The 1,075,355-nt window shown below is 37.1% G+C and overlaps 49 protein-coding genes and 2 non-coding genes across 79 annotated transcripts; 32 read left to right on the top strand and 19 right to left on the bottom strand.

Annotated features, from left to right (window-relative positions):
• The first annotated feature begins 3,712 nt into the window (after nucleotides 1–3,712).
• Nucleotides 3,713–6,522, top strand: LOC118271628 (protein charybde). Its single transcript, XM_035587731.2, has 3 exons — nucleotides 3,713–4,076; nucleotides 4,558–4,903; nucleotides 5,015–6,522. Exons 1-3 carry the CDS (start codon nucleotides 4,025–4,027, stop codon nucleotides 5,097–5,099), a joined length of 483 nt encoding a protein of 160 aa, XP_035443624.1. The 5' UTR covers nucleotides 3,713–4,024; the 3' UTR covers nucleotides 5,100–6,522.
• Nucleotides 6,523–217,048: 210,526 nt separating this feature from the next.
• Nucleotides 217,049–231,083, bottom strand: LOC126910717 (uncharacterized). 3 transcript variants are annotated; one of them, XM_050693981.1, is made up of 8 exons: nucleotides 230,834–231,083; nucleotides 230,368–230,532; nucleotides 229,669–229,902; nucleotides 229,347–229,434; nucleotides 229,163–229,267; nucleotides 228,750–228,877; nucleotides 228,507–228,596; nucleotides 217,049–217,272 (listed from the first exon to the last, which is right to left on the bottom strand). In XM_050693981.1, exons 1-8 carry the CDS (start codon nucleotides 230,953–230,955, stop codon nucleotides 217,200–217,202), a joined length of 1,005 nt encoding a protein of 334 aa, XP_050549938.1. In that variant the 5' UTR covers nucleotides 230,956–231,083; the 3' UTR covers nucleotides 217,049–217,199. The 3 variants fall into 3 exon arrangements, with proteins under 3 accessions (XP_050549938.1, XP_050549937.1, XP_050549939.1); XM_050693980.1 differs by having other exon boundaries at nucleotides 228,507–228,599; XM_050693982.1 differs by lacking the exon at nucleotides 228,507–228,596.
• A 728-nt stretch (nucleotides 231,084–231,811) lies between these two features.
• LOC126910718 (uncharacterized) lies at nucleotides 231,812–234,084 on the top strand. Of its 2 annotated transcripts, none has more exons than XM_050693983.1 (4): nucleotides 231,812–232,038; nucleotides 232,338–232,976; nucleotides 233,138–233,302; nucleotides 233,437–234,084. In XM_050693983.1, the coding sequence occupies exons 1-4, from the start codon at nucleotides 232,005–232,007 to the stop codon at nucleotides 233,595–233,597; spliced, it is 999 nt and encodes a 332-aa protein (XP_050549940.1). In that variant the 5' UTR covers nucleotides 231,812–232,004; the 3' UTR covers nucleotides 233,598–234,084. The 2 variants fall into 2 exon arrangements, with proteins under 2 accessions (XP_050549940.1, XP_050549941.1); XM_050693984.1 differs by lacking the exon at nucleotides 231,812–232,038 and adding an exon at nucleotides 232,039–232,180.
• Nucleotides 234,085–234,168: 84 nt separating this feature from the next.
• Nucleotides 234,169–236,422, bottom strand: LOC126910720 (nucleoside diphosphate kinase 6-like). Its single transcript, XM_050693990.1, has 3 exons — nucleotides 236,067–236,422; nucleotides 235,835–235,995; nucleotides 234,169–235,518 (listed from the first exon to the last, which is right to left on the bottom strand). The coding sequence occupies exons 1-3, from the start codon at nucleotides 236,273–236,275 to the stop codon at nucleotides 235,373–235,375; spliced, it is 516 nt and encodes a 171-aa protein (XP_050549947.1). The 5' UTR covers nucleotides 236,276–236,422; the 3' UTR covers nucleotides 234,169–235,372.
• A 253-nt stretch (nucleotides 236,423–236,675) lies between these two features.
• LOC126910716 (U5 small nuclear ribonucleoprotein 40 kDa protein-like) lies at nucleotides 236,676–238,953 on the top strand. The gene is made up of 6 exons (XM_050693978.1): nucleotides 236,676–236,886; nucleotides 236,972–237,098; nucleotides 237,255–237,458; nucleotides 237,615–237,857; nucleotides 238,021–238,199; nucleotides 238,638–238,953. Exons 1-6 carry the CDS (start codon nucleotides 236,770–236,772, stop codon nucleotides 238,815–238,817), a joined length of 1,050 nt encoding a protein of 349 aa, XP_050549935.1. The 5' UTR covers nucleotides 236,676–236,769; the 3' UTR covers nucleotides 238,818–238,953.
• Nucleotides 238,954–241,456: 2,503 nt separating this feature from the next.
• LOC126910714 (nucleoporin NUP42-like) lies at nucleotides 241,457–243,363 on the bottom strand. Its single transcript, XM_050693971.1, has 3 exons — nucleotides 243,161–243,363; nucleotides 242,549–242,796; nucleotides 241,457–242,362 (listed from the first exon to the last, which is right to left on the bottom strand). Exons 1-3 carry the CDS (start codon nucleotides 243,252–243,254, stop codon nucleotides 241,613–241,615), a joined length of 1,092 nt encoding a protein of 363 aa, XP_050549928.1. The 5' UTR covers nucleotides 243,255–243,363; the 3' UTR covers nucleotides 241,457–241,612.
• Nucleotides 243,364–243,485: 122 nt separating this feature from the next.
• Nucleotides 243,486–248,115, top strand: LOC118272062 (stimulator of interferon genes protein). 5 transcript variants are annotated; one of them, XM_050693972.1, is made up of 7 exons: nucleotides 243,486–243,825; nucleotides 244,272–244,322; nucleotides 244,735–244,973; nucleotides 245,204–245,494; nucleotides 245,715–245,931; nucleotides 246,508–246,621; nucleotides 247,084–248,115. In XM_050693972.1, the coding sequence occupies exons 1-7, from the start codon at nucleotides 243,768–243,770 to the stop codon at nucleotides 247,176–247,178; spliced, it is 1,065 nt and encodes a 354-aa protein (XP_050549929.1). In that variant the 5' UTR covers nucleotides 243,486–243,767; the 3' UTR covers nucleotides 247,179–248,115. The 5 variants fall into 5 exon arrangements, with proteins under 5 accessions (XP_050549929.1, XP_050549931.1, XP_050549930.1 ...); XM_050693974.1 differs by having other exon boundaries at nucleotides 243,488–243,825; nucleotides 245,763–245,931; XM_050693973.1 differs by having other exon boundaries at nucleotides 243,488–243,825; nucleotides 245,204–245,470.
• Nucleotides 248,116–248,849: 734 nt separating this feature from the next.
• Nucleotides 248,850–255,710, top strand: LOC118272012 (stimulator of interferon genes protein-like). The gene is made up of 8 exons (XM_050693979.1): nucleotides 248,850–249,018; nucleotides 249,836–249,905; nucleotides 250,538–250,588; nucleotides 250,877–251,121; nucleotides 251,387–251,659; nucleotides 251,742–251,910; nucleotides 252,528–252,641; nucleotides 253,061–255,710. The coding sequence occupies exons 2-8, from the start codon at nucleotides 249,845–249,847 to the stop codon at nucleotides 253,153–253,155; spliced, it is 1,008 nt and encodes a 335-aa protein (XP_050549936.1). The 5' UTR covers nucleotides 248,850–249,018; nucleotides 249,836–249,844; the 3' UTR covers nucleotides 253,156–255,710.
• A 573-nt stretch (nucleotides 255,711–256,283) lies between these two features.
• On the top strand, nucleotides 256,284–262,665 carry LOC118271762 (uncharacterized). The gene is made up of 3 exons (XM_035587953.2): nucleotides 256,284–256,572; nucleotides 256,745–261,467; nucleotides 261,602–262,665. Exons 1-3 carry the CDS (start codon nucleotides 256,365–256,367, stop codon nucleotides 262,617–262,619), a joined length of 5,949 nt encoding a protein of 1,982 aa, XP_035443846.2. The 5' UTR covers nucleotides 256,284–256,364; the 3' UTR covers nucleotides 262,620–262,665.
• A 7,466-nt stretch (nucleotides 262,666–270,131) lies between these two features.
• LOC118271881 (ankycorbin) lies at nucleotides 270,132–344,054 on the top strand. Of its 2 annotated transcripts, XM_050693964.1 has the most exons (6): nucleotides 270,132–270,355; nucleotides 302,655–302,976; nucleotides 327,187–327,308; nucleotides 340,037–340,138; nucleotides 340,620–340,817; nucleotides 340,943–344,054. In XM_050693964.1, the coding sequence occupies exons 3-6, from the start codon at nucleotides 327,204–327,206 to the stop codon at nucleotides 343,550–343,552; spliced, it is 3,015 nt and encodes a 1,004-aa protein (XP_050549921.1). In that variant the 5' UTR covers nucleotides 270,132–270,355; nucleotides 302,655–302,976; nucleotides 327,187–327,203; the 3' UTR covers nucleotides 343,553–344,054. The 2 variants fall into 2 exon arrangements, with proteins under 2 accessions (XP_050549921.1, XP_050549922.1); XM_050693965.1 differs by lacking the exons at nucleotides 270,132–270,355; nucleotides 302,655–302,976 and adding an exon at nucleotides 322,562–322,660.
• Nucleotides 344,055–345,096: 1,042 nt separating this feature from the next.
• On the bottom strand, nucleotides 345,097–348,977 carry LOC118272068 (CDK5RAP1-like protein). The gene is given in 8 exon segments (XM_035588379.2): nucleotides 345,097–345,522; nucleotides 345,795–345,922; nucleotides 346,111–346,267; nucleotides 346,786–346,916; nucleotides 347,246–347,460; nucleotides 347,884–348,034; nucleotides 348,333–348,436; nucleotides 348,438–348,977. Coding segments are annotated over 8 exon segments (1,695 nt in total). The 5' UTR covers nucleotides 348,857–348,977; the 3' UTR covers nucleotides 345,097–345,132.
• Nucleotides 348,978–349,328: 351 nt separating this feature from the next.
• Nucleotides 349,329–351,827, top strand: LOC118272084 (PEST proteolytic signal-containing nuclear protein). Its single transcript, XM_035588411.2, has 4 exons — nucleotides 349,329–349,498; nucleotides 349,638–349,832; nucleotides 350,002–350,248; nucleotides 350,507–351,827. Exons 1-4 carry the CDS (start codon nucleotides 349,468–349,470, stop codon nucleotides 350,670–350,672), a joined length of 639 nt encoding a protein of 212 aa, XP_035444304.2. The 5' UTR covers nucleotides 349,329–349,467; the 3' UTR covers nucleotides 350,673–351,827.
• A 53-nt stretch (nucleotides 351,828–351,880) lies between these two features.
• Nucleotides 351,881–354,039, bottom strand: LOC118272082 (hydroxyacyl-coenzyme A dehydrogenase, mitochondrial). Its single transcript, XM_035588409.2, has 5 exons — nucleotides 353,788–354,039; nucleotides 353,142–353,417; nucleotides 352,870–352,955; nucleotides 352,331–352,545; nucleotides 351,881–352,227 (listed from the first exon to the last, which is right to left on the bottom strand). Exons 1-5 carry the CDS (start codon nucleotides 353,908–353,910, stop codon nucleotides 351,986–351,988), a joined length of 942 nt encoding a protein of 313 aa, XP_035444302.2. The 5' UTR covers nucleotides 353,911–354,039; the 3' UTR covers nucleotides 351,881–351,985.
• Nucleotides 354,040–354,176: 137 nt separating this feature from the next.
• Nucleotides 354,177–363,084, top strand: LOC118272085 (hydroxyacyl-coenzyme A dehydrogenase, mitochondrial-like). The gene is made up of 2 exons (XM_035588413.2): nucleotides 354,177–354,863; nucleotides 362,779–363,084. Exons 1-2 carry the CDS (start codon nucleotides 354,857–354,859, stop codon nucleotides 363,012–363,014), a joined length of 243 nt encoding a protein of 80 aa, XP_035444306.2. The 5' UTR covers nucleotides 354,177–354,856; the 3' UTR covers nucleotides 363,015–363,084.
• On the top strand, nucleotides 354,928–359,394 carry LOC118272083 (probable 3-hydroxyacyl-CoA dehydrogenase B0272.3). Its single transcript, XM_035588410.2, has 5 exons — nucleotides 354,928–355,255; nucleotides 356,427–356,699; nucleotides 357,323–357,408; nucleotides 357,985–358,199; nucleotides 359,075–359,394. The coding sequence occupies exons 1-5, from the start codon at nucleotides 355,145–355,147 to the stop codon at nucleotides 359,311–359,313; spliced, it is 924 nt and encodes a 307-aa protein (XP_035444303.2). The 5' UTR covers nucleotides 354,928–355,144; the 3' UTR covers nucleotides 359,314–359,394.
• Nucleotides 363,085–364,083: 999 nt separating the features above from the next.
• On the top strand, nucleotides 364,084–371,876 carry LOC118272080 (inositol polyphosphate multikinase). 3 transcript variants are annotated; one of them, XM_035588406.2, is made up of 6 exons: nucleotides 364,084–364,205; nucleotides 366,121–366,334; nucleotides 367,360–367,605; nucleotides 368,522–368,710; nucleotides 369,211–369,400; nucleotides 370,516–371,876. In XM_035588406.2, exons 2-6 carry the CDS (start codon nucleotides 366,133–366,135, stop codon nucleotides 370,991–370,993), a joined length of 1,305 nt encoding a protein of 434 aa, XP_035444299.1. In that variant the 5' UTR covers nucleotides 364,084–364,205; nucleotides 366,121–366,132; the 3' UTR covers nucleotides 370,994–371,876. The 3 variants fall into 3 exon arrangements, with proteins under 3 accessions (XP_035444299.1, XP_035444298.1, XP_035444300.1); XM_035588405.2 differs by lacking the exon at nucleotides 364,084–364,205 and adding an exon at nucleotides 364,246–364,399; XM_035588407.2 differs by lacking the exon at nucleotides 364,084–364,205 and adding an exon at nucleotides 365,106–365,261.
• LOC118272286 (U11 spliceosomal RNA) lies at nucleotides 370,039–370,167 on the top strand. Its single transcript, XR_004783348.1, has one exon. It is a non-coding gene; the product is annotated as a U11 spliceosomal RNA (small nuclear RNA).
• LOC118272079 (AN1-type zinc finger protein 4) lies at nucleotides 371,756–381,279 on the bottom strand. 3 transcript variants are annotated; one of them, XM_035588404.2, is made up of 6 exons: nucleotides 380,778–381,279; nucleotides 375,208–375,412; nucleotides 374,694–374,827; nucleotides 374,223–374,435; nucleotides 373,735–374,001; nucleotides 371,756–373,643 (listed from the first exon to the last, which is right to left on the bottom strand). In XM_035588404.2, the coding sequence occupies exons 1-6, from the start codon at nucleotides 380,956–380,958 to the stop codon at nucleotides 373,150–373,152; spliced, it is 1,494 nt and encodes a 497-aa protein (XP_035444297.2). In that variant the 5' UTR covers nucleotides 380,959–381,279; the 3' UTR covers nucleotides 371,756–373,149. The 3 variants fall into 3 exon arrangements, with proteins under 3 accessions (XP_035444297.2, XP_035444296.2, XP_035444295.2); XM_035588403.2 differs by having other exon boundaries at nucleotides 371,756–373,640; nucleotides 374,694–374,839; nucleotides 380,778–381,277; XM_035588402.2 differs by having other exon boundaries at nucleotides 374,694–374,839; nucleotides 380,778–381,277.
• Nucleotides 381,280–381,482: 203 nt separating this feature from the next.
• Nucleotides 381,483–382,756, top strand: LOC118272100 (40S ribosomal protein S26). The gene is made up of 3 exons (XM_035588431.2): nucleotides 381,483–381,649; nucleotides 381,845–382,022; nucleotides 382,559–382,756. The coding sequence occupies exons 1-3, from the start codon at nucleotides 381,647–381,649 to the stop codon at nucleotides 382,723–382,725; spliced, it is 348 nt and encodes a 115-aa protein (XP_035444324.1). The 5' UTR covers nucleotides 381,483–381,646; the 3' UTR covers nucleotides 382,726–382,756.
• A 922-nt stretch (nucleotides 382,757–383,678) lies between these two features.
• LOC118271776 (transcription initiation factor TFIID subunit 9) lies at nucleotides 383,679–385,987 on the bottom strand. Its single transcript, XM_035587982.2, has 3 exons — nucleotides 385,432–385,987; nucleotides 384,900–385,125; nucleotides 383,679–383,881 (listed from the first exon to the last, which is right to left on the bottom strand). Exons 1-3 carry the CDS (start codon nucleotides 385,797–385,799, stop codon nucleotides 383,762–383,764), a joined length of 714 nt encoding a protein of 237 aa, XP_035443875.1. The 5' UTR covers nucleotides 385,800–385,987; the 3' UTR covers nucleotides 383,679–383,761.
• Nucleotides 385,988–387,804: 1,817 nt separating this feature from the next.
• LOC118271580 (stress-activated protein kinase JNK) lies at nucleotides 387,805–477,263 on the bottom strand. 2 transcript variants are annotated; one of them, XM_035587660.2, is made up of 13 exons: nucleotides 477,097–477,263; nucleotides 432,661–432,691; nucleotides 408,721–408,776; nucleotides 397,961–398,092; nucleotides 396,476–396,640; nucleotides 394,015–394,144; nucleotides 393,532–393,729; nucleotides 393,019–393,153; nucleotides 392,547–392,676; nucleotides 391,894–392,051; nucleotides 391,424–391,549; nucleotides 390,870–391,031; nucleotides 387,805–390,428 (listed from the first exon to the last, which is right to left on the bottom strand). In XM_035587660.2, the coding sequence occupies exons 5-12, from the start codon at nucleotides 396,625–396,627 to the stop codon at nucleotides 390,870–390,872; spliced, it is 1,191 nt and encodes a 396-aa protein (XP_035443553.1). In that variant the 5' UTR covers nucleotides 396,628–396,640; nucleotides 397,961–398,092; nucleotides 408,721–408,776; nucleotides 432,661–432,691; nucleotides 477,097–477,263; the 3' UTR covers nucleotides 387,805–390,428. The 2 variants fall into 2 exon arrangements, with proteins under 2 accessions (XP_035443553.1, XP_035443555.1); XM_035587662.2 differs by lacking the exons at nucleotides 397,961–398,092; nucleotides 408,721–408,776; nucleotides 432,661–432,691; nucleotides 477,097–477,263 and adding an exon at nucleotides 395,081–395,215 and having other exon boundaries at nucleotides 396,476–396,625.
• On the top strand, nucleotides 402,012–539,652 carry LOC118271957 (60S ribosomal protein L34). Of its 4 annotated transcripts, none has more exons than XM_050693992.1 (3): nucleotides 402,012–402,015; nucleotides 538,321–538,392; nucleotides 539,325–539,652. In XM_050693992.1, exons 2-3 carry the CDS (start codon nucleotides 538,328–538,330, stop codon nucleotides 539,617–539,619), a joined length of 360 nt encoding a protein of 119 aa, XP_050549949.1. In that variant the 5' UTR covers nucleotides 402,012–402,015; nucleotides 538,321–538,327; the 3' UTR covers nucleotides 539,620–539,652. The 4 variants fall into 4 exon arrangements, with proteins under 4 accessions (XP_050549949.1, XP_035444123.1, XP_035444124.1 ...); XM_035588230.2 differs by lacking the exon at nucleotides 402,012–402,015 and adding an exon at nucleotides 538,086–538,186; XM_035588231.2 differs by lacking the exon at nucleotides 402,012–402,015 and adding an exon at nucleotides 538,172–538,196.
• Nucleotides 477,883–480,220, top strand: LOC118271581 (RNA-binding protein lark). Of its 2 annotated transcripts, none has more exons than XM_035587664.2 (5): nucleotides 477,883–478,071; nucleotides 478,207–478,880; nucleotides 479,145–479,353; nucleotides 479,789–479,830; nucleotides 479,946–480,220. In XM_035587664.2, the coding sequence occupies exons 2-5, from the start codon at nucleotides 478,215–478,217 to the stop codon at nucleotides 479,992–479,994; spliced, it is 966 nt and encodes a 321-aa protein (XP_035443557.1). In that variant the 5' UTR covers nucleotides 477,883–478,071; nucleotides 478,207–478,214; the 3' UTR covers nucleotides 479,995–480,220. The 2 variants fall into 2 exon arrangements, with proteins under 2 accessions (XP_035443557.1, XP_035443556.1); XM_035587663.2 differs by having other exon boundaries at nucleotides 477,886–478,071; nucleotides 479,145–479,416.
• On the bottom strand, nucleotides 481,939–537,769 carry LOC118271954 (bone morphogenetic protein receptor type-1B). The gene is given in 4 exon segments (XM_035588227.2): nucleotides 481,939–484,087; nucleotides 484,090–484,345; nucleotides 484,473–484,660; nucleotides 537,628–537,769. Coding segments are annotated over 4 exon segments (1,446 nt in total). The 5' UTR covers nucleotides 537,632–537,769; the 3' UTR covers nucleotides 481,939–483,089.
• Nucleotides 539,653–541,182: 1,530 nt separating the features above from the next.
• On the top strand, nucleotides 541,183–543,688 carry LOC118271956 (serine/threonine-protein kinase RIO3). The gene is made up of 2 exons (XM_035588229.2): nucleotides 541,183–542,826; nucleotides 543,034–543,688. The coding sequence occupies exons 1-2, from the start codon at nucleotides 541,495–541,497 to the stop codon at nucleotides 543,496–543,498; spliced, it is 1,797 nt and encodes a 598-aa protein (XP_035444122.2). The 5' UTR covers nucleotides 541,183–541,494; the 3' UTR covers nucleotides 543,499–543,688.
• Nucleotides 543,678–547,026, bottom strand: LOC118271958 (40-kDa huntingtin-associated protein). Its single transcript, XM_035588232.2, has 7 exons — nucleotides 546,857–547,026; nucleotides 545,861–545,930; nucleotides 545,536–545,785; nucleotides 545,103–545,316; nucleotides 544,698–544,779; nucleotides 544,255–544,367; nucleotides 543,678–544,004 (listed from the first exon to the last, which is right to left on the bottom strand). Exons 1-7 carry the CDS (start codon nucleotides 546,927–546,929, stop codon nucleotides 543,838–543,840), a joined length of 969 nt encoding a protein of 322 aa, XP_035444125.2. The 5' UTR covers nucleotides 546,930–547,026; the 3' UTR covers nucleotides 543,678–543,837.
• Nucleotides 546,405–554,151, top strand: LOC118271955 (general vesicular transport factor p115). The gene is made up of 9 exons (XM_050693998.1): nucleotides 546,405–546,614; nucleotides 548,144–548,278; nucleotides 548,440–549,386; nucleotides 549,638–549,959; nucleotides 550,473–550,682; nucleotides 551,017–551,197; nucleotides 551,619–551,806; nucleotides 552,124–552,426; nucleotides 552,723–554,151. The coding sequence occupies exons 1-9, from the start codon at nucleotides 546,537–546,539 to the stop codon at nucleotides 552,810–552,812; spliced, it is 2,454 nt and encodes an 817-aa protein (XP_050549955.1). The 5' UTR covers nucleotides 546,405–546,536; the 3' UTR covers nucleotides 552,813–554,151.
• An 815-nt stretch (nucleotides 554,152–554,966) lies between these two features.
• On the bottom strand, nucleotides 554,967–558,592 carry LOC118272159 (vesicle transport through interaction with t-SNAREs homolog 1A). Its single transcript, XM_035588509.2, has 5 exons — nucleotides 558,382–558,592; nucleotides 558,085–558,143; nucleotides 557,217–557,334; nucleotides 556,584–556,792; nucleotides 554,967–556,220 (listed from the first exon to the last, which is right to left on the bottom strand). Exons 1-5 carry the CDS (start codon nucleotides 558,473–558,475, stop codon nucleotides 556,071–556,073), a joined length of 630 nt encoding a protein of 209 aa, XP_035444402.2. The 5' UTR covers nucleotides 558,476–558,592; the 3' UTR covers nucleotides 554,967–556,070.
• A 336-nt stretch (nucleotides 558,593–558,928) lies between these two features.
• LOC118271843 (tyrosine-protein phosphatase non-receptor type 13-like) lies at nucleotides 558,929–562,897 on the top strand. Its single transcript, XM_035588081.2, has 2 exons — nucleotides 558,929–559,176; nucleotides 559,557–562,897. Exon 2 carries the CDS (start codon nucleotides 559,561–559,563, stop codon nucleotides 562,807–562,809), a length of 3,249 nt encoding a protein of 1,082 aa, XP_035443974.2. The 5' UTR covers nucleotides 558,929–559,176; nucleotides 559,557–559,560; the 3' UTR covers nucleotides 562,810–562,897.
• An 899-nt stretch (nucleotides 562,898–563,796) lies between these two features.
• On the bottom strand, nucleotides 563,797–566,109 carry LOC118271572 (heat shock protein 60A). Its single transcript, XM_035587638.2, has one exon. It carries the CDS (start codon nucleotides 565,785–565,787, stop codon nucleotides 564,066–564,068), a length of 1,722 nt encoding a protein of 573 aa, XP_035443531.1. The 5' UTR covers nucleotides 565,788–566,109; the 3' UTR covers nucleotides 563,797–564,065.
• A 430-nt stretch (nucleotides 566,110–566,539) lies between these two features.
• LOC118271573 (uncharacterized) lies at nucleotides 566,540–577,256 on the top strand. Of its 2 annotated transcripts, none has more exons than XM_050693885.1 (6): nucleotides 566,540–566,632; nucleotides 568,609–568,767; nucleotides 569,632–569,775; nucleotides 574,022–574,217; nucleotides 574,367–574,537; nucleotides 574,734–577,256. In XM_050693885.1, the coding sequence occupies exons 1-6, from the start codon at nucleotides 566,628–566,630 to the stop codon at nucleotides 575,103–575,105; spliced, it is 1,047 nt and encodes a 348-aa protein (XP_050549842.1). In that variant the 5' UTR covers nucleotides 566,540–566,627; the 3' UTR covers nucleotides 575,106–577,256. The 2 variants fall into 2 exon arrangements, with proteins under 2 accessions (XP_050549842.1, XP_035443532.2); XM_035587639.2 differs by having other exon boundaries at nucleotides 566,550–566,767.
• A 1,046-nt stretch (nucleotides 577,257–578,302) lies between these two features.
• LOC118272091 (histone acetyltransferase KAT6B) lies at nucleotides 578,303–589,309 on the top strand. Of its 3 annotated transcripts, none has more exons than XM_035588420.2 (9): nucleotides 578,303–579,503; nucleotides 581,424–581,591; nucleotides 581,711–581,889; nucleotides 581,968–583,277; nucleotides 583,840–584,107; nucleotides 584,215–584,612; nucleotides 584,718–588,759; nucleotides 588,838–588,976; nucleotides 589,139–589,309. In XM_035588420.2, the coding sequence occupies exons 1-9, from the start codon at nucleotides 578,949–578,951 to the stop codon at nucleotides 589,172–589,174; spliced, it is 7,095 nt and encodes a 2,364-aa protein (XP_035444313.2). In that variant the 5' UTR covers nucleotides 578,303–578,948; the 3' UTR covers nucleotides 589,175–589,309. The 3 variants fall into 3 exon arrangements, with proteins under 3 accessions (XP_035444313.2, XP_050549869.1, XP_035444314.2); XM_050693912.1 differs by having other exon boundaries at nucleotides 589,157–589,309; XM_035588421.2 differs by having other exon boundaries at nucleotides 578,308–579,503; nucleotides 581,968–582,050.
• Nucleotides 589,310–591,772: 2,463 nt separating this feature from the next.
• On the bottom strand, nucleotides 591,773–596,840 carry LOC126910708 (F-box/LRR-repeat protein 15). 2 transcript variants are annotated; one of them, XR_007705335.1, is made up of 4 exons: nucleotides 596,564–596,840; nucleotides 595,790–596,256; nucleotides 592,423–594,602; nucleotides 591,773–592,385 (listed from the first exon to the last, which is right to left on the bottom strand). XR_007705335.1 is itself a non-coding variant. In XM_050693914.1 (3 exons), exons 1-3 carry the CDS (start codon nucleotides 596,759–596,761, stop codon nucleotides 594,449–594,451), a joined length of 819 nt encoding a protein of 272 aa, XP_050549871.1. In that variant the 5' UTR covers nucleotides 596,762–596,840; the 3' UTR covers nucleotides 591,773–594,448. The 2 variants fall into 2 exon arrangements, 1 of the variants encoding a protein (XP_050549871.1); XM_050693914.1 differs by having other exon boundaries at nucleotides 591,773–594,602.
• Nucleotides 596,841–599,053: 2,213 nt separating this feature from the next.
• On the top strand, nucleotides 599,054–608,074 carry LOC126910692 (cytochrome P450 4C1-like). The gene is made up of 11 exons (XM_050693703.1): nucleotides 599,054–599,138; nucleotides 599,602–599,761; nucleotides 600,084–600,173; nucleotides 601,585–601,695; nucleotides 602,199–602,384; nucleotides 602,869–603,065; nucleotides 604,111–604,180; nucleotides 604,378–604,582; nucleotides 605,152–605,303; nucleotides 606,626–606,805; nucleotides 607,856–608,074. The coding sequence occupies exons 2-11, from the start codon at nucleotides 599,602–599,604 to the stop codon at nucleotides 608,026–608,028; spliced, it is 1,524 nt and encodes a 507-aa protein (XP_050549660.1). The 5' UTR covers nucleotides 599,054–599,138; the 3' UTR covers nucleotides 608,029–608,074.
• A 5,778-nt stretch (nucleotides 608,075–613,852) lies between these two features.
• Nucleotides 613,853–621,723, top strand: LOC118272121 (uncharacterized). Its single transcript, XM_050693692.1, has 4 exons — nucleotides 613,853–613,970; nucleotides 614,815–615,010; nucleotides 617,330–617,547; nucleotides 620,631–621,723. The coding sequence occupies exons 1-4, from the start codon at nucleotides 613,853–613,855 to the stop codon at nucleotides 621,341–621,343; spliced, it is 1,245 nt and encodes a 414-aa protein (XP_050549649.1). The 3' UTR covers nucleotides 621,344–621,723.
• Nucleotides 618,718–620,209, top strand: LOC118272092 (uncharacterized). Its single transcript, XM_035588422.2, has 2 exons — nucleotides 618,718–619,074; nucleotides 619,459–620,209. Exons 1-2 carry the CDS (start codon nucleotides 618,894–618,896, stop codon nucleotides 619,929–619,931), a joined length of 654 nt encoding a protein of 217 aa, XP_035444315.2. The 5' UTR covers nucleotides 618,718–618,893; the 3' UTR covers nucleotides 619,932–620,209.
• Nucleotides 621,724–622,133: 410 nt separating the features above from the next.
• Nucleotides 622,134–624,580, top strand: LOC118271932 (uncharacterized). Its single transcript, XM_035588198.2, has 4 exons — nucleotides 622,134–622,259; nucleotides 622,781–622,976; nucleotides 623,378–623,595; nucleotides 623,825–624,580. Exons 1-4 carry the CDS (start codon nucleotides 622,142–622,144, stop codon nucleotides 624,547–624,549), a joined length of 1,257 nt encoding a protein of 418 aa, XP_035444091.2. The 5' UTR covers nucleotides 622,134–622,141; the 3' UTR covers nucleotides 624,550–624,580.
• Nucleotides 624,581–626,580: 2,000 nt separating this feature from the next.
• On the top strand, nucleotides 626,581–629,219 carry LOC118271911 (uncharacterized). The gene is made up of 5 exons (XM_035588174.2): nucleotides 626,581–626,901; nucleotides 627,265–627,460; nucleotides 627,789–628,006; nucleotides 628,315–628,769; nucleotides 628,940–629,219. Exons 1-5 carry the CDS (start codon nucleotides 626,766–626,768, stop codon nucleotides 629,189–629,191), a joined length of 1,257 nt encoding a protein of 418 aa, XP_035444067.1. The 5' UTR covers nucleotides 626,581–626,765; the 3' UTR covers nucleotides 629,192–629,219.
• A 2,323-nt stretch (nucleotides 629,220–631,542) lies between these two features.
• LOC118272122 (odorant receptor 2a-like) lies at nucleotides 631,543–633,978 on the top strand. The gene is made up of 4 exons (XM_035588471.2): nucleotides 631,543–631,660; nucleotides 632,310–632,505; nucleotides 632,781–632,998; nucleotides 633,284–633,978. The coding sequence occupies exons 1-4, from the start codon at nucleotides 631,543–631,545 to the stop codon at nucleotides 633,976–633,978; spliced, it is 1,227 nt and encodes a 408-aa protein (XP_035444364.2).
• A 1,974-nt stretch (nucleotides 633,979–635,952) lies between these two features.
• On the top strand, nucleotides 635,953–639,785 carry LOC118272123 (facilitated trehalose transporter Tret1-like). The gene is made up of 3 exons (XM_050693729.1): nucleotides 635,953–636,023; nucleotides 636,317–636,464; nucleotides 637,120–639,785. Exons 1-3 carry the CDS (start codon nucleotides 636,000–636,002, stop codon nucleotides 638,397–638,399), a joined length of 1,452 nt encoding a protein of 483 aa, XP_050549686.1. The 5' UTR covers nucleotides 635,953–635,999; the 3' UTR covers nucleotides 638,400–639,785.
• A 5,174-nt stretch (nucleotides 639,786–644,959) lies between these two features.
• LOC118271670 (Ig-like and fibronectin type-III domain-containing protein 1) lies at nucleotides 644,960–814,104 on the bottom strand. 2 transcript variants are annotated; one of them, XM_035587802.2, is made up of 30 exons: nucleotides 813,895–814,104; nucleotides 785,760–785,812; nucleotides 748,773–748,800; nucleotides 717,972–718,035; nucleotides 706,941–707,010; nucleotides 681,682–681,948; nucleotides 678,978–679,124; nucleotides 678,300–678,525; nucleotides 676,218–676,390; nucleotides 675,538–675,874; nucleotides 674,286–674,439; nucleotides 673,719–673,885; nucleotides 667,703–667,916; nucleotides 667,039–667,164; nucleotides 666,509–666,689; nucleotides 665,394–665,528; nucleotides 664,763–664,944; nucleotides 662,686–662,824; nucleotides 661,801–661,930; nucleotides 660,366–660,567; nucleotides 658,580–658,685; nucleotides 656,798–656,938; nucleotides 656,250–656,428; nucleotides 655,239–655,406; nucleotides 648,529–648,652; nucleotides 648,034–648,235; nucleotides 647,609–647,781; nucleotides 647,099–647,271; nucleotides 646,940–647,023; nucleotides 644,960–646,864 (listed from the first exon to the last, which is right to left on the bottom strand). In XM_035587802.2, the coding sequence occupies exons 5-30, from the start codon at nucleotides 707,008–707,010 to the stop codon at nucleotides 646,652–646,654; spliced, it is 4,413 nt and encodes a 1,470-aa protein (XP_035443695.1). In that variant the 5' UTR covers nucleotides 717,972–718,035; nucleotides 748,773–748,800; nucleotides 785,760–785,812; nucleotides 813,895–814,104; the 3' UTR covers nucleotides 644,960–646,651. The 2 variants fall into 2 exon arrangements, with proteins under 2 accessions (XP_035443695.1, XP_035443696.1); XM_035587803.2 differs by having other exon boundaries at nucleotides 673,719–673,879; nucleotides 813,895–814,061.
• An 89,849-nt stretch (nucleotides 814,105–903,953) lies between these two features.
• LOC126910710 (uncharacterized) lies at nucleotides 903,954–906,683 on the bottom strand. Its single transcript, XM_050693960.1, has 4 exons — nucleotides 906,477–906,683; nucleotides 905,934–906,092; nucleotides 904,706–904,858; nucleotides 903,954–904,158 (listed from the first exon to the last, which is right to left on the bottom strand). The coding sequence occupies exons 1-4, from the start codon at nucleotides 906,549–906,551 to the stop codon at nucleotides 903,976–903,978; spliced, it is 570 nt and encodes a 189-aa protein (XP_050549917.1). The 5' UTR covers nucleotides 906,552–906,683; the 3' UTR covers nucleotides 903,954–903,975.
• A 4,794-nt stretch (nucleotides 906,684–911,477) lies between these two features.
• LOC126910711 (uncharacterized) lies at nucleotides 911,478–913,270 on the top strand. The gene is made up of 4 exons (XM_050693961.1): nucleotides 911,478–911,610; nucleotides 911,764–911,922; nucleotides 912,565–912,717; nucleotides 913,080–913,270. Exons 1-4 carry the CDS (start codon nucleotides 911,536–911,538, stop codon nucleotides 913,257–913,259), a joined length of 567 nt encoding a protein of 188 aa, XP_050549918.1. The 5' UTR covers nucleotides 911,478–911,535; the 3' UTR covers nucleotides 913,260–913,270.
• A 449-nt stretch (nucleotides 913,271–913,719) lies between these two features.
• Nucleotides 913,720–914,968, top strand: LOC126910712 (uncharacterized). Its single transcript, XM_050693962.1, has 2 exons — nucleotides 913,720–914,183; nucleotides 914,266–914,968. Exons 1-2 carry the CDS (start codon nucleotides 913,839–913,841, stop codon nucleotides 914,671–914,673), a joined length of 753 nt encoding a protein of 250 aa, XP_050549919.1. The 5' UTR covers nucleotides 913,720–913,838; the 3' UTR covers nucleotides 914,674–914,968.
• Nucleotides 914,969–915,249: 281 nt separating this feature from the next.
• On the top strand, nucleotides 915,250–916,846 carry LOC126910713 (uncharacterized). The gene is made up of 2 exons (XM_050693963.1): nucleotides 915,250–915,699; nucleotides 916,122–916,846. The coding sequence occupies exons 1-2, from the start codon at nucleotides 915,352–915,354 to the stop codon at nucleotides 916,521–916,523; spliced, it is 750 nt and encodes a 249-aa protein (XP_050549920.1). The 5' UTR covers nucleotides 915,250–915,351; the 3' UTR covers nucleotides 916,524–916,846.
• A 695-nt stretch (nucleotides 916,847–917,541) lies between these two features.
• Nucleotides 917,542–941,453, bottom strand: LOC118272075 (macoilin-2). Of its 2 annotated transcripts, none has more exons than XM_035588390.2 (12): nucleotides 941,180–941,453; nucleotides 939,428–939,569; nucleotides 937,507–937,633; nucleotides 934,854–935,128; nucleotides 933,815–933,988; nucleotides 933,252–933,450; nucleotides 932,698–932,826; nucleotides 932,177–932,349; nucleotides 929,231–929,403; nucleotides 928,261–928,383; nucleotides 927,704–927,963; nucleotides 917,542–922,496 (listed from the first exon to the last, which is right to left on the bottom strand). In XM_035588390.2, the coding sequence occupies exons 1-12, from the start codon at nucleotides 941,257–941,259 to the stop codon at nucleotides 922,309–922,311; spliced, it is 2,043 nt and encodes a 680-aa protein (XP_035444283.2). In that variant the 5' UTR covers nucleotides 941,260–941,453; the 3' UTR covers nucleotides 917,542–922,308. The 2 variants fall into 2 exon arrangements, with proteins under 2 accessions (XP_035444283.2, XP_035444281.2); XM_035588388.2 differs by having other exon boundaries at nucleotides 933,815–933,994.
• An 843-nt stretch (nucleotides 941,454–942,296) lies between these two features.
• Nucleotides 942,297–946,764, top strand: LOC118271787 (recQ-mediated genome instability protein 1-like). Its single transcript, XM_035587998.2, has 7 exons — nucleotides 942,297–942,653; nucleotides 943,008–943,204; nucleotides 943,602–943,698; nucleotides 944,020–944,132; nucleotides 945,156–945,296; nucleotides 945,602–946,290; nucleotides 946,541–946,764. The coding sequence occupies exons 1-7, from the start codon at nucleotides 942,577–942,579 to the stop codon at nucleotides 946,679–946,681; spliced, it is 1,455 nt and encodes a 484-aa protein (XP_035443891.2). The 5' UTR covers nucleotides 942,297–942,576; the 3' UTR covers nucleotides 946,682–946,764.
• Nucleotides 946,765–947,135: 371 nt separating this feature from the next.
• Nucleotides 947,136–961,731, bottom strand: LOC118271677 (ubiquitin carboxyl-terminal hydrolase 16). 6 transcript variants are annotated; one of them, XM_050693996.1, is made up of 7 exons: nucleotides 961,568–961,731; nucleotides 960,519–961,390; nucleotides 955,669–955,792; nucleotides 954,859–955,009; nucleotides 953,334–953,481; nucleotides 951,425–951,517; nucleotides 947,136–951,168 (listed from the first exon to the last, which is right to left on the bottom strand). In XM_050693996.1, exons 2-7 carry the CDS (start codon nucleotides 961,366–961,368, stop codon nucleotides 949,556–949,558), a joined length of 2,979 nt encoding a protein of 992 aa, XP_050549953.1. In that variant the 5' UTR covers nucleotides 961,369–961,390; nucleotides 961,568–961,731; the 3' UTR covers nucleotides 947,136–949,555. The 6 variants fall into 6 exon arrangements, with proteins under 6 accessions (XP_050549953.1, XP_035443704.1, XP_050549952.1 ...); XM_035587811.2 differs by having other exon boundaries at nucleotides 951,425–951,520; XM_050693995.1 differs by having other exon boundaries at nucleotides 954,850–955,009.
• Nucleotides 961,732–961,851: 120 nt separating this feature from the next.
• LOC118272124 (Golgi-specific brefeldin A-resistance guanine nucleotide exchange factor 1) lies at nucleotides 961,852–1,012,662 on the top strand. Its single transcript, XM_050693999.1, has 30 exons — nucleotides 961,852–962,394; nucleotides 974,031–974,149; nucleotides 976,371–976,479; nucleotides 979,287–979,460; nucleotides 983,643–983,748; nucleotides 988,555–988,772; nucleotides 989,228–989,414; nucleotides 989,880–990,048; nucleotides 993,677–994,309; nucleotides 994,414–994,564; nucleotides 994,991–995,190; nucleotides 995,505–995,713; nucleotides 995,995–996,160; nucleotides 996,808–997,039; nucleotides 997,532–997,680; nucleotides 998,200–998,326; nucleotides 998,782–998,906; nucleotides 999,217–999,344; nucleotides 999,964–1,000,183; nucleotides 1,000,902–1,001,034; nucleotides 1,001,311–1,001,426; nucleotides 1,001,704–1,001,902; nucleotides 1,005,585–1,005,709; nucleotides 1,006,053–1,006,134; nucleotides 1,006,433–1,006,518; nucleotides 1,006,624–1,006,794; nucleotides 1,007,295–1,007,465; nucleotides 1,009,604–1,009,703; nucleotides 1,010,078–1,010,397; nucleotides 1,010,767–1,012,662. The coding sequence occupies exons 1-30, from the start codon at nucleotides 962,094–962,096 to the stop codon at nucleotides 1,011,334–1,011,336; spliced, it is 5,796 nt and encodes a 1,931-aa protein (XP_050549956.1). The 5' UTR covers nucleotides 961,852–962,093; the 3' UTR covers nucleotides 1,011,337–1,012,662.
• LOC118272287 (U11 spliceosomal RNA) lies at nucleotides 983,106–983,234 on the bottom strand. The gene has a single exon (XR_004783349.1). It is a non-coding gene; the product is annotated as a U11 spliceosomal RNA (small nuclear RNA).
• Nucleotides 1,012,663–1,013,707: 1,045 nt separating the features above from the next.
• LOC118271926 (frizzled-10) lies at nucleotides 1,013,708–1,038,415 on the bottom strand. The gene is made up of 2 exons (XM_035588191.2): nucleotides 1,038,062–1,038,415; nucleotides 1,013,708–1,015,267 (listed from the first exon to the last, which is right to left on the bottom strand). Exons 1-2 carry the CDS (start codon nucleotides 1,038,236–1,038,238, stop codon nucleotides 1,013,885–1,013,887), a joined length of 1,560 nt encoding a protein of 519 aa, XP_035444084.1. The 5' UTR covers nucleotides 1,038,239–1,038,415; the 3' UTR covers nucleotides 1,013,708–1,013,884.
• Nucleotides 1,038,416–1,075,355: the final 36,940 nt, after the last annotated feature.

A 1,075,355-nucleotide genomic window follows, 5' to 3' on the forward strand; every position in this document is an offset into this window, starting at 1 on the left:
CGTTTATTTAAACAAAAACTCGTTTAATTCATTAAGAGTTAAAAATAAATCCAGTTACTCACATTTAATAAGTGCAATCATCTTGAACAATCAATTTAGCTACATACAGCGTAAATAAAAAATAAATTCATGTCAGCTTACGAGTGGCGATGCTTATCTTAATGAGACAATATTGAAGTTCAGATAAATTTAAAAGCACACAAGGCCAACATGGAGTACAAAAACATGTACATACCTAGCGTTATGTTACAATGGACATACATATACACGTGGCTAGAGGAGACATAAACAGAAACATATTAAAATTGCTAATGAATCGTTGCCTAAACTTGGCATGAAGTATGCACGAGCGCTGAATACTGATTACAGCAAATATTGGTGCTATGTATCAACTAAAACCCGACCAAATGGAAACGGTCGCGGCGCTAGAACAACTCTATACAAACGGAGACACACACAACATCGGCGGTACTATACAAACGTTGGAACCAATGTTCGTGATGCCGTGAACACAAAGAATATTAAACAATGTACAATTTTGTTTTGTTGTGTTTGCTCTATTTCGTATTCTAATTTAATTCTCGTTTTCATTTTAGTAGTTAACTTTTCTTTTTTTATACCTAAGTAAGTGAATGTTACTTAGTAGAACATTGAAATAAGTGAAGTGAGCCCGGAGCCTCGGCCGGGAGCATGTTGTAGGAACAGGTTGGATGTGTGAGTCGTGTGCAGTGCGGTGCTCGACCCTATTGTCCCTTTGTGTAGGGATCGTAAGAATAAGAAGGGAATAAGGGATGTATTGTGTTGTGAACGGGAATCTTTCGCGACAGGTTGGTCGCTCTTTTAATTTCCGTTGGGTTTTATTTAATCTTCCCTTCAACGTCCAATATTCCCTTCATCTCATTTTTTCTAAGGTTTAATCATTTTTTCCTTTTGATATAAGTAACTTATTGTTAGTTGGGTCGACGTACAAAGGGATTATTTAGATATTTTTTGTAGCAGTAGTGATACAATACAAGTAGTTACACCTCTCGATAGATTTTATATCGAGTGGTATGTTAAATATTTTAAACCCAAAATCCTTTGTTGAAGTAAAATGATCAAAATACGTTTATTCAATGGAAGGAAACACAAGCTCATTACCGCCAGTGTTTCAACATTCTTATAAAGTTGTTTGAAGTTAGTTAAAGATAATATCCAGATTGTATAACTCATCGACAGACAGGCTTATCGGCGAGACGGTGAACACAAACATTAGTTTATTCACGAAACTATCGATACACAATGAAACTGCACACGTTGTTAGTAATCACTCGCCTGTTCAAACAATTACATCATTGTCATTAATAAAACAAACGATAGTAACACCGCCGCCGCCGCCGGCACATAATGAAGCGAACTCTTTACATGAACATAATATATCTGCGTAATGTGTGGTTAATGATAAACCGCGTGCGGAACCAGTTATGATTTTATTGCCACCGCGCGCTGGGAGTTTTCCTTATTTGGAAAGCTTGCAAATTAACGTTCTTAAATGTGTGAAGAACAAACATGGGTATTATTGCAAACAATAGCAAAACATCAAATAGGTGTTAATGATGCAAAGTGCACAAATATAGTTTAGAGTACGAAATAAGCAGACAAACAAGTTTGTGGCACAAACATAAACAGCGACTCGACCCGTGAACTTTGATTAGATATGATTTGGCATTAACATTCGAAGCACAGAGCTACAGTCACGAACATGGGCCGGTGGTAGCTCGCTGTCAATCGTGACTCATGTCCGGCCAAGGCCGAGACGCCGGTGATGCCGGCCGGCATCGCTTGGCAACCGAGCCTCGTTTTTTCTTCATTTCTTTTTCTTCAATTGTTTTTGTGGCTTTCCACTTATTATGTCGCAATCGTTCTGTATTCTGCACTTAATACTTCTAAGTCAATTTTTTGCACAATAACTACTTTTACTGCCGTTTTGCATTGCAAAAACGACGTTTATAACGACGCCGACGATTGTTAGAAAAAATATTGTTTTTCCATTTATGCAAAACATTTGTCGCGCGATAAGACACGCGATAATGGAGCCAATCTTATTTACATTGTACGATATTTTTTCATTTCAACACTTTTTTGTTTAAACCATTATGGAGGTAAGTTGTAAAGGAGCATTCATTTTGAAAAACATCCCAAAATATGATTACCGATTTGGGACGGTGGTTCCAATGAAAGGTTTTTTTGTTCGCTCAAGTAATACCAAACACAGTGGTTTTTACAAAGAGAAATTTCTAACCGGCTGATGCAACTCCATTTGAAATTGCATTATGGTTTAGAAAATAATCGAATTGTTTTATCACTGTTACTGGGGAGTTTACTGCACATATTTTGTGCTGCGCTGCGATCGAGTTGGTAAACAATTTTATTGCATTTCCTCTATAAAATGTTTTGAATGTATTTCTGTTTGTAGTAAGTTCTCATCCTTTTTATTGTATTTCATCAGAGGCAATAAATCATTGTGCTATTGTCTGTGGCCGGCTAGCTCGTCACGTAGGCCACTATAATAGACTACATTACCTGAACTAGCGATGTGCTATATGTCATTATCTACACTTTATGTTTCACTTAAACTGTTACTTGGTGTTTATATGTTCTACTTTTCAAAAGTTAGGTAAGTAGGTAGTTCACTTGGTCGGACATTTGTGACTATAGTTACCTATCTTTGATCTAGGTAATATTATTATTTATTAGCTTTTTAGCTGTTGGCAACAAATTAATCATGAGATAGTATTTGTTAGTCGATTGGAGTTCGTTGTTTATTTCACTTTATTATTTCCACATAATATTCCTACGTAGGTATTGGATACTCATTTTTACTTTTAGCTGTCATTGACTTCTCAAGATTAAAAAAAAATATGCATCTCAGAAATGTTTAATGACTAACTATCGAAAAATGCTCTTAACGTTTCAATAAAAAATATACAAACGTAGGTTTTTAGCAGTTGCTACCTGCTACTGCAGTGAGTTATCTTATCGACTGCAAAAGTAATTACTTACTAAATTATCGATATCGGTACATTTTCCATTTGGTCACTTAGTCCCAACGCTCGAACTAATTTTACACAAGTGCATCGAAACAGATTCTTATTGGAATACAACATTGCACAAATCCTAAGTGTCCTAGTAATGTTTTAATAACCATTATCCATCCGACTGGGCACTTCTTACCTAACAAAACAATATTATGTTAATGTCATACAACTACAACTATACACCAATATTCACAATGTTACAACAATGGAAATCGTATATCTGTGTAAAGTGTACATGTACGTGATACGGCAACACTCGGCCGGTCTTACAGATTACATGGCAGATAAATACGATTTCCATAATCTACTTAACAAAGATAGTTACAACATACAACGATCTACATTCTAGTACTTTCTGAACTGCTAGAGTGACAAAGAACCCGTTACAGTAAATGCGAGTACGTGAGGAACACAGCAGTAATACGAGCACACTTCTTATAAGATAGACCCGAGGCGTCCCACCGGTGGGAGCCGAACAAAGAAGCCGGCCGGCTTGTCGCCGCGCGCCGGCTCGGAGCGACGTGGAGACGTCCTCCACAGACCGCGGCTGGGCGCAACTGGCGCGCGGGGCCCCCTCTGCGGCCCGCGGAGTGTCCCCCCGCACCCCCGCCTCGGCCCTCTATAAAACTTGCGCCGGTCCCCGGTTAACGTCAGTCCGTCACAAAGAGCGACAGGGTTGGGTGGGTCAAATAGTGAGCCGTGGGCGAGTGACGAAGCCCTATGGTTACGAGATCAGATCTGATGCGGTCGTGAGCTTCGGACATTTTTATCAATTTCCCATCGATCTCTGACGATAACTAGTCGCCGGTGGTGTTTAGCCGGTTTGTTCAGTGCGCATTCGCAGTACAAAAGAGACTTGTGATATTTTTCTACTAATATTAAGTTCCGCAGCGGAACGTTTTTTTGTCGTTTAAAAAGTGTACAATATAAGTAAAAATTTGGAAAACATGGAGATCCTGCCGGTCACGAATCAGTTTGTCGGATTCAATAGTGAAAAAGGTGAGTTGACTTTCTATTCGGAGTAGCGAGGCGAGGGAGGGAAGTGGCTTTCTAACCGGCTGACTGTGTTGCTATGCGGCGCGCGCACTGCGCTCAGCCGCCCGTCACTCTAGCTTAGTACTTACTCTGGGAGCACTAGGTCTTACCTTGCATACCAGCACATTCAGCCCCCTGTACTTAATCCAATAAGCGAGTGAGCAGCAGTGTGCACCGGCTCGGGGCCCAAACGTCAGTATCAGCTGACGTGTCAGCTGTTCCGCTGCGCCGCACTCCCTCGCCCTTGGTGCGCACTGGCTCGATACATACTTGCGTTAACTTTGTTATATTTATGCAGCTCTTTCGGATGCTGGATTTATATTAAAAATAATTGTTAAAAAACAGATGACTTATTGAGTGATAACTAAACAGTCCAATTAGATTTTGATTAGGATTCTAATAAGTTGGTGGATAGATGTATAATGTTTGTTTTGTATTGTTATAGCTTGGAATGGGCCTACATGGCGGGAAGCACCGGTCCCGGTGCCGACGGAGGCGGCGCTGGCTCAAAGGCTGGAGCGAGAACTCCGAGCAGCGAAAGGAGCCAGCGAGCTGGCCACCGCCGAGGTGCTAGTACCTGCCGAGCTACTGGCCAGGGCATCTCGGCAGACGCTGGCGTTGGCCGAGGGCGAGCCCTGTGGGTCCCGAGGGGCGGCGGTCATAGTGGACGTCGCGGGCAGAAGATTAGCAGCTTTCAAAATAGACCCCAACACTTTAACCACGCACGAGATACATCTACATCTGGAACACGATGCCACGAACTGGACGAGCCTGTTGCCGCAATTCTTAAAGTAAGTTCATCTCCGGAGTGGAGCCATGTCAATCAAGTCTATTGCATTCGTTCAGTCAACTGCATAGCAACAGTGACAGCCGATGCTAACGGAGTCTCTCTTTTGTTGCAGAAACTTAACGCGAGGCGGCACCATCATCATCAGCCCCCAGTTCACGATAGAAAAGAAGAAACTGTTCAGGAGCCAGGCAGAGTGAACAGGCCTGTGATATGCGCGTGATGCGAGCGAGCCGACTGACAGCCCTCCTCGATATCTACGTATCGTTATTTTAACAAATATCATATTATTATATATTATATTAATTATTATATATTTTTAATAAGAGAAAAAAGCACAGCGTGATATGTAACGTATAGATGTAGTATAAGCGCGCGGAAGAGCGCAGGTTTAAGTTGCCGGCCGCTGTCGCGGGCACGGTCGATAGTGATGCGAAATGCACTTTGTTATCGATAAAGTGTCGATATTCGGTCGCTGGTCGAGCGTGCCGGCGGCGGCGGGCGTGCGTGCGCCGGCGCGCGGCGGCGAGCGTCGATCTCGCCCCCTCCCCCCTGGACGTCGGTTGTCTCGTCTGCCCACCGCTGCGCTCGCCCCCCCGCGCCGCTCGTACTTATGTTAATCATTGTATGATCATTGTTCGTATTTTGGATATTTTAATGATTGTGAGTGCTGGTTGGTCGCGTGAGTGGCGTGGCGGCGCTCGTGCGCACCCTCTGATCTCAGCCGCCGCCGCGCGTGTGATACTGATACCCTGAACGATATAGTCTTAGGTATTATTTTTTGTTTCGAGTTCGATTCTATTCTGAAGTTGCGTAGAGTTGGTATTTTCATGTATCGTATTTATTAGAGGCGGCCTCTGTAGAGGCCCGATATGTGTACGTTTTTCGTAATTGTACTAGTTTGTACATTTGTTTGTGATACTACTTTTGTAATGTATAAAAAATTATGCGAGAAAAATATTACTTTTTATGAATGTGAAAACATGAATGCAGATTTATAAATATTAGAGATGTGTATCATAGAGAGGTGAGTAGGGAGGCAGCAAGGGGCGCGGCGGGGCGGGGGCGCAGGCCGCGCGCGCGCCTTCGCCCCGCCGCCCCCGGCTGCAGGCAAAAGATCTCAGGTTATATTATTGATAGTTATTAAAAGTATTAAGTTATTTAAGTTAATATAAAATGAATTTTTTGTAAGATTATTTTCTATCGCCGCGCGAAGCTGCGTTACTTTAGTCCAGTGGGTGATACGAGATACATTGTACTCACAGTACAATACAATTGACGATATGTTCATATTGCAGATTGCATTTTCTTCATCCAGTGTAATTACTACATTAAATGTAAATCAATAGACTAACCGTTTTTAAACGAAATCTAAATGTTTGTAGGGTCCAGTGTTTTAAACGCACAATATCATAGTACTAGAGTTCACTTTCATCGATAAATAAAAAGATTTTAAAAAGCTACAAAAACATTTTACTTCTAAACTTGAAATGTCGACATATACAAAAACTAACAATAATAATAAATGTATCAATTGTTTATAATTGATATTTATTTGATAGACCGTAAAAGAAAATGTAGAAATATTGAAGAAAAAAAAAATACATAGTTTCAAAATGGAAAGCTGTTGTTTCAATACCCAACCCTCTCCCGCAATATAAGGTGAAAACTACCCAACGACACACAATGGTCACACACACACACACACACAAACCTTAACGTTTGCTCGCACAAACGAAATGCTTCACAATAAAAGATTAAATATTCCATACAGATGACACTAAAAAACAAAGAATGAACATCGTTTCCATACATTATCATAAATTTAAAGCTAGGTAAAAACAAGCGGAGGCAGAGTTATATTTTAATAAGACCGGTTGGGACCGGTTGCGACCGGTTCAGGAGGGGCCTCGCTACAGATTGGTGCAACCCCATCCTCGAGTGTTTTTTGTGTAATTAGCAAGCACGGCCGAGTGTGCGGCTTGTATGTATACAGCATGCTCAGCGAGTCGCTTCCTTGTGTAGCTGCACGATGTAGTCAGCATGTAAACGCTGACTCGCTGTATGTGCAGATTGCGATGTGAGATAGATTGCATTGCCTGCCCGCGCCGTGGATGGTGCCAAATAGCTGTGATGTGGCTCGATAATGCAAGAACAGCTATATGGATAAAATGTAGGTTCTTATCCTCGAACGCTGAGTTTGCGTTTGCAGTAAATTGGCATCGCTTTTTATGATCGTGCTCTATCGTAGACTCAATCTTTTTATTATCTCGCCTTCAGATCGTTTTATAAACAACATCGGCAGCCACACACTGTACGACTGGCTCAATAATATTATTCTATCAGAGAGTTCTTCGCTATAATTACAGAGTGCAGAGCAATCAACAATTTTCATTTACTTTTTATTCTTTCTTCGATCTTTTTTTTTTGTTAATTTTACCGAACGTGTAAAGTTTTTTACATCCAACGTGCAAAACATAAAATAAATTCGTTCCGTTCGAAGTAAACAAATTAACACGCACAGCTCTTTGTATCGATTCTGAAGAAATTGGACCGTTTGACATAGCAACACGTTTTGGATAAACTGCGCAAGCAACAACTATCTTTATTTCTAAGTTACGAAGCGCCAGAATCCTGTGTATCGAGAAATAACCGGACGGTTTTGGCAAACATAAATTATCACTTTAATCCGCAAAAAATAGGCAACAACTTCCGAATGTGTGACTAACGAATTATACCTCGCAGTGTTCGTGTTTATACTAGGTATTACTTGTGAACTATTTAAGTTAGATCCAGCAACAATTCGATATGAACTGAATCCTAATCACTAAAAGAACAAAGGGTCGTGAGGGCGTTATTTGTAAGTAAGAGTTTCTTACAGTAAGTAATTGTCTTGGCTCCTTACTTACTTACAATGAAACCTCATGATTGGTGCAACATTTAATTTTATACCAAAACAAGGGTTATTTACTTTCTAACCGCAAGCCGACGACATGATTGTTGCAATGGACGTGACGCAGCAGACTCTACTCCGGCACAATTATCGATGTTTGGACGCTCCGGGCGGTGTCCATCACTAGCTCATTAGTTTCTATAATTATAATTTTAAAGAAATAAATACTGCTTTGGACCTTAGCTATATAAAAGTAGATACATATATGTATATGTATGTATAGAATATGTTTGTTACTTTAACGATAGAATACAACAAAGCCGTGGCACACATTAAAAGAATATTACAAGCACTAAACTAAAATCAATTTTCTAAGGAATCAGAAAGCATTGATTATTGTTACTAGGCGAGGCTCGCGCGATACGCAAACGCGACCCAGGGCGCCATCTGTGGACCGCCCCTGGAACCATACACCTACTGAAAGTACTGAAACGAACCTTTCATCTGAAACACGGTGTTCCGTTATTTTTACTGACACTCAATAAAATTATCGTATCAAAAATATATGTTCACTACTCGTTCAATGTAATATGAACCTTGTACATAATGATTTAGGTCACATTTCAGCTAGGCAGTGTTTAGTGGATATGTTTAGTTTAGCTATTTGCTCAGTAAGGTATATTGATCCAAGTGTTGCTAACGCCGAGCTTTATATGTCATCACAAACGTAATATTATTATATTTAGTAATTCCAGATTTTTCCAAACTTTGTTTTCTACATTTATTATTACTTGGCGATGGTTCGATCAACAGTGGATGTTGTCGTTGGATGATTCATCCACATACATTAATATTAATTCATGTTATTGAGTTGAAATAATATGACAATATTTTGTCTTAACGGTCTTGTTGGATGAGCACACAGCTGCTGAGCGTGTGATACTGGGTTCGATTCCAAAATGTGAATACTTACCAACTTGTGTAATAAAACTCCCAGTTTGTGATAATCGTCAAGTACTTACCAACAGCTGACAAAAAAAAACACAATTATGCAAATACCCCTTTATTAACAACTAACAACACAGCAAACCATTAAAACCAGTTTATCATGGCCTCGCATTGTATGATCTTTCCGTACGTTCGACGGTCAGTTTATACTGGTTATTCACAGCTTGACGTGTTGACGTATATACCTTTGTTCCCCAAGTTATTGGTAGATAAGCTGGTATTGGGGCATGTGGTACCCAGCAGGGGTGTGCACCAGCCGGGAATAGAAGGGGTGACCCTCATAGATTAGGTAACGGTCGCTTACTGTGTTGCTATGGAGAAACACATTGTCCTTGTACATAAAGGCATGTTGTATTTATTTAGTTATACCTATAAATAATCAGTACCTATTTACCTACACACAAATATAAATGTAATGCCACTATGTAAAGTTATTCGAAAATGACAAAAATGTTTATCCGATTTTAAAGCTAATCGTTTTGTGATAACGTCGATAATTGGTTGTCACTAAAGGGTAACATGATGTGCTGGAGGTTATATGTAGTTGGGTAGATTGTAATTTTGTTTTTTTTACATGTAGCTCGGTTTTCGGTACTTAAATATTAGTTAGTAACTATCTTATTATCTTTTAGAAAAACGATTCAGTAGTAGTATCACGAAAGATTTCCTCCCTTTTTTTAAGGGGCGAAAATCATCCAATGTGGTGAGAATAATCACACCGCGACCGAGTTCACTTCGAATGTTTCGAATTGCCAATAACAGAATAACCTAACTGTTCTCTATGTCTTGTCGAGTTTTACGTAAAATTCTAAAGTAAATATTTATATTTTCGTACATTACATTACACGAGTACATATATACTTGTTATTTATATATATGTAAACGGAGTTAGAGGTCACAGTGCCACAGATACTCGAGTTATTTGGAGTGTGGTTATCGAGCCAGCCTCCAGTAGTGGGGTAAGCACGATAATACTCATTCATACTGAACGAACTGTTATTATTGCTGACATATTGCGGGTGGTCTTGTTTTTTAAGAAAACGCCATTTTTAATTTAATATAGGTGACCATGACAAAATATTTATCTTTCATTCAGTTTGAATGTTTACTAAGAAAATGCTTATAGATCGTCGCAAACGTTCTTGCTGTGCAGAAGGGTCTTCAATGTGATTTTCCATGTTGATTCTTACCGAGTCTTTTGTTCCGGTAAATAATAGCTATCATGCACATTCTTTAGAACTATATGTAAGGTTCTCTCTACCTAGATATATGTATTTTGGAACATATACAAACCTGAACAGGAAATATAACAGTTGATTGGAAATAGGAAGTAACAAATTTGAACTATTAGGAAACTTTATATTAATATTAAATAGTAAATAGGTACAATCACCACTCATGAAGTCATGATCCAATTATTATTGAATTCTATTATTTTGGATCATAAAAATAAGTTATTATTATTAAACCGAGTCCGAGTTGGATCGCTCCAACTTTTCTAATTACTTCCAATTACAGTTTAGCCCCGAGTTGGGGGCGATCGTTATGTTATAAATGTAATAATGTTACATACTATACCTTTTTAATCTTACTAATATTATAAATGCGAACGTTTGTCTGTATGTTTGTTACTCAATCACGTCAAAATGGCTGAAGAGATTGGGATGAAATTTGGAACAGGGGTAGGTTATGGAATGAACCATTCCAATCAACTAACCACCAAGCATGTGAAGCTGCACCAATAAGTTATACTTCCATAACTGATTATTGCATTTACACTGTTATGTTATGTTATGTTATGTTATTACAATAATTTCATTGTGTTAGGAAAATGAAGATATCACGTTAATACCGACTACGTCAGTCTTTATTTTCTTAATCCATAGTTCCATACCAAGCTTAATATTTTAATTTCGTTGTATATTTCATTTTCACATTTTACGAATTGTTAAAATCTTAGAGGGAAACAATTAAATAAAATTAATTGTAGTTTTTACCATTTCAACGGTATTCTTCTCCATTATACCTAACTAGAATATCTAATATTTTTACTTTTACCGCCGTACTCAGCCATTTAATCGTTACTTAACCCAGTCCTTAGCAATTGTTTTCGATATAAAAAAGTAATCATTAAATGTATCTGACACTCTCTGATTGCCGCTGCAGTTAGTTGTGAAATAGTCAGATTTATAAGACCTCAGTAGAACAATTTTTATGTAGTTAATGAGTCTGATTTTGTGGTTGTTCCAGAATCAGGTGAAGCGCCTGACGATATGAAAGGAGTTTCATATTTCGAAAATATCACATTAGTGGACTTTTGTCTAATATTTTAAATCATCTGCTTCCATTACATTCTTCATTTACAAATGTTTATTTAAGTAATTCTCCGTCAGTAGGTAACTAGGTAATATTCATGAGTTAAATAATTGTCGTGTGTGTGCTGTAGTCATCAATCTGACACCAGCCGTGCATTCAAAATGTAATCCTCACATTAAACAGTACGTGACGTGAACTTCTACATAACATTAAAACATTACACTCCGGTTATATTTAGCCAATGTCCTGTTTGTATCACAAAACCTGTGCATGGTTACCAAATCCTGATTTCTTTTCAAGGCTATAAAAACACACAAAAAAGAAGCACCAACGGATGACTCGAACATCCCAAAATATATTCTAATTCCTTCAACAATAAGGTTGAATATCACAAGGTGCAGCTTCACGAACGGGCGACAATCTATAAATAACAACAGCGTTCGTGAATTTGAGTCTCCTAATGTCCCTGTACACTCTGTATATACGAGATCGCTGCGAGAGCACTCTTATTAAACTCATTTGACTATAATTGAAGAACATCTCACGGAAATGACTCTAATATCGTGAGCAACGGTACCCAATGATGTATTCTTTAATTAAAAACTCTCGGTTCTTATAAAAAAACAACATTCGAGTCAGCAGCCAACAGCCGGATCTGCCCGCCATGTTAGGTGTGTTGATAAAAAAGACAATTACGCTTCGTTGAGATAACAAGATTATTAAATAAACTCTTCAAATTCAAGTACTTATCTCTTTAACTAAAAAAAAACGTACATTTGTGTAAGTGGAGATTATGTATAGTCTTAGCTTCGATGATCTTCATTACCAGGGGTCATGTGGAGTCAACCTCGAGTTGTTAGTAATAACTACCTACTTGCATTATTTTTATTAGTTAACGACTTAAAGTTTCATGTATCACTACTATTTTTGGAATGAAAGTACTTCACTAGTTTAATTGGCTTACAAGTTATACAATCTAGTAAGTAGATAATTGAAAAAGTCTGTTGCTAAGTCAACAAAGGAACGCCAGATGCCGGAGATATGATTGTTACGCTTAATATTGTAATTAAAACTAACCTTTTGTTAGTAAAAAAATATTTCGTCGGATCACAGAGGTCAAACTGTTTACAAAAACAAGTTTAGTAGACAAAAACGTTAACGAAGTATAGTATATGAATCAAGTGGCCAGAGTGCCCTGTACTATACGCGAACAAAAACTTCTAATCAAACACTCGAAGGTAAGTAAAATACCAACTAATGACAAGGCAGATAAGGAAACAGTAACAAACAACATGGTTGCCATATCAATTTAGTAACTCGCCGAGTTTCGTTGCCCTCGATTCCTACATGGCGATTTTTTTCCATAAACCACAAAGAAGTTAACGAGCCCACTTGTTTTTCTAAATAGGAAAAGCAAATTGGACATGCTCACATAGCAACGAGATCTAAAATAAGTCCACATGCTCCCCGCTGCCACACGCGGGACACGCTCGTGCACGGGACGCGCACCGTGCACGGTTCCCGCGAGGCTGCACGGGCACTGTGCCCGGCTGTGCACGCTGCTGGAAAGCGCGTCGTCGTCAATTGAAACTCCGGCCTTAATTGTGTTGTTTACCACAGCCAACTGACAGCAGTCTGGATTTACTCCATACCCCGCCACTAAGGCCGAGATCCTTTACAACCGCAGCGATACATTCGACTACTGTTCTATACACTGGCGATTTTCATTGCGCGGTTGCGTCAATCAGCGCTTCAAAGTGTTCAATGTACGCTCAATAACGAAAGGGTTAAAACAACAATGTTTACAGATGGCGTGGCGTAATGAAACGGTAAGACAGTCTGTTAACATTAAATTTTACAATGTTTATTCGTTTATTTTCGGCACAAAATCTCTCCGAATGGGGTCTTATTTCTAATTCTGTATTATTAATTTAAATTCTACTAAGACTTGTGTTGCTCAGTAAAGAAAATGTTTAGAAATGGCAACCGGTTTTGTGAATTGGCTGTCTTTCAATGGGATCTCAGAGCAAAGAGGTGTGAGCTGAAGGTTATTTTTTATTGAATTAATGTAATGGATGCTGAGCATACATTGTATGGCGTTGTGTAATCTCGACTTAATCTTTGTTCCTACACGTGTCGGAGATTATGTGCTGTAACTCATTTAAGATAAAAGATAATCTAGGAGGCGTTGGGATATCGCCAAATGTTGGTGTTGCAACACACGGACTGCTGCACTCGATCAGCAGTAGTGCTGTGACGTGCACCAGTGCCGCGCTGTTGCCGAGGGATACGAGTAGATAGTCTTAGATACAGATACAACATGCGCATGCTCGGGATGCAGACATCAGCACACAGACACACAGTAAGCAGAACAGTTGAAAAAACAACACTTGATTAACATAAAGTCATTTACATTCGGTAATCGGCGGCAGTATCACGGGCTCATTAGGGACAGGACGATTAGTGGCAGATGAGAGCGGCATTAAAAACGAATAACATTACAATTATTATTTGTTGCTGAGAGGCTGTGGAAACTTTCATGAAAATGGAACGCGGGGATTTTCCATGAAGCGAGAGAAATAAGGGCAGAGTAAATAGCCTGAAGAATTAATGCAAAATTTGTCCTCGAGTACCGGCTAATATCGGCAGCAATCGCCAGTCGCCGAGTAGACTCGAAAGTTGGTGTTTGTTCAGTACAAAAAACCTCGCTTTATTGATGACTTGCTAATCGTTCTGGTCAATTAAGATCGGTACACAACGTCGGTAGCTATATCTACTCGCAATAAAACCACTTTCTTGTATTCGACTTGTTTTCGTGAACAAAATAAGCAATCTCGACGCGACATGTCGGCATATGACGACAACCGACGTTCATGTTATTATCTTTCGCATTTATTTTAAGTAAACATAATATTCTTGTATGATATAAAGTTTATGTTGGATACGAAAGGAGATTTACCTACAGTTGTACGTACATTGCATTTTCTTCAAAATCTAGCTGTACTTTTACACGTTTACCTCCGACATTATTCTTTTTGCCAGATTCTCCCACTAATTAATTAAATTCTAAAGTAGGTAGTTAAATGATATTAGGTAATGCAGTAAGTGAGTGCTGCTAACTATAGGCGCGTCTTTGTCACGACAGCGAGCGAACAAACAAATAAATTAACTGTGCGTAATAAAATCGTTCATATAAACCAATTTACTGAAACTTCTTATCAGACTTATTTCCAACGTTACGGCGTTTAACATAAGGTATGTTTTCGTGTTTTCCAAGAGCACAAGTAAAGTTGTAAGTACCGTAAATGGCCCTTCATGTTTGGTGTTATTTTTAGTTGTTTGTGTGTGTGCGTGCGTGTGTGTATGACCATCAAATTGAATTAGTGGCTCTATGTACCGTGTAGGATTACTCGTGTAGTAGTGTTGGTAATTCTATACTATAAGTGGGATGTTGTGAACGCTTCTACTGCCCTCCACTAATTGATATGGAAATTAAAGTGTTGATGTTGGAATAACAGGAAGCGGCCCGTGAAGCAAACACTTGGAGTATTCTGGTTTGATGCTCGCTACCAGCCCGGCTAGTGTGGCTGGGTATATCTGTTATCTGTATTCTTCTAACTAGTAACTGTCTGTCATAGGGATACCTTGCATTTTTGCAAATTAACCAATGCATACACTTTCAATCTATAAGCAAGCCTGCAAAATGTTTTAAAGCATGATAATGGCTGTATAGGGCATTCAGTTTGCTCCTCAGTAACAAACATGTCCGGACTATCTCGACGATGTATACCTCACCTATATACCATGTAGTTAGGAAGTGTGTGTGGTGGGTAGTGTTGTGACGAGTCCCGCGGGACGCTCGCTAATTATATCTAATTACATCCCACACTGCACTACATTAAAGTGTTGGATTTAATTTGAGAAAATGTGCGAACTCATTACTCGTGGGCGACTCGTACCGCGCCGTATTTACATAACAAAGGAGTGGCCACTCTGTCTCCAACACTACACACATACATACACACGTCTGTCTGTCTGTCTGTTGATGTTTTATACATACCTAGTCTGTGTTTCCTTTCTTGTGGTCTTTAAACGACAATGATTGCTTATTAACTTCTGCACGACTGTTTAGTGTAACAACCTATTAATAATGGCCTGTATAATTGACCGTATACTTAATTGGAAGATGTATTCCATAGAGGAAAACAATAAACTTGACGAATTCTATCAGATCTTGAATATAACAAAACAAGCAATCAACGTAAACGTTTAACGACTTGGCATCGAACCGGCTCTCTTACACTCTTTACAACAAGCAATCTAACATTTCCGAGAAAGAGTATAAAATCCAAAAATATCCCAATTACTTTCTACTGTGTACAAGTAGTATCCAGATTATAGTGCAGCAGGTTGGACTAGTGCCCAACTCGTGGCAGGACCTGCCCAGCGTCCTCACTGCCCACACGGGAGAAAGCTCGTCCAAGTACATAATACACTCAGTCAATCTAATCGCACACTGGCGGACACTAAAAATAACGCACACAATTAGCCAATCTACGCTTATCTGCTCAATTGAGGCAATTCATCTACATTACACTGCTCCACTAGGTTTAAACTCGTCGCTAGGGAACTGGCTGTAGCTACAGCGACGCTTTACTTAGCTATACTATACTAACGTCAGGACAGTAGGTAACATTTTAGTTTGATTTTAAATTCAGACTATGGGTGTTCAAAAATATTTCAGTGGTGAATAAATTATGCTCTAAACTTTTTTTGCTTGAAGGACTACTCTTAGTTTAACTTTCTAAGATCTAATATCATAACCCACATGGTGTGTGGGTGGCTGTCTTTAATATCTCCTGCCCAACTGTTGCCATAGCAACGATATTGTCTGCTAGCTCTGCGCGTGTAGTGTGCTACAAACCTCACTGGCTGTCATTAAGCACTGAGTACACAGAGTACCATAAAATTTTATTCACTCCGAAGGTCTGGTGTTACCAGACTAATAATAACAGAATTACTTTTATTACTCTCGTAATACCACCATTTGTAAAATCATCGTTATTATGCACTTTGTAGTGATTTCCACTTGTACAAAGTAATTACAAATGGCACATTTTTACAATTTAACTGTTTGTTATGTAATACGTTGAGACATTGTGGTTATATTATCCCTCATAATTATATTACATGTAGTATATGCCGACCTGCAAGTGGTAGATAGGTATCTCAGCATGTATTAACTAAAAACCTTTGACTTGTCGCTGTTTGAATAAGAGACATGACATCATATTCAGTAAGGTACCAATTTTACACAATACTTTTCATCCAATATAATTATTATGTTATGTAGGTACTAGGTACCTACCTAGTACCTACATAATATAATATATTTACGTAGCATCATATCGGTAAGCCGTTAATTCCCCAAAGAGATCGAGGTGCACACATATTTAATTTAACTTTTCCTGGGCTAAGTCCCTTGTGGCACGGAAGTGAGTATAAAAGAACGAGTATAGAAAAAAACGAACAACTGATTTACAATAATACAAGTTAACAACTTGGTTACTTATTAGTTCAGTATACATATTTTATTAGCAACAGAAACATAAGATCATTACATGATGCCCCCCTGCCCAGCATCACAACGTGCGTAGACAAACAGCCGCTGAATAGTTTCGCAACGGCTGCGCGGGCGCAAGCGTCACATTTTCACCTGTGCGGTGCTTCACACATCGAAAACTATTTAATCGATGAGGTGATCGCTCGGTGGGGGTGTGCGGGGTGCGGCAGGGGCGCAGGGGGAGGTGCGCAAACGCATGCACAAATAGATCTTGGCAGGGGCACGCATCATTGCACTGTGAAGTTGGATGATGAAGAAGGTTCACTTATGGTAATATTCCTTATTTAAGAAAATGATATCATATTAGATGTCATGGAAGATAGTCATAGAAAAAAGTAAACTCGCCGTGCTATACTCCGGTCGATTCAGCCCATTCGTACCCTAAGCATGGCGCTCCTTCGTGGCAAATGTAACTACTACAAGTAAATCTTCTGTGTCCTTACTGCAAAGTGGCGCATACGCATACACACGCCACTCGTGCGCATGTGTGCGTAACGTCTTGAAGGAGTTCCCTTACTTCATTATATGAGGATCTTATCTCGTAATGTATTACTTTTGTAATTGTTTTTATTTTTGGGTGCGTACCTATTGCAACGAATATACAATGATAGGTACTCAAGGCAGGGAATTAACTATTACTATTTAAACTTCCTTAAAACGAAAAGTATAAAAAAATGGTCGCAATAGATCTTAGAGTGTGAAGTAATTATACATAGATTATTATTATATAGATATATGTATTGGGTTACATAAGATTATTACACCATTTCTAGTAGCAGTTACTACATTGTCGACCTGACGACAACGACACGATAGCTGCACGATTATATATTTTTTAAATTATCATCTGGATTGACATTATGACAAAATGGCACTATGACACTATAGCGATATGGCACTATGGCGATATGGCACTATGGCAATATGGCAAAATGGCGCTGCAATCTAACAACATAGTTTTCAATGTGTATTTTATAAGTTTAAATAATAAATGAACTCTAGACAAAATATTTTAAACTAAAAACTAAAATAAATTAGTATTGTATGGTCGTGCTAATGGTGGGAACTCCTAAACATTTGTATTGTTTCATTTATATTTTATTTTACGTAAAACGACCAAAGTAGTAAGTGAAATTAACTACTATTGCTCGTGCTAACGGAGATTTATTTAATTTTGTTACATTATATAATATTATCCTTACATCTTTTCATGAAAAACTCTTTTCTTGCAGTCCATTTTAATGTTCTTACCATTTTCATTTCAACTCATCTAAATATCTTCAGCTGCAAACATATGAATTTGAGACGTAAAGCTAAAAAAAATCTTGAAGAAAATTGTTTTTTTTTTTTTTTTATGAGACATGTCGGTAATCGAGCAGACGTATTACCTGATGGTAAGCAATCGCCGCCGCCCATGGACACTTGAAACACCAGAGGCTTTACAAGTGCGTTACCAGATATTTTGGGAGTTAGGAATTTAAGGGTTGTTGTTCGGGAATGGGGATGGGGAAGATTGGGAAGGGGGAATTGGGCCTCCGGTAACCTCACTCACACAACGAAACACAACGCAAGCGTTGTTTCACGTCGGTTTTCTGTGAGGCCGTGGTATCACTCCGGTCGAGCCGGCCCATTCGTGCCGAAGCATGGCTCTCCCACACTTGAACAAAAGTAATAAAACTGTTATTATGTTGAGGAGAAGTTTCAGTTTCAGCGGTATTCAGTACACTCCAACACGTTCGTCTGAAATGGAGCCACACAGGGGGGGGGGAATAAGGTCACGCAATAAATCAGCACAATGTACCAACAGTTGGCACTAACGCTGTGCTTCCGGTACACCTGCAGCCAGTAAACAATATTCTAGAAAATAATAAAAATCAAATCCAGGCTAGCAACTAACAGTCTAGTGTTTCAATCTCACAAAAAATACATCTAACTTTAACAAGGCGATGATCAAAAAGCTGAACAAAAAATATCTCAGCGGCATTTTAATACCGATCACACCGAGAGCAATCACAATTTCCAAAAAACCTATTATATAATTGTATGCACCCACACAGACGCAGCTCACACACACTAACACCTCGAGTTCATTCACACAAGACCTTGACATGATTACGTTCAATGAAATTTAGTGAGCGTTGCGCACACGCATGTACACACACCAACACTAATGCGCACTAACACACGTACGACACGTGGCGAGATGCACTCAATCTGTTATGTAAGTCCTTTGACATAATAGATTATTTATATTTCAGTTCAGTTTCAGCTGGTTTCAGCTCTGCGCTGTTCTTGTAGGAAATATTCAACAAAGATAATCTTTTCAGTGTAATCTACTGAAATTTTCAATGTGGGATAATTTTAGCATGTTTCCAGTAATAGTACTGGTAAATAAATAAAGACAGTGTATATAAATATTATGTGTTAACTAACCACAGTAAACCATAACTAGGTATTGTTTAAGTGCTCCTTTAGAAACCACATCTTAAAAGCGTACTTATAATGTGTTTATTACTCGTGTAAATCTAAAACAATACATAAAAGGCTTAAGTACAATCACAGAGTCATTGACTGTCGGTACGTGTGTGTCGCTCATTCTCGATAATTGCTAAAGCTATTTTCATGCGACTCTTGTTAGCACGGTTGCATTTATCGAGGAATGAATAAATATCATGTCTGTTAGACGTCTTAGAGTTCTGTGTCCAAATATATATACATAATGACTTGTATGTACACATCAAGCTATGCAATCCAGTATAATATGACCTATAGATGTGGGGAAAGACCATATAAGGCGAGACCATGATATATTGGTTTTATATAGGTCGATGTGGATGTGTTACATATGCTGTAGCACGATGAGAGTGAGTGGTCTTTGCAAATACATTTCCACGAGGCTTCTTGTATGGACGACATTGTATGCAAGTAATGCTATTCAATTTATGTAGATTCCTGTTATTCAGCGCTTGAAGATTATCCAGAATAGGTTCAATTATTGAATTGTATCTATTGGGAAAAACACATTGAATGACTCTTAAAGGTTTTGTACATGGAAACTGATGATGGAACAACTAAACGATTTAAAAATCTATTAGAATATTACTCTATACGTAGATTACAAATAAATAAAATTAGAGTGCCTACTTCTGATATTGAAATAACCGCTTTTAAAAATTTTGTCGGTCTGTCAGTCTGTTTGTTCTCGCTAATCTCTGAAACGAGTGGACCGATGCAGATAGTTGTTGTACTAAGGAGTAACTTAGGCTACTTTTATTTAAAAAAAAAATAGAAAAATATTATGAACCAAATTCTACCAGGAGTCATTATTCTACGCGGACGAAGTCGTGGGCAACAGCTAGTATCACATAAAAAAACTATGTAGGAGGAAGTACGTGATCACAACCACTTCTCAAATAGAAGGCAGGAAACTGCAGGATAAAAAATCTATTTCTAATATTATATTCAAGTGCTGAGTGTAGGTAGAACACAATACAACCTTACACACAGACACACAGACCTGTAGCCTTCAGGCATCAGGAAAATGGACAGGAAAGGCTGACTGGTTGCAAAGAAAATGGCACTCGATCTCACTTGGTGGTAACTAGGTGATAATACTCATGAATGGTGAACTTACTTTATTTTTCTTTGGGCGAGCCTATTGCCATATACCGGGCACATTTCCAGATCTGGGAATCGAACCCAAGACCTCTTGCCTGGCAGTCGCGCTTGCAACCACTCGGCCAACGAGACAGTGGATCAGGGATGCAGTGTTTAAATAACTGTACTCGTTTTAACATTAACTGTGAAGACGCGATGTTAGTATAAATCACGGAGTTACCGTCAATATTGAATATACGAGTGGGCTCGTTACTATAAATAAAGTATATCAAATTTTCCAGTAGTACGTCCGTAATGTATTGCCCACAAACAATATATATTTTGACGGAACATAATATATTGGATGGATATGCGTGCGGCAGTTAATGTGTTTAGATTGTCCAACTATTTCTGTATGGCCCCTAGTCCTCTGGTTCTGTAGTGCCGGTAACACATTGCCCGGAGATTTTTACGCACTTATTGATGATCTAAAATAACGTCGATTCGATAACATTAGGTATGTGAAATATTGAGGAAAAATTTAAATTATGGGAGAGCCATGTTTCTACCGTACACTCGACCGGAGTAATACTACGGCCTCACAGAAAAACGACTTGTAACAACGCTTGTGTTGTGCAAGTGAGTGAGGGGGATCATCTTTAAACCCCAAAATCCCTAATTCTCAAATCTCTAACCCACAAATTACCGTCAATGCAATTGTAATTTTTCTGGTGTAGCGGGTGTCCATGGGTGGTGCCGATTGTTCACCATCGAGTGATCCGTCTGATTGTTTGCCGTTTTATCATAAAAATAGTAAGTTTAACACGTGGCTACACAACCCACGCGGTATGTATATAGACTTAGTATATTAGCATAATGATTGCTAGCACATAGATTACATAGTGTTGTGGGTATCCTGCCATAAATCTAGGTAATCTGACGGATAGCTGGTCTTAAATGTCTTAAAAATGTAATATTGTGTTATTAGCTAGTAACTTAGGAGATTTATATATGTTTTCGTTTTGTTAACAAAGAAACGTTCATTTTGTGAGTGAGAAAAATTTGCCATTGGCATATCTTATCAAGACAAATCTCAAAAATCTAGTTTCCTTGCATAATAAAAAAGAGCCACTGAAAACCAGAACATTGAAGAATTTGTATGAGATTAAAATTGTGATCCCACGCATTCATTTTCCAACGTGCACTTTGCGTAATTATTTAAATTAATTCATACTCTGCCTGATTGTCTAAAAGCTTTTTAACTTCAGTTCTCGAGCAATCAGTATTTAGACTGTCTGAGATTTACAGTCTAGGCGCGTATTGTGCTAGATCTAGATTTTTTCTTAGTCTTTTTAGTGATTTACTGTTGTGCGTATCAGCAATGCGTACAGTGTTGAAACATTTGCGGTGTCGCGCCAATGAGGGGTCGTTGACTCACGGATTACTGATACAAGACAAATTTAATATGTTATGAGTAATATTTGCTCAGAAATGTAATTCGAATTGAAAATGTAAATTAGTTCATTAGTCTTGTTATGAACAAAACACATTTCGATTAAATTAATTAACTGACATTACTGAAACTGCAGTTAGCAATGATGTAATTGGCATGTTTCCTTATAAATAAGTACTTATTGTAAAATTATGATATATTCATTATTAATTTTTTAAACGAAATTGTGAAAATTTCCACTATGAGGTCAGTTTATGACAAACAGAAATTAATAATGATGTCACCGACTTATTGTTGTATAATATGGAAATATTAAAATGTACAAAATTTTCCTTCTCTGTGTGAGGCGTTGTTGCCCAGCCAGTAGAACAATCACTGATGTTGTTGTCAATTTTAGAAGAAGAATATTAAATTTGAGTAGTGACGTTCGCTGATACGAGAAAAAAGCTTCTCATTATTATGTACCTTTTCCTGATTCCACCTAAATGATTACGATGATGACATGATGTTCTCTTGAAGCATTCAGTAACAGCAGTTCCCTGGCTATAGTCTAGAATGAGCTTGTAGTAAACGTTGGTTGAGAAGGTGAGATCACACCCAGCACACCTTAATATATAACAGTAGACGAACCCAGGTATGTTACTTTATCATCAGACACTTAGATATCAATGTGTAATTGATATTAGACTTAAAAGAGTAATTAGAAATCCAAATGGTGTAATTTCCCAAATACCTAACATTTAGTAGCCAAAATGTATTACTTAATCATAGACTGGTTTAAATCACAAAAGGTTGAACAGTTTGTTATAAAAGTGTAATTTATCAAGCAAGTAACGAGCCACGGGCTTGGGATTACGCCAAACATGGCTTTAGGTATTATTTCAGTAATTCTAAGTTTGACACTAAACCCGCTTGGATGTTAGGACGGTTGGTGCGTTGGCTTTTTTTTTAAGGGGGGAAAATCATGCAATGACTTCTCCCACCTGGCCGAGGCGAGAGGGAATGTCAGACTCTTACTGACTAAAAACCACCCCGTTCCTACGTCTGCTTTTCGAGTCCCAACTTCGAGGTTGCAAAAATAGAGTTTGATTAAGAATCACATTTATTTCCTTCAACCTTTGAACTACCCCAATTCAAATATCTTTGAAAGACATTCAGTTGTATTACAAAATCAGTAAAGTTGCTTATCAAAGAAAGTCAAAAAGGTTACCTTTACATGCAGCTGTCTTGCTCTGCACACTCATCACAGGTAACTTGACAATGACATTGGTTGCCTATCAGAGATTGCTATCAAGACATATAAGTTTATGTTACCAGTGACTAAGTGTCACTTATCTAACCCATTAGCGCCTGCGCAAATATAGGCCAGCCCATCGATACCGCAATCTTACACGTGGAACATTTTAAACCCAACAGTTTTGACACAACACATGTGTACCGGGTAAACAGGCGGCGTCCTTGTGTCTGCCGGCACAACACCGGCCGCTAGTAACGCCACCAACTACATATCACAGCACATCAATCTATACTAGACTTACAATTGTCGTTAATTGATTTTTAACTTTATGTTAATGGTATACGGTTGAAAATTCACTGTCGAATTTATCAGTTTAGGATAGGTTGATGTGCTTCTAGTGTATTGCGTTACCTATTGACACAATGTACCTATATGTATGTTAGTTTAAAAATATACAATAATAATATATTGAAAAACATCGCGATGTTTTTTGTTATATGTAAATATTCGACACATGTGCTTAATATTTTTTTGTAGTAGTAATGATATTTCATTATTGACATTCGCCTGTTATTATCTGTGGACAGCTGAAATATTGCCGTGTATGTTTTATTAGCTTTTTTAATGGTTGAGTAATGTGTTGCAAAACATGTTTTTGTTAGCTTTATCGTGGTGTTGCCATGCAGCGGTAGCTATGGCTGTTGCTATGTTTCGAAGTATTTTTCCTTAATTTAGGAAACGTTTAATGGTCACAAAATATTGCATTTTTTATCATGGACACCTTTAAATTACAGGGCTAGACAAAGACGCAAAAGTATATTATATAAATATAATATCCCATCAATTCCCATGTAACAGATTGTGAGTCCAATAACTAATGAATACTGAGCAATTTTTTTAGCAATTTAACTTTAGCAATTCCCGAACATCCCAATCCCTGATTCCCCAACAACCCTTGAATTTCTAACCCCCAAAAGGCAACGCACTACTGCCTCTGGTGTTTCGGGTTCGGGTGTCTATGGTCGGCGGCGATTGCTTACCATCAAGTCTGCTCGTTTACCGGCTTATACCATAAAAAAGACATTGTCATATTCTTATTCTTAAGATACATTATTCTAATGATGAGAACATCATTTGGCAAAGATTGGTCCTGCCGACCACCCTTATCTAACCCAGTGTGACCCACTAAGCTAACGACACCCATTAAGGTCCCTGATAACGCAGTAGGTACCACGGAGGTAACTCATTACCCTCCTTTAGCCGACTGCAGCGGTCAGCTGTTGCGGGCATTACTAGATTATTACCTATTGATAAATTGGTTTGATAACACATGACGTCATACATAAAATAATGAATAATTTGGTTTGTCCTTCACTAATCCTTTCATGCCCTTCATATATTGCAGTTTATAAGAAAAATCTTTATCTATTTTACTACAAACAAACAAATATTTGTTTTTCATTAAGTATCTATATTAGAATGGGTGAATGACAGACGAATACGAACATGTAAAATTGTTTAAGTAAACAGTACTCTTCCCACGACAGAACAAAAATAGTAACAAATCCCTTCCCGTTGCTGAGGTGCTATTTATAAATAATTAGGGCAGTGTGCCCTACCTGTGCGCTGAGTGACCCTTGGAGGGCACAATCCCGCCAATCCTGCCGATCCCGCCAATCCCGCCATGTTCCAGGAAGTGTGAACTTTGACACAGATGGCGGCTCGTTAACATTTCAGCAACAACCGCAGATAGCTTATCAAGCTACATTCGCGAATATTACCGAATAACGAGTCCACACAAGTATGTGTGGTTCCGTACCGTATAGAATACTTATTAGTACCAAGTTTTTCTTCAATTTGGAACAAGTAATTGGGTTCTACGAAGAATTGGCAGAAACATATATTTTTCTTGTTTCGACTTTCACAAGTGCCTTTGGACGACTTCATTGACCTTACTAGAAGAAAGTATTGCGTCTATCTGCCGCACTCAGAGACATTAAATAATTACTTCTACTATTTCTTAGTAACGATTTTGTTCTAAAAAACAATTGCTAAAATTGTGAAGATTAAATGGCTCCCAGTATGGCGGTAAGTTTTACGTCATTGCGAACTACCTAGCGGGTTACCGTGGCTCCGGATGCTCTTTAGCCAGTAAGAGTCTGACACTCCCTCTCGCCTCACCTAAGGCAAGAAAAGTAATTGAATGATATTCCGCCCTCAAAAAAAAAGCCTTACGTCTAAACTACATAGATATACTACATATACTACATAGTATATGATCGTTGCAAGGTTCTTTTGCATACATCACTTCAATACATCTGCTCATGGTAAGCACAACCGTGTTCATGTTGTACACCTGCCCATTTTCCAGTATCCCACGAATGAGGTCAGCATGGTGTCCCCCTAAGGTTATAAAACTTGATGGCCTCTCTACATGCCAGTTTTTATCAAAACAAATCCAATAGTTTCGCATGATAAGAGAAAAAACAAGAGTTTAAGTAGATTAATGATTTTCCTCTTGGCAACAGACCAACGTTACTTTTGAACAGAAATATTTATTTTGGTCTCAGTGGGATAAATCCATCTATTTGTTTCCTTCCTTTTAATGATTTATTTTGTCTGATAATTAAATTAATATTAAATTTACCTCTCAAGGAATATGGCGGGTTAAAAGAAATGATTAGAAATCGTGATCTCATGAATTCTGTTTTCTTTTTATACTAACCATATGCCATGGGTCATGCATGACGTAATGTGCAAAAAGTCTATCATCATCACACTAAATAAATGAGAAAGCTTGTTTGTTTGGATGTTTGTCCGTCAATCACGCTGAAATACTGAACGGATTTTGATGAAATTTGGTATACAGACATTATCACCTGAATTGTGTGATAGGATACATTTTATTCCACGTGAACTCGGGCGAAACCGCTGGCAGAAGCTAGTCAGCAACGAATAACACAACACAAGGCCATCGATATATTTAAGCTTCTAACATACCTAACTATTGTTACTCTTTGGAAAAAGAAACACAACCAATAAGATTTCTCGGAGACCGCAGCAACAGCCATGTTGGAAAATAAAAGAAACAATACGAAATAACACGATTAGGTACCAATATGGAACCCAAGCACAAACAGACTCGCTCGAGATAACGTATCTCAAGGATGAATTAAAAAAATATCGAGTTACGTAAGCACGCCCAATGTAGCGTAAACATGTTTTTTGATGCACATTTTATTCGATAACAATGAAATGCTACGTTGTCAGTGCGATTGTCACCTCTCTATAAACATAGCAATAGAGTCGAAATCACCTTGGTTTTGTTGCAAACTGTGTGTTATGGCACCAAGGTCAGTATTAAAATTTTCTCACCTATGACACTGCGTAGAAGTACAGAAGTACCACTTTGGTGCGATATGAACATTGGCAGACATTTCTTTAGTGTATTCGTTAAATTAAATTGTAACTGGTCAGGTTCTGTGTTCGGTCGTTTTTGAAGCAAAAATATTATTCAACTTTTGTTCCTTTAACTTTTTATCAATATTTTTGTAATAGCATCTAGAATTCTAGACTTACGAATTATAACTAAGTATCAGAAAATACTTTCGATATAAAAATGAAATTTTTTATTTAATGTAGTTTGCAAAATGTACGAGTAATGTTATAATAATGTACATAATTATATCAACATGCAATTCCACTGACCGAACAGAGTGGACCTTCTGCGGTTTTATTCTAATGTTGTATATTTTAACATTCAACACTTAGTGTTGAGAATTCCTATTCGTCTAGGTAATAAGTCAGAGCTCTGTGAAAAACAACTTTGATTGATTGTTATCGGTGAGGCATCGGCAGGAGTGTAAGTAAAGTAGTCACGTACCGTGCCACACATTAATTATCAAACAAATATATTCATGTTAAACATGAACCTGCCATACGACAATAATAAGAAGTGCTTCAGAAGCAGTTTTGTTTAAAAGACTCGTTTGCCTAAGTGCTACTGAGATATTTCATCTCGCTTCCAAACTATTGTCCTGAGTCAGTCTTTGTTTTTTCCGCAGTGAGGTCTCTGCCGAGCTCCTTAGTCTCAAATGTGGATATTATACAGACCACCTGCTGCCACACTGTCGCCAGTCTGGCCAAACTGTCTGTACTTAGCTCCTGATGTATAGATTTAGATAGCGGTCCGTCGCTGCGTAATATATTTATTGTTACAATAATCAATTTCTACAAGGACACTAGAGTAAACAAGTGCTTGTTATTTTCCGCCAAACGCCGAATATATCGAGCGGAGAAATAAAAAGTTTCCTATGGTGTTGATGGTGACGTCATTACAATGTAAGATGTTGTATTAATAGGGCAACGTTACCTTTGTATACGATTTACATCACTTTTTACTAAAATTTTAATAGTCCCGATATATATTGATCCTCATTATGAAACCCTTGGTTTCATAAGAAATACCTCCGTCACTCTTCAGCCTCCTAACTATGTCCTAACACAAAAATCATTATCAACTGCAGCCTACAAGTGTCCATTGCTGACTAAAAGCTTCTTCTCACACAGAGAAGGTTTGCAATAATAACCACGTTTGCTCAATACAGGTTGGCGATTTCAAACTTATAATCATCCTGTAGTATTGTGAAAAAAAACAAAAATATACTAGCAATTTATAATTATGCTATTATACAAGAAATAATCAATTTAAAGGCATAACCTATTGAATTAACTAAAAACATGGTTTACTCACGTAAATATTTGGAGAAAAAAGCTCTACTAGTTTCAAGTCAGTTAATTTAGTATATCTCACGATAGTTACTATAAAAACTATAACATATTGAACCAACGATACTTTAAATATGAATCATTAGAATTACACAAAGTAATTGTTCTCACTAGACACACCTTTTTCATTACATAAATACATAAATATAATAGACAAAGCATGTAATGTTTTGTCTAGCACTTTAAAATCATGAATCATATACACATAATACTCTATTTAAACTAAATAATTATATATTCATTATGTATGTAAACAGATATATACAATTTATAAGGTCATTTTTGATACTGATTTTTAATTTCCTTAAGTTTTTTTCAATAATCTATGTCTTTTTGTACCTTAATCGTAGAATTCAATAATTATCGCGTTGTAACTTGTACTTTATCACGGAATTACTGTAATTCTTTTAAATACTAGAATGTTCTAGAAAATGACAACTGAACATATGCGCTGTCAAAGTAATTGGAAAATAGTAAGTAGGTAAGTTTAATTAAAGTTTTAAGCAGTTACTATTTTTATTGAAAATTACTTATTTCTGGAAACAAGTAAGTGCCTAGTTTTATTTGATATAGAAACTTGAAGAAAAATACTTTAAATGAATCAAATAAAGTAAGTTAGATAGAGACAAAGACAATTAACTTTAACATAAAATAAAAATAAAATAATTATATGAATCCTATACACTCTGAAACTATATTTCAGGTACAGTAATGATATTATTTTAATCAATTTTACAGCATAGTGTTATTATCAGAGGCGACATAACGTCTGAGCTATATTGTTATCAAAGTATCGCTATCAGTGACTCAGTCGCACTTAGCATACAATAGGGTCGCGGGTTCGAGGCCCAGCTACCACAGCTGCCGGTTGCGCATGCGCATATGTAGAACACTAACTTGAAGGTTGATTTCAATATATTTTCTAGTAATTTTCTTGAATTACTTACCGACCTTAGTTAATGATTTGAATTAATTGATAAATATTGTTCCTGATGAAGATTATGACTTAATGTGTGCTAATAATTATCTTATTTTGATGTTTTGGTGGCAACGTGACCGCGGGCCCGTATCGCCGTTCGTGATAAAAGGCAGAAAAACAAATATAGGCGTGATAGTATTATCAGTTGGCAACAGGGCGCTTGAGGACCGGCAGTTACTATACGCGGCTACATGCAGAGCTATACAAAACCAATGTATCATGGTCTCCCGTCGTGTGATCTTTCCGCGCATTCAGGGATCAGTTTATACTGGTTATTATAGCTTGATGTAGCTGTCAGCTATGTAGGTAATATATTCTATGAAAAGTATATAAGAATCCGGGAAATGTACATATTATGTAGGTATATATTGTATATATGTACATAAGGTCGCATACAAAACAACGGAAGAAACAAACGTGTAAAGACAAGGCTGATGTTGACAGAGGGCTTTTAAGGGTTCGATTTCCGGGTCAAGTAATGGGATTTGGGAGTTTTGCTTTTCAACGATGTAAAGCTTAATGTTTGGTTGTCATTTTGAAATCGAATATGGAAAGTGATATATCTGATTATTTGGATATTGTTGATATATTGTGTGGCTGCGTGCTGTGGCCATTATGTGTATACCTTTATTTGTATAAAGCATAATGTTACAGGTCACCATCAGCCTGTGACCGTCCACCTTCAGACTATAGTCCTCCTGTACACAATACATGAGATTTTGATAATACTCCATTTTAACTTGATCTCAGGTTAAGCAGGTTAGTTTAAGATCATTGCTGCCAAAACTTTGTCAAATGTATACTGGCTATATGGTGTGACACCCACGTGAAGGGGTTTATTTATTATATTAAAGCATATATACAATGGAAACACAAACATTGAAAGTAAAAAATCTGACAGCGATACATACTCGTACTAGAGTTTACATCAATTAGAGATATGCACAGCATTCACGTATGTGTGTACCAGTTAGTACGGTATGGGCAGTAGGGTTGCTGGATGCTGTCAAATGCATTATTCAGCAGTGGCTAACTGACGCAGTAATATAACCTATGCAAATGCTGATATAATGGCTGTCATATAATCTGAGTGTTTCGGAGACACGTCCGCGTTGCGTCACAGTTGTCAGTCGGTGTCCACACGTCCACTGTGGTGTGGATTATGCCGTGTTTTGTTATATCAGCCTATTACTAAACTCGACATTTTATTACTCTAGAATAAATGTTTTAGGAAATTCTGTCGTAGCATTGCGTTTGAAATGTGCCCAGTATATGACAATAGGCTTACCCCTATCCCATTAGATGTGGCCATGGAACCATGCACTGCCCAATCGTATTATAATTGAAAAGGCATAGATTTGTTATAAGCACTCAGAAGGTGGGACATTAAAATGAGGACGATTGGCAATGTTTTTACCCGACTGCGCCAGAAGGAGGGTTATGTTTTTCGAGTGTATGTATGTATGTATGTATGTATGTATGTATGTATGTATGTATAATTGTTTGGCACGCTCTGCAGCCTAAACGGCTTGATGGATTTTGACTTGAGAGGTGTCGTTAGATTCGTATTTACTGTGAGAGTGACACTGGATATATCAAAATAATAAAAAACAAAATGGCGGATTTTTGGCGCCAAATTCGAATATTTCTCACTCTCTAGCCAAACGGCTTGATGGATTTTTGACTTGAGAGGTGTCGTTAGATTCGTATTTACTGTGAGAGTGACACTGGATATATCAAAATAATAAAAAAACAAAATGGCGGATTTTTGGCGCCAAATTCGAATATTTCTCACTCTCTAGCGTCAACGACTCGATGGATTTCCGCTTGATAGGGGTCGTTAGATTCGTATTTACTGTGAGAGTGACACTCATATCAAAGTAAAAAATAATAAAACTAAAAAAAATTAAATAAAAAAGGTAATTTAAAAAAAACCCGACTGCGTTTCTTTATAATATCAAAATGAAAAAACCTAAAACAAGAAAGTCATCGTAAAATTGAAGCATTGGTCCCGACCCATTCTAAATATGAAGACTTACTGAGGGCTGGCTTTCTAGAATGGGTCCCGACTGCTTCAATTTATGATGACTTTCTTGTTTTAGGGTTTTTTCATTTTCATATTATAAAGAAACGCAGTCGGGTTTTTTAGTTTTTTAATTATAGTATCTGACTGCTAGATGGAAAATAGATAGTGGCGTGGTTTAGAATATCTCGCGCTATCCATTTAGTGTCATGCATTATGACATCTTTATCGGGGCTCCAGCTCGAAAAGCAGGAGTAGGAATGGGGTGGCTTTTAGTTAGTAAGTGACACACTCTCGCCTCACACAAGGCAGGGGAAGGCATTGGATGATTTCCCCCATAAAAAAATGACATATCTTGTTTTTTGTGTTAGCGTCATGGATAGGACTCATAACATAACTGATGGAAAAAGTGGTACCATATACCTACCATTACTACCCCTTATATATAAAGTAAGTATATAAAAGTTGCATACAAAGTTTTTAACAATACCTTATCACACGTGCATAAAAGTATGTTCAAACACTTGTATACGTGTGCATACAGACTCGGCGCACTGATAGCCTGATAGCCTGGCCTTAAATCCAAGCCAAACACTGCCAAGGTTGAGGTCTACATTCACACGTGTAGCTTCACCAACTGTCCTTGGATTTAAACTGGATTTCCAGTTTATACCAGTTTGTATAACCAGATTTTGGTAGCTAATTGTTATCAGTTACTAAACACCTAGTAACATTTGTTCTAGTTGCACTGGGTTACATTAATTGATGACCCACTATACATTATATTGTTATGTACTTACTCTATATACTGCTGGTATTAAAATAGTAATTTCTGGTGTTTAGGTAAAATAATGTGACGTCACGGCTTTGGTTCCTCTATTTCAGTGCTACAATTATAAATTAAAAATGTAGACAACTGAAAATAAGTAGTATTGTCTGGCCTGAAAATTGAATCTGAAAATATTCGCTCCGTGTGGGAATCGAATCCGCTACACGATGTGTGGCAGCCGGTTGCCCAGCCACCGCGCCAACCGTGCAGTTATCAATGCTATGTGTTTTGGAAAATTCCGTTTTTTTATGAAACCTGAATAATTCACAATTTCACCAAAATAAGGAAACTTAGGAATTGAAATTGTCTGAATATAAAATAAAATGCATTTGGGTTTTTTACAACTATTGTATAGTATTTGTTTGTTTGGAAAACCCAGAAGAATACATTGTTACTTGAATTATTTATTTAGGTATTAAAATTATCTTTAAACACCATTCTTAAATATTCCGTAATTGTAGTAAAGAGAGGCCATAACAAAACGCTGACTTAACAAATATAAATTAGATAATAAAAATAATATGCCTATTTTAACAACTTCTTTTAATTTATAAGGGCCTCCTAAGCTATTATAGGCGACAACGGCATTTTAATTTTCACGAAACTTAAAGTGACACCTTAAATGGGAGAATACCACCTATCCATCCCTCTTTAGCTTCAATCACATACAACAATATAATTATCTAATATTTCATGATTTCTTTATTCCTTCTTGATATAGTATAAGAATAGGTTCTGTCACTTTAACATATTACACAACAACAACACTCACACAAACACACCTTTTGTGTTAGTCTGTGTATGTATGAGTATTTGCTTAAACACGAAGTGTTGTGTGTATGCATGAGTACACGGTGTTGTTGTGTGTGTCTGTGCATGACTACATGGTGGTGTTTGCATGGAAGTGAAGACGAGGCCTTATCTGACACTCGTCCACTGATACCGCGCTGTATGTGCTGTTACCATGCGGCTATGTTCACAAGATAACTAATAGATAATACCCTTTACTAATACCTACGTAAACAGTCTGTCTGTATTGTTGTAAGGTAGGTTTTCTTATGTTATTTTTTGTGTAGTAATTATCGAGAGTCAGAATTAATTATGAGCCCCTGTTGTGGTTTGAAAGTAGTCGAGTAATCTTCTTGATATAATACATTGTTTTGTTTAGTTAGTCATACCGATACTCTTATGTTGTAAGCTTAATTGCCGAGTGCCAAGTTTTAGGTATTATTAAAAGGCCTAAATTGAAACCTAGAATTCAATAAAATTAAAAAGAACTTCTGATACTGATTAGTACTCATAGCACAAAATTAAGATTATGGTAAGTGGACGTTAAATATATTAATTTTAGTTACACGTTACTTTAATATACATATTTATTCAGAAGCTGCATAAAATTATAATTGAAAATAAAACAATTCTATGCAAAAACAAGTCGCTGTGTTCACCTACTTACTAATGAATTTCAAGAAATTATACAATTTATGAATAACACAAAAACAAACTGTTATTTTTCATATTTTCCTGAAATAAGACCTCGAGCCAATTGTAATGAGTAATACCTACTTATAATATGCTATGTTACATAAAATAAATACAGTAGAGGTAAATTAATGTATAGTAGTGTGTGGATAGTGTAATATTCTGTTTACAGTCTGTTTCAGTTTAACTGGTTTCAATGTAAATTGTGCATTAATGCAAATATCCTTGTTTTGTGACAAATAAGAAAATATGTTAAATACATACTTGTTAATGTGGAAATACGTGGAAAATAAGTTACAATTAATATAATGTCAGTAATATTTTTCTATTGAGGGGGGATAATCATCCAATGATTTCTCCCGCCTTGGGTGAGGCGGGAGGGAGTGTCAGACTCTTACTGAATAAAATCCACCCCGTTCCTACTCCTGCTTTTCGAGCCGGAGCCCTGGTAAACCCGCTAGGTAGTCCGCAGCTCCGGAAATGTTATTAATTTAGAGTGGTTTGCAAGAGACTAATTTTAGAAAACAGACCGGGAACGTAATCAAACAATGGCCAAAACTGCTATCTAGACTAACGTATGATTTGTAAGATAATGTAAAGCACATAAAGTCGTCTGTTTGTTGTTTGCTTTGCTTTGAAAGATAACGCGAACGAAGTACATGTAGTATGTGTAGTGTGAGACATATTGTCACCACATTCGAGTCGTCGTGTGTTTGTTTTGTTACAACTTTCTTAGGAACTGCGAGGGCTCAGTAATGGCCAGTATTAGTCATGGCATGTTGCGGCCAGCTGACTCGAGTCCTGGCCGCCATGTTTGTTTCATCTTGTTTGTAAACCAGCGCCTGATTAAGCCTGCGGTTGCTATGCACGCCTTGTTGATGCCATTTATCTTAGTGATGCTTCATTGGTATCATAAACTTAAGTTTGAGATTGCAAGGATCATAGGATGTTTATGCAAAATCTGTTTCATGATTTTATGACACGTGTAGAAGTAATACTTTTATATTTCCTGATGATAATTCAAGCTATGCTATCGGATGGCTATCTTGGCTTCTTTAATAAGTAACTCTCAAGGCTCGCTGCTTTAAATGTACTGTAGAAGATTATGAAAATCTATTATACAATACCTAGACATAGGCAGCTTATAGTTGGTTAGGCTTCTTTCAAATTATGTCACATCTACAATCTCTTGTTACGAACCAGCCTATAAGCGATCATTATATCAATCAAGAAAAGTACTAGGCACGCAGACACTCCAGACCAGAGAGGATTGCAAGACATGGGTATACTGCACCCACCGTCAGAGTCTACCAGCATACACATTATATGACTATCTTGTCGGTTTGTATAACTTTTAGTTCCTAACTTTAGTTACAGAATAACTCCAAAATATAGATAGTAAAATATATCATCATCATGACTAACTCTTTCCCATCGATCGCTAAACTGTGATCCAATCCACATCACTGAGTAGTGAGCTCTTCATATTTGATCACAAGTAAAATGTATTGCAAAAATGAATAAATATTAGGCCAAAATGCAAACACAATTTCGACATTAGTGTGTGTGTCCTAAGTATAGGTGTACCACCTATATACATGTGTTAGGCAAGCTCTAAAAGATTATCTGCTAACGTCACGGCTCGAGGCCGCATCCGCGTACAGTTGGATAATGTTATTGTTGCCTTGTTGCCATGTTGCCAGCCGCACGAGTCCTTGACGCCAGCACTTCGCTGCAGAAGGCCACATGTGTGCTATCAACGCTGCGATAAACAGTGCATGCTTAATTCCTACCTCGTTCTTTCAAGACCTAGCTAAATATTTATTCGACACATTTTATTGAAAAAGAAACGTGTTTTTCATTCATGTTTTTGTTCAGTATCACTAGTTTAATGTGCCTTTAGATAATTAGTTCTAGTAAGTTAAATGCATGCTAATTAACTAGTGAAGGCATTAACGAGTTTTTTTATGTGTTTATCAGTGGTACGGCTAGTAGACAAACTGTATTATTCTTAATTCACGCCAATGTCTGACGAGTGGGAAAGCAAAACGCTTCGAATATTTTGTCAAGACTAATGATGTGCTCAGTAACTTCTCCTAGGAGGTATCTAAACACTACTAAGCATATCCAAAGAGGCTATCATTAAAAACCCGTGTTAGTCCGCTGCTGGACTATGAATGAACGTTCTTTATAAATGGGGAGTTTGCCTTAATCTCCATGCTTGCTAACCATGTTGGAGATCGAAGTTTAAAAGGATGAGATTTATTAGAGAATGCTGCTGCCCGGTTTCTGTTAAATATGTAGTCTATACAGTCGATTTTTATACATAAACTTAGGCATTTGTCCCAAGACAGGCAGAAACTAGTAACTACAGAGCGCCACCTATTACGATCCTTGCTTCTTTAAGAATACTCGGCACCTTTACAAATTACTATTCAAGCAGCAACGCTTGTCTGCATGATAGTACAATGATCCATGATCAAGGTCTGAATCAATTGATCCTTTATCCTAAACCTTGGAGGAGGACGATCTGTTTATACTCGCGTTGGTTGCTAGGCAACCGGCGAGGCCACACATCTCGCCCAGATTATACAAAATTAGTCAATTTAGGTTACAGGTGCTTCTATTTGTACATTTCCAAAGTCACTGCTGACGTCACAGCTCCATATTTGTACAGTATTCGCGATTCATTTTCAAGTCTTTTCAGTCGTTTCAGCTAATTTTGTGAGCAAAAGATAATTTCATTACTGTGAATGTATTTATGTATATGTTTGTCCTGTCATCTAGTTTTCCACCGATTTTCACGAAAAATCTGATGAACAATAATATTTTCCAAATTAGAAAATGTAGCTATTACCCGTCTACATTAAAATTGGCATTTGTCTCTATCATTAATATGAAATGGCATCTGTTTGTACACCGTCGTATCAATCAAGTATGGTCCTAATATTACAATGAATCAGGGTACATTCGTCCGAATTAACTACCGAGCCTACGCTCTCTTTCCTATCCTTTATTTAATCTGGCAAGGATTTCCAATTGATAAATTGCTATCATTCCTTCCTGAATTGATTTGTTACCGAATCCATTCCACGAGTATTGGAACTTATCATAATATTTGTGATAAAAATACAGCCACGTCAAGGCTGGACCGGGATGACTTCTCTCTATAAACATTAAATTAAATTAATAAAACAATAAACAGACTCCGCGAGATAACAGCGACTCGACCTCCATACTGAATTTATATTATCACTACAACTAAAATATTATTTGAATAGATTAATCTTTACATGCGTAACGTCATAACTTCGCAATCACATTCGTTTCAAACTAAACTTTCTGCTACAAAAAATAAAGTATGTTTTCGGTCGTATTGAATAGTTGATAGTGCGAGCGATTTGCAAAAAGGAAGATAATAAAGTAGGTTGATAGAACCGGACTGAACCGGTTTTAGGCACATGTGCTCCATTACGTGTCGATCGAGGCCTAAGGTACTGTTACGTAATAGAGTTTGGGATCAAACATATCCTTTTTACTGTTACACGGACTACTTCAACCGGACTGTCACTTTTTAGGCATATTTTTCGAACAAAACTCAATTTTTTGACGGATATTAAGGTTCTGCTCTTTGAAGATCTTTTTCCGATAACCTCAACAAACCGACCGCAACTGACTAACTTTTAAAGTTACGAAATGTTTTAATGCGAATTTATTGTCAAGGAGTAACATCTCACAAGTCCTGCCATTGAACTCATTTCTTTGAGTAATTAATTAATTCAACTCGAGTACGACTCATCTGCTCAGTCACCGGTTTTTGGAAAATTAAACTCCGTTAATTATATTAAGTTACTCCAAAGAAAGTTTCCGATCCAAAAATCAAGTAATTTTATCGTTTTCTTTGTGAGAAGCCATTTCAATTTGCGAAGGCCTTTAATTCTTTGAAGTATCCAATTTAAGGAAATCAATCAATCTTAAGGCAAGTAATTTATAGTCGAGGAGATGAGTGAAAGAGAGAGGACGAAACAATTTTTAACACGGATCATATTACAAATTCTTTTTGACAGTTAATATTATAGCAACCGACATTCTATTGCTATACGAGTGTACTCAATGACACGGAATACGTGCCCGATACAGTAAATAGGTCAGCGCGATTAAGAGTGCGTAAGAAATAGATTTCAATTGTGTTGCTATGAATACTATGTGCTATGTGTACTATGTTGTATGCTGCACTTACAGCGAGTACTGAGACAATATTTACATGTCGGGTCATGTCTGCTCACTGACCTTAAGGTTAATGGCTAACGTAACGTATTTAACTGGGACTAGTTACTAATACATAGCAAGTCTTTAACTAAGAAATTAGCATTTTTAACACATAACGTTACTTAGATTACGCCTTTCAATCCCAGTAGGGGTAGGCAGAGGTGGACATATAAAACTAAATAGGAGTAACACTCATTTTCAGATTTGATTAGAAGTGAGCCTATTGCCATATTTTCCAGAATATATATGTATAATGTCAACATTATTACAGTCTGTTATTACCGAGTTAAGTTAAAAAAGAAAACTAAACGCTCACCAATCAAACAAAAGACATTGTTAAAAAACGAAATCAATTTTCTTCAAAATCACATAAGATCAAAATACTGCAGGATGACAAAATTCCCGAAAAGCGAAGGAATAATACGCGTATAGTCAATTGGAGACAAAGGATGGTCAAACATCAATGGGGAAAAAGGGGTTTCTTTATTTCTTTTGGGGAACCTTTCAAGTCCGCGGGTCAGCACATTATACCCTGATTTCCTTACCCTTGTCCACTATTTTACACCCGGGTATACCCTCCGCCTCACTTGATAAGAGCTATCAGAATATCTAGGGTAAAGCACTCTGATATTTCATGCACCCTTATCTAAGTATGTGATCTAAATGGTATTGGATTACCTAGCTGTAGATAACTGCACGTTAAACTGCTTATTATTCCATTTTCATAATATATACGTTACATCATTCTGTACTTATTTATAATTTCTAGACTATGTGTTAGTACTGAAATTTTTATGAAAACCAACTGAACATAACTATGTTAATCCTTACTCAGAAATTGAACCTAAGTTCAATGGGGTAGTCTTTGTTATAATTGTTGAGTTCAGGAATTAAAGTAATTTGATTTATTAGCACAATATGTTCGTACATAGCGAAAAAATCAGGAAATGAAAGCATCAGCTCATAAGCATATGAGTCATACACAAATATAGCACACAAAGCAAAAATCGTACATTATTATAATGTATAGTAACACTCTGAATCACTGCAGCATAGCAATATGTTATTATGCAGTCTAAGTAAAAGCCAGTTCAGTGCATTTCCTATGAGTCAGCCCAAGGTTGGGGGAAACAAAAGAAACACCAACAATGAGGAACACTTGTGTCTTTGTGTACCAGTGTAATTAATGGTGTACCTACCTGTGTACACGTACACAACATACACATACATACAATAAACACTACAATATAATATGTGTTTCGTTTGAAAAGTAAAATTTTTAGGTCATTATGTCATGTACACCGATTCCAGGAAAATGTTTTCAGCAGCTGTTTCAACTGAGTTTCATAATAACAACGCTTTCGATAATATTTTGTCAAAATATCTGCGCGAATGGCTGCGAGTACGCATTGTTTCTCTCGAGGGGCTATCACAGTCGAGTGACGACTCGCTGCTGTTCCGACTGCTGAGGACCTCCGAGGAGTGCTCATGGCACTCTTGAGAATTTGAAACGTGCTTGTATCTATTGTCTAAGATATTGCACATCGTGGCAATGTGTACGGGAGGGTTGTCATTGATATATTCCTGGGAGATGGGAGTTTCTCCCGAAACTCCTGTGTTGTTGGTAATTTTTGTGTAATCAGTGAATCTAATATAGGCTTAAGTTTGTTTAAAAATCAAATAGCTTATATTTCAAATGCGAGAAACTCATAGTGTTACGTTAACCACTTCCAGAGGAGGAGACAAACTAAAGAAACATGATGATATTATCTATTAAATATTCATCCCTAACAAAATAAGATATGAGTAACATGGCTGAGCAAAACATGTGTGATACCATTCGCCCGCCACCTGAGCAATGTTGGCGATGTAATCAATTTCAATTCATCAGTCTGTTTGCTCGCGCCGACCTCTGCAACTGCTGGACACTTGAGTAAAGTCAGGTGTGGGCTAGAAGGGGTGATGTTCTCATACCGGTGTTGTTCTTGTGATACGGCCGGCTGGGCAAACTAGTTGGAAGATTAACTTGAATGTTTGTTAGTTAGCCGCTGTTTTTGTTGGTTATGTCGGTACTGAAGGATATTTCCCGTCTGAGTAAGAGGTGTGTAAAAAGTTAATGGAAATTGAAAGTAACGACAAGTGTACGAGTATCAGTCAATGAATGGGTGAAGTAAGTTGGAGTTACCTGTTTAACTCTCTAATAGATTTGGTAATGGTATTCTCGGTATCTCTGTAACGTTGTAACCCCCTGAAGGCTGATGAGGTATCAGCCGCAATAACTTCAATGTAAACAGGAGCGATATTAAATGTGAAATTAAAGTCAATTGTGTTGTATTATTATTTATGTGTCGCCGCCATTATCTGCCTCGCTGCGTCGAGGCCAGGGTTTAATTTACGGCCAAATTTAATATTAGCGGGAGTGCAAATGTTACGTTTTATGAGATTCTCTTCCGCATCGATTGTATGATGGTTGTGTTGGAGCTGGCAGTGAGGCAGGTCAGGGTGTCAGTGATAGGACGTTTATTTAGTTAGTAGGATCCCATGGATTGCTCTATCAGCTCATTTTTTTATTATTGTTAATGGGTCGGCGTTTGGCTCCAAACTCGCGTGATTATAAGTGGTGATGCGGCCTACGATGGAGCACGCCTGCTCATAAGCTCCTATTCACTCGAGGCCTGAAGACACTCAGAGTGTGGGTACCTACACTTTTCAGCAAACATTCTGTCAAAGACTTCCACTCCATGAGTATGTGTTGCTGAAAAAGACTGCTTAATGACAGAAATTACCTTTATCTACTATGTATCGCAGGAGTTTGGTTTAGCTGGTGTTTTATTCATTCTTTTTTAGTATAAAAACAGTTAATTTGGATATCATAGCAGCTTATACAGAGAATACATTAGCGATTAAAAACCTTTTCATAGTTGAATTAAAATATTGTGCTTACTAGCCGCATTATAAAAAGATATAAGTAACTAAACATAATTTGAAACAACGCCCCTGGCATTACCACTTACATAAATTGAAGATCCTGTTTACAAATTGGATATAAAAACTGAATTATACTAAACTAATTATCTAGAATACTAACAATAAGTTTAGCTGTGTAACTTTCTGAGAGTTATTATTGTGAGGTTATGTAAGCGACCTCGGCTGCTATTATCAATATATTATTATTTCTATTATTTTGGACAAAACTCTGCAAATGTTTTTGTGCCACATAGTAGGCAAACAGAGAAGGTTAAGTAGAAATAAGTATAACTGGAATAATTTTTCATTTAAGCCTTTTTTTTTTTATTTTTTACAGTTCATTCTCAGTATAGGTAGGTATACACTAATAAAATAACTTATTAATAATAAATAAATAATACCTGTTTCACGTGATACGATAATTGTGATAAATAAAAATGTAGATTAAAGAAGTAATTATAAAGATAACATCTGATTAATCCCACATATATCTGGTTTGTTTCATTTCATTACGAAGGTAATTTTGTGCCGCATTGATTTTCGGCAGATAATATGGAAGACTGTTTCTTTTTTCTTATACGTACTAACAATCAGCCTGATGATAAGCTATTACCGTAGTGTAAGTGCATCTGCAAGTACAGGAGTCATCAAACACAGTTTGTGTGATGCACTATTGTTTTCATGAATACTTTCCTGAAAATTGACCAGGATTTCCTAAGGTGCAAATTCGTCCGGAGCTGCGGACTACCTAGCGGGTTTACCGGGCTCCGGCTCGAAAAGCAGGAGTAGGAACGGGGTGGTTTTTAGTCAGTAAGAGTCTGACACTTCCTCCCGCCTCACCCAGAGCGGGAGAAGTCTTTAGATGATTTTCCCCCTTTAAAAAAAGGTACAAATTATTCTTTTTTTTGTTATACGTTAAATAATGTTAGTGTATCTTCTGCGGTGTATTTGGGCGGTGGTGCTCATTATGCAGCAATTATTATTAACGCGCGAAGTTGCAGCGTTATGGAAATAGCAGCGTAGGCCAGGAGCCGGCGACGCGGGGGTGATACCATGTAATTTTAACAAATTCCTCTGTGTACTGTATACTGCTGCATATGCATAATTTTGCTGTAAAATCTAGGCTTTTAGGGAATTAAGTACGTGTACTAGATATACAGTGGAAGTTTAGTTGTATAATATGTTACTTCAACTTTATTTTGTAACTTAAATACATAGTATATATGTACGAATAAAATGAAGCGATTAAATATTTACTTTTGAATGGAACAATACATTTGTCCTATTGTAACTTGGTTTCAGTTAAGTAGGACAACATGAAATAAAGTTACACTGATAATCATCTGAAGTACATTTCGTATTCTCTGCTTCAGGATATTAATAGACATTTCTCCATATCTGCTGATTACCTAACTCAACCTTCAATACATATTTTTCCATTGAGTTATGAAAATTCAAGAAAGTTCTACAGGTAAAGCTGATGACGTCAACCTTCCGATGGAGGTACAAGGATGCAGTAATAGGCAGCTCAGTGTCACTGCAACAGAGCAACTAGAGCAACAATAGAGGTCTTTGTAAGTAGGTATATACTAAGATATCGATAGCACTAGTGTTGAGCTCTGACCTCGCTCACAAGGCGCTGTTGTTAGAAAATTATCTAACGACTGAATTAATTTAGAAACGTCTAGACTTTACATCATACTTTGTACATGTGTGTGTGTGTGTGTGTGTGTTTATTGTAATTATATATTTCTAAAAAATACATAATAAAAGAAATTTTTACTTTCACAACCTATTATTAATATTATTCTTCAAAAAAATCAGTTTATAAGTATACTCTTCTATGACATTTAGAGGATGATGGTGTTTTTATGACTTTAAGCTCTTAGACTATCACTATCGGGCCCTGCGCAGGCGCATAGGGCATAAATCATTGCGTTATCTGACGTGTACATGCGTAGCTTTGGGGCAGGTCATAGACCTCACTATCGGAGAGCTAAATACATACACGTACCTTTATACTGTGATGTTCTGGGGTGGGCAGACTTGTTTCAGAGATAGATAGTAATTAATTATTGATAACTAGTTCATACCTAGTTACATAGTAAAGTTAAATATGTTCTTTCTTTTCTTTTCTTTTTTAAAAACGTTGCCCCACATTAGGATTTTCTCCTGTGTCGTGGATGCGTTTACAAACATACAATTTCACATGCACATGACACCCAGACCCGAAACAACAATTTGTGGATCTCACAAAGAGTTGCTACATCAAACACGCTACATGTTGCACGGCAGCCAGTTGCCAAGCCACCGCGCCAACCGTGCAGTCGAAATGCTTTCGTAGCCATTGTAATTTTATGTTTTTTATGTAATTCTCATTATTGTAAAGGATATGAGATGATTTATCTTTAAAATACCCATTATATGAGATTCATATCTTATTGCACGGTTTCTTCTTGAGTTAATTATTGTTTCCGTTTGCAATGAAATCTACGAATTATTGGAATGATATTCATTAATTAATCAGATGATGTTCTATTATTATTTATATGTATAACTATAACGTAACTAAGTGGCGAGAGCTATGCTTCGCACGAATGGGCTGGCTCCACCGGAGTGATACCACGGCCTCACACAAAAAACCGAAGTGAAATAACGTTACGTTATGTTTTCTTGTGTGAGGGAGGTTACCGGAGGCCCAATTACTCCTCTTCCCAATACCGATTCCCCGACAGCCCTTAAATTCCTAACCCCCAAAAGGCTGGCAACGCACTTGTAACGCGTCTGGTGTTTCAGGTGTCCATGGGCGGCGGCGATTGCTTACCAATCAGTCTGCTTGTGCTGCTGTATGGCTCATAAAACCTTGGTTGGTGTTTCAAAATATATTTAAAATACAATATTACTTTAACCTTTTCAGTAAGTGAAACCGAGAGACCCATATCGCTAATTTTCAGGAACTAAATCCAAAACCCATTCGCTCGGATACCGTACCACACTAGTGACCGCTCATTCAACGAATCAATTTATTATTATTATAATAGCTGCATTAAAGCAGTAATCGTATTCACAGATCTAGTAAATAATTTCCTCTGTGATCATTATCTACCTAATGCAATAATAGTACGAAGCGTGTCATAACCGATTTAAAAATCGAGTTTAAATTAATTATATACATTTAAAGCAGAATTATTAGTACTCCTGACCAAGAGCAAAAGGCCGGCAACTCATTTGTAACGCCTCTGGTGTTTCGGGTGTCCATGGACGACGACGATTGCTTACCATCAGGTGATCCGTCTGCTCGTAAAAACCTTTTCTCATACGGAGAAGGTGTGAGATTAATCACCACACTTACTCAAGGCGGATTGGCAAATTAAAACCTTATAATTAGAAATTATTTAAGCTCAGGTTTCCTCACGATGTTTTCCTTTACCGTCTATGCGTTTGAAGAAGCCCTAAACAATTTTCCCACACCCTCGTGCACTATCAGCAGCCTTGTATAATACTACGAGGTGGTAAGCAGAGCTGTAAGGAGGCTGCAACAAAGAGAATGTACCACAACAAGCGAGTCAGTGACCGTCACCCAGTTTAGGGGCAGCCACCGGCCATTAAACATCGCTCCTAACGTGTTTATATTGTTTATTATAATAACAAATAATCTTGTATCAACTCTATAACTCATGCTGTTTACTAGGCACTAGGCTTAGTTTCTTAACTGTTATCTCTTTATGTGCTATCTTATGGATCTGTATATTCTAAAATATGTAGGGTTTCTAAAGAAGTAACATTGGTGTCCCCAATTTTTTTATATAAAGTGGTTTTTAGTTTTATATAAAGCCAATGACATCACACAAAAATGCATTATGTCATTTTAGGTGATAGAGAAAAAATCTAATGCTTTTCATACATACTTACATAAAATGAAAAAAAAAAAAAAATGCATTACTAAGCACAAAAAAGGAAAAATAATATGACGCGATAATTCAATAATGGTTACATTATAATTATATTGTTATTAATTAAAATTTCCCAATTACAGAGAACACAGCACAATTAGTTCCGAGGGGAAATCATTTCCAATTGTTTCCTCAGTTTTTCATTCACCATCACTAATTTGTAAACTGTGCAACAGCCTCCCAGTTGATAATAAACCTTAGTTACAAGACTTAGAGTGTATTATTGTGTGGTTGGTTGGATCACTTGGGTCCTTGAGGTCGGTCAGTGACCTGGCATATTGCAATAACTATCTATGCAAGTTTTGCTTTGAAAACTGTATGTTCATGCATGATGGGTGCTGGTAACTAGCTATTAATGGATTGCAACATATATATGTCTGTCTATATGTTGTTGTACTATATAGTGCGAGTGATTGCATTCAGACAGAATGTGACCTAGGTCAGTTATCTATGCGCTGTATTTTATGAACTAAGCCATAATTTAGATAATTTATTGACATGACATAATGTTTCATTGTTTATTCCTTGAATGGTATACAGAGGTGCAACTGTTGCTAGTTGCAGTTGCATTATTATACCGATTCTACAAAATTATCTAGTTATTTACTAACTTTTTGCGCTTTCCCAAATGGTGTAAAGTTTCTGTCCAATGCATTTAATTTCATTCCAATATAATATTCAGATTTTCTATATATTTTTAATAAACACTCAAATAGAGGGACTATGGCGAACCCTTAGAGCAATTAAAGTGCAAATTAAAAAAAAACCGATTCAATCACCATTTACATATTTCTATTACAGTGTACATTGTAACACCAAGTAGATGCCTCACTAACAACAACATGAAAATCCTTCATGAAAAATAAAACAAAGCGCAATATTTTCAGTTAGCAACTGCGTTACAGCAGCAAATCTATTTCCATTTATTTATTATTTAAGTAGCCTTTCGCAATACGCAATACATTGTTGGCAGTTTATGTACTAATAACTTTAGTACATAGTTGCATTGTTTTATGTCGGTCGAGTTAAAATAGAGTGAGGTAGGTCATCTACTAGGGACCTAGGTTAGGTACAGTTGTTGTAAGCTGATCCGTGATGTGGTCATCGTTCCTGAGTCGCGACTTATAAGGTTTGGTATTCTTGGAAGCACTTCCAAAACAGTGACATGATTAACACCTGTGTTCTAGTTGTATGAGCCATTATGTGGTATATTTCTATAGGTACCATGTGTTACATAGTATATGCAGGCAGCATCAGCCAGCATAAACAGATTTTTTTATGATATAAGGCGGTAAACTAGCGCATAGATCACCTGATGGTAAGCAATCGCCACCGCCCATGAACACCCGAAACACCAGACGCGGTACAACGGTTGCCGGCCTTTTGGGGGTTAGGAATGTATGGGTTGTTGGGGAATCGGGGATTGGAAAGGGGGATAATTGGGCCTCCGGTAACCTCACTCACACAACGTAATACAACGCAAGCGTTGTTTCACGTCGGTTTTCTGTGAGGCCGTGGTATCACTCCGGTCGAGCCGGCCCATTCGTGCCAAAGCATGGCTCTTGCTGACCGACATTCAATTCCTGTAGGTATGTCACAATCGTGTAAATAAAGGAAACTTTTATCTAAGTATAAAAGGAAGTTTGTTCAGGAATTTTCCGATTGGTGCAAGTAAAATGATAATACACTGCATTCTGTATGTATTTCCATACATTAGTTAAATAGTTCACTTGAAGTTACTCCGTAGTTGTTGTAATGGAAGCGCTGCTTTCCATATGAAGTGCGACCTCTATAATTTGATCCCTGTATTTGAACTTGGATAAAGACTTATTCTGACTTCCAATAGTGGAATAAGAAACTGTTTTTACCAGAATTCCAAAAAAATAACTTTATAAAATTGAACACTGAATACAATGAAAACTGGCCAAGTAGTTACTTATCTGTAAGTACTGAAGGACATTGTTACAACATTGTTATGTAGTACCTAGACCTAGGTATATAGGTACTAACTATTAGCCTTCATATTACACGGTGTGGCTTACACAATAATTACATGTTTTACGAGAAGACACGTAGAGACGATATATTGTCGTAGGTCACGTGGGTATATATCTAGTAGTTTAGTCAAGAAAATATTAGTATATTTCCTTGGGGGAATATTCTAGATATTTTTCTTTATGGTAAGCGATAAGCACCGCCCATAGACATTTGCAACATTCAGAATAGTCAAGTATAAGTGCACTACTGGTGTTTTAAAAAGGAATATGTTCTGGATTTTTTGAAAGCTATTACCGCCATCCATGGACACCTGCAATATCAGAGTAGTCAAGTATAAGTGCGTTGCTGGCCTTAAAAAAGGAACGGTTGAATAAAATTTCCAAAAGATAACAGATATAATCATCATCATCAGCCGAAAGCCTTCCCCTTGGTCCACCGCGTAGACAGACACCTGCATCCACTGGCTCCCGCAACTCTAACGATGTCGTCGGTCCACCTAGTGGGAGACTAATAGACTAACAGATATAATATATAAAATGTATTCTTACAATTTGAGATATGAATTTGTAATAAACTCTTGATTTACCTAGATGTTTGCAACCAGTTCCACCACAGACCTGTGGATTTGTTTGAAAGATAAATACGAAATTGAAACAGCTATATTAGTATTCGAAATGTCTGTCTGTCAGTAGATCTGACAACTATTGAAATATACCTCGGTCCGGTGATCTCATAAGCCATGATATGCACATTACTGATTGCAGTTGGCAGCGTGCGCCGTTTTCTGACATTTTCTGTATAAATAACAAAACATTTTGAATACAGTTTTTTTTTTATATTTGTTATCTACATGACTTGGGTACCGTGTGTTTGTGAATTAGAATACATAATTATCAAAAATATTTTAAGACCATCGGTTCTTAAGGGACTACACAAAAGGGCAGATATTTTAAAACTATTAGACACGTATTTTTTTTTTTTTTTCTATTTCTCTCGGAAACAGATATTTTCGACCATATTATATTCATTTAAAATATCGCATGATGTTCTAAGCACATTTTATACTTAGAAATGGTGTAGCTAGCTTCCACTCCTAAACCTTATCTAAATTTGTTTTCTTATAGTGACAATATAAAAAAATAAGTATATAATATTATTTAATTATCTAACTGACGGACGAAATAGATATTCTGTCATCATCCCTATTGATAGAGACCGAGCAAAAGCTCTCTCGAATCAACTTGAACTTCTCTTATGTGGAGGAGACCCAATAGTCCAGCAGTGGACTCTCACGAATGATTGATGTGTGACATGACTTAGGTACTTTAAAACCACTGACATATCTGTGAATAGATACTTAGGTATTAAAATAAATAGTAACAGTGATGGTGGCAACATACAAAGTAGTTTATGAGCAGTTACTCACATGTTATGTTCCGGCATGGTATGGCGTCGCTGTAAATTATTGTTTTGAAACATTTAATGAGTCGCCGCGGCCCAATATATTGCGGTAGGTCAGCCTTGCTGCCAGGCGATGTATACTTCGGTGGAGGAAACGTACATACATACATACATACATACACATACATACATACTTGCCAATAACATGCGCGTACGCCGCTGTAACTAACAACACGCCTGAAATAACTGGCTCTGGAAAAATTTAAGAGGAAAACCGTTGGGTAAATGGGATACTGTTTACATAATATTATTACATCCGTACCAACTTTTGATTCAATGTTTTTAATAGAGAACAAGAGACAAGATTTATTAATTCTGTCTAATATTTAAATTTAATTCATACAAGCTCTGTGTATGCGTGGGCAATTAATTTTTTGACGTACATGTATTTTTTACATGTATACGGTAAAAAAGTATCAAAACGTCACGCCTTACTATGCCCGTAGGGGTAGTCAGAGGTGCATATTACGGCACGTAATGCTTCTGTACAATATACACCTACTTTTCACCGTTTGTGTTAGAAGTCTCATATAATAGGGGGTGAGCCTATTGCCATATACTGGGCACAATTGCGCAACGGTTGAAAAACGAAAAAAGCCCAGGAATACTTTGCCTGGAAATCGAATCCGAGACCCCTTGTCCGGCAGTCGCACTTGCGACCACTCAACCAACGAGGCAGTCACGTACACGGTAACAAAGTAATAAAAGTCGAAACGCAATAAAATAAATGTTATCTTTTGTTTAGGTAACATACTCGTACATATCTATTAGCCCCAGCTTTCAGGGCCTGAAGTTATCACATTACCACAAAGTTACATTATATACAACAAGTGTGTACATTGTATATACATGTGTTTAGTACTTCCGCGGTATGTGTCCATTGTTACCTAGGTTTATGGTCGCATGATGGTTGTGGTAGGTCAACCTTGGTGTTTACAGCTTCGAACCCGTCACGCCTGCATTTTACGACCAGCAATTACATATATACATACTTATATACATAGGTACTAGTTTCCAAGTCATTGCAGAACAAAAATATATATTTTATGACACTTTTAGATGTTTATAGTTTGTTATTTATATGATAATTCAGTCACGAGTCCGCGATTATTGTTTGCCAACCAGAAATATGTGTCCGGTTTTTATTTATTGCTCTTTAAATGCCTATTTAAATATTACTAGTGGTCGCCTAGTGGCCGAAATTCGACCATATATGATTTAATTTACAATACCACTTAACGTACGTTGAAGGATATTTTTTATTTAATTCAAACTCTTTTATAAAACTCTTTTCATATGAGACGTGAGAATATCATCGCAATGTCTATCGATTTTGACGTTTTGTCAAATACGATCAGATACTATGCATGTGTGTGTAATGTTTTATTTATTGATTTAATGTACTTTATAAGCATTATTTTTGTAAAATATTAGCGCTATGCACTTCTCCTACACATAAACTATAAGTATACCAAATTTTATGCTCCTACGTCCGCGCAATTTTCGTAAAATGTGGTCCAAAGTTTTTGCATCACGTATTAATATATAGATATAGCTAGGTAAATAACATGCTCGTTAGCGAATAAAATGTGGAGGTAGGACTCGAGTTATATTACATTTGTTTCTTGTTTATTTACTTCCAATGAACCTGTATATTCATAATGATCTGTTAAACTGAAATATTCCAATTCTAAACACCTGAAGTCCCACAGATAAGGCCCATAATAAGTGTGGGAGAGCCATGCTTCGGCACGAATGGGCCGGCTCGACCGGAGTGATACCACGGCCTCACAGAAAACCGAAGTGAAACGACGCTTGCGTTGTGTTTCGTTGTGAGTGAGGTTACCAGAGGCCCAATTCTTCCCTTCCCAATCTTCCCAATCCTCGATTCCCTAACAACCCTTAAATTTCCAACCCCCAAAAAGCCGGCAACGCACTTGTAACGCCTCTTGTGTTTCAAGTGTCCATGGGCGGCGGCGATTGCTTACCATCAGGTGATACGTACTGCCTAGTGGTTTACCGGCGTGTTTTATAAATAAAAAACCCTTACTTGTACTGTTATGTGTCACTTATAACTTGGTTAATGCCAAAATATTGTCAAGTTTCACCTGTTTCAAGTAATTCTTCTTTTAAATTTAGGACGGGTAGTGAAAACAGGCAATAGTTTCATAATTTTCAGCACATTCCATAATTATCTGAAATCTCTCATTCTTAGTAACTTTAGTTGTTTTAAGGCTAAGTAGATACAAGAACCTTTAATGTATTCACCAGTAAAGTACGAGGATCGGTTAAATCTGCACAGTTTACGAACAATACGGCGATCACGCAGATGTATGAGTGTAATAAATCAAAGCGAAGATGTGTGAGATATGTATGTGATGTATTGATCCTCCCACGCCAGTGTTTGTGTGAAATTATGTTTCGTTTAACCTGAATAACGTGCATTGTTGCAAGCGAAGTACATATCTAATCTACATATACACGGCTACTCGTCAAGTTATACATAACCAGTATAAACTGACCTTAGAATATATGGAAAGATCATACAAAGTGAGACCAAGATAAACTGGTTATCTATAGCTCGATGAGTAGCCACGTGTACCGATAGCTAATAATGTTAATGGCTGGCTAAAACTGGAGTGCTGTCATAATACACGGCAATAAACACATCAACAGTATCATGTGTCTGATATATTGCCGTCAGCATATCAACGTACTCCTATTTTTCTAACTGCAATACATTTTCAGTTATATTACAAATCAATAAAGTTTAAATTATTTTGATATGCCATCTGATTCTAAATGCTACTTTATGCATTCAAAGTTCGAACTAGTCAAACAATATAAATATGTAATCCTACTAATATTATAAACGCGAAAGTTTGTGTGTATATTTGTTACTCAATCACGTCAAAATGGCTGAAGAAATTTTGATGAAATTTGGTACTGGGGTGATTGCATCTGGAATAACACATAGGTAGGCTACTTTTATCGGCCGCTTGCAGAAGCTGGTGTTGCATATATTAAAGTTTACAGAAATAGTGGAGGTTTTCCCATCCTGTTTATATCACACCCGCAATCTCCTTGCTTTGCTTGCATAGGACTACTGTCATAACTTGTGAAAAGTGTACCATAAACACCACTGCCTACCCCTTTACTGTAACACCATATAGAGCCCCCTATCTATTGCTGCAGGACCCCTATATATACATACAGTGCACGAATAATTTGCTACTGCTTATGTCCTTTATAATTGGATGTACATAACAAGATCCTTTATACGGATCAATTGCATATATAACCTCAAAGTTTATTAATTCATATAATAATATAAACCCTTTGTAGGTATACTTAGTGTCAGTTATTTATCTTATATACTTATTATAAGCTGAAGAGTTCGCGCTAATCTCCAGTAATACTGATCCGAATTAAATAATTATTTTTGTGTTGGATAGTTCATTAATCGAGGACGGTTATAAACTATAAAACATCATACTACAATCATAGGAACCGAGCAGAGAGGGTGAAACCGCGCGGAAGTTGCTAGTCTTGAATAAATTTAAAACACTGTAGTTTAAGAGGTCATATTACATTCTACACAAATGAAATAAGTATGAAAGTATGTTTTTTTCCAAATATTACGAATGCAACCGCAAGAAAATTTATTACATTTACAAAAAGTGATAAATGATCAAAAGAAATGTAAATTGTAAGATTGCCCTCTCGCAGTAATGTGCAACAACATTAGACATGACATTTTATACAAACTATTTCATTTTGTTTCCAAATCGCTTAGGAGAACAACAAAATATAAATCACACGGTCGCGTCGCGTCATAATGTTTGTTTTTGCAAAATTCCTAGGTATTATAAAACAAATCTAGGCACTAAATTACGTCCCCTGTGTACTGAAGTACTTAGGCGTGCTAAAAATGGCTTTGACGTCATAGTAGTAGCTTGTGTGTGAGAGCTCAATCAGCTTGTAGTGGTGAAATATGAGGTTAACTGCAGTCAGTCAGCGGCACGGTTTCATGTTAATTCATGCAAGTTTTTGCTGCAACTACGTACACAATAATACACTTTCTGGGAACATCATAAATTCAATATTTAATACTTGACTCTTAAAAAAACTTGTCGTACATCTTTGAAACTAGTGATTCGCCCCGGCTTCGCACGAGTGCTTTGGCTGACTTTCTCTGTGGATTTCTATTGTTTATACTTCTTAGAGAGTTTTAATAAGATACTTTTCTCTACTTACCAATTGATATTGCAAGGAGTTATTTAAAAATACGCCTTGCGTTAAACTCTTAACTCGATATGTTGTAAGCCCACTACGTTACCACAATTAGATCAGTTACAAGAATCTAAGAAACAGAGAAAAAGTTAAAAACACTCGTGTACAGTTACCGCGTAATAATTAGCCTGAGTAAACAAGTTCTCCTCTTACTAACGTTCCGGGAACAATAAAACACAATCCTCACTAAAATAAACCCTCCCTTACAAGAAATAAGAACTCTTGTCACAAAAAATAAGAGTACCTTTTTTATTTTCCCTCCCTAACATCTGAGTTTAGGTGACAATTAGGTAATTATAGTTCAATGACACTTTAAATATGCATGAAGCCGAGGACGAATGCGTTTGGCCGAAAGCCAAATAGTCACAGCCGTGATATACGCACTTCCCTATTGTAGTGTGTCAATGTGTAATAGTGATGTTTTCAGGCCGAACTGTTATTGATGTGCCTTGGAGGTAGTTAGGAATGTTATAGACTACGCGAGATCACTAGGGGGATAGCGGGTTACTAAATCCTTAAAGTCAACTATTTCAGTTTTTATCATAAGTTCTTTGGAAACCATACCGACTATTTTGAGCCTTGAATACTCTACAATAAAATATACAATGCAAAAACATTAAAAAAACATCTTCATTTTAGAATTAAACACACAATATAGTTACATGAATGAAATATTTCAGGAACTGTTGAAACGTGTGTTGCAGACTGTTTATGTAAGTAACAAAACGTTTAAATAAACGCACACAATTAGCGACTTATGACCTAGTTTTGAATTGAATACGAATTTACAATGAAAACTGAAACAAATACCAGGAAGTGCTTATTTAAAATTACAATTGTTTGACAATTGCTTCCTTGAAAAAACGTATACTATACATAAACATTACCTCATTAGTAAATGAAATAATTAATGATCTAGGTTTATCTTATATTCCTAATTTTCTATAGGACTTCAGGAAATGTATGTCGCCCACAAAGGGGGCGGGGCTACAGGGCAATTATCGCCGCGTACGTGCGCGCGCGCACGCTGTTGCGGCAGGTCAATAACATGTGAATATAACACTAGCGCTGGCACTCGAGCCCACACGAAAATTAACATTTCCATAAAGTACATATGTTTGCTTATATAACATATTACAATATGTTACTTGACTTTTTATGTACAGCCAAATAGGTTATCTTGCAGAACCTAGTTCGATTAATCGTTGTGCTAAATCTCTTTGTCATTGATATTTCGGAAATATCAGCTGATATGTTTATCTATTCAAAATATTCAGCTCATTGATATCATTTACTTCGTTATCACGTGTTTACTACTGGTTAAGCCAGACAGCAGCTTCAAGAACAATTTTGACAAATCCATTTAAATCTTCGTTTGACGAATAATCCCTTCCTACTGATAATATAAATGAGAAAGTTTGTGAGGATGTTTGTTTGTTAGTTTTCAAAAATAACATGAGAGGCATTGTGAAAGCATTATAATCCAGAATAACACATCGGCTCTTACATACATATTTTTCTCAATAATGTGGGCGAAACCGTTTGCAAAACTAGTCTTTCATGTTTATAAATTATGTCTTTCCATCAAAGAAGACAAAACTCTACATGTATTCGCTAATACTGTAACAAAGTATTTTAGTTAGAAACAGGTGACATGACATTGACAATGACAGCGTTCGTTAATGAACCTGCCCTAAGTCTCAAATGTCATTATCCTACCTTTCATCTGTCAACGGATCGTGTAAAGTAAAAAAAAACGAAAATAAAAAACGAAATCTTCGCATGTAATACTTATTTAAACAGCAACACGTGTCGAGTACATTTGGAATCGACTTTTAAGAGATTTTTTTTGGATAAGACAGTTTTGGCAGTCAGTTCAAAGATGGTTGACAGGTCATGACGCAAGCACGTCAATCGGTTTTAATCTGGCAAGACTGTCCAAGCGATTTTCGACTTTATTACTAGAGAAGTAAAAACGAAAATCGAATAAAGGTATTTGGTATAGCTTGAGCTGCTGCTAAACACAGGCTACAATTATTTCACCCAACTGACATTGCAACTCTCAATCAACGAGCACCTTCATTTACATAGAAATATGACAGCATTCACATTTTTCATAATAACTCGCATGAATTACATGAAAGTGTTTAATAAAATGCTGAATCTCTGCCAGACCACTGACTACTGACTAGTGACTGCTGACTGCAAACTGGTTGACTACTGAATGTCATTAGTTGTCTGTGACAGTTGCCAACATTTGATCTCCGTCATTATACGATGACATATGCATCGCTGCAGCTGTCACTGTTCATTTTGAATTCAATTTTTGTGTGAAATAGGTAAATCAAACTCTCATTAGATATGTATGTATATAAGTGTATCTACGTTGATATGTATATTAATAATAATTCCAACTAATGTTATAAATGCGAAAGTTTGTATGTTGTTTGATAGTTACTCGTGATACTTGATAGTTGTTAGAGAAATTGAGAAAAGCAAATCACAGTACAGTAGCCGCTGGAAAAGCTAGTTCTACATAACTATAATATTATTTACCTTCTGTATCCCTTAGTTAAGGAAAGGATTTACAAAACTATAAAAAAAATAGTTGTATCCAACTTTTAAACAATAAAAGGTTATTAATGTGTCTATAATATTCATTTTTTTCAAAGCTGAAAGTTTTAAGAGTAAGAGCAATTGGAAATTGTATCTATTAACCTTTTCACTGCCAGAATATTAGTATTTAATAAGACACACAATTAAATCCATACATCTAAGTGTGTACCATTGGTTAAAAATATTATCATTTTATTCATCAAAGTTTTTACAAAAAATACTGTACATTGCTACATTAAACAATTACAAAACAATACAAAAAAAAATGCTACAAGGCAGTCTAACCACAGGAAGTGATAAACTGACCTAATTCGAGGCGAAACAAACATACGCTACTTTTTATATACGCAATTATTAATCCACATTATATATTATACCACATAATAACAGAATTATGAAACAAGGAGCGATGTACGCTTATATACTAATAAGTACTAATTATTTACCACAAGGGCTCACCTATATACATTGATTAAATAAGTGGCCGCCATACTTGTGGCCACTGAAAGGATAATTAAAGTAAATAACAAAACTGATAACAATATTATGAACTAATCATGTTTTGATAAGTTAATTGGCAATAGTTTAACGACCCTTGTTTATATGTACATGTAGGTATTATATTTAATGTCATTTAACTTATTTGTAATTCAGTTATTGCGTGTCTGTCTGTAATGCAGTAATTGAAAATACTTCATTAAAGACATTGCTTAGTAACTTTATCAGTATTATTAGAGACATATTTTTCTTTGACTTATCATAACAGTATAATATAAAATCCAAAAAAATGGCATTGGAGGCGGATCAACTGATGGTAAGCAATCGCATGTTGCATGGACACCCGTAACACCAGCGGAGTTACAAGTGCGAAAGGATTTAAAAGTAGGACTTGGTTCTACTTATTATCAATCAGATATATACATTATACATGCAACACATTTGCACAAAGTAAAGTCCTTTAGATAAACAGGGCCGAACAAAACATCGTTGTCATCCAGTTGCAACCGGTTGCAGATATATAAAGCAAAATAATTAAAAACAACTACACATACAAAGTGAAATAAACATTGTTTACCGTCACTCACACAAACACACACATGCACAAGTAAAGTTAATAAATTAATTAAATATACAAGTGTATCATAAATATACACTTCCCTAGCTTATCGCAGTACTTACTAATAATAAATATATTGTTTTTAAACTAGTTGCAACTTGTTAGGGAAACTGCACCAGACTGCAAGTGAACTTTTTCTTGGGGGGGGGGGGGGTGGAAAGTCATCCAATGACTTCTACCGCCTTGGGCGAGACGAGAGGGAGTGTCAGACTTTTACTGAAAAAACCACCCCGTTCCTACTCCTGTAATTGACGCCGAAGAGATTTTGCTAGACAGTCCGCAGCTCCGGGTCGGTATCAGCCCTCATTGGTTTTCATTCCCGCGTGGTGGCCTGATAGCTCCACTGAGGCTCGGCGGAACGCGACGCGCCGTACGCACGGGTCTGGTTCTGGTCGGGCGCAGACACGCCTGCAAGTAGACTGCAACTTTATGTTGGTATAATTATATCAGTTAATATAAAATAAAATCTTATCATTTATATTCCAAAAATGCATAAATATCCGTATAAATATAGAGATACACACTACACCGACCGTTTTATGCGTCAATGTCGGTGCATAAGCCACTCTATATAAATGTTTAAGTATAAAATGGTACATTAATTAGAAATAGTAGAACAAACAAAATGGCGCAATTAAACAAATTCTAGTCGAACCTACGACCATAACGGAAGGGTTCGCTATAAACAAAAAAAATGGTCAAACAATTGTTCGTTCGTGTGTAACGAACGTAATTAAAGTGTTACTTTCAATTGTTGTTTTTGTCCGTCCGTCCGCACTCAACTCCGGAACTCATGATTTAATCTGTTTAGTTAATTATGCCGGTTTACTTGTTTTCACGGTTCTCTTGTTGATTTCATTTACGAACACAATTATAATAATGTACAGACAGACTGACCCATTTTTGTAAATTAATGGCTGGCCTAGTATCGGGGTTACTCTCAACTACAACTGCTCTCCTACAACGAAATTTCGTTTTTTGTCGAATAAATCACTTATCACTTGTTTTCGAAATATGTAGGTCTAGGTATGTGGATAAAACGAAATTAAATAAATACGCCTATCCAATATTAAAAAAACACCCCCAATGACTTTAAAGTTTTGTAGTCGACTGTACCAAAATCAATTTTTCATCCTTAGGGGACGAGAGTGGACGAGGTTTCTATGTCTTTTCTATGGAAATCCACTTTCGTCCTCCGGGGGCCGAATGTGGACTATGTTTACGGGTCGAGTTGACACCAATGAGCAAATCTTTTTTTAGGGACCCAAGGTCCGATGGTGGACTAAACGAAATAAAGTGCTATGTTTCATTTCAAAGAGAACTAAGTAGTATTTTAGCTAATAAATAACTAATGGCCATATTTATAACGAAACTCATTACCTAACTTTAAGTGGTATTGTTTGTTTGAGCAGAGATATCATCTGATCTTGACCTTAACTAAATATAAATAGCTAGTAACGAAACAATATTACAGAAAAACACAACCATTTTTATCAAGTCTAGTAATTTTCGAGATCACTATACAATAGACAGACCAACAATACTAGATAAGTTATATCTTCATGATAAAAATAGGATAAAAATAATTTACTTAAAGTTATTTATAAAAGACTGGTTATTCATAGGAAGTGGATATGAGGAAGTGAGACAAGTATAGCCTAGTATGTCTGTCTGTCTGTTACTAGGCTGTCTAGTGTCTAGTCTTCCGTTACTAAACTACCTAGTCTACCTACCCACTGAACGTTTCCTTGTGTAACTCGATATCGTTGGCAACAATTGATGCGATTATGTATCTATTAGTATGTATATAGTCATTGTACATATGTTCATGTAAAGATCTAAGTAAATGGTGCAGTATGAATAAAAATATCGGAAGCTACCATCGTTACCTTCAAGGAATATTCACAAAAAAGTTAAAAATCAAAGTCAGTTAAAATTATTAGTTTTTTTATGGTATAAGTCTGTAAAAGAGCATACGGATAACCTAATGGTAAGCGATCGCCGCCGCCCATGGGCACTTAAAACACCAGAGGCGTTACAAGTGCGTTGCCGGCCTTTTGGGGTTAGGAATTTAAGGGTTGTTGGGGAATCGGGAATTGAAAAGTTGGGGAATGGGGGTAATTGGGCCTCCGATAAATTCTCCCATACAACGAAAGCGTTGTTTCACGTCGGTTTTCTGTGAGGCCGTATCACTCCGGTCAAACCGGCCCATTTGAGCCGAAGCATGGCTCTCCCATACTTAAATTGTTTAACTTAATACATTTTGCATATAAAACACCACACTTGTTCCAATTAAACCAGGAAGACACTTTTAATTGAACGTCAAACAAAAAATAAAAAGTGTCATACTGTCGGTCAGTCCTCTAGTGAATCTATTTGCTAGTTCGGAAGTATACCTCAATTCCTATAGAGAAGGACGAGTACGAAACTTTATAGGTTACCCGTTTTCAGGAACAGCATATTAATATTATGAATCCATTAAGTTGTTCATTTACTCAGCGTTTAAGTAATGCATGTTACACATGTGTTACTGTGTAATACAACCAGTACGCGTGCACCCCACGTAAACCCTCAAACACCCCACAGAACGGTTTGCAGCATCTTTGATCCACAAATCGAATTCTGGCGAACGTCTTAACTCGGTTACATGGCAGCTAACAGTGCGGAACTCACCTATAACTGTCAGTAAGCCGTTCCTACCCGTCGACGGTTAGCCCCAGAGGGGGGCACTTAGCAAGATTGTCTCAACCGGACGACCCCACGACCCCACGACCCCACGACCCCCAGCGATACTTATGAAATATCACAAGGTTACTGTTTTTGAGGAATCCGGGGAGACGCGGCACGAATGGAGCGTTGTTTGTACACCGCTCGGGGATTACTTAATAATTAATTGAAAATGTAAGTGGGGGAGACGGGGCAATAGCAACGTATTTGCCTTTTTGGCGGAAAGTTTTGATTGAATTAGATTATACGCTAATCAGAGTAACTTAACACATTGATGTTTAGTTGAGGTCGTGTGTTGTTGCTATACTTCAATGTTTATTCATGAATAGTTTCAATGGGCGTTTGTTAACAAGTTCCCATTCAAACCCTTTAATTGCAATTCCCAAGTAAATAAAACTTTCCAGACGAAAGACTTACAAGTGCAGAGTTAATGAAAGCAATATTGTTAGTCACTAGGTTAAATCTATATCCATAACTGCTGCTGTACTCTATAACTGTTACCAAGGAAAACTGGCTTATTTTCATAATTACAAACAAGTCTAAATATACACAATTACTGGTACATGCGAGAGAGAGACGGCGATAGTGTAGAATTACTATTGTATAACAATAAACAAAACAATTGGGTTGGTTACCCAACCATGACGTGTTGTTTGTTGGGCTCCTATTTCGCGACATATGGACAAAATGGTGGCGATATGTTTGTCCTTAGCAGCAGACTATGTAGTCCACAGTGCAGTTGGCGACGTCAGCGGTTTGTTCAAGCGAGTGTCAGCGAAGTCTGCTTCCTCTTCGGAACCTTAAAAACAATGTCGTATGTTCGCGACCTCGGCGCTCGAGCACTTTATCCTGTAATGGAATTAGTGGGCGGCTGGTTTAAGAAACCGCATCTTCCGATTTCCTGCTTGCAGTTTATACTTCCCGACAGATCTTGTTGACTAAATTGACATTTGGTGTGGCTGGTATTATTATATTTTCGTAGTAATTAATTACTAGGTTAATGGAAGACCGCTCATTATGTGTGCGTATACTTTTCGCTTACTGTTAATAAAACCAACTTGATAACAAAGTCATACTCTTCATAAGTTACACGGAACATGATTACAATTAGAAGGCTCCGCCGGAACCCCGCACTAAATTGAAATATCACTATGTCGAGGATATTGTCTCTATATCCGCCATTTGCATAAAGATCCAATTCTTGTTAGACCGAAATGCATTACCCTACTTCCATCTCACTCTCTTCTCTTGTCTCTCATATCGGTGTCCCTGTCTAACCAATCATGCGGTTCCTTCATTAATGCAAATACTGTGAGACCATAACTCATGCGAGTTACCCCAACGTAACGTAATAAAAGGCTTTTCCCTCCGTTGGCTGCAATACATTACTTGCTGACAACCGTGCTTGCCTTCACAATTTATAGCTTCACGCGTCGATGGATAGCGTCCTGTGTACGCATTGCGTTGTGAAATAATAAAGATGTACGATTTACAATATTTGAAGTTTGAAGATGTCCTTCTGACCCTGTTGTACCCCGCGCCGCGTGGTGTGGCCCTCATGGAAATATATTGACGAGCCTCTCAAGGAAGGGTTAAAGGGAATCGAATCAGCTGATTTACAAGTATCGTGTAGCACTTAGACATGTTGGAACGTATTACGTGGGGATGTGATCGGGTCTGCCATATTTGTACGACTCGGAATACATCGGACATATAATATAATGACGAGAATTAAGCGTATCCTTCCATCGGTTGGTTGCTAGGCGAACACAACACAATATCGTATTTAAATTGGTTGCGGTACAAGGATAACGTTCTGCCTTCTTCTGTTCAAAAGGAAATAATAATATTGCTTTTGTAAATGCTAACAAATTATCGTGAGCCAAGGCAATGTGCGGAGATACACCTACGTTTGTACGCTCGTGTAAGGCTGAGTGCACACCGCGATTTACAAAAAAATATATATACTTGACAACAAAAACAGATCTGATCAATATAAAACACATTGTGTCACTTATTGGATATACCAAAAAGTCCATGTAATATTGTAAACGGTGTGTTGGCGACAATTAAGTCAGCGTCGTGTTAACAGAGACGGCAGGGGTCTGCCTGTCCCCTTTTAATCCGGTTAAGCATACATAAGTCCTTTATACCATGTAAGACGCCGTTATCAAAAGGTAAAAATAAAACATTTGTTCACTCTCAGATGATACAAAGATGGTGTTTTGTTTTCTTATATCCTTTATTGACGATCATGAAGATACCTTTTTGTACGAGAATTATATAATTATTAAAGAATTAAAAATATACATATTCTATATTCATCGTTCATGGACATCCGGAAAATTAGAATGTGTTGCCAATTTTTTATTTAGGCCTCCCGTAACACATACGCCGGCGTTGTTTCACGTAGGTTTTCTGTGAGGCGTGCTATCAAGCCAGCGTAGTCGTACCGGAATACGATCCATTCAAAATTTCACTTCTACTAAGTGGAAGATTTCCTTTCCGAGATTTATAAACAAAATCTGAATTTGAAACAATGTGTAGTGAACAGTGAACCTTACAGTACCGCGTGACCTCACTGCACGGGAGGTCAATTTCATTATTTAACGTTAATCTCAAAATATATTATTACTGTGTTTACTTATTGGATTTTAACGTTTAATTTTGTACTGTAAAGCATGCATTTATATTAATTTTATACATATATAATAATATTAGTCTTTAGTTTGAAGTAATTAGTTTAAAATAGCCAATTTATGGCTGATAATAATTAATGACAATTTCATAATGAAAATAATGAATCCATAAATTTTGTTTGTGATGCATATAAATAGTGCTAAAAGGGATTTAACATAATAATACCTACAGACGGACATAACACTTATTATATAACATAGCATATATATACATATATGTATATATGTAGTTATATTGACTGACACTGGATATTTATTATGTGTGTGATTGGATTATGCAAGAGTACCAAACGGTAGAAAAATATACAGAAGTTCAACCCCATTCTTCAAATAAAACAAAGGAAACATGAAGAAGTTATTCAGTCGCGTGTGGGACTTCTGTTCGTATATTTGTATGGTGTAGTACCATCGGTGTCAATTTCAAGGTGGTTCGATGATGGAGTGGTTTCGTAAGCGATCACTTATGTCTTACTTATTGTGTATCGTCACGCCCTTTTGCTGTAAATGGGTGAACAGAATCATGTCATGTTGTGAGACTACAACAATCGACTAGTAATTGTTAAAGGTTGATCAAGATTTATCAGTGACTTATTAGGTACTACTTTATAATAGGAATAATAGGAATGTTTATTTTAGGAACCGCACACGTCGTGGCAGGCCCAAAAGGAGATGGCGGGACGAACTCGACATCTATGATAAGAATTGGCCGCAAAAATCTTTACACAGAGAGGAGTGGAAGGAGGGTCTTTGCCCTGCAGTGGGACGATCATGGCTAAAAACTAAGCGATCAGGAAAAGAGGCATCCATTTTTAGCTACTTTACGTGCTAGAATGACATAAATGTTCAAAAGTCGTACGTCCTGATTTTTTTTAAAAGGGTAAGGATTAGATATTTTATACGTCGTTTCTTCTAAATTTTTTACTGACGGACAGACTGACAAACAATTATTTATTTTTTTATTTTTTAACGTTTATGGTTGAATTGAACTAAATGACTGTGACAATGAATTGACTTTGACCTGAGTGAATGTTAAGGCAACCTAGTCTATTTAAAATATTACATCTGCACCTAAAGGAGGCAACCGGGTTCTCTTAGTAACTGTGTAGGTATCTACACAACCTATAGACATAACAAGAAACACAAATTAGCTAAATAAGCTAAAAATGACATAAATATTAAATAACAATTTAGTAATAAACACACAACAACAAAATCGAGGCGCAGTTCAACGCACGTATTATTGCAAACCGTAATAAATTATAGGAACAAGGTTCCATGACATATAGCCTGAATCTAGGTCGGAAATGAGACCTAAGTTAGTTCATTAGGCAATACTCAAGTATTGCAATGTTTTGTTTACACCATATTATTGTTTATTGTTATGCAGAAGCTGGGATTGATATCATTAGTCTAGTATTTAGATTTCATGTAAATAACTACGTATTTATATGTATAGCTTTCATCTACCTCGTTGGTCGAGTGGTCGTAAGTGCGACTGCCAGACAAAAGGCCTCGGGTTCGATTCCTGGGTCGGGCAAGGTATTAATGGGCTTTTTTCGGTTTTTCGAAAATTTTAGCAGCAGTAGCACGGAGTCTGGAATTGTGCCCAGTATATGTCAATAGACTCCCTATTACATGGGACTATAACAAAAATGATGAAAAGCGGGTGTACATTGTATAGTGCAAATGATCTTCTGCCTACCTTTTCGGTGATAAAAGGCGTAATATTACGTTACTTCTAGAGCTTTCACCCGCAGCTTTACTCGTGTGAATTTCATACAGAAGATGACCCATACACTGCTTAGTATTCTAAACTATATTTACGAAGATTGGTTGAGTAGTTAAAGCTTAAAGAGGTAACAAACAAACTGTTAGGTATATTTATAATATTAGTTGGGATGAAGTGGTAAGTCAATATATGCATCAAGTAGTTTAAAGTGTTTAATATTTATTATTTGCCTCATTTGTCTTGTGGTCAAAAGTGGTACCTAAGTATTGAGCCAACAATTTGAGTTATTAGCAAACACATGTTTAATGCATGCTATGCTAACTGCCGCACCCAGAGCCATTTAATGGTTACTTAACCCAGTCCTTAGCAATTGTTTTCGGCACAAGATCGCTACTAAGGAATCATTAAATGTCCCTGAGTACGGCAGTAAGTGACATATAGCATTAGGCATTGGACAAGACATATAAACTGAAGGAACGGAAAATGATTGATCGGTCACAATAAATTAAATTTAGGTACATTATAAGTATACTTTTCATCAGACAGAGTTAAAGTACTTAGTATTTAAAAATAAAATTTTAGAGGATTTAAAATAAATAAATAATATTTAACTTTTTATTTACCTATATTTTAAGTAAATATTTAAAAGTGAGTCATGGTTTGCCTTAGTCACTCTTCACTCCTCATAAAACAGCTTATCTTCGTATCTTAGCCGCAAGAGGAACTATCGGCTACATTAGGCTATCTGGTACCTATCGGTTAAAAGCTCGCCGCACACAATATCTATCATAGCAGCTTCCTGCCGTTGCCATGGTGACGGGAATCCAGAGGTTTTATGTTCCGTGAACAATGATTAATATTGCATTGTTATTGTTATTGGTTGCCAATATTCATTATTTTACATAAATCATTATTTAACAATAACAATATAAATATTAAAAATTGCTAATTTTTTCTTCTGAGACAAACCAAACAAAAAATTATTAGTTCATTTCTGTTCTTGAGATTTGCGCTTAGCAACACAATCTACGATTCACTTTTATAGAAGATGAATATTTGTTTATCACTACAGGCATAGTAGTAGTCGATATAGTTATGTACCCATCAACACATACATAATAGAAATCTCAGTAGTTACAGTGCAGGCAAGCATAACACTAATACGTAAATAACAACAAACCACGAACACCATAATTGGAATTAGGCTCGGTCGCCATTATCCGTAATATCTGGAGTAATACAATTACAAGGGTATGTGTGCACCTCCCTGCCGCACCACGCCGTGCGGTGTAGTAGCAACACTTGATGTATTGCTACCCCGGCCCATCATTTTCGTGAAGAGCATAGGTTACTAGTGATGTAACACCAACGAGGATTAAAACTCCGGGAAACAGACAAACATCGAGTAAAATAAACGTTGGATTTCCTAACGTTACTATGCAAATGACAAGATAATCCTACCTTTCAGATTGATGAACATTTTAAAATTATCATAATTACAGGCCACTACGGGCGCCCAACTAACTTTAAATGAAGGCACTACGTACTTACGCTTACTTAAAAGTCAAATGAGAGGATTAAACTGCCTCCCCCCAAAACAATATTAGAGGGTGGAAATAACGAAGTTGCTTACCCAAGACTGACATTAAATCGAGTCACTTATTACTAAGACCACCATTAAGTTCCGCGATAACGAATCCCGCAGTTTGTGAGCGATCCCGGGGCGGTGGCGCAGCACTACGGCGGTTGTTTTCGCAACATGAAAAGTTCAACGCGTACAAATGTCGGGCGACGCCCTACATATGAAGGTAGTTAGCAATTAAACCGTTCAATGGTTTCATTGCAATGTTTATTAATAAAGCGAGGAAAGTTTTTCGTTCGGCGTGACATTTGTGTAATGGCCGCTGCTGGCCGTGCACCGTGCCTGTGACCGTGCACTGTGCGCGCTGTGGTTCAAATGTCACTGTAATAAATGTGCGCTGATTGCGTGAGATTTAGTGGCCGGGTTTGACACTTGAAATTGTTGCCAAAAGGTTGTTATTGGCGCTTGTTACTGCCATTAACTGCACTCAAGTTGCTCGTTTAAAAACACATTTTTTGCGGTAAAAATACGACACGACACGACGTATGAAGGGCAAAGTTTTCAATTGGCTTTTAGTCACAAACATTTTGTTTTTAAGATTTTATCGCAAAAATATGATGTTCCCTTAAAAGAACAAGGCTTTATCGTTTAAAGTAAAATGTATGAAGATTTCAAAAGATAACGAGATTTGCGAAAACGAGTTAAGGATATAGGCACGTGGAAAAAGGTTAGCGGAAATCCCGTGGGGATTGTGTAGTAATCTCCAATGTACCTTCGTATGTAGGACGAGATGTAAGCATATAAGATGTAGCGGACTGTGAGCAGAGGGCTAGTTATTAAAAGTAAATGAAATGCTCTCACAATGGAGGATGACCATAAGAGGAGTAAAGTTGACATTTAATTACATTTTTTACATAACTTCTTTCTATATCTGTTTGTAGTTTTATGCAAGAATCTAATGTACGACACGTTGTCTAACAGCCGGTTACTTATCCACTACACCAGTCGTGCAGTCTCCATTATTCTTCGTATATATTCCTATCACTAAAACATAGCCATATGTGCCATATGCTTAGTGCCTGAAGTTCAGTAGTCGAGTGATGGAAATGACATTGTTGTAGGCAGGTACTACACATACACATCAAAAAATAATAAAACCAGTATATTATGGTCTTAGTTTATATGATCTTTTCGCACATTTGACGGTCAGTTTACATTGGTTTATTTAGCTTGCTGCAGGGCATAGAAAGCCAGTTTATCATGGTCTCGCTTTGTATGATCTTGCCGCATTTTCAACGGTCAGAATATAATGGTTTTATAGCTTGTCGTTTGTGATTGTTGCAATAGAAATCATTACTTTATTATTGGATTCGATTTCGTGTGCCCTTTGCTTGCGAAACTGTTCTTGTAGGTCACCTAGTACTTAGGGAGGTAAATATTGTGAGGAGTGCCTAGCTTTTTGGGAATAGAAGCTAGGGGGTGTGGGATTTAGACCTCACTGAAACCACCACGGTGGCCACCCTCAACACCTGTAATTAGCACCGAGTCCTCTTTGTAGACCTGACCTGGTAAATTACAATCATTTTAACAAACAAAGCCCCGAATCTTCGCTTACTATCATACAAAAACAATCAAAGCCAAACCCGGGAGTCGAACTCATTAAAACTATTAAGACAACATGGCGGGGGGCTTGTCATCAGAAGTGTAATGGCGGTCCCGAGGTAACTAATTAAACTTACGGCTTTACATCAACCTATGCATGACCAGTATAAGCTGGCCGTTGAATGTGCGCAAAGATCGTATAAAGCGAGACCATGATATACTGGTTATTTGTAACTGTGTGTGTAGCCGTGTACCACTGCATTTGCAGCTAAAACTATACGGGTTATTAGGATATTTGGATAATGTTTAGTAATTTGTAGCATTGTTCTTATTAAAAAGTATTATGACATTGAATTTAAATTACTAGGTACTTTCAACAACTACAAAGGCGATATGGGCTCTAAAAAATATTTTTAGAAGTTCAATAACGGTAAGCTATGTACTAGCTTACCTAATTATATGATTTCTGAAGATAAAAGAACAAATTAATTCGTAATCACTACAATATGAAATCAAATAGACTATCACTCAACATCACTTTCAATATAGGTACACCATCTTAATTTAATCTTGTAACACCCATACATATCTATATCCATATATATTTATACTGTTACACTCATGTAAATTACTTCGTCAATACATAGCACACACAACTACACATCAAGCTATACAGAACCAGTATAAACTGACCGTCAAATCTAAGGAGAGGTCATACAAAGCGAGGCCATGATATACTGGTTATGTATAGATTGAAGTAGCCAGAGGTCCATCCCTCCCAGCCCTCCCGGAGATAACGGGACCGTCCGCCTCATTAGTTAACTAACAAGCTCTTGGTTTAAATGAACCATCCCAGTTAACTGCGGCGGTATCTAACAGCAGTTCAGATTGTTCTGCCAGATTACAGCGAGAGGGAGTGATGCTTGTCTGTCTGTCTGTCTGTTACTGGGGTTTACTTAGTAAATACAAGTTGTCTCTTATATACTAGGAGCTTGCTTCATGACATACGTATTATACGAGTTAACCTTCACTACTCTATCTATTAGAAATCGCATTAAAACCTGTTGTGCAGTTTTAAGGATCTAAGCATACATACATATGTATAGACAGCGGAAAGCTTTTCTATAAGTCATGTTATTCTTTGTAGACTTATTTTCATATAGGAAACGTTTATTATACATTACTTACTTTCAAAAACTGCATATTACATTACATGCAAGTAGGTTATTGTAAAAAGTAAAATACATCGTTTAGATGAACAATAAAAAAAATAAAGGCCAAACAAATTATTTCTACTGACAATCATAGCGGAGTACCATTAATTAAGTACGATTGCATTCTATCAACCAAATGAAGCTGAATTATTCAGAATTCCGCGATATAATTAAGATCCAAAGTTAATATGGAGTGTCAATAAAGTACTCAACGTTTCACTGAATTCCTGATTAGATCTGATAGTGTATCTTGGTAAACAAGTTGGAGCTCTCCTCCCACGCGTAGATAGCACTGCTCTGCCGAGCCCCTCGCGGCGACAGCGGGATACTGCCGCACCCACACCACGTCACTAACTTGGTTAGGAGTCGACAGGATACGCTGTGGATAAGAATCGAATGTTTGTAGTTTAAAAGTATAATTTTCGTAGGAGAAAATCCTAGGAAAGTAAAGAAAGAATAAATAGGTTGTACGTAGTTTTCATCTTGACTTGACTGCACGGTTGTTGCGGTGGCTGGGCAACTGGCTGCCGCGCAACGGGTAGCGGGTTCGATTCCCGCACGGAGCAACTCTTTATGTGATCCACAAATTGTTGTTTCGGGTCTGGGTGTCATGTGCATGTGAACTTGTATGTTTGTAAACGCACCCACGACACAAGAAAATCCTAGTGTGGGGCAACGTTTTTCTAACAAAAAAAAATCTATCCATTATGTTAGGTCTGTACCTAGGTGAAATAAGAATAATAAAGCGAGCCTACACTCTCGCAAGCCCCGTGTACTGAGAAATGTCGAGTAAACTCCAAACCGTGATCAAATTGTGGTGGAAGCCCATCAAACACACTTCAATCCATCATCTGCCATTAATCAAATAATATATGTTTGATATTTGAGCAGGCCGCAATTTGTCGGTAAGCTAGGCGCAGCCCCCGACATTGTCTGTCACTCCGGCTTGTCGAATCGATGTCGACTGCGAATCAATCGCGTTTGATGGGATAACTCGCGCCGCGGGCTATGTGAGGGGAGAGGGACATTGTGGTTCAGAAAGCGAGTTTATAATTATAAGGAGGGTAACTTCTAAAAAGCTTCTTCTGAACTAAAAGAGTCTATATCTCTTCCACAAATCGTGAAGGGTGGTTGAAACCATGGTGGTCGATACATTATCATAATTTTTGAGCTTCTAACTGTAGACAAAAACCTACAATTAAGAGCGATCTGTTAGGTCTATAGGTCTGTATTATACAGTAACGACATATAAAAAGAGTATTTAGCACATATAATTCCGATTTAGAACACCAAACTTTAATAATTATACAGCAAAATAGTATTTAAAACTCTTTACTACATTCGCTATCCGCTCCCGCTACATCTTCCCCTACTCAGGTCGCTTCCTTCCAATTTTCCACAAGGGCATCCCTCAATCCAATTGCGACAGGTAACTGAAATCTTCAGTAACAACATTCAGGTATTGACGTAACGGTGGAAATTGGGAAAATGCCTTCTGTATTCATGAAAGGCCTTCAGCTGAGGCTGGTTGGAGTTTCAGGAGGAAATTTTGTATAATTCATGTAAATATAGGTACATGCTTCATAATGATGGTCTTTATAGGTAAATGCAATAATTATAATTCAACAAAATTAATGCAGTCATCTTCCTGTTTGTTCAATTTTTCAACGTTACCTACAATAAAATTATAAATAACCATAATCCAACTTAGAAACAAACATCACCATAAAGTTACATTAGCTTTGCGGATAAATTGATATTTCACGGGTCCCCTAAAACGTAAAGTATACATAACATCCCCTAACCGTACAATAAATTCCCCATTACTGAAGCACAAACTTTGCTGAAAGCGATGCACAAAAACAAGCGAAGCCTTCAGACAAACATTATGAAAGTTATTAACTACTACCGGAAGTTTGCTGAAAAAAAATGACTACGTGTTTCCTTTCGCGTGCTTCCCGAATATAACTGAAAGTCAGTGGCGAGCAGAATAATTGACACGCTCGAGTTTCTACACAAGTTTCGTTGTGTTCGTCCCATTTTTGGTTATTTGTAATTTATATTTATTGCGATTGTTTGTGAACCTATTCGGGGGCGGTTGTTCTGTGTCGTTATTTTTGAATCAGAATGTATAATGTTGCTGGCTTCATTTTGAAAGCAATTTACCAAAATATCTATCTACATTTGTGTAAAACGATACTAATTTTCATTCATCAGATGGATCTATGCTTCTATAGCTAGTTTTAGAGTAATAAATACAGTAAATAAGGAGATAATTCTCCATCCCCGTCAATGCGCAACTACAGCGAGTACTCCATTGTCCACGTATCGCACAACAAAAATATAATCGAACAAACATGGCCGCCGTTCTTTAAGTTTCCGGTCGGAAGTAAAGGTGCTACTTTGTAAGGCTGTATTTAATGCACGGCGACAGGTTCGATACACTCACGTACGCTCACACAAATAAAGTGTCAAGGAGCTGTGACGTCATCACAAAGATTTATCTCCATAATATTGTCTTTAATCTCTGCTTGTTGAGATGAGCACTGATCACCACTGAAGTATTTTTACGTATTTTTTGCGTTAAATTATTTGGCAAGTGCTCCTTTATTAATGAAACTTGACATTTATAAACCTTTTATTTATAAATACGGTCCGGCCTTGTTGTTGTGTTGTTGACGAAAGGAGAGTGGAGACGGAATTATACGGACATTTAGCAAACATAATGTTTCTGGTAGTTTCTCTAAGAACATTTGTTAATATACAATATGAGTACCTATGTGGGTGACCTAGGGTTCAGGTTAGAAGGAGTGGTGAGTCACCGTTACTTGGAGTGGTGGGATCGTCGATAAATGGCAGGATACAGGTGATGCGCGCGCGAACAGGTCGGAACATGCTTTCCCTTATCCGTAACTAGGACGAGTTTTGGCGCGATCGGTCCGCCACACACACCCATACACTGTCATTATACCTACAAACAACTTAAAAAAAAACGTCTGAAGCACTTGTTTAATGAACAGTACGAGTTTTTCATACGGCTTACATTACATTACTGCTATAAATAGATCTGATTTTATTAAACGTTTATTTTTAATACCTTTTGTATATGATAATGGGCTTATAGACGATGTTTTGTCTTCTTGTCCTTTTCATTCGTAATTAAATTAAATTAAAAATATCAAACATGTCTTGGTTTGATTGTTCCTTCGTTCGAACGTTTGTTTTAATGACTTTTGTGTTTTATATTGGTAGCATTAGTATAAATATGAGTGTCCTGGTATTTCTGTCCGCCAGTGTATCGCCACTGGGGTAGTAAACAGGCGCTAGGCGCACAGCAGACAAACAAATAATAAAGGAAAGTACCTTGCGTCCCGCTGCGCACTACTCCTACTAATTTATACAAGCCTGGTACTTTGTGCCACTGGCACTCATTATACTAATTAATATTTCAAATTTTTGATCATTTTACACGCACGTATCCAACATATGTACGTGTTTGAAACTAATTTTGTTTTTTTTCTTTTAATAATCGTGAAATGATATGTTTGTAATAATGTCCTACAATTGGTACTTTGTAGGACCTACTAGAAATTTTGAAACAGTGTAAAGAGCAAATTTTATCTTCATTTAAGATACTATTACGAGTGTACGTGGTAAAACCTTAATCCTTCTTCTTTTTTAATTCCTTTTTCTTTGTGTTATTTTAATAATCGTGAAATGATATGTTTGTGAAATCTTACATCTAGGCATAAAAAACCTCTAGAGAGTGTACAATACACTCTGGACCTCTAACAGGGGACGGAAATAGGTTGATGATGGTGATGAGGATTTTTAATTAACAGATGAGTTTACGCCCATTCCTCTATAGCGTGTAAGTATCGAGTATACATACTTCAAAGTTTACCAAAAGATTCGAATCCAGAAAGGCAAATAACACAAGTCTCAGTATCTATAGAAGACTTTGTCCGCAATGTACTTGGCTATCATCGAACGATCTAGTTCTGTTTACATCTCCAATCTATTTATATCGAGATCGTAAGGAAAAATAATAACAACAGCCGATCAGTCTGCACGTCACTAGATTGAAATCGGCCGCGCCCAGAAAAACACGGCTATTTAATAATCAGTATAAAAACAATCAGCTAACTGCTGTTAACTACAGTTTCCCAACACATTTGCAAGTTTAATCGACGCAAAATTGCAACGATTGTTGTCTAAGTTCACGTAAACAGGTAATAAATTGTAATCAAGCTGCATGTGGTTTGAGTCATGAGCGGTAGCGGGAGCGAGCTACAGAGCCTCGCGCAAGCGATATGTGGAAGACGTCTAACGTATGTTGATATAAGTACTTACTAAAGTGAGAGTTTAAATCAATGTCTATATCAAATTAGAATACGAAAAAAGACAATAGAAGAGTAAACCTAAACAAATCATATAATTTCTTTTAAATGAAAATCCTCAAACGCTAAACCTAGATATTTTTTTAATACAAATCGCCTCCGCCTATACATTGCACCGCACTAAACCCAAGTAATAAAGTAAGTAACGGTTGGTTGTCATGCAAGTCATCGAAACAATTGCATCGCTGCACCGTGTTGCGTCACTGTTGCTATGCGCGCGCGCACGTAATCCTGCCATCATTGCGCCTGCCAATAGACGACTGCTGCCATAACTTGCCACCATATCGAGGACCATGTGAAACCTCACTTTATACATGTCTGTCACGTACTGAGCTTCAGAGAGATATTATTTGTATAGATAGATAGACATAATATAACTGAATAGTAAATGAAGAAGATAAGAGGTAGGCTAGGTTTCCTCACGATATTTTCTTTCACAGTGATGTATAAATAATCTTAGAATGTACATATAAGTCGGAAATAGTCACATTGGTACTTGCCGTTGGTAGGTTTCGCACCAACACTCATAAATGAATCTTAAACCTCCGGGCCAAAACCACAAAATTATGTATACCTGTTAAATATTCTCCACACTTCACAAGAATAACAAACATAGCACTACATTGGAAGTAGTTCACCTCCCATAACAATAACAAACTCATTAATATCGAGTTTCCCTGACCCCTCAACCACTCCAACCCAAAATTTATAAAGGTCAAGCCTGATCAGGGACCAGGGAGCTCTGCTTACACCTTTAACGAAGTTTGCCTTGAAGATAAACCAGGTAACTACCTGAGTTATGAAGCGACCTCGTGACCTCTAGCTGGTAGATATGCCTTGTTCACACTACGCTAGTGTTTTAGTCGAGTAGCGAGTAATCTAGTAGCTCTCTCTCCTGTGATTAAAGCGGCAAACGAGCAGACGGATCACCTGATGGTAAGCAATCCCTGCCGCCCATGGACACCCGAAACATCAGAGGAGTTAGGAGTGCGTTGCCGGCCTTTTTAGGGCTTTAGGAATTCAAGGAGGGAATTAATTGGGCCTCCATTAACCTCACTTATACGACAAATAGCATTGTTGTATTATGATGCCGTGGTAACACTCGAGTCGAGTTCGTCCAAGTGCGAACAAGGCATCAGTCCCAACATTGCATGTCCCCGCCCCATGTGTCACTTTTCATGTTAATTTAAACTACAGTTTGAACCGCAGTTCTTTTCTAACTGGCGTTAATGTCTGATTGGCTGACAGGCTTAATATATTGCTATGTATATGTTATCTTTTTTATTGGACTGTATATTATGTATGTTTAGACATAGTTGTTCGTATTTTGCTCAAATAAATTGTGGTCTTGTGTTTTTTATTCGGTATCATATAAGTTGATCCTGTGTAATGAATCGATGTTTGTTATTTTTAAACGTAACATGTAGTTAGTCAATCCCTGAAAGGTCAGTGGACAGTTAATGAATACTTATTTAAAATACTTTAAGAGATTAATATTACAGTTTTGGAGCGTCTTTTGTGTTCGTGATTTGGTATATTGCCAAAAAGTTTATTATTTTACGTCAAAAGAAAACAATATTGTATGCGACGTCACGCCTTTTATCCCCAAAGGGGTAGGCAGAGGTGCACATTACAGCATGCCGCTATACAATATACACCCTACTTTTCACCATTTGTGTTATAAATCCCATGTAATAGGGGGTGAGCCTATTGCCATATACTGGGATGATGCCATATCCAACATATTGTATACCGACTATTTATATCATTGGAATCCAAGACTTGTTTATTTTATATAAACCTCTACATAATAATATGAATGTTTACTTAAACCAGTATTTAATTCTCTTTTTATTACTACCAATGGGTATATGATAAATAATTCATAATATTTTATAACAGCCAATAAATTATGAAGACAATAAATTCTGTCATACATAATTACTGGAGTACAATATATGTATATATAAACAGTATGTATATGTATGTATAGCCGACACCTACACTGCCACGGTGATACATTGTTTATTTCATTATAATTAACTTGTATAATTACGTGAGTAATGGCCATTATTGTTATTTATATATATTCTTGCACAATAAGCTATATTAGACAATGCTTGAAGAATTATCTGAACAGTCTACTTTTAATAACTTGTATTCAGTAGCCCGCTTAACTAATGACATAAACTATTTCTCGAATAAAATAGAAAAGTCAAGTCATGAAAATGACTTAAGCCTTCGACATTGTTATAAATGATAAATGATATTTATTTTTGCAAATTGGTTACCAGATAACACTTTTACACGTCAATCTCTAAAATAACTAGATGAGGCCGGCCGCTTGTTCTGCACATTATTCGATTTATTCTATCCACCATTTGCATATATGCACCAGCAGTATAACGAGGCTGTTCTAAAAATCTCATTTAATTCTGCAAAGTCATGCTATATCTATCCTATCAAACAATTCTAATAAGAAAACAATCAATATCGAACTACTTCGTAAAACTTCTTTAGCACAAAGATTTCTTTTGTAAAGAACAGCGAGATCTCCCCCCCGTAAGTACCAGGATAACATACGATAATAGGCAGTAGCCACACGACCAGCAACGAGCCACAATACCCACCACATTACACTAAAACCAACTTCCCTGATATATGGCCACACTGTCCCACTAAAATATTTTCTCAAATATTCGCCCAGCACGTATCCAGTCGCGCTGTACCCTAAAACAATAGGCCAAACTTCGAGCTCATAAATCCTATACACTATTGTTACCAAAAAACAAAGAGCCATCACCATCTCTTTCACTCTTTAAGAAAGCTTATATTTCTATCTCTGTCCAAAGCAGAGACCATTTCCTGTTGCCTAAGACTTAGATTGCTCGTATGTTTAATCGAGCAAAAACGAAACTAATTCCGATGGTATCTCGGCTGTTATTATTTTTACTTTGAATGTTTGTTTATGTTACGGACAACTAATGGCTTGTGAACAAACGAAATCATTTCCATTGCTTAAATTAACTTGTTTGTGTGTGTGTTGAATTCAAATGCACAGCTTGTGTAGTTTGTGTAATTTATAAATTTTAGAAGATTACGCTTAGTACACCATCCATTATCGGGGCATCTATGGAGCTTTTTTAGCGTGAATATCCTAGGAAATGTTTTAACTTATCGTAGTTTTTAAATCACGATTATGTCAGTCACAAAGTCACAAAGTTGTCGAGTTATGATTATGCTCCAAAAAGTCAACCGCCCTAAATGTCATGAAGCTAATTAACCCTTCGGAACTTTCATCAGATAATAATATACTAAGTTAAGCACATTTAACAGTAATTACATAACAATAGCAATAACTTCATATTTCCTGAAATCGGACCTGCCTGCCCTTAGACCCTAGTGTTCCACTATCACATCGCCGTGTTATCTGGACAGGCATCAGCTGGCACGTTCATTTGTTTCACTGATTACCATCGCGTGCCGGGAAGTGTGCCCATTGGCCAACTATGGCTTTAAAAAAGAACATTTTGACTGTGTCCCATTGTTATAGGTCAGGGGGTAAGTATTGTAGTGAGGTGTAATTGTTGATATCTTTTAAAGTTAAATGTTATTTAAGTGATGGTTTTGGATTCAAGTAAATAGGTCTGGGAAAACGTTTTTTACCTATTCGACGGTAAATAGTGGCAGTCAACTTAAAGGAACGCGAAGTGAACTGAAACACCAATGCCTCATTAGTTTTTAGTAAAGCCAGTTGCTAGTTACAAACAAAGGGACTGAACATTTTCTTACATATACATACCACTTAGGTGGTGCAGCCAAAACCAAATTACAGAAACTCATATCATGCTATACTGAGTTTTGACAATAGGAACGATCACAACTCTAGAACAAAGAGTTTTACAATGAGCTATAATCTCATTAACGATCGCAGCGCCGCCGCGTATGAACTAAATAGTTTCGAAAACGCAGTGTTCCGGCAAGTTGGTGTTTAATTCGTAAAATGATTAGCATACGGAACAGAATGTGATAGTGTTGATAAATTGAATTATTCGGCCCAGTTGCCCTGGACAAAGGTGTTAGGAAAGTGGCCACCAGAGTGTATCTCCTCGTTGAGGGTCGCATTTTCCAAAAAAATATGCTATTTATTACAGGTCACCTGTTTCCGCGGATGTGGCCACATGTGGGTATAATATTTGATCCTATCTTTGTTGTATAATGGTTGAGTTAAAAGTTCCTAAGATTTAATAATAAACAGACAATATTATTATGTATAATTTAATTTCGGAAATACCTAGACAAACAAGTCGTTTGCAATGATGTACAGCTACAACTTTTTGTGCGATTAATTAACGAAACTCCCGCACCTTTGCCTTCCTAGGATTAAGAGATGACAAATTATGAGTATCATTTATAATACTTAAAAATAAAATAGCATAATGTCTTCTTGTTTATCCTTAACACCATAAGCGTTAGTATTATGGTGATTGCATGTGTATATCACATTAACCATGGGAAGCATTAGCCAGGGCATCAAATAATGTCCCGACGAGGTGTAACATGCATAAGCCTCCCCGTATAAAGAGCTTACTTTGAAAACCTTTTAAAACAAAAGCCGTATCTCCATTTAGTAGCAGAGATGTTCATCCCATATCGTAATTAACAAGATATAATCCGACCAAGTTATGTAGTAGGCAGGTGTCGTCACATTTTACGATTATCTCGCGGCATCGTGTTTTGTAGCATTATAATGTGATGACACCGCGGGTATGTCATGTGTAGGATCAGGAATTTTGAAGAATTATTTTAACTACCTATTGCGTTCCTTTTATCACGATAAATGGAGTTTGAATCACTAAACAATTACACACTCTACCTGAGTAATTACTATATAGGAAACTATTCCTTTCCTACCTAGACTAACAATTACTTTTATAAAATTTTATTGATACAAAACAAGTCCAAAATTCGATGTGGTAGCGGTCTCTACCAAGTAATAATTCGATCACCAAAACTTCTAAGCGGAAGATATAGATATCGCTCGAACCGTTCATTACCGCTTATCAGCGAAACAAATCGACGAGCGATGAGCTGTGAAAACGCTTATAAGCGATGCGCCCATTATTTGACAAGATCGATTCTAGATAACAATGCATTTTGCATAAGTTGTGAATAAAGATTAGTAAACATTTGAATGAAAATGTAATTAAATGAAATTAATTTAAATAAGACACGCTCGTTAAGCTGTAATTTTCTCTGAACAATAAATTATGTGATAATTTTATTTTATTACCTGTTTTTTATTCGCGGCAGTATTTATGTTATGTACCTTTTTGCTAACAAACTTTCTTTTGTATATAAACGTTAGTTTTTTATGTAATTAGATCATCCACTAATGTAAGAGATATATTAAGATGCATATATTTACATACCACCGTAGATATCGAGCAAGAGAGTCTTGAGTTTGATTCTCAGGTCGAGTAAATGTTTGTACCTTGCAAAAAGTACTGCTCTCTGTACAGGCGACCTAACATTGACTGCTTTTCTCTTCTGACCTCGTCTGACGCAATAGACCTTTATGTCTCCATCAGCTGCAGCTCTCTCTATCTCTCTCTATTATCAATTGAAGTCTGTTGTCAAGTCAATAGTATAATAGTTGTAAGGGCGAGCCTACAATATTGCGTTAAACATCTACGTCTGACGAGGCTCTGTGATAATATTGCATCATCGTACAAATTAATTCATCTCTGATGGATAGTTACGTTAGTTAGATTTTTGCATTTCACCTCTAGTACCGATACCAACTAAGTATAAGGGTTCCGTTCTTTGCCATTTGGCTACGGAACCCTAAAAATATCAGCTCATGCCAGTCTATTGCTGGACTATCTATATCCTTACCTTATGTACCTCGTGTGACCATCATCAGGTGATCCTGATTGTCACACGAAAGGAGTTACAAGTAGGTTTGCTGGGCTTTCACGGATAATATTAGATAGGATAACCTCACCACACGGCGAAACACAACACAGGCGTTGTTTCACGACGGTTTTCTGCGAAGCTTGGTATCACTCCGGTTGAACCGATCCATTCACACCGAAGATACGTGTACCACGTTGTGTCCTCGGTAAGCAGTGACGCTGCGTTATTGGACCGCGGTTTATCATTCCGCAGATCATTTGCATTAATTAGCAACAATTACGCTTTGCTCTAGTCAGCGATGTTTTTGCTGGATTGTAAAAAGTGTGGTGAATTAATTACTGGTGCTGATAGTACGTGGGCTGTGTCGATTGTGTTGTCGGGAATTGTGTGGGTAGCAGTAATCACGTAATGTAAGACTCGTCTCAGGTGTAAAGGAGACTTATGTTTTTATGTACCATTAAATATTGCTTTAAGTGAGAAGGTAATAATTAGTGTTCTATTTAAAGGAATCTCCTTGTTCAGATTATTATATCTCAAAAGTGGTTTTTTGATTTAGTCATTAGCATTTACAAATGTTCTTAGTCTTATCTTGAAGATCCTAAACTCTGCGCTACTAAAAACTTTGCTTGTCCTGGGTATTAAACTCGAAACCCCTTGCTTGACAGTCGTGTCCAACGAGGCGTAGGTACTGTAATCATTCTACTAATTCAATTGCGTTATTTTTTCCATGATCGTGTTGTATGAGAACAATGTGCACACAGCACGCTGTCCAATTTGATCAGTATCCGTGAAAACTGCGCTAAATACTGAATACATGAAACTATTGTTTATAACCACAAACATAACTGAACCACTAGCTCTGCTGACCCACTTTCAGTTGAAGGATTGTTGATACAACGCAGCCTGGATGAAACTTCGCGTACGTATTAATAATAATATTGTTTTTCTTTGAAAATTATCGGCTATGAATATTTATAACCTTGAGTTTTATTATTCATTGAAAAACTAGTTCGCAATCGGTAGCTGCTTCTATTGAGAGTTTTTTTTTTAATAACCGAAGTTTGGCTATGAGTCAGACACGTGCTTCGACGGTTATTTGTCGAATAATAATATACCTATACTGATATTATTATATACTTATTATTCCACATAAGGATACCTATTTACATAAGTAGAAAGGAAAAAAAAGATTAACTTAAAAACTAAAGTATGATGTCATGAAAAGCAATCATCATTCACTTACTTTACTGAATGAAACAATACATAATGATATTCATATTACATTTTACATTGATAGATGCAAACAGATAAACACTAACTCGATAAACAGTCGTCAGATTATTCTAGTCTCTTCGAGAAAAACTCCCAAATAAAACATCTGCCGATCCACTACCGGCACATGGATGCAAGCACGGCACGTGGAACCTTGGGCCTCGGTTCAAATACTAACAAACCAAGTTTAGTTAACCCTCGCTCACTACTTGTAAAAATATAAACCGAATCACTCATTGACGTAAGCCCAGCATAGATACTCGTACTTAATTCATAACAAACCAGAGTTAGCGATTAATTTTATTATAACAAACATGTAATGTTGACAATAAGAGTGCTTTTCCACCAGAGATGTGCTATGCTACGTTGCTGTGGATGCGTTTGGCTTCCACTAATCATATTCATTGGTACACATAACATAGCAATAATGGAATCGGATTCGCATTCGTAAGCTACGTTTTTTATATGAAAAATTGCGTGCTATGGATATCTTTCCTACTATCGATACATCACATACATACTCGAGCTACCTCACACAACTACATAGCTTAGTAGCGGTGGAAACGGCCACATAATTTCACAGCTTAGTTATTACATCTTCGTAGCATAGCTACATAGCAAATCCCTGGTGGAAAAGCTCCCTAATAGACCATTTATATAAATAAACGCAATGTCTCCGAGATAGCAACACGATGTTATTGCAATAATCAAACATAATCCCTTATAACGAGCCTGCTGCAGGAAAAAATAAGCCTCTTCTCGTAAAAAGGTTGCTACTTACTAAGCTAATTGTCCATTTTACTTGCAAGCGATATTAGACCAATTTCCCGTTACCTCACAATTTCCACAACGTCCAAATTCGTATGTATTTTCTGAAATAACTTTCCTGGAAAGAGTCGAGTCGTAATAAGTTGTGAGGTACACATAATACTAATCACGGAGGCTGCGTACAGGCTGCTGATCCCGTACAAATGAAACATAAACCGATTATAAAGCACATTATCCCCCCCCCCATCATGAGTGGCCATCAATATTCATAAAGGAGGTATCCGATGGAGTTTTCTTACGAAATTACTAAAACTCCACTGAAAATAAATAAAGAATTTTTTTGATGTACAATTTTTCATGTTTCGCTGCTCGAGCCCCGAGCCGCCCCGAGCCGCCCCGAGGTAAGAATGTAAATTTAGGGCAACGATAAGAAGGGTCCGGTTCCTTACGGCGCGGGATGATAGCCGCGCGTACAGCCGCCGATAAAAGTTGTCTCATTGTATTTTTAGACGAGTGTCCTTATTCTATTTATAGAATTACCTGTTCTTGTTTTTTGGAGTTATTTTACGCGAAGAGGTAACAGAAAACCTGCCTTTAGTCTGTCCAAAAATAAATGTAGACATTTTCGTCAGATATAAGACCTTCCACATTATTTAACACGACCATTATTACCGACATAACAGGTTTCTATACACCCACCCTTTTTTTTTTAAGGGGGAAAATCATCCAATGACTTTTCTCGCCTTGGGCGAGCCGAGAGGGAGTGTCAGACTCTTACTGACTAAAAACCACCCCGTTCCTTCTCCTGCTTTTCGAGCCGGAGCCCCGGTAAACCCGCTAGGTAGTCCGCAGCTCCGGAATACACCCAACCTGCAAGCACTCTCCGCTAGCCAACTCATTGTGTAAAATATCTAGGTGTACAGCTAGCACTTGTGTGTGCAGGCGTACCCGGGTGTACCTGCCACTATCAGACACTTCCGAGCTGCTGGCTCCTGCTGATACCCCTGAGTTATTGCTTTTCACGCCATCTCGCGTTTACCACATTGTACCCAAGTTAAACGCTTTGTATCGCATGTAGAGTTAATTTTATACATTACCTGTGCTGTATAGAATACATAGGTACCGGAAAAGGTATTCTAAATCTCTTATTTGTGATTTATACAAATATTCTTTAAATAAATTTTGACTGTCTCTTGAAAATGATTGGTTGTGTCATACGGAGATTTCTATTTTGGCAGTTCAAACACGAAAAGCAACAAAACTAGCGATCATATCACATACAGGTACTTATACTTACTTCTCTGCTTACCACTTCGGCGAGAGAATAAATTTAGCATATTTCCTGTTTACAAATCCTCGGAGGTATTTGTAAAGCTGATATGAAGCTCAAAAGTCTCGTATCCATTTCCACATCTCCCCGCGAACGTTGGTTCGAGTCCCGGGCCGGGCCCCGGGAGATTCAGCCACAACTTGCATCGCTAAAGTTACAGGAAAGAAAGCTGTCTGTTTGTATTTGAATAAACAAATAGGAAATAACCTCACGCCTTAACCACAGAAGGAGAATTCTCAAAGGTACTTTTTAAATGTAACACCCGCTTTGTACTTGTTGTGTTATGATCCCCACGTTGTAGCGGACAAAATATTATATATTTTAATTATCCCCCATTTACTAATAAAGCAAATTATTCTGTAATACTACAGAAAATTACGAAATTAATTATCCAATAAAAAATCCGACACGTAAATAGAACCCGAGGATCGTCTAGTTTAGGATGTATATAGGATAGAATCCTATTTTCAGGTCAGAAGATAATTATTGTATTCAATTGTAGCATGGCTCCTGTTCCGCAGGTACTCTGAAATAATAAAATTGCCTACTTTTCTAATCTTTCCTCCTAAATTTGTTTCTGGGAGTTGCCCAGGCATATATCCTGCTCTTCTCGTTAAGTAAACAGACCTATTTTACCGTAGGCATCACTCTCGAATCTATATTTGCTACGATTCATAAATAGCATGACGATCACTATAATGTTAGCTATAAATAAATTAAATAATGTTATTTAGTAACAAAAGCATTATTAAATTCGTTAAACTATTGCATCATTCCACGAAAATCAACAAAAATGATGTAATCAACATCTCGAAACATATTCAATTTTGTTAAACTCGTTTTATGTAGAACAAAATTGTTTTGCCAAAGGGAGAGATTGCATGACAAACTGGAGTTAACATTACTTTCAACCATCATTAAAAATAATCCCTTTTAAGGTAATATTGTATTGATTTCAAAATCAACAGAGGTCCTTACTAATTATTTTATTTTTTTATAAATAAGCCGGTAAACGATCATACGGATCACCTGATCGTAGGCAATCGCCGCCGCGAGTGCGTTGCCAGCCTTTTGGGGATTAGTAATTTAAGGGTTGTTGGGGAATCGGGGATTGTTAAGGGAGATAATAGGGCCTCCGGTAACCTCACTCACACAACGAAACACAGGTTTTCAGTAAGGCCGTGATATCACTCCGGTCGAGCCGGCCCATTCGTGCCGAAGCATGGCTCTCCCACACTTAAACTACTCGTTTGCTAATCACAAAAGTGGAGATTTGAGACTTTGGTTAACACATTGTCAGCTGAAGTTTTCACCACTAGTTATGTTATTTTTTATGGAATAGGTAGCAAACGAGCAAACTTGTCACCTATTGGTAAGCGATTAGAGCCGCCCTTGGACACTGAAATATTGACTGACAACATTTCAGTGTCCATGGAGCAAAGCTCATATAGGCACTATTAATTTTGAAATCAACTTACTGCACTTCATTTGCCAAAATAAGGCACGAATGTAACTACTCGTACTTTATTTATTTCTAACATTGACACTATACGAGCTCCAATTTTGGATTTATCCTCCCATTTCCCACTTTCGATGACGTTACAATAAATTCCCAAATCCTACACAACACAATACTGCCGATATTAGTAATGTGTTTACAGCGACCATAATAATAAATCCCATGGGTTGCCAGCCTACATAGACGTATGGGTTGCCATAGAAAATAAATTGATGGGGATGAGAAAAAATGTCGCACCATAACGCGATGACATTGAAGAGTTTCGTGGGATCCAAGATGGATGCCACATTCAATTGGGAAAAAACAACGAGGACGTTAAGACCATTCTTTTTAAAATGAATTTTGTGAAATAGGGTATGTTATATGTATATTCTTTATTACAGGTTCTGAATTTAAAAAGAATATATCTGTATTAATTCCAATAGAGTAGCTTTCCATAAGTGTGTTTAACCTACTCTTGCTGAAAAACGATTAATTGTTTTGTTTGAACCCGGATTCAGCTGAAAGTTACTAGAAAAGATAAAGCTATGCAACAAGCAACACATTTATTAAAGAATCCATTAACTTGTCTACACTCCTCATCATATCAAACCAAACGTACTTTGTTTAATTTATTTGCGCAAACATCTAAACCCTTTACATCTATAATATCAATGATTGTGTAACCCGGGTTCGATTCCGGGCGAGATCAAACACTGTAAACACATAAATTGTTCGCGCGTAATTCAGATGCTCACGCGCCGTATGCGTGCGCGCAACTTTACATGGGGCTGCCAACATTTGGGTGGGTGCCACGAGGTAAATATTTATAAGACTAGTAAAAGGAATAGATTGAGATAATGCTACATGGGTATCACGCTATCGCAAGTTAAGTTATTGAAGTGACGTTTGGTGGGATACAAACAAAAGACCTCATTACTACTGATCAATCATTATATGTAGCCCTGGTCAAAAAATCAATTGTTAATATCAAATTAATTATAAAACTATGCACATTGCTTCGTCTCGCTGATAAGTAGGTATAAGAATAATTAACGTTGAGTGAAAAAATTCAAACATTTTCTACCTATTCTATATACAGAATCAAATCGAAATGAAGATCTCTTGGTATTAAAGAATATCGCAACGTCACGCCTTTTATCCCCGAAGGCGTAGGCAGAAGTGCACATTACGGCACGTAATGCTGCTATACAATGTACACGCACTTTTCACCATTTGTGTTATAAGTCCCATGTAATAAGAGGTGGGCCTATTGACATATACTGGGCACATTTCCAGACTACCGTGCTACCACTGAGAAATTTGGAAATAATCGAAAAAAGCCCAGTAGTATTTTGCCCGGGAATCGAACCCAACATCCTTTGACCAACGAGGCAATCTAGTAAAGAATACCTATATTGTTGTTTAATGAGATCAATATGTTTACCATCCCTGCCTAGTACATAGTAGTTACACATTACACGTGGCGCGGAGTTTGGATTCTGATCGAGGATTCAGATAAAAATACATCAGTGTATACCATTGTACTCGTGCTAGCATTCTAGTATATACTAGTACCAACCTACCTAGACTACCTAGCGAACTACCGGCTCGAAAAGCAAGAGTAGGAACGGGGTGGTTTTTATTCAGTCAAGAGTCAGAGACTTCCTCTCGCTTCGCCCCAGGCGGGAGAAACATTAATTATTATAATAACGTCAGAGAACATTCCCCACATGTCAACATACAATATAATTATCCCCCCTCTTGTATGTCCGTCATTCTATGACGTATGACATGTTTTAAAAACTTTGCTATAATTTTGGCGAGTCTCACACAAACATGTTGTGATGGGAGTGTCCTCGCACTACTCGCTATTTATCTGTTTTCAAGTATTTTATTTACAAACTGTTGTCTTTGACGCAATTAGTGATAGTTATGTTAATTGATATTGTATCTCCTGTTGTTGAACTGAATAACATATAAATAAATATAACAGCGTGCCTATAGCAAGGGCACATATTTTATTAGTAATATTATGAGTTCTATTGTAAAAGGAAGAGAGCGTACAATTCTAAACTCCATGTGATTACTGAGAATTTCGAAAAAACCAAATAGAATCTTAGCCGGACTCGAGAATTGAACCAGCTTAGTACTCATGTGAAGTAATTGTTAAAAGAGTAAAGTTAATAATTACTTAGAATGAAATATCCTCTAGTTTCTTGTCCATGATCCTCGAGCTAGCAACAGCCACACTGGCCGCATCACGTCACACCCAATAAACGTGTTTATGTGCGATTCGTCCCCGCCTGCAGTTTATTCACAAAATAAACTTCAAAATAAGGTCACGCCGGTTGATTGTCGACCGTTTTATAAAGAAGCAATCATCGTTTGTTTTACAGCCAGGGTCAATTAGATATTTTTAACTTTGTCTTCTTGTTCAAAAGGTAGAAAATCGTATGACTATCATCTTACATTATTTCTACCAAACTATCTTATTTTCTCCTTATTCAATATCTTGAAGAATCATATCAGCTAGAAGACCTCCACTATCGAACAAAAGGCATCTCCCAACGCCCTCCTAACTCAACGCCGCCCATGGACAGTCACCGCACTAGAGGAGTTACTAATGCATTGTTACATTTACTGTGCAGGTTGATTTATTAGACCCTAAAATGTACAGGTCCTGTATCCATATAACACGTTATTGCTTCATCAAAATACTCCCAACGTTAGTTAATGTTTATTTATCATCAGCTGGCGAGTGTCCAAGATCCTCAGGTGTTACCATGTCGATCCGGGTGGCATGTCCGATGCACTGCCATCCATCTCCTCATACTGTCTCCTTATCTGTAAATAGTAAGATTTATACTTCAAACGAAATATTTCAGGTTTGTCTCTCTTGCATTGTCTTCAAAAAAGTAGTACCCAATTTCCACAGGGTTGAAGGTGCGTATAAATAAATTAAGAATATGCATACAAACACCCTTCCCAGCTCCGAAATCCAAAAAAATAATAATTAAGAATCGTACCTGCAACACGTTGCACAGTAGTTGCATAGTGCACGTCAAAGTGTATAAAGCAAGTAATTAGATGGATATGTTACACACAAAGCAAAAACAACAGCTCATTTTCCACCTAATTTCACCACATTATATTCTAACGAACACTACGATTACAACACTAGAAACAGGAAGAAAAATACATTAAAAACATACCGGTTTTTGGCTAATACCACACAATTATCGTTATGTAAGAATGGCGACATAATTTGCAGAACAATAACAATGCTTCGAATAAACGCAAGCACTCCGTGACAATACACCAACCTCTAAATAAAGCAACAATAAAATAAAGTTGAAAATGTCGCACCTCCTTAATTGCAGTACTTGTGAGGAGTGAGGGACTGAGGGACAGAGGGAGCATGTCTTATCTTGTTCAAAACGTGTCAGGAAATAAGCAGAGGTCCATAGAGCACTCCGTACCTCAGACAAACCGGGGATTGTGTTGTCTCTGGCATTTGACACTTGCGAGGTGACAAATGGACTCTTTGGAAAGCGCCCAGCTTTTTTTACGGTAAAAAATGAAATATGGAAGAATCTGTTCCACACCACGTTGTTAATTTATTTATGGCGGCTTTGTTACTATCGAGGGAGCTACTACAATTATGTAACACCTAACTACTGGGATACTTGTAATAAAAATAAAAAGCTTGAAACAGTGCCCTTTATTTCCAATATGGAAGTTACTAAGAAGTTAATTCTTGCCTAAACACTGTATATTTCCACATAAACTAGTAAGTTCACACATTACCCGCTGCAATAAATACGATACCAACCTATTAAGAATTTAAAAACATACATTCGGAGAATCACCAACCGAAGTATCGTTTATAGTATTTGTATTTATTCATAGACCTGTTGCTATTGAATTACGCTTAGAATCACATAAACAATGAATTTGAAAAAAACATGTTGTGCAGCTAACATTTCTCGAGGTTACCACACATAGTGGCCGTGATAGTGGCAAGTAATACAGCTGCTGCGTCTCTCCCCGATTCATGTGTAATTTAGACAAGTATTGTAGTTCCCGTACGTGTATTTTAATTCATCAAACGAAATGTATGACGCAATGCATATAACTCAGCAGGGATGGGTCCCAGCCGGCTGCTGCTGTTATACAACAACGTTTGGCAGACGGATTGGCGACCGATGCGAGATATTATTACACCCACCAGCGGCTGTCCGACCTGACACCTTTAGCCACAGGCACAGCGCGGGCTTGGACAGGAATCAGAAACAACAAAGACAAATTCACTCGAAAACATCGCCACTACAAGATCTTTTCACTAAACGAGTGACAAGGACTAATTCCCGACACCAGCCAGATTACTGCCCTTCCAAAACATTTTATCCATCCATATCTTTGGCAACTCTCCAGAACGCTGTTTTGCGTCCATCGCCGCACGCGCAGCTTTCCCGGACTATTTTTAAATGGCGGACGCCCGATGTGGCCCGAGAACTGACGGAGATTTACGATCGCTTAATGGCTAATTAATTCGTGGTTAACATGTGCCGGCTGATTGCTGAGTTTTTTACTTATAGTATTGCATAGGGTCGCTGGGGGACACTACAAGCTTGCACATTCAAGTACCTCCTTCAACTGTCAGCTTATATTAATCAATTTATTTAAATATTACCTTTATTAATAACGGCCCACAAACTACGCGCGGCTTGTGCCGGAAAACACACCATAGTACGCAATCAATAAAGCTGACGTTGATCAGAAAAATAACAAATTACAACAATTTCCACTTTCAGGGCTTGTTAGCTTTATTTATTAGAATATGTTTGTGAAGATAAAACATTTATAATACAACGTTATATGTAGCAGTGTTCAAAGGAGAGAGGCGGAAGATCGGTCGGATCAATCAGATGTCCTTGGTGGTTGGAAGATGATTATTATGAAGTGTTCCACCGGAGTGCTAAAAAACAAGCAAATAATTTATCTAGTCGCTCGTGACGTCACACTTGTTTTTGCTGGCACGTGTTCTGTGTTAGTAGACGTCAAGCCGGTAAGAGTAGAGAGGTAAGCAGAGAGATATGGATGGTACGCGAATTTTCTAATAATTGTAACTGCAATTAAAATTATGTAGTTAATAACTCATTAAGACTACGAATCAGGAATGAACAATGCCCAGTGTATGTAAAAACACATATGACATATCTTTGATAAAAGCCCCAAAAAAGATTAAGATTAAAAAAATACCCAGTGTAGTTGGAAATCTTGTAAAAAGACTAACTTTAAGCAATACTATAGGCAAAATGTGATTCGGAGCCAGATCGGCTGCCATTAATCAATAGGTCGCCTGCCCTATTAATTACTATGGCTGCGTGCAATTACTTTGTGCCAAAAGATGATTCATGTTATTACAGCTCCATGAATCTCTAATGGTATATGTTGGACGCTAGACAAGGTCCATTGGTGATAAACTATGAAAGTATTTATCTTTTTACGTCCATAAATCAATGCAACATCAGAATAAATTGTTCTGATTTAGTCTGACACTTTGTTAAATGGGTATTGTGCGGCATGCAAGGTCAAGTTAGAGTGGACATGTAGATAGAACCATCTCGAATTAAGTTTAGCAAATATGTGGCTTTTAGTATTACCGTACATTATTTTTGTTACGTTCATAGTATCGTCGTTACTAAAGCTTCTGAAAAAGAAACTTCGTCTGTAACTCATATTTCCCTATCACGCCCTTTTTTTTTGAAAGACTTTTCTCGCCTTCTGTCAGACTTACTGACTAAAAACCACCCCGTTCCTTCTCCTGCTCGAGCCGGATAAACCCGCTAGGTAGTCCGCAGCTCCGGTCCCTATCACGCCCTGTGATCTGAACACACGCGTTCGGAGTAACCCACACCATATTGGCAGATTCTGATCTGACAGGTCCTCGTGTCGTCTCCAAGTCACCAAGTCACGAGTGCATCACTCCAATCGCTACGCATCGGGGAACCCTTGCGTCTGACATAACATTGTTGGCGGTTACAACAGTTGTAGGATCATGCGTTGGCTGTGTGTAACATACACGAGCTACGCTGAAAACATGCCAGGCGCGTGCGCATTTTGAGATTCCGTTAAATAAATGTTTGTTGCGTTCTGTCAGTAAAAATAATGTAAGCTTTTCTGGTATCATGCTTTCACATCTAGAAGTTGATTTAGTATCTTGAAGTATTTTTGCTTAAACAGTTTTAACCTTTATCTATATAAAAATATAAATATTCTTAAACTGTTATGATGTTATCATGAAAGTTTAATGAAAGCATTAAATGAAAAGCCCTTTATTTCCACTCTTTGGAAGTCTCTCGAAAACTAATTCGTACGATTTATTTTTAAATATCTGTAAATAACTTGTTAATTATAATCGACACGTGTTTAGTGATATTTATTTCGACGTGCGCGTGGATGCTGCGCCTGCGCGGGCTGTCAGGCATGGCGGCCATCTTGTTGGCTTGACAATTATGACAGCTCGCGTTTCGTTCGTAATTTATTACGGCAATGCCCTCCGAAGACAAGTGACGTAACATTTGACTCGTGTGCCCTTCAGATCATTCGGGGATTAAAAACAAACACATTAATTGATGTAATAAATATAGTCAGATGAAATTTTCTAGATTTTGATCTATTTTCTTGTTTTTACAGAACCTATTTGTCGCTCGTAGTTGGCAGTAGTAGAAACATTAGAACAAGTGGTGCTTGTCATGTGTGGGCTTTGGGATCAGTTGAAGGACTTCAATCTATTGTGAATAAAACTTACAAACAATACTATTTGTTCACTCACTTTTATTATTATTATTATTTTTTTTTCTATTGAATGGGCCGACGTTTGGCCGCTATCTCGCCTGATGGTAAGTGATGATGCGGCCTACGGTGGAGCACGTCTGCCCATAAGCAACCTATTCACTCGGGCTTTGAAGACACCCAGGTTGTACCCAAATCTTAGTACAGTCGCGGTACATGAGAAATTTACCCAAACAACAGTATAAATCTCTAGCTATCATCCCTTCGAGGAACCGGTGTGTGTGCATCAATCACTCGTTTCCCTGGCAACCCTATCAATCCTACTGTCTTGAAGATATCGAAAGTTCAACAACTGTGTCAAACACTACATAGATCTGTATAAAGTAACCTCCGATTGAAAGTATTTTTCCAATTTCAGGGAAACGTTCGAATGGAAAAAATCGAAACTGTTTTGTAAATCAATTACTGAAATTACTGAAACAGTTTTATGCAATTTGATCGGACGATGTCTTATTAATTCAATCGATTCCTCATGACATCGTAAACATATTATTCACATGAAATACAAAGAACTTGTCAAAGAATATAATCAGGCATGAAATAAATACGATTAATGATTAAACCTTACAACTATATTCTTTTCTTTCTTTTGTAAAAACGTAAGAATTTAACTTAACAGAAAAGTGAGAAAGCAACATTTGCAAATACTTGAAAGAAAAGTCAAAAGAATATTTATTGGTTATTTTGATTATTTTTCACAAAGTGGTACAGTACCGACAACTGCTAGGCAATTCAGTAATTGTCACTTCGAAACATTCGAAGTGAACTCGTTCCCATTCTCGCCTGCGATCGAGATTATTCTCACAACTAATGACATGGCGGACCGCGATCGAGTTTACTTCAATCTTTCGAATTGAAAGCTACAGAATACCTTCACAGATTCAGTAACAGCTAACAAATAAAATCGAGATGTTTGTCTTCCCAGAAGTGTGCGAAATGGTCTGCACGATAAAACATTGTAATCCTATTTCTGAAAACTCGTGGCCACAGGAGAACATTTGTAATACAATTATGTAGACAGTGTCCACAGGCGATTGAATATTGAGATGGTTTCTTTGGCCCTGTGCGAGCCTAGCCTAGAGACTCCATTTGCAATACAATCGCCGGGGGCAAGGACCTCCACACGTGAGCTACGACTGAATTACGATCACATCTACATATTCTAACACTAAGACTTAGGAAAACTACCTACCATCATATAATGGAATATTCTTGTTAATGTAATTGCAGAATAGTAGGTCATGTCTTTAAACGAGTTCAATATATAGACTGAGGGCACTTATTTTGCTAAAATAGTCCTAATATAATGTAGACACAAGTGCTAATTTAGGTTTCATTACTCTTGCATCTATTATACTGGCAAGTTTAAAATCATGTTCTATACAAATAGATTACTCAGTGACATTGTATTGAAAGGTTTACTGTGGAGTTTCTTGCGCGTCCTTTTCCTCAGAACCCCACACTTTTTTGGATCACGATCAAATAATGTCTTCACTAAGGGGACTGAGTGACAGAGTGACACATTGTGTTTGACTGTCAAACGTGCCTTTACAGCCTAATAAAAATATTATTATGGTATTTGACCAAAGATATGATCAAAGAAGACCAAAGATGATCGATTCCCGGGTCGGACAAAGTATTACTTAGGTATTTTCGGTTTTTCGAAAATTTCTCAGTAGTAGCACGGAGTCTGGAATTGTATCCAGTATATGGTAATAGGCTCACCCCCTATTACATGGGACTTATAACACAAATGGTGAAAAGTGGGTGTACATTGTATAGCGGCATTACGTGTCGTAATGAGCACCTCTGCCTATCCCTTCGGGGATAAAAGGCGTGACGTTGTTTGTGTGTGTATGTGAAATACATTTTATATGAACACTTCTATATCTACAGTCGCTCAGTACACAAAGAGCTGAGCTGATCCTAAGTCGGTGAAGGGCTGACCGTTATAGATGAGTGACGTCACAGTGTCCCTCGCTGGTCACCTCGACTCCTGACGGATGGCACACGGATAATAATCTTGTCTAGGATGAATCGAAATTGTATAAGTAGGTATTCAATACTATAGTAGCATAGCAATTTTTTTATGGAACACGTCGAGACTAGTAAACTAGCAGACGTATCACTTGTGATTATGTACTTCAGGCACTGTTTTCACTAGTGTAAATGTAGCAAAGCAATGCAATTTATCACTTACTTTTTTTAAAGTAGGTGTGTTATAAATATGACGGTTTGATATTGAGATATATTCGCATGTACAATAAGTTTTGGTAGCCATCTCGGAAAAATACCGCGATATCTTAGTTTTCATTTGTCCAGTATAATCGAATCAGCCGAGTGGGCGCCGAGAAAGTGGCACAGACAAACATGCTTTCTCAATAATATAATAGACACAGCCATTATAATTACAAATACAATCGATTTGTACGCAAAACACTATTCCAATGTTATTTCAATGTTTATTTTCTTCTATATATTAACTAGAATAAAGCGCTCTCTTGAATTTCTATCAGTGTTTTAGCAATTCAATACAAACCAAACCATCTAAATACGACGACTCTTTATTTTGTATTTATTTTCTATTTTTTGCAATTCAATGAAGTTGTTTAATATACGATTTAAGAATAGTCGCTAGTAGCTAAAAGAAAATAGTAAAGTTTTGCTATTATTACTTTATTTTTCTACGGATAAAATTGGAAATCGAAATCCTGAAAGTGTATATGAATAGTTAAGACATTATTCGTCACAAACTATATCGTCACCGTCTCCTACATACCATTACTATCGACTCAAGACTCCATCTTATACAGATACCTACATCGACGTTCCCAAAAACTTTTCATTCTTACAAGAAAAGTTTTCCCTTTTTTCCAATTCTCAGCAACCCTATTGTAAGTGACAATATTGACTGAGAGCGGGCTCGAACCCGCGGCCCCGCGGCCCCGCGTATCGCAAATAACCACAGCGCCCTCTACCCTGCAGAAGTAATCACTGCGTTTAATGAGAAACGCCCAAATTATAAATATTGGCTGACTCGAATGGACGTGACGTGGAAAGTCAGCCTTTTATTAATTGTTAGACGTTTGTCTCTTTGTATTTGTTTTTGAACGTTGGCTTATTTAAATAAAATGTATAAAGCTAACAATGTTTGTCAACGTATCAAAATTATATTATCTTTATGAACCTAATTAACAATCAAATCTAATTTTGTTTTAACATTGTTTGGAAATTATCTTTAATTTTAAAGAATTTTAAAGTCTTATTTCAATGTCTTGTACATTTAATTTTCTTGTTACATTTTTCTATCTTGAAAAAGTGGTAATTTCATATAAACCAATTATTTTCGAACTCTATAAACTCAACCGCTGTCTGTTCTCAAACAATTTGAAAATTAATTGACCTATATACGTAAGTACCCTATTCTAACTATCCTACAAATTATTATTCAATAACTATTGACTTCATTTAAATACTTAAATACTAAGTTATTCAATCGCAGTTTAATTTTTTCCTAGCACTACCGACCTCGATACACTGTGTCGTCGTTTTTGTCCGATTATGTTGTGATTGTAACACTGTGCGTTGTAAAAAACTATACCTACTTAATAGTTTTATTTACTTTGCATGCTAAACGTGTCATTTACATATTTACGAGTGTTTTCTTATACATTGTAGCTCTTGTGAAGTTTTTTGGTAATGAAATGTGAGTAGATTATGATGATAGGTTAACTAACAGTTTTATATGAACAGAGTCAAAGTACGAGCTAGTTAAACTATTAGTAACTTAATAGGGTATGACTAATGTATTTTAATGTCCGTCTTGTAGATATTTTATTTTAAATGATTCATAAGATAATAAGATAAAGTCATAAAATAGTATTTTTAAATATTCGACACGTATTTTTTATGTTCTTACGGAAACAAATACATTCGAAGACATATCGAATTGAAATATTGTGTGACATCACTTGTAGGTACATTTTATACGTAGAAATGACGTATTTGCTCCCACTCCTAAACTTTGTTTCGTTTTGGACATTTTCTCTGCATACACCTTATCTATAGTCATCACCAGTGAATCAAACCGAAGACTACAAATTAGACTGTCGTACTCACAACCACTCGATCACTCGATTTGTGTGTTTGTATGTATGTTTGATACTCAATCACGGGAAAACAGCTGAAGACATCGGGATGAAATATCACACAAGGATAGATTACGGTCTGGAATAACACATAGGCTCTTAATCCCAGGGGAACGCGGGCAAAACAGTGTGTAGAAGCTAGTTAAGTATACAAAAACTATATATCTTATGTAAAATGTAACATTTGTTCAGAAATAGCTTTACGATACCGGCTGTATGCAGTAGACACATGCACAGCATGATATCATTGCTTAAAATACAATTCAAATGATAATAAAAACAAGAATACATCCGACTCTTGTTTTGATGGAAAATACATACACACATACATACAAACACACCTACTCACCTAGATAATGTAGTACTTGTGTATATAAATTAGATTATTATACAACAATTATGTATATAGCGCTATATACGTGGAGTGGTTCACAATGCAAGTTTTTATATATGGTTTTGTTTACTTTGTCGCGTTCGCTAATATTTGTCTTACTTTGTGATCATTTAGAATTTATAATTTTCCGAACATATAGACAGAATTGTATATGCATTCTGCACCCATTTTTCGCCGATTATTTTACTCACATTGACAAAATAATCGAGTATATGATAAAATTAGAATTGTGTTGGTAAGTTTTTTATATAAACGAGCAGACAGATCAGATAAGCAATCATCGCAGCCCATGGACACCCGAAACAGCAGAGTGCGTTGCCTTTGAGGTTTAGAAGTTTAAGGTTTGTAAAACTAAAATATAGGGCTCTTACAATAAACCAAATAGGGAATCATTAAATTTTTCACCCAAAGGTGAGTTGTTTACAAGAAAAGGTCCAAGGATTCCCGGAACGCATTTGTAACACCTCTGGTGTTGCAGTCAAGTGATCCGGTTTCTAAACAATTTTAGCCAATCGTCTAACGAGTTTTCGAATGCATCCAAAGGTTTTACGATTTGTACTTACGTTATGTACTTATTTGTTTAATTGAATACTCTGCTGTAACATGACTCGTATTAACATTTGGCCCGATGAAATTTCTCACCTTTTCATGTTTCCTCTAAATACGATTTCAAATATCAAACATCATCTGGTATTGCAGACCGTCGCTTACCATCAGGTGATGCATCTGCTCGTTTACTGGCCAAAACTGCGATTTTCTTTAACCCATGGGTACAAACTGATGGCTAAAAAGTCAACCATATTTTTGACATGAAGGTGAAAAATCGTCATAGAACTCCTTGGGATGATAAAGGGGACTTACATACTCTTTTTGATTAAAATCACAACAAAATACTCCACGCCGTCGTTTAGATAATTGACTTTATCGTTATGTACTAGAGTCGAAAATCAATCCAAGACATTTGAATTTAGTAGGTTTACGTTCAGATACATACATAATTAGTAGGTACCTATTTATTTGTATTTTCGCAATAAACACGAGGAGGAAGTATTAATCGCCGTTACCTTTGGCATTACAGGCGGGAACCTGCAACCGGGCGATGACGCCATGTTGCTCAATTTGACCACTGGCGACCTCTATGATAATTTTAGTAACTGATTAACTCTGCATACATTACCTACAGTCGCTAGTTCTTGTTTAAATAATACCTAGTGCTATAAAATACGCAGATTTGTGTAAATGTAATGCTTTGGTTAAGGGATCACGTTCCTACACTCAGATATCTGCGACACGTGCGTCTGCGCACCGCTGTTACTATCAAACTGTAGTTGCAGAAGACTCGGTCCTGTTCGTCTATCACCCTACAGGGGTTATGATGGTTGAAAACCCTGATAGTGTCAAAGTACTTAGTCCTTATGTCGGCTCCTATGACGCTAGCGGAGAGAGTAGAGCTACCATTTAATATGAACCATTTTAACAAAAAATCTCGGTTTACTAAATTTAGAACGGATAAACTGCGCACGCTGCTCAATAAAATAATGTACAAAAATATACTTTATATGTAAACACCTACTAAAAATACAAACATAATAACAATAGCACCTATACATACATTGAAAAGGAATATGAATACTTGAGCATAAACAAATAATTCTATACTTCGCGCGAATACATTACAATAACGCGCATAATGCAAGGGTCATGGCAGGACACCACAACCTGCCACTGCCCGCTAGGGTTACCTACTCCTGCCTGCCAGGCCCATCAGGGTCCACGACTTGCTACCATGTTATTAGATACCTAGCTACATTTGTATAACTATCGATTAAAAAATAACGGTTAAGTCATATGCGTAAATAAACAGTTATTTTCTATCGAAAGCCATATCATATATAGCTTTTATAAATCCTTTATTGCAAACTAAGTATACAGGGTGTCCCTGAAATCGACGTCCAACAGGCACCAGATGATCGGCAAGGTTCCAACTGTTATCAGAAAAATATAAAAGCAATTCTAAGTCCTACAGTTTTAAAATTACAGTTACTTAGTGTTATCCACGAAAAAGTACCCCTGTGCCAGTCTTTTGACTCTTGTTGCTACAAATCTTTAGTTTTTCGTCTGCAGTCTTCCTTACATTATCCTGAATAGTGCTCCAGTAATATGGAATCATAAATTCTTAGCCAACTGCTTTAGATTGGAAAACATTGTTAGTTTTAGAGGAACCAAATACTCTGAATAAATTTTTCACCTTACTTTAAGTGACTGTACTGAATAAAATGTATGGCGCTAGTAGTGGCAAATTTCACCAAAGTTGGCGCATTTAATAAGGATTATAAAATGGGCACTTTGCACATTATTTCTTAAATTCGACACAAAAAAAGATTTTCCTGCGAAACGTGCGTGTTCGCATCGAATTTATTTACTTACTCAAATTTCCGTAGTGTACAGAAATCATCGGTACAACCTCGTTCGTCTGTCACCCTACAGGGTTATGGCGGTTGAAAGCCCTGATAGTGTCAACAGTGCCTACTCCTTATATCGGCTCCAATGGTACCAGCGGAAAGAGTAGGGTTACGAAGTAATATTATGAACTATTTTAACACAAAAATCTCGGTTTACTAACGTACATTAACGGAGTGAGCATGCAACGTCGCGCGTGTCTGCGCACGCTGCTCATGATGAAGCACAATTTCTCGTATACTCGAAGCTATGGACTAGAACGTAATCCTCCGATTAAGTTACATGTTCTTAGCCTTGCCTTGTAGATCAAATGTCTGAAGCATCAAAATATTCTTTGTTTGACGAAAAGATTTAGTTGCACCGTTATAAGAAATTGCAGGTAAAGTTAAACATAATTTAAAAATTTACTAATTTACACGGTTCACAGTGCTTAGCTAAAATCCCTAGCCCTAGTACGATGGCTGGAGATGCACAACACCACTCTAGCGATAATATTGCCGATGAATGCTGCCGATATAATGAGTAGACAGACAAAAAGATCGCAAGAGATCCCCCTAACAACAAGCACACGACCAATACATTACCAGCAGCTAGAGACGACCTTCTTAAGTTCCTGCAATGGCGGGCGGCGGACACCCGTAGACTCGCGCGAATACATTACAATAATGCGCGCATAATGCAAGGGTCATGGCAGGACACCACACACCTGCCACTGCCCGCTAGGGTGACCCACTCCTGCCTGCCAGGCAAACCGTCCTAGCCGAGCCTAGGCGACTAGTAGACTAGTAGACTTCAAGCTATGCCTAGCTACATTTGTATAACTATCGATTGACAAATAACGGTTCAGTCATATGCGTGAATAAACCGTTATTTTAAAACTGTAGGACTTAGCCATATTTTTTATAGCTTTCTGACAAATTGGAACCTTGCCGATCACCTGGTGCCTGTTGGACGTCGACTTCAGGGACACCCTGTATACATTATTTCACTGATGTTATCTAATAAGTACCTATTTGATTTTTTTAGGAGGAAAAAGACTAATGAGTGTGGGATGTGGGATACTTACCTCACTAAACCACCAAAGGGGTACTTAGTTCTTATAGATTAGCTCCGAAGCTCACTATGCGTCTCCTATTACAGTATATTTCTAGGGGAGCCTAGGCGATTGAGCCGAACCTAGGCGACAGTCACACAGTAACAGAGTCCCGCAGGTCATTGACTCCTGTCGACCAGTACCATATTGATTGATAGATCGTATCCATTAAACTGTTTGCACAAACAGACACACATTTCCACGATAATGATAGTCGTTATCCGCTCTAAATGCTAGTAGGATACAGCGAGTAATGATAGACTGGTGATTTTTTATCATTGATTTATACCTAAGTATAGTGTACGTCCATAAATACTGGAATACATATTGAAATAGATTTATGGCTAGTCCTATAGAGAAGTCTACTTTAATGATACTTAGAAAAACTTTTATAAAAATACATTTAACACAACAGCATCTAAAAAATACAATTTGACACATGCGTCATATATATCTATGTTATGAAGGCGAGCCAGTGGTCCGCAGCGAACATTAAACACGTAGATTTTTAAATTATAGCCATACAAACATCATAAAAAGTGTGTTTCGTAAGCTAACCATACAATTTATGCCATATACCATACTCGGATAGCCATAAACCAAAAACCAATGTTAAAAAACCACCTCGGAGGTTGCGTAAGCGCATGATAATATCTTATAAATCAGAATCAATAATAATTTAAAAGAGGAATTGTTTATTTGTCTGTGGGTATATAAAGAAGGTTTATTGATACGGGGAGGTGTAAGCAGAACTCCGGGCTACTGGTTCTTGGTAACCTGTTTCATCAAATGGAGATTCATGTTACAATACAGTGTTATTGTTCGTTTGTATAGAATGTTTTATCATGAATGTGTGAATGCGTTATGTGAACAATTTATCGAATTGATGAAAATAAATGCACTGTCTAGCTAAACAATATATTATTACCCTGTGGGAGTATTGGTATAAATATTAGTCTATGTTTCTTTTTAAAAAGAAACTCTTAAAAAGCGTCACAAAGGATTTTAAAAATCGATCCCGGTAAAGTTGTATATGTTCCTATAAGAAGATTATAAGAACCAGCTTTAAGATCACGAAGAAGACTTGTAAGGACACCTTCGACTTCAACTATAGAACATTAAATTAATGCCCGTGTTCATCAACTAAGAGTTACTAAGCGCTAGGTAGGAAGTACTTAAATTAACCCCTTACTTACTTACGTTTAGATACATACAAGGTAATTGAAAATCAATCAAACAAATAATTGAAAATTAATAGAGATTGGTGAAACCGGGCTTTAGTCAAATCATGATTTTGTAAATTGAAAAAGTAAGGTCAAATAGTTACCTTACTTTTTACTGCACAGAAAAACAACATCATACAAACATACGATGGTACATACTACATACATATAACTACCAGACCCAATTCCATACAGGAGTGATAAAAACAAGTGGCCGTATTATTCCAGTGGCAATCTTGGCCTGGTCTGAAGTGACCAGAGACGAGGCGCGGCGGAGGCGTGTCAATACGACGTGGTGCTCATTAAACACATCTGCTGCCCTTACTAATGGAAGTGGGTGACTCGATTTATTTACTTTGTTGATAAAATCTATATGATCTATACTCTATACTATATTATAAAGCTGAAGAGTTTGTTTGCTTGTTTGTTTGTTTGTTTGAACGCGCTAATCTCCGGAACTACTGGTCCGATTTTAATAATTCTATTTGTGTTGGATAGTCCATTTATCGAGGAAGGCTGGCTATAAAACATCACGCTATGACTAATAAGAGCCGAGCAGAGCGGGTGAAACCGCGCGGAAGTAGCTAGTTATACTAATACTTAATATATAAAGCTGAAGAGTGTGTTTGTTTGTTTAAACGCGCTAATCTCAGGAACTATTGGTCGGATTTAAATAATTCTTTTTGTGTTGGATAGTGCATTTATCGAGGAAGGATATAGGCTATAAAACATCACACTATGACTAAAAATAGCCAAGCAGAGCGGGTGAAACCGAGCGGAAGTAGCTGTGTTCAAATAAAACCGATTTTGATTGTCAAAATGTACTTAATGAATGCAAAGACTTACGCACGAATGGGTAACGACTACAAAGTAAGCCGGCGTGAAACAACGCTGGCTTAAGTGTCGTAGTGTTGCCTCTTTCCTCTAAAAGCCGGCATGAAATTGCAACTATTTTTGCTCACTATCAGCAGGTGATCTGTTTATCGAATATTTTTTTATTGTCTGCTAAAAAAGTATCTACTCAACGTATCCCGTGTTCGATTCCAACTTAGAACAATTTTATTCTTTGTATGTACCACAAATTATGTGTGTACGTGACAATGTGTTTTAAACAAAACCATGACATTATAAAAATACAGTGTAATAGGTAATATATAACCTTCAGTGATAATGTAATGTAATAACTGTAAATATTCCTATTTAAGTTATCGCAAATTCTCTGAAATCATGAAAATTCGATATGATTGCGGTGTATGTATTTATTGATAGCCATAATGTATGTTTGTTTGTTTCATGCCACGGTAAACAATGGAATGTAAAGGGTAAACAGGGGGGTCTAATGGAAATCAGCAGGGACATGTATCGATCTGTTATGTTGTTATGGTGTAGTACTTAAATATTTATGCAAAGCCTTTCATTTCTCACAGTTTACTGTTATTTCTCGACAATTTCTTTGATTATCATCCTTCAGAATATGATATGATGTGGTTTCTATACGTTACAGAAAGGCTGCTTGACTCACAAACAGTTTATTTTAGTTTTATATAAAATCTATTCCACTCTTATAGCGAACCTCTCTTTCCCTTACCACCTGTAATTATCAACTAATTACATATCAAAAGCCTTACCCGCACTATTACAGTCACACACATTCCTCTCAAGAGTACCAGCGAGTCCTCGACCCTCACGGTGCCTCTGAACAGCCCTCGCCGTCTGCCGGCTAATTGTCTGCACTTCACTCCCCCCATCGCTGCACTACACAGCTGTCATTAGTGCCCCCCCTCCCCCACGGCTAGGGCACCTAGTGTGTCTGTGTGTTACCAGGGACACATGAGTGACTCATTAGTGGCTTGTTTCTAAACAACAACTAGGGTTGGAAAGGATTTGAAGTTAAGTGTAGTATTGGAGTTTGGGCTGATGTTAAAAGTCTCAATAGTGTTAATAGTTCAATGAGAGCAAATTCTTAAGAAACCAGCGAAGCAGATAACTCTTAATGACCATTAATAATAATCTCACCGATATCATAATCATACCAAACCCACTACTAATTCTAAAGCCAAATTACGTAACACCGAAACTGTTAATGGACAGCAGCCGTACAACAGAACTCTGAATAAACCTTTATAGGTGTTCCCAACATGTGTTCCATCTCCAGCCGAACAAAACATCAAAGGTAACCAAATAACAAACCGAACTAGGAAGTGAGAGCAATACAATAACCGACTGGAGTAAACAAAAAACTGTTGTTTAGCAAAAAACCTCGTAACACAGATATAGCCTACATATACATATATGATATAGTACAGAGTATGGAGTACACATACGAGTATAGTAGTCATACAGAAATAGCGTAGAATAAAAATAGTAGGGCCTGTGTGGTGCGTAGCAAGCAGTTGGCCAATATTCTACATGGAGCGCTGGTGGACGGCGCAAGTCTTGGGTGGGAGCGACTACCGACTATACTACCAGATTATAGTAATGAATTCTAGCTCACGATCTTAAAAATATAGATCGAACCAGAAGCCTTTAGTAGCTTTGGATCTTTATTGATTACAAACCGCTTCCGCTCTGCTCGCTCGTTTTGATTGTATCATGACCTTCCTCGGTAAATGCACTATGCAACACAAAAATAATTATTCAAATCGGATCAGTAGTTCGGGAGATTAGCGCGTTCAAACAAACAAACTCTTCAGCTATATTATATGTATATTAGTATTAGTATACATAATAAGCACGTACCGTACTTATTCTCTACATCTCTTCACAGGCAAACTGTCAGCCGTCGCCAGTATTTCCGAACCGATACAACCTTCAAACCTTCAAGAAAAGTGGGTATCCCTTCTTGAAATGCCGGCAACCCATTTGTCTCCCTCTGGTGTTATATGTCCATGAGGTAACTAACACTTCTGCTCTTTTCCATAAAAAAGCAACATAGTAAAAGGAAGGCAAACATGACAGTATATTCTGAGGATTACAGCTTTAATAGTATACATCAGGTCCTGTTTCTATCAATATAATGGCGTGAAGGTCACATTTCTGCGAACCAGCCCAGGATGTCAGCGTGGAAGTCACGTCCTCGCTGTCCTATTAAGGAGCCATGTTTTATTTAATGTGCTTGAAACAATCATGGTCGTGTCAACTGGTTCTATCTCAATCTATAATACAATAGTTATCCAGGATGGATATATCTACAGATGTGTGTCACATAGTTATAATACTCATCACATCAGCAATTCAGTGAGGTGTGTGTGAGCGTCATTTAAATTACCAATGGACGATTTCCAGTGGATGATCAGGAATTGTCGGTGGACGTTGGTCCACAAGGCAACTTAGCAATCGCTTTTCATCTCCATAATGAAGCGATTTGTTTTCCAATAACTTCAGTAGTTAGTTAGTAGAGCATCCCTACATTAGTCGTCGCATTGTTCCCTCTCCCGCCCCCGGCCGTCGCTCGCACTGCCCGCTCTAACACAGTATTGCTTAATCCGCTGTTGCCACGCGACCGGCTCACGCTCAGCACATAAATGGGCCTCTTTGTTTCTTATCACCGCGCAGTACATGCCATGTGAAACACGGTTCTTTATGTACTTCATTATGTACTGCCTGTCTGCCTATGTTCATTGTTTGCTTACATAGTAACTGAATCCGTTGCCAGCTTACAACATTCTCATTTCAACTCAACAAAAACTTTACTGCTACTTTTTGTACAAACTCTGATTGTCTTTTTTAATGTAACATGTATTGTTACTTAGTTTTACTTCATTGTCTTCGAGAATTGATACCCTCGTCTGTGTGATTGGAAATCATTCCAATAAATTGTAGTTTCTATATAAACTGTTCGACCTTCCTCAACCATAGAGTTTTACTGTAGGACCTAAGCCATGACCGGTAGCAGTTAAATCGTTGATGGTCGTCCTATACGGTAGTAATGACCGTGTATATTATATCACTACTTGTAGAATATTCATAGCTACACGTCTAGGTGTGTAGGTATATACAGTAGAAGGTTATTTAAGTCACCTCCACTCGATAGAGTACAAATGAGTTTAATTTGCAGTCTGATGCAATTAATTGTTTAAACATGGACTGTTTGTAGACAGTATAATCAAAGCTAGGTGTCTATATCTGTGAAGTACATGACAGTAAACATGTTTTCATTAATCGTGTTTTTGTTGCAGTAGACCCGGGTGTGTACTGTATGTAGCTACTGTTGGAGAGTGGTGACTGTGCAGCAGCTGAAGCTGTTTACAAACATTTGCTGAAACCAGTGTAAAGTTGAACCTTAATTTCCCGACGTTATATAACCCCGCGTGTACTGCAGGTAGCTCGGTTTAATATTACAGAATGTTATTTCCAAAGCGTAAACATTACAATGAGTTACGGTGCCGCGTTGTGTGAGTTTGATCGAAAACACTTTTCTATTTCTGTTTCCATCAAACGCGCGTTATCGGCCTGCTTTGACGACACATATTTTAGTGTTTTGTTTACCATTATGATTGCATAGGACTTTACGACTTATGCGATATACGATACAGGTTATTTTCACGTGTGTTTCAGAACAATACCGATAACGCTTATGGTCAGGAAACGTGACGACCAGCCATGACCAGCGCAACGTATCGCATTGCAAATTTTTCTCATTGTCAGTGAAAAAGGAACATTTACTTATTAAACATTTAGTTTCACTTGGTCAGCGAGTCGGATTGCTGGTCGTATTAATGTTGCCATTTATATATAGAAACCGCTCACGTGATCGTGCAGTGATTCCACTAATATAGCAACATTTTGTAGTTTGCAAATTGATCGTACTTAGAATGCAAATAATGTACCTAAAGAACTACAAGTATACATACTACAAGTTAGCTAACATACAATTTTACAAAGAACCCAAAGTACAAACACAATTCTGAATCACTTTATATTTGAAATGTTGCTGATAAAAATATTTTTGATAGTTTTATACAAAAACTAAAGGCAAAGTAACATCTATCGTACTGGGTTTAAATTATGATGAGCTGTTCGGAGAACAGTACAATATAAACAGTTTTAATCTCCTTGGTGTCTACTGATAAAATAGTAGGGACCTACTAGGCATTAGTACCTCCAAATGGTTTTAGAAGAGCTTAAGCTCCAGAACTCTACCAAACTAACTACCGAGAATCATCATAACAAATTAAACACTTTTCGATCCCTGAACATAATATGATTATGTTATGAGTCACGTGTAGCTAAAAGGGTGATTAGGTATCTATCTATTTGACTCTAGGGGAACATTCAAAAGGCGCCTAACATTTTAAAAAAGACTGTAAGTGTGGAATTCTTTAGATACTAAAACCACTCTGGTGGCCACCCACAATACGTGTAACATATATTGGGTCCTGTAATAGGCCTGCTCCGGAGCCCCAGTGGTACAATACCTGTGACGACACATCTCTAGGTAGTCTTGCATCTCCAGTGAGCCTCGTGTGCACAACAGCATGTAACCACTATGCAATCGTCTTCCCTAAGGGTGCAGGAAATACTGGAATAGGGGATCATCCTATTACAACACACCGGGCACCATTCCCGACTCCATGCAGTAACTAAGTACTACTACTATATTTTCTGAAAAACAATCGCAACGCAAGTAAAACCCTAATGAATCACATAATATAACAATCATTGAATCAATACCCTAAGTTATGAAATACGTGGCTGATGGCTAAAGGTGTAACGCGCCACGTCACGTCTTTCTTATCACCAACCAGAGTACATGTATCCATCGTGACCTTCGTAGCCATTCCAAGGTCATGTCCACTGCAATCGATAGCCAACACACTGGTGTTGTACCTTATGTACTATCAGGTATTACATAAACGTTTGTGGGGCTATTAACATTTATTATATTAATGCGATAATGAGGGAAACCATAGTGGTTGGGCGATATCGATTTCAAATGAAAATGAGTCAAACAGTTAAAGGTGTGATTAATAACTCAGACCAAAATTCTATGTAGTATATACTAGCTAAGAAACTAGTAACAAAATTTCCAAAACATCAATAAAATCTGGAACAATGATTCATGTGAAACGTTCAATAAATTCAGTTTTCGAGTCACGTGTTTGGGAATGTGATGACAACATGAGTAAAACTGCATTGATATTGGTTGCTACCCATGCGCCGGCGCATAATGATCGAAGCTGAGAGTTTCTGCTTGCGTGTAGTTGTGCCAGTTGATTTTTATAACATTGCTGATAAGCAGGTGAGCATGGAGCCTGCTATAGCTGCAGCTACTGCCCAAGGTCATTCAGATTAAAAACTAGCGATAAATAATGACCTATGTATGTACTTGTACACGTCGTAACAATAAAAGGATTGGTAAAGGTTCGGTCCACGTCGACGACTATTTTATTTAAAACTACATCTTTGGAAAATGACACAAGAAAATATGGTTAAAATTGGATTCATTTTCACGAGTTAGTTCAGCTATAAGGCTCTGCGAACTACCTAGCGGGTTACCAGAGCTCAGGCTCGAAAAGTAGATGTAGGAACGGGGTTTATTTTAGTCAATAAGAGTCTGGTCTCGCCTAAGGCTAGAGATGTCACTGGCTGACTTTCACCTCTTAAAAGAAAACAGCTTTGAGGCTATTGAATTATCTACATGGACATAATATGGACTGTACTTTGACCTGTTAAAAAGACCAGTCACAAACGAAATGTCACGTGTGAGAGCACAACGCCAGTGGCTGACTGGCTGACTGACTGCTGACTCAACTCAGCCAGAGTCAGCCATCTCAGCACACTGCTGCAACGGTCGACATTCTCGTACAGCTGACTCAAACACTAGGTAAGTACGAGGTTGTACAGAGAGCGGGCAGCGAGCAGTGTAGCCTTTTTTTAAGGGGTAAAATCTTTCAATAACTTCTCCCGTCTTGGGTGAGGCGAAGAGGGAGTGTCAGACTCATTAAAAACCACCCCGTTCCTATTCCTGCTTATTGAGCCAGAGCCCTGGTTCACCCTAGATAGTCCAAAGCTGCGAAAGCAGTGTAGCCCAGTTTTAAGATTAAGATTTATATCAAATGAGATTTTAGATGAGCTTCTAGCACACTCAAAAATATTTAAAGTGTATCTTTGTGTAAATTATCAACTTTAACTTTATCTACTTAAGGATCTCTCATCTCTTTGATTTACTCAGTAATTGTATAAGATTTTTTAAAGATATGTTCTTTTGGTGCCTTGTTAAAAATAGAGAGGCAAAATTACGTATTTGACAAACTTTCCTTAACATTTCACCACCTAGGTAACACGAATACCTAGATTACTAAACAATAGGTAGGTATTAAAACAATAGCTAAACCTAAACTCTTTAACTTGGGTTTAGTGAAGCAAGCAAACTTAGATTAGTAAACTTGGTGGTTGTTGTATGAGGCTCATAATTAGGGTGTCACGTGGAGGCGCGCGTGCCGGCAGTCTGCTGCCAAGTCAGCCGGTTCGGTTCTGTGTCGCTGACCGAGTGCTCCGTGACCTACTGGGGTGGGCAGAATTATTGCTTACTGTACTCTGTGAACTGTGTCTACATCAACATTGTCGAGCAAGCAATGTTGTTTCATCTCCACAAATATGTTGCTAAGTTGCCTTTATTATTTGTCTTATAGGTGTATACAGAACATATTCACACGTTTTAGTAACTTTTGTTGGGTATGTGAAACACAATAAACGGCTGCATTGCAATAGGCTCGCCATAAAATTATCGACGTCAACTACTCATAGAACACAGAATTCCTCCTTAGTCCTCCACGTTGAACCACAGTTCGCTATTTACATCTGATGGCACCCTGCGACTTTGAGAAATACGTGAGATTAAATGTATCCAAAATATAACTCACTATCATCTTCATCATACCAGCCACAAGGCGTCCACGGCTGAACGTAGACCTTCCCCAATTACTTCCAAATAGGCCGGTTGGAAGTGACCCTCAAAATATAAGTGGCAAAAAGTATTTATTACATTTACCACTTCTGCTTAATAAAATTTTGAGTTTATGTCGGATCTCAGTAATTGCCAAGGTTTACGTTACTATAGCGTGGATACACCTCAGCTTAACCCAATTATAAGAAACATTAGATAAAAATAGAAAAGGGCATAAAAACACAACAAACCAATCGCCATTTGTCACAGTACCTCAACCGACAGTGAACGTGAACCTGTGCCCGATCAATTGGGAGAAATCCGTTATATCGTGTGGTTAGCTTTAATAAGAAATAAACTAAAAACGGTGACGGTCGGAATCGAACCGGTGGCAGTGGGAGCGTGGATAAACAGTAGCCGTCATTTGTTAACAAATTATAACTTATTGTTGGTATTACAAACAAAAAAACCTTAAATTTTTATTTATAAAAAGGCTCTTAAAGTGACCTTTAATAAACAGGATCATGATCTATGTGTGAATGTATGTTTGTTACTCCTTCAAGCAAAAACTACTGAGCAGATTTGAAACAAATTTGGCATAGAGATAGATTATAATCTGCAACAACCCATACATAGTTTACTTTTTATGACCGGCAGTGGCAGCTATCTGACTAATAACTAAACCGCACCCACAACACAGGAGAAAAACCTAGTAGAGGCAACATTTTTCATTAATGTTGTATATTCTCTATGTATAGAAATAAAGCATTACATTATGTACAAAATAACATTAAATCTTTGACCTAACAACAAGTGAAATACGAAAATTGTATTGTACTTGTCGCCTCGGCAACGCAACGTCGTAAAATACAAAGAAACAACAGCCTTTGGTACTTTACAGGTAACTTTAAACAATTTCCTTAAAATAAAACGCTTTAAAACATTACCTTTCTTACATTTGTTGACACTGTGGTGCAAAAACCCTTTTTAAATATGTTATGTATGGTGCAGGTTCGATATTTATTTAATTGTTATATCCTTCACGTCGAGAGACTCGTTTCATAGCCATGGACATGTTTTATATACAGATTTTAAAATTTTTGGTGACGAGTGATGTGCTATATAGCTATCCTACGAAGATGTAATAGCTAAGCTGTGAAACTATGTAACTATTTTCACTGATATTTAGCTAAGTAGCTGTGCGAGAAAGATGCGTAGCTCGAATATGTATCCCTATATAGTAGGGAAGTCATCCATAGCCCGCATCTTCCCATATAAAAAAAAAAACAGCTCTATCCGTAGAGTCCGTTTCTACCAGAGCTATAATATGATGTCGAGTGGTCCCGAGTTCAATTTCTGGTCAAGAAGATTATCATTGGAATTTTGAATTTCCACCTGAACCGATCAAGAAATGAATTAATTATTACAAAAGGTTGGTTTCTTACTCTATGGATGTTATGATGTATTTCAATATTTAATATTATACGAATACAATATAAACAGTATTACAGGCAGGATGTTTGGTAACATAATAATGTTACTGCAATGTAGTTTCTACGTTTACATTGTTTTATTTAATGGAAATATTGACCTATTTAACTAAAATAGCACCATCAGTTGCCACAATAATAACTACAACTTACATATATTTACGTAAATTTTTGGGTAGATAACACTAGGTTCGATGCCCGTGTTAAGCAAGGAGTTAGTAACAGTGTGATATACTTGTTATCTGTCAGATTAGAGATTAGAATGCTTATCTAATTGGTTTTTTTACAAATCACCTGTTGGTAAGCGATCAGCTCTGTGCAAGGGTACCCGCAACACCAGAGGATATACAAGTGCGTTGCCACCATGAAGCAAGTATTTACAAAGAGGAGATGCCATAAAGTGGTGGTGCATTATGATACAAAATATCGAGCCTGCCCAATGATATTATAAGTAAAAAGGTGTAGATAGGTTATAAGCGCTTAGGCAACAGTGTTGTAGTATGGGACCGCTAGATGGAAAATAGAAAGGGGCGTGGTTTCTTCCCGTAAAGTGTCACGGATTATGCTAAAGGGAAATCCAGTTATGACATCTCCTCTTTGTATTTGCTTCATGGTTACCACTGTCTTTAGCAACCTCTTCAAATCAGTCATAGTATAATAGGTATTATGTAGTTATTAATAAAGCGTATATTTCAATCAATTATCCTTTGTTCCATCGTTTATTTGGCTTATGTAATATTTGCGAAGGAAAACACTTTTCGCGACAGAGCTGCCATCTCTTGCTTCGTAACTGAACTATAAATGTTCTTGCAAACTAGAATTATGTTTCAAATCTGTAATGTGTGGGTTTCAAAATCCTCTACATTTTCAAAATTAGTCCTCATTATACCTGTTAGGAAAGTGGTTGCAACTGCAACTTTAGAACACTAAGTTCTACGTTCGATATCCAATTCGTGCAAAGTCATGGGATTATTGATGGCGATAAAATGCCTAGTGTCTAAGAACGTGTTAAACATTTACATAATATGTCAATTGGTTTAATCTCTGATAAATATTTCATGAAATTTCTGAGGTAACTGAGGAACATCGGAAATTCAATATTTTTAATAGGTAAGCACTAAGTTTAAGTAATCCCTTAAGACTATAATAGGTTTATAGTAATATCAATAGGCAACATAAAGTATATACCATCAAAACAAACCCATATTAAATATTCCCATATAAGACAAACCAAATCTAAACAATAGGCACACACAAGCGTAGTCTCGTCAATAGGTTCTGGCCATCTAAGGCGTGACGGTTATGCAAGGAGAAAGTCCCATCAGCATACAAAGGTTCGACTCCCGGCTCGATCGTTTTCGTAACTTTTGTACAACACAAACAACTTTTCTACCACATACTCGTAATAGCATTCGACGTGCCTATACGCTAAACTTTTATGAAACCACTCTAAAAACTAACAAATTACTTATCTCCATATAAAAATGTAAATGTTCCACCAAGAGAAACCTCGTACGATTATTTCAACATAGTTTTTTCAAGCTGTACCTACTAGGTGCACTAAGAATGCATTTCTAGACTGTTTTAGAAAACCTACTCCCGTCCTAGATGGCAAATGCATCCGCCATTTAAAATATAAGTCCATGTGCCAACTTGTTTTTACTTTACAACAGCTATATAACCTAGAAAATAGATCGCGATTCTATGAACCGCTACCGAGGTTGTCCATTACCGCGTTTGTTTACCCATTCTTACATACACTGCCTGCTTTCCACGCAGTGTACTTTAATCTGTCTGTAAATATCCCGCAATGGATTGTATCAGTGTTTGAAGAGAAAGGTCTCACCTAATCCGCTGGTAGGGGGCGCTGTAGTAGATCTTTCTGCCTTCACTTCGGTTGCTAACCGAGCCCTGTGTATGTGTGGGTGAGTGCAGTGCCCGTGCCATTAGTGATGTGCCGTCGGTACTATCGACTGTTTTTGTCGATGTTTTGGATGCACGGCTTAATATAAAATAGGATTGTTTATGTGGTGTGGAATAAAGTACTAATAAATAAATGACTGTGGTTTATTACTATTGCCTTAATTACGTTTTTTAAATGTTTGATTGCCTCATAAACCTTACAATGCATTGTTATTAAACCAAGCCCTCGAAATTATTCAAATAATACCTATAACACAATAGTTTATCACCCAAAAGGTAACAATGCCACGGGAAATCACAGATAATTAAACTCCTTTGCCAATTATAAAACAAACCAATCACCATTAGTTGCACAACGCCAACCTTTTCCGCGCAATCTAAGACAATCGCCGCGATTCCTAATGTCTTATAATCAGTTTCGACAAAAAATTTCGCAACTTTTTCACAACCCTACTATTATCTTTCGAGCGGCACGCACACAGGCGCAAGTTGCATTCGATTATGACAAAAAACCATTTTAGACTTTGCAGTTGTAGAGCTAGAGATCAAACCAATTTGGACCTTATTTGTATGAGGAAATGGTTTCGAGGTTATGTAGGAGATGTAAGTGTGGTTGGTGTGTGTATAAAAGTGACGTTTTCAGTGGTGTGAGTGTAGTGTGCAGTCATCGACCCGTATCTCGGGCGAACCTACCCCAACGTGAAAAATATAAGTATTTCCGAGTGGTAACTAGTGTTGTAATGATCGGCAATGTTTGCTTCACTTTCTAAAGTGACATGTGGAGCCTGGCGGTGGCTGACCCGGCTCGCTGTTGCTATACAGAGGAGTTCCTTGGGTCGCCAGCACTAGGTGGGGCCGCGGGTTTACTCAGCTTTGTTGTGCCACTTCGCACTTTACACATTAACTTATTATTCGTTTGGAAGCGTGCCCAATGTAATGTCAATAGGCTCGCCTGACTCGCCACCTATTACATATCCACTGAATAGATTCACTAACAAAATTGGAAACGCTATTCCGAGCACGTCGCTCCCAACGACAATAGAGCGAAATGTCGCATTATACCATCAGCAGTTTCAGTGGAAACATTCAGGATAATCACATTGATTTTAATTATAACAGTTCGAGAAACTTCTACAATATCAGTTTTGTAGTAAATGTGGATTGTACGAGTATTTCTGCTCCATAATAGATTTTGCATAAATTAATACTTGTATGCAAATACGCAAGTCGCCGATGAGATCATCATCAGAACTGATAGTGATAAGCTTCCGGACTTATTGCAGTTGGTATCAATACACATATATATCACGCCCCGGGGGGTCAGATGTCAGTACCTGGGGTCCAGCTAGCAGTTATCACAAGAGATATAGTTTTACGGCTGTAACATGTCCATAGCAGCCGCAGTAACACCCACGGCTCGGAGCCTCATTATCTATGTCTCCAAAGTGGCGCTAGTGGCTGCGGCCCTGTGGGGCTCGTTTCAATATTTTACAACTGTCCGGTACATATGTCCGTCACTAGAACGAGCAGCCTAATCGAGTATGGGTATCTTTATTGCATTTTTATTCACATCGCTCCGGTCAAATGGGCAAAATTATACGTGGATGGACCATAACTCAGAGACACCGGTAATGCGGGCGGCCAAAGTTGGAAAACTAAACTTTTATGGTCGCCGTCTTGGTGCGTTTCATATAAAAAATTGTTTGGATTGTGAAATTGAATGCGTTTTAGTCATTTACGAGTATTTATGTATAAACGGCAGTTGTTCCTTCTATAACGGGTAGAGGCCTGGGTTCGACACTCGTGTTGGCAACTCGAGTTAGTAACAACTTTCTGCGTGAGTTTGCATATTGAATATTAGCTGAACGTTTGCGACTTACATGAAGTGCCGGGTTTCACTGCGAACACTCATATTAATTAGTTTAGTTCAGTAATTTGTTCAGGGCAAATAGTTCCCCGGGGTACCGACGCAGGCACGGCTGCTCCCTGGCCAATCAGCCCATTACGAACCTCCTTTTGCTTACTGGAGCGGAGGAGGCCCATCTAATCTGTATGTTCGCGTAATTCGTATTGTTTACATTGTCGGAGCTGCAATAAAGCGTGCGCACAGACACACAGACACACAGACACACAGACACACAGACTGGCAGTTCGGTACAGCGGCGGTACATTAGCGTGCCCTTCACGCCGAGATAAATGTCCGCTCGCCCTTTGCTCTAACGATTGTTATTTATTATATTGGGCCGGTGGCTGTAGCCCTGATATTACAATAATAGAACGTACCTCACTCACAGCACTCAGCACTCAGTACTCACTACGTTTATTTCGACCTAAGGAAGGGAGAAATATTCTCTTGATAAAAGAAAGTACTTGGGTAACATCGGGCGGGTCGATCGCAGTTTCATCCCACTCCCGGCACAACCCCACTTAATTTACTTCCATTTAGGATGGAAATGAGAATTGGGATGATGAAATAAGAATTTAAACCTTCTTTTGTAGATATCGTTTTGGAAATAGTGTCACAAGATTACTGGTTCTATTCTTATTTGTCTAGTTTTATATTGCATTCTGAATGGAACAAAAGTGCACAATGGTGCAGTTTACTGAATAGTAAATACAGTAGGTACACAAAACAGGTTCTGTAAAGCAAATGTTTCACTCTGAGAGTTTACTTTGATAAAACAATTTCGATTAGAAACGTACAACAAATTGGAAATTGTAAAACAAAGCAATTATTATCAGTCGTTTACAAGCAATTTCCTCAGGAACAGGTCTGGATCGCAATAGAGGTGCACGCAACGGTATCGACGAAGTGGTCCAGTAGAGGAGTGCCGCTAGAGGTGGGCTGCGCTAGAGGTGCGACCCGCCCGCAGTACGGGACCGGTGCTGTTGCTAAGGTGAAGTGATCACTTGTCCTACTGGCTGGTACACTCGCGTACAATGGTGCTTTATACTAATATTGTAGTCGTATAATTTTAAAATCTACCATTTATTTATTTACCGTACTTGTTAATTACATTTTTAAATAATTAATTAGAAAAAAAATCTACCATTTATTGTTAATGGTACCAACTGCCGTGTAGTATGTAGTATGAGTCATTGTTATAACTATTGTATGTATGTATCTATAAATAGACTCCCTTATACTCATAACAATATCAATAACCACACTTGTTTAAATATTCCTCAAGTCACCATTTCGTAACTCATACCTAAAAATAGCCACTGATATGTTATACAGAAAATAATACCATTCATGAAAAAATACCCTTAACGAATAGCTTTTTAATTAATTGACATCTACTTAAACGAAGTTTTGTAGTTTCTTTTCATTATGAATTTTTTTTAGGATACAATGTACATAATATTATTTGTTATAATTTACTTGGTAAAATAAAAGGTCTTAATTAAAAAACAAAAAGAATAAACAATATACATATATCAAAAAAACATTCGCGATCACAACTGTGCTCGACTGTACCGGTACAGTCGATATTAGAAAGCGAGATGACGCTGGCGCCGGCGTCTCCTCGCGTTAATTATACCGGCTGCGATCCGGTACTCCGACAACCGGCACTCCGGCCCTCCGGCACTCCGGCACTCCGGCAGACGGCAGTAACTATATGAAAGTTGTCGCTAAAAGCTCTGGTCACGTCATTGTAGGCTGTTGCTAAGCGAAACTGATGGAAATTGTGTGACGTTGTGTTCAGGCATCGAGTTGTTTGTTCGTGGTAAACTGTTTCAGATTATCTCTGTTTGCGTGTAATGGAAATATCGGTGTTTTTCAAAAGAAAATAAGTTAAATTGAGTTGGATTTTTTGTATTTGTTCCACTTTGCTTCGTAAAACGTAGCTAAGTTAGTTTCGCAGACGTAGTTAAGTATTAAACAGCATAATTAACCTTATATGACAATGGTCAATACTATTATGGTGTGACCTCATGTTGTAATGTTAACTAAAAGATAAACAGCCAACATTTCGCAAAAATCAAAATTACTTAAGAAAAAAAATAATTCTCAATACGAAAGAAACAAAACTATACTTAGTTCTAAACAACAATCTTTCATTACTTTCTAAAACAGAAGTGCAAAGCAAACATTTGGTATTGTGTCCCCTTATCGGTCAAGATAGTGATAAGAAGCCACGTTATCGGATATCTTTCGGGCACACTCACACTCCTAATTTATTATGTTTTGGCCAAGTTTCCACATCGACTCATATCTTGCCGCTAACTTTCCCTTCAGAACAAAGTAACAAAACGTAGGAAAAACTCTTTGTCATCATTTGCTTAGGTATGCTCGTAAAACTATGTCTTATCTGAGATCTTATATTTAGGGTAACTAGGATTGTTATTGAGACAGAAGTCAAACCTTCACAGCTCAAATTCTCTTTTTTACGCTGAAAAACACGCCTTTGTTATCGAGTGAAAACAATTTTTATTGCTCAGTTATTTAAATATACATTATGTTTTTTTTTATGATATAAACCGGTAAAGCAACAGACGAATCACCAGTAAGCAATCGCCGCCGCCCATGGACGCCCGAAATACCAGAGGCGTTACAAGTGCGTTGCCGGCCTCTTGTGGGTTAGGAATTTAAGGGTTGTTGGGGAATCGAGGATTGGGAAGATTGGGGAGGTGATTGGGCCTCCGGTAACCTCATTCACACAACGTAAGCGTTGTTTCACGTCGGTTTTCTGTGAGGTCGTGATATCACTCCAGTCGAGCCGACCCATTCAGCATGACTCTTCTACATTTACGTAACCAACAATATAGTTTAGCTGAGACTGGTATGAATTTACATGATGGCTTTAAAAATAAACTTCTACATAACAAAAACAAAATTATCCTGAAACATCAGACACACAATCTTTATTTCAGAACTCTTCATAATAAAACCATGTAAAATAACATCCCTAATCCAACGATACCGGTTACAACCGCCGCGTGTTAACTTTATTAATAAATAATAAATACAGGGTGTGTACCAAGCGCTTGTTTGAACAAGTTCACATAAACAGCCTGTCTGTCTGTCTGTCCGTCAAATGTATAGTAACTGACATTTTCCCCCGCACTGCCGTGCACTGTTTTTATAGAGGTTACTTGTACCGTTAGCAAAGAACTTGTTTCATTATTTTTCTTGTAAGTCAAAATTAAAAAGTTTTTAGAATTGGTTCTACGTGACATTTTGTGCTATTACTGAGTAAACTATCATGTTTGATGAATATCTGTTTAGTTTATCACAACTTCATGCCAATTACTTACTCATCAAGAGCTAAAATTATGAACTTGCCCTTCAAAACAGTTAAATATCGTAATTATAAGTGAATTATTCACTATTTGTTACATATCCATTTAGCAATAATAAAACCAGGTTTATGAAGTACCGTGAGATTTATTTAATTTTAGCGCAGCCTCCACAATATTGCTAAAACACACTATGTCCACAATCTGTCACAATCGTCTAACACAATAGTAGGTGCGTGCATTTCTCAATCCTGTTTTATATGCAAGTCCCGAGCCTCAGCCGCCACATGCAGCTATACAGCAAATAGACCATTTAACTCTTTCTGCTACGTTTGTATGAAATTGTTTTTTAATTAAATTCCCATTTAACACTCGAATACGATATACCACTCTGACATTTAACAAAGAAAACAATTGTTTGTTTGTTTGCTCCGACCGTACCGTTACTGCTGGGCCATTACACAATCGCCTATTTTTATTCTTTCTCCGTGAATCGTGGGGCAACCAATCAAAACCACCATTTACCTACATACGTCCCATTAGATAGAATTAATTTGTCAAACTATAAATTCGTAAAAAGGGATTTAAAAATTGCAATCGGCAGCACTCGGCAGAGTTCGTGCACGATCGAGATCGTTCGGGCACGTTCGGCACGGGTCATCGCTCCGACCTAGATCGGGTGCGCCCGCGCAGCCACTGTTGCTAACCGCGCGTTTTATTCTATTATTTGTGTTAAATAGTGGAGCGTTGCGTGTTCGTGGTTAGTTTGTTATAAAATTACACATAACTAGCTGTAACAGGTTCTTTTTATGACCATAACAAAGTAGAGAATGGCGGAGTACACGCGAAAATAAACGCTGTGTTTGTTGATTGTTTGACTCGCGCCGCGATTTGATTTACGCCGGGCTCGACTCGAGCGTATTCGCAGCACATCCAGGATGTAATAAAATACTGGAAACAGATATTAATGTGTGAACTGGCTGCAGCAGCTTTGTTTTTCTCGAACGTTCTCTCTGAGCCATGGCATTGGATTATAGATTGTATTGCCAGATAGTACATTTGTATTGCGAGCACACAATGAGATGGTTTAACCTCGCCAGCCGCCACGCCTCCAGGTGTAGTGGAGTTCATTCCCCGCTGGTGCTGCAGCACGATTTATATTTAACTGATGTATCGGTTGCTATGACAACGGCAACGTTTTGTTTACAGGCATAAGCTGCCTCTACTATTATAATATGATAAAAGGAAACAGCAAGAAGTATGCTTCTTCCTAACTTTTTCAAATTAGAACGAAAGGCCAATACTGAAATATGGTTCGAATTCGATTAAAGGTAAATAATACGAAACTATTTAACTATCCACTAAAACCCACAGTTCAGTAGATATTTGAATCTTTCAGGCAATGATACCTTGAACTAAGTCCTAACTGGGACAAAACCGATTCTAATAATGAATCTATACTTCTATCTATATACTGTCTAAAATAATATAGAAAGCTGAATAGTTCGTTTATTTGAACGCGCTAATCCCTGGAACTACTGGTATTTTATGTTGGATAGTGCATTTATCGAGGAAGGCTATAAACAATAAAACATCACGCTATGATGAATAGGAATCGAGCAGCAGGTAAACCGAGAGCAGCTAGTATTACATGTAGTATATACGAGTGAGAAGACAATTACATACTGACAACTTTTACCTAAGTCAAAGAAACTATGACAAAAAGAAATCTAGACTAAAGTTATTATCTAAACCATAGTTTATTCAGTGTTGTTACATAGTATATGTTACGAGTGTAGTGTTTTGTAACTATATAGGTATATGTTATTATGTGTGTTAGTGTGTGCAGGTGTGACCCTCAGCCGCGACACACAACTCCCATTAGTTGGCAACACTAGGGTACTTAAGTACCGGGAAACGGCTTTTGGAACATAAAGGTTCTAGATGATTTACATTTTAAAATAGGTAGGTACATACATACATAACCTCACGCCTGTCTTCCATGGAGGTAGGCAGAGACAATGGAACGCCAATTGCTACGAATCTAACGTGCTTCTTTCGTATCATCAACAGTCATCAGTCTTTTCAGGCATGCTCGTTGGTTAAGGGTACTTTTGAAATAGGTAGTTTATTAACATAGTATTTATTGAAATCCACGTTATTCTATAGTATATGTGACAGTGTTCATAATGGCATCTACGAAAGAGGATACATGCAATTATTGAAGTACACCTAATATTTTTTGGAAAAAATATTTGACTATTGTCAAGACTGCCTCGTTGGTGGAGTGGCCGCAAGTGCGACTGACGGATAAGAGGTCTCGGGTTCGATTCACGGGTCAGGCAAAGTATTACTGGGCCAGTAGATGGTAATAGGCTGGAAATGTGCCCAGTATGTGGCAATAGGCTCACCTCTATTACATGGGACTTATAACACAAATGGTGAAAATTGGGTGTACATTGTATAGCAGCATTACGTGCGGTAATGTGCACCTCTGCCTACCTCTTCGAAGATAAAAGGCGTGACGTTAGAGAGATGACAAGTGTTACTTCTTACCATTCTAAATGACCGACAACGTTTTCAATAACAAAATGCAGCGCAGCGGTATATTTATATGATGAATGTCTCTCATTACGAGTTCCACATCAATTCCTACCATATTCAAAATTTAATTAAATTTCAAAACGAAACGACACCGTAAGGAATATGAATAAAAAAACACATTACTACTATTTTTATACCATTCGAGTAACAAAAGCGAGCATATCCCATTAATGTTGCCATATCAATTAATTTACGGACACATTAACTAAATAATACCTTGCCTGCACCGTGGTGTGGCCACACCTCTTTAGTTTTCAATTAAATTACCGAAATACACGTAAATCATGGAAGCTAGTGAAATTAACTGCCATTTATGTAATTATGAATACATTTTATCTTCGTTCGCTGGCGTTGTATTATAATTTAATGGATGTAATTAGTCCTGAGTGTAACATACACTTCTTAATTGGTATCTACTTTATTCATTTGTAACTGATTCAGGGTTTTACTGTCATTTATTTCATAATACCACATCTTTTTTTTAAGTGGAGACTTAGTTTTTAAGTCATCTCTAACTAAGAGTTACTTAGGGTTACCTGAACCAACCCCTTGTCTGTACCCTTTAAGTGCCGTGCCCCCTATAGGTTCGTGAAAGTTACCATGTTGTTAAGTATTCCATCCCTATCTTAACTTAGGCCGTTAGTCGGCAGCAGCACGCGCACAGCAGGTTTTACGCGACCAAAACTCCAGTGACGGACACATAGACGAGATTTGGTAACAAAACACCTTAATTCAGTAGACCAGATTATATTAATTCAAGCTATTATAAAAGTAATTTGAACTTAATAGATTCAAGTTACTTATAAAAGTAAATTCAAAAAAAATATTTATAAAACTCGTTGTCCTACTTAGATATTCGTGTGATTAGTCGTAATGCATATATCTTCTGCTATTAATTTCAGCATATGAAAATATATGACAGGGGTTTGATACTATAAACAAAGAAAACTATGTAAAAAAATGTATTTCCGATACCAATACGGACGTGACAATTCATATTCTGTACGTTTCAAAAGTGCTTTAAATTATAGGATCTAATTGAAATAAACATTAAATCGCTTTGACTTTACCAGTAGTGAACAGACTGATCCTACTGCGGAGTTACCTTCCTATGTCTCTCCTGAGTTAGTTAAACTACATGATTCGTAGTAATCTCATCAACTGGTAGCTCGATCACAACTTACACAAAAACTATGCGTGTGCGCACACGTAGCGGCAGGGCCCACAGATAAAAAACCTAATCGAATTTATTACCAGAATGTCATTTTGTCTGTGATTCCATCACGAAGGTGTAGAGCTATGATGATTAGATGAATAATGGCTGAAGCTGTTTTTGTATGAGCTTTCGAAAGCGTCATACAAAAGGTAACATTTTAAGTGGATTTTGAAGTGGTTCTTAAAAAACTACCATTGTGAGGTACCTGGAAAAGTTAGGGTTATTGCCCTAGGTAGCTGGTAACCTAGCGGACCTGCAGACTGCGTAGCGGGTTACCGTAACACTGGCTGAAAAAGCAGGAGCAGAAACGGTGTGGTGTTTAGTCAGTCTAAGTTTGACACTCTCTCTCGCCTCAACCAAGGCTGGAAAAGTCATTAGATGAATTTCCCCCATCAGTAAAAAAAGTTTTGTTTGACTCAAGATTAGTCATACTTATCATAGTTCAAACCAACGTTTAGGTAAATACTTTCACTTTCCTTATCATCAGCCCATGTTCGTCGACTGCTGGACATAGGTCTCGTCAATATCCAAAGAAAATTATGAAGACTTTACTTAACATTTTTTTTAAGAAAACATAGTAGTAGTAGGGATTTAATTTAACATAAAGTAACATACTATGTTAACATCTGTAACTAGTGCGTAAACTATATTACTAAAGGATATTGTTTATGATATAAGCCAGTAAATGAGCATACGGATCACCTGATGGTACCATCAACAGCAGCATCGCTAGAAGGCGCTGGTAAGCAATCGCCTCCGCCCATGGAGACCCGAAATACCAGAAGCGTTACAAATGCCTTGCCGGCCTTTTGGGGGTTAGGAATTTAAGGATTCTTGGGGAATCGAGAATTAGGAAGATTGGGAATGGAAGTTCTTGGGCCTCCGGTAACCTCACTCACACAACGAATCTTCTGTGTTCTGGCTCTCTCACACTTTACTGTGAACCTCAATTAACTGTGAACATTAAAACCAAAAGAATTGTAATAAAAAATACTGAGTAACAAAAGTTCCACACCTTCTTCAATCAACTTGCAAACTTTAACTGTAATGGTTCGTAGTTCAGTTCAATCGAAAGAATACCTACGTAGACCAATTTATAGAAAATTACCTTTATTTATGGGAAATGAGTATCATGTGGTCAAAGCCATTACTATAGGCCTATAACCTTAAGATTATAACACAAGAACTATAGCAGACAATGAAAAGATAATGATATCATTAAACCTCAGGTTTTTGCGAAACAATGTAACACTCGAAACATATGCCTAATGTAACCACATGTAATGATACCATGGCGTGACCGTATTCACCATCATAGCAGTGAAAGTTACATCTAAATGGGTGCAGCAATTTTGGAGATAGTTACAAGATTTATACAAATACGTGCGCATGAATCTTATGGTAACGATTGTAATGTTTGTCTATTCGTTCGATGAACAAAATATACAGTTTATATTTATATTTTTTTGTAATGTCGAGTTTATTGCCCTAGTACAGAACATAACAGTGGGCTTTCTCTTTTTCCCAGGGACTTATTATTAAATAGCACTAATTATAAACACTTAATTTAAAATCTGGCACAATTTACCAACCACACATGTGAACAATTATCTACTTAAGTCTATGAACAAGGAACAAAAAATAAATATGACTAACAGACAAACAGATCATAGCGCGAGATAGTAAATGGGATCGTTTGTCACGGCATATATACGGGGTGCAATCGTTTACGTGCCTGTGTCCCATGTCACCCTGTATACTCACACACACTGTTGCCTACACTCACACACTGCAACTATAGTAACAGAAATATGAACCATGTTACTAACCTAACTAACTAATTTTGTTTTAGTTAAGGTCAGGCTAAGAACTATGTAAATATGTACCGTATCAACACCGTACCGTGGACTTATCTGGATTGGATATTTTTTTTTATTACCTTTTTACACAACACCAGCCTTATGTCCAAATAACATGTCATAAGATTTTTATTTCAATTAGGTAAATTGAATGTCGAATTATTTTGAAAACTTTGAAGTTTCTACGAAAAATTAACTTAGCGATAAACTATGTATGATCACCTAAACTAAGATCTACACATCAACTAGTTCAGCTTACCGGGGCAGGAGAAGTAACAGGGTGTCTTTTAGTCAGTAAGAGTCCGACACAACCTCTCGCCTCACCCAAGGCGGGAGAAGTCATGAAGATTTTCCCCCTTCAAAAAACGAGTCCAGCTGTTCAAACTTTAGTTACAAATTCTTGTGCAATATTGAAATCGGACGTCATGTTTCTATTAAATGTTTAAAATCTCCTCGAACTAAAAGTTTTAAAATCTCCCACATACTGTGTAGATACACGCGCTGATTTACTGACTGGAAATATGCGGTACACCGCATTTAATGTGAGGATCATAATAAAGTGATGCTGGTGAATTATATCGCAAATTATCTGTGTAAAATAGTATAAAAACATTTTAATGTCTTCAATTCTTAATGTCCATACAGTTTATACTGAAAACAAGCTTGCCACCTGCGACTCCTTTTAGCTTTTAGTTTCTTTTAGCTCTAGGTTTTGTATAAAATTAGAGTTAAGTTAGATGCCTTAAAAATAACCTAGCTGACTATACATATATTCTAAAAATCGTCTAGTACTATCAGGGAGCTTACTCTTGAATCCAATTCCGATCGATCGACATTGACATTGTGAAATTTCGTACTCTTGAGTTGCAACACTAGCGCCCATGCATCCGTATTGCGTGGATATGGAAAACTAAATGGTATTGAGTTTGGCTTTACATCCTGTACTGAATACTATTTTAACAGCTACGATTAAGGTTGTAAAGTTTTGACATTGAATAATTATTGATGATATTAGATGTGAATCGCATTGACATTGATTTCAAGAGTAATAATACTATTTAATCCTAAACATAATAAACATTTTTCGTGTGTTTATTTTATAATGTAGACTAATGCGCAAACTTCTTGTAAATAACCCAAAATTATAAGCACTATTAAATTTTGAGTTATCCGTGTCTATCTAGAATATTAAAGAAACACCTACACTACAATCTAACACTACATTTCTTTTGATTTGTCAAATTAATAAAAACATTTATTTAATAGACTGAAGACTTAGTACGATGATAGTAATTTCTCTCTACAAAATGATCGTTCAATAAAAATAAGTATGACCGAACGAAATGCCTGAATAATGTAAACATCGTTGCGCCGTCTACCGTGATATGTCACCGGCAGAGACAATGGTGGTCGCCCACGTGCCTCCAATGACGTCAGCACCTCAGCACCGAGGAGAGGTCAACGCACCCTTTATTTTTATTGAGCTGTAATACCGCCTCGCCTGAAAGTGCTGAAAAAATGTTTCAGATTCTGTAAACAGATATATCGTAGACGTCATTTAAGATGAGATATGTAAACACTTTAATTAGAGGATAGTTTGTTTTTGAAAACAGATTGTTTCCTGTAAAGTAATGGTGTTTTTCAGAATGGCAAATAAATGCCAAGCTTACCTACTTATAATTGGAGATTTACTTAAATATTATAGGGTACTTACACAACATTCAAATCTTACAAAATATAAACATTCTTACTGAATTGAGAGCTAAAACACAATCGACATTTTGGTAACAAACTCATATTAAATGATACATTCAGGCAAAATTAAACACAATTACTTAATTGTAATTTATGAAAATTAAAAAAACAACCTCATCTGACAATAAGATCACGCGGCACACAATGTGGCCGGCAGATGTTCACACACACACACACACACACATGCACACACAGTTCAAACAAAGATACACAAACAATTAAAACAAAGAATTTGCAAACAATGAGAAGAATTGAGGAAAATGTAAATGTTTCAGTTATAACCGGTTCGTACTGGATCACGGAACCGGATCGTGAATATTATGAAAATAGTCGCTGTAAATCTCCGCTGAAAGTGATCGCGTGGATGCTGTCTAGTAAATCACTGGGAGACAAGTAATCGTGTGTTAGTCTCTCTGCCCGGCTCCTTTTAACTACGTTTGTGGGTTGAAATTCTGGACTACTTTAGAGGTTGACTAAGTTCTATAGTTGACCCATGATATCTCCATAATGTATATGTCATTCACGCCATCATAATAATTTCACTGTTTGCTCTAAACACTCTTTATTGAAACTTTAACATAGTGTCGTAGGTACTTCCACAGTTACAACCACTTCTCTTTAAAACATCAAAAAGTTTTCTTATCTTTTTGTGTTCGCATTCATGGCACCTCATTCAGATCGTACATTACCCAAGATAAAAGCTGACCATGGCATCCTCTGGCACATAAATTCACTCTTTTATACACAAATAGGTTATTTAAAAATATTTACTACGCCTTGACCTATCGGTTAATCTATTTTTTGAAAAACCCAATCTAAAGAAATAAACATAAATTACGGTAAAATGTGTGAAGAGAAAATTCGTAACGAACTGCGCGTTTCCCCACAAATTCAGTGACCTTCTTTTCTAATATTGTGTAGGTTTTGTCAACGCACCCGGTTCCCGGTTAAGAATAGCTGGACCCTGGTAGGTCGCCTCCTGCGTCACGGACCTTAAAGAAAATATCTTTATATATATAATTCTTCTGTACGTGTGTATGTCACTGAACTCCTCTTAAACGACTAGACGGATTTTGATGAAACTTTTTGTGTGTGTTCAAGAGGATCTGAGAATGGTTTAGATTCACAATTTTGTCCGCTGGACAATGTTTTTTTAATTAATTTTTAATTTATTAGTAGTTGTTGATTTTGGAATGTTTTACATCGGATCCGACGGACGGCGCTACCATCGCAGTGTCAAATATTAATGACGTTAGATATTGTCATAACATTTGAATAATAATTTTCACCAAAAAGGTCCAGAATGTTTTAGTTTATTAAAAAAAGAATAAAATTTTCAAATTAACGTGTAGACAGGACAACGTCTGTCGGGTCCGCTAGTAAACATTATAAATATCATTATTGCTTACTTCCACCTTTACTCTTTCCGCGGCTGTCACAAGAGTCTTACGTAGTAACAGAGATCTGCGACCTCTGATAAACCTAGTCCTCTTTTTTATGGTCACTATCTCGCCTGATGGTAAGCGACGATGGAGCTCGCCTACAAAAGCAACCTATTCACTCTAGATTTGAAGTTATCCAGACTTGGAAACTGCGATTTCTAACTCGACAGCCAAATGTGGAGAGCAAATCCTTCTTTTTTAGAGAAGATCCATCTCAGAAGGTCTCTGACGGGTTGATGATATCATTATTACAAACGCTCCTAAAAAAAGAAGATGCGTGAACCCTCTTAAATAACCTAAATGTGAACAAAAGTCCTTAAAATATGAACCAGAATGCGTACAGCCTCGGAATGCGCGTGGGCCGGCGATATGTAAGCACTTATTTTGACGTGCACGCATTTATCTTTGTGAACTTTTCGAGATTATAATTAGCGAGACAATGACATCAACGCATTTATTTCCATTTCCACGTCACCGTGTAATGTCACGTACATTTTCATAATTTACTGAATTCCTCGTTCATGGCGGTTTATTTGTGCAGAAGGCGTTACTGATCACACTCCTACAGATACTGGTTTCAGATCGCTGCTAGTATTAGTTGTAGAGCAATTAATAAACATGTTTTATGAGTATAGGACTAGGTACTAAAAAGTGGTGTCCATGTCTAAGCAATCCCGACGTGTGGCAAAACTCTTATTACTCATACATGAGACTTATAAATTATTCCTAGTAAAAGATTAACATAGTTATATTATGTTCATATTTATGTACTTTGTATGTCCAGAAGGATGGTCTATCATCAACATTTCAGTAGCGCCCTTCATTCAGTTACCTATAACGAAAAGGAAATCTCAACCTGGCAATCACCACCACATGAATCCCTCACCTCTCAATAAAATAATATTCACGAGATCGTAATTTCACTAATACCATTCTATTTGCAGATTGACACAGATTTAGAAAGAGTCGTATAAAACCTCGGCGGTTCATTGAATGGCTAAACGACAGCTGAAACAACAGTCATTAGTACAGATCTCTTTAAAACAACCTCATTTACGAGCACCATACACACGACAGCCATAAACACAGACGTTCTATGTAAGGGTGTGTGTACACCGCGCCGGTGGTGCCAATACGTGGGTACATTGTGGCTACATTAGGGGACATTATATGTGCTACAATAGTCATTTCAACAGAAACATTTATCAAACACATTAATATTTTACCCTTATCCATATAGGACATCCATTATACATAAGTAGATACACATATATGTGTAAACTCATACGTCGACTGTGTAGTTTTGTTCCTCATATTCCCATAGGACCAAAGTTTAGAAAGAAAGAATCTAATCGCAAAATCGTCAACATAACATCGCCCCAGTGGCTCCCGGTCCAATTTCCCAAAGTATGTGTCGCGAAATTGTCTCATCTGTGCAAGTAGGGCGTGTGATACCGTCAGCATATCCCGCGGCCGTTGTCACTACTATTTATAAATTAACGGAAATAAATTATGCGCGTGGGCATTTGTTTTACTATACAAGTGGCGCTTTTAATCAGACTTTATTGTTTGTCTAACTAGGTTGAGCATTATCCGTTTATTAAAGACATTCTGTGAAAGTTAAATTAATGGTTTGTGGTACTGTTTCGTTGTCAACAGTAATTACTCATGCTAAGCTATTGTGTGGCTAACAAGCTTTGCCCCTGACTTTGTTTTCATGGATTTTCATTTTCCCACGAGAAAATTAGATGCTTCCACTACTACGTAGTGACCACTTTCTGTTTAAGAAGTCACGTGATTTTAATCTTTTATTTTTCAACCACAATCCAATTTTTGATGACGTAAATCGTTTAGTATCAAAATATTTTTCACAAATAATACGTGCGATACGTAACGTCATGATAGCGTACTCGCGACTCGTATCACATATTTATAATTCTGTTTCCTAGTGACGTCTCCGCTCTAAATATAATCTCTCGTGAAACGCGGAAACATTAAACAAATGACAATCAATTTATAAATAAACTTCACTATCACTCCAAACTACTTCCTATTCATTATTGCGGGGGAAAATACTAGAGAGAAGAAATTCCTGTGTATTTGCACGTAGGTGTCATTTTTATAAGATTCCAAGCGACATCACGAGATACCAGACGCGTTTAAACGTAAACAGGAGTATAAATTATTCAATCCTCTTATACTCATTGACAAAGAGTTGTGCCGAGAGGGCTTGTACCTCATGGCTCGTAGCTAATGAGAGAGGTTAAACCAGCCCTCTAAGACCACTTCAAAGGTGCTTGTAAGCGTTCTTAATGATGAGAGGTCCATCAATACCTCGGCGTGAACTGTTCAGACGAAATCAAGTAATTGTTTGTTCAAACCGTGAAACCTCTTTCAATGCATTTCATTTGAAGGTGGTTTTAATCTAAATCCCGCGCCTTCAGATCGTAATGGCAATTTTGTTAATTTGTTATTTCACTAAAATTAAATTGATGATAATAAATTTAGTCAAATATACGTAGGTATTGTGATATAAAGCTTATCGTGTGACTACAGATAGAATAACGATTCTGCTATTGAATTGAATCCAAAACACACATACAGCTTATAACTCCAACCACTGAGCGACAGTGTCAGTCCACAACTAGCATTTTCTTCATCTTTACTACATTACTGAAAACATTTGTCAGTTTTCCTGCTACTGATTTAGCTGAACGTATAAATTAGTCAGCAGCCCACTTGTACGTCAGCCGGCAATCAAACCCGCGTCGTATTGGATCGACGACGACTGTTGTAACCGCTCTGCTAATGACGGCTCTATTTTGTTTTATTGGGGGTCGAGTGATAAATCCTGTAGATGACATGGGGATGGGAAATTGATACGTACTTTGAATTGAAAATGTGTCCTCATATAAGAATATATTAAGTATTAATAAAGATTGGTCACTTAAAGCAGCTGGATACAGGTCGCTTCCAACCAGCCTATCTGGAAACACACCACTAATGAATATGGAAACTTCATTCCCTCTCATCAATTGATTTTCTTTAATTAAGTGACGATTTTAATGTTTATTACACGCATTATGGCGCCCAGTTCTACCTGTTTCGTATTTAATGTTGTTGTATGTCTTCTTAATAAACTGGTTGGTTATGCATCTTCTTTGCACCTGTCTACGTGCATTGAATAAATCATAGGGCCAGGACAAATGAACAGACAGATCGTCTGATTGTAGATGTTATCGATGATTATCATTTAATAACAGACCTGTACCAGTAGGTAAAAATTCAATTGTTTAACAGAAAAGTATGAGATTTTGCCAATCCATTAATCGAACCTAACACTCCTTGCTCTACAATCACCTTCGCGACCAATCAACCAACGAGTCGGTCTGTCTGCTAACACCTACCTCGTAAATTAGGCGTGATACCAATATACTACGGGTTGGCCCACATTTTTCTAACAAGTTGTTAAATAAAAGGTTTATGTGCGTGTATATTGGTTCTGTCACAGCACATTTGCTGTGAATATGAGAGAAATAATATTTTGCTGACAGACATGTATTTCCCTTGGAGTGAGGTGACAGCAACACACGCTGCTGACAGCCTCGTAAACATTTGTATACACGGGGACTTACACGTACAATATTGTGTTGTTTTTATTTGAACATACATAATATAGTTCATTAGTAACTAATGATGTTTCGTGGAAATGTAGAAAGTATTTCTTTAGCGGGTACTTTTTAAATATTATACATAGACTGTCAGATAGTACTTACTAACTCTATATTATACGTTTTAAGTACCAAATTACGTTAAATCGCACCGTAAATGGTGCCCAGTAAGGCGATTTTGATCCGAAAACAATTGCTTTTGACTGGGTTAAGTAACCATTAAATTACTACTATTAAATAGTCCATCGTTACAGCTTCACGAAGAGCTGTCAAAATTAAATACATATATTTATTTTGCAAACAGGAAAAATTATTGAACCGCAAATCTCTAATGAAAACTAAAAGTTTATCTACACTGATTCAGCTGAAGAGTTTGCTTGTTTGATCGCGCTAATCTCTGGAACTACTGGTCCAATTTGAATATATTCAGTGTTGGATAGTGCATTTATCGAAGAAAGCAATGGAATCAAGAGGAGTCGAAAAAAGCGGATGTAACCGCGTGAGAGAAGCTAGTTAATAGATAGTTTTTATTACCTACTAATTTATACGTTTCTGGTTGATATATACACTAGTATACGTCCTGGTTTCTCTCGATATTTTAAACTGTTGTAAATAAGCTCACGGTCAGTTCCTAGTTGTCACCGGCAGAGATGTCTGAATGTCGTTCGGATGCGTCACCGCGTTGTTGATAGTGATATTTTTTCGTAGTAATGTGCGAAATGTCTGTCTGTCCGTTCGTTTCCTGAATGCTAAGAAAAGATTATCTAAGTAATTGTAATGTTTATAGGAAGCATCGCACTTGGCTGAGAATTGTTAGCGGAAGAATAACTTATGTAACTAAACCATTTATATTTTGTCTTCTGCTTCCGACTTTTAAATTGATACCAAATTGTATTTTCAGTCAAAGATTTGTATTAAATACGTTTTTTTTATAATTATAATAAGTTCAAACGAACCAACAAGTGGTCAATGCTCCACCCATGGACGTACCGAGATGAAACCAACGAAAAGCTTTCCCTAGAATTTCCTACAAGCAGTATTAAATAGGGTTTCAAAGAAATCGTCCGTAATAATTAATATAAACATGAGTACCCTACCTAGAGCAGCAAAGCCTTAAGACTGCCTTAAGTAAGAACTAATTAATTTCCAGAATACTATATTTAGACTTCCTAGGAATTGCTAAGGGCTAAAGGTGCTCTTTTACTTATACTGATTTGTACAAGCCTTCTAGTTATTAGCTTTACACAGAGAGGAGTGGAAGGAGGGTAGGGAGGCCTTTGATCTGCGGTGGGACGATCGTGGCTGAAAGAAATCAAAATTTCATCTGGTTATTTAGTCTTTTTGTGACTGCCATCACAAAGATGCTGCATCTCCGCTCTTCCCGTGTGTTGTAAGACCCGACAAGGGTCTACACATTTGACAGATACCGTATAACAGCGCACTCTGACAGATTAGAACCTTTTAAACTGCAATATCTAAAACCTAACCTAGGTCAGGGCCGGCCAAGCGTGGATATTATGGCCAAACTCTCCCATGTAAAATAGGCCCATTAGTCCAACAGTTGACTACCAAGGGCTGTTGATATGTTATGTAATGTTAGACGCCCACGTCTTCTGATGACGTCATTAGGTCAGCCATCTTGCAAACCTTGGCCAGAGAGTGGACACCTCCTGACGGAAGCTGAGGGCTGCCAACTGGTGCTGCGTCAAGAAATGGGAAATCTTGTGGGAATCCTTCTTATATTTGTGATTAATCAGCAAGAAAGTTTATCAGTAGGTTTGTAGCCATTTGCTCAACGATTCAGTGGATAATACTTATTAAATAATAATATAGAACTCAACAAATTATTCATTTTTATAAATGGTACTTCAGCTCACTTTGAAATCTATTGATAGCGTGATGATAAGATACACAGATGAATTGATGATAGTCGTAAAGATATATTTTCATTATGATATTCAAATGTGATTACAAATTAGAAAGGCGTTTGTGTCCAAACACTTAATAACGCACGATTCTCTTAATTGACAACATTAAGGGCCCCGTGTGCATACAAATGGCCGCCAAGTAGGTAAAGGTAATTGGATGTTTTATGTTTTTTTTTTGTTGTATAGTATAACAAGTATAAGCAGGCAAACGAGCAGCCGGATCACCTGATGGAAAGCAATCGGCATCGCCCATGGGCACTCGCAACACCAGCGGAGTTACAAGTACGTCGCCAGCCTTTTGAGGGTTAGGGATTTGACGATTGGGGATAGGGCTTGGTTATTGGGGGTTGGAGATTGAGGATTGGTGATTAGGATTGGGGATTGGGTTTGGCGATTGGGGTAAATAAGGCCTCTGGTATCATTAGTTCACGCCAGATTAGTTATTTTATTTTATGGTGATTATTGAACCAGCATATAGTTTTGAGTTCATATAGCGTTTTCATAAATCTCGGTGATGCACAACATGCTCGGTATAAGTGATGAATATATTTTTCGTTATCTTGAGCTTTTCCTGTGAATCACACTTGCGCATTCGAAATGTATTCGGAAACTAAAAATTATCTTAAACTATGCACTTTTATATGAGCTCTGAAAATATTTTTATTTGCTTGGCATCTTTAACATACTTTTAGTTTATTACTTTTTTCTTTCGGGCTTTATTAAACAGCATGAGTCACAGATTCAACACAAAACTCCTCGACATTAAAATATTAATCTATACACATTATGTAAAACAATTTGTAACCAAGAACAGAACAAAAAGCAACAAACTAATGTCAGTTAATACATCACTACATTTTTAAACGTTAAAAAGCTACTTCTAACCGAAGCTATTAATTATAAAAAAGTAGAAATAATGTGTTCTTCGCCCGTTCCAAGTGGGGCAACGTAAGTGATAATTTCATATGCGCACGCGGCGGTCTGTGACCCAAATCGATATTCTGATCTGGATTAAATCCCGCCAAAGATTATTAAAAAAATCTCTCTTGTGATGTTTCAATTTGTAATGTTTAATGGTGTTTCCTGTCTTCTTATCTTTTATGCACTTCAAGGTTGGTTAGGTTACGATTACATTGCAGATAAATGGCGCAGAAAACATTTCGCTTATTTTTTGTTTAAAAATCTTTGAAGTGGTTTAAACAGTTTTTTTTTAACAAAAATATTGTAAATATTCCTGTAAGGAACAGAGGCCAGTAGGGCTGATGCTTGATCCTGAGTTGCGGTCTACCTGGCGGGTTTACCAGGGTGGCTTTTAATCAGTAAGAGTCTGACACTTCCTCTAGCCTCGCCTTGGGGGCTCGGGCTTGATGAACAAAAGAGAATATTAAGACAAGCTATCTTTTCTTAATTCTGCTTACCTTTTCCATAAAAGCTAATGATATAAAGGTTTATTTTTTTTCCCTCGCCTGCTCACCCTAACATGAGCTTGTTATCAGCTACACGAGCATGCATCCAGGAGAGTGTTCCAATGATTTACGTCGGCTGGTGCCGGGGCCGGGGCCGGGCCGGTGCGGTGCCGGGGCTGAGACAATCTTAATGGGGTTTTCGCCATTAGAAAGCTTACGACCCGTCGCTATTAAACTTTATTGCGATTCTACCTTCAGTTTTTAAAAACCACTTTTTTTAACGCTGCAGTTAATCTTATACTGGTTTTTATAAAACTTCCCTTTTTTTGTTGCTTATTAAAAGGTAATTCATTATTTTTATAGGAGCACTCTCCATTATTCTATGTTTAAATTAGTGTTCCTGCCTCTTTCATCAAGAAATAGCCATCTTTACTCCTACAGGCAGGCGGTATCTTTCACTACTCATTCGAAAAGACGTTCCATTAACGAAATCAAACCGTTCCAAATTGAAAACATCGATTAACTGAATAAAGGTACCAACTAGCCAGTAACGAGCAATCAAAATATAATAATTTCCAAAGAAAGTAAAGTTATAGTGACAATTAAATTGACGGCTTCCTGTTTTTCGGCAGCGGCCGGCGACCGGGACCGGTACGGACCGCAACGCACGTTAACCTACATGCGCACAGCCGTCCGGCCACCGGACACCGGCAGCCGGCCACCGGCCGCGGAACATCATAAAAATACGAGTTTATTATAACATTGCAACAACACCTAATACTACCGTCCCAAAATATCCAGTAGGAAGTTCTACACCACAGACCTGTGACATTAGAAGGACAGAATACTCACTCTGTAATAGATTCGACGAGAGTTAATTGGAAGGTATCAAAGTGGAAAAGACTTATCAGATTCATTTTGTCACAGTTTGCCACACTTTGCTAAGATAATATGTGCAATTAATGAACTGTTTACCTAACAACTTAATGAAAGTAAAGCCCAGTAGCCATTGGTCAAGTAAAATGTTGAGTTTTAAACCTTCTGATCAATAATTTGTTCTGGTGTTACTCGTACATTGTCAACGGTTGCACACAATTATTATAATAGCACATACAATAAATAATGTCGGCTTATGTCCGCCATTTGCATTTTTATTAAATATTGATTATAATATTATGATGTAGGCAGGTTTCTTGTTTTGGAAACTCGACACGTTTCGTGTGTTAAGTTTTTTAATTTATCGCCTAGTGCTCATTAAGTGGTGCGAGGCTCGCAGAGTGGACACGATTAATTAATTGTTGGGAAATATGCTCATGATTACAGTTGAAAGTTTTGATGTCGTCATTTCCTGCGACAGCGAGTTTGTCCGGTTGGAAAATGTACGGCTCTTGTAGCTACTGGTTTTCATTATATCTGGATGAATAAACACGACGTGTATAGTTGTATCACATCACATCTACCGCTAGAGGTCGCGAGTATCTATGCGAATATATTTGGCAGTACATTGTGTCTGTATGCATATATCTTGTCGTGACCCCGACTTGTTTCATTTACTGTCGTGGAAAACAAATGTCAATGACATTTATTATTATTATTACTCGAAGCATAAATTACTGTTTCTTTGGACGAAACAATATTATTATTTATAGTTGTGCTAAAATCGCATGTTCGGCTCGAAATAGAATGTTTGTTGCTATTTATTATATTACGAGTACGTTGCTATTGTCCGACGCTTATAGATATATAGACATTTCAACTTTATCATATCTTCGATAACCAATTAAACCATTCTTTGTATAAGCCTCACAGATGCCATCTCAGTGTTAGGTACAATACGATAACATCATAAAAACCTAACTGTGATATTATTCTCTGCCGCTATCACACGTGGGCCTAAGAGAGTAACAATACGTTAGTTCTGCAGACGGTACACGTAATGACCTAGAATTTTTATATCTACGATAATATTCGTGGCTGACCGTACGTTGGGGGGAGTGGGGAGAAGTAGACGCGGTTGAATTATCACCACTTTGAACTACATTCACATGAGGAGCTAATTCTGGTTGTCTTATTAAAGAGTTTCGAGTTTTTTATGCTAATAATGATTTCTAGGACATATCTGTTACTAAGCACAAAATAGAAAACTAAACTGTCTGCTTAGTTATAAACACCACTATATTTGGTCAGTAAGTTAGTTTTAAAATCCGTGCATTAATCAACATCAGTACCAACAGCATGTCTTTGTCTAAACTTTATCTGTTGAGGCAAAAACTACAACAACAAAATAGTTCGTTGACAAATCACTAAATAGCATATCCATTAACGATTTAAAAGTCAATAATACCTCATAAATTATCCAAAAACATTATTTCAAATACGACTCAATGAGCTATTTTAATTGGAATCTAACTTTAGAGCAATAAAGGTACTTTTAAAAGTGAAATAAAATATTAAATAAAATTCCCCCGTCCACTCTCTCATTCAGATTCCTCCATCTAGATGTAGCTCAGACTAATTCTAGACGTCATGTAGTAAGGCCAGGCTGCTAAATTTTTAGGTCACCGTTTTATCTGTCTGGTGGCACAGAACTTGTGTTTGGAGATGGCACACAGACCGACAGACAGATTGCCACGGATCTGTAGTGTGATAACAATTAAATGTTTTATACACAAGTAGATAATGTGTAGTTGTCAAAGTCAGTCAAGTACAACTGTTTCAATAGCCTCCTGAGTCCGAGGGTATGATATTTTCGTTTATTGATTTGATTTTTACAACATGATATCTTACCATTATATAGACACAAGAAAAAATAAAATTATAATTAAAATTAAAATTATAATTATTAACTAAAAATTACAACGTTTCGTTTCACGAAAAAAACTTGATGCTAAACTGGTGCACTTCGGTAAAATATTTTATTTTTTTGGTTGTCCTAAATTTAGAACTTCAGTACTCAGGAGGATAGTCATTGTAATGTACTTTTTGATGGACAAAATCTTTCTATTGTACGAGAAACGGACAAAAATAGAAACAAATTGCCAAAGAAACAACTAATGTACCTATTTATTAAGTATTGAGTCTCAAAATAAATTTCAATTTGTTCATTAAATAACATTTCCAATTCCCAGTCGCCTACAAAGGGACTCGACTCGACGTAAAAAGGCAACAAACTCGTAATAAGCTCGTACACTCTACACTGGTACACTCGTACAAACACTTGCGAACATCTTTTAAATTCTTTTCTTTTATTAAGAAAAATACAAAGCAATATAATTCCGTCGACGCGACACGTACCCGCGACTTGTAAAAAAAGAATCATTAAAAAAACAACTTCGTTGAACTTCATTCGGATCCTCGTAAAAGTTTCGCCCTAAGGCCGATCTAAGGGTATAATGGGGTCAATTGGCACTGCTTAGCATATTCCACTAATTAAAGATACCGACTTCTTTCGCAGCGAGGAGGGACCGCGGTGAGGGCCGCCATGTCGCTGCACTCACAGCTGATTGTAATCTAATTAAAACTTACTTTCTATTCAGAGAGACTTTATGACTTTTCACTTTTTCGGGAGTTCGTGAACTTAAATAGAATTTTAAATGTTGTTTGTTGGCAATGATAGACTTTTATTTGACAACTTCTGAATAACAATAATTTATTGAAACATTAATAAATTACCGTCATGATTCTTAATTTTACTAGAATCTAATCTACAGTTCTTAACGACTGGATAAGAAACAAAGATCCGAACGTTAATGAAAGCGTGTCTCCCAGGCAGCGTCTCCATTATAATAATGAACAGCGTCAGTAAAAACTTGGACTTGTTGACGTTTTAAAGTTATTAAAGAGGCGTATTAAATTAGCATAGCCAGCTCGAGAGGCATTAACAAAATGGCCGGCTCTCCTCGCAGCGAGCAATCACGGGAGAATATGATTACATAAATCCTATGTAAGTGGACGCCAATTATTTCGCATTATCCGTTTAATATCATTTGCAGGAAGACTTTTGAGGAAAATTTTCGAAAATATTGAAGAGATCCGAAGCTTACAGGGGCGATCTGCGCGGCGCGTGCAATTAGGGAGGTAAACAGAAAGTGTGATGATGTAATTACTGTTTAGAAAATTAACATGTAAATGAAATATATTTACAGGTTTCAATGTTTTAATTATTAATTTTGTGACTAACATTTGAAAAGCAATAAAACGAGACCGGAGATTCGAGTATTTCTGTTTAGAAATTTATTCAATAATAATTATTGTTCTAAGTCAATAAACGCTTTAACATAAGTACTATAGAAACACTTACTTATCTATATTTACTAATATTTGAACAGATTAGCAGAACCGTTAAAACAGCAAAATCACTTAGAAGCCCTTTTTAACCGCACATACGCGAACCCAATCTGCATCACTATCTACATAGAAAACATAATCCAAGCTTTAATAAAGGAACGAAACAACTAAATATAATGTGCAAACCGCAGCCTAAAGTGGCATTAGAGGCCCAATCGTTGGAGAAACACAAACAGACAGACATTAGTACCTCTATTTACAATAACTATTAAAATAATACGGAAAAGGAAGGCATTATTGGCCCTTTGTGTGCTTATTGTTAAGGTCGAGTGCACACCGAGGGCCGGACCTTGGGCCCGTGTTGTGTGCACAAGGCTTTACTTTAGGTCGGGGGTACTTGGTACTTGCGGTCTATGCAAAGGTTACTCTGTGCTCACTTAGGTAGGTACTATTTACCATGACTTAGTGGGAGAACTAAAATATGTTGAGAAATAGTATTTTAGGAAATCAAAGACGTTGCTTTTTCAGGCATGCAGAAGATAACAAAAAAACAACGTCATGTAAATTTATTTTTTATGTTAAAAAAGTGTTTCTGATTTTTGAACAGAAAATAATTTTAAGCATTCGTGAACAAGAAATATTGCCCTTACATTTATGAACAACTAGCAAACTCGGCGAACTCCGTTTCGCCACCAATGATATTCCCTGTTTTCCTGGTTTTCTCTTGAAATTTCCAAAATTTTCTTTGCTATAAACCTCACGGAGCCCGAGACCTTTCCAACGAATGCAAAACCGTGGAAATCGGTTCGTGCGTTCTGGAGTTATAGCGTCAGGAAGGAAAACTCGACTTATTTTTATATTATAGATTATGTCAATACTTTCATTACTGTCTGCATCACAATGGCTAAATGCTTTCTGAACATTTCATTTCAGGGTTCAATACTAAAAGATTCTTCACCTACCTAACTAAACACACTGTAGAAAATACTATGTACGGCTAACCATTGCACTCAGAAGCCAATCATGTACCCAGCAGCAGTAAGTGTGTGTGCAATATTTATTAAAGCCAGTACATACACATAAAGCTCTGTGCACACTACACGCCCACGTGTTTACACAACTTAAGACACGGCGCACATTAATTGCTCCGGCTTTCAGCCGCCGCCGCGATTTATAGCATCATAAACGCAGTTGCGCACTCACTCTTAGGAAATAAACATCAAGCCGATGCGAGCTAGAAAACTGAAGGAAATGTTTTAATATTGGTTATGTTAATCTTGCTCATGTAAGGATGTAAACCTGAACCAATTCTGGTCGTCAACATGATAACTATCTAGTATGGGTTTTGAAACTTAATCGCCCAAACGACAGTTTAATTAACAGTTTAATCGCCTAAATATAGGCAATTGCAATCACAACCCTTACCCGAGTAATATTACATTCTCGGTTTGACCCGTTCTCTGATTTTTCAAACTTACTTAACCATCACTTATCTTAGAGTTATTTAGGACCTAAACTAACTTACAGTAGCTTACTTACAGTAACACCTGTCAGAATAAGTTAGATAGATCATCATCATCAAGATCCACCAATAATTCAAGTAAAATTTAACTTCAAAATTAACCAAATCGGTCCCGCCGTTCTCTAGTTTTAGAGATTAACGAACAGCAATTGATTTGTATTTTATTTGTTAGTTGGCTCAGGGGGCTTTTGATACTAAATTTGCTTCTATCCACCCATACAAGCTGTTATTGGTACTACACTGGACCTATAAATTATAAAATATTACTAAATTACTACAATATTACTAACAGGTACACGTAGCTACGTCCATTGCGACACCTGCATTACACCAGACGTGGCGGTTATCAGGCGATAGAAGCGCTGATACCGGTGGCTTTCTTCTACTTATCACTCACACCACGCTACCTTTGAAGTACCGAATGTTGGTACATTTTAAACGCAAATATTACTACCACAGTTTTACTATTTACAAGACCCAATCTTACTAAGCTGACTTAATATTCAGTTGTTGCAACAGATTCCCGTGTAAGCGTTTAAAAAATATCAATTAGTTGTAGTATTAGGCATTCAATGTTTAAACCAATAAATCAACTGATTCCTAGACAGCTAATCATGATAAATCACGAATGACGACGCGACAAAAACACTGCAGATATAATTACGACTAGGAATAAATGGCTAACGTTTTTATTTGATTTAAATGTTTTAATTTAGATAATAGACCAACTGCAGATACTGCTACATAATTACATAGGAGCGGACTAACATAATAATCAACTCATTATATTCCTCCACTCACGCGCATGTTAATGTTATCGTCAATCTAAGTTCGCTTGTTTTGCGTAAGAACCCATAAAAGTCATAATCGTCATAAACATTATAGAATTATGTTCAAATTATACCATAGCCGGCCATGGGCCAATACACCATAGTCCCATAACGAGCACCGTGTTGCATAATTTGTTACAATTTTTTTTTATTTCAACATGTCGGAAACTTGGAAAATAAATTATGTAAAGATTCATTCTTTGATAATGTACAATTTGGAACTCCTCTCTCACATTATATACACATAATATATGCAACTAAAATCACTACTATATATTATACGAGTGCCCAAATACTACAGAAACGCCTCGGTCCCCAAAGTAATGGCTTCAATATAGAAAGGTAAATAAATCAGATTGACACATGTTATTGATTCCAGTACATAATTTGTCATTGCAATATAAATTAAACTGGCAGTCTATCCGTGTAGTTCTACTCGTAATCAACGGTAAGAAACTACTATATCACTATTATGACATTTCTGAGAAAAATATTATTTTGAGTTATATTTCAATCACGTAATCGAAATAGAGTCAATAGCTACTGTTAGTCAAAATGTAATGGTATTTAGGAAAGCCAACGCAGGTGTCATCGAGCTATGGGACTACATTGGTATTCATTATTATGTTTTTCGGCTTACTCACACAATTATTTGACGAGGAACAAGACTAGTTTCAAGCCATGCTAGAGGCTCATATTCGAATTGATTTACCTATAACATAAATACTTTAACAAGCATCCTTCTCAGATAAACATATTTCTTTCAAACTGCGATCTCCAAACCTCCTGGCAAGCGAAGAGATTAGGGCAAAACTCCCCTTTTATAGAGAAGTAAGTCAAATAAACTAAAGACTAAGAATAAACAAAAGTTTTATACCCATCCAGTGTACTTAGTATACTGACTAATACTTACTTACAGCTGATCATACGATGCGGTTACTTAGAATCGGAACATATATGAGTAATTCTAGTATATAAAATGAAAAACAGGAAAAAATAATGGAAAAATTGCATGTTGTAAAGAGCCCTACTTATGTATATTTTACTTAACTGGGTGATTCTGGTTAGGTTATGAATTATTATTGTGGTCATTAGACCACCATACATATTTGAATACCTACTATACTATATAGGAGTACCTACTTTTAACCAACATCGTGCTTCTATGACCAAATGCACGAACGTGCTGGAAGCTGAATAAATGTAAGTACCTAAGGACAAAGGCTTGTGTTTATAACTATATAACACAATTCAATTTCTCAACTAAATATGAATACTATACAATCAGCATAATATTAAACTCCTAACTTGACTACACCTTACGTGTCCCAGTACCTCAAACAATGTTTGTTTAAAGTTCATACGGTCGTAAGGCGGCGTGCACACGTGCGACCCGACATAAGGGCCCGCGCACACTCGCGGCTCACGTTACACAATGAATGCATAAACTTGCCAACCGCGCACTAAGTCGAGCTTTAAGTCAAAGATTAAATTACAGATACGAACTTTATTCTCATTTATTATTCTGCCCACATTATGGAGTTTCTTGTTCGTTCTTCTTCATACGAATTTACTTTCTGGAACCTTATTTTGATGAGGAAGGATTTCAAAAAGAGCATTGCTTTTTAGGGCGAAAGACTAAGGAGGGTAGGATACTAGGATACTATTCTTATTTTACTAAAATCTTCCCAGTGACCATCATCAGCACCAACAAGCGACACCAGGTCCTCAGAGAGGACACCGGAGCGCCCTCTGTGTTACGATTAGATTCGTCAAATAATCTAAAGTCTAAAGCTACATATACTACAAATATTACGAAGAATTTGGTACTAATAGACAGACAACAGAAAATATTCGTATCTGGATTACTTGAAACCAAATACTATGACTTTGGCTTGAAATATCGGAGCCATTACGATCGACAGAAGATATTCGGCCATACTGCGCAGATGTGAAAGTAGTTTGATGAAGGGTCCGCCATCAGTATCAGTTGTAACTGATATCGTATTGTGTTACAGCGAGAGAGGATCCTTCTCGTTTACTTATTTATTGATATTTATTATATGTTTGAGGAGTAGAAGACGATAAAGTAATATTTGTTATTCATAAAATGGTTAAAATAATTACGATTTAGCTCTAGGAATTAATATTTGCATCTATTTAGACCTACGTATATTTTAAGACTGAGATCAGCTCCTAGAGGTGGGCAGCTGTATAACATCCTTTGCCTAATTGCTGCCTGATTAAAATTTCTATGCCAAGCAAGGCATTTTAGCTATTCTGCACTCTCTTTGTAAGAGACCTAAGCCATGGCTTTAACAGGTAATCAAGATAGTGAAAGAACTTTATTTTTTCTAGATGTAACTTATCATTCATTTTGGAGATTGTAAACACCACAAAAGATGAAGAAAATCTCAATTTTCTTAGCAAAATATTTTCAGCATAACATACGCACAGTTCTAATCTTTGTTTAAAGTGAGTCCGAGGCCTCAGTCCTCTCCGTCCGCGAGTATGTTTGAACAAATACACAAACATGGCCAACCTTGTAATAATTTAGTAATTATTGGCGCCAACCCGCCATGTTTGAGATAAATGACAAATAACGTACTCGCTAAGCTAATCGGCCAATGTTTGTATAATTTGTACCAATATTGTGGTGCGACCCACATTAGCATATGTCATTATGTTTTTGAGGTGTTTATTTGATTTTTGTGTTCGTTGTCATCTGTGTGACCTCACGCCTTGTTGGTAGGGTCTGTTTTTTTAGTTTTTCCTCGTGGAGTCACCTTCACGTTTGTTGTAGTCATGGAGAACAGCTTGTGTGTCGTTTAGGTAGATAGTGGTAATCTGAAATGTGAATCTTGCCTGCAGACAGAATATTTCCAAGACCACACGGTCGCTAGTTACATTTACAACCACTAAACTAACGAAATGTTCCTCAAACTGACCACCAAATAATAAATCTATCAAATTAAACCCACCATTTTGAATATTATAACCTCAAAATTAATAAACACCATTAAAATAACAGATGGCAGTATCAACGATGAGAGACTGTTACCATCAACAATCCGCGGAGATTATCGAGAAAATAAAAAAAAATGCATTTTCTGGCAAAAGCTCAAAGTGGGAACAACCTCGTCCCATTTAGAGATGGGACATTATAAATAAACGTATTCGGTACGCGGAAATACAATAACAAACCAGTGTAAGATGACCTATAAATACATTGCTTGTGGTGTGGGAGGCGGGTCGTGGTAGCCTGGTCTAATCCACACGATGGGCTATCGTAAATTCAGTCGCAAAGACGTTATTTTGTGTGAAAATGTCGGCGTTAGTTAGGCTTAGTGTCGGGTGTACGGAAATAATGTAAGCATACATATTATGTGCTGTTATCTGCGAGGCGGGGGGGGATAGTGGAGAGCACTGTTTTGTTGTGGTTGTAAACTAGCAGTAAACACCAAGAGTGGTATTTGCTGCTCTACAAATATGCACAATTTTTGGGCAAAACAGTCAAAGTTTTTGTGCAAGCTTTTATAGATGTAGTCTGTATAATAATATAATCGACCAATAAGTATTTTTAGCTACCAGACACTTAAGTATCCATTATAGACCAGTGATGATTATAACCAATATTGTTATTTTATCGTGTAATTAAAAATTCTGTAGCAGTTCCAATGAATGACAGGTTTTTTTTTCAATAACAGAATAAATACAACGCATTTCAATCTAGTTTTACAAATTGTTTGGTTAAAAAAACATCCAATTTATTTTTAAAACTGGTTTTAGGTTATATTTAAATTTAGTTCACCTCAACAAAAGATTATTGAATATATAATTCTGTATTCATATTTCGAAATATGATTCTCGTTAGAATTTCGAATCGTAGGCGCCATCTTGATTAGCATAACTTTATGATTCTCTTCGTATTTTTTTTTTATATTTATGACGATGGAATTAATGTTATTGAGTATCGGTGACCAATAACGGGTTTTTAGCGTTTTTCGATAACCGCTATCTATCTATCGGTTGAAATGACGTACATTTTTAAATTGGGCAATTCCAAGTTCTTGTTTATTTTAGACGTCTATAATAAAATCTAACAACAAAATTAATTCAAAACAGTTTCTTTTATTATTTCTTTATTGAGGCATAAGTCGTTTTGATCTTCGTTCTGAAGTCGTTTCTAAAAATTCAAATGTGTTTTATTTTTTAAACGTTCTATAAAGATGGGATTTATTTTAAAACTTTCTAAGTCCATAACTGGACGGAAACCGGCGATACCTATAACCCTGAATATTTATGGGATCACTTCGTTGTTCTATTTGTGTTATATACCAGCTTCTAATAATACTAATCCACCGGTTATAAATATCATCAAAGGAGAGAATTGTGCGACCTCCACGAAGTTAGCCATATCATGCGTATGTATGATGAACTGGTGTAAATGATGATTATTGTTCAGTAATTAGCAATAGCAACAAAAAGGTCTACTAATACATATACTGGACCTATGATAATGTTCCTTAATACAATAGTCCTAAAAAATTAGCATGATTTGTATTATCTTCTTTCCCTTTTTCTTTTTCTCAATCTCTCACAAGATTCTCTTTTCGTTTCCAAATTCAGAATTGATCATAAGTACCTACATATAAGTATAGATCAGATTTCAGTTTATAAACTAAAAATCACAGTTTACACACGTACATTAATAGAGAAAAGCTCAACTAGATTCGAGTCTTCATCATCGATGTCGCGCGGCCTACTGTTACTGCACACTAAGTAAGCTCGTTGCTAATTTAATATGTCTAACGATAGTTAGTTATAATAAGAATACAGATTCAAGTTTATTTGTAAGTAACGTTTAAATAAGTTCTTTAAACCATTGACTCAAACCAATGACCTCACGTCCTACAGTATCTCAAACTACAAAGTACACAAGACTTACCTATCTACGTTTTACTACATATGAGATTAAAACTTTCACGATATGATTACGTCAAAAAGTCCGGTAGTACACTGTATACGTGCAGTATCTGAGTGATACTTAAACTGATACAGTAAGTACACATGAAGCTATACAGGACCAGTATAAGCTGACCGTCGAATGTGAAGCAAAATGGTATAAAGCGAGACCAAGATAAACTGGTTTATATAAGCTTGATGTGGCTTGTGTACCTATAATAAGTTTTTATGTGGTAGCCACGTTCCACGTGACTGAGGTTGGCTAATCTTTGTAATAAGTCTCAATAGTCCCCTAACACTGCGCGTGCGCTGCGATAGACAGTCAAAGAGATAGTTATTATGGTTCTTATAATATTATGGTCGGTTGTTTTTGAAACTGTATCTATTGGACGACTGAATAACTACTGGAAGTGTTAGACAAACTTAGCGCTATGGTTTGAAAATTTTTTATGACAATTAATTCATACATTCACGGGTTCGACTCCCGGATCGGGCAAAGTATTACTAGGCTTATTTCGGTTTTCGAAAATCTCTCAGTACGGAGTCTGGAATTGTGCCCAGTATATAGCAATAGTCCTCCTACTCCTACCTAGTTCAGAATCTACTAAAACATTTTGTATACCAAAAAGGCTATGAGCAAAACACAAATTAACGAGATACATTATCGTTTGCAATAATTGGCTATTAACTAAAGCAAGCCTTTCTTCAAACTATATCGCCCCCATATAATCCCCGTGAAATATGTGCGCGGTTCAGAAAGTAATCCCTCAGCGGTACTTAATCCGTTAATCACTGCAAAATTACCATCCCCTTGTATTTACCCTTTAGTAATTAGTTGTTTTATAACTAAGAACGAGTAAAGTATAGCCTAACTACACCTGGGGTGCTAAGTATGACTTGATTCGAATCCCAATACTAGTCTAGCAGGTAAGCTTTTTCAGCTATAGTATGAAAAAAGATCATCTAGAATTTCAGGTTACTTACAAAATATTTATTAGATGTTTACAATTTACCTTTTATGACATAGTTTTTCTCCTAATGCGAGTACATCGGATACATGTCTATTGTCTAGTTAAATCTACAGTTCATAGATATATACTTATACTGCTTACCCAATTTATTACAAGCATCGTGCAACAATAACCATCTACACTTTAGAACGAGCACCTAGCTTCACTGACAGACAGACTTTTCAAAAGTGCCTGAAATAATCGTATTGAAATAGGTACATGCCTTGACTTTGACTTTGACTTTTGCTGTGTATTTCTGAGTTATGGCATTTATATGGTAGGTACCAACAAACTCATGACAATTAGTAGTCCACTCTTAATTACAAACACACGTACAGACAAATGCAATTATTGTTTCAACCAATTATTACTTGGGAGTCAACAAGTTTTTGTTTAATGTCTTGTTTTATTTCACCTTGTGATTAGGTTACATGTGTTTTATACTTTAGTATATATATACAATTAAATAGAATCAAACATAATGAATCAATAGTGACTCCTTTGTGGTTAAATACTAAATTAATGCTCAAAATGAGCTACAACGAAAACTTGGCTTATTTAGTTCAATGCCTTCATTTCTAACACGAAATCATTTTGTTTCCATTAGTGTACCTTTAGAACAATAAGGTAAAAACTCAAACGCTATACTGCGAGGAAGAGTTAGTGAGTAATACGGCCTGTATAACATACATCACAATATCCTTATCAAGAACAACATAGTTCAGTGACAGTACAAGTAACGAAGGCGGGAGCCAAATTAAAAAACAAGCCACAGTAACGGCTGGTTATCACGAGATCCCTTCATAACTCCGCGCACCACCTACTCGCAGTGTAAGGCTGGAGCTACACCCGCGTGCCACACACCACTATCAGCCAACTACACTGTCTACTTACTTAATATTCATAAACACACAAACGATAATTAACAGGTAGGTAACACGTTATCACGAGCCCACCGCTTATCGCACGATCGTGTGCCCCACCCCTTACTTTCACGTCTTTATCTTACAACTTCATCTTTTTTATATTCTATCTAAACTCATTTCCCTAGGGCGGGTTCAATTTACCTCAGAAACTATCCCGAAATAAACCAGCATTAGATTCACGACTTTATTGCCGTAGCAACAAGAGCGCGTGTTACCTGTGCGGCTGTTCCTCGACAGCAAAGCTTGTGGTTACCAGTAAATTACCAATCAGTTGACGTTTCTGAGATCGTAAAAGTAACCGGCGCTTTGAATATCGGCCGTAAAAAGTTGTGGCCGCGTTTAGTCGACTCGTATCGATTTATTTCTATTCGGATATTGTACATCAAACGATTTTTTGACGTTGATTTAGTTTTAAGTAAACACTAAGCGCGAATTGAATTTTACACTATTTTCAGGGCAATAAAGCGGTCCACTGGTGTTTCAATAAAAGTGGATGATATAATTTACCTTGCCGAACCTCTGTGAACGTTTTCATTACGATTTACGGTCCATTTGGAACGCCGTTCATTGGACATAAATTACGCTGAACTGTTTCAAAGGCAAACAATTGCAATCCCTGACACAGTGAAGGGACTGGCATTATCGCCTGACCTAATTTACTTAAACCATTTTCTTTTCCAAGTAAACTTTGTTATTTAAAAAGTCCCACAATTACCCCATTTGTATGGAAATGTCGACAATTCACGTAACACTTAGAGAGCGCGGGGGCGCGGGGGCGCGGCACGACACCACTACATCACGGAGCACTCGTAAATTAACTTTAAGGCCAGGGTTGCAAGTCACATATCACAACGCATCCCCTTACACCATAGACAACACACCTCTACAGAAATAACTCTCGTAAAAATAGCTATAGAGGGTATCCCACGACCTTTAGGACTCAAATGGACTATTTTCGTCAAAGTAATTTTAATTCATTAAAGAAATCTATATTTAGAAGGTCGCTCGCCATTCTAATTTTTAACCCCCGACGCAAAAAGAGGGGTGTTATAAGTTTGACGTGTCTGTCTGTCTGTCTGTCTGTCTGTCTGTCTGTCTGTCTGTCTGTCTGTCTGTCTGTCTGTGGCATCATAACTCCCGAACGGATGCAGTTATTTCAATTTAGTTTTTTTCGTATTAAAGGGGACTTATGTGCGAGTGTTTTTAGACATGTTTGATGAAAATCGGTTGAGCCGTTTTAAAGTTATGGGCGGTGAAAGTAACGTAAGCGGGAGATTAACCGAAGGTCTCCAAATATACTGGGATGGGGTCTCAAATGAAACCGTACTGAAAGAAAATATTGAAAGATATAATTTGTTCGTATTAAGAAAAATAAAAAAAAATAATTAAAAATTAAAAAAAAATAAAAATTAAAAAGAAATTTAAATAAAATTAAATATTTTATAAAATATAAAACGTGCACCAATGTAATCTTTAGCCTACTTATAGACTTGTATCTAACTCAAAACTAGTAATTAATAAGTAAAAAAAAAATCAAAGCGAACGAGCTTGACCTTGAATGTAATCTTTACCTTAACAAGAATTGAAATTATAGTAAGTATATGTAATATACAAAGCCTAACTTCACCTAACCTATTTGTACCTATAAAAAGTATGAAATAAAAAATTTAATTAAAAATTTAAAAAACCCCCGACACAAAAACTTAATTTCCCTTCAAAAAGTAAAAAATAATAAAAGAAACCTAATCTTAAAGTACCTAAGAATATACTAATAATTCTAAAAAAAAAATACGTCGCGTTGGGGGACGGCATGAATACGGACTGCACACCGCCGCTCGCGCCACTATATTTATATTTTCTGCGTTATAGTTAAGTGCTTAAACATCAATTTACTTTAATGTTAACACCAAGCATGTGATACTTATGAAAAAATCGTAGAGAAGTAAGAAATAATTAGGAGCGGTCCCCCAACGCGACGTTTTTTTTTTAGAATTATTAGTATATTCTTAGGTACTTTAAGATTAGGTTTCTTTTATTATTTTTTACTTTTTGAAGGGAAATTAAGTTTTTGTGTCGGGGGTTTTTTAAATTTTTAATAGTCAATGTTGCCAAAACACGTTATGTTCAATCGATAATATCTAATTATACATTATGTCTCTAGTTAATTGAATAATATGAAAACTTCAGTGAATAATTTAGCAACTTTAGTATACTACAATATTTTTAGTAAGCCTGTTATGAATACAGTTATAAACAGACTATAAAACGAACCTTAAATCTAAGCCTAAAATACAGTGAATAATTCTTTAGTTTAGTACAGAAAACTTAGTAAAAATGCTATAAAGACAAAGGCTGGATGTCGTGCGTGGCACGGGCACACGAACGAAATGAAAACGTTACCGCCATGATTTGTTGCCACGGCGGCCCATAAAGAAACATTGCCCGCAATGCCCGCGACACACAACACGCATGTCATACTGCTCGCTTGTTTGTTTGTTTGTTTGTTTGTTTGTTTTACTCATTCTATGGAGGTGTGACTCTGTAGTAATTACTCCAGTATTGCTGGAGTTATATTTTTAAAGTTCATTGCCGACTGTAATGCGTGTGGCCTTCTGTATTTACTAGGGGCGTTTGAAAAGTCCGTGCAAACTGCAAAGTCAGAGAGATAGCACTATTGGCGCGTATCGAGGTTATGCCTAGTTAGTAGCGTCTTTTGGAAGACCACACACCAAGTTTCAGCCAGATCGGTCTAAACTTTGTGTTTGGCATTCGTTTGAATCGAAGAAGTCGAGTGATTTTCAAAAAATGGACGAAAAAGAATTTCTTGTGTTGACTAAACACTTTTTTTTGAAAGACAAAACGCCTCAGGAGGCTAAAGAAAAGATTTGATAAACATTATGGTGACTCTGCACCTTCGATTAGAACAGTTTATAAGTGGTTTCAAAAATTTCGGAGTGGCCATATGGGCACAAATGACGCTGAACGTTCTGGACGCCCTGTTGAGGTTACCGCTTCAGAAATCATTGATAAAATCCATTATGGTGATGGATGACAGAAGAGTGAAGGTGCGTGAGATTGCTAGTGCTGTGGGCATCTCGAATTTGGGTACAAAATATTTTGTCATGTAATTTGGATATGAAAAAGCTATCCGCAAGATGGGTGCCGCGATTGCTCACGCTTAACCAAAAACGTTATCGTGTGAAGTGTTGCAAGGACGGTTTGCATTATGTTCTAGAAGAAACCGCAAAACTTCGTCACTGTAGATGTAACATGGATACATCACTACACTCCTGTGACCAAAGAACAATCTAAACAATGGGTTACCAAGGGGGAATCTGCGCCAAAAGAGTTGAAGAAGATTCCCCTTATTTTCTAGACTTGGCTCCCTCGGACTACTTTTTGTTCCCCAATATGAAGAAATGGCTGGCGGGTAAAAGATTTTATCCAAATGAGGAGGTGATTGCAGAAATAAACGGCTATTTTTCAGACTTGTACAAATCCGTTATTCGGAAGAGATCAACAAACTAGAGCAGCGTTGGACGAAGTGTATAAACCTAAAAGGAGACTATCTAAAAAACTAAAAACGGTTTACCCCAAAAAATTAAGTAGTTTTAATTTTTGCACGGACTTTTCAAACGACCCTCGTAGTTATGAAGTGCATTATTATACCTACTATAACTTCGTTATAATTTCATTATAATAATGTATTTTGACTACTAATTGTAGTACATTTAAGGAGTGTATCTTTCGGTGCCGTGCTGTGGTACACAACCATGGTGCGTACGAGCGTGACTACTGAGCATAATATCCAGATTCGATTCTCTGATACGGTAAAGTTATAATTAGTTATTAGGTACATGGAAATTGTGCCTTATTTTGATAGTAGCCTATGTACGAGGATACGAGGTGATATTATAAATAGAAGGTATAGGTGCTATGATGAGTGTGTCGTGAAACCTCACGATATTCATTCGCATCAACATTTCACAATAATTGTACAACAATCACCTCATTTACTTATCGTTTACTGCATTAAACCGGTTTACCTACAGTACTGCACTACATACATACGGAAACGCATCCATTATAATATAAATAATGTAAAAATAATACATAATTAACATTGAAAGTATTACGTTATAAACGCGCGTTATCGCGCGGCCAGAGGTGAGGAGTCGCGCGTTGTCGCGGGTCAAAGGCCAGCCTTATCAGTGACCCGTGCCGCGTGAGACCGGCAGATTAAAAAATATAAATATTATGGCGATTACTGCAGCAGCCACAAGCCACACTAATTGTTACGGTAACTAATAACGTCGTAAATAACTGGGAGGCTATCGTGGTTCATATTCAGCCTGTAACTCGTTCCCCAGTAGATAGAACCTACTGTAACTAAGTATAAATATAGTGGGCAGTAGCCAAGATAATGACTGCTGATAGCTTCTAAGCCCTTTGTTGTTTGGAATCTATCCCATAGGAGTCTCTTGGAAAGAGTTACTCCTATTCTCTGTTGTCCAAAGCCAAGAGATAAATCGGGTAAATGTCCTGAAGAAGCAGGTAAGTGTAAAGTCCTAATATAACGCAAGATACGCTTCTTAAAAAGTATGACGTGATCTTTTCCAAAGAAACCAAAAATTCCCTCAAAAAGAAAAGGGAAATCAATGAAGTGACCCCGTGAAGCTCTCCCTTATTGATATCTGACACAGATTCCCATTGTTCTAATTCCATTGTCCCGATACATGAAACATTCAATAATTGCCAAACGCGGGGTCATTAAATACCGTGTACCGCCGTTGCCGGTAGCCGTAATGTGATGCGGTGCACTGCAGTCACCCGCCTATTACCGGCCGTAAAAGGGTGATCTTTATGGTTATTGTACCCTATTACCGGCATTGTAGCCTATTAACCGGTATTGATATTGCTTTGATGGCGTTCGATGGGTAAAAATAGGCAGTTATTATTGTTATTGTGAATTTGCGTGTCGGAATAAGAATTATTGAGGTACTTGTCGGTTTGGTGGAGTTTACGCAGTCGGGGCAGGGTCACGAGCTACTCTGTATACAATCACAATGAGCTGTGGACGCGACGCTACAAACAATATAAACAAAACAGACATCCAAAAGAGTATTATGACAGTTCTGTCAATCCCAGCTTCAGTCGATGCATATGTTTGCCGACACCCTGTGTGGGTGGACACGACACACACGACACAGGATGTCCAGTGTGTTGTTAGAAAGTTCCAAGTAAACTGTACACCTCACTCCACTGTTTGCTCCAATGATAATATCCTATACTTTGAACACAAAGAAAAGAATAATTCAACAGCTTGTAAAGCTGGATTCCAACCGCAACAGCTCTTTACAATACGAACTACATAATAAATAAACACTCTTTGAAACATACTCACGAAGTCTTAATATTCAACATTGAATCGATCGATACAACTTGGTACTGAACCTGATGTACCAGCCAATCATTGTATTCGCATCGATATGTAATGACATTCATAAAACAGAGTACAGCGAGACCTGTGTATGACAGTTGAATTATTAAATAGGTACCAACTACAAAACAACAGCATACTACTTAGTATTCCCGGCAGGTTGGCAGCACCGAAGTAATACGGGTTACGACTTGAGGCGATGTGCATTACATTCAGCTGTTTATAAACAAATGGGAGCTATCAACTATTGTTTATAACTAACTGAACTCTAATCTAAGTGGTACAGTCAGTGATCGAGCGAGGTGAACAACAAGCCGCTGCTTGCTTTACTACACAACAACATACACACCTACTCGTATACTTCATTTAACTTGCTCCAAACTTGTAAGATTCGGAGGCTCCATCAGTAATCTCGACCCCGTAAGTCAGTAACAAATAAGAGAAAAGAATTCATCCAACAAAAACATTGGGCATGTCTCAGGAAATTAGTTTATCTTGAAACCCACCCAAAGTTCATCAAACAGGATGTGCGGGAGGAAAACTTGTTAACTAAAGTGTATAATAAGGAGGGAAGTAACTCTCGGGGAGTGACAGCACCTACTCCCTGGCAGTTCTGTGGACTGGGATATTTCGAAATGACTGCGACAGTGGTTAGTAGTAAAGCCATATATTTTGCATCAGGCGACACGACGCAGCCACCTCAACTAGAGCAGGTACTTAACCTAATTGCAAGTACTTGCCAGTGCTAATAAAATCCCAAACCGTCGAAGGTTGTCTATACAAATGGAGGCCCGTTTGAACTGTGCTAGTACTTGCCTGGTGGACTAGCACACAATGCCTTGTTTACGTTCGGCTGAGCCTTGAGCGGACTCGAACCCACTTGCCAGTTGCGCAACTATCGGCGCTGGCTCGCTTTTGCTGCTGTTGCTAGGGGACATAGAGTTGCAACCGAGAGAGTGCACTGCACAGGTGAAGGTTATCTGCCTACACAGGTATTGGGTCTTCTGCATTTATAAAACATATGTTAAAACGTTCTGTAAACGAGACATTCACTTCTTGTAGAATATAGAGTAATCAAAAATATTCGTGACAAAAATTCTGAGACATTTGTTAATTTGCATGCTAATAGCTAGTGTGTAAGAAAAGGAATAAATTTTCCAAACTGAATTAAAGCACTTTTTTTCTGACGTCAACAGATCTCTACCATAAATCATTGGCACTGAGACTAATCTACAGAGCATCATGGAACTTTGCAATCAGTATCTAAGGTACACGACCTACAATGCTACGTGCACAGTGTAGCCTCTGCGCGCTTACTCTGTGCACAGTTCATCGACCCCGCACTCGAGGCCTACCGATACCCAACAAACAACAGCTGAGTTGCACCAACGCACACACTCACACGCCCGCCACACACAGACACACTATCAGTTTGTTTAGAACTGCTCACACACACAATGACATGTTCAGTGTGTATGAGACACACATGCAATAGTTTGTTTAGATGTACAATGTTGAGACATACAGCTTTGTTTTTAAATTAGTATTTGTGGTTGAACATGCAATGTGTGTTAGGTTCATTTCCATACAGACTTCAAAAAGTAAGTAAGGTCCAGATTGAGTGTAACTTCTAGTCTAAAGAGATATAAGGCTGATTTGAAACAGTTTTGTCTAACTCTAGAACAGGTATGCGTAACTGGTGTAAATACAAAGTGAAAATGTGTGTTCTATGATAATCACTACATAGTATAAAACAAAGTCGCTTTTTCTGTCTCTATTTCCCTTTGTATGCTTAAATCTTTAAAACTACGCTACGTATTTGCTCCCACTCTTAAGCTTTGATTCATTTTATCTAGGTATTTGTTATCTTATATGACAAAATAAAAAAATACGTCTCTAATATTTTTTCATTACCTAACTGACGGACTAAATCGATTTTTAATTTTCATACCCAGTCATCATCCCTATTGCAAATGTTTTAAAAGATTTTCTATGTAAATTACAAAAACTTGTTTAAAGTTATGCAAATTCTAGAAGCACTTGTTTTAACCTAGATCTAGATAAAAACTCTATTTAAGTGATCGACAGATCAATTTCAGAAACAAATGCTGAATATTAGTGTTCGTAAAACGAGTTACGTAAAGGATTATTTTCTAGATTTTCTTAATTTCAAGCTTCACTGATAAACCGACAGACGTACCTACGATTTTATTTTAACGTTTCAAAAACGCCAGCATGAGAATTATTGAAATAAACGGTTTTTGATCTCATAAACAAACCAAATTTAAAAAAAATAGGCTCTTTCGTCACTACATAGTATAAAATAAAGTCACTTCTGTCCCTATGTCTCTTTGTATGCTTAAATCTTCAAAACTAAGCAACGGATTTTGATGCGGATTATTAACAGATAGAATGATTCACGAGGAAGGTTTATATGTATAAATACATGCATAATATATCACCATTGCACCTATGTGAAGCTGGGGTGGGTCGCTAGTATTACTTAAATAAACTGCTATCATACATACACCGTACTATTGCAGTAAATATTCTATTTTAATACTAGATTGCTTGATATGTAATCGGACAAGATTATCACCAGGGTAAGCAACCTTCAGGGAGTAACAACTCGTTGCTCATACGATAAGAAATAACTCTATATATAGATATATTCATATATATAACGCTGAGAGTGTCTGTCTGCGTACAAAAAAATCATTTTAGACTTAAATACATTTCTACATGCGCCCTAAATTTTACCTGGTTAAGAGCAATAAGCTTAGCCTATTACATGCTTAACATAAGTGGTTCCTACCTACATCTCCTGTTATACAAACTGCCTTCGATGGTATTTCCAAACCAACATACGAAAATCCCGTATTCCTTCTCAAAAGGTAGGCAACGCACTTGTGACTCCTTTGGTGCTGCGGGTGTCATGTGAGGCGCTGATTGCTTACCATCAGGTGATGCTCCTTGGCCCCCTTTCCCATAAACAAGATAAAACTAATGAAATATGCATGATAAAACAAATATTTTCAAAAAGGAAAACCCGAATGATATATGCAGTATCAACACAAACAGATATAAATATACTCTAACATATAATAGTTACTACTAGGTATATAATAGAAATAGACTAGTTATCTACTAGTTACTGCAGCAAATGTGATAATTGCTAGTATTGCATAGCACTGTATCTATTATACATTATGTGCAGCGAGCGATGTTATCGCGATACGTCTGATGTCATATATAAATAACTTCAAATTATACTTGCATAATGCTTATATACTTGTCATTGCTTGTATATAGACATATTCTGTCATATATCTATGTGTATGCATGTATGTATGTACATATAGGTATTAAGAATTTTCTCGTAGCTTATTGCAAACTTTGTAATTGTACTTTTTGTCTTTATATGTATAATGCTGCCTCATTGGTTGAGTGGTCGTAAGTATGACTGCCGCACAAGGGGTCTTGGGTTCGAAAGTATTACTGGGCTTTTTTCGGTTTTTCGAAAATTTCTCAGTAATAGCACGAGATTGTATTGAGCACTGGCTTGTCATGAAGCCACTGAGCAGTAGGTACGAACCTAGGTACCTCGTGGCATAAACAAAACACAAACGTGTTCCATCGTCCAAAGCCACTGGGTAGATTTGCATAGCGAGTTATAATTGTTAGCACGCGAACTCTCTTCATTATGCTATGCTAATTTGTAGCATTATATTGTTAGACATGACTAGCGAACAAACGCGAATCTGTTTATGTTTTTGTGTTTGTAATTATATGGTGTAATTATGTTGCTTGTTGCTAGGGTTGATGATACTGTACAATTTACATGCGTGTAGGTATTTGTGTTACCACGTTTTATCATACTAGTTGTTTTATACAGTACAGTACAATCATATAATAACATATATCATCTGTAATTTCAACTCATTTTTAACCGTCATCAAAAAAGGAGGTTTTCAGTTTGACCTATATATTCCTATGTATATCCACGATTATCTCGCATTTGGCTGACCCGATTTTGATGCGGTTTTCAGCATAGTACTTTTCAGACTTAGAAGAAGGTTTTAGGTGTTTATTGTGTATTACCTGACTTAAAAAATGGAGGCGGTAAAGAAAAGAGAAGGTGATTCCCTTTTTTAATATTTTTGTTTTTCTATATTTTTAATTACAGTTGGATTAGTGACTTTATGTTCATCGTAATCATCACCATCATATCAGCCACGGATCTTTCACATAGGCCTCCCCAATGACTCCCAGGTTTCCTCCTTCTTGTAAAAAGGCCTGATGTAAACAAGTTGACATATTAACGTTGAAATTAATTATTAAGTAATTGAGGATTTGCATCAAAACCTCAATTAACAATATCGCATAGTAATTGATATCAGTCAATTAGTAGAGACATCACCTTAAACTAAATTAATTATTATAAGTTAATAATAAATAATACCATAATTGTCACATAAATAATGCTGAATTTTCAGCCATTAGCAACAGTTACAGCTATTGTTAGGTTTGCACAATCATCGCGCTTATATATAGGTACATAGGTAGTATATATTATTTGTTCATTGTTATTTACCCGGCATTTATTAATAGGTACAGATTGCACTCCACATGTGCACTGTTTTGTCATTTAAACTGTAAGGACGAGCTAATAAATTCTGGTATATTTATGTACCTAGTCTATTCAATGTAAACACTTTATGTATATACTTGTGAATCATATAACCTCTTTGGTATAAGAATTATAAGTGCGACTATTGAGCAAAATGTCTTAGGTTCCATTTATGTTAAACCTATGTTTTAGAACTTAAACAACAATAGTGTTATCATAACCACAGTAAAGCCTAGCTCTTGTTTGACAAAGAAAACGCGGCCTTGTTCACAAATAAAATAGAAACCAAGAATGTACAAAATAGTATTCATTAACGAAAATCGAACATAATCACGTAATAAACTGTTCTCAAACGACTGTCAGTTCTTATGTCCTCCGAAATTAGGTCGTTTCTCGAGTAAATAACGTTTAGCTTTACCTATTTAAATCACCTACACCGGCTATAACGGGGCACGTTAAAAAGTGTGAGTTTCAAAGAAAAAGGGACGATACTACGGTACGTAGACAAATGTTCATAAATCAAGCAATTAATGTCAGCAACTCTGAAATACTAGCGTCTTGTTAAGCGGACCACTCTCACACCAAACTAGAATCATTTTACTGGGTAACATTAAATCTGGGTAATCATTCCACATCAAAAATGTATAATTACATACCCAACAATTATTACACTGTATTTTTTAATACATACCTATTTTTAGCCAAGAAATAGTCATTAAAACTGTAGTAAAATAGTTTAAAGATTAATTTCAAGGCTCGTTAAAGACTCAACAAAAAATATTCTAGCTCTATAATTTATCTCAAAACACTTCGCCCAAAGAAGTATTTATGATGATTATCATAACTTTGAATTTATAATTACAACATGTATGATTGACATTTACATACAAACTGGATGAATTTTTATGAGCAATGTTAATTTTGTTTTGTACAATGTCATTATTTTAGAATTTAAAATCAAGCTCTAAAATATGACTTTATTTGGTTCGCCCCATTAAATAGGATTGTGGTCTAATTATTCCGAAGTATGTTTTTGATACGAAAATAGATTTTCCGCGTATAAATATTCTGTGAACTTAATCCATGTGATCTTTATTAGCCCCAATTCGTATGCAAAAGGCACCAGAATTAGCGTATGGTAATATTGACATGTATTATTAATGGAATTATTAACAAACGAAATGATTTCCCAGACTTTTTGAAATATTCCATTATGAATGTCAACATAATTTGAAGTCTGAATATTTGGACGATATGATTTGTGGATACGGTACAGTGCGGTGTAAATGCAGTCTTCTAATTCGTAACATAAAAATAAACATACGAAGCTTGGTTTTTGGAAAGTCGTTCGAGCAGCGGTTTTGTGACATGCTACGGGCAGAGATGGTCAACCGTTTGCATTAGAAAAACTCAAGTAAAAAGTTTTCATTTTCCAAATTACAAACATTGGGTAGTTGACTAGGAATTTCTAAATTTTTATCTTTCTAATAAATATTGGCCTCCGGTAATCTCACTCACACAACGGAACACAACACAAGCTTTGTTTCACGTCGGTTTTCTGTGAGGCCGTGGTATCACTCCGGTCGAGCCGGCCCATTCATGCCGAATCATGTCTCTCCCACACCTAATCTTCTATCTATCCTTAAATATAGATCTATTAATTTAGCCTACAGTAAATAAGATAGTATACCCTCCAAGGTACTGATTTCGTAGAATTTTGCTCCCAATCAAATCATTTTGGTAATTAATGCAGGTAACAGTGAACTCTAGTTGATTACCCCTGCCCGCCCTCACTTTGAACTCAATTCACAGTATATGGAACTGTAACGTTCTCGGAAACGATTCTATGATCATTGGGGGGTAAGCAGAATTCGAGGTAATTACCATCTATCTCTGAATAAACATACACTGAGCGCCATTTTGAATTAGTTTCCTAATTCATTCATTTATAACAATTTCGTGATTTGAATTATTATTATTGTGAAGTTAATTGGATATATTTTATTATAACGTGATCGAAGCTTAATTATATTGTTATTTGTTATATTTATGAATCAAAAATAAAGTTTAAGTGATTTGGTATTAATTTTAGAAAATTATTTTTTGCGCATAATTACATACATAATTTACAAATTAATTATATACATAGATAGATATTGTCTCGTTAAGTTAAGTATAAAAATAAGCCTAAATTATGTAATTCCTAAATTATGTCTTGGATATTTTGAGCTTTTTTCAGTTTTCGTAAATTTCTCAATAGTAGCACGCAGTCTATAATTATGCCCAGTATATGGCAATAGACTCACCCCCTATTACATGAACCTTATAACACAAACGATGAAAAGTGGGTGTACATTATACAGTGGCATTATGTGCCATAATGTGCACCTCTGTCTATCCCTTCAAGGATAAAAGGCGTGACGATATGAATAACAAGATTTTTCTTGTTTTATAAGACCTTAATCCCAGCGATGTTTATTGGACCTAATTCGTATGCAGAGCACACACTGACGCAAAGATCGTATGTTAATGAAACGTCACGCTTTAATGCTTCGAAAGGGTAAACAGAGGCAAGTAAACTTAACCCACTTTTCATTTCACTGAAAAAAAGACATTGGTAAATACGTATAACAGCTTGTAAGATTTCGGGAATCCAAATCCAACCCGTGGAGCCTATTAGGACTAATGCTCGATCCGGAGCTACGGACAACGTAAAAGGTTACCGGGATTCCGGCTCAAAGCAGGAGAAGGAACGGGGTGGTTTTCAGTTAGTAAGAGTCTGACACTCTCCTCCTCCTTTAAAACATATAAATTGCACCAAATGTACCAAACAATAATAATGAGGTACCTTATACAATAAAGCATAGCTTTAATATATCAGACGAATATATACCTTATTGTGACCTAACTCAGCAACTTGAGATAAGTCCCATACATGTATAGCCCCACGTCTGGCCTTATCAGCCGCCTGATAACGCCAACCCTTGCCTGTATCATTAGCCACACAACTACATAATTAATTCCCCCACAAACATTACATTTTTATCTTATTTAATGAAACACAGACAAACAGACGTTCTATAATCTGCTCTGTAAACATTGTTTTATTCTTTTATATTGTTTGGTTGCTTTGTACATCGTATTTATACATGACTTGTTGAAACCGGTTATCTAAACTTAGGTGCAGTATTTTTGCAAATATCTTGCTATTCTATCTTGCTATTTAATACTTATGTAAACGAAAAATAATGGTGGTTTAGTGTACATAAACACTTAAAAGGATCATCACTTAAAATAGTTGTAATAGAATGAGTAAACACCACCATCAAACAACATCTACAGTAAAACACCGGCCGAACCTCTAAGATCTCAATCCTCAAACTAATTAAAATTCTCATCACGTACCGCCACTCCGGCTGGCACCGAACTTTGCTCCCATACTCCTATAACTATCTTTTATTTATCTTTGCAAATGAGCTATCGCTTGACTGTAAACCACCAATTTCCGGCCCTTTCCCCCAAACAGGGTCAAAAAGATCTAATTAGAACATGCCCCGTTACTCGACCGAACATGCGAACCGAAACAAATGGCTATTTGTTGAGTAAAACATTATTTAGAGCCTTTCCAAACTTACCTAAATTAGCCATTAACGTATTGTTGATCATCGAGTTACGTAATTATAAAATATACGAGCAGCTTTTTAATGGTTTTACTCAGTTCACTAATGACACTACAACTAGACAACAAACATCATCAATATTGACTTCAAACCTTAATGAGGAACATTTAAAAACCTTCCACATATTGAAAACATCATCGTTCATAGATTGGGTACAAAGTAATATGGATTGCAGCCTCATTTGAATCCAGAGTATGTCCTTACCGAACGCCCACGCCTGCAGCCCGCGGTGCATTAACATGCAAAGTGCACTAGATATCAGAGTAACCTTCTAGATGAACGGAGCTAAGTGAAGCTGTGCTACTTAACATTATAAAACTACAAAATATACATAATGCTGTTTAATACATAAAAAAATAAAGCACAGGTTTGCTTTTCTTAGATCTGGAAGCCAAAAAACGTATTTTCATAGTTAGAAATACAAACAGATAAAATAGAATCTGCATAAACAAATATTTACATCCAAAAAAGCTGTTTAAATTCTAATATCGTAACCAAAAAGAAAAACAACATTAGTATAAATTATTTTCTCAAGTTCATCTTTGAAAATATTATGGCCAGTTTAAGAGCTGCATCACGCAGCCTCAAACACCCAACACCCACAGTGGGTCAAGAAATAAGAAAATATATTCCGAATAAAAATAAATATGGCGTCTCTACGTCACATACACAAACAAGATACTTAGCATACATTATACGAACATTATTATTTTTAGTATAAGTGTCGAACCGGTCCCAACTGGTTTCCGAATAAACACGAGATCAATAAAAAACGGTTATCTATAGGTATTACTGGTTATATTCTTGTTTGTCTGTTTGTGCCTGGTCTATATTAAACGACGGGTGACTCTAAAATGTTTTTTTATATGTGGCTAAGTAAACTAAGTGTGGTTTACACTCATAATGCTTTTAGTGTTGACTATCTTGTAATTATATGGTCGTGAAGTTTTTCGAAAGTATAGTCTTGTAGCTTATGTTTTGCTTCGAAGTGTTTTAATATTCTTCAATGATCCAAGCTCCTTTCGAAAAGAATGGGATCGATCTACAAAGACTGCTATGTGACTAGTAACTACTCAAGCTTTTTCATCACACTTTTCAATAACAACAATTTGGAAACTAAACCAAAACACACACATTCATACACACACACACACACATACACACAATAGTATTAACACGAAATAGCTTTTAGTACAGCGACTACACAAGTAAAGCCAGACAAACAGACAGACGGACAAACGTACAAATGTCATAACTATTGAAATACGACCGAAATGCATTAGACCGTTTGTTTGTTGTAGTAATGCTTCAATTAGCGTGCGCCCGCGCATGTTCGGCCACGTAATGGAGATATGACCGGTAGTAATTGGTACCCCGCTGGGCGATTAGGAGGTAGACAGGAGCTGATGTTTGTTTAAAGCTTTTTTGTAAAGGAAAATTGTTTTGATAAATTTATTTTTGGTAGCTATTAATGGATAGATAGAATATATTAATTTCTTAGTTGCTTCGTAGTAAGTCAACATCATATTTGGATTTATTACAGACTGACTAGTGACTGAAAGATCGAGTACCGAGTACTGTCTACAAGTATTGAACCTATTCCACCAGTCACACGGTATACGTCTTGTACAAATCGACTATACCACTATTAACCTCTTGTAAGTTGGTTTATGAGACACAATAAAAAACTCATAGTGTCTCGCGTAGATCTGCGCACGCGGCGTAATACGGGGCAAAGGTAAGGGGATTTTTCAAAACTCTCTTTTTTTTAATATGAACTCTTGGTAAAGGTAATTTTCAAAAACCAGGCACTCAAGTTACAATATTTGAAGACGAAAATAGACATTACCTACGTAGATACCCAAAACGAAAATCCCAAAACTATTACATCAGCAATACATAATGGATGACACATTAATAAATTTTCCTTTAACTTTAAATCCCCAAGTTTATCACTTGTAACATTACGCTAAGCTTTCCAAAAGTCGTGAGCAGAATGCTAAGTGTCCACATAACAGGTGGTTGTCACACATAGCAACATTCATTCTATGTACTTGATGTAAGTAGAAAAATGTGTAATTCAGCAGCTGTAAGGTCCTGGTTGAATGATTTAATGATTTAACAGTTAAAAACAAAAGCCTTACCGCCTTACTCAGAGACTTTTAAGTTACTCAACCCAGTTCTTAAATTATGTTTGATTGTTAAATTGTGTTTTTTTTAACCGACTTGACATGTATATATGTCTGTGCGCGATTATCTCGTGTTTGGCTAAACCGATTTTGATGCGGTTTTCAGCATAGTATTTTTCAGACTTAGGAGAAGGCTTTATTAAAAATCGTTACTAAGTAATTATTAATTGTCTCTGAGTACGGCAGTTAGTGGTAAACTTAGGGAAAAAGTAATTTTACTATTGCGTCTTCGTCTTCTATTTCTTTAGTCGAGTTACTGTTCCATCTTTCGGTATGTTAGTAACAGTAATGAGCCAAGGACTGTACAAAGCTATCTCACATTAAGATCTAATTCAATGCCGTAGCTAATACATGATATATGACCCGACACATACGTTTTAACGCCTGAGGGAACAATATACCACGGCGCATCAACATATACTATCTTATTAAGCCATTTTCAACTGTATAATAAAAGTAAAAAGGTTGAAAATCTATTAAGTAAGCTTGACATCTGATGCCGTGGTCCACAAAAGACGAATGTACCAAGAAATAATAACCAAATCTAATAAGAACGATAGAATCAATTCTCCACAATCACAAGTTGATTAATAAATACAATAACAAACGTTGTTCGTAACAACTGCTTTCACTGCACAGACTCGAACCTACGACCTTTCGATTATTTACTGCGCTGGCGCACGATCCGATACACACAAAACAAATTATAACTGGTAATATGTGTGTGTGTACTATGTGTCACGAGAAATAATATACAAACCGCTATTTAATTTTATCTACACAGATATATCTCTTTAAGTGATAAATGTAAATAAATTAAATTCAATTACATAAACAAGACGATTTTAAAAGTAATAATGCCGGTTGAAAGTAGACAACAATGGCTACCTCTCTTAATGAAGATCCTACCGTACGGTAGGTTGACGTGACGTACCAAATTTTTGTTCCAAATGGCATACTTGTTTTTCAAAAATTTGCTAGAAAAATTTTAAAAATATGTATAATCGGCAAGTCAATAAATGAAAGAACTATTATTTTCGGATATTATATTGTATTGCAAAGTCATAATAATTTATATTTCACCAAAGACCTAAGTGATAGAATAAATTAGTACTAACTTTACTTGTACACCTCACAGTTAAGTCTAAGTCGTAATTAAGCAACAATTCATTGTGTCACCATGTTTGGATTAAAGATATCAATACTCGAACAAAACTCTTTTCACCTTATTAAAAGAAAACAGCTACAGAAAAAGGTTCTGTTTCCAAAACTTTTCATCTTCATTGTGTTTGTGTCCAAGAAGATACCGGTAGGAAATGGAAACGAACCCAGCATTAAACGCGTTATGGTAATTAGAGAACCGGTACAGTGGGTGTGCTCGACACAGGCACGGACGATATCTCTGCACGAGTAAACAAAAGGTCCACTCGTGCCCAGTACTGGGATCAGGGAGAACAGAGAACTATCCTATAGGCAGTGTGTAAATTATATGTAAAAGGCGAACCGAGCAATGGACTTAAAAGATCTTAAATTGAAGAATTCTGATGTTTCGACCCAGAAATCCTACCATAAATCATTTTTTGACACCACTCAAATGACTTCACTACATTTATCCACAATATAGAAAAAATAATACCAACACAGGATTAAAATCAAATTAAAAAAGTAGCAAGCAACAAACATACAACTAGCTCCACCTATTGCGAGGCACACAGAAACTAAATCTTTGTTCTTCCAAGTGATACTTCTGTCCTTTGTAGTAAGGTTCACTTCGACAGTCCTTTGTTCGTCCACATTCGGCAGTGGTCGGCGACACTCGGGCACGCTCGCCACTGACGTGACGTCACTCTTCAACATGGCTCCTAAGAAACGTGCACAGAATTCTTAGAACTGATTTGTGATGATGACATGTCGAGATTACATTTTGTTATTGTTTAATTGTAATTAAGTTCAATTATAGCTTAGAGCTAAGTTATTGTTGTACGGTTTTATAGTCGAACCACTGTTAAGTGATGTTTGTGTTGTCAATTTATGGCAGGGAGCCAGTATTGTATTCCTGATAGTTACTGCAACTAATCAAAATTCTGCTCGAAAGAGAAACGACTTCTTAAACTTTACGACAATAATTGTAGCATTTGCGTGATTTAGATTTACACCAAAAAAAAGGGTTTCTTTTTATGTTAAACGGTTTCTTGTCTTTATATTGAATGGTCATCAACACCAAGAATGAACACCACTTAACTTTATCAAATCGATCTTATACGATTTGACGCCAGAAAGAAGGTTAAAATTCCAATTACTAGATCTGACCCAAATAAACAAACTGGGTAACCTAATAAAACTGTTTAATATACCTAAAAATTATAACTGAACAAGTTTCAGCAATTAATGTATTTTCATCCAACGAACTTTACATAAAATCCCTTCCATATTAATAGTAAGAAAGTATTCACAAGGGTAGGTACATAGGTACCAAAGTCACAGAAACATGACTGCAACAACATGTTTTCACAAAAACTAATGAAATCAACGACATTATTATACATTCAAATGTGTCCAGTTTTGCATAATGTATTGGAGATAAAAATTGACATCGAGTTGACGCGGTGTTGGAACCGGTAGCACACACCCACCGCTGACATTAAACGCTCTACGTAACAGCATTAATGGCATTATTATTGATACCGCTTCACAAAAACAACGCGGTTCTAGGAAACATATAGACATAGGATAGGAATGTTTATTCATTTTTCTAGATGTCCGATTATCTAAGATTTTCCATTACGTCAACAAAACTTGTGTTTCTGACCAGTTCTTGCTGGTCATCATTCTCTTCATGTCGTGGTGGCCCGGAGTTCTAAGACGCCCACTTCACATGCATGGGGCTGCAGGTACGAAACCTATCAACGGCAAGTACCAATTTCCGAGTGATATGTACTTTCTAAGATTATTTAGACTCCACTCACAAACAATGAAGGAAAATTTCGTGGTGAAACCTGGGCTGATAATTTTTAATTATAAGTTTGAAATCGTCAACCCACATTGACTAAGTGTGGTAATTAATGTTCAAATCTTCTCTGAACGAGAAGAGGCCTTTAGTCAGCAGTGGCCACTAATAAGCTGTTGATTTGATCACCATCATCAGTTTATTTTCATCCACTCCCATTTTTAAATCCGGAATTTTTCCAATAACTCCTCCTGCCTTACGTAAGGCGAAAGGGAGTGTCAAATTCTTACTGATTTACCACGTTCCTACTTCTGCTGCGGAACGGAACATAGTTCTCTCTAGAGGTCGCTTCTCGAACTTATTTTTTTTTATAAAAATCGTTTTCCCCACCCTTGAACTTTTTCCTCTCATGTGTATGTGAACTTGTATATTTGTAAATGCACCCACGACACAGGAGAAAATCCTAGTGTAAGGCAACGATTTAAAAAAAAAACCCAAGTATTAAAGCTTTTTAGTAAACAAAGAAAATGCTAGAAATGTTCAAAACTAGTTGTTAGTACTAAAAAACTAAAATGTCATAAAATATTAGGTTTCTCCTCAACTTTCAGCTGCACTTTCAGATTGTATAGTATCCACGCACGGATAGGACTTATTAATCTGCGCGTGCGCTCGCTCGAGGATCAGCATATTAATGCGGTACGTGAAAGTGTGGATTGCCACCAGGGCTGCTACTGCAACTATATTGCCAAAAATAAACACGAGTTTATGACCCTTGTGGCCGCATATATAAGTAGTTTAATTGGGATAAATGATTTGACTTTGACTTTAATATAAACATCACTCCGCGACTTTCATTCTCAAACGACGAAAGCTACATACAGTCTGTGAGATACACACCCCCACACAAACAATGCAACACTAAATTTTCCTTATGTAATAGAGGTGAATCTCCTGCCCCACAGCTGGCAACTTTGCAGACTTCGGGCTGCCCTACGTCAATAATCGAAAATTTCAATGATATTTTGCTTAACCTGAAACCTCTTACTTGACTTGTCTTGCCATCTAGGTAGTCTTATACCAAGATTAGGAGATTTGTAGACGTTTTCCATTTTGATTTTTGATTTGAAATGTAACCTGGTGCAGATGTAACCGTGGCTCAATCACCATCAGCACGCGCCCCCTGATTGCGCGCCCCTCGTTTAGATAATCTCATTACGGGCACCTCCCGGCTCGCTGTCAGCTGATCTGATTAGCATATTGTCTATATTCATTACAACATCACCTTTGTCAAGCTTTTTTCTTACACAACTGCGTAAATAGTCTGCTTTTTTCTCAAAGTCATTAGCAAATGCTTCTTAATTCTCTATATGTTTCTATTCATTTTGTGAAGAATGATAACGGGACAACGACATCGTCAATCTCTGTGGGTATTAAATTAATGAATGCTTCACTAAGCTCCTAGATTCTTACGTAGAACAACGAGAAAGAAACTCCGTCACGATCCTCAAGAAGAGTGTCAGCCCTGTAACTATTATGTGCCCACATTATCCGTATTGTATGCTGATAGGCTAGCTATATGCACTGGCATATAATGTACATATGATGGGTGCTATATCTCAGTCACTTAATTCTATATTAGGTTTGTTTAGTCTGCATATATTTGCACCGCGCGTGTCGCGCTCACATCACATCACTGTGAGAAGAATAGCAATGGAGTGTAATGCATTAGGACTGCTAACGTCCATGATTTGATCTTTCTGGTTTTTACTGAGCAAGTCCGGGTTAATTACCTTTGTTTATGTCTTTCAGTCCTTTGTTACTTACTAAAAAAACTTCTCAAGTTAAAAACGTGTCATATTTTAGATCTAAAGGAATTCAGTTCCAATATAATCTTCAGTACCTACCGCGTCATTCTTTGATGTTGCTAAAAAGCTCACAATTATTCATATCAGTAGCTATTCATTGAATCAATATTAAATACTTGATTGAAAGAAAGATAAAGCATTGTTCGCCAAAAGATAACCAAATCTTCGAACAGAGTGAAGCGGTGTCGTTGGCAACAGCTAGTGTTGTGTTGCATAAACCGATCAGGTGGTGGCGACGCGCGCAGCCTACTGATGGCCGCCATTGTTTACACGCCGCGCTGCGCATACGCATCGACCACTACTGCGAATAGCGGCTGAGATACGACGAGCCAGCTCGAGAGCTGGGATTCAAAAATGCCATGAAACTTAACTGGGATGTGACTTGTAGTATTAATACATGTTTGTTCAACTTAAACAAATATGTATGAATACTACAAATGTATTAAAACTTTGAATACATAGAAAATTTAATCAGATATTTAGGTCAGTCTGCGAAAATACGTGGTGTTAGTGTTAGATATAGATTGTGGATATAGTAGACATCATTCTAACATTAGGTCTATCATTAACCACCACAAATTGACACACACCTAAAAAACATAATCCAAGCTCCCGGCCCAACACAATATTCAATACAATGACGTGCGCGCACGCATCGCATACGAAAGTGATCAATAATGGCGGGCGCAGGAATAAGTTAAAAGATAATAATTAATATAATATGCAGACACAGGCATAAGGTCAGCGCTAAACAATGGATTAGTTATATATCGAGTGATTACCAAACAATTGACACCTTTTGTTTATATCCACAGCTACTTTGGTGTCGAACAAACGATTTTTTCATTTGGTTCATGTCATTCATGTCTAATTTTGCGAAAGTACACGGATTTGTGACGCGACGCGGACGCGGCAGTCGCCGGCGCCAGTTGGCATACAAATTGTAGCACATCCATTATTCAAATATTTGACTTCTACGCTAAATTCAAGTTATCTCTATTTTTTCTTTTTTTGCCAAGGATCACTATGATTTAAATATGAAACTACTTGTTACTACCAGTAAAGTACAGTGCACAGCGATCACTCGGTTGTATGAATAAAACACTCGTTATGTTTCGACCATTTAATCCATAATATGATTCTCTCTTATTATGGCTACCTCATCGCTTGCAATGTCCGCTGGGCGTGGCGCGTGCACCGTTGTGAGTCCTCGCACATTTCAGCTTCCATTAATAACATCCTCGTTTAAGTAACAAGTTCCTCGGCTCCCGACGTTAAACACCTATAAAATTATTAATTTCCATACTTCTCCCAACTTTTTCACCATAAAAGCTGCATCAGCGCTGAATGTAACCGCTCGAGCACCATAAAACATGAAGAGCTATGGGGAATTACTTTCCGAACTGAGTGAAAACACCATAAAAAGATCCCTCAGTTAAAATATTCCCGAGATTTATGGGCATTCATTAAATAATGCATTTACGTAACAATTTCGCTTAGCCCCGGGGAAATCTCGCGGTTTGGTCACAACCATGGTTTTAATTAGGCCCCGGCATTAACTGCGAACAGCCAAATTGTTTTTTTAAAACGGCATTGAGTTATGATGCGCTGTAATCTTTTTTGGCGCGTTTTTATTTGTCCTAAAAATTGTGGCCTTTTGTGGAGAACAAAAAGAAAAGTTTATAAAGCTCTTGCTTGCTTCTAAGGTTTTATGTGTTCGTGGAAAAATAAAAAATATATAATTTTAACGACGTTATTTCACTGCGAGTCACTTCTTAGATGCTTGAGATTAAGTTAAGTGAGCCGTAGTAATATTTGACTTTAATTATAATATTCTGAGTAAGTAACTGGGTACTCTATTAATCAAATCATGTGGCTTCCTGATAAAACGTTGAGTACAGGAATAGTATGAGTTATTCATAGAGCAAGCAATCTCTTGCTTACCTTGCGTCCCGCGAGGCACGAGTTAGGATTACATTTCCATGTTCAACTCGTCAACGTATCACTTACACTCCCTGGAGGGTGTAAGCAGAGCTGTAAGTACCTTCAATCTAAGTAACAGTATTGACTGAGTGTGTTGCGAGGCAGGCTCTCGGGGGTATATTACACGGCTGACAGGTGATTGACAGCGAAACATGTTTCATTACACACTCACTGAAACGTGTCATTGACCTTTGTCAGCCAGTTATTTGTCACTACTATTATTGACATTTTATGCCACCAGAGGCACTGGTAACTATTACCCATGTTAATGATTCATAGCTTCACATAGCCACTATAATTACTTCTATAAATCTACGGCGATTAACCTCTGTTTGATGTCCATTAATGTTTCTTTGTGGTGTCATGTCATGTTTGGTTTTCCTAGAAAGGATAAATAGAGGTGCTTTTACTAAAATCTAACTTTAACTCACGTATTTTGGTGTCGTTTTAAATTCTACGTGAGTTTGGGCTTACTTTTACATTAGACATGATTATAGTTGCAGACTCAATAAATCTACTAGTTACGATCAATATCACCGAAGGCGCAGTAAAAACATAATAAAGAAAAAAACACCCACCACAAGTAGTATCAAGACTATTAAATCTATTAATACGTTTTTTATTTTTATTTGAAACCACTACGTGACAGGTTTACAAAAACATGGCATCGATAGCTCGTACAAAACAGGTAGGTTTACCGCCAATCAAGATATCATAAAATTATAATGCAATCGTTATTGCCCAACGTTTTACTTTAGATATACAATTATACAACAAGACACTATTCATCAAAATTTGTTGCTTACAAAAACTAGAAATCAGAAAAAGTATAACTCGTATGAACATTAATTAAAAATAAATAAAAACCTCAACGACTTTGATGGATCTGCTACTAAATATAGGTAGACGTGCTCGAGTTATCATATTAATACTTACTTACATATATATTTGTACATTATATTTTACCTACGTGAAGGTAATACGTAGCCAGTGTATTTATAAAGGGCTTTTATGTGGCGATGTATTTTTTTTTCAAAATACTCGATTTATTTTTCTATTGTAACAATATTTTGGCAAAGAAACTAGTAGAGAACGTCCTGTTGTACATTATGGTGAAATTACAAGACATAACATATCCGGAGGTACCTATTATTGTGATTGTTTAAACTGTTCATATATTACAGATCTATGGAATATGAGAAGACTCCGAGCAAACACACCGAATACCTACATAATATTGACATTGCATCCATTACGCGAGTATGTCAATATAACGTAACGGCTTCCGGGTTTTTCATTCGGAAAACAAACATTATCCAAATGAAAACCCCGTATTGGTAGGAAAATAAACCGATTACAATCAATTACCATATAAATAACACAATCCCATGGAAATAACACTGCGAATTAATGCGAACTCCCCCTGCCTACCCCCCGTGCGTACGCGGCGAAATTATACAAATTACTACATAGAATTTTATGACATACCTTATGGCTTCATATGGGAAATCCGAAATGTTCATGGTCGTGTATTATATTGGGTTCTGGGTTCCCGTCCGACAGCCAAATGTCGTATAATCGTGAAAAATGTGATTAGTCGGTGATTGTATTAATTGATAACCGCGGGGATGTGGTGATTAGGGAGAATTACACAGCCTACACGCGGCGGCCATCTTGTTACACACCCCGGTAATTGTGTGTAATATGAATGACTTGAATAATAGAATATTTTAATTTTAGACTATGAATTCTACTTTACACTTTACAAACTACATTTTAAGTTTAAGTTACATATTTACCTTGTGGACAAGAAAATGTAAGTAAGTATCTATTTTTAGGTATAACCGTAATACCTACCACAATGAAACAATAATTGAGTCACCCCTATAGATGTACAATAAACCAAGTAGTGTGGTAAATCAACAATTGCACAGTTGTTCGCAACAGACACGACTGTTCATAATTATTATGGCTAAATTATTTCTATGGCGTTACGTCACCCGCTGAATATATGCCAAGGTCAGCCAAACCTGTGTGTACAGCTGGATGTAGATTTTGGACACTTTTTGCAACGCTTCTAGCAAGTTTTTTGCAAGCAAACAAAAAAAGCAATACAATATTGATTGGATATTATACTGATAGATACAAGAATAAAAAAATAATTTACATATTGTAAGTACTTTACATTTCCTTAACGAGTGTACCGACAACCATTTTTAAATACATTATTGGCACATCGTTTATGACATCACTAACCTAACAATCGTAAAAATCCTTCAATATAAAACAAACCTTATGTACTTAGGATAAAACTTAAAACAAATACAAAATTAACATAAATCCATAACAGTTTTTGCCCATTATGTTTATTTTGCCAAAACCTGAGAGCCGCACAAACTAGGCCCGACGCGGGAGAACAACGCTCATACATAGTTAATTATAAATAATTTATTATACGTAGTTATAATAAATATATAGTGGTTGATTCCGTGGCTTCCTTCATTTGAGTCACGATGCTACGTGTTTGGCTTACTTTACTTATTATTTAACTTGTTTTGTTACCGCTGACCTTGGTTTAAACATAGCTGTTTTGATAGAACCCGTTTTCGGAGTTTGGCACCGACTCGTTATCTTATATCCTTTGTTTGTCGGCAGCTACTACTGACACACATACTCCATATTACCTGTTCCTATAATTATGTTCTCGACAACGAAATAATACCTAAATCAATCCAATTTCGTGTTTCCACGAGGATAAAATTTGTTTTGTTCAGTTATTATTGGCTGAAAATACTCTTTTCACAAACACGACACGTGTACGTTCAGTGAATATTTCAGCAATACCTGTACAGTACATTGCTTCGTTGATCTTATTTATCTACGTTTGAGCAAATAATGGACGGGCTTCTAGAGAGATTCCACACAGGTACCAAATAATTAATGGTTCACTAACAAAATATTCAATAATAAATATGTCTAGTATCTAATTTAAGACGGTGGATTAAAACCAATAAAAAACACAGCGCCTAATCGAATCGAATGGCGCAAAGTTATCGAATATTTCCGCGCTGAAAGCAAAAAGAAAAATCCTTAAAAACAGCACTTTAAAAATCATTTCCCCCAGGCATGTTTTATTCCTGGAAACTTTTAATTAGACCCGTAAAAGTCCCCCTTTCTTACCATGAGCACAGACAAATTTAATTTCCTGTAGCCTGTTGATGTTTGAGCAAGCTGTCAGAGGGCGCTGCTTGTGCATATTAAATTCTTTTTGAAGGGAACACTCACGAACATTGCAAATTTAGTCCATTAGAGAAGGAGTGCGTCGCACAAAGACAGCAGTCCTCTGTTCCATGACCGAGCAAAACAATTTCATTTATTTCAAATTAGTCAATGAACAGGGACTCGTTATCCATTGTGTCATAAAAAATGCACACAAATAGTTTTATTCGTCGTATTTTTATCATCTTCTACGTCATATACGTTTAATGTTGTATTTTAAACTTTTTTTTTATTTAAAAAAAACTGCAATTCAACTTCTCAAGTCCCCCTGATTTCGTTAAAATAATATTAGCTAGTATTTATGTTTCCTCACAAACCTGTCCAGCCTAAAATTGTGTACTTACCTATATCTACAGATTTATTAAATTACCTCTTACAAAGGCTCCCTGCTCTATAGAAAGTGATAGTTAATGAATGTTGCACGCCACTAAACGCATTAGTCTTCTAGACGCAGCCGCCATATTTATGGCAACTGGTTTCATACCGTAACCACATCATTGGTAGACTTTCGCTCAAATATAACGAGTCTTTACTAATGTTCTGACATGTCTATTTGTCTGTCCGTCTTTGCGCAGAGGCGACTGGAAATATGGAATAATTTGCGACAAAATATACACAAGGAAACGTAGATGCTTACCATCAAGATTGAAAAGTACCGATAAGTTGCCTCGTTTACACCAAAATTGTATACGATGCATGGTAAGAAATGTGTTAGCAAGAAGCTACTGGAGATAGACCAACCCTAAATTTAACCACGATCCTGAGACATTAGACAGACCGAAGAGAGAGACTAGATTCATGTATCGTAACATCTCAAGGGACATTATTGCACTTTCAAACCTTGAATAAATAGTTTATTCAGCATTTTCACATATTAAGCAGCATTTAAATAGTATTGCTTATTAAGTTAAGATAAAAACACCCATTCATTATTAAGATAACTCAAATGTAACGGAAAGCGAAAGGCTCTTGTCTTATCACAGTGCATAATGTACGCAGAAATATCCTGCGCCCAGTAAGTGCCTCTAATCTAAATAGACATTTTAGATTATACATAATTCAGCTCGATATACTGTTACAAACCTCCAGTTAAGTAGTTCCCTGGTCTTAGGGGAACGGATATATCGATGGTTTCAAATTAAGTGTCTTGCTAGAAAAATAAACTTGCTATAACAGGTTCAGTTTCCATCATTGATAAACTGAATTGTAAAAAAACTTTTGCTTGAGTATTTCTATGCTAATGTTAGAAAACAGCCCATATAGAGAGTAATGTTTTTAAAGAAAACAAAGGGATACAGAGCTACCGAAACAAAAGCGCTTCTATTTTCCTAATACATAATAAGTTACCCAGAAATTCGGCAACCGTAAGGCGAATATGTTACAGGTATACGTATGGTATTAGGAAGCATATTGTAGCAAACCAATAAGGTAATTTAAATTCACATCACCCACTAAACTTAAGGTAATAACATAACCAAATTAAGCTGCTACCTTCACTTATAGTTGGCTGCCATCTTGAATTCCGAACACATTCGATACGGCAAAGTTCCCGTTCTATTGCCTACTGGGTTGGAATTATCGGTGGGGGTCGGTTCTGGGTAGAAAGTACCTGGGGGTCGGCTCTGGGTACAGGGAAAGTACCTGTGTTTAGAGAAATGTCTCAGCATTTATTACGAATTATGATTCGGCGAAAGTTACACTGCGTGTAGCGTGTGCTACAAGTCAGGAGAGGGTTTGTTGTAGACAATAGACTACAAATATTTATAATTGTCACAACATTCAAGGAAACCTAAAGGATTTTTCTTCTACAGATGTCAACATCAAACATTTAAGATTAGCAACAAACCAGAAAGAAGCGATTCTTTCTGAATGTATATAGTTAGGAAACTACATTCATTCATTCATTTATATAATGAATCGCAAACACAACCACCACTGGTAACCCTCTGCTCAACAATTAATGATCAGTGAACCACAGAACCAGCAACAAGAACTTGCGTCAACAGCTTCACAAACAAACTAAGTTTTATCAGCGAGCGCCACCCGCGGCCGGCCGTCGCTCACACCGCCGCGAGCCGGGCAGGCGCCGCGCGGCTCATTTGCCACCACATGTTACGAACACGGCTAACTTGCCACGTAAATGGTAACTCCATCTCTGTCTCTTTCTCTCTCTCTCTCTGTCTCTTGTTACTTCGAAGGAGTTAAAAGTTTGAAAGCGTTATCTCGTTTAAGTTGCCTAATTACTGGCGTGTTTGTATGTGTCGTGCGGGCGACGAAATATTAATGCCGCGATATGTGACAGGGAACTTCAGTTGAAACAGTTTTTGATGTCTTTTACAGAATTTAAATTAGACGGGTGTTTACTCGTGGAGGTTTGGTTTGAAGATGTTGGTTGTGGATCTAAGAATTAAAGACATGTTGTTATATTACACACCATCTAAAGGGTACGCCATTTAAAGGGTAACGTTTTAGTGACATAGATATAGTTCAACAAATACGTAAACAGTCTTCGACCGTAAATGTAAGAACGTGACGAGCAAAAATCAATTTATTTCCAAAGTCTCGATTTCTTGATCACATGCTTTTAAAATTGCAATTAAGTATTAACAGTTCGTAATTAAGTAAATCCAATCAAAATTTCGCTGGTATCCGAAAACCGTTTAATTAAAACAAAATGCTGATCAAATAGGTGATCAGCATTTAGTTAATTGGGCGCACGTGACGCTGACTCAGGTTGGTGTGATGGTCAGCATGTATTTTGTCGCGGTATCAGTAGCGGAGTGATGCCCGCGGTGTTACGATACTTGCAGCACATGTGCAGTGGTGCAGCCCTCACGTGCTCACTATAGCTGAGTCTGCTGCATGCATTACAAGTAACACGTTTATGTAATTACTGGACACATTAATACATTGTTAATTAATAATACATAAGTTACTAATGAATATACGAATCAATTCCCTTACACCAGCCGCTGTTCCATGTAAATACATGAGACGCCAAACATGGTAACAATTTACTGGCATTTTAAAGTAACCTTGTGGAATACTTATGCAAGCTATGCAGGGAACACAAAACTCCATTAGACGCCGTGTAAGAGGCTCACGGCGGCAGCGCACTAAGTCTGCACTTAGGCCGGAGTAATGACACCGCAACGTAAATATTTGATAAAACAAGATACATCGCGGGTCGCTGAGCCCACGGACAAAAACATTGGGACAAGCAAACACACGGCGTGAAGAAAGTTAACAAACAACATCGCGAATCCGGAATACACGCTCTTTGTATCGAGCTTTATATAAATACACTTTCAACGAGCCTTTAAATAATATAAAAATGCATATTCAAGGCCCACTTCCGAGGAACGATCGAAATATAAACAGCCGAGAGATAAAACAATTTCGCTTGTTAAGTAACGCGAGCCATGCGAACACTGCAGCCATTGGCTTGGAATCGGTACTTGAAGTAAAACTTGTAGCCAGCGTGGTGTTAATTAAGAGAAATTTAATTAAATGAGTTAAATAAGTTCGCTACTTAGTTATGAAGAGGAAGACGGGGGTCAGCTGCGGGAAATGAAGTCATTTTTCTTCGAGTCGGCGACGGGGCGCCACCACTTGGGAGATGTCAAGTATCTTTGATTTTATGTTCTTAACCCGTAATACTGGTCACTTAGTACGAGGGTGAAATGGACCTGATAACATACTTATTACAGACAGAACCATATCTAAATATTTGTAACTTTCAACTTGAATCTTTTAATAATGTGTCATCTTGAAAGACAATATAAAATACCAATATCAGGCATCCATATGCACCCCTGAGACAAGTCGTTTCCAATCTATTTCAGTAGGGGATGTAGCGCAGTAACAGAGGGGTGTAATAAAGACTTCAAGGAAACGTTTGACACTTTTAGTTTAACGACCAGAGACGAGTTTATGGGTGCAGTAGTCAACTAAATATCCATGTTTATTGGTAACAAATGTTAGAAACTTTAAGATTTAAAAGAGTATTAGTAGTGGGACACTTTGATAGCCCTGTCCTACTATAGTTGTGTGATTTGTTATACAATACCTGCTAGTGAATGCCGCCATTTTACGATCTCATCTTATTTTTAGTTCCTTCTATAATGGTGTTAAAAGAACACTTAAACACAAGTTTAGTGTAGAAGTAAGGTTTTATGCTTTGTTAATGTTACAGCGTAGAGTGGTGACATGGTGTGATGGGACATTGATGCTTTAATGATGGACAGGATTAAAGATAATGTATGTTGTGTAAACAAATTACTTCTTTATTGTGCATTTAGAAAAGTATAGTTTTGAATTCTTATATGCCATTCAAAATGAGTTTTTATGGGCTTGTAGAATAGTAAATTTTAAATTGTTTATCGTAGAATAGAGCGATACAAAAAAATATTTTTTTACTGCCAGTTTTAGTGGGATATATTATCATATAAGAACTGGTCTATAGAGAATAGACTACGGTAATAACATATTGTGATATACTTTCTCAACTTCAATACTCATTATGTACACTCTACACCATAGAAAAGTATATCAACCTCGATTCGATATCAATCACTAGCAATAAAAACCTTTACAAGCCTTGTTCCAAAGACCACCATGACAAACCATAACAAATAAACAACAACCGCACATCAAGATATACTTAAACCGCCTAATTCCTTCAATACATTTTCGACTTTATAACTCAAGCAAATAAAGTTCAAAATCATTAAACAGATTGAAGTTTCTTGGTGCTTGCTCTAACACTTGATGAATAAACAATAGTGGCAATAAAATAGATGAAAAGATTACACTTTCTTCACGTGACGGGGTAAGCAGAGAGCTCCGACCACACACATCACACAAATAGACACACAACGGGTGTCCCGTACTATCTTTACGACTCATAAACGATCGGAGAGACAGCAGAGACTACAAACTAAATTATATCAAGATAAAAGACTATTAATTTACGGTTGGAAAATAATCATCATGTCATAATACGGCTTTGTAGTTTGTTCAGGAAATCATGAAAATTATATTCGCTTCAACATTCGTTTTTATTGTCGCGTTTTATTTTAATTTAAGATAAAATAAGATATGAAATGAGACATCTTATTTTGTCCTCAAGAGTAGACGAGCAAATAATTTACACATTTTAAGAAAACTTATTATGGATTCATCACATACTTATTAATTTAATAAATGCTTTCAAAAAGATAGAGAAACAAGCTTATTGTCATTTATCGACCACAATTCCATCCAAAAATCGAACCTATGACCCCTTTTGTGATGGGGGAAAATCATTCAATTCCTTCTCTCGCCAAGGGTGAGTGTCGACCATAATTTTCTATACTTAATATAATACACCAATAGTTCAGCTCGTATTAAAATAAATTAATGAAATAGCAAAATAAAAACAATTGTGGCAGAAACAGGATAATTGTTGCGGTTGATATCACTAATGCTGCGCACTGGCAGATATCCACTGAAAACAATACTGCTAACCTAATTATATAGTTAACTCAGTGTAAACAAACAATAACAGCTGTTGTATCTTCGTAACTTTGATAGATTCTGTTTGAAATTAAACAACGAACGTTTGTTGTTTTGTAAAACTGGTTTATGATAACAAGAAATTATAATACATAGTTAGTACATACTTCTTTTTCTATGTCACATTATCTTATGAGTAAGTAGTAGCTTATTCTAGTTTTACTAAATCGCAATACCAAACAAAAGAAAATACTTAAAAAGCTCAGTAAAGTTTGATTTCTACGACATTTCACTTAAAATAATACAAAACCAAAAAAAATCTACTTACACAACTATTTTGGTAAAGCACTATCAATGGCGTTCGATTTCAAAAGTCGAGCAAAGTATTATAGGATTTGAAGTAATTGGCTCGAAATCTGGAAGAACCTTACCTAATTACATGGCTCTCACTCATTACATGACCTATGAAATAAAGAAACAATAAATAAATACATACACGGCTGTGTATGCTACAAATGTACTTTTACACTAGAAAGAACTTCTAGACATATGTATGTATATACAGCACTCTTGTAACCAAGCTCTTAAAATTCAATATCTAGGAATCTAGGTATCTGTCATCCAACCAACAAGGTGTGAACACAAACACTAGCTAATACATAAACCATGACACAATCCGATTCTATCCGATATCTAGTTGCAGCTCATTTGTTCCCGTCAACTTATTTATCTCATTATTACTTATTCATGTTGAAACTCCAACGCCTGGAGTACTGCTTACCATACAACTTATAAATTATTTACTTGGCAAAGTGAATTTCTTAGTTGCGTGGTTATTAAGAGCGGTTTTCGAGTTTGACTTCCTTGGTATGAGTTTCATGTTAATATTATTACTATATACATACCTGTAAGATTTTCTAAGTTACTAAAACATAAATTACTCCTGTTCACTCAAAACTAAGAATGAACTTTAAAACGTATTAGCAACGCCATCTATTGAATCTAACTGTCAAACAATTACACACCGTATAATTTTTGTGATATTTTATAAATAGTCTCAACTAAGGTACAGAATAAAGAACCACAAAAAATAGCTTGAAAATAAATCAACAAGGAAGAGTTAGTTAGAGTAAACACAAAAACGTATAAAAAAATCATGTAACCATAGTGATAATAAATTAAATCACTTGTACCAAATACAACAATGTAACAAATAGATATAATAATGTTCTTGCCAAATATGCGCGGTGACATCAGCGCTAGATGTCTGCTTACCTAAGTGGGAATTAGCCGTGAATATAATAGTAAATGTTAAATGCGGCACTAATTCAGAATGCGTGTAGCAATTTGTCACATCGTACAGTTGGCAAGCAGAGCTAGGTACGTATACTAGGCAAATATACGGAGACTAGCTATTCCCACACGGTTTTACCCGATGTGCTTAGCTTCTATTGATCGTATCGTGATATTTTATAACCCACTAACTTCTGCTTAAAACGAAGCTTATGTGTTATTTCAGACCATGTCTACCCCTATCCCAAATTTCATTCCGATCCCTTCAGCCCTTATGACGTATTTGACGTAACATAACATTTATAATATTACATTTGATTAGATAGCCTTCTTCGATAAATGGACTATCCAACACAAACATTTCAATGTGGGCCAGTACTTTCGGAGATAAGCGCGTTCAAACAAACAGACAAACAAGCTCTTCAGCCAATAGTTTAGATGTTGCCATTCCCAAGGTCACTCGCTGTAACTAACTCCTTTTGAAGCGTTTGTACATAGCAACCGTTTTATTGCTTGTTATTTAAAATGAATTACCTCACTTTTTGTTGTGTAGGCTGTAATTACAGCACGCTTCATTTAACAAGGGTTCGGAATAAATTTATTTTTTATTTTATTTTTATTTTATTTTTATTTTATTTTTATTTTATTTTTATTTTATTTTTATTTTATTTTTATTTTATTTTTATTTTATTTTATTTTATTTTTATTTTATTTTTATTTTATTTTTATTTTTATTTTTATTTTTATTTTTATTTTTATTTTATTTTTATTTTATTTTTATTTTATTTTTATTTTATTTTTATTTTATTTTTATTTTTATTTTATTTTTATTTTATTTTTATTTTATTTTTATTTTATTTTTATTTTATTTTTATTTTTATTTTATTTTTATTTTATTTTTATTTTATATTTATTTTATTTTTATTTTATATTTTGATTTTTGAAATAAAAATATACGCCAGTTTTTCCACGCACAGGACTCGATCCAATGTGTACCTGTAATTAGCATCCCACAATATATTCGTATGAATAGAAACCAAACAGACAAACAGACAAACAGACAAACAGACTGAATAGAAACCAATTTTTGCCAATTATACTAGAAATCGATTGTATTTGAAGCGAATCTATAACTGAAAACATAATTCTAAACAGTCTAATTGAATTAAAATTTCAAATTCAATGTACATTACAACATTACAAATTTAAAATGGTTGTGTATCGTTTCTTTAGTTTTTTTTAAATAAGTTTAATATTTACTAATACATACAGCACCATTAAAAATACATTACAATTATTAAACTCAATATCTTCAACTAAAGACAGGCTACGCCACGTACTACGCAGTGCTACGCGATATACTACGCAGTGCTACGCACCGTACTACGCACTGCTACGCACAATAATTTGACGGTCAGTTGATGCTACGCGCGCTACGCATGCAATGTATTGTCTTTATAATAAGTGCTACGAGATGTACTTGTGATGGGGTCGTTTTTACTTTGCCATGTTTATAAATATATTATTGTTTTTTTTTTCTTTTATAAAGCAAGCGTATTAATTATTCTCGCTTGCCAACAAAAAAGGTGCAGCGAACTAAAAATAAAGCCATAAAACTTATCTTTTTTGGCAAAATAAAACCTGCATTGTTGAAAACGTTGTTTGTTACAAGGTACACAGATAAATATAATCTACAAGGTCATCTTTCTAAACATGCGCGAAACCTGTTCTGACATCATTCAGTGGTACCTACCCAACTACTACAATATAATGTGTATTGCTGACTTTACTTGTTTACACAGCGAAACTGTAGTTCCTACTCGTGTATACACTTTAGAAGTCACACATTCCTTCATACATCAGACCATCTGACTCAATTTCGTAAACAAAACCGACTCCCAAATTCCAGAAATTCTACCACAGCTCCCATTAAACAAAACAATGGGGAATACAAGTCATGGATCACTGAATACTCCATACAAGTATCGAGTGTCGTGTCACGCGCGATGGTGCATTAAATAACCCATAATGAGTACCACTGTACCACCACATCGTGAGTACTGACATAACACCACCACATGTGGATCGCTCCCATATCACTCGGCCTTGGACTACACTGAATAACATCATCCACCAAATTATCTCTTACCATCATAACAATCCCTAACACCACGGCATAAAGCTCATTATCCCACTAACCGACCGCTTACACAATTTGTAATCCGCAACACGTGTCAGCCATTGTAAAAATGGACTTAACTTTAAAAAATTCAAATTTTATTCTTAAATACAATTGAATAATGGCTATTTTCCTGTAGCCAATCAACCGTGGACATACCGCAACCTAATTTGAATTTAGATGTCGATACAATAAGGTTGATTTTCAAGTTTTCATAGTTTGATAAACAACAAATTCGCGAATACTTCAAGGCCTCGCTTCCTGGTTTATACATGACAACAAATATAAATTATACCATGTAGGTCTGTAGGTATACGTACACTGGCGAATTAATTAGTCGTGATAAAAATACATTAATTGTAGTTTTATTGGTGTTTGTTCCCGGTGGGGGCCACGTGACGCTGCACGCCACCCACTCCGCTCTACTAGTGTTTTGACAATAGCCGGCCATTGTGGGGAACATACTACAGCTAGGTATATGTGTATATAGATACTTACTACATCGTCACGCATGTAACATATTATGCGAAATCAAATTATACTACGATTTGATTATACATAAATGTTAATACTAAATGTAGATTAGACAATCTAGAATTTTAAACACTGGTTAAACTATTTTCGGTATTCCAGGGTTTTGTGTTATATAATTGATTAATTAATTACCTACAATTATACAGATTTTGCCAACCGTTCTCTTAAATTATACTAAGAATAATAACGTACTGAGTAGATGATATATCAAACACATACCGCAGTATATCGTGTTTATCAGAATCTTACACCGACCCGAATACACTGTATAATTATAAACTTAGATTAAGTAATCACGGCCGTTATCTCCAAAAACCATTATCTGGGCCTATTCAAACACTTGATATCATATCCTCCCTCGATCCCTCCCTCCCTCCTCACACGCACTTAAAAGTTTGTTGATCAAACTGGCCTGATGACCACTTGAATTAATTAGTTGACCATACGTTGGGGTAAGTTACCCCCGCTCTGGCCGAAATGGGTTACCCCTTAAGCGGTCCTTCACGGGGTTTTAAACCAACGTAAGATTCACTTTCGATTTGATGAAGAAAGCAAACTATTTGATTGTGATTAATTAGAAATTAGGGATGGGTGTGCAAATACGATGGAAGCCAAAGAAATATTTAAGGATCGTAGTAGTAGTTAAAGAGTGCCGTACTATTTCTTCTCCACAAAACAAATATGTGTGTTTATGTGGATGTGTTATATGTATGTACAGGTATATCTCACGTCACAGCATTTTATAGCTACCACATTTTCTCAATAAAATACGCAATTTCGAAACAAATACAAAGATTTAATCGGTATAACAAATGTTTATAAACATCGATACTAATCGACGGGCAAAAGACAGAGTTATTAATTTAATATTCCAAGATTGGCAGCGAAATATTCAAACGATACGAAGTTTGGTAACAAGTTAGTTTACCTGACAAACTGTCCAAACAGTAACTAAACAATTTGCTTTTGATATATTTTAATTGACTGCTTTAGACATGACCCTCTCTAAATTGATAAATAGATATTTATCACAATCTATAAATATAAATATACATAGATTTTCTCTCTCAGAGTCGTTTAACCTCTTGTATATAAGACAACAATAGAAAATACATTGTGTCTCGCGTGGATCTGCGTTTCGGCACACGACGGGTTAATGGTTACTTAACCCAGTCCTTAGCAAATGTATTTAGAACAAAATGGATACTAAGGAATATTTTAACCACTCATTAAATGTCTCTGAGTACGGCAGCAAGTACATAAAGATATGAAATATAGAGTTTCACAAGGATGCTACATCAAAAACTTTTTCTTTCCCAAAACTTTGTAAATTCCGCAACTGTTGAAAGTGAGCGAGCTTATCTAATGAATTAATTAAATATTTAACGCAGTCTGTGGTTACTTAGCGGACCGGTGGCGCCCTCTCTGGGCCGCTCATTAACAAAGTGCCGGTAACATGTTGATAAGGAAGTGTCCCAAGTTTCAGCCAATGTTCCCGGTTGATGAATATTTTATACTGAATTAAAATGTTTTTAAGTAACGAAATTGATGTTTTCAACTTGAAGTAAAACTTTCATAATATACCCGTACCTGCGCACGTCTAAGATATAAAAAAGTTATTTTATCTTTCGTATATATCTTGAGATATTGACACGTCCGGGGTTCCAAGAAAATACTTCATTATGTTTTTGTTTTTAATTTTTTACATAATTATATTTGTTTAGTTAATTTATAATTACATATTGGTTATACAATCGTAAGAATGACATCATTCACCAATAAAAATAAAAACATTAAGTAACGTTTTTCGTTTGTTCTAATAAACAGTCACAAAACATTTAAGTATAGTTTTAAGTGCTGAACAATAATTTATGAACAATTTTAAAGCTATTAAAGTTATAATAAAACATCCTCACACCAGTGAACACTAAATTATCCAATTGTGAAACTGTACCCGTCCCCTCACCTACATACATGCATGTGTGCACCAGACGGGATGCGATCCCCGATCTCACGGTCCCACTTAGCAACCACGTTCATAGCCAATCCCAAATGTTTTTATTCCAATTACCATAAACTATAAACCGAGGCATCGGCTTATTGTTGCATCGCCATCTTGGTGCAATCTGAAAGCTTATAGTTTGTTTATGAAGGATACACAGACTGTATATAACCAATAAATTAATCCACAGTTATTGTAATAACAATAACAAGTTGTTCGTGTGAAATGTTATTATTTGTTATTTCAGTAAACGCATGTGGCTCCTGTTTTATAGTTAACGGGACTAGTTTAGCCAATCCTAGGATAAGCAAGTTCATTGTTACGCTTTACGATATTTTTCTAGGTCCTAGGTATTGCGTCATTTGGTAAGGTATGGTCTATTTAAATCTAGACTTGTAGTCGACCTACATTTCTTGAACTTCAAACGAAACTTCGTTGAATTATAAATCACGAATCTTTAATCAAACAAAAGTTTTTATAGAATTATACAGGGACAGTGGGACGTCAAATATATCGATTCTTTTGTTTTCTTCTTCCACATTAAAAATCATACATGTATTTTACTTATAGGTTTGTTTGTATAACAATTAAAAAAGAGTAAAATACAGAACAGTATTTCATGACAAGGTAAACAACTAAAGAATTTTGTTTTGTAACAAATTTTCACGAAAATCTAAAAGAGAATTGTAACACAATAGATATTTGTCTGGCAAAACAACTCTATTTATAACCGAAGCACTTAGATAAAATTCCTAAATAGTTTCTTCCGTAAACTAAGAAGGAAAACAATGTAAATTAATTACAGGGAACAAAAGATCCATTCGACAATACAGCGCGTTACATAAGAGTCACTTTACATAAGGTATTGTTATGTACAAGTACACAATACATAGTCTGGCATGTGTACGATGGTACACAAACACTTGAGCTCGGTGGCGTGATTCATGATCGCAGACTAATTGTCTAACAGTCACTGGTATCAGTACATGTCTGCTAATGAATTGTATATCTATGGGGATTGTTCTGTTAAACTTTTCTCCTAGCAAGTTGAATTTTTTAGGAGGAAAGTCAACCAATGACTTCTTGTCAGGGAGTGTCAGACTCTTACTAACTAAAAACCGCCCCGTTCCTACTCCTGCTCTTCGAGCCGGAGCCCCAGTAACCCGCTAGGCAGTCCGCAGCTCCGGGTCAAAATGTTCCCCTAGCAAGTTGACTAGAAGTTAAAAATGCCACAGTAATAGATATTGTATACTTTCTTATGTGTGTTAAAAAATGTTTACTTTCTTCAGTTTCTAATACTATGCAGATATGTATATTGATGTGATATAACGATAATTTATACAAATAATGAAATAATACCAATGTCTAGAAACTTTATACGACCCAACGAATTACAAAGCTAATGCTCAACTATATTAATACACACGCCTCTAAATTCATTATACCGCCAATATATCACAGTTATCATAGTAAATAACTGATTCAGATTAAGAGTAAAACATCGTACATTAAATCTATGATACATGGTATATAATGGATGTAAACAGTCCGGCTATGTATAAATACATATAGTATATAACACACAAACAAACAACACAGATGCTACATTGCATAACCGACCACGTGTGGCCTTGGGCTATATATTATCACTTATATACACTTATATACATGTTCACGCACACATGCACATCTCGTGATAAGTACACTCAATAATGGCTTGAATTACTATTAATCCACGTGCGCCCGCGCACGTCCTTGTAATGCATGTCCTTTGAGGAATATTCTAGAAATGTGGAATGTGACTTTGTTTTGTTTGTTGACATATACTCGTACCTTGTACGGTAGAGAGTACACATAGCACATGGGTAAAGAAAATCCTTATTAGGTATATCCTTATTATAAAAAGTTGAATGCATATAGACTTGCTAAAAATAGGTATTATTGTACTTTCGGAGTCGAATCTTCATGTAATGTTAAATACTAACAGTGAATATTAAGATTGGTATAAGTATTATGCAGATCAAAATATCAAATTGGCATTTTAAATTATGTTTAATTTAATTATTTAACTTTAAAATATAACCAAGAATACTCTAAACTTTGCATGCTTATCACCCAAACACGAAGCAGACCAAGAAATTGTCAAATGTATTTGCTTCATAGAAGACACATTACTGTTTCGCTCTCGCACAACAAATCTGAGGAATGATTTGTCGACAACGTAATTTTGGAACCGATAATATAACTTTCAAACCTTCAATTAAAGAGTCAGCAACGCTCTTGTATCTCCTCTGGTGTTGCAGGTGTTGCATCAAGCCGCTAGATGGAAAATAGACAGGGGTGTAGTTTGTAACGCCTCACGCTCCCCGTAAAGTGTCGCACATTATGTTAAAAGGAAATCCAGTTATGACATCTCCTCTTTGTATTTGCTTCATGGGCGGCCCTGACCACTTATTAAATAAAAAATAAACAAAACACACGCAAGTGGGTGCTACCCGCTCAGCTGTGACAACTCTGGATTCAATCAGAACTTCAATGAGTAGTAGTACTAACACCAACACGAGCCCAGCTCCTAAATAAACACATTATACGCAAATAACGACCGGGGAAAGCCAAGCTCAAGGTAAGATACACATACAACATATACATACATATATATAGGAGTACATAACACCACTATGACTGTTACATAGACTACAATGTAACAGACAGACAGACAACAATTAGCTGCCGCTGGCACGTGTTCTGCTTATGTCAGTAATTAGATCGTCATGATATACTAGCGCGTGGCTCGGATTTACTCGGGGACTGGATGTGGCGGATTTAATACTGTTTTGGTATCGCAAACTGATAATGCATTGCCATTTGAAATCTATAAAGATAGGAGTATTTATTTCGCTAGAAACTGGTCGATTTATTTAATGTTCGCGAGATTTTTTTCAGATTATGATTGAAAAATGTAGCAGGTATCATAAAAACGAGGGTTTTATTATTACATCCAAGAACTGCAGTCACCACCGACAGCTAACAGCAGCGTCCTCCAAACTCTCAGTAACCTAGCTGCCATATTACGAAGGAGACCTATGTTCAGCAGCATACAGCTAACTGACGATAATGACATTATGGAAATCGGAAAACTTGTCTTTTTCTAACCTTAACAAAGAAAATATAACATCGGGACGTTTATAACAGCAACAACTCTATCAAAACAAACATACATACTGCATTTAGGTACGATATTAATTACAGCAGTGCACACTAAGACGCTATGTTAGGTGGGGGCCCGGCTGATAGCCAGCCGACACTGATAACCCCGCGCCTGCGCAAAACGTAGAGATAGCCTTGGACAGTGTGACCACTACAGTTATGTATATTGTATATAACTACTTCTTATGTACTTTATTTACGGAAACCATATCAGGAACTGTAGCTTTATATCTTGAACGAACCTGGAGAATTAACGCTCAAGTTTTCGGGATATTTTATATTATTCAAACAGAAATTGGCTTATAGAATTCTGAACATATTTCAATGCGTTACATGCGTTATCCAACTATAGCATACTTTCTTTCAAAACACGGAAAGATTAGTTCGAAAATCAAAGAGCACAGCATGTTGCAGTCCACGATTTTGCATTTCTTAGCAAGTTCTCATCTCGGGATCTTTGAGGTTTATAGCAAAGAAAATTCAGGAAAAATTGTAGGAGAATAGCAGAAAAACAAGGAAAATCATTGGTGGCGAAACGGAGTTCGTCGGGTTTGCTAGTTTACTTATAGAATTATGAACGTTATACAAAAATATTATGTGGATCATAGCGTTGGCTAACTATAGCATACTTTCTTTCAAAACACGGAAAGATTAGTTCGAAAATCAAAGAGCACAGCATGTTGCAGTAAACACAAACGAGTGAGTCTACACATGGCTCCATGCATTACGTTAATTCGTGGCCATTACTCGGCATTGCCTTACTTTTCGGACACAAACGAAACCTGTCTATATTTGTGTAAGAGCTGAGAGATGAGAACTACAACATTGTATCACTCCGGCGCAATTCTACGGAAGTTGTAAAAATCAATGGTGCTCGTAACTGCGGCTTTCTCTGGTTCGGAAGGCAAATATACTATCGTTCTGTTTTATGGACTATTTCCACTCTTGATTACTCGAGATAACGCTAAGGGCTAACAATTTTTTAGGTAAACGCGACGAGCTTTGTTTAATAATCCGTGGGCCCGCGGCGCTGCAGGCAATCTCTCTGTTGTTACTCTTTGTGATGATTAAGGCTTTGTTTAAGATTTTGTTTTCTGCTAACTAGAACGGCTTTCCTCTTTTAGGGTCCCAATTATTGTAGGTACCTAGAATTGAGTGATTGCAGTAAACGATGTTCTACACCATAAGCCTAGTCGGCCTATCTCACTCAGTGAGAACGTGGACACGATTTCAATAATGATAATGACATTACTATACGCAATAGCGGGTAATGCGCACATTATTAGCACTTTAGTAAAATAGTGCACAGATTACAATAGTGCACGCGTGCACCACTGACATGTAACACACGCATGACAGACACGCGTGTAAGCAAACACTTATCATGTCAAATAAACCAGACAACTTGTAAAAAAATGTTCAATTTCGATGAACAGTTCAACTCAGACTGAGTTTGTCAGTAAACAAGAGGTTTTCATTCCCCAGTTCATGTAGAGTGTCACGGAGTGTGGATTTATGTACGCGAGTGACAATGGGCTCCCTCCAACCCGCGCTGGGAGTGATCCGAGTGTGGCATGCAAGTGATTGCGGGTCTGTTCAAGTGACGAGTTGTAGAGCCTGTGTATACGCGGCACATGAGCGGTTCCCCACTACGCTGAACAACGTTTTGCACAAAATACGACCGATTTTCTTGATCTATTTACTCAGGAGAAGAACCTACAAAAACAAGCAGAAGGGAAATTAGATTTTCCCCGCGGCACGACTTTATCAGCGACCGGAACGCGGAAGCTGTTACCTCGCAGATAAAAAGATGGGGCGCTGTATTTTTAGCTGCAAATAAATAAAAATATCTTTTCCCTTAATGATTTCATAATCCACCGTAACTGTTTCAACTACCGTAAAGAGAATCCCTAAAACAGTCGTTTCCTAATTGGTTATATTTAACAAGTCGACCACCCCAGCACGCGTGTACGTACGAGGAGTAGTGGGCGTGTGTGCGTGTAAATAAACCGGTGGTTGTGTGGGTGGCCGTGTCAACTGAAAGTTATGACGCGAGGTGCCGGACAGACAGACACACAAGTGATTGATTTTATTATATTAGTCAATTCTGTCGAGTCATTTATCAAACGTTTGATGGGCTTTATGTTTGTTATGTTTGATCACGGTGGGATTAAAGGGTGGATTATTAATTGAAGAGAATTGATTGATCTCGTACAATTTTCAGAGGTTTATTAGCTCTTGTTTTGAATGTATGTATATTATGTTACATTGTTATACAGTGCGGTTCCGTGGAGGAACAGATTGTATTGATCAACGAATACCTTAATGCTGTAGATACAACTAAGATTACACTTGCAATGAATAACTGTAGAAACTTGCTGCAACATAACACTGCTGTCGACAAGCGTACTCCAAGTTGGTCGCTGCATCTATGGAAATGTTTTTATGGTGTCAGAAAATAAATATAGCATGGTAGGTGAGCCCTGTATGGCGACCAAACATTATGATAGCTTTATGTCCTCCGGTGCGGGCGGGTAAATCATTATGGAGACGTAAACGGGTACTAGTTGAGATGATACTCCATGTTCCCGATATAGGTAATACTTACATAGAGAATGAAGAGCTTGAGGTAATTTGTAGGTAACAGAGTAAAGTGAGATATTACTTTAATTTTGTAAACGTAAATGTGATTTTAAGACTTAGTTTTTATTCCATATCTCTTTTAGTTAGCTGTTAGTAATTTCTCCTTAGTTTATTTCTAGATAAACTATACCGTCCACTTATAGGCATAGAGATAGGCCTCTCCAACAGCACGCCGATCTTCATATCTTCGTAACTTCCCATTGCCAGGCACTTAGCAGAGACACTCCAAGAACCAAACATAGTACAGTTGTTCATATAAAAGGCAACGTTCTAGAATACAAATAATAGTTTCAAGTAGCACTTGCATTGAAGTAGTTTTACACAACATACACAATAATAAGCTCAACACTACATTAGTGTGAATGTAATGGATTATTTTTTGTGAACCGATGATGGCCACAGCGTGCTATTATGGTGTCATGTCGATTACTACTCTTATTGTGTTTTTCTTTCATCTTTTTTTATATAACTTTGGTCGAAGTAAGGGTCTCAGTTTAATAACTTGTGATACTTGTAAATACCAAACGTATAATTGCAGAAGAAAATATTTCATCTTATCATGTTTTTGGCTTTCGTCCTGATTTCTATATATTTAAATAACAAAGTAAAGAGTACTCAAAAGTAATATTATAAACCTTGATTATACTTATAAATATGAAACATTACTTATCAGTTATCAGTCTTCCGTTCATTAAATCTCAAGCAAATAAACGGAACAAATATATGACTGATGATACATGACATTTGTATATACTTGTATGTGTCATGTCTATGAAGAACAATATCTTGTATGTTTGTAGTAAGTATATATTAGTCTAAAATAGTAACCTTTTTCCAAAATCAAAAAGTATTGTATGTAAAGCATACGTTATGCATTACCTACATATAGCAGTATTGAGAATGAGTTGTTAACATCCCTCTTTCTGCAGTCGGTTGTCAGTCAGGTGTCTTGCCAATAGCGAGCAAACGATGACAAAGTTAGCCTGCCGGGTACCGGGTACCGGGGACTTTTACTCTGTACTTAAGTAATGAACTTGTAGGGCTGGCGATACATGGACTTGGTATTATTTTCATACGTACATATATATTCTTTCTGGTTTTTCAAAGATGAGATTGTGAAGATTCTCCTGAGGTGTTAAACTCACTTTGTGTTACTGTCATTAATTGCCATTTGTATACAATTTCCTGATTCATTTTGTTCAACACGATTTTTGTATCAGTTGATACCCAGAATGATTATAAAGTAATAAGTGTAGAATGTTTCCAATTTATCTGTTTTTAATAATCGTCTAGATTTTGAGCAGTTAATAGTATATGTAAAGCGTAGAATAATGTCTCAAATCTTAACGCTATCTGTTCAAATCATAAAGAGTCCAGTCAACGAACCTTCCACCACTCTCCATCCCCCACCGACACAATTGAAATACAAAAGTTTTTCTTTTATTGCAGAACTTTGTGTAATTTGAATAAATGCTGTAATTATGTGTTTAACAATCGAAACATTGTGTACAGCCCGGGTTATCACAACTTGCAAGCGATGTACAACTTATGTTTTAAATTCAATATTATTCGTTGGCAAAACACGCCGAGTTATTGAATTTGTAATTTAAGTTTGCAAAACCATAGCCCAAGGGATAGCACGGCGTTTTGAATCCAAAGAGGGGAGGGACCTGCTAACATCGTTTGAGAGGGGTCGATTCTGGTCAGGCGAAAAAATACGTGCCCGACATATTTGAATATATTTGAACAATGTAATTTTATAGTTATTTAATACAGAACTGTTCCGCGGTTTGTGCGGAACACAATAAGAATAGCAAACAACGATCCTTGATAAATAAACAATGTTTACCTAAACCTTTGTACATGATGTGGGTGAATTACAATATTGGATTCCCATACACACAATAAACACATGAATTAATGACTCCATGTCCGTGACGTCACACGGCGTGGCAACCCTCAAACAAAAATAGGAGAAAACTGTACACCGCATAAGTTTTTATGTCTTTGTGAAGAAACAAACGATTTTTTCTGTGCTTCCTCCCTAATTTATACACTTACTTGTTTATTTTTATTATTGTTCGTAATTTTTTAGCGGCACTAGAGGGAGCCACTGTCTTCGCTTGCAAACTTCGCTGATGTTTTTTAAGGAACATTGTTTGATGTTTTTGCTGTAAAAGTTTATCATGCACCTGTAGTTTGCCCCGGCTTTGTTCACGCGATGCTTTATTTCTTAGGAACCAAGTACCTACAGTACCTAACTGTAACTACATATGTATGAGTCAGAAAGCCGTACCTAATTGAAAGTGATTGGACTAGGCAAGTGTATTAAAAGGAAAGTCTAGAAACTCATTACGTGTAGTTAACGATCGATAGCTTTACATAGATTAACATGAGATATTATTCAGAGGAGTCGTTTCATTCAATTCTAGTCATATAATTTGAATATGAACTCTGTAAAAGGGTTGATGACTAATTTTAATTTTAATGACGAAACAAATACTTTCGAAGATAAATTGAGTTGAATGTCGCGTGACGTCAATTCTAGGTACATATTATACGTACAAATGACCTGTTTGCTCCCACTCTGATTCGTTTTATCTAAGTATTGTTATATATATTATGTTATTTGCCAAAATAAGAAACTACGTATAAATAGATGTTTAATTATATCATCCCTATTGTAGGTACGGTAAGGTATCTCACGAAACACTATAATATTCTCATTAACCCTATCCATCCCAATATTCCTGAAAACAAACGAAACGACATATAAATAACTATCTAAATAATATACAAGTCAAGTATGACATGGAGATGATTAGTTAGCATTGTATTTAACTGCACAACAACACACTATGTACACAAAATTACACATACCATGTAAATAAGGCAGCAGAGAGCAACCGTTGCTAAGCTCTGAAATAACACACGACTATACATAGAACTATGTGAAACCAGTATATCCTGACCGCTGACTGTTCGGAAAAATCATACAAAGCGAGACCATGGTTTACTGGTTTTCTGTATAGTATATGTGATACCTATTTACTTATGATACCTATGTATATGTTTACATAAGTGATGTCTTCCGTTCGTATCATTGCATATGAGTAATAATTGTCTGTTTGTAACTAGACATTATGTGTATAAGTATTTATATATCTATATTAGTTGTTTTTACTGTTTGTTCAGACATATTGTTCTATATTTCTATAAACTAGGTGGTTAGATATGATATGAGTAATACAATATGTTTAATATTTGTTAGAGTTACCATTATATGCTTTATTCTGTTTCCAGCGAAGTGATTTGCAAATTTTTCATAGCTGCAAAACTTTTTCATCTGTAATCAGACATTGTCATTAATGTATTTCAATGCAAGAGTCGTCCTCCAAACTGAGTGAGCCACAATCATGTATCTCCAGACCCACTACATCAAAGGAGGAACCCAATAATAATATTTATCTTTACACAATAAACGTTCCCTTTAATTTCCTCAATATTTCCTCTTTCTTTTCATGCGCAGTGAATGTGACTTCGTATCTCCCGGAATAACATAATTAAGTCTTATTTCGACTTGAAATTATTTTATGGCGAATGTTTGCTTCCCTTCGTTTATTGTGATGCCCTGTTTGTACTATAAATAAGGGGCAAAAAGGGTGCGCATGTATGTATGCGAGGCCATCGTCAACTATAAAATGCAATGCGGGTTTGTTTGGACAAGCAAATATTTTCCTAAATAAATACGACGTTTCCACATTTTTTTAGTTTGCAGGTTTAACAAATGTTCGCAAGATAACCTCGATTACAAATTGGCAGTTAATAATATCAAGCACTCGCCATAATTACAATAAAACTGTGATCTTCGGCAGCTGACGCAATACTATCGTTACTTTACATCAGCTAAATAATAAATATAATAGTTTTTTTTTTTATTTGATCTACTTACATATCTTAACATTCAGTTCAGTTTCAAATTAATTATTGTTATTGCGCGGTTATATTGACTGCTATAGTTAAAGAACACGTACCTGCTATAAATAGTTCATTGAAATAAATACAGTACCAACCAGAAGTTGAATAAATATTTTATGTCGATAACAAAAGAATTGCCATGGACATACATATGGAAAGTTGAAAAAAGTTTCAGTAATCATTAGTTATCTACTCAGTTATTCATTAGGGAACATGTAACTTGTTTTCAGTGGAATAGCAACGCGACAAGTTTCGGTATTGCCACTATAAGTATAAGTTGTCGACAGCCTAGAAACACGGTTGTGTGGTAAAAGTTTCCAAGTACCACCGCGCTGGCCGCACGTAATGTTCTATGATATGACTTGAAAAGGGACAAGCTTATTATCAAATCAATAAACGCGATTATATCGAGCCACAACTACATGTTGACACAGAAGTCACACTTCACACAAATTTACACAAAATTATTTTCATTTACGTGATCTACAGAAATTCTACTTAATTGAAAGTAAAGGTAGGTATCTGAAAAAATGTTTATAAATACTTCAGCCAGTTTTTCTTCATACTGTGACCATTAATATTTGAAATCGGTTTTTCAGTCAGTACTTCCTGAAGGTCTGTTAGTAAAAATAGTCTACAACATGTTTCTCACAGTCAACAGCGCAGAAAACATAAAATTTTCCTGTGATGTCTTCAGCTATTTGTAAAAGCTTAACCAGAAAATTATTTACTTAAGCTTTAATCAGTTTAACATAAGCTAACCTTCTGCACTTCTCCATGTCTAGTCCCAACTCTCGCTGTTCTGGCACGAGGCGAGAGGTCCCCCCCCCCCACTCCCCGGTTGGGCAATACATCAGTGCTACCTTTCTAATGACTGGCGCCGGCGCCACGAAGAAAGCAGACAGAAAGACACGTAAATTGTGCGTTCCGATATTATATTGTGCTTTAATTAGGTCTCGGAGACGACGAGGCGAATGAGGCGAATGAGGCGAATCAAGTTTTCTCTTGTTTGGCCATGGAAGGGCTGTGGTCACGCGAAAGGGCGTTTACTTGATAGATTTAGAGAAAGGGCTTCCACAACATGTTTCAGATACGAAATACGACGTTGTTTGTTATCGTCAACATGTTTTCTGGTGCTGAACCAATATCACCGCTAAGCTTCATCTTTAACTCCTTACACCAGTTACCTAAACCCATCAATTGTTAGCAATTTTACGTATAAGGAACGTAGGATGGTGAACGCTACGCTATATTGAAACATTTGGAACAAGAACTGTGAGGACCACGATCATTGTAAAAACGATAGCATTAATAACAGTAGCAGATATAAAGTTACGTAAATTTTTATTTAATAAGGCAGGAGCTGCCGAGTCACCTGATGGTAACCGATCAGCGCCACCCATGGACACTCATAGCAAGAAGGACCAGAAGAGTCACGGGTGCGTTGCCAGGCTTTTAAAAATGAATACGCTCTTCTCTTGAAGGTTTGAAAGTCGTATCTGTTCGGTAATACCAATTCTTTATTATCTAATATCATTCTTTATTAAACACAAATTCTTCATTCTTAACAAACACTCTTCAAATGTTTAGCGTACATCCAAGTTTAAAACCTTGAATACACAACACAGGCGAAGGGCCCGCCTACACAACTACACAGGCAGCTCATTGTATACCCGGCCAGGTACTTCCAGTGACCTTTCTACAAGGTACAGTTAGGAGCCCCGGGCCGCGGGGCTCTGCCCTGCAGATCTAATCAATGTAACCGGTACTAGTCTTGTGTACACCGCACATCAAGCTATACCAAATCTGCTACACGGTTTAATGGATATTCTACTCTATTGTGAAGATGTAGGGTTGAAAGTCTCTTGACGATATTTAATAGTTTAGGTTAGGTTAATGAGCTGATGTTTGTATATAACGTTATCTTTACTGGTTCATTTAAATAAAGGTTTTTTTAACGTACAAAATATTATTAGTAACGAACATAAGAACAAAATTACGTTAAGGTAAAATAACTATAATTATCTTCAATAATAATTTAATTGCCCCATTCAGTTATGTAAATAATACAGTCATTATATAGTGTTTCATAGATAAACTCCTAGTAAACACATTACGTACCATTATTCTATGTACAGATACTGATTCATAGCACATACATACCAACAAAAGGAATAAAGGGTAGCTAGGTATACTGTGTTGACTAGACAGGTAGAAGTCATGTGCTAAGATCATTCATTCAGATAACATGCAGAAATTACATCCATGTTATCAAAAGAGCAAAAACAGGCATGACTTATATAAAGAAAGATAAAAAAACTACTGCAATACCTACATAAGAATAGAAAACTGACATTATCAGCCAAAAGACATCACATCACAAAAGTACAAAGCTTACACTACACACACTTGACAAGCAACTTGGGGATTTAAGTCACCCATGTCACTATACAGCTAGTTGCTATAGTTGCAGTACTATACTAGAGTACCTATAGTACAATAGACAATGCTATCAAATATCATCTAGACTTAGTGCTAACTTAAGTCCTTAATTCAGACCATCACGTTTTGCCACCAGTCAAAACATTGAGATGACGTAAATATAGTCTCGGTTTACAAAAACAAATGTCAATAGTTTATCAACAATACTTTAAATAAACTGTATACATACACTATTTATATACATTCCCATTTTATATGTATATGTGTACAACATAACAAAACATATACACGTGCACGTGGTATCTGTTTTTATGTGATATACTCATTGTGAGTCCATTCTGATTGGCATTCCATTGTTAATAAGATAAATCAATAAGTACTTACAAATGCTCGGTACCTATGTACCTGTATATATTGTACATTGTACATGATTCCCCGCTTTGTGTGCTTTGACAGGTGATGTACAACTGATTAGAAAACCTTTGAGAACATGTTAAAACTCAGTCGTGAATGTTGTGATGTTACGTTTTGAATTACAAATTACCTGTACACTGAACATGGCCACATTGTGTACGAATTATTCATTCCGGTCCCGTAGGATAGGAAATTTCGTTGTTGTTACAAAGCACCTCGGGCTCTCACGAAAATGAAATGAAAATCATAATTATAAACTTTTTTCTGACATCACGATGTGAAATTGTGGACGTGTTCGACACCATGGTGAAATATATGAGTACCTATATACTGCAGGTACATTATACCATTACACATTTTTCGTACACACGGCCTGGAGCTCTGCCTACCCTAACATGTACACAAAAAATGTATCCTCGCGAATGCTCAGCTAATTGTGTTTGTTCCGGTTTGTGCCAAAGCGAGCAACTTCCGAACAAGCAGCTTTCTGTATAAATGGAATAAATGTTTGAACGCCTGGTAAAATTGTTATAGCAAAAATGTATTTATGCAACTCGATAGTAACATGTTTTCTTTCTACAGCTAATATAATTTAGGTAGCTTGTGACAATAACACGTAACAAAGATAGAGAGTATAATCGCTTTTTTCTAACAAAACAAATCTAATAAGTACCTAATTCATACTTCGGGATGGGATGACGCGACTTCCACTCCGATATTTTGTAGGAACCTAAGTTTTACCTAATACTTATACTAATTTGCAATTCAATATGGTATTTATTTAACTATTTTTTTCTGCTAATAATTTAGCATTTAATTGGTTTCTTATTAATTTTAAATAATAACACTGCCGACTGTTTATCACTGCTTTCTTCAACGAGACGATCTACATCGTAACTATTTTGTTCATTGAGGCAGCAGTTTTAAACTCATACGTGTGCCTGGGCTTAAAACATTCAAAATCACGCATTGTAAGAGCTAGCCTATCCCTTTCATTCCCAAAAAGCCGTGACGTCATGCGTCATGTAATATTACATATCCATGAGTGACAAAGAATAAGCCACACCTCAATACTCAAGGATAAACACTCGCCTTGTAATTTCATCGCAGAGACTCACTGCCGAGGATTTTCCGAGAAAATTACATTGAACGCAATATTAAACGTCTTGTCTCCAAGATATTGATGAAATATAAAGATCACATCTCTAAGGAAAATGAGGCCACGCTACTGTTTGGAAGGTTCTATCTATTTCTTTCATGTATTTGTTATTGGCACGTTTTATTGTCTGCTAGTTTTTTATATGTAGTCCTTTGACTCTTTACCTAGCCACGGGAGTCGTCGTCGCCGCGAGGCCCGGGGCAGTGTCCACGGCGACTTAAGCGAAATCGAATTAATCACGATTAAGCTATAAAATGTAAATAAAGTGACTTATTATAGTTCCAGTGATTACAGCTACCGACCAAACTATCGCCGTTCTCAGGCTGCCGCTGTAAATCTGGATTTTAATTAAAAGTTTTAGCAAGAAATGAAGTTTTATTAGTTCAAGCAATTTGTTTAAACATTAAAGTGCCCAAATATGTACAAAGTGACAATTTAACAAACTTAATAATAGCAAGTTTGTCGCAGTTATGTAACGCACCCGCGCGCTCGTAAAAACTAAGCACCCACATAATTGCACCGCGCCCCACTCTGCAGGATTGCAGCTAGCAACTAGTTTCTCTATGGAAAACCGTAAAATTACACAGCTCTCGTAATTAAGTGATTACCGAGAGTAGCTGCCAGCGGCCGGTACCTCGGTACTACTCGGTACTAGTCGGTACCTACAACTCTCTTTTCCTAGTAAAACAACGTTTACAAGCTTCAACACGCGGTTTTGCTTCTACGAGAATACTTTTAATTAAAAAGAAAATCTAGGTAACCTTATCTAAACCTAAATTCACACTTAAGACATTCATTAGAGTCGTTATCATTAGTCATTACAAAGACTCTTTTCTAAAAAAACATCGTACTTTTTGCTGAGCAAGAAAATGTTGTATTTGGAAAATGTTTCTTTCAATAGGAACGAAGTAAATCACAAACATTGCTCGTACCACGTCTAGTTGCTAATAACACGTACACAGCGTACACTACACATACATATATGTTCATATATCTCTGCCCGCGCAAATATCCTACAGTAATGACAGGAATGTGGAAACATTTTCTTTTTATTAGCGAGACATAGTAACAATGGCGTCTAAGAATATCACAACATGGGGGGGTGTGGGTAGGGGTAGGTACCGCTGAACGTTTCAACACTACACGGTACCTTCTGATCTCCTTTCATACGACAATAGGCATATTGACTTGTCATCTGAAGAACTAACTAAGTATTTCTATTTCTTAGATTATTTATTTTGTTACTAGCATCTATAAGTGGCTTCGCCCACTTTCCCATGGAATAAAAACTCCTATATGTTATCCCGGACCATAATATACCCCTGTTCCAAATTTCATCCTGATCCCTTCAGCCATTTGACGTGATTGAATAACAAACAAACATACACACAAACATTCGCATTTGTAATATTAAGAAGATTTTGACGTTTAAAAGGAGGCTTTTTTGGTCAATTAAGGTGGGCACATGACTTGGCAAGACCCAAAATAGTTAATTTCCCATCAGGCTTGATTTTATAATTATGACACTTTTGTTGGTCGTTCCATAGATTCTAGATTACAGGAGCTTATAATTGAAAACTGTGACCGACTTTCTGGAAAAAAATACCAATCGTCTTTAAAGACTTGATTATACTCAGCCATTTTAATCGAATGATAGAAAAAGTGTCCATAATTTATCTATCTAGTACAAATATAATCCGATGTGCTGAGGGCGCGGCCACAAACGGCCTCACTGCCTAGAAAATAGGTCAGGGTCCTTCTCTTTCCGCAAAATGTATTTCTATCCTTGGAAGCTGGGTACTGACGTCATTGCAAATGTTTGTGATGGCTGCTGTATTTGAGAGATTTCATAGACTTTAAGTAGGTATGTTATACGAGTCTCTTTTGGGTGGCAACAAGATCTATGCTGTGTTTTATAAACTTTTACTTTAATGTATGTAGGTGTACCTAGTTTATAGTAATTCAAGATTTTTTTTAACATAGACTTAGGATTACGTCATACTCTTTTTTGAGGGTGGAAAATCATTCAATAACTTCTCTCTCGTCTTGGGTAAGGCGAGAGAGAGTGGCAGACTCTTATTGACAAATCTGTCTACCCAAACCACCTCATTCCTACTATTACCTACTTTGAGCCGGAGCCCCGGCAACCCGCCAGGTTGTCTGCAGTCTGCAGCTCAGGTATTAGATCATGCTCCAAGACTGGGGTTTTCTTTTCACAGATTACGTAAAAAAATACAACATGTTAGTTTCCACCCATCTGTTTATTCCAAGCCGAGCAATGTGGGGGTAACATAGTAATGATATATTTATTTGTGCCGCTCGTCGACAGGGGGCGGTAATTGCATTCTTCATGTAATACAACACTGAGTGAATTCAATATTACCCATGTTTAGCAAATATGTTCAACGAACGAATCGAGGGAAAATTTATTACTTTTCTAACAATAACACAAAGTAAAACTCAATGAATATTAGATTCTTTCCGTTAGTCTATGCAAGCAATATGTAGCGGGAACCGTGAGGAATTGATGTTTCATCCTTTTAAGATATTAAAATGTGTTCTTTGTTGTACTAGTCAGTATATATAAGTTATGAGTATTATGTAGTTTTTCACAGTGGGATGTTGAGATAGTAGGGACAATAGACATCTACATATATTCGTTACGAACATTACCTATTTGTGAAAGCTAACAACATATTATCACGCTATACTTATGTAAGTAATAACAGTTTGTTGGTAAATCAATTAATTGTTTATTCTGTTCAACTCAGTTTCCACTACTTCTTCTTCTTCTTTCTACAGCCCATTACATCCACTGCAGGATATAGGCCTCCTCCAATGCACTCCATACACTTCGGTCTTTTGCCTTCCTTCTCCACATCGGACCTGCGGCTTTCGCGATATCATCGCTCCAGCGAGCTAGCGGTTTCCCTCGGTTCCTGTGGCCCGATCTAGGTCTCCAGTCAAGCACCTTTTGGCTCCATCTTCCGTCCTCCCTACGGCTTATGTGCCCGGCCCATTTCCACTTAAGCGAGGCTACTCTTTGAGCTATGTCGGTGAGTTTTGTTCTCCTTCTGATCTCGGTGTTCCTGATCCTGTCTCTCAGTGATACACCTAACATAGCTCGTTCCATAGCTCGCTGTGCCACCTTAAGTTTTTCCATGGCTTCCACTGTGAGGGTCCAGGTTTCACAACCGTACGTCATCACGGGGAGGACGCATTGGTCGTACACTCTCCGCTTTAGGCTCATAGGCAGTTTCCCTTTCAGGACATCCTCCAGTTTATTGAAGGCTGCCCATCCTAGCCTGATCCGCCGCTTTATCTCTTCCTTTTGAGCATTTTTATCGAGGGAGAGCATTTGACCTAGGTAAATGTAGTGTGGAACTCGCTGTATTTTTTGCCCATTTACCTCAATATGATCCACACCGTCCTGGGTCATAAATTGGGTTTTATTGATATTCATTTTTAGGCCGATTTTACACGAGGCTTGCTGCAAGTCCTCGAGCATACTTTGAAGATCTTCTACAGAGGTGGCTATAATAGCAATATCGTCAGCAAACCTTAAATGTGTTAATTTCCCTCCGTTTATATTTATGCCTTTGTTGGACCAATCTATTGTGCGAAACATATCCTCCAGTGCCGATGTGAACAATTTTGGCGAGATGGTGTCACCCTGTCTTACACCACGAGACATTTTAATTGGGTCTGTCAACTCATGCAGGCTTATTTGTAGGGTAGCCTTGCTGTATATGTCTTTGATGACTTGAACATATCGATCGTCCACGTTGGATCGCTTGAGTGCATGAAATACAGCCCAATGTTCCACTGAATCGAATGCCTTCTCATAATCAACAAACCCTACGTGCACCGATAAGTTGTACTCCCTACATTTGCGGCCAATCCTCGAACAGCTGCCTCATGGTGAAGATGTGATCAATTGTTGAAAATTTGGACCGGAACCCAGCCTGTTCTACTGGCTGCGCAGCATCTAGGCGATTGGCAAGTCTTGCACAAACTACTTTGGTGAAAAGTTTATATATGTGGCCTAAGATACATATGGGCCTGTAGTTTGCGATTTTAGCCTTATCTCCTTTTTTATGAATTAAGGTCCCTATGGCGTTTTTCCATTCATCCGGAGTAACTCCCTCGTGGATAACTTTGTTAAATAGGACCTGTAATTGTTTGAGTATAGCCTTGCCACCGTACTTTAAAAGCTCACTTGTAATTCCATCTTCCCCTGGGGTCTTTCCTGACTTCATTTTCTTCAGAGCATTTTTTATCTCATATATGCTTATGTCTGGCAAGTCCTCAGTGAGATGACGAATAAGCTCACCACTACAAAAGCCACAAATTAATGCTACCACTAACTGAAATGTAATAAAAATAAGTCTATTGCGTATAAAACAAAGCTGAAATAAAATACTAACATATAAACATGTTTGCAGAAGTTCCACAAATTAATATTTCTTTATAGACAATTTTTTTTATCTTTAGATAGATGCATTAAACTGCAGCGAGATTCCATTGATATATAACCATTACACCAAATTTTTTACCCTTACCTATTTATATAACCTAGCCCGAATAAAAAAATAATATATAAAGAATGACGTTGTTAAAAATCAAATGATAACTTGCCTTTTTTATTATTGTCTTAAGATCTCTGAACAATCTCCGACATTCTAACTTAATATTTTAGACTTAAGTCATTTATTGTTAAATCTAACTTAAAAAGCTAATTTAAATAAAGCTACCAATTGAATTGTTCTTAGTGGACCTTCTATTTATTTCACTTAATTTAATAAAGTGTGTTTAAAACGATAGCAAACACCATTGTTGGCGGTTCAAGGTCAAAAAACATATTACCGGGCACTACAATACCGTGCCGTATAAAAATTAATGGTTTTTGTTCTAATACTACCCATTACACACACGTGGGTACCGGTCGTATTGTTTATAAAAATAGTAAATTGTAATCCGCCAATCATTGCCCAAAGAGGCAGGTAAGCAGAAGTATGATATATATTACTTGAAATGCTAGCTTCTACCCGCGGGTTCACTTGCGATTCCGTGAGGTAAAAAGTACTTTATGTGTTGTTTTCATAATCTATCCCTACCTATTCGAAATTTCATCCCGACCCCTTCAGCCGTTTTGACGTGATTGAGTAACAAACACACACAAACTTTCGCATTTATAATAATAGTAAGATAACACGTAATTCTAATTTACCAAACACAGCACTAAGTACAACTTGAATTTCTAATTCAAAATATTCAATAGGTAATGTATCTAAGTGCTTTTTCCCATCTGGTAATCAAATTCGAGATTTCCTGTTCACTCTATAGCCACAGTGGTGTTAGTAATTGGCATCAGATACATAATTTGGTGTGTTCATAAAATCTTTGGCTCGTTACATTTATATTGCAAGCACGGCGCAACTTGAGATCCCGGAGTTTACGACCGACTCCCAGGACAGCAAATTATGGTTTTTCACCATCTACCAAGTGATGTAGCTGACAAGTATCTATGTGGAGGTCGAATTACATTGCCGATTGATTTCTCAGGAGTTCTCTTGGTTCCATGATGTCTAATTACTTATAATGCAAGTCATACTATCTACATATTACTCGTCTATTTCGCTTGCAAATACATTTTGCACAACATGCATAATAACACTGCCAGTACTAAGTAATCAAGCAGTGCACCCCTTCCACATCTGGCAGGATTTTATAACGCACCGTTTAGTCCACCCTCCCTCCATCAATTTGGTTATCAACCCCACATATCAGGGGGACCTACATTTGAACACTTTTAGTACCTACTCGCTGCGATCAATAACAAACACACTCATCCATTGTAAAGTTAGAAACATCAATATTTCTGTAAGGACATAATTAATATTCCGCATCCGAAGCAAGTTATTAAACTAGAAATAAATTACAGCCACCAACCTATAGAACGAACCGCTTAATTAAACTAAGGAATCGAGTTCAATTCTGAGCCAAATTACGAGTGAAAATGGCCACAATATGGGCTACACGTTAAATAATAGCCGCTATTAATTACGGCCGAGACCAGAAACTAGCCAATAACACGAAGCCACCAGACCTGGCTGCACCACACGGGGCCACACTCGGGACTGACGCGCTGCAAACCTGTGATCTTCTCTACACTTTCCTTTGTTTTATTTCTAAGGGCTTTGGTAAAGTGATTCTTTCATTAATTAAATAATTAAAATGTCATAGGTCACCTTTACACTTTAGGCGTTACTTTGATTTATTAAGTTTCAACGGTACTTAGATCACTGTAGGTATACTTCGATAAACAAAAACTAGCCAAAAATAGCGGGTTACCGGGGCTCCGTAAGACTGTAAGAGTCTGACACTCCCTCTCGCCTCGCCCAAGGCGAGAGAAGTCATTGGATGATTTTCCGTTTTTTTTTTGGGCGAGGCGAGATGGATTTTCATACTCTTACTGAATAAACACCACCTCGTTCTTATTCCTGCTTTTCGAGCCGGAGGCCCGGTAAACCCGCTAGTTAGTCCGCAGATACTAGCTGGTCATTAAACAAGTACAGTCAGTTTTTGTTCTCACCTCCATTCGAAGTAAAGTAACAAACATTTATATGATCAATGTAAGTGTTGTAACATACAATGTCCGTCATGTATTCATACATAATTACTTTTCGCTCGTTAGCTGCCAATCACAGACATATAGCGTCGTTGTACCACGTCTCCAGGCTTAGTAGAAACAATGAATCTCATTAACATATCAACTTCAATACACACACAGTACATTTGGAGAAATAGCACTTCTTTGTTCAATGGATTTTATAATGAATGAATGATTTATTGATGGCTTGTTATTATGCCAAACTTACTTGTGATATAATACGACTAAAGTTCCAGTCTGCTATTTACAAAAGCAAGTTCAAAATATGTACTTAATCAATAAAAGTAAAGCGACACCCCGCGGGCCCATTCAATACTGTCGACCGTACGTTTCCTCCAAAAGCATTCAGGCTTACTATTTCCATTATCTTCAGCAATAACGGAATTGTAACCATACCTCCCATTCAACAACCATTGCTGGCTCGACACTATCCCACAAACTATCGCAGAACAAAACCCACCAGTGGACAGCGAACAATGGAAAATGGACGAGAAAGGAAATGCACGCGAACGATTTAAATTATGGTGTAATTTGACAAATGGCGGGCGAATATAACGTAATGGTTAACAATTTATTAAATTTTGAATCCCCGAGCTTCTGTGAATTTACACGACGTTTCCCCGAGGTGGCCAGTAATGGCTTCCTACTGCCGCCCGGAGGCTGGTGGCACGCATTTAGTTCCGAGTGCCGAGTTCCAAGGTTACTTCATTATTCCCTAATTGCTAGACGTTGTGGAACCATTTTGTGGATAACAATTTGCAAAGTAGTTAGCGAGTTTCACTAACTTTGATATATTTCTGTCGATTCCCCTTATTTTCTTAAAGGAATGATTTCTTTGTTTGTTTCCGTTCACTGTGTTAACTGAGTACTTTACTTACTCTTTGTAGACGAGGAAATAATTAGTTGGACGTATAAATAAATCATTGTTCGTTAGTACTTCGATGAAGCGATTCATATACTCATTTGTGATAATATTACATCAAAGAATTGTGAAAAAGGAGCCAAGATTTTGATCACATCATTGTGACCACGCCTTCATTCCCGATTCGCTTACACTCGGTAGATTTCCAGAACGGCTTTTTACATAAATAAATAAAAAAACAAGCAGAATGTTGGCACATAAATAATGTAAAGTGTCACGTGTTATAAGTTACGTTGGAAAGCAATTTGAGCGGCTAACTTATTTAGCGGGAGGGACATCATTACTCGGAGGGCCAGAGGGCCGGAGGGCCAGAGGGCTTAGCCTCTCATGTTCCTATTCATGAATGAGATTCCCCGCTTAATAACAGGCGCCCTTCACAATGGGAGGCTAGCTTTTAATTATACTGGACGTTGTTATAAAACCTACCGGCCATGCGTGGCAGCCATTACTGTTTCTTTTCTTTGTTATGTTGTTTAACTCTTATTTTACTGTTATTAATGGAACACGATGTTTTATTGTATTCTATTCATATCTATTGTTTTTTACTTAAAAAGTTTAATAACATCGTAGATAATATGTATTGTGTTACAACTTAACAGATCACGCCCTTAACAATCCTGATTCTGAAACACATATAATTTATTAAAAACAAAACACCTACCTAAGTATAACGTTAATCGAAGTTTACTCCAACATTAATATTGTTTAGTTAACTTTAACGATATTCCCTTAACCGGGCTGTTTAAGCCGTCTAATCGATTCTTCTGAACAGTGATCCCTACCGATTACAATGTGCGGAAGAGATCTGCAAGGGATCTTGTGTAATCAAACGAAATTGAAAATAATGATGCAAGATATTAAAGTTTGGAACGCAAGTCATACAAGTTTTGCGCGCGATACCTTTTGTTTTACAGTACCGCGAGGTTACATTATGTGGAGTTCGTATTGTTAGAAAATAATATGTTAGGATGTCAATTAATCACTATGCATGTTCCTTTTTGAGAAATCTATATTTATAGCACACATTCAGTTGCAGGTACTTACTTTATATCTTATAGCATTCTTATTGAAAAGAATCAATTATATTCATTCATTAAAACAAAAATGATGTAGCTGTAATTGAACTGAAATCAATAAAACGTTAAATTAATAAACGTTAGTTAAACGAACCTAGTAAAGAGTATAAATATAAAAAACTATTTCAACATTATTTCCTATCCCTACAAAGTTCTTATAGAATTTCCTTTGACGTCACATTATTACACCATTATATCTATTTTCCATTTAAATCTCCCCCTATGTTATCAAAACTGCCATGGAAAATAACGCAGCTATTTCTACCAACATGAAGTCATCTCAACATTTAAAAAAAGGGTCACTTCAAAGAGTCCTGTGGCTAAAATAAATATGGAGAAGTAAATATTATTTGGAATTTTTCATGAATAGATTTCCGAGGAACGCTGTGGTGTTGCCAGGAAAGAAATGGGCCATCAGCTGTGACCCCCGTAGCGCCTTTTATATTTTTCCATTTCTAAAGAATTATTCTAAAGGCGCGAGCTCTTACTCTGGACTCCTGGTTTAATATTATGTTGTTTTATACAGTTTTCTTGAAATTAAATACAAAAATGTGACATAATAAGGCCGTCAAATTATAATTATGCCATGAACGTAGACAAAAAGCCGTGCGTAAAATTACATCAGTAGAAGTAGATTCTTGTTGAGTACCTATGTTTTACAAAAAATATTTTAAAGCTATTGTAGAATAAATACACGGTTTCTATTGTTCCCAAAAAGATTACAAATCGGACCGACTAATATAATCAAAGCGAAGTGAATAAACAGGAACACTCAGCACAGAATAGCGTCCTTGCAATCACCATGAAAATGTTCTATAAAAAGGTCAATAAACAGAGGAGGTCCGCTGGTCCGTCGCATCAAAAGGTTTGCAAAGCTTCAAAGAAAAAGAAAAACTCGTTCCATAAATAGAATACGATCTCCATAGTAACCCGCGGAGGGCCGGTACCTCAGTAACTGTGTGCCGCCATTTTCTCCCTCCTGCCCTCTATCAATCGCTACATTTCCTCCCTTTTATTTTAACGAGAAACACTTGAGATGTTTCTTAAAGCGTCGCTCGATGGATATTTATTTATCGATTTACAAATAAACGACGTTGATTCGTTGATGTGTTATTTTTAGATGTTTTCGGGTTTCTCTGAGCGAGTATTGATTGTGATTGCTGTTCCATGTACTTACTTACCCAAGCTTACTGTTTGCTGGGACAAAGGATGTTTACACAAAGAATAACTGAGTAGATACACGTCACAAACAGATTTAGTTTTTAGTCTAATTAAGTACGGTACTGTAAGACCCGAATGGTTGAAGTCTATTCTATCAAAGATTTACAATGACTGACGTATATTTAGAGCTTAAACCTATACTCTAATCTAAAATCTAACAAAAATAAAAATGAATCTTGAAATTGCTAAATAGGTAGACCATTTCAAGCTAATAAACTTTTCAAATCAAAGAATTTTTATGAAGAGAAATGATTTTTTAAGGAAAACAGACAAAGCTATGTCTAGCAAGCTCTGTTTGATCTATAAGTAGGATTCTTTGTTCTTTTTAACCGAATTCATGAATTTGACCTGTTTGACCGAACCGATTTTGATGCGATTTTCAAAAAAGAGAGGAGGTTGACGTCGGTTTCTTTAAACGTAGTTTACTGAAAATTATCATTTTATTTTATCAGTTTATTCCTGCCTTAATCGAAATAGACGTAAATTTGTACCTAGCCTACCCAAAGTAATACTCATTATCTTTGGCAAGTTGTGTAGCACCACTTTAATACACACACACACACACAACTTCACGCCTTTTATCCCCGAAGGGGTAGGCACATTACGACATGTAATGCCGCTATACAATGTACACCCCCTTTTTACCATTTGTGTTATAAGTTCCATCTAATAGTGAGTGAGCCTATTGCCATATCCTGGACACAATTCCAGACTCCGTGCTACTACCGAGAAATTTTCGAAAATCCGAAAAAAGCCCAGTAATACTTTGCCCGACCCGGGAATCGAACCCGAGACCCCCTGTTCGGCAGTCGCACTTGCGACCACCCGACCAACGAGGCAGTCCATATTATGATACCATACATAATTCCGACAGCGCCCTCTATCTGGCAAGATGGCGGCGGCGCAGTAAACACAATGTCAGCTCACGAGCGACCGTTGATGAATACATATCATGTTCTTTCATGTCGCTTCCTCGTACCGAGGATAGATGAGTATTTATTATGGAGTAGCCATCAAAGGTGGCTCAGCTAAAACAAATTGATGTATCTAACATGAATCAACGGACTGAGAGATTGGATACGGCAATCACCCTCCTGATTTTGTTATAATGCGTGAAATGCTGACTGCACGGTTGGTGCGGTGGCTGGGCAACTGGCTGCCGAGCAACGGGTAGCGGGTTCGATTCCCGCACGGAGCAACACTTTGTGTGATCCACAAATTGTTGTTTCGCGTCTGGGTGTCATGTGTATGTGAACTTGTATGTTTGTAAACGCACCCACGACACAGGAGAAAATCCTAATGTGGGGCAACGTTTATTTCAAATAGACCAGGAAGGCACTTTTGAACGTCAAAGCAAATATAATAATATTCATAACGTCTGTCTGTCAGTCAGTCCTCTAGTGAAGCTATTTGCTCGTTCCAAAGTGTAGATTCCTATGGAGAAGAACGAGCAAGAAACTCCATAGGTTACTCTTTTTCAATCACATTTACAATACAATTCTTGGTTACATTTAAATTATTCTTTTTGTGTTGGATAGTCCATTTATCGAGGGAAGTTACAGGTCATCACGCTTCGATAAATAGGAGCCGGGCGGAGCAGGTGAAACCGCAGAAGTAGCTAGATATTATTTTATAGAAATGTATGTACCTATTGAGTGGTATGCATTGGAAATTATATTAAAGTTGCAAAGATTTCAGGGGTCTATGTTAATATAATGAAATAAGGAACAAGACATGCACAACTTGTTTATTTAAATGTTGATTATTATTTGAATGTTGATCAGTGATTACTTAAATTTATTAATACGTTATCCATTTTGGTGTGTCAACTTTAACCTGGCCTTTAATTAACCAGAACCCCATAAATTACAAAGCAAAAGTAAAACTATGAACAAGAACATGAATCCTTCGTTTACCCAATAACCTCAGAGAAACAGTTTAAAAACTGAGCTAGCAATAAAAATATCATCCTCGAACCATTCACATCCACCCTCTAAAATCCGAGTGTAGTTCCTGTTATTTTGTAATTTTATTTATTTCTGCTCACCCACCGTCCAACTGTCGCGGGGTTATTTATATCGTACACTGCATATCCGCCCTGACATGTAACCACGGCTACACATCAACCTATTCAAAACCAGTATACGCTGACCATCGAATGTGTGGAAAGGTCATACAAAGCGAGACCATGATAAATTGGTTGTGTATAGCTCGTGCGTACTGTTTCTTATCATACAGACGTGACGTAATATTTTATTATTCTGGAGATGAAACGTATTTTCACCTGCTTGTTTATCCTTGTGTGGGCCTGTGTTGTGGAGGAAAATTGATTGATTGACTTACATATCTAAGTATGCAAGATGATTCAAACTACTGACAAGAAGCGGGAATGTTTCAAGGATCCCTTGGGCGAAGTTATTCTTTTCCAGTAGATATATTCGGAAATTAATCATAGATAAAACAATTTGGTATGTAACAAACATCCATCTGTTTTCATAAAAATAAATGTCTCTGCTTGCTCCGTTTTTATAGCTCATTTTGGATTACTAGTTATTCATAAACTAGTAATCCAAAATGTCAAAAAACATAAACGCCCCAAAAACTGACGCAACACAAACCCAACCCCGCGCTCAATAATCGCGTATACAACGCAATAGTCAGAGAGCAAAAACACAATTACTATCACATCATCCAACATCACGCCATTTTCGACTCAAACCTATTGTAATAAAATCAAAATTGTATTGAAGGAATTGGGGAAATTGGCACAGGTTGATGTGCTGTACAATGTACCGTGTCCATGTAAGCGGTGACATCATCCCTCGCTGTGTGTGGGGAGGTCGGCACGTCACCGGCCCGCGGCTGTCAGATTACTGACCGCGCCACCTCGCTGGGTAACGAGGGTCCTTATTCACATTTTTGTTCTGTAAGCAGGACTATTATTCGACATAAATGTTTTCGTTGAATACAATATTTATTTTGTCCTGGTTTTACCGTTACTGCTCCTGATTTTCTATTAAGTCGAGGCTTATATTGAGTCTGAATTCTTCACGTTAAATCGGAGTAACACAAACATGGATCAGTAAAACGGTAGTGCTGCAGTTCCTGCCTCGTCACGTCCGGAAACCCTTCAGACTGTACATGTGAGGAGATTGATGCTCCATTTCAATATCTACATACAAATAGCCACTTACTGAGTAACTCGATGTCGGAACACCATGGCTCTTGAATCATGCTTCATTGGTATTCGTGGAAGCAGTATGTATTCGAGAACATATTGAATGCTGGATTCTATCAGATTTCCTCGGCCCAGTAATGTGGCAGCGAGGCGCACATTTCACAAATATCTGGAAGAACGGTTGCCGCCCCACAATGACAAATGTATCGGGTAACCACACGTGTGCGCTCACGGAATGTTTCTCGCAAATCCAATATATTATCTAAAATGAACATTATATAAATCCGCCATGTTGTTTTTGTTATTACCTACAGGTTATGATTTTATTTTTGGCTTTAGTAAAATTTGTCGCTATGTGCAAGAACGGAACTCTTCTTAATAGTAAAGGCGAAACTGTAACTACAAATGGTGAAATGTAATCTAACTCTATAAGCTGTAATGATGACGCTACTAAAATCACACAGCTGAACAACATTCAATATATTATGGAATAGTTTCTCGCTGGAGCAAAAAATGGAAGTCCACCCATCCGTGTAACCCGGATCCGTCAGTCGCAAAATATTTGGGAGCGTGGTTGAAGCTCACTCGTCCTCACTCGTCCCGAGTAAGGCGCGGCGTGCGTGCGCCCTAGTCAGGTGTGTGGGATGACGTCACGTGCGGTCCACCATCAAAAGGGGACGTGACGTCATATACTGCCGCTGCCATATCATTTGAAGGGTAAGTTGATGTACTGCGCATAAGAAACTGAGGGATTTGGATGTAGTTCAAGGATTTTGCGCGTTATTCTTGTAAGTATATATTAGTAAATGTATGTAACGTAGGCATATGAGTATTTAGGTGTCCAGAGACAAAATACCTAACATTAAAAGATAGTAAATTCCAGCTATTGCAATCGTTGCTAACCACGAGCGGCCATGACTAAAGATAATTTCGACGGCCCCTACGTAAACTATCGAAACTACAAAAAAGCCATTTTCATTTTATTGCACTAATAGTATGTGGAGATAAAGATCTATTATTATATATATAAATTATGTTCCAATTGTATACCTACAACTATTTTTCAATCGAACAGAATCGTAACTGCATAAAATGAACACATTAAAACATCGAACCTGCCGTTTTCGATGATATACGCGGTCAGCGTTGCGCGAGCGAGACACGAAACTGCCTGTTTCGTCAGTGTTCCCCGAAATGTGAGTGAGGACGCACGTGTATTTTGGTGTTAGGATTACGTTAGTGTTTTTTTTTTACTTTTAATTCAAAATGAATAGGAGAGGTATACACATGGTAAATATAATATACTATCGAAAGTGGTAGATTCGATACTGTTCTAGTACAAAGAGCAAATTTGTACTGTCGAATCTACCACATTCGATAGTATTCCTTGGTATTTGTACTGAGCAATTTATCGAAAGTGACACATTCGATACTTTTCTCTGCTATGAACACATCGAATGTACCACTTTCGATACTTTACTACGGCAAAGTAATAGATTGTCCTACAATTTCGATAGATATAATATGTTTGTCTTGGATTTTCAGCATCTCCTGTGCGATGTCAATTCACCGACGAAGAGTGAAAATATTTAAATGATATTTACAAAGAAACTGATGCGGTTGACGGGGATTTTCTGTATAATGATTCTGAAATCGTTCCATCTCCTAAATCTGTCCAAGATTTTTATTGTCCAACAAACCAAACCTTTTTTTTTACATTTGATGGGTAGACGTTTGGCCGCTATCTCACCTGATGGTAAGTGATGATGCGGCCTACGGTGGAGCACGTCTGCCCATAAGCAACCTATTCACTCGGGCCTTGAAGACACCCAGGTTATACCCATCAGGAAACACAGACTCCGGCAAGGAGTTCCACTCCCTAGCAGTTCGCACAAGGAAGCTTGAAGCGAAGCGCTTCGTACGAGTGGGTGGGATATCTACCATGAAGCGGTGACGCCTCGCCGATTGTTTTGTGGTTCGATGATGAAAAGGACTAGGGGGAATCAAGTTGTGCAATTCCCCCGCACACTCTCCGAAATGTATCCGGTAATAAACGGAAAGGCTTGCAACCTTACGCCTGTGTTCGAGGCTTTGAAGCCGGGCCTCCACAAGCGCATCATCGTTGATGAGCTTCTTGGCACGCCTTTCGATTTGTTCTGGTGCATCGGGCTGGTATTTAGCCGAGCCGTCCCAAAGGTGAGAACAGTACTCCATACAAGACCGAACCTGCGCTTGGTACAGGCTCAGTAGCTGTTCCGATGTGAAATACCGTCTCACCCTCCAGAGGATGCCCAACTTCCTACCAGCCCGATGCACCTTCGACTTTATACAACGTGTAACAAAAAGGGGTATACAGATCAATTGCACGGTTTCTAGATAACATAACAAACGATACGGGAAGGGTTTTTAAACTCATGTTTTCATGGTACCATGTTATGAATTTTTTCCAATCGCGCCGACGCGCGAATCAAAATTAGGTAGACAGGTACTAGGTGATCAGATTGACAGAAAAAATGTTTCGTAATATTAGCGAGTGATCCCTGCAGGGTTGTGACACGTTTGTATGATTTGAAATCAAGAACTATGCGATACCAAGTATTTGGTACTAATTTTTTTAAACATATTTTTTGCTGAAACTTTGTCTATAGATTCTCTTCAACCTGTATTCATCAGGGCTTCTTGATGTATATGGGTATTTTGTTACACCTTGTATAAGAGCCGAAGTTTAGGGTAGGCGATAGAGTTACGCCAAGAAGCTCAAGATGATCCGATATTGGAACGGATACATCTCGGAAAGTAGGAGTCAGCGGAAATTGGCTCCGTTTGGCAGAGAATAGACACCCCTGGGTTTTGGTAGCATTGAACTTGACCAAGTTGGCGTCACCCCAATCGGAGACCGCCTTCAAGGAGGAGTTCAACCATTCGACCATGGATTCTCTTAGAGACTGGATCTGTGTTCTGCTAGTCCGCGCATCGGACACATACCTTTCAACAACTGTGCTGTCATCTGCATACCCAAATTCGTCGTTGATATGCAGCAAAAAGAGCGTTGCTGAAAGTACTGTCCCCTGAGGACTCCGGCGTTGATGCTAAATTGGTCAGACGAGCAGCCATCAATGACTACTCGAATTGACCGATCCCTCAGGAAGTCTGCAATCCATCTGCACAGATCAGCGGGAAGTCCATATGCAGGAAGCTTGCCGATAAGGCTGTCGTGCCAAACCCTGTCAAAGGCCTTCGATATATCGAGTGAGACCGCTAATGCCTCCCCGTGCTTCTCGATGGCCTCGCTCCAAATGTGGGTGGCATACGCAAGAAGGGGACCTTCTGTGGATCGGTTGCGGCGAAACCCATACTGCTGATCGCTGAGGAGGTCGTTACCTTCAAGGTATGCCAGGAGCCTGTTGTTAAGTTAAGATGCGAATTTTTGACATATTCGTCTCGCAAACTTTATGGAGAGAAGGAGGCAAAGCGCCACCAGTATCAAGACGTGAATATTCCGCAAATAGAGAAGCAAACAGGTTTGTTTTCTCTACCGCGGTGTGTGCCAGCGTCCCGTTAGGCCCCAGGAGAGGTGGGAGTGAAGGGCGGCAGAAGTTCGATTCAACTTTAGTGCAAAACCGTGCAATTACTACGTTTTTAAGTTCTTTATTTTTTAATACAAATTGCTTGATTAACAATATTTGATTGATTTTCTTCATTTGTCACTAATTCCCCAGAAAAAATAGCAGTAAAAGCTTGACATAAATAAATAGTTGGAAGGTATCTCATATCGAAACTAGTCTTATGTTACCTTGACTTGAGCAAAGTAACAATGAATACAATCGAAAGTACCACATTCAATAGTTTACTAGAGATACTTGTCGTGGAAAAGTATCGAAACGGGCACATTCGATAGTAGATTAAAATTTTTTGTCATAGAACACTATCGAAACTGGCACATTCGATAAAAAAGTAACCAGAAGTAACCAAGAAAAGTATCGAGTGTGTAATATTAGAAAAAGTATGATAATTATGAAAAACTACAGTAGATAGTATAAAACACTAATATTTTCCACGTTAGATATACTGGTAATATTGAATATACGAATTTCATGTTTAACAAAAATCTAAATCGAAACTTAGAATCGCTCTCCTGTAAAGTAGAGGTTTTGTAGTTTCGATAGTTTACGTAGGGGCCGTCGATTTCCAGGAAATAAAAACAAAAAAAAACCGATCTGATAATTTCTGAGAATGATATAAAACGACGCAGTCTGTATTTATAGACCGGAGCTGCGGTGGTGTTTAGCCCGCTCAGCCGCCATTTTTCCCATAAAGCCCCGTTAGTCCGTGGAGTCCGTTAGCCATACAACTAATAAGTTGTTCCAGGAGTAGGCTGGGATAATAGTCTGGGAGCCAGTCGTATTGTTCTAGAGATTATTAATTAAAGTATCTACTAACTTACTAAAATATGCTATACACCACTTGCGTTGTATCTTAGTTATTCTAGATTAGATTATGTCTCCGAATAGTGAATAACGTTGCACTAAACCATTGTTTCCTCATCCTTACAAGATTTCCTTTTACATTCCATCCAGGTACATTTTTCAAAAAATTACATGAATACTACAAAATCTTACTAAAATTCATAAATTTTTACAGTCGTCAGAACTTAGCAAATGAACACTAATTGCTACTGAGCATAAAATAAGATGTAAATTAATAGAAATATTAGGTTTATATAATTTAAGCCCAATTTTCTCAAACGCAATACATAAAGTAATTAATTTTCCAGTACTTTGTGTTGATCCAAAGAGTTGCACAGCGAGCTCCCTGCCTATAATCCATAATTGAGCGGGGCACCGATCGGTATCGCGCCACATCGCGGCTTACTGTAGCCTATCACGATAACTCCGCGTTCCCATTGATAGCCGTAATCCTCCGAGGATCCCTCCTCTAACACTCATCTGAGGACACGATGATGTCACTACCTCTTTTGAGATTTGCGTAAACCTAGATAGAAACTGACGTGAGGTTTGGTCATTGGTTAAATTGAATATCTTGGTACTATTTGTTATTTTTGCAATTGATATTACTTTGATTCTGATTGGCAGGGTAGCACGACGGCAACAATGGTGTGTGAGCATAAATAACATAAATATCACGTCTCATATTTTTCGATGGGGACAGCTGAGGTAAGTTTAAGGTGTCTTAAATCACTCTTATTAGGTGTCCGATTGTATGATCCGGATCTGCGGACTACCTAGCGGGCCTTCCTAGTTTACCGGGGCTCTGGGTCGAAAAGCAGGAGTAGGAACAGGGTGGTTTTTAGACAGTAAGAGTCGGAGAGGCGGGAGAAGTCATTGGACGACTTTACTCGCTCAAAAAAAAAGGTGTCCGACTGTAATAGGATTTGGGCATAGCGAAACAAACTCTGAAGTACTGAGGATTGTCGTCTATCTATAACCTCGTGCTTGCCTAGTGTAGAAATAACAAGTTCCTTTTTTCATTATTAAGTGCCATCCGTTACTGAACGCCCTGTAAACATTTTGTAAGATACAATGGACACGCGCACATCCTCGCACGGCGCTCCCCGCGAGCGTTTTCCGAAGCTGGCTGCAATTACCACACAACCAATTATAATTATCTATGGAGTGAACGTGCCACCGTCGCACCTGTACCTCTGCCCACCCTGCCGCCGAACCAATGGTAATTACTTCCGAAGCCCGCTCCAAATTAACAGAATTGATTGGAGTTCAAATGGCTCGATTTACAAAGATATTACACAGCTGTTGGTTCTACCGGCAAACCTTCGTTATTTGCAATATTTTTTTGCTTTAGATAAAGAAAATTATTTCAGTTTCATCATAACTTGATTTTAATTTACCTACCTTGACGTTTTTCAGTGTTTTCGGTACTTACATTTCTTTCAAACTTTCTTGTTAATCAAGTTTATTGCTAACAATATTGCCAAACATAATTCACTAAACTTACCAAACTCTATATTCCATAGTCCATAGCATACACTACCGACAATTTTCGAAAATCAACAAAATTCAATAACATTTTACCCGATCAGTTAATCGAACCCGAGACTACTTGTAAACTCAACCAACGAGGCAGAACTTCACACGTTTCCTAGGGATGAGCATTATAGTTCTGCTTATACCCTAACGCGTTGGTGACGGACATGTGCAGTGGGGTGTGTGCCTGTGTTAGTCACAGTCTGGTGCCTGTGGCCAATGGAGTAACTCTTCAATGTCAGAGACTGGCCATGTATAGGTACCTCTACCTTAACGTGTTTGCCGGTAACATACGTTATATACTTACTATAATGGCCATTTTCACCAACCGTCTATTAACTAAGATTTAGCGTGAAGGACTATACTGCTAGGAGTCACTTATAGGTTAATGAAAACGAAAATATCGTTAAGTGCCACATAACTTAGATTAAAGATCACTTAAAAATTTTAACAGGGTTTCGTGAAAACGGGCAGAGGACACCTGGCATAGTCCTCCGTAAAAGGTATCGGAGTCCATGGGTGGCGGTGATCGCTTACCATCAGGCAATCAGGTGAACCAATCGTTCATTTAAAAAAATACTACTGCTACTCATTTAAGACGGCAACGAAGTTATTACCATTCGCCGGTCACAAGTTGTTTCAATTATTACTATCGATCGATTACTATCGAAATTACAAAAATCAAACCACTGAATAATATTTTATCGAGATTCGAGCCTGAGCTCCCTAGCTTGGCAACCGGTCTTGCAGCCCCTCAACGAACGTAGTACACCCTCTATAAAGTAATGTTATTCTCTACCATTCGTATCAAATTGCGCATGCCTCAAGGCGTCACCGAAACGGCATCAGCAGACAGATAAGGAAGCATCACCCGCCGAGCCATTACCCCCGACAGAGTAAGTAATAACATAAAAACAAACTATTATAACTATTGCTCAGATAACTCCAATGGACAGTAAGTAATGTGAAATGTTCAGTTATATTCCCATCAATTTGTTTTCTAATTCAGACCATGACAGGCAGTACAGGTACTACTGGACTATCTTCTATCTTTGTTGTAAACATATCAAATTTAAATAATGATGAAGATGGTCGTCCTAGCTGATTATTTAGTTTTATGACTCTTACTGCCGTACATACATTTAATGATTACTTAAACTACTGCTAACTGAAAACAATTGCTAAGGAATGGGTTAACTCTGAGTTCGGCGCTTACTCATTAGTGTCCAGTTAATCAAATCTTTGACAGTGCGCTACTTATAACTGAATACCTTCAATAAATTGTTAAAGGTTCGACGACACTATTCCTTTTGGCGGAGACGGGGCATATGGTTTCAAGGCCACTAGTATGATAATGTAACTGCCTCCCCGTCTTACTACACTGATATCCAAATAGAACTAGAGTAGTAGATTACTCACAATGATAAACACTGTCGCCCCTCCACCCAGGCCCTATCCTACTTGACGACACCCTCGGGAAGCTCCTTGCAACAATATAAACGATCCACCGACCGACTGAAACAAACCCCTGCTGAACCCATTCAAGTCAGCGAGCGTGAATTACCCTAAAATACCGTCCGTCCGTCCGTCTGTCCGTCACGAAGACGGATGGCCAGTTTGTGCAGCCGCCACCGCCGGTACAGCACACTGATCAATAATGGACGGCCTCTGCCTACCCCTTTGTTGACAGTCTTTAAGTAATCATGTCTTTGTATAGTTAAGAGGGTTACTGACATTAACGGCTTTCAGCCGGCCGCGGCACTCCGCCAGAGATTACGTTTAAATTGAGGGATCAATCAGTTCCTGTACCTCCCACCTTACGACTGCCATTATTACAAACTTGAGGATTTAGACATACGTCACAATGTAAATCCATTGCTTTGATCTCGTTTGTTTTGTTCGTCTGTGAGGACTGAGCAACAACAAGAGCTTGACTAAACTAACAATCAAAATTTATTAAATAATAAATAAACGAGTACATAAATTTAACCACTAACTCTACGTTATACTCGAAACAACTTATAGCTAACTACAACGTATGCTACACAAACACACTCCATCCTTTATGGATCCCGGGCTATTTACTTCTTTCTGACCACCTCGCCTGGTGGGGTGTCCACCTTCTCTGACGTTACTTCAAATTGCGTTTCTAATCTGTGAACAAATAACATTTCATTAATATTGCTTATCTATCAAAGGGTTTTAATTTGGTGACTGTAATCTTTCATGTAGCTCGTCACCTGGCCTCGATGGTTACAATTTTATCATCGCTTTGAATTACACCCACCACACCTACAAAATGTGACTATTTTCTCGTATTTTCAAACGCTAAAATACAAGTTAAATAAATCAACAATATGGTAATACTGAGCGGGTATCTGCCTTTGTGTCCGTGTATTAGCATGACCTGATCCGGGAACGCGTCAGGCTCCTGTTCAAAATAAATCCATTACAATAATCACGAGGCTGATGTCGCCTCCTTCTATTCAGAAGCCGATGAACTCAGGGCAAAAAACCTTGAGTTTGTTTTAAATTGCAAAACGTTTGTATTATATTTTCATAGGCTTGTCTATGTTACTATGGCGGACACACGGAATAACTACGACGCAGGTTCAACTGTTTTACACTGATAAAATCATTTTAAAACTTCAAAAAATAAACGATCAAATGCAAATCATTTTTAACAAAGAAAACCGATTGTTTTATTGTGTCTGTGGTCGTCATCTCACCATCTCTCAAAGTCCCTAATTCACAAACGTTCATTTCTTTAGAATATTAGCGAAGACTTCTCAGAGAAATTAAATTTAAATTATGTAAGACGAGGTTGGCTAGTGTTACCCACGTACATACCGGTCTGCGGATATTAGGGTAACATATCAATACTTGCGGGTACATCAGGCCGGCAAGTTAACGACCGCTAAATTCGAAGGTGATTCGTAGATGCCGTGCGATAGGCATCCGCATGCATAATCCAGACATCTACGTGGTTATAAGGAAAATACTCCAAACTACCCACATCGCTTATTCATGAAACTTGTTTGTATAAATAGTTAGGTGATTATCATGCTTCAGTCACCCTGGTAGGTTACAGCCCATGTGTTCAAAAACCTGACAGAAACGAGTGGAAATAATTATGTGTATCGAACATTGATTTAAATACAAAACTTAAGAACTATATAATTAAGTATCTGAGATAAGTTACTGATGTCTCTGTCAAATATGTAGCCAGTTAGATAGCTATTACGACTTAAACGACACTCGCGAGATAAATTTTTCACTACACGGTTGACTATCATATGCCAATATCATAATATACTGTATTACAGTACCTAAACACACACACACACACACACTGTGTAAGTGTGTAATGGAAATATTTGAGCAAAATGTATTGATTTGATTGAGCTACACTAAAAATACGACAACAAACAAAATCTACTGGAAAAACACTACAGAATTGATGAATGAAATCCAATTTCTTTTGATAACTTCCTCGGCCCACACAAACAGCTCGTCAGGTAGGTTTCCGATGAAAACAGGCTATATTTACTCAAGAGTCAACCTTTAGCCCGGGCCGAACTACAATAGGAGTGTCACAGTGTCGCGGTGTCAGTGTTGAGTGTCCGACACATGTGTCACAACACGACACAGGACAAAAAATCTGTGGCTCTAGTGAAAAGGGATGTAAGTCTAAAAATGCAACTTTACAGGAGACGCAAAAAACGCTCCGCGCGATGTTTCAATATTTGTAGCGGTCAAACTGCTGCCGAATTAAATACATGTGATGTGTTTTATAGGTAAACGATGTATGCTCTTTCTTTTTATGTAGTTATTTTTTATGTAAACTTAGTAGTTTCCGAAATAGTGACTTATACCAACCACAAAATGAAAGCCTCAAGGGTATGAAATAAGTTATACCCCTTTACATTTAAATCAAAAGTTCATTTACACAAGTGAAAAAGGATACGCATTTGGAATAATTTTTATGATAACTAAGTAATGCAATGGATTAATAAGTGTTTAACTATCAGAAACACGTGTATTCTTAATAAACTTACCATCAACATGATTAAAATTTAAAAAATATAAAAAGTAATTATTTGTCCCCTTTTTCACATTGATTATAGACAAGTTAAGGGGGACATAAAGACTTATGTGAATCATTTTGTGTAACTTATATCTATTTTTAACACAAGTAAAAGTAATAAATTACTTTATAGTGTTTTTTATTATGAAAATAATTTATAAAATCAATTAAAAAATAAAAAGTGTCATTCACACAGCCCTTGGAGAATAGCTTTCGGAACACGGTGGTATAGATTCGTCAGTAACCCAATCATCTTCGGTCATCATTGCCATATCTTTGTGAACAAGATCTATCAAAGGATTAATGCGACCGCGATCAGCATTTCAAAAACAAAATATTATTTACTTTAAAAAAATACCCCTGGGAAACGCTGCAAAAACCTTTGGCGTATAAAGTGGATGTAAGTACGAAATCGAAAAGGAAAATTGGTGTACTTATACAACTTAGGCAGATTCCATAGCACGGTTATAAAATGTTTTACATTTTAATTTTACACACTGAGTATTGTATCAATATGAGTTTAAATAAATAAAAATCTTTAGATTTATTAGAGAAATGTAGTTTTAAACTAATTTTCATATTTTCTTGATTAACTCTTAGACTACACGTGAGATGACGGGATGCGGACGACTAGGAACAATGCGTTCTATACGTCCACAGAGTAGATGAACAGAACGCAACATTCCCAGTCGTCCGCAGTGGGGACGAGCGGGAATGACTCCTAATACTTAGTGATAACAATAATAACATAAAATAGGTCCGCAAGGCAGCTTGTGGCGAGCTGTTGGGCAGTGGCGACACCACGGACCTGACTCCCGAGAGAGGCCCTATTTTTCATTCCGGTTAGTACCTGCGACTAACCGGAGAGGCCTCTCCTACCTCATTCTTGCCTTAACCGGCTAGTTTGAGTGGAGATTCGCAAGAATGGAGTTGCCTTCAACTCCAACTCGGGCGAAGGATGTATCCCAGTAAGATGCTGGGGACCAGCATCCTACCTTGACCGTACTTCCGGGATTGCTCTAATAGCCGTGAATTGCCTCTCCTTCCTCAAGCAGCTCAACGTATGTTGCCCTCTTGTCACTACATGCTAGCGGCCGTTTTCGGGGGCCCAGTAATTAAGTTTGCGAGTCACCCCCTGCCTGTTTATCCGTATGTATCAATATTGGTCAGGGGCAGGGGCCATAGTACCATAGTTAACCGGTTAACTATTCCACAGCCACCCACACCCATATCCCTATCATTTCTTTTTACCATATCTCACAATAGTTCTGCATCAACCGGGGATTGTCCTTTGGTGTACTTCCATAGTGCATACAGGGATTCATATCGCCTTCAGGGATAATCGCCGGCTGATGTCCCATTACATTTAGATTAAAAATTTTCAACGGGCCTCTGCGAGTTGGCTTCGGCTCCTCGTATGCCTACCAAAGGTCCGGGACTCTGTGGTCCCGAGATAGGAAAATAACAAACATAAAATAGTAACAATTAATAAACGGAATAACAAAAAAAGCACCGAGTAGTAAGTAGAATAACCTATGTCAACAAGTTACGACTCTTTACAGGAATAAACACTTATCATTCGTATTTAATTTTATTATTGTAGGAAATATTATTAGAACAGAGACTAGAAACTCAGTGTAAAACGGTAACGGTAGTACATGTTGACTAAAATCCATAAAATTTTATGATAACATTGAAATAATCGACTAAAACAAGTGGAAAAGGATACAACTCACTCGCGTAATTATCGATTTTCAAAAATAATAATCAATAAACGGAATAACAATAACAGCTTTGGTTTAGCAAAAAATGCATCGAGTAAATCGAGTTACAGCGCGCTCCCCACCCACCCGCACTGTACCCCGAGTCGTACATTCGTAACTTTTTTCACGTAAAGTGAAACATACTCGTAGGATACAAATACAGTTAAATCGATTTAAATTTATTAATTTCAATATTAAAAACGTGAAAACAGATGTCAACAGACTTGTTTTTGATTTTTCTGTTTTATGTAGGTGAAAAGAGATTTATGTCTAGTAAAACCATTATTCACTAAACATTTTTTAAAGAACAAGTACACTTAAGCCGTTTTACGCCAAATAAAACGAAACGCTGGAAATCTATAATTAGTTAAATTCCTACTCACAAAGTAAAGATGTCATAGTTCTGTATAAAGAAATTTGAATATACTTATACCCGAACTTTCAATTTTTTTTTGTTTGAATTAAACCCTTTTGCACACAGTAACTTCTTTATTTTTAGAGATAGGTTAGATCCGTTTTCACCAATCGATAGAGCATTTTTTTCTGAACATTTTGGTGTACTTAACTCATTTTCGGCAAAATCGGACTTATACCCCTTTTCACTAGGGCCACAGAAATACATCGTACAAAAGGTTCACATAGCTCAGAACAATACGAGACTATAATTATAGTACCATAACGATTGGCTTTTTATTCTCTGAAAGGATAGAACCTCAGTTATTTTAAGTTTTTTATAAACTCCCAAAAATATCCACAAAGAAACCATTATTTCTTGTCAATGGGTAACATCATATTTTTCATCAAAATAATTAGTGAAACACAAAAATATAACAATACTCCCCGTTCCTGACATAAAGTCACCGATCTTTCTCCCTAGTACCTGTTCTATGTTGCTAACGACAAGCTAATGTAATAAGCGACAGTTGGGCCGCGTCGCGATGTCGCCCGGGCAGCCATACTCCTGTAATTGTTCTTCGAAAAGAACAACATCAAGTAGGCTAATGGATAGTTAATCCAATAAAAAGCACATTTACGAAAAGAGCTGACAACTTGCTTGCTTTTATACCTCACGACACGACTGCGACACGATACCGTTGCGGTTACAAGTGTTTTAGTGTAACGCGGATTGGATTTTCAGTCTCGTGTTAATCGCGATTGCTAAGTAAATTGGAGTCTATTTCAGTAGCAGTCCAGTTCTTCAAAGAAGTAAGCAGTACTGCAGTATAGTAGAAGAAAAGGGATTGGACTCCCAGAATACAGATTCCATTTAACTATTCAAACGACAATAATCAGGTCAGGAAAAATGTGTACCCAACCTTCACAGTTCCTGTATTCGTATGAAAAATACACCTACCTATGTGTGAGGTTTATGCAACCCTTCCCAAATTCCTCGAATATATGTTAATACTGTCCCAAATAGTCTCCATCGTTACGGTATCTTCCCTCTCCCGTCAATTATAAAAACCCTCGCGGCCTAAAAATTCTGCTATATTTATCTTAATTCCCACACGTGTGTTATAGAACAGTAGACCTTATCACAAGGTAGTACAGGTTACAATCGTGCTGCACACTCGTGTGTAGGGTACGTGAGCTTTCCTACAATTATTTGTAACAGGGGCGACGACAAACTATTAGCGAGTTGTTGTCTCATGATCTTATTGACTTTAATGGGTACTGCATTACTGGATGTATAGACATTGTTAAATATTTATATAGTTACGCTAACTACACTTGGCCGGCAACGCACTTGTAACGCATCTGGTGTTTCGAGTGTCCATGGGCGGCGGTGATCGCTTACCATCTAGTGATTCTGATCTCGTTTACCGGCTTATACTATAAAAAGTCGTCACACAATGACCATTCCATACACCACACAATACAATGCACACTGTACAGTACCTACTTAAACACATAATTATGTGAAAGACAAAGAAAGAATTAAGTCATTACCTGTGTTATTACAATAAGATACAAACACGTATTGACGCATTATGCCTTCACAATTAAACCACGACACAAAAAATGCGTTACTAATCCGATTCGATACACAAAACGACAAAGAGCACAAAGAATTCCAACATTACAATACTGCGATGTCCAAAGTTCAGTACCCCGGTCAGTCTACCCCACGAACAGACAGACGATGGCACATCGGCAATTCAATATACAGCGATCATCACTAATATAACTCAAAATTCAACAAATCATGAAAAAACATTCAAATATACATATTTTTCTCGTATAAATCTTCACATTTTATACGGGAATCGAACCTCGGACCGCGAGGTGAGAGGCCGATCACCTATGGCATTGACTTCGTAAGGAAATGTAAAGGAAACTTTAAAATGGATGCGACATTAAAATGTATTGGAAGGAAATATGAGTGACGTCACCAACACGTGACGTGGATCTGGAACATTCTGCAAATATATAACAGCAAAACAAAGCAAATATTGCAATCTCCTACAATGATAAACATTTCCAACTACATGAAAAGTTTCTTCCAACCTTTGAAGCAAGTAGGTAATAATAGCAAGGACCTAATCATAGTGAACGCAATCATTATAAGATAATGCAGTATGTACCAATACGGAGACATTTCAATATCGTAACGACGACACGCGCTTCTCCTGAGGCTACGAAAAATATTACATAAGGGGCCAAACAAATTCACGTACATTTTCGTGTATCTAACGCTTCTCTGTTATCACTGCGTGGCAGGGGCTTGGAAATACTTATTATGTGTTTTGTAATCATATGCTGAGCGATTTACAAAGAACACAACCCCGCCCGTGGGTGCCATCACACGTTGTTGGGGGTTTATTCCATGAGGATAGGCAGCCTCACGAAAATGTAATTGTACCGAGATAAACGGATTGCTTTCATGGGGAAAATGCACGCAAAATTGCAAATTTTTCAAAAGAGAGCGTTGTAATATAGCCAAGCAACGCAATTGGTTTTTTATCGATGACGTATTTTGCCCTGTTGTCTAATAGTAAAGCCCAAGTAAAACACGAAGCTCCAACAATAACGACCCGCTTACAAAGAATAGTCCTTCCCATCGACAATCCGAACCCTACACGGGGTTTACGACCACAAAACTTACAAATACTACATTTTATCAATTACATCAATGGTGCACGTGGCCCCAGCCAAATTAGAGCTGTGGCGACACATGCGACTTACGACCCTATCGCCAGTAATATATGGAGCAAAATTGAGTTTCTCAAGCAACCAAGGTTAAAGCAATCCGGAAATTAGGGCAACGAGTGAATAGGCTTCATTGTCGCGTCTACCCCTTTTGATTAAAACGCGTTTGCAATCGTGGACTCGAGTGGGACTCTACCATTGTGAGGTTCTTCGGATTGTCAACGATAATTTAATAGACCCATCGTGACAATGTGTTACAAAACTTCCCTTTGTGACGTTCCACTGGGAGCAGCTTTGTCTCCAGAGTAATTGCTAAATTAAAATAAATGTGTACAATGTCAGTAAACGTTCCAAGCACTCGGTGATAAATTCTCTGACAATAACAGGCCACAATTACTGTCATTTCATTCACACAATCATTTACATAATTATTGAGAAGCATTACAATAATGCGGCATTTAAGATATTTTGAATAAATAATGTAAGAAACCTTCCATCTCCATGTGACACAATTCTCTCCACGTTACAGGTTACAAAGCCTGAGAACCAACCTTGTAAGGTTTGACCAAAGTTACAAGAACATTTTTGCAATATGGATCCTGACACGAGCGGTACGTACACGTGGCTGTGGCACTTCCTTTGGCAACAATTACACAATCGACATGAAAGGCGGAGGTGACGCAAGGCTCACGTGAAATCCTCACAAATTCACTCCGACTACATTTCGTTTGGCGTCGACGAGAAAAGCAACAAAAAGAAATAATTTCGCGATACATGTTAGCAAATGAAAAAAAGTCGTTCGTTACTGCCATCCATCATGGCAGTAACGAACAAAAGCTTTTAGTTGTACAAAGCGGGCGAGTCGCGTGTCGCGCCGCGCCGCGCCGCTGTCGCGCGGTCGACATGTATGCAATCAGCCTTATTGCATGCTCCACATTCTGCCACGGGTTTATATCAACGACAATTTTAAACAACACCATGTTGTGTAACTTGATTTCGTCAAATATTTGTTTCAGGGGAGTGCTATGGGGATGACGACGGCGGCAAGATAGGGGGTTATATTTCTTCACATTTACAAACACATAATTAAACTAAGGGAAATAAATTATTTTATTAGTATTCCGGTGACATGTCATATACAAAGAGACAGGTTTCATATTTTAGTAGAACTGTAACAAAGCGAGATTCAGTCAGAGATAGATCAATGATGATTTTACTTACATAATTGTCACGAGTAACAATAAGCAATCAAACTAATTTGAAGCATTCATCTGAATGGTTTCGGGAAGCTAGTAAAGTTACCCCTCACAGCCAGATATACCTACATAATATTATAATCTAACAATACCGAGCTTGTTGATTTGATACCAATACCTCTCCGTTTACAATGTACTCAACTCAACAATATTAATACATAATTACATTGCTGTAGGATAATTAATTATTATGTTACATTTCCGCAGAGAGCTCAATTTCCTGACAAGAGGGATCATTTTCAACAACTAGGAGTGCCAGCTAAACAAAGTTTACGGGCGATAGTGTGAGAGGAAACTCTATTTCTTAGTGTGATTTGTTAATCACACAAACAATATCTCAATTGTGTGATGAGTGATGTGTACATATTAGTAAACGCACGCAGGGCACAGAAAAAAAAACATAGTGATTATCCATATTTCTAACAACAAAACTTAAAGCTGAACCAACCACATCTGTCTCGCCAAAATAAACTCATAAGCAGAGATAATATTCCATAAATCCTTGTCCAAAACTAGTAATAACAACAAATTAATAAGCGCAGGTTCCATTCCCGCTCCACTCGTCTCTGAGTTGACATCAAAGCCGTATTGTCTGACAATCCAGTTGTTATTACAAAGCGCTCGTTATTAATTACAACACAATTCTAATAACAGACGGTTTACTGATCATTAAATGTTGGCTATAGGGAGCCCTTTACTGTAACACGTAGCTAAGTCTCCAGATAGAGACGTTTTCAGTCATGCATTAGATACTTGGAGAGTTGTACTCATAGTGATACAATTAGGTACAATGAAAGGTAGAAAATGTGTCCCTTATGACACATTTCTTCCCCCCCCCCCCTTCAAAAAATAAACCAATCCGATAATTTCGAATTTATATTACTCAATTGAGTAAGTATAAATAAAGTAGTACTGATTTACTATGCACTGCAAAGCACTATCTCTCCTACCAATCAGTAAGGAACTATATTATGTATATTTCTAGTCATTTTATTTCCCTTTCTTTCCATGCAAAGCTACTCTACTACTCATCGCTTACGTAGAGCGCAGTAGATAATGTAAACAAGTAGTAGGTACCTACGACAATATATCAATAACTGCATCGCCTCATCACATGCTAGCATGCTACATAATATACTCGTACAGTATACAAAGCTATACAAAGCTATAATAAAACAGTGAGAAGCGAGCGTTGACCCGAGCACACCTGGAGCACTCGCCCTACTATAGGGCTGCCACTCCACAAACAATAAAATTAAAACATTGGTAAAAAGTCCAGTCATAATTCTTAAGGTGTAACAACCCAATATTGTAGAGAAAGCTATGTATTATTATTGTTAATAATGAACAGAGTGTGTATTAATGTACAAAGCAATCTACGATGATCATCATGGCTTATTCCTTTCCCATATGAGATAAGGCCTTAGCTCAACATTGGTACCCATCTATGTATTTATATTTTCAGGCAATAGTAGTAACAAAAGCAACGTTTATCGCAGAGGTAAATATGAGGTTCTAACGTCTAGACCACATTATTTAAATAGTGATAGCTTACTAATTCAGTCAGGGATTGCATCGACATTTGCTTAACATTTCAGTCACTCTCCCAACTCTCTACTTAATGACATCTGTAGTGAGCCTGCGGGCCGCAGCCAGTCGTGTCATAAGAACTATTTCAATTGCTGCCTAATGCAAATGTCAGCTTTAGAAATGTCAAACTCGTGAGTGATTTCGAAGGGAACGAAAACATCGCGTTTCTGATTATAACAAACTACCTGCCTATTTACTCAAAGAAAGGATGATCAACGATTGAAAGGCAATCAAATGCCTGAATTAAAAAATATCTAAGAGGTATTAGACGAATCTAAGAACTGATTACAGCCATTTATTGGCTCCAAAGCAATTTCACTCTTACAGAGAAGTTGCTGCAGTTTACCAATTCCAAAAATAAATGTCATCGCCAACCCTATGGAAAGTTCACAAGTGTCCACGTTATACGTTATCAACAAACCGCGTTATAATATAACGCATTGATTATCAACTAGTTTTCCCCTCGACGATTAATTCAACGCGTTTCATGTCATTCAAATTGAACCGCTTTGTGGCAAGACAAAGGAGCTTGACTCGACGCAGTTCAACGACACGATCCTACTTTGTAGTACACCGTGTTACCTCTAAACGTGTTACATTCGCTTTTGTGGACGAATGCGGGTCAAGTGTTAGCACTGTTACTCGTTACTTGCCCACAAGTACTTACAAGGGAAACTAGTACAACAACCACCTACTGAGGCTTCGTGAACAGTAACTAAATAAGCCCTTCTTTTAGTCAGCACAGTCGAACAATGTACCAGCTGGCATTGTCAATGCTGCTATACAGAATGCTTGCTAGTTTATTTTTATTGCCTTTCAATACAATTCAGATTGTTTATTTATCAATCAAACAAAAGATTCGTCCCTACAAAGCATCTATCAAAGCATCCTCCATGTTGTACTGTGATGTGAGCCCCTTACAGAAACATAAAACGAGTATTCCAGTAGCCAGGTCAATAGAAGTGCATAAAAACACGTCAGCTCATACTTGCCCACATCCCCATACAAGTTAACCCCGTTTCGAATAAAATCACACTGTAAAACGTGAAGCTATTCAAGTGGGCCCATTGTTATTTTGCACGTGGCAACCTCACTACTTTTTCCCATGGCAACCCTTTATTTTCACTCGCCTCACGCTACATAAAGGGCTTTACAAGTATTTCAAACGTAATAATTACATGCGTATTTAATAATACAATCGCTATTGTAATAGTTTTCTTTTTAATTGTTAAACCGAATGGAAGTAAGTACCCACTCACCTAACGTCAACTGTTTGAATGAAACGTTGCGTTGATTGAAACAATCTCATTGAAGAACAAAGTGCTATATTGAATTACTTTAAGAGGTACATACCTATTTAATGCCTTCACAGCTATTGCTACAATTCTTATTTTAACGAAATATATTACAAAATAACTCTTTGTTAGAGTTCTTTCATGTGGTGTGGACAATACACAATGTTCCTTGTCACCGTGGCTTGTACTGTACCTACCTACTAAATATGAATAAGTAAAAATAAAATTGCAACAAAATATTACAAACCTGAGGTTTCTCAAGCGACAGTCTGATATAATACTGATTCGAGAGCGCGAGTCGCCGATCTCTAGCGGCGGCAGCGTGGCTTTCGACCTGCTGCTACAAGTGAACAGACGAATATACTTTTAAAAAGTTATTGCGGGATTACATGTTTTGCGACTAAACTGACTGCAGAATAAAAAGTCTCCGAATATTTGATAAATTACATAATTAATACATGGATTAAAACTATACGCTGCTTATTCTCACCCAGGTTTCATGAAGCTCTTGCTCTTCTCAGTAAGTCGTCTCTTGGGGCGCTCCACCGTGGAGTCTCCAGCGCCGTGCAAGGACCCATCCACCGGAGTCGTAGTCTTCAACTCGCCGTACGAAGAGTCCTGGTACGAAAATAAAAATAATTATCAGTCAGTCTGTCTGGCTATCTGCCTATGTGTCTGCCAGCGGATCTCATGAGCGCTTTAAAGTGGAGAAAGAAAATATTTATTAACATGTCTGTGCTTACAAGATAGGACATAGCAAATATTTTAGAATGTACTTTTCTTCTAGAAATCGAATTTGAACCACTTCTTTGGAAAGTAAGATCGTCGACCAATCAAGCTCTAAGAGTCTCACCTTATAAATATGCTGGTATAATGTCGAGACAAGGGTTGTAGTGTTTGTACCTTTTCGGAGATTCCCTCCGTGCTGTAGTCAGTGACCTTCTGCAGCACTTCGCTCTCAGTGTTGAGGTACTCCTCGGACGTGGCCTGGGTGTCAGAGCTCGATACCTGCACATAATCCCACAAACCACACCAAATTAATGTTATAGATTGCGTCACGTTCAAACATACGATACATTCTACTTACGTAGCTGTCACCCCTGGAACGCCTTTCTCTCTTTCCGTCCGGTTTAATTCCCCTCACGGAGTCACTTACTTGGACCTTGCCAGGAAACCTTACCAAAAAATATGAAAATAAAAGTTTCAAGAAAAATCTCAAAAATAATCTCACTTCCGATCCTTAAATTGCGAAAAAAATCGTTTGACATTGCATTGAGAAATAAAATGGAATCTTTAATAGATATACTATTATCTTTACTCATATTTAAATTCAATTTAAATCTCTTCCAAAGCTAATAAAGCCGTCAAAATTTAATACATTTACGGAACTGAGCCATATTAAACATTACCAGTACTGCTCTGGTATTTCTTCTATGACTGGAAGATCCAATGAGGACGAACTGGGCCACTTCCGCAAAGGAGCATCAGGTGTATCTTCTATAATGTTCAGTTCCTGCCGACCCCAAGTGTCTTTCGGAGACGGGTCCGGAAGCTTGTCGGGGATCCACGAGTCCTCGCGGTGGGGAATGTAACAAGGAGGATACGCACTCGAATCCTCACCAGGATCGTGTCGATAGAAATGCCTGTGGTAAAGTTTGACTTAAGAATTACCTGAACTACCTCAACATTTTAGACGGAAACAAATAAAGAACAAAATGTATCAACTCACTATGCTTACGCAGCTGTTTATTTCACCGTATAAGTTACCAGAACTAACCAGCCCTCCCCCCAAAAGGTTGCCAAAGTGCGGGCGAGCCGATTGCTTACCATTGGGTAATCCTAACCCATCATTTTTTTACAAGAAAAAGATCCATGATGACCCACTAATTACCCTGGTGAACCTGGTCGATACAGCCTCACAGAAACACACAACGCAAGCGTTGTTTCAAACAAAGCTTGCGTTTTGTGTCGCTATACATCCTCACTCTCGTCCTTCAATCCCTAGATTCCCAAATTGCCCAAATCTCTGGTGTTGCGGGTGTTCGGGGATGTTGTCGCCCTGCTCGTTTTGTCCGCTATCCCATATATATAATTAGTACGATAGATACCAATCTATCAGCTTTAGCCACGCTTCGGTAGCGCAGTGCACGGTGAATATGGCTGTCTGTTTCTCCATATAATTCTCGTAGCCAATTTTCAAGGCGGTGTCGAGGATTTCCTCTCGGATGTCAAATATTATCAGGTCATTTTCCTCTTTTTGAAGAATTTCTGCCCTGTTAATTAAACCACAAAATTATAATGTCTCACGACCCTAGACTGAGAAAATACACAAAAAGCAGAAACATGTTTTTTACCCCTGTACAGTGGCAATATAAACCTAGTGGCGTTTTTGAACAAGGTTTGAATAAAATAAGAACTATAGCAATCATTATTTTGTAGTCGGTAATTAAGTATGTAAATGACTCTACATTCATCATTTTTTCATAGATATGTCAATTATGAGGATAGGTAATCTCGCTGCCTTGCCCTTTCATCAAGCAACTTTTAAACAATAGGAACGGATGCAAAATTTACCAAGTTCGTTCAGGAATGTCCTTTGGTAAAGCGACCAAGGTTCTTGCATCATCTGAAACTTGGAGCTTTCGGCCTCTTCGAGATATTTTGTATTTACTGTACGACGGTGTAACAGTAGTCATTTCTGTTGCTAGTTAAATTATGATTAATTTTGCTAAAATGAAAAATATCAAAAATATAAACAACCTTTCGAAATAATGGACGTTCTCGTAATGCGCTGTATAGCTGTCAGAGGTGATGGAGGTAAAGAAACTAAATATTTTTAAAACAAAAACTAACCAAATCCATAGATACTCACATCGATATAATCTAAACCTTTTTTTAACTATTTTAACTAGAAATACATAAAAACAAACGTTCCTAACGTTTATAAATTAAAATTGTGCGTGCAACCGTGTACTCCATATGGTGCCTCCTCCACTAATGTTACTCGAATCAAATAAATGTTATTAAATTAACAATATTAAGTACCTCTTGGATCCGACAGACAAACTACATATATAGTTTTGTCGGACTGTATACTAGTTTATAAGTTCATAACATGTACCTTTTAATAAAATAAATAATAAATAAATAATAAGTTACAACTTCATATAGCCCCTAGTTACCCTTTTATAAATCCGATACTACCTAGCTAATAATCTCATCGTGCCCAGCTAGATAGTTAAAGTTAAGCACCTACTTATCATGCCCCCTATCTGATTATCACATTAATTAATTGTAAATCAAAAGGTTCGGCAGGTGTGCGTTTTTAATATCCCATTCATCATATTTTATCACATTTTGCTACGAACATATTGTTCACGCCACAGGATTATTCACCTAGGCAATATACCAATAAAGTCATGTACCTGTTTATTTTAGTAAATGTTTAAAATATTATTGTAAATAATTTAATTTCTTAACCAAATCAATAAAGTTGTAAATGAGAACAAAAAGTGGCCAGAAACAAAATTGCACCATAGATAATATTGATGACAGTTTTTTGAAAAAGTGACAAAAACCGAGCGCAAATTACAAAAAATCACTGAATTATTTTTTAATCTTGAAAATATTTAAAGTGCAGAAGGATGAACATTTACATCAGTTAGAAAAGTGTGCTTTATATCGAACGCTAAATAATGAGTGCATATTTTCTTTGTTTAGATTTTGTTAACGTTTGATAATTATAATGTATACTTTGAAGGGTATCTTCCCCGAACCAAGTAAGTTCGTTATTTTCAATTTCACACTAAATAGAACTGTTGTCATGGCCATCTGTTTTATTTGTTGTGACGTCGTTAAGCTTCCTACTTATATTCTATGAATTTTCTCAGTGATTTCAACTATTATTACACAACTGTCATGGTAATTTCAGTCAACAAGATTACGATACGATGTTTACTCTAACGCTTTTATAGATAATGTTTTCATTTTAGCTGTTAAACACAATTTGTTGTTAAAACCTCTTACGTAAATTCTAATTGTAGTTTAAAATTCTTAAATATGAAATTATTTATTTTAGAGAAAGAACAAAAAAAGAATTTCATCAGAGAAAACATGAAACAACTAAAATACATTCAGAGCAGTAAATCTCCCAAAGAACCGAAATATAATACAAAAAATGTCCATCCACCGCGGCTGACCAACCCTATCGCAGCTGGAAGCACTCTCGGCCAAGTGAAGTCATCACCTTCGAATAAGAGTGGAAAGACATCAATCAACATAGCAAAGACTAGCTCTACAAGCACTCGTAAAAAAATGGCCGATATACGTATCAAGAAGGGTGATATGGCAGAATTTCTCAAAAGGAAAGAGTTGAGGCAGTCTAAAGCAACAGAAGATTGTGCAGATGAAGAAGTTAAGTCAACAGAGTCCACAGGTCGCCTCCGAGACATTGGCTGTCAAACTGTAGAGTCTAACCTTGCTCAGAAGCTGGCTGAGGGTGCAAAGTTAACAATGTTATATCCTAAGAAAGAGGGTGAAGATACTGAAGCCAAGATGAAGGCCAGTGGAGACACTGGTCATCACAGAAGTCCTCCTCCGTCCCAGCCACCACGGCGGGCTGGTGATGATAATAATGTATTAGATCTTGAAAGAAATCGTAGCCGGTTAAATGCCATTTTGGAGAGAAAGGATACCAGGGACCCTTACTTACCATCAGGTAGTTTGCATTTTGATACTAATTAATACCTAAAAGTTCTTATTGCATATTACTGAATATTTTATTAACAGCTTGATATCAGGATGATCATAATATGTGTGTATTATTCATAAGGTAGCATTTATACCCAAATAGGTGCTAATTTATTATGTTAATTTCAGGTTACCAAAAGGGTGTGGTACCAAAATACTTACGCGAACGTAAGGAACAGGGGCCAAAGGAGGGAGAGGGTGGCAGGCTGGAGGAAGACCACTCGGTGTGTCCTCCTGGACATGTGACGCTACCTGATACTGAGCGTAAAGAAACATTGAGGATGCTTAGGAATAGTAAGTGTTTTATTTGATTTGACTCTTTTCTATGTTCTGAAACCTTTTCATGAACCTTTAAAAACAGTATTCTAATTCTGTTCATTACCATTATGAAGTAACTTATTCATTCATACATAATTATTTTTTTCCAGGTTTTGCAGAGTTAGTAAGTGAACTGAATAAATTGCCAGTAAAAACAGATACGCTAAAAATGCGTAATAGAAAAATGGAATTAGAAAAACAATTAGCGAAACTTGAGGAAGGAATTAAAGTGTTTTCCCGACCCAAGGTGTTTGTAAAAATAGGAGAATGAGTTGCCTGTGTTTTTTAAAGTTAAAATATAAAATTTGTGGTATTCTACTAGGCAGTTTAGTGCAGTCAGATTTATGCAAACAATTATTTAGGAAAAATGTTACATCTGATAAAAAGCAGCTGTACTCTTGTAAGTTTTTTTTTAATTCTGTGACATTTGTTACAAATTTCAATTATTTCACATCTTTATGAACCAGAAATATAAGAAATTTTTGTATATATTTGAACATAATGGTGTATATACATTTCTAGAATAAAAATGAAGTATCCAATGAATGATGTATTAAGTGGAAGATGTTGACACATTACACAGCTTCTGTTGCACATTCCGTCCAAATAAAATCTAAATTGTGTGTCGTGTTTGTTGTCGATAAATTGTTGTGATATCGCTCAGTTAAGATAATCTGACGTTATCGTATGTTAGTATTAATTATATTATTGTATGTTATTCATTGTTGTAACTAATATAATTAGATACGTTTGTATGATTTACAGTGTTTCTATAACTTTTTTTGGAGATTTAAATACAATTATTTGTGTTTTTAGACCATTTCTTTGACAAATGAAATAGGTTGTTATATGAAAGAAATTATATTTCTATAACTTGCGACGAGATGCCATGGTGCCATCGTTATTTGATTTATAAAATAAATTAATCTCTAAAGCTCTGTTCTATTTATACCACACACAGTAATGTTATACATTTCCTATTGTTGCACAAGTCACACACAGTAGCATAGCTTATACACAAACTAAACAACTACACTCCTCATTACAATTAAAAATGAACAAAGAAGTTTTACAAACAGAACTAACTATAATGATTGATAAACTGTCTCCAACATCATAATATTATTTCATCTATTTGATACAAATAAACAATAATATAACAACTGACGATCAAGCAAGCTACAATATTAATATACAACATGTGAACTATATTCCTTCTACTGGTGATGACAATATTATGTATAAAAACTGGCAAAGACAGATGCACTTTGAGCTGAATATGCTCAAATAGTAAGTGATAGTGCTGCTGGGGTAAATATTTTGGTTATACATAATCCAACATCCATTGCAAGTGTACTAATTAATTTCCATCAATTGAATATTTCAAAAACTTGTTATATACAATATTTATATCCAATAGTAAATGGATAGCCATATAATTATTATTATTGCACTGCATCAAGCTTATAGCCATTCAATAATTTTATTTTTATCACAGAAATTGTTTACTTTTCAAACAAAATTATAATATGTCGAAACATTAACAATGTCTTCATTTATATTAGTCACTCTGCTCATTACCTTATTTTTTGGTGATTCTCAACATTTATTATCTATTATTCTATGGCTTGCACAGACAAGGGGCTATAGAAGAGGTTTATTTTGATATGTCCTATAAACTAAAATAAATAATGCACAAATAGGTTAAAGAATATCCTGAACATTTGGGGAAGATACCAGAAATATAGAAATAAGTAGTGTTCAACAAAACATTTCAAATACAGGAATTTACCCAGCATAATGTTTTCTTAAATACCACATGATTATGTGAATTATAACTATAATGTGGTTTTCTCTGCATTCTTTGAATAACTAATAATCCAGACAAGAAGACTAGAATCCATGACAAGTTCCCAGTGGTAGTTTTCTTTATTGTACTCCTCTATAGACCTTACACGCCCCTTGTCTGCACTAGCCCTTACTAATCCTAGTAAAATGTTCTATTCATCACCTCAGCTTCATTTATTATTTACTCAGTAACATTATCTAAAGCCTCTTCACATGTTGAAAGTGGTGGTCATTGAATATGATTGGGCCCTTCCGGAACAATTCTTCATCATGGTGACGCCATTGATAAAAGGAAAAATCAGGGAAGAAGAACTTTATCTCTCTTTCTGCTGAGTCTTTGGAATCTGAAATTTGATTGAATATTTTGGTTAGCTTACTGCAAGTTACTCTGACAAGGACAGTGCATGATATTGGATAAAATTAGCATACAGGTTGTAGTCTACAACTACGGCTAATGAATTACATATAATATAAATGTCAAGTTTTCCTTCGTCATGCTATAACTCTATTATGCATGAAGTGATTTCCACAGTTTTGCATTCAAGGCTCGAACTCGTGAGGTTTATAGCAAAGAAAATTCAGGAAAAATTTAAGAGAAAAGCAGCGAACTCCGTTAGTTCACTGGGTTTGCTAGTTACATATAAAAAGTATTTTGCCTACCAGATCCATGTGCCACATTCCTAGTATCTGATATACCAAACATGCCTCTCAAACAGTAAGGCTCTTGAAATTGTCCCTTGTACACACTGGTGGGGCCTAGCATCTGCCGCCACAGGCTAATCGCGTTCACATGGCCCAGCACATGAAGGTCTATGCTCCCACTGAAATAGTGAAAAACATTATTGGAGGTTGCGTGTCGATTTCGATATCCACTCTTGCCCAAACTGCTTACCTTGACATAAAGGTTACAAGACGATTGTAGAAGAATTTGCCAAAATGTTCTTTATAAAAACGGCAAGCTGTTTCTGTGTCTAAATTAACCCGTTTCGTTCTCACAACCACAAATTTGTTTTTCAAAAGGTTTCTGATGAATGATAGCACTACAGGGTTTGATACTGCATGTGGTTTTATTATAGCTAACGTCAGTTCCAGCTTCTGCATTGCGTAAATTTAAAAATATTTTACAGTTTCTGTCATAACTTCTTAAATATTAAAAAAAGCTCCGAGTACGAAGTAGAGCTATAAAATAGTAAAATAAATCAAACAAGAACCGAATAAAAATAACGTCAAAATCAGCTGTTATGTTTGACATTGACAGTTGAGAATATGTATTGCCCACTCTAAAATGATGAATGGTGTCTCTTTCCCAGTCTCCTAATTTAGTGTTTCTTTATTGGAGTTTCTTCATTACATTTTAAATGTTTACTTAGGATATATTGTTTCTTCATCCATCTGCGTCTCGCAGCTCCACGTGATTCTGACCAATTTTGACAATATCGCCTTTTCTTTAATATCGATTTTTTTTTTTGTATACTTACACTGTGGTTCATTTGTAATTCATTGTTTATGGTTGTTGCTGTTTGTGCGTCGAAAGGTTGATTCTACATCAACATTGTAGGTTATTTAAAGTGATAAATAATTGTTAAATAATAAAAATGCCTGAAATAGAAGCCAAACGAAAAGCGGATGAGTTATCCGTAGTTCCAGCAAAACGCACTCGCCACGAAATTTCAGTTGTTGGTACGAGGGAGAAGGCAGTAGTAACATCATCAGTAAGTCGTCGTCAGATGTTTAAAATAAGATATTATATTGTTAATTTAACTAGGCAGTGAATGGTAATGAGTGTATTGTTTACAGGTGCCTCGTACATCAAACCTCTATGCGCCTATAATGTTATTAGAAGGCCATCAGGGCGAAGTGTTTACATCAAAGTTTCACCCTGAAGGAAAGCATTTAGCTTCGGCAGGTTTTGACAGACAAATATGTAAGTACTGGTTCATTCAATTGACTAGAATTAGTTAAACATAAGAAGAGCGATAATAAACATAGTTTAATTTAAAGTGAAACAAAATTCTTAGTATTCAACAGCACAATGGACATCAAACAAGTGGTACATACATTTTCTTATGTTTATTTCCAGTCCTATGGAATGTTTACGGACAATGCGAGAATGTGATGGTGATGAAGGGTCACACGGGTGCTGTGATGGAACTGTGCTTCTCTCCGGATGGATCCCACCTGTACTCCTGTGCCACAGATAACACAGTTGCTGTGTGGGACGTACCAACTGGCACTAGGATCAAGAAACTCAAAGGACATGCTAGTTTTGTTAACTCTGTGTCAGGTAAGTGCTGCTTACTTAGTTTTAAAACTAATTAGTTATATTGATCATAGATATTCATATTCATTTATTTGCTTTCCACTATGTATAGATATTCTTCAAAGTTTAAATTTCCTCCCCACCACAGATGTGTAATGTTTGTCTCATGTTCTATTTCAGGTGCCAGAAGAGGTCCAGAATTATTAGTATCAGCATCAGATGACAACACTATTAAACTATGGGATGCTAGAAAACGGAATCCCATTGCCTCGTTTGACAGTGGCTACCCAGTCACATCGGTTTTGTTCAATGATACTGCTGAGAAGATCATCTCTGGTGGAATTGACAATGTTGTTAAAGTTTGGGACATCAGGAACAATCAGATTTCATACAAAATCAAGGGCCATACGGACACTATCACGGGTATGCATTGTAGTTAATATTTATGTTTCTTTACAAAATAGGTTTTATATTGTTATGAACAGATAGTTATCATGTCACCTTTACATTTGAATAAATTTGACCCTGATATACAGCTTTCAAGAGAATAAAACAAACCTAATCAAATTTTAATTTAAAATTCCAGGCATGGCCTTATCCTATGATGGATCATACTTACTCTCAAACTCGATGGACAACACACTGAGGATATGGGACGTGCGGCCATTCGCGCCGTCTGAACGCTGCGTCAAGCTCATGTCAGGACACCAGCATAACTTTGAGAAGAACTTGCTACGCTGTGCATGGTCACAGGATGGTTCTAAGGTTTGTGAAAAAATATTCAATCACTAACATAAACATTTACTACTGTTTTTAAAAAGATCACTGCTGGATCCTATCATATCAAAACATATAATTTCCAAAATGAACTGTACACAATATCCATCCCCTAAAAATGCCGTAATTTGCTTAACCACTTACTGTACATGTTCTTTACTATGTTTATGAATTCTATCTGCTGCTATAGCTTGAAAATGAAAATTTGGCACATTGTTTATAACTTTCGTAAGACATACTAAATTATTTATTATGATATTAAGCTTACTTGCATAAATTGAGGAACTCAACTAGTTTCAAGCCATACCAGGGCTCACATGGAGGCTTGAAATTAGTCGAGTTCCTCGTCAAATAGTATCGTGAGTAAGCCGAAAAACATAATATTTAATTCGTAACATTGTCAAAATATAAAAAAAATCTGCACAGGTGGCAGCAGGATCGTCAGACAGGTTCCTGTACGTGTGGGACACGACGTCGCGTCGCGTGCTGTACAAGCTGCCCGGCCACAACGGCTCTGTGAATGACGTCGACTTCCACAGGACAGAGCCTATAGTACTCTCAGCATCTAGTGATAAACAGCTCTATCTCGGCGAAATTGACAATTAAACTCAGTGAAGTGATTTTGTGTTCAAAGTGCACTGAAGGACTACAGAGAACTTTGTCAACTATTCCAGTAAACATTAGCAGCCTGCTGTGTCTGAATGTGGTGTGACAGAATGTAATAATAAAACAACACATTATATTGTGGATTTTTATTCCATTTTTGCTTTTTGAAATCACATATCTTAAAAGTGGAAACAAACTTTGCTTTAACAAAACAAGAAATACAAAAACATGTCACCTTCTTTTTATTTTTCACATACATACATTTAACTAAAAATTAACTTTTTGACTGCCTGTCAATAAATTATCTAATGCTTACACAACACTTTTAGCTAAAATACATTAGGTCAGTCATTTTCTTGTTAAAATTAAAAAAGTAATAAACTTGTATCAGTTAAATTAAATAATGACTAATTTTATTAAAACACTATAAGATATTAGTATTCGTATCACTTTTGTCGAAATTTATAAAAACCCATATCTGCACAGGTGGCAGCATGTCGGATTCTTGTACAGACAGGGGGTCGTACGTGTGTAAATCTGATCGGACACGACGTCGCGTCGCGTGCTATACAAGCTGCCCGGCCACAACGGCTCTGTGAATGACGTCGACTTCCACAGGACAGAGCCTATAGTACTCTCAGCGTCTAGTGATAAACAGCTCTATCTCGGCGAAATTGACAATTAAAACTCAGTGAAGTGATTGTAGTTCAAAGTGTTTTATCTATTAATTTAATCACGTATTTAAGAAATAAAGAATTTGACTACAGACTCTTATTAGCCCTGAAAAAGTTAACAACTTAGTCATAGTTTACAAGTAACTAATGTAGTTACAAATAATATTTGATTTTTACAGGGTCCTTTTAACTATTATGAAATACATCGAACCAAGAACGATAAATCGTATTTTCTTTAAATCGGTTTCTTTCGGAGCGAGTCCCCCATCCTCAATGACAATTCCTATGTACAGAGAGAGAGAGAGACATCCAAAGAGAGTAGCCAACAGACGATGACAACATTTCCATCTCTCTCACATAATACACTCAAGCAACGCGTGCGACTGGGAAACAAGATTTTATCGTATTTAATATAAAATTAGGGATCTGTGAGTGCGCAACCGTTTTTCAATTTATGTAATGACAATTCTTGTTTCTTATGGATTCCTAGTACTTTTGCATGTTAACTAAACTAAGCTGCTGAGTTTTTCGTGAAATTTTGTCTATCTATCTGTAAATTCTGTCGGTAATTTAATTAAAATGAAGAACGGAACCCCCTGTGAGTTTATTTGTACTAGGAGACACATAATTTGCTTTGAATTGATGTTTAGAGTTCAAATATTACGATATGAAATCCTTTTTCGTAGCGTCTTCAATTATTGTAATAACAATTCTCGTTTCTTATGGGTTCCTAGTATTTTTGCATGTTTTTCTCATTAAGACTAAGCTAATATGCTGAGTTTTTTTTTAAATTCTGTCAATCTCTCTAAACGCCTCCAAGTAAAAACGTACATTAAAAAAATATTTAAGAACGGAACCCACTGGGAGTTTTTTGTACTAGGACACACATAACTTGCATAGAATTGATATTTAGGGTTCAGTTGAACACAATATTATGATATGAAACCCTTTTTCGTAGCGTCTTCAATGTATGTAATAACAATTCTCGTTTTTTATGGGTTCCTGGTACTTTTGCATATTTTTCTCATTAAGACTAGGTAAGGTAGGTAAGAGTAGGTACCCACAACAGAGAGATAGGAGACAGAGATTGACAGAAGTTCAAGAAAAGCTCAACAAGTTAGTTTAGTCTTAGTGAGAAAAACATGCAAAGGTAGATTACTTCATTCATTTGTTTGAGACCATATCCAAGTAAAACAAAAAAAAGTGGTATCTCTTTGTATCACGTAAAGACCAGATAGGTACCTAATTATTTCATATCCTTACGGATACCCTTGTCTATGTACTTAGCGTAATTTAAAATTGGTGCGGGTCGCACGATTCGCATGCTAGCGTGTCTATTTAGAAAAAAAATAATAAGCAGCGCGCTAACGGACACGTATGCGGCCGACGAGATTTTCTTTTACAAATGCCCGGTGTTTGTACTCGCTCGAGGTTTTGACTTAGTTTGTCTACAAACATATTCTTTGTTTTTTATGAAAACCATTCTTCTTAAAACAATTTTTAAGAAGAAAAAAAAATGTTACGAAAAATAAATATCCGGAACCCTTTTTTCATTTATTCGAAGAAATACCAGGAGTAAGGGTTTTGATTTTATTTAAGTACATTGAGTGCACTTGCACTGACACCGATCAGCTGATTTCTTGCAAGTGATGTAATGATTTCATTTCCAAATGTAGGATTTCATGTATCTTATGTATTGAAAAAATTCATAACTTCGTTCCATGAAAACATGAGTTAAAAAAACCCTTCCCGTATAGTTTGTTATGTTATCTAGAAACCGTGCACTTGATGTGTATACCCCCTTTTTGTTACACGTTGTATAATTAATCCAGATAATTTACTATAGCATAATTTCTGATGCCACCAGAAACTATTATTTATGCATCTTTTTTTGTGGGGGAAATTGTTCTGTGACTTCACCTACCTTGGGTGAAGCAGGAAAGTATCAGAATTACTGACTAAAAACCACCCCATTCCTACACAAGCCCTTGGAGCTGGAACCCAAACAAACCGTTAAGTCTTCTATGGTTTCTTATACCTATAAACAGTCTCTAGTACCAAATTTACAAAGTCCTTTAATACAAACACAACAACTTACTAATCAACATTTTTCATGTAACCCTAACTAAACAATTGTGGCCTTGACTGACCAGTACATAACTCATAAGGAGGTGGTAATTCTGGTATAAAACCTAATTGAAAACTATCACTCTTGAATGCCTCCAAATCTACTTCATCCACATCTTCCATCTTGCTGTACATATTGGGGTCACCACCAGCTACTGTCTTATTCTGGACTTGCCCAAATATTGATGCAGGGCCCTGAGCTGGTTGAAAAACATTCCCTTGGTTGAAAGGAGAGGGATTTTCAGCTGGTGCTCTACCAAATATACTTTGGTTAGCAGCACCAAATATGTTTGATGGGTTTGCACTTGTTTGATTTAAATTGTTTTGAGCAGCCGCACCAAAGATTGATTTTGGATCAGCATTTTGATTCTGTGGTGCAAATATGTTATTAACAGGTTGACTCTGGCCAAAACTACTTTGAGATGCTTGAGCAAACAATTGTTTTGCAGGATCTGGAGCCTGTTGATTAAATATGCTACTTTGAGCTTGACTGAATATTGACTGGGCATTATTATTCACATTTTGGTTAATCACTGGACCAGATTGAACAGCACTACGGAATATGGAAGCTGCAGCACTACTATTGGAGTTACTGAACACATTCTGTGGCTGACTAGTGAAGGGTGAAGAAACTTGCTCTCCTTTGTAGAGGCTTCTCAGTACTTGGATGATATTCATGTTTGGTTGCAGCAGTTGTTCATATTTCTGTCTCGTCTCTTTAACCAAATTGTTGATGTATGCTACCTGAAATTGACAAATTAAGGATAATGAGGTTAAAAGAATTTTTAACCATTTAAATAACTACTACAATTCTATTATAATATAAAAGCTCTGCTGTACTACCTCTTGACAAGAAGTTACCATGAATATAAGTTTCATAGATTAACAGTGGTGAAACAATCTTTACATTCATCTCTAGTTGCTACTTACAGCTTGGTCCACATTATTTGTGTTTTTTGCTTCATAAATGAAAAGTCTCATTTCTTCTGGTGACAAATCATGGATTCCTGGAAATATAGGTTTTTCTTTGATGGGTGAATAGCAGGAAAGTATCCATTGGCCTCCTCTAAGTACGGCTTGAACATCAGCTTGCACTTGTTTCACTAGCTGCTCGTCCGTAATACCTCCAGGAAGTGTTTGCGCGGGAGCCTGCTGTACTGGTTGAGTTTGTGGATTTGCTGAAATATTTATTATCAATCATTATTTTTTCCCCTCAAAGTCTTCATTATTTTACAGTTTCTTTTCAATTAGGTACTTATACAGATCCTTTAAAATAAAGTGGTTGAATTGTATACATGACCTACTAAATCTTATTACTAGTTATTACTCATAATGTGCAATCAATCTAATCAAATACATCATTCAAACAAATCCTAATCAGTTCTTGTAAGATAATTCTGGGGTCAAAACTAACTTGTTTTATCCGGATATGTTTAATTAGCATGAGCTACATTATTTCGTAAAGTGCAGCAACATTGCACAATGTAATTAATAACTGAAATAATAAAAGTGAAGTGAAGACCTATTTTTATAGGTCCTTACCGTGATACGAGTATTTGGATCCGTAGATATGTTCAAATCTACAGTTCTTCCCGAATTTACAGTATCCAGCTTGAAAAAATTTACAAACAACCATTATTTCTAAGTATATTTTACTAATATTTAATTTAATAAATATTATTTTGCTAAACAAGACGGAACAGAAAGGTAACACAAAATTTTATCTGCAAATTGCATGACACTGACAGTGACAGTGACACTCTAATCTTGACAGTTGATTGAAAGTGTTGCGTAAAATAGAATCAAAACCTTTTGCATAAATGGCAACTGAGAAAATAAAAATCTTGGGAAAGACCATAACTAAAACAAAATGTCAAAATAGTGTCAACAACACCACAACACTTGGTACCACCAGTTTAAATTACATACTTTAAATAAATACAAAATGAATACACCAATAAACACTTTACTTTTCCTTAAATAACAATCCCAAATTTTTAGGTAGTCTGGTAATCCAAGTGTTTTGTGCACCAAGTAGTAAAGTAAAAAGTCTTTTTGAACTTTATTAGGTACTTTTACATAGAATTATTTAACTTGCTTTCTATTAAAATAAAAACGTGCTAATAGTCTTAATTACTCAATAAGCAAAATGGATCAAATCTACATTTATGCGATGCAAGTTGTACTCGCTGTCGGTGTTACACTAGGTAAGATTCATTTTATTTTAAGATAAACGTAGTTGTGATGACGGAAGCGCTCTGCATTTTCAATTCTATTTACATCTACTAATGGGAAAGGGCGACGAGGTGTGAATTTATAAGTATTGTTCAACTTTTTTCTGGACTCAACAAAACAAAACAACAAAAGGACTCCCGTTTTAAGTTAAGTTTTAATAATCCAATAAGAATACCACCACAACTACTTATGAAATTATATTAACTAAGCTCAATATTTGTAGTGTATAGCATAGTATTACATAAATAAATAAACAAAATGTTTAATAGTCTTTTGATTTATGAGTCACATGTCTAACCTCGGACTGTTTAGTACATTTATAAAAATAGGTTTCTGATAACTCTAAAAACGTTTTGCATAACCTGGTATTCTGTCCAGCGATCCTTTGCTTGACTTTAAAATGTGGGTCTTGTTACAGGTTCCCAAAGTTTAAACCAAAATGATAAGTATCATTGGATGTTCAGTATTGGTATGTAATTGTATGATTTATTGTTTTCTATTAATTTAATTACACTTCAATTCACATTAATTCTTCAGTTGTTACTTGAAACTAAATCTGTTAAGTTTCATATCAAATGTTTCATTAATTGTATAATGATTTACATATAAATGTAATAACTAAGTACTGTGATGAAAACATAAGATTTAAATAAATAAACAAGAATAAAGTTATGTTTTGGATTTTGTCTCACAAAAAAACCCCAAGCATAGCTCTCCATCACAGATATGAACATAAATTAATCACATAATAGGTTCTCAAGATCTTGAATATAAGTTTTTTACTGTAGGGTTTACTGTATATTTTATTGTTGCTAATGATAAATCAAAAATGTAACTACAACACTTAATAAGTAATAATAATTGTGTACTAACTTTTTCAGTGAGATATGTTGTTTATGACTTAACAATAAAGGGTACCAAGAACTTGAGCTCAATAGGATATGATATGTTAAACAAAAAAAGATGGTTGCACACACAACTGGTAGAAAATATAAATGTTGGTCCAATAATCATTTACATTGGCTCAATTGTAATCTTATTGAGCAATAATGAGAAGATATTTTCTGAAGACTTCCTTTTGCTGTTCATCGCTTACTTGATCATACAATATCCCGAATTGGTAAGTAACATTTTATATGTAACCTTTAAAATTAAAATGTTTATTGAGGCACTGTTTATAAACAATGCTTCCATTCAAATGTCTAACAACAGTTATCATTATGGGATGCTCACTTGAATAAAGCTTTTATTCCAAACAAGTATGTAACACAGTTCAAAACTACCTTTACAGTTTAATTTTAATTCATATTAGTTATTTGTTATTGTAGTAAAAACATGCTTTATTTTCAGGGAAGTACACCCCTATCTTCCATAAGCTATGGCGTAGGGATGGCGTGCAACTTCTACGAAGGATACCTCATGCACGTGATACCTTCAGACGGCGCCAACTTCGGTGGCTTCATTCAGAACGTCCAAGCTTTCGAAGCTCGCGAGGGCATTGTGGTGCCAGTCAGAAAGTTATTCATCATCATCACAAAGTCCATGTACAGCCCTCCAGATCTTCAACTGTTTAATAAAGAAAATAGACCCGACCTCTCAAAGCTGGAGTCCTGTTCGGTGAGAATCGGTGATTATTCCAAGGTTCGTCACATATTGACAAAGTGCAGTGTTAACTGTCGAGGGTGGCGTCTCAACAAACTAACAAACCTATCTTTACTTCATTCCTTCCTCTTGTGAATTCTTTATGTATTGTATAACATGTATTAGGTAGGTAATGCAATGTTTTTAAGTCTTTTAGGTTTTCTTAAAGATTTATCTGGTCGTCGTTTTTAATTTAATTAATTCATAAAATACTTCTCAGGGGCATCTTCCCTCTTTTCTGGACATTGATGATGCTGTGATGTTCCAGTCGCTGGAAGATCGCAGTAGGGATGTGGCAGGGATCAGGAACCGTAGCTACAAGAACACGGCGTACAAGATCCACCGGCAGCGCGGCCCCCCCGTCTACCTCGTGGCCGAGTGTGCTACACCTTTGTATACTTTATACCGAGTCATGGAAAACAAGGAGTTGTATGATGGTGAGTATGCTGCTCCTGTTACAACAATCCTGAGTAACTATTTTAATATCACACCACACGAAAGGTTTTCAACGCACTTAATAACTACTCTGGTGTTATTTTATTGTAACTTTCGTGAGACATACTAAATTCATTATTATGTTATCGGCTTACTCACGTAATGTTTTGACGAGGAACTCGACTAGTTTCAAGCCATGCTGGAGGCTCATATTCATGAGCAGCATTACGCGACACACGACGCGGCGATTGTCGCACTGCTACTCAGTAGCAGTGCGACAATGCATGGCTTGAAACTAGTCGAGTTCCTCGTCAAAACATTACGTGAGTAAGCCGATAACATAATAATGAATTTACTCTGGTGTTGTCTGTTTTACTTGTTGGTGTTGTTGGTGGTATCTGGTTACCATCAATCTGTCTGCAAAATTTTGAATGAAATTATTTTTATAAGTCTTTGTAGTCTAGCCTAATTATTTTTATGGACACCAGAGGAGTTTCAAAGTGCGTTGACCACTGTAATCATGACGTTAGCGTGGTTTCTTTTAATTTAAAGAATTAAATAGTTCAATTTATTTGCAGACTTGGCCAAGGTGAATGTCCAAGATGTCTGTGACGACTTCTGTTCCACACTGTTGCGGCTTCTGGACAGGAGTTCAGAGTGCAGAGACCAGGTGGAACTAGTTCATTATGATGGTAAGTTGATGTACAATGAGAGTAAGGCATACAAGCCGAATTAATACATGTATGGGGTTTCTGTCAAAAACCGAGATTGATGCACAGATTTTGAAATAAGAGTAGTAATATTTATATATATATATTTTTTTTTATGTTGCCCCACATTAGGATTTTCTCCTGTGTCATGGTTGCGTTTACAAACATACAATTTCAAATGCACATGACACCCAGACCCGAAACAACAATTTGTGGATCACACAGAGTTGCTCCGTGCGGGAATCGAACCCGCTACCCGTTGCACGGCAGCCAGTTGCCCAGCCACCGCGCCAACCGTGCAGTGAATTTCGACTGTTAAGCATTATCTGTACTTAATATTCTGTTTTCTTTTGGTTGCCGTCGCACTTTTATAACATACCTTGTTCAGGACTTTGGCTCTAAGAATATGTTGAATAATAATAAATGGTCTAATTTTCTTCACAGATAGAGACCCGGAAGCGAACTTAGCAGATGTATTACTCAACAGAATACAACAGCTAGAACCAAGGTTTGAAGAGTTGATTAGTGTTAGAAGATAAACATACATTCACTTTTGTGAACTGTAATCAGAAAAAGTGAGATTAGGAAAAAAACTTGAAAAGTTTGCTTTTGTCTGAGTTGTGATTAATGTTGACTTGATATCAAAGATAATGATTATTATTTGATTGTTAATTGATTTAAAAAAGTAGGATATAAAATAACTTCAAGATAAATTGTTAACAGAATGTAGATACTACATAAAAATATGTAGGTGATTAGGTATGTATATTGATAATTTTGTATTAGACCTGAGGAACAGATTTCTAATCTATCAGCAGATAGTAGTGCATAAGTAGAAAGTATGACTACTACTTATTTTTTGCACTAGTCGCGTAAATCAATTTTCTGTTTAAAAATCGGTTTTTTAAAACAGTTTATATTTAAAAGTGATCAGATGTAGGTTAAGGGCTATGTTGTAAAGAAGCTAAATATTTGTGCCTTATATGTAAGATGCTTATAATATTAATCCGTACTTATACTGTGGAACGAATGGAATTGTGAATAGTTAAAGATAATAATTATGATGGTTCTAAACATGTTGTTGTATTTTATAAGAAAATAGCTATACTTAATTAGTTATACATTTTATACTTGACTTATTTCACAAGTGAAATGATGGTAGAATCTAGTCTAATATTAGCCCCTATAGTTGTTATACTCTTTGATATAAAGAGTTGCACATAGTGTACAATGTTTGATACCAATTACCAAATAGGTTCAGTATATTTTGTTCCCAGTTAGTCATAATCTTCACGAGGAATACACTGTACTTGTTTGTTCCTATCTTATCTTTAATAAACGGATATGTAAAATAAGTAAGTACCTAAATTGTTTTGTTAGGTACCTACCTATTATTTATAAAATTATAAGTGCAAAAATGTGCGTACAATATAATTTTGCTACAATAAATATATCAGATTTTTTTATAATATGTAATACTTATTTTATTTGGGAAACCTATTGTTGTTAAGATTACCTCAAATAATTCTAGAAAAAGACATTTGAAACATGTTCCAAAGTGTTGTACAGTTTTTTTTATATTAAATGGGCCGACGTTTGGCCACTATCTCACCTGATGGTATGTGATGATGCGGCCTACGATGGAGCACGTCTGCCCATAAGTAACCTATTCACTCGGGCTTTGAAGACACCCAGGTTATACCCATCAGTAAATACAGACTCCGGCAAGGACTTCCTAGCACTTCCTAGCAGATCGTACAAGGAAGCTTGAAGAGAAACGCTTCGTGCGAGTGGGTGGGATATCCACCATGAAACGGTGACACCTCGCCGATTGTCTTGTGGTTCGATGATGGAAAGGACTAGGAGGAATCAAGTTGTGCAATTCCCCAGCACACTCTCCGAAATGTGATATTGATATGATATATTTATATCTGCAACATTGGAGGCCATAGAAGGCTTTTTGAGGATTGACCTCAGGGTAAACGTAGATTCACATAGTTTAGAACGTGGTTACTTCTTCTACTTCAGTCGAATAGACCTTTTTGTGTCGAAAAATGGTTCTTCCACGTGATATTTTGATGAAAAGGTTAATAATTGGATTTGTTCCATGTTCCAGGAAGGGGTTTTAAATTTTGTCTATGCTCTAAATAGTAAATACTACAGTCGTTGTCGTTGGTTGGTTATATGAAATGTCATTTTTTGTCATTGTCAAATTGTCAATGTCTCACAAAATAGAAACAAACCGGAGCGAGTGTTTTTCTAACTTCCTAACATGAAAATCGCAAGATTTTGTTTTATAAACATAGAAATGAGTTGACAGTGCTATATAATTAAACATAATATATGTTATTAAATGGTTTAACAGCATAAAAAAAGTTGGTAAGTACATTCACATAGTTGAAAGAAAACAACAATAGAGGTTATTGATAAACAAAAAAAAAAAATGTTTAATATGTAACCTAAACTAATACATCTATATTAGTAACACAACGGAAATACACATGTCATGCTCAAAAAAATATAGAATTTCTATTTATGAAGGAGGTTTAATTTTTTTTAGTCATGTTGTTTCTATTTGTTTATAAATTTTGATTCAAAATCCATACAAAACTGAATGTAACTGTACCAAACTGTATGCATATGAACCACAACTCCACACTCTGCACAAAATATAATATTATTTCCTTAAACGTTGTTTTTTTTTTTTTTTTTTTACATTTAATGGGTCGACGTTTGACCGCTATCTCACCTGATGGTAAGTGATGATGCGGCCTACGGTGGAACGTCTGCCCATAAGCAACCTATTCACTCGGGCCTTGAAGACACCCAGGTTATACCCATCAGGAAACACAGACTCCGGCAAGGAGTTCCACTCCCTAGCAGTTCGCACAAGGAAGCTTGAAGCGAAGCGCATCGTGCGAGTTGGTGGGATACTACCATGAAGCGGTGACGCCTCGCCGATTGTCTTGTGGTTTAATGATGAAAAACTAGGGGGAATCAAGTTGTGCAACACCCGGAAATACACACTCTCCGAAATGTATCCGGTATGAAAACGGAAAGGCTTGCGCCTGTGTTCAAAATTTTGAATCCACAAGCGCATCATCGTTGATGAGCTTCTTGGCACGCCTTTCAATGTGTTCGAGCGCATCTAGCTGGCATTTTCTGCAAACTTCAATTAATCTGTTTCCCTTTACAGAAAATAAAAATGGATCGGAACACATACATCTATTTTATGCAAGTCTTATTTGTAGCTAGCATTACATTTGGTAAGTGATAAAAGAAGCTTCGCAATTATTATGAAACTAAATTACCTAGTGTTGCCTTTGTTTACAGTCTGTTTATATTATATGAAAAAGAAACAAAGATGCTTGTTTATAACATTAACAAGAGTTCTTTTTTGTTTTTCTTTTTGAGTATTTCATCAGTATCCTTAGTGCGAGCTTGCATTACGTAAAAAATAATCGAACAAGAGTTTTTAGCACTCTGGTTGATTGGTGTGTTTGAGCCAGTCAATCAGAGAACCAAACGCGCACTCGTTTCGTTTTCATTCAGCATAAAGCAAACTCGTACTAAGTATAGATTTCTTGAATACTGTAATGTTTATAAATAAAGCTCTACTGTAACATAATCCTATATTCTCAAGACAAAGTAGTTCATGGTAACATTAACTACTTTGGCCAGTTATCAAAAATAAATGATGTCATGGAACGTGAATTAATTCCAAAACAATGGATGACTGTTGTCTTTACAAAATGTGAGATAAACAATTAAACATACTCAAATATCACATGTATCATAAACATTAGTATTTCAACTTGGTTGGCAGCATGGAGCTTCAAGATATTTATTGTTATTACTGGTACAACATTAATTTTAATTGTTCTATTACATCTTACAGCATCACAGAGCTTGGACTTGCGCAATAAGCAGACTTTGGCAATAAACATAGGTGAGTTCATACATTATTCAGGGGGTAAAGTATCCCATGACTTTTTGTGATATTTAACAGTTTTATAGCTGATTTAGAAGATTTTAGCTTTGGATTCATACATAATTTTATGTACTCACAAATAAAAACTAACCATGAAAAATATCAAATTTTTCTTTAAACAATTTATTATTTAATTATTTAATGTTTTAATATAATACCTAGAATACCTCAAAATCACTACATTACATTCATACACAATTATGAGAAGATCAAGGAAATACTCTCATGTTGTTATCTTTTTTTCAGCACGGTTTGTGCTGTATGTGTTGAGTGTCCGTGGATTCAGTGAAGCATGTGCAGTGCTATACGACTGCATCCATCGCCAGCGGCTGCCGGATGTACAGGTCCTGCAGAGGGCGCCCCTGCACAGGCACCACGTCATGATGGTCCTGGGGGCTGCCGCACTGCTGCTCACACATGAACAGCCAATCATCGATGAACGATTCATTTTCATCTTAATCGCGACCTTGATTGCCAAGTATCCGGAGATTGTAAGTACATTCTAACATTTATCTATAGTATTTAAAAAAATCTTTATCGGTACTTAGGTACTGTGTGCACTGCAATGGTCTAGTTGGAAAAGAATATGCTGAATAACATAGATATTCATTAATTAGACTTCAGTGACTTGGCCAATATTCAGTTTGCACATCCTCTTTCATCTACATATAGGATAACTGACCAGAAAGGAAGTAGTGTGAATTGTTGCGTACTATTTCTGAGTATCTCTTATAAAAGTTATGTTTTATGTTTCAGGATAGAAAATTAGACAAGAAAAAGACCGTTAACTATGGCGTAGGCATGGCTTGCAGCTACTTCGAGGGTTACCTCGTCCACGTGCTGCCTTCAGACGGCGCCAAGTTCTTCGGCTTCCTGGAGAATATCAAGATATATGAGAACAGAGAGGGGGTGGTGTTCCCGGTGAAGAAGCTGTTCGTCGTCGTCACCAAGTCGCTGTTCAGTCCCCCGGCGCTGGTGGAGTTCAACAAGACTGGTAGAGACGACCTGCCCAAACTAGAAGCCTGCAGTGTGAGCCCTATTTTCTATATTTATCGTCAACCCATTCGCGCAATCATATAGAGGCTTGATATATTATTATTGTGTTTTCCAGTCGTTAACGGAGATAGAGAAGGATGTGGCGGGAGTTAAGAACCGCATCTACAGGAGCACGGCGTACAAGATCTACCGGCCGAGCGCGCCGCCCGTCTGTCTCTGCACCGAGGGCGGCACGCCTCTCAACACCCTGTACAGGGTCTTGAAGAACAGCGAGCTCTCTGAAGGTTAGAACAACTGTACTCAGTCATTATCATCAGCTCATTGTATCTGTCAGTAGTTTAGCTACAACTGTAAACATTTATATTAGGTACAACATTTCGTCATTCTAATTTTTTTCCTTCTATTCTTCCATATAACACCTCATCACATAGAGATCCTTTCAGCCTTAATCTTTAATATAACCCTTCGATATTGTATGATGTAACTGGTAACACTTTAACCTAACTTTCTAAATGTAATTAAACAAATAATTTAATATAATACAGTAGAACTCCAATTATCCGAATTAATGGGGACCGGGACCCATTCGGATAATCAAATATTCGGATAATCGGATTTTTTTTTTAAATTGCCATTGAAGAGAATAAAAGCTACGTTTTCATATTGCACAATTTTTTTTATTGAATTAAATTGCGGGGGGAAGTCAGTGTAGACACAACGGCAAGTTAAGACAAGTCAAGTCAAGACTTGACGCGCAAACACTGGCTTCGCGGGGGGGGGGTCGTGAGAATAATTGGGGGGGGGGCGCACTTAGACATTTTTTGGACAATTTTTGTGATTCGGATAATCGGCGATTCGGATAGTCGGAGTTCGGATAATTGGAGTTCTACTGTATTTTCAGAGCTGGCGGGTATCAACCGCGAGGAAATAGTGCACGATTTCCTGACCACACTGCGGAAACTGATTACCAAGAGCCCGGAGTGTAGGGGCAAGTGTGAACTCGTATATTTTGACGGTAAGATAATAATTACCTAAGTCTAGCTATTGTGCAATGCTATTTCTTGCTATTGCTAGCTGCACCCGTGCGGTATCAACCGCTGCTCGACTCCCATTCATTGTAACGTGATGTTTTATAACCTATGGAGACACATTTTTTTTTGAGAGGGGAAAATCATCCAATGACTTCTCCCGCCTTGGGTGAGGCGGGAGGAAGTGTCAGACTCTTACTGACTAAAAACCACCCCATTCCTTCCCCTGCTTTGAGCCGGAGCCCTGGTAACCTTGAACGTTGTCCGCAGCTCCGGATACCTATAGAAACACTGAAGTGTTTGATGAGGTAACTCAATTACTCTCAAGCTACTGGGGAGTTGTAGAGTGCATTTATATTTTGTTATTCAAATGTATAATTTGTTATAAAATATATGATTGTTGCAGATTCTAACAGAGACCTGAACCTAGCTGATGTATTGTTAGACAGGATCCGAGAACTGGAACCGAAATTTGAAGAAATCATTGCAAGACGGAGGTAGTCACTATTGTAACATAGTTTTATATATATTTTTTATATTGTGGTAAATCTATTTCAATGTCGATGATATTATGATGACTTTACGCAGTAAAACTGTGTATGTCTGTCGGTCTGTCTAAGAGACCGAATAAACAATAATGGCTACGATTGTTACATTTTCACGTCTTTATTATCATAATGTGGCATTGTAATGTCGACATTGTGCTTTTGTAATAAGATATACTCTATGTACGTACGTATAAGATATAATTTGAGACTGCGCAGTTGATGCAGTGGCTGATGCTATGTAACACGTCGATGGTTTGATTCCCGCACGGAACAACACTTTGGAACAAATCTACTAATGGTTGTTCCAAAACTAGAGGTTATGTTTATATGGAAGTATCTGTGAACATAAACTCCGTAGTCGTGTTGGCCACTCTTTCTTGAAAAGAGAATAAATATTCAACTTAGTGTGAAACATTCATCTCCTTTAGTCAAAAATTAATAATTAAAGATTATTTAAATATAAGGACGGAGTTTTCAGGCGTAAAATTTAGTGCCTAAGATCTCTTAGCTCTTAGCCACTCTAACGTCCATGGATACTATAGTATCCAAAGTGACGAGTTCTGTTTAACTCCCTCTAGTTTAAAATACGGTCTTGTTTGGTGAGTTTTGACTGATTATCTATGCAGCTGAATAAATTGTTCGACGAAAAAATAAGACATGGCGTTGTAATATGCTTTGACAAACAAAATATAAATTTTTAAAGTTAGTTGACTCGTTTTTGAAGTGTTTTTGTGAGTTCCAACAATTATGTCGTAAATACTACAGTTTTGTTTAATTTATCTTGCAAGTGTTATACATCAAAATAAACTAGAAGATTTGTGCTTTACGATGATGTACAAATATCACAGTTTTAGCTGATAAATCTAGTCTAATTTTAACTTCAAACGATTGTTGTTTCGAAAAAAATGGCCGGTCTGGTGTTGGCCACTTTTAGTTTTGTTTATACATATTTTACATACTTTGCATTACAATAGTATATAAAATATCGAAATACATTTCGTAATAAGCAAAATAATACATTTTTCAAAGAGAAATATACTAAATTCATTGAAGATTCCATAATAATGTCAATGTGTTCCTCAGGTTTTTTGATGTGTAAAATTACGAGTAGTGTTTTCTTTCGATTTAATTACAATACTTAGAGTTAACCGAATATAATCATATATACATCAAAAGAAAGGGTAATGAGTCTAGTTTGTTGTAAAAATATAAATATTTTATTGATAAAATATGCAATAGTTGTGCCGTATATTCTAAAAAGGTAGAAATAATTCTGTTTTTTTTTCTGTGTTTCATGTTTAACCCGTTTTATTGTATTTTAAAGATTAACTAAAGATTTTAAAATATCGTTAAGATTGATCGGTATTCTTCAATCTTTTTTTTGGTATTCTTTTCTTTATTCTAGGCATTACGGTTCAGTAGCTATATAGGTTTTTTGTTACGACGAACTTGCGAGTCGCGCGCGGTTCGGAAGCCGTGCGCGGCTGGACGCTAGAGTGGTTAGATAATATTACAAGTACAAACCTACTTAATGGGGATGAAAGAAAAACTGTGTTTAATCAATAAGTTTGATTATAATGTCTATTATTTTTAACAAAGAAAACTAGTCGTGTAGACAATGTTTCTTGTAAGTGTAGGAAAATCATCGTAATCAAAGTGTAGTAATATATATATATAATATAAGTATATATATAAATGGTAAAGTGCATTTGTTTCTTTGTCCTTTCTTCACGTCGCAATGGCAACAGAGCGAGATGACATGATTTTTTGTGTGTCGTTAGTTGGCGGGCTGGAAAGTGACATAGGCTACTTTCTGTCTCTTTCTAACTAGGCACGTTCCTAAAAGCGTGGGCGGAAAACTAGTGCTAAGTTCCTTTTTTTTTCTAAAATATATTAAACATAATATTGTACAACTAAATGATGGATATTTGACTAATTAAATGTTCCCTTTTCGTACTTTGTCTACATCTATCAAGACTGACACTCAGTTCGATTTGAAACCAAAAGTTTGTTTTAATATTGAATATCAATCCCATAATTTTATACTAATTTTACATTATTTATGTCCAATAAATAATGTAATGAAACATACTATGTTATCAAATTATTTCAGTAAAAATAGAATAGTCATTGTCGTTTTGTTTAAATGAGGACTGACATTTCTACTCACCAGATGGCGTTAATGTAACATAAGGTGATGTGTGTCCAATCACTGTAGCCGCTAAAATTGGAATGTTTAAGGACTGCACATCAGCAAATACTTTGATTGGACAAGAGACCTCTAGCCACTTTTAGTGATGCGGGTGGTCAAGGTAGTCCTCATTGAACAGTTATGATTTATCAACTTGTTTTCTTTCGCTTACGTGGCAACGTCGCCCAGTTCCGTTATCGATATGATTCGATTAGTCATAACTGTTCAATGAGGACTTTACACTTGAAAAATAATTGTGTCTATTTTTTTATGAAAATTTTTCTTACTGAAATTGAAATAAAGAATACTTTTTCTAGATTTTGTTTGTTTTTTTTTCCCGTCCGTCGAATGGTCGTCGAACGTCGATTCGTGCCGAAGCATGGCTCTTCCACGCTCAGTAATAGGTAATAATTATTTTTACATCTTTACTTGGAGTTAGGAGTCTAAAAAATAATATTATTATATATCTTGTTATAGCAGTATATTGGCGCTATGTTGTAATAACTAAAATGGATGTGTTATGTGCATGAGGTTTTCGGAAACCTTATCACCCCAAAGACAAGCAAAACACCAGTCACTTTTGTGGTGCTACGGTTGTTTACGACGGTCAATTCTGACCTACAAAAACTATAATTAAACAATATAATTATAATAGAGAAACAAAGAAAAAACTGCCTAACAGACTCTAAAATACTATTAACGTATATTGAGATGAAAAAAGGTATACCTAATAATAACTATGACTAAATTATTTACAACTTTAAAAAAAACCTAAAATGAAATAAAAACTAACTAGCTAAAAATACTAGATCCCATGTTAATATTTCCAATCAAAATGAAAAACCGAATACGTCAAGTGTCATGTCAATGTCATAATTGTCAAACTCACATTGGCAATTGTCAAAACATTCTCACGTGTGCGGTGCGGTGTGAATTTTTATAAATATTAATTAAACTGTAAATGCAGCAACATGGGTAAACGTAAATTCGAAAACGAAAAAGATAAGTCACCTAAAAAACCTAAGAAGGCTGAGTCTGAAAGTATTGAGAATGGAACCGACGAACAACCTCAAAACGCGGCGGACTCCGATAATAAACATGCATTTACTTCCAAAAAAGACGGTTTTGATGTGAAATATTTTCGTAAAGAACTATCAGCAAAGCAAGGCCAGACTATGGGTAAGCGTAAACATTTATTTTAATTTGAATAACTGCATGTTATGTGCACATTTAATCACAGTAAACATAGTGCATGCCGTTTGCACAATAATAAATGTTTTAGAGTAAATTTTGTGAGATATGTTATATTGAGTAAACGCAAATTATTAATCATTTTGTTTTATATTTCCAGCTCTAACACAATTCCTACAAGTGTGTCTAAACCCTGACAGTCCTGCTGACTACCTGTTGGAATACCTTAAGTGTGGCGGCAACTCTCACGAAATACTGCGACAGATCACTGCAGACAACAAGAAAAACCTCACTCTAGCCACCCCAGCATTTCACATCTTCCATCTTATCATTGTGAAGGTACAGTCTTCCCTCCCTCACATGATATCTATCACAGAGGAGGCGTGTCGCTACTTCCTGAACACATTCATGTCTACTATAGAGATTATGATCAGCGAGAGCTCTGGTCCTCGACACAGGAAAGTGGTTCTTAAACTACTGACATCAATGGTCACACTAAATTCAGATTTAGGGGTTGAAGTACTCAACCAGGCCCCATTGACTCCAAAACACTTGCAGCATGTGGTTGAGAAGCCCAACTTCAAAGAAAAGGATAATGTGAGGACAACATTTGTTCACTTCATGACTTCATTCCTGATTGAAGGCCACTTGCCCCTGATAAAAGCTCTCCTGGAGAAGCAAGGCTTGCTGGCTCTTGTCATACCCGGTTTGATTAATGACGAACCAGAGGCTGTGTTGATATTTTTAAACATTTTGAAAAAGAATGTTGTAGACAATGCATTGATATCAAAAAGTCTCAAGTTGAAAACATTCAGTCATCAAGTGCTACACAATCTCTTCAAAGTATTTTCATGGAAAGGTCCTCCAGAATTAAGTCAAGAAGTGAGGAATGAGCTCCGTCCAGATATAATGAACCTACTTAGTGACATACTACTTACTTTATTTACTTCGCACAAAACGGGTCTCTACTTCATTGACTATTCCCTAGGTACAGTTGATGCTAACAAAAATCAGAATCTATATAAAGCTCTGCTGACTCTGAAGAGGCCGTGGGAGAATGAGAGTGAATGTGAGGTGATCTTAAATATAATGTACAAATGCCCTGACCTACACCGAGCTCTGTGCAGCGTACTAGAACAAAGCTTTGAGCCTCAACATTCTCCAATATGGGAAAGAACTACAGATTTCACAATCAAGCTGCTAAACAAATTGAGACCAGAAGACATGGTGTCTAGAATGACTCACCTGAATCCTGTACAGATTGCCAATTTTGTCAGATTCGTAACATTACCAGTACCATTACTGAAGTACATCAATGTCAGTCTAGGGAAAGACCAGACAGTGTCCCTTTACTGTGTCAAAGTTCTTGTCAAGATGCTGCAATGTCTGAAGAGGTATTTACAGATATTGGAGAGCAAAGAAACAGCACAGACAGCTGATTTAAAAAATAAGTTGGAGTATTTTATTCCTAAACATTTACCAACACCTGCTAGCATAGTAATGTTAATAGACAATGTCACATCTGCCAAAACAGCAGAAGTAGAGAATACTAAGGACTATAGACTTCCTAAAATAAGTGATACAGATGCTCTGATATCTCTAGTTGATCTCCTGCTACTGTACAATGACATCCACCCAGCATATTTTGAAACCTTGGAAGATAGTATAGATATGAAGAAAATATTAGATTTTTCTAAAACACTTGAAACTGGTCATGTTGCATTGTTGAAATTTAAAATTGTATCTCTATGGTTAACATTAGATAGTTCTGCAATATCTTTGAAGAATCCAATGTTTAAGGAACTTTTCTTAATAATGTTGGATGTGTATATGAGTGAAGAAGATGACACCTGGATTGAAGCTAAGGACACTTTACGAATTTATTTCAAAAATACGGCGATCTTTGAAGGGGATGAAGACGAAATACATTTGATATTGTACACACTGAGGAATGCTAGAGTCAACCCATCCTCTCTGATTAGTGACATTGTAGAATACATTCTAGAAAACATTACAGATTTGACTGAATATGTGAGGAATCAGTTGGTGCATTTTGAAATATCTTCGGAAAATACTGAGGACAGTCTGAAGAAGCTGTTTAATGATCTAATGGAGAACAAAGCCACTGAAGATAATGTGTTTCTAGAAAGTAGAATGCCTTCACCTTTTATTGTGGGCTGCATGCAGTACTTACAGTCAAACAAGGATGCTAAGAAGAGTCTAAAACATTTTCTATCTCTTTACATCGTTAACTTACTTCACTGCAATTACTCGCCTGAGTTAACTGAAGTATTAATTGGAGATTGTAAATTAGATGCTCGGAATTACGTCGCGAGCTGGATAGGGCAACCCGTGGCTATCTCAGACACGATCGTGGGTCAGGACAATGTTCTGAAAACAATATCAAGTTCCATAGTCGATAGTGAAGAAGTTTCTTTAAAAGATGTGTTCCCATTTTTGGAAGAGGTTACAGAAGATGGTGATTTTGTGATCAACGATGTTCATTATAAATTGGTCACTTCAAAAGTAGTGGACGATTCGGAAATGTTGATGTGGGCAAAGTATTTGATATTCTGCATTGTGAGACTTACTAACATTGGACAGTTGAATGAAGAACAGCAGAAACGGATAACTGACTACTTTCAATGCATTATCGAAATTGGGAAAAAGCACCTCTGTATTGATGTATGTCGGACGATAATACTGACTTTATTTAAAAACCCACAATTCCTGAAGATATACAAACCTCTCAACGTTGGAAAAGAGTCATCAAATTTACATGCAACCGAATTTCTGCTACAAGTCCTAACACATAACTTAGATATTGTAAATAATTTAAATAACAAACATAAACTTCTAAATACCTATCAACAGAAAAACTATAATGAGATCACTAAGGCCTTCATCAAGATCAATAAAAGGAAGAATGCAGACAGCCAGTACACCACACGCGTATTAGAAAAAGTAGGATTATCTCATGATGATGACATCAAATTGTTTAACCTTATATTCGGCGTCGATACAGACGCTTGTTTGAGAGATGACAAGGAACCCAGTCTGGTTCTAGAGCTATTGAGATATTTGATAGAAAAATATTCTGAAACAATTAGTTTGGAGTTACAACCAAATATTTTGAAGAAGACAATCTCGCTGTACACCAATTTACTATCGAACAAAGAATTAAATCCTAATCTAACAAGCTTAGAGAACGCATTAACGAAATATTTCGAAAACAAACCGCACCAAGCGTTGCGGGTGTCAGAAGATGATTTCAAACAGTTTTTCTACTTTAACAACTTAAGAAAGTCTACTGCGACCCTTGCAGCAGTACTGTTGAAGTTTAACGTCAAGTTCTGCAATGTCTTTAAAGGCGAAATCGTCCGTCCCGAGATATTATCCCAAAGAGAACTAACGCTACCTCTAGGCTCCGCAGTAATCAACCACAACCAATTCTTGCTCGATAACAAAGACTTTTTAGCGACTATATACAATGAATATAAATCGAATATTATTAAAATGGTAGAAAAACCCCACAAGGCCGGTCAAATTTACGTAGCGTGTTGGCAATTTATCAGGAAGTTGGTAATCGAGTGTATGGACGTCCAAGACTGTTTGAAGTTATTCAATAAAACCCATAAATTTGAAACCGTAGAATGCAGTCATGTTCAAATATTGCAAAATGTATTTTTGAAGATCTGTGAAAATATTGCTAAGAAGGAGCATCTCCTAAACTATCTCTCGTGTATGTTAAATCTTGCAACTATGGCTTTAAAAGAAAATAAGATAGATGCTTTGAATGAAATTATTACTGCCGTCCATAGCATTGTCCAAATTTGTGGTATTGTAGAGGGATTAGATATTGCACAAAAGGATGATTTCAAGAAAATGACCGAGAGCGCTGTATGGCAGAACTTCTGTAAGGCAACGTTAAAAGATTCTTTAAAAATCAAAACCATTGATCAAGGTTACACGATCGGACCGAAACTTCTGGCTTTACTCACAGAATTGGTGAAACTTTTATACCCGGACAACCACGATGATATAACGACGCTATTTGACATGGTGACATCACATTCGGAATTCCTAAATGTCATGCTCAGTCTGTACAGCTCCGACATCAAATCTAGGTTGATAGAGTTCTTATACACGTTGATACTAAAGAACAAATCTGTCATGAAGACACAGCACATACCTGTTTACCTGAGCGCATACCACGCGACGAGAAGTCCGTGCGACAGGCTAATTGTAGCCATTCTACATTTCTATGAAACGAACGGTCAGCCGGTCAACGAATACAAACCTTACGTGTGGGGTGACTCCGCTGCTAACTACTACGCTGTCAGGAAGAACAGATCATCCTCACTATGGTCCCACCCCACGCCCAATCAAGTTCTCAATCTATTTGACAAAGAGGTAATTGAAAGAACAGTTAGAAACTTTCCAGTGTCACAGAAATTTGAGTACCATTACGAATTAAAGGCAAATATTGGCGTGGCGCGTGAAGTAACAGATTCAGTAAGGTCGGTGTTAAACGAGATGATGGAAGATGGAGCATTGAAGCCGTATGTTACTAAAGACGGTGAGGGTGCTGTGAGGAATTTGGTTGTTAAAGGGAAGTACGAAGGAATAATGTCTCAGTATGTTGGAGGAGATCTGTTGCACTCCTCAAATGTAGATCAGGATGAAGGTATTTACGACCCTATGTTCGTGTTCCCCCTGCTGAGCCACCTGCTGGCGCCGGGCTCGGTGGCGTCCTGCTTCAAGATGTTGCGCAGCGGGCTGCTGTCAGTGCCGGTGATGGCGCTCAGCTCACACTGCCCCATGATGAGAGCGGTCGCGTACCACGTACTCCATCGCTTCTGTATGCTGCTGGAAACTGAAACGTAAGTTCTAACAACTTATAATAAAGTAATTACTTTCTTTCTTTTACACTACATTTTATACTTGATTTGATTTGAATATGTAAACATTTTATAATAAGTATTTCGTTTAAAACCTTCGTATTATTCTATTTCAGACGACACAAAAATGACAAGCTGTTCCTGACGGACTTCATAAGCACTTTGCGTCGCAGTCTCACCTCTGCCATCACCAGCTCCGAGCCGTTCGAAGGTCAGGACTTGAAGAACCCGAAGCTGCCGGCCATTGACGCCCTGTACCTCGCTCGAGCTCTCATGGTGTCTACGGCGCCATTCGACCCCCTGTACAAACCTGTCAACAACTTCCTAATAGCCAAAAACTTTGTAGATTGTACCTTGGTACCTGATTTCCTCAGTCTCTTCCACGATAGTGACGTGGAAGCTATTGAACGAAGGCTCTGGATACTAGAAATCATTAGAGATGGAACTAAGACCATGACAGACATAGACGTCGTGTTCAAGACAATGTGCCTCAAAATGATCATGGATTTCTATTCCTCGGTTTTAAGTGATAAGAAGGTGAAGGAAACAATTCTGGGAGCATTGAGTTCGGTAGTGGCAGTGCCTAGAGCTTTCGAGATATTGGTCGAGGGGCATGGTCTGCTGTCGTGGCTACATTCAGTGGTGCGGCAGACGAGCGAGAAGACGTTAATCAAAGGAATATTTAGGTTAATCAACAACATGATGTACAGCATGAATATTGCTGCTCTCTCCAGAAACATAGCAGCTAAGAATGGGAAGGTGAATGAGTTCATAGAGCTGAGAACTAACAAGGACGTGGAACAAGAGATACTAGTGATACATTACGATTTACTGAAACATTTAGATGATTTAGAAGTTGAAGATGCCGCGTACTACGTGAGGATATGCAGACTTATGTCGAAGCGGAGCATTAAGAGTTTATCAAAGAAACAAATGTTAAGTTTGGTGAATAAAGTAGGCGTGTGGTTTAAGGATAATAAGGTTCAAGAGGTTACTCGGTTGCTATCAAAGGCCTTGCTGGCCAGTGATGCGCTTGTGTTGAAAAGTCAGAATATGACGGTGAACTTGGAATGTGAATATAAAACTATTTTAGTGAATGCGTTGACAGAAGTGGTACAGACGTATGTACTGTAAGGGAAGAATATAATTATACTTGTTATAATAAATATTACAAATAAAATTGAAATTAATTGTATTATTGTAACGCATCCTTATAACTTAACGAATAAAAAATATAACAAATGCAAATTCGACTGTCGGGCACGCGTTGGATTCTCTTGGTATTTGATTATTTGCGATGATTAAAACTTCAAATATGTTACTAATCATGTGTTCCTAGTGTTTAATTTTCACTAATAAATCGCTACAAACACATGTATCCATGTTACGCTTGCGTGTCATGATATTAATGAGTGTCATTTGACACCATGCACATAACACACGGAAGCGTCGCGTGCGCAGCCTAACACATCACACGTGTTATCTATGATCATTGATTAATGATGCCGACTGCCATACTTCGTGACTTATGCCTGACTCCACACTGATTTACTCGACACATTTCTTAAGAATTGGTGTCTGGTATTTAATTTCTCCACTAATTATAGTGAGTTTAGATGTTATCAGAATTTTCCCGTTTTGTCGCGATACTTACCTATCAGTAGATCATAAATTTTATAAATTAGAACCTATCTCTTCTATGCCACTATAAACAGAATAACTCACACCTTACAGCCTCCCCTTTCTTCAATAATATGATGAGATTGGCAGACGTAGGATAGGTGAAAAAGGCAAGCATATAATTATAACATTACAGTGGAAGCCATCGACTTTGTAACAGTAGAAAACGGTCTAATTTCCATGACAGACAATAACAAAACTCCAATAATTTGCACCAAGGTCATGTCATATCGTTGAGACTAAAAAAACTATTTTCGCTGTCCAGAAATGATGGATGAGCTGTCTTCAAACTTGCAAACGAGTCGGCAGGTAATCAATATACAGCCGTCGTGTAATAAGTTCTCCAATTAACAGGTGCTCGAGATAAATGCTCGTGTAATCTATCTTGTGTTATCGGTGGTTGCGGTGATTTTCTTGTCCGCTCCGCGGCCGACACTTGTATGCGAGCGGCCCGCAATGAGACAAGTTGATTCTGTATACGCGGTACCGGACAACGACGTCTAATTATAATTGTATTTAAATATCTTGCCGCGTTATTTATGGGCCGGCTACTTTGTTTATTTTATGTATCGTCGCGCCTTTTCATCCCCGAAGGAAGAATTTACACCCCTACCTACCCGTACCTACCTAACCTACCGGTAGGGGTGTAAATTAGGTACGGCACGTAATACCACTGTACAATGGACACCCACTTTTCAGCATTTGTCTTATAAGTCCCATGTAATTGGGGAGAAATTTTCGAAAAACCCAAAAACCCCAGTAATAATACTTTGTCCGACCCGGGAATCGCATCTGGGGCCCTTTGCGTGGTTGTACTTGCGACCGACTCTACCAACGAGGCAGTACACCGAAACAACTGCTGAGCCTGTACCAAGCGCAGGTTCGGTCATGTATGGAGTACTGTTCTCACCTTTGGGACGGCTCGGCCAAATACCAGCTGGATGCGCTCGAACACATTGAAAGGCGTGCCAAGAGGCTCATCAATGACGATGCGCTTGTGGATTAAGCCTTGAACACAGGCGCAAAAGCATTGTCCAGCGGACATTTCGGAGAGTGTGCGGGTGAATCTAAATCATTCTCAGATCCCCTTGAACACACACAAAAAATCTCATCAAAATCGGTCCAGTCGTTTAAGAGAAGTTCAGTGACATACACACTTACAGAAGAATTATATATATAAAGATTTTCAGTGGTGGAATGTACGTAGGTACGTACCTCCTACTCATATTTTAAATTATTCTATTTTATGTTTATAAAATTATTTTCGTAGGTAAAGCCTATTTTAAATTCTTCTTCCTGTTGAAACGATAGTGTTATTTTTTATCTAAATCTATTTGGCAGCTCAACGCAGATTTGTGATTAAAATGAGGTCGGCTACCCAGCCTGACGACCTTGTCTGAATTCTATAGAGTACAGGCAGAGAGGTACCTACTAGGTACATACTCATGTATGTACATTCAATCGCCATCAAAAAACGAACGAATATCTCGTCATCTAATTAGGATCACAATGCATTATTCAGGTAGCGTGCACATACAGAGTGTGTCAAGTTTTAAAGATAAGGTTTCTTTGCCTGTAAAATTTAATGAAAAGTTTAGTGCCCTAAGCTACCTATTCTTTACTTTACCTAGGTTTGGTAGGAATGTACCTAAGTAGGTAAGGACCATTATGGAGGCTGTTATTGTTATGCATGGGATTTAATCAGATCCCACAAGCTAATTTGAAAAAAGAGGAGGTAGATAGGTAATCCACCTTCCAATAAAGTGATAATGTAAGTAACTAGGTATTATTAAGATGTACCCAAAAGTAAGTACTATGGGCCGCTAATTTTTTAAGATCGTACTGTATCTTCTATTCTGCGACATTGTCGATCCACATTCAAGCTGTTCCCACGGCGCCGACGCCGCTTCCAATTTTTGCATTTAATGAACCGGTACATACCTATATGTTGGTTTTCGACAATTTTAGGCGTGTCTGTGTCATACAGATCAACACGTTTTATTGAAAAATTCGTGGCTGGTGTATGGCAATAGGCTCGGCCCTTTCATGGATAGAGATGAAAGATTGCCCTTTCGTGAGAAATTATGGATAAACTATATTACACTGGTAAGTGGTACCCCATGTATTTTAACTAAAAACTTAGTAGTCATCAAGTGAAGTCCCTATGTTCCAACCCAGGTAGATAGCGGTTCTGAAAGAATCTATAAGTCGCACTACACACCTACAGCATTCATCAGATTATAATATAAGCGTGGGATTCAATGTTTGGTTTATAATCAAACTGTATCACTACTTAACCTATTATACCACGTCGATTTAATAAAGAGGCGAGCATTGCCCAACCCTCCATCGACAAATCTGGGCTGATCCGAGAATTAGGGGCATTTTTAACACCGACTCAACCTGTTTAGTTGGTCTGTTTGACCGCCTGTCGGATTAGTATCACTTGTCGCAATGTCAGGTTGAAATGATCTAAGATTGGAATAAACTGGATACGTACTTGATTACTTACATCTCCGAGTGTGAATTATTATGGCAGTTACTGTGGGCAAACTCAAAAAAACCAGCTCTTGGAATATAATTATTTATAGAGACGAATGGCACTAGTCAGGAAACAGTTCCTACTTATTCAATTAATATTGTGCTAAGAATATTTTTATTCCGGTATTGCAAATTGCAACATATTCAAAGCTGATTCGCTACTCAGCACTCATTAGTTCCTTTGTGCATCAGATGGACGGCGGCGTCCATTTTCCAAGATGGCAGCCCTCTTATTTCGCCGCCGATACCCATGTTAACGTCGGACGCACAATATCTTGCTGATCTTGCAATTCTTTTATTTATACCAATAAGAAGAATAAAGATATAACTGTCGGTATCTTTTGTCCAGCTTTGTGGTGGAGCTATTATTTTGTGCTTTGGTTCTTATAACGTAGTACACTAAGTGCCGTACTCATAGTTAACCTTTTGAACGCCAGAGCAAAAACGCATGAACTTGCCCTCAACGCCAGGCCACAAATTCACCGCAAATACCTACGAAAAAAATAGGGATTCCAAAACTTCATCGATAATCAATTTTATTTTCATTTTCGTCAGGGTCACAAATACGTGACAAGCGAAAACTGTCCCCTAGCGCCAACGACACAAATATGTGACAAAAACACGAAATAAACTATTTAACCAGGTACCGAAATTTAAATGAAACTTAAATAATTAAGCAGTAGGTAACATAGCATAATTATTAAGAGAATGACATTATAAATCTATATACCTACCAAAGTTGTGCACTAAGTATATACCTAATTATTTAAACTCGTCATATTAAAATGAGTCGTCTTTATATGAGTACATATAAACTTACATCATACCTACTTGTATCTATACAATGTGATAGGCGTGGGACTTCTAACCCGTTAAGGCTGAGTACTACATCTAATTTTATCGACAAAAAAAATAATATGGGGTGTTGAACCCCTAATTGAAAATATAGGAAAATAGTGATTTTTTCGGTAAGAATAATTCACAAATTATTTTTTTTCTCACCAAAACATTATCAAACATATGAAAAAAGTAATGAATTAGTTAGCCAAGGTTATTAGCTACCGTTTGTCGTCTTTTTTTTGTTTCTACGACGCATACAACCTTTGATATCAAAAAAAGTAAAAAAATTATTAAAATGGCCATAATTTTTAGGGGGAGGGGATTCGACCCCTTCGACCCAGGACTTTTGTCGTTAAAATTGGATGTAGTATTCAGCCTTAACGGGTTAGAAGTCTCGCCCCTATCACATTGTATATTTACCCTAGACTGTACTCGTACTTACTATTAAAACATCTGACATTAAATTAGAATTAACTTACTCGCCATTTTTGCAATTATAATGTAGGTACTCGATAAAATATTTTTTGCAACTTCCCCGCATTTAAAAACACGGCATGCGCTTACGACGTCACGAGTCCGACATCTATACATGTCAATGGCGCAGAAGGGATTGCATATCGGTAGTATGCTAGGGATGCGCATGATTGGCGAAAAGGGAATGTCGATAATATTGAAAATATAGTAAACTAGCGGACCCGACAGACGTTGTCCTGTCTACACGTCTTTAATTTGAACATTTGTCGGATCCAATGTAAAACATTCCAAAATCAACAACTACAAATAAATTAAAAATTAATTAAAAAAAACATTGTCCAGCGGACAAAATTGTGAATGTAAACCATTCTCAGATCCCCTTGAACACACACAAAAAATCATCAAAATCAATCCAGTCATTTAAGAGAAGTTCAGTGACATACACACGTACAGAAGAATTATATATATAGGTAAAGATATGCTATTATACCCAAGAATTTTTCAGTTTAAAATATAGTATATTTACCTTTTTTCTCAGAGACTAAGGTTATATATATACTTTTTAATAGTTATTACAAAAAATAAGCGAGTCATTTAGCTGAAGTTTTAATATTACTTGAATTACACTACATCACTAGTAGGCATGTATACATGCCATTGGCGCGAGATAACATGCTTTTTTAGCCGATATTTAAGTTGTTTTTATCAATCAAATATTAGAATAACTATATTGCAATTTTGTTCACTGTGTACAATTATGTAATAACTGGGTATTCAGTTCTTAAGATACATCAATAAAACACGTGAAAGTAATGATTTAATGTGTTTATTTTGTTTTTCTCTGTGATCTGTTTCTTGGCATCTATAGATGTCGGTGGCGCACAGGGCACGCTTGCGCATGACATCTATTCATGCCATTGGCGTTCAAAAGGTTAATTAATGGTTACTTAACCCAGACCTTTGAGATTGTTTTCGGAAACAAAATCGTTACAAAGGAATAGTTTTAGGTTATCATTGAATGCCTCTGAGTACGGTAGTCAGACAGGTTATTAACGATCAATTATTGCATTTCTAAAAGACAGGTATTTTTTTAATTAAACGTTTTTTTTTCAGAATTATTTCCTATATGATTGTAAACAGGCTAAAAGTAATTTCTTGACATAATTTATATGACTGCAATCTCACGCGAGTGATGAGTGCTCCAGTGAATGACTGGTGCCTAGGTATGACTCAGTGTACAAGTTCTTGGATAAAAATGATCAGAAAACAGGAAAGCTTTTACTTAATTACTTAGCTCTATACCTACTTTATTACTATCAATACTAAAATTTAGTCTTCCTAATATATTCTTTACTAGCTTTTGCCCGCGACTTCGTTCGCGTGGAATAGTGACTTCTGGCAAATTTTTGGTTTTAACCACATAGTTCCCGATCTCGCGGGATCTCTTCAAAAATGAGATGTGGAAGATATTCCAGGGAACTCTTCAAAAATTAACATAATGAGCTCTGCGTTTGAATTTAATAGATGTATACTTACTTAGGGCATTGAAAAAATAGTTTAAAAACGGACTTTACCTAAAGAAATATTATAATCTTTCCGAACTTAAGATGAAAACTAACTTAAAACTAAAGAATTACGAATTTATAACAATTAAAAAATAAATTATATTACAAAATATCCTCTATGCTATAATAACCAAGCTTAAACTAAATAATTTAAAAGAAACGACATAAATCTGATCTAATTAATTTATAAATTAGATTTACAATTTTATTAAAAAAACTAACTACAGTAACTACTAATAATCGATATCAAACTAAACCTACGTTAAATAGTAAAACCAGGAAAACCCAACAAATAAACTTATTAATTGACAAATACAACGAAACCAATTTAGAATATACGAAACAGCAGGACCACTACAGACAAATAATCATACGACTGATATACACTTTTTCTACGATAGTACCGAAGCGCTCGGCCAAATGAATGTAACGAAACCATAGCGCGATCTATTTCGATCCCAACGCCATCTATCGAGGATAAAGACAACTTGGATTATTTATTTATACAGTAGAAGCTCTTTATTCGCGGGGTATGCGTTCCGTAAATATGCCGCGAATACAGAAACCGTGAGCTGTATGTCCGGAATAAATTTATTTCTTATTTTTATTTTTTGATTTTTGAAATAAAAACTATCCTATGTCCTTTCTAAGGTTCTAAACTATATCTGTACCAAATTTTAACCAAATCCGTCAAATAGTTGCGGAGATTAATGGTATAAGCATAGAATAGTGTTCGACGTGATTCTTTAATTTGACATAACTTTTTTATTTATGAACCGATTGACATGAAACAAACACTAAATGTAAATTCAAGCATACCACAATATATTCGTGAAAACCGCATCCAACTCGGATCAGCCGTTTCTGAGATTAGCGCGCATAGACACACAGACAAACAGACAAAAAAAAAGTTAATTACATTTTTGGGTTCGACATCGACAGACAGCACTTTTCTACGATTTTATTATATGTATAGAAGATATTGATCTTATAAAAACAATCCGCTAGATAAAGCTATCGACATGGTATATAATATAAGTGTACGATCAGAAATAAATGCAACTTTCTACAGTATCGAGTTTGACGTGTACAACTTTATATAAACTAACGATCAATTTGTTAGTGACGTGTCACGTCACGTCACGTCACGTCAACTCGACGTCAGGACAAGTTTGTTAGGATAGGAACCAAGGAACTCCCACTCGGTTCCTTCCTAGTCAACCGGCGGTGGAAGTAGACAGCTTAGTTTACAGGGTCAGATAGAACTATATCAAGCCAAACCGACTTCGTACAAAAAAATCTAATTATAATTCGGATTAAATTTAACCTAATTTGGTTCTTTAAATAGTGTACTACGGAAACAGTCATTGCTCTTCAAACATCAACTAAATCATGAAACCTATAAAAAAAAACTTCAGCGAAAACGTCAAGAAACACGAAAATCTGTAGTTTTTGCAGTCCTGCAAGATATTAGCTATCCCTTTCTACATGGTTGTATTAATTTAATGAGGGAAAAGGCCGGGTGGTACCGGTGTGAAGCCTCGGCTGTATACCTGTGGTGTTTGCCGGAGACGCACGAACGCTCACGAATTGGAAAAAAAAACATTTGAATTTTGATCGCGTTCAAAAATGTCACGCAGTTACGCAGCAATTGAATAGTTTTTGGAAAAAATGTGACGTGTTTGTGGTTCTGTGGTGTGATTGTGTGTTTGTTTGTATTAGAGACAAGTGGCGAAGCTGAATGAAGTCTCTGCCGGTTGAAGGACCTTGGTGAGTTAACTTTTTGGTTGTTTTTTAATGATTACTTATGTCACTATGCTTATTTACTATTGTTAAGTTGTACTTCGCAAGTAGATAACTTTCTGGTGTGTATTAGCTAGGTATTATCCACACGGGGCCTAGGGCCAATATCATAAATTATGAACAGACCTCTGGAACCTTCAGGAACCCTTAAACTATACTCCAAAAAGTTTTGTAACAGAACTAAGTTGGTGTTTGACATATAGATAGATAATAATCTTTATTGTACACTTAAGTAATTAGGTGGGGTTTCGCAACTTTGAATTACTATAGTATCCCAGTGTGGGGCAAGGTTTTTTTTAAAAACCAGGACTTCCTCAACCGTTTTTTTTGGACAGTATTTAGTAGCTATTTACATTTTCAATGAATATTTTCGAAATTGTTATGTACACCTTGACCTCTGGAGTCCAGCTGTAGTAGTCGGTGGTAGAGTAAATTGTAACTGTAATATCAACATGGATATCTGCCAAAATTAAAAAATAATAGATGAAAAAATATGTAAATTCTCACAAAAGAAATGAATGGGTATTGGTCATCATCACGCTTGCTGAAGAAGTGGCGAATTCTGAAAAAAAAATTGTTAGGCTATTTTTCCCCACAATACGTAAATAAATAACGTATTTATTTTATGAACATAGCAGACATTACAATGCTATACTATACGTACCTGTAATAAAACTGTATATAATGTTAATTATTACATTCGTTTTCGAGCGGATTATAAACATAACATTTCGAAATGAACGGGAAGGGGCTTTAACCGCAAAACAACCCCTTAGAAAAAAAATCGTAAAGCCTAGGGCACACGATCGATATCTACAGGGCTACAGAGGATACAGACATCGGTAATGTCACGAAGGTCTGCGTAGAGCACGAGTGGATCACGACGGTGTGTTAATAGCTTTATTTGCACTTCAAATATGAGATTGTGCCATAAATGGAGCTATAAGGTTGACGTCGTGATGTGTCAACTACTTCTTATTGTTCCAGGCTTATGTTGATTCATTAAAATGTGCATATATGTTGTATGAATATGTATTAATTTTTAATGCCTAACATCTAAAAAACCACATGAGCTAACTCATTCTTAATCTTACTTCGTCAGATTTCTTTGCAAGCTACTTTCTATTAATATAAGTACAGGAGAGAGATGCAAGCCGGCCTTACGAATAACAGTTAGTCCCCTGCTAACTACTGCTTGTGCAGTCATTTTCACAATAATAGTCGCGGACGTGGAAACAGCCGCCAATTTAACGGCAATCAGCCCTGACCACCGCCCGGAGGCAACGGCGTCAATGTACGTACTTCTGCTACATATTATGCACTCTTATAGAAGGAATTCGTTTTAAAGATGTTCACATTGGTAGCAGTTATCTCTTGATTTGAAAATTACCATCTAGGACTTACTTTACTTATCATTGCACTCGTCAAACTAATTTACACGCATTCGTTGTTACATCTTGCAATCTCGTTCCATATTTTCCCGACTAGAGCTAGTTTTGCAACAGGCTGGTAAGAGACGCCACGCTTATAAGCTTTATGGTAATGTGTGCATAGCTCTATGGCCCTCGCAATGGCGGGAAAATGCGAGAAATACTACAGATGAGCTGTCATGGACGTCGTTTATCAGCATTATTGAGACGCTCATAGTATTATACCGATATTTTAGGATTAACTATAGGTGTGAGACGCTTTAAACGATAATTGTGTGAATTTATTTAACTTGGATATGCACTGAGATATTTTTATGGCGTTAAGCTTGTTGCTGACGAACTTGATCCTGGCGACACTGTTAGTTTCTTGAAATATGTTTTCTTTAATACAAATAACTAAAAAAGCAATCAAATCCTATTAACTGTCTGTGTTTATGGAATACAACTTTCCATGGCCAATAAATATTGCCAGTGTTATGTTTAACTAAAACAAATGTCCGTGCGTGATGCGGCGCGATGTACAGAGTTGTACGAAGTGAAACTGAGGTGCAATGTATAATGTGCCCGCGGCCACGGCGCGAATTAGATAGATGTTGAGTTCTATATCTTGTTTAGTACACCACTATTTCACCTGTAGCCCCTGTAGGGCTGCGAAGAGATATGCGCTTTCACCACGCAATTTTTAATATGGTAAAACTCTCTAGTGTCTCTCTAGATCATTTTGGTCCGGAAAACCGGTAATTCTTATTGGTTTTAAAACGAGCAAAATATAAAAAAATGTTATTTCTTAAGATTTTTAAAATATATTTCTTAAGTAATCGTAGCTTTTTACTACGAAACTCTCCATAAACTTGTACGAGCTCACAGTTCATGTTACTCACCGGTCTACTGGATCAATAATATTTACCGGCAGTGGCGTAGGTTTGTTGTGGCTGTCGGTCGATAGGTCGCGGGTTCAAGTCTTGCCCTGTTGAACTATTCTGACCTCGTTCCTAACAACCATAAACATTTTAGTGCTTTCCAGAATTGTTTATTTAAGTAGGCTGTATTTGACTAATATTATTTATAGGTATGCCCGTCTCTGCGTCTATACTTCCGTCCGTTCTCTTATTTGTATAAGTTCACCGGATCGACTAATCCAATTATATTATTTTAACTGTATTGTATATTATGTACTTATATACCCAAGCTATTAAAAATGCTAAAGAAGTAGGACGATAGTTACAAGACTTTTGGTTCACTTTAAGTGTAAAGTTAATAATTATAAAACCTATCCTTCTGTCCTGATGATTACCTTAGTATGTAAACTAGAGTTTGTGTCTGCCGGCAGCCCTACCTGGCACGCCATGTTACAAGAGTGTCGACGTCCCAATGATCATCAGGACTAGTTTAATTAGAACACATTCTGCCGGAGCCAGATCCTGTGAGTGATAACTTCACTCCCAGTAATTGCGACCACTTATAACTTATTGCATATGAAGACATCATACATTATGTGTAAATTGCAATAAATTGCAGAAAATCGTAATTTTGCGTGAGCAGAATGCATTTGATAGAGGAATTCTGAAAGCGATGTTTCATAGAAGCTGATATAGAGAATGGAAAAAGAAGACACACTTCAAATAAGATCAGGAAGAAGAGATATTACTAATAAGGCAGGAGATATTTCTATTTCTAGCAATCTTCAATAATGAAGAATGTCTTTTAGAAAGAAAAAATCGATGTCCAAATCGGACTGGTTCCTCCAAAATTGTACCCTTGATTACTTTAGGAACCTTACAACTTTTTTTCTAAATCAAAGATTTTGCCACATAAAGCGAAAAGAAACTGCAATAAAAGGCTTAAAGCAACCAATAAAAACAATTGTTCAGTGAAGTATTTACACCTGCAGCATGGGTGAATGTAAGCCGGTATAGCATTACGGCGGTCGAGGGAAGCCCGCGCATTGCGACCGCGCAACGTAACCGATACGATACGATTACGATACGTATTCGTAACTTACACCCACATTACCTGTTCGTGTTATTTTGTTGTACATGGTGATATTCGATCCAGGGATACAACTACACATACTTATTATCTTATTTTTTTAACTTACTAAGATACTTTTACTGCCTCGTCGAAGTTAGTGAGTACTAAGGTCTTAAATCAGACAAATCTAGATCAAATACCTATCTAACTTATTGTTGTTCACATGACCCTAATAATTTGATGAAATGTGTACTAGATCATATTTATACATTTAATCTTACTAATAAAGTTTCTTCATTATAAAATAATACAACGTCCTGGCATTCCATTCTGGAAATATCACTAACAACCAGTTACATAAAATACCTATCTGCCATATTTATGACCAAACCAGTACAGCACACAAATAATGACGCTCCAGTACATACATCGGCTGAGGTCCTGCATGCCAAACATGGTTTAGTTCCCCATAAAAATCTCGGGGCGGGAAAAATTCAAAAACAAAGATTCATAGTGAAGTTAATCCCATAAGACTTCATTAGTGAATACCATGGGTACTTCGGCGGCGATAATTCACTCGTTCCACATTTTATGGTGGTCTTAAACCATTAAACGTATTATCGGTAGCCCGAGAGCACTGCCATGGCCGCTTGTATTGAGAAATCATGGCGGATTATGATCTCCTGGCTGCACTTAATAGCTCCTTCGTAAAACGCGTTAAATACTTGAATGGGACGTGTTTGGGGCGTTTGTTTGTTTTGGTGTAGTTTAATTTATCGAATATAATGATAGCTGTATTTGTATCTGTGATTTTGATACCTAAATGATGTCTATTGAGAACGGGATCTATAAAAGTTGCATAGCAGCTGAAACGAGATACGTACCCATATCTTCGTGACCCACTTACTATCAATTCAAATGCTTCACCAATTTGGATGTAAAATAATTCAATTGCCACCTTCTGTACTACAGTCAGTAATTTCACAGAACAATGGAGGCAGTAATGATAGGTGTCATCCATTTATTACGGATAGGACTGTCATCTGGAGGGACTGTTCTGCATGAGGTATACTTACCAAGTGACATGGTGACATTCTTAGCAAGAGGATTTTAATTCACAATTACAAGAGTAAGTTTGCTTCATAGTTGTTATTTCCTGGTGTAGGTATTTTATTTTTTTGTCAGTGATCAATATTGCTATCAGCTTATAATAACTTTATTAAGAAGGATTTGTGTCACTGGCTAGGTAGTTTAATGAGGTAATCAGAAGCAGTTTACTTTTCTACATAATTAGATATACTTACCAAAGAAGTAAACCGTTTACGTAAAAAACTGGTCGTATCGGAAAGTTGATCTCTTGAAGGAAACTAGGCTAAAAAGCTTGATGTGGATTGTCACCAAGTACAGACGCTAGTTCATCAAGCAAGGTGCTACAGATTGCTTTAATTTTCTTCTATCTTTTGGAGTGATTTGATACTTCGAGATGACTTCATGTGTTCTTTGCTCCTAAATTGTATTTCAGGAAACCGTTAAATACCAGTAGGTATAACTTAGCATTTTTTTGGATCAAGACTGTTAGAAGAAAGTTTTCTTTCACCACAATATTTAAATTTGCCGCGACGTTGCGAAGGGCGGCAGGTTAGGACGTGCGTCGCGAATTTATTGCCAGCCTCGGTACCGCGCAGTACCGCTCGTGCCGGTAACTACTCCGTGATAATCGCTCAAATTAGGACAACCGCTACTGTTTCTGCAAAAAATATGGGACAATATCATCTGTTATGGTTTAGATTTATTGCTTTGTGTTTAGTTACACATAGCTTCAATTGAGACGATTCAGGTTTACCTGTATTAACTCAATAAGAATATTTGACAACAAAACAGTTTTATAATTATAAGTTGATTACCTATTATGCAATATATAACCTACCTATTGTTTAGTATAATTCCTTCTCTCTAAAACCTTCTACACGCTTAAAATAAAGAACTCTCCCTCCTTTTATGACTTATTTGAATGCAAAAGCTTTGCCATATATTAAGTGAGGCAGTACTGATGGAACCATGCAGTTCTTTTGACTTGGTCTGTCATAAAAATCAGCAGTTGTCGGGTTTTGCGCGGTCGTACAAAGGGCAGGCTTGCGCCCCGCGGCGACTCGCTAATTTATTACTAATTTATTATTAACGCCACGCTCTACCACCGTGGTACCGAGCAGTACCATCCAGCACTGGATCAGCGATGAAGAACAATGACGTGAGGTACTGAGGTATTAAGATGTTATTTCATTATTAATATTTGGGTTTCAGAGTTGTTGACTTGTGGATTAAGACTAGTCTTCGTGTCAAATTAACTTCTTCACATACGAATGAAATGTCAGTACCTGTCGAATTTCAATACTGACTGACTAATGACTTAGAAATCTGATTTCAAAGAGACTCTTGATCTCAGATTAAAAAAAAAACTTTCTAATCCCTCATTTTCTTAAAATAAAAAAAAAACTTAGGTTACAGGTGAAAATACTAAATCACGTTCAAAAAGCAGGTGTTTAAGTAAAAATAATAGAAACAAAATAATCGATGTCAATCGCGTGACCGATGCGAGCGATAACCTCGGTAGTACCACAGGGGGGTCGGCAGAGACTGTGGTTCTGTTAAAAATAAACCAATAAATGACCCGATAGTGGTATCTCTAACTGTTCTTACTATCTGAATCTGAATGGGGATTTACCAACGTTGGTTGGGGATTAGCAATCGATTTTGTTGAATGTTGTCATTGAATGTGACTGAATGGGTGATTATTACTTATAATTAAAATGCCATTAGGAATTACACAATGTAACATTAACATTACATGTTTTTAAATATTAAAATTGAAGACCAACGGGACATTCTCTACATGCTCTAATCTTTATTATTTAAATGAGGAATACAGTTCATATTTCTGTTAAACTTTGAAATCTAGAAAAATTCAAACTAAAGCTAATATTAATGGGCAACAAACTGCAGACAATCATGTAACAATAATAAAATAAAATAGCTTCTCTTCGTTACTACTTCTCTCTAAAAGGTAAAGAGTAAACACACAGCGTTGAAAACATGTCCTATAAATACTTGGCTAAGGTCCGTTGAAAATAAAAGTGTCGGCGCCGACTATCTGGGCCTTAGTGCTTAGTGCCGACAGTCGCCCAATCGTTACGTGTGTAATTGGTCTAATAGTCGCCTGTGTGCTACGCCCTTAAATTACTGGGCGACAGGATTCCTACTCGCAATTATTTTTATATAAATAGCTAATGAATTACGAGTCTTGTTTTTATTGTCAGATAAGTAGTAGTGTAAAAGAATATTAGAGTTAATTGTTGGTCGTAAGTAGCAGATACATAAGTGTTTAGGTATTTCAAAATTAAATTATCTTTAAAGTATCATTGGCGACTGTGGATCAGTAAGTAGTCCAACTCCCAGTAGACGAATGCTGAGTTCAACCCTCAGGGTCTTCGCTTTCAGTTACGTTATCACTATTACACAGGTCTCCTAACATAGTGAAAAGTGGGTTTCCATTGTATAATTGTATATTGGCATTATGAGCCACTATATGGCGAAATAAAAAACGTATAGGTAATGTATTTTATGCTACGATGGTGGAGCCTCCACTCCAGAATATATATAATAGCACCATAACCATGAAATACAGAGTTTCTGTAATCCGTGATCATAACTATAAAAAACGTGATATCTTGAAATCTACTCTACTTGGAAACAAATGACAATCTCGCCGCAGACCAAATACCCTGTCTTCTCATCCATAAATCGCTTGGTAAGATTACTATCTAGAAATAAATACCTTTTTACGGTAAAGCAAACTGGCATAACGGGCGTGGCCGGCCTTAAATGGTTCGCCGGGGTTTCGAACCTGCAGCTACAGAGTTGTTGTTCAACTAATCGAATTGATGACGAGCAAAAAGTTTGTGTAAAAAGCTGCGGCTTAGGAAGGTGATGTCATTTTAGAAACCGTTGCGTTTGAGATACGGATTAGGTAAGATTATGTAGAAAAAGAGTGTTTTTCAGTAGCATACAAAACGTTTAACGATAAAATGTTTATGATGCCGACATTCTTATTCAGTAGTAACATTGCAATGGTTCGAGGATTAAGCCCTGTGTTTCCAATAGTCGCTATTTCAATTTAAAATTAATATCTGAATGGGTATAACAAGAAATTAATTCCATAATTTTAATAGTTACACCAGTGATAATAACTGAAGTTCAACTTTACACTAAACTACAAATCCACTTAGAAAGCCTTAAAAACCCTCTTGTAAGGTTTCCAAGTACTTAATAATGTTCCACACTTAAGTATTATTGATTTTTATAAATAGAATCGAACCCAAGACATCGGAGACAAGAAACGAAGCCTTAACATTTAATACACAGGCAGTACATCAAGGTACACATATATATCAAACTTCAATGCAAAGTCAACCTTGTAGTTATGTAATAAAGTCAGAAATCCATTAATAAAACATTAACAGTGAGGATAACTTCATGTGCCGGCTACGCGGTGTAAGAATTAACCACAATACTAGTGACATTATCAACTTGCTGCTTTATTTTCTGCACCCCAAGGTTAAGTTTCCTGTAACAGTGGTTTCTACTAACAAGTGGCAGTTGGAACTTGTCTCCACTACAGATAAGTGTTGTAAGCGGATGATATTACACACTGCTAATAATATGTGCCCATAAATATTGAACACAGATTCAACATGGCACCAATAAAATCTGATCCAATTATTCCAACTCCATTACACTAATTTTACAACCCAGTCAATAAAGTAACCTCGTTAAATTCTTAAACTTTTCACTTAATGTCAAAATCTGACATTCTATTTGAAATGTCAGTTTGTAACGTCATAATATTGTAAATACTGCCGTTTTGTGGAATAGGCAGGCAAACGAGCTCCATAGAGTATAGTATGTTCTGTGCAAACGAGCAGAAGGATTCCCTGATGGTATGCAATTGGCACCCCCCACCCCTACTGAATGCTGAAAATCCGGACACCGGAGGAGCCAGGTGAAACTAGGGTGACTAAGGATTTGGACGAGTAGTCATCGATGGCTGCTCGTCTGACCAATTTGGCATCAACGCCGGAGTCCCTCAGGGGTCAGTACTTTCAGCAACGCTCTTTTTGCTGCACATCAACGACCTGCTTAAGCCCGGTATCTTTGGGTATGCAGATGACAGCACAGTTGTTGAAAGGAAATAATTATGTGAAATTCCTAACTAGAATATTATTTGACTTATTTATGAAGATAGAAGTTAACAAAATGACAAGGTTATGATAACGATGGTGTCTTTGAAAGTAACTAGTATTTTACGACGCGACGGCTATTCACGTATCAAACTGTATGTCCAGGTGTCAATGGAGTACAGTTACTTCAGGAATCTAGCCAATAACCTCATGATTAGTGCCGTACTGGGATAACTGGACAGGTGAATGGGGAATAATAAGTGGGACAACTTTGATAAAACCAACACTAATAGGTCTCTAGGCATTGTGTAGTGCATGGATGATTCCTGATTGATGAGATTTTATTTAATTTTCACTGAACGGTCAGAATTCATATTTCCATCTCACGTTTTCCAGGTTTCCAAGACAAGTTTTGAATATACATTAATACAACCCTTATAATTGTTGACAAACGAGGATACGTAACTTACTTTGATCGCTTAAATTATAACCAATCTTATAAAAAAAACTTTACTACACGCAATCACCAAGAATGGCCGCCAGACCGCCCACCAATAAACATGTGCTTAGAAAAACTAAGTCGCCTTACAAATACAGGTAGACTAGATGTAAGCCAGACTTGTAGCCAGTCTAGACCTCAACCGAAGTATCCGTTACTAGAAGTAATGTCCACTATAAATTATTCATTCACTATTAGATACCTACTTTAGTTCTGATCCATAAACGTTCTATATATTTTATTACTGGCTTATTCTATAATTTATGTTCTTATTGGTTACGCCTTGTGTAATACTTAAAAAGTCTATCTTAGATACAACCGCCGATGTTTTATCGGTTATAAGTTCACTGTTTCTTTTTTGTGCATCTTAATCTAAAGTATTATAAATTATCTTTCATAACGTCAATGAAATCTTAATTTTGCCTCAGTTTTAACTATATTGTAATTAGGTATATAGATGAATGACTCGTCTCTGCATCACCTAACCTACTCTGGTTTTCACCTGATAGAGAATGCTCATAGTATAACTCCATGTTCCGTGCAAGATTAAGTGCGTGAAACGTTTAAATAAATAGTATTGTTCTGTACAGAAAAAACATTATAAATTAGATTTTTTTATCAAGCAACTGACGTGACTGCATTTGTAAATTAATTATGTTTATTTAAATTTATGATTGAACTTAACAGCAGAGCGGCCATTAGCCATTTATTTCGAGACTTGGAGAGTGTATAATCTCTCCATCAATATCCTGGAAGTGATTAACCTCCTCTCAGCAGTTCTGTAGAGAATGTGAAGTATTACTTCGATGACAGCTCGCTTCCATTCGATCTAGGAATTAAAGAAAGTATGTCAGTCAGTCAGTCAGACAGATTCTTTACCTAGTCAGTAACCACTGGGGTCTGGGTCTAGTCTAGATCTTACTAGCTACTAGTTAGCATTCCACCTGGAGAGTTTTATCTAACAAACTGTTTAATTAATTGGATTGCAAGTTTTTGTAAAGATCTCATCTATATGATGCAACGGAATTATTTGCGTAATGTGTAGCATACCTACTTACTAATGTCATGAGTCTTATTCTACTCTTGTAACTACTCTTGTACTAATGTCTACTCTTGAATAATGACGACAAGAAATCATGAATACTAAACCATCTATCTATAGCACTCTTACCGACATGTCAAACATTTACAATAAAAAAATCCTTTTCGCAAATGACTCCACAACACAACAAAATTACAAAACAAGAGGAGTCACAGGAATTTCTCCTAAAGCACATATAAGTATTCCTCATCGGTCTACAGTCTGGTCTGAATGGGCCGTGTACTGTCGCGGGTGCGCCGGCGCAGCCGCGGGGTCAGTGACCGTGTGCAATTCGTCAACGAGTGTCACTGCACCCCGCCTTCGCGAAAACACTCCTTAGTTATAGTTATAGTAACCGACTGAAACCACTTCACTGTTATGTTATGTAATAAACATTGGTATGTACCTATATTTTGCTGTTAAATAGAAGTATTTAAATTAATTGTTTGCGTCATACTGCCGCACTCTGAGTCATTTAATGGTTACTTAACCTAAACCTTAGCAATTGTTTCCGATACAAAATCGTTACTAAGGAATAGCTTAAGTGATCATTAAATGTCTCTGAGTGCGGCAGATAAACATACATACAATGTAATATTTACAGTCAATAACTGAAGTGCTTTAACTAATTCTTTAATAACTTCAGTACCGTATTCAGATTAGTCATTAGAACCTTTGGTCGGGAGTGGAGCCTCTGTTAACACACCCTACATAACATAACTAGTATAACATTACATACAACACCTACTTTAAGAAACTACCGTTCAACCTGTAATGGGCCAACAAACATAATATTATATCGTCTTATAGACATCCATTCCTTTCGTAATTGAAATCCGTGGGAGTACATGGTGTATGTATGTGTATGTAGCTATACACAGGACATATGTATGTATTTATAAACGCAGTATATAATATCATATATACTTATGTTATGTAGCTCTTCCTGAGTAGAGGCACACGCGCACTTGGTGAAGTGGCGGCTCCAAGCTACGTGCCCAATAATAAAATGTGGCCAATTACGTATTTGTACATGTGTTGCTTTCAATCCATGTTGACACGTTACGCATTGATAGTAATTCTACTTTTAACTTTTAAGATAAACGGCTCAGCTTCCCATATCAATGATTCCAGAAGGAATGCCAGGAATGCCAGAGCCTCTCCCGCACAGCCTCGCAAACACAACGGTTCTTCAAAAACAATTATATGATAATAATTGTGCCAAAAACGCAGTATCTCCAAATGTGACGAAGCAACGTCTTCCGATCACTTCTCAGAACGCCGCATTGAGTGGGGGACGTCGCATACCGTCGTGTATCCCTATTTAAAAGTTAATTAAGTAATAATGTACCGCAATTAGTGGGTCGGTACACGGGATGAAGGGAAGCTTTTTATTTCACCAATAAATACTTGTTATTGCACTCAATCACCACTTGGTAGATTAAAGAGATTGCCAACTGTGAGTTTAATCAAGTTAAAAAGAACTGAGTTTAGATATCGGAACACTAGCCTGGAGGCTCGCCCCGGGCCGTGGCGGCTCCGTGAGCTGTATCATTAATGGCTTGCCATACAGTATTATTCATTGAGTTATTAAATCTACGAATCGTGTCTACAGTAAAGATGTAATCTCACTGAAAAACGATCCACGCATGCAGTAAATTTTGTTATAAATCATTAGTTAATGTGCGCGGATCTTGCACGAGTCATCCATTAGCCTTTACATGTTTTCAATTTCAAAGTCAAGTCGAATACTTTTAACAAAATTGTCCGCTGCATGAAAGAGCGGCTTCACTAAATGCATGGCGATAAACATCTACATTGATAGTCTCCTTTTATTTCAATATCGACACTCGACAAAAATAAAAACTTGCCGACGATACTGTGTTATCTTAATACGTATCTTTACATCGGGCCTGGGATCGACTGCATATACATGAATAATACTTATATACATACGAATACATATCAAGTTATCAAAAACCAGTATAATCTGACCGTTGAATGTGTGGAAAGATCGTACAAAGCGGGACCAGGATAAACTGGTTATGTATAGCTCGGGGTGCATTCGTCCATGTGTCGATGTACCTATACTATGTAGTAACTGCACATTTATTTAAGTGTTCTATAAGAAAAACCTGTCGGATAGCCTCCTATTGTTATTTTACTTTCCTTCCTTGAAATATAACTGATGCCATACCTGTTCATATTTTATTGTTTTACGACCATATCGACTGTGTATGTGTCCATTGCTGGTCGGCCACTAATAATGTAGTGGGTATTTGATGGTTAATGCGCAATGTATGTGGAATAGATTGATAGGCTCTGGAGCTAGCATGTTGTGGTGCAAGGTATAGCCTCAGGCTACGATCTCTGGTCCGTAGTGCCTGGTACAGGTATTGTCTGCGGTCTAAGTCATAAAATATTTGTTAAAAGTTATTTGATTGTAGTTTGCTAGTTACAATTTTAATCTAATTAACGTATTTAGTTTCTACAAATCTCTTATGAGTTTCATGCATTTTGGTTTGCAATATGTTCGTTGATTTTTCTTTTCCATTCAAACTCAATTTGCTTTTTGTAAAGGTTTCTATTGCTGACCAGTGTGACTAGTAGGGTTATGAACATCATACCTACTTTCATTTTCCATCACCTCGTAACATTGACAGTAACGTGATATACCTCGATATAATCTTACAACTTGCACCATTCCCATAATAGCTTATTAAGAACGTTCTTGGGATGTTTCAAGAAGGTTAGCTGCGGTGCGCTGGCGCAAGAATGTATTACCTATCTATGTACATCAACCTACCCTATTCTGACTAATTTCTTCAATTCATTTTCAATTGTAATCCGTAATAATAGAGTTGGAAATCTTTAACTGGACAATAAAGGATTTATAGTTTTGCAGTCCTATAGAGTCAAAGTCGTCATGTCTTCAAAGACCCGTTTTATTCACATTATTAAGTACATATAAGCTTTTTGTGGTCCTTACATAATAGGAATATTGTTTCTGATTGTGATCGAAAAAGCCGGTCATCATTTCCTTGGTAGTAAATATCTTGTTGTTTTCATCGTATCGTCACGTCTTTCCATCCTCGAGTAGGTGGGCAGAGGTTAACATTTCGACACGATTTATTATCATTATTTGAAAACTCTTAAAGTTAAGTTATATTATGAGAATTTGAGGAGAAAATAATTGATGAGGTTTCCATAAAACTGTGAAGAATTTCTTGACCCTATAATTTTATACGCATTAGCTCTTTTTAGAGGACCTCGTACCCTTTATTATTACTAACGGGGCACAATAACCGCTAGTAACAAATCCATGGAATTTTGAAGGATCTATTTCATTTCATTATATTTAAAAGATCATCTCTATTATGGAGCTATTAGGATTATTTTAGTTGCAGATATCCTCATGAGATAAAATACTGGACATTATAGAACGGATAGTTTATATTATTGTCATATTTACGATGGAACTTTGGGGAATAGAGAGTACCTATAGTTCCCTAAGAAAAAGAGAACCGTCCGAACCAGGCGAGGTGCTTTTGCTGGCGGGCTTTCTGGCTAACAGTTGTTTGTTGAAATTTTTTCCATGTTTATTTAAGAATTTTTATTTATTCTGTTATTATAGTTACAGAAGTCGCACATATGTAGGTATCACTTATCATGTCATCACCATATTTAAAAAATACAACGAAATAGAAAGTTATTGAAAAACTTTAAATAAAGACACCCCACACGAAGTACCACAACTAAGTACATTATTAACAATAGTTCTCACATACCTCAGTAATAAGTGTTAATAACATTACTGAGTTAATAGCCGGGGAACCGAACCCGTCATTTTGTGCCCAATTACATAATAATACCCTCTTTGGGCAGAAGAATGGGAAATATTGTCCAGTCATCTACACTAATGCGAGAGCTAGGGCACATGCCGGAACTTTACATTAGCTCATTATTTCATTAAAGGGTCGACATGAGATCGAACCTATTTTTTATCCTTTAGACTACAGTATATCTTACTATCTACTACTACCTAGGTACCCAGTATTGTCGTTATATTACATGTATGCCTGCCTAGTACAAATTGGAACAGGATGGTTCTAGTTAGTAAGAATGAGACTAACTTATCACCTTACCCAGAGCGGGAGATTTGATGATTGCCTCCTTTCAAAATAGCTTCCTAGCTGGCATGTCTACTTGGTTAAACAGCGTTAGCTTGGTTCTAGCGAAAAGCATTCATGATATAAGTATTTCCACATACCTATAGTGTTTTGAGATTTCTCGACTTTCTCCAGCAACTCAATAAATCAAATATTTCACTGAAAGTGATAATCAACACAGTCAATAACAAACTATATCACAATTAGCTTAAGATTATTTTTTGTTTGCCAAGCGAATTCTATACTCTTTCATGTCAAACACTTGTAAAAATAAATACGTTTACTTGTAAATGCATACGTTGCAGCACCTCCCCCCATAAATAAAACTTGAAGGCGCAAGGCGTAACCTTCATTAATAAAATTATACTTTATCACTGCTTTCTTAATCGACTGCCGATTACCATATTAATTGATAGTCGACTGAACGCGACGGTGGCGCCACCTGCTTACAACTTATTAAGTAATTGTGTTTGTATTTGTAATTACTTAATGGAAAAGATATGGCTTTTTGTCTCTTTAAGAATTAAGCTATAGGACTTGGGAGTTACTTTTTTAAAATAACAGTCTTTTAATTGTGTCATTTGAAAATTAACAAAGAAGCTCTTCGTAGATCTTCGATTTGATTTTGATCTTTAATGATTTGATCAGCGAGCTTTCGTACAGTTACGTTCATTCTAAGAAAATCTTCTCTTAGATCTATTAATTTTATTACATTCCATGTACTGTATTCAGCCCGTTACTAAATACAGATACCGTATGTAAACCTCTACGTACGCTGTACAGTATACAGCCAACGAGGAAACATCAACTTGTACAAACGTGCCATTATCTGTGATTTGTAGAAATGTTGAAATTTGCGTGCCAACGTTATCGAGCACTCTGCCTACCCCCGGGGCAGAGGGAGCGAGTGCACATAATTGTGGCTCAGAGCTTGCATGCCCATCTCAGAGATGTGTATCTTAGAAAAAAGGTTAGTTGAAAGATTATAAACATACCATACATTTAAAGTTAAGTAAAAACTTGTAAAATGAATGACTCTAGATGCTTTCCACTTTAGCATCAGATCTGCTGGATTGATTGGGGATAAGTGAGAAATGGCACGGATTAGCAATATTGATACAAATCAGGCATCCATTTACTGTGCTGTGTGTATTAACATTGATAAAGATGGATTGCTATCAGATAAAGAGTGCATACGAACATTAAGCCTACAGGTTTTTTTATGGAATAGGTGGCAAACGAGCAGACGAGTCACCTGATGGTAAGCGATTAGCACCGCCCATGGACACCCGCAACACCAAAGGATTCACAGGTGCGGTGCCGGCTTTTTAAAAAGGTAACATGCTCTTTCATGAAGGGTTTGAAGGTCGTATCAAGATAGTAGAAATACCTAAGACTTAGAGGCTAAGACTCAGAGAAAACTTTTTAAATTTTAGTAGTACCCAGGTTTAGAACCTATTGAATAACTTACCAAACACCAAACAGAACATAATATATCTTTCACTACAGGAAAGAGAGATTATCAACTGTGCTCCAAATATACCTCAGCCGGGATAAGTACCTCAACTAACACGAACGTGTGAACGCTTCACACAATAGGCACCGCTGCACCGATTGCTATTCAAATAAACAGAACGCAGAACAGTTGCCTCGAACGCGTATCGAACATGTATATGAGTGCCACGTTATAGATCATTACTGTGTGATACGAATGCTGTATGAAGAATTGACAGGGCTTCGTTCCTGTAATACATTGATTTTTCCTCTTTAAGTAGGTGCTTTTAGTTTAGGAAATCTTGTCTTATAAATGATATGCCAGCCCTAGCCTAAGAGACACATGCTGCAAATTCAGATTTCTTGCTAATTCTTTGTTGGTATCTTCATCAGTAACCATTTGAACAATTTTTTTATTCCATTTCGCAACTAATGATTTCAATTTCAACCCTCATTAGACACGACAGTTTAAATTTTAAAGAAACAATCGAATAACACTTTAAAATATAATCGAAGCCAATCACCGGCCTGTAAGACTTTAATACCATCAGAGTGCCGGAAAACAAAATGTAAATGATATCCCGTATTTTTTAAACCAATCTTTATTCAATTTTAACAATTAACGAAACAAAAAAACCTTTCGAAATAACATTCTGTGTTCCGAGCGTCGCTTGCGCAGACGGAGTACAAACGCGCCGCGGCATCACTGTGAACACTTTAATAAAGGCACGGCCATTACATTAAACAGCCAATTAGTGATAAATGTTATAATAAAACTAATTCTGTTGGTTTTGGTCGTTTCCGCGTCCGTCACGGCTTCATTTACGAGCTACGGTTGAGGCCGAAAGTGTTAAACCATTGAACTGCGATAACTTGTTACTTGTTCATAGAGTTGGTTGTGTTTTTGTGGTTAACGTAATTAAGGCTTTGGGTGTAAAGCTCAATTACTATTATATGTGTGAGATGTTTGAGATATGTCTAGCTGTTCAAAACTACACCTTTTCGGTACGCAAAAAACATGACTCTAACTTCTAATGAATCTATTAATTTAGCAAGATATGTTTTCTAAGAAAGTTAAGTCTTTAATTTGGTGACTTTACATGTCTATACCTAATGTACTAAATCACCATTAATTTATAACATCGTAACCAAGCTCGCAGTTTCCTTGAAAGATATAACCGCAGATCTCTTAAGTTAAACTCTAATTGAATACTGCTAGTAGTTTAATTTCCATTGCATTTTAAAGTATCGTATAAATAGTTGGGGCAACATTTCACTGGTGCAGTTACGGAGATAAAGGCCGACATATATCTGTTACACGATCGACGTGCGCACTCCGTCGATATATCTTACTGAATGAAGAAATTGCGGAATTCAGAAGGTCTATTCCTAACAAAAATGGTGTAGTAGGCTGTGGTGTAGTGTTTGTCCACATTAATGTAATTCAAGGGTGAAGATCAAGAGTGACTGTCAAGGATAGAAACTTGATTTCGATCAATCACATTGATTAAACAAAAATTTTCAATAACATAACATGTATACTACAAATTCTTGATAATAAATGAATTGAGTTTCTATCGACATTGGATTCTATAAGACTCGAGAAGATATCGTAAAGTGAACAAAATTTCACAATACGCCTACTTTTTTAGAGGAATAAAAGTTGTGGTGTTACTATATTTATGTAGATCAGTCCACAGGGTACTTCTGTTATTTCCCACTTTGTGATATAATTCCGATATCGAGCGGTACGTTTAACATTACTCCAACAGAAACAAGATTTCCTATTACAATAATGATACAGTTACAGTGCTTAAATATACTAGAACTAAAATATTAATAACAGTATAAAACAGTAATTTGGAAATGCATTATTTGATAGTCAAACAACTTTACACCGATCTAGGTTTAATGAAAAAAATCATTATGAATTCTAGGCCATAAATGAATAATGAATGAATAAAATAAAAAAATAAAAGATAATGAATGAATCGAGTTTCTGTATCGACTTTGGATTTGATAAGATTCGAGAAGATATTGGAAAGTGAACAACATTTCATAATACGTATACCTTTTTTAGGGAATAAAAGTGATGGTGTTACCTTATTTATGTAGATCAGTCCACAGGGTACAACTTCTGTTATTTCCCACTTTGTGATATAATTCCGATATCAACCGCATTCGCTATCAACGCCGACACATCTACAAGTGCGCCGGCGCAGGTTTTATAACACACTTGTTACTCTTAGTAAATGGGTTCTCTATTGGCTAATATCCACGATTCGAAGACATTTTAGTCTCTAATCAAACGGTTTTTAGGAAATGTTACCAGTATTATTAGACCAAACTTATTAACTAAACAGCTAAAATCAGACCTAGATCAAATCAAAACTTACATAGGTAAGCACGCTAGGCAATTTAAGGTTACATTTTGAAATTCTGAAAAACAGCTTGTAGTGAAAATTGGATAACATTAAAACGTCTATCTTACGAGATAGTATTCGGAAAAGTTAGCAATAAAACATAAAACGTTTCAATATAAATATTAATGTTCCTTGCTTCTCTTCTGGGTAACACTTAAACATGCCATTTAGCTTCAGAACGAGTAAATAAATAGCTGTTTATATTGCCCAACTATAAAACTGTAGCAGCCAGCGCTGTGCCACCGTGGGTTATACGGCGATGCTTGCTGAGATAGCCTTCTAAGTGCTAACCTTAAGTTTATGATCCCTGACCTTAGTTGACGCTACTGCGCTGCGGTCCAATTAAAGATAAAGAATAAAAGCTATTTTAGCTTGTTCTGTGACAATAAGCTTTATGACTTTTTTTTTGGTTTTGCTACAACAAACGTATGACTAATAATAAACAAAAACGTGCTTACTATTGGCGTGAAAAAATACTGTTTTCTTGGACAGTTTTCATTTAATAACTTAAACAAATAGGCATATAAAATTTCACTTTTCAGAAGTGAGAGTCAAGATGTTACATAAATAACAAATAGTCAGTCAATAGTCCTCCACAAAATAAACAATTTCTTTGTTTTACACTTTAAATCTAAATCAACATGGTGAGTACAAAACTTGCCTGTCATTTTCACGCCTCCCGCCATGACAGTTATGTTCGAAAACACGCACTTGTTCGACAGACGGCAAATAAAAATGGCGCACGCGCACGCTGACCGTTATCGAACCGAATTCGAAAGTTTAAACTTGGAACGTTTGGCGAGAGTTTGTAAAGTCGTGAGGGACTACGTCCTATTGGTTGATGTGGAAACTGAAATATGATGTAAAGTGGAGGTTTTACGAGGTTGTAGTGGTTTGGCTTTAGGCTAGAAAGTGTTCAGTGGTTCCGTAGTTATTGCTGCACTACATGTGTAGTGGTTCTACTGCTGGGTCGCTTTAAGTATCAAATTAAGCTTTATGTAATCGACCTACCTAAAGCACCTACTATATTTAATTTATTAATTTAAAGTAAGATAGTATCACATTCCAGTCATCAAACCAAAGCGTTATACATTTAATAATTAAAATTAATTCGAGAATAAATAATAAAACAATAAGAGACAAATAGTACGAATAAAACGAATACAAAACGATATATCTTAAATGGATAATCATAAATATGTGTAGGAGACATTTTATATAATAAGTATATACCTATCTTCTTTTTTAGATGTAGATGGCCAAAAAAATGTTTAGCCACATAAAACTTACTCTTTTATTTACGCTACCAGTCTGTCGTAAAGATTACCAACGTCGACATTTAACGTGTGTACTACAGGGCAGTGTACGCGCAACATCCGTTAAATTCGGAACTAATCGTAGCACATGATCCGGTGTTAGCGTTACGCAGAGCTGCGCCCGCGCCGGTTAACGTTACATCTCGTTATGATGCACTTTGTTACATGATATCAATGATGACATCTCAACGAGTTACGTGGATGTGTGATGTGTTTAATAGTGTAAATATCATCGAATTCCCGTCGTCGTTTAAAGATGTAGCTCTAATTAAAAAGATCATGAAAATACCACCCTCCAGCTAGGAATTAGATGATGATTCAGCTGATAATATTGATTAAACAAACTCCTATATTTCAGGACACAAGGTACTTACTAAACTAGAAAATAGGGTACCTAAGCAATGATTTACGTGACGTTTAGTTGATATAGACCTAGAAGTTCAATCCAAAAACTGGGTGATCACTTGATCAGAGTAGGAGCATAACGACCAAGTAATGAACGACAGGATGAAATATCCTACTTCATAGAACTCAGCGATATCTACATAATACATCAAGGATATACCTTAATTTATGCACATGTTTTCCACTCGTCACAGAAAACGTAACTCTAAAATATCATACACTAAAGTCCAATTTTGAATAAAGTAAAAAAATCCTTGTTTTAGCCCATGAACATGCCATTGTGTGGACACAGAAATAAATGATGCGTTCATCAAGGACTCTATATCGGTAACAATAAGGTAGTTTATCAAATGGCCCGGTGCTGGAAGTATGTTGGTGTGTTGTTATTCAAATTTCGCGTCGGTACAGTCCGGCTGACAACTCTATAGTTTTGCCCGGCGGATTCTCCCGTTGTTTTATTTTGTTCGTGATAAATGCGCGTGCTTTGTGTTCGTATGCTATGGAAAATGGGAATGCCTGAGAACAGTACATCGCAGTATATTTCACGAGAAATACCGACGTGAATCGTTTCCTTGTGTTCATTCGGCAGAATGGCGATGCCTGGTTATCTTATGTCTGGTTCATTTGTTTTGATTGCAATTTGCCCAAACCAGCATTTATTGTCGGCGACGAGTCCTCTGATTACTTATGTGCTCGCGTAAAATTACCATTTTAAATATATGGTCGCCAATTAAAATCCTGCTAAAGATAACCGAGCTGCGTTCTAATGCGATCATCATTAAATTAACCCATAAATTAGCGTATCTTTTAAGGATTAAGCAATAAAATCTGTCGCCATAAATCTTTCTCCCAATAATAATATTGAGGTGTGCATTTCTTAACGTGTGAAGTAATTTAACTAATCAGTCAAGCATTTGATCACGGAACCTCATGGCGCCTCTTTCGTAATAAAAAGTACAGAAATAATTGACGGAGAAACAAATATTCACACGCGATTCCCATTTGTACAAATAACGCACAGATATTTGGAAAGCGTTACAAACAGATAAGGTTATGTGAAAGACTATTAATCGCCGGCGACTGTCTGAGACTCCAAATTATTCAAAACTTGTTTTATTTTATCCAAAGGTCATCAGACGATTGCATTATTTTGCCGAAAATCGGTAAATGCCAGCGATACGCGCAGTCACGCAAATGTCAGACGAATTATCTGCTTATTTAGGTTTGAAAGAGATTTATGGCATAATTCACGATAGTAGTACATTGTTATTTTATAGTGAAGACATTGGAAGTTTGTAAACTAGAATCAGAACACCTCGTTATGTGTTCCGAGATGGTGGTTAACACCTCGGGGGTATGTTTAGCACCTCACTTCCCTGTAATCAGGATGACGCTTGTCGTGGCCAAATGATAGCAATTTGGGAATGCGGGGGACACATCAACACCGTTATCGAGGAGGAGAGTTTGTGTCAGCTGATGAATTAGTTGTGAAAATGTCCTTCTTATTAAAGCACATTGTCCAAAATTACACAAATATAATATAAATCGTATCTGCTCTGTATTTTATGGCTAGAATAATTCTAGGCTCAAAAAATAGTAGTTAAGTTAGGTAAAATCCCAAACAATAAAGATTAAAGATTTCATTCAACAATAAAAACTTGTAAAAAAGCAACAACATTCTCATATCACACATTAAAATATTTATCTTCTACAGAAACCTGTTCACAAATCCTAATATAAATTTTATTTCGGTATAAACGTCGATGTTATTATTATTTCCTTAATCTGTAGACACTCTGTGATATATTGATGAAACTGCCATTTTGATGACCGCTCATATATTGTAATAATATTTTTATAGCTATTCTACCCCGAATCGTATGTTAAACAAAATAATAAATGATTTTCAATATATCGTAGTAAACTAAAAACAAAATTTTAGAAAACACCTTACTTTACCAAAACATATTTTCGCCAACCCGTATTTAGCAAGCGTCGGATTAATGCTCATATATCTTCTCTGAGTAAGAAGAGGCATTTGGTCAGCAATGGCCATTTACAGACTGTTAATGATGTATGTAATATGTATACACAATTTTTAAAGAAACACGAAATCCAAAAAGTTTCGAAGGTAATCAAACTCAATCAACCATCACCGACCCATTACAGTATTTTCTACTTGGTAGTTGCTACGAGGTATATATTACCTAACACTCTAAATTAAAACTTTTATAAAGCACTGGTTTGCAGGTATAAATTCCTCATAGAAATATGACTGTTGCAAGAAAAGTAAGCATAATTCAAGACAAGATGAATGGAAAATTGATACAACAGATACTCGTGTAGCCGCCAAAACACTACAGATTTAAGTTTTATGGTGTCCCATAAATAAATTAAGTCAAAGCACAGATAAAATCGTGTCGCAATTAATTGTAAGTGTTCTTAAGTATGGCGGCCATTTATAAGACCACCACGTTGCCGGCGCAAGCGCAGGTGTGAGTCCTCTCACTCCATACGTCTTGCAGATTAGCCCACTTTATATACAACGCCTCAGATAAACCCTCTTGTGTTGACACGTTTGTATGAGCGAGGGATTAATCTGACACTCGTGTCTGTTTGTCAGTCCGTCAGTCTGTTTGTTTTGGTTCGAGTTTATAGCTGTCGTTTGTGAGGCGGAATAATCTCCGGATTACATTTTTTTATGTTGAGGCTTTATGGGACTGAGAGATAATAGAGCTTGTTTTTTAAGATAACCGTACAGTATGATGAATTATTCTTATTAATTATTTACTGATTTTGATAATTTAGATTCGAGAATTCGACGAAATAAATTATAGGTTGAGAAATTCATAGTTCTCTCTATACATAATTTTGTTCTATTCTTATGCAAAACACGCATAACTTGGCCATAATTATACTTTCCAATCCATAATAATATGTTTCCAATAGACGATCTTTGGAATTGGTAGGCGTCGCGTCGGATGATCATAAATATTTTACGTCGCAATAAAAGACTGCCTGTGACAGATATAAGATACTTATTAAAATAAAGATGTTACTTTCTAGTGAAAAAAAGACCTCCAAAAGATTACCTTTCAAAATGTTTGAAATCTGTCTTAGGATAAGGTTACAACTAATACTTTGGTGCAACTATATTAAAAAACATTAAAAAAAACATAAACTTTTTTAATTATTACGTCTGTCGCGCTGCTACTGACAATCGCCGCGTCATGTGTCGCGGAATGCTGCTCATGAATATGAGCCTCTAGCATGGCTTGAAACTAGTCTAGTTCCTCGTCAAACAGTTAACATAATATAATAATTAATTTAGTATGTCTTACGAAAGTTATAATAAAATTATAACTTCTTTCAATTATCTACATAATAGGTACCGTACATACTTTTACCAATGGATCCAGTATCATATATTCAGAGATTAATAAACTAACTAATAATTAGTTTGACAACCAGAAACTTTATTTAATCATATGAAATAGTATGTATATGTAAATAAATCAATAAAGCTATTTGAATGCGTTGACATATACTATATCCAAGTTTATTGCTGCAGTGACCTTCCTGACCCCACTAATGATTCCTTCATTAGTGTATGTTATTCAATTCATCTTTTTTCAATTTGTGACCAGTAATATATTGGGTCATCTTTCTTTTCCAAAATGATAAGTGTTGGTAGTTATCTAACGAATTAACCTTTTGTGTGTTAAACTCATCTTATATATTTTTGCGAAAAAGAAGTAAAATTATCTTCAAAAACAAAAATGCATTGAAACCTTGCATTTCAGTGTTTAATAAACCTTATCTTTTCCGTTAACTACAAAAATCATCTTTCAAGTAAGATTAAAAGCTATTCAACGATCAATTAATAACGACATTAACTATAAACGATGATTGTAATCTTCACTCAATTAAGATTAGTACCATAGACAACGCGGTGCTCGTACCATAGAGAAACATAGAGAAACGTCAAACAGAGCTATAAAACACTTTCCCTAAGAAATGTTACATCACTCCGTTAATAAGACAACCATCAAATTATCTTAACGTTCAAGAGTGACCATATCTATTTGTAGTGGGGATATACATAGAACTATATTATGTTTTGTCTGTGCGTCTGTGTGTATGTCTGTCTGTTTGTTCTCTGAAATGGCTGGACTGACTTTGACGGATCTTTTATTGGCAGGTAGCAGATGTACTAAGGAGTAATTTAGGTCACTTTTATTAGTCACAAAGTGCATTATAATCTAGTATAACTTATAATTTTAGAAAATGAATCCTATCTACTGCAGATTCCTTTCCAATTCAATAAAGACAGACACCTATACATAGTTTAAAAAAGGACTGAAACCTCTTTGTTTCTCAAGATTAGTGTGGACACTTCACTACATTCGTACCCTTCTCAATAATAATCATCTATATCCTAACCTTAAACACCTAATCACAGATAATACTACACAAAAGGCTTTAGTGCATAGGAAGTGATACTAACATAGTTTTAAGTTTTATTTACTAACGAGTTTTTGTATTTGACGTATATATGTTAGTTTAAGGTATATATCTATGGGCCATAGTTGCCTGATTATAAAGGTTTAAATAAATAAATTTAAATAAATAAAAAATAATAAAACTATCCATTTACTCGGTTATCAGATTACTGAGTACAGGTTCGATGTCCGGGTGGTCGGCGCGTCATTTTGATCACCTCTCAAGTTACATTAATCGGCCGAGGACTTCCCGAGCCACTGTGTGAAGGTAGCTGTCAAATTAATTACAAGCATAGCTAAAGATAATGGGGAACTGAGATTAAATCGGAGAGAATGTGGTGACAGGCGTGTAAGTAATTTACCCACCTGTGGGAGAAAAACGGCTGTAGGCCACGGCGGGTCTCGAAGGCCTACTGATGTGGTTTAGGGTTGAGTCAGTTACATGTACTGACATAGGGTGTGTATAATTTTCATCGAAATGTTACGGAAAGGAACAGTACAGGTACTATTAAATAGTGTTTTCAAATGAATGCTTATTATGCAGTAATAATAATTTTAATCCCGGGTTTACCGTAGGTCCATTCTTTTCTTGATTATTTATTTTAAATTTTTGGAAAATACTTTTCCTACTTATGCCTCTCAAACAAGCAGACATGCGTATGTTTGCTTATATAGTATAAAAATAATCTAATGATTTCTCCTGCTTTCGATGAGCCGAGAAGAAGCGTCAGATACTTATTGACTAAAAACCACCCCGTTCCTACTCTTGCTTTTCGAGCAGCATGTTTGCTTGAATTTATACACTATTTCTAACGACTTTTAGTGGTACTCTTCATAAATTATTTCACCTTAAAGCTCAATACTAAGTTATACTTCCTACACGCCCACCTTTCACTACAGCTACAACATTAGTCATATAGTTAAACACTAGGTACAATTCCAGCCACAACTGATGAGGCAGTAAAAACCTTTTTCAGCAAATACGTAACTTATACCAACCTAACCTATGTATAGTGTTATTAGACTTAAGTTAGCACAATGATATATGTGCTAGGGGGCGGTACCTGCGCATCCCCAGTGAGTTCCCTACAATTTGCAGGCACCACAGTGTATGAGTGTAATGTATGAGCCGGCGCGCGCTGTAATTGTTAAGTAATGTACGAGTAATAGATCCGCGCGAGATATCACGGCTCTACACTTATACTCAGTAACTGTTTGTTATTGAATTAAGAACAGTATTCATTTACTTAAAGTAAATTATTCTAGTATTAATTCTTAATTGAGAGTCTTAATTTGTGAGTGTTTTAGGACTTATATGATGATGTCTGGATTTTTTACATGTGATGGGTCGACGTTTGGTCACTATCTCGTCTGGTGGTAAGCGATGATGCGGCCTACGGTGCGGCCTAAATATTCGGGTTTTGAAAACACCCGAGTTATAGGGTATATAACTCGGGTGTTTCGGAAAACACAACACCAAATAATTTATTCAGCTTAGTTGTAGCGATGGGAATACTACATACCTCATTTTCGAAGGAAAGAAACAAAAATAAGCAATACAGCATTCATTGCAGTTATTGCTATTCTTAGCAAACCTTTCCCAACCAGTGTTTTATCACAAAATTACCATTACAGCGCAAACCCTTTCTCTTACACATTAGGCATTGCGGAAATGCGTGGGAGTGACTCCGTATGACAATAGATTCTGACCTAAAACAGACCGCCGCAGGCGCATAAATCTTACATTAAGTTTATGCTTAAATCATGCTTTTAATGTCAATCGTGATTTATGACTATAAGTAATATTTAAGTACAATTGTTAAACAAGGTAAATAATTATATTTCAGCTCTTTATTAGTCATATAGATTACGATAACGTATATTGAGGTTAGTGAACTGTTATAATTTGAATAAAAGATCTACATCTGGTTTAATTACAAGTAAATTTTATGAGACAGAAACTTTACAAAAAAATAAAAAATATGTATATTCTTAATTTTCATTGCCTATTCCGTATACTAAAATAGATTGATATTAAAAATACGTTGAACACTTAAAAATAAAATAGAGTACCTAAACTTTAATCAATCGATTAGCATTGAAGACGAGTCCTATAAAATGGTACGTTCAAAGCCGCCGCAGGTAGCCGATGGAGCTAATACAGATTATGTCTGAATTAATTTAACCTGCGCATTAATTAGATAATTACTTCGCTTATGAGCCTCCATCGGAGCCCAGCGGGAGACCGACACTACAACTGTATACAAGCAGGCAGTGTGTTCAAACATGTTACACAAATGTTCAAGAATTTCATGCGTAACATGTTAGGAATTTAAATAACTAAATATTGATCTCTTAATTAAGCAATAACTTACCAACTTTAATCTTTATTACTTCGGTACGGATTGAAATAAAATTAACAACTGAATATATAATAATTTGTTTATTTTAATAACAAATTCGATCGTTCCGATTGATAACCGTTTTAGTCTACACTAATATTATAAAGAGGAAAACTTTGTTTGTTTGTTTGGTTGTAACGAATAGGCTCAAAAACTACTGGACCGATTTTAAAAATTCTTTCACCATTCGAAAGCTACATTATCCACGAGTAACATAGGCTATATTTTATTTTGGAAAAAAATAGGGTCCCGTAAGATATTTGGATTTTTCGGACACAAACTGAAAAAAATCAACTAAAGAAGTTACTTATTTGGCGTACGCTGCCTAAACTACAAAAGATAGAACCATAAAATGTTATAATTAATTGTAGATCTTATAAATATCTACAAAAAAGTCCGCGACACACTATACCTATCTATGTCGAGTGAGGCACAACAACCACATTTTTATTTAAAAATCTTGAATTTTTTTGGACTACATTTAAATGCCTTTATTTTACTCATGATATTAATCTTTATCAAAATAAATTATTTCATCATTAAATACAGTTTATATTGATAATATTTGGTCTTTGAATGATTAAAATTGGACATTTGGTTTTGAAGTTGTGGTAAAATTAAAATATTACGATTTCTGCTGCACGGCCCGTTGCGAAGTGGACGTCGCCAAGGCCAGGGGTGCGCGTGCGGGAGAGGGGTGTTTAGATCTATGAGTAGGTAAGGTACCCGCGCGGCTCATATTTAATATTATAAATGCGAAAGTAACTCTGTCTGTCTGTTACGCTTACGCCGTTACGCCTAAACCAGTAAACCGAATATTTTGATGAAATTTGGTACAGAGATAGAACATAGACTACTTTTTATATAGGGAATAAAAAGGGTAGAAGGCGTTTTAATTTTGACCACCAACCACGTGGACGAAGTCGCGGGCAAAAGCTAGTGTTTTTATATAGTCTAGACGAAGTGATAAAGACAACATACTAGAATCATTACTGTATGATTGTCGTTAGAGAAACTATAACTTTATAAACTTCTCTCAACAGACATATATTAAGAACAGCTTCTCTCTCTCTCTTTCTCTTTCTTTCGGGTCGGTCCCTTATGTCTAAGCATCCTTCATGGTCAGCCTCATGGTTGTATCAGAAGCACCTGCCTCTCTAGTCAGTCTCTTACCAAGAATACCAAGTTTAGTAGACTTAAGAGTATCGATGAGTTTCTCAATTGGTCCATCTCGATGACAATCAATGTGATCAGTATTCCATTATATATTAAGAATTATATTCTACATCAATAAGCACTATATCACTTTAGGGCCTTAAGACAAGGTGCGGCTTATAATGTTGATCACTTATCAGACCGTCATCACACAGCTATCAGTGCCATCACGCCATACTCAGCCACTTCATCACGTTATTCACGTCAGCAGCCACACGTGTGCAATGGAGGGCTTCCATCCTGCTCCTGATTATGCAATCTGATACTTTTTTATTCATGAGATATTCTGAAGTGTTCAACGTGTCGCAAGAAAGCGGTACCGTATTGTTTTTGTCAGGTTATTCTAATTTTCGTGGAGTATTCTATTCCTTTATAAATAGGATTGCATCCACCGGTGTAGATGTCAGTCAAGTTTAATATACCTATATATACCTAACCGCCGTACTCAGAGTCATTTAATGGTTACTTAGTTACTTAGCCCAGTCTTCAGCAATTGTTTTCGATACAAAATCGTTACTAAGGAATAGTTTAAGTAATCATTAAATGTCTTTGAGTGCGGCAGTAAAGAAGACATTTCGTACTCTTTTCTAGAAGAGCTTTAAGCAGTGTTTCCACAATTTCCTATGAAGTTTACGTCTACCATATAGTTAACTGTACATTATGTACATAACACAATACATAATGTCCATCGTCACTTAACACAACAACCACCTTTTACCGATAATCTCACACTGTATTAGGACAGACTATGTCTGGCTCGCACCCATGCACACGACACACGACATGTTTCTATCCAAATATGGCGTATAAGAAAGTACCTCTGACGCCAGTGTCAATGTGATTGCGATGCGACATGTCATGTCTTCCCAGAATGGCCCGGGTTCGACCTCCGAGTGTGGTCATTAGCCACCAGCTGATGTAAGGCTATGATATGCCATTGAATATGACTGTAAAGGTCAAATGTTGACTCAAGGTTTTTTCTTTATGAGTTAATGAGTAGATTTTGTAATGAAGATGATGAATTTATTGTTTATTATACAAGTTATCAGTTTGTTTACTGCTATAAAAGATCATTTAATACGTCTAGTGGAGTTACTTACCATAAGGGAGCACTTACAACTAACCCCTTACTGTTACAATAAGCGTTACTTATACTTTGGTCGGTGAACCAAAATGTCGGAAGGGTCACCTATTTTAGCTTAAGGAATCTTTAAAATTAAAGAGGGGTTAATAAAATAGTAAATGTACTAATAAATTTTACATCTACTATACATATTTATCAATTAACTATATCTTCTAATAACAACCTTGAAAAGTAACGGCTTAAGATTTAATTGTACAAAAACCCAACCAGCAACTACCTTCAGTATTATTACATGAGTATCGAGATAAAAAGGCTTTTGTGCCTTAAACGATTTAAATTACAGTGCTCAGTGTTTCAGCCGTCGGATGGCCTTACAAGGCTGTTTTAATATGAGAGCCTCATACCGGCTGTACGTAGAACTATTAAACCGAACGAACTATTGTTTAGAATTTCAAACAATAACGGCCAAAGATTTCCTTAGAGAACATGAAAGCACGCCGCCCCACTCCCGCGCATACAGAGAACTTTTAATAAGTGTACTGTCGACGAAATTACTGGGATACATGGATTTATTTACTTTTAAAACTTTACCAGACTTTATTATTCTTCCTGTAATTGGGTTGTATGTGCAAATTTAAACATCACCATTCATAGCAATTTTTTTTTCATCTGGGAAAACCATGAGGTCATGCTCAGTAATCGATTGCCTTAGTTACATCTGTGGCAGCTATGCAGTCACACTCCTGGTTGTATCTATCGTAGAACATTAATATTATTTAAAAATATATATTAAAATATTTGAAAGCACTTATCTTTATAATTTTGTAATACGAGTAACTATCGTGAAACCACTAAAGGCTTTCTCTTAATTGTCAACGGTAAACCGCGATTTTTAGTTATTTCTCCATAATTAATTCAAACAGTTTTGCAATCTACTATCTGAACACCAGCATATATGCCGATAGTACTTATGCAGAGCATAGCTTTAGCCTGCGGTTTTGCCCGCATAACATTATAATGCAGGTCCCACCGATCATGTTCACGTCGGCTCGGTGAGCGGGTCCCAGTATGTGCTCGAAAGCCGCACATTAAACGCAAACTCGATCGAAAATAACTTGACTTTTTGTTGGCAAATAATTCCTAGGCAAGCGGTCGATAGGTCTTTTTGTAATATTGTGGGAACTGTTTAGACTTGATATGTTATGTTTTATTATAATGGTTATGAAGATATCGGTTGAGTATGCTAGATAATAAAGTTACTTGTGAAATGTTATATATTTCAATTCATTCATTTACATTGAAAACATTACCAATTTTACACACTCCAATTTCGTAAAAAAATTAGAAAATATTACAGACAAGATGCTTTAACCAAGCTTGCATTCTCTACATAGAGCAGCTCTGTATAGTAGAGACAAATTAGTATGCATCCAACATCCAACACTTAGTAAGAGCCGACGGTGGCGGTGTATAGTCGTTATCTTTTATTATTAACGAAGCGCACGCGCACGTGCGACTCTATCGATGACGGTTTTTACTGTAGAGTCGATAGAGCTGAGAAAAATGCTACTAGTTGGAGTTTAAGTGTATTTTCACGTTGTACGTTAACGCGGGATATGGCAGTCAATATAAATTAGGTTTTTTTTATAGTAAATACTGGTTGTAAATAGAATTTGAATTTATCTATATTACGCATATAAAATAACTTCAGATACTTACTGCTTTACTGATGGAGTATTCTCATGTACGTTCATATTAGTTACTTATAGGATAGTAATATGTGTATACAGCACTCATCATGCAAAGCTTTATTCAGATTTTTAGTTTTGGAAAATTAAATATGTATATACTTTATAGGTCGGACCGAAACATACTTCGAGTGAATGTGGAGAAAGGAGGTGCGATATAGATCTATTACACTTTTACACTACAATTTATATTTCATAAAAACACATATTTTTTCGTACTTTACCTCGATTTTTTCTGTATCTGGCACAAGTTATTATAAAGTTGACACTAAAACACTGCAGTAACAGAGATTATGATAATTAACGCACATGAATAAAATCTTAATTTAGATAGTGACATTAAATTCTGAAATAATTTCCTTTTAACATAAATTCGATTTAATCTCTTTACCTTAATAACTTCATTTGTTTTAATAACTTCATATATAACCAAATAAATAATGCACAACAAATTACATATAATATATACTTATATACATACATAAAAGTTAGGAAAACTAAGTAATATACCTACATACACTCTCCAATTACCTCCACATCAATTTCCAAAGAATTTATTCAAAGAAGGAATCGAAAAAGTGTAACAACCACTGGTGGTTACCGCTGAGTGATTTACCAGTGACAGACTCAGCCATTATCATAACAGTCTGTGGTTTTTACCAGTCACAGTTTGTCGCTGGTAATGGTCACTGACAGTAGGTGACACCCGCTATTACCGTACTGAGTGACTCTTAAAACAGTGCATAAATCTTTGAACTGATGGTTGGTAATTAAGGTTGTTATCTTTGCTCTCTTTTTCAACAAAACGACATTAACATCAATATTTATCGCCAATTATAGCAAAATAACGCTTTTAAACTCCTATTTACACGATTATACATATGTTTCCTATGTTATATTTGCCTGAAAAAAAATAGAGCATCGTAATTAAATATAATTTATATCATTCTATTATTTTCATGAAATAGATCCAGACACAATCCAGACAGTGCAACATCGAAGAGAAAAAGCCTATCAATTAAAAATTCTACTATTTCAGGCGACTGTATATACATACTTGCAATAATAAAAATAACTGATTAGCACATAAATATAATTACAGTTTCTTTTTCACAAACCAGGTCTTAACACACACACACACACACACACACACACACATATTGGACTGAAACTAGCAAGACCCGATTGTCTCCATTGCGGACCTTCATAAAATTACAAATCAACTTTTTTACCGAAAGCTTTCGCTCGTCATCAAAGTTGTATACATTAATCATACCTGTCTGTTTGTTTCAGCTGCGGACGGGGGAGCCTTGCAGAGGGAGGGAGAGGGAGATAGTGCAGGAGGTGCGCGCGCGCCGCGTCCGTCGCGCCGCGCTACGTCAGTCGACGTAAACCTATGAGCGAGGCAGTCACGTCCAGTGATCCTCGGCATTTCAAATAAATATTACTTCCCAGTGCTAAATGTGATGCGACTGTAGTAAGTGTGTGTTGTGTGTACCTGCTGTGTTGTGTAGTGTATCTGGATGTGTAGTCGTGTACTTACAGTGCTGTGTAGTGTTTTATTGTGTCTCGTCTGTCGTGTACTTCACGGTGGTGATTATTGGATTTCCTAGAGGTATAGTATCTTGTTTTATTGTTTTGTTTACACTAAATTACTTTATGTTTATGTCGATTTTATATGTTACCAACTGTAATGATTTGTATGAAAACATTGACGTTTTTAATACAGTACAAGTACTGTAAGATGTACTCACCATTGTATAGTCATTAATTAAATCTCTACAAAACTATTCGCTCTACATCATCAAATAAAAACGCCATAGAAAAAAAATGGTCATTACTTATATCTACGTAGCTAATAGCCAAAATATTTGAAGCGAAAAAATCTCACATCAGCGTTGTATTAATGATACAGATCATCAATCATGGCTATGATAAAATCGTTAGCGACAATAGATCGTTAAGTCGAACGATACAAATGAAATATGAACTTGAAAATACACCATTCGTATTATGCAAAGATAGCCGCGCGTTATCTCAAGATTTTATCGAAGAAAAGACATCAACGCGCTCGCAACTTGCACCAATTAAATTCCTTGCGTTGTATTCGAATACAGACATTTTTATGATGATTATAGACTGTAACGTTTATAGTAAATAATTATTAGGCTTTAGTTTTTATTGATGTTTGATATGTCTGGCCATTTATTTGCCACCTGGCGCTTTTGTAGAAGGCTTTAAGGTCACTCCTCCGATCATTTAGAGTCCGTAAAATGTTTATGGATCTCTAAATTACAAGCCTCAATCACCTAATACACCTTTACTTTTAGTAAATCTCAGACAACCACTTAAATGTCTTATTTAAAACATGAGAATACTTAAAAGTAGTTATTTGCATACCTCCGGCGTTTCATGAAGCCATGAAAACGTCAATGTCGCCAATAAATGCGATAACGATACAGCCTTATTTTACACAAGCTATAATCACCTTTGATAGCCAGGAGATACGGTTAAAAATCAATTTGTTTTCATTCAACTGAATTTGTATGCAAGCTGGGTTTAGCGAAATTCATATTAAAATGGAATATTATTGTAATTTGGACTTTGTTGCTGTGGGATTAAAGTTGAAATAGTAATCAATAAAGGTGGTTGTATAAATATGTATTAGAGATTGTGTTTTTATAATTTTGTTTGTTTGTTAGTGCGACGTATCAGATGCTATCTGTCTCGCGCTGTCTCTATACAGCCGGGGATTATACTGCGGCTGCGACTGCGCAGATCTAACTGATCTTAAGATAATGATAGTTAACCACAGCACACAAGTTATCCTTTTTCACATTGACTTGAACAATTTTTATACATAATGATATCGAAGATAGTGTACCCTATACATGTATTAATTTTATTTCATCTTCATATGTAGTATCGTAAACACATTCAGCTAGCTGTTCGTTTAAAAAAAATGTCTTATTACTAATTAGATAGATATATTAAATAATTCTCTGTTTACTCTTTAGTTTTCATAAAAAAAAGTATTTAACAATCGTAGCAATCGGCGTCCCTTAGTCTCTATCTACCCCCATGGGGGATAAGTAAGAGGTTTTGTATACTATGTATCTTTTAAAAATATAACAACGAGATTAATTCAAATTCAAATACAAATTATGCTATAGATTTTTTGCACAATACACGTGTCGTGTAAGTCTGACTACAATGGGACCAATCAAAGAGACATTCACAATAAACATATTGATTTTCTTTAGTAGTTGTGTTAAAGGTCAAATGTTCCAACAAAACACAATATAAGATAGTTTAGTATATGTTCTATGAGCATACCGATCTGCAAACATTAACATAGTACAGTGAAAGAAAGAAAATCAAATAGCGACGAGAAAGCATTACCAACCACAGCCGGCCTGATGGTGCCACTTCGTATAAAAGTAGTATTTGTTATTTTATTATTATAAGTTATATCGATGACCGTCTCTCGACACCACTTCGGCGTCCACTTGAGTACTCAGTATATTATTGTAGGCATACCTTGTAAGCCTTTAGAAAACATGTCTAGTATGGCTATTAGCTTGCTAATTCAATAAATAAATCTGTCGTCAATTTCTATTTTAACAATATGTTTTGGTAAAGAAAATTTACTTTTTAACTGTGTGTTTGATTTATTATGTCAGTGCTGGTTAGTGACATGTTCGAACAGATATGAAGTGTTATATATTGATTAATCTATTTTTCACAATATTTTCTTGGTGAGGAGTCTGTTATAGGCTCTTTGAACACTACTACCAAAGTCCAAACATAGCCACTAATGAAAATAAGCCTCAAATATAACCCTGCTAGAGCCTGAACTCCATCTCCTCTTCAATCTCTTCGCACAAACACTTATACGCTGCATAGACCAACAAATATACACAAACAAAATCAAATCCAACTTCGCACTTACCCAACTTAGAACTTGAACAAAAACCGTCCTAATGTGAATAAGTAAGTGTTAAGCTAACCAATAGGTGATCGGCGACCAGGCGGCAGTCGCGAGCGACCGCCCACGACGACCGCCTTCCACTCATTTACATCACGTATCACGATGTTATCAGTGGCTTATGTGTTACACAACACCTTGCTTTGATAGCAAATACATCCGTTTGGAGATCTATAGCTGTCTGGTGTCGCCACGAGAAAGTTAATTTAATTTGATAGAAAAGTGGGTGTGGAGCTATTGCGTATTAATCAGTTTCCTTGACAAAATATTTGGGTTTATCTGTCGGACGTAAGTGCTGGTAAAAGTTTTGGTATTATTCAATTGAATTCAATTTAACTATTTCCTTATAAAAAGTAAATCATGTTGGCAATTTTTGTGCTTAAGTCGAAGTTCTGAGTTAAATCACAATAATTCAAATGACAATGCCAACCAACCAGAGCCAACCAAAGCAAGTTCAACCAGAACCTTATTCTTAGTAGCTGTACGTAACCACTAAGCAAATATATTTTTCGAATAAATCTACATAAGACACTTAAGACAAAAGCTTCCTAATGTTTGCTTTCCGTTCTCCTAGTACTTTATTGCTCTTCTACCAGTTTATAGGAATTTGTTCGTTATATAATGCCGGAGGGGAGGTAAAGGCCAGAGGCCGGGTGAGGCACACACCTGCCTCCTCTCAGAGGGGCCGGTACGCTCAAGCTCGCTTATTGCAGGATCAGCAGAGTTCATCGCTTTTTAATAACATATGGCGTGGCAACAAATGACATTTATTGTTTACAACTTTATGGTCGCTTCGCAGTTTATTGTTAAGACACGATCGTTAATCAATTCTATTGAAAAATTCAAGACTGTGTTGTACGTTTTACTGGGAAAACCCGCGGCTTACCTTCTACAGTTTTTAATGGTTTCATCTGTAGATTTCTTAAGTGCTAGTTAAAACATGTGTGTATGTGTGTGTGTGTATTCGTTTTGTGCTGAAAATTTTTGATAGAATTCATTATAGTAAATACATTTTAACACCTTTGTAATTACAATACCAAATCTAATTTCATTTCTCAGTACATTTCGATCCTTCCGTTAGATATCGGGGCTCCCAGCTGACGTGTAACTCAATTTAAAGATCCGTCCGATAGTCAACTACAGCCGACTATTGTTTAGTCAGACGTTTCTACAAACACAGGCTGCCGTGCGCCTGCGCATTGGGTTTCACTCGCAGAGTCAACAGTCGAACAGATGGATAGCTAATATTGGTATTGACCTTCCTGTGCTGGTATTATTCATATGTTTAATAGTTAATTCAATGGATGAATATAATATTTGGTTTCTACGACGCAGATAGCAATTGGTAGGTAATTAAAGTTACATGATTAACATAATTGTATTGATATTATGATCCTTAGTGCTGTCGTTAAGGATTTTACATCAATGTACTTTACTACATTTACATACTCTGTGGTACTCATATTCATTTCACCTCAAACTTAGGTTTTAAGACCTAAGTAAATACAATTTATTAAACTGAATCTTTATCTAAAGATATTAAGGTTGAAAATCAGTTGGTAGCTGTGTATTAAATCTATCATTTGTAGCGTCCATTGTGTAGAATTGGTTCGTTAAAACCGTGAGCTCTCTCTGTTTGGAGAGAGTTCAGCGGCTCTACCGACATATATGTATGTATCTGCATAATATATTATGTTATGTAATGCCTTACTGTATGTTTTGAGAAATCTAGAGCAAGCTGTGTCGTAAATATTTCGAGGTGCTATAAAACTTGTAGACGGTTTTGGTTAGCGGTTGGGAGCTTCAGAATACGATGTTTATTCAATGTGTTGGTTAACGTTGAAATTTGTAATTTGAGTTATATTAAAAGCACTTTAAACCACAAGTCCACCCAAATTCGTTTAGTGAAGTGAGTGATTTATTTCGTTGCGGGATCAAGACAGTCATTCATGTCCCTGAGACGCGCCGGACTTCAGTGTTCCGGTATTTTCATGGTTGTATCTACTGTAGATCCTGGCTTACAGGAGTTGCAGCGGTATGGGAGGTTGGGGCTGGCTTATCCCTAATAAAATCCACCCAAACTAATAAAAGTATCTATCTATACTCTACACTTTGGGTTATGATTTTTGGCCCACGTTCAAAAGCTATATTGAATAGTATTCCATGTCTATTTAGACCAACCCGTGGCAGCCGCCTCCACACTCCGCCCGGCACCAGGTTTCACTTCCTCCTCATTCACCATTCACTCGCCCAATTACTTACAAAAGTCCGCCATTGAATTAATCATTTGTTTTCTCCAATCATTGGGAGCCCGCTGTGATCATTGTGCCCGCAATTAATTCCGACTCTAAAACAAAACGCGGCTTTGTTCCCAACTCGTTTGTTCCGACTCTTGTTTGAGGCTTTCATTTTATGCGCGTTTTATATGTACTGTAAGTAGTTGAGGCCAATTGATAGTTATGAGCCGTATAATTTAGTGATATGTGCGATTTTATTGTGGCCATGTCCGCCCAGCCCCAGCTCGCTAAAAAGAAAGGCTTGTTCAAGCTACACTACGTAGGCGTCGCTAAGATAACGCGGACATACAACATAAATAACTGGATGTGTCTCGTTGTATCTTCATTGTGCGTATATTATCCGTGTGCTCTCCGCCATTTCCTTTCCCAATGTTGTCTTTATAACAATTCCGTTTTTTCTTATCATGTTACTCGGCGCCGGCGCATATATTAGACATAATAAAATTTGAATAATAATTCTATGACATGTAACGTTGAAGAATAAAATTGTCTGCGAATAAACGTAGGAATGTTTATGGGTAAATCGCTACAGATTTATTTTATGGTCGGGAAGAGGATGTAGTTGTGGATCAAGTCGAGTTACTGAGCTTACTCCCTTGTGTTGTATAAATAAATGAACATCCACAGCAAATAACAGTGATAAAAATAAGTAATATTGGATGAGTATATCTCTTACCAGACTGTCCTAAATTAATACACACAGTGTATCGAAGCATGTCACTACACTAGCTCACCGATGATACCATAAAATCACACATAACCCCCTACTCCCTGACAACAATCGCCCATAACCCTGTGTTCCCATAGCCTGAGATGAGAGCGATAGCCGCGCGGGCAATTAACCCGTGACCCCGAGCTATCGAGCGATCACACAATGGCGATCAGTTTTATGAAACACTGCCTGACTGCCGGCCCTGCCTGCCTGCCTGCCTGGCGCGCCGGCCCTAGCCAGGCATTACTCTGATTGCAGGGGAGGGCTAGCACTTACAACTGTGTAGTTATGGAGGAAAAATGATTCCATGGACCGTGTATTGAATGTTTCAACTGTAATTTGTGTTTTGAACAATCGTGGTTAGAAGTCGACTACCGAATTTACTATTATACCATTTCTGTTGATTCCCCAAGATGTCTGAATGAACAAAAACCGGTAAGCTTCTTGAATTATTGAAAGAAATGTAAACAAAATGATTAAAGTGCAATTAATCATTCGTATCATTATGCCACAGTAAGCAACGCGGAAATTATCCAAGTATCATCAATATTCAACCTTATGTAGACCTCCTTGAGGTGGTGTTTGTGTCAGCAGCCACATGCCGTATAGCATCACTCACAAAAATGATGTTGACCTCGGCCCGGCCTCGCGCGCCACTCGGACCTCTCGAACACATTACACCATATTTACTTAGCCACCAATACCTATTATTCTCACAATATAACTACAAACTTCAATTAGATTCGGTAAAAAAGCAAATAAAAATAGTACCAACGATAACCAATTTAAGTTGACCGTTCACTGGAGCGCTGCTTGTCATGGAAGAATGGGGAATTCGATACATTTAATGTTGGTTCTGTATTTGGCCGCCGACCATGTTAAGTTGGGCGCTCCGTATAATTGAATGACGGCATGCATCGTTGTCCGGTCACCATCTAATTGAATATTTATTACAATTGTTGTACATAAATTACGTAACTTTTTGGTGTTGTTTGTTTTGTGTTAGCAATTCTAATTCAAATTCTTGTTTGCCAAGAGTACAGATTGATAGCTGTAATGTTTTTATTCACCACTGGCAATATTAGGTAAGTTACCACTAACATACCGCTCTCGCAACATACACTTGCGCACGCGTCGCACATTTTAATGCGCGTACGATGCAATGCTCTCCTGATAAGGTAGACTTATGCGTCCACAAACTGGCACCCGTGACCTTTAGACCTGGCTACTGGTGTTACAAGTTTTATTACACACCGAAATTATTATTATAACAATACGATGTTAGTGGAATAGCAATTCTACCGACATTCAGAGCATAATATCACTAAATTTATTTCTTGAATCGTCTTTAGACTTTGTTACAAAATAGAGACAGAATCAATTTGAATAGAGATGGATTATGGTAGCTAGTTGAGCTGGTATCTGTATACCAAGTTTTGTAAACAAACATTTTAAAATCGTTGATATTTTAAGGTATTCTGCATCAGTCTGTTTTACAACTGCTGTGCATATGACTACAATAACAGGCTACTTAGTTCAAGCTTCCACTAGGTATATCTCAAACTAGTTATTAATTATTAATCAAAAGTACATAACTTCGTAGCCACATAGCTATTTTCTCAATGTTTTCGTTTATAAAACGGTTGGGTACCCTTTGCGTATAGAATGGAAAGTCAAATGAACAAACAGTAGCCGCGACTTGGCCCGTAACATCCGTTCAGTGATGTGTGTGCAAGAACAATGATTCAATTTACTCCGCCTGCGCGCTTCTCGTGGCCGCCCGGCTCCGTCTGAGGTGGTCCCTGCCCGCTGCACATTACTGTAACAATAACCTCTCATGGCTATGAATAACTTTGACTTTTACTATTCTTCTCTAATGTTTTATTTTTTATTTGACTGATTTTTCAAGTTAGAATTAAGTTCAAACTTTTTAAAATGAAAAGACATTTTAGATTGGTTATGATTTGTTTTAAACGTTGTTTTATTGACAGAAGTTTATATCTCTACATTTACGTATCAAGAAAAAAAAAAGATGAAAATCTAAAAACTATTTAAATGATTAAGAAAAAAGGTTTCTATGACCACTTTGTAATTGGATCTCTGTGCAATAAGTTACATATATGTCAACATAAATAAATGTAATTCGTTGAGCCAAACAATTTTCATTATAAACCCAACCGACTATCTTACAACCTCAATCTTTGCAAACAATAGACAATTATAGCGATGTCGTAACAACTTAACGAGTAACTTTGCTCCCATTTTATAATAATACAACTGTTAAGTACAAAAACGTCCATACTTGAATGTAACTTAGACTAAACTTTCCAACTTGGTGTGGCGATAAATCCATGGTCTGTGAGACAATGCTGGTCGCCCAAGGGTACTGCATGCGCCGGCGCAGGGTACACGTTGCTATAACTCGCTAGTAAGGCACCGTTACCAGCGTGTGTGGTCGAACAACTTCGTGATTTCGGACATTTCGTATTATAATAGTTTTTTAAGTATTAGTAAAACAAATATGGTAGTTTGTGAACGTGGAATTGTAATTCAAACAAGCTAATCATAGCTTGGTCGTTAAAGAACTTGGAATTAGGATTTAGTTTTTGTTACTACTTAGCTAGAAAATTTATTTACACTCATAAACAGAAACAAATTGATTCTATACTTTTAAACTTCTTATTGTCTATATCTATCTACCCCAATGGGAGACAGTTATGTATGGAACTATGTATGTATGTTTAAAACTGCTTCAAAACAGTATCTACCAACAACCAGAGTTAAGAAGAACAGCCAAACTTAAAAAAATTAAGAAGAACAAAATAACATTTCTCATAAATACATTATCTTCATACGTATTAATATAATGCGCTTCAAAACTTCAAAATCAAAGCATCAGAAAGTCATCCACTAAGATAAATTTCCCCAAATATCATAATGAATGCGTGCGTGAGAATAAAAAGTAATGTCCATACGTAAAGGCGATCACAACAGACGCGGGCTTGTAATAATTATTGTAAAATATTTCTCCCATTAATATCTGGACCACATTCCTACACACGAAAACGGTTGAACCTCATCTCAGTTGATGTTGTAGGGTTGCCTACCTGCATGCGTTTAAAATGAATATATGTTTTTAAGAAAAACATTTTAACATTATACTGGAAAATTGTTTATATCATTGAATTTGAAAGCGATAGGCGGAAAATCGTCGAAAGTATGGCATGGTGGCCCGGAGATTTAAGACTTCGCTTGCATGTGAGTGCGGTTTCGAAACTTACCCACGGCTAGTGCCAATGTGACATTTTCCGAGTTATATGTACTTTCTAATGAGATTTAATGTACGCGAGGAAACTTGGGTTTATAATTTTTTATTATATGTTTGAAATCGCCAATCCACATTGATCAAGAGTGGTGATTAATGCTTAAGCCTTCTCCGTGTGAGAAGGGCCTTCTAATCAGAATATTGTGTAGTGTGGTTCTCTAATTTGTAACATTACCAATACCAATGCACATAGGCGTACCCTCAGAACCATTCGACTTCGGGCATTTCATAGTTCCAATACTAAATATTTGTAATTACGGAATTAAACCTATTTTATACAGTCCACTCGCTTTATTAAGTCCCAACCGAGCCATCACTTTGATTATATGATCGAGTCATTTAAAAACTCTCATCTATGACTATTTATTTAAACAATATGTGGCAGCCCTGGTTATTAGACGACTAGTAATTAACGAGTCGGTGCATTGAGCGGCAGAGTGATACTTCACGTTAATGGGAGGGAGGCAGGAGGTACTCTCTGACTCTCCAGAGGGCCTCCCACTCCCACCAGCTCCCACAGCGCTGCAGCGGTAAGCATTTCATCTAATTGAGAGCTTAGAGGCACTATGCAGTTTTAAAATATGTAGATTTTTAACCTGACGTCTGTTTTTTGTTCGAGCTTTTGAAAAGCTTGGAACGTTTCACTATTTAAATAAAATGTCAACAATGTTATGAATTTATTCCTATTTATTCAGGTTTTACCCATATAATTAGGGAAATGAGAAATAAAATACTTATGAAACGTCTTAAAACAAAAAGACCCAACATTTTAATAGCTATGAAATTTGAATATTTTTATAGTTTTATCAATAAAACATCGAAGTTAAGTTATAAAATGTAATTTAAACAGGCGCCGTAATTGATACGGACTCGTAAAACCAATAAAGTTGTAAACTGAAGAACTAAACAGCATTTTTGGGAACATTTTATTTGTTTTGACTCACGGGCAGCGGCCATTTTATTGCTGTCACATTTGAACTAGTATCAGAAACTAAAACTGAGTGATGGACATATTAAACTGATTTATTTTCACCTCATTGTGGTGTTTTTATTACGGCTGTATAAGGAACATTACAAACAAACGATTTCTATCCTACTTTCAGTGTAGAAATATTGTTTGCCTTATATGGTAAATTAGGCTTCTTTCTTTCGACTTTCTGAACAACAAATAAATTGAACTTCAGTTTTATTGTGTTGAATGCACCAGATGCTAGTTAAATTAACTTTGACTCATATCATATTTTCTGAAATGTAGGCTCTACTTATGAGAAAATAACTAAAGTTTTCTTCATGAAAATGTTTTTATTGAAAAAAATTAAACTCAAACTGCACCCATTCGTTTTGACATTAGTTATTGTGGCAACATATATACAGTTACATTGTATATGTATATTTAATGTATTTCTCTTTATATGAACATTGCGATGACGCTCCTCATTAATTCACACACACGTCCACATTCCAGCCGTGGTCCGAGTAACAATGACGAAAATATTTTAGCATTACTATTCCAAATCGTAAAGTTTCGCTATGCAGCATACGTTCAAGTATAAAAACATATTTATTTATATTGTTACAAGTCAAAGCATGGATTAATAACAAAACAACAAAATGATAAATGATATTTATTTCTGTAAGTAGGTTATAAAATAACACTTTTACACGTCAATATTTCAAATAGCTAGATGAGGCCGGCATTTCCTATCCGACTACTCTGAGAAGAAATGCCGAAACAAACTCAGAGGTCATAGTCTCTTTTAAAGACAATTCCAGATAATGAAATAGAGGATAATGTGAGAAGACCGTGCAAGTTAATTCTGCCAAAGCTTAAAGCATCACACATTAACATAAAATAAGATAAAAAGCGTGTGATTTAACATTTTAAGGTGATAAGTTATGTGGACAGATTTCCCACGAGTTCGGTTATAAAATGTAACTAACACCTACTCTATATGATGTTTATGGTCCTATGTAATATGATACTGAGATGACAGATATATTACATCCAACCGATTTATTGACAAATTGTTTGATTCGCATTATTTGTATGTAGTTTAAACCGCTGAACTGTTTGTTGAGGAATAATAAGATGAAGATTTGATTTGATGGTAATAGATTTACCGGTGTACTCAGAGTAATTTAATGGTTACTTAACCCAGTCCTTAGCAATTGTTTACCGAATAGTTATTCCTTAGTAACGATTTTGTAGTAATCATTAAATGACTTTGAATGCGGCAGTTAATTTGATTTGACAATATTATCTAATGGCCAGTCTCAATACCCTACGTAGTAGGTACCTACATCTATCAGTAGATTTAAAATCTAGATTGGCTGTGATAAATCTACAAAACTTATTACTAACTATTTACCACAGAGTTTTCTTAAGTTGTCTTATTAATCTTCAAGTTATTATCTTTCCTTATAAGTTATGTTTTTCTTCTATTAACGAAACTTATTTTCGTTTTGTTTGCTAACCATCAGCCTCACTTGACTACTGACGTAGAACCAGTGTACACTGAGCGGGTGTCTACTGTATACGGATTATCGTTTACTCGCTCAGTGGGGGGGGGGACACAAATATTGTGGGTAATGGAAGTCGGTAAAGTTAACCTAGAATGTTTAAAAGTCTAAAATCTAATTAGTTTTGTGACTCGAACTATTTGAGCCGAGTTGGTAATTTGATACGTATACCTAACTTAATTATATCAATTAATCTTACAAATAAATTTAAAACGTACTAAATCATAACACAAACACACGCACACAAATCTACTAAATAATTATACTTAAATCATTTGGTTTTATTCGTCTATATATATGTATAACATAGTAGCTTATGTCACTCAATAGCACTGACACTTAGTAACGTAAGTTTTAAATATACAAATAGCAAACAGGTACACATGTAAACAAATGTAGTTAATCATTATTCTTCCAAAACCCAACTTGTGTTGGCTGTACAGCGTCGGTTAATTGTTAAACAAATAGAAATATTGGAAGCTCGGACCTCTCTCTCTCACATCTCGTCTAATTCGTTGAACCAATACTTTTGTACTATTTCTTGTTCGTATCTTAATGATGTTTTGTTCTCCACAATACTTTTCTTTGTAATACTCTATGTTTGAGTTTTTTACGCGTCTACGGCATTCATTATACTTTATATTCTAATAGAAGTTTATGTAGTTTTTAATCGACTCCCAAATGTAAAAGTTAAGATGAATTTGCAGAATCGTTCATAATAGTAAAGATAATTATCTTCTATATCATCATACTAAATAAATATACATACTTATTATAGATAAGTAAAGTGTTGTCAGTGTTACTAAGTAATGATTTTAATTATTTTAGAAGACTAAAAAGATACTGCAATTCTTTAGCTGCTTTAGAACCAAACTATCTTATTGGTAGAGATACCAGCTCGACTGTTGCACTGGTGACTGCTTAGGCTTAGGACCATCGTGGCAGTCTTATTGTAGAACATTATTGTAACGATTGAGTTTAGAGTAAAAAAAAAAACTTTTTAACTCAGTTTAAGTTAGTTAAAATATTACTCATTCTTGATTCTAGTCATCCCAGTATAACCATAGGTATATTTAGACAAAAGTTAGTAGGTATAGGTAATTACTACGCTATAAAATCGAATTTAAGCTAACCTTATATTTTTTTTCAAAACTATAAATAAGTCGTACATGGTCCTGGTTCTAACACAGTCCAGTTCCTAGTAAATTAGATAAAATATGTTGTCGGTAACCATGGCAACCGGCAGTAAACTAAGTGCACAACATTGTAACGGCCTCTGTCTGTGAGATAAGTTTACATTGTCTTCTAGTCCAGTGTACTCGTATCTACGCACAATTTATTTGATCACTGCCTTATATTAATGGAACCCATGAATGGTATTTATATTTATTTTATGTTATCGATTCCTTGTTGATTACCAACCTGCTTTTGAGAGATTTGGCTTTTTGACAGTTATTGTAATGTTATGATAATTTATGATCATCATTGTTGAGTTAAAAACCTATTAACTTATGGCGATAGAGCGTTTGTCCATAATTTACGAATTCTTGAGATAAAATAAAAAATGTTAATGTACCTAAAAATATCTTTTACACAGACAAACGTAGGATAGGCATGACATAAATTATGGATATACCCAAGAAAATACACAGGCACCTAAAAAAATACTGACACTATAAAATATATTGTACCTACAATTTAAATTCCACTACAATACTAATCAACACCAACAGAAACAGTTGATTGACACAACAGCAACCCAGTCACCCAAGCATGTCAACTCGATCCATCTTTCAGCACACACATAAACTTTCACTCTCGCAATGATAAATACCTGACACGCTCGTTAAGTATATACTTTTAATTAAATACCGTCTGCTATGTGCCACTTACTACCAATTACTAGAGCAGAACGTGAACCTGAGAACTTGCGTCGTGGAATTACAATGAACCCGTTTTGGGTCAATCTGTTCATAGATACATGTCTGTTTGTCTGTCCGTATTGGGCATAACATCACGGAGTTTAGGTAGGTATTGAAGAATTGGTATTTTTAGTGTGTGTTTGTATAATTCTGTTCACACGATAACGATTGGTCTTAATAGTCTTGAAAGTGGAATTCAAACAGTTATTGTGCTTGTATTTTATTTTTTTCGATTCCGTTATTTTCAGTAGGTGTTAGTATGTATTGTGTTATGTGTATTAACCAGACACAATTGTTACAGCAATTTACATGTTTTACAAATTAATGAGATTCATAAATAACATAAATAATCCGCTGTGAAATGAAATCAAATGTGGACATTACGTTATGCAAATAAAGGTATGTACCTTTCTTTGCATAACGTAATGTCCACTTTACAGTGCATTTTTTTACGTTCTATACCTAAATAAGTTAAGGAAAACCATGGATACACGTAGTTTTCTTCCTACTTTCAGTTAGAAAAGGCATTAGCTTATTATACAGCTGCACCGCAGTTGAATACTTTTGAAAACACTAATAAGCACTGAACCGTATAAACAGTTAGTTTCACTTTAATAAGAAATTGCTCAAAACTTAACACTCAACTTTAATGTAGTAATGAAGTTGACGCGTCATAAGCAATCAAGTTGTAAGCTGTTCACTTGATATTACATACTGTTCACTTAAAGCTCACTCGTAAAGCTTGCATACTATAGGTAGGTACTTAAGTTAAACGCTACCACAAAGTTACTTTCTCATTCTATGTTAATCACTTAGCTGCTGCTTTAAGATTTATGAAAATATTCATTTAGATTGAAACCTTGATTCATTGCAAGTTTTAACACAAATCATTTTTGATTTCAAACTTATGATTAGAAATTATAAGCCCAGGTTTCTTCACGATGTTTTCCTTCACCGTTTGTCAGTGGTGTTGTAATAATCTTAATAGGTTAAGAACCTACTATTATAGGTTCACTTATTTTACCAATTAAAAGTACAGAAAACTTAAAAAACTTAGTAAGACCCGGGGTCGAGGACGAGAGTCAATCTTGCGACCGTTTCAGTCTCTTCCATGATAACAAGGCTATAGCAGAATAGCATTGTCGTATAGAAAATATACTTGCAGACAAAACACATATAACTACGAATAGAGAACAGTCCCAAGAAGCAGGTCCTTTAGAAGTCGGTTTAAAACCAGTGCTTCATTATTTATGTGTTGTCACGAGCGACACAAAACGCCAATAACATAAGTAACACTCAAGACGTTGAAGCCAAGTGCTTGTATTGTGGAACTTAAACTAGTAAGTAGTGCTTAACTCTTTGTCTACAAGTTACCAGCGCAGCTTTGTTAATGTTAACTACTCGTGTAATCATAAACTTAGATGCCCCGTGTCTGCACTTACACTATAACTTACAATCGTTGTTATATTAGCATCTGTGGAACATTTGACTGCCCGGTTGGCGCGGTGGTTAGGTGACTGGCTGCCATGCAATGTGTCGCGCGTTCAATTCCGCAAAAAGAAACCCTTTGTATCATCCGCAAATTGTTGTTCCGGGTCTGGGTGTCAAGTATTTGTGAAATTATAAGTTTTTTGGTTTTAAAATTATTTGGTTTTAATATCTAATCCTCCATTGGAATAGAAATCCTCATTACACAGTGCACAGATTGAATACTTCGAGAAGATCAGGGAAATCCGCCGGATGCGTGCAGTGCATTCATTCACCGATAGCTATTGATGTCGTTGACTGTCCTTCCATTAACATGTTGCTTTTTATTATTGTAGATGATATTTTCGTCTCACACACTTTCACAAATAAATTAAAATCTAAATCCAACTAGAAACTTAGTCTAGAAAGACTATTGTTACAATGATTCACATACACAAAAAGCCGACAACGCACTTGTAACGCCTCTGGTGTTTCAAGTGTCCCTGGCCAGCGGCAATTGCTTACCATCAGGTGATACGTCTGCTCGTTTACCGGCTGCAAAAAAAAAAAAAATGAAACTAAAGGATCAAAAACTTCAACTCAATCAAAAAGCCAACGCACAGCACAGTCTATCAACAAAACGCTTTACTTCCAACATCGACGTCACCCGGTTAGCACATACAATATACATTTACATCGTGAACATAATCTAAACCTGAATACCTCGATAAACAACACATTAACTCCACAATAGGAACAAATGACAAATCATCAATCTACAATACACATCACTTTGATACACAACGCGTTGAGAAACTATCTCTATACAATGTGACGTTAAAAAACTCATTAAAATACCGGCGCGCGCGCAACCACGCGGAAGTGGAGATAGATAGGTAAAAACAATGATGCGGTATTTGTGCGTATTGACACTTCGAGGCGAAGTTTCTGAGATTGATGGACAGCTACTCATATGTTGATATGTTTTAAATGTTTTATTAGTTATTTCGTTTGTCATGAATGTGCTCTCCATTTCTTTCCCTATCTCCTTAAACCTCTAAACACGTGAGTTTTTATCCCAGAACTTACGCTACTCTTTTTAGTATTATTACTATGAGGGTTTTGAACGTTAGTTCAATAAGCTTCGAAGTTTCAAAACCATTCCTAATTTTTAAAATGGAATATTGAAGTTATCTTTCAAATTGTTATGAAGTATATTTGGTCCGAAAAATGATAAGATACGTTTTTTGGGCTGCTTTAGAACAAATAACGTTTGGGAACTTGTAAGATGTGGAACATAGGATCTAATAGACAAATTGTAAACTTCAAAGATAGTAATTAACTGGGATTGTAATAAACAATTAGACCATTCCAAAACATGCCACAACAATCATTGGAAGTTTTTAATGAAGGAAAAGGATATCTAAACCGGATACATAGGTATCCTAGGCATCTCAGCCTAGACTAGACGTATCCAGAGCTATGTGTATCCGGAACCCATGGCCGCCATATTGCGTGGCGCATGCATTATGTATCTGTGACAATTAACGCTACAGGAATGCGCGGGATTGTTCCAAGGGGAGGCTGGAGTTAGGGTTATGACTTCGTCTGCTAAGTTACCGCTCTTGTTTACAAATACAATCGTTCTCCAGCTGCAGTTTCACCTGCTTTAAAGAGGAAAGCAAATCTTCTTATATACACTAGTGACTGCATTAGTGGATTGCAAACGAGTTAACAGATGATGTTAACCAAACGGCGCCACTCATCGATAACCGCAGCACCATAGATGTTAAAATTTACTTGAAGGCCTTTCGAGGATTCTGGGATTTGGGAATGAGGGATGGGAGTGAAAACGTGTACCAAGGTTACAATCACTTATTAACATAACAAACTCACTCTCACTCAAATAAAATGTATCAAAAATAAGCCACATGTGTATGTGCGCATTCAATTTTGTCACTAGCAAGTATCACCAGGTGTTGGACAGCGTTCCGCGTCGCTACACTACATACGAGTCTCTCTAATTAACATTACACAAGAGCTGTTTGCGGTTATAATTTATAACTTTAACACCCATGTAATAAGGGACGAGTTAGCTGACTATTTCTGCGGTTAGTGGTCCAAATTATAAGAGGTAGAGAGAGTAACGTTGCTTCTTTAGTATATACACAAGATTCTGGCATATTGGCATTTGTTTCATTTTTACGCACGCTCAAACATACTCACTTTCATTTAACAAATCAAAACCAATCTTTATCTACACATATTTTAAAAAAGAAATCGCTTCAGCGTCTACCTCAAGTAGGTGTGACAATCCACAGAGCAATGACGTTGTAAATCAGTGACAGATGTGATTGTAGTGTTCAGTGTGATCAGTGTGCGTGACCCGCGGATGTCACACACACTAACATGTCCCAAACATGTACGTGAATCGCACTTACTAGAATTTGGGAGTAAGCATTCGTTTTCCAAATATTAACATTATATTTGATAATCTTTTACCGTCTGACTCTTTCTTTCCAAAAGCATACATATATGTATAAGAAGTTGACGACAAACATGCTTCTCATTCCCATTTGATCTCAGACTCTATTGTACCAATCCAAGTTATTAATAAGAAATTTTGTTACTGTACGGTATACAGATTTAATAAATAATTAATGTAACGTCAAGTCTCGCAACACTCCAAGTAGCCGTGTCTAGTAATATTGTAACACGACACTATCGGCCGCCGACACCAGACAGCCGACAGCGCGACATGGTGTCAGTTAGTCAGTACTCCTACTCCCACCTGTTATATTGAGTGTCTTACATAAATCAATACTAATTTATTCGTGTAATCATTTGCTTACTGCCTGTTTAGTACCTATTGGCAACACAATTCAGTACTTCAGTATTTGTGATTCTTTGCCAGAAGGAATCCATTACGTATTGAACAAAAGTTTCCTTAATCCTCATTATTGGCAATTAGTTTAGCAGTAAGTTCACCGAAAAATTACAGGATATTGCTAAGTGTCTCTCTTTATGGCTTGTCACAGTTTCAAGTCGTACCTACTTGGGGTCTAGTAATTGCACTAACGTATGCATATGATAATGACACCAATTTGTCCAGAACATCTGTCTACATTGTCTTTGTCAGTCCGTCGTTACTCCGACATGTACCAACAATGTATGCGCGTGTAATGTACTATAATTTGCCTATAAGTGCGCCTTTCACGGCCGAATGACTGCGCGTATACTCCATTTAAATGCCAACGTATGTACACGCTTCTACTTAATGACAGCTTAAACAAAACATTTGCATGTACGAAGAATTTAAAATGTAACAAAATGCTTGTCGGAGTAATATCAATGATGATCGGTCTTAGGTATTAAAATCTTCATAGTACTTAAACTATAACGGTAACTTTTATACAAGTTTATCTATTATAGCAAGATATCGTATCATGACTTATCTTAGCTCTCCGGAATCACAATACAAAGTTTAAGTAATCGATTTAAACACATTTACTCTTTTCTATATCTTCCAACATTAACACGCTACATTTCCTAAATACTTTACATATAAATGGCAACAATAGCTAAACAGATACAGATTACATACTCACACAGGAAGCCTGCATTACACTCGAACAACATGTCAATAAAGCGGCTGAGTTATTGGGCCATCCTCAAGACGTTTACCGGCGGAAGGGCTGGGCAGAGCCACTCGACCGCTCGTAATTGCTTATTGTTTACAATTAAAGGGTTATATTGCAATCAAGCGGTAGCGTTTAGCGATTTTGATGTGTATTTTGGGAGCAATTTGTTTGCTTTTTTGAAAGTTAGAAAAATATTGAAATTATTAAATTATATTTATTAATCCCATCGCCAACCCGCATTGATCAAGCGTGATTACTAATGCTCAAACCTTCTCCGTGCGAAAACAGGCCTTTGATCAGCAGTGACCACTTACAGGCTGTTGAAGTTGATGTGATGAGAAATTATTTATCTGTAAGTATACCATGTCCAATTTGACAAAAACGATACAAAGCGAAGCCTTTTCTAGTTGAAGTATTTATGTTATTATTTCTACTCACCTATCGTAATTAAGGCTTTTAAGTGGTTAATTAGCTCGCAGCTAACTATTACTTATAACAGTAATCCTTACATATTTTGAAACACATCATTACCATTCAAGTTTATTATGAAAAGACGTTTTCTTCCAACCAACAATGAGGCAGTAAAATTAACATTCACTTCCGAACAAGATCAGAACTTAAGCACTAATTGTTTACGCCAAGATTATGTACACGATAGCATTATACATAGGCAAGTACATACTACATACATATGTATGATAACTGTGAACAATAGCGTTTTATATTAGCACACAAACAACACGTAAATTAGTTCACTTCACCGGCTGTTAGTGATACTATCTTTCAATAAATTAAATACTTAAATAGCTAAGCTTTCGCTAGTAGTGACATTATCTGTGGCAAAACAAATGGCCCGCGGTTATGCCATGATACCCATAATTATTGGCCTTTATCTTTTCTATTCAATAATAAATTGCAACATATTATTTATCTGTACTTATTAAGTTTGTTATACAGTTTTCATTGAAGTTCATTTAAGTTATCACAGCATAGGTAGATACACGATAAATTATTGAGTTTCTACATGCCTATGAAAGCAATTTATTTTGATCAAGATTTTATAATCTTTGATAACTCATAATCTTTCGTAACTCCAAAACTACTAACAGTCCAACAACGTAGTCAAACAAACATTTTAAATCAATAACAAAGTACCAATTAACAATATTGTTTTTCCTAAAACAGTGCTTAATTTATTTCATGTTCCGCTCGCTCACGCACATTCCCGCTTTCCGCCCACTGCGCGTCTTACCAATGTAACTACACAATCTGTAACGATCGACATTTATCTATGTAAAACAAGTATGTTGACTGTCGTGTGTTAGTGCTGATCTAAACGCACGCGATCTATCGCGTGCTAGTCAAGTGTCGCGAGTGATTACAAGTTCACCATTAAACGTACTACTTTTACATTACAAGACATTCAAGTAAGTTTTTAACACAAATTATGTGTGTCTGTAAAAAAAATAGTACAAAATAGGTTTTAATTTGATAGTCATAGAATGTTAATACTGGGCAGTGATTTTAAAATGGTATCTAAAAAAGTAAAAATAAAAATAAATAACTAATGGCTTTTCTCATTTCTTTTTCGAGGAAATCAGCCAGTGACGGTTTTTTTTTTATTAATTATTTTAAACCTCTTTGGGTTATCAGAATTCATAAAATGTTGAATACTGGCCACTAATTTTAAAATGGCATCTAAAAAAATAATAAGAAAAATAAATAATTAATGGCTTTTCTCAAATTTTTTCGAGCATATCAGCCAGTGACAGAACTTTTCATATATTTTTTGAAATGTTAAATCTTCTTAGCGCTAAATAATAATGACTCTTTCATAGAGTTATCCTTTTTATGATCATGAGTTCTTAGTTTACGTATAGTGTGAAAGAAAAATTATGAGAAAACGAGAACAAATCTATAATTAACAACATGGATCCAATGGCGCGTATCTCTTTCCATGTATAAATAAATATATTCAGTAAAAACGTGTAGTATCCGTAGATATTCATAATTATTCATAAAAGCTTCAATAACCTGTTGTAGACCAATTAATATTTCCGTGTTAGACACAAAATTAATATGGAATGAAACATTGATCGTAGAAATGAATAATAATGTTGATTAATAAGAATTAAGATAATAATTAATTATGAAATTATAATATTTATCAAATGTCTCAATATTATGCAGCTAATTCAATATCATTAATAAATTTTTGTACTTATTTATTATACTTTTTTGATATTTTTGCTGTAAAAAATACATTGCCAATTATTATCTTAATATCAAATCTAAATATAAAAGATATCACATTATCATAAAACCTCTTTTCATCGCCAACCATAGACAATAATGTATGCAAATAAAAACAGTAATGGCGCCAAAAGAAACGCGTATCCATTAACAATTCTTCACACCTTTTTATTTTCAATTCCTTGCCAACTACGTTACATAGTATGTATGATGCTCATCGTTAGCAAACTGAATTGAATGGCCTTTATGCATAATGATATAATGCAAAGCAGAATGCAGTTAATTGACTCGATTCAGATAGCCTTCATTGGCTTCATATTTTATTAAAATTGACTTCAGCATCGATGGCACACTACACATTAACAACCAGTATAAACTGACTGTCGAATGTACAGAAAGATCACATAAAGCAAGACCATGGTAAACTGGTTAAGTGTAGCTTGATGTGCAGCCATTCAAGTCGCGATAATGGTGCCATTAAACATAATTTTATATTATCTGATAATAAGATGACAGTCCAAGAACCGGTATAGGCTTTAATGAGCCATATTAAAATTAAGTTACATATTTTAAATGCAGATACAATGAAGGCAAGATACATACTTAGTAAAATTTATTCGCAGTTCGATCGATGTAAAAGTTATTTGAAGTATTTAACAGATTAAATAACGGGTGTCCCAACAAGAACGCAAGATTTAAATTTGGCGGCATTCGGAGTGTCATTGTTTGACATTTGAACAAGTGTTATTGTGTGTTAGTATAAGGTACGAGGTTATAATGGTGCGCTACACGATTAAAAATGAGCCAGGTCAAGCGCAAACAGTCAATCATGGTGTTCGGTATCATTTATAACAGTTTTTTCGTACCTCGAATTGAAGAAATGAATTTTGAGGGCATGTGGTTTCAACAAGATGGCTCCACATGTCATACAGCCAGAGAAACAATAGAATTGCTGCATCAGTCACGTCCCGGTCGTGTTATTTCACGTTTTTGAGACCAGATTTGGCCGCCTAGATCATGTGATTTATCACAATTAGACTTTTTTCTTTGGGGTTTCTTAAAGTCGATGGTTTATGCGAATAAGCCGACGACGACTCATATTTTATTAAAATCGACTTCAGTATCGATGGTACACTACACATTAAGTTGAACAGTCCAGTATAAATGACCGCGAATTACAGAAAGATCATACAAAATGAGACCATGATAGACTGGCTATGTATAGCTTGATGTGAAGCCATTCATGTCGCGATAATGGTGCCATTAAACATAATTTTATACTATCTGATAATAAGATGACAGTGCAAGAACCGGTATAGGCTTTAATGAGCCATATTAAAATTAAGTTACATATTTTAAATGCAGATACAATGAAGGCAAGTTTAAAATATTTAAAATTTATTTGAAGTATTTAACTGATTAAATAAGGATCTTATTTACACTACCGATAGATGTCTATCAGATGATAGCTATCTTTTAGAAAGCCCCTAGATTGAGACATGGCCAAAGATATAGTCGGGTGGTATTACCGTACTCAATATTCGACAGTACATGATTACAATATTGATGTAGATTCGGTTGTAGTAAAAATGTTGGGAAAAAGGAAAATTGTAGGAAAAAATATAACAATGATGATAAATCATTATCCACAAGATCTTCTTGTCAAGTGTTTGCAAGTGCGACTGCGACAAAAAGTCTCGGGTTCGAATCCCGGGTCGGGCAAAATATGTATGTATTACTAGGCTTTTTTCTTGGAAAATTTCTTGGTAGTAGCACGGAGTCTGGGATAATGTGCCCAGTATATGGCAATAGGCTCACCCCCTATTACATGGGACTTACAACACAAATGGTGAAATGTGGGTGTACATTGTATCTATAGCGGTTACGGGCCGTAATGTGTACCTCTGCCTACCTCTTCGACGATAAAAGGTGTGACGTAAAATAATTCGTGTGGGTAGAAAAAAATATCATTAGTTTAAAGTCAGGAAATAGTATCCTCACAATACTAAAGTAGGTCGAAACTTCGGAAGCAAATCAAAAAATTCGTCGTTGAAATCACTTTCAATTCACAACAATGGAAAAATCAATATATTAAAATACCCATTTACCCAACTACGTTCATTGTATTGTTGTTATAAAACAGAAATTAATGATTTAGCCCTCACGATACGACTCCGACACGACACGACAAGCCTTCCCGCACAAATAGCAGACAATCAGAAATTATGGGCGCACTGTCTCGGTTAGTCGCTGAGCCTTTGAAAAACTCAACTTAAATTACATTTTAAACCTTACTTGAGTTATTTTAAAGTTAAAACTCGTAAGTAATATGTTGGTTTGTTTTGTGTATAATCAAATAAAAGGATTATTGCACTGTTATTTAACTTGGCTTGAGTTAATGATACTCTTTTGTGCAAACACTGCGCTTTGAATCAAATGGAGGATGCTCGCTTCAAAGATTACTGGTTTTGTCATGCTTTGCGACAGTAATTTACTTTATAAATATTATTTCTCGTTGGTGGTTAAGTTTATATTGTCCATGTAATAAAATAAGTAATAGGAATGATTGAATTAGTGTCTGCTATATTAAAGTCAGGCTTCATTATTTCCATTAAAGGAGAATATTAAACCGTACAGGTACCATATTTTTATTACCATGTAGTAACTGACGAAGTGGGTGTCACTCGGAATGATCCTTCGAGGATGTTATGTTATGTATCATATTGATGATCAACGAAATTGTTATTGCTATAAATAAAAACATTTCAAAAACCGTTTAAGTAAATGCGAAATCATTAGATTACATATCTGGCAATCTTCTGTAGTTCTACACTATTTACCTATCTAGAGAATCTACCTACCTTCCATGGGTGCACGGCTAAACATCAAGCTATACAATACCAGTATAAACTGGCCGTTAAATGTGGGAAAAGATCATACAAAGTGAGACCATGATATACTAGTTTTCATAGTTACATGTGCAGTTATTGATGAACCTGCAACTAAGTTATGTGGTCCTGGTACTTGCCGTCGGTCTCCCTACCAGAACAGGTTACTGTATTGACGGCTATCGACTACTTACCTATCATGACTGCGGTGTAGTTTGTAACGTGTAAGTACTTTAAGTTAATTGCTAGAGATTGTCATCGTGTTATGAGGTGCAATCTTCATTCGCACCTTTTACTAGTTATCGTGTTTTAAACTATCGGTATTGGTAAAGTTGGGTGTGGGAATAACATTAAATACGAACCGAAATAAATTTTTGAGGGGGGTAAATCATCCAATGGCAATGACTTCTCTCACCAGGGCAAGGCGAGAGGGAGTGTCAGACTCTTACAGACTAGAAACTTTTCGAGCCAAGCTTAGGATTTGTTTACGCATACGTCTAAGTTGAGCATCACAGGTTGATCTAGTTTACAAAAAACAAATAATAAGTATAAAGATAAATACCTAGTGTACTTACACTTAGACCATTGTGATATTATCGATATTGAAATATTTATGTAATTTTAAAAACAATTTACCTTTAAGAGTTACACAGACATTGTTATCGTTTCCTCTTCAATAATAAATATCCATTATAAATATTGTTACTTTTTTTATGTTAAATGGGCCGACGTTTGGCCGCTATCTCGCCTGATGGTAAGTGATGATGCGGCCTAAATTTCATGTAAGTAAGTAACATGTGGTGTTGTTGCAGTGATGGTGTGAGCTCGCATGGGTCTGGCCGCGGCGCTGCTGGAGGCGGCTGCGCGCGGCGATGCGGCGCGGCTGGCGAGTCTACTGGCTGCCGACGCCAGGGACATCAACGTCACTGATGAGGTATGCACTTGCTATGTCATCATCATCATCATCAAAAGTCTCCAGATCGATTTCAATCATGGTGGCCAACTTATCTAGTGTAAACTAGCCCACTAAGCAGGAGATGTAATATTACAGTGCACTAACTCAGGTGCACTCCCTGTTTCCTCACGATGGACGATTGGAGACGTGGTCAAAGTGTTGCCTAATCCATAATCGGTTCTAGAAAGCATTATTTTGAATTAAAACCGATGGTTAATTCTTTTGAACATAGAAGTTAAGTTTTACGTTAGTTTACCTATCCATTTTCCCATATAACTAATGGTCACCCATCACGAGTTGTCACAAAAGCCATTTAGAATAGTGTGAATACTGGAGCATTTAATTGGCCTTCCATCATCGCGGTATCATTATTTATCGAACGCGGTCCGATGCAGAGTGGCCGCGACTTAGATAGATCACTTTACTCAACTATAACAGGAAACGCGCGATAATAAAAACATTTTCTGACCGAGATTTATCTTCTTTGTCAGAATAAATAAATGGATAAGCTGTCTCGAAAAACATTAAGTTAGTTTCTTGCTTTTTTCCCATTCACATCGGATGCGCACCGCCCACGCGCTGCTAGGAATAAAGAGGTCGCTTTTTATAATAACATTTTTTACAACAGACAACACAACGTGAGTGTCGGTGTTACCATAACAAAAGTAATAATAAACCATCTTATAATAATATCGACATACAGAACCATTATATTTTATACAAAAGGCAATAAATTGTATAAATGATAAATGGCGGGAGGATAATAAACATTAGCGCGGTATTTCAGCCAACAACGTCAGTTGCCGTCCGCCGGCCATAGCCGGCAGTAGCATCGTTCAACATGGAGTCGGCACCCAGCCGCGAACAAATTAATACCTCGCGAAATTAATGGCACTATCACACAAACCGATTTCACTCTTAAATCATGCGAATAAAGTTGGAAATTCAACAGCGTCGTAACTAATTCTTTATAGCATTATATTTATGTTCCCATCGTCCACAGAGTTGTCCCTTTCGGAATCGATTAATAAATAATTAAAATGCATCGATACATCGTGGGGCGGGGTCGATTTATCTGGCGATGTCGCTACAGGCTAGTTGGATATTGTAATTTGTATGTTCATCTTATTAAGGGGGGGCTTGAGGCAGCTGCATGAGAGCCAGGTACCCAGGACAATGTCTCTGTCGTCCATCACCTCATCATACACGAGTATCCACCCTGTACTGTAGCTAATGAGTACTTAATTTAATTAATGGCCGTCCGAGAGTAATCAACTACAAGTACATGAGCAGTGAGAAACATTTGCAAGCAAATCCGATCATTAATACTAAGATAGATGCTTGTGTCTGTTTAAATTAATAGTTTTGTAAAAAAGGAAAGCTGGAAACGGCTAACTTATGCAATTATTATTAGATTAATTAAAATGGAGATTTAACTGATAGAATTTCCTACGTAACATTTTACTTTCTCAAAATGATTAAGTTTCAATAACTGGATAACTAAAGGTAAATAAAAAAGCAAACAATCCAAATTGTCCATCCATAGATTTCACAAGCAAGTTAATTGGATCCCACGGCGCGGCGCAGGCGCAACATCATCAATCAAAGAACTTAGGCCCAGTTTTTCTAACAACGATGAACGTTTTAATTTTTCTTATTGTTTTACAAAATGACCGCTTGAGAACTCCACAGCCTACACTACAGCCAATTAAATTATAGTCCACGGTAATTACGTCATAGTACACAACATTTAATAAAAAAGTCCCGTTAATTACAATAATAGCAGACAATGCCGTTGAAAACTTCTGTCGTATCGTACAAGTGTAATTACTCCAATCTGCAACTTTTATTAATTATTTTTATGCAAGTACCTATCTCGTATGTTTAATTAAATGTCTTTATTACGTAGGTAGATCAGCGTATCCGTTTCCTACGTTTCGCAATGACGACCGGAGATTATTTCATTTAAGACGTTTTTTACGTAAGTAGATGAATGGGCAACAGTTAAATCTGAACTGTAAGAAGAACAGTAATAAAATGTTATGACCGTAAAAGTAAATTATGATTTTTTTTATAAGGTATGGTTAGAACACAGATGCAATAAATAAGCAAGGAATAGCAATTGTTCCAAGGAGTTGTGTTAGAACAATTCCAAAGCCAAAGGTTAGCTCCTGCACCGCGTTACTATCGCGATCTGCGACCTATTGCCATCGTATCGCAGTCCCATCGCTGTTGTGTGTAAGCCTTAATTTGCAGGAAGCATTATACAATGTATAGAGACTAACGCAACAGGACGTATTACATTATTTGGTTAGATATCTCATAAATAACGTGTTTCGTACAACAGGTGTCGCCAGTACCTCGTTAAAATACAAATCCAGTAGTCGGCTGCCATTTTAAATTGTTGACATAACACGATTCGTGCGGAAACTAATCATTTCGTGTTCTTACGGAAATGATTGATCATGGCATCTGTTTATTCAGCCTAGTATGCTCTGTGGTCGCGTTGAGTAAGCGTTTGACATAATCATGGATCTTGACGGGGTTTTAAAGTACAACAAGGAATGTTGTGCTTATGTTACTAATGGCAAGTTCAAAATGCTAGCTTGAACTAATTTATTATTAAGCAAGTAACAGATTATTTTTGTAAAATATCGTCATTCCTCATTATTTTCAATGGTTTTTCAGGTGATTAGGTATCGTATTTTTTACACTTAACTCTATTTATTATTTAACATTAAACTATAAAATGTTTATCACTCAGTACACACTAAAGAAATAAACCAAACCGACAATATCAACTCGGTAGACAGTCCGACGCTTGTCACATTCGTCCAACCAAAATAAAAAAAAATCAAGCATCAAGATAAATTTGTAGAACCAGCCAATAAGTTATTAAACCAGTTTGTACTGGAGCGGTGTTCTTATAGTTTGTGGTCTAAAAAGGTGGCCGTCTTAAAGTTTCCAAACAATTAATGTATTCACAATCAGCATCGTTATCTCCTGTCATCTGTGAGCCACTGAGCCTCCCCTCGGGTGCCCGAGATCATTAAAAACTAGTCCGTTCGCTGGACCGGTCTACACGCACAACACTTTATTTTGTCGGACCCTATTTTATCTATTCTGCATCTGTGGTGTCAAAATAACTTAGTTTCTGAACGGTAGCAAGTGGTACGGAGTATTGGTTTTGAAACAGATCGAATACACGGATAACTAAAGAGAAACCATTATCGGCTATAAATATATAATGGCTGACATATTAAAGGCAGTTCATTAAACGTTCGACAAGAATTTTGTTAAAGAGCCGCTTATAAGCCCCCCATACATTTGACACTTAGTTTTGAATGACTACAAATTGGATGCTTAATAAAATAACACTAAAAAACTACGACTCTGTCTTGTAGTAGTTATATTACATAACTAAATAACTTGCTATTAGGCTAATTAGGTAACTTTAAAAATACCAGTTTTATTTAGTTCCAGATTTACTTAAAACCCTGACATTTTCTTTGATAAATCATAGAGCCAGTGTTTAAGATGCGCAGTCACGTAGCTGGAGTCTCCGCGATTCATTTAAATTGACGTGTGATGCTAAAAGAGATTTATATATACGTTCTATAAGGTACATATTTATATGAATCCAGTAAATATATATGGTGGACTCACTACAACTTTTATTTTAATGACTTCCTTAAAATGAAGTTAAATGGAAACTTTGTTTAGTGTCTTTCGCATTCCATAATTGTAATTATTCAGAAAGGTCTTTAGGATCTTTCTAACATCATGCTATGATAAAACTTGGTAAAGCAGGGAAGTAAAGCAAGGAATATCTGGGTTTATTACCCAGATATGTTTGTAACTTAATGTGTATTCACATTAAGTTATTTAAGCTCGACATTGTCAATAAAAATGTTAAGTTATTTCAGATAATTTTTATTCAAAGTTTGGCTACTAGTTTATAATTTGAGTAAAAGAAAATATGAGAAGCAAAAAATATTTTAATCAGCATTAAGATAATAATTTACAACTAAATAGATGAAACTAAGTTTGAAACTAGATATTATTAAGTTATTAATATTAAATTTATGTTCCGCTTCCAAGTATTTCGTCTGCCATTATACTTTACGATGTTATTGGCTTCTTAATCTTATATTTTACAACATGCTTATGTGTCAACTTAGGAGTATTTCTCTTCATCGTTTTACGACTTAATTCTTGCTCTGAATACCTTCCTATGGGCAAATAATTATAATGTCTTATGCGGGATATCCCGAGTCTATGGACTCCAGTACTCTACCACAATAAAGCACTTAATGTAATGTTTATTTTATAGTACCCTTCGCAAAGATCTTATGTTAAAACCTAAGTGCTAGTAAAAAAAAAGTGCGAATTAAGTATGTGATCATGGTATATTCCAAATTCCAAAATCAAGAACACCAATGATACATTTCCAGACAGACCGACTACTGAACCAGTAAAATAACATAATTGGCGTTAACATAAGTTAGTTACATTTTCTCTCCATCCATTAACCTCTTAGATACGTAGTTGCTCTCGACTGATCATGCTTATCACCACCGTCTCACGTCTCAAGTCTACAGTCTAGACCCTGTTTTATCTATAAAAAAAGTAAAACCGTCTGTATGTCCATGTTACAATCAACTTTTATAATCCACTAGTGAGAATGTGGCCAGGCGACCTGCTATGGGAAATCAATTGGAACTTGTTTTAATGCCTTCCTAACGACACTTAACTCACAACTACATGTACTTACAGGAAAATCTTACAACATAAAACTATCATAAAACGTTTTATTTTTAGCTATTTAATTAATTCTTGAACGTGTAACCAGCTAGTCAAATGGCAGGGAAATTATGTCTCTATAGCTTGTTGATCTTCGCATTTTTAATGGTTAGGTATGAACATTAAGAATAGGTAAATATTATCTAGGATCTGATAATCACAGAATTCAACAAAGCGTAGAAATATATCCAATGGGAGTTTAATATTAGATCAGCGCAAGCATTTAAATAAAAATTCATCATCGATCGACACTACACACAATAAAAACCAAAGAACACAAAACCGCGAATCAAATTGAAATCGCCGCCACAATTAGTTCCGTCATTCTCAATGTGCTCCACTAATGGCTAACAAGCATTAAATCCCCCATTGATTAGCTTGTTGGTTTATTTTACAAGCGCAATGATTAGCCGGACACAATCCTGTTTCATATTAAAATTGATTACTTTTACGACCATTTTTGAAGCCTCGTTAAAAATAGGAAGCTATAATTTGGTGCAATCGTTACGGACTTGCCAGCTTTTTAATTTTAGTTATTTGAAAAGATTTATGAGGTAACACCGTTTGTCAGAGAACCGTTGTGGCCAGGAATGGAGGTCACCTTGTGTCTGGTATGTGAGGCACATTCTGACAGGTGATGTGACGCTTCCGAGTGGCAGATAGAACATATCGTTAATCATGGAACGAGACGTGGAGTAGAGAAACCTACAAGACAGGACTATTGTTAAATGGATCCCCTTATGTAGATCAGTAAATTAACAAAAAATCACGGTTTACTCACATATGGGAAAAGTGTCGCGCAGCCTAATCGACGTCACCGCGTCTGCGCACGCTGGTCAAGATCCCTCAAGAAGTCCCCCTGTGACTTAAAACTAATAGAGGTTTTCTCCATTTTTTACACGAGTAAACGGTGATTTTTAGTTAATTTAATATGTCTCACGGAATTAAAATATCCTTGCGATGTTTGATTTGAAACAAACATTAAAACGCGCATAATTATACAACGACTTACATTCCCAATTAGAATGTGGAATCTCAATTACGGTCTTACCATTTACTCGTAAATTTCTTAATCTAAACTTAATCTTAATCACTCAAAATGATATGTACCGCACGCCATAGTCATATTAACTTTAATTTAATGTTAGGTAAATAGGTGCTCATTCATTTCAACCGGGTATATCAAGCGGAGGTTTAGAGTGCTTTTCCACCAGAGATGTGCTAAGCCACGTTGCTGTGGACATATAACTTAGCGCTTGTGGAAACGGATTCAGCTTAGCCATTTTTTATACGGAATGGTGCTATGAATGCGTGCTATGGATGTGTGCTATGGGTGCAACTACTTTGCGGCGGCGCATCTTCACACCACATCTTACTCGCATTGCTACATAGCTTAGTATTAGTAGAAACGGTCACATAGTTTCACAACTTAGCTATTACATATTCGCAGCATTGCTACACAGCACATCTCTGGCAGAAGAGCAACCTTACACATCCATCTTATTTTATTTTTTTTACACCACGGAGATTTTATATCGAGGGGCTGTTTGTCTATGGTAGCAATCAGTAATGTCAAAGCTTGTTGCTCCTAAAGTTCATGTTTACTGCTTATTTACGTGGCATTCATTATCACAGCATTTGGTGGTAAGCGTTTATTTCGTTTACGGCATCATTAAACACGTAAACTGGTAGCTGTCGGTATTCTTCGAAGATTAGTAAACGTCTACTGTTATAAATTGGTTATTAACGTAACAACCTTTGAACGGCATTATTATACCGATAACTGAGAGGTGATAAAACTATTTTATCATCCAATTACATTACAAATCTCTGAGATAAACCGTCGCGAGATCATAAATTATACCAGTTAATTTAACATAACTTTTTTGTAGCCGCGTGTTCTAATTGTGTTTTAAGCATTTTAAATTAGCTCGGAATAGTTACACGTAATTAAACAAAGGTTTTCCGTCTGTAACATGTAAGAAATTCTCAACTTTTTGTCCGACACATTCAACACAGACAGTGTCACTTACGGGCCGTTTTGCCGCGAAAAACGACCGCGCCAAAGCCGCCATTTTGTTAGTGATGCGAGTCAATGCCGATACGCAGTAATGCCAATGAGGTTCTCATACGTGATAAAAATGATATACCTACGATAGATAAAGGTGTTTGACATGTTCGTACGATGTGGTGGCCATTTCTAGCTGTTTACACTCTAGTGTAGGTTATAGCAACGTCTCAAGATTTTTAATTGACAGTTTTACAATAAAATAATAAAGGCAGTTAAATACCCGCGCATTTACAGATAGTTTATGGCTTGAGTAGGTAATTTATCCATAATTAAAGTGAGAATTCTACGCAGTAACTCATCATAAGTTATAAAATTTTATTGCGATTAAAATATATTATGAATATGCGCTTGATCCTGTTGAGGGCCGCCTCATTAGTTAATGATTCTTTTTTTAATACTTTGAGTTAAACGAAACGTCAAACAAACTAGTTCTTTGGAGAAATAGGAGCACAGCAGTCCAAGCAGTAATACCTATAAATCGTTTGTCAGACATCGAGTATTTATCGACATTTTCACATCACCAGCTAGAGTTGTATCGCTGGCACGACGCCTCGGGCCGAGAATCGTTTGCGTAACAATCGTCCCTTGTCCGGGCATTCCACCGCGCACGACTCCCAGCCATTCTGTCGTGTCCATTCGGCGCTGTACACCACGTTCCAAGACAATTGCTGAGAGGAAACTGCAATGTATAATGAACACTACGCCACAGACGTCCAAGGTGCAAATTCGTCTGAGCAATCTTCATTATGGTTCAGCGTGGAGTTGTAGTCACAGTTCAAAAGCGGCGATCGTAAGAATAGACGGAATTGCAAAAACAAACCACGCTAACTGAAATGCAAAAGTCTTAAAAAGCTCGAGAAAAGGAAATAACCTCGGAACCTTGGCTACGAACATACAGCTTAGAACATAAACGTAAATATACATAGGTTACTAGTTACATACCTTGCGAGTTAGGCTGGTCGTCGGCGGCTCACAAGGTGGTCGCGAAAATAAAATAGTAAGCAAATATTCCACATGATTTAAATGCACGCTTGATTTAGTTTGAATTGATACCTAATTAGCAATATTGCTCTATGATTCTTGGAACATATCTACCTATATCATCTTCGGATGCTGATTGTTGTCACGACATTTTCTTGAGTTCGATATTATTTTTCCTCTGAGCACTTCACGTTTGTTCGCAAATAATGTATGTTGCATGATTGTCGCCACTCTGTAACGGTGTCTGATGACTCTGTGGCCATCTCCGTCGCCGCATCATGATTGCTTGATCATTACCATGCGCCTGCGTCGATGAGTTGCAGGAAAAACATATTTCTATGGAAATAAATTACAAGATATTTTACTGGGAATCTTTTTATTGTGTTGGGAACTTCCTGGTGGATAGGTATATAAAAAGAATCTGCTTTAAAAAAAAATGTAGCCGTGTCACAGTCGTGTCTCGTGGCAAAAAAGTAAGCCTGTAAATTATTTTTTGCCGCCGCATTAACAAACCATTTACGAGTGCGACTAATAGAAACTGCAATAAAACCAAGTATTCTGCTCGCTGAACTAAATAAAGCGCCCGACAAGGGCCATCGTGGCGTGGGCTCACAATTTCCATACCAAATACGAACACCATTGAAACTCTACCTTTGTCCTTTCTAATCAGCTCTAGTTACTTTAAAGTTAACATTACTGAACGAGGAACGCCTCTAGACAGCACAGATTATACAGCTATTGATTCGAAGTATTATAAGTACCTGAATAGCTATTAGCATTTAACATTCGTTGAGGAGAACCCAAAAGGAATGAGAATAGAGTAGCGATCTAAATATTATACGTAGTAATAAAAAATAAACATAATCAAAACAAAAACAAAGAATCCATAGACAGATACCAAAAACAAAAAAGAAAGACACCAAACTAATTAAACATGCATTTTTTTCTTGTTTCTTTCTACTAATTATACCTGGAATACCTGGTGTATAATGATTTATGTTGGATTAATGCTTATAATTAATATTAATACGTTGTATATTATCAACTGTCAACTACTGCGCCAAAGGCCACTCGGGCGGCGCCAGAGCAGGACATGATTAAAGATTCTTTAAAATAGGCGGGAGCAATAATATACTTGAAAGGAAATTTATATCTGACAATAATTATGCTTAAATATGTAATTAAATGTAGAGTTTAGTTTAATTAAATTTATTACTTTGTAAAGCTAATAAACATGTAAATTTTACAAGTGTAGTTAATTTGCCCTAGTCGTTTTGGATCCTCAAGCCAGCTTAAGCGAACAACGTAGTATAAATACTCAACAAACAAAGTCTAGTCAGCATTTTTCCATGAATCACACAGCATTTGACTGAAAGTTTTGATTCAATCATATAGAAACTGTAATATTTTCAACCCTTCTTGTCTACTTATGAACGGGTGTAGGCAGTGTAGATGTAGGTAGAAACCCATAACCGTTAGTGAATTTTAGGTTACACAATATTATTGCTACAGACATCAGACTTTTGCTATTCGATAGAACAACAGTATTTTGATTGAAGGAATCATGAATAGAAACATTCATGAGCTACATGCAAGAGTAATCTTAAAAATAAATGGTATCCTTAAAAAATAACGATCCTATCAATTTCTGCGGTAAACAATTTAGTTCACAACCCGTTATTATCAACTGTCGACACAATAATCCATCTACAACATGATGCTCCGTCAAAATAATTACCAATCAAAATGGTCGTTACATTTTTCAACTTACGATCGTAATTAAAATGCAGAGGGCGACACAAGCGCGTTCTTTTTTCCTAAGTGACATGCATCATAAATAAGGGCAGTGACAGACTTGATACGTGGATGATACTCCAATCATTAAATGCACCTATTCACAGATTTTCTTTGCCTTTTGCGTGGTTCGTATGCGGAAGAATAGTACGTGTAGGACTGATTCAGAGCTGCGGACTACTTAGCGGGTTTACCGGGGCTCTGGTTCGAAAAGCAGGAGTAGGAACGGGGTGGTTTTTAGTCAGTAAGAGTCTGACACTCCCTCTCGCCTGAGTACGTGTAGGAATCTGATTTTAACTATTACACAAGTTAATTAAATGCCATCTTTTTAATAAACAAACACAACTTAGTAGATTATTTATAAATAGGAACAAATCCCTTTTACAAAAACCAACAATTGAGTCGACTAGCCAAGAAGAACGTCGTGAAACAGTGACAACATTCATACACGGTCTGGAGCTTGAGTGGTTAAAAAACAGTGCGACACGACCGGTCCGGGGACCACGCTTGCAATGTGCGAGGTGAGACCGCTTCACTGAATTCATTAACAATACTAACAGACACAAGAGAGTATCTGTTATGCTTGTTGAGTTTAGTTGTGCCTTATTCTTATAACATGGTATTCTTAATCTTATACTATACACATAAAAAAATCTACTAAATTCATTCCCGAATTATCACGATGTGTCGCTTATGCTATGATCTATATTTTTAAGTCGAGGTCTCCTCAAGTAAGGGTCCGCACTTGATTAGTACACCATCCAATATTTACTGCTGTACTCAGAGACATTTAATGATTATTTAAGCGATTCATTAGTAACGATTTTGTATCGAAAACAATTGCTAAGGACTAGGTTAAGTAGCCATTAAATGACTCTGAGTGTGGCAGTTAGTCTTTTGCAGGCTATAGAAACACAGGCTAATAAATTCCCAACTTAGTTCATTAGACAATAAGGCCAACATCTTGAGATCTGTATAATAAAGTCATTCCACTCATTCAGCCTACAGCAGGTACTCTGAAATGTCAGCTTAGATCGAGTTAGTGCCCAATTACGTTAGCTGCAAATCTTATTAAGGCACAGGATAAATGTGTTTAAAGCTACCTTGAAAGATTTTATTGCTAGCGTAATGAAAGGGAGTTTTATTTAATCTGTGATACTTAATAAGTAAGTATCATTTGTGATTACTCGTTTTTTATGGTATAAGCCGGTAAACAAGCAGACGGATTACCTAATGGTAAGCAATCACCGCCACCTATGGACACCCGAAAGACCAGAGGCGTTATAAGTGCGTTGCCGGCCTTTAGGGGTTAGGAATTCAAGGGTTGTTGGAGAATCGGGGATTGGAAAAGTAACCCCAATCACGCGACGAAAACAACGCAAGCGTTGTTTCACGTCGGTTTTCTATGAGGCCGTGGTTATATTCCGGTCAAGCCGACCCATTCGTGCCAAAGCATGGCTCTCCCACACAACGCAAAACCTAATAAATGTACTATCTTTAAATAATTCCTACACATAATATAGAGGCGAAAGGAAAAAATCTATGTGAGTCTATTTTCTTTCCAGTTATTCTTAGAAAGAATAATATCAATTAAGAAATCTTTTCATTAGATATATGTACTAAACTTGTTGCTAATATCAATTAAAACGCGTTGGCGCCACAGATATTATATCGATAAGCCGGTTAATTGCTTGATTTCATAAGTTGCCCAGAGCAAAACTAAGTACACCCAATATATAAATAAAGTACTTTCACTACACTGTCGTTTTGCATTTATTCATTTCATTCGTATTCAACTTTTAACAGACCAATTCGTAAGTTTGGTGAAAATTTGCCACTCATCATCATCTCAAGTTTTGCAATTTCATTCGTTTAGTTTAACATAGTTCAAAACTGCGTTGACGTATCAGCTTTTCTTATAAAATCAGGTGCTTTTATGCCTTTTAGTGTTACTACAAGAGGAAATATCAGTAGGACTTGAAACATGGTAGGTCTTATAAAAAAACAAAATGCTAAAAAACAGTAATAGATAGATACCCTTTTCTGGAGTCTTATTCCAAGAAGTTAGAATTACTTCCCTAAAAGTTCCATGCCTCATAACATGGACTGGGCATACCTTGTCTATGGGCTAGGCTAGTATCTGCGTTCGAAGTTGGAGGGAAAATTATCGATGCCCAACATGGCCGCCGGCCGTTACTCGAGGACTTATTGAAAATGTCGCAACTCGAGTAACTAATGCGTTAATTAAAATCGCTCAAGCCCTCACACCGGTCTAATTGGTCTTCGCTATATAAAAGTGATAATTTATAAGTCATGTCAATGTCTAATGCTTATGAATTATTAATTTCCATGGTGTTTTTATACTTTTTATGTAGAAAGAGGACTTGTACTGTTTCCTGGCTTTCCTATATCAAGTAAACATAGATAATTATCTTTATAAGCTCGTTTGTAAAATAAGCCTACACAGAAGGATGTTGTTATGTCAATGTTTCCTGCGAGTGAATGGTGGGTTATAAAACTCAAACATTAGGCACTCTTAACAAGAATCTGTTGTGTTTAAGTAGTCGTAAATTGACGAAGTAAATTATTATTCCTGTTTTATTTATTTATTGCGTAAGAGATTTATAATTTGCTTGTTATAGTTACATAGTTTTCCGCGCGTAATTATTTCGAGCTTGTTCGACTGGTTTCAAGCTGTTACGGAGCCCGTTTGTGATCTCATCTCGGAACGAAGACGCAGATGATGTGTAATTTTAGTTGTTAAGTTAGTTGCAGTGTGAATAATTTAAGATATACTAATAATAATAAAATCTTTATTTTTATACATTGCTCAATGACTTTACTAATAATTTCAAGTGGTCGTCAGAACTACCGACAGACCAAGAAATATTTTTAAGACTCTGAAATTGCTGTCATAATATTCATAAAACAACTGACGCGAAGTGCCGAGAAGAAGTAAGCTTAATCGGGGAATAAAAACATAAAGTTTCTTTAAATTGGATTACTATTGTTTCGTGAATAAAAACGAGATCGTAACATGTTACAAATGTTGTTACAGAACGGGTGCACTGCGTTGCAGCGCGCAGCAGCGGACGGCCACATCGAGGTTGTGCAACTGTTGCTGCAACATGGCGCCGATCCCAACAAACAAGATAACGTGGTGCGTACTACTTATGATGCGAGTTTTGTTGAAGGTCTAAGCATTGTTGGGAGACATTTGGTAAAGCACTATCAATAATATATCACTAATATGCAATTTAAAAGGCAAGTTGTTAAGTCACTAACTGAAACTGTGTAATCTACGTATTAACAACAATTGTACGAATCTTACATCCATGTCCTACATCTGACCGAATTTTAATTTCAATTTTTAATAGTTAATCCGCGAACAATGGTGTGGATCATATGTTTGTTAAGTGTTATTTATTACTTTTACTGTACTAATGTAACATATGATTGTTAATTGTTCCTAAATAAATAAATAAAAAAATAAATAAAAGCAGTCGCCTTTACGACTGGCAAGAAAGGTTTTATTTTTATTTTTACAGCTTTGTATTGTAATGCACAGGGTCTAAACTTCATGTTATTTATGATTTTGAATATGGTCATGTTATGTAGACGAGCTGGTTTTATTTTTGCAGCACGGCAACACAGCAGCACACGAGGCTGCATGGAAGGGATATTCACGCTGCGTGGCGCTGCTGGCGCACGCGGGCGCAGAGCTGCGCGCGCGCAACGCGGCTGGGTTCGCGCCGCTACACCTCGCCTGCCAGAATGGACACAACCAGTCCTGCAGGGAGATATTGCTGGCTGGAGCGCCGCCAGACTTGCAGAACAATGTACGTTCATATCTGTGCTAAGATCATGAGTACAAAATATTTAAATTAGATAATAAAATACTTATAAAATGTTGAATTCGGTATTCATATCAACTGTATATTAACAGGCTCTCTTTATTTTCCAGTATGGCGACACGTCCCTCCACACGGCGGCTCGGTATGGACACGCCGGCGTCACTCGCATCCTCATCTCCGCTCAGTGCAGAGTCTCCGAACAGAACAAGAATGGAGACACAGCACTACACATCGCCGCAGCCATGGGCCGACGGAAACTAACCAGAATACTCCTCGAAGCTGGCTGCGACAAGGCGATACGTAACCATCAAGGAGAAACAGCAAGAGATATAGCCACCAGGAAAGGATTGGAAGAAATCATTACTATTCTCAATACCCCTGTAGCTAAACAACCTAAGAAGAAGCACAGAGATAAGAGCAAAGACAGAACACTGGACGAACCGGACGCTGGCAAAAAGAAAGAAAAAGATAAAGAGAAAGGTAAGGACAAGAGAAAGAAAAACGTGCACTTCGAAACTCCTCCACAAGTCCAGTGGTCTCCGTACGGCTGTCATTACTATCCCGATCCGAAATTCTTCCCAAAACCAAAACTAAGCTCGCTTCCCACCGAACCTCTGAAAAAAGGCGAGCAGTACTATTTAGATTTGGCTGGGAACATTAAAAAGGGACCGATAGGCGCTGGGTACACTTGTTATTGTGCACCATTCTTTAAACACATGGAAGATAAATTGAATGAAGACAAGAAGGACCTGAAGAAACATATCGATAGAGCGCATGAGAGGCTAGATCAGAAAGTGACGGATTTAGAAATGAAAACACAAGGACAAATATCAGAGTTGACGAGATTCGTAGCAGCTGAGAGAGCAATGTGTAAAGAAAGGCATAAACACTTAGAACATTGGCTGACCAGAGGCATGATGTTTAGAGCGTCGGAAAGAGTTAAAAAATTAGATTTCAGTCCCAAAGGTTCGTTAGATATACCACCACTTAAACGTACTAGAAGCTTAGAGTTACTGGATGCCGACACAGAAGAATGGAACAAAGTGCACCGGATAATAAAGAGTTTCAATAAAAACGCTGAACATTATGAAAGTAATGCCAAAGATCTGAACGATAGTAAAGCAACGTCTAAAAGCACCGAGGTCCTGGACAGTCGACAAGACAGTCCTAGACAGCGGTACTTGTTGAAGAACTCGAAGAGTAGTGATCAGTTAGATGCTGGACCGAGCAGGCTTGCAATACCTCCTTATTCTAAGATAAGCAAAGAAAGTCACCATCAGAACGTTACAGCAGAGATCCATGTAAAAGCAAATAAAATGTCGGTGTCACAGTCACCAATGTCGATGGAAGTAGAAAGTTATCACAACCAAAGGTATCGGTCGCCTAGTCGACACTCTGACGCGAAGTCACCGGCCAGTAGTCACAAACAGCCCAGTGACTTAGATGAAGACGTCAGGAGTTCGAAAGACCAAAATGTTCCTTTATGGAAGAGTCAGGTTCTACAACGGACAGCTGATGATATCAGGAAGCGAGTTGCATTCGAAAAAGAAATGGCTGATGTTATGTCAAGGACCAACAAATCTTTGGATATATCACAGGACGGATACGTGAAACTGAGAAAACAAGCCAATTATCAAAACAATGAAATGGAAAGAGAACAAAGAAAGTCAGTACAAGAACTAGTGGCGCAAGTGGAACAACGCGTCTCTCCAGAACCTCTCAGTAGGAAAATACAACCCACCGAAAACGTAGAAACTGTTCCGTCAACAAGCCACCAGAACCCCGGCATTTTGAAAATGCCACAACAACCACAAAGACCAGCTCCTGTGTTAAAAGAGAAACCACCGAAAAGCAAACGATTCAGTTTACACAACCTCATACCGTTCCCAACAAGAAAAACTTTTCAGAACCCACCGAAGGAAAATGGTAACAACTCAGAAAGTAGTGATGAGGAAGATAATCCAATCAGGAGTTCGATGCAGCCGGGGCCGATGAGGAACACCAACCTGTTACAAACACTGCCGATGCCAAATTTCGAGACTGTGTCAAAGTCCCCGTCACCTGCACAAATGTCGACACAGAATGCGTATCCTCATGACTTACGGTCCATGATACCAAAAGACGCGTACTTCCACGACATCTCCAACAGGCAGATGCCCTACATGGACAATGGTCTACCGGTGCCACAGTTCCCATGTCCACAGTACGACTACAATCAGTCAGGGTTACCGAACCAAATACAGCCACGGAACAGGAACCCATTATACCACCATCAGACTGGAGTGTTCGATGCGATGATGCAAGACCACATCATGAGGGAGATGGAGAGAATACCTCACTGCTATAGCGAGCATTTAGACCAGAACACAGAAGTGGAGATTGCGAATCAGAATGATTTTCGGATGTGTTACGACCCGATGTACCCGAATTTTAGGGGGAACCCGCATGGAATGACGAGGAAGCCGGACCATAGTCTGCTGCACAGCCGGCTGCAGTCGCTGGCCATCAACACGGCGCTGACGGAGAGCCACAGCCAGGCCGACCGGGAGTCGCACAACGACTCCGGGTACAGCACCAAGGTGTACGGCAGCTCGCAGGGCCCGTCGCCCAGTCTGTCCGGACATGCGGAGGGGTCCGACAACTTGTCCGGCCAGAGAGTCAACATCGTACCCAACGGCAAGATTATCAACGGACAGATTGGAGCTTCAAGCTTAGTTTGACACGAAATGTGCTAACGGAGAATGATACCTGCCTTCTACAAAACCGAAAAGTATTTTTATCCAGGAAAACATATTTCGTTTTATTCAAAAATCTCTTGATGTTACAAAAACTTTAGTTTAATTCGCAATTATAATTCACAGAGCACGTTAACCGTGTTAATAATAATAATCTAAGTCACTTACACAAACACACACAAACTGAATACATAATTATATAATTTAATATTTGTCGTTATTTTTGCAAAAAGTACAAATTTAATGTAGGGTTTAATGATGCCATGTATCACAGTAATTGTAATTAATTAATATTAAGCATTAAGTACCTAATAATACTTGAATACTCAAATATAAAGTGTTTTTCAGTATTTGAGTATTCTTGTTAGTTTTTCTTTTAATTTGTAAAATACTCATTTCACTATTGTTTTTTAAGTCGGGTCATACTAAGTACATTTTGATTTGTGTAGTATTGTAGGGTGGAACTCGTAGAACCTCAATATACAATGTGATAGGCTTGAGACTTCTAACCCGTTAAGGCTGAGTACTACATCTAATTTTATCGACAAAAGTCGGGAGTCGAAGGGGTCGAATTTATAAGCTATTTTAATATTTTTTTTACTTTTTTTGATATCAAATGTTGTATGCGTCGTAGAAACAAAAAAAACGACAAACGGTAGCTAATAACCTTGGCTAACTAATTCATTACTTTTTTCATATGTTTGATAATGATTTGGTAGAAAAAAAATCATTTATGTTATTTTTACCGAAAAAATCATAATTTTTCAATATTTTCAATTAGGGGTTCAACCCCCATATTATTTTTTTTGTTGATAAAATTAGATGTAGTACTCAGCCTTAACGGGTTAGAAGTCTCACCCCTATCACATTGTAGATGTAAGATAGCATAATAATATGGCAAGTGCTTATGAAAAATTAGAACAAATATTGGTATACAAAAATCATCCTTATGTTAAGGGAATAAAACTTTCATTTCTAAAGCAGGCACAGGCAATTTTGAGGTGGTAAATTTTAGTGTCTTACCTAGGACTAATTGTACCTGTTTAATAAAAAAATACTCGATGTTAGTCTGTACTGCGTTCCACCCTGTTTGGTGTGCTAATTATATAAAACTGTAAACAATATACTTTTATACCTAAAATGTAAATGTATTGTAATATTAAATTGAGCCTTATTGTATGTAGGAATAAAGTCACAAATTGTGTAGTCCGTGTAATATAATCTATATTTATTGTGTTGCATTGTATTTGATTGATGATTGATAACTTTGTACTGATTGATTGATTGATTCTAATAAAATGCACTTTTGAAGTGTCACCAACTAAAACTTGGCATTATTTCTAACAAAAAATTTTTTATTATATTATTTTTTTTCATCCACTGTTAGACATAAGCCTCTTCTCTAGAATGCTTCTAAGGAGGCTTACAGTCATCACTCCACCTAGCCGGAAAGGTGTCCTACACTTCAATTGCCTATGTGCGATCTCTACATCAAAACAAGTCAATGACGTAATAAAACCAAAAAAAAATACTGATTTAAGACTTTAATACTTATTTGTAACATTTTAATTAACAGCACGTCGTTCTCCCCACTGTTTCTCTCTGTAGAAGTCGGTCAAACTTGTATGGTATAATGGCACACCCCTTAGGGTTGCAGACCGGGCTCCTACAATCCTCACGGCTACATAATCACCAGGTTTCACAGGCCTCAAACCTCCATCTTCAGCCAAAACATCCATTTGTTCAAACACAACCCTCAAATATAATTCGTTCCTACCTAAAATGTTGCCAGTTTTCTTCGCGATCCCTTCTACTAATACTAAATGAGTGTTGCCAATTTCTGCTTCGTTAAGCAGTTGACATTTCCGTCTGTATACTTCTAGCATTCGGTGGTGACGTTCTTTCTTTATGTGGTCGGGCACGTCGTCTTTGTAACGGCGGTAGGCTGTTGTTTTCTGTGATTGAGAAATATAGAACATTCAATAATAGATACCCACACATTAATTTTGAAACTAATAACAATAAATACTTTTTTATCTATCATTCATATACAAACTAAATCATCATATATGTGACGTGGGTGCTTCAGAATATCAAAGCACAGAAAATCTTCTCTTTTAAATTAAGTCATTTGTAGCGAATATTGCATAAAACATTTCTCAGTTCTCATTTGTATTTAAGTTCTGTCCAATCTTAAGATTCAGATTATTGTAAAATATGTTATTACCTCTCTCATACTGTAAGGGAATAGGAACGCTATGTTATAGTCCACCATCTCCATGAGTGAGAGTGTTTCTTGAAACTCCTCGTCTGTCTCACCGCAGAATCCGCAGATCATGTCCGTTGATAGACCCACTGGAACAAATACATTTTATCATTAGAAGTTTTAATGGTTATTGTTAGTGACCATGTCAGTTTAAAAACTTATTTCAAATACATTTTCTTCATATTCAATGCAATTCCAACCTTATAGTAAGTATATTAAGTTGAATTTCTATTGTTGGAAAGTGAAATAGGTAGTTGTTAAGAAAACAGAAGTTTACCTCCAGGGATTGTCCTCTTCACTTCGTCTACAAGTTGTAGGTAGGCCTCCCTTGTGTACCCTCTGCGCATGCGCTCCAACACTGCGCTGGAGCCAGACTGCGCCGGTAAGTGCAACAACTTGCATATGTTGGGACGCTCTGAGATTATTTGCAACACCTAAAAATAATAATTTATAGGTGTTATAAATTTTCTAAAGAGATTTTTGCAAGCCTTTGTTGCTAAGCAAATCTATATATTAATACGTGATGCAAAAACTTTGGACCGCTTTTTACGAAAATTGCGCGGACGTAGGAGCATAAAATTTGGTACATTTATAGTTTATGTGTAGGAGAAGTGGAGAACGCTAATATTTTTCAAAAATAATGCTTATAAAGTACATTAAATCAATAAATAAAACATAACACACACATGCATAGTATCTGATCGTATTTGACAAAACGTCAAAATTAATAGACATTGCGATGATATTCTGACGTCTCATATGAATAGAGTTTTATAAAAGAGTTTGTTTGAGTTTGAGTTAAATAAAAATTATCCTTGCACGTATGTTAAGTGGTATTGTAAATTAAATCGTATATGGTCGAATTTCGATCACTAGGCGACCACTAGTATTATGTAAAAGGAGATTTGAAATAACAATACAGTTTTGATTGACAGACAATTATGTCAATTACCTCTTCAGGAAAATCTTTAGGATGTGCTGCAGTAAATCTTATTCTCATCTCAGGATCCACTGAGGACACCTTGTCCAATAGGTCAGCAAATCTCATGCCACCCTTCTTTGTTTTATAAACAGTTTTAAATCCTGAAAAATAGTTTGAGAAATTAGGACAAATTAATTCAATCAAAACCATCTAAAAATTACGTAAAATATTCTCACGCTTCGGCACGAATATCAAATCAACAGCCTATAATAAATAGCCGCTGCTGCCTCTTCTTACACAGAGAAGGTTTGAGCATTAATCACGACGCTTGCTCAATGCATTGAGCAAGGGTGACCAAAGCAAAACAACGTTTGCATTGTGTTTCTGGTATTGCAGATATCTATGGACAGCCCTAATATCATCGGATAATCTGGTCTGCTAGTTTAACGCCCTATTCCATAAAACAACTTTTCAAACTTAAAAATCTCACCTTTAGCTAAATGAGTGCCAAATTTCTCCGTGGCTTGAGTGACATCCCTGTAGCTGTTGACATTCTGTCCTAACAGAGTGACTTCCTTGACTCCTTGGTCGGCAAGCTGGCGCACTTCGTCCACAATGGATGACACAGGACGTGAACGCTCCCGGCCTCGGGTGAATGGGACGATGCAGTACGTACACATGTTGTCACAGCCTCGCATTATTGAACTGCAAGATAAAAATAAATCTTTTAATGTTATGTACTATGTACGAATCGAGTATTTTAAATTACTAGACAAAATAAGACATATATTTTTGTTTGCTTATCACTTATTGTTAATGTTTTCCAATATTTCATAACCTATGCTAAAGCTATATGTATCTAAACTTAATATAAACTTGAAGAGTTTGTTTGTTTAAATGCGCTAATCTCCGAAACTACAGGTCCAATTTGAAATTATTTTTGTGTTAGATAGTCCATATATAAAGGATGGCTAAAGGCTATTATACATCACGGTACATTCAAAAGAGGAAGAGCAGAGAGAATAAATTCGAGAAGTAGCTAGTGCATAATAAATGTCAGTAAGTTTTATAAATGAACTCTATCATGATTCTGATTCAACTTAATTTTCAAATACAAAGTGATCTCACATGAAAGCTGACACACTATCTTGGTTCAGCCTCACTGGCACCACATCAGCATATGTTTCATCCAGAGACAGCAGTACATTGACTGCTGTCTGCCCATTCTCCGTGAGGGCCAGCAGGCGAGGAAGGTCTCGGTAACTGTCTGGTCCAGCCACTGAAACACAATTATTACTTGATAAGTATTTTGCATTTTTACTTAGTTATAACAATGAGTTATTTAAAATCAAATTACTAGTTTCTTGTATTATTTTCTTCTTTACAATCAGAAACATAAACTTAAATTCATTGGGCAACTGGCTGCCGTTCTCAGAAGACTGGCAGCATTGCCATGTAAGATGACAATGCTTATTTTCTAACCGAAGAAATAGCCAGCCTTCTGGTGATGTGTAGAGTCGATTAGTATCAGTATCAGACATGTTGTAAAATAATAAAGTCAGCAAGATTCTACTTACCAACATCAACAGCTTTTTCTTTTTCAATCAATTTCTCCTTCAGTCGCTCTGCCATACAGCCCAGAATGCCAATCTTTACGGAGCGACCTCTCGCGCGCCTCTTCAAGCCCTCTAAGATGGTCCAAGCGATGCCAGATCTTGGTCTCCGCACCTTCTCGTATTGCACATGTCATCACCAGGAATATATCTGCTTCCTCTTCAATTTCTGTCTTCTCAAAGCCTTCTTTTTTTAAAATAGACCAAACTATATCCGTGTCGTTGAGATTCATCTGGCAACCGTAAACATCAAAGAAAACTTTTCTCTTTGTCTTAATTCTATTATTTTCAAGCAAATACGGTATATAAGGACTATCTGTGATAACTGATTCAGAACTTTCAGTGATAAAATCTTTCAAACCTGGCCCTTGTTTTATTTTTTCTTTAACAGAAGTCAACCGTTGTGTGTCTGAATAACATCGACAATTACTTGAGGAAGCACAACTTATCAGCTTTGATACGCGCTGCAAACGCCTAATATATAGCATTTTGATATTAAATAATAAGTTACAGAAATTAAATTTGTCTTAATTAAACGAAAATAAAAACAAACATTTTATCCAATATAACCTACAAATGATTTCAGATTATTGTCATTGTCAGTGTCATTCACTCAGCTGATATTTCATAATTATTATTCTACTAAATTAAAAAGTATTTGTTTTCATGTGAAATCAGAAGCAAAACACATTGCCAACAAATTGAAGACCAAACTTTTGATTTTGATCGTATAGCTTTATGTACAGACGCAGTAATAAAACGAATCTTAATTGTTAAAAAAAGATTATTTGTTATAATAGCATATAATTGAAGTTCATCCATTTAAAAAATCAAGAATAATTAATAAATTTGATCATGTTCGTTATGTAGTACTTTATTCCATTTTAATTTATGTGAATAATAAATTAAGTTAGTTCCTCGAACAAGTAACAAAACGTTTTGTTCAATACGAACGAAAAGGCCATAAAAAGAAAGATGGCGACATTCTGTCGTGGTAGTGCAAATCGCAGTGGATTATATTTGATTGTCTGAAAAAATAAGAATTGGTGCGTGTTTTCAACGACTCTGATGACTGAAATCTATTAGAAACAAATCAACAATGAGTGGACGTCATCGGGATTACGACAAAGGTATTAGAATGGCATGACATAAATGTATTTAAAAATCTTTGCTATTAATTACTCTTAGAGCAGTACTATCAGTATTCTAGTGTTAGTATACTCAAATATGTATTTTTATTTATCTTTGCCAGTGTTTTCGCATTGGCAGGGTCGTCTCGATCCACGCGCGATGATTCTAGGCAGTACAAGGAAAGGCGCGATGGCCGGGACAGGGCTGAACGTAGACGTTCGAGGTCGCGCTCCCCGCGGCGTTGGTCTCCAGCGCGCAATAGTGCTAGCGATGACGGCTACTCACCCAGCAGATCTTCCAGCAGCAGAGATAGAGACAGGAGGAGCTACGATGGTAAGAAGTTTAAGGAGTATTGATTGAGTAGAATCAGTCACTTCTGTGACCTATATTGTGTAACAGAATTTAAACATGCTTAGCTAAATTATCTAATATAAAAAATTAAAAATATCAATAACACAGTCACAACTATAATAAATTACCTATCTCATTTTATTTGTTGTAGAGAGGAGTCATAAACATGATCAAGATTGGGATGAACCAGAGGATGTGCCGGCACCTCCCCCACCTCCTAGAATCACCAAAATATCAATTGGCTTCAACAAACCAAAAGCTCCTATCAAAATGAACATTGGTGGTCCGGCTAAGCCAGTTGCCAAGCCTACCATAGCATCGGTATTTAATGCTGATGATGATGATGAGCCCGAAGAAATGCCTGCAGAGGCACGCATGAGGATGAGGAATATTGGCAGGTGAGGCCATGGTCTAATCAAACAGTTTATTTAACTTGCCCCATTTGTTTGTGTAGGTAAAATTCATAATTGTCATTTTAACCCTTTCCTGATGACAGATCAATTTAAATACACACTCTTTATCTTGATGACCAAACAATATTATAATTTTTTTTTTTCCACAACTACCTCTAATTAAACTAATTCCGTATTAATTTAACTAAATATGTTTCACTGAATGTTACAATGGAATATACTAAACAATGTTTTCTATTTTAGGGAAACACCAACATCAGCAGGACCAAATTCATTTGGCAAAACAAAGCAAGGTTTCTGTGATGCCAAGAAAGTTTTTGAGAAGAACTTGAAGCAAGCACTTGAAATGGCAGATAAGCCAGCCATGCCTAAATTGCCACAGACTATATACAAGCTAGCAGGCCCTTGATGTTGATATATCGAGGCATTTGACTGCTTACAAGTTACTGTAGACAGCTTCCAGAGTGTAACACAGTCAGTTAGCTGACCAAATAAGTGATAGTCAGGATATGCAATGTGAACGGATTTGAAAATGAGGAAAATTTCATTGAAAGTTGCTGGTGCATACAGGTGACACAATAATGGCCAAGTGAGGGATGGAGCTGTCTCAAGTAACTTGTTTGCTAGAGCCCTAAATCATTTGCTTAGTCTTTAGTTTAGTGACAATTTTTCCAATTGTCTGTCAACTTACCTGAGAACAGTTTTAGAAATATTTCTGAAGTGAGGAAATTGAAAGGTTTGGTATGGTTTACTAGTAGGTTTTTAATACTACAATGTAATTGGTTTTTATTGTGGATTTCCTCAAGTTGTTTGCAATAAGTAGCCTGTCCTTTAGTTAGTAGCAACATACTAAAATAGTGTGTGTAGGAGACAGTAACCATGCACATAATAGACTGTCTTGCTGTTGGAATTGATTTAGCAATTTAAGGCCACAAGCACATGACTGGTGCCATAAATGCTTGGCCTGAGCACTTCAGTTGGGTTACATGTTTTTTTAAGGTATAACATAATATTTCAGTCTTCTGAAAACTATCATAATGACATGCACAAAATATTCAACTACAATGGAAACAAACTGGACTTTATGGAAGGAAATGTATTTAGCTGTGAAAGTTGTGTGGCATCACTAGGCTACCAACCGTCTCAAGTTATGTTTGAGATACTATTGTACCAAAATTCCTTGAAGTGATGAATTTAATAATGTGCTACTTTATTTCCTTATAAATATAAAATAATATATTTTATTTAGATACCTATTAGGACATTACATTCATGGAATGTTTCATGTTTTCAGTCATGTTACAAGATTAGCTATCTTGTAACATTTTTATTATAATACATAGTAACTATGAAGATTTTCATTTTCAATAATACTTCCATTAATAATAGTGTATGAGATTATTTGTTTTTCTGATAATATAATCAATAAGGTATAGAATTGCTCATCATAAAATTATCAGCTTCTTTATTTCTTAGTGACAGTGTAACTTTTACTGAAAAATAATTTTCAATAACATTTATGTATTGTACTTATAAACAAATAAATGGATAAATTTTACTGCAACATTATTTTCATTTCAACTATAGCAGGGCTCAATGGAAAATAAAACCCACATGTAAAAATAATAAGGTATATATTGTATAATTAAAATCTTTTTTAAATGTTTTAACATGGGTATATTGATTCAAACATGATTCTTAACAATACATAAATTCAACTTTTTATTTCTTATCGTATTTGTAGAAGCCCTCGCCAGCTTTCACACCAAGTTTGCCTTCAGATACCAGTTTGTCCAGCAATGGAATAGGGTTGAAGAGAGGCTGGTCGGGGTACTTCTTGTGCCAGCCGTCGAGGATAAACTTGTTGGTGTCGAGTCCTACGTAGTCGGCGAGCTCGAGGGGTCCCATTGGGTAACCAGCACCGAGCTTCATGGCGGTGTCGATGTCACGAGCTGATGCATCACCTGAAAAAATTACAATAAGTTAATTTTCTCTAGTGGCCGAAAGAAAGGAGGAATCTATTTGTTCAAAACAAATATGTCTTCATTACACATTACACGTGTTTACCTCTTTCATACAGCCTGATGGCCTCACAGATGTAGGGCACTAGGAGCCTGTTCACCACAAACCCAGGAGTGTCCTTGCAGGTAATGCAAGTTTTGCCAACAGCCTTGCCCCACTCCATCATGGTCTTGTAGGTAGCATCGGAAGTCTCAGCCCCTCGCACCACTTCCAAGAGGCGCATAACAGGCACAGGGTTGAAGAAGTGGAGACCACCAAATCTGAAGTAATTTTACAAAGTTAGCAAATTTTATTTTGTCAAGGAAATTTTATTGTTGTAAATGAAGAATAGAATAGTGGTACTATAGTTACAAATTACAATAAGGTAAAAACTGAATAGGTAATAAAAACAGTTACAAGCAAAAAAGTGCGCGATATTTTTTGCATCATTTGTAACTGCAAAAAAGTTCTACTTAATAACTTTACAATCATGATTACATAGCTAGTTCTATTACCCGACATGCAAAGGCTAGCTTAGTTAGATAACTGACTGATAATAAATGTAATGTTATGTCATGCTGCAGTAACTATACAAGTAACATTACCTGTCTTTCCTCTTCACTACGGAGCAGATTTCATTGATAGATAATGACGAGGTGTTGGATGCAAAGATTGTATGGTTTGGTGCTACCTGTAAATAAATTATTATATGAGTATTTTGAATTATAGCATCTCTAATTAGTTTTTATAGAATCTCGGAAATAACTAAAGCTGAAGGTTTTGGATACATTTAGCCATGAAATCTTTTCCATTTCTTAGTGTTGGCAAACATACACAAAAAAATAGCAAAATTATAGTAAGTTAAATTAATACTCACCGCATCAAGTTGAGAGAACAGCTTGTGCTTGACACTGATGTTCTCTACAATAGCCTCAACAACCAGGTCAGCAGACTTTGAAGCCTCCGAGGGGTCAGTACTGGTCTTGATCCTGGCCATGGCCTCAGACACAAACTTCTCTCCCTCCTGGGGCTTATCCTTGTACACCTTCTTGGCGACCCTGCCAAGGTTGGCACCAATAGACTTCTGAGATTTAGCCAACACATCGGAGCTGACATCAACCAGGATTACATTCTGGCCTGCTTGAGCTGACACCTGTTGATAGAATAAGTTTTATTAATTTATTATGTAATTATTTTAATTCACAATTTCACAGATAAACTGAAATAAATAGGTTTGCTGCATAAAAACATTGTAGTTTCATCAATAAATTATTCTAAATTCAAAAAGCAGGTGTTTTATTCTCTGTCATAATATTTTAAGGGATTTGTAGTGTAGTATCATAATATCGAATGGTGTCATTTATCATTTCTTGTAAGGTGATGAGTTAAAAGCAGGTAGGTAAGTTTCAGATTTATCAAAAAATATTTATGTAGGTAAGTAAGTAGTAGTGAAATAAAACTTTACATTTAATAAATAGTAATAATGCAGATATAAATTAATTCAATAAGTGTTTACAGCATACCTGGGCGATGCCGGAGCCCATTAGGCCCCCTCCGATAACTGTAACATTCTTGATTGCACTTTGCATAGCAGAAGAACTGGAAAAGTTCCTCGCTATCACGCCAAATTGCACAAGCTTCGTCATTTTTTGGCTAATAAATAAAAAATTTAAAAGAATTATATCACAGTTGGCGGTCGGTAAACTTCTTCAAAAGTTATAAAATTGAAACTCCAAAGTTCAATCGGACAGACTGACAGCTACAGGTTGATTAAAAAAAATATTGTTGCTGCTATCTGAACTACGGGAAAACTCACTCACTGTATTCTCGAATTTTAGCATTTTCACAACAAAGTGAAACTTGTTTGTTAGTGACCGTGTTTATTATTAGCTTTTAAATGTATATGTAATCTAATTTTGTCTTTATCTATAAAATACAAAAATATTCGTGCAAGAGTAATTTCCTTAATCAAAGTGAAAAGAAACTATAGTAATAAAGTTAAAATGTGTTGAAAATTAAACTAGAACTCATGGTACTCCTGCGTAATCGTTCAAAAACAATAAAAAAAAATATAGTTATTTATGACGAGAATTGGTGGAGTTACATCACAAAAATACATACACAGAAAAATTGGAAATAAACTTAAGATAATTCAAGTACTTTTTCAATAGAAGACGTATTCAGGGATATTATGCAATTTTCTAAAATAGAGTTCTTTTTGAACTGTATGGTTTATGTCAAAGATCAACATGTGGTTTTCCAAAACGCTTCATTACACGCATTTATTTACACGTTTTTTTAAGTTTTCATTTTGATTTGTCATGAAAAAAATTGTTTCTAGTTCCATGATTGTATTAATATTTACAGAAGCTTTAATGTTATAGTTTCGTGAATACTGTAGACGTAAGTGATGTAAATTGAAAGAGTGTAATTTGTAACATCTGGTTCAACATTTTTCGTGACTGAAAAGGAACGTCTACATATAAATAAACACAACTTTTCCTCTAATTCAATTTTTATTCCAATAAATTTTCGTTTTATCTTACAGTTTATCAAAAATGTATAGTGTTATCATAAACTACAGATCCCTTTATGGCAGGTAAGTGATATTGTAAGACTACCAACGCGAAGTATTGATAAGGCTGTTTTTAAACATTATCAGTATTTGCACTTTGTCCGATCATGTACAAATATTAAGTGATAATAACTTTGACAAACGAGTTACATTTTACGCATAGTTTTCTACAAAACAGACTTTAGATTTAACTATATCAAATTGGGTACAAAGTTCTGTAACTCGACTTGCGAGCTGTTTATTTCATTTCAATACGTCATTACTTGACCGGCTTTTGGTTGAACAACACATAGAAAACGTTGAATATGAATAAATTAATCGGTATAACGAGGAGTTTCTCATCCTCCGCGTCTTTAAATGCTGTTAAAACGGTGACTGTTGTTGGCGGTGGTCTTATGGGATCCGGAATCGCCCAGGTAAGTTATTTTTTGCATAACTCGACCACAACAACTTTCTCTTCGATACGTAACGATGTGAATTTATTACTAGGTAACTGCCTATTAATTACTTTAGCTACTCAACATGTCTGATGAGTAGGAGTCTGTAACTTTTTCTTATAAGAGTTGTCTAATGTACTTAAACATGTTATTTATTTTAGATAATTATGTCACATTTAAGGAAAATATGACTACCCACACAAAACAATAATTATTATAATAAGCTTGTTACATATTGTTGATCTAAGGGTCATAGTTCTTTAAGTTAGAAATAAAAAGCTCTACTTTTTTATATCTGTTCAAATAGATTTAGAATTTTATTAGTAAAAAAAAATTAAACATGTCTGCCAGCCTAACCACTAATCTCTTATAGCAGGTCTAAATAATCTAGGTTAGTAATACTTTAGCTTTCTGCCTAAACTAGCTAGCTACAATTGATATCATCATAAAAATTTAATGTACAAAAAAATAATGTACCTAAATATTGTGAATTCATTGAAAAGTTTAAATTCAGGAACTTATCCTTACGGTTTTCAACCTTTAGACCTAAACAGTTTTAATTTATTTTATTTCCATTGAAATGCATCTGTTTTACATATTTAATGTGAGAACTTATGTAAAATTCTCACAATTAATATGCTAAATGGATGCTATATCAATGATATCATTAATGTTTAATAATAATATTGCATTTTTTTGTCTAATTGGCTCTTAAAAACTAATTCATTTGAATAACTTTTAAATGGAGATGTAGAAATATCTATGCATGTAGTAATTCTTTATCTTTAATCCTAAAAGATAAAAAGACATTGATATCAGATATAAAACATCTTTTATGGCATGCTCTTATATAATAAAAACAAACTAATATTGTCCTGCTGACTTCAAGATGTTGAATATTATTTAATATTTTTACCAGTTATAGTAGCATACAGTCTCGCAGCCTTAATTTCTGTTAGATGGCAACAAACTATTTTTATCATTGACAAACCACTCATGAAATGCAGATATACTAACCTATTATTTCCATTAAAGTGATAACATATGTATTTCCTGAAGATTCTAAGAGTCCTGTTATGAGTCCCATATAATATGAAGTAAGTCTAATTAGTAAATGTAGTCTCTTTTATTAACATTACATATCACTCAGGTTGCAGCCCAAGCCGGTCAGAATGTGACAATCATAGATGTCAACTCGGAACTGTTAGAAAAAGCCCAGAAGTCCATTCAGACAAATCTTACAAGGGTTGGTAAGAAGTTGTACAAGGGTGATGAGGCCAAGATTGCCAACTTCGTGAAGGAGTCCGCTGAGAGGATCCGAGTGTCCACCAAGCTGGAAGATGGGGCTGATGTAGACCTGATTGTAGAAGCTATTGTGGAGAAGCTGGATGCCAAACAAGAGCTGTTTAATAAACTTGATGTGGTAAGTACTCCATTCTCGTACAACAAAATATATTTGTAATAATTAATAATTAATGATCAGCAATGGTTTGCCCAAATCTCTCCTTTGCATAAGACATTAGGTACATAGATTTTATTAATATTGTTAAGTCTGAATAATATATAATCTTAAAGCCTTTCAGTTTAAATCTGCATAGATACTAACAAAAATATCATAAATATTATTTGTGAATAAAAAAAACGCACATAAAAGTAGATTGTCATGAGGTTTTTTATGAATAATGGAGTTAAGCTTAAATAATAATAAATAATTATATAATAATAAATAATTATATATCTTAGTTTCGGTGTTTGAACATCAAATGTTATTTGTGTTGTAAGTATTATAAATCTGTTAGAAATAGAATAAATAAAATTTAATTGAATAAATAACAAATGGTAGCCATAAGATTACATTAAGAAGAATAAATTATATTCTCTAGAAACAGCATCACATCAACATACTCCGATCTCCAATAGATTTTCAACTTTATTTTTTGGAAATAAGATCGGAAATCCATTGAAGAAAGATATTTTGAAATAGTTTGACCTGTGTTTACCTATTTAGCCTTGATCATTACTCAAGTGCTCTGTCTCTGGTTCCAGTTGTCCCCACCACGCACGATCTTCGCCACCAACACTTCCTGCATCTCTGTCAACGCTATCGGCGCTGGAATTCAAAGAAAAGACCGGTGAGTTGCATGTTTCTTCATATTGATAACATTTAAAGCTCCCAATAAAAACTACACAACTGTGTCTGAGCACCATATCGTCGTCTTTAATTGATACTAAACCGTTGTTTTAAGATTAGACGCTTTTTACTCAGCTGCTGGCTGAAAAAGTGTATGTGTCCCCAATCACCAATGGACTGAATGCCTTTTATGTAGCCGAAGAGCCCTCTCCTAAAAATCGGAAGCCTATACTTATTTTTCCTGAGAAATATAACCCGGGTCTTTTCAAGGACATAGTGAATAGGTACTTTCTGAGTCTGGGTCTGGGTGCTCCATCTTCGGCCTTAGCTTCGCCTTTCTGGCAGTAAGCGGGTTGGTGACCAAACGCAGCCTTATCAACGCTTAAAACTCCTCTTCTTTACGGTGACTGAACCGTCTGCTTGTTTGCCACTATCCCATAAAAACACGCAAAAAATCCGCATTTTGTGTATGGAAGTTTCAGGGAGTTAGATGTTTGGGGTATTTGCCTCCATAAACCGGACCCTGAAAAAAATCAGCAAATAATATTAAAATTTACAATCTAATCTCCAATTCCAGTTACGGTGGTCTTCACTTCTTCAACCCAGTGCCTGTGATGAGACTGCTGGAAGTTATAAAATGCGATAACACATCGGAGGAGACCTACCAGACCATGATGGAGTGGGGCAAGTCTGTCGGCAAGACCTGCATCACCTGCAAGGACACGCCTGGGTTTGTGGTGAACAGGCTCCTTGGACCATACTCTGCTGAAGCTATCAGGATGCTGGAAAGAGGTCAGTAGACTATAATATTAAGTTATATTTAATAAAGATGGCGGTTTTGGTTCACGGTGGGCTGAGGTTGTCATATCAACTGGGTTTTTGGTGTATTGTGTCTGTTTTAGGTATGAGGATAGGGATTTTACGATAGGCCAAAGTTCTATTGTATAGGCTGGGTGTAAATTTATTAAGGTATGTTTTTTTTTGTGGTGAACAGCTGCTGCTTTAATAGCATGTCACATCCATTGGCCATGGGCTATATGAAAGCATAAGGTATATTACCATAGTTATATACAAAGGAGCTATACTATGGCTACAAGTTACAAGTACAACAATACAGGATTTTGACATAGCATTTATGTATACACATTACATAAGGAAATATTTTTAGAAATCATTATTTTTATTCTAAAAAGTGTAAAATCTATAAATAAAAATCTGTTCTGTTAGTTTGTTATTGATTGCTATTAAGCATAATATAATAATTGTGTCCATCATATTGCATCTAAATAAACAAACAGACAGACAGCCAGACAGATGTGATGGGAAACCTTGTTTAATAATATTATATATGTATATTTATTACCTTCTTGCTTTCGATGGAAATTTGTATTATTCATATGTTGGTGTTTGGTGTAATTTGCATGCAGAAATTGCTTTGTTGGGATTTTAAGTATAATTCTATGTAAGTATATAATGTATTCATATATTTGTTCATATTCTATTAAATAATATACGCTACATATTATTATGTATAAATATAGTACTCTTTTTACTGCTTTTATGTAGGTAGTCGTAAGAAGCTTCAATTCGCAATTACATGCTTGCTTTAAAAGGGTATATCTTTTAATTTTGGTGTGTATTTTAACATATAAACTATTTATGTCCAGGTGATGCCACCAAGGAAGATATAGACATTGGTATGAAGCTTGGAGCTGGTCTTCCAATGGGCCCATTCGAACTGGCCGACTACACAGGTTTAGACACCAACAGATTTGCCCAACAAGCTCTATACTCTATGACCAAGAACGAAGTTTTCGCGCCAATCGAACTTCTTGAGAAAATGGTGGCTGAGGGCAAATACGGCATTAAATCCGGCGAGGGATTCTACAAGTATAATAAGAAGTAATTTTGATAAAGTTATACAATATACAACAGATACTATTTACCTATCGTTATAAAAATAAATATGATTTTATATTTCTATTAACTGTTATTTTACTTGAAACATTACGCTCTACACCTGAAGAAATAATAATTTATTTATTTATAGTAATTTTAAAGAATTAACAACATTTAAATTTAAATTAAAGAAACCCATTTCCGCTAGTGATGATAATTAACCCTGTAAGCGTTATAGATGAAACCTAAGTGTAAATATTATCCTTTTTTGTCCTCAAAAATAATTATTGACGTGCTAAAAAGGAAATATTTTCTATCTAGTTCTACCATGATAGATAACGTAGTTAGCAACCGTCGAAATAATCTACATATTTATTTGAGTATTGATTCATACAAAGATTAAAATTTCCCCACATATGTATAAAAATACTGTATAGTAATCTTTGTTTATTATTGTGAATTACTTCTAAATGACGCCAATTTGCAACATCTTATCGTACACAATTTAAAACATAAATGAATGGAATATTGTTTGTTTGGGTGTGACTCTTAAACTAAACTGCTAATCAGGGAGTAGATAGTTTATTACCATAATTTCAGCCCAGTTTACCCTATTGTTGTCATATATCTCGGTTTTGAACATGCCTTAAGTATCTGCTTGCAGCTACTCTAAAAATACCCTCTGCGCAACGCATTTTTTTAAAATCTGGCTCTTATTTCAAAAATTAAGCCACCAACTTGATCGGCTTTCTTCACCGGCTTCTTCATTAATTCTTGGGACGTAGATTGATTACCTACAATTAAAACTTTGCATTGTAATTAATCAACTGTAACCGATTACACACCAATATCTGACGATATATTCAGTCAGGTGATTGTAAGTGACGTCACGCTGTATACACTGCAGAACAAATGTAGTAGTAGTTAGTAGATGACATTGTTAGTTCTTGTGCTCGGGTTTGATTCTCTCCTAAATCTAGACACACGGCAGTGTGTCCGCCAAGTTCGAGCAAAAAAACCGACACACCGGCCGTGGGTTATATTACACGAACCATTTCGGGCCAAGTTCTCCACCTATAACTCAAAATCTATTTTATCTACGCATATGAAATTTCTAGTATCTATCGAGATCTACTTACTTATCTAAAATACAAAATTTCATTAATACCTATTGTAGATCTTGAGATATTGACGTCAGAAAATCGCTATTTTTACTATACACTCACTGACTGACTCACTCACTCACTCATTATAAAGCTTATTATAATATCATCTCAAAACTGAAAAGTGTAAGTGTGAGTCATTACCACTAAGGAATAAAACAAAAAAATTAAAAATGGTTACCGACCTAAAACGTTACGAAGGTTTGTATTTAGTCATTTAAGAAAAAAAGAAAATATTACGATTTGCCAATTCTTGGAAATAAAAGGTAGTTTTCTTCTTTGGCAAGTTTTAATAGAAAATTATATCTTCATTGCATGCAAACTTCTAAAATTACAAAATTGTTAAATATATCGTTGTTACATTTATTTCAAACTCGTATTATTATTTCAAAACTTACACAAAAATATATTTACATATTGTGATTTCAATTCTTAAATAGGTAGTTTTCTTCTTTCTTATCTTCATTGCATACAAACTTCTAAAATTACAAAATTGTTAAATATATCGTTGTTACATTTATTCCAAACTCGTAATTATTATAAAAAAAATATATTTCTTTGTATAAAAAAGTTAGTAATGAGAAAACCACAAAGCGTACAGTTTTGTTTGATGCTGTCCGTACAATATTTAGGTACCTACCTACTTTAAGTACTTATGTAATAATGATTAATTGATTATCATCACAATAATAATATTGCTATCGCGGTGTGTGGCAAGTACATGTGTTTTGATAATACACTGAATGTAAGTATATTATATACACATTATATATAGCCGTGTTCTTTGTAATCGCGTCTGAAACTTAGTCATTCAGTTTTCAAGACATTTTTCCTGTTTTCATGTCATAATAATTAAAAATATTGTGCTTGTTCCGAGAAATTGTTATCAATTTGGTAAATGCCTACAGTTGGTAGCCTTTATATAAAAATATATCGTCATAGCATTATGTCTGTTGCTGGCCGACAGGGTAAGCAGAGGTGTTAGTTGTATGTGGGTACTTTTGTGTGGATGTAGGACGTCCACTCACAAGGACAGACGACCTGATGAAGGTCGCAGGGAGCCGCTGGACGCAGGTGGTTATCAACCAGCCTATCTGGAAGTCATTGTACCCCAATGACTTCCAGATCCAGTCAGGCCTAAGTGAAGCAGATGTGATGATGATGACTTTTTGTAGTACAGCCAAATTCTTGTTCCCATGTGATATAAGTTTAGTACAATTATCATTATATACCTATAGGTATTTCTTTAGTCATCTGGGTATGAGAGATAAGATTTTGAGGAATTTGTAAAAAAGAAAAAATAATTCATAGGCCTGTAATGTGGTAGGATATGGTTATCAACCGTTTATCGTCTACTGCTGGGCATAGGACTGACCAATACCATGTCACTGAGCTCGATGTTCATATGCAACAACGGCTGGATCATTGATCAGATTTTACGATGTTGCTCTTGCTAACATAATAAGATTATTAAGAGATAAATGGTGAGCGATAAACGTATCTAACTAACGTAACGATCATTCGGAAATGTTGTAGCTGGTGCTGTATATTTAAATATTTAAACTCCATGGGATAAAAGAGTCGTGATATTATTAAAAGAGCAGGCAGATACCAATAATCCTATTTTTCACCAGACCAAACGATGTGACGTCAACAAGGATTTAATGAAGATAAAAGTTTAAAATAGTATTTGTTTTTTTAACTCCATCGTTGTGAAAACTGCGCGTGCGCACACAATGAAAATAGCCATGATCCGAGCACTGAATCACTGGGATTACCTATAAGTATTCATTATACGTTTTGGTTAACTGTAGTTACATACATACTTCTTTTATATTTAGGCAGATGTCTATTTCAATAAGTAGCTCAGTATAATATATAATAAAGCTATCTGATAGATTTTTTTTATTAAGGTTTGGCTTTTTTCCCAAAAGTTTTCCACTTAGAAGCGAAAGGAACTCAGTCGTCTATGTCTTTTACATACGTACCTAAGCTCAAGGGAAGGAGGAAATCCCATTAGGTATATATTTTGCTGCTAAAGGCTTACGTGACCTAACTCATCTATGGTTTTTACTTTCATAAATAAGTTGTCAATTACCTTTGAAATAAATTCCACGACACTGAAATCACCCTGGTATGTAGGGTACTTACTGATAACTATTAGGTAAACTTTAATTAATGGCGAAGGAAAATATCGTGAGGAATTTGAATTCACAGTCATTAATTCTGTCTATATCTTGAATGAATAACAAAAAATGTATTAAGATAGTTGTCGCAATCGATATTATGATGACAATCTCCTCTTGCAGGTGACGCGTCAGCCGAGGATATAGACATAGCTATGAAGCTAGGTGCAGGCTACCCCATGGGTCCTTTAGAACTGGCTGACTTCACTGGGTTAGACACTAAGAAGTTCGTCCTAGGTGTCATGCATGAGAAGACTAGACTCCCGGCTTTTGAGCCCATACCTCTTCTTAATAAGCTCGTCAGCGAAGGCAAGTTTGGCAGGAAAACTGGTGAAGGTTTCTATAAATATGATAAGTAATGATCTCTGAGGATGTTATGTAACAAAGGAATCTGCTAATATATTTTTGTTATGTTACTATGTTATCTAACAGTTGTTTTATTTAAGTACCTATTAGATTACTTCCTATCTTATAGGACCACCTATGTTATAGAATTTCATATTCGTATTTCAAAATTATATGTAATAAGTATGAAATAAAAATTTCACCCTACTCAAGCGCATACAACCATTTCAAAATAGGTCATATCTCATATCCGTCATGGTTATTTCGTTCATAATATCACCCGCACATTCATTCAGTTAAGCTAGGTACCTACACATGTATCTACTTACCTAGTCTATCAAAATGTACCTGTATGTAAATGATATCACTCCAAATGTTTCAGTGCATTAGTACTTATACCTACTTGTATTTACGTCTGTACCTACTATTTTAGGGTTTCCTTAAAGTGACTAGGTACATATGTTACTGTACTACAGTGCCACTAGCCGATTGCTGACAAGCTGACATAGTTTCATACATCATCTTGTCAAAGATGGAGCATACTTTATCGGCATGAGACGTATTTTTTCATGAGTCATTTTTGAATGATTTATACAGCATCCAAGGTGTAGAGGACAATCTTTCATAGGTGCCTTGGTACATACACACATTCATACCAATATTATAGGAATCCACTAAATCTGATTTTTATTCTTCAAATGTTCCTGAAATAACTTTCAGTGGAATATGAGCCCCTAGCGTGACTTGAAATTAGTTGAGTTATCGCGTCAAGTAGTAACGTGTGCAAGTAAATATTAATGTCTTACCAGAGTATGTTATAGTGATTTAAAATAGGAGCTGAATGAACCCAGTTACCCAGGAATACGGGGGGGATGTAGCTAAGACCATTTGTAACAATATAATATATCATGCTTTCTGTCAGTACCTAATAGAAGAAAAAAATGATTTTTGGAGATTTTTGATACGTAGCTCACTCAATACTTTGATTTATTCAAAAGTAAAACAAATATTCGAGTACGTAATATTATACATAATATGAGATATGAATATCATGAATGTCGTAAAAATATCAATTGATAAAGACAAGTCAATCTTGATTTATGTGTTGATTAGATATAAAGTTAAGCTTAACGCGTTCGTTTCTCGCGAATATTTTCAGTTGTGTTCGGAGTTTGGTTCCCACCGCAGTGATTTCGCCTTAATAGGTACCTATTTACTGATATCTAACGTAGCAGTAATTTGCGGTCACACGTAGAACTATAATAAACCCATTTCGTGCTACCTACATCAATTAGTCGACTGCCATCTCGTAGTGTTGTTTGTGGTCGAAAGTGGTCGAAAACATTTCATTTTTACTTTTGTTTTATTTTCTTGTTTTGTTTCAAAATGGATTATTCAGGTAACGATTTTGAGTTAAATTGGAAATGTAAAATCGTAGCTATTGAGGTACAGGTAACCGATTAATGTTGGTAAATAACGATGAATCGCTAAATGCGTTGCTAGGTGCAGGTTTAAAGCGTACGGAACGGATACATTTTTGGTATCTATCTATCGGTTCTAGATTTTAATTATGTTGAAGTTTACGGATAAATATAGTAAACTTTTGATTAAATACAGTGCAACAACAACCGACGTACTTAAGACTACAAAAAAAACTAGTTTGCTGATTTCTGATTGGTTATTAACGTTGCGTAGGACATATTTGGGATCATGTGATTGTTGAAAATATTAAAAAGAATAGGACATCTGTGTTTCATTGTCATACCTAATAATCTATTTGTTTTTTTTTTATGTTTACTTTACGTCCGTACTTCACAAAATCTAACGTTAGTAGGTGACATAAATGACCCATAGTAAAACAATGATCTGAGTAACGAGAAAATTAGTAAACATAGGTAAATAAAATAATGAATAAGTACAGTTATGTGAATAATTGTGAGTCATTAGCTCGATAACTATTCTAATTGGGAATTGCCCGCATCATTTGTATAGAGTAGTTTGTCAATCATATTCGTGAGCGTTACATTGTATTGTGCTAACTTGGGAAAAGCATCGTTTGTTGTATTATTTATATTATACAAAAGTTCCTTGTCGCATCTCTCTGTGAATGTTCGCGATAATCTCAAAAACTGCTGCACAGTTTTTAATACAGTTTAGGAAGTTTTAAGTGTATAATGTCGAGTTTTAAGAACAGGAACTATAACTAAAACAAGTGACAAATACTAGTAATTGTTTTAACTGTTTATTGAGGAAGTAATTAGGTAAGGCCGACGCGGTTTTCTTGTAACTAAACTATAAAAAACTTAGTCTGTACTTTAATGTGATGGAGTAACGGTGGATATGGCTAAAGATGTTAGTATTTACTTTGTTTTAACTCAATATTGTGAGGTTTCATTAATCTAATAGAGAAGGCGGCAGTGCGCAATTAATTATTTTCTTAAATCGTGTTATGTGAGCTATATTTTAATTGTACGTGTTTGTAGGCATTAATCAGAGTGCGATTTACATGATCTTATATCTATTGTGCGAATATTGCAAATTTCCAAAATATTGTACCATTGATTTCAATTAATTCACATAATAATTAAAACCAACATAAATTAACAAGTATTTTTGAAGATTAAAATAGTACGACACTTAGTCCATTACTGAAGATATTTATTTACCTATTCCAACACGTATATACGTTATAAATATTAAGTTTAAACAGTATTCCTACATTGTTTGTTTGTGTTTTATATATTTTAGATTTAGATTTTCTATTCTCCTATGTGCACCTATGAAGTGCTAACTGATAGACTGCCCTTTTTTGAGGGGGAAATCCTCTAATGACTGGCGAGAGGAAGTGTCAGACTGTTACCTACTGACTAAAAACCACCCCGTTCCTACTCCCGTTCAACCTGCTAGGTAGTCCGCAGCTCCGGGTGATAGACTGCGCTATCAGTGCAGTCTTGCATTGCAGGATTTAGCATAAATATTAGGAATAATGTTGTCTAGCTATATGTAGCTTCATCATCATCATCAGCCGAGAGCCGTCCACTGCTGAACAAAGGCCCTTAGTCCTCCACGTAGAACATTACTACCTATATGTAGCTTACATTAGTATTTTATGAATTCCAGGCTCACAACTAAATGAGCGATGTATCAGAGAAGAGTAGACGCAGCGTCAGCGTGCGGCGGCAGCGCTCCATCTACCAGGTGCACTACTGCATGCGGCGCCAGGACCCGGAGATGACGGCCCGGCCGCTGCTCGTGCCCACCAGCCCGCTCGAGGTGCAGGCCTACGCCCTCCAGGTGGCCGGCCATAGGAACACTGAGGATACTAAGTACTTAGGTAAGGTTTTTTTTTTGAGCGTGGAAAATCATCCAATGACTTCTCCCGCCTTGGGCGAGGGAAGAGGGAGTGTCAGACTCTTACTGACTAAAAACCACCCCGTTGCTACTCCTGCCCGTCGAGCCGGAGCCCCGGTAAACCCGCTAGGTAGTCCGCAGCTCCGACTTAGGTAAGGTGGTAACATTATGGCACGTAATGCCACTGTTTACACTCCAGCTAGGGAACAGATTTATGTTGTAAAGTATTCATGTAATAGGTGGTGAGCCTATTGCCACGTAGGTCACCGGTGACCTACGTTAGTAGAGAGTACGTCTTCAACAGTTTTCTGATGGCAGTTAAAGGCTATTAGGGTCGCCAATTATTACTCTAGTTCGGTTTTAATCCCAGTATTAAATTGGGCATTATTGTAATCTTGCACTAGGAAGCGGCAGAAGTAGGATTAGATTGCAAATAGACTGAGATTCAACATTTCCTGAGAGTAGGAACCACTATGCAAATCCGCTGATCTAATGGGCACTTTGTGTACGGAGTTTTCTAGATTATTATTTTTTTTTTCCAAAAAAAACACGGAAATTGAATATTCCATTAATATAGGTAGGTAGGTATAATCCTGCTTTGTTTGACCTTGGCATGGAACGAATCTACGACCTTGTGATCAGCATTCACAACATGCAATAGTCTAAGGAATGGATTAAAACATCCAACTAGTATTATGAATCTTAAAAGTACCTAAGAATAAAACGATGGAGTTTTTTGTTCGTTCTTTTCCATTCGAAGCTATACTTTGGAACGAGCACCTAGCTTCACTGACGGACGGACAGACGGACAATTAAATTTGACGTTTCAAAAGTGTCTAATTTAGGATTAATTGAAATAAATGCTTTGACTTGACTTGACTTAAGAATAAATTGCTGGCGGAAGCTTGCGCTGAATAACTTCTCTATAATCCATCTTAAACATACTTTAGAAAGAGTACTTAGTACTACCTATTTTTGTTTAAAAGACGATATTATAAACTGTTCCAGGGCTCCTCCAATGCAACAATGGCACGATAATGAAGCCAATCATAAAAGAGTCTCAGAAGCGCGAGGTGGATTTCTACGAGCGCCTGAAGAGCAGCACCCTGGCCGACCTGCACGAGCTGCGGGCGCTGGTGGCCAAGTACTTCGGCAGCCGCAAGTACACGTACAACGGCTTCGAGCAGGAGTACATCATACTGGAGGATCTCACTGAGAGGATGCTGGAGCCTTGTATCATGGATGTTAAGATTGGTTAGTAAGCTTGGCTTCTATTTATTTATGTAATAGGGTGTTGTTACTATCCTTACTCTTCTCGCGGTTGTAAGACAGTAAGAGCCGACTAACGACTAGCTCTAGTAAGCAAATCTACAAATAGATAGATTATTGAAATTGGCCGTAAGGGACTGCATATTTAAGATAGTTTACCCGATAAACCCGTACCTTTTAAACTGCAATCTGCCAATAGTACGTCAAGATTCGACAAACGTAGAGTCTGCCAAGCGAGTACGTACGTAGCGGAGTACGTCCAGTATAGAAGTCACGGGCTGTTGATGTGATTGTGATATAATGCCGTACATTTGTCCACATTGGGTATAATTCCAGCGTCTGGCCAGTACCAGTGGATCATATCGTATCTTTACAACGTGCACTGTATCCCAGAAGGCATTACTATTTATAATAGTAAAGTTTTATTGTCGATCACAATCTGCAGATAAATATTGGCGAGGTTGCGTCACCGCGCACAGCGTGCCGTCTTTACTGCATACTGACTCACTTTAGTATATTGTACCGATAGCTAGAAATCAAACCATTGGTTCAAATGTAACCACTATTATAGCCTAATTATTAATTACTTAATTATTAAGCACACGAGTGTATAAGCGAATTACAAAGAATATTGAATAGTGTAAGTATGTTAACTTAATTGTTGTACCTACTCAGAACGGCTTCAAAGCAGGAGAACGAACGGGGTGGTTTTAGTCAGTAAAAGTCTGATACTCTCCCGCACCTAAGGCGGGAGAAGTGATTAGATGATTTTCCCCCTTAATAAAAAACCTAGGTAAGCGAAATGCATTGTGAAGTACCAAGACAACAACAAATCATAAACCCAGTCTCAGATCTGGATACCAACAACAAATTATTTTCACCCCAAACGTAAATCTTCCAGGCAAGAGAACATGGGACCCTCTCGCCACAGAAGAGAAGATGCGCAACGAGCAGAGCAAGTACGCGGCGTGCAAGCAGGAGTACGGGTTCTGCATCCCCGGGTTCCAGGTGTACCGGCTCAGCACCGGCAAGCTCTGCAAGTACAACAAGGACTACGGCAAGCGGCTGCACGGACATGCTGTTAAAGAAGGTACCTACATTATTTGCTTACGGTTTACTCGTTTAACTGTCTGACAAGATAACACTGTTGGAATCTGTGATAAATATTATAATCTGGTCTGAGGACTTGTAGCGCCACCTTTAGTTAACTAATTTCTGTCTTGGCCTCCACCCCTGCTTAAGCGTATCGTTTCTGTATTAATTTAGTACCTATTTAGTGTCTAGTAATAAAAGTATGATTAACATCACCAAACGTTCCAATAATTTTAACAAACACGACTAAGCAATTTTGTGGGATACTCGCCGCGTTTGGACATAAAACAGTTAGGTACACGAGTAGGAAACCGTAAAACATCAAAAATAAAAAATACATATATCCACTTTTCTTTGTAAAAGTCACATCAAAATCCATTCAGTAGTTTTTGAGTTTATCGCAAACAGACACGGTGCGGTTCAAACCTCGATACTTATATCAATATCAACAACAACTGAATTAACTTACTAACCAACAACTCTCTATCAAAATTCCAGCAATCCGCAACTACCTGAACGGTATAGGTGCGACATTATGCCGCGCGCTGCTGCTGCAGTTCCTGTCGCAGCTGTGGAGGATCCAGAAGTGGTCGCGGCGGCAGGCGGCCGTGCGCCTGTACAGCGCGTCACTACTGCTCGTCTACGACGCCGCCAGGCTGCGGGACTGCTGCCAGGGCAAGGAGTTCACGTTAGTACACATACACCTTATATTCATCTTGAAAATTGTTAGTCGAAGCAGACTGGATTCTGCATGGTACCTGTGCATATGTAAAATTATTTTGTGGAATAGGTTCCTGGGGGCCTACTCTAATTCAACGAAAAACTAAGTTTTCATCGAAACTTCACAGATTTCGTACTATTTATTACAATTCCATTTATTGCGAACTTTCGTGAACAAAAATTATCGAATGAAATTAAGATAATTACGAAATTAAATATAAAACGTTATTAAGTAATTTTATTAGTAAATCAATAAAGTCTACGGCCGAAGATTAAACGAAATTTCGCATTCGAGAACCGCAGTGGCCCTACATATATATTTGTTCGAGTTAAAGATTGTTTTGCCCTAATTTATTGTAAAGAAAAGACCAAATCTTGTAAATACATTCACTTAGTACGTTACTAATGTCATCCAGGCTTTATTTATACTTACAAATTACAAAATGAGCGATGAAAACTAAAAAGAAATATATAGTGTAAGTACTTAACAAAATTATTTCCAATGTGCTCGATAGATGGCGTTGATCCGTTTGAGCCGAATCCTGAATCGCGCTATGGTTTCGTTACACGCGTTGGTACAGGTCGCGGCCGCGCGCCGCTCGGACAAAAAAGGGTGTTTGTCACTTAGATGGCACATGCGCCGCGAGGCGCGTGGGGTATGGCTATCAAGACATACCCAACACGTAATTTTTGTATGTGAGAGGCAGTTGGTACCCTACAAGTACCGGCGCCTCTTCCGAGAATTCATTTAAAAATAATATATTATTAAAACACTACGCAGTGTTGATCAATAGATGGCGCCACACGCCAAGAAAATGTATTGAAAGTTGAAACACTAAAGAAACTCTCGATAGGTTAGTTAGTAAGCCTTGCCTATATTAGGATAATTTATGAATGTTTCAAGTAGTATTGCCCTGGATTACTAGAAGTTGTGGGCGATAATACACCTCGGCCTACCCCTTTGGCAAATGAAATAAATACAGTTATAATCTAAACTTGGCAGCTTCATCGTCATAGTGAATGTCATCAAGACATCTTTAGATACTTACTTAGTACCTACTGACTATATTGTTTACGTTCCAGAGCCCGCGTGGGCTGTCGTCCAGCGACGGTCCCGCGGCGGCGCCACTCCATGCACAGCGTGGGCTCGGGCTCCAACTTCAGCGGACAGATCTCGTCCAAGGGCCCCGTCTACAAGAAACTACAGTCCGTCCCGCTCTCACCCATGTCTCTGTCTCACTCTAGCTTCTCACCCCCACCGCCCATCAACTCCCCATGGTCGGAAGCCCTCGCCAGCTTCAACCACAACCACTCCTTTGAACACAACTACGAGAACAAGCTCTCTAAGATAAAGATGAACTACAGAGCCATGTTAGACCAGTTGTCCTACGACTCGCCTACGCCGAACCCATGGGGCACCGTCAAGATTATTGACTTTGCTCACGCCTTCTTCAACAGCGAAGAAGAAAAGCAAATCGATGAGAATTTCAGAGAAGGCATTGACAACTTTGTTGAAATATTCGAATGTTTTCTGAGAGAAACTGATGATCAGGTTCTGTGATAAAGACTAGTGTCTATACAGCTTACTGTTGCAGAAGTGTAATTTATAAAGTTTTCCGGATACGACCTGTCCACACATTAGATTTTGTGAACCGATTTTGTGTTCGTTAATGAATATTTACAAGAATATTTTCCATCTTACTCCTACCTAATTTTCAAAACAACTCTTACTTCTATCATGAAGTCCTAGTACTTCAGACCAAAAATAAGTATTTTTGTTGCCTATAACTTTGGTTCACAGTAGTGGGTGGTCAGGTTCGTGGCCCAAGTTTTCGAATGTAATAAATGAACTTAGTGTGGAATGCGACTTAATAATGATAGTTGATTGTGTGGCACGTTACTTGTCGCAGAGGTAAGTGATAACTCCTAGTCGTGGGTTTCTAGCGGGCAATATAATATTGTTCCTAATCTAGTTATTAGATGCAGAAAATCTTTGTGAGATTTGTCACTTGTGTCTATTTACCCAATACACAGTATGTGCGTTCTTTGTAATCGCGTGGTATTTCAATGTGTCAAACGTCTACAAGACTAATAAGTATTGTTTGAATATGTATCACTTCATTGTTAAACATAATATCGTGTATCGTGAGGTGAAGCTCTTTGTTTCTGAGTAACGTGTACTCTTGTCTATAAGACTAGATAGTTTTAGAGAACATTGTATAACTGCCTATATACTTAATGTAACTCAATGTAATGCTCAATTTTGTAAGCTACTTCATTTGTTACTAGGTGTTTCCTACTCGGGACATTTCAAGTCAAAATATTTTAGTACTTAAATAGATTTTATTATTCCAAATAATAGTTTTATATTGTTATTAATATAAGTGTGATAAAAGTAAATAAATTGTTTGACGCTTTCGCGTTATAAATATTTATTATCGAAATCAGCCAAAATTATTTCTCCCAAATAAACATTAACTATAAACTTAAATTATACAATCAAATACGAAAAATTGGCAAACCCAGCCGACAATAATGATTAAGAAGTGGACTGACGAGTTGCACCGCGCAGTCACTAACAGTACAAAACTATATCATCTGTCAACATTACAATATAATTATGTATTAGGATGTATCTCGTCGTGCGCCGCGCCGACACTCGAACACTAAACATATGGAAACACAATATACCTAAAGTTCTAAACTATTAGAACCCGAATATTTACAGTAGGCCATACAACAACACATTTGTCCCGAGAAACGTTCGCGACGCGCCATCCGGGCGTGTGGGGGGCGTTAGAGTTTGGGCGGTTAGTTCTACTGGTACATGTTACTTATTTAGTTAATTTGGAACTACATTAAGACAATTTAACTACGGCGGCCATGAACGTTACCCTGCAACAAACAACATGGTCGGCGCGAGTCTGGCGCAGTCGCGTACAGCCGAGTGACATCGAGTAGGTACCGTGACGTTCCCAGACCAGGCGAGTATGATATTCATATAAAATTAATATGTTTTAAGCATTAATTAATCTAGTGTTATACAATGTATTATACAACAACAAATTAGGCCGAGTGCTCACCGGACGACAACAACAACGCTTGTATAACTCCACTACAAGTGTAGCGTCGCCTGCGCATTATAATATAACATCGTATTACTTTACAATCGCAGTCTTTTGTTTACAATACAGATACTTTCCTGTACTACGAGTACTACGTTATGAAAGTATTTACAAAAGACGTGTAACAAGGGCTCCAAAAGGAGCCGCATAACAACAAGGGAAGGGGACATCGACAGGCGAATGTGTGTACGATCTCGTACTGGAGCTACTTAACATTTATATAAACTTGCTTCTACAATCTCTATTTCTCATTTGTACTGTAACTTTAACATTTGGAACTTGAGATGCGCTCCGTCCGGGGCGTGCGATCGGCATCATCAGTAGTAAAATATAACAATTTGCAACCGATCGCAGGCCCAGGCCGCGGGAGCCGGCGAGCGCCCGGCGGTAGTAGAAACCATACGAGTACGCGTGTCCTAGCACAAAGTAAAGCACCTCGACGTTACCGGGGCCGATATTTTAGAGCGAATAATTATTTATTACATATATTTTTTTTGCAATTTTTTTTCCACGACGATTTCATTACAAAAGAAAACAAACACACACATGGCGGAGGATTTTTGAACATTTTTATCTTAAGGCTAGGCCGAGCCTAGATGCGCGGCAGCTTGGGCGCGTGCAGCGGCGCGTCGTGGCGCGGCGCGGCGGCGCGGTAGTCGTACGCGCAGCCGTGCACCTCCGCGTACCGGTGCGGCGCGCAGTAACTCCCGCCGCAGCGGCAGCGGTGCAGCGTCGCGATACTCAGCCGCTTGCGGCACAGCCCGCACCGCGTGCGACGCCGCGACCCCGCCGCGCCCCCACCACTACCGGTACTGCTGGCCGCGTCCGCCGCCGGCGCGGGCGGCGCGGGGTCGGGCGCGGCGTCGAGGCGCTCGTCGCTGAGATGCAGGTGCTCCCTTGGGCGGTGTCGCTGCAGGCCGGGCAGCAGGCGCGGGCCGGCGCGCAGCTTCTCCAGCTCCGACGTGGACGACGAGAACAGCGCGCCCGACAGCGGCGCGCGCACGTGCAGCGACGACGCCGACTGGGACTGCGCCCCGCCGCGAGGGGGGCGCAGCTCCGACCACGACCCGCGGGGACCGCACGCTGCTGGGGACGTATACATACGTTAAGTTTTTTCTTTGGAAAAAATATTATGAAAAATGATCAACTAACAATGTTAAGGTAACTGGACACTTACCGTAATCAGTTTGTACGGGAGTGTCCCCGGGCCGAGGCGGCGGGTCGGGCGCCAGCGGCGGCAGCGCCACGTCGAGGTCGAGGCGGGGGGCGCGCGGGGCGCGGGCGCGGGGCGCGCGGGACGGGGCGGGGGCGCAGGCCGCGTGCTCGGCGTCACTGATGGGCGCGTAGGAAGCCGCGCGCTGCTTGAGCCCGCCGCCGGTCTCCTCCAACAAGCTAGGGACGGATAGAGTTTCTTCGCTACGAGTCTTCTGTATTTCTACTTTATCTGTAACAACATTTATTAAATTATTACTTATTTCGATCGAAAGACTTTGTGAAAATTCAAAATAAACGACGTAATGTCCGACGGACGCAGCTCATGATTAAAAGTCCCAGTGTAGCTCGAAAGTATTCGAGCACCTTTACTTAATATTCACGAGCATTACAAATTAAATATAGCTTAAATTGTCACTACCAAACTATAGGTATCCATAATTAATATCATACCGGGAGTGTCGGTGAGTGCCCTCGGGCCCTGCCTGTGCACGGAGAGGGTCTCCATGCGGCGGCGCAGGTCGATCATCTTGCCCATGGTGACGGCGTTGTCGTGCAGCGCGCCCGGCCCGGCCACGGCGCGGCTCATCGTGTTCATGCCCACCACGGGGCTGAAGTCTTCGATCTCACGCTCCAGTAGCTGCGTCAGTGTCGGGGAATTCGCATCTAATCAACAAACAAACCTGGTTAACATTCTAAAAATCTACACAAAACCTAGATGTGATACTCAGTTTCATCGAAGCTTAAACAAAATGCGTAGTTTTATTTACAAATAACAGCTATTGTTTGAGAAGATACTAATAGATGTCGACTAATTTATGTTTTGCCTATACTATTAGTCTAGGGTACAAAGAAAGTTATAGTGTAAGTTGATTGTTAAGCATTACTGGTAGGAAAGCTTTAAGTAAAGAGTGAGATACATACAGAGCTTGGAGTGTTCGAGCGGCGAGTAGGTCCCGTCGTGGTTCTCCTTGACGCGCAGCATGTTGACGCGCTCCCCGTCGCGGAACACGAGCACTGTCACCTTGCAGCCACTGCCGCCCCACTCCACGTCCTCTCTGGAAACACGACTACACACATCATCGTTAAAAAATATATACAAGTAAGTAAATACATCAGATATCATTCATGTAAACATTAAGTCTCTCTTCATCAAAGTCCCGACTAATCATTATGCGCCTACTCATGCGAGCGGATGGTTAGCAATTGATCAATGTGTATGCGTGTGTGAAGAAGCCATTACTGATTGATTCCAATAACAAGTAACCATCAAGTAATACCAGGTAATATTTATTTATGAATAGCACCGGCTTGTATTTAGCTAATAAGAGTCTAGACACTGAGTCTGAGTGGCTTTCGGGGCGATAGGAATCATTTGATGATTTATCACCCAAAAAAGGCTTGTAGTAGCTACCCAAGTTGGTCATGTGTTCCTCACCTGTTGGTATCGAGCAGGCGTTCGATGTCCCTCCAGGGCTCGGTGTTGGGCGGCGGCGGCAGGCGGCGCGTGGAGATGGGCCCGCCGCGCATGCCCAGCACCAGCCGCAGCCGCGCTCCGTCCCCGATGGCATGCTCGCGGAGGCACGACGAGTCTTCCAACTCCTTGAGATTGTACAGCAAGTGCTGCTGGGACACCGGGATACCTGCAACATTATGCCATTGTATGTTAGTAGGATTTTTTTTGGTCTTTGTGAAGAGATCATGGCAAAAAATTGAGTTATTGTAACTTGTATGTAGCTAAAAGATGTCTGTCTTATAACTAAAAGGTGTTTTATGATCAATAGAGTGGCGGGCAAAATTTCTGTAGGAGGGATTCCGGTCTATTGCATAAAGAACTACACAGCTACTCACTGGTTCCTAATGTGAAGACCACAAGTAAAAATCAAATACAGGTGCTGTTACAATCACCATATTTCCGAATAAACATTGGCTTATTACGAAAACTTTTGAAACTACGAATATAAAATTAGTTCTATACCTTTTCAATTATGTATGTATGAACGAGCAGAACTGTACATAATCGGTACAGAGCGTGGTACTGGGGTTACGTCACTTGTAAAAATGACACGTGCGACATATAATAGTGTCTCAACGAATTTGGCAATGAGTTTATATAAGTATAGCATCTGATAAGTGGCGGCTGTCCGTGAATCATGTGCTTGGAGGAAGGCCAAGCGAAAATACTCCTGTCGCCACGCAGGAATCCAATATTTAGTATTTACTTTCTTTGTGACAACAATTACATCATGTTTTTGTAGCGTGTAACGTTTTACTGATGGGTCCAAAGTGTGTGCAACAAAGTGCAGTAGTTACTTAAGTTATACTTTGTTAGTCAACTCTTGTCCTACAACCTAAGTCTAACGCCTATTCTCATCAACCTCTCTTAAATTTTAAGGAACCCCTAAGCTTTAACAGTTGGCTCTTAACGACCTGTTTTGTTTTCATCAACATATCTATACCTTAGTGACACCTAAAGGCGTTAGTTTAGGTCCCTCATGCTAATTGTAACTATTGGTTAAGACATATTTTCGGGAAGGTGACAATGGTTATAAGTTGTGTACAAAAATTCTTGAGTGGTTTCTCACATGTAGATACATATTAGGAATCCTCGTATGCTTACATGTTAGCTTCTTTATGTTGTAAAATGTCTACCAGTCAGTTAAATACTCTACTCTCTAGTTAGTCCATGGATAAATAGAAATTAAAATACCTAACTTATTTATAGAAAATAAAATATTATTGGGTATTTCCCATTTACACAAACAAACTATAACTAAATAACTATGACCAAATCGCAACCTAGATACATCTATCATTTGAAATGGCTGTCAAGTTAAGCTTTGATATTAAACTGATTGATTACTTGAAGAAAACATTCTTGGATATTTCTAGAATAAACGTAATCCGTGACTCTTGAACAATATGTCGTATAGTTGATAGCAGAACATTAATTAAGTGACGTGCAGGCTGCGTTAGAGTTGCGTCACTGTGTTTAATACACGTGCCGTTACGTCCACGCAGTCAACACACTAGAAGGATAGAAATGTGCAGAAATAATTAATGGAGATCCTTCTAAGACAGACTGCCTTCAGTTTGACAAAGCGTTAGGGTCTAATAAAAGAGCACCGGTAAGTTTGGCCACAACACTACTTCCCACTAACTAATTATTTTGCCGATTGATGCTATGGCGTAAGTATGAGTTATAAATAACATCACACCTGTTATTTTTAAAGTACTACCTACGTAGGTAGGTCTACTCACTTTGAGGCAGTCTAAAAACCAGACAGTTACAAATATACGGCAGCTAACACAAGATGCTCATGGAACCAAAAATGGACTGCGGCTGAAATCACTTTACAGGCCTGAAACAATGATACAGGGTATTCACCGCATATATTGTGCGCAACCAATACTAAATTTATTATTTTCAGACGCGGAACGTATCAATACAGGTGCTCTCATACAAACAAATACATTTAAATCGGCAAACATTAAACCGATTCCACCCGATTTCCGAATGCGTGCAGCAATAAATCAATCGTGATAAAACGATATGAGTGCAGGCAGCGCGCATAACATATCTCACGGCAATCGTTCTGGCACGACATCAAAGATCCCAACGTCGTGTAAACCCCAATGACCTGCACGGAACAACCGGCCGTGTGAACACACCTTTATACCTTAAAATAGTATTCAGCTGTTTGAGTAAAGTCGCTATGAAACAATCTGTCATTCCACAAGGTCTCGTCAATATTTTAGTAAAACAAAATTGTTAGTACCATCACAATAGCGCGATATATTATATCAGATGTTGGTGCATCATAAATCGAGGACACCAAGTGAATAGATGTCTATTTTTGAAAATATTTGAGTCACAAGAATGGAGGCCTAGAATAACAGATTTTGATGTTGTTATCTTTAATTTGTATTATTAGATTTGTTCATTGCTCAGTAGGAGTGGGAGGAAGAGATTGATGGTAATTTAGATTGACATTTAACATGTTAAAAAATGTCTTCTATTTTGTATGAAATCAGTATTAATTCAGTGACCTTGTCTTGATTAATACATAGACAGGAGACCGTTTATAAATGTTTTCGCTGAAATTGCTCAGCATCAACCTTGACTCCAATTCCCCAGTTTTGTGGTTAAAATCAGGTGTAACACTATTACAGCACATTTTACCGAATTTTAATAGCTTTCATTAACTTAATGGTGTTTGATTAACTTAGAAACATGGAAAGTGTATCACCCAAATCTACTATGAATAAAAAAATCCTTTGATGTTAATAACTTTTTTCTTTTATAGGTACTTAGAATTAGGCAGTAATCAAGTTTCTTACAATAGGTAAATAAATTCCAACTCTACAATAACGAAATAACTATGTATCTTAATTATTGAAAGTATTAAAATATGCATTATGATGATGACAAATAATGTTTCTTTGTTTTCTTCTGCCCGCCTGTATGCCAGGTGCACTCAGATCAACACAATACAAATATTGTTTTATCCAATCAATTACACATAAACACAAACTTATAAACTTCCTTTTTATTCATTTCATGTCGATGTCTAGGCCATTGTTTGCAACCATCTCCTAACATTGTTTGAAATAATTACTATCTTACTTATGTATACAAGTCATTGTTTGTGTATTCACAAAATAATATGTTTTAACAAGATATTCTTAGTTACTAATATCATATTGTTATCATGTTCTAATGGAACACTCTCATGGCATGACTTTTATGTATTTGGAGATAGTTAGGAAGCTGGAGAGAGAGATATAGGTTACTATTTAGCTAAATATTTATCTTTTGTCTATGTTGTCAATATTGTGGGTAATAATAGTCTATCTATATTTGTCTACTAATAATATTGAGCTAAAAATATTTATTATATGTTTGAATGCATCTGCAACTATTTATTCAAATTGAATAATTCTTTTTGTGTTAGATAGTTATTGAGGTAGAGAATAGGCTACAAAACATCACCCTACTAACAATAGGGGCCGAGCAGCGGGTGAAATCACGCAAGAGATGCAAGTATATAACTCAGAGAGTAAGTAAACTATACAAAATAACAGTGAATGTCCTTCTAATGAAGAAGGAAGTTGTGCATGCTGAGATAACAAAGGAATTTCATTGTAGAGATAAAAACAAAAGTTTTGTTCAACTTTTTTCCTACCAAGGTGAGATCTTTGTTCAGTTTCATGAACATATCCACTACAGCATTTTAAGCAGAGTATTTATTCAGTGTATGCATTGCTAATTCTTTATATTTCTAGTATTAATTCACTTTATATTAACAATTACATAATTCTCTTTCCTGTTTTTAACCAATGTGTTCCAGGAATTTCAAGCAACTCATCATAATACTGTTTTGGGAACATGTTTACATAATCACTTATTTGCAATTTAGGTAACATGTTTAACAATATCATATACACATTAAATAAATGTTTGCTGTGCACAGATGAAGAATAATATCAAAAATTGGGACAACTTAAAATAACACCTGATGTTTTTTTTTTTGAGATTTCTCTACATTGCTACCTGGGGTGTTTTAGATATGATTCTTTTATGACAAGGGAAACCATACTACCTGCTCACTAAACTGAATAATATTTAGTCAGGAATAAAGTAACAAAGTAACAAGTAAGTGGCTAATAAGTAAAGGTATACTCATTCTGTTTTCAATTTCCACAAGTGATTCACAGTTTGCAAAACAGCTTAATGATTAACAGGTAATATCATTGTTTTTAAGCATAATATGTTTCAGAATGTGTTATGAAATGATTCATGGAAACTAGCTGCATTTCATAAATTTGTGGGAATTGTAAATAATTCTTTTTAATTTCGAAATATTTTATGTTCAATGAACTAAGTTGATTAGTACTAAATAATTGGATAATATGGCATAGCATATTTGCAGCAATGGCAGAAAAATATGCTAATGATCACAAATTAATTGTAATCATATAACTACCATAAACTTTGAACTCATAATTATTATTGCATTTCATATAAATATTAGTCATATCAAGTAAATAAATTGTAGGTTACTTGGTCATATAACTTATATGTTGAAATACATAAATTAAAATAAAATATGTATAAATATGAACTACAAAATATGTATAGTAATAGACTAAGAGAATATCCTTGACTACTTTAAACAATAATATTCAATGAATGCCTTAACAAGAATGAGTGAATCTATAAATAGTACAAAGTACAAGTCCCACAGAACATATGGTTACTAGCCACTAGATTTGGTTATTGCCACAAATGTTGTGCAACAAACATATTTTATTTGTTCAGCTTCTGGTAAAGTTTAAAAACAGAAATAAAACCCTTTTACATAAACAATATTACCTATATGGCTTCAACTATCTCACTTAATATTAGAAGCACACATAAAAAATGTGAGGAAGCCATAATCTGTGGGGCCATTATAGCCTCAATGTCAGTTTTTTATAAATGGTACTAACCTATCCCAACATCTTTTTTTTTGTTTTTATTGGTACTGTGCCAGCCATGATTACAGAAAGCAGATGAAATATAACAAATTCAAATCAAAATTCATCCATATTAATTAGAAAGTATGGAAGAATACAGGTTTGTTTGACATTTATTGGCTAAATGAATGGTCAATTGAGTCCAAAAGGTCGCTCACACAGTGCATATACACAAGTATTGTGTAGTCCCAAGCTATAGTCAACAACACAGCAGTATAAGACATTGTTTACATTGACACTGGACTTAGCTCTTACACAATACTTTAATTAAATTACTTACTTATACTTCTTCTAACCTTCTTGCTTGCAATTACTGCTATGTATAGTCACTGTAAAGAGGTTTCACACTGACCAGCATAGGTTATCAGCAAAGCGTCGTTTACGACGCACTAACTCCACAACATCCTTTGTCGAACGCGCGTGACGCACGATCAAGCCTACTCTGTCAAATAACAAATAACTAGTTGTGTAATGCACTTCCACACTCACCTTCGACCCTGAATATCTTCGATTTAATGGCAAATATGGTGTCCGTGGGCAGCACGGTCATTTCAAACGCGGTTCCCGTGAGGGTTTCCACAAGAACCTCCATCGTAGGTTGACTCGGTCCATCATCCTGGAAACCTTTGGATCTATTCGACAGTCTCTCTGGGCATCCATGTTGTGACATTTCACACGCGGTACACAACAATTGACTATCTGCACAACATCGCAATTCACAGAAATGTTTTCACAAAAGTTAAGTAAGACACGGAGCACTTGAGACAATCACACGATGACGGAGTAAAGTTAGATTCACTGCTACGGAAAAACATCGAACATGTTTGCAATTACTGTATGAATTACGCGAATTAAAGAAACAAAGAAATTTTTTACTAATCTATTACTATTTTGCAACAAAAATAATATTACAGTGAAATAAATTCTTCGTGACAGACGATTATTTTTTTTCTGTTGATTGATGGTGAACGGAATGAATGAAGAATGAGTCATTTATTACCATTCGGAACGTGGAACTTTACATTGTCGATGGTTCCGCTATTTTCTTCTTTTTCTTCCATAATTTTTTGATTGACAGCATGATTATAGCTTATTATTATACAACAATATGCATACAAATATTTTATTTATTTTTTATAAAAATCATTAGGGAGTTATACACAGTAATTTGATTTATTATAAGCTTTGTCATAAGAAAAGCGTCTTCAGATTGGAAAAAATATTTCACGGAATTATTACTGTTGGTAACATTCATTGAATGATAGGAAGTCGGTCAATGTCATCATTGCTGAGTCAATTGTCTATGATAAAAAGTTCTTTTCCATCGTTTTCTGTCCTGAGATTCGGAGGTTAGAAACATGGTGCGTAAACTTTTTAAATTAAAATAAACTAAATAGTGCATATAGCTAATAATCAATCAAAACAAAATATCAAGTGCTTTAAATAAATAATTTACAGTGCAATGTGTAATGTTTCGGCTTGGCTCGATTCTGAAACACGCGTCACTTTGTCAAATCGAGCATGTGGCCTCATGAAAGGATGATTTCTGTTTCCAGACTCGCAAACGCCGTAATGGAGGACGGGCTAAGCACGGCCGTGGCCACGTTAAGGCGGTGAGGTGCACCAACTGCGCGCGTTGCGTGCCTAAGGACAAAGCTATCAAAAAGTTCGTGATCAGGAATATTGTCGAAGCGGCTGCCGTCAGGGATATCAACGAAGCTTCCGTATATGCATGTAAGTAGCTCACTTTGATAACTATGTTTGTAAGAAAATTAACGCTATAAGTGAGGTAACCTATCACCGGTTTATCAGTTGAAGCTTACAACTTCACTGGTGGTGAACACAACCTCTTCAGATCAACCTGTCGTGGTTACCGGTTGTTTATAACGAAATCCTTTAGAAATGTGTTATTTATTTACATTTGCAAAATTTCTTTAAAGAGCATCAAATATCTCCTATCATAACAAGTATTCTCTCCATATCTCTTCTAAAACAATGCTCAAATTGACATCTCATAAATACCATGTGTTATTTTTAGTATCTTCGAATTTTGCTAGAAATACAAATTTCAAATCTGTAATATGAAGTAAACAAACTCCCACTAAAATATGAATGGCTGATCCTTATTTTATTATGTTTAGCCACTTGATCATAGACTTCTCTCCCAGTGAGTTCTAGATCAGCCACTTGGAAACATCCTGCATCCAGGAATTCCTTTAATTTTGCAAAAAATAATCAATGTATTTAACAAATGTTATTTTAATCCACAGCATTCCAGCTGCCGAAGCTGTATGCAAAGCTCCACTACTGCGTCTCCTGCGCCATCCACAGCAAAGTTGTGCGCAACAGGTCTAAGAAGGACAGGAGAATCCGCACACCACCCAAGAGCACCTTCCCCAGGGACATGCAGCGCCCACAGAATGTGCAAAGGAAGTGAAGTGATTTACAATAAATTTTAAGAAAACCCATGTTATTGTTTCTTTGATAATTTACCTGGAACCACCTTGTACATACAGTAAAGATATTATTATCTTCATTTTAGGCAACAATAATAGAATACTACAAGTCTTAGATTAAAATACCAATCTCTACTCAATCAATAATTTTATTTTTGAATTGAATTAACTAAGAGTTGGTAAATTCAGTATTTACTTGTCCAATACAAGAACAGAACACATTAGCCTGTCGCCTAGCAACTGTGTAGTAAAACAGTCAGACTACAATTATTGAATACTAGCACCTGTCTTGCAATGGTGTAGCCCAACAAACGTTAACTTTTGTAAATTAATAACTTATTAGGTATCATATTACATAGTAAAAGTATCAATCTGGTTGTATAGCTGCCTATTCAAAAGAAAATTATAATTATCTGCCATTGTTGTGAAAGTAGGCAGAAACTACAGTGTCATATTTCCTTAGTTTTCATCATATTAATGCATCTGATCAAGAGCCACATTTATAGGAACGACTCGTACAAACATTGCGTCTAAAGCAGCCAAGTGACTATGCTTATGATGTAAAAGAAAGTCATCCCTAGTTTTGCCTCATAAAAATAGAAACTTACTGTATAAGTGTATAATCTATGATAGAAACCGATCAGCACTCAGCAGGTGATTCCGTCGCCAAACTGGGTATATATTGTGCAACCTAGCTGACATTAGAATGGAATGATATCCTCTATACTGATTTGACAAGTCTAAAAATCTGCCCCTGGCTATCTATCTATACTGCATGATAGGATAGGCGATGTAACTGCTGGTGGCATATCATACTTACTGTATTTACAACAGATATTCAACATGGCACAGAATAACCTAGGTGAATAAATTAGGGTACACTGGAACCTACCATTTATCAATATTTAACTGGATCAGTAAATAAAACACAACATTAAAATAATGTACCAATCTATACTGTCATTGATAATAAAAACACTTAAAAATGAAACTTAATGAATAGGGATAAAACTTAAATTAGTTTTCATAATCATCATCTTCACGCTTTCGCTTTTGAGGTCCTTCATCCAACTCCATCTTGACAGACGTGTGTGCTGATGGGCCGGCTGTTACTCTCACTGCCGGTTTTGCTACAACCTGGAACAAAATACACATTGATCAATATTTAATCACTATTTTAGTTGGCAGTAAAGAAGGGACAGTATTAGAAGAGACTTAAAACAAGCAAAATCAGAAGAATTTAATTAAATAATTGAGTAATTATAACTCGCATTTGCTAACTAAATAATTAAAATTCTATTATATTCCATTTATAAAAAACAACTGTATTTTGGACAGGATAAATGATAATAAAACTGTTACAGTAATGATAATCCCACCCAAAACATAAATGTGAAAGGCTGCCAAGTTCGATAATATTGGAATGCTTCGCCTATAAAAGAAGTGAGATCTAAATAAGTACCAAGTTCCATACAGACCTCAGTTAAAAATGATATAACAAGTTGGCAAGTTTTCACACACTTTGTTATAAACCTACTAAACGCAATGAGTCAAATATATAATTTTCTATTAAAACTTGCCAAGTTATATCATTTTTATTTTGAATTTACACCTTCATTATTTTTAAAACCGACTCACACTTGGCCATTTTCAGATTTTTTCCTTTACCTTGACCTAAAGACCTACCTCCATGCCAAATTTCAAGTCAATACGACCATTGGAAGTGGTCTAGGTTTTTGATGAGTGAGTGAGTCAGTCAGTCAGTCAGTGAGTGTATAGTAAAAATAGCGATTTTCTGACGTCGATATCTCAATACCTACAATAGGTACATTTATGAAATTTTGTATTTTAGATAAGCAAGTAGATCTCGACAGATACTAGAAATTTCATATGCGTAGATAAAATAGATTTTGAGTTATAGGTGGGTCGAACTTGGCCCGAAATGGTTCCTGTAATATAACCCACGGCCGGTGTGTCGGTTTTTTGCTCGAACTTGGCGGACACACTGCCGTGTGTCTAGATTTAAACCTGGTTGATGATAATCAGCCTTTTAGCAACCAAGTGTTATAGAAATAATTATAAATGGTATAGATACAATAAAGAATTTATGTCTGAACTATCTTTAATTTTCAGTATTGACTGGAAATGTTCTTACCTTAGTACCAGATGTGAATTTGAGGACAGGTTTAGGAACTACAGTAGGTTTGGGGGTAGCCACATTGACAATAGCACCCGGAGGTCTCTTCACCACCACATTCTGTGTGGGTGGGGGCTTGGAACTGGTGACTGTCTTCAGTGAAGGCACAGCTGAGATGGTGGGTTTGGGTGCAGCTTTCTTGACAGCGGGCTTGAGGCGATAGTTGCAGGCAGACAGGCAATAACTGGAATGTTTAAAACATGATGGTTACTACTAGTCATAACTTCTTGTGTTCCATGTATTCTCTTTCAAAATTTGTTGTGAATTCCTGCTGCTATTTTATTCAATGTTGAATAATTGGAACTTGCAGTCCCATCTACTAACTTTTAATACCAAACTATGCTGCATTACTTTTAATAAAGATTGAAAACTCAATTGAAGATAATTAAAAGGAGATCAGTTCTCATGGGACGAGAGATGTCAGGTTATGTATGTTTGAGATAAATAGATAATAAGAGATTGAGTCAATATGATGGAATACACAACTTACCGATCTGGCGGCAACCGCAACCCACAGTGGGGCTTGATCATTGGCAGAGGATTAACATTCTTCACTCTAGATATCTCTAGCAATACTTCTCTCGGAGGAGGACTCGTAAACGACTTGTCCAACTGCATCTGTACTGCCAGGCGAACATCGTCCAGATCTATAGTCTTCTTCTTGGCGTGGGTAGCAAATACCCGTGCGTCGTCTAATACAGACGTAACGTACCGGTAAGTAAATTCTAGGAGCTGGTTGACGACTCTAGGCTCATAGTCTGTGATGCCGACCTCCTTCATAATCGACATAATAACTTGAGCATCTTTGGGAATGTGTTTTGCTTGGACATTCACTTTAGATTTTTCTTTTTCCGACATTTTTTGTTTATTGTTTGACTATACAACACTTAGTTTAATTAAGTACCACTTAAAATTAAGATTTAATATATTTTTTTAAGTTCATAATATTGTATGTACTATTATTTACGTTTTTTTATCTGCGAGTAAAGAACAACCTGCAGATTGCACTTTTGTTTGACAACTGGCTGCTGGGCGACATTTTGTTTTGCTTTGCATGACTTGTGTCAAGTTAACTGACGTGAAATGTCACGTTCAGAAATTGTATGATTTTCCAAAGACAAAGATAGAAGAAATATTTATCTATCAAAATTCGAACCTTATATCTACATCTACACTAATCTACACTAATATTATAAAGAGGAAAACTTTGTTTGTTTGTTTGTTTGGTTATAACGAATAGGCTCAAAAACTACTGGACCGATTTTAAAAATTCTTTCACCATTCGAAAGCTACATTATCCACGAGTAACATAGGCTATATTTTATTTTGGAAAAAAATAGGGTTCCGTGAGATATTTGGATTTTTCGGACACAAACTGAAAAAAACAACCAAAGAAGTTACTTATTTTGCGTACGCTGCCTAAACTACAAAAGATAGAACCATAAAATGTTAAAGTTAATTGTAGATCTTATAAATATCTACAAAAAAGTCCGCGACACACTATACCTATCTATGTCGAGTGAGGCACAACAACCACATTTTTATTTAAAAATCTAGATGTATTTTTTTGGACTACATTTAAACGCGTTTATTTTACTCATGCTATTAATCCTTATCAAAATAAATTATTTCATCAATAAGTACAGTTTATGTTGATAATATTTGGTCTTTGAATGATTAAAATTGGACGTTTGGTTTTGAAGTTGTGGTCAAATTAAAATATTACGATTTCTGCTCCACGGCCCGTTGCGAAGTGGACGTCGCCAAGGCCAGAGGGTGCGCGTGCGGGAGTGGGGTGTTTAGATCTATGAGTAAGGTACCCGCGAGGCTCATATTTAATATTATAAATGCGAAAGTAACTCTGTCTGTCTGTCTGTTACGCTTACGCCGTTACGCCTAAACCAGTAAACCGAACATTTTGATGAAATTTGGTACAGAGATAGAATAAACAACATAGACTACTTTTTATTGCAAAAAAATAGGAGAGTGGGTAAATAGGGGATGAATGGTCATATGGAAATTCGCCATTTTTAAAACTGTAACATAGGGGAGAGTGGGTAAAAATAGGGGATGAATGATCGTATGGAAATTCGTCATTTTTAAAGTTGTAACAGTGAAACTTTGTATTTAGACACTTAATGGGGAACGAAAGAACATAGGCTTACCTATAGCGAATAAAAAGGGTAGAAGGCGTTTTAATTTTGACCACCAACCACGCGGACGAAGTCGCGGGCAAAAGCTAGTCTAAGAATATAATTAAAAAGTGTTTTTATTTCTGTTTGTACCTTTTTTTTTTTTTATTCGACAAAGACTAATGCTTGACTACAATCCCACCTGATGGTTATTTATACAAATAAAATCAATCTACTTATTACCTTTCCCGAAAATCATTCAAGTGATAGATAACACAAAATTATTATAAACACCACTGTTTGAAATATGATTAATAAAATCAAATCACAGATTATTTTACACGATTAGTTAAGTATCTCAAAATCCTTTGGCGTCAGCGATTGAAGACGAAAGCAAAACGTTTCGCAACTTAACGATCAGTATGTGCAACATCTATCAGTCAATCACGCAAAATGCTTACCCATGTTTTGTATACTAAATTGTTTCAATTTTGATTCCTGGGTATGTACCTATAGTCATTCCGGAGCTGCTGACAACGTAAAAGTTTACCGGGGCTCCGGCTCAAAGTAGGAAAAGGAACGGGGTGATTTTATGTGGTCAGGTTAAAGTAAACTTACTCTTCTATAAAGGTAAGAAGTGGAAGGTTCAGTTTAAGGTTTTCCAATCTCACGTTTGAAGAAGAAATAAATACACGTGATATTTTATTGATAAATAAATCAAACACACTGTATATAATAACCATTTCGATTTTATTCAGTTAAAATATGAAATAACTTACGTGTACAGTAAAAATAAGTTGTTTTTAGATAGTCATTGAAGTGTTTAACTCAAGTATGTATATCGCTACAAGCCGCGCGGCTCGCGTCCCAACTGGCGACTACCTAAACACCTTGTTCACCAAGTGTACTAAAATACATTCTAATGATTATATTATTGTAATTTGTAATAGGTACATTAACATATAAATGGACAATTTGGACGTACAGTTGTGGTATTTATTTACTATAGTGATAAACAGAATGATCTAAGGTTACATAGCGTGGTTACTTCACTTTCGTTCCATACATAGTAAGTGTTAATATTTACAGACTTTACACTACACCTAAATAGTTAATATTATTGTATACTCTCGCAAATTTATTATAATTTCTTTATTTTACTTCATTTCAAAACCATCATCGTTTGTTCTCAATATTTTTGCCAACAAGTCCTTCTTTGCTTTTGTTTACCATTGTCAAGGAAGTCAAACTTTAATAAAATGTACAAACTCCCACTGTCACGATTACAATACCAAATGACAGTCCATTACAGACCTAAGTATATTGCATGGAAGTCACACATACACGAGGGTGGCAAAATTGACAATAGCGACGAAAAATATATTTTTATTTAACTCTTTATAACCATGAATCCTTATAACGTTATGGAACAAAAGTAAAGCAACATTTGAATCGACCGAGCGATCAATGCATCATTCATGAACATGTCACAAATAAAATCCGTAGTCCGTGATATGTCTCGAGGCGAACTAATTAAAACAATGAACAGTGATGTATGACCGCTCACGAAGGAGAATACAAAACGATGTATTATTGCTTTCGTACTATCAATTTTAACGATTATATAAAATGATGCGCGCATCACAAACATGTTACCGTCCTGTTCTATAGCTAATAAATTGTGCTATTTGCTGAAACCATCCGTTAGACTATCATCATTCTTTATTATCCTTATTTATAATTATATCACCTAGTGAGGTTTCAAACAATAACCTACGAATCCCTCACACGTTAAGCCTTTCATGAAGAGGGGACTAATCACGTCATGTTCGCATCGATACAGATGCCTGTCCTAGTGGAGCCCTATATGTAATATGTGTGAGTCGTGAACTACTCCGCGACTCCATTACACACTAACGAGACTTATATGTTTCTACAAAGCGAACGTTTCGAGGCAAGTATCAACGTATTTATTCACTTATGTTAACTATTTCCCGCGAACTGGGAGTAACAACGTCAATACATAGCGGGCTGCGCGTGCGCACCCGGCCGCGTACTTGTATATCATGGTATAACTATGTGTGTGAGAACTCGATGTGTTTACGTATTTCGGTTTCAGTTCTCTCCAGCAACGTGTGAGGTGACCTATATGAGACTAATTAGGTAGAAATGTACTTAATGATCTACTCTCGTACACTCAATACAATATTATCAACAACGTAACTAGGACCTACTTACGAAAAATCTATGAACATCACAAAATCCCGAGTAACTATCAGACGATGTGTATGGCTAAGAAACAAATTATATAATACACGATCATTAATCACTCACTATTTGTTTCACAATTGCAAATTCTTACAAAGTCACTATAGTACCCGCGCACTCGAGTACACGAGTACACGAGTACACGAAGTACACGAGTACAGGGGTATACCTATGGCAATAACGATGTCAATGGCACTGTACTTATAATTCGTTTAGAAATTCTTCGAGTTATTGGCAAAATGGGATACGAAAAGAAATTTGCAATAGTGATCATTTAATTATAATAATATTAAAATATAATAAAAATTAATAATTGCACAATTAAATTGAACATAATATATTACAATAAAATAGTATAAGCTCAACTCTTTATCATTAATAATTATGAATACGTCGTACACATTATATTAAAACATAAAACAGAAATTCATCGATAAAATATTGCATCTTCGAACTGGGAATCACTTAAGTAATTTATCCATTAATGTATTTCATTACAAAAATATTCAAACATATCAAAGTCAGTCCGTACGCAGGAAATCACCAACTTTTTGTATTTGCAGTTCGCAAAAGGCACTCCATGCAAATGAATTGTCCAAAGTCGTGAGATACAGATGTGGCGCGTGGAACCGAGCATTCAAACTGTTGAGCTTATCTTAGAAGCGTCCCATACTGGTAAATTATAATTACAGCTTACCTCTATTTATATCATAAGAAACAGGAAGAAACTACAAATAGACAAGTCCATAACGGGTTTTAAAATAATACAAACAAACCAGTACATAATAGAGTACAAATTACTTCAGCTACGCTACGGGTTATCTCTGTTATGCTGCCTAAGTTATATCGTAACGTCTGCGACATTCACAATGAACGAGTCAAATGCTTGCCCTATAGTTTGCACTGTATCATTCCGTCGAGTATTGCACATAACATTCCACGATAAATATATACATCAGTTATTGTGTGTCGGCACTAGTATCTGCCCGCCGCGCCGACAGTATCGCCGGAACACTGTGCACTGCGGATGGGATTGTCCTTGCACTGTGTTCCTCGATTAGATCTCGGCGGTCAGCTCTGCTGGAGCCTGGAAACATTACAAACCGTATATAATAGATATCTCTACTTACAGAATAACATTGTAAATATTGTAAAGTGTAGAAAAGTAAATTGTGACGTCTCTCTGGTTTTTAAAATAAGTTCTAAAATAATTACCTCGTAATTAATAGTTTTTATTCCTTATTTTTTTGGTATTTTTAAGTTGTAAATAATGTGTTAGTTTAGATTAATAATTATTCCTAGCTACTTAATTCTATGAAATAATAAAAAATAAACAATGAACTTTAATATTAATATTACACATTAAGTTGTGGAAAGAGAAAGTTTTTTTTTTCTTTTCAATCATTATAGGAGTCGCGGGGAATACCTGAATAGTTTTAACTTAACATAATTATGAGCAGTATACGCGGTGATTTGCTCTTTCATAGATGTGCAATATTAACTGTCGTGTAGTGTATAGTGTGGGTACCTATGTGGTGAGCGCGGGCTGCGCGTGGTCGGGCGGGGGCTGGTGCGGCGCGGGCGGCGGCGGCGCGGAGTACTCCACCACCTCCTGGTAGATGAGCTGCTTCCACTGCTCCACCGTGTGCTCGCGCTCGTCCACCGAGTGGTCGTACGACGCCGGCGCAGGCTGGACCAACACATACATTATGAAGACGGTAATAATCACACAGAATTCCTAAAGGTAGGCAATCAGCGTTGCATATGGACAACCGCAACACCAAAAAAGTTGCCGGCTTTTTAGTTTGGGTAGATAAAGTTTCCAGTAACCTCAGTCACATTCATTCAGGCGAAACATAACGTTTACGTAATGTCACTTTGGTTTTCTGTGGGGCAAGATTCCGTTCGAGCCGGCTAAATGCTCCGGTATAAAGCATGGTACTACATACGTACATAACCTCACGTCTGTCTCCCATGGGGGTAGGCAGGGACAATGGAACGCCAATTGCCACGGTTCTTACACGCATTTTACTTTTAGGTAATTTTTTAATACCATAATATAATCGACAAACAAGGACTCACCGCGTTAACCTCTCCCTCGTCGTACCAGACGTTGATGTAAGGATGCAACAAAGCCTCGTCCACGGAGATGCGACGCTCGGGGTCAATGACCAGCATGCGCGAGAGCAAGTCCCGCGCCTGCGACGCCTGCGCAACCAAAGGGAAGAGTTCGACTAGCAATATGTCGCGGGATACACAATATTACATCTATTATACAAGATAAATAAAGTAAAAGGGTTATGTCTACGTCTTAATTACTTCCATGTTATGTATGACTGTGGATTTTTATATTCAGAGAAGAAAAGAGTACGAATGGGGCATGTGGATGGACCTCCAAATTAGTTTATTTACCAACTAAATAAGTTTCACTATTCTAAATCTGTATAAATCATAAGCTATTGATGAAATATGATGGAATAAAATTTAGAGAATATATAAATGTACTAGGGAGACATGTAGTGCGAGTGGTATATGTCAGAGGAAAGAGTTACCTTGAGCCGGTTGTGCTCGTTGCTGTCGCTGGGGAAGAGTATGTCGGGGAAGAGCCGCTCGAAGCTGTAGCCGGTGTACCGCGGCCGGTTCTCCACGTAGTTGCGCACCGTCGGCTGCAGCCGCGCCATGAACGCCGCCGACGGAGTGCCCAGTTGCTCTGCGAATCAGATATAATCATAATTATTTAATAAGTATGGAGTTTCTTGCTCGTTCTTCTCCATTCGAAACAACACTTTGGAACGAGCGCCTAGCTTCACTGACGGACAATTCAATTTGACGTTTCAAAAGTGCCTAATTTAGGATTCATTGAAATAAATGCTTTGACTTTATAATTAAACATATTTTTGGTTCGTCGAATTAAAGGATAATGCTACGATGGTCTATTCATACTTTAGAACATCGACTAAAGTTTAATTGTTACAGAAGGTGCTATAAAGAATCAGTGCCGGCGTAAGGGCCACTGACACCCCGGGCGAAAATATTGTGGCGCCCACTTGTAGGGAAGCAATATCAAGTGTTAGTAGTAGTTTTTCATTTTATTGGTGCCCCCAGACTTTGTCGCCCTGGGCCATCGGCCCATGTCGCCCCAAACCCCGGCACTGTAAAGAATATTACACAAAGTATAGTTACGATGAATAAAACAGTGACTGACCAATAATCTTGTTCCACTGGTCGATGTGGTCGGTGCCGGGGAAGAGCACGCCGCCGCGGATCATCTCGCCCATGATGCAGCCCACCGACCAGATGTCCACGTTCTCCGTGTACCCCATGCCCAGGATCACCTGAACACAGAACAGTCAGTCAGTTACGTAAAATAGGCCTTGTTTTTTAATCAACGCCGCCCTTGAACACTCACAACTTCAGAAACGTGCCGTTTTGAAAGACAATGGTTAAGCAATGCTGCTGTTTCGTTATGTGCTGTACGAAGTGCATGTAATGGCAAACCTCTCTTAAGTCTTTAACTGCCAATAGAAAACTGTTGAAGGCAAATCCTCCGCTAACGTCGGTCACCGGTGACCTCCGCGGCTTTCAATGTGTTAAGTAGAGGTCGAAGGACCAGCAGAGAATGATCACGGTCTGTAGATGTGGACGATGTAGGGTCTAAATCAAGATGGTGGTGTTACCTCTGGCGCGCGGTAGTATCTGGTGACGACGTAGGGCGTCATCATGAAGGTGGTGCCGGCGGTGCGCGCCAGACCGAAGTCCAAGATCTTCAGCGTGCAGTCGCTCTTCACTACTATGTTGGACGGCTTTAGATCCTGCAATGTACAACACATTTATTAGAAAACATGTAAATATTGTAAATACATGAACATAGTCACTTTTTAGTTTTATTCTAGTCCGAATCTTGTTTTATAAATATGAGTTAAATAAATGAAAAAAAAGACAAAAAATATTTTCTTTAATGCTCTGTTAAATTATGTAGAAGTGCAAATTACGGTTGTTGGTTTCGTATCTCAATGGGGCCAGTCGCCATCTCCGACTAAATTGTAGAATTTATGAAATAACATAAAATTATGACCGCTGTACTGGAGACTACAGATCCGATTAGTGGTAGGTGCACGGAAGTGAGACTGCCAGTTAATTTCCCAAATTGTGCAAAGTATTAAATTATTAAAAGGTAATCAAACACTCACCCGATGTATAATTCCAGCGAGATGCAAATGCTTGATGCCGCAGAGCATCTGGTAGAGCAGGTAGCTCATCCTCTCGTGGTCCAGGTCCATCTGTATCACCTGGCAGAGGTTGGCGTCCATCAGCTCCATCACCAGGTACACGTCCTGGAACTCCTCCAGGCTCTTTTGCGGCGTGAACGCATTTAGAAGACCGATTATCTGCAAATGTGTAAGTTAGAAGAATTATTGAGAGCAGTAAAGCAGTCATATGAAGGAGAGGATTGATAGAATATTTTAAAAAAGTTATTCCGCAATTCGATTTTTGTATGGTAAGATGAATGGTAATCGTAAGAATCCTGCTGAGTGTTATAGTAACTCATAGTTTTTAGTTAAGATAAACCCAGAAGAATGGGATACGCACAAAAGAAGAATATTATCTGTAAGATAATAATGTATTCTCTTTGGCTCTACGTACATAAGTTATTTGTTTATTATATTACTTACATTTTTATGATTGACGAGTTTCATAAGTTTGAATTCGCGGTACGCCCGCTTCGCATGTGTCACATTTTGAAATGGCCGAGATAGCTTCTTGATGGCGACATTCTGTTGTGTCACCGTGTCATATGCGGCGCTGGAACCAAACAATATAACAATTCCATAAAGCGAGCAAGTAATGGATTGCAAAGTAAAGAAAATGACGTCTTTTTTGTCTCATGGAAACCAAACATTGAGAGTACAAGCGAGAATTTGAACAACCCATGATGCATGAAGCCAGGCAAGTAACGTGTAGTCACTTTACTGCAGTTACTGTTTGTTAGTTCTAACCGCCATGTTAGTCTTGCAGTTAGACACAATGTTTCAACTGATATTTGGATGGATAAACACAGAGTTAATATTAGTATCCAATACGCAAAGTTGTTAATACTTGTTAATTCAGTTTATTTCCAAGTTAAATCTTAAAAGAGACCAAATTGGAATTTTATTTGCCACAATGAAGTGATGGACCCGCCCCGTGAACGACAAAAACACAAAACCAAACCACCAAATGAACAAAATATACAAATGAAACCGTGAAAATGAATAATTCAAGTAAATCACATTTCCTATTCAGAGTTTATTGAGTGAATTTATTCAAATACCTCCTTTAATATGAAATGATTCGAGATTATTTGATTTGTGGCGCTTGGTGAGTGAACTCAGGAGCTTGCAGCTCCGGTGACGCTGTTCGTCACAACCTAAACAAACTAGACATACACATCTATCTGGAAACTAAAATCGGTAATCCAGAACGCTTATACTTTATCTAATGTTCTGGGATTTCCATAGAGTAAACTGTAAACGGTGGTTTGTCGCCGTCAGACCGCGCAGAATCGAAACAATTTTACAAAGATCGTAACAATTTTTGGATGTTGGTGGTGATAATCTGAATTTGGAATGAGCACGAGTCTCAGCCAGGTACAGCACAATACACAGCTGGAACCGTGAATATTAGTATTAATCCTAAAACCAAAGCAGACGAAAACATTGAAAGCGGCGGCCATGTTTGCAAGATGGCGCCCGGTCTTACCACACCATCCCTTGCGCGCCCGCGCCGCGGCTCACTAGCTCAGTGTACCGCGTCGGTATCGTGAACACACTGTCACCGAGTGTGACTGAGTAAAACTGAACCATCTCTAACGGCTAACGTACACTACTGGATCAGCTATAAAAGAAACATTTATTACATTGGTGACTGTGGGCGTAGCCAGGCTGGGGCGAACGTTTCTGTTTGGGCACAGAAGTAAGTAAGCCATTGATACATTTCACATTGCTTAAATTGAAGGAAAAGGCCAAAATAATGGAAGAGAATATAAAGATATTTAAAGCTCAGGAAGAAAAGTGATAATAAGTACTGGCTATGCCCACATCGATAAGCCACTACAGTGCATGTTCTATATTACTTTGTGTGTGGTGTGCAACGCATGCGTGTGCGTGCGAATACGGATGCAGTACCTAGACGTGTATTTACAGGAGTCGCGTATGTGTTAGTTAAAGGTGTAGAAGATTATTGTTTTGATTCTTTAAGTTAAGTAAATGTGTGTACCTAACTCAACAAGTGTTATCAATTCATAAATGTAATTTTGTATAACAATAATAGTTAAGCGATATTTTTTCTACCAATTTCATATTTTCCTGTAAAATAAAAAGATAATGCGTATACTAATTAATACATAATTTTTGCATGCTCATGTTTGTAGAACAAAGCAAAGGAGTAAGACAAATCCCGTATTCGAAGGTAATATACAATGATAGTATGAAGCAGAGTATTTGAGTGTTTCGTACAAATGTATAATTAATTAGCAATAATCGAGAGTGCGCAAACATCATATTATGTTGCGTGAGTGCCAGGGAGGAGGGAATGAAATAATTATACCGTGAAGTTGTCAGTTCACGAGTATGAGTGATGTTTAGCCCTTTAATTAGAAAACTTAGGACCCTCGTGCTCCGTGCGTCTTCGGGAAATTTTCTCGAATTTCCCAACTTTACTACAACTGCCAATCTTGCCAAGATTTCTTGAGAAATCAACTTGAGATTCGCAAGGACAGTTTATCCGTACATATAATTTAGTAGAGCACTAAAACCGCCACGGAGAATGCTCCACAGAGCTCTCAGCTGTGAATTATACAGAAATGCCAACCCACCATTAAGGTGGATACTTTTCTGTTCGTAAAACTTTGACAGAATAATTATAACGATAACTTTATTACCGCTGTTCTGATTAAAATTTGTTCTTCGTGTAGAATAAATAATCTACTTTAAAAGATTTTCCTGGTTAATTCATATACAGAGATCCTTAGAGGGTTGAGGAAGGCGGCCGTTCGACCAAGTTGGATAAAAGTCAGGACAAAGAAGTTTATGCGGACTAAATAAATCTAAAAGAGATAGACATATATGAGTGATGATGGGTATGAAAGAGACTTACCATACTATTCCCTGTGCTCCGGATCCGATGGGCTTCAAGTTCTGGTAGCGCTTGAGTATGGTGAAGCGTGTGTCGCCGACCTCAACGGTGTAGAAGTGTGGGTGGCGCGGCGGGGCCGACATGGCGGAGGCAGGTAGCGCCGCGTGGGGCATCGACCACCCCTACCTGGAGACAACAGATGTCCTTCTCTATAACTAAGTGGTATGGTGGATAAGTGTGGGAGAGCCATGCTTCGGCACGAATGGGCCGGCTTGACCGGAGTAATACCACGGCCTCACAGAAAACCGACGTGAAACAACGCTTCCGTTGTGTGAGTGAGGTTACCGGAGGCCCAATTCCCCCCTTCCCAATCTTCCCCATCGCCATTCCCGAATAACAACCCTTAAATTCCTAACTCCCAAAAAGCCGGTAACGCACTTGTAAAGCCTCTGGTGTTTCAAGTGTCCATGGGCGGCGGCGATTGCTTACCATCAGGTAATACGTCAGCTCGATTACCGGCATGTCTCAAAAAAAAACTGCTTTACATTGCAAATGAGATTAACTGAACTTGACTTTGTGACGTTTAGGAAAATTTAAGAAAAATGGCGTTAACACGACGTGAATCAGACAGGCGTCGGAATTAAAACCTGTTTCTTGATAGTCGTGCCTGCAAACTTAGGATTAATATCATTCCTCTATATTACATTGAAAATAAGAGAATAGAAGATGTTCTATTCTGTTATTCAATACTTGTAGTAGTAGAGTGTATTAGATATAAAACACTTACTCTTGAACAATTGCTTAGGATAACTCCAAGAGAGAGAAAGACGTAACTTCTAGAAATTGAATATCTCCCTATTTTTACATAAAACAGTGAAAATGCGAGTGCGGTGTAATTATCCGTGAATAATTTATGGCAGTGCCCAAAGCTGCATGTCATACCCTTTTCACCGAGTACGGGGCACCGAATTCTTTAATTCTTTTAGGTTGTACCTCTAGGGAGCGGGGTTTTAAAGCATAAATATGTTTTTACAGAAGGGGAGGACAAATTGATAAAAGAATCGATTGGGAATACAGTTCCCTTGTATATAATATGTAGCTTTTCGCAATATGGGGATATAAATAATTGATTTCTGAAGCGATATCTGACACGCTTGTATAGTGCACATCAAAGGCTCACTTGCTTATTAAAGTTTTAACACCCTGTAGACAAGAGTATTGCAAGTGGTAGGGGGTGTTTCAAGTGCTTCGTGAAGCAAATATTGGTTCAAAGCTTTGTTTATAAGTGGGATGTACTCTGTTTATAAGTAGCTTCCAACAAAATACTTTATTATATTAGAATGCACATAATTAATAGTTGTGTAACAAGATTATTTAACATGATGAAGATTTTTAGTACTTAGTTATAGACAAGAAATTTTACTTCGCTCGGCCTGGGAATCAACCCCGAGCCTAACCTCTTGGTCACTGAAATAGATTTATATCAGTTTAGTTGAATAAACTTACTTTTCGTGAATGTGTGTACAGAGTGCGCAGGCGCAGTCCATATATTGCGCGCGCGTCTTGTCCACAGCGGCGGCGCACACGGCTTCACTCACTCAGAGGACTCGCGGAGGTTGGGAGGCAGGACTATTACGTCTGTGGACAAAGAACATGCAAGTTAAATAAAAAATATCTCTAAGTAATAAGGGAAAGGTTGCTTTGTGTATTAGTGAGTAATGATAGTACACTCTAGGACACCCGCTACACAAGAGAAGATGCAGTTACTACTGGACATAGATATCTTCATAAGCACACAATTGATTTCTATTATTACGATATACCAGGCATCATTTCGGACTGTACGAGTATAGTACTACTGAATTACCAAAGACCCAATGGGTAATACTTGCTGAGCACGTGAAGTCAAAGTCTTCACAAAGTCAAATTTATTCCAATTAAATCATGAAGGTACTTGTGCAAAGTCAATAAATAAAGATATAAAAAATTGTCTGTCAGTCAGTCTGTGTGTCAGTGAAGCTGTAGATCTACTTAATAACCACTAGCCAAGTAGCCAGCTCTTTGACCGCCCACAAAACATGTAAAGGTGAAACTTTTCCATCACGCTTCAATGGATTTAAGTGTTAAACTTAAATTTTTCTGCCTACATAAGTAAGTATATGTTTGTAGAGGTGAGACGTTCGCTCCGCCGGTCGGAGGGTGCGCAGTGAACTGTGAACCTATTCACACGAATCTCGTGTCACTCTCGCACTAGGTCGTTGATAGATACGTACTTAGCATAGATTAAAAACGTTTTCCAAAGCCCGTAATGGTGTCTGAATACTAAACACTGCTGAGAGCTTTTAGTAATTCTATACTTTAAGGTTAAAGTGTTTCGTTTTAAATGCAAGTTGGTGTTGCTGTGGTTAAACGATTTATCTTGTTGCGTACGTAATTGTTGCTGATGAAGCAGTTTTTAAGCATTAAATAGAATTCTCTTGCTAGCAAAAGCTGCTGAAGAATAAGTGTAGTATTAGGTACATTCTTATCTAGGTACAGCTATGATAACTGTACACTCTGACTAACTTAAAACTTCCAATGTCTTCCACGGCACGCAAACTTTCTCGATGTCAAATTTCACGCTCCCCTACTACCACAATCTACTTAAAAACAAATCCAAACTTTTCACTTCACTTATTGTACAAAATCTCAGACTACAATCACATTAGTATGTAACATTATTATACAAGTAGTTTAAAGCCATAATAACCCCTGAAATGTCCGCTATACCCGACCCCTTCACGAGAAATATAAACACTTACACCCGGTTGTACGAGCAATGCAAATATCTAGACAACGGGATCCTATCGCCGATCCTGCCCCGAACACATACACAATAGCCCAAGATGTCTGTCTGTGTTTACGTTCTCGTTTATTAAGATACAACAATAGACAAGTTTAAATGAGAAATGTACATAGCTGTAAAGTTTATACGTTTGAGCGAATGACTTGGGTCTGGATTGGATACGTTTAACTTTTAGGGATGGCTTTTGTTTAGCAGTGGACGTTTGCCGAGTAAGGATGATGAACTGTACAGCAGTTATGAGTAAAGAATGCCATGCAATGTTTGTACAAATATTAATGTTTCAGTGGAAACGGTCACATAGTTTCAAAGCTTAGCTATTACATCTGCACAGCATATCTACATATCACGTCTCTGGTGCAAAATTAACGTAATGAGAACTTAAATATGTAGATAGACCTCGCACTTAATCAATGATTATTCACAGTTCAACAAAACAGTCTTACATGAGACAACTTGAGCAACTATACAATGTAAACAAGAACTCAGTGATTCTATCAAATAATAATGAAATAGAAGATCACAGCATTGTCACACATATTCACATCATTAGCGTCCCAATGTGTTTCCGCGGGCGTGAGCAGACGTGATTGTGTCGAACTAATCGCATCAGTCACCCTGCATGCACATACACACCCATCTACATATCATTTAGCTATATATATCTATACATATAATCGTAGAAAAGTGCTGTCTGTACATTGAAAATAAAAATAAAAAAAATAGCAGGGGTTATTGTTATGTCGATGTCGAACCCAAAAATGTAATTAACTTTTTTTTTGTCTGTTTGTCTGTTTGTCTGTTTGTCTGTTTGTCTGTTTGTCTGTTTGTCTGTTCGTCTGTGCGCGCTAATCTCAGAAACGGCTGATCCGAGTTGGATGCGGTTTTCACGAATATATTGTGGGATGCTTAAATTTACATTTAGTGTTTGTTTCATGTCAATCGGTTCATAAATGAAAAAGTTATGTCAAATTAAAGAATCACGTCGAACATTCTATGCTTATACCATTAATCTCCGCAACTATTTGACGGATTTGGTTGAAATTTGGTACAGATATAGTTTAGAACCTTAGAAAGGACATAGGATAGTTTTTATTTGTTTTCTATCGTTTTTATTATTAGTATTTGTTGGGTATCGGCCGAGCGCTTCGGTACTGTTGTGGAAATAGTGTACTATAAGTCGTATGATTATTTGTCTGCAGTGGTCCTGCTGTTTCGTATATTCTAAATTGGTTTCGTTGTATTTGTCTATTAAAAAGTTTATTTGTTGGGTTTTCCTGGTTAAATTATTTAACGTAGGTTTAGTTTGATATCGATTATTAGTAGTTACTGTAGTTAGTTTGTTTAATAAAATTGTAAGTCTATAATTTATAAATTAATTAGATTTAAGTCGTTTCTTTTAAATTATTTAGTTTAAGCTTGGTTTGGCTTGGTATTATAGCATTGAGGATAGGTTGTAATATAATTTCTTTTTTAATTGTTATAAATTCGTAATTCGTAGCTTTCTTTAATTCTTTAGTTTTAAGTTAGTTTTCATCTTAAGTTCGGAAAGATTATAATATTTCTTTAGTTTAAGTCCGTTTTTAAACTATTTTTTCAATGCCCTAAGTGAGTATACATCTATTAAATTCAAACGCAGAGCTCATTATGTTGATTTTTGAGGAGTTCCCTAGAATATTTTCCACATCTCATTTTTGAAGAGATCCCGCGAAATCGGGAACTATGTGGTTAAAACCAAAAATTTGCCGGAAGTCACTATTCCACACGAACGAAGTCGCGGGCTATAATAAATCTGTAGAAGGGTCAATTCTGTTCATTGAAAATATAGAAAAAATAAATAGCAGGGTGCTACTGGGTCGATACCAAACCCAAATATGTGATTATTATTTTTTTGTCTGTCTGTCTATATATGTTCAGGCATCACGTGAAAACTAACGGTTTGATTTCGATGAAACTTGGTATAATTAACTTATTATCCTGGACATAAAATAGGTTACTTTTTATCCTGGAAAAATACGTAGAAAAAAATCTTTATTTTTCAGTTTTATTCTGCTCAACAGCAGTAGCTCAATAGAGGGATCTCCTTAATTATTATGGGCCTTGCCGTATTTGGGTCCAATAGATATTTATAAGATGTCATTTTCACAGTTACTCAAAATGGAGAAATAAAACTTCCACGCGAAGACCGACATCCGCGCGGACGGAGTCGCGGGCAGAAGCTAGTTTATAATATAGGTATATATACATTAGCGATCTGGCGAGTTTGTAGCATGTAAGTCGATTCAGTGCGCAGTGAGCTGAACGCGACTGGAACGCTGACGTTTATCAAAGGATTGTAATGTCTGTATAGTTATAGAACAACGTCTTGTCTTGATTAGACTTGTCATTAATAATAATGTATACTGTTAAGGATTTTTTATACTAATTTTGTTAAAAAGAGAAGACATGACTGGACTGAGTAGTACCCCTCGATCAACGCACTTACTTAATGCGGATTACAGATTTAGGACATACTGTTTTGTGTCCAAGCTGCGGACTACCTAGCAGCTTTACCAGGGTTCCGACTCGATAAGCAGGAGTAGGAACGGGGTGGTGTTTAGTCAGTAAGAGTCTGATACTACCTCTCGCTTCGGCCTGGCGAGAAAAGTCATTGGATGATTAAAAAGAAAGAAAAAAAAGGTTTCTTCGCACCATTATTTATACCATTTGCTTCCGATCTACATAGAAATGTATCCATGTTTAATGTTGTCTTAGAAACTAGTATACAAATAAAATAATATAAGTTCGCGCGTACGTCTCGCCTCGACGGAGGTCGACTCAACTCGCTCCAATTACATAGCACTCGCTTCGTAGCACTCGACACGGTTGTGGCCACTTCACCGCGCCAGTAGCGAGGCAAGTAGCACCCGGTGCCCTCACAAATACTTTTGATACACTACCTAAACAAGGCATTGTATGTGGATACAAACAAAATTATGGTAACAAGCTAGGTTTCCTTTGATTTATTGCTATTCTATCTTCACACATTTTTATCTAACCTAAGTTCAATTTATGTTTTTTTCCTAGAAAGGTTGGTTCCTGAAAAGAAGTACTTACGTATTTTATAACATCGACCTCAATTCTATTGCCTCGAACAGGCTTCCTTTGACCTTAGACAATCTGTGTCGTAAAAATATAAAAGCCACAGAAATATTTATGTAGGTCATATATGTATAAATGAGAAGTACATAAATCTTTTGTTGCGAAAATCAATATCGCGACAAATGATAAATTGTCTAGCCTCATTCTGCTTGCTTGCGCAAATAAATACGGACTTGGAGGCTCTCACCTAAATCAATGACATTATTTACCATTAATCTTTGCACAAAATACTATGTTATTTATCTATCCTACTTCTTACGGTACATTAGTTCATTTTTAGGCAATACAATATTATATTAGGATGATTCTAAAGTATCTAGACATTCTTAATGATTAACACCAATCAAACCAATTATTGAGTACGTAATAGTAGGCTATATGGAAAGTCAAACCCGCAATTAAAAAAAATGCCTTCGTGGTTCAAACATAAGTGGTATCGTTTGAGGTTAAAAGCAAAAACGTTAGGATTCTCTGAATAAATAATTACTATTCCCGCGTTCCCGATGGAACAGAACATGGCTCATTCGTTCGCCGCCATTGCTGGCGAGCGGAGTGAACGGGCCCCGGGGAACGAGTGAACGAATCACGGCGCCGATATAACCGCTCGCTGATTGGCGCGCCAGGAGCTGTTTGCGGCAGACCTGGCCATTGTCTGCTGCTAATAAATTTATTGCTTACTCAGAATTTTTATTGCGGAGCGAGTTAACAGTCTTCAATTATTCATAATGGTAATCAAGTTGATGGCAGGTTGAGTTTGACTGCTGATCGCGACACGAGTTATTTCTGTCCACTTCATGGTATCAATTAAGTTTTTTTTTCGAATGGTTGACTTAAACTCTGACACTATTATAGTATAAGTAGTCAGTGTTCAGAGACTGCATGTCGACTTACAACTTTGAAGTAATAACAGGCGTAGATATTATGATAGTCTGAAGTAAGTAGAATGGGTTTACGAGATAACTTGCCAAGTATTTAAAGCTCTTACTTCAAATGCAATACTTTGCCCGTAACTTGTAATCTGGACTAAGTTTTTGATTCAGACTTTCTGAAATTCTTACCTACTTAGGTATTAAGATTCAGGATAAAAGATTCTCATACCGAAACTAGCTTTACTTCTGAAGTAGTGTTAACACACCACAATGTATTGCAAGAATAGAGAACACAACACTTTTTGGAAGAAATAAATATGGACAATGTCTGTATTTTATTATTACACGTTTATACTAACGGCCGAACTCATAGAATTAGCTTTTTAAATATGATAAAAATTATATATTGAGATAACAAATTCTACATTATTCGATTGAACAAACTCTACAGATAGATAAGTTATTGAGTATGATCGTAAGTCGTTTGACTATAAATCGTACACTTTCGCCCGAAAAAACATTGATACTATGAGTTCCAAAAACAAAATAATCGCATTGGAAATATCACACGACCGCGAGTACTCGGAATAAAGAATCCGTTCAATCGGAAGGGGGCGCTCGTTACGTAACAATCGATTTAAAGCCAACATCGAGTGACGCCTAGCCCGATTGTTACCCACACAGCCCACACCAGGGTTGGCGGCTGACGATACAATAACATGTATCAGGGTTTTAAGACTGGGTAATTTCGTTAAGGTAGGTAGTTTTTAAGTATACGTCTTGGTTAGGTATATGACAAAGTAGAACCACCACATATCTCCAAGTTTCTAAGAACATATAATATGTAGTAATGTAATAAAAGCATATAATCATAAACAAATAAAATTGGAGTGTCTGTTTGTAATATTAAAATGCTTTTTACATTAACAAACAATACGATACATAGCTACAACAAAAGAACGTTTTTTAAATTTTTTGCCTGACTGTTGTGGCTAATCTCTGAAAGGGCTAGACTGATATTGACGGGATTTTATTAGCAGGTAGCTAATGTAATAAGGAGTAACTTAGGCTACTTTTAGTCACAAGGACTGTAATCCACGCTCGCGAGGATGGGCATCAGCCTGTAATGTAATAAAGCGTATCACGTCGACCAAAAGCTAACATTTCTTCATCCTAATCCAGATTAAAGCGTTCTTCTAAGCAAAATATAACCATGTAGTCTGGCAACCCTAAAAAGCGCGCGAAAGAAAGGTGCTACACCTTGGCGGCTTGCCAAGTGCCAAGGCTCGGCTTTGCTTACACGATAAATGTTGCTGTATTTACATTTAAAATGTTGCTGTATTTACATTTGAGCCGGGATCATTTGCTGAATGTTGCCGTTTTAAATAATTGCAAATTGCAGAATCTCATAATGTGTTTGTTTATTTGGAGTTTAAGAAAAGGTGTTCTGTTTGTTAATTGTTTTTGTGAGGCTGAGAATAATCTTAAACCCTAACCTTTAACTTTTTAAGACTTTCATAATTATACATTGAATTTTTATGTGCCTTTACACAGAGTGACTTCTTATTCAGAATATCGTATGGGGCTACAAAACAACATTGACTAAAAGGAAATAATTACAATGTGATTTCATACTGACCTATAAGGACAACATATAAAATATTTAAATCCACAATAAGAGCAACATATTCATTAATTAATTAAGAAGTACGACTGTACCCTATTCTAATTCTTACCCTGACTTCTATGTAGATCTAAATGGGAGTGGGCGTGTAGATAGTAGAACGCAACTAAACTTAGTCAGCGAACGGCCTTCCAGGGCCCATTTGTTGTATCAATACACTCCGCGGCCCTAATTCCTAATTCCTAAGCCATAAACGTACCGTCCTAGTTCCAGCTACGTCCTGGGAAATGAATGCAAAATGCACACTAAACCAGGACATATACCACAGGGGAACTTCGGCTTTAATGTCATAAATTTTAAGTCAAAATTCCGTTGGAAGTTGTGGTTAGGTGTCAAAGTTGGCGGCCATTTTGTGAAATTTTTATTTGTCTGCCGCTGTTCTGAGAGTTTGCCCTTAATTGTTCTAGCTTAAGCAAGATGCCTATGTTGTATATATCGGAAAAGTTTAGGCATTTAGGCGTCTCAATGTGATAATAACAATTAGAATCAATCGCCAAACTTAGACAAGGTTTTCAAATAAACTTCTTTCATGTATCTAAATAAATATTTTACCGACCATTGCAATATTTATCTTCATGGGAGGCTGTTCACTCAACGGTAGACCCACAAGTCATTAGCAAGGACGGTCAAAATTACGAAACTCTGACAACAACTTCAACAAAAAGGTCTAAAGAGGGATACACCCAATATTGTCCTCATTGTAACCAGCCTCCGTGATTAAAATAATTCTTGAGGGTCTATTTTTTGTACGTTATTTAAGGGTAAAAAATACTGTTTTTAATCAGACATGTCCGACTGTCCGTGTCTAGTGTCAAAGAAAGGAATAAGGGTTCCTATTCAAGACTTGGTAGGGGGCTGCGGTGCTCAGACCCTTGACGACAAATAATATTATGTAGGTACTCATTTATAACTCGACTCGGTTGGATAACAAGCGACTTATTTCTTGTTTCACCGACTAATCCAAGCGACAAATTTTTCGTGACTAAAAGACATTTGATTAATTGTTCTAGGTACCAGATATTTAAGTAATAATTAATTATTGTAACCGCTTGTAAATCTGGCGGTTACTTTTTTGTTGTTTACGCAAGATTTAGAGCTTTATAATGAACAGCATATTTCCCTTAAACTTAATAATTCGGTAAATACATACACACATAAATGTACCAGAATAAAATCTACATATCCTTTTAAAAATGTCAGTCACGCCCAAAAAGCCATGTAATATGCTAATTTAATTGATGATAAGGTACATTTTTATACATTTAGACATCCTGAAATTGTTTTAAGAGCTATAAACAAGATGGATGTATGGGAGTGGACATGTTAAAGGCTGTGAGGATTAGGTTGGCTCTGTGGTAATCTGGCGCATAGGCACAGGTGCCGGGCGCAGAGCTGTGATAACTAACGAGTAATCCTGTTAACTCACACTGCCTGTGGGGTTCAGCATAAAAGAATTTGGAGAGCAAAGCCTATTGATGTTTTAATTTTCACGCGACGAAGGAAGCGCTTGATTTTCTTTGTATTGTTGTAAGTTCTGGTCTATATTCGTTATATTATTTTGAAGGAGTAGAACATTAATAATTCATAATTAAACAATATGGCACACTTTTTTATGAAATCGCAAAACAAGTGCAATTAATATTAACCTTGTTGGTTATTATTATATATTTTTGAGCCGTTTAGGGTTGAGACTTTAGGTCCGTGGGCTCCGAGCGTACGTGTTTATTTAAAAGTAGTTTATTTAAAAATATCTGAAAAAGCCTGGCCCTGAATATCTCGTGACCAGAGGACTGGTCTGTTCCTCATCCAGAGGATAAGCATTGCCATACAACGTGGCAATGCTGCCAACGTTCTGGGCACTTTTCCCATTGACGTTGATGCGGACGATTTTTTTTTTATTTTATATTTTAGGTTTTTTAATGTTCAATAAAATATACAAATTCTTTGCTTATCAGTTGATATTAATGTCAATGACCTCCCAAGTACAAATCACAAGAGGCCTACAAAAGTAATTAAAAGAAGCAAGTACAAAGTAATTTAAACTAACAATATAAAACATAATACTACACAAAACACTAATGAACCTAGCTCTACACAGCTCAGTACTTAAATACTTAGGTCTTTTAGAATTTAAAACGAGTAATATGCTCTGTGCAGGCTGAATACTAATTAAAATCTGATATTAATGAGGTACTCGGCTTGATTAACTTGCTTTACATTAAGCTGGTTACAAGTTATCAGCTTAAGTTCCGAGCGGGCCTCGATTCAGACGACCGGTGATGTTTTTAATTTTTATGATATTAAGTAGTTAGTTACGTTTTAACTTAGTTTTTAAGTTGTCGTGTTTATGTGTTTTTGGTTTGGTTCCGGGGTAGTGTAAAGTTATTAAAATATGAATAATAATATTTTAAGTTCTTTTGGGTAGACCAACTGAAAAACAAGTACTTAGTAATAGTATTTTGTAAACAGCGGTATTTTTTATAAATTAGGTTCTAATGATGCTTGGTAACATTTTGATTGTATTTGAAATCACCGTCGATACTATTGTGACCATCAAGGAACTGTGAATAATACAGCACGAATATTAAGCCCAGATTAATTCCAACTTAAACTCCCAAGTAATATAGAACTATGTGCGTTAATGTGGTCTGGCCAATTCTGGCATAGTTGCTGTAGTATGTCGGTGGCGGCTTAAAGGCGACATATTGCTTACCGCCACCCATCCCACTGGATTCCAGGATATCGCTTCATGGAGCACCTGCTCTCTGTTAAGCGTAGACATATTGAACATACTTACTATACTAACTTACTTTTCTGGCTGAAATACATTGGGTTTGAGTTTTAATACTAGGTACACTTCGTACACCAAACTGCCAGTGTCATTGGAAAATAGTACGTATTTTATTTGTCAGTAATATCTTACTAACTAAGTCTACCTCTACTGTCATAAATGAAAGAATGTAATAAATAAGTTATTGCGTATTACAAGTTCGAAACTTCAACGAAAATAAAAAAAATATAATCTATTCTTATTTACCTCTAAAATATAAAAAGGTTGTTAGATCTAAAATAGATTTAATTTCAAAAGGTTGAACGCCTACATAATTATTAGCAAGGCTAGCAAATAGACCGCTTCTACGAAACGTCTTAAAATATCTGTATCCGAATTGAAAGCGGTACTAATACTGAAGGAGAGAGGGGAAAAATGGCTCGCGCCGTGTCGTAGCGAAGGCTCGATTTATCAGCGCTCGCCTCTATAATTTATTTTCCCTTTTCAAGGCTCCAGTTCAATGTAATCTGACTTACTTCGTATTATCGATGATTACCGGAGTCCGCCCGGGAGCGCGCGGACTCCTTTTGACATATTTTTATTTATGGCTCCTGATTTCGCAATGATATCGTGCGATGATAAATGGAGCGTGATTTTATTATGCAATATTTCTGATGAAGTCGCGAATGATATCAGTGTTAACTTGAGCGATGAAATGAAACGTTTACTTCCAAACGTTCTTTTAAAGATTACACTTTATATTGATATAATATAATAATATTTATATGTCATTATAAAAAGAAGAGAGACAGAAAATGTAACACAAGTCTACATTACATAACATCAAACACAAGACTGTAAACAGGAAATTTCCTCTAAATAAACTTTGTATGATTTGTCTGTTTTCGCGAACATTCCGTGAGAGTAACGCGAAGTATGACGCAACTGAATGTCACTTACCATAAGTTCCGTGTGCTCATGTTGTGTTAAAATGGCGTCGGTTATGCTCACACCCTCTGTAACAAACGTCGTGAACGTTAGTTTGACGAACCGAACTAACTATAACTGCATGTGAAATCTTATGGTCCAACATTGTAAATCTGTTATCAGTAGTTTTATTCAATTGTAAAAAAAATACGCAGCAAATAATAATTATGTCTTTTTGCCCCATACTTCCACGCGACCACGAGGTTTAAAAGAGCTAATAATTCGACAATTCGACCATTAATATTACATTAAGAATACAGCCACATAAACCACTTACATAAAAGGATAACAGAACACATTAACACCGACCGTACACACACACACACACATACATACATACATACGTTGCTGTATCATAAAAAACTAGAACAGCTCTAACATTTAGTAGAAAAAGTAAAGGCTCACGCAACTGTGGACGATATTTTATTATTATTACCGCCAAACGCTCCGGTAGCGACATTTTCGCTTTTATTTCCTATACATTGCCGCTGTAGTTCCAGATTACATCTAGTGCCGCGTGAATAATGGACAATGGACACGCGAATCAATTAATATGCGATACTGTCCTCCCACTGTATACTTTTTAGGGGTGCATTTTTGTTAATTGTTTGGAATATATTGTTTTTCATAATTTTTCACTTTAATTTAAACGTAAACGAAGCAAAAGAGTGATTAATATTTAAATGTTCTGATTTCAAGTTGTTTTGTTATAAAACCATTTCTGTTATATTTATTACTATTTTAGGGCGAGTTCATTACTAAACGAAAACAGAACAAAAGACACTTGTAGAAAATCCTTTATTTCAGCAGCTGCGCGAACTAAGATTTACAACCACTTATTAAATGAAAAAACATATTTTATTGCTGAACTTTTTTCTCGTCCCGTCCATTTACAATTCGTTGCTAATAGCTCCATCTGGCGGTGTAATTTATTCGATTGCTTAAGGCGTAACGATGGGATTACGTGATGAAATGGGTTCAATGAATTAAATTAGAATTCTTGGGCTGGTGCGACGTTCTCTTGACCTATAATCGCTTGAATAATACTCTTCGAAAGGGTTGTCTAACCTAGATTTTACATTTATAGCATATATACCTAGTTCGATATATATGTCCTTAGGCTAGATGACCTTTGTAAAAGAACATAATGAGATATTCAAGTTGGAACTATTGCGTTCTAAGGAGATATAAATGGAACTGACGTTGGTATCATCTGTCATAAGATATTGAAATGAAATTGAACTGTCATTACAGCTATTCTGAAACTCAAGTTCTTACAGTGAATCTTGGTATCCTATCACTCATAGCAGACAGTGAGACAAGAGGTTAAATAAAAACAAATAAAGCTCTTTATAAGTATGTATAACAACGCCTTTTCCATGTACTTATTTATAGACTGCTACTAGTTATGAAATAACCTGGACACCACTTTAAAATATTAAACTTGCTAATGATATCAGTCCGAATGGTTTCAAGTATCATTAAAATGTATTCGGAATCGAAAACATTTCGAGAGAAATTATTGAATCGTCTATCGTCGAGTGTGTTTGAAGTGGCAGCCCTGAATACGGAACCCGCTTCGTACACGGGTTGGCTCTTGACCCACAAAATTTAATACCGTACAGATAGTTGTTATTACATTTATATTGCCTTCCCTGGCATTCTTACGTAATACTACAACTATGGAATTTGTTGAGTATTTTTCGGTAAGAACTCGAGTCTTGAGGTAGGAGATTAAACGGATATTGATAGGTACAAGCAAAAATGTCGTAAACATTTATTTGGACAAGTTTCCTTATCAACCAACACCAACCTTTGTGAGGACACTATCAAACAATTTTAACTCCCTCAGTTACACACGTGTTTGGTCCCAGAGCCTTTACAATAAGCCTTAAACATGAGCCTCTTATCACTTCCTGTAAGGATAAGCCTTTACGTATTACATACGACGCATCAGTGACCTGAATCTTGTCGTGTGAATGCAGTTGTTTGCTCGTAGCGCCGTAGTACGTAGCGCCATAGGCAGACTACGCCGTAGCCGCGTAGCTAAGGGAATTGCTACAGCGCTACGCTTTTGTTTATTTGTATGTAGGATTATGTGTAGTTTTAGGTTGGGGATTACTGTGTTACTAGTGTATGGGTATTATTGTTGACATTGCTAGAGTGAATTCAAACTCAACTTGCTAAATAAAAACAATGTTTTTACGAAATACGTTGGAATAAAAACAAAGTTTTACTATGTTTTATTTTAAAACCGCTTTAACGATCTAACTAAAGTGATTAAGTATTTATTGTTAATCATACTTTAGTCTAAATTCAATCAGTAAACAAATAAATATCATTTCTACCCCACAACTCAACAAGCAAAAATTGAAAAAGAAAAATCCCCTTCCGAAAAATATTTATCGTTATCCAAACTTTTACTTTGCTCGTTACCTGAGCACCACAAGGCATACTCTCACAGGTTCTTGAACAAAATGAAACATTGTTCGCTTCGAGGACGGCGAGCCTCCGTGAGCATATTTGCGTTTCTTTCAGGGAGCCACTTGTGGTGTATTCAGTGCTGAAAGCGTGGGATTAGTGCAAACATCGCCTCCACGCGACTAACGGAAAATAATGTTTGTCTTCAGTTAGGGTTGCCCACATATAAAACTGGATAACATCGTACCTAACTAACATTATAAATGCGAAAGTTTGTTCGAATGTTTGTTTCTCAATGACGTTAAAACGGCTGAAAGGATCGGGAGAAATTTGGAACATGGATAGATTATACGGTCTGGAACACGGGTGAAGCCACTGGCAGAAACTAGTAGTAGATAAAGTTATTTTTTGTTACCTTTTTGCTTCGTCAAATTCAGTATAACATTGGACAATTTATTTTCAATTACAATAAATCCAACGAAGATACAAAATAAGATACTTTAGGGCTGAACAAATGAAACCCTCAGTAAATGTGGTCAAAGTAATAACAGTAATTGCGAGAGATATAGATAGAGGTTTCAATTTCATATAATGTTGTATCGTCGAATCCGCAACGAAATTATATCAAACCAAATATTTGACCAATCATTTATTAATCATCGTTTCATTTATTTTGCCATTGCCACTTATATATAATTCCACTTATATAATTATATTTTAATGGTCTGAAACAGGCGATATTAGCAATTAATTTGTATTTTGAAATTAATCAGCTATTCGTGTTTATATTCTGTTCGTTTTACTAATCAGCTGATTGTATGTTTGTAGTTCGTGATAATTATTTTTATTAATATTATCAGTTTGACATTGATACGGTAATAGGCTGCATATCCTTGAAACTACTACTTTTTATTATTACTTTTAAACGTGAAAGTAAATCTTAGGTTAGCAGGAGATACCACTGAAGATCCTGAGCATCTAAAAATCCAGAGTCCAAATAACATATTAATTGCAGACTGCACGGTTAGCTCAGTGGCTAGGTAACCAGCTACCGCGCAACATGTAGCGGGTACGATTCCTGCTCGGCCCAACTCTTTGTGTGTTCTACAAATTGTTGTTTCGGGTCTGGGAGTCATTTGTATGTGAACTTATATGTTTTACTTACACGACACAGTAGAAAATCTTAGTGTAGGGGAAATGTTAAAAAAAAAACAAAAAACAAAAATTAATTTAGTACGATTTATTGGAATCGCAACAACAAAGGTTGCCAACAAATAAGATCATTAAAACAACTACATCGATCAACTACATTCTCTCAGACGTAAAATACAAAGAGGAACGCGGGCAACGATACGGTTTTAAAAGAAGAAATTATACCGCCATTGTGGAGTTCCCGCCATTCCGCCATGATGGCAGATAAACTTCTTTTTTCTTTCTCGGTGCACGCAAGCGTTCATTACGTTCATCCTATTTCCGTTCGTCTGATATATTTTTTCTTTGTACTGGACTTCATAAGCAATGTAATTATAAGTGGCTGGAAGATTTCCTTTACTAAAGTGTAGTTATTAATATTATTATTTTTCTTCTACTTGTGACATCCTGTGTTTAATGAGCGAGATTGAGAAGACAAAAATAACTTGTTATTACAAGCTACTGAAAATATTAATAAATATTTTAGTTTTGAATTATTATTGTTAGTTCTCAAACTTTCATAGTGAAACTGTTCGCAGCAAAAATATGTTGTAATATATTGAGTATCAGTCTAGACCTACAGATGGCCTAAAATAACAATACAACAATTAAATTACAAAATCTTTTCCAATGAAAATATCCGTAATTATGTTTTAGACCCGAACCGGGGGGTGGGAGGGACTCCACGTGAAACGTACCGTTAATGATAAGGAAGGGAGAGAATGGCAGATAATATCACCTAATTAAAAGATTCAAGGATCACTTGGATTCTGCTAACAATAACAGTTTCAGGAGCCTCCTGGACCCTCCCTCGCCCCTCCTCACAGTCCTCTTTGTATAAATTATCATAATGAGCTCAATAAGAATTTTACGACAGTCGAATACTGTTGATTTCGGGACAATGTAGGGCTGTACCATGTTTTATACTAACTCTGACAAAAAACGTTAATGTGTGGACCGGAATAATAATTTTCACAAATTTTTGTTAAGAGTTTGGTTATTATGGTGCTGTATGATCAACCATATATGTTGCAAATTAAATGCACTAATTTATGCTAAGACACTATCAGTGCTAAGTGTCGACATTGAAAAGTTCTATAAAATGATAAAAGCATTTCGTGCCAATGAACATTATCGACGATGCCATTAGACTTAGACTTTACATCACCATTAATTTATGGGCGATCGTCACAATGAATACTATTCTATTTAAACCTATCAAAACTAATAAAGTATCGATGATTTAACTAACTCGTTTTAAAATACATCAACAAATAAATTAAACGTTTAATTAATTGGTGCTTTAAAATGTGTAACTAGCAGCCCTGGAGTATTTTACGTCTCGTCCGAGCTATCATTACTGGGTTTATGGAGAGTCGAGAGGCGCCCTCTATACATCCGATATAGAAACACACAAGTGCTTTGACGAGGTCCAACTATTCAGCTTAACGTTCTATAAGGACCCGTTTGTGTTTATTTTATGAGGATATAATGATACTGCTGTTGTATACATTGATTTTTAAGGACTCTGTAGACCATTACTATAGGAATATAACTTCTATGGTCTATTAAATATAGGATGGCTACAAGTTTCGATCGTAGTGTGACTTGTAATATATTCATGAAGGTAACTTATTTATTAAGCTTTATACTTAGCAACACTATATAACGTCTAATTTATACTTATCGAAAAATGTATCTCTAGAAATGCTAGAATCTAATTGTGTCTTTATCATAAATATATGTATTAGAATTATTAATACTATTCCTAACTATAAAAACAACACCTTAATCGTAAGTACCACTGGCAGTGTTCTCTAGAGAGCTCAAGGTTGCAGACGCGGGTTATTTCCAGAGAATTACCCGGCTCATTTGTGATGCATTCAAACGCATTCACTTGGCCGGCTTCGCTACACACACCGAATTCGTTCGGGTTACCTTGTCAAAGAAAGCGGTCAACTAAGAGAGACTTTGAAGCCACATGTAGATTCGCCTTGGCCTTGCTTGGGTAAATAATTACCTAGCTCTGACTTACACTCTGGTTTAAAGGAAAGAAGCGCGATTGTTCAGTAATGAGTGTTGAGTTCAAACTCTTGGTCAAGGGAAGCAGTAATTTTATTTTCCTATAGGTATTTTCAGAGGCACAGAGCAGGAATTGTTTGAGGTTTATCGCAAGAAGCTCAGCAACTTCTACATGACACGACAGTGGTTCTTTGTCTAAGAAAAAGGGTGATTTTATATTTGAGAATTGTCTAGGTATATAAAATACATCTGTATAGATGATGGTCTATAAGATTTCTCCATAAAATGACTCGACTTTAACTGTCTAGTACTTGATCAGGTATCCTATTGAGTACTAAAATAAAATAACCTCCGTTTTAACATTCAATTTACATGCAAAATTAATTGAACAAAATTAAAATAAATGGTCGTAAAACTGAATGCAAGACATCGTTGCATTGTTTGAGTGCAGTTAGTTTAAATTACTAAAATAATATTTAGAAGCAAATTGTTAACTGCTTCGCGAGGTGATTCCTCTTTATAACCTGAGTTTGAAGAAATACTTGAGAACATAATTATCTATCTCGACTCTAACTAGACGATGAAACTTATAATATGCTAGTTTCCTACTAGTTAAATTCAATACTTCTTTTCGAAACGTCAAAAACGATATTTTCTATGAATTTTGTATGAAATAGTCTATTATGACGTCATCAGATTTTTACGTCAAATAGCACTCATTTCTAGAAATGTAGCTAGAAAAATCGTATGTGTGATTATTTTTGAATATACTATTGCATTGAAAAGTTGTTATAATTTATTTTTGACCGAGGATACTACCCAATTAGTAAATCTGCTAAGAAAAGACAACAGCCTTCCATTTATTGTATAAAATCAATGAGATATTAAGTCAAATTATAAAACAGTAACTTAACTCAAATCCCCAATTTTCTGATCTGTAAAAGGACACACATACAAAGGAATATAGCTCATAATGTCAGCAAACATTCAGTACAAATATCATGGATATTTGCTCTCATGTAGTGATATCATCTATCGGGCATCGAAGGCTGAGCTTTCAATAAAGCCATGTGCAGCGGAGCGCAATAATTGCTGGCCGGCCGCCATCTTGGATACTGCTCAACATATCGTGCAGTTGGCACACTTGTTCTACACTCATGCATACATGGTATTAGTAAGTGGGGATGAGTAGGAATTAAATTAAATTTGTGATTTACTGTACTTTATTATAAAGTTGAAAATTAAATGTTTCTTTTGATACTGTAAGCGTTATTATGATTTGAAAATGTTATAAGCAGTGTTATTTAACACTGGGACTCAACAACTAACAAGTATATATGGCTGAAACTTTGAACTAACTGTGTTACTGAGAATGTGTTTGGTTGGTGTGTCATAAATGAAATAGATATGAAATTTAATGTGATTGGTGTTTACTAGATAAGCATTTAACGACACAATTAATATAATGCACCACAAATATTCAGACAATAACTTTAACGTTCCCAAATTCAAAGCTTATCAGTAGACGAGCATTATAAATTACAAATTCACAATACAACCCTCAATAAACCAATTTTCAATCTCGATTCATGATAAAACTAAAGTACCAATTAATCACTGAGGAACGTTACCGCGGAACTTATCGGTAGAGATTAATCTAATTGTTGGATTCAACCGTTGTTTGCCTGAGGACATTAATTGCCCGCTCCCCAGCGACCCGGTCTGAACGACCATCTATATGTAAATTGACAATTAACCGTTGCGATGCAGTCATGTCGCATAGCTGTCAAAAAGAATTAACCCGTCGCCGACCGAGTGACGTGTGCTAACTGTTCTGTGATGTCATTTACATGGTACACGTCACGTTGGACTAAAATTTTTAAATAAAATCCCTTTTAAAGCTAAGGGTCATTTTGAATAATCTGTATTTGTTAAGATTGCTTCTGTATCCCAATCGAAACTTTGTTATGATAGAAGAACAAGAACTTTCATACTCCTGTCCCGTTTATTATTTAAATCAAGCATTTTATTCCATTAAACTAAAGCATAAAGGAAAATTACCTTCCCAAAGAGATACAATGAAGGCGAAACTTCTTCAGCGAAAATACAGTTTCTCATCGCTACCATTGTTAATATTATTTACCTACTTAAACTAGGAATGCATTTCTTCAACGTTAAAAGACTGCTTCAACAAATACGGCGTAATATTTAGTATATACTTTGAAAGTTACATTAGTTAAATGTAGTGCAGAAAGAGATACATTTTAAAAAATATTCTTAAAAACAGTTAAAAGGTAAACTTAGTTGTACACCGTCTTACAGGTAGATATTTCAGACATTCTGAAGGAAATATTACTGCCTCGTTGGTCGAGTGGTCGCAAGTGCGACTGCCGAACAAGGGGTCTCGGGTTCGATTCCCGGGTCGGGCAAAGTATTACTGGGCTTTTTTCGGATTTTCGAAAAATTTCTCAGTGGTAGCACGGAGACTGGAATTGTGTCCAGGATATGGCAATAGGCTCACCCCCTATTACATGGGACTTTAACACAAAATGGTGAAAAGTGGGTGTACATTGTATAGCGGCATTACGTGCCGTAATGTGCACCTCTGCCTACCCCTTCGGGGATAAAAAGGCGGGACGTTGTGTGTGTGTGTCTGAAGGAAATAAAATTTCCTATTTTGTTATATAGATAACAAAACAGTGACTACACCGGGAAGCATACCGTTGATAATCTCACATTAAAGTATGTCTTAAAAGATATATTTAAAGTATAATAATAAGAATTAAATTATGTTTGTTTAGTTAAAATACAACGAAGTAGAGGGCCATCCGTTCTTTAAAAATAATTTCTAATTTCATTCAAAGGTTTTTTAACTGAAAAGCAAAACAGTTTTTGGCATAAACAAGAAAACTTTGTGATAAATGATTAATTTGAAACAAGTTGGAAGTTTGACATAGTTTCACTTCGAAGCTTGGCAACTGGTGTTGAAGATTAAATCTGAAATTGTCCAGACATAAAATCACGGTGTTTACATTTCTCTTATACCGTTAACTATTAAAAATATAAAATACTAGCTGACTCGTTTTTTCTCGCCTTTTAAACCTTCCTTGGACTTTCACAAATAATTCACGACTAAAATCTGTCTAGCCGTTCTCGAGTTTTAGCGAGACTCACGAACAGCAATTTTTATATATATACACACACATATATAGAAGATAATTCGTAACACAGAGTTAATCTGATTTATGGCTTAATCCTATCCCTATTATATAATGTGACTAACAAATACTGGCGCCAGTAACCAATACAACGAATAGTTGACACATTTCAGGCGCTAAACCGAAAGGATTGCAGGAATTGCATTTCAGGTTGCAGACAGCAATAAACCGAGAAATCTGGCAACGGCGCGTTCCTTCGCCGCGGCAGCTCAATTATGCAACACATTCCCGTGACGAACCGTAACTTATACAGCGTGATGCACAACAAGGAATGCACAAATTGTGCAATAAAATAAATGTGACAATGTAGACATAGAAATAACAGGTTTCTTATTGTAATACATATGTAGACGCTTATTAAGTGTAGTACATGGCAATTTAATGGAAAGACAAATTACAATGGTATTTCTTTTTAAATACAAGTAAAGTTTTATGTATACTCCGATTATAACTCCTTCTGGTGTAACTGTCGTCTATAAGCAAAAATTACAGCTCTCCGAATTTATACTACTTTGTCGCTAGAAACGTATATTTCTTGTAAATAAAAACTAAAACCGTTATAAACCTACCATATCTACACTGCTAGAGGTTTCCTTCATATTTATGGCACGGATAAAAGTGCTTACGATCGGGTCAGGCCTCCGATCGATTGTTACGCATCGCGGCGTCCGCCCCAAGGGACAGTTTGCTATGATTTATGCCGCCACGATACCAAAGCGATGCATTAAGCATTTACATAAGCAGTCTAAGTGAAGGGGGTGTAAGGATGGGAGTAACTTTGTTAAAGAACAGTTTGTTTTCGTCGCTTTGGGTTTTAACTTCATTCTGCACGAAAACTAATTCATTTAGAACTCTAGAATAGCCGAATGGTTGTTCTTGATATTTTGTTATAAGTACAAAACATTTAAATACAATGGAAAACGTATGAAGGTAATCGGTCGCAGGTCCTCTACATGTCCATAAAAGCCTCAATTTTTACCGCTCCGTTAACCACCACAAAAAGAAATTGAAAGCACGGATACAGAGCTATTACCCACCACGCGTGTATCCGCAATTTTCCGGTTCAAACCGGTTAGCTATGAGCCGTGAGGGGCAATCTATGAGCGAATAGATATGATGAGAGGTAGCCTTCGGCTGTAGTTTATAATATCTGATAGAATTTGATAAAAATATATCACATTTTCCGAGAAAATCTAGGGGTATTTGTGAATATCGGCGGGCGGTATAAATGACCCATAATGACGTTCGAAGGTTAAATAAAAAAGTAATTTATAAGGGTTTGTGATTTAGATCAGCGAGTTTTTGTAACAAATTGGACGACCTCAATTTGTATATTTAAGGGTTCAAGGGTAGTGGCGTGACGTAGCCAGCGACTAATGCGTCAGAGAATGGAACTATATTAACTAAGTTTTGGTTTACGCGCCATACAGCTATTCCGAGGTCGTTTCACTGGCACATACCTTCACAGTAACACCAGGTATTCAGGTATGCGTACCTATACTTATCAATTTGAGTAAAGCTCTAAATAAATACGTAAATTATCGTTGCCTACGCACGTGAAAGAAGAAAAACATTAATTACCAACGTAATTGAGATTTGAGAAGCCAACATTTAATGAAAGTATATTATTTATTTATATAATTTATGCTCAAAGGGATTCTATTTCGACTAAGTCGATTATGGTCCTTAAAATTTACATACAGTGATAGCGAATATCACAAGTATCTACGTAAGTGTTACGTAACCGCGGCTTACATACAGGAGACTGTAAAATAAACAACAATGGCTGCCGTTACTATAAAACCTGGAGAGAATATAAAACAAAACTTAATAAAATAATAATTCGAAGTGTTTGTAAAGGGTAATATACATAAGAACATTTATATTTTATATGCTACACTACTTATTCTAGCTATACTGCAGCACAACAAGCTACCCCTTTTCGTCAATGAATTTTCAACTTTATTATAAAGAGATACAGTTCAGATTCCAATTAAGAAAGTTGATGGTTCAGTACAGTTTCATGTGCTACTCCAGTAAAATAACTTCAAGTATCAATTTCTTAAGTCGTTCGCAGAAACGAGTGCCATTGAGTTGCTCGTTGTTAATGAGAATACTGTTTTCATAGTCCATTGAAGATATTTTAAGGCTATATTTATAAAATTTACTGCCGTACTCAGAGACGTTAAACGATTACTTACACTGTTCCTGAGTAACGGTTTTCTTCCGTAATAATTGCTAAGGTCTGGGTTACGTAATGATATAATGACTCTGTACGGTGGTTAATGTATTTTCCTCTAATATCGTTCACTTAGTTTAAGTTCAAGGAGGTATAATATAAACAAAACAATAAAGAATCTTCAAGTATCAAAACTAAATGCTCTCTGCAATGGACGTTCACAAAAACAAAAAGTTAATTTCTGCAAAAGACGTTTATAAAGACAAGCTTTGTGAATGGATTTAGTTTTGATTTATATGATTTTTAAAAACCCTCACGACCTCTATGAAAACCGAATATTAAAGAAATATAGCCCAGAAAAAAATAGTATAAGTACAGCCGAGAAACTCGATAACAACCTAACCCATTTTACCTTAATCTTAACAGCAATATATTTTTATCAATCCATTTTCCAATTTCAATAAAATAAAATTTCAGCTTCCCTGTACCTGTGGCACATTCAATAATATTTTAACAGCGCATAGACATGATTGGAACCTTCAGCCATTTTCATATTTCGAATTCCAATCCAATATACTCAGATGTTTTGATAAAATGATATGAGTTTCGTGTGCCGCCATATTTTTGAACACTCCATAATGGAAAGTTTACACAAAACTTCTATTATACATATCTATCTTTACATACAATATGTATGTTCAAATTCTGATTCACAATATCGATATTTCAAGGTCAGCAACCTCAATCTTCGGACACTGGCTGACCCGTCCACCTCTATATAGTCTATGATATTTACTTTTTTTTTGCACACTCGATACTTTTAACGTCTGCGTCTTTGACAGCTGTCATCGATAAATATCTCGTTGTGGACGTTTCAATGTTTTTGTTTACAGTTTATGTAGATAGCATTAGTCGACTATTTTACATTTCGTTTTATGTTTAAAATTAAAAGAAAGTCTCAGTAACGTCTTGCCCAACTGAAATAATGGACGTAGAACTACATAGACGACTGCCTCGTTGGTCGAGCGGTCGCAAGTGCGACTGCCGAACCCTCGTTCGGCAGTCGCACTTGGTGGGTGGTGGGTCTCGGGTTCGATTCGAAAAATTTCGATAGAGATCTAGATAAATAACACAATTGTACATTCAGATAATGAAAGTAGATAGAGATCTAGATTACACATTCAGATAATGAAAGACTTACAAATAATGCCAGTCCTTCATTATACCGTTTACTTCTTTCATTTCAAATTAATCACGATAAAAGGTTGCAGAGATACACTAAAGTTCACAGAATGCTCTTCTTAGGATGCTTTTCCACTAAAGATGTGCTATGCTACGTTGCGTTGGACGCATTTGGCTTGCACCAATCATTTTCATTGATATGATTGCGTGCTATGGATGGCTTCCCTACTATCAATACATTGCATACTTGAGCTGCACATCTTTCTCGCAAAGCTACATAGCTTAGTATCAGTGGAAACAATCACATAGATTCACACCAAAGCTAATACATCTTCATAGCATAGCTACATAGCACATCTCTGGTGGAAAAGCAGCCTTATTGTGTCGTTGTGAAGTTCTCGGGGAGTGGGCACTAATTAAGCATATGCAGGAGTCTTGACCTGAATGGAACAATTACGGAATGAGACGTCACTTAGCAACGTGCACAGCATTTGCTTGGCATTCCTTGTTTTATGTAGAGAGAGAGAGAGAGAAATGTGTAGGATTTAATTTGAATAGGTAATAATATGGAGTATGCTCGTTTAAAGTTACTAAATGAGCATACTCCATATAGTAATAGTATACGGTATAGTATAGATGCTTCGTGTAATTTGTATACTGTTTAAAACTGGTCTTTTCATCTTAAATAAACAATCTAAAATGATTGCCTGGCAGAATGCTTCAAACACTGCAGCTGTAAGTGAGATTTACATATTGTGTTTGCTACATTTTTCTAAAACAAATACAAATAACAAACAGGACTGTTCGCACATAACCCTACGCTTGCAGTAATGGGTCGTTGAGACCCAGGCGCGCCAAATGAACGGCCGCAGCTTACAGCGATATGGGAATGTGCTGGGAATACTGCGAGTTTTTACCGTTTGTTTATTTATATTACACAAACAGGGGCTAAATAAGTCTTAAAAGCAATTAAATAGCTTTAGGTATAGGGATCGAGTAGGTTATCGTATCGGTATGTAAATCTCAATGCTGCTAACATAAAAAAGGATTTTATATTAATCTTCAAGACGTGCTTTTGGTTTATATTTGTATAAAATTTACATTTTCAAAATGCAGTAAGTAAGTTAAATTTCAATTAAGCGATATGAGCCTTTAGAAATGGAATGAGTTTATTTGTTATTAAAAAAACCAAGTTTATATACAGCATAGGCCTGAAACGAGTACTAAAAAGCTATTGTACTACACAATACTAAAAAAAATACGCACACAATACAATGAACGAACAAAAATTTAAATAAAAACGAAAATGTTGGAATTGTACAACCGTTGGAAACTCGGACGTAACACTGGCTGATGTAACGGGTCATCGAGGCCCGGGCCTGTGTACTGAATGCCCGAGCGGGCTGGCGGCGGCCGGGGGTTGGCAATAGCGCATAAATTGTTCAACACTAAGTTTTGTTTCCAACTGTTGGTCGTTACTATAAAATTTTGCACATTTCTTTGTTACCAACTTCCATTTTGTTTTAAGGAAAACAATTTTCTGTGTTGAAGTAAATAAACTTGGATAAGTATAGTTTCCAAATTACGAACAAATGCTATATTGAGGGAGAATGGTATTTATTTATAGCAAATTGAAACGTATGGTTAGTATGTTTAAACAACAAAATTGTATCCAACACTGCATAAATTCAAAATTAATTTCGTACGCTACAAAACATTTATTTCAATTTACAAGGAAAGCGTAGTAAATCAGGTGCAGGCTCATATGTTCGCAGTAATTCTCCATTTAATGTTTCCTGTGAGCCGAAATGGAAACTAAATACGGTACATATCATTTTACCAAAATTGCAAGCTTCGCATCCATGCAATTTCCATAGTGCACATATGTTTGTAGTTTATATGGGGCGTATATTCTAAATATGAAGTGCATTTGTATCAGGGAGAGTGTTTACCTTCCAAATATATGGGTAAATATATGCAGTACCTTTGATACAATGTTTTTTTTTTTTTAATATCTAGATGTAGCCATTCAGATAAATTCGAAAGCAATTTAAAATATTGCTTGTAAATATTTGATAGCATATAAATATTAATAAATTTTACTATATTTGTAAAACCACAATATAATTGGTATGGACGTGATTATAAACGACAGAATATTATATGAACTATGAATAAATAACCTGTGGTTGTCAGGAATTCCACCGCAAATTCACTGTTGCATTTCATTTAAAATACATCTATTTTTTTACATTTTCACTCCTATTTTTAAGGTATTTCACAAACTTAAGCATTAAAAATGTGTTAATATTCTTTGTTTTTGTTCTACGCGTTTTACAAGGAGGATATAACATTTTTTTTTGAGAAATGATACAAAAAATCGCATTTATTCTAAGCAATCATACATAAAATCGTTTTTATTTTCCATACTAAAACATTAAAATATCGAGAAATCATAGTTACACAAAGGAATGGTGTTGCTAGTGAAGTAGGTACACTGAGCTATAACTACGCGTCAATATTTGAAGGAGTCAAGACGCAGTACGAAGACGAAAGTGAACACTACGCCGCGTGCTACGCCAAACAAAGCGCGCAACACTACGCCGTACAAAGCCAACGCTACGCTTTGCAAAGTACGCGCCTTTTGAGTCAACAGCAGAATGTTTGCAGTGGAGCACTGCAGCTGCACTATTTACTCTCATGTTTATTGTGTTCTAAGTAAATAAGAATATGTTTATTTTCAGTGTTGAATTAATTAAATGAAGACGTTATGTATTATGAAGGATGGATAAAAAACTTTCATGTTTCATATTCTCTGTAGATATAGACACTTTGAATAAAAACACATTTCGTTCTTTTACATTTTGGAAATTAATTTTTTGGCTCGCTTCATAAATAAGAATAATTTTAAGGCGCAGAAGATTCATAAAAGTACCTTATGTGTTACTATGCTTTTCTATCTGATTTAAGATACATATTTTTGAGAACTTTACATCATTTTTATAGAATAGGAGGCAACCTACCAGACGGATCACCTGATGTAAGCGATCAGCGACACTCAACATGCGAGGAGTCGCAGGTGCGTTGCCGTTGCTACATATCTCTCTTATAACTTCTATTAGGCAAACATAACAATGTTATAAGAAAACCACGAACAATATCAAACGTCTGCGAAGTTAGCAAACACAAACTTGTTCGAAATATCGTTGAGAAATTATTGTTTTACCGAAGATCGAAGTTAATCTGTGCTAATTGAATCGTTGGGAGTTATCGAAGTTTGTGGCACTCATCTAATTAGGGTTACGTCGTTCATTAACACTTACTTAATAAATCAACTGTTTGAGCTGGGTTCTTGGAAGACCTTTTAAAGATCGCAGAATAAGTGCAGGATCTTTATTTTTTGTTTCTTGTATGTTGATGTTAGCTACACGATATGCTCAATTTTGAGTACTTATGTTTGATAATTATAATTACTTATTGGTACAGAATTGTGACACCGACTACTACGTAATGCGATTTTTAACTGGATTCATTATACCCACAAACGTGGTATACCTCTTCCAATTCCCTAGTCATATGATAAAAGGAAGTCAGATTCCATTACGAATTTCCAACGAAATAAAATAAAACAAGCATGAAATCTACAATCCATTTTGACGGTTAATTTAAAAGGCTCCGCTACCGCACCGTCTCGGTCCGCGTCAAAATCATATTTATAAGGAGATAGAATATTGAAAATCCATCGGCATGGCCATTTCACTTGACAAGCTTAGCTGAGCGCCCTCTAGCAGCAAAGTGGTGTAACACCGAGCTACCTGTCACATTATATCCCGAGTCTGTTCAATCATGAGGTGGATTTGTTTCGTCTTCAGATAATATTCTGTTGTTGAATAAATAAAGCCGCTGAGTATATAGGTAATGGATAGGTATATAGACTGAATTTTAATTTAATATAATGTTATATTACATGAAAATTAAAAGACACTACACTGAGACGATCTTATTTAGGTATATTTCAGTTCTACACAATGTTTTACTTTATACACAATAAAATTAAAATCTGGTATCTGGTATTGCAAGACGTCACAAAGCCAACAATGGACTTCACTACTACGTTACTGCTACAAGGTAGCCAATCACGGGGCTCATGGCGTATGATCCGCATGCACCCCATCGCGAGCGCAGCCCGGCAGTATATGAAATGAAATTAGTTTTATGACACACGCCCGGATTTATTCAACTACCCTCCTCGCTGAGCCAGCAATGGTCGGAACGAATTTTTAGAATTTATTAGGGGGATCCTGAAAGCCATTTTAGTAGTACAAGCGGTTAATTTTGAGGGGATGAAGTTTAGATGTATGGCTATGCTCGGTGAATTTTAAAAGGCAATTCTGTGAACTTTAAAAGCTAATAGATGTAGACTTTGCACTTCCCTTTGTTGATTTATCGAAGTTCGACTTAGGGGAATTTATTGATATTCGAAAATGAGTACTTTATTAAATCTGCAGCTTAAATAGGTACTTATAATGTGCCTGTAGATGGTTGTAACCTTCCATATTGTGTATATGTATATGTATGTATTTTTTTCTAACACTCAGCCTCAGTAAACCCAATATCATTCATAAATCATATACACTAGCATAATGTAACAAGCCCCGAACCAATTACTAAAACAGAATGTTGCTTTTCATCCACAAAGCTTAGGTTACTGGTCCATGAAACTAGTTATAGATACCAGGGCAGCAGCATCCAGCAACAGTTCAATTAATCGCGGCGTGTGTGGCCTGATCATGCGCGGTGGACGCGCTGGGAATTATGGACACAAATTATGGACCAACAGTACCGACGGGCGAGAGTTGCATACAATAAGGGAAGTTTGGAAATATTGGTTGACTAAACGTGGTTTTACTGTAACTTTATTGATGAACCTTTACTGTAACGATTTTTATAAAACATACCTTAATTATATTTTAGGCGTTATTCAACCAAAAGCAACCACCAGCCCCCAGACCCGATTAATTTCGTACAAGACTCTTAATTACAATAACCACGAATGTTAGTTTACTTTAACACATCCTTCCTTATGATAATCGTCCGGGTAAAATAACGATCAGCTGTATTGATTAGACAATGAAATAAACAGAGTATCAGCTGCTTGCTATTCTGCGCAACAAGGGAGGGACGGGAGGTCGTTTACCTCCCAGTTGTGCTATTTCGCGCCGGAGGGCTGTAAACACGGACCCGGTTCCGCAACAAACGCTAATCAAAATATGTGGATTTGATTGACTTATTAATTTTGGTCTTTATATCTTATTTACAGTATACTAATTAAGTTTGCAAAGTTTTGTTATGTTGTGAATGTTTTAAATACTTAAAGACTATCAAAAATAACAGTTACGTTTTTCGTCGTCTATTGCCATCATATCAATTTCTAATTGGTTACCTGCCGTACTCAGAGGCATTCAATGATTACTTTAACCAATCCTTAGGAACGATTTTAAGTGCTAAAAGCCCTAGCTCTTACTAGTTACTTATCCTATTAAGATACCATTAAATGGCTCTGACTGCCGCACACAGAGCCATTTAATAATTACTGAAACTATTCCTTAGTTACGGATTGGGTTAAGTAACCATTAAATGGCTCTGAGTACCGCGGTCAGAGTAACAGTGTAAGAGAATGGTGAACATAGTGCTAATCACCAAACACCTCCCTATCTGTATCTCTACTGTTAATGCTCAGAAATTACCTTTGGGCAATCGTAACAAAACGAATTATGGTCCAATGTCCGATTGGCCTCCCAGGAAGGAGTAGAGGTCCCTTCCCGAGGGTAATTACAGGGCAAGGGACTCGGACACGTGACCCGCGCATTATTGACACGTGAATTCTAATCAGTAGGTTATCATCATGCGATTATAAGCTTAATTAGGGGAGAGTAAGATTTGTTATGGATTATTTTACGTTAAAGAATTGATTGAGAGCTCGCTTTGTGATGTTAAAAAACTTATTAGTTTACAAATCATACGCTTGACCTTCAATGTTATAAATACCAACAAAAACAGTATAACATTCAGTAGTATGAGACTTTATGGCATTATAGTGAACAGACTGATTATAGGAACACTATGTGTGACTACAGTATTAATACACACTTACTTAAGCATCTATAACCAACAAAAAAATCAAAACCATAGAACACAACCACGACACACCACATTTTTTTTTATTTATATGGGACAAGCCCGCTACGCTGCCTACCGCTGCAACCCCCGTAAGCCAGAATCTACAGTAGATACAACCATGAAAACACCGGAACATTGAAGTCCGGCGCGACCCAGGGACATGAATGACTGTCTTGGATCCTGCATCGAATTAAATCAAAAGATATTATTAGAGGAGAAGAGAAAGGAAACGATAGTTTCCACTTCTCTCGGTGAATTTAATGCAGGAGACAGAATGACTTAAGCCTAAAGGCACAAAAGAGACCACACACCACTATGCCATTACTGTGCCAACGAACACATTCACCATTGAAACCGAGCAGAGTCAGGCACACACTATTAGTGTCAGTATAAATTAGCCCCGTGACTTCGCCCGCCGTAAATAATTAACTACCCTGAGCTATTTTCCATGTTTCCGCATGACTTTTTGATACTGCCGTCTAATTTTAGACGGGTTTTAAATACTTTTTTTTAAACTTAATTAGTTAGTTTTGCTCGGTTGTTAGTTTTATTAAAATGGGTAAAGTGCATTTTCTTGTAAGAAGCTTTAATGGAAGACGGACAAATAATAAGTCACCTCACATTTTGATATACATTCAGCCGCTTCATTGTCAGAAAAAAATGTGACATCAACGATTAAAAATAAAAGTTACAAATCGAATTTAGAAAATCCCTCTTTATTACCCTCCCCACTTCCTCACAGACAGAGAAAATTAAAAGCCTTAAAACGAAGCAATTCCTGAATTTCCTGCAAGACTTTGTGACAAAGATATTAAACTGTTGACTCCCACCTTTATGAAGGAACTCCGACAAAACATCGATAAAGAGATAAAAGCTCGATTGAATATTCATAAAGAATTTCATTAAAACGTTTTAAATTAAAATGCTCGGAATATTCGGGAAAGGTTGCTGAAGGGCAATTACATAGCTTCACGCTTTGTATACGTCGAAGGGTTAGCAAAGACGTCTTACATTAGTCGTACTTTAAGCCAACAATAATGTAGCTACTGTTTTATAGTAACCAAAGGCGCGCCGCCAGTGTGCTTGCAGCCTTTTTGTATTGTTTCCAAAACTAAAAACGCCGTACCGGAGCCGAGCCATAGCCGTGCCTGTTAACTGTGTTATAACCTTAATTCTACCCAAGACCTACCTATTATATTCTGCTAAATAGTAGGTAGTATTAAATAACAGAACCCACTTGTTATGCAATATTGAACACAATTGCTTTTGTAACAGAAGCCCATTTGTATATTACGTGTAGGCGTATTATATATGTTAGTAAATACTGAAGGAACATATTATCAAAGCAACTAATTGCGTGGGCGCCGGCATTACACGTAGGCTGACACAAATCGCTAAGTAGCTGCAAACATTACCTATGTAAATATTTCTCTGACGTACAAGATACGCACATGAAGCTATCCAAATACTTCATGAGATATTTAACTTTATTACCAGACACTAAAGTTGAAATTTCATCGACGAACTTTGCCAGTTTGGAGTACTTTGAAGTGCTGGTTTATACTTTGTTACTTAATGCTTTTGTTTTAGAAGAGAGTAGGTAGACCATGAACTATGTTAGGTTAAGTTTAATATCTTTTACTATATAAAAATATTTTCCCAATACTTTCACAATTTAATCTTAGAGAAACGAATTACTCACAAGTATTTTGCTTGCGAAAGGCGTGTACGAAAAAAATAAAATAAAAAGAATATGGTACCACCTACTAATACCAGTGAAAATAGCAATGGTAGCAAAGTACCGCTTCGCAATACCGAGCACAAAGGATTCTGTGCAAACGTATTGATAAAGCCAACAAAACACATGAGACCTAAATATTGTTTTGTTTGGGAAATATCCGCACAAACACATTAATATCGTCTTTTGTAGAATATGAATATACGAATACGAGCGATTGTTTGTATTTATTGGAGGTCTCTCGAGTACATTTATGTAAAATAATTTCTAATTTTTGTAGCTACATGTTCATAAGTTTTTTCTTTGATGCGATGAACCTTATCAAGGGAGAATTCACACTTCATTTCCATAAGTAAATATTCTTTTGACATAAATAGTGAACTTGGCTAAATAAACGAGGTAAACTTATTTTTATAATGACAATTACTATAAGCCACTAAAAACAATTTTGTACCTACAAAGGTCATTATAAAACTACCAATTGATTCAACTAAATACATGTACGACCTACCACACTACCAGACCTTTATTCCTTCACAAACAAAACAATTCACTTACACTCGTACAAATAAGTGAACAATTCTCCACACATTTTGTAGTAAACCGGTCGTACGCTCCCTGTTTGTGTAACAGTCGGCAATTCAATTACCGGGCAGGGTATTTACACCGTCTGCTACACTCTGTGGTCTCGTACTACAACATTAATCAGAGCTGATGGAATCTGTATGGTAAATGAGTGGGTTATATAACTTATATAGTATATACAAGTGTGTTTATATACTGTCCAGTTTAATAGTTATGTTTGTGTTATATACTGACTGAAAGAGAAGACACATTCATGAAAAGACTGATGACTGTTAATGAAGCTAAAGTAGTATGTAATTGGCATTCCATTATCTCTGCCTACCCCCATGGGAGATAAAACTGAGGCTATGTATGTATGAATGAAAGAGTAAGCTAGAAAAATTTCAGAACACTTTTTTGTCTATAATGATAGTTACAGTATTAAAGGGTGAGTCTATTTTCAGGTTCAAAGTTAAAAGAATAATTACAGGGCCTAGAACAAGAAACTAAAAGTAAATTCATTAAGAAATCTAAAACTGAAAAGATAATAAAATACTTATACCTCATCAAGAAGTTGATTGTTATTATTTGCTATCGACAAATTATTATTTCCATTTATTTATTTAAAATTGTCTTAAACTTATCATTGCAGGGTTCACCCCAATGCAACAACTAAGACCTTAAACTAAACTAATTACAATAACTGCACCTATATACTAACAATACCAAAAAATACAACCTTCTAATAGTACTTAACATTCGCAATAATGACCACTAGATTTAAAAAGAGAGTATTTATAAATTCAAATGTAATGTTTTCAAGCTTCCCGGTAATCCGTGTTGATCATCAATCATGTCAGTCAGTCAGTCAGTCAGTCAGTCAGTCAGACCGACAGACACACGTGTGTCGTGACCAAGGCTCGGATACCGGTTAAATTTTCAAACCGTTATTATGTACGCAAAACCTTTACATTGGGTTTCGTTCGCGAAACCGGTTTTTTTAAACCGGTATTTGGAACAGTATTTTCATAAAGGTTTTTTCGGATTAACCGGTTTAGAGCAATAAAAACCGGTTAATACGACGCACATCAAAGAAACGCCGCGCGCTGTTCAGCTTATTTCAATAATAATATTTCAACGCGTGTACCGACATGCCCCTCGTCGAATAAACCGGTTAATTTAGGTTAAAATAAAGTTCTTTAATGTTCACGTTCTTAAGAAAAGTTCGGAGGAAAACCGATATAAACCGGTATTAACCGGTATTTTTTAAACCGGTTCCGAGCCTTGGTCGTGACAGAGCGTATATCTTGTAAACTAGACGATATAGTGTCTTTGGTACACATGTAACAGCGCGTGGTAGTGTCTAAATGTCAATAGGTGAGTCTAAACAAACAAACACACAACACAACTTGTCTGTTTGTAGTGTTAGGTAGAGAGTGTGAATGTGTAATGAAAGGACAACGTTTGGTATATTCAGTGCAGTGCTTAAATCAGAAACAAATGCTACTATTGATTGTTTGGTCTGTCACTCATAATCGTCATTAGTATTAAGTAAATTGGTCAGTTATTTAGAAACTACAACCTTTTACTATGATAGGAGAACATGCTGACTAAAGAAATAATTTCTCAACGCACTTAAAACGCTAACTTTGACGGATCATGGTCCTTACTTTGTCAATAAGATAACCTTACACTATCACTGCACCATTATACCCAAGACGCAGCACCAGCCTGACATACCAAGTACCTATTTACGAAACTATTACACAATTTCCCCACTCTATTCACAAATACCCTGCTCTATTGTACCTACACCATAACTACATCAGCCTATAACGAATCGTATCATGAGAATAAAATCCCTCATACACACACACATACACACACCGCAACCCCTCCATGTTTCAACACATCTTCGAATTCTACAGCTTATCATACATCTTCTGTCCTTATCACACTCTCTTCTTAAAAGGCCTAACTCCACATACCTCTACAATATCAAATTTAAACCTTATCGCTTTGAAATAAAGTTTGTTACGGCAAATTGGTTCAGAAAGGTGTACCTCCCTTGTGGTTACAGTTTGATTGATCAAGTTCTGAGTGACGAAACGGCAATTTATTTTATTTGAACTATTTATGGAGGTGTTGCATGCATTTTGATTGATTGACTGTCTAGTTTTAACAAGTTGTAATATATCTACATATATCATTTATGTTGATATCTATTTGCGAAATATGGAATATGGGCTTGGCACCTAGGTGTGTAACGTAATTTGGATAAAGACATAAAAAATGTTGACTTTGTCATTTTATTTGCATTAACTTTACATGACAAGCCCACATCACAACACATATGCAACACAACATAAACGAAACATTGTTACACTTCCTTACGAAAGCCCCTCAAAGGAAATTAATTAACAAGTGCGAACGAGACGCAAACACGTGCCGATACAATTAGAAAGAGATGAAAGATGCATGTTTTATTTATAAAGGCATAATGATCGCGGCTGCGACATCAAAGGTGGGAAATAAAAGGAATTATTCATGGAGTAATAAAGCCGCGGATCCCAGTGCGAGCTGGTTCTGTCATCTCGTGCTTATAGCTTATGATAAATTATATTACGCAAGTTTTAACTTCTGTCGGAGATGACGCGCCACCGATTGATGAGATTAACATATTTACCTACTTGTATTAATATAATGAAACTGTAAAATTATGTCAATACTTTTCCATGACCATTATAGGCAACATATGGAGCACATTAGTAAAACCACACAGAGATAAACTATTAATTTTACAAAAACACATCTACCCACAATACCCGCACGGTTGGAGTATCGCCAAAACTGTTCAGGCTTCAGTATAAACAAGTAACATACTGCCGTCATATTGGATAAATACCAACAGAGAAGAATATCCAGTTATTTTTATACGTTAAGGAGTATCGAGTACTGGCTGACTGGCTCCAGTGGCTCCCCTCCCCGGAACCTATCGAAGGGTGATCCACAAAAACGTCACGCCAGGGGTGTCGCGGCCAAAGTTAAATTGTTTCGGAAACGAACAACTTTATCCCTGAACAGATTACCACAGAGAAAAACAGTCTTTACAAACTTTTCAACTTGTATAAATAATTCGTCGTTATTTGTGGACCGAGCCGATATACTCGTATCGTCAATATTGATTGAACAATCACAAATAAATTGTGGACACTCACCAAAATTACTTCTTTTGTCGACTTCTGTTACCTGTAACGAAAACGAAACATTTTATAAATATTATTTTTGTGCGACTGAAATAACATACCAACATGTTCTACAAATGTATAAACTAGACGAGATAAATCTTTCTAACAAAAACGAAACCACTTAATCGTATTTCTTTTAAGTCCTTTCTATTCTTTCATATAAGACGTTACATTTCTTTTGTGAAACCTTTATATTCTATCTACAATAAAATATACAGCCTCCAAGGATTCGCAAGATAGAAGTGAGTCATAAATCATCGCTACGAATGTGTAGCCCTCGTAGCGCTACGGCGTAGCGGCGTAGCACCGACACGTAGTATGTAGTGGTAGCAAATTGGTGTGTATTCACGTCTGGCGCACGACTGTGCATTAATTAGTGAAGGGGTTGATGTGCATCTATGAAAATGTTATGCATTGAAATATTCTGCAGACAAACACTAAAAGAGATTTTTTTTATAATTATAAATTCAGATAGGGTTGAATAAATATAATTCTTATTTGTGGTAGGGTCGAATAAAATCGTGCTATATCCGTATTCAAAAGGTTCATTCAGTAAAATTAGACGACATCAACCACATAACACCGAGGTCAACACTTCACGAGCCTCCGAAATAGAAATACCTACCAGTTACCAGGCCGGAATGACCTTTTGTGTAAATCTAGATAAAAACGTACCTACCGCGAAAGGCCGACTTTTTAAATACCACTAACCAACTGTTCTATAGAAAGATTTTAACAAGATTTTTTTGGCTCTCGTACTTACAAAGGGAGAGTTTATTTGTCACTTGAATGGAATAGAATGCGTAAGAATCTTAAATATTTATTTAAAAAAGGCATGAATTCAATAAATAAAATATTTTGAAGTTTAAACTTTACTTATTAAGTGGAGCCTTTTTTGTTGAGATTGAAATATCTCATGCGCTATTTTGTCGCTGAATCCAATTGAATCTGCTGGGCCTAACTTTGATTAACCTTATTTTCCATTGAATGTACACAAACGACGAACGTCGGAAAGTATTACGGACTCCGTAAGTCGTTCGCAAAGAAGAAATCCTGTTTCCATGACAATCAGATTAAATAAATTACATTCATTGAAATTCAATTCAAATAAACGGATGACTCCCAATTTATTTTTCTACCAATAAAAAAGTAAACCTTTATTTTTGTCATAACGGTAACTTATATTTTTACGTGAGCTACCTACAAAGGATCGTTTGGTCTCGTTAAAAAGACATTATTTTATATTTTATGGAATTGGAAATTTGAGAAAACGGAGAGGAATAAGCTCGTTATGTTTATTATAACGGATTTATTATTTATCGGAATAATAAAGGTTCAATTACCAAATCTTGTTCACCATTCAAGAAAAAACTGTGCCAGGCGTTTTGCTACGTCGAAGCTACACTGTAGAAGTCTAGGATGCTTAGAAAGTAACTTCTAAATGGTAAAGAAACTACAGTTTACAATACGTGCACCGATCACTATAAATCAATAAATCGATCTAATTAACTGCGCCACAAATTACCAGCGTTCAATAATTCAAGTGACCTGCATTCTTAAACGCCTTCAATCAAGTTTTACTAAGAAAATAGATTGTAGTGAAATTATCTGTATATACAAAAACTATGCAGAAACTGAGTAACTGACTGAATGACCGACTAACTGAATTTAATGAATGTAGAGGAGCACTAAGAGAGGATTATCCTAAATTTCTATCGGAATATTCGATTATAAAGCAGTGTGTGCTACTTGTACGAAAAACTTAACCAATGCTGAGGTGTAAATATAAAATTTCAATAGTTAAAAAATCAAATCAAAATCAAAACAGCCATACATAACAATCTGAACTCATAAAAATTCTCCGTGGACATAAAAATACATCCAAATAAAAACGGACACGGACCCCTCGTAACCACATTTCCGAAGCTAGTTGCAGAGCATAAGCCCTCAAACCTCGACCCTTTAAAATAACAGTGCGTCCATGCCCCACGTCACCACAACACAGCGCAGTGAAACATATCACGGATTTATAAAAATAAACCGAAGCCGTATTGTGTTTTGATTGCTTGTTAATAGAGGCCGCGGTTGATAGATGACAGGGAATGATATTTCAATTTTTTGTTGAAATGTCAATATTGTGATTCGTTTAAATAAATTCGGTATTTTTTGTAACATGTCAACTCGCGTTTTTAACTCCTGAAAACCGTGGGAGGTGTATCATAGTATAATTTAACATTGCACTTCTCAATCTCCGAAGTAGTACACAAAAATACATAGTATTATACACTTACAATGTAACACACACTTTTAACAAGCTATCGAGTCCGTAAGAGTAAAAGTAATAAATAGATTATTATTGGTGCAAGAAGAGGCTTATGGTCAGTAGTGGCCACTTACAAGCTGTTGATGATGATTACTGAAAACTTTTCGAAAAACCGAAAACTCCCAGCACTTCCCGACCCGAATATTGAAAAGACTTCTTGCTGCCGTATCACAAACAGGCAGATGTTTATTTGCTTATGGTTGTTCAATTATTTAAATAACATAGCCTACTGTACAGCCTACGTTTTAGGTTCCCCTAATATTACGCAACATATAACCTCACTAGGTTATATGTGGAAAACTATTTATAAGATTTATGTTTTACGATCTCGTTATTCTGTTCCCAAAGGAAATCTTTTGTAAACCGTGGCCTAATATTTTTTCCACGTTTTAATATTGTAGATTGAATTTCTCTTGCTACACAAGTGTTGTTATAACATTTTTATGTTATGAACTTGTATTTTTAGTTGTAACGGTTTGCAGATGTCATTAAGTTATAATGTTTTAAGAGATCTCTATTACAATAATGGTTTTTATGATAAACTACAATGGTATTGAAAGTTATTTATTATGCGACTTACTTTTGTGTTTTATTTTATCAACTGGGTTTACCACTCTAGTCTTATATATTTTTTATTCTTTGTTAACAGTTAAGTTAGTGATATTGTTTGAAATTCCCTCCCCCTAAACTAGCATAAACTGTCAAGACAACACAATACATGTACACTCCATAAAATGTCTAAAACTTTAATAACTTCATCTAAACTAGGTAGTTCATGTTCGCGTGCTATCTACATATCGTGACGTGGGCTGTGACGTCACTTATGACGCAATATCCTGCAGGCTGGTCGCTATGCCATAACGAGGTCGTAAAGTTGCCTATGGTATTCTTATTCGGCATGTTGCCAACCAAAGCCTCGTTGGCAGTACATTGGCGTGAGATAACTGTTGCCATGACACACTCAGCCCCGAAGGTTACCTACTGAAAATTATACAAGTCTAAATCTAAGGTTAATGGTCTTTTTCGCAAGGCTGATTTTCATGCCCATAAAAAATAGTTTGTAGGTAGATTTGAAGGTTTTATATCGGTTAAGCAGAAAAGCTATTATCTGCCGAAAGAAAACTGTTGAAGGCAGATCCTCCACTAAGCGAGGTGGTGGCTTACTAAACAAAAAATAGTATGTGAATTAACAAATTAACTTAAACTTGGTCATGTAAAAACATAAAAATATACCAACAATAAAAACTTACTAACAACACTAAACGATAACAATAACTGAAAATATCTATTATGGTGACCTTTACCTTCGGCAGTTTCGAGAAACTTGTGCTGCGAAGACAAAATGTGGTAGGCAGCGATTGTTCCGCCCACATAGAGCCTTGCGTTAAACCAACTTCTAAATGTTCACGCTATATTTGTCACAAAGACTTTAAAGTCGTGGAGAAACCTTGAAACACTCACTATATAATTTTATGAGAATTACAACAACTTAATGCCTCAAAATAGCGTAAGTAGAAAATCAAATTAAAAATTCAAGATACACAACAATCTTTACTATACATAAAGTATCCAAAACCAATTATTTCAAATTATATCACTCTGATGTAACAAGATTTCTGAGAATTCCAAAATTTCTATTAAATGACCTACGATTAATACGGCTACGACCTACGCTGCTACGAATGCTACGCCGTAGGCACCTACAAACGGCAAGCAATTTATACATTTAAAACTGTTTCAATAGATTTTCCGATAGTTACGCGTTTGCCACCGATTATACTAATGCATGTTTATATTATTTATTGAACAAACCTACCGCCCGCCTATGTAGGCAAAGGTCATTGTCGAACCTTGGTAGAACTAATAGTTTCACTTTGTGTTGCCATGGGGATATTTTTTCGATACCCTGAAACACCTACACAACTTACAGAAACGAACACTATCAGGAAATCTTATTAATGAATATCCGCATTAAAAATCAGAAAATTACAGACCCATAAAACCAATAACAAGCGAACAAAAAACATAAAACATTGTGAAAAATAATTCCAATTATGACGACAGGGAATTTCATTTCGGGATTCATAAAAAAGGAACAATTCAAACAGTCCTCGATGGCCGGCAACATTCCACGGGAATTATTATTGTTAAAAATTAAACGGTGCGTCGTGAGACGGGGCGGTAAAGCCGTGGACACACTGAGGGTGGAATTTTGGCGCATTATTAGTGACGTCACGGCCAGCCACGTGAGTTGAATTGTGGTGATCAATAATTCAGGCTCCGGCCTGTGCACACTGGTGCCCTGCTGTGTGTGTTACAGTTTATTTCGACTTCCAACTCACCTAAAGCGATGAAACTTTATTTTACGTTCGTGAAGTAACAACAAAGATTTATAAAACAAGTCGAATAATTTACTATTTTTTTTTTTTAATATAACTAGTATGAAGTTGAATATATTTTTCAGTTTGAATTCAATTATTTACTTCAATGTAGTGTTACTACTAATAAAGATGAACAATTTAGTAGTTTAAACTAAACACTCGACTCAACTAACTTGATACAAGTTTAGATACATCACACAACACTAGGATAGTCACACAATGGAAAGTTTCAAGTCGTATTAAAGATTGAGCGGGAGTGAGTCGGGCCAAGTGTCGGGTTCAACCGACTAAGTCCAGACCAGTTAGTGTTATTAATATAACACGAGCTGTCTAGACCGGGCAGACACCGCCACCACCTGATATATATGGGGAACGTGCCCCGGGGACAAATATACAGATTGTCAGTAATAGGCTATGTTGGGGGAATGTTTCCTTACGGCGCTTGCAAGTTTGTGATACGATACCAGTATACGAGGGCACGACGCCGCAATGTTTATAAATTGACTCACTTTTATTTAAATTTGAAAACAAGATGGCTGATGTCTTTAATTAGTTTTGTGTATCGACTTGTCTCAATTATGTTATAGTTTGAAAAATATGACTAGTTTGTATGAATTAGATCTGAAAATATGTCTAACTAAAGGTAGACAGGCCACTTTACTCCTCAGTAAAATTGGCTTATCTTTATACCGATGTATCATCAAATTCTTTGAAAGCTTTTTTACTAGTTTGTGGGTTAAGCCAGAGAGTTCTTTGTCAAAGGGTATTATCGTCAAACATTTGGCACAGGGCTCAGGGAGTCAAGGTGATCTAGCCTGTGTCTAGACCGACGGCGCCTCGTAAATCACTTGTAGACTAAAACAATTTTTGGGGAATGTATTTTGATACTTTTAGAGGCAAACGAGCAATATTATTTAGAAAAATAAGAAAGAAATTAGTGACGTACAACAGCTACTAATTTTATTTTAGCCTTACAATGAGAAGCTTTGAACTACAAACTAGTAAAGTTGAACATGTCATTTGTTTGTGTGTGCTAAATAATTTTGTCCACGCAGACTGGATGTAGTGAATAATATATGAGGTCCCAGCCAACACGTAGCTAGCGCTAAGTAAGGCTAGATTTACACTAGCCGGGGATAATGTGGACGCAGGAAAGCGTATGAAGCAGCAGTGTACACCACGGCTGAATGTTTAATGTGTTGCCAGTAATAACGGGAGATTTCTACCCTTTGGTTAAGTGTTGTTCCAAAATTAACAACATATCAATAACTTAAATGGTTACACGAAAGTTTAGAGACTGATTAATGAATGTTGGAATGTTCTACGGACAACCGTATACTGCCTTCCAAATGAATAAAAATTGTAGTAGGATGTAGGTTAGGTCAAAATCAAAATATTCCGTACATGGCTTGTGTGGGCGTCCTGACAGGATTGTACGTACGTATGTACATAAATCCGCTTACTCAACGGCTATCAAAGGCGATAACCTCCCTAAAGGCTTACTGTCTCATAAAAATAAAACACTCAGTGAATGAATAACTTAAAGTATGAATAAAACATTTTTCGAGGCTTCAATCAGAGTAGTTTGCGTAAAATCTCATCGTAAAAAAGTTGAATATTTTTAAGCCGATAAAATGAATTACATTTAAACTTTGTGCAAATAAAGCGATGATTGCTGCAATAAATCGAAATGTAATATCGTTTATTTTAAATGTTGTTTTTGTAAGTTCTTTATTCGTTAAGTTCGACATATCTCTCCCCTCCACACCAGAGAGAAGATAACGATAGCAAGTTTATCATTTTATAGCTGTGTGGGTACTTTAAACTTTGCTAAAATGTTACGAGAGTTTATAACGTAATTTATGCATCAGTTTCAAATACTTTTTTTACATTACAATTGCGATTAAAATCTAAACATGTTGAATAGTTTAACTAATATTCAGATCAACAAAAAAATATTGCTCTAATAAAACTCTAAGATATTAATCACTTTCTATATTCCAATCCTTACATTGCTAGTGTCTAAACCCAATAGTTTCCTATAACATCTGTAATAACTCGATTTGTACCAGAATGCACTGCATACTGCAACGACCACAAACCACAATTGTGAGGCAGGTCACGACTGGTCTGATAATCAGAGTCGAGTGAGAGACAGTCGCGCGTGCTGTCGCTATTTGCACTGGGGAGCGATAAGTGCAGTTTAAACCAGCCTTGTTCTAAGGACACTAGCAGATCAAGCTACACCGAACTGAATGGATGGATTCTCAACTTTATTCTATTGTTATTAAGTTAAAAATCGATTGAAGTTTAAAGTCGGTTGTACTTTAGATTTGTTGCTTTCTTTTTCTTACAAAAAAAAAATAAAAGTTACGCTTTGTTTGATGATTTGATGAATGATGTGAAAGAAAAAAATGACTTATTGCACTGACCCCAAGTGATTTGGGAAAGGGATGACAGAGAAAAATATCAAATTAATTTTGAATATATTGTGACCGAGCAGGAATATTTCTTGTGCAATCCCGTCGCTTGGTCATTTATCATTTTTCTTTTAGAGAATATCTAAGCTGGCTGGTTGGCAAATTAAACGGCTCTGCTAACAGAAAGAGCATCCCAGTATTAATCTGTACAACTTTTTAATGCATTCACAAAATTTCTTGGTCTAGAATGTGCGACATGCGTTTCAGAAGACGTTTTCATTGAAATGTGAAGTCATGATGATTTTAAACACAGATAATAATTTATAAAACGAACAGGAAAACTAAAAAGTTAAAACAAACAAGATCCCAATAAGAATAAAGTCTTTACTAATTCAAGGTTGGTGTCGCCGCCATTACGGGGTTGTCATAGTACGGTGAGCGATGGCCGCCTGTTTTTGTGCCAGCCTGAATACCTAATGGATTGCGCCCTATCTCGCCCGGGGGATATCTGGACAATCTATCACCGACGACCACGATTTGCGCATATTTCCACTACAATTTAAATTAATGGATTGATATCTCAACGGGTATTGGTGTTGTATTGTTTCTGATGTTCGGTATCCGACCACCAACTGTCAAGCCGCAAATTATAATGGAAGCCGACTTTTATTTGACAGTTGAAACCGTCACTCTCAATTTATTCGATTGGGGGATGTGTGAGTGTGGGTGGTATAATGTGATAACTCTTTTACTGTTTCGAGCATCTTTTTATATTCAGATAATCAAGTAATTTATTCCAGCGTACGAATAAACAAACATCCCAATCCACGAGGCAGTTTTGAAATAAACATAAAATCTTGGCAGACGTTATGGGTACAAATGGCCCCCACAAACTCAAAGTTGAACAGAATATAAAGGAGGCTGCAGAAGGAGACAGTTTAAAGGGAATTTAAAAGGCCCCCGAGTAGAGGCATGCAGCGGCGGGATAGTGTAAGTAATCGATTCGGCATTATGAAGCTCCCGGCTCGCGGTGCCAAAGTTAAGGGGGCGGTGACTTCCAGCAGCCACCGTTTGCGTTGTAATGCGATATGAATGTGAAAACATGCTTTGGTAGAATGTCGAGACGAACGTATTACACATTACTAAATACACAGAATAAATTCTAAGATAGATAAAGTTCTTTCGGATATGGATATGTTATTGCCAAAACGCAGGTTGAATAAAATATAACAGGTACTTAGACTACTAAAAATAAACCGCTTTCTTCCCCCAGAACCCATCTGATTATATTTGTAGCAAACTTGTGAATCAAATGACTATTCATTATAATTAGAACACGCAGATATTTTTAAAGCAGGTTACAAAAGACGGGCTCATTAAGCATCATTGAAATTCTTGCCGTATCGTCTTGGTGAATGAGCACGCACTCTCGTGTTGGAAGCCGAGCGCGCTGTCATTAGCGGCGGGGAGGCACGCACCTCAATACAGGTGCAGTAGGCTCACACAACACTTGTACAAAGAAAGAAATAATAAACATAAAGAAAAATACACCACATGAAAGTATATTTCAAATCTGCAGATCAGTATAAATGGGAAAAAAGGATTGAAAGACATAAAAAAAAAAAATATTACTATGTTATCGGCTTACTCACGTAATTGTTTGACGAGGAACTCGACTAGTTTCAAGCCATGCTAGAGGCTCATATATGAATAAGCCGATAACATAGTAATTAATTTTGTATGTCTCACAAAAGTTACAATAAAATTTAAAAAAAATATCTTTAATTAAGAGAATAAATCTGTCACTGCTTAGGAGAATATTATCGTCAACAAATTACGATAATTAACGGTCAAAAGACAGAATAGTCATCTAATAACCACCACAACACAACACTTTGATAAGATTACGATTTGCGCCATCAAATCACAGTACAAACTACTATTTAGCATAAATTTCACGCTTGTTGTTAACTGATCTTCTGGTCCTTTATTTAGCGAGGGCCTGAGGGACCAAGGGAGGGTCTGAGGCAGTGGGTGGCATACATGTGTAATTATTTCGTGAACCTTGCAGTCGAGTGGGTCGCATGTTACCCCGCCGGCTGCGGCAGGGTTATATTTCAATCAGTTGAGAATCGTTCGGATAGACGTTTGAAGCGGATCATTGGTGTCACTCAGGTATGATGACGCGTTTGTCTTTGTCGTATTATATTAATTAAGTGCCTCCTACACTGTTGTTGGTGTTGTTAGTCGAAGCTAATACAATGTTAATTGGTTGTTAATTATAATTATCACTTTGCTGTAGTTAAAAGTCGTAGCGAAATCTTAGGTACTACGCCTTCTTCAAAATAAAATCTAAATTAAGTGTATTTAGTAAGAATTTAATTACTTAAGCATTAAATAAAATTATCGTATTTCTTTTCAGTAGCATAAAGTTCTAGACAATTTACAACGAAATATTACGATATAATTACAGAATTCTTAGAATAGTCAGCGTAAATAATAAAAGCCTACCTCACAGGTGTGATTTTAAATAAAAATAACAGGTGTTACATGACATTTTCATTACTGAAATTATTTTGTTTTTAGTTTAAAATAAAGACTAAGCTCCGAATTTCCAGACTGAGCGGTGAGCATGTGTTTTAGACAAATCATAACAGTTTTCAAGTAAAAAAAAATCAAATATATTCGAGTTAAGCAATCTAACAACAAAAAAAAATTGGTACAAAAAGTTATTTAGTACAGACTAAAACACATTTAACATTTCAATAAATATTCCTTCAACAAATACCTGTGACCACACCTTTCCATTATATAGTCACTTCAATCAAAAGTTAAGCGACCTTCACCATATTTTACAAAAACCATTTAAAAAACAACGTTTGTTATCAAACTGAGAAGTCGACCGTTTGAAGGCTTCCGACTGAAATGTGAAAGGTCACGCTGAAACATTCAGCGGCTGAAACAAAGCGGTCATCGAATTGAAAACGATGAAAATATTTGAATTAAAAATATTTTGCAAGTTTTTGCTTAGTAACAAACTGTTATAAAAGGTTGAGTAAATGTTGTAATTTGTTGAGTACCGTAATGAGTATTGAGTATCAAACATTTACAAAATATCTGCAGTTAAGTACAACTGTGGTAGTATCAATAACAACTCCGGCAGACTGCCTAGCTGATTACCGGGCCTCCAGCTCAAAAAGCAGGAGTAGGAACGGGGTGGCTTTAAGTCAGTAAGAGTCTGACACTACCTTTCGCCTCGCCCAAGGCGAGAGAAGATATTGGACGATTTTTTCCTCTCAAAAAAAAAGCAGTAAGAACTTATTATAAGAGTGTGAGTATAAGTATATTCATAGTATGGTCCTTGAAACTCCACAGCTTACTAAAACTTGACTGTCTTGACGTAATAACTTATAAATACGATAAACATTTGGGAAAACTTTTAAAGCTTTCACAAAAATAGATACCGTTCACAAGGAATTATATAATCTTATGCTAAGCACACTTTTAAAGCAAACTTTTTACAACTTCCGTGATCTAATAATACTAAAAAAAGACGATAAAAATGCGAAAACGTAATAACAGTATCTATTGGGCTACTACCTTTAGCTCTATAAGGGTGTAATCCCACTGATCCGATTACTTAGATTGCGCGTTTAATTTCTTCCGAGACGTCCGTGGATCTCGTTTTACTAATCTTTTTTTTTATTAAATTCGTAAAATTTCAACATGACGTATTTTGATTAATAAATGAAGAATTTTACAGGTGGGCTTAGGAAAATACTGAGAGTAATTAGTTTTATTGTTATACAGCTCTGTGTAGGAAGAAGTTAATTACAGCGTGGGCCATTGTTTGATATTGTTTCATACAATTGGTTTCATTAGCTTTCTATAGAAATTTCGAGAACTGTCGAAATTTAATAAGGCGGCACAAAAATGTAGGCAGCGCTTATAACGATACTGTTGTACACCTACCATTTGCTATTTACGGAGTAATCTTATTGTAGGGGTATGTCTGTAGGCAAATAAAAAATTCCAGACGAGAATTAGAAAATAAATGATACAATGGAAGCTTTTGTATCTTAAACTTAACAATTATGTATTATTCCTGCGAGTGCACGATCTTTCCAAAATTATGTCCTACATCAAAATAGTTTTATAGGTACTGTTACCACAGAATTATAACAAATAGTTTCTTCTTTATTCCACAATAGTTGACTCACTTAAATGCTAAAGTCGTAAAAGCAAAAACTTTACTTGAAGCTTTCGCAGAATCTCCACGATAAACAACTTGTGTGTTGTGATACATAAATGAATTTCGGAGAAAATACTATCTCAGTGTAGGGAGAAAGATGCCATTATTTATCAATGGTTTTGAGATGAATCACAAAGCCTCTTCCAGTGATTCAGCAGCTAAACAAACATGGGATGACTAACCTTAGGCAGAGGGTTCCGAACCCTTCTAGCATTCAAGTTACAGTGCCTCTACCAATGGAGCTGCGGACTACCTAGTGGATTACCGGGGCTCGGGCTCGAAAAGCAGAAGTAGGAACGGGATGGCTTTTAGTCAGTAAGAGTCTGGCACTCCCTCTCACCTCGCCCAAAGCAGGAGAAGTCTTTGGATGATTTTTCCCCCCTCAAAAAAGTATACCATGACTTTAACGCAATAGTATAAGTTTTTGTCGATAGGTCTAGATACTGACGACGTAAATTGTTATAGCAAATTTTAGTTCCGTAAGGGACTGCTAGAGGCGCTGTAAAATTTCGCATAAAAGTATTCATCGTCGCTATCGAGTATCGCCAAAATCTCATGGTAGAAGCACTGAACATATTGGCTAATAACAATATTTCACGTATCAGTGCCCCCTGGCGGCGAGAACAGGCACTAATTTGACGACAACCCTCCCGGAGGACAGAGGGTGCCTGCTTCCTGCGGAGGGTAGTCATACACTCCATTGAGTGAGGTGAGGTACCCGGGAAACGGAGGGTTACTTTTAACTGGCGCGTTTCTGTTTTGTTTATGTTTTTCATTAATTTGGGTTCGGTTGCTTTGCTGTGGCGGAGGAAACAAAGCCACTGTTAGGAATGAGACTCTAGGGCTGGTTATACATATTCTATATTATGATTTGAACATAGGAAAGGCGTATCGCAACTTACATATGCTTGTCTCTTAATATGTGGGTCACTTTTTTAAAAACCGTCTTTTCACATACATTTAGCTTTAATTCCTCAATCGGGTTAAGAAAAGTGTACATACGATATAATTTTTCATCAGTTGTTATGAGTCCAACGCAATAGCACCCTTATTGCATTAGACTACGAATATAGAACGAAAATGCTTTACATTTTAATTTACGTTTAAACTATTATTTCTATGGTTATTAATGTCAATGGTAAATAATATAGACAACCTCAGTTATGTCCAAGGCCACGGCTATTGAATGCCTATTCGTGTTGCAACTATTGATCGAATAAATTTTCAGCGAATGATAACAGATGACTGTTGTAAATACAGGTGAAGTTTTTATTTTACAGTGCCTTGGGGGTACTATTTTTTTCAGGAATTACTTGTATTAGAGACTTTAAAAACGATTAATCTAAGCATGTATAATATAAGAATCGAATTGGCGTATTACTTGTTCTCAACGCTTTAACAAGACTTAGGCAGAAAACGTCCCAAAATAATCTCAAATCTAAATTCTCACACCAACTTTATTAAGACATATTTCACAACAAAACACCTAATTCCAGGCTTCCTAAAGCGCTTTACAACGAAAATGAGATCAGAACAAAGCTAAAAGAATCTTGTCTGTCCGTTATTAAGTTTTGGGAGGTGTACCGAGCCAATATTTGAGTTAGGAGCCTCAATATAATATTCCGGGAGACGCGGCGCTGACGCTGCTGTTAGGCGGTCCCTATCGATCATACTTTGTAAACTAGGGACTATTTTACAAAGGATGGCGAATTTGTGGACACAGGTTTTGGGAATAACGATGGGTGGTATAAAAGTTAGTTACTATACTGCTACAGGGGTTATTTTAAGTCAACATATGTTTTTCTGTAACTTGAATAGTAATTGTGAAAGCTCAAGACTATAGGGGTAGGCGTTATGGAAGTTATCGAAACTTGGAATGGAAGTTCCAATTGTGTGTAGAGTTTGCCCCAGAAACTCCGACTGAATGCTAGCATAACGATATCAATAAATCTATCGTAACTACAACCTAACTTGTATCTGAAACCTAGTAGTGCTGCACGTTTACTATCCTATAAAACAAACATAAATAAACGCATGAATATTTTATAATACACCAAACAAGACCTCCACATATTCAACCATAAAACTTTGCCTCTGACCTTGAACGCTCAGCAAATAGCATTCCATATTCAAATATGTGACCATAGACAATAGTGGCGAGGTTCACAGATATTAAATTAAATCGCAGTTTCGCTGCACGTACTCGTATTCTCGTTGTCAAACTAATGGTTTCGCTCACGGACTACACCGAGACAGACGGACGGGCCTGTTTAATGCCGCATATATTCTCGCCATGCGTGCTAATCGTTACAGATTTTGTATTATTACATTAAATTTGTCTGGGACTTAGAGGTGAATTATTAATTCATTTGTATCATTCGTAATTAAACTGGAATAAGTTTAAGTTTGCTGCTTAATAGCGTTATTTATTTAAATATGTATGACAGTATTAATAAGATTATGTCGCTATTCAATGGAAATGTTTTCTAAAATATTTTGGTCTGAAATTTTCAGAATACATCAAAGTATTTACAAAAGCGATACTTATGTGAAACTTGTGTCAGAATCGCGATAAATCCTCACGCTCGCTGCAGCGGATAGGAAAATAGCACGAGCACCATATGTCACACTTATCGTGATATACCGGCCACTTTGTATTAGAATTGATTTTATATTTGTCTGAGACATGATATCGTATCAAGGAGTATACGTTGAATAACATTTATAAATGTCACGGAGACGGAAGAAGACAATTTGCATACGACTGAGAAAATACTGCAAAATTATTGTAATGTTCGTATGTAAACATGTTTTTACAGCTTCTTTTAAAGACAAATCTTCATTATCTTCATTATAAACGTCTGATAATGCACAATTTCGGCAATCAGACGGTATAAATCCTTCATCCCAGTTATGTCTAGGTTGTTAACATCAAATGAGGATAAACTAAAAGCCTTCATAATTTAAGACTGAACAGAGAACGCACCTCAAACCATTGACATGAAATGCCGCCATTAATTACGGACGCAGACATCTTGCCGTCCATTATGGGGCCTTTATGCACTCACCGTAACAGCAATTATACACAGATATGTATAGAAACACAACACAAATGGAAGAAGCGACATTTCTGCTGTAGAAATTAGACGAAGGCTTAACTTCAATCTTAATTTGAAATCATTACAATATTCAAGTACACGCTATAGTTCTTTAACTTAAGTTACCCATCCTACTATGTAACCTCACTTTACAAGAGTGTTAAGTGATACTAAAACAACACATGAGTCATCACACAACGCTGTCTAGTTTTACCACCATAAAGTTTTAAGTACAGGCGCCGCTCGCAGTGAACTTAGTGCACATCTTTAGCGAGCACTCGTAATATGAGCCTCGACCGTGGCCATCAACGTAATGTGTTCTAAAGCGGTCGGTAAACAGTCCCGTTAACAGGGCTGCCACTAAAAAGGATTACAGAAATGAAAGTTAAAAAAGGTTTCGTGAAATAGAGAAGTTCTTAAAATTTTCTTAGGCTGTACGCTCGAGGCTGTTCACAAAATAACGCCTTGTTTGACAAGGTGTAGTTTTAAGTAGCGTTGTGTTTATTTTCAAATTTTTGTTGCACGTTAAAAGAAACCATAACTAAAGACACTTTTACCTAACGTATGAGAAAGTGACCACATATTGTATGTCCCTTAGCACATCTCCTCTAAGAAAACAACACAAACAAAATGACAAATCCCAACAATTAACACTATCACAGTGACTCAACACTCTATCAAAATAATATCCAGCCTGTATAAATAGTCACAAAGGAGTAACAAAAACAAAAATAGCCGAGTAACAGCCAGGAGTGGCCGCTAGCCATTGTGCTGAATGAGATTGAAGAGGGGCGGCCTCGGCCCCCTACTTCCAAAAGTCATTTACTGAATCGCTTTGTTTGCATCCGAGCACGAAAGGGATGGACGCATTCCACGAAGTTCATGTATCGGACGAGTCTTTCAAATGCTAGTGATTTTTATTTAGGTTACGTTGCGAAAAAGGTCCACAATAAATATGGAACAATTGCTTTTGTATTTATTTTCCATTTTCGCATCTGTGGTTAAGCAAAATTATTAAATTTGGTTGGTTTTTTGTTTGTTTATTTTATATGCACTAATCTCAAGAGACCTTGTCAGATTAAGAATACAATTTGCAATAGATAGTCCTATTAACACATTAAACACCGTGGTGGTCACCGACATTAGCGGAGAATTTGCCTACAACAGTTTTCAATTGACAGTCAAAGACTTAACTATAGGATCGATTAAAAAATAAACTTAAATGTTCAAGTTCAAATGCAGTAGTTTACTAAAACGGCTTTCATTTATTGCTGTCCCAATTTACTACTGATGGAAATGACAAACGGACAACAACAATTAGTTGCGTTGTCATACGACCAAGCTAAATACTCTGCCGTAAAACAAATGACATTTTAATACTGTCGAGTCATAAAAAGCTGCACTTTTTACGAACAAACTCACGACACAATGATGGGCCATTAAAAGGACCATAAATCAAATAAGACCAGTGAACTCAATCATAAAGCAACATCACGGCTGTTTACACCGAAACGGTAAGTAGAAGGCTACATTTTAGTAAGGAACAGAGATTAACCGCCTTTATATTGACAGTCCTATTAAAGAGACTTATACTCAGTTAAGTAATCTAGTAATGAAATAGGTAATGTATTTGGCAGTCATGAAGCAAAACCAAGTAATCAGTAGATACATTTAAAAAAAATACATAAATTCATTTCCGCAACGAAAAACAATTTAACAAATAATTTATAGAACGCGAGTCATTTTAAACTGTACGAAGAATAACCAGAAAATATCTCACAATTAGTTCGTAATTACACGAAACTCAATTTTAATGCAATCGCGTTTATCAATGTAAAATAAATGGAATTAATATCAATGACTGACAGGTGCGTGCAACGTATTATTAACAATGGACGCCGACAATGTATTAAAATTTATTATTACGCAATAAATTATTCAGTAAGTGGCAAATTATTATAATAACTCGTCATTAATATTGCCATAAAAACCGTTTAATATACTATGACTATAGTTTCAACATATTTTACTACGGCGTAGCAAAGTGCTACGCTTCCTCGTAGCAGCCTCATCTCTACGAACTTTACCAAATCCCGTAGCAAGTTAGTTCTAGAGGAATTTGAGCTTTAATTTATTATCTATAGATTAAAACGAAGCAGGAAATTTATGAAATTAAAGCTCTACACATTTTCGAAAGCAATTTAATCTTACGTGTCCCGTGTGGAGAGTTGGGTTTGCACTTACCTGTAAATAAAAATAAAACATGGTTAAAATCTTTATTATATGAACAGCAACCAATAATTTCTAAGATAACCTGATCATTTAGCACAGGAAGAGTCACCATTCATTAATAAAAAAAAAAGTATCATAATATTCGGTTTAGCTCTTACTTAAACAAACTTTACAAGCATAATCATTAACACTAACACTATTACAATGGCATTATCCCCCTTTCTGTTAACCGATCGCAGGAATGTAATTAACTATCAAGTAAAGTGTAAAGGCGAACATCAACAGCCTGCCTGTAAATTAGTTTAGCTCCTTCAGCTTCAAGCCATTCCGTAAACATAGTTAGTCTATTAATGGACAAACTCTTATCGCTTTCAAACCGTTAATTACCTACTGGTGTCCATTAAAACCGTGTGCTGAATTTTATTGGGTGGAAAATATGAAATTGAGTTCTGGATTAGTTGTCAGTTGAGTGTAACACTGATTGGACAGCCAACTGCGGATGATCCTCAATTATTTTCGTAGGTCCGTATTTGCAGAGCATTTTATACACAACGTCATGATTTTTTGTTCTGTAAAGAGTTAAGTGGTCAGTGTAATAATAGTTACATTGATTTACCAGATATGTCCTGTGCAATAGAAGGTCAGCCTAATAGAAATATTAGTACCTATTCAATTTAAAATAATTAGCAATACAGATTACCCAAAAAATAAACTTGAATTCACTTTACAAAATGCTCTAAGAAAAATTGCATTCATGTCGAAGGGGTTTCACACTATTTCAAAAGACAAAATTAAAATGATTAAATATAGGTTGTTAATAAATTGTATGTTAAAATCAATAACATTTGTATTATTGTGTGTGGCTGTTGAATGGCCGTGCTGCCAGTTTGAATGTCGTTCAACTAATGTAATTGCTTCCACCGACAGTCGAATCTACCGGCCATTCTGATTTTACAATTCTAATTAATTTCTGTATGGGTATTTTAGTTTCATATATAACTATAATACCGTTACGAACCTCTAGCTTAAATACAATATTATCAAATTGGTTAATACTTAGATTTCAAACTTAAATTAGCAGACAGTAAAGGTTTGAAATCCGTAGTTGTCCGATGTTTGATAGAGCAGCAATAACGTAAAAACGTTCAGTGATGTTTATTAATATTGTTATTTTACTAAATCTGTTCAATATAAACAACAAAATCTAGATAAACAAACAAGGAACACTCCAACTATGTAGGGTAATTAAAACACAAAGCACTAAGGCAATCTAAGTTTTAACTGGATAATGAACCGGAGAGACTACCTCAGGATCATTAATTATTTGTGCGAGGTTGTGAGGTCGTCGACTGCCACGCTCACGGTGACTCGCTGTTTCTTCGAACGATAACTTCCCTCAAATAGCCACTAATGCGTTATTGATGTTAGTTACTCAATTTCCAGACATATGTTGGAGAAACTGATCAATCAATTACGATAGATTTTATACTAGAATTGCATTTATAAGACGAAGAGTCATGAGTTGGATCGTGTATGTTTTTGAAATACTCTGGTATTAAAACCTATAGAATAACTATACAATGTGATAGGCGTCGGACTTCTAACCCGTTAAGGCTGAGTACTACATCTAATTTTATCGACAAAAATAATAATATGGGGGGTTGAACCCCTAATTGAAAATATTGAAAAATAGTGATTTTTTCGGTAAAAATTATTCACAAATGATTTTTTCTCACCAAAACATTATCAAACATATGAAAAAAGTAATGAATTAGTTAGCCAAGGTTATTAGGTACCGTTAGTCGTTTTTTTTTGTTTCTACGACGCATACAACCTTTGATATTAAAAAAAGTAAAAAAAATATTAAAATAGCCATAACTTTTGGGAGGGGATTCGACCACTTCGACCCCCGACTTTTGTCGATAAAATTAAGTGTAGAACTCAGCCTTAACGGGTTAGAAGTCTCGCCCCTATCACATTGTATAATTTAATTTTTGTATTAAATATAGTTGAAAACAAAAACGCTTTGTGCGAAAAATTACTAAAAGAACGTTCCTTGTAAAAGACAGCGTTTTTGGCCACAATACGCTACAAAATTGAATACTAACTTAAAACAAGATTAAACAACGTAAGTTTCATTTGATCTAAAAGTGTCTAAAACCAGTTTATCTTAGTTGGAGTGCAGACTGGCCGCAGTAATTAAATAAGCCGCGTCGCCATGCTCGGTTACGTTTGACCAACATACATACATACGTACAAGATTCGCCGTCAAAATGTAACTTAGTCTCAGCTTTCTAGGCACAAGTTAGTTCTAGCTTTGGTCGGAAACTTGTAGGGTTCAAACATGTATACTAAGTGTTATATAGATGGTTTATTAGTACTACAAGCTGTTGCCTCGATTACTATCTGTTTTGTTTCGTAGTCTCTTACTGTGATGTTAAAAGACCTTGGGCCCCGATCCCAGCGTCCATTTTCACATATTTTTAAGACATGGTTGGACTATACCAGATAGATCACTCGACGACGCCTGGTTATCGTGGCACAACGCAAAGCAACGATCAGATGGGGCCGGGGTTTTAAATTTTCTCAAAAATATTAAGGACTTATTTGACAATTTATTTTCCATACAAAATCGTCTAAAATATGTATAAGTTAAACTAGCGTTAGTTAGTTTAATCAGAAAATATAAAGACCTGTAATTGTACAGCTTTTACATTTTTAATTGTAATGTTGAAAGAATTTTTTGTGCGTTAACAAATTCTCATTAAGTTACTACAATTATTATTGTGTTCTATTGTGTAAGGACTAGGTGGGATAAAACACATCAATCTTATATTTTCTGTAAAGGCAACTATTTCTATTTCGATTATATTTTACGAGCAATTTTTTTGATAACATATTGTTCGCAATTTTGCAAAGAATGCGAAAAAAATAACAACGCTTTTGTTAGGTCTCTTGATTAAAAGTTATAGAAAGAAGATAAAACATTATCTACTTCGTTTAACAATTGAAAAGACAAAAATAGATTTACAGACTTTACTGTTGAATCGAAAATATTTGTACTGGAATTGGAAAAGTAAGAAAAATATAAATTTCGAAGCTATTTATGAATATGTCCATTGCCATCTCTTTTTAAATTCAAACAAAGATTATTCTCATTGATCAAACAATTTTTTACTACGAAACAACAAAAACAAAAAAACTAGTGATTTTCAACATTTTCTAACTTTCATTTTGATGGACAATTTATTGTTTTTAATCGAACGCCATTGTGGAACGATCGGAAACTGTCAATAAAACGATAACATCATTGTTTGAACTTCACAGCTTTAATATAGTATCGTGGTATAGTACATATGTGTAAACAAATGTACGCAGAACGTATATAAATTACACGTGTTACTCTGTCAGCCATAAAGTAATAAGATAACCATCAGATTACCAACCATATATTCACCACGAAGCCTACACTGCGACAAAAACTTGTGACCAATTGTGGCAATGTTTCTGTCCCGCTCGTTACATTTTGAAAATATTTTACGCGTGAAAAGGACGAAAGATATTTAGCTAAAGCTGAATTTCCGCAGAATATTAAAACCGAAACATAACACAAATGTTAAAATTAGTATGTAGGTACAGGTCATGTTAATATTAAATTTAACAAAAATACCTATAAAGCTACATTGTTCCACATCAATGTAATGAACTCAGTCTTCTATATTTATCTCAAACCATCATCTTTGTTTATGTTCGTAGCCATGTCTACGGCGTAGCGTCGTAGCGCGTAGCTCGCTACGAAATACTGGCGGATTACAGCTTACAGGTGTGCTCGACTCAATGAACGTTTATAACTCGATGAAATCTCGCGTTAACAGAGGAAATTGACTCGAATTCACTTCCGTAGACGGGGATATGGAAACATTAAATTCCGTAGGATACAAAATAAGAATCTAGATGAAAGAGAAAAAGGGTAACATGTTTTATTACAGTTAATTTAAACATACCGGAGATGGGGCAGACATCACGTGGGATTGCGGTGAAAGGCCGTCGGCAATATATTCGCTGTTATTTTAAAATTATAAATAAGTAACATGCACGGCTGGCGGGAGGGAGTGTAGTACACGAACGATGTCTAGCCGCGAGACACACCTTGCTCTAACATGTATCACATATTGTCACCTAAATATTGTACACAGCACACAGGCTTGTCGTATCATTGTTGTCGTGCTCATAAACGCGACGGTTATGTTCATAGACTAGGGTTGGGACTAAATTAGTATAGTAATATAGTTGGAGAGGGTTAGAACAAAGAATACCAAGTCTATTGTTATATCTGATCCAAAACTAGTTGAAAATGGTTGTATTTAATATGTGATATAAAGTTTTTAACGTATTTATCTAGATCCCTATCAAATACCTCGTAATTCTTACATAATGTACAATTATATTCGTGCCCACTAATTCTACCCACGCGTAACATTAGTCCCCGAACCCTTACACGTCAGAGAACATGCTAGAATGTGATGTCGCGTGTTTGGACACCCTTACCCCAGGCCAGTGTCAGTCTAAATATAGCAGGACATAAAACAATACCCTTCGCACTCACTGCCAACTTATACCGGACTATATTTAAGCAAAAAGATCAAATATATTTTTAGAAATATCATATAAGCAAGTCTGAGTTCCACAAATAAATAAAGTGCCTATTTATAAATTAAATGTCTGTTTTTTGGTAACAGGTAAATTGTAACTAAACTGTCAGTTACGAGAAACTAGCCAAAATTAAATTTTCCTTTTCTAAAGAACAGAAATTCTAAAATTGAAAGGCTTTTGAAAATGGTGAAAGGTTTTCTCACCAACAAAGAGTTGAGTTGGCGAGTCCCAGCGGTCATTTAGTGTGGACATCAAACGAACGATCTAAGGCCACTGAGTGGTTCCTAACTTCAAAGGAAAGTCATCAATGGACGGACGCTAAATAACTAGATTTCACGACGTCCGCAACCCCCATGTTACGACGATATATCTCAGTTTAGTTTAGAAGCAAACGGTGATAAATGGATAATTCACATTGATTGAACTTGTCTACAACGGTTTAAAAATACGAAATATTTCTAAAGATCCAATATCAAAATCAGACAGAAATAAAACATAAAAATCTTTTCGATTGTGACTTTTTGTTATTCTCTTTACAATGCAAGAAAGGCTGCCAATAGAAAACAATGGGAACATCTCCATTAAGCAACAATCTTGCGGAAGACTGCCGATGGCCTGTCCTTGACATACGACCTCGGATTGTCCGCAGCTCCACATATAGAAAAGAAGGTTAAACTATTCTCCCGCCAATTAAAAAAACACTGCGCCAAAAATGTAGATTTTTCACATAAATCATATAAAACTATAAAGAACAAAGTTTTATTAAACATTTTTTTATCTGTTATACAGACAGTAAATCAGTCTCGTGTTTGATCGTTAGGAACTTCCGAGTCTTATTTACCCACAATACTCAGGATACTAAGTAATGTATTATATCGGGACTAATTCAATATCTACCCAACGACGACCCACAATACATACTGTAAGAGCTTGAGTGCCCTATAGCATGAACTTAGTAAATCCTGTATCAAACTCTTAGTCTGAGGTGTTATAAAAATTGCACTCAGAGCTCTGTAGTTGCATAAACAAAAAACCCGCCGCAGGTAGCGCTAGCCTCGATCCTTCTAAAAGCATTTGCTCAAGGTGACATAATTCTACTTGAAAAATCTCACCGATGACAATGTTCAACCCCACAATCATAATCTTAAGAAAGCTTTTATGAAAATTGAGATTTTCCACGAAGGCGGCAGGTCAGGCAACGCTTGGCGTGGGCAGAACTAAACTGAAAGTATTCCTCTATTTCTTTGAAGATATCTTTAACATTATTATTTTACTAGTAAGATATTATTTTGGCAAGTAATTTATTATTTTGTTACAAAACCGAACACCTACACAGGATCTTAAAACGAAAAACAGGCTTCTCGCCTATTCCACAAATAAACATTATCCTCAAAATGGCTCGTGCATTAAAATATAAATCAAATGGAGAAAATATTGACATTATGTTAATTTGTGTTCTGAAGGTACCTAAACGGTCGCTAATGGTCATATCGATCACACGATATAGCCTCCGCGCCATTATAGCAGGCCATTTCTTCCAGATGAGTAACAGCCTCACACTTACAGCTACGGCCGCAGTGCCAGGAACACTATTACATAACGTCGCTACCACTTAGGTACAACCGCAGGAATATTCATATCATCATATATTTCAACAGTATTTAAATAAAGCCTCGTTAGTTTTAATTACTGGTCCATTATATTTTAGTGAGTTAAAGTTGTTGTAAGTTACTTATGAAACGAAAGCATACAAATATATTTTATTTATTCACCATTAACAGCGTAAGTGTTTTAGGATAATAACTCCTACATAATAACACATTATTACAAAGGAAAAATAATCTCATAATGTACCGCAAAACACTTAATTGAGTTCAATGGTTGTCGACTGACCCTTTGTTACACGGTTCGAGTTCCACGCTAACAGAAACTGAACAATAAATCCATCTCTTAACTTAAGGGTCCGACTCGACGACTCGACGCGGGTCAAACGCAATATCAAAGTCTTAAAACAAAAACCATTTCATCCAGCCGTTTTACGTTCAGAGTAATTAATCATAGAGTTTGAGACAAGAAATGAGCGGTCACAGTGTCTCCAGCATCTGTTACAACGGACATAAAACACGAACACTCCAAGTCTCGGTTACTGCCAGAGTGCCAGAGTGCCAGTATTAAGTACTCTTTCAAACAAGTGCTCTAAAGTGCGTTTAATTTCTTCTCGTTGATAGAATACTCTTTGCATACTTTATTCAGAGGCACGTAGGGAAATAAAAACTCGTCCGTTCTCCGAAAAAAAACTCAATTGTTCGTCCTCTTTTCTCTAATTTGTTTTTGGGTCCAATTGAGCTCTTAGGCTTCCAACTAAGGGAGTGTCACAGGCCATTAAGCAGGTTCCAGTATTTGTTCATACCAGTCTATTTGGCGTGCAGATCTGCAAATCCCTAAAGGGTAAACATACATGCGGAATGCAGGGCCGGGGGTGACACACTAAACAAGGTTAATGGCACAATTTAGAAGGGGAGCCTAACGAGGGTACCTGCAGCCCTTTGTGTGGACTGATTGGACGCGATTTTTAAATACTGCGTTTCGGACCGAGGGTTTTGGGTCAGTATGTAGGTACCTACACATAAATACTTAAACTTATTGAACAACTAGCTTCTACCAGTGGCTTTGCCTGAGTTCCTGCGGGATAAAAAGTGTTTGTCCAGACCATAATCTACCCCTGTTCCAAATTTCATCCCAATCTTTTAGCCACTCAAACTCACAATCGCATTTATAATATGAAGTAGTAAGAAGAAACAACAGCCAATATTCTGTCATAAACTTTAATTCAAACACATTACTTTTACATCTCAACTTATTATTACATGCATTACTTTATTCAGATACCGAGTTTCCACTGCAAAAAATACATAACTCTTTTCAATGTTATAATGCGTCATTCCAATAAGTAATCTATTAGAGATTTTTTGTTGAATGATTCATTGTTCAGCCTTCAGCTCCAAAACTTTACTTTCACGGCACAGAAGTGACGTAACTATGTAGGTATGAAACGTTGCGTATAATCTTACTACAAAGTATGACATAAAAATATAATGCAGACAATATTAAGTTAATTTTTCATCATTTCTTCTCGCTTTGATTCAAGCCCCACATTTAGAAATTATCTTTGACAATTAGAACAAAACGAGTTTCCCAAATCCAAAGAAAAGTTTACTTTGCTAAAGGACAGTCCCCGATTTGGAAGTTATTTTTGAATTAAAAGAGTTATTTTAGTCTACGTTGCTGTTTCTCTCTGTCCTCTAATTTACATAGATCACAATTTAGAAGACCTATTTTACCAAGTTTTTCAAGAATTAGTATTATAGTTTGAAATATAAGAATCTTTATCGTTTACAAACACGTACCTAATGAACCTATGCCGCTTTAATATTTTAATTTCTCAGTAGAATTTTAATTATCCAGGGTAGAATACATACGTACATATAAGTAGGCCGAATTAAGATCTGGTCGGTTTTATGACACTGAAACACGCCATCACGCCTTCGAAACAGGATTTGTCGTAATTATTATTTCCTACAACTTGTAAATATATCTTTGTATAGTAATATCACATTTCCCTCAATATCTCTTCAGAGGTAACAAAGTATCCAGTTAATATAATAACGACATCGTATAATTTCGATTCATAATTCGGTTTTCCTTACAGGGTTCTAGGAAAAGCCGGCAAACGCCGGTCAAGTAGCTACGAATATACCTAACTCCAACTTCCTTAACTATTTCAATCTAAGTCAAGAAACTACTACACGTGTAGTACTCCGTGTACACTAGGTACTGGTAATGAAAGTTACATAATAAACAACTTTTTTCTAAACTAAAAAGTTACAAAACCAATTCAACTGCAATACGGGCCCGGTAGGGGCGCCATCTAGCGGCCGCCAAACATTCCGTGCGAACACGCCGCAAACCTTACTTTTATTAAAACTCACCGATAATGTGCGAACCGATGGACTTAAACTGCCGATTTGAAAGAAGAAGTGTTTAATCACTCACTGTGATTGGTCGGATTATTTCCAACAATTCATAATCACGGAATAGTTCACTGTTTCAGCACACGAGTGTACTTGTAAGCACTATTTGGTGTTCTGAGTGCGGGCGAGGGGTTGTACAGTCGTGCGGAGCGGGCCGGTGACGCGGGCGGACTGCCGCGGCGCGCCCCGCGATGCGCCCCCGGCATGCGCGCCATAACCTAACCCCGTTCAGTTTTCCGAACCAAAGACTATGCGAACGTCAAGATGTGGCACTGCTTTTAACTTTCATTTTAAGTTTTGCTCTAAGTTTGACCCGTTGGCATATAATCTGTGAGAAAGTGCCAAACACGTTGTTAACGATTAGACTCCTTATAAAACACTTTATAGCAAACGAACAAAAAAGCAATCTGTTCACAACTTGGAAAATATATCTAAAAACCAGCAACAAATACTAAAATGTGACCAAAATCACTCAGACTAGCATCAAGTTACAAACGACAAAAACATAAACACTAATCAAGTAATCAACCAAGCCCTATAGTCCCCAAACATAGCACGGAACACATTATGATAGGCCAGTCGATATTCATCAGATGGCTTACGGAAGCCCTCATTGACCTAGAAAGCTCTAACTACACTTACGATATAGGCCAGGGTAGGTCCTAATGGACTTAGTTATCGAGGAAACTGTGAGACAGGCTAGATGGCTTGCCATCTAGTTTACAATACGACTAACATATATGATCATTAAATTACGGCCGCTTGTCAATACTGCTTGTTTTGAATTAATAGAGGTCTATGTATCATATATTGATAGATGATTTTAAAATATTTTTAAAGCAATTATCGTGAGATATACAAAATCAACTAAAAATCACGGTTTACTCGGTGTACTCCGCGTCTGCGCACGCTGCTCATGATGGAGAGTCCTACTGTGACTCGAAACTAGTAGAGCTTTTCTCAATTAATTTACGTGAGCCTTTTATAGGTTAATGTTATATAATTTTTCTTTTAACTTATCTACATATATTATCTAAAATTGCAAAGAATGCCGTTAATTCGCTATATAGGTTATCTTCAAGCCAATAGGTACGAACAATAAGAGAAACCTGTCAAGTGATTCTATTAATGTCCCGCGGTACATACACAACGTAAACATGTAACTTACAATGTTGTTTATATAAACAACAAACTATATATGACTATATTTACATATGTACCTACATACCTAAACATTTGTATTTACTTGAGCTATTTTGACTTTAATTTAGAACGCAGCTATAAAGAAGCTAAGGTTTATTAATGCCGTTAGCAACAGTATATTTAGGACTATAAAAAAATATAAATAAGTATCCTCATATCTTAAAGGCGGTTAAGGGTAAGTGTAAAATATTATGTTGTATATCTATATAGCATGTAGTGTATGTAAATGTTAGTCTTACATATGTAAAAATCATTTAAATGATGTTACTTTTTAGTATTTTAAGGACCGTTCATTCATGTTGTGATTTTACAAGAATAATCTTAATAGTCTTTTGAAGTATGTTTGTGTACACTGATTTCTTAAAATTAACACGACGTAATTGTCCATTAACCGCGTTCACCTTATGAAGACGATATTGAAAAGCCATATCTAAAATCCTTTTGTAAAATAATTGAGTAAATACAGGTAACAGTTTATACATACACGTGTTGAAACGGGTTTTCAAAATAAGAGTTTTATTTTAATATTGGTTTGAATGTAAATCGTTTGTGTATCTACGTCATTTGTTAGTTGTCGATAAATAAAAAACTAGTACACTGAATAAATAATTGTTGTTCTAGCGATATAACGACACTGTAGGAAACTAGAAGTGATTTATTAATAGATTTTTACTTGTTACTTGTACCGAATACAAACTGCTCGTGACAAACTATTAAGTTATCATCCTTGATCCGATAGGGAAAACTTGAAAGTTCTCGGAAACTTTTATCGTATCCAATGAACCAGAAAGTCGACTGATACATTTCTACACTTTCTTTCAAGTACTCAGACATACCTAACGGAAACTACCTCAATACGTCTCAACAAAACGAAGGCTTTACATTCAAGGTATAAAATGGCGGCTAGTCCCCAAGTCACCGCGTTATTTATGGTCCATTGGACAGTTATCCCTTCCTGAATGAGGTTATCAGGCATTTTCCCTACAAAAAGATACGAATTATCCAACGAGGTGATATATCATGAAATTCCACAAGATTTATGGTATCAAAAATTGTATTTCAAAGATATCCAATATCCATGTGGTTTGGTTATGGAAGACAAAAGCATTTTTGGATTTCATACCAATCCCTACTCAAGTGTAATCGAAAACATGTTTCACATTGTAAACACCTCTACACAAAAGCAATCTTTACTAAGTTTTGAAGAGTACCTCCCGACAACACATGCCGCAACATTTAAACGGATAAATAAAATTTGCATACAAATTGTGAAATTTAAGGAAAACAAAGTGAACGCTTCCCTGTACTAACATTAATTTTAAGAGGCTGATTATTTGGTAAATTTTGTCTTGAGGAACTTTTTTTCTACATTTTTAATTCTGGGAGCTTGTAACTGGGTACTCTATGTACACGTGATAAATGATACCGCTAAGTATAAATATCCTTTTCCCTTGCCAATATTATTCAGTATTTCAGCAATTAGTATTAATAGTATTTTTCTAAACATTATATTCCAAAAAGAATTCAAACAGCTACCAACTTCACATTTTTTTACTGTTATCATAAAAACTCTTCAAAACATTTTTTAACGTTGAATAAACAATTTCAAATGCTAACTACAAAGAAAACAAGGCTTCGAAAGTATGAATTTTTATTTAAAGTGTTTAGTTTCGTGCAAGTTTTCAAGGGCTTGATATTTTATTGAATCTGCAAAAAGAAAATACAGTGTTATTGTGACAAGTCAAAGGGCAAACAATGTTGAACACCTCGGCACTCGCTTTGCATGACATTATTTCGGCAAACGTAATTTGCTCTTTATCAGATTTTAAACCCTCTTTCATAATGTAGATACAGCTGCGAGAGATCATAACAAGATACTCTCAAAATTCATGAGATGCCACCGCAGTTGTGATGTTATCATTTTTGTGGTTGCAACAAAATTATGTTTCCATTTTTTTTAATATTGGAGTAATATAGTGAACGTGTAACCTATAAAAGAAAATCAATGTTATCAGGGAACGGACTATTGTCGTAAAACTGAACGAAAAATATTGATGACCACCATATTAGGTCCTTCACCGTCATCGCTTTGATGCTGGCCAGTTTGTGAATAGGCCCCAAGAGAAATTGGATTTTCAGCATCTTCCTACGATAAAACATCGCGTCCCTCGCTGGGGCGGAGAAAAATCGCGAAAAAACCGCCAGACTTATTTTATTATTCTTACCCTCTGTTAGGGACATTCAAATAGGGACGTACGTTTGGTTGACTCTCTTGAACGTTACTCTGAGATTTCGTAAATCTATAAATAGGTATTTTTACTGGGGAGAGGACACGTCCTCGAGTTCTTGATCACATTTCTCTTATTCTTAATTCAGTAGAAATAAATACATATAAAACGCCGTCTCGACACAACCGAAAAAAGGCTATTCAAAGTTAAAGTACCTCAAGACCGACTAAGGTCCCTGAAGAATGTTTAACGAAGTCGGTGCTAGTTCGGCTCAAGTTTTAGACCGTTAACCACAATTGGCTTTCTAATACCGAATTGCCGAGTAAAGCCTTTAGAAACGATTTACGAATGTATACTCAACAGATTATCCTAATTGGCTGACTCATCACCGCCCACGTCAAACTTTAGTGGTGAAGCGCGAAATTTCGAGGCAGATATTATTGTAACCGACAGAACTTGCCGCTGGGAAATCTAGAACCGTTCTCTCGAATTCAAGTAAACAGTTGCCGTTCAATATTCAAATAGGTTGCAGTTACGTCTGTTGCAATTCCATTGCCGAAGTACCTACTACTAACTATTGATATTTTAGGTGTAAACTCTGGAACGTAGGACAAACCGTTCTGTAAGTTTTCGAAATCAAAGTTGTCCCGTGAGTAATGATCAGTTGGAAGCTGTGCAGTCGCCGGTGAGATGGTAGGAACATTGCACTTGCATCAGGTTTCGAAGATAGATGATTGTTAGTGTTTGCTGGCGTTAACTAAGCGGTGAAATATCGAGCGAGCTTACCTCTGTGTTTGATAGGCTCGTAGCGAAAATTTTAATGCCTGTATATACAATGAAAATCAACATTCCTAAAAACAAGTTATACGTTCAACGGATAATTCAATACCCAAGTATTTAATTTCATTTTTAAACTGTATAATTTTCTCTACTGAAGTCCGCCGTCTTAAACGACAACGCGGCCGAAGGTTTAACAACAATCAATAACATTCACAATAAGTCAGCCGCCATACTTTTTCGAACAACGCGTAAATATTTAATGTCCAAAACAGAGTACACTTTCCCGACACGCATTTACAACCAGCCGCCAAACAAGATGATCATCTGTGCCATAAAATCCGCATTACGGAGGACGAAAGGGATTATACTCTCCGCGTTATGTTTCAATTTTGCAAGCGTCGTAAATAAAGTTAGAGAAACAATCTTTTAGGAGGATGCAGCCCTTAACCTTTCGATATTTGCTCTCGGGGACGGAAACCCAATAAAATGCTGTGGCAGCAGCAGCCATTAGCGTTTTGTCCAAAGTGCCTGGAGCGCCACCTGTACACTTACTTTTATTTCAATAAATCTATCCGCCGTAGGTGTTGCCTCTTTTTATACAATGCTATCACAATTTTATTTCGAATGAGCTGAGATAAATTGGAAACGTAATCGAATTTGTAAAAACTCAAGTTGAATCACTTGCGAAGAACTTTACGCAATTATGTCTAGCGTCTAGATAAAACATTTTGCTTTCCAAATACAATTAACTTGAATCTATAAGCAATGAGGGTTATAGACTTTATTTGATTATTATCGTTTGTTTAATACCTTACTTTACTCACACTAGAAGAGCATATTACGTTTTACGATTTATGTATAAAAATATCTTGATGAATAAAACAAATATTTTCTTTGTGTGACTGCATCAGATTAGAGAAAATGAAGAGGCATAAGACGCCCTGAGCCCCTCGTTGACATCAGAGATTCTCAGAAAGAAGCGGACAGATAAACATGACGGTAATCTCAATAAAGAGTCGACAAAGCGTTGTAAATTCTCTCATTGTTCTCCACAGGACAGCTCGTAACTTCATTTATTCGGACAATTTATTGTGCAAGTGATTTATGTGTATTATACAAGAAAAAGTCCCTTTAAACAATTTTTTCCTTAAGGCTATTTTTACCAAAATATCCAACGGGCTACTAGGAAACTGTGAAGGATTACAAATTAATCTGGAGCAAGAAAAACTTTGGTAAAGTAAAGCAATCTTCCGGCAAGTTGAAAGAGGTTGAATTTTCAACTGTCGCACCGACTTCAAAGACCTGAAGTTTAACGGTTTTACGGGCGGACGGCGAGCGAAACTTCCAGTCCACTGCCGGCGAATATATTTCTATAACTATCCCTTACCATTCACAGGAATATGATACTTATTTAGCAGAGCATACAACATGTTTTTCTAGAGAAACTTGAAACTTTAAAGTTCTTTTATATTTGAAGAGTTCAAAGGGACCGGCCGTCTCTCGAGTGTTTTATTTTTATCAGCAGCCAGGTAAAGTTTCCGCGCAGGCTAATTGAATCTCCCTTACAGCAACTAGCAGCTAGCAGTCAATCTATTCATGTACAGGAGAACTGGGAATGAAAAGAGTATACAAAATGAAATGTTTTGCTGGTGAGCTACAATAATAATATTAAAATTGTTACTTCCAAGATCTCGACCGGATAGACACTTGAGCAGTTCCGAAAGGCCTTAATAATAATAATCTCCGTTATAACAGCCTGTTGATTTTCAGAATAAACTTCTTTGAAATGATAATTGTGAATTACCGCACCAATTTATTTGAAATACTTTAATGGAGCTTCCAAGTGAACTCAGTTATTTTTTAAAATCTTATAATAAAACGAAGAATTGGCTGATGTAGCTACATATGCAGGGACTAGACATAATTTTTTATTCTTTTGTCTTATTGTATGACAAAATAAAGCAACCTAAAAACGTTTCTAATAAAGTCAAAATGTGCGACGATCCAAAAAGTGAAGGCACTATTTGTGGTTAAACAAATAGTTAGAAGTTGCTCGCAAAGAGCTCTGAGTACTTGCCGCGTACTTAGTTACTAATGAACTAACTTCGATACTTACTGCTCATTGTATTGTGCGAGCATTATCTTTGTATAAGAGAGCGTAAACCTATAAGCCGACCAAATGTGCCTTTTCACGATAATGGAACTTTTGAAAGTCACTGCTAAACTAAAAACATAATTTAGGAAAAAACTACTATTCCTCCTATTACAACATGGACTGTTGTGTTATTCCGATGTAATAATAATAAAGTATGACGTCAGGTAGCAGTAATGTCCACCTGTGTTCCATTGTACTATCAATAAGCATAACATATGCACGGTGGTCACAATATTTATAGACAATAGCTTTATCTCCCTAGCTTCATCATAATAATAAGCTTAAACATTTTAACTTTATAATATAACTAAAAATAAATCTTTCGCCAACACGCCCAATCTTATGTCACCAAAATATCATTAACAAGCGTCTCTCCATTGAAAAAAGTATGCAAAGCGATATACTTTATTTTAAAACTAAATATTAAGGGATTCTCAACTATAAATACATTTGGAGCTCAATCCTACAACCAACCATCTAGAAAATCCAATAGCCTGGCAACATATATACACGTGATACGAGTATATATGTTATTTCAATTTCATTATCTTATCGATACTACAAATAGAAGTAAGAAATATGACTCAGGAGCAAATGGTAAAACCATTTAGGGTTCTAGAGAATTCTAATAAGCGAATAAATAGATCCCATGAAATGGTGTATTATATAAATGATTAGAGCACGGAATCGTAGACATTTTCTGGGAAAATACTTTATGGCCGAAAATAGGAGTCGAGTAGGTTTTATTGGGCAACCCGACCTTGTAGGGCATTAGGCACGGATCGTACTCTTCTTGATGTATTTTTGATCTGTTTATTTATACATTTGAGCTTCTGATAACAATTCCAGGATTATATCTGACATTTCAACTTCAGTGTCTGACTTCATTCGTATTATCTCGTGTTTTGACACGATAAGGCTGAAATGTGTAAGGAATGTCAGAATTAACTTTGAAATACTTTGTAAAAATTATACCGATACTACTTTGTAATAATTATAGTCCGAATAAGACTTTTATTCATTGTCTGGAACTTATATAAACAGCGAAATATGTAACCCTTAGCAAAAATTGGGCGTGGTCGTATGTAAGCATACAATAAACAATATGAACTAACTTCCAATATACAACCTAACCTAGTTCCAACAAGCACATACAGTGTCCTAAGTGGCACATAACCCCGCATAGGTTATACATCAGAGCTGCCAATTGAAATGGCATTCTTGCATACGAAGAGTTAGGCGACACGCCACATACGTTCACGCTTCTAGGGCTATCGACCTCAGGCTATTGTTATTCACCAGAATAAAGGTAACAAATATGTAAACAGCCAAAATGAAAAAGAGCAAGATGCAATGGAATGGAACTATTCAAACACCATTTGAACTTAGATACTTCAATCTATACCTAAGTCCATTAAAAGTCATTTAAAAAGGGGCAAACTCAAGTCATGCGCTGTTCAAATAAATAATTCAAAGTTCATCAACATTGGGAACTAATCGTTAGCCCTATAAGCTACCTTATAGAATATTGATGGCAGACTGCCTGTGAGGGGAACTATTAGTTACACACAACAACCCGTGTTTTGCAGGGAGGTTGTAATCGAGTTTCATGATACAACAATCAAACCGAAACCTATTATTAGAAGAGATTGGCTCCTGGCATGCTCTAGCCTGAAGGCAATCACGGCGGCATCCGTTTAACTCGAAAATCTATTTACAAAACTCGCATACGTTAAAATTGGTAAATCATTTCGGTTTCACTTAATACTTTTCCAATAATTCTATTACTATTTCTGGAAGGCTTAAGTGTTAGGAGAATGTATTGATCTGATCGCTCCTTTGCCGAAGTTACCATAAAAGTTATTGTTTTTCCAATCAATAAACTTGAAACCGGCGTTTAGTATGCCAGAAGTTAGAAACATGAAAAACCGCACGGCCTGCTTCATAAAGAATTCTCAAACCACCTCCGAAATATAAAAATCAATAATGATCAGATTTGTCTTAGAAAAAATGTTTAAAGGACAAAGGACGTCAACAGTGTAAGATGACGATACCTTTGGCGGACGCTAAGAAAAGCGAATGAGTAACGAGGGTACCGTCTTATTTACGATCAACTTCATATTACAACGCTAATTAATTTTGGGGTCGCCACCCTACTAACGCAAACTTGATACCAACGTGTATACTTATTTTGGAAGGATAATATTTGGGATCAGAAAGATGGATGTGCCTTAAACTAATTCGGATTAGAATGTTATTTAAAATTGATTGTTTTCGGGTGAAATGGAGAGTGAATTTTGATATAGTTGTATCTACGTACGTTTTTAAACATTGGCAAGAAACTCAGACTTACATATAGTATAGCTACACACAAAAAAAAACTGATCAATGCAGACTGTTCGTCATCCACATTCTAAAGTACGAATCTTCAGTAAAGTCGCCAGGACGTCTAAGTTATGCTTTAAAGTATGCAAAAGAACAGACAAAGTTAGTGTACAAAGTACTGTATGTCTCGCTAACTTCACTGTCCTCTGTAAAGTGCTTCAGAGTCCTGGAAATTACTACAGGTATTAGCAAATGACGTGTGTTAAAGAAAGAGTGGAACACATTTGGCACTATCCTTATTTTCACCGAGCGGCAGACTACCTAGCAAGTTACTGATAAATGATATTTATTTTGCAAGTAGGTCACAATGTAACTCTTTTACACGTCAATCTCTTAAATAGCTAGATGAGGCTGAGGCTACTGAGGCTCCAGCTCGAAAAGCAGGAGCAGGAACGCGGTGATTTTTAGTCAGTAAAATCTGAAACTCCTCGCCTCGCTCAATGCGGCAGAAGTCATTGGATGAATCTCCCCCTTAAAAAAATAAAATAAAAAAAAACCCTATTCTTCCCGCGAGTTTTTAAGTACCGAAAAAATTGTATCTAGCAGAATTAAGCGTGGCCAGACTGGCGTGTCCCAACATTTTCATATACAAACAATACCCACGAAAACGAAAATCAGATTTAACTAAAAACCAAATTAATGGAGGATCGTTAATCACTGTCAAATTATAGGGTGACATAGATTACGATTAAGATATGCCGTGAAAATTAATGGATTTATAAGAAACATATCTAAAATAATAAAACTTTTTCTAAAATAGCTAGGTAAGCACACATCTCTGGCTTCATCTAAGCTGGAGTTTTTGTAAGTAATATTTTCAATATTACTTAAAATAAACTACACAAACAAGATAGAAACAAATAATAGCTACACCATTTTCCTTTAAGAAATTAAATCCTTCAAATATTGTAAGCACTCTTGTAGAACATATAGAATTACAGGACATTAACCGATATCCTTTACCATATTTCAAGCATAATTTGTCAGGGTCTGTTGTATAAAATATACAATATTTAGGCAGTCCAATGCCAACACAGTGTTTTACGAAGTTCTCCAAACATTGGCAGAACATCTATCATATCATTGCGTGGGTGGAAAGCTTCATAAATGGTGTAGGCGTGCTACAGAAAGTTACCGAGTCTTACATACACAACGACAGTAATTCACCTCCACATTTTGTTAATAAAAGTCGCTTGAAGCCACTCGTAGACACGACATCACATCTTGAACCTGACCACGGACAAGATGTAAAGAAAAAGCCTGAGATAATTCTAATAAAAGATTTCATTTTGATATAACTGATTAAGGTTTTTTTTACGGGAATAACATTCGTTTTTGGAGTTAGCATTGTGTCTGACATTTTACTGTGTCTTGTCTTGACATTACAAAGTTTGTAAGTATACTGTAACTTTTACAAATAACTTCAGATAATAACAGTAATTGGGTTAAAATTATACTAGAGTATGCATATTGTTGATCAAACTTAGATTTTAAAGTATTTGACACTAACTTTAAAATCCTCGCTACTTTCAATCCGTTCCCGAACATAAATTCTTATGAATACTTCATTAGTTACCCTTGTACCAAGATAAACATTACAATATGGAGAGTAACCGAAATATTTACAGCTTCATTATAATAACATTTTCGTATTAGGGTTAACCCCGGGCTGATAATAACATTAAGTGCATCGGTCACTGACCCCGGGTAAATTCAAACAGGTAGCGCCGCCGGGCGGCCGTTTCATCAAATTATCTGCGTACGTGTTAACCAGCGGTGCTCAACATTGCAATAATTATATTCAATTATTTTAAAGGCATTTTTATAACCAACGTGTTACTAACAAACTTGTTTTAGAAAAAACAAATATTTAAGAATCTGCAGATATATGAACCAATATACCTCCTTTTAGTCCAAAAATTGGAGGAGAAATGGAGGACAATCGTAGTGGGTGGAGCTACACTGAACCTTATTTCAGGGTTTGTATTCCTGGAAATTTAAAATCGAAAAGCAATATCCTTGTCCGACTAGATTAAATTAGTTAGCGTGGGTCTTGCTCCAGGACCTCGTCAGTACTACAACAACGAGGCAATTTTAGAAAAGTCTGCGTAATGTCTAATTAGAGAGAGTGCTTATATTGTAACGTAATTCTCGTTAATATTTAGAGACATTATAGATAGTAATCGTAATCCAATATCTTAAATTCATTATTTCACACTTATCGCAGCTATGTCCCGTTTTCAGACAAAAGTTATTATAGGAGCATTCAAAGGACATTGATTACTCATGATCTAAAAACAGTCATATACTTCGTATTATAAGTTTTTGTAATAAAATGTACACATTATTTTCTTCATCCAATATTCGTCACAAAGGTTGAAAATAGAAACCAGAAGTTTTTCATCCAACGACAGCAAATCATCGACTGTCAGATATTGTTATCGAAATTATACAGTACAAGTGTTGAATAGGATCGCAAATAACGGCTAGGCTCCGTAAACCCGATAAAAATGTTTGACAGTCAGTGTGGTAATCAGTAATCAACTTTGCCCTTTTCGCCCGGACCGATAAAAGGGAGCTCGGGGTAAATCTGACACCGGCTGGATATTTTTTTAAATCAACCTCCTTTTCAGCTAAACGTTTTTAACATAGAGTATATTGGGGTAATTTATTAAAGCCCATTTTTTTTTCTTTGAAACAATCCCATGTTGTATTTAAAGCTGTTCCCTCCCTGTTTGTGCTAGGGTGGGTAATGATGTTTCACCACCCTTCGTGGTTTTCAAGTTTTGAAGTGAAAGCGCCATTAAAGTTTGCTTGGTGACACACGGTCCGGGGACGGAAGATTTTTCCTTAAAGCTTTTCCTTAGTATATCAAGATATGTAATGGAATAAACTTGAGAATTTCCAAGCTGTGCTATGAAAATGCATTTGTAAAATATTACACGTTCTCTGCCCAATATAACATCTACACAATAATATTTCCTTCAAAAAAAAGGACCTGACCATTTTACACACAACCTGTACCACTAAAACTAATATTATTTCATCTCAGAATTAAAACTCCATACTTCTACTAGTCCCGTAATTTCAAACGACCACTGGCCGGTAAAAAAACAAAATATTCAAAAATGGAACTACAAATTTCTGTGGGCTTATTTAAATTCGCGGCAGTAGCGGGGACTAGTATGGGTGCTGCGAACTTTTCAACTCAAACGCCGCGCAACTTCGGTGGGGAGCACTCGCGTTGCGGTGAACTTGTTGAGTTAATTTAAACCATTCAACCATGTATTCTGGTTAAAAAAGTACCAGGAACTATTTATAGACTTGTATGATAAGTTTTCAGCAGATTTTAAATACGTTGTTTTGTTTTGTGACCACTTTAGTAATTTAATAATCTAAGTGTAGAAATTTCATCGTAGAGGATCAGACAGGTTCTTATTCAAAATAAAAAGTGATAAATGCTTCTGTTTATTATTTGTATATGCCAGTATTTGTTCCGAGAAAAATATTTGCTCTAGTAAGTATTCGTACATCGCGTCGTAAGTTAATTATACAATCGTACAACAACAAATAACCGTGGCTCATATTGGCTTGACCGAGCATAAATCTATTTATAGTTGTCGCAGCCATCCAGAAAAGCAGGCAGCCTCATTTACAGCGATCTATCCGAAGGCCCCGGGCGAAGGCGCGAACGGCGAGCACGCGACCGCTGCAGTAACGGCGGCGGCGGCGTGACGTCACACGCGATCAATGGAACTGACGTCGAAGCTGCTACCCCACCGCGCTCCCCTGCCCGGGACCTCCCCTCCACGCTGCCACCAGCCGGCTGCCACTGCCTGCCTGCCTCGGATGGGACGCGACAGGAATTTATTGTACTGTTAATTAAGTTTATTGATAGAGAGAATTTCAAAACTTCATTCCAACAAGCAATTAATAAAAGTTATTTCAGCTTTTTCTGTTTTCCATTTCGCGTAGTTACGTAACGTGTTCGTGAGCCGAGGCTGTGGGTATTTTAAGCCGGCAGTAGTAAAGTTAATCTGGGTGCGACACTCGTAAGTCGTAACTACTTAATTGTCGCGGTGGATTGCTCTACCTGCTTTAACTTTGGCATATTTCATAGGATTTCCCTCTTAACCCTCGACATTGTATCAGGTGTTTGAATAAATAATAACTAATTTGAGAAAATGTCTCTCGAAGCTATAAAGGAAATGGACACGAGCTTCATTTATTCAATAACGAAATATATTGTTCTTATTTCTCCCTCAATAGACATAACAATGTAATATGATCTCCATAATAAATATTCACATTTCATCAATAAAGCAATATCAATTCCAGGAATCAGCTCTATGTAAGCGAGCAGGCGTAATAGCCACCGATCGAATTTAACAGAAACATTTCACAAAGAAATTAGTGAACAAAACCTAAATGTTTGTAATACAAGATGGATTAATCATAGAACAGAAAAATTAAAACACTTAGATAACAAGGATACATTGGCATTACAGTAACGTGTGGTTGAACCTTTGTGAATATTTCCAAAAACAAAATGGTAAATACCCCTTTCAGCAATAGGAGACCCTCAAAGCATTTAGGAAACCGTATCGGTCCCGAAAAAAGGTTGGCTTTATATCCTTGTCACACAGCACCGAGCTATTTGTTGTTGGAACACCAAATATTTCTCACCACCGGCTATAGAACAAAATACTTGCAGAGTGAACGTCCTCCGTTAAATTATAGAGCGCCAAAAATGTCTGCAATTGCAATAGGAGAGAGCTCGTTTTCCGAAATTAAAGCTTCATATAATTTGCGTTTTCTATAATGAGAAGGTCTCGGGCACCCCTTTGTAATTCCATGGGATATATCACGTGGCTCGGCAGGCGTTCTGTGTTCCTCTCCAGAGGTACCAATTCACTTCCATACGAAGTACTTTACTTCAGTAGTCGTGTCGTCTCCGTACATTTAATTCACTTGTAATAATTTACCTAATGTGTCGGATAAAATGAGCACTCGCGGTTTTGGCACGTGTTTTTGGCAGAAATATTCTGCAGTTAATGTTATATCACAAGAACGTACACACCATCATTTTATTATTTTAGTACAGTAAACTTATAAATAAATATCAGAGGGTTATATTAGTTAATTCCAATCTCAAGTTAACAATTTCAGAACTTCGAATTTGTTGAGCAAAGTTAACGTTGGAGAGGTTCCTCATTATTTTAAACCCAGCGAGGATCTCCACAAAGTATAATAATTAAGAATTGTGAATTTGCTACATCCGGGAAACTGTTTATAGTTTATTACATGAAGACGTAATTATGACAATGCAACTTTACTAGTTTACACAATACGCACGTGACTATAATGGCAGGAAATGATGCACGGACTAATATAACAGAACGGTTACTAATTAAATAAATGACTACAGCAACTGTTATTACCATTGCTAACACAAACTAGTTACGGTAACACAGTTAAAATATCAGATAAACCTCCGCAGCGATTCAGCGCGAAAATATGCGGACGCTGCGCTGTATCTGGACGATATCGGAGTGAATGCAGAGATTATGGATGTAGGGCAGGATATTATCGCGATCATTGATTAATATTAAAGGGAGAGCCAGCGGCCATTCGTAAGGATAACGAACAAGGTAAAAGTATTCGGGGTTGCTACGGATTACCTGGTAGACATTCATTCATAAATCACGTGAGATCTGTTATATTCGCTCGGTAAAGACTGACACTTTGTTTTTGCAAAGAAGCAAGCAAGAAGCACAATAAAGATATTAGCTTAGTTCCTTAAGTGCAATTCTGCACCAAATTGTAATGGAGAAGCGCAACGTCGGACACAGCTTACACGTAAACTGCATTAGCTAGTGCATTTGTCTGCTACATACTCGCGTGTAGGAGTTCATTGACCATCGAGAGGTGTGAAGGTTACGACACAAGATCGATAGACAAGTTGCTATCTTACTAATATGTTGTTATCTACATAAACTTATATTTGTTGCCACCCTAAACCGAGCACAAAAGCCCGGACCCTAGTTCAGGGGCCTAACAATATAATAGGCTGAAATTGAGCGATTTGCGTCTACCTCCATCTACATCTTCGGAGAAATCGGGACTTATGTTGTGGTGGAAAATCATTTCAATCGGTACATATTGGAGAACGGATTAGAATGAAATGTACAATGTACCTATGCACGTTTTTTGTCCCCTGCAAAACGTGCAGTTTCTATGGAAACGAGAGTCATTACAACTACGAAACTGTTCAGCTAAAAATCCTTTACAAAAACTTGAATAAGACGATCACATGAGAACAAATAAAAATAACTTCTAAAGCGAAAAGTTTTCTACATCAAAGGAGTCTGCACGTTTCAGATATAAGGGTTATTCGTATGAACGACACAGGCGAGGATAGTGTGCATCGATACATCATTTGAGTTTGCACAGATGTCTGTAGTTGGACTGGAAGAGTCGAATAGTCTATCATCTACGATTGCGCTCCTAACTTTTCAATGTAACGTGTATGTCTGCAGTTTTCAACTTTAATGATAAAGCTGCTTCTTCTCAACAAAACTTTGAAACTTGCCAAATGGTGTCTCAAAAATGGCAATATAAAACTGAGTCTGATAATAATTTTACACTTTAAAAGGTGCGAAAGTAGCAGCAAATTGAAGATAATTCAGACCTGAATTTGATACCTCTAAACCTGAATGTGTATCGCTACCTCAAACGGAGCAACCCACTCAGTTTAGTTGTGGGAATAAGAGTGAAACTCCAGCTCTAATTCCGCAAGATAGGCATCCATTTAGAATCCTCGCAGGCTCATTTTGTGTGATTGCTCTATAAAAGATTATCTTTCATGGCACGCCGCTCCACAACAATTACCTAACGATACTCTGCCGAGGCCCGACGACGTTAACACAAATCTAGTCAACATTTAACAAATGAATCATCTAGGTTCCGCAACATTTTTTGCTCAAACAAATATAAAAGAAAGAAGTCTTGTCACTTATGATTCATCAAACATTCGGTTTTTTGCAGAAATCTCAAATTGGACAGTGCTTCCGACGTGGCTCGGGAGACCTTGCCTCGACAACAATGAAGATAAAAACTGCGCGTTACTAACTTCCAAGTTTTTATATGGTCTGGGTTACTGTCGCGACTTGGACAAAGCGCACGGATATAAAACAAAAGATGGCAAACTGTTGGCGATGAATCCTCGGGGAGGCGGCCTCCAGCTCTGGACTTTACTCAAATAAATAGAATTAAAACCAACGACTTTTTAATTCTAATTTTCCAAGAAAAGTTTAGGTAGCGCATAAATTTGTCATTTAGCGATACAAACTCTTTACATTAAATAAATTGGCTAGGTTGGCTCTCTCAGCAGCTTGCCAAATTACGTAAAATGGTAATACTCCGGGAAGAGTCAGTTTCGAAAGTCTGGCACCAACTCAGTTCATATTAGGTCGAGACCTAGGTTATAGAGATAGACCGAGGTAATGGCAGTTATCTTCTTTCAGTACATTACGTGAAACAATACGGCATATTGTGTCTCAAATTGCGAATATCACGAGCCAATTACTATAGTAGGGGGATACATTCCTACCATTTCACATGGAGGTGTAGGGGTCGGCTTCGAAGCGAGCGACTGACTAATGCTAATAAATCACACGGATTACGACTTATAAAGATCTAGATAACTATCTATTTACTATCGAATATGACTTCATTCACGGTTGAGTCATATTCATACATATTACCAAATTAAATACTTGATAGAAAGGTAATCGTGACAGATTACGACACTCATTCTGCAATCTAACACGAATTGAATCAGTAGTAAATATGAATCATTGATCGAACAGCTGTTAAATATTGTCAGTACATTGATAACTGATACAGCAAATTATGTAACTACCTTTTATCAGGACAACAACTAATTCTGCAGCCTACACATATATATGGAACGCCATATCCCAAAAACCTTCCATTACTCGTTCGAAACCGGATTCCTCCTTATAGCAAGTTTCCCAGGAGACTAAATTTCCATCATCGCTCCTTGTTTTCGCTGGCTTCGAAGCCTCGCCTAAATTACATAACCCTCTTGAACGCGGCGCGGGGCGAGGGACGCCCCAACAATACGAGCAGTATCGAGCGACCGCCCTCCCGCTCGCACACGAGCCTCTCACTCGCACTTGCGAACTAAGACACCGGACATGACAGCTCGGATCCTTTCCACGACGCCATTCATTGCTACCGCAGAACGCGTCACACAATAAGCCTATGTAGGTGAACCACCGATGTACCGAGCCCACGGAGCGGGTCTCATGAAACGACATTGATTTCAGCGGCGCGGCCGGCGAGCGCCTATTGTGAACTACAACAAAAAATCTTACGTATTATGTGAGCAACATTGTAAAGTTGATAAAGAAAATATTACATGAGCTGGCTTTACTATATTGTTCAAAATGTGTACCAAGTATTACTTATCCATTATTATTTTTTAATGATCATGCTGGGTCTGAACCTACCAGCATTTAATATATCAATGAAGATAAATCACCTATACTGTAAAATAGTTTACCGATTTGTAACAAGGTTCAATCAATTATTGGGTTTCTCAGAGCAATTAATAAATACTAATTGTGTTAAAATGTTTGTTTTACAAATAATAACTAGAAAAATCTTTATAAATAGGAAGATTATTCTCCATTGTAATAAAGAGATATAAAACATAGATAATAACTTCACCCACTAAGAAATCCACGCATCGTGGAAACCAGTATCTTATATTTTGTATTATAACTTTCGAGAAATATACTAAATTAACTAACTATAATGTTTTTCGGCTTACTCACATAACTGTTTCACAAGATCTTAAATAGTTTCAACTTTTCAAGCCATTCTAGAGGCTCATATTCATGAGCAGCATTCTGATATTGTATTTCATTCCCTATATTAAGTATTATTAATTATTAAGGATCATTTATCAAATACAAATAATAATAGAAACCTGAATCCAATTCCAGTTTACCAAGACTGCTTACATTAATAAATTATTGTATATCTTTATTAGGAAGACTAGACTACATTAATGTACCTGATTTGCTTTATGATAATAATTTGACAAAAAATTGGCATATGGCAAAGATCAGGTGACTTACAACACTCAAAGTAAGTTGGAACAAGGGTTTGAAGAAGTTAATTTAGAAAAAGTAGTGTTGATGGGTTTTGGCAATTTGAGACTATCGTGCAAAATTGCAAATACATGTAATAATCAAGTAGTTATATGACGATTATACTATAAAATTGATACAATCATCAAATAACTTGTTCAAAGTGAAATGTCAATGATAGATAACATTATGAAGATATTCTAATAAGAAAATAATTCTTATAAGCATTAAATATGTCTTGTCAAGTGTAATTCATACAAATATCAAGACACACATGAATATTAAAAAGTAATTTGATGCAAACTGTTTAATTATACTACGGTTTTTAATAATATTCTAATTTTTATTATTCAAATATATATCTTTCTTGTGAGAGAACAGGTGTTCTAGTTTTAAACTAAATTAAAATGTTTCAAAATTCTCAAATGAGATTATAGTTAAATTTTGATTTTACACTATTAGCTAAGATGAAGTCATGATAAGTAGTGATAAGATGGATCTAGTACAACCACTTTTATATCGTATACCTAGTCTTTTTTACTTTGAACAACTAAAAAAGACCATTTGTTAGAGAATAAAAACTTTAGTATTCAATTTGTCTGCATGAAAGATAAATGTATTGTATTAAATAATGGATATTAAGAATAGAAGTAGGTACAATAGTATCGTCACAAATATTACACATGAAAAGTAACACAGTCAGTCTGTGATCATTATTCAATAATGGATGTTGACAACAGCTTATAAAGAACAGTTCCTACAAATTTGCGAACAGAAGCCGTAGAACCGCCGGTTGCAATTATTCAATCAGTTGACTTTCGTATCACAACACCGACGTCCGTACCGCTATCAATAGATCTCAAAATATACCTCACAACGTACTCCACACGTATTTCTGTTTCCTTCACATATAACTTATGACACCGACCGCCAGACGAGAATTCCGCCGCCGCATTCCACAACACACAACTATCACCCACAACACAATTAGCAATAGCAACAATAATTAAATAATTCAAAATGCCATTCGATCTATTTTCGCATCCCACGTTATCTGAAATGAGGATATAATAATCAACTTACCGGCAATTTGTGATGTGCAACGTGCGCCCGAAAATTGACAATTTGCCACAAATTCACTGTTTTCACGATATAAAATTGATTTTTTACTTGAATTATTCAATATTTTTATATGAATAGACGTCGACAGAATGACTGCTTTTGACATTAATGATATAGGTTGCCACACCAAATATTCGTTGGAACTAGCCTAGTTCCACGGTGTTGCCAAAATTAATAAATATTTTATCAATATTTTCAAATAAAACTTTTTTGTATAATCCTAATGAATCAATAATTATAGCAAGTCAAACAAGTACAACAATTAGTATATTTTATGAGCATTCATGTTTTCTTAATATATAATAGAAAAATAATGCAGTTCATTCGAGTTCATTCAGAGTTCATTCAACTTGCCATAAACAATAGAGGATTAGAGCACAGATAAGCTAAGGACAGATATTTAAAAGATAATAAAAATTCCACAGAGATTTCACATTTATTTTTACAGAACAGTGTACACTTTATTAAATTTCTTGTTCTTACTATATAAATTATTCAATAATTTTTGTATTAACAATTAATTTATTGATTGCTTATCAAAACATCTACGAATTGTTAACGAACTTCTTTATTTTTCAGTCAAGTTTCTTTATTTTTATGTTTATGTCAAATAAAAACAGTGAACTATGGTTTTCGAATATCTATGGTTAATGGAAAGTAGTAGAATAGGAAACGGAAAAGAACTACAACGCTGCGGCATTTATGCGTCATCATCATTCGGTCATTCACTGAATTTCACTGCCACACTGCATGAAACAGTACGCCGTTTGGCTTTGGTTTCGTTCAATCTTCTTTCTTTCTCTTTGGTTCGTGTCGCCATTTTGTGTGGTTAAGTTCACATTGCACAGGCATTTAAAATTTGAAATATTTATAGTAAACGTTAAACGTGTGTATTCTTGAGGTTGTGCTTTTTTCGTGTACTTATATTAGTTTAAGGTAAGTAATTTTTAGAATCAGTCCTAGTCGCATACGTTATTTTATTTCTTTTCTTTTTCACGGTATTGCAAACTTCCATTACCCATTGTCATGGACGCTGCTGACTCATTTCGTCAAATTATGTATGCGTTTCAGAGTCTAAAATGCCGGGCGCCGGTACTTTCAAAATCTTCGTCGGGAATCTTTCCGATAAAACAACGGACGCCGATCTTAGACCGCTATTCGAAAAATACGGTACGGTCGTAGAATGCGATATCGTCAGAAATTACGGTTTCGTACACATGGAAAACGAACAAGTTGGCCGCGAAGCCATACAGAATTTAAACGGAGAGATAGTTCATGGCCAGGCCATCAAAATAGAAGCCGCCAAGAGCCGAAAGGCCCCGTCGACGCCGACCACAAAAATATTCGTCGGTAACCTAACGGACAAGACGCGCGCGCCCGAAGTCCGCGAGCTGTTTCAGAAGTTCGGCACGGTTGTCGAGTGCGATATAGTTCGTAACTATGGCTTCGTGCACCTGGACGCGTCGGGTGACGTGAACGAAGCTATCAAAGAACTGAACGGTATGATGGTGGACGGACAGCCCATGAAGGTGCAGCTGTCTACGAGCCGCGTCCGCCAGCGGCCGGGTATGGGCGACCCCGAGCAGTGCTACCGCTGCGGTCGGGGCGGCCACTGGTCCAAGGAGTGCCCCAAGGCGCTGGGCCCTGACCGGAACGGTTTCCGCGATCGAGCATTCGGCCGCGACCCCTACCCTCCGCCGCCGCCGCCGCCGTTCCTTCGCGATCGCATGATGGGAGGATTTGGGGTAACGCGCTATCACTTACTATCCGAACCGTCGGTTTTCATCTGACCGCTTTCGATGCATCACGTAGGCCGAGCGCGTGGAGTCTGTCTTCGCACGCGGTTCCTAACTCGGGCCGAAATAACATGATCGGGCTCAGTGATGCTACAATCGCTGCTCACCACCAGACCTTCAAAAGAAAACATACCTCAACTACTATTCATGACGAGTTTGTTTCTGTTTGTTTCTCACTAACTGAATAAGTACTAATATATTTTATTGTGACAGGATCCCTATGACGGGTACTATGATCGTGCGAGGTTCGAGTCACCTCGGGACCTCTTCGAGCGCCGCTACCCAGTGGGCGCTTCGCGCGGGTTAGAGATGGGTGCTTCTCGCGGTGGGCGTGGGGACTTCGTGTCGCCGCCGCTGCGCCGCGAGCCTATGCCGCCAATGCCGAGCCTGCCACCGATGCGCAGTGGGATGGGATCTATGAGGTCGTCGTATGATGCTATGTACAGCAGGAGAAGTCCCCCTCAAGGGCCTCAAATGTCCCGGGGGTGAGAATTAATTTGTGTCAATGTTAACTAACTTTGGCTTCATCCCACTTACATTAGTCATTTTAAAGCAATTTATGATCCATCATTACACTTTCCCTTAAATCATAATAGTTGCAGTTGTAACACAATTGACACAAATCCTTCAACCTACTCAATTAAATCTGTAACTTATTTTTCCGTAATCTGTCCTAATTATATCAAATCACTTGTCAGTATTATACTTACTCGTTATTTACATTTCTCTATAGTATAAATAGTATAATGCTTTTAGTCCATACTTGTTCACCAAAAATCAATAGTTTATCTTCTAGACTAAATAAACTATTCAAATAATAGGATTGTTTTGCAATGTATTTTTTTTTCTATTTACAGAATGTACGAAGACTTCAGTCGTGACACATTTGATGATAGAAGGTATGCACACTTATTCTTCTAAAACAACTTTTCAATCATATATCACTTCATCAATAACTATCTAGAAATTACATTTGTATTGTCAAGTTGCTAAATGAAAATGTTCTTGTTTCAGACCGGGTATGCGAGGACCTTCTCCCTCCAGAAGATACGCGCCTTACTAGGAATATTAAATATTTAGATATAGTTGTCCAACGCTCAGTTGCAATCAATTTGTAATTTTTTGACTGGCTGACAGATAGTACTGTTTTATAGAGAATACAATTGTATAAGTTAAGGTGGGAGTGACTGATTTGCTATTTCCACAAGTATGATTGGCATGGAAGATTTATGTATGAATGTTATGTGCCTGAATGTAAATAAGTGAAATAAAATATCATTTTAAGTACACTAAGTGTTTTATTGTATAGCATAATCGCATTCCAGTTAGTGTGAGCCTATTACTACATTCACAAACAAGAGTGCCAAAGCCTATAAGTATAGGAAAAGCACTGATACTCTACAATGTGATAGGGGTGAGACTTCTAACCCGTTAAGGCTGAGTACTACATCTAATTTTATCGACAAAAGTCGGGGGTCGAATCCCCTCCCCCTAAAAGTTATGGCTATTTTAATATTTTTTTAACTTTTTTTGATATCAAAGGTTGTATGCGTCGTAGAAACAAAAAAAAAACGACAAACGGTAGCTAATAACCTTGGCTAACTAATTCATTACCTTTTTCATATGTTTGATAATGTTTTGGTGAGAAAAAAAAACATTTGTAAATTATTTTTACCGAAAAAATCACTATTTTTCAATATTTTCAATTAGGGGTTCAATTCAAAATATGATTTTTCGATAAAATTAGATGTAGTACTCAGCGGGTTAGAAGTCTCGCCCCTATCACATTGTATAGCCCAGACTCATATCTAATTTCATAAATTTTAATTCAAATAATAGTATTTTGTAAAGAATTTGGCCTACAGAAACAAATTACGTAACAAGTTTTACTTTTTCCGCTTACTACATTTTTCATGTGACGGTGAAAACTGAAGACGAAATACATTCTACAAAAATAATTTTCACATCCCACTAAGATGAAGCTGTTGATATCACTAGAGGTCCTAACCAGCTATCTACTAGCTTCTGCGAGCGGTATCGCCCGCGTTCCCTTGGGATCAAAGTAACCTATCATCCAAATCAGCTCATACTCTGTCAGTATACCAAATTTCATCAAAATCGGTTCAGTAAATTCAGCTTGATTGACAAACATCCAATCAAACTTCTTATGTGGTCTAACAAAATCGAACCCATAGGTACTCTTGGAGCGTATAAATGAGAAATTCAAAATAATGAGATTGAGAAAATCTGTATGGCAAAAATAATGTTTTTCTTGACATCCAGGATAGGTTTGGGTTCTGGAAATATGCTTTGTGACAACTACGTCCCTTACAATTATACCAAAGAGAGAATAAGTATAGGGGAATTAGACTAATGTCATAAAACTTAATATACTAAATTTTTCTAATTCAAATCTCAATAAAACTTTATATTCGGGAATCGAACCAAATTAGACAGTCTCGTGTGCGACCAACGAGGGTCCCGATCCGGCATATATTTACAGCCAATAACATCCACGCATGTTGACAATCTACGAGTCTGCCTGCGCACAATGCGAGCCATGCTTCGGCATGAATGGGCCAGCTCGACCGGAGTGATACCACGGCGTGGCTGGGTGAAACAACGCTTGCGTTGTATTTTGTTTAGGGAGTTAGATTACCGGAGGCCCAATTACCCCCTTCCCAATTCCCTAACAACCCTTTAATTCCTAACCCCCAAAAGGCCGGCAACGCACTTGTAATTATAACGCCTCTGGTGTTAAGTGTCCATGGGCAGCGGCGATTGTTTACCATCTAGTGAACCGTCTGCTCGTTTACCGGCTTATTCCATAAAAAATCTCTACCTATACATTAGAACCCCGCCATAACTTACCGAGGCCCCGGACGCGACAGGAATCGGGTGGTGTGGGACTTATTATTCTGTGGTATGGGTCCCAATTTAATTGGCATATTGGTAATTTCCTTTACAAGGTTGGGTATAGGTATAGGTGGTGAATGAGAATACAAAGTCTATGTCCATTAATGTTTTATTTGTAACTTAACATGTATTTAGACCTATGCAATGTTACCTACCAGCTATATTTACACAACACTGTACAGGGTGCGATGCGCACTAGTAAATGCTAGGCGGGCACTTGGTCTACTCTATATACACTCCCATTCTCATAACGTTACTTTACTGCCCTCTGTCGGTACCCAAAATGGTGTATTATTACATTGTGGAATGAGTTTCAATATTACGTATCAATTCAAAATCACACAAAGTAGGTGTAAGAAAACATATTTTCTTATTCTGCGAACTACGTTATGTGTCAAGGCACAAAATATTTTCGTAAGGCACATCAGACCAAGTGGCTCGCTATACAAAACAAATAGTTAATACTAATCGTTGCGAAGGCATCTCCATAAGACACTGCGCCATTACATCCCATATATTTAATACTCACACACTACTATTAGTCTTTTTATCTTCGTTTAAGTACAACCCACATTAGCTACCTGTACTGACAAACATGTGAATATAAAAATGCATTTTATGGCTACTTCAATAATTTTGAAATAATCTTTGTTTTGTACGATAATAAGGGCGTCTTATTGTCCAAATATCACAATACACGTCGCTTGGCCACTGCGGCAGTCCTTGTACTTGGCGACAGTGGCCTCATGTACAACAGAAACAGAGTATTGTTTCACATGTATAGTATAGCTGCCTCCCTACCGCTCCACGACTATTTACACGTCTCGAACGACTCGAAACAAGAACAAAGCTGCCTCAACGAACACTTTCATTGCTTATACAAACGGAAGACAACAAATTTTCATTATAAAACACTTCGTCACTAAATCTAAGTAACAGTAATAAAATAAAACATTACTTTTAGAACAAAACTAAAACCAAAATCATACAGTTGCGGAGAGATTCCATCGGGAACATTCATAAGTTAGTCATAATTATATAATTACAGTATCATTTCACTGGTGGCACGAACTGCTGCTATCCGAATAAACTTAACAATACTGAGATTTAAAACAAAACGGTGGTCAAACTGAATTTTCACATCGGGCCTTTACAACTATCGAAGTTCACGTGAATCGTAAATAAATAGAACATTATCGAGGAACTAAACTTGGATCGTACACTAGGCGAGTCCGTCCACGGTCACACGAGCTTGACGGTGGTCTCGGTGTTGTACTTGGCGAGCGTCTTCTTGACGCGCAGCGCCGTGAGCCGCACGGGCGGGTTGGCGTGCCAGCACTCGTGCATCAGCGTCACCAGCGTGCTCAGCGGCTCCGCGCCCAGCCAGCGCGCCGGCACCGGGGGCCGCGCGCCCGCCGCCACCACCACGCGGTGCATGTCCTCGAAGCTGGGGTCGGGCGGCACCAGCTCGTGGTACGGCAGCGCGTACGCCTCCACGTGCTGCGCCTTGTCGCCCGAGCAGCACCGCCGGCACATCTCCCACAGCACGAGCCCCAGCGAGTACATGTCGGCCATCTTGAACGCCTCGAAGTTGCTCACGTCCAGCTTCTCGTCCAGCACCTCGGGCGCCATGTAGCGGCGCGTGCCCACGCGCGTGTTGGGCGCGATGTCCACCTCGTTGCGCTCCGCCACGTACCGCACGGCCAGCCCGAAGTCCGCGATGGCGCACTGACCGTTCCGCTTCACGAGGATATTTTTACTCTTTATGTCTCTATGTGCGATGGCGGGCTTGCCCTTCGTACCGAATATGTCCATGTGTAAATGCGCCAGCCCACTCACTATAGAGTACGCCATTGTCATGAGACTGTGCGTGTCGAGTACCACGGTCTGCAGGTAGTCGTGCAGCGAGCCGTTCTCGTGGTAATCCGTGATGAGGAGCATCTGTGTCCACGAGCCCGTGCCCTTGATGTCAGCCGCGATGAACCCGAGGATGTTTTCGTGGCGCATCAGCACCGTCTGATATATTTCTGTCTCGCGGAACCAAGAAGCTTCTTCCGTGGTAAAGAACACTTTGACGGCGACTCGCTCGCCGCGCCAGCGCGCGAGCCAAACCTCACCGTACCGGCCTTTGCCAATAGACTCCACCATCTGTATCTGCTTGGCCACGGTGCGCTGCACCAGCAGCGGCAGGCCGGAGCCGGAGCCCGAGGACACGTCGGCGGCGTGCGGCGCGGGCGGGGAGGGGGCCGCTTGCCCGCGCGGCGCCGGCGCCGGAACAGCAGCAGGAAGGCGGCGGCCGCGGCCAGCAGCGCCACGCACAGCGCGGCCGCCACCAGCACGGTGGGCGAGCCCGCGGCGCCGCCGTGCAGCCCGGGCGTCTCCGTCACGTCGGGGGACAGCTCCGGCAGCTGCGGGGACAGCCGCCGGTTGCACAGGTCGCTCTCGAAACAGCATTCTATCACCTTCGGGTGTTGATGTGGCACTTGGGAGCTTTTGCACTGGAAATTCAAATAGCTGTCGTTAGAATACTAGCGACGAAGTTACATAACTAAATAAGTATAATATCCATTTAATCATTTTTAAAACGGACTATATTACAATTAAAAACGTAAGTAAAATACTGACTTGCATAAATCCTGACTCGTCCGGAGGCAGGCAGCCCGCTGACCGGTCGACGACGACGAGTCCATTGTCGTCGAGCACCTCCTCGACGGCCACGAAGCAGTAGCCGCCGGGCTGCGTGACGCACGTGCCGTTAGCCGCGCCGTCGGGGCACGCGGCCGCGCCGAGGCACTCGCACACTAGGCCCCGACCTGCAACGTAACAAATCATACTTTTAGCATTTTTACTTTAAACAACACAAGAAACTTAACGCTTTACTCCAAACCAGATAGAGATCAAATTCGAGAGGCACAAATGGTGTCTCAAAGGAACAACCGAACCAAGACCAAAACGTTGTCAACTTGCCGAGTATTGTTTGTCATAGAAAAAACAAAACAAAAAAAATACAATAAACGCGACCCTGCATAACTAACAAGAACCCTACCCGTACAAATAGTGAGAATGTGGAAGCCTCTTTCAAAAGAGAAACAAACGAGACTTTTCAGGTGACCTTATAATTTTATAAAAAAGGAGAATTAAGAATTGATTAATATCTATAAAGTAGTACCGTGCATAGTAAATGAAACTAACGAGTGGAGAATTATAGGGAAAAAATCACATTATAGATATCATGTAAACGACGAATGTTTATAACAGGTGTGAAAAACTTTCCACAATATATGAATAATTGCTGAAAGGTGATAATTATAACATAATGAAGTCATTTATAAATATACCTTTGTTATAACATGAACTAGAATACATACGACACACATCTTGCATAATGAAACTAAAATAAAGGTAATAATATCGAGAGGCATGTGATCAAACCAGAGGAAACATCGTCTACATGAAAGGTAACAGCAACTTGTCACATAGAGAGCGACAATAAATATTTTTCATAGAATTAAACTATCCTAAAACTTTACGATAGTATTCTATGGAATACATAAATTAGCCGTTAGCTCTAACAAACTTTGAAGTTCTAAGTCAGAATTTTCCATGCATTAAAGCTTGTTGCATTCAGGGTGTAGATAAACGGAGAAGAAAGAACGAAATCTTATTACAAATACTGTTTTTTGAAACTAGACCCCCTGGACGTCCGGACATCCCGCTATAATAGGGACCCATAGTCAACTTTTACGCAGTGACATAGGTACAACAATAAATTGTATAGACGCTTCGCTACGCCAGTTCATACAATAGTGACGGTGTTGGTTCCCTGCAATGGCATTGCACATCAAGTTTATTTATGTGTTGTTCAAATGACTTTGAACTTCTAAAACAGCAAACAATTGGGTTTTAAACAAGAAAGATTTTGTTGCATAGTAGTCAGTCCAATTCCTGAAGGACGTCTATTTAAGATCTTGCTATGGAATTTCAGAGCATTAACAAGGCCATTTTAGACAGTTTGGTTGCAGGACTTTTAGGAAATAACCTTTGTTTATCGACTTACAAAAAACTACGTTATCAACGTGTGATAAAGTCTACTTTATTCACTGCGAAACTGCAGACAAATTGCTAAGTTGATAAAGTTTACATAAACCGAGCAGATAACAATTTTTCATTCAGTATTATAATAAAAACAATATTTTAAAGGATGAAGAACAATATAGGAACCGAGTATTTCATAATAAGTTCAATAAATCAAGGTGAAAAACGCAGTGGAGCGGAGTCAATTAAGATAATTATTCAAGTCAACTGACTGACGCGCTAATCACTTCGAGTCTCCAGCCATTTGGTGCGCCATCAACATTTCTAGTTTCTGTATTTAAATATTAATTACTGGCAGTTTAGTTGCAGGTGTTTGATATATTTGACATTTGAAACAATCTTTTAATATATGGAAATACTAATGCGTATATCAATGAACCGCTCACTAAAATTATAGAGAATGTAAATGCTATGTAAATAAACGCAGCTACTGCAATTTGGAGTACCTTTGGTTAACACGCATAGCCAATAGAACTGAGCCTACAAATATGTCTTTTAAAGACATGAATTACTTGCAAACGCGGAATTTGGTTGTTTCTTATTTTAAAGATGTGTAAACACGATACGCTACGTCTGAATACGAACACAAAAGAATTATGAAAAGGGATATAAATATTAATGGCATTAAACATTCATCCAGCATCGGAGCATAATATTTTTTGCAAGCAGCGGGCAACAGGTACCCGGCGCGTCCCGACACTCGGCCGGAGCCGGCAGGGGACGTACCACAACAACAACAGGTACAAATTTAATACCACTCCTGTACTACTCCGCCTCAACTATAGCAACAGCAATAACGTAAATAACAAAAAATGTTAAAGGAATCATAAAATTGATCGATTAGTGTCGCCAGTTCTCGGGAAATGACGAGACGTTATAAATAATTAATAATTAAACTTGGTAGTTAAACGTAATCAGCCTGTCACGAATGTTGAACATAAAACTAACAGTTTCACATCTAGTAGCTGGGTAGAGCTGTGTACAGAGACGACTATGAAGGATTTTATAGACACCTAGGTTGTTAATTACAATGACATCAGAGTAATAAAGTTGCGGTCAGCAAATAGCTATAGGTAGCGAAGAAATTTGAGCCTTGAGCTCATACAGTAGTAACACGTAATACAAGGTAGCTATGAATCAATGCGTTTGTGAATGACTTACACAAGAGCGAGGTACCATCATAGGTATTGGTAACACAAACGTTCGCGTTTAACAGTGATCCCAAATAAACTTCTAAATATACGATGATGATTACATCAACACCAGTATATTTACGACGAGACACAAACAACAAATTATAAATACAACAAAGACAGGAAACTAGGAATGAATCAACACAACATGCACGTCCTTAGCTCGTAGCAAATCCGTTGAGAAAGCGGAAACTGCGACATGTCGAGATCACAACCACAGTCCTGATGCAGATGTGAACACTTGTGCAAAACAAACAGAACACAGCGAGTCTTTGGGTGACGGACGAGGCAAGGTTGGCGCACTGTGACGGAACTACGGAGGAAACACAATACTCAGGCAAGTTGACGACGATAACAGCTTGGATTTACGATCTGGTTTAGGTGTCGGTCTAAGGTGTTGCACGTACTTCGTCTCATGCCGTCGTCGGAGAGCGTTCGAGGCGAGCCCGGCCCCGCGTCCGCGCTATCATTTAAATATAACTTGGGACGCCGCCGTCTGTCGCCGGCTTTATTTTTACACCACTGAGATTATATGTGGACTGTCACAACGCACGCTGTCTCACGGGAGACGTTATGGTTCGCGCGCAACACCGACCCACTGGCGGACAACACTGAGCGATACGTGTCGGCGGAGTGACGCCCACGGCGCGAATGACGGGCGGAGCGCGAGCGGCGTCCCCCTGGGCCTGCGCCCCGCAGCCGCCGCGCGCCGCCCCGTGCAGTATGCACCGCTGCACAGCCTCCACATGGCTCCGAAAGATAACGCCAGTACCGAGTCGCGGCCGCACTATACTCATGAGATGCACAGACGAGCGAGCCGTTGCAATTCATTGACGCCAACACTGCACTGCCAAGTGTTTAGTATAATCTACATTGCTACAAATATATTTGGCAACGCGGCCTCTAATCGGCCAGCTATTAGTCAACACAATTAACTTACTGTATCGGACGAGGAAAGAATCTGTCAGAACCTCAATATGATAATGTGTAATACATAATAGGAACAAAGAGGCATTGAATAACTTAAACGAACGATTATATTAGTAAGAGGAAAAGTATAAACATCATACGATAACATTTATTTCAAGAATAACGAAGCCTTTCATAATCGTAGCCAGATAGAGTAAAAATAGCGTCAATACTAACAGACACACGGTTTTAGCACAAGACTTTATTGGTCGCATTTCTGGAAGACCAACATCTGTCGGAAGCTGGTGCTTTTTATAGTTTACGACGAGTCCTAATACTCTCACTTCCACGTTATTAGAGAGACGCAAGCAGTAAAACCTTATGGAGCACCTAACTAATCGGAACGCTATTAATCCAGAGCTTTTATGACTGAAGCATCCATTTTATTTTCCTTTTCTAATTTAATCCGTAAATGTTGTCGGTTCCTACACGTATCTTGGCATGTCTACAGGTTTATCGCGGCGTGGTTTAATTATTCGCTCTAAATTGGGATGTGTTCGCTCCACAGATGTGGTTCACGTAGGCTTTGCACTCGATGCTCTTGCAATTCGCAGTCAAGTTCTGGTGAACGTGCCCGCTGGCCAGCAATGCATCTCAAGGATGTCCCCCAATGTGAGACATGTTACACAGTGAGGCACGTGTCGATTGCCAAAACGTATGCAAATTACTGTTATGAATTCAAATTACATGCCTACGCAAAGCAACGACACTATTGTTCTCGAGTCCCGTCTGTGACATTAATTTGCAAATAATCGTGGTTATTAGTCTAATACGGAACGCGATTGAGGTTCTGAATTTGTGATGGCGTGTTTGATCGAATTCGGACATAATTTCGTCCCGTGCGACAGTTATTGTGGCAGAGAGCGATTTATATGGCTGTTTCTCGTGGGAAATCTCCTGACGATGTTTGAGCACGCCATCAGAAGCTCATCAACAGCATCGGTGAAGTGATGGTCTACAAACTACTTTCACGTAACTGCTCAGCACTGATTGTTGATATTATGGGAATAGGTCGTTGTGCCTGTACCGCGCACGTGCAAAACTAGTTCCTTTTGATTCAGAATACAGCGCAGATGTTACTGGCATCAGTTTATGTACACGAGAATGAATTCGTTGCGAGTGCTGCAATTGCAAGCGATCATACAAATCGATTTGTTAAATATAGGAGTAAAAGGGCAATCGATCAAGATGAATTCGATGTGGAACACAGCATCTCAGTCAATCTTGTTTTAGATATGGATAAATACTCTTTTCCATGAACTGAATTGGATTAAATGATAAGCATCGTTCGTAACGAGGATAGAACAAACTGAATGATAATGAATGAGATCGCCCAGATACGTATGACGAACGGCGGGAAGGTAATTAAAACAAACAGATCCGCAGCACGCGAACAACGCCCCCCAGATATCGGGAAACAATATTTTGTCGTGACTCTCGCAAATGGCATTCGGTTCCGATCATGCTGGCGGGGCGAGAGGTCATCATCGCACAGCGTGCAGGCGCCTGCGATCTAGCGACCTCTAGGATTATCCAACTCGATCGATAAGGTCCCGAGGGGCATGCGCGGGGCGCGCGGCGCGTGATACGGGCCAAAGAACATAATTTATTCGGCGGCAGAGTGGCGCGCCTCCGAGGTGCCGCGCCCGCTCCTCACCCCGCGCATCTCCTTTCCAAACAGGATCCCGTCACCATTTTTTGTGGTCCCGGGATTAAGGAGTATCGGGTTTAAACGCAGGTTACGTAATAGTTTTTACACACCCTTAATCTGCCGAGGCTTAAGGACGAGCTCGTAATTTTATAAAACGTTACACATGTGTACACTGTGGTCATATTTCACGGGGCTGGTATGTTTGAACATCACCTGTTAACGACCCATTTGCACGATAAGAGCACTGACAATATTTGCGCGTGCGCATGCCACTGCGTCGCGATTACTTACATCAATCAACAAGTTTACATTGTTGAAAATAATATTTTATTGCGCCCAGAAATTAAAAAATAAATACAATAACTAATCGATACTCTATAGAGATGAAATTCTATCGTATTGCGGGACATTTTATTGCCGCTCATGCTAATAAGTGCTCACTAGAATGCCAGATATGCATATTTTCTCCGCGTTTATGAAACCTTAACGTATTAACTTTTGTATTATTAACATATTCGTGACTGTTTATATTGACTATAATGGAACAGTTTCTAAATAGTTGGGAGCACCACAACTATCGGTTCTCATGTCGAGGAGTTGTACTCGCAACTCGCAGCACATTGGATTTGTGATAAAGTTGACAGTAAATCAATATTTACATGAAATCCAAGCGAGTGTGAAGTGTTATCTGGTTACCTGACGTGAGAATTACTGGTACACACTTTATCTCCTCTGACAACTATCTCAAGTTTATTAACCTGCCGTACTGAGATAACATGCAAAATTAACATCAACATTTCATATCGCAAATAAAAAACATTTTGGGCGGGAATTCCGATTCTCACTTTAAAAAAATTAAGGTTATTTTTTAATTTCCTCACTGTCTTCTGATAATCATTAGGTAAGTATGTAAAAGGCGAGAATTAAGAAAATAAAATTAATGCTTCCAGTTACTGAAACTATTTTCAGTCACCAGAAGCATACATCCGTAACTCATGAAACCTATGATGAAATAGATGATGATGTAGTTTTACTAAAACCTCCTTACCAAAAAAAATTTTCTCAAGAGGCTTGGGTTAGACTTAAATCGAATTAAAAAAGGTTAATTACCAAAATATCAAACAATAAGTACCTAATCTAACTACGCATATATATTATAACCAAGTAGGTCGAGTATAGCGAGTTATAATTAGCCAGGTATTTACTTGGGCATTTAAAAGCTAATCAATAATTATCAGCGTTCGGTATAGATAAGGGCCGATGCAGAAATAGTAACAAGAATTAAGAACTAGGACAATACGTGACAATGTACACGCTCAGCGTACTACGGAGCTTTCATTTCATTTCTATTTAAATTATCCTTGTTTTTGTTTTTAATGGACATTATGTTTGTTTACAAATCTTTCGGCCTTTCCCCTGGGTAATAGTTTGGCTCATTAAGTACAAGACGAGAACTGTAGGCGTTATCATTTTCTCTGTAGGTGATCGATACTGAAGAACTACTGCAGTGACTACATTCTGTTCAGAAGATAATTAATCCTAGATAATATTGTGCTTTCTATTATAGGTCTACAAGGTCGCCTCAACAGGTCATTTTGATAAAAATCTAGAGGTTACATTATTTACTGTAAAATGTTTAGAAACGCGCAAGGAAGCAGTAAACAGTGTTTAAGTCAGTTGTATGAGTAAATACGTAGTCGGTGTACGTAATTGACGCCACGCGGAGGCGGTCAGGTGACTGTATCGGCATGCTGATGGATCTGCTCTGCATATTCATGCGGCAGATTGGAAGTAATGTCGTTTTCTATGCGCGACCCACTCGATTGATTGGCGACCGTTACCCCGAGCTAACGAAGCTGACCAGCACTAACATTACGCACTTACTCCTATAATTCCCGTGCATTATACAGCTCTACATACTCCGTATATTTACACAAGACGTTCGCAAAATAAACACGACGATAGCGTAACGTCATGAAAATAATATAACTGCAGACTATAAAAATGACATATTTCGAGGCTGACGTTGAGCCTCGTACAGTCCCACCTTACTTCAGACCGTAGACGTTTAAAAATAGACGCGTGAATAACCGTGTTTTTGTGACAATTGTGCAACCGGGGCCAGAGGTCCGGCGCGTTACACTGCGACTAGTTCCATTTGTAAGGAATCTGTCAAAACAACAACATATTGGTACAGCGCTATCTGCAGTGAATGGACATCGTTTGCTCGCGATAGATTACGTGTTTAATTGTCAACATACTTGCACAAATTCGATAACGGCTATTGATACTTGAGGTGCAGACGTCATTTAGTAACTGCTCGCGCTTCGTTTAACAAGCTGAGACGAGATAGCGGACCCACATTATCGGGCCACTTAATAAATTCAGTAGCAGTGCCAGCCAGGCTGTAAACTAAACAAAACCCAAACACTACGCGATTTGAGGTCGGACACAACCTTAATCGTGTCGTGATAATCTTAATTGTAGGGGCGCGGCCGTTATCAGCAAGGAGAGAAGTGCGCTATCATGTGTCTACCTAATGCTAATACCTATCTCGAGGTGATAACCGATGTATTTTGGTGGAGTCAAGTGTATCATGCGGTATGGAAATGGAAGGCGTTGTGCACCCGCCACGTCGAGCTACGCGGCGCTTGATAAATTGACACGTCGGAAACGCTGACACATGTGCACTGCGGACGATATGACAGCTCTACATATATTGGAAAACAAAAACTACGCAGTTCTGCTACAGATACGATATCGTATCAATAGATAGGAAATACAAAAGATACATAATTTACTTGGATACCGAATCTTATCAATGAGATTATTTGGTATTACGAAGTCGACAACGGTTTACTTGGCATGGATTTGAAAAACAAACGCAAACAAAACGTTTTGACAGTAACAGATGTAATTAATGATCTGCCAATGAACGTTCAGATAGATAATAAGATTACGATTGGATTGTACAGGCGACAGTGGGCGATGTCTGAACAAATGCACACAAATTAAATGTCAGTCAAACTTGAATCAATGTCGCAATTGATGTTTTGTCTAGCACTGACAATAAACAATCATGTTTAATAGCGAGACAAAAACTTTCAATGTAGGCGAACCAGTAATATTACACTGGTACAAAAGAAATAAAAATTATGAAGCAACGTTTAATGGAAACACACTCCACAGAGATTGCCTACACGTAAAATGAAACCCAGACAACAAGACAACATGTTGTCTTTAAAACAACTATCACGTGACACAGATGAATTAAAATATCACGAGATATCAACAATGGATACATAAAAGCAAATATAGAAAGTTATGTTATGAAACATTTTTTTAATTCAAAATAATAATAATGAATGCATAGTCTGTAGACGAGCTAGATCTGAGTCCAATAAGCTGTAGTGGGCGAGACCTGGCAAGGTTGCATTTTCTATAGTTTCGGTTAATATGGTTCTTATATGTGGACGTATAAGATATATTTTAGTTGGTAGTGGAGATGTGAACGTGCCAGATGGACGGTACGGCACGACAGGTGACGCCCACAGCGAGAAAGTCGTGTCTGGTCGGCGATACATGGCCTCGGGGGTAGCTGAGTTATTGGACTATCACCGCGACACTGCTGAGCTGAAAGCTAATGAACTCGATGTTGATAGCAACATTGTACACATTTATTGCCATAATCTCATAGAATATTAACTAAGCTTCTCGCATAATTCGAAGGAAGCATTGAAAAAGAGGTTTATCTTACTGCATAGCTTACTCCAAGGGATTTACCAAAGTTTTGCCATATAAATTTCCGCCTTAGCAAATTAACCAACCAAAAAACTTGAGCACATCACCTACATCTCAAATTATCAGACATTACGGTACGAGTCCAGTCCGGTGGGTTAAACACTCCGTTACAATACTGGACCATTAATAATGAGTAACGATAAGGTGTCGCGCCGGTAGCGATCCGAAATGTTGGCATAAATAAATTAAACAACCAATGCACAATACAGTTACCTGCAGAAGTATTGGTGGATGGAAAAAAATTAACAGTAACACACAGTACAGTATACATACAATTATCATTATTTAGAAACAACTAATACCTAATTATTTATTTTAAGACAATCTTCTAAGTCTTTTTGGAGTCTGAGTTTGCTTTGTCTCATAAGGCAACTCCATTATATTGATTTTTTTTTGTTATATTGTACACAATTAGCTTATCATACCGTTAGAACGAACTAAGTTAATTGATCATCATTGACATACGAACGATAGAACTTCTGATTGCCTTTTTCGTTCCGTACGAGCTCCAGAATCTGCGTAGGCGCATGCAAGCGAACTCTTGACCGACGCGGGCGCACTGTGTGGCCGCCATTACGTAACTTTAAGGCCTTCCCTCAACATCGTATATTTCATTTCCTCTTTTTTATAGTTTACACATTTCATATTTTTAACATATAGCAACAAGTTTTATTAAGTTATCAAATCTCAGGTTACAGATTTAATTTATAGTTAGAATATTAAACAGGTGTTGTTTATGTCTTGGAAAAATGTCTAAGTAGAACAAGAACACACAATCTTGGACTTCGTATTATGACAGGGCAGTTAGCTATGTAAACTTAGGTAAGTAGGTAGGATTTATGTAGATAAGGCTAACCTTGTTTTGTACATATTAGGACTCGGTAGGTATAGGTGTATACCCACTGCAAGTTGCTGTCGCAGATAGATCACGTACGTTTTATTACATTACAATTACACAATGTAATTGAGTACTACACAAGTATAGAATACAAAAAAAAATCTAGACAATAAGAACTTCGAGACTTTTTATTCGAAATTAGCAACCATGTCACTGAGGGGATTATCCAGAAAAACACACGACATTTTAGTAAACCAAATCAGTTGAGCTTTAAGCTGTCACTTAGTGATTTAGGTTATAAACGTAAAAGTAGCAACTGATTTTATCTACACAAAACTAGGTAATTAAGCTTCTTAAGGACCCATATATGAATAGAATTATAACTGGCAGTGTCGCAAATTAATCCGTATAAGTTTAATAAATCTGCAATTAAGTAAAACAGGTGTTTCTAAAAGCGACCTGTTGCTATAACGGCTGGTAATTACGATTATCATATACCAATCTAAGCTGGTAATAAAGTAAAACGCGACCGCGACTATTTAGTCGTTAGCGTTTTAAATCGCAGCGCGTAGGCGACTTCCGCGACATTAAACGTTGCGACGACATTTATGTCGAACCTATGGCTGACACACGACACCCATTACTATTATAATATCGTATAATGGCTCGGCGACACTGACAGCACTACATGAATTTATGAAACTTTAAGGATTTCTCTTTTTTAAGCGATTTGGACTGTGCTCAATTTGATATTATTGTTTGTCTTCCAAAAGTCACTGAACTTTAGTTTTGTTTAACTATATCTCCACTTATTACATCAATTTTCCATTAGATACCTAATGAAACAATAAATTATATATTAACATATTCTTCAAGTTATGCATGATAAACTGTCGTGATATGTATAATGAATATGTAAAATAATATAACGCTTTAAAACACTTCATTTGCTTCGTTGGTTAAGTGTAATACGATACTTTATCACCAGAGAGGAACACTCTACCCGGAGCGAAGGACAAAAAATTGTCAAGCTATAATCCGTGGGTCCTTGGAGAGTTCCTTACTGCATATTAACTTAAAAAGGACGTTATTTTAAGCTAAATTAAATACAGGTTTCATTGTCGCGGATAGACGAAAACAAATTAATAGTAGACAGCATAAACAATGAGGCGTACGAGGTCGAGCCTTTGGCCTTAATATGAGAACGTGTAAGATTCTAGCCACATTCCCAATTTCGTTGCGGATCTCCAAAAGTTGTCGCCAACGTTGTTCGCATGGAATTCGGTTTCAACAACTAATACTCTGCTTTTTATTATGAAACCAAACACTGCCTATTGACAGCTGCGGTTTAATCAACCTTGCCTTGCCCGTGTAATCGACACTAATTATAAAAGAAAAACCCGACGGTAAGTAAAGTATAACTATTTATATTGCGCAGCCTTAATGATATTTTATTCTTTAGAAAAGCGACGCAGTTGTTTTCTGTAGGCGGTCTGGGACTAGGCTATCCTTTTGAATAATTCAGTATTGTGATCACTGCAACCTGTTACACGCAGTAAACAGATAAGTGCGAAACAATAATCTCAATCAAACAAAGTGCGCCAGAATAATAGAACCGTCAATATCCCCGAGCAGTGATTGATCATAAAAGGTGCTAAGGCAGTGTCACTTAGCCACCATTCACGTATTGATACGTGGTCGTATGGCTATTAGATAAGCGTGGCGCATCGTAGAAAGCTCACCCACGCGTGCCGAGAGGTCACCACCGCCCACACTACCCCTCGATTACTATTGAGAAATAAGAGAACAAGCCTTCGGAGGTGCTCGGAGGTGTTCGTCGGCCAATTACCTTAAATTGATGATTATTGCGAAACAGCGCGGTGGGCGCGCGCCATTAGCGATCGAGGGCGGATTGAAGACATGACTGATTGCACCAATAAAACGCTAACAATATGATCCGCCGCGTGCAATATAACGGAACAAAAAGTGGGTAGTACATCAAACTTAATGGATGCCACGGGAGATTTTCTTAACTTCATGCTGATCCGGAAACTGATGATACATCACTGTCAAGTAAACTGCCTACAGTTAAATAACAGTAGCTGCTGAAAGCCGCTAGAAAAGTGACTACAATTTAAGTCTATTTAAAATGTAATAGACCTTTCAGTCAGTCGTGGATCGTGACCATTGACCACGACTTTAACACTTGTATACATACCAAAAGGCAGAACCCAGTTCTATTCTTTTTTCAAAGGCCAGCTAATTTCGATACTGAAAGGTGCGTCTAATTTGGCAGACGTGCCTGTACCACGGCAGCAAAACACGAATAATGATACACGAATTGATGGCTATCAACGCATCTGCGGTATTACAGCACAATGTAAAAAAATAATTAGTGTTATTCAGACGGCAATTTGCAATACGTCGTAAGTTCTGAATTACCATGCTTACTTGCTGTTCGGTTAATACGTGCGATATAATTACGGATGTGAGTACCATCACAAGTGCAAATCGGATGCGCTTTCGATCGTAGCCAGAATTTATAATACATGTTTGTTCTTGTTGAAATGATCCGAGTGTAACAATGTTAGTATTCTGATTTCGTCTATTGGCCAGATCGTTATCTGCCATTGGGAAAGTAGATTTTAGATTATTAATCAGATAACCAACACGAAGAGAAAATTAAATAGTAACGGTGCAGCCTGTTTTGTGTAGGCGTGCTTTTATTTCATCGGAAACTTTTGCAGATCCTTTTTTATAGGGAAGTTTTAGCGTAATCTTCAGTGTCAAGTACATGTTAACTGCTGTCTATCGCCTGATAGATGTCCGGCAATAGACATGGGTGAAGATAAAACACGTTTACCTCAGTTATAAGAGGAAGGGCTAATCAAGACTAACCTCAATAAAAAAAATTGTACAGAATGATGTGTGCCCTATTTTTAGCACATAATTAAAAAAGAAAACAGGCAATAAAGCCCATTAAACACGAATAGAATATGCGATAGTATGAAAATAAATAATGCGACTGGGTAATTACTATCTGGTAGTAATGCCATATTAGCGTCGATAAGGTGAGGTTAAACGTACCATTAACCCTCCCACAGCCACCCGTAATTACAACGCGGGAACAATATAACACTGTCATATTTTTATCAGTTTCAAAGTTCGATGAGAAAAGTTCGCCAAGTTATTACTTTATAAATCTCAATTTAGTCTTAGATCTAGGTACACAACATATGTTTGTTTGCTTTATTCCTTCCAGTGTGACGTCATTGTTTAGGATCGTTTCCGATTACGAGCTAAAATGTTTTCCCAAAATGATTGATGCATGTGATTCCATTTCATAACATTGTTTACTGAATAAAGCCGTAAAATATTTAAAGAATTGTATGAAATCTTGAATTCTGTCTGAAGTAGTTTAGAATAAATTAATGATATTATGATAACATTTATTTATAAATCAAACAAGTGGCAATTCTAGAAAATCACACGCCAGTTGATTATAATAATTGGCTGTCAATGATAATATATTGGAGTCCGCCATCGCCAGCCACCTGACTGACTAATCAAATTAAACTTGGCGAAAAAACAGCCTCACCACAACCGGTCCGGAGGTAATACGACACCGGTAGACGATACACGAGTACATGTCTATAATGACACCAATAAAATTATAATAATCTTCTGCAAGTGTTCATGAACATCCGATTTTAGAGAGTAAACAACATCTCTACAATATTTACATGAATATTATACAGACACGAGCTACTGCCAGCTTGCTAAAGTAAAGTAACATCGTTAAAATGTCTACTCATAATAATACTGCTGCTCTAATAGTACACGAATAAATAAAACGGCCAGAGCACTCGCAGTAAATACACTCTATCAATATCTGGGACCTCTCCAAATATCGAATTCAAGTTGCGACAATAAGCAAACACAGCTTATACAAATAATAACAAGTTGGCCAATCAGTGCGCGGCTATAACCAAGTTTCGTGAAGATGAATGGAACGGTGATCAACATGTTACTATACATGTTTATGCAAATGGCCGTGGTCCATTGATGGGGCCCATTGAGAGTATAACGGACCTCAGACTGGTCTGCAACAGTGCCACCGGCGCGCCGGTTATCAACTCGCGCACGTACACATATGCATATTGATTATCAATTTAAGATAGTCAAACTTCTCTTGATTGTCTTAAATGACGTCCGACGAGAGAATGGAACGAGTTGTTTTTAATTAAATAACATAATGAAGCAATTCGGATTACCGAGTGTATTAAGGTCTCAATCATGTTTTAGAATGTATGTATAATTATAATATACACTTAATGGAAGCTATTTATATATAAAATATGGTAATTATTGCTTCATCGTTTCACATTCCATGAGACAATACTAGAATGTCACGTGTAAAGTTAGTCACATTCATTGAAAATATACACTCCTACAGTTTTTCTTCGCAAGAATTTGAACACAACAACCAACACTAGGAAGTTTGGCAGTAATTATTACTATTCATATTATGCAGACTACGTCGTTAATATTACATCTGTCTTCTGAGAATTGACTAGATATTAGTCATTTCTCCTTCAAGATTACAGACATTTAAATTGGACACAGGTGTTCACTTGTCCTGACAACTGTTTCCAAAAGCAATAAACATCTAGCAAAGTTGCAGAAGATATTATTGAGTAACCATAAATTAGTTACTAAGATTAGTCGTTTAAAAACAAAACAGTGAAGAGAAAATGCACGTCATGTAACAGACGTTTGGTTGATATTTTAAATCATGTAAATTGCAGGTTTTGATTGAAGCTACTTAAATGGTAGTATCAAGACACCATTGATTGGCTGCTATAGCGTCTCCAAATAACAGGTTAGATTGTACAAGTCAGCTTTATAACAGATCTGTTAACGGCAAGCCAAGCGAACACTGGTAGTACAATAAATCACGATCACTAAAACACATCTCACAATTACGACTCCAAAGACCATCTCAGACAGGTCTTGGGCCATGTAAGGCAGAACATCAATTTGTACAATGTTGGGTGTGTTCATTTTAAATTGCCATACGAAACTAGTTTCATCAGCCGAGTCGTGACCTCTTACTCGCAGACAGACGAGTCACAACTAGTCGGGATTGAAAACTTTCTTTTCGATGAAACTTGTATTTATGACATTGCCAATCCATTTGCAGATTAGGAGTGATTGGTTGAGAAATCTAGCCTCAGTTGGCCAGTGTCTTTGATTTACAGGTGTGCCACGCTGGTACAAGCACAACGGCTCGGCCTACATCTCCCGACCGATGTCTACTGTTCAATGTACCAGGGAGTGTTTGAAGTCATAAATAATAATTAAGCTTGCCATAATAGTTCAGTAGGTCTTTCATTTGCTATAAATGCATTACATATAAAGGTAACAACTCAGTTTTCAAATTTCCTGTACATAGACAACAGAAGTACAATTTCCTTATGTATCAAATTGAGAAATGGAAACCTAAATTTGGTTGAAATGAAGACACATTGAAGCACAAGCAATCATACTACGAAGTACGAACATGTGCGTGTAAAACACTCAAACAGATCAGACAAGCAGTACTATAGTTCGATGACATACATCGGACGCAGATAATATGCACACCCGAGAACAATCGGCTGATATGAATATCGTTGGAGTTATTACGCAAGGAGTCCCTAAGACACATGCTAGTAGTATAATAGACCACACTACACTCGTCTCAAAGGCGAAACGTGATGTAACGTGCTTCAAACAATATATTATAGGAATCGTGTGTATTCAGTATAGAAATGACTTCATAATTTCACTTCGCACACGCACCCATTCGCGGGAGTGTGTGACGTATGAGCACACTCACACATGCGCGATATCCGGCCGCGTCTGCGTCTGTGAATGACGCTTACGCATGTTTACTACCGCTCTGTGGCCGGCTGTCGATCATTTCTGTGCGCTATTACGTCATCATTCATTACAGTACCAATTTCCACGTCTCTATATGCAGTCCATACTTTTGGCGTTGACCTTTTTGTTCTGCATAACCGCACTATTTTCAGAACTTGTGACCATTATAGCACATTTTACGTCAAGACCTTTATTTAATTAGGTGACCCGGTAACATACCAATGCTTATTTTACTTATTTTAATATGTATTTATGATTTTTATGGTCGCCTTCACAACTAATCATTTATGTGAATATTTTGCCACCAGGGCCACCGAGTTACGAGGACTATTGCAAATAATAAAATTAATTCCAAAACGTTGCTTTTGTATAGTGACGACAATGTAATAGTGATAAAATTCTAATTAAATTAGCATAAGTATTTATGTCCCAATACGTTTGGTCAAGTGGTTTAAAAGAAGTAAATTTAAATGCAAATTGCCTTCTATTACAAACATCGGGAGTTCGTGTCTACGAGACCCTTAAACTGACGGCAGTAGAATTTAAATGAAGCCTCCATCCTGTGGCCAGCGCTGAGCTGATTCTTGTCAGCCTGTCAATACGCGCACATTGCTTTAATTTCGAGCACAACAATGTTAATACAGGCGTAAATCAACACGTCTGAGACAACACTGTTGCATCCCGAACTGTTACGACTTTTACTATCGGCTTTATATTGAGAATAATTTATTTATAGATAATTTTAACTGCTTCCGAGATAAATAATTTAGACTGCGGTACGTAGACGTCGTAAATCTTATTGAGTTTCCTTTACGAGTAAATATTAAAACGGTAATAATGCCACATTATGTTCTCTAAATTCACTCGACTATTGAATGCAGTTCTCCAAACACATTCATTGCTGGTAGGTTGCTAATTTATGTCCGTCTTATTTTGACAGTTCTGCTTAATTCGTCGATATATTTTATTGAGAAACATTCTTAATTATATTCGTAGCAAAATTGCAAAATGCTATTACATAGGCTAATTTATATAGGAGCAGGGGTCCATGGTCTTATAATTATACCTACTAATATAAACGAATGTTTACATCTGCTCGATAACGGGGCCATTTTAATTTCCTGAAGGCCCAAATCTTGTCGTGGGATTGAGGTGGCATTAAGTTTCATCTCGTTAATTGCGGACTAGTTCCGACGAATGCTAAATTACTAAGCATGTTCTCACCTAGATATTAGTTAATCAACCGAGTGTTTATAAGTCTCATTAACTGTACATCTGATTAACTTGCGGGCTTTCCTGCTAATCTTCTTCTATAAGCTAACCACGATTTTTATAACTCTAATAATATATTTGACCAAATTGATTACGACTCGTCCGATTTAAGTATTATACTAATCTAATAGCGCAGTCGTGAATTCAAATATATTTTCTTAATTTTATTAAAAGCTCTTCTTGAAAAGCTTTTGTGATTTGGATGAAAATAAACATAATTTCCTCCTTATGAAACTAATCACCACGATAAGAGTCAAATGGTACTAATTACGCATCCAGGAAACGTCAAAGAAGAGACATCAAAGATATTTCAAATGGTGGTATTCCGACAAACACTTCACACACTACACAGAAAGGCAAGTCGTAAGGCGTGTTTAACATTTCCCGCATACCAATTTACAGAATGCTGCGAAATGTTTCCCTCATATCTGCAGATATTACCCGCGGCCGGGGTAACGGTACCCCACACAGACGAACATTGCGACCGCACATTATGCGCCACTAAAGTCACCAACGACCAGCTATCAAGTTTCCGCGTCTTTCAATTACTTCGCTTCAATATTGACCCCTACTGACCACTTACAAGACGATTAGGAGCCATAGTTGTTAATCTTAATAAACTATTACCATTTAGTTGGAAATATTACACAAGTATCTGGGCACATTATGCTAACTAAGATGTTTGGTCTCAGAGGGAAACGTGCCTAATGCTTGACCGAGTTCATCTTGTGTGGGATGGTTCAAAAAGTTCATACAATTTATTTGCCCACTCGCAGTGCAGTGGGAGGATAACTGTGACTTCGGAGAAACGTTTCCTATTTACATTTACTAAGTTTGACGCAATCATTTGTGAAATAGAACCATTACAAATCATGTGCACAGTTTTGTACATTCAAAGGTGAAGCCAAGTCGTGCATACCCCAGAGTTTAGAGACTGACAATAACGGATTCTTAATCGTGACTCTACTAACTTTTGTAATATTCTGAGTAAGTTAAATTGATGGATGTCTATTATGTTACGTCAACTGTCTTTTATAGCATTTCGGTGAAGTCCCACCGTGGTAGTATGTATTATATCCGAAGTAGTTATCAGCATCGTACCCACCTTAAGACGATTAAATAATACGAGTATGCAATCTGCATTAATTGCCAGCGTTAATCAACCGTGCGAGCAGAGTTTGTTTTGGCAAGCTCATTCCGTTGTGCAATTAGATAACTATAATCATTTATCGTGGTACTCAATCGTCATTTATTATAGTAAGAAACGGCGTAAAGTTGCAGGTGTTCCGAGCTAGACATAACACGCGGCGACATCCGCGATGTGGTGCCAACGCCGAGTGTATTTGTGCGCCGAGCCGTCTCGACGCTCGCGCGAAGCTGTGTGCCCGATATAGGCATTATCTTGGGATCAGGTGGGTTACGCGCTAATATTGGATTGTCGCGCGTCTAAATACCTACATGACACATTACTCAACAGCTACATATCTATAAACTTCATGTTTCATTTACAAAATCTAAAGATATGCATTTATATTATTTATTTATTTTTATTTTTGCGAACACCTGGTTGGTGTAGTCAGTGATAAATTAATATATTTAAATATTGACATTTACTATCCGTTAAGCTCCGTTTTGCAAAACATAATTAATTTTCTAATTGATGAATTTGAATGTAAGCACAGGAAATAGATATCCGCAGCAAAACTACAAAGAATGAGTTTGAATGAGATGCATTCACGCCGGTCTACGGAGATTTCGCTTTGGTAACAGACTAGCATACAATCAAATCGAACAAAGGTGAGGTAATGATTACCAGCCGTAAAACCTTTCAATACTAACGCAACCAGCCAAACTCGGAACATAAAACCTTTCTATAGAATATCTTATAAAAGGTGCTTCACAGGCTGTAGATGCAGGTACAATACTGGACCAACACACACGAGGATCCAAAACTGGTAATTTCTTAGAAAATCAAGTTTTTCTCATGTTTCTGACAATAGAACGTCGCATCTGGCAGACACGGTGTCGTCAGGTTAACTGCTGACAATAGTCCGCACCGTCCGTTTTGAGAATACTTGGGTGCAACACAAAGAACTACCTGCGCTATACCTGCAACGCTATTGTGCAGCCCTGGCTGGTGCGAATCGTAAATAAAAGGTCCCTCTTACAGACTTACATAAAACCAAATAAAATAAATATCAAAATATAATAGCTACGTCTATAATAGCTATAGGGAAGGATATTATAGACATTTATGACGCAGCCGAATGATATAGGTATTCGTTTGAATTATAACTTTTACAACGACATAAGTTTTGAGCTATTAAATTAAGTACTCAACAAAAAAGGCACTAAAAACTAAATTTATTACTTAGCAAGAAACATGAATTGTATGACAGACATAAATGGCTGGAACAAGTCGAGATTCAAGATTGCATTATGTCTGTATGGAACATAAAACGTAACGGACACGTACGCTATCAGGTAGATAGAGGCCGGCGTAACAGCACCATTACCTAAATCATAACGATCATGGTAATTAGAACTGCGCGTCAAGCCATTGACCTGTCGACGATGGTTCTAGGTACTGCGCACACCGACACCGGGAAGACAATGCCTCGTTCCATTGTCACAGGAGACGCTATCGACAACGTTAGTGCATGCACTGGAAGTCAATCCGCAACTCAGTCTGCCACGAATTGCATGTTCCGTGGAACTACTTCAACACTCTTTGGAATGTTCAAGTAGCTTGTAACCTAAACTCTCCATCGCTCAAAACACGAGATGTTAGATAGTATAATAAGAACACAGAAATAGCTGATTTTATCTCAGGAAATATGAAGATAACCGCGACCAATTTGACGGTTAAAAATGATGCAGCTAAGGTGTCGACTAATGACGTCGTTAGAGTTCTCAACTCACAGCAGATACCGATGTGCAGCGATGAAATCAAAACTCTCCCATATCGAGATTTATAGTCAGTCTAATTAAATTTCGAGTCACTCCCGTGTCTTGATTGATGCACAGGAAAATAATATTCGAAACGACTAATGACTTTACTTTTCTTTAGATGGAATTAAAAAACAGAAAATCAAAATTCGGGAGTCTGCCTTAAATGAGCTCATGTCCAAATCAGTTGCAACAAGCGCAACTTTAGTAGGTAGGCGGGTCCTTTGATAAACCATTAATTATATTCACACCTTTGTCGACCGCGACTGAGTATTCGGGTAGGCTTTTTTTCTGTAAAGCGACAGTTCTTGGAAAGATGGCGGCGCGACGGTCTGCCGAACAAAAAGTGGAAGCGCGAGCACGAGCGACTCGGATCTCAACGAATGTTTTAGAGGTCGTGACAAATACAAGACATGTGATTTCTGATAACAGGAGCTCATTTGGAGAATACATTCCTACTAAATAATAATAATAAATCGACTAAATAAATATACAAAAACAATGTTTGGCTAAAGACTATTATAAAATCTTGATCATAAATCATACATCACTAATATTTTAAGATCCTAAACACTTAAAGTATTTTTAAATACTTTTCTAAAGAATAATATTTTGTTATTCATAAAACTCATAGTCAAAGTGCATAGTCAACGAGGGACAAAGATATAAAACATAACTAACCAGTAATTTAACCGACGCTGTGCATGATTGTCCAAGTGATGACCCTGAAGATCTCACCTCGCTAGTACTTTTGAGAATTCCGGAGCGCGTTTAGTAGAACGACAACAAAGACTAAATTCTTTGAACACGTACCACGGAGGAGCGGTTAATTCCAACCCTGTCAACTAACTTTTTGTAGCCACGATGTTTTCACAGTAAACGAGCCAGTTTATTTCGCACCAATTTAACAGTCATCTCTAACTTATCTTAGAAATGTGAAATGTAGATGGAGACACAATTTGGAACGAGTTTTTCAAAATTTTTGAACTTTGTTAACTTTAAAATAAATGCTAAGCTCTAACTTATTTTTTTTTTAAGTTACACCAGTAACATTACGAAACTTCACACTGATCGATTTATTGCAGGGATCGTTTGGAAGTTAATCCGTGTCCATTGAGGCGCATCAGGTTCAACGCTCGATGTGGGCCAGGCTGGCTGGGGCACGCTCGACTAGACCATGTTAAGACTATATCACGGCCGGCGCTGTGGTCTAGATCGCTGCTGCGGATCATGACACGCTCTGTCGCCCGCTTCTGAGCTTGCGGCCGCGCCTATATTCAGGTCTGATCATAGTGTACTATGAGAGCGGGTTAGAAATATGTAGGTTTGAAGGTTGCGTGATAAGTTGAATCTCAGATGTGTGTTAAAGGCTGGTGGGACGATAGTACCATCCATTTTGAGGATCAAATAGAACGAATTTTTATGGTGTCACGTTTAATACACTTGTGCACCTCTGAAGAAGTTTTGTGAAAAGGACGTGATGATCTTTTGCGATAATTTTGATTGTGAAAAATTATGCCTGCAAACGCCATCCCTAGAGCAATGTCCCAAGATATAGTAACGCTATTCCATGTAGCGTGTACGCAGCTTCAAACCGGTACTGAAACGTTGTACTCTGTCTATTAAATGTTTAACAGTTCAATGAGTGGAGGTTAAATACTGAATTGAATTTAAGATCACTGCATAACTGCTCATCTATTATTTCGTGAGTATTGAGTTACTGGGTCTTTAAAAAACTGCCTTTGAAGATATGCTCCAATTCTCTAACGAAGTAAATTCTAACTAAGTGTAATTTAGATATTTCAAAAATCTGATGGGGTCGTTTATACGCATTTGAATTCTGGAGGTAAAAAGTTTACAAGACTGTCAGACAGCCTGAGATAACTATCAACACGTTACGAAACTTAAGAACATTTGCCGTTATGCCAAATGTCTAGCCATAAAATAGGATGTTAAGAAATAACACTTAAGAGACGCATTGATCATTTGTCACAGACAAAAGCTCATGTTATGGGAAAACATAATTACTCAAAACAAATCATAAAAATTGGAGAGGTGTTGAAAATTGACACGGCAATGAGTCAATGACCTACACGACCATTTTTATGTTATTACAAGATTCATGTAATCTTTTTTATTTCTTTACATCTTAACTGTGACCAAATCCACTTCAATTTAAACAAATCATAAACATTGCCTACTACAAATATAGCTACATTCCATAAAGCCAGAAATTCTGCATTATTTAATTACCTACAAACCAGTCTTGGGGACTGGTGTTCCAATCGTGTTCCAATCAGCTTATCTATTCAAATCTGCGTGTCACAGAACAATACTTGTGGTACTTTGGTATTATGGTATTAGTACGAAAGGGTCGAATGCCTGAAATAGTTCCGTGAGTGGGCCGGCACGACTTGCCTGGCAATGGCTGCCTTTCTAGTGACCAATAAAGGCGACACTAATCGTAACACCTTCAACATTACACGAATATTGACAAGCAATCATTTAATCTGATTAGTTGCAACTTGAATCTTGGAATGAGGCATTCTTATATATTCTAAAGTTTTCGGATTCTGCCTGTTCGCAATAAACTTAAAAAGTACCAAAGACATTTTTATAAATTCGTATGTATTCATTCTAATGGACCATGGACCTCTTAATTATACAATACTACATTCCAAACATTTAAATTAACCAAATCCGAATTACAAAATTAACTTAGACACTACATAATTCAAAACAGACCTTGCTTAAATTCCTAGAGTAATTTTACGAGACAGGCTAGCTGGCCGGGGCCTGTTATCGCGAAAGCAATAAAGCAACCACGATGAATTTAACACGCCATACTTTATGCTAAATACCTGTCAAGATAAAATAGAATCCATGCTCATCGCAAACAAAAAAAGCCTAATAAGTGCTCATCCAGCGCGTGTCGAGATCGAGAGAGAAATGAGGAACCTGTTACTTAATGATGTTTGTAGGCGAACTTGGAACTATTAATGCATTTCTGCAATGTATTAAGTAGCCTTCAATAATTCAATATTATGAATAAAACTTGAGATAGAGCCGAAGCTATTAATTTATGACGTCAATCAATGTGTTACATAATGAATGACTTCTGTTCTACAGTGGCCATGTACTTGTTATTGCTAATTTGCGCTAAAGGTGTGTTGTGAGTGGCTCTTCATTAGCAAACAAACTTTTCATAGTTCCTCGTACTACTTAACTAACTTTATAGACTTCATATTCGCTTTAAATTTAATTAAACTGGTATGTCAAATTAGACGCAATTTTAGCAAAACGTTTTATCTTTAATCCGATTATGTTAGAAGTAAAGAAGATAATGTCTAATCCTAATTGTCTACTCTAATCTGTTGATCACGTTGAAAGGCACCTTGATCACGAGCAACTTGATTTAAAGACTAGAGTGAAGTCAGTCCACGTTACAGTTTCATAAGGAAACATGTGAACAAACTATAATAACCATCACGGAACTCTCTCAGCAGACCGAGTATCCAACTTGCGGTTACAATCGATTTGCTATCGCCTGTAAGAAAGCGTGCAACTTTTTCTTCGATACAATACAATCGAACGGTGTCGATGCTTCAATCGAGAGAATCGATTGTAAAAAAAATAGAGGCCCATTGGAGCGAGAGCACCGATTTACCGAACAATTGTTATTTACGTATACAACGGTATCGGTGAACCGGACACAATTACTATGTGACTCGCAGCTCTAATGAGATGGTACGCTTGAAAAAATGCACGCTTATTTGCATGGCATATAGTTGACAGAATTTATGGAAACCATAAATTATGATGGCGTCTGTTGGCTGTGTTGTTACTTGGATTTGGTTATCGCAATATTTATCGGGTAAGCTCATTTTAGAATCACTAATACGAATGCCGGAGTAATCATTGTTTGAGCAATAAAACATTTGTCAACAAACATGAGTAGAAAAACAAGTTATCAATAAAGTTGAATCAGTTGATGATACGTAATCTTTTGGAGTGTTTCGATTCAGATGTTGTGTTCCAAATGAAGATTTTCAGCTGAACGTAGAGATAAGACAGTGTTTATTTTTTTGGTGTAAGCCGGTAAACGAGCAGACAGATCACCTGATGGTAAGTAATCGCCGTCGCTCATGGACACCCGATACACCAGAGGCGTTACAAGTGCGTTGCCGGCCTTTTGGGGGATAGGAATTTAAGAGTTGTTGAGGAATCGGGGATTGGGCAGATTGGGAACGGGGGAAATGGGGGTAATTGGGCCTCCGGTTATCTCACTCACACAACGAAATACAACGCAAGCGTTGTTTCACGTCGGTTTTCTGTGAGGACGTGGTATCACTCCGGTCGAGCCGGCCCATTCGTGCTGAAGCATGGCTCTCCCACACTTATGTGATCTTCGTGTATGTAGCCCTTAGTTGTAATGGTTAGTTCATTGCTCTCGTATCTAGTCCCTCTTACTTTGTGTCGTCGGATCCGTGGTCGAGTTACATTTGTGCAGTGGTCTATTCAGATTAGCGTCCGACCACAACATACAGCACTGACATTTGACCCCGCCTGTGGCGCACCTTTCTAATCACACTTTGGTAAGAAACGTCGCACACTCGCCGATGCACCGAATCGCGTTGGATCGTAAGGTTGAAACATTATAATTTTTAGTAAAGTATAATATGATACTGATGCTGCTGTTCGATGTGAAATCTAATTAAGTAATAGCGAAGTCGATCACACAGCGTGAGAACATTAAGTTGGATGATGTATATCTTTTCGGATTATTCCAGTATTCGCTAACGATATCCTGCTGTTCACCCTCGAGTCGTATTTTTATATATGGCAAGTCCAGACCGCATGAGGTGAGCAACTGGCTAAGGAGGTACTGTAGCGACAAATGTACCACATCCCTAAATTGGCTGTACCGCGCCTCCCGACTTCACCCACTTGCCAATTAACGTACATTAGCACATGCATCGCTTTTACATTCTATCGAAGCAAAAAGTGGGCGAGCTTACGTGGAATTTCTATTTTTCCGTTAATTAGACATGTAAGAGCTATTTCAAATATGTTTACGGAACAAACGAAGATCATTGACTAATGACGATTGACTAGATTTTTTATAGGAAGTAGATAAAAGAGTAATACCAAGACAAGATTATTGTTTGGTGTTGAAATAACAACGTGGCATGTTTGTATAAAATTACGTTGATAATGGTCATGATGTAGGTATAATATGAACAAATTTATACTAAATTAGTGTATAATTGAATAAATTAATAGATCCGGGCCATAAAGTGTTCGCAACTGGTATAGGCATACTATGCCACAAATATTTACTGCTAGACAAAATTACGAAATATAACTAATTTAATACCTGAACAGAAATAAATCTTAGTTGGTGTCGGGCGTGAGTACTTACCTGTAACAAGACAACATTACATTAATATACAGGCACAAGAAATGAAATGCAAAAAGTTTTCGAGTAATAAAACGTGGTCTTAACAAGCAGCACTGGTATCGACATCTCGTTAATGGCAGGTACGTGTCAACGAGCAACCAGGCCGATCTCACGTTTAGATTGTCCACCTTATATGGAAGACAAAAGAAAACCCACGGGATGAAGTAAACCCGTCCGTGCCGAGATCACGCACAGCACAGATAACCAGGGCAAACAGCCAGCTTGGGCTCATTGGACTCAGCAAACAGACGGACGGACCAGCGTGTTTACTGTGCGCTTTACGTGTCCACACGGCAAATATTTGAACACAATTTGAAGGCACAACGCCGTGTGTCAATTAGCCAACGGACGGAGACAGAGTTAATCCCGACGACAAGTATTAAGTTACACAGATTTATGTACGCATAATCGAACAACACGAAATATGAATTACAGACGGCAAAGTCCATAACAATGAATTCGTGGATTTATAAAAAAGCAGGCAACACGGTCCTATGTTAATTCGAGCAATCGAGCGCATCTGCACGGGAGCGGTACGCGCGCACTGAGCCTGCATCTAGATACGGGCACCGCACACCAAGACGCATTTGCTATTCAGCCGCCGCCGCAGTCGCACGCCCTGGCGCCGACGCTCTTGTTAATCCAGTGTCCATCGCACAATGGCCATAACAAAAACAAAATAAACAAACCACCAGCCACATGAAATAAGAAATACAGGGACATATTTTTATAAACCAGATTTAATACAATGGATGTCTCTCCCAACTCATGAATACCATGAAGAGACAGGTGTATTTCTGAGGTATTAAAACGAATCTGAAATTACAAGAGTATCTAATTAAATGAATTTTCTACTTTAAGTATATACATTAACTATCATATTAAACGCATCATCACATAACATTAAATGTGTACTTAAAGGAACCACCAGCAAAGAAAAAATAAAGGCGGTATCGTTTTGAAATGTTGGAATTGGAAGTCTTGTAATATTTGTGGAGCGAATAAAACGCCTCAATGGAGCACGATTGAAATCTGTGCGCTCGTTTAAATTCCCGACGACAAACCGAGGTGGGAAATGGTCGACGAGAAAAACGAGCGTCGAACTCACAAAAATGTAGAGAGCAAACCCTTGTAGGAATGTTAGTGACCACACCGACCGAGAATTATTAAGGGGACACGTCCTTATTAAGAGCTCGCTTTGAACCGGTGCCGGCCGCGTGCCGTATTACCATATAAAATAAATTAAACGCAGTTTTACTTTATACGGCCGACCTCACTGGTTATCTAGGGGAGCCAACAAAGCACTACAAGTATGTCCTACAGCCACACAGCTGCATCGACAACGATAGTATCACAAAATTTGTCTTTCACTTTCATAGCCGACGACGGTGAACATTTTCCTATCCATTGTGTACCAGAAATAGTCGCGTTACAGAATCCCTTGTTATCCGTACATAGAGCGCAATAAACAAGAGACTTAAAAGGCACTGTCCGAATACGAAAACGGAAAATAAACAGGACATTTCCGCACACATGTCCGCCGCGGCCGCCTTCTCAGAAAGGATAAATCTCGCCCTTTTGAGATATCCAACACGCTTAGAGCATTCTTCGTTGTAGTTTTATTAGGTAATAAATTCAAGTTAAATATAAACGTTAGATTTTCTTTACGCGTTATGATCAGTGCGTGAGATGACCAGACGCGAGGCGGGGGTGTGTAATAAGCGTCCGTCTCACAATGATTTATCGTCAAAAAAATGTCGGGTGTGATACATTGCACCCTGTAAGTATTATCCCAACGCTTATACTGCATGATTTATAGATGACGATCAATGAAGTATCGGGATCGTTATAAAATGGTCCTCTTGGTGCACGGTTGTTACCGACATCTGCATCATTCTGGTTTACGACCAATTTATTTAAATCGTATTACCGTTTTTATGGTTAGTATTAATATAAGCAATCAAAATGATGCCTCGACCAGAAATTTTCTTTCATGTGGACAACTGTTACTAAGCAAGTTTCTATTTTGTCGTGTTTGAAATGGCGCGAATTTCGCACTTCCCGCGGAGGCAAATAAAAAGTCCGACGTTGGGGGATTGTAAAACATTCGCCTTTAATGCGGAGACAGCAGGATTACTAAGGAACACGAATCTGTAGAGCTTTCGACGTAGGTTTGTTTCTTTTACAAGCCAAACGAAATACCGCTGCCAATACTTTTAAGAATGTAAGTATGATATTGAATACAGAGAATAAATCATAGTGAACTTGACGTATAATAAACTGGTGGTTTAAATTCCACGATGCTTAGAGATGAGTTTTTTTTTTATTTGAAAAGTTTTATTCTGTCGTATTCGTTTACCACAATAAAAACCTTTTATCACTGGCCGTCGTATAACCACATTTTAATCCGATTTACTGGATAGGTCTGAGTGATTCATTTTTTGTAATAATAATCAATTCCATCCATGTAACTCAGTCAGAAGCCATATATGTAAGCAATAGAATTTATTTATACTACTGCATAAGTGACTAGTTGCCATAATAGAAAAACGTCTATGATTAAATACGCGTCTCCATGGGAGTTTGTTCTGGACCGGGTTGAAACAAAAATGCACTTTTGTGAGCGCGCGACAGGACAATGGGTATATTGGATTTATACACGTCCCGCAGCGCTGCTACTCTTGTACACTCTATATATTCCCGCTTGTATACATATTCCTTTCAAGCATACGCCGGCCGTTTCCTTTTCACAGCCACGCAAAAAACAAACTTGAATTTATTAGCACTTGCTGGTTAAGAAAACACAAGCAGCAGGATTTTATTTCCAAATTGTGCGAAATTCAGTCACTGCTTGCTTGTCGAGCAAATATTGGTGACTCTTGCTTGACCACACAAGGCATTTTCTGCATAATAAAAATTATGTCCACAGTAAATTGAAAGTTGATGTTGACCAACCAGGTTGGATTACTTGTCAGAAAACTTTAGCGCTACGTAAATTAAGCGACAGAATAGAACAGACGACATTTGCGACTCGTGACTTTATAATGCTTAGAATCAGTCCACAAATCGTAATGCATCAAGCTCACAAAATCGTCCCACGCAAATCCATACAAATTGCAATAATTTAAAATAGCTTGTCAGTATTGAACGTAATTCCACGTTTGGTAGCAGGCGAATTGCACCGAGCCGGGCAGGGTTGCTGCTGTATAAATAACATTCAAGTTAATGATCACATACCGTAACTATTTTATCTAACGGAATAATGCTGCACTTTTTTATGATTTAACAAATAATTTATATCGTGAATTAATATCCATTATAGACCCATTGCCATAAGTAGTACGCTCCAGTAAGCTCCAAATAAGCAGCGCTACTGCTTATTTTGTCACCAGACCAAATTAGAGAATGGACCACTAATATGAATTATGAATCGCCTGAAGTTAATACGTTTTGTCGACAAAAACATTGTATTCAAAGGCACACTAGATCAGAACGCCTCGAGACTACAGGTACGTAAAATCGCTGGTTTTGAGAATATGTTCTAAGACAACCCTAAGTTCAGCCTGAATCCTGTTACAAATGGGCCAGCAGTCGAGCTGGCGCAGCGAGCAGCAAACGGTCGAGAATGGCACCACTTCATTACAGGTGAACGTAATGACAAACCGCCCGCGGCCAACTCTGCACCTCGGACCTGGGGAAACTGCGGCCGCGACGGAAGCTACGAATTAAATACAACTCTAATTGCACCGATTTAAATTGATAACGTCCATTTTGTTACTCTTTTTCTTTGTTAAATAATAACCTTGTGGGATTTCATTTATCTCTAACGAAAATAATACGTTTTGGATTTGTCGAGTTACTCAGAAAATGCACAAGCTTGGGAATGGAAACCGAACTGTTTCTTATTCTTACTTATGTATTTACTAGCGGACCCGACAGACGTTGTCCTGTCAAAAGTAAAAATTAATTGAAATTGTGAATCTAAACCATTCTCAGATCTCCTTGAACACACACAAAAAAATTCATCAAAATCGGTCCAGTCGTTTAAGAGAAGTTCAGTGACATACACACTTACAGAAGAATTATTATATAAAGATAGGCAACTAACTTATTGTTCAGTTTGCGTGGATTTGGTATTAGGGCATAAATAAGGTACTTAAAATTGTTGATAATGATATCCAGTTTTAAAACTGAGTAGATACAGACGTCGTCGTTTATTGATTGTAGAATGAAGCGTAGAGCGGTGAACGTAGAGCGGTGCCCAGTTGCCAGTGACTGGTAGTCTTCAATTTACAGTAATCTTGGCCCCTAGCGATTTATGTAATATAATTTATTCAATCCAGCCCGCATTCACAATCACATAAACTTGTATATAGTAATTGAATGATCGCAGGAAACTGATCGTCCGCTGGCGTCGTCGGGGTGACTGCATACATCATCATCATTGGAGACAATCTCAATTGGAGCCGCTAAATTGGTCACATTTGCTTTGTAAATTGAAGTGATTCAATTTATTGGATTTGATTATTTTGTTCCTTCGATATCTACAATGATTCAATCAATTTTATACAATGAACGCTCAATCAATTCTAAGAACGAGTATTTAATCTGGTAAGAACTGGTCTGTATCAAATCCCTCCTTGGAATAAAATCGTGCAGTCCTACCAATATGTGTTTGCTTGGAAAGGTTACGTATCGCATAATAAATGTCATGGCAATAAATTGGATGGAAATAATCGGAGTTAGGTCAAACTTGAGATCGAAAATGGTTATTTCTCAAATTATTCTATAACAGCTCTCTCTTTATATTTATGTGATATAAGCTTGAAATGGTTCTCGATGATTTGTTTTTATGGTATCAAGTTAACGATCACGTTTTATTTATTCTAAGGTTTCACATCAACTAGACGTTGATAAATGTGTTTTATTAAAATAATTGTATTCCTTATTCGAGGGAAATGAAAAAGGGAAATACAGCTCCCTATCCACAAACAAGTAATCAGGAAGTTAGATGTTAGAACTTAGATGGCGGAAACATTAAATACCTCCTCTACTTAAACATTAATTAAGATAGTACAAGATTTTTAATTAGCGGTATACCTGGTAATTCTCCTTCTAGAAGATCATTGGAGGACAACGTAACCATTTGAATTAAATAATGCTTTCTTCTTGCCACATACAATTTTACATTAATTAATCAGCAGACAGCCAAAAGACAATATCTTGATGGACGATTGACAACTTCAGTCACTTCATTCTTCTTATTTCACTTACAATTCAATGACACTATCTGTTAAGCCGATCAGTATTTACATATAAAGAATAATATATTGAAGTGAAAACGAGGAAATAAGGCGAGCTGCTTTTACTACCATTTTAGGCTAGGGGGCATATTTGGCTATCTAAATCTTGATACTTGAATAGCTAGGTGGCTATTCAAGTATGGTTGATATTTGAAAGCTCAATGAGTTGGCCCACCTAGCAGAGATGAAGTGATTGATGCATGACAACTTCCACATGGAACAGATAGCATCTGAGCGAACATATCGCCGGAAACTTATCAATCGCGATGGCGTGTAAAAAATGACGTGTAAACCACTATTTCCGGCGGAACGCGTTTTGAAGCTCGGCGCGGGCAGTGTCGATTTCAAAACATGCCATGTCCGAATGGGTCACGATATACAATTACATGATTCGATATGTCATTCAGCCGGTGTATCGATTATATCTCGCGTTGTACAGATCTAGTTTCCCACGGTGACTCAGGCCTGGTATTATGGTATTGAAACACGCGGACAACTGAGGTTTTAAAAGAGCCTTAAATGCACACAGAAATGTATTGAAAATCCTTATTAAAGTGAATAGAAAATCCTTCGTAAATTATTAACTACACAGCGTTACTTAAGGAAGTAGACAACTATGGAACTTTAACGATACGTGATGTTATAAAAACAATAAAACAATCACAATTTGTGTGATAAGGAATCTTGGTCATGCAGCATCATGTCTGGGCATTGATAGGCATCAGCCCCGATTGATTTGAGCCCGACTCAGTATGCGAAACGCACAGCGGTTATCTCGAGCAGCCATCAAAGTGTATATGGACCGAACTTTACATTGACTTGCTAACTTGTGCACGAATTAATTTGTCCGTTACTCTTGTTTGTATTCTCATTGACTCAAATTGTTATGACGTCTGCCCTACAAAGGCAAACACAGGCGCACAGGATTGTTTAAAACGAGCCCAGGATACACTCATCATATTCTGTATCTTACTAAAGGATAGCTTAAAAATCATCAACATTTTCTATGAAGTTCCATTTTACTAAACTTCCTCATTTAGAAATACAACAAAACTATTGTGAAACTCTACAAACACGTTTTATCACCAGTTTGTAAATTCGTCTACCGTCTGTTCACATAATGACGAAAATACACAAATATTTCACGTTCCGATAGCGAATTTCGGCGAAATCCAGAAATGTGATACATAGTTGTTCGGTAGCAAACATAATAATCACAATGATACCTATGTCGTTAGTATACAAGCGTTGACCCGTACTCCGTACGTAACTCGAATCAATCTGCGGCCACTCCTAGAAATGGCATGTCTACCATCTGTTGAATAAAACCTTACATTTCGTCTTCAACATCAGATCTACGTATAAAGCTGTTATAAATTGATCTTTTCTTTCACTGTAAACAACAAACTAAAAAGTCTCATATAACTTACACACATCCAGAGCTAAGTCATAAGCTCTTCTAATAAACAATTTACTGACCTCGCGTCGCATCGTTTATGGAGACGAGAACCGGTCGTGATGTGCTCCTTAAAAGTCCATATCAATAAATAAGTTGGCGACGATAGCCTAGCCTGCCTGTACATCCTAGTCCTAGTACCATGTGACCTCACTCCACGGGACCAAGTTTACGGTCTCTATCTCTACATAAACTTTATTTGCTCGTTCGTCATTGTCAGTAATTGTACTAGTAATATATTATAGAGATTCATAGGCTAGGTGTATGTGTTTTGCTGTACTAACAATATAATCTTGAAGAAAATTTATTTTATTTATCTTGGTCAGTTAAAATCCAACAGTTAACAGATGTCATATTGAGGATAACGTTGTTGCGAATTTTATTTATAACATTTGTTGGTGAAACATGAAACAGTAGCTTGGAATATCCATAAATTATAGCCTGTCGTTTTGGATTCGCCCTCTAATTGACTCCATGCAACCTTCTCAATTTTCGTTGCGGCCAAGGATTAAAAAGCAAGAATTCCTCGTCGATTCCTCACGGTTCTGAGGCGAGGACGGGAACAACGTGTTACCATTTCGTCCCGTGACCAATCGCTAATCACCGTGCACTGCCGTTGGCACGACCATCCATCTAAACTTTAAATCATGTTGCAACCAATTTGTGCACATCTGACATATTTACAACACCTGAATCGACTTCCATTGCATTACACAGTTTACACATTTCTATTTCAATTAATATCTGCACTAAACTATGTTGTTTGACAAATCAGGCTTTTTGCTGTCCGCAAGATAAGACATAAGAACAACGCTTAAATAAATAATGTATCGCTACAATATAATATCTATGAGATTTCTAAGGCAGATAAAAAAGATTTAAAGCCTACATTTATTTATGGTTTTACAAATGACCAAGACTTTTATAGAGTTCTTAGGCAGACCAAAACGAAAAAAATAATATTTTCCTTACTTGACCTGGTTTGTATGAAATTACAATTATCTTTTATGGTAATAAAAACTTTATAGCAACACTAACAACGTATAATTATGAAATCTAAATCTTAGTAAAGACTGTCTTATAACATCGTATATCATTCGAAACCTCAAGTTTGTCGTTTAGTGATAAAACTTGATAACTGAAGCAAATCGAGGCATAAAACAAATACGTAGTCTGTGTTGAAGTATCAAATTAATATTATTCGATATAAATAGCAATTATGTTTTGTAGTCTTGATACTGCAATTGAGGTGCGAATTCCAAAATATTTTCTGCTGTAAACGTTTATAACCGGGGCACGTGCAGGGAACGAATTAATAACATCAATAAAACTTAGAGGTAGTATTTTAACAAACAAGTCGATACTAGGAATTGGCGTCACGGCGCACTGGCCAAAACTGATCCTCCAATAAATCACCAAAGTATTGAACGTGTGCGCCAGTCACCAGTTGATTGCGTATTCTACACGGCACGTAGTGTAGCGGGCCATTCATGAGTCCGCGGTGTACATTACAATTAATTATCAAGCAGTGTGCGGCGACGCGTCCTGATTTCCACTTTAATTGGTGCCGTTGAGACAAGTGTACGGCTAATTGTTCACAGCGCTCTATTACCCGGCTCTAATAACATTCGCCTACCTATGTATTTATTTACTTTAACATATCAAATTAATGAAACACACGGAATGTGTCTCGTCTCCTGCGATTTAATGGCCAATTAACCTTTAGTAGCACAATCGTTAATGATTTCGATACAGCTAAGCCATCAAGGCATGTGTACCAAACAGAAGTAAATACGAAATCTTATCAATGCGACTATCATCAGCTTGTTAGGCTCCTGTTAGCAATCTCCATCCAACTACAAATTAACAACGATAAAATTAATTAGCGAGCTAGTTTATGCCATTCATTCTAAATCGAAAACGATTTTATTGTATCATCAAACATGAGTTAATTGTAATAAATAGCTCAAAATTGTGCATAATGAAGAAAAACAAATTTTTTGATTCGAGTAATTGCAAGATACACCCAAAGCAGTCAGGAAAATTTTTCGACTGTAAAAAAAATAATTTTTCAATTCCAAAAAAATACAATATATTTGGTACTTCACATTGCAAGATACACCCAAAGCAGTCAGCGACTGCTTCAAAGGAAATGAATGGATCGACAAAACAGATGAATGATTTGATAATTTCGTTGGCGTATAATTAAATCTCAGTATATCTAATGATGAAAGCGTTGAACGATAAAAATATTTGTTTTTATCCAAATGCTATAATAACGAGTCTGGCAATAGCGTCGTCGAGGTTGAGAATTGAGATCATCTGTTGATGTTTGAGACAAGAATATGTAAGAGAAACAGGTCATATTTATTTAAAATGCAGTCTATGGTTGTAACATAAAATAAAAATGAACGTCTTTTAAATATTTTTTATTATGTAAACAAGGCGCCGAATTCTCGCGATGCGTTACAAACATTTGGTGCGCGATATTTCTCGCAGGAGCGACTAGGGGGATGGTTTGGTTTGTTGTTTCAATAACGGTTCCAAAGTTCGTCAAAGCATTTTAATTGTAGATACAAACAATAAAACTTGTATTCCGGCCGTTGAGGTAACGCATCCGGAGCGAACAAATTAGTAACCTGTAAATAATTAAGCTCAAGAGCTTTTTAGTTTTTTCTAAAGGCATAACGATAGCCAACTTGTAATGAATTGTTTGAAGCTGTATATTAATCCGAGAAGTAATTAATAAATGGTAATAAAAACGTCATATGATGAAAGTGCTGCGGCAATGAATCAAAGTGTGCTATTACGTCCTTGTGGCTTTGTGGACGAGAGGGAGGGGGGGGGACCGTCGCGTGCGCACCTCGCATCTGTTATAATTCTAAAGATAAACGAATGCCGTCTGACACCCGGCTCTGTCTGTGTGCAATGGGACCGCACGACAATCCCTACTGGATTGTTACTAAGCACCAACACCAGCATATAATTCTATCATCGATCGGTTGATTCTAAACAAGGACTTGTTGCCGACCTACCCTATATCCAGTTTCTTACTCGAGCTTAACTGTCTACCTCGTATTTACTTAAGCGAGCTTTCAGACCTAGATGTTTAATGCAAGTATCATAACATTCTTAACACATTGCTAACAGCTAAAGAGAGAGGAACGCATTAACGTAAAGTGGTCCATATGGATGTTGGCTATCTTTTAACGTGTGAAAAGAAACAAACATTGTCGGATTGTTGGCCACCTCATTCACTGATCGCCCATTTACTTATGTCCTCCATCACTGAAGTCAACAAACTTGGTGCTGTTTAATACTGACTTGAACATCCGATGTCATGGTAAGTGAAGTACCCTTAAGTCCAACGTAGTAACCTATCCGTTCCCTTATACATTTTGTATGTCTTTGTTAAATCGTCTGCATTGATTAACTGATTTGTTTTGGGAAATGTAGTAGTTTATAGATAAGGTATTCCACATTTAATGGAAGTAGCAATACATAGTGAGACCGTCATCGATCAATTTGAAATTCAATAAATACATCAGTTGTAAAAATAGTCGTTAAGTAGCAATATAAAAATCTGTGAGTACTTCAGCCTTAATTAACTCACAGTCCTTTGATGTGCGAAGAATGTTAAGTACGCATGCGTACTAGAGTCAGCCTGTATAAGTATGTAGCAACAGTTGCAACTTTATGACAGACAAGATTTACACAAAGGAAACAAACAGACTCATTCGTTTATTATCTCGGCCGATGTTTACTGTTGCGTTGCTCGCGTACGATACTAGCGCGCGCGGGCGCCGCTGAGACGCCCGCCCGTTTGGATAATTCATAAGGGCACGAGTTTCCATCGAGAGCCGGACCTGGTAGCAGTACTGGTACCCACTCTTCCGGGTTGCTGTTTACCAAAATAGTATGAAGCATAATTATTATAAGCTCTGTACAGATTTGTTAACTCGTCCCTTTATGGGTTTGTTGGCAGCCAGCACGCTCTATGGATTACGCAAACCCTTTTGTTCTGTCCGAAACCTACGGCTAGTTTCTAGTTTTATTACAAAACGATTGTACTCGGGAAGCCAATAACTATAAAGAAAGCGTACCTGAGTTTACTGGGTTGTTGTGGTGGACTAAACAACAAAGAGTATATTACAACGAGCCGTCATTGAAGCGCGAAGTTGAAAATCTGCCCACCTTAATGGTCCATATTGGTATGGAATAAAAACTGGTCGTTTATACACGGCGGCGAGGGCAGGACCGCTGGCGCCGGCGCCGGACCACGATCGTTTTGTTGTTCAACCCGAACAAGTGATGGTGGAAAATTAACATATTTCACTATGGCACTCGCGCTGACTTTTATGACATCTGAGGGCCTCGAAACGAACCCGAAATAATTTATATACAATTATAATTGAAAATGACCTACACAAACATAAAGTCCGAAAACCGTTGACAGAACAAATTTTATGAACAATTTTTATGGTCTTCACGGTTTTTTACGACTAGAAGAAATAAAATCATACAGAATTAAATGAGGTGCCGGCAATTTATGTCAAAAGTCAAATATTGAGTTAAGTAAATCGTGCTCATATTGGAGATCGCTTGGTTTTATAGATGTGCGCCGATGGAATGTATTAAATATTTATAAGAAGAATAAGCACGACACAAGTCAATAATCTGAAAATGGTGTGGAGCAGCGCAAGGCAACTTGGTGCAACGGTAGGATAGGAATCATGCATGCGCGCTCAATCCCATGGCACGACACGACTCGCCTCCGAGCCAGCCGGCGCGACAGAAAAAATCTCACTTGCCTAATAAGGACCTAGTACGTGCTTGGACACTACCGTTTGCGATTATCTCACGGTCTGCAGAACGGGGTCATGTGAGAACCAAATTGCTGCTTCTGTACTTAATGACCACTTTTAAAATAAATAACCCCATGTTGGAGTCACGGAATCCTTTTGAGTCGTGTACGATGTAAATGATAAGGGTTTTTTGCGACGCGCCGAAGGAAACAGTAAAACTAGATGATAATACTTATGTGACATGAGAAGTAAAGGAAAACCAGTCGTTGGAACTTCATATGGAGAATGTATTTTAAGTCGCTTAGCAGTGTAATTACGTCGAGTAGAGACAAATTATAACCTTAGTAAGGACAGTAAGCGGTTAATTTAAGCACGTTATGTGTGGAACAACTCCAATAATGGCTTTTAATTGAAATCAACTAAGTGGTTTTAAGGCTTACATTCACATTAACTTCATAATATATTCTTCTTACAAATGATTTAAACATATTTTATAGGTGGCATTGTAGTTGATTAAACAAGTATGAGTAAGCACTGAGCTGGTTATATGAGCATAATTACTAGGAAAACCTTTGTTGAATGAAAATAATAAATGTTTGACGTGGTCACGGTGAAAATACAACGTCCGAGAGATATCGTAACAAGGTACGGTATATAAATGAATACTAATCCACGTGTGACTTAAGTCATGATTTATTTTCATTCCTTTACGAATAATGTCCATACATCTGTCTTGAAAACCCATGACTTGACACTTAATCAGCAATCTTTGTCCATAATAAAATTCAGAATATAAACTTTTACGTGACATATTTGGAAAAAGTTCTCAAAAGGACATACAGTAGTTCTGTAATTAGTTAAGAAAATTAGATAGCAAACAAAACTCTAAAACTGTTACTGACCACACGAGCTCCAAAGAGAAATGGGCAACAAATAAATCACAGAAAGGAAAGAAAGTAAAGTTGTGAAATAAGTATACAGCATTGCCCAAGAATAACGTGTAACAAACGTAATAATTCTGTATTAGGAATTCGGTATAAAGCGGTCCATGGAGTTGAATATCAAGATGGTCCGACCTATAAACGAAAAACGAACCGGTTAGTTATCGATGGCGAGCCGCGATAGGGGGCGAGGCGCCTGCCCGACGACCACCGCCCGCCAGAATAATTGGACACCACAGGACTTCACACCATACACAAAGATCACCTCAAACAAGCTCAGAGCGAGAACGATAAACTCCCAAATAAAAAGTATAAGAACTGTAATTTCACGAATAAATTGTCCTAAAGCACTCGAGTTTCGGAATGGAGAATTCGAATCGACGTTATAAATGGTACAGGAATGGAATTTGAGGACGTGGACGGTTAATCGAAACGTTCTCATCTCATTGCGTGTTTTTATACAAATAAAGAACTCTCGGTTGTATGTGACATTAACGTGCTCGGAAACCATCCAAGTCCACGATGCTAATGAAATGTACATGAATTCTAAATTGTCCACAATCTGATCATACTCATTAAAAGTATTCCAAGAGACAGACCTAACTAAGAAACAAATGCATTTCTGGAAAAATATTTTGCTTCAATAGCACAACTAAATATTTATTTAAACAAGATTGTAGTTAGCTTAACTCGCATTGAATGTCATTTGAATGACCTCATAAACATTATAGATGGTGATAAGTTCGTCACCAAAAGGTGTTAATGGTATTGATCAACAAAATTTAAAATTCAAGCAGTCCCTCCCTACCCACGCCAGTAAGTATTGGTGCTCTCGTTAATTTTGTAAAAATACAAGCTCCATAAAGTTGGTAAAGAATCGCATTTGTCATTGGAGATGGTTATCTGAACAAGGCCTTAACCATAAACTTGAAGGTATGCTCCAATGTTATCATTAAGAAGAGAATCTCATTACGAGTTCGTTCACCCACTAGACGTCGCGGAATTTAGCAGGCGACCGAGTATTTTGGTACGGCGGATGCTAGTAGGCTTCCTCAGCAGTAAATCCACAAATATATAAATAAACGTTTTCATATTGGCTACTGCATAAAGTTTATTGCAGACTTTTACGAGGACTGGCGTCGATAAGGATGCCCTTTTGAGTACTACAATTTATGGTCATTTGTAACTCTCGTACAATGAAAACAAAATCTATGTTGAACGAAATTCCTATCATATTCTAATAAATAAGACAAAATGTGTACTTCAGTATGCTGAATGAAAATATGTACCATGGATTATTGTCCCCATCCTTCCCCACAATATTTATTACAAAAGCTTATAAACCTAACATTCCTCATACATATGCTGAGTCTAAATAATAACTTACTCTACAAAGTGCATTCATAATAATACAATGTTGCATTTATTATTTGTACTTGGAAACAAGATGAAGTCTGATCATATTTTGCTTGAAAATTGTTCAGTAAGAAATGGCCGCAGTTCATAGAAGCATTAATCTTACAATGACACTGTAATGCGGGCGAAAGCTGTAAAGTATTGGTTTTCCTTTTTATAAATAAGTAAAGAAAGGTTAACAGGCAAAATTATACAGCAAAGATTCTGTCAGCTTTTTTTTGGTTCCAAGTCCGAGCCCACACAGGATTCTTGCTAGCAATTCTGCTCGCCTTGTAAAGTTGAGAAGCATGACTGTAGATACATACTTATCTCGGCGAGACGCGTGTTTAAACATCTTCCATAAACATCAATGTTATTTTAGTGCGTCGCCCTTAGCACACGACTCTCCCAAAACTTGTCAATGCAACCGCACAATCTATATCACTAGTCAAATTAACCAATTTGATATCGTTTAACATAAGGATATTAAGGGTATCGAAATAAAATCATCAATAAGGCAATAATCGATTTAAGTTATCTTTTCCAAAGCGAATATGAGTCAATAAAAAGGCCAGGTTGCGTGTGATGTTTCGCGTGGGAGAGGGACAACGCGTAAGGTGCGCGGGCGCAGACACCCGCTAATTAAAAGGATTTTGTTAGCTGTCAACGTGAGATAAAACCTGGCTTTGAAGTCGCCGCTACGCCGCACTTTAGACGTTGATCGGGGTTATTAAAACTATTTATAGGGAAAAGCTACTTATTCAGCCTAGATACAAACGTAAATTAACGAGATTTACTGGCATGTGGATCATTATATTTTATTTTATGTTTCATTATAAATTATGTTTTTTTTATTCATACAAAATGTTATGATAACCAGCGGTTAAATGTAACACATCATGTAGGATTATAGACAATAAACTACACAATAGACCTTAATATATATTTTTTTACTTTTGAAGAGCGAAATAGCATGGAGACAGATATAAACAGCAAACAGACAATCCGACACCACAAAATAATCGTAATTGTATTCTTAAATGTGTGTAACGTGAGTAGAAACAGTAGCATGGCGTATGAGATCATCATATCGGTATCGCAATAACAATTGCTCGCAAACATTCTGGCGGGCCGAGCTTCGATTAGACCAGCATTCGTCTCAATTGACGCCTATTTCCTACAATATGCACAATTTGAAGATGTGCGCTATTCGTGTCACATATACCACGGTACAATGATCCTGGTCGCATCAAACTCCTCGGTACATCGTCTGTGATTAAATCTTTCGCACTCTAATTCTGTCTGACCCAGTTTGTAAGTTCTTGAAATTATTATTCGTCTACGTTTTTATTGTTCTATTTTGATTGATTTCGTTTTTATTGGAACAGTTGAATACAATGTCTCGATGTTTTTCTACTGAGTTGCTATTCTAGATATTGACTTACGAGTATCGATCTGAAAATCTCATCTGCACTGGTTTGTAGCCAACTCCTTTTATCTAACTGCCGTACTCAGACTCATCTAATGATTACTTATTAAACTATTACATAGTAACGATTTTGTTCCGAAAACAGTTGCTAATGACTCTGAGCACGGCGGTAAAGCAGATATTTTTACGTCGATTACAATGTTATATCTAATGCAATAAGAGAATAAATGACAAATTATGGATACCAGCTTAAATGCAATAACATGATCATCTACATCGCTGTAACTCTTGTCTTAATTGACCCTTCGCACATGGCCATGATTACATTCCACTGATAACTTGGTATGCGCTGATGGTCTGGAAGGCGGACATAGTAACATACTTGTACATTTATCTTACTAAATATCCACGTAATTAAGTGTACCGGCATTAACTTCGGAAGCATATAGCATAAACAAGCAGGGCGAGCTACATCAATCAGTTCTTTCGTATAAGAAAGTCTGGAAAACTTAGCAAATAACTCGCAGATTTTGACGAAAACTTTCAGTGTCTTACATAACGCACTCACGTAGTCAATAGTGCGTGAGCTAGAAACGACTACCGAAAACAAATATTTTCTATTATTGAAATTATTCAACAACACGTTCCTTGTTCATAACATAAACAAATAGTGTATGGGTTAATGACATATTAACCCAACAAATAAGTTTAATGACTTTCCAGGGCGGAGAGAGACCGGTAAGTACCAAGTCTACGGCCACAATAGACCTCTAACGAAAGGATTAGGTCCGGTGTCGGATTTTGTTAATGAGACCCTTTTGTGGCTCCGCGGCCCGACGGAAATCATTTATTTAAGCGTAACCAATTGACATTTCCATTTTTTACGACGTGCTACGGGTTTGTTTTTAAGCCTTCGCCTACGCATAAGCTTGAGAAACTAGTCACGAACATCACGGTCTGTCTAAACTACCGTACGGTCGTGTAGGATGCCTATTTGTGCACTCCAGTATTTAAAACAAGATAAGTAGCCGTTACAGAGTGATAGATTGTGTATTTCTGGTTGCTAAATTAGATTCACTGCTAACAAAGAGACGGTTACTTGGAATTAAAATTTCACTTTGAGTGAGGTCCACTTGAAAAATTCCAATCATGAGTATGAAGCAACAAAGTGATCAGTTTCTATGAAAAGCACTCCGACACCATGCGGCATGTATCGCTATAATCAATAGAAGCAGCCCGGGCCACGGCGCCTGCCGTCAATCAAATTGACTGGCATCATATCATTCCTGAGTTCCTTAATAAAACATCTGCCGAGTAAACTTCTCTGATTCAAAGCGGATGATGTTAGTACAAGTTTATTTATATTTTGGAAAAACATGACTGAAGTAAACTAATCCTGATTCATTCGACGCCAGCACGTACTGAACAAAAAATATGGAACATACAATATAAAGTAATATAAATGTACAAAGCTCGCGGTGTTATATTGAACGAAGCCAGAGTAGCTAAGGTATCAAAGTTTTATGAACACTTAAACCAACCTAAACGCTAATAACCTGAACAATAAAAGCTATTGAAATACTAGAGGTACATAACTCAAAGAATAAGGAACCGTAATTGAAAAGAAAAACGGATTTATACGTCAAAAGTGCAGCAAGGGGAGTCCAACGACAAAAACAAAGAAAACACCTTTCAATACAGTACCTACAGCATTTAAACAATACGAGTGTGTTAGACCCTCGGCCGTATGTATAAGGTCAAATAAAATGGCTTTAGTCGGACCACAAGAAATATCACACATCGTAAATGGAGATGAGACTGTATTATTTACGAGTGGGGCTGTCGGGACGGGATATGCTCGTGTAAGCGCACAATGCGCTTTTGAAGAGGGCTCTAACGAAGTAACCTGTACGTCAATCAAACTCTTGTATCACTGCGGACAAAGGCTCTCCGGGTGGATGAATTTATTCGATGGGAAATGTTCAAAACTCCTAATCAACGTTACATTCAAGCCTTTATAAAATTATCTACATTTGAAAATGATATCGAAGAAATTCAAAAAAGAAACTAAATCGGTATTCGGTTATATAAACTGTGGAACATTAAAATAATATTCAAGATGGGCCGTGTACAAAGGTTAAAAATTCAACATCTAAACAATTCTTTGAAGAAAGACTATTTATTTGAGCGATCGTTAAATAACTGTCAGACACGTTTAAAAAGAGAACGACTGTGAGCGACACAGCCTTTATTTCCGGTGTTGATTTTAGTAAAAGCTTGTTTAGCAGCAGCCAATGGGAATGATTGTATCAAACCATTTGAATTTCCAATGGTAGGTAGTAGAGACGAACGCGCGCTGGCATAGATTCGGATTTTGGTATTTCTGTATTAATTAGCAATTACAATAGAAGGCATTTCCGGACGTAGACGTATCCAGTTCTACGGCGCCTCTTTAATTACCGGAGCTTTTTATCTTTTTGCATAATGAATGGGTCTGACCAAAAAAAGCGTAGATTATATTTTACTTGGCAAAAAGTTATAGCTTTGAAGATTAGCGGAACTGGTAAAATGGGCGTTATTACATATTTATGAGTGTTTAACTGTTTATAAACATTTTATTATAGTTCATAAACATTGTAAGCGATTTCGAAACCGAATAATTTTGTTGTTTTAATTTGGAATATTTTATATTGTTATATTAAGAAGATGATTTCTATTCTGACCATTTAAACTTGAGGTCAAATGTCTTGGCAAAGCCAACTTATAAACAGACTTTTTAAAAGAAACCAGATCTTCAAAAGTATTTCGTACCGTCATATTTTTGTAGCTTAAAACCTTCATCATTTTAATTCAACACCTAACAGCAATTAGGACGAGCCCGCCTCAAACGTCAGCCATTAGTCATTTACAAAAAAACATATATTTATCCCATTTATATTTGTGTAAAAACACGTATTCTCAGAGCTCACTGAGGAGAATATGATTTATTTAATAACTATTTTATGTGAGTTGGAAGTTACTTCAAAAATAAACCCTGAGGCGATGGTATTAAGGGAGCTAGTATTAATTTGAAGTGTGTATTGGAAGGTCGACGCAGGCGCCGGGGAGCCGCGTTTTTTCATATAGGTAGAGAGATTTTATTTTATTATCCAAGGTCGGATAGGAATACCGCTTGATGAATACCACAGGTACTACGGGTGCTACAAGATGGATTATATCAATCGAAACTATGATTTCATTCTTGCGGAGATAGCATTAGAGATTTTGACTGCTTTGAAAAATTGTTGAAACTTCAACTTTAAGATTGGGTAGTTTATGCACAATGGCTGGTACACAGACTACTTCAGACTAGATAAGTATAAAGGCTATTAAAATCTTATTTATAATATAGCTCCGTTCCACGTTAGCACTCCTCGTGCACGACTCGGCGACACGAGTAATACAATTAATCCGCAATTAACGTAATTCGATAACGTAATTAATAAACTGGAGTATCAAACTGTCTACAGATAATGCCGGGGTCACGATTACAGCCAGACTGTTCGTTTCAATTAGTGGCAGGAACGTGTACACTTTAATTAATACTGCCTTCTTAGAACTTTGATTAATGTACGTTTTTTAGCCAACTCTATGATATCACAGCACGCAACAGCATTATGTGAAGATTGAGAAGACGTCCAGACTTAAGATGATTACTTCTGTTTATAGTCTAAAATCACGCTACCAGAAACATTTTAATTGGTAATAACTCACTTCAATTTAAATTGATGATGTTTCCTTCATTTCACAGAAGAGAATAGCCATGAACAAAAAATCCGGACAACAACGCGCTAATCAATTCCTGTTATCAAAAAGTAAAGTAGCAACAAAGTGAATCTTCTTATAAATATTCGTAGTGAGAAGCGCTGGGAACTTGGCAGGTATACAGCAGTGCATTTAGATAATAACAGGGGTAAGTGGCGCAGGCGCAGCGCGCTGCCGCGGCCCGCGTGCCGGTAGCAATTAGCGTTTAGACCCATACAATTATTGCTACAAATCGATGTAATTGAACATGGGAACAAAAAACACAACGACCATTACTAGCGATGCAGTTTGATATTCTGTATTTATGAATGGACGTCTGACTTATGATTACGCGACTTAGGTACGTCGTGCGGTGATTGTTATTTATTATAGACAAACTACTAAACTTGTGTGTACTTTTAATTAATACTGATCTGACTCCACAAACGCATTTTATCATGGTACAGGTACCTAATCGATTATGAACGGTGCGACAACGAAAATTAAACGACACTTTTGGGTGGACAAAACATGAACGCTATAAATCGGCGTTCCCCGACATAAAAACACGCCCAAAAAGAGTTAAGCGTTCGGGAGATCGTCGAATACAGATTACCGGGCGCAGGTGTTAAATAAAAATAATAAAATTCGACGCGGACCATGTTAAAAAGAGGAGTCTGAGCGGCCGCTCGGCGCCGAACGAGACGTAATTTCGTTTGCAACGCCCAGCTCGAGAAAAAACGACATGTACCACGAGTTAACCACGAGCTGCGCACATCGCCAATATTCGCCATTCAGAGTCAATCCGCACGTTTCGCCGGCGTCTATTTTAGTGCCTTATACGCGCAACCTTAACTCCCACGTGCCTTTGACGGCGGGGACCCTTAAAGAACAGATACGATAAACTAACTGCCAGTGACAAAAAACGCCTGAGAATCTTCATTCTGAATAAGCGTTGATAATCCAGATAAAAATACAACCAAATGCTGGTATAAGATTAGCATTTTAAGTATTGAACATCACCATACGAATATTGATCAATAAAGAAATAAAAAGAGAATTAACATTTACGATCGAATGGCAAATTGATCATTTTTGAAAAGTAAAATTGGTATGAAAGATAATACGAATAAAATGGTTGACGCAGTGCGCGCAAACTGCAATTAGGGGAAGTAATTCGTCTTCGCACGTACGAACAAATTGCAGGCACCGGGGCTGGCCGCTCGACCGCAAAAACTTCAGATAGCACGCACAGAGCAATGCACGTAAAGTGACGCTTGAGAGATATCCCTCCGGCTACGTTGCATCACTATGTTAATATATACGTAATGCTGCGAGAAAATAGAAATGCCATCAACTAGTCCATTTCGCAATGGTATAAGAAATGCAACTACATCCTAAGGATTGAAGGCGTCATTATTTTGCATTTGATACAATTCTTGCGGCGCCATACTACAACAAAAACCACCGAGTACGTAGAGCAATCAACGAGACAAAAAATAATTAGAACGACTCATCATTTAGAAAACATTAAAGAGACTAAGGAACGATCTGTAGACGGAAAGAGGTCATTAAGTAAAGCTTAACGTTTCGAAAAGAATCCAAGGGGTAGTATCCGAAATAAATACCGTCTAATGTGTCAGTGTTATTGGACGTTAAGACCACGTTTAATTAAGGGCACGGACAGGATGAATAAATAACAAGATTATCGTACCATCGCACATGTGATCCGAACATCCTTCAACAAGACAAGATTTACGGTTTGTTTTCAGTTATGTAAGACCTTCGTAGGCGTAGGGTAGAAGTATCTAACTAATACTAGTCCCTAACAATGTAAAGAATGTTCTGCATTAAAATTATAATATAATCCAGCAACGAGTCTGCACAGAATCAATGCGTAATGGTATTGTAGGGGAAACATTACAAGCATTAGTGGAATGATACAAGTCAGGCGCGATTACATAAGCAATAAATTATTTTCTTGGCTGGTAACCGCAAACCTTGTGTTATTAACTAATCAAATTGTATATAATAAGTTAGCTCGGAAAGTCGTGCATGTAAACCGATCATGGATATGGGTACTAGTGTAGATTTTTTTTTTCCTAAAGACGAATAAATTCCGGAGCAGTGTAAGAAGATCCGTGCTCACCTTACGTTCGCTGGTGTTATCGTTGCATCTTGTTGATATTTAATTCTCGTTGAACGAGGAGTGCTGTGCAACGCCTACTTTATCCGATCCTGATTTAAATGCATCGATAGCAGTTGTAAATACTGCTTTGGATGTAGGCTACAGATGTTGTTTGTGGAAACAGAAACCAGCACGGAATCAGAAAACATGCGGCAGATGTCGCCGCCGTAGGCATTTCTGTGCCAACAACAGTATTTCTATTATTAGAAGTATTTTTAATTAACAGTTCTGTTTGTTTTACTAGTGCATAAAGTTAAATAGCTCGTGCTCAACACTTCAAAGAGCATTCCAGCTCGCTGTGTAAAACACTGCCCAGAAATAGTTGGAGTAGACTAAACCGTGGGGCAGAGCGTCCACCATCGCCAGTTGAAAGTGTTACCAGCAAGGAATACATCGGAATGCGATACATTGTTATAATCCAAACAGGAGTTGTTGTTAAACAAATAGCTCATTTTAGAGGGGTAACGCCCTAGATTGTAAACTGTGTTATACTTCCAACAATACGTTCTCAGTATTTTCCGTACGGGTCAGCGACTTGTAAACAAACGTATGCGTGGATTTGTACAGAAATAATGTGTACCAAACTCGTGAGAAATTCGTGACGTGCGATGAGATTAATATGTTGCATTTTTGTCCTCCAAACATATTTTTTGTACCAACGACCGAGCAATGACACGATAAAAGTATCAAAAGTTTATCTCAAGATCAAAACGCGTCAGGAATAGAGCATTATGTTCAGATTTAAGTAACAACTCTAACCGAGATAAAGTGATAACGTTGTGCATTTTGAAACATAATTGAATATCCATGCGGCAGATTAGAAGCACAAGATACAGATACAATAGAGTCACATCCAGGCTGCTCGGGCTGCCTCTTAGCGTCAACAATGGCTAAGATTTTCTATTGATACACAGATCGACCCATCGATTCATGCCCTTACATCAATTTACTGAGCTTAATGTCTTGGAGCTACAAAAAGAGCGGTAACCGCTTTGAACACAGAAAACCCCAAAGACACACAAACAGAAATGTGTTTGTGTGTCAAAATTTACTGTGTTGTGTTGTTCTTTCAAAATTTATTTTGAAAGTCACATTTCATATTAAGTAATACTGCGACAAGCGACATCATCGTATACGTAAGTACATAATACGTATAATTAAATATCATTGCAGACGTTGTTTTGTAGTGAGAACGCACAAAACACAAAGGTGCTTAATTATTATCAGTGAGGTAATTACACAAGGTCGTTTTCAATCACTGATAAATGAATTTCCTAAGAATTTGATAATACGAATATAGTACTTAATCAGTTTTTGGAGAACATCACGTATACAAACAGAATTTTTGCAATATTTTGCACCGTTTGCGTTACAATAATGCTACGCATAGGTCTATAACTACATGTGTTAGCAACTTTTGATATACAATGGTATTGCGTTTATTGCCACCAATCAAACCAATTATATCCGCATAGAATGATCTATTCTATTCGAATAGACATAGACTTAAATAATTTCAATGTGTTTTTATTATACGACCAGGAACAATCTCATCCGTTTCACTCGCTTTTTTGGGGGCTTACGTCTTGTCGTAGTGAAAAAATGAGTAAATCGCTGTTATGATGAGCACTTGGAAAGGAATCGGTTTAATACGTGATCGCATCAAGGCGAGTTTCCGATTCGTCACGCCACATCAGGACATTCAGATGAACGATACAATATTCTGTGTAGGTACAAATGTTGTTTTGCAGCCGACTGTAATAATCTATAGGATTTCATGCAATGAGTACCTGTTTGTTTTCAGATAATGTATTTTGTCAAGATTTATGCGCAGAATAGTCAGAAGCTGACTAGTTATTTGGATGAATTGTGGCTTTTCTTTTACAAGTATACGATAACTATAACAAGCACTTAACTTAGAAGTACCTACTTACAATAAGCACACCAAGTAAGTATATCACTAATAAGAGTACATGTTAAAGTACGTGTTATTACAGATTCCTAGAAGCACTTATAAAATATGAAAAAGATTCCTTTTGCATAACTCTCGACATGATTCCAACCAATCATTACAATTTATCCAGTCTACATCAACATATAAATAGCAGTCGTTTCAATTCTCCTGCCTAGTGCCTGGTATTTATGAGTACAATCGTCATTTCACGTGTTCAATGCAACAATAGAGGCATCATAGTCCGTGGTACCAGTGGGCGGGAATGACAAGCTATATTTTTTATTCCTTTATTCAATAATCGTGTATTAGAATGGACCCAGCGTCTATCATTGAATAACAAATAATTCTTAGACAACATTTTACTTAGTAATTATAGTAATTTACGATAAGCAACATGTAAGTAATCAGCAGAGGCATCGTAAGAGGTGCATAGTGCAGTAATTGCAAGCAAGAGTCGAGGATAACTGCCTAGTTTCATAGATTTTATAAAATATAGGCACGCTAACATAAGGTATATCTATTATAGGTTTCACTATGCAGCGGATTCATCTTTGGTGGTATTCTCATGACAATGATACAAGTAAACCTCGGATTTCAATACTTAATTCCGTAACTTTTCAACTGGCAAATTATTTGTTAGAACCTATGTGTTTCAGATCTGGAGTTTCATCAAACTCTGACACCACGAGTAAATAGAAAGTAAATCATTTTGGAAGTTATAAATATTGCTGTACACAAAGAAATTTTATTCAAATCCTTGGAGGCTAATCTCATCCGTTACATCTAGGAAATAAGAAAAGCAGTACAAGTTCAATGAGCTTACAGCAACAATAGTGTTGCCGGGTTGACGGGCGCGCCACTAGCGCCATTGTCAAGAGGTGTCGGCCACCAAATCTCGACGGGAGAAAAACGTAAAAGAATTAACCTGCACCTCGACGCAGGGGTGCCAACACCGTTTAATCAATAAAGGATATATATTTTATCTCGTACATAGATTTCATATTACAGTTTAGATCGCCAAACTTTACAGTTTAATGGCGAGAATAGATCGGTTCTTTAAATAAATTTTTGCTTTCAAAAAAATTGAAGAAACTAATATCGTGCGTGTTACAATTTTAGTTATTTAGATCTCCAAAAATATGGCGTCATTTCATACAGCACAACGAAAACATACGTGTATGATAAAGCCAGCGTTAATAATTATTCATAAACTTAAAATTAACGACTTAAATTGAACTTTGACACCATTATAATAAACTGTGAGTCACAGAGCAAAATAACTTTCCATTCATCCGGAGGTCCACAAAAACGCGACAATTTGTTAGTAGTGTATTTTAAGGAAAACCACAGACTTGAACTAGGCAAAGGTATGCCATGAAATATTATTGTGATTCATAAAGTTATTCAACGTTAATAATGATCATAAGTCATAAGTTGTGGTGCTTGGAGCTGTGTGGCAGCCCTATATGAATCTCGGGCTATTGTTATTACAAAATGACCCATCTCAATGTCGGTCGGTTCTTGGAACCAAGTTCTTCGCGGTTGAAATTATGTATAACGTAAGCGCCTTTGAGCATTTTATAGAGGCTTATTTCTGACACCTCGGATGAAACATGGCGCATAACGAATGCGTACGCGCATCGACGGGATGAGCCTATAAAGGTGAACTTTACAGAATGGGAAACCAAATTGGTTATAACGATTTATACACGGGTATTAAGTTAAATGGTTTACGTACGTATCTAATTTATATGGTAGGTAGGTATGCATGTATAGGATATTTTAATATAAACTACCCACAGCCAAGTGTGAGAAACGATTCCATTTGAGATTATGATTAGGTATTTTATATTAAGGAAATACAACGAATTCGCGCTCTTTTGTAACGTATGTATTAATGTTATCAGTATGAACAAAAAGGGCAGTCGAAATCCTGCTTTCATACGATAACGTACGTAATTAAAATGTCTTTCAATGCCCTTATCTACAAAGTTTGGAGCCAGTGCGATTATTTTAATATTAAACATGGTCGAAATGGAAACGTAACTGCTACAAACCTTTTTGATACTTATGGAAATTATGTAATAAATCTTTAGAATGACCGTTATATCTGTAAAATTAAGTAAGTTTTACTTAAATATACTGTTTTTGGAACATTATCGAGGCAATTAACGTATACTTACTAGAAATAAATACTTTAATCTAAGCATGAACTTAATGGAATAATCATTATAGGAGATGAACCAATCAGAGCAAAGGCCGGGCGGGTTTAATGGACGTTGGCGCCTACAAGTAAATTGGTAGCCAATTAATTAAATCAATTAAATCGATTGGATAACTATAAATCTGGCAATTCGTTAGTGTTGAATAGTACCTAGATTTTTTAAGTATATTTCCTAGAAGTATTTAATCATAATTCATAATGAAAAACATTCAGTTTTTATGTTATGTTATAAAGTTTATTATTCGCGGTACCATCTTGTAAGTTACAAAATTCTAAAACTATATACATGAGAGTAGCATTTATCTGGCATGATGAGCAACATCGTTAAAGAACTGCTAGTCATACTAGCTATTACGTCCTAGTTATCGAAACAATGACAATTACGACAAAACTGCTGAACACAGTTCACTGCAGTCGGCGTGGTGGCTGGGCAACCGGCTGCCGCGCAACGTGTAGTGGGTTCGATTCCAGCACGGAGATAAATTTTGTCACTGAGGTAGATTTCTAGGAATAGGTTCTCGGTATAGGTATAAACCTTAAGTTTTTTAGCAAAATATTCTGTTGCGTCATAGATGCGTTTCGTATACAGTAGATGCACCTGCAAACACTCTTCTAACAAGATTCCATTACGCAAATCACAAAACGCAAGCCGCGACTACCGAACAAGGAGTGTCGTATCAGATTCGATTCTGGAATCGAAAAAATATTACAATACAAAATAGCACTAAGGCTAGAATTATGTCTGGTATATTATGAGAAATGGCATCAGAATACATAGTATTATGTTACAGAATAGGTTTGGGTAAAATGTTTGTGTTACCGAAAAAACTTTTATTCTTTTATTTTTAGGATCTTTTAAACATAGTTCACACCACTTCCACCATAACTGAATGATTGCCAATTACAGATCCTGCGCAAACATGCAAATTAGAAAATCTTAAATAAAATCCATTACATTGCCGAAATCTCGATAGACTACCTATTATTGTATTATTTTCTTTTATAATGTACCACTGAGGTATCGTAGCAAATTACAATACATACCATAACACCATAATTTCACCCAAGTTATCTTCCAAGACAAGAACAATACTTTTGTATAATAAGTTTACAATTTTTAATAGTTACCTTACAACTCTGAAATAATAACCACCCTATTTTAATTTCCCATTACTGTTAGTTTAAGTGATTTGAAGCCTATAGTTTCTAGTTGGATTTACAGTTCTAGCTATTTTTAAATAATTGTGTGTTCCAGACTAGTACTAATGACTGACTACTCCTACTAACTAATATCAAGAGATTAGAAAGACAAGATTGTGCCAGTCAAACTAGTTTAAAACAATCAATTGTTAAAAAACTTTAGTAAATTAGTAAAGAAATCTGACTAACTTTGCGACTGTTTGTATTAAATAATTCTAATAACAAGTTGTAGACAAATTATACTTTATCATAATACATAAAGCTGAAGAATGTGTTTGTTTGTTTGTTAGAACACTCTAATCTCTGGAACTACTGGTTGGATATGATAAAATATTTTTGTCTTGGATAGTCTGTTTATCGAGGAAGGCTATAGGCCATAAAACATCGCCTTACGACAATAGGAGCCGAGTAGAGCGGGTAAGCCCGCGCGAGAATAGTAGTACTAGACTAGTAAATAAGTAAAATAGTATTTGCACCACTAGTGTCATCTGTTGCTTACTATATCAAACTTATAGGAAGAGAACAATATCTTTCACGTTTAAAGACGCAAAAACTACAAGTTTCATAGTACTAATTAGTAGAAAATACTAATAATTACGCAGTTAATTAACCGAGCTTTGTAATTCATTACAAAATACAATACAAGAATACAAAATAAATACGATAAACTTGAATAAGACGGTCGACTTGGGCAAGTGTTTGTCTGTCAAAAAAGAATTTAACAGTTTGTTAAATTATAATCTAGACAGTTAGAGTTCTCTTTCAATCATAAAAGGAATCAGAATAATCAATTACTTAGATAGAACAACAACAATTCCAATGAAATAATACGACGAAAAGGTTCATACACTATAAACATCTGATTTCCTGACGCCGATCAATGACTTCTTCGTTAATAAATTAAGTTTCTTTTGTAAAGATAATGTAAGGAAATATCATAAAACTTACCCATTTTGCAAAGAATTCACTCAAAATACACTTCCAATAACTTTAGAAACAGAAAAACATCACCACAAACATTAGACTTCGGCAGCCATTTTACTTTTTCACAGATTAATTACCAGAACAAAAAAAAATTAAACACGTTTAGTTACGCTACTCCTCACAATATTTTAAAATTATCTTTTTTGTTTTAATGAAACTCATCTTTGTATCTGTAAATTAAAAACACTATGAAAAATTACCATTGCAGAACAAAGCAAAGGGTTCAAGTTGAAGAAGAATATTTAGTGGTGTCTGGCGACATGTAAGACAAAATTTCTGAAATAAAATTAGGATTTTAAATATGTTTGAAGCGTTAAATCGCAAATTTGTTTAGTTATTTTTTTGCAAAATTATTGTTTATTTTATTTAGTAGTTTATTTGAATCGCATACATTTTATTAATTTTATTTTAGTAGTTTCTTGTTTTGACGTTTATAAACATTTTATATTTATAATCTGTGGAAACTGAGAGTGTTGCCATAAACAGGATTGTTTTTCTTTTCCTGTCATCTGCTGTCAAATAGGTTGGGAATTGTGTGTTACTAAAATATTTTAATAAAATCTATCTCAATCTCTTATATATTGTATGATATTTGAAATAAGTTTAGTGATTTGAATAGTGGGAAGTGTGTTACTTATAATATCTTTCATATTTCAGCTCCATAATGGTACAGCGGCTAACTTTCAGACGACGTTTGTCGTACAATACCAAATCAAACCAGAGGAGAATGTAAGTAATTTATATATTTATATGAAAGATTTATTATTATTAGCGTAAACGACGAAAATTAACTAATATGAGAAACAGTATTTATTAATTGTTCGCTTTTTGATAAAAATCGTTTACAAGTTAACCTCAAAATGTTTGCCGAAATGTTGTCGAACGAGTAAACTTCTCTTGTATCCTTGTGTAACAATTTAGTTATAATTTTATGCTATGTTGTGTCTACTGTTACTCGTAGAGACCGCCAAAGTTAACACACTCTCATGTAAATAGCAATGTTTACCTTCAATTACTTTTTGCCTAAATGTGTGATAGTCCTCATGAAATATTTTCTTTCTCTCTGACTGCGACTCCTATCCATTCAATATGTATCATTAACATATGGTCCTTAATTCAGTTGGCCACACATTCATCTTATTATTATTATTTTTGATGATACTAGTTAACAGATTCTATATAAAATCTAATTCATCTTCCAAGCTAACAGAGACCTTATATGTAACACTAAATACAAGTTAATGGCTGTATAAAGAAGTGTTTCTCGACTAAAACAAAAAATTGACTACTGTAGCACATTGGCTACATTTTACAGTGGGAATACTGGTAAAGCCATTGACAAAAGCCAGTTGTTTACTTGCCTCATCTAGTTAATAAAGAAATTGATGTGTTAAAGAGTTGCATTTTAAGCTATTTGCAAAAATAAATATAGTTTATTAAAATAATACTTGATATGAGAATGCAAGTTTGTTATACTATCTGAATCTTTTTTTAAATTGCCAAGATCAAAAGAAGCAATAACTAATGAACTAAACATGTTTTACTTGCTTCTCATATAGTTAAAAGCCTAGTACATTGAAATATTTTCAAAACTTTCCCAATTTCCATATTATAATGATTTAATTTACTTTGTCTATAACCTATGTCTATTTAACTTTCAGAGTCAGGACTCCTGGTGGGCGCCTGGTATACCAATACGTTAAGAAGCCCAAGAAGATCCCGAGATGTGGCCAGTGCAAGAGCAAACTGCGTGGTATTCAGCCCGCAAGGCCCGCTGAGCGTTCCCGCCTTTGCTACCGCAAGAAGACCGTCAAGCGCGTTTACGGAGGTGTTCTTTGCCACAAGTGCGTCAAGCAGCGCATCGTCAGAGCTTTCCTCATTGAGGAACAGAAGATCGTCAAGGTCCTCAAAGCGCAACAGGCGAGCGTAAAGAGTGGCAAGAAAGCAACAAAGTAAATGTTAGGCTAAAAATATAAAGGAAAAATCAAATTTGTTGTTTTATTTTATATTATAATCTAGTTAAGTGCATAGTAATACTCTATATCAGGCCATTTTTAAGAATTATGTTATTGAGTACCTATTACCTATAGTGATTCTACAGCAGTAAACACTGATTCTTTTTATTAGTTGTAGAATGAAATGGTTTTCTCTTTTCATAAAACTACCAATTATGTATTGAATAAATTGGGCGTAGACTTGCATTTCATTACGCCTTTGTAACACTGGTATAAGCAGAGACCTTTGATTTTATTTACTGATCACTCAGGTCTTTTCTACATCTTTGAGCTGCAAAATGTCTCTGCTGCAATTAGTTTTACTTTATTACGTGTCTCACATAAAAGCTTAATATTTAAAGAAAGTATAGATTGTTACTAGATTGCAGTAGTTTCTGCATACCCCTACTGGGCAAGAGCGTGAGTTTCTCATGTTTGAGCCATTAAATTCGTGGACGACAGAGAGTACTATTATTATAGATGGAACGACGGATGGACGTCCTCGCGTGTTACCGGAGCTTCGACTCGAAGCCGAAGTAAGAACGGGGCGGTTTTTAGTCAGTAATAATTCAAATTCTACACCTTACCGAAGGCAGGAGAAGTCATTGGATTTTTATGAGGGGTGCATCGACATAATAAAGGCAAGTGCTTTTCGCGCACGATGATGTGTTGCGGTTTCGATTCCCGCATGAAAAAAAAATTCTGTAGGAGATGGCGGGACGAAATCAACAGCTATGATAAGGATTGGCCGCAAAAAGCTTTAAACAGAGAAGAGTGGAAGGAAGGTAGGGAGGCCTTTGCCCTGCAGTGGGACGATCATGGCTGAAATCTAATCTAATTCATAAATACAATCTCTTCCTGGCAGGTTTAGGACAGGTGTAGTGTAGTCAGCTGCTTAGGTAGTCACAAACTGATTTTCGATGGTCCAAACTCAATAAAATGGCATAGTCTGGAATAGGTACATACCTAGTGTTTTCGGCGTATATGGCAAAAGGCTATCTCTTTTCCTTAGGATTCTTATAATACATCAACTCTGCTATCTCTTCAGGGTAAAAGTATTACAAGTACTTATGAACTTATTGTTAACGTTTTTGTAAAGTAGGCTGAGAACACAATTATACGTCTGTGGCTGAGAAGGACTTTATCTCAGCCACTTCATGCATGAAGTGGACATGCTTTACCTGAGGTAGGTATTTATTATAACCATTCGAAGATTCTCCTCAGTGTATTTGGTTAGAAGTTTATATCAAGTTTAGTATTATTTATGGGATGGTCAAGTAGGAAATACGGTGCTAAAAGAGCGAACAAGGAAATTAGAAGACTTAGCTACCTGAACTTGTGGGCACTAAATACGAAAAGTTTAAAAAAATAAATTTTAAATCATAAGTAATATATTAGTTTCAAACTAATAAAGCAAAACGAACTTATGAAAATTATTTGGGTATTCTATCGTTTTGTATAGCGTACAAATCTCAGATACCCTCTTTTGCAATTATATTAGATGCTTATTAGAAAGTATCTGAAGGTGTTTATAAATTTTAAATAAATTATCGGTAAGTTTTTATTTCACAAGGATTTGGATTTTGGATAAAATAAAATCATTTTGAACAAAAGTGTGCTTCTTTAAATGGCTACACTGAAAACACTACCATAAAATAAAAACAAGGTCCTCTGTTCTTTGAATGTCAAAATTGTCAAACCAACCAAGAAAGGTTTGTGTACGTCCGTGAATATTTTACCATATTGTGTAATATTTAATTTACCTGCTTTAAACAGGGATATAAGTTATAAACATTATTATAAAGTCTGTGATATAGTTATAATTATTTAAAACAAAATGTCGAACCCCTGGAAGAAAATTGCTGCACCTGCAGAAGTACAAGACTTATCGGACATCATGTCCGAAGAATTCGCGAGGGGACTTCAGGTTAAAGAGGAAATTAGGTTTGCTGAGCGGCTATCAGACCAGCACGTGAGTACGTCTAACGAAATACCACCGGAGTTGCTGCATGATATCGAGACCTCGAATGCAAAGGACTATTGTGATTCCGATGCTATTATTGCAAAGGTTTTGCAATGCCAATTTGACAGAGAATATGACAATGAACTCAAAGTGGTTGAGAAAAAACGTAACGGCGACTCAAAAGTCTCAATATCTTATGATAATTTCTATCATGTGCCCAAGCATTTGATATACGATTCTGATTCAGATGAAGAGGATGTGGATACAGAGAAGAAAGATTGGGATCGATTTGAGACCAACGAGAAAGAATTCGCAAGTTTACCAAAACGAGGGTATGTCATGAAAGATGGAGAGATGGTCACTAAACATGACAGTGTGATCAATGGCAGGAGGAATGCTTGCCGTGTGATGGCATTCCCTCCAGAGGTGTGCACAGGGGATGGTGCTGGGTTTGACATGAAACTCTCCAACTCTGTATTCAATCATTTGAGGGAACAAACAAAACATTATCAAACACGTAAAACTAAGATGTTGGACCGTAAAGAGAGTCATGCCACTGCAGAAATGGGTCTCGATGAACCGACAAGACTTCTTCTTTTCAAACTTATTAACAATGAAGTGTTGGAGGATATCAATGGAATAATCTCAACTGGCAAGGAATCTGTGGTCTTACATGCTGCTGGTAACACCAATTACCCTGACCTGACGGTTCCTAAAGAATGTGCAATAAAAGTATTTAAAACTACCCTGAATGAGTTCAAAACTCGTGATAAGTATATTGAAGCTGATTACCGCTTCAAGGACAGGTTCTCGAAGCAAAACCCACGCAAGATAGTACACATGTGGGCTGAGAAGGAGATGCATAACATGCTTCGAATGAAGAAAATTGGTTTGAACTGTCCTGATATGGTTTGTTTGAAGAAACATATTTTGGTGATGTCTTTCATTGGTAAAGACAACAAGCCTGCTCCTAAACTAAGGGATGTGATTTTGAAGCCTGAGAAATGGCAGAGTGTGTACAATGAGGTGGTGGAGGCGGTGCACAAGCTGTACAACACGGGACACATGATTCATGCTGACCTCTCCGAGTACAACATCCTGTGGTGGGACAACAAGTGCTGGTTCATAGATGTGTCCCAGTCTGTGCAGCCTGATCACCCGAATGGTCTAGAGTTCTTGCTGAGGGATTGCCAGAACATTGCCAATGTGAGTATTACATAACCTTGCTATATGTAGATGGAGGAAAATGTTGTAAACAATAATATTGTTGTTGTTGTAGTGTGATTAAATGTTGTGCAATAATTTTGCTGTCATACAATGTGTCACATTAGTTAAATATAAAAATAATATAAAAGTATTAAATAAAATATAAAATTAAATAAAAATAATAAATATTTTAATTTTATTTTTCAGTTCTTTGACAAGAAAGGTGTCACTGACATGAAGTCTGGTGAAGATTTGTTCAAGTCAATCACTGGATTTGATGAAGTTGATGTGAACCTACTTGAAGGTGTCCACACTGTGTACAACTCTCTGTCCTCACGCTTTGAGATTGCACCTGATGACAACAGGAACATCAGCTATCCATTTGAGTACTGCTGGAACAAGTCTAACGAGGTGAAGGCGGCTAAAAGTGACAAGAGTGCTGATGAGGAAGATGAAGATGAGGTGGATGTGTTTGAGGAGATGTGGACCCACTCCAAGCAGGGCAAGCCTGTCATTGACACGGCTGCTGACTTCGGAAATGAGGTCAAAGTACAAGAAAGTACCTCCAAAGAGAAAGATGTATTAGTAGATCATAATGTAAACTTTCCTAAAGAAATAAATGTTATTATACCTAAGTCAGATGACATAAGTGATACAGACAAAAATTCTTAAAGGATATTTTTAAATAATGTGTTTATAAAGGCAAAGAGAATATAAAATGTTTTTTATCCTAGTATGAAAAACTAAAAAAAAAGAACAAATAAATGTAATAAATGACGACATTTATACTGTTGTATACTAGGGAATGTATATGACAATGTATTTATGAAATTTTGAATAATAGAATTGAGTGTTAATGAAACAGTTTATATTTTATTTTAATACCACAACAAAGTTTACTAACTTAACAAACATTTACATTATAAAATATTTATTTTACTTATAAAGATGAACAATAAAGTAGGACTTAGACATAATCAATAATATTTTTGGTGTCAGATATTAATTAGTTTAACCTCTTTCGTCTGATATCAATTTGTGCAATAATTCAACTTGCTGCAGAGTCAGGAACTGCTTGGTGTCTGCTGACACACTGATTAAAGCCTGAGTGTCGCCAGTCGCGTGGCAGATTATTATTGACTGGAGTTTCAACTTCAAATCTGTGTTCAGAGGAATTGCTGGAACAAACATTTACAATATACAGTAGGATATTACAATAACATGTCTTCATTGATGTATTTTTAGTAAAACCTTTAAACAGTAATTTACAGTGTATGAGTATTATCAATGTAGTTTCCAATTATTATAATCTTATTTATTAATATTACATTTTTGATAAATGTTGTGCAACTTAATCTATATAAAAATTACTCATTATATTTATATGTGTATCTGAATGTGACATCAAATAAATAAATCAGTACTCACTATCACTTTCATTGTCATTCATTAAATCTATGAAGAGTTGCTTCAAAGATGGTGGCTTGCTGTCTTCTGGTGGTTTCACTAGAAGGGTCAGCAGTATCCTGCTCACTTGGACCCTGGAAGAAAGTAAAAGATGTAAGCTGACTTTCTTGAGGTTGACATCACACAAAACTGTCTTATCGCTGTACTCAGAGTCATTTAATGGTTACTTAATCCAGTCTTTAGCAATTGTTTTCCATACAAAATCGTTACTAAGGAATTGTTTAAATAGTCATTGAATATCTCTTGAGTATAGCAGTTAATTCCTTACTCTAATTATTATAATCTTCAACACAACTGCTATTTCAGTTAACTTCTTGTACTGAAGGTCATGAATTTTCAGCATTACTATTTTGTACAATGGTTAGTATGTTATACCTAGGAAAGTTATCATGATAACAACTTACTCTGCAAGAACATCTTCAGGTACATTTGCATTGAGACCATCAACCATCTTATTTGCTATCTCTAAAGCAATGTCATATTTACCTGCAAAATATAATCATGGTTAAAAAGAAACATGTTTAGGGTGGAAAATTGAACAATAAGATGTTACTAAGTGGATTATTGTGATGTAATAAAATAGGTAGGTATATATTTTTACATATGCAACATCATGCCTTTTATCCCCAAAGGGGTTGGCAGAGGTACACATGCACATTATGGTGTGTAATGCTACTGTACAATGTACACCCGCTTGTCATCATTTGGGTTATAAGTCTCATAAAATAGGGGGTGTATGTTTATCTTTTTATCTAATCTTTTTTACATGACTATAATACCCAAATAAATGACTATAAACAAGTAAATACCACTGTCTATCCTCAAACTGAGCAGGTGTTTCAAACAAATAGTCTTCATAGTAGATTCAGTGACAGTCTCAAGAGCCTGTTCGTAGTATGCAGCTGCTTCCATCTTGTGGTTCAATTCCACCAGGTCACTGGCCAGCTCCATCAATATAGATGTTCTGATTGGAGACTTCTCTGGGTACTTGTTCAGCGCCTGAATGTAACATCCTATAGCTGCCTGAAATTAGAGGAAGATATATTTATAATGTAGGTAAAAGTTGTTTAGTATGTTGAAATCTATACAAATGCTCAGACCAATAAGTTTACATTTAATCAAATAATTAAGCACTCAGTAAAATGCTTTCAATTATTAAAAACCTATTAACAATGCATCAAAACATTGATACTTTTAATTGTACATATTAGGATAAACAAAGTAAGAAAACGATTTCTTTACCTCCAAGTTTTCTCTATCAGCACTATAAAATTTCAGAGATTTCAGTTTCTTTTCAGCCTTCATGAACTGACGAGCTGCCGCTAAGAAATGTTCCGCTTCACCTAAGAAGTGGCCTACAGAGGCTTCACACTTGGCAGCACCCACGTAGGCGTGCCCTGCGAATGCTGGCTGGTCGGAATGCTCACATTGAATCGCAAGAGCTATAAACTCATTCGTTGCTTCCGATACATTGGGCTTCCGCATAAACCGTCTACAAAATACATATTATACTCAGTAATTATGCTAAATAAGTATATAATCAGACTGCAGTGATGTAGAAACTTACTTTTTCATTTTAGTGTTGATATTCATATATTGCTCGTTAAAGCTGGCACCGAGGTCCGTAGACATTTTTGCTAAAATATTTATAACGACTTTTTATTTAATAGGCTTTGTAGATTTTCTCTTATTTTCAAGGAAAATAGCTCCACTTGCACTGCATAGAAATAAATAAACAATTTTGTAATGAATGTCAATGTCAGATGTCAGTAGTTGTCTCTGTTGTGTCTAAAACATCATCAAACACTTTGAAAAGGCAAAACCAACTTTATGTCCAGGTGATAAGATCAAAAATTGTAGCTAAATTATACTACCAAAAACAATGAATATTTTGGTAACTGTCAGTACTAAGTACGTTTTGTTACAATATTTACAATAGAAATCTTACAATTTCCTTGCCTAAAAAGCTTTTCCAAAGGAGTTGTAATTACTATACAATAGTATTTATATAAAACAAGTTAAGAGTTGAGATTTTCCTTTGGGTATAAGAGAAATAAACCTTATTTTCATGAATTTCAAAAACACAGAGTTGATAAAATAAAACGTAATTTGAGTATGTCAAAAATGCTTTGACGTGTCTCGTAGGGTTGATTTAATTTTTGTGAGTTTAAGTATTTTGTGCAATGATTTCGTATTAATAAGTTTTAATTGTGTACTAGTTATAAATAAAGAAATTGTGCAAAATGGATTTTCTAAAAAGCGGTCTGAAGACCGTGCTGGGTGCGCCGGAACCTGGCCACCAACCTTCTGGAGCAGAGATTGTGAGTATTCCAATATTTACTTTCTAGAATTAAAACATAAGCTGACCTATTTATAGTGTGCGATATAGAGTAGCTATTTCTTATCTATAGTTCAGCGTAGGCGGGTCCAGATGTCCGTAAATTGATTCAGCATTCCATGAATGTGACAGCATTGATGGTCCAATAAATGATAGATACATAACTACTGCATTCTTATTAGACAAATTTATAATTGTTTATTACTAATTAGTAGTTTGACTGACCTGCCCTAGAACTGTCCCTTTTATTTTCAGCTTCAGGGTCATTATTGACATCATTTCCTTTACTCTCATTCATTTTATAAACTCTTTAAAAATCTTTATAAGTTCCATTACATTTTAATTCTGTGGCATATATGTTGCAAATGTTGTAAATTCATGAATTGCAGTTGAAAGAAAACATAATTTCTGTTATCACAAAGAAATTTTATTACAGCATCAATATAATGTACTCACATGGCATGACATAATAGATTTACTGTTTTAGAAACTGTTATTCTCTTTGATAACCATATTTTTAACTGGAAAAGTTTTATTCTGAAAGAACTGATTCATATTTAAATTAATAACAATATTAATTTATTTACCATTAGTATATGCACCTTATTTTTTAACTTCTTACTTAATTTCAAAAAATGGAGCCTGTATTGACCCCAAAACTTTTAATTTAATTTTCATTTTAATATTCTCTCTTCATTTTCATCTGTTTAGTATCAAACTGACAAAATTAAAAATAATATGTGCACCTCTGCCATCCCATTATGGAATAAAAAAAATACTAACACTCTTAACTATTGCCTTATTAGGTACATACCTAAACTCACAAAAAATTTAATGTTATAGAACAGTATAAAATATTGCTTATACATAACTAAAGAATTTAGCACCTCATGCTGTATTTAAACAAGTGTAAGCTGTGAAAGTTGGTTTGTGTGTGTATGCACTCGGCAAACTGACTACTAATACTGATAGACTTCAGATCAGAAACTTAATTATTGTTTACAAAGTTAATGAGTTTCATAAGGTTACAAATGTTTTGATAACTTTGTATTAATATCTTATATCTCTACTATATTCTGTTCACATAAGACAAGCATTTTATTTAATTTACAACCTAGTGTGAATATTAAAATATTGCCAATTTGTTCAATAAAAAGTTTGTGCTAATATTGGAATGGTGAATATTTCTTCCTAAAATAAGTTAACCAAAAAACCAGTTTCTGGCCTTGAAAACTTACATAAAGTGTGTGATAAGATGACAAACAGGAACTATTTTTGCAGAAGATTAGCATTTTGTTTTATGTATATTGTATACCTACCTGACTAATAATAATTACAAGATAAGGCTAACTGAATAAGGAATTTCCACATAGCTTATTATTTGTTGCCAAACAAGTTTTTCTTTCTTCTTTATTCCAATTGTCGATGGAATTGTACTAATATAGAAAAGTAAATTGACTTTTTACTCTTGCAAATATAGCTTAATTCTAATTTTTCCTGTGGTCTTTTCAGGTTGAGCGCTTAGTAGACAGAGTGAACAACTCGACGCTGCTAGAAGACCGTCGCGATGCGTGCCGCGCGCTCAAAGCGATGTCGCGCACCTACCGCGTCGAAGTCGGCGCACAAGGCATGGACACACTGAAACAGGTAAGATAGAATTCTATGTAATGGAGTAAAGAATAGAATTATGGTATCTGGTATTTCATTTATAAAGACGATATGCCTTTCCTTCTTTGAAGCTTTATTTGAAGAATCAAACCTATGACATTTATTTCTCCATGTATATCAAAAACATGATCTCTTTCCAGGTACTAGAGCTGGACCGAGCCGACAACGAGACAATAAACTATGCCTTAGACACCCTCAACAATGTGATGTCACCGACACAGTTCGAGGAGGAAGAGAACAACCCTCGGGTCCCCATGAACATCGGCGAGCAGTTCACAGAGATGTTCATCAAAGACCATCACAACATACAACTGGTGCTCGATCTACTAGACGAGTACGACTTCAGAGTCCGACTCTCCGCCGTACAACTCCTCACATCACTCCTCACAAACAGACCCAAAGACATACAAGAAATCATCCTAGTTAAACCCATGGGCGTCTCCAAAATGATGGACCTTCTAGGAGATACCAGAGAAGTGATCAGAAATGAAACCTTACTTCTTCTTATAAAGTTAACCAAAGGTAACGCAAATATACAGAAGATTGTAGCGTTTGAGAACGCATTCGATAGGTTGTTCGAAATAGTGTCGTCGGAAGGTTACTCAGACGGTGGCATTATTGTGGAAGACTGTTTGCTACTAATGTTGAATCTGTTGAAGAATAACAGCAGTAACATTAACTTCTTTAAAGAAGGTAGTTACATACAGAAGATGTTGCCTATGTTTAACACTCCTGATGAGGCGGAGGAAGCAGGATGGTCTCCGCAGAAGGTGTCCAATGTGCACTGTATGCTGCTTATCGTCAGGACCTTAGTTTCTCCCAGCAACTCTGCACAAATCATCTCTAGTTGTCAAAAAATTATGAAGAACGTCGGTTTGCTGGATGCTCTCTGTAATATTCTGATGTCGAGCGGAGTGCCTGCGGATATCCTCACGGAGACCATCAACACAGTGGGGGAGGCAGTGAGGGGGGATGTGACCAACCAGGAGTTCCTGGGCAACGTGATGGCGCCCTCCAACCCTCCGCGACCTGCCATCGTAGTGTTACTTATGTCGATGGTTAATGAGAAGCAACCTTTCTCTTTAAGGTGAGTTTATTTAATATTTACTTTCATCTCAATATGTATAAACAAACTCATAAATCTTATTTCTTACGTGATTTAATTGTAACTTGACAATGGTCCGATTTTCAAGATCTTTATCTCTGCCTCTCATAATAGAAACTATTAAAACATCAAAAAATTAAACTTATAACCCCATACATTTTCATATTATAAACACTAGTGATACAAAGCTTACCAGACTAAACTAGTCTAATCTAACATTAATATTATTCCAGATGTGCAGTCCTATACTGCTTCCAATGCTACCTGTACCACAACGAGATGAGTCAGGCAGGCCTGGTGCAAACTCTCCTACCATCTTCTTCAGACATGTCATCGTTGACAAGCGGGCAGCTGCTATGCGGTGGCCTGTTCTCATCGGATGTGCTGTCCAACTGGTTTAGTGCTGTGGCCCTGATGCACGGCCTGATAGACAACCCTGCGCAGAAGGAACAACTCCTCAGGGTGCTACTGGCTACTAACATTGGCAGCTCACCCGTGTCCTTGCTCCACCAATGTACTCTGCTCCTGCAGCAGACTACTAAGCTTAAGTCTAAGGTAAAGGCCTATAGTGATAGAATGCTATTTAGTATTTATTAGGGATATATTGCAGAAGTCGTAATTATCATTCAAATTCGAATTCAAAATAATTTATTTCAATTAGACCAGCAAAGCACTTAGAACGTCAATTAAGCAAATATTACAAATATCAGTCTAAGCATTAATTAATTTAGTCGTCAATTAAGCAATAATTAATTTAGTATGTGTCACGAAAGTTACAATAAAATTATAAATATCAGTCTGTTGGTCAGTCCTCTAGTGAAACTATTTACACATTCCAAAGTGTATATTCCTATGGAGAAGAATGAGGTTACCATTGATGATCTCGAAACTCTAACCACATAGAATTCCGTAGTCCAGCAGTAGACTATCATTAGAACTAGAGACGGGATATTTACCATGTTTTTTATGTTCTAATGATAGTGTTAATGACCGTGTCAATTTAAAAACGGCAGTAGACTATCATAGTTATTGATATTATGTATAATTCCAAAGTCCTATGTGTTCCAGGTGGGTCTCCTAATGCTGCTGTGCACGTGGCTGAGTTACTGCCCGGCGGCGGTGGCGGGGTTCCTGCGGACGGGCGCGGTGAGCTGGCTGGTGGCGCAGACCTGCTCGGCCGACCACGACGACAACGAGTACCTGCTGCAGGGACTCTCCGCCTTCCTGCTCGCTATCTGCATACACTTCAACGATGACACTGTTGAGAATTATTCTAAGGTGTGCTAAATTTATATTTTGTTATTTTGAATTGGTCCCGTTTTTTTAAAACGACTATATGTTGAGAAAGCTTCAATTTTGACTTATGGCCGCAATCTGTGTTTTGATTACATTGCACATTGTTTTCAAATGTTTGAGATTCACATTACTATTTTTAAGAATAAGGTACTGACTTATGTGCCTAGTTTTGCTCAGATTCGAGCTTTAACATATCGGCAAGTCTTGACAATTTGGTCAGCAGCGAAATTTGTCAGTCAAGTTCTGCACCTCAAAATATATTTTTACTTATAAAAAACAAAACAAAATCTTACTAATACAATGTACGTCCGTCCAGGAGTCCCTGCGGCAGCTGCTGACGAAGCGCATCGGCGTGGAGGTGCTGACGTCGAAGCTGTGCGAGGTGTCGCGCCACGAGCTGTACAACGTGGCGGCCAAGCACCCGCAGCTGCGCGCCAAGCTGCCCAATGACGTACTCATCGACTACGAGTTCTGCCGGCTGTTTAAGTTATTGGAAAGTAAGTCGACTATTGTATAAAAATACCTTTAACAATACATTTTCCTAATTTTGACCGTAGTATTGATGTTTAGACCTTTGATCCAAGTTTTAATCATATTATTTTTTACAAGAAGCGATTATGAATGTTAATTAATTGGAGCATAAGACCAAACCACGCAACTGTTTCGAGAGTCTCCATCGATCATCATACCATGCTTGTTGCTCAAATTAAGAGCCCCAGTACTCGCTTGAAACTAAACGAGCATCCTCGAAAATTGACGAGGGCATCTTTTAATTACAAAACAACAACTACAACCATAATATGTTACTTAACCCGTTGTCTGTCGGAACGCAGATCTACGCGAGACACAATGTGTTTTCTATTGTGTCTTATATACCGACATACAAGTGGTTAAACCCCCCTTCATTGCTATCCACAGGTGTAGTAATCCAGAGTCTATCGGAGCGCCGTCCGGAGAACGGGGCGGGGTCGCCGGGGGCGGAGCGCGCGTCCCCCGAGGACGGCACCCTGCTGCAGTACAAGTCGCTCATCCGCCAGCAGGACGCCTGTCTGCAGGAACTACGCCTGGAGCAACAGGCGCTCGTGCAGGAGAACCAGACTCTCAAGGTGAACTTGTAAATATATCTCAGTTTAACTATCACAATGTTGGTTACCTTGTTTACCCCATGGAATGTAGGTAAATATAGGATAATAAAATGTTTCATCATCTAACTGTATAAATAAATCAGCTCGTCGAAACGTATATGCGTACGCGCATGACTCCCAAACATCTGCATCCAATTGGACGAATTTTTTTTCATATTTTGCAAACTTCTAAGTTACGTTAAGTTTGTATGAGAGAAAATTTAAAAAGCATCCAGACAAAGTCGACATTCAACTAGGTATACAAATAAACGATATAACAATACCATTGAAACTTCCAGGCATCCCTCAACGACTCACTATCAGCGATATCTCACCTAAAAGACGAGAACACCCTCTTAAGAGCACAAATGTCAGCAGCCACAGCAATACCAAGTCAAGCTCCCCCTCCTGCCCCCGCTCCCCTCACTCTCGACGACTCCAGGGTCCAAGAATACGAAACCAAGCTCCAGGGTCTGTCTGCGGAAGTCACCAGGCTCGCCGGAGAGTTAAAAGCTAGTCAGGAAGGTCAGAAAGCCATGGCTGAGGAGTTGGAGAAGATTAGAAAGGATCAGGATGACCTCTTGGAGTTACTCGCTGATCAGGTTTGTGGATATTTTGGTGTTTATAGTATTATAGAGGTAGAATATGAATATTGAAATTATTGTTTCTATATTTGTGTACTTGGATATTTCTTAACTTCATAAAGTTTCATGAAACACTAACTCTTATTGCGTTTTCTATTTTCTGACTGTTTTATATAACTCTATAGAGCATTACGTAGTAGCATCTTTATCAAACTCCGTTAACTTTCAGTTCAAACAAGTATAGTCATTCGCTCCGCTATTGACCATTTTCTCCAAAACGAGTTTCTCAAACATTATGTTTGTAAATATTGCAGGACATAAAGCTAAACGACTACAAGATGCGGCTGCTATCGCTGGGCCACCCCGTGGAGGACGACGTGGCGGCGCCCGCGCCCCACGCGTGATCTCGGCGCCCGCGCAACTACACGCTGCGCGAGCCCCGCTCATACCGCGATGGGACTGGACAACACTTCAATTAGCTAAAGAAGCATTACTTGTATAATACCTATCGTGAGACATACTAAATTAATTAAAAATACAGGTTTACTCACGTAAGTATTGAGAAAAACTCTACTAGTTTCGAGTCACAGTGGGACTCTTCCTTATGTCGCGCAGACTACCTGAAACTAGTAGAACTATTCTCAATTATTTAAGTGAGCAAACCTATATTTTTAATTAAAATTAGCATTATTTAGGACTAAACACTACTGCCTCGATATAATTATACTTCTAATTACGATTTCTAGGACTCGATTTTTGAGTCATACAAAATATAGAACTAGCTAGTTCGGATATTTACTTAGTAGGTATATGACTAGTGACTACTGATTATAAGTCCCCGTATTTCGTACAACTTTAGGATTTTGTCGGTGATAATTATTGTTATGTTATGACAATTTGATTTAACAATGATTTGTTCCTTTGGCTGTATATAAAACCTATATGACTACATATAAAAAAAGGTTAGGTAAATAACATTTATCTATACCATACTTTCTTTGCTTCTTTCTTGAAATTAAATAATCTTCTAAGAAACTGTATGTATATCGTGTCTATCCATGTCAATGTTATATGTCTTATTTATTATTTGACTTTACTTTTAATTATAATATGATGTGAACTATCTTATTTAAAGCTTAAACGTTATGCACAGTTCTTGCTTCAAAAGAAACAAAAGATTTGTAGACCATTATAAATATAAATAGTTTTTTGTAAATTTATATTTAGACATACTAGATCGATTTCGACATTAGTCAGTCAGTCAGTCTGAATTAATCGAAAAATTATAGCGTTATAAAAAGTTGTGGTTATAAAAACTTACTACCTTCCGCTTATTGTAGTCAAAATCAGAGTGTAGTCAATTTAATAAGAGGTACCCGGTTGTCTGGACGCAATACAAAAACGTATAAAGTACTAGCTAGGTACTGTCGCGCTCTTTCACCTGCTGCTCGGCCCCTTTTGATCGCAGCGTGACGTTTTATAGCCTATAGATAACTAGGTATATGTACTTATAAAGTTTATCTATGGACTATAGTGCCTACTGCCTACAAAGTGCTATGTTACAAGTCTGTTCTAAGCTTTCCCTCAGCATGAAGCTAGTTTAGAAGTCCCTCACTCGTGCGTTACAGAATATAAGAATATTTATAATATATGTCAGTAATATATTTCGATATTGTTAAGATATTGTGATTTGAATGTAAAAATGTATGAAATATAAAGTTATGATGCGTTTTGTTCATGAAATTCTTTTTATTATCCTCTCTGAACATAATATTTATCTTCTTCACTTATGTATAACAATAGTCTGTACAAAATTAACATACCAACGAATGTATGAAAATATTAGCTTCTGCCAGGGCTCTGCCCGGTCCCGTATCCTATGTGTTATTCCAAGCCATAACCTACCCGTTCCAAATTTCCACGAAATTTCCATTTTGAAGTGATACGAGTAACAAACATGCGCACAAACTCACAAACATTCGCATTTATAATATTAGTAAAATTAATGGATGCGGTAGAAACCATCGATTTGAACCTTTCTAGATGTTTCTGCCTACTTCAGCGGAAGTCTTGGCATAATGTGGTGTGGAGGGTGTTGGTTTATTATGTACATTAAACAGAAAGAACAATTTTCTTGATTAAAACATTTAATATACTTCATAACTCACTTTTTAAGATACACTTACACAATAAATATTTGTCTATCTACATTAATTTACTATTAACAGTCTCATTTACATGACAAAACAATAAAGAATTCATGTGAGAATCTTAACAGGCAAACATTGAAAAATCTATATTTTGTAAGCTTACTGCTTCACACAATTATAGCTAACTTGTTGTCTTCAATCAAATAGACAATGTTACAGTAACATAATATTTTTAAAACAATAACTAATATATCGTATGGGATAAGGACAACTTTTTTTAAAAGTAATAAAGCCAAATAATGGAAACAGAGACCCATATGGGTCTCTGTTTCCATTAAGCCGACTAATGAGTCTAGACGCCCATATTATCATAATTTCAAAATAATATACAACTTTAAAATGAACATCTTTTTATATAGGGGAATGTATTTAGTGCTAAAACAACCTCAATTACTTAATACTAAACTTAACCTACAGAAGATAAGCAATATAGAAATTAATATACATAGTTTTACAAAAGTATAGCCCAATTCAAACATAGCAGTACTTGCTCAAAACGTGCTTCTGAGCGCGTTCGGAGCTCTGATTGGCCAGCTTGAATAAACCAACCAATCAGAGCGCCGAACGCGTTCTCATTTCCATTACTTTAAACTTAAAACAAACTCATACTAAGGATATTGATGACGCTACTAAGATTGCAGTGCAGGTGACTACTACATTTTAATACATCAAGGGCAGATAAAATCAAGCAATAGTTAAATACTTTGAGTAAATGCATATAGGTAAATAAGGATACATTTTTTTATTTACAAATCGATTTGAACATTATGAATGATGCTTTAGCATAACGAATGATATGATTCAGAGGTAATATAAATGTTTTTACATATTGATTTAATATCATTTTTATACAAATAGATGAAACATTTTTCGTTTGTGTTTGTTTATGTTTTAAGCTCAAAGCTTATAGCAAGATCTTTATACTAATAATAATAATTTGCAGTGGGTATAAATACGATATTTTTATTGCTAGAGTTAGGTAAAATCTGTAGATATATTGAAAATGAATAGCTCTGTGTAATATAATAACTCGATAATATTTTTACATGAGACTCAACAACAATGATCTTATAAATAAGTACTTAGCATTATAAATAAGTAGTCTGTGGATAAATACATAATTTCTCTCTGGGATCTAACCTTGTATTTAATATTTTATGGTCTTCATAAAGCAAGTTTAACAATGATGCGCAATATCTGAGGTACACTGTGAACTGTTTATATTTCTAATTAGAAAACGATATTGACTTTCATTTACTTCATTTTAAGTGATTTATGAATAGTTAAATGATCATACTTAAGTTGAATTTGAACACACTCCACTACACACCACAGTGCGCCTCAAAGATTACACCAATACATAAATCCTTGTTTACCACTAACCAAACCGTATCTATCCGCGATCAAGTAGCCAGTAACAGCTTGGAGAGCGCAGCCAGCGCTCCCCGGCAGCTACGTGACGTAGAAGTAGACTCCTACACACAGGAGTACTCCTAATACGAGGAACACCATGATCAGGATGAATCGGTCTTGAAGAGCTCGCATCACCATCGTGTTCATGAGACGAGAGGATCTGTTCAGCTGCTCATCTGTCTCACGGAGCTGGAAAAATTGGAGGAGTTTGGATTTATAATCTATTGTTTTAACTAACATGATTCTTGTTGGATTAGAATAAACAATTTTATTGAGTGTTATTGATATCTTCTTTGAATAGTAATAATTGAACCACCACAATACTATCAGGATTCTCTGTTTAGAAATTCTTTATAAATACAATATAAAATTAAACTTGGTAATTCATAATAAGGTTGTTTCTTATTACAATAACACTAAACAGGTTTTCTTTTTAGTATTCAGCCATGATACTGATGGACAAAGATCTCCTTCCACTCCTCTTTGTGTACAGCTATTAACGTAAGTTAACAGTAGCAATGTAAAATAATGGAACAAAGAATGCATTCTTACCCTGCCCCTCGACCTCTGTATAGTCTCCCTCTGAACACTAAGATCTTGCAGCACAGCGGCTCCAATCTGCTCGGTCTCCAGCACGACACGGTAGCCCTCCGTCAGGGTCTTACCGGTGCGCTCCAGTCGCTCCGTATTGTCCAACAACTTGCGGTGCTGCTCATTCGCTCCACTCCAGTCATCAAACACCTCGTCATTCTCATAATTGTCTGGGGAAAAAACATGTAATATCAAATAAATACATTTGTCTTAGTCATGGCTTTTATGTTTTTACTAGCTACTGCCGCATAGTTTTACTTGCTCTTCTCGGCTACTATTGATCGTAGTGTGATGTTTTATTTACCCTATAGCCTTCCTCGATAAATGCACTATCTAAATCCAACATAAATATAATTATTCAAACCAGGCCAGTATTTCCAGGGATTAATATATTCAAACAAACAAACATACCTTCAGCTTCATATATTAGTATAGATATAGTTGTATTGTACTATTGTGCCTGATGACATGTTTTCTTTCTAGTGAAAGTTCTATATGTTATAAAACAAATCCTCAGTCCATTATGTTTATCTAAAGACCTTAAGAACTTAGGGCAAGACTATAAGGGCAATATTACCAGTTTAGATTACTTACAGGCACCAGTATTAAGTACTGAGCGATATTCATCTCTGACACGCTGCAGCTCAGCTCGGTAGGCTGCGACACGGGACCCAGCTCCTGCCCCACGAGATTCCAGCTCTAGCTGTTCCAACTGTAACAAAAATTATATTAATTAAGACCATAATACCACCTGGACCTTTGGAAGTAATAATCAGAATCTTGAAACATAAGACATATTTTATGACATTACTAGTGTCTGCCAGTGGCTTCGCCCGCATTACCATGGGATAAAATGTTTTTCCAGACCATGATCCTCTGTTCCACATCCCAATCTCTACAGCCATTTTGACATAATTAAGTACCAAATATACACACAAACATTGATCTTATTGTTAAAAGAGGGGTGTTATAAGTTTGACGTGTCTGTCTGTCTGTCTGTCTGTCTGTCTGTGGCATCGTAACTCCCGAATGGATGCAGTGATTTCAATTTAGTTTTTTTCGTATTAAAGGGGAGTTATGTGCGAGTGTTCTTATTGTATAATTTAATATTTAAAAGTAAGATTTTTCATAAAGATATGATATTTTACACTCCCCTTAACGCTGTAGGGAGTGTACAGAAAAAGGAAATTTCATATAGTTTTAATGTAAGGAAGAGTTATGATTCTGTAAATATGTACATTTAAAACTATCTTTAGATAAGGTAATCAGTTAAACATAACAAAATAATGTCAGCTCTTTGTAAAGATTCATATCACTACATAGGTTGATAATTGTATTGTTTTTTTTAAGCAGAATATACATTTTCTTTAATAAATGGCTCATAATTACAAAATAAACATCAAAGTCAAGAGAATTTTAGGATGAAATAGGTAAACCAATGTAACATTTAAAAATATCTTACCAAATCATTTGCTTCTTCAAAATTTGCCTGAATTTCACGAGTCAGCTGGTCACGGTTGTCTGTAAAGCATTTTATATATATTACCAAAACTAAATAATAATGTAACTTCTTCCTGTAGTGGTATAAAGGTAAACCGAAACAGGTCAGTTTAAAAGCAAGTCGCAAATACAATAAAATTTAAACAAGACGTTCGTATTACCGTACAGTAATCTATCCTTTACGACACTTTTCTTATTATATTCAGTTCTATACAAACACAAGCGATAAGAATAACGTTTTTATTAAATAAATTACTACCTTCGGTTCCAGACTTGAGACGACCTATTTTAGCCGTAATGTCTGCTGTAAGTATGGAGTATTGTTGCTCATACGACTGAATTAATGTAGCCATTTTTAATCACAAGATAACTGGCGTTATAATCAAATCAATATAACATTATTCTGTAAAAACACGTAACATCAAATAAAACCACCACTGCATTCATGATTGGATTGCAAACTGTCAAACAAATGTCTTTTTTTGACAACAATGAAATGACAGAAATGAGGAGAGTATTTTTTATTAGTTCGATACAAAGTCTTTTGAGGCTATTTGCAACTCCACTTGCCACTTGCCATTGCCAGTATTTGGCTGTTATTGCTATACTTTGCTACTGTTTGATTTCAAAATCAAGTGCGAATCCTTTTGTTTCAAGTAGTACAATCTGCAATGTCTATTTTTGACCAATCAACAAATAAAATCTAATTTCAACTAGCTTGGCTTTGGTTGCATGATGAACAGGTGCTGAACAAGACAACAACGACAAGTGTATGTTTCTATTGATCTATTGAATGAACTAAACGAACAAGTTGAAGTTTCTTTTGAAGTTCTAAAAGTTTCAAATCAAACAAAATGTTTGAATGTGTGCAGCAACAATGGTGATGTTAATTATTAAAGAGAGGATAAACGTATCACAATGTGGATGTTGTCATTAACTAGTTTTTTGGAGAACTTATGATTTTATTGTGAGAATTGTGTACAAAACAAAAGTGAAAGTCGTTAAGGAATGTAGCTAATAACTTAGCTAGGTACCGCACCTAAACTTAGACAAAGTAAGTTAATGTTTTGAAAAGTTTTGGCAAGTTTCAATATGTACTTTTATTATAGCTTTATCTACTAAGCTTATACCTAGTAAGAGCGATGTTCACATTAAAAATAACAATAAGTCGTAATTGAAGAATGTTGCGTTTAAAATCTTAGTTGTATGAACTTTCTCAACTCAACGCGTGGTCCTAGAACTTGAATATTTGAATAGTTAATGTCCGTTTACTGATGACTATTCAGCACGCACGTACCTATGTATTCACATGAGAATCTCTCATAGAGTCGTTGCTCTTAGCGACTTGCGTAATAAACAGTAAAAGTAATGTTGAAGTACCTAGTGCATTGTACAGATTGTTTTGAATTAAACATACAAATGTTTTTGTTTTAGCACAATGCTTCGCCACTGTGATGAAGATTCTGGCCGCAGCTCCTGCTCTGCGGCGTCAGTGTGCGTCAGCCCAGTCATGGACTTCCATAATGATGAAGACATGAATCACGTCAAGAGACGACACAAGACACAAGAGACTGGCACCAACACGGATCTAAAAGTTAGCTGTCGTCCACGAAGCTGTGTAGGTCTCCTCAAGTCTCCAGATGAAAGAGACCCATTCCCAAGTTGTAGAGTGCCTAGACACCACAGGAAACCAGTGTTTAACTTATTTGACACTCCAAGGCTGGGAGGCCTAAGTCATGCACATTCCACTTTGGAAATTGCCTGTAGCACTCAGATTGAGGAACCTAGAATGCAGGCCAACACAGTATCTATGACTGCAATAGCTTTAAATGATAATATAGCAAAACCACCCCAGGGAAATTTTAGAAGAGGGAAGCCTGTACAGAGAGCTGCTTCAAGATTATATAAAGCAGAATGTGGTTTTAAAGGCAAAGAAGGTTGTGTTGGTCCCGAATTCATTGTTAGAGCTTCACAGCCAGCCAAACACATGGATTTAACCATGGCATCGGGATCTGATAAAAGAGTTATAACTGTAGTTTTGCTGAATGGGCAAAAAGTGGAAGTCTTGTGTGACCCTCATGTTATAACTGCAGGACAATTGTTTGAAGCACTGGTTCACAGTGAAAAGTATGAGCATAACTTTATGCTTGGCATTGCTGTTTTGATTGGAGGAGACTTTGTCTTTGTTCCTGATGACTACAAAATTAAAAAAGTTGCTCCAGAAGCTTGGCACAAAACCAACAGCAAGAGAAGAATATCTGGAGATGAGAGTAATTTTACTGTCTTCTTAAGAATAAAGTTTTTCTTACCTAAAAACATTGCCAGTAACATACAAGGTGGAGAGTGGAGGCACAGAGTATACTTACAACTCAGGAGAGCTACCTTAGAGGGTCAGCTAACTTCTACAATACAGAATCTCATTTTATTGGCAGGCTATGCTTTACATGTAGAGTTTGGAGAGTTTTCATTCAGAGAACATGGGACAGCAGACTACTTCTTGTTGGAACATTACTTGCCTGAAACTCTGATAACCAATGACATGGCAGACATCAAGTTGCGGATGAAGAGGGCTCATGAATCTAGACGTGGGCTAGACAGACAGAAAGCAATTGTAAATTATATTACACTTGCACAAACTTTTCGTGATTATGGTGCACATTTTTACTCTGCAATTTGGGCCACCAGAGATGGATTTTGTCGAGATGTTTGGCTATCAATTGGCCCTAGAGGCATAACTCTCTACTCAAGAAATAATCATTCCGCTGATGATCCAGGTAACCAAACAAATAGAATTGTATTACAAAGCTTACCTTGGCACCACATACATACATTCTACTATAACAAGAAAAGTTTGTATATCATGCCCAACTCTTACTCAGGATTATCAAAAATTGGTGTGAAATATAAATTAAAAATGTTGGATAACAAAAGCTATTTCACATTTTGGCTAGCCTCACTCCATCATAGGCTGTACCTGAAACTTTATGCTAAAGAAGACTTTCTCACTTATCTCTCAGATGAACTTAATTGTCCTGTGAATGCATCTGGAAGCCCTAAAAAGTTTGATTGTAGTAATTATCAAGACAGCTACAACTTAGCAGTTAGGAACCCCATAAGAGTAAGAAGGCCTACTAGAAGAAGGTTTAAAGTAGACATATTTGGTGAGAAGAAGGTACAGAATAAAGAAAATGAAAAGCCTAACACCGAAGAACTTCTTAGACAAATATTATCACCAGCACCTAGTGAGGAAGTAGCATCAAACAGTCTTGCACATGAAAACTCATCAAATGATGGATTATCATCTTCAGAAAGTTGCAGTATACCCAGAAGACAAGGTGTTAAAATGGGTACTAGAGTATTCCATGGCATGAAGGCTATTAAAGACAGCAGATATCCTACATCTCCTATAAGAAGCAATCTTTGTTCAAGATCTGAAGGAGACCTAGCCATGACACAGAGTGATTCTGACGATCTGAGTACTGAACAAAGACAACATTGTGTAATAAACAGCATGCAGTTGTTGCCTGAGAGACATTATAACCAGAACATATCAAATGCTCCAACTGCTTACGTTTTGGAATCTCCTAAAGTATACCCAGATGTTTTCAATTATAATGCTGCTAACAATGATTCCTGTTTAAATACTTCACTTTTTGAGAAACTTGACAATATGGAATGTGTTCAAGGTGAAAGAATATTTGTGACAGCTGTACTAGAGAGAGATGATATGAATGCGCTAGGGCTTCAAGTAGCGGAGGGGTCAGATGGTAATGTATACATCAAATCAATAACACCTGGAAGTCCAGCAGATATGTGCAAGAAACTACTACCTGGTGACCAAATAATATCAGTAAATGGTAAGACCTTACTGAATGTTAAATATGACAAGGCATTAGTTATGCTGCAGTCAGCTCCACATAAAGTGGAACTGATTGTATTGCAAAATGCTACTAAACCAAGCCAACTGGACTATCAACACAGTATGGACAGTCAGTTTACAGACAGTACCAGCAGTAATGTAGGAAAGAAATGTATAAGTAATAGTGTTGCTAGTGCTTTAGATGTAGAAATAACAGATGATGAATTATTGAATGAAGAAGCTCTGAAAACAATTTATGCTCTAATAAAGTTAACAAAAGATAAGGTTATAAGTAGAATGAAAGACAAATCAAGCAAGCAATCTACTCCTATCAGAAGTAACTTACAAAAGTGTGTATCAGAGAATAAAGTTTATGAAGAATCTGATTTAGGGAACTATTCATCTCAAGAAAATACCCCTCAGAAACGAAATGCTCAAAAATTCAACACATGGCGTGGTCAGTTTCCACAGAACAACAGACTGAAACGACGACCTCTGAGTCTGAGTATTCCTACAGATGTAGACTTGCCAGATGACTATTTAAATGATAACTCTGAAGATCTACTTAAGAAAACGTCATTAAAATCTATTCAGTCCTCTTTGAATAGCTTAGATAAATCTGTAAAGAGCAGTTCATCAAAGAATGTAGCGTTACCACGTAATTTTGGATTTAGCAGAAGATGGTTGGGCCCAGTGAGGTACCCTGTGACACCCTGTAAGAATAGCAACGTAGAGACTGAGCCAGGTGCAATTGTTAGTGAGAATGTCACGCGAAGACATTTCGTGTATGGTGCTGGAGATTCAGATGAAGATCAAATATTTTTGTAAATTATTATTATACATATTTCATATAGGAATTATTTTATGTTAAGTTTAAAGGACAAATGTAATAAATGATATTGTAACTGAATGAAAATTGTTTGAATAATAACTAAGGTCGAAGTTGCCGCTAGGTTCAACTCGCATTGTTGGCTGTTATCTGCTCCGTTATATATTTACTTGTAGGTGTTGGTAACTACTATTTGTACATAAGTCTTGTATGGAAGTGTACATCGTTACTTATAATATTTCGACAGAAACTCCCAAAAGACCGCCACGTTAAGTACGTACATTATGCTAATGTACTATTGAGATAAAGTACCTACTTACTCAAATATAAAAGTGGGTCACTGATCCAACTTTTTTTAACTCTGTATATTATATTACATAGGCAACGGACATCACAAATAGGTAGTTGGTCATTACCTATTGAACTAGTAAGTACATTGTCTTTTCATATTTAATCAGCTACGTCCGATATAATTAATGATTTTACATTTTTTATCATTCATGATGGACAATGAACTTAGCGATCGTAAAGCTCTTATCAGAGATAAAAAGTGAGCAAATTATGCCGGCATTTTTATCGCCTCTGGTTATGTAATTTACGCACCGCTTACTACACGAGAACACGCTCGCGTCGAGAATGGCCTGGAATGTTCTAGTTGCTATCTAGTACCTACTGAGCACATGGTGTCCCTACACAAATGCAGGTCAACGAGAGACCGGTTCTCAATGAAAATATATTTACAACGAATTATAATTAGTTGCCCAGCTTGAATGATATAGTTTATTACTTAACCTGCCGGGAAGTAATATTTTGTTTTATCATAGTTTAAATCGTAGGGACAAAGTTCAATATTACAATGAAATTTTGAATGAGTATAGGAAAACTTAATTTTTTACATGTGGGGTAGATGCTAGTAAGAGATAATAGCAGTGATTAATGTGCTCAGAATATTTATGAGAAATGAATGGGGAAATAAAATACATGTATTAAAAACATTAATTATTTATTTAAAAATAACACTGCTTGCACTATCCAAGCAAATTAACTAAATAATTCTAACAAGACAGAGAATTGTCTTTCTATATTTGTAAATCATCAGACTCAAACATAAAACTGGGAAATACACATTCACTCCACAATTTGTATAAAATCAATCAGACTACAGACAGATATCATTGCAATACCCATAACAGTGAATAACTACTTTGTAAAAGTTCTTTACACAATAAATGCATTTCAAGTCCTTAGCAGCAGATTACATCATTCCTCCCATGCCGCCCATACCACCCATACCTCCTCCCATGCCTGCCATGGGGTTAGGTTCCTTCTCTTGAGGAATTTCACAGATCACTGCTTCAGCGGTGGTGAGGAGAGATGCTACTCCACTGGCATCAGTGAGCGCTGTCCTTACTACCTTTGTGGGGTCAATGATACCCTTCTCAATCATGTTAACATATTCATTGTTCAGAGCATCATATCCAAATTCAGGTCCCAAGTCCTCAACCTTTGCAACAACGACAGAGCCATCAATGCCAGCATTGCGCGCAATCGTCATGCAGGGCATCCTGAGAGCCTTCTTTACAATCTCCACACCTGTAGCTTGGTCGCTGTTGGCTGTCTTAAGTGAAGCAAGTTCAGGGATACATCTGAGAAGAGCAGAGCCACCTCCAGGTACAATGCCTTCTTCAACTGCAGCCCGGGTGGCATTCAAGGCATCATTGACACGGTCCTTCTTCTCATTCACTTCAACTTCACTGGAGCCACCAACATGCAGTACAGCAACACCAGATGCAAGTCGGGCCAGACGCTCCTGTAACTTTTCTTTTTCATATTCTGATGTGGTTTCCTGGATTTGGTCACGGATTTGTTCAGCTCTTCTGTCAATGTCAGATTTTTTACCCTTACCTTTAAGGAATAGGGTATCATCCTTAGTAATAACAACCTCACCCACTTGGCCAAGGTCTGATGCTTGGAGATTTTCTAACTTAATAAGGTTGGCATCATCTCCAAACACTACACCACCAGTGGCAATAGCCATATCACTGAGTGTAGCCTTGCGGTTGTCACCAAAGCCTGGAGCCTTCACAGCTGCCACCTGCAGACCAATCTTTAGCCTGTTGACAACCAATGTGGACAGAGCCTCACCATCAACATCCTCAGCTACAATGACCAGGGGCTTTCTCTGCTGGTTAGCTAATTCCAGAGCAGGAATGATAGTCTGGACATTGCTAATCTTCTTTTCGGAGAAGAGAACTAAAGCATCTTGGAACTCGACTTTAGCTCCCTTTGATGAGTTGATGAAATATGGTGAAATGTAACCTCTATCGAACTTCATACCTTCAATAACTTCAAGTTCGTCTACGAGGGTCTTGCCATCCTTGACTGTGATGACGCCATCCCTGCCGACCTTCTTCATGGCATCAGCAATGAGCTGCCCAATAGCGGTGTCACCGTTGGCGGAGATGGTGGCCACCTGTGCGATCTCCTCAGGTGTTGTGACGGGCTTTGACATAACCTTCAACTTATCTTTGACGGCATCTACTGCTAGCATGACTCCTCTTCTTATTTCAATAGGGTTAGCACCCTTTGAGATTTTTTCGAAGCCCTCCTTCGCAATAGCTCTGGCGAGAACTGTGGCTGTTGTTGTGCCGTCTCCTGCCTCCTCATTTGTGTTGTTTGCCACATTTTGGACTAATTTAGCGCCGATGTTCTGGAACTTGTCTTTGAGTTCGACGCCTTTGGCAACTGTCACACCGTCTTTTGTAATCTTTGGTGAGCCCCAAGACTGTTCTAAAATAACATTTCTACCTTTGGGGCCCATTGTGACTGCAACGGCGTCTGCAAGGATATCGACGCCCTGCAACATGAGGGCTCTTACATCAGCGCCGAACCTCACATCTTTGGCGTAAAATCTTGCGAGTTGGTGACTTTTGTGGAATGCAACAGTTTGGCGAACAACACGTGGTAGGCGCAACATTTTTGTGTTGATTGGAATAGTATTACAGTACTTCAAAAAGAAATCCCAACCTTGATTCTCGAAAATTCTCGCCGGGACCGCACAAAAACGTGATCTTCCGCCGGTTGTAGGTTATGAAAGACTAACGCGCGAGCGAGCTACCTTCGTACAGAATTAGACAAACTCTATGGTTTTTAGAAGATATTACGATTTTTAGCTGCCTGTATTTTGATGTCTTCCGTCACTTTTCCTCAAACGAATGTTACGGTATAGAAGTACTCGAGCGAAAACGAATAAGCAAGATTCAAGATTGTTAGTCCGCGTCAGAGTCCGATTCGATTCCGATTGGACATCAACCTTTTTCTTACCAGTAAAAATCATTAGTCTATGGTTTCATGGTGGTATGGTTTTCTGATATGTATTTGCTATTGTGTGTGTGTTCCAATAAGTGAAAGTTACTTAGAACTTATCAGATATGGGCGAGTTTTATCGGATTCTAAGTAGTTTATGGAGTATTTGTAATTTTGCTGGGGACAAAAAAAAACTGTATTGTTAAAACTGCACTTTACGATTTAACTGTGCAGTTTTAACTGTACAACAATTAAATAAAACGCTTGTCGAAGTCAGACAATTCAGTTAAATCGTAAGCATCAGTTGCAGACTGTAACTGAAATAGAAAATTGATTGACCAAGACAAAATGCTTTTTGTTTAGTAGTCGAATTTGCTATCACTCGACTAGTAATAATTGACAATGTCAAAGTTTGACGTTTAAGTATTGGCATTCGCAGTTGTCATTCGGTAGGATTTGTGTGCGAGTGTGAGTCTGCGAACACGTTTCGTAAATCGGTATCAACAAAAACATGCGGTAATATCTTTATAAAAGCGAGTCAATTAGCTGTTCATCACTCACTGGAACATCGTGTTGAATACCTTCTTTTTAATTTATCAGTGCTGTAATATTATACACAATGGAGAGTTACATAATGGAATTATTTAAAGAGTAAGAATTTTTCATCTTATTAATAGCTTCCTCTGACGAGGGCTTGTTTTAATTTGGTTAATTTATTGGAACGGCTCTCCGGTAACATAGTACTTTGCAGAAACTGCGATAAAATGGTTTTAAAGTGGTCGGTTACTAAATTTATTCTGCACTATGTTACAAAAATATTTAAGCATTGATTGCATGGTATGTTACTTAGAAAAATATCCTTAACATTTCTGTCTATGTCTAGAATTATTTAAATTTTATTACACTTAGTATGTGTCTTAGAAACATTTATACGAAGTTTTTCCTTTCCTTTTAACAGTAACATAAAATTATTTACTGATTATTACTAAAATAGTTATTGAACTATTTATTAACTTATTTTTTTTACAATCATAATCTAAATTTTTTTATTGTGTTGATTTCCCCCTTCTGTTTATCATTTAATTTTTAATTGTTCAATTAATTTGAAAATATGTATAATCTATCATCAAATTAATTATTTGAATAGCCTACTAGAATTTAACCCATACATATTATTAGTTACTAATGTTCACATCTTTTTATAAATTACTCAGTACTCTCACTTGGAACATAGATCTAAGCAAGACACAATTTTTTTTGTGCAGATAAATAAGAAAAAAACTAAACTAGCTAAATACTTACATAAAAAAAAAGATTAGTTACAAAGTTTGGTCATACCTAATATGATTCTAATACAAGCTTCCATTCTTTATTATTTAATACATTAACGTAAACATCTTACTGGGGTAGACAGAGATACAGAGTATCTAATAAATAAAAATATGAGTATGAAATATTCATAATATTTCTGTTGAAAAAGATATTGGGTAAAATTTATAAATTCAACGTCGCAAGTCTATTATAACTGAATATGATTTATGGCTGTCTATATGTTATTAAGTATTTAGATATTATTACAATAAGCTTCACATAATCACATATTCTGTCTTATTAAAGAAAATAAATGTAATCTTATTATGTAATAAATAGAAAATAATAAATAACACTTGTCTTCAAAAAGATTAATTAAGATAATACTTACTTCATGTGGCTGAAATAATAAACAGCTTATATTATGTCATCAGCAGTTCATTTAATATTCACACGGTTATATGAAACCTTGAAACTCAGATAAACTTTATACACAGAGAGTATGTAGGTGAAAATTTTATGTAAGTATTGTAGTGAGCAGGTTTATGTGGTACTTAAATTATATTCCGGTAAGTAACATTTATAATGTGACACTCATTTTCTATTAGTTGTGTTATAGTCCCTTTTTAAAATAAGTATTTACGAAAACCGAGAATACAGGCGAGATAAATAAAAAAAAAAACGAGTCGACCCATGAAATATAAAAAAAAAAACGAAAATCTTAATAATACTTACATACTTACTTGTGCTATCCCTGAAATGAATTCTCCTCTTGCTCGACAGTCGCGCTCGCGCTTACGAACTCTGCCAAAGAAGCAGTCAAAACTTAAAATATAATATTTCTCGTCATATTATTATAACCCACATATTATTTTAACAGATCATCGAAGTTATAAGGAATTTCTTCCGAAAATCTTGAAAAATAATTAAAGTCGACCCATATCATATTTTTGCCGAACTTTATTTATTTAAAAAAAATGCGCGCGCTTATAAACTTCGGAACGGAACTACCTACGTAATATTCGAGACGAAAAAAAAACTTTAATCATATTGTCAGTGCCAAAAATGAGTATCCGTCATTTTTTGCGATTTACAATCCTTCAATTAAACAAAATCAAAAAGTTCAACATGTCGACAAGCAAAAGCCAAATTCTCGTCACAAATAGCATTATTTATTACAGTGAGGTGACAGAAAGCTTAGTCGTGGGCATAGGAAACCCACTGCTGGACATATCAGTGATGGTGGACGACGAATTCTTGAAGAAATATGACCTGAAACCGAATGATGCCATCATGGCGGACAGTAAACATCTGCCTCTGTACAAAGAAATTACGGAAAAGTAAGTTTCAGTATCAGTTTTGTTGGTAAAAGGTAGGTGCTCATACCAGCTCATCAACACGCCAAGTGTCAAATGCACGACATATAGCGGGATATTTGCCTTCATCTACCGACAGTCAAAGACTTCCCAAATCAATTTTCTTTGTTACCAAAAGTAAATTTTGAAATCCTTTATACAATCTGAAATGTTGGAGTACCTAAGTTAACTTGCAAATTATACAGCTGAGTTTACGGTTACTGTTCTGCCGTGACTAAAATGGTTTTGTCTTGGTATTACAATCGATCCATAATATTTTCTTTATTGTTGGAATGATATTAATAATTTGTGAAAATCTTTTGAACTCTATGGATTCTATAGAGATTAGATAATTGGAAGCCTTAATTAGAAGATTAGTGGTCACGGCAGATTATAATTTCTTAATCACTTGTCCATTGTGTCATTGAGGTTGAGGATAGCAAAATAATTATTGTCAAAGGAAACCACAGTACTTAAGTAGGTAACTGATTTTAATTACTGTCAATGAACGATGACAGGTTTCGATTCTTACCTTGTGGCTTCAGCATCAGGTCACATGATTACTATTCTGTGAGCCAAATCAATATTTATTATAAATTCTTCAACGTACTTTATAGTACACAGAGCCGTAAGTTCCCTAAGGCGAACTAGGCAACTGCCTAGAGAGGCGCCCTGCGTGCCTATAGAGTACCGGCAGCACGGATGTGGGAGCGGGAAACATTCACTCACGCTCTGCCTCTCGGCTACTCCCGTTTGCAAATACTTTTGGCTCCCTTCAGGTGCAGGTTGCCTAGGGCGCACTCCAGGTTTAATCCGCCTCTGATATAATTTAATTTTTTCATATGACAGGTTCACTCCCGATTACCTAGCTGGAGGCAGTGTCCAGAACTCAACCCGTGTCGCACAATGGATCTTGAAGAAACCCAACGTGTGTTCCTACTTCGGCTGTGTTGGAAATGATGATTTCGCGAGGATATTGAAAGATAAAGCTGAGTAAGTAATCCTTTTGATAACATTTGACCTATATTACCTCTACTTTCATTAATCATTTATGGAGAGTAAACGCCATAAAAATTCAAGTCACTATAATTACCTATTTAAAATCTGATACAGAAGTTACAAGTGCATGTTGGATACAGGACGCGCGTTAGCGTGCGTTTCTTGATTAAGATTAACGTTTTAATAGCCTCACCTACATTTATCTTAATATTCTAACGTAGATGCAAGATATGGACTTATTAAAAAAGTCTTAAAAGATATATCAAACAAATATAACGCGCGTTGGAGTGCGTTATAGTTTGATGACCTTGATTTTATTATAATCTATTTATTTACATAGATCTTTATTGATACAATACTTACTATGTAGTATAGAAATCGCAATTGTATTGAATAACACGTAATCGACTATCTTGTTTAGTTCGCCTATTCACTTCGACCTATAACCTAAACCAATACTTGCTTCATGAAAACAAGAGTATTACATTGATAATAATGGCAAACACACGCAGGGCTGTCACAATCTTATGCCTTCACTTTTTATTCAGTCTTATGATATACTGGCATAACATAGGCAGAAACTACAGAAAGCTTATTCATCATCACCATCCCGTCTCCATCCACTGCTGGACATAGGTCTCTCTAATGACAGGCTACTAAGCTCAAATCTTTAGCTCTACGCATCCAACTACTGCCAACCACCTTGCGGCTATCGTCATTCCACCTAGCTTAAGCGAACGCTTATAACGATCATTTTACATACTCCTTTAGCATTCGTCACATTCATGAAATTGGTCATACGAGCACGCCGTTTAAAAGATTTCCCATAAAACTCTTCTGATATAGCAAATATTTTAAAAAGCCTCTAATCCCTTAGCGACAGATTTTTAACGATTTATCACTTCCTGACATTGCTCAGAATATGGTACGATAGTTTGGTAGTATCAGATATTGTCAATCAATAACGACAATATCAGCTTCAGGCCTAGTTACCTATTGAAACTTATCATCTCGCTATGATTGTTTAAATTGGCACAAGGCCATTCGACTATTGTTCGTTATAGCCGCAACAATTTTTGTAGATTTGCGGTTTGACTTTTTTTCTTGATCGCAGCGTCCGCTCGGTTTTCGGTTCTTTGGTCAGACAAAAATGGATCTCCAAAATCGAAGCACCAACGCACATGTCTTTTGAACGACTGTACTAAATTGGATAATTCCTTTTTGGTTGTGTTCGTTATTGTTAGCATACTAATATTATTATACATTTAGGTATATGAAAGATTTTGACATTCATCGGGACAGCCAGGGAATAGCAGTCGAACAAAGTAGAGAACTCATCTTCGACACGTAGTTTTGCAGTTTCTAATGAAATGACGACAACATGTTAATGATTATAATAGTCTCAATAGAGCTAAGCACGTTTATCTTTGAAATAGTTTGCTAATTACACAGATTATTTGTCATTATCCTGCTAGAGATATTACTAAGTTTTAAGGTCTCGATAAAAAGCGTCGCTTAGTCCTAAGCACGTGTTTTGACGTCATACATACATGTCTCATCTTTGTGACTAACGACAAACCATTGCTGGACTACGGGCTTCTTCTATATAAGAGGATTTGCGGTAATTTGGTGTCACGTTATGTATAATGAAATGTCGAAGGAACGCTTGGAATATAAATATACTTAGTTCTACTTGTACTTACTAATCAATAAAGTTAGATACGTCTTACGAGGCTTGAGCTTGCGGTCTGAGGCCTGCCGTTGCATAATAGTAGGCATCTGACAGATATTCATAGACGAAAACAAGTTTGCTTATCCGGATCCCAGTGTTCGATAATAAAATCGTCACATTAAGTGACTTGGGACATACTATGTGGATTCTGTCTAGAATCAATACAAGCAATGAAAAGTGAACTTTATAGACCTCCAATGCCCCTAAAAAGTAAGCGAACCTACTCAACTGCTTTATATTTAGAGTATATAAAGGGTTTTCCAACAAGAACTTTGTTTTTAATTAGAGCAACACCAAGAACGTGGCAGTTTTTGACATTAAATTTTTGGCGGTATTCGTAGTAGGTGCTTTGTCAAAAATTGCATTAAAATAATTTAAATTCACTATGAAAATGGTCGTTCTGTTAAAGTTTACATTTCGTAAAATTCGTGATATTTTCGGGCAACATAATCGTCCTTCTGAGATCGCTATCAAGAATTTGGTCGAGAAATTTGAGTCGACAGGCTCGGTACAAAATGTGACAGCACTAACACGTGTTCGACCGGGTCGTTCAACAGAAAACATCGCTGCCGTGAGCCACAGTGTTGAAGAAGATCAAAAGTTATCAATTTCACGACGTTCTCAACAATTGGGGTTATCCAAAAGCACAACATGGCGAATTTTGCGAAAGGATTTGGCTTTGAAGCCTTACAAGATTCAACTGGTGCAGGAATTGAAGCTGACCGACCATTCAAATCGCCGTAGATTCGCTCAGAACAACCTGCTGGTTTTTCTAAAAAAAACAGTTTTCAGACGAAGCACATTTTCATTTGTCAGGGTGTGTCAATAAGCAAAATTGCCGCATTCGGGCTTCTGAAAATCCTAAAGCAATTATTGAGAATTCAACGTGTCACTGTGTGGTGTGCTATGTGGTCTGGAGGTGTGATTGTTAGGAAAGTGATTAAAAATTTTGATGAAAGAATCAACATCTGTCAGCGTGGTCCTGGTGAACATTTGTCAGATATCATTTTTCATTCATAATTGCCAAACTTTTCTCTTTTTAATACAATAAAAATTTTATTAATTTTCCACCAAATTCTTTATTTTATTTTGTTTTAAAAAACAAAGTTCTTGTTGAAATACCCTGTATATAATAGAGTAGTTTTTCATTTAGCACATATTATAAAAAGTTTATTCAATACTTAAGCACGGTGATGTAAGAAAATGTCGTACGCGAGATGTTTAAGTTCCCACCGATAAGTGTTCACCTCTGTTATCTGGTGGTACGGTTATCATCTTATCTCTACGTGAACAATACTCTGTTCATATTGAAATGTTCATTGTAAATACTTAAATAGAATAGCTATAGGTATTTTGTATTTTTCTAGAGAATTCAGGAGCAAATTATCAATTATAATGTAGTGAAGAATGAATCTAAAATGGGTGGTTTGTTGACGAAACTTCGTGGCGTATGTACGGAGATCCTATTACTCGGGCTTCGGTGTCGTATTACAGACTTCTGTAATATTATGTAGACGTTTATTTTGTAGTATTAATAAGGTTTATATGTCTAATGTAAAGTATATATTATATTTTAGAATTCACCGTTAAAATTGACTAGAAACTTTCACAATCAATGCAAAATGCATTAAATTGCCATTTGTAACGTCTTGCGTTTGTAAATTAAATACGCTCATACTCAGATTAATATTCTTCTTGATTCTTCTAGTAGTACCTTTAGATAGCTATTAATTTTATTGAGTGAGACTATAATGCAGTTATTTCTTATGCAGGTCGCGTAGTAGCATTCCGAAGTATGTACCTAACTTAGGTTTGTACTTTGAGTCCGAACTAGGACTTAGGTGTTTGATTTTGAGACTAGGTATGAAAAGCAATACTCGTTAATACAATTGGTGTAAAAAACACTACCTACGTTCTCGAAGAACAAGTAAATTTTAGTGTAAATAAGATAAGCACTGCATTTATTTACCAGAACGGAAATAAATAGATAATATACAAGTATTCTCCGTAATTAAACCTAAGATTGCAACAGTCAACACAGCGAACAAAACATAGAGTCATACAGTAACTAATTAACAAGTTAGTCATAGCTTTTTAATTATCATTCAGTACATAGACACAAACGCTTCAATTACCTACCTTTACTAATTATGTACCAAGTGCATTCAGATCTCCTTCAGTTACTCTATTAGTATGATAGATTCAACTCAGGAAAATATTTATGAATTCACACCGCGGTTTTTACAACTTAGGTACGGTCAACAGGATAATTGCTTGGCGTTTAAGTGCCTAGGTCATTATTTCTAAAGGAAACTTAAAGAAAAAAGAATGAATAAGTTAATAGATCACTAGACTCATTTAAGATGTATGTTATAAAGTTAATTTTAAGAGACTGGTAAAAAATTGTGGTTAACTTACTAAAAGTTTTAAAAGTGTTATCCCGGAGTGCTATCCTCACAGAGAAATTATTGAACATAGGCTTAAACCTCGTAACTTTGTTCTTTCCAGGAGTGATGGTGTGAACGTATTGTACCAAGTGACGGCGGAGAAGCCGACGGGGACGTGTGCAGTCTTGTTGACTGACGGCGGCAACCACCGGTCGCTCTGTGCCAACCTCGCGGCCGCCCAGCAATTCACCGAAGAACACATCCACAAACCAGAGTGCAAGGCTATCATCGAGAAGGCCAAGCTATTCTATTCCTCAGTGAGTTATTTCTTTTAAAATGGGTCTTTTTATATATCGTCTCTTATTCGGGATGTCTATTTAAATTAGTCAGTGATCTTCAGCTCCTGGCAATGACGTGGTTTTAGTATCTCTTGTGTAAAGTTGTAATTTGAAGATATCATCTGCAGGGTTTCTTCCTGGCGGTGTCACCGGAGACCATGATGAGTATAGCGAAACACGCCAGTGAAAAGAACCAGGTGTTTGCGCTGAATGTGAGCGCGCCATTCGTGATGGAGTTCTACAAGAAGCCGCTGGAAGACGTGCTGCCCTACGTCGACATCCTGTTCGGTAACGAGCTGGTAAGTCGCTGAATCTTTGCAGATTAAAACCATAGTCATTATCAGCCTGTATCCGTTCATTGCTGGATATAGTTATCTGGATATAGTTATCCACCAATGGGCAAGCCGAGGGACACTCGATTTTCAGACACAATTGTAATCTCCACAACTATCTCCAATAAATATTTAGCTAACGAATCACATGTTTCTATTCCAGGAAGCAGAGGCGTTCGCGAAATTCTTCGATCTAAAAGTTAACTCAGTCCCAGAGATTGCTCTAGAAATAGCGAAGTACCCCAAAGTGAACAACTCCAGAGCCCGAGTGGTGGTCATCACTCGAGGGTCGGACCCTGTTATCCTCGTGAACGAAGGTAAAATTGAGGAGATCCCTGTGATGCCGCTGAAACAGGACCAAATTGTAGATACTAATGGCGCTGGCGATGCGTTCACCGGCGGGTTCATAAGCCAGATAGTGCGAGGTAGGCCGTTGAAGGAATGTGTGCAATGTGCCATGTACGCAGCGTCGCATATCATACAGAACTCCGGCTGCTCGTTTGCAGGCCCTAGCGAATTCAAGTTGGAATCTTAAGAAATAGTCTTAAAATCAATGGTTCTCAAAACACATGCATAGTCTGTACCTAAGTTGTTCATGTAAATTTTTATATTTACTGGCCTTTTCATCTTTAATAGTAGCAGTTATTTATAATTTGAATTACTAGTGGTGTATAGATACAGTTCATTTGTGGATCTCGTTAGTTAAGACAACCGGTGTTGAGTGAGAGAATTTGTAGATAGTAAATTGCTTTCATGTAGGTACACTTGGCATGTGTCTCGAGAGCCGTAATCTTAATACTTCCAGTAGATGAATACGGCAATAATGTACATTGTGTAAGTATATAATAGTGACGCACAATATCGTATTTAAATTGTAATGTTTAGAGTTGTATTGTTTTATTTAATACGCTCAGACATGTGCTCGAATATTTAAGGTGTTCTATTTGGATTGCAACCTTGAATTTATTTTGGATATCGCTCAACAATTGTAACGCTAGATTTAGTTGCCCTTTTTTGCAACGTTAAGATCGTGTAGACTACCTCATTTAAGGTTGTAGTTTCAGATGTGCGCCAAGTACATAATAGGTCGCAGGCCTTAGGTATAAATAGCTAAATGTGGTAAAATAGTGTCAGTAAAGTGTATAGGAACACAACATACAGAATCCTTGTCCAGTGAAACTATGTCTAATCTTATATGATACTAATTAGTATTGAAAACGGGTCAGTGTTTTAGCTCACAGTGTAAGTAAATACTATGTAGGTACCATGTATGAAATTTTAACTCTTTTCTCTATTAAAATACAGTTTAAAGTCGCATGGACTATGTAGGTGATTACAAATATTACCTAATAAACTTTCGAATATAAAGTACTTTTGTCCCTGTATTCTCAAACAAGTAATGTAATAGTATTATAAATAGATCTGATGTCACCTTATGTCCAAAACGAAATGTATAGAATATTTTGAAATAACTAAATTTTGCTTGGTTATTTCCAAAATAATATATTGTTGATGATCCTGCAAGGTACTGTTGCTAGTTGTCAGTAGATAGAATGATGAAACCAGTCTGATTGTCACCTTGTGTCATCTTAATTAAATAGGTAGTTGTAAAAATAAACACCAGTTGCTACATAAGATTTTAATCAAATACCCTCAAGGTAAATTAGATCTTACATACTAACACATAATAGATTAAGAAATAATTAGGAACTGTCCTTTTGCAGTCAAGATACTAAATAGTAAAGTTATTGGGTCATTTAAAATTTAGTTTATACACTAGTTATCCTAATGAAATACCTATGTCTGTAATAAAACATTCCTATCATTCACACAGTCATCTTATATAAATGTTTAGAAACCAACAAATCAATCTGCAATGTTTTCGACTTTTGAATCTAATCCAATAAAGTTGAAAAAGTATTAAATAAATTGTACAGATGACCTGTTGGAGTCTGCAGTTTAATGTAAATCAACAACACTTTGAGTCCTTAGCTTACATGAATAAGCAGGTTTGCTAGTATGGTGGGTTGGTACAGAGTTAATTTATGTATTAAACAAACAACATAAAATATTACAAAACATACCTGCTCTAATTTGGTGCCACCCCTGCCAATATGGCAACTTGTATCCTTATATAAGTCACTTATAATCCTTTTTCATAATTGTAGAATCAGCTAAATAAAGTCACTGTTTCATTTGCCATAGTAAAATTTTAAAATTTTCGTCTTTATAGTATACATAAGTGATGTATTATGTATAGAAAAATATACATTTATAAAATTTAAAATGAACTAAATACTTAGTTCAAAAATAAAATAACAACATTAAATGTTTAGTAAAACTTATAAAAATATAAACAAATAGCTAATTAGCAGTGTGTTTGATGAAAACAACAGTGTAATGGACAATATGGATGTTCCAATCCGGAGCAATCTGTTCTTCATTGCCCAGGAGAGGCATACACCTATAAGTCTCTATGAGAATAAATTCCTTACTATTTATTTCCTTAGTCATGCTTCTTGTAACCCGATCATGTTTCCTCTCATCCACACATGATCCTTGTCTGCAGATGACACATCCAGGTCTCAGAATGGTCTTAATTTTTGGTGCCCTGTAAGTTGTACATATAGCAGTTGTGATGTACTTATATTGTATTATTGTTGTCTAATAAAAATGTTTTCTATCATTTGCTGTTTTATTGGTGTTTTGAAAATCTGCTTCATTAACAAGTTATGTCCAAACTCCAATCTTTGCAATAGGTAAAGAATGATTTGCCACACTACACGATCCTAACGAGTAACGATACTCACTAACCCCAAGAGCGGCCAGTGGGTCGTTTTAGGGGCGGATTTCAAAAGCGCAAAATTGCACATTTTAATTAGATTTTTTGGGATTTTGGCATTCATTACTATAATAAAAGTAATTTGAGAAACATACATTCGCCGCCTTTTTCCCCTCCAACACCATCTCTTTAAACTCCTTATGGTACTCATAGTACTTCTTAAGCATTGCTTCGTAATATTATTTGAATCCATAACTAAAGTTGGTGTCAAGTTTCTAAGAATGGTTACTTTGTAGTGCAAATCACATACTTCTACACACCATTAGCGGAATTTTTAGAACTTTATTGTCAATAATTATACTTGTAGGTATAAAGACCATTAATATTGCCATTTGTTTTGGAAACTTTCCTAAAACTTAACTTTCAAAGTTTTCCAAAATACCCGCTGACCGCGCGTAATTTTTATCGTTTTAGGCAGTGTTGCCGAGTGATAAATTATTACTTTTTTATTATTTCAACATTCAATTGGCACCTTGTTGCGTTTCAGGTACATCGTACGAGTAAAACTAAGCACAAAAGTCATACAGAATAATAGTCTGGATTTATTTTAGATGATCTTAACTCTGAAGAACACATTTGGTAATTAATTATTGACCATAAGTTAATCTTATTCTCAAATGATCACAGTAATATTTTGGTTTGAGTATTACCTAGTAATAACCAATCAGGCAAGCTTTGAGTGGATCAAATTAAATGTATGTATACAGGCAATTAATAAACTTATTTTACAAAGAAATAACAATCTGAAAATAAAATTCAGACAAATAATATTTTTTTCATTTTCAATCAACTTTGATTACCATAGACAATGCGTAGGATGAAAAGTACCAAAATTATGATGTAATTCTAATTAAAATGGCAATACATTTGTGACCGACAGGATATCAAAAATATTTTTTTAACAAGGCAATCTAATTGATAGCCATTTTGAAGAGCCTTTTGTTGGTGTTTTGTGAATGTTTTCAACAAAATTTTCTATTATTTCTATGATATAAAAGTGTTTTCGAGACACCAGTCTCGTTATTATAATAAAGAATTGAATCAGTACACTTTATCATAAAGTGTTGTTTGTTTAGTGAAGGCGCATTGTGTAAAAAAACCGGAAAGAAGAACTGCCGTATTTAAGATTAGTAAAAAAAAATCTGGTGAAATAGAGACAGTTATTGTGACAGTGGAAATAATTATTTTAACGGATATCATTAGTGTAATTCGTTGAATTGTTGAATCGGCCGTTATTATTTACATCGCGTGTTTTGTTCGCTACGTAAAATTTAGATCGCCACAAGATGGCGGCCGTCGGATGCTCGCTCCGCCAAAACCCGCTCGCGGGGCCCGATGTGTCATCGGGTTGTGAGAGCTTCGGTGACATGCTGTAAACCGGCGTCTCGAACCGCGGCCGATTTTACCGGCCGCAAACGGCGGGGTTCCATTTCGTAAAATGGAATTTCGCTCGAGGCGCCAAAATGCGATGGGTGTTGACATAAGTGCAATACCGTACCGTTACTCAGGCGGCAGTACGTAAAAACTATTACAAAAATGAGCGAGCCGGACGACGTAGGAAAAGAAGTGTGGAAGCGATGGATACTGGAAGCGATCCACAAGATTCGCTCACAGAAGCAGAGGCCGAGTGTGGAGCGTATCTGTCACGCGATTAGACAGCATCACAACTATCACGAAGATGTGGTAGCTGAGCGGCTAGAGCGCGCAGTGCGAGAGGGAGCCGTGCTCAAGGTGTACAACAAGGGCCAAAGCTCGTACAAGGATCCCGGCGGTGTCCAGAACAAGCTTCTACGAATTACACAAGATGTGGACCTTTCTAGGGTCGTTGCAAAGGCAGTGCGCGAGTTAGGTGAACGTGACGGTTCTACGTTAAAGACAATTGAAAGACATTTGAACCAAGCATACCAAGTGACTGTGGAAAATGAAGTAGATGTGCGTGCAGTGTTGAGAGCCGCCGTAAAGCGTGCCGTGGCGCGAGGGCTGCTCTCTCATCAGGCGGGGGCCTACAAGGCGACGGAGAGGCCCCTCACCACATCCTCAGATAGAAGTTCTAAGCAGCGTTCCAAGAGTAGTCAAGAATCCCCAGAGAAGGTGAGTTTTGTTGAATGAAACATTGTTTTGTTTACTTATCAGTGTACTACATAGTATGGCAGAAAAGCTTTTACATAATGGATTTGATAACTGTGTTTGTAAACAAAACAAAGAAAATGCTATTTCATTCATTTGCAATTATTTTAAAGTCAATATCTATTCATTTTTGATTGATTGTATATTCAGTATGTTGTAATGTGTAATACATTCTTTGTTTTAATATCTTTTTCTTTTTTATTAATGAAATGTGGTAGTAGCAGACATTCATTACAGCCATAGAATTTATTTTTGCTATCTTTTTATTAGATTCTTTTAGATTAAAATATGATAAGAAAATGTTATTTTAAATTAATGTACCTAATTCTTTTAGAAGTCTTATTTAGTGATTAATGTTGTTTATTACAATGATTTTAATAATGAAGCTAACTTGTTGAAATAAGTAAAACTTGTGGAGTTATCTTACAAACAGTTGACTACAATAATAAGGTTGTCGACCTGGCTATTAGTGTTCAAGGCCAATGTGCCTCATTTGAGACAAAAAAATGTTCCAGCCTCACAATGCCTTAATATAATGTTGAACATTTTATTGATATTATAACTTACAACATATTTTAAAGAAGACTGTAGTTTTTACCTTATTCAGTAATATTTTTTAAATTATTAATTTACAAAGAGAAAGTTCTGTATTTTTATTTTCTAAGAATACTTTCTTGTTGGTGTATTATTATAACAGTGTGTTACAGTACTTGTCAATAATAATTTATGTTATGGGTGGATAATGAAATTATAATGTTCAAAAGTAGAAATTGTCATATGCAAACTTTGTATTGTATGATAAATGATATTTATTTTTGCAAGTTGGTTATAAGATATCACTTTTACACATCAAATTAGCATATTAGTATGTGACTAATTTAATTTGAATATAGATTTTAACTATAGATTTACTCATAACCCAAAAATGTTATTTTTCTGTCTGTACCTACTCAGTATTAGTCATTTTCTGATGAACTTGATAAAAATGTGGTCTGATGATTCAGCCAGTCTTGTTAATATTATTGTTCACTTTGTATAGATCAGTTTTTTTAGAAGACATGATTATACAATACTGCTAACATAAATAAACCCATTCATCAATTCTCATAAGAAGTTCTTTAAAAAATATAAGTAACTTGTTTGCTACCTCTTTGTTCTCATACTTAGTCAAATGGAAGTACATTTTAATATTTAAATAGTCTCATCTTTATAAAGATAAATACCTATTTATGTTGACCTATTTTCTGTATTAAAAAAATTACCATAATGCAAGGGCCTTTGGAAGTCCCCTACTGACCTTTTCAATAGCTATTATTAGTTAACATCAAAGACATTTAACCCCACTTTGTGGCGAAAGTAGGTTTGAATAGTATGAATAGAAGTTGTGTCTTTCTTTTTAACATATTTTCATGTATAATAATATGTATTTTTTTAATCATGTCTTTAATCCCATTAGATTTGCACTAAAACAGAAATGTCATAGATAACTACATAAATGATTAGCATATAACAATAGTCTATCAGACAGGGTGTGGAAATCAATCACAATTCATGAGCTATTATGGTGAATTTACATTGTTTAACAGTAGAGTCAAATATAAATAGGATGCAGTGAAATGTTGTATGTAAACAGATACTTATTTCAATGGTATTGGAAAGCAAATAGAATATTGTACTTACTATTCTGCTATTGCTACTGTGTTTATGTTAAATCTCTTATGATACATGTACTTTAGTGCTATAACTACTTAGATCAGCACAATTCTTTTTATATTATTATGCAGTATGTAGTGTGATTGTGTATATTATTATAGTTTTAGAAAAAATATTAATTGTGCAATTATATGTATTTTACCAGCCTTAAACTTACAAAAATTGTTTCAGAAACCAAATTCAAGTGGTGCAGTGCCATCTTGCACTGAATGCCTTGGTACTGAGGCTAGAAATAGGCTGGGAGCAGCCGAGGCTCTCATATCCTGCCAACAGTGCAAGTCCTATGCTCATCCAACATGCCTCAACTTACTGGAACATGCTACACTCCCTGTTATTAAGGTAAACCTTGTCCATCCTGGATGTAAAATAATAACAGGTTGTTAATCTTGTAAAAATAAGCACATTTTATATGAGTAACATTTCCCTTTGATGATGCATATAATGATGTTTGTGTGCAGTCGGTGCGATGGTCGTGCGGGTCGTGTGCGTGGTGCGAGGTGTGCGCGGCGCGCGGCGCCTGGGCGGGGCGCTGCGCACAGTGCGCCCGCGCCGCGCACCCCGCCTGCGCCGCGCCGCCCTGGCGCTGCGACGCCTGCGCGCGCCCGCCGCCGCCCGCCACTCCAGCCAGCTCCAAGCGGTGAGGCCATCTCCCACTCCGTGTCACCGCGTCCCTGTGGCCGTGTTATCGTGTACTCACTCGCCACTGTCCTTGCAGGTCGACGACGGCGGGGACTCCGCGCGGCAGGAAGCCGCGGACGCCGGCGCGCCAACCCGACTCCGACGACGAGCCCTCCGATGGTAACGCACCGCCGCGGCCTCCGCGCCCCCCGACCGAACAGAGAATGTCGAGAGAGAAGCAGAAATTTTTCAGATTTTCCGCGTTCAATCTGGTGAAGCGGCGCCGGCGCCGCTCGTCGTCGGGCTCGTGGGAGGGGTGGGGCGGCGTCCGCGTCACGCGCGTGCAGCGCCTGGAGCTGCGCCTGGAGCGCCGCGAGCCCGCGCCGCGCGCGCCCAGCCCGCCCCTCTCGGCCCGCTCCGCCCGCTCCACGCGCTCCACTCGCTCCACCCGCTCCACCCGCTCCACTCCCTCGCCCGCCTCGCTAGCCTCGCCCCCCGAGCCGGACTCGGCAGCGTCAGGTTCGGATTCGGTCGGTTCCCCCGCGTCTTCCAGTGATAGTGACGAACGACCCGCGCCCGCGTACGTTTCTACTGTGTTCGAACGTTTAGCTGCTGATTCTGGGCCCGGTGGTGTTTGGGGATTCGCTGCTGAAGCGCAAAAACAGAAGCAACTAGAAGTGGAACCACCGAACCATAGGAGATTAGAGGTTGAAGCTCAAAAATTTAAAATACTTGAAAAAGAACCCCACGAGCAGAGGCGAAATGATTTTGAACCGCGAAAACAAAAAAGGCTCGAACTCGAAACACCGAAATTTAAAAGGCTAGATGTAGATTCGAAGCTCAGTCGATTAGAATCAGAATCGAAACTGAGGAGAGTCGAGCCTGAACCGATACCAAAAAGAGTAGAACCGATTCAAAAAAGACTGGAGCCCGAACCACCGCCGACAGAGCCAGAGAGACATCATATAGTTCGTCGGCGCAGTAGATGCGGGGAAAGACTGCTGACTACATTATTCGATGGATTATCGGAATTCTACTCGGTCCGCACGGCGTCTCGGTCGCAGTCGCGGCCGCGCCAGCCTCGCGTGGAGCAGCCCGAGCCCGAGGAGGACCGCGCCGTGTTGAAGGAGACGCGCAGCACGTTCCGAAAGTACCAGGCCTCCCTGCGCCGCGCGCGCAGTCGGAGCCGCGGGGACGAGGCGTCGCCGGAGCCCGAGGCCCGCTCGGTGCGCGCGGCGTCGCGGGGTAGGGCGGGGCGCGTAGAGCTAGACTGGGTCCGCCTGTCGGCGTCGGCGCTGGTGCGCACGGCGGCGGCGCAGAAGGCGCGCGCGGGGCCCGCGGACGCGCACAAACTGGTCCGCGGGCTGGCGGAGGCGGGCGGCGCGCGCCCGGCCACCGATCAGACGGGTAAGATCGGTTCGTGAGGTGCGGTGAAAGTGTCGTGGTGGATCTGACCGTCCCGCTCGCTCTGATTGCTGGCCGGCGCGCGTCGTAACGTTGTTTCTCTTCCGAATTCTCTGTTCGGGACGGGTGAGTGAGCCGCGCGCTCTTCTCTTAGCTTCTCCGTTCGGACGCCGAGCGCCGGTGACAAAACATTTGTTACTCGGGTTTCGGCAGTATCCACACATGCACTTTCGCTCGCGCCTCTGCAGGCGTGAAGGTCGGAGCTCCGAGCACTTGCACGGCCGCCCGCGCCGGCTGAGTGCGGGTACTCGGTGTCGCTTAGAAGTACATGCCGCATTCCCTTTTTTATTTTTCTTTTTTTTATTTAGGTCTGGGGTTATAACATCCCTCTTGAGGTTATTTTATTGCCTTATATAATTTGTATATCAATCACCAGGTATATTTTGTGTCTTTAAATTAATAATATGAGTTTAATGTAAACGTTTTTCCTCATTTTTGTTATCGGTGCTTTTGCAAGCCCTTTTGTACTCAATCGAAAGTGATCACTTCGTGATTGGATTTACAGAGGGCAAGCGGTTACCGGCCGGAGTGACGGAGAGTGATGCAGAGCTGTTCAACGCGGCGTTGAGCGCAGCCGTGGGGGGCACGCAAGGGCCTGCCGGGGCCGCGCCGGGTGTCGCGGGGGTCACGCCGGGGCCCGCGGCCGGCACGGCGCCCGCGGCCGGGGACGGGATGGCCCCGCACGCCCCGCCGCGATGTCCGTCGGCTATAGAATTCGGCCAGTGGGAGATTGACACGTGGTACTCCAGCCCCTTCCCACAGGAATATGCTCGGTAAGCCATTCTGTACTCAGTGAACATTATTTTATATCAATATTTTTGATATCTTCTCAAGTTGCCAGCCATAACAATTTCAAATCATTTTTTTATTTTCGTTCCAGGCTACCCAAGCTGTTCCTGTGTGAGTTTTGCCTCAAGTATGCGAAAAGTCGGGCGGTGCTGTTTCGCCACCTAGATAAATGTCTTTGGCGACATCCGCCCGCCACAGAAATATACCGCTGCGGGGATATATCGGTCTTTGAAGTAGATGGGAATGCTAACAAAATCTACTGTCAAAATCTTTGTCTCCTCGCCAAACTGTTCCTCGATCACAAAACTCTGTACTATGATGTGGAGCCGTTCCTATTCTACGTACTAACTAAAAATGACAGCAAAGGTTGCCATCTGGTCGGCTACTTCTCCAAAGAAAAACATTGTCAGCAGAAATATAATGTTTCGTGTATCATGACGATGCCACAGTACCAGAGGCAAGGCTACGGGAGGTTTCTCATCCATTTCAGTGAGTGGTGGAATCTTTATTACACTTACTATCAACAAATTATATTATTTGATTTATTGTTTCACACCATGATCATGTTTTAAAATATGTTATTTTTCTCCACAGGTTATTTACTTTCTAAAGAAGAAGGACAACCCGGCACGCCGGAAAAGCCTCTATCTGATCTTGGTCGAGTTTCATATCACGCTTATTGGAAATCCGTAATACTCGAATATTTGTATGACCACAAGGATACACCCTTTACGTTTGAAGACATCGCTCAAACGACGGGGATGCATATGAATGACATTGCGGTAACGTTTCAGTTGCTTGGATTTGTTAGACATATCCCTAATGATGAGACAACCAAGTTAGGTCTTTGTATAGATTGGACCAAAGTTGACAATCACATGAACAAAGTGAAGAGCAAACCTCGACTGGAGATTGATCCCGAATGTCTCAGGTGGACCCCACTCCTAGCGCCTACTGTGAACCCATTCAGATCTCCTGAAGAAGCTTCTGGCGATCAGGATACTGAGAACGACGAAGCAGAATGTAAGACTGAGAGTGAAGATACCGCCACAGAATCAGAAGCTCCTGCGCCCAAAGAAGAACCTGCAGTTAAAGAAGACATGGAATCATCTGAACCTCCTGTAGAAGTGACGTCATCTGGTAGAAGACGGACAAGACCTCTAAAGTATAGTGAAACCACGTACCAAACCACTCCGGTTCTTACTGAAGGTACTCGGAAACGGAAGCGGGAAGTAAGTAGAAAGATTTCGGAATCTAATTTGGATGACGATAAAATTAAAGAGGAAGAAACACCTCGAAGACAGAGAAGTAAGAGCGTCGCCAGAAGATCGTCTAGAGTTACACAGAGTGAGGCTGTAGAGGAGCCAGTAACACCAAGAAATAGAAGACAAAGCGTCAAAGAAGCACTATACGCATCTGACAGTCAGGAAAGTCAAGAGAGTATGGACTTGGATGCCGTCACTCCTGCCGCGGTGCCTGTCAGGCCCAAGGCTAAAAGAAAAATTGGAGGCAAGGGACGCCAGAAGAAGCGACAAAAAGTTAATAAGAATACAGCGCCCAATGCATCACCGGCAGCTAAAAAACCGAAACTTGATGAATCTAAAGAGAAAGTTAATGACTACAAAACTGACGACTCCATGGAGCCTTCTAGTACAGTGCCCGACGAGGATACGGTCACACCTCCTAAGGAAAAGCAAGATGAGAAATCACAAGAGAAAAATAAAAATTCTGAAGCAAGTTCTGAAGACTCTTCCGGTGAAGCTGATGACGAGATGGATGTAGAGGAAGGTGAAGAAAGAAAGGCGGTCACTAGTAAACCGGCGTCGCCTCGACACATTGAAGAAAACAGCACTGACCATCACACTAGTGATATGGAACTGGACAGCATTCATATGGACTCACCGAAATCAATCGCTGAGAAAGACCAAGTTATCAACGAGGCCAGTGATAAACCAGATGATACGGCTACTGACAATAGAACGGACGCATCGCCAGCCAAACCTGAGGAAGAGGCTAATACAAAGAGTGATGAAACTGATGAGAACAAATTGTCTGAACCTAAAAACGGTGAAATGAAATCTCCCGCTAAACCGGCGCTGGAAGACAAGGAAACTATCATTATATCTGAGTCTGACGATAACAACAGTCAGAGTTGTCCTTTACCATCACCTAAAAATAATACAGTAGCACCAGTGCAACAAAACAATGAGAATAAACCTAAAGAGGTTGAGGAGAAGGACAGTCCCTCTAAAGTGATACCAGTTGTTTCCACCGAGAATGCGCACATTGTGCTCGACCCCAGTGCTAGGGTACAAGAAGACGTGATCTCCATCAAGCCTGCAGCGGACCTAATTGTTCCGAAAATATGTCAAATTGTGAGCATTGAGACTATTGTCGTTGGAGGCGAGTCGGATACCGCAAACTCGCCACGCACGGGCATGACACCCGAGAAAACTGATGCAACGGTGATTAATGAGTCTCCCAAACCTAGAAGATCACCAGACAGTATTAATGCCGACGTAGTTTGTGATCAAAAGCAATGCGAGATGCGGAAAGAAACAGTGATTCAACATCAAAATATAGAAGACGGTAAAAATACGGAGAAAAAGTCGTCACCGAATAAAGTAGATATAATTCAAAATTTAGATAATACACATAGGGATATATCAAGTATGAAGAAGCCAGACCCCATCAAAATAGATAGTTTTCCTGAAATTGATAATAGAAATAAATTACCAAATCCAATAGTTAGTAGAGAAAGTGAGATGCCATTTCGGAACGATATAATGAATACGAGGAAAGACGAGATTATTATAACTAGAAATGTTATTGAACAGACGACAATGCAGAATTTTCAAAATCCCGTGAGTAATTCCATGACAATCCAGCAAATTAACACGGCTCAACATTCTTACCTGAATCATAGAGCTAATGTCAGCAAAGAGTCGCAAGCTGTACAGACTGATAAAATACTTGTGAAATCTAGTGAACAAAATCGCGCAATAAACAACACCTTGGACTCGTCCCCAGTGATCAGTAAAGGTACGACAAAGTTGGAAGTACCGCATCCAATATCGTCTCCAGTGATAAACCCAGTGATACCCAAAGTGCCCAATGTAACTGATATCAATTTTTTACCTCGATGTCAAAGCGCTAATGCGGCTATCAGCATGGGTTTGGAAAGAGCAGAATTAGAAGCAAGTTTCGCCAATAGTGCGGCTATTCAAAATTCTTTGACGGGGTCTATGAGTATAGTCCAAACAAATTCCCAAGACTGTAAGAATGATCCTAATCTAAAACCTAGGGAGAAAAGTAAACTACGTGACGTGCGAGTGAACTCCGCACACAGCAAGTTGGAGAAGACAGACAAGAAGGCTAAGAATGACACGCCCAGGAGTACGCCTGAACCGAAGATGTTTTTTCCGGAACAAAACGTTAACTCTAGGAAACCAGAGACGTCGGTCCCTATAAACGTGATCAACTCGATACCAGTCACAAGCAAAGTCGAAACTAAAACCAATGAAGCACCAAAAAAGCAAGATTTTTTTAAGAAAGAAAAATCTAATACCAAGTGTGACTCAAAAAACCAATCAGTGAAACATGACAAAAGTTGTACAGCTCAGCTCAACTTGAAAGCTGATCAGAACGACTTGAACAAAATGCTTCCGAAGTTTAAGTATGATAATGAATTAGTACCTAAAGCCGACTACGCTATGAACCAAATACCTAATTACCACACGACGCACGGACAGTACCAGTGGCCGCCCTGGGATCCTGCGAGGATACAGGGCACTTGGGAACATAACAGATTTTTAGATAATATGAAAAATATAGTTAGTGAAAAGAACTACTTGGATAAACACCAAGGTTTTAACCTTCCCCATTTAGAGCAAGTTCAGAAGTCTCCTCAAAAATTACTTCCTAAATATGATCAGAAAGATTTCCACAATATAGCTTATGGTGCATTGAGCAGTAGTTTGTACGCTACCACGAGCTTGCCGCATTTTAAAGAGACCAAGACGCCGACTTCTAAAGCGGAATGTTCACAGAAAAATGAGTGTAAGCCATCTAAACAGTCGAAAACAACGACTGCTTGCCAGACGCAGTGCGAGCCGAAGAAATCACAGTCTCAGAACGCTGCCGACCAGATGAAACAGATGATGCAGCGACAAGTGAGCAAACAGCAAGAGGTGGTCACTAGTTGTGCAGAGTACAGGCAGCAAAGTTCGCAAGTGTTGACTTCGCCCGGCTGTAAGAACTTCAATCAAAACGGACCTTGTGGACAAGAAAAGGAGATCGAAAAGAAGTCGCGGCAGAAGAAGGAAGAGTCTCCGAAAGAAAGTAACAAAGAGGAGTTGTGCGAGGCCGTCAGTCCTGCCCTGCAGTCGATGGGGGTGTACACTCCGGACTCGACGAGCAACTCCGTGCACTCCGTGCAGTACCCCGCCTGCGAGCTCGACGTCAGCCAGCTGGGCCTGGAGTCGCCCACCAGTATCGGGTCGGACCTGGCCTCGCCCTGCTCCATGATGCACATGCACCCCGCGCCCAGTCCCCAGTACTCCTCTATACACATCCCGTCCATCATGAGCCAACCTAACCAGCCGCCCAAGCAGCAAAAAATTAACAACAGGAATAGGTAAGGTTCAATTATTGAACGAGCACAATAGATGTGTAAGTGGATGGGATGTGAACTGAACTGACTATGTGTCTCCAGGAGCAGCGGCGCCAGCAGCAGCAGCGGCGGCGGCGGCGAGGCGGGCAACAAGCAGGCGGCGGCCGGGCTGCGCGCCGCCGCCACGCCGCCCGCCGCCGCGCCCGCCACCGCGCCACGCCGCCCGCGCACCAGCCGCACGGTACGTACCCACTGCATACTGTCTACTCCTCTACTAGCATTCTTGCAAACACTATATCGGCTAATTATCTTATTGTTTTGACTTTATTTTGAAATCGATTTATTTGATGTTTTATTTTATTTTGTGATATTAAACGTTTCCTTCTTGCTATGATAAATGTAGCGAGTTTTTTGGACGCAGCGGCGGGCGGCGCGGTGATGCAGGGCGGCGCGGGCGGCGTGGGCGGCGTGGGCGTGGGCGGCGGCTACCAGGGCGGGTACCTGTCCTTCCAGCAGCAGCAGCAGTACCACGCGGGCGGCTGGCCGCCGTCCTGCTCGCTGGCCAAGCTGCAGCAGATGGCCGACGCGCCGCAGCACCACCCGCCGCACCAGGTGATGCCAGCCTCACATACTGTCTATGCTTCCGCATTCATATATTCTTTGGGTTGTCCAGTTGTCAAGTCGACACTGATAAACTTTGTGGCCGTGAGATTCAGCTGATTGTCGGTATTTTACAAGAAGCAATTCATCTGCATCTCTTCATCATCTCATATTTATAATAATTTGGTGAATATATCAAATATACTGCGACTTTATTAAACACTATTATTGTAACAACCTTCATAAAATTGTGGTGGAAGTCGTGTGAAGTCTGAAAATACGTAGTAATAACACATCAGAATGATTCTTCCATGGAAGTCATACATGATGTCTGTTACTGCGACATTTTCATGACAACTGTTTGTCTTTCAGTATTTCGAATCTAGTTGTTTCCTACAGTACGGGCAGCAGTCGAGCACCCCGCCGGCGGCCCCGGCGCCCCACTACCACGCCGCCGCCGCCAAGTACTACCCGCCGCACAACCAACTCGACTCGCCGCGGAACACAAGGAACACCTCCAGTCAGTATTCTATTCTAACAGTCTGGTCCACTCTCTCATGGCATGGTTCCACAGTTGGTGCGCTCTGTAGTCACCATCTTCTAAGAACATGCAACAATATTATACGCAGCACCTGTCAAGACGTCTTCTTAAATAGGAGATCGTCTTCGTGTGCTGCTTATGACATTTCATTCACATTACAAGTGATATTCGGCAGTGAGTAGTGCGACAATAAGTAATTCCTGGTGCGTTGCAGGCAACCTGAGCCCGATGCAGCACATGCAGATGGCGCCGGGGTCGCGCATGTCCCCGAACCTGAACACGCACATCATCAGCGGCTACGGGCTGAACGGGTACCGCGTGCCGCCGCAGCAGCAGTTCAACAACCTGCAGATGATGAACGTGCAGGGCGGCGTGCAGTACCCGTCGGACCCGCGCGACCCGCGCGCGCAGCAGGGCAACGTGTACTACGGGTACATCAACCCGCCGCCGCCGCTGGCCATGCAGACGCTCAACTCCACCATGCGCCGGTAGCACGGCCGCCGCCGTCGGACACGATGCGACCCCCTTCTCTTTAAGTATAGCATAGTACAAATAGACGTTTGCTTTCTCGCGATAAGTGCTAGTTTGTATATAAAGTTAGTCGAGATGAACATGAACACCGCTTCTGTTGCCTTACCCCTCCCGGCCCGCGGCGGTCTCGTGGCAGCTCTGTTATTGTTTTTGTATCATATGTATGTAAATCACGTTTTGTTTGTCGTTGATAAAGTGCAGTACCCGGTAAGCTGAATAAAAGTACAAAATTGCAGATAAAATGTATTTAAATCTGTCTATAATAATAATGACTACGTCACTGAACTGTAGCATAATGATAGTGCAATAAATGTATGTACTCTGATAGGAATCTGCTTCGTTTTGTATGACGAGTGGCGCGGTTGTGACGCGCCTGATCTATAAATTAATATATTCTCGATTTCCAAAGAAACAATGTAATGTTAAGTCTTTGGTTATGTTGAAATAAGTGCAATGTTCTACTGATGGCAGATTGTACTACAGATGTAAAGATTGTTTGGAACTCGTATTTTATATGTATATGGTGTTTACGTTTTGATGTATTTGTATCGTGTCGCGACAGCGTAGGTCGCTTGTACAGTTGCCGTTGTGTAATTATAATTTTACATAGGAGCCTAGTTTGTCTGAATCTGTTCTAAGTGCCTCTCACGTCCCGTCTGTCTGCTTGACTTCAGTGTAACATATTGTAATGTAAGAAGGCTGTATACATATAGAGCTGATAACGTTAGTGTACTTGTAAGATACAGTTTACTTTGATCAATGTGATAGTGCGCTGACTAGACTCGTGGAGGAGCGCGGGGCCGCCTGTGCGCGGCGCGTGGTTACTTACGTAAGCAGGCCTAATGGATTGAAGGATTTTTATATTTTATATTCTTTTTACACAGGTAGTTTTAACGTTTTATAATTGCGATGATAACTTTGTTTTACCGCTTCGCTTAAGGATTATGTTCGTGTTATCCCAGTAATTTATTGCCAAATGTTATTAACACTACGGTTACTATAGTTACAATGTTAAGTATTTTAGTTGTCGTGTTTAGTTTCGTCCTCTTGCACGAGTAGGTAAGGATCGTCCGCGCGGCGCGGCGGCGGCTGTCGCCCGCCCGCCCTAAGTTATTTGTAAGATCTGCTCCTCTAAGGTTATGAATGTTATTTGTTACTAATGTGTAGTATATAAAATATTGTAAATACAATAACAGTAAGGAACATGTAGCAGGTGTTATCACACAAAATATAATTTTGTGAAAACGCTGTGGTTTTATTTATCTTCCACGAATCTACTGCCAATTATCTTCATCATTATTATGTATCAAGTTTCAATGGTACTATCTATCGGTAGATGGTAGGTAATTGACTCTAGCGAAAATCTCAATTTATGGAAATCTATAGCTTATTTTTCAAATATTAAAGTAAAACAATGTTACGCAACAAAAATATATTCTACAAACAGGTATACACAACATTAATTTACATCTATTTAGGTACATTCATGTAACAATATGTTATGAAAATTGTGTTGGCCACAGAAGACAACCATCACTACAATTTTAAGACAAACATACAATGGAAGATCTTTATAGTACATAGTTTAAATATAAAATAAAACAGTCAATAACACAAAATATGAAATTATATTTAAATGATAGGTGTATGAAAATAATAAGTATTACTTACAATAGTATTTAGATACATTAATTATTATTTGGTCCAAAAAGAAAGCAAAGCATCAATCATTATTATCACTATGGCAAGTTTTTATTTACGCAATACACTTCCTCTCTTAAAAATATTAAAGTTGAATTACTAAAACTAAATTATTAACAACTCAATGGCCTGGAAATGTTGATATTTTTTTGAATTTTCTTTTTATCACGATAGGCGGGATAAATAAATGATTTATGAACGAATTAAGACGATTTTGCCCCAATATGTAGTTTATAGTTACTCCAATATAATTAGGGCAAAAGAGACAAAGCTTAAACTCCAATATAATTAGGGCAAAAGAGACAAAGCTTAACTTTTCAAAAATGATACATTGTTTTAAGTTAGCTAAAACATTAAAAAATATTTATATAATATGTACAAAATTTAAGACAAATCCGCAACGGAATGGATTTACAACGCTTTCTCACACAAATGAGTTTATATACACTCGCGATGAAGACAATGATTATTATTATATAATACTTACATATTATTATGTAATATTTGTTTTTATTTGTCATTGTAATGTGATAACCAATAGATGAAGGTTTTGCTACCTCAGTCATGAATAATTATTTCAGATGCCATTTTTAATAACTGTTTAATTTTAGAGGGAAGTTAAACTTGGGAAAGGAATAAATTGGTTGTTGACATGCCACTGTGTATAAAGAAATGGTGACTTTGTTTTTGCAAGCATAAGACAGCAATAGTCTACATTTGGGGCCTTAGACAACAATCTACGAACAAATAGGCATCAAGAAATTTATAAAATATCAATTAATTTTCATGCCAAAATACTTTAAAGTTGAGATTTAAAAAGGAGTGTAAAGAAATGTATAAAATACCAAATCAGTATAGGATCTAAAGTTGAAAAGTATAAATCAGTGATACAATTTTATTATTTTGAAAAACATTTATCAGAACTAGAATAGTACATTACATAGGGCATGATTTAACTTGTAAGAAAGACAACAGCTCTAATAAGATTAAATCTTTCCAATGACATCTTTAAAATAATTTTTGCAGCAATCTACATATTCCAAGTCAGGATTTCCGACCTAACATTCAAAATCTAATATTGCACACATAATTACAAAGTCAAAAATAATCACAGACACATTTTGCCTACCTCCTAATGAGAAGAGTAACAACCACAAAGATTCTAATTAAAATGGCTGAACAACCAGAATATAGTTATTATTTCCATAACATTAAGGTTTAATTTACAGATGGATAGTTTTTCCATTTACACACTTATCTACATTTATAATATCAAATAAATAAGGTCAATTATCAATTAAATACTAGCTTCAAGGAGCCCTAAACGTTGGCACATTCAAAATTAGACCTTATATACAACAGATAAGTTTAATTATTAAAAACATAAATTAGGATTATATACAATTTTAATATCAGAACATTTAACATTAAGAGAGCCACCTTACACTTTGCATACAAATCTTATGTATTTACTAACAGTAATTTTAAAAACCAATATGAAAAGATATTCCGTACCCTTAGTACGAGTTTGCTTTACGTTTAAAGTAATCGAAACGAGAGCCCGTTGGCCGTTCTGATTGGTTTGTTCATTCGAACCGGCCAATCAGAGCTCCACTACCACTCGTACTAAGGGTAAAGTGTTCAATATTTAATTCTTTCTCTACTTGGAGTGGCCATGGGCCAACTGTGGGGCTTGAATAAATGTTCTGTTTCCTAAAAACTATAATACTAACCACAAATTATTTATTAAATTATCACATTGCCATGAAATATTGTGCACATTGAATAATAATACTCAGACATTCATTTTCTCTTTTAAACATAAGTATCTAAAATAATATCGTTACACAGCTTCATGTTTCTCATTTATAAATAAAATATTAAAACTACACCCATCCAAAATAATTTAGGTACAGGTAAAATAGAAATTAACTATATAGATTCTGAACTGTGAATTTTTAACTTACAAACAAAGGCAGCCGAATTCATACATTCAATGACTAGGAAAAGTTAATAAAAAAAACTACATTTTATTAATAATATTAAAATCAAGGCTTAGTTTAGACTGCGGTTGTTGAAAGACGGTTAAAAATTCACGGTCTAGATATACTTTTCTTTTAAACCTCGTCATAGTCGGTCAAGTTAGGTCAAGCTTATAACTGAGAAGAATAATAATATTGTTCATGAAATTATTTTCTTTTAATGGGAAGACAATTTTAATTTGCCAAAATTCTTACTATAATACAAAAAGGAGTTCTTTACTAAGCTTGTCCTTTAAGATTATTTAAAAAAATGGCAGAATTTAAAAATGATAACACAATTATTGCAACCACCTTTGAATCAAACCTGGACGTAGATGGGCACGGGGACAGGTTCCACAGGCTTGCGGTCCAGGTGCACCCTGTTCCTCATCAGCTTCAGACTGTTCTCCGTTACCTTCATACATCCTCGGACTAGTAGACCTTCCAGGTTTGCACTATGATTGGCTAAGGCCCTGTGGTGAAGAAAGCATGATTTTATTTAAAGTTAAACAATTTGGTGGTACTTGGTAGTAATTGCAAAAGCACGCGCGCGTAAAGTTCCTAAATACCTATTGGCTTCCGATAACGCGGGCACGGGCGTCTCGCTGCTGACAGCAGATCATGCGAAAGGGCGCGCGCGAAATTTTGTTGTTTTGTTATTGTGATAAAAAAGAAACTAATGAGTATACAAAAAAAGTTTCTTTGGGAAAGTTGTTCGTAATCATGAGTAGAATGACGTGTTTAAATATCGTTCACTAATTACCAGTCACCATATAATGTACATTTTAGATATTGGAGTCTCGGTTGCCATTCAAGACAGAAAAAATAATGTGTGTACATTACATACCTAGATTGTTCTCTTATCATTTGTGTTAAGGAAAATATGCAACATAGGACTGCAAATATGTATTAGCTTATCTAGAGCTAGGTAAACCACACCATTACTTATTAGTGGTTAGCTGTTAGACTAATAAAGAATATTATAGGTATACTTGTTCTACAATTCAGAATATTGAATGAAACCTTGTTTATAATTAAAAAACTAAATGACCGTTAACTAAAAATCACGGTTTTCTCACGTAAATATCTGCAGAAAAAAGTTCTACTAGTTTCGAGTAGTTTCTTCGTGATTTTCAATTCATGCTAGTAGTAGTAGTAGTAGTATGTCTCATGATGGTAATTATAAAAATATAACTAACTGTTCATGAACATTATAGGCTGTATAAAACAAGCATCCTACTTGAATCGCAAACCTTTTTATTTTCTAATATGGTACTAGAATTTGCAGTAAATCAAAATACTTATACAATCAATTCATCAATCAATTTGTTATCATTTTATTTCCAGCAGCTGATTGATTGCATTGCATTCAATATTATTATTATCAGTCTTTAGTATGATAACAAGGTCATGATTGCAAATAATTTATTTATTTATTTGCTTAATCTGTTGTATGTCGGAATGCAGATCTATGCGACACACAATGTTTTCTATTTGCATCTCTTATGTTGGCAGAGAAATGGTTAATTAAGTTATAAGCATACAATAGTCTAGTATCTAGTAGGTTTCAGATTCTCAGATTCCAAGGTTGATGTCTAATAAATTTATAACTCAAAGATTGGAAAGTATTGTAGAAATAGTTTAAAACATCAATACTCACTTGACACCCTTGTCTGAGACTTCTGTGCATCCGCTGAGGTTCAGTAACTTCAACGAAGTGCTGTACTTGGACAGTGCGTACAAGCACTTATCCGACACTTGCTTATTCCCCTCCAAGTTGAAGGTTTTTAAGTGGCGGAACTTCTTTACAAATATTAATATGCAGCTCTCCGAGATTGTGACGCAGTATGATAAGTCAACGTCCTCCAACATACACTGGTGTAGTGCTAATGCCTCCACAGCCCCCGTAGTCAACCACGCACAGCGAGCAAGTTTTAATGTTTGCAAGTTATTACAATATAGGATTACGGGCTGCAGACATTTTGCAGATAAGTTTTTACACTGGCTCAAGTTTAAAGTTACTAATTTCTGATTTCTCATTAACATTGGTATTAAATCATTGTCTGTTATAGACATACATCGACTTAGGTTCAACACTGTCAGTCTATTGCAAGTTAGTGCTAGCACCTGAAACAAACATTTGTTAATTTATTTGCTAGGCGATGCTTCACAAGTTTTTTTTTAATTATTATTTTTTTAATAGTTATATTTAATATTTATTTTGTGACTCAGCCTTAATATTGAGTATGATAATGTGATACAAAATAATACAATGATCCCTTCAGTGTGGTCACAGCTACTACAAATTGACCAGTAAAAACTGGTTTCAGTAAGTTTAGCCTACTCTTAAATTTATATATGCATTACAAGTTCACGCGCTACAGCATTCTATTCCTAATTGACAATGCTTTAACACTTGGAATGGATCACTTACACTAAACGTGTGAGGCGAAAATCCCTTGTTCATCAATTTCAATGATTTTAGCTTCGCAAAGTACATATTTATAATTTGTAAGCAGGTTTTCGATACACAGCGAAAATTGAAACATTCTCTTAGAGTTAGGTTCGGTATAACTTTAGTAACTAATATATCTTCCCAATACAAATCAAATAGCTGTGTATTTCTCTTCATGTTTATTTTGATTTATTCTAATTTTCTTGGAAAAACATTTTGGATCAAATCCAATCAAATCGTCCTTCAATCTGTCTTCTTGACATTATAGGAGATGAAATGGTTAGAAAAATCATGATTTATAGCATTTTATTATTTTGTCTTTTATTTTACTTCCGTGATGAACAGAGATAGAAATACAAGATTTTCTACAAAAGTATATGCTGACAATGTAAAAGTATTGATATGGAACGTAACACATAGAAAATGACATTCCAGCTACGTTTAGATATTGCTACTTATCTATTTTTAATTAAAAATGGTTTTGAATAATACGTCTTGTTTTATATCAAGGCTTTCATTTTGCGGAGTTAAGTAAAATATTATATGTATAAATATTCCTGGATCTTATTAATTTATGTGGTTGGATAAATAAAATAATCAATAACTTGATACACTTTATAATAGACTCAAAATATTAACTACAATAGATAACTCTTAATACTTACTCATTAGAGAGTATGGCAAGACGGTTACGGGATTTTAAATATTTTGTATTTTTAACAGACTTGTCTAACCCTGTTTTCTAAATGTAGTTAGAGTACAATACAGCGGGTTAGTATCTTGTTAAATAAATAATGGTGTTAAACGACACTATTCAATGTAAGTAAAGTTTAAATTCCCGTTTTCCAATACTTTTGAATACACTTGTACGTAAATTCATCACATCACTCCATATAATTTTACAGACATATGGGCACCAAATCACAGTGTTATACACTACATTGTATTCAAATACAGTAAACAAGACGCTGAAAGTGCATTAATTTCCCATCATTAGCTGAGGAACTAGTTATTTCCACAATACTATATTATTTGAAATGTATTCAGCATAGCAATTTAGTAGGTAGGTACCTATGTATATATATTTCAACGTAGGAAGTAAATGTTTTAAACTCATTCAAATATCATCGGTAGAAATGTCAGTAAGATTATTTGTATACTATTCTTATTATAGAGTTTGGATTATTTAGATGATAATGTTTTTTTAAATGAGCTGGGCACAAGCATTAGGTAATTGAATGGTCATAGAACTAAAGTCTACCACAGAAGGGTCTTGTGGTTTGGCAAATAAACTTATTTGTACCTTAACCATAATTTGAGCTTGCAAAACAAGGTCCCCACAACCTAATTTCCTACAAGCGACCGTTTTAATTAATTGCAAGGATCATGCAAGGCGTGTGTTGTCCGCCATTACAGATGGTGTGGCGGGAAACGAGAGAGCTAAAGTGAGCTTGCGGTTTTTTACGGGCTTACTTGCCATGCTCTTCAGAAATGTTCCTTATTATGATTTTGTCCTAGGAATTACTGTTTACTTCTTCATAATTCAGAAGAGAGAAGCTCATTGTTGTGATAAATGTTGTTGTGCAAAAGGGCTGATCTCCAAACAGATGATTTGACCAGCTCAAAGAGAACTCAGCATCGATGTTTTACATCGCAATTAAAATGACCGCAGATCGAAACCGATGATGGAGACAACTCTTCCGATCCAGAGTGATGTCAGGATGATCACGATCCTCAGTCACGAAGGGAACGACCAGAGAGAGAATTCTTTATAAAATATTTTTAATAACCTTGCTCAGTAGTTATGTATGAAGCTAGATGTGTACTTGCTTATCAAATTAATTTTCTTCAAGTACAAGGACAATTGGGTTTTCAAGACAGTTGGGCTTAATTTATAAAGCCCTTATTGTCAAGGTTTGCCAAATGTTTCCAACACGAGAATTTCGTGACTTCAAAATCGTGACAAGAAGAAAAAATGCTCCTTATTTATTAAATTATTAATCACTTACGTGTATCTAAGATTTTGTTTATGATTGTACGAATGGAATAACAATCTATTATACCTATATAAAAATAAGTTGGGTTTTCCTTCCTGACGCCTGAACCGATTTCCATGGTTTTGCATTTGTTGGAAAGGTCTTGGGCTTCGTGAGGTTTATAGCAAAGAAACTTCAGGAAAAAATAAGGTAAAAGCAGGAAAACAGGAAAAATCATTGGTGGCGAAACGAAGTTCGCCGGGTTTGCTAGTGTTGTATATATATTCGTGAATTTTCCACGGGAAATATACATTTTCCCGGATAAAAATAGGTAGCCTTCATGCTATCTCAGACCTAAGTAGGTACTTTCTATGTAAAATTTCATCAATTTTGTTCCAGGAGTTTTTGAGACGCGTAGTCAATTAAACAGACAAACAAACTTGTGCAGTATTATTACCTACCTGTATGTATGATATAGATATAAGTATGTAGTTTTACATAATATATATGGCCATCAGTTATAGTTCCGATCTTTTGTTAGTTGACATCTCAGTGATTGCGCGTACGACTATAACAACGTAAGTATAATAAACAATTTATAAAGCCTGAAATAAAAACATATTTTAACGGAAAATAGGAATTACCTATCGCATTTATCGCAGTGAAGCCCGTTTTGTGGCATTGTTATTTTTACGAATGGGGCGAAAAGGAAAGAATTTGATAAAATAACACAATTATACAACCTTAACTTAATTAGTTTATTGCGAAGGCATTTCAGCCACAGATCCAGTGTTCTTAGTCCGAGTAGGAATCAAACTCTCAGCACGTTTTGTACCAGGCAGTTGACCAGTTACTGCGCCAACCGTGCAGATTTATAATTTATTTTGTTCGTTTTACTTAAAATATTGCTCGTTTCACTCCAATGATTTATATTTTGAAGTGAGCAAATAGCTTCAAGCTGCAGACGAGCCAAAATTTTGATTAATTGACTTTCAAAAGTTGCCTTCTTCATAATTTGACTTTGATTTTTGATAAACACAGATGCTTCTATCCGTGTACATAGTGTGTACATTGTTGCTGTGCATATGTGTGCTGCTATGGAGCTTGGAGCGACGCAAGCGCAACAAATATAGAGGAGTACCGACCTACCCCCTCTTACCGTTCATCGGGAATATACATCAAGTTGTAGGAGACACACAAAGTAAGTACAGTGATTACAAACCGAATTCAAAATCTTGGGACTAAGATTATTTTTTTTATGAGTTGACTTTTATAGAGGAGAGACTTCTAATTTAACTTGAGAAAAGTAACGAAAACTTAATTAGCTTTTTTAGGGTATAAGCCGGTAAACGAGCAGACGGATCACCTGATGGTAAGCAATCGCCGCAGCCCATGGACATCCGAAACACCAGAGGCGTTACAAGTGCGTTGCTAGCCTTTTGGGGGTTAAGAATTTAAGGGTTGTTGTGAAATCGAGGTCTGGGAAGATTGTCCACACACCTAACAAAATATTGCATTTGCAGAGTTGTTTCACATAGTGGAAAATATTACCGATATTTGTGAAGAGAAGCAATCACTTTTTGTGGTTTGGTTGGGACCCTGTCCTATTCTAGGTAAGTTGTATTCTCAGATATTTTTAGTGGTCATACGTTTTAAAGAAAAATTTAAATTTTACGCAAAATAGTATCTATTTACAAAATTTTTCCCCATTTGTGTTATAAGTCCCATGTAATAGGGGATGAGCCGATTTTTTACGTGCCACAATGTGCACCTCTGCCTACCCCTTCGGGGATAAAAGGCGTGGCGTTGCATCAGCATCATAGTGCCTATTTTTAACCCCCGACGCAAAAAGAGGGGTGTTATAAGTTTGACGTGTCTGTCTGTCTGTCTGTCTGTCTGTCTGTCTGTCTGTCTGTCTGTCTGTCTGTCTGTCTGTCTGTCTGTGGCATCATAACTCCCGAACGGATGCAGTGATTTCAATTTAGTTTTTTTCGTATGAAAGGGGATTTATGTGCGAGTGTTCTTAGACATGTTTGATGAAAATCGGTTGAGCCGTTTTAAAGTTATGGGCGGTGAAAGTGGGGAGATTAGCCGAAGGTCTGCAAATATACTGGGATGGGGTCTCAAATTAAACCGCACTGAAAGAAGATATTGAAAGATATTATTTTTTCGTATTAACAAAAAAAAAATTAAATAAAAAAAAAATTAAAAATTTAATAATAAAAATATTTTTTTTTTAATTTAACGTTTTATTATAAACAAAAAATCTTGCACCAATGTAATCTTTAGCCTACTTATAGAAACAAAAACTAGTAATTAATAAGTCAAAAAAATAAAATAAAAGCGAACGAGCTTGACCTTAGATGTAATCTTTACCTTAACAAGAATCGAAATTATAGTAAGTATATGTAATATACTAAGCCTAACATAACCTAACCTACCTATAAAAAGCATAAAATAAAAAATTAAATTAAAAATTTAAAAAACCCCCGACATAAAAACTTAATTTCCCTTTAAAAAGTAAAAAATAATAAAAGAAACTTAATCTTAAAGTACCTAAGAATGTACTAATAATTCTAAAAAAAAAATACGTCTCGTTGGGGGACCGCATGAATACGGACTGCACACCGCCGCCCGCGCCGCTATATTTCTATTTTCTGCGTTATAGTTAAGTACTTAAACATCAATTTACTTTAATGTTAACACCAAGCATGTGATACTTATGAGCGGTCCCCCAACGCGACGTATTTTTTTTTTAGAATTATTAGTACATTCTTAGGTACTTTAAGATTAAGTTTCTTTTATTATTTTTTACTTTTTAAAGGGAAATTAAGTTTTTATGTCGGGGGTTTTTTAAATTTTGAAATTATAGTATTGAATCGAAATTTAATTCTGTATGCTTTACGGGTTTGTATCTATCTATCTGTAAACCGAGTTTTCTGTTTTTGCGCAACGAAAATTTAACTTGGAATATACTTTTATATCCACCTAATACCAAATTCTCTGTTTCTCTTCCTGTCACAGCGGTGCAACATCCAGATGACGTGAAGATGGTCACCAACTCCTTTGTAGAGAAGCCGTATTTCTATGATTTCGGCAGGGCTTGGCTCGGAGACGGACTCGTCACTGCACCAGGTCAGTATTTTGACTTTAATATAGCCATCTTTAAGGTATAAGTCAGTAGGGTGCTTCTTCAAAAAACTTTCTCCCGCGTTGTTAAGCATCATGGTAGCTTATTATCAGCTTTATTTTTATTGGATTGGTTGAGAGCAGTGTCAACTTAATTTATTGAAACCAAATTTTGAGTTTCAATTAGCAGAATTGTTAAATTTTGGTTGAGATAATAATGCCGTTAACTTTTTGTGATTATTTTTTGAAGAATCACCCAGTTCCTCTCGTATAAGTATGTGGTGATCAATTCTCACTCGAAACACACTGATCACCAGTAATCTACCTTCTTGCTCTTGTTATGCCTTCTACGTTGTAGAAGAGGCATTTGTAATGTGAAAGCCTCTTGGAATATTCTGTCCATCATCAAGTCCTATATATGGTCTTTATAAAGACAAAGTCCGAAAAGAAGATTTGCAATGAACTGGAACAAATAAGTATGACTGTCATAATAACTATTCAAATTCCAGGTTACATATGGAAGCAAAGCATCAAGAAATTAGCTGGTACATTCACCAGCTCCGTGGTGGACGGTTACCAGGACGTGTTCAACGCTCAGGCGGAGAAGTTGGTGCTCAACTTGAAGACTAAAGTGGGGAAGGAACCATTCGATGTCATGCATACATTGGCGTTTGCGACCTTGGAAACTATTTGTCGTAAGTTGGCATTTGACTGATGGAAGGCATTCACCATCAGCTTTATCATAATCCTTAGCTGGGGATTCGTCCATTGCTGAATTAAGACATCTCTCTTTTATAAAAAGGGTTTGCTATGGTCTTCGGACGATATAACCAAGAATTGTATTGTGAACCTGATTGAAAAAGAGTAAGTATGCTGTTTCTTGCTCGTTCTTCTCCATAACAATCTACACTTTGGAACGAGCAAAATAGCTTCACAAGAGAATTGATAGGCAATTTTTTTATATTTTAATATTTGCATTAACGTTCAAAAGTGCCTTCCGGGTCTATTTGAAATAAATCATTTTGATTTTGAACTTGGCGGACGGTTTGAAAATTGCATTTAAATCTAACTTTTAGATGATTCAGCTGTCTACGTCTCAGTAGCAGTTTGTTTGTTTAAGAGTAAATGGAAATTATCAACCGATCATGACGTTAAAAAGTTAATCCTATCTTTCTTCAGAAACGGCTTTGGGAGTTTCGAATATATCAGAGAATATAGTCACGGAGGAGTACTACGATGCCTTCAACCGTTGCCTGGAGCTGATGATATACAGGGGTATGAACATCCTACTGCACCCTGACGCCATCTACCGACTCACTCCAGCACATAAAGAGATGATGAAGTGCGTCGCTGCTCTGCACAAAGTGTCTGATAATGTGAGTTTATACTGATATTTAGTTTGGCGTTTCAAAGATTGAAAGGAGAATGCTCAAAAAAAAACCCAGGCCCGGCGCAAACTATACGTATCTCAGTTTATCAGTATAAATGAGTAATGAAATGCTATATAGGTACCATCATCGAAAACGATGGCTAAATGTTGGAAATTGATATGTATATTTTAGCATGGATTAATTTTTATAATTATGATTTATGAAACTAGTAATATCTATCTAACTAGTTATTTTATTGAGTTAATACGCTTCGTATACGCCGTGAGCATCAATCACAGATCACCCCCCATCAATACAGCGTGATATAAGACGTTTTATATAGTAGAGGTAGTGGGAGAAATGCAATTGGCGAATATTATTGTTCATGCATACTTGGGAAAAGGACGCTCGGTTGTTGTGCCCATGTGATGTCCATCATATACTACCTTGGGTGGGCAAGGCACCAAGATGGTTTTGCAAATCCCGCACTTTCACTACAAAATGTAATATTAGATGTAGAAAATGATTGAACTTTGAATAATCTAATACATGATGTTTTGATAATGTATACTTTCTACTCGTAATATCTTTTAAATATCATCATCATACCAGCCGAAAGACGTTCATTGCTGATCGATTTAAATATAGTCCCTGACAAAAAACAAATAGCAATTTCCTACATTTAGCCATCGTTTTCGACGATGGTAACTATACGGGATTTTATTACACATTTATACTGATAAACTGAGATACAAATCGTTTGCGCCGGGCCTGGGTATTTTTCCCATACTTCATGGGCATTCTCCTTTTCTATCAAAGTTTAAATGGAGTTTCTTGCTCGTTCTTCTCCATTCGAAGCTACACTTTGAACGAGTACCTAGATTCATTGACGGACAGACTGAGAGTCTGTAATTTATTTCTTTATTAGTGTATGTTTCAAAAGTACAGTATATGGTTTAATTGGAATATATGATTTGACTTTTATGATTTAAGGGTTAAGGGTTTATGTTATGTTTATGCTCTTTTGCTTTGTGATCTTTTTTTATAACAGGTGATGAAGAAGTTACGAGCTGAACAGAAGAATGTAAAGATAAGTGAAATGACTGGAAATCATAATCAAGGTAAGGTATTGCCATCATGTTAAAAAGAAGTATATGGTACTTCAATGGTTTACTAAGTTTAGAGTCACTATGAAGCTAAGCTAAGCTAATAAAAAATGAATTTCTGGGAACGAACTGTATCAGATTTTTTCAGAATTTAATAGGAATAGGCAGGTAAGTAATAAATACAAAATAAGTAATATATTGTACATTTAAAGATACAAATAGAGGACCAAAGTTCAAAGCGTTCTTGGACATTCTACTGGACCTGAGAGAGGTAGACCCGAACCTAACGGATCATCAGATCAAGGCGGAGGTGGACACCATCATATTGGCGGGACAGGAGACGGTAGCCACCGCCTTTTTCTACACCCTGCTGATGATTGGGTGCAAGCCAGGAGTCCAGGAGAAGATGTATGCTGAGTAAGTACTTGGATTAATATTTCATCACAGAACAACTCTTTGTGCGATCTACAAAATCTTTCTGTCGTTCTTATTGTTTCTTTTCTTTTTAAAAAAATACGTTGTCCCGCTCTAGTATTTTCTCCTGTGTCGTGGGTGCGTTTACAAACATACAATTTCACATGCACATGACGACCAGACGCGAAACAACAATTTGTGGATCACATAAAGAGTTGTTCCGTACGGGAATCGAACCCGCTACACGTTGCACGGCAGCCAGTTGCCCAGTCACCGCACCAACCGTGCAGTCTCTATCTATGTGTATATCTCAATCTAGTGTTTTAGAGTTTTACTGTCAAAGGGAGAGCCTTGGGTTGGCAACTCAGACTCATTTAATGGTTACTTAACCCAGTCCTTAGCAATTGTTTTCGGAACAAAATTGTTACTAAGGAATAGTTTAAGTCATAATTAAATGTCTCCGAGTACGGCATTATGTGTGATCCACAAAAACTAGTGTTTTAGAGTCTTATTATCAAAGAGAGAGCCTTAGGTGGACAGTGGCACTTATAGGCTGATGATCATCATCACAGGTTGTACAGTATATTCGGGGACAGCAAGCGTCCGGTTTCCAAGGAGGACCTCTCTCGCATGAGTTACTGCGAGGCCATCATCAATGAAACTCTTCGGTTGTACCCACCAGCTCCGGGCGTGATGCGGTATGCTGACAGGGATCTGAAACTTAGTAAGTAGCCTTAGTTATGTCCATTTATCGAGTGATGGTGATGGTGACGGATGCTGGTGGAGATTAGCTTTCGAAATTTTGTTCCCAGCAGTCATAATCAAAACTTATTTCCAAACTAGCAAATCTGGCGTACTCCGTTTCGTCACTAGTGATTTTCCTTGCTTTTCTCTTGATTACCCGACTGCGCCAGAAGGAGGGTTATGTTTTTCGAGAGTATGTATGTATGTATGTATGTAGGTATGTATGTATGTATAATTGTTTGGCACGCTCTACAGCCTAAACGGCTTGATGGATTTTGGCTTGAGAGGTGTCGTTGGATTCGTCTTTCCTGTGAGAGTGACACTGGATATATCAAAATAGTAAAAAAAACAAAATGGCGGATTTTTGGCGCCAAATTCGAATATTGCTCACTCTCTAGCCTGAACGACTTGATGGATTTCAGCTTGAGAGGTGTCGTTAGATTCGTATTTACTGTGAGAGTGACACTGGATATATCAAAATAATAAAAAAATAAAATGGCGGATTTTTGGCGCCAAATTCGAATATTGCTCAATCTCTAGCCTAAACGACTCGATGGATTTCAGCTTCCGTTTGATTCATTTTTACTGTGAGAGTGCCACTAGATACCTATAATAACCAAAATATTAAAATAATAAAACTAAAAGAAAATAAAATAAAATAAGGTAATTTAAAAAACTAAAAAACCCGACTGCGTTTCTTCATAATATGAAAATGAAAAAACCCTAAAACAAGAAAGTCATCGTAAAATTGAAGCAGTCGGGACCCATTCTAGAAAACACTCACTGAATCTTCATATTTAGAGTTTTTTAAATTACCTTATTTTATTTTATTCCTGAATTTTCTTTGCTATAAACCTCACGAGGCCCAAGATCTTTCCAACGAATGCAAAATTGTGGAAATCGGTTCCTGCGTTCTAGAGTTATAGCGTCAGGAAAGAAAACCTGACTTATTTTTATATTACACTAGCAAACCAGGCGAACTCCGTTTCGCCACTAATGATTTTCCCTGTTTTCCTGCTTTTCTATTAGATTTAGCCTGATTTTTCTTTGCTATAAACCTCACGGGGGAGGCCTTTGTTCAGCAGTGGACGTCTCTCGGCTGATGATGATGATGATGATGATGAAACCTAATGGAGCCTGAGACCTTTCCAACGAATGCAAAACCGTGGAAATCGGCTCATGCGTTCTCGAGTAGTAAGTATAGTAAGTATAGCGTCAGGAAGGAAAACCCGACTTATTTTTATATTATAGATAAATCATGAAAGTAGAATTTTATGAAGTAATCAAGGTCTTTTCTTCCAGAATCCTTCACAATCCCGAAGGGCACGATCTGTGCTATTAATTTCTGGGGAGCTGGCAGGTCGGTGCGAGCGTGGGGACCTGACGCCAAGGTGTACAGGCCGGAGCGGTGGCTGGAAGACCAGGCGCCTGGCAACCCTGCTGCGTTCCTACCCTTCAGCTATGGACGACGAGCTTGTATTGGTAAATTGTGCTGATGTTTCTTGTTCTACGTACTTCCGCGTCTTGGGTTTAATAGCCTGGATGGGGAGAAAAGGAAAGGGAGTCATGTACTTTTTAGTTTCTCAATGTTTTAGTAATAGGTTATCTCTCAATCACTTGGGTGCTATATTATCATGTGCCTTGCCTATGTTTTCAGGAATTAAAAGATATAACATCATGATTCATGACTGCGTCAATATTCGAGTGGTCGCAATGGATTTCTGGTTCGGTTCCAAGGGTCGGGTAAAGTATTAGTGGTAGTTTTTATCGGCTTTTCAAAGATTTCTCAGTAGCAGCACGGAGTCTAGAATCGTGTCCAGTATATGATAATAAGCCCACCTTTTATTACATGGGACTTATAACACAAATGGTAAAAAGTGGGTGTATATTGTCCAAATGTGCAGATCTTCCTACCCCTTCGAAGATAAAAGGTATGACGATAAAAAATGATCGAACGATAAAAAAACATCATGAGTACAAAATGATAAACTATTGAGACGCACAATACTTAAACTATTATTTTAAAGGGTTAAAACACTTGAAGTAATTAATCGATCATTTTAATGATAGATGCATAACGACATGTCGTTTATTTAAATGTTTACATCTATGGTCTATGGTAAAACCATAGATTTACGATAACAATAAGGAACACGGTATAATTAAATGAAATATTCAGTTAAATGACAATAATTTTATATTAATTAATGGCAATAAAGAATGAACGTCAAGTGTCGTTTCTCTGAATTTCTATTTTATATGTTACAACGTGTTTCTATAACCAGTTGAGTAGGTATAATATGATGGATGTTTAAGAAGTAGGTAAGAATGACAATGGCAGTATTTTGTGCTACTAAAATTAAAAATAAAAATGCCCTAACTAACAGATTCACTAAATGACTTTTACTGCCACAATCTTGTTCCGAAAACAATTGCTAAGTCACCATTAAATGACCCTGAGTATGGCGATTACTGTCTACGATATGAGAGACAAAAGCTAGTCTAAAACGATACTCATTTCTTCTTTTCTAGGTAAAAAATACGCCATGGCGATTCTAAAAACGATGCTGGCGCATTGTGTCCGGGAGTTGGTGTTCGAGTCCCAGGCTGACAACTTGCAGCTGAAGATAGACTTAGCCCTAAGGCCGGTTTCCGGCCATCTCATACAAATTAGATTGCGGGATAGTGAAAATCGGTGTCGATGAAAACTGATACTAGAGATTATTATAATAAAGTACTGTATTGATTGAAGATAGTTGTGATACATTTTATATTTGCTATAGTCAATTTACGACTGAAATTAGTAACCGATTTTAAACCAATATCTCTGAATATATTCACGTTTTTGAATACAATAGTCAAAATTCTATCGCTAAGTTTCAGTCAAAAATCGATCTTAATCTACTTATACTTTAGGTTGAGATCGGATTTTAATTTCGACTGACACTAGACCTTAAGATACCCGCGTAAAGTAAAATGGTGACAAAATGTATTCAGCTTAGCACGAGTTTGTTTTATGTTTAACGAGATCAAAATCGAAACGCGTTCGGCGCTCTGATTGGTTGGTTCATTCGCACTGGCCAATCAGAGCTCCGAACGCGTCCTCATTTCAGTTTCTTTCAACGTAAAGCAAGCTCGTACTAAGGGTACTGCTCTCCCGTCACTATACATCTATTCGTGTTACCGTAAAATAAGGCTTAATTGCAGCTATTAAGCTATACTTTTCTGTATCATTAATGACTGTTAAACTACCGTTTTGTATCAACCATCAAGTATTAAGACATGTAGTACCTACGTATATTAGAAACATCGATTTCAGATCCACTAATCGCCTCTAATCCTGCTAATTGACACTAACTAGTGCCGCGATCATTAGACCCGGTGCTCACGATCGCCAATGATGTACTTCCCATTGTACTGTTTTTGTTGTGTGCACTAAGCTTAACTGACTCCGTACTAAGACTAACTGAAGTTTGTACGAGGATATTGTATCGGTGTTAAGTATTTTGGTTGTTAACTGTTTTTCTCTTCATTGTTAACTGATAAAGGGATTTGCTGGACGCAGGTCGTTATCACCCGGCCTATCTGGAAGTCATTGGGGAGGCCTATGTGGATATGTTCAGCAATGGATCTCATGTGACTGATATGATGATCATAAATTCTAAAGATACTAGAATCTGAGTTTGGACTGCATAATAGGGTACTTGAAGATAAAAATGGTATTTTCGTGTGTAATCGAACCTGTAACACGTTGCACGGCAGCACGAAATCGGCTCATTCTTATCAATGTTGAAGATTGAAAATATGGGACTTCAACCGTTATGTAGGATATCATGATTGAAAGTTTTCCAACTAAAAATAACTTCAAATGTATCCTACTGGGTACAAGCCAATAGCTTTTTCTCTCGTCATAGACTCTGATTGCTAATTTTAAAACCATTCGCAATTATTCCCCAAATTACTCAACAGAGCCAAAATTAGAATAATTAGTTTGTCACAATAACGATAATGACGCTGTCGCCGCAACGAGTTAAACTCAATAGCTCGTGCAACGTGATGCTCAACTGCATATGCAACGTACCGCTGCACTGTGCATATGCAAGGTAACGCTACTTCGTGTCCAACTGGTCGAAACGAGTCGTTTGGAGTAATTAGTTAGCTCACTATTTGTTAGTTCACCTGTTTAAATTAGAGCTAATCACGCTGTGGTTTGGGTTCTCCTGTGAAATATTATACTAGTCAGGTTATTTCATTGTATCAAACCTCATTTGTTGGGAGTTCAGTTGTGGAGTAAAGAGATCTTGGGATCGATGTCCAGGCGTGTTAGAACGCGCCTCAAAGAGCCATCAGACCACCACAGATGGGGCCCAGTAGGGCTGATGCCTGATCCGGAGCTGCGGACTACCTAGCGGTTTTACCGGGGCTCTGGTTCGAAAAGCAGGAGTAGGAACGGGGTGGTTTTTAGTCAGTAAGAGTCTGACACTCCCTCTCGCCTCACCCAAGGCGAGAGAAGTCATTGGATAATTTTCCCCCTCAAAAAAAGACGTGTTAGTAAAATTGTGGCGTTTGTATGGTAAATTAGCTTCTGTCAGCGGCTTCGCCTGCTTTCTCGTGGGGTAAGAAGTCAAGTTACCTATCATCCAAGTCAGCTTCTACCATGTCTGTATACCAAATTTCATCAAAATCCGCTCATTAGTTTCAGTGTGATTGACGAACAAACATCTAAAAAACCGTCACGTTTATAATATTAGTGTGATATGATTATCTATTCTTTATCTATTCTGTAATAACTTCCAATTTCTTGAATATAAAATCTGGCCGGCACAGAGAGTCGCCGACTCGATCAATCACAGTTAAGTTGAACTCGGTTGAGAGCGTGCCAAAGAGCAAAGTTAATGAGCCGTCAAATTGGTCACAGTTACTCGCTTACACTGCATACATTCCGCGATAAAGTCCTAACTTATGTTCAATCCTGGATTAAGTGGTGATAAGTTTCCTTAAATACCTTTGCTTCTATTGAAAGGTAAGTAAGTGGTGACTACAGATAGTAGTTTTTTTTTTAAGGTGGGACAATCATCCAATTACTTCTCTCGCCTTAGACTAGGCGAGAGGAAGTGTCAGACTCTTACTGACTAAAAACCACCCCGTTCCTACTCCTTTTAATTAGAAATTATAATATAAACCCAGGTTTTCTCAAGATGTTTTCCCACACCATTTGTCAGTGATGTCTAAATAATCTTAGAAAGTACATGTAACTCTTAAAAGTCACATTGGTACTCTCATGCATGAGAAGCGGGCGTTCTTAAACCACCGGGTCACCATAGCCTACTTCTAAAAACTCATTAGTCATTGTAAATTATAATTTCATTAGGGAAAATAGTTCGGAAGTCAGGTGCACCGCAAATTCAGTGTTCGCGAAATCGATTGAATACAAAATTCAGCCGCGCCATGTTATTACCTGAATACATTGCCATTAACTGGTCGACGCTATCATTTGTCCGAAATATGGTGGTTAGCAAATAAAGTGTTATTATTTTTGCAAGGTTTTTAAAGTAAATTTATTCCATGACTATGCCTTTAATACTTAAAATATTAACGTGTTTTAAGTGTGGGAGAGCCATGCTTCGGCACGAATGGGCCGACACGACCGGAGTGATACCACGGCCTCACAGAAAACCGAAGTGAAACAACGCTTACGTTGTATTTCGTTGTGTGAGTGAGATTACCGGGGACCATAAATTCCTAACCCACAAAAGGCCGCGGTAACGCACCTGTAACGCCTCTGGTGTTTCAAGTGTCCATGGGCGGCGGCGATGGCTTACCATCAGGTGATCCATCAGCTCGTTTACCGGCTTATTCCATAAAAAAACTTTTAAGCTCTAGCAGAGTAGGCTAAGGGTATTTTGTTTTCTTTAAGGACCGGTCGAACAAAAAAACCTTAATTACAGGTTTATACCTGGCATCAAAGCTAATGATGCTAATGATGATAGTTTTTCCATGGAAATACAGAAGTGGGAAAACAAGAGTGTGCATATATGTATGTGTGTTTTTGTAACTTTACTTCTGAGGATGTTAAACATGATTGTAGTAAGTATTATATCAGTAATAATAGTAGGTAGGTAATCAGTACCTGCAATTTATTTATCGATTGGAATCAAGTAATTAATTTATTCGCCTCATCTACGACGTGAAGACGTTATGCTCAGCAATAGGGATTGCCAAAGAGACAAATAAAATAGTTTCCTGTATAATTGTCTTATACCCGTTTTCAAAAGTTTAAAAGGAACTCCTAAACTGTGATAGGTAACACTTAACGACATTTCATCAACCTATAAGGGACACCTAAAAATACAAATCAGGGGTTAGTTTATCCATCTCGCCTCGCCCAGAGCGGGAGAAGTCATTAGATGATTTTCCTCCCCTTAAAAAAAAGGGATTAGTTTAGGTGTTTCCTTACGCTAAGTAACTTTTAAATAGGAGATGTTTTAGGGGTTGTTAGTTCAAAAGAGAGACGTTCAAAAGTGCCTACCTAGTCTATTTGAAATAAATAATTTTGACTTTGACTTAGTGAAAACGGCCATTAGTCCCAAAAATACGAAAGAATCAAGTGACTGTCATTGCAATCGGTATCCTAAGTTGTAACGTATAATCATGGCTGAAGCGTCACTCACTCTATCATTCAGCCTAGTTAATTATGCAGCATTCAGTGACTTTCGACCTCCTTGCTAGGTATTATAACTAGGGTGATCATTTACTAGTTAAATGTAGTAGTTATTTGGAAATTGGCAAGATAGCTGTTTGAAACCGTATTTAAGAAAGATAAATCCTGAGTTTTGTAAGTATGTGTAGCTGTATTTTAAAATTGATAATTAATGCGTAGATACAACGAACTGCGGACTACCTAGCAGGTTACCGAGACTCCGGCTCGAAGAGCAGAAGTAGAAAAGGGGTGGTTTTTAGTCAGTAAGAGTCCACACCCTCTCGCTTCACTAAAGACGGGAGAAGTTTTTGGAAGATTTTCTCCTCTCAAAAAATCCCTAGATACCATGAAAAACAAAGATATAAATAAATTTCTGTTTAAGCTAAAATACATAGGGATTAAAGTCGTGTGCTCAAATGATAATTTTAGAAAACGTAACCCTTTTCTCAGACAATAGAACATAGATAGCACAGTTGCCTTAATTTATTAGGGGTAGGTAATGTATATTATACTTAAAACTAATTCACTTATAGCTAAAGAAAGATATTTTTTAATAATTTGAAACTAAAGACTTTTAAAACTGAAATAATTTAAAATGAAACTGTAATTATTTGATGTTACGCAGAAATATAAAATTCAACTCAACTCATTTAGATTCAATTTGATATTTTCTTCTTAAAGTAAAGAAATACGTAAGTACCGAAGTAAGTTATAGAAATAAAAATTAAAGCAACTACAACACATTTCGACTTTCTCACAGTTGAACATTAAAAGAAGAAAGATTCTTTACAACTTATAATGTTTCTTGCTAAGTTTACCCTCTTACCGTATAATTTTCTGTATATCGCCCTAAAAAGGGTCAGAAATTACCGACTTAAATACGCCCAAAACATTTTTTTACATCATTGGAAAAAGTTATAGGCGTGTCCAATAAAAAAAAGAAATTGTTTATGATTATCATTCGAGTTTTGCCGAACGATTTCCATATTCAAATTTTTGTGTTTGTTAAATGTTGACTGCCTTTAGATAATTTTACAAAAAAAAGTATTTTTGCAAAGTTTTTATTTTATGCTTTGTTTGTTAACATTAACAAAAAGTAGCCAAGTACTTCAGAAACAGCTTCTATTTAGGTAAACGATCTTAGATTTTTCTTTAAATAATTTTACAATTAGAATGGTATTAAAACACAACTGGTGAAATGACAGAGCAGGAGACAAATTTCATCTTTAGGTTGATTTTCCACCGAGATGTGTTCTGTAGCTATGCTACGAAGATGTAATAGCTAAGCTGTGAATCTGACCGTTGTATTAAACTATGTAGCCGAGTGAGGAAGAAGCTTAGCTCGAGTATGCGATGTATCGATAGTAGGAAAGCCATCCACAGCACGCATCTATAGGACGCATCCAAAGTAAAAAACGTAGCTTAGCTGAGTCCGTTTCCACCAGTGCTAAGCCATGTATACCAACGAATATGATTGGTGGAAGCCAAACGCATTCACAGCAACGTAGCATAGCACATCTCTGGTGGAAAAGCACCCTTATTCTTATGGAAATAAAAACTAACCGTAACAACTAAGTATTCTAAAAAAATCGCTTGTTACTTTGGAAAAGATTCTAAACATAAGCAAAACAAAATAGGTACCTATCTATTTCCAGCACATCAATAATTGCCAACTGACGGTTTCGATTTCCATACCAGTACATACACAGCGTGGTACAAAAGTCCATGCAGAATAATAAATCAGTTATAGCAACACTGTTATTAGCTCAGTATTTGAGCAGGCGTGGTCACGGCCGGTTTGATTGCAGGCTTCCACAGCAAACAGCCTAATGATGGAGACGCTCCGAAGGTTTGGGCCGCAGTACTGTGACGTGGAGACCATGCTGTGGAACGTTTCTGTCATGCTGAGAGGTCTGACCCTCAATATAGACAGACGTAATAAGAAACGTAAGATTTATACTTTAATGTTATTTTTTTTTTCCATTTGATGGGTCGACGTTTGGCCGCTATCTCGCCTGGTGGTAAGTGATGATGCGGCCTACGATGGAGCAGGTGTGCTCATGAGCAACCTATTTACTCGGGCCTTGAAGACACCCAGGTTATACCCTTCAGGAAACACAGACTTCGGCAAATAATTCCACTCCTTAGCAGTTCGCACAAGGAAGCTTGAAGCGAAGCGCTTCGTGCGAGTGGGTAGGACATCTACCATGAACCATGATGAACATCTATTATTTTGTGAGGAATTTCAAACTTTGTTACCCGAAATCGACAGTTTTGTGGAAAGATACTCGTATCTTAGTAAGGCTATGTTTCCCATAGCCTTGTAGATGTGTGGAGAATTCTATCAAAATAGGTCATCATTCCTCTTAAGTATGATGGACCAATGAAGAACCAAATTGTTTGTATCTTTTCTGGCAATGAGTTTCTTCTTTATCGCGGTGGATTGAGGAGAAGAGTCTGACACAAAAAGAAGAGGAGATTGTCTTATATTGGCAAAAAATGAACCAAGACATTGAAGTTTTACTGTTGTGGAAGCCAGCTGATGGTTCTTGAGCATCACTAAGAAAAGATTAAATGTCCTTAAGCCTTTGACTGTCAATAGAAAACTGTTGAAGGCAAATTCTCCGCTAACGTCGGTCACCGGTGACCACCACGGCGTTCAATGTGTTAAGAATTAACATTGTAATCACCATCATCCATCAGCTTGCTGGTTTTCCTATGAATCATTTATCACCAAGATCAAAATCTAATTGAATTACATAAAGCCATAATTCACCTTTTATAATTCCAGCAATTCCAATAATAGTGTACATAATCTCAATTTCGATATGCCTGGGTTACTTCTACGTGTACCTGGTGTCAATGAGCTGGTTCGTGTTCCACCGCTGCCAGCAGACCGGTGACCTGCTAGCAGCCATCATCGTCTTCTCCTTGGGAGTCTCCAGCGAGATCGGAACTGTGAAGCTGATTTTTATGTTCTTACATATGTGAGTATGATGCTATAAAAGGTCCTTTTTCTTTTAATATATCTAGTTGTGCTATGTTCTCAAAGGTATGTAAGTCATTTAATGTTTTTTTTTGGTATGATTTGGTAAACGTGCAAATGGATCACCTGATGGTAAGCAATCGTCGCTGCCCATGGACACCCCGTTACAAGTGTGTTGCCAGCCTTCTCGGGGTTAGGAATTTAAGGGTTGCTGAGGAATCAGGGATTTGGAAGATTGGGAAGGGGGAGAGGCCTCCGGTAGCCTTACTCACACAACGAAGTACAATGCAAGCGTTGTTTCACGTCGATTTTTGTGAGGTCCTGGTATTACTCCGGTCCCAGTCGACCGGCCCTTTTCGTGCCGAAGCATGACTCTCCCACACTTTTGGAATTGGAATATGATTGGAATTTCTTACTCATTCTTCTCCATAGGAATCTACACTTTGGAACATGTACCAGACCTACACTTTTTATTGTTTTTGACTTTTAAAAGTGGCCAATTTTGATCCGATTGAAATAAATGATTTGAGTCTAATCACTAATAATGGGCAGCGTATTAAAGTAGAAATACAAATACATATATTATCGGCCTTACTTATAAACGATTACTAAAGTTAAGACACAGTTAAACTACTTATTAAAAAATATTTTAACTCATAAACGATGATTAACGCTAACTAATGTCTTAGCGACTGCTTAAATAGCTGTCAACTTAATCAGTGTCGAACCCTTGTTTAAAGACCTTAATTACCAAAATGGCGTCCGAAATTCGTAAAAGTCACAGCTGTGGTATATCTCAACAATAACACCACATGCAAACTTCGCATTGAATTGAGTTCTGTTTGCTGGGCTTTGTTCCGCTACTTAGGAAAGTGAAGTGGATAAATAAAAATAAAAATAAATAAATATAAAATGGATATATTTGACGACGATAATGAATTACGCACATACCGTGACGAGATAGAAGAAATAAGAAATTTCAGGAATATTGGTTCAAGAGGGAGAGTAAAAAATATATAATTCAAGATCGAACCCAATAGAGGAATTGAATGAAAGCGACTTCAAGCATCGCTACAGATTCAGTAAAGGATATGGTAAAAATTATAAATATCTTAAGAAACGACTTGTTCATGGATAGCCGGGGCAGTAGTGTACCTGTGGAGTTGCAAGTAATGGCAGCTATAAGATTGCATGAACATGAGCCAACAGACTTTATCAAGAACTGCTAAAAGAGTTGCTATTGCATTGGCTTCGAAAAGTTCCATTTATATTAAAATGCCTTCAAATTTAAGAGAAGAGACTGAAACTATTCGGAAATTTGAAACAATTTGTGGGTTTCCCCATATTACCGGTGCAATAGATTGCACCCATATTAAAATAAAAACGTTAATTAACCATTGCTTAGTTAAGTGACGTGTAAACAGTGTTTATAAGTAAGAAATAGTTAATTGATAATTAAGGAGTTAATGAGTTATTAGTTAATTAGTTGCTTAGCTGTTGATTAGTGGATTTTTATAAGTAAGGCCGTATATGTTTAATGATTCGGAAACTAATGTGTTGATCACAGAGTTTCAGAGCTTGTTCAATTCAAAGTTCATCGAAATATTGAGCAGTTAGTTCTGTAGTAGTAAACATAAATAATTTAGACAAGCTAAACAATAAAAACAGTTTAAAACTCATTTGTAATCTGAATGAGACAAGTAATTATAAATGTTCACTAAACAATTGTTAAAGTTTTAAACTTTCAAATTAGTTTCATCTGTTTAATTAACTAAAATTAGTTTTTATAATTTTCACTTGTGTGTCTGTAATGTTGTTTATTGGTTTTTGTTTAGTTTTGCATTATTATAATAAATTATGTACAATATCAAAATATTGGGATAGGTATTTAGATTTTGGACATTAGTTCTATTGAATTTCAGTCTAAATGTTTAAAACCTAGATCAAATTAGATATTTTAGATTATAATTAATCGGTTATTAATATTATTGGGTTTTTGGGCTTTTCGAAAATTTCTCAGTAGTGACACGGAGTCTGGAATTGTGCCCAGTATATTGCAATAGGCTCACCCCCTATTACATGAAACTTATAACACAAATGGTGAGAAGTGGGAGTACGTTGTATACCGGCATGGCGTAATGTGCACCTCTGCCTTTCCCCTTCGAGGAGAAAAAGCGTGACGTTGTCTCTCTCTCTCTCTCTCTCTCTCTCTCTCTTCTATCGAATTTCTGTCTAAATATTTAAAACCTCGATCGACTTAGATATTTTAGATTATAATTAATCGGTAATTAATTCCGGCCGTTTTTTTTTCTGCTCCCAGTGGCAAGGTGCGGCGTATAGTGTCAGAATGCCTGGCGTGCGACGCCCTGGTGGTGGCTGGCTCCCGCTTCTCAGCCAACCTGCTGAGTACACTGACGCTGGTGAAGAAACGAGCGCTGGTGTTCTGGGTGGTGATCATTGGCAACGGCGTTGTGTACGTCGTCAAACCTATCATGATGCCCGGCCGCCATTTTACCGAGGATAAGTTTATACTTTATGGTGAGTATTGCGGAAATATTGCATTCAAATCAATTTTGAAAATATGCTCGGTACAAGACGGGTTATTAGCATAAATTGTGCAATTTTGTGTGTGTGAGTGTGTGTGCGTGTGGGAGAGAGTGTGTTTACTTAATGTTGTGTACAACGTATGCTATATTCAAAGATATGCTACATTCAAAGATTAAATAGAAGGAATTTGATGGTTTTATGATTCTAAAATAGAAAGAAGTATACTAAACTAGCAAACTACCTAAAGCCGGGTACACATTGGTGCAATGTAACATGTAATGCAACATGCAATGCAAGAATTTGACGTCCACATTGCTGCAATGTATCATGTAAAGTAACAGAATTCCCATAGTGTAGACGCCTTGCGCGCACGAACCGCGTCTACTACGCGCACGAACAGATTGTTGCAACTCTTGCGCGTAGCGACCCGAAATTTGTCGGTTTTTTCCCTGAACACAAAGAGGCGCGCAGTATGCGCGGAGCGTCAGTGTGGACAGGTTGTGTGGTGTGTACGGCTAGACGCGCGCGAACATGGAACAAGACGACGCTACTGCGGCGGAGGAGGCGGTTACATTTACGTGGAGTGAAGAAAAAGTGCTTCAATTAATTGAAGTGTACAGATCAAAGGAAATTTTGTGGAATCCACAGCATGAGAATTTTTATAAAAAACATTTTAAAGAGGATGCATGGATGGAAATTGCTAATTTGATGGAAACAACACAAGATAAATGTTTCAGTAAAATGATTAGTACTTTTGCAGACTGAGCGATCCGTTCGCGCGCATCTCGGAAACAGATGTGAGTAGGTACATGCGCGGTTCGTGCGCACGTTGTGCGCGCCCCGCGTCTACACTGACGCAATGCTTGTTTCGTGTTGCATTGCATGTTGCGTTGCAGCAGTCTGTACCCGCCTTTATAGATACCTAATATACAATACAAATGCATAGATGACAAACTTTTGTAATTTTTTTTATTAAAAATAATAATCCTTTAATGACTATAAATAAAATTTACTTATAGTAATTAAAGGATTATTGGAATTTGATATCAGAACTACCTAAATCTTTAATAAATATTCAGTTTTATTTTACACTCATAACATTTTTATATTAACTTACAACATTATTTTTAATCTGTGCGTCGTCGCGCCGTCTACGGAATGTCAAACCGCAAAGTTATGTTAAAAATCTCGCGACTATTCCGTTCTTGATTCCGTATCACCGAGGTCGAACGGAAATCACGTTGCCGCTCCGACTAGAGCGGAACGGCAACGTCGCAAAAACGCCTAGCAGCGAGGAAAAGACATTCAGTACGGTCGGTGGCCGCGCAGTGCGCAACATGGCAAATTTCGACACGATAAAGTTAATAGAAGAAGTTAAACGAAGAAATGTGTTGTGGTTAAGCAAGAATCGTAGTTCTCACGGAGAAGCCGACGCTAGGATCAAGGCTTGGGAAGAGATAGCGGCGATATTGTACCACGATTGGAATATTTGCTCGGAAGTACAGCGGGTGCAGAGACGTAAGTTGTTGCTTTCTTTGTCTAACATTGCGTTCCGACGGCCGCGGCACGGACGTGTGCGGTTTTACGTCAGGATTTTTATATAGGAATAGTTTTTTTAGTATACAGTTTATGTTTAGAAATAGGAATTATAATAATGTTTCTATTTTTAAATATCTTATTTATATTATTTGATAATTAATTTGAAATTACTGTCTTGGGTTCAGCTCTTGTCAGTCTTGGCTCAGCGTAAATTTTGTCTATTACCGTTTTGTTTTTTTTTAGTCACATTATAGATTCTAAAAACGTGTTCCGGAGATTGTAATAGAAATAGGTGTTCGAATTGTATTTGTTTGTAAATTACAAACTATCCGTAATAATATTTTTCTTACCCGTTGTTTTCAGTGGAACTTCTCAAGAAGAAATGGCGTAACGTGAGAGATTATTACCAAAAAGAAAAGAAGAGACTGGATTATAAATCTAAAACACCAGGAAAAGTGAGAGAAAAGAGAATATATAACTACTTCGATCAAATGACGTTCTTAGATGATGTCCTAGAGAGAAGACATGACAGTCACAACACAGAAGAATTATTAGATGAGACATTTGAGGATTCTAATAATTCCACAGAAGATAGTCTTCCGATAAGGCCTGTAAAGCAAGAAGAAAAAGATCCAATACCGACCAATGAAATGCCGTCATTTGTAACGGAAATTCTGACATCTCCGAACTGTCAAGAAGATTCAAAACTGACAGCGAACAGGAACTTTTTGCTCTCGTTACTACCGGACATGACGTCATTGGATGAGAGGGATAACATGAGGTTTCGTATGGGAGTATTGCGTTTGATGAGTGACATAAAATTCGGTTCGGATTGACTGCCTATTATCCGGTTCACAAAATCGTATCTCTCTTTAGTGGGGATCTGCAATAGCCGGCTAATTAGAAATTGTAACCGGCGGGGAAGTACATTTGCCTAATTCTAATGAACCTGGTACCTGCGAGCGCTCTGCGGTAAATGCTGGATTCGTCCTGATTTTACTTCGATCTTTTGTGTTTTGGAACTTTTAGAATAGATACGGTACATATATAAGAACTGTTATTTGTATTTCTATTGGTAATTATTACTTTAGTTAACGTATGTGATTAATTTTTGTGGCAAAAAGGAGATGTATAAAGTTGTTAATTAAATAAATGGTAGTGTTTAATCATATGTTTTATTTTTCAGTAATGTAAAATGAAAAATCATGAAAACTCGACATTTTTCGTTTGAAAGAATTTAGACTAGGTACCTACTGTTTCCTGAAACATAGTTTGTTTATTAAATTCGGTTGTATTTGCAATAGAATTCAACACTTGCTCTTTAATGCTTAGTTGCACATTAAACATGTTGCATATTGGAAAATTCGATGCCCCTAGTTGTCATGAGTTTGCATCAGCGCAGGAACATGTAACAATATTCATATTATTTAATAATTGTAGACCATACTGTACACTATGGATACATTAAAGTGATTTGATTTGATTAATGTACAAATACATTTTATAGTCTCAAGAACAGTTTTATAAATTCGCAGGTCTGGAACCAATGGTTGAGAACCCAAACTACCAGATCGCCACCATCTTGAGTATGGCAGGAGTCATCTTCACGTGCTACCTTCCAGCCAACATCACAGCGTTCCTCATCGTCGTCACCGGCTACATTGAGGCACAGATGTTGTCCCTCACAGAAGAACTGCTGCATCTCTGGGAAGACGCAGAGTCCCACTACTACATAACACATCAAACAAATGCAGTCTTAGAAGAAAGTATAGAAAACAGTATAATAAGAAACAAAGTCATTAATGACTATATAGAAAGCCACCTCAAGGACATTATAAAGACGCATGGAAGAAATATAAACCTGTTACATCAAGTTGAGAGTGTGTTCAGTGGTGCTATAGCTTTAGAATTTGTTATTCTAGGTGTTGGTTTAATAGCAGAGTTGCTAGGAGGACTAGAAAACACTTATTTAGAGATACCATTCGCCCTAGCGCAGGTTGGTATGGACTGTTTCACAGGCCAGCGAGTCATGGATGCCAGCGTTAAGTTTGAAAGAGCAGTATACGATTGCAAATGGGAGAATTATAGCATTTCGAATATGAAGATAGTGCTGATGATGCTCCAAAGTTCCCAGAAGACGATGAAGTTATCAGCTGGTGGTATCATCATGCTCAGCTTTAGCTGCCTGATGCAGGTCTTCAGATCAATATACTCCGCGTATACGACGCTGAGATCGACTATGAAGTAGATTTAAACAATAAAGACAAAGAAACATATAGAATAGTAAAATATGAAATGTTTGAAGTATTTTATAGAAAAGAAGAAAATAATTTGTATATAGAAGTTGCACAATAAACTAAAAGTGTAGTAAAGAAATATTATTTCATTGGAGCTCGCGCTTTTGTCCAAACAAAATGTTGGTGAATCGACAAATGGCTTCATGATAACTGTGTGATGACAAATCGATGACACAGATAATAACTGCAATATTGTAAAACAAATAACTCTTGTGGAAATAGAAATTAAGTTTGTGAATAGCGTAAAAGTTAATGATAGATTTAGGACACAAAGTCAGTTGTGAAGAGTTGATTTTAATAAAAGGGACTTTGATGGCTACCATCAATTGTAAGATATTTAAAGATGTATCTTTGTAGGATAGAGAAAATATTTTGGTATAACTAAAAATCAATCAGAAGCCAAAAGAAATTAGAAAAAAAGTGCAGTGAAATACTGATTCAATTCAAATGAAATTTCAACTAATTAAATGACTGATATGATGTAAATTAATTTAAATAACATTAATCGCCAGGGGCTAAAGTGACCGGCGCTAGAGGAGGATTTGCCTTCAACAGATTTTATTTGGCAGTGAAGGTCGTATCGGTTTAGAAATACAGGCGACGAGAATTTATTCCATAGTGTGTTGTAAGAGGCAGAAAATGTCGAGAGAAGCGTACAGCATAACATTAATTACTTATATGAGAAAATCCTAGTTACAAGGCAACTGGTGCCTGGTTTTAAAATAAAATAATAAATAGATATCTGGACAATGAAGGAGGCCCTTCGTAAATTTGGTTTGGAGTACTGCGAGCTACCAGACATGTTGTCGAATGTGTCCACGATGCTGAGGATGTTGACTCTTAACGTGGACAGCAGGAATAAGACACGTATGTATTCTTATTAATGTTTTTTTTATGGAATGGGTGGCAAACGAGCCAGCGAGTCACCTGATGGTAAGCGATCAGCGCCGCCCATGGACACCCCCAATTAAATCATAAATGATTGTTTTCACCAACCTTTCTTAAATTTTAAGTAACTCCTAAGCTAAGATAGGAGGTACTTAACGACATTCATAATATAACGAATAAATAATAAGGCGTTAGTTTAGATGGGGAGCATCTCGCTAAGCTAATATTAGTTAATGAAGATAATTATAATTATAAGAGATACCTTAGTGGTTGGAGCAATTATAGATAACTTAGTATTTTTTTTTATGGAACACGATCAGACGTATCACCTGATGGAAAGCAATCGCCGCCATCCATGGATACTTGAAACACTAGAGGCTTTACACGTGGGTAACCGGCCTTATGAGGGTTAGGAATTTAAGTGTTGTTGGGGAATTCGTGCCGAAGCATGGCTCTTCCACATTTATTTTTGTAATTAAATTTAATTGTTTAATTTGCAGCAATACTACCCATATTTAAAATCTTAATGGTGATCATGAGTATCGACTACATCTACGTGTATGTCATCTCTGGAGTCTGGTTTATATTCTGGCATTGTATCAGGACCGGCGAGCTGGGCCCGGCTATGATTGCTTTCTCTCTCATGAGCACCAGTGCTGTTGCCTTCATTAAGCTGCTCTATATGATTTTTTATGAGTAAGTTTCACGATGACTGCCTTTTTTCCTACATTACATGCGATATGATAATTGTGATTATATTTTTGACTGCCTCGTTGATCGAGTGGTCGTAAGTGCGACTGCCGGACAAGGAGTCTCGGGTTCGATTCCCGGGCCAGGCAAATTATTACTGGGCTTTTTTCGATTTTTCGAAAATTTCTCAGTAATAGCACGGAGTCTGGAATTGTGTCCAGGATATGACAATAGGCTCACCCCTATTACATGGGACTTATAACACAAATGGTGAAAAGTGGGTGTATATTGTACAGCGGTATTACTTGCCGTAATGTGCACCTCTGCCTACCCCTTCGGGGATAAAAAGGCGTGACGTTGTGTTGATCATATTTTTATGTATGTACAAATTACTCTTTCATTTCCAGAGCAAAGTTCAAGAGTTTGATAGACAGATACATGGCTTGTGACTCTCTCACAGTAAAAGGCAGTAGGTTTTCAAAAAACTTGACTAAAGCTCTCAGGGATGTGAAGAAGCGAGGGATTGTTTATTGGCTGGTACTGAATATGAACGCGGTGTTGTATGTACTGCGGCCAATGGTGACTCCTGGGAAGCATTTGACAGTGGACACGTTTATAATAATTGGTATGATATATGACAATGATGAGATGAGTTAATTTTAGGTTTGACATACATTTTATGCTAGTAGCATAATAATATGTTATGATTCCTAGAAAGGCTATTATGCTAGACGTGTGATTATTGACATTACTCAGAATTCCACCATCTAATATTAAAATTCTATAGTACTGATAATAGTTGAGTCATTCTAAGCTTACTTCACTTCTAATAAAAACAATATCTCCACTTTCAGGTCTGGACCCGATGTTCAAGTCTCCAAACTATGAGCTGGCTGTTCTAATGGTCATGGTTGGTGTATTCTTCATTTGTTTCACGGTAGCTAACGTCAACTGCTTCTTCATCATGATCACCGGCTATACAGAATCCCAAATGTTAGCCTTAGCAGAAGAGATGACTCACATCTGGGATGATGCTAACGAATACTACCAGACAATGATGAAAGAATTAAGTATGTATGGATCGGTGTACTTAGATCATAAGGACTTTAATCGTATAAAAGAAACAGAAGTACTTAATAGTCATGTGACAGAACATCTGATAGATATCATACAGAGACATGCGTTCAACGTGAGTCTTCTAGAGGAGATAGAAGATGTGATGAGAGGACCTAACGCTGTAGGATTCTTATTTCTAATCGTGGGTCTGGTGGGAGAATTACTTGGGGGGTTAAACAACACGATACTGCAGTTACCATTTACTCTGTCACAGATTGGGACGGACTGTTTTTTGGGGCAGAAGATTATGGACGCGAATATAAAATTTGAACAGGCCGTGTACGCTTGTAAATGGGAGAATTTCAATCAGGTGAACAAGAAGATTGTGTTGGTGATGTTGCAGAATTCACAGAAGACTATGACCCTGACAGCTGGTGGGATGGCGACGTTGAGCTTCAGTTACTTCATGAACATCATCAGGTCGACTTATTCTGTCTACACAACACTGCGGTCTAATATTTAGAAGTTTTCTAGTCAATACAGAGTTAAGACTTATTTTGGACATTTCATTTGCTGTAAAACCTAGAGATGGTCTATATATTTATATGTATATTGAAAAAGTAAGTAGTTAAGATTTATATATTGGGTTACGTTCATAATACGGTTCTGTAATTTATGAAAGAAGACATCTTCATCTTTTGTGGACCAAAGTTATCGATAAAATTGTGTCAATGAATTAAATACATAATGTGTTTTGCTTACATATTATGAAATTAAAAAGTACAAATTAAACTACAAATAACTTTCAATTGTTCAACCCAGAGGATGGGCGGGTCGTGACCATAAATATTTAAGTTAAAATTAAATGACAGAAAAGTTTTCCTGCTTTCTACTTACAACAAAGGAAATCTCCAGGAAAATAACTTAAAGACAATTTGTTAGGTAGGTATGTTTAATTAAATAATTTCGAATTAATTAAAAGTTATTTTCGAGATTAATAATAATTGTTTGCTAATTATTTTGTAAAAGTTGTCAGGACAAGACAGAATGCTCGTGTACGTGACATTTTAGGCATTGGAATCTTTAATGTCATGTTGACAGTTGTCACACGACAACTTTTGGAAAAGTTACCATCAGAGAGCTTTAGAGATGATGAAAAAAGAAAATGATAATGAGATTTAGGTTAATCATTGGTAGTAAGGTCGGTATTCTATCAATTATTAAATGTGAATATTGACATGCATAATAATTATATGATATTGTTTAATGAACGGTAACCGTGCAGGAAAACATCTTGAGGAAACGGGTTTATAATATCTGAATATAAATTTGAAATTGCCAACCCGCGTCGAACAATCGTGGTGATTAATGCTCAAACCTCCGTGTGAGAAGGGCTGCCAAACATCATGGATCTTGGATTCGATTAAGATTTTCAATTTTTAGAGGCAGGGATCGCTGATTTTATACGCAGTTTAGTTCTCATTACTTTAATCATACACCCTGTAAGTGCCAGAAAAGTGGGTTTTACTAATATTATAAAAGCGAAAGTTTGTGTATGTCTGTTACTCAATCACGTCAAAACGGCTGAAGGGATTGGAATGAGGAACACGTGTAGATGATGGTCTGAAATAACTGGCAGGACCTAGTTTATTATAATTACGTTAAATTCCTTTGTGAAAACCAATGACTCCATGTTAGGTTAGACTACATTAGTACTAGAGTACTAGGTATCTGCGGAACCCTATCGATTCTCCTTTACTATTCACTATGTAATGATAGTGTGGCGAATGTCACACACACATATACACACGTATTGACACCTCTACAGAACTAAGCTCGTGTGTGTGCAACGATATTATTTTATTGAAGGCGCATATGTATTGGGAACTTATTAGGACAATGCTTAAAAAAAAAAATTTTTTCTTATTCAAGGTCGTTGCAACAGTTATTTACGTGAATTATTTTATTAACAGCAGAATAAGTATAATTTGATATAGACTGACTATAAGTTAACAAAAAATACAAACAATTTGAGCTGTCTAATCATTTAATTGATACTTGAGTGGTTAGTTAGATGTTTTTTTAAGGGAAAAATCATCCAATTACTTCTCCCGGCTTGGGCGAGGCGAAACGTCAGACTCTTACTGACTAAAAACCACCCCGTTCCTACTCCTGCTTTTCGAGCTGGGGCCCCGGTAAACCCGCTAGGTAGTCCGCAGCTCCGGATCAGGCATCAGCCCTATTGGGCCCCATCTGTGGCGTTTTGTTTGGCTGGCACAATTGATGTTGGCCACCAGGTATTTACCAGGATTTAGTAAATAGTTTTCGTCATCAAAATCATTTGAAAATTTATCTCAACATACAAAGTGTGTGGTCTATCCAACAAGACGTCCACAGGGTCCACAGAAAATATTTTATTTCGTCTCAAATTATACGATATCTTGGTCAACATTAAACAAACAAACGAGGTAGGTACAAAAACACAGCAAATAGTACTTAAATGTGATCCATTTGGAAAAATGTGTCAGTCGTCAGGTGCGAGCAGTTATCCCTTTCAGCTGAAGATATGATTACAGTGTTTAGTGACAAAATAATATGTAAAAATGACATATTTTAACAAGAAAAGTAGGCTATATAAACCTAGAAACACCTAGCGGCTTTTATAAAGAAACTAGGAGAGTTATTCATTCTGGTTTTGAGTTCTAAGGGGTGTAAAGAGGTCTTTGGGAGTATCGAGCTATGTTGTCTTTTAAAGAAATAATTCACGAGATCCGTAAGTTTGGTTTGGAGTACTGTGACCTGCCGACCATGCTGGAAAACGTCTCCATACTCCTGAGGGTTCTAACTGTGAATATTGATAGTAAATATAAAAAAGGTAAGTTGGAAAGAGGAGGGGGACTTCCAGAAATAAATTATAGAGTCTTGTAGAATATTAAAATTCATACCGCTGTACTCGTAGCTGTTTAATTATTACGTTTTTACTTGTTTTGTGTAAAAACTATAAAAGATTTTCAGAAATCATTTTAAGTGATTATCAAATGATTTCCAAACAATATGTATGTGTAACGTTTCATCAATTCATTGTATATCACAGTTCCATGTGATTACAAGTTCTTTTGATTTCTTTCCTTCCTGCGTCATTCTATCACAAACTCATTACATATCTCCTGATTCAGTAAAATAATCTTTCCCATATTCTAGAGTTTTCTAGCAACCAGATTCTAACTCTCCTCCCCAGGCATTACGGTCTTGTCGTACATCGTGACAGCAGTCACTGCCGCCTGCTTCTACTACGTGTTTCTTTTCTCCATGACCTGGTTCGTGTTCTGGCGGGCCAGGGTCACAGGAGAGCTGGTCGGAGCCATGGTCGTCCTGTCTCTTGGCATCTCCAGCGAGATTGGACCCTTCAAACTGTTTTACATGTGTTATTATATGTATGTTTTTCTTATCTATATAGTTTCAACTTTTATTGTGAATATGGCAGAAGATGATGTGTCATCATCACAGGGTTTCTGGGTCAGATAGATTATTAGTATTTTGACTGCTATTTAAGGCATATTAAGTCAGAGATCAGAATCAGGTCAAATTATATAAATATATTTCTTTATTTTCTCCTCACAATGACATTTATTCTGTTGGTTTTACAATGTATTCATATCTTATTTTTATATGCAATGCGAGGAGCTGGAGTCTGTTTTAGGCGTAGAATGCCTGAATTACAAATCTCACTCTTTCTCCAATTAAGACATTTACTTTTTTCAGGGACAAAACTCATAAAATAGCAGATGGCTTCCTAGAATGCGACGCTAACACCATCAAAGGCACCAGATTCCACACGAACCTGATGAAGTGTTTGAGGAACGTGAAGAAGCGCGCCATGCTGTACTGGGTGGTGGTGGCCGGGAACGGAGTGCTGTATGTGATGAAGCCAGTCGCCATGCGTGGCAGGAACTTGCCGGAAAACTATTTCCTTATTTATGGTAATCTCTTTTAATAAATGTTGAATATGTCGAGGACTAAGGGGGAGGCCTTTGTTCAGCAGTGAACGTCTCTCGGCTGATGATGATGATGATGATGATGTCGAGGATGTTAAATTCCTGATAGACAAGTGGTGGTTGGTACGAGTTTCGATTTCACAATGGGGAAATAGTTAGGTAGGTAGAAGTTTCAAAGACATTATTCAAATACAATGTACCAGAAGAATGCCAAAAACAAACCCTGATCCAAAAAAAGTATTCTCATGTTATGTCATCACAATAATACTAAGTCACAATTTTTACATCCACAGGGTTAGAACCAATGTTCGAGACACCTAACTACCAGATCGCGTACTTCATGATGATAGCATCAGTATTCTTCGTCTGCTACGTCCCAGCCAGCGTGACCGCCTTCCTGATCGTCCTCACTGGCTACGCTGAAGCTCAGATGCTGGCTTTGAGCGAAGAAATGCTGCAACTATGGTCAGACGCCACGAAATATGCTAAGACCCAAATAGAAGATACAACAGAAGAATTGGACGTGCATAATCCAAAAGTGAAGGTTATTATAAATCAGTTTGTGGAGCGACGGCTACGGGAGATCATCGGTCGACACGCGAATGTGATCAATTTGTTGAACCAAGTGGAGATTGTTTTTAGACAAGCCATTGCTATTGGGTTTGTGCTGCTAATTGGTGGACTACTGTCAGAGCTGCTTGGAAAGTTGGAGAACACCTTTCTGCAGCTCCCGTTTGCGTTGATGCAGGTTGGTTTTCTGTTGTTTTTTACGGCTGTCTTGATGATGAAGTAAAAAGATAAGGGAGAACTTTAGGGACCTGCTAAATACTGCTTTATTGTTATATTAACATCTAAAGCAGATCGTTACGTTACGTGTATACTATTCAGGTCAAACACCATCTCTTTAATTTCCTTCAGGTATCAATGGATTGTTTCGCCGGCCAGCGAGTGATGGACGCAAGCGCAATGTTCGAGGCATCAGTATACGACTGCAAATGGGAGAATTTCGATAAATCCAACATGAAACTGGTGCTGGTGATACTGCAGAATGCCCAGAAGACCATGACACTGTCTGCTGGAGGTGTCAGGACCCTCAGCTTCAGTGCTTTGATGTCCGTCTTCAGAGGCATTTACTCTGCGTACACTGCTCTTAGGTCTACTATGAAGTAGGAGGAGAAAACTGTCCAGAAGACCATGGTTATGGGAATAGAACATTGTATTGTTAGATGTTCTTTAGTGTCTTTTAGATGCAGATTTAGTTCTAAGAGTCAGTTGTTAATGTTTTAGGCGTAGTTTGGCAATAAAACTTTAACTTTAAATATGGGTCCTTTTCCTTTATAATCGACTTCCCAAAAAGGAGGGGTTTTCAATTCAGTCGGTATATCCTTAAGAATGTCCTGTTTATTATTTGTTAATGTGAGGTAAAGTGTTAGTTCCAGTGTCCTAAATATATAAATGCCTGCATAGCATAAAGTAATTCCAAATTACTTAACGAAATGTAGTAAACAGTACAGATATGTGTACATACATATGTTTTGCTCGCATCAGTACTGCAGCTAAATCCTAATAACTTTTGAATCGATCGAGCAAACAATCGGAGCGTCGGTACGATACGATACGTTACAAACATTGCATTAATCGGAACACGCGCCAACATTTACCCGATTGGGATTTACTTAATAGTGTGTTTGTAAAATACATTTGATTTAGCATATTGGACTTTATATGCATTATACTAGAATTTATTATGCTTGTTAATGTCTAGACTTTAAAAGACGACTACTACTGTAGACTTTTAAACTGTCGATCCAGAGCGGACTGACTAGCGGGTGACCGTTGACCGCGCAACTGACTACGGGTAGATTATACGTTTGACAGAGATTATAATTGATTTTGACCAAAATTTTGGGTTCGATATCCTATAAAGTGCCAGGTAATAGACGAGATACTTTCTTATTTTGCGGGGAGAAAGTCCATACAATAACTTCTCCCGCCTATAGTGAGGCGAGAGGAAATGACAGCTTCTTACTGGCTACAAACAACCCCCTCCTTCCTCTGGCTTTTCAAGCCGGTCAAACGTCAAACGTCTGCCGTGGCCAGGGTGCTAGGCAGTCCACGCAGAAGGAGATAAGATACTTACTGATACAGATACGATTCTTTTTGATTCCAATAAAATATCTACACACCAAATTCTTAGCATTATCTCGAAAACTGTTATTAACAAATTAAACATAATACAAATTAACCTATCATAAATGAATTTCCCATTTCACCCCGACACCCACAATAACCCAACAATATCAGTTTATCAGCCACCCTGTAATTACTTGCATTCGGAAAGTTCATCATGCAACAGCTGCGTCATTAAATTCTGACACCTCTTTCTGTACTGACGACATAATTACAACCATGCATAGTGGTTGGAACAAATAAACGTTTTGATGGAACTTCATACAAGAAATTATTGATATTCATTTAGTAGACTGTCTCGTTGGCCGAATGGTTGCAAGTGCGACTACTGGGCAATGGAGTCTCGGGTTCGATTCGCCGGGTCCGGGTCCGGACTTACAACCTGTTAAAACAGAGGTACGATTTTGGCACATTTGGACACCCGCAACACCAGAGGAGTCACAGCTGGCTTTATAAAAAGTAATACGCTCTTTGTATTGAACATTATAAAATACGTAACTTTAGTTACTACTTTTAAAGTAACTTTAGTAATCTTTTTGGAGAAATTAGTAAATTGAGAATATTTGCTAGATCACTGAATTTTCAACAGCAGAAAATACAAACTAATAACTTTTGTATGAAGTAGCGTAGCACTGTAATGTGACATGTCGCAGTGTTGATTGTTTATTTACACGACACTTAGAACTCTAATCACTTAATTGCTTACCCTGAAACACTGAAACTGTATTTTGAAGGAGTTGTTCAAATATTAAGTCATATTGTTAGCAGTTTTCGGGAGGTATTAGTCGTTTTAAGGTAGAAGAAACTATTATTGTAATTAATTTCAGGTGCTTATTAAATAAGGCTAGAAGTACTGTCCTGTCATATCTTAGAAAAGTATTCTATTCCTTACTTTTAAAGTGCATTTTTGTGTAGTTTATTATTGCTGAAAGTTTTTTTTTAGACTATAGTTACTAACATTAGTTTCTGCATCTAGTTAGACTGGGAGATGAACGCTTTTGGACGAGTAAATTGCAATCACACTTAATATTATAAGTGTGAAAGTTTGTTTGTTTGTCCGTCAATCACGCTGAAACTACTGAATGGATTTTGCGAAATTTGGTATACAGACAGGGTATAAGCTGACATGGGTGATAGGATACTTTTTATCTCATAGGAACGCGGGAGAAGCCGCTGGCAGAAGCTAGTATTTATAAATGAGAAAATTACGAAAACATTTTTGATTTCTCATACTTTTCATTAAGTAGCAGTTTAATCATATCTGCTAGTCCTGATACAGAACATTTAGGTGACTATTGAGATTCATATCCATTCACCCGTAGACCCTAAAGATGTGGAACCAGATCCGTAAGTTCGGTCTGGAGTACTGCGACCTGCCGACCATGATCTGGAACGTAGCCGTGTTCCTGAAGGTGCTCACACTGAATGTGTATGGCAAGAAGAAGACAGGTAATGCAAAATACTATATAGAAGCAAAAAAAATGTACTTACATTTCTGATAAGAAGTAGATATCAGAAGTAACCTGTATTATGCTTATGCAGGGGCGTAGCTGCGAGAGTGACACTCTTTTTCACCTCACCCAGCGAGAGAAGTCATGGGCGGATTTTCCCCCTAAAAAGGGGCCCCTAAACATATTTTTATACATGGCCCCGACAGCGCACACATTAATTACATGAGAATACTAGCGCTACGCTAGTATTCTCAATAATAATTAATGTGTCTTAGTTCCTAATTAACACCATTGTTTAAAGATCCAACAATTTTGAACATTTAAAAATCAAAAGATCCACCAATTATTGAACATTTTAAAATCAATTAATTAATAATCTTATTTCACTTTTAAAGACAAAATTAACTGGTGATTAAAATTAGATAGACACTACAAGCACATCCCCACATGCATTCATGCTTAGGAAACGGACTAATGGACAGCAGCTTTTTTTAAATGACCTATCTATCCCTTAACTGCATTTTATGCGTGAGGTCTAGTCTATCGCAAACTCCTCCGCAAAGGTAGAACCCTTAGCTTAGCACGTGTTGCTGATAATGAAATATTCCATAAAAATCTGATGTTCTACTCCCATTTCCTCTGCTCAGGAATCCCATTCATCTTCTACATAGTGGTAGTAGTGGCAGCTTTGTGCTACTTGTATGTCTACCTGATCTGCATGGTGTGGTTCGTGTTTGTGAGGAGTCGGGAGACAGGAGACCTGGTCGCGGCCATGGTGATACTCTCCTTGGGGATCTCCAGCGAGATCGGTACCCTGAAGTTGCTGTACATGTTTTTGTATATGTAAGTCCGCCTGTTCCTACCATTATCCCCATTCATGCTTCTTTTCTTTCATCTTTGTTCTTCCAGTGTGAATGCAGCAGTCGATTATCGGTGTTGGTAACTTCCACGTTAATCTAACCACATCTTATAGTACTCATATCAATATATAAAATCTTCTATGTTTTAAATAAATAGACTGACTTGGTATTGACATCCTTTCATCTACCATCAATATTGTCAACATCATATTATTCTTAAATATCATCCTATAGTATTATGTCTCCTTGTCTATCCAGTAAAGACATTCGGAATCTCACGGACGGCTTCCTGGACTTCGACTCCCACATGGTGCCAGGCAGCAGGATGTACAGGAACCTGGTGAGGTACATGCGTGATGTGAAGAAGAGAGCGATCTTCTACTGGGCGGTGCTGATGGGCAACGGGTGTGTCTACGTCATCATACCCATATTGCGCCCCGGGAGACACTTGACTGAGGATATGCTTGTGGTTTACGGTAATTTTTGTTAATAGTTTTTTTTTTATTTAAACCTGTATCACTACATAGTATAAAACAAAGTCACTATTTTTGTCTGTTTGTCTGTATGCTTAAATCTTTAAATTTACGCAACGAATTTTGATGCGGTTTTTTGTAATAGGTAGGGTGATTCAAGAGGAAGGTTTATATGTTTATTACATGCATAGTATATCACCATTGCACCCATGCGAAGCTGGGGCGGCTCGCTACTTTATAATAAAATTGCAAATGTACGCCTTGATCTTACTACTTCTTATCTCACAGGTTTGGAACCAATGTTCGAGTCACCGAACTACGAGATAGCATGGTTCATGATGGCGGCCAGTGTCGGCACTATATGCTACATATCAGCCAATGTGACAGCCTACTTCATTGTCATCATCGGCTACGCGGAGTCTCAGATGCTCTGCCTCAGCGACGAAGTCACCCATGTATGGAAGGATGCAGAAAAACATTTCAATACGCTAAACCTTGAAACCGATCTTCAAGACTTTGATGCAAAGAATAGGATAATGAACGAACATGTGTTTCAAAACCTGAAGTACATTATAAAACGTCACGCGAATATCAAGACGCTGATCAACCAAGTTGAGGATGTGTGTAGCGGACCTACTGCCGTTGGCTTGACGTTCCTCCTTCTCGGTTTAATATCAGAACTCCTAGGAGGACTGGAGAACACGTTCCTGCAGCTGCCTTTTGCCTTTATGCAGGTTGGAACTGATTGCTTTATTGGGCAAAGGATCATGGATGCTGGAGAAGTATTTGAACGGGCCGTCTACGATTGCCAGTGGGAGAACTTCGATCATAAGAATATGAAGATGATTCTGCTGATGCTGCAGATTTCTCAGAAGACATCCTCTATATCTGCTGGTGGGATGACCAAGATGAGCTTCAGGTGTCTGATGGGAGCCATGCGAGTGACTTATTCAGCCTATACTGCTTTCAGGTCTATTATGTAATAGGTTGATGTATAAATTATTTTAAAAAAGAAGTTGTAGTAACCAAATATAGTTGTAGAAGTAGTCGATTATGAGCTACATATTCCGACTAAATAAATGGTAATGCATTTAATAGTTTTTTTTATTGAAACCTTCAAAACTTGAACCACCAGAGGCGTTACCGGCCTTTTGGGTGTTAGATTAAGTTAGTTAGTTTAAGGGTTGTTGGAGAATCGGGCATTGGGAAGATTGGAAAGGACTTTGGGGGGGAATTGGGCCTTCGGTAACACTCACACGAAACACAACGCAAGTTATTTCACGTCGGTTTTCTGTGAGGCCGTGGTATCATACTGGTCTGCATCTGGATGCATGGCTCTTCCACACTCAAAAGCATATTATATGACATACCCAAGATTTAATGTTCTTTTATTTGACAAGATGGGTTGGAGTGGTGCCGTTACTGTATGCGATGACCACGAGTTTGCGTGTTGAAGTTCAAGCTACCAAGTTAATAATTCGATTTGTATTTGAAAATAAACAATAGGATATAAATATTTATAGTCCTTTATAGCTGTATAACTAAAATAACAATATATTTTAACATAAAAAATCAATCACAAACAATTGTTCAAATATAAATTGTTTTAATCCCCGTCTGTTAGACAATTTTCTATTAAATTATTTATTTAAAACTAGCTGGCCCGGCAAACTTCGTACCGCCTCAAACACCTTTTTAAACCTTCCCTGGACTCAAGTCAAGACCAAAATTAGCCAAATCGATCCAGCCGTTTTCGAGTTTTAGCGAGACTAACGAACAGCAATTGATTTTTATATATAAAGATATAAGATATATAAGAAGATTGCCAAAAATCTATTTATTCGGTTAGTTAGAAAGATAATTAAAAAATTTTAGACACGTTTTTTTTATTTTTTACCGAAACAAAAGCTTTCGACTGCACATTGATTTAAAATACCTCGTGATATTTCTAGGTACGTTTTAAACTTAGGAATGACATAGCTATCTCCCATTTATAAACTTTACACATTAAATAATATGTTTTATCCAAATATTGTCTTATACGACACTAGGACAATACGTATCTAATATTTCTATCACTATTTTATATTCACACTATTACTATCACTATTTTATTATTTTATATTATAATTTTATCACTATTTTATCCAATTGACGGACCAAATTTTATATTTTCATCGGTATTGCAACTGGAAATAGGTGAAATGGCAGTGTGGGGATGAAATATCGAAAATTCTCAATAGAAGAGAGTTGAAAGGCCAGGATTGGACAGCGGGGTCCAACAATGGGGCCACGTATCAATGTTAAGCTTACTTTGATCCACTGGGGCCAAACTGTGGGCCACAATGGACTCGTTCGTGACTTAATGAATGGATTTTTCGTTTTTGTATCGTATTTTCGGCTTTCAATATTTATGTTTGTTTTTTATTTTATACGTTCACGAGTTTTATTGTTACTGTAGTATAGGTAGGGTTCGAAATTTTAGGCAGAGGACACACTATTCCCATTTTTGATAGTTCTTTCATTTCATTAGGTGCATAGTCCCATGTGGCAAGCAGCTTGAAGGTTACAGATAATCATCGAATTGTTTCATGATTGTTTTATTTCGATATCACACTAATATTATAAATATTTAGTTTATTTGTGTGGATGTTTGACTGTCAATCATGCTGAAACGACTGCACGGATTTTGATAAAATTTGGTAAACTGATAGTGTATGACCTGACTTGGGTGACAGGATACTTTTATGCCACGGAAGGCGCGATGCGACGGGAAGCCGCTGGCAGAACCGAGTACATAATAAATTTTAATCTATCGTTTATGAGGACACTACTATATTTATTTTATTAAGTACATAAGAGAAGCCACGTGCAACAGTTAGTATTGACACAAACATAATTATTAACAAATAGAGATAACAATTTTTGTCGTTTTGTTTTGCTGTGACAGTAGTCGAGTTTTTCTATTACATTTGTTTGGTCGTGTCCATCTCAGGAACTAAACATGGTGGCACATTTATTTCGAGAAGTGAGTTTTTCAAATTTATCTGTTTTTTTTTGAAGATTGTTTTATCCTGTTGTGTATTGTGAGTTTCGACTTTACGAAAATCTCAAAAGTCGATTTATCGTGAGTTTTCTTGAAGTGAAGTGTGGTGATAGAGAAATGTGTTGAAGTTGAGTGATCTTTTTGAATAATGTTTTTCAGGACATATTTTTTATTCTTGCTTGCAAAGGGTTACGTGCCCTAATGCGCACCTCTGCCCACCCCTTCGGGGATTAAAGGCGTGACGATATTATTGTTTTTTTTTTTTTACATTTCAGTGGTGTGTAATGGTATCCATGATTTTACATCATTTGGCCATTGGGTTCGTGTTGTCGTACCCTGCGGTCCTCACTCCGGCAATCACTGCCGATACTACGAATGATGCAACTGATGTACATGCCACTAAAGGAGAAGCCTCTTGGATTGGTGAGTAGAAAACAAAATGAAATAAGTTTGTGAGGAAAGTCTGTAAATATTTGAATTAAGATGTCGGTGGATCAAACTTTTGAATGCGATTGTAGATTGTAGATATATCATTAGAACTTAAAACGGGATATTTACCATGTTTATTAGTTTTTATGAGTTTCCGATATGTCTAATGACTATGTCAGTTTAAAAACCTATATGTATCGCGATGGCAGATTTTTTTGACAAATAAATATTAAGTTTTTTATAGATCGACACCTATTTTCTATTTTATCTACCTGAGAACAAATAGGTACTTGAATATAATCTATTTTTATTTTCGTTATTATTAATGCAATAAACGATTTTATTGTGCTGTAGATAACTTACAATCAACAAGGGCAAGGACTTAACAAACTATTTTAATATAAAAAACAACAACTAGTGCCAGTTTTAGCACTACTAGTGCCCTCGGCAATATTTCTTCGGCGCCCCCTTTTTTGATGACAGGCGTCTAGTTTTTTGGGAAAAACGACTAGGAAGTGTAGAATTTTTATTTCATTTTTTTCTATGTGCCCGCTGCTACTGCAAACCACGATTACAATAATATAAAAAATGTAAGGAAATGACTTTAATTTTATTTATAAACAAGCGCAACCTTGTTTTAAATTTACAGCGGCGGCCTTCAGCATGACAGGCGGTGTCGGCTTCCTCCTGCTCCCTCCACTGATGCAGATCTACGGCAGAAGATTCATCAACGTCACTATGAACCTGGTCATCTTCACAGGCTGGGTCATCATCGCCCTGGCCCCCAATGTGCCAACTATTATTGCAGGAAGAACTATTCAAGGTTTGTCCTTTGGAGGGCTGTACATCTGCAGTATTCTAGCAGGAGAATACAGCCATCCCAAGCGAAGAGGTTTCTTCATCATATTCAAGATTTCTGCGACTGGTATTGGCGAATTAATTTGCCATGGATTTGGGTTCTCTGTGTCTTGGAGGCGGATGGCCTGGATAGCATCTGTTCCACCAGCTTTAGCCGCGCTAGGAACTGTAGTGTGGCCAGAGAGTCCGCAATGGTTGGCGTATAAAGGCCGCTTCGATGAATGCGTGTCCTCGTTCGAATGGCTTAGAGGAAACGGTGCGGAAGCGCAAAAGGAATTGAAAGAAATGATAACAGCGCAGCAAGAACTGAGAAATATGAAAAAGTCGAGGAAATCTGGAGCTTTGATGAGGAATTTACAAGCGATGAAGTCTAAGGAGTTTTTGAAACCTTTTACCGTGGTGTTAATGTTGATCATCTTGACTCAAGTGTGTGGCAGACATTATCTGTTAGCTTATGTGGTACAAATAATGATCTCTTTAACGGGTGACGAGTCACAAGCCTACTACTATACGATAGGGTTGGACGTGATGAAAATACTAGCTGTACTGACAACGAGCTACATCGTAAGGATATTCAAACGACGCCATTTATTGTTGTATTCGAGTGTTGTGGCATGCGTTTTACTAAGTTTAGTCTGTTTGTTCCATTTGTTACAACAGAAAAGTATTCTGACCGTACCTTGGCTGACTCCCTTACTGTTGATTCTGTACAATATAGTTTGTTATTTAGGTGTTATACCAGTTTCTATGGTGTTGAAGGGAGAATTACTTCCCATAGAATATAAAGGATTAGGCACAAGTGTTTTAGGTATATTCTATGCTTTGTCAAGCATGATTTTAATCAAATCTACTTCAATAATGCTCGATGCGATTGACGCTCACGGGACATTTGGAGTGTACACAGTAATAGCAGTTATTTGTATAGGTTTTTTATATTTCATTTTACCAGAAACCAAAGATAGGACACTGCAAGATATTGAGTTAGAGTTTGTAGATATTAGGATGCCAAAAGAAGATGATCATTTAGAAATGAGTGCTGTGGCTAACAGTAAACTATTGACAGTTAGTTAAGTTCAACCAGTGTAATGTTCATGAAATAGTTTAAATCTGAGGATATTAATTAAGGAGACGGACAGAGAAGATTGTATGATAATAGAAAGGTACAAAAGAATACTAACTATTTAGTTAGAAGTATTTGAAAGTGACTGAAAGTAAAGCATTTCATCATTTGATTGGAGTATTGTGTCCAAACGAACTAGAATTAGTTTCAACAGTAAAATTTTAACTAATCTTAGCAATTTACTTTTCAATAACTTTCAAATGTCGAGTTTACAGTTCCAATCTGTAATTATAATAGAGTTCAGAGATCCAAGCAATTAAGTTTTGGACAATAGTTCTCGTAAACTAAACAAAACACTATAGAAATCAGACACTTTAATAGGTTTTCCGTCGAAGGGTCCAAAAGGCCCTCAGAAGGATAACGAAGGGGCGTTCCCAGCAGCCCAATTAAGGGTTATTTAGCCCCACGACATTTGATATCTTGGCTTGACTTGCCCATTGAGAAATTCTACGTACTTTAGTGTTCGTGACATTTTTGTGCCTATAACTCTTGTTTTAGAACAATGACTCATAATTAAGCTATATATTTTTTTATTTAATGTAATAAAAATAGCTAAATATTAGATTAATATTGTTGATAGAACATTAATGGTGGCGATGGTCCAGTGACAGTCGCAGATGACATCACGTTTGTAATGGATGTCACACGCGATCGAGAGCATGGTGCGACACTTGTAACACTCGATCGAAATTACGTAATATTGCTGACACTAGTCATGACAGTCGTGACATCCCCTGACTCTTGACGTATTTGTCCAAGAAGAGGATACACGATTAATTAATGGTAGATATATGTGTCAGTGAATACAGTTGCTAATAATGTCAGTGTAGGCGTCCTTAGTTTTGTCAAAAATAATATTGTAAATTATACCTAAGCAATACGGAGATTTGAAACCATTGTATAAGAAGTAATAAGAGTAGTTTCACCAAAATAGCCTTGTTTAAGTGGTAGTTACTTCGCTACGAGCTTCTAAAATGTAATTAAACATTATAATTGAATTAAGCATAAGAAGTAACGTTTAATACAGTTAAAAGTTTACTAATTTAATAAACGATCGTCTAGCCAATAGCGAGGCTGTTAAATCTTTTGTTCGCCAGTTAATTGTTGTTTTAATTATTTTACGAGAACCTTTTGTCAGTAATTTTGTAATTAAATTATAGTAGAACGCGAAAACTAATGAAAATTGTGTGTTGGACGATATTTCATCTCATTATTTTATGTTAATAGCTGAATAACCGAAATGGGTTGTTGTCGTGTACATTTTATAGAGGTTATTACTTGTGTTGACTGCCTCGTTTGTCGAGTAGTCGCAAGTGCGACTGCCCGACAAGGGGTCTCGGGTTCGATTCCCGGGTTGGGCAAAGTACTACTTGGCTTATTTTGGTTTTTTGAAATTTTCTCAGTAGTACCACGGAGTATATGGCACTAGGTTCACCACCAGTTACATGGGACTTACAACACAAATGGTGAAAAATGGGTGTATACTGTACAGTGGAATTACATGCAGTAATGTGCACTCTACCTACTTCTTCGGGTAACTACAGTTTTCGACTCCTTCGCCAATCTTGTTAATAAAACAAATCTTCTTGTTTAAAAAATATGATATCTGTGCAACTGACTACACGAGCTCTACTGTCGTGTAAATACTACAGACACACTACACAAGCGATCCGATACGACCTGAGATTGTAGGTTATGCAAATATTTGAGTCTAGATTGAATTGAATCTAGGATACCTAAGACACGGAACTAGATAGTCTAGCTAAATCTAAATCTGTAATCTTGAGATGTTCTGTATTAGTGTTAGAGTGTGTCTTATCGTTTGTAACACATAGATATTTTTTTTTTATTTAAGTGACATCATTACGTTGATATTTTTTTAGAGTTGCCACACAAAACCACCTAATTATCAAAGGTTTATTGTTTTTTTGAGGGGGAAAATCATCCTTTCTCTAGGTCAGACTCTTACTGATTAAAATCATCACCCCGTTCCTTCTTCTGCTTATCGAGCCGGACCCCAGTAACCCGCTAGGCAGTCCGCAGCTTCAGATTCTTGTTGGATTAGACCACTATAACTATAACTATCCCACACTTTGATTTTCTGCCGGTGACCCGAAAAGTAGATAGAAGTCAAACATTATATGATTTTTACATTTTGCTAAATACGAAGATTGGTAAGTCAGCTTCAAAAGTTTCAAAGTCCGACGTAATCGTGGTGAGCGGATAACAATGGACTTTTGTTTAGGTGTTACTATATAGTTGTACATTCTGGGTAATGGCACCTTTGCCTTCCCACTGGGAATCACAGAAATCTTTGTAGTTGTACACTTTTGAGTTACAGAACGTAGTGGAGTTGTAGTTAGAAGTATAAATATATGTTTTATAATAACTATCGTGAGATATATTAAATGTACACAAAAAAAAAACGGGTTACTCACGAAAATATTTTGAGAAAAGCTCTACTAGTTTCGAGTCGCAGAGGAGGATTCTTCATAATGGGGAGCGTGCGCCGAAGCGACAGGCGGTAGAACTTTTCTCAGTATATAATTACGTGAGTAAACCGTAATTATTTACTTTAGTTTAAATGCTTTCTTTTGGTATTTTAAGTTAAGAAATAGTTTTTTTTTGTGAAATAATTTGATATTAATAGAGTTCTTCTCTTTAAATTAAATAAAAAACAGTTTTGTTATTTTACACGTGTTATGTAAAATGATATAACGTATATTTAACACATAAAACAAAAGATAGCTGCCTGCCTAATTATTAAATAGAGGCTAGAATTCCTTAACAAATTCTGACAATAGTCCAAACACTAAATTAAATGAGAAACAATTAAGTTTAATCTTTTGGAAGATTCGCGAATTTTATGTAAAATGTAGAGAGGAATTATGTAAGTACTATCTACAACGTTAATGATTGCTACTCGTTACCCATTTAGGTGGCCACAGTAGATGTCTTCGTCGGGTTTTCATTTCTATAATTCATAATATTTCTGAATGAAATTTTCGTCCCTCTGTGACTCGAAACTAGTAGAGCTTTTCTCCATTCATTTACGTGAGTAAACCGTGGTTTTTAGTTTATGAATGAAATTATGTCAGTGATATTATATTTGAGACATGTGTGGGACTGTTGTCGATGTTTCAAAACACTCGATAGTAGGCATTACAATTTCTTATTACTATAATAATTAAATAATAACGTGGAGGACTAAGGAGGAGGCCTTTGTTCAGCAGTGGATGGTTTTCGGCTGATGATGATGATAATAATTACTTTTTAAAAGTAAGAAGAAAAATGTCGTCTCCACAATCATTTAGTCCTTTACAGGTATTTTTTGCTGACGTGTCTGTATTCGCAGAGGTCAAATGGCCCTCGGGCATCACACGGTCTGGCCGCGAATATGCGAATATGCGCTCTACGGCAATTCCGAGCGACCAAATATTTGAATTTTATTACAAGTTTAGCTTTGTTCTGCATTCTATACTTGTTTGTTTGGAAATTAGAAAGGTAAGGGCCGAATGTGGCCGACCTTGGCTTCTGTACACGTTTGTACATTTTACCCTAATTTCCTGAATTTCAGGCACATTCGTGTTTGTATTTTGTAGGAATCGGGTTCTCGTTGAGTCGGCTGTTTTGAATTCGTAGTTTCTGAATAGATATAGGAGAACTTTTTAGTTTTCTTTATTGATATAGGCTCATGTTCATGAGCAGCATTTGGCGACACCCGAGTCGCCAGTAGTTGTGTGTAATGTTTAGGTCAGTTAGCTTATGGTAGATTGTTGGGTAGGTTTATAAGATATTTTTTTTAATAATTCTGTACATTGAAAATCAGGTAAATACAATAAACATTAATTAGTAAATAGATATACAATTAAATATTTAAACAGATATAGTTACTTAAACACTTATATTCATGATACATATATAGGTAAAATATGAGCCCCTAGCATGGCTTGAAACTAGTCGAGTTCCTCGTCAAACAATTACGTAAGTAAGCCAATAACATAATAATCAATTTAGTAAGTACGTCTTACGAAAGTTTAAATAAAATTACAGTTACATTTACTTTTGTAAAAAAGTACACAACTATGTAGTTATGTACGGTATAATTACACTTAGGATATTTACTTGCTTCTTTGTAAAAAAGTACACAACTATGTACTTATGTACTTTAAAATGTAATTAAAGTACATACCTTTGTGCAGTGTCGATCGTTCTGCTTTCCACGCGGCTGGCCGCTGCAGCTTGCAATCTATTGTGCTGCAGGAGTCGGGATCCTAATTCATTACACTGCCGGTTCAATTATACTGCAGATAGCGCTTCAGTCGAATTTAGGGACTAGATTGGTGTGTTAAAAAGGACTGAATTGTAGTTAAGTTTTGTATGTATGTCTAAATGTAAAATGTTAGGTAAAGAAGTCAAGGTATTCTATCGAAATCTATATTTTGGAATGAGCAAATATGCTTTACTAAAAAACCGACCGCCAGAGAGACTCTTTTATTATTATTTTTGGTTTATTTTTTAAAAGTATCTTTGGTTTTAATAGAAATAAATTACTTAACGCTAAATAATATTAACCTCATAACTCGACAGGAGCTAAGCACAACTTGTCAAGCACCAAGTCGAGTAGAATTTAATTTCAGAATTGACGACACTCTATTTATCATGCATTAATTGCATTATAAACACAATAATTACTTCAATAACAACTTAATGCAACACGAACTAAAATACCAAAACTATTCGCTCATGAAACTGTTTATGATACTCTCTCTCTCTCTCTCTCACACACACACATAGACAGAATTCGTTTGTAAAACTTTTGGCAATGCACACATCTAGTTATGTTTCATATATCATCACGTGAAAGTTGGTTCCAACTCCTGAGCTATAGTAAAAGGTAACACAGGGAGTCTCACTTTGAGCAATTTACTCGAGCCAGTAACCCCCTCCCCGCCCCGTATGGGATTGCATCGTGGTCGGGGCCTAATTGACCGGATAATGGAGCATATCTCCTAAAACATTGCTGGCGGACAAACGGTTAAATGTATACATTTTATTATATATAAAACAAATGAGTAGCGTTTGGGCGTAATTAGGAAAGTCAGTGTATTTAGTATTATAGAAATAACAACATTATCAATAGCCTGGTATTCTTGAAAATATATTGTTTATCTCAGTAGTCAAAGTCAAATCATTTATTCCAATTAAACCTTATACTTAGGTACTTTTGAAAAGAATAAACAATAGTCTGTCAGTCTGTCCGTCAGTGAAGCTAGGTGCTCGTTCCAAAGTGTAGCTTCGAATGGAGAAGAACGAGCAAGGAGCATAGCATAGCAATAACGAGCAGTAGATCCTTACTCTTTCCATTGCATACCAAGACCTGTCCAACGGTCCTAATAACGTAATGAGCAAAACTCGATTTTCCAAATAAAGATTTAAAAAAGTAAACTATGTATAATGACTTTAATGAGAGGTAGTGTTGTGTTTGAAGATTACAATAGTGAAGAAATTTCGTACCCCGGACCAGATAATTCAATTTGAGAACATAAAGAAGTTAAACAAACATTGACTCTACTCTGCATAACGTGGTTCACATTATTCAGAGATACTAACATTAGAACTTAAGACGGGATATTTACCATGTTTATTTATGTCTATGAGTTTCCGATATTTCGGCACTGTTGCAAGCGCCATGATCACGGATGAGTTCATCCGTAAACATGGTAAATATCCCGTCTTAAGTTCTAATGTTAGTGTTAGTGACCATGTTAGTTTAAAAACTTATACGGAGAGATAGTGGAAGAGATAGCTCCTTCATAACAAACTCATACGTAAATATTTTTGTATGAAAAAGAAATACTCATAATCAATAATTTACATTTACTATTGTAATCTTCAAACACAACACTACCTCCCATTGAAGCCGTGGCAGATACTTTTAAAGCTTTACATGCACACAGGGTATTTAATCACAAATACTTAACAGGACTTTCCTCGAAGAAATTCCTAGAAACCAAACAAAATATAGACTAACAACCGACAATTTTGTACCATGATACGTTGGCAGAGAAAATAGAGCTTACTGCAAACAAGTATAAGGTATATTTTCTATTGTAAAGTTACAAAGTGAGATACATTTAGTTAGTTGTCTGGTGTTGTGTTATTTTTCGTCGACTTGTTTCCTTCGTTACTTAGATTTAAGTGATGTTTTGTGGAGACTTAAGTTGTTGGTACACAGAATGAGACGGGACTATTATTTCTGTTGTTCTATGCACTTTAACATGCGGTTCTTTAATTTGTAACGTGATGTTAAAGTATTTAGAAAGTAGCTAGTAGTTGACTGCGTCGTTGGTCGAGTGGTCGCAAGTGCGACTGCCGGGCAAGGGGCCTCGGGTTCGATTCCCGGGTCGGGCAAAGTATTGCTGGGCATTTTTCGGTTATTCGAAAGTTTCTCAGTAGTAGCAGTAGTAACACGAAGGAAATGGGTGAACATAGAAATCAAACAATTGGGTAACATATTTGTCCTTTTTTATTAATATTATTTACAAATCTAATCACATCCTTTTGTTCATCTAAATTATACAATTAATATGATAGAAGTGCTAAATAAAACTATCAATCACATCTGAGCAATGTTTTCTCAACCTACGTCCAAGATTTTGAGGGTAGTACGAGATTTAGGCCATAGTTTACCAAAGAAGACATTTTTTATTTAAATCCGTACATATTCTTTTCTCACTTAAAAATACTTTCTTACTTTTTTTTTCTCTTAAAAATGTATTTTCTTTCAAATAAAAGAAAATTATTTAAAAAATAAAGATGATGTTTCTTTTACGCGTATAGGAAATGATGTTTTTTTTTTATGTTGTTGTAACGATAAAGTTTTTTTTTTAATATGGAAGGTGACAAACAATGGAATGGTCAGCAATGAGATCATTTTAACGAAAAAAATAATTCATTTAAAAAGTTACGTACATACATAGAGTGATTTACCAAGATTTTACTTTTTTATATTGAAATTAGGTCATTATCTTTTCTTAGAACGAAAGGAAACTTGTTATAATATTTCATAATTTTATTACAAAATAATCTTAACTGATATGGCAGAGCCAGTCCGAAAACTTTTTTTTACAATACTTTTAGTTTTTTTTTTTACATTTTTATCAAAACGTCCCTAATTATTCATTGTTTTATTACAAAGATTGTTTCAGAATCACTTGTCAACTACTTTATAATATACTACAGAGAAAAGTCTTTATTTTTCGTCGATCCAAACCAATTTTACGATTTGATTAAAATATTCAACATTTTTTCTTTTGACTTTTCTCAAACTCTGTACAAAATGACTATTGAACGTTAGTGTACACATATATTTACACTAGATACAATTTACAGGCCGAACAGGTAACTAAGCTATCACTAATTACTTCATAAAACATTTGAAGGCACATCTTTGTTTATAGAATGACCTAATTGTATTCTGTCTTTATTCTGAAGCTAGTGATCTATAGAACTTCACGACGAATTTTCTTTTACGCGTTCACACAAAGGGTATTCAATATTTACAAACACTGTCGCATATGAAGTTTTTAGTTTTATATTGCATTTTTACTTGTGTCGAGCGCGTAAGAGAAACTCCGCCTTAATTACCGGCCAACGACAGTGTACATCATTCTACAGTAACATGTGTCCACTTCGTTGGCGAGATATAAATATTTACATGAAATGACAAGAAGGTATGAGGTCTTCTTTTTTTGGTTAAAATCACAACAAGTACGATACTGAAAATATAATTACTTTTTTTTATTATTAATATTTTATTATCTACACTCCGCTCCGTCACTTCAACTATCTGAATATACAGAAACACTACAGTTCTATGTACGCGATATTGGGTCACTCGCTCACTTTTTTGGAACACGAATCGTTTCAATTTAACGGTCTTTTCAAAAAACATTTAAAAAAGGAAGACATCTTTGCACAGAACTTTAAAAAATAATTACCAATGGAATGTAATTTTTAAAAGTAAAACTCACATTATTAAAAAAAAGAATCACTTTGAATTCGAATTAAGAATGAAATAATTAGAGTGAGAAAGTTGGAACCGTGTCGTGTTGCGTAGTTGGTAGGGCGGCGCTGCGGTCGCTCAGTAGCGCGGCGCCACCCGCGGCGAGCGGAGCGGGGAGCGGCGCGCCACCTCGGGCTATGGCTTCAGTCTCTTGAACCCTGCCCCGTCGTGACCTAACTTCAGCTCCTCATACAGCGTCGGGTCCACCTCCCGAGCGTTAGGGACCGTAGTTCCAGGGTTGTTCAGGGTCTCTTGTCTCCAAGCTGCTGAGTTTGATACCCCATTGGCCATTGGTGCCACACCGTTGGTGCCATTTGAGCCGTTAGCGGAGCCATTCGGCATTGTGCCCTGTGGAAAAGAAATTAAGTTAGATGGATGCTCAGATTTAGTAAAATTGTATTAAAAGAATAATTAAAATCTTACATTGACGGCAGTATCAGGATTTGGTTCCCTGAGGTAGCTTGGGTTTTCAAATGCTACACCTCCTTGTGCTTTAAGTCTAAGATTCTGAAAGAGGAAAATTGGCATTAGTATAAAGAAAATGTCAACACCACTAGATATAATTGAAGAGTGATTCCTTACCTTTCTATATCTATAGTAGAAGCCCGCAGCGAGCAGTATGGCAGCCACCAGTAGACAGGCGACGGCGACGCCCACAGCCGGGGCCGCGCCGCCGCTGGTGACGGGCGCGGCCGCGGCGCCGGTCTCCTGGCCCGCCGTCGTGAACATTATCGGCGTGCTCAGTGATGATGTACCTGGTACAGAGACGGAGACTTAAGTAAAATGGCTAGATCGAAACTATAATTTTATTGTAACTTTCGTGAGACATACTAAATTAATTATTATGTTATCGGCTTACTCACGTTTTGACGAGGAACTCGACTAGTTTCAAGCCATGCTAGAGGTTCATAAATATGAGCTTCTAGCATGGCCGATAACATAATAATTAAGATTGAAACTAAAAGTTGTTCTTTTTCTATAAGTAATACTGTCAAGAAGCATTTTTTGGGGCAAATGAACAAATGAGTACTATTCAAAAGACTAATTTGCCTAAGTTCAACTTGTAATGCTCTGGTCTTTCGGTCTACTCACCGACATCATTAGCTGCCTTCACGACGCACTCGTACTTGACATCGTCCTGCAGACCGGTCAGCACGACGCTGGTCTCGCTGGTGTCCAGCTTCTCCGGCACCTTGGCGCCGTACGCTCGCCAGAACACGCGGTACAGGTATACCGTCTGAGGATTCTTTAGTGGAGGCTCCCAACTGTTTCCAATAGTGTTTAGTTAAAGGAATAATTATGGTTTTCTAAGCGATTTTGGTTCGAAATTATGCAGGAGATCTAGTGATTGAGTGTATAATCTGACATCTTACGGGAAATCAATCTGATATGATTAAAAAAGGGACGGGCGTAAAAATAATGGCTTTAGGTTATTAGAGAAATTAAGTACATTTTATCAATCAATGAAAAATAAGTCTTGTTATTATAAAATAAGGTTGTTTATGGACAGGAATTACCTGAGCAGTACAGAGTTGGGTGTAGGTGCGTGATGAGCACGTAAGTTCCTGGGCGGGCCGGGCAGGCGTGGCCCAGCGTCTCTGAAGCACGCCAGTGCGCGGCGCGCGTGATGCATGGCACACGAGCGTGATACCACGCCGCCTCGGCACAACTCGAGGCACTGTCGGGGCACGCCCCATGATGCGCAGCAACTACGGTGGTCTGGTGACAAGGGTTCCAAGTTAGGAAGCAATGCAAAAGCATATCTACGGGAATTTGTTATTTTTCTTTCAAGTTAAATATTGTTCTTCTCATCAAGTTGAGCATTTTTTTTGTGTTGGTAGCCAAACGCAGCCTGCTTTCTGCCAGAACGCCGAAGCGAAGATGTGGCCGAAGATGGAGCACACAGAATTAAAAAGTACCTATTCACTCTGACCTTGAAAAGACCCGGGTCGTATTTCTCAGGAAAAATAGAAGCCGGCAGATTGTTCCATTACACTTGAACATGAACTTACCAGATCCATCGGCAGCGCACTTCATGAGCTTGTCGAAGTCGTTCATGCACTCGGGGCGGTCCATGATGTTGTCCATCTCCAGGTGGAAGCTGCACGCGTCTATGCAGGATGAGGACACGTTCATCTGAACGGAGAGAAAACATAATGATCATCAACAACTCCTGGACTCTGGTCTCTCCAACAAGTTCCAGAACTTCGTTTCTTACTTTTGCTAACGCTTATTCAAATTAAGGAATTGATAAATAATTAATTCTTTGGTGCAGTATTACAGTATGCGTAAAATTTTAATTGTATGCTGAATAACTGAATGTCATAAAGAAGAAGAAAATAAGAAGAAACATAAGAAGAAATCGAATCACAACTTGATACGCAATAACAAGAAACATTGAAACCAAAAAATAATTTGATATTTTCTGCTATGATAACCACTGAACGGGTTCCTAGCACTCGTCCATATAATTCGTCAGATGTCAGGTGTCAGGTAGATCGGGAGGCAATTAGGATGAGTCAAGTAACAAAAACGCAAGAATTGTCAAACCAACCGATACTACGGAGCGTCTTTATTGCACTAAAATATAAAATTATTATAACTTATTATACATAACTGGGTCATACGTGTAGCATGACGTCAAAGTGTCAAAGAACTCAAATGTACTGCGCTAGCTTGTACATATTTCCAACTACAAAAAAGAAAAAATATAAAAAAAGAGAAAAATATAAAAAGATCAAATAAACGTAAACAAGCCTTTAAAAATTAAAATACACGTTAGTTACAACAATTCACGTCACTCGTGCTCGCATTAAGGTTAAAACGTATTTTCCTCGGGATTGTAGGTGACGTCGCAGTGTCGACGCTCGCTGTGGAGCCCTGTGACGCGGTGCTCGCGGTCATCCTTGGGAGCGGCGAACAAGACGGCGGAGCGGCCGATGTGGTCACCATTATCTCTTCTAACATAATCTCATTATTTGTAGTAGCTGAGTTTGAGTCATTAGGCTTCCATTGACGTAAATTTCTGCATCGTGGTTTCAGATTGCAATATGCAAGTGTGAGCAGTAAGATAGTCATCATAAATATAATTGAGTAAATAATAATGTAATGTGTAGCGTCATCGGTTTCAAACTTCTTCAAGTCTGATTGCTTCAAATCATCTATGTTTTGTTTTATTGATTTAAATAATCGTTCATGGCTTTCTGCTATGAAATTGTCAGGCAGTGATATATTCATATAATCGTTCAACGTAGATATAACTGGTGCGTTTATGTCAATTGTAGGGTGAATGTATATCTGGTTTACATAGTCATGTTGGGCGTAGATTGTAAAGGATTCTCCTCTGATTGTACAACCTGAGTCAAGGCTGATTACTCCATTACCCCGTAAATATTGCATCGTCATGTTACTTGGACATATAATTCGTATAGAGCATCCAGTGCAGCACGAAAACAGCCATGTGTCACGAGTATGTAACTTAATCCATCTATCGGTGCACACTTTTGCCTCCGACCGACAGTACGGTTTGTTTTCATTGCTTATCTGTAGTTTCATATTGCAGAGTGATTCACCGACTTGCATGGTATATACAGGGTGGTTTAATGGACATAACATTTGTTTATGTGTCTGTCGTATGCACGTATTTTTATCCTCTTCAGTCATAGGTACTATAGTGTCCTTTTTCACGTTGATGGCGAGATATTTCGTCTCAGTAGAAGTGTAGATCATTTTATCTCCTTGTCGTTGAGGGATATCAATGACGTCATTCAATTCGAATTGATCTCTATTTAGCAGTGGAATCTTGATTTCCATGATTAAGAATCTCCTTGTCACTTTTGCTTGTACATGTAAGAGACCGTAAAGATCTCGGAAATCGTCTGTTGGTATAACAACATCATCCTGTAAATGGCCTGATATTGTATTTAATTGTTGTTTAATTTCTTCCGGCGTTAGTAAGTGTATATTCAAGCGGCCGTTATAAATATCGGTCACGATGTCAAGCAGTGTGTCCTGCGTACGCCGAAGGTTGGAGATGATTACGTCAGCAGATATTAAGGATGACAGTAGATGAAACGCTTGCAGAGTATTTTGACTTTCCTTTCCAACTTGGTGCATCTCAGCAGATATTACCCGCAGATTTTTGTAGATATGGTCAAATTGAGTGTTCATAATTTGCTCGTTTCTTTTCAGGATGTTATGCTCTGCTTCGATCAGTGACGTTTGATTTTTAAATAAGGTAAGTAAATGGTCTTCTCTCTCTTTGACAGTTTCAATGTCCTTTTCGTATTTTTGGGCAAATTCGTCATCCAGTACGCCAAACAGTGTGTTAGCCAGGTACCCAACTCCGTTAATTAAGCCTCTCTTCTTTCGTTTCACGATGTTGTATTGATTCGTCAGCAATTCGTTGTAGTGTCGAAGTTCATCGAGTTCGTGAGCGAATTGCGTCACAATAGGTGCACATGAGTGATCGTTGTTACATGTTTTGTTTACCGCATAGATATATTTTTCAATTGCAGTAATACTGTGCCAATACGTTGTCATATTATAATAGGCGATCAATTTCCATTTGTCCTGTATAATCCGTACGTCAGAGATTTTGTCAAAGAACAACGTGTTATTGTTCAGGCTTTTGGTGTGCACATTCGCTTCAATAGCAGATGTTGACAGCATCAGCAGACAAAGTAACATATTCGTTAGTGTAGATCGCAGGCCTCGGTTTTTCCGTAGCGTCACTTGCGGTGTCAAAGCGTCATTTTTCTTATTTTCGTCATTTTCTAACGTGGATCTTGATGAGTCATGTTCATTATTTACCGGCAGCGGAACCAACTTGATTATAGGGCGTTTTATTTCTCCACAGAATTTTTTGCAGGTGTTGCTGATCTGGATGTAGGAGTATACAGCGGTACATCTTCTCGCAATCTGCTGTATACACATAGCGGTATGTACGCCATCTGAGCAGTAAACCCTGTATATCTTGTTGCAACTTAGGACCGCATTCCATTAGGTCATTCAAACTTTTCCCCGTGGATGTTTTTGAGGATGCGTTAAACACGACACGAAGCTTAGTTGTCAGTGAGTCCAGTCTATGTACCCCGTGGTGTGGTAGATAGCACATAGGCTCCTTGCGTTCAGTGCATTGGCGCATGTGCCCGAGTTCAATGTACTCGTGCATAAACTGCCCGTAGCTATGACGTAACTTTTCATCTTTCATAAGGCGACTCTCTAGTTGTCTGAATTGGGCCACGGCGCGTGCTTGGGAGTGACCAAGATGTTTTTCAAAGTCTTCTTTCATCGGCAGTCGTACTTCATAGCGTCCGTCTGGCAAGCGTTTAGTCGTGTTTACATAAAGTTCTTCGCAAAATAATTCCTGTTGCGTCATTGGTGTGTTTTCAGATGCGATCTCTTCCACCTCCCAATAGTTGGCAATATCTTCAACTCCGTTTAGCACAACGTGGCAGTTGAAAGTAGGTACAGGCCCAGACAAAATCCATCCTAACTTCGTCTGTTGGGCAATGGGCTGCTGTTTCGATCCCTTGATTAAACCACTCATTATTATTTCTGAATAAATGTTTGCGTCAAGTAAGATATCGATTTTATTCGAAATATTGTAGTCAGGATCAGCAAGTTGAATATGTTGCAAGTGTGGGTATTTCTTGTCGGCAAAAGTAGTTTGTGGCAGGCTGTTCACTAGTTTTGGCATAACTAGGGCGTCAGTGGTAAAGTTATAGTCATTGTAAATCGACATGCAATGTAGTTGCATTTTTCCCTTGCTTCTTTTCGCTGAGATACCCACTCCTGTCACCGAGGCATTGATATTTTGCCGAGGCAGTCCTAGGAGCTGCGCGGCATTTTCAGTTATAAGGGTTGTTTGTGACCCTTGATCTAACAGTGCTCGTAATGTCAAGTAGTTACCGTCAATAGCACGTACTCGTAATTGTACAGTTGTCAATAATATCTCGTTATCTTCGCTAGTCACGTTGTTTGTCGTATTATGTTGCCGGTTCGATGCCGGTTCAGTCGAGGCAGTCGGTTCGTTGCCTGAGTCATGCAAAGAGGTATGATGACCTTTATTGCAAATTTTACATCGTTTTGTAGAGTTGCATATGTTTCGTTCGTGCACATATAAGCAATTTTTACACAGACGATGTTTTGTAACTAATTTCAATCGGTCATCGGTCGTCAAGGAGTCATATTTCCGACAGTGGTAAATTGCATGATTTGCATTGCATAAAATACATTGATTTTTAGCAGACGTCACATGGGCAGCTTTATAAGATTGTGCCTTATTACCCGCACCGAAGTGAGCATTTTCTTTGGCTTTGTATGACGTGGATGGTTTCGTCGATGACCAATTTTCCTTCTCTTTCTTATGCGTAGGTTCAAGCGCAGTGAATTTCGTCTCTAAACAAGACATGAATTCGTCAAAATCGGGAAGTTCGCGAGGCGCTTTTCGCGATTCCTTGTAGTCACTCCGTGTTTCAGGATCAAGTTTTTGGACTAATATGTAGACCAGCAGTGGATCCCAGCTCGAGGTATCCACTCCCAAGTTGTGTATTGCGTGTATACATTCCATCGCTGTGTCATGTACTCGCTTAATTTCAGCCGACGTTTGCTTCTCGATCGGGCGCTGGTTGAGAAATATCTCAATATATTTGTTAAATAATATTTGGATGTTATTGTAGCGATGATATAGAATCTCCCACGCAGTTTTGTAGTTATCCTCAGATACAGTAAGATGCTGGACAAGGCGGTGAGCTTCACCCTTCAGTTTACCTTTCAGGTGTTGCATCTTTTGTGAGTTGCTCAGAGTCGAGTTGTCATGGATACCAGCCTTGTAAAGATCTAAGAACGTGGGCCACTGAGTGTAATCACCAGAGAAAGTTGGAACCTCGACTTTAGGAGTGGACTCGTATTGGTGTGCCGTGGAAGATATTCTCTTGTTAAGAGCCCTCTTTATGGCTTTGAATTTGTCCTCGTATTCAGAAAATTCTTGCTCGTACGCCGCATCTTCACCGTTTAATATATTGTCAATTTTGAGATGCAAATTGTCAATGTTTTTCCATCGGAATTGCAGATTATGTAATTCGTCCTCCATCTCCCATTTTTCCGTAATTTTGTCAAGCTTGATGTTATTTATCTGTCGGCTCAATGCACGAAAGTTAGTACGTTGTTCACTAAGCAGATCTTCCGTAGAATTATTTTTCACGTCATCTTCGTCCTCCGACGGAGGACAATAGTTCTTAATCAGGGCCTTAATTCGTTCATATAGCAGTTTGGTGTCCGTATAAATGTCTTTCCTTATGTACTCTTCCGATTCCTCAATTTTTTCGGCCAAAATGTTAGAATGGTTGATATCAAATTCCGCCCAAAGGCTGTCAAGAGTACTTACTCGTTTTCGGATGTAGGCTTCAGTCTTCCTAGTTGCAGGATCCTTGTTAAAGTTTTTATGAGTCTTCTTAATGGTTTCGATGATCTCCCATTGACGATTAATGATCTCCATAGTCAACAAGAATAAAAGAAAATCCGATTCCGATTTTCTAGACTGGTAGTCACAGAAGCTGGTGTTTGCCGGTGATCTTGTGCTCTCTGTACAAACTTTATGCCGTCTCAACTTAGGTTGGTGAGACCCGTTGGGGAGGCCAACTAAGCCGATGCACTAATTGCACGTAAAAACACAAAATCGCTCGGCTCGAAGGACCAAAATGAACGGGTTCCTAGCACTCGTCCATATAATTCGTCAGATGTCAGGTGTCAGGTAGATCGGGAGGCAATTAGGATGAGTCAAGTAACAAAAACGCAAGAATTGTCAAACCAACCGATACTACGGAGCGTCTTTATTGCACTAAAATATAAAATTATTATAACTTATTATACATAACTGGGTCATACGTGTAGCATGACGTCAAAGTGTCAAAGAACTCAAATGTACTGCGCTAGCTTGTACAACCACAAAGACAAAACAAAAACAAAAATAGTAATCAGACCAAAAACCAAAATTCCTTTCAGAGCTTAATTTGTTTTCTCCTGTACCTTCCCTAATATTGTTTCAAGACACGTTTACACAAACAACAGTTGCTATCAAACTTACAAATAAGATCAACTTCGTTATTGAACTCCCAAACACATCAAATTATCGAGAGACCTTTGAAAATTAATGTTTCCAAAGATCTCTGTGGCTATTGTTTCCCATAGTTTATATTTAGATGTTGAACCTTCTAAATTAAAGCTGAAATTGTCTCCGGATTAGTTGGTATTTGCGTTCGGTATCACGTTGTCTATTTGAATTGTCTTGCCAGTTATGCTACTTGAGTTAAGCTTACAGTTTTGACTGGCGTTTGTTGACGTAGAAGGCTATGATATTTTAGGTTTCATTTACAAATTGTATCTATAACTTGTTTACCTACACTTTAGGTATATTTTACAATAGCAATTTTTTTAACAGTGTCCGTTATACTAGAGTTAATAGTATTGGCCCATTCCACATTTCAAATGACCTAACAGGAATGAGGCCGTTTTAAGACTGACGTGAAACAATGCTTACGTTGGGTTTCACTGCGTACGTGACGCTACCAGAGGTACAATCTCTTCCCCAGAAACCGGCAAATTACTTGTAACTTTTCAGGTGTTGCGAGAGTCCACGGACGGTGTTGCTTACCATCAGGCAATCTGTCTTCTCGTTTATCACTTTGTCCAAAATACATTTTCCAAAAAATCCACTTACTTGTGTGCAGCATGCAGTGACGTTATGGTGTGGCATGGTGGGCCTCAGTCTCACTGAGACTGGTCTCAAAGTCTTTCCGAACGCGTTCTCAGCGTGACAGAAGTAATCCCCTTCGTCTGCTTCCGCTATCTTCTTTATTATCAGACGCATCGTGTATTTGGTTTGTTCCTAAACAGAAGATTTAATACAGGTTAGTTACATGTATTTTACAAAGTAATTTGATCATATTAAAGGTTGTTTAGGCTTGTAAACTCAGTATAATTTTACCTAATACGATTATAGAGACTTTCATAATCTCAAAGATTCAAGTATTCGTGCTATTCGTAGAATTTGGGATTTTAGTTAAATAGAGATTTAGTAGCATGTTAATTTTACTGGATAACTTTACTTAATACCTAAGTATGAGCTAGATAATTTAATCAAACTACTTGTATATATCTAGGTATCACAAACATCCACAAGTAATTGAAGTAAACAACAAGATTGTGTGTCTTGTAGTAAACTGTGAAACGAAAATTCGAGTTGTGAGCGTGAAAAGTTTAGATGCAAGAAGTTTTGTCCGTCGTGTCGTTGGCTGTATCATTTTACGAGCAGAACTATGTCGCCTTATTGGAAACTTGGTCACAAACTGTTAACAAGGATCAAAACGACTTCCACACGTACCCTCTACACTATTACGTGGATCAAGAAACTTTTGCCAGCGTATAAATAAATTGAAATACTGTGGTCGTGATTTTGTAGTTTTACAAAATGTTTTTGTTCAAATCTTGTGGCCTGTACCTATTTGTATATTGTATTTAGATTAAAAATATGATTGATAGCTAGATAGATACTACTCATATGGTTAACTGACTTCAACATACTACGGGGTTGCTCGATTACTTTCGAGTCTAACTGGAGTTCTTACTTATGGCTGAATAAACCGCACGAAACATACATACAATACATTAAAGTGTCACAATATTTCTACAAACATAGTTCACTAAAAGATCTGGAATCATTTCCACTTACCTCAGGATCAGCCAACAGCTGTATAGTATAGTTAGGTCCATCAATGACAGGAGTCCTTCCGTTGGGATCCCTCCAGAATGCGATGGTGGGTTTAGGCAGGGCCTCCACTCGGCACTCGAGGATCACAGCGTCTCCAGCAGCCGCCATTGTGATACCAGAGGCTTGGATTGTGGGTACATCTGGGTGGAAGAAAATAGTGTTCTTGGTGACAATGCGAGTTTCTCGAAACTGATATTGACTGACGCGTCAAGTAGGTAAGTCGTTAATTGAGATCATGATTCAACTGAATGATTGTTACTTAAATTTTCCTACAGATAAATGCTATGGCAACTATTAATTTTAAATAGAAAGTGAAAGAAATTTAATAATGTACTCTTTTAACTTATTTTTATGTACATATACTGTATAGAAATAAATTGGCTGTAAACACTTAGAAAATTATATTATGTTAGGCGCAGAAATATGATACGATCAAATGAAAATAACTTAGGTATTATAACATATAGAACAATAGGTGCTCAAGAGAAACTTAAAGGACTGTCACTTACGTGAGATGTTGATCTTTCTGGAAGCTTGCATGGGAGTGCCGTATCCATTGTCTGCGTAGCAGGATATCTGATCCATGTCTCTGGTCACGTTGTGGATGACAGTCACCATGTGACGCGTCACTTCTTGGCGGACGAGGCGACCTGGTGGAGAAGGTGGAATTTGTAATGGTAGGTATAGCGCTACATGATTGTGCAAGAGGTATTTTTAAGAGTGGGTTTTTTAGATAATTTGTGATTGATGTGTTTCACCAAAATGTGACAGTTTTATATTTTCAAATTAATTAGATAATTGGATAATCCACATATTACTTGATTCTAATATTATCCTAGTTAAAGTTTTAATTTATAAGTTAAAAGAAGGTAGAATTTGTAATGGTAGATATAACTATATGATTATGCATAAGGTATTTTTAATATTGTTGTTTAGAAAGGCTCAGAGTCGCCCAGCGAGCGATGGAGAGAGCTATGCTCGGAGTTTCTTTGCGCGACAAAATCTGAAATATGGAAATTCGCCAAAGAACAAGAGTACTACTACAGGCTGAAGTGGCAATGGGCGGGCCACGTCGCTCGGAGGACTGATGGCCACTGGGTCAGGAAAGTGATACTCTAATATAATCTAATATTAACACAGTTTTTGAACAATTCAATAACATACAAATCAAACATAGCTTCATAACGTATAACATATCACAGCAAATATATTTTAAAGTGATGCCTGAAGGCGATTGTTTATAAATCAATAATCCAAGCTTTAGACGAAGCCAATCAACATAAAGCGGCGTTGTATTGGAAAACGATTGGTCGCAGCCCCTGGGGGTAAGATCTTACATTGCCTCTACAAGCACGGTAGAAATTATTGACAGAAGTTTCGAGAAACAGTGCACAATTTAAGAAGGTATGAGTACATGTGTTGGAACATTACATTGTTTTCACATATATATAATTATGAATTATGAATGATGAAATGATTAAATAATATATCAGAGTTTGTAAAAACATTTTTTTAAAAGTGAAGTTGGAGTTTTGCTCGTTCTTTTTCATTCGAAGCTATATTTTGGAATGAGCTAGCTTCACTGTCATTAGACTGACGGACAATTCAATTTGACGTTTCAAAAGTGCCTAATTTAGGATTAATTTTGACTTTGGAATAGGAAATCGTAACTTCTACTCTCGGTATATTTTTAGTATATTTTGCTGGTAAACGAAAGAAACAAAATATTGAATGGTGTCAAAATGAGTATAAATAAATACTAATAAAATTTTGCATAATTATCCTTAAACAATATGCTACGTTTGGTTTTTTCTCAAATACAGATCAAGTGTGAAAGGTATATTTGTTTACTGTTCTGACTATCAGTGTACCTTCTGCCTTAGGTCTTATACATTTCTTGTTACTAGGTCTTGTCTAGAGCGTTCTTGATATTTCTTAGTAATATTCAATTAGGTTTTTGTAACATAATCTTTATTGCTTTTAGTTATGAAATATAACTAAAGAAATAATGAAATATGATATTAGAGCGTAACTAATAGTATTTTAGTCACATTTAAACAAAACAACTTTATTATTGGCGCCCAACGTGGGACAATTAGTTCTTAAATGGCGCCCAAATGGGACCATGATAATTTATGACCGCACACGTGGCGGTGGCGATTGCTTACCATCAGGTGATCCGTCTGCTCGTTTACCGTTCCATAAAATAAAACAGAACAGAACCTCCAACGCGTTGTACTGCAGCTTATCGCCCAGTCACTATGCCAACTGATATTTAAAAAGGTACTTACCAGAGATGTATAATGAGATGGTCGGTGTGGGTGTTCCCATGGCTATGCAGAGGATGGTCATGCTGGATCCTTCGACTACTAGGTTCACAGGGTTCACCGACGGTGGCTGTTGGACAAAGATTATTAAAATAAGTATTAATGGACGAGCTGTGATTGGGAGAGAATTGAAAGAAGTTAAAGAGATACATGTGACGTGTACGATGGACCTACTTAAAGTCGACATTTTGTTTATTTATCTGAAACACAGCTAAGCTAAAGGCAATAGATTTTAATAATTAAGTAAACGATACTTAGTGATTTAGCTAAGTTATTTAGCTGTGTGCAGCTTTTTACCAATCGAATCAATAAAAAACTTTCTTCTCCTATCTGTGTAAGCCGCTCAAAAATAATTAGCAATACATATTTGAGTTTACCATGAATAGAGAGAGACATGAACTATAGTTGTATAGTTTACGTAAGCATAAACATTAATTTAGTAGCATTAAAATAAACTGCAATAGTTTTAATACACAAAATAATAATTGGCATTTACAACAGTGTAGAGTAGGTAAGCTTTAACTAACAAATAAACAATTACCATCTGGTTTTAATACGAGAACATAATTTTAATCGTTACATCTCACTAATTGGACAAACTCCACGATAGCAATTATCTCAGTACACAATTGAAATGCTATATTAATTTTGAAATGCAATCTGTTCTTGCAATTTAAATACGAATTCATTTCGAATTCTAAGATGGCGGCGAGGCGCATGGCTTCTACAAACTATATTGCTTTGGTATCAGTGTCTGGTTGGTGATATAACATCACCATATATATGATATTTAAGATTGGCATAGGAATATGAACTTTGATCTTCGAAAGGGAACATAGAGGTGCACGTCTCCTCAGTATTTCTTCCCAAAAAGGTAGGCGATTTTAGAACAAACGGTATACTAAGTAACATCATTTTAAGTGTGGGAGAGATACGCTTCGGCACGAATGGACTGGTTCGACCAGAGCGATACCACGGCCTCACATATTAAAACCGACGTGAAACAACGCTTGCGTTGTGTGAGTGAGGTTACCGGACGCCGAAAAATTCCAAACTCCCAAAAGCCCTCTTTTGGGAGTTTGGAATAGCACACGACATTACCTTCTACTGCATACAATGTACAAATGCATCAGTAGACTTAATGTCCATTGCCCTTTGAAGTGTTTTATACTAAGATATTTTCTTGTAACACTTCAAAAGGGGCTGATTTGCATTAAAACCTCCAGCGCCGAGGCGAAGTAAACCTCGCACTGCCGTAAGATATTGCATTCAATCATTCTGCGAATGTTTTCAAATGTAAATGTTGATTATTCTTTTTATTTTACACTTTTATTTGTACGTTCGTTCACTTAGCTCATTTTTTTTTATAAAAATATACTTTTTGTTCTTATTAGTTATCTACGTAGTTTAAACTTAAAGATTACGATAAGTTTAGGTTATTATGCTTGGGAAAACATTTCTAGCCAAATATAAAACAATTGAAAAGGTAAAAACACATTTTGATGTTTAAAAATGTCTCTACGTTTTTTAATTTAATTGAAATTAATTGCTTTTACTTTGATAAGGGACGTAACAATGAGAAATGTCATAAAAATCATGAAATCCTGTCAAATTTGCAATTGTTAAATGCCCTATAGTAATACTTATAATAAAAGATCCATTAAGTTAACAAAAATCTGTTAAAGGTAAATCCTCCGCTAGCGCCGGTCATTTTCGCCCCCTATGGCGTCTAATGTGTTAACCGACTCACCTCAACATACGCAGGGTAAGCTGGATCAGTCCAGGCCAGTAACGTCTCCGAGGGTTGCGAGTCTCCAGCCGTAGCGTGTGCCTTCACCCAGATGACATACTGGGTGTTTGGCGCCAACTTCTCCAGCGTATGTCCTGGCACTGTCGTTGTAATGTTGGTCACGTTGGCCTGGCTTAGTTGAGCCGGTGATTTGTAGAATAATCTGCAATATTGGTGACATGTTAGTATCGTGAGACATATAACATTAATTGATATAACGTCACGCGATGTTCGCGTACGCTGCTTATGAATATGAGTCCCGCTGGGAGTTGAAACTAATAGAGCTTTTCTCAGTGTTTTATGTGAGTACACCGTTGTTTCAATTGATGCTTTTGAGGTGTTTGCTTTACCCCTAGATTATATTTGAGAGGTTATTGAGATTAATTTAATGTTTTGAAACCGAAATACACAAACAATTTGTCTAATTTCTATATGCATCGAACCTAAGATCTTTTAATTGGATGTCATTTTACAAAATGATAAACTTTAAAATTTTTGAATTATCAATTTTAGTATATTTAAAAAGTAGTACTTGTGTAGTGTCTGTGGATTGTAGTTTAGACAAGCAAAATGAAAAGATCACAAAACCTTGAAAGGACCAAGTTTGGAGCCTCTTGTCAGCTAAAAACAAAACAGTGGAAAATCGCCGCGAGCAAGGAAAAGTTCCGTATAATATTAAAGTAAAAAAAGCGTTAGTAGACTAGTATTAGCTTTAGCATTATTTCCACGGTATATTTAAGTGTTGAGGAAAAAACAAAACTAAGTCTTTTGAGTGTTTTACTAAAAGAAACTTTTCTCTCCGCTTTAAACATCAAATTTATCTTTTTTTAGAGAAAAACTTGCCAGGTTTGCGGATGTTCATTCATTATGAATTAGTGTTGGCTTTTGTTTTGGAAAATACTGTTTACTTCTTTAGTTGGACATGTTATTAAACACTGACGAGGTTTGGACTACGATTTTTGGATTGGGTAAAGTATAATTGTGATTTATTTTTGATGTCCAACTAGATATAGGAATTCCACAATAGGAATGATTACGATATGTGAAAATTAAAAATCTATGTAGTCCGTCAGTTAGGTAATGAAAATATATTAGACACTTATTTTTTATTCTGTCATAAAAGATAACAATACTTAGATAAAACGAATTAAAGTTTAGGAGTAGAAGCTACGTCATTTCTACGTATAAAACGTACTTAGAAGTGACGTCACGCGATTTTTCATATCAATATATCTTTCGAAGAATTTCTTTCCCAAAGAAAATATAAGTGATTTGTATTATGAGTGTGGTTTCTGAAAGCCCAATACCCTTCCGAAGGCCAGCAACACACTTGTACCTCCTCTGATGAAAGCAGTACCTTCTTTTGTCACCCAATCCCAGAAAATGAAGGACTTACGTATAAGAGATCTTCTCATCGGGCTGTGAGAACTGTGGAGGTTGCCAGGTCAGAGTCAGCCATGTCGCCGAGTGAGAGGAGACCGATAGAGAGTGCGGCGGGGACGGGATGCCCGCTACCTCCTTCTCTTCTGTTGGGGAGAAGAATAAAATGGTTAAATAGAATATTATTCACTGCAATAAAATATCAGGCAAAATACTTTACAACTTAACTAGGATTTATCGAAATATTCTAATTTGGAGAATAGGACAGCGAAACTAAATGCTATAGTATATTCTATAAAAGGTTTATACAATGTGATAGGGGTGAGACTTTTAACCCGTTAAGGCTGAGTACTACATCTAATTTTATCGACAAAAGTCAGGGGTCGAAGGGGTCGAACCCCTCCCCTAAAAATTATGGCTATTTTAATATAAAAACGACAAACGGTAGCTAACTTCGGTTAACTAATTCATTACTTTTTTCATATGTTTGATAAAAGTTTTGGTGAGAAAAAAAATCATTTGTGAATTATTTTTACCGTAAAAATCACTATTTTTCAATATTTTCAATTGGGGGTTCAACCCTCCATTTTATTTTTTTTTGTCGATAAAATTATATGTAGCACTCAGCCTTAACGGGTTAGAAGTTCCACTCCTATCACATTGTTTAATCTGTCTCAAAAAATAAAGGTATTGTAGAAAAAAGCAAAATAATCCGTAATTTTAAAGTATATTACAATTTCTTCAATTATAATTAGTTTCTTATGAACAAATATAAAATTTTTTGAACGCCGTGGTGGTCACCGGTGACCGACGTTAGCGGAGGATTTGCCTTTAACAGTCTTCAAAGACTTAATGAACATTAAAATGACCAGCTATCCTTCTGATCTCAGCATCCACTCACCAGTTTCGGAGACGTTGAACAGCAGCATGCTGGAGGGCAGCGACTCTCCGTACACGTTGGCCGCCACCACGAACACGTGGTACGTGCTGTTCTTCTCCAGGTCATTGATGTGCGTCAATGTGTCCGATACGTTCAGTTTCTGGGCCACAAAACAAATAATATTGAGTTTAAAGTAATAAATCATTGCCCCTAGGATTTTCTCCTGTGTCAAAAAACAAATTGAAACAAAACAAATACCGAATATTGGGTTTAAAGTAATATAACATCCCTACACTAGGATTTTCTCTCCAGTGTCGTGGGGGCGTTTACAGATATACCATTTCACATACACATGACACCCAGACCCGAAACTACAATTTGTGGATCACACAAAGAGTTGCATCGTGCGGGAATCGAACCCGCTACACGTTGCACGGCAGCCAGTTGCCGAGCCACTGCGCCAATTGTGCAGTCAACTGTTGCTGCATTTGCCTATAAATGTTTTATATTTATAGCTCTACTAGTTTCGAGTCACAAAGGGACTCTTTATCATGAGCATTCTGTGAAACTAGTAGAGCTTTTCTCCATTAATTTACGTGAGTAAACCGTGATTTTTAGTCAATAAATCATATTACTATTACAAAGCCAAACCTCATAATAGTGTAAAGTATTAAAATGTCTTACATTTCTAAGTTATATGTCGTTCTAACTTTAGGAATCTATCTAGTATTGCATAACGACCTAGTTCTAAACCTAAGAAATCTATTGTTAGTACTTCAGGTGTATTTCAATGTACGTTCTACTGAGACCCTAATGGGAGAGGTTTAGTGGGTCAGAAGAATTTAATGGGTTGCCGTACTACAGTGAAATACAAGAGCTTTGGAAATTCTAGCTTTTAGTTACCTTCACCGGATTACCGTTGTGCTGTGGAAATTCTTAAATGGCGGTTTACAAAGTCAAGTATTGAGTAGAGAGGGAGGGAGTGCCTTTATTTAGTTTTGGGTTTGATGTTTGATTTGTGGTCAAAAGAGTGCACTGATGGTTCTTTGTCGTAAGCTAATTAGATTTGGGTGCACTATTCTTGATTTTGATAAGTGTAGTTTGTTTAGGAAGGAGCTATTTCACTTCGAATTATTTTTTTATATTGAGATTATTTTCTTTTCTTTTCCTTTTACACCTTTATAGCCGAGGTGCAATATTATGTGTTTATGTACAATGTAAACAGCAACATCTTAAATGTTATTTATTTCTGTAAGTAGGTTATAAAATAACACTTTTACACGTCAATCTTACAACGTCTTGACAGTCATGTCTATCATTTAATAAATTATCGATCAGTAGCGATGTTTCACTCTGTTGCTTGCATTACTAGATATTTCATAGTATTTTGTCGGCATTTTACTGTAGCGTAGGATTGTCAATTTCGAAATTGCTATGGGACCTAGGGAGCTCCTTGTAGTAGCTCAGCATAGCACAGAGAGAGTAATTCTTTGAATCCTTGCAATTTGCTGCTACCAAAGAATATTATGTCTTTGTCAGAAATAGTTATTTGGATTATCCGAAGTCAAACATTTAAGCAGGTTTATTTTACTACCTTTATTTATTTTGCTGAACAAGATATTTCGTATCCCGATCATAGAAAAAATGTATAATATTGTTACTAGTAAATGATAACGAACACTACGCATGCGATATAGGATTTAAAATTGCATTTTCTTTTACTCAGGATTAGAAAAAGATGGACTCAACTTAATATTTTTACCAAACAAGCTCCAAATCTTACATTATCTATTATTAATCATATCTATTATTAACTGACTCGTTGGTCAAGTGCGACTGCCAGACAAGCTCTCAGGTTCGATTCCCGGATCGGTCGAAGTATTGATGGGGTTTTTCGGATTTTCGAAAAAAAAATCTCAGTAGTAGCACCAAATCTGGAAATGTGCCCGGTATATGGCATTAGGCTCGCCTTCTATTACAAGGGACTAACGACACAAATAGTGAAAAGTGGGTGTACATTGTATAGCGGCATTACGTGCCGTAATGTGCACCTCTACCTACCCCTTCGGGGATAAAAGTCGTGACGTTATATACTTACATTATATGTGCTCTGCATGGTGTTGTAGCTGTAGGGCTGCGAGTTATTGTCGATCTTCTGCCAGTAGACCACGTACGAGGTGGCGTTGGCTCCGTCCTGAGGAGTGCTCCAGTCCAGGAACACGCTGTTGGAGTTCACCAGGGCATGCAGTTCCCTCGGAGGGCCGGGGAGGAGACCGGTACCTGGGGGAAAGAGAAGATTAATTAGCTAAATAGAAGTGCTGGGTTGCGGGTCGTAGTTTCTTCTTTTATGTGGAAATATGTTATTTTTAAAGGTGTATTTGTTTACAGATACTAGAGTATCTGTTGTCATAATAGAGTCATACAAAATCTTCTTTATGTTCTACTTTTTTTTTTTTATTTAGCCTCTTACATTTCCATAACACAAGTGATCAAAACAGCCCCAGTAAGTGGTTAATAACACTTGTGTTGGGGTTGTCTCGCTCCTCCCCAGATTTGGTATACAATATTGAGACTTTTAAACAAAGGCTTTTATTGTTTGGAATCCTCTTTAAAACTGACTGTAACTCTCCTGTACAAGTAAGAATCTGCTAAAATGGTCGACTTTAACCTTAAGGCATATTTAACCGAGATAACTTTCCTTTCGTCATCTTTTAAATCGAATATGTTACCTTCTTCGAAGCACTGCACGATGTTCCCGATGTAGGGCACGCAGGAGTTGACGCCGCCGCTGTATGCGCCGGCGCACACGCCGCGGCACGAGCTCGGCACGCCGCGCCGCGCGCAGCACTGCTCGTGGTTACGGCCTGCGCAGGCACATGTGCTTTATTTTAACTAACTCAATAAATTTAATAAAATAAAGCATAGTTTTCAAATTGGAGATTTTATTGAATGAGGAGGAAAATTACCTCTAAGTTTTGGTATTACAAATCGAATGTTTCGAGAGACAAAATAATACTATGTAGGGAAGGTGGCGTAATCACAAACATCAAGTACTCCCGAACGTTATTTTTCTATGTCAAAGAGGGATTATAATATTTCACGCGTAAAATACGCAACATTGAAGGTATAAATAAAGTACGAGGTTTATACCTTAAACATTGTACACATCATAAATGATATGTATTTTGCAAATAGGTTACAATGTAACTCTTTTACACGTCAATCTCTTAAATAACTAGATGAGGCATTTCCATTCGGACTACTCTGAGAAGAAATGCCGAAACAAACTCAGAGGTCTCATAGTCTTTTAAAGTCCAGACAAAATCAATTAAAGATGTCGGAGAGCGTAGAAGGAGAGCGAGAAGATCAGTAGCGTAAAACGGGAAAATATTGCGTTCTTCTTTACCCGACCTTGCTTCAATGTCACTTGTATACAACGTGTAACAAAAAGGGGGTATACATATCAATTGCACGGCTTCTAGATAACATAACAAACGATACGGGAAGGGTTTTTTAAACTCATGTTTTCATGGTACCAAGTTATGAATTTTTCAAATCGCGCCGCCGCGTGATTCAAAATTAGGTAGACAGGTACTAGGCGATCAGATTGACAGAAGAAATGTTTCGTAATATTAACGAGTGACCCCTGTAGTGCAGTGACATGTTTAATATGATTTAAAATCAAGAACCATGCGATACCAAGTATTTGGTATTTTTTTTTTATCGTATTTTAAGCTGAAGTTCGTGTAGAGACTCTATTCAACCTGTATTTATCAGCCCTTCTTGATGTATATGGGTATTTTGTTACACGTTGTATATATAAGTAATGCTATGTGGCTCTTACCTCCAGCACCACATCTGAGCAGCTTGTGGAAGTCCTGGGCACAGAGAGGAGCCAGCATCCTGAGGTCGGACATCTTGGCGTCGTAGGAGCACAGCGGCATGCACACGCCAGCCAACTGGACACGCTCGCAGCACGCTGTCACGTTGTATGAGTTCGCTACTTCTTCTTCCTCTTCTATTACCTGAGATACAGAAGTAAAAATTTAATTTTTAGAAGAATAATGACTAAGGGATTTTAAGGCTCCCCTGAACTGGGATAGGTGATAGTGACATTTTCGTTTTCACCAACAAATAAGTGACACCTATATCTGAATCATCCAATGTCTTCTCCCGCCTTGGGTGAGGCGGAAGGCAGTGTCAGAATCTTACAGAGTAAAAACCACCCCGTTCCTTCTCCTGCTTTGAGCTGGAGCCCTGGTAACCTTTTACGTTGTCCGCAGCTCCGGAATAAGTGATACCTCTAAGATAGTGAGGGTTAGATTAGGTGTTCCCTCACGTAAAGTGACTCTTAGTAAAGACATGGTGACTTACTTGACTCTGTGTCCTGAAGATGAGTCTTGGAGAAGCGTCTCCCACTCCGTGTTCGTTGACAGCCTCCAAGTAGATCTCATAGTCCATGTTCGACTCCAGATCTTCGAGGATGTATGGTGAGTGTACCTGGACGTGAAAGAGAAGGGATGAAGAAAAAGAAACAGGGAATAATATGCTAATCCTATTAATAATTTTTGGTACTTCATCAGATTGTAACAGTGGTCTAAGTAAACGGCAAATTTAAGTGAACATGACAGTGGAGTATGTTTATATATATACGTGTATGTTTATTTACATGTTTAGGTAGCTGGTAGCTAGATTGCGAGTACATTTATTAGTTAAGAAATTTACTATAGTTTGTTATTTAGTATGTAGTGTAAATATTGTAACAGCAATTAAGGTAATGTGCTAAACAGATATTTTTTTAATTTAAACTTAAATCTATTCTTACTTTTCTCTTCCCGGATTTCGTTTGGTAAATGGTTGAGTAAGTACGGGATACGCTTTTTTAATGATCGATCACCATAAACATTGTTAACTCTATTATTCTATTAATAAATCTAATATTAATAACTCTATTAATAAATTAAAATGTTTCAAAACCAAACAATATTTTTTCTAATAATTCTGAATTACTATTTACGATTGTTTCCCGATATCTTACCTTCTCCAAAACCCTATATTCGTCTCCAGCCTGCAGAGTCTTGTAATGAAGGTTGTAGTACTGCACAGTGTCAGCCAGGGCCGCAGGAGGAGACCAGTGCACCACTGCATAGTCTGTGTCGATGTTCGTGAGGTACAGGCGCGAGGGAGCCCCAGGGAGCACTCCGTAGCCTCGGAGGAGGCAGTTGGTGTAAGAGTTCATGTAGCGAAGGCACCTGGTGGAAAAGACGAGAATTTATAGAAGGATTATTTTTGGTGGAGTATAATTTCAAATGAATACATGGTGGCTTTTAGATATTATGACCAAAGAAATAGAAAATATAAATTTTGGTTAAATCTATTATTCTTGACTTGTCTAAAGCGTTTGACCAGTTTATTCAAATTGGAATTATAGCAAAATAAATAACGAAATAACCTCAATTATCTTTATAAGGTCAACACAGACATATGATGTGTCTGATACGATCATTTATTTGAATTAAAAAATATTAAGGAGATAATTTTGATCTCTCACTTTGTAATTTGTGTATATCCATATAAGCAAAATGATTCACACATCATTGTTAATAAATTAAATCGCACAACAATACACCTGGTTTTGAAGGTGATCGTCAAGGTGATTTTGGAAAACAAAATTTATATTATTTGATTCAAAAATGGATTCGTTTCGCGAAACCTTGGAGTAGGAACCTTCAAAGCAATTTAAGGGTTCTTGATGTGTCAATGGAACGAGGTAAGTGCACTTTATTAGGGTTCCAAGATATTTCAAGAGGCGAGAGGTTTTTATAATATTTGGTACAGAATTTTGTATTCGTATCCATTTCTGGTGTTGAGAACAAAGGAAGTGAGTGTCTTGAGGTGGTTCGACTCTTGAAAATATCTGGAGTTTTGATATTTGTCATCAGAAATGTGTAAATGTGTTACATAGGCATATATTCTCTGTTGCCTTTGGGCTGGTTTTTTAAATGAATAATGAAAAGTTTAGGAGTGCGAGGTAATACGTCATTTCTACATGTAAAATGTACCTAGAAGTCACGTAACGCTGTATTACAAATCGATTATTATCTTAGAAAGTATTCATTTCCGTAAGAAAATTAAAATACGTGTGTAATATTTTAAAATAATCTGTAAGATGGACAAATAAAATATGCAATAAACGGTACTATAGCACAGCACAGTTATCAAGGAGTAGCCAATAAATGTGAAATGCAAACTGGCTTCTCTTAAAGTTATAGTCGGACAGTGTAAAGGATAACTTAGATACGGGCAGCACTTGCAAATAAACTTAACCGCGATAGTCCAAGTTATGAAACTTTAGTGGCCTCCGCTTAGATATTTAGTTTTAAAATCAACATTTTAGTATTACTAAAGTTTTGCAGTATAAGTTTATGTTTTAGTAAGATTAGAGAGGATATTTTAAGTTGTTTTTGAAAGTGAAGATTACTTTTTTCATGGGATAGGTGGGCAAATGAGCTGACGGGTCACCTAATGATAGGCAATTGCTGCGGCACCGCCAATGAATATCCGTAGCACAAGAGAAGAAATATTTTTGGCTAGTAGTATTATTACAGATGATATAATAGTTTTTATAAACAATTTCAAAATCAACAATTAATTGTATAATCCAGGTAGCGAACCCAGGAACATTGATGGATAGTTAATTTATGACAACTACTGTTTTAAATGACAAAAATCGATTTACGGTCACTGTACATTCACCGATTCAGCCCAGTATACCTTTTATTCGATAGTCGACTCGTATCATAAGACCAAAAAAGAAGGTAAAAGTATAGTTATCAAATTCAAAACTAAGTTCTTTATTCAAATATATCTTTTTTAAATAATCCTATTACAGTTGAGTTTATGAGATTATGTAAATATCTTTTTATTTAAATTACTCTTTTTAACTCCGCTCTTGAGCAGAGAAGTGTTAAGTCTGAAGGCAATTGAAGCTTTAATTTAGCTTATCTCCTTAATTAAAACTATTTTTAGTATTTTCTACGAAACATTTGCCCACTTTTTAGCAGTTTTATTTCGTAATAAAACTATTGATCTCGTGTCCAATATGACCAATGGTAACATAATTCAACGCCGTGCTGAAAACTTAAAAAAAACCTAACAAAACTTTGTCCGACAATGTAATCAAACCTAGGATGCCGTATTCGGTAGTTGCGTTTACGACAACTCGACGAACGAGCTAGTTAATTTACCATTAGAATCAAATCGGCATCAACAATTTCAAGGGTCTTATCAATCCCTTGGACCCGGGTACGTCCTAAAACTGCGACCAGCCACCGAGGAATGGGCAGCAGCATTCTCAAAATTTATCGGTGACCTAACTGCGATCCCCAAGCCGCCTGCCAAGCGTGGGGATTATGGCAACCCCCCCCCCCCTTTCACTATGAGCGACAACAAAATTACACGGCCCCCAGTCCCCGGCAGCTCCGCTATTCCTGATCTAGGTAGCGGATCAGGTAACGGCGGAGCAGGGGGTGCTAAGAATCCCCGGCAGAGAAAGCGCTACCACCCCCGACGAACTTTGGCCCTGGCAACGCACAACATCCGCACACTGCGGACTGATGAGAAGATTGTCGAGCTGGAGGAAGAATTGAGCAAAATGCGGTGGGACATCTTGGGACTATCTGAAATCCGAAGAGAGGGTCAGGATACGATAATCCTAGATTCCGGCAACTTGCTCTTCTTCCGGGAAGGAGACCGTAAATCCCAGGGTGGTGTCGGATTTCTCGTCCGCAAGTCTCTCGTCAACAACGTGTGTGAGGTCGACAGTGTGTCGAACAGGGTAGCGTACCTTATACTCAGAATATCTAACCGGTATTCGCTGAAGGTCATACAGGTATATGCGCCGACCTCGACACATTGTGACGACGAAGTAGAGGCTCTGTATGAGGAAATTTCAAAAGCCATACACTCCTCCGAAACACACTTCACCGTTGTGATGGGGGATTTCAATGCAAAGGTGGGCACACGGAATAGCGATGAGTTGAGAATAGGGCCATTTGGATATGGGCAGCGAAACCATCGGGGCCAGCGGCTGGTCGACTTTATGGAGAGGGAGAGACTCTATTTGATGAACTCCTTCTTCCAGAAGCGACCGGCCAAGAAGTGGACATGGATAAGCCCTGATGGTTCTACCAAAAATGAGATCGACTTCATCATGGCGACCGAAAGACGTATATTCAGTGATGTCTCTGTGATAGCGAAGGTGAAAACCGGTAGCGATCACCGTATTGTCAGGGGCACACTGAACATCAATGTAAAACTAGAGCGGTCACGCCTGGTGAAGTCCACGCTCCGCCCTGGACGTGCCCAGATCCAAAACCCCGAGCAGTTCCAACTCCAACTGCAAAATCGCTTCCAGTGTCTAGCTGATTGTGGAAACGTGGACGAGATAAATAATGGGTTGGTGGAAACTGTCCGAGCAGTGGGGTCAGACTTCTTCAAGACCCCCGCCGAAACAGGCCCCAAAAGCTCTCCGACGGAACCTTAAAACTTCTTAAGGATCGTAGCGAGATGAGGCTGCAGTCTTCAGACGATATGTCTGAATACGGCAAGCTCAATAGACGAATCTCGAAATACATGCGACGTGACCTGCGGGCCTATAACGCCGCAAGAGTCAGAGACTTAATTGAGCGAAACAAGGGCTCAAAAGTCTTCGCAAAGAATTCGTCTGTTGGGCAAAGCCAAATGACGAGGCTGAAGACCGAGGATGGCAGCGTCATCTCGTCGAAGTCCGAGATCCTCGGAGAGCTCGAGAGGTTTTACGGACAGTTATACACCTCAACACGGCAACCCATCGTCGGTACAGCTCGGGACCCAAGAGCTAAACTGACGCGGCACTACACTGAGGATATCCCAGACATCAGCCTGTACGAGATTAGGATGGCTCTCAAACAGCTTAAAAACAACAAGGCGCCGGGCGATGACGGAATCACGTCGGAACTTCTGCGAGCGGGTGGAAAACCGATACTTTTAGTCCTCCAGAAGCTATTCAATTCCGTCATACTCGAGGGAACCACGCCGGTAGCATGGCAACGGAGTGTGGTGGTTCTGTTCTTTAAAAAAGGCGACAACTGTCTGCTAAAGAACTACAGACCTATCTCACTTCTGAGCCATGTGTATAAGCTGTTTTCGAGGGTCATCACGAACCGTCTCGAACGCAGGCTTGATGACTTCCAGCCTCCCGAACAAGCCGGATTCCGAAAAGGTTTCAGTACCATAGACCACATTCATACGCTGCGGCAGATTATACAGAAGACCGAGGAGTATAACTTGCCACTATGCTTGGCGTTTGTGGACTATGAGAAAGCCTTCGATTCAATCGAAACCTGGGCGGTGCTGCAGTCTCTCCAGCGGTGCCACATCGACTATAGATACATCGAGGTTTTGAAGTGTTTGTATAACAACGCCACCATGCGCATCCGACTCCAGGAAGAGACTACGAGGCCAATCCAGTTGCGGAAGGGCGTGAGACAGGGAGACGTTATATCTCCGAAACTGTTCACAAACGCACTGGAGGACGTTTTTAAGCTCTTGGACTGGAGCGGACGCGGCATCAACATTAATGGCGAATACATCACTCATCTCCGTTTCGCCGATGACATAGTCGTAATGGCAGAGTCGCTGGAAGAGCTGAACACCATGCTCAGCGACCTCAATACCGTTTCCCAACAGGTGGGCCTTAAAATGAACATGGACAAGACGAAAATCATGTCAAATGTCCATGTTGCACCTATACCGGTTGTCGTTGGGAACGATATACTCGAAGTTGTAGACCACTACACATACCTGGGTCAGATCATCCAGCTAGGTAGGTCCAACTTCGAGAAAGAGGTCGCTCGAAGAATCCAACTCGGATGGGCAGCATTTGGGAAGTTGCATGAAGTCTTCTCGTCAAAAATCCCGCAGTGTCTGAAGACCAGGATGTACAACCAGTGTGTGTTGCCAGTGATGACGTACGGTACCGAGACATGGTCCCTAACTGCTGGCCTTTTAGAAAGGCTCAGAGTCGCCCAGCGCGCGATGGAGAGAGCTATGCTCGGAGTATCTTTGCGCGACAAAATCCGAAATATGGAAATTCGCCAAAGAACAAGAGTTACAGACATAGCTCTCAAAATATGCAGGCTGAAGTGGCAATGGGCAGGCCACGTCGCTCGGAGGACTGATGGCCGCTGGGCCAGGAAGGTGACTGAGTGGCGACCGCGGACCGGAAGACGCAGCGTGGGCAGACCTCCCACTAGGTGGACCGACGACATCGTCAGAGTGGCGGGGAGCCAGTGGATGCAGGTGGCGGCTTGTCGTTCTACGTGGAGGACCAAGGGGGAGGCCTTTGTTCAGCAGTGGACGTCTCTCGGCTGATGATGATGATGATGATGATATCAATCCCTACTAAAAACCAATTCCAAAGGTATACATTTTTAATCCAATTCCTTGTTTGACTAATTGAGCTTAAAATTAGGACCAGTGAGTACGGGCGACATACGTATTACGTGGAACTTTGTATGTCACATTCTTGATCACAATAGTGGTTGGGGTCTGAAGTTAGCTGACGAAGTTCTTGGTAGTTGCCGATGTTCTGACTTCTGATCTAATCATGGTCACGGGAATTTCTGCTGTATAGGTGCTGTGCATTTGGTATTGTCGAGTGTAGGTGGGTTTATTGATTTTGTTGTTGGGTAGATTCGGTTTGGTAATGTGGTTTTAAGAGGTTATTCTTAACTTCGTTTCACCACCAATGATTGTACCTGTTTTCCTGCTTTTCTCTTGAATTTTTCCCGAATTTTCTTTGCTATAATCACGGAGCCCGATCTTTCCAACGAATGCAAAACCGTGAAAATCAGTTCGTGCGTTCTGGAGTTATAGCGTCAGGAAAGAAAATCCGACTATTTTTTTATAATAATATGTAATAGATATTAATATTATAAGCTTAGTTTAAGACCTAATTCTGTATCAATATGGTGCAGTGGAAAAATAAAAAAATATTTACACAGCATACTCACTTGAAGTGATTGAAGTCAAGAGTGGTGATGTTTCCACTGCACAGCGGGAGACAGGACTCCGGTAGACCTTTAGACCGGCAGCACGGAGTATGGTCCATGCCATTGGCCAGGCAGCCGAAGGTCACACCAGCCCAGGGAGCGCAGATCATCAAGTCTGTGACCTGCAGCTAGGAGTTACAAACGGCTCTCGTGGGTGATAGTGCGTTAGTCACAAGTGATGTGTAAGTGTGATGGTGATTATGAAGTGGGGATTAGTTTTTGACTTTTTTGTAATGGTGGTGATTTAATAATGGTAATGATAGGTTGGTGGTTTTTTGTTGAAGTGCAAGGTTTAATCAATTGTCTGACGATAGTCATCATAGTTAATTTTGATTTTATATCTTAAGTTTCAGCAGTTTTTTGAATGATTTTTATCTTCTGAAGTGCAAAAATCTATCGATATTTTTTTATAACTCAATTTCAAAGCTCGATATTTTCATATTTCTTTTTTACCAGAAGTGCAAAATTTGTAAACATGTAAACTTGATGAATTCCAACACTGAGAGATGTTTGATGACCCCAACTTACTGCAATTTCGAAGGTCTTGGTGGGGTCACAGAGTTTGTCGACGCAACCGTAATGGTTGACCCCAGCGGCCACACAGCATCCACGAACATCTGGCAACTTGGGGGCTGCCGCTACATCCGTAGACTTCATTTTCCCAGGAGTCAAAGTCAAAGACCTGGATTTGAGAAAAGGGGTAACAAAATTGTATGAGAATAGAAATGGAATTTAACTGGTAATTGTATATCAGTGGAGCCTTTTTTCTTGACATGAATGGAGGCAATGTAGAACACAGGATTATCCCAAAAGAGAGTTGGAATAAGCAATAGACTTTATGTTAAACACATCTTTTACTCCTGTCAGTAGAGTAATTTTTCGTAATTAATATCATCATAGGTTTATTGACCCACTTATCACCACTTATGTTATCCATATAAAAGAGTGAGCCTATGTATATCAGAAATAATTCCAGAATGCTTGTGGATATTCCAGAAATTTTCGAATTTCCGAAAAATCTCCAATTTTACTACGAAATCCAAATAATATTTAGTTCACAATTAAAGTATCATAATTATTGAAGTAAATTGCGGTTTACAATACAGATGATATTTAAAATATATAATTACAAAATTCTCTTTAAATGCCTTTCATTTGGTTTATAAATATTTTATAGGAATTTGTTTTCAATTCTCGTAAATACCAATTTTCATACTGGTTTATATAAAAAGGTGGCTTTGTTTAATACTAGGTACTAAAGCAAGCTACCATAATTATAATCAAATAATACAATTCCAACAAAACGCTTATGAATTTTTGAATCGTAGGCAAATATAATAAAGCAGTGGAAACAAAGGAAGCGGGGATTTAACACGTATGGGGATTTATGGTTTGTGAATTTCATGGAAAAGTTCTTAACAAAATACACATTTTACCATACTATTGTGAGTCTATACTTTAATAAGTCCATTTAAATCAGTGATGGTCCGTGACCACCAAAAGACACAATCTTTTTTTAATTCAATGACATAATCAGGGTGTGGAAAAGTAATGGTAATAGTGGTTGCAAATCTAACAAGAATGATATAAAAGTGGTCCTTGACTAAGAAAAGGTTGGGAACGACTGATTTAAATAAGTATATTATATATAGCCCTTAATATGGATAAAACTAGAACAAAAGCGACCTTATCCGAATAACCTTTTTAATCAATTGTGGACAACCACTAAAATTACTAAAAACCGACCAGAATTTAAAGCTAAAACATCATAATCACTCACCTGATAGCATAACTAGGCAAACTGGAACCATGGATGTTGTATGACGTCACCGTGATCTCATACATGGTGAATGGCAGAAGATCGTTGACGACAAAGTAGGTCTTGTTCGGAGGCACTTTATACGTCATCGGCAGGACTGTCTTCATCGTATCATTGTTCTTTATGGAGCTTTCTGATGGGTCTATTAAATGGGCATCAAAGGACCGCAATGTGGTCACGTTCACCACATATTCTATGACCGAGTCTGTATTCTCCACTGGAGGACTCCAGGATACGTTTAGCTGCTTTTCATTTAGAGGATCTACTTCCACGTCCTCTGGTGGACTTGGGAGGAGTTCTGTGGATGAAATGAGGAGTTAAGAATTGTTGTGATTGAGTATTGGCTTTAGGATTTAGAATTTTAAGACGAAAGTTCTATGTTTTTAAATGTATTCGTTTGTGTAATGTGGATCTACTAGTCAACTGCTTTTCTTTAGTTAAGTGTATTGTAAATTATGAATTCAATTGTAATGTAATTTATATACTTTGTATAGTTTTTACTATTAATACTTTGAAATAACACCTTTTAAAGTTAAATTATTTTTATATCGGTATTAACAATCAACTTTTAAACATATAACCGCAAACCAAAGTCCAAAACCATAAAACCTTTTCTTAAAACGTAAACACAATAATCTTACCAATGCCTTCAACAATGCAGGCCAAGGTTTTCTCCATGTACGATGCGCAGGAGTAGTGAGTCTTGATGTTGTCTGTCACCGGAGTGAACTCTCCGCGGCAGACATCTTGGCAAATGTCTGGCACTCTCTCCTGGACACAGCATGGCACGTGGTTGCGACCGTCTGCCATGCACCTGGTGGAATTATAGCATTTATAGTAAAAGTAAACACTAAAACAAAGGCTATTTATATGTTATAGGTATGTCTAAGTATAAACAATCTGAAACAATTTTTTATGGGACCAATTTTCAGCTAGTATGTGTCCAACAAAAAAAGAATCACGCTGTTCGGTCCATAAACCTCGACGTAACCGGAGTACATACATAGAAAAAAACCATACCGACCGAATTGAGAACCTCTTCCTTTTTGGGAAGTCGGTTAAAAACAAGAAATTAACGAAAGCATTATTATTTCTGTTAGTTTATAAGTTGGATTAGCTACACATATTAATATTATGTCTCAGTCCTAAAAAGTTTTTTCTGTATATATTATTTTTCTGGTATTTTTAAATCAAATCATTTATTGCTTAGGTGATTGTAAGATATTCGCTTAGCTTTATGTCTCAACTTCTTCAATTGTTCATTTTAATCCAAATAGACACAAAATAGACAAATCTTATACTACAGAACCGTTGAAAAAGACGCAAAGATTAATCTTCGTTTAAATATATCTTCAAATAGAAATCTATCAATGCTCAACTCTTCGACTTACTGCAGGGATATCTCTATTGAAATGTAATTTACCGTATTTCTCGTTTCCTTACCGGACAGAAAACTCCAAGTTTATTGGACCCTTATAAACGGCTGCTAGCTCTTGATAAATGGGTGTTTGTAAAATAGAATATACACGGTGTAACAAAAAGGGGGTATATATATCAAGTGCACGGTTTCTAGATAACATAACAAACGATACGGGAAGGGTTTTTTAAACTCATGTTTTCATGAGATATGAATTTTTCCATTTTTTTATTTTTCATGCGAATTAAAATAAGGTGGATAGATAGATAGGTACTAGGCGATCAGATTTACAGAAGAAATGTTTCGTAATTAGCGAGTGACCCCTGTAGCGTTGTGACACGTTTGTATGATTTAAAATCAAGAACTATGCGACACCATATTTTTTTAAAACGTATTTTAAGCTGAAACTTTGTGTAGAGATTCTATTCAACCTGTATTCTTCAGTGCTTCTTGATGTATATGGGTATTTTGTTACACGCTGTATACACAGTAGGTATATAAATACTAGGTCCGATTTATCTTAATAAATGCACGGTGATTGATTGCCTATTTACCGGACACCGGGGATAGATTTCGGTGATTCTGTTTCGGCTAATGTATCGACGAATGGTTATTTTTAGTCGCTAGTATTGCGTGTTGTGTGCCGAAGGTGATGTGAAAGTGGTACAGTAAAATGGGGTGAATAGGGATCGAGAGGTGAATAGGGACAGAAGAGGGGTGAATAGACTCTATGAAGAATTTCCCTATACCTATTCACCCCTCTTCTGTCTCTATTCACCTCTCGATCCCTATTCACCCCATTTTACGGTAATGAGATTATATATTATTGTAGTTTAATCGAAAAGATTATCGTAATGAGGGTTTCGTTATATAAAATTAATAATTTCGTGGAATTCATATTTTGTTAAGTTGTATTGTTTTATGTGTGATCGCATTAAATTTTTGAGATAACAATTAAATTATGACGTGACACTTCAATACTAATATTCAACCTAGGTACTAACTTTCAGATTGTAAAATGGATTCTAAAACGAATGGCTTAGTAAACATAAGAATGGCTTTACCACAATTCCCTATTTACTTTTAGATGAATGGCTGCTTATTTCAAAATTATAGCACAAAATTGTATCATCGAGCAGAAGATTATAAGCAGAACATCACTTACAACAACAGCTTAAAATACTTTTAAGAAGCAATAAGCGTAACCGTAAAGTATAACGGCCTCATCTAGTTATTTCAAAAATTGACGTGTAAAAGTGTTATTTTGTAACTTGCAGAAATAAATATCATTAATCATTTAACTCACTTGACGATAGCAGGGAAGTCAGGCTGGCAGGTCTCAGGGTCCTGTCCCGTGCCCTCCAGGATGGTCTGTATGCTGCAGAAGCCGAGGCAGGACTTGGTGACGTTGGCAGCGACGCAGCAGTCTGTGTAGTTGTGGGACAGAGCCAGGGATGAGAGCGTCGGGATGTTGGCTGAGTAACTGTCTGTCACATTCTGGTTCTCTGGCGGAGTCAGGCCTCTTGATATCACTGGAAGAGAATTGGTTTATTAGTTTAATGTTTGGTTTAGTTTATCGATAAACGTGCACCACCGCACTCGAGAGGTTACTTAACTTAGTCCTTAGCAATTGTTTTATTTCTTTTCGATACAAAATAACTATAACTATGTTAAGGCAATTATTAAATGTCTCTGATTACGGTAGAAGTGATGTTTTTTCTCTTAAGTTTTTTTATACGTATCTTTAGTTTTAAAGGGTTGAGTGTTGTCACAAACTCAAGATAGTAGCAGTAGATTTATCCAAAATCTCTAAAATAGTTTAAGTAGATTGAAGATGTTTTACATTACTTCGATTGAATTTCTGTCAAAAAACCTTGATTCATCTAGATTTTATATTAAGATTCTTAATTAGAATCTCATGTTTCCTGTCATCGAGAATATTTCGTTTAAGGCAGTTATTTCTCATCTTATTCTGCTTACTAACCTGTTAGTTTATGGAAGCTCCTGACTGGTGGTTCAGTGTTCAGCTCGCACATGTACAGCCCAGCATCTGATGCCTTCACGGACTTGATGACCAGCGCCCACACGTCTCCACCCTTCGCGATACCAGGGCCTGGGAGAGGCTCGTCAGCTGAAAATGATCAATTTATTAGTACATACATACATAGTTGAAGCAATAGAAACAATGTAACCTTTGACTGCACGGTTGGCGCGGTGGCTGGGCAACTGGCTGCCGCGCAACGTGTAGCGGGTTCGATTCCCGCACGGAGCAACACTTTGTGTGATCCACAAATTGTTGTTTCGGGTCTGGGTGTCATGTGTATGTGAACTTGTATGTTTGTAAACGCACCCACGACACAGGAGAAAATCCTAGTGTGGGGCAACGTTTATTATAAAAAAAAAGAATGTAACCAAGAATTGTAATCTGATTGGAAAAGAAACCTATAGAGTTTCTTGCTCGTTCTCCTCCATAGGAATCTACACTTTGGAACGAGCAAATAGCTTCACTAGAGGGCTGACCGATAGACAGACGTTATTAATATTATTATATTTGCTTTGACGTTCAAGAGTGCCTTCCTGGTCTATTTGAAATAAATAATTTTGACTTTGACTTTGACATAGGCTTTTGTCCTCTGTGGGTAGATATAAACTATAGCGCGCAACTTCATAATAATATGATCCTTAGTAAAGACGTTAATAAAATACGTTTTTTAACATCCTTGATCCATACATACTTCAATTCAATTCAATCCATTTATTGCAAACATAGGTATGTAGTAAAATACATGATGACATATACATAGTGATAGTGTTCCATGTTTCGCCTGTTGGCATGCAATGTTAAAAAATCTTTAGCTTCATTCAAATTCATGTTTAAGAGACCCTTTAATACTTTAACCTGTGGACTAAACCCATGACCTCATGTTCGATTTGTAAGTTGTAACAATGACTCGCCAAAAGAGATCTTTCCTCCACCCCAATCCCAAGGGGATTGCTAAGGGTCGGCCAAAAAGTCTTATAGTTTTGTTCTTCGAAAATTCCTAGTTCTTATTCTGAAGCCGCAGGCAGAAGCAACATGGACGTGACAACCAATGTCAAAAGGAATATTGGTGCAGGGGTCGTGAACAAGTGGGAGTGTAAGCATGTGCTCAAAACACATTGGAATTAATAACATAATTGGTGAAATGTTCTTGTTTCATTGAATATTGTCTACCCCTTTGGCCCCTTTGGGTATTATGTTATGCCATGTATTTTATTATATTTACTAACATTTGCTATCAATATTTACTTAGAGATATAGAATTTGTAGTCTCTTCATTTATTAATTTAGTGTCCCTAAGTCTCACGAAGTTTCTATTACAAATTGAAATTGAGTCCAGTCAATACTGAACTTTGGGTGGACTAGAAATAGGGTTAAAGTTTAAACTAAGACCTTTATAATAGCTATCACAAATAACTATTATGTAAGTTACCAATTAAGTTTAGAGTGTATCGTTTATAGTATTAGGTAAATCTTAACATATATTACGGTTTTTATTTCTTTAAAAGGCGTCTGCGTACGCTGTTCATGATTAAGAGTCCCTCTTTGACTCGAAACTAGTAGAGCTTTCTCCATAACAATTACAGTTTTATTTATTTATGTATATTACAAAATTAAATTATATTTGATGGGTCGACGTTAGGCCGCTATCTCGCCTGGTGGTAAGTGATGATGCAGCCTACGATGGAGCACGTCTGTCCATAACGTAACGCATATACGTGAGTAAACTGATTTTTTAGTTAATAGTCTCTGAGCTACCTCATAAAAACAAAAAGCGTGATATTTAAAGAGAATCTAAGTAACAGTTTTCTGTTTGTATCAGAAGCTATTATAATTGCAGATTCAGGGAGCTCCGTAACACGTAAATAATGTATTTGGTGCAAGGTCGGCTCCCGGCTTGTGTACGAATTGTTTTTCTACTGAAACCCCAAGGAAAATGCTTTTTAATTTCAGTTTTTTTTAGCACGTGTAATTGTTTTTTGATTGTCTTGAACGTGAGGTTTTAAGTATGAGAGTCTTAAGGTAATGTTTAATTTTGTGATAAGTTCTATTTTCTTACTGAAACATATACTTTCGACAATATATAGATTTGAAATTTAACATGACGTCGATTCTAGGTACATTTTATACGGAAAAATGACGTACTTGCCCTCACTCCTAAATATAGATTCGTTTAATCTAATTATAGGTGTCTTAAAAAAGTGATGTTGCGTTTTATGATAAGTTCTAAATTAGGATTTTATGAGGTTTGAAAACTTAATTAATGAACCCTTGAAACAGATAAATTATCTTCATAAACCTCTTAGAAAGGTTTAAATTTCAATTACGTATTTTTAGATATTTGAGAGTTTAAAAACACTGAGCTATTTATATATTAACTTAGTGAAAATCTGACCTAATAAAAATCAATGCTTCCTCTAGGAAGACCTTTAGGTCTATGTTACCATAAATCTCTATCTCCTTCCAAACAACAAAATACATCCAAAACCTAAATCATTATAATTACGATTACGATAGACACATCATCATCATCATCAACCGAGAGACGTCCACTGCTGAACAAAGGCCTCCCCCTTAGTCCTCCATTACTTACAATAGACACGGCACACATAATATTACCACGATAATCAAAAGCTGCAATACTCACTATCATCATGAAGCACCTCGACCCTGTCATCCCTGGTGACCCTGACGCCTCCTGCAGTCAGGACCCGCAGGTCTTTTGCCCTCCTCCAGAGCACTGGCCGACCTTTGGCTCCCAGCACGACGCAGGTGAGGAGGGCATCCTCCCCGCTCCTCACAGCCACTCCTCCCACCGCCGGAGTCCTCATGTAGGCCTTGGATTCCTCCACTTCCTCCTGGGAACTCCCTGTCGAGACGCTGGCACTCTCCACTGACTCATTCTTAACTTGTTCTGTGGACAAAGAGAGATGGTGGTTAGATTGTTTATTTTGTTGATTGATTACGAACCTAATTGTTTTGAATTAAAGTTAGTTTTTTGTTGTCTGTATTTCTACGATATTTTGCGGTATAAGATTAATGTGTTGTAGTGTCATAACGTTTTACTTTTAAGCTGTAAAAAGTGTTTTGTAACACGAGTTATGAAGTAATAAAATGATGTTCACTAAAATACATACTAAAGTAGTATTGTTACTAACACAACTATGTACTGAATCTTTTTTAAGGTCTGAAATAAAAAGCTTATTATTACAAGTATATTATATTATCCTGTTTTTAATAGAATGAATATTAGTTTAAGAAAAGAAAAGCTTTACCAGTTTGACTGAACATTTTCAAACATTACTAAACAGTTGATTTGTAACACACCTAATGTCTCTTTACCCAATAATGCCAACAGCATTATGTCCATCCATGTATTAATGTGCATAAAGCTCTAAAATAGATAAATAATGATTAACAGACAAACTTTATACTAACACACACCCAAACAGGTATCTTAAATCTAATTAATAGAAAACAAAACAAAATAAACATAAACAAACACTACAGATAAATACATTTATAAACAAAAACATTTCAAAACTGAAAATGAAAATATGAACAACGAAACAATAGATCCCCCCTCAGGTACAAAACCACAATTAGGTAAAGTTGTACGCCAAATAACTTAAAGTCAGAAAACAAAATAACTTTCTATTCTAAGTATTGATACACTGTCATACTTCAAAAGGCCTTTTGAAGGATTTAAAAGGCCATTTGGACCTTCCCTTCACCTCCAAAAAGGTCATCTACTTCAGTTCGCTGGCGAATACAAATGCTCTCAAAACTTTTGTGGTCGGGTCCCAGTGTAGACGATTTATTTGTCGTAAATCTTCTTTTCAACTTTATTGTTGAAGGTGTAGAGTAGAAAATCTGTTGGAAAGTTTTGTAAGAGTATAACTTGATCTGCTATATGTGCATTGTGTTCAAAGGGTTGTGTGTAACTTTGTGCTATGTTAAAGTGAAGTATATTTTGTCAACCACAATACTGTTTGTTGATTTGTATATTATATTAAGAGTGTATATTACGTTTAATATGAGATGTAAGAGTGCTTTTCCACCAGAGATGTGCTATGCTACGTTGCTGTGGATGCGTTTAGCTTCCACCTATTATATTCATTCGTACACATAGGTTAGCATTGGTGGAAACGGGCTCAGCTAAGCTATGTTTTTTTTTTATATGGAAAGTTGCGTGCTATGGATGGTTTCCCTACTATCGATACATCGCATATTCGAGTTGCGCATCTTCCTCGCACAGCTATATAGCTTAGTATCGACATTTTTATATCATTCCAATCTTTATAAACTGGAATAAACTAAAAAAAAAAGAACGTTTGAGAACAAGTAATTTAAGATCCATTATGTAAAGAATAAGAAACTAAACAAGACAGAATCGATTTAAAAACATAGCACCAACATAATCACGACTTTCAACCTTAACACGCTAGCAATAGAAAGCAATTTCTCATTTTAACTCAACTCTGACACAAAGCATAATATTTTGCGAATATTTAAAATAACAAGCGATTGTGTGCCTTCATAATATTGAAATAAATTATACATTCGCGTTATCGTTCGCATTATTATGTTTTGTAAGCATACATATACAGCACACACGGCTTCAGATCGAGCTACACAATACCAGTTTAAGATGGTCTCGCTTTGTATGGTCTTTTCTCACAATCGAAGGTCAGTTTATACTGGTTTTTTGTATCTTGGTGTGAGTACTTTCTCATAGTACTTTTATCGAGATTTATATGAACATAGTCCAGTCAATTTAGGAATTCACCTCGGAATTCGAGATACCCAGCTGTAATTTTGTATATACTTGTATTTTGACCCCTAAAACTTGTCTCAAAGCCTACATATGGTAGGGTGTAAGCAACCCTTAAAATTCAGGGTCAAAGGGCCCAAAAATGGTTTTTTTGCAGTTTTTTCGAAATATCTCATTTCCTATGGGTTTTTGGTAATTGTATTCAATAGCAATATTGTAGCATACAAAATTTTCTACAACTTTTCTATAAACTTTTTTTTATACGGTGAACCGTTTTCGAGATAGAGGGCGGAGAGCGCGCGGTCACTGCATCTCTTCAAAAAAATTTTTTTTCGTCTAACCTATCCGTGATGGTTGTCTATGGATAGGACATAAAAAAATACGTCATGGTTCCTAAAACCATTTTTCGTCAAAATCAATCGTTTGAAAGATAGACGCTTCCAAAGTGGAAAAATGAGGTCTATCGAATGTGTCCTACACCCCTAACTTTTAAAATAAGTTAGTAAGAAAACTAAAAAAAATATATGCTGTAGATTTTAATGAAAACTTTCAACGAAAATTGGTTTGAACGAGATATCATAATTATTTTTTAAGAATTGATTAAAAGAATTGAGAAAGTGGAAAATTAAGTGTGTTTTTATTAAAAATGTATCAATTCTTAAAAACTAATTATGATATCTCGTTCAAACCAATTTTCATTGAAAGTTTCCATTAAAATCTACAGCATATATTTTTTTTAGTTTTCTTACTCACTTATTTTAAAAGTTAGAGGGCAGGACACATTCTATAGACCTCATTTTTCCACTTTGGAAGCGTCTATCTTTCAAACGATTGATTTTGACGAAAAATGGTTTTAGGAACCATGACGTACTGTCCTATCCATAGACAACCATCACGCATAGGTTAGAAAAAATTTTTTTTCTCGCTCTTCTATCTCGAAAACGGTCTGACCAAAAAAAAGTTTATAGAAAAGTTGTAAAATATGCTACAATATTGCTATTGAATACAACTACCAAAAACCCATAGGAAATGACGTATTTCGAAAAAACCGCAAAAAATCGATTTTTGGGCCCTTTGACCCTGTTTTTAAGGTTGCTTACACCCTACCATATGTAGGTTTTGAGACAAGTTTTAGGGGTCAAATACAAGTATATACAAAAACAGCTGGGTATCTCGCATTTGAGATTCTTACCTAATTTAACCTTATTTGACTGGACTAACAATAGGTTCTCGATAAGTCAAATTTACTTTTTGCAGTATATTGCTTATAAATATTGGAATTTTATTATATTTTAGCTCGATTTTCAGTCGTTTGTAATGTAAATTTCTTTAGGATAAATACAAATATGTTTTACTAGAATATTTCTCAAGGCGGGTAATGTGCTATATTTAAAGCTCTATTTATCCACACCACACCACATACATCACATCGGCGACGGCGACCTCTCGCGTCCGGCTTTGGTTCAGGCCATGGTGCGGAGCGAGGGGGACTGGGATGCCGTCTCCTCCTTCTGCGAAGCAGTCATGCTAGTTAAGGAGGAGGCGGGACGCGTGAGGGAACGAACTTCCTCACGCCCCAGCCGACGCGAAAGACACTCCGGGCGTCGGGGATCGCGTGACGATCTCCGGCCACCGTAAGTGCGGGTCTGCGGACGGCGAGCAAGGGTAGCTCGCCGCCCGACCAGAACCAGACCCGTGCGTGCGGCGCGTTGCGTTCCGCGCGCGCCTCAAAGAGCCATCAGACCACCACAGATGGGGCCCAGTAGGGCTGATGCTTAATCCGGAGCTGCGGACAACCTAGCGGGTTTACCGGGGCTCCGGCTCGACAAGCAGGAGTAGGAACGGGGTGGTTTTTAGTCAGTAAGAGTCTGACACTCCCTCTCGCTTTGCCCTGGCGAGAGAAGTCATTGGATGATTTTCCCACCTGAAAAAAAAAAAAACCACATACATCACACAACAGCCTATATGTGGTTTGAGCATTATTGGTTGAAATTCCATCGAACCAGTAGTTCCAGAGATTAGCGCGTTCAAACAAACGAACAAGAGTATAAGTTTTGAATTATTTTTTAGTCAGTTTTTTAACCTAATCAAAAACCACAGAAAGCTCTATAAAGAGATGAGTGACCTATTGTCTCTACTCTCTCCCATCACTGCGACCACACCCCAGCTCATTACGATTCATCGCACCCCACTCACGTAGGTTCGAGTCCCGGATAAAGAAATCAACGCAAATTGGCCGTACACACGTTCCAATTTACCACATATTTCAGAATAACGAAACAATCTCTATGATAACTAACTATTCTAGAGTGGATTTAGAAAAATTGCAAAGAAAACTGGTCTTTTATAGACACCTTGTATGAATGAGGGGGGAATAAAAAACCTGGGACGTGGATTGAGTGTGATGAGGTGAGGTTATGTTTATTTACGTCAAGTTTAAGGAAGGTTATGTTTATAAATATGGAGTTTTATTTTACAGTGTGCTCTTTACTCGTTGGTGTAGCGGTTGGGCGACTGGAAATTCCATAAGTTGTGAAGTTAAAGTCAAAACATTTATTTCAATTTAGATTAATAAAGCACCTAGCCTGGGCAACTGGCTGCCGTGCAAATTGTAGCGGGATGGATTCCCGCACGAAGCAACTTATTGTGTGATCCAAAAATTGTTACTACGAGTCTGGGTGTCATGTGTATGTGAACTTGTATGTTTGTTAACGCACCTACTTCACGGGAAAATCCTAGAGTGGGGTAATGTTAAAAAAAACCTTAATGAATAAGTTTAATTACTCTAATATTACTTAACCACTTTCCCAAGCGATCAATAAGATAAGCAGTGGAATTAAAAATCTCAACGCAATAAAAAGTTTCAGCAGTTTTTAATTTATGTAAATGGAAGAGAAGAATGGAAGCTCACTGAAGTTTCAGCTTACATTTCCAATTACTTACTTCATATACGCTAAGGTCTGAATTATTCAGTTGTGAAGCTAATCTTTTTTTAATGTAATTGCGCTGATTGTCTCGTTAGTCGGGTGGTTGAAAGAATGATTGTCCTATCTGTGGTTCAGGGTTACATTATTCACAGTGCAGTGCGAAGCGCGCTCGTATACGGTCGTGTTTACAAAACTCGCGAATCGCGCGGCACTAGCCGCTGCCTGCCTTACTATGAGTACCCAACCACTCATAGCCAATGAGTTGCTGGCATTTATTCAACATGCCATCGACACGATGGATGAGGTTAGCATCTTGCAAATCTGCAAATCTAACTTCAAGGAGGAAGACATTAGTAGCGGCAAAAGGTTGCTATTCCAATGTCTTGGAAAGCTGGACGAGATGCCAGCTCGCCGAAGAGACGGAACGGAGAAAAGTGTGCAAGACATTATCACCTTGCTGAAGGTGACAGATCCCGACGACGTGCCTGCATTCGTGGCAAAGGACTTGCACAAGCTGCCCCCTGTCACCTTTGATCACGTCGACGTTACCAGGTTGCTCAAGGACATCATATCCTTGAAGACAAGCCTGGCTGAGGTACAGTCGAAGCTGATGTCATCAGAAAATACCATCGGAGAACTCCGTGCGGAATTATTGGCATTACGCAACACTGTCGTTGTAAGTGGGTCACCAACACTGTGCACCGACGACGCAAACACATGCCGCGGTGCAGCTAATGCATCGGTCAGCAGTTTTGAGTCGGCGAAGGCGCAGGCATCGCCACGTGCGGGCGCTGCAGTGAGTCACTCCGCCGAACGGCTAGCGTCTCCGGCGCAGGCTACGACACGTGTGAGTACGTCGACCCCCAAACGTGCTTACGCTGACATCGCTGCAAAAGGGGGTAAGCAGGTTCAACAGGACGAAAAGCCTCAAACGGATCTGCATCAGGAGGTTCCTAAAAAGAACCAGAATGTCAAGGAAGGCTTTACCCTTGTAGAAAGAAAGAAGAAGAGGAAGCCTACTTGCCGCAATCAGTGCGGTACCGCACTGACAGGACACAATTATCTGCTGCGTCCTGCTGTACCAGCGACGCTGCTCTACGTGTCCCGTCTGCATGACTCCACAAAGGTCGAGGAGATTGTGGAGTTCATCAAGATAAAGGCAAAGCTTCATCTGAAGGTCGAGCAGCTGCACTCTCAACACAGAGTGGACTTCAAGTCCTTTGTGGTCAGGGTGCCGACTGAACATCTGTCGACCTTAATGAAGGAGGAGTTTTGGCCGCGAGGGGTAGTCTACCGACGGTTCCGAGGTCGGCTACCGGACACTGCGCGACACACGACGCCGTCTCTTCGTGTGACCTAGTTATTAAGTTGTACTAAATAATTGTAATATTGTTTGTAATCTATGTATAGTATTTATAAATTCTAATGTATTAGTTTATAGTATTTGATATGGGCCTATGAAGCCTGAAATAAATGAATATAAATAAATAAAAAATAAAATTATTGGGTTTTTAGACCATTATTGGTTGTTAATTCAACAACCAAATCCAAGTTTTGAATTCGTTCAGAGATTTAAAAAAATGTATCTATGAATCATAACAACATTAGGTAGGTACCTAGTAAGATCACCGAAAGGTTATAATTATGAAAAACATATAATTAACCTAACCGTGAAATTGAACTAAAACATTTTTAGCCGGTTGTGATTGTAACCGGTACGGTAGTCAACAACTATTGTCATTTGACCAGTAAAGCAGTCAAAATATTGTCCACAAAAATAAAACTTTCAATTCAGACCAAGTTATAAAGGTACCAGTTACATTATTACACTTTCCAACCCCCTAACTATGCTAAGTACAGCTTAAAGTGTCCTCAAGTTAAGCCTCAGAGTCCGTAAGTAAGATATGGTCACTAAGTTGCCCACAAAGAGCGGCTAATCCCCACCCGGTTACCTAGACCATTGGCACTTTGGACATACTTATACATAATGTTTGGTAGTTAAGCTTCTAGTGATTCTAGGTTTTGGGAAAATTTTGTTCCTAAAAATTTACGTCAAAATACGTAAAGGCACTCGATTTTAAGACATTTTCAAATGTATTTTACAACAGTTCAAATTAAAATTGAGTAGTAATTCAGAGTATTAGGCCGATAGTTTTTTAATAACTAGGATACTTTAAGGAATAGGAGGTAAACGAGCAGACGTATCACCTAATGGTAAGCGATCAGCGCCGTTCATAGACAACCGCAACACCAGAGGATACGCAGGTGTATTGCCAGCCTTTTAAAAAGGAATACGCTAAAATAAAACTTCTAAAATCATAAATCTCAAATCGGCAAACCACCTTGAGCAATCGTTGTGATTAACACTCATTTTTCTGTGTAAGAAAGAAGCGGTTTTAGACAGCAATGAGAAAAGATCAGTAGCACGAGTATTAACCTCTTTAGTGCATTATTTTATGCATTCTCTCAACACTGCCATCTTAGTCTACTTTTCATAGTTCACTGAGCATAAATCCAGACTTCCTTCTACCAAGAATTTTGACATGGAAATTCTCTCATCGTAGCAAGCTCGTTGGAGCAACAAATTCACGGTAAATTGAGACTTATCAGGTGCAGTTTGTTAACAGATAAAGACCATATTTCAATAATATTATTACATTTACCATGTATATTAATATAGTTATAAATTGACATTAAGCCTTTCACTGCCAACAAAAAACTGTTAAAGGCTATTCCTCCGCTAGTGTCGGACAACGCTGTGCGACACGCCGTCTAATGTGTTAAAACTAAAAATAGGAATAAAAACTAACTTAAAACTGAAATATAGAAATAATAAATAAAAAAATCTCTAACTAATTTTTAAGCTGTAAATAATGTGTAAGTAATCGTAATAATTTACTTCGAATAAACTTAAAATAACTATAAAATTACGGGTATAATCAAATATATGTTGTATATTTAAGTGGGTAGGTATAAATATCGTGTATTGTAAAGTAGGTATAATTTTAAGGGTGGGTGACGAGTTAATGACTGATTTGTCTCCTCATAATAAACATCTATCCGCATATACTCCAGTTTATCCGTGATCATGGCGCTTGCAACAGTGCTGAAATATCGGAAACTTATAGACATAAATAAACATAGTAAATATCCCGTCTCAAGTTTTAATGATAGTGTTAGTGACGATGTCAAATTAAAAAGTTATACATACATACATACATAACCTCACGCCTGTCTCCCATGGGGGTAGGCACGGAACAACGCATTCCAAACGGACACTTTACAAGATGATCAAGTTATCTTGAACTACAGGTTTTAAAATGCAATTTTTTTCATCAGTAAACGTTTGGTAAAAACAAATGTTTTCGTGGATAGGCCCTATTGTTTCTAGTGTTAGTTTTTTTCACAATTTCAGTTCCATTACTAACAGTTTTTTTAGAGCGTTCCCGTATAGTCGTGATGTTTTTTTACTCCTCAACTGTGGGTGCGTTTGCAAACACAAACCACAATTGCAACACAGCAATATGGACGGAACAATATTTGTATCTACAATTTGTGGCGTAACAACTAAAACGTATTGTTTTGGAGATTTTATTAAAATTATGTATAAACTGGACTAGAAACACTGGTTATTCATAACAACAATACTACTTATATCTTGCGAATAAAAACAGAACCTAATTTTGAAAAATACTATGCTCAAATCGCATCAAAATCGGTTCAGTCAAACGGAAGATAATTGCGCACAAACATACATACAGATCAAACAGAGAACCTCCTGTTTTTGTAGTGGGTTAAACATGTATACCAGTTACTTTAATACTTACCTTTAATAATGAAACCATATGTCACGTTATTGGGCCATAGGACAAGCAGAAACTATATTTCTATAGAACTATACACATTATATGTATTATACGATATATTACACACTTACACGTATCTTTATTGCTAATGCTAATAGCAATACTAAATACCAACCAAAATCTCTACAATGCCTTGCACAACAGCTCCATAAGACCAAGTTGTCATAGATGTCCCATTAAAAACACTATAAGATGTCATTCACCTCGTACTACACTTGTAGTACTTACAAGTATATGTATGTATATAGTGATAATGTGTAGTACGCTGAGAAATTGCTAGCACAATGGGCGCGGACTCAAGTGTTGTACTATGTCGTCACGAAGCACTTTTGTCGAGCGCTAGTGTCGCGTGACATGGAGGTTTGATGTCTGGCTGTTGCTTAGTGGTGGTAAGATAGTAGATAAGTTGTGTTTTAGTTGTAAAGATAATATGTTATGTTTATGATAAAGTTCTAGATAAACGTTACAATTGCTTTTTTGATTTACGTCGCAACGTCATGCCTTTTATGGGGATAAGAATAGGCAGAGGTGCACATTGCGGCACGTAATGCTGCTATACAATGTACCTACACCCACTTTTCACCATTTGTGTTATAAGTCTCATGTATTTTTGAAAAACAATCACAAATAATTGAAAAGAAATCAATTGAAAAAGCTCTACTAGAGCAGGCTAGAGTAGGCTGCGTGACGTCGCTGCGTTTGCGCACGCTCATGAGGAAGAGTCCCTCTGTGACTTGAAACTAGTAGAGCTTTTCTCAGTATATTTACGACTGAGTACTAGTGTAATATTAACACGGACCTAATTTTTTTTTAATTCCTAACCATGAAATTTTTTTTTATATATCGAACATATATCTACTTTTTTTGTCATTACAAAAGATATTCAAATCAGACATTCTAGTATCTAATTTTTTTTTAAACGTCATTTTTTTTAAATACCTTTCTTCACTCTATACATCCGTGTGTCAGACGCCAACTCGTGAACACGTGAACTCGACAGGTCACATTGTACTCCATAATGTAACAGTAGCACTCCTCTTGAAGAGAGGGTCGTAAGTTATGAAGTAACTCCTTGCTTTGTCTGCTTTTTTATTACAAGTACAATACTACGTCAGCGGGTGTAGATATACTATTCTAAGATGCTTATTCTGCATCTTTTAGTATTCAGATTTTTCACAGTTAACTCGCTTGTCCGCATGGCCAACCTTGGAATCGAACGCGAGACTCTTTGCCAGACACACTTGTATCTGTCGACAATCAATTATCGATTCTCATCGAAATCAATTTCAATAGACTTCTTTATCGACTAAGTGAAAATAAATCACCCTTAACAAATAGTGGAGAGAGCAAACGAAACTTGACTTTATAACAAGTAAGCTAAAGTATAATATCGTTTGATGTAAGTTCCCTTGTAAATATTTATATGAGGTTTTTTGGAACATACAAGGGTTGGATTCTAGTTTAATGGAATCTAAAGGGGTGTGGATTCGAACCTGGGCCTTCATGAATAGTAATGGGGTAGGGATACAATATGGACTGAAGATTACTTTGGTTTGCTATTCCGATGTATGGGGATGTTCTATGAATTGTTATTTGATGTTATTCAATATATTATATATAACGACTATTTGTCCCGAAAGGTGTGTAGAATATTTCCTTTTTTTAGTATGTTAACGTAGTAGTACATTGGTTATAATGACTGTCTACTTAGCAGGGAATCTAGAGTTTAAGCTCGCGAAATGGATAAAGATTCAAAGTCAAAGTCAAAGTATTTATGTATTTCAATTATTCCTTAATTACCCGTCTCTGTCAGTGAAACTAGTTGCTCATTCCAAAGTGAATGTAACATTTATAGTAATAACGCAAATTTTAATTTGTACCCGGTATTAGGTAATAGGATCATTCCTAGGTCCTTATTATATAGGTTCTAATTAAAATTCTAACTCGAATAAGATAGGTCAATTGTTACTATTTCTCTACCTACCTCTTAATCAAACAATAGTCATAATACTTCATAACATTTTTATAAATCATCATCTTACAATTTTTGCATATTTTTAACTCAGAATAAAACATAAAAAATATAAATAAACAACATACTGTATTTAAATTCCAAGGTTTTTAAAAAACACAAAGTCTGTGCAGAATTTAGCCTTAATTCCAACGCGGAATACTTTGACAGTGCTCGGCGCGCACAAAAAATGCACGAAAACACGACGTCTCTGTTATGAGCCGCATCAAAACAAAATAGTCCGGGAGACAGATGGTCAAATATTTCCGCCATTGTAAAAGAATATTGTCAAGTTATTATTGAATTCTATATTGATTGATTTCAATATTGTGGACAAAGTACCAATACTTTCTAACTGGCTTTTTTTCGAAATTAATCGAAAAAATTACTAATGTTAAAAAATTGGTTAGTGTAGTAATTCACCATAAACAATTAAAAAAAATATTTTATGTAGCAGTTACCTACATACTTTAAGCAACTAATACTTAGTTGCTTTATTTATATCCAAACTTTGTACCGACATACTCAGGTGATAAATTAACTTACAATTTCATTCAACATTTCTGTGTCATACTTCACGTACCTCTTGAGTGATGACAAGATTTTCCTATAATATGTTCTTGGTAGAACGCGATGATAATGAATTTGCTTGGCGTTTTAGCTCCTTGCCTAGTCTCAAGAGCTATGCTAACATGAAATCGTGTGCCAGGATATATTATAAGCTAGGAGACAGATCGTAAATTAAGACCCGTTTGTTTATACTGGGCTCAACGATATTAATAGTTGAGGAGACTATAGTATGGTTTGTAATTTGATTATGAGTTTATTTGTCGTTTCTGTACAATTTTAATGAAAAAGGTTTTTAACAATACTATGTTGTCATTGAAATCGTTTTAGGTACGACAAATACTAATTAGGCTACTTAGGGAAACGGACACGAACATACGACAACAAAATATTAATTAAAATAATTAAATAAGTTGTTTAATATTTAATTGTATATTCCAAAATACAATCTCCATTACATAACCCAATAATAAATAACACACAGTCAACGTTGAGCAGAAATAAATCACCAAAGATAAAATATAACCTCAAAAAGGCAAAATTAGAAGTCAACTCACGGAGTAATTCGCACCCATATCTTGGTAAACTGACAGTATTTCTGTACAGGGTCTTATGTTAAAAGGTAAATCGTTTTTCAATTTAATACCGGCACGTACGCGCGGCTTCACATAAAGCTATACAAAACCAGTTTATTTTGGTCTCGCTTTGTATGACATTTTTGTTCCGTCGACGGTCAGTTTATACTGGTTTTGCATAACTTGATGTGGTTTACCGCATACGTATTAAGTAAGTGTAATGTATGTACATGGTTGCGTGCTTGACTTGATCAATGTTTACATGAAGGCTTGAGTTTCCATCCGTGGAAATATTTCCTTACCCTGTCAATTGGTTTTAAAAAGATGAAGTTCATTTAGCAGTGGTAGCACGTTCAGTTTAAACCAAAATTATTTCAGTTTCGTGTAATTTTAAGTTTTGTAACCATTGTGGACTAATAAACTAAGTAACTATTTATTAAACTTAGGATCAAATGAAATATTTTGAAGTACACTTCTTCTATATAAAGATCAAAAAACAATTCAGAACACTTGTGTTAGAACTGGCACAATTACAATTTATATGAGAAAATAAACTTAATCATCATTTCTCATTTATTTTCCAAATAAAATCCACATCAGACTGACAATAACCTACATTCCAACGTAAGCTACATAATTTAAGATAATGATTCCGACTGAAATGTGTGCCGAACCAAATGAGGTATTCAAGAACATGAATGTAATAAAGTCTCCTCTAGCTCCTAGACTAGCGACGTAATGACTTTACGTGTTGCCATGTTAAATAATGTTTAGTAAATTATTTGGAGCGCCACCGTCACTGTTATTACGTCAGATGTGAACATGGAATTAAAATTTTGGTTCGTCTTTGTTTGAAACTTAAGACGCGTTTGAAACAAAACTTGAAACGTTTAAAACACTTGAATTTAAGGTGAAATGTTTCTTGAAAGCACACTACTATATTATAAATGTGATATTTTGTTTGTTTGTTTGGATGTTTGTCCGTCAATTACGCTAAAACTAATGAACGGATTTTGACGAAATTCTGTAGACAGATAGGTTATGAGTTTACGTGGGTGATAGGATATTTTTTGTCCCACGGGAACGCCAGGGAAGCCGCTGGCAGAACCTAGTGTTAAATATTTGTGTTTTTTTGCTTTTCGTAGATAGCTAAGGAACCGTGTTATTAATAAAGTTGTACTAATTCTGACTTTGTTTTTATTCCTTAGCCTTTGACTCACGAGAATTTTCGAACCTGTAAAGAGCCTGTTTTATGTATGTGTGCTTTATCTTTAGATATTAAGAAAGTTATCCATTATAAAGGAACAATATAGATTTAAAATAATACAAAAATATTGGTCAACATTCTTTTTAATAACCCGTTAAACACTAAATAGGACAATCCTATCCTATTTGGATTTGATTATCCAATTATGCTCGACATTAGAGGAGGATTTGCCTTTATCAGTTTTCTGTCAGTACCTAATTAAAAGCTTAACGTATTGATAATGCACTGTATTTCAAATTATTATCCAACACAGGTCGTGATGCAGGGTATTGGACTGACACTACAAACGTCATCCAGTAAGCTTCACGCTTAGTGAGAAGGGAGGATTATGTCAGCTGTCGCGTAGAAATGGAGTCTGATGCCATTTTAAACACAGGCAAATACAGAAACTTACATTGTGTAATTGTTTTTATAATATATACCATTAGATATAATTAGGCATCCATGCTATCTATATATCTTTATTAATAAGTAAAGAATATATTTAATGTATAACTAGATATATTTCTGCATCCTAAATTCATCAAAAATTACATCCAAACATGTGAAAACGTACGGTTTCGATTCTCGCACGAGGCAACTCTTTATGTGACCCACAAATTGTTCTTTCGGGTCTGGGGGTCATGTGCATATGAACTTTTATGTTTGTAAACGCATCCACGACTCAGGAGAAAATTCCACTCAAGACATACCTACACCACATAAGGCACAAACCAAATACCTTAGTCTACACGCTATAATATTTAATTAAACTTAATAAAACCGAACCACCGCAGAACACAGCTCTCAATACCTACTTCTATACCCTCAGAGAAATAATCACAAGTCATTAACCAAGTAATTTAGGCCCCACTTCTACTAATGGGGGGCTATATCCATAAAATTGTAAAGCTCTATACCTGCTCATGTGACGATGGTAGAGATAAACCGGCGCCTCGTAAATCTCCCACGATAGAGCGCATTCCGCACTTATTAACTCGGCTCTGTTCGGCAACTTTCGGGGAAACTCGGAAGGTTTCGGCAGGTGTGCCGTGTAGACTTGCTAATGTTGACAGTCGCGTCTATGATATTTGTAGGTTCGTATTTTAGAGGTTATTGTAATTGGAGTGATACTAGTGTTGCACTGTCGAAAGATTTTACTTTTTATATGAAAACTAGCGACCCGCCCCACCTTCGGATGGGTGCAATAGTGATATATTTTTTTTAATTCTACTTTTATTGTATTAATTTTATCTATTTTTATTTATTTCAAACAGAAAAATTTCAATATATTAACTAACACATTATTTACAACTTATAGTGATATATTATGCATGTATTATACATATAACCATTACTCTTAAATCATTCTATAAATTAAAAAAAATTGGGCAAAATCCGTTGCGTAGTTTTAAAGATTTAAGCATACAAAGGGACATAGGAACAGAGAAAGCGACTTTATTTTATACTATGTAGTGATTTGTCATAATCCCTTTACAAAGACATTGTCAACATGTAGACATGACACGATTTTTAAATAGATTATTTCATACATTAATCGTGTGAAACTAGGGCTGCACCCGAGTCCCTTAGTTGTTGTTTTCGTAACAAATTAGTGTAAAGACTGGCCGTTTAGTTAATGGTGTATAAAATTCATGGCACATCTATTAGCTCGTGTAGTCTGCGCCGCGCCGCCTGTAAATTATGGAGTAAGCTCCGGTTTCATTAAACGCTTTAATAAAACTCCTGGGCCCGACGCCATGTTTTAGCGGGAAAATTTCAAATGTTTGTAAATTAACTGGCAACACTGGGCGCAGTTTTTTTTGTGTGTGTGTGGCTGCATTGTGGTGCCAGTTTTTTTAACGTTCTAACGCTTATAATTGTAAAATATGTGTGTCTAAGTTTTTTTTTTTTTTTAGGGTGGAAAATCATCCAATGACTTCTCCCGCCTTGGGCGAGGCGAGAGGGAGTGTCAGACTCTTACTGACTAAAAACCACCCCGTTCCTACTCCTGCCCGTCGAGCCGGAGCTCCGGTAAACCCGCTAGGTTGTCCGCAGCTCCGGATTAGGCATCAGCCCTACTGGGCCCCATCTGTGGTGGTCTGATGGCTCTTTGAGGCGCGCGCAGAACGCGACGCGCCGCACGCACGGGTCTGGTTCTGGTCGGGCGGCGAGCTACCCTTGCTCGTCGTCCGCAGACCCGCACTTACGGTGGCCGGAGATCGTCGCGCGATCCCCGACGCCCGGAGTGTCTCTCGCGACGGCTGGGGCATGAAGAGGTTCTTTCTCTCACGCGCCCCGCCTCCTCCTTAGCTAGCATGACTGCTTCGCAGAAGGAGGAGACGGCATCCCAGTCCCCCTCGCTCCGCACCATGGCTTGTATCAGTGCCGGACGCGAGAGGGCGCCGTCGCCGACCACATCCCTGAGGATACGGCGGTGCTCAGCCCACGCAGGGCAGACCGCAAGCGTATGTTCCACCGTGTCCTCCGGGCGGTCTTCGCAGTGATGACACCCGGGCGTTTCCTCCCGCCCAATCAGAAACAGGAACCTACCGAAGCTTCCATGTCCGGTAAGCACCTGCGTCAGGCGGTAGGTGAGGACGCCGTGGCGCCTCTCTAGCCACTCCTCAAAGAGGGGACTTACCGCTGCAATGTGTGTCTAAGTTACCATGTAATTAAGTAAGAAATAGAAATTAAAATTTGTGTTAAATCTCATCTAATTTTGGAAAACCAGAACGATTAGATGACCTTATGAAAATATAAAAAAAACAACAGAATTATTTCTAAAATAAGGAAACTGCGCTTATTTATTACAGTACAATAATAATATTTAACATGGAATGTGTTGATAACGCAAGCAAAACCACGGTGCTAAGTTAGTTACGGATAAGTTTGAGCTTGTAAAGACCTCATTAATCCGCTTGTTCCCTCGCCCGCTGTTTTGCTAATATTTTGATATTAATTACTTTTTTGTTTGTGGTTTGGGATTAACGTGTAGGGGTGCGTTTCCACTACCAGAGATGTGCTATGTAGCTATGCTACGAAGATATAATAGCTAAGCTGCGAAACAATGTGATCGTTTTCACTGATACTAAGCTATGTAGCTGCGCGAGGAAGATGCGCAGTTCGAATATGCGATGTATCAATAGTAGAGAAGGCATTCATAGCACACATAAATAGGACGCACCCATAGCACACATCTTTCCATATAAAAACATAGCTTAGCTGAGTCAGTTTCCACCAGTGTTAAGCTATGTGTACCAATGAATATGATTGGTGGAAGCCAAACGCATCCACATCTCTGGTGGAAAAGCAGCCTAAACAAGCAAAATAGGATTGTAATATTAGCAATGTTATTCTGGGTTAGTAAGGTTGATTTTCGTTAAGCAATTGTTTTTTTATATATGCTTTTGAATACTTGTTGGTAGTTCGGTTCATCGGTTCGGTTTTTCATCATCGACTTTAAGTGTAGGAGAGCCATGTTTCGTAGGTATACGGTAACTACTATTTATTTCTTTATTTGTTGACATTTCAAAAAGTAATTTATAGTTTAATTAACTTTGACGGGTATTAGTGCTCAAGATAGCAGCCAGTATACTAAGCACACTACCTAGGTACACTGCATAGTTCACTCCTGTATAATAGGAAGTGGGGGAGGGCTACTCATATCGTATGGCTTGATATTACGGAGTGTTTCCCTCCGAGATAAGAAATGAAAGATTTCACGTCGTCTCGACGCAGACGTCTCGGTCGGCGTTGTGGTGCTTCCTACGTTTCTTTGTGTAAATACATACTGTTGAAAAGACTGATGAGTAAAGAAATAAGTAATAAGAATTCCTTTTTTTCTTGTTTACTTATTTTTGTTTTGATGTTAAAAATCATTTGATTATTAACTAAAATTCACGGTTTACTCACGTAAATTAATAGAGAAAAGCTCTATTAAACCGTGATTTGTAGTTAATTTAGTATGTCTCATATAGTTATTATAAAAAAATAGTTTACTTAAAATTTTAAGTTTAAGTAATTTTCTCTCTCGTCTCTGTGTAAGGACTAAATTATGATTGATTAGATTAGTTCTACTTGCGGCTTCGCTAGCGTTCCCGTTCGTAAAAAAGTATCCTATCACTCTATTCAGCTCATACCCTGTCTATTTAAGTTCTTACCACATTTCATTAAAAGCGGGTAAAAAGTTTCTTTTATAAACAGAAAAGATTTTATACCAAAGCATGTAGTGAGAAAAATTTGTATTACATCATCAAAAAACACCTATTTATTGCAGTTTTTCATTTCTCAAAAGTCAAAACATGGTCTTTTTTCGTTTTATAGTCTTTTGTTTCTATTAAACCAAAACAGCATCTACATATTATATTTTCACCACACTTTCACCACATTTATATGCAGATCAAACGTTAAAAAAACCATAAACGACATAAACAGATGGTCACGTATCAAAAATTACGCCAATATTATGGCACATTGAATACCTAAGTGAGCGCTGTACGTGATTCGACTTTATTATTAAGTACTTAGAGTATAAACTCGTGTGTTTGTGGTCAGTGTTGGGTAATTTGTGGGTAAAAGCGGGTTATAGTTTCTTGCTACATATTTAAGAGGGGAAAATAATCCAATGACTTTTCTCGCCTTGGGAGGGGCGAGAGGGAGTGTCAGACTCTTATTGACTAAAAACCACATCGATCCTACTCCTGCTTTTCGAGCCGGAGCCCCGGTAAACCTGTTAGGTAGTCCGCAGCTCCGGGAGTGTAACTTAATATGCCTTCTTTAATATCTTGCGTGCGTTATGTATGTAGTACTATCTTTATCTATTAGTTGACTTTTCACGTCACTAGAGCGATTGTGCGTCAAAATGTAGCAAGCACAGACAAGACAGTGATTAACAATTATTATCTTCAAACACGTAAAATATGCTGCGTCAATTTTCTTTAAGTTTTAAATTAAATTATACACTAATACAGACTGTAATGTCTTGTAGTATGAAATATAACAAGAATAACTAAGGAAAAATCCATTAATTTTAATGCCACGACACAAACAAAATGCAGTTTAATGTATTAAATTTTAACGTTCAATTTAGCATAAGATTAAACATTCATCTGTGTCTCGCTACTAATCCTTACAAATTATGTTTTAGTTCGTGAATTAATTTCTGCTAGTTTTACGAGTAATAACGGCTTTGTTTCACGTAAATTTCATTAAATTTGTTAACCCGCGTATGTTTTGTTAATGCGGGTATGATCGTATATATTGTTGTTTCTAATTGTTATTATTCGGTAACTAGTATGTTTTGTACCTATTTGTGGTAATTAATGACTTATTTTAAATGTTTCAGCCTTTTTTTAAGGGGGGAAAATCATCCAATGACTTTTCCCGCTTTGGGTTAAACTTACTTTGAGGCTAAAGGAAGTCTGTCTGAGGGAGTGAGTGAGAGAGTGAGTACTGACTAAAAACCGCCCTGTTTCTTCTCCTGCTTTTCGAGTCCCAGTAAGGCATCTAGGCAGTCCGCAACCCCATGTCAGCATTAGACCTATCTGTGTAAAATCGGAACAAGATCGTTACTAAAACGGCACGGCAGTAAGTATATTTTCTTCGAAAACCATAAAGGTACTCTTAAGCACGTTATCCTGAGTGTTCGTATGTCACAACAGCACGGTACATCCATTAAGTATATTTGCCGAGACTCCCGAAACCGAAAGAGGTCAGATATCGGCACATTTCCGAGATGTACTCTCTATCTTGCTAGATTTCATTCCGTGAAATCCTTTTAACAACCGATGATTTGTCTTTTTTGATTTTTTGACGAAACGAACGATCATTTTCAGTCCATTGTGCCACAGAGTATAAAAGTTATGCTTCTAATAGAAAGCGGTGACTACGTCCTTTTTTACTTTTAAGAGTTTGAGATGTAGTTCTTTAGCTTTGCCAAAAAATATGATGAATGAGATTTCGTATATTAAGGTACGATGTGGTTTTAGATTAAAGAGAAGAATTTATATTAACAAAACGTTAGTGAAGGCTCTGTTAAATATTTTTCTATGAGGCTTTTTTAACAGTATATCTACATATTGCTTAATCTGGTTCATTTGACACATTTTCTATGGGGCATAAGTTAATCATGTCCGCAATCAATTATAAAAACCGTTGAGCTACGTGAAAGAAATGCAAAGATACATAGAAAGGGTGTATCCTCTCTTAAAGGACCGATTAACCCATCTGTGACTCTTCTGGTGTTATAGATGTGGTGCTGATCGCTAATTATTATCATGGGATCCATCTGGTCGTTGGTGGATATCTCACAAAATTAAAGACTAAAGTGTTTAATTACTTTTAATACTAATATAATAAACGCAAACGTCGTGGCCCGGAGGTTTAATTCACCCGCTTCTCATGCATGAGAGTGCGGGATCGAAACCTAACAACGGCAAGTACCAATGTGACTTTTTCCAAGTCATATGTACTTTCTAAGATTATTTAGACACCACTGACAAACGGTGAAGGAAAACATTGTGACAAAACCTAGGATTTTATTGGCATTGAGCGATCGTGGTGATTAATGCTCAAACCTTCTGCGTGTGAGAAGAGGTCAGCAGTGGCCACTTTTAGGCTGTTGATGATGATGATGATTATGAAATGCCAACGAATACTTTTACAAGAACATGCAGCACTATGTTTTTTCATATTTTTCAACAGTTGTTTACAGTTTAACGTAACGTGGTTAAAAGTTAACCAAGTCAACTTGTTTATAGAATATAAATATTGTGGTGAACTGGGTCAGGTCCATTAGAGACTAAGCAGAAATCGATACAAACAGTAAACAGGTTCCAAGTTGCTGGTCATTCTGCCTTGTTAAAATGTAACAAGTAGTTAAAAATGGAGTACACTTAATACGCAACAACAGTTAAGTTTAAGTGTGGGAGAGTCATGTTTCGGCACGAATGGGCCGGCTCGACCGGAGTGATACCACGGCCTCACAGAAAACCGACGTGAAATAACGCTAGCGTTGTGTTTCGTCGTGTGAGTGAGGTTACCGGAGGCCCAATTACTCAACCTAATAACTTCCCAATCGTCCCAATCTCGGATTCCTCAACCACTCTTAAATCTCTAACCCCCAAAAGCCCGGCAACGCATTTGTAGCGCTTCTAGTGTTTCAAGTGCCCATGGGTGGCGCTGATTCCTTACCATCAGGTGATCAGTCTGGTTGTTCACCAGTTTATTCCATATAAAAACATTATATATTTTTGTTAGTATGTCACTACAATCTCAGACTCCTACTGTACTACTACATTACCAACAGCAAACTTTCCTCTCGATACATATTCTTTTAACAGTGAAAAAATCTTTCTTAATTTAAATTTTGACAGTTACAGAAATACAGTAAAGATGATTGGCCCTTCAGGTCAACCAATCACGTTGCTACATCTGATGTCAGTTGAAATTCTTCGTTGATGGGTAGGCAGACTCATAATATATAATTCCCTTTGTGTATGGCTTCAAAAGATTTGACGTCTCATAATTATTTTGATATCGTATTTTTTCTTGTAAAACGTATTTCTTGACAGAAAATGAAATGTTGTCGACAGGGTTTTTATTAATAAATTCAATTTTGTATATCATTTCTCGAGTTAATGACCTATATTGTGGGGAATTAGGTCAAACGTAGACGTTTTGCGTATTTCATCTTATTTTACTTTGTGTCGGTTTTCCGAGGGAATGAACAGATATATTTATTAAATACAAACATAATAATGTTTCCTTGAAGGAGCTGGCAGTACTGTGTCTTTAGTAGGTATTGTCATTTATCACTAGCCAGGAGCTTATCGAAAGAAGGAGCATATTTTCTAATTAAAAAGGCAATAATAAAAACTGCCTGACTTAGAATTCGAACTTAATATCTTATTAAATTATCTAAAATAATTATAGAGAAAGGCTCTACTAGTTTCGAGTCACAAAGGGAGTCTTCGTCATGAGCAGCGTGCGCAGACGCTATTATTACCTCATTTATAATAGTCAGACTCACAATAGTTTTACTAATGACACAATTGTCATTAACTTTAAAAAAAACTATTTATAAACATAACACCACATCACGTGACTCCAGAAATAGGGTAAAACTCCCAATAATGTGATCAATAAAGATTAATTACGACAAACACACGACACAGTAGGGTACTTGCACCTGTATACGTCCTGCCCTTTGATTGAGTTCCAACTGTGAATGGCCGACTATAATTAAACTACCTTAGCTGTAATGGAATTGTTTTGTTATTTTGTACCCAGAACCCTGTCAACGCCAAGCCTTGAGCAAGCCTTAATTATTATGGCTCCCTCCTCCGTGTGAGGAAAGGTCTTTTACAGAAGTAGGTCAATTATAGGCTGATGATGACGATCCTCTTTACATTATACCCCAAACCCTGTGCTTTGTGTCCTGTACATTGTGCCTTGTATCCTACAGGGTTTTATATAAAGTACGGGGTACCCTGTATCCATGTTTAAGGGGTACGTAATGAAATGATGTCGTCTTGAGCATCGCGGTACCATTATAGTGACTTACCAGCAAAACGTAGCGTGCTAGCGGCTCGAAGCAGGAGAAGAAATAGGGTGGTTTTTAGCTAGTAAGAGCCTGATATTTCCTTATGCCTCACCCAAGGCGGGAGTCATTGGATGATTTTCCCCCATCGATAATCGGGTACCCTGTGGTCTATACCCTATGCCTTGTTCCCTGTTTTCTAATATTGATGGCAAATTCATGAGGCCAGTGTTCAGTATTGAGTTCCTTTGGTTATTGTAAGCTAAGATTGAGTTTAAATAAATAACTGTTTGGTTGAAGTTCCCGTTGGCGGAGTATTTGTTTAAAGTTTGACAGCTGTGTATTTCAATGGAAAAGGTATTTAATTGATGTTTTGGTGTATAATTAATTTTCTATTTAAAATAATGTTATTAATAGTAATTGTTTGTTTATGTTATATTTCAGGCGATTTTATTTTCGTCATCGATGCAATTAGGAAGTTACGGTATTTAATTTACTTATTACTATTATAGAGAACGAATCTATTTTGGAACCACCCACTAATGATAATCATCATAAAGTTAGTAGGATATATTTAAGGTGTTCTAACATTACAATAGTGAAGAAATTTCGTAACATAAAGTAAACATAAAGAAGTTAAATAAACATTGACTCTACTCTCCTTAAAGTGGTTCACAAATACGCACGATGCGTCGCTTTGTTTTCATTGACAAAGCGACAGAGACAGTAAAAGAGATAGGTTCTTTTATAACAAACTCACACAGTATAGTTATTTTTTTAAACAACATAGTCTACAATATAAGTTTAGTATATAGTGTCGTATAATAATAAGTAGAGTATTACATAAACTGAAAAACAATAATACCTCTTTCCAAGTTTTAATCCATCACAAACTGCATTATTACACAACAAAGCGTGCTTCAATGTCCACGATAATAATGTCTAAGTAAGTTTGCACTTTACACTTTCAGTGTAAAATCCTTTATCTGGACGACAAACGACAAGCGCACCCCCTGGCGGTCGGCGGACGAAACTGTTTGCACGTCGCAAACCCTCGATATTGAGTTGGTGCAACTTTGCCTGAGTCTGGCTTCGAAACTAGATATTTGTGACTATGTCTAGATTAAAATTTGTATTTTAACTGCCTGGTTAAATTACATTTTGGCTATGATGGCTTGTAGAATGTTTTGTACTGTATGTTAAAAAATAAATGTTTAACTTATTCATTTTAAAAATTAAATTCATTATAAGCTTTCTTAAAAAGACTTCTTAAAAAAAACACGATTGAAATCTTCCATCGCACTGTTCCTAGATATCATTAGAGACAACTGAGAGGAGCAACTGTTTTCAATAATCCAAAAGTGATGAGAGAGACATCCCACACTCAGATTTTGTCACACACCCATAATATGAAAAAACTATAGTAATAGTGGTCCCTAACCAAACAAGAACTATTTAAAATTGGTCCATCACTTGTCACGTCACACAGGAAAAGGTTGGGAATCACTGACCTAAACTTTAATTAAACTAAATAAAGTAATTTTCGCTACCTTATAACCAAATTAAAAGTTTTTAGCTACTCATATTTAGGTATAAAACGGTACACACGTATTAATTATAAAGCAAAATTCCGTTCAATGACATAGTAGTGATGAATTCGTATCACAACTCTATTTACACTCAAGCGCGAGGGTGCCAAAATAAGAATGGAGGAAAATTAATGGGTTTTCTGACGAAAGAGCTTTTTAATTTTCGTTTGATGAAAATTGTACAGGATGCTTGTTTTTACTCGTCATTCAGAGCGAGGATTATAGACGCATATGATTTACGTGAAGAGTTTTTGTACATGGTGTTGTTTTTAATGCTTTTTGTAATAAAATTGTTTTTGTAAGGGCGTTAGGGGAATTATGGGGATTTTGGCGTTGGGTTTAATTTGCGTAATGTGTAATGGTTACTAATGTGTTTTTGGTTGTACTGAATAATTATGATACGTGTTTTGATGTATAAATATTAAATGCAACACTCTTATACATCTACGCTTCATACAATGCGGACTAACTTATACCTGTGCGACGATTTCAACAAAAACGTTTCAGCAGTTTCTACGCTATAACACAAAAAATTTTTCAGTCGAAATAAATTCTTATGAAAACTTTTAACACAACATAATATTTACAACATAATTTTCTCTTAACAATTTGATTCATGATACAAGTTATATGCTGCTAAGCAATGGAGCAGTAAATCAAATAATACGCTCCTGCGTTGGCAAGCAACCAAAAAGTATGACTTTCTTTGGAACACAGCTTACACCGGTAGTCACCAGGTAGATTAGTACATACTACATGTCAACCTATACAAAACCAGTATAAGCTGACCGTTAAGTGTACAGAAAGGTTATACAAAGCGAGACCATGATAAACTGGTGATGTTTAGCTTGATGTGTGCGTAGTTTTTGATTTTTCCTAGCTTTTGTGCAAAGAAATTATGAAAAAGTATTTTTTGTTTGTGTTGTGTGGCAAATTAGACCTTATTATAAAAACATTTTGGTATCTTTTCAATTAAATAGTGTTATACGTAGTATTGAATACTGTTGAGTTCTAAATCAAAATTCATTGTAAACCTTCTTTTGTTTTGCTTTTGTTTGTTGTCGACATTTTCATACTAAATTGTTTTAAAATCACATCAAAGCTGTTCCCAATTTAATTTACCACTCAGCGTACAGGTGACTGGCTCCAACATAAAACATAGATGAAGCAATACAAGTATAAACACGAAGCAACTCGACTGAAAATATCGCAAATAAAAAATATACGAATAATATCTACATTTGAATTCACCGAAAGTTATTTTTAGGGAACACGATCGAGCAAGTTTAATAATGCATCGATTCGAACCTTCCAAATCACTTCACACCGGCTATAATGAAAATTCCGAAATATCGATACCGATATCGTAACACGTACACCCCTATCTGTTATGATATTGGCGTTATAACAGCAAACCGTTTCAATTCCAAACTAATTCTCCCGAATATAGGGCTGTACGAGTGTATGTATTTTAATCGCGTGATTCGAGTTGACTGAATCGATTACGTTCGACTCGTATGTTCATTTGTTTTGACTTAATAATGAGGAAGAGGAAATTAAATTTGTAAGCAAAGATATTTAGGAGGGATTGATTATATGTACAAGTTAATTAATATTGTTATTACGCATGTGTGTGTGGGACTGTTTTGATTTAACAGTTGTAAATAAACATGTTTTTCCGTATATTTTTAGATTGTTATAATCGTGTAATTTCCTGATTGATTTCGTGTCTATAATTTTTTTAGTTATTGTAGGAAATATCGTGGTTTCCTTCTGGTTTTAAAATATATTTATTATTCTATAAAATACCTTCAGTGGTTTCTGCTAGCGTGGCGACGAAAAGCGCTATCAGCGCCACCACCCACGACACCCGTCTCATCTGGAACAAAAACATTATTTTATATTAATTACTGTATCTGAGGTAAAAGAGTAAAGACTCGTGTAACATCCCACTCATCATCAGCCTGTTTTCGTCCACTGCTGGACATAGGCCTCTCCAATAGCACGCCACTGAGCTCAATCTTCAGCTCTACGCATCCAACCACTACCAGCCACCTTGCGGATATCGTCACTCCACCTAGCTGGAGGGCGCCCTACACTACGCTTGCCTATGTTACATCTAAAGAGGATTAATTCAGGAGGTTTTAACTACACGTACCTACAAAGTGAACAAACAGAATAGATTGGCAGGACATGACAAGTGACAGATGATAGAAGTCGCATATATGTAGATAGGCGAACACATCAACGGATGACGTCATAAATACTACATCGCGCATATGAAGTTTACATGCATAAACATGGATGGAAAATCTCAACGAGCAAAGTTTGGGCAGAAAGCTCGCCAAACACGATCACCTCGCCTGGTCAGGCCTACTCCTTTTCTTAGGATACCTACTTTATTTTCTGTCCCCTAAAGTAGGATACATTTGTAACCACTTCTATTCTTCCCATGGGTAAGACATAATGTACTTTTCACTATTTCATTGGTAGTAATATTTTAATTTTTAGTTGTCATTGTCAAGTTTACTTAAACAATGACGATAGTTTTTTAGTTAGAATTTATTAATTATGCACTTAGTTTAGATCAAGATAAACACTGACGTCAATTCTAACGAGAGAGCGAAGAATATATGCGCAACGTCACTCTTTTTATTCCCAAAGGGACAGGCAGAGGTGCACCTGCACATTACGGCACGTAATACCACTGTACAATGTACACCCGCTTTTTACCATTTGTGTAAAAAGTTCCATGTAACAGGCGGTGAACCTATTGCCGTATACTGGGCACAATTTCAAGAAGAAATACACAATAAAGAAAGATTTAAGTCTAGCCTTATTTATTTCTCTCTGATCTAATACCCACAGAGTCAATAAAATCACAGGTTTTCATTTCACCACACACATTCAATGTGCAGTGTTACCCACAAATAAATAAATTGGTCAAACTTTTCAAATTGGATCAAATATTTGCGAGCCAATGTTTGTTTCAAATATTGGGTATAAAATGGAATGTAAGTATGTGCAGATAAATACAGTTCTTTATATATTTTTAGATAAGTTGTTTTATTTTGTATAATTCTTCTTATATTTCTTTGTATAATTGTTTTGGAATTACATAGCTTTTTTATCAGTGGGGTCGACAGAAGTGAGTTAAGAGTAAATTGGGCAAATAAACAGATGGAACACTTGATGGTAAGTGATCAGCGAGCTGTTTGTATATACCTCTCACCTTTGGGTGAAGGAGCAGGATATAATTACTCTAAGCATAATAGACTTAGACTAGACTTTTGGCATAGACTGAACGGTTGGCGCGGGGCCTGGGCAACTGGCTGACGTGCAACTTGTAGCCTTGTAGCCTTCTTTGTGCGATCCAAAAATTGTTGCTTCGGGTCTGGGAGTATGTGTATGAAAACTTATATGACAGTAAACGCACCTACGACACAGGAGAATATTCAATTTAAATAATTTAATATTACTGTAAGCATTATTAAATTAGGACGATAAAATCAACGTAATTTACGTCTATTTATTTTCAAAAATATTACCTGCAATACCTCTAAGTCCCTAAAGTATAAGATATTATAAAAAAGGCAAAAACACAAACAAAACTGAAGTAAAGCAAGCCTATCATCTCAAATGTCTCCTGAAATTGTGAAATTACAATAATATAGAGTTACGAAAGTCCCCTCCTCACCCTCAATTAGTCCTATTTACAGAGGAGGATCGCCCTCATTCAGTGTTTGACTAAAGAAAGGGTTGAATACATGTTTTACTTACTTTTTAAACGTTCAGTTACGTCATCGTTTGTTGATTAGTAGGTACTCTTGAGGTAACTAATGCCTATTTTCTAAGCTAAGATAGGTCACACTTAACATAGTTTTGGTTTTTACCCATCTTAAACTGCCACCTAATAGTACAAGTAGTCGTTTAGGTGATACGCTTAAATTTTGGTTAGGAAATGATTAGTGAAAATGGACATAAATGTTTTAAAGACAGTGATCGATAATTTCAATTAAGTTTTAAAAGGGATTCGGGCGCGTATTAAGGCTATTGGTTTGGTATTGTAATAAAGCGACTTTATATAAAGTCGCACTATTTGCATGTACTTGAGTAATAAATAGTGCGATTAATCTCACTGCCGACGACGTACCAGTCAGCCCCAAAGCATTCTTCACGCGACGCAATAACCCAATAACTCCACAACCCTTTTGATACTATCAAGGGGAAATTTTCTTTGGCCCACAAATTCGCTTCAAGTTTTCAACTCACAGAATTTTCTACAAGCATTTTATTCGAGCATTCGTAGAGAGCGCTACGAGACCGCTACGAGAGCATAATTGCTACGGGGCTACGACGCTACGGGCTACGCCATGATTGCGCGTTGGACCGCGTTCAGTGGTAAACCGACAGTTTTATATTAATTGACTTCTTTGTTTTATTTCACTGGCAACACTAACTTTTAAACGTGGCCGGTTAAATTTTGATGACACGTTTCAATCTGTGCCTTTATAGGTGCAGTTAAAAAGTTTGCCGCGGTGAACGGACGATCGGTAAAGACTTGTAATTATTGTACCTCAGTAAGGACATTAAATTTTGCTGTTCCAATGCTATGGGAGCTATTACGAGGGGTGTCGAGAAACGTTATTGCAGCGCTTAGAATTATATCGATTCAAAATGGAACCGTGCTTTTAAATTAAATACCTAAGCAATTTAATTTTAACTAATGGTAATGTTTCGACTGACTTTAAATTATGTTATACAATTTCAGAGCTACATAGTACGATTATTGAATATTTCAAGATATAAAATGATAACATTTTGATCGACACATTACAAGTGCGTTGCCGGCCTTTTGGGTTATAGGAATTTAAGGGTTGTTGGGGAATCGGGGATTCATAAGAACGGAAAGTGGGGTAATTGAGCCTTCGGTAACCTTATTCACACAACAAAATACAAGGCAAGCGTTATTTCACGTCAGTTTTCGGTGAGGCCGTGGTATCACTCCAGTCGAGCCGGCCCATTCGTGCCTAAACATGGCTCTCCCACACTCTTCCACAACCAAAGAAACTGAACAATACCAATAATCATCGTCCCATTTACCTTAATTTCACAAACGTAAAGGCACACACATACTGTACTCGACTGTACATAAAGGCAGTGGCACACTGCGCCGCATATTACTTGCATTACAACCATTACGGGTACGGCCGCAACGGTTTTATGTGCGGTGACCCGTTCACTGCGTCTACTCTGATACACCTCGAGCTACTCTATAGTGACGTCACTGTACTCGAGTTGTTTTGAAGTGATTGGTTGGGTGCTAATTTAGTTTTTTTCTGATGGTTATACTATGACGCAGTAATTGTAATGAAGTGACTAGTATTCTATTTAAGGGGGGAAAATTATCCAATGACTTCTCCCGCCTTGGGCGATGTGAGGAGTGTCAAACTCTTACTGACTAAAAACCACCCGTTTCTACTCCAGGTTTTCTAGCCGGAGCTCCGGTAAACCTGCAGCCTCGGAAGTGACTAGTATAGTGTCACATTTTGTTTGGATTCGTCTTGTATTAAATATTACTGTTTTTTTTTAATAACTTTCGTTGGAAGTCTGCGAAGAAAAAATATAAGTGCCATGCAACAAAAACTGCACAATTTCCGTACTTCGCACCTATTTCTCACAATAAGAACCAACTTCAACTGCACTTTACAAGTACTCAAGTTTCAAGATCCGAATCGAATCGATATCGTTTAGGAAAGTTACTCCGCCGTTGTGTCCCAGCCCTACAATACGAGGCGCACGTGTGTAAGCGGCTTGATTACACAGACCGAACTCACTGTTTATACATGAATAATTAAAGTGAACGGATCACAATGGCCGCGACTTTGCATCAAACGAGGCGTCCTATTAGAGTAACTGAGCTAGGAAGTTCGTTTTTGCTATTTGTATCCACAACAAAACTTTGCTATTAGCGCTGGACAAATGTTAATTTAAAACATTTTATTTGCCATGTACAAAAATAAGGCTTGGTGAAGAATGAAGCCCGAAAATGGGTCCAATAGACATCTGGGATGAACATCTAGCTTCTCTCAGATTTTCAACCATATTTTTAAATGTAATAAAGTTGAGAATAAATAAAGATAGAATGAAGTATTATCATTCCTATCACAGTTCTTTTACAACTCTGAAATACTCAATAACTACTAATTAAATTGAATTTTAGGTTACCATATTTAATTTATCTCCTGATTAGCTTCTACCAGCGCCGTTGCCCGTGATCCCGTGGCATAAATAGTAGCCTATGTATGTATTATTCTAGACCTTAATCTACCCTGTTTCAAATTTAATCCCGATCCTTTCAGTCGTTTTGACGTGATTTAATAACAAGCATACACACAAACACCAACACGCAAACTTTCGCATTTATAATATTAATAAGATTAATAAAATAGATACCTAAAGCAAATATTTATTAGTTTTAACAGAAATAATCTCTCATCATGCTCCATCACGTGTTCATTTTCAATTTTCGGTAGCTAATATCAATCCCGAAGCTACATTTAGGTTAGCAATCACAAATAACAAAAGGTATACAGACCCCAGTCTTGTTTCCAAGTCCCGGCGTAATTTACTAGACAATAATAATATATTTGGTACCGTTTATTTTTGGTTTTCCAATAAAACTTTATAGGCTACAGAAATGAGTTATTATTTTTAGCATTCTAATTCACGTTTACCGCCATACTCTGACTCATTTAATGGTTTCTTAACCCAGTCCAAAGCAATTATTTTCTAATAATGAAATGTCTATGAGTACGACAGTTAGTCAGTTTCCATTACAGTACTTTAACCCTTTATCACAAAACATAAACAACCGAAATCTATATAAACCAGTGGTGCTTTCCTGATAGTATACCGTAATATCGGCGACGATTGGAGACTTACTGCTGCAGTCAAAGACATTTGATGATTACTTAAACTGTTCCTCAGTAATGATTTTATATCGAAGACAATTGCAAAGGACTGGGTTAAGTAACCATTCAATAACTCTTAGTACGGCGGTCTGACTTTAACGAAAATTAGCAACGTCCTTCTGACCTGAACTGGTGTCCATGGGCAACATTGATAGCTTACCATCAGGTGACCCGTCTGCTCGATTGTCTATCTAATCTATAACTCAACATTAAACAATATTTTGTCTGATCCAGATATTAAATCTACTCGTATCTTTCAAAATATGCTTTAAGTCACATTATTTTTATTTCTAGAAAACGTACAAAGAGTCTGATTGCGTTCAGCCTTGGATAAGGTCAGGGACGAGCTCAGTACGGTTCTATTTCGAGCTGAACATAACCAGTTTATCATGGTCTCGCTTTGTATGAACTTTTCGCACAATCGAAGGTCAGTATATGCTGGTTTTGCGTAGCTTGATAAGACACCGTGTGTACCTAACTTCGGCTTGTGTACTCAGAATTAGATTTTTTAAATTGAAGATGTAGGATGATGTAGGTTGTTGGAATGATATAATTATGCATTTTGTTCCCTTAAACCATCCTAGGGAATCTGTCACTACTTACTAATATATAAAGCTGAAGACTTTGTTAGTTTGAACGCGTTAATCTCTCGAACGGCCGGTTCGATTTGAATAAATATTTTTGGTGTTGGATGGTTCATTTGTTGAAGAAGATTATAGGCTATATAATATCACGCTACGATCAATAGGAGCCGAGCAGAGTGGGTGAAACCGCGCGAAAGTAACTGGTTAAATTTATCAGCCATTTTACCCCAACCGAATTATGTCAGTAGCAGCGCGACAATCGCCGCGTCGTGTGTCGCGGAATGCTACTCATGAATATGAGCCTCTAGCATGGCTTGAAACTAGTCGAGTTCCTCATCAAACAGTTACATGAGTAAGCCTATAACATAATAATTCATTTTACCCCAGTTATGTTATAAGTCCCATATAACAGAATGCTTGAATCTATTTGAAACATAAACAGTACGCAGGGACTATCAATTACCTCGGCAGATGGAAATTATATGAATGCCTTCCTGCATTCATGTGCAACTGCGCCTATAATTATACCTCTATTCTGAGAACTTGTAATACATGAGCTTATTCTGAAATAACATCATATAATTACTATCTATTGAAATGTTGTGTCATGTTATAATTTACATACACATATTATACTTACTAATATAGTTAAAAAATTAAATTTTGTGTGTTTTTATGTTGTAAGCCGGTAAATGAACAAACTTATCACCAGATGGTAAGTAATCGCCGCTGCCTATGGACACCCGACACATCAGAGGCGTTACAAGTGCGTCGAATTTAAGGGCGGCGAAAAACAACGCAAACTTTGTTTCACGTCGGTCAACTTTGTTTCTGTGAACCGTGGTATCACTCCGGTCGAGCCGGCCCATTTGTGCCGAAGCTTGGCTCTCCTACACTTAAGTATATGTTTGTTACTTAATCACTTTAAAACAGCTGAAGGGATCGGCATGAAATTTGGAACAGGAGAGGTACATATGTGCACCCCAGTCTATATCTCCAAAGATTATGTCAATATTGAGGGCTAAAGTTAACACGTAATTACAATATTATTCAATACGTTCATTATATAGCGAATTATAATAAAATTAATCAACTTTTTGAGGTTTTACTTTTCGAAAGCCGCATAAACCGATATTCCGTATTACATTTTACATTTTACTGGAACATTGAAAACGCATTTCGGATTACGAAACACCGATAATTGGTTACATATGAGTACTAACTGTGTGTGTTTGTGTGTGTATAAAGGTGTTAATTAATATTTTGGCTTAATACTGGTGTTGTACAGAATTAAACATTTGCATAATTAATTAATTAAAGTTTTAAGTAGTGAGGATTAAGTGTAATTATAGTTAATTGCGTGTTTTTATCTTTTAGTTACTGTTTATGTACTTTAAAATATTTAATGATCGTATCTAAGTACTCGTTACCCTTGCTAATTTAAAGTGGAATCTACTATTAGAAACTTATCGATGACAAAATTCTTAATAGCAGCACATTAGGGTTTTAGGGAACAGAGAGTAAAGTTCCCTAAGAAAAGGAGGATCTTCCGACCAGGCGAGGTGATCATGCCTGGCGGGCTTTCTGCCCAACAGTTGTTCGTTGGGATTTTCTATCCGTGTTAATTCGCATGTAAACTTCATATGTGCGATGCAGGATATTTGTGACGTCATCCATTGATTTGCTCGTCGATAGTCTATGTGCGACTTCTGTCATCTGTCACTTGTTACTTGTCAATGTGTCGCCACAGGGTCAATCTCCAAAACGGTCGTACTCGTGTGATTGCTCTGTGGCTTTTCAGATATAGATATTTAATGGTAATTATGTGTCTCATTGAAAATAAAACAACAACAACGTTTATCCCCGAAGGGCAACCTGAGACCCCTTGTCCGGCTTGCTACCATTCGACCAACGAGGCAGTTGAAAATAATCAAAGAATAAGAATACTATTGGAATATCATTCTATTCAATGAGATACATAATTACCACTATATCTATCTAAATCTAATACGTCACACAAGCTTTGAATTCCTTCGCATGTCATGTTGCCAATGCGTAGAACCAACTAAGTACATACGTATTTTTGTCATCGATTTGCGCATATCTCCCTGTTCCATATTTTTCCCACTTCCCCCATACAAAGCGCAAATAAAACAAAGTATTGCTCAATGTCTGTTTGCCCTGAAAACCCATAAATTGTGTATAAACAAAACCACGTAGATAAATATCGGATATTATTAGAAGCTATCCGATGTCTAACGCAAACTCAATCAGGCTGGCAAATACGATGGGAGGTTACGTTTTCAATTACATTGCGGCTTTTGTTCAGCGCGCAATGAAGTATGTTGATTGATAGCGATCGATGTAAGTCTGATAAATAATTTGATTCGTGCCTTTATTGTTTTTGTGTTAACAATTGTTTGTTTTTCGTCTTTTTTGTATGTCAATATATATGTTGGTTATCTGTATGAGTAATATATGGGTATACATAAATACAGGTGTATACTAGCTACTTTCACCCGCTCTGCTCAGTTCCTATTGATCTTAACGTGATGTTTTATAACCTATAGAGCCTTTCTCAATAAATGGACTATCAGACACAAAAATAATTATTAAATTCAGATAAGTTTTGGAGATTATCGCGATCGAGCTATGTAGAGAGCTATGCCCGGAGTCTCTGTGAAGGATCAAATCCGTAACGAGGTGATCCGACAGAGAACTAAAGTTACCGACGCAGCGTAAATGATTAGCAAGCTGAAGTGTATATGTATAATACAATGCTCCCTCTTCATCAGTTATCATGGCGGAAATTCCCATGTTCTTTTAAAGGACATATTTGTATGACCCAAATAGAATATTCTGAACTTTCACCCATTTAATATTGTTTGCATGTAGTTGAGTCTATAGCGGAAAACATATTTCATCTACCCCAATCCAATCTCAAACTAGCCGTAAATCATTTTACTAGCTCAGATTCTTATATTATAACTTGAACCCTGTGTAAAGAGACTTCAGTTTATATGACAGGTCAAGTTAAACTGGTCGATCGATATCCAACAAAAATGGCCCCAATTACGTATTCTGATGGCGTTGGGACGGACTAACGAAGGAGAAATGTAAAAGGCTCTTAAGTGACACGGAATCGGTGCCTATCGGTGAAAAAAGTTTTTGGATAGGCCGCACCCGATTGCCAGGTTGTTTGCAAAAGAAAATCGATTTCGAAATCGAACTATTGTAGGGTAAATAGTCATTCAATGAAGTGCCTTTGCCTATTTAGAAAGCACTTTTGTCTTATTTTCGGTTGATTGATATTGAAAGTGGAAATGGAAATGGTTTTGACCTTTTTAAAAGTACTTTTTTAATAAAATTTATCTATTAAATTATATTATTTGATCAAGAAGTGGGTTTGAAAAAATTTTTAATTGGGGTTAAGAGAATTAGTAGGTAACCACGAAATTATTTCTTAAAATACTCGTGACGTCTTCATCTATTCTAATATGGATCGTGTATAGATACGATCAAGTGTACAGTCAATAAGACAGCACACTACTAGACTAGATTAGGTACAATCATGGTTGGCCCGGTGGCTCTACCACCGAACGTGTGTTTGATTCCCGCATGGAACAACTCTATTTTTGGTTTCGGGTCTGGGTGTCATATGTATGTGAACTAGTATGTTTGTAAATGCACCCACAACACAGGAGAATATCCTAGTGTGGGGCAACGTTCATATACAAGAAAAGAAATGCTTTAGATAAAACAAAAATATCGCCATTATACGTAGACATTTTACTAACTACAACAAATATAATCTTATTTAAATAAATCACACGATCTGTTCAAAACATGTTTATAAATAAATCAAGTGAGAGCGACCCCTATAAATTATAATTTCGCTGAAACTGAACGTAATCTGATAATCTAATTACAAATTAAATATCCAATTTGTAAAATAAATCGCTGTTACTTTGTTATTGCGATCAGTTTTTGTAATTAATGCTGTTTCTGTGGCTGGGGTAAGAACATTAATTATTGAATCTATAATTACTAATATCTATAAGTATAAGTATACTAATATATAAAGCCGAAGAGTTTGTTTGTTTGAACGTGTTAATCTCCAGAACTACTGGTCCGATTTGAATAATTATTTTTGTGTTGGATAGTGCATTTATTGAGAAAGGCTACAGGCTGTAAAACATCATGCTATGACTAATAGGAGATAAGCAGAGCGGGTAAAACCGCGCGGAAGTAACTAGTAATATATATATAAGTATAAAGATAAAGAGTTTGTTTAAACGCGCTAATTTCCGGAACTACTGGTCCGATTTGATTAATTCTTTTTGTGTTGGATAGTGCATTTATCGAGGAACGCTATAGGCTATAAAACATCACGCTATGACCAATAGGAGCCGAGCAGTGGGTGAAAAATTATATAAATACGAAAGTAACTCACGTCTCTGTCTCTACGCCTAAACCACTGTACCGATTTGAATAATTATTTTTGTGTTGGATAGTCCATGTATTGAGGAAGGTTATATATATAGGCTAAATTATATCACGCTACGATAAAACATTTTATATTATAAATATGTTATATAATTAAAAGTACCTTTAACCGATGAGCATGCATGAAAAGACTGATGACTGTTGATGAAACGAAAGAAGTGAGTAAGAACCGTGGCAATTGGCGTTCCATTGTCTCTGCCTACCCCCATGGGAGACAGGTTATGTATATATGTATGTATTATTTATAGTTCGATTGAAACAATAAATAATTCAGGAGATGTGTGGAGCGTGATATATGGTGCCATCGACACTCGTGGAGAGAAAATAGAAATGATTGGAAACACATATGTCTTTCTATTTTCTTATAAGGTATTTTAAGGTCTTTAAAATAGACATCGGCTCGTGAAACACGCTGAACGAGTAGTAGTATTTAGGGGTAGCGGAAGGTATAGGGGTATGAAATGTATTTCTATGTGTCACTACATAGCTCAGTTGATACAGCTAGATAGAAGAAATTATTTGTCTTATGAATGAGAATATAATTAATGAAATGATGATTATCAAATAGGACGGCAATTCTATAGAAATACGGAATGTAACGTCACTCTTATACAGGTTAGGTAAAGGTGCACATTGCCGTTATACATTGTACACCCACTTTTCACCATTTGTGTTATAAGTCCCATGTAATACGGGAGCCTATTGTCATATTCTATCGAAATAGACATGAGGATTATTATTATGTATGGTTAAAATGCCATTGTTATAGTGCTCACCTTTGGTTTGGGGTACGGAACCCTTTGGTATCTTAGCAGCTAGCTTACAGGTCGCATGCGAAATCTGTAACAATGATATTAAATTGATTAGAAATTTTCCACATCTACAAGTTTTTTTTTTTGTAGTGGACTTCGACATCTGCAATTTGTAATGGATACCCATATTTCATTTTTTTTTGACGAGGGAAAATCATCGACTTCTTCTCCCACCTTGGGCGAGGCGAAAGAGAGTGTCAGACTCTTACTGACTAAAAACCACCCCGTTCCTTCTCCTGCTTTTCGAGCCGGAGCCCCGGTAACCCGCTAGGCAGTCCGCGGCTCCGGGTCGGCATGAGCCCTACTGGACCTATCTGATATTCCAGCCATGGATTGTCGATGTTGTAACATCATCAAAGTGACTATGTTAATATTAAAATCTGTTCAAACCTACCTAGGGTAAAAGAAATCAGAATAAGGATTTATTGTTATGCATAATAAGTAAATTTCGCGTACGATTCAAATTCAAATTTATGTGTGTAGGCGTACACGCGTGGCGGAAATATTGTTCGTTGAGAAGCTGTTCGAGTTCTCTATCTAAGGTAAATACCGGCTAGACTAACATTAGCATGGAGTCAGTTAGTAGGTCTGTATGTTCTGTGTTTTAATGTTCCTACTGAGGTTTAGATCTCCCTTCGCATGTACCGTATGGAACAAACGCATGATTTGATTTAAACCACATATTTATTATCATCTGAGCTGATAATGTACGAAAAATGAGAGAAATAGGTCTAGTGGTTCAGCCAAAAGGGGCGTTTCTTTCTTTGAAAAATTCAAATAATTTTCACAGGTTTTTTTAGTATATATATTTACCTATACTTAATTTCAACAGCACATCACTGAGAAAATACTAAAGAATCAAAATATAAGAGTAAGAATTTCCATCACGTTTATCACGTTGCAAGTTTGAAAGTAAAAGGAAAAACTGGCCAAAGTTCTTGGAGGTTGTAAGGGCGGGCGTGAGCGATCGCCCGTCAAATATTTAGCCTTTGGGAGTAGCCTGTCAACGGCCACTACGGCTAACTTCACGCCCGGTGCAGAATACGAAACTAACTCCAACTTAGTTGAACACTTAAAATATTGATGTTCGTCTCGCCGAACAATGTGTTGTGTATCCGAACGACGGACGAAATGTCAACTGACATTGTTTTGACAGTTGTCAAAAATTGGCGCCAACTACCAAAAACGTCATAGACAAATTACCTTTTTCTTTTACCATTAATATTTAAGTGACAAAGATAATCGACTATTGTTCTACTTCGGAGTTCTCCTTACATTTTATTTCTGTTTGATGGTGCTGGATTTACGCGCATAAAATACTTTGGCTACGACGGAGTCGTTTGTTATTTGTTATCCCTGCTTTGCGTTTTTATTTGGCCCTCATGTCTTTTATTTAGGTGAAGTTAGAATTTGATTTGCTCCCCAAAATACTTGGGGTGAGGCCCTCTATTTTAAGAAAAGTAAGTATGCGGGTTTTCTTCGTAGAATATTGGGTTTACCGTTTAAGTCAAGGCTTCGTCGTAAAATTGTATATTTTATAACATGGGAAATTGTTGGTGGAAGTTGTGAGGGAACAGTATAATTTAATATTGTGGTTTGGGTTGCACACATCATACGTATAACTATAATAAATACTGAGGCAACAAAACTTGATACATTTTAATTATGTATTTACAATTTATCAACAAAGTAATTCCAAGAAACTGTCATACATTTCCCAGCTAGAGGCTGAGTAGAAAGGTATATCTATTTACACGCTTTTCATTATTGTATTATCATTCTCATTGTAAAAAGAAACGAGTCCAACCCAACTAATTCTGCGAAATCCGAACAAAGAGATATTTTATTACGTTAATTAATATTTATTTACATGGTAAATACAAATTATTTAGTACATTACATTATTACCTATCTAGTTGACTAGTATACATATGTGGAAATGTTACAGAAATTACACAAACAAAATTATGTAATCGAAAACATGAAGTCGGCCATTTTCGTTTTCTTTCCGTGTGCCATAAACGGGTCGTCCCGTTTGGCGGTACAATATTTAACGCGACATTGTGCCCCGGCTGCCTGTTTAGCCTGTTTACACCTCCCCGGAGTTGTTCCGACATGTTGGCGGACGTGCGGTGATTCCGCCACGGTTTATTGCCAGCTTTTTATGATATTTAACATCGTGATAAATGTTTCGAGTCTTATTACCTACCGGAACGCATTTGGCGGGAAAACTGACAACTTTATTTTTTATCTGTGGCTTGAGAATAGACAATCTTGTTGTTTATTTTATTAATCGCATGTGTTACAAAGTTTAAAATTTACATAGACGAACTTTTTTGAGCAGAAAAAGCGACAATTTTGTTTTATTTATAGCTGTGAGTTTGTTCATGAATCTTTTATTAATTCTACGACGTCGTCCTCGCGTTCTTTAAGATATTTTTCTCGGGAGTTAGCACGATAATGCGGTTCTGTATCCGCTTGCATTTTATGAGGTAACTTTAATAAATAGTGATAGTGTTAACTCCGTGTTACTTTGCATACTAAAGTAGGTACGGCGATGTTTTTAAATGTAAATCAGTCTTGCGAGAAAACTATTTTCTTGCGGAGTTGAAGAATATTGAATTTTGTGCTATTCTTGCGTTTTATCTGTAAACAGTTTTACTTTGAGAAGACTATAAATGAGAACGTGCAAATTGCAAAGGCAATGAAATAAATATAAATGTTTTGTAAAATTAAAACTATAAATATATTATGCTTGGCTTACTGTAGGGATAACTTTTGACTGCACTCTTTATGTGATCCATAAATTGTTGTTTCGAGTCTGGGTGTCCTGTGTATGTGAACTTGTATGTTTGTAAACGCACCAACGACACAGGAGAAAATCCTAGTGTGGGGCAACGTTAAAAAACTGAACGTAGCTACTACAGTGGTTTGGTATTTTACACACGCAGTCAAGAATAGGGCTTATTAGGTATCACAATTAGATGCCATTGTATGAAGAAATAAGACAAATCTACTGTAGATAAATCTCAGCACAGAAATAAAAACCAAGAAGTAATAAAAGTAACCGTAATTTAATTAATTACAAAGTAACTAACCAACCAACTCAAATAGCTTATAAGTGGCCACAAAAATTTTATCGACCTCTTAACAAAGCCAATAGCTTTTACGATAACGAAATCATTAAAAAGTTGAGGCATCAAGATAGATTGTTCTTTAGAGGCACTAATTATTTTTGCCAATATAACTTAGGCATAAAATTAGCAACATAATACTGAAGGAAACTTTCAGAGACCGTCGTCACAGGGTAAGTTTCCGTCACCAAGTTTAGCCCTTGTCTCCCAACTTAGTCTTAACTTGAAACAATTTATTTTGTACTTTTTGTCTGACGCTATAAAGGGGACCTGTGTGTGAGACACCTTTATGAAAGATTGTCTTAGTAAACGTTTGTTTAGTAAAGAAGTGGGGGGGAATGTGCTTTATGACGTAAACGTTTGTGTTTTTGTTAAATAAATTGGAGAAACTTTATTTTAAGTATTTCAATCTATGTCTGTCTGTCATTCAAGTAAGTAAATAATATGTACTTATGTACAATTTTTTTGTTTCGTCACGTCTTTTATCCCTGAAGGGGTAGCAGAGGTGCACATTATGGCACACTCGGCAATGTACACTCACTTTTCATAATTTATGTTTATGTAAATTTATGTAAGTATTATGGGGTGAGCCTATTGCCATATGCTGGACACAGTTCTAGACTCCGTGCTACTACCTACTGAGTAATTTTCAAAAAACCGAAAACAACCCAGTAGTACTTTGCACGACCCGGGAATCGAACACGAGACCCCTTAACCGGCATTCGCACTTGCGACCACTCGACCAACGAGGCAGCCATGTACTTATTCATGTACCTAAATATTTACGTAGAATGGTTACTAGGGCCTATTAATCGATAATCTCACTCATATTTTATTTAACGAGTAAACAAAATTATTGAACCAACATAGATAATAAATAAAAACACAAAGCGCGCCAAACATTTAGATTCCAAATTTAAATTCACACTGATACTTTACGCCGCGACCATAAATTCGGGTAATAAAACAATAAACTCCTTTATTCTTTTATTCAAAACAGTGTGAATAGTGAGTACATAAAATATATTTATGTAGATATTCGCTACTACAAGTTGAAATATCTTTATTCCACTCTTTTCACGGATCATCAATTTTGACGACAAAGTTGCGGTTGTAAAAGAAAATAGTTTGTAAACCACTACAGTTGTTATAAAGCGTTGGAAAATGGCCGCTTGAAGCTATTTATACCTTTGTATTTGTGTATATTACAGTAACCATTGAATCTGAGTTGTTATGAATTATTTTCGGCTCAATTAAACTTTATTTTGTGCTTGTAAAATGTAAATACGTAGGTAAGTAAATATTTATTTGAGGTTTTTCTATAATAATAGCTACTTAGAGTTAATGTACTAGAAAATTATATGATATAACTTGAAACAGTATTTATACATTCGGAAACATGAGTGGGCGTTTACTTTAATAGTTTGAAGTTCCAGGATCTTATTATACAATGAAATTACTTGATAATAATATAAGGAACTTTGTCTACTTGCGGTCTGTCTGTTAATTATAACTATGTATATAATAACAACGGATGTTTTAACTAGATAAGCTTTATCAAGACTGGAAAGTGACTCTCAACTTAGTTCAAAGCAAACCTTAAAGGTTGTAAGTGGGCTAACCACAATAGGTTACGGCTCAGTTAGAAGTCACGACCTTTATTAACCTACGTTCTCGGTCATAAATTATACAATCCAACCTCTTTCGGTCTAAACCCGAAATACCTTTGCAAATGAAAAAAACCCACTTGAGTCTATGCTAATAAAGAAAAAATCCGTCCAATTAAATCCCTCATTCTATTTTCGAACTTTGAAATCTTACATTTGAAATTGGAATAAAAAGAAAAATATCAATGACGTGAGAAGTGCCATTAAAAGCTTTAGAAAAAAGGTATAAAAAGATTTTTAAAGGCAATTTTAACCCTATGAACATTCAATTGAGGGTCAGCGGGATTGTTACAATTTCGGGCGGTCCCGGGGGCCGATGAGACCGGGCTACGAGGGGGTTTAAGATACGGTACCGATTTATTTCTATTACCATCTGACCGCCGTCGGGTGCGGTCCGGCGTACTGAGCGCAAGATTATTTAATTCTAACCTTACCCAAGCCATTGTTGATGTGTTTCGTGTAAAGGCCGACTTTCAATCTACATTTCTATTATTTTTTGGGTAATGTTTACGGATGAGAAATATTTTTTTTCTTGTATTGTTTGTTCAATATGAATTCAGTCTGCGTAAACGTTGTGGGAAATTACGTTTCGGGTTAGTTTTTCGGAACTAAGCTTTTTAGAGTGGTCTTTTCTGAAAACCTAAATACCAACGCTAGATATATTAAGAAGCGGTTAATAACATTGATTGACCATTTCTGGATTATTACATAGTAAGAAGTTTTGTCATAATCTGCGTATTTCAAGTGGGTTGAAGTCGCAGTCCAAAAGGTCAAGTTCATTAAAGAGCGATGCTGCTCGATCTCTGTCAAATATGGAGTCCCATAGAGTCAGCTCTTACGAAAACCTGATTAAATTCCTCTCACATTAAATAATCCTACTTTAATACCATCACGAAAGAATACATAATAAATATAAGGCCCAGATTACACACCACGGAATACCTATTATTTGAAATGTAGGTAGGGTAGGTATACAAAATTATTTCGTAGGATTACAAAAGAAAATCCTTAGATATTCTTAGGGTTTGCCCACACGAGGCGCTTCTAACGATTTTCTTATTTGAAAGTACATAACATGTACTTCATTTTAATGAAATATATATTTTGAATATTTCTTTATGAATATTTTGCATGGAGCATGTGAAAATTCTATTTAATAATGGGCACTTCTTTGTAAGTTATTTTCAGTATTTTATAAGAAAATTGTTTTTATTTTTTATGCGAGAACATAACATTCTATCGTCTCATCTGTACATACCCTTAGCATGTGCCGTTCTTAACCCTTCGTACGCCTATATAGAATAAGCTTGTGGGTCAAGATGTACCGATTGGGTTTTTCCGGGATTAAATTTCAAGCTCTGGTCTCCAAGGGTGGAAGGGTTGAAGGGAGGATATATAGAGGGCGCTGACAATAATTGTTCTGTCGCGGCGCCTTAATAAATAAGAGGATTCCAGTTCGATATTGCTTCTTTGAGTTTGAATTAATGGTTAAGTAGATACCTAGTATTTTTTTTTGTGTTTAAAGGGTTATTTTATGGAATGATTTTGGGTTCGTTCTAAAGTATAGAGATACATTTTTTTATTGGTCTTCTTTTTTTTAAGGTGGGAAAATCATTCAATGTGAGGTTCGTCAGACTCTCACTAATTGAAAACCACCCCGTTCCTACTTTTCGAGTCGGAGACCCGGTACACCCGGTCTAGTCCGCAGCTCCGGATCAGGCAGCCCAGGATAGTCTCTCTCCGTTTGGCCACTATTGACGTAGAACGCCTGCCTATAAGCAACCTAGTTAGTAACTTTAATAGCTTCCGTACAGATATATAGACGTGTATACTAGTCACAATACAGGCCGGATTATAATATTATTGAACTCTAAAATCAAAACACCTCAATCATATTTGATTGGAACTAGATACCGAATAATATTCACCGAATATTTCCAAAGCCCAACACTAAACTGAAACTACGCAACACCGCCATTGATCCCTAGACAATAAGCACTAAAGCATCACCAATAAATCGCTCTAAACCGTCACCATGGCAACAGCAAACAGTAATTAAATAAAGCTATGCACACACGAGTGTTTACATCGCATCCAAAATGTACAGTGTACACATAACTTTATTTGTAGTTAAAGTTAAGCCGTTGACAAGGGTGTTGTCAGTTACACACGGATCTCAGTGTTGCCAACCTGATCGATATAACCCGTGTTTTATGTCATGCACGGCTTGTTCGTTGCTAAAGCTAAAGCTTTTGTGTGCATTTTTATGTTGGTATTATTGTGTTGTGTATTTTTTTTTATTGGATTACGCGTTACTATTTGTGATGAATGAGTGAGTCGTACTAACAGTTTCAGGGTTTGAAATAATCTTTTTCTATTTTTTATGCTGAATAATTGTTATTACTATTTATTACCGGTGTGATTACATTACATAGTAGGTAAGTAATGCAACTTCGCAATGTGGTATACTATAACCTCTATTTACCTTTTTTAACAAAGGGGATAAAATCATCAAATGACTTCTGCGAGAGAAAGTGTCAGACTCTTACTGACTAAAAACCACCCCGTTCTTACTCATGCTTTTCGAGCCGGAGCCCCGGTAAACCCACTAGGTAGTCCGCAGCTCCGGATCAGACCTCTATTTACCTTAAAAATGCGATAAGAAACTGAAGATAATATCTTCAAATCGGAAATCAAATGCTTCCCCACAGGCATTAAACCAGTATAATCATAAGCATTAACTTCGATATATTTTTAAAGGAGACTTCAATGGTAGGATTAGATAATTCCCACACAAATTAGTCTATTCGGCCATCATTGATTGTTTGAGTGTTTTCCTAAACTTGGATAGAGCTGATAATTGTATTACCTAGTTGTTCGATTCGGGGAGAAAAGTAGAACGAGGAAGGAATGAAGAAACTTTAGAATCACGTACCGATTTAAGCAATTAAGTAAGTAGTTTCCTGCGTTTTCTGTAGTTAGTAAGTAGTTTATACTGCATATCCTAATTTCGAAAAATCTTTACGATTCCCGCCATTTAATTCAATGACAGTTGACGTTAGTGACAGTTATCTACACTTGACATTAGCAAATATTGCACAGATAAAATAAAATAAATCATTACAAACATGTAGCACACGTAAAAATAAAAATATTAAAATATAACAAACTTATATCGCGACAACTATTCACAAAATAACCCGTTTCAAAGCGACTGTTTCAACAGAACAGTTGCAACATTGTAAAAATTGTCACTCGTAACTTTAACAGCTAAATATAAAGAACACGAGCATTATATTTTACGCGCCAATTTTTCGCAACGCTGCATCAATACGAAAATAGAATATCGCACGGCCATTTGCATTCTAGTGTTATGTCAGTTATAAAATTCTCAATTTGAAAGTATACAAATGGAACCGGCCACGACACGGCTGCGCGTCGCGTCGCTTTACCGACGAATTATTATGACGTTTCTATATTTGAATTTTGAATAGGTTGTTTACTTTTTGTGGTGTCATCGTAGAGTTTTTATTCTATTAGACGCTTATTTCGTAATAGGATATTTTTACTCTCGGTACCTGATATCTAATCGAAATCTAATCGGAAATTCGTGTTAGATAGGCAAATCTGGGTAGGTACTTAGATAGGTATCTAACACGAATTTCCGATTATGCGCTGGTGGTGGTTCCGATTATACGAGATATATTGCATAGATGTAAGTACCTACTCACTTAAAATCGCAATGCATCTAATATAATACATCAATTATATCTTCATTTTTCTTGTCTACTAGGAGGGTCGACTACGTCTTAACCTGATTCCATTAAATGTCAGTATTTGACATGGAGTGAGGTTATCTACGGTGAAACCACAACCTCAACAAACTGTCACTAGTAGTAAAACTGTCAAAAGTCGACTACTGTAGTTAATGTTACTTTTGACAACCCTTTTGGAAAACAAACACTTTATATTTAAGTACTAGCGACCCGCCCCAGCTTCGCATGGGTGTAATGGTGATATATTATGCATGTACTTATTATACATATAACATTCCTCTTAAATCACTGTATCTATTAAAAAAATCGCATCAAAATTAGTTGCGTAGTTTTAAAGATTTAAGCATACAAAGGGACATAGGGACAGAGAAACCTAACGGACATAGTTTTATACTATGTAGTGATAATCCCCACTAATGCTCATTTATCTATGATATAACCATTTATTAAAGCTACACAGAAGTTAAAATGAATTAAACTTAGAAATGGAAGTTCTATTTCTTTGTAAGGCTATCGTGTTCTATGTTTAGCCACATCTTTGCGGAGTCTGTGGTTTGGGCTCCGTTTATTTGTATCGAATGCACTCTCGTATTCTCTTCAGCTCTTTACAAATGGTTTTGAAAAACTTGTTGTCACTTTTCACTAAGTTACTATTTCAATTGTTAAGTTTAAACCTGAAATTTATTTGAAACTGTATAAAGCATTCTTTAAATTATGAAAATTATTTTAGTTGTTAATGAATTAATAAAACACAAGTATTATGAGCCTTTCATGCCTCGTTGGTCGAGTGGTCGCAAGTGCAACTGCTGGACAACAGGTCTCGTTCGATTCCCGGATCGGACAAATATTACTATAAATTTCTCAGTAGTAGCACGGAGTCTGGATTGTGCCCAGTATATGGCAATAGGCTCACCCCCTATTAAATGGAACTTATAACACAAATGGTGAGAAATAGGTGTAAATTGTATTAAAGGGGATAAAAGTCGTGACGTTGACATGACATATAAACCTTTCATTAAAGCCAGTTGTTATTAACTGTAATGAAAACTGTCAACAAAAACTCACATAAGTATTAGCTTCGCAAATCCCATTCGTACGATAAAACTAGTTGAAATAAAACTGTAACACCGACTACCGACTGCCGAGCCCGGCACGTTCTATATTCAAATAAATTACCAGCCACACATTTTTTAATTTTCGCGTTGCCAGCATCAAAAATAAAGCTCGCGACTCTAGCTAGTGTGATTAAGTTTTTCCATTCTGCAACTCTTCTTTGATGAGTTATTTTCACTCGTAGTACCATCAGAACGCGAATGGAATTTCAAATTTAAAAAAGTTTCCTTGTCATCGCCGCGCTGCGTTCGCTGAAATTCAGGAACTGATGCAATTTTTAAGAGCAACCTCGTTTTACTGAAATACATCGTCCTATTTTTTACGGCCTTTTTAGGTTCCATATTTAACGTTGAATTAGTACTGGCATTCTTTTTTCCCTAGAAGGAACGTGAATTAGTTTTAATTTTAAAAGAAAACAATAGCGCCTGGCCGTTTGCCAAAGCTCTCGGCATGAATTCATAAAATTGAAATTTCACGAACAATTTGCAACGTCAATTGTTATATGGTTAGTCGGGGGTGTAAATATGAATTTTAAATTGCGGTAACGAATTTCGCGGTCTAAAATATTTCGCTCAAACGTACATTTCAATGGGTGTGTTTAAAAAATTCAGCTGTATTAATTAATATTATATGAAGTACGAGGTAGGTGTAATGTTTTGTGTGAGCATTAAAGCTTCCAGATTATATTACAAAGGCAATATTTAAAAACTACAACGTATCTAGATAGAAAAATACAATAAAAGTTAACATTTACGTCCAACAAGTCGTTCTAATAAAAACTAACATCTAAAACTATTAACGTTCGAAATGTAATATTCAAATCTATCGCAATATCGGAACGCTGCACTCGAAATTTGAATTTAGAAATGGAACACCGAATCATGTCCGATTGAAAAGAAAAAAAAGTGATGAAAAAAAAACATCGCCATTGAATCGGAAAACAAAAGGATTGGAGGAATCCTTGCCGTGAATGGTCGTATCTATAAAGAGGCGCTAACAATGGCCGCCGGGTGAAAGGGGATTTGGAAAAATCGGAGCTACAGTGGAAACAATAAAGATTGTTTTCGCATTGACGCAAATTTCTGAGGTGAAAACGTCTGTGGTTCGTTTTTTTTCCTTTGCATAATAATATTTGATTGTATTTACGTTGTTTTTCATGTAAACGTGTTATCGTTATAGCCGCCATTTGCATATTTGTAGTTTACTTAGTGTAGAGGTTTGGGATCGTTCGGTGTTTTATTTGAGATTGTAGCTAATGGATTTGTTGCTGGCTTACGTTGAATCTAACCTCAAAAGGTCGACTGACAGAACTCAATAGGACTAATGATAAAATTCCATCACATCAAAAACATTTTGTATTGAAATTGTTTTTTTTTTTTATGTTAAAAGGGGTAATTGGGCCTCCGGTAACCTCACTCACATAACGAAACACAACGCAAGCGTTGTTTCACGTCTGTTTTCTGTGAGGCCGTGGTATCACTCCGGTCGAACCGACGCATTCGTGCCGAAGCATGGCTCTCCCACACTTAAATTATTTATTTCAGCCATTACCAGCCTAAATTACCACTTACCTCACAAAGTAATTTAATATTAATGTCTTTTAAATACCTGTAATGTAGAAGATTGTAAACTTCTTCTTCCTTCTGGGGAAAATACGCTTACGCTACTAACTCAAAATATTCGCAGTATTAATCGCAACATGGATGGCTTTGAAGTTCTATTAGAAAGTCTTGACATTAACTGTGATGTTATTGTCCTAACAGAATGTTGGCTATCTTCTCAGACAGCCAATTTACCTTCTCTCGACGGCTACTGCACTCACAAAACAAATTCAAACATGAATCAGAATGATGGTGTAGTGGTGTACATCAAAAACAACTTAAAAGTTCTAGTGGAAGAGCCCAGAGTTCAAAATAGTAACTGTTTAGTAATTAAAATTATTCCGGATACTGTAATTATGGCCATTTATAGGCCACCGTCTCAAAACATTGACAGCTTCTTGGACTCACTTGATGTAAACTTAAAACGTTTATCTGCTTTTAAGAACATTATATTAATGGGTGACATAAATATTAATATTGCTTCTGAGAGAGCAGATACACATGTACATAACTACCTAAATATTTGTTCATTTCATGGTCTTTTACCAACCCATTATTATCCCACGCACCAGTCTGGGTCATGTTTGGATCATTTCATCATAAAAACCCGACATCCGAACAAAACATTAGTCACCAATTCATCGCTTACGGACCATCAAGCTATTTTGCTAACAATACAAAAATCCTCACCTAGAAAAAACCGCATGCGTAGCTTTTTAAAAATTAATATGACTAATCTTGCACGTGACATTCGCGACATCGACTTTGACCCTGTTTACGATACTAATGACGCAAATATTTCATTACAGTATTTCATAAATGCGCTACAACATGCGATAAACAAAAATACAATTACCAAAATAACGTCTAGAAGGTATAAATCGATCAAACCGTGGATCACTCCAGGTCTCGTTCGTTGTATACGGCATAGGGACAAACTACACCAAAAGTCAAAACTTGCACCTGATAATGAAATACTTTCTATTTCATATAAAAGGTATAGAAACTTTTGTAACAACCTTTTAAAAAAATTAAATATCAACACGAGAAGAATGAATTACAGAAGGCAGGAAAAAACAGTAAACTCGTTTGGAAATTTATTAAAACAAATACTTTTCGATCGAAAAATCCTGAACCCCCACTCGAATTACTGTCTTCAGAAATAAACCCATTAGTAGCCGCAAATAAAGTAAATAGTTTTTTTGCTAACATTGGCAAAACCTTAGCTGAAAAATCCTTGAACCATAGTACTTATCCCCACCAACCATTGTCGGCTGTAAATACCCCTACGAAAACATCAAAATCTTTTGTTTTATTAAACACTGACGTCAATGAAATTTTAAGGATAATTACAGGGTTAAAGGACGATTGCGCTGTTGGGTGGGATGGCATTCCTAATAACATACTGAAAAGGTTTAAACACCTTCTTGCTCCTCCATTGACCCATATTTTTCAGTCATGTTTGTCTAAAGGAATCTTTCCCAAACCGCTTAAAAAAGCAGTAGTTACGCCAGTTTTCAAAGCGGGAGATAAAAACTGTGTTAACAACTATAGACCCATTTCAGTATTAACAGGTCTCTCAAAAATTTTAGAAAAAATTATAAATAGCAGATTAATAGATTATCTTGAAGTTAACAATTTGCTTTCAAATAACCAATTTGGGTTTAGACCAAAAAGATCGACTAACCAAGCAGTTCACAGACTGTCCGAATACATTAGTACTAACCTTGACAAGGGTATGCATACCATTGGGATTTTCCTGGACCTCGCTAAAGCTTTTGACACAATTTCTTGTTCTATGTTACTGCACAAGCTTGAAAAACTTGGAATAAGAGGCGAACAACTTCAGTTGTTCACCGATTATCTTAGAGATCGTCAACAATGCGTTAAAATAGGTCAGTACACAAGTTCTGAGATGGAAAATAGTGGTTTCGGAATACCTCAAGGAAGTATTTTGGGACCTACATTGTTTTTAATTTACATTAATGATTTATGTAGTTTGGTCCTTCGGAATGGGCTAATATTATCATATGCGGATGACACAGCCCTATTGTTTTCCGCTGAATCTCAAAGTGAAACATATGAATATGCCCAAAACGGTTTTAATGTTGTGTCAAATTGGCTTCATCAAAATCTTCTAACATTAAATATAGATAAAACTAAATATATTTCATTCTCAATTAGAAACATTAATCCACCGCTTACTAACCTAGATATATTTGCACATAATTGCAATTCTGCTAATATTGCTTGTACTTGTCCCACTTTAGTTAAAGCTGACCACATAAAATATCTAGGTGTTACGATTGACACGAATCTAAATTTCCGTAAACACATCGAGTTACTATGCAAAAGAGTGCGTAAATTAATGTACATTTTTAAGAACCTACGCCACATAGCCGACTATAAGTTAATTAAACAGGTTTATTTGGCTCTGTGTCAGTCTGTTCTCACCTATTGTATTACATCATGGGGTGGAACTGCAAAGTCTATCTTGCTTCCTCTGGAACGCGCTCAAAGAGCAATTCTAAAGGTTGCTACCTTCCGCCCTTTTAGGTTTCCCACACACCAACTATACACTGCATGTAAAATACTAACAGTGCGCCAACTATTTATATTGCAAACCATACTTTATCAGCACTCTCAGCTTCCTTTCGACCCAGTATCCCAAACCAGGAGGAGGAAAGATTTGGTTTGCTTTGAACCACAGACAAGACATGCATTTGCACATAGATTTTACGTATTTTTAGGACCATTTTTGTACAACAAGGTCAACAAGATACTAAATATATATAGTGTAAATTATTATAAATGTAGTACATTGTTATCAGAGTATCTACTAAATCTTGATTACACAGACACAGAAAAACTATTGGAAGTTTTAGTATGAATGTAAGATTAGTTTGTAAGTTGTTATTCTATTTCTGTACACATGCACCTAAATTGATAGTCTTGTAAGTGATGACCCGAAACACAGGTTTTTATAAACCTAGCTCGGGCAAGTCGCTAATTATACATAAGTCTAGGTTAAAAAGTAAATTTTCCTATAGTTCCTAAATATTGGTAAGTTACTTATTAAGTTATTCCTAGTGCACTAGCATAATTATTGATTAATACTTATTTGTGGCTGTTTCATGTAAATTATTTTGTGAAATAATGAAATAAAGGATTTATTATTATGTATGTTCTTTACATAATCACGGGACCACAGGGTCCCGGACCTTTGGAAGGCGTACGAGGGGCCGAAGCCAACTCGCAGAGGCCCGTTGAACAATTTTAATCTAAATGTAATGGGACATCAGCCGGCGATTATCCCTGTATGCACTATGGAAGTACACCAAAGGACAATCCCCGGTTGATGCAGGACTATTGTGAGATATGGTAAAAGGAAATGATAGGGATATGGGTGTGGGTGGCTGTGGAATAGTTAACCGGTTAACTATGGGGACTATGGCCCCTGCCCCTGACCAATATTGAAAAATACGGATAAACAGGCAGGGGGTGACTCGCAAACTCAATAGTGGGCCCCTGAAACGGCCGCTAGCATGTAGCGACAAGGGAAGCAACATCCGTTGAGCTGCTTGAGGAAGGGGAGGCATCCCACGGCTATCAGAGCAATCCCGGAAGTACGGTCAAGACCCCTACCAGCATCTTACTGGGATACGTCCTTCCCCCAAGTGGAGCTGAAGGCAACTCCACTCTTGCGAATCTCCACTCAAACCAGCCGATTAAGGCAAGAGTGAGGTAGGAGAGGCCACTCCGGATAGTCACGAGTACCAACCGGAGTTAAAAAGTAGGGCCTCTCCCGGGAGTCAGGTCCGTGGGGTCGCCACTGCCCAACAGCTCGCCACAAGCTGCCTTGCGGACTTATTATTATTTTGTATTAAAGCTATTTTTAGAATGCTCATTAGAACGTTAGTTTCAAAAATCAATATTCATATTTTGTTTGTGGAGTGTGCAGTGACCCGCAAAGATTGGATTGTTATTGTTTTTGCATCTAAATGTTTTGCTGACTCGGCGATCTAGTGGCGATGGCGGCAGAAACAAGTAAACAGGGGGTATTGGGTTCAAAATGTTTTACGATATTTAAGTAAGTAGGTATGTAGAACCATCGTATAACATAACTTCGTACATTGTTTCATTCATTACGTAAGTATGGTAAGCAGTTTGTAGTAAAGAGTATCACTATATTATGTATACAAAACTTCAAACTCAGTGTACAACTTTAGGTATCAAGAATTTAGAAAATGAAATATATCCGTGCGGGTTAAGATCCCGTTACACGTTGCATGGCAGCTGTTGTTCAGCCACCGCACCCACCGTGCAGTCACCTGTTTACTTGACTCATGGTTTGAAATGTGGACTCGTTTGTCCAACACTGCACTTTATCTGCAAATTACGATTTTAAATATTTTATATATTTTACCGTCGTCTTTTTCGCATTTGGTAATAAGGTAATTCAAACAAACGACAAAATTTCTTCTTCTTTACATTGTTTTAAATAAAACATAGTCCATCTTCTAACTTGTAAAGACCGGAGCTATCGTAACATTGCATATTGCTCTGGCCATCACAAAATTATTTGTCAAACGCATACACATGACATCGTAATCTCGGATGTTGCCACATCGAACCTTCACGATTGATATTTGCGATGTGGTCGGCGCGTGCGCTCCCCAGCGGCAGTTGTGAAAACTGCGCAAGGGCAATATCGCTTGATTGTTCTCCAGTGGCTGCTTAGAATAATATTAGATTACTTTGGTATTTAAGTTTTAAACGTGACATAGTAACGTCAAATTGGTATTTCTCGAAAGAGTAGACTGAGTTTGAGCTAGGAAACTACCTATTTTTTTTAAATCTGAATATTCAAATATTATTTTGACCATGTGTACAAGAACCGTAGCAATTACCGTTCCATTGTCTCTGAGAGACAGGTGTGAGGTTATGTATGTATTTTGACCGAAACAGTATTGCCTTTTGCTCAACAATCGCCCTTAATTTTACTTACAACTTGCTTTACGCAGCAATTTTGAAACAACAATCCAAAATAAAGTTACATCTAGGAATCTGACCTAGCTTTCTGAGAGGTTTCGTTTCTACATAATAAACCTGAACTATATTTAGCAATGAAGTCTAACAAATTATATGTTGATGTAGGCAATATAATATGATATTCTAACGATAATTGGTTAGGTAGCAAGGTTGCTACCATCTCCTTGGGAAGATCATTAAATAACAAACATTAGTATGTCGAAATACGAGCTATGTAATGATCTTTTATTTGTATTATGATGATTGTAGATTATAGTAATATGATTAGTTAGTGTGATATGCCAAGGTACGTTTTTTTATGGATTTTGCTTAATAAAACTTCGGTTTCGTTAGTATGAGTTTGCTTTTCGTTTAAAATTGGTTGGTTTATTCGAGCCGGCCAATCAGTACCCTTAGTACGAGTTTGCTTTACGTTGAATGAAAACGAAACAAGAGCGCGTTCGGCGCTCTGATTGGTTGGTTTATTCGAGCCAGCCAATCAAAGCTGCGAATGCGCTCTCGTTTTGATCACGTTCAGCGTAAAACAAACTCGTACTAAGGTGCATAAACCGTAAACAAACGTATTAAATACTTCTTGTTTCGTACATTTTAATAAGATTATCCATTCATCTTAGGGTCGTTTTATAAACACAATTGTGAACCTTGAAGTAATTGTAATAAGGAATATCTATTAAATAGACAAAACAGAGACTAATAGTTTGTGGCATGCGGTGAGTCCTTGCTTCCTAAAAGGGCGAGCGACGACGCCGCGCATACTTCATTGATGTTAGGGCTGCCACTGTCTTTAAATCTATCTTTTTTTTTAAACTTGGATATGTCCATAGAATATTTTACTTTTTCTACTTTACAGTCAGTAGTGATACTTGACTAATGGCCATTTAATGCTCTCAGTACAAAGTCTTCGATTTAATCTTAGTTTTTGACTGAAATTCAATAGAACTGGTATCGAAAATCTATTTTAATACAAAGGTTTAAAAAAGATGTAAGCCTCTTTATTTCATTGTCCATACCTTAAAATTGTCAGTTTAATCTTTCTAATAAATTACTGAAATCATTTCGAGAGTACACCAAATAAAATCTCAAAAGAAACAAAGACAAAAACATCAAAACTTAAGCAGAGCCAGCCCTATACGTTGCGCACGCGCACCGTCCCTACTGATCTGTATGCAAGCCCACAAGTATCAAGGCTAACAACACTTAACTTATAGTTATCTAAGAATTAATTAGTTAATTGTCATTTTATTGTCAACACGGGTATGTGAGCGAAAATGTAATGATGTGATCTTGGCTCTATTTGATTTGTACTTGACCCTACGTGGAGAGGTAATTGGAAGTGGTATCTTAACGTTTATGGTAGAAGGCTTCGATCTTCGATTAATTTATGGCAGTAATGTAGTTAATCAAAGGTAGAAAAGATCATCATTATCATAAATAGCTCGTGAAATTCCGATACATTTTTTTAAAGCGGGATTGTCATCTGATACCTTCTCCCGCTTTGGGCGAGAGGGAGTGTTAGATTTTTACTGACTAAACACGGGTAGTGTTTCGTTCGTCGGTCGGTCGTTCCTACTCGTGCTTTACCTATATTGGGAGCAAAAAACGGAGCCACTAGCGTTTTTATAATTTTAAAGAACCCTCTGTAACTTAAAAAAAATATTCGTTTTACAACAAAATACTCTCATTTTTAAACGTAATTAAATTGCCTTTCATACGACATACTCTACCAATTAATAAAGTTATTTTTAAACGTTGCCTCTTTATAGGGTTTTCTCCTGTATCGTGGGTGAGTTTACAAACATACAATTTCACATACACATGACACCGAAACAACGATTTGTAGATAGGGACAACAATATGCGGATACAAATAGTTTTTTCGTGCGGGAACCGAACCCGCAACACGTTGCGCGGCAGCCGGTCCTCAGCCACCGTGCAGTCGTATTTATCAAGAAATGGAGAGGCAAAAACATTAGTGGCACCATTTCTTTGCTCCCAAGTGTAGTTTGATCTAAAGAAAATTTTGTAACACGTTGCAATTAATGAGGTGATGTCCCATTTCCAGCATTAGGTTTCATCATTGACATAGGCCCTGTCCTTACAACCTTCAGTGTATAGTTTTCTTTCTAAGTTTGGCGTATTTTATGGCACCGTGACACCACGTATATATATTATTGCTCTTTGTATTACACTCGTATAACGCATGAAGGTTAATTGCACTATAGTTATGTTATGTAATAATAATAATCCTTCCATGCCGATTTCGGCTACGGCAACAGTTTCATTGACTATCGGCGTTTGTCATGGGTTCTCATGTAGCTGGAAACACCACCTTGTTTACAAAATATCCTGCCAGAAAGGGGGCACGTGAGAACACCATTAACACCTATGTACATGGCGGGTTTTAAGTCGTGTGAGCAAAAGACCTATTGTTATGTAACTGCCTCGTTGTCAATGAGGTTGTAAGCTTTACTGTCAAGCAAGTGTTCTCTGTTTCGTTTCTAGTGGGACAATTTATTCATAAGACGTTTTGTCGTTTTGTTTAAGAGATAAGGGACAAACGTGGACATCTGGTGGTAATGGACCTGATGGTAAGCGATCGGCTCACCAATGGATATTCATAGCACCAGAAGAGTGGATTGGCGGTCATTAAAAAAAAAAAATGATTCGTAAAATGAAGTAAAGTTTTTTAACTGGTCTTTATAAAACAAAGGTTGTAATTGTGCCTGGTTTAGTAGCTCTTATTACATGGGACATATAACATAACAGTGACTTTTTTTAAGGGTGGAAAATCATCCAATGATTTCTCTCGAATTGGGCGAGGCTAGAGTGAGAATCTGACTCTTACAGACTAAAAACCAACCCGCTCCTACTCCTGTTTTTTGAGCCGGAGCCCCGGTAAACCCGCTAGATATACCGCAGCTCCGGAACGCTTAATATGACTGTCTCTGCCTACCTAATGTTATGTTACGTGGTAACGTAACATATAGTAGGATAATGTGTTAATTACAATATTCTATGAACGGAGATGATTGCAGCCATTTAGCTGGAGGTCAAGGAAGACGCGCCGCAGTATCTGTGCAACAATCGAGTCGTGAATTATATTGTTATGTAATGTTCTTAGCTCTTAGGTGCAAAAAGCATTTACTGTGTGTACGAATAAGTATTAGTATATACTTGATTAGGTTTAGATCATGATAATATAATATAATCGTGACTCCTTTGGTGTTGCGGGTGTCTGTGGCTCGTTACCTCGTTTGTCCTCCTATTCCAAAAAAATGCATCGTAAAGTTTTTAATTTCCGAGATCCCTATTGTAAAACGGTTTAAAAAAAAGGTTTTTTTGAATTTGGCATTTAGGTATGTTTGTCTACGATTATCTCACGATTGGTTGAACTAATTTTGATGCAATTTTCAGAAGTTTTTGTTACACTAAGGAGCAGTTTTATTATATTAAGCTACTTATGTTTTGATTTTACTGATTAGGAAAGATTCGTATTAATAGCATGGAGTATAAAGTACTATTATACGGCCAAAGATTTACCGTTTACTGTCTTAAAATTATGTTAGTAAATGCATTATTATCAATCAGCAAACGACAGAAACAGTTAGTTCAATAGGTACTCTATTTAGTTAATTAAATGTTCTCAATCATAATACGAAGTTATAATGAGCTGCAGACAAGGCTTTGGGGACCTGTACAATACACATGTTACATAATACTATTGAATATAGTATTTAATACTCTTAACATACAGTTCAGTGTTGATTGAAACACTAATTAACATGACAACGGTCTATTTCCACTAGTAGTTTGGTAGACTATTGATCTGCTTTAAATAAGAGGGTTGGCCATAATCTCCGCACTTGGAAAGCGAATTGGTATCGTATCGTATTGTCACGTCTTTTATCCCTGAAGTGATAGGCAGAGAGCACACTGTATAATGTACACCAAGTTTTCACTATTTGTTATAGGTGCCATGTAATAGGGGGTAAACGTTGCCATTGCATAATACTTTTTTTAAGAGGAGAAAATCATCCATTGGTTCTCCCGCCTTGGCGAGGCGAGAGGCCGTGTCACTCCTACTTTTCGAGCTGGAGCCTCGGTAAACCCGCTTGGCAGTCCGCAGCTCTGGATTGCCATATAATTACTGAGCGCAATTCCAGACCCGTGCTACTACTGAAAGCTAATTAGAGACCACAGTTAAAAAAGTTTTAGGTTATCTAAAAACACAACTACCTTGTCTCATAGCTAACTTGAAATTATGGATTCAAGCGTTATCAAGATAAATTATTATGTTGAAGACCATAAAGTTAATTTAACAATTTTATTTCAAGCTCAATAATAATCAATTTATACTAGTCGAGTTCCTCGTCAAAACAATACGTGAGTAAATCAAAATTACGTCATCTATTATAATAATGAGGTTACAAAAATGTCAACTAGAATTGACAGCTAGCTAATTAACCACAGATTATATCAGAATTAATAATTTCCATAACACAATTATGTACCGTTTCTAAGATATTGTCTTAATTAGAGATGATTGTAGTTATTATATTAAATTATTTAATTTAATTCTCGTAACGTTATTGTGATCTTTGATATTTATTATGTTTATTATTTACGAGTTAATGGGTAGATATTGTAAGTGGTGTATAACAGAGGTATTGATGGAATTTATCCGATTTTAGAAAATTTCTCAGTAGTAACATGGAGTCTGGATTTGTGCCCAGTACTTATTATGGCATTAGGTTTACACCCTGTTACATGGGGTTTATAACACAAATGGTGAAAAGTGGGTGTGAGAAAATACGCCATTACAAAGTATAAAATGAACCTAGAAGTGGTGTCCCGCGATATTTCAAATCGATATATCTTCGAAAGCAGTTGTTTCCGTAAAAAATAAAAATTCGTGTCTATTATTTTAAAATAAATCTATAAGTCGGAGATTAAAATAGAAATTAGTCATCTACCTATTGAGTTTTCGTTGTACATAATACAATTATTATTTTTTCTACATATTTCTCATTGTATACTAATAAAATATTGGTCGTTCATAGTTCTGTAACCCCAGTAGTGAAACCAGTTTGTGTGGAGACCTGATTCTGTATGTTTATTGTTATTACATAGCTCAAATTAAATGGGGTTTTTGAACTTGTATTTTGAAATTAGTCTCGGATTGTGTAACGGGTTTGTTAATTAATAATTGTGTTATTATTGACTTTATGATAGGTTATGATTATAATCGTCAGATGTGAAAATCTGGCTTGTATTCTTTGCCTAAAAATATACAGTTATAAAAGATTTTGACAGTTTATTTTTAATTAAATTTTTCTCTAACATACGTGGATAATCGATAAAAAAATAGTATTTAAGACAATTTATTAAACACATCATAGAGACTCGGAAACACGTCTCTAAAATTAGACAACTAAGTAATAAAAATAATCGAAAAAATATATTCGCGGCAACTTAAAAAAAAAATACCTCAAAAAAAAACAATACTCATTAAGCTGTATAACTCAATGCAATTACAACTTTACAGCTTCCAACTTAAAGTATATTTTTAAATGAGGAGCAATACTGTTGTTTCCGTATGCATCATTCACTAGTTTAATGTGCGATACTTAAGGTCAAACAATTTCGATGACTTCAGATATACAGGCAAGTCAACCTGCTCCTTTCTGTTAAATTCCTACATTAGATATTGAACTTTACTATTATGGTATAAAGTTGAAAATGTAATGACAAGAAAAGTATAGGTTGATCTGCTGGCGACTATACTTTGATAAATATGAGAATAAATTGATCTTCGTGAGATGCGGAAATAAGTTACTGTAAGTCAGTGTTTAGTTAAAGTTAAGTTACGAGGTTAAACGAAGGTTAACTATTATATTGTAAAATATAACGCATCATCTTGTTTTTTTAGGCCTAAGTTCCATCATAAACATGCACATTGATTTTTATATATTTTTAAGTCTAGTTCAAAGACAAAATTATGCACACGATTTTTAGAGTTCATTTGTGTTTGTGGTGGTCTCTGACTGATGCACACTGGTGGAAACGGACTCAGCTAAGCTGTATTTTTTACATGGAAAGATGCGTGCTATTTAGGCTGCGTATTTTCCTCGCACAGCTACTTTGTGGCGGCGCATCTTCATAGTACACCTTACTCGCACAGCTACATAGCTTAGTATCAGTAGAAACGGTTACATAGTTTCACAGCTCAGCAATTACATCTTCGTAACATAACTATATAGCAACTTTAAGTATAAAATAAATTACAATTTATGATCGTTATATGAGGAATGGAGTTCAAATAAGGTCGGTGACATTTACATAATTATATTATTGGCTATAATAATAGTAAGAATCCATGTGGACCAGTTTAGAGAGGATATTCCACTCTCCTGACAATTTCCTCTAGAAATAATACACAGGTAGAGTTCGTTGACTTGTCGTTAATAAATGTTTTTGATATGTCAATGACCGGGTTGATATTTTGATTATTATTTTGAAATTTGTATCGTCTGCCTTGTTGGTAGACGGTCTTATGCGTAACTGTCGAGCAAGGGATTTTGGGTTTCAGTCTCAGAGGGAGTATTATCTTTTTTAATTCTTCGAAAATTGTCAATGAATAATGCACAAGTACATGGAGGGAATTATACACGAAGCGTGGTAATAGATTTTTATACAATACTAGCTGACCCTGCAAACTTTCTACTGCCTCAAACATTTTGTTTTCACCTTTTAAACCTTCCCTGGACTTTCACAAATAACTCAAGAACAAAATTAGCTAAATCGGTCCAACCGTTTTGACTAATTTTGCATCTCTGCTTAATCTTTCGGGAATTAAAAGACATTATATTTTATTCAGGTCCTTATTAAACAAATCGATATGTCACGGCCAAAGTATTAAGTACACAGGCTATGTACAACCAGTATAAACTGACCCCTGAATGTGAAGAAGATCATACAACGGGAGGTCATGATAAACTGGTTCTGCATACCTTTATGTATACCTGATCAATTAATACAAGCTTTGTTGAAACGGATATATTATATCGCCAATCACCTATATTACCACTAAATTGGATTTAATCATAATGTAAGCACGTATTATTGGCCAATTATTGGTCTGTTTGTTTGTTTAATTGCTGTTTGTCTACAAGCTTAAACTAATGAATTGGTTTAACTTTTAGGTCAATGTTACTAAAGGATGTCACATTTGATTCTTGATTGTATTTCAAGGAGTTTTATTTTAATGTGTTTTTACCTAATAATAGAGGCGTTAGGTGTCCCGAAAATACCGAAATGCAACTTAAAAATACCTAAAAAGAAATAAAAACTAACTTAAAAGTAAATTACGAAAAATAACCTAAAAATAAATAAATTCTCTCCTTTAGGCGTCGAAGTACTCGTCCGCATCGCTGTCACTGGGGAAATTCTCTCCTTTAGGCGTCGAAGTACTATGTAGGTTGCATGTCCGTCCCTCGCTGATCACTGGGGAACGTTCCCAGAAGACTGGCCGCATTGCCACGTTGAATGGCAATGATTATCTTTTGTTTTTACTAAAAACATCTTTAAAAAGCTGTTGTCTCGAGTTGCCAAGGAATGAACCTTCGTGAGCGACATTGGCAGCTACTCAATAGACAATAGTGCCATCGCAAGCGCCCATGACATATCGATATAAACGTGACTTAACCACACGCACTCAGCAAAGTTACCAATACTCAAACAAAACCCAGAAAAACTCAATAATTAGATTCGTGCACTTAAACAACGCACTCGTCTTTAGCGAATCAACTATACCAATCAACCTTCCCCATCACCATTACACCAATAACACTCCTACGTAATGAGAAATACGGTTCAATTTCCTATAAACATTAAAACGAATTTCCATTACGCACTGACCGGTTACCTTTTTGCATTACAATTTCGACTTTACGAAGTTTGTATAAAGTTTATTTTTGCTCGGTCACGTATGATTGCAGGAATCAGATAGGTGAATTTCCGATGTTCGCTCATTTATAATCATTATCTCATGAATGTGATGATGTATGATAGCGATGACGTCACGGGCGCATTCAATCTACTTGGCTTGATGGACAGGGAAGGGTGGAAAACAATATTTTTGATGGTATCTCGGCTGAAGGTGAGGTGTCTACGTAAATGGGAGCACATTTTTCATGGTGATATTTGGGATAGATAGTTGACTATGGGAGAATGTGTTTCTTGTACCGTCGTTACCACCGGGGCTATGGAGAACCGCAGGGGTTACCGGCGCTTCGGCTCGAAGCAGGAGTTGGAACGGGGTGTGACACGCCTCATCCAGAGAGGGAGAAGTGATATGATAATTTTCTTGACTGAATAACTCGCGTGTATTTTAAGTCAATAAGAGTCTGTCAGTCGCCCTTCGTCTTTTTCGATAAACCTAAAAAAACCTAGTGATCTTTTGTCCGATCTGAGAATCGAACCCGAGACCCATTGTCCGGCAGTCGCACTAGCAACCACTCCACCAACGAGGCAGTAATTTGAGAAGAAATATAAAATAAATATAATCAGAATATTTCCTGAAAATTATACTTTCAGGCGGTCTGTAGATGACTGGACCCTCTCAGAAGGTCTGAACACAGGCTATTTGTAGCCGCTAACACAATAATGATTTCAAGTAAATGGTCCGTGATAAAGGCCCGGGCTTGAAATGGCTTTTAACCTAATTATTGATATTACAGCCGGTGTACTGTGGCGCCACCTACACATTGAAATGGAGAGATTTGATTCTGTTTGAGGTTTTTATTAAATATAATTATGTCCTGTAATGTATTTTATTTTTAGAGGAATTAAGGTACATTAAAATAAGGTATTGAGCTGGGAATAAAGTCAGTAATGTGGACAATTGTATGTAAAGTTTGATAATGATTTACTTGGTATTTTAAAACGAACGATATTTCTGTCATTATTAGTATTAATAAATGTTTATTGATGTATTGACAACTGATGAAAACTCAAACAATTTAAATCAAACCGGTAGTTTTTTGACCTTAACCAAAAATTTTACATAACTCAGAAACTAGCCAATTTCGGACTAGAAACCTCAGGGCTAATTTTGTAGGAAATTAGTTGTATTATCACCTCCCGAGAGGAATAATTCGAATTAAAAGTTACCCTGTATTATAAATAACCTGTAACTCAACGAACCTAACCTTATTGGTTTCGAAATTACCAAATAGTAGGCATTCATTTAGTTTTGAAAGTTTCAATTCCCAACGAAAAAAAAAAACATTTTTTTGTTTAATTCATTGAGAGTATTTTTGAAGCATCATGCATAAACATGATTATTGATAACCTATTATTGCACAACTAAGATTAAATAACGTAAAACTTTACAAACAAATAAAAGCACTGCAATAAAAATAAACCATTAGAATAAAACTAAAACAAGTTTTATTGGAAAATAGTTGACACCTAGCATCTAGTATTGGAGGTTAATATTGAAATGACGGAAAGGTCAATGACACCGCAGAGGTTAGTATGACCTTTCCTAAGGTTGATAGAATCAAAACAAATATAATTATGTGTCGGTTATGAGAGGAAATGATCTTTTTTTAGGAATAAAATCTTACTATTAAATACTAATTTTGTAAATGCTAAAGTTCATGTTTATGTTTGTTACTCTATCATGTCAAAACAACTTAAGGGCATACAATTTAGAACAAGGGTAGATTATGGTCTGGATTAACACATATTTTATGTAGACTTCTTTTTCTCGAACGCGGGCAAAGCCATAATTTGCAGAAGTTAAATAATAATATTTGATTAAAGACTTAATAGTCGTAAGCAGAATTGTCTAGCAAGGGACTTGTAATGTCGGGAAAAGCTAGCATGGGACTCAGAATTGTACCCGGTATACGGCAATATGTTATAGTGATGTGATCTGATGCCTAGTGTGTTCATTTCTCAAGCATTAGAGTGTGGGTTGGAAATTCAGTCTTCAAAGTGCCTTTATTTAGACGTGGAAAATCGTCCAATGACTTCTCTCACCTTGGGCGAAGCAAAAGGAGTGTCAGAGTCTTATTGACTAAAAAACACTCTTTTCCTACTATTGCTTTTCGAGCTGGAGCCCCGGTAAACCGCCAGGCAGACCGCAGCGTGACTTTTTCCAAGACTTTTTTGTTTAGTCATGCGCCGAATAAAATTAGACGCCAAAGTAGCGTCAACTACACTTGGGTATAACCATTCAAAGACACAATATTATACGTAAATAACATTACAACTTAAGAACAACAAAATAGACAATAAACACACACACCTGGTTCTCCGGCCATTACCGATAATATACGAATCTATGAAGTATTATGTATTTGTGCTGCATCTGTGCTAAGGTCGGCAGCTCGTCTTCAAACACCGGGCGACCCTCAGCCTGCTATGCATTATATTAACTTGGTAAAGATATGTTCAAGATGGGAGTATTCTTGTCTTACTAATATTATAAATGCAAAAGTTTGTGAATACGAGTATAAGCCAGTAAACGAGCAGACGGATCACTTGATGGTAATGGTAAGCAATCGCCGCCGTCCATAATTAGTTTTAAGTAATTAAAAATATATTATTATTTTTATTTTTTTCTTTGTTGTCAATTTTCAACACTTTAACTGTATAATGTATTGGCTTAAGCTGTAAAATTTTGCCTGTTTTTCTAAATAAATAAATGGATATCCGAAACACCAGAGGCGTTATAAGTGCGTTACCGACCTTTTGGGGGTTAGGAATTTAAGGGTTGTTAGGGAATAGGGGATTGGGAAGGTGATGCACGCTCCTAATGATGAAGAGTCCCGCTCTTCAGAGTAAACCGTGATTTCTTTTTAGTTAATTTAGTATTTCTCACGATAGTTATTATAAAATTTATCTAAATAAATAATACACTATGTGGGAATACCATGCTTTGGCTCGACCGACTGTATGTTGCAGCATGTTTACTATATATAAGTAAGATAAGTTACATTCTAATCTAGACGTGCCCTTAACTTCAATAAATGATGGTAATGTTGAAGGAAATACCAATTCCTATGACTATAACAGTGAGTGACCGGCGGCGGGCGGCGTGGTGGTCGGTAATGGGCTAATTGCCTGTCACCTTTGATTGACTTGTCAAGGTGCACTGGAGATGATACCTCGACCTTTAGTGCTTAAAGGAGATAAAATAAAAACATGATATATTAACTATTGACGCTTTTGTAATTTTATTGTAACTTTCGTGAGACATACTAAATTAATTATTATGTTATCGGTTTACTCACGTAAATGTTTGACGAGGAACTCGACTAGTTTCAAGCCATGCTAGAGGCTCATATATTTTTTTGTAAATCTACTTATATGGTGTCGGTAGAGTAGAATATTTGGCACCTCCACTACTCTTCCTACGGGTCGACTAAGGGACTACATACTTAACAGAGACCAAGCAGCGTTTTCTGAATAACCAGAACCTATTTGCCTATATGGAGAATTTACCTTCAGCAATGACTGGGCAACTGGCTGCCGTGCAACGTGTAGCGGGTTTCAATTCCCGCACGGAGCAACTCTTTGTGTGCTCCATAAATTGTTGTTTCGGGTCTGGGTGTCATGTGCATGTGAAATTGTATGTTTGTAAACGCACCCATGACATAGGAAAAAATTATAATGTGGGGCAACGTTTTAAAAAACAAATATCAATACTTAAAATTGAAATCTCGTATAAAAACACCCAAATCAAACTACACCAATTTCTCTTGACCCTCAAAGTCACGACCTAGTACCATATTCCAAATTCAATACAAACTGTAACCGTACTCAGCATACTAATTCGAAAATAGAACAACAAGGTGTTAACAGCCGAGAAAAATAAATATGTAAATGTATTTTTTTGTATGGCAACAATGTGTGGCCTTTACGAATTATGACATATTACGTAGTACGTATCGACACCAGCAATTTATACTGCGCTAACTCAAAAAGCGTACTTTACAGTAGAGGCGTTTAAAGGGAAAAACGTGATAAATACTTATTTGTATTGATGTTTGTATACAAGGTCCAGTAACAAGGTTTATTTGGTATTGTATTTTTGGAATAATGGGGTAGAAATGTAATATCTTGTCTGTAATTTCTCGATGGGACTGCCATATTAGAAAAGGTGGACAATAAACAATATTTGTTTATTTTTTGTCGGTGATTCCACGAGTACCAGTGTCGTAATAGGGAATTAGGGAAATTGTCTATTGCCGTACACAGAGTATAATTTTGGTCTTCATAATATTAGTGATAAAATATAAACACGTAATAAGTCACAAGTAGTCCTAATTTAGTGCGACCCGGTAATTAAATCAAAGACTCCTTGCAATGTTACGTTACGTTCAACACAAAGATAATTCTACTAGTAAATGTTATCTAAGTCGTTTATTTTACAGGGTTGAACAAGTCATACACACGAACGCACTAAAGTCGGACGCTTACTGATGAGTTAGCGCAACCCGTTGCTATTCCAGCCTTTTGAGTCAAAGCCTCGATAATTCGCTAGCACACTCCGCTAGCTAATAGTTTCATTAATCCAAAACAGTGATTTTTTGTAACTCATTTATTAAGTAGTTAATATACATAGATTCTTAAGAATCCTTACATATCTTATAACTTCTATAACTACAAAGAGTGACAAGAATTAAAATTCACATACTTAATTACCCACGTTACTTCATGCTGCAGTACAGTATTGAAATAAATAAATCAACAACTGGTTGTATTATTTACGGAAGAGTATTATAAAATATTCATACGACTGCCATATTGTTCTGCGATCCTCCCACACTTGGAGCCAAGTATCTTCCCATAATAAAATCGTGATTAACATAAATAACATCATGACACTGCGTTGATGTCTTGTATACAAGGTAAGCAGTAGATGCAAGGTTTATTTGGTATTGATATTAGAAAATTTCAATGGAACCTTAAGTGAGGTGAGAGGAAGTGTCAGATCTTACTGACTAAAACCACCCCATTTCTTCGATGAGCAGTCATATTAGAGCCGGATCGGTGAGACAATGAACATACAATATTTGTAATTTTTGACGCGTCAGTAAGAGTATCCATTTAGTTTCATTTCTTCATCACATAAGGGAATACAGTGAAATTGGCGGACTCTAATGCCTTGGTATTCTCTAAGAGTAACCATTTGGTCTTCATAGTATTAGTGACTGCCTACAAATGCAAACACGTAATGATAGTCTAGTCACAGGATAGATAACGTAGTGCCTAATTTCATGCAAGCCGGAAAATTCGAATCAGACTTTTTTCACAGTTACTTTAACAAAGACTAATGAAGTTATCCAGTTATGTTATTAATCCTTTTTTTGCGGGGGAAAATCATCCAATGATTTCTCCCGCCTTGGGCGAGGCGAAAGGAAGAATCACTCAGACTCTTACTGACTAAAAACCATCCCGTTCCTACTCCTGCTTTTTGAGCCGGAGCCCCGGTAATTCGATGGGCGGACCCCAGCTCCGGCTATCATTAATCGTAAAACACCTTTTTTGTAACTCATTTATTAAGTAGTTAATATACAGAGATTCTTAACATTCCTTACATATCTTGTAACTTCTATAATGACAAAGAGTGGCAAGAATTAAAATTCACATACTTAATTACCCACGTTACTTCACGCTGCAGTACCGTATTGAAATAAATAAATCAACAACTGGTTGTATTATTTACGGAAGAGTATTATAAAATATTCATACGACTGCCATATTGTTCTGCTATCCTCCCACACTTGGAGCCAAGTATCTTCCCATAATAAAATCGTGATTAACATAAATAACATCATGAAGACACTCCGTTTAGTCTTGAAGGGGTCGGCAGAGATGCAAATTTTGTTTTTGAGGGTGGAAAATAACCAATGACTTCTTCCGTCGGATAACGTGAGGTAAGAGGGAGTGTCAGGCTCTTACTGACTAAAAACCATCCCGTTCCTTATCTTGCTTTAAATCGGGGCCCCGGTAACCGTTACGGTGTCCGCAGCTCCGGATCAGGAGAGATACACATACAAATGTAATACCTACTTTTGACATGTGCTAAGAGCATTGTTATACACTGGCTACAAATGCAAGCTCTATGATAGTCATATTGAAGGAAATCTTCCGAAACGTAATTTCTAAAACCGGAAAATTCAATAACACCGTCCTGTTATCAAACTCGACTAATGAGGTGGCTGGCCCTTTAATAGTCCAAGTGCTATATTTATTTATTTTTTTTTAAATTAGAAACGTGTCGTATCAATAAAAAAATCGGTACACCTGTTCCATGGAGCGATGACCAAGGAAATATAGTTAATCATTTACTTTTCTATACATACCAGCCCATAATACAAAGATTAACATAAATATTTCAAACTCACCGTATTACTCTGTTGATTCACAGCCAAACTGCAATAAAAAAACAAAACATTAATATTCATGCCGTTCATTGAATAATAATTTATATAATGAGTTACATAAGGTATGTTGTCGTTTGTGCATTTTTGCATAATGCACAACTGTTTATGGTAATAGGTGTAACTGCGACTTAGGATGGCTTTGGTTAAGGTATGTACACATTGTTGAAAAGCGAGTTTTTTATGGACTAGGACCAAACGAGCTGACTTATCACCTTTATATATATCCGGAATTATCGAATTTTTTTTCATTGAATGATGTATAGTATAACTCAATATCGCAAAAATTACTCTTAGATCAATTAGCCTCCCATCCGTCGACCTGATGGTAAGCGATAAGCCTTGACCGCAGCATCAGAGGAGTTATAAGTGCATTGTCAGCCTTTTTGAGCTCATTCGGATGACGGCACAAAACGCAAGAGTTGCTTCACGTCAGTTTTTTGTCAGGCCGTGATATCACTCCGGTCTAGTAGACTTATTTGTGCTGAAGCTTAAATTTTAACATATTTCCGTATATTTTTAAAAACAGAAGTTGTTGATATTTAGTAATGACACTGAACTATAATTCGAGGTAACGCAGTTTACTGTATAACTTAACACTTTATTGTCAAAATAACAAACAGGATGTTTGAACAAATATTAGATGTTGTTAGTTTTATTTTAGAATCAGTATTTAGGTTACAATTTAACCTTGTTCAACAAATTGATCTAAATAAAAACACAACAAGATCACGCGACACTATAAAAAGATACACTATAATATGCGTGATGCTCGTAGATTCGACAAACTTAAATTAATAATCCTTACTAATATTATAAATGGGTAAAATATCTTTGTTTTCTTTTTTTCTCTAACGTTATAATGACGCGATTTAATGGTACCTATGACGAGAGTGACATAAGCTCCCTTATTCAGACTGATCATCTGATGGTAAGCAATCGGCGCATGTTGGGTTTTAGGGATTAGATGATCGATGATTTATGGTTTTTGGATGGGAGTTTGGGGCTCCGATAAATCACATGGCGAAAAAACAAAGCCAAATTTACTAATTTCCAATAGACCAGGAAGGCATTTTTGAACGTCAACGAAATATAACGCAAGCTTTATTTCACGTCAGTTTTCTGTGATGCCGTGGTATCAGTCTGGTCGAGTCGCATGGCTATACTTCGGCATGAACGGGACGGCTCGACCGGACTTACCAGCATGGCTTCTCCACACTTAAAAGAGCAGCCAGATACAAAAATCATACTAATGCTCTGTTGCAACAAAAGCTAAATAAACAAACAAACACACGTCTGTATATATTTATAATATATGTATAATATATAGTAAGGATTACTTGAATTGCCACAGGTGTTAAATGTTTACTGCGCGGCATTTATTTATTATGCATAGTTATATAAGTTATAGTACATTACGTCTTTGTTCTTGTGTCTACAACGTGCAAATTAATAATGCAGCTTTGATGTACCCACGGCCGCCACGACATGATTATATTGTATCGATGATCGATCTCATTTATTTATTTAATTGTTACAGAAGGTCAAAGTCACAGTCAAAATCAAATCATTTATTCCAAATAAATCATAAATAGGTAAGTTTGAAATGTCAAAAAATAAGTATTAAATTATAGTCTGTCAATCTGTAGCAGAGGCGCAAATTACAGCACGTAATGCAGCTATACAATAGACACCCACTTTTCAGTGTGTAATAGGTGGTGAGCCTATTGCCATATACTGGACACAATTCCAGACTCTGTGCAATTACTGAGAAAATTTTGATAAACCGAAAATAGCTCAGTAATACTTTGCCTGAACCGGAAATCAAACCGGTTGTCCAGCAGTCGCACTTGCGACCACTCGACCAACGAAGCAGTCAAAAACTTATAATTATGTGCCTATTTTGGTTTTCTTGTTACTAACAACTGTAAAGTCGACTCATCCTATATTAATACCAGTAGAAAAATAACTTCCCCTTTACATACATCTAGCTACAACTACAGAGTATAATTTTTATGTTGCCAGACTACATAATTCCTTATAATAAAATAAATATTTCATATCACATCGTTAGGGGCTCGTTTTACCCGAAATTGGTTGAAAAAGTACGAAATAGGAGCTCGTTATTGGGAACATAAATATACAGTGACGTTTTAATGGAGTGCCAATGAACCCCGTATTTTTATCCTTTGACAAATATTCATGGTCTTTTTATACTACTTTTATATTTCTGCTTTTAATAAGGACTACTAATTTAGGTTACTAGTTAGATAGGGGAAATGAAAGCGCGATCGATTCATTTTTTTTTGTGGAAATAAATTGGTCATCTTTTCATTATGTTCAAATGTTGCTATTTAATAATAGGACTAGGGTAAGTTCACCTGTAGATGTCCACGTTACGGAACACCATTAAAAAATTCCCGAAAATAAGTTGTAATAGTCAGTATACATTTGTTTGATCTTACACGTTTTTAGTATCTTTCATTCGTGGCGATCCACGTATCGGTAGGTGGACGCGAACAGGCGTACTTACCCTATTACCTACAACTGCATGTAGGAGAGGCCTTCTTATAATTGACAGAAGATAAATATAGATACATTTACCTTTTAAGATAAGAGGAGGTGTGATCACATCAATATTAATATTTCGTAGAAAATAAATGCAATAAACATTTTGTTTTCAAGATAAAACTTTATCAATATATCACTTTTCTTAATAAAAATAGACGTTGAATGAACTCGTTAATTATAACAGTAAATAAAGATTATTTTTCTAAGAAAATGTGGGAGCAGTTTATCATTTTACGGTCTGACTTTATAGTTTTCGTTCAGTGACTTCGTATTTTAGGATCTATTTCGAGTTTCTTGTTAAAGAATGGAGCCAAGGACATCGGTTGCCATGGCTACGGTGTAAACAAGTAGTCACAACATTGATTAATATTCCCTATAACAAGAGAATCAATATTCAATCACTACACGTGTAAGCCATTATATTGTAAAACGATCAATCGGTATATGTAGGAATATTAATACATACGTATGATGTGTTTTTTTGTATGAAATAAGCCGGTAAACGAGCAGACGGATCACCTGATGGTAAGCATTAAGCAATCGCCGCCGCCCATGGACACTTAAAACACTAGAGGTGTTACAAGTGCGTTATCGGCCTTTTGGGGGTTAGGAATTTAAGGGTTGTTTGGGGAATCGGAGATTGGGAAGGGAGGTAATTGGGCCTCCGATAACCTCACTCACACAACGAAACACAACGCAAGCGTTGTTTCACGTCGGTTTTCTGTGAGGTCGTGGTATCACTCCGGTCGAGCCGGCCCATTCGTGCCTTAGCATGGCTCTCCTACACTTACCTGTTCCCGACTCGGAAATTAAACACAACAGAGCTAACTCGTGAATAACCCGCTATAAACAATAATATGACAATAGTAATAAAACGGAATTATACAAAGCCGCGGCGAACGACCCCGTCTATCAATTAGTAGACAATTAATTGAGATAGATATGTACCTGCGTGTAGCTCTTAACGTAACATGCTTTGCTGGTATTGAGTAAATCTATAACATTGTACGTATATACGTCAGCACTTTGTGTAACATTATATTATCTGGTTTGGGCTATAAGAGGTAAGTTGAGACTATTCAAGATGAATTTGGTTCGAGATTATTATGTTTATGATATATTTCATATACAGAAGCTTTACTTTGAAACGAGCATCTAGCTTCATTGACGGATAGACTGTTAAACTATTATTTATTTCTTTATTTGTTGACATTTCTAAAGTACTTATTTATGGTTTAATTGGAATAAATGATTTGATTTTGACTTTGACAGATGTGATCATTTTTCATCAGGTGATCGTCTCGTTTGCCAATAAGAATCATTGGATATGGGATTGAATAGTAGGTATCATCGTTTTGTTCAATAGGTATTTAAGCCTAAGTTAAGATCGCAAGCACTAAGCGCGCGTTTTGATAATGCCTTTTTATATCTAGATACATTTTAAGCACTACCTCCCAGAAAAACCGTGGTAATTAATTTTAGAACACCTGTAGCATAGTGATATCTGAACTTAAACTTATGGATTTCAAATTTCGATTATTTTAAATAGGTATCCAATTTATTAATTGAATTAAAGAGAAACTGAAGCCTCAATTTAAAAACTAAATTTTCAATACAGATTAGTGAAATCAGCTTAAATTGATAGAGATTTAAAGATCACGCTTTTTTCAAAAAGCTCCTTAGAAGATTAAGAATTGAGACATGATTGAATTTTGATATTTTTATTTAACAAAGTGTCCAAGAATAAATCACTTCATCTTATTTTGACTTTCTTTGAAGATTTTGCTTTTAATATCGCCCGTAGCTGTACGTGGACTTGAGAATTGAGAGGTAAAAAATAATCGGATTTTTTCTTATATTTATAAGAGTATTTGTGACCCACAGCCCATGAGACACGTCTTGTTTTATATTCGTTCGACTGCCGTACACAATCTCAACAAATTATTTTGTAACAAAGTCATTCGGGAGAATTATATTTATAAAAGTGATATCTGAAATAGTTATAGCTAGGAAATTAAAACAAAGTATAATTTAATTATTTTCCTACAATTGGTTTTGTAAAATCGATCAGATGGGATTAGGTGACCCATCTATTAGATAAGCGACTTATCTCATAGAAAAAAAATACTTTACTGTAATGGAACTTTGTTGTAAGTTCGGAATCTTTTTTGTGATCGGAAATAGTTACTATATTTACATTAACCAATCACAAACCTTTTTTCTAAAGGAAATAATTATGAAAACCAATAGGAAACTTCCTTAAACAAGCCTTATTATATAACCTTAAAACATAAGAGAATGTACAGACGATATATTACTTAGTAGATGAGGTAGCAATGACCTACGCCCTTACTATCGCGTGGCTATGAGTAATTTTACAACATATTACATAGATGCCCACTGCGAGACTAAACAAAGAACCTTAATATAAAATATTGCTAAACTGATTGTGTAGTGTAAGTTATGAACTGATGGAAAAATATAATGTAAAAATAATGAAAGGAAGTAAGAAATAATATGAAAATTCCCGGAAATTTAAAGAAGTCTTAAAGATTCCAGGCGGAGGGCGAAATGGGCGAGTCGCCAGTAGCAGCGCGAAAATCGCCTCGAAGTGTGTAGCGGAACGCTGCTCATGAATATGAGCCACAAGCATGGCTTGAAATTAGTCAAGTTCTTCGTGAAACAATTACGCGTGTAAGCGGATAAAATAATAATTAAGTTTGTCTTAGCGTTTCTCGTTCCTTATTGTAAAACAAAAGTAAAAGCTACTCTTTAAAAATATCTTTTTAATTAAATAAGTTAAAATATGAGCGTATATACGTCAAAAATCGCTACCTCTTATACCAAAGTCCAAATCCTTAAGAATGCCACGACATCTCGCAGTTATGGTCGACTGGCATCGGTCTGGCAGTGGCCACCACTGGCAATGTGCCAATAAGCGATTGGCTGTCATAATTGCTTTGTACGCCAGTTAACGTCGAATCGATGTTTATGACAGAAAAATCGTCGTCAATTATAATAACACAATGAGATTTTGTTGTAATATTATTTTATCGGTGTAGGTATAAGGGATATTCTGTGTTTTGACTTTTTGTTTATTTGATCCATTACTACTTTGTTTTGATATATATGTTTGAATTAAGTACGGTTATAAATCCAACGGTAGATCTAGTAGTTCTATATTAGCGATAAGATCAATAAGAAATGATAGTGATAATTATGGAATAGAATGAAAATTATTAACACATATTATTTAGACGCCACACTGACAAACGGTGAAGGAAAATATCGTAAGGAAACCTAGGCTTACAATTTCTGATTATAAGACTGAAATCGCCAACTAAGCGTAGTGTTGATGTAATGTGATGACATGTAAGAAATAACGCTATTAAAAATAGTTCAATAAGTCTCATTTCTCAACCCTACGCTAAACATTTTACCCAAATAGCAAACTCAACCCCCAAACAGCCAAACCTGTCAACACTTATCACAACTATGTATCTAATTCGACATTTCAAATTAACCGTTTTACCGCCAACTGGTCTTAACGACCCTCTAGATGGCTGTCATTAAGTACAGGTGTTGAACGATTTAATTAGATAGCTTAAACTTAGTTTCAAACTTTGAAACCTAGATTAAGGAAAAAATAGTTTTAATTTACGATTTAATGAGGGTTGGGAGTTAAGCGGTGGGAAAAATGAGGTTGAAAATGGAATTTATGGAGATTATTTTTTTTGGAGATGGGTTTAAGTTAGGTAAAATTAGCATTAAATTTGATATACGATAGTGATTAGCTTGTGCTTGGACTAACTATGCGAGGAAGATGCGCAGCTCGAGTACGCGATGTATCGATAATAAGGAAGCCATCTATAGCACGCATCCACAGCACGTATCTTTCCATATAAAAATCATAGCTTAGCTGAGTCCGTTACACCAGTGCTAAGCTGTGTGTATCAATGAATATGATTGGTGGAAGCCAAACGCATCCACAGCAACGTAGCATAGCACATTTCTGGTAGAAAAGAAAAGAAATAAACATATCCATTAATATCCACTATTATCTACACATTTCTAACCCTCACACAACCCCCGCGTTACCAAGACAACACATCACCAATCAGTACTCAGCGTAACAACGAATTTGTTTTAACGGTTAAAGCGGGGGTCGTTCCGACCCGCTGGTCCGTCAGACCTTCGTCACGCCGGTAATCTGTGCACGGGTTATTAATCCACCTGGTGATGCAGATTATATTCGATACGTCATTGGTCAAGACAATTGTATTGCATTTGGCTATTAATAAATATCTTTTTGTATTCTTAGAGCTTTTCATAAATATGTATTACTAGCTTCTGCCAGCGGGTTCGCCCGCGTTCCCGTGGGAAAAAAGTATCCTATCACCCAAGTCAGCTCTTGCCCTATCTGTATACCAAATTTTGTCAAAATCCGTTCAGTAGCTTCAGCCTAATTGGCGGATAAATATTTAAACATCCAAATAAACAAACTTTCACATCTATATTATTAAATGTGATCTATTTTTGTATTATAACTACCTACTATAATAAACTAGTCTATGGTTACGCACATACACGTAACTATTCGATGCAGTAACTCAACTAGTTTCAAGCCACCCCAGGGACCCACAGCAAAAGAAATAATTTTATTAAAAATATTACCACTACTACTACAAAATATATATTTGAGTTTAATTATTTTATTAGTCCCTCTTTACTAGTTAATTGCCTAACTGGAGAAAAATCTTAAATATAAATTAGGGAGAATTTGTTCAAGGATTTTCTAAAACTTTTCCCAATACTTTCCAGACTTCAGACCTAGTTAGGAATTGAGCTTGTATTTATTATTTAATACTACTTAGTGCTTATGACATCTAAATAATACAAATAGGTTAGGTATATTTTATTTGGTTTCTTTGTGAAATAATATTCCGATAAAAAGAGAAATTCCTTAGTTTTTTTTACTCGGTTTAACTTAGTTTTACACTTGATGAGCTATGTAGTTGTGGCGTTGTTTTTGTAGTTGGACAAAGGAGGTTAGATGACTGTATTAGATAAAAATACTTTTTGTTTTAAATAATATTTGGTATGTTACGTACTTTGTGACAGATAAATATAGCCTAAGTTACTCCTTAGTACATTTACCTAGCTACCTGGCAATGAAAATCCCGTCAAAATCGGTGTAGCCATTTCAGAGATTAGCAAGAACAAATAGACAGACAGACAAAAATTGTAAAATGTATTATTTTCTTGTATGTATCATATGTATATCATATACATGTATTACAAAAGACACCAATTTTATTCATTAGTCTAGATTAAGGATTTGAAGCCAATGGCCTCCTCTTTCAGCTCACATCTGCCATTGCACTGCAGATTAGCATAACCAAAACAAACAGACAAGCATTGGTATGCACGATCAGCTCAGCAGTTGGCAACGCAGTCAGGAACTGCAAGCGACAGGTTCCGGCAGATGAACACCACCTTTACTTGGTAGACAGAACCTCAAGGTCGAATTATTAAGACTGTGAATTGAAGGGTGTTTCTTATTGTTATTTTTACTTCCTTATTGATGATGAGATTTGGTTATTATTTTAAATACGTGTTAAGATGGATTTACACTTTTGACATATTCTGTCAGTCAATTTTTCGGTGTGGCAGATGAATGATAGTGGGATTGTCCCGTCAAAGTAAATATCGCATTATTTAATTTGTCTTTGTGGTATAAGCCCGTTAATGAGCAGAAGTATCGTCTGATGGAAAGCAATCGTCGTCGCCCATGGACACCCGAAACACCAAAGGCGCTACAAGGGCCTTGCTGGTCTTTTGAGGTTAGATTGGAAAGATTGGCAATTAATTATGTTGATTACTTGATTTCCAATGGCACTCGGTCTGTACAATAGTTGGGCGACTGCTATGTAACATGTCGCGGGACTCTATACAGGTACGGAAAAATTCTTCTTGATCGACAAAATACGTTTGAGCTTTCATAACATGACGTTTTTTCAAGAAAATATTACGAACCTACAAAATGTGTTGAATTATTACTCGTACCAACGTACTTTGTATTACCACTAATGTACTGTAAAGTAAGCCGAAGTTAGACATTGACGTATCGACGAATTGCTTTCTGATGTTACCAGAAAGTGTTCCTTGAATTATTTAGCAGTTCTAAGTACAATTTCATAATATATATTCTTAAAACCTTCAGTGACGTACTAAAGCGTGGTTTCAAGTGTGTAAGCTACTATACTGACATACTTCGGCACGAATGAGCCGGCACGACTGAAGTGATACAACGGCTTCATAGAAAACTGTCGTGACCCAACGCTTGCGTTGTTTCTTTGTGTGAGTGTGGTTACCAGAGTCCCAATTAGAACCCCCCTTCCCAATCTTCCCAACCCCGATTCCCCAAAAACCCTTAAATACCTAACTCAAAAGGCCTCTGGTGTTTCATGTGTTCATGGGCGGTGGCGATTGCTTAACATGGTTATCCGTCTGCTCGTTTACCGGCTGATAGTATTTATTTTGTTTGAGATCACACATACCTAAATATTTCGAAATACAGTTCCAAAAATAGGTACCTACTTAGTTACAGTTCCAAAAGCCACAAAGTCAAATTCTTTGGAACCTAACGACCTTAGTTCGACTGAATGACCAACAGATACACTTTGGAGTCTTGACTTTCAAAACAGTCATTAGTGGTTTAAGTGAAATTAATGCTAAGACTCTGAAAGCATTAATTCAGGTCTCATCACGTAGTGCTACAATTCTAGAATACTAGATACTGACAATTCAATTATTGCAGTCTATTATAAAGCAAAAATCGTGATTTTAAATCCACATAGAAATGAGAAAAAATGGTTGTGAATAGGCATTTTACAGATAGCCAATTTTTCCAAGTCTTTTCTCTTATATTAGGGGTGCTTGTAAAGCTATACCTATTTCATTGAGACACCACGGTGGCGCTACTAGGTGCGGCACTGTGGAGTCCGTAAACTACCAAACTAGTCACCATACAGACACCAGAGATGCCACTCCACACTGTGACAGTATCAACTGGCGGAATGGTGGGTGAGTGAGTCACATACCATACAACACTATAGTAATTAGTGGTGGCACCACATTGGATGCGCGACCAGTAACATTCTGTGGTGCTATGACCACCAGGGTCACACACCACACCGTCACCACATTGGTGGCGCAACGAAGCGGACACCAAGTGAGTAAGATGGTCTTTTTATAGATATATAGATAGTATACATTTTGTTGGTAGCAGCGACTGGTTGCGCCGCCACTGATCGGGGTCCCGGTAAAATATAGCCCTCAGCAATATGATGCAGCAAGTTACATTATATACTTGTGTATTGTTACATCCCTTAAATTGTGTATTAATAAGAGATTTGTTCTTCTTCCTTTGTTACAAAAAAACAATCACCACCGAATTTAATACGAGACGTATCTTAACTTCCACTTCATTTAATATTCTTCTCACAATACCAAAATCTTCGTATTGTTTACAAAACATTGCTTGTTTTATGACAAAGTCGTTGAACACCTGTGTAGTGGCCGCGCAATGAATTGTAAACATGTGTCGATAACAATAACATTGTTCTCTTGTTGTGTCGGAACATTTCACGGCATTTCAATCGAAATTAATTGGTATTTTGGGAGGAATCTCTGTATTGATGAGTAGTAAGAATGTGAGGATATGTTTGTGAAGAGAATACATGATGAGGTATTAAATTCGGAAATTAAATGATTATTTTATTTCGTGAAGAGATCAGTTTAACATATTTGTTCAATGTAACACTCATTGTTCATGTTTATCAGTGGGGAGTATCATAGTTTTTTTACAGCCCTTCAAATAATGAACGTCAAATGGAGTGACACTAGCTAATTCTCTATTGAATGAAAAACGAAAGGTTCACACTAACGAGATCTGGTAAGCAAAAATACAGTAGCCCTTATTACGATCTCCGGCCACCATAAGTGCGGGTCTGCAGACGGCGAGCAAGGGTAGCTCGTCGTCCGACCAGAACCAGACCCGTGCGTGTCAAAGAGATGGGACCCAGTAGGGCTGATGCCCGATTAGGAGCTGTGGACAACGTAACAGGTTACCTGGGCTTGGATTTTTTCCCTCCAAAAAAAAAATCTACCCCTACTCTTCATGCGGGTCTCGTAAGAACGGACTAAGACAGTCAATTGATTACCGTAATTATCTTAAAAAGCCTGTTTGTCTCACGCCACGACATTTAATTAGATTACAATGTAAATACTCTGTATCGATTAACCAGTAACCTTGACATTAAGTGGTCGCATGATGCTGGCCGGAAGTGGTCATCAGTGGAACAATGGCCGCCGAGCCGGATGCCAGCTATTTCGTGGTTGTGTGCTCAACGCAAATGACAAGCTCAATCTCTGTTCGTATGCTTATTATTTATTTATTATATTTTATCTGATATCTGTTGCAGATAAATTATCAATCTGCGTGCAAAACGTGATCGATTTGGTTTTGGTCACGTTTCTTTTTTATTGTGGCAACAATATTTTTTTGTTTTATTTTTAATCTGCAGCGCAACAATGGTGTCATTAGTTTAACCTATGTTTGTGTCTGTCTGTGATACTTGAAATTTTTGGTTACCGCTTAGATACTCGTACTTCATGGTTGATTAATAATGAAATGCGAATAAGCCTTGAAGCTGTAATTATGATGAATATCTTCCCGACCTCGGCATCGAATATCTAGTCCAAAAATAACTCCAAAAATCTTCTAGGTACTTTCAGGAAAATAGTATAACCGAGATTGCCTTACCGAAGATCCCATTACATCTAGGGAGCCCTAAAAGTAGTATATAAGAATATACTGTCACTGAAATGTTCTTGACTAAAGCATTAGGCACATGTGCGTCATTTATGTTGATGGCCAAGTAAGGCCTTGTATCCACTTGGCAACATTTGACGCGCGACATATTGCAGCGCACAGTTGCTCAACATTGTCTGCGTCGTGATGGCTCGGAGGTTTAAGATGCTTCTCATGCATGAAGATACGGCTTCGAAACCTACCAACGGCAAGTACCAATGTGACGTTTTCCGAGTTACATGTGCTTCATGTTCTTAAGGAAAACATCGTGAGGAAATCTAGGCTTACAATTTATGATTATAAGTTTGAAATCAACAAACAAGCATTCAGCAAGCGTGGTGATTAATCCTATCCACGTGAGAAGAGACTTTGGTCAGCAGTAGCCACTTGTAAGCTGTTGATGTATGTATGTCTGCCTAAAGAATCACTACATTGGAGGATTCCCGTTTAAGCATTTACCTATATATATAAGGTTCAGTATCATTGCTGCTTATAGAAGAAATAGGTGCTCTAAGGGCTCAAACTATCCGGAGCCGCGGACTACCTAGCGGGTTTACCGGGGATCCGGCTCGAAAAGCAGGAGTAGGAACGGGGTGGTTTTTAGTCAGTAAGAGTCTGACACTCCCTCTCACCTTACTTAGGACGGGAAGAGTCATTGGATGATTTCCCCCCTAAAAAAGGCGCTCAAATTAGAATACTCCTTACATCGATACTACCAAATACGTTGTGGGAGGTTGCAGAATAAGTTGAGAATCCTATGCTGCACATCAATTGTTTTCTAGTGTAGACGAAGCTTTAAGTGTGCACCTGTCGTGTTGGCCTCGGTGTAACAACACTTAATGAGCTGCTTCTAAGTGTCATTAAGAAACTAATTAGTAAAAGCACTTGTGTTTTAGTTGATGATGTACCTATTTATTTTAGTTTTGGACTAGTGACCCTGGCAGTATGTGCTATGGGTTTGTGTTGCTTCTAGGTTATTGTTTGTTTTACTTTATAGAATGTTGGTCTATTCTGAAAGCAAGTTTATATCAAAAGCTTTATAGGATGTTTATGAATTTAAGTTACCATGGCCTATTGGACCTACTCTATGTACCTACGTAAATAAGATGAAAATAAATTGTCACTGGTATGTGATCAGCGCCGCCCATTTACACCCGCAACACCAGAGGTGTCACAGGTGCGTTGCGAGCTTTTTAAAAAGGAATACGTTTTTTTCTTGATGGTTTGAAATGATGATGAAGGAATGAAATAAAATACATCCTTGATCACAGATCTTTGGTGACGTTTAATAGCTTATCTCTAAACAATAAATACAGAAACAAAACATAATAATATCCCACAATAGGTTAAACTACAGTTCGCGTAACAACCCATAAAAGTAGGTGCCGCCAGTGTAGTGGGCTGTGGGCTATAAATACCGATAGCAGTGTGGCCAGGCAATAAAACTGTTTGCCCCCCACCTCCCGCTTTACGACGATCTCCCGGAAATTGGGGAGAATTTCGCCGTCATAACCTGGCAACACTACTTTTATTGTCCGCACATCGTTTTATATTCGATTTTGTTGTCTGTGGCCCAGCTCCGATATTACGGAGTGCTGAATCGAGTGTGAATGTTATTGATTGCTCTCGATTCATATTTGTGTTGATAAAATAAAATATATTTTATAGAAGCCATTACTTATAAAAGAAGTTATAATTATTTTTAACGAGGAAAAATTAACCAATGACTTCTCGACGCGAAAGGAAGTGTCAGATTCTTACTGAATAAAAACCACCCCGTTACTACTCCTTCTTTACAAGCTAGAGCCCTGGTAACCCGCTAGGCAGTCCGTAACTGGATAAGAAGTGTTGATAGGACAAGTTTTAGTGTCAAAGCTAGAAAGGGTGGTAATCCGTATGGTCTATTGATGTGGTAGTAGACCATACATGTGCTTGCCTGTGTTTGTACAACAGCAAAAACAGTATCAGTTTGCTCAGTCACTCATATTTGTCAGTTACTCATATTTCCCTTGTGACCACTCGTCCATCACGACGAGCTATTTATAATAGATGGACATAAAAAACAATATTTATAAAAGTATCATTCAAAAAAAGGATACCTATCAAGTGACAGAATTATTCTTTTACCAGGAAATGTAAATGTCAATCCTCATGGCAGACCTGTCAATAAATCTACGTAGGGTTATACCTACATTGGATATTCTAAACCCACTCAAATCCATTGAACCACATACTAAAAATAGAAATGAAGAATAAAAGATAGGTTTGTTTGTAACGTCTGATCGCAGACTGCCTTATTCTAAGTGTAGATTCTTGGGCCCACTAGGGTTGATGCCTGATCCGGAGCTGCGGACTACCTAGCGGGTTTACCGGGGCTCCGGCTCGAAAGCAGGAGAAGGAACGGGGTGGTTTTTAGTCAGTAAGAGTCTGACACTCCTGTCGCCTCGCCCAAGGCGCTTTCTCGCATTGGATGATTTTCCCCCTCAAAAAAAAAAAAAAAAAAAGTGTAGATTCTTGGTCTAAACTTGAGCACTAAATATAACTCCTCGCCTGCCCTGCTCCACTTGTAAGAGAGAACCTATTTTGAATCTGATGAATGAAAATCTTGAGTCGTTTGAAGTTGCACTGATTTTTATTATTATTAGGTTTTTCTTGAAATACTATTTAAGAGTTTAATAGTTATGTAATGTTAAAACTGAAAACTTTTAACTAAATACCTACTCATTGTAGCTTTCAATTTTTTGTCAGACTTATAATTTTTTTAAGGGGGGAAAATCATTCAATTACTTCTCCCGCCATAGGCGTGGCAAAAGTGTGTGTTAGATTCTTACTGACTAAAAACCACCCCGTTCCTACTCCTGCTTTTCGAATCGGGGCCCTGCTAATCCGCAAGGCAGTACGTAGCTTCGGGTATCTGACTTATATTAGAATCATTAATTCTTTAGAAGATTTGACACTTCGGACTTACAGGGTAAATTTTCTCAAAGTTTCTTTTTAATCATTATTACTATGAGTTGTCCACAAACCCCATGAGCACATGAGGTTTAAAACCGAATCTGTAACCACTTAACCGAAATATTTTCCTATAAATAAATATCCCGACTACCTAATCATAATTATTTCGACATGCTCTTATAAAATAATGGACGTGATTGATTAGTATCGCCCAAAGGAGGTGTACACCGGCTCCATTCATTCCATCGATCATTTTTAGTATACAGGAAGTTTAAGATTTTTTTTCCTTATTTTACCTATATTTTGGATTAAACATGTAATGAATTCACCTGTTATTTTTCACCTGAGGAAGAGTTACAGAGAGAGTTTTTTTTAATATTTTTAAGGAAGACCAGTAAAAGGATTGTATAAACTTTTTAATGGACAAACGAGCAGATGCATCTGCTGAAGGTGGACTCAAGATTACTACAACGCTAGAAGAGTTACGCTTACATAGCTAGTGTTTCGAGGTGGGGATAAGGCTCGACCTATACATAGCTAATTATTATTATGTTATTGGGGACTATATAAGTGTAGCCTATTGAATTCAAAACAGGACCCTTAGTACGAGTTTGCTTTACTTTTAACGAAACGAAAGAGCGTTCGGCGCTCTGATTGGCTGGCGTGAAAGAACCAACCAATCAAGACGCCAAACGCGCTTTCGTTACGTTTATGTTCAACGTTCAACGTAAAGCAAACTCATACTAAGGATACAGGACACAATACAAGATTCCGTGTTCCCATTATGAAACACGAAAAAAAACACTGTTGTGTATCATACAAATACTTATGCGCGATGAAATCCAAGGCCATTTTTTCAGTAGTCGTGTTAAAAAGCCATTAAGTGAAATAGGAATGTAATATACGTGTAATACTAATGTACGTTTCCTAGTACATATTGTCGGTAGCTACGGCTATTCTTTGTACAGATAGGAAGAATAATAAAATACATAACACAAGAATAGTGTGTATATAGTTTCCAGTAGGAATTGAAATCGTTTTTCTTTTCCTCTAGTAATATCTTCGATTTATTTCGTGTCCCTGGGATGCAGTGTTTCAGTGTTTTCATGGTTGTATCTTCTGTGGATAATGTGAAAAAAATAAGCCTGTCTCGGGAATCAAACCCGAGTCATCTTGTTCGGTCGATCGCTTCGATCAACATCATTGAGACACAATAAAAGACATATAACAGTGTAATAAAAGCAGATGAATTCATAAATCGAACCTACAACGTCCTCCTTCACAAACAAGACAATATCTCTTCAAATAATAAACAGAGGAACTTTCAGTACCTCTCAAACTCCTCCAAAGCTCCCCCCTCCCCTTCAATCTTAGCAAAGAATGTCAGAATGCCAAAAAGGTATCATTAGTCATACAAAGTTTGTGATTTTGATATCTCAGCTACAGGTTGTACATCTATCCTCATTAAGTTCCACCATAATTATGCTTGCAATGGATTAGTTAATAAAGTATTTTTTTTGTTATAAGTTTCGTGAGACATTCTCAATTAATTATTATTATCGGCTTACTCACTTACAGTAGCAGCGCCACAGTCGCCGCGTCGTGGGTCGCGGAATGCTGCTCATGAATATGAGCCTCTAGCATAGCTTGAAACTAGTCGAGTTCCTCGTTTATTCACTTACGGCCAGACTTAACAAACGATCGAAAGAAGAATAAAAGAGTTTGTCGTAAACTGATATGAATACTTTACTTTTCTATTCTATAAGAATAATAATCTATACAATAATGAAATGGTATACGAAAGCCGTACAGGCCGGTTTGGATAAAAGCACACTGCACACATAAAATTTACATACACTTTTATGTCAAAACTAGCTACTTCTGCGCAGTTTCACCCGCTCTACTTGGTCATATCGTGATGTTTTATATATAGCCTTCCTCGATAAACGAAATATTCAAAACAAAAATAATTATTCAAATCGGACCAGTAGTTCCGGAGATTAGCGCGTCCAAACAAACAAACAAACTCTTCAGCTTTATAATATTAGTATCGATTTAATCACCAGTCAGCAAATCATAACTTTAACTAGTCGTAAATAGTCTGAATCTGACAACCACCACCAATGACATATAATTTCCCTACAAATTATTTGTCCGTAGTCATGGCAACCAAGAATGAACAACAGTCCGCCATCGGACGAGATTAGTCCACTTTATGACAGGACAGGAAGCTCCGATTGAGATCACGTGTGGTACCGATGGCCATTAAATTGGGATCATTAGAATATTTGGTCAAGTTCTTTGTACTTTGTACCAGGACAAAAGAGAACAATGGAAGGTGTCATTAGATACTTTTTTGAGGGGAGAAAATCATCCAATAACTTCTCCCGCCCTGGGTGAAGCGAAATGGAGTGTCAATTAGATAGTACTACAGAAGTATTGTGTTAAACACCAATCACTGAGAATTTAAAAAAAAATTGATGTGGCTCTGTGTTAGGAAGTAAAATAGAACTTTATATAGCAATAGTAGCAATTTATTTTTAAAACCATCTATTATACAAGATATAATATCCATTTCAATACAATATTTATCCTAGACAGATAACATCATTGTGCTAACTCATCCAATGACTTTTTCCGCCTTGGGTGAGGCGAGAAGGAGTGTTAGACATTTACTGACTAAAAACCACCCCGCTCCTACTCCTGCTTTTTGAGCCGGAGCCCCGGTAAACCCGCTAGGTAGTCCGCAGCTCCGGATTAGATCATTGTGCTAACTACAAAACATTTATAAATCTACCGATCTAGGTACCTATAACAATGTAACTTAAAACAAATACATTTTCTTTAAAAAATAACCTAACCTAACTCCATTCACAGTTAACTTCAATCAAAATATTTTAATACCAACCCTACAACACGCGATACAACCCTTTTACACACATCTCATTTAATGCAAGTTTTTAAACTAACATGGTCACTAACATTAGAACTTAAGACGGGATATTTACCATGTTTCAGTTCATTCAGTTTCAGTTCAGAAATATTTATTTATTTATTCAAAAAACAATACAAGCTGACAGTAAAAACCAAAACACTTATATGCTAACAATTAATTCGTTTGATTAAAATAAACATGAAAAATACAAAAATTAAGAAAAAGTATATGTCAAGTGGATGTCATACCTACATAATGATACAAACACATAAAATGTCAAAAAATATAGATATCTAATGTCAAATTCCAAAAATTTATACACAATTTATACACATTAAGTTCTATTGTTAATCTTATTTAATGCAAGCTGTTATATTTATTACTCTCTACTCTATTACGATATAGGTACATGAATTTAAGATGGCCGCCTATCACTGCCGACCACTCGCGACATTGGCCGCAGCTGTTTGCAAAGTGAATGCCAAACGGTCTCAGGCGATGCTTAAGTATCATAGCTTGTGTTTACAGTATTCAATAGAGTGGGGAAATTGAGATGAATTTGAGTTGAGTTGGGTATTATTGGGGGTACCTAAGCTTGTGTTGTAGGTCTATTTACGGTGTAACTTTATTAAATCATGGTTGAGGAATTGGTTTAGGGATATTTTGTTATTTTACTAGCTTCTATCAGCGGCTTGGGTTATAAATAGTAATTATGTGTTATTCCAGACCATAATCTACCACTGTTCCAAATTTTGTCCTGATTCTTTCAGCCGTTTTGACGTGATTGAGTAACAAACATACACACAAAATCACAAACATTTGCATTTATAATATTAGTAAGAGTTTCAAGAATTGTGTGATAAGACCGCCCATTGTAAGCATATTATTTAAAATGCATGTAACAACGGCTACTTAAATGTGTACTATAAAGCATATAAATATATTAATTATTTTACCTTAAGAAAAGCTTACTTATAAGCTTACTTAAAAGCATACTTAACAATTTCTATTATAAAATAACGAAGTTAAAACAGATTGTCAATTTATTTGCTAGAGTAATCTTCTGTATAGACCAAATAATGGAATTGTACGTCAACATAGGTATCATCTAACATCTATCATTTTATCATTTTATTTCATCTATCATTTTATTTATAGAAAATCAATTTGTTTTGATAAACAACTGATACATGAAACGAATCAAATGCTTTTGCCAAAAATAATTATGATTGAAACTTATTTTCGATATTTATCCTAAATGAAAATATGTAATATATCGTGAAAATCACTGAGGCACGTAATTTATATACTATACCTAGCTAATAATGATTTACTAACATAACCAATGTTGTGATATATTTATTTGGTTCTAATTTACATTAACAACTGTCCAGCACAAAGCCTCGAAATCGCAACCTGAGTTTTAAAGCATTAAATATGTTTTAATGGCAATTAATGAAGTCTAACTGCCGTACTCAGAGTCATTTAATGGTTACTTAACTCAGTCCTTGGCAATTGTTTTCGATACAAAATCGTACTAAGGAATAGTTTACGTTATCATTTAATGTCTTTGAGTGCGGCAGTAACAATGTGTTCGTATGATCACCCCAAAGTACACTATCCGGAGCTGCGGACTACCTAGCGGGTTTACCGGGGCTCCGGTTATCAGGAGTAGGAACGGGGTGGTTTTTAGTTAGTAAGAGTCGGACACTCTCTCTTTCTTGCCTCGCTTAAGGCGAGAGAAGTCATTGGATGATACCCAGCCCTTCCCCCCAAAAAAACTCTCAACTACACTATCCAACTACTCAACTTGAGAACTGAAGTACGAACAACACAACAAACATGTATTGGACACCTATACCAAAAAAAAAAAAATATCACAAAAGACACATTTACATTTACATAATCAAAAGCGAAAAGTGACAAAAAAATAAATATTTCCTAGAAACGACAGGCAAAACCGAACCGACAACGGTACACAGACGTGGAACATCGAAGACGGAAATTGGGGAACTATGTACGCTCGGCTGAGGAAATGGGAGCCATTTCTTGTTATCTCACATGTAGTTCTTGGTACACAGGCGAATTCTACACAATAGTGACGTCACTACTGTGTCGCGTGCGGTTTCAGCAGGGCTGTCGAGAAGGGTGGTCTTATGTTTAGCTGTTTTTTTTTTTCTTATTTTTTTTTGCTGGACGAAGAAGAGAGGACGTTCTTAGGTAATTCCATATTTATAGGTCCACATTTTAAATGTAACTCTCACTTTTCAACAGTAATATAAGCTTATTGCACATCAGGCTTAATCTCTTATCTCGTGGTACTACCGGGAATATTACAAAAACAAAACTGAAAATCTGAAGTTACTCATCAAGAAAATTATGAGTAACCTCGATTTTTCAATTGATTGAAATTACATACGGTACATGTTAAACAAAAAATAATGAAAAATCACAAACACTGACTTGGTGTTAACCCCTAAAAAAATAATCAAACTATTTTACATTACAAATTATTACGTAGGGGCAACCCTGAGTGAATATGACGAACCGTTTTTGGTTAGGTGACAGTGAAGTTTGAATACTTACATATAGTATACATATATAACTAGTATATTTGTATGTATGTACCTATTCGTAGAAGAAAAGATAAGGTCCACCCCTTATTTTGAAGATGTTTTTGTTATATTTTGAGTGAGGTACGATTTGTTTGAAAAAAACTGTCGGAGAGAAAAGAAGAAAAAATATATTTTATGTAGGAAATCATGTTTTTTACTTGTGTGCTCACACGAGTACAAATATAGGAATATTTGTAGTACATTGGTTCAGTGGTTTTATTTAGTAAAACTACACAACAAGACTGTGTATTCGTAGTTTGCTTATTTCTATAAACGGAGAAAAGTTTAGCAGTGTCGCATGCGTAGGTATAGGATCCAGTGGGTACCAGTCCTTAGGAGAATTTTGTCAATCAGTTACTTGAACCTAAAAACATATAATACCGACCTCAATTTCTGTGCTGAAAATTTGAAAAAAAAAATACGAAATAAAATAATATCCATACAGTTCCAAAATGTTTGCTGAGCAATTACATCTCAGCAATCATACACTCTTTGTAAAGTGTTCGAGTATGCTCGACTACTTTCAAGCTGTATTGGGACTCAAAATTATTATTGATATACGAGAGATATATATTTTAGTAGCTACAAAACTTATGATAGACCACTTTTAATTTAATTTTAGATAAAGCCTGCATCTACAACTAACATGATCACAGAAACGTGATCAAAACAATAGAATAACGATGGAATATAATCAAAATGGTTCGTGATTCACAAATGGAGCGCGGAATGTAATGGCTGGTCGGAATGCAGCGTGGAGGTGGAACTCTACGATTGTATAACTCGGTAAGCACGAAATGTATCATTACTGTATTTCTTGTGTATGCAGTAAAATATTATCGATAATATCAACCTGTAAACTGTTTGAGTGGTTGGGCAATTGGCTGCTGAGCAACTGGTCATGGGTCCTATTTTTCCTTCCCAGAAGGTACTCTTTGTGTGATCCACAAGATTTTTGTATCGGGTCTGGGTGTACTTACTGAGCATTAAATATTTCTAGTGTGGGATTATATGTTTAATAGGAAAAGAACTAAGTTTTTAAACTGACATGGTCACTAACACTAACATTAGAACTTAAAACTTACTATATTTACCATGTTTATCCATGTTTGTCTATGAGTTTCCGATATTTCGGCACTGGACAGACATAAATAAACATGACAGACGTAAATATTCAATCTAAAGTTCTAATGTTAGGAAAAGTACTGACCGCTGCTGGACAAGCGATATAGAGAGCCAATGGGCATTGATATGTTTGCTAAAAGTTAATTGATGATTTTTAGATCAACTTTTCCTGTCCGCCCATAATTTGCACGACGTTATTTTCCGACATTTTGTCCCAAAAATAAGTCGTTTAAAAGTTATGTGCATATAATTAAATATTTTTTTTACGATAGAACTAAATTTTGTTTATAGGTATATAGAGCAATGAAATACATATTTTACTGGGTTAATTAGAGCATTATACAATATACATTATGAGCTGCCGCATGGACAGCCCATCCGTTTCCTGCACGCGATAATTGTTGCTTACCCGCTGCGTCGTATTCATTGTCGGTTTTTTATTAGTTTCCTAGCACTATATTCATGCGTTGACGGCGTTATTCTGAAAATATGTAAAAAGATTGGGTTCTTCAGATAAATTAAAAACTGAGATTAAAAATTTAAATTTTTCGCCGAAAAGTTTTTCTTTATAAGTTTCAACCTTCGTACAATTTTTCAAAATTTTCCGTTGGCAAAATTAATCAGAAAACTAATTCCATTTTCGTCTAACATATACAAGTTATGACCTAGAAAGTCTAGACCAAACTACACAGGACACACAAAAAATTAGATTTTCGAAAAAATCCTCTGGAGATGAAAAATTTCTAGTCGTCAAATATCGAGGTGTTACCTAACGAAGTGACGAGAGAACGTGGAAAAAGAAAAAAGAAAAAAAGTTTAAAAAAAAACAAAATGGAAGACTTTTTTTGTTTTTTTTTCTTTGCAGATGTCATTCTGAGTGATGTGTCCTAAGGTCCTTGGCAAATGACATTGATGTCTGTGTTAAACTAGAGTTCACCTCTATGACTTGTAATATGACGTAATAGTCAACAAATAGTATTTTTATTTGCGGTTTATTTAACAAACTTGATTGAGGATAGAATAACGTCATATATTATTTTATTTTATATCTAGAGAATTAATATATACATGTGATATTCACTCAATCAACAAAGCAGTTGGCACTCAACATAGTATATGTCTCAAATGACATTTCTTTAACCTTGTAATTTTATTTTTATTTAGATACTAAAACTTTAATTACGTTTCAAAACACGTTAACTGCCACGCCGGTCACCTGTGGCCAGAGTTACCGGAGGATTTGCCTTCAACTGTTTTTTTAATGGCAATCAAAGGCAAATGCTTTAAAACATGATATTTTATCCTATTTCAATAACTATATTTTTTTTAAGGAGGGAAATCATCCAATGACTTCTCCCGCCTTGGGCGAGGCGAGAGGGAATGTCAAACTCTTACTGACTAAAACGAAACTATATTTTAACCTATTCTTTTAAATTCAAAATGCATCAAAACTATAAATCAGAACATTGGAGTCATTGAAAGCAAAGATTTCTTGGATTTTAGGAAAAACAATGCATCAGATCGAACAAGTTTTACGACGCAACGATTCGACAATTCTACGATCGCACTGCAAGATAAATTTTATGGTTTCCGATACGTCAACATGTCCTCCCTCACAGTTTATATATTTCTATTTGTTTTTGGATTTGTCACAGTCGCCAACTTAAATACCTATAATTTATGTTTGTTCCAATTTTTTGACATAATCAAGGAACATAATGGTGCTCCCACACAGCGGTTATATAATAACAATAACATTTGTGTTTAAACAAATTATAACAGTGGTTGTAGAGTATGTTACATGCTGTTATAAATGTTACACATTGTTGTATAACGTTATATAACTGCAAGGAGCACATAAAGAATGAATTCTTTACTTTAGTCCATTCTTTACTAAGTATATATGTGTATATATCGAAATTATGTAATGTGACAAACTGCTAAACAAGTTAAACTTTACCGCCAATTTTCTTATTACCGTTTGACATATTCGAAATGACAGCTGTCAACCCAAATACCTTTTTTTGACGGACATCTAAACAAGCCAGTATTAAGTTTGTTGCCATCAAGAAGAAAAAAGAAGTTCGTTTTGTGGAGACTCAGTTGCCAACCAAAAAAAAGGTTATTTTCTAATTTTATTTCGATTAATACACAAAGAAAAATAACATTACCAATAACTTCTCATTAAAATAAGCCCAATATTAGTTCAATAGGATTGTCAGTAATTCCGATTGTAATCTTGGCCCTCTGATTCCCTTTTATGGTTCCTTTTCGGCACCCATGGGAGCCGTAAGTGTTCCTTCTCAAGTGCCTGAGGTATCGACCCGCAAAGTTGTCTAACCTTTATATACACCACAAAAGGTTCAACACTTGAGATCCTTAACGATTTTGAAATAAGTGGAATTGTTTTAGTCATTGTTACAATGAGGTATTTTTTTTTCCTTTCGATGGTTCGACGTTTGGCCGCTATCTCGCCTGATGGTATGTGATGGAGCACGTCTGCCCATAAGCAACCTATTCACTCGGGCTTTGAAGATTCCCAGGTTATATCCATCAGGAAACACAGACTCCGGTTAAGAATTCCACACCCTAGCAGTTCGCACAATTGAAGCGAAGCGCTTGCGAGTAGGTGGGATATTTACCATGAAGCGGTAGCGCTTAGTCGATTATCTTGTGGTTCGATGATGGAAAGGACAAGGGGGAATCAAGTTGTGCAATTTTAAAAATATGTCCACTTTTCATAAGCCATCTCTTTTATTTCAATAATGTTTTAAAATATTAATAAACAACACATGAAAATTAATTACTATTGCTACTACTTGCATACTACGCCTGGTATTACGAGAGAATTTAGTAATAAAATAATTGCTGAATTTAAATGCCAAAATTAATTAATTTACTAATGGTGTCAACATTAAAGTGTGTCACAGTTATTAGATAAAAAATAATTTGCACATTTAGACTTTTTTAAGCCTACGTTTAGACTACGTTGAATGCTCAGTGTCACCCTCTATTACATGGCACTTATAACACAAACGGTGTACATTATAATATACACCGTAATGCGTGAAGTTGGCCTACGTTTAGCAGTGGACATCTCATTACTGACATGACTATGATGACGATGAATTTAAACACTGACTCCACAGTACAATAACGAAACAATCACTCAAAAATTGCAATTCATACCATCAAGACAATTATTTAAATATCAATTTCGCGTGATCAAAATCAATGATTTTTCGACTAACCTTTCTCTATCATAGTTTAATGGCTAGTTTCCGACTTAACAGCCGATGATTTAGTCGGAAGGCGTGTCAGTTACAGCAACGCTGGATTTAATGAAATTGTACGGAATAAGTATTCGTTCGTGAATTTCTTCGGTTGCGTAACGTTGCGTGTTGCGTGTAGCAACTAGTCGATACTACTGATTGATGTTGCAGGTTCAATTGGTGAGCTGAAGCGATTTTGTAGTGCAAAAATATATTTTTTGACGTTTTTTTTGTTTTGATGACGTAAGATCGGAGTACTTCAGAAAGTCTTAAGTCATGCGTAATTTTCATAAACGTTATTGTTGACATGGGTTGTCTCATGACGCAACATTGTCATGAATTCGATAATTTAAGTATCGCATGAATTTCAAATGTATAGATAAACTATAATGTTTTAGAATTAATTATCTTAATGTAGTGCATTCAATATTTGTACGCTAGTTAACATGACATAGAGGTCTAGTATTAATTAAACATTACATCGGTACCTATGCGAACAATTAAATTTGATATGGTATGAGGTAATTTAATAATTTTAGATTTTACGAATCTAGCACCAAGTCCACTTGAATCATAAATGATATTAAAATTAATAATATAGTTTATAATTCCTGTAGGTACGTTAAAAACTTCAGTTTTTGTCTCTATTTCTTAACTAACCCTAATATTATTATAATATTCGCTATCGCTTACAACTTAAACCGCAACAATTACAAGTCCAAAGAAAGTGTTCCAGTTGGTCGTGTCGCACGTGGCGCTTCATATTCCGCGGACACGCTGCGTGCATTCACACAACGATGCTACGTGCACCTACTGTTACGTCACAGTACGCCGCGGCACCTATCAGCGGCACCTATCGGCGGCACCTATTGGCCGCGTATTGCTGTAGCTGTAGCTATACTTGATGATAATTGATTTTATTGGTCCATATTATTATTTTTGTTGTGTTATGGTTTGACTTTCTACAGTATTGTTAAGTTATGTTTTGTTATACATTGATATGTTATTATTAAATATGTGAAAGAATAGATAATGCAAGTGTGTTTGCGCACATATTGAGCACTAACCTGACCTGATCATATATCCTAGTCAATTATTGATCAGAAGATTTTACTAATGCATTATTGGTGACAAAGACAAATGAGTTAAGGTAGTATTTGATCCGGAGTTGCGGACTACCTAGGCTCCGGGTTTACCGGGGCTCCGGCTTGAAAAGCAGGAGTAGGAACGGAGTGGTTTTTAGACAGTAAGAGTCTGACACTCGCTCTCGCCTCTTCTATTTAAGGCGAAAGAAATCATTGCGTGGTTTTTCGCCCCTTAAAAAAAGATAGTAGGTATTTGATTCAAATTAATAACACTGATGAAAATTCATTGTGATTTCGGCTTTCTCTTTCTACGCTTTTATTTCAATAACTTACGTTTTTAATATATCATAGAAATATCAGAATTCACAAGGCATTGCAAATCATGTACCGTTTTCCAAATAAGTAACAATTGCCAACGAAAACTAGCACCTACTCCATGTACATATTAAGTTGTTTTTACATCATACTACGATTACATAGACCAATTACATTTTACATATGCATAATACGTGTTCAGAATTTAGTCTAATAGAATATACGTGGTTTGAATAAATCTTTAATTTTATAACATATGATTTTTTTTTTTAAACTGACATGGTCACTAACACTATTATTAGAACTTGAGACGGGATATTTACAGTTCATCCGTGATCATGGCGCTTGCAACAGTGCCGAAATATCGGAAACTCATCGACATAAATAAACATGGTAAATATCCCGTCTCAAGTTCTAATAATTATGACATTTTTGGTTCCATCTTATTATTAACAGATGGACACTTTTTATCCCACGGGATTGCGGACGAAGCCACAGGCAGAAGCTAGTTATTAATAAACCTGTGTCATCAACTGCATAAAATACAAATACTTAAATGCCAAAGTCGATTGTTAATAATGATGCGTTTCAAACAATGGGCAAAGAAAGAGTATGCTATTCTTAACATTCCGATTACTCAGACATTCATTGCATCTATTTCTATGCTAGGAAAATATGTATTTGAAGAAAAACATGGTGTTTATAACGTCAGTCTTTTTATTTCTCCATGGGTAGGCTAAAATGAACAAGTTGTGAGTTCTAAAGTATATAATGAAGTGTGAGCCTATTGCCCATTACTATTTTTACACTAAGTACGATTTCAAACTCGATGCTGTTTGAAATGTATAAAAGACAAAACATTTCCACTGCTAAGAGTGGGAGTAAATGCGTCATTTCTACAGTAAAAATGAAGTTAGATACGTGATATTTCAAATATATCTTCGAAAGTATTTGTTTCCGTAAGTAAAAAAAAATCGTGTCTAATATTTTAAAATAATCTACAAGGGGACATTAAAGTAAAAATTAGTCATCTACCCTTTTATTACCATTATCCAAATCTCATTGGAGGCTATTATTAGCCTATGGATATCCGCTACATACATAAGTAAGAGGTATTTAGCATGATCTCCACGCTTGACTGACACTGAGTTAAAATTAGTTAAACTAGAGTTAGACTTCCTTAATAAAATGAGTCAATACTTGAATGAAAAACATTATATTTTGCACTATCACTAAGACAAACAGGGTGCTATTTTAATCCCATGTCTACATCGGTTCAACAAACTCCAGAGCCTTGCTACCGGCTACCTTGTAGTGTAGAGTTACAATTGTGAAGGGGATGTTTTTGACGGGACTCACGGGGCCAAGGGGATGAAACTGTTCTACCCCTTTCGTTAGAACTAAGGTTTTATAATGATTGTAATACAATCCCTGCTTATTTTCACTAGGGGTGTATAGAGGTACTATGAACTTAAACTAAATAATAATCTTAAATTTTGTAATTATTCTAAAATCTTAGTTTGATTTGGATTTCCACTAAGTAACGCCTGATTCTATTTTGTACCTATCAATAATACCATCGTTGAATAGTTTCCGTATAAATAGATTACTTAACACATTGAACGCCGTGGTGGTCACCAGTAACCGACGTTAGCGGAGGATTTGCCTTCAACAGTTTTCTATTGGCAGTCAAAGACTTAAAATACTGTGTTTTGTTACTGTAGTGCTAACAATAATATGGCCTATATACTTAAAAAGCATTTTTAAATAAAAGAAGTACGCCGTATCAGACGCCTACCTTCTAAGCTTCCTGGAAAAACATTTGAAACGATTTCTCAGTAATGAAAGGGTCGAGTAACCTTTCGAAGTAAATGCCTCTTCCTGGAAACTTAAATTGTTCCTGAAATTTTGTACTCAGTCTTAATTCCCGAGTCATAATTATTGGTAGCTACCAATATATATTATGTTGATATAGTTGTGGTAAAATTGACTGCATTTTTTTAAAGAAAACGTTGCCTTTTATTTTTCTTCTGTGTCGTAGGTGCGTTTACAAACATACAAGTTCACATGACACCCAGACCCGAAACAACAATTTGTGGATCACACAAAGAGTTGCTTCGTGCCGGAATCGAAACAGTTACACGTTGCGTGGCAGCCGATTGTCCAGCCACTGCGCCAACTGTGCATTCAAAATTAAGAATCTTGATGTTCTATTGAAGTAAACTACTTGTGTTTAGGTAAAAATCATCTATAGCAACATAAGTAACTCCCTTCAAAAAAACTATAATAGAATCTCTCATGATTCGACATTTTTCAGGAAGAAAAGTGTCATCACAACACATTTAACCTTTCTTTTTTGTTGACGAAAAAGAAACCCTAGAAAACGCACAGAAATCATTTCCTTTTGTCCAATTTTTTAGATTGAAGTTTAGAACGCCTGAAACCCTTGCTTTGCCATAATAGTCTCACTTCAATCAGCAAAACCTAACAACACTAAAAGTAAAAACCAAAACACGAAAATAGGATGTTACCAAACAAAATTGTACTCAATCCATTGCGCTGTAGGCAAGACAAGGTAGGTAGGTGACCAGTACAAACTCGGCAATGGTAGTCTAACATGCAAAAATTGTCGTGTAGGGTATAAAGCTGATGACAGACGAACGGGAGCGTGACGCGTCGTAATTGGACTTTCAACTCTCTAGCCATGGAGTATAGAGGGGATGGAGTACCATCTTATTCCAATAGGAAAATGTGTCTTCAAAGCCGAAGTTCTTTAGTTATGTGGCGCTATTAAAATAAAGTAGTTTCAACGCGATACATTTTTAACGCGATTTGGCAATTATCTCCTTACTTACTTCAATATCCATCAGAGTACCTAGAAAGCTTTCTCCCTAAAATGTTTATGCGTTAATCACTGGCAGACGGATCGGTCTGAGTTAATTCACGAATTTTTCTCAGGATGCTGTTGGCCCTCTATGCTTGGTCGCAGTTTTAGAACACATATATTATATACTTTTCATTTACTTTCGTAGGTACTACTTTACCACCTTCCTAAACTACTTCGTAAACAAACATACATAGTACTCCATGCTTCTATACTCCATGTCCCCACCACTTACTTTGACAAAAACCAGTCTGGGTTGATGTTTACCTGAAAACAGAAAGAGGTTCAATGTGTATTCGTGATTCGTTGGGTTATTTGGTGGGGTTTATGTCATTACGGCTCGGGTAATGGGGTTCGTTTCCCGGGATGTGTCTACTTATGTATAAAGTATTGAGGTTAATGTTGGTCGGTTTGTTTAATGATTTTAAAGGTCTTTGCTTGTTCTTCTTCATACGAACAACGCGTGATAATATTTAATGCAAATTTTAAGCTATAAAAACCTGTTTGTATACCTATTTAAAAACTCTATGAACTACTCAATATGAAACTTAACATTGCACTTTTTATTGTATATTCCAATATGAATACCCACTTCTTATCATTTATTTAATAACTAGGTATTAATTTAATCCCATCTTCACGAATGAAACTCTAATAAAAACCAATAATACTTTGCTTAATACTAAAAAATATCAACAAAAAAACTAGCCAAGTCACGACTAGATACAAAATCTGATATAATCTAAAAATAACTGCAAAACGAAGTTACATCGAACCTATAAAAAGTCCGACACCCCGGCTTAAGAATTAGCATAAAATTATGTTATGGCATATCAAACTAACAAGTTCATAGACCGTTTCAATATCAGTTGCGCAAGAGTCGATCGCCGACCGGTATCTACGTAACAAATGCCTGCGATTCGCGCGCAATTTTGTGTCAGTAGACATTATGCGTGCGAGTTGAATATGGAATGCGTTGAAGTTGAAATATACACCTGTTAGGCTATTCTGTAACTTTCAATTCGATAGACCGAAGTGAACTCGATCGCGGTGCGATATGTCGTTGGTTGTGAGAATAATGAATGAATAATCTCGACCAATGATGGGCGATAATGCGGTCGAGCTCACTTCAAAAGTTCGAATTGACAGTTACAGAATAGCCTGGATGTTTTTTTTTGTTTTCGGTGTGGTTAACCTTTTAGAGATTAATTGTGATTATAATTTTGTACATTTTTTTTATTCAAACTTATAATTAGAAATTCCTCCTTAGAAATCCCAAAAAGCCCAGGTTTCCTCACGATGTCTTCCTTCGCCGGTTGTCAGTGGAGTTTAAATAATCTTAGAAAGTATTACATTACACTCGGAAAAAGTCACATTGGTACTTACCGTTGGTAGATACCGAACCTGCATCATCATACATGAGGAGCGGGCGTTTTAAATCACTGGGCTTCCACGACGGTGGAAAATAAATGGACATAGAGTTAAATTGCACTCGTCCTACCATTTACTAACGACTCAGTGTTATGTCGACAATACTGCCCACCCTCATTTACATACAGATCTAAATTAACATGTAAACTAGTTTTACTTCGTTCTCCACTGTGATTCTGGTTCAATATCCTACTGTTAAATATAATATTACACTCATGTTTCTGTTTAAAGAGCGGGAAGAGAAGGGTTTGCAATTTTGTTTTGGCTAGATTATTAATCATTTTACGGAATTCTGAAATAGATACGCTTATCATCGAACACTAATATTATAAATGTTATTTTGTTTGTTTGTTTGTTTATCCGTCAATAACGCTGAACCTACTGAACGGATTTTGATGAAATATGGTCTACAGAGTATGACCTGAATCGCGTGGTAGAATACCTACCTTCTATCCCACGGGATTTCCGCAATAGCTCTTTTATCTATTACTTATCTATTATAATGGTATGTATCTATCTAATCCTTCGGGAAATCAATTTTATTTTCCGACCACGAAACATCACTAACCTAAATCTATATATTAATACGTGATGCAAAAACATTGGACCGCTATTTACGAAAATTGCGCGGACGTAGGAGCATAAAATTTGGTACACTTATAGTCTATGTGTAGGAGAAGTGCATAACGCTAATATTTTTCAAAAATAATGCTTATAAAGTACATTAAATCAATAAATAAAACATTACACACACATGCATAGTATCTGATCGTATTTGACAAAACGTCAAAATCGATAGACATTGCGATGATATTGACGTCTCATATGAATAGAGTTTTATAAAAGAGTTTGTTTGAGTTTGAGTTAAATAAAAATTATCCTTGAACGTATGTTAAGTGGTATTGTAAATTAAATCGTATATGGTTGAATTTCAACCACTAGGCGACCACTAGTTCTTGTATTTCTATGACACATAACCCTAGACTGGCCGTGGCTTGTAGTGTGAGAGGTGACCCATTACAACGGGTCGTTCGTACCCCGGCCTTGTTACTACGGATCTAGATAACGCACGAACTGCGCGAGTATTTGCTCTCGACTCCTGCGGCGAAAGGGTTGATGTGACAACAAAGAAACCATTTGAATGATGTTAAAAGTAGATTTTGTTTTATGTCGTCTGTAAATCTAAGTAGTTTGTAGTCTTATGGGCGGCGATTGCTTACCATCATGTGTTTTGTCTGCTCGTTTACCGGCTAATTCTTTTTTTTATTCGACAAAAACTAATGCTTGACTACAATCCCACCTGATGGTAAGTAGTGATGTAGTCGTTGATGGTGAGGCGCACTAGTTCCATAAAAAAAGATTTACGAGTCCAACACTTTTAGAAATATTAAGTAGGTAAGTATATTCATTGAATATACTTACTTAATATTTCTAAAAGTTCTACTAAATCGTCAATAGAATGAAAGTTCCAATTCAAAACCAATTAAACAATTCCTAAAAGGACCGCATCTTTGACTGCATGTAGGCTGTCATTTTAAATTAACAACCCAGTATCCAAATTACGTCCATTATTTGATCAAATACCTGCTCATAAAACAATGGTAGATACTAATAAAATAAAGTTACCAACCAAAAAATTTTAAATATAAATACAATCACAAAAATTGTGTCTACAAGAGGAAGCTCTGCCTACTCTTTCTAATCGAGTTACAAACGTGATATGATTACGAAAATAACAATTTACTTTGTCCCCAACACAGATACAAGCACTTCAAGCTACCCAATTTTTCAAATTCCTTCAACACATTTATCAACCATATTACACTTAACAATAAAGCTCAAAATTCAATACACTCAAGTAAAATTTTTGTATACTTTAACATGCGTTTGTCTATACACGAATCCCTCCTCCAGCCTCGGCACTCCGACCTCATTCCTCTCAGTTGTAACATTTCATTAAATTGAGGATGCGATTATGTCGGCTGCAGAGCTCTCATCAGCTTCATTTATACGACATTGCATCTTGAGATGGGCGGGTACAAACTGACCTACATGTGGCGTTCTACGGGTTAAATGAAGTATCTACGTAGGAGCGTGTAATAACCATATTCTGTGGTGATTGTATTAAAAATGAGGAAGTTTACTTGCCTTGTCAAACGTTGGTTAGGTGTATGATAATGTCAAAACGGGTGAATGGATCTTGATGGTCAAAAATATTTATAGGTAGTAAACAGCCGAAGCTTACATTTTCTCGTAGGACAATGAACAACATCATAATTTTAAATTTGTTCACGATCCGGAGTTGCGGACTACCTTACCGGGGCTTCGACTCGTGGAGCAAGAATAGAAACGTAGTGTTTTTTTGTCAGTAAGAATCTGACACTCCCTCACGCCTCACCCAAGGCGGGAGAAGTCATTGGATGATATTCCTCCATTAAAAAAAATAAATATTTCTTCATAATTGAGGTAGGAAGGTATGATCGACCTTGGGGTAAAATACTACGGATTATTATCGATTCAACTAAACTACAAATCCAATCTTCATCAGGTATAAAACATTAGGTAGTTTTTCAGTAGAAAATATTACTATGCTGTACATACATACATACATACCAACACACATGTACAAAATAATAAAATATTCCACTCACCACTTACACTAAGTGAGAGATTAAGCTAGTCCTTAGTGTACCCCTCTACAGTACTTAAGCTAAAAACAACTTAATTTCATATTCGCCGCCCGCCCGTTTTGTGACGTCACACGTCATGACAGTTTGACGTCTGACGTCACGTTACATTGTACTTGTAACGAGTGACGTGACATGTAATGTAACGTTGTTTATTTAAATTTATTTCCGACGTCATGTTGTCATTTTATTAAAATATAATAAAATTAATCTTGTTTTTGTTTTGTCGAATAAAATAATTATGTTGACTGGATTCTTGTTTCCTATTATAATAAATGAATTGAAATTGAATTGGGTGGATTTATCATGTGCCTATTTTTGTGTAGTTTATATTTTTAGTTGTGGCACCATTCAATCGTAGAGAATACTTTAAAGTGGTGTGCATAAAATCTTGTGTGGAGTTTCTCGGATCGAAAATCTCATTTGTATTTTCAAAACTATTTATTTTAGACAAGTTAGTAATATCGATGATTGATACGATTGATGAAAACACTCACATATATTACACTCAGGTATTATTAAAGAAGGGCCAAATTAAAAGCCCCCTTCCGACGAGCATAGACTGATAACTGTTGATGAAGCGAAAGAAGAATGCAAGATATAAGTTTTCTCACTTTTAGAATATAAAATTAATTCCTAAAATCGAAAAACCCAATTACCCGCAAAGTGTCCATTTTTATAGACAATCACGCACACACTACGAAAAACTTACAAAAAAAAAAAAATCCAATAACAGTAGTCAGCCTAACTCTCAATCCTAATGCGGTAGACCTTGGAGGTGGCTGTCATCACCACCAGCGATTAGTGGTTGCACACTACCTGTGGTTTGGTAATCGTGAGGATTCCAATTATTGCACAGTGGTACAACACTTAGATGAGGCCACGAGAACCTGACAATAGCGGTGTATATTTATCGAAAACTAATATTTAACTGTTCTTTTTATGCCTTGAGGGGTAGACAGTAGCAGCGTAAAAAGACTGGTGACTGTTGATGAAGCGAAAGAGGTACGTAACAATTGTAGTTATTGGCGTTCCATAGTCTCCGCTGAACCCCATAAGAAACAGGTGTGTATGTCTATTGACGTCATAACCAAGACAAAATATATAATTTAAGTCCGATAGACGCAAGGGACATGTGACAATTGGGTAGTAAACCTATGCACAAATCAATTAAAATATAAAATATCACTCGATTAAAAAATAATTAAAGTTTTTTGACACCACTAATCCCTAATAATAGTTTGTTCTTGTAAAAATGAATCTCGAATACGAATCAGTTTATTTTCTTCTATTTTGTAAGAAACAGACAGACAATAAGTCCTATTTGTATTAAAAACCAAGCAATCCATCCCAATACCCCAACAAAATTACCAAGTACCACAATCACAGTTTCTCCAACCATTACCAAAGTACAAGAGCTATCATTGTGCTCAATTTATTGCCGAAAAGGTAATTGAATTGGCTCCAATTTGATGGCGGAGACGCAATAACTAGCGGCTAGCCATCAAACCGACGTAAAACAACATTGTACACGTATTAGTTTAACTGCGCCGTAAAAGGTAAGCAATGAACATCAATTGTTTAGCTCAATGCCCTGAGTTATGGCGGAAAAAATATAGCTATAAACGTTTTGTCTTGCTAGTTGTATTGCAAGATATAATGTTTGTTATTACGTGTTGTTGTTTGTTGAGCCAAAAATTATGTTATTTTTGTATCATAAAGCGGTAAAACAATACACAATGATCGTTCTGAGTAATTTAATTAAAATTGTCGTCGGCGGTATTTCCGAAACCATACGCCCTTCAAACCTTCAAGAAAAGAGCGTACTCCTTTTTAAAAGGCCGGCAACGCACCTGTGCCTCCTCTGGTGTTGTCCTGGACAGGGCGGCACTGATTGCTTACCATACGAATGCTCGTTTGCCCCCTATTCCATACAAAATCTGTTTCCCTATAATCGTCGCACATTAAACCAGTCTCAATAATTATGTCGCTAGTATCCAAATCTAATGGTGGAATGCCATCAAAGACTGTCACAGCCGAGGTCCTGAGCTTACTGCCCGCCTTACTAAAGACGGGAGAATTCATTGGATGATTTTCCCACCTTAAAAAAAAGTATCCTGTACTCCATTCTGTACCTAAACCCACTTTTATCCACATACATATGACGTAGATTACATACTAAATCATCTACGCACATAGTACTAATCCCGTCAATGGACACACAAAGGTGGACATGTCCTGAATGCCCTTATCTACAAAAACCGGTATAAACCGGATTCATTTGACGGCGCAGACATCTCCATTCATTGCAGAGCACAGCTTCCGAATATTACAACGTCATAGTAGCTTAACTCGTTATAATGCTTCGAAATACAAATATTATTATTGCCTGAAATGCTACTCAATTTTAAGTTGTACTTAAATATCGTGCTATCTCTGTCGTTTTATAAAGAATTGATAGGGACAGAACTAGTTTTGAGAGCGTCTTAAAATTGAGTAGCGTTTGAGTATTCGGACATAAGTTGGTTTGTGTGTTTGTTAACTTTAAATGCTTTATCCAGTTAAACAATAGTTTTGCAATTTTATAATCGAGAGTACGGTGAAGTACATAGGCTAAATCACCTGGTTAAAAGCTGTTTGATAATTTTATTGTTACAATGCATTATGTTGGCTTAGTCTATAAGTAGATGCATTTTTAAACAAAAAAAAAGCTAGGTAGGTACAGGCAGAACCAGTAATTAGTTCTCTAGGCATTTTTTAATGTGACGATCATATAGAAAGAAAGAAAGAAAAACAGTTTATTTGTTTATTTATATCCCTTCCTTTTTAACCGACTTCCCATAAAGGAGAAAGTTCTCAATTCGGCCGGTATGTTTTTTGTTTTTCATGCCCAAAATATCTAAAAAATGTTACCCATCATTTTATTTGCACCCTTATCCAACTAAAACGCATTCAACCCTTCACTAACCCTCTCCTCTTAATGTGTCTAAAACATCCCCATCACTAAAGAATTTAAATTTGAGAAAATTCTTTGAAATTTTTTAATTGCTTGCAAGAATTTTGTATAGGGTTCGGTATTATTTGCTGGGGCCTATAGTACCCCTTAAAAAGGGTTTGAGAGGTAGAGGAGTCATAAATCAAGGGTTATGAGAATTTTTGATAGCATCGAACAATGACATTTTGACATTTTGACATGTGACATGTAACGTGTGACGTCATTGATTAAATATTGGGGACGCTTGATGTTTCTTGGTAGGAACTGTTATGTCATACATAAAATATTGAATGTTTTTGAATGTACATCAATAAAATTGTGTGAAGATTTCAATACCTTTTTATTTTTAACCAACTTCTAAAAAATATGAGGTTCTCAATTTGATATGTACCTATGTATGTAAGTATGTTCGTGTGCGATTATCTCGCATTTGGGTAATCCGATTTTGATGTCGTTTTCAACATGCTTCGTTTTAAACTTAAGAAAGGTTTTAAGTATATTACACGACTTAAAAAATTGAGGTTCGCAATTTGACTATAGAGGGCATTTTTAATACATATTAATGGGTAAATAAACTACATCTTTCATATTCGGTATATCTTTTAGTCATTTTTAATTTGGCCGTACTTTATTACCTGTGCCAAACTATCTTTACCTTGTAATATCAACTCTATTTCATTAACAAGAAAATTCATTTCAGTCTAAAGCATCATTCACTGGTTTAATACCCAGTCATACGGAGCTTAATTAAGCCATTGCATTCAGAAGCAAATATGTACAATATCAAAAGGATAAATTAGACCATTGATAGGTAACATATCAGAGATACGGATTAATCTCGTTATTATTTAGATTCTGAAATAATACTGTGTTTAAACTAATTATTATGTGTTTCGGCTTACGTCCATACGACACGGCGACTGTCGGAAATACTGCTCATGAATATGAGCCTCTAGCGTGGTTTGAAACTAGTTCCTCGTCAAATAATTACGTGAGTAAACCGAAAAACATAATAATTAATTTAGTATGTCTTAGGAAAGTTATAAATGACCACCTCAAAGAGTTTTTTTTTATATTTATTTTTAGATTAGTTCTCAACGGACTCTTGGCCCGTGCCCTTGTCATACATTTTTTTACACGTCAAAGAGTTGCAGTTGCAGTGTAATAAATAGTGCATGTTGTTTCCATTTTAACTCTAGTACTTACCTTTATCAACAGTCCTAGAGATACGCCTCCGGAGTTGTACTGACTGAAGGTTTCTGTAACAAAAATAATAAAATAAATATTGCAATTATGAACTGGCTAAATTAACACATACTTAACAGGTATATATTTTTACTTCGATTCAAATCAGAATGTGGTAATAATATCTCTACATAGATGTTTTTTCTTAATTTTTAGGTTTTAAAGTTACACTAAAAGCTACTGTTGGAACGAGCACCTAGTTTCACTGACGGACAGACTGACAGATTATTATTTATTTCTTTATTTGTTAACATTTCAAAAATACCTATTTATGGTTTAATTGAAATAAATTATTTGACTTTGACTTTGACTTTTAAAGTAGTCAAACATGCATTAAAACTCAACAGTATTCATAATTTATTCTAATTTGCAGTTTATAACGTTCATCTACAGCATGTTACCTTAACCTGTGAAGCGTTATACATGGTGTTACAACAACAAAGGCATCTAACTTTGACTAACGTTGCAGCTCATTCTTGATGAATATTCAAGATATACAGACACGGAGTATGGAAACATTATTATAGTATAGTTTCATGTAATTATGATAATTTAATAACTTACGTATTTTAACTTATATGAATACCTAATAATGTTGTGGTGACCGGAGATTTAAGATGTCCACTTCTCACATATGAGGATGCGGGTTCGATACATAGCAACGGCAAAGTACCAATGTGACTTTTCCGAGTAATATAGGGTGACTGATAATTAGTAAACGATATTTAAACTAAATTGTACTCATTATTACAAACAACTTTCCCAAAGAAAGTTTTTTTTGTATACTATACTTATTAATTTTATTTTTATCACAATAACAAAATTTCATTAGCACGTGCCCGTAAAGTTCAAAAATACAGTAGTTGTTTCAAAAACTCGGGTGCGGGCACTTCGCTGCTAACAGCTGATCATGTGAAAGCATTAGCAATAAATACTACATAAATTAATTTTGAAAATAAATCAATATTACATCCACGCAAAGATAAGTATTTTATTCAGAATGGGAAACAAAACCCCATAAAACCACTTCACACCAATCAAACTGAAATAACACCATAACATCACATCCACACACAGAATGATCTCCCAAAAAAGGTAAATCTAATGCTACCATTTAATAAAAACGAATTGCACACCGTTACAGAATTGAAATCTATTGCTGTATCCCGGTGATAAAATATGGCGGAGACATTCCAATGGCTTCCGTGCCATAAGGAAAATGGCATGAATCTTAGTGTCACCATTTATGGTCAGCCAATGGCGCTAGTGTCGCTTTTGGGATGATTGAAGGGCATTTAATAATTTTGTTTGTGTTTATTATAATCACCGCTACTCTGCCCTCTCTCGCATTTAATAGGAGCTGGGCAGCAGCTCTCTGATATACCTTTTGTTTTAAGGGGGAAAATAATCCAATGGCTTCTCTCGCCAGGACGAGGCGAGAGGGAGTGTCAGACTGTTACTAACTAAAAACCACCCGGTTCTTACTCCTGATTTTCGAGCCAGGCCCCGGTAAGCCGCTAGGTAGTCCGCAGCTTCTGAACTGTTTATATTACGGTCTTATATTTTTACTACATATTATAAAATTGAACACTTGTATCTGTACTGGGTACCAATTAAAAAATCTTTTTGTCAAGGATACTCCATTTGTCAATGAAGGTTATGAGATATAAAACATCACGCTACGGCCAATAGGAACCACTGAACTTAGGGACTGTTAGAAAACAAGGCAGCAATATTCTGAAAATTGAATAAAGACTCCTAAAATTATTATTAGAAAATAATATAATAATAATACATTGTTTTCCCTTAACAAAAGGCCTGTGAAAATGTTGAGAACATGACAGTCGGTAGGTACCAAGGAAAGTTTGCAACTTGTTCAAAAATGTTTAAGAGCAAAGTTATATAAGTATACAAAGTTCGTCAATGAAATATTATGGAAAATTTTAATAGACCGAGAATTTATGAACGTGAAATTATTATTCGGGAATAATAAGAAATAAGAATATTATAATAATAACGCTATGGATGTGGCTTTTGTGTTTTTGTTCAACTTTTTAACTTGGTTGTAATTTTGATTTAGTGGTGAGGGGAATTGAGGAATAGGTATTTAAATTGTAAGTAGCTGCTTTAATGGTTTAATGATATGATTGTAGCGTGATATTTTACAGCCTATGTCACTCTCCATCCCTTCAACTATCTCCTTTAAAAAATATGTCGCTCCGCTTTGTCGTGAAAGATAGACAAATAAATACATACACTGTTCATTACAGTTAATAATGAAAATCTTTTTGAACATTAAAGAAAGAATTCCAAATATAACAAAATATTTAATTTACATTTTATGTTGAATTTGAAATAGAACAATCGCAGGAAGACTTCCGGTGTAGACAACTGTATTCTATTTGACCGCTAAAGATTTTTACTCAAATTATTTAGTAGTTACTTAACCCAGTCCTTAGCAATTGTTTTCGATCCAAATCATTACTAAGGAATAGTTAAAGTAATCATTAAATGTCTCTAAGTACGACAGTAACTTACTATTCTTTTAACTAATTTAGGAACTTAAACACACACATATACACAGCAAATCAATAAAGTTCCAATATCATAATCAGATCGAATTATCTATCTTTTTCTTTCCAACAGCAATTGCTATTGTTAGAATAAGATAGAGATACAATAAGTCTTAGAAATAGTATGATATAGTTTGATAAAGGAGCTCGTATGTGGCAATGGGCACATCCTGTCAGTCTTTGTGTCCATTCTCGGGACCTTGAAGGACAAGTCTGACTTACTGTCAATGAGTTTATTTATTCGAAAAAGTACTGTCATATCACAAACATATTTACCTAACTGACGGACTGTATATATTTTTAATTTTCATACCCCATCATCATCCGTATTATAGTTTACTGTAAAGATAGATTGAAGATAGAGAAACGACAATATTTGAATGATTATTGTCTCTTCAAGGTCGAGTAAAACTGCTGAGCAAAAGGAGCAAATGTTGTAATTTTGAACCGAGCAAAATGTGTTGTTGTATGTAGTATGTTTAGGTTATTGTCCGAATTAAAAAAAAATGTAGTCTGGAATTGTGTCTGGCGTAAGGCAATGTTACATTAAATACACACACACACATAAATTCTTTAACACAAATCCAGTAACAAAACACTAACTACAAATTAAAACCATACGGAATCAAACCTATTATAATATTCTTCATGTTCCATACATCAATAAGTGTCATAGCCAGTCTCTCAATTATGGCGTCGAGAGAATATTGCCAATATGGCAACATTGTACAGTGTAGGGTTACCATACCACAATTAGCTTTGATATTGAAGCTGTTTCATGTGAAGTGCCTTTAGCCTGTATTATATTGATAACTGAGAATTCACAGCCGCGTTGTAACGTTACAGTAGTATTTTGTCACCACGTCTAATCTTCGCGTGGCCCAAGTAGCACAAAACTGCATTATAAGATGTCACACGAGGTAACTTCGGTTACTTTAGCACTTATAAAGAGTTATTACAGTACACTCGATCTGCAATAGGTGAAAAGTGAGCTTCCACCTGAATAAGAACGTTATTACGAGTCACGGAGACCACGCTGCAACGCTTGCAGCGTTAATATAGGTAACAAGTTCAGTATTATACAGCTTTAAGCAATTTGAAGTATTTTTGTGGACTTTAACTAAGCTATATTCTGAATTGAAGACCACAACTGAACTCTTAGACGACTTGCATTTTAAGAAAGATCACGTGAGCGGTTATGATGTAATCAGTTATTCTGTGGCTTCAAATAACAAGGATATAATGCCTTTTGCTGCACACAGTGGAACTTGTGTAATGTTAATCAGCTTGTTACAAGCAATCGTATAATAGCTCTTATAAAGCCTACATGATCACTATGGGTTACCCACTATCAAGCTTTACATGAATCTGTAGCTGACTTGTGTAACACAAGAACCACTCGTAACAGCTCGTCACTGATTCATGTACCACTAACTTCAACACATGCCGTTTAATTTTAATTAATACGGTACACATTGCTTGTCTGCCAGATTCAAACCTATATATATATATATATAAATAATTAACATGGTTTTTGTTTAGTTAACGAAAATTTCAATAGAAAGTGTAATGATTTCATTTTACAGCTTATTCTCAAATTACAGAAAAATAAAAATACTTAATTTTTTATAATAATATCATCAACCTTTTCAAACTATATCAGGAAAGCAGTGATATTTTGAGAGCGCGTGAAAATATTCGTCTATAATTATATAGTATTTGCAATAAACTTTCTTTCCCATTTGAATCATGCACATGAGTGTAGGGTTACCATACCACAATTAGCTTTGATATTGAAGCTGTTTCATGTGAAGTGGCTTTAGCCTGTATTATGATGATAACTAAGAATTCACAGCCGGGTGGTAACGTCAGAGTAGAATATATTTTGTCACCACGTCTAATCTTCCCGTGGGTGTCGTATACCACGGACTAAAGCCAAGGATACACTAGCGACACGTGTCGCCAGCAACGTTGAGTGAAGTAGCACAATGTTGCTTGACTTTGGTCAACATCAACAATATTAAAAAAAAAATCCTCTACAGGTATTTTTTTAAACGAAGATCTCCAACCGGTCGGTCATGTGTGGAGATTTTGGAAGACTCTCTTAAATAGAGATCCAGTAATAAGCTATGGGTAATGAAGATGATATAGCTGTTTTCTTTTCCCTTAGAAGATCGTCCTTTTCTTCTTACCTTCTATCAACATCGAAGCTGTGCTATCAATTGCAAACAATGTTTTCGTAAAAAACACATGCAATTGTTTGTAAAATATAGGTCCCGCTCTCGTATTTTGCTATCGAAAAACATTTTCGCTGGAAAAGCGCACGCACCAGTTACCTAACAATTAATACTGGGAATTTAGTGAAACTCAATCTATGGAAATTGTTGAAAAAAGCGAGAAAATAATAGCTAGAATACCTAAAAATGTTCACTATTTTATAGTTTTTTGAAAAAATACAAGTATTGTGATTTTACACACGTTACATAACTAAAAATAGTTGAATCCATACAATGTTATACATGAAATTCAAAGAATCTGATAACGAATGTAACCAAGAATGATAAGATATTATGATATCTATCCTTATGGCTTATACAGGGCAGAATTCGACTGCACGGTCAGTTCGATTCCCGCACGGAACCACTTTTTGTGTGATGCACAAATTGTTGTTTTGGGTCTAGGTGTTATGTGTAAGTAAGTGTGGGGTAACGTTTAAAAACCCAATATAAAAAATACTGAAATTTAGCTATAAATTTATATTCAATTATAAATGAATACCAACCCCAACCGCATCAAAGAGCCATGACATCACCACAGATGGGGCCCAGTAGGGCTGATGCCTGATCCGGAGCTGCGGACTACCTAGCGGATTTACCAGGGCTCCAGCTCAAAAAGCAGGAGTAGAAACAGGGTGGTTTTTAGTCAGTAAGAGTCTGACACTCCCTCTCATCTCGCCTAAGGCGGGAGAGCTCATTGAATGATACCGCCTTAAAAAAACCCCAACTCAACTGGAAAAGTAAGCCTCTGTCTACGCCTTTACATTCTTCAAATACATAGTACTATGTATATATCACTATGTACTCCATTTTATTTAATAATACATAATCATAAAAGCAATAAGTATCAAAGGATTACTGAGACACCATTACAAAAGGATTCGGTATGAAAAAGCGACGTTATAAATTGTAGGGGCTCCAACTATTTGTCGTACAAATGAGCTACCCCAGTGCTAACCTAGGCAAATTGTTTTATCTTACTCTGTAAAAGATATGCGGGAACATTTCTGTTCTACTAAACTTTTTTATGGAAATCTGTCGCTTAAATTTCTTTCAGAACTGTGTCTGGGCTTGTTAGATAGTCTTTACAATCTTGATTTGTCTATTGAACATGATTATGGTATTTGGCGTCCTTCTATTTAGTAACTAAGCTTAACATAAACATATTATGACGGCTTTTGTTTAAAAGACTTATTAGACACATCTTAGGTAACGTCCACTTTCACTAATATGCCTGAGGTAAGCCTTTTACCATAAGCATATTTCAATGGGACCTACTGTATTTTAACTCACCAAATGACTTGGTGTGAACCTCTTGGTTTTATTACGCCCAATAAGGAATTAGTTGGTGTCACATCATTGGTCACTCAATTTTTTACATCTACAGTGATTGGACAAAAAACCTCTTCCTACATTTGAGTGACATCTGGTGAGCAGAAAAAACAGTACCCAAATTTTCCAAAAGCCAACATTTACTTCAGATATTTGTAACAGTCAACCACTGCAAAGATCTACGAGACATTCGAACATGAAAATTTGAACCGACAAATAACTTGAACCGATTTAAAGACCCATCCTAAAAATAGAAATCATATCGACCCTACAGAATCAAATCCAAAATATTCAGCCAGTAGTCCCACCAGCATTTAGTGTCTGCCGACAATAATTCGATTTGGTTCGACATAGTCACTAATATATCTACACATAGTATATATCTGCATCGTTCAGATTTGCATTATACAATAACTTGCATGAAACATCTGGTATACGGTACTTTGACGGTCGGAATTGAAGTATGTATGTATACGAGCCTTCAATTTTGATATCAAATCAAATCTGCGGGTTATTTGTGTTAGACACTATGTTATTGGGGACTGGTTTCGTATGTTTAGTGTTATTATTATGCAGTGGTTATGCCTAATAATATGATAAGAACAATAGTTTATTAAGTAAAAATCGCTACACAACACGTTCACGGTTTGATTCTCGTACAGAAAAATTGTGTATAATTCAATATGGTCCTGAAGAAAAAAAGATACACATCACCCTCAAGGTGGGATATCTCTAACACTTTTTTTAGCTATTGTGTCGGGCTACAAAACATCAATGATTCTTAACTTACGTGTAGAAGCTTGGCAAATACCAGCCTAATTAATGTAAGAAGCAATTAAAGAAATTAAAACCTCAGTCAAAAGGTGAACGTCAGCAACTCCTACAGCTACAAACAGCACCAATTCCAGATCCCTTGACAGCCTTATCTGAGATCACATGGGGATCTTTCATGGCAGGCTCGTTTGTGACGCATCATGGTGTCATTAGACGCACCATGGGGAGACAGGGCATTGCTCTGATATGTCTATCAATCTCCATGGTAATCTGTCCCCCAACATCGATGGGGGTGATACGGGAGACGACGGGAAAGGCAATTTATTGAGGATTTTTCTGTACGTTTTTCTTTTTGGCTGACTTACGTTTTAGAGTGAACTTGTTGAAGGATTTTTTAATGGCGTAGGGTGGTGAACGAGCAGACAGATGGACAGATCAACCTGATGGTAAGCACCAAGAAGCAAGTACAAAGAGGAGATACCATAATTTGATTGGGCACTGTGACAAAACAAATCGGCTAGCTCAATGATATTACAAATAAAAAAGTGTAGATATAGGTTGTAAGCGCTCAGAAAATGGCACATTAGATGTGTGTGACATTGGTAATGTTCTTAATATGTGACTACGTGATGGAAAATAGATAGGGGCGTAGTTTGTAACGTCTCGCGTTCTCCGTAAACTGTCACGGATTATGTTAAAGGGAAATCCAGTTATGACATCTCCTCTTTGTATTTGCTTCATGGTAAGCACACATCGACACCATCTGCAACACCAGAGGCGTCACAAATGTGTTGCCGGGCTTTAAGGAATTAAGGACTTTATTTGCTTTACAATAAGCATCAATTCTAATACACATTCTACTAAAAATAGAATTGTACCTACCACTGAGAATTCTCGTGACATTGAAACAACCCCTACAACAAAACGACAGCTTTCATTAAGCAATATTCCACTAAACATCAGAAACTACACAACACAAGCAACTGTGCCGTAGTATATTCTCTCCTTCAGCCAAAACTAAGTATGAAAGCAGTAAGTGCGTTCATATATTTGATACAAGCACCGCGAGTGCGTGTAAGTGCGAGTTCTATCTGACGGCCGCGCACTTAAGAGCTTAGCCTCGTGACGGTTTTGTTAATACGCTCACACCCTGTATACGAGGGTTGTTTTACGATGTTAGAAGAAGCGGTTTAATGTTTAATTGATTGATATTCAACCTTTTTGGAAAGTACTAAGGGTCGTTTTTAAATAGATGCAGTGAAATAGAGGAGGTTTATATGCAGTAGTGGACTTCTTGTGGTTGATATGATGATATAACATTAGATTATTAGAATATTTTTTCTTCAAAAACTGATACTGATACTATATTTTCCTTGAGGAAATGTATCTAAATGGTAGATGGAATTTTTCGTACATTTTTACCTTGTTGTGTGCTCAGAAATAGGAGGAAAACTGAATACATAATAAACACCCATATAACAAAGAATTGAACTACATAAACTCAAAAACTATAAACAAAACTATTTTATGCAATACCTAAGAGGCAAACCGACGAGCATGCATGAAAAGACTGATGACTGTTGATGAAGCGAAAGAACACCTCTTTCGCTTCAAGAACAGTCATCAGGAATCGTAGCAAGTGGCATTCTATAGTCTCTGCCTACCCATATGGGAGATAGGCGTGAGGTTATATCTTATGTATGAGGCAAACAAGCAGACGATCCACCTGATGGTAAGCGATCAGCGCCGCCCATGGATGCTCGCCACACCTAATACAAAATAAACTAAAAACCACAAAATTCCTTCCTCTCCCCGCTTTCTAACACAACAAAGCCTGACCCTTAAGCCATGACACGTTAAATAGATGCGAATTGAGTATTAAACCGTATTTTCTTGTTATGTCCTCTACTCAAGGATAATGCGATTAAGCAGAGAGGGCGCCACTGTTGAATTTAGGCGATCACGACATCTTTTGTTGTTTCTAAGTCTTATTTATAGTATTTCTGGGAGTTTTTAAGTGTTTCTGGATTATCTTAATGTTGTGTATCTTTTTTTTTGAGGGCAAAAATACTTGAGTATCCTAGATTTATAAATAATTATGTTATCAGGTGTCCGATATTATCTTCTGTTTATAATCGTAAGAGCTGACTAAGAGACTGCACATTTAACTGTGATCGGAAAACAGCGTTCTGTGATAAAACTGATACTTTTAAACTGCAATCTCCAATCTGCCTACCAAACATGGAGATTATTATCTCCGGTCACAATAAGTGCAGTTCGACCAGAAATAGACACGGACCTGTGGATTTCCTAGCGAGTTATCGAGGCTCCAGCTCGAAGAGCAGGAGTAGGAATAGAGGGTAGATTTTAGTCAGTAAGAGTCTGACACTCTCTCTTGCCTCACCCAAAGCGGGAGAACCCATTGGATGATTTTCCTTCTCAAAAACAAAATGAAAGCATATGTAAGATTATGGCAAACACCTCTTGTAGAGGAGACCAGATTCTAGCAATGGACTCTCGAGGCTATTAATGATGATATAATCGGTCTATTTCTAGTAATATTATAGGTGTGATAATGGTACTCGAATTAGAGTCTAACCACATTCTGCAGACCACTTCAGCACTAGAAGGCGAGAATAATCCATTTGAACGAGCACGTATTATCACGCTATTAAGACAAAGGGTGTACAACGATAACTGCGATCGAATTAAATATAATTGTCCTCTATGAGAGCGCTAAGACAATGCATAATGGCGGAGACGTGACCAGAGACACGTAGAGCGACCTCACTTAGATATCATAGACTATATCCCTCTATCATTGATAACGTGACATCCGGTAGGATTTAAGATTACGCTTTATTTTGTTCTAAGGGTAGGTAGATACTACAAAAATATGGTGCAAAAACTTATTTATGCATGCCATTTCATTCTATGTGTTATATCCAAGCTGGTTTAACTGACAGACTGACTGACGGACTCTGAAATTAAATTTTGACGTTTCAAAAATGTCCGCACTACATGAAACATAACCCTTTAAGTTGGACTAGGTACTAATAACGCCATATCCTCATCCCCTAAAGGACTGGCAAAAATTCTTTTTTTTAATGTTCTTTAGTTATCCACGGATTCTTGGTCAATGCCCTTGACCCCGCCTACATTTTCTTTCAATAAATCGAATTAATATTTGTATCGCAACACCCTTGTAAGTCGTCCGTGTTGCAGCTTTTCACTGTGCATAGGCATTTACGGCACATATGCCAAAAAAGCCATAATTATATTCCTATATTACTAAATACATAACTTCACGCCTGTCTCCCAAAGGGCTAGGTAGAGACCATAGATCGCCAATTGCTACGACTCTTACATACCTCTTTCGCTTCATCAACAGTCATCAGTCTTACAGTGTGACCAAATTTTAATTTCATATACTTAACACGTAGTACGCACTTATAATAACAATCAACCCTTAATTTAATACCTAATCAAAATAACCGCCTATCAGGATTTTATGGTCCAACCCTCCGGGCGATAAATGTTACAAGCTACCCCTATCAAGGAAACTGATGGTCTCACGATGCAGCGTTTTAACGACCCTAAACATACAGAATATCACGACTTTTATTTCACAAAGGGTTAGGCAGAGGTGCACATATAAATGGAAAAGGTAGATTAAAGTCTCTAGTATAAAAATTAACACCAACTTCACAACGTATGATCTTCCCAATCCCCGATGTGTTTCGGGTGTCCATGGCCGGCACCGATTGCTTACGATCAGGTGATACATCTACTCGTTTACTGACTTGTTCACATAAAAAAGTCCCATACGATAAAACTCATCCTGCTATAGTCCACGGGGAACCTAAACACTTATTATTTTTGAGACTTTTCCAAAACCAATAATCTTAAAAATACTTTATCTAACCAGATAATGGACGTCAGAGTATTGTACTTAAAATTTTTCGAAAACCAAAAATATTTACTTTACCTAGAAATCAAATCCAAAACAATAACCACACTAGCGACCTCTTAGCAAACGATGTACATATTATACTCTAAAATAGTTTTCACGCTAATATCTATCATTAATAACACAACTATCTCCTCTTCCTAATCAGGCCCACTTCATTATGTCCTACTAAAGGCGAGTGACCTCAATTTAAGGCCATTCTCATGATGGTCTGATGATCGTGAGGCCTTATCTTGTAAACCAGGCCTTTGTAAGCGGCGCATAAATTTCCGAAATGATCGATTGAGGACATTTGAACAGTTTTTTGTGATTTTCTTGGAAAATCGAGAGCTTATTTAAAGTGGAGAGAATTGTTTATTGATTTGGCTTTGAAAGTTGTTTAGGGATTAGGTTGTTCTAGTTAAACTCTTAAGTAGGTTTGTTTCATGTACAGATTTTGAAACAATACTTTTTCTGCAACAAGTTAATTATTTTGTAATAACACAAACTGAATATAACTAATGAGGGTTCTTGTTGAAAAATCTCCCAGAAACAAGTAATTATAGCTCTGCAACGCTCTAAAAGAACATGTATTATAATTCAATTGTACGATATCCATAAAAGGGTAGTAGACAGAGTATGAAAATTAAACATCTAATTATTACACTGTGTGACAAAAATGACCTCAATGAAAGTTAAATTAATTTGAATGGGATATTTTGTATCTACAATTAGCCTATTAATAATCTGCATTTTTGAAAAGTTTCAGTCACCCTCAGTTTTCTTGCAACTGCAATACACTTTTTTTAAGTAAATATGGTTGAAAATTGTATTTAATCAAGAAAAACAACTAACATTTGACTTTTATTCAGGATTTTCGGGAATATTTAGCGTCAGGTACATCTCCTTTGAGTGTGAAACAGTAATCAGCCAACATGTTCGGACTCCGCTTGCCTTGGTACCGTTTTTCCATATTGGATATATCCTGATGGAATCGCTCGCCGTGTTCATCACTAACGGCTCCCAAATTTTGAGAAAAAAATCCAAATGAGAGTGTAAGAAGTGTATCTTGAGCGACATATTGCATCCCATATTGATACTGGGCTCAAAATTTGGATCGGAATCAGAATTCTCAGATACATTTTCTTCATCAATCACGTCATCCGTGTTTACTGGAGGCTGAGGAACAGGCAGATCATCACTGTGTGGGATAGGTCTTTGAGCAGATTGTAAATTCGGATAGCTCACGGTGTGTCTAGATTTGTGATTAATACCTTTGATAGAAGTTTGGCACAAATAACAATCTGATAGTCTTTCAGTTCAGACCATATCATTAGAACTGCAAACGGCATAATATGACGAGATCCTTTAGCCCATGATGTTAATACACTAACACATTGTGCACAACAAACACTAGGAGTCCCGATTTGTCCAAATTTCGCACCGGAAAGCCAAAATAATTAAAATAACAGTTTTTAACTAATGGTGTCAAATTACGACGTTGACTTTTAATAGTAAGTTGACCGCAAATGTAACAAAAGTTATCGACAATCACAAAAAAACCGTTTTAATTTCAATAATTCAATATTAATTTATCGGGAACATACGTCGGTAAGCAAAATTCGCGTAATCAATTTAGTTTATATTTAACGGAAACTGAGGGTGATCGAACAAAACTAAGTATGAGGTTTATATGCGGGTAGGTAGTAGTGTTTAAAAAACCGACTCGATTTTGTTTAACAAAAATACTGTTTACCAGTGATTAGTCCTTCAGTTAGGTAATTAAAAAATATTAGACACGTATTTTTTTGTTTTTAACTAGTATAAACTGCGGTAAAAGGTTACAAATACTTAGATAAAACGAATTTAAGTTTAGAAGTGTGATCTAGATCATTACTTCATTTCACTCTATAAAATATACAAAATCATGAAGTCACAGGATATTTCCAAACAATGTTGAATGTTTTAAAATAATCTACCAGACGGACATTGAAAAAATATTAATATACTACCCTATTGTATTATAAAAATGATGTACTTACATTCAGGACTTTACGCAAAAACATCGAGGGAGTAAGATGGTCCTTATAATAATGTGGGTAGGGTATAAAACAAGAAAAGGTCTGTCTAGGGCTTGTCATAAATCTAGTCTACGAGCTCAGGACACAGAGGACAGACTAGACTAGAGGACAAATTAAAATAAAATACTATTTTTGCATCTTTGATGTATAGTCCAAGTTATGACACTAATCATATAAAACATAGATTTTCATGTGAAAATTATGATACGGAGAAATCATTGTTTTATTTTTGCCTAGTCATAATCCGATACACTTTTCTAATAATCCAGAGTCCTTTCATTTATTTCTGGTCAAAAAAATATTCTTATAGTATGCCTGCTGTATCGAGCATAATCTTATACCACTTGCATACAAAGTCTCTAGAATTTCAATACTGTCATAAAAGATGTACGTGTTTTTAAGGGAAAGAAGATTATAATTGTCGGTATGCTTTAAGTTTTGTGAAAGAGATGGACGAATGAACTAATATTAATTGATAACATTTTATATTTTTTCTCTCTCCTTTAATTTTTATAGTAGACTGAGTACTGTTATTGGTATATTGTACCGTTCTAATATTCAATTAAATAAATAAATAAACAGAAATATTTGTCTTGAAACTTATTTAAAATATCTATACGACAGCCAATAGACTACAACTTACACCACTCAGTACCCGCCTGCGTTTACAATACAGAATGGAAAGGCATCCGTGCTCGTACAACGACGCTCCAACAAATAGCATCCCTGCATTTATTACGCAGTGTTCCTTTACAATAGAGGAACAATTTATTAATGGAGTAACTCTAGAAAAATATTGAAGAGAATTCTGTGTCAGTTTAAATAATCTTGGAATATTTTTTTTATGATAGAACTGATAGATAAGCAGAGTAGGAGAGTAGAGGAAGAGTCGATATGAGCTACACCAAAAACTTTTACATTGCGATCTCCAACTCGCCTTTTTTAAGAGGGGAAAGTCATCCAATTGCTTCTCTCGCCTTAGGTGAGGCGAGAGGAAGAGTCAGACTCCTACTGACTAAAAACCACCCCGTTCCCACTCTTGCCCTTCGAGCCAGAGAACCGGTAAACCCGCTAGGTAGTCCGCAGCTCCGGCTCCAACTCGCCTGCTATCCATGATGATAATGATATACATAACCAATATCTATCCACCACAAGACCTCCACTATTGAACACAGGTCTCCCTCAATGACCTTCAGATCGGTTGACAGGAAGAGACCTGCTTCTAGCGTCACCCTGTCACATTTATTAGGTCGTCTGACCAACTTGTACTGCGCGCCCCATAGTTCTTAGTAATTTTCACCGGCTATCATAACCTATTACCAGATGGCTTTTCGGCTATAATGAGCTCCTCCATCTCCAGTGAACATTGTTTCACAAATACCTGTGACGGTGTCTCGGCACGTGAGGACAGTAGCTCGCGTGTGACCCAACCGTTACCTTACCAACACTGTCGTAACCGTTCTACTTATGTTTAGCAATTATGCCGCGCCAGTAACATGTGCTAATCCTAGTTTATTGTAGGTTTAGAGTTTGGCTTTAATATGGTAATGTCTTTCTTTTCCCTTTAGGTTTAATACCCATGTATTGCTAGTTCTGTTGTGACTTCTATGTTTGTAAAGGGCTCAAGTCTCTGTGCAGCGAAGAGAATTCAACAAGCGAGCATTTCTCAAGGTTATTTTATTGATGAATGATACTACTACTTACTGCTAGGTAGAATCGTCTCTGTTTGCATAAGATAAACCAAATTATTACCAAAATAGTATAATCTTTATTAAAAGAGAGAGATTACAAAGTAAAACTATTCACAATTACTCTACATTATATAGGTATACTGACTGGTCTTCCAAAACTTCAATTAAGATTGACAGAATTGGCCGCCACAATGACGCCACTGCATCTTCTATTCCTTTTGACTCACGACCAATCCACAAATCAAACTCTAACCGCACTCAGAGACAACTAATGATGACTTAAACTATTCTTGTTTTGAAAAGAATTTTACAAGGGATATCATTAAATGATAACTCCGAGTACGACATTAAATCAGTGCCTAAATATCTATAACAGCCGTTCTTTTGTCTGCTACGCAAAAAATGGATAATCGGATCCATCAGGATTTGTAAGTCAGATGTAATTGGATAATGTGGTGGTGATAGGTTCTTGTTAATACCACATTAAACCTGTATAATCCGGTTAAAATCCTGTGATTTTTCCATTGGATTCGGTACTTATAGTTACAGGCGTATGAGTTGTTTGTGAGCTTGTGTGTATGTTTGTTATTCAATCACTCCAAAATGGCTGAAGGGATCGGGATGAAATTTAGAACAAGGCTTGATTATGATATGGAATAAGACATAGGATACTTCTTATCCCCACGTGTACGCGGGCGAAGCCACTGGCAGACGCGAGTACAGTACTAAAATAATTAATTAGAAGAAGCTGGTTGAAAATAAAATAATTACCGATGCAAAAGTTCTTGGTAGACCAACACACGTTTTTCTATATACACCTGCGAATTCGTAACCAAAAAAGGCACTTAAGTTAACTTCTTAAATCTCGTATGCCGTATAAAAGACAAAAATAAAAAACTCATTGTATTTCGCGTGGATCCGCGTTCTAAACATACGAAGGGTTAAATCACTTTGACCACTATTTAATCATTAAAACCATGCTATAACATTGACTTACATCCACAACACGTAGCAAACATACAAAATACAATGTATAAACAAACATACAAGCCAAAACCCCATACATCACGGACCACCATGCGAGGCTGACACGCTTGTATCCGCCATAATCCTGGCGAGTCCTCAGCGGAATGCATTAGGCAGTGCCCTTAGATCGGCCCTCGCCAATAGGATTACACGGATAGACTTAAGTAATTGCACTGTTTATATATTTAATGTCTTTATGGGACTGTAGGTTTGGTGTTGCGTTTTGGGTGTTTAATGTGTAATGACGGAAGGATAATAATAATAATCTTTATTGTACACCTTTTACAATTTCAAACATAATATAAGTATATAAGTAAAGTTAAATGTATGGTAAGGGTGGATGTATCTAATGAATGTTTAAGATTTTGTGAAAAGATGGATGGCTGACGAATTAGTTTTAGCTCAATAAAATTATTGTACTTTTTTTGTTAAATAGGTACATAATCCGAAGTATTTTAATGTCACTTTAACGTTTTTTATCACATAATAAAGACATGCCTTTTATTTCTTAAAGAGATAAGCAACGATTCACTTTTCATCAATTATGTTATTAGTTGTGTCATATGGGGCTCGCTTAAGGGGGAGAATTCATTAGATGATTTTTCCCCTTCAAAAAAAGCTTGCATTGAGAATTTCAAAACTGTAGATTCTTGTAGTGTTTTGGTCGATTTAGCCTAGGGGAAACACGCGAAATATTTTTATTAATTACCACCTTATAATTAAAATAAAAAATATTCATTACACGTTTTCACATTACGCATGTTGTATCAATCTGACCGTTTATAATAAATTAACCATAATGTACTTACATAACATAGAACATTCTTAATTTAAAAGAAGAAAGTTATGGTAATAGCCACGTATTGTTTCTGCCCTTAACGTCTATTGTAGAACAATTTTGTGAAAGTTTGTCTATGGCACGTGCCTCGTTTAGACGCACTCGCTACTAGAACTCGAACGACTTGCTTCACGGTCGAGTACACTTGACGGGAAAAGTAAACCATTGTCTGTGATCGCACAATGGCTAAAATTGTCATATATCAACAATTCGATGTGTTTTTGTGGTTTAATGTAGGTGACTATGTGATTGTGATTTCAATTTCTAGAATTATTTATATGACGTCTCACTGAAGTTAGAACAAGACTCACGGTTGGCGCGGTGGCTGGGCAACTGGTTGTCGTACAACGTGTCGCGGTTTCGATTCCCGTACAGAACAATTCTTTGTGTGATCCACAGATTATTGTTCCGAGTCTGGGTGTCATGTGTCTCTGCACTTGTATGTTTGTAAACGCACCCACGACACAGGAGAAAATCCTAGTTTGGGGCAACGTCTTAGTAAAAAAAAAGATATTTTATATTTCTACTGATCATCTTTATAAACGGTTGAATCATAACAACATACGTTTACGGATACGAAATTAATAATACAATTAACACACAAGTGACTGTTTCGAATAAAAAATAGCACTAGATATTTAACCTTAGGTACATTATCGTCATTAATTTTATGATTAAATTCACACAAAAACACAACATCCCTAATTCCATATTACATGTTAATCGCAGAACTAAACTTATTTTGATCCAACAATGATTTACGAGCGCGAATCCGATCTCTATAATTATGAGTTCGATTCAAAATATCAAAGCGAACTAGAAGATATTATTCCTATGATGTAATCTATCTGTTTTTTATCTACAAAAATCTATTTGTTTTTTGCATTGAACTTATGAAACAGGTTTCTATGAAATGACGTGAACCTGTGACTCAGGTGTTGGGAGCTGGTGTCTATTGTAATTTTTACTTTACAAAATGCTGTCAGTACCCTTAGTATGAGTTGGCTTTACGTTTTAAGTAATCGAAACAGGAGGGCGTTTGGCGCTCTGATTGGTTGGTTTATTCGAGCCGGCCAATCAGAGCGCCGAACGCGCTCTCGTTTCGATTACAAACTCGTACTAAGGGTAGGGATATGGACGGATGCAAAGAGATATATGGGCTATGTGAGGATTGAAATGGTAATGATAACGTCTGATGGAAAGAATTGAAGAACAAGACTGTGTGACGAACCCAAGTGGCTTGAGTTGAGGCCACGATGACTAAGAAGACATCCAAATAAATATTACGGAACAACATGGAAATTTTGTTACCAAAATTAAATCATCGGATATTCTTCTTTATTTTGTCTTATATGTCGATATGTTTGAGATCGAATAAAATCTATCTCTCATTCACCAGCTGACTAAACACACTCCCTATTTTTAATATACATATAGAATAGATTTTTATTATAAGCGGAATGAAAACTAAAATTATATTTGTCTATTTTCAAGTAGATCACTCTCCCATGTAAAGGAAGCACCAGCTACAGAAACACCCTGAGCGCTACCTTACCGAGCTATTACTAAAACAAACAGCTCCACACAGTTTACTTTAAATTTAGTTTTGCTTAATTAGTGTAATTACTTGGCACTGTATAATAATTGCAGTTTCACTTACGTTAGCACATGTTTTATTTATTTCTATGAATAACTTATAATTATAATTATATTCATGGAATAATGATATAACATCGTTGATGACATTCCTTGAAGATGGATAAGGACTGTTAAAGTTCACGTTTTTAATGTACTTAAGAAGTGTTTTTAATTCTATATTCTGGGAAAAGAAAGACCGCAGACCAGAAGATGAAGCACGGGCAGACTTCCCGTAAGGTGAACCAAAGACATTGTCACTCACGGGGAACCAATAAATACAGGTGGCAAGCTGTCTTTCGATTTGAAGGACTAATGGGGAGGCGTTTGCCTAACAATGGACGTCTTCTGGCTATTGATGATGATGCGTGCCTTCTCTAAACAAGAGAGTTTGCTATAATCTTCACGCTTTGCAAGCGGTTTGTAAACTACAGTTCAAAAGGTTCAGGTATATCGGAAAGCGCTGCTGCCCGGTATCTATCGAATGTAGTCAGTTACTCAGTTCTAACGACACCGAGGTAAGAATAGTGACACATATTCCAGTCTGCCGTCACCGCACGGCCTAAAATAAATCTAGTTTCACTAAAACTAACCTTAAAGTTACATAACCTAAGGTTGTAAACAAACTGAACGGTTTACACAAAACGTTTCGTAAATAAGTAAACAGTAAATAAAAGTTAATGACTCATTAACAGAGTTGAAATATTTATGCTGTGCGACATTTAGGCTGGTAACACCATAAATTTGGATTAAGTAACAGAGGACAAGACTTGCGTTTTCTTCTTAAACTGTTTTTTTTTTTATATTTTCTTATTTGTTCTTATTGTGGGTGTAGTTGGGTTTCGAAATTGTTTAGTAGATTGAGGTTTAAGGTTCAAACACATACATTTTTGGTAGGTTTTATTTGAGAGAGGAAAATCATCTAATGACTTCTCTCGCCTTAGGCGAGGTGAGAAGGAGTGTCAGATTCTTACTGACTAAAAACAGGTAAACAGGCTGGGTAGTCTGCAACTGCGGGTCAGGTATCAGCCATACTGGGCTCCTTCTGTGGTGGTATTTTTAGTACCTAGGTATTCAAAATTTACTAGGTACTAAGTGATTGCTTTCAACCTCAACAAACTAGGAATCAGTGTATAAAAAAATGGAAGATACACCGTGACGTCACAATGCATGAAACATTTACAGCCATAAGATGACAACTTGCAATTAGTCAATGACGGACGATGTCACAATACAAGAATTGAGGACAGAAGTACAATTTGAAAATAAGGGATAACCTGATGGGATCACCTGATAGAAAGTGATTGACAAACGCAACACCAGAAGAGCACACAGGGTGAAGCATATGCTAGTGAAGCCAGTGTTGTTTCGCGTCGGTTTTCTGTGAGGCCGCGGTATCACTCCGGCCGAGCCAGCCCGTTTGCGCCTAAACATAGCACTACTACGTTAAAAACCAAAACTCGCAGTCAATCCCTTATAAAATTGATTTGAAAAACCTTCATCACTTGTGGACCTTCTGCAGACTCTCGTGACGCAATCTCAGCGAGTCAACGTATTTAGGTTAACGAGATAGATGCACATCTTTTAGTCAGCGTCCATTCTCTGTCTTTAGGCAGAAGGGAATATGTGTCATATTCGGAAAGATGCATTCCATTTTTAGAAATTAAATGAGGACTGTTTTTGGATTTTATGGTTGAGTTCGTTGAGTTTGATTTTTGAGTTTGGGTAAAACAGAGTGTACTCCATCATAGGGCAACGCAAACGTGAACAGTCCTCTAGTTACCGTCACGTGATCATGCTTCTCGTTCGCCCCCGATTTCACAAAAAATAGGTACTATTTGATGTTGTACTGTTATAGGTTTTGGCTTTTATACCCAGGTATCAGGCTGATCAAAATCGAATTGAGCGTATTCGCTAATGAAGACTCCCTGGTCTGGAATAGATGATAAGTAAAGCAAAACCTAGTTTTGAGGGTGCGATCACACTACACGCCATGCTTTTGATGACAAGGGACAGCTAAGCAGACTACCTTACGGGCATACTGGGGCTCTGGCGAGAAAAGAAGGAGTAGGAACAGGGTTTTTAGTCAGTAAAAGTCAGACACTCGTCTCGACCAAAGCGGGAGAAGTCATTGGATGATTTTCCACACTCAGAAAAAGGAATAACTAAATAAAAATACCAACATTATATCCTAACTTACTTAACTATATTAATAGACAGACAAACACATCCACTATCTACAACACGAACAGACAAACAGCTCCGTTTTAGATTACACAACGACTAAATAATGAGCAGGTGACGGACATTACAGCGGCCGGTCGCGTTGCGTCGGAAACTCATTTAAGATAATTAGCTACATGAATATTTTAACTAAACTGTGTGCGCGGTACACTTGACATTAACCTTGTGTTGTGGTCCAGTTTCTAACATTTTTGGTTAAGTATAGAGAAGTGTGAGCTAGTTACTTGTTATAGAGAGAGCTTTGTAGGTCAAGTTATCATCATCAACAGCCTATAAGTGGTCACTGCTGACCAAAGGTCTCTTCTCAGTCGGAGAAGGGTTGACTAATATAAATTGGCGATTTCATGCGTAATTATTAGTACAGCATTCATTTAATAGTCTTAAGGTTCTTTTCCACCAGAGATGTTGTATGTAGCTGTGCGAGGAAGATGAACAGCTCGAGTATGTGATATGTGGATAGTAGGGAAGCCACCACACACATATCTCTAAATAAAAATGTAGCCTAGCTGATTCCGTTTCCACCAGTGCTAAGCTAGGTGTACCAATAAATATGATTGGTGGAAGTCAAACGCATCCACAGGAACGTAGCATAGCACATCTCTGGTGGAAAAGTACCCTCTGGTTCCTGATTCACAATAATTCCTTAGTATTTCTATAAATGCGAGTGTGATACAGTTCAACATAAATCTTTGTACTGGATCTAACTTAGTCCTTATTTATCTTTGTATCAGCATAAATACTCACGACATGTTGTTACATAAAACCTGGACGGGAACAAAAAGTTTCAACATGTCCAAACAGAATATTTTAAAACAAAAAAGTTGTATATTTCGGACACAGCTGTAGCTATCATCCAACTTGGTATTCTTTTTTGTTGTGTTTTTTTTTTTCATTGAAATTAAACATGTATATATGTTATATCTCTATTATATAAAAATAAGTCGGGTTTACCTTCCTGACGCTGTAACTCCAGAACGCACGAACCGATTTCCACGGTTTGGCATTTGTTGGAAAGGTCTCGGGCTACGTGAGGTTTATAGCAAAGAAAATTCAGGAAAATTTAAGAGAAAAGCAAGAAAATAGGGAAAATCATTGGTTGCGTAACGGAGTTCGCCGGGTTTGCTAGTAAGTTATATAACATTAGCCAGATATGTTATGTTAAGAGTACCATTCATATGGGACCTTGATCTCTGTCAAATGTGCATTTAATCAGCTCTTACGAAACTCACTAGAAGAGCAGGGTTGGTGACGTACCACTAGAAATTCTCGTTTTAACTATTCTTTACTACATCCTACTATAATATTATAAATGCGAAATTTTGTATGTTTGTTACTCCTTCACGTCAAAACGGCTGAAGGGATCAAGATTTTGGAACAGGGATAGATTACAGGCTAGAACAACACATAGGCCACTTTGCATCCCACGGCCATATGGGTGAAGCCGCTGACAGAAGCTAGTTTTAACTAATATTATGTTATCTCTATCTATAAACTATTTTCTTAATATGTAAAGACATTTCAAGAGTAACTAAGTAGAAATACTTAAAAATCGTTTAGGTGAGTCTCATTGCTGAGTGTCCAATGGCAGACTAATGGCAGGCGCGATAAAAAGTACAGTTCTAACAAAAAATATATCGACAATAGTTTTTTTGTTTGGTAAGGTCGCGGACAAAAAGTAGCGTTGGTAGCGGAAGGAACGTTCTCGGTTTTTCGTTACTAAGTCTACTTTGTAAGAGCATTTTAGAAGACGATTTTTCTATAATAGCTAGTCACTCCTACGTGGTTTCGCCTGCTGCTCAGCGGGGCTGCTTAGCGAGTAGAGCAGGAATGGATTGGTTTTTAGTCAGTACGAGTCTGATACTTTTTTTTTTTTTTTTGAGGGGTGAAAATCATCCAATGACTTTTCTCGCCTTGGGCGAGGCGAGAGGGAGTGTCAGACTCTTACTGACTAAAAACCACCCCGTTCCTTCTCCTGCTTTTCGAGCCGGAGCCCCGGTAAACCCGCTAGGTAGTCCGCAGCTCCGGATCAGGCATCAGCCCTGTTGGGCCCCATCTGTGGTGGTCTGATGGCTCTTTGAGGCGCGCGCGGAACGCGACGCGCCGCACGCACGGGTCTGGTTCTGTTCGGGCGGTGAGCTACCCTTGCTCGCCGTCCGCAGGCCCGCACTTACGGTGGCCGGAGATCGTCTCGGGATCCCCTACGCCCGGAGTGTCTTTCGCGACGGCTGGGGCGGTAAGAGGTTTGTTCTCTCACGCGCCCCGCCTCCTCCTTAGCTAGCATGACTGCTTCGCAGAAGGAGGAGACGGCATCCCAGTCCCTCTCGCTACGCACCATGGCCTGAACCAGTGCCGGGCGCGAGAGGTCGCCATCGCCGACCACATCCCTGTCCGGGCGGTCCTCACAGTACGAGTCTGATACTAATTGTAGCCTATATGGCCTTCTAAATCTAAAGACGAGATGTCATAACTGAATTTCCTTTTAACAAAATGCGTACCACTTTACGGGAAACGCGAGACGTTACAAACCACGCCTCGCTCTATTTTCCAACATGCAGTCCCATACAAACACGTTGTCAATTGTCCACATTTTAATGTGCCACTTTCTGAGCGCTTATAACTTATTTTTACTTATAATATCATTGGGCAGGGTACATTTGTTTTGTCCCAATGCACTGAGACTATGGCATCTCCTCTATGTACTTGCGTCATGTTTCTACCGTAGTTGGTAATGATTTAATATAACATTAAATAAATGCACTTACATATTTTATTATGATTTGCCTTTTGTTATTATGTGTTTTATACTTCTTCATATAGAGTTCATTTTTAATTTGTCTCTTTCAAGGTTTTTGCGCCATTAATCTCATCTCATCGTAAATGGTTTGAGTGACAGAAGAAATCGTGTTTATAGCTAATATTTACATTCTTTCATATATTTATTATTATTATTGCTATAATTTTCTGGTATGTAGGTAACAAATAACAATAGACATACTTCAATAAATTCTTTAAGACGTTAGAAATTAATTAAGAATCCAACATAGTAGGCACTGACATATTTTTTATGGTATAAGCCGGTAAACTAGCCTGATGGTAAAAAATCGCCGCCTTCCATGGACACCCGAAACAACAGAGGCGTTACAAGTGCATTGCCGGCCTTTTGAGGATTGGTAAATTGAGTCTCCGGTAATCTCACTCACACAGCGAAACACAACGCAAGCGTTGTTTCACGCCGGTTTTCTGTGAGGCCGTGGTATCACTCCGGTCAAGCCGGCCCATGCCGAAACATGGCTCTCCCACACAAATAATATCGAAACATCAATTAAAAGTCTGACTGACACGAACGAGGCAGTCGATTCAAACAATAATGTGAAGATATAATTATAAGGTGCATATTACATTAACATACAATTGTCTACCTACATTTGTATTGTATACGTATATAAAATAACATACAACTTATACTTTATACAAGGAAACCACTCGTCTTCCGTGAGAGAGAATGAATTATTGAATCAGTAATTACATTCAATGATTTTTAAGAGGCGAGTGATTGTTCCTTTTGTCAAGAACTTGAGGAACAGACGGTCACGCTTATAATGATCAAGCTAATCTATGCCTGTGTATAATTAGACATTAATTACTGTTGCAATCTAGACAAAGTATACGTGTTACTAAATAAAAAAGAATTATCAGCATAAAATAAGTTTGGTCATGTAAAGTAGAGTCACTAACTCAATTTTCTTTAAGTAATCGTATCATTATTGGATTAAAATGACATTAAAGATAGAGAGAGAGAGAGAGAGAGAGAGAGAGAGAGAGAGACATATTCGGCTCTCTATTAGTAACTTTCTACTTCCCATATAATGAAATATCACCAATACAAATTTCGAAACCCGATCCGCAATAAAACAGTCCGAATTAGGCCAGGGAACCTAGATGTCTTCGAAAACTTCAACTTGGATGGCCCGGTGGCTGGGCAAATGTCTACCGTGCAACGAGTAGCGAGTTCGATTCCCGCACGGAGCAACTCTTTATGTGATCCACAAATTGTTGGTTCGGACCGGGATGTCATGTGCATGTGAACTTGTATGATTGTAAACGCACCCACGACAGAGGAGAAAGACCTAGCGTGGAGCAAAGTTTAAAAAAAAGACGGAAAAAATCACATATACTATAAATACCCAACCCAGTACCAAAATCTAGCACCACACACTCGCCAATCTTCCTATAAACCACTCAACTCAACACACAAAGCAATCAATAAAAAGCGTATTTTGAAAAAGTCACGATCGACGACAAATCGTTTGCCAATGTCACGGTGATTTGTTTGCAAGAGTGCAGGTTCGACTGCCGGCTGAGTCAGTGTTATGTCATCGGAGCCAAGAGGTGGGTGACCTTCGTTCACCAATGACATGCATAATATTTATGACAGTAGTTTTAGTAGCTGTGAGATAAGCAACTCGTTTTATCTTCGTGTGGTCATAAACCAAGTACGATTTTATTTTCGCAAAAAAATTTTAGAAATCCTTAATTAGGCACTTTTGAAACGTCAAATTGAATTGTCTGTCAGTCTGTCTGTCAGTGAAGCTTCGAATGGAGAAAAACGAGCAAGAAACTCTATCTATTAGTTTGCAAACTAAATAGATTAAAAAAATATAAAATTCTCTTATGAGTATCACATAAGCATTCTGCATTCTTTCAAATAATTAAACAAAAAATATCAAATCTTCAAATCGATTATTTTATATTGTTTGGCATTTAATTAGATAGTGCAACTCATGTAAACAGGAAAACCGACGTTTCATACAAATTATTCTAAGAACAATAAGATCTTCTCGATCCAACGCGAATGTTATTATTGCAGTCATTCATGTATATTTTAACACGTTTTTTGTTTCACACATAATATACAATTCATGTGCAATTTATGCAACTTAATGATATAATAATATCATTTTGTATTTCGTTTCTAAACTTAATTTTGTTATTTTTATTGAGAACACAATAGGTGCATTAAATTAAGACTAAGGAGTTGCCTTTCAAAAAAATTATTCAATAATAATATCTTGGGTTATAAATATTTAGTTTGCAATACGCATTTTATCAACACAATATTCACAATAAATTAACGATAATCTAAATCGTGATCATCAAAAATGTACTCAAGTTAGTTTTAATACGGCTGTATTTTATGCGACAAAAAGATGTCGTCTTTAAAACAACAACAGCCTTCCACAAAACCAATCCTAAGCAACATTACCAATCCGTATTACGTAACAAACATTTTAAACAAATATTTAAACACAACTCAAGTTCGTTCTAACCTAAAAGACAAACATTGACCTTCCATTCACATTCAAATTTCCCGCCAACAATTTTCTTAAGACCACAAACAAAAATCAGCTGTGTTTTTTTTTTCTTTAACGTCTCGGCAAGGGACCGAAAGACAGACAGCCAGTTTAATAAGTGCCGCGTTTTTCCAATTTAGTCGACACTGGCTGGAAAAATAAAGACTCCTCGACTTTCCATATTATTAACTTCTAAGAGGGGGTTAAGCTCCATCCCTTACTACTTTGGGAAACGGGAGGCTTTTTTATTACCAACCTTGTGTTTATACAGTGTAGGTTGATATTGGGATACTTAGGATTGATTTATTAAAACCTAACCTTGATTTATTGAAAAAGTTTTTTTTTTTTAATTCACAGATACGTTTTTCCTAAATTACTAAATGACACCAGTTAGTTTACAATTTGCCGCCGTACTCAGAGTCATTTAACGTTTACTTAACCCAGTAGCAATTGTTTTCGGAACAATTTTTTTTCTAAGGAATAATTAAAGTAATCATTATATGACTCGGAGTGCGGCAGTTAGTGTCATTTTTAACTATTTAATTATTAAAACAAATAATTTGTTTGTAGAAATAAAATATTGACGATTTTTTACGGAGTTTAGGTACGTCAAGTATAACTATGTACCTATGCTATTGTTTGTTATTCTTACAAAAATATACATGAAAAAAACTAAAGATTATCCTCCTTAAAGTCAGTATGTACATTGACTATCATTTACGTTAACTATAATACCTAGGTACCTATGTATCCTACAGTTTGTTGTTCTTACAAAAATATACATGAAAAAAACTAAAGATTATCCTCCTTAAAGTCAGTATGTACATTGACTATCATTTCTTGACCGGGTGAAGGTCATAGAGACCACTTATCTATGCTAAAATATAGTTATAAATAAATCAAGATTTATTACCGAATGTGTCATCAATCATAATATTTTAAATATTGAGCTTATTATTTTACTTACTGGTAAGACAAAGATAGATCTGTTATTGATACGTACTTACTTCGCTAGTTGTTTTGGCAGGTCCTTATATTTTAATAATAATAACGCAGAAAATATTTTCCGTTAATTACGTTAGCTACATAATAAGAAAATATGACAATAAGTAATTTTATAAAACTTAGGTTTTCTTTAATTAAATGCTACGACTTCTAGACATTGTATAATATATATCTATTACTATATATTAATATATAGACATTGTACAAATAATAAAATTAATTTTGACTAAAATGTGATTCTCAAACGTAATTGTTACTAATAAAAAAATATTATACCTATTCATAACACCAGTATGACAATAGTTTGTTTTAAATACGTTTTTAAATGAATAAATCAGAAATGGAATTTTTATTCGTCCACAGTTTAGTAGAGACAAAAAATAACTACGAAGGTATTTCGAATGGTTTTAGCAATTTTTTGCTACACGAAATTGCAATAACACGTAGCTAGTACTAAACCGCAAATTTTTAAACAAGATTAACAATGAAAAATTTATGACTTAGCTATTTTTTTTAGCTAAATAACTTCATGTTAATTAACAACACAAAATAACGATGTAAGTCAGTATAACAAAAACCTATTAGCTCTGGTTTTACGAAGCGTGAAGTTTTTTCACTATTTTCCGGGTTAAAGTGTTCCTTTCCATTCACTTCATAGTTAACGATAATTTTCTAGCTAAACCGACAAATATACTGACATTTTTATATTTTTATTTATTGAGTATTAAGTCTATTTTATTTTTTCTTACGTATTGGAGAGTAAATTCTAGATGTTCCTATTATTAAACATCTAGTAGAGGATACAAAAATATTATGAAATTCTACAACAAAGCAAAAAGCGTTTTGTTCTCATAATAATACAAAAAACTGGTTACATTAACGCATCAATATGACCTTTAGAACTAAACAGAGAAAAAAACATCGGTTTGTTTATTTCAAAAATAGAATAACGTCAGATCCTAATGTCAGAACGTGAAAAATTAAAAAATCGAAATGTCAAAGTGCGCTTTTTGTTTTCACGGATTTTTTATTATTTTTATAAACAATATTAACAGACGAATGAGCGAAGAGCGAATGTTTCTGAAAACATTTAATATTTTGAGAATGTAATATTACATTCAAATACAAACCAGTAATATTTATGTCCACGTAATATTTGTTTTCAATGTCACTTGAATAATTTATTAAACAAAAAAATATAACAATTCGGAATCAATTTAGATATTCAATAACAACTGCAACGAGCGGCCTTTTGTTCGGCTGTGAGTAAGAAACACATTATTTCTAAATAAAAAATATTATAGGGGAAAAAATTACAAACCTGTATAGTAAATAAAAATCCTGACACAGATCACAGATAAAAAATTAAAATAAAAAAAGCACAATCACACGCGACGTGTTCGAGGCGCACGCTGTTTCATTCGCGGGTTATCGGTCCGCGCCGCTCCGCCGACGCGCGTAGACTGCCCGCCCGAACCTTACACCACCGCCTCCACACACGAAACAATGGTTTGTTTATAACATAATTAACAAAAGGTAAGTTTTATTTACAGTATTTTTGTTATTGGCAATGTTACTTGACAAGGTCAGTCTATGGGGGCGCTTCAATCGCTTTTTGCTAATTGGTTTTGCAGTAACTACTTTTATTTCAATGTCAACGCATAAGAGGGTTATTTTTGGTTCAGCAGTCAAAGTAAGCTAGGAATTGCTTGCTTTTGATCTAGATATCAAATCTTAAAGTCTATGTTTGTAAATACAATCTGGAGATTCATTTTTTTGTTTGGTTTCTACAGTATACGTGTAGTCGATGTTATCAATTGTATGAGTTCTCTATGTGATGTTTAATTTCTCTTGTTACAAAGATCGGTGTGTATCGAGGACGCTGTGATTGTTTCCTTTTTATATTTTTACTGCTAATTATTCTACATGTGGCTTTGAGAGTTTTTTAAGTTTTTCGTTTCATGTTTTATGTAGTTTAGTTTGGCGTATTTGAGAAAACCGTGATATTCTTTTGTATATTTTTGTGCTAGCTTAAAAATAACCGACTTCTTAAAAATTGTTTTTTTTTTTCATTAATATGTCTATTTAAGTAAAATGCCAAGGAAACAGATTCGTATTTCAACAACTAATTGAGACTAGTATGAACATAAAATTATTTAAATAATTGCAATTTTAACCACAATTAGACTGAGAACCCGTAAAAATGCAATCCCTCAAAGCTCATAAAATAGCCTTTATCTTCGAATATATTTAGGGGAAGCATATCGGATTGTGTTTCTCCCCTTTTCCCTTAAGGGGTTATTTGAGCCCTTAGCTGTATTGGGTGCCTCTTGAACCCGTATATGTGTTGATGGAATAGATTGCCAAGGATATTGCAATTTATTCGACTAATACATCAGAATAATATTAAGAGTGACATTGAGGAGATTATAAACGCCGGTGGCGACATCTGCTCGTGTAGTGTTGTTATGATAAACTCTTTTGACAGATTTCTTTGTGAATAGATTTGAATATTTTTTGTGGAAATTTTTTTTTGACTATTGGGAGACATAAAAATTTAAATGTGGTGTGTTATAATTATACTTATTTATATATCATTGGTTACTTGGACGCAAAGGTATTCAGTTTTGTGATTAGAACTGAACTAATTTCTTGGTCGACGTGGAAATGAAGGTGACCGGTATGCTCGTTTGCCCCCTACATAAAACAACTCTATTTTCCAAGGCAATTTGTGGCTTTAATATAATAATTACTTAAGGGTTAATAAATATTGTTATATACTTAAATTATTAAAAGAAGCCGAAACGTATTTTGCCACAACTCCTTATAAAAACCAAATCAAAGAATTCGTTTAATTAAGAAAATTCCTGCACCTACTCTAACTTCAAAGTTTGATTCAATTAAAATACCTTCGAGATATTAAAATTTTAAGAAACCCATTTCAAACGTTGTGCATTCCTTTCTAGGCTGTCAGTGTTACTGCTTAGAGCTAGATTATTAATGAATTCGATTCCCAGAACCAGGTAATTAGGCCTTTTAGGAATTTCAGGTGTAAAATTGTGAAGTAGAAGTGTCGCGCCCTGTAATCCGTGATAGAGTACGTAGATATAGCATACAACATTTAATGCAAAACTAACTTTTCAAAAATAGTGGGTGTCGTAATATAGAGGTGACCTATTGCCATTCATCGTATCTAGTTTTTAGACTCTATGATATTACTGTTTTTTTTTTTTTAAACCGTAGTAAAATATTATAATCCTTTGGCTGAACTGTAAATTGAACTAACTGAGAACTTCTGGGCGGCCAATTGTGGGGATTAATGCAACTTTTAAAGAAGTTAATCATTTATCAGCTATGATGATAATGTCGCGCTAACGCTACTAACCCTTTTTTTAAGGGAAGAAAATCATCCAATGACTTCTCTCACCTTGAGCGAGGCGAGAGGGAGTGTCACACTCTTACTGACTAAAAACCACCCCGTTCCTACTCCTGCTTTTCGAATCAGAGCCCCGGTAAACCCAACGCTATTCACCCTAGCCCTTTTATTACCTCTTACACCTACCACAAGCTTTAACCGTCTCCAATTTAACTCAGTACCTACCATTGAAACTATTGAACTAAAATAATAATATTAATTAGTAGTCGAACATGTTCCTAGCCTTGAACCCGCTACCGACGGTCGCGAGGCTTGTAATTGAGATTGTAACCACAAATTGAATCAGCGCAAATAATCGCGTTACGTAATGATGGCTTCGTAAACCAGTACTTGTAGGAGATGGAGCTCTTGACTACAGAAACGTCAGTTTGGTTTGGTTTCCCTGTTTTTATTTCTTGATGTAAAGAGTAACTATGGGGTTACTTGCTTGTCCTTCTCAATTTGAAGCTACACTTAGGAACGAGCACCTAGCGTCACTGATAGACAGGCTGACGGATAATTCAATTGGATGTTTCAGAAGTGCCTAATTGAGTATTAATTTATATATAAGTAGTCTATACATCTTCTTCATGCTCTACATACTGCATTCTAGAAGAACTGTCAAGATGAATTATTGAGTAGATAAAGCGTAAAGAGGAACAAACAGGTCTCCCATGGAGGTAGGCAGAGACAATACAACGCCAATTGCTACAAATCTTATTTATCTCTTTCGCTTCATCAACAGCCTTCTAGTGGAAGCAAGCATAATATGATGTCTAAGTAATTGAAAACATAAGAGAAATGTAAACGAGATTGTTTTAGATATTCTGTAATCGATATTGTATCGATACTTGATATAGAAAACATAGTTTCTATCTATTGATGCCAAGAAATAAGAAAAGTTATGTTTCTAGTACAGACATTCAAGTTGTTTGATATTATTATGCAAGTGAGATTAATTTAATATAGAACTAAATAGTAATTAGGGTAGATGACTAATTTTTATTTTAATGTCAGTTTTGTAGATTATTTTAAAACATTAGACACGTATTTTTTATTTTCTAACGAAAACAAATACTTTCGAAGATATATTGATTTGAAATATCGCGTAACGTTACTTCTAGGTGCGTTTTATACGTAGAAATGACGTATTTGCTCCCACTCCTAAACTTTGATTCGTTTTATCTAAGTATTGTTATCTTATGTGACAAAATAAAAAAATACGTGTCTAATATTTTTTTATTACCTAATTGACGGAATAAATAGATTTTTAATTTTCATACTCCGTCATCATCATGGATATTGACTCAATGTATTAAAACAATGTTTATTTTTTTACCTACATACCAAATATCTAACACATTCTTTACGGAATATAAAGAAAACATAATGTTTCTCGTTACAATTGTTAATACTTATATCACATACACTAATATGTTCTAAAACCATTATTTATCATTAAACAATTAAAATGCCTTTCGTTTTGTATCGACAAAGACAAAGGATATTTTGTTTATAAACATTACGAGTTAACTTACATATAACAAGTAAACTTATTTTTGTATCATACATTATCGCGATACCCTCCTGCGAAGCAGTCATGCTAGCTAAGGAGGAGGCAGAGCGCGTGAGCGAACGATCCTCTTCACGTCCCAGCCGCCGCAGGAGACACTCCGGGTGTCAGGGATCGCCCTCTGTGCGGATCTGCATATGGCCAGCAAGGAAAGTGCGAAGCGCGTCGCGTTCCGCGCGCGCCTCTTAGACCACCACAGATGGGGCTCAGTAAGGCTGATATCTGATCTAAGTTGTGGATAACGTAACATGTTACTGGAGCTCTGACTCAAAGCAGGAGAAGGAACGGGGTGATTTTTAATCAGTAAGAGTCTAACACTCCCTCTTACCGCTATGACTTCTCCCGCCTTCTCCCGCAGTCATTGCATGATTTTCGCCCCTCAAAATCTGTCGCAAGATAACATATAAGCGGCACCGTTTAAAAAAATAACTTTTATATATTTTACAACTATACTAACTCAACCAGATTTGAACCACGTCACCCATATTCTCCATACATGAGAATAATGGACAACTAGTAGTACCACAGAACAGAGAATATTCTCTATTCTGTGAGTAGTACTATGTCGACGTCAAGTAAAAAATGTGCAAATAAAATTACGGCCAAATACATAACTTGTTTGCAACGTGACATCTTCCTTAACAGTGCGAAATTATTTGACATTCGTATGTGTAACCATGAGTAGTACGGTAAGAATTATCACTCGTCCCAATATGGATTTTAAGCCTCTACGAAAATTATGGCCAATAGAAATTGATGCGCAGAATTCCCACTTTGACTTGGTTTAATTATTTCGAACAGAACACTTCTGTTTATTTTTTTATAATTTGTACAGTCTATAATAATATACCTATATAAAGCTGAAGAGTTATTTCGTTTGTTTGTTTGATCCGGTAACCTCTGGTCTGATTTTAATAATTATTTTTATGTTGGATAGCGCATTTATCGAGGAAGGCGATATATAGCCAATAATAGGCTATAAAACATCACGCTACAATCAATAAAAGCCAAGCAGAGTGGATGAAACCGCGCAAAACTAGCTAGCCATTCGTATAAATATAAAATGTGTAACCCGTTAAATACTACTAATTATTTAGAGGTCCGTAGACCTCTTGGAGTTTTACCTAATTGGGGTTTGCCATAATCTAGATACTTAGCAGACTTCCCAAATTATACTTAGGTTTAGGTCCCAAATTCCAAAGGACCTAAATCTCCTCTCATGAATAGTAATAACAAATGTATTCTTACCCCCGGAAGATATAATACAAAAATATAAAGACAACAGTTTTAGCACTCGTCCTACTGAGATCTATCTGTTTAGTGACCTCAGTGCATAGTCACAATTCTCACTTATCAAGTCAACAATACCAGTCACTGATAATGACCTCAGGTAGAGGCTGTTTAGTGTTAAGTCGGCTATTTGACACATTTTTATCGAAACTACAAGGTTTGTATTGCAACACTATATTTTATAATCATATTAGAATTAGATGTTTATCGTAATTTGTATAAATTCAACATTACGAGTATATTAGGCCTTCGCTGTGTAAGTGTTGGTTTACGTGAGTAAATTTTTGTTTACTATGTACACAGTCAACATGTCTTTTGTTTTGATAAATGCACTATTCAACACATAAAGACTGCCTCGTTGGTCGTGTGGTCGCAAGTGCGACTACCGGCAAGGGGTTTCGGTTTCAATTCCCTTGTCTGGTAAGGCATAACCGGGCTTTTTTCGGTTTTTCGAAAATTTCTCAGTAGTAGCACGGTGTCTGGAATTGTGCCCAGTATATGGCAATAGGCTCACCCCTATTACATTGGACTTATAACACAAATGGTGAATACTGGTTGGGTGTTAAGTGACATTACATGCCCTAATGTGCACCTCTGCTTACACCTTCAGGGATAAAAGGCATAACGTTACCAACACAAAAATAATTATCCAAATCAGACCAATAGTTCCAGAGATTAGCGCGATCAATCTTAGTATGTAGATATAGATTAATGATTAGCATGCCTAGTTACCTAGCTTTGTCGAGTGTACACTAGATGAAGGAAAATACCAGTCAACAATCAGTGGCAATGATTATTCAATGCCGGTTGATTAATAACCTCCACTGCGCATTGATGCCCACTACTAACTAGTTACAAGGAGTTAGCTAGTAACTGGACAAAAGAATAGTAACTCATTCTTAGTTCTGCATAGTTTGTTATACATAAGAGTATAGATTTTTTTTATGTTATAAGTTTGTTGAGTGTTAGGGGTTAGGAACTTAAAGGTTGTTGGGGAATCGAAGATTGAAAAGGGGGTGGGTTCACCTCAGTTTTCTGTGAGACCGTGGTATCACTCCGGTCGACTTCTCTCACACTTGGAATATTTAAATATTCATATAGTTAGAGAGATATTGCAAGGTATTAATACTCAAATCCGTATGGATTCGAGTATTAATGAAAACAACAAAAAATACGCCACCATTCTCTATCGTATCTGGTTTATTTAGCGTCTAAATATATGCTTTACGTTGCAGCAATTGCATAAAAATTGGGTACAATTAATTCTAATTGGATATTCATCCATAATATAATATTGTGTCCAAACAGAAGCCACACACATATTATTATAATCGCACAATCCCCTCAACAAACATGCACCTATATACAGGTCCCACGGCAATCTTCATTTGCTCCAATTGAACCTGTAGTTGCGCAAACGCTGCTAACGAAACTACTGAGCAGTGGTCAGCAGGTGGCAATGACTGGCCAGTGAAATCGACACGTCACGCTCTTGAACAATAAGCGATACATCTGTTATGCAGTTCATGGCATAAATCGAAGGCTCTTCTTCATGGTAGTCGATTATGAAGTAGTATTTGTAAGCTGTGTCGGTTATACTAGTACTGGTAGTAAACATATAGACATATAACACTGCACGGTTGGTGCGGTGGCTGGGCTACTGGCTGCCGTGCAACGTGTAGTGGGTTCGATTCCCGCACGGAGCAACTCTTTGTGTGATCCACAAATTGTGTATGTGAACTTGTATGTTTGTAAACGCACCCACGACACTGGAGAAAATCCTAGCGTGGGGCAACGTTTTTAAAAAAGAAAAAAAAAGTAAAAAAAAAGTTACGCCTGTCTCCCATTGGTGTAGGCAGACACAATGAAACGCCAAATGACGGGTTTCTGGCATACCATTTTGCTTCATCCAGATTCGTCAAACGTTCCATGTATGATCTTTTTGGGAATTTAGGAATAGGGGATATTCTAGGGGATGATTTGTTAATATGTGAATTACAATAATTTGACGTCAATATCTCTAAATATAAAAATCAATTACTTTTCGTCAGTCTCGCTAAAACTCGAGAACGGCTGGACTAATTTGGCAAATATTTAAAAGGCGAGAAAAAATGTGAGGCCAGCTAGTAAACAATATAAAAACATATAACTTTATACTAAGAAAAATAGACCACAATCCTGACGAGGCTGTCTACTATTTAAAAACACCAGTCGACCTATAAACATGAATTACTTATAGATACTAACTCAACAATTTATTAACATTAATAACTAGACAACTAAAACAACTAAGAATGCTACAAAACAATCTATAAGACATAAGTTTGTATATTACCTTTTAAAAAGCCATACGCAGTCAAACCATTTCTGCCTACCCATTATACATATGATACATAGGGATATAAATACAGATTGTTTCAATACCACATTTATATCACTTGTAGGTAATTATTTACGAGCCATCAGACCACCACAGATGGGGCCCAGTAGAGCTGATGCCTGATCCGGAGCTGCGGACTACCTAGCGGATCTACCGGGGTTCCGACTTAAAAAGCAGGAGTAGGAACGGAGTGGTTTTTAGTCAGTAAGAGTTTGAGATTCCCTCTCGCCTCGCCCAAGGCGGGAAGGAGTCATTGGATGATTTTCCCCCCTCAAAAAAGGGATTTTATATTGATAAATGTGAATAATTGGTCATTAAACAGGTTAAACAAACATTTCCGAATTTTACGAGTAAGTTATGTGTACGCTTGCCATGACACCTACAAGTTGTGTCACTAAAAAAAATGTTAACAGAAGGTTTATTATTTACACTTACCCATGTTCTGAATGGGTAAAATTTGTTGAAAAATTTTACCTAAACATTCTCTTTCTCCTTCATTATATTCTCATTAAAATGTGTGTCTTTCCCCAAGAGATGTGCTTTGCTACGTTGCAATAAATGCGTTTGGCGTCCACCAATCATATTCATTGGTACACAAAGCGATGTTTTTTTATATGGAACTAGCAAACCTGGCGAACTCCGTTTCGCCACCATGTCTTTTTTCCTAAATTTTTTTTGCTATAAACCTCACGGAACCCGATACCTTTCCAACAAATGCAAAACCATGGAAATCGGTTCGTGCGTTCTGGAGTTATAGCGTCAGGAAGGAAAACCCGACTTATTTTTATATAATAGATGATGCGTGCTATGGATGCGGGCTAAGGATGTGTGCTATTGATGTGTGGTATAGATGGCTTCCTTACTATCGATAAATCACATACTAGAGCTGTACATCTTACCCGCACAGCTTTGTATCGGTGGAAACAGTCGCAGAGTTTCACAGCTTACCTATTATATTTTCGTAGCATTCCTACATAGCACATCTCTGATAGAAAAGCACCGCTAAAGTTACAATTAATATTTGTACTCAGACTCTTAACGACTAACACATTTCAATTTGAAAATAAAACCTAAACCCCTTTAATAAAAATCTATTTCTAAATAAAATTCAAATGGACCTTCTGCATCTACCTTCTATGTCACTTGAACCAAAATCCCAGTTACTGCCAACTGATGCATAAACTCAGTCATTGGGCAACAATCCGTTTGTTTAAGAACATACGTAACATAGCTATGTTAATATGTGAAATTGTAAAAACTATTTTTCACTTCGAGGCCTATGAACAGCATATCAAAGTATACTAAAATTTCCAACTCACTTTAATTGATTTTCAACCTTAAGTAAAAGTGATAAGGTTGGAAATGGATCGTGTTGTTGGAGATATTGGGGTAGGTCAATACGTGTGTGTGTATTGTTCATTAAATAGTTGTGGAATACAATCGCACTAGTGTATGCTAACCTTTTTTTTTTTTTTTTTTTTGAGGGGGAAAATCATCCAATGACTTCTCCCGTCTTGGGCAAGGCGAAAAGGAGTGTCAGACTCTTACTGACTAAAAACCACCCCGTTCCTTCTCCTGCTTTTCGAGCTGAAGCCCCGGTAAACCCGCTAGGTAGTCCGCAGCTCCGGATCAGGCATCAGCCCTACTGGGCCCCATCTGTGGTGGTCTGATGGCTCTTTGAGGCGCGCGCGGAACGCGACGCGCCGCACGCACGGGTCTGGATCTGGTCGGGCGGCGAGCTACCCTTGCTCGCCGTCCGCAGGCCCGCACTTACGGTGGCCGGAGATCGTCTCGCGATCCCCTACGCCCGGGGTGTCTCTCGCGACGGCTGGGGCGTGAGGAGGTTTGTTCTCTCACGCGCCCCGCCTCCTCCTTAGCTAGCATGACTGCTTCGCAGAAGAAGGAGATGACATCCCAGTCCCTCTCGCTCCGCACCATGGCCTGAACCAGTGCCGGGCGCGAGAGGTCGCCGTCGCCGACCACATCCCTGAGGACTTGGCGGTGCTCAGCCCACGCAGGGCACACCGCCACCGTATGTTCTACCGTGTCCTCCGGGCGGTCCTCACAGTGATGACACCCGGGCGTTTCCTCCCGCCCAATAAGGAACAGGAACCTACCGAAACTCCCATGTCCGGTAAGCACCTGCGTCAGGCGGTAGGTGAGGACGCCGTGGCGCCTCTCTAGCCACTCCTCAAAGAGGGGACTTACCGCTGCAATGATAGCGAGCCCAGCCCTCGGTTGCGACAGTCGTTGCTGCCATTCCGCCATGAGATCGCGCCGGAGCTCGTCCCGCCACGCACTGATCTGGCGCGGCAGTGGAGTTTCGCCCCGGCGACACGCGTCGGCGCGCAAACTGAAGACGCGCGCGAGCACCTTCGCCTCCAAATCCCACGGCGGTAATCCGGCAAGGAGGTTCGCCGCCTCTCCGGAGATCGTGCGATATCCGCGGATCACCCGGATGGCCATGACCCTCTGAGACGTGAGCAGCGCCCGAGCTGGCCGCCGCATCAGGTTCGGCGCCCACACAGGGGCGCCGTAGAGGGCCATGGACCGCACAATCCCCGCGTACAACCTCCGGAGTGTATGCTAACCTTCGTAGTGATGGTACAGCTTATTGGTAGTTTGTGTGCTATGTGTGTGTGTGTGTGTGGTATTTCTCTTAAGCAATCTTACTTGGTTTGCTTCTAAGTTGTTCTTTTATTCTTCAGCAGTTTAGGCGTTAAAGAGCCAGACTACTAATGGTGCCCAGTAGAGCTAGTGCCCGATCCGGAGCTGCGGACAACGTAACAGGTTACCGGGGCTCCGGCTCAAAGCAGGTGAAGGAACGGGGTGGTTTTTAGTCAGTAAGAGTCTGACGCTCCCTCTTGTCTCACTCAAGGCGGGAGACGTAATGGATAATTTTCCCTCTAAAAAACGGCATTAAAGTGTGTTTCACTTTTATACCTAAACTGCTGCGATTTCAAAACTCCATCCACGTCTGCAATGCATTAACAAAAAATGTTTTAAAACCCAGTTTTATGCAATCTTTTTTTTAGACTTACCGTAGATACCTGCTAACCATGAAAAATTGCAATACGAGTAATTGTCTAGTCTAATCACAGACAAAGGTGTAATTATGTATAAAATGTAAAAAAAAAAATACCAAGAGCATACTTAAAATTAGCAAATTTCCTGAAACATAATTCATCAAGAAATAAGCCAAAAAAATGTCCTTCAATTGAATTACTTCCACTGACTATAATCCGTCCTTTAAACAATGCTTACCTAAAAACTACTGTTTCGTAATTACATCTTTTTTTATCTATAATCGTAGAATTTCAATTAACTTATTAGGTACATCTGAATCGACATGAAATTCTTAATCACCCATTGGTTAATTCGTTACCTCCGCAGTAATCGATTAGCTGCTTGTATCGATTACAATCGATTGCGTAGTGTCAAAATTTCCGGAATGACAAATATAATGTTATTCAGTGTTTACTAGTAGAACTTTAGAGCAACAAATATTAGGTTCTCCTCTTTAGATAAACAAAAAAAAATAGGTTTTTTAGAAACCTTGACTGTAGCATAGTAAAGTGTCTGCGGACTACCTAGCGGGTTACCGGGGCTGATGGTAAGACATATCCTCTTTGTATTTACCTTTATGCTGCGAATTTAAAGATTTGGCAGAGTTTAATATCTAAGTAGTGCTTAAAGTGCTTTAAAAATAACTGTATTAATAAAGTAAGTTTTCTATCACCCTTAGTTTTCCATAAAATTTCCTTACCACCACGTCAATACTTTTTTTAAACCAATTATATTACCATTATGCTGTACCGGAGGCCACGGCACTGATGACCTATTTAAACTAACAGCTTACAGCTATGAAAGGCCTTATTAATGGAAAACCTTTCAACACTTCCCGCATTATATATTTAACAACGCTCCAACCGCCAGTCATTTCTATATTGATATATATTTTACTGGTTTTGATTGTAATTTAAATGAAAATGTATCGTTTTCAATGCAATACCTAGGTAGATAGAAGTGCAAATATTAAGTGTGAAAATTATTTACAGACATTGTTTTATTAAAAAAACTTTTGGAACTAAAATTCCTAAAGTTGAAATTAGTATAAAATCTGTTTGTCTAAAATCTAGATAAAAAAAATCGCCAGTTAACAGTAACACTTGGTCCTAAATGGAGTTGAAGACGACACTCCTTGGTTCGACATACATACATAACCTCACGCCTGTCTCTCATGGGGGTAGGCAGAGAGAATGGAACGCCAATTGCTACGAATCTTACACATCTCCTTGATTCGACAGTCCTGTTTAATCCGGAGACAAAAGGCACAATGACATGATATCCCTACCAAACTTAGAATCCAACTTAAGACGACCTATTCAGCATAGAATATTCACAAAATAAATAAAAAAGGTAAACTTTAAGTAGTAAGCAATTCAATGCGCGTTGCCTCAGCGATTCACTGGCGTGGCTTATCGATAGAAACACATTGGTATTCGCAGCCCGAACCGAACGTAAGTGAATAATCGAATAAACTTGTATTTCATTTACAGAAATATGAATGAAACGAACTAGAGATGATTTAGTTCAAGTATTTTTCTTGATGGATTGTTTCAGTCTAGGTATGTTTATATTTGTTGAAGTAAATACCTAAATGTGATTGCTTGTATGCTGCTTTGCAGTACCCTTAGTATGAGTTTGCTTTACGTTTAAAGTAAGTAAGTTGGTTAGTTTATTCGAGCCCGCCAATCAGAGCGCCGAACGCGCTCTCAAAATGTAAAGCAAACTCATACTAAGGGCACAGGTTTAATTTAATTCTACTTTCTTTTATTACACTAATATTATAAATGTGAAAGTTTGTCTGTTTTGATGTTTGTCCGTTAATCACGCTGAAACTACTGACCGGATTTTAATGAAATTTGGTATGCAGAAACTGTATGAGCAGATTTAGATTTACTTTTTATTCCACGGCAACGCGGGGTAGCGGCTGATAGAAACTAGTTTAGAAATATCATTGAGAAATCTCGAAAACCTGGACGTATAATTTTAAGTTAATCCACCTTAAGCAAACGAGATGATTAATGCTCATTCCATCTCTGTGCGAAAAGAGGCCTTTGCCCTGTAGTGGTATAGTTACAGGCTCATTGACAAAGCCTTTTATCAGTTATCAGCTTCAAAAACTAGCGTTTTACAAAAGAGTTACTAATTTACAAACTCATTTAGATCCTTTAAAGAAAGTTTTAATGAACTTCTTCTTAATCCGGCTGTGAAGAAAACTATAAACCATTTATCGTTTTAAACAAATAAATTAAAATACTAGTGACGAGTACCGGCGCGGCTCGCACCAAACCTGAGTCGAGTAAACTTTTTAATTAATCCTCTGAATAAGTTCTTTATTGAGTCTTTAAGACACTATAATAGTGGTCTTGAAGTACCGTATTGGTCTATTATAAACAGGGCTTTAGTCGATTTAGATCATTTTGGGATAATAAACACCATTTAAGATGGAAATTAGACGAAACATTTTTATCCCTGAAGAGTTGCTCATTATGGCACATACAATGCCACTGTACAATGTAGACCCACTTTTCACCACTTGTGTTGTAAGGCCCATGTAATAGGCGTTGAGCTTATTGTCATGTACTTGGTATCAAAATTCCAGACTCCGTGCTACTACTCAGAAATTTTCGAAAAAAAGTCCAGCAGTACTGTGCCCGACCCGGAAATCGAACCCGAGACCCCTAGCCGGCACTTGCGACCACTCGACCAACGAGGCAGTCAGTACAATTACATAACACAAGTAACATTCCTGTTATGCTAAAGTGGGTAAACAGAAGTGTTACTACAGCATGCAAATAAACTTCACGCTTGTTGCGAAATAAGGGCGAGACTATTGTCATACATCGTGTACCTACGACAGTAAACTTCCTGCTACAACGAACTGTGATGAAATTAAAAGCCAGAGTAGCCAATACCTTTAGTACTTACTGAGCTAAGCATTTTTTTTAAGGGGAGATAATCATCCAATGACTTCTCCCGCCTTGGGCGAGGCGAGAGGAATGTCTGCTTTTTGAACCGGCGCCCCAGTAAACCCGGTAGGTAGTCCGTAGCTCTAGGTCTGGCATCAGCTCTACTGGGCCCCATCCGTGGTGATCTGATGGCTGAAATATGCTAAAAAGTATACTAACATTAGAACTTAAGACGGAATATTTACCAAGTTTATGTCCATGCCTATGACTTTCCGATATTTCGGCGCTGTTGCAAGCGCCTTGATCACGGATGAACTCAAAAACGAAAGTATTCTGCCGCACTCAAAGAAAATTAATGATTACTTAAACTATTCCTTAGTAACGATTTTATATCTAAAACAATTGCTAAGCTAAATGACTCTAAGCACAGCGGTAAGTAATAACTTAATAATTGATTGAACACGACTTCCTATACATTGTGTAACCAGCAGCCTCAGCCTCCGCTGAGTGACGTCATCTCGACTGGTGACACTGATACATTGAGGACGCACGCAACTGTCACTGTGTCACTGAGTACTGGTAAATATGTAGGTAGGTATTATTTTGTCATTTTTTTATTAGTCGGGAGGTGCATTGCTGACTACTTTGAGAAATAACATCAAAATCAAGTCAGTATTAAAGTTCAGTCATACAGTAATTTATCCGGGTGATCCGTGGATATCGCACGATCTCCGGGGAGGCGGCGAACCTCCTTGCCAGATTACCGCCGTGGGATTTGGAGGCGAAGGTGCTCGCGCACGTGTTCAGTTTGCGCGCCGACGCGTGCCGCCGGGGCGAAACTCCACTGCCGCGCCAAATCAGTGCGTGGCGGGACGAGCTCCGGCGCGATCTCATGGCGGAATGGCAGCAACGACTGTCGCAACCGAGGGCTGGGCTCGCTGTCATCGCAGCGGTAAGTCCCCTCTTTGAGGAGTGGCTAGAGAGGCGCCACGGCGTCCTCACCTACCGCCTGACGCAGGTGCTTACCGGACATGGGAGTTTCGGTAGGTTCCTGTTCCTTATTGGGCGGGAGGAAACGCCCGGGTGTCATCACTGCGAGGACCGCCCGGAGGACACGGTAGAACATACGGTGGCGGTGTGCCCTGCATGGGCTGAGCACCGCCAAGTCCTCAGGGATGTGGTCGGCGACGGCGACCTCTCGCGTTCGGCACTGGTTCAGGCCATGGTGCGGAGCGAGAGGGACTGGGATGCCGTCTCCTCTTTCTGCGAAGCAGTCATGCTAAAGGAGGAGGCGGGGCGCGTGAGAGAACAAACCTCCTCACGCCCCAGCCGTCGCGAGAGACACCCCGGGCGTCGGGGATCGCGGGACGATCTCCGGCCACCGTAAGTGCGGGCCTGCGGGCGGCGAGTAAGGGTAGCTCACCGCCCGAACAGAACCAGACCCGTGCGTGCGGCGCGTAGCGTTCCGCGCGCGCCTCAAAGAGCCATCAGACCACAACAGATGGGGCCCAGTAGGGCTGATGCCTGATTCGGAGCTGCGGACTACCTAGCGGGTTTACCGGGGCTCCGGCTCGAAAAGCAGGAGAAGGAACGGGGTGGTTTTTAGTCAGTAAGAGTCTGACACTTTCGCCTCGCCCAAGGTGGGAGAAGTCATTGGATGATTTTCCCCCATGAAAAAAAAAAAAAAAAGTCATACAGTAATTTGGAGAACCCTGCAAATCGGTTTGGACTAGAATTTGGACCTGTCCAGTCATGACTTCAAGTGTACCTCTCAGTCAATACCTTTTATGATTTAATGGCAATTAATCCAATGACTTCTCCCGCCTTGGAGGTGATAGAGAATGTTAGACTCTTTCTGACTAAAAACCCGGCAACCCGTTGTAATCTTTCGCAGATCCATATCTGGTATCAACTATATTGGACTCCAGCGGTTGTGGTCTGATTACTCTTTGAGGTGCGCATGGAACACTACGCGCCTTAAACTCTGTCTGATTCTGATCGTGATTTAAGGCCTAACATTCCTATTACATGTCATATTTTAAGAAAAGATTTTCCACGGTTCTTGTAAATCCTACTAAGAGTTAAAAGCGTAGAGAGACTAACACAAAGAACCCATAATGGACGAAGCAGTAAATCATGAACTTTGTTTCATTACGTATGGTAATGTAATGGCAGTAATAGACGTAACACTATGTGTTTACACTTAAATAGTTAAATACCCGTCGACACCGGTCCTACAACCTTTACCTAGTGACACAGTGACACTCTGTGTAGGGCAACGTAAGGCTGCGGGCAGACGTGCGACTTTTACGATGGTAAAAGTAAAAGTTGACTTGTAATTTTACCACAGTAAATACGTATTTGTCGTTTTTAAAACGTCGATGTTTAGCGATAGAAAGACTTTTATTTATTATTTATTTATTTCATCTTCATCACAAAATATTGCGCCATTCACTATATATTGCGATGACTTTTATCTACTGCGACTGATGTTCTTTTTTTCTATTTAGTAGTTGCAGGGTTTAATACGTTTGTTACCATTTGCGTGGGTGTCGTCGGAGTCTACTTAGTGACTACACATTAGAGTCAAGCAGCAGTGCTTGTGTAAGGTTCTAACCTTTTAAACGGCGATCTTCAAACCGCCTGCAGTGTAGAAAACATGGCAAATCTCTCCTACGTAGACGAGGCTTATATTTCTGCAATTAACTGTCACGTTGATCTTGGTGTGTTGGTGTCTACCAGTAAATTGTCGCTTTGATGTCAATTACTTTTGCCTTATTATATATTATGTTATCGGCTTACTCATATAACTGTTTGACGAGGAACTCGATTAGCTTCAAGCCATGATAGAGTAGTATATTACCATTTTTTTAACGCGTGGAAATCTTCGTGTCTTACGTTGTATTTCAGACAGCAGTTTATGTCGCACTCTTACCGACTGAAACCACACACTCCTTCTCTGAAAAGGGAGGATTCTTCTCTACTTGAGGGTCACTAAATACTTGAGTGAACAACTCACTAATGAAATAATATTTTACCTATACATAGGTACGGGAGAATTGCTCTTACTCTTTGAGAATAAAAATTATCTTCTACGATGTGTCACTTTCCTTAGTTTAACGTGAATTAAATAATATTATCGGTATCAGATAGGCATTTGCGCTATGTATAGTGTTTATAAAATATACTGAATACTACGTAAGTATTGCTGTCGAGGTTTTAAACTTTTTTGTATTATAACTATCATGAAACTTATATATTTATTGAGGTTAAATAGCTTAACATTTGTTTGACGAAGTTACTCGACTGTTTTCAAGCAACTCTGGGACCCATAATCGTATCTAAACATGCCCGAAAATTAACGCGATACGGTAAAAGTTACGTACGTAAATGCAATAAGCCTTACGACTTTATAAATTTTAGTTCTTAATTTTAACATTTTTAAATGTATAGTCGATAATAAAAGGGGTGATGACTAATTTTAATTTTAATGTCTGTCTTGTAGATTATTTTAAAACATTAGACACGTATTTTTTTAGAAATATATGCAACGTGACCCATCTGCTCGTTTTCTTCTTATTCCATAAAAAAATGTCGATAACATCATTTAAAAACTTTCGTCATTATTCTTATAGTATTGACATTTCAAAATGTTCAGCTAATAGAGGGCGTCTAAATCTGTTCCATAATAACATTAATTATAACTCCATTCAATCTACATTACTTATATTATAAATAGAAGTCTATTTTTGAACTTAATCACCGGCCCTAATCAAGATGGATGCTGTACAACCTAATTATGAGTTTGAGTAGGGACAAGGTACTACCTACACAACGATATTATTCTTACTTTAAGTCAAAAATTTGGGCAGATAATTATTTACCAACCAAGCGTTACTTTCATGTGATTTGTCAATATATTTGTTTATTGCAATTTATTTATTTTAGATTATGGCAATAGGCTCGCCACCTATTACATGGGACTCACAACATAAATTGTGAAAACTTGTGTACATTGTTCAGTGACATTACGTACCATAATGTGCACCTCTGCCTACCCCTTCGGGGATTAAAGGCGTGACGATATGTACGTATGTATGTATTATCTTAGATTATAAAGATTCATTTTGTTAGTAACATGAAAAAGACTTACCTAACCAGTGTTAATTTATATTTAGAGACAACAACAAAAAACATTTTAATCACTGGGCATTAAAAATATAATGATTCGCACCAGCCGCTATATCTTAAAAAAATCTTCATCTTCATCGATCTTGAAAAATCGGGAACCGCTTTCAAAGGTTAAAGTACGAACTTCCATTTTTTCAGTCGCGTTATGCTGAATCCGCATCAAAATCCATTTAAAGCAGTTAAAAGATCGAACCATAGATGCAATTTGGTCAACAATTCTAATCTAAACTTTCAAAAAACTAGCGCAAACTTATTCAATCATCTAAAAGAGTCAGTCCGATTTAGAAGCTACTTGCCTACCCTTCGGCGAATATCAATCAGGCGAGTAATACACAAAATCAATAACTCCTAACATCGATAATAATAACAATTACTAACAAGTACCAACATAATAATTCTAATACATCAATATCTATGGCTCGAATCGCGGGCGCAGGTAAAAAACACACTGGTACTACTGATCGAGGACGCCTAGTTTTTTTTTTCCTAAAATTCGCTCGTAATGCCACGGTCAGGTTGAGATTTAGGGCATATTACGAACGGACTAGTTTCGCAATTCATCTGTGATAAAGAAAACAAAAGAAATCTAGTGTTTGTCATTGCTAAATAAGGTACCGTACTACTCTCGTTATTTTAGGTATAAAAGACGAAATGAGCGGTGAATTTAATGTTAACGAAAGGTGATCGAAATAGCGATTGTTGGTGGCTACATGGGTGATTATAGCGAGGTGACAATGCTACCACTTTTCTCTCTAAAGACTCTCCAAAGACGCATTTTCAAAGGAATAGAGTAATACCAGGGCCCGACAAAAAAACCGATGTGAAACCACGCTTGCGTCGTGTTCCGTTATGTAAGTGAGGTTACCGAAGGCCCAATTACCTTGTTCCAATTTCTCAACAATCCTTTAATTCCTGAGCCCCAAAAGGCCGGCAACGTACTTGTAACGCCTCTAGTGTTTCGGTTGTCCATCGGCAGCGGCAATTGCTTACCATCGACGATTGTTTGTACCATAAAAAATGTGTTGGTTTAAAGCCAAAAAAACAATAAAATCGGCAATAAAACATACAAATCAATTACACGAAATCAAAATTTCATTGCCCAAACCATAAGTTAACGTTGTATAGCCTGGCAATTGTTTTAACAAACGTATGTGTGGTGTTATTTTATAAATAACACTAATTGAATATTCCCGTGCATTCATAACACTATTGAAGGCAATAAAAGCGTGTTATACAAAAACTTTGCAAAACAAAACATTGGAATTTTTGTTTCAATTTCATCAACAAAGGTACTCGTGTACCTGTAGAGTGGACTTACTTGGAGGATTATTATTATTGAGTATAACAAATTATCACAATCTTAAAAGTGTAAAATAACTTAAAAGTGACTTGACTGACTGACTGACATAGTGATCTATCAACGCACTTCCCGCAAAAAGTAGGAGTAGAAACAGGGTGGTTTATAGTTAGTGTTTTGTGGTTTTGAGTCTGACACTCCCTCTCGCCTCGCTCAAGGCGAGAGAAGTCATTGGATGATTTCCCCTTTACTGACTTACTGACTAAAAACCACCCCGTTCTTACACCTGTTTTTCGAGCCAGAGCCCTGGTAACCCGCTAGTTAGTCCGTAGTTGAGTTTTCACTAGCAACTTATTAAAAAAAGCACTAAATTTTTTACCACAAGAACCTAATATATTTTTCACAGACTATCTCCTTAGTTAAATATTACAAAACCTAAGGGGATTCGCTTGGTCTTACATCAAAAGAATTTAATAAATGAGTTCTGCGTAATTTTCATAATCTTATTAGGTTGGATTTTCATTGCGAAGCCTTTGTTTTGGGGTTAAAAAGAAAATGTTTAACGAAAAGGCGTTTGATTGTAAATGTTTAATGTTTTGACTGGGATCCTTCGTTGGTTCGGTAAAGTAGAGTGCGTCAGCAAAGCAAGATGTTTTAGGGTCATTCTCCGTTTGGAATAAAGTAATTGAAGTCCTGGTCATTAGACGTGTCATGTAATTTTTCCTGGATCTGGAAGGAACCTCATACTCATACACGACAGTCATAGTTATGCTTAAACCCAAAAACGAATACCTTAAAACATTTATTTCATGCCTGAATGCCTGGTTGGCCGAGTGGTTGCCAATGCGATATAAAAAAATATTTTATGATTTCGGTAACTAAATTAATAAAAAACTAACGTTTACTCGCAACTTTGTAAACAGTATTCTTGCTTTCCCAATTAATGATACTTTACCCACTAGAATAAGCATTTGAAGAAGATTGCTATTACAGTAATACATTTAACAATATTAGATGGACTAGAATGGCAGACTGTAATGAATATCATATCATTACTCTTAAGAATAATAGGTGACTAAGCAAGCATGTAGCGAAATCCAATCATTCTTTACAATAAGTAGAATTCCGATCTATCCGTGAGAATGTTACAAGACTTTAGTTATTGTTATAAGAACTAGTAATAATTAACTGCAACGTAAACTTTGGTGTATTTGTAGTCAAATAAGGGAATAGTTTTATGCTGTTGGCAACATGTCGAAACTAGATAATTAATTATAATACATATCTACAGAAATGAGAAAAATAGCAATGCAGTTGAATTAATAGTAACAAAACTCATTTGGTAACCGCAAAACTCGAAAAGGGACAGACTAAACTAGATTGAACTGAAGTTTATTTCAATATAAACAGTATTAATTACTGTTTATATTGAAATAAACTCAAGAAGGATTTAACAATGGCGACTGCACGGCGGTGGCTGACGCGGCGGTGCCGGTGGCTGGGCAACTGGCTGCCGTGCAATGTGTAGCGGGTTCAATTCCCGCACGGAGTAACTCTTTGTGTCATCCACAAATTGCTGGTGGCATGTGTATGTGAAATTGTATGTTTGTAAACGCACCCACGACACAGAAGACAATCATAGTGTGTGGCCACGTTTAAAAAAAAAGAAAAGATGTCAGTATATAACGTAATACATAGTAATATCCAGAGGGCTTGGAGGGCTCAGAGTTGGTTTTATATTTAACGCATCTTCGTAGCTACATAGCACATCTCTGGTGGAAAAGCACTGTTACTATTTAGCCAATCAGTTAGCTTATATATGTCATATTTTCCACATTCCCCGTGACATATTCGATAGACTATCAGTCTACATATTGAATATATATGTATAATAAGTACGTACGTACATAGTTTTTACATACACCTGGGTCGCTGACACTTCAAATCTTATATAACAAACAAAACATTGCTATGCTAATATTGTTCTTATTGCTTAAGCTAAAAGATGTAATATTCTTTGAACTTAGTATTAATATTTATGTTTATTTATTTTTTGTACCCATTTAATGTGTATTGGGTTAGTAAGCTTGTATGTCTTGTTTGAAGACTACTTTTTCCTGTGGCTTTGAGCACAAACTTTGATACCCTCCACGAAAAATAAAATATAGTATTATTATGATTCAGCTGACAACATTATCAAACTTTGTTATCTAAACTATCCTGACTTTTATCCCCGAAGGGGTAGGAAGAGGTGCACATTATGGCACGCAATGCCACTTTTCACAATTTATGTTGCAAATTGTGAAAAGTGTTGGTGTTCTTGGTGGTAACCGTATCTAAACAAATACAGAGGTATTCGTTATGTCTATATGTCTAATTATAAGTAAAATTGAATAAATATCAATAAATAATTGTTCCGTACAAGAATCAAACCCCAAAAAGTTGCCGTCAGTCGACAAGTCACTACGTCAATCAAATTGCTTCATACGTTCATGCACGGACAAAATATTCGGTAACACTTAATTAATACCTTCGACACCATTCGTTTACTGAAAGATTATCTACATTAGAAGAAACTACGGTTTATGTATTTAATACAAATCCTATGTTACCTACACATACACACACCCAAGTGTGGAAGAGCCATGCTTCGGCACGAAAGATAAATTTATTTTACATGTATATTATGTATATATTATGTATTTACTGCTGCCTCGTTGGCCCAGTAGTCGCAAGTGCGACTACCGGCCAAGGGGTCTCGGGTTCGATTTCCGGGTCGGGCGAAATATTACTGGGCTTTTTTCGGCTTTTCGAAACTTTCTCAGTAGTAACTTGGAGTCTGGAATGTGCTCGGTATATGGCAATAGGTTCACCCCCTATTACATGGGACTTACAACATAAATTGTGAAAAGTGGGTGAACACAATGGTACCTCTGCTAATCCCTTCGGGGATTAAAGGCGTGACGATATGTATGTAATATTTACCTCTTAATACCAACACTCGCGTGTTCTTAAGTTTATTTTAATTTACTTTTAATCATAAAATCTATGAAGCGACCATCTGTTATTACGAACATAAATAAAACATGATTATAAAGACATCTTGCAATTATGGTGATCGTGATAAAACCCCCGTATTATAACCATCACGGTATCACAGCGTGATAGGTTTGTGTGATAGAGATGTACTGACAGATTTATTTTGTTATTTATGTGTTTGATCGGCTGATAGGGAAATAATATTGTGTTTTTTTATGGTATAAGCCGGTAAACGAGTAGAAGGATCACCCGATGGTAAGCAATCGCCGCCGCCCATGGACACTTGAAACATCAGAAGCGTTACAAGTGCGTTGCCGGCGTTATGGGGAATCGGGAAGACTGGGAAGGGTGGTTATTGGGCCACTGGTAACCTCAGTCACAACGAAACACAACACAAGCGTTGTTTCACGTTAGTTTTCTGTGAGGCCGTAATATCACTCCGGTCAAGCCAGCCCATTCGTGACGAAGCATCGCTCTCCCACACTTAAAAAGTTAAAAGTCGTAATGACTGAATATGTATTAATCGTAAAATCATTCTTAATCTAAAGTACGTAATGATGACTGAATAAGGATACTTCCACCCAGTGGTACGGCCAGGCACTGATCAGTGGCCAGCAAAAAATCGTGACGTCATACTTTTGTTTTTACCTCACCTACGTAGTCAGTTTGTAGTACAGGAAACTCCAGTGAGTCAAGTCAAATGTGTACTGAACACTTAGAGAATCGAACTCAAACTGTTATTTACATACCTTATAGTAACAAATATTAAAATTAAAGTAATGGTTTTTATTTTTATAATAGACTAGCTGATATTCGCGGCTTCACTCGGGTAGATTATGGACTTTGTGAGTAAAAAAAATTTCAGAACAAAAGATTGCAATTTATTGCGTAACTTTGTCAGCATAGAACAAGAATTTTAGCACATAACGTTTTGTTTGTTTAAATTTTCTAAAATAAAAGTAGCCTAATAGTTACTCCTTAGTACATCAATTACCTCCCAATAAAAGTGTCGTCAAAATCAAAGATTAGCCAGAACAGATAGACAAAATATTTAAATTTTAACAGTCACGATTGTTGTTGTATAGTTTTGACATTAAATAATTGCTAATGCTGAAAAATGCATTGATAATGAGAGTTCCAAGAGTACTATGCGCTATATATCAGGGCGCTATATATAGCACATAGTTTATACGAGCACGGTATAAAAAAGACCTAAACATCCTACCTTACTCGAAAACATTCCAATTAACTGATGACCTAATTTTAAGTAACACCTAAACAACGATTACTAAAACAGTATTGATCCCTACAGCGTTACTCATTCAGTATTAAATTCTAACGTTAAAGACAGAATCGTGTTTAACCTTTATAATATTCATGAGCTAGCTGTGGATAATCTTCATGATTTAGTGCTAGGTATTGCGACAGGCCGCCTAGTTGAGCAGTCACGCCTGTACCTAGGTCTCTTAGTTATATTCTATAGTACTGCTAGATACCTAAATGTTGTTAATGATAGTAGACAAACTACGTTTAAAAAAACCGACTTCAAAAACTAAAAACAAAAAAAACTATTAGGTATTCATTGTACTGCCTTTGTCTACTTACTCTAGTTTAGAAGTCGGTGCCACAAGCCCATAACAAAAAAAACTATGAGACCAGCAAAAAAATAATCAGGCAAATCGGTCCATATACCTCGACGCAATCGGTGTACAATGTACATACATAGAAAATAAAACATACCGGTCGAATTGAAGTCGGTTAAAAAGAAAATAAGCCTACTAACGTGTGATAAAGCAAATGTCTAAAGAAGAAATTATAAGTAAAAAGATGTAGATGGGACAATTGGCAACATGTTTTTAGTAAGGGACTGCATGAAGGAAAAGAGATAGGCGTTGTTTGTAACGTCCAACACTCCATGTAAAGTGTTACGCGTTACGTTAAAGGGACATCTCTTTGTATTTGCTTCATGACTTGAACCCTACCAACATTGTGTTCCTTATAATAACAACATTCTAACTATTCTTATTGAATTACTGTCATTCTTTTACTATATCTATGACAATTCTAACCACTACAATAAAAACTAGCAATATAGAATTAATTCAGCTCTAAGTCATTTGAGATAAGAACTAGTTTTCTATGACAAAACCGCACCATTAACGTGGTAAATAAAACAATTGAGTAATTATATAAAAAATCTCATGCTTTGCACGTGCATAGGTCGGATTCTTCTGGATTACTGAGATTGACCATAAAATAAATAAATAGAATAAAATGTCTGTTTTTCACAATAAATGTAATAAAAATAACTAAGTTTAACATTAACTAAGTTAAATTACTTCTGGCTTAATCTAGGTGCAAGTGAACAGAAGATCGACCAGGGTACTTACTCTTGAAACCAATCTCAATTTCAATCCATTATAATTTCAATAATTATTCAATCTCAAAACAATACTACCCCAATCGAGATGAGACATGATGAGAAGTTCTCTCGTCAGGAGTCTTTTATAGGACCCGTCACGGGAGACATTCCAGGGATCGCGCGATGATCTCAAGGGTAAAAAGTAAGAATAGGAACGGGGTGGTTTTTAGTCGGTAAGAGTCTGACACTCACTTTCACCTCACCCAAGGCGGGAGAAGCGGGATAAGGAATTGATATTGGCCTTCGTTGCCTGTTGTAAATTAATAAATAAAATAAAAAATAAGACATATGATGATATTCTCCTCTCAAAAAAGAAGTCTTATAAGAGTAAAAGAAAAATAATATCACAGAGATGGTACCATAGGTACTAATGAAGATAATTATAGAAAGTAGAAACAATTGTGAGAAGTATCAATGTTTGAATGTAAACCGACACGGCTGGTAATCCCAGCCGGATCAATGTTTTGTAAGAATAATCTGTAACAATTACACTTGCAGATGATCTCAAATCTAGACATTTCAAACACTACTATAGGAAATATAGAAAAACTTGAACGTAACAGAAAAAGTATTTTACTAATATAACATTACCATTTTTTTTTTTTTTTGGGGAAGAAAGGGTGGTAACACCCCTTTCCTACTCCTGCTTTTCGAACCGGAGCCCCGGTAAACCCGCTAGATAGTCCGCAGCTCCGGATCAGGCAACAGCCCTACTGGGTCCCACCTGTGGTGGTCTGATGGCTCTTTGAGGCGCGCCACACGCACGGGTCTGGTTCTGGTCGGGCGGCGAGCTATATAACATTACCATACCACCTTAATATAACATGGCGTAGCGGGTTCTAAACCTACCAACGGCACGTACCAATGTGAGTTTTTCCGAGTTATATGTACCTTCTATTAATTAGATACCATTGACAACCGGTGAAGGAAAACATCGTGAGGAAACCTGGGCATCATAACTAATTATAAGTTTAAAATCACCAACCCACATTGAGCAAGCGTGGTGATTAATACTCAAACCTTCTCCATGTGAGAAGAGGCCTTTGGTCAGCAGTAACCCATGTATAAATTGTTTTTGTATGATGTATGTTGATGTTAACATTACACACAGTTAAAGGTGACATTCATATTTCTAGAAACTGATCACGCTTTTAAATTAAGTACTTACTAAGAAATTATAAGTTTGCAAAACGTGTTAGCTAAGTAACATAGGTATAAGAGAAATCTATTCCATTATTTATTTATCATTGAATTTTATCCTTTAGAATAATATTCCTTATTATGATGATTTCATCTGTGTGCTCTAATCTGTTTGTCTGTCTTTGTGTCAGTCAGAGGTAGTCTTATTATAGGTACAACAAGTACAACAAGTACCTATAATAAGACTACCTCTGACTGACTTTCCTCAAAAATACTCCAAAGAAGCAATTCGTCACCTTTTTTATCATCCAATGACTTCTTCCACCTTGGGCGAGGCGATAGGGAGTGTCACACCCTTACTGACTATAAACCACCCCGTTCCTACTCCTGCTTATCGAGCCGGAGCCCCGGTAACCCGCTAGGCAGTCCGCAGCTCCGGGGTTTTGTCATCGTAGTTTTATATTTAACCCCTAGTATGCCGCTGATCCTCGCGAGACAATGTGTTTTCTATTGTGTCTTATATACTGGCAAACTAGAGGTTAAACGATCTCAATATATATACATATAGGTATATATTACCACAATTTCCGTTTCTACAAACTCATGCGCATAGTGTACAGTTCGAGGCCTAAGTCGTGCATTAAAAAGTGACAGGCGGAGAACGTTTTGAAAGTATAACGTTACAGTCTAGTCTAGACAATGAACTAGGCTATGTCTAAGCACTAAATACTAAATATCGATTGTTGACTAATCGTGAAACATTTGGAATTTGATATTTCTCATGTAAAGTTTGTTAACGCCTCGCCTGTTAAGCAGGTGATGCAAATTAATCTTTTAATAATTCTATATTACATTCGACCAATAACATAAGTGGCGAAAATTAAATTTAGTGTAATCAAAGTACTGTTTAATCGTGCCATTGAGCCTTCATCGTTCGTCAGTGGTGTCTAAATAATCTTAGAAAGAACATAGAACTCGAAGAAAGTCACATTGATACTTGCCCTTGGTAGGTTTCGAACCCACATCCTCAATTCCTCATACATAAAAAGCAGGTATTTTATACCTCTGGGCCACCACGACATGCAGAGAGCGATAGGCATATAACGTTCCATTAAAGGCACAAAGCTAAAACTAATTCGGCACAATTTAATTTAGTCAAAAAGTATTCAATAATTGTGGAAGAGCCATGCTTCGGCACGAATGGGCCGGCTCGACCGGAGTGGTACCACGGCCTCTCAGAAAACCGACGTGAAACAACGCTTGCGTTGTGTGAGTAAGGTTACCGGAGACCCAATTACCCCTATCTTCAAAACCCCCGATTCCCGAACACCCTTAAATTCCTAAACCACAAAAAAGACCGGCAATGCACTTGTAACGCCTCTGATGTTTCGGGTGTCCATGGGCAGCGGTGATTGCTTACCATCAGATGATCCGTCTGCTCGTTAACTGGCTTGTTTCATAAAAAAAAGAATACTAGTCCATAACGAAGCCTATTTGAGTAACAAAACGATACAACTACAATGTTTACGTAAGCTACAGCTACAGGTAATTATTCAAACCCCGCTTGTTTGTCCACCAATCAATCAACTCGATCAGCGAACTGAAACTACGCTACCGCGCGCCGGTACATTTACCGATCTCTGTCTATTTATGAGGATACACTCAATTATGATTCAAAATCTAGATTTTACGGTACTAGGTAATTGGTATTTTAGGCAGGAATATATTTATGGTATTGCTCTCTGAATAGTAAAGTTTTAATACCTATAGGTTGAGTTATTTACTGCAAATGTCAAGCTACGAATCTTAAATTACCTTGGCCCTTCCCAATCCCAGATTCCCCAATAACCCTTAAATTCCTAACCGGCAACGCACTTGTAACGCCTCTAGTGTTTCAAATGTCCATGAGCGGCGGCGATTGCTTACCATCAGGTGATCGGTCTGCTCGTGGTTGGCGATTAGAGATCGCGGGTAAAAAGATTTACAGAGAGCGTTGCTGCCCGGTCTCTCTGGTCAAATTTGGAGTCTTTTAGTAATTTTTTATTTCTTCTTCTCCGCCACCACACAGCTAGCACTACCACTGATCATTTCTTGTTTCGGTACCAAAAACTTAACTAAAAGAGGTAAACTCGAACGAAAATGTAATTTAACTGGAATCCATACACCGTTTAACAATAAAAATGGTCAGAGCCGGCACCAAACCCGGTCACAACAAACAAAGGCAGCTTTGCACTTACATAAGCGGCGGTGTACTTGACATCCAACGTACATAGTCGACCGACCGGTACTCTCGGCCACACAAGTGTTATTATGCTAAAGTTGACTTTATTCTATAATGTGTTAAAGTTCACTTTAGAATATACAAAGTCTAAATTCTAACAGTGATTTTGTCCATGGTCCCGTAGGATAAAAATGTGTCCTATGTGTTATTCCAGACCATAATCTACCCCTGTTCCAAATTTCATACCGATCCCTTCAGCCATTTTGACGGGATTAAGTAACATACACACAAATGCACAAACTCACAAACATTCACATTTATAATATTAGTAAGACACTAACAACCACTAATTTCAGAAATATAAACCAAATATTCTAACTTTAGGTACTCGTATTCGTCACAAAACACGATTGAATTTAGTTTTCAGTTATATCTGTAACAGGCTGTTTCCGAAATCAGTTCGTATTCCACGCGCCTTGAGATAAGTTCGACTTTAAAGGCTAGACTACACTGCATCGTTGTCCTACCTAAAATATACTATGTTGAAGCTATACTTTTATTTGTCATCAACAATCTTGGAAATCGAGAGTTAATTCATAATTGCTACTTTATAAGATCAAGAATGGATTTCCGGTAGAGTAAATCGTTGCAACACCCGCGGGGGAGACGCAAGTTGCGAAAACTATATTATATAGTAGAACTTTAGACATCACCTTAGGTTATAAGACCGCCCACTACAGTTATGTTGTTCAGTATTTTTAGTAAGATGTCCAATAAGTATAAACAAATAAATAAATATACTCGTATTCTACCTCTACCACGCATCTTCACACATTCACTTACCCATTTTAACTGGTATTTAATAGAGTATACAGTAAGTTAAGTTCTACTTACCCATTTCAGCAAATAGATCTATATCTTTAGACTCATACATCCACACAAACGTAGAATAATCTAGAAACAAGGAAAAATGTCCATGATCCAACTCACTACGTAATACAGAATTATTTAAGTGTATAGACAATTATTTAATTCTCGCCAATTGGTCTCAATCTCGCGAAGATTATCCATTACTTAGTACTATTGTGGACAAAGATTCTAGAATGTTCTAACGTATGAGTTAACCTTAGCTGCTAATTGAAAATTGCACTTACTGCTCTTGAAACAAAGGTCAAAATGTTACAGTTAGTAAATAAAGTAGGTTAAATTAACTGTTGGCGCGCATTATTAAGAGAAAGGAAGAAATGAAGCCACAAAATAACCCGAAAGCCGAACCCAAAACCCCTTGCTCGACAGTCACACTTTTTTAAGGGATGAAAATCATCCAATGACTTCTCCCGCCTTGGGTAAGGCAAGAGGGAGTGTCAGACTCTTACTGACTAAAAACCACGCGTTTCGAGCCGAACCCCGGTAAACCCGCTAAGTAGTCCGCAGTTCCGGATCAGGCACAGCCCTACTGGGGGTCCCAGTAGGGCTGACGCTCTTAGGACTCACTCGACCAACGAGGTAGTCAATAACTGAATATAGTCTCTTTTAATAAATTTTATTTGCTTTATAGCAAGTAATATTTCTGCCACCCTGTATACTACCACCCTACACCACCCCGTATGTATGAACTAAGTTACTTGTAAGCTACGCCAAGTTAAAGTTATGCCAGTTAACTTACTATTAAGCCGAATCAAAGTTTCAAGTAAATGTAATATTCTGATGTCTTAGGCTTAAACATCACAAAGCGAATTTAAGTTTGAAACATTTTTGATCTAAGCAAGTTAGACGTATGAATGACAAATTAGATATTTATGAGTCTCCTGACTTACAAAATTTGGTTATTAACTTTTAAAAAATGCCTTGCATTTACAATGGATCTCATTTAAAATTGATTAAAATGTGTAAAAGAAAGTTTTAGTACGCATTTCTTTGTTAGACATGCCTTCAGCGGTCTTAGTGCGAGTTTATTTTACGTTTAACGAGATCGAAACAAGACCGCGTTCAGCGCTCTGTACTGAAAACCAATCAGCGTACAGAACTGGCTCTCGTTTCGATTATTTAAACCGTAAAGCAAACTTATACTAAGGTCCCTGATTGGTTGGTTCAGTCTAGCCGGCCAATTAGAGAGCCGAACGCGCTCTCGTATCGATTTCGTTAATCGTAATGCAAACGCGTACAGAATTCCTGGTCTTCACAAATAAAGTGAAGCTATGTTCTTCATTCCATTCTGTTCGTTTTAATTGACCATTTGAGCGATTAGACTACAAGATTGAGTTATGAACATCTTGCGGATTAAAAATTCAGAATGAATAAGAAGTTTGAATGACATAGAATTCTTTATATCTGTACCTACAATATAAAAAAATTCTCTGTGTTACTACTTACTTGTGACCCAAAATATACATCTAATATTTTATTACAGATATACCCAATAACTCTTCTAACCAATCACTGTTGTGTGCACCTGTACAAACTGCGCGTGAGTGCTTGAAGGTCACCTCGAACTGTGCAATGCAGCGCGATCACGAACCAATCACGACACAGCGTTATAACGTCATAACTACACAGCTAAAACATACACTAGAACTTCAACCTTAAGCCTTAGATGTTAAGGTGTATTTTGTGTATATTTTTGAAGATGTACCGAGATCAAAATGATGGGTTATTAAAAGATATTGTAGTAATTATGCAAGTGATTCCTAATTGTGTTGTTTTATAGTTATTTTATGTACATTCGTTATGTGTTAGATGCTCATCTGCGATGTTAGGTAGTGTTATGTAATATTTAAGTACTGGAAAAGTTATATACGTGACGCACTTAGGCTGCTTAGTATTATCATCGAGGTAAGTAATAAGCAACATAATATTGACCAGGTGTGGAGTACCTAACATGTAAATACTTGGTGAGTCTTTGCAATTCACCGGGTTTAAACTTGCTCCTTTTATAGGGCATTTAGAAAATCAGAAACTAAATGATATTCCTTGATCTATCAAGATCTAAGGATCGAATAAGGCGCACTTTGAATTTAATTCGGCCGTTAACCAACGATTTCGTCTCAATCTTTCATTCTTATTGTGGTCCTATTATATTAGTATTTAAGTATTTATTGCATCCCTAATGTACACAATTACGGACCCTGTCGGGCACAGCAAATTATAAAATTAGTAGGAGAGAGGAAGGGCTTTTAGAAATAATTTAATATCATATCAAAATTAATAAAATAAATATTTTGTAATTTTATCATTGTAGTGTATAGATATTATACATTTAGTTTATATCTCTAGTATAAGAAAATATATATTAAGCCTATTTTTGTTATAGATGCGCAAGCGACCTTTTTCATCAAAATCATCAAGGTATTTGTGAAGCAAGGTTGAGCAGTCATGTCGGAAGTGTAACGATTTGATGATCGAGTAAATCGTCAATTACAGTACAATTTAATACGAATATAGGGATTTTAAATTAAAATGTTCTTCTGCTGATGACTTTAAGGCCATCAATAGGCCTGTGCTATGGGCCTTGCATGAAATTCGTGAGCAATTAACTGAGACTAACTTTGATCAGCGCGGTTTAGCTTATGTTAATGTAGATTTTGACAGTAAACAAGTAAGTAATATTAAAAGTTGCTCTAGTATGTTTGTTACTCAATCACGTCAAAACAGCTGAAGGGATCAGGAAGACTGGGATCAGTTTCAAAGAACAGCGTAGATTATTGTCTAGAATAACACATAGGCTATTTTTACCCCACGGGAACTTAGGTGAAGCCGTTGGTAGAAGCAAGTTAGAGAATAAGAGCATTTAAGAACTTAAAAGTGCTATAATCAGGATGTTATATATACTTTTATACCTATTACTGGAAGCAAGTATAACAGCTCACACATAGGACCCACTTAGTTTAAGTCAAATTTCCGTGGTGCCTGGTGACTGGGCTTCTCCCAGTTGTGCAGCCTCTTTTGTGCCTTTAAGTTTGAGTCGTTCTGTCTCCTGCATTAAATTCACCGAGGGAAGTGGAAACTATCGTTCTCTTTTTCTTCTCCTGTAATAATATCTTCTGATTAATTTCGTCGCAGAATCAATGGATGGACTTCAATGTTCCGGTTTTTTCATGGTTGTATCTACTGTAGATCCTGGCTTACAGGAGTTGCATCAGTGTAGGAAGTTGTGGCGGGCTTGTCCCATTAAAAAAAATACTTTGAGAAAAAATTCAACGCGGTTTCGATTACTGACTAACCGTGTGTAAAAAATGGAACGTTTCCAATACTATCTACTACGTAATTACATAGTGGCAGACAATTAAACACAATTTTCGTCACAAGTTCCTCCATCGCAGTTGGCACACGTCCGAACCATCGGAGTAGAAAATTAGCTCATACTTACTATACATGACTTTCAATGCCATATGTACCTACAGTTCCTATAAAACATACCAATACTAGTATATATAATATTATAAATGCGAAAGTTTGTGTATCTGTGTGTATGTTTGTTACTCAATCAGGTCAAAACGGCTGAAAGGATCAGGATGTAATTTGGAACAGAGGTAGATTTTCTGGAATCACATATGTTATTTTTTATCTAACGGGAACGCGGGTGAAGCCGCTGGCAGAAACTAGTAAAAAGGGGTTGGCAAAGGTGCAGACATTAAACGTAACACCAATTTTCGTCATCTTCGAAGGAGTCTTCATTATTTAAATACATTGTACATGTTTACCTACAAAAAGTGTGCTATTGCTTAAAAATTGGTTAACCTGAAAATCGAATTCTAGAATATTTGCTAATTATAACGCTTTATTTTTGTCCAAAGATTACCTAGTAACAATTACAAAACGATTTATTTACCCAAATATCACATACACTGTACGCATAATATGTAAATGTAACCACCAAAAGACAACTTTACAGTAACTCTGATCTTGCTCTATACCAATACACCCACTTCATTCATTAGCATTAAACTTAGTCTAAAATCAAGTGAATTACCTAAACATAAATATAAGACAACAGTTTGAGAGCACGTGAGTACATAAATAATGATCCAGCCGCCTGAGATGTAGCTCAGTGGAATACTTGTCAAGGTCAGTGAAATCTCCCGCAATTACCTTTATTACTGACTTCTGTACGGTTGGAGCAACCATTTGTTTGTTTGTTCGCTTGATTGATTGATTGATAGACCAAATATTTGTACCTAAATCTAATGCTAGTTAGAATTGTGTTGTTATTTGTGAAAATAAGTAAAATATATTACTTACATGGTACCTAGGTAGATACGTAGAGCAATTAATACATAAAAAATATGTTAAACGGTTTTAATGAGCTTCTATTGTAGCTGTGTAGCTTCTGCCAAAGACTTTGCCCGTGTTCCCGTGCGATAAAAATATCCTATCACCCAAGTCAGCTCATACCCTGTCTGCATACCAAATTTCATCAAAATCCGTTCAGTAGTTTTAGTGTTATTGACAGAGAAACCAACAAACTTTCACATTTATAATATTAATGTGATCATCATGAAGATTAAGAGTGTGCACCAAATATCAGATTGATCTATCGTCAGGAAAGGGGTAAATCCCAATTAGTATTTTTTACCCAAACAAACAAACAAGTCAAACTAAATGAAACCGTATAAAAATACTGCTTTAAAAAAACAACCCATTTTTTTATACTTAAACTTCACTTTATACATTGAAAGTAATCCTTATGCCAAGTTCCTTTACCTTGGTCTTTAAGCTAAATTATAAAATACCACAACAATATTAGAATCGTCCATTAAAATATACCAGTTCATCTATTTTGCAGACGCTAGCACCCAAAATGTATATTAGCACGCGATCACGTGACCACTGTAGTTGCATAATGTATGTTAATAGTCACCCTTGACCGACGACTGACCCCCTACATACACTGGGCTGGAGGGCCTGGCCAATTACTATATGTATTTTAATTTAATTAGTATTCAACTTAGACTGAAGTTGAGGTTTAGGTACTGTATGCACAGAGCGATCAATCGATTTAGGTATAACTTTTTAGTACTATGACTTTTTCCACCTAGGTTGAGGGAGTGTAAGACTCTTACTGACTAAAAACCACCCCGTTCCTACTCCTGCTCTTCGAGCCGGAGGTAACCCACTGGGTAGTCCACAACTTCGGTAGGTATTTTAACTACCGATATCTCAATGCGATACATTGAGATATCGGTACACATTATAAAACATATATTTGTAGAATGTGGTATAACTTTGTATTAATAGAATCAAAATGTCTTTCCATGCATCTAATAATATGGTTAGTACGTGTGTAAGAAAATATCAAATTAAGTTGACTCGCTTTTTAAGAAACTTGAATGATTTGGCAATCAATTTAATTAATGGTCCATAATGATTTTCTTTTCACTTTAATTCCATTTAAAATATTAAACAAAACATTAATCAAACCGTGGGCAAAACAAAACACAATTTGAAAATCAATTATTTATTTAAATAGAAAATGTCAAAACCATTCATCTCATCCAAATATCAAAGTTCATAAAAAGAAAAAAAAACAGATTAAAAAAATAAACAAAAGAAATACTGCAGTCGGCTGGTGACTGAAAAATCGATGCCGCAAGAAGGCAATTAGTCTGTTGCTATGGCAACGAGGGTGTACACAAACCCTTAGGCATTCGTGTTGCTGAAAAACTATAATTGCATACTATGCTTGACTTATTTTAAAGGTGTAAAATTGAATGACCTCGTTTAATGTAAACGTAACTATTTTGTAAGAAATTTTATTAATGTTAAAGTAAGCAACATCACGCCTTTGTTCCCCGAAGGGGTAGGCGCAGAGGTGCATATTACTGCACTTAATGCCGATATACAATGTACACCCACTTTTCACCATTTGTGTAATAAGTGCCATGTATGCCCCTCCCCTACGGGGGAGCCCCTATTGAAATTTTCAATATATGTAGAATTCTAACTGGACTTAGATTTTACTGACAAATGTTTATAAATATGTATAACAATATTTCAATAGACTTCGTAGATTGTTCCACTGTTGTATTAACAGACCTCAAACCATAAAAAACATTCCATTAAAAATCAAATCTACAGCAAACGTTTGCACAACAAATCAACAATCACAATCCACAAATCAATTTCATACAAAAAAAACAACAAAAATATGCGGGTATTCGAATAATTCTTGTCGCAAAGATTTGAAATTGAATTAAATATTTATTCTGCGGCCGGCGGTCGCTGAGGTCGGACGTGTTTTAGCGGATATTGATGGGATCGCCGCGTAATCTCACCTAGTCTGAATGTTAGGGATATTATAAATTCAGTTTTAATACTATTGGTATTTTTATCGTTAGGGTTTTACCAAATAGGACAGTTGTTTTAAATTTGATGTCTGCTGTTTGTTTACTTTTCTATAGCATACTTAAGATTGAAACAGTTCTTAATTCAAAACAACTTTACTCACGTAAATATACGTACATACACGTAATATACTCGTCGCTGTTGTTAAATGTGTTTTTTTAACCAAGCCCACCACATCCTCCCAAAACCACCGTAACTTTTTTAAGGTATAGGGGGCAAACGAGCAGACAGTTCACCTGATGGTAAGCGATCAGCGCCGCCCATGGACACTCGCAACACCAGAGGAATCACAGGCGCGTTACCAGCCTTAAACCTGAGGTAAATCTTGGGTTACCTGAGGTTTAAGGCCTGAGGTTTGAGGTTTAAGACGGCCAAGATCTACACATTATAAAAACGCCGAAACACTAGCCAGCGCGTTCGATATGTTTATTTAGGTTTTTAATAGCACCTACGGTTAAAGAATTGTATTCAGATGCATTTAAATACTATTAATACACATACAGTAAACTACTTAAACAAGACCATCATATTAAAATTAATAACATCGTCGACAGTCGAATATAATAAGTATATTTTATAGCATTAAAAATCAAATAATATTATTTAAAGGAAAGCTCAGGATTCGCGTTGGGACCGGCTTTCAGTACCGACTGAATGCGACCAAGGGACGGACATCCGAAGTACTAACAATAAAGATTTGAACACAATACAGACATACCCCAGTTTTAATGGTTACCGTTTAAAAATGTTTTAATACAATAACTTAGTATGTTTTTAATGAATTTTCTGAAGAAAAGAAATAGTTACAAATATATAAAACCTCGTACTTAGAAGTTGGTAATTTTAAGTGTGGAATGATAACACAGTTTTACAGAAAACCGACGTGAAACAACGCTTGCGTTGTATTTCGTTGTGTTACCGGACGCATAATTATCCCCCTTCCCAATCTACGATTCCCCAGCAACCCTTAAATTCCTAACCCCAAAACCGGCAACACACTTGTAACGCCTATGGTGATTCGGGTGTACATGGTGGCAGCTATTGCTTACCATCGGTTTACCGGCTTATACCATGAAAAATACAAACATGTAGTGTTTGTTATTTTTTGTTTCAATATATGTTTTAAATAAATGTAAAGTCGTTAGACAGTTGAGTATTATGTATACGCGTAGATTGTTTGAACGCCTATCACTATTATAAAGGCAATGTGTTCAATTGTAATTTAAACTGCTAGCAACCTTAGTTACTAAATATTATTATTTTAATGGAAAATCGTTATCAGCCTTTACGGCTACAATCTCAAACAAAAGAAACAGTTTATTTAAAAATACATCCTTGCATATTGTAAATGCGAAACTTTCTATGTTTATTTGTTTGTTACTCCTTTACTTCAAAACGGCTGAAAGGATCAAGATGAAATTTGGCACAGATGTACTCCTGATGATATTCGAAACAAGGATAAGTAGTGTATGGTCTAGAATAACACATAAGCCATTAACAAGCCTTTTATCCCACAGGAACGCAGCTTTATAAAGATACGGAAATTAACGACTCCAAACACGACCTTTCAACATATCTACACAGGAGACAAACTAAACCCAAATTCGCATGAACTAAATAACTTAGACACCACTAACTGTAGAATAGTTGAACATATTCTTGACATTCCAAAATGGACCGAAATGCTTCATAAATCAGGGTGTCAAGTAAAACAAGGTTAGTTTAAACCCCTGTCAAGAGTGACGGTTGTCAACGAGCTTACCTACGTGATTGTATAATGCAGTGGTTCTCAAACGGTGGTCCGCAGGAAACAAAATATGGTCCACGACATTAATAAAAATATAGACATGACAATACCTCTGTCCAATGATTTTTTTATCTTTACTTTATTTACAGGATATTTTCTGTTAAGTAAATGACACCCCGATTACTGAAGACAATAGATACTCAACACTAAATTATTAGTATTAACAATAAATATTAATAGGAAAATCTATCTTACTTGCCACGTTTAAGCCTACAATTTTAATATTAAACAAAATTTTTGCTTTATTCGACAGTGGTAAAAGCTAGATTGCTATTATAACCTACTTTTTGGCTGTACAAGAATTATATAAAGTGGTCCCTAATACACAAAGATTGGGAACCTCTGGTAACGTTTAGAAGTCGGATTTGTGCTACAATTCCTTCTAGGATGTCACGTTGGGGGAAGCAAGTGACAGGTATTGTAGGGTAACGTCAGATTCGTCCTAGGTTTACGTCGCGAACAAAGTGGGAATTTGAACGTGAGCCTACTTTATACGCTTTTATTGTCAAAATAGATTACCTTTATGCTGAGAGGAGATGAGAGTTCTATTAACAGATCGGCCAATATTTATTTGAATATTATATTTTCGACATTCTTTGGTCACCAAACGAAAAAAAATGTTTCACACACAACGCACAACGTCACGTTTTTTTATCCCCGAAGTGGTAGGCAGAGGCGCACATTACACACAGTAATGTACACCCGCTTTTACCATTTGTGTAATAAGTCCCATATAAAAGGTGAGCCTATTGCCATATTATACTGGGCACATTTCCACACTCCATACTACTACTAAAAAAATTTCGAAAACCGAAAAAGTCCGAGACCTGTTTTCCGGCAGTCGCTCTTGCAACCACTCGACCAACGAGGCAGTATGTTCACACTCGTCTATTGAGTCTGTGCTGCCCCAGTTTAGTGGATGTTACAATCAAATGCAGAGCCGTGCAACTTTGTTTTACTTGTTCACGATACAATGTAGTGCAACTACAACACTACAACAACACAGATTAACACCAAACTACCACATAAAATCTCACGTAAATCTCTGCCAACACCCACCTACAAAAGAAACCTCCACCATCACTCAGAAAAAGCAAGTTATCTCCGACATTACACGTAGTTACACACATACATTATACACGGTGTAACAAAAAGGGGGTATACATATCAAGAGTACGGTTTCTAGATATCATAATAAACGATACGGGAAGAGTTTTTTAAACTCATGCTTTCATAGAAAGAAGTTATGAATATTACCAATACCGCCACCGTGCGAATCAAAATTAGGTAGACAGGTACTAGGCGATCAGATTAACAGAAGAAATGTTTCGTAATATTAGCGAATGACCCCTGTAGTGTTGTGACACGTTTGTATGATTTAACATCAAGAACCATGCGACACCAAATATTTGGTATCAATTTTTTTTTACGTATTTTAAGTTGAAACTTTGTGTAGAGATTCTATTCCACCTGTATTCTTCAGTGCTCTTTGATGTATATGGGTATTTTGTTACACGCTGTATAGTGTATTTGTCCTAAGACTACTCGGCATTATGGGCATCACCCGGGTATACACAATACGGCGTGGTCCTTACACACAATGTTTGTGCCATTCATAACTCATGCAAAAAGGTTGCCACGACAGCCGGTGTAAGGGCGGCGGTACAATCACGATTTGTGTTTGAAAAACACCGATTTAATGGTCGCCATTCCTTTTTTGTGTTGTTTAAGGATTTAAGGTTTGGTTGTAAAGAAATACATCTGTAATAGAGTCTGAATTTGAACACTGTGTTAAGCAATATCGTTACTAATCGTATGTAAAAATGGATGTCTTTACGTCCTTTAGTCAGACTGTCACTGGTTCTTTAACTAATGACTGTCTGACTGACCGACTAAGAAAACTCGTTGGTAGTCGCATTTACCAGCAAAATAAACTATTCAAAATATATGTAAAAATCTAACAACATTAGGCGCACGACAAAACGCAACTGTATAAGTAACCTTATCGTTATGTGACCTAAGGATGCCGTTACCTACTTTAATATGAGTTTTTTATACGTAAATATCTTTTGAATTTCTCCAAATGTGTTCAGCTAACAAAAGAAAGTTTTTCGGAGTGGAAAAGTAGGGCTGGGGTTTATTGTTACTTTCGTTAAAATTTGAGGGTCCCGTCTTGGGGTGACGCGGCAACCCCAGATGGGTGATTTCTGAAATGAATGTAGCTTTTGTGATACATTTGAATCACATCCCCGGCATAATAATGCCAATTAGAAAGTTTTTTCGACGATAAAAGATTGTTGAAATAATTATTTTCATTGCTTTGATGAATTGATTTCGCTTTGAGAGATGTTATTGCGTTATTTTCGTTTATTTGTTGTAAATAAAAGTCTTAATTCATTTTCTCCATTAATCTGAGTGTTTAATAATATTTTTATATTACTTTCTAAATTAAATTAGCAAGCAGTAGCAGTTAAGAAACTACTTGGATTATAGCTCTAAATAAAAATAATAAGTATCATCACTACATAGTATAAAACAAAGTCGCTTTCTCTGTCCCTATATCCCTTCGTATGCTTAAATCTTTAAAACTACGCAACGGATTGCGTACGGATTGATGCGGTTTTTTTTTAAGGATAGAGTCATTCAAGAGGAAGATTTATATGCATAATTCATGTATAATATATCACCATTGCACCCATGCGAAGCTGGGGCGGGTCGCTAGTTACCTATAAAATAAATAATATCTTCCGGATATTATTCTTCAGGGAAATTAAAGGTACCATCGGCTAATCTTTTATTACTTACCGAGTCGAGGATTTGAATTTATGATTGGCGATATAAAAGATCGGATCAATCAGCTTTCTTTTGTTCTTAATCTTTTTCTGGGTGCCGTGGCAATTGAGGATATCTTTTGGTCGAAATAGGATATTATTTATTGAAGGATTTATTTACCGTTTTGGTTATGATGTACCTATTTATTAATTAACCAATATGCATTTATTAATGTTCTTTATACTGCAGTGTTAATTTCTGAGACAAACTAATCATAGCTATATATTTATTATATATCCGACTTAGGGTGCTTTTCACCAGAGATGATCTATATGTAGCTATGCTACGATGATGTAACAGCTAAGCTGTGATCCACTGATACTAAGCTATGTAGCTGTGAGAGGAAGCTCAAGCTTGTTATATATCGATAGTAGGGAAGCCATCCATTGTACATGCATCCATAGCATGTATCTTTCCATATAAAAAACATAGCTTAGCTGAAACCGTTTCCAACAGTGCTAAGCTATGTGTACAACACAAGTACAATTGTACATATACACTAATGATTATAGAAGGTATATGAAGTGAAGGGAATATGATTGGTAGAAACCAAACGCAACACACGAAAGAACGATCAAACCGAAAACACCCTTTTCTCTTTCTACGCAATACTATTATGTAATAAAAAAATTGAAACTTTTAAGCATATTTAATACAATTCTTTGCCCAGAGAGAATTGAGAACCTCTTAACACAATATTACGACAGGCATAAAATCTAAAACCAGCTCCATCAACACCACACTAATAACCTAGTCTCCTAACAACCCCGGTCAAGGTCAAGCCCTGTTTCCCGCGTCATTACATTCCCGGCGGCGGCCATATTTCATCCCGCTGCCTTCAAGCACAATGCTTGGCAGGAACACCTGGATAATTTGTCGGCGTAATTACTGCTCGAGTTTGGATAAAGATCATAGTGTGAAGAGCCTTGGTTTTGTTAGGTGTCGCTCTGTTTTGTGTAGGGTCGTTTAGGGTGCTTTGCTACCAGTGATGTGCTATGTTTATGTTACGTGGCTGTGGATGCGTTTAGCTTTCACTAATCGTATTAATTGATATACATAGCTTAGCACAGGTGGAAATGGACTATCTAAGTTATGTTTTTATATAGAAAGATGCCTGCTATGGATGCGTGCTATAGATGTGTGTTATGGATGGCTCCCATACATTGTTATTTCTACTATCAATACATTGTATACTAGAGCTGCGCATCTTCCTCGCACAGTTACATAGTTTAGTATCGGTGGAGACGGCCACATAGTTTCACAGCTTAGCTATTGTATCCTGGCAGAATAGCTAAGTAGCACATCTCCGGTAGAAAAATACCCTTGGGGTGGTTGGAGGCAGTAAGAAATTGTGATGTATAGAGAACAGTCTCGGTCTTGTGTTTTTTACTGAATAGGTAGTCACATTAATACAAGATACAGATTTTGGTTTGTTAGAAAAATCTTCATAAATGTTGCTACAATGTTTTCCAGTAAAATAAAAAGAACTGAAGTTCGAGTTTTAGATAAACAAAAACTTCTAGGTACGTTTTATACGTAGAAATTACGTATTTTCTCCCCCTCTTAAACTTGGATTCGTTTTATCTAAGTAAGTATTGTTATCTTATATGACAAAATACGTGTCTAATATTTTTTCATTACCTAACTGACAGACTAAATAGATTTTTAATTTTTATACCCCGTCATCATCCTTATTTATTATCAATACATCAAACCACGTCAAAATATACCTACTTTTCATACTAGACCTACATTCCCAAACCAACCTAATATTTTACACCAATTTCCACATCTGTAACTTGGTACAGCATTCACAATAAATCGCAATGTAGTGGCACCGAGTGCCGATGTGACGATGCTGGTGGACGGGCTCCGGTGGACCGTCCGTGGGGGCGCCAGTAACCCAACAATTTCCTGCAGGGCGCTCCGCCACCGAATAGCTCATTTCCGAGCCGTTCCGTCGATGTGAGCGATCGACTGTAGGGGCACTATCTTCGCTGATTGGTTTTGGGATATTCCTGGCAGATTTAATATTGTACTTTTTCGCAGTAAATGAGCCTGTTACTTGGGAGTTCTTTTTTTTATGGAATAGGAATAGGAGGCAAAATATGAGCAGAATAGCGCCGCCCATGGACACTTCAGAGTAGTCGCAATATTCCTAAATGGTGAAAAGTGGGTACATATTGCATTTGGCATACCTACCCCTTGTATTCCCTGTGTTGTTAAAGTTTAACGTTGTCTAAAGTTGTTCTTTTTAACATATCAACGTTATTTCTGACTGTCAGAAATATTTATTTTGATTGGTCGGCTACACAATCAGTTGAAAACACAATAATTATCATAAAAGTTGGCTCATAATCACCAATACTCAACAGTCAAGCTTTGTTGCATAAAATTGGAGATTTTAATTCCATATAATCATAACGCGGCTGGCGAACACTTAGTTTCCTGAACACCTAGCCAGTCCATTATGTCCTATTTCGCCTCCAGCAAGTTAATTTTAGGCGAACATCCTGTTTTGAGGTAAAATTTAATTAACTGGATAGCTTATTTTCACTAGCACTAACTGAGCCGCAACAAAGTTTTGAAACTCAAAATTGTTTTAAAATAAAATCAGACAGTTGTTTATATAGTGTCAAGCTAAGTAATTAATTATAATATGTATGTACTGTAATTAATATTAACAAAGTACGGTTGGTAAGCCCAAACCTCGAAATCGGACAAACTAGATTAATTATTTCAAAATAACCAGTAACAGTAGTCCGAGGAAGAGTTTAACAATTGTAGGAACACAATACTGCCTCATTAGCCGAGTGGTCGCAAGTGCATCTGCCGGGCAAGGGTTCAAGCATTCCTGAGTCGCGCAAAGAATTACTAGGAATTTTTCGGCTTCGATTAAAAAAATACCACTATATCTTAAATTACAGACCAACCTCTCTTACACCAGATCACCAACAAAAATACCAAATTACAGGTACAAAAAGTACTAAGTCAAAGGTACAATAAATCCCAATTTTTTGTCGCAAAGTTTGGCGACAGTACGCAGCGTCGTCGCGCTGATCTTATATTGAGGGACAATAGGCAATTTATTGCTTCGAAAGTAGCGTGTACTTTAGTAGCGGAAAGAGCTTTGCTGCAGGATTATTTTGTTTGTGAACCGTTGACACAAGTTTTCACTTTCTATTATTACTATTTATTTGTTAAACACGCGTCATGTAAACTGTACTGTTGTTATATTTGGAGGTTTCATTTTCTCTTTGAAATAGACTAGAAAAGAAATATCACTTATGTTTTCTTTTTTGGAATAAGTCGGTAATCGAGCTGACGTATCACCTGATTGTAAGCAATCGCCGCCGCCGCTCATGGACACTTGTAACGCCTCTGGTGTTGCAAGTTGCGTTGCCGGCCTTTTGGGGGTTAGGAATTTAAGGGTTGTTGGCGAATGGGGGAATTGGGCCTCCGGTGTCTCTCTCACACATCGAAACACAACAGCGTTGTTTCACGTCGGTTTTCTGTGAAGCCTTGGTATCACCTCGGTCGAGCTGGCCCATTCGCGCCGAAACATGGCTCTCCCACACTCATGTCTTTAATTTATTTGTTTACGACTTATACACGCAAGCAAACCCAACGATTCATTCATTCAAGATTAACTAAAATACTTACTTGAGAATAAACATTTTTACCGCAACAAATTGCTATTCATTTTCCACAGGCGTTCGGTAAAATAAAAATCCAAATCCGTTTTGTTTGGTTCGGTCTCGGGCCTCAAACCCTACAATGCAGCAATAAAGTGTTAGTGGAAAGCTCACCCCTGGTGCGTGGTATATTAAATTCCCCGTTGACCCGTCTGCCGCGCACAATATTACTCTAGGGCACAAACTGTACCTACACACTTTTAAACGGTTAAACCATGATTTGTTTACGCTAATACTTTTCCTTTGCTGCGTTTTGCTGTGAAAATAGTATTTATATGATATATTAACAATACTAAGGCGCAAGTAGATGTTGTTGAGGGTTGAGTGTTTCTGTTTACCCCCATGGGGCATAGTCGTGAGTATGAGTTATGTATGTTATATCAAATTTGCCCTTTATGTATATTAATAGCATCAAAGGTGAGGGTGCTATAGCGATACTTTTCCTTATAGTTACATTTTGTCCCAAAGCCATACATAACATAACACAAACCGAACATTTTAAACTATTACTCAGATTTCTGGACCTCCTTAAAGTAATTTTTTCCCCAAGCCATTTTAAACTTAGAACTCTTGATTTTTTAACTTTTTGTATGTGTTTTTGTTTGTGCGCAATTATCTCGCGTTTAACTTAACCGATTTTGATGCGGTTTTAGACATATTACCTGGCTTTTCAGGCTTGTTTTGTTGATATTACCTGACCTTGTAAAAAAAGTATATTTTAGTTATATTCTCATTGAAACTAATGACACATGAATGATACTTGTCCAATTTTGTATAACAAATAACATCAAACTTTTTATTTCCTAATGAATTTACTTTTAGTTTAGGTAACGTATTAAATTCCTTTATCCAATCGCTGTGCCTATTACCACACACACAATAGGAGTGTGTGTACCCTGACCACTGCGTCTGTACTGAACACTAGCAATTTGATTGAGATACGTCCGTGCTAGGGATGTGGTTTAAGTTACAAAGGTAGTCTATTCAGGCCTTACCTAAAGTCTGGATCTAACTAAATATTATACCTGAATTTTAGCTTTGTAGGTTGCTATTATATAATATTTAGCACTAGCTGATGCCTGAGGTCCTCTTACGTGGATTACGGACATTGTGACAAATAAAAGTAGCCTATGTTACTCCTTAGTACATTATCTACCTACCAATAAAAATCCCGTCAAGATCGGTCCAGTCATTGCAGAGATTAGCTGGAACAGACAGATAAAAATTGTAAAAAATATTATAGTGTATGTATCGTATGTATGAAAGCAAGAAAAATAGTTTATTTGCACTGTTACAAGATATTGCAGGCAAAACAAGAAAATAATAAAAAAAAATCAACGCTTCGCAAAAAAACCAGTGCTCAGCTAGAATGCCGTAGCCCGAACACGATGGCTTGAGTCACTGTGCTGATTTTCAGCACTGGCCAATTGTAACACAATGTATATTCGTATGCTTATACAAACAGACACTCCAATTTTATTTATCAAGAGCCACAAACTAAGCGTTTCGATTAAAAGTACAGGTAAAACCCAGTCCCTCGATAAAACAACCTGAATTACGTCCTAAATGACCTTTTAAACTAAGATACAAAGTCAGATAACTTGGTAACAAGTTCCCCCTTGTGTCCAAACTTGTCAGACTGACAGAATGTTCGTCCGTTTTGTAAATAGCATTATCGGAAACCGCCACTGAACTTACTGATAACAGAAGCAATTTGTTCAAAGTGAATGTCACTAGCTGATTGACGTTTGCTTTTGGATTTTCAGCTCTATGCTAGAAAGAGTAAGGTCGAATAAGACATTTTTAATTATAAGCTGGTATATTTCGATTCTGTTATTCCAAAAGAGGGTAAGTAGAGATGAAATTCCAGTTAAGCATAACATGGATCCGGAGCTGAGGACAAACCTAGCGGGTTATGAAGCTTTGGTTCGAAGAGCAGAAGTAGTTTTTAGTCCGTAAGAGTCTGATACTCCGGTCTCACGAAGAACAGGAGTAGGAACAGGATGGTTTTCTGTCAGTAAGCATAACATCTGGATCATGTCTGTCATAGCCTCACTCAAGGCAGGATAACTCATTCGACAGCTTCATTTTTTTTTTTTTTAATTTGATGTCAAGCCACCAATACAAGCACCCAACCTTTCAAGAAATTACCAAAAATCACGGTTTACAGACATACATTAAAGGAGAAAAGCTCTACTAGTTTCGAGTCCCAAGAGGCCTTCTGTGTCATTCAACTTTCAAGAATTGACTGACGTTCCATAGACACATAAAATCAACACACACGACCATTGGCAACCGAAAAATTCAACTTTAGAATAGTCAAGTGGTCTGCTGTTCTGCTAACCGTACCAGGGAACAGTGAGTTTATTTTCGTACAAATCAAACGCTTTTGTTGACAGTACCACGTCGGTGAATGTGAATTTAAATGTTGACGGTACCTCTCGTGTAAAACCAGGGAACGGTTCGCAGCAACATTAGAAATTGAAATGTGACTTCTATTCTCAGACGAGGGAAGATTTATTTGCTAGAACTATTGCAGTAGTGGAAATTAAATTATGGGTTAGTTTTTTCATGGAATATTGTTATAAAATATTCTCAATACTTACGATATCGTCAGACCACAGATATATTTAACGTCGTATCTGGACCCAACTGCGTTCCGTTTTGCCTGATACAATGCAATGTTAAATAACATATTATTTGTAGTGCACTCTACTATTATAATTCTTGAGCAGCATTCCGCGACACTTGACGCGGCGATTGTCGCGCTGCTACTGCCTCGACAAACAGTTATAATAAAATTACAAAAATCTTTATCATACCAATATCAAAAAACATTCACTCTGATTTATAGTCAAACCAAGACACAAACGACAATACAACTTTACTTCCCACCCAATTTATTATTGTCAATTAAACATTTTTGTGGGCAATAAATCCCAATCTTAAGTGAGCCCACGAAATCCAATCAGGGTTTTAATTAGTCAGTATAATTGCAAATGTAACCTACGTCACTGTACAAAAACAAAGTTTGCCAGGGGCCAGGAGGTCGGGTGAATTAATAGAATAATAGATAAAGTAGGTAATCTTATTATTTATCTCCTGTGTGGGGCAATCTGTCTGTGTCTCAACTTGTGGCCAAACAATAAAAGTTTGCTTCTTAGCCCTGCACACTTTTTACCAAGATTACGTACGCTGACCGAGATGATTTGATACTTTCGCCCTTTCAGTAAAATATTCTATTTTCTTATGTGTCTCTGGAGAACTTGTGAATAAAAACATGTCTGGGTAAGTGAATAATTTTATGTGGTTTTCTTGACGTATTCGTAAGTTTAATGTTATGTCTTAAAACAATATCTAATGTAAGTGATTAACGTTTTTTTTCCGTCAAGTTAAAACAATATTTTTTCACATTAAACAAGGAAATATTCTCTTACTTTCCATCTAAAAACTAAGAAAATATCCCTAGTATTTACCTACATTTACATTTTTACTCTAAACTGCATTTGTACTATGCAAAATAACTGTAAAAGTGTTTGTCCAACCACTCGTAGCCGGAGTCGTAGCGTCGTAGCCGGCGTAGCGCTCGTAGCAAAGGTTCGTAGCGACCTAACCGCGCGCCCCGGCGTCACTCGCTGTGCCAACACAAACAATGTAACACCGTTCAAAGACTCACGATAGCTTTTCTAAGTATAACCACCCAATATACATTGACCTCTCTTTGTATTGAAATGCGGCCTAATGTAAGACTAAGTTAAACTGGACGGTGTAGCTTAACTTGCAGCTATTGTATAAACTTTTAACTGAATTTGTGTACTTATTGTGGCATTAGACAAAGCCGTTTGTTTTACAGTTCAATTTCTTGTCTTAAGTTGTAAATATTGTGTGGTATCGTATCGTACTGACTTCTTGGTTAGAGAAGTTACAAAATCCAATTTTAGGAACCGTGAAATTTTCATCAGTCAACCTTTAGTGAACGATGTAATAAATAAATTATTAATAAACAACCGTAAAATCTTCACAAAAAAAGGAGCATTATTTTATATTTTCCACGATACATGACTACCTTGTGTAAAAGTGTTACCAAAGTAATTTGCAAGTCACCTGAAGGAAGCGGCTGTAGGTTGACGATACATTTCAGTAAGTCGGCACGAAGGGCTCGGGTTCATGAATACGGGATGAGTTGCCATCGACAACTCCCACTCAAATAACGTATAGAGTTACATGATGCCGTGCTTTTTTATGTCGTCACACCTGTGGGGTGACAAAAGTAGCTATTTGTAGTATATAAAAATATGGTATGTTAAGTTCTTGTCTATTAAATTGTTTGTCTTGTTAAAGGGAGTTAGTCTAATGTCAGGTATAAATTTTGTCTCAATCCTAACACTGAAAATATGTATTAACAAGAAAATATTATAAATGATCATTTTGCAGACTTATGTCTTGACATTCAACTTCTATTTTAATAATAATTCTTAATTTCTATACAAACATTCAAATTACATCAACCTCTATCTCCTGAACTAGACAATGCCTGTATCTCAGGAGGCAGCACCTTCCCATTACATTGTGTTGAAAAAACAGATACTCCAGTAATCTGGAGCCTAATACCAAAAAAAGAACTTTTAAGGTACTTTCATATCTTTTTAAATCAGTAATCTTGAATCAATTGAACAAAATACACGGTAAGGTTATCTCCCAAATGTTTTCAATAATTAATATCAAACTACTCGACTTACACCTTCCAAATTAATAAAGCCAGTTCTTGGATGCCCAAGAAATATATCCTCCCTGGCGTTCTACATCACTGGAATAGGAAACTGACAACGTTTTTGTAACAAAACTTAGACGCGGCCATTATTTATTGACGGCCTATAAACAAAAACAGCAAAACAAAGATTTTAGTAAGACAGATGGCGGGCTGCGACATCCACTGATGTATTATGGACTAGATATGCCTTGCAAAGATGCTTGATAACCCTACTCACCCACCAGGGGTGAGGTATTTGCAAGTGCTATTTTAATTAATTAAACTGTAAAGGTAAAAAACGCAAACTTTTAAGGCACTGCATTTTTGGAATTGCGTTGTTATTAAAAGTGTGTTATTATTAAATAAATTACAAAGTTACTAATAAAAAATATTTGTCCCATTTTCAAAATAATAATTATTAACAAAACGTTCTGGTTTTGCAATACGTCACTATGTATAAATCATGTTATCTCACGTGATTGTAAGTTCACGTTATGACTACTTGTCATAGTTAAGATACAAGACTTTTTTGGTGGAGGAAAAATCATTCAATGACTTCTCCCGCCTTGAGCGAGACGAGAAGTAGTTCCAGACTCTTACTGACTAAAAACCACCCCGTTCCCACTCCCACTTTTCGAGCCGGAGTCCCGGCAAACACGCTAAGTAGTCCGCAGCTCCGAATAATACCCTACTCTAAGTTATTACAATATAGATTCCAACATTTTTACACAAAATCAAACCCAAATGCACCATCTAGCACTCTAAATCAACGTCACCGCCCCAGTATTTATCACAAACACGTCGAGAAATGATAAGTGGTTGCTATTTCTTTGGATAGACCATGCTTACTTCATTTTACAGTCTGTCAATTGAAAAATAGACCTTATGCCCTTATATTTAAGGGTGGTGGTACAGTTTGTAAGCTGTAGATTTAATGTTGTGCTGCAAGTTTTGAAGCGCAGTTATTCTCGAAGGCACAGGAATATTTCTTGCTTATGCCTTCAGATATGGATGGAGATAGATTTTGTAGTGAATCTGAGCACTGAATTTATTTTTGTTAAGGCATACTATTCTATTTACAGAGCAACAAATACTTTCGTGAGATATAAAAAATGAATTATAATGTCATCAGCTTACTCATGTAACTGTTTGACGAGGAACTCGACTGGTTTCAAGGCATGTTAAAGGCTCATAATCATGAGCAGTATGCCGCGACACATGACGTGGCGATATACGGGACACACAATAAATTGGTAAAACTGGCTGGTACTGGTACTGCTGGCTAATCTAATGTAATTTTTATCTGTCCCATGAGTTAATTAGAAATACCGGTTTATACACGGGACGGACCCGACGACCGACATCACGCACGTTTGTCTTAGTTTAGAAATGAGTCCCACTGCTACTTGAAACTAGTAGAGCTTTTCTAAACATTTACGTGAGTAATCCGATATTATTATATTATTATGTCTTACGATAGTTATTACACAGACTCCTTTATATCCCCGAAGGGATAAGCAGAGGTGCACATTACGGCACGTAAAGCCACCGTACAATGTAGACCCAATTTTCACCGGATTTCCAAAATGTGTGTTACCTATGTATAATAATATCTGTATTGTATTACAACACAACAATCTGAGATCCAGTTTGCTTATTCCTGCCAGCTGGGACGGCGACAAGGGAATTTGTATTCCACAACTACAATACTAAGTCAGGTTTTCCTATGAATACTAATCATGCGTTTTAGGATTCATGACGATCGAGCCTGTCTCGGAACATGGCACTATTCATCACTTTCATTTCATAACTTAAATATTACAATAAGTAAGTATTACAATGTCCTTAGTATGAGTTTGCTTTACGTTTAAGTAATCGCAGGCGGTCTGATTGGCCGGCTCGTAAATAAACCAATCAATCAGAGCGCAAGAGAAAGCAAAGTCGTACTAAAGGTACAGTAGATAAGTAATGCTGTATTGCTAGAAGTTGAACCTAATTTTTTTGACCAATCAGTAAGGAATGTGAAATTAATTGAACAGAAATCTCTGGTGTTTAATTTCGACTCATCGACGACAACGAACAAATTAGCAAAGTTATATTCTACTGCTTTCAGTAATAGTACGGTACGTATAATGCGAAATTATTTTTTTTTAGTCTAGCCCGCCACAACCTCCCTTGCTGCTGCAACTCCTGAAAGCCAGGATCTATAGTAGATACAACTATGAAAACACCGGAACACTGAAGTCCCAGGGATATGAATGACTGTCTTGGATCCCGCAACGAAATAAATCAGAAGATATTATTAGAGGAGAAGAAAAAGAAAACAATAGATGCGAAATATTTGCAAAAAAAGCTTTCGTATTAAATTATTCTTCTTGCTCGCTTTATAATTATACTTTACTGTAGATAATAAAATCGCACTTAATACACTCCTCCCATTGCAAAGTTGTGTGCAGTCCTTTTCACAGAATACTATTGTTACGCAGTTTTATTTGGAAAACTGACCCTTTGCTTTGGTCACTAGAGTCAAATTGGACTGTGACCAAGAATGGTCGAGAGGATTTGTAAATTTTAATGGAGTTTAGAGGTGGTGGTTCTGTAATAAATATTTTTATGGGATCTAGAGATAAAAATGTTACCGTTTCCACAGACTTTGTACTTTAGTCATCGCAATTAGTACCACTGAAGGCGAGACGTGTTCTTTTTTTGAGGAGGAATAATCATCCAATATCTTCTCCCGCCTTGGGCGAAGGAGTGTCAAACTCTTACTGACTAAAAACCTCCCCATTCCTACTCTTGCTCCTAGAGCCAGAGCCCCAGCATCCTGTTAGGTCTTCTGCAGCTCCGTATCAGCCCTGCCGGCCCAGCCAGCGCACCAATCGTGCAATAATATGACTTTACCTCACGAAATTAAAGACGTTACTCTATATTAACTAAAAATCACGTTCATTAATGAAGAAAACCTCTACTAGTTTCGAGTCACAGATGGACTGTTCATCATAAACAGCGTGCGCAAACGCGGTACCTTGGCGTGTGTAAATCGTGATTTTTAGTTAATATAGGATGTCTAACGATAGTTAAAATACTTTATTCTATGTTATAACGTTTAACAATGATATGTTACATTTGAGGAACATTTAGTGAACGTCAGAAGGATCCCCACATTAGCGAGGGATTAGTTTTCACGTCAGCTGACAAGCGGGTCACACTGAGTCACACCGCCACGCTGAGTGATGTCGCGACAATGTCACGAGTGTCGCCTTCAGATACGACGCGTGTTCCGCGCGACAGGGGGCGATAACTGTTGGTGGTTTTACAAGGAGTTTAAAGTTTATGAAATAAAATGTCGTAGAAAATAAATTTGTATGGAACTTATAGTGGTTATTTCTTTCTGAACGTCAGTTTTAATTGAAAGCCTAGTAATACTTTTTTTGAGGGGCAAATCATCCAATGACTTCTCCGGTAAACCCAATTACCGCTGGATGCAGGTTGCTTCCAACCAGCCTATCTGGACGTCATTGGCCTACGTTCAGCAGTGGCTGTTATGATGATGATGATGATGAATACTTGATCCGACCCGGAAATTTAACACAAGACTTTTGGCCCATCAACCGCACTTGCAACCCAACGAGGCAGTCTTATTATATTAAACTTGTCACAAAAACATTTCCAAAAAGCTACACTCCAAAAATCACCCGAAAGTTACCCACCCCAGGTCGCGACGCGATTCACGCCACGTTAGTTCACAATAATGAGCCGGTAACATATAGGTGAGATACACGGCACACCTCGCTCGCAGACAATGGCCGAAGCTGCCTCGTCTCAGAACAAATACACCAAGTACTTATATCTAAAACTCCGGAGACGTTAAGACTCATTTTCAAGATGTCGCTGTTGTCGCTCGCTAAATGCTTGTAGGTATGTATTTTTCGTTTAAGATACGTTTGTTGGGTATATAGGTAAAAGTCTGTTGGTTAAAAGTAAAGTAAATGGCATATCGACACCAGCAATTTATACTACGCTAATTCAAAAAAGCGTACTTTACAGTAGAGGCGTTTAAAGGGAAAAACGTGATAACTTTTACATTAATTAAGATACTTTTTTGAAATTTGGTATGCTTAATATTTAATTTATTCATTGTAATATCTCATATTTATATTTCCTTACTTATTTCTATTTTTTGATTTAGCGCAAGTTAGCCGTATATAAACGTAATTCATCAAAAAATTTTACATCTTATACACGTCTAACTTATGTTAGCGTAGTGTAGTTCGGGAGGTCGTAGTGCATGATCAATCATCTGATGCATATTTCAATATTTTTATAAAGAACATGTACTTACTTACAAAAAGAATAGTCAACGTACCATTAATAAACTAATTAATACGTTAACAAATAAGTATTTACTATGTAAAAGTCGCTAAGTCGTTCATTGTACAAACGAACAAGTATACACACGAACGCACTAAACTACGCTAACTATGAGTTAGCGCAGTGTTGCACAGATTTTGACCAAAGTGATCTCCGGGCACACTCCGCTAATAATAGTTGGCGTAATATAAATCGAGTGATTTCAAAAAGTACCTTTACTTAGCGTTTTATAAGATTTGTAACTTTCTTATTTTTGCATATTTCTTCTCAATTTGTTTATGACGTATGTAAACCCACATTTTAAGCAACTTGGCATAAAAAAAGTTTTTTCCAAATTTCGAGTTAGCGTAGTATAAATTGCTGGTGTCGATATATTCTCATGTTTTATTTTTCTGAAGAAATAGGTTGATGTGTAAAAATACAGTCGTTAAGCAACTACATTCGGTTAAAAGAAATTTTATTTTCTCAAAAGAACATAGTCATAGTTTACTTAAATATGAGAAACTTAATACTACATCTTACAAAAATACATATTATACAAAGTCATTTGATGTGTCAAGTACATTTTTTTTTTATGACTTAAGCCGGTAAACGAGCTGACTTGTCACCTGATGGTAAGCGATCAGCGCCGCCCATGGACACCCGCAACGCCAGAGAAATCACAGGTGCATTGCCGGCCTTTTAAAAAGGCATACGCTCTGTATACTTAAAAACATAAAATACATTGTTTACTTATAAAGATGCAAATATTGAGTGCCATGGAGCGTTGCATCAATGTTACAATATTATTACATTTAATTTTAATTCCCGTCGGCTCGACCGGGTACAGTCGAGCGCGAATGCATGCTGCACACTCAACCATTAATTTTAATATTAAATTTATTTTGTAGTTTTAACGTTATTCTTGTTGATTTACATGTCTAGTTAATTATAAATATGTATGTGCGATGTATATTTTATGTTATGTAGTTAAACAAAGATATTTTTTGCGAAAGACATCATTTTTGTTGAGCTTTTAGTTTATAGTCAACAACCTCATTTAGCTTTATCACCAGCGCACGTGATAAACAGGAAATTTTGTATTTAATACCAAAATGTCCCCAAATTATACAATAAATTATTTACATAAACTACAATTTTCATAATCACAAATATTTTAATGTAAACCCATGCAAACAAAACACATCAAACAGATCACATCTTAGAATATTTACAACGTCCCGTCCCAAAGATAATATGCAATTAAAATAATCATAAATTAGGTAGTAAGAAATTACTGCTGCGGACTGTACCAGATAGTTTTCAATAGAAAATTGAAGCGGTTCTCGCCATCGTCTGCGCAGGGCTGCCACTGTCCAGGGATTTTAAAATTAATTAAAACTGATCGACGGATTGATTAAAACCTTTTTTAATTAATTTTTTCATACGAGCTCCAAGGCTTGTTAGTGGAGGCATTTTATAGGCTGCGTATGTGGAGGTGTAAAAGTTTTATATCTGGTGGGGAACGTAGCCTTTTTGGCATGAACTGTAACTTGGCTGTCTATAAAAGGTTTTGCACAGATATGTACAATTGTACAGTTGATGGTAGGTAATCCTTTCTAGTAAATATTCTAATCGCAAAATGACCCAGGATGAATATAAAAAATCGTGGAATTCCCAAAAAATATACTGAAGCTTCTAAAATATACTGAAATAACCATCAGTTGTTTACCGCGTCCATTTTAAAATCAGTTAAATCCTTAAAATCCTTCTCCTAAGTCTTAAAGATACTATGCTAAAGAACGCATCGAAATTAGTTCAGCTAAACACAAGATAATCACACACAAACATACATAAATACATACAGGTTAAACAGAGAACCTCCTCTATTTTGAATCCAATAAAAAACCAAACAAAACCTACAATCGATACATCACCAATCACCAATCACAAAGCTCCAATTTGTAACTTTGTTCGAACAGCCCTACGCCTCAATGTCGGCAAACAGTCGCCCTTTGATACTGCTATTACGAATCTGAATAACAAAGTCTGCAAATTTGGAGGCGAGACCCCGAGCGCTGTCTTGACGAGGCTTGGGGAACTCGCCTATGTTTTATTCAAACACTATCACGCTTGCATTTCCCTTATAGAGGTAGGTAGAGATGGGATATAATGAAATTTTCCAACCAGCCTTTGTAATGAGGTATCTCCATTGTCATTTTGAAAGAAATAAGGGTTTTAATAGTGGTTAAGTGGATTTAAAGGTACTGAGATTATGGTTGCCTGTCTTTGAAGTAACCAGAGCATGCAGTAGTAGCACGGAGTTTGGAATTGTGTCCAGTATATGGCAATAGGCTCACCCCCACATCCATAAATTGTGAAAAGTGGGTGTACATTGTACAGTGACATTAAGTGCCATAATGTGCATCTCTGCTTACCACTGCGGGGATAAAAGGCGTAAGATGATAAATGAAGAATTCTGAGATGATAAAAAATTAAGAATTCTCGAAACGATCAAATTAACGTAGCCCAGAATTTGCACCAGCAAAATGAACGAAATCGCAGTCAAAGAGTGTGTGATATAAATTGTAATCCTTATTCTACTGACCTAAATAAACAGCGTCCAAAATTGAATAGCCTAGCAGTCTAGATTGAAAAACGTCTTTGCTTAGGTAACCTAAATCGTTCTGAGGCTGAATTTTAAATCGATGGACCTTAAAATATTTCGAACCGAAGCCATTTCGGAGAAAATATTAAGCACTCAGTAAATATAAGGAAGGAAAGCTTTACGGAGTTTGAAATGGGAAGAAATATAGGTTAGTGGTCCTATACCGTATGTGGAGACCTCTTATAACTTAATTTAAACCACATATTTCTTATCATCTTGGCTGACAATATACGAAAACTGAACGACATAGGCCCAGTAAGTAAGTAGTTTTATAAGCCCGAAATAGGCCCAATAATTGAACAATTATTACTCACGATATCTCGAGATCGGTCATCAATCATCATTATCTAATGTCAAATGCATTACAAGCACCTTAAAAAAAAAAAATTAAAAAGCAGCAGGCAAACCAACGCCTCCAACGGCACCAAAGGAGCGGCCAACTAGTTCCGCGCGCACTATAAGTAGTCTCATACTGAACAAAAAGTTAACTTACCTAATAGTACCTCTATTCCTCTGCTCACCCCTTCAGAGAAAAACAATCCTAATAACATTTAAAAAAGTATATTATCCACTTTGACATCTAAAACAACCTGTCCTTAAGTTCTAATTAATGTAATTACAGCACTTAAACAAAATTAAAACTTAGTTGTCAGTGCCTACCTTAAATATTTTAACTTTAGGTAATCCAAGTTTTTAAGGGAACAACTAATTAAATTGGGGGATGGTCATTAATTACATGGTTTTATAGACGATAATTAATTGTTCGCAACTTTCTGCCGAGGACAGCTCCAGACTATTTAGGTTTCAAGAGTTTTATTCTTTTATTTTGATAAATGGTGGATGCTGGGAGTGTTTAACGGGTTTTTTAGAGGTTTTTCTGTAGTCTGATGTAGGTTTCTGGAAATAATATGGTCTTTTAACAGTGCTATTTAGGCAACCATAAGGCACAGCACAGCAATATACCTATTCTCATTGATTACGGAAGTGACATTGAATCCTTTATGTTTGAGAGTGAGCCAATTGCCATGATCCCCTAAAAAACCCAAATATAGTTCCATTATCCGCGAATTGAACCAAGATACCTTGCTCGGCAGACGACTTTACGCCCACACGACCAACGAGGTAATCCAAAAATTATATGAAAAACTAAAAAATCCATTATATAACACCATTTCAGCACCGTTTTTCATCTTAAAAAGTCTGAAAACTTGTTACATAAAAGTAACGCTTAATTTAAATGTAATAAGTACCAACGCTTTGTGCTGAGATCCAATTTGCACGTGTCTATCGCTAGAGGGCGTGTGAGTAAAGGTCACTAAGAGATATAAGCACTTCAGCATCGCCTCGAGCCACACTGTGTTTCAAATTGAAGCTTTTGTAAACATATAAGTAGATTTTTTTTATTGTGATACTACACTTGTAGGTAACTGATGAATTGTATTGTTCGATTTTTAGTGAAGTATTTATTTTTATGGTATAAGTCGATAAACGAACTGACGGATCACCTGATAGTAAGCAATCAAGCTAACTAAGCTCCATGGACACCTGAAACACCGGAGACGTTACAAGTGCGTTGCCAGTTTTTAGGGGTAAGGAATTTAAGAGTTATTGGGGAATCAGGGATTGGGAAAATTGGTAATTGGGCCTCCGGTAACCTCACTTACACAACGCAAGCTTTGTTTTAAGTCGGTTTTCTGTGAGGCCGTGGTATCACTCCGGTGCAGCCTCATTCGTGCCGAAACATGACTCTCCCACAATATAACTTAACTTATTCAAAAACACGAATACACATTCTAGAATCCACAGCTAAGAACTGTAGACCTCAAAAATTAAGTTCAGAAAAAAGGCACCGTACATTCACCTTAACATAACCCTTAGGGGAGATACAACAAGCCAAATGCTGTTACAATACCCCTGCCATCACTATAACAGCAAAAAACACAAATCTTCATCGTTCACAATACCACACTAGGGACGATGTATCCGCGTCAACAGAAAAAGTGCAAATACCTATAAAAAAACAGGTACTTTCTTAGTTATTAGTCTCGATACAAAATCCCGCGAAAACTGGGTAATTCCCCAGCAATTTAGTGCGGTACAGAATTATTTTATTGCGTCTATAAAACGGTTACCGTACCGTAAATATTTATATTGAATTGACTATTCGTGTAGATCAGGTTGAAGGCAGAGATCTCTTACAGTACAGGTTTTTTAAGTAACCATAACCATATGTTATATTTGAAGATTTTATTTCTATGAAATTGACTAGAAAAGAAAAATCACATGTTTTTTTTGGGACACGCCGGTAATTGAGCAGACGGATCACCTGATGGTAAGCAATCGCCGCCACTGCCCATGGATACTCGAAACACCAGAGGCGTTACAAGTGCGTTGCTGGCCTTTTGGGGGTTAGGAATTTCAAGTCGGTTTTCTGCTCGGCCGTGCGGAAATTAACACACTAAAGAAAATGTTCTAAAAAGCAACAGAAAACAACTTACTTTATTAGCAAAATCCCAATCCCTGTAAACAACCTAAATCACAAACCTCAGAAAGTGGCAAAGTAAAATAGGCCGAACCAAATGATTCATCCTTTACAATTTTCAAAGGGAGAAAATGAAACCTTTATCGGCGCCATGTTTCAAGCAGAATGAATTGACCACACCATCCATTATCTTTGAACATAATGGACCATCACTCAACGTCACTTAGCTTCTGTCTGGCCGCCTATCAATTTATAAAATTGATGATACATAGCAATTAGTTAAATTAGTTCTGCAAACTTCAAAATATTTGTACCTAATGAAAACTTCGAGAGTCTTTTTCGTATTTTAACAAAACCAAAAGATGAATGGCGACTGTTTTATTTTATTTGTTTAGGATGCTTTTCCACCCCAGAGATTTGCTGTGTTACGTTGCTGTGGATGCGTTTGGCTTCCACCAATCATATTCATTGGTACACATAGCTTAGCACTGGTGGAAACGGGTTCAACTAAGATAAGTTTTTTATATGGAAAGATGCGTGCTATGGATGTGTGCTATAGATGGTCGCAAGTGGTGTAACTATGTGCAGAGTACCTACAACAACTGTTGTACTTTGCGGCAACGCATCTTCAGAGTCGCTCGCACGGCGGTATAGGTTCGATACCGTACGCCGCACGCCGCTGCCTTAATGGACGATGGCCTTAATAATACGCCGATAGTTTTCTTTTCAATCCTATTACAACACATACCACTAACGAAACTATAATTTTATTGTAACTTTCATGAGACATACTAAATTAATTATTATGTTATCGGCTTACTCATGTAATTGTTTGACGAGGAACTCGACTAGTTTCAATCCAAGCTAGAGGCTCATATTCATGAGCAGCATTCCGCGACATACGACGCGGTGATTGTCGCGCTGCTACTGGCTTGAAACTAGTTGAGTTCCTCGTCAAGCAATTATGTAAGTATAACATAATAATTAACTAACGAAACTGCTGCTACAGAATTTAATACAAATACATATTATGCAACTTCCAAATCATCAAAACAAAAATATTATTTTAAAATCATATTTTAAAGACAACCTCTGAATCTTCAATCTACTCTACGTCCAAAAGGATAGGCATCGGTCCCGCGGTACGGTATTTTTATCACCCACGGTAATGCGGTGTGAAAATTTATATAGAGCTCGCGACTTGCGGCCCGGACGGCAAACCGGACGGCCGGATCGCGACCCACAAGGACCCAACTACGTTATTTTATTACACCACTACTCTAATACTTAGGGATCATCCAAATTAAATAGGAATTTAAAGTCCACGGAGATTTTCCTAAGAGATATTTATCGGTAACGGTGGGATTGGCTTTGAAACCGCTTCTGAGAATGCCTTCTCTTGTTAAGGTTTATAGAAAATATTCGAAAATTCTGGATAGTCTGAGGTATTTTATTAGAAATTATATGATTAGAAACATTTTTATCTCAAGATTCATCTCTATTACATCAGATACTTGTAGCTAGGCAAATATTACCTACTCGCCTATGCCCGCTTCATTCGTGTGGATTACGAACTTTGTGACTAATAAAAGTAGCCTAAATTACTCCTTAGTACATCAGCTACCTGCCGATAAAAGTCTTGTCAAAATCGGGCCAGTCATTTCAGAGATTAGCCAGAACAAAGACAGACAAAAAAATAAAAACTATTATTTTGGTGTATGTATATTCATATGCATGTAGTAAATAAAAAGCGGTTATTTCAATATAACAAACAGACACTTCAATTGTATTTATTAATCTAGACTAGATTGAAGAACTATTTTCAGATGAAGGCGATGTAATTTTCTAGTGATACTATTTCCGAATCCAAGACCGATGAATAAGGATGTGTCATCCAGAGGATGAGCTTCATCATCCACTAGATGACAAGATAAAAAAAAGTCAAAGATATTAAATAAACTGTAAGTTTCAGTTACATTATATGAAAATCGTCGTCTAAAAACTTACTCACTATTTTCTCCTGTTATTTTGCATCTAAACTCTCTTAAAATAAAGTTCACTTCACTTTGCCGACATTCCTCCATTTACCTAGGTTCTAGAATATCATTAATATAAGTACTACGTTCGCATACAAATACTAATTATTGTGAGAACTATATCCATAGAGAAGTTTCAAAACTGAAACTCGTGACTCCAAACTAAATGTAATTCCGTCGGCAACTGTGGAGCATACGATGTATTTAATAATTTGGCTAAACACTGGAACAATACTCCAAAGGTAACTGTAATTGGAAAGTTTGTCTAGATCGTAATCGCGACTCAGGAGTACATGGTTTAATTTAGAAATGGAGTAGATGACTAATTTGTATTTTAATGTCCGTTTTGTAAATTATTTTAAAACATTAGACTCGTAATTTTTATTTTCTAAAAGAAACAAATAGTTGTAGATAATTTTATATCTTTAGGCACGTATTGTTTATTTTCTTACGAAAACAAATACTCTCGAAGATAAAATGATTTGAAATATTGCAGGCGTAAAGTTCAAACTTCGGACCATTCGATTATTCTAACATTCGGTAAAACGATTTAGGACTCCCATGAATTTTTAATCAACAAGTGTCGACTGTGCATTGAAATACCTGCCTCAAGAATCGCACCCGAAACCTAGCTCACAACTACACAACTAACGACATAATCAACTCAAAAGACACTTAAAAAATAAATCAATTTTCCGAATATTAGCTTTACTAGAGAACTGACCGATAGACAGACATTGTTATTATTTGCTTTGACGTTCAAATGCGCCTTCCTGGTCTATTTGATATAAATATTTTTTGACTTTTTAACCGACTTCAAAAAAAGGAGGAGGTTCTCAATTCGACCGTATTTTTTTTTTTTTTTTTATGTATGTTAATCGATATCTCCGTCAGTTATAGACCGATTTGAGAAATTCTTTTTGTGTTTGAAAGAGTACGATGTCCGTGTGGTCCCATAAAAAAATGTTTAAAGTCTGACCATAAATGTGGAAGATAATCCAGAGAACTCCTCAAAAATGAACAGAATATGCTCTGCGTTTGAGTTTAAGTGATGTATATTAGCTTATCTTTCTGAGTAACCATACAATTCAGGACAGATAGTAGCATATCTGGTATAGAATGATGGGTAGCTTGATGTGCTGTCTGATTTACATGTGTATGTAGGTACCTAATCTGTTTGTGTTTGACAAATGCATATCTCTGGCAGTTATAGTCCGATTTGAGAAATTCTTTTTGTATTTGAAAGAGCACGATGGCAGTGTGGTTCCATATAATTGTTTTTAAAGTCTGACTATAAATGTGGAAGATAATCCAGAGAACTCCTTAAAAATGAGCAGAATGAGCTTCGCGTTTACGTTGAAGTGATGCATACTAGCTTATCTTTCTCAGTAGCCATAAAATTCAGGACAGATAGTAGCATATCTGGTATAGAATGATGGGTAGCTTGATGTGCTGTCTGAGTTACATGACTGTATACCTATGTGGGTATCTAATCTGTTTGTGTGTTTGACAACTGACTATGTATGTAGCTTATGAACAGGTTACTGTTAGCTGTCGGCTCGGCAGATCATAAGTAAGGGTATCAGGTTAATATACATTTGAAAATATTGTAATTATGCGTCAATATGGATAGATATTAATATTATTCATTTACACGGCGCTGTCTCATATGAGCAGCGCGTTTAATAGGTCGACCCATACTCAAATAAGTTATTCACTAAAAATCAAGAAATAAAAAACAATTTTAACAAAAAAAAAACCGACTTCAAAAAATAAATATTCCAAAACAAATTAATATGCACTAAAAAGTAAAAGAAATAATTGCGTATTTTTCAACAACTTAATAGATCAACTAACTTTACTAACTCATCACACACATTATAATGTAAGTAGGTACAATTATTGTTATTTTTGGAGTCGGTGTCAGCCTAGGAAACGCCAACAACTAGCACGGCACGGGCGGAGTGGTGGTTGAGTACCTACTTACAACTGGTGTAAAACTGCAATGTTTTGTTGTTATAATAGGTAAATAACAAACCTATCTAATTTGGCTGACACCGACTCCAGAAATAACAATAATTGTACCTACTTACATTATAATGTGTGTGATGAGTTAGTAAAGTTAGTTGATCTATTAAGTTGTTGAAAAATACGCAATTATTTCTTTTACTTTTTAGTGCATATTAATTTGTTTTGGAATATTTATTTTTTGAAGTCGGCATTTTTTGTTAAAATTGTTTTTTATGACTTTGACCTTTAACTTAGAACTTCCTCCTCTTTTTTTAGTCGGTATAAACTAAAATAAAAACACATTATACAAAGTAAAATCGGTCATGTATGGAGTACTGGTCTCACCTTTGGGACGGCTCGGCTAAATGCCAGCTGTATGCGCTCGAATGATGATGATCAACGCAATGATGCGCTTGTGGAGGCCCGGCTTCAAAGCCTTGAACACAGACGCAAGGTCGCAAGCCTTTCCGTTTTTTACCGGATACATTTCGGAGAGTGTGCGGGGGAATTGCACAACTTGATTCCCCCTAGTCCTTTTCATCATCGAACCACAAGACAATCGGCGAGGCGTCACCGCTTCATGGTAGATATCCCACCTACTCGCACGAAGCGCTTCGCTTCAAGCTTCCTTGTGCGAACTGCTAGGGAGTGGAACTCCTTGCCGGAGTCTGTGTTTAATGATGGGTATAACCTGGATGTCTTCAAGGCCCGTGTGAATAGGTTGCTTATGGGCAGACGTGCTCCACCGTAGGCCGCATCATAACTTACCATCAGGTGAGATAGCGGCCAAACGTCGAACCATTAAATGTAAAAAAAAAAATATTCTTTCTCCAACGCAAATAATTTCAACGGAGGGTATTCCAAAATTAAGCCCCCACTTATTGAGTCGTGCCTACCCCCAAAAAGTTCGAAAGCGGTTACAATTTACGCAGGGATTAACGCACTCGGACAACGAAACGTTGCGATTAAAAGTTATCATAGCGTGAAATGAAACGTTATTCAATGGCTGAAAGGGTGATAATACTCGAAATTCATTTCTCATTCTTCACGGCTATATACACTTTGAGGTCTGGCAGAGATAGAGGGGAAAAGGAATTTACTGTACCGTAAAACATGGCAACTTTACCATATTTTGGAACAAAAATCGAAATATATTTTTAACCATAAGACGCATAGAAACCAAAACTATATATTTAGAATTGTAGTCTATCTGGCTCACTTTACTGTAATCGTCATTATATACAAACGCTTACTTTAGCCGTAGTAAAGAAAAAACAACATGGGTAAAGATACCAAATTTTTGGCAACTTTACCTACGCGCCGTATTCATCGTGTATTGCATATTAAAGAGTTGTTGAGGTACAGAGGGCTTCATCTCGGACCTCTTCGTATTATAATGCAAACAATATGAGGAAATCTATAAAGATAACGGCTACACAGACAGTAGGTAAAGTTGCCACGGGTTTCATTGTAATCTACATACAAATTATTTGTTACGCTCGGGGTTGCCAAAAAACGAGGAACTTTTTTATGACATGTAAATTTAAAAAAAAAATTATAAACCTTAAACCTAAAGTAAAAAAAAGCATAAATATCTGACATAAATATTGTTCCCTTTTAAACTAAATAAAGTTCTAAAATTTTAAGTATTTATGTTTAAAATTGTAAAAAAAAAGGCTACAAAATAATGTTTAATCTTTTGACTTTTTAATTTTTTGACTTCACTATCTCCATAGCTAATTTTAACATTACTTTCGTATACTCGAGTATTGTCTAGCTCCGAGTTTTCTGCGGTTTTGTTTCATGTGAGCCATTTTGGCTCTAAAACAAAAGGTATTATTAAATACATTATAACTTATCATCCAGGATATTCACTATTATGCTGAGAAATTTAGGTATTCGAAAATGGTTACATACACACAAACAAGGAAAAAAACATTTATTGCCAACCCTAACTGTAGGTAAAGTTGCCACAAAGCAGGCCGTGGCAACTTTACCTAACCTGTGTCAACATTACCGAAGCGATTATTTATCAATAAATTAAAGAAAAAGCAATTGCTGACATTACAACAGTAATCCCAACTATATTATACATACAAGATCAAAATTTCACTCACCTGTGACAAATAATTTAGGCTCTGTGAGCACAATTTAGGAACTACTAACTTTTAGCACATTTTCACGCACTACACTGTAACGGCCATTACTGGCATAATAGCAGTCTTACGTCTACGCAAAATATAGTAAATATTTCCTTTTAAAGTCTAAAAAATACTACTATTACAAAACAGAATTCTAGTGGGTAGATTTTTAGATAAATGAGTTTATACCGAATACCTATAGTATGGTAAAGTTGCCAAGGGTCTGGTAAAGTTGCCATAGTTTACCGGTATATAGTTTTCGTTTTGCTCCTGCTAATAGATTTGGTCGACAAGTTTAACTATTTAGTTTTTTTTTCTTTTTTTTTTTTAATTTGGTGTAAAAAATAGAATAACGAATGGAGTTGCTTGTTCTTTTGCATTCGAATCTACATTTTAAAACAAGCATCTAATTTTACTGACGTATAGACTGACTGACTATTATTTATTTCTTTTTTTGTTGACGTTTTAGACAGTTGAAACGGCAAAAAAGTCATAATCAAATGATAAAACAATTTATTCATACATAGACCAGCTTCTAACCAACGGCTTCGTCCGCGTTCCCGTGTAGATGGACAGTAGCATGTATGTTATTCTAGACTATAATCTACCCCTGCTCCAAATTTCATCTCGATCCCTTCATCCGTTTTGACGTGAAGGCGTAACAAACAAAAATAAACTGTAGCATTTATAATATTAAAGTAGGATAAACTGTTTATAGTATCTATTTACAGAGTACCTCCGATTGTTATCGATCGAGACCCATTTGTTTGCGGAGGCGACGACCGCGGCTGAACAATATTAGAGCTGTCTAATATTAGATAGGGCTCCTTTGCTAGTTCCAAGAATGGAACCCATTCTGTGGTCAATGATCTTAATGTCTTAATATAAGTTGTGGTAATGAAAAATGGAATTTTAGAAAGACATTTTAAGAAATTTTCAGTAAGTAGACTTTATAATTTAGGCTTTGATTCAAATTACATAAATATTTCATTTGGCGCCTGTTATAAGTATAATGGTTTTGTTCTTCATTCGTCTAACTGTCCAAAGCAAATTGATCACTGAAATAAAAAAAAAACTTTATAAACACATTCACATACATAAAGCAGATTATAATAATCATGGGCATAAAGTTTGGTATTCTAACTTTAAGTATTTTGGTATTCTAGCTTTAGTTAGAATAACTTGTATTTGAAAATATACATGTATTTTTTTTTATTTTCTTACGGAAAGAAATATACTTTTGAAGATATAATAATTTAAAATATCGCGTGACGTCATTTCGCGCGATTTGCTTCTATATATCTTAGTATTATTACCTTATATGAGAAAATACGTGTCTAATATTTTTTAAATACTCAACTTACGGACTAAATAGATTTTTAATTTTCATACCCCGTCATCATCCCTATTGTTTATCTATAAAACTAAACTACATAAACGTTAGCAACATGTAGCAAATCATAGTATATGCAAATGGTGAGCAAACCATGTGCTGTGTGGAGTTAATTGTTCGAAAAATATGTGTGACGAACTATTGTGTGTAGTCGGTCAAATATTCACCGCTAATGCACCTGTTACGTGTCAACATGGCAATAGACTCTGATTCCCTTCAGGTATGACATTCGCCAAATAGTAAGTAGGTATAGGTAATGATTATGACGTCATCGTCGAAATTGACTTTAATTTTAAGGTAGGTTAAAAAAACCAGTCAATCTTAATTAAATAAAAACAACGGTTTACTCATGTAAATATATTGAGAAAAGCTCTACTAGTTTCGAGTCACAGAGGGACTCTTTATCATGAGCAGCGTGCGCAGCAATCTGGCCAAAATGCACTTTAAGTAATTCCGTAGTATTAATTCAGTAACCAGTATTAATTATTATGTTATCGGCTTACTCATGTAACTGTACGCGACTAGTTTTATGAATATGAGCCTCTAGCATGGGTTGAAACTAGTCGAGTTCCTCGTCAAACAGTTACGTGAGTAAGCCGATAACAAATTAATTAATTTAGTATGTATCCCGAAAATTATAATCAAATTCCTTATCATTTTTGTAAATTAGAGACTGACTACACTTAAATGGGCAAAATCACTCAACTATAAACATACGAGTAATTCAATATTCAACACATTTACAATAGCTTCTAAATACCACACATTATTAATTGACAGGGCATCAAATCAATCCAACACAACACAATACGGAGCCTACCAACACAATACAATACACTATCTATTGTTACAATACAAACACGAGTGACCATCTGTGACCGAACGTGACCATTTATACTAACTGTAGCGAAATGATTTCAGAGCACAATTTTAGCTATTCAGAACTATTCTACTGGTTAAATTGTTATCAATTTCTATGAATACGTTTGACGAGTTGTGATTTGTGGTGCGGTGGGGAGATAATGTTAGGTTGTTGTATTTATTTATTGGGTGCTTATTAGGTATCTGGGATTTACTAGAGGACTAGAGATAGTAGGTACTAGAGATAGTTTCGTAGAGAGAGGAATGGAGATAGTTTCGTATTCGGTTTAACAGATTTTCATTTATAATGACATGACATTTGCTAGTACTAGCGACTAGTACTTATTGTTTTGGTAGTTTAGTTGTTGAGTGCGTTAGTTACTGTCGAGCATGGGACCTCAAGTACCATTCCCTGAGTTTAGCAAAATAATAATATTATATGTAGGTCATATTTCGTAATTTTAAAAATTTTAGTTCGAAGTTACATTATCCTGCCATCTGTATAATTGACTGTCTCGTTGGTCGAGTTGGTCAAGCGTGACTCCCGGACAAAGGGTCTCGAGTTCAATTCCCGGGTCGAGCAAAGTATTACTGGGCTTCTTTCCTATTTTTGAAATTTTCTTACCACAGTCAAAATTTATTAGTAGTAGCACGGAGTCTGGAATTGTGTCCAATATTTGGCATTACCCTCTATTGGGGACATGGGACTTACAACATAAATGGTGAAAAGTGGGTGTACATTGTATAATGGCATTGTATGTCGTAATTACATGTTATAATTCGCAATGAATTCGAAACTCGATTTAAAAGACAAATAATTAAAATACATATACGTATCTGCCTTTAACCAATCTACCTTCTCTACAGCTGCAACGTTAATAAAACACAGTCAAAGCCGCATTCAATACGAGCTGCGACTGACTGCAATCGCGAGCTCTTTAAGCCTCTTTTTACATCTGCGCAATATCCGTTCTGCAGCAATTAAGCTGCTTTGCCGCTTCAAGCAGCGTTCCAGTTCCTCACTCAGGATATTAACCGTTTGACATGTGACAAATGAAGCCATAGTCAAGCCTCCTTCATGCTTTTGTGAAGTTGAGAATTGCAATACTTGTGACTTGTGAGATTGGTATTTATTAAGTGGGTTTGAATCGAATACGACTGTGAAATTTTATTTTTGTTTAAAAGTAATTGGTCAGTTTCGTTTTTATTAACAACTGGATTACGTATCGAATAAAATTAGTCAAGTAGATAAAAAGAAAAAGGCTGGACGGGAAACATACATGAATATAAACAATTTGCTACGTCAATGGCGTAGCCAATTGCTACGACACGCTACGTACATTTTCGCGTAGCAATACGCGTAGACAGCGTAGCACTTTGAAATCTCACTTTAAGGAATTTAAATAGAAATACATAACATTTGTGTATTATTACACTAAAATATGTACATTTATGTAAATAACTACTTATCTTAAAACCCTTCCAAAACACTAAACACTTCCCTAGAAGCTCGACTAAAATACCGACGGCGGTAAATCACCAACTAGAATCACTTTCCCAAGTTTAGCCCCCACTAAATTTGGACAATAAAGCCTAAAATAAAAGCACATTTCCCTTAAACGGTAGGTAGTATATTCCCATTAAGACGTCCGAAGCTATAATATGGAGAAATTATCCTTATTCTAAGAGTTTCGACGAACCATCGCGTACTAGCGCTCATCTGCATTTAAATTATGGATTTAAATAAACCGCCAGTAAAAACGACGGTTGGATAAAGAAACGGCCAAGATTGCAGTGTCTTCAGCTTTCTAGTGTTCCGTATAGTAGTTTTCGTAGGTTGGGTTTTTTCATTTTGGATGTTTTTATGTAATAACAAAATAAATATGAAGTAGGTACCAACTTAATTAATAAATGTTATATGTACACATTGTCACGCGAGCCATACATCGGCGTAAAATAACGCAGACGTTGTTTTTCTATTTAAGTGATATTACCAGAGGCCCAACTCACACATTGGGTCAGCAACGCACTATTCTTCTCTGGTATTATGGGTATTCATACTGTCCATGGGTATTGCTGACACTTAATATATTAATCCTCCTATATTTATTTTGCCAATGTCATGGTAGCCCGGAGATTTAAGGCTTCTCATGCATGAGAGTGTGGGTTTGAAACCTACCAACGGCAAGTACCAATGAGACTATTTGCGAGTTATATGTACTTTTTACCCGACTGCGCCAGAAGGAGGGTTATGTTTTTCGAGTGTATGTATGTATGTATGTATATATGTATGTATGTATGTATGTATGTATGTATAATTGTTTGGCACGCTCTGCAGCCTAAACGGCTTGATGGATTTTGACTTGAGAGGTGTCGTTAGATTCGTATTTACTGTAAGAGTGACACTGGATATATCAAAATTAAAAAAAAACAAAATGGCGGATTTTTGGCGCCAAATTCGAATATTTCTCACTCTCTAGCCTAAACGGCTTGACGGATTTTGACTTGAGAGGTGTCGTTAGATTCGTATTTACTGTGAGATTGACACTGGATATATAAAAATAATAAAAAAACAAAATGGCGGATTTTTGGCGCCAAATTCGAATATTGCTCACTCTCTAGCCTGAACGACTCGATGGATTTCCCTTTATAGGGGTCGTTTGATTCGTATTTACTGTCAGAGTGACACTAGATATATCAAAATGAAAAAATAATAAAAATAAAAATAAATAAATAAAAAAAGTAATTTAAAAAACTAAAAAACCCGACTGCGTTTCTTTATAATATTAAAATTAAAAAAACCCTAAAACAAGAAAGTAATCGTAAAATTTAAGCAGTCGGGACCCATTCTAGAAAGCAAGCCGTATGTGCCCTCACAAAGTCTTTATATTTAGAATGGGTCCCGACTGCTTAAATTTTACGATTACTTTCTTGTTTTAGGGTTTCATTTTAATATTATGAAACGCAGTCGGGTTTTTTAGTTTTTTAAATTATATGTTTTTATTAAGATTATTTAGACACCACTGACAAACAGTGAAGGAAAACATCGTGAGGAAACCTGGGCTTATAATATCTAATTATAAATTTGAAATCGCCAACCCACATTCAGCAAGCGTGGTGATTAATGCTCAAATCTTGTCCGTGCAAGAAGAGGCCTCTTTGGTCAGTAGGGAATACTTGTAGGCTATTGATGATTGATTAATACAGTCGTACGTTGTAATATACGCAAAGATCATTATAAAACAAACAACAAGAAACGACAATTTGGTCACAGACCTCTAAAAAGTATAAATATAAAGATGGCGGACTCCTCGAATCCTGTTTATGGCGGCAGCCGAGATCCAACACGTGGTGCTTATATATAGGCCCGTAATTATTTAAACATATACATTATTTATTGTTTACTTCGCTACATCCTTATGTATTGCTCGAGTGTGTTTATTTACTTCTTTATTTCCAAAGTATTTACTTAATGTGTATTTACGTTCGTATTGAAAGAGATTTGTTTCTTCGGATTGAAATGAAATGAGTGTGTTGGTGTAAAATAGGGTAACGTTTGTTGATATTTAATTTTATTGAATAACATTGTAACAATACTGGGATCTTTCTGGGATTAAGCGATAAGTTGATGTGATAGGAATTCTCAATTGCCTAATTAATTTAAGACCATTATTTTTGGTGAGGTTACCGGAAGCCCAATCACTCCCTTTCTCAATCTTCTCAATCCCCGATTTCCCAACATCACCTAAGTTCCTAACCCCCAAAAGACCGACAACACACTTGTAACGCCTTTGGTGTTTCGGATGTTCATGGGCGGCTTGCTTGCCTTCAAGTGATCCGTCTGCATGTCTACCTGATTATACCATAAAAAAACGAATAAAAGAAACGAAAACGTGTTCAAAACTGATAAAGTTTTACTAAATCATAACCATTTACGTCTTGAATATAATACTGATTTTGGATATTCATATAGAACATTTCATAAATATTACATGTTGGGATTAACAGACAGATAAGAACATAATAGATGTAGTTTAATTAGCTGCAGACATCCCACATCCATTGTCATGTGCCGCTATCATCACTATCTATTCTGCGGACGAGGTTTCTTTTCGCAAAGATATCGAGTGTCTAGATGTGGCTCCAAGAGAGAGAAGAGAGATAGTTCTGAGAAGAAATTGGAAATGGTGAATGAAACTACTCGTAGATTTGAATTCTTAAATGTATGTTAGTTATTTGAAATGTATTTTCTACTCTACTTCTACACATTAAATAACAGGAATAACAACATAACAGCATGTTTTTATTCCACGAATGTGCAGATAGTACGCTCATTTTTTGCCAATTATGTTATAATTTCTTTGTGAAACTAGGCCGTTCCTAAGGTAATTGACCCCAAGACCCTTTGATAAATGCTTTGACTTTTGCTTGACAGTTATTCTAGCAAGTCTGGCGAACATTTTCTTAATAACACAAAATATAATAACATTAGAACTTAAGACGGGACATTTACTATGTTTATTTATGTCTATGAGTTTCCGACATTGCAGCGTAAATATCCCGTCTTAAGTTCTAATATTAGTGTTAGTAACCGTGTCAGATTAAAAACAAAATATAATGTTTTTACCACTTCCAGCACAAGTTACCCCAGCACTACATCCGCGTGATTACCCCATCGGCTATACAATACGCAATTCAATAGAACAGATCGTGAGCCCATAAATAAAGCGATGGACACATCCAATTTTACCGCGAGGACGCTTGCCCACTCGTCTTGTAGAATGGCGCCGGCTAAAATACAACCTTATTGCGGCCCTTTCTGCCCAGCTATTGAAACCCCCCATTGTTTGTTCCGAACACCATTTTTTTGTGATTTTTCCCTCTTTTTATTTGATCTGCTTGAGATTTATGTCGTTCAGATATATGTAGGGACTATAAAGGTTTTTCTTAAGCTGTTCTTGTACCTGATCCAGTGTGAAAATTGTTTCTATATGGTTCAACAGGATAGGTTGACTAAATAAAAGATCGACAAAACAGATTTCAGTTCTAAAAACCTCATGCTGGCGAAGTGCTAATACTACTTACTAAATACTATTTAAAATTACTAACTTTTAAATTAGGTTTACGTAATATTGGTCATAGGTGTGTCTGTTTTTTTTTTTTTTGAGGGGGGAAAATCATCCAATGACTTCTCCCGCCTTGGGCAAGGCGAAAGGGAGTGTCAGACTCTTACTGACTAAAAACCACCCCGTTCCTTCTCCTGCTTTTCGACCCGAAGCCCCGGTAAACCCGCTAGGTAGTCCGCAGCTCCGGATCAGAGGTGTGTCTGTCTAGCATATCCATGCAGAAATATAAACTAAATTTCACTGGGACACCACGGTGACGCGACTAGTCGCCGCTACCAACAAAAAGTATACAGCTCTATAGAGAATTACTCACCTGGTGTTCGCTTGGTTGAGTAACCAATCTGGTGGCGCGACTAGCTCGGTCGCCAATACTTAGAAGTACTTCTTGATACTGTCACAATGTGGTGTAGGCACTCTAATTTAGTAGTTTAGTCTAGTTTGATACAAGAACTCTCTCAGCTGACGACTTCAAGGTATAACAACAACTTTTGATTTTATAGTGTTACAAATTACATTAAATACAATAACTAACATTTCAATGAAAACAGTTATTGAAGACAAATCATCAAGTAACGCACGTACACTATTATATAGATAACAGATAAGAGTGATATATACCCGTATACTGAGTCTTGGGACAAGCCATACGGGATAAGGAAATTATCTTACACAGAGAACTAGGGGCGTAGGGTCATGTGGGCTGTTGACTCAGCAATTATCTGGAACTTTTAATCGACAACGACTCCCTAAAAGTTGGTCATTCCAACTAAAAGTTGGTTTTTGTGTTCAGACATTGATTTCCCTGCGATGACCGTGCCTATTTGTCGGTGATGGTTGAAGAAATATAGGGGTGTGTTACAAGGTTGTATTTTAGTAATAGAAATTTGAATTCATTGATGCTTGGTTAGTGGGACCATGTTATTAAAAGCGTGTCATGTAAAATCATAATGTAAATACAAAACATCACGCCTGTCTTCCACAAGGGTAGGCATGATGGAACGCCAATTGCTACAATTCTTACACATTACTGAAAAATCGATAACAGTATATTTAATTAATTCAATGCTTAACGATGTCTTTTTTAGAAGCCGTTTTTTATGGGGGGAAAATCATCTAATGACTTCTCTCACCTTAGCCGAGGCGAGAGGGAGTGTCAGACTCTTACTGACTAAAAACCACCCCGTTCCTACTCCTACTTTTTAAGCCGGAGCCCCAGTAAACCCGCTAGGTAGTCCACAGCTCCGGATTGCTTAGAAGCATACATCACACAATTATTATCCTGGGAAACATAAAATTAAGAAAAAATATTCTAAAGAGCAAATTTACAAAAAGCTTTCTAGAAAAATCTAAAAGTACTACGTTTTTGCCGTCACTAGGACTCATGGTACAAAAACCTCTGCCCTAACTAATCTGTGCTCAATGGAATTTGCTGGATTGGTTCGCTACAAATTGATTTTGACGAAACAAAGGCCCCGCTGCAATATACACCGCGTATGTAACGAATGTTTTATTGTTCCAACGAATTTGCTTTGACTCCCAATTTCTATTTGTTTTGAGAATTTATTTCACAACATCTTGTTTTAGTTTTATAGCAATTTGCATTGTAGAAGAGGATACTAATGATAGAAGGACTAGTTTTTTCGATAAAATTGAATCATATCACAGGATATTAATACCAATAAGATAGGATCTGAGATGCATGTATGCCGATAGCACCGCGTTCTAACTTCACGCCTTTTTTAAGACTGTTGCTCTGCCCTAGGATTTTCTCCTGTATCATGGGTGCGTTTCCAAATACACAAGTTCACATACATGCTCCGTGCGGAAATCGAACCCGCTACACGTTACGCGGCAGCAGTCATACCGAAGTATTGGATATAGAATAGAGAATGAGATGTTGGGGGAATCCTATGTTCAGCTGTGAATTTCTACATAGTAGCTGACATGATATTGATGAAGAATATCAAATCATGTGAGATGAATGAGAACAAAACATAAAACACATTGAAGACTTTCAAAATAGAGATAGATCCTCCAATCAATAGCTCGACCTGTCAAAACATCATTACCAGAGAGGATTCCTCAAAAAAAAGACGCAATCCGACCTCTTTAGAGTGATTTGATTCGTATTTTTTTTGTGTCGAACAAAAAAATCTAATCTGTGTCTATCGTGAGCAGTTGTCTCAATCCTCACTGCCCGAGGTCGGAATACAATTTACATTGAAATGTGGACTCACCGTCGCGTCTCGTAAAATTTGCTTCACCCCTCCGAAATCGGAGGGCATTTGAGGGCTTTTTCAATCAGAAAGCAAAGTTCAATGTAATAATACTGAGGATTTTGAGATTTTCAATATGAATCGTCTTTGCGTACAAGTTCGTGAGGATGAGATCATTTTGAATTGAAAAAGTTGTGTGTTTATACTTTTTTGTAGGTACAATCAACTTTAAACCGTATACTTAGGTACTTAGCTTTCATTTTCTAGATACATACCTACTGTGGCGATACGTGACAGATGACAGATGACAGGAGTCGCACATAGACGATCGACGAACAAATCAACGGATGACGTCATAAATCCTTCATCGCACATGCGAATAAACATAGATAGAAAATCCCAACGAACAACTATTGGGCAGAAAGCTCGCAAGGCACAATCACTTCCCCTGGTCGGAAGATCTTTCTTTTCTTAGGGAAACCTTCCTCTCTGTTCCCTAAAGTATAATAATAATGGTCCTGAATTATTTTTGTTTGTTAACCTAAAAGTTAGAACATAAGACACCATTTCTCACAAAAACACATATAAAAACGATAAAAACCAATAAAGACTAACTCATAACCAAACACACGCAAATATTTATCCAATCTAACTTCTAAATATACAAAACTCAGCGAACGAAGGCGCTCTCCTATTATACTAAACGAGGTACAGACATTTCGGCATTGCCTACACCGGGCCTGTGCGGCCGGCCCTCCCGGTGTCCGACTTAATTAAACTAAAGTTCATTAATTAGTTTCGGAAAACAATCGCTGAATAATTACGTGTTGGAGTCACTATCGCGGTGATTGTAATGCCTCGTTGGACTTCCAGCTAATGCTGATGAGAGTCAGGATGTTGTTCGGGTTTATTTATTTAGTTTAGTTTAGTTTACGATTCAAGAAGTTTGTGTTTAATTTGCTAGAGGTTTGTGTATAATGTCTAAAGTGGGAGAGCCATGCTTTTGGCTCGATCGGAGTGATACCATGGCAGAGCAGAAAACTGACGTGAAACAACGCTTGTGTTGTGTTTCATTGTGTGAGTGAGGTTACCGTAGGCCCAATTACTTCCATCCTCATCTTGCCAATCCGCGATCCCCCAACAATTTTAAAATCCTGACTACTGAAAGGCTGGCAACGCACTTGTAAACGCTTCTGGTGTTTCAAGTGTCCATCGGCGGCGGCGATTGCTTACCATCAGGTGATCCGTCCGTTACAGTACCTTTATCATAAAAAACAATAACAATGTTAAACGAACTTTTTAGAAATCTCTTTACTTAAAAACGTACATTAATTATGTACAGGTAAAGCATTACAATTACAACACTTTTCCAACGTTACAATGTCAATGAATTTCAACTGACAAACTGATAAAAAACAACGCAAACAAAGGGGAAAATAAAACGGTTATTTTGTGTTTAAAAACAACGTTTTCTGTTTCTCCAGCAACGAAACGAAACTGTCGGTGAACGGTTCCACTGCACTGTTAAGTGTAGCACACACTGACGGACTGGACAACTATGTAACACTTTGACATTCCAGTAAAAAGTGTTAATGGACAAACATTGTGTCCCTACCGGTAAAATTACGGTCCGAGTATGTGAAGTAAAATTGTCTGGTATATAGTTACTTTTGTACTTTCATAGTGAAATTGGTTAGACCACGTTTATATTGGAACTGTGAGAGTGTAATAGTGTGTGTGTGTGAATTGAGAAGTTGTTAGTTAAAATTTTAATATACAGGGTGTCCCTGAAGTCGACGTCCAAATGGCACCAAGTGATCGGCAAGGTTCCAACTGTTATCAGAAAATATAAAAAAAAAAATCTAAGTCCAACTACCACGTCGAGTTCAGGAACACCTTTTTTTGAGGGGGAAAATCATCCAATGACTTCTCCCGCCTTGGGTGATGCGGGAGGAGTGTCAGACTCTTGCTGACTAAACCGCTCCGTTCCTTCTCCTGCTTTGAGCCGGAGCCCCTAACCTTTTACGTTGTCCGCAGTTCCGGATCGGGCATCAGCCCTACTGAGTCCTATCTGTGGAAATTTTGAGAAAGGGCAAACAGATTTTGTTTAAGATAGCTAAAAACTATCGACCTCTTCCTTCAACAAATACATCATAGTGAAAAATATACTTTAATTCAAGTATCACAATATCACTTCTTATGCAATTGACTGACAAAATTACCTTCGTGAGAAGCTACAAAAATAATTAGCCAACCCGCCGTCCTGTCCCAAGCCTTACTTTCGTCGCCTCAGTCTCATAATTGTCAACTAATTTGAAAATTAAGTCGGGGCTCCACCGTGAACACTGTCTCCTTTCTTACATTAAATTGCTATGATTTTATGACGGCACTCATTAGAATATTGGAAAAATAAGTCGTTTACTTCCTTTATTATTTTTAGACGGTGAAAAGTCAAAAGTGTTTGAAGAAGCATTGTGCAAGTCGGAAAATGTATTTAAGTAAGTGTATTTTACATTTTAATAACTATATTAGAGAAATAGATAGATAACGTGTTTATTATATGGTGCAACAAGATACAGGATTCGGCTTTTAATTAAACCCTTCTTTAATATATCTCCAATCTGGTTTCTATATATCTAGGGTGCCCTATAACAACGGTCGCATTCATATCCGCCTTGTATATTTCTTTCGTAAATAATATTACCGGTGAATAATAGTTCTTTAAACTGTAACTCCAAGCTTAAGGACATGAAAAGTATATTTGTGTTTATATTATAACTTTCGTGTGACGTATTAAATCATTTATTAAGTCAGTCGCTGCATCGTGTCGCGGAATGCTACTTATTAATATGAGTCTCTAGCATGGCTTGAAACTAGCTGAGTTGCTCGTCAAATAGTTACATGAGTAAGTCAATAAAAATTAATAATTAATTTAATTTGGTGACATTATATCAAATGCTACAATCTCATAGTCATTGTTGGGATCAGAAGGCAATCTAAACGTAATAATATGAATATAACCTTTAAGATGAAATACAATAAGAATATGAACAGAAATAGGAACAAGATGATTACGAGAAACGTCTGCTACCTTAAAATGTTTCATTAAGGATGTAATTAAAAAGTCCGAATGGTCCGGCCGCCCTTTTCATTTAGCCGAGACGCCCCAAAGGGGACAATGGGCCGAGGAAATAAACAATTTTTTTTTTTTAGATAATAAAAATACATATTTTTTATTCGCGTCTTTTCTTTTTTATTCTTCTTTTTCTTTTTCTATTGTACTTCGATGCGTCTGGGTTTTTGTTACAACCTTTTTTATTTTTAGGTTTTTTTTTTAAGTTGGTGACTTTTTTGAGTTACGAGACCACGACTACACAGTCGGCATTTGAAAGATAGTGATAGATATTATAGTTTTCTTTTCTTCTCCTCTAATTATTTCTTCTGATTTACTCAATACTCAATTCTTTATTTGCATTCCATATGTTATACAGGTGTTGTAAAGTTAAAACATTACATTAATGATAAAACCGGCGGGACACGCTGGACTTCTGTGTTCTGGTGATTTCATATTTGTTTCTACTGTAGATCCTGGTCTATAGGAGTTGCAGCGGTGCGGGAGGTTGTGGCGGGCTTGTCCTAATAAAAAAACTCGGTATTAGAATTCGTCTTGATTCCTAGGTCAGACAAATAATTGTTTTTAGATTGATAATTTTCTGTAGTTTGTGTCTATTGTGGTCTGAAATTGTTATCTACAAGAAACTAACGAAGCAACAACATGAGACAACAAACATAGGTGAGTAACGAGTAAAGACCATCAAGTATAATGAAGAATAACACTTTTGCTTAATCATATTTATGTTTAGAGTGATATGAGCACTTAGTTTTAATTTAATTTATGCATATCTAAGTTTATAGTGAATACATTGAAAAGTTAAATGTAAATATGTGTTAAGAAATAGATAAGATGAAGTTTCATCTAAACACCTTGCTGAACAATGCGTAATGCATAATTTTACTAAGTGGTTGTGTAAGGTCAAAGTTAAATTCAAATCATTTATTCCAATGAAACCATACACAATCCGTAGTCCATAGTCTGTCCGTCAGTGATGCTAGTTGCTCGTGTGGCTGGCTAAGCTACTACTGTGATGGAGATTCGATTTCAATATGAAACACATTTATTTATTGATTATCTACAAATTATGGTTCCATATCTAGATGACACCTATTATAATTGTAGTGTAATGTACCCAAATTTAAAGAGAAACTTCTGGAGAAAAGCAACTCCAAAAAAAGTTAAACTCGATCAAACCATCTTCCCCCTGTAGACGTATCATTATTTAATTTAAAATACACAAAATACTGAAGATAATTCCCAAATTATTGGAAAGCGGCGTAAGTTGCAATTTATAAATTAAGCATTAAATTGCAGCCTTGAAAAGAATAACTAATTGCCGGCCAGACAAAGGGGTGAACTCGTTAAAAGTTCCGTAAATTCGACCTCCGCCCTTAGACCTGTGTAGGGCTGGCACTCGTGTCTTGCAATTTCATAAAAGATACAAATATATAATAACTCTTTTTTCAAAGATAGAGAAGTACTTGTAGACTTGAACTGAATTATAGGTATATATTTTTGTTCAATTCTTTTAATTATAAATCAATTCTACCACAAAATATTATTTATAACTTTTTAAACAGCATTTACTTCTATTAGTCCAAAGAAATCACCTTTGAAAGTAAAAAAAGTAACAAAAAACATATATTTCTATCTATCAGGCCTTTTGTAAAGATATTTGATCGTTTGACGTTTCAAGTGTTGATGTCTATGGGAAAATCCAAAAAAATAAATTTGGCTGTGCTACCAAATACACAACTTTGTGATCAAAAGTTATGCTAGCCCGCAGTTAGTTAAAGAAAAGCAAACAACTTTAACCCCAGTAAATCAATTACATCTCTATTAAAATATACACCGCACCATTTCTTGCCACAAAATACCAACAAAACATTAGTACCCACTAAATTATGAATCTGGCAACACAAATCAGACTTTTTATTACCCAAAATGATACAAAAATGTCACACAAAATCCTGACGGATAGCAACCCTATCGTAGACTGTCTTGCATGGTGAAATACAGCGTCTCAAGAGCCCTTTTGAATGGAGTGAGATGGAGATACAAGTTATATGGGAGTTAGAGAGAGATAAAAGACCGTTTTGTTAATTTTAAACGTGTCAACATTAAGTTAAATTATCACTTAGAGGCGTTAGACGTGTTAAATGGTGACTAGTATTATTTTAATTAAGTCCTCTTTGCAATTTACATATTCAATGTAGGCATCGCAATTTTTATTTTTAATGATAGAGTACCTATTTAATAATGTCTTTTGTATGATACGTGGTCCAATATTGTGTCTGACTGGGCATCAAATCCAGGACCAGATGTTCAATAGACACGGTGTGCAACTATGTGACCAACTTTATAATTACTAACCTACTTTATACCCCTTTGGGGAGTTACGAGTGTGATGTTAATTATCTTTCATTTAACTTATTGACTTTCAAAAGCGAATTATTATAAAGTTGAGTCTTAATGATTTCATGGCTACAACTGTTGAATATAAACGAAATACAAATTCGATTTCTAGGTAGAGAATTTACCCGGATCTGCGGACTGCCCAGCGGGCTACCGGATCTTTGGCTCGACACGCAGAAGTAGAAACGGGATGCTTTTTAGTCAGGAAGAGTCTGACTCTCCCTCTCGCCCCGGTCAAGGCGAGAGAAGTCATTCAATAATTTTCCATCCTCAAAAAGAAAAAGAAACGGTAGAAAATTTATATGCAAAGAGTACCTAGCTAAAAATAACTTCAGTCGCCACAGGCGTTAACTTACAATTATTTCTATTACTCACAGCCACCTCAAAACCTTGTCAAACAATGAACCCATTCCATCATTTCACCACAAAAACCAGATGTTTCCGAACCGATGATTACTACTAATTGAAAACTGAAGGAAACCGGTCTTAATTCGCAATTTTGTTACGAGTTACCCCATAAAAGTGTGGGTGGCAATATGGGGGTGAGTTTGGGGGTCACCCCCCGTGGGGTGTGGTTTGGGGGTCTAATTATAACTGGATGGAATGTTAATTCTACTAATTAATGTCGTCTTACTGCTGATGGATGCTGTAAGTTAGCAAATTTGCTTGAATGTCACAATTGCAGAAGATCTTGTGATTTGTGGGGGCAATTTGCGTGTTTGGACAATGCTCGGAGTGTTGATGTCGGTCGATGGGATCAGCTGAGTTTTTTGGTTGATGTTTTATTATGGTTTATTGTTGGTTTTGGCAGGGAAATACTTTTTTTATTGTTGTATAAGTTCTCCTTACCATCAAAACGAATTAAATGGTAGTGTTTTCTCCACATTTCGTTCTTATTGTCTGACATTTTAACAGTCAGTTTAAGTAAAGCACACAGCCAACTTTCTTATCGCCACTCTTCCGAATTAAGATATCGATATTATTGGTATAAATGTTAAATTATTTACACAGATATGAGTGTGATTTAGTTAGGTTTTCAATTCAAAATCTAAGTATTTTAGTCTGAAATATTTGCTTTGACGTTCAAGAGTGCCTTCTCGGTCTATTTGAAATACATAATTTTGACGTTGACTTTGACTGAAAGGCTTTTTTAAATTGATAAAATCGTTATTGGTAAACATAACACATACATACATATATGTATAAGTATAAACAGTTGTGTATTCACCGCAGTCTAAGGTAATTAACAATATTACCGCCATAATCAAATGGGACACGATGAATTCAATTACCTCGCAGTTAATTTCCCAGTTAACCAGAATTTAGACGCATGCACATCTACCTATCCTATCTGTCAAATACATTTAACGGAATTTCAACTCTACTGCCATCAAATCATAAGGTAAATAATCTATTGGAGGACAGTTAGATAGGTTGTTATGTAGCCAGATAATAGGTCATTAATTAATTAATGGGATCATAGAACCACAGCGAAGATTGCCGCGTTGGTCGAGTACCACAAGGATTTCTGCTAAATACCTTAATCTTCAAAGGAATATGCAAAAAGTAGAGTAATACTTAAATGTAAAATGGATAAGACCCAGTGATTCAAAAAGAAAAGTCTGATAGGTGAGAATGAAAAAATAAAAACAACTAATGTGATGACCAAAATAGGCTTATTTTTAAAAAAAGATGATGAGATTCAATTCGTCATCATATCAGCATTAAGACGTCCACTGCTGTATATAAGCCTCCCCCAATGACTCCCAGATGGGCTGGTTGGAAGCGACCTGCATCCAGCGGCGCCATGCGACCTTAATCTATTTTTTTTTAAACGGAAAAAATCCTAATGTGGGGCAACACATTAGGATTTTCTCCTGTGTCATGGGTGCGTTTACAAACATACAATTTCACATGCACATGATACCCAGACCCGAAACAACAATTTGTGGATCACACAAAGAATTGCTCCGTGCGGGAATCGAACCCGCTACACGTTGTGCGGCAGCCAGTTGCCCAGCCACCGCGCCAACCGTGCAGTCAAAAATAATCAGGTCGTCTGTCTACCTTGTGGGTCCTACGCTGCGCTTGCCAATACGCGGTCTCCACTCAATAACCTTACTGCCCCAGCGTCCGACACTAGACTTTCATCTTGAGGTACTGAGGTATTTTGAACGAGAATATGATGCGAAGAAACAATTCAGAATTTTAAAACTAATTCCATTCCTTTTAGGAAATTCTCCAAAGAAAAATAAATCCAGAACATTCTTTCTTCACCTTTGTGACACGCGATATTATCACTTCTAGTTCAAAAACATCGTTCAGTTTTCCCTTTTAAAGTTTTCTAATAATAATGTTCACGGTGTAGAAGTTTAACGTCTCGTCTTAATCGACGCTTATATAGTTTACCAGGATAAAGTTAATCTCTTGTGTACGTGCAAGTTACTAAGTTAACTGGCTTGTTGTAGGTTAGGACAGCATATTTGAAATTTTGGTTTATTTTTATTATTCAGACTAGTGACCAGACCCAGCTTCGCATGGGTGCAATAGTGATATATTAGACATGTGATATACATATAAACCTTCCTCTTGAATCACTCTACCTATTACAAAGAACTGCATCAAAATCCGTTGCGTAATTTTAGAGATTTAAGCTTACAGACAAACAGACAAAAATAGTGACTTTGTTTTATACTATGTAGCGATTCAGTGCTTCTTAAAGATAGGTTTAAATTATCGAAGATATTTTAATGTAATAATATAATAATAACTCGATGTTCCCAGTCACACTACCACTTGACTTGACCAACTTAGTAGGTATACTATTATATCAGCATTTCCCTCATAAATCTAATAAAAATACTTAAAATTAAGACCACAGTTATAGTATTAATATCACCCAAGTCAGCTCATACCCTATCTTTATTTATATAATTCTTCTGTAAGTGTGTATGTCACTGAACTTCTCTTAAACGACTGGACCGATTTTGATGATTTTTTTTGTGTGTGTTCAAGGGGATCTGAGAATGGTTTAGATTCATAATTTTGTCCGCTGGACAATGTTTTTTTAATTAATGTTTTACATTGGATCGGACAAATTTTCAAATTAAAACCGTGTAGACAGGACAACGTCTGTCGGGTCCACTAGTCTGTATACAAAATTCCATCAAAATTCGTGTGGTAGTTGCAGTGTGATTGATAGAAAAACATCCAAACAACTAAACTTTTACACTTACAATTTATTAGTGTGATGCACACACATACAACACAAAAAACAACATATACCTATATAAAACTGAAGTACATTACACTACACAGTAATTAAAACACGACAAAAATCTCACTACAAAACCCAAGTCCTGAATTTCACATTGGAAATAACACGTAGTCCACACAACCGCAGCCCGCGTGTAACAACACTCATTAACTGGTAGGCACAACACTTATATTTTATTTCTGAACCCAAAACTTTGGAACACATTAAACAGTGAGAGCATGCATTATTTTTATGTCCCATTAAAATTACATGTCCAGTTAAATTTAACTGATGTCATTAAACCCTTTTACTTGTTTTCGCGTTGAAGTTTTCTTTATTTTAATTGTATATTATAATACTGCTGTTGTTATGTCATTGTCGATCCGTATCTGTTTTTTTTAGTATGGGACAAACACGTCACCACCTCCTGAAAATGCCGCATCTCTGTAAACCAGGATCTACAGTAGATATAACCATGAAAACACAGTAACACTGAAGTCCGGCGCGCCCCGCAAAGAAATAAATCAGAAGATATTACTATAGGAGAAGAAAAAACAATAATTTCCATTTCCGTCGGTCAATTTAATACTGGAGACCGAATGAGTTAAGCACAAAAGACACTGCACTACTGGACGAAACCGTATCTGTTTGTGAAAAGTGTTTTATAATATAACATCACGCACTTATTCTCTTAACGTGAAAGCAGAAATGTAAGTCGCATATATGTATAATAGCAAACCTGTAACCTTATACAAACTATTCGAGGCTACTCACTAAATATTTAATGAGAATTTAATGTAACAAATAAATAATCGTATTTTCGCTATAGAATCTTTAAAATCAGATAATAAGACTTAACGCCGTACTCAGTTTCATTTAATGGTTACCATTATTTTCGATACAGAATAACGATTTTGTGATGATTTTGTGATTACTGGTTACTTAAATTAAGGAATAGTTCAAGTAATCATTAAACGCCTCTGAGGGCGGCACTAAAAGCTTGAACTTTAACATTTTGCTCGGACGGTTCAATACTAAAAATAGATGTCCAATGTATCACGGTTTGTGGCAGGCCATGTGTTATCAGCGGCCGATTGTCCGAGGGAGTACAATGGACGCCAATTGGTGCACGATAGCCTATTCAACCTTCTAAAACCTTGGGTCATATTATAGGACCATTTATTGTTAGAGAAATTGTGAATCTAGTATTTATTATTTAAATAGCAAGTACAGAAGAAGTCAGACCAACTTTTAGCAAAATACAAGTATATTGGTAGTCTTTAAAACTTGTATATAATAATAAATTTATTTATTTAAGACAACATAAATCCAGTTTGTATAATATAATGTTCTTGATCCGTGAAAAAAACAACTTATAAAGATTCACGACCATCGTACGCACCGCACGCAATGGATTTTAGTTTATCTTGTATAGAAACTCACTCAACTGCGTCCACTGTTCCGCATCGTACGCACCGCATCATCAGCAATGCCTACATGCGATGAGTACTGATGACGTCATACGGAATGCGTATGATACGGGCCTGCGGACGCCTATCTTAAATCTCTTACAATCACTAATCAAAATAAAGTCGCATTTCTACCTCAGAATCCTACAAATGTTTATTTATTACCCACAAAAAAACTGCCTTATACCAGTAAATTCCCACTACAAGGTACCAGGCGCTCATAGAGCGCAGGCGGTATTGCCACAATGGAAACAAATTGCCGTCTATTGGCCACAATCCGACCTCTTTGCAGCGCTGTGCTCCTAGCAGGTGTAACGTGAAATATAGAGGGAGATACGATACAAACAAACATACGACGATATGTTGCCTGTCGATGTGTCACTAAGCATTATTTATTGCTAAGATTGGTTGTGCTTTGTGCTGTTTGGAAATGTATTTTAATTTTATTGCTTTTTGTAAATTGATTTTTAGCTGCTTGACATTAAAGTCAATCGACTACTCTATACTACATTCAATAGCAAACATACCCACAAAAAATAGTGTATTATTAGGTAACACCCAAATAGGTACGTAGGTACCATTTAAATCATATGCCAAATGAAACTATTATCGGAAAGCACATGAGTATATAATAATACAGGTTTTTTTGTAACAATGATTTGCTAATTACTCTTAGGCTGCCTGTAAACCGGTACAGAGTGAGGTAGCGGAGAACTATTAACCAATAGGATTGCACAAAATCTGTATACTAAAGAAGAGCAGAGATTTTGTAATGTAATATATCTCTGTTTCTCCGCTTAAAGACAGAATCAAAGCATTTATTTCGATTAATCAACAATTGAGCACTTTTGAAAAGTTAAATTTAATTGTCCGTCAGTTAGTCTGTCTGTTAGTGAAGCTAGGTGCTTGTTCCAAAGTGTAGCTTCAAATGTGATCAACGAACGATAACGATAAAGCGCTATATTAATCCTCTAACTCAATCCGCTTTAATAAGACACCAATAGTTATGGTCTCTTGTCCCTTCCTTTGGTAGAAAAAGGGCCCAAAACTTTTCCCTCTTTCCCCCACAAACTTGAGCTGTTTACATGTACATTTGGTTGCGGATCGCATTCGGTTGGAGTGGCCAGGTGTCGCCATACAAACAGTACCGTTGAACGACCTTTTAATAATGTAGGGAGCAGTCAAAAACTTACACCAGACCTAAACAAATGACATTAAACGAAGAGCTCGTAATTACTGGATGAGACTGAGGTACAACTGATTAAAGATTTATAGTTACAATTTTGTTGTATGCGACTGTCGAAGTGCTAGTAAGCATATATCCAGATTTAAATGGCGTATTGCCAGGAGTTTCAGAAGCGGTATAACTACCAAAACATAGTTTTACGAGTATATTGAAATTGTATAAAAGGGATACCTTAACCCCACTTAAGTTCTTCGCCCTAAAGGACAAGGCGGTAATTATCAAGAAAAATCCTACAAATAACATAATTATGGGAGAGCCGCCATACTTCTAAGGCCCAATTACCCCCTTTCCTAATCTTCCCAATCCCCGATCCCTCAACAACCCTTAACTTCCTAGCCCCCAAAACTGGCAACGCACTTGTAACACTTCTGGTGTTTCGGGTAACCACCGTCTGCTCGTTTACCAGCTTATAGCATAAAAAACAAATAGGTAACATTTTCCCATCCAACCACTGCCACATCCATCATCCACAGATCCTAGTCCCTCAACCAACTAATAGTGTTTCGTCCCGAAATCCCTGTAAGCTTGTTCATTGTTTACCTTATAACAACATTGGGACGAATTTCTCAACTAATAAGTAGTTTTCGTTTGTTTTGTAGCACCAAGATGGTGCCGGGATTAACTGGCGGTAATGCCTTTATTGTTGTTTTAACTATCAAGTTGACCTTCAGTTTTGATAGGACTTTATTAATTAAAGATTAAAGATGAAATTCCGTTAACAAAATGTGCCTTATTATTTTTGTAGATTAAAAGATTTTACGTGGTCACAGCGCTGTTTCTGTTCTAAAGTCAACCGTTTACAAAACCTACGGACTAGAGTCCAAAGTCTACTACAGTCTACAGTCTTTTTTTAAGGTGGAAAAATCATCCAATTACTTCTCCCGCCTTGTGTGAGGCAAGAGGGAGTGTCAGACTCTTACTGACTAAAAACCACCCCGTTCCTTCTCCTGCTTTTAGTAAACCTGCTAGTTAGTCCGTAGCTCCGGAACCTCTTCAAAGGCTTAAGTTATTGAAGGGTTTACTTATGCCTTTGTCGACATCTGACATCTGACTCAGTTGTCTGATATCGGATGCTTACAGTGTAAATTCTAAAGTCTTTAGACTTTATTCCTTTGAGTTACATGAGTGGAGACGCGGTTGGAATTAATAATACATAACATGATGCATACCTTGGATGTTAACACCCACTTTTTATAAGTTATATGGTAATCACCATGTAATAAGAGGCGCACATACTCATACATAAGTTTTTAAACTGACATGGTCACTAACACTATTATTAGAACTTGAGACGGGATATTTACCATGTTTATTTATGTCGATGAGTTTCCGATATTTCGGCACTGTTGCAAGTGCCATGATCATGGATGAACTCTGAAATAAATATAGTAAATATCCCGTCTCAAGTTCTAATAATACTCATACATATACATACGACTAAAGCTTAGTTTTCATCCCTCTACTGGGCAGTTCCTTCCATTAAAATAACTACAGCCATTGTTTACGACGTAGGGTAATCTTTTTAATTATTTTCAACGCCATTATGACTCTAATTAGCTACTCGACTTTTTAGCCATTCTAATGGAGATTGATGCGGAATGACAATTAGTTTAACGAAAAATTTTTTGAGTGAATAAAACAAGAGTGCCATTATATGAGTAGGGTTTGTCCTGTATTGTACTAATACTAATTGTAGAATTGTAGAAGATTTTTTTATGGAACACGCCGCTCACCTGATGGTAAGCAATCGCATGGACACTCAAAACACCAGAGGCTCATTACTCCAAAACGAATGGATGACAAAGGAATAAAGATAGCGCGCTTCAATAATTAATTGTGACGTCACGTCTGTCGAAGAGGGGAGATTGCGGTTGACGATTCAACATTGCACCAGAGCAGATATTCTGATCTTGGACTCGGAACGAACAACGAGATTATCCTTTCACCGACATATCAAGAGTGAAACATTTCCTATCTCCGACAAAAACTTAATGGGACAACATAAATAAGCATACTGTACAATGGGCAGTCTTTCAAGTCGGTTTCTTACAGACAACCTTTGGATGGAGCCGAAATAGAGTCTGATATGAGTCGTCTAGTGTACTATTTACAAATAATTCAGTTATAGGTCTTATAGTAGTTACTTGAACGTTCAAACTCGCGATACGATGCGATTAAAAAATATTTAAGACAATTCATTTCATCTTTTCGCTTTCAGTCCATAATTTAACTTAATTACTATTTATGTCAAACTCAAACAAAGACAATACAAAAATAAATAACATCATATTTACAAAATACGCGCAAGAACTCAATCTCCTGGAGTGATCCAATTTGATTTCTTTCTCCCCCGACTCAAAACAATCGTTTTATGCCATTTTTACTAATGATATCAAATGACAGACGAGAGCAAAGCTTTCAAAAAGTTATTTTTGCTTAAATATATCAATTTTGGACTTGAGGAAAACAAATAATGTTGTTTTGTCTCGAGTTTTGTTCTGGACTCGATCATTTTTCACCGCAGACGACAAACGAAAATGAACCTACCCAATTTGATGGGCTGGGTGGCTGATGTAAACGTAAATATAGTCACAATCACAAAAGACCGTTATCTTATACATTTTATTTTTAACGTTGCCCCACATTAGGATTTTCTCCTGTGTCGTGGGTGCGTTTACAAACGTATAATTTCACGTACACATGACACCCAGACACGGAACAACAATCTGTGGATCACACCGCGCGGGAATGAAACTCGCGACACGTTGCTCGGCAGCCAGTTGCCCAGCCAAGTCGCCAACTATACAGTCAAAAAAAGTTTAACTCTTCTAATATACCTAATAACATATGTATAACTTAATGGTGAAAATGGATGTTGCATTTATTATTTAACAACACCTGTATCAGTCTTTTCAAATGGAAAAAATAGATTCGTATAGCCTGTAGAAATAAATTGTAAATACAAAAAAAAATATTACTCGTACATAACATACAAGTCAATATATACACACAATTATTTGTGCAACAAAATCGAAATATGGTTGCGTTTCTATTTGTTTAATATGGACCCGGCGAATTTCCCTGGGGCGCTCCCGAACCCAGGCTAAATGTTCAAACCCACCTTATGGCTATTTTAGAACCTGTTATATAGCATTACTGCAACGTCCGCATGCCAAGTTCGATTACTGAGCTCATAATAATATTCATAGGTCGATGTAAAAGATGTTTGTCAGATTTTTAGTGTTGAAATTTTCTGGATATTGTGGTCGCAGTTATAGAAATAAGCTTGTCGCTTATACGATGACACACATGGATCTCGTAACATTTTGGAACGACTAGAAAATGTGAAATATATTGCTATCTATATATGGAAATAAAATTTAAATGTGGAGCCTGCACAAAAATTCAGGCCACTTGATATGTTAACTCGTGTGTCTCTAAAATAGTAAAAAAATGCTAAATTAAGAACAATTTTATTTATTGGTGAACAGTTAGCCAATTCTATACCCTTAGTACGAGTTTGCTTTACGTTTAAAGTAATCGAAACGAAAGCACGTTCTACGCTCTAATTGGCCGGTGCGAATGAACCAACCAATCAGAGCACCGAACGCGCTCTCGTTTCAATTACTTTAAATGAAAAGCAAACTAATACTAATGGTATTGTAATTGTTAAATCAGCTCAATCGCGATCCGCCATGTCATTGGTTGTGAGAATAATCTCGACCAATGACGAGCGAGAATGCGATCGAACTCACTTCGAATGTTTCGAATTAACAATTACAGAATAATCTATCTGTCAGGCTGCATGTACAGTCAGGCATGAAACACTCTGCATATCTACTTTTTTTAGAAACACCGGGAGCAAAATAGATTTTATTTTTCCGTTCGTTTGGTGCCGCTCGACCGTGGTGTCGATAGTGTGAAAATTGCTAAAAAACCTATAAAAAAAACCTTACCGGGGTTTCAATCAACAAACCTTTTTACGTTTGACGCGGCGACATCAGCAACCTGAAGAATTTATTTTTTATTTTTCGCGCTGTCTGAAAACCGGGAATGGTTGGTTTATGTAATGGTATCAAAATTATTGAACAAACATTCTTAACTGTTGTAAAATGTTACTCGGATATACTACAACGCCTTTTTATCCCCGAAGGGGTAGGCAAAGGTGCACATTACGGCACGTAACGCCACTGTACAATGTACACCCACTTTTCACCATTTGTATTATAAGTCCCATATAATAGGGGGTGAGCCTATTGCCATATACCGTGCACAATTCCAGACTCCGTGCTACTACTGAGAAATTTTACTATTTTCTACTTTTCGGAAAAACCGAAAGTGTAGTAATACTTTACCCGATCTGGGAATCAAACCCGAGACCCCTTGTCCGGCAGTCGCACTTGGAACCACTGGACCAACGAGGCAGTCACTCGGATGTTCTCTCGTGCGTAATTTTATTAATAAGCTTAGGTATACATTCACAGAGCTATCATTATGTTTAATTTCATAGTAACGAGAACCTAAAAATAGACAGACAGTAGTTTACATATTTCTATTTATGGTAGTTACTATCGGCAGTTTTTTTATGATATAAGCCGGTAAACGAGCAGACGGATCACCTGATGGTAAGCAATCGCCGCCGCCCATCGACAACCGAAACACCAGAAGCGTTACAAGTGCGGTGTCAGCCCTTTGGGGTTAGGAATTTAAGGGTCTTTGGAGAATCAGGCATTGGGAAGAGGGGTATTTGGGCTTCCGGTAAATTCACTTACACAATGCAGGCGTTGTTTCACGCACGTTTTCTGCTTGGCCGTTTTATCACTCCGGTCAAGCCCGTTCGTACCGAAGCACAGCTCTCGCAAACTCTACGCTATAATAAACACATTAATTTAACCGAAGTCAAAGTCAAACTTATTTATTTCAAATAGACCAGGAAGGCACTTTTGAACGTCAAAGCAAATATAATAATATTAATAACGTCTGTCTGTCGGTCAGTCCTCTAGTGAAACTATTTGCTCGTTCCAAAGTGTAGATTCCTATGAAGAAGAACGAGCAAGAAACTCCATAGGTTACTCTTTTTCAATCAGATTCACAATACAATTCTTGGTTACATGAAACACAATGAAACTACAGAAATCAATAATCCTTATTTTTATTATTAATAGTTCTATATAACCAAATTAATGTACATTTTACTTAAGTAAGTTCTTACAAAACTAACTGGTTTAAGTATAACATGAGTATATTAAACTAGAACAACGATTTAATACTCTTTGCTTCGACCGTCGCTATCCGCATGTCGATATGTCCCTCAGCTACCCTCTCTTTAGTCTTAGTCAGTGAGAAGTTGGCATATATCCTGCCCTTGGTGAAAGGAAAACCTCTGGGTATATATGCCGGATTAATTGTCATATTGTACAGGTTAACTTTACCCTAAAACATAAAAAAATAAAAGGATATTAGAGACTTGTAATTGGGATGATGACAGGGTATGAAAATTAAAAATCTATTTAGTTAGTCATAGGTAATGAAAAAATATTAAACGCGTATTTTTTTGTATAAGATAACAATACTTGAACAAAACGATTCAAAGTTTAGGAATAAATACGTCATTTCTACGTATAAAATGTAACTAGAAGTGACGTCACACGATTTTTTCAAATCGATATATGTACATATCTTTGAAATCTTTGTATTTGTTTTCGTAAGAAAATAAAGAATACATGTTTTAAAATAATCTTCAAGATCCTATTACGTTACTTTAAACGTACGTTATAACATTATGGGTTGTCGTAAATGCTACTAGTGTATATGGATCCTTGGCACGACTTGAAACTGGTCGAGTAACCTTTTCGAACGCATAACTCGACACACACGCACAACGATTTAAAGCATATAATGAAGTTATAGTAAATAGCCATAATAAAAAAAAAACTTTTTATGAATAGATAGACTTTGTTACAAACAAAGGTATACTCACCGGTCCGTGAGGGCATCCCCCTTTCCATCCGCCTGCTCTTACAGCGGCTCCAAAGAACAGGTCTTTCTCGACAAGGTAGCACCAATCGAAGTGCATCTCTACAAAGCTGCGCTTGTACTGGTTCGACAGCAGCTCGTAGAAATACACATCTATCTGTAAACAGAACACAAAGACATACTCCAGAAAAAACTGTCTCACAGAAAACCGACGTAAAACAACGCTTTTTTTTGAGGGGGGAAAATCATCCAATGAGTTCACTCGCCTTGAGCGAGGCGAGAGGGAGTGTCAGACTCTTACTGACTAAAAACCACCCCGTTCCCTCTCCTGCTTTTCGAACCGGAGCCTCGATAAACTTGTTAGTTAGTCCACAGCTCCGGATCAGGCATCAGCTCTGCTGGGCCCCATCTGTGGTGGTCTGAGCACGTGAAACAACGCTTGCGTTGTGTTTCGTTGTGTGAGTGAGGTGAGAAAGGATCCTTAAATTCCTAACCCCCAAAAGGCCGGACACACACTTGTAATATCTGTTAGAAATCTGGAGTACATAAGACTCTAAAAAAATAAGAAACATAAGAAAATATAAGAAACAAAAGAAAAGCACAAAAAAAGGTTATTTAAAAAACTAAAAAGACTCAGTGATCAACTGGGCGGCAATAAACTGGGCCACGTGGACCAGTTGTACAAAATTAATTATGCCTACTATTTTTGTGGCCAACTGGGCCGAACGCACTTTGGTCTCGCGGACAAGATTTTATTATTTAATTTGCTGTGGTTAAGTGGGCCGAAAGTATCCAATACAGGCAGATACAGAGTGTTTCAGTCATTTCAAATATTTACCTTGTGGGTACCATTTTGTTTTACTTATATACAGTATCTACAGCCGTTACGAAAGTAAAGTGCGCTTTCTTCCTTTGTCTTGTGCGTTTCTTTATATTTTGTTGTCGTTATATTTTGTTCTCTGCGGACCACCGGTTGGGAACCACTACCTTAAGCTATAACAGGTATAACGTTACGTATTATGAAACATCAATCTCTTTTAACTTCAAAAAAGACAATCGCCAACCGCTACCTCCTATCACTAACCACCGCAAATCAACGCACACCATCCAGCCTGAGGCAGAAATAAATTGATGATGCTGCTGGATGCGAATATTGAGGTAGATGCGGAGCGAGCAGCCCAGCACTGCAGCTTACCTCGTAGCAGGTAAAAATAAGAAAATATAAAACATACATAGATATTACTCCCCCATGGGATGAGGTGGTGGAAGTGTAGTCCTACGTAGTACACCGGGTTCGACCGGCTGAACCTCTCCGCAGTCAGGTTGGCATACACCAGGTACTTGGTATTCATGTAATCCACCTTCGGATGCTCAACACTTATGTACGTAATCTGCAACAAATTACACTCAACGTCACGCCGTTTATCCCCGAAGAGGTAGGCAGAGGTGCACATTACGGCACGTAATGCCGCTATACAGTGTATACCCACTTTTCACCATGTAATAGGGAGTGAGCCTATTGCCATTTATTGGGCACAATTCCAGACTCCGTGCTACTACTGAGAAATTTTCGAAAAACCGAAAAAAGCCCAGTAATACTTTTGCCTGACCCGGGAATCGAACCCCAAACCTCTTATCCGGCAGTCGCACTTGCGACCACTCGACCAACGAGGCAGTAACTTTTTATACTCAATCCACAAATTACACACAATCTTCGTAATTCAAATTAATTAATAAGTAATTAAAATTAATTCGAACATAATATTATGACTCACCTTTTCCGACACACAAGCCCAGTAATACATAGACAGAATTATAAGACAGCGCACAAAACCCAATCGTTCGGACATACTGCCATCAAAGACACTAGTTCACTGTGTCGAACCGAACGTTGAATGCAAATACTTTACAGTTTTATACACTAAACATTTTATGGTGAGTACACATTCTAATTTAGTTGTAATTGCAACAAATTGCTGTCACTGCGAGGTGAATGATTGGAAAAGAACTATTTCGGTGCTTTTCCACCAGAGATGTGCTATGCTACGTTGCTGTGGATGCGTTTGGCTTCCACCAATCATATTCATTGGTACACATAGCTAAACACTGGTGGAAACTGACTCAACTAAGCTATGTTTTTAGGGTTCCGTAGCCAAATGGCAAAAAACGGAACCCTTATTTTATATGGAAAGATGCATGGTGTGGAAGATTTCCCTATACACCGCATACTCGAGCTGCGTATCTTCCCCACACAGCTGCTTTGCGGCGGCGCATCTTCATAGCACAGCTACATAGCCATCAGTGGAAACGGTCACATAGTTTCACAGCTTAGCTATATTACATCTTCGTAGCATAGCTACATAGTACATCTCTGATGGAAAAGCACACTTTCCTCTTCTGTCCTCCCTTCTTTAATCGATCTTTTAGGGGGTTGTTAGGGATTTAAAGATTCCGGATACGGGGATTAGGGACTGGACAGGGAAGAGGAAGGATTAGACCTTCGGTAACCTCACTGACACGGTGTAACACAATGTAAGCAATGTTTCACGACAATTTTCTATAAGGCCATGGTAGCATTAGGTGGGCGTGTATAGACGAGGCCCAATTATACCCCTTCTCAATCTTTTCAATCCCCGATACCCCAAACAACCCTTAAATCCCTAACCCCAAAAGGCCGGCAACGCACTTGTAACACCTTCGGTGTTTCAAGTGTCTGTGTAACGCCTTCGGTGTTTCAAGTGTCCATGGGCGGCGGCGATTGCTTATCATCAGGTGATCGTAGGCTCGTTTACCGGCTTATATCATAAAATAATAATAATAAAGGATTGTTAAAAATTAATCAGTTGTAAGTCAATTAATGTACACCTAGATATATTTAGGCCACTAGATACATATTACCGAGAATGTTCTACGGAAATGGTGTTATTAAAAATTTTAAATAACATAATTCAAAAATCAAAATGGTCACCGGAAATTAAATACAGCGGAACACAGACGTTTACCATACCTACCAGTGTTTGATCTTTATCTAATAAACGTTTGTTCAATCTAAATTATTTATTTGGTTTTAGGTCATGAGCTTAAAGGTTTGGGCATTACTAAGTACCTATTTTAAATTTAATTTGAATATACACAGGTTTATTCAGAGAGTAGGTACAAACCCTGGCTTGAAGAGGTAAGAACCTAAAAGAAGTGAATAGGTTGCTTAAGGGTCGGCAAAGCGCATGTAATGCCACAAGTGTTGCAAGCGTTCATAGGCCACGGTAACTCTTTACCATCACGTGGATCGTGTGCCTTCTTGCCACCGTCGTGGTATAAAAAAACCCTTTTAGGGTTTTTCATTTTATTTACCTACATAATTTACTTGTCTTTTTAGTTAGATACCTAGAATGACCTGAATTGTGCTCGGTATATCACCCCGTATTACATGGGGCATATAACACAAATGGTGAAAAGTGTACATTGTATAATGGCATTACGTGCCGTAATGTGCACCTCTGCCTACCCCTTCAAGGATAAAAGACGTGAAGTAGCACCATAATGTTATCTGAAAAATGTTCACACTTCAGACAAAATAAAACTTTCAAGTTATCTTTCTTTGTTCTCGAAAATGTACCACAATTGAGCATTGTTAAATAAAAACTTGTAAAAAGTGACTTTATGTTCAAATAAATAAGGTTTATTACGTACTTTATTAATTTACTGCGTCGACCTGACTGTTTATTGTTGCCGTTGAATGCCGAAGAACGTATTTACACTGAAATATAATATTTGGAGACGACAATCAGTTCAGTACTGAACGATGCACGATCACAAATAATATTTGAATCATGCGTCAAATTAAATGATCAAAGTAAATGATGTTGACGAAATCAACCATTTTGAATTGATAACCGTTGACGTCAAGGGTTGCCAAGAAAAATATACATAAGTGCATGAAAATATTGTATGTTTGGATACCAATTAAATTTAAGATTTTATTCTAGAGCCTAGACACGGAATACAGAATCTAGAGCCTGGACATAAATTAGAAAGTGTCAAATACAATCCGTACGTTATTTCTTCAGGAATAACTTTACTATCTTGAGACTAAATTAAAAAGAATCACAGTTTACTCACGTACATCAATGCAATTAAGTAATGTATTTAAGTAAACGTTAGCAGACGCACACGCTGCTCGTGAAGAAGAGTCCCTCTGTGACTTGAAACTAGTAGACCTTTTCTTCGTTGGTGTAAATGAGTAAACCGTAATATTTAGTTAATACCTCTTCATCTTTACTTCCATGATTGAGTCAATAAGATTAACATCAATATTCTCTTAGGACAGTCCTTACTTACCGATTTAAAGTACAAGATAATAGTTTTATTAGTCTACTGTACTAAATTAATTTCAGCTATTTCCAGTAAAGTTTAAGTGAAGAAAAGGGACAAATAAATATCATTATCACGACTGTTACGCCGGCTGGGATGGCGTTCAAGAAATGTTTGTTTCTTTTTAAATACACCTCTTTCTTTTTCAGACTAATTTATGCGAGTTAGTTTTGTGATAGAATAGATTGTCTGATAAGAACAAGAAGAAATCGCACAGCCGAGCAAGCCAACCAGATTTGTTGTCGGACAAAATGTTATTGAGATTTTCGACTTTTGATTATCTCTTAAGGAGCTGCGGACTTACCGGGGCTCCGGCTTGAAAAGCAGGAGTAGGAACGAGGTGGTTTTTAGTCAGTAAGAGTTTGACACTCCGTCTCGCCTCGCCCAAGGCGAAAGAAGTCATTGGATGATTTTCCCCCTTAAAAAAGGGTATAAATCTCTCGCCAAAATATTATACCCTACAGTACGATATGATACACATGGCTCTAACTATTCCACTACAAAATCTCCGTGATTTTACTGGAAAAGTATGAATTCATTGATAATTTAGCCAAGAATCAAATCTTGCGCTGGTTGCTGAAGCCGCTCAACCAACAAAGCAGTCTACCAACTGTAGCTAAATATCATACAAAAGCTACATAACACTATAACTATTATAAGACACACCGCAATTGATATGCACCCCAGTGAACACCACGGATATACATAAACAGACAGACAATATATTGTATTCATAGTTCTAAGCCTCCATTTAGCAGGTCTTATCTCAATTTCAGTGAATTTGTCACTTAATGTTAATCTATTGTCGTGAATAGTTAGTGGGTAATCTGTAGCATTACAGTTTTGGGTTGGGTGCGTGAAATATTGCCGGTACACGGGGAGATACCGGCCGCTTAGACAAATGGTGTGCACGCTAGGCGAATTGATGCTAGACTTCCAAAGTGACTGTAAATTTTTGGAGTCTATTTCGTTATTTCTTTTTGGAGCAATCGAAGCAATAGCGGACTTATATTGCTTTGATACGTATATGTTTTTTTTATTGGAGAATATTGGTAAATGCTAAATGCCTAGACTGACTGCCTCGTTAGCCGTCTCGGGTCCGATTCTCAGGTCCTCAGGCTTTTTTGGGTTTATCGAAAATTTCTCAGTGGTATTACGGAGTCTGGAATTGTGACCAACGAGGCCTATCTTCCAAAAGGCAGGCAACGCAATTGTAACGCCTCTGGTGTTTCGGGTGTCCGTCTACTCGTTTAACAGCTTATATTATAACAAAAACCCGAGACCACTTGTTCGGTAAATGCACTTGCAATTGTGACCGTTCGACCGATGAAACACTATAAACAGAAGATAATAATATCAAAATTAAAAACATAAAAATAATGCTTAGCAGTATCCGATTTCGATAAAATCTTCCCATAACAAGGTATGAGAGTAATTACACATATTATAGCATTCAGTAGGTGGTCTACAAGATGACCTTTCGTGCGAAGACCTCCTCCACAATCGAGTTTATGACCTCTGAATGTCGGACCTAACGGCAAACTTTTCATTTTAAATGATTTTTCATTTTGTTACACATCGAATGACTCTCAATTGGGTTTGTATTACTCATGTCATATAATAATTAGGTACATAAGGACGACTACATATTGGTCTAATTCTTCGTACAAACTGATATTGAGGTCCAATTAACCTCTTCCCAATCTTCTCAATCCCCGATGCCCCAACATTAAATTGCTAACCCCACGCCTCTGGTGTTTCGAGTATCCATGGGCGGCAGCGATTGCTTACCATTAGGTAATCCGTCAGCTCGTTTACCGGCTTATTAAATAAAAACATTAATAATTTCCGAATGGATCGGAAGATACACAGAGATATTTCTTCCTACTAAATTCGGCAGATATACGTCTTATATACCTCCCGGAGCTGCGGACTGCCCAGCGGGTTACCGGGGTTCCGGCTCAAAAAGCAGGAGAAGGAACGGGGTGGTTTTTAGTCAGTAAGAGTCTGACACTCTCTCTCGCTTCGCCCAAGGTGGGAGAAGTCATTAGATGATTTTCCCCCCTTAAAAGCTCGAAAATTTATTTGCTTATGTCCTCCGTTATAGACAATTGTAACCCTACAGAATCAGATGCAAAAAGTTGAAGACTCGCGCTCTTTTCTTGGCTGGAACGTCAAACTTTATTTTCGTCTTCTTTTCAACCAGTTATGTTGCCATTTAACAGTAGTTTTATTTTTCACAAGTGTGTAGGTACAATTTTTAATTTTCCTCTGATATAAATAACTATGCACTAAAATTTTATTGCCAAATTACCAAATAAATACGCGAGTGGTCAGTACCTAATACAAAATTCACAACCAATATTATTACTGCCAATTACCTAATTGCACCATTTATGCGAGTAGGTGCCTTTATCCAAACAACATTTTCATTTTGGCCTCTAACGGAAGTAGACGATCGATATGAATTTTAAATTGTATTTGTTTTCTTTTTTATTATATTTTATAAGCCAATTGGACATTTATATATCAGAGAAGGTATGTAATACTACTTTATTCTAGTTTTCTAGTCCGACTAGAGCATTTTTACACAAAGGGTGCGCCTCATCAACCCTAAAGGCTCCCCTATTTTTCTATAGATGTAGATTAAGAGAATAATCTCCATTTTTCTACCAATTTCTGTCGTTGCAGATAGTCTACATAGCGACTGAGCGTCCGATGGTCGTGTATTTTAACAAGAAATTCATCAACAACGTATCAGTGGCTAGCCGTCGCCGCAATCGGGACGACCCTGTCTATTACATCAATTTTTACATTGATATTCTAGTGCCATTGGGGAACAATGTTTCGGTAAGAGTTTTTTATTGAGAACTTTTTTTTGTTGTATTGCTTCATGGCAATCTGTGTTCCAACAATAAGTTACTTCTTGTTTCATTTCTCAGTTCTTGTTTTCCTCAAGAACCATACTTGTTTGAACTCATTTATATAGGCTCGGTAAGTAATTTCTTTTTAACCGGGTATGCTGAAGAACGCCTTGTTCACTTAGAGCGTGTTGCAGTTTATTGAAATTTTTGTAAACTAAAATTGTTTTTCTTTGGTTTACTTCTCTTTACATCCTACAACTGACTTCTCTTCTACGACCTGCTACAACTTCTCTGCTAAGACCAAGCGCCTGTATAACTCTTCATTTCACCTACACTTACTTTACTGACTAAAGTATGTTTGCCTGCGATTTTAAGGGTTGCGCATCAAACTGAGGATGTATGTCTTCTATGATTCACAAATCGCCTGCTAATGTTAGCGCTATGGCAAACCCTCTATAGAAATAAGAGATAAGCCTTTGTTCATAGTCCAGAAGTGAACATATTTTTTAGAGTCCTGAGATTTGTAATTCACTGAACCGATTTCAGTTCACACCACGCGAGAATCGTTGTTTAAAACTGGTACCTATGTATAGTTATATAATTGTGTGTTATAATGTTACTGTTACAGGTAGACGTATTCTTCTACGAGTTACAAAACGGTAGATACCACCGAACCTTCGTTGAGATACACTCGAAGCTATGCGACTTCATAGAGGCTGGCACGTTATTTGGAGAATCCTTGAAAAGAGCCATCAAAAACCACCCGTGTCCTTTTCAACCAGTAAGAACTATTGTTTTACCTTCTGCCTATACTGTAATTTAATTCCTCCAAGTCCTATCCACGAAGTCCAATGAGGTTTAGATTAATTTAATCAATGGATATACCTAAACGGCATAAACCCAATAAAATCTTGAAACGAAAAGTACCTATCATGACGTAATATCGGAAACGCATAGATACAAATTAAACATGGTAAATATCCCGTTTCAAATTCTAATACTAGTGTAAGTGACCATGTCAGTTTAAAAACTGATAGAGATGTACTAAATTGGTTCATAAAAACTAACTACAAATGCTAGGTGAACCGTGACAACACAATTTAAAAAAATATTAAACACAGCTATTTGTTTTGTGAATTTCAGGGTCAACTCAATTTATCTAATCTGACTATACCACTACAAAACATACCGAAAAACTTCCCGTACAAACAAGGGCGGCTTTACTGCAATACGACTATCGTCCGAAATGGTGTCTTTACAAAATTATCAGAAAGCTACATTGATATAGAAGTCAGGAGTGGAATTGTAAAGAAATCAACCTAAACTTTGATAATAAACGATTTAAAAAGAATGTTTTTTGTTTTATTTTTTGTTCCTATTAATTAGCGTCAATGCCCCTTTTACGCAGAGGTGCACATTACGGCACGTAATGCCGCTATACAATGTACACCCACTTAATACCATTTGTGTTATTAAGTCCCATGTAATAAGGGGTGAGCCTATAGCCATACACAATTCCAGACTCCGTGCTACTACTGAGAAATTTTCGAACCACCGAATAATGCCCAGTAATATTTTTCCTGGCCCGGGAATCGAACCCGAGACCCATTGTCGCATTTGCGACCACTCGACCAACGAGGCCGTCAATTTATTATTGTTAGTTGTAATTATTGCCGTTGCAATTTTCTTAGCTTAACGATATTTCCTACTAAATATGGTAGTTTCTTTATTACTACGATGGCAATATTATCCGCCAAAATGTCAAATGAAAAATCGTATTCTATTCTATCTGTCATTTTGTCAAACAGATGTTGAATGTTGATGTTTACTTTATGCAAATATGGGTGGAGAGGGATTGTAAAAATAAAATAGTATTTTGCTCCGTCAGTTCATTAAATAACAATGCGGTGGAGTGAAGCAGTGACGTTAGAATTCGTTAAAATATATTTAAAACACGAGTGTCTCTGGAATCCTGCTCATCCGGGGTACAAATTAAGATATCAAAGAGAACAGGCGTATTCAGACATCAGTGCAGAATTCAAGGGTTCCACCATGAAGTCCTTGAGTGTGCCCGAAGTAAAAATGAAAATAAAGAACCTAAGGACCACTTACGTACAACAAGTGCACAAAATATTGCAGAAATCCAGTCCCGACTCAATATACGAGCCGTCACTAGTCTGGTTCCACGAAATGGATCGATGTCTCAAACATATACCCAGTAATCGACATTCTAATTCATTTAACAATGTAAGTATAGTAAAAACAGTTCATAATAATAGCTACTCATTATTTAACTTGACTCTAACTTCAATAAATATATTCATTTCAGTCTCAAGAACCTGATGTGGATTCAGCTTGCCAAATCTGGGTTGACCAAGAGTTGCAAAACACAAATATGGATGAAGTAAATCCCGATCCACTGATCCCACAAACGGATGACGAATATGACTCCGCAAAGATGGATGAGCAACCGTCTAAAGTAAAAATAGAGAGAAGATCCTCTCCTGTATACTATAAAAAGATTAAAAAGAAAAAGCTAAAACACAGGACTACAACAAGAAATTATTCAACCGACTCTCTTCAGCAATGTACAAAAGAGGATGAATTTGATATCTATGGTAAATATATTGCTTCCCAACTGAGGAAAATGGACCTCCATAAAGCTTTGAGAATACAATTAGAGATACAAAACCTAGTAAGTGAAGCGAGGATTTCAGATATTGTATCCAGTGATTGAATTATTAAAAACAATGATGTTTTATGCAATGGGTCTTCCTTGTAAATAAGAATGAATATGCCATCTAAATAATATTATGGTGATACACAGCTGATAATAATACCAGTAATTTTAAGATAATTTCAAAACAATAATATTTAGTTTAATCTTAGAATAAATTGGTACCATGTGGTATTTTATTATATAGCCTAATAGATGTGTGTAAGATTGTTGTATTTCATACTAGATTTGTAACAAAAACCCAAAGTGCAAATAATGTAAACCAAAGAATAGTATTACAAAATAGTATAAATTTTTATATTGTTTATTTTATTATCCCTCTTTAAAATGATTTAATTCTTGATGCTGAATGAAAAAATGTTAGAATGTGTTTAAAGAAACATTAAATCAAGACAGACATGCAGACATCTTTCACTCACATTCCTGTTTATTACATATTCCTATAACTGCAATTTTCGTCACATTTCCACTCGACGCTAGGCAAAAAGCCTCGTAACCAATAAAATATTAAAAACTCAAACTGTCAAAAACTGCGTTCCAGTTATAGTAAAACTCAGTTTTGGAGCATTATTTTGACATTTAACAATTTGTTATTATTGTTGATTGTTATAAGTCAACTCGTAGGTTGAAATCGAAACAATAAAATAAATGGTTGTGTAACTGAATAGTTCTATTAAAATGCGGTGGAGTGAAAACGAAACATATCAATTCGTTAAAATATATCTAAGTCATGAACTTTTGTGGAATCCTGAGCACGCCGCGTACAGAATCAAAGGTAAAAGGTTGAAGGCATATAGAGAAGTAATCGCTGAACTAAACGAAATAACGGGCATATTATTGAATGTAACAGAATTAAAAATAAAGATTAAGAATCTAAGGTCGACGTACATGCAGGAAATTGCTAAAATTAAACATCGATCCGGCCCAGACTGGTCATACAAACCGAACATGAAGTGGTTTTCTGAATGGCACAAACATTTTGGTGGGTTGAAGAAAGCTCCTGATGACTCCTCTACGTTCGACAGCGTAAGTAACCCTAATTTAAGCTAATTCTAACCCATCTGTATCAAAATTCTGTATCTTCTATACCCATTGCTGTTCGTTAGTCTCGCCAAAACTCGAGAACGGTTGGACCGATTGGCTAATTTTGTAAGTTATTATTCAGGGAAGGTATAAAATACAAATTTGAGGCAATAGTTTGTGCCTGCTAGTTATTGTATAAAAATTAGCTCTTCTTGCTAAAACTCGAGAACGGTTCGACTGATTCAGCAAATTTTCGTCTGGAATTATTTGCGGAAGTCCAGCAAAGGTACAAAAAGTTGTAGGAAGTTTGCTAGATGAGCTATTGCATAATAAAAGGTGTAGAATTTTGTACAATAAAGATTATCCTATCTATCTATCTCACATATCCATATCATATAATAATAACTTTTCCTTTTGGTTTTCAGCAACAAGATTCTTTAGATGATGCAAACCAAAAAATATGGCTATCAAGCACAGACAATATGGAAGAAGAAACCTTGGAGCCATTCCCTGCAGACAATGAATACACATTAATTTTAAAAACGGAACCCCGGGAAGTATCACATATGAATGAAAGTAGATACCAAAACAAAAAGAAAAAAATGAACCATAGACGGCCTAGTACAGACTGCTCTGATAGAACCTTTGTGGAGAACATAGACTCAAGTATAGAGCCTTCTGCAAAAGAGGATGAATTTGATATTTATGGGAAGTACATTGCATCGCAGTTGAGGAAGATGGATTTACAGAAAGCCTTGAGTGTGCAGCTTGAGATTCAGAGTCTAGTTAGTGAAGCGAGGCTCTCTGGGTTAAATGGAAAACATTGAAAGACCTAATTGACATAATTATAAGTACAAATCTTTTATCTTAGGCTAGACTTACACTATATATTTACTCTGTGGACTTATGCAATGCAGATTGCCTTGAACCTAGTCACCTACGGAAGCAATATAAAATTTTTAAGTAATATCATTTCAGCAGTTTGACTATGTCAGCCTGGCAGCTAGGCATGGTGTCAAATCTAAGACATATTATGTTCAAATACTCAAACGCCACTCAATTTTAAGACACTCTCAACAATAGTTCTGTCTCAACATATTCTTTACTAAAAACAGAAATAACACGATATTTAACTTAAAATTGAGTATCATTTCTGTATTCGAGCGTTAGCGCTGTACTCAGAGTGATTTATTGATTACCTCACTACCCCTCTCGCCTCGCCCAAGGCGGGAGAAGGGTTGAGATGATTTCACCCTTGAAAAAAACCAGTCCTTACCAATTCTTTTCAATACAAAATTATTACTTAGAATAAGTGTAAGTAATCTTAAATGTCTCTGATTACGGCAATTACTAGTGAAAACTAATTAAGTATTAATACTGTATCAGCAGTTGTCAGATCTGATATTAATAACACAAATGTTTCAATTTATTTTATTAGAATATGGGATGTTTTTTATCCAGAAATTAGTGAATGAATTAAAATAAACTTTTAATAATATTCTCGATTTTTTTTCTATCATCCTAACAATATAAATATTATTTTATTTGAAATAAAAGTTACCATATATACCATTGTAAAGATGACATTTACCAGTCAAAAATAGAATAAACCAAAAAATCTAAGATGACCAAACAGCTTCACAGATGAGAGAAAAGTCAAGTCACCATTGCCGCGCAGCGTGCAACGTGGCGGGTACAATTCACGGAGTAACTCTTTGTGTGATCCACACATTGTTGAAACGGGTCTGAGTGTGATGTGTTTATAAACGCACAACACAAGGAAATCCTAGTGTGAGGTTAAAAAATAAAATCCAACATAAAAATAAAGGGTTAAGAAAACCAAAGTTGCAAGTCTGATTTTTTATTGCTGTTACAGCATCTGTTTATAATACAAACAAACATTATCACTTACATTTCACTAGTGAAAATTCAAATCGTTCCATTGTACGTTTGTTCCTACGCACGATAACGTTCCCGTTGTTTCGTCCGGTTTCATGAAAAAATATACATCGCCATCTGCTGCGTACAGATTTCATTATCGAAAATAATAATCACATCAAGTCTAAACATCTAAATTAAGTACTTTCACAATCATTTTACGTAGTTCCAAAGTAAAGGTAGGAAGTTCAACTTCAAGGGCAGTGCGCAGTCCGTTATAAATAAAAAAAAAAAACTAAACGCCTAAAACTTAGGTTTACAAATAACTGTAAAGGCCGATACACACTGTCTGCACCGGAACGTTAATCTCACTCAACTATTTTAAACACAAATTGCATGTGATGACACGATCGTAAATTACATTTGTAAATGTGATGACAATCTCATCTTGGACACCTAACTGATACATGTAAATGTACGCGCTTTTAAATCCTTCCTGATATAAAATACGACTGACTAGCGACATAGAAACCGCGGCAGTGTAGTATCGACCTTATATAAGACTAGAGTGAACGGTACAAAATCTCAAAAATAATACGGAAATGTTCATTTTATAGCTTGTTGTATCCAATGTGCGTTACATCGCGTATCTTGTGAATGTGGGAGCTCTTTGTAACCTTGTATACTTATAATGTAGATGAGAAAATACAACAAAATCTGGAGATTTTACTTAAATGACAGCATAATATGAGTGTCAGAATATGTTTAAACTTAATTATTATGTTATCGGCTTACTCAGGTAACTGTTTGACGAGGAACTCTACTAGTTTCAAGCCATGTTAGAGGCTCATATTCATGAGCAGCATTCCGCGACACACGACGCGGCGATTGTCGCGCTGCTACTGGCGACTCGAGTTTCGCGCCCTCTGCCTGGAATCATCCTAGCATGGATTGAAACTAGTCGAGTTCCTCGTCAAACAGTTACGTGAGTAAGCCGATAACATAATAATTAATTTAGTATGTCTCACGAAATTTATAACAAAATTATGTTTAAACTTATTCTATTTCACGTTAATATCAAATTGATAAAAAAAAATGCTTAACGTGCTTATCAAGCACTTAGACTGAGTAAAAAACAATGAACTGAGCGATAGTTTAAATAAATTATGAAGATAAATCTTCAATCGATCCCAGAAAACCGACATCAACAAACGTGTCACGAATACAACCATAAAGTGCAAATGTTTACCAACAAAACAAACACGCTGTGAAGTACTGGGATCATTATTTATCTAAGTTTTTAAACTGACATGGTCACTAGTAATATCATTAGAACTTAAAACGGGATATTTACCATGTTTATTAGTTTTTCCGATATTTCACACAAAAACTAATAAACATGGTAAATATCCCGTTTAAAGTTCTAAAGATATCATTATCTATCTACTAAACAAGTATACAAGGCCGAGCTATACATAGACAGAATAAATTGGCACACAAAAACACTTCAATTGAACGCATCAACATCGAAAATAGTGCGAAAAATGAACGCACTTTACAACCAATTACAACTACACTATACGAATCCATTTTTAAACTATGTTCATACAATTCCGTCGCTTAGTAAATTAACTGATGGGTTTATTTCATTATAAAATTAATTGTACTATTGTATAAATGCAACAGAGTCGGTTTTGGAAGCAGTAACCTTAGTACAAGTTTGTTTTATGTTTAAAGTAATCGAAACGAGAGCGCGTTCGGCACTCTGATTGGCCGGCTCGAATAAACCAACCAATCAGAGCGCCGTAATAAGCGTAAAGCAAACTCGTACTAAGGGTACAGGTTACTGTGGGAAGAACGTAATTACAAGTCTATTGGCATTGGTATGGATGGATGAAGTTTAATTCAGAATTAATACCTCATTGTATATTCTTCGATCAACAATATACAAGACCACATCAATAATACTATTTTTTTTTCTAAAAATAAGTCAAAACAAATGTTTGTTTCGATACAAAATCTCTTTTACTTTTACAACTTATTATAAAAAAAAATAAAAGTCAGTCGAATTTGTCCTCATAGTTAGTAGGTACCTAATAATAAACCACAAACAATTACTTAAAACACACACAACTGTACTTATACAATGAGATATTATTCTTAACATTTTTACAAAATTATTTAAAAACTATTGCTTACATAGAAATTTATGTCCGAAGTAACTAAACGCGGCATTTAAAAAAAAGCAATGTCCCTTCCAAATTCAAAAATATAACAGTATTTGGTGCCAGCACCTTTAGAGGCGGGACAAAGTCCTTTTTTAAATAACGCGTTGTGCAATATTTTTTGAAAATAATCGTCTATTTATACGTAGAAAGTCTATTTAATATATTTGTAAGAGATTCTATAAAAATCTGTGGATATCAGTTGCAAATCTTTAGTTTTTAATCTCAGTGGCTAGAGCAGTTGGCCATTCTGTACCCTTAGTACGAGTTTACGTTTAAAGTAATCGAAACGAGAGCGCGTACGGCGCTCTGATTGGCCGGCTCGAATAAACCAACCAATCAGATCTTGTTTAATTACTTTATAGATTACTCATACTAAGGGTACTGACCAAGGAATAGCAACAAAAAATAAATTGCCATTTCATATTTTTAAAGATCTGGCAAAACAACAGACTCGAGACATATTAATTAAGGTACATTATGTAGTAAATAAAATACTAAGCGAGGTTTCTAGCAAGTTTGAAAAAAAAAAAAGTAGTTTTTATGAGTTATTTTTTTCACTCAAACACAATCATGAAATATTTCACGTCGTCGTTTGAGTATTTGGACAATACAAGGCGGATGCTTTGCAAATTTTGCAGCGTCAATTTATATCTATCTGTCAACATAATAAATATGAACCTCAAAGCAAGATTTGAGTTGCGAAGTGATTCCACAGGTATTTTAAATCAATATAATGTTGTGCTAATTAATGTAATATGTTTGGGGTACAATCTTTTAGGCGATTATTACGTATGTTTACAACTTATCGTAAAGGAAGAATGTCTATGGATATCTGTGGCTTTTTCTCCATAATACTGGCCATGGTTTAGTAAAATATTGTTTAAAGCAAATTTAGAAACGTTTCCCAAATGTTTAAGTACGAATTTTCGAGTTAGAAAAGTCCACAGACATCCGTAGAGTTCAAAAACACAGGAGCAGTTTTACCAAACCGGAACATCTGTCAAAATCACAACTGTCATGGTTCCCATCATCTGTCAAAATGCTGTCACACGTCAAACAATACTCAAATCGCAAGTTCAACAAGAAAATGTGGGCGCCACGCGGGTAGTTCTCGAACGTACCGCCAGGTGGCGCCACACGTAAATACAGACAAATTTGGACTAAAAACGTCGAATAAAACTACAAATTTAATATACAAGGAAGAAGACTCGATCTCAGATCTTAATTTGTACAATTTATCACATAAAATTTAAAAAGAACACGCATTTATATAACTGCAGCAGCGAGTCACACAGTGGACTGTTGATCACACAGATTATGCTTGAAGAGATCATTGCACGGTCACATTTTGAAGAAATGCTGAAAAATGCAGCGACTCCTGTGTCGTTGGAAAATGTATCTTAACGTATGACATTAAGATTCACTTTTCAACGGAACGCAATACCGGCTAAGGTTTATTGAAATGTTCGCTGGTTTGGACGCAGTTACAGTGAAACATGACCGTAATTGTGCGCACAGTAAAGCGAACGCCGTCGTCACAGTGTCGGGTGACAGTTCACGAGAGTTACATACTCCGGGGAAACTCACATCGATAAAGACCAAAGGGTAGTCACCACAAACGTGTGTAAGTAATTCAATTATTTTAATATTATGAAAAAATAAACGCTCTGTCTTGAAATATGTACGTACACTGTTACAAAACTAACACACTTGTTATTTTTTTTTTTATATTTTAAGTATATCCAGTTAATTTCTTAGACTACCGATATTTGTATGGACATTTGCGGGCGATCGGACTCGACTCTAGTTAAGAATGACCAGTAAAATCCCAAAAAGAAATGTATCAGTCAAGAACAGAAAATTTTCAAAATCAATCTTAACAAAAGTGTGAGCCAAGTCTCTCGCCTGCTTTCTTACTTTGACTTACAAAAAAATCACGTTTAAATTTTAACTAACACAATAAATTAACGAAAACATCTTGTCAGCTTGCATTATCAATTAGAAAACAAAAAAAAAAACAAATTGAGATCAGAAAACGCCCATACAAAGACCAGCACGGCTTGGGTAAGGGTCGAAGCTCGGTTTAGGAAGAACGCGCAAGGTCTTACAATATTTCTAGATTTTTACCTGTCTAGGCTTAAAGTATTGTCTAAATTATTTCAATACAAACCTATAGGTACTCGGTGAATTTAGTTACGAATTGCCAGGTATAAATATTGAATGTACCGGTGATTTTACAGCTTAAATGTCCATTTAAAGGCTATGTGTTACCGGTTATTGATTCTTGTACCTGGCAACACTCACGGTGTCGATAGAATGTTCATGTCAAACTGTCACAGACCTTAGAATGCCACGTTGTGTATTGTATCGTCACTAAATATAATTTGTTCGTGTCACAGGCACCACACAGAATTTCTCAACATTTTCGTACAATCTTGCTGCAACCTAGTCGTCGTTTGGTGAAGTAAGTTAGACAATACTTGCTTGGCCGCGTTCGTTCCTTGGTTCAGGCGTCGGAGCACTGCGCTAGTTGCTTGGGCGTGTACACGGAGGCGTTGGGGTCCAGCGGTGACCCGTCCGAGAGTCGAAGCTTGGACACCGCGGCACTCGACGGCGCCACGAACTCCGTCGGCATCACCGCCAGCATTTGAGCTTTCAGTTCCTCTATTTCTTTTTCTTGTCTTGATATTAAGCCTGTGAAAGATGAAGTGATACTTTAAATGTCTTGTTCCTCCTGTACCAAGCTCTTTATCATGGCTATGTAAGATCCAGTTTGGCGTTATAACCTGTGCGCGACAAGATGAGACCTGAGCGAAGAGTTCACAGTATAGGAAATAATGGTTACATGTTGAGACGATAGGTGGCGCTGACGATAGTGTCGGTGGAGACGGGAGACGTCATGATTTTTTATTTGTCAAAGAATTGAATTTAATTTATTTTGTTATAAACTAATTAGTGGAATAAGAGCGACAATATAACTTTAAATGTCGTTTCTTTCATTTACAGGTAAAGTTTTACCAATACAGTAATGTTATGTTGTGATTATTCATTGTAAAATACTAAAATAAAAAACTTTCATTTACAGAGCAACGCATGGTTTAATTTGTCGTAAATTCCATAAAAATAGAATAATTGTCTTATAAAACGACATTTTTAGTGAAGAATAATGGAAAAATTACGATTCACCTTCACAATATTAGGAGGATCTGATGGAAAAACTAATTTAATTTGCATAACGTCAATCGAAACTCCAGATGGACGATTATTTGATATACCGGATGATTTGAAGCCTGTAAGTAAACACATAGCCATAACTGCTACAGACTATTTCACCAAAATCAAGAACTCTCTGAAGAAAAGGCATCAATCACGGAAAATATGGATCCCCTTAACAGAAGACTTAAAAAAATGTTACTTGGATGAAGGTGAAAATGTACAATTTGGTGATCAATACCTAGATGAAATTACACCTGAAGCGGAGCATCCTGGGAATAATGTCAGTGTGAGAGGTGAATACAAAAAGTTAGGAAAAATAGCGGAAAGATTCTTAATTGAGAAGTTTTCAGGAAAAACATCAAGTGTTAATCAATGGATGGATGAATTTGAGAAGGAATGCACCCGTTTTGAGATATTAAAAGATACAGAGAAGATTGAGATTTTAAAGTATTTGCTTGAAAAACAGTGCTTAGATTGGTACACAAGTATGTTGATAAAACATACTATCAATGCAGGATGGGAATTATGGAAAACAAATTTTTGTGAGACATATGGAAGTAAAGGTTGGTCACAAATTAAATATGCTTTTACTTATAAATACCAAGGAGGGTCATTACTTGAATATGCCATTAAAAAAGAAAGATTACTATTAGAAATAAATAGCAAAATTGACACACAAACATTGATTAATCTCACCATTATGGGTCTACCTGATTATATAATGTACAAAATGGATAAGGAAGTTATAACTTCAACTGCAAATCTTTTTAAGGAAATTGGTAAACATGAACAAACAGGAAAAAATTATAATAGCAAATTTAAAAGAAATTCATCTGACAGTCAATTGAAAAGTGAGAAAATGCCCTGCAAAATATGCGAAAAATTAAATAAAGGGAACCGTTTTCACGCCGAAGAAAAATGTTGGTTCAATAAACAATCTGATGAAAATAAAGATTATAACTACAAGGGAAACTATAGAAGGAATGTGAACAATACAGTGCTAGATGTGGAATTAAGTGACAATGAGCCAAAAAACGAGTAATCACACCATTAATTGAGGTAAAACTAACATTGGAGGACAAATTAGATATATTAGGTATATATGATTCTGGTTCCAACGTATCCTTAATCAATTCTAAGTTATTAAGATTAAAAAAACAAGGCCATAATGTATACAAAAATGCAAACCTAATAACAATTAATGGTGTCAAAAACACAAAAGGATTTACAATAATAAAAATTAAGATCTTTAATATAGAGAAGCAAATTGGTGTTTACGTTGTAGAGGGAGAAAACTTTAAATATGATTTTCTAATTGGACTTGATATAATAAAAGAGTTTAAATTGATACAAGATGAAAATTTAGAAATCACACAGAAGCCTCAAGAAAAGAAAACAGAAGGAGGACAGCATTTTGAAAATTATATGAAAACAAGCACTAACAAAGAAGATTTGAATATTGTAAATTTTAATGAACATGTAAAAGATGAAGAATTTAACATGGATCTGAGTCATCTGAATAATGAACAAAAATCTGATATAAATAAACTCATAAGTAAATACAAATCAAGCTTTGCAAAAGACAAATATGATATTGGAACTGTAAAAAACTATGAAGCACACATTGATCTACTTGTGGATACATACTGTCATAAAAGACCCTACAGATGCTCATTAGAAGATAAACTGGAGATAGAAGAACAAGTGAGTAAATTGCTAGAAAGAGACCTTATAGAACAATCTTACAGCCCATTTGCAGCACCAGTAACCTTGGCTTTCAAAAAAGAAGACAATAGAAAAACAAGATTATGTATTGATTTCAGGGACCTAAATAAAATAGTGGTACCTCAGGCTCAACCATTCCCTTTGATTGAGGACTTAGTAACCAAAACAAGAAACTGTAAGTACTTTTCTACATTAGACATCAACTCAGCGTTCTGGTCTATTCCATTGCGAGTAGAAGATAGAAAGAAAACTGCTTTTGTCACCCAGGAAGGCCATTACCAGTGGACATGCTTGCCCTTCGGTTTAAAAACCTCACCTGCAATATTCCAAAGGATTTTAAGCAACATACTAAAGAAGTACAAATTAAAAGACTTCGCTGTAAATTTTATAGATGACATTTTAATTTATTCAAAATCATATGCAGATCACATAAATCATTTATCACAGCTTTTAGAAGCAATTCAAGAAGAAGGATTCCGGCTAAAGTTCACCAAGTGTCGATTTGCAACTAATTCTGTAAAATATTTAGGACATGTAATAGAAAATAACACTGTAAGACCATTGAGAGACAACTTAATTTCAATAAAAGAGTTTCCAACACCAAGAAATCAGAAAAATATTCGACAGCTTTTAGGAAAAATCAACTTCTACCGTGAGTTTATACCTAACAGTTCAACTATTTTAGAGCCACTACATAATTTACTGAGAAAAAACCAACGGTTTATTTGGTCAAATGATTGTCAAAAAGCTTTTGAGAAGATAAAACAGTTGCTGTGCTCACAACCCATTTTAGAAATTTTTGACCAAGACCTGCCAATAAATATATACACAGATGCATCAATTGCAGGAATTGGAGCTGTGTTTAAACAAATTCAACCTGACGGAAAGGAAAAACCTGTGGCATATTTCTCAAAAAAATTAAATGAAGCCCAGAAGAAAAAGAAGGCAATATACTTGGAATGCTTAGCTATTAAAGAAGCTATAAAATACTGGCAATACTGGTTGATAGGCAAACGTTTCACAGTATTCTCTGACCACAAACCTTTGGCAAACTTAAATATCAAATCTAGAACCGATGAAGAGTTGGGAGAACTGTCTTACTATTTATCACAATACGACTTCACTATAAAATATACACCAGGAAAGGATAATGTAGAAGCTGATTGTTTAAGCAGAAACCCAGTAATAGAACCAAATAAAGAGATACATGAACAGTTAAAGATAATTAACTTAATAACATTGAGTGACATATTGACAGATCAAAAAAATAATGAAGATATAAAAAAATACAAAAACAAGTTGATTTATAAAGACAATATATATTTCAAAAAGATAAAGAAACAAGAAAAAATAATACTATCAGAAGAATTTAGTATAAAATTTGTAAAATTAATTCATGAAAATATGTGTCACATAGGCATAAAACAAATGCAAAAGAAAATAGGAAAACTATACACAGCAAGGAATTTAACTAAAAACATAACAAAAACATGTAAATTATGCGATATATGTATAAAGAATAAGACAAGAGGACAGTTAAAATATGGTTTAATGTCGTACCTAGGTCCTGCTACAAAACCATTGGAAATTGTCTCAATAGACACAATTGGGGGATTCGGAGGTTCTAGGTCAACTAAGAAATATCTGCACCTCTTAGTCGATCATTTTACTCGATACGCTTATATAGTAAATTCAAAGACACAGAGTGCTAAAGACTTCATAAAACTTTTAAATAATGTACCGAATTGTCATGAAATTGGTATAGTACTCACTGATCAGTACCCCGGGATAAATTCACAAGAATTTAAAACATTTTTACAAAAAAAATCTATCACACTAATTTTCACTGCAGTAAACTCACCTTTTTCCAATGGACTCAACGAGAGGCTTAACCAAACACTGGTAAATAAAATAAGATGCAAGCTAAATGAAAAACCAAATACTACAGCATGGACGAGTATTGCTCATAATTGTGTAGACAAATATAACAATACAGAACATTCAATAACAGGTTTTGCACCAAGATACCTAATGGATGGCACCGATGTCTCACTAATACCCAATGAACTAAAACTGGAAAAACAAACAAGTGACTGGATGAGAGATAGAAAAACTGCAATAGAGAGATCAATAAAATCACATGAGTACAATAAAACAATAGTAAATAAGAAGAGAATAAAATATAATTTCGAAGTAGGTGATATGGTATATGTTGAAAATGGACACAAATTAAATAGAAGAAAATTGGATGAGTTAAGGATTGGTCCATTTAAAATAGAAGAAAAAGTATCACAATCAATATACAAGATTAATACAGGCCACAAGAAGAAGGAATCAAATCTGTTTCATATTACTAAACTGACTCCTGTGCCCATACCAGAATAAATAAAGGGATATTGGAAAAGTGAAAATTTCCAGAGGAATTTTCAATTTAAGGGGGGGAGATGTAAAGGAAATAATGGTTACATGTTGAGACGATAGGTGGCGCTGACGATAGTGTCGGTGGAGACGGGAGACGTCATGATTTTTTATTTGTCAAAGAATTGAATTTAATTTATTTTGTTATAAACTAATTAGTGGAATAAGAGCGACAATATAACTTTAAATGTCGTTTCTTTCATTTACAGGTAAAGTTTTACCAATACAGTAATGTTATGTTGTGATTATTCATTGTAAAATACTAAAATAAAAAACTTTCATTTACAGAGCAACGCATGGTTTAATTTGTCGTAAATTCCATAAAAATAGAATAATTGTCTTATATATTTATGAAATAAATAATAATTGTCGATATTGTATGTTAGAATTAGGTGTCAATTTATAATTATTGCCGACATTATTAATATTGGTTATTTTTAATTAATTAGGTGTTATAACATTTGCCTACTTTGTTTCACGCAGGCCTCAACTTGTCGCGTACGAGTAATAGACATATGATATAATGATGAGTGTATCCGTACCGTCCTGTATGCTGAGCTTGCGCTTGGCGTCGCCGAGCGCGGAGAGCAGGTCGAGCTTGACGCGCGTCTCGGCGGAGAGCGAGTGCTCGAGGTGGTGCAGGCGCTCGGCGGCGGAGTCGAAGGCGCCGGCCGTGGGCCCGGGCCCGCGCGCCAGCGCCGCCGCCCGCTCCCGCGCCGCGCGCAGCTCGCGCCGCAGCAGCGCGCCCTCCGCCTCCGCCGCCGCGCGACGGGACCTACACGACTCGCTCTCGCATTCCCCGCTGTAACAATTGGAGTATTGTTAGTCAATCAATAAAACCTTATGAGTCTAGAATCAAAATGACCTTTGAACATGACAACAATCAAATTAAAATATCCACTACAAAAGTTCTAAATTCACTTTCCATACGAATTCTTTTGCAAAGAAGATAAAACATGAGCGTGTTTAAGTAAGCAGACAATTAAAATGTTAATCATCATTGAGTAGTTAAAAAAATTACCCAATTACATGTATGATTCACTTTAGAAATCTACAATAAAAAGACAAGTATGTATATAAGACATATTAAAATACAAACTTGGGCGTGCGCGGTTGGTGCCTGGCCCGTAGCAGTTGGTTCTCAGCGTTGGTCCGCGCGCGTCGCTCGTCCGCCAGGCGGCGCTCCAACGCCGCGCGCTCGCCCGTACGCCATGCGTTCACTCTGGAATTATACAATCAAACAAATTATAGTAATATTCTCAGTAATCTTGCACAATTAACAAAATAGTACATTTTAATTTTGCGCATTGCGCAAACTCGGCGGAAGTACTCGCGCAAAATACTTGCGCCAATACTATATTACGCCAATAGTATTTTTTTTTAAGTCTTTTCACTCTCGGTAGTCTGGATGACCAATGTATCAAGAGTTATAAGTTTCATTAAACGACACCATTCATATCGGACCGCAGACTTTCTCGCCCAGACATGGACAGACTATAGTGGAGTAATATAGTGCAGTACATACTTGTGCTGCAGCGCGGCGTGTGCCTGCTTGAGCTGCGCGTGGTCGGCGCGGCGCTGTCGCTCGGCGGCGGCGGCGGCGGCCAGCGCGCGGCCAGACATGGACAGACTATAGTGAAGTAATATAGTGCAGTACATACTTGTGCTGCAGCGCGGCGTGTGCCTGCTTGAGCTGCGCGTGGTCGGCGCGGCGCTGTCGCTCGGCGGCGGCGGCGGCGGCCAGCGCGCGGCCAGACATGGACAGACTATAGTGAAGTAATATAGTGCAGTACATACTTGTGCTGCAGCGCGGCGTGTGCCTGCTTGAGCTGCGCGTGGTCGGCGCGGCGCTGTCGCTCGGCGGCGGCGGCGGCGGCCAGCGCGCGGCCAGACATGGACAGACTATAGTGAAGTAATATAGTGCAGTACATACTTGTGCTGCAGCGCGGCGTGTGCCTGCTTGAGCTGCGCGTGGTCGGCGCGGCGCTGTCGCTCGGCGGCGGCGGCGGCGGCCAGCGCGCGGCCAGACATGGACAGACTATAGTGAAGTAATATAGTGCAGTACATACTTGTGCTGCAGCGCGGCGTGTGCCTGCTTGAGCTGCGCGTGGTCGGCGCGGCGCTGTCGCTCGGCGGCGGCGGCGGCGGCCAGGGCGCGTCGTGCCTCTGCCTCGGCGGCGCGCGCCGTGGCCAGCTCCGCGCGGACTCGCTTCAGCTCCTCCATGCACTCGCGGGCTTCGCGCTGCAAATATAATGCTAAATGACATCCCATCCTCAAAAAATGAGCTTACGCAACATAGACTAGTAATAGAAATCCACTTTTTTACACCGGATAAAACGCTGTCATGAGATAACGCAGTCTAATATAGATTTTCATTTTTAAATTAACATAGCCTACCAGTTTCGCATCGCGTGAAGTACCATTAGTTTCTAAGGTTCCTTCCACGTTTCTCACGAAACAATATCCTCAATTAAGGACGCGTTCTCAAATCTGACGTAAATAAGCTATTTTTCGGTACATATTACGACCAAAAGAAACTTAACTGAACATAACTAACAATTACAATAGATAGATCACTTCTTTATCTCCAAAAATATTGATTTGTAATGTGAAAAAAGTTATATTTTATTATTGCAAACACGATTTTTCTTTACCTCTTCACACAAAATTGACAAAAAAGGGTTGAGTTTAGGAACATTTTACTGCTACTACACGCATAATTCTGAATCTCAAAAAATATCCCGGGGAAGCAGACATAATCAAAAATTATACTATTGGAAAAAATTACGAAAATATTACAAATTGACTCGGAAAAAAATTAAAGTTCCCGTTTAATTTTTTTCTCCTATTTTGCTGTAAGACATCAACTTTGAAGCGTAGCAATAAGGGTTATTTTATTTGTTTACTATTTAGATTTATTGGATAGAAAATGTCTAATGAAATTTCAGTCTACGCTCGAGCGCTGTCGTGAGTGGACGCTGTGTCGCCTGTATACAGAAAATCGCCTTGAAAAAGATCGCTGTACGAGTACAAAATATTTGATATTATACTTCACAAACCAATCTTGATATTTTACACATTCTGTACGAGCTGTCTTACCTTGTCAAGTTACAAGGTAAGATATTTTTTATTTTACTGAATATAGAATGTTTCGTTATATTATTTTGAACATGAGGTTAAATCAAAATTCAAGATGGCGCCGACAAGATTTGCCAACTTTACATCATGGGTGTCGTTATCAAGGTTTTCGGGTCGCTTGTATCGAATATGGAGTCAAAATTAAAATTTAAGATGGCGCCGACAAGATTTGCCAACTTTCCATCATGGGTGTCATTTTCATGGTTTTCGGGGTCGCTTATAGCGAATATGGAGTCAAAATTAAAATCCAAGATGGCGCCGACAAGATTTGCCAACTTTCCATCATGGGTGTCATTTTCATGGTTTTCGGGGTCGCTTATAGCGAATATGAAGTCATAATTAAAATCCAAGATGGCGTCGACAAGATTTGCTAACTTTCCATCATGGGTGTTATTTTCATGGTTTTAGGGGTCGCGTGTATCGAATATGGAGTCAAAATTAAAATCTAAGATGGCGCCGACAAGATTTGCCAACCATCATGAGTGTCATTTTCATGGTTATTGGGGTTGTATATAGCGAATATAAAGTGAAGATCAAGTTCAAGATGGCGCCGACATAAATATATTAATTTTTCGACATGAATGTCATTGTTGTGATTTTTGGGGTCGCTAATATCGAATACGGAGTGAAAATTAAATTCCTAGATAGCGCCGAAAAAGTTTTTTTGACAGTTTTTTTATGGTTTTCGGGTCCGTAATATTAATACTAACAATAATTTTAATATTAATACTAACAGTGGGCAGAAAATTTAGTATTGTTATGAGAATAAATAGTATAAAAGATATGGCGAAAAAGTGCTCATCACGCTGAATATCTTTTCTTAAGAAAGTATATTCAAATCTCTTCAGGTTCGGCTGGGCTGTTAGGAGTCCATGTCAGGGATTCTACATCCTCGATTTTCGTATGTCGCCAACAAGTGCTCATCACGCTGAACAACTTTTCTTAAGAAAGTATATTCATATCTCTTCAGGTTCAGCTGGGTTGTTAGGAGTCCATGTCAGGGATTCTAGATCCTCGATTTTTGCATGTCGCCAAGAAGTGCTCATCACGCTGAACATCTTTTCTTAAGAAAGTACCTATATTCAAATCTCTTTAGGTTTGGCTGGGCTGTTAGGAGTCCATGTCAGGGATTCTAGATCCTTGATTTTCGCATGTCGCTAAAAAGTGCTCATCACAACGACTTTTCTTAAGATAGTATATTCATATCTCTTCAGGTTCATCTGAGCTGTTAAGTGTCCACGTCAGGGATTCTAGATCCTCGATTAATTTTTACGAGGTATAAATTTGCCACCGGTCCTTGATAAGTCTACAAAGTTTGAACGAAATCGGTCCGTTTAAAATGGGTAAAAATCGAGTTGGAAGAGGTTGGTTACATAGAAACATACAAACAAACAAACACACATACATACATTCTTTACATATGAAACTAAATAAAAGCATGTAAAAAGTTAGTTTTGCGTTGGCACCATTTGATTTTTGATTTCGAACGCTTACTTTCCGAAAACTATGAAAATGACACCAATCGAATAATCCGAGCCCAAATTCGGCACACTTGGCTCTTGTCGTCCGTAAGTTACATCCAGTAGAATTGAATTGAACATCAGATAACACAAAACATTTGAGTCTACGCACGCACTAAACAAAATAAAAATATTAAAAAAGAAAGTAAGAAAATATTCAAACTATCAAAGTATCAAGTTCATTTTGTCATAATTTCCGCAGCTATCCGTGCGTATGTGTGTGTTGTCGAGAGTCGTGTCAATGTAGTGATGCGATTCGATACCTATCAATTATGAGAACGCGTCCTTAAGTATTTTTAGCAACTAAAAATAATACCAAAATATTATGCTTCAAAGGCAATAAGATCTAATATTACCTGTTCGCGTTCTCGCTCCCTCTCGCGCTCCTTGTCGCGCTCTCTCGTCTCCCTCTCCCGTTCTCTGTCTCTTTCCTTCTCTTTCTCCTTAGCCTCTTTGTTACTGCTTTCCTTAATTTTTACACAATCTTTTGTACTCTCTACTTCTTTATCTTTAACTATTTGTTCTTTTGCTGGAACAGAAGATATTAGTTTTTGATATGCTTATTTATAAAGCTATGAAAGGTCAAGTAGTTTTTTTATGGAATAAGCCGGTAAACGAGCAGACGGATTACTTGATGGTAAGCAATCGCCGCCGCCTATGGACACTTGAAACACTAGAGGTGTTACAAGTGCGTTACCGGCCTTTTGGGGGTTAGGAATTTAAGGGTTGTTGGAGAATCAGGGTTTGGGAAGGGGGTAATTGGGCTTCTGTTATATTTTACAAGTACTTTTAGTGGTTTTAAGATGAGCAGAGGATTATGGTATTTTTGTTTTAAGGGAATGCAATCTATTTTAAACATAATAAATGGTTTACTTACTATGTTCTGTACTCTTATGACTATCGATACTGTCCTTATCCTTATCTCTGTTTTTATTCTTTCTTTTTTCTTCTTTTAATGTGCTAGCCTCTTTCTTTTCTTTTTCCGCCTTCGAAGACTTTGAACCACCTGAAAAACGCATTTAAACGCACATTTGTAGACAGAAAATATATTTTTGTCTTTTTTTACCCCTTTTTTTAAAGGGAGGGAAATCATCTAATGTCTTCTCCCGCCTTGTGTGAGGCGGGAATGTTAGACTCTTACTGACTAAAAACCACCCCGTTCCTTCTCCTGCTTCGAGCCGGAGTCCCGGCAACCTGTTACATTGTCCGCAGCTCCGGGTCTTCTTACCCCTTATGGGGATAAACTCAACAAAAGGATATAATCTTAATGTCAAGTTTGTCAAAGTAGAAGTTATGTACATCAAACAACATCGTTTCCAAATTTTAGTGAAACTATATACTCTCAATACAAAACATAGATTCTTAGAGAAGAACTAGCAAAAATCTCCTATGTTTAATAGATTCAAAAACTAGCATATTTTATTTGTTTACCTTTACTGTGGTCATGTCTGTCGTCATCGTCGGGCGCGGCGTGGCAGGCCGAGCCGTTGCTCAGGGCTCCGCCCCCCGCGCTGTGTGTGCTGTGTGAGCTGTGCGAGCTGCCCGAGCTGTGCGAGCTGCCATTGGACGCGTGTGACGCCTTCTCGCGTATCGCATTCGTATGCGACACTTGCTTCTCTACTTTGTCTACCTGTAAGTTGGGTACATTAAGGTGTATTTAGTTTTATAATACTGCGTCTCCTTAATGCCGCATTAGCCATGTAGCAGAAGGCAGCGCAACAAATGCAACGGTCCCCGCGTCGACTATGCTGGTGATATTATTATGTAATGATGTTTAGAAAAGACGGAAAAGTAATTAACGCTTTTGGAAGTTAGAAGAGTATAGAAAGCCATTACTAATACGAGTTTGTCTTTTTTATAAATTTTGTTTTATTTAAACAACAATAAGAATTTGATTTAGATTTTTTGAACATAGAGCTCAATATAGACAGTGGAGGACGGGGGATTATACCCCCCCCCTCCTTTTCAATCTATGGCTTGTTCAAGCTTGTTACCTTATTGGATACATGTTCCGGCGGACAGTGTCCGTTGTGGTCGGCCGTCTTGTACCGACAGCGGCGCAACGAGCCGTTGGCGTACCGCGCGTCCGTCGGCTGCGCCTGCGCCACGGCCGCCGCGCAGTCCGCGCCGCCGTTGGCGACGTCCTTGCCCGCCACTTGTGTCTGAGACTGCGACTTAACACAACCCACACCTCGCTTAATGATCCCTTGGATTCTAAATATTCTAATCCAACTACTGATCTGTTGTAGGATGGGCGAATATGATATTTAATGGAGTGATACAAGTACTTCGACAGGAACTTTTATTTGTTGTTATTAATGTTCTTGTTGTTATACCTTGTCTTTTCAGTAATTATGAATAGTTATCAACCGAACTAATTGGAATTAAGGTTACCATTGCATGTCTAGTGTCTAGCTCTATTTTTTCAGTGCACATGTCAATAGGATATTAATTATTCTAATCCCAAGTCATCAATAATGACAGGTGAAATGGGCAATTGAATTTGTTCAAAAAGAAAATCTAGTGTGTTAAAGTTAAGTAAAGCAACAGTGAAGAAGTCTAACTAAAGAATTTCCTATGAGTAATAGAAATACATAGTAACACTAGCGGACCCGACAGACGTTGTCCTGTCTACACGTCTTTAATTAGAAAATTTTAAACTTTTTTTAATACTCGTAAGCTAAAACATTCTGGACCATTTTGATGAAAATTATTATTCAAATGTTATGACAATATCTAACGTCATTAATATTTGACACTGCGATGGTAGCGCCGTCTGTCCGATCCAATGTAAAACATTGCAAAATCTACTAATAAATTAAAAATTATTTAAAAAAACATTGTCCAGCGGACAAAATTGTGAATCTAAACCATTCTCAGATCCCCTTGAACACACACAATTTTTTTATTATCAAAATCGGTCCAGTCGTTTAAGAGAAGTTCAGTGACATACACACTTACAGAAGAATTATATATATAAAGATAACAAAATCAGACTATACAGTAAAACTTATTCAACAATGTAATTCTCACCTGGTCCAACGCAGACTCAGGAAGCGCGTCGCGCATGAGTTGGAAATAGAACTCATTCATCGCGCGAACGTGCCTCTGCCGGCGCTGCCTCAGCCGGTGGGCTATGAGGGCCTTCGCCCCGAAGCCCAGCGTGACCACCGGGTAGCCGACGCAGTGCGCCGCCAACGGCCTGCAGAGCTCCCCGGCGCCCGCGCGAGACCCCCGCCAAAGACCTTCCACGTACACCAGTATGCAGCATATCGCTACTGTCGGTACGCAGATGCCTTTGTCTGCGACTGTTGACAAAAATGATTTTATGAAGAACTTAAAACACATAACATTATGTCACGCTTACTACTACGCTTAATCCCCGAAAGTATTAAACACATACAAATAAAGCACACACTCCTTATCAGTTACTTTTCATCAGTATCATGGAATAGGAGATGAGTCTATTACCATGCCAAAGGCCAAATAGTTATAGGATCGACGAGACATCATAAAAATATATTATATCGCTTAAACTCTACTATAAATTACTCAAAACATACTGAAAAGAGGTTGTTGCATTCATGAGCACCTCTGTCTATCCCTATGGAAAATAAACAGCGTGATTTTGCGTATATAGGTATGAGGTTTCAAACATTTCCGTGATCCATGTGTAATAATGACGTAATAGCTCTTAATAGTATGTTGTGGTAGTGTAAACACTATCTATACGTATATGTATCATATCTATGTATGTGTATAATGTAAATTGTAAGGAAGCCAAAATGTATTTCTGGTTTCTCTCATAAAATAAATACACCATGTTTGCGACAAACTTGCAAACCCCGACGAATCCGGTAACTAATTTTAACATATAATACAACAAATTGAAGGGGTGGGTAGAGATGTACAAATCGATTGCTATTACACATGCATTTTATCCTTATAAATGTATGAAATTACTATCTTAATTAGCCAAAATGCCGAAGTCAGCATTTTAGCTGACCTTTTTACGCCGTGTTGCTTATTTGTCTACTCTTAAATTATTTTCTTTTTGCCTGTGTATTTTATAATGGTGCAAATAAATTGTTTTTCTTTCTTTGTAATTATTGTACACCACATCGATATGTTACTAGTTAATAAAATAGACTAAAGTAATTTAAAACTAACCCTGAACTTTTTGTCATTGAGAATTTTGAAAATCGACAAATTAATACAATTTTAATCAATCAATCAATCATCAAACCCAGAAACTTATGATTTAGCAGTCATGCTAGCTACCACGTAGCCAATGAGTCAGCTTATTGAAATAAAATGTCTCTATAAAAAACGATAGTGAATAGAAATAGGTAAAAATAAACACGTTACGGCCTCATTTGTCTAATGCACCTACTTAAAATATTTCCATTCCATTCACTGATTAGAAAAAGTAATTACGTTTATTTTTTAATGTCTGTGTTACCTGTAACCTACTTGTGACGTCATTACTGAACATCTTCATGTAAAATTCATAGACGTACTACTTATTTGGATATTGACATAATGAAACGATATCGACTTATTATTATTTACTAGGAAACTTATCTATTTTGGTAACATAGCATACATTAAAATGAGAATTCAAGAAAATCGAAAAGCTTGATACTTTTTCCTAAAGGTTGATAAAAGCCCAAAGCTAAGCAAAAATTTTCAAAAATTCTCATTGAATTAAATTTGACTGCACGATTGGTGCGGTGGCTGGACAAATGGCTGCCGCGCAACATAACACGGCTTCGATTCCCGCACGAGCAACTCTTTGGATGATCCACTAATTGTTGTACCGGGTCTAGGTATGATGTATATGTGAACTTGTATGTCTCCACGACGGATGAGAAGATTCTACTGCGAACCAGGTTTTGTTTTGAAAAAAGGATATAGCAATGGGCGTATTTATTACATGAAGGACTTATACAAAATGTAGTTCTTGTCTACATTGTAATGCATTCACTTTCTATTTCGGGAATCATATTACAAAGATTATGTAATAACACTTGATTTAACAAAACGCCATTGTGGATAAATATAAAGATTCTATAAAAATAACTAGAACTTGCATACACTAACGCCTACATTAAGACTAGCTATCCGAGGTAATGTAAACTTGCGTGATGTGGGCATCAAACCCACACTTGTAATATTAGAGTTACCATTCCAATCACCCAAACAACTGTGGCTTGCTTATGACAAATTCGGAATAGATTTCTAGAAATTCGAATTACTTTAAGAATCTTAGCATTTTCAAGAAATAGGATGTGTTTTAAACTTTTACAAAAAGAGTGTGGTCGTGGTGGCCCGCAGGTTTAAGATCTTCTCAAACATGAGAGTGCTGGTTCGAAACTTAGCAAGTACCAATGTGACTTTTTACGAGTTACATGTACTTTCTAACAATATTTAGACACCACTGACAAACGGTGAAGAAAAACATTGTTAGGAAACCTTGGATTATAATTTTTAATTATGAGTTCGTAATCGGCAACCGGCTTTGAGTAAGCGTGGTGATTAATGGTCAAACCTTCTCATGCTGGTGATTAATGCTCAAACCTTCTTCGTGCGAAAAGAGGCTTTTGGACATCAGTGGCCACTTGTAGGCTGTTGATGACGATGATGAATATACTAGAAATAATTAAAATATGTAATATATACTCACATGTGTACCAGACATATTGTACCCACACATAGGTACTGGCAGCAAAGAATATGTATTGTAGGGGTATGAAGAAGAAACATATCATGTCTGATGTGAGTGCTATGCAGATGAAGAATACTGAGAATGCCTGGAACAAAACAAAATCAACTTTAAAACAGTACACTAAGTACGAGTTTGCTTTACGTTGAACGAAAATGAAACGAGAGAGAGAGAGAACTCTTGTTTCGTTTTCGTTTACCCCATACATCGCACCCAGCAGTCGCACTTGCGACTGGTAATCTAATAAGAAATATACACTAAAACTGGATTTTGGATTGTGAGTGTTTCATCAGTTTTTGAATACTTTTTTCTAAGGGGGCAAATCCTCCAATGACTTCTCCCGCCTTGGGCCAGGCGAGAGGGAGTGTAAGACTCTTACTGACTAAAAACCACCACGTTCCTACTCCTGCTTGTCGAGCTGGAGCCCCGGGTAACCCCGCTACGGTAGTTCGTAGCTCCGGATGGTTCGTTATTTCCATCCGTGAAAACCTATAATTGGCTTTGTGATGTTATTTTGCCTTGTATAGCAATAGCTAGCTTAACAACAACTAACATAGGTTATACAATAAATAAGAAAAATCTTTAAAAGGTTTTTGTTTGTATTTATTTTAGTTAATTATGTATCACACCTGAATTATATCTTAAAAATAAAAGTAATACGAGTATAACTTTACATTATACATATAAAGTAGAACATGAGAATTAGAACTAAATGAAATAAATACACAAGTACTGGGAGACAACAAAATATTGTTCCACATTAAGACAATAGCAGAGAACTTTCTCTTTTTATAATAGTCCCATAACTGACTAAAATTATATTGTAAGTAAATTAATTATAACTTAGGTATTTCTTTTATTTACTTATTTTTAACTGGGTGGCATAGTGAACTTAGAAACTACTTATTAACTATTTGGTTGAATGACCACTTAAATCGCCCGATCGATTTCGATCACGGCGACCAGTGTGTCTAATTAGACTAGCCCACTACACAAGAGATATTATAGTGCACAAATGTTTGCGCAAACACAGGTGCACTCTTTGTTCCTGCACTTTCAGAACCCGACGGCAGACTGACACGACCGAAGTGAGGGCAGGCGGAGGGCAGTTGTACGTGGTTTCCAAGCCACGGGGGTGAAACACCGTCGAACTTTTTGACTCCGGGCTAATAATGGTAATTTTTCTCAGAAAGTGTCATTATCACTTTTAGGTCGGTGCGGGAATTGAAACCGCGATACGTCGCAAAGCGGCCGGTCACCCAACCACTGCGCCAACCGTACACGGTGATCAGATAATTGACTGCTGAGTATGGATTTGGGGTTTGATTCCAAGATATAAGTGTGACTATATTGATATTTCAACACATTCAGTACCCTTAGTATGATTTTGCTTTACGTTTAAATTAATCAAAATGAGAGCGCGTTCGGCGCCCTGATTTACCGGCTCGAATAAACCAACCAATCAGAGCGCCGAATGCGCTCTCATTTTCTTACTTTAGGAAATGTAATCAAGTAAAAAATATTAATTAATTCCTAAATTAGCAACATGATTTATGACCTCACTCACAAGGTACTTTGTTGATTTGTTTGTTTTTGTATAAAATTATAAATAAATTAATATTTACGTTATAAATAAATTAAATTAATATTTATACACAGATTTGGAAGAATGCATAAGACATGTGCATGTGAAATTGTATGTTTATAAACGCAACCACGACACAGGAGAAAATCCTATTGTGGGGCAACATTTTATTTAAAAAAAAAAAAATTAATCAACATAAACCACCTATTGTAACTACAATCCAACATATATATATATTTAAATGGATTGTACTATTATACTAAATGAAGTGTGGAAATTATGTAAAAATGAACTCACCAGTCCTTGATATTTAAATGAATCGTAGACTGATCTCAGCATCATCCAAAATGGCCAGAGGAACTCAAACCTGAACTCCAGCATATAGTCTGCCATGACAACTGTTGCCCAAATCATCACAAACTTCAGGTACAGCATTGAACTGAAATAAAAATTATTATTTATATTATATTGCAAAGGAAAATGCATGTTATTGTCAGATAATTAGAGTTGCAATTTGAATGGAGCTGTTTAAGTAAGTCTAAATTGGAATGTAAGTTTAGTTGTTTAGTAAGTCTAGTGAGTCTAGATATAGTTTTAATAGCTATATTTATTTTAATATTTATAATTAACTAAATGAGTGACATATGCACATAACACAGTACATTTAAAGGTCAAATATGCAACGGGTCAATGTTGCATCTTAATTTAAAAGAAATATTTATATTATGCAGTTTTTACTAATATTATAAATGTGAAAGTTTATGAGGACAGAATAGAAGGTTGACTGGTAGAGAATGCCATATGGCATTAAGTTTGTATTATGTACCACTATTCAATTGTATTGTGTACATTAAAGATTAAATAAATAAATAAATAGTTAGTCAATCTCAAAAGCTACTGAAATAATTTAAATATAATATTATGGTACAGAAATCATTTGGAATAACACATAGTTAGGCTCCTTTTTTGACCTGGGAATGCATAATATTCAAAATTATAATCAGGAAATCACCCTGTGTAATAATATTTACAGACTGCTTTCCTGTGGAATATTTAATTTAGTGCATTTAATATCCTTATGTAAATTAATTATCCTTGTAATTAAAATAATTACATGGCATCCTATTTGAACCTATGCAATAAATAATTGCACAACTTTTTGCAAATAGGAAAACTTTGCAAGTAAGCTTTTGTGTAAAGATAAAAATATAATAAGTAAACATTTAGAAAAGCTTATTTTCTGTAAGACTTTATTTATTAATACACTTTTAGTTTAAAAAGAGGTTTTATTACTTTTTTAAGCATTTAAAGGTATTCTATATAATTATGTAGTATGGGTTAATAGTAACATTACATTTTTTACTTATCTCTGACTAAAAGTTATGTTAGATAAAAGCTTTTGTTATCAAAATCTATATAGAAAGCAAATTGCACTTATTTTTTTACTGTTTCCTGATAATTTGTTTGATATTGTTATTGATTTTTTTTTTATTATGGTGTCAGTGTTTACTATAGTTGCATTTGTATGAATGGAGCATATTTAGTAATTTTATAATAGTAATATAATGACTATTCTAATTAAGTCAGTTTAGTAACAAGTTGTAACATTAAAAATACATCAATGTTTCCCTAATTATGTGGAATATTATCAACTTGTAAGTTTTGTAGGTATTCTCACAATGTTGGAATCAAAATAGACGAGTCTACCTAGCTATGTTTACATATGCTCCAATTGTATATTTTTAATGTGGTATTTCCATCGTATTTCGTCAGACCCTCGTTCACCACGACCAATGCAACCAGTGGTGACATGCAGTCTACACATGTTGCACATTCGCACACATTTTATAACAAAAAACGTGTATTTTCAATTCTTTTTGTTTTCGCACCACACAGAAGGTGGGCTGAGATCGCCAGATGGTACTTTCTACCCACATACGAGATATATTCTGCAATATTTATGTTAACTTTATCACAGAATTAGATACCGCACGATATAAAGAACTATTTCCTGGTAAATAACGACCAACATAAACAGTATCCACTCACTTTCCGTACATTCCTTCGGTGATTTTTGTGCGCTTCAAGGGGCGCCGCAACTTCCCAGTTTCGGCATTTCGCCGCTTCATATTTTTTCATCCACTGTGTAAATCACGAATACAGGCGCTCGTTTCACAACACTTATTTACAAGGAAACATTTAAAACAACAATGATCCTCAAAATAGTGGCTTTTGTTGTCAATCAGCCTATGTCCAAAATTTACGAGGGAGATGGATGAAATATCGGCAAGCTTTTTTTTGCGTTCACTCACACACTAAATGTTGCCCGATTAATGGTAAAAAAACTACCACTTAAACTAAAATTGTAGCTTCCTTCCAAAATAGTTTGGCTTACGTTACTCAAACAAATACGTTATTTACTAAGTTAATCAGTCGCGAGAACTAAATTGATACCAATTATTTTTATTCCAATGTTTGACGCAGCTACTATTGAGAAATCGATAATCTTTTGACTAATATTATGAATATGAAAGTTTATGTATGTTTGTGTTTTATGTGATGTTTGTTACTCAATCATATTAAAGGAAAGCTGAAAGAAACGAGACAGAATTTGAAACAGAGGTAGATTATGGTCTGAAATAACAAACACGGTACTTTTAATCTCACGGGTACGCGGACGAAGCCGCTGGCAAAAACTAGTACTTACTAAAGTTTTGCTCAACCCAAAAATCAAAAGCGGTTAGTAGCCCCGCTCGTTATCAATTCAATCAAGGTGGTAGTTTTGACTGAGTAAATCATGGATAAATCATGGTTGAAGATGGACCACAGTTTTCAACGTCCTAGTAAGTGATAGACGGCATGAAAAACATGATTCTACCAAATTGGTAGTTCTTATATAGGCAAGCAATACCGGAATACAAATAGCCTGTATAAAAAACTAATGAACAAACATATTATTCGCCTAGTTTGATATATGAATCAGTAAAATAAACTATATGCAGTTTCTGTCCTTTCAAATTTCTTATTTAAATTATTATTCACGACGGCTGTTGGTGGCCTTGGTGAAAGTTGAAGACATTGTTTATATTTTAATCTGTGTACGGAAATTCTTATCTGTTTACGGAACTGTCATTGTGTCACTTGTCATTGTTCATGTTGACATTTCCGTATTTTATTTTCAGTCATTTTGTTTATAAACAGTGGGAAAATTGAAAGAAAACTGTTTTTACAATATTTTTTATAGTTTTAAGTGCATAAATTAACATATAATAACGTTATATAGCCCTTACTTTTGCGTGAAAGTAGTAGTCACTACTAAACGTGTGTATTGTTTACAAAAATATGAATTTCATTGCGAACATGTTCTTATAACCTAGTGGATGTAAGTCGGCTGTACCAGTAGTTGATATGAGGAAGTTTAGGTTGAATAATCAGAGTATTACAGCATGTCTTCACTCATGAACGCGGTGCGCCAGTATCTGGCGTCTCAGCACATGTTCGTTGTCGACGATTGGCTATCGGGGTAAGTTACAATAACTATAAGTAAAATAGGATGCAGAAAACAGATTCTTATTTGTTCAGAGATTCAAATCTGATAATCAGTTTTGTGTGCACTGACTTCTAAGTGTGGGAGAGCCATGTTTCGGCAAGAATGGGTTGGCTTAATCTTCCCAATCCCCAATTCCCCACAACCCTTAAATACATAACCCCCAAAAGGCCAGGAACGCACTTGTAACACCTTTGGTGTTTCGGGTGTATATGTGCGACGGCCATTGCTTACCATCAGATGATCTGTCTGCTCGTTTACCGGCTTATTCCATTAGACCATAAAACAAATTCTATATTTGTATTTAATTTTTTTCTCGTAAATTTCCAGATGTGTGGAATATCTATCTGAGGATACAGAAAACAATTATAGCGAGGATGATATTAAGAAGTTAGCGAAGGAACAATGGTTGTTAAATGATTTGAAGGAGATATGCCCTGGGTCTCTGCCAGTAAACCTCAACGGGCAGATGAAGACGGTGCTCAATGGACGATTTGTACTGCAGATCAATGCTGTCATGGATATAGGTACATTTTTGTTACTATCTACATTATGTCCTTACAAGAAAAGAAAGTGTTTTAACTTTAGAACTTAAGACAGCATATTTACAATGTTTATTTAAGTCTATGAGTTTCTGATATTTTGGCACTGTTGCAAGTGCCATGATCATAATCATATTACAAGTTCTAATGTAGTGTTAGTGACCATGTCAGTTTAAAAACTTATAAAAGAAAGTGTTGCTTTTTAAAAAGATATTGGGGTTTGGTCATAGCTCCCCTCTGGTGTTTATGATGTCCATTAACATTAGGTGATCCATCTGATGGTTTACCATCCCAGCACTATCAACCTAAGGTTTTTAATACATTTTGTTTATTCCTTTTCTTGTAGCCAATAGACTAAATTTATTTCTATATGTTTTCCTAGGTACCCCAGCTTACCAGCAGTACTTGAAGTTACAAAAGGTGAACATGGAGAATGTGGAGGCAACCACCAACTATGAAGATAAGATCTCCAGTCATAGGTACTTTATCAGCTATGTCTATAATTTAAATTTTAATATTTATACAAATATATTGTCCCTATTTCCTTTCGTTAACCAATTATGGGGTTTAAATATAGAGTACTCCAATAAGGGAGTAAATAGGTTTCTTAAGGGTTAGCAAAGGGCATGTAATGCCCCAAGTGTTGTAAGTGTTCATAGGCCATGTTAACCACTTACCATCAGGTGGGGAGTGGCCTTTCTTGTCACCATCTTCGTATAATAAAATTCAATTTTCTTGGACATTTGGACCATTCACAATCTTGTTAACATAACACTAATTGAACTGACTTCTATTTCCAGGATGCTGAAATTATACATGACAGATGGTGTACAGGAGATAACAGCTTTAGAATACAAACCAATGAGGAACCTTAGCTGTGACATCACTCCTGGTTGCAAAGTACTTGTAAAAGGTAAGAAAACGATGTAATTCAGAAATATGATACATCTTTCTACAAATCTTCAAGAAAAAAGACCTTCTTTTTAAAAGGCCGGCAACGTACTTGTTACTTGTCTGATGTTGCCACTGTCAAAGGTCCGCGCTGATCGCTTACCATCAGGTGACCCATCTGCTCGTTTCCCCCAAACCATAAAGAAAAAAATTAGCTTTGTATAAAACTCCTTCAAACATTTCACTTTTTTGTCAGATACTTTCTTATGAAAACAGCTACACCTTAAACAGTTGCGCGATGTTAACATACCGCACACGTCGCTCTTTAATAAGAGTCCTAATACCCGGTTTACATTATTCCAGTCCAGCGATCCAGTCCAGTACTGGATTGCTTACTGGAAAATGTAAACCGGCACTGGAATGAACTGAATCCAGTAAGCATTCCAGTCCAGTAACTGGATTCGCGGTCTACTTTTCGGTCCAGTGCGATCAATCCAGTGCAACTGGAATAATGTAGACGGCCAATCCAGTGCCATTTCAGTGCTGACGAAGTACACACGTGTTGGTTGTTTTTGCGGACTTTTTTGCGAAGAAAAGGGATTTAACAATGGTGAAGAAGTTATCTGAAGACGAAACTATAAAGTTTGTCTCTATATACAGAGATAATCCGTGTTTATGGGACATAACATCAGAAAATTATAAAAACAAAGCTATGCGCTAATCCGTTCCTTTTTTTAGTTCCTTATCAACCTCATTAATAACTTCTTGTAGCAAGAGTGATTGAGCACGTTTAAAACATTTTCGAAACTGATCTCTTCTTGAAATCATTGTCACTGTAGTGTTCATACTTCAACGGCTTCTAAATAACTGGAATAATGTAGACGTAACAGATCCAGTCCAGTAAGCAATCCAGTACTGGACTGGATCGCTGGACTGGAATAATGTAAACCGGGCATCATATGACTTGGAAACTAGTAGAGCTTTTCTCGAAAGTTTCGCGTGAGTAAACCATCATTTCAATTATTTATTTTTTTTGTATTTACAGGTCCAGTAGAATGTCGGAGAGGGCAGCTATTATTAACAGAGAGTGCCATAGAGTTACTAGGTGGAGAGGTACAGGAGATAGTAATATCCAACTCATTAGCAGGGCAACTGTCTGCTAAGTTAGGGTTACCTATGACTCAAGGTGAGAACACAAATTCACTATAATAAGGACCATAACCCAATTTAGCTGCAAATGGTGCTGTTGGGATCAAAGGTCTCATTTCTAATAAGTTAATGGTTGTTCAATGTAAATGTTATAGTAGATTGAACAAATCTGGAAGTCATTGGGCTGCCTATGCTCAGCATGTCTTGTGGCTGATATGGTGTTGAAACAGGTTATGTTTACGGCCATCTACCAAGTCTAAATAAAAACCATCATGGAACATGGTTAAAATTTGTTGTATTCTCTAACTTTGTACCACCCCGACTATGCATTCTACATTTCAGAATCAGACCTCAACTCAACAATGAACATGGCGAGAAACACGAACATACCTACACCACACACAGACATGCCGCCTCCATACGTCCAACCACCACCAACATTGGACCAACATCGAAACATGGATGAACCACCACCCTTTGCTGATGATGAAATAGATATAGACCAATTAGCTGCTTTAGAAGAACAGCTAGTAGACATACCTGCGAAAAGACCACTAGAACCTCAAACACCGAACCCAGGGAAGAAATTAAAAACGGAAACTGCAAACCAATCCTTCGACTATCCAGATGATAATGACTTATTCTTGGGAGAAGATGAAGACTATCTTAGGGAACTCGAAGCTCAAATAGATGCAAGCGATAATGAAGTTGTTATGTCACAGAATAAGGGTGATAATCCCGTGTCAGCAGACCCTTTTGTTTATATAAAGCAGATTAAAGATTTGAGTGACAATGATAGATTGGGGAAAGTGTTTAGAGTGAAGGGGCAAATAATGAGTTTGCTGTCTAAATTGTCTGTGGGGAAAGATGGGTGGAGTCTGAAATGTACCATTGTGGATGGTACTGGGAGTCTAGATGTGGAGTTCACGAGTGATGTACTGTCCAAGTTGGTTGGTTATACGCCTCAAGAAATGAGTGCGAACAAAAAGCTGTTTGCTACAAGGCCGGATTTGAAAGAGAAGACTATTTCGGTAAGTAATCTTCTTAAATTATTCCTAACTAGCGATTCCGGTGTGGTTTCACCCGCTCTGCTTGGTTCCTATTGATCGTAGCCGTAATTTACCAAAGCCCCAATCCCGTTACTTCCCCAAATGACCGCCCACGTACGCGTAACTCCTCTAGTATTGCTTATGTCCATTGGCGGCACCGATTGCTTACCATCTGGTGATTCGCTTGTCCATTTATCGACCCATCTCATATTTTTCTTTCTATTTTTTCCAGGGTTTACAGAAAGCAAAGGACACCCTACAAGTGTTATATTGTATCATAGAGCTGACATTACTGGATGTGCCTAAAATAACCAATATCACACCTTTCGACGCCTCACACGTCGACCAGCTGAATAGGAGGAATATGAGCTGATTATATATTTTATCTATTCCAGTTTCTAAGTACTTTTGTAAGAGAAATGTAAATAATAAAGATTATATTTATTTTTTTATAAATATTAAGTTTTATTTTAACATTGTCTCAATATTTATTCACCCCAATTACCCCCCCTTCCCAAACATCGATACCCTAACAACTTTAAATCCTATCCCCAAAAGGCCGGCAACACACTTGATATTCCTTTCGCGTGTTTCGGGTGTCCATAGGTGGCGGCGATTGCTTACCATCAGGTGATCCGTCCTGTCTCGAAAAATCCCGTTCCTGTATCATTCCTATTCACCCCGTTTTATGGAATAAGATATTTTAGCGACATAGAGAAGAAATTCGTTTCTCTATTTATTGATCAGATATTATCACATCAATAATTAACTAGAGGGAGGACAGAAGACATAAATAAATAAAAAAAACAATACAATAAAAATCCAAAGACATTTTACAACTATATTTTAATACACTTTTCGTAACTCAGTTATTGTGAATTCAATATTATACAAAAAATATCAAATAATTAACACAAGCTATCTAACGGTAGAAGACTAACATAATGACGTCAAATGCAATCATAAAAATCATCTATAACTTGCAACACTACTTACAAAGCTAACATTTGAGATGGAAACACTAGACTACTACTATTTATTATTACTGGCAACCCTTACTTCAAAAGAAGGGGACTTTTTCATTAATAAATTATTATTATTTTACAATATTGCAATCAATGAGTATATTCGTCAAAGATAGCTTTACCTTAGGTAGGCTATACTTAGTTTTTATTTTAAAGTAGTAGTGAATAAACCACTACCGACAAGAAAACCTTATCTTTGGTTTTTTAAATAGTAAAATTAATTATCCGATTGTACAGTGATCACATAAAATCCTGAATGAATGAAAGAATACAAATAAATAGAAGTTTTGAAATTTTAATTTAATTACAGAAAATTCTTTGAGTCTCACAGGATTTTATTATAGAAGATTACATCAAAACAATCAGCTTTCTATCGTGTTGCATAATTTCATTAGCAACTGCGTTCGACCTAGCATTTTCATCCCAAATGTGTAATCATGATAAGTATGACAAGTCCTTAAAACATAATTAGTTGCACACGATAAAAGCAACAACTAAATTGAGCACTCAATGTTACATAATGCTTGTATTAAAACTTAATATGCGATTAAAAAATAAAATAGGTGTTCGGGAACCGACTAGTCGTGCGACTCGGTCGTTACCGCGAAGGTAGCCTAACCTTTTATAAAAAAGTGTATTTACAACCTACAACGTAATGATGACGGGATGATATGAATAAAATAACATTATATAGTGTAACTCCCATTAATCAAATGATTCAACTCATTTATTGATAGTTCAATTATCACTTAACTAAGTGAAAATAGCAGCAATATTAATTATACGAACGTATTATCCAGACAGTATGCGACGCGAGCCTGTTGGGGCGACGTACCATTTGCGTACAGAATGGCACCAAGTTAATACAATAAATAGAGGTTAGAATATTCCAACAAGCGCGAGATCACACGGAGATCTAAGATTGCTATGTTTATCCCACTATATACAAAACGCTCGGTACACTCCAGGACAACGAACCACCGACCGACACTATTCAGTACATTAAAATCGAGTAAAATGATTGCTTGGATAATATCAATAATGTAATCAAGATAAAACATTAACTATACATCTTATGAGATTATCTATATTTATGAATTTCATTGAAAAAGAAAATCACTTTAAAACTAGGTCTGATATAGTCGTAAAATTGACGTAATCGTTAACAGATAATAAATAACTTATCTACTTCGTTAAAAGCGACAGCCGATGCATAGGGGCATGTTTTATACGAGTTGCAGGCAATGTATGCTTGCACATCTCTTGACACCGCAATGGAAGACTACCCATGGTCAGGCTGGGCGCGCCCGCTACCGTGATCACCACCTAACAACTTGTAACGACCCTCAAAGAATAACCTCCAGCAAAAACACGATTACATAATACAAACATAAATATTAGAATAAATACAAAACTTGAAAACAATCGACCAATTACGTACAACGGGTGAAACATTTAATCTTAATGAGATGAGTTTAAATATTCGTATTGTATCAACGTAACATAATTTTATCAATTACATTGACTGGTACAAACACTACTTACGACTCCGACGAATAACGTCGTAAGTGCATCGTATCGTGTTCCCCGTCAATTCCTGTAGTTTAGCACTTACGTCGTTAGTCTACCGCAGCGAACATTATATGGTAATATATCCACGTGCAAGATACGTTTAGCAATATTAGCAAAATATTTCGTCATAGCTTGCAACATAGACATACCGCAATGTAAACGAATGCCACTCAAACATAATTTATACAGAACAGAGTTCGCGGTGAACATTGTGACTAATAACAGTATTCTTCAAGTTCGTTATATAAAACTAACAGTAACAAGCTTAGGACGCGTCTGTAGCGATGGCTGCGACTCATTCTGTACAGTTCAGATAACATCAGTCGGGTATGTATGTGTATGTAGCACCCATAGCAACGAGTAGTGTAACAACAAGCGGACCGGACCGTCTCACGAGGATAGCTCACAGCCAGCGCTACGCGACGTATATATACATAAACAATTCATTAATAAAATAATCACATGGCCGCGACGGCTAGCGCGCACCAAACATTTAGTTTAAACGAAAAAGCCAGTAAATAATAACGAAGCTATGTACAGCGCCATCAGTAACGTAACAACATGCGACTCGCCTACGATAAAACCGATCCTACCAGTCTTCCACTTAAATGCCAATCCACAAGTTTAGGCCGTGGAGGGTGCCGCGGCGCTTATACGATCCTCTCGTAGAACAGCAGGTAGGCCTGCGCCCTCAGCACCTTCTCCTCGCTGACCTCGGACACCATGCTGTCCGACACGTAGTACCACTTGCCGGGCGGGGGCTCCGCCGCCGACGCGCCCTCGCCGGACTCGTATCCCGACAGCTCGGAGTCCGAGTCGCGATCAGCGTCGCCGGCGGCGGCGGCGGGCGCGCTGTTGCCCCCCTTGGGCAGGAACCACCAGCGCGGGTCGCCGGCGCGCACGCGGCCGCGCACCTTGACGTAGGCCACGTAGTGCCCGCCGTGCATGCCGCCCGAGTGCTCCACCACGCCGTACAGCGAGTACAGCAGCGCCGTCTGCGCGCGCGCCACGTTGGGCAGCTTGCGCACCTTGTCCATGGCGCAGAAGGGCGCCAGGTCCAGCACGGTGGGGAAGTCCACGTGCTTCGACATCTTGCGGAACATGCAGCGCGGCCCGATCTGGAACCGCTTCAGGTGCAGGATCAGTATGGCGGGCGGACTCGACACCAGGAACCGCTTGGTAGCGTTGGTGTACACGGTCTTGCCGTCCTTGCCGTTGATCCGCTCGGTGCAGGTCTCGCAGCCGACCTTGTTGTTCCCGGTCAGCAGTTCCAGCGCGGTGAACTGGCTCAGACACGACTGGATGCTACATTCATCTTCGTCACAAACGTAGCGCGGTGACAGTGGACTCTGTCGTGAGTAAGGCATGAAGTCCCTCTGACTCTTCTCGGCTTCGATGTTGTTGACTTTGGGTTTGGGCGCGGGTGGCGGAGGTTCCACGGGGGCCTCCACTGTGACGGGTGACGGTAACGCGGGCTTTTTGGTCTTAGAATCCTCTAAATTGTATAAGTTCAGTTTGTCCAAGTGGTTGTTCAGGTCATTGAATGTTTTGCTCTCCGGCAGAGACTCGTAGCTGCTCTCCCCGCTGTGTTCGAGTACGCTGCGACATCCCTGCACACTGATGCCGCGGGACACCACCTCGTTGGAGTACTCGGGCACGAACGATATTCGCGACACGGGCCTCTCGAACTCTGTTTTCACGGGGGACAGCTTGTTGTGCTGCGGACTCGACAGGTCTAGGTTAATCTCGCTGGAGAGCGAACTATGACTGCCGAGTTCCTTACCATTAGTGGGGGAGTCGACGTTGTCAACGGTTTCTGTGGAGTTGTGTTTGGTGGCCTCCGGGCTGGCCACGCCCGAGTCGGGGTTGGAGAGGTTCTCTAGTGATATTAGAGGTTTGTATTCGAGAGGGATGGCGGTGGTCGAGGTGGAGTGGTCGGCGAACTCGACCTTGTCCTTGTCGGCATGCTCGGGGGTGCTGTCCGTCTTCTCCTTGTCCATGTCGACAGGACTGGTGCGGATGGAGTCGGAGCTGATCACCTTCTCGGAGTTGTACCCTGACTCCATGTGGTACGCGGCGAAGTTGGCGGCGGTGTGCGCGATGGCCTGTGTGCCCACGGACACGGTGTGGGTGTCGGGCTGGCGCGGCATGTCCTCCAGGTTGTCCTCCACGTCGGCATCAGATTGCTCCGACGATGACTTACCGTCCGCTTTGGCAGTACCATTAGTGTCTCCGGACGGCTCGTCTTTGGACGTAGAATTACCTGGAAAGATGAATTACACATAAACTTTTGATCAACATGTGGATATAATACTACGTATAATGGACACGAGTGTAACCAGCTGGCGTGACGTGCGATTAGTCTTGAAGCTTGATAGATACCGAGAGAATTATGTTCCCGTTACTCGTGGTATACAGAAGCTATGGTTGATAGATACATAGTATGAAGCAGAGAAGGATATATGATGCGATGCCAGCCAGGCGAGATACGGTGACACGTCAAACTGCTAGAGTACCACCTTTGTTCTTCCTGGCGGCTTTGCGCGCAGCTATCCGCTCCTTCTTCAGCTGATGTTTGGAAGGTTTCTCCTCTTGTGCATTGTAAACATTCTCTTCTGAAAATATGTTCTCTTGTCATTACATGCCTTAGTTACTACACATTGAGTCGCGTTAACACTGCTCGACCATGTTTGCACTACGTTATCCTAGTCATTCCCGATAGGTAACATAACAGATAGGATAGATTTAGCTTGAAATATTTCCTGAACTCATCAATATCTTTGATTCTATTATAGTTTCAGACAATTGTTTCATGTCCACATAATTTCAATAACTTGCTGGTTCTTAACGATTTTATCAGGACACAGCCCTAATACATAATATGTAGGTACATTTAAATAGGTTCGATTACATATTGTAATCTGCGATCATGATAAAAATCTTAGGACATACGTCTAACCAGACACCTTTTGTTATTGTGATAAAATAAAACTAATGAGTATACAAAAAGTTTCTTTGGGAAAGTTGTTTGTAATCATGAGTACAATCACGTGTTTAAATATCGTTCACTAATTACCAGTCACCCTATATACAGTAAACGAAGATAGAAGCCTACAACAGTTTGCTGTCGGCAGTAGTATTAATAATTTTGAACGTAAATACATACATGTAGTAGTGCAATACATTTCGAAAAGTGCAAAATAAGCAAAGCGTGCTACGATCATCACGATACCATATCGTTTGAGGTAAGCAGAAGTTGACAGAAATTATCACATTTATGCATTTTGGCGTTTAGTAACAATTAAATATTTTATTAATTTAGGGACAAAACTTAGATTGGAAAATATAAAAGTTAATATAATTATTTAAATAAAGGTGAAAATGTGACTATTTTGTTAAAAAGGTGTGGCACACAGGGGGTCTGGATGTTTTTTTACAAATCTATGCTCATAGTAATAAAGACTAAATTGTTTTTTATTTATTTACTTATTGCTAACTTTGTGAGTGCTACAATAGCTACACCAATCTTTGAATTAACTAATTAAGTAACACAGGTGTTAGGTTTACAGTGTATAAACACGAAACTATCACATTCTACTATCTTTCCTGAGTGTGGTTCACCTATAGTACTTTAATCAGTTTAAATTCCAGTAATTTTGACTGGTATGGTGTAACATGCTACTGAAAAACGGCAATGTCTTGGTATGTACAGGCTACACCAATAGTTTACCAAATCATGTCGTAAGTCGAAGTCCATCACATAATTATTATTATTATGGCGACGTATGTCTATTAGGTGCCTACCGTGACTGCAATCTAGATTTGTATAGTTGATATATTGATTGGATTTGTTAATAAAACATTTACACTGCAGTCTTGATAATAAAGAAACACTTTATTTATACATTTAATTAACTTACTACATATAGATAGGTAATTAGTTTCTATTGCTCTGTAGTCAAAATTATTATCACAGTAACTGACCACTATCTCTGATTTGATGACCACAACCACTGTTACGATAGTGATGAAAAAGGCACAAATCATATCACACCGTATTTATAGATTAGTGTTTTAAAACCGCACCAAAATAAGGTTAAAGTGTTTCGTTTGAAGTAAGTTTTTAAAACCCATTTTGATTAGAAAACCCCGACCAATCTGTGTGTAATCCAAACCAAATATACAGGGAGCTTAATACGAGTTTGTTTTACATTTAACGAGATCGAAACTAGAGAGCATTCGGCGCTCTGATTGGTTGGTTACTCGCGCCGGCCAATCAAAGCGCCGAACACGATCTCATTTCATTTTCGTCAGACGTAAAGCAAACTCATACTAAGCGTACAACAGCTCACAAAAGCAATAGTTAATAGAAAAAACTACACAACAGACATACAACACAGATAAAAATAATTTCACTTGGAAACATACCATTGGGTGTTTTCCTGCGGACTACTGCCGGGGGCTGCGGACGACTGGCAGCAACAGGTAGCGACAGGTCAAGGAAGTATTCTGCCCTGTCTGACTGGTGAAGACACTCCTGACATTCCAAGGTTGAGACTAGGAAACCACGGAACACCTGGAATTAGGAACAGTCATGTTTTAATTACAAGTTAATTGGAATGATGTTGTCATTGGAGTAGCGGTTGCATGCACGCATGACTGTTGTGCGTTTATTTTGTTATATTACACGGGTGATCGGATTGTAATCTGAGTGAAACAAATTTTATATAATTTGATGATTATTTTTTAAGTCTAATACGATCAATATTCTTATCTGGAGCCTAGAAATTAAACCTAATCAGAAGATATCGAAAAGCAAGTCCTTTATTCATCACATTAAAATATTTAATACTGTAACTGTATAGTACGAGTTTGTTTTACATTTAATGAGATCGAAACGAATGCGCGTTCGGAGCTCTGACTGGTAGATTCATTCTCGCCGGCCAATCACAGTGCCGAACGCGCTCTCGTTTCATTTTCGTTTAACGTAAAGCAAACTCGTACTAAGGGTACAGAAGAAAAGATGTACTGTAGGTTACAAATACACTAACTAATTCAGCAAAATCATCTCATTTGAGTAAGAATTTTGAAAAAGTCATGCAAATAATCACAGCAACCTAATTGTACTAACTAACTACTAATTATACAGGCCAGTCAAATATTGGTTTTAATTATCACACACTACTACGGCATCAATGTTCGGACTATTTACACAAAGTTACAAAGCAAACGTAAATATAATTTATACAATTCTAGACTAGGAGCAATATACATATTGATTCGATTATACAAACTTAATTATATCATTCATAATTAAAAAAATACTATTAAGATTCAACACACGCAGGCATTAAAACGGGAGGGGGAATTGTTACACTTTTTTTAAACTATGGTCTCAAATCATAACTATAATAATAGGTTACATCTTCCTCAAAACAGAATTAACCCTTCGTGTGCCGGAACGCAGATCCACACGAGACACAATGTGTTTTTTATTGTTGTCTTATATACCACCCATACGAGAGGTTGGTTATTAAAAGATACAAAAAAAACCTAATCAGATGATGATCCCCGACATAGTTACCAGTGTTTAAAAACCTTTAAAAATACATTTAATTAATATATTATTTAATTATCTGCACGCTTAAACTGTCGTAGAAGCTATGTCGCTACTAATCGAGAGAGACTGAAAGATTCTTTTTTACCCGACTGCGCCAGAAGGAGGGTTATTTTATATGCCTTCATCTCTATTTACTAATAATGGAATAAACCACGGTATAACTATTAATTTTAACATAAACTATAAGCATAACTTATATCAACTCCTTGGGTAAAATCACAGTAACTAAACTGCTATAACTAGAAAAAAGGGAAGGAAAGGGGGAGTCACACGAAAAATCTCAACTCTTCATATAAAAGTGTACTCCCGGACTTAATTTTATACCTTAATTACCTGTTCTGGTCTGAGCATCGTGTCGGATGCCTGTTGTCCGTAGAATTTGACCTTCTGTTTGACCTCACCATCGACCTTGGCGGGGTCGACCTTGGAGTTCATGCCAAGGCTGCTCAGTATCACTGACTGATAACGACGAAGGTCCTCTGACCTGGAGACAGATGGGCTATTGTTGGTACAAGTACGTTAGAAGTGTGTGTTGGGAGTTAGTGTTATCTCTCTAGTTAGGTATAAGTTTAGTCTATTAGAGACTAATGCGCAGTCATAACACAATATCTACCATTCATCTCTGTCTGCAGAATGTGAATGTAATAATTCGACTGCACGGTTGGCGCGGTGCCTGGGAAACCGGCAGAGTCGCGCATCGTGTAGCGGGTTCGGTTCGAACTCTTTGCGTGATCCACAAATTGTAGTTTCTAGTTTCGGTGTGATATGTATGTGAACTTGTATGATTGTAAATGCATCCACAACACAGGAGAAAATCGTAGTGTGACAAAAGGTTTATTAATAAAAAAAAATACTTCGGTATAGTAGCTTCCATTTAATTGTTTCTCCAATATACTACCACTACCCAAGCACGAAGTCTTGTTTTCAATACTCGAATTGGGTAAAGTAATTACCAAAAATTAGCTTAGTATTAGGTGCGTCTCGGATCATGCCCAATAGTGTCATTCAGAGACTAATAACATAGGTAATTATTAGGCAAAAAAATTTCTATTAAAATAATTCTTATTCATTTATTTATGTGTGATTTAGTCTGGGATGATTTTCGCCAAGTCATATAAAAGTAGTTTCTCTCCTAGTTCATACCTGACAGCCTCTAGCAGATGCCTGAGCAGCTCATGGGCGTCATGCTGGTCGCCGCCTCCGAACTGCGGCAGCTTGTTCACCAACGCAGACAGCAGCTTCCTAGGCGTGTACACACCACCCTCTCCTGGAAACATTGGAACGGTTTTTATAATCAATTGCTGCTGTATAGCTTGTCGGGTGGAGTGCCCCACTGGCCGGTATGGGCGTGTTGTGTTTGTGTAAATGTAAGTTTGTAAACGCACCCACAACAAAGGATTTAGGTAAAAAGGGATTGGGAAAGTAACTAGCGAAATGTGGATATCATAGTATGTGAACCTTTGTAATGTGTGTTTCTGGTCCGCTACATTGAACGAATCAATCAGCGCCGAGTGCGTTCTCGTCAAATGTAAAACAAACTCGTACTAAGCCCTCTTGCAACCCTTTGAGAACTAATCTGGAGCTGCGAACTAGCGGGTTTATCGGGGCTCCGGCTCGAAAAGCAGGAGTAGGAACGGGGTGGTTTTTAGTCAGTAAGAGTCTGACACTTCCTCTCGCCTCACCCTGGCGAGAGAAAACATTGGATGATTTTCCCCCTTAAAAAAACCCTTCGAGAAACAAAATACGTGAACTTTAAACACATATCCTAAACATAATCTAGATGTACTACTACTGCTACGTAATAAAACTCTAACTCAAGTAAGGTCACAGAAAAACATCGCTTCCATTGCAAAAACTACAGTTTTCAAGGACAGATAAAACGAAGTAAAAATAAAAGAAAACACATCGCCGTCAAACTGTAAAAGACTTGAAATGCAAAAATGTGACACAATCGATAAGCAGCTGAATGTTTAAGTGACTGACATTATCATAGGGTATCTTTAAACGTGGGAGAAGTATCACATGGAGGTGAAATGTTCACTAGGCGTGTACCACGGCTTCGCATGTCATGACACTCTACAAGATTGAGGATTTCGCGACTTATTATTAATAGGACAGAAAAAGGAATGTAAAAACCAAGCGTTTTTATGTTTACCATAAACCCAACAAAAGCCGGACACCATCCGAATACTATTAATTTTGGCCGGACACGCAATCAAAAAGCCTGACCATGTCCGGCTTTATCCGGACGCCTGGCCACGCTACTGGCGAATATTATACAAAAAAAATATCTTGAACAGTAGGTTTAAAGTTACTATTATTTCTATAAATAGAACAAGGAGAGGACTTATGGTGCAACTTATCGACTAACATTATTATCATTGAGCCCACGAGTGGTTGATACCCGGGTCGGGTAAAGAGGGGCAAAGTATTATTGAGTTATTTCGGTTTCTGCGGCATAAAGACAGCGTAAAACAACATAGGGTTTGAAATTTCATTCAGTTTATTATCATAACGCACCTATACACGGGACCAATAATGACCTACTCCTATCGAAAATAAAAAAGAGTGATGTCAAGTTTAAAAAAAAAAACTTAACACAATATTCTCAATTACCTTAAAACAGTTAACAGATTTACGTAGCACTAGCACATGTAACCCTGAGCTGGAGTTTTCCTTGCCGATTGCATAAATACTTATAATCTTGAACGTGCGTAATTGCGCCCTCACCTTGGTCGAATACACCAAGTATAGACAGAGGCTAAATTTATACCTTTATTTATAGAACTAATGATTATTTTGTACATATTTATAAATATAGGGATTTATGGAATATATTGCTTTGTTTGTGCGTAAGGAAAGGGATCCTGGATTACTTTACGGACAATTCTCAGTAATAGCACGGAGCCTAAAGTTATCGTACTTAGTATCCATTTACCAATGTACAGTAGTCTTGCCCTCTTTTTTAAAAGGTAGGGCGATAAACGAGCAAAGCAACCTGATGGTAAACAATCTACGCCCATGAACACCTCGCAACACAAGAGGAGTTACAAGTGCGATGCCGGTCTTTTGCGGACTTGGAGATTGGCCATACATTATATGAGATTCATTACAAGAGAAATGTAAGAACATACAGCGCCATAATAAGTGGATAAAATATTAAAACATTCAATGGAAAGTACCTACAACTACATTGTACTGTTATTTATATCAAATGTACATAGTAATGTCGAATGCGTCGGCCATGGAGCATTTACATACATACAGTTTACATAACGAATCGTAAATAAGAATAACGGGAACTATTTGACAGCTAGAAACAAACAAAATCTATTGCTAAAAAAAGATGCTTTAAGTATTACGTTAGCGGTAATCGTGGGGACAAGGCTGTGAAATCTGATAAGGAAATCATGATTAGGTAATGATATCTCGGTTTTAAACCTTTCAGGAAGTTGATTTTACTGAGATTTTCCTTTTAAGAAATAGGTAGGTAGTATTAGCTGTAAGAGTAAGTAGTTTTATGACAATAGTTGGCAATAAAAAGGGCTTAAAATTTAGTATATGATTTTTAATAAGTATGAAGTTGAAGACATATTGATTCCTTTGTCTAACTTCAGAATAGGATTTATTAGAGTTTTGTACAATAAAAATATTGAAGCAGTCTATTAATCTCATGGATGTGAGATCATTATTTCTAACTGGATGTTAAAACCTTTTTATTTTCTATATACAATATACATAGTATTATAAACCTAAAGAGGTTGTCATTTGTTTGTTTGAACTTATTATCTTTGAAACTACTGATTTGAATAGGATAATTCTTTTTGTGTTAGAAGGTCCATTTTTTGAGGAAGGCCTTCATCAATCACCCTACAATCGGGTAAAAGCGCGCGAGAGTCGCTAGTTTATAATAAAGCTCAGTAGTTATAAAACAGCAACTTCCACAATACAAGTTCAAGTTTATTAATTCAATGTCAATGTATGTTAATATTTATCAAAATATTGCCTTTATCTGCTTTATCAGTACTTGGGCCATATGTGATTATGATAACATTGTAAAACTTTGTAGGTAATTACTTTTTTGCCAAGTAATGGTCCGAATCTCTTCCTGGTGATAGAAATTAATATTTTTCAAGGAAAATACTATAAAATTGCCTAATATAATCTAATCCAGCCATACATCATGAGCCGATTAGTGGCCACTGTTGACCAAAGCCTCTTCTCACATGGAAAAGATTTGAGCATTAATCACCACAGTTGCTCAATGCAAACTTATAATTAGAAATTATAAGCCCAGGTTTCCTCACAATCCTTCACCATTTGTCAGTGGTGTCCAAATACTCTTAGAAAGTACATTTTAAGTCAGAAAAAGTCACATTGGTACTAGCCCATGGTAAGCGTCATAAACCTGTGGGCCACCCGGATGTCAAATGAAATATTATAGAAAACTGAATGACATTCATACAAATGTATGCCACATTTGTAAAGAAAGAATGTATAATACTAAACTATTTACAGCCAAAATACTCCATTAACATTACTTTCTATAAAAGAATAAACAAATAATTTTAAGTCCACAACAGCAAATAACTGAACAGAATTAGCTTTCCACCCATAACGACAGGCTCTGCCATAACACTTTGTGTGTTAAGTATTAAAATATATTTTTAAAACATGTCCAGACTGTTAGACTAGACGGGGGAAGCGTGAAATCAGGTCACAAATCTAATTATAGGTAACCTATGTTGTGGGTTGGCTACAAATTGTGCTTGGAGACATCTTGTCAATAACTATACATGTGTGATTGGCTTTTATAGTGCGGTATTGGAAAACAATATGTAAGATATTGATTTTGTTAGTTTGTGTATAAAATATTAATAAGATATTATAATTAGTAGCACTAGCACAACTTTGTATTTAAGATTTTCATTATAATGAGAAAATTTTAGTAGTCCTAACCAATTGATTTCAATGGTGTTGAAATAATGGACCAAGTATTTTTTAAAGTATTGTCAATAAGATACTTGTAAAAACATTCCTATATAAATATTTCATTGATGGTTGTTTTAAAAAAAGTGCTTTCTTAATTATATCATTACTATCTTCTGCTAGTGGTTTGGCCATTCCAATGGGATAATAAGTATCCCATCACCCAAGTCAACTCATACCAAATTTCTTTGAAATTGGTTCAGTAGTTTCAGCATGATTGACAGACAAACTTTGATATTTACCTATAATGTTAGTGTTTCTACTCAACAATAATAATAAAAAAACAAGATAACAACAAAAAGCACATTGAACCATGAAGTAAATGAAATCAGTAGTACAGTAAAGCATTGCAAAATAAATGTATCCAAACAAAGCTTTTGTTTATAAATTATAACAGTATGACACATTAGATTTATAAGGACAAAGGAACTTATTAAATGTCGTAATTATCACAAATGTTGAATGAAGACAGAACAGATGAGAAGTTAAAATAACATTTAGCTTTTTAATTAGTAGATTATGTGCCAAATTGTAATGTATTAAGTATTATACTTTACAGTTGACTAGATTGTATGCAACATTGCTTACAGTTGCAGCTGTTGCAGTATAAATAATGCACAAGGTAAACAAAGAAATCATCTCCAGTAATTATTGTATCCATTATGCAGCTGTAATATTTAATGCTCAATAAAAATTTGCAACCGTAATTTACTTATGAATATTCCACATAAATATATTCTAAATAAATATTTGCAACAACTATGAAAGTTTTTATTATTGAGCCACATGTTTCTTGTTCATTGTTTTTGTTGTGATTGTGAATGCAATAAAAGGTAGATAAAATATCCAACTGGATTGTAAAGATCATTAATTTCTGTTAATGCTCACAAATGTTTGTGCACACAAAGATACTGAGGTAATAAATTCAAGGTTTATGTTGTAGTACAACAGTTATCAAGTCGATATTAAATGGAAAAATAATGGTCAAATCAATTTCTACATACCTGCCTGTAGTTCACTCAGAGTTTCAGCTAGTGTGCGAGTTAATGATCCCCACTCAGCCAGCTGGCCTGTTATAGGAGGCAGTTCCACCTCCTTGCCATCATCACCATCAGGTTTCAACTTCAACTTGCCACCAGGCAATGTAAACCTCTCCCCTGGATTAGCCATCTCCTGTAGTACTTGCAATAAGTATGGTGTTTGCACCAAACATTGCATGACTGAATTGAAGAAGCATGTGTTCCCTAAATTAGTAAGTCCACGGACCCTCGGTAAACCATTAAACATAGCTTTGTCTTTTCCTTTAGATAATGGGTCAATTTTAATTATAGTTTCTACAGTTGCTATGTCAGTTTTAGAGTCCTGAATAAATGGCAGTTCTATAGGAGGCAGGGATTTAGCGTTCCCACCTCCAACAGCCTGTTTCTTAAGGTATTCTACACACTCATGGAGCTTCTTAGCACTTGAGGCAGTAACTTCATTATTGCAGTTATAACAGTAAATGTCCCAGGTTGTGGTGTTGGCTGTGAGTGCATGGCAGTCGGAGCGCGGGGTATGGAAGTGGTTCAATGCGTGCTTATTGCGCGTTCGACCACATAACTGTGAACCACAGCGCAAGCACATCCACAAAGAAAGATCTTCTTCGTAGTCGGGGTCAGGAACCTCAATCTTAGGCGATTTCTTGCACTCAGAGCAGTCCTTCTGGAAGCCTCCCGTTTTGAGCGCCTTCTTCAGCTGGGTCAGGTCAACGGCTTTAGCAACATGAGGACATGCGGACTTGACGTTTTCGTCGCAAGATTCCGTGGATTCGTCGCCATTCTCCCCAGGATCGCTTTGTCTCTTTTTCTTAACCATTGTCACGTCTCAATGTAACCGCCTGCAATACGTAACAAGATACATGTGGTAAGAATAACCGCACTAACACAAAAAGAATAAAATGTCAAATCTATGTCGATAGCCATTGCACGCGTGACAACGCACATTCATCGCGTATGGCCCTCAGGAAATGTGCAATCATGCCAAAGGACTATAAATAAAATTATCAACTACTTACAGTTACATACGACGGTGAAAAACTATCTTTAAAACGTCGAGTATAACAAAAAGATAAAGTTTTCCAATTTTGTCAGAAAAGTGTACCACCGTCAACCATCTTTCTTGGCAATGTTACCAATCTAATTGGAAATGGAAAATAAAAAAATAACCCATTTACATCAAATCTGAAGTGATAGACTGCAAAACTTCAAAAAATCGACTAAAAAACAATTTCGCAGCTGTCAAATAGCCATCAAAATGGCTCACCTCTAGTCTTTTCAGCGCCATCTATTGACTGATAGAAAAACTAAAATTCTGAAACGTCAACATGATCGTGATGGAATCTGCTAATCAAATTGTGAATTTTCATTGATTTTTGTTAAATTTACGGCGAAATTTGTGTATAATATATAAAAATTCAGTATTTTGAAGTGTGACACCTGCGTCCTATGTGTTGTAAATATGTCGTTTGTTGGTAGTTGCTCAAATAAATAAAGTGGAAGAAGTTGTTGTTGGTGATAAGTTTGTGTTGAAAATTTGCAAAAATGTCTCTACCTGGGAATGGAATCTTCGTGGTGCAGGGCGAGATGGCAATGCTCGTCACTGCCATGCGACGGAGCACTCGCTGGGGCTCGCACTCATTCCCAAACGAAGAGTATGACGTATTAATGAGAACATTCCAAGATCTCAAGACGATCTTGAATCAAGTGGATGATTTACGGCTCCTGGACCCTGCGACGTACCTGAGCCCATTCCTGGAAGTAATCAGGAGCAAGGAGACCACTGGTCCTGTCACCAGTTTGGCTCTATCTGCCATTCACAAGTTTTTATCCTATGGACTCATAGGTAACTGAATTTTACTGAATATTGTACTCATAAAACATAATATCAAGTCTTTCCAAGGTCGAGGGGGTAGGCAGAGGTGTACATATTCAATGTAACACTTCTTTATCACCAGTTATGTTATAAGTCCCCAAGAAAAAGGCAAAAGCCTACTGTCATACATAGACATACAAAATGTCTTACTTAGGAACTTAGTATCTTGAATGAAGACTAATATAATGAAAATATGACTTAAGATTTCAGTAATTAGTTACATTATTGGTGTTTTTGTTTTATAGGTACACAAAAACTAAATGTGACATAGGTACAAATAATACTGATGTAAAAACCAAAGCTTAGTTTAACCAACTAAGCTTTGGTTTTTACATCAGTATATTCCCTTCATTAATAACTTACTTCATAAATAAAACTTACTTGGTTTACCTTACCCCAACAAGTAGTATGCTGTTCGGTGTTCTATTTAACACCAAACACAATTTTGATTACGCAGCATGTCGCGTGCGCTTTAATATTAATTTTACTTATTAATTTTATTTAGTGCATATTTCGGAAGCACCGCAACCGGTTGTGCATTCATAACATATAACATATAATTTTAACAATTCTCTAACCTTTATTAATCATTGTATCGTGTGTACGTGATATTATTAAACTATTTCAATAAACATTAAAAACTTTATCTTTCTTCTTCTCCACCAACAATCACTCGCAATTCGACCACTATACATTTTGGTCCTTCGAGCCGGATCTCGCGGATTGTTGATTGGACTCAGTGTCAGTTAGCGATAAGTGAGGTGAACATTACGAACTAGTGCAACAAACGTTGAGAACATTGGTGGAAGAGTGCAGTGATATAACTAGAAACATCCAGGAGAGCGGGTGTCAGTCACAGTCACACCATATTCAGCTTTCGGAGAACGTCGCGACGACGCCGGCGACCCGTAAGCGAACAAAAACGTCAACATTTAAGATCTACAGAGACTCAAGTAAGATCTTTCCATTTTTTCATTAACATTCACCACATTTTGCAAACAATATGTCTCTTCTCGAAAAACAGTACCAGCTACTGCAGGAGTTGGAAAGATTGTGGGAAAACTTTAACAAGGATGGTAGGGAGAGGAAAAGCAAGCCGGAGTATTTTAAGAAAGCTTGGGCAAAACTCGACGAGTTATGGAAAGCATTTCAAGGCACGCATGAACAGATTTGTATGGAAATAAGTCAAACAGATGTCTACTTTACCGAAAATTATTATGAACAGGCTAAAGAAATTTATAATAAATTTTTGAAAGCTATCAACGCGGGTTATAGTCGGGTGAGTAATCCGGCGGCGCCGGGAACTTCAAGCGAAGACAAGCCCGAACCTTTTATAAGTAACAGGCAGGAAGGGTCTGCGACGCCACAGCCACAGCGTCCAGAAAGGGGTAGTTACAGTAGATTAGATGAATCTTTGCGCAAACAAGAAGCTAATTTCAGAGCTTTTGTTAGAACAATTGCTAACATTAACATTGAGAATATGTCGGAAAAATGGGAGTTTCAAGATGCCCTTAAAACTCTTGAAAGTCGTTGGACTGCCATTGACAATTTACATTTGGAAATTGATTCAGAATTAATGGGAAGTAATCTGCAGTATGAAGCATCCTTTTGTCAACATGAAGAACAATTTAACAACTTAAAAAAGGAAATAAATAAAAAGTTGTGGTCTGCTTCGTATAGGGAAAAATCGACCCCCAAGTTAGACATACCTGTGTTTAATGGAAATTACAACAATTGGGTGTCTTTTAAAGATTTATTTACCGATGCGATACACAACAATTCTTCAATGCCGAACTCACAGAAAATGCAGATTTTGAAGACAAAAGTAAAAGGGGAAGCGGAAAGACTAATCCAACATTTATACATCAGTTCCGAAAATTATGCATCCTGTTGGGAAATCTTAAACCATCGCTATAACAATAAAAAGTTAATCTTTACATCGCATATGAACATCTTGTTTAGTCTAACTAACATTCAGCATAACTCTGTATCTCAAATTAAGAGGATGCACGACGTGGCGCTCGAAACATTGAATGCAGTGAAAAATCTCGGAGTCGACATAACAACTTGGGACCCCATATTGGTCCATTTACTCTCACAAAAATTGGACAGTGAGACCTACAATGACTATCTCGAGAGCCTGAAGCAACCACGGGAGCTGCCGGTCCTACAAGAATTATTAGAGTTTTTGGAGAGTCGGTTCACTAACTTGGAAACATCATCACGCAGAAAACAGGATGCTGCCCCACAAAAGATAAATTACCAACATTCATTCAACAATCAAAAGGCTACATTTCAGAAATCGAACCTAAATAATTCATTACCTTATAATAACAATCGGCCAAAAACCACGGGACATTGGTCGATTGCAAAATCTTGCAACGTGACGAATTTCACGTGCCCGATGTGCAAACATGAACATGGCATTTATAAATGTAAATCATTTTTACAATTAGCTGACGACAAAAAATTAAACACAGTAAATAAATTAGGACTTTGTATAAATTGCCTATTCTCGCATAATGGCAAAGAATGCAATTCTAAACACGTATGTCGCAAGTGCTCGCAACCTCATAATACCATTTTGCATGATGCATTGGAAAAATCGAGGCCATCTACCAGCGTCGCTATTGCAACACCGACGCGTGACAGCATGACCAGCACATCACACGTGTCGCAAGGTGAATGCTCCGAGGTACTCCTGGCCACCGCCCAGCTGAATGTATTAAGAGCAGATGGACTCATCAAGGCTCCCAAATATCCCTGATAACCGAACATGCGGCCCAAATTTTAGGTTTGAAGAGAGAGAAATGCAGAGGAGTTATCTATGGCGTAGGACAAAGAGAAAACAATTGTAAGGGTAAAATTAACATAACATGTGCGTCCATGTACAATGACTACACATTTAACGCAGAAGTCGTCATAATGAGTCATCTCATTAAAAGCCTACCAAACAATACATTTAGTAAACCATCTTGGACCAACATTCAGAACATTAACCTAGCCGATCCTGAATTTTATGTCAGTCGCCCGGTGGACTTACTACTTGGTGCTGATATTTACAGTAACATTATTTTAAGTGGCATTATAAAGGGTGATGACGCTTCACAACCAATAGCACAACAAACACAGCTAGGTTGGCTTCTTTGTGGAAGCGCACAATTATACCACTGTAACGTAATTATAAACAACATCCAAGATATCCAACAATTTTGGGAAATAGAAGACATCGCAGAAGAAGGCGAAATGTCTTCTGAAGAAATACACTGTGTTAAATATTTCCAAGACACAACTATAAGGAAACCGGATGGTCGATACGAAGTCCGCCTTCCAATGAAACCCAACTTTGAAAAACATTTAGGAATGTCAAAACAGAAAGCATTGGCTCAGTTTCGTAATTTAGAGAGAAAATTCGAACAACAGGGAAATTTAGCAACAGCCTATAAGTCATTTATGCGCGAATATTTAGATTTAAAACATATGCATGTAGCAAATAGTAATACGACACTCGAATGCTACCTACCTCACCACGGAGTCGAGCGCGCTGAATCATCAACAACCAAATACCGGGTGGTGTTTAATGCGTCATCCAAAACAACTACAGGATATTCTCTCAATGACCTAATGTACAAGGGTCCAAACTTGCAACAAGACCTGCAATCTTTGTTGATGAAATGGCGTCAATACAAGTACGGTTTCACCGCAGACATCGAGAAGATGTACAGAAAAATCTTGGTTAACCCGGAGGACTCACCTCTACAAAGGATCATCTGGAGAGAATCAACTCAACAACCTATACAGAAATTTGAGCTGTCAACAGTAACATATGGCACAAAAGCAGCCCCATTTTTAGCGATGATGACTCTAAAGAAACTCGCAGCTGATGAACGTGAATCTTTTCCCGATGCTGCGAAAGTATTGGAGGAATCATTTTATATGGACGACCTAGTACACGGTGCACACACCCTGGAACAAGGACAACAATTAATCCATGACTTAAACTTACTACTAAGGTCTGGAGGATTTATTTTAAGGAAGTGGTCTTCTAATAATCAACAGATGCTGAAAAACATTGAAAATCAAAATGACACGCAAAATCTAATTTTTAACTTCAAAACGGAAACAACTTCTAAATTACTTGGCTTGTGTTGGAACCCCGTAGAGGATAAATTCACATTTCAATGTCAAATAACAAATCCTAAAAAATTAACAAAAAGAAGCCTGTTATCAGAAATTTCTAAAATATTTGACCCCTTAGGATGGTTATCTCCAATTGTGACTAAACTAAAATTATTATTTCAAAAAGTCTGGAAAGCTAACATTCAATGGGACGACGAAGTGTCAAGTGATATCTATGCCGAGTGGTCTAAGTTACAAGAGGATTTACACAATATCAACAAGTGCGAGATTCCGCGATGGATTCTTAGCCAAAAACATGACGTTATAGAACTGCATGGGTTCTGTGACGCATCGATGCAGGCGTATGGTTGTGTAGTATACGCTCGGATGCAATATCAAACAAACGTAGTATTAGTCGCGGGGAAGACTAGACTCGTACCCCTTAATAAAACATTAACATTGCCACGCTTAGAACTAAGTGGAGCACATTTATTGTCGAAACTTATCAGCAAAATTAAGCTGGCATTACAGGATCATACCATTATAACTTATGGATGGACGGACTCTAAAGTAGTTTTGGGGTGGTTACAAGGAGAACCCTCTAAATGGAAGCCGTTCGTCTCAAACAGAGTTCAACAAATAACAAAAGTAATGACCGAGTCTCAGTGGCGTTACGTTAAAACGGATGAGAATCCTGCGGATGCCGCGAGTCGCGGGTTATACCCGTCTCAATTCCTAGACAACCAGTGTCTTTGGAAAACCGGGCCACACTGGTTATCAACATTTCAACCCGAAAGAACATTAAAGCAAACATTTCAAACTGATCAAGAGAAAAAACCTCGACAAACAAATGTTACAACTTATAATTTAAATGAAAACATAATTACTCAACTTTTAATAAAACATAGCTCATTTAGCAAAATTGTCCGCATTTTAGCATGGATACACCGTGCATTGACCCCCCGTCGCCAACGTCGTCCGAACCATCTTACTTTGCAAGAATTACGCAAGGCAAAAAATGCAATTGTAAGGCATGTGCAACATAATGAATATCCAACAGAAATTAAACATTTACGTAAATATAAAACATTAAATTCGAACAGTAAATTATTACACTTACATCCGTACATCGATTCGGACGAACTATTACGCGTGGGTGGCAGGCTGGAAAAAGCAACAATAAGCAGCGAAATGAAACACCCGAAGATTATACCTGGTGGCACCCGGCTGGGTACACTGCTGATTGACCAAGCCCACAAGTTAACATTCCACGGCGGTCCTCGTCTTACCTCAGCAGCTTTGCGGCAAGAGTACTGGATCACCGGGGGCAACAACATTGTGAAGAAGGAGTTACGAAAATGTGTCACGTGTAGAAAACATGAAGGAAGAACCCAAGAACAGCTAATGGGGGACTTACCTGCTTCTCGAACCAATACTGCGAATCCATTCTGTCATACTGGCGTGGACTATACAGGATTTGTAGATGTGAAGGCCAACAAAGGGAGAGGAGTGAAAACATTAAAGGGTTATGTGGCTATTTTTGTATGTATGGTGACCAAAGCCGTGCATTTGGAATTAGTCTCCGACCTTACCAGCTCCGCATTCCTAGCAGCTCTGAGACGTATGTCAGCGCGACGTGGAGCACCTCAACATCTATACAGCGACAACGGTACCAACTTTGTCGGAGCCAACAATATCTTGCAGAAAGAATGGGAACAATTAAAAAACATTTTCTGTAACGATTTCTTGAGCGAAGTTACGGAGATGAAAATTGAGTGGCACTTTAACGCGCCTGCTTGGCCCAGTGCGGGAGGACTCTGGGAACGAGCCGTTAGAAGCCTGAAACATCATTTAAAACGCGTAGTGGGAGAACAAAAATTGACATTTGAAGAGTACAGCACTATACTAACTCAAATAGAAGCCTGTCTCAATTCTCGTCCATTGTGCGCTTTAACTGAAAACATCGAGGATCTAGACTTTCTCACTCCTGCTCATTTTTTGACTGGTAGAGCAGGATTAACAACAATTGACACGCCTGAAGATGCACGCACACGTTGGCATCTGACGCAAAAGATAACCAACGATATTTGGAAGAGATGGAAGTCCGAATACTTAACCCAATTATCCGCAAGAAGAAAGTGGCAACATCCTCAGCAAAACATAACATCCGGGGACATGGTAGTAATCCATGAAGATAACCTTCCTTCTGGAAAGTGGGCCCTAGGAAGAGTCGTCGAAACACATCCCGGCAATGACGGTTACGTAAGAGTCGTAACTCTGAAAACAAAAAACGGAACAATTAAAAGACCGGTAACAAAATTATCAATATTACCTCTAGAAAAACCTAATGAAACACAACCTACAACTACAATAACAACAAACCAAACCGAGTCGGCAACATATGTTAGAAAGAAACAGAAACAAAACAAGGGATTGAATTACATTTCGTCCGTCATCGGGTTTCTTCTATGCCTCATGACTGTGATGTCATCGGGACATTGTTTTAATTCAACACCTTTGAACGAACATAAAGCGATTTATTTCGATAAATTAGCAAATATGCAACTAGTAAGAGATCAGTGGAAAATAATTGCTTACTACAATCTTGAACCTTACTGGGAAGGAATAACAGCTTATGAAAAATATTATAAACATTTAGAAACAATATGTCATACCCTCCAGCAGGTGACGCATTGTGACATTATCATGTTGCAACTACGTCATGCCTACACCGAGCTGAAACATAATAACAAAGTATTACTTAACGATCAGCTGAGCGCGCGCACGAGGACTAAGCGCGGCCTAATCAATGGTGTCGGATATCTGGCGAATACGTTATTCGGAGTACTAGATGATCGTTTCTCAGAACAGTATGAAAAAGACATTACTCAAGTACGGAAGAATCAAAAACATCTTACACAGTTATGGAAGAACCAGACATCAGTCATGGAAGCGGAATATAACCTATTGAAACGAACTGAAGAAGCAGTTAAAATTCAACACAAAACTATTAACAAACACTTATTGAGTCTAGAGCAGACTAGTAATGTCCTTGCACAACAAATAAGCACTACTGAAGCTATGACCGAGTTTACTTTATCTGCAATGGCAGCGAACAACTTACTAAACCATCTAAGGAACATTCAAGAAACCTTACTAGATACGATAACAAGTATACACCATGGTCGACTAAATATACATCTGATCGACCCCATACAGTTCCAGAATGAACTTAGTGTAATTTCAGGACAACTTTCCCAAGACCTTACACTCCCCATCGATAACATTCAAACCAACATGCAAAGTATTTATAATCTACTGAGAGTCCGAGCAAAGATGACGAAGAACTACCTTATTTTTGAGATTATAGTACCATTAATAAGCACAGAAAATTATGATCTTTACCACATCATTCCTGTACCCCATCGATCTGATGAAAGTATGCTTACTGTAATACCCATAGAAAGTTACGTGGCCGTCAATTTACAGAAAGATGCATACTTACCTGTCCCAGAAAATGAACTGGAACATTGCATCATTCGCGACCCTTCAACTTACCTGTGTGAATCTAAAAACCCCGTTTATAAAATGAAAACCGATACGGATCTTTGTATCAAAGACAACATACACCAAGAGCATTGCAAAACAGTTGTATCGGCTTGTCAAAGTAAATGGACCCAGCTAAGAGCAGTAAATCAATACCTACACTTCTGTTGTGATCATTGTAATATAAGGATCCTGTGTAAAGACCAAGTGATGGCACATCAGCTTACGGGAACAAACATTATAAATTTGAAAGAACAATGTGTGGTAAAAACTGAGAACTTTACCATATACTCCCATAAACATCAAGAAAGCACGATGTCGCTGCAGAGTAAAATCGAAACATTACAGATAGCGCCGATTAATCATGTAATTAACATATCGATCCCAAGATATAATCTAACGGATGAGAATATTACATATCCTGACCATGAACTACTTCTGCAGGATATAAAACAGAGAATAGAAGTAATGAAAAACAGTAGCGCACTCTCAGCAGACATATCTACTCATGATATCCATCACTATACCCTGATATATTTGACATTAGGGATAGTGGCCATAACAGCAGCAGTCGTCGTGGTCCGGCAAGCCCGGGGTAGAAGGCAGCTAGCAGCAGAGACGGCGCCCAGTTGGGCCGTCGCCCCAGTCAACGCTACGAGCAGCAACGCCGAACAATTTAGTGAGAAAGTACAAGTGAATGAGTGTTGTGCAAAAGTGGTACAAAATGACTTTAAAGAAAGGGGAACATCCCCAGTGCTAAATAAAATAACATTCAGTGACTCCATGTGAACTCCTGTGTCACTATTGTTTAATTTAATTTTCTTTTTGTCTTTGTATTCTTATGTTAGTTGTTTATCTTCGCCCTCCGCAAGATGTTCGGTGTTCTATTTAACACCAAACACAATTTTGATTACGCAGCATGTCGCGTGCGCTTTAATATTAATTTTACTTATTAATTTTATTTAGTGCATATTTCGGAAGCACCGCAACCGGTTGTGCATTCATAACATATAACATATAATTTTAACAATTCTCTAACCTTTATTAATCATTGTATCGTGTGTACGTGATATTATTAAACTATTTCAATAAACATTAAAAACTTTATCTTTCTTCTTCTCCACCAACAATCACTCGCAATTCGACCACTATACATATGCAATTAAAGTAACATTTTGCTGTAGAATAAAAAAAATAATATTAGGCCTAGTTTCTAAAATATACTTGGGAAACAAATAGTGCCACTAGTGTTTTTTCTTTTTTATTTCTTGATAAATATTTTCTGATACAAGTCTTTTATTAATTGGAAAGCAATTTAAATCAGTATGGTACCAAATGTCATCTAACTAATAGGAATTTCAATCATATTTGTATACTTATCTTTAGAACTCTTTTACTCTGACAAATATGAATTGATAAATAAAATCATCTACCTAGAATCAAAATAATGTTACTTATAACATTTAAATCTTAACTGTAAAGATATAATTTGTGATAAATATACATAAGTAACTACTAAGTTCAAAGAATTCTAATTACTTTTTTAATTAAAGAAATAATTGATGTTCCTTTGGTAGACTGAAACAAATTCTTATTACATTTATCTAATTGGAAAGTAAAGAAGTGTTGAACTTTTTTTGTTTCTATCTATTGTTATTTTGTCTTTATTTTAAATTTTTATCAATTTCCGTCAATCAACCTTGTTAAAATATTTATTTGCTTATCAGTGTACTTATTGACATAATATATTAAGTGTGTCAGTAGATATGTGCCTACTTCAACCATTTACTTAGGTATATTCATGTTATCATAGCTACTTCCGTGCGGTTTCAACCAATCTGCTCAGCTCCTATTGATTGGAGCCAGATATTTAATTGCATAACTATAGCCTTCCTCGATAAATGAATGATCTAACACACAAAATAGGTAAGTATATCAAATTCAAACCGGTAGTTCCAGACATTAGCGTGTTTATACAAATAAACAAACTATTCAGCTATATGTTAGTAGATACCGATCTTTAGTGCATGTAGGCTCATTTACATAATACAATATTCTTGTACTTACAAGATTAACAATAAAAGCATAATTATTGACTGAAGAATTGTAAGCAACTGATTATAATTATGCAAAAATGAAGGTAATATATTTTATGAACTAATAAAGTATTAAAATAAATCTTGTCTGCAATGTATCAACAATGGTTACTATGTATTGTTTTTAAACAATTCAAGTAATTTAATGCTTCAATGGGACCTACTATATTTTTAATCAGTAGATGGCAATAATGTGAACCTCTCTTTTTCGTCCAATAGGGAATTAGTGTCACACCAGAATGCTGCTGTGATTGGACAAAAACCATTTATGTCATTTGGCGATAGTTAGTTAGCCTCAAGAAACTTGTATCATGTAGGTAAATGTGATTTAATGCTATTTGCTACAGCAATTCTCTATTGTTATTTAAATTCATTTCAAGTTATAACTATGGAGCATTGATAAGGTTTAGATGTTTATAAAATATTCATTTAGAAATGTTACAGTACAGTTGCCTTATTGAAGTTTCAACTTTATTTGTATGGTTTTAAAGTTGAAAATCTATTGACATAAAATTAAAATTATGATTTCAATTTAAAAACAATTAGACGCGTATTTTTTTAATTTTTATACAAATAATTTCGAAGATGCATCGATTTGAAATATCGCGTGACGTCACTTCTATGTACATCTTATACGTAGAGATGACGTATTTTCTCCCACTTCTAAACTTTGAAATGTTTTTTTTTTTTTTTTTTTGTAACGCGATGGAAATCCTCATGGACTTCCCACGCCGTGGGGACGACGGGGGGGTGTGCCGGACTCTTACCGGCTAAAACCACCGCGGTGTTCCTCCACTGCCTGTGGCCGTGATCCGGGCTGCCCTCGCGGATTCACCGCACCCGGCAGGCTTCGACCTACCGCTACTTTTGCGGCAGGACCCGCCACGTTAGTAGCCCTGGGAGGCTGCTTCCCTTCCTCGAGTAGCGCACGTGGAACACTACGCTAACGCCTACTCTCGCCTATACAGCGGACGTCTGACTCCCCCAATCAGTCGCCCTGTCTTTCCTATGCAGGTCGTAGATGCCGATCTATGCGATAGCGATGCCGCCTCACGGCGCTGACGATCGGCGCGTCTACGGCGGGAGGGAAAAGATGTTAACGCCTCTCCTTTCAGCCGCTTCCTTTGTCAACATGACTTGTTCACAGAAGGAAGCGACTCCGTCCCATGCACTCTCACTGTCGACCATAGCTTGTACAACAGTCGACAGTGAGAGGTCTGTCCCGCCGAGTACTGCAATGAGTTCACGGCGCGGCTCTGCCCATGCAGAACATTCTTCGAGCGTATGCCGCGCCGTATCCTCCAAACACCGCGCCGTATCCTCCAAACGCCGCGCCGTATCCTCCAAACAAACTTTGATATGTTTTATTTAAGTGTTGTTAACTTATATGACAAAATAACAAAAAAATGCGTGGCTAATATTTTTTCATTCATTCATCCACACGCAATTCAATGGTGCGTCGGCGGCTAAACCTGAACTTTTTTAAATATTATCCCTTAACTTTGCTTCTTTTATGTGCGTTGCAATCGCAAAATTTGTTTAAACATATAAATACTGTAGCTAACAGTGAAAACCAATTATAATTGGCTTTGTGTAGCATATCAGTACCCTTAGTAACTATAAGTTTGTTTTACGTTTAAAGTTATCGAAAAAAGAGATCATCGGCGCTCTGATTGGTTGGTATATTCGAGCCGGCCAATCAGAGCCATTTCCATAACTTTCAACATAAAGCAAACTCACACTAAGGGCACCGTTAATTAATTATCTATTATTCACAGTGATTTAGATGTTACCCAAATTGTCATAAATAAATAAGTATTAAAAATCCATTTCATTTTGTCGTAGACCCGACACACCCGAGTGTGCCTGCGACAGTAGAAGACATAGCTGACGCCGTCACCCACGCCCGCTTCGTCGGCACCGACCACTCTTCAGATGGAGTTGTGCTGATGAAGATCTTACAAGTAAGTTGATACTCGATTGCCGTGTAATGCCAAGTAACTCTTGTAACGAACTTCCAAATAAAACTGGTCTTTCAGTGGATAAAACTTATAATGTCTTGCCGTTACAATTAACCGCCAAAAATTGGAAAAATCTTATGTCAAACAATCGAACCATAGACTCTGCCATAGACAAATCATAGATACATAAGTGTGTTTTTAATATAAGGTGATATTTTATTAACAGTGGGTCCACCGAATCATAAAATGTGGTGTGCCACACCCGATTCCAGGGGGCTTACTCTTGAATCCAATTTTGATCGATCGACATTGATATTGTGAAATTTCGTAGTCTTGAATAGGCTACTCCTGACTAGGCAAATTCAATTGTACTTTTTTCCAAACGTCAAAAACGATATTTTCTATCAATTTCGTATGAAATAGTGCATTATGACGTCATTAGATATTACGTCAAATAGCAGACATATTTCTAGAAATTTAGCTAGAAAAATCGAAAATTAAATAGTTCATCAAATTTATGAATGACAGTGTGATTATTTTTTAATATTTTATTGTCATTGAAAAGTTGTAATAATTTATTTTTGACCGAGGATAGTACCCAATTGTAACACTAGAGCCCGTTGCATCCGTATTGCGTGATTTTGAATGAACTAAATGGTAAGTTTGGCTTTATTCCGTACCGTACCGTAAATGCGATATTAACAACACGATTCGCGTTGTATAGTTTTGACATTGAATAATTGTTGAGATTTTATTGCATTGACATTGAGATTGGGGTCAAGAGTAAGCGTCCAAACGAGGGAAATCGATCGCTAAGTCAGAATAGATTCTGAAAAAAACTGAATAAGTTACACGTACAAAGTTGGAGGCAGAAGCTAGTTTTTTTTACTTCTGAATTTTTTAATATTTATGTACGTCTATTTCTTTGACGTACATAACTATCAATAAATATCAAATGAAAGCAACAACCAATCATCTCTTCTAATATCAAACAAAAATCCTTTAGAGATCTCGTCCATTATTCGACCGAGGTTAATCTCTCTTAAAATTGACAAGCGTCTCGTGAGATTGAGATTGTATTCCCTAGATGTAACCTACCTTCCATTTTTAATGATTTGGGCGTGCATACTTTACGCAAACTTACCGCCGTACTCAGAGTCATTGAATGGTTACTTAACCCAGTCCGTAGCAATTGTTTTAGGAACAAAATCGTTACTAAGTAATAGTTTAATTAATCATTAAATGCCTCTGAGTGCGGCAGTTAAGTTACTTAAATGGGAAAGTGTTTTTTTTACTGAACCGATTGTAATATTTTGATAAAGTCAATGTGTTAGCACTAAGTAACTTACTCGCAATATAACAAATATTCAACAAGTTACCCAGTTTATAACTGGGTAACTTGTGAGAGACAATTATTTAGTCGATTACTGTTTCCGTTCACTTAAAGTCCCTGTCGGGCGCCAATAACGGAGGTCGGGGAAATTAACGGCCTGCTTACTTTTTTATCGTGACTATTAACTACTTTATTGCGAAATATATTGACTGTTGATATGAAACAACAATCAACATACCAATTGGCGTTCCATTGTCTCTGCCTACCCCCATGGGAGCCAGGCGTGAGGTTATGTATGTATGTATATAATTATGTTCGTGTGTTTCTGTTTCTTTCATGTGTAGGTTGTACATAAATAACAATGGTTGAGGTCTCAATAGGAGTCGAGATTGAATCGAAATCCTTGTCTAATTTAACAAAGCCATCGTAGTCTAAAAATTTAAATAACATTGAAAAAGTTAAGAGCTTGCGATGTTTAAATGTACGAAGTAAAAAGTTTTAGATTTATTTTGACAGACAAACAGACGCATCTTTTATATTTTATGACTTTTTTGAAAAGTTGTTTTAATCGTCGTGTTATCTCAACTCTTTGTATGATCCACAAATTGTTGTTTTTGGTCTGGGTGTCATGTGTATGTGAACTTGTATATATATATAAACGCACCCACGACACAGAAGAAAATACAAGTGTGTGGCAACGTCATTAAAAAAAAAAACGATAAAAGAAATCTAATTCAATAAACGCTTTGGCCTTGACTCTAAATAAGTCGTCCCTTTTAGCAAAAAATCATGATTCTATTAGATTTATTTAGATAGAAATCTTCTATCTAATCTAAGGAAATAATGTATATTGGTCTATTATGTTTTCTTAATCAAGTCCTTTGTCCCCAGGTCCTTCGCACACTAATGCTCAGTCCGGAAGGCGCCATGTTGACAGATGAGAGCGTCTGCGAAATCATGCTCAGCTGTTTTCGCATATGTTTCGAAACTCGGCTCACAGGTACAGTAATATCAACTTTACTTACTTGTATCATAAGGTTATTATTTCTCTGACAGTCTGAGAAGTCCTTGTTTAGTTTTATTTTTAGATATTTCGATTGATTTTGGCTTAGGTTTATTTTATGAGTGAGTGTCGAGTGTTGAGATTATTTATCTTGTTGGAAGATATTCGTTTTTCTAGAAGATTTTTATATAAGATTTGTAGCTATTGGCTTTCCATTGTCTTTGGATACCCCATGGCGAACAGGCGTGAGGTTATCTATGTCTGTATTTTTACCGACTTCAAAAAAAGGAGTAGGTTCGGATGTTTGTTTTTTTATACAAAGGGTCACTGTAGAGACAAAGTGCTCTTTGGCCCTCACGCTGTCTCAAAAGAGGGTACTAGTCGATTTTAGGCTGCTCCCCCACTTGAACGGTTTATGCCATATTGTTCAGAAACGGATCGTGTCTGTGATTTTTGGAGGGGTGAACAAAAATGTTTACGTTGTTTATTGGTTTTGCGAGTTGTGTTAAATGTTTAAGATTCCTTGCTGGACTGGAAATCTTATATTCTTTGTCTGTCTGATTCTGAATATTTTAAAAGAAAACTGTGGGCAGGCAGTGTTGAATAATATTTTTTCTTACAACCCGTAAATCTCTGGAACGAAAATTCCGTGTCCTTATTATTTGATATTTCTATTTATAGGACAATTATGTAGGCTGTCTAGAATCACGCTTAAGCACTTAAGTACTAGAACACGCGGGAAAAGCTTGGAAAGTAATTCTTCTTTACTGCCTTTTTATCATTATACTATACTTTTTCGTCCTTTGTGTTTTATTTTAGTAACAATAACGAGGTAGAGGTGCTCATTACCTCTGTACAATGTATACCTACTTTTCAATATGTACTGGGCGCAATTCCAGACTCCGTGTTATTACTGAAAAATTTTTGAAAAACCAGCAAAGCCCAGTAATATTTTGCCATTGATCCCGTTTCTTTGCTCCCAAGTTTGTTTAAACTTCGTCGGTATTTTACTGTTATTTGATCTCTAGTTATTAAATGAGCTCGTTAATACATAAATTGAAATTGGCCGTAAGTTGTATCCCGTTCCACAAAACAAGTGCTGTATCTTGACAGTTATACATATTGGTTCTATAAATAGAAAAATCAATACAGATTATTTTAATGAGCAGTGGGGAAATAACAGGAAAACTCTTCACGATAATTGGGGATAATAAAACGAAATAAAAAAGGATGGGCAATTTTGGATTTATGGAATGTTTTTACCTCTTGAGAATTTTTGGGGGTTAATTGACCGGAAAAATAGAGGGTGATTGAAAGTTATAGGTATAATATGGGGTATTAGAGGTCTATTATAATGTTATCTCTACTTGAAGGAGTAGACAGAGGCACCCATATTATAGTACGCCTCTTCGTCGTGCTGTCGTATGTTTTCACCACTTATAAATTCCTTTGTAATAAGAGTTCTGTTTCATTGTAAAGAAACTAATTAGGTACTAACTTTGTATAAACTTTGTGTTTATTTGCTACTCACGTCACTACAGTTTAATTTTATAGCATTTATCTTTGAATCTAAAGCTTGATACTAAATAATGTAAATGTCACCGGGGTCATACAGGCAATCGATACATTCTAATTAGAGCCCAGACAGGCGCAGGGGAAAATGCATTTTCCGAGCGCCTCCGAACTACCTGAGGGTGGAGGGTGGTGTGAGGGAACTCGGCCCACGAACTTTCTGGAACGTCGAGAGACGGAGAGACCCGATTGGTGTGCGCGTGGTACGGTACCCCCTACGCCCTAAATATAGCCTGTTGCGCTCTCTATCTATCAACATTGCATCTGCGATGTAACTGCTCATAAATCAATATTTTGTTGCAAGTACTAGATATACAGGTAGGAGTACTAGAGTACTTGGTGTGGGCTGGCCGGGAGTTCGGGGGAGGTCGAATATTCCGCAGCGGGGGCTTCAGTGCTTCAGTGTACCGAGAGCTCTCGCCGGACGCTCCACGTCGGTACCGCCGCGCACAAAGTCTCTCTCTGTAACAAAGAAATCAAGTGATTGGTTTCATATTCTTCTTTATCGCGTTTCGCGTAGCTGTTGTAAGCAGTTGTAAGCGGTTTTCTCCGGTTTTTCACTGGTAAGTATGTCGTAGGGATATGGTAGACAAAGGGTTGCTTACCGATCGATTTTTAGCGATTGTCCGCTGCGAAGTTTTGTATTAGTTAGACTTCTGAAGGCTAAGCTTCTTTCTTGCTGGGTCGGTGATATGTTCGTGGATGTTGTCCGATTTCTTTGTTAGCAGTTATCCAGTCGTCGGGGCGTGGCCACGCGGTCCATGTAGGGTCTTATTCTGTTAAGTTTTAAGCTGCTTTATGCAAATGTTATAAGCAATAGGCAGTAATATAATTTCAATAGCAAAGTTTAGGCACGTGGCTCGGTCAAGGGAAAAAATGAGGTCGTATGAACAAAGGCGTAACTCAAGCACGTGTCTCGCAGTGGAAAGTAGCTGGGTACCTTTGTACAAAGTAGTCGGAGGTTGTGAAACTCGCCCCTACGGAAATTTCCTTTTATATTTTTAGGCTAGCAACGGGGTATAGGGGGCTTGGAGGGGGTAATCGACGGCGCCGCCGAATCGATCGCCCTACGGCTTCGTACAATATTTGGTCGTCTGCGCAGATTCGTACGCAGCTTTTATAAAAATTCCGAGTGTCGAGGCGGGGGCGCGGTCCCTCAGAACGGTTTCGGGCGTCAGTCTAGACGGACGCGTTTTCGCGGAAGATTTTTAAAAGATTAATTTTCTTTGTAGAGTTGCTTCGTCGGAACGCGGAACAATGTCTTCGAGATATGACGCAGTTGATCTTCATGAGGCTGCCGCAGTTTCCAGCAGAAGACTCGGGATCCGCCAGCTTCTCCACCGTCGGCCTGTCCCTCAAGAAGAGAGAGAAGACCAGCAAGAAGAAGAGTTTGACTAGTGTGAACAGTAAGTGCTCTTCTTTTTAATTATTTGTGTGATTTTATTTATCCTAGTATAGGTGCAGCAGTCTTGACTCCTGAGGCACCTGGATGTTCCACTGCGGTTTTAATAGGGAGCAGGATTACGCTACAAATAAATTTAGATATTTATTCTGGAATATAGGTTTTTCATCATAGAAAATGGTGGTTGCCGCAATATGACAAAATGCTGACACCCACTCCCCCCTGATTGGGGGTGCATTGGGGGGGGGGGAGAGTACCTCCTGACTGGATGCGCATTGTAACACGCAGGTTCAATGAACGGTGGTAAGATGGCTGGGCCACGCTTACAAAACTGCGGTGCCACCATGGGGGGATGGGGTAATGGGGCAGATTTAGTGGATTTTTAATTTTTATTTTAGGATTTTAATATTTAAAATCCTCTTCAACGGTGCGTCGCGAAGTTAGGTATAATATTGGAAATTTTATAAGCTAATAACATATTAGAAAGCCCTGTTCAAAAATGGCGGCGTGCCACGCCCGGTACTTGTTAGCAGGCGGAGGAAGGGGGTAACAAAAACTTATTTTTTTAATTATAGGACTTTTTACCGTTGAGTCTCTAGTCTACGTTTTGAAGAAATCGATAATGGGATATTTTTATTGAAAATGACTGTTTTAGAGCTTTCATTTTGCTAGAAAATGGAAGGTGTCAACATATTATCATGCAATGACAACCACATGTAATAGGGTGTGGACAAGTGGACACCCCTATTCTGATGCGCATTGTAATGCGCACATTTATCGGACAGTGTAAGATGGCTGGACTATTCTTTTATTTTTTATTTTAAAGTTAATATTTTTTAATCATCTAAAACGGTGACGATATACAGCGAGTATATTTTTATTGGTTTAATATCAGACCTCTGTCGCGCGGGTGACGGACATTTTCTCGCTAAAATGTAAGAGATTTTGTGCAGTTTTAAATATCTGTTGTCCAACTTATACTTGATTCTGGTACGTGGGAAATGGGCGGAGGGATATACACTAGGCAAGCTGATAACAGGCCTCATTGCTGCCCGGTTTCTGTCAAATGTTAAGTCCCTTGCAGTTTCCAGAAGAGTACCGATGGTAAAAAATATATTCTTCTCTGCTGACACTGCACGGCATTTGGGTACACTAATGTGATACTCCTCATGACAAGATCGTGGGGGGGGGTACGTACCCCCTGATCCAACGCGCATCGCAACGCGCAGGTTCAATGAACTGAACTAAGATGGCTGGACCATGCTGTAGGCGGCTGCCGTAGGATGGCAAGATAATGCTCCCCCCTTCCCCCCAGGTATCGGCCACACCTAGGGACAGGTACCCCTTTATCTGCTGCGCATCGCAACGCGCAGGTTCAATGAACTGAACTAAGATGGCTGGACCATGCTGTAGGCGGCTGCTGTAGCAAGATACTGCTCCCCCTTCCCCCCAGGTATCGGCCACACCTAGGGAAAGGTACCCCCCTTGTCTAACGCGCATCGTACAGCGCAGGTTCAATGGTCTTAACCTTAAGATGGCTGCACCCCTCTCCTCTTACGGTGGTAGTGCATTGTGCGAACAGCGCGCGTGAACGTCGGTCGTGTATCTCGCGTTAGCCATACGCTGGAGATTTTCAATCATATTCAACTGTGACAGTGTACAAGTGCGTTTTCTTTTTGATTTGACAGACGATTGTGTGTCGCGCTGGAGTTTATGCTAAAATGAAAGAGATTTTAACTATAACTATGATCAATTCCCCTGATCCAACGAACATCATCGCACCGGATCAAAGGACATTGTAAGATGGGTGGAGCTATCTTACAATATGGCGGTGCCACACCCTACTTTTGTAGGGACTCAACATCCTCGCAGGAGAGGGGGGGGGGAAGTATCGACCACACCTAATAAGGGGGTGGGTCCCCCTTGCACGATGCGCATCGTATCGCGCAGGTTCAACAGACGTAAGATGGCTGGACCCCGCAAGCCGCTGGGCATGGGCGTAGTTCGCGTCTTGTGCTCGTGAAAGTCGGTCGCGTTTCTCGCGTTAGCCATTACGCTTGAGATTCTATTCGCTTAAATGTTTTAAATAATTGGTTTATCCCTTCGTGCATTTTAAATATTTTACCATTTCCTTTGGTCCGACGCGCATTGAAATGCGCAAGTTCGACTGGAAATGTAAGATGGCTGGACCACGCTTACAAAATGGTGGTGCCACACTACTGGGTACTCTCCCCCCCCCCTCAGCTACAAGAGCAGGGTGCGGTATACCGCCATATTGGAATTGAAGGGTGGCCATCTTATACGTATATCAAGTGAAGTTGATATTGAATCAATGCTCACGCATTGCATTTTAAATATTTTACCATTTCCTGTGGTCCGACGCGCATTGTAATGCGCAGGTTCGACTGGAAGTGTAAGATGGCTGGACCACGCGGTACCCCCCTCCCCTCCCTGAGCTACAAGAGCAGGGTGTGGTACGCCGCCATCTTGGAAATGAGGGGTGGCCATCTTACACCCACTATCAAGTGGATAAATATCGACTTCCGATATCGGCGTGGGCATTAATTCATTTTATTGTGCCGAATGCCGATCTTTGAAAGATAAATCTAGTGAAATATGAGAGTCAAAACGTATAATTTTGAATACAAAAGGTCTCATTTAGTACCTCCCAGAACCAATATGGGATCAATGTGTGCCTCGGAATACAGGACCTACATCTACAATCACTTGATTTTGGATAAGGTAACATAAACTTTTGACTTTTAATTTAGTTGCCCGTTTATAGGTATTTGTTAATTTTTTTAATAGGAGAGCATTTTGTTTTATTTTTTTGTCAATCGCGGAGTATTGTCTGCTCGATGCTATAGTACATTAATCGGTAAGGGCTAAGCAGTGATACACCTGCACACTGCCGGACGTAATGCCACTGTACAATGTACACCCACTTTTTAAGTTTTAAGTCCCATGTAGGGGTTGCCATATACTGGGCACAATTCCAGACTCCAATTTTACTACATCGAAATTTTCAAGCGAAAAAAAGCCCAGTTATACTTTGCCTGACCCGCGAATCAAACCGCCGCTCGACTCTGTCAGAAACGGCCTTCATAGAATATTCGAAAGATAAAGTATCATTATTTACAATTCATATTATTATCTTCGTGATGTCATAATATGTATATTGCGATCTATCGATAAATTCCAAGTACAAAATGTGTTAATCATTTATTTCATCTTGATTTGCATTATAAGATATTTACCTATCTAGACTACATTTTTGCATAATTATAATTACCAAATAAAAAATAGTATGTTTTTGTCCTAGAGTACGCATATAATTCATACTAAGAATTAAAAATAGAAATCTATTTTTTTCCAAAATCGATCTTTGGACAAAACATTCTAATCCCTTTAGCAATTTGTAGAATAACAAATATTGGCGTCGTTGCCTAATAGCAGCGATCGCAGCGCCATCTATACTGTCTCAAGCAGGGTTTAGAAAATTAAAATAAATCGAATCAGGGTTTAGAAAATTAAAATACATTTTAGTATATGCAAAAAAAATATATCGAACCTATTTTGAAATCAAAATGTTATGTGAGATTATATTTTAATTTACCAGTATAAATACGATTTTATATAATTTCTTAGAAGAGGCGCCGGTACTTGTAGGGTACCAACTGCCTCTCACATACAAAAATTACGTGTTGGGTATGTCTTGATAGCCATACCCCACGCGCCTCGCGGCGCATGTGCCATCTAAGTGACAAACACCCTTTTTTGTCCGAGCGGCGCGCGGCCGCGACCTGTACCAACGCGTGTAACGAAACCATAGCGCGATTCAGGATTCGGCTCAAACGGATCAACGCCATCTATCGAGCGTGGTGGTAGTTTTTCTGTCTTGAACAAAAAATATTTTGTTTTGATTTTTTCGATATTTTGGTATCTTTGACAAGTTATTTGTTTTATTTAGTGTGTGTCTGATTTTTTTATTTTATGTTTTAGATAAAATATTGAATATGAAGAAAAAAAAATACACATCCCAGTTTAAACCTAATTTTATTATTCTAATATTAAAAGACGATTAAAAAACGACTTAATATTAAATCTTTTAATAAAAGATGGACATAGCAAACGTGTAGAAGAATTTAAATATGTTTTTATTCTGAAAAAAAAAATCTTGTTTCAGGCACAAATTCTTTGGAAAGAAAATCATCCCTAAGCGAGCAGCCTAGTACAACGACCACTGAGCTTGAAACGGAGAGTGATGCGAGCAAAACTGACGTCAGACATAGGTAAGCAATATACACATATATTCATTACGCTTCTTATTATTTAGGTGTAGGTAGAGTATATCTCTGCATACATCAACACCTATTTTCGGAAACTTAAAAATAAAAAGAAACGTTGCCCCACTTTAGAATTTTTTCCTGTATCGTGAATGCGTTTACAAACATACAAGTTTACATGACACCCAGACCCGTAACAACAATTTGTGGATCACACAAAGAGTTGCTCCGTGCAGGAATCGAACCCGTTACATGCTGCGCAGCTGCCGGTTTAAGATTCATTGTAACTAGGATGCGAGCTTAACATTGACTACAGTAACAGTAATAATAATAATAATAAGTCCGCAAGGCAGCTTGTGGCGAGCTGTTGGGCAGTGGCGACCCCACGGACCTGACTCCCGGGAGAGGCCCTACTTTTTAACTCCGGTTAGTACTCGTGACTATCCGGAGTGGCCTCTCCTACCTCACTCTTGCCTTAATCGGCTGGTTTGAGTGGAGATTCGCAAGAGTGGAGTTGCCTTCAGCTCCACTTGGGGGAAGGACGTATCCCAGTAAGATGCTGGTAGGGGTCTTGACCGTACTTCCGGGATTGCTCTGATAGCCGTGGGATGCCCCCCCTTCCTCAAGCAGCTCAACGGATGTTGCTTCCCTTGTCGCTACATGCTAGCGGCCGTTTCCGGGGCCCACTATTGAGTTTGCGAGTCACCCCCTGCCTGTTTATCCGTATTTTTCAATATTGGTCAGGGGCAGGGGCCATAGTCCCCATAGTTAACCGGTTAACTATTCCACAGCCACCCACACCCATATCCCTATCATTTCCTTTTACCATATCTCGCAATAGTCCTGCATCAACCGGGGATTGTCCTTTGGTGTACTTCCATAGTGCATACAGGGATAATCGCCGGCTGATGTCCCCTTACATTTAGATTAAAATTGTTCAACGGGCCTCTGCGAGTTGGCTTCGGCCCCTCGTACGCCTTCCAAAGGTCCGGGACCCTGTGGTCCCGTGATTATGTAAAGAACATACATAATAATAATAATTTTTATCTCAGAAGAAGCCCAACTAACAGACTTACACACTATTATATACTGTACAGCTTTAGTCATATCGGAAGAACTAAATTTTAAAACAACACAAGAAACAGCAAATGGAAGGCCAAGGACCAGCATTAAGCCACCATGGCAACAAAGGTTAGAAAAAGGTATAGAAAAATTAAGAGCAGATTGTGGTAGACTTACACAATATATTAACAACAACAGATCAAATAAAGTAGTCAGAAAAGTAGAGGCCACTTTTAAAAACACACGCATACACACCAGACACGAAAATGACAACCGTACACCAGAGGAATTCTTAGATACATTGAAACAAAAACTAGCACTAAAAGTACACAGACTTAGAAGATACAAAAAAGCACAACAACGCAGAAATGACAACACCATATTTACAACAAATGAAAAAATATTTTACAGAAAATTAAACACACCACACACCAACATAACAGACGACCATAACACGACACCAACTAAAGAACAGCTAGAAACATTTTGGGCGGGAATTTGGGAAGAATCTGTTAACCATAATGATAGAGCTGCTTGGGTAACAGAGGAAGAAACAAGGTGGACAGGTATAGATGAAATGGAATTTATAGAAATCACAGAATCAGATATTGCAAACGTAACAGCTAGACTACATAACTGGAAATCCCCTGGAATAGACAAAGTACATAATTTTTGGTATAAGAAATTAACTATCCTACATAAACACATAGCTAAAAATTTAACTGAAATAGTCTTAGGTAAGCAAAGAATACCGGAATTTATAGCAACAGGAATAACGTACATGTTACCCAAAGCTAAACATTCACCACAACCTTCACAGTACAGACCTATCACCTGTTTACCCACAATTTACAAAATACTCACATCAGCTATTACAATCAAAATTAATTCACATATAGAACGCCATAAAATAATGGCAGAGGAACAGAAGGGATGCAGGCGGGGCCACATGGGGTGCAAAGAACAATTAATCATCGATTCCACTATCCACAAACACGCCACATCCAAAAATAGAAATTTACATTGTACTTACATTGACTATAAAAAAGCCTTTGATAGTGTCCCACATTCTTGGTTGATACAAATATTAGAGATATATAAAATAAATAATAAAATTATAGATTTTCTTCGTAACATAATGCCTCACTGGAAAACTACACTGCGGATTAATACTACCAGCAATAACATCATCACGCGACAGATAAGTATCAAGAAAGGTATCTACCAAGGAGACTCCCTAAGCCCCTTGTGGTTCTGCCTCGCCCTGAATCCTCTCTCTCATTTGCTGCAGCGTTGCCACGCCGGATATTGCCTCAAACATAACTCTGAAGAAACAATAGTCTCACATCTAGTATATATGGATGACATTAAACTGTACGCTAAATCAGAAAAAGAAATGAAAAATCTAATAGACATAACAGCAACTTTTAGCAAAGACATTAATATGGAATTTGGTTTAGACAAATGTAAGACTTTACACATTATACGAGGCAAAATACGGCCTGGCGACTATGTAGTTAATGAGAGAGATACTATAACTGCAATGGAACAGACCGACTTATATAAGTATTTAGGTTACACACAACTTAAAGGATTAGACCACGTAAAAATAAAAAATACACTCACTGCCGAATACAAAAGACGAATTAACGCCATATGTAAAACACAACTTTCGGGAAAACATCTTTTTAAAGCCATCAACACATTCGCTGTTCCGGTGTTAACTTATTCTTTCGGTGTCATTAAATGGACAAAAACTGACGCAGAACAACTAGAACGCACAACACGAACTACACTCACCAAACATAATAATTTACACCCAAAATCGGCAATAGAGAGGCTCACCATTAAAAGACAAAATGGCGGGAGAGGCTTAATAGACATCTATCAGCTCTGGCAAAAGCAAATCCGCAAATTAAAATCATTTTTCCACATGAAATCTCAAACTAGTGATATCCATAAAGCAGTAGTCAACAACGATTTCAATTACACACCCCTTAACCTAAATGAACCAATAGATGAAGTAAACTCCAACGAAATTGACCCGCAGAAAGAAAAGATAGAAGCCTGGAAAAGAAAAGTCCTCCATGGCCGACATCCGTATGACTTAGAACAATCCCACGTAAACACCATCGCCTCGAATAAGTGGCTAAAAATAGGAAATTTATTCCCAGAAACCGAAGGATTTATTATAGCTATTCAGGACCAAATTATTAATACTAAAAACTACAGGAAATTCATTATTAAAGACCCTACAGTAACTAACGATAAATGTCGCAAATGTCACCTACAGCCAGAAACTATACAACATATAACAGGAGCCTGCACAACACTCACACAAACCGATTACACACACAGACACAACCAGATAGTAAACGTCATTCACCAAAAACTTGCACTCAAATACACACTCATACAAAACACAAACACACCATACTACAAATACACGCCAGAAACCGTTCTAGAAAACAACACACACAAACTTTACTACGATCGCGCCATACTTACCGATAGGACAATACATTACAATAGACCGGACATAACACTACAGGACAAAATCAATAAAATAACTTACTTAATAGATATCGCAGTACCAAACACCCACAACATACAAAAAACAATTACCGAAAAAATTACAAAATATGCAGAACTCAAAGATAAGGTCACAAGAATTTGGAAGCAAAATAAAGTTTATGTAATACCCATAGTTCTCTCCACCACAGGTGTAATTCCAAATCATCTTCTCCATAGTCTCAAATTATTAGACCTAAAAGAAACATTGTATATAACCCTCCAAAAAGCAGCAATTCTAAATACCTGTAGAATAGTCAGAAAGTTCATGCAAATAGAAGACAACGAGATTAATCATCAAACGACACCCACAAACACCTAACCCTACTCACCACACCTGTATTTACTTGGCCTCGGCCCGTAAATATGGATGACACTAGCTTCACAGCTAAGAAAAGAGATACTTTCTCAAAAAATAATAATAATAAGTTTATTTGACATTTAGAGAAACTACAACATAAGACACAGACAGAGCACTTAAAAGAAAAACAATGCACAACAAACTGATAGACTAATGTCCCCCATGCTAGGAAGATCCTGTGTTATGGGAGACATCCATCCGTCCATTCGAAAATTTAACAAATGAGTTTACTAACATTATTACTGAATATTTAAATATAACTTATTAATTACATATAAGTTTTTTTTTTTTTTTTTATTTTTTTTTATTAAACGGTTAAAAGGTTGTAACCAACAAACATATGTGTGTGTGTGTGAGGTTGTGTGGAGTATATGTGAGTGTGTGGGTGAGGTGTGAGGACAGTGCTTCTTGAATTCGAATTTGAAGAACACAATTATTTTTTACCCACCTTTGGAATCGCTATCAGTAAAAAATGTTCTGCTCTGTTCATACTCTTCCACTTAGAATTGTCATTTTTCTAACTTTAACTTTGAATACCAAATAACACAACAATTATATTATTTACCCAACACCCAAAATCCGGAGCTGCGAACTGCCTAGCGGGTTACCGAGCCTCCAGCTCAAAATGCAGGAGTCGGAACGTGGTACTTTTTACGCAGTAAGAGTCTGACACTTCCTCTCGCCTTGCCCAAGGCGGGAGAAGTCATTGGAAAATTTTCCGCCCCTAAAAATATATACATAACACCAAAAATCCAAACTCAAATTCTAGTTCAACAGCCATCTAAATTTAATCAACACAAAACCTCTTTTTCTCACAGCAGCCAAGATAAAAACCTAATAAACGAGGCTGAGATCACGATAGAGCCGGTGGACGTGAAGAGTCCAGTCAAGAAGCATGGCAGGCACTCCTCCATGGACCTGGCCGCCAACGGCAACACCTCCATCACGCAGCTGCTGGAGAAATGTGTCAGTCCTGACACTGCTGATGAGAAGGAACCTGGAGACCAGAGCGAGGATGTACAGGAACAGGAGAAAGGTTGGTGGTGTATTTTTGGATGGTTTTAGCTGCACTGTTTTAGATGGGGGAAACATTGATCCTTCTATTTTAAACTAGTTCACTTTTTGTAGGAATTTTTTGTAGTTGGATTTCATAATTATTGTTGCTTAGTATTCTAGTGCTTTCTTCGACGTGTATGTAAAAGTTTATTGCTAAAAATAATGGTTTATTCACGTAAATATACTGAGAAAAGCTTTACTAGTTTCGAGTCACAGAGGGTCTCTTCATTATGAGAAACGTGTGCTGACACGGCGACGTCGCGCAGCAACTGAATTACTGACTAGTAGAGCTTTTCTCGGTATATTTAGGTGAGTAAACCGTTTATTTTTAATTAATTTAGTATGTCTCACGATAGTTATTATAAAAATAGAGTTTATATATACTAATTTCGAAATCGATGAAGATGAACACAAAACCATAATGTAATATTACAGTTACAGAAACCCCAATCCCCGAACCGGACGGTATTGAGACCATAGAGCCTGTGGCCCCTGAGGGTCCAGTGGAGGACAGTGGAGACAAGCCGGGGGAGTACGTGAACCACCGCGGCATCAGGTTCACTCCTCAGGACGACGCCAACCTGCAGCCTTATGGACTGGTCTGCGTTAGAGAGCTGTTCAGGTATAGTACCTCTTATTGTCAAAAGTTTTAGGTTCTTTTTCCCATGGCATACTGATTACTAGCTTTTGTTGTTATGAGTTATGGTTGTGATGGAAATTTAGACTTGTGTTATTTATGATAATTTTCAAAACTAATTATGTTTTTTGGCACCGAAATGGAATCTTAAAACACATTGGCGATCACACAACCAACTAGGGAAAACTTGTCAATTTTATTTTTAGGGGATAATGATCTAAGTCTCTTTTGGAAAGAGAGACTACTGGTAGTAGGTACCAGAGAAATTACTAGCGCTTGTGGGCCCTTACTAGGTCTTTGGGTATTTTACACGAAATACAACGCAAATGTTCACATCGGTGTCAATTCGGTCGAACCGTGAACGCCGCAAACCCCAGAACCACTTCTTCGTCAGTACCACTTACAACCACTTCAGTCACCAACATTCTAACATCACCACTTCTCCAACAGGTTCCTAATATCGCTCTGCAACCCGCTGGACAGTCAGAACACATCAGGCATGGTACACCTGGGCCTGTCCCTCGTTGGAACAGCTCTTGAAGTGTCCGCAGACCAGCTAGCGAAGTACCCATCACTCCTGTACCTGGTCAAAGACCCGCTCTGCAGAAACCTTTTAAGCGTAAGTAGTAGCTTTCCATGGTCTTTTATTACTGGTCTTTTTGGTCTTTTGTGTGTGATTGTGTGAAGCTGCTTAACTCACTAATTGAATAAACGGTGGTTTCAAATATGGTTGCAGTTGATTTGATTATCGAACTGTTTCTTTTTTGCGAATGACATGCAATGGCTAATTAACGTCCGAATACTGAAATGCTACTCAATTTTAAGTTATACTTAAATATCTTGCTATCTCTGTCATTGTATAAAGAATTGGTAGCTACAGAACTAGTCTTGAGAGCGTCTTAAAATTGAGTAGCGTTTGAGTATTTGTACATAAATGAAGTTCTTGCGCACTCAACTAACAATAGACAGAATAAAAAATTACGTTGAAATATGGGATATCATCTAAAACAGGAATACACAAACTTCAGTATTGAATACAAGATACCCACGTGTCTTCTAGATTATTTTCAGCCTTCTATCATCAGGAAACCACTAGGTGGTAGATCCCCATCCCTCACATGATGTAACTGTGGAGATCAGCCGCGTCCTGTGAGGGGTGAGGATCTGGACATCTACTTGCATCTGGAAACTTCTGGAAGCTTCCAGAATTTAGACTGTGAACTACAGGTACAGGTATAAATTATGTTGTTGTAGGTCTATTCTATATCAGTTGTATAATAAGAATAATCTGATTTGCTTCTTTGTTTCGTGATGTCTTGTGCATGTGTGACTATGTTAGAGAGGTTTTATGTGCTTCGGTATACGTCAGCGTATGTGTAACGTAATATTGTGAAACACATCTTCTTCAACCCCTTGGTACTGATAATTTCTGAATTTTTGATTTGTATTCTGAATAAAACCTTTGGCTTTTGAACTTTTCGACTGACAAGTTGCTGCTATTCTGTATATTCGCGTCTTTTGCTAGGCTAACTAATTCGAATTGACTCTGGCGATTCGAATTGGTTAGACCAGTTAAAGAATCGCATCTAGTGTCTTCACATGTTCAGTGAGGAAGATCAAGCAGCTGCCCAGTCGACGGCACGCGAGTCCAGTTTGACTGGACCCCCGTGCTGTCCACTGGGCAGGCGGACGGCCATACCCCACGTGGGTGCGGCTTAGTCTGCGTCTGCGCATTCATCGGGGGATCTACATCGATATCCATTTCAAGAAAGAAGAAAGTTAGAGTTTGTTGTAATATTTAAATTATTTTTTGGATTTTTGATTTATGATGTCTATATGATGTTGGTGTATGAAATGTCTTGAAAATTTGACTAAAACATCTTTTGTTACGATTTTAAAACTGTTACTTCTACATGGCTTTGATCACAGCAAGAGGAAATGGAGGTTGTTTTTGGAATTAAATTTGTCCTCGCCTTTTCCTGGTATTTGGCCAATACCAGAAAATGGCCAGGAGAAGTTTGATTTAAAAATCATCGTGTTCACATCTGTGTAAATAAGTTAGCGCTTATCCTGTTTCGGAATAACGGAATGAAGAAGAAGAAAAAGAAAAAAAAAACATCGCTTTGACTGGACCTTACAAATAATAAATAGTAGGTATAACTAATGTCGTCTAAATATGTCCATCGTGGAAGACAATGCAGCTGCCCGGTCAACGGCACGCGAGTCCAGGATTTACTGGACCCCCGTGCCGTTCGCTGGACAGGCAGATGACCACACCCACGTGGGTGCTTAGTCTGTTTCTGCGCAGTCATCGGGGATCTACACATCTTCCATATTAATGAGAAAAAAGAAGAGTACCTACTATGTTTTGTTGTACTATAATTATTTAAATTTTGTATATTTTTATTGTGAATGAATGAAAATCGAATTACTTCAGAGCATTCGAATTGTAGTGTCTTGTTAAATGCAAATACGAGGGTTGTCCGGACATGTCCAGCGATGAAGACGAAAGCAGCTGCCCAGTCGACGGCATGCGGGTCCAGAATAAGCTGCACCCCCGTGCCGTCCACTGGGTAGACAGACCACCACACTCCATGTTTCACGTGGAGTGCGGTATAGTCTGGTACTGCTAACTCTACACCACGTCGGCAGTTCAAGAAAGAAGTACTTATTTACATTCTCTATATTCTTTATCTTGTGAGAAGAATTGAAGAATTTTCATCTCACACAGCAGCTGCCCGGTCAACGGCACGCGAGTCCAGGATTACTGGACCCCCGTGCCGTTCGCTGGACAGGCAGATGACCACACCCACGTGGGTGTGGCTTATTCTGCGTCTGCGCATTCATCGGGGCATCTACAGGCCTTCCGAATTATTCGTTACAAGAAAGAAGACTACTATGTTTTGCTGTACTTTGTATTTTAAAGTTTATACATTTTTTGTAATGACATATCATGCTAAGTTTTAAAACTTCATCAGCATCCGCCCAGCCAGAAAGCCAGTATTAACAGCTATAGTATTAACTCGCATTTGATGGAACTGACTATTGACTGTATTGGTGAAATTGTAATGTGATGTTTTATTGCTGTTGTTGTTGTATGGATTTACTAATTCATTTCCAGACATTTGTGATGAAGTCCCAAGTTCAAGTCGCTTTGAATGGACCGTACAATTCGGATGATTATTCCCGATTATTCGAATTGTAGAGTCTAATTCAATGCAAGTACAACGAGTATCGTCCGGACTGTGCAGTAATGAAGACAAAGCAGCTGCCCAGTCAACGGCTCGCGAGTCCAGAGTGACCTGGACCCCCGAACCGTTTACTGGGTAGACGGACGACCATACTCCACGTCTCCCGTGGAGTGCGGTATCGTCTGGTACTGCTAACTCTACTTACATGAGGGCAACTCAAGAGAGAAAAACATTTTGTAATTGTATTTGTTTGATGATGCTAAGTCTGTTGTGTGTATGGATTTCTTTACTTTACACAAATTGAATTTCTTATTGTTGTTTGTGTTTGTTGATTAATGTTAATTAATGTCGTCTAGAAGAACACACAGAAGAGTACTTAGTTTCGCCGTCTCACCCAGCAGCTGCCCGGTCGACGGCTCGCGAGTCCAGGATTGCTGGACCCCCGAACCGTCCACTGGGTAGACAGACCACCACACTCCAAGTCTCACGTGGGGTGCGGTATAGTCTGGTATTGCTAACTCTACGCCAGGTCGTCAGGTCAAGAAAGAAGTACTTACTTACATTCTCTATATTCTTTATCTTGTAAGAAGAATTGAAGAATTTTCATCTCACACAGCAGCTGCCCGGTCAACGGCACGCGAGTCCAGGATTACTGGACCCCCGTGCCGTTCGCTGGACAGGCAGATGACCACACCCACGTGGGTGTGGCTTAGTCTGCGTCTGCGCATTCATCGTGGGATCTACAAGTCATGAAACAGAATGGAAGAATTAAAGCTTTTGTGTTACCTCTGATTTATATTGCCGTTATTGCTATCAAGATTTTGTTTATGCATGCGACTGTATTCTGTGTTTGTTTTTATCCTGTATAAATATTACTAATGTAGTTGTAAGGTGCACTTTAAATACTTAAATTCTAAGTATTTATAATGGGTTTGCTGCCTTGTACGAGTCCCACACCAGTTACACACTGGGAAAAGTACGCAGTTTGATGATATCCCCATAAAATTAAAGTTAAAAATATACTTTAATCAACTAACATTAACTTCTCATTTGCAGCTGCTGAGCACGGAAAGGATATCGATATTCGCACTAGACCTGCAAGTCTCCTTCCTACTCTTCGAAGCTCTTCGCACACATCTCAAGTTTCAAATGGAGGCGTTTTACAAGAAAATCATAGAAATCATATCAGCAGACACGACGAAAGCTATTTATGAGCTGAAAGAGATCCACCATCTTGCCTTGGAGAGCTTAGCACAAATGTTCAGGATACCGGGGCTCTGCGCTGAGATATACCTTAACTATGACTGTGATGTGTACTGCATGAATGTATTTGAAGAATTGACCAAACTGCTCTCCAAAAACGTGGTTTCTTCTACCGCATACAACATCCACTCCCTATCTTTAGAAGCATTGATGACCATCATTGAGGCAGTGGAAATGGGGTGCAGTAACAAAGAAATAAAGCCAGAACCAGAGATCCCCCCTAATGGGGAGGAGGAGAAAGAGAAGGACGTGAGAGGTGGTCATGTGTCTTTGGAACTAGGGGGGCTAGATGATGTGTCTGTGGTCAGTGACCATGTGACTCATGATATTAGTCAGTACTTCGGCTGTGGGAGGACAGGGAGGCATAAACCTTCCTCTGATCTGCCTTCTGAAGCTGAATTAGATAATATCAAGAATATGAAGAAGGTTAGTTATACTCTAGTATATTCTATGAAAGATTGATTCACTGATTGAGCAATTTTTTTTATATGTCATGGCTATCCTTCTAATTACTTTTTTTCGCTTTGCAGTGGGTTACACAGGGTACGGAGTTGTTCAATCAGAAACCAGAGCGTGGCATTGAATTTTTGCAAGAACACGGAGTGCTGGCAACCCCGCTAGATCCCCACGAAGTTGCCATATTTTTGAGAGAAAACCCCGACTTAGATAAGAAAATGATAGGTGAGTTTTAATTTAGTATAATGGATGTACATTGAAACGTATTTTATTCTTCTTTTATACATTGGTTTGCGCAAATAATTCCATTGCGCAAACTTGTTGCGCTACCGGCTAAATTCGCCTTCCAATGACCAGAAAGCGTACTTATAAATTATCTTATGTCGCGAGTGTGCAGGGTGCGGTGATTGCTTATCATCAGATGATCTGATCACTCGTTTGCCCTTCCTATCCCATACGTCTTATATATGTATGCAACGTTACGCCTTTTATCCTCGAAGGGGTAGGCAGAGGTGCACATTACGGCACGTAATGCTGTTATCACCATTTATGTTATAAGTCCTATTTAATAGAGGGTGAGCCTATCAGACGATTCAATTTGACGTCTTCAAAATTAACTCTTATATAATATTGTTCCTTTTATATTTCCAGGTGAATTTATCTGCAAGCGTTCGTCTCGAGGTGAAGACGAAGAAGGTGGCCCATCAGTTCTGGGAGCCTTTGCAGACAGTTTCGACTACGCGGGGCTGAGGATAGACCAGGCACTGCGGATGTATCTGGAGACCTTCAGGCTACCAGGAGAAGCTCCCCTCATCTTCCTTGTCATGGAACGATTTGCTGAAAGGTGGCATGTAAGTAGAAATTGCTGTTGTAAAATTGTTCTTAGTGATGAGAAATTAAGGTATTAAGTTAAATGCATATGAAATGTTACAAAGGGGAAAGGTAGTTTGTGATGATTTAATACTTAAGCCAGTGGACATATTTTGATAAATTTTGGTTTAGAGCCAGAATTATTAAGGAAAATGTATTCTGTGGCTTAAAATTTGTACTTTTTTCTTAAAGTTTACATTACATACACATCTTTACTTACTTTATACAAATTTTAGTACCGTTTTTAATAAAAATCAACCATATGCTCTAAACAATACAATTCATTTTCCAACAGAGTTCAAACGGCGAGCCGTTCGCGAACACAGACGCCGCCTTCCGCCTGGCGTACGCCCTCATAATGCTGAACATGGACCAACACAACCACAACGCCAAGAAACTGAACGTGCCGATGACTGTGGAGGACTTCGTGAAGAACCTCAGAGGATGCAATGGATCTGGAGACTTCGACCAGTCCATGTTGGAGGCTGTGTTCCATTCTATCAAGTAAGTGGGGATAACTTAGGCATGTGTACCTTTTTGTTACATTTAAGAAGTTTACTATATTTTGTTATCATGTTTTTAATATTTAATTTTGTGCTATTAATTTGTCGGTATATGAAGCATTAAAAACTATATTATAACTGGTTAACTTATATTATAAAAGATTGTCTTTATGCTGTAATAGGTGATATTAGTTTTGTAGCGCAAAATTCCTTAGAACCTCATCATTCCATTCCTTAGAATCTTTTAGTGGTAGAAGTAAAAATAACTTCCTTTGTCTCCAGGAACGAGGAGATGGTGATGCCGGCGGAGCGTACGGGCGCGGTGCGCGACGCGTACCTGTGGCGGGTGCTCCAGCGGCGGGGGGCGGCGCCCCACGCGCTGTACAAGGCCGTGCCCGCGCTACACCCGCACCACGCGAGACTCTTCACTGTTGCTTGCCCGCCTACTGTGAGTTACATTGTTCTTCAGTGTCATACATATTTTGTTCTGATGTGACACTCCTTCATACTTTTTCACTTCACAGTGTTATATTATGAAATGTTTTTGTTTAATACGGTGTTACTATAAAATGGCGTTCTTTTTGCTGATGGAATACTTGCACATATTAAATGTAACACACTTTTCACAAGTTAAGTTATCAGTGTTGTGTGGTAGAGAAAAATGAATATATTTCCCTACCCATATTTCCATTACCCCTATTTCCATATATCGTAATTGAATCCATACTGTAATATATTCGAAAGCGTTTGAAAATCTTAAATATTATAAATTCGATTAGCAAACCTAACCTTGCAACTCGATTTTGGAAAGAAGAATGAATTGTATTTATTTTGATTAATTAACACATTGAACGCCGTGGTGGTTACCGGTAACCGACCTTAACGGAGGATTTGCCTTCAACAGTTTTCTATTGGCAGTCAAAGACATATGCCCGAATACTCAAACGCTACTCAATTTCAAGTTGTACTTAAATATCGTGCTACCTCTGACATTTTATAAAGATTTGATAGTGACAGAACTACATTTGAGAGCGTCTTAAAATTTTGTAGTGTTTGAGTATTCGGGCGTTAAACATACAAAATAAAATGTCGCAGGTGACAGCGCTTTCGGCAGCGTTCGAGCGTTCGACTCCCCCGACAGTGGAGGAGATGGACAGTAACCGAGTCCGCGAGAGTGGCGCGCTGCTGGCGCTGCAGGGGCTGGAGCGCTGCGCCGCGCTCGTGGCGCGCCTGCCGCCTGACAACATCACGCTCGACACACTGCTGCTCACGCTCTGCAAGTTCACCGGGTTATTGGCGCCGCAACACGCTAATTATATTGCTATTGGTGAGTCATGTCATGGAATAATAATCTTAGGTATTCGCTTGTTAAAGGTACGCGTCAACAGCCCCACATCGTACGCAACGGATTTTAGTTTGTCTTGTATAGAAATCCATACAACTGCGTCCACCGATCTGCATCGTACGCACTGCATCATCTGAAATGCGTAAATGCGATGCGTACTGACAACGTCATTCGGAATGCGTACGATGCGTGCGATGCATATGATGCGAACCTATGGACGCTTACTTATCTTTAAAGTGACGAACTTTCAAAATTGTGTTCTACAACTACAACATCAACTTTTTGTAAAGTCTATCTTTATTAAGATTAATGATAAATGATATAAAAAGTCCCACTTCACTGGTATCCATGGGTGGCGTTAACCGCTTTTCATTAGCCGATACGTTTTCTAGCTTGTTCCCAAAACTAAAAAAACCTAACTTTACCTTTTTTTACTTATTTCGTCCTACTTAATATTCTCTGTAATTCCTCCAGGCGTGACACTAGGCCAGTCGAGTAAGGCGCAGCTAGCGCTTCGCCGCGCCTGCGCAGTAGCAGCCCGGCACGCCGACTGTATCCGGGACTCGTGGCGACATCTGCTGGAGATCGTCAAGACTTTGTATATTGGAAGACTGCTGCCTAAGGTACTGCTTTTTATTATTTTGTGTCCTGGATTAATTGCAGACAATTTTCTCATAGTATGTATAGTGTTTATAATCACATCTGAGCTAGATCTATTGTATATAAATAATTCAATTACATAATATACAAATCTTGAAATAGCCTATCACACTGGTTTTGCAATCCAAATAACATAAAGCATTATTAGATTCTTAGATTTACATATGTAATCCTACTCTATATCATCATTACCTATACCTATATTTTTCATTAATAATGTCCTGATAAGCAAAATTAGGTCTGGAGCTGCGGACTACCTAGCGGGGTTACTGGGGCTCTGGCTCGAAAAGCAGGAGTAGGAACGGGGTGGTTTTTAGTTAGTAAGAGTCTGACACTCCCTCTTACTTCGCCCAAGGCGGGAGAACTTATTGGATGATTTTCCCCAATTAAAAAAAACATCATTACCTATGCGTTTATCTTTTATTAATAATGTCCTGATAAGCAAGATTAAGTGGTGATTAAATGTTCTCCGTTGTTCTCAGTGCCTCGTAGAAGCGGAAGACTACCTCGCCCCGAACGGCACGGTGTCTCTCATCAGGGAGGCGGCGCGGGGCTCGGAAGCCGGGCTGCTGTCCAGCTTGTATTCTTACATCGCGCTTGGAGAATCAGGTAATTTTCTAAAAATATTAATTTGAATAGAACTTGCGCAAAATATGTTGCCTTTTTTGCGCAAGTTCTATTGATACTTTGTCTTTTATATTAATTTGAATAGAACTTGCGCAAACTATGTCCTTTTTTGCGCAAGTTCTGTTGATACTTTATGTCTTTGCTTTACAAGAGTTAGTTGTTGCAAATAATTTTGAGTATAGATATCGATTACTTGTATAACCTCGAACTTAAATCAATAGCAAATCTTATTATCAAATACACGCTGTATTATGATTATCAGATTTTTCTATTGTTTTTCTTTATCTCTCAGTAAGAAACTAAATCTAAACTATCTCTGTTGTTTTCATTTCATTTCTTATTACTTTATTTGCATCTTAAAGTTTTGATCTTTTCCAAATCCAATCCAAGTGTCGATAAATAACTGAATGTAACCGTCAAACTGTTCTTCTGAACAGGTATGCGAACGCCCACGCCTCATGAGAAGGTACTGATCGACGCGGCCATGGACTGCGTGGCCAAGTGCAACTTCCCGGGACTGCTCATCACTGAAACCAAGTTCCTACAAGTCGATAGCTTACAGGTAATTATGATGTGATGTAGGTAGTTTTTATTTAAGTCATTAATTTAGATTTGTTTCAAATGTGTACAGAGGTGGTGTACAATTTTAATGTTCAAGTTCTAATTATTTAGATATTGGCCTTCATCTTTTTATCTGCTATACTTCTCAGCCACCTCATCCATCATTTGTCAACAGTTTTGTAATGTTTTTTTGATAACCCAAGGAATGCATCAATCATTAACAAAAATGAAATAAAAAAAATCGGCCCTGTAGCTCCTATGCTAATATTATTTAGTATGAAATTAAAACCATATCTTTTGTTTGTGCGCAGGAGTTGATCCGTGCGATGGTGACAGTGGGCACGCCGCCCGACTCGGACAGTCTGCAGATGAACCCTCAGCTGGAAGACATCACCATATTCTTCCTGGAACTGCTCGGACAAACACTCATACAGAACAGGTGAGTCATAGTTTTGTATGACAGTACTATAGCGGGTTAATATTGAATTTGGAAAGGTTTACCAGTGGTTTATATATGCTTTTTGAAATTATGGTACATACATTTTTAATGGTTATAAATACTTATAATTCAAATAATTCGGATTTTGAGTAATTAAAGACAATTAGAGTCTATTAGGTCGAGGATGATAAGAGTTTTTTTCCTTGGTTTACTATACATTTTGGTCTATTAGGTTTCATCATAAAGTTGCCTGGAATAGAATACAAATAAGGCTGCTCATTGCATCACATTTACTTTAATTTTTAAGTTTTGTTTGTATAATCGGTTCATATCTGATGTAAAATACGTCTAGCGTATTATCGGTTACACTAACGTATCATTGGTTGAGTGAGAACAGTCAAGTGTTTTTGTATACATTCATCTATATTATATAACCTTAATATTTTGTGTTTAAAGTAATCGAAATGGGAGTTTGGCGCTCTGATTGAATAAAATTCGAATAATCTAATGAGATTAACGCCAGGGTCACTGGACGCGACCGATAATACACGACGCATGTTCTCTCTGGTATGAACCGACTCTAAGTAACAGATTTTGAGTCATAACTATATTTCCACAGAGACCGTCTCCTGTGCGTGTGGCCCCTAGCAGCCCCGCACGTGTCCCGCACGGTGTCGTGGGCCCAGACAGTGGGCCCGGGGCTGCGGCGCGCCGTCACGGCCGTGCTGCGGACGGCGGCGCGCCTCATGCGCTGCGACGCCGCCGCGCCCCACGTACTGCACCATCTCACCATACTCTTCCACATGCCGTACAAACTATTCTACCAGCAGGCTGATGTCGTACGTATCTACTTTGTTGATTTATTTTGCTTTTTTCAGGGAGGGTTGTGGTTTTGTTGATTGTTTAAAGAGGGGTGGGATAGTGAAGACTGATATTAGATTTAGATTTCAGCCATGATCGTCCCACTGCAGGGCAAAGGCCTCCCTACCCTCCTTCCACTCTTCTCTGTTTAAAGCTTTTAAGGAAAATTCATAGTTTAATGTGTGAAATTGTTCAATTTCACGTTTGAACTAAACAGTTGAAGTATTTAACGTGTCAAAATACAGCAGACCTCGTAAGATCTACCGTAAAACGTATAGACCGCGATTTTACAACTATTTTATCTTACATAATTTCTCTGACTCTTTTATTTTTAATTTACAACATTAATTATATCCATTAGATTAATAACCCAACGGTTATCAGTCAAAAGTCAACACTTTTCTCTGCAGCATCCAAAAATTTGATTGATCGAGAATACTTATAACATGTATTGTATAGTGCATAAAAGTACCTTTACATTTATTTATCACATCACATGTTTCATTACAGATATACTTAAATCTAATGCGACAAAGTAACTTATTATAAACTTTTCCTAACTATAACTTACATGTCGTAATAAGCACCTCTGCCTACCCCTTCGGGGATAAAAGGCGTGACGTTGCTTTTTATAAAAGTTCTTTCCCTTTTTCAACCTCCCAACTTTAACAAGTTGAACAAATCCTTGTGTTATAGATATCGTGCGGCATGTACGAGATAGTGAAGACGTCAGCACAGAACGTGCACAGTGCGCAGGAGTGGGACATCGTGTTCGCCTTGCTGTGCGCCGCCGGGGCCGGGGCTTGGCCCAGTGACGCCAGGGCTACTAGTTAGTATACTACATTTCATATTATACTAATATATTTTATCATAGAACTTGCGCGATATTATGAGATTTTTACGTTTTCATAATTTTTTTTTGTTATCCCAATTTATCTTTTTTCTTTCCATCAATCTAAATTTAAATACACTTTTTCTTGCATGATTGTCATCCATTCTCGTCACGTTTTTTCGACGAATTTATTTCAATAAAATATTTTGTATTTTTAGTGTTTTTTAAGCGCAATAGTCACAAGATATTTATATATGTGTAAAATAATAACAGGTCCGGCGGCATCGAGTAGGTCTGAAGGATCGGAGGACGAGAGTGAACGACGGCCCACTAGTGCCTCCTCCGAGAGTGAACTGTCCCATTCACCACAAACACAGGGATGGATACTGGTGAGATGGCTATTAATTGTTTTACTTTTTCAATATATTAACATGTTTTAAAAATATATATTTATGTTAATTTACGTGTAAATCTAAATGTTAATTGACGCTAATATGACGTCACAGTGTGTAGAGAAAACAACATGGTAATTGAGATTTTACATAAAGTCACATCAAAGTGATAAGCATCGCAAAACATATTGATAAACATCATAAGCCCCGGTTGAATCTCGAAATTAATCGAGCATCCTCGAAAACTTACCACAACTTGATACATTTGTACCAGGTGAAGAACGAGACAGAATCGTCGGAGGCCCTAGACCTAGAAGGCGCGGTGTCGCTGCGCGCGCACCGTTCCTCTGCGCTGTCGCGGTGCTGCGAGGCGCTGGCGCTGGTGGTGCGCGACGTGGCGCACGTGACGCCCTACAACTGCCGCGCCGCCGTGCGCGCCGTCAGGCTCTTCGCGCGCGCCACGCTGCACTCCGGTACGGACAATATGACCACTGCTATACATAGGCCGCGACGTGGCGCACGTGACGCCCTACAACTGCCGCGCCGCCGTGCGCGCCGTCAGGCTCTTCGCGCGCGCCACGCTGCACTCCGGTACGGACAATATGACCACTGCTATACATAGGCCGCGACGTGGCGCACGTGACGCCCTACAACTGCCGCGCCGCCGTGCGCGCCGTCAGGCTCTTCGCGCGCGCCACGCTGCACTCCGGTACGGACAATATGACCACTGCTATACATAGGCCGCGACGTGGCGCACGTGACGCCCTACAACTGCCGCGCCGCCGTGCGCGCCGTCAGGCTCTTCGCGCGCGCCACGCTGCACTCCGGTACGGACAATATGACCACTGCTATACATAGGCCGCGACGTGGCGCACGTGACGCCCTACAACTGCCGCGCCGCCGTGCGCGCCGTCAGGCTCTTCGCGCGCGCCACGCTGCACTCCGGTACGGACAATATGACCACTGCTATACATAGGCCGCGACGTGGCGCACGTGACGCCCTACAACTGCCGCGCCGCCGTGCGCGCCGTCAGGCTCTTCGCGCGCGCCACGCTGCACTCCGGTACGGACAATATGACCACTGCTATACATAGGCCGCGACGTGGCGCACGTGACGCCCTACAACTGCCGCGCCGCCGTGCGCGCCGTCAGGCTCTTCGCGCGCGCCACGCTGCACTCCGGTACGGACAATATGACCACTGCTATACATAGGCCGCGACGTGGCGCACGTGACGCCCTACAACTGCCGCGCCGCCGTGCGCGCCGTCAGGCTCTTCGCGCGCGCCACGCTGCACTCCGGTACGGACAATATGACCACTGCTATACATAGGCCGCGACGTGGCGCACGTGACGCCCTACAACTGCCGCGCCGCCGTGCGCGCCGTCAGGCTCTTCGCGCGCGCCACGCTGCACTCCGGTACGGACAATATGACCACTGCTATACATAGGCCGCGACGTGGCGCACGTGACGCCCTACAACTGCCGCGCCGCCGTGCGCGCCGTCAGGCTCTTCGCGCGCGCCACGCTGCACTCCGGTACACAACCATCCATGACCTTACTGCTATTACATTGTGTCAGAATGGTCGATCATTGATCAATGCAAGAGAGACGAAGCATACAACCTACATAGCTCTGTCCCTCTTGCACTGATCAATGATCGATCATTCTGACACAATTGTAATAGCAGACTAAAGCCCCTGTACATACCATCATGTCATTAACCACAAGGCGTCCATTACTATACAAAGACCTCTCCTAATAACTTTCAAATCCTCACTTAAAATTCACTCCAAAATATATCCGCTTTTTTGTTTTCCATAAACATTTTGCCTCAAAACTAGTGATATTTCTGAACCAATACAACCTTCAAGAAAAGAGATTATCTCTCGTTTTTACATAGGTCAGCATAACACCTGTTACTCCTCTGGTGTCGCGAATATCCGCTCCGATTGACTTACTTGACTTAAGGTCCTATGACCCCTAGATGGGGCAGAGGGCGTCCACAGAGGTCCTCCATCTCGATCGGTCTTGAGCTTCCCGCTTCACCTCGCTCCACGTCATGCCGATGCCCGCCGCTTCCGCCACTACAGTACGTCGCCAGGTTTGCCGAGGACGGCCACGCTTCCTTTTCCCCTGGGGATTCCACTCTAAGGCTTGTTTTGGAATGTGGTCGGGGCCTCTTCGGAGAGTATGGCCAATCCATCCCCACTTGCGGCGTTTTATTTGGCGATCGATGGGGCTTTCGTGGCATTTCTCCAACAGGTCAAAGTTGGAGATGGTCTCGGGCCAGTAAATACCGAGAATGCGACGCAAACATCGGTTAACGAAGACCTGGATTTGGCGGGAGATGTCCTTCGTTACCTTCCACGTCTCGCACCCGTATAGCAGCACCGATTTGACGTTGGACCCAAAGATCTTGAGCTTGATCCTTCGGGTCAGTTTTCGGGACTGCCAGACCGGTCTCAACTGCGCGAAAGTAGCTCGAGCTTTGGCGATCCGTGAGGCGATGTCCTCCTCACTTCCTCCAGTTTCTGACACGACGCTCCCGAGGTATGTGAATTTGTGGACGCGTTCCACCGCCTCTGTGCCAATCAGCAACGGTGAATTATTCTTCACGCCAGATCTTATCTCTTTGGTCTTCCGGGTGTTAATTTTAAGCCCTGTTTTTGCTGCCTCCTGTCGCAAATCGTCCAACTTAGCTTGCATGTCGGCATGGGTGTGACTCAGCAGGCAAAGATCATCGGCATAGTCCAAGTCTTCTAGTGTGTTGGACAGTCCCCATTCTATCCCGCGGCGCCGTTTATCTGTGATGCGAAGCATAATTCCGTCCAGGACGACCAGGAAAAGCAGCGGTGACAGAAGGCAGCCTTGGCGGACACCTGAGTGCACCGTTATGTCTTCCGAAATGAGACCGTTGTGAGTTACTCTACAGGAGTACTTTCTGTACATACTTTCCAACAGGCGGACAATCTTCGGTGGCACTCCAATTTCCAGTAGACGAGACCAGATGCTCGGCCACTTCAACGTATCAAAGGCTTTTTCGAAGTCAACAAATGTGAGGTAAACCTCTCTCTGCCATTCTGATGCCTGTTCCAGTATGATACGAAGAGTGTTGATCTGGTCCGTACACGAGCGGCTCGATCGGAAGCCAGCCTGTTCCCTGCGGAGGAGAGGGTCCACTGCCTTTACCAGTCTGTCCAGAATGATTTTGCAGAAAACCTTAGCAGGAATCGAGAGCAATGTGATGCCTCTCCAGTTGTCACACATACTAAGGTCTCCTTTCTTAGGTACTGTAATAACAAGGCCTTTGTTCCAGTCATCCGGTAGCTCCTCTGAAATCCAAATTTTCTCAATTAGAGGCGTCAGAACATCGACAGCGGAAGGTAAGTCTGCTTGTAGCATCTCCGCAGTGATAAGGTCGAGTCCTGGCGCTTTGCCTGTCTTCAGAGAATGGATTGCTTTTGCCACTTCCAAGGCTGAAGGTGGGTCCACATTAATATCGAGCAGCTGTGGTGGTGGGGAATTAAAATGACGTTCGCCAGGTGTTGATGTCGTAGGTAACCGGAAGACCTCTACAAAGTGCTGATGCCAGCGTGCCAGCTGCCCCTCTGGTGTCACAATGAGTTGCCCATCTTTATCTTTCAACGGCTTTTTCTCCTGGACTTACTGCCACCTGCCAAGGACCTTGTAGCATTATATAGCTCCTTTAAGTTACCTGTGTTCGCAGCGTGTTGAGCGCAACCTGCAATACCGTCAGCCCACTGCCTTCTATCCTTGCGGGTACTGCGATAGATCTCTTTGCGTTTTTGACGGTATTGCACGTTAAGTTCGGCTCGAACAGCGTCATCATGAGCTTCGAGGCGTCTCAGGTGAAGTCTCCGTCTGTCTTCTATCAGGTCCCATGTACGTTGCGACATCCAGTCCTCCTTTGAGTGAGTGCTCTTACGCCCTAAAACGATGGAGCTGGTCTCTGTATCCGCTCCGATTGCTTATTACCATGTGATCGATCTGCTGAAATAACTCTTATTCTATAAAATTATACTTCACGATTTTGTATTTTATCCAAGATTATTGCCACCGAAAGCACCACTGAATTATCCATGATTTTTTTTTAATTATTAGATATCCTTTAAAAATGTTTTTCTTTATGAACAGGAAAGAAATCTGGCAAGTCGCGATCAGGTCACAAATCCCGTCCGAGCTCTGGTAGAAGACGATACGATGACTCCTCTGATGAGGAGGTGGATACCTTAGACCAGTACCATATGGTCAGCATACAGGTACGAATACATTTTCTAAATTAATGACCAACCGCATAGAATATTGAACCTTATCTTATTCACTTCTAGATTCTAATTATATTGTGATTTTACCCCCACCGAAATTATCAAGGTTTTTAATCATTATTAATTTAAATACTGGCATAAACTAATGGAGGAAAGCTCTATTAGTTTCAAGTCGCAATAGTTAGTTGTACGATGTGTTGTCGATGTCGCCTTATGCTGCTTATGAATATGAGCCCCGACATAACTCGAAACTAGTAGAAGTATCGTCTTTAAGTTTACACCAGTAAGCCGTATATACTTATAATGTCAGTTGGTTTATAATTACGTTTGTTCGTAGCTACTGGACCTAATGCACACGCTACACAGCCGCACCGCCCAGATATTCAAGTGGTGGCGAGACGAGGCCGACCAAGGACAGAGTGAGTACATACATACTTACATCCTCATAGTATAATGAATTAGAGTAATATTTTCTTGTATCTTTGTAAGGTTAATGTTAATCAAGTATTTATTTGTCACTTTCCAGTTTTTTTCGAATCAGGTAAAAGTCTAGATTTCAAAGTTAAAATAATTTATTACGTTGGTACTTGTTTAAATCAAATTCCGGTTTAGATGTTATTTGCATCAGATACATTAAGCGATTTTATGATCACACAATGATTTCAGTTGTTTTGATTTTCAAGTACTCATAATATGTACTGTCTAATTATTTCGTAGATGCCGAAGAATACGACTTATGGGAAGTTGCGTGGAAACCATTGCTGCAAGGCATCGCACAGTTCTGCACGGATAGGCGGAAACAGGTCAGTTTATATTTTGTCTCTGATTGAAGAGAGAGACATTTTATTATTATTTCTTTAGAGCTTTATTTTACTTAGCATGATTTTAATGAGTTGTAACTTACCCAGGTGTCGAACAGCGCGGTGGCGTACCTGCAGCGCGCGCTGCTGGTGCCGGGGCTGGCCAGCATGGGCGGCGCGCGCTGGGAGGCCGCCTTCCACCACGTGCTGTTCCCCCTGCTGGAGCTGCTGCCGCGCCGCGCAGACGTCACCGCCAGGGCACACACCATCATGTGCAAGGTAACACTCACTACGGCATTTAAGGGTTAAAAGTTAAGGCTCAATCACCTTGTTATCCGTAATCCCCTCTTTGATCTCCTTATTTACAATCCTTCTATCTCCAATCACCACATCCCCAGTCTTCACTCCTCAATCTCCCCATCCCCAATTCCCCCTCCTCAATCACTCCATTCCCAATCCCGCTTCTCAACTACCCCAATCCCAATCACCCTCTCCTAAATCACCAATTTCAACCTTTTCAATCTCCTCATCACCCATACCCAATCTAAGGGATTCCTCAATCAGCCCTTAAACAACAGATACAGGAACAGATACCTTATAAAGGCACTTTACGTTTTTTGGACCGGGTCCTTTTTGTAGACCTACTCTAAAACCCCATGGTGTAACGTCGGTCACGGCATATCCCTTCACACATTAAACATTCCCATGTCCAACACAAGTTATTACGATGATGAAGAAACATGAACAGCAGTATAAAATGAGTATGCCCCGTGCCCCAGGTGTTCCTGCAGCACCTGTCTGCACTAAGTGCGCGTCCGTCGTTCGGCGCGCTGTGGGTGCGCGTGCTGGACCGCGCGCGCGCGCTGCTGCTGCCCGAGCCCGACGACCCGCTCACTGAGGCCGCGCTCGAGTCGCTCAAGAACATGATCCTGGTCATGGACTCCGTCAGGGTTAGTATTCAAGACCACACATTCAAATTTACAAAATTTAAACTAGTGCGCCTCACCATCAACGATTACATCACTACTTACCATCAGGTGGGATTGTAGTCAAGCATTAGTTTTTATCGAATAAAAAAAAAATTACATACAAGAGCTTTTTTCTTCTTGTTGGCAACCGAGTCTCCAATACAAAGTTGTAGACTATTCTGCCTATGTCGAGGGGTGACGGCAGATTACTTACAAGAGTTAAATTACTGTTTTAATAATTTGTAAGAATGTAGGACTGGTATTGTGCCCAGTATATGGCAATAGGCTCACCCCCTATTACTTACATGGCACTTATAACACCATTGGTGAAAAGTGGGTATACAGTGGCATTACGTGCCATAATATGCACCTCTGCCTACCCCTTCAGGGATAAAAGGCGTAACGATACGACGACAATATGTAGGACTAGACTTGCCTAGTACGTAAGTTTCATTTACAATGAAATCGCCAATCTATGTTGAGTAAGCGCGGTGATTAATGCTGATTCCTTCAACGAGTGAGATGAGACCTTTACTCATCAGTGATACAGTTTCAGAATGATGATGATCTAGGACTAAGACATAACGAGCTAATACATCTAATCTATATATTAATACGTGATGCAAAAACTTTGAACCGCTTTTTACGTAAATTGCGCGGACGTAGGAGCATTAAATTTGGTACACTTATAGTTTATGTGTAGGAGAAGTGAAGAACGCTAATATTTTTCAAAAATAATGCTTATAAAGTACATTAAATCAATAAATAAAACAGTACACACACATGCATAGTATCTGATCGTACTTGACAAAACGTCAAAATGGATAGACATTGCGATGATATTCTCACGTGTCAAATGAATAGAGTTTAAATAAAAGAGTTTGTTTGAGTTTGAGTTAAATAAAAATTATCCTTGAACGTATGTTAAGTGGTATTGTAAATTAAATAGTATATGGTCGAATTTCGACCACTAGGCGACCACTAGTTCATACTATTACATAACTAGAAATGAACTGGGTTAATTAGACAAAGTGTTAAAACCTGATAATAATAATACTAACTACGTTGACAGTGTATTAGCGAGTACATGTTGAAATAATTACCATTCATTGTCTAAGAAGTATCTAAAATCTTTGGTTTAGCAAGCACTACTGCCGAGGACTTTGTGAATCGATTGTCGAATAAGTTCCCTAGGTCAAGGATTTTTTTTTAAGATACCTATTTTATTTTAGTCAACAATAGGATGGAATCTGGAATTATGATATTATTATTTGTTTATTTTGTCTTAAGGGGGATTATTTTAGACTAAGGGAGAGGCCTTTGTTCAGCAGTGGACGTCTCTCGGCTGATGATGATGATTTTGTCTTAATGGGGTAGACATTGTTAAAGCCTGATAATAATAACACTAACTTCATTGACAATGTGTATTAGCGAATGTATGTTAAAATAATTACCATTCATTGTCTAAGAGGTATCTGAAATCTTTGGTTGAGCAAGCACGACCGCCGACGACTTTGTGAATCGATTGTCGAATAAGTTCCCTAGGTCAAGGATTTTTTTTTAAGATACCTATTTTATTTTTTCAACAATAGGATGGAATCTGGAATTATGATATTATTATTTGTTTATTTTGTCTTAAGGGGGATTATTTTAGACTAAGGGAGAGGCCTTTGTTCAGCAGTGGACGTCTCTCGGCTGATGATGATGATTTTGTCTTAATGGGGTAGACATTGTTAAAGCCTGATAATAATAACACTAACTTCATTGACAATGTGTATTAGCGAGTACATGTTAAAATAATTACCATTCATTGTCTAAGAAGTATCTAAAATCTTTGGTTGAGCAAGCACGACCGCCGAGGACTTTGTGAATCGATTGTCGAATAAGTTCCCTAGGTCAAGGATTTTTTTTTAAGATACCTATTTTACTTTTTCAACAATAGGATGGAATCTGGAATTATGATATTATTATTTGATTATTTTGTCTTAAGGGGGACTATTTTTGACTATGGGGGAGGCTTTTGTTCAGCAGTGGACGTCTCTCGGCTGATGATGATGATGATTTTGTCTTATTGGGGTAGACAGAAGTAATAAACTAATGAGCAAAACCCTTGATTACAGATATTCAGCAACGCAGACGGGTACAACGACCTGTGGTACATTACTTGGGACAAGATCAACGAGTTCCTGCCTAACTTGAAAGAAGAACTATTCCCACAAGGTAAGAGATCAAAATGTTGTATATGTATTTATTTTATACTAGCAAACCCAGCGAACTCAGTTTCGCCACCAATGTTATTTTTTCTAGAATTTTCATTGTTATAAACTTCAGGGAGCCTGAAAACTTTCCAACGAATGCAAAACCGTGGAAATCGGTTCGTGCGTTCTGGAGTTATAGCGTCAGGAAGCCCGTCTTATTTTTTTTATTTTATATAAATAGATTAGTAAACAGTACTGCATTAATTCTCCTTTCTTTATCTATCTTTTGGCTGTAACTGTCTCATTGATAGTGGTCGTAAGTGTGACTACTGAGAGACTCTACTTTGATTCCCGTATCTGACGAACTATTGATTTTCATCTTCTTTCTTGTTACAGTAAAAGACAACGCGAAACCAGCCAGTGTACCGAGCCACATGCAGCCCACGATACCACCGTCCCTGCCCACCCTGGTTCCCGTCGGACCGACCAGTACGCCCACTCTAGTACCAATCCCATCCCCACCACAACCCCAGCCCCAACTCCCATCACCAATGTTGGCCCATTCGCCCGTGAACTTAGTTCAGACGCCGCCGTTGGTGGCCAATGCGCCAACGTTGGTGGCTCCGACGCCAATAAGCGGTATGGTTCCTATAAGGAACCCCTTGTATGACCAGACTGGACTGACATCCTCTGTACTCCTGCAGCCTTTGAATGAGGTAGGTAGTACTCGAAATTAAACAACATCTTGATACTACTTGTTGCTTTCGAACTTTGAAGGTTTAACTAAAAATCACGGTTTACTCACGTATTATTAATGGAGAAAAGCTCTACTAGTTTCGAGTCACAGAGAGACTTTACATCGTGCGCAGACGCAGTGATTTATAAAAATTTTGAAAGTGTTAGCATTTTAGTCAAATCTAATTTAGCGTTTATAAACAGACTGTATATCGATTATTTCTTAAATATTTGTATCCTCATAAGATACTTTGCCAAAAGATTAAGAGTAGATTCAGTAACTTTGATTAAAGTGCTATATTATTAAATACCTTGCATTTAAATGACTCTAATCAAACCTTTTCTTCCAGATGATATCAACACCGATTGGGATGTCGATGCAGGCACAAATTCCGATGCTATACCCGCAGAACATTGACCCCACGCCGGCGCGACCGGACCTCATCCGCATGGACCCCAGACCGGACCTCGCGCCACAGGTCCCTACACGACCGGAGAACCCGTACATAGACCCGGCACAGCCAGACATTACGCGGTCAGACCCACAAATAGTCAGTTACAATGATAATGTTGTACCTGATACTAAAGTGGAACAAAGTGAGTTATACGCAGACTACTTAACCAACCCGTACTCCGAGATCAAAGACATCTCCAAAGAAGCCACTCTATACGACCCAGAAGACCCAAAACCTCCAAATAGTGAATTAAAAAACACCCTATTATCAGCCTTAGATAAAAAATCCTACAGTGCAAATGCGACACCTATGCATACTGTTAATAAAGCTCAGTTTGGCTCGAGCGATAATGTTAGGCAAGAGTCAGGGATTTTCAACTTTTCTAGTTATTTTGGGTCGGTGAGTGAGACCAGAGCGCCAGGGTCTGAAGTATTTGACAGTTTGATGTCCACGCAAGAAGGATAGCTAGACTGGATAGACAGAGACAGAGGTACGTGGTTGTAGAGCTAAAATGAATCGTAGTTAGACCAAGATAGGGTTGTATATTAATTGAACGGTCTTGTTCGTACAAAAAGGTAATAATAATAATTTTGTGATGTCTTGTTTCGGTTCTTTTGAAGTCAATTCGTATGAAATTCAATGTTATGTACTTACTTTTGGGTTTGTATGGCGAAAACTTGTTTTATACAAGCGGAAAATAACTGGTTTGTAGTGCATCTCAGCCTACCCCTTTATGTATACAAGCGAGATGTTATATGAATTACTTTCTGGTCTAACTACAAAGTTTAGTTAGAAAAATCACATTTAATCCTTATTATAGAAAATCTTATATGAAACAATCATTTTCAAGGAACTATGATCCTTATCACCTTATTATTAAAGTCCAATTTCAATAGGACTACCACATTCTACATATTTATTTATATTACGTTTTGTGTTTGTTTTTATTTTAATCGAATTTAAATGTTATAGTGGTGATAATAATGTTTAAAAATCGGCCTAGTTGCAACAGCTGTAAGGTTGAAAATTATTTATTTTTAGATTTTATTGTTTTATGTATGACATTCCATGGTCTTTATTTTTTATTTGTTTGAGGCTGGGTGTTTTGAGCAGGCTGGGTATTAAATTGAAGTATCTAAAGGTCGGTTCATATCTGACGGAACATGCGTCGCGTAACACCAGAATAGACAAATGTATAGAAAAACAATTGACCGTTCACACTCAACCGATGATACGACCGATGATATGCTCGACGTATTTTACGTCAGATATGAACCGACTCTAAGTGTACAGTCTTCTGACACACCCTCTCGTCTTGCCCAAGGTGACGGTTATAAAATAACACTTTTAAGTCATTGGATGATTCTGAGAAGAAATGCCGAAACAAACCCCCTTTTAAAAAAAAGCTTGATGACCTCCTTTTTACTAAGTCGGTTAAAAAGGATATTATAGTGTCATCATTATGTATAAGGTGCTTGCTAACTTTTTAGGTCGGTCCCCTTTCATAGTGAAAAGTAAGTTGTTTGAATTTGAAGTCTATTATTTCTTTAAAAGATTCCTTTTTGTAATGCAATATCATTTCACTTATTTCTTCTTTTATTAAAACTTATATTTGTGTCCGTCCTTAGTTTTGACGTTCAAATGTGTTGATATTGATCTTATTTTCTTATTACTATGTTCATAATCGATTTATTCTTCCTTTTTCAACTTATGGCTTATTATTATGTCAATAGTACTTAATATGATGTTCAAACAACACTGCACTTTCCAAAAAGAGGGCCAATTTAGTCGGTACCTCAAAATTGGTACCTATAGCAAAAACGTGGGAGAGCCATGCTTCCTTTGGCTTTAAGGCCTCGGCCTCGAATTTTGCGGGCAGCGGGGCGGCAGCGGCGGCGGCGCGGGAGCGGGGCGGGCATCGCGGACCCGTTCTCGAAACTAGCGGGCAGATCGCGCGGCACTACAGCGGTGTAGTGTTGTGTTCGTGGTTGTGTTGTCGAGATATTTGTTTTTATTAGCGAACGAAATGTGTGAAAAACGGCGACAACATCTTTTTGATTCACAAAAAATGAAAAATTTAGGTACACAACACTATACTACAATGCAGACGCGCAACGCGGGCGGTCACCGCTTGATTGGAGTGCACCGCTCGTTGCCCGCTCCCGCGCCGCTCCGCCGCCGCTGTTTTCGAAAACCGGTCCATTTGATTATACGCATAAGATCCTGCCGCTGCCGCGCCGCTGCCCGCAAAATTCGAGGCCGAGGCCTTAGGGTGTCCATGGGCGGCAATATTGCTTACCATCAGGTAATCCTTCTGCTCGTTGACCGCCCTATACCATAAAAATCTGACTGTACGCATTTGATTTAATCCCATATCTTACAAAACTCCCAGCTCTTACTACTACTTTCTAAGTATCTATAAGCAACTCTGTTCCTTCTCCTATAAAGTCTATTTTAGTTTGTCGTGTAGAAATCAAATATTTTGGTGACGATTAAAAGGGAACACGTTTGTAAATGGTGTAATTATCTACGTATTGTTTTGTATAGAGAGTCATATATACTAACTATTGTATCAGTGTAATATAATGTTTAACAGTTTAATAATAAAATTTGTTTAACATGTACTCTTGTTGTTTTTCTTGTTTGAGTCAATCCCTGTTTTTTGTTTATTTATGAGTAACTGTCTTATGAGCTCTGGTATGACTTGAGAGTAGTCGGGCGGCCATTGACAGCTACGTCTCATGTATCTTAATTACTCCCTGATTTAGTATGTCAGGGTATGTTGTAGTAACTTTTACACAACTTTCCTATCGAGGGTATAAATGAAACCAAAGAATGATATAAAAACAACAGTATATTATTATTAATCAATGATAAAATTTACATTATTTACACATTTGTACAGAATATAATCGAGAGCGCCTTCACAGAAGGCAATACCAGGCACTTTACAATACTAGAGTTAAATACTGAGTCCATCGTCCCATGGCGAGTATACACACACACATACACGTCACACGCGCGACACGTGCAGCGGGCGCTTGTAGTAGGGCGGGCACGGCGCCGGCACCGTGCGCCCGCGCAGCAGCGGCGGCGCACCGCACGCCTTGCGCGGCGGGCACACCGCGCGCCGCCACACCGCCGCAGACTTGCGCGACCACGCCCACGCCCCCGCACCCACCCCGCACGCCAGCCCCGCGCACACCCACAGCGCCCCCGCCCCCGCCTCCACCCCCGCCCCCGTCCCCGCGCCCAGCAGCGCCAGCCCTGCGCGCCGCTCCCGCAGCCGAGCGTCCAGCACGCGCGCCGCCGTGCTCAGCGCCGCCAGCGACAGGTACACCAACCCGGCTGCAGCCGCGCGCGCCGCCAGCCGACCCACTCTGCGAGCTCCGCGGGAGTCCAGCGCACGTCGCACCCTCATGATACCAGGACACGCTCCGATGGCCAGGGCCACTGACGTCACCAACAGTGCACCCCTCGGCACTCCCACTAGCGCTGCCGCTGCAGCATCTGATATTGCACACGTTCCGGTCAGCTCGTCAGCTGTCACTCTCCTTAATGCTAAGGCGGCCGCCGTCCACGCTCCTGCCCAGCCCCACGACACCGCGTGAAGATATGCAGCAGCTCGTTCTAATGCCTCAGTAGACCATTCGCTGGCTGCGGTCAGGTACCACGCCACACACGCGTTGGCGAACCACGCATCCGCCGCCAATGTGAAGTAGTAGGTGAAGGAGAAGAAGGCGACACAGGTTGGTGACGCCAAGCCATCCACAGCGAGCGTGTTACCGGAGCAGGACACCATTTTAGACCCCAGCCAGCCTCGAGTGACGTACGCTAGCGCCACGATCGCGTGGCACGCTGCCATCCACACTACTGGTCGCTCTGGGTACCTGTACCGCGACGGTTCCGCGCAGAATGTGAGCAGTGCGAACGACGTGGACAGTAGAGAGAACCACGCCAGTGTGTTCATCCATATTTCAGCTTTCCTTTTATCAGTCTGGCTGTATCGAGCATGTTGTCCGCACGCGGGCCAGCACTCGCCAGTGGGTGCTCTCGTGTGTGCTGGTGGGCATCCATGTTCCCTTATTTCATGATCGTGGAACGGCCATCTTGATGCTGGTGGCGGTTCAGGTTCTGACGACTCGCTAGCATTGGGCGGTCGCATGCACAGCCTCCGGTCAGCTCGGAGCGGGAAGGCGGAGCAGTCGAGGACGATGCTGGGCAGCATCTGCTTGAGTTGTTCCTTGCAGTCGTCCACCACGGTCTCGCAGAGCGCACGGCAGGCGCTCACGGAGCCGGACACCTCCTCCGAGCACAGCGGAGCGAACGCCGAGCACAGCAGGAACCGAGCGTGCACCGAGCACCCGCTCGACAGTATACCCGCGAACGACACCATCTGGAACGAGAGAATATAAGTTTTAGAATTTGTTTTACAATACACATTTGAGAGCACAAGTCAGAGATATTTTTATTTGGAAGTCATTAAACAAAATACTCGAACCTAACATTACAAGTTTCAATAAAACATAATTTGACGTTCGTCATAAAAGCTCCCACAGTATTTAAGTGTTATTTTATATTATAGTTGTAGTAAAACGCTCACAAAGGACTGTTGGGAAGCCTGGAGGCTCGGGTTGAGCAAAAAAGCAGCAAATGACAGGTTGAGAGACAATAGCAAGGTCGTTGGAGAGACTCGTTTTTGTTGAAGACGGAGCGGATGTCACGCAATCAAGTGGAAGGGAAGGGTTCGAACGAAAATTAAGATTAAAATACAAATGATACAGAGATAACACCAATGAAGTTTTACGTAATCAAACACTGAAATACAATACTTATATGTATACGGAACAATTCATTGAAGTAGCGAAATTATGCCGTTGTAGTAAGCACAAACAATTTAGGTACATATTGCGTTTATTCTCAGATCAAATTCGTACTTGTAACTTAATACTGCGGCTTGTATCCTCACACGCTAGCTTCCTAGGTCGGCAATCAGCAATCGATTACATTCCTTGCACCTCGCAACGGATACAGGGTGTCTAGTTGTTCACAGCTCAGGTGGCATATTTCCTGTTATAGCTATGTAATATGGTATGGACACGTAAGGGCCCGTGTGTAGGTTCAACGCAAAGCGACGCAATAAGTTTCGAGGCTCGAATGTACTAGAATTTTAAGCCGGCTCTGTTGTTTAAAAGTATTTCGGAGGATGTTAATGAATTAGGAGTTCTAAACTTCTATTATTTCCATGTCTAAAAGTACGACAAACATCTCAAAGGGTCGATCCGCATACACCTAAATACAGCTCTACAGGGCCGATATTTCGTTCTTAAAAACCGTACGTTCATCTCAGTCGGCTGAGCATTTCGAAAAGGCTTTTTTTCAATGGAAGTCTGTCGCATTGTTGTAAGATAATTGCCTCGGTGGCCTGCACAACGCAAAAAACCTTTATTTCTCAAATAACCGGCCTTGAAGCGGATTACACGGGCTCCGACGCTAATTTCGTTTCGAATGATTTGATCTCAAGTTTTTTCGCGACGGCGTTTTTTGATTGTAGATTAATGTGATATAATGAGGATAAATTACATAGGTGGGAGGATAGAGGAAGTGCGCTTCCCTTTTTTTTATTCGCACTTCTTGTGCTATTATTAACTTTTTTTTCAGATAAGCATTAATGTTGATCAGCAGATGGTTTTGATAAAGCTAGTACGATTTTATCTACTTTACCGTGTATGGACCACAGGAGATTTGCGTTATTAACGTTTCCTGAAAGCCCCTGGTCATCAAAGCCCACGTATTTGTGAAAAGCCCGGCGTTAGAGGATACTATTAACCGTTAACAGTTTCCCTAAGACGTTTACAACAACATTAAAATACTAAAATGTCTTGAGTCATTACGGCGGCGTTGATACATCGTTTACAATCGAGTTGAAAGCCAATTTATACCGATTCCAGCTAGAATCGGTAATCGGAATCGATTCCACTGGACATTTGACCACAATTTGACTCCGGCAGTTCTTGGTAATTTCTATTAAACTGTCTTTTTGTACTGTTAGCTTGATTTTATAGACTTTTTATGTCCAGAAACTGTTGGTGCTAAATAAGTTATTTGGTGATGTAATGCGATGAACTTCCTGGTGGACCTCTGACATTCTAAAGTTAATGGAATGACCAAGATGGGTGACTTGTGAGGTAGATTTCTACTGATACTGTTTGCCGTAGCTATAGCTATTTTATAGCAGACATGACAAGTTCTAGCTACCTAGCTTTGAATCGAAAAGTGATTGTTTTAAGTCCTATAGAACGCCAGTAACATAGTAAGGGCCTTTTTTCATAATGTCTGTATGGTTGCTGATGGTAATTTGTATGAACATATTGGTTTTTGGTATTATTATGGTAATGAATATATTGGTTTCATAAGTTTATCAGGGATTTATATGGTGAAACTGAAGTAGACTATAATAAAACCGCGTGCAATCACACTGTCACTCAAAGATAATGCTTGATTTATAAATTGATGGGACAATAATGTGTGACAAAGGTCATCGCACTTAGCACAACTTTACGTTAATCCGTGATAACAGCTCCTAATCCCTATACATGCCACATATTAATTCGTTCGTGCGTATGTTCGATTTTTTCCTTGAACTGAATTTTTTTTTTTGCGAAAATATAATTATTTTTGGTCACTCACTGCCACACTCAGAGTCATTTAATGGTTACTTAACCCAGTCCTTAGCAATTGTTTTCGATACAAAATCGTTACTGAGGAATAGTTTAAGTAATCATTAAATGTCTTTGAGTGCGGCAGTCAGATTGTTAATGTTACTTTAGTCATTACTTGCTTGAATAATTAATCATTCTATTCGCTTTTTAAAATAAGAAGTTACCTAATGCATATCTACCACATAATACCTATCAGTAAAGCTAGCTTCATTGACGGACAGATTGACAGACTATTATTTATTTCTTTAGTTGTTGACGTTTCAAAAGTACCATTGTATGGTTTAATTGAAACAAATGCTTTGAATTTCGATGTAAGAATTTTCGTAAGAGTTCTAAATCTCAACGTCCAGAGACGTCGCGGCAGGCCCAAAAGGAGATGGCGGGACGAACTCGACATGTATGACAAGGATTGGCCGCAAAAAGCTTTAAACAGAGAGGAGTGGAAGGAAGGTAGGGAGGCCTTTGCCCTGCAGTGGGACGATCATGGCTGAAATCTAAATCTAATCTAAATCTGGCGATGAGAGGTATCTTTATCACACCCTTTTTTGCAATATGGACACAAGCATGAGAGTAGTCGATTACAGTGAGACTTACAGTGTGAATAACATTCTTGCAGTATTTATAGATTTTTTTAACAAATAATAAGCACTTTGCAGGTGCACATATTTGCTGTTGAGATCCTAAAAAGTTTGGGGTAAATGAAGCTTGTTATTTTTTTGCAACAGAAGTAAGTACTTCAGAAGTAATACATGACATTAATCCTTATAATAACAACAAATATTTCAACCGAATCGTATCAATGAAAAGCAAAAACCCTCCACTTCAAAACTGTTCCGCTAGAATCGATCGCTACGGATTATCCTAAAGAAGCAAACAGTTACCTGCGTCTGCACATATATCCTATTAGAACGGTAGATTGCACTCAGGACTGAGTGGACTTTTGTGTTCTTTTTTTCCATGGACAAACGTACATTCGTTCTGAACCAACAATTGTGAGCAAACACAGTTGTTTGCTTTCGAAAAAGATTTAAGTCGGCACCACTTAAGAATCTGGTTAAGGCCATGTTGGGTTAAATTTCATTGTATTTTGTCATTTTAAGTATTTTTACGGTTAAATAAACTTTGAGTTTGTTTAAAAGGATTTTGTGACTAAAGATAATCGTCCGAATAATGTCAAAGAATGATGATTAGGTTTGTATTTTTTATTTACGTTACCTAACTACCTATATTTAGAACAAGCTTCTTCCAGCGGCTTCACTCACCTTTCCCTAGGTATAAAAGTATCCTATCACCTAAGTCAGCTCATACCCTGCCTGTATACCAAATTTTATCAAAACCCGTTCAGTAGTTTCAGCGTGATTGACAGACAAACATCCAAACAAACATACTTTCACATTTATAATGTGACTAGAAAATCTATGATTGCTGCTTCGAAAACTATGATGAAAAGAGATGAGACTACGTAGAGACTCTTTCACCTTGTGACATCAGTTTGGTACCCACGATAAGTGGGATTAAAAAAAACAAACAAAGGATTTATAGAATAAACGTAAGCTTTAGTAAACTTCTCTTTAACAAACGTTTGCCCACATGAGTGGCATCGGATGTTTTCAGATCACATAAGGGTGCCCATTGATATAAATACCGAGATTATTATACCATTCCAAACTCAACTCAATCTTTCAGCTTATAAGGTTGCAATTTGAACAGTTAAAGTTTGTTTAGTTGTTGAGGTATTATTATTTATTTGCTTGGGTAAACATTGTGATATGTCGGCGAATTCATTGATGACGTCATCAATGGTGTAGCTTGTTTTGCTGCACAATGAGAGCGTTTTTTTGCTCCGTGGAGAGTTTAGTTGCTATGTTAGTTTCTGTTATTGTTTATAGATTTCAAGAATAGTTGGCTTGGGTAAGTGTGTGACTGAAGTTGGTTCTTTTAAGTAGTTATTACTTAAGCAAGGAGAAGTATTTACTTAGTCTGTGGGAATTGTTTTAAGTTCCTCATTAAAATTTTCATAAATAACAACTTTTTATTCTACAATAGTTAAATTGCCAATAATCGTCTCTTAGCAGTTGAGTTAAAATACACCTTTGTTCAATGCAATAGAGTGCATTGTTACATAGACAACTCATAAAGAATACAACTTTGATGTCTCATACATCCATAAAACAAAAATACCCAAAACAAAATACCTCCCAATTCTTTTCAAAAATACAATTTCGGCTCTCATACCACGATCCCATCATCCATTTCATCCAGCAACATACAACAAAGGACGACAAAAAATTAATTACCGACATGCTCCTAAAATAGGCGGAGTACGGTCGGCTGCGCAGGCGCACGCTTTGATGTCTTCACGGGACAGTTGCAGCCGACCGCGGTACATGGCCCGTGCTAGCTCCGTTAATAGCGTATTGAGTTACTTAGCTATGACTTTCAGGAATTGACTGTTACTGAAATTCTGTCGTGTTATTGGAGATTTTTGTTTTTGTAAGGAATTTACTTTAAAAAATATACTTTGTTGCCTAACTTAATCTATAATCTTGATGATAAAATCAGATTGAAATGTCATAGTTGTTGTAAGTATTTTTATATACTCAAAATATGCCGGGTTTTTGGAACGCGTAGTGTCCAGTAAAACTAACACTCACTCACACTTGATAGCAAAGAGAGTAGGTACACATTTAATAACCTCACACAAGAAACACAGACACGTCTAGTCATCTCCAAATAATCTAAACTCGAAATCAGTTCATAGCAAAAAAACTAATAACAATAATAATCTGAATAAACTATACATCAAAAGAGAAACGAAACGTTATAATAAAGTTAAAATAAACACATTTTTCTTAGTATTCCCTTCTATTAATATGAGTGTAAGTATTTGTTCGGTACACATCTCAATAACAGCGGTATACAGTATGTAGATCAAAGCGCGCGCGCAACTCGACATGCCTGCGTGGCGACCGAACGATCAAAGAGAATTGGACACGGCGCGATCCATTTACTTCGAATAGGATCGAATATAGTTCTTAGTAGATAGATACCTAGGTGTAGAATAGTTTTAGGTGTTGGTAGTTCATTTATGTACAGGATACATTGATCCCGAAGTGTATTCTGAAGATGTGACACTCATAGTGTAGGGTTTTTATTAAGTGGACAATTTGCAGAATTGTATTTATCAACACCAACCGTAGACACCGAGGCTTGGGGCTCCGGAGCAAGTCTAAGTAGAGGACTTGCTGCCCGTTAACGGTGCTGAAGGTGGTTACCGGAGTGGTTTTGGTGAGGTGAAAGTTCCACATCCTAGTCTAATTTGTCTAGGCGCCTTTTGAAGGTTTCCCAACATCATCAAAATAAAAAACATCATAAAAATGGCACACAGGCTTCCTCTTTCCCTGATCTTGCAATCCTCAAACCAACAGTGTTTTGTAGATAGTGGCGATTTCCAATTATGATGTGAAATATGAAACATTAACAAGCTTGTCTAGACAAGCATTTCAGTAGATACGGTTCAATGAAATTCGCAATCAAAATTCAGTGAGACATTCAAGGCTAGAAAAACTAGTTGCTAGACATTTCCTTCGTTTCATACCTAGTTTTAGAGTCATTTAATTACATTTTTACCAAATATTGAATACACAAACATCGTGTCGCCGACAACACGGGTTTAGAAGCGAGCGTTACTCTATTTAAAGTCATTAAACCAGCTTAACAGACAAGATTACCCACTGATTACAACAAAGGTCGTAAGATAAGGCATTAATTAATAATATTCAGTACTATTTACTACAAAAACAATGCCACCAAGTAGATAGATAACAAGCCGTATATAGCGCGGGCGACACTTCGATAATTTTGACAGGCTGTCAGACGGAGATTAAGGTTCACGTGTGACTAGTACGATAAGTGTTTCTTATGTAAGTGTAATATGAAATGCATACAATTAGAAACTTTTACTGACTAAAGCTTTCTTTTGAGGGGGAAAAATCATCCGTCAGTCTCCCATGTGAGTAGGCAGAGACAATGAAACGCCAATTGCTACGAATCTTACATATCTCTTTCGCTTCATCAACAGTCATCAGTCTTTTCATGCATAAATATTTAGATTTAAAGACAAATACATATCAACATCACCACCTATTACGTAGGACTTACAACATAAGCTGTAAAAAGTGGGTGCACATTGTACTGTGGCATTACATGACATAATGTGCACCTCTGCCTCACCCCATTCGGGGGTAAAAGGAGTGACGATACAAAAAAAAACATACAAATATCTAATCACTTTCTCTAAAAAAACAAAATAAAGACAACAGCACCCGGACATCCACCCTTATCACAGTTATCAATGCATGTTCCCGACATTAATGATTGAGAGCACACTACTGCGCTCCCAATATAACAGTTACATGCTATTTATAGTGCGTACTGCTTCCACTGCTATTTATCACTTCATTAGCTTGCCGGCCCTTTGATCTGCCGTGCGTGCTGCGTGGGTAACGGGCAGCCCTACAGCAGGGTTGCCACCATAGAAATATAAAAAACTTCATATATCTATGGTTGCCACTGTCAATCGATTTTAGATTGGATATGGAATGTTTTGGCGTGAAATTAATGAAGATGTGATATGGCAGTGGTTTAACGTAAGGGTTTGGAAATCGTATAACGGAGTGGATCATAAAGAGAAGGTAATGACTAAAGGTAATAGAAGGAGCCTGCATATGACTACACCTTGGCATGAGCAAATAGCTTTAATGCAGGACTGACCGATAGACTGACACTTTTATTCGTTTGTCGTTCAAAAGTGACGTCCAAGTCTAATTGAAATAAATGACATAGACTTTGTCTTTTGACCCACGCTTAAATTATAAAGAGTCTATGCAATAAAATGAATTTAACTCCAAAATATGTAAAAAGAAATGGCAATATTTCTAAAACACCATCAACAGCTTGCACGCTACATCTAACACAGCCATCAAACACCATTTACAACATACTTTTACAATATCAAGATATATTGATATAGTTTTTAGTGTTGTGCAAGATAACGTAATCTAAATAGCACCCTACGAGCGCAGCCCTAGTGAAACATCAAAGAGTTAGCCGACGCGTAAACACGCGAGGCCGGCGAGTGACGCGCCGTCATAAAAACAACGCTACTAACGTTTATTTTGATTGTACGCTACCATGCGCACGCGCACGCGAATACAACCAGCCTTTGTAATCTATCGCTTTATACCGCCGCCGTTCAATGGTTTGGTTATGACTGAAATCTTCAAAAGCAAATGTTGTACGATGAATAAACTTTCAGTTTTGTGTATAATTTTACAAATTATTCCATTGAACAGTTTATCTTGGTTATTTTGAAAGGTCTAAATACTACTCTTTTTTTAAAGGAGGAAAAACATCCAATGACTTTTCCCGTCTTGGGCGAGGCGAAAGGGAGTGTCAGACTCTTACTGACTTTAAATTACCCCGTTCCTACTCCTGCTTTTCGAGCCAGATCCCCGATAAACCCGCAGTAGTAGTGTCCGCAGCTTCGGATAAGTACCTGTCGTACTTAAAGTACATCTTCTAGGACTGAGTTAAGTTACCAGATCATTACCATTTTCCCCATCCATCGTACAATTGTGTTAAATACCTCTCTAGCTTTCCAAACCACCCATCCCTGATGCAGCTGACTCAATCTAGACACACGGCAGTGTGTCCGCCAAGTTCGAGCAAAAAAACCGACACACCGGCCGTGGGTTATATTACACGAACCATTTCGGGCCAAGTTCGACCCACCTATAACTCAAAATCTATTTTATCTACGCATATGAAATTTCTAGTATCTGTCGAGATCTACTTACTTACGTAAAATACAAACTTTCATTAATGTACCTATTGTAGGTCTTGAGATATTGACGTCAGAAAATCGCTATTTTTACTATACACTCACTGACTGACTCACTCACTCATCAAAAACCTAGACCACTTCCAATGGTCGTATTGACTTGAAATTTGGCATGGAGGTAGGTCTTTAGGTCAAGGTAAAGGAAAAAATCTGAAAATGGCCAAGTGTGAGTCGGTTTTAAAAATAATGAAGGCTAAATTCATACCCCTAAGGAACTTTGATTAATCTTCGACTTGAACCGCCAATTAAACCTCTTTAAGTTCAATTAGTAAAAAATACAGTGAACGAGTTGATTTCCATTTTATATAAAGATGGATAATGACTTATAATGGGTAATGGATTTTGTTGATTATATACTTCCCACGGAGTTTTAATGTTTTTCTGTGTTGAAGATGGTTCTTATAAAAAGATGTTATTATGTCAGACTAGATCGCGTTAGTTTTACTTTAGTATTGACCCTAATTCCAAGTTTAATGATTTCTAGTAGCCTTTCACATTACGCCAGTGTGGCCCAGTCGCATAAAACCTCTTTGATTAACGAATGCTGCTTACTAATATGAGCCTCTAGCATACTCGTAGCTTGAAACTAGTCGAATTCTCGCCAAACAGTTACGTGAGTTAAAGCCGATAACATAATAATTAATTTAGACATGCCGCTCGTGTGAAAGTTGCTCAATAAAATCTACTCTTATACTTTTTAAAGACGTGAAATGTCTGATATAATTACTTTAGTACCGAAGTATTTAAAATAACATTAGTGAATACCAAACAGCAAAGTGATTGAAATTGGAAATTAATATTAGACATGAGCTGACACTCTCATGTTCAAAAACCTTTTATAACTCATCCATTGATACTCAAAACAAAATCCTTGCCCAAGACCAACACACCACTTTTCAATCTTTAACATAACATAATACGAATGCAACATACAAATATGTTATTCTAGAATCCCGCCCCACTTTCCACAGCTGAGTTACTTCACCCGCTTCCGGCCGGCAGATATATCCGCGCAGTACGGACACCATAAAGCTATGGGATTGAATCATGTGAAAGCGCCCACTGTTCCCCATCATGGATTAATTGGCGGTTTACGGCCGAAGCGTACGACAGGTGACATACAGAAGGTCCAGTTTGCATAGATAGACTGTTTTTTTAGACTTAGCCCCACGCTAGCATATTCTCCTATGTCGTGGGTGTGTATACAAACATACAAATTCACATACACATGACAACTTTTTTTCAGGGGGAAAATCATCCAATGACTTCTCTCGCCAGGGTGAGGCGAGAGGGAGTGTCAGACTCTTACTGACTAAAAACCACCACGTTCCTACTCCTGCTTGTCGAGCCGGAGCCCCGGTAAACCATTTTTGGATCACACAAATACTTATTCCGTGCAGTAATCGAACCCGCTACCGCACCAGCCGTGCATCCGATTGCATTATATGTTTCAGTGGCATACATGTTTCTTTAGTTGTACACTATGTGTGTGATAGTGAAAATTTCAACTGCAACTACAGATTCTGTGAAAATAGAATACTTCAGAATATTTTTCGTGATTTGAGATTAGAACTCAAGATCAGTCGTGCTTGTACGCACGCAATCAGACAGGAATCTACCATTTCATACCCAGTATCTATGTCAAACTCCATTCTTCAAGGTAAAGTGTGTACGTACGTGATTTTGATTGGGTTATCATAATTCTAATTTTATCATTCAATTCCAGTTACGATCATATCAGTAGATGGTTATCAGGGAACGATTAGTGATTAGGTATAATGGTGTCGATATTTTACGCTACTGTTAACAGCTGAAAACTAGGAAGTATGAATTTCAATTTTAAGGTGTTAGATATAAGGTTAAAGTTTCAGAAAAGCAAAATATTTGTTTAATACTGTCTACATGCACTGTAAATGCAAAGGTTTAAATGGATGTTTGCAACTTATGGCTAGACGGATCTTTTATAGATTTAGACGAAAATTATCATAGAGGAGATTTATACTTTTTGAGCTAGCCTAAATTAACAATACGGTTTAATTATAACTATATTTATTTTTTATCATAATACATACTTGTTTCTACCAGCGGCTTCACACGCGATTCCGTGGGATAAAAAGTATCTTATCACCCAGATCAGCATATACCCTGTCTATATGACGTATGACGGATAAACATGGAAGTGTGATAATATCTTACAAAAATGTGTTTAGATCTTCTGTTTGTAGTTTTATAGTGGCCCAGCTAGAGGCGTGCGCTAGCGCCGATTTACGAGCGACGTTCTTTTTATTATTGTTTCGGTTTTTCAACTAATCAAGCCAAGAACGTTTGATAAACTATTGTTTTGGTTAATCAGTGTTCTCTCTGATATATGGAGAGGTCATTGCCTCGAGTGATAGCTCACTGGCCACGGGCGTCACGTGATTTATTTTATTTGAAACATTTAGTTTTATGAGTTCACGCAACGCATCATTTATTCTGTCGGAAGTCTGTTCGAGATTTGTATTTTGGAAGCTTTTTGCGACTTAATTGCTAGACATTTTAATTCTAATCTAACTTTAGGGAACAGTGAATAAAGTTCCCTAAGAAAAGGAGGATCCTTCGACCAGGCGAGGTGATCATGCCTGGCGGGCTTTCTGCTCAACTGTTGTTCGTTGGGATTTTATGACATTATCCGTCGATTTGCTCGTCGATCGACTATGTGCGACTTCTGTCATCTGTCACTTGTCATGTGTCGCCACATAACTATTAAACATCCATTCAGAATATGCTTCAAAAATAATTAAACAAAAATAAAGATAATATTCTCTCTTCATTAAGCTCGCAAGTCTAATTACCTTAGTTCTTAGAATGCACAGTAGCGACACCTGTTGTTTTGTACAAGAAACTGGAGTGGAATGTCATCGAGTCAAGTGTGAACCGTTTACCATAGTAATTGACACCCTGTCGCATTTATAATAACTACATAAGTCGGTATAATATATGAGTGAGCTTCTTGTAAAGTGAGAAATTGGATGAATAGCATTAAACCTTTTGATTAGCTGATGAGGATCATTGAATGCCTATGTAATGAGAGTTAGAGCAAATGTGTAACTTTTGTAAAGCAAATCAGGGTGTTTGTGATTTTTAACTTTAAGGTTCGGATTTAAAGTTGGAAATCAAAAAACAAAAAATTTTGTGTGAAAAATTAATTGCTACCTACAGATTGATGCCAATTTGGGAAATATTTCGGGTCTATTATAGAAGGTATAAAAAACTGTATGCAAAAGAGCTTTTTCAAAAACGTTAAATATCAAGTAGTCGTTCGAGCCAATACCAGTATTCCTACTTGTATTCCGTTCAATACAAATGCACGGTGCGCCCGCGCCGGTCGGTGTTCAGTTCCCCACTGAAGCGTAGCTAATTCATAATAATCGTACGCCGGTCGTGACTATCTCTGATGGTATCCATTAACCATGGCTTATCACACACCATATCCACTTTAACGCAAAGATCTAGAGTTCAAAATCGCTTGTCACAAAAATTGTGGTCCGTCAAGTCTTTTTGCTATCATGATGCTCCTTATTTTAAGGGGATTAGGGGTGAGTATTGCATGACTGAAGTGCAATGGTAGTGTAGATGGTCTGATTCGTCGTGGCGGCTTCTCCAGAGAGAAGAATCGTACCGTGATTGCGGTTGCTCTGCGATGCGTGTTAATTCATGAAGATATTAAAGGAAATTCTGTAAGGAGTGATGACCCCGGTCCCATCACGGTAATAATACATTTTAGACTTTTATTATATTATGATGGACGAGAATGTTCCATGATATTGGACGGCTGTAACAAAGACAGGCAGCTGGAGTATCTCTAAGCTATTACATTGACAACGTGTGCCAGCAAATTTTATCAGAATTACCCCTTAGTACGAGTTTGCTTTACGTTTAAAGTAATTGAAACGAGAGCGTGTTCGGCGCTCTGGTTGGCTGGCTCGAATAAACCAACCAATCAGAGCACCGAACGCGCTCTCGTTTCGTCATTTCGTCTAGTCTCGATTACTTTAAACGTATAGCAAACTCGTAGTAAGGGTACAGAACAGAGAGCAAAAGATTAGCGTTTCGTTTTAACCATAGATTTAAGTGAAAATGTTCTTCTGTGTCATTTTTCTATCAATTCATTAATTTAATCCGTGGAGTCACCGAAATAAGATTTCTTAGTTTACTGATACAGGTGATAACAATAACACTTATTTTTAACAGTTTCCTAAAGATTTCTTTTCCGAGTCTCCAATGTTGTCGACTATACTGTCAGTGTCGAGTGGTGTTTCAAAGACTTATACATTATGAAAAGTTTAGTTGTATGTCATAACTGTCACTCGCACATCTCAGAATAAGCTGTCAACGACTAAACCCAACAGCAAATAGCAGCACAAAACTTATTTCTTCATACACCATTTCCAAGTACACATTAACACATTTAAAAACCGTTTATTTTGATTTATTTATCAAAGGCGCCGCTTCCCGCATAATATTTGCTCCATTTGAACTATGTAAATACGATACTGTTTGCATAGAATATGTCAACGTGGAGTATTTACGTGGCCGTGCTAAAATATTTAAAAGCGGCAATAAAATGCGTGTGTGTGTGCGTGATAATGTATATGTGTGTGCACTTAGCACGTCATGAGTAGTGTGAGAATTAGTTTGTCAACACCCTGTATGTAGGGCTGTCAGTTATGAAATGTTGCGAAAACAGAGATAGAGAAAATAGTTGTGTGTAGTGGGGGTTGTGTATTCGAAATGAGAAAAAGAAACAAAGAGTTGTCGTTAGAAATGGACACACGAATATAGTTAAATTACCAAATTAAAAGTTAATAATTTGTTATATAGTTATTTACGTAATAATTACTTACGTATAAGTATCCAGTTAAATCTAAACTACTTCCTTAGACTTACAGAAAATAAAACCTTATTTTAAAACAAACTTTTATTTTATCCACCGGGACAGCCCTAAAACATGTAGTCTAGATTTGCAACCCACGTTAGATATCACGACAAAACCATTACATGACATATTTCACATGTTTTTATTGCAGTATTTTTGACAGATGACAGATTACACCGTCGTATGTCGGCTAGAACTATAACAGAGTGACAGTTGTAGTTCTTATTTTAAAAGATTAGGCAAAAGTCACGTAGTCCAGTTTTTATGTCAAAAAATATTTTAGTATGTATCTTGTCGACATTTTAAGTAGAAATATATGTAAATTTATTATATTATGTAGTGAGAATTATGTTTTTATGGCTCAATTCTATGTAAAACAGTGTCTTCTTTATGATTTAAGATATGAGTTCAGGATTTATCATAGATGCCGTGTTTTTTTTTTATTTTGAGTTTGGAATCTAAAGTGTTCTAAATATAAAAATATAGCAATGATCTTCTGTATATATAAAACTCTTTCGTTACTGAGGGACTGGCTGAATGAATGACAGACAACACACAGCCAAAACTACTGGACCTTTTTTTTGAGGGGGGAAAATCATTCAATCACTTCTCTCGCCTATGGAAGCTAAAATTCGCCATTATTATTATGTTCCTTAACCTGTAGTATGCCAGAACGTAGTTCTACGCCATACACATTGTTATTTCTATTGTTTATTATATACCGGCAGACAAGAGGTTAAAGGAGTGTAAGAGAGCATTAAGAGAAAATTTACCCTAAATTATCTTTGTATAATACACTGTAGCAATCGCTACGCACCTCGTAAACGAGTTGCAGTGGTTTCGGAACCGTTACTGATGTCTAGAAACAAAATTAACATCTTGGCTGCCATTTGAAATAATTGTTATTTTAGATATTTTTTTTGTTCTGCGTTTAGCGACTTAATCATACTTATGAAAATACCTTTATCAAGTTGATCGCTTATTTAGCAGAGTCGATCTATGACCTAAGCTTCGATTACCAGACCACTAAATTCTATAAGAGCTTTGATTTTAAAATTATTTAGATTTTTTAACAAAAAGTCCCTTAATATACAAGAATGTGACTACATTCAAAGTTAAACGAGTCTCCAGTCTACCCTTTCGGAGAATTAAACGTATACCTGCATAAAATGTAGTTTTTATATCATTTTATATTACTATAAGACTTTATAAAAAGTTTTTTAATTAATACAATCAGCAATAAAGTGCTACAAGACTAAATATTTCACATCACAAGTTTTTATGGGAGCGATGGAGATAATTAGCGTATCTCTACTAAATAAAGCCTCCTTTACACCGTGTGTATAAACGTAAAAGAGTAAGATGCAACGCTGATACCGCGACGTCTGTTAAAAAATGCAGCAATGTCATGTCATTACGTTGTTTTGTTTGAAAGCTGTAATACTTATGTTTTCCTTAGTTTGGCATTTTAACAAAGAAGTAGAGAATAATAAAACTTGTAATAATATTTTTTCTTAACAAAAATAACCATAAGTTCGTTACTTATTTGTTAACTATGATAATTTCTTATCCAACTTTTCACTGCCGTCTTAACCTTTCCACATTAATACCAGTTTAGCAATGAAAACTCTATAAAACTCCATATAAATGAGTGTAAAAATGCAATTGCTGTCTATTATCGTCACAAGGTGTGCGATCTCAGTAATTAGTAAGCAAATAGCGACTAATGGTTAGCAGCTGTGCTAGACATATTTTATAGTCGCTGGATAAAAGTCGTATTGTGATTGGCTTAGCGGATGGCGCCAACGGTTATCAACTGATAACACTTAATTAGGACAGACGTACGGTCCACACTGCCTTGGCAACCAGTAAAAAAATTTACACAAACTACGACTTTATTCCACAATGTTAAAAGCGTTTTATTATGTTTGAGCACGACACTTTATCATCAAGTAGGTATATTTGTATAGTTTATTCTGTTTATAACAAAATTTTTCGTCTGTTACTTTATAGCTAGGCTTTAGAAGAAATGGCAAGGGGTTTCCATCGGCGTCGAGGTCGATGAAGTACCTGGGACTCGTCCTCGACAGTCGCTGGAAATTCGAGGAACATTTCCGACGTTTGGCTCCCAAGTTGGAACGGACGGGGGCTGCCCTAAAGCGGCTCCTACCCAACCTTGGGGGACCAAACGCCTCCTGCCGGAGGTTTGTGCGGTCCATGGCCCTCTATGGGGCCCCGGTGTGGGCGCCAAATCTACGGCGACGACCAGCTCGTGCGCTGGTTTCATCCCAGAGGGTTGGCCATTCGGATGATCTATCTCCGGGGAGGCGGCTAACCTCCTTGCGGGATCACCGCCGTGGGATCTGGAGGCAAAAGTGCTCGCGCACGTATATAGCTTACGTGCGGAGGCGCATCGCCGGGGCGAAAGTCCACTGCCGCGCCTAGTGCGTGGCGGGATGAGCTATCTCATGGCGGAATGGAAGCAACGACTATCGCAAAAAGTTTTACTTTAATTGTTTTATTATGTTTGTGCACGCATACAGTAGCGGTGTGCCCTATGGGCTGAGCAGTCCTTAGGGATGTGATCGGCGATTTGTATAGTTTATTCTGTTTATAACAAAATTCTCGAGTGCTCCCGTCTGTCAGTTTATAGCTAGGCTTTAGAAGAAGCTTCTGAGATATATTTTTATTTAATTGTCTTTTAAATTCGAATTAAATTGAGAGGCAAAATCATGACCGACACGTTGCCAAATAACCGTCAAAATATCAAATATTTACAGCGATCGTTTAACATTTGCGCAAAAATACCACACGGTATGACCTCAAATAAAATCGTCTATGTCAACACAGCGCACACAGACACACAGACATCCTTTATTTGTTTTCAAACAGCGTCTGGGAAAGCTTGCCAAATACCTTCGCTAATAATACAGGCATGCAACGTAAAAAAAGAAATATATTAAAAAACCTATAATTTTTCAAGATGGCCGCCAATTGTCACAGTTTTGACGTTTGACGTTTTATTAATGCTCTAATTCGTTTCACGGACGCGACTAGTCGATTAATTAGAGCAATAAGGAAATGAAAGACAATAAAACAAAAGCAATCCGGCCTTACCCGTCCATTGTTATCATAAAATAATTTATTGGACGCCAGATGCTGATAAAACGTAGTTATTCCACCACTAATTACAATAAAAGATTCAACAAAAACCGATTTAAAAGCAACCGAGCTATAAAGTCATCGGTAACGTCTATATTAAAATGTATTTTGCATAATAACGCAGTTCTCATGCAGAAACATTAATCCAAAGAATAAAAGCTTACGAAAATGGAGATTAACTTGAAGTGAATTAACATTAACAGATAATAATTTCAATCTTTATAAAAATAAAAAAATCTCACGATCTTTATGTCTGGGGAGATGTAATCTGTATTTATTACGTTTTGCCGCGTTTACTGGCGGCCATTACGGTCCGTCTAATGACTTTCTATTGCTTTCCAGTCATTATTTCATAGCTAGCGGTCACCGACATGCAGCATTCAGCCGGCACAGATAATAATTACTTGTATTGTGCTAAGAAGCTGACAGCTTTTATAAAATTGCTTTTACAGTTTCCTTCTTGAGTATATTTTAACTTTTTCTTGTGTTAATATTTATGATAACTGTTTTCTTTCACATGTTATTTATTGATAGACGATATCACAATGAATAAATGCGATATGATAATTAGCTTTTCATTGAGACAATACATTGATACACGAGTGAATTATTCTATAGAGATATTAAAGACAATATTTCTTACATTTATAAAGTCGAATGTAAGTCTATACATATTAATGTCGATACGAGTTCTCTTTTAATTGACAACTATAGCGAATAAATTAAGCGCAGCGGGCATGTCGTCGCATATCTAGTGTTCATTTGATAGTTATTTTATTTTTAAACACATGTAAAACTCGATGCCGCCAAACAAAAAGGGTTTCAGCCATTCAACTGGTATGGCAGTTAACGCATGCGTCTTCGGTGGAAGTGTAATTGACAAGAGAACGAGCCGGTGTTGTCGTGCGCAGAGATAAACAGTTTTTAATGGTTATTTATGCGCGCGCGCCGGTCCCGACGACCATCCTCTAAAAGGCACGGGTTGAATTAAATACTCGCCAATACCGCCGACCTTTTTAACTGTTTTAATCGATTACATTGTGAGCCCGAGCAGTGACCCGTGTTTAGCGAGCCGTGATTCGATTCTGTACAATAATATCGATGTACCTGAATCGATTGAACTTTTAAACGCTTTTTGCGAAACTTCCTGCTTCGTTAATGTAGTGTATTGCTAATAAATAATGATTCGAGACGTCGCCATGTGAGATTAAGATCAAATTGATTGTCACATGAAAAAGCACCGCTTTGTATTTGCATAATCACTTAAGTATTGATTTTGTATTAGTAAATTATATCATTTAAAATCGATAAAAATATTTGTGGTCTATAATTTATTTAAATTACTCGTATATGTCAACGAATACAGTAGCCGGGTTTATGATCTCATTTGGTGTTTATACCTATTTTTCTAAATTTTATATCTCAGTGTTGTCTCAGTATCAAATCATTTCATGGAACGTATCATATCGGAGAGCGATCAGACTCATCCACGATAAAGTTTATCAATCACAGCTGTCAATATCTGTAGATCATTAACTAAGTATTACAAAGATACTGACAGACATTTGAGTATGAATAAGACGACGTAACGTTGGGAATATAAGATAGTATTCATGTAGAGCGTGTACGCCAACCACTGACCACATGTGAGTCAGTTGAACAGGTTGTCTATCATTTCAGATAGGTGCAGGTTCTAAGTTTTTGCACTAATTATAATATGGGCGAGAATTATAATAAGAAAGCGCTTCTTGCGACTCAACTAGCAAAACCTAACAATCACATTTAATAGGACCTATTGTATAATTTTTGTAAATATCGCGTTGTAATAGATATTTACAGAAAAAAAAGCTTCCTTAAAAGCTTGTCATAAAGCAGAAACATAAAGAAACATCTTAAAAGTAAGCGATACTCCGATAGCTTGTCTAATGAATACTCTAAGAAATATAGAGGTGTTGTATAATCTGTGGCAATACAATAATGACTGCGGCCGGGTCGTGTCGGATTGGACTGGGAATCTATCTAATTGGGCAGCATTCCATTCCTCTCCCGCCCGACGTAACGATCATCCGATGACTATGCCATTTCTGGGATTCAAACCGCTTTGTATGGAAGTTTCGACGAATTTTGCACGCCCCATGCTCCCATTGATGGACAGCCAAGAAAGGAATGAGCCACACTTCCGTTATTTCACCAATTTGTCTACAAAATTAGCCTGAAGTTATTTCAATTTTATTATGCCCTGTAAACGTTAAGTACCACTCATTAAATACTCATTCTTATAACACCGCCATAAAACGTTAATCGAGTTTTGCATTTAACAGCAAATAAATTCGAACAAGCCTCATCAATTAAAAGATAAAAGAACAAAAGTTGGAACAATTAAAAAGAAGACATCGATATGGCATGGTATCGAGTAGGTATAGAGAATCGAACGCATCGAGATGGCATCGGGTCGACGCACCGAGCGCTGCAATAAAACGAAACGAATGCGCCCGCGCATCGTGCGGTAATCGCGCGCCTTTGATGTTGCCGACAGACCGCCCCTCCCCCACCCGCGACGCACTTAACTACGACTTTATTACTCGTAATTTGTGATTGTGAACGGTATAATTAAAGCACAATTAAACGTCTACTCCGCCGGTAATATGGGAAACGGCTGCCCTTTGATTGGTAGACGGTATGCGTGACGGATTCGCGGCGGCTTTTGATTGGTTACATTAAATATTTTTCATGTTTATAACCACGATTATTTATTAATTTTTTAAATGATTACATTGATGAGTCTACACCGGTATTCATTAACCTAGGTGTATGTAGCAAGTACAACATGTAAAGTTTATTTTCTATAATGTCAACACATTCATAACATATTTAAGTAAAGTCATCCAACGTGTTAAGTATTCAGAAATAACTCGCAAAATGTAACTACAACATTGAAGTGTTTAAAACAGGTCACTTTACTCACATTTAATGCGAGTGCCCTTTCAAAGAATACGTTGGACGCCAGAACACATCCATCATAAGTTTTTGCATGACACATAGGGCCGTAATTATAGTTGTGTTTCACTATGTGATAGTTTGGTCCAAGGCTGAGAATGGCCACGACTGCCGAAGACAAGGCCCGCGGCGCTTGCGCAGTTAAAACGGCAAAAACGAACCGGAGAACTCACAAATTGCCGCCCCTAATTACCTCAGGTAGGCGGCCGCACAAAGTGCTACGTTTTTTTAATACAAAAAGTGCTAAGTTATTCAAAAACAGGTCCGGCGCAGCAATAAATATGATTCCGAGCCCCATCAAATGTATAAATTAAGATTTAACCTCGCATTTCCGAAATAATATAACGAAAGAAAAAATCGATCAAGTTTTTGCAGAATTAATTAACTATAACTCACGCGCACCTTTGTCGAATGACTTTTATGTGGCAGCAAACTACGTGATGGCAGGCAAATATACAAATTGCGATATAAAAAAGAAATTCAGACGAGAATATGATTGAGCAACAGATGCGATATTCATCAAAATTGTTTTGAAGGGAGCGACGGACGAAAATAACGAAGTCAATAATAAAGAAAGAGGATTAAACAGCATCGAAACTTTCTTTCATCCGTGAGACACCGGGCCTTTTATGATCCTACAATAAACTCGCATACCTGCGCTAATGATAGGGTGTCGGTTCAAAGAATAACGCTCGCGCTGGGGACTTCTCAATAACACCTCCCAAACTGTACCTGGTGCCGTAACAACGAGACCAATTTTAACACAGCCCACAAAGGCGCCGCCGATGTAGGGAAATAGGTTATCGAGATAACGCAACTCTATTATCATTATCGCTTTTTAAAACACTTTATTGTTTTACTATCACCGATATTTTGCATTACAACAGCTCTTTGTACCGACGAAGAAAGGTTTATGAATATTTAAAAAGTAACTCTTTGTTTATTAGTTTTGTCTCGGTTGAATAGCACCGTACCTGTTTGAAGGCGACTATAATTAACAGTGTTTGTTAAACAATTCTACACCTAGGTTTCTGGCGAGCCAGCGGTTCATTTGGGAAATTAATCGCAACGGTACATCATAAAGTGTACATGTTATGTTCGTATGCCAGCGGTTTGTTATTCCAACGCAGTGTTAATAGCCAGAGGTAAAGGTGTGGGTGCCTTAAAATTGGCTCATTACCACCTTCCAGAGCTAAAAGCCGGTCTTTGTTGGCCTTGGACGGCTGTTTGTACGGGATTTAGTATTTCAACAAAAATGTAGAGGAAATTGTATTTGTTGAAGTGGAACCGAAAATTGTTTGCGGAACCAATTCACTCGAGGATGTTCCATCGGTATACTGAAATGATTTAGATTTAAAAATGGACGGCGCGGACTGCGGGTGTTACCGAGATAGTACACACGTAACAAATCATCGGCCCAGAAATGTGACTTTAATTGCCCAATCTAAAGGTGAACGGCCGGCGCCGGCGCGGCCACCTTCGATGGAGCTCCTCGTGAATGGGCCGGCCCACTTCAACTGGTCCAAGATTACAGCCGAGATATAGATGAAGTTATGTTAGACTCACTGGATTCTGGAAACACGTTACACTTTTTTATGTCGAAAGAGGACGTCATTGTAAACGAACCGACGACAAAACTGAGATCACTTTGTCAGAGATAGAAGAGCACGTGGGATGGAGATTCCGTGCGCGATTGAGGAAATTTAGTACAGAACCGTAATAAAACGTGACCGACTGAACACGATGACAAGGAAACAGACAACATATCAATTACAACACAAGACTATTCACAACACAACTGTAGATTCCAACGATTCAGAAAATTTAGTAATCAAGGAAATGGTTTTTAGTACAACTCGTTCCCAATATAGCTCTAACGATAAAATTTTTGATCTTAATCAACATAATTATTCACATGAAGCAATCGACATCAGATCCGATATGATCACTGCCAATCAGGAATCTAATAGAGCACTTAATTACAGCAGATACAATTAAGAGGCGGCCACTTGAAAGTGAGCCAACACACCAATAAACATTTACAACTTTAGTGGAAATGAGTCGGAATTATTATGCGTGATGACAGAACATGAGCAATCGTCTTGCACTATCAGTGAGCAAATTTCATATATAACTAAAGATATCTGATAAATCGAGTTTTAAAGCGATGCCGCCGATAAGGTGGCATTAACCGATACACATCGGCACTTAAGGCAAAGATAGCACCGATTCGATAAGGGATATAAATAAAAATAAATGGTTGCTCTTGCGTTATGCCGCTCTAAAGATATCACTATCAGCGATAGTACACGTATGAAAGTGCCGGTAGGTAGTGTTTATTGATTTAATGCGGCACACTAACGATATAATCCTGGTCATTTGCAATATCGTGTGTTTACAACATTGAAAGCTGGATTACTGTGGAGAGCGCACTCCGCGATGGATCAGAATGAGTCTTTTTGCCGCTGCAACCTCAATACAAGTAGAGTCGCACACTTTTTGCATCGGCGACGTGTACTAGAAACAGGTGTGTTGTGGTTGTGGGGCGGACGGAGCCGGTCCGCCAGCTAGCGCGCCGCCGATACAAGATCCAGCCTTTGATGTGCCGCGTGATAAGAGCCCGCTATTTGCTGCCCCTTATCGCTCACGTCTGTCGTTCGACGCCCACACTTTACGTTTTATCGCGTAAACAATGGCGAAGACTTTATATGGGACAAGAATTAGATTATCAACGGACATTTATAATTTTACAACGACAGACTTTTTGGCTGATGTCATAATACCAAAAGGGTAAATAATTGAGGTGGCCGCCTCTGATGATGGTGATAAAACATCTGGTTTTATAATGGCGGATAGTTCCTGAGAAGAATTTTAAATGAGACCCAAAATAGTTGAAAAAAATCTAATGTATGAAGTTGATATCGTGTGAAACAAGGTTGGAAATGGCAGTGTGGACATCACCCTCCATACAGTAGACAATGTAATAGCGAAAGTCAACAATGGGACCCTTCGAAACATCGCACATTACATGTCCAATATCAGTTTTACAAACCATAAAACCTATTCTGCTATCCATCGTAAATCAAGTGATAACAATGGGGTGGAGGTAACATATGATACAGAGCGCGGTAAACATGATACAGGGACACGGGCCAACCCTCTCCTTTATGCACTTCAATTATTTTAGCGAACTTTTTCTTCACTTTCATAATTATGTTTTTATCCAAATGGCATTTGTAAAAATTAATATTTCAAAGAGTTGGCAGGATGTCGTGCTACGATTATTACCTCTTTAACTTTATGTTCGTTAGTAAAGTTTAATACCGCCGCTTCTAATTCACATTTATTATATTTTATTTAAGAGAAAATACGTTTATGTTCTACATTAACTGAAACTTCATTGGTGTTAATATGATCATTTCCTTTAGTCAATTCCCTATCGTAGTTTTGTAAAGTTGTTAGAAGTTTTTAATGAAAAGTTTCTCTTACCGCATTCTCAGCTTCTTTCTGGTCCTTGTGTCCCATCAGGTTGGGCATGGCAGTCCAATTGTATCCCAAATCCTGACATAGTGGCAGCTTGATCCTCTCACACTTGCCACCCTCGACCTCTTCCTGGTCAGCAGACACAAGCCACACAAACAGGAGAAAACAAAAAATCCGAGCCATTGTATATTATTCACAAACAATTAACAACACTAGTGTATCATGTCATATTCAGACAACTCAGTCACAAAACCACTGTTGGTAAACACTGATCAATCGTAAACATATTTTATTTAAAACAAATCGAGCGCGCGTCCTTCCCCGTCTGTAGCTTGGCGCAGACTGATTCAAATTTCGAACGCGGCGCGGCGTTTCAATTCAAAGGCAAAGGAACGAAACCGGTCGGCCGGTGCGTTCAGAAACATGCATATGTTCCGATAAAAGGTCTGAACGCATGAACAGGGCATTAAGATGAAAAGAAAAAAACGAAAAGGGCCTAATTCGTGTACGGCTCACTGCAATCAGTGGGAGTAATTTTAGCCGTCTCTGTCTTCGGTTCGGGAGAGAGCGGGATAGAAGGAACAATGAAGAACGTATAAAATTAAGTGTATCTGCCCATGAGGTTGGATTTTATTTTACGAAATTGCTGCAATAAAAGTGTTGGTAATTGAGAGGTTCTAAAATTTTATTACAACGCTTCGACGTTTCTACGTTGTAGGTACGTGTTTGTGAGGTGAGCTACATGCTACGTGTAGTGTGGTATTATGTTTGTGGGCTGTAGTTTACAGGCTGGGAATTAGACTAAGTACTAGCTTTAGTTCATGGCCGAATGTCAGCATTGGAATGCCTTTAGGCAACAGACACAAACAGGCGGCTAGTTGTGTCCTAGATAGTGATCTGGCTTTGGATTTGGATTTGGCAATATCGTCGAAGATATTATCTTTCATTTGTTTTAGTAACATCAAGGCAATACTTTCAGAAGTTTCAGCTATGCGTTGCACCGTGGGGGCAGGTCTATTTAGAGGACTCGGTGCCCCTTACAGGTGCAGAGGTTGGCCACCGGGGTGGTTTTAGTGAGGTAAAAATCCCACACTCTCTAGTCTTTAATCCCCAAAAAGGCCTAGCTTTAGGTTTACCCCAGTCATCAAACAAAGAAGATATAACGGATACTTAACAGATGCAGTTAATTGTAAGTTAATACCTATATAGAGTTTTTTGGTCCAGTATTTTACCGCGACTGTTCTCCCAGACATTATGTTTATTAAGATATCTTCGACGGCCTCTCATAAACCCCAGTAGCACTGTTTATCCGACACAGCTAATGAAGGCACTGCGTAGATGCAAGATGCAGGCATTTTTCACGATGCAAGTCTGATATTTGTTATGTGTTTTTATTGAATCAACAATTTAAATAAAAAATGGCCTCCCACAGCACTTGAGACGTTTATTAAAGTAATTTATTCAGTGAGTACAGCTCATTAGTAGCCACCTACGGCGTGTGGTCATGGAACATGGTCTATTGATATTTTTTGCAAATGTTGAGATATTGACTAATGGTGCCATAAAAGTAGTTGGTGTGCCAAATTTTATTATGGGATAGGTGACAAATGATCTAACAACAAAAGAGTTAGAAGTGCGTCGCCGATTTTTTGAAACTTTACTTTAAAATAAAGGTGGTACTTATGTATATGGGTCAGTCAGTCCTTATATGGGTCGGTTAATTGTTTTTTTTGTACTCAGTGTGACCTTTGCGTGGTACATTTTTAGAGGGCACAATGTACCACATGTATGTGCTATGACTATAGCTTTCGTTTAAGTCTGTTCAGCGATTTTGGAGATATTGAGTGACTTACAAACATCACATCACACTTAATTTTTTTTTCTTTCTATCCATGATATGATAAAGAGAAGTTATTAAATAAAATCTTTAATTAAGTACTATCAGGTCGCTAAACTTTTTTATTAGTAATTAAAAAATCATTAAAGTGCATTAAAAATATAATTAGTTTAATTATACTTTTGAATTATCGTTTATATTTTTAATACTTACAGTAGCATTAATTAAAAACACATCATCCAAAGTTTCATGTCAAGAAACTGAAATGTTGTGTGAAAGAGACAGCGCTATACTTTCCGCTCGTGCCTTTATCTTTCAGTACAGCGGCGTCCCAAGTAGAATACACAATTAGGTCCCTTCATTACATCACTCCAATAACACCTTTGATACTTGCAAAACCCACAACAGACTTTAAACCTTATACCAAAGATACAAAGTCGAAAATCCTTCAAAAGTATCAGTATCTTCCTCGCATATCTTAACCAATATATCTTGATCTCTGGTCATTAGAGAAACTGTTTGATATTGAAAGAGTGGAGGGTGTCAGCTTATGTTGGTGGGTCGGTATGAATAGTTGCATTGTGGGAGCGGGACGGCGCGAGACGGTGTCAAAGGCGCCGCCTGCACGGTGCGCGTACGCGGGCCGGACGCCGCGGGAATGCCTAATTAAGGACGCATGCGTGGACTGTGGGGTGAGGCGCGTGGTCTTATTGGTAGCGGGGAGCGGATTGTTGAAGTTATGTTTAGTTTGATAATGTTAACTACTCGACGACTGTATTAACACGTTCAATATCACTGACACATGTTTGCAAATTTCTATGAACACGCTAAGCATGTTCTAAATGTTTCAGTGATATTTCGAATATTAGCCAAAGTTGCCTTTTGGAGTTCTCAGAATGTTTAACAAGATGCAGTGCCTTCGACGCCTGGCTTGTCCGCATAGGTTTATAGGGCGGCATCGACAACAACTTAGAATTCTCAATACCTTTCAAGCTTCAAACTCACACACAGATAACAACTTCAAACTCGCTGCCACAGCAACCCCACCCAACCCATATACACGCCAGAATCGTAATTAAAACGTCAGATATGGCGACAACGCGACAACGCGACATACGACGCGCGACCGTCGCCAAATGCAAATTCCGCCCAATTGTTCGACACTCGACAGGAAGACATTACTATCGGAATATTAATACTCCTTTGACCGACACCGCCGGTCCCTCTATATAGGGAGGTGTGAAGATATGACTCGCATGTGTATTGATTGGCTTTTGATTTATTTATTCGATCATTGATAAGTCATGTGCGGATGTTCCTGACTGTGACACTCTTTGGTCGTGACCTTGAATTTTATTTATTGTAACAACAAGTCTTTGATTTGCCGAAAAAGTCAGAGATCATTAGATAACGCGACATTATATTGCGTGTTTTGATCTATAAAGGGGTAAGCAAAGATGCACATAGAGAATGTGACACATAATTTTCACCATTTTTAATAAAGTAAGTATAAGTTCAAACGAACGTCAGGAAATTGAAGCTATATGCTCGGCATTCAACAGGCGACATTGCAACCTCTCGAACACTGAGACATCACGGTCGTAGTACTACCGAGGTACGATAGTTGATCCAATCAGACGATCCTTAGAGAGTGCCTGGTAGTGGCGCTAGCGCACAACTGCAAAGACTCGAACACCAATAACATATTTATTTATCACTTGTCCACTTTTAATTTTTAGTTATATCATAATTGTATTCTACACATACGTAAATATACCATAACATGTATAATAGGACCGTTGATTCCAACAATCGGACATACAGCCTAATTTTTATTGCTTCGTAGAAAAGACTTCAACGCGTGCTTCGTAGCAATCATATAGACCCTTTTCGACCTTTCTATTCTGCCATTGTACTTGAAGGTGTAATAAAACTGTTATACTTTTACTTCAAAATGTAGTTTTTAAAATACCTAACACAATATTCCTTATCAGTTCTGTCTAAAATGTGTGAATAAATAGGTTTCCCACGCAATAGCGGTTTCTTTGAAATATGTATTTAAATATCACCATGTGTTAAAATCTGTGAGAATAAAGACCTTTTGTTATGGCATTTATTAGGTACTCTGTAGTTTGTAAGTCCAGATGAAGGTGTTTGTGTAACATTTTCACATAAAAAATGAAAAATGATATGGTTATAGTGATGCGATTGATTTAAAATGTTATTTATTAGGACGAGAATGAGAGAGAGAGTTATGTTTAGGAGACAGTAAGAAATTTGTCGGGCTAACTTACCAGCTAGCCAAACATTTTTTTTTCAATTGACTAAATAATTTATACTCTGACTGCATGGTTAGTGCGGTGTTTAACTGGCTGCTGTGTAACGTGTCGCGGATTCAGGACAACTCTTTGCGTGATCCACAAATTGTTGTTCCGCGTCTAGGTGTCATGTGTATTTGGAATTATATGTTTCTAAATACACCTACGACACAGAAGAGAACCCAAGTATGGGGAAAAGTTTCTTTAAAAAAAATACTGTTTACTCGTAGCTTTTATAATTTCCCCTTGTAATTCCTGCCTCTAAGCTATATAAACTCATGTCGGTCTGTCTGTTGGTTTGTTTTTACCATTACGTAACTACGGTGACCGACAACCACCGTCATTACTGTGCAACTGACTGGAACGGGTTCGATGCAGGGGTCGGTCATATTTGCGGATAGTATGTGTGAATAATACATTTTTACCCCTATGAAATATGTCTGTTATTTGTAGGGATATAATTATCTTATTGTTTATTTATCGTTGACATGCAATAAGATTATGATGTTAAAGTAATTTGGACGTTCTATAATTGTAATATATTGGGGCGTGATGGGGCTTTAAAAACTACTACTTACACTTGATATTGCTTCTCTCAAGTGGGCGCCACAATATTTTCGGCCGGGGTGTCAGTGGCCCTTACGCCGGCACTGGTCTTATTTGAAACTATCCCAGCAATCAGACAATCAAATGTTCACCATCATGATCAGCTCGTTTGCGTCTACTGGCACCACAAAACTCAGGCCACGCCAATAACAAGTCACCGACTTCAATCTTCAACCCTTCCCATCTAACCACTGCCAGCAACCTCACGAATATCTTCACAACACAAATTAATCCAATAACTTTTTAAACCACAAATTCCCACAGTGTCCCCCATAAAATTAACTATTTAACAAAAAAAGTAAAGCCTAATTACTCCTCGCTACATAATTATTGACAATTAAACACGTAATTATAAAAACTTCGATTGTCAAACATCGTCATTGTCGTCGGCTATTTCACCCCCATTAGCCGGTGAGGCCAAAAAGGCTATTTGTGAAGGCTGCGCCGGCGCAATTACCGCGAGTCTGGCGTGTCGCGGGGTCGCAGACACAATTAAGTGAATTTGCCAGAGTCCGCAAAAACTTAGGACTGAACTGTTGACGGGTGACCATGGTGAAAGAAATATGGAGACTTTTTGATGAATAAGATATTGATTGTATTTTTATTCTAAAGATAATTCATTTAAAGATTTTATCGTGAGTTCGTAACTGTTTAAGCGCAGAAGTAACTTACATAAACAATTAATTAATACAAAAATTAGCACCCTGTTGCAGCTATCATTATAAGGCTCTTTGCCTATTCGTCCCCATACCACCGTTTGAATGTATTTCTTCAAAGGACAACAACCTTTACTCAACTTTCCTACAAAAAGGATTTATTAAAAACTATTTAATTGAACCATTTAAACACCAGCTGGTTGGAAGCAGCTGCTCTATGTGTAATGACTCGTGATTATCGAAATGTACTTAACTATATTAATTGCGTTCTTTGATTAGGAGTCAATTAATAGAAAGTATTCACTGTCTACATTACTAAGGAGGCAGATAAGAGTGTGTAGACCGTAGTGTATGCGTATAATACTTAACTATCATATGTAGCTCCTGTTAGCGGAGCGGCATAATATTAGTTGAATATTAGTGTGATTTACAATCACTACACTATGTCATGTTTTATTATTTACGTCTTGCTCTGTGGTAAACCATAATAGGAATAATTTCTAAAATTGTGCCTATGGTGTTAATAACAATATTCTTGACAATTTGCTGTGAAACTGTTTCTGTGGACTTTTGCCTACCCCTTTAAGACTTAACCCGTAACGTTTATATGTCTTGTCCTCATTACTTAATCCACTTCACATTCAGATATTATCATCTACATCTTATCTCAATTCTTGGCAAAGCACGCCTAAAAGCTGTCCCAACTATCCTCCTAAAATCCTTGTGCATCTACAGGGTTGGTATAATTTGAGCGGAATGCCGGCGAAGCGCTGATGTAAAAACTATGACGAACGCGCGCCTTCGCTCGGAGTGAGCCCGTGAGTCCGTGAGTCCGGCAGAAAAACTCAACCGTGTACTGAACGTTACAAGCTGAAAATTCGAGACATTGTGCTCTATATACAGTTTATATATTTTGTATACTTTATGATCGCGTACTGATTCCGTCCACGGACACTGGGTGACTGACGGTCAGTCGTTTTTTCCGGATCGATTGACGGATATTGCTACTTTGCTTTAAAAAGTTTTCTCTTATTTTGGCAAATCAAGTTGAACTCTTGCTTTTTTTTATAGAGTAGGGGCAAATCAGGAGACGGATCGCCTATTTTACCTATCTTTGTCGATTTGCTTGATGGCACATTTATACCTATGGCTTTGAAAGCGCCTCGTCCTATGGCTAGTATTCTATGCTATGGCTCTTCCAAATGAGATAGTCTAAAATCATTTCAACGCCTAAGTTTTGACCTACGTCTATAGAAATCCAAAATTATCTACAGTTCCAAAGATATCATTCAACCAGTTTAACATATCCATCTGATGTTTGCAACAAATTACAAAACCACATCTCCTAAATACCAGCAATCTTCTAGACAAAATCAATTTCATCGGCAACCAATTATATATTACATAACAAATAATTTACAAGACTTTCTCAAATAATAAAAAAGAAACTATTAATTACTAGAGGTGAGTCTGAATGAGACTTTCGCTTTAGAAGACTTGACATAGCCGCTAGGCACAAGCTGTAGACACGATCGGTTAGCCTAAGGGGATACGTTTCAATGTCTAACACTTAATACTTATGCTTGTAAAACTAAAACACAGTTTTGTAACGTCAACGTCACCCCGTTTTTTCCCCGAGGGGTAGGCAGAGGTGGACATTACAGCACGTATGTAATGTCGTTATACAATGTACATCCACTCTTTACCATTTGTGTTATAAGGCCCATGTAATAGGGGGTGAGCCTATTGCCATATACATATAATGGGCACAATTCCAGACTCCGTGCTACTACTTCGACATTTTTAAAAATCCGAAAAAAGCCCAGCAATAAACATTGCTGGCCCGATTTCGGGAATCGAACCCGAGACCCCTTGTCCGGCAGTCGCACTTGCGACCACTCGACCAACGAGGTAATCAGTATTATGTATGTAGATAGATACATTTACATTTAATATATGGGACCTATTGCTATAAAATACATTTTATTCAGCTCTCAAAAAAGGTAATAAATATGTTTACTCCTTTTTTTAGCATCGAAGATAAAGTTATAAGTTTTTGCACAATTATACTTGGTGACAATTGTTTGTTTTGCACAACATCAATAGTGTCGGCAGAGGCGCAGGCGCATGTGTGAAATGAAGATATTTTCCGTTTATTTACTGACAGCTGCGGGAATGGAACGCGGGACCGATCGCGATGGCGGTGACATTTAATAATTCATTATAATGTATCAAGTATAAGTAGAATAAGAATATAATTAATTCACTGAAGTTTTGTTACAAAGTTGCTACCTATAAGAAGAATTTATGTTACCTATTGAATATAATTATGTACCTATAGAAGTATTTAGGTATGAAGTATGAACTTGGTGTCAATTCAAATCAACAGTTAGGTTCCTAAGTAATAGTAACAGGGACCTCGTTAAATCATTGGCTAATGAGAATTCTTCAAGTAATTATCTATAACTAAACAAAAAATACGAAAACTAAATAATTGTAAATTTGATTGCCTCGTTGGTCGAATGGTTGCAAGTGCGACTGTGTGCGGGTTCGATTTCCGGATCGGGTAAAGTATTAATGATCTTTTTTCTGTTTTTCGAAATTTTCTCAGTGAAATCGCGCCCAGTATATGGCAATAGGCTCAACCCCTATTACAGGAGACTTATAACACAAATGATGAAAAGTGTACATTGTATAGCGGCATTACGTTCCGTAATGTGCATCGTGCAGCTCTGCCTACCCCTTCGAGGGTAAAAGGTTTGCTTTATGATTTGGAAATGGAAAAGCTCAAACAATTATTATTTGCAAGAACCCAGGTCGACATGTATCACTTGAACACCAGGCTTTTAATGAGATAGTCAAAAGTAACTTAAAATTCTGCAATACAAGTTTTGACAATTTATTTCGCGGAGAACAACAAAAACTGTTATCATTTTGATAAGCTGTCACGTGGTCGCGGCGTTTAACGTTTTATTGCTGCTCTCGGCCGGGCGTCCCGCGGCGCGAGTAGGTGTTAACTCCGCCCCCCGCTGCGCAGGAGTCGATTGCGCTTTATTTATCACTAGACAATGCGTTGATGCTGTTTTGTGTATTTCTGACTTGTATTAAATATGTTTTTGACTTTTTGTGGTAATAAACGCGTAATTACCAGCTCTTATTGAGCTCTTGCGGTTTTTTAATGCATTTTTTTAAATATATTTTATGTTTGCTGTGACATGGCAATATTGCTACGAATTGATGATTTTTGTTTATTTTGTTTATCAATTTTAATCAGGAATTGATCAGGATTTTTATTTATACAATAATTTGTATATTTCTTTAGGATAGAATTTTCTCCTGTGTTGTGGGTGCGTTTACAAACATACAATATCACATGCACATGACGCTCAAACCAGGAACAACAATCTGTGGATCACACAAAGAGTTGTTCCGGGCAAGAATCGAACCCGCGACACCCGAGCAATCGATCTATAATCTTTAGTTTCATCTTAAGTTAAACTAGACTCTTAAATTTCTTTAGAGTGAGAAAGAGACAGAGAGAGAGAATAAAACATGATGCAACTAATTAGTCCACACGACTTTGCCAAAAAAAGGCTTAGATAGCAAGCTTCGAGACATCTCTCTGATATGAATCAGAGATCGATCTTCACAAACTGGTTTGGTTCGAAGCGAGTTTGTCTCACATCGTCACGTCGCCGTACATTTAGTTGCTGTGTAGTCTGTATACAGTAACTCGCTCCTGTTCGTGTTTTGTAATTCTAATGGTGTCATGGCCGCTGTGTATGGGAAACCATGCCACCCGCACTTTTATGGTAATTACAAGTATTCTTCACGGCTTTTGTGTAAAGTGGTGCAGTATGGGGAATACTGATTGGTTATTCTTTTGGTATTTTTGTGGGTTTGAAGTGCAGCAGCAGAATAGCACTTAAAATCTCAAGGCCAATGGATTCGGGATTAAGTAAAGTTCGACTACATGGTTGGCGCGGTGGCTGAGTAACTTGCTGCCACGCAACGTTTAGCGGGTTTGAATTCCGCACGGAGCAAGCACTCTTTGTGACACAAATATATATACTCCGTGTAGTAACTTACTGTAGTAAGTTCGCCCGACCCGGGAATCGAACCCGAGACTTCTTGCCCTGCAATCGCACTTGCGATAAATACTGTTATAGAAAACTCCTTATAATACACTTAAACATATCATGTTTCTACTATGAAACAAGTACACAATAAGCTGCAAGCGACCACAGCGAGCAAGACATGCATTATGCAGCGTGATGACACCACACCGTATTGTGTAGCGCCACCTACCGTCACCTCCCGTCACCTCCTGCCACCTACTGACTGTTGCCACCTTGTCACTCCCACTGAGTAGTAGTAGCTGGTCTACACACATTAACATCTAATTATGACAACAGTAAGTTGATCTTAAGCGGTGATATATTTAAATCGAAATACATATATTATGAACACGTAGAGTAGAGTGGCAAGTAAGTAGGTCAAATGTTCGCAAATGCGACTTTCTAGCAAAGGGTCTGCAGTTCAGAGCGTTTACTCTTGAAACCAATCTCAATGTCAAACTTATACAGTAACCCCAATCGTAGCTGTTCAGTGCAATCAGGAAAGAAGAATATAAAGCTAAACCCAATACCATTTAGTTTATTCAATATCTACACAATACGGATACAATGGGCGCTAGTATTGCTACTCAAGAGTAGGAAATTTCAGAATATCAATGTCAGTCGGAATCGGATCCAAGAGTAAGCCTCCAGCTGGTCGAGCAATTACCTAAGTAATGTATTTATAAAGAATTGGGATATATTATGTATATCTGAAAACCTCATCACTAACAACAATTAGTATACTCCAAACACATTAGAATTACAACCCTAATCACCTCAAAATACAATACAATTCCCAATGCAACAACAACTAAGTTTTCAAGCCATTATTATGTAAAATAGCATATCTTGTACACAAAAGATGGCAGACAATGTAGTGGAAGTGTGAAATTTGTCATAGCTTTGGTAACATTGTGACTTTAGTTGAGTAACATATAACACTATATGGACAATACTGGCCAATTAGAATGAGGATGGTAATGACTGCTGGACCTTTATTGCAGGCGGTAAGGTGTAATAAACATAGTATATTTCATTATAATTGCTTTCAGAGTCAAATTGGTTTTTATGAAGTTGAAATAAGTGTCAGAATGCTTTTTCACCAGATATGTGGTATGTAGCTATGCTACGAAGATGTAATGAGAAACTATGTGGCCGTTTCCACCGATACTAAGCTAATGGCTATGCGAGGAAGATGCGCAGTTCAAGAATGCAATGTATTGATAGTAGGGAAGCCATCCATAGCACGCATCTTTCCAAATAAAAGACACAGCTTAGTTGAGTCCGTTTCCACCAGTGTTAAATTCTTCTGTCCTGAAGCCCTGACCACCGAGCTTGAGTTTTTACCGTTACTGCTGGATACCAATTTTTATATGTACTTATCAATTATAATTAATCAACAAATCTTCTTCAGCTACAAAAAAGCAATACATAAGGCCATAAGCGCAAGCAAAATTACCTCAGTCGGGTCGCGTGTCATCCGCCCGCCGCGCAATGACATACAACACAACTAATAAACTCTTAATATTTCCGCTCCTAGCATTAATGTGTTGACTAACTGCCTACCTCACACGCGGCGTTATTAATAACCGGCCCATCAAAGACACCCTCACATTCACTAATACATCTAAAAGAACCCTTTTAACACTTCCGCTCTTCAAAAACTGCTATAAACAATAAAAAAAGTATGACAAAAAATCTCCCCAAACTAAAACCTACTCTATCATAACTCTGCAGAGTCTAAAACAGCTTAAAACAAACTGTTACAACTCTATCAGTGCTACACATGACAGTTTATTGAATTATTAATCTTACCTAAAAGAATTAAGGTTGATATTTCTATAAAGTTCAGCGTAATAAACTTTTAACATGACAACACGAAATTAAGAGTATTAAAACAACATGTGTGAGACAATAGGCGGCGAGTACAAAGAGCGGCGGCCCTTTGATGTCTTGCGCCGGTTAATTTTACCGGTGACCACACCCGGGCCCGTAGTTAAGGTAACTTGTACAACTAACTGAGGTGCACCCTTTGGACGAGACGTAATAAACCATTGTTTAAAAACCCCTTTTGTTACTGTCAATGTAATATTACAAGGTAATCCTCAGTTATTGTCTAATTTCTTTGTGTTTTAGATAAAATAGTAACTGATTGCGTGTTATTAAGTGAAGAGATTGAAGGTGCTATTAGGGTATGCTGTGGTAGGTAGGGTTTTGTGTCTGGTGAGGTTTTATAGTCTTTACTGTTTCTTTTTTAATAGTATTTGTCATATTTATCTAAATAGTTTAAAGATAGCTCAATAGGTGGATATTGGAGCCACAAAAGTCCACTGCAGAACATAAAATAATATTTTTAACAACTCACATTTTTTATAAAAAGAGAAACCTTGAAAAAAGAGAAAACCTACTCTAGAATTTTCTCCTATGTCGCGGATGCGTTTATAAACATATAAGTTTGATAATCCCCACGTTTGGCAGGTCCCTGAAAATTTAAAAAGCACTAAAATATTAAAATAAAACAGTTCACCATTGTTGGTAGAACAAACAATACGCAGTGTTGGTGGGGTCTTTGTTTTGGCGCGGTATTATCGCTTCCTGCGCTGCGCCGGTGCACGCGGCCAGCCGTAGAGACCCGCCATTATGACATGGCGCCCATCCCACTACCGGCGCAATTTGTGTTAATATACTTTTTGTATTCTGTAAAATCACTCCTGTTACTCCTGAAAAGTAAACAGGTCTTTTACGTAATGTAGACTCTAGAAATCTAGAGATACAACAACAGTTACAGGTTCTGGGACAGCAACAGCTACGGTAACAGCTACAGCGTTAGATATAGTTACAGATACAGATACAGATACGGTAGCAGCTACAGCTACAACTACAATTGGGTAGTGTCCTAGGTCAAAAATAAATTATTTTGATATTTCTATATAATAAAATATCCCAAAATAATCGTATTTTCATTCATTCATTTGACGATATACTTATTTATTTAATTTTTCTTGCTATTTTTTGCGTAATAAGTATGCTATTTAACGCAAAAAAAGATGACGTCATAATTTGCAATGTCATACAAAATTCATAGAAAAGTAACGTTTTTGACATTTCGATAAAAGTATTGAATTTGACTAGTAGGATAATACCCTGTTATAGCTTTAATAGAGAGAAAAAATACAAGAAAATTCCCATAACTAAACAGAGAGATAAGAATGAGAATTTCTTCAAGAATGAAAATACCTATCAAACATTTTTTTTTTAATTTAGACATTTAAGGTTTACAACCCTATTACAGCCGATCTACGGCTATGTCCTAATTCCCCCACACATTAACAATAGCATTAATCGTTACTATTCATATCTCAGGGCACTCTCCGTGACCACTCGCCGCTTTTTATTAGATAAAATGCACTGTTAATTGCTCTTATCACTATATAACCTTATCTTTACACTACATCCGGTAGGGGGCAGCACACAACTAGAACATGTCTATCCGAGAGCCGAGAGATCAAAGATCGTAACTGCCACACACCAAACCTAAGTACATAAACGTAAACGGAACTTACAAAGACTTGGAGTCATTCTAATAGCGCTTGCACCCTTTTTTGTGGGGGGAAAATCATCCGATGACTTCTCCTGCCAAGGGCAAGGTGAGAGGGATAAATTATAAATGATATTTATTTTTGCAAGTTGGTTGTTGGTGCAACACTTTTACACGTCAATCTCTGAAATAACTACTTAGGGTGCGTAAGACTCTTTCTGACTAAAAACAACCCCGTTCCTACTCCTGCTTTTCGAGCCGCAGCCCCGGTAACCCGCTAGGCAGTCAGCTTCGGGTCGCTTACACCCTTTACGATCCGAAGCATAGATATAACTGCTATATTCAAGAGATACACTATCTTAGTTAATGGCTAATTAATGAGTTAACAATGAATACTGAGTTTAATGTACCCACCGTGGCATAATGTATGGTAATTGGGGGAGGGTGAATATTATTATGATTACGTTAAACCTTATTAATTATACTGTACTTACTTTGGCGGCTTTGTTTGCTGTAGAAAATTTTATTTTTTATTTTCATAAGAGTCTGTGACCTTTGAGTGTCTTTCGGTATTTTTTCTCTGATAAGAAAGCCTTATCTTTGTTTTTTTTAATGACTTGGGGAAACCTTTAATTTAATTTTTAGGGATAAAAGACTAGGGAGTGTGGGATTTTTAGTGGCTACCCGGTGGCTACCGTCAACACTGTATGTAAGAGGCACTGTGTCGAAGAAAGCTTTATCTAGCTAATATTACAGAAATTAAATATATATCATTAATTTCAACATAAGCTGGAGATTCCCAAGTTCGTTTCTCGAATCACATAAAATATTATTCTAAAGTTAATGATTCCCATTTAGCAGAACACATTTTCAAAATGAAAATTAAGACATCCATCATTTATTCCAGTAATCAAACCTGATAAATTTATTCTAGTATTCGACCACACACAAACAAATATAAAAGAAACTCGACCAAATATTACCAAACCCATTCATTCAAGCACAAACCATTGCAAATTGGTTATTGGTTAAAAAACACGTTAACGAACTATTGAAATTAAACAATAACTCATAACTACCTTTGTTACTAATTACTATTGTAACAAACTAACAAACAAACTTACTTTCACTATATATATTAATGACTCGCAAAAAAATCTTCAAATAAAATCCTTTGTCGGTCAAAAAAATGTTAGGAATTTTTAACAAGAATATTTATTCAAGCAATTTTGAATTCTATTGCTTCTGAAATAAGATTTATATTAACTGCAGAGTCCTCTAACTTTAGAGTAGTAGGTAAATGAAGAGTTTTGTATTGTAGTTTATAGTAACTTTCGATATAAGACTTTATGCAATTAAGATAGAGTTCAAAATGGTTTGAAGAGAGTTTTGAAACAGAATGTCGTTCATATTGTGGTGTTTTTGCGAATCAATGGAAATCTTTGTTTAAGATTTTGGTGGGAAAGTAACAAACTCATTCATTGGTTTCATTCATTGTAATAAACGATGGCGCCACTTCATTCTCTTACAAGTTATAAGGCCATGTTTTCTTTATAAGTGTTATTTTAATCAAAGTCAAAGTGAACATTATTTAACCAGCGAAACTACGTTTGAACTTCAAATCATGAAAATTGTTGTAAATTGTTTATTAAAATAATAAGAATATAGAATACGTTGTTATAATATCATTTATTCAATATTTGATTGGGTGTAATGAACTTAACACAATACAGTTAAAAAATCTATTTCGTAGTTGAAATGGGTGATGGTGATGGTGGATGGATGGATGGATGGTGACCCACGATGAGGTTCATTTAATTTTTTTATCATATCATTAGTACTTATATAAATTCTTCAAGTATATACTTAAAGACTTTTAAGACCTATTGACTTAAGCCTTAATCATACATTTTTTCCAAGACACAAAAGCTCACAGACATACAGACACGCACACATAATTTGTTTAAATAGGTACATAATGTAAAATATTTGCTAAGCACCCGTTGGTGGGTAATTTTATAGACATTCCTATACGAAGCGGCTTCACAAAGCAACTAATAGCTGTCTAAAGCTCCTCACAATTAATCCCCCCTCTCCCCTACTTCGGTTGGATGCGCAGGAGTCGGTTTACTTGAAAGCATGGCAGAAGTTTCATGCTTAGGCTCGCAGTTTTGCAATTTTAGTAGCAGATTTCGGTTTTTATCGTAGACAAATATTAGGAATCTGGATTTTACTTTAGTAACTGTACACACTGAATATTTTTAGACTTATATGGGCTTGTTTTCATACACCAGGCACAATTCCAGGTATTCCTTTAGATTTTTTTTTAAACCAAAATCCTTAAGCTCACTTTGCCCCTTGTTTGACATCCGCGCTTGCACTCACTTGCTCTGAACCAAGCGGTAATTAACATTTTATATAATAACAAAAACCTTAGACAAAACCATTGTTATAAAAAAAATATCCAGTGTTTGCCTATCTAAAAACCCTATAAAAACTTACTATTGTTAAAAGTGGACCTTCTATGCTACTGCGCAAGTTCTTAGTCGTGCGTGACAAATTGCAGCGCCCGCTTGCGCCCGCGCATCCAAGAAAAACAGTGCTTAACGATAGCTTAATTGCACGTAATTGTGACCCGGTGGGTACTGCAACCAGTTTATTAAGGTCTGTCTAGTTTTGCTGGAAATATCGATTTGAACTTATAGTACAAAACTAGAATTTATAAATACTTTTTGTACATTTTGTCGGTAATTGTTACCAATAAATATTATTAAATAGGACAGAGTAATACAGCAGAACTCACATATTTTCTTTTCTGTAATTGTTTGTGCAACAGTTTAAGTGTGGGAGAGCCATGCTTCGGCACGAATGGGCCGGCTCGACCAGAGTGATACCACGGCCTCACAGAAAAACAACGTGAAACAACGCTTGCGTTGTGTGAGTGAGGTTACCGGAGGCCTAATTACCCCCTTCCCAATCCTCCTAATCGCTGATTCCCCAACAACCCTTAAATTCCTAACGCCCAAAAGGCCGGCAACACACTCATACGCCTCTGGTGTTTGGGGTGTCCATGGGCGGCGGCGATTGCTTACCACTTATAATCAATATGTCTCAACTTATCTACTTACAACAATACTAACCTACCACAGTTCTAAATAAAATGGCCGCTACACCACGTAAAGCAGTCCAATCGAAGTACCAACAAGTACAAGACATTCTCGTTTTGTTTTCAATTACATTAAAAGTGCTCTTAATGAATGGAAGCTGTTTTTGTTTCTTTACTTCAAGATAAATGTCATTAATCTCAGAGATACGAGCATTTGGTCTAATTGTTGTTGGAGTTAGAGACTGGCTAAGTAAGGATGTCCTTTTTTTAGCTAATTCTAATGTCTTTTAGTAGTTTTTTAAGTAGATTCTTATAGATATGTGGCTACCATGTCGGTATACATATCGTAATATGATTGAGCACGAGTTAGTCGTTTCTATTCAGGGGTTGAGCTTTTTTTTAAGGGGGAAAATCATCCAATAACTTCTCCCGCCTTAGGCGAGGCAAGAGGCAGTGTCAGACTCTTACTGACTAAAAAAAACCCGGTAAATCTGCTAGGTAGTCCACAGGTCCGGATGAGCATCCATCAGCCCTAATAAAAATCATGATTTAGTTTCGTAAATTAATGGAGAAAAGCTCTACCAGTTTCGAGTCACATCGTCAGTTAACCGTGATTTTTAGTTAATTTAAAGTGGATTCGGTTCAGATATGTCGGCAAAATAATTTAAATTCTTTGTAGCATAAATATCTCTAAATAGTCTTTTTCTTAGTGAACCAGCTTTTTATCACCAACGAAGAATTCAAAATTGATACTTAATAATCTTATTTATAGCAGCCACTGAATTCCATAAACTTATAACTTGTAATTAATTAGATAAGAGAGTTCAATAACCCAAACATGTATATATAATCGATTTATCTTGGACCACTAATTCGATGCTTTTGTATCGAATCGAAAGGCTCTCATAAGAAAATATTCGTTTCTCGATAACCTGATCGGTAACAATTAGCCACATCTCATTTTCATATCTTTCTTAAAGGTTTAAATGCATGTAAATTATACATTTGATAGGAAATAGTTCCATTTCAATAGATAATGTGGAATTAATTTTAATTTGGTGTTTCGAATCATCTTTGATGGGTGAAGACGAGGTTCGATTGTAAGCGAGGAATCGTGAGAAAACAATTTTTGAACTAAGTTCTTCAATCATTGTCTTTGTTTATACCTTGCTTGCTTATCTATCTTTTATTCCTGGTCCTCAAAATTAGGTTTTACTTAAGCATTAATGCTAAATTTGAAAATTAAAATTTGGTTTTCCTTAATATTAAATCGCATACTTTATTGGAACTTTTGCCTGGCATTTTATATCAGGTACAGATTAAAACGAGCTGTTGGATTTTTTTAAAGGGAACAAATCTTCCAATGACTTCTCTCGCTTTGGGCGAGGCAAGAGGGAGTGTCAGACTCTTACTGACTAAAAACCACCCCCTTCCTACTCCTGTTTTTCGAGTCGGAGCCCCCGGTACAAATGTGACTTTATTTTCTGTCTTCAATGCTACTTTATGTATAACGTGAGATTTATAAATATCTTTTCGTTATAATCAATACCTATTTAAAAAGGAAATAATAAATAAATTCACATCTTTCCACACATTATCCCTCTTTTCATCCACTAAAATAAAGTTTCTTAACTTCATCCACACCAAATCTGCGTCAATAATTATTGTCTATATAATCTAAGTATATAATATACAATTCACATAGGTTCGTTATAATTCCGACCTCGTCTCCTATTCTGTCGAATCGGTATCAATTTAGTATGCGGCGTGGGCCGGCCGGCCGCTAATGGCGACCACAGATAAACTCGGTAATTAACGAATCAATTTCATTATATATCCGGTGCCTTTGTGCCCACCGTGTAGGCTAGGAGGCTGGTGAAGTCGGTGTAACAGTATGTTAGAAATTTATTTGAATTTGATTCTGTGTTTTTAATAAAACATTGTAGTACTTGAGGTTAAAGAAAGTTAAAGTTAAAGTTGAAGAAGATGATTAATTAGACTAATGAAAACATTGTCAACGCAAGTGATTTGGAATTATTAATACCTAATGCTTTTTTCTTGGAACTTACACTTTTCAATAACTTCAGATTCCAGATAATTTATAGACTATTATAAAAATGTTTAAAATCATCTAATGATTTCTCCCACCTCGGCTGAAATGAGAGGGAGTGTCAGACTCTTACTGACTAAAAACCACCCCTTTCCTAACTCCTGTTTTGAAGTCGAACCCCGGTAACCAGTTTCAATATATTCTTTTATCGCTAGTTTCAATATATTATATAGACATTTATCTATAATGTATACTCATCTAACGATTAAAACGTAACTAATCCACAAAAATGCTCCCAGAACGTGGTAACTCGACTACGAAGCGATGCGATGCGCGAACAAAAACTTAATACATTTAATTGTTTGCTAAGAAGCCCATCAAAGTAATTACCAGCCCTTTCGACGCGACAATGAGCTCACGATACTTAATTGTAGTAATTAGAACCGGATAATTAGACAGTAACGTCTGACCATTTAAAAATTACCTTTTTATTTTCCTAATTGAATGCAATAAGGGTGGTTTTTCTATAACAATCGTTTAAGGACCTTTTGAACGAAATGTAGATAAATAAACTTAAGAATAATTTATCGATGCGTGATGTTGGTGCGCTAAAATGGTTATCAACAAATATGGTCTCAAATTGTTGTATTTGAGCGTTATAAATTGTTGTTTTTTTGTTACGTTGACACTTATGTGAAGTTATTTATGTGTTTGTTAATTGAGCTATGAATTTAGCCATCGTGTGCTTTAGGTAATATTTGGTATACAACAGTTGAAGCCTATTATTCCAAAATGAAATCAACTACGTACTGTACCCATATTAGTTACATTGCGTTACAAATCCATGGTCACGTGACCATAATGATTTTAAAATCTTTATTTGGGACTCTAGAATATTATTATAGTCTTTTATCATTAGATATTATATTTGATGCGTTTTGACGTTTGGTCACTATCTCGCCTGATACGAGTAGTAAATGATGATGTGGACTACGATGGAGCACATCTGCCCATAATCAACACTCAGGCCTTGAAGACACCCAGGACCTCTTCAGGAAACAGACTTTTGTAAAGAATTCCACTCCTTACCAATTTGTACAGTTATAAAGTTCAAATACATTTTTGTCATTATTATAGGTAACAATTTCTTTTGTCAAATGACATTTCTACTACATTTACTTTGTAGATAATTACTGAGTAATTACAAAAGTCATGATAATCGTCAATTTTAATGAGAACTATAATTATAATTGGCCAATTATATGCACGTTACTATATGGTTATAGTCTGTGGTATCTTCGGTGCGATATTTAGTCTGTGGTCACGTCATCGTGACATCTTGGCGTAAATGTCAACTGTCTGTAATGAATACTAATCAGTTTCATAATTGTATGAATGTTATTGATATGGGGGCAAGAACGTTTTGGTATGATGATTACATTTTATGGTGGATGGCTAAAATGAGTTCATCATACCAAAATAGTTAGCAGTTCTTCGATAGTAAAAAATTAAAAAATGTTATAATTTTTTTTTAAAGCGTTGCGTTGTTTTTTTTTTAAAAAATATAAAAAATGTCGTACGTTTTTCGATTTTTAGTAATAGTTTTAAGATATACAATACATATATAATACAGTTTGAAGTATTACGTTTCTAAATATCACAACACAACTAGAAACCTTCAAAGTTTACTGAGAATTCAACACGCGAGACAAAGATTTTTTACACACATACCTAAACCGAATGATGTCATATAACCTTTAAAGTAGGTAATCTAATAACTCCACGACACGTACAGCAAATAAACCATTAACTCAGAAAGCTAATACTCAAAACCAGACATATTTACACAGACAAAACAAAAATATTCGATGGCTGTTTGCTCTGTGCCGCGGGCTCTCAGACTATAAACACTCGGCCGAACTTTTTACGGCCGAGAGGGTAATAAAAGTAAAATTCAAGCTTTGAGATATCGAAGTTAATGCTTATTGACATTTTGTCCGTTTTTGTAACAAATACTTGGTTTTCATTCACTTTGTGGCGGATAAGATAACGTTTGCAATCAATTAATTTATGCCGATACAAATATTTTGTTTAATGTCCATTTAGATTGCGGATTTGTGTTCTTGTTTCTTTTTTTGGGGCTTTATTTTTTAATACTTGGGCTTTGTGGTGGGTTGTAGGAATGTTTTAATCTCGTTGGTATAAATAAAAATATACAAAAGCTTATTTTGTTCTCAAAAAAGGTAGGCAGATTTATATTTACTGTTTAGTCGGGCTAAGTTAAATTATATTGATATAAATAACTAAGCCATGTGGTGTGTGTAGTACCGGCAGAGTAGAGACTTCGGACTACCTAGCGGGTTACCGGAGCTCCGGCTCCAGAGAGCAGGAGTAGGAACGGAGTGGTTTTTAGACAGTAAGAGTCTGACACTCCCTTTCAACTCACCCAATTCGGGAGAAGACATTGGATCATTTTCTCCCTCAAAAAAAAAAGAGTAGAACTATTGGTCATCTCTAATCTTTCCATGCGTGTCGGGAGAACAGACTACATATTCAATGAAGACAGGACTGCACCTCTGTCTGATAATCCACAACTGTGGCCAATAATCTCTACGATCATAATTTTTTCCTTCTAATATATTATTACCACTTTTCATACTAAAATCCCCATTACAATAGCAATAGTAACAAAAAATACTAAAACAAAATAATGTAAAGAAGCATTTTCCTAAGAGATAGATAGTGTTGCGCGCACGCAGCGCACCCTATGATCAGAGGTACAATCGTGTGCATTAGTGCCGCCGCCCCGCGCCCGCGCCACGCCCTCCGGCGCCGCGCATGCGCTACACAAATTACTTTTTATTATAATAATACTCGCGTGATTGTACTGTCTAGGATTAAACAAGGATGGTGTAGAAGGCCCACTTCATACTATATACTTCGTGATTTATTCTTCAGCCTAGTTCTTGGAAACCGTTTTACACCTATAGAAACAACAGCATCCATTTAATCCAAGTTTGGGAATTATGTTAAATTCATCGTTTAATAAAGAATCTTTATTCAGTAGAGAGCGGACTCTCTCCGATGTTCCATAAATCTTACGATCGATATGCCAGAATATCAGGAGAGTCTACAGTTTAGTTTATTCTTTTGGAAGTCAAACATCTGTACTCCAATCTTAATACATAGTGCGTAGCAATCTACCGACTACGTAGCGTAGTAAGTTGAGTCTTGTAGCAACAGTTTGAACTACGCGACATCTATCGACTACGTAGCGTAGTAAGTAGAATTTTGTAGCAAAGTACGTAAAGCATTGGATTACGCGACATGTATCGACTACGTAACGTGGTAGGTATAGTCTTGTAGCAATGTGCGTAGCGCAATGAACTACGTGCCGTAGTGGCAGCTACGATCTCGTAGCGTAGAATAAAATTAAGTTTTTATGTAATCTATAGCGTATTTTTATAGAATTTCTGAACTCTAAGGAAACTGTAAGATATCTCGCTATGTTATTTTAAGTTAAAAGACCATTTAAATATACAAAATGTCCTGCTAAAAATAAACCTTCTGAATTACTTCATTGATGTGACCCAGCCTTTAGAGGTTATTAATACGCAAGTTGATATCATTCTCTTTTTCTATACATTTTGATGTAATTACCATTGTCTGGGAGTTTTTTAGTTAATTATGATTATGTGGGAAGGAGTTGGGTTTAGCTTTATTTTCGGTCTGTAGGTGTGAGCCGAGGTGTACGAGTATTAGGTGGTCATGTATTCAGTTGTGCAATTGTACTTCGTGTATGAGTGAGTTATTATTTTTAATGCTTATAATGCACCGAAGCTATAGTAATTGGTAGTGAAAAGAGGTTAGTTTTGGGTGATATCATTGTGGGGACTAACTTTTCAAAGAAAATCAGAAACTATGATAGATTAGGCCAAAGTTACTATGAAACTGAAATAAAGAATGAGAATTTATACATCGATCCTTTCAAATTATTTAGTATTGGCGAATTCATTTAAAAAAGTAAGTTCAGGTCAGCAATATCAATCATAATATTCAACTAGTAGCAATAATTTTATTTTAATTTCAGTCCAAAAAACATAATTAGTTTCGTAATAGCAGTATCTAGCTAATGCTCATGTAACATTTCATTATGTTATGTAATTATAATTATTACTTGTATAGCTATAATACCAATACTAATTGCTAACTATGTTATTTGGCTATAACATTTTATAACTGTTAACTACTTTATTTTATATTATAGAAAAACGTTACGTATTACATCTGTCTTATTATAAATTTATATAATAGAGTTCATTACAGGCCCCATTCCCCTCTTCCCAATCCCTGATTCCCCAATAACCCTTAAATTCCTAACCCCCAAAAAGCCGGCAACTCACTTGTAATGCCTCTGGTGTTTCGGGTGTCCATGGGCGGCGGCGATTGCTTATATTGTTGTCATAACCGATCTGAGATATAAAAACCCATTTCTGAATTACAAAAAGAGTTGAAAATCATCCAACTACATCTCCCGCCATGAGTGAAGCGTCAGAGTGTCAGACTCTTACTGACTAAAAACCACCCCGTTCCTATTCCTGCCCTTCGAGCCGGAACCCCGGTAACCCGTTAGGAAGTCTGCAGCCTTGTTCCACGATGGAATCGAATTCACAACATGTTAAGCTTTAGCCAGATGTCCAGCCACTGCACCAGCCGTGCAGCAACAAAGTCAAAGCATTTATTTCAATTAATCCTTAATTAGGCACTTTTGCAACGTCAAATTTAATTGTCTGTCAGTGAAGCTAGGTGCTAGTTCCAAAGTGTAGCTTCGAATGGAGAAGAACGAGCAAGAAACTCCATAAACATAATACTTGTATTTATTTAATAAGTACTAAATATGTATTTATGCAATCACTGTACATGTAAAAGTAAGAGCTTTTGCAAATATATCATAAAGTTTATGTAAAAGGAACGTGATTAGCCAACGTGTAATTATGATTTCCTATCGATTACTTTCATACACTCATATTACGGTATCTAATTAAAACTTTAAATAATATAAGTAAGTAGGAAATCATGACCAACTTTCGAATATAAAACTTTAATACACGGAAGTTATAAAAAAATATAATCAAGCACGTTATATTGCACTGACTGCATGTTTGGCATGGTGGCTGGGCTGTCGCGCAGCGTGTAGCGAGTTCGATTCCTACACGGAGCAACTCTTTGTGTGATCGACAAATTGTTGTTTCGGGTCTGGGTGTCATGTGTATGTGAACTTGTATGTTTGTAAACGGCAACGTTTAAAAATATATTTTCATTAATATAAGTATATCATTATGATTTCAGTTAACTTCATAACGTTCAATTTTCAAAGTGTCCTGATAATGGTCGTACCTACGTTTAAGAACACACGAATAGACAAACACAACATTCCTAGACCCAGAAAAACAATTTGTAGTAAAAAAATAGTTCCGTGTGGGATTCGAACTCGTGACATTTTATACAGCAGCCCGTTCTTCAGCTACTGCGTCAGACTGCATCAGACAACTACATTTCATACTCCTTCATAAAAACCATTGAAATTTCATTTTTTTTTCTCTCGATGGCCACAAGCGCTTTGCTTTCTGTTCGTGTTCGAGTGTGTCCAATCGATTCGGTTACAACTTCGCGGTCTGGGTTCGATTCCCTGGCAACTGACTATTATTATGTTGCTGTTGTGTAGGATACTTTTGAGGTGTTTTCATTTAACGGCAGATGCAGTGATAAAGATGTTTCTTTTTTATGTTTTGAAATAGCTATAGTACTCATTTTTTTAATTTGAAAATTGAAAAGAGGAAATATGGGCGTTTAGATATTTTGTTTAAGATTTACATTATTCTTCCACGGACTACATGAATTTAAAGATTAACATTATTCCATGCAGCTAAATGGAACAAAAATGTTAAATGTTCAATTAAATAACTGAGTCAAGACTGAGTATATGCATTCATTGAGATTCGTTTAGTTATCTCAAAGAAATCGATTCCCACAAGCCATAGACATTAAAATGACGGCACGACACAAACTCCGCGTCAAAAGAGTTTTTAATGAGCAATGAAACCTTTTTCTTTGTCATTATTTTACGTTGATTAAAAACGTCGGCTTTTGTGCTAAGAATTCGTTCTAAAGGACCGACCAGATAGGTAATGCATTACTATATTTAATTTACTTTAAGTCGTATAATGTTTACGATTCAGTCCTGATTTAATTTTGCTCTTTATATTAATTATCCACAAAATGGCGACTATGGCGACCGCGTCATTATTTCTTTTCTTTTATTTTTTATTTTATGTAATTTCGAGTGGGTTCTTTATGATTTTGATCGTGTTCGAAATTAATTGTTATAAGTAAAGATATTATTTCTAACCTTAATATGCCCAGTAGGTAAGTTAAAATTCAGTAACAATAAAAAAGCCCATAATTCAATTAAGTACTGTGGTCAATAAAAAAAAGGAATTAAAAAATAAAAATAGATCGAATTTTGATTTATGGCAAGTTAATTAATTCAAAGTATGGAGCCGCGGGGTTTATATCGTCGTAACTTTAAAATTATGGTATAAAACGTTCTTATTACACGTTAGAACGGGTTTTATAATGTATCGTGATAAAACAAAAATGTGAACTTTAGAAACACTTTAATTAGCTATCTAAAAAAAGGTTATCGGATAGCAAAAGGTGTGAATTAAAATTATGGGCGTCCGTCTCGATCGTTTTTGTAGGATTCTAATGACTGGTAGACTAGACTTGTGTTTGATGGAAAGAGAAATCGAGGATGTAGGTATGTTATGTAGCCCGGAGCTGCGGACTGCCTAGTGGGTTACCGGAGCTTTGACTTGAAAAGCAGGAGTAGGAACGGGATAGTTTTTAATCGGTATTAGTCTGACACTCCCTCTTGCATCGCCCAAGGCGGGATGAGTCTTTGGATGGTTTTCCCCATGAAAAAAAGGTGTGTTATGTAATAAAAGAAGTTTTATAATATTTGGTCTTAATATATTTTAGGTATAACATAAAATTGATTACTGCAAGTAAGCTAGGACCCTGACTTACCAATATCTGTAGCTATTATCTTGTGCCTTTTTTTTAATTAAACCTTATTAATTGAACCAATAAAAGAAATAAAGAGGCTGTAATAGGGTACTAATTAGACTCCCTGGAACCTTGTATCGTCCTGTCCCGGCTTCGCTCGCAATCTCGCAGTATTTTTACAACTTCCTCCGTGAAACCTGAGACTATTTAGATTAAGATAATTATTGTAATTATGCAGATAACACTACGAGACATTATCTAATAGCTTTACATTGCTGGACGGAAGTCAGCAGTTTTTGAGATTGATACAAACAGACGGACGGTCTCACGGGTAATTCGGTTTCAATTTATCCCACGATGATCATTCTGAACTTAGTTCAGTAGATAGGTACATAGAACTACGGTCATTTAAGATGAAATCAAGTAATAAGATCTAGGCTACTACTTAGAACTAAAACTATTAATAGTGCCTTTACATGTAGATTCAATATATTTAATGGATTTTCAACTATACTGTTCTGTATTAAAGACCAAAATCGCCTAAAGCTTTTTTACAATTTCGGATAGCTTCATGTGCTGGTGTCGGTAGGCAGTGTATATCTCTGAGAAAAAAACATAATAGTCAATCGCAAAAGCCAACGCTTCTCATAATTAACAACTAATAATCATCTCCACCATTGTCCATCACAATACAGCTAGCATTAATAGACTTAATTAAATACAAACGTCATCGCTCACAAAGCCCGCCAACCGCCATCTTGAATAGAGGCGCGCTCAAATCGAGAGGAGTAAGTAATTAGTCGATTTTTTAAAACAAAACTAAGCTATGTCGAATGTATTAAAAGCGTCCGAGTGAGCTTTCAATGATGCCTAATGAATGCCGCGGGTCGATTTATGTTTTATTTTTTTGTTTTTGGTTCTTAGATTTGTGAACGTTGGATGTGAAATGTGAATTTTGTTTTTTTTTTTTTGTTTTTTTAACAAGACTCGGAGTCTTGAACAGCTTTTTTATTGCCAAAAACATGAATTCTTTGTTTCCTTTTATTATTAGGTACTTATCTAGTTAATCACATTATCTTATTGACGTAAATACATTTAAAAAATACGGTTAAATCAATTTAATGTCACACCTATTCCGGAAATTCAAGAAAACCTTTAACATTTACTTAATTTTACTTTTAAAACTCAAAGATTAAATCTATAATCTACTTATTGACAGACACATTATTGCTTTCCACTTTAATTGACGAGCGTAACCTAGTTTTCACTTATCAAGTCAGTATCTAGATAGACAAACAGATATTTTGATTATAAACTGTGATAATGTATCGTATTAAATCTGATATAAATTTTGTAATTGAAAGTATTTTCATCTTATCATCCGCGAGTCTTGATTCAAAATAAATTCTTTTTAAGGGTTACACATGGTGATATAGAATTATAGATAGGTTTAAGGTATAATGGAGTCTCTCCCGCTTTTACACGAGTAGATAGGTATTGTTACAAAATATCAAAGTTCCGTCCTTGAGAAGAATTAACAATTACCTATAAAGCATTAGAAAACGGAAAAATCTATACATTCATATGTTTAAATTAACTTACTTTTTAAATATGTTTAACCTAATATATATTGGTACATCATTCAGACGAAGCACAGTGCACATTTTAACCGAAATAAAATATTTAAATCTCAGATTTCTCATCCAGTGCTACCATACTCCTATAAGTTCGTGGTCAAGACAGAGTGACGTGGGCATATTTTTTGTTATCGATAAAAAATATCTCTCGGCGGCTTTAATATCGATATCGGGTTAAATAATTTGAGCTTCGAAAGCCGTTTTTGCTGTGCATGACTGAGAAACTAATCGATGTTTCAAATACAAAGAACTTATTGTTTGGCTAGTAAGTACTTTGTAGCTAATGTTCTTATGACTGTGTGATTTTTGTACTTGTCAATGGTATTTAAAAACCTATATCCTTGTATGATCTACAGTTTTATTTATTGCGTATTGAGTCATAATTATGGGGTTTTGTTCGGATCGAATTTATCGAGCCTTCAGTGAGTTTACCCGTCGTACCAGAATCGTAGTTTACACCCTTACTCAGCATAAAATATTAATTCATTTTTCATCATTGACGTAGTTAAACATTACAAAATTAACACATTTTTGTATGTTGATCTAAGTATCTAGGTAGTACATAGGTATCCCCATAGGGAAGTGTCATAACAGGCGTTGCACCATGGGGTCTTCCGGGGTTGGTCTACTAAGAGGACCCTGTGCCTCAGTTAAATGCACATAGTGACCACCGGAAAGGTTTTAGTGAGGTAAAAATCTGACACTTCCTAGATTTTCCCCAAAAACCTAGGCGATTTTTGAACGTTTGCTCCCATCAACAAAAAGAAAGTACCTACATAGCTAATTAATAATGTACATTGATCAACAAAACAGCTTAATCGATCAGTACAAGGCAACTAACTACAAAATTAATTTAAAAAGTCTCGATAATTGCTTTAAGTATCTATTACATTACCTAGACTTCAACACGAAAGTCTAGATCTCCTGTCACGACACGCATTAAATTCGCAGTTGATTCCCAACTCGCATCACACGAAGCGTGAACTCAAAACGGACTAATGTCGTAACCCGCTGCAGCTCACAATAATCAAATAACACAGAAAAAACATCGAAATCATCACTGATGAGGTGCGGGGAGGCGGGCCTGAGGGAAACCATCCTTTTCTTAAAATATTGGACAAGGAAAAAGTTAATTTAGTTTTGAAACTTATGTTCAATGTTTAAAGTTTACCAACGAAAAGATGTACCGACTAGAAGAGGTTGAATTCTCAATTTAATATATTTTTTTATGAATGCCCTAAATTAAATGTGCATATTTGCTGCGGAATCAGAGTTTAATTTGTTGGACCTAAATAACGTCAATATAATCTACATACAATCCTTTACCAGCCGTGCGAAACAGACATATCTCACTGGATATGCTTAATGACAATTTTGTATCTTCTAATTTGAAATTATCCTGTGCCGTCATGGCGACCACACAGCGGGGCGGGGTGCGTGCCGTTCCACCCGACTTCTCAGAACTAGGAGGCGATCTGTAAAAAATATAGAAATAAACTCTTATTCCTTTCGTGATAGGTGTAAAGTTAATTTATACCTACTTTTTTTTTATTAGCCCCAACCAATCAAAACTTTCTAATTACTTTTTTATTTCGCAACTTTGATTCTTTGTGCGGTTCCTACTGTCATGATTGCACAATAGGTTTGCAAACAATTTTAGATAAAAACAGCCAATTAACTCTGTATTGCAATAGCGTTGCAATCGTTGCAATAATAGACCACCATACACGAAACATTTTTGAATAAGTAGAGAATCTGTAATTCAATAAGAAGATAGTAGTAACTGAAAATAACAAAACTCAACAACAACAATATCTAACACAGCATCAAAAACCATCCACAAAAAGCCTTCACACATTTTATTATAAAATCAAAAACTGGCTGAATCGGAACGCATCGCGCATCGGCCGAGACATCATCTTGAAAAAAAAAGAAAAAGAAATAAAAATACAAAATGGAGGGCGCTTTGTGGCGGGCCGCCATTACCGCGTCCATTACGATCGACGTAATTACGAGTCATTAGAGGTTGGCCCGCTCGCTCCCGACCGGCGACCATTACCTCCGACGAGATATTGCCTTTTAATATCTCCGCATTGGCATCCTCTACTGCCATGTTTGATTGTTTGACAGAGTAAAAAACTTGTGTTCGTCAAGGACTCTTGCTGTTTATTGGCAAAAATTTTGAGCACCTGTTTCAGTAAATTAAGTTATAGAATTACCCATAGATGATTATGAGTCTTTGTATTATATACAAGAAGTTTCTTACTTTATTTCACGTTTAGTTTTTAAAGAGAAGAAGTACACAGAAGAAAACCACTTGTGGAACTTAGAAGAGCACGCCATCTGCCATCAAGATGACAGTTTTGTACTACTACTAAAAAAACAAGTACCTATATACTTGAGTACCTAATAAATGGCATTATAAGCAATGATTTGCTTCAATTAAATTCATTCTTATCCAATAAGACTTTAAGTCTTCTGTAGTTAGACTTAGACTCAAGAAATGGAAATCAACGACAACATTGTAGAAGCCTGCCTGCCTGCCTGCCTACCTACCTACCTACATGCTAGGTAAAACAACTAATACTAAACTAAGTCAATAGCACTACTCACTATAACAAACCGCATTTATAATAAGTACCTAACATTAATAAGTGACTTTAATTTAATCTCTTGGATCGAAACCTAATGGAATTCAATTTCGGAGCGATCGTAAAGATGAAACTGTAGATAATTCTCGTTACAAAGTAAACTCGCCACTCTTAACTACTTACATACATACATACGTTTATCGAAAATAATTTTAATTGTACAACGTTAATGAATTAGCGCTATGTCCTTCTGCCATTTTAACAAGCACGTAATTGCCATGAAAATGCTTCTTTATAAAAACGTTTTGAACGTTCGAGTGTGTACAAAAAGTTAGTAATTTCATACAGAATGTCCCACGCGATGCCAACATACTTTTATTGTTATTATGTGTCATCAAAATAAGCTAAAGTTTGGCGTCACTAAAAAAATAATTAGTTTCGTGTCTCCGGTCCGTCGAAGGGACTTTATAGGGAACGGGACGACTGCGATACGATATGCTTTTAGCTAGGAAAATGATGTTTTAGCCACCGTAGATTTTATGAAGCTATAACAGATTTTTTCTACCTAAGAACTAGTTATTGAAAGGAGTTTAAAAAAGCATGTGAATTCACAATAGTGTCTTTTTATTTATACTTAGTTAAACTATTCCTTAGTAATGATTTTGTATCGAAAAACAATTGCTAGTAAACATTAAAGTAATAAATTATACTTCGATCAAAAACAATAATAATTTATTCAAATCAGTAATAATTCTCCCGTATCGTATCCGTCACGCACATCAAAAGCCAGCGTTGATTATAGTGTAATTTAGTCTGAGGACTCAGGTTTTTATGGCACGGCAGTGCTACGTCCATTGTCATTCCGTCGGGATTTCCAACTAAATAGGTAAATGCAGGGTTTTTGTACATAGACGACATTTTTGAGTACCCTTAATAATGGGTCCGAGATTTTAAAATTGTGACCCAAAATACTTACTGGCCGGATCGCCGACTGTCCACAAAAAGTTTTATCAAAATGTGACCAGTTATTTTTCTCAATTATAGCTATAACCGTAGGATTGTTTTTCTACAAAAGTGCTATTTACATTTTTCAGGGAACGAATCATTGAAGTTAATGTTACTCTTACTTAGTAAGCTACATATTGCTGTATAATTTAATTTTAATATTGATTAATTTCGCTTTTTTTTTTTTTTTTTTTTGTGTAACTTAGATTCACTCAATAGTCCTACTCAATAATGTACTCAATATGTCTCAACTCAAGTCCCCAAGATACAGGATTATCCTAGTTTGGGGGCTACCGACACACTCGATGACAACACCAAAATTAAACAAATTATTGTGATATAGTATAAGACCATAATGATTGTGAAGTTCGTTAATAAATTTATTCTTATTCTTATTTATTCTTATTCTAATTTTTTTTCAAGTAAGGAAAATTAGGTCAACGTTACATAAGATTAAATAATAAAATAAATAAAATTAAACCCACTAGCTTATGCTCGCGGCTTAAAGTAAAATAAAAGTAAGTAAAGTTACTCCTTAGTACAACAGCTACCTGCCAATAAAAGTCCCGTCAAAATCGGTCCTGCCATTTCAGAGATTAGCGAGAACAAACAAACAGACAGATTATACTTACAGACTATATGCTGTTCAATATAACAAACAGACACTCCAATTTTACTTATTAGTCTCATTGCGTACCCCTTTAACAAATAACGTACAACAAAAATAACATCATTAGAACACTAACTATGAACAAAGATTTAGCAAGAACGACTAGGGGTCTTTTTTACCATGATCGCAGTAAACAGGTTATATCCCAACGAAGCATGACTGAGCTGTAATCGAATCAATGGTATGCCACACAATCCGCTGTCACCTCTAGCTAAATGTCCGATAGCATCTCTCAGATTAGACATTCGAGAAAGCAAAGTTAGATTTTAATCTTTTAATATCTTAATTTATTGATTTCATGGTTCATAGCGTTCGTTCGAAGGCTAAATTGTTGTGGTTGCGCTATTGGCATTGTGGATGAGGTGTAGGCTAGGTTATTGATGCAGGTTCGATTCCTGTAACCGAATCCAAGCGTGTTTAACCAATAGCGGCGTTTGTCCGGGATCATCTAGCATACTATTAAAACAATAACGTGTGGACGTGCTACCTTGTAATAATTTGTAAAAAAATCTATTTGCAGTATTTTTAATGTCATTTCATTTGTCACCAAGAAACCAGAGCTAAGTGCAACTAAGCATTAAGTCTAATCAAACGTTACAGTTTTAAATTGTCTTCTTGTTATTTGTTTTACATAATTCTGGAATCAGAAGTAACGGAAATATTTACTGGGACAGTCGAAGAAAAGCAACCGAGTAAATAGCTAGAAGCAAATAAAAATGCAACATATAATCTGTACCAAATAAAAAAAAAATAACAGTTTTATAAAATAATCCATGAGAACAAACTGATAAATGCGACCGCTGCCGTTCATTCGATCACAGTTTAAAACTCAAATAAAATGAAATTAAACTATAATAAATTAAATTAAACGTCACGACAAGTCATGAAGACATCGGCCGGGCTGCGCGGGCGCAGGCGGCGCTCTTTGAAACTTTGACAGTTCGCCAGGGCTGAGCCAAGCGATAAATTAGCCGCACATTTTTAATGCAACGTAATTATATTTTAATTTATTTTTTATTTTCGTATCCCGTTAAAATTTAATGATTAAATAATTACTTATTTATTATTGTTTATTTTTATTAGGTATAATGTGGGACCGATGAATTATCTCGACTTTATGTTTTTTTTTAATAGTACCTATAAGCCGGTAAACGAGCAGACGGATCAGCTGATTGTAAGCAATTGTCGCCGCCTATGGGTAATGGGTGCTTGGAACACCCGAGGCATTACAAATGCGTTGTCGGTCTTTTGAGGGTTAGGAATATAAGGATTGTTAGCCAAATCGAGGATTAGAATGGGGTTAATTAAACTCACACAACAAAACACAACGCTACTTGCGTTTCTGACTGACTTAATGTGCATCAATTGTTTTTATTGTAAAAGTATTTAATGCCCTCATTTTACGACTAAATACTTTATACTGTAATATTTCATTTCTGCAATACCTTTTATTGTGATAAAAATTAATTGCATTTAATGTTAAATACAAAACGTATTAAATGGTTCTTTGTTGTTATTGCTATTTTATATTTTCTTTACTTTTATGACAATTTAAAACACTGCGTGTTTTGTTTTATAGATTTCCTTTCTTCCCTCATAATTAATTATTTTATAATCCTATCTTATCCCAAAGTTTCAGTACCTTTATAAGCGCTCTGATTGGTTGGTTTATTCGAGCCGACCAATCAGAGTGCTTAGCACGAAAACTATAGACAAAGTATTCGTATCGCAAACGAAAGAATTTTCTGTGAGATTTGAACAGGAACAGAAACATTATACCGTGCGTAAAAGGAACTAAATGAACGCAAGCACAAATAATTTTACCAACTATCGTATAGTAATCGTATCGTATTGCTATCGAAACTTAACTCGCTATCGTTTCGATTAATTTAAACGTAAAGCAAACTCATACTAAGGGTACAGAGATCATCACATACAAAGAAAAACGAACAAATATGAATTGAGAATTTAAGTCCACACTATATAATATTCTACAAAAGAAATAATATCGAGGCAACCCTACATCAACTCAGTTCACCATAACGCAATCGATGTGACAACCCTAAAGTGAGTAGCAATAAAAGGACACGTTGACAACCCTGCATTTCCTATACTTAACTTACTTAAGGTACCGTTCCTTGGCCACTATAGCACACTATAGCACTGTAGAACTATAGGATTATGTATGGTAAGTATAATTAGCTTTTGTTAATACATGACAAGAGATTGTGATTACTCAAATATGGGATGGGAAAACTGTCATGAAACGTAGCCATTTTGTTTTTTTAATACTGCTTTAGGCTGCCTCGTTGGTCTAGTGGTTGCAAGTGTGACTGCCTGCCAAGGGGTCTCGGGTTCGATACCCGGGTCGGGAAAGTATTTTGCGGTTTTTCGAAAAGTTCTCAGTAGTGGCACGGATTCTGGAATTGTGCCTAGGCAATAGGCTCACCCCCTATTACATGGCACTTATAACACAAATGGCGAAAAGTCGATGTAGATTGTAGAGAAAGATTAAATTAAGATTTGTATTTATTAAACCTAAGTAGTTTTTTACGCAATTATTTGTCGAATAGTAAAGCACGCATACCGAACCTAGATTAGTTTCGCGAAACGCAAAGTTATTATTATTATAAAACTAGTGTGTAGGTATCTCTTATCACGCAGACATCATTTAGACTTTAACAATATTCCGCCACTTAAAGCCATAAACATAGACCTAGTCATCAGACATTAAATAAGAAATAAATACCCACTATAAAACATAAAGTAAAGTGTATTAAATTCACTATAACTCGACTAAACATACAAAGATGGCGGCGAGCGAGTGCAGGTGTACTCTATCAAAGCTAGCCGACAATTGATAGCGATCTAGTGTCACGACGGGAAATGCAAATGTGCTAGTTTATACACTAAGTTATGCCTGTGACTAGGTTCATGTAACAATTGTTTTTTTGAACATACGAGGAAATATTTTATCATCAACAGCTAGTGGCAGTCTAATGCTGGGTCATGAGCTTTGTCTAGGGTTTGTAATAATCGCCACAGTTTTCTTTTTTTTTTGAGGGAGGAAAATCATACAATGACTTCTATAATCATACAACGGCTTAGACAAGGCGACAGGGAGTGTCAGACTCTTACTGACTAAAAACCGCCCCGTCCTTACTCCTGCTTTTCGATCCAGAGTCAGTCTGCGGCTCCGCATAATCACCACGCTTGGCAGGCAATTCAATAAAGGATACTCCGTATTTTATGTCAGTATTCATCCCTCATTTCTCTGTAACTTAAAACTAGGAGACTTATGCCCATATTCACCCTTTCCTAAATTTTAGGAAACCTCAAACCTATAAAGACTTACTTTGACATAAGTCCTATGTCCCCTAAATGGGGCAGAGAGCATCCACAGAGGTACTCCATCTCGATGGGTCTTGAGCTTACCGCTTCACCTCGCTCCGCATCATGCCGATGTCCGCCACTTTAGCTACTGTAGTAAAAGTACGTCGCCAGGTTTTCCGAGGACTGCCACACTTCCTTTTCCTAGAATCCCCAAGGGGAAAGCTAAGATACGGGAGACAGTTACGGAAAGTTGATTTTCAACTAACTAATATAAGTGATATCTAAATATACAAGACTTAGTTTAGATACTACGTCACACTAAGTTTTAGTTAAAAGATGGTTAATGAAAACGGCCATCTGACAAACAAACAGACATTCACATTTATATCCCTATACTGTACTAACATCTCTTAGTATGTGTGGTCAGTTTTCGAGAAAATGCGGCCGTCGTGTGAAAATGTGCTAGAATATAATGATTTCATTAAATCTGCACAGTCATACAGAAGGAATGTGTGTTCGTTTGTAAAGTTAGAGAGAGAAGGCAAATGTAAGTGCTGCTGATCACGATGTCTTACAGTCCTACTCAGAGTCATTTAATGATTGCTTAACCCAATCCTCAGCAATTGTTTTTAGAACGAAATCGTTGCTAAAGTCTAGTTTAAATAATCGTTAAATGCCTCTGAGTGTGGCAGTTAGGTTGAATTCAGGATTCGATACTTTAGAAGTAGCAAGGATTAGTTAGAATTATGAGACAAGTAGAAATGAATAGACAAACTTCAAGTATTAATAATACTAAGTTAAAGAATTAAATGTCTGTCAATCATTTCTTTACGTTTCCATGCCAACATTGAATTACTCATTTATCAATTCACACAAGAAATAATATTCAAAAAGACCAGTTTATCAATAAGCAAAAAAGGCGCAAGAAAATCCGCGTCATGCACTGTAGCGCTGCGCCGACGCATAATTAAATTGCGATAAATGTCAGAGCGATAGCGCGGCAATTTATCGTCGTCCGGCAACTCCTGCGCAGCCGACCGACCGAGCAATCGAACCCCACGTCCGCCGCGGTATTTACTTTGATGCGATATCTGTGCGCTGTCGACGGTAAACAAACACACTCGAGCACTCCTACAACCACTTATATATTGTTTAAGTAGGTAACATAATCGTCTGCAAATATTGTCTTGACGAGTTTAATTCCTTTTATATGTACATACATATTTCGAAATTCCTTTTAATTACATTTGTTAATGGTATTTCTCTTTCTACTAAAAATAAGTTAAATATGATTACCTAATTACCTACATCTACATCTAAAAACCATATATTTTTCCCAAGATGCAAATCTATATACTCTATACAGTTGCAGAAATGCAGACTTTTTTTTTGAGGGCGAGGCCAGAGGGAGTGTCAGACTCTTACTGACTTAAACCACCCCGTTCCTACTCCTGCTTTTCGAACCAGAGCCCCAGTAAACCCGCTAGGTAGTCCGCAGCTCTGGATCAGACATCAGCCCTACTGGGCCCCATCTGTGGTGGTCTGATGGCTCTTTGAAGCGCATGCGGAACGCGACGCGCCGTACGCACGGGTCTAGAAATGCAGACTTAGGGTGCTTTTCTCGCACAGCTTCATAGCTTAGTATCAGTGGAAACGGTCACACAATTTCACAGCTTAGTTTATTACATCTTCGTAGCATTCCTACATAACACATTTCTGGAAAACCACCCTTACAACCCTTATACATTAAGGTGAAACATAGTCTTTAGTTAAGAACTCTACAAATTAAAACATTTGTTAAACACACCGGCTTCACAAAGCAAAGATGAATTAGAGCAATAAATAATTAATTAATGTTCGCTTGAAGATCGAAGTGTTCTCGAGGAAGTGTCATGAACGTGACCATCGCGCCGTGAGGTCGTGATCTCAGCAACTTCCCTGGGCATCCCAGTGACGCAGTACCATCTGTTTTTATTTCAAACTAAAGTTATGGAAGGTTTAGGAATTGATGATGTTCGCATACGTAGAAATAGGTAAAGATACAGTCCTTATTATGAGTTTGTTTTACGTTGAACGAAAACGAAACAATTGCGCATAACGTGCTCTCGTTTCGTTTTTGTGAAGTCGGTGTGCGCTCTGATTGGTTGGTTTATTCGAGCCGGCCAATCAGAGCGCCAGACCCGCCCTCGTTTCGATTTCGTTAAACGTAAAGCAAACTCGTACTAAGCCTTCTGAAGACCGAACTCAGAGGAGTGCTATTGAAGAGGGACTACATTCAACAGTGGTCGGAAAAGGGCTAATGAAAATTGAAAATGATAGTGATGAATATTGTGGTCCTTTCATGTAACTTTTAGATGTTTTCTCAACGTGTTTCCTTTTTGTTTAAATCTGAGGGTTCACGTTTGATTTTGAGACGATTTACGAAACCTCAGAGTTAGATAATTATACCAATATCGTAATAAATTTGTCCCATTTTAGAGGGAAAACATTCATAATTACCTGGCAATTTGCTGGCAAAAAATTTAGAGTATCCTGGGGTCTCTCTAGGAAATGATATATACGTCATTATTTTTTAAATCTGGTTTCAAAGAGGAAATAGTGTCTAGCCAGACAGATTTACCTACATACTTACCACATTACGTAATGTAGACACTAAACGTGTGAAATACTAACTAGTACATATCCTTTCACTTTTATTTTAAACTTTTTCTAATAAACAATTTTATATAATAGTATATTATAAGATTTGCATAATCCTTCCTCCGGC

Source organism: Spodoptera frugiperda, chromosome 5 (genome assembly GCF_023101765.2).
Source record: "Spodoptera frugiperda isolate SF20-4 chromosome 5, AGI-APGP_CSIRO_Sfru_2.0, whole genome shotgun sequence".
Taxonomy (NCBI): Eukaryota; Metazoa; Arthropoda; class Insecta; order Lepidoptera; family Noctuidae; genus Spodoptera; species Spodoptera frugiperda.

Excerpts from the sequence above, each read along its gene's own strand:
- LOC118272075 (XM_035588388.2), bottom strand. The coding sequence starts at position 941,259 with ATGAAGCGGCGAAATGCCGAAACTGGGAAGTTGCGGCGCCCCTTGAAG. Across the intron at positions 935,129-937,506 it reads ACAATATGTCTGGTACACAT|TCGCAGACAAAGGCATCTGC; the intron begins GTGAGTATATAT and ends TTTTGTCAACAG. Across the intron at positions 922,497-927,703 it reads CAAGCTCAGCATACAGGACG|GCTTAATATCAAGACAAGAA; the intron begins GTACGGATACAC and ends CATCTTTCACAG.
- LOC126910716 (XM_050693978.1), top strand. The coding sequence starts at position 236,770 with ATGCCTGAAATAGAAGCCAAACGAAAAGCGGATGAGTTATCCGTAGTT. Across the intron at positions 236,887-236,971 it reads AGGCAGTAGTAACATCATCA|GTGCCTCGTACATCAAACCT; the intron begins GTAAGTCGTCGT and ends TATTGTTTACAG. Across the intron at positions 237,099-237,254 it reads AGGTTTTGACAGACAAATAT|TCCTATGGAATGTTTACGGA; the intron begins GTAAGTACTGGT and ends GTTTATTTCCAG.
- LOC118272012 (XM_050693979.1), top strand. The coding sequence starts at position 249,845 with ATGGATCGGAACACATACATCTATTTTATGCAAGTCTTATTTGTAGCT. Across the intron at positions 250,589-250,876 it reads GACTTTGGCAATAAACATAG|CACGGTTTGTGCTGTATGTG; the intron begins GTGAGTTCATAC and ends TCTTTTTTTCAG. Across the intron at positions 251,911-252,527 it reads GAACAGCGAGCTCTCTGAAG|AGCTGGCGGGTATCAACCGC; the intron begins GTTAGAACAACT and ends CTGTATTTTCAG.
- LOC118271957 (XM_050693992.1), top strand. The coding sequence starts at position 538,328 with ATGGTACAGCGGCTAACTTTCAGACGACGTTTGTCGTACAATACCAAA. Across the intron at positions 538,393-539,324 it reads AAATCAAACCAGAGGAGAAT|AGTCAGGACTCCTGGTGGGC; the intron begins GTAAGTAATTTA and ends TTTAACTTTCAG.
- LOC126910720 (XM_050693990.1), bottom strand. The coding sequence starts at position 236,275 with ATGCAGAAGCTGGAACTGACGTTAGCTATAATAAAACCACATGCAGTA. Across the intron at positions 235,996-236,066 it reads CTTGTAACCTTTATGTCAAG|TGGGAGCATAGACCTTCATG; the intron begins GTAAGCAGTTTG and ends TCACTATTTCAG. Across the intron at positions 235,519-235,834 it reads GAATGTGGCACATGGATCTG|ATTCCAAAGACTCAGCAGAA; the intron begins GTAGGCAAAATA and ends ATCAAATTTCAG.
- LOC118271955 (XM_050693998.1), top strand. The coding sequence starts at position 546,537 with ATGGATTTTCTAAAAAGCGGTCTGAAGACCGTGCTGGGTGCGCCGGAA. Across the intron at positions 548,279-548,439 it reads GCATGGACACACTGAAACAG|GTACTAGAGCTGGACCGAGC; the intron begins GTAAGATAGAAT and ends ATCTCTTTCCAG. Across the intron at positions 549,960-550,472 it reads CTACTAAGCTTAAGTCTAAG|GTGGGTCTCCTAATGCTGCT; the intron begins GTAAAGGCCTAT and ends TATGTGTTCCAG.
- LOC118272100 (XM_035588431.2), top strand. Across the intron at positions 382,023-382,558 it reads CGAAGCTTCCGTATATGCAT|CATTCCAGCTGCCGAAGCTG; the intron begins GTAAGTAGCTCA and ends TTTAATCCACAG.
- LOC118272080 (XM_035588406.2), top strand. The coding sequence starts at position 366,133 with ATGAGCGATGTATCAGAGAAGAGTAGACGCAGCGTCAGCGTGCGGCGG. Across the intron at positions 366,335-367,359 it reads TGAGGATACTAAGTACTTAG|GGCTCCTCCAATGCAACAAT; the intron begins GTAAGGTTTTTT and ends AAACTGTTCCAG. Across the intron at positions 369,401-370,515 it reads TGCCAGGGCAAGGAGTTCAC|AGCCCGCGTGGGCTGTCGTC; the intron begins GTTAGTACACAT and ends TTTACGTTCCAG.
- LOC118272079 (XM_035588402.2), bottom strand. The coding sequence starts at position 380,958 with ATGTCACAACATGGATGCCCAGAGAGACTGTCGAATAGATCCAAAGGT. Across the intron at positions 374,436-374,693 it reads GCTCGAACACTCCAAGCTCT|ATGCGAATTCCCCGACACTG; the intron begins GTATGTATCTCA and ends TTTGTTGATTAG. Across the intron at positions 373,644-373,734 it reads TCCCGTACAAACTGATTACG|CAGCGTGCGGTCCCCGCGGG; the intron begins GTAAGTGTCCAG and ends ATACGTCCCCAG.
- LOC118271958 (XM_035588232.2), bottom strand. The coding sequence starts at position 546,929 with ATGAATGAGAGTAAAGGAAATGATGTCAATAATGACCCTGAAGCTGAA. Across the intron at positions 545,786-545,860 it reads ATCAACACTAAAATGAAAAA|ACGGTTTATGCGGAAGCCCA; the intron begins GTAAGTTTCTAC and ends TGTATTTTGTAG. Across the intron at positions 544,780-545,102 it reads CAGTTTGAGGATAGACAGTG|GTAAATATGACATTGCTTTA; the intron begins GTATTTACTTGT and ends TATATTTTGCAG.
- LOC126910718 (XM_050693983.1), top strand. The coding sequence starts at position 232,005 with ATGTATACTTTGAAGGGTATCTTCCCCGAACCAA. Across the intron at positions 232,039-232,337 it reads GGGTATCTTCCCCGAACCAA|AGAAAGAACAAAAAAAGAAT; the intron begins GTAAGTTCGTTA and ends TATTTATTTTAG. Across the intron at positions 233,303-233,436 it reads ATTGAGGATGCTTAGGAATA|GTTTTGCAGAGTTAGTAAGT; the intron begins GTAAGTGTTTTA and ends ATTTTTTTCCAG.
- LOC118271670 (XM_035587802.2), bottom strand. The coding sequence starts at position 707,010 with ATGAGACGGGTGTCGTGGGTGGTGGCGCTGATAGCGCTTTTCGTCGCC. Across the intron at positions 648,236-648,528 it reads GTGCGCTGCCGATGGATCTG|ACCACCGTAGTTGCTGCGCA; the intron begins GTAAGTTCATGT and ends CCTTGTCACCAG. Across the intron at positions 647,272-647,608 it reads GAAGGCAGCTAATGATGTCG|GTACATCATCACTGAGCACG; the intron begins GTGAGTAGACCG and ends TCTCTGTACCAG.
- LOC118271628 (XM_035587731.2), top strand. The coding sequence starts at position 4,025 with ATGGAGATCCTGCCGGTCACGAATCAGTTTGTCGGATTCAATAGTGAA. Across the intron at positions 4,077-4,557 it reads CGGATTCAATAGTGAAAAAG|CTTGGAATGGGCCTACATGG; the intron begins GTGAGTTGACTT and ends GTATTGTTATAG. Across the intron at positions 4,904-5,014 it reads CTGTTGCCGCAATTCTTAAA|AAACTTAACGCGAGGCGGCA; the intron begins GTAAGTTCATCT and ends CTTTTGTTGCAG.
- LOC126910717 (XM_050693980.1), bottom strand. The coding sequence starts at position 230,955 with ATGACTACTGTTACACCGTCGTACAGTAAATACAAAATATCTCGAAGA. Across the intron at positions 230,533-230,833 it reads GACATTCCTGAACGAACTTG|GGCAGAAATTCTTCAAAAAG; the intron begins GTAAATTTTGCA and ends TTTAATTAACAG. Across the intron at positions 229,903-230,367 it reads TGGCTAAAGCTGATAGATTG|GCATTTCTATCGACACGATC; the intron begins GTATCTATCGTA and ends ACTTTACCACAG.
- LOC118271776 (XM_035587982.2), bottom strand. The coding sequence starts at position 385,799 with ATGTCGGAAAAAGAAAAATCTAAAGTGAATGTCCAAGCAAAACACATT. Across the intron at positions 385,126-385,431 it reads TTGCGGTTGCCGCCAGATCG|TTATTGCCTGTCTGCCTGCA; the intron begins GTAAGTTGTGTA and ends TAAACATTCCAG. Across the intron at positions 383,882-384,899 it reads AATTCACATCTGGTACTAAG|GTTGTAGCAAAACCGGCAGT; the intron begins GTAAGAACATTT and ends ATTTTGTTCCAG.
- LOC118272122 (XM_035588471.2), top strand. The coding sequence starts at position 631,543 with ATGTGGAACCAGATCCGTAAGTTCGGTCTGGAGTACTGCGACCTGCCG. Across the intron at positions 631,661-632,309 it reads GTATGGCAAGAAGAAGACAG|GAATCCCATTCATCTTCTAC; the intron begins GTAATGCAAAAT and ends TCCTCTGCTCAG. Across the intron at positions 632,999-633,283 it reads GGATATGCTTGTGGTTTACG|GTTTGGAACCAATGTTCGAG; the intron begins GTAATTTTTGTT and ends CTTATCTCACAG.
- LOC126910713 (XM_050693963.1), top strand. The coding sequence starts at position 915,352 with ATGCGGTGGAGTGAAAACGAAACATATCAATTCGTTAAAATATATCTA. Across the intron at positions 915,700-916,121 it reads ACTCCTCTACGTTCGACAGC|CAACAAGATTCTTTAGATGA; the intron begins GTAAGTAACCCT and ends TTTGGTTTTCAG.
- LOC118272091 (XM_035588420.2), top strand. The coding sequence starts at position 578,949 with ATGAGCGAGCCGGACGACGTAGGAAAAGAAGTGTGGAAGCGATGGATA. Across the intron at positions 581,592-581,710 it reads CTACACTCCCTGTTATTAAG|TCGGTGCGATGGTCGTGCGG; the intron begins GTAAACCTTGTC and ends GTTTGTGTGCAG. Across the intron at positions 581,890-581,967 it reads ACTCCAGCCAGCTCCAAGCG|GTCGACGACGGCGGGGACTC; the intron begins GTGAGGCCATCT and ends CTGTCCTTGCAG.
- LOC126910708 (XM_050693914.1), bottom strand. The coding sequence starts at position 596,761 with ATGAAGAGAAATACACAGCTATTTGATTTGTATTGGGAAGATATATTA. Across the intron at positions 596,257-596,563 it reads TTTCGCCTCACACGTTTAGT|GTGCTAGCACTAACTTGCAA; the intron begins GTAAGTGATCCA and ends TGTTTGTTTCAG. Across the intron at positions 594,603-595,789 it reads GTCTCAGACAAGGGTGTCAA|GGCCTTAGCCAATCATAGTG; the intron begins GTGAGTATTGAT and ends TCTTCACCACAG.
- LOC118271573 (XM_035587639.2), top strand. The coding sequence starts at position 566,736 with ATGGAGAGTTACATAATGGAATTATTTAAAGA. Across the intron at positions 569,776-574,021 it reads ATATTGAAAGATAAAGCTGA|GAGTGATGGTGTGAACGTAT; the intron begins GTAAGTAATCCT and ends TGTTCTTTCCAG. Across the intron at positions 574,538-574,733 it reads TCCTGTTCGGTAACGAGCTG|GAAGCAGAGGCGTTCGCGAA; the intron begins GTAAGTCGCTGA and ends TTTCTATTCCAG.
- LOC118271956 (XM_035588229.2), top strand. The coding sequence starts at position 541,495 with ATGTCGAACCCCTGGAAGAAAATTGCTGCACCTGCAGAAGTACAAGAC. Across the intron at positions 542,827-543,033 it reads ATTGCCAGAACATTGCCAAT|TTCTTTGACAAGAAAGGTGT; the intron begins GTGAGTATTACA and ends TTTATTTTTCAG.
- LOC118271572 (XM_035587638.2), bottom strand. The coding sequence starts at position 565,787 with ATGTTGCGCCTACCACGTGTTGTTCGCCAAACTGTTGCATTCCACAAA.
- LOC118271843 (XM_035588081.2), top strand. The coding sequence starts at position 559,561 with ATGCTTCGCCACTGTGATGAAGATTCTGGCCGCAGCTCCTGCTCTGCG.
- LOC118271787 (XM_035587998.2), top strand. The coding sequence starts at position 942,577 with ATGTCTTCACTCATGAACGCGGTGCGCCAGTATCTGGCGTCTCAGCAC. Across the intron at positions 943,699-944,019 it reads GATAAGATCTCCAGTCATAG|GATGCTGAAATTATACATGA; the intron begins GTACTTTATCAG and ends TTCTATTTCCAG. Across the intron at positions 945,297-945,601 it reads AGGGTTACCTATGACTCAAG|AATCAGACCTCAACTCAACA; the intron begins GTGAGAACACAA and ends TCTACATTTCAG.
- LOC126910714 (XM_050693971.1), bottom strand. The coding sequence starts at position 243,254 with ATGGTTGTTTGTAAATTTTTTCAAGCTGGATACTGTAAATTCGGGAAG. Across the intron at positions 242,797-243,160 it reads ATCCAAATACTCGTATCACG|CAAATCCACAAACTCAACCA; the intron begins GTAAGGACCTAT and ends TAAATATTTCAG. Across the intron at positions 242,363-242,548 it reads CAAATAATGTGGACCAAGCT|GTAGCATACATCAACAATTT; the intron begins GTAAGTAGCAAC and ends TGTCAATTTCAG.
- LOC118272084 (XM_035588411.2), top strand. The coding sequence starts at position 349,468 with ATGAGTGGACGTCATCGGGATTACGACAAAG. Across the intron at positions 349,499-349,637 it reads TCATCGGGATTACGACAAAG|GGTCGTCTCGATCCACGCGC; the intron begins GTATTAGAATGG and ends TCGCATTGGCAG. Across the intron at positions 349,833-350,001 it reads AGACAGGAGGAGCTACGATG|AGAGGAGTCATAAACATGAT; the intron begins GTAAGAAGTTTA and ends TATTTGTTGTAG.
- LOC118271926 (XM_035588191.2), bottom strand. The coding sequence starts at position 1,038,238 with ATGGCTCGGATTTTTTGTTTTCTCCTGTTTGTGTGGCTTGTGTCTGCT. Across the intron at positions 1,015,268-1,038,061 it reads AGAAAGAAGCTGAGAATGCG|ATGGTGTCGTTCGCGGGTAT; the intron begins GTAAGAGAAACT and ends CTCTCGTTCCAG.
- LOC118271580 (XM_035587660.2), bottom strand. The coding sequence starts at position 396,627 with ATGCCCCACGCGGCGCTACCTGCCTCCGCCATGTCGGCCCCGCCGCGC. Across the intron at positions 393,730-394,014 it reads AACTCGTCAATCATAAAAAT|ATAATCGGTCTTCTAAATGC; the intron begins GTAAGTAATATA and ends ACACATTTGCAG. Across the intron at positions 391,550-391,893 it reads ACGAGCACAACCGGCTCAAG|GCGTCGCAGGCGCGGGACTT; the intron begins GTAACTCTTTCC and ends TTGGTTGCGCAG.
- LOC118272123 (XM_050693729.1), top strand. The coding sequence starts at position 636,000 with ATGGTGGCACATTTATTTCGAGAA. Across the intron at positions 636,024-636,316 it reads TGGCACATTTATTTCGAGAA|TGGTGTGTAATGGTATCCAT; the intron begins GTGAGTTTTTCA and ends TTTACATTTCAG. Across the intron at positions 636,465-637,119 it reads AGGAGAAGCCTCTTGGATTG|CGGCGGCCTTCAGCATGACA; the intron begins GTGAGTAGAAAA and ends TTAAATTTACAG.
- LOC118271911 (XM_035588174.2), top strand. The coding sequence starts at position 626,766 with ATGTTGTCTTTTAAAGAAATAATTCACGAGATCCGTAAGTTTGGTTTG. Across the intron at positions 628,007-628,314 it reads AAACTATTTCCTTATTTATG|GGTTAGAACCAATGTTCGAG; the intron begins GTAATCTCTTTT and ends TTACATCCACAG. Across the intron at positions 628,770-628,939 it reads TCCCGTTTGCGTTGATGCAG|GTATCAATGGATTGTTTCGC; the intron begins GTTGGTTTTCTG and ends AATTTCCTTCAG.
- LOC118271881 (XM_050693964.1), top strand. The coding sequence starts at position 327,204 with ATGGGTCTGGCCGCGGCGCTGCTGGAGGCGGCTGCGCGCGGCGATGCG. Across the intron at positions 340,139-340,619 it reads CCAACAAACAAGATAACGTG|CACGGCAACACAGCAGCACA; the intron begins GTGCGTACTACT and ends TTATTTTTGCAG. Across the intron at positions 340,818-340,942 it reads CGCCAGACTTGCAGAACAAT|TATGGCGACACGTCCCTCCA; the intron begins GTACGTTCATAT and ends TTTATTTTCCAG.
- LOC118272121 (XM_050693692.1), top strand. The coding sequence starts at position 613,853 with ATGATGGAGACGCTCCGAAGGTTTGGGCCGCAGTACTGTGACGTGGAG. Across the intron at positions 613,971-614,814 it reads AGACAGACGTAATAAGAAAC|CAATTCCAATAATAGTGTAC; the intron begins GTAAGATTTATA and ends TTATAATTCCAG. Across the intron at positions 615,011-617,329 it reads ATTTTTATGTTCTTACATAT|TGGCAAGGTGCGGCGTATAG; the intron begins GTGAGTATGATG and ends TTCTGCTCCCAG.
- LOC118272159 (XM_035588509.2), bottom strand. The coding sequence starts at position 558,475 with ATGGCTACATTAATTCAGTCGTATGAGCAACAATACTCCATACTTACA. Across the intron at positions 558,144-558,381 it reads TCTCAAGTCTGGAACCGAAG|ACAACCGTGACCAGCTGACT; the intron begins GTAGTAATTTAT and ends AATGCTTTACAG. Across the intron at positions 556,221-556,583 it reads TACAGAGGTCGAGGGGCAGG|CTCCGTGAGACAGATGAGCA; the intron begins GTAAGAATGCAT and ends CAATTTTTCCAG.
- LOC118272062 (XM_050693972.1), top strand. The coding sequence starts at position 243,768 with ATGGATCAAATCTACATTTATGCGATGCAAGTTGTACTCGCTGTCGGT. Across the intron at positions 244,974-245,203 it reads TCATACAATATCCCGAATTG|GGAAGTACACCCCTATCTTC; the intron begins GTAAGTAACATT and ends CTTTATTTTCAG. Across the intron at positions 245,495-245,714 it reads GAATCGGTGATTATTCCAAG|GGGCATCTTCCCTCTTTTCT; the intron begins GTTCGTCACATA and ends AATACTTCTCAG.
- LOC118271581 (XM_035587663.2), top strand. The coding sequence starts at position 478,215 with ATGCCGGGCGCCGGTACTTTCAAAATCTTCGTCGGGAATCTTTCCGAT. Across the intron at positions 478,881-479,144 it reads GCATGATGGGAGGATTTGGG|GATCCCTATGACGGGTACTA; the intron begins GTAACGCGCTAT and ends TTATTGTGACAG. Across the intron at positions 479,831-479,945 it reads GACACATTTGATGATAGAAG|ACCGGGTATGCGAGGACCTT; the intron begins GTATGCACACTT and ends TTCTTGTTTCAG.
- LOC118271762 (XM_035587953.2), top strand. The coding sequence starts at position 256,365 with ATGGGTAAACGTAAATTCGAAAACGAAAAAGATAAGTCACCTAAAAAA. Across the intron at positions 256,573-256,744 it reads AAAGCAAGGCCAGACTATGG|CTCTAACACAATTCCTACAA; the intron begins GTAAGCGTAAAC and ends TTATATTTCCAG. Across the intron at positions 261,468-261,601 it reads ATGCTGCTGGAAACTGAAAC|ACGACACAAAAATGACAAGC; the intron begins GTAAGTTCTAAC and ends ATTCTATTTCAG.
- LOC126910711 (XM_050693961.1), top strand. The coding sequence starts at position 911,536 with ATGAATTTTAAATTGTATTTGTTTTCTTTTTTATTATATTTTATAAGC. Across the intron at positions 911,611-911,763 it reads ACATTTATATATCAGAGAAG|ATAGTCTACATAGCGACTGA; the intron begins GTATGTAATACT and ends CTGTCGTTGCAG. Across the intron at positions 911,923-912,564 it reads CATTGGGGAACAATGTTTCG|GTAGACGTATTCTTCTACGA; the intron begins GTAAGAGTTTTT and ends TTACTGTTACAG.
- LOC118272083 (XM_035588410.2), top strand. The coding sequence starts at position 355,145 with ATGAATAAATTAATCGGTATAACGAGGAGTTTCTCATCCTCCGCGTCT. Across the intron at positions 355,256-356,426 it reads TGGGATCCGGAATCGCCCAG|GTTGCAGCCCAAGCCGGTCA; the intron begins GTAAGTTATTTT and ends CATATCACTCAG. Across the intron at positions 356,700-357,322 it reads TGTTTAATAAACTTGATGTG|TTGTCCCCACCACGCACGAT; the intron begins GTAAGTACTCCA and ends CTCTGGTTCCAG.
- LOC126910710 (XM_050693960.1), bottom strand. The coding sequence starts at position 906,551 with ATGTCCGAACGATTGGGTTTTGTGCGCTGTCTTATAATTCTGTCTATG. Across the intron at positions 904,859-905,933 it reads CATGGGGGAGTAATATCTAT|ATAGATGTGTATTTCTACGA; the intron begins GTATGTTTTATA and ends TTCTGTTTACAG. Across the intron at positions 904,159-904,705 it reads GGGGATGCCCTCACGGACCG|GGTAAAGTTAACCTGTACAA; the intron begins GTGAGTATACCT and ends TTTATGTTTTAG.
- LOC126910712 (XM_050693962.1), top strand. The coding sequence starts at position 913,839 with ATGCGGTGGAGTGAAGCAGTGACGTTAGAATTCGTTAAAATATATTTA. Across the intron at positions 914,184-914,265 it reads ATTCTAATTCATTTAACAAT|TCTCAAGAACCTGATGTGGA; the intron begins GTAAGTATAGTA and ends TATTCATTTCAG.
- LOC118272124 (XM_050693999.1), top strand. The coding sequence starts at position 962,094 with ATGTCTCTACCTGGGAATGGAATCTTCGTGGTGCAGGGCGAGATGGCA. Across the intron at positions 997,681-998,199 it reads TTGGAAGACTGCTGCCTAAG|TGCCTCGTAGAAGCGGAAGA; the intron begins GTACTGCTTTTT and ends CGTTGTTCTCAG. Across the intron at positions 1,009,704-1,010,077 it reads AGAAGAACTATTCCCACAAG|TAAAAGACAACGCGAAACCA; the intron begins GTAAGAGATCAA and ends TTCTTGTTACAG.
- LOC118272082 (XM_035588409.2), bottom strand. The coding sequence starts at position 353,910 with ATGACGAAGCTTGTGCAATTTGGCGTGATAGCGAGGAACTTTTCCAGT. Across the intron at positions 353,418-353,787 it reads TGGGCTCCGGCATCGCCCAG|GTGTCAGCTCAAGCAGGCCA; the intron begins GTATGCTGTAAA and ends TTCTATCAACAG. Across the intron at positions 352,546-352,869 it reads GTAGTGAAGAGGAAAGACAG|ATTTGGTGGTCTCCACTTCT; the intron begins GTAATGTTACTT and ends AAATTACTTCAG.
- LOC126910692 (XM_050693703.1), top strand. The coding sequence starts at position 599,602 with ATGCTTCTATCCGTGTACATAGTGTGTACATTGTTGCTGTGCATATGT. Across the intron at positions 602,385-602,868 it reads GACCTTGGAAACTATTTGTC|AAACGGCTTTGGGAGTTTCG; the intron begins GTAAGTTGGCAT and ends ATCTTTCTTCAG. Across the intron at positions 604,181-604,377 it reads GACTGGAAATCATAATCAAG|ATACAAATAGAGGACCAAAG; the intron begins GTAAGGTATTGC and ends GTACATTTAAAG.
- LOC118271677 (XM_050693994.1), bottom strand. The coding sequence starts at position 961,368 with ATGGTTAAGAAAAAGAGACAAAGCGATCCTGGGGAGAATGGCGACGAA. Across the intron at positions 951,521-953,333 it reads CCGCAGGAAAACACCCAATG|AAGAGAATGTTTACAATGCA; the intron begins GTATGTTTCCAA and ends ACATATTTTCAG. Across the intron at positions 951,169-951,424 it reads AGCCGCCAGGAAGAACAAAG|GTAATTCTACGTCCAAAGAC; the intron begins GTGGTACTCTAG and ends TCATCTTTCCAG.
- LOC118271932 (XM_035588198.2), top strand. The coding sequence starts at position 622,142 with ATGAAGGAGGCCCTTCGTAAATTTGGTTTGGAGTACTGCGAGCTACCA. Across the intron at positions 622,977-623,377 it reads CTCTATATGATTTTTTATGA|AGCAAAGTTCAAGAGTTTGA; the intron begins GTAAGTTTCACG and ends TTTCATTTCCAG. Across the intron at positions 623,596-623,824 it reads GGACACGTTTATAATAATTG|GTCTGGACCCGATGTTCAAG; the intron begins GTATGATATATG and ends CTCCACTTTCAG.
- LOC118272092 (XM_035588422.2), top strand. The coding sequence starts at position 618,894 with ATGGCAAATTTCGACACGATAAAGTTAATAGAAGAAGTTAAACGAAGA. Across the intron at positions 619,075-619,458 it reads AGTACAGCGGGTGCAGAGAC|TGGAACTTCTCAAGAAGAAA; the intron begins GTAAGTTGTTGC and ends CGTTGTTTTCAG.